The sequence below is a fragment of the Malaclemys terrapin genome, chromosome 2 (assembly GCF_027887155.1).
Source record: "Malaclemys terrapin pileata isolate rMalTer1 chromosome 2, rMalTer1.hap1, whole genome shotgun sequence".
Lineage (NCBI taxonomy): Eukaryota > Metazoa > Chordata > Testudines > Emydidae > Malaclemys > Malaclemys terrapin.
The window spans coordinates 199,487,654-200,353,971 of record NC_071506.1 but is presented as its reverse complement, the minus strand read 5'-3'; the positions used below and the strand labels follow the sequence as shown (position 1 = coordinate 200,353,971).

The 866,318-nt window shown below is 41.7% G+C and overlaps 8 protein-coding genes across 20 annotated transcripts; 4 read left to right on the top strand and 4 right to left on the bottom strand.

Annotated features, from left to right (window-relative positions):
- Nucleotides 1-115,788: 115,788 nt before the first annotated feature.
- On the bottom strand, nucleotides 115,789-122,693 carry LSM5 (LSM5 homolog, U6 small nuclear RNA and mRNA degradation associated). 3 transcript variants are annotated; one of them, XM_054020092.1, is made up of 5 exons: nucleotides 122,590-122,693; nucleotides 118,870-118,965; nucleotides 118,587-118,614; nucleotides 117,603-117,675; nucleotides 115,789-116,050 (listed from the first exon to the last, which is right to left on the bottom strand). In XM_054020092.1, exons 1-5 carry the CDS (start codon nucleotides 122,633-122,635, stop codon nucleotides 116,018-116,020), a joined length of 276 nt encoding a protein of 91 aa, XP_053876067.1. In that variant the 5' UTR covers nucleotides 122,636-122,693; the 3' UTR covers nucleotides 115,789-116,017. The 3 variants fall into 3 exon arrangements, with proteins under 3 accessions (XP_053876067.1, XP_053876069.1, XP_053876068.1); XM_054020094.1 differs by lacking the exon at nucleotides 122,590-122,693 and adding an exon at nucleotides 121,122-121,279; XM_054020093.1 differs by lacking the exon at nucleotides 122,590-122,693 and adding an exon at nucleotides 119,479-119,911.
- An 11,920-nt stretch (nucleotides 122,694-134,613) lies between these two features.
- AVL9 (AVL9 cell migration associated) lies at nucleotides 134,614-209,276 on the top strand. The gene is made up of 16 exons (XM_054019351.1): nucleotides 134,614-134,859; nucleotides 158,932-159,052; nucleotides 165,467-165,552; nucleotides 171,439-171,510; nucleotides 173,855-173,944; nucleotides 174,521-174,587; nucleotides 175,595-175,635; nucleotides 176,833-176,871; nucleotides 180,274-180,343; nucleotides 181,210-181,754; nucleotides 191,711-191,845; nucleotides 193,100-193,319; nucleotides 194,826-194,943; nucleotides 195,949-196,002; nucleotides 202,560-202,648; nucleotides 203,616-209,276. Exons 1-16 carry the CDS (start codon nucleotides 134,764-134,766, stop codon nucleotides 203,708-203,710), a joined length of 1,938 nt encoding a protein of 645 aa, XP_053875326.1. The 5' UTR covers nucleotides 134,614-134,763; the 3' UTR covers nucleotides 203,711-209,276.
- Nucleotides 209,277-231,538: 22,262 nt separating this feature from the next.
- On the bottom strand, nucleotides 231,539-250,989 carry KBTBD2 (kelch repeat and BTB domain containing 2). 2 transcript variants are annotated; one of them, XM_054019346.1, is made up of 4 exons: nucleotides 250,805-250,989; nucleotides 240,028-240,554; nucleotides 234,813-234,978; nucleotides 231,539-234,262 (listed from the first exon to the last, which is right to left on the bottom strand). In XM_054019346.1, exons 2-4 carry the CDS (start codon nucleotides 240,195-240,197, stop codon nucleotides 232,727-232,729), a joined length of 1,872 nt encoding a protein of 623 aa, XP_053875321.1. In that variant the 5' UTR covers nucleotides 240,198-240,554; nucleotides 250,805-250,989; the 3' UTR covers nucleotides 231,539-232,726. The 2 variants fall into 2 exon arrangements, with proteins under 2 accessions (XP_053875321.1, XP_053875322.1); XM_054019347.1 differs by lacking the exon at nucleotides 250,805-250,989 and adding an exon at nucleotides 248,855-248,874.
- A 1,710-nt stretch (nucleotides 250,990-252,699) lies between these two features.
- On the top strand, nucleotides 252,700-265,146 carry LOC128831101 (uncharacterized). The gene is made up of 6 exons (XM_054017212.1): nucleotides 252,700-253,316; nucleotides 254,012-254,167; nucleotides 256,064-257,995; nucleotides 260,052-260,177; nucleotides 260,848-260,973; nucleotides 262,244-265,146. Exons 2-6 carry the CDS (start codon nucleotides 254,020-254,022, stop codon nucleotides 262,279-262,281), a joined length of 2,370 nt encoding a protein of 789 aa, XP_053873187.1. The 5' UTR covers nucleotides 252,700-253,316; nucleotides 254,012-254,019; the 3' UTR covers nucleotides 262,282-265,146.
- A 4,998-nt stretch (nucleotides 265,147-270,144) lies between these two features.
- RP9 (RP9 pre-mRNA splicing factor) lies at nucleotides 270,145-279,141 on the bottom strand. 3 transcript variants are annotated; one of them, XM_054019920.1, is made up of 8 exons: nucleotides 278,825-278,990; nucleotides 277,313-277,478; nucleotides 275,927-275,957; nucleotides 275,211-275,340; nucleotides 274,813-274,904; nucleotides 272,698-272,759; nucleotides 272,259-272,343; nucleotides 271,251-271,395 (listed from the first exon to the last, which is right to left on the bottom strand). In XM_054019920.1, exons 1-8 carry the CDS (start codon nucleotides 278,886-278,888, stop codon nucleotides 271,351-271,353), a joined length of 675 nt encoding a protein of 224 aa, XP_053875895.1. In that variant the 5' UTR covers nucleotides 278,889-278,990; the 3' UTR covers nucleotides 271,251-271,350. The 3 variants fall into 3 exon arrangements, with proteins under 3 accessions (XP_053875894.1, XP_053875893.1, XP_053875895.1); XM_054019919.1 differs by lacking the exon at nucleotides 272,259-272,343 and having other exon boundaries at nucleotides 270,145-271,395; XM_054019918.1 differs by lacking the exons at nucleotides 272,259-272,343; nucleotides 277,313-277,478 and having other exon boundaries at nucleotides 270,145-271,395; nucleotides 278,825-279,141.
- Nucleotides 279,142-306,916: 27,775 nt separating this feature from the next.
- Nucleotides 306,917-336,603, top strand: FKBP9 (FKBP prolyl isomerase 9). 2 transcript variants are annotated; one of them, XM_054019340.1, is made up of 10 exons: nucleotides 307,080-307,620; nucleotides 311,727-311,872; nucleotides 313,584-313,773; nucleotides 315,236-315,381; nucleotides 317,151-317,340; nucleotides 320,888-321,033; nucleotides 322,342-322,528; nucleotides 326,202-326,347; nucleotides 333,011-333,174; nucleotides 334,968-336,603. In XM_054019340.1, the coding sequence occupies exons 1-10, from the start codon at nucleotides 307,367-307,369 to the stop codon at nucleotides 335,148-335,150; spliced, it is 1,752 nt and encodes a 583-aa protein (XP_053875315.1). In that variant the 5' UTR covers nucleotides 307,080-307,366; the 3' UTR covers nucleotides 335,151-336,603. The 2 variants fall into 2 exon arrangements, with proteins under 2 accessions (XP_053875314.1, XP_053875315.1); XM_054019339.1 differs by lacking the exons at nucleotides 333,011-333,174; nucleotides 334,968-336,603 and adding an exon at nucleotides 328,943-329,565 and having other exon boundaries at nucleotides 306,917-307,620.
- Nucleotides 336,604-341,955: 5,352 nt separating this feature from the next.
- On the bottom strand, nucleotides 341,956-378,058 carry NT5C3A (5'-nucleotidase, cytosolic IIIA). 4 transcript variants are annotated; one of them, XM_054019333.1, is made up of 10 exons: nucleotides 377,677-378,058; nucleotides 359,782-359,888; nucleotides 350,226-350,324; nucleotides 348,487-348,556; nucleotides 347,677-347,723; nucleotides 347,076-347,161; nucleotides 346,514-346,603; nucleotides 344,256-344,418; nucleotides 343,579-343,779; nucleotides 341,956-342,612 (listed from the first exon to the last, which is right to left on the bottom strand). In XM_054019333.1, the coding sequence occupies exons 1-10, from the start codon at nucleotides 377,960-377,962 to the stop codon at nucleotides 342,511-342,513; spliced, it is 1,251 nt and encodes a 416-aa protein (XP_053875308.1). In that variant the 5' UTR covers nucleotides 377,963-378,058; the 3' UTR covers nucleotides 341,956-342,510. The 4 variants fall into 4 exon arrangements, with proteins under 4 accessions (XP_053875308.1, XP_053875309.1, XP_053875311.1 ...); XM_054019334.1 differs by lacking the exon at nucleotides 377,677-378,058 and adding an exon at nucleotides 360,271-360,423; XM_054019336.1 differs by lacking the exon at nucleotides 377,677-378,058 and adding an exon at nucleotides 354,320-354,384 and having other exon boundaries at nucleotides 359,782-359,872.
- On the top strand, nucleotides 358,196-851,758 carry BBS9 (Bardet-Biedl syndrome 9). Of its 4 annotated transcripts, none has more exons than XM_054019331.1 (24): nucleotides 358,196-358,260; nucleotides 360,968-361,384; nucleotides 383,817-383,939; nucleotides 386,292-386,442; nucleotides 387,621-387,685; nucleotides 390,343-390,456; nucleotides 425,172-425,346; nucleotides 443,594-443,678; nucleotides 447,814-447,994; nucleotides 449,093-449,222; nucleotides 460,845-461,026; nucleotides 473,885-473,964; nucleotides 478,762-478,815; nucleotides 485,037-485,139; nucleotides 486,139-486,243; nucleotides 488,931-488,945; nucleotides 500,116-500,256; nucleotides 501,881-501,976; nucleotides 509,144-509,316; nucleotides 514,598-514,750; nucleotides 615,613-615,795; nucleotides 639,498-639,720; nucleotides 703,752-703,862; nucleotides 850,132-851,758. In XM_054019331.1, the coding sequence occupies exons 3-24, from the start codon at nucleotides 383,828-383,830 to the stop codon at nucleotides 850,170-850,172; spliced, it is 2,673 nt and encodes an 890-aa protein (XP_053875306.1). In that variant the 5' UTR covers nucleotides 358,196-358,260; nucleotides 360,968-361,384; nucleotides 383,817-383,827; the 3' UTR covers nucleotides 850,173-851,758. The 4 variants fall into 4 exon arrangements, with proteins under 4 accessions (XP_053875306.1, XP_053875305.1, XP_053875304.1 ...); XM_054019330.1 differs by lacking the exon at nucleotides 358,196-358,260 and adding an exon at nucleotides 358,303-358,441; XM_054019329.1 differs by lacking the exons at nucleotides 358,196-358,260; nucleotides 360,968-361,384 and adding an exon at nucleotides 378,264-378,592.
- The last annotated feature ends 14,560 nt before the right edge of the window (nucleotides 851,759-866,318 follow it).

The following is an 866,318-nucleotide window of genomic DNA, read 5'->3' as shown; positions in this document are numbered from 1 at the left end:
TACCCGCCGATTCAGGCGGGTAGTATAGACCTAACCTTAGTGTCTTTCAGCTCCTAGCTAGATTTCAGTTCTGGTGATTATATTCTGCCTTCCTATACCATCCCTCCAGTTTCACTTGGGGCACAGTATTCTTCACTTCCTATTCTAAACTGTTGGTAGTGTTGATATATGCTGTTAAAACAGTTTGTGTGGCTGTAATTCAGTGTTGTGTGAAGTGCTCCCTGTATAGAGTTTTACTCTGAAACTTGTATAGAGTTTGTGAATCACTTTGCATGAAAAGCATTGTGTGAATGTAAAATATTTATTATTATTGCTGTAAACAGCACATTGTATCCATGGCAACATTTAACTTGTGAACACAAAAAAGCCAATTACTTTCTCCCCTCCCCCCATTACTTTTTTTGAGGGAGGAAGGGGTTGTATATATACTTATGAAGTATATTAAAACTAAAAATAATCTCAGATCAAACCTTTGATCCATCCAATATATCATCCTGCATCAGTAGCCAGTACCAACTGCTTCAGAGGAAGTTGTAAAAAAAATCCCAAAACAGACAGACAATTAGGCAATACTTGTGTCTTAGCCCCAGGCAATTAGTTTATGTCCTAAAGTCTGAGGTTTTGTATCCATTATAAGTTTTTGTCCCAGCTACAGTAACAGATAGTTTGTTCACAGTCATATTAAGGTCTAATCCTTTTCTGAATCCAACTAAGTTTTTTGCTTTAATATCTTGTGAGTGAGTGCCATAAGCTCATAATGTGTTATGTATAAAGATATTTCAGTTTTACAGTTCAAATGTGTTGCCTAATTTTCATTGGATGTCCCCTGCTTCTTGTATTGTGGGAAATGGAAAAATCAGAACTCGGGTGAAAACTTGGCACCACCGGAGTCAATAGCAAAATTCGCACCAACTTCATGGGGCCAAGATTCATCCTCTCACTTTTTCTTCTCTATACTATTTAATACATTTTATATACCTCTATTGTATCAATACTTAATGTATTCATGTCTTACAATAACAATAATGCCTGTGGTCCTTACCACATAGCAGGTTAAATCTGTAGTAACATTATGGAAGTTAGTGGGGTTACAATGGGAGGTACAATTGTACAATGAGGTTAGAATCAAGCCCAATGAGTTTATGCCACCATTTGTAGACATGTCCATTCTTTTTGGGTGCCTGCAACATCTGAAGCCTGATTTTCAGTGGCACCTAGAATCCACAACTCATTTGATTTCAGTGATACCTCTGGGTGCTCAGCATGGCTGTAAATCCAGCTCAAAAAGTGTCCATAAATGGAGACTCAAAACTGAGGCACCCAAAATTCAGATAAAAAGATACTTTTTAAAAATGTAAATTTTAATGTCAGGAATGACTAAATTCAGTCAGTCACTAACAGCTCAGAAATATGTTTCTTCATGTACAGAACCAGTCTTGCACCCCCTCAGCTCCCCCTGATCTAAATCGCATATGAAAACATTCAGCACCTCAAAAGAATGTTCAGCACTTTGCAGGACTGAGCCCTGCAAGTTGTTATCCTGTTTCATTTGAAAGGCTGGAACTTGAAATCCCTGTGAATGTCTGATGTGTTTAATTTTCAAGACGTAAAATGTGGTCACATGCCTTAAATTTGATACAGAAATGGTGATATTCTTGACTGAAAGTTTCTATGGTTTTATTGTTCCTAGAAGTACTCCCATCTGGATGCTATCAGAACATTGTCACTGTCAGGAATATTCATTAGATTTTAATTATTTTTGGTCAGGACAGCCAGAAAGCCATAGGAATTTTTTTTAAACGCTCAGGTGTTCTGTTGCTTTTCACTTGTTACAAACCTCACCATTTTCTCCTTCCAAATGGAGTATCCTCCAAAGCACTGAAATGTTCTCTTCGCTTAGGTTATTTTATATTTTCTGCTGTGTGTAGTCATTTTATGCAATTTAAAATGACATCATACCACAGAAAAAAATGCAAGTGTGCATGCCAAATTCTGGACACGTGAAAAAAAACTGATTAAATTAATAATGGTCTGGATTTAATCTCAGTCATTTCATGCAGGTCCATATCTAAATGGAGACTTGTTATGTTCAGAAACAAACTGACTCCAGGTTGTCTGTAAACAGTTATATAGCAAGCTGGTGTCCAAATGCACTCTGGTGCAAGCAGTTTCATCGCTAACTTCAATAGTGACAAACTGTGGTGTAAGATATACTTCCAATAGCAATTGTCACCAAGTGGGCATAAATGACAAGTAGTATCTTGCACGGATGTCGGCATTCAGTGGGGATGCAAGATTAGTGTCATTAGAAGTAAGATAGTGGAAAAAGAGGTTGCAGCAGGAAATACAAACATGACAGCATAAGCTGAAGCACATCCCTGTGTGTATGCACACATAGTAACTTATACCTGAACCATGCCTAATATATCTAAGGCCAATAGCAGCCTTGACAAAAACAAGTGCAGTTCCCATTTATTTAAATGGGAGTTCTGCTGCTTATGCCACAGCTGAATGAGGTCACCACAGAACACCAAATTGGTGTAAGCTACCCTCATTAGGCCAGCTTCTGCTCTCACTTACAACGGTAAAATGAAGTCACGGGTAAGACCAGTGAAGTCAATGGAGTTAAACCAGTGTAGATATGGGAGGAAAGGTAGGCTGATTTTGCACCTGCACTGAACACCAAGGCCATGATTTTCCTCTCCATTTCACCAGTGTACTTCAACTGAAGTCACTGGTTTCACACTTGAAAAAACAGTAGAAAATCTGGTTGCAAATCAGTGCAAATTACATTTTACTAATAGGTCAAATTCTGCTGCATGACACCAGTGTGAATCCAGAGTAGCTCTACTGACTTCAGTGGATTACTCCAAATTTACATTGGTGTCATGGACAGCAGAATTTTGTCCAACATGCAACTAAGGGCTGGTCCACACTAAGCCCCCAGTTCGAACTAAGATATGCAACTTCAGCTACGTGAATAACGTAGGTGAAGTCGAAGTATCTTCGTTCGAACTTAAAGGTACTTATCGCGGGTCCACACACAGCAGGCAGGCTCCCCTGTTGACTCTGCCTACTCCTCTCGCGGAGCAGGATTACCAGCGTCGATGGCGAGCACTTCCGGGATCGATTTATTGCATCTAGACAAGACACGATAAATCGATCCCAGAAGATCGATTGCTTGCCGCCGAACCAGCGGATAAGTATAGACGTACCCTAAGACTATGTTTACACTATGTTGCAATGTGGACTACAGAGGTGTGAGCTGCAGAATGGACCAAAGTGTTGTGCTCTAACTTCTCCTTGTGTACTCTGCTGGTGCAACCTAACAGGTGCCTAGTTCACATAAACCTAGTCTTCAGGACGAGGTTAACATGAACTAGGTAGCTTTTAGGTTGTGAAAGCAGCATCCACAAGGGGAAGTTAGACTGCAACGTTTTAATGCATTCTGCAGTTCACATACCCATGGTCAACAATGTGGCAGACTGTAAACAAGTCCAAAGACAATTTAGACAGTCAGTCCGTCCTGTAAACCATAATTAATGTCACTGCTGAATTTAGCCTAGTTCTTTTCCATTACCTCTCTTCATAAGTCAAGAGTGTGGCAGTCAAGAACAACAATGACCAGTTAGCTCATGTATGCAAATTATGGCATCCTGATTGGCTGCTCAGCAGTCACTATTTTCTCTGAAGTCATTCTGCAGCTCGTCAAATCATACAAAGGAAATATGTGCTTTCTGAGTCGCTCATCACATCATTTGCAGTTCTTGCTGGATTTTCATCTTCTCTCCTCTCCCCTTCCCATTTAGAATGATAACTTTGAAATATGTTATGCTAAAGAAATTCAAGGGCATGCTGAAGAGGTATTCAGGATTTGTGATGAATATATGGGGCATGTATGCGGTTATACTCCTAGGGGGGCAGCTCTTTACTTGGTTTAAATCAATGAGCTCCACTGACTGAGCTCCAGTGACTTCAATTAAGTTACTCTGGACTGACACTGCAGTAAATGAGATCAGTCTGGCCCTACTTCTCCAGCCAGGGGGTAGGAACTAAGCTGCTTTGGGGGCGTTGTTTAAATGGTTCCCCACTGTCAGCAAATAGTACTGTAAATACTAGGGTTACCATTCGTCCGGATTCTCTCGGACATGTCCGGCTTTTCTGAGTTAAAAATAGCGTCCGGGGGAATTTGTAAATGTCCGGATTTCCCCCCCCGTGCAGAGCGTGCGCGGCTGACAGGGGAGCCGGCCGGATTGTGCCACTCGCACGGGGCTCCAGCAGCCAGAGCCCCTCCTCCGCTTCCCCCTCTGCTCCCCTGCAACTTGAGACCACTCCCCTCCTCCCCCTCCCTGCATTCGCAGATCGCTGGACGTTCGCCTCGGGCCGCCGGCAGCCTGGAGCTCCTCCCCCTTCTCCCCCCCGCTGCCCAGCGCGCTGCTCCTCGGGGGCGGGGACCAGGCTGTGTGCTCCGCTGGAGAGCGCGGCAGCCTGTCGGGCTCCGCGTGGAGCCCGACACGCTGTTCTGAGCGGCACGGTAAGGGGCCCAGGGGGTCGGAGAAGGGGCAGGGGGGTTCTAAAGGGAGCAGTCAAGAGACAGGGAGCAGGGGAGGGTTGGATGGGTCAGGAGTTCTGCGGGGGGCTGTGGATAAGGTTTTGGGCAGTCAGAGTACAGGTAGGGGGTAGGGTCTCAGGAGGGGGCAGTCAGGGGACAAGGAACAGGGAGGCTTAGGTAGGGGATGGGGTTCTGGGGGGCAGTTAGGAGCAGGGGTCCCAGGAGGGGGCAGTCAGGGGACAAGCAGCGGGGGGAGGGTTGGGGGTTTTGAGGGGGGCGGGAAGTGGGAGGGAGTGGAAGGGGCAGGGGCGCGGCTAGGGCTCCACTGGGCTCTTTGATTAGCTAGCTAAGTTTTGCTGCAGAGTAACATAAGGCTAACCATCCTCCTCCAGCAGCTGAGGCATGGCTGTTACCTCTGTGTTCCCAAACCCCCCTTACTTCTGGCTATCCCTTGCCCTTTATCCCTACCCAGAGCACAAGCATACAGGACTTCAAGGAATACGCTTTCATGACTTGCCAAATAAAAAAATCCTTCATATAACAAAGTAGGGTGACCAGACAGCAAATGTGAAAAATCGGGACAGAGGGTGTGGGGTAATAGGTGCCTATATAAGAAAAAGACCCAAAAATCGGGACTGTCCCTATAAAAACAGGACATCTGGTCACCCTATAACAAAGCCACATAATAAAAAGGCACATATCCTACCAGAGCCCATTAGCAAACAAGGCAAAGTGCCTTAAAAATGTTAGAGCCACCCAAGTAATGTGGTCATTCATCAGGCCACATATATTCCAAATCACTCCCTTTCCAAGTCAGCTGCCAGTCTTTAAATCATACCAGCATGAGCAAGTAACACAGACAGCCAGTCCAACTTTTATTATCAGGAGTCCAAAAATAGACTACTCAGGCCACATTCAATTCCTGAACCCAGCATTTTGGCCAGGCCAAAATGTCCTTGTTGCCAGATTGAATGTGGCCTATAATCTATTTGCAGTACTGGCTGTTTTCCTTATTGATATGATCAGGATTTAAAGAGTGGAAATTAGCAAAAGTTGCTGGAGAATGTACACATTTTTATTGTCATGTCAAATAGAGATAAATTAAATAATTATATATACACACACATTCTTGCTAGAAGGTTACTACACAACAGTACTTTATTTCTTAGACTTCAGAAAACGAACACATTAGAACTCAAAAACAGGGACGCTCCCTAAGGCAGAAAGGGACAACTCATCCCACCATTTTCTAGGCTGGTTTCTTCCTGAATTACTCTGATGCATACTTCTCTACAGAGCCTCCTAGCCACCAAGCAGGACCAGGAATGCCCTGCTCATCAAGTGATAGCTTGCAATTTTAATGATATGCCCTGAGCAAGGGCAGTACACACTTGTGCTACCCCAGGAGTAGTACGGGAAAGAGGTTGTCTCAGTCACAATGTGCTTCTTGATATCCCTGCTGCTCCAGGGAAGAAGTAAACTGCACCAGGCTTATACTCAGCGCAGTGTGGCATCAGATTTGATCAAATCAGTTTGATCATCCTTTCATCAAATTCATAATTAGTTACAAGAAGATTCTAATAATATTTATTCATTTTCTATTAGTAACACCAATATGCCCCCTTTGGTTTAGCTATAGAGTGGGCAAAAAAAAAAAAAAAAAAAATGTATTGGAAATTGGAGTTTCAATGGTAACAGCAACCTTTTTCATGGAAAAATTTCATTGCATCATTTTTTGTCCATTTTTCTTTTTAATTTCTTTGAAAAGTGACAAATCTGACTTTAAAAAAATCATTTGACATGATGGAGAAAATAAAACAATTCCACTTAAAAGAAGACAGTTTTCTCCCCCTTTTTCCACTGGGGGAAAATAAAAGGAGGGGGAGTAATAAAAAAGAGTAAAGGTGATGAAACAAAAAAAAATGATTTGTTGAAAAGAAAAGGTGAAGAATTTAATACAAAATGAAATTGATTTTTTTTATTGAAAAAAAAAAATTGCAACCAGCTCTAGTGATTTTGGAAGGAATTAGGAGGCCAGGTCACACGCACACATCCTCCCGATAGAAATCCAAGGATTAAATAGCACTACCGGACTTCCTGAGGTGGGCCAGGGAGGCGGTGGTTATTTAAGGGCTTTCTTTAATGCACTCATCATACTCAGACCTTTAAGTGAATGTGCATGGGTTGGTTGGTTCCAAACCAACCTAAAAGTTTCTGTTCATAAACCTCTTTGCATAGCCCCACTCTGAACAAATGAGGCCACCTTACGAGGCTCAGACACATTAATTTCCCCCCACACGCACTATTTTGTGTATGTGCAGATGTGAGGGTGAGGAGATTAAATCTATAATATTCTCATTTCATGTCCTCTAGGACATAGGGTAAGAATATGAAAGAAAACTTAAGCAAACCAAAAATCCTGAGGGAAATGGGCCTTAGCCTTCTAGGCAGCTTCAAGTGGGATCACTCACAGATAAAGATATCCCTAAGAGTGCATACGGACGTGTCGCACTAGGCAGCAACCAGTGACCAAAGAACATTTGCACTCAGTGGAATTGAAAGACAACAAAAAATTAGCCCACATTACCAATGAGCTAAGTACCCTGTTCGAGTTTTCAACATTTTAAAGGGGGCTCTGCATTTTAATTTAATTTTAAATGACTCTTCTTAAACATTTTAAAAACCTTATTTACTTTACAATAGTAAAGTTATATATTATAGATTTATAGAAAGAGACCTTCTAAAAACGTTAAAATGTATTACTGGCACGTGAAACCTTAAATTAGAGTGAATAAACGAAGACTCTGTACACCACTTCTGAAAGGTTGCCAACCCCTGCTTTACAGAGTATTGTCCCACTCCATGCTAAATCCACATTCTGCAAACAGCAGCTGTAATCCATACACTGCTTTTTCAGCAGAGTACCTTTGCAGAGACTGGACATCTAAAGGATTAGCAATGGGATAGATATTGAGCAATTCACCTCCCGGTCACCAGTTCAAATCTAGCTTGGTAGTGTCCAATACCCATCTCCATTCTAATGGATTTTTATAAGACTTACAAGACATGATCTTAGTGGTCTCAGTTAAGTTCAGTGGACAGGCCTCCATTTAAACCTGCTACAATTGCAACATTTTTGGCAGCTTGTACAGAAAGGCCAAAGGCTGAATGGGCATTTACAGTGCATTATTTTCACACCATCCACATTGTCCTTCTAGGCGAGCATTTATGACTGGAAGGACAGTGTAGACCAGTGTCTATGATTGGCAGGACAGTGTAGAAAAGATTGCATTGCTGCTGCCCATGTTGTATAGTAACTGGTTGTGGGTAAACAGAGGATTGCTGTCTCTGGGGTTGCCATTACAGCACTTCTAGCAAAAGGATGGTGATAGGAATTACTTTGGGAGTTAACTAAATGGCAAGAGAGCATATTTATGTGTTGCTGCAATAAAGTTACATTGAAAATAATCCTTATTGCTGATGAGATGTTCTTACATCTACACCATTGTTGATAGTTCAGATTTATGACACATTTGCTTTCCTCTAATTATATTACACACACACACACACAAAGTCTATGTTAAAAGAAAGTTAAAGTTGCAAAGCCGTGCTCTTAAAGTTAAGAAATGCCAGAATTTAGGTTGCCCGCGCAACCTAATTCAGCACCCCTGTGCATATGTATTATGATATAGTCTAATTACATGATCATATATTGTTTTTTTCCCCCACAGAATCCATGCCTCATTCTGTGTACAGGCAACCTTAATTATGGCATTTCTAAAATTTTAAGCACTTTACTTTGCAATCTTAACTTTCTTTTAACATACATTTGCGTGTGTAATTTCCTAGGATTAAAAAAAAAAGTCAAAATTATATTCTGTGGAATCAGACTGATTATGGATCATCTTCTATACCATCCACAGGAGACCAACTTGAGAGAGAGCTGTACTTAATTGCTAGCCACTTTTGAGTTTGGGAAATAATTGCTCAGGGAATGATGACCAAGCTGTTAATTCACTAACATTGCAATCTGCAAACCAACATAGGAGTGGCAAACAAGATAGTGCTAAAAGAAAACAGATTTAATCCACCTGTTTAGCATCCTGTAGCTAACCTACTTGTAAGATTATGAACTTTCTGGTTACTTTACTATATTTACATTGTGACTGCTATAGTATAACTCTTATTTTGGTTAATTTGCACCTAAATTTATGTCTGATACTAGCGAAGTATTTTACAGAGTTATTACAGAATTTGATTATTCCTGCTAATAAATATATATACACACACACACCCCTCATATAAGTGATAAGTGCTGCAAACTACCTCGGGGCTTAGTTAGATGGTGCTAGAACATGGATGGCTGCTATTCTGATATGACCATTTGGCACATAGTTTTTCCAGGAACTGCAGCAAGGATTAAGATCTTCAGGTGTACATTAAATTTGTTCTAATTTAATTATGGAACAAACAAGTACCAAATTCACACACAAATTGCAAATCAGAGGCAATAGCAGAGAGAAAGAAATCATTGTTTAATATTGTGAGGGTTGGATTAAAAAAAAAAAAGAGAGAGAGAGAGAGAGAGAGAGAGATGTGGCCTATAAAACAGGTTTTTAGAAGTAGGTGGTGTTGCCTGGGGGTGAGAAATAGTTCACGTTACCTCATCAGTTTCTAAGTTATATCATATCTGTTTTATTGGCAAATGTCCACAGCCATTTCAAGAAATCTGTTTTTTCTAACTCAATTTTTTAGCCAGGGATCCTTTAAGAGGCTATTGAATTACTTTCAGTGTATCACTCAAATCCCTGTCCATCCACAAGTGGAATCACACCATTCCCTTGGCTATAGAGGAGGAATGATGTTATTCCCTCCTACAATGAGGGCATACTGAATTATATTATTGTCACCTGTCACTGTCTGAGATTTACATAACAATTTTTGTTTTTTTCCCTGCTATGTAGAAGTTCTAGAGAACGATCTGCATGGATAACTGCAACTTAGTCACTAGGTGCCTGAGAGAAACATAAGGCATAGATCGATGTTTGAAATTGGGCTTCAACTAGTACTTAATTGTACCAGAGGTCCCTCTCAAGATAGGGATCCATAGGATGTTTGTATGTGATTTATTCCTCCATGTGGATAGATGATGTTTTTATATAGGAGGCCAATACTGGGCCAATTTTAGGAGCTGTCAACTAGGCCACTTAAGAGGTTAAAAGAATTAACTTGGATTGGCAGAGCAGATTTAGTGACTAGAGTGCGTCTACTGGGTCCAAAATTTTAATAATAAATGCATTTCCCTTTATCATCAGAAAAGCCGAGACTAGCATCACCTTGGCTTTCCAGGGGCCTGGCACTTGATAGGTACATGCTTAACTAAGTAAATTCAGCCCTGGGAAGAAGTGTTTTTGGAAGCTGTAAGGAACTAGTGTTCAGATTCCTAAAATTCAAGCTGCCATCCTCAAAGCTGGTGAGGTTGGGGATTTTACAGCCAAATCCACAAGCAAAAAAAGTTGCCTAAAAATGGAAGGGCCACCATCTTCAATTGAGAGTCCTTAGTATCTCTCAGAGAGCAGAGGAAAGGAGGATTGTTCCAAATCTCTCATATTGGACATGCGGTTTAGACAATCTGTCCCATCCTCCACATTCCAAATTACCTCATCTAATCGAGTCTCATATTGTGGAGAAAGTTAACAAGTCAGCAGTGAAACCACAAAAGCAAGTGTTGATCTTTTAAAAACCAGACAAAATTAATTTTATTTGTTTACCTATTTTTTTTTTTTTAACCAGTGAGAAGGTCAGAATATTTTTTACACAGCACCAATTATGGTTTTTGTAAAGCATGAGAAGGCTGCAGATGTACTTTGCAACAGTAAACGTGAACTCAAACACCTCTGATAATGTACAACCTGCCACTTGACTTAAAAGAGCATGGTTGTACTCAGTTACTCCTGCGCATGCACAAATGCTTTTTTTGGTGCGGACAAAAAATGGTTAAAGAAATATTGAAAGTGATTATTGTAAGTATTGATGTAACATCCCTATGCCTCATATTTAGTAAATATTTCAACTGTTGTATGAGTCACATCCTATTAGATTAATATAATGCTCCAATCTTGAGGTTAGTGTTTGTACTTATTTCTTTTAAAAAACCCTAAAGTTGTTTGACAAAATCTTGCTCCTTGAATATATACTTTTCCATTATTCAGAGCAGATGTTATAAGTGTCGTCCTGGACTAACTTTCATTCCCTTTTAAAATATTTGGGGGGAAAAATGGCTCAGGACTGGACTTCTGAGATCTATATCCTGAATTTAGTTTGATAATGATTCATAAGGAGGTTTTTTTTAAAAAAAACTTCAGAAATATACTGAGTTCTGTTTGATGCCTTTGATGGTAAAGAATTATTCACTGTGTTTCACTGCATAGTCCATTATACAAAGAATGATGGATTTTCTTTTATGAGTAAAGCAGAATGCATTTAGGGCTATTCATCCAATCAGATTGCTTATCAGAAATGCACCATGATGGTAAACATTTGAATAGTTTGCTTCAAGCAAAAAACCAACTTTAATACGTTGTGACTACATCAGAGGCTCTTTATTCACGAGATCCCTACAGTAAAAATCAGAGGTAACCTCAAGCAATAATAAACTGGCTAGTGCGTATCCCCTCTGCTGAATAGAGCCAGAACTGCCAATTGTGTCATGGGCCCTAGACTGCTAATAGGTAAAGGCGCTCTGGGGCCTGTGCCTTTGGATTTTGGCAATCTTTCTATTGACTTCAATGGGCTTTGAACCATGCCCTTGGAGCTGGAAAAGCCAAGTTCTATCCCTGCTGTCTCCATGAAGCTCCCTACAGGCCATGGAGCACTGCAGAAAGATAACCAGAGCTGGTCAAATAAATCTATTTTGACAAATGTCATGATATACATTTTCCCTATTCACCCAACTTCTGATTTGCATAATTCAGATGTGAACATTTATGAGCATATATGAATTTCACAAGTATTTTTCCATCTTCTTTCCAGCTCCAGGGACAAGTGTGAAGCCCTATGTTGCCACAGATTTAGATGAACATTACTAATAATTAACGCACCACCAATCAATGAGCACTTTCAGTGCTTCAGACTCCCAAAGCATTCTTCTGTTGCCAAGTCAACTCGTTCAGCTCTCAGAATGTTCTACGAGTGCCTATTGCTGCAAATCAGAAATAAAGCTAAAAATCTTTACTCAGACACACCGAAAGAGACAAACATGCATGGCAAATAGACTTTGACAGCTCCACGTTGGAATATTCCTGTCATTGACTTCACATGAAATTTAAGGAGGGAGAAGAGTGAGAAATCACAATGTCTAATAATAAGTTAATATATACCTATCACAGCTCTAGTAGAGCTCCCCTCTGGCCCTTTAGCCATTCATCCAACCACTGAATCCCCTGGTGTTTTAAGCCCCCAGTGTCTAAAAGGAGACCAGGTATTGCCACTGCCTTAGGATCTCTGGGTACACTCTTGGGATGCAGATCTTCTATCTGGCAGCCCAAACACAAGAGAGTTGCAGCCATGGATTCCTCCCTGCCCAACCCCTAGAATTGAGCTCTCAGACTCCCCCAGCTTAAACATACCCTCTCCCAGAACTCCACGGAAAGATGCAAGCTTTTTGATTTACCTCTTCAAAGGGGCAGATGAAATGCCAGGCCGCTTTGCACAAGATTGACACACACTATAGCTCTTTCTTTGATAGCATGAGAAATACAGATTTATATAAAAATTATGCATTTCGCTCCCTTAATTTCCTCAGCAATCCAGAGCATTCTTCTAACTGTGGTCAGCATCCTCCAGGGCCATACAGTGTCCTACTGTTGCAGTGTATGGCTTGTATTCTAAGAAATATGGAGTCTTCTCTCTCCAGCTTGCCTGCTGTGACCTTGGCCAGTCCATCCCCTTTCTTTCTCATGCCCAAAACTTCCTGTGCATCTCTGAGCCTTTCCCTCTCAGTCCTTTTTAAAGGCTAGCATCTCCACCTTGGAGTCTTTGTTTTGCTGCTGCTGCTAACTTTCTACTCTCCACCCCCGTTCCCTGTTGAGGGAAGCTGGAGAGAACTGATTTCCCCCACTCAGGCAACCTCTTTAGTAGAACGATTGTCCAGTCATTAAATTCTGATGGCCCACCATTCTCCTTGGTCTGACAGAGATGTGATACAGCACCGCAAGCCCACGGTGGTTTTCACGTTTACATAGAGAAATGTAGGATACGGCAATTTTCATTGCAACAACTTCATAATATCAACTAGAATTAATAAACTATATAGGCAGATTTCCCAAATCACCACACCTCTGAAGGCTATTTTTAGATGAACAAAGTCCCACATTTCAGGAGCCCGAATGCCTTGATGTCAAGGTCTTCATATCTAAAAGTGCCATTAGCCCTGGAGCTAAGACTGTTGGCTTAAGCTTAACCCCGCTTGTGTCACTGCAATTGTGCTAACCCAGGGCTCGGATCTTGGGTTCGGGATCTTGCAGAGCTGGAGGGGTCAAGCTCGAATTAAGCCATGACCGAGTGTCCTAATTCTATTGCTTTGCAATGCAGACGCGGACCAGCTTGACTCAGGTCTCAGGAGTCAGTGAGAAGTATCCCACAATTCCATGGGACAACTTCCTTAGTCCTCTCTATCTCAACAATCTACGATCCATTCTATTGAAAATGGAAGCTACCCCCCACCCCGCTTTGCAAATGGCAGCAGTTCAATTCAATGTTAACCCATTCTCTTCTGATCACCGACCTGCAAGTACACTATCAGACAGCCTCCTGGGTTTAAAATAGAAAATGAACCAATCAAGCCTTTTGCAAAGTGAGCTGCTTCTTAATAAGGTGCAGGCAGAGCTGTTCCTTGGATACGGCAAATCAGGGTGATCGCCCCGGGCCCTGTGCAATGCGATTTCAGGAGGCGCTGGGGGCGGGAGGGGAGAGGAGCAAGGGCACAGAATAGAAAAGTCTTAACATAGGGTTAAAATACAATGTAGATGCTCAAGCCCAGAGTTCCCTAACATGGATCAGCTGACTCAAGTCCCATTGACCCTGGGCTTACACATACCCTATGGGATGGCCAGTTCCCACGGACTTAAGGTATACTGGCAAAAGCGCTTGATGCTAGTATAAGCTACATCTACACTAGAAGGGTTTGCCAGGATAGCTGTACCGGCACTTTAACTTTTCTAATGTAAACATTCTAGTATAAAGGCCTTTCACAGGGTTTTGAAACGTGCCTCTGAAAATCTCCCCTGAAGTGACTAAGGGAATGTCTACACTATGGGCACTACAGAGACACAGCTACAGCACTGCATAGATGCTTCCTACAATCAACGGAAGGGGTTCTTCCATCAATGTAGACAGTCCACCTTCCCAAGCAGTGGTAGCTGGGTCTACACTGGGGGCTAGGTTGATTTAACTATAATGCTTGGGGGTATGAATATTTCACACTCCTGAGCAACATAGCTAGGTCAATCTAAATTTTAGGTATAGACCAAGGCTTGGTCACATTTGAAAACACTTTCGCTTTCAAGTCACTTTGTGCAAACACTTATGCACGTGTTGTAACTTTGCTCAGGCAAGTAATTTTTCATGTTAAGCATGTGTGTGTGTGTGTGAGAGAGAGAGATATCAAGGTCCACTTTAGCACTTCCTTTCAGCCACAGAAGTCACTCTTCTTTTAATATACTGATCATTTTATTTGATGAAAATTACATTTATAAAATTTGTTTCAAAGTTAAAACCTGATATGTTGACCTATGAAACTTTGAAGATGTTATGATTTTTCTAAGCATCCATTAATACATGTTTATTCCACTTCTCTTTACAGCTTATACCCCTTTGACAATCAATCACATCTCTCCACCACTCTCTTCACAACCCATTGTAGATTCAGAGTTCGTTCAAAGGATACAAAACACCTCTCTGAAACACGAGCTGGCCCCTCAGCCAGAGGAACGTGTGGCATAACAGCATCTATAAGCCCTTGAAACAGTGCAGAAATTGCTAATGCATAGTGACCTTGGGAAAAGGCATTGAACAAAGAAATGAGAGAATGCTGAAATCCTGAAAGAGCTTTATTTGGTAGAGAAGCAAAGTCTATTTTCTTACACACAAAGAATGATCTGAGTCCAATATATGTCCTAAAACACAGCTGTATGATTTTGCTTGATTTTTTTTTTAACCCAGTGGCTGAAGAGGTAATCTTTAAGGAAGGAATAAAAGAAACTGACCAACACCCACCACCTCTCTTACTTCATCTTCATAATAGCCTCTGACGCCATGCATATGAATACATTTGGAAACTGAATAATAACTTGAACTCTCCCCACCACTTTGTCTGTAAATAAGAGCCTGGCTTTGAGGACACGCCAGATATGCCAAAGCAGCTTCTAGAAGGAGAGAGCGATAAAGTGATGAAAAAACAGAGGGTGAAAAATAAGCCTTATTTTAAAAGATTGACTAAGTCAAATTCTGATTTAAAAAAATATTGTACCCAGATGATTGCTTAAAGCCTTTGATAGTTCTTTCCCTCCCCAAATTCCATTTTTATTTTTTCAATCATACAGCATCAGCGGCCAACAATCATCTGTACGTCTCTAGCATGTTTATGCTACATTTGGCAATGGAAAACAATCAAAAGCATCACAACATGACAGAGCAGGTGGTCAAGCTGTTCTGGCAGCCTCTGCTCAGCAGAAATCCAGAACTGCTAGACCATAGGGTGAGTTAGCAGAGCTGCTTGGGGAAAGCTTGAACAATGCCTATGCACCCTACAATTGTAACAAAAGCTAGTAGTCACTAATAATCAGTTTAATCCCTCCTTTCTCCTCCTCATCCCTTCAGACAGGGGCAAAATAAATCTTGTTTGTCTGCAAAAATATTGCACCATTTTAAAGTGTTTTTAAAAGTAACAAAGACCAAGTGTAAAATTCACAAAAGTACCTACGTGATTTAGAAGTCTAAGTCCCATTTTCAGAACTGACTTGGGAACTTTGGAGCGTAAGTGCCACTGACTAATTTTGGAACAATGGCACATAATCTCCTAAATCACTTGCACTGTCTCTTCAGTGCTAAAGAGGTGCGTATTTATATTAGGATAACTATCTTGAAGTAAAATCCTAGTGGAGACAGTGGCCCAGATCCTCAAAGATATTTAGGCTCCTAATCCCAAAGGATAATACCTTTGAGGATCTAGATATAGCTAGTCAACGTAAACCTCAGTGCGGAGTTTAGGGTTAACCCTGACTGGCTACACTGAGGTAGAAACGACCCAGGGCCCTGTCTCCACTAGGATTGTACATCAAGATAGAGATCTCAAGTTAGCCATCTCAGTGTAAAAACACCTATTTTTCTCATCAAGATATAGCCATAGGCACTTCTGAAAACATTGCCCCAGTTGAGCCTTTGGAAGCCCGGAAGTGACGTATCCTGTACAGAGCCATACAGAGATCCAGGTTTAAAATCGATCTAGCTCTCACTCAGTGAGACTCAGCCCTTATGTGCAGGAATAGTTGATGTTCTCCAGCACTAGCCCCTTCAGCTGAATGAGAAATGGAAAGAATGGGCTCCTCATCTGGCCTCCTAAAGTGGGAGAATGTCATAATTCAGTCTGAATATGGTAAAATTTAAAATAGGTGTGGGCAGGACCGGGCAAAAATTCTCCCTTTCACCGCCTTTTCCTAAGGCGGAAAGTAGGTCTGTGTCTAAATAGGTAGAGTCCGCTAAATGTCCACGTTTAAATGTCATATGATCGGCCATTTTAGAATAGGCACTAAAAACAGGCTTGGTCTCATTCTTTCCTGCCAGATTTGTAACAGATGTGGCTATCATTTTTCATGCCCTAGCAAGAAATACACACACACACACACACACACACACGCCCCGATTCTCATCTTACTTACACCAGAGTAAATTGTGAGTAATTCCAGGCGATAACAAGGCCCAGATCCAGAGCTCCACCCAAGGAGTACTCACCACAGCTATGAAAGGTTGAGGTGCCAACTGGGCACTCACCTAATCCTTGGCATCAATTAAAGCAGTCTAAGGGCTACCATGAAAAAAGGGGCCAAATTAAGGCTGCACAGGAAGCCTTACTTCTGACATCTAATTTTTGAGTGCTTGATTGTGAACCTTAATATTCCTTTAACGTGGGTTTGTTTTTTTGCGGGGGGGAGGGGAGAGAGAAGAGACAGGGATCGTTTGGGTTTTTTGTTTCTTTTTTTTCAGGATGGGTTTCTTCATGTAATTGATATTCACACCTGCTTTGAGAGCTGCATATTTTGCTTTTCATTCAGCCATTTTAGAATATAGGATATTCTGACATATAAGGATGGATTTAGATAAGAACATCTTTTGCCACCTATTTTATTTCTGGTCATTGTTTAATTCACCCTCTTACCATCCAATAAGATAAAGACCATCAAAAAAAAAAAGAAGTTTACAGTTAGAAAATAAGCCCTTATTCCCCATTAATATGTACAGAGACACACCTAAGGCATTAGATCAATGCAAGCTTTCCTGATAAATTATTTTTCATAGTGAATTAAATTGTTCCTAAAGATACAAGGAAAGATTAGGCCATGATCCTGCAAAGCTATTCACATTCACAGATCTTTGTTTCCATTGAATTTGTAGAATCAGGACATTATGTTCTGAGATTCAACCCTGTTTACAGCACACAATGAAAACTGAAGTTTAGCACCTACTTCAATATAGTTGATTTCCATAACTATAGCTATAAATCCCTGATGAGAAAAAACCTCTTAGCAACAGCCCCAACAACAGAATTGCCAGGACTTCCGAAACTGAAGAGATAATATGCAAGATGCTTACAAACTCAGAAAGGATCCACATCTCTGCTGAGATTCCTTTTATAAAAAAGGTGCAACTTTTGTACAGTTTGATGCAGCCTCCACTAAAAGTGCCAATCAAAATTGTCTTTAATTGATACTTAGAAATTTCTTGGGAGAAAAAATGAAGCTGAATAACTTCTAGGGTTTATGCTTCCCGCAAGCAAAAATTAGAACGTAGAAACAGATTTGTTTCTCTTATTCTTTGCTGCAGATGTCATAAAGAAGTTTTATTATAACTATAATCTTCCTTGTGTCTGTCATGTTTTAAACACTGTCAGGCACAATCCACATAGGGAAGCTAGACAGTCTGTTTCACAAAGATCTGATACAAGAGAACAAGGAAAACTACTGGGCCAAATTTAGTGCAGATACACCAGGGATGAATTTTGCCCCAATGCTGATAAACAACTGACCACAGTTGTATATCTAAAGGCTATCAAAATGATGAGGACAACGGGGACTATTCTCCCCTCAGTTCACACTCATTACTCTCATTAGCGTCAACAGCAGCTGTACATACGTAGCAAGGGGAGAACAGACCCCATTAGAGAATGCACTTCCTTAGCTGTTATGGAAATATTTGAAGCAGATGTGCTTGTACCCTAAGGATTATTAAATCTCAGGTTGTTAGCCGATACACTGTATAAGACTGGATACCATTCAATTTTAATAGCAAAAAGCACCCTACACAGAATCCACTTGTGGCGCTATTGCCAGTATATAGATCAGTAGTTCTCAGCCAGGGGTACATGTACTCCTGGGGGTATGCAGAGGTCTTCCAGGGGATACATCAACTCATCTAAATCAGTGTTCTCAACCTGAAGGTTGTGAATCCCGGGGGGGGAGGGGTCATGAGATGGTTTTAGGGAGGTCACAAGTGTAGGGCCAGCATTAGGGGTGACAAGCAGGGCAATTGCCTGGGGCTCCATGCCACAGGGGGGCCCATGAAGCTAAGTTACATGCTTCAGCTCTGGGCAGCAGGGCTCAGGCTTTAGACTCCTGAAAGGGGTAGAAAAGTCTGGAAAGGTTGAAAACCACTGACCTAGATGACAAGCACAGACACATTCATCTATTGTTTTATAATCTGTACTTCCATAGCATCTTCCATGATAGGATCTCAAAGCACTTTACAAATATTAACTAATGACGCCTGATGGTAGCCTCATGAGGTTTCTCTTCTTTTGAAAGATTCTACTGATTTGAAAGATATTCCTTATTCTTAAAACGGTGGTTCTCAGTAGGTCCAATAATCTCTCTTCAGTTGATAGAAACTTTATCAGTGCACCTAAAGTCGGTAAGGCTTTTAAATTTAGCTGCTGTAATTCATCCATCTGCCTCTGGGGTGGAACTTTTAACACTATACAACAGTTTAGGACAGTAAACAAAGAACCTCATCTTCAGTTTTGTAGAAACATTATCCTAATCAGAACCAGGGAAAGTTATTTGCCAGTAGCTTTTTATTATTCTTGTAGTGACAAAAAGCAGGCTATAGATCTGAGAGGTTTACACTTCTCATGTTTTGGACCACTACTTGGATAAAGATTCTGTTACAGACCACTTTTCTTTCTGCCCACCTTGATCCCATAGCTCTTCTGAGGTGATTGATCCATTATTTGTATAATTTTTCTATTGTCAAGTACTATATGAGGACAATAATAAAGAGGCATGATGAAAATAAAGTCACTTTGCACGTGTTGGGTGCAACCAGTTGGTAACATCTGTATTTTGTATGCATCCGAAGAAGTGGGCTGTAGTCCACGAAAGCTTATGCTCTAATAAATTTGTTAGTCTCTAAGGTGCCACAAGTACTCCTGTTCTTTTTGTATTTTGTATGTAACCGTTCTGCCAGGTGGCGCTGGCAGCAACCAGGGCCAGGTTCAATATCTAGGGGTGCCTTTTCAACAGTACAGCACAGAACCAGCTTGAGCCCCCACCCAGCACCCTGGGAAAATTACACACGACCCCTGAGCACCTCTGAGAGGCAATACTTCCCCAGACCCTGCTTACATGTATATTGCTATTTATTTCCTCTCTCTAGGCATAGAATTATTTTCTAGTATTCTCATTAGAGAAATGGGGGCTGCAAAAAAATCGCCTCAGGTCAATGCAGAGGTTCTGTCCTCCTGTCTATTTGCTAGCCCTTCCAGTCCTGGGGTTGTCCACAAGTTCAGTAATAGTTGAGATAAGGCAGCGGAATGATACAGCAAGGAGGGTAAATGAGCAACAAAGTCTTTTCCTCTAGGGTTAGCATTTGTAGCAAGAACTCCAAAATATATATAATCAAAAAGTAAAAAGTCCCCGACTTGGTTTCTACACAGTCCTTTGCCCTAAGGTATGGAGCCCTACCTTTTCAAAGAAGCCACCTTTATCTCTAAGGACCTGGATGAGGGCAGAGGAAAGCTGAGATTGAATGGATTTCTTGCTCACTGGCGACTAGGTAATATTTCTGCATGCTGCTATAGTTGACTTTAAACAATAATAATACCCAGCAAAATGTTGTGGATGGAACAAAACATTTTGTTCCACCTGACATTTTTTTGGAATGTTTTAATTCATTTCGATCTAAACCAGTTTTGTATTTTTAATTTTTCAGAACTGCCAGAAGACCCCCCCAAAAAAATGTGTTCATCTCTAGTAGCAACATCACGTTCACACAGAACGGTAATAGTCAATGCATTACAGTGTAGAGACGTGTGAAAAATATGAATAAAAATTCAGTACCTCCAAAACTGATATGCACATATTTCATTAGGAATTTTCAAAACATGGCCCCATTTTGTGTAATATTCATGCTATTTCTCTTTCCCTCCCCCTTGAAAATAATACTTAGTGAAAATAAGCCACTGGGAATGGCTGAGCCATTACAAACGTTGACTCTATCTCCCCTTGTAAGTACTCTCACACTTCTTATCACACTGTCTGTACTCGGCTAGCTTGATTATCACTTCAAAAGGTTTTTTTTTTTTTTTTTTTTTCTTTCTCTTAATTAATTGGCCTCTCAGAGTTGGTAAGACAACTCCCACCTGTTTATGCTCTCTGTATGTGTGTATATATATCTCCTCATTATATGTTCCATTCTATATGCATCCGAAGAAGTGGGCTGTAGTCCACGAAAGCTTATGCTCTAATAAATTTGTTAGTCTCTAAGGTGCCACAAGTACTCCTGTTCTTCTTTTTGCGGATACAGACTAACACGGCTGTTACTCTGAAACTTGTCAAAAAATACTTGCATTTTTAAGAAAAATTCAAAACATTGGATTTTGATTCAAGAAAAACCCTCATTTACATTGAAAATTCCAACATTTCAAATTTTACATAGTTTGGTTAAGAAATTAACATTTCCTCTTTCAAATCTCACCCCAGCTATAATACCTACAAAAGACTCAACAATGGCTAGGCACTCTGTTACACTGATCATAGATTCATAGACTCTAGGACTGGAAGGGACCTCAAGAGGTCATCGAGTCCAGTCCCCTGCCCTCATAGCAGGACCAAATACTGTCTAGACCATCCCTGATAGACATTTATCTAATCTACTCTTAAATATCTCCAGAGATGGAGATTCCATAACCTCCCTAGGCAGTTTGTTCTAATGTTTAACCACCCTCACAGTTAGGAACTTTTTCCTAACGTCCAACCTGTAGTTTAAGCCCATTGCTTCTTGTTCTACTCTTAAAGGCTAAGATGAACAAGTTTTCTCCCACCTCCTTATGACACCCTTTTAGATACCTGAAAACTGCTATCATGTCCCCTCTCCGTCTTCTCTTTTCCAAACTAAACAAACCCAATTCTTTCAGCCTTCCTTCAGAGGCCATGTTCTCTAGACCTTTGATCATTCTTGTTGCTCTTCTCTGGACCCTCTCCAATTTCTCCACATCTTTCTTGAAATGTGGTGCCCAGAACTGGACACAATACTCCAGCTGAGGCCTAACCAGCGCAGAGTAGAGCAGAAGAATGACTTCTCGTGTCTTGCTCACAACACACCTGTTCATGCATCCCAGAATCACGTTTGCTTTTTTTGCAACAGCATCACACTGTTGACTCATATTTAGCTTGTGGTCCATTATAACCCCTAGATCCCTTTCTGCCGTACTCCTTCCTAGACAGTCTCTTACCATTCTGTATGTGTGAAACTGATTGTTCCTTCCTAAGTGGAGCACTTTGCATTTGTCTTTATTAAACTTCATCCTGTTTACCTCAGACCATTTCTCCAATTTGTCCAGATCATTTTGAATTTTGACCCTATCCTCCAAAGCAGTTGCAATCTCTCCCAGTTTGGTATCATCTGCAAACTTAATAAGCGTACTTTCTATGCCAATATCTAAGTTGTTGATGAAGATATTGAACAGAGCCGGCCCCAAAACAGACCCCTGCGGAACCCCACTCGTTATACCTTTCCAGCAGGATTGGGAACCATTAATAACTACTCTGAGGATGGTTATCCAGCCAGTTATGCACCCATCTTATAGTAGCCCCATCTAAGTTGTATTTGCCTAGTTCTAAGTTGTATTTGCCTAGTGACTGTCTCACTGTTACCAGGACTTTCACCCATGTGTTATAGGCACATTTGCCTCATCTATCTTATAGGTGAGCCTCAGTCTGGAATTTACAACATATGGTCAGACTGCTGTTCCTGCACAGAACCCCACAGGCTTGGCATGGGTGCTATAGACAGACCATCCATTATCAGCTACAGAATCAAAGAGCCATATATTGAAAGCTCTTTCAGGCAAGGACTATTTTTTCCATTATGACTGCATACAGCACTTTGTACAACAGGGCCCTGATCCTGGGTTGGGGTCTCTAGGCACTACTGTAATAAAAATAGTAAACATTTCAAGTAAATTAAACTCCTAACTCATAAAATTGCCTAGAACAAAAACATAACATGTTGACTAAAAACTTCTATTGATTTTACAGAGTTCTATTTATTCCGGTGCAAAGAGGGCAGAACAAAGCCTATGCACCACTTAAGTCCCATCTACACTGTCAAGATAGGGCTTAAGTCCTGGTTCCTTTGTCCAGGCTCCTCTGCACAGAATTTCACCTTTAACCTTCAAAATTCATTATCCATTGCCATACAGAGCACTCATATTTAAAGCATGCAGTTTTCCTATAGAAATGCCTCAATGGGCAAGGTGTTTTTTATCTATAATAGCTATATATAACTAGAGTTGTGGAAAACTCTGAGTGTTCATTTTGCAGGGGTTCGTGTGACTCATCACTGCTTCTGATCTCTGTAGATTTGCACCCATTATGCCTGCCTTCCCCATCATTTTGTGTTGAGATTACATTTATGTAATGGGCTTGGTTCTGATCTCAGTTAATGCCAGATTGACAGTGACCTAAGGGCTTGTCTACACTACCCAACGGATCAGCAGGCAGCAATCGATCCAGCGGGGGTCGATTTATCTAGTCTAGTATAGACGCAATAAATCGACTGCGGAGCACTCTTCTGTTGACTCCGGTACTCCACCAGAACGGGAAGCACAAGTGGTGTCGACAGGCGAGCGTCAGCTGTCAATTTACCTCAGTGAAGACACCGGGATAAGTAAATCTAAGTATGTCAACTTCAGCTATGCTATTCATGTAGTTGAAGTTGCGTATCTTAGAGCAACCCAGCACGGTAGTATAGACAAGCCTTAAGTGTATTGGTTTTAATGGGATTACTCCTAATTTAAATAGAGTACACGAGTTCGGAATCAGGACGCCTATTTCATAGCAAAACTCAGAATCTCACCTGGCTTGGCATTGTTTTGCACAATTCTGAGGAAAAACTGTAACTTAATTTTCATGATTTCATGTGGATTTTTCCTGATGTTTTTCATGCCTTTATTAGCTGATGCTTAATTTGCAAGTCAGACACATTATATTATCATGATAAAAGGCAGCATGTTACAGTTGTCAGCAAGTGGGAATGTGAATGATTTAATTCTGAAGTGCCCTTGTCAGATATTTAAGCTAGGTTAAGACACTTTCCATTACAATAATTTCTCATCAATTTAGCAACTTGATTTTCTAACACAATGCCAGTGTAATAAAAGTAATTTGTAAGAAACACTCCCTCCCCAAAATGGCATGCAATTTAGTTTCCTCTTTATACAATCATCTATTATTGCCTATTTCAGGCTTTAAAGGCTTCCTTACTGACTGTAACTGATGTCTACAGTGTCTGGAGAGCAAGTAATTTGCAGGATGGGGGAGAAAAAAGCCTAGTAGGGTTGTCTACAAGAATTTCCCCCCAGAACTGACTTAGTGTTATATTGGTGCAATCTGGTGTGTCTCACAGTGGTGGGAGAGGGAGGGAATTGCTCTTCAGAAGCGTCTTCAGGTCAGGGATAAGAATCATTTCATTCCTGGCAGAGATGATTTAGCAATATCCAGATGGGAAGAAGAGCGTCCCCACCTTTTACCCTTCAATTGCAATGCTGTAGGGAAAATTCCATACACCACTGCAATCAACAGCGTTGATGTCAACACAGAATTTGACAGACAGCTTACTTCCAAGAACAACCCTCTCACCTTCCATAATTTTATTCTTCAGGACACCTGAACTGAGGAAGGTGGGAATATCTAAGTCTTCACTACTACTACAGGATCACAAACTTTGTTGCTTCTGTAGACCAAGCTCATTGCACGCACCGGGGCTTCCCTCCACCCCCGCATACACAAAGTGCCTGATGTGGTAGGCATGCTCTGAGTGTCCCTATGTGCCACCCTCCCATCTCTCTCTGTTTCAGGGACACGCTGCACTCAAACCCTCTCATAGGCCAGGGGCTCTGTGTGCCCCCCATGCCCTCCTTCCGATCTTCACCAAAGTCAACTGGGTTCTGCCCACTTATGCCTAGAACATTCTCTGAAGTTTTGGAATTGATCAGATTTGGCATTCAAAAAGTTATCACTTTACATTGAGATAGACAGAGGAATGTATCAAACGGAGTGTAGGACCTAGCTTCACTTGGCCAGTGACTTATTTGTAATTTGGCTCCATTGTGCTAAGCAATGTCCAAATGTATAACAAAAAGGACAGTCCTACTCCAAAAAGCTTACAAAGTCATAACCTTAGGAATTCCTATTTGATGTGAATCCTTGACTGAAATAAGATGGGAATGGAGATGTAAAAATGCAGTTACTGCTTAACATGAAGCAGCTTGCAGGATCAAGGCCTGAGTTTTTAGCTGCTGTTTAACCTACTTTTAAAGTATAGCAGAATGGGGTCGGGAAAGGGTGGCCGGGGAGGAAAAGCCCTCTACATGTTAAATGTCTCATATAAAACTTATCACTCCATCTCTGAGTAGTTTTAAGAGCCTTAAGAGAAGGGAGCTGCTCATATACCCGGCCTCCTTTCCCCACCTGCTTTGCTGCAGTGGCCTACAACTGCCAGCTGTTACTCTTACCAACAAGTCCCAAATTGTTCCAGTGCCATGTATAAACCTGTAACATGGTACCAGTGGATTCAGAAGTTTACTTACCTGCCTTAAATGGCCGGAACACTGTTACACGACTGTGACGTTGTGCAGTCTATATGGTTTTATAAAAACATAAGTTAATATAATGTAACTGGGATATGCTTCATGCAAAAGGTCTCTTGTAAGGTATCATTACAAAGCTCATAATCTACTGAGTAAAAAGAACAGGAGTACTTGTGGCACCTTAGAGACTAACAAATTTATTAGAGCATAAGCTTTCGTGGACTACAGCCCAAAAGCTTATGCTCTAATAAATTTGTTAGTCTCTAAGGTGCCACAAGTACTCCTATTCTTTTTGCGGATACAGACTAACACGGCTGCTACTCTGAAATCTACTGAGTGTGATCATCCTATTTGTAGAAATGTACCACTCTTGTATCTAAAACTAAAAATATAAAACAACTCTGAGGGCCTATTGTAATTATGTAAAGTGTGGGCCATTAAGGATGGTTTGGAATCTTGATGAACTCCCATTGTCTGCAGATGGCTGTATTTATCTGTGAGTCTTCCTGTATGTGTGTGTGCTGGCAAGTGAGTAATGAAGTCTTGCAGTGACATGTGATCATGTCACCTGAACTGGAATCCATCTTTAACCAGGTGCTTTTCCAGTGAGGGGGTGTGGAAACCCAGAGGGACAAAGGGTTCCCGCCTTATGCAAAAGATATATAAAGGAGTGGAAGAGAACAAGGGGAGAGAGGAGCCATCATGAAGAATCCCCTAGCTATCACCTGAGCTGCAACAAGAGCTGTACCAGGGGAAAGAATTGTGCCCAGGCCTGGAAGGTGTCCAGTTTGAGAAAAACTTACTGAAGCATCTCTGAGGGTGAGATTATCTGTATTCAGTTTGATTAGGCATAGATTTGCACATTTTATTTTATTTTGTTTGGTGACTTACTTTGTTCTGTCTATTACTACTTGGAACCACTTAAATCCTACTGTCTGTATTTAATAAAATCACTTTTTATTTAGTAATTTACTCAGCGTATGTATTAATACCTGGGGGAGCAAACAGCTGTGCATCTCTCTCTATCAGTGTTATAGAGGGCGAACAATTTATGAGTTTGCCCTGCATAAGCTTTATGCAGGGTAAAACGGATCTATCTGGGTTTAGACCCCATTGGGAGTTGGGCATCTGAGTGCTAAAGACAAGCACACTTCTGTGAGCTGTTTTCAGGTAAACTTACAGCTTTGGGGCAAGTGATTCAGACCCTGGGTCCGTGTTGGAGCAGATGCGAGAGTCTGGCTCAGCAAGACAGGGTGCTGGAGTCCTGAGCTGGCAAGGAAAACAGGTGCAGAGGTAGTTTTTGCACATTGGGTGGCAGCTCTCAAGGGGGTTTCTGTGATCCAACCCGTCACGACAACTGCTTCCTCCCCTCCCCCTTGAATCATTCCATTAACTGTCAACATAATTTTCAGTTTTGTAGCAGTTCAGTGGCTAGTATCTATTTGTAACCAATCTTTAACATTCACAGTCAAGCAGCTTTCATAACATACTTAAGAAGTAAAGCTCAGCAGCATCAGCTAGGAAAGTAGATACACTTGGGTGGAGGGAATCTCTAAGTTATGAAAGCAATGTACAGGAGAAGATGAGTATATCTGTAAGTAGATGGGGGAGCTGACATTGTTGCTGGCGGTTTTGTACCTGGGTCATTCACCCTCAGATATAATGTGGCTACACTGATATGTTTTTATTGACACCCAGAGGGTGCCTTTTCAGAAATAGGTGTTTATACCAATTGCTTATCATCTGTCAGAGAAAACTCAAGCAAATCTGACATCTTATTCTTGGCTTGTTTTTTTCCCCCTAGGTCACCAATTTGATTTCTCAGGTCTTTTACACACTTTGCTATTTTCATAATGCCCATTTCCCTTAAGATGTGAATTAAATTAAGGCCACAAAATAAGTGTCCAGAGGGGGACATTTTAGCAAATCCACTTTAATTTCACACCTTTCGTTAATTTGGATTAACTTTCCTGAATGTCTCCATGTAGACAAACACTCAATTTTCCAGTGGGATAGGGAAGCAGCTTTAATTCTTGCTCAGAGCTCTGAGTGCTATTAACAAACAATATAATATGTTCCAGCTCAAACCACCTCCCAGTCTTAGTTGTTTTTACTATTCCTTATGACCTAGATCATAGATCTCCCTATGGAAAGGCTTCTCCCATCTCCAATTTTATCTGGGATGGAGTAAACTTGACACCGTGTTGTCAACTCGTGATTTTTGTTGCAAATCTGATGGAATTGTGGGTTTCTAAAGCCTCAGATCTTGGAGTCATGTGAATGTGAGATTCAGCTTTTTTTCTTTCTTTTTTTTAATAAAAAGGACATTTCTAGCCCTCATAATTGTTGAGATGCTTAAAAACCATGATCCCTAAAAGCCAGAAGGCAGATAAAAAGAACCCTCCAAATATTATTTTAAACTCTCCTGACTTTTAAGCCAGCCTTGTGATTTTGTGGCTGGAATCATAATCTTTGAATGCTTGGGGTTGGGAGTACTAGTGACAGCAGGAGCCAATTAGCATCTTCCAGCAATATTCCAACACCTGCCTAATGGGATGGGCCCAGAGAACACCCTGCTGCTCTATGATGTGAATAGCACCCATGATGTCAGCAGGAGTGTAAAATAATCATAGAGTGGGTATTGTTAGTGGTTATCAAACTGCTAATTGCAAAACACCAGGTAGAAATCACACTTTTTTCCATCATCTAGTAATAAATACCTAGGTGGGACAGGTGCTGAATAATTTCTCAGCAACCTCATGTTTTCCTTTCGTGAGATCTGAGTAGTGCATACCTCCTCTGACAAGAATGTTAAGAGAATTTAAAATGTTGCCCTAAGAGAATTGACAACGTCCCATTAGACGCCTCTGTTTGCTAGTGTGAAATAGATAGACATCGGGGTGCACTTAGAGGTAGCTGAAATGGTGATATCACTCACAAGTCATTCATCTCTAGTTAGGATCCTTAACCTGAAATAGTCTAAATGCCCTCAACTCCCACTCACTTTAAGCAGGGTCAAGGGCAATAAAGATCTAGCTACACCAAGTCCTTTAATGCAGACACAAACTCCTTCCTGTCCTTTTAGAACTTCCACTTTGTTACAGCAAACTGATGTACCAGGCAGTGAATAATAGTATTAAATAATAATATCCTCCATTCTCCCATATTTGAACGTTTTACTGCTTTCATTGCCTTCAATTTTATATCACTTAAAATACCTCATTCTTGGATTTTTTTTTATCCTACTGGTTCTCAAATCATGCTCTGCAAACCTCTATGGTTCTCTGGAGCTGTATCCATCACAGTGATAAAGAACATGCTATTGCAATAAAAGGAGATCTCACTTACTTAAAATATTTCAACTCTGCATGCCTCCACCTTCTAGCAGTGCTCCTGTGCATACCTCTGCCCATCTGGGAACTGAAGTTTGTTAATGAACCTCCCTCTGATGAACATGTCTGTTGCAGAAGTTCCAGTGTAATCAAATATGCAGATACCAAAATCACCCCCACAGCGACTTGCAGAGATAACAGGCCTGATTCTCCACTATCAGGATCCTGTGGAAAGGGAGGCAAGACTAGTGGCAGGAGCTTGGAAGCTAGGGACCAAAGCCAAGAGTTGGAGTCAAGATGATGGTCAAGCCAGAGTCAGGAGTCAAGCCAAGGGTCAGGAATCAGCCTGAGGGCCAGTATCAGCATTGGGGATCTAGGGGTCAGAATCCAAATCAGAGCCAAGGTCATTACTAGGAGCTCAGAAGCAGCAGAGAGTCACAGCAACTGGCTAGAAAACCACATTGTTGTTTAAACACTTCCTGGTACACCCTCTGGGCTTATAGAAGATCAAGGAGCCAATCAGGGATTCCTAAAACAACTATTAGTCAGATCACTCCAAACAGGACTGCCTGGGGTGTGGAACCGCTGAGGATTGTGATGCATAGGAGGCAACACCATTATTACTGCTGCTGGGTGACAGTGTGGTGCTGCTAGATACCTCGTCGTTCTGCAGACCTGAGTTCAAGTCCTGCTGCTTCTTACACTCATGGTCTTGCACCTTGTGTAGTCATTTATACCCGTGCAGAGTAAGCACAAACCTGGGTAAGATACTACTGTGCTGGTTAAGTAGCATTCTCTGTGCACAGATGTAAGTCACTCAACTAGGCACAAAGCAATGAAGAATCATCCCCCTAATGTTTATTCAATGTCTGTCTGTAAAATGGACAGAATGAAGTGGAAAATACGGCAACAAATTTGAAAATAAATTTCTGCACTGTTTTCCCCAAGTAGGACTGCTGAGACATTCATTGCACGTTGGGTTAGGCCAAACTGAAACATTAGCAATATTGCTAATTCCAAGTGTTAAAAATCATGAGTCAGACACCAAAAATCATGAGATTTAAAAAAAAGGGGGGAAGCTTCTTTTTATCTTCCTTCTGATTTCTAAGCCTTTTGGGTTACACTTCAGTCATTTTTTTTTGAGTTCTCTGCAACCATGAGATCTAGAAACTGACTTTGTTTAAAAATGAAAGCTAAGATTCTCAGGTAATCAACTGACTCCAGGAGCTGGGGTTTTAAGAAACATCAAATATCCCAAGTTTCGTGATAATATCACAAGACTTGGCAACATTTGGCACGGGGGAGAACAGCTTACCACCTTTATAACCATTTAGGGCTTGCCTAATCGTTGAGGGAAGAAATGTTACTGAAGATCTTTACATAGAGCCTGTGGTTAGTTTATTCTATTTACAGTCTATCTTCTTGAGGTTATTAAGCCAAATTCTGCCTTTCAATAAGTACATGCAACTCCTACAGACTACAATGAAAGTTGTATATAGATATCTGAGAGCAGCATTTGACTGATTATTTTACCTCAGGTGTCAGAGAAGTTAAATACTCAACCATATCAATGGCACTGTTACCTAGGATACAAGAAGAACTGTCCCAAATCAATGTAATACTTAAGTATGAGATATTGAGCATTCTGGTTCTAACCCAGCAAAGCATTTATTTATCCACCTGCTTAACTTTAAGCACACAAATAGTTCTGCTAAAGTGGGACTACTCACATGCTTAAAATTAAGCACATTCTTAAGTGTTTTCCTCGATTGGAATCAAAACGCTCAGCACTTTGCAAAATCAAATCCCAAGAAAGGATGATCATTAATAAAGTGTTAATAGAAGTGTGGCATATTTAATTGCTATGTTAGGAGCAGTGTAAAAAAGAGGGCATGAAATTTATGCTGCTTAACTCATTGCAAACTCTGATCTTTTAAGGATTTTTTCTTTGCACAGGATTACTTATGAAATGTGCAGGACCTAAAGTAATTTCTTGCAAATTATTCAGTGCCTAATGATTTATGATGTTTGAATGCTTGAATCTAAGGCCCCAGTTATGAAACCAAGAGTCAAGAACACACTTGATTTCTTTATGTTCTACCAAAGGGGGGAGGTGGGGAGAACAAAACAAAAAAAAGAGGCATAAACCACTGGCATGGAACTGGTGGGGGACCAGAGAGTAGAATTTGTAGTTTTCAGTTTTATATTATTGAGGGTTATGGAATTTTTCTAATGAGTTTATAAAGAGCTGCATGAAAGACCTACCTCAAAAACTGACTGCAGATTTGAATATCAAGTGGGACCTTTTTCATTCCATTGTCTTCAGTCTTGTGACACTGCCACCTCCAAAAGAAGTGGAGCATAATGAGTCAAAGCTAGCCATTGCTACTGAGGTAAAAGTGCCAAAGCTCAATCTGACATACCAACTGTTCACTAAATAGAACGAATTTAAGTGTAACCTTGACAACTAGAAAACATGACAACAAAAACTGAGAATAAATGTAACATTTCATGCTAGTTTGGATAAGAAATAAGGGGCTCAGTTCTCAGGTGTCCACTTTCCAGTATCCTAATCCTGCAGTCACCTTCCCTTCCCCCATGTAAAGCAATGTAAAAAAGCTACTAAATCAGAATGGTAACATTATGACACCCACTTTCCATGTGACTACACATGGTGTAAGGCAGTAAATAATATTGTTTTGTTATTAAATTAGTCCATAATCATACTTCAGACCTAAAATGTCTGCTATATCAGGTCTCCAATAACCTCTGTCTTCAATGCCCTTTCCTCTTGCATTTCTTATACCTCACACCCCTTACGTCTTGTACAAAACAAAAAACTGGGGCTGGGGGGAGAGCGAAGTAGTCAGCCCAATTTTCCCTCCAAACTAAATAAAACCAGGAAAGTACCATCTGTAGACCAATTAAACTCAATAGGTAAAAGCTTTTCACAAGAGAATACTCACAATCTACGCAAACAAACCTCTTTACATCTCTTGAGACTATTAAACAGAAGGTCACTTTCAAGTTTTTACTATTTTCTTTTCAAGCTCTTTAACAGCTATACACCAAAAACAGCTCCCGTCAGCCAGGATAGCAATGTAAAATAAACAGAGCAAACTGAACTATTAAAGAGTAAATTCCATTAAAAATGCAGGCCAATATTTTCAAACATCGGTTTGTAACCTAGGCCAGATCCTCAAAGGTACTTAGGCACCTTAGAGGATCTGGGCCATAAATCCATATTCATGCATGTAAATGGAAGTGGCCTGAATTTTAAAATATGTAGAGACCTCACAGATCCTATTAAAGTCAATGAAAGCTATAGGTATTCAGCATCTCTGGAAATTAGGTCCATTTTATTTAGGTGTCTTAATATGAATTTAGGTCAACCAAATTTGGAAAGTTTAGCTATTATGTCTTCTAGATGGGTCTCCTTCTGTTAATTAGCTCTTTTTAATTTTCTCATCAAATCTTCAGCTTCTTTGTAACAATCTCAGTCTCAGCTTCTCCCAATAGGCCAATCCGTCCACACTCTCCTTCAGTTGTGTTCACAATCTCATCCAGAAGGAATCCCACCAGTACAGCAAGGTGTGTAGAATAAGACTTCCTGAGGCATGTGTGCCAAGCAGGGGCATGGAATGAACTGCAAAAGTGGGGGAGCCAAGCAACCCAAACTGGACAAATCCTAGTGAGTGGCTGTACGACCTGATGCATGGGGTCACAGCAGGGCCGGATTAATGCAGGGGCTGAAGCCACGAGTGCCGGCTTGCCGATGTGCCCCTGCAGCCCCAGGTGAGAGGGATTCAGGGAATCGCTGCATGCTGCCCCCACCCCCAGTGCTGGCTCCACAGATCCCACTGGCTGGGTACCATGGCCAATGGGATCTGCGGGGGCAGCGCCTGAGGGCCTCTGCCTAGGAGTCGGACATACCAGCCACCTTGGGGAGCAGAGCCGTGCGGAGCCAGGGATCCTGCCTTAGGCCTGCTGCGCTGCCGATCAGGAGCTGCCCGAGGTAAACGCCTCCTGGCCAGAGCCTGCACCGCACACTCCTTCCTGCACCCTAATCCCCTATCCCAGCCCAGAGCCCCCTTCTGCACCCAAACTCACACCCAGACCCTGCACCCCAAATCTCCCTGGCCCCACCACAGAGCCCACCCACCCCTCAGCTGGAGCTGCAGCCCCTCCTGCACCCCAATCCCCTGCCCCAGCCCTGAGCCCACTCCCAACCCCCAGGGGGCTCACAAAATCTAATAGCCCCGGGTCACTGGGCCACTCAAATTTGGTATGGCTGCCCCTCCTTTATGCAGGCAGGGAAGGGCCTCTGCCATTACACCACTCAGCTCCGGTCAGAGACCAAGAAGGGGGGGACCTGGGCCACTGAGCACCCTACCCATTGTGCCCCTACTGAGTTTATGTTCTCAAAAGTGGGAGAGCAAGTCCCCCTGTTTAAATAGTGGGGCAATGGACCTTTAGCCCCTCTGTTTCTGATGTCTGTGGTACCAAGAGCATTTGGGAAGATGTAATTAACAAGGGGAAATGAATGGCCAGAAATGGGGAACAGAGAATGTTCTATCTAGAGTAAGTTGATCCAATTTTTCCCCAATTATTTATTATCTCTCAAAATTTTGAGAACATTTTGACTAGGGGTCATTCTATTATTACCGCCTTTTGTAGTAACCGTGAGCCACCTGGTGGGGCCAGGGAGATTTGGGGTGCAGGGTCTGGGTGTGAGTTTGGGTGCAGAAGGGGGCTGAATAGTTCTATGAAAATAAGACAGCTGCAAGATCTGAGGTCTTTCACTCACAGAACACAGTTTTGCATTTAATCCTAGCTAGCGATCACAAGTGATTAGCAGACAGAACCATCAAACACCTACAGAATAACTGGCATAAGTGAGCATTGTTGCTGGTAATGTCAGCAGAGAGATGAATGAATACATACAAACTGAATTCATCTGGGCGTTAGAAGGGAGTCTGTCCAGGTCAAGAATTAGGCACATAGGCTGGGTCGTATAGAGGAAATTTAAACATATGATTTATCCCATTCTGTTTTTAAGGACTCTTCAGTAATATTAGCTTGGCACCTTTCAGTGCTTTAACATATTCATTTTTGTTTTAGTGTGCACAGTATCAGAATAAAAGGACAGCTGCTAGAGAGAAAAATTATTCAGGGCCCCGTTTCTCCTGCAAACAATTTATAGACCTTTGTCAGTAATCACTAAAGTATATTCAGATGGCGGCAAAGTTTTAGGCCTTTGATTTCCCCAGTAAAATGGATATTTAGTTTACTAGGAAGTCTTGTCTCTTTCTGAGCCCAATAGGAAGCAATCGGTGGAACAGCTGGTGTGGGGAAAGCGAGCCATAATTTAATTATCCCCATTTATAATTTAATTAGTACAATTCTCAAAAAGAAGGGGCCACTGGCATCAGCCAACAGAAACAAGAAAAAAAAACAGAAAAATTGTTTATTTAATCCTCCATTTGATAGCCTCTCTTGCAATTTGCTGCATCTGAAACAGGAATGACAAGCTGCTCAAAGATCTACGCCAGGTATTTATTGTTCAACTAGCCACTGCCTCTAGACAAAGAAACATACTGTGAGGTTTCTTTTTTAATCTTTTAAAATAATCATCGATTTGGCTCTAGTTTTTGGGAGGGAAAGCAACCTCAGACAAATGGACCTAAATGATCGGACACATCATAAAACCATGTTGTGCTGGAAAAGACAGAAAGGTTATTATAATCAGGTGGGGGAAAGCAGGGGTAGAGGAAGAGTAGGAACAGTAGAATAAAGAAGCACATATTTCAGAAATAAAAAGCCTTTTTTCCAGATGTAACAGCATTTCATATGTACCAAAGGGTAGGTCTGCCTGTGAGTCTCACACAAAGTGCAATAGTATGACAAAAATTTTCCCAGTTAGGGTTGCCAACCCTCTAGGATAGTCCTGGAGTCTCCAGGACCTAAAGATTAATCTTTAATTAAAGATTATGTCATGTGATGAAACCTCCTGGAATACATCCACCCAAAATTGGCAACCCTATTCCCAGTTAATCCAGTCATAAAACAGAAAAACTAGGAGTAAAAATAATTGGGGCCTGACACATCTGGGAGACACAGTCAATGATTTTGTTCCCTCACACAGTGAACTCCCAGCTACACCCCAAAAAACTCCAAACCTGGCAGTGACATTTCTATGGGCCCAGTCCTTTTAGAGATGAAGGAACAGATCCACAAAGGGACTTAGACACCTAAAGTCCAGATTTAGCACCTAAATCCAAATTTTAGGCACCACTGTGATTCACCTAATGCTGTTGGAATGTAAACTCACTCAGCGCTTAAATTTCTACTGTAAAAGTTCCCCAGGTGCTTTAGCTTCTGCCTTTAGGCATGCACACTGCCTCAGGCAGGCATCCAGATGCCTAAGGCCCAGCGCAATCCTCAAACCAGGGGAAGATGGTTATTCCCCCTCCAATCTTGCCTGCAGGGCCTGATCTGGTAGGCATGCTGCGTCTGCTTGTGATGTGGTTCAATTTCCCCTTTGCGTGACAAGGAAAAAGGTTTGAACAGAAGGTTCCCACATCTCAGGTGGGTGCTCTAACCACGGGACTATAGAGGTAGAGGTATTCTTGTTCTGGCCTACTTAGTATTTAATTGAAGTTGAACAGCTTCAACAGGAGAGACAGAGAATATCCCATAACCCAGTGGTTATGTGTTAAACTGGGGTAAATAAAAGGAGATTCAGAGCCTTAATTTCCATCTCAGATCATTCCTAACTTAGATATGGAGAATGCAATGTTGTAATAGACTGCACCTAGTTTTGAGAATTCTAGGTTTGAGAATATACTAGAAAAGATATACTTCCTGGGGCAGATCCTCAGCTGGTGTGAATAGATGAAGCTCTATTGACACCAGTGGATGATCTGACTCCTTATGTCTTGTAAACCTCAGTAAAAAAATTAACATTTTAAAAAAAGCATATAAACATACAAGTAGCAACTGCGTGTTCACTGTGCTGTGACTGGATGTTAGGGTGCTATAATCAATGTATGCAGTGTTCTTGTAGCCATTATCAGAGACAGGATATTAGGAGACAAGGTAGGTAAGTGCAATAAAAACATATTACCTCACTGACCTCGTCTCCACTTAGAATTACGCACACACCCTCTGTCAGGTAGTAACCTTGTTGTAAAGCCTACATTAGTCACCCACCACATCTACAAGTGTAGGACCTCCTCATTACTTCAGTCTACAAGTTGTATATAATAACCTAAATGGACCAGCATTCAGGACACTGGGCAGGTTACTAGAATAGGAGGGAGAGGGAGGAGTAGCACTTGAAAATATGCAAATGTGCTCCTGCCCTCCAACCAAACAGCCACACAGAAATCCTATTATCTTTCCAATAACAAACACAGCATGTAGCCAGCAGCCACAATGGAGAGCAGAGTAGCAGAAGGGCTTATTAATTCAGAGGATGGATTTCTAACTGACTATTGTATAAAACACATCAGATCTGCTCTGGACTGGACTTCATGTTTAAGTATCTTTAAGGCTGCTTTTATACTCTTGTGGAAAAAAAACAAAAAAATATTCTACACTGCATCAACTTCATCTCACACTCTGGGGGTATCTGGAATCATCAAATAGTATGACGTACGCTCTAACCGAAAGTGTGGGTGGTGCATGCTATAGTTATGAGTATGTTTTACATTCTGTTACAGTTAAGCCTACGTGTCTGTCAGGAGGTCCCACAGAAGTCATGGACTTTTCGTGACCTCTGTGACTTTTGCAGCGGCTGGTGTGGCTGGCTCAGGGGCTGCCCGAACACTTGGGCCAGCAGCAGCTTCGATGTGGGAGGGGGCTCTGGGCTGGGTCAGGGAGTTGAGGTGCGGGGCAGCGCTTATCTGGGGGGGGGGGCTCCCCAGAAGCAGCTGGCATAACCCTGCAACTCCTGACCTAGGCAGCGGGGCCAAGGGGCTCTGCATGCTGTCTCTACTTGCAGGCACCACCTCCACAGCTCCCATTGGCTGTGGTTCCCGGCCAACGGGAGCTGTGGAAACTGAGCTCATGGCAAGGGCAGCGCTCAGAGCCCCACTGGCCTTCCCTCCACCTAGGAACTGCCGGGACACACAGAGCTGGGTAGGGAGCCTGCCAGCCCCGCCAACCTCACCCCCCCCCCAGTGCTGGTGAGGGTCCCAGGCCACTCCCCCAGCACCCATGGCGCCCCCAGACCACCAACACAGAGCACACGCCACACGCACACACGCACACACCCCCGGCCCAAGTTTTAGTTAGGGGTATACAGTACACGTCATGGACAGGTCACAGGCCATGAATTTTTGTTTACTGCCCATTACCTGTCCATGACTTTTACTAAAAATACCCATGACTAAAATGTAGCCTTAGTTATAGTCCCTACCCTTCTCCCTCCCCACACAACTTTACCAAACTAATCCCTTTTGGGGTGGAATTGTCCATTCTTCAGTTCACCCCAAAAATGAATGTATATGGAAACTGAGCAAATTAGGTTCAGCTATCTTTGAGCTATACATAGATTTAAAAAAACAAACAAACATACACGCTCTTCTTATATGTTTTGAAGAGAAATGATGGCCTTAACCCAGAACCAGGAGGAAAGAATGGAATGATGTCAGATTGGAGGAAGATCAAGTGGGGTTCCACAGGGATTTGTTCTGGGGCTGGTGTTGTTTAACACCTTTATTAATGACCTGGATGTAGGAATAGAGAGCATACTAATCAAATTTGCAGATGACACAAAGCTTAGGGGGGAGGGGAGGGATTGCCATCACTTTGGAGGCTAGAGCTAAAATTCAGAAGGATCTTGATAAATTGAATAACGGGTCAATCTATACACAACAAAATGAAATTCAAAGACAAATGTAGTGTGCTACACTTAGGGAAAAAAACGAAATTTACAAATACAGAATGAGGGAAAAATTGGCTTGACAGCAGCCCTGTCAGAAGGATCTGTGGATTGTGGGGAACTGCAACCTCAACATGAGTCAGCAATTTGAATCTGTTGCAAAAAAAAAAAAAATTTAAATAAAAAATGCAAATGCAATTTTAGGTTGCATTAATAGAGGCATAGCATGCAAGTCCTAGGAGGTGATAGTACTTGTCTACTAGGCACTGGTTAGGCCTCAGCTGGAGTACTGTTGTCAAATTTTGGTCACCAATGTATAGAAAAAAGAATGAGGCGTACTTGTGGCACCTTAGAAACTGACTTATTTGGCTATAAGCTTTCGTGGGCTAAAACCCACTTCATCGGATGCATGCAGTGGAAAATACAGTAGGAAGATATATATACACACAGAACATGAAAAAATGGGTGTTGCTATACCAGCTATAATGAAACTAATCAATTAAGGTGGGCTATTGTCAGCAGGAGGAAAAAAAAACATTTGTAGTGATAATCAGGATGACCCATTTCCAACAGTTGACAAGACAGCACCCCCAACCTGAAGCAAATACTCACCAGCAACCACACAACAGAAACACTAACCCAGGAACCTAGCCTTGCAACAAAGCCCGTTGCCAACTCTGTCCACATATCTATTCAAGGGACACCATCATAGGACCTATCCACATCAGCCACACCATCAGAGGCTCGTTCACCTGCACATCTACCAACGTGATATATACCATCACGTGCCAGCAATGTCCCTCTACCATGTACATTGGCCAAACCGGACAGTCTCTATGCAAAAGAATAAATGGCCACAAATCAGACATCAAGAATTATAACATTAAAAAACCAGTCGGAGAACACTTCAACGTCCCTGGTCACTCGATTACAAACCTAAAAGTCACAATACTCCAACAAAAAGCTTCAAAAACAGACTCCAATGAGAAACTGCTGAATTGGAATTAATTTGCAAACTGGATACCATTAAATTAGGCCTGAATAAAGACTGGGAGTGGATGGGTCATTACACAAAGTAAAATGATTTCCCCATGCTAATTTTTTCCCCTACTGTTACTCAAACCTTCTTGTCAACTGTTGGAAATGAGCCATCCTGATTATCACTACAAAAGGTTTTTTCTCCTGCTGATAATAGCCCACCTTAATTGATTAGTCTCGTTATAGCTGGTATGGCAACACCCATTTTTTCATGTTCTGTCTATATCTGTATATATCTTCCTACTGTCTTTTCCACTGCATGCATCTGATGAAGTGGGTTTTAGCCCACAAAAGCTTATGGCCAAATAAATTTGTTAGTCTCCAAGGTGCCACAAGTACTCCTCGTTCTGTTTGCTGATACAGACTAACACGGCTACCACGCTAAAATGTATAGAAAGGATGTAGAGAAACTGGAAAGGATCCTGAGGCAAGCAACAAAGATGATCGAAAGAATGGAATGCAAGCCATAAGAGCAAAGGCTGAAGGAACTGGGTATGTTTAGTTTGGAAAAAGAGGAGATTAAGCAGGGACATGATAGCAGCCTTTGAATACTTGAAAGCCTGCCATAAAAAAAGATCGAGAAAAGTTGTTCTCTCTTGCCACAGAGGGCAGGACAAGAGATTCAAACTACAGCATAGCAGATTTAGATTAAATCTCAGGAAAAACTTCCTAACTGTAAGAACGGCAGGACAATGGAAAAGAATGTCTAGGAAGATTTTCAAAAGGAGGCTGGATAGTCGTCTGTCTTGGGTGATTTAGACACAACAAATCCTGCATCTTGGCAGAGAGTCAGACTAGCAGTCCCTTCTAACTTTATGTTTCTATTATTCTAATCCTCAACCACCAAGGCTGCACAGCAACTCTGCCAAGGATACTTCAGTCCAGTGGCTGGAGTTTACTTCCACAGGTCTTTACATAGAGGGGAGGATTGGGATCATACAGATGCAGGTCTCAACATTGTCCCAGTCTATCCATGCCCTAAGTTTGAACTGCACACTGAGTAGCCTGTGATTCTTTGCATCCAGGTCCCCATAGATCAGTGGGAACCACAGCAATTCTCTGCCAAAGGATCCACCACACTAGGGAGAAGAAGGCTAGAATTGTCCCTTTATTGCACAGATAACTCAACTGTGGCTGAAGGTGGAAACATCAAACAGAGTTTGTTTTGGGTATTTCATTGAGATCTAAGGAATAAGCCAAATTTGAAGACAGGTGGTTCAACAATTTTGAAGTTATGAACAAGTGGGGAATGCCATGTATATGCAGGAGAATTTCACTATGTAAAAAGCTAAAAAGTGATTTAAAATATTGCAGCTGCTGATCCACTTAAGGTTTCAGGCATTCTGAATCTAGAAACAATCCAAACTTTGAAAAAACCTTGTGTCCGAGTTGATAGAGGAATTTGATATGATTTTTGTATTTAAGAGGTGGTCTTGTTTTATACAGGAAAAAGTTTTAGACAGCCAACATTTTTACATGACTCTGATTCTAGTAAGACCATGAACACTTCAGTTAAGAATGTCTTCATTCAAGATGTTAAAGAGACAAGGTGGTGAGGTAATATCTTTTATTGGACAAACTTCTGTTGGTAACAGAGACAAGAAGCATGTCTGAAGTAGAGCTCTGTATAAGCTCAAAAGCTTGTTTCTTTCACCAACTGAAGTTGGTCCAGTAAAAGAAATTACTTCACCCACACTTTGTCTCTATCATCCTGGGACCAACATGGCTACAACAACACTTCCTTCAAGATGCATCAGGCCGCAACTTTACATACAGGACACAGACAGTAGACACTATGTTAGGCTACTGTGCAATAGAGACTATATTTAACATAATAATGTAGCAGTTTAGGCACTGAAAAGTATAGTTGTCCAAATTCTCTGTGGCACCAACTTTCCACTCAGTATAGCAGAAAGCAGGGTTCATCAGAGGGCTGTCTCTCTCCAGCTCTAATACACCCTCCAGGCTGCTTAACCTGTGCCATCTGGCAACACCACAGTCCCCAGTGGACCATCTATCAAATGGGAAGAGCCAGAACCTGGTGTATTCCAGCCACACCTGTTCCCTGCTCTGACCCACTCTGTGCATGAAGGTTTGTGAGAATAGTGTAGGAGCCAGTTGAACTTGCTTTTATGCCCCCTGGGGACTCCCCCATGATGGGAGAATCCCTAGCAGGGGAGATAGGGCCAGATTCCATCCCTTTTGGGCCAGCAGATCAGGAGGATATAGAGTAAGGTAGAAAACCTAATCTAATATGTTGGCAAATTTCAGACCTTGCTGTTGTGTTGATATTTTCATAGTTTTATCTTCTGTTTTGAAACAGTAAATTACTGTATGCTAGAAAATAATGATTTCAGTCATCTAGTGCAGTGTTTCTCAGCCTTTCTGATACCAGGGACTGGCTTGCTGCCTTCCTAAACTGTGTCAGGGAGATCTCAGGGAGCGGCACAGGTCCACAGACTGGTCGTTGAGAAACACTAGTGGACTAAATACTTGATGTTATTTTAAAAAATGGGAGGGGAAGTTGTTTATGTTTTTTACAAAAGGTAGTGCATGTGGGATAGAAAATTTCATTCCATCTGTGCCTCCTGTTATATTGTTACATGGATCATCTTGAATTTTTGGCTACTACAAACTCGCTTTCACTGCAGGCTGTGGGCGAGCGAGGTGTGAAAGCATGGGGTGTGCCTAATGCCTATCATTTCACAGTTCCACCCTGTTGCTACAAAACTTGTGAGGTCCAGATTTACTTAGATTTTGCTGGTAGCCTTGTAGAAAGTTTAGTCATATTTCTTTCTTTCACACAGGAAGCTAACACTTTAGTGTAACTTCTCTCCAGATAGATTTATCTCTGTATATTTGTTAAGATACCCAAGGAAAGTTAAATACAAAGCAAATTCCTAAATGATATATCATGCTATATCCTTTTGCCTGAATACAGCTTCTCATATATATAATAACTAGTAGAAGGGAGGAAATGGCTAGCAGCAGCTTTTATAGCCATGGAGCCATCAGTTCTGTAACTATCATTCTGTTTCCTAGTGCATTACAAAGAATTATATATTTATGCAAGTTGCTTAATGTGGTCTTTATTTCCAGGAATCCAAACATAAACTAACACATTTGAATTAAAGAATGTCAGCCTCTTTTTTGAAATCCAGAAATGTAAATTTGACATTGGTTTGCTTAGTTCATATCCACTCCTTGAAATGTAAATGATAGAACAGAAGCAGATGTTATGAACAAAAATGCAAATGTCAGATGAGTGATGTTTCACATTAGGTTGCATACAGGAACAGTAGATACTGATATAAAGAAACAAGGTTAGTCTTGTCATTTTGTCAACGATGAGAGTTCACAGTACAGTTACTGATATATATACTCATGTATACCCTGTGATTTTAATGTGGAGGACCTGGGTGGGGGGGGGTCTACCACGGACATGCATCATCCACCCCAAGATTCATGGTAATCTACATAATAGGTAACACAACCCCATGCTGTATCACCTTGAGTTGACTCCCCTCTGTAAGTAAGAACCCCCTACCTCCACCCTTATGGACAGCCACAATCTCAAAAGTCCTTTATAATGCAGCTCCATTGGTTGGGAAGAACGTTCAACAGGCAGGTTATTCCATTGCAGGGTTTCTTTCACCTTCCTATGAAGTATCTAGTACCAGACACCACCAGAGACTAGATAGTGTTCAAAAGGGAGAGGAGGAAGGCATCCTGTCCCAGTGCACAAGGCTCATCTATATTCCTGCAATGGGCTGGGGCATGCATCACAGCCAGCAATGGTTTGTGAGGAAGTCATTGTGCACATATGCAACATACACTAACCATCACTACTGTTGGCATGCAAACTGTTCTAGCTGAGAGGAGGAGTCAACAGCATTTAACAACACACTGCAGTGGTCCACAGTGAGCCATGAGAACATGTTGTTTTGCTGTAGGCATGTCTGGTTAGGCACCTCTAACAATAATGAGCTCATAGAAATTGCCATACCAAATCAGACCTGTGGTCCAAATAGTCTACTATCCTGTCTCAAACAGTGGCAAGAAACTTTAGAGGAAGATGCACACAAAAAAGAAAAAGAAAACCCAAACCAGACAGTTAGCATTTATATTATGACCTGAAACTTAAGTGTTGACATCCCTTCTTGTAGCGAGGTGAAGACTCACCAGCATGGCACCTCCTGCTGATCATCTTGGGAATTAGCTCTCCAGCATCTGGAGCACCCTCTGCAGGCCAGTGTCTTGCCTGCTGCTGGCCCCGCATCCCTCCCGGCCTTTACCTCAGGGTTGTGCCCCAGCAGTACCCCCACACACTGGGTCTCCCCTCCCTGGGGAACCCCCAACCTGCTATACCCACCTTGCCTCAGTGGCTACTGCCAGTCATCATCTAGCCCCCTCACTGGGGCAGACTGCAGTCTGTAATGGCCACTCATCATTGGCAAGGGGTTAGAACCAGCTGCCTCTGCCTATTCCCAGGCTGCACTTCTGTAGCCCCAATACTTTTGTAGGCCTTCACCAAGGCCTTCAGCCTGGGGTTTTACCAGGCTGGAGCATCCCAGTTCCCTTGCATATTCCTCCCCAGCACTGCTCCAGTTCAGGTACCTTCCTCTCAGGCAGCTAGCCCTTCTCCCTCTAAGACAGAAGAGGGACTGTTTGCCTTCTGGCCTGGCAGCTCTTTTATAGGGCCCAGCCTGGCCCTGAATGGCTGCCTCCCAGCCTCCCTTATTGGCTCTCAGCCCCAGCCCTCTCCAAGGGCTGGCTTTTAACCTTTCCAGGGCCAGAGCGGGGTGACCACCCACTACACTTCTAAATATTTATATTTTATTTGTATTTAAATTTTATCTAATATAACTGTGGAAGTTTTCATCACTGATATGAATGTCTAATCTTCTTGGCCTCCATGATGTCAAGTGGCAATGAGTTCCACATGACAATCATGTATTGTGGTGAAAAAGTATTTTCTTTTATAATAGTCATACTTAGCTGGTATAGAACATTTTCTGTTGTCAAAGCACTGTACAATATTAACTAACTAATCTCAAACCCCACTGTGGAAACTTTCTAAGTCATTACAGGATTTACTCCTCTATATCAGCTCTGTAAAAGATAAACCATTATTCATCACATCAACTTCATGTAAACCTACAACCATTTATTTTCTGTCTTTAATGTATTGCTCTTTGATCCCTGTGGGAGCTACTGCACAAAAAGACAAGGCCAGGTCCATTTTGTTAAGACTATTTCCAATCACTACTAATGTTCTTTTAATTAGCTCAAGCACTATTTGAGCTGCACTAATTACAGACTGCTTTTGAAAGTGTCTTGTGTTTGGTGATACAGTGGACAGAGTTTACAAGTTAACATCAAATGGGAAAAAATGTACATCTGAAATTCTACCTATCAACATGTCTAGACATGATTACTGCACACAGCACCATCACTATCTGATTGTCCCAGTTTTCAACACGAAAAAAAGACAGATGGGACAGAGGACAGAACTAGCAATGCATATATATGTTCAGGGAGACAGCAGCATTTTAAACACATGCACAAAAATGTTAAATACATGAAAAATGTAATGATTTGTAGAAAAATAAAAGGGCAGATACCTCAGACAGTCAAAGTAATGAGTTTTAAATTGCTTAATTGGAAATTTTTTATCAAATTTTATTCAGTAAAATTAAACTGCTCTCAGCAACTAATTGTAATGGCTGACAAAAAAGGGGAGGGGGAGGGAACCATACAAAAGCAAACCCTTACAATTCCCAAAAAGAAAAGATTAGCTAATGTGACCCTTCCATAAAATGAATTATTGAATTTAATCCTTCATAAAATGATTTGTCTGCAAAACTGTATGAGACCTGCTCAGTTTAACACCTGCCCAGAAGAATATCAGCTTTTTAAACATACGGATAGAGTGAATGAGCCAAATTCTGCTCTCTTCGGTATTTCCCTGGTGCCCTTCGCTACGGTATGTGAGCTCCAAACACACTAATTAATATGTGCATCAAGATGTCCATCTGTTCTAAATCTATGCAACCCAAAGTCAATTGGGTTGCTTAAGGTGTAATAAGGATCCAGTTCAAAGCCCATTCTAACCAGTGGAAAGACTCCAATTGGCTGTGGTGGTCTTTGGTTCAGGCCCTAAGAGCAAAATTTAGCCCCGGTGTTTAATTGTAAACTTCCAGTTTCCAATTCTAAACTTTCAGTCACAGAGACTTGAAATAAGTTTGCACTGTTCCATTACTGATCTGACAGCAGCTTTTTAAACTGGCACTGTACTTAGGGAGACCACGTAGATTTCTCAGCAAGCTTCCACTCAAACATTCTTGCTTCACACACGTGAGAAAACCTCCACAGCCCTTCCAGCCTACTTCCACTTTGTGCGTGGTGGCTCTGATTCTAGGCAGCAGACAAGCTGAGCTCCACACAGTTCAGGGGGAGAGGGGAGGGATGGGAGATAGGGCATAGGTGGTTTTATGGTGGATTTTTAACTGAACATAAAGCAGCAACACTCAATGGACCATTACCACATTCAAGAATAGCCAGAGTGCAGAGCACTCCAACCACATTCTCACTGAGATTTTCTCATCCTGAGACCTCTCCTGTGAGTGTTTTGATAGGAGAGGAGGACCTGGGCCTATATCCTGACTACATCAGTATAACTAGTTTCTGAATCTGCAAACATAACTGGGTGTAGTGCTTACTACTGTCCACAATCCCATTAACTACAAAGGGACTATGGGCAATAATAAGCACTATACCCAATAGTAAGGGTTTGCATGATGGGACCCTGAGGCAGAAATCCTTTCAGATTTGATGGGCAAGGGCTGGTGTGCAGAGAGCATCCACCCCTTCTGCCTTGCCCCTTCTCTCCCACCCTCTCTTGCACAGCAGCTATCACAGTGGCTGGGGGGGGGAACAGTCTCAAAAGTAGCACTCCACCTTGCCCCTTCAACCCACAGGTTTTTGTACTCTCAGCCCACAGTGGGTGAGGGGCAATTTGGACCATAAGTAAGTACATCTTTTTAAATAGATATATGATTTTTAACCTGACATGTCTCTAACAATTATGTCATGTTTCATCATTATATTTGCTGTCAACTGAATCAGGGTCCAGCCTTTGGTAACTAATTTAAATCAATCACACCTTTTCAGTCTGACTGTTTGAGGAAACTTGCAGGTTTCCATAAATATAGTCCTTGAGCATTCCTTGCAGTGTTTTTGTAATATAACAGGTGCATATATTAGTTATTGTATCATAAATAATTGTAGCAGCAGAGAGCCTTTGTTCAAAAGTACAGTCTTGCATGTTCCTCAGTATATTTCCCAAAGAAATGCCCTCCACCAAAATATATGAGACTCTGAAGTCATGATTTAGAAATCATCATCTTCCGCAAGGAGACAACAAATAGATCTTTTTGTTCTGTTATGATGACTGCACAAGAACAAAATTCAAATGTAGCCACTGAAAAGATGACAGATGCTGAAATCTATCATTCCCAAACTTGTTTCTGTAAGAGACAGACTTTATTCCTTACCTCCAAAGAAATGCTGTTTCAGCTGCCAGTGTATGGAGCAACAGCTACATGCAGTGGCCAGGTAAGTGAATACCCACTTCTATTTAAAAGTGGAAGTCTGAAATGAAAGGTTTCTATGTTTCTTGCATTTCAATAAATTATCTAATTAGATATTGTTGTAGTAAGAGGAGGCCCTGAGATATAAACCTTGGTATCAGAGGCCTGGTATGAGGCCTAAGGCCTGAACTAAAGTAATGGTCAAGACTTTGCTAACATAAAGCAAAGTTAATCTGTGAGCCAGAGGCAGGCCCTGCTCACAGAAGCTGGCAAGGAAAGGGCTGATGCTGCAAAAAGAGACATACCTAAAAGGTACTGGATACCAGATATCAGAACATACACTATACTGGAACATTCCACAGATAACATGGAACAGGCCGACCCATCCCAATGACAGGGGCAAAAGGGTAAAATGATGGATAGAGTTGTTTTGATCGAACCAACATGTACAAGGTGAGAGGGGGCACCTTACTACGTAGAGGGGTTGTACCTTGCTACGTAGAGGGGTTGCACCTCAATACATCAGGAGTGATGTGTAACTTGTTTGTACCTGTGTATAAGAATGTATCCCCTGGGGTGGTGTCTTTGTCCAGCCGAGGGGGCAGTGGAAAGTCCCGCCACTGACTGAGCTGAGTCCATTGCCGAGCGGCACTTTCTAGCAGTATGCCCAGTAGACTAAGTAATCTATGGGGAACTGAAATTGTGTCAGGGTCGCAATAAACCTGGCCGAGGTGCCTTCATACCTTACTAGACTCTGTGGTTATTGGGGGTTCTCGTCGGGTTTGCTGTGTCAGCTATCTGCGCAGAGCTGGGGCAGCACACAGAGGGAACACACGCATGCAGCCGAGTGATATCAACAGGAGAAAGCAGAAGCACCACACCGGTAGCATCTGACAACAATTGTAAGTATCATGTGAACAGCCTTGGAGCAAATGCAGATCTGACTGAATATTCAAGCAAGTCACAAAACAAAATCTACTATAAAATTTAGGACTGGATTCTCCAGTCCACTAAGGTCACTTTGTGCTGTTATGGAAAATGGAGTTTTCAATACACAAAAAAATTGTGTTAATGATGATTTTGATAACATTTTCCATAAAAATTTCAATAAAAACGAGATGAAAATGTTCATGACAAAAAATGAAAAAGTCAATGATTTCACGCACAAAAATTCAAGTTTTGAAAAAGGCCACTTTTCAACAACAAAAAATTGACAGCAATAGAACTATCAAGGTCTGAAATACCTCTCAGTGTAAGTAACAGTGGCACAATCTGTCCCTGATAAAGAAGGGCTAAGACCTCAAGCTTCAGAAGATCTCAGACTGAAGATCGTGGAAATGTTGCTACTCACTTTAAAATTGTACTACAGTGTTTAGATTCTTAATGCACTTCAAAGTCTGAGGCTTAATAGAAAATGAATGTTTCTTGTGTTGTTATGCAGCTGCTTGTGATCAGAGTACATGCTGCACATTGCAATGTCATCATTACTGCTGTGTTCATCTGAATTGCAGAGATAGAGGGCTGCTATACAGAAAGGGACAGGTGGCTCTGTGGGACATTTCTGGGGAGTTTAATGAGATGAACTGAGACTTATGTAAAGTTTCATAAAGAATGCTATGCTTCATGTCAAATGATGAGCTAAAGAATTTAGAGCTCAGTGAAAGATGTTCATGGTTGATAAATTAATTCCCTCACTCTAGGAACTGTGATTTCCCAGAATAACTAACAATACCCCCAAAATATTCAAAATGCAAACATCTCAGCTGGTATCCACGGATAGGTGATCTTTGCAGCATGAGCTGTGACATTAGAAGTGAAATGTCACTGGGAATGTTTCAACAAATAGTATTCTACTATAGCAAGCATTATTATGCTGAAGAGCAAATATATTAGCAATATTAAAATGGCTGTGTTCTAGCTGTTAAACTGGGAAAAATTAATCCAGGAAAACGCTAATTCTGGGAGTTTTTACTTTAGCCGGGTGCTATGGGAATTTCTATACCTTATGTTATTTCAATTCCTATGGGACCTTAAGTTTAAAAAGTATTTTTCCTATATTTCTTTGATGTATCTGATGTTTCTTTGATGTTTCTGCCTTTTTGCCCTTTGTGGTATTTGAGTCTATGATCTACAGTTAACACACATTAGACCTCTGTGTGACAGGCACCTTAAAGAACATGGGCCTACATTTTCCAGATGTGATTAGTGGTTCTGGTTGCCTAATTTGAAACATTTATAGAAGGGCCTGAATTTTTGAGGCTGGGTACTCAACTCTTCTAGAAACCAGACTTCTTTAAGGTGTCTCAGTTTGGATGACCCAAATTTGAAGAATGCAGAATCATTGGTTGATTTTGGAAAATTTAGGCCATAACCTTTAAAAGTATCAGTTAGTCTTTTGGAAGGTAAAATATTTCTTCTGTTTGATCTTGTAATTCAGGATTATTTCTATTTAGGATCAACTTTTTATGCAGCAGCTTTGAATGATCCCTCATTTTCGATTGATGAGAGCCTGTGTGTCTGATGTTGAGCAAATAGTTGATGACATTTGCTAAAAATATAGTTTTAAATCAAACATGTTTATGACATTTTATAAAAACACTGGGAATGAACTGTTATACTGTGACTTATTAAATACCAGATAATTAATTATACTGAACCTACTGTATGAAATTCCAGTCTGACACTGGGCCACCAGGGGGAGACAAGATATTGAATATGTATTAATTGTTCCTGAATCAAATTTTGTATCTAGGAATCTCCTTATGAAACAGAAAGAGCATCAGCTTACTTATTAGCCAAGGGCTGGATTTTCAGAGATTTTCACCCATAAACAACCCCCCGCACCATAATGACTCCAACTAGAATTATGGCTGCTCAGTTCTTTGGAAAATCAGACCCCGCATATATCATTTTGGTACCCAACTGCAGGACTATTTCAGACAATACTAACAAAGCTGTAGCTACAGGGGTCCCCCACAACATTGCAAACGTGATGGTTACTGCGTATTCTCTAGTCTAGTACCTTAGCCACAGTCCATCTTTCCTTTTATTGTTACTTAAAAGGAAATAAGGTACAATATGGCAGACAGATAGGAAATGTGTGTGGGATTTAAGTGATATGGGAAAGGGATCCCTTAGCGATTGTTTATAGAACAATCACTGTAGCAAGACATTACATTTTATAGAAAATGTGACGGTGTATGTCTTTCTAATTCTTGCTACTGGACATCAACACAAAATAGGGAGGTTTTGTTTGTTTTTTTGTTTTGTTTTTTCGTTAATTTGTTTTCTTTATTTAGTAGAGCACATGAGTTAAATCAAAGCTCAGAAAAATGAAGGGTTTTTATTAAAGCTTCCTGACCTTTAGAAATTTTGTAATGGAAAACTATTACCAAATAACTGTTAAGGATTAACAATGTTCAAATAAGGATTTGAAAGGCAGCCTCCAAATATGGCAGCTGGCGTTTTCAATTTGCTCACCATCTCCTTTAAATTTTCTTTTCATGCTTTAAGCACTATGAGCACTTTGAAATGTTCACCTTGTTTTCAAACAAACTACAGTGATCTCTTGCAACTCAAAATATATCCAACTCTGCACTACGCTGCACAGAGAGAGCATTACTAGACAATAGCCCAAACAGAATAATAAATGAGACCTAGGATGCTGCAGTGGCAGGTTGATCATGAACTACCTGAGGGAACCTACAACTGCAGTGTCACTTCCAGAATCTTCAGTATCAGATATAATCATATTCTAAGGGTACGTCTATACCCAGCCGCTAGTTCGGCGGCTGGCAATCGAACTTCTGGGTTCGACTTATTGCGTCTTGTCTGGACGCGATAAGTCGAACCCGGAAGTGCTCGCCGTCGACTGCGGTACTCCAGCTAGACGAGAGGAGTACCGCGGAGTCGACGGGGGAGCCTGCCTGCCGCGTGTGGACCAAGGTAAGATCGAACTAAGGTACTTCGAACTTCAGCTACGTTATTCATGTAGCTGAAGTTGCGTACCTTAGTTCGATTTGGGGGGTTAGTGTAGATCAAGCCTAAGTGACAGTAACTGATGTTTTGTGTGTGTACATAACTAACAAACACAGTGACTACATTACATGGGTGAGTATAACGAAATAATCCATAAGCACTGGTTAAAAACAATAGAGAAATTTAAAAAAATAGTTTTGGGCAATCTGTGATCATTGAGCAAAGAGGAAAGACGAATATCTATTGGATTTTCTGATTTACACCAAAAGTAAATGCAGAAGAGAAATGTGATTTCTAATTCAACAGTATTTGGCCACTGCAACACAATTTGTAAATAAAAGGGATATAAACCCACACACTTCAAAGCATAAAGGAACTACTAACTGATGGTGATAGAAAGAAACTTCCCTTAAAAGCAGGTTACCTCACAATTGTCCAGCCGAGTTTCTTGCACCTTTCTCAGAAGCATGTTGTATGGCCACGGTCAGAGACAGGATGCTGGACTAGATGGACCATGGGTCTGATCCCATAGGGCAATTTCTATGTTACTTTGCCAGGGTAAGTGAAGTTTAGTGAGGCTGCCATGAATACTTTCTATGAATTAACCAGCTAGCAATAGAAAATAAAAATTCCCCCATCACTTATTTCTCTACTAAAAGGCAGCAGAGTAATGGTGGAAGGATGAACTGTGGGCTTATTTTCTTGTCACATGCAAGCTGATTCTTTATAAATGAAGTTGACCTTTAAAAAAACTTCTATAGACTGCCTCTGCCTCCAGGTGTTATATTCCCCTTTCCCTTTAGCTCTTTAACTCAATCTCTCTCTCTCCCTCTCTCTCTCTCTAACACACACACACACACACATTTCAGCAGGTACAACTTCTTAAAGACACACACAAAACTTTATTAACTTATAGTTGAGGTTGTTCTAGAGAATTCCCTATCAATTGAATCACTAATCAACATAGATTGTCAGAATTATTCTAATTAAATATTATTAAAAACAAGAGTAAAATATTTTGAGTTATATTCATTTAAGAATGGAATGTATTTTAGAATTTAGACTTACTGTACCAGAGGTAACATCCAGCAATTGTAGAACATCCATTATCAGATGAATAACCAATCTCCTGGCTGGATGAAGTGGCTGAGACTTCATTAATTTCCTTTATTGCATATTCTACACTGTCTCTTCAGTTGTGCAATTACCTAGACTTCCTGTCAGTTATACATTTAATCAATTATACTAGCTTTTCATATTGAAAAAACTATTTTTTTAATTTAACATAGTTTATTTCTGGACTCATTTCCATACCTAAGAAATGGAAATATTTAGCAGTGACTTAAAATAAATGATTTTATTGAGAAAGAAATAGCAGGTGAAACTACAAATGGTTTTGACAGGAAGTGAATGATTCCATTGCAAAGAGCTGAAAGAAATTACATTCCTTCTCTAGACTAAAAGAAGTATATGCTCAGGGCCGTCTCTGGCTTTTTTGCCACCCTAGGCAAAAAAGCCACCCGATGCCGCCCCCTCCCCCAGTGTGGCAGGGGAGGGCGCCGAGCCCAGCCGCGGGCCCGCAATCCCCGACCGGCCGGAGCGCCGGGGGGAGGGCGGAGAGCCCCCGGCAGCCAGAGCGCTGGGAGGAGGGTGGAGAGCCCGGCCGGGGCTCTCCACTCTCCCCGGCGGCCAGGGCCGGCTCCAGGCACCAGCCCACCAAGCATGTGCATGGGGCGGCGCCTGGAGGGGGCGGCGCCTGGAGAGGGGCGGCGCGGCAGGGCGCTCCGGCCACTGGGGAGAACGGAGACGCAGCGGGCTCGCTGCCCCCCCCCCCCGGTGCTCCGGCCGGTTGGGGAGAGCGGGGCCTCGGCCGGGCTCGCTACCCTCTCCCCAGGGCTCTGGCCGCCAGGGGCTCTCCACCCTCCCCCCGGCACTCTGGCCGCCGGGGGCTCTCCGCCCTCCCCACGGCACTCTGGCTACCGGGGAGAGCGGAGAGCCCCGGCCGGGCTCGCCGCCCTCCTCCCGGCGCTCTGGCCACCGGGGGCTCTCCACCCTCCCCTCGGCACTCTGGCCGCCGGGAGCTCTCCTCCCTCTCCACGGCACTCTGGCTGCTGGGGAGAGCGGAGAGCCCCGGCCGGGCTCGCCGCCCTCCTCCCGGCGCTCTGGCCACCAGGGGCTCTCCGCCCTCCCCCCGGCGCTCCGGCTGGTCAGGGACAGCGGGGCCCCGGCCGGGCTCGCCGCCCTCCCCCCAGCGCTCTGGCCGCCGGGGCTCTCTGCCCTCCTCCCGGCACTCTGGCCGGTCGGGGATTGCAGGTCCGCGGCCGGGCTCAGCGCCCTCCCTGCCACACTGGGGGCGGGAGGGCGGCGGGTGGCTTTTTTGCCGCCCTAGGCAAAAAAGCCAGAGCCTGCCCTGCCGGCGGCCAGAGTGCCGGGAGCAGGGTGGAGAACCCGGCCTGGGATCTCCGGTCCCCCCCGGTGGCCAGAGTGCTGGGGGGGGGAGGCCGGAGAGCCCCCAGCGGCCAGAGCGCTGGGGGGAGGGCGGCGAGCCCGGCCGGGGCCCCGCTCTCCCCGACCAGCCGGAGCGCCGGGAGCAGGGCAGCGAGCCCGGCCGGGGCTCTCCGCTCTCCCCAGCGGCCATAGCGCCAGGGGGAGGGCGGAGAGCCCCCAGTGGCCAGAGTGCCCTCCCGCCAGGATTCTGGCCGCCGGGGGCTCTCTGCCCTCCTCCTGGCACTCTGGCCGCCGGGGGCTCTCCGCTCTCCCCCTGGCGCTATGGCCGCTGGGGAGAGCGGAGAGCCGGGATCAGGGCGGAGTGCCCGGCTGGGGCTCTCCGCTCTCCCCGGCGGCCAGGGCCGGCTCCAGGCACCAGCCCACCAAGCATGTGCTTGGGGTGGCGCCTGGAGGGCGGCAGTGCGGCGAGGAGCTCTGGCCACCGGGGAGAGCGGAGCCACAGTGGGCTCGCCGCCCTCCCCCCAGCGCTCCGGCCGGTCGGGGAGAGCGGGGCCCCGGCCGGTTGGGGAGAGCGGGGCCTCGGGGGCTCTCCACCCTCCCCATGGCACTCTGGCCGCCGGGGGCTCTCCCCCCTCCCCATGGCGCTCTGGCCGCCGGGGAGAGCAGAGAGCCCCGGCCGGGCTCGCCGCCCTCCCCCCGTGCTCTGGCCGCCGGGGGCTCTCCGCCCTCCCCCCGGCGCTCTGGCCACCGGGGCTCTCCGCCCTCCCCCCGGCGCTCTGGCCACCGGGGCTCTCCGCCCTCCTCCCGGCACTCTGGCTGGTCAGGGATTGCGGGCCCGCGGCCGGGCTCGGCGCCCTCCCATGCCACACTGGGGGCGGAGGGGGCGGCGGGTGGCTTTTTTGCCTAGGGCGGCAAAAAAGCCAGAGCCTGCCCTGCTGGCGGCCAGAGTGCCGGGAGCAGGGCAGAGAGCCCAGCTGGGGCTCTCCACTCTCCCCGGTGGCCAGAGCGCCGGGGGGAGAGCGCTGGGCGGAGGGTGGCAAGCCCGCTGCGGCTCCGCTCTCCCTGGCGGCCAGAGCTCCACGCCGCCCCCCTCCAGGCGCCGCTCCAAGCACATGCCCAGCTGGTGCCTGGAGCCGGCCCTGTATATTCTGACTTAATGTGTATAACTGTATCTTATTCACTAATCTTATGAGAAGGAAATTTTCAAAATTGCTTATGTGGCTTAGGAGCCCAAGTCTCTATTATTTTCTGATATGTGTGCTCCTAAATCACCTAGGTATTTTTAAAAATCTTCTCCTAGGTGTCTAAGGTAATATATGCTGCATGAAGATGCATGCATTTACTCTGTGATAGTTTAGCCAAACACTTTTATGTACCTCAATTCAGAAAAGCCAAAACAACCGAGCAACCCTTTAAATAGCAAGTTGAAGCAAATACTATTTCTTCCAGAAGTTGGGGCTATGCTACATATTCTTCACATTAATCAGGATAAAACTCTTCGTTTTGATTTACAAGAGAATTCCTGTCAGAACTATTTTCCTCTTCCATGTTCTCCTCTACAGCACATTGAAGGGCAAAACCCCAGGGGGTCAGACAGAAGGAAATGCCATTATCTGGTAGCATCCTCCCCTTCAGCCACTAAGCAGCCATTATGCCCACCATGAGAAAAATGTGTCTCTTCCTGGGCAAGGCACTCCCTAATGATACACTCACATCTGAGCCTGGACTGTGTGCTCTACAGGGAAACACAACAGGCTTACTTAGACTGCTGCTCTCCTTCTTTGCTAGATCTTGGGTTACAAATACCAGCATAGATGAAAATGAAAAAACAAAATCACTAGGACCTTAAGGAAAGAAACTATGCAAGCAAACATCACAAAAGAAGAGGCACTCCATTTCAAAATCCTCAATTTGGGAACTAAGGGAACTGACAGTGTCCCTTCAATCCTTTCCTTTTCCTACCCATCTGATCATATGGGTGCTTAAATTAATTCCATGTTTTGATATGAGTTTGACCCTTCTGAGTAATCCAGACAGACATCTCTGTTAACCTTTACACAGCAGCCTCTTCCATATCTGTCAAGCTGGGAACATTGGTGGACTTTCTCTGGAAAGGTCAGACGGTGCTCAAAGGCCTGAAGCATCAGAGCTCATCCTTCTAACAGGCACTTTATGCAACATCTTGCTGTATTTCTATTACATGTTAATTTACTTTGTGATCTATAAGGCAACTGGAAGTGGAATATGATTAGTGAGATGAGAGGGCCCAGTGCAATATATCCATCACTATTTGTTGCTGTGGTTACAGTTATCAAAGGCAGTAATAAAACATGTTATACCAGAGTTGAAAAACATTGATTGCCTTATCATTTTCCCATCTTCTTCCACAAAAGAGTTCAAATTGGTTTGAAAATTAGTGTTATCAGACCTGACTTCAAAGGGAGGGAGCATTTTATCACTCTGCTTAATTCTTGATGATTGTAACAGCACAGAGTGAAAGCTCATTGGAGAAAAAAACCAAAATGAGACGACGGGAGACACTTTCATTCAACCAAGATACAGCATAAAGATACAAAACATAACTAATAAGAGCAGTAGCTGCAGACCTACCAATATCAAGGAGTGAATTTAGCTAAGAGGTTTTATCTCATCTGGTATTTAATAATGATCTGTCATCAAGTTTCATGGTTCCAGCTGTCAGATTTTAAGAAGAGAAATGCTAATATACTGAGAAAAAGCCTCTCTCTATTTTACAGTTTCTAAAATTTTATTATTATTTGTGAGAAACCCCAATTAAGAGCAGGGCCTGCATTGTGCTAGTCACTTTACAAACATAATTAATGATGGTCCCTGACCCAAAGAGTTTACAATATAAATGGACAATTCAGACAAAGCGTGTGAGGGGAATACAGAAGCACAGAGAGGAGAAGTGACCTGTCATAGGTCACACCAGTACGTCTATATCAGAGCAAGGAATGGAACCAGGCCTCCTGAATCCTTGTCCAGTGCTCTGTCCATTAGACCAGACAGTCTCGCCAAGTTTTCAGCAAACCTTATTGATAAATTCTTGGTTTCAAATTTTGCAAGGATTGCAAATAAAACTGTACTGTGCTAGCATGAAGAATGAATGAACGTTTCACTTTAGTCGATTTTTGTAGCGTTTCTCAAATAATGTATGGCGGCCTGTCAAACCCCTCTGAACAGTATATCCAACTTGCTCACTTCCAGTTCCCAGTTTTTAAAGTCTACCTAATATCTTTCCTGACATCTCGCCGCATTTTAAAAAAGATGTGGAGAAATTGGAAAGGGTCCAGAGAAGAGCAACAAGAATGATTAAAGGTCTAGAGAACATGACCTATGAAGGAAGGCTGAAAGAATTGGGTTTGTTTAGTTTGGAAAAGAGAAGACTGAGAGGGGACATGATAGCAGTTTTCAGGTATCTAAAAGGGTGTCATAAGGAGGAGGGAGAGAACTTGTTCACCTTAGCCTCTAAGGATAGAACCAGAAGCAATGGGTTTAAACTGCAGCAAGGGAGGTCTAGGTTGGACATTAGGAAAAAGTTCCTAACTGTCAGGGTGGTTAAACACTGGAATAAATTGCCTAGGGAGGTTGTGGAATCTCCATCTCTGGAGATATTTAAGAGTAGGTTAGATAAATGTCTATCAGGGATGGTCTAGACAGTATTTGGTCCTGCCATGCGGGCAGGGGACTGGACTCGATGACCTCTCGAGGTCCCTTCCAGTCCTAGAATCTATGAATCTATGAATCTCTTAATTCAATATTTTCTACCTGACAATCTTTATCAAGCTAACTTTTTTTAGGGCTGGGATTGAAAAGTCATCTGAGAAGGACTGTTCAGCTAACATCTTTAGCAAGGCTTGCCTCAAGATATTTTAGAATCATTAACAATGCAAAGAGAATGTGAGTATGAGATGTGGCATGTAAAAGAAAATGGGACATTGAATAAAGGACACTGCCAGAGATCCCACATGTTGGGACAGGAGACATTATTGCCCCAAGGGTCCAGAATGTCAGGCGAGAATAACTAGAGCACACTACACATTGGCCACATCCCCTATGCCAGAAACTGCAAGAAGAGGTAGCATATGAACAGACTATGCCAGGACTATATCAGCTGGAGAACAAGCAGTTTTCCAGCCCCCTAGCACTGCCAGAGTAGTGCAATGGGCCAGAACAAAGAGGAAAATCTGGCCCACAGATTCTATTTTAAGGTACATCTACACTGGAGATAGAGGTGTAATTTCCAGCTTGAGAAGACATACCCAAACTAGCTCTGACTGAACTAGCATGCTAAAAATAGAAGTGTAGCCAAGGTGGCATGAGCAATGGGATGGGCTAGCTGCCGTGCGTATGATCTCATCAGAAACCATAGGTTCATACTTGGGCAGCTCCCCTATCCTGCCACTCATGCTGCTGCAGCTACACTTCCATTTTTAGCACACTGAAGAGCTAGAGCTAGCATGGGTATGTCTAGCTGAGCTGGAAATTACACCTTCCAGGGCCAGTGCAGGCATACCCTAAAAGTTTCTTTCCTTTTTCATTGTAGCCACGTTGGTTTCAAGATATTAGAAAGACAAGGTGGGTGAGGTAATATCTTTTATTGGACCAACTTCTGTTGGTGAGAGACAAGCTTTCAAGCTACACAGAGCCCTTCTACAGAAGCTCCATGTAGCTTAAAAGCTTGTCTCTTTCCTTTTTGAGGCAGACACGTTGCTGTCAGACAAGACTCAGAGAAAAGACAAATACCATACTGTAAGTCTCATTTTTATTTCCTATTCTGTAACTAAAGCTTAGTGCTACTTTAGCAATGCTCTCCAAAGTATTCATATAGGCATTTATTTATGGATTTAGATTTTCTGTTTGTGCAATTGCCAATAAAAGCTTCTTTTGATTAAGACCGACAAAGACCATCTGAACTATTTAACAGGGAAAATTCATGGCTGCATGTGCAGAGGGAATGGAGTCAGGGCTAGATTTAGACAATCTGGGACCCTAGATACACCAAGACATGAGGCCCATCTGTGACCCCTCCTTCATGTCCTTTACCCCACGCTGTGCCCCTGCTCTCTGTTTGGAGTGGCTAAATCAAGGCTCTTGTCCTGTCCCGGACATCCCACCATGGAGCCCATTTTTCCCCAGGAGCAGCAACAGAGGTCACCAGTTCTCTCCAGAGGTGCAGGAGGTGGCATGAGAGGGAGCCCCTCCAGTACTTATCCCGACAACCAGGGTGCATTCACTTGGGCTGGACCAACTCCACTCTTCCCCTCAGCCACACAGAGAGTCCTTTGTTGGGGTGGTTTTTGTGGGGTCCCCAAGAGCAGTGAGTCTTGGAATTAACACCCTATTGAAATGCACAGATATTTTCACACCTCACAGGGCTATTGTTTCAGGCTATCTGCAAACTCACTGCAATCACATACACTCATGTCACATTTTAAGGTTTTCTTTGCAATCCTGACAACTAGAAACATGCTTTTTTTTTTTAATGAAAACTGAGATTCTGCCCTCTTCAAGAGACTCGGGGAACTGGAGACCTAGTCACAGGCTTAGAGTGCCTATGCCTTAATCCAAGCCTGAATGGAGTACTCTGCCCACTTGAGAGAGATGGGGGAAAAATAGGTTAAAGTCAGGGTACAAGGACATAGCAACAGAAAAGACTGGGGCTTCTTTTGGTAAACTGAAGGTGTTTTGTATTGTTATAGCTTACTGTTGGCTGGTTGTTTATGCTGGGTGATATTGGCTGCTGAATTGTTACCTATGTAGCCTATTCCTCTGGATGGTATTTTTGATATGTGTCTGTTCAGCCAGAGCCTGGGATCAGCATCTTTTAAAATAAATAAAGAGGTTTTGGTGATGTGAATAAAATGAAGTTCCAGGGCAGCATATACACTTCCTCCTTCCTTCCCTTCTCCACTGCATATCAGTTACAGAAGCTAATGTCAAGCTGCATATAATATTTTTCCAGCAGCAATAACATTTATTTCCCTGGCAACCTCTTCACATAGCCATGTTGATAACTTTGTGGTTGCCTCTGGGTCTGTTATGTAATTAAGTATCATTTGCTGCTTAGGCTGCCTTATTGAAGAAAATGCTGTTTTTCATTGAGTCATTGTCTGCTGCTAAACAATTGGTGTATTTTGTTTATTTTTTAATACAGTACAGTGATAGCAAAATCACATGCATATTTTTAACATTTGGTACTGATTCTCCCAACTGATGAGATTAAATATCAATGGTCATCCCAGTGAAAGATTAAAATCTCACAATTTCTAGTGATGAACAAGAAGGCTTTTATCATTTGGCGAAATTACTGCAATTTTTAAACATAAATGGCATATTTTCCTTCTCAATTGCATCTATAATATTTAAGTGTGCATAGGTTTTGTGCATGCAAAACCCATATTTGCATAAGTAAACTAGGTTATTTTTGCCATAAATTGGTATTTGCAGGTGCATTTCCCCATTTTGCTTGTACAAATGCAGGCTTTTGATTCATAAATTAGATTTCTTTGGAGATGCAATTGAAGAAGCCCATTGGAAATTAGCCCCAGATTTTCAGCTAGTGACTTATTAATTTTAATTGTTCTGTTTTTCTCCAGCTCCAAACTTTGTATAATTACTCCACTGCACTGAGTTGACAGAGGTATAATGCCAGAAACCCTAGATACTTCTACACAAAACAGAATCTTCACAGTCAAGCGTCCAGCTCAGCTGATGAAAGAAGAGCATCACTAAAATCATGATGGCAAGCCTGTCCCGAGGAATTAAGTTTTGCTGTTGCAATTATTTTTCCTACTCAGTCAGCCATATTAAGACTTTGAGATCTTATTGCCTTGAATTAATTGGCTGCTGTTGTTGCTGTGGTATCAATATGAAATAATGGTACATTATTAAATTGCTAAACTACAAGAGAACTGTAGCTGCTGTACAAGTGATGACCACATTAATTCTCAAAAACAGTGAGGATTCCTTGTGGCACCTTAGAGACTAACAAATTTATTTGGGCATAAGCTTTCGTGGGCTAAAACTCACTTCATCAGATGCATGCAGTGAAAAATACAGTAAGCAGAATATATATTCTAGCACATGAAAAGTTGGGAGTTGCCTTACCAGTCATTTTCAGATGTTATCCTTACTGTTGATGATGATCAGAAAGAGCTGATTATTTCTGTAGTCGTGGATCTCTACATTAAAAAAAATCCATTCCACACTATTTTAAAGTGGGGAATGAAAGGAGGCAGAAAAGGGCAAAAAGGTCTGATTCAGACACAGTTTACATGGGGACTTGCAAGAGACAAATAGCACTCCGCAGTTTTTGACATTATGAAGTATATCTCTAAGCCCCTCTTTGAACATGGCATAATATATGGCAGATTGCCTGAATCTAGATTAGATGATGTGAAGTGTTGTGCATGCTAGAGCTGTGCAGAACAGGAAGAAACAAGAGGCAATTATTGATAAAAACAAGATAATACTTTGCATGCAGACAACTGGGGAAATACACCTCCACACAGCCCCAACTCATAGCTGTGCCTTAAAGGAGTGGTCCAAGATTTTCAAACATAGGAATCAAAAGTTATACTCCTCAATCCATATTTAGGCACCAAACTAAGTGGTCTGATTTTCAAAAGTGCTGATCACTAAATACACACAGAGCATTTTATCTTAAGTAGACATAAGCAAACTGGGTCTGACTCATAGTCAAATAAAAATTCACTCACATCTTCACCAAATTAAGGGGCCTGATTCTTTTCTTACTTAAACCAGTGTAATTCAGGAGTAACTCCACTGACCCACGAGTGTCAAACCAACGTAAAGTGTGTCCTGGAGGTAGAAGTACTAATATCCCCAGGCCATGACAGACACTGTTTTCATGGCATCTTCAGCCCATTCAGAAACAAGAGTTCCCCATATGTCTTACCCAACTCCTCTGCTTGTGAAATTTCCAGCCTAGTTCTGCAGACGTAACTGATTCAGACAAGGTGCTGATAGGTAGTCACACATCGAAGTGCTTGTTCAAACCAAAAAGTTTCTCTCTAGACTTTCACAACATGTGTAAATTTATTTTCTAACATGATTGATTATGGCTTTTTGTTTTGACAAACTAACATTGGATTTTGAGAGAACCTGATTAAATTGTTGGCCTTTAAAAGTCACAGACGCTTGCAAGCTGTTGTTGACAAATGTCTTTTTTTATTTTCTAAAATCAGAAGTCAGAGTTTCCTAGTTAATACCCAATTTGTAAACAACTATTGGTAAAACTGCCTTCTGGTATGTATGAATTGTTTTCCTTTGCATCATTACTGCCTCATTAATGACATGCTGTCATGCCACATTGCTAAGGGTATGTCTATACTACAAGTGCTACAGCGACGCATCTGTGGCGCTGCGGCTACACAGTATAGCGCTATAATGGAGACATTTGCTTACAATGACAGAAGGGGTGTTTCCATTGCTGTAGTAAATCCACTCACTTGAGAGGTGGTAACAATGTCCATGGAAAAATTCTTCTGTTGAGCTAGTAACTACATCTCTCAGGCGTGTGAATTTTTCAAACCCCTGAGCAACATTCTTATGTTAACCTAAGTTTTAGGTGTAGACAAGGCCTAAGATGCCTACTGGCTTAGTGTAGTGTTTTCATAAAAGAGTATTAAGCATTCCAGTCTCTTGCTGCAAAGTATACTAATGAGAGCAGTACAAGATTGCACAATTTGTTAGTGACACAGGTTAGTTTGCTGTAGAATTTCTCTGCCATTTAGTGTAAAAGATTATTTAATCTACCAAACTTTCTGTAAATGCCACCATTTTAATATTCAGAAAATTGTTCTTTCACTTTGAATCCACTTGGACACTGTGGAGTTCACAGTTTTTAAAGTCTAGATTGAGGATTTATTCTCAACCCATCGCAAGGGCAGCGTGTAGCTGCACTGCCACAAGAAGAGATGAGGGGTGAAATCCTCCTGGCACCACTTGAATTCAATGTCTAAATTCCCACTGATTTCAGTGTGACCAGGATTTCACCCCAGGGAAGTAATTGTGATTCAGAGAAACATAACAGGTACCTACCAGCTGGAAGAGAACAAGAGAGAGAGAGAGAGAGAGAGATGCAGACAATAGCTGCAAATTGAAAGCCAGACATTGTAGCTGCTTGGTTCTGACAAACTGAAAGGCACGTTGAGAAAAAGGTTGCTATAAAAAGGGCAACCTTTCCCAATACAGACCAGAAAGTTACCAGGGAAGTGCTCCTGGGGAAAGAGCTGCTTTGATGGTGTGACCACCACCGCCTTCAAAAATCACCTAACAAAAATATCTTCAAAAAAGCACCCCGCCTCCCAGTGGCTGGTGTGACAAAGGCAGCTGGGAGACTTAGCCTTGGTCTAAACTGGGGGGCGTCAATCTAAGTTACGCATCTTCAGCTATGTAAATAATGTAGCTGAAGCTGATGTACTTAGATCGACTTACCGTGGTGTCTTCACCGCGGTGAGTTGATTGCTGCCGCTCCCCTGTCGACTCTGCCTGCACCTCTCACAGCGCTGGAGTACAGGAGTCGACAGGAGAGCGCTCGGGGGTCGATTTATCGTGTCTAGACTAGACATGATAAATCGATTCCCACTGGCTTGATCGCTGCCCGCTGATCCAGCAGGTAGTGTAGACATACTCTAAGGGAGTTAGCCAGCTGAGTTTGCCAGCAGAGGATAGCAAGGAAGTAGGGTTGTGTGTGTAGTTTTTTTTCCTGTCCTTAACCTGCAAGTATTCTACAAGGAAGAACCCGCAATGGGAGGAAAATGGTGTGTTGCCAACACTATTGCTAGCTCTTCCTCTGCCTGCACCTGTGGGGACACACACACACACACACACACACACACACACACGTCAGACAGGAATTCAGACCTTGGAGACTTCCACCCAGGCGCTGGTCTTCACTTTCTAGGAATGTGGCCTGCATGTCCCCACCAATGAAAGCCAGGAAAGGGGAACCACGCAGTGTGAAAAGTGTCTGTGGGTGGAATCCCTCAGGAAGCAGGTAAGAGGTGAGGGCTTCAGTTTCCTTGACCATGGTATGCTGTTCCAGGAAGAAGGTCTGCTGGGAAGAGATGGGGTCTACCTGACCAAGAAAGAGAAGAGCATCTTTACTCATTGATTCATCAACCTAGTCAGGAGGCCTCTAAACTAGGTTCAAAATGGGCAAGTGACAAAAGCCTAGAGGTAAGCATAAAAAAAGGTTACTTGAACAGATGTTGGAGGGGGCATGGCAAATTACAATAGAGTCATAGGAGCAACAAGAGGGAAATCAATGAGTGAATCTGTTAAACATCTAAGATGTCTACAAATCCACAAATCCAAGGAGTATGGGGAATAAACAGGAAGAACTGGAAGTATTAGTCCATGAGCTATGTGACGGGTTGGATCACAGAAACCCCTTTGGGACTGCCACCTGATGTGCTAAGACTACCTCTGAGCCTGTTTTCCCTGCCAGCTTGAGACTTCAGTGCCCTGCCTGGTTTGAGCCAGACACACTAGCCTGCTACAAACACAGACCCAAGTCTGAACTACATCCCCCAAAAGCTGCACGCTTAACTGAAAACAGCTTAAGAAGTGCTCCTGTCTCCAGCACTCAGATACCCAACTCCCAATGGGGTCCAAACCCAAAATAAATCCGTTTTACCCTGTATAAAGCTTATACAGAGTAAACTCATAAATTGTTCGCCCTCTATAACACCGATAGAGAGATATGCACAGCTGTTTGTCCCCCCACCCCCCGGTATTAATAAATACTATGGGTTAATTAATAAGTAAAAAGTGATTTTATTAAATAAAAAAGTAGGATTTAAGTGGTTCCAAGCAATAACAGTCAGAACAAAGTGAATTACCAAGCAAAATAAAATAAAACACGCAAGTCTAAGCCTAATACAGTAAGAAAACTGAATACAGAGAAAATCTTACCCTCAGAGATGTTTCAATAAGTTTCTTTCACAGACTGGACGCCTTCCTAGTCTGGGCACAATCCTTTCCCCGGAACAGCCCTTGTTCCAGCTCAGGTGGTAGCTAGGGGACTTCTTATGACTGCAGACCCCTTTGTTCTGTTCCACCACCTTATATATATTTTGCACAAGGCGCCTGGGAATCCTTTGTCCCTCTCTGGGTTCCCACCCCTCCTTCTAAATGGAAAAGCACCCAGGTTAAAGACGGATTCCAATTCAGGTGACATGATCACATGTCACTGTAAGACTTCATTACCCACTTGCCAGCACACAGGTATACAGGAAGACTTAAAAGTAAACAGAGCCATCTACAGTCAATTGTCCTGGTTAATGGGAGCCATCAAGATTCCAAACCACCATTAATGGCCCACACTTTGCATAATTACAATAGGCCCTCAGAGTTATATTTCATATTCCTAGTTTCAGATACAAGAATGATACATACATACAAATAGGATGACCACACTCAGTAGATTATAAACTTTCTAGTGGTACCTTACAAGAGACCTTTTGCATGAAGCATATTCCAGTTACATTATATTCATACTCATTAGCATATTTTCATAAAATCATATAGAGTGCAATGTCACAAGCTAATTTATGATTTAATTGGCATCACAGATGGAATATTGGTATAGAGGAGTATGGCTTGTTCAGGACAGACAGACAGGGTAAAAATGGAGAGCATGTTGCATTACACATCAAGAATATATACACTTGTTCTGATGTCCAGAAGGAGGTGAGAAGCAGACCAGATAAAAGTCATTCAGTAAAGACAAAAGGACAAAAAAATAGGGGTGACATCATGGTAGGGTCTTCTAGAGACCACCAAATCAATAAGAGGAGGTGGATGAGGCACTTCTAGAACAAATAACAGAAATACCCAAAACAAAAGATCTGGTAATAATGGGGGACTTTAACTACCCAGACATCAATTGGAAAAATAAGACGTCCAAACATATAATCTCCTATATGTTCTTGAAATGTATTGGTGACAACTTTTTGCTAAAGAGAGTGGAGGAAGTAATGAAGAGGAGACCATTTTAGATTTGATTCTGATCAACAAGGAGAAATTGGTAATGAACCTGAAGATGGAAGGCAATTTGGGAGAAAATGATCATGAAATGATAGATTTAGTGATCCTATGGAAAGGAAGGAGGGAGAGCAGCAGAATAAGGATAACGGACTTTAAAAAAGCAGACTTTAAGAAACTCAGAGAACTGACAGGTAGGGTACCATTGGAAGAAATCAAAGGGAAAAAGGAGAACCGGCAGTTTCTCAAGGAGATTAATATTAAGGCACAACTGCAAATTAGCACGATGTGAAAGAAAAATAGGAAGAATAGTAAGAAGCTAGTATGTCTCCAGCAGGAACTCTTTAATGATCTGAAAATCAAAAAGAAATCCTACAAAAAGTGGAAACATGAACGAATTGCTAAGGAGAGTACAAAAGAAAAGCACAGGAATGTAGGTACAAAATCAGAAAGGCTAAGGCACAAAATGAGTTACACCTGGCAAGGGACATAAAAGGCAATAAGAAGAGATTCTTTAAATACATTAAGAGCAAGAGAAAGAGGAAGGAACGTGTAGATCCTTTACTTAGCGCTAAAGGAGAGGTAATAACTGATGACATCAAGAAGGCTGAGGTATTTAATGCCTATTTTGCTTCAGTCTTTACTAAAAAGGTTAATGGTGACTAGATACTCAATACAATTAATATTAACAACAAGGGGTAAGGAACACAAGACAAAATTGGGTAAGACCAGGTTAATGAATATTTAGCTACCTGGATGTATTCAAGTCAGCAGAGCCTGATGAAATTTATCTTAGGGTACTGAAGGAAGTAATCTCAGTAACAATTATCTTTGAGAACTCATGGAGGACAGGTGAGGTCCCAGAGGCCCAAAGAGCAAACACCTACCTTTAAAAAGGGAAACAAAGCGGAGCCAGGAAATTATAGATCAGTCAGTCTAACTTTGATACCTGGAAAGATACTGGAACAAAAGTATTTAACATTCAGTTTTTAAGCACCTAGAGGATAAAGGGGTTATAAAGAATAGCCAGGATGGATTTGTCAAGAACAAATTGTGCCAAACCAACCTAATTTCCTTCTTCGACGGAGTTACTGGGCTAGTGGATGAGGGAAAGTATCTTGATTTTAGTAAGGCTTTTGACACAATCCTACATGTTATTCTCAAAAGCAAACTAGGTAAATGCAGCCTAGATGAATTACTATAAGATGGGTGCCGTGTTGGTCTCAGGATATTAGAGAGACAAGGTGAGTGAGGTAATATCTCTTATTGGACCAACAAGCTAACCAATCTGTTCCACCTTGCATTTGCTGTGATGCTGGGAGGTCCTTCCCCAGACCTGAAGAAGAGCTCTGTGTGGCTCGAAAGCTTGTCTCTCTCACCAACAGAAACTGGTCCAATAAATGATATTACCTCACCCACCTTTTAGCTATAAGGTGGGTGCACAACTGGTTGAAAGACATACTCAAACAGTAGTTATCAATGGTTCACTGACAAACTGGAAGGGCATATCTAGTGGGGTCCTGCAGGGTCAGTCCTGGGTCTGGTACTGTTCAATACTTTCATTTATAACTTGTATAATGGAGTGGAGAGTATGCTTATAAAATTAACAGATGACATCAACCTGGGAAGGGTTACGAGCACTTTGGAGGACAGGATTAGAATTCAAAATTACCTTCAAAAGACAAGCGCAAAGTACTTCACTTAGGAAGGAAAAATCAAATACATAACTACAAAATGGGGTAGGCTAGGTGGCAGTACTAGAGTAGAGGATCTGGGAGTTATAGTGGATCACAAACTGAATATAAGTCAACACTGTGAAACACATACAAAAAAGCCTAATATCATTCTGGGGTGTATTAATAGGAGTGTTGTATGTAAGACATGGGAGACAATTGTCCCTCTCTATTTAGCACTGCTGAGGCCTCAACTGGAGTACTGTGTCCAGTTTTGGCCACCATGCTTTAGGAAAGATGTGGAAATATTGGAGGCAGTCCAGAGGGAAACAACAAGAAATGATAAAAGGTTTAGAAAACCTGATTTATGAGGAAAGATTGAAAGAACTGGGCATGTTTAGTCTTGAGAAAAAAAAGATCTAATAGTTTTCAAATATGTTAAGGGCTATTATAAAGAGGAATGTGATCAATTGTTCTCCATGTCCACTGAAGGTAGGACAAGAAGTAATTGTAATAATCTGCAGGGAGGGAGAGTTAGATTAGACATTAAGAAACTTTCTAATGATAAAAGTTGTTAAACTTGGGATTAGGCTTCCAAGGGAGGTTGTGAAATCCCCATCTTTGGAGGTTTTCAAGAATAGGTTGGACAAATACCTATCAGTGATGGTCTAGGTTTATTTTGTCCTGCCTGAGGGCAGAGGGATGGACTTGGTGACTTCTTGAGGTACCTTCCAGCTTTACATTCCTATAATTCTATGTTTCAATGAAGCTACACCAATTTACACCAGCTGAGGTTCTAGCCTCAATATTACAGAATTCCGGCTGCCCAATATTTATTTAAAGCATTTAAAGTCTAAAACAATAACTTAATTTAGGCACATCACAAAACCACCACAGAATTTGGCATGATTGGCAGTTCCTACTCAAAAGTGTCCTAGGACTAGAATAGGAAGGATATTGTAGGTTTAAATAGCTATGCACTAGAATTGGGGTGTTTATGTGGTACCTACTGACTAATATGCTTAGATCAGCTAAATACTATCAGTCTTTCACTGTAGGACACATTCACAATTTAAGACATCAGTTTGATCCTTTGTGAAGGCAATGAAAACAGCAAACATCTTTAATCCCCATTCTTACTTTTTTCCATCAGCTATCTGAGCGTGAATATCTGATCAATGCAATTTCAGCCTGAGCTGAAGCCACGCTGTTCCTCGCCTACTACTTCCTCTAAAACTAGCCTTAATTTGTTGACAGTTACTTTCATCATGATTTTTCCTGGCATTGGCAATAAATGTACACCTCTATAATTATTTGAATCGGCAGGATCTCCTCTCTTCAAAATTGGTACAACTATTGGCATTAGTCAGTAATCTGGTACCTCCTCTTGCTCCCATACCTTCTTGTATATTTTTTCTAATACTTTGATAGCACTTGTCCTGCTGACTTTTAGCAGCACAGCTATTATACTGTCTAGTACTGAAGGCTTCTCATTTTTTAACTGCTTCACTTCTCTTTCTAGGCCTTTTTTCTCTGATGGTGGTTCAGTGTTCATACCCATTCTGCCTTGCAAGCTGCCCTGTTCATCTAGAATGCTTACATCTGGTGAACTACAGGGTTCACCACTTTGTCAAAATGCTCTTTGTTCTTACAACACCTCTTTAGTATTTGTTGTTAGTTTACAAGTCATTTTTTTTTATCACTTGTATCGTTGGCCTCACTGTATTTCCATACAATTTAACATTTTTATGCATCGTTTTCATATCTTGTTTTCTTGATGTCACCTCTAATTGTGCAGCCTCTGCTTTCCCAAACTTTTGTTTGTCAAGTCTTTGTGATTTCTTCACCATTTCATGTAATGCTTTTTCTGGTTTCCCAGCTATCTTGGCTTGTTTACATTTTTCCTGTAAAGTTCTTGTTGCACTGCTTGTCCAGCTTTTCTTTGTTTGCTTATGCCTTCCAATAACTTCTTTCACTGTGTTTTGTATTGTTTCCTTGAATATTTCTTATCTGATATGTAGTGAGATTTCATCATCACAAATTAAAGGCCTGAAAACACCCTCCAACCATCACCTTGTATGTCTTCCTCAGAGCTATCCCTTAACTTATCAAGATCAAATTTAGCTCCAGTTGTACCCATCTTTGTCTTGGACTTAAACTTAATCTTTCCCATTAGTAGTTCATGATCACTGACACACTCAGCTCTACTATATACTCTAATATCCAACAGTGACCATTTATGCCTTTTACTGATAATAATGTGATCCATATGGTTTTTGGTTTGACTATCTGGTGAGTTCCATATAACCTTGTGCATGTCTTTGTGAGGAAACCAAGTTCCACCTTAATCAGATTGTGCATCTCACAGCAAGTTCTTAACCTTTCCCCATTATCATTTGCTGTCCCAGTGCTGTGCGGTCCAACACGAGTCATTTGCTTACCATGTCCATTACCAATTTTTGCATTCATATCTTACATTATCAGAATCAGGAATCTCATCTACAGTGCTATCCAGTTGCTGATAAAATCTATCCTCTTCCTCTTCTGCTGCTTCTGTTGGTGAGTGTAATAGAGTTTCATAGGACCATCATGATCATCTAGTCTGACCTCCTGCACGTTGCAGGTCATAGAACCTCACCCACCCACTAACCTCCGGCTGAGTTACTGAAGTCCTCAAATCATGATTTAAAAACTTCAAGTTACAGATAACCCATCATTTACACTAGTTTAAACCTGCAAGTGACCCGTGCCTCACGCTGCAGAGGAAGGCAAAAAAAACCCAGGATCTCTGCCAATCTGACCCGGGGGGAAATTCCTTCCTGACCCCAAATATGGCGATCAGTTAGACCCTGAGCATGTGGGCAAGACCCGCCAGCCAGACACCTGGGAAATAATCCACTGTAGTAACTCAGAACCCTCCTCACCTAGTGTCCCATCACCAGCTATTGCAGAGATTTGCTACTAGCAGTCGCAGATCAGCTACATGCCACCGTAGGCAGTCTCATCGCACCTCCTTAAACTTATCAAGTTCAATCTTGAAACAAGTTAGGTTTTTTGTCCTTACTGTTCCCCTTGGAAGGCTGTTCCAGAACTTCATTCCTCAGTTAGTTAAAAACCTCCATCTAATTTCAAGCCTAAACTTGTTGATGGCCAGTTTATAGACATTTATTCTTGTGTCCACATTGGCGCTTAACTTAAAAAACTCCTCTCCTTCCCTGATATTTATCCCTCTGATGTATTTATAGACAGCAATCACATCCCCCCTAAGCCTTCTTTTGGTTAGACTAAACAAACCAAGTTTTTGAGTCTCCTCTTATAAAGTAGGTTTTCCATTTCTCAGATCATCCTAGTAGCTCTTCTCTGCACATGTTCCAGTTTGAATTCATTTTTCTTAAACATGGGAGACCAGAACTGCACCACAGTACTCCAGACAAGATCTCATCAGTGCCTTGTACAATGGTACTAACACTTCCCTGTCTGTACTGGAAATATCTCATCTGATGCATCCTAAAACTGCATTAGCCTTTTTCACAGCCACATCGCTATGGGCTTATAGTCATCCTGTGATCAACCAATATACCAAGGTTTTTCTCCTCTGTCACTTCCAACTGATTTGTCCCTAGCTTATAGCAAAAATTCTTGTTGATAGTCCCTAAATGCATGACCTTGCACTATTAAATTTCATTCCACTTAGGGTCTTCGGTGGGTTAGGTGGCTCGTGGTTAGTGTACCCGATGCCACTTCCCAGTGGGTAGGTCATGCAGTCCTACTCCTTCCTTTATTAGAGGTGCAGTGAAGTGGACAAGAGGTCTGGGTCCCTCCTGTGGAAGGGGCAGTAGTGGGGGAGCCAAGGCCCACTAACTCCACCATGCTCCAACCCAGGGCCCTAGCAGGGTCAACAGTGCCTGGGAATGGTCATTTCCTACTGATTCTTTCTTCTCTAAGCTTCCAGCCCAAGATAAGGTGAAAAGAAAAATAAAAAGAAACCCAACGATCAGCCCCAATTGGGCTCAGCATATAGTCTTATTTTCTCTGGGAGGCTTCTCTGGTGCCTTTGTCAGGAGCCTTCAGGGTAGGTTTGTCATCCTCCCCAGCATCCTCCCTTCTGAGCTGGGTTGCTCCCTTTTCAACCCTTTCTCCAGTTAGAGCACACTCAGCAGGGCTGGAGGGGCAGGACTATCTGGGCCCACCACTTTCCTTTAACCTTTTGGCCCAGTGTGGGGTTTGTATACCCTATCACAGTATATAACAGCAGATCACAGTTATGCATAGTTTATTGTAGACAGTGTAAACCTTGCTGCGACAATCTGTTCAGACACTAGTTTCCAGCTATTCACTGAAGTAACAGTTCTCTTGTCCACTGCTATAGCAACCCCAATGCTATGCTTCGCTTGTCCCCTTCACTATCTGGAGTAAAGTAAAATGTAATTTCCAACTGTCCTGTAACCGGCCAACATGTCTCCTGTATGGAAGGGAAGGGAAGGGAAACTTATAACTTCCTTAATTCTGCCACTACTAGCTCAGTCTGGCCTGGAGCAAATAGCGTTCTAACATTCCAGCTCACAATACATGTAATACATTTAGCTGTTATTTGAAATCCATAACCATTTCCATTTGGTAGGCCTGATAGGCCTGGATCAAAATCCATAGAAATCAGTTTGGTTTCTGTACTGTTCCTATAACAAGTGAGTTTTGGATGTAATGGCTTGTGAGGCCAATCCACTCTATCCATCTCATGGGAATGCCAAGTCACAGCTTGCTGGCCTGTTCAGAACAGGTATCAGCAGTTCCACCCTAGTCTGCTTACCTTCCAAGACTAACAAGCTTGGACTGCTTGGATTTGAAATCAGAGTTTTCCTTCTCCTAGACAGACTTGCCCGAAGTGTCAACATTTGGTTCAGTTTGGAGGTAATCATTATGGAAAGCAGCAAAATCATCTGGAGGTCCAGATAAGATAATTGCAATTATTAAAGCTTCATATGAAGACTCTTGCAATGCCGTAAGAATTGGCGGCAACTGGTTCAAGTCAAAGTTTGATGTAAGACAAGGGGACATGGAATCACCATCACTTTTCATCATGTTCTTAAACTGAACATTAAGAATGTTAGATAAGTTGGAGGGCATGACATTGGATGATCTAGAGTTAAACTCCTTAGCTTATGCAGATGACATCATACAAATGGTAAACCCATTTGAATTAATGATGATACTCTTTGCTACCTCGGAAAATTGGTGTACTCATCTTGGACTTATAACAAATGCCAAGATGACAAAGTGGGTTGCATCTGGGAAAAGGGACAATAGATAAAAGGTTGAAATGCAGCTGCGGAAAAATCGTAGAACAAGTAGAATCTTACGTGTACGTAGGAAGCTTGATCAGTGCTGACGGTTCCATCGAAGGCGTCATTAGAAGGCAATGTGCCTTATCAACAAGTGTTGCATAAAAACTGATGAAATTATGGACTGATAAAAACATTACATTTGGTACCAAAGTGAAAATGTATCAAGTCGATGTACTAACAGGATTACGGTATGGTCTGGAAGCAGCTGCATTGAATTAAAGACATCAGAAGGCTGGAAACAATAGAGATAAGAGTTCTTTGGAAGATAGCAGGTATAAAGTTAAATGATTTTAAGACAAATGAAGAAGTTAGAAGGAGAGTAAGGGCTTTTCTACACGGTCCTGCAGTGCAGACTATAGGGAGATGAACTGCAGCGAATACTAAAGTCCTGTGCTGCAGTTGCCCCATGTACACCTTACGAGTGCAAACTAAAGATACTTAGTTCATATTAACATAGTCCCATTACAGTGCAACACTTTAATGAGTTCTACAATTCACATCCCCACAATCCACACTACGGGGCCATGTGGACAAGCTATTAGATGTAAAATTGAAAAAATTACCATGGTGGGGGCACCGCAGAAGACAAACAAATGATAGAATCGCAACAAAATAATACGAACACAACCAAGGTCAGTCTGACCTAAAGGCCGATCATTGACTAGATGGCAGGACATCATATGCTTAATAATAACACATGCTATAGTGCTCCCCTTGTCTGTAAAGCCGCTTTGGGATAAAAGAGAGCGAGAGAGCGCCTAATCCAGAAATAAGACATGCCTTGTTACAGAATTTCTTCTTTCCCCTGAGAAAGAAATATTCAGATTTATGGATTCCTTTTATTTATATTTTTATTTTTTAAGAATACTGGAAAAAAAAGCTAAAATTGTAATTTTGCTCTGGGAAAGCCACCCATAAATACTGAAAACATCCAAAGCAACTGTAACTTTCATTTGTAATTCCCTTTAGATGGTTTTATTCTTATGCTTTAGTAAACAACTTTTTAATACCATACATCAAATGGAGTTGATAAGATTAGATTAAAACTGAAAGCCCAAATTTTTGTTCTGATAGACTACAAACTTACAGATCAAAATCTTCTAAGAGCTGCTATTAGTATTGATGCTGCAGTCGTACTATAGCTGTGACATTTTTATCAGATGTACTTTTCATCTTGCATCAGCAATGCTTACATTTTCAGAAGTCTGTCTTGAGTTTTCTTTGCCTTCAGTAAAGGGATGCTACTCATTTGACAACTGAATTCTGTTCTGATTCTGGAGATAATTTTAATAGGATGTGTTTAAAAAGGCTCAATATATAAGCATTCTGGACATGCATCAGCATTTCCAAGAAAACATTTGCATCTACAGATGATGTTTTGTACCACCCACGCTTTCCAAACATTAGAAAAACTATCAGTTTGAGTAAAATACCTGTTGGACTCTGATAGGCACTTGAGTTCAATCAAGCTCATTAATGGTGAATTTCAACCCTCTGTTAGGGGCAGCACTAGGCCTGTGCATTACTTAAATTCCACTTAATCCTTAAATTAGGGTTACAATGGAATTTAAGGGATGCATAGGCCTTGCAATGGCCTTCGGCAGAGGAGTGAATTTCACACTAACAGAAGAGAGACCAAGGGGCCAGATTCTCATCTCAGTTAACCCGGTGTAAATCCAGAGTGCAACTGCAAAGTATTACTTATTTTATTATTATGAGGTAATAGGGAAATACTTGCTCTTTCTTTACATAATTAATGCACATCTATAAACTACAAATTCTACGTACGGTATATTCTATGTTGAACCTTTACAAGAACCCCAGAAGCTTGCACAGAAAACTGTGGTGTTAGGAGAATACTGTATGAAAATACTATACAAGATCCCTTCTGCCCACACCATTGTTTTTGTGGCACTCTGACATAAATGGCACCAAAAGCCAGTGAGCCAAATCCCTGGGTCCAGCCTATGTCATGTGAATCCTTATTAGGGCAACTTTCTGCCACTGGAGCAGCCCAAAATAGGCAGAGCCAGAGGCCAAAGTCCAAGATTTGGACCAATATATACAGAACATGAGAGTAGAATGTAGGCTTAAATATGCAGATAGCTCTGTGAACAAGGAGACGTGTGGTATTGGCAATTACAGAACAGCTGCAGTTGAATTTGGTGCTGCTATATATATTCACACTTACAGTTAATAATAACTATCAAGTTCCCTTCAAGGCCCACTGCAATAGAATGAGCACATAATTATAGATCAGAACAATAACTCCTAGTCATCTCTTATACTCTAAAAATCACAGAGTTGGGCTTTCGTGTAATTATACCCTGGATAGGCAAATGCGATTAGTAATAGCAACATCTAACAATTTATACATAGTGACATGGACACACAGACCAAAATGAGCACAGTAATATAAAGAAGGAAGAGGAGTTAATGGAAAAACTAGACAGAGAACTATGTCAGCAATTTCCTGCATATGATTTAATAATTTCACTTGAATTATTAAAAGCTGCAGCTTGAAAAGCCAATATGGACAGAGTAAATCCACACTCTGCTGCTCACACTGAACCCTCTCTCTCTAACTCTGACTGTTGCCGGGTGCTGCACCAGTACACAGGTGAGTGGGAGGGTATAAGGAGCTGATGATAAGCACGGTTTTCTTGTTCACTTGCATCACTAGCAGACCAGAGGAGTTGCAAAAGAAGTTGTTCTGTGTCAGGTACTTATACACTGCATCTCCCTAAGTACAACAGCAATCATGTTCACCTGGCATGCCAGAAGATTTTTCTTTTTAATAAATCACTTTAAATTAAAATAAAATAATAAAATGATTGAAAAGATGTCCTTCAGTGAAGAATGCAAACATTTATGCTTATAAATACTGATTTGCATGCAAAAGTTTGGACTTTGCACACAAAAGGGTTGCACATGCACATTCAGAGGTGCAATATAAGTGCCTACAGAATCTGGCTCATAATTTTCCTACTTTCCTTTCAAGCACTGCTTGACTTTTATATGCTCCCAGGGCTGGCTCCAGGCACCAGCGCAGCAAGCAGGTGCTTGGGGTGGCCAACGGAAAGGGGCGGCATGTCCGGCTCCTGGACGGCAATTCGGTGGCGGGTCCCTCAGTTCCTCTCAGAGGGAAGGACTTGCCGCCGAATTGCCGCCGAAGAATGAAGCGGCGGCGGTACAGCTGCCGCCGAAGTGCCGCTGATCGCAGCTTTTTTTTTCTGCCACTTGGGGCAGCAAAAACGCTGGAGCTGGCCCTGTATGCTCCATTTATGTTCTGTGTAGAGCTACTGAAATTTGGGTGATTGCATAATATTTATCTAACCAACCATGTTTCACAAAACCAAAGGAGCATGAAAAGAAAATATCTGGATACTCATAGGCCACAATTGGATCATTGCTGCAAGGAATGTGAGCAGATTGTCCTTTTGTAGTTCTGAATGGGAGACTCATTCAGATGTGACCTGCCTCCTCTACCCCATCAGGGAAGCAGGCCAAACATGAGTGGCAGTGCAACCCTGTGCACCAACCTGTGCAAAGCCTGGAAGACGGAGCCAAGTCCAGCCAGCCTTGAGGGAAAGGAGCTGCTTCAACTGGGACAGGGATTTTGTGGATCAAAATGGGATAGTCCCTCATTATCTGGCACTATTGGGAGGTCTGGCAAGGGCTAATAGAATATGGCATTCATTTTGTTAAGTTCTACGTGTATGGATTCCAGCATTTATCTGCATACACTCCATTTGCATTCATAGGGTTAGATGTAGCTGTATTGAATGCTGGAGGGATTGGTTGGAGCAACGTGGCAGAGTGCTGACTGTGATATGAAGATGGTGCAGTGTACCTTGAGGGATCAAATATGCCTCATTTTAGCATGGAATTTCTAAATATTTAGGTTGTGTCCATACACAGGCGTACAGGGGTCTTCTTGCCATAGGTATTGCCAGCAATCTGGTGGCATACAGAGTGGTGGTCTCCAGAGTTTACCCAGAGGGGTAAGTGAAGGCAATGTTTCTGGACATCTGGACAAGGGTGAAGAGTGGTAACATTTAGCAAGTCTAGGGTGATTTGGGTGATGTAGGATGTGTAGGTGAGGTGTAGGAAGCTCCTGTTTGCTATGCCTCACCTAAACCTAACTTAACCTCTGCCAGCTCAATGTGGTGCTCTGTTCCCCTTTGGTGGTGGCTAGGCCACTCAGAGTTGAGCCTGATACAGCAGCAGCGGCTCACGCATTTTGAGACCCCGACGTCCCAGACTCAATCCCTGCTGCCAACAACCCACCCAGGGGCCTGGTGTTACACCAAGTTTTGCCTTCACAAAGAGAGGTGTTAGACTTTATCCTACAGTTCTCATGGGCTCTGCTCCCAAAGTGTTCCATAGCATCTGTGAGGGGAGAGTTTATGTGTACATGTGTTATTGGCATGTTGGGGCATCGCTTAAAGGGAGCAGAGTTATGGTTGCATCGTGGGGTGCTGTATACCTTAACTTTATATTTCCTGTTTTTCAGAGGTTTAAGTTTAGACACTTTCCACATTCTGGAAAGGTACAAGGCCCCACTAGACAACCGTAACTTTTCATGAACAAAGTTTTGGTTGTACTTAATTTCCTTGGTTTTTAAAAAAATTATTTCTCAGCATCCTCATTTACCACAGCCCTATTCTCTTCTCCACTATCTCTAGCTCCTTGGCAATGATTATCCCAGCCACAGAATGCACCAGCTGCCTGTTCGTCCTTCACTGCCCCTGCATCATCTCATGTCTCTCTGCCTGTCCTGCAGAGTCTAGTTCTCCCCTCTCCCTATGAAGAGGCAGGTGACAGCATGGGACCTGAAGGTTAAGGGCCTTGGGAGAGGAGGAAGGAACAGTGCAGAGACTAGCATGAAATCAGAGGGGACATTTTTGGTGGGGAGGTCAGACAAAGGGGACATGGTTGTGAGGAGTTTTGGGGGGCAGAGAGAAAGTCACCCCAACATCACCCACTGCACAGCTCTGACCTCTTCCCAATTCTTCCCACCCCCATATTCCTCTTCCTCATGACTCCAACTCCCATAGTTCCTCCAACTGCTCAGATTTCCCCCAGCACTGCTCCAGTTCCTCCCACATTCCCATTTCTGTGACCACCCCACTGTTCTAACCTCTCCCCTGCACACACAACTGCTGCTCTGAGCCCACACCACATACACACACCAGATCTGCCCTCCTCCTCACCACTCCAATACCCTAGTAAGCTTGGAGGGTCCAGGGAGAAGAGGGAAGCTGGTGTGACTGTGGGGACTGCATGTACCGGATGGAGATAAGAAGGGACAGGAGAATAGAGAGAGGCAGAGTCCCTCCCTGCCCCAAATCTGGTCCTACTGTACGGGAAAGAAGCTCTACACATCCACCTGTGACACAGCAGGCTCAGAGAGGTGTGAAGTGGCCCATTCATCTCAAGGAGATGTTCTCAGATGAATAAGAACACCCCATGGAGAGGTATACAACCTGACACAATAACTCGGAGAGGTGTGAACTGCTCTATTCATCACAGTGGGTATTCTCCTGCTCCCCTCCATACAATAAATAGTATCCCAGCTAGCACATGATGGGGCAGAGAGGGGATACAGACCCCCAGGGGGTCAGGGCCTCCCAGATCCTGGCTCACACATAGGAAGGCAGGGCAAGAGGTTCAATCCCTCCCCCCCAGATAAGCAAAGAGATGCTGGCTGAGATGGGGGGTGGTATCAGGAGGTGCTAAGACCCCCCCGATTCCCGCTCATATGGATGGTAGGGAGAAAGGCTCAGACACCCACACACAAAAGGGCAGGACCCCCAGATCCCAGCTCATACAGAGAGGAAGAAAAGGGACTCGGACTCCCTCAAATTATTTTATTTCTGGTATAAAATAAAAAATTTTCCCAATGTTTTTGTGATGAGGCTCCAACATTTTTCACTTTGTTTATGTCACCTTTGTAAAGCTGGCCAAGTCCAAGGTGAATAACATTCTAGGAACTTTCTATATCTTGGAGCATTATGAGTGCATCTGCTATGGATTTTAGCCTGGTAACTGGGGAGATGATTTCCATCAGCAGGAATCTGGACTCGGATTTTGCTTGGAAGGAGTCCTGTCTCACCCATTCTCCGTGATAGTGAAAACTATCTCCTATTGATTTTCTGTACATGCTCCCTACCTGACTGATTTGATCAAACACAGAACAGACAGGGAGTTGGATCCAAGCTCAGATGAGGAGGTAGATGGTGTCATACAGTGTAATCAGGGAAGCAGGTTGAGTAGAAGCAGTTTGGGTTGACGAGTTGATGGAAAATTAGGAGGATGTTTAATTTACACACAGAGGTGCACTTTAGCTGCAGCCCAGTAACTTGATTTGGTCCAGTGTACTTCCACATACAGATTTGCCAATGTATAGTTGTACCCAGTTCCTGACCTGCAACAACCTCTTGAACTCTGCGGGAGCAGAGATTTCCTTCCAAATGAGACAAATTATGTGGTGATTCTATGACAATGGCAAGTATCTATTAAGGAGCAGGATGAAACTGATAAATGTATTTACATGTCTTAACCCCATACGAACCCCAGTAGATGCTGGAGGTCTATGCAATAAAGTGGAAGGTCTTTGGTACATGTATCACTGACTAAACCTAACATTTTTTGAAAGATCCTTATTAACATTTTGGCAGCATGCCCCTACCTATTCTTGAAAAGCCAGATTTCATCATATTGAAATCATGCCAGTTATTCAATTGCTCATTTTCTTGTGACATCTTAGCCATGTGTCTACTAAAATTACCACACCAATTCAGTATTATTTGATGTAAAATATCAGCAGCCAATTGAAAGAAATTCTGCTCTGACACTTCATATTTTAGAGCAGTAATGAATGAATTTTAACAGCCTTTCATGCTCTTAACCATAAATAACCCTCAGGAGCCCAATTTAGAGACATACATCTCACTTGCTTAATATAAACATTGCCTCCTAAATTATTCCTTTCTCCATAAACAGCCTACACTACAGAGCACTAAGACATCATTTCTAACTAATTAATACAGATGTACTTTGAATTATTTTTGTATCCATGGTATTGCCGGAAGTCATTCATTGTCTGCAGACTTGTATTCATTCTAGGATACAGTTCTGGATGCTTCAAAAAGTTATCATAGATGCAGGCATAAAATTATAGGGCTGTCAAGCAATTAAAAAAATTAATCACGAGATTTAAAAAATTAATTGTGATTAATTGCATGATTAATTGCACTGTTAATAATAGAAAACCATTTATTTAAATATTTTTGGATGTTTTCTACATTTTCAAATATATTGATTTCAATTACAACACAGAATACAAAGTGTACAGTGCTCACTTTATATTTTTCTTATTACAAATATTTGAACTGTAAAAAATAAAAGAAATAGTATTTTCAAATCACCTAATACAAGTACTCTAGCACAATCTTTTTATCATGAAAGTTTAACTTACAAATGTAGACTTGTGTACAAAAAAACCTGCATTCAAAAACAAAACAATGTAAAACTTTAGTCTACAAGTCCACTCAGTCCTACTTCTTGTTCAGCCAATCGCTCAGGCAAACAGGTTTTTTTACATTTGCAGGAGATAATGTTGCCCGCTTCTTGTTTATAACGTCACCTGAAAGTGAGAGCAGGTGTTTGCATGGCACTGCTGTAGCCGGTGTTGCAAGATACTTACATGCTAGATGCGCTAAAGATTCATATGTCCCTTCATGCTTCAACCATCATTCCAGAGGACATGCATCCATGCTGATGATGGGTTGTGCTTGATAAAGATCTGAGGAAGTAGTGCGGACAGGTGCATGTTCATTTTCATCAACTGAGTCAGAGGCCACCTGCAGAAGATTGATTTTCTTTTTTGGTGGTTCGGGTTCTATAGTTTCCGCATCAGAGTGTTGCTCTTTTAAGACTTTTGAAAGCATGCTCCACACCTTGTCCCACTCATATTTTGGAAGGCACTTCAGATTCTTAAACGCTGGGTCAAGTGCTGTAGCTAGCTATCTTTAGAAATCTCAGATTGGTACCTTATTTATGTTTTGTCAAATCTGCAGTGAAAGTGTTCTTAAAACAAACAACATGTGTTGGGTCATCATCCGAGTCTGCCATAACATGAAATATATGTCAGAATGCAGGTAAAACAGAACAAGAGACATACAATTCTCCCCCAAGGAGTTCAGTCACTAAGTAATTAACGCATAATTTTTTTAACGAGTATCATCAGCATGGAAGCATGTCCTCTAGAACGGTGGCCAAATCTTGAAGGGGCATACAAATGTTTAGCATATCTGGCATGTAAATACCTTGCAATGCCAACTACAAAAGTGCCATGTGAATGCCCGTTCTCACTTTCAGGTGATGTTGTAAATACAAAGCATGCAGTATTATCTCCTGTAAATGTAAACAAACTTGTTTCTCTTAGCGACTGGCTGAACAAGAAATAGGACTGCGTGGATTTGTAGGCTCTAAAATTTTACATTGTTTTGTTTTTTACTTCAGTTATGTAAAAAAAAAATCTACATTTGTAACTTGCACTTTCACAATAAAGAGATTGCTCTACAGTACTTGTATGAGATGAATTGAAAAATACTATTTCTTTTGTTTATATTTTTACAGTGCAAATATTTGTAATAAAAAATAAAATATAAAGTTAGCACTGTACACTTTGTAATCTATGTTGTAATAGAAATTAATATGTTTGAAAATGTAGAAAACTATCCAAAATATTTAATAAATTTCAAGTGGTATTCTATTATTTAACAGTGCGATTAAAACTGTGATTAATCACAATTAATTTTTTTAATCGTGATAAATTTTTTTTAGTTAATTGCTTGAGTTAACTGTGATTCATCGACAGCCCTAATAAATTATAATAATCCACTGGAAAGAATGTGTGAAATATAAGGACTGACAGTTGTCTAGATGAATGGTCATTAATAAAGCAAGGACATGAAAGTTCACATGTCAAAAAGCTTCAATTTCTCTAAAATAAAATCAAACTAAATCCTTACCATTTTAAATTACTTTAATTGATATTAAGTATCAGAGGGGTAGCCGTATTAGTCTGAATCTGTAAAAAGCAACAGAGGGTCCTGTGGCACCTTTAAGACTAACAGAAGTGTTGGGAGCATAAGCTTTCGTGGGTAAGAACCTCACTTCTTCAGATGCAAGTAATGGAAATCTCCAGAGGCAGGAATAAATCAGTATGGAGATAACGAGGTTAGTTCAATCAGGGAGGGTGAGGTGCTCTGCTAGCAGTTGAGGTGTGAACACCAAGGGAGGAGAAACTGCTTCTGTAGTTGGATAGCCATTCACAGTCTTTGTTTAATCCTGATCTGATGGTGTCAAATTTACAAATGAACTGGAGCTCATCAGTTTCTCTTTGGAGTCTGGTCCTGAAGTTTTTTTGCTGTAAGATGGCTACCTTTACATCTGCTATTGTGTGGCCAGGGACGTTGAAGTGTTCTCCTACAGGTTTTTGTATATTGCCATTCCTGATATCTGACTTGTGTCCATTTATCCTCTTGCGTAGTGACTGTCCAGTTTGGCCAATGTACATAGCAGAGGGGCATTGCTGGCATATGATGGCATATATAACATTGGTGGACGTGTTGGTTTCTTTTTTGGGCTGTCTTGTAGCAGGAGGCTTCTGGGTACACGTCTGGCTCTGTTGGTTTGTTTCTTTATTTCCTTATGTGGGTATCGTAGTTTTGAGAATGCTTGGTGAAGATCTTGTAGGTGTTGGTCTCTGTCTGAGGGGTTGGAGCAGATGCGATTGTACCTCAGTGCTTGGCTGCCAGACAACTCTCCAATACCAAATTCTACAGGCCACTTTCCTCAGATCCCACTGAGGAATACACTAAGAAACTGCACCATCTACTCAGGACACTCCCTACACTAACACAGGAACAAATCAACATACCCTTAGAGCCCCGACCAGGGTTATTCTATCTGCTACCTAAGATCCACAAACCTGGAAATCCTGGATGCCCCATCATCTTGGGCATTGGCACTCTCACTGAAGGACTGTCTGGATATGTGGACTCCCTACTCAGATCCTACGCCACCAGCACCTCCAGCTATCTCCATGACACCACAGATTTCCTGAGAAAACTACAATGCATTGGTGACCTCCCAGAAAACACCATCCTAGCCATCATGGATGTAGAGGCTCTCTACACAAACATCCCACACACAGATGGAATACAAGCTGTCAGGAACAGTATCCCTGATGATGACACAGCACAACTTATTGCTGAGCTCTGTGACTTTATCCTCACGCACAATTATTTCAAATTTGGTGACAATATATACCTCCAGACCAGTGGCACCGCTATGGGCACCCGCATGGCCCCACAATATGCCAACATTTTTATGGCTGACCTGGAACAACGCTTCTTCAGCTCTCGTCCACTCATGCCCCTTCTCTACCTATGCTATATTGATGACATCTTCATCATCTGGACCCATGGGAAGGAGATCCTGGAAGAATTCCACCATGATTTCAACAGCTTCCACCCCACCATCAACCTCAGCCTGGACCAATCTACATGGGAGGTCCACTTCCTACACACCACCGTACAAATAAGCGATGACCATATTAACACCACCCTATACCGAAAACCCACCGACCGCTACACCTACCTTCATGCCTCCAGCTTCCACCCCGGTCACACCACACGATCCATCGTCTACAGCCAAGCACTGAGGTACAATCGCATCTGCTCCAACCCCTCAGACAGAGACCAACACCTACAAGATCTTCACCAAGCATTCTCAAAACTACGATACCCACACAAGGAAATAAAGAAACAAATCAACAGAGCCAGACGTGTACCCAGAAGCCTCCTGCTACAAGACAGGCCCAAAAAAGAAACCAACAGAACTCCACTGGCCATTACCTACAGTCCTCAGCTTAAACCTCTCCAACGCATCATCAGTGATCTACAACCCATCCTGGACAATGATTCCTCACTTTCACAGACCTTGGGAGGCAGGCCAGTCCTTGCCCACAGACAACCTGCCAACCTTAAGCATATTCTCACCAGCGACCACGCACCGCACCATAACAACTCTAACTCAGGAACCAACCCATGCAACAAACCTCGATGCCAACTCTGCCCACATATCTACACCAGCAACACCATCACAGGACCTAACCAGATCAGCTACAACATCACCGGCTCGTTCACCTGCACGTCCACCAATGTTATATATGCCATCATATGCCAGCAATGCTCCTCTGCTATGTACATTGGCCAAACTGGACAGTCACTACGCAAGAGGATAAATGGACACAAGTCAGATATCAGGAATGGCAATATACAAAAACCTGTAGGAGAACACTTCAACGTCCCTGGCCACACAATAGCAGATGTAAAGGTAGCCAACTTACAGCAAAAAAACTTCAGGACCAGACTCCAAAGAGAAACTGATGAGCTCCAGTTCATTTGTAAATTTGACACCATCAGATCAGGATTAAACAAAGACTGAATGGCTATCCAACTACAGAAGCAGTTTCTCCTCCCTTGGTGTTCACACCTCAACTGCTAGCAGAGCACCTCACCCTCCCTGATTGAACTAACCTCGTTATCTCCATACTGATTTATACCTGCCTCTGGAGATTTCCATTACTTGCATCTGAAGAAGTGAGGTTCTTACCCACGAAAGCTTATGCTCCCAACACTTCTGTTAGTCTTAAAGGTGCCACAGGACCCTCAGTTGCTTTTTAATTGATATATTGAAAATATATTGCAAGCACAATCTAGCAGTTTGTATTTGTGAATACTCATGGGTTATGAGTATAACACCCCATCTGATTCCTCCCCCCCTTAATCTCTCCTCTTCCTTCCTCCTATTTTTCTCCCTTCTCTCTCGCTTCCCCTTCTGCCCCCTCAGTGACACTGGCAGTAAATCATTCTTTCAGCAGCTCATTGGCAGTTGGTAGGGATAGTGACATCACTGGGTGTCTCAAGGGTCAGGGGCTAAAATTCTGCCATAAAAAATGTCTCCCACCTCCCTCCTCTTGTCCTTTCTTTTCCTTGTCTCACCTATTTTGCTCCTCTGCTGCTCCCCTATGAGCAGCTCATTGGTGAGTGATAAGATTGTGACATCAGAGTTAGGCCATTACTTCTCTCGTCTACTTTCTTTCTCCTCCAGTGTATTGCATAATAAAACCCTTACAGAAGACAACTGGAGTTGTGTCTGTTTATACCAGAGCAGAATTTGTCCCCAAAAGAGTAGTTAGTTGCTTTCCTATTACCCTGTAATCTTGCTAATTTAGGTCCCAGACATGCAAACACATAAGCATGTGAGTAACTTTGAGTTCAGTATAAGTATTCACATGTATAAGCATTTGCAGGATTGGTATTTTGGATAGGTATCAGTTATTTTAGTACAGGTACATCTTTACTTAAAAGTGTGTTCAATAGGTTATGCATCATTTATTTTGTTACACTCAACTCTTTTAAAATGTATCCAATGCAAATACATCATTTTTTGACCACACATGAACTACAGATGATATACGCTCTAGAACTCTGAAATTTCCACAGAGACTTTGTTATTGGTCTAGCAAAAGCCTGTCCTTGTTTTACTCCAACAACCATAGACATAATATGAAATAAAAGATAACTACAATAGACCCTCTCTAACTACAAGGCTCTCTGAGTGTAAGGATAGAACTGTTTGGCACCTGTGCAGGGGCAAAGACGGTACAGGTCATTGAGCTCTCTGGGAGGCATGGTTCAACGTTCATGTTGCACTCCCCATCAGTAACCGGCCTGAGCCAGGGAAGCTAATGATCCAACCAGCAGACCAAATTCAGTGATCAATCCTGGTCACGTGCCACCTGAGGCATGTTGCGCACACACTAAGAAGAAGATTGAGCCCCCTCATCATCCTTGCCCAGACACAAGCACCAAACACAATATTACCCTAAGTGAATAAACACACACACATAAATCAAAGGTATTGCATCACAAAATGTACTGTGATCATTGCATTTTTGTGATATTTCATGATGTTCAGCTAAACCTACTGTGGAATATTTTGAAAAAGTAATAAAGTCTAAATAACATGAGTCCTCATCACAAAGCTCTTCAACTAAATCCTTGCTATTTTTTGTGTGAGTTAAAAAGCATCTGTAGATTAATGAGATCCAGATTAATAAAATACAACTCTACCCCACTAGGCATAATCTAGTTTTGTTTTTGTCTCCACTCAATCCTTCATCAGGTTTTTCTTTTCCTCAAAATGTAAACACATAAAACTGGTCTGTCACAAAAGATAAGACTTGATCCTCCACCCTTGTACAGCAGTTTATGCTGCAATAACTCCATTGACTTCAGTGGAGTTACACTAGTATAAAACCAGTATAACAGGGTCAAGAACCAGTTCCATGTTGACTATCCACATGACTTTGGATAATACCATGTCTAAGACTATCTTGAAAGTTGCATTCTACTTCACAATTAGCCAATATGTCATATGGTGTAGGGATTGGTGCACTGTATCAACCATTTTCTATGTTATCTGAGGTCTTGCTATAGAAAATTCATTACAATGGTTACAGATAAGTTAAACTTCCTTTTATGTATGTATTCTAACTCATTCATCTATCAGGCTGCCCTTGGAGTACCTATTCAAGAAACGTGACTTAGTAAGGATCAGGAGACTGGGCCCTTAAGTAAGTAGGAACCATCAGAAACCACAGGAAAATTTCCACTGGAATAAGAGCAAAACAATTTTTTTTAAATGGCTGAACAATTTTATGTTTTCAACACATGTAATTTTTAGGATCAGATTGTGCCAGGCCCTTTCTCTGGTCTACAGGAAGCGAGAGAGCAAAAAAAAATAAAAAAATACAACCCATTTCCCCTCCTGCAACCGCATTCTCCAGAGGACTAGGCACCATTGTAACCATTTCAGACATGACTCCCAGAGTTCCTGTTGAGATAATGAGCCTTCACACACTTCCAACATTGACTTATAAATATATGCCACAACTGAATCCTTAACGTTTATGCAAATAGGCCCAAACCAACTCCTATTGAAATCAAGGGGAATCTTCCCACTATCTTCAATGGAACAAAATCAGCTTCAGAGTATGGCGTAAACCCATTTATTTAATTAGACAATTACCTCAAGGCTTAATTATGGGTTCAGTTATATTTCTTTACAACATAATTGCAGAGTTTTGAATATTTTTTATATTTTGTTTGACACTTATCAGCTGCTTTCTGCACATGTGCTTGGGACAAATGTGCAGGATGTATTCAGCATATCAAACTATTGATGTGGGGTGACACCAATGCTGAGATCAGTAAGACGGGTAAATATTTAGATCCAGAATGTATGGCTGACTCACACACGATGAAAGTTATCCTAATATCTCTATATGAGCTAAAATGTTAAACAGCAAGTCACACTAGTGATCTCCAAGCCTAACACAGCACTCCCACGCACACAGTCTGACCTGACAATGGTTGCTCATGACCAAGGCTACAGTTAACAAGATTTTAAAGTATCTGAAGTCCACAATATATGAATCACTCTAAGGCAAAAACAGGGTTTTCTAAGATGAATTTATTTGTGACATCATTCTGAATTAATAGGGCTTGATTCTACTTTCATGCCAATTTTATGTCAGTATAATGCTTTTGACTTCAATTCCAATTAAGTTAATTCTCATTTGCACTGGTGTACGTTAGAAGAAAATTAGACTTAACAGGGTGCACAGCCAGTGATATATATAATATTTCCTCTTGTGATAGGAGAAAGTAAAATTCAGAAAGCATAGAGAGGTTAAATATTAGGAGCCATACCCTCAGCTAGTATAATGTATTATGCTATATTGATTTCAATGAAACTACAACAGCTGAGTATCTGGTCACAGATATCCTGAGTTATTATTGAATTTTTATTGTTGCGCAGATTATGGAGCTGATCCTGCATCCATCCATCCATCTGCATGGAGCCTAAGGGGGACTAGCAATGTTTTCTACATCACAACATTTGTGAAAAGAGGTACTGCTAGTGAGGAAATGTTAATCAGCAACCTATAGAAAATTCCACAGGACACACATACAGCTCACCCACCTCTACTCACCCCAAGTTTGTGACATGGTACAATAGTGGGAAAGGAGGCATGATATACTGAAAGGAGGTGTGATGATGGGCAAGCCTCCTTCTGCCAGACCCTACTTTAAAATGTAGGGCCAAATTGCACTTTGCTAAATTGATACACTTGAACTTAATTAAATCCACTGATTGCAATGGAGTTACTCTAAACGTACAGTGGTATAAATGAGAGCAGAGTTTAACCCCAGCTAAAGTGCACAGAGAATTTACATTAGTGTAACTGAGAATAGAATTTAGCCCCAAGAGAGGTACATGGTGGACATTTTGTTAAAGCGTTACAACTGAATACCTTCCAGTGTAACTGGAGATATTCATCTGAGGCAGCTGGTGATAAACTGGATGGGAAGTAGGGCATTCACTTGTCTGAATATGTATCTTTTCCTTCCATACTCATGCATCTATGCTCTCCCTCATCATTTTTAACCAGTGTAGGATCCTGTCCTATGTTTTACTATTTATCAATATATTTTAAAAATAATTTTGAACCTTTCCCAAACAAAAGAGTGAATTCTTCTGAAACTGGAGGACTGTACTGGAAACACACACATTATGTAGGCACACACAAAATACTGACCGCCAGCATGAGAAATACCAGCTGAATAAGTGCTAGAAACATTAGAAACATTTCCAAAAAGGCATTTACTCTTATAGGGATGATCTTGTGAAGAAATTCCCAGTAGTTACCAAAATCTTTCCTCATCCTGAGTCCACACTTGAAAGACAAGGTGAGAAAACTGGAAGGCAATACATAATTTTGTATGGCTTGCTATCGTGCTTACTCTTACTCCCACAGCATTATCCTTTTAGGACAGGTGTATATTCTAGAGTAACTGTTCAGTTTGTTTGTTTGTTTTTTAAAAAAATCTCTTAAGTTCCTTATGTAAAATAGGAAGGACTTTTAAGACAGTTCTTTGCTTGTAATGCAAACTGTTGCCACAAATATTTGATCAGTGTTTTCTGGAGCCTCAATCTTCACCTCAGGATTCTCTGGTATGGGTGCAGATTTATTTAAGAAATTCAATAAAATGCATTGTTTAATAATAAATAATAATAATAATAATAGGCCAGCGTCAGATTCCCACTCCCTTCTCACCCAGGGCTGATCCAGCTCAATTCAGTCCAATGGCAAGCCTCCAGGGGGGCTGGCTCGGGTCCTCAGTCCTTGCCCAGATGAAAGTCCCCTAGACTTAAGAGGAAGTTTTGCCTGAGTAAGGGCTGAGGGTCCAAGGCCGTGCAGGAAGGGGTAGCGCCTAGGGCAGGTAAGAGGAGGAAACACACACACACACCCCGCTGACACTCACGGGGACTGCGGTTGGGGCTCGGGGGCAATGGCAAGCTGCCCGCGCTCTGCTCCTCCTCCCGGCACTTCAGCACCGCGGACAGCTCCCGCCGCTCCTCCTGCTTCTCGCCGCCTGCCACCCAGGCGCCCGGGGCAAGCGCGGGGCTGGCGGGCGCTGCGGGGGGCGCCCATTTGTTCCGGCCGCGGATCTTGGCGCCCCGAAGTTTGCCCCGGCCCTGGACGCTCCTGCTCGCCTCCTGCGCGGCTCCCGGCTCCGAGCTCAGCTGCACCACCGTGTTCCGGGACCTGCTGAGAGCGGAGGTGACCGACCCCATGGCTGCGCGCTGGCCCAGGGAGGGAGAGAACTTGGCCAGATGCGGGGACCTCGCCCTGCCCGGCTCCTCCCCGCCGCTGGGACAGGCAGGCGCTTCCTCTCCCCCGCCCCGCTGCTTTCCGAGCGACCGAGGGGCGAACGCCACTTCCCAGCTCGCTCCCCCCAGCTGCGGCTCCCGCGCTGCTCCCCGGCCCGGCAGCTGCAGGGCTTGTCCTCCTGCAGTGCAGCCTCGCTCGCCGCCCCGGTCCCCGCGCGCGCGGCGGGAGCAGCGCCCTGGCTCTGCGCAGCAGAAGTTTGTCCTTGTCCCGGAGAGCAGGGGGAGAGTTGCTCTCGCTTGTCTCTTTCGTGGGGGGGCGGGGGGGGCTTAGTGACAGAAGCCAATCCGCTGCACACCCGCCCTCCTTGTTGGGGCAGGTTGTGAGCCCTAGTCGTCCTCTCCCTCCTCGACACCCCAGCTGGAGCGGGCTGGCGCTTGGGAAGCAGGGCGGAGAGTTTGCATTTTGTTCTCACTGTGAGCGCGCCTCTGCCGCCCGCCCGACCGCGCTCCCAGGAGAGCTGCTGTGCCAGGAGGAGCTGTGGTGGCCCCAGCTGGCTTTTGGCTCCTCTCCTCCCCCACGACAGTGGCGCCCGAACTGCGGCAAGGTTCCTGCTGAGGGTGGAGTCAGACTGGAGGTGGCTGCGGCTCCCCCTACCTCTCTCTCTCCCCTTTATGAAAGTGGAAAGGCTCATGGACTTGCTTGCTCCCTTCTGGGATGGGAAGTGGAAGAAGCCAACCAACAAATCCTGGACATCTTCTAAACACCCACTCAACCCTTCTGCAGCCCAGCCCAACCTCTTTCTGCATTTGGGGCTGAATAGGCAGTTGATTCAGAATTTGAGACTACATGATCCATTTGAGAATACAGGATCCACCCTTGATTCATTTCAGGCCAGCGAGCAGTCTAATATTCCAGTGAGGAATGGGCAGTGTAATAAAAGAGTAGGAGTATAACAATAATGGCTAGGCCTCGGGTGGCTTTAAAAGATGTGATCATACTGCTGGTAAGACATCAGGAGTAAAGTAACATTTTTGCAATTTCTTGCTGCCTTTGTCTTTTAACGTTACATTTACTGTAAAAACAGTCAACGAAAGAGAGAACAAATAGCTTCTGTGAGTTCTGACATGATTATAAGCAAAGAGGAAAAATAGCCCAGCAATTAGGACCCTCCGTGGGGATTTGTGAGACCTGGATTCAAGTCCCTCGTTGACCACAGACTTCCTGTGGAAATTTGAAGTCATTGTCTGTGCCTCAGTTCCCTGCAGGTAAAATTGGGAGAATAGCACGTCCCACTGTCAATGGAGTAGTGTGAGGATAAATATATTAAAGGCACTAGGATACAGTGATAATGAGGGGGAGGGAGAAGAGACATTGACATCTATCTAAGGAATGGCTAAGGTGACCATAGTAATGTGGACACACACTTTCCATACTTTGTATTATTTCTCCTGCTTCTTTACACATGCTTGCTGTGCGAGAACTAGCACATTAAATCAATAACAATACAATTACATCAACAAAAAAGAATCCCAGCTGTTCATTGCAGCCCATCATCCCCTATGTAGACTCTCTTCCCCTTTCCATTCATATAAAGAATCCATCATCTCCTAAAGAGGCTTATTTCCTTCTCCTAGCTCCCAGTTCTGAGAGCAGCGGGCTCATTTCTCTCTTTTATTATTATGCTGTTATGGTTGAGAGCAAGGCTTCCAAGACAACTCAGTACTGACGTATGCAGCTGTCAATGGGAATTTCCTTTGCTAGGGGAGTACCCTTTATCTGGACAAAAATAGTGCTTTAGTAAATAAAAAGCTAAAGGACAGGATTAGACCAACAGCCTTTTCTTTCTTTGCCCTATGCATTTAGTTAATTGTGTTTTCTCTCAATTTTTCTGTCTCTGTATCTTGTCCTTGGGTTCTTCCTTCAGGGATCAGAGCCTCAGCAGCAGAGATAACATAACAGGTGGTGAAAATATCTCCCTCCCTGAGGATGTTGCTTCAACAAGAGGGACTGTACTTTTTATAAGCACATGGAGAAGGGAATGAAAAAAAAATCTCTCTGTGAATGGCAATACCATTTCCCCACTTTCATTTTCAGGTGAGAGGGGGCAGTTATTGATTATATTTATTTTAAAGTATTCACTGAAAACATAAAAATGATATAAAGTGAGTGAAGGGGGGAGAACAAATGATCTATTCAGCATATAGCAGTGTTATGGGATTATGAAGTGGCACCTATGTTAAAGTTGCAAAGTAAAGCTTTCCAAAGTTAGGAAAGGCTAAAATTAAACTTACCTATGCAATCTTAAATCTGCCAATATGTGTGTATGCATTGTGATACAGTCTTTAATTGCATTATCACTATGACACTGCACCCCATATTCATCACAGTGATATTATTAGGATATGATTATGACATAATTATAATGTATTTTATGCAAGATAAGTCATGTAAGATGTCATTTAAAAGGTTACGATTTGCTGAATATGATTATCCTATTTGTATGCATGTATCCTTTTTGTATCTGAAGTTAGGAATATTGACTATGTTTCTGTATTTCAAATGTAGTTACACCTCGATAACACCCACTAGACAAGAGGCTTTCTGTCTAGATAGCTGGGTGGGGAAGGGCCTGTTCAGGGCAATGAGCCATTAAGGAAAAAAACACAGGCCTTAGGAGAAGCTTATTTTCCACCTGGGGAGCCTTCCTGAGAAGGCTACAGACAGCCTCCACGTAATGACTGCTATGACTCTACAAAGACATGTGATGTGACCACATGTCTCTAGACTCCATCTTGGGATGTGAGTGTTTTTCCACAGACCAGTCTGGGAATCAAGCTTTGAAACAAAGGGTTCCCGCCACATGCAAAAGCCTAATAAGGTGAGAAGTGACATCATCTGGTGTTCTTTGTTCCCCTCACAAGAAGATTCCTGGAAACACCTGAAAAACAAAGACTGAACTGGGGGAAGTGCTGGACCCAGGCTAAAGGGATTTTTAGCCTGTGAATGGAACACCTGGGGATTCCAAGCTGTAAAGCAAGGGCAGCGTGTCACTTAAGAATCTGCAGCCTGCTTGTATCATCTCTTAGGGTGTGAAACTGCTATTCATACCCAATCTAGTTAGTATATTACGTTTAATTTTCATTTTTTGTTTATTTGCTAGGTTTTTACTTTATCTAAAAACCAGTGTCTGGGAATCATAACTCAGGGGCAAAAGGCTATTGCATACTCTTCTCCACATTGAGGGAGGTGGTGAATTTTATGAGTTTATGCTGTACAGTTCCCTGTGCAGCACAAGACAGTATAATTTTGGGTTTGTACTGCAGAGGGGATGCGTGCCTGAAGAGCTGGGAGTAGGTTTCCCATGCAGGGGCTGGTCAGAGAGCCTGCTTGTAACTGCAGCTGGGTATGTCCCTACCTGTATGTATGCTGGTGAAAGTGCAGGCTGGAAGGCTTTGTAGTTTCTCACAGCAATATGGTGTGAGAAGGAACCCAGGCTGGTGGGTCAGAGGGCTCAGTGGTACTCCACTTCAAGGTGGCACCCTAGGGGGAATCCATCACAATCACATACTATTTTTTCTTGTTTGGGTCATCAGCAGCATTTGACCCCATGGATCTTAATATACTCAGCACTGTGTTATGATAATTGGGCCTACAAATTTACTCTAACTATAAGATCAATTGTAAAAGATATTTCAAAATTCATAAAATTCTACAATAATCTATACAAACAAATGCTGGTGGAATGTAGGCCAAGTTGTTTTCAGTAAGGAATGTTACAAACCGGTGCAAGAGAACCAGACACAAATTAAGAAAAAAAGAGAAGAAAAAAAGCACTCCACATTGAAATGATTCAAGGGCTATGTTGAAGTCATGCTTGGTAAAAACAAGATCTGCAACCAGAAATTAATGAAACAACATTGGTGTGTTGGATATTTGTCTAATTAGTGAACAAGTAATGAGGATGTTGTATACCATACCACTCCATTTTTGGGTCTTTAAAAAACAGACAGAAGAAAGATGAAAGAATAGAGAGGCTACTAAAGCAAGTTTCACTATCATGGCTGCCCCCCATTCTCTCCTGGGACCCCAGGCCTTCATCACCCTGCTCCTGAGAGCTGTCTTGACCAGACCATAGATTCATAGATTCATAGATTATAGGACTGGAAGGGACCTCGAGAGGTCATCGAGTCCAGTCCCCTGCCCGCATGGCAGGACCAAATACTGTCTAGACCATCCCTGATAAACATTTATCTAACCTACTCTTAAATATCTCCAGAGACGGAGATTCCACAACCTCCCTAGGCAATTTGTTCCAGTGTTTAACCACCCTGACAGTTAGGAACTTTTTCCTAATGTCCAACCTAGACCTCCCTTGCTGCAGTTTAAACCCATTGTTTCTGGTTCTATCCTTAGAGGCTAAGGTGAACAAGTTCTCTCCCTCCTCCTTATGACACCCTTTTAGATATCTGAAAACTGCTATCATGTCCCCTCTCAGTCTTCTCTTTTCCAAACTAAACAAACCCAGTTCTTTCAGCCTTCCTTCATAGGTCATGTTCTCAAGACCCTTAATCATTCTTGTTGCTCTTCTTTGGACCCTTTCCAATTTCTCCACATCTTTTTTAAAATGCGGCGCCCAGAACTGGACACAATACTCCAGCTGAGGCCTAACCAGAGCAGAGTAGAGTGGAAGAATGACTTCTCGTGTCTTGCTCACAACACACCTGTTAATGCATCCCAGATCATGTTTGCTTTTTTTGCAACAGCATCACACTGTTGACTCATATTTAGCTTGTGGTCCACTATAACCCCTAGATCCCTTTCTGCCGTACTCCTTCCTAGACAGTCTTTTCCCATTCTGTATGTGTGAAATTGATTTTTCCTTCCTAAGTGGAGCACTTTGCATTTGTCTTTGTTAAACTTCATCCTGTTTAACTCAGACCATTTCTCCAATTTGTCCAGATCATTTTGAATTATGACCCTGTCCTCCAAAGTAGTTGCAATCCCTCCCAGTTTGGTATCATCCGCAAACTTAATAAGTGTACTTTCTATGCCAATATCTAAGTCGTTGATGAAGATATTGAACAGAGCCGGTCCCAAAACAGACCCCTGCGGTACCCCACTCGTTACGCCTTTCCAGCAGGATTGGGAACCATTAATAACAACTCTCTGAGTACGGTTATCCAGCCAGTTATGCACCCACCTTATAGTAGCCCCATCTAATTTGTATTTGCCTAGTTTATCGATAGGAATATCATGCGAGACCGTATCAAATGCCTTACTAAAGTCTAGGTATACCACATCCACCGCTTCACCCTTATCCACAAGGCTCGTTATCCTATCAAAGAAAGCTATCAGATTGGTTTGACATGATTTGTTCTTCACAAATCCGTGCTGGCTGTTCCCTATCACCTTACCACCTTCCAAGTGTTTGCAGATGATTTCCTTAATTACTTGCTCCATTATCTTCCCTGGCACAGAAGTTAAACTAACTGGTCTGTAGTTACCTGGGTTGTTTTTATTTCCCTTTTTATAGATGGGCACTATATTTGCCCTTTTCCAGTCTTCTGGAATCTCTCCCGTCTCCCATGACTTTCCAAAGATAATAGCTAGAGGCTCAGATACCTCCTCTATTAGCTCCTTGAGTATTCTAGGATGCATTTCATCAGGCCCGGGTGACTTGCAGGCATCTAACTTTTCTAAGTGATTTTTAACTTGTTCTTTTTTTATTTTATCCGCTAAACCTACCCCCTTCCCATTAGTATTCACTATGTTAGGCATTCCTTCAGACTTCTCGGTGAAGACCGAAACAAAGAAGTCATTAAGCATCTCTGCCATTTCCAAGTTTCCTGTTACTGTTTCTCCCTCTTCACTAAGCAGTGGGCCTACCCTGTCTTTGGTCTTCCTCTTGCTTCTAATGTATTGATAAAAAGTCTTCTTGTTTCCTTTTATTCCCGTAGCTAGTTTGAGCTAGTTTCCTTTTATTCCCGTAACTAGTCTGAGACCAGACCAGAGAGAGGGACCCAGATAAGATCACTCCAGCTGAATCCCAACCATCACCTGGGATGAAATGGAATCTCACTTTAACAGCAGCAGCAAAAACATCTCCAGCATATCTCAACTAACTTCTTCTCTTTTCCCCCCCAAAAGTTACTACCATCTTTGATACTAACCAAGAGACTGTCCAACAAAGGGGGGGGGGGGAAGAACTGGGCAAGTTCCTTCTAAAACTCTCTCCAGCTAAAGGGAAACAAAAATAGTAAAATCAAATCTTTACTTAATACTTTACATTTCAAATGATTCAACTGTTTTAATTATTTTTTTTCTATCTTTAATAAAAGGTTACAAGGATTTGTAATGATGTTTGACATGATTGGTCCCGCTTTGAGCAGGGGGTTGGACTAGATCATGACCTCCTGAGGTCCCTTCCAACCCTGATATTCTATGTTTCTATGGTACTAAGCAGGCAGAGGTTTCTGTATCTCAAACCCTGGACCTCATTTAACACTCTTCAATCTTGGTCAGTGACTAGGTTATGTTAACACCTTTATCCTATCTACTCCACAGTGGTGGATTTAGAGTTAGTGGGGCCCTGTGCTCAGCTTCATTTTTGGGGCCCCTCCTTGGGACCCAGCCAAGAAAAATAACATTCTCTCTTATCTCCCCCTGCCTCCGTTTTTCATTCTTTTTTTCTTTCTCCTCCTCCTATAAGTAATAGGAAGTAAATGAAAATAAAGTGAGGTACCTTGATTGTCTTTGTAGTCTAACTTGAAAATCGCTGAGGGTCTCAGCAGACCACTTAATGATCTTTCCAAATATTGTTTGTCCAGTTAGCTAACTATTGTAAAGTGCTTTGGATAAGAGTGCTTTATTAAAAAAATGTAAAAAAATGCTGGGGTACAGGGTCTGGCCAGGACTTGGGGTGCGGGAGGGGCTTCAGGGCTGGGGCAGGTGGTTGGGGGGGGTGTAGCGCTTACCTGGGGCAGCTCCCATTTGGCACAAAGGGTGCTGGTGGGGATGTGGGTGTATGTGCAGGAGTCAGTGTGGGCAGGGGGTTGGGGGTGTGGGGGGGTCAATTGTAAAAGATGGTGGGGATGTGGGTGTATGTGCAGGAGTCAGTGTGGGCAGGGGGTTGGGGGTGTGGGGGGGGTGCAGGAGTCAGAAGGGCAGGTGGCTAGGTGTGTGTGAAGGGGTGCAGGGTCTGGGAGGAAGTTAGGGTGCAGGAGTGGGCTGGAGGTTGGGGTGCAGGGTCTGGCCAGGAGTTAAGATGCAGGAAGGGGCTCAGGGTAGGGGCAGGAGGTTGGGATGTGGAGCGCTTACCTGGGGCAGCTCCCATTTGGTGCGAGAGGTGCAGGTGGGAATGTGAGGGGGGGTGCAGGAGCTCTCATTTGGTGCTGAGGGTGGGGGTGAGGATGTGGTGGGGTACAGGAGTCAGGGCTGGCAAAAGCCAAGGCCAAGGCTAAGGCTAAGTGGCGAAAAAAAAAAAAAGCCACGATCGCCATCGGTGGCAGCTCCACCGCGTCGCTTTCTTCTTCAGTGGCAATTCGGCAGCAGGTCCTTCCCTCCGAGAGGGCTCGAGGGACCCGCCGCCGAAGAGCCCAATGTGCCACTCCTTCCCCTTGGCCGCCCCAAGCACCTGTTTGCTGAGCTGGTGCCTGGAGCCAGCCCTGGGGCTGGGTATGTGTAGGGGATGCAGGAGTCAGGGAGGGCAGGGGACTAGGTGTGTGTGAGGGGGGTGTAGAAGTCAGGACTGGGGTTGTGAGGGTGCTCCCAGCTCCCTGCCCTGAGCAGCTCACGGCAGGGGGGATATGTGGAGGGGGAGTGCGGGGGATTCCTGCCCTGCCCCAATTCCACCCCCCTTCGCCAAGGCCCCGCCCCTTCTCCACCTGCTCCCCAGAGCGTGCTGCAGCCTGCTCCTCCCCCTCCCTCCCAGAGTGACCTGAGCACCAGTAAACAGCTATTTGGCAGTGGGGGAAGTGCTGGGAGGGAGAGGGATGGGCGGGAACATGGCACGCGTGGGGGAGGGAGAGCTTGACTGCAGGTGGGTGCAGAGCCTGCAGCAGGGGGGGCAGAAGCTTGGTCCTGCCAGCTCCAACTGCCCGGCCCTGGGGCCCCCTGTCATTGGGGGGCCCCGTGCCAGGGCCCCCTGTGTTTCACTGTAAATCCACCTCTGCTACTCCATCTAAATTAATACAACAGACCTATACTACACAGACTCTACAGCAAGCTAAAGGAATAACACAGCAAAAGTAAACTGTTATCCTCTTTGTGGACCAGATTCTGAAAGAGAAGATGACAAACACTTTGCCAGTGGTTTGTATAACTATTTGTGAGAGTCACTGAGCAATAAGTATAAGGATTATTGAGTTCCTAGTTCTGGGAGGGAAGTGTTGTCTAGTAGCTAGAGCAGTAGTTACAGTCAGCATAGGTAAGTACACAAAGCTGGCAGATTCATCCTGAAAGTTAGTGTGGCAAAGTGGCTTTGACTTGGGGCTGTCATATAACAAGATATAGATTCTAGTCCCATCTCTGCCTGAAGGGACCTTGTGCAAACACACTGTTTTCTTATTTCTAAAATGAGTGAAAGATATTTTGCCTCCCTACTAAGGTAAGAAACCATAGTCAGTAATAAGGGTGGTGATGAATGGCACAGAAATATTTTCACCAGTCAGCAGAAGAGGTGAGACCTTGGCCAAATGATAGCTAGAGAGAATCTCTCTGTGCATGAGATTTTGCCCCTCATATGGGCAGGCATAACAGGGCTGACAGATACATGGGAGAGAGAAACTGTTAGAACAAACAGGAGTGAGGGGAAGGAAGAGCAAGGGGAGACAAAAGAGGGCTGTGGATACTCCCCCAGAAATGCTCCCATTAATGCCCACATGGAGGAGCCCACAAATTCTAGAACAGCTGAGATTCACTGGAAAGTTTTTCCTTGTGATAAAGAGCAAGATCCTCAGCACAGAAAGGAAGCAACTTTGTTGTGGCAGAACTAGCCCCTGCACTCTGGATCGATCTGCTGCTCTAGTTCTCCCTGTGGCCCGTCTAGAGAAGCAGATCTCAAACCACAGGGGGAGCCAGAGTTCAGGTGCAGCAGGACAGGGCTCCTAAGTCAGCAGCTTCTTATGTTTACAATCAAGGGGTTCAGCAGCAAGTTTGTGTGTTACACAATAAACTTTTAAAAATCCATTGCCCCCAAATGTTATGGAATTTGCAGGGGCACTAGGCATACTTCACTTGAACTTTTGTACACAAAAAAACCCTCCCCCAAATTAGCATAACCCTAATTAGCTAAAATGGTCATAACAATTATGATAAACACATGATAAGTTAGTTGTATACAAGTATTCCTGGGAATAACAGCCACACTTCATGTAATCTATAAAAATCCCCTGTGGTTATGGGAAATTTATATTATACGGACTCTATAGTCTAGTTTCCATGTAACTTTTCCATCCGAGCAGTTATTTATTAGATCATGCTCATTTCACTCCAGTTAACAGCCTTTTAAAACTTAGATCATGCAATACTAAACTACCGTAAGGCTTTTATGCAAATAGGACTTGTTTACGTGGATCCCTGTTTCTTTTAATTTGGCTCATGATGAAGACCGTGTAAATCACTGCTCACAAACAAACAATTCCTTAGACTGAATGAGTTAATTCTGTCATGGTCAGGACACAAACCTACATCTGCATACAGACAGGCTGTGTAATTTAACAATTCATAGATTCCAAGGCCTGAAAGGACAATCGTGTTCAAACAATCATGACCACAAAGGAACTCAAACTTTCAGTCTTCCAGTATAACATTGGATGCCTTATTAGGCCATAAAAACAAAAATAAGTACTCCTTAAATAAATAAAATATTAAAAGCATGCTTTGGAAATAGCCAGCTCTAATCCATTGTGGGTCTTTCCTAACCTGCTCTAAAACAGAGTTCACACACACAGCATCATAAACTCACCCCATTCCTGGGGCTAGGTTTTATTACAAATAAAGCAACACAATTCACCTTTAAGTTTTCTATTCAGGCTTGGCTATTCCTAGGGTTCTCAGACATGCACTGTCTACCTCCTATGCTCACACACTCTAGACAGCTACTCTGTCTCCCTTATATATAGCTGGGCTAATAAGCCACCTGCCTACACTGCAATTACACACTACTTTACTCTGGGACCCTTCCACCTCACAGAGTCCTAGATCCAAGGCTCCATCTCCAGCCCCAGCCATAATGGATACACCACAATTAAACAGCCCCTTAGCCCAAGTCCAGCTTGAACAGGCCAGCCACAGGTGTGTAATTGTACTGTAGACATACTTAAAGAGTCAACAGAACCCACTTAACCCTTTCCCAGCAGGATCAACACCTGCTAATACCATGATAACCCAGTTAGCTCTCTCTGTAATTTAATTTATATATATATATATATATATATATATATATATATATATATATATATATATATATATATATAAATATATACACACATAAAATCTCAACTTTCAATGGTCTTAGTTTCATCTTGATGCCAAACTGGAAATTTTTCTGGAAATTTAAAAAAATTTCCCAGGGCAGGAAAACCATTTCCCACCCAGATCTATTTTCTTCCCCTCTCCTTTTGTCTTTCCCTTTAGTAAATCCCCTCCTAACAAAACCTCACCTCATCCCAAAAATGAACGAATGTGACGTTTGTTGCAATCATATTGTTCACTCTCCTTGTATTCTCTCTCTTTTCCCACTTTTTGTCTATTTTGTCTAGTCAGATTGTTCTTCTGGGCAGAGCCATCTACTAACTCTGTTTGTACAACACCTGTCACAATGGAGACCCGTTTTCAGCTGGTCTCTTGGCACTACCATAATAAATAAATAAAAATAATAATAAGAAGAAATACTAAGTTATTTGGTTTGATGCAGGAATCACCTGGTGAAATTTTCTGGCCTATGTTATGCAGGAGCACAGACTAGATGATCATAATGGTCTCTTTTAGTCTTAAAACCTATTAATGTTTCTGTTTCCACTTTATAGCAGGCCTGTTACTTGCAATTTATCGTTTTTAGTTGTTGGTTGATTTTTAAATAATGCAAAGGAGGATTAATTAAACCATTTGGTCCCTTCCGCTTTGCCACTTGGGATCATTGCCATAGTGAGATTCTTTTTATAAACAGCAGTCTGACAAAGACACACCAATTATATGAATTAAACTAGATACGTTTTGCCTGAATGCTTACCATGCCATCAGCCTTCCTTGAGGGAGGTGGAGGAGCATATCATATCAGTAAAAGTAAAGAATGAAGCATCAAAAAGTCAACAGCAAGAGAAGTATGATCACTTATTTGTGACAGGGGGAAAGGGATAAGATTTAACCACTACCACTGAGTTCTTTCCTGGGAACTAACTCTGAAATTTGACTCATATATGGAATTTAGGCCATAGAATCTAAGGGAGATACAAGGATTAGATCTAGTCTACTTTATCTCAAGTGAGTGTAGAAGTTTGCCTGCGCAGAGCTTAATGGAGGATCACAACTTAGCTTCAGCTAAATGTTCAACATGGGCTATAAAATACTCTACTAACATTGAGAAATGTCATCAGTTGTAAAATAACATCCTTTGCATCCTTCTGGTCAATTTTCAGAAACCTTGTATCTAATCTATTAGTTAAAAAAATTAGTAAGGATCTTAAAGCCAATATAGGGTAGAGATATTGGACAATAATGTTTATAGTATATAAGATTCCTCCCATTAGCAGTACAGGCCTCTTCTAGAGGTGAAAGGAGAGCACTTTCCTCCATGGTACAACAGAGTCTATTTGTGAGAAGAATTACAGTAGTACAGTAACTCCTCACTTAAAGTCGTCCCGGTTAACATTGTTTTGTTGTTATGTTGCTGATCCATTAGGAAACATGCTCGTTTAAAGTTGTGCAATGCTCCCTTCTAACGTCTTTGGCAGCCACCTGCTTTGTCCACTGCTTACAGGAAGAGCAGCCCATTGCAGCTAGCTGGTGGGGTCTTGGAATCAGGGTGGACCAGCAGTCCCCTATCAGCTCCCCCATCAGCTCCCGGCTCCCCTAAGTTCCCTGTGCTGCAGCCGCCTAGCAGGCTATCAATTGCCGGGCAGTTCAGCTGTCCTTCCCCCCACTGCCATGTGCTGCTCCTGCCCTCTGCCTTGGAGCTGCTCCCAGAGACTCCTTTCAGAGTAACAGCCGTGTTAGTCTGTATCCGCAAAAAGAAGAACAGGAGTACTTGTGGCACCTTAGAGACTAACAAATTTATTAGAGCATAAGCTTTCGTGGACTACAGCCCACTTCGCTTTGCAGGGAGTGAAGCGGGGACCATTGTCAGGGTGTCCCCCTCCCCGCTTACCCCTTTTCCATATAGAGCAGGGAGGGGACAAGTACCGAGAGAGACAGAGCTAGCTTTTGGCAGCAGCTGCTGTCTCACCTTCCTGATCCACTTAAAAAGACAATGCACTTAAGAGAGGGCCAGCTTACTTAAAAGGGCAGTGTGCATCTCTCTCTCTCTCTCTCCCACACACAAGGTGTGTCTATCTCTGTCTGCTATGCTGTCTCTCCTCCCTCGTGTTCGTGCTGCCTTGTGTGAAAGGCTACATTAACAACCTGTTAACCCTTGAGGGCTCAGCTGAGTGCTAGTTCATCATTTAGCAGCAAGGCATTCCCTGGAAAATATCCCTCCCTCTTCCACCTTCTAACTCAACTGGGAGTCGCCGCTTGTGACTCAGCCCGCGCCGCTTCCAGCAGCTCCCATTGGCCTGGAGCAGCAAACCGCGGCCAGTGGGACCCGCAATCAGCCAGACCTGCGGACGTGGCAGGTAAACAAACCGGCCCAGCCTGCCAGGGGCTTTCCCTACACAAGCGGCGGCCCCAGTTTGAGAAACACTGCTCTAACTTCACCACCTCAACCAAGCTTCACAATCATCATAGCTGTGAACAGTATTAAATTGTTTAAAATGTATACTGTGTGCATATCTATATAATATATAGTTTTTTGTCTGGCGAAAAAAAATTCCCTGGAACCTAACCTCCCACCCCCCATTTTTACATTAATTCTTATGGGGAAATTGGATTCGCTTAACATTGTTTCGCTTAAGTAGCATTTTTCAGGAACATAACTATAACGTTAAGCAAGGAGTTACAGTAACTTATCTTTAAGATTGGCATAACATTTCTACCAGGCTGTCATAGGTGTGGCTGTCGCATAGCACCCCTGCTGGCTAAGCATTCCACTGCAGAAGCACTCTCCCTCCATTTCTTCCTCGAAGGTGGGTCCCTTCAGCCTTCCCCATGGAGTTGGAGTTTCTGATGTGGCTTAGCCCTTCAGACAAGTCACTAACTAAATCTTAAACAATTCCAGGGTAACAAAAGACCAAGCAAATGGATTTTCCATTCTGCTTCAGTTCCTCTTCAAACCACCCTCTGGGCTCACTTCCTATCCCTTTCCAGGCCACGTTTAAGTCTCTCTGTTCTGGGATAAAGCACTGCCTCCAGGAGTCCCAACTTCTCCCAGGGCCTTCCATAGGAGCCTAATTTGCTCCCTTTAGTTCCTCTCCCACACTGAGTTATCTACCATTTTATGAGCTCCAGGTGTTTATCAGGCTGTCGTCTGACTTCCTTTAGTCCTGCCACCTTAGCCTGGGAAACAGCAGAGATGGGAATGGTCCCATTTCCCCTTAAAGAGACCAATCACCCTGTGACATAACCCAAGAGATCTACCTATAGTAAGGATTTTTTAACTGTAGTATTCTCATCCATTAATAATTTCCTTAGTTACTTCCCCTTGCTGTTTTGTATAATAGGACTACTGTTTTCTGTAAAGTTAAATTATGTGCAATTCTTCTTTTCGGGTGGTGCTCACTGTAGTAAATTGTAACTTCAGTGTTAGAACTAGCTTCTGTTCTCAAGGGAGAGGAGAATATTTCTGCAAAGTTTGAAGAAAATGTCAGGTGGTGGGTTTTTCTCTTTTTTTTTTTTTTTTTTTTTTTTTTTGTAATAGGTCATCTTAACTATAGGGTGACCAGATAGCAACTGTGAAAAAACGAGACAGAGGGTGGGGGGTAATAGGCACCTATATAAAAAAAAGTCCCCAAAACCAGGACTGTCCCTTTAAAAACAGGACATCTGGTCACCCTATCTTAACAAAATATCCTAAATTGGAGTTTTGACTTTGGTTTGGTTTTTTTAAGTCTCCCACAAATTCAAAAATGGCTTGTCACTATCCCAAACATTTAATTAGGTCTCCTTGAAAACTCATCTACTCATATTTGAAGGACACACATAATTAAGCAAAGTTAAAGATTTTTATGATGGATACTTTGAGGCCCAGTCCTGCTTCCATGATTTCAATGGAAGTTATAACCACAAATCGGATGTCACTGGGTTGTTGTGTTGTGACAAAATATACATTCACTTACACTTCCTAAACATAACGTGTTATCATGTGGGCACGGTAAGATTTATAATGTCATTAACTATTAATTTCCACTCAATGTTTTAATTCTTTCATATACTTAATATTACTCAACCTCAAATTTGTAAAATGTATGATAAAAGTTAACTGCAATTAAGGCTTGATGCTCCAAGATGCTGAGCACTCTGGCCCCAGTCCAGCAAAACACTTAAGTATGTGCTTATCTTGAATTAAATGGGAATACTCATGAGTTTAAAATTTTAGCATGGATTGAAGTGCTTTGCTAGATTGGGGCCAGAGTGGTCAGCTCCATGCAGGACCCAGCCTCGGCTGATTTATTTCCCTATCCTATCATTACAGATATGAGAAAACCAAACTGAGATCAGTGACAAAAGAGGAACAGATGTGAAAATAAAGCTCATTAAATGAGACCTGAGTTAATATTGACTTGGTGGTTGAAACTCAGAAAAGAAGCATCATATCAGCAGAGTGGCCTTTGTCAAGAGGTAGTTGAAATGTACTCTTAAATTTTGCAGATCCTTCATAGCTCCTACTTTGTAATAATTACTGATAGAAAGGCTTCAAATTCTGGATGAAATGAACAGATGCATTATGGTAGCACCAGCAAGATAGCCCTTTACTTCACAAATTAGAACACAGGGCCTTTGTTGTGTCTCCACTTCAAAACCCAGCTTCTCCTCCATTCTAGCCATTTTAAGGGGCTCCTTCACTGGGATAAGAGCCCCTTCTTACACTAGAAAGAGAGTGTATGTAGTTTACTGCAGGAGAAGCTGGAGATCCTAAAATAGAACAAGTAACTGATTAGAGCAGCCTTGATATATAAAATGTTTGAGATGCATTTATGTTTGGGTCAGATTTTCCAGTTGCCTACAACTGCTCTTAGGGTTTCTTTTAATTTTGAGGGGAAAAAAAAAAGTATGCTTGAAAAACCACCAGTGGAACAAATTCATCCCTGATGGAACTGACTTCAATAATAAAAATATCTAATACTAATAACCATTTATTTATATAGTAAACATAAGATCTTTTTCTTTTCAGAGAATCCTTTTCTTGCAAAGTAGATCAGTTTTCTATGATGTAGAGAATTAAAGTTTATATAGTTTCAGACTACTGATGTACGAAACAACAAAAACATGTTTTCTGCTTAAACCTCATGAAACCAGTCTGCAGACACATGTTTTAACCTCACTACAAAGTATTCAGAAAATGAACTTTTCTCCAGAGTTGTTTGTGCCCCAGCATGATTTATCCTTTCAGAAGATTTTCTGAAAATGACTATAGCTTATACTGTAATTAAAGAGAACTACATTGCATTTTTATCTGGTGTTTTTATATTTTGTTCTGATTAGTAACAATGCAGAAAAAATTCTAGTTTTTTTATGCAAAAAAAGAAAATATTGGGGACATTCACACTATGATCAGCATCACATTTCTGCAAACAATGGTCACAGCCAACATCTTTCATGAAGCAATATGGAATCACAAAATACAGACCCCCACTCTATTAATATACTAATTATTGATAAATGAATACACAAAACTACACACACTCCACATTTTGTATATGAAATGGTCATTCTAATTTTTAGGGGTGTAATTAAAAGTGTGAAATTAAGCATTGTGTTTTCTATTTTTTCTTATTCTCATTATTTATAGCGCTGTATTTTCACATTTCTTGAGCAGCTCACTTGTGTAGAGAGGTTGGCTGGACGTGTCATGGACAAACATAATCTTAGCTCAACCTAACAACCACATTCTATGAGGAGACAGTCACTGTGCTCTGATTAATATTGCAAAGCCCTGAGTGGTATGATTCATCAACTTGCTTCCACCCCAATGGACAAATGCTATTTCTTTTTCCAGTAGGAAGATTTCTACCTAACACAGATCAGATTTAGAGATTAGCCACATGCAACCTTGTCAATACCTAATTGTCACACAAGGAAATGATTAACACCTCTGTTCTACCTGTCTGTGGGTAGGCACAAGCAGCTTGCAGGTCTCCAAATTACAGTATGCCCCAAGTGAGACTGCACCCCATATTTTTCATAGAGATATTATATGATTATGGCATACCTATGCTGTATTTTATGCAAGATAGGTCATGTAAGATATCATTGGATAGATTGTGATTTACTAAATATGATTATCCTATTTGTATGCATGTACCATTTCTGTATCTGAAGTTATAAATATTGACTATATATCTGTATTATAAATGTGTTTACACCTGCGGAGCGCCCACTAGGCAGAATGCACTCAGTTCAGATGGTTGGCTGAGAAGGGCCCATTCAGGTTAATGAGCCATTAGAGAAAACAATAGGCCTTAGAAGTTGTTTATCTCCCATGGGGGTGGGGCTTCCTGAGGACACTACAAACAGCCTCTGACTCATAGCTGCTATGACACTACAGGGTCATGTGACCAGGTCATCTGGTACTGGACTCCATCTTGGGCTACCAGTGTTTTCCCACTGACTTCTGTGGGAACCAAGCTTTGAAACAACAGGTTCCCGCCATATGCAAAAGCTTTATACACCAGGGGAGTGATATCTTCGTCATTCTTCACTGACTCCCCACCCAAAGAGACTCCTGGAAACACCTGAGGAACAGAGAAACTGAACTGGGGGAAGTGTTGGACCCAGGCTAAAGGGATTTTTAGCCTGTGAACGAAACACCTGGGGATTTTAATCTGTAAATTAGTGCAGCTTGCCCCTTAAGAATCCACAGTCTGCTGGTATCATCATTTAGGGTGAGAATTTGCTATTCATATCCAATCTCTTTAGTATATTAAGCTTAGTTTGCGTGCTTTGTTTATTTACTAGGTAGTCTGCTTTGATCTATTTGATTATCCCTTATAATCACTTCAAATCTATGTTTTGTAGTTAATAAACTTGTTTTTGCTTTGTCTAAAACGAGTGTGTATGGAAATTATAACTTGGGGCAGAAAGCTGTTGTATATTTCCTCTCCACATTAAGAAAGGGGGCAAATTTCATGAGCTTACACTGTACAGTTCTCTGTGAAGTGCAAGATGGTATAATTTTGGTTTACACTCCAGAGGAGTGGGGTGTACCAGAATAGTTGTGAAGTGCCTTAGCTGAAGCCTCCCCATGCAGGGGCTGGTTAAAAAGCCTGCCTGCGTGTACTGCAGCTGGGTGTGTCCCTACCAGTATGTGCGCTGGTGAATGTGCAGGCTGAAGCCTCAGAGAGGGCATGGCAGGCTGGTCACAGAAATACAGTGTAAAGGGAGCCCAGGCTGGTAGGTCAAGGGGGCTCAGTGGTACCCCACTTCCAGGTGGCACCCTGGGGGAACCCATCAAACCTCCTCAAATATCAACTAATCCTAAACAAGGAGAGAAAACTTGTGCAGCAGGATCTGTAAAGATGGGAAAGACCTATGAGATCAAACAGTCAGTCTTCCTGGATTCCAGTTTCCTCCCTGTTAACATATAAAGAAACATGATCAGGTTCATAATCCCCTTGATGTGTCTTCATGAGTGGAGCGTAGATGAGGTGTTAAATGACTTACAGGGAGGTTTTTAAAGTCAGAAATGGGTGTTATGTGCCCAACTCCCATTTGCACCTTTTAAAATCTCCCCCTTAATTTCTTATTCACTTCCTTGCGTGGATTGCTTTGTTTTGACAGGATATACAGTCTAGCAAACTTAACTCCAAATTAACACATTATTTTGGTGGGAATGATAATGGACATATACAAACTTCATGGTCAGAGCAGCAGATACCCCATGGAAAATATCAATGTTTAAAACACTTTTAAGTGAAGCTATAATATTCTCTTTCATCACATCAATGGGTTACACAAATGACCTGTAGCAAGACTTTTAAATGAAAGCTAACCTAGTTGCTGAAGCTCAATAAATGAGTCAAGTCATCAGCTACTTCAGTCTATATCATTTGATCTTTCTGTTTTTTTGTTTGTTTGTTTTGCTATTGACAGTATCTTAGACATCTGTGATGTTCCCCTCTGGTGTTATCTGGACACAGTGATCTGCTAGGTCACTCCCATCCTTGACTCTGGGAGCCAGCCTTACCCTGCACTGCTGTGAGAACCCCCACTACTGGGCTGTTCGTGCACAGCCTCTAGCATGTAAGCTGCTCCCAGCTACTTGCAACTGAATGACACTAGCCTAGGGTTACCATTCGTCCGGATTCCCCCGGACATGTCCAGCTTTTTCGGGTTAAAAATAGCGTCCGGGGGGAATTTGTCAATGTCCGGACTTCCCCTCCTCCCCCCTCCCATGCAGAGCGTGCGCGCGGCTTACAGACCAGCCGGGGCTCCAAAAGCCAGAGCCAGAGCCCTGCTTGCACTTCCCCCTCCTCCCTCCTGAAACTTGACACCCCCCCCCCTCTCCCTCCCTCCCTGCACTCACAGATCGCCGGCTGTTCGTCTGGAGCTCCGAGCCTGCTCCCCTCCCCCGCTGCCGAGCGCGCTGCTCTGCAGCACAGTAAGGGGGCCGGGGGTCAGAGAAGCGGCAGGGAGGTTCGGGGGGGGGGGGTAGTCAAGAGACAGGGAGCAGGGGGGAGGGTTGGATGGGTCAGGGAGTTCGCGGGGGGGGGCTGTCTGGGGGTTGGGGGTGTAAGGTTTTGGGCAGTCAGGGTACAGGTGGGGGGGTCTCAGGAGGGGGCAGTTAGGGGACAAGGAACAGGGAGGCTTAGGTAGGGGGTGGGGTTCTGGAGGGCAGTTAGGAGCAGGGGTCCCAGGAGGGGGCAGTCAGGGGACAGGGAGCAGAGGGGTTTAGATGGGTCAGGAGTTCTGGGGGGGCTGTCAGGGGGTGGGGGTGTGGATAAGGGTTGGGGCAGTCAGGGGACAGGTAGGGGGTAGGGTCCTAGGGGGCCAGTTAGGATGTGGGGAAGGTCTCAGGAGGAGGCAGTCAGGGGACAAGAGGCAGGGAGGCTTAGGGAGGGGATGGAGTCCTGGGGGGCAGTCAGGGGACAAGGAGTGGGGGGGAGGGTTGGGGGTTCTGAGGGGGCAGGAAGTGGGAGGGAGTGGAAGGGGCAGGGGCGGGGCTAGGACAGGACAGGGGCGGGGCTAGGGCAGGGCTCCTCCCGTCCTCTTTTTTGATTGTTGAAATATGGTAACCCTACACTAGCCAGTATCTCTGGTCCCAGACAAACCTACATACTGAATAAGGCAATGACTCTGCAGCAATAATTATAGACAGAATCTTGCACACCCATAGTAGGGTTTGAAAGTTAAGGATTTAGGAGCAACCTTAAGTTAGGCATTTCCAGTCTACTGAATACTTCATTTTGAAACCTTAATCTTATTTTAACAGGTTCTTTTATGGAGGGTGTGTAGGTACATCTACACTGCGCACTGCTGGTGGCAGCATATAGGGTATGCATAACTACAAGTAGCAGTTAAAAGTAGACTACATCCATACCACATTGTGTAGCTACACACAAGTGAAATGCTCTAGAAGGGGGGTTTTCCTGCAGCTGGAGTCTCACTCCAGTGGGGAAAGGCTCCAGCAGCAACCTGTGATAGAGAAAACCTCCAGCAGCGGGGAGGCAGCAGGACACTACATTGCTACAAGGCATTGCTTGGGCATCTAAAGTGCCATGTAGGGTATGTACTGTAAGGATTCAGGTGTGTCTTTACTTATCTATACAGCTATTTATACCAACGCTAAGGGGGCGTGCAGTGTAGGTTTTTTCACTCCGCTGTAAAGAGTATATCCTATGTGAACTATATATGCATACAATCAACGTGAATACATTTTCATGGGCACGTTACAAAACTCCACCTTTAATATTCAATTTCAAGCTGGATGAATCATACCTTAGAAAGTCTGACTGGATAAGCCTGTAAAATTATGGATGCTCGTCTCAACAATCTGAGCCTAGTGAGTTGGTAAAACACAGTTTAGAACCTCCAATTACCAACAATTCTTGTAATTTGGCCTGTCTGCTGCTTCCTCATTTTTCAAATGAGAAATTCTCATTTAAAAAATGTCCAACCTCAAAGGAGATTTGGTTCAAATTTTGGACAAAGGTTAGGGTGGATCTTTCTCCTCTCTGAAGAGGTTTCCTTATCTGCATTTTTCATCTCGGACAGGTTTAAACATTTTCATTAGTTGCAGTTTCTATTGACATATATCAGTTTAACAGAAAATACCTACAGTAGGAAAAAGACAAGATTTAAGAAATTGAACACCTGTAAAAAGACTTAGGGACAGATTTTAATTTGCTTAGCATCCACAATTGAGGTCAGATTTTCCGAAGAAAAAGGATGTTTAAGGCACATAAACTAGGGCCGGATTATCAAAAGCGCTTAACACCCAACATGGAAATGCAGTCACTTATTTAGGTGCATAAACAGCAGATAAGATCCTATGAACATGTCCCAGATTGTGCATGCTGAGCTCCATTAGAAACCTGCCCCCATGTGTCAGATTCAGGACTTTGGCATTCAGCATTTTAGCTTTCATGTGTAAAGCATATTCGTAAAATACCCACCTTTATACACCACTGAGCTATACATTCCTCACCGCCACAACCTAAAATTGTATATTCCTTCAAATCTCTCAAAGCCATTTTTTGATGTGAAACCTTTCTACTGACCTCTTTATAAAGCATTTTGAAATCTGCTCATCAACAGTGCTATACAAGAGTATTTATTATTATTCTTCATCTCTTCACTGATGTTTCCATACCTTCATTCATCATTTGTCAGAGTAAGCTTGTAGAGTAGACACCTTGTCTTTTTAGATCTTTAAAGTGCTACATACACTTCTTTCTCTACCAATCTGTTCTCATAAGTATATAATTCGGTGTGTGCATAAATAGGCTGATTAAAGGAAGTGTCTCCAAACCAGACAGATTATTCAGTGTATCAGAAAAGAGAGGGATGCAATGATAAAAGATACCTTATTCCATCCTCCATGTACACCTATACAAAAGAAAACATTTTTTCTTAAAATTTTCCTACTTATATTAAATTTCTTTGTGCACGTGTTACCTGCAATCGATTAGAATTCAAACTCTGTAGCTGTAGTCAGCGCAGAAGCAAATTGACCTACCTTTTCTCACTATGAAGCCATTTAAGCTGCCATGCATTCATTCTGCTGCCCACTGCCTTTAAAATTAATGCATGAGCAGCAAAAACTGGCTAGATCATTCAGTACCAGACTGTTAAAAAACAAAAACCTGTTACAGTACAAGCTATTCATTTCCCAACAGAATCTACAAAATTAAGTGTGAGAATCCTGAAATTTGTCACCACTTAAGATACTAAAATTAAATATTAAAACAAAAAACATTTCTGAAATAAAATGTTTAGAAAAACATGGTAAAATCACTTAATGGGGGCATGACAGAAATACCAACTATAGACAGAAGAAACAACACTACAGGAGGATCTGTACTTTTCCACCGATCGACAACAAGTGACCAGCTGCTTTGTGCCTCCCACTGCATCTGGAGCATGCAGTTGCCTGGTAACTTGTCATGTGTTATTGCATATTTATTGCATATACATATAGACACACAGTTTACCTATTAGCTTTAGCAGACAAAAATAATTTACGGGGTAATACAGGACTTGACTTCAGTGAGTTTTAAGCACGTCAGGGTCTTAATTTGAATGTTTTTCCACAAAATTGTTTGTATGTGCATCTAAACGCTAAACCATAGAAACAGCAGTCTAGAAACCAAAATAGTGTCAAATACTAGTAATTTTTAGTTCTCCCAGAATATCATGGGATTAAATTTTTGTAGTAAAAGTATTTCCGTACATTCTCTCTTTCAATCTCTGGGCTAGAACCTCAGCTGCTGTCAAGGGTGCAGATTTACAGCAGCTGAAGATTTCACCCCAAATTCTTACCCTGTTCCCAGTCACTGAGTGCTTTGGTTGGACTAACTTGCCTTATGCAAAGAGACAATATCATAGTCACAAAAACAATTGTCGATAGAACTATGCAACTACCCCAATAAGAAACTAAGATTTTTACCCTCAAAGCGATATTGTGGGGGGTTCTACATTCATTTTGTCTCGCTGATATCTAGATAAAGTATACTCAGTTTGCAAGTTTAAAAAAAAAAAAAAAAAAAAAAAAAGCTCTAACTACCAACCTCACCAACTCAACTGCGCTATAGCAATCAAGCAGGATTTTTTCCATCTGAAAAACCATTATATGTGCAGCTCTTATGCTTTTCATGTAACCTTGTTTTCTTCAGATTATATCCTTAATAACATTTGCACAAATTTACTTACTTACTATGGGCTTTCAGGCAAGGTGGGTTCTTTCCATCTTGAGCATCATCACAACAGAAACTAAATTGGGTCATCTTATTTTTTTATGATTAAGATACTGTTTATTTCTGAGAGGCAACTAGATCACAGTGTGGAGTACCGCATATCAGCCTAGAGCCAGATCCTCAGCTGGTTTAAATCAGTACAGCTCCACTGAAGTCAGTGCTGATTCGCACTGCACAAAAATTTGCATTCACATTTTGCCATACTTAAATCTGGAGGCCATTCTTGAAAATTTGTCCCTACTTTCTTAATACACACAGACTCGCCACTGCACCTTTTCCTAGGCATGCTTAACAGTGAATAAGGGTTGACAGAGCCAGGGCCGGCTCTGGCTTTTTTGTCGCCCCAGGCAAAAAAGCCTCCGGGCACCCCGCCACGCGCGTCAGGGGAGGGCAGCCGGAGCCCCGGGAGGAGGGCGGAGTGCCCGGCTGGGGCTCCGCTCTCCCCGGCGGCGAGCCCCGGCTGTGGTCCCGCTCTCCCCGGAGCGCCGCACCGCCCTCCTCCAGGTGCCGCCCCAAGCACAAGCTTGGTGGGCTGGTGCCTGGAGCCGGCCCTGGCCAGAGCTATGGGTACAGTAATACCTTTAGTATATATTGTATTGCTTAGTTACAGCTAATTGAAAGGGGCAAGAAAGCCTGCTTTGGTTTACAGAAAAAATTTAATAAACCATAATATCCACAGTGAAAAGCAGAACTGACAGAGTATATACACAAGTTCTAAGACAGGGATAGTCTATTTTTTGACAAGGTCTAAAATTTCTTGGTCAAGGAGTACTTGTGACACCTTAGAGACTAACGAATTTATTTGAACAAACTTTCGTGGGCTACAGCCCACTTCATCTGGAGTCAACGTTCAGACTCCAGAGAAATATAAAAAACATCAAGTAAATAAAAAGATTTCAGGGTCCAAGTGAAAAGCATCTGGTGATCCAAATTTGGCCCATGGTTCACCTATTAACTACCCCTGTTCGAAGGTTTTGGATTAATGGTTTATAAAGTGTTAACAGGGTCTCTGAAATGCAGATTAGCCCAGAGTGCCTTAACTGGAAACATATTTCACTCAGTTGCAAGAACACTTCTAAAACCCATTATGTTTTAAGGAAAATGAGTATCATTCTCTATTAAAATTAAGAATGTAGGGAAACCGTTTTATTCTATTAGTTGCATAAGAAACAGCAAGTTTCAACATCCTAATATAAACTGTTGAAGCTTTACACAGATGAGGAAAGGATATGCACTGTATCACATACTACTAGTCTACTCACAAGAATGTGATCAGTAAACAAGTTTTGGAACATAATTTCAGTCCCCAATAGCTACAAACATAATTCAGAACCTATAACAGATGCACAGCAGGATAACGACTAAAAATTATTGAATATATCCCATAATAAAATAAATAAATAAATAAAAATATATATAAGAAGAGATTCATAGCATTGGATATTGAACTTGGGCACCAGCATGCCAAAACAAAAAAAGAAATTTACGGTTAGTCAATAATGCCTTCTAATTATGGCTGAAATGGACAATGACCATAGTCAACAATTACTCTTGATGTGAGGTGGTTTTGGTCAACTTTGGCTTGTTTTTAGAACCAATTCCAAGATTCCCCAAAATATTTTAAAAAACTCTAAATTATATTTGTAGGGAGATTAAACTGACAAAAAATAATTGTTACCTTAAACTCTATTTGCCCTGTTATTTTATGTTCAGTTTTCAAACAGCAAGGGTAAAATCCTAGTATACCAGAAATCAGTGCAGGTTTTGCCACTGATCATCATGGAACCAGGACCTGGCCTCATGTATCTTTTACTTTTATTTTATAAACCATCAAATGTTTCAGTCTGTGGGGATTTTCATAGCACACATTGGTATAGGAAACAGTCTTTTACCACAGAGACTCAACCACAGCAGCTCTGTCAACTCTTGTCATGGAAAACCATAAATAACCAACCAATCCTGGCCTTCATTTTGAAACCACTACCCCAACCATGTACCTGCTGTGGTTTTTTGCTTTGAAATCTAGCTGACATGGGAAGATTGCAGATAGCTACATTCCCCAGGGCCACTTATTAGTTCTTTTCAGTCAGGTAAGTGGGGTAGGAAATTATATTTGTTCATAAAAACAACTCTACCACACATCCACAAAACCATGCACTCAAACTGTCTAAGTTTTTATTAAGATTGCTTAACTTGCATGCAAATTGGCCATGATCAGTGATGGAGCACATTCAGAGTTCAGCAAATTAATTGCTGTGCACTTGAATAATGGAAAGCTTACATATAATTTAATACTTTGTATTATATCAGGGATCTTTTCTCTGTTTCCATCTAATTTGGTAGAAGACTATGAACACTCAAAGAAAATGTCTCTAAATAAAAATGATCAAAAATAGAAAAATCTCTAAAGTCTTATTCAAGGTAATAATTTTATTTTGTATTTTTTTAAAAGAAGAGTGCAGTAGACAAATATAAAACCAACTCATATGAATCTTCAGTATTTGCTTTACATCTTTATCTGCTAACAAAAAGCAATATACAAGAGCTAGGTATTATTACATAAAACACTGAAATAACTTAAAATCCTGAAACTCTGAATTACAGTTCAGTTAAGACACTGGTTGTTGGGTTTTCTAGTTCTTATTTGTGAAGTTCTGCAACTGCTATGTCAAGAAACTTTTTTTGGCGGGGGGAGGGGGGAGGAAAGAGAGGCAACAAGTATAAAGAAGCTTGTGCCTGTATTAGAGAACAGTACTGTCAGAGTTTTGCTGGCTAGACAAGTTAGGAAGTCACTACATCAGATAGCATACACTGAAAAAACTGGCAAAAGAAAACTGTCAATATTACTTTAAACTGGGTTCATTAAACAAAATGTATTGATTTTATCCCTGAGTCCTACTTTAATTTTTAAGACCAAAAAGTGCAGCCCTAATTTTAGAGTTGTATATTTTATAAAGCTACATCATAAAAACCTTTTGGTTCTCAGCCTTGTATAATTTTAGTTCAGATACTGTCCCCTCTAGTGGTGACTTAAAACATTGTGTTCTGAAAAGCAATGCGGGCTCAGATATTTCTAGGGACAGTACAGTATCAATGTGATTAAAGTGCAAGCTTTCCAGAGAAACCAACATCATACATAGTTCATTTAATTAAAAAGCTTATTATTTGCACTTCCAAAATGGCAAGTGCTATAAATATTGTTTGAGAAACTGCACTGGAAGACAAATAACGGGTGCGGAATATTTTAATTCTTTAGCACAAAGTTGCAAGTAATCTCCAGAGCACTAACTCTGTTCCCTTGTGACCTGTGAATATTTAATACCATAGGCATACACACAAATATATCAAGAGGAACATATGCAGACTGCAGAAAGTGGTATACCAAAACACTCACAGAGATCACAGTATTAGCACTTCCTCTTTATGAATAGTAAGAAACTAAGCAAAAAAAGGGAATGGGACAATATAAATGTAGTTCTCATGAGAACATTTCATGCCTGCAGAGAATAGAACGCTATACATTTCACTCTGTGTTCTGACAAAAGACCAAATATTGATCGCCTTTCCCATTCAAAACTCCCTTTGGACCAAGTTCTGCTAACTTTACTCTCCCAAAATGTCTGATTTGCATGTTCAGTTTATAAACATATATGCAAAACACCAAGTGCAATAAAGCCCGGTGTATACAGACAACTATTTATAGTACTTGATTTTGGAACAAGATTCTACAAGATACCTTCTAACCTGCCAATACCCAAATGTGGGACACAGCATGTGACAGACTCAAAATGAGGAAAAAAATATTTCAGGAAAACTTTAAAATGCTCTGAGATTCAGTCATGTAGCATAAATAACTAAGTTTCCTGGTTCTTTATTTCCCATGTAAACAATTTTCAACAATACAAGTCCAAATTTGTGTGGAATGTAGGTAGCTTTGGGACAAAAAGTAGTGATATCCTTCAAAATGAGGTACAGTTCAGAGGTATGTTTTGCACTAGCCTATTTTCAGTGTCAGGAGAGTGAGGACTAGGATAATAACTATGACGATAGAGAAGACTGAAAATTGTGCTGGCTGGAGCCAGTATCATTTAAAAGGAGTGAAGACAATCAATTTCTAGTAAATGAAATAGAGAGTTTGGGGTTAAATAGTATGTAAAGATAATGTTCTAATCAACAGAAAGTTAGCACTTTTGTAAAACAATAAATAGAATTAAACCATTGTCACAGAAGAGGCTGGAGGGGGAAGGACAGAGGAAGCCACTGAAGGTTGACTCTCACAGGCCAGTCTAAGCAGGACAAAAAATAATTCAGACTCTCAAAACAAATACACTCTGAGAAGTTTTACTGAAAAAAAGGCCTTTCCCCATTTAAGACTACACAAAGTTGCCCTCAGCTTACATCAGCCAGGATCCCAGCAAACAGAGACCATGGCTTACCTCAGTCAGATAAAGTAGAAGGACATCATTCGCTTCAGCATAGTCCAGAAGAACAATTTCTCTGGCATACTTTCCCACCCCCGGAGTCTCCTCCTTCACCAAGCCCTTTCCACTGATTCTCCTTCCCTTTTCTGGAGATACTAGGCAATTCATTAGTTACCCACAACAAGGTCCATCCCTCTCTACTGCACATCTGTGCAGTAATGGCAGGCAGCTGTGATCTTTCTCCAAGGCAGGAGGAGACCAAAGGGGAAGAAGTAATAAGCTGCAGGGTGCATACTTTAGAACCAATTACATTAAAGACCGCACCATTTTCTTATTTTATTTAGAAAAGCTCTAACAAACCTGGAATCACATCCAATGAGCTGAGCCCTCTGGGTCAAGAGGAAAAGCATCCAGAAGAATCTACTTACTGTTGAGTGGTACTATTTTGCTTCTGAGCCACTTAGAGATTGAGTCTCAGCCTTAACTTTCTGATCTCAAGTTCCTTGTTTCTTCCTATTTTTTATTTTTAAAGATCATAACTGCAGATATCTTTTCTACTGCATTCAATAAAACCAACCAGCACATTTAACAAAAAGAAAATGTTTGTTTTATTCTCAACAGCAGATCGGTCTTTACAATAAAGTCATGATTTTAACTTACAAAGTCAGCATCAGCAATGCATCTTCCCTGAATAGGAAATTTTACCTTTTATCAAATATCAACTTTAAATGTAAACAAAATGAAAACCAAAAGCACTCCATTGAGATAACAGAATATATAACAAGAGTCTTCATAGATGACAAATGAATCAATTTACACTTCAGGTCCTTCTCCTCCAGGAACCAGCTGTATAAGAAAAGGACAATTTAAGAGATGCAGTATTAAGAAACATAGTACACGTTCGATTTCAAGATTTAAAGTGAGAATTGTCAGATACGGCTTTGTACATATTTATTATTAAACACTACTGAAAATATTTTTAAAACAGATGGAAAATTTAAAGTAATACTAGAACATAACACATGTGTACTTTTATAGGTAAACTGACCCATTTTGAACTAAATCACTCCCTAATTCTATTCTTACAAAGAGCAGCTAAATAATCAGATAAAATGAGTGACATTATAGCTTTTAAGATAGTAAAATGTTGTGAAACTTCCTGTGCTTGCTAAACTCCTATTCTGAAATTTTTTAGCCTATATTGTGTATCATTTATACCATGACTGATTGGTAAATGTTCTACTCAAATACTAATGTAAATGTTCTCATTTTATATATGTATTTTAGCCAACAAGTCATAACTGAATAAAACTTTTTCCTCACTCCAGTGGGAATCTGTTGCCACCAGATAAATGCATGCTTAGATATGTTTCAGGAACGAGAAACCAAGAAATGTAGGAACATTCAACACAATAAAAAGGAATGTCTAGATAAAAAACTGCTACTAATTTTCTTTGGCATTCAGTTGGTGGGAAGATTTTCAGTTTAAAAACACAATAGCCCACTTTTAAAAGTAGATAACTATAAAGTTCACTTCCTAAATGAGGAACAGTTTTTCTGCTCCTGTTTCCTCTCTTCTTCTTCTTCTTCTTGTGTAGCAGCAGCCCCAAATAAAGGTATACAGGTTGGCTGCTCATTTCCAGCTGCTTTTACAAATAGACTTGCTTTATAACGAAGAGCCTGGACATTCACAGATGCAGTTGTAACAAAGAGGCAAGACAGCACCATGTGCTCTCTTCAGAGTGCAATTTAAGAGAAATGCTTTAACTCAATAAACTTTAAAGAAAGAAATGTAAAAAAGATATAGGAACTATCATATTTATTTTACGGACATTTCTCTCTATTAAAAAAAACAAAAATTGAACAAGTAGTTTTTTTCTTTAAAGACAATAGACAAAACAGATTACCATGATAGGTATTATTGTGCAGTCTTTAGTCATTCAGTCCTCATCCTACAACATTTAAGCAAGTACTTAGTCCCTCTTATTACAGTGGGCCTTAAGCTTCTCTGGTGCAAAATGTGGCCCATAGTCTCATAGCAGGCAATAGGAAAAATAAAATATTGGTTGCAGTATCAGACCTACAATAATCAATTACTGCTTCAGCCCTGATTCGCATGCATCAGGAGTATTATGTTCTAAGTTTACTGTACATTAAGATAAAACTAAGTTCATGCTTATATTTTCAGTTTTGTTTTCAAAACAGAACATGCAACATGTGTAATCAAGAAATTTAAGTCTAGGATTACAGTATGAGATTTCATGTGATTATTCTGTCAGAACATGTTTTTAAAATTTAAAATAAATATGAGTTCAATCTTACTTGAATGATTTAGTCAATAACTGAATTCCACATATACTAAGAACCAGTGCAAAAAGAAGTAGTACACCTGACTTACCATTGTTATGTTATTTCCATTTAGCAAGATCTGATCTAATTTTGTTATTCTTCTTCCTTCGGGTGTGATTTCACTGATCAAACATTAGGAAGAAAAATATTTAGTATATAAAGTTTACAAAATAAATCTGGACTTGTGGTAAGAGCTGTAGTTACACATGGCTCTGTAATAGGCTGGGTTATTTACCAAGAGTAACACAGAATTTAGATGAATCACAATACAGTTTTGGGGACATCCTCCACATATGAAAAAGTTTCAACTGGCAACATGAATAATGTTGCAAGATAAAAGGTAACAAATGCTTTCTTATCCCAGATTACACCTACTTTTTATCTCTTTGCCTATGTGCAAAACAAACATTAAACTAATGGAGAATTCAACATGGAGTTCACAGGGAAAAAAGTCAAGGGTGCCGAACAAAAAAATTAACATGACAAAATGAGTGACTGCCACTCTGTGAGGCCAACTTCAGTACAAAAAGAAAAGAAAATCCTTAATCTGAGTCAACTAACTCAATGTGAAATCCTAGTAAAGACAAGGCAATTTATAGCCTTCACATGAGTTACCAGGCTGAGTTCAAAAACACTTTTGTTTGCAGTGAAGAAGAGGTACAAGAAGTTTCACCTTTTGCAAAGGCAATACATCTTTAAGTGCTCTATAGCTGGTTAGCAGATGACCTGTTACCTACCAGTCAGAATAGAAAGCCAAACCACAAAGCATGGATACTGGTGTGCTAAGCACACTCAGCACCTAACTTTGCCACCTGCCACACACAGCTATTTAAGAGCTGGCTGTACAGAATGAATCCCCATTGGATTATTTATAAATAGTTTAAATTTGAAACCTAAATTACTCAGTTGTGTCAAATCTTTTAAAGAGGTCAAAATGGTTTGCTTCCTAATTCAATATACTTTTTCCGTAAATGGGAAAGAAAAAGAAAAAAAAGCACACAAATAGCCACAAAAAAACAGAAGCAATACTTACAACTCTGTAACATCCTCTAACACCATGTCTGAAGTCTACTGTCAAGGAAAACAAAGAACTAAAATAGCCTTGATTTAATAACTTTACCTGTATTTTCATTTTATAAAAACGGTGTGGCCTAATTTTTAAAATAATTTCAGCTAGTGTGGCATATTTATCCATGCAAAAAGTAAAAGCATTCATTCTAGCCACCTAATTCAAAATATCCAAACAAACAGCTAAATAATTAAGCTTATTCTAAAAAGAAAATTGATAAATAGCAAATATTACATTTAAAGGATACTGACAAAGTCATCAAATCCTAAGAGTGTGCCAACAATTTCTTTATCACTCTTCATCACAATGTGAATACGTGAACCTATACACTTGTCCACAAGCTCTGTGAATCAGAAAATATTTTATACAAGATTACAATCTAAACTTAAACATATACTAAATGGTCAGCTTTTTTAACACATTCCTTTTAAGAATATGTGGCAAAACTGTACACATTCAAAATGATTGCCAAGAATACTTATAAAACTGTATATGCAAAAATAGTTTTTATTTTTATATCCACTATTAATCATAAGGTGCATCCTAAGATATCTGTAAAACACCTAGAACATATTGAGCACTATATAAATATATATATAGGCTTAGCAGAATTTAATTTTCACTTTTATAATTTTGACAGATTGTTTATTTTTAACTTTTTTTTTTTAGATTTTTATCTAAATTTTCACAGCTTATGGGCTTTAAGCATTTCTCCCCACCCCAATTTTTAATCCATTTACATTTTCACAGCTACAGTAAATTATAGCGGATCTGACAATTATTTAATGACAGACACTGAAATTCAAAAACTTAAAGCTTTATAATGTAAAAATAAATTGTCAAAATATACAAATACCTTATAGCAAACTCTAATAAGTTCTCAAGCAATATTTTTCTTATTTTGCCCTTGTAAATTTCAAGTATCGATGGAAATATTATTTTCATCAGTTTGTGTACAGCGAAATCAATGTTTACCAATATTTAGGGATAAAAATATAATCCTCCCAAGCTTAAGTATGTAGCAACTGACTTTGTGGTGAAGGCAGAATATTATTATTACTGTTCATCTGTTTTGGTAGTGCCCACAATGTGATAGGCACTTTCCAGATATATCAAGAATTTATGTTTTAGGAACCTTGAACACATTTTCCTTCCGTATCCTATTAATCATAAACCGTTTTTTCTTAATGTTCCTGATTCTAGAAAATCTTTGCGAGAAATAGAATCTTATATAAGGAAAAGTTATTTTGAGGTCTGCTGCTGTCTGAACTTACAAGACAGTATGCTGACGTGCTCTCCCCCTACATACACACAACACTCTCCCTGTCACACTCCACCCCCTGCCCCGCCCCATTTGAAAAGCATGTTGCAGCCACTTGCATGCTGGGTTAGCTACCACCATGCACTGCTCTCTGTGGCCATTGCAAGAGCTGCTAATGCGGCCACGCCAATGCGCTGTCAGTGTGGACAGACTACAGCGCTTTCCCTACTGTGCTCTATGAAGGCTGGTGTAACTCAAAGCGCTCTACATCTGCAAGTATCAGAGGGTAGCTGTGTTAGTCTGAATCTGTAAAAAGCAACAGAGGGTCCTGTGGCACCTTTAAGACTAACAGAAATTCTGTTAGTCTTAAAGGTGCCACAGGACCCTCTGTTGCTTTCTACATCTGCAAGTGTAGCTATGCCCTCAGTATTTAACTCTGGTTAGCAGTTTCAATTAAAGGTTATAGGCGAGCCTGGGGATAAACTCAAACTAGCCTGAGTCAAAAGCCAAAGCCTGGACTACACTAGAAAATTAGGTCTGTTTAACTACTTTGGTCTACAGTGTGAAAAATCCAGACCCCTGAGCTGCATTAAGGCAACCTAAGTCCATCGACCTAGCTACCGCCTCTCAAGATAAGTCTACACTGCCACTTACGTTGATATTACTTATGTTGCTTAGGGGTATGAAAAAACCTGTAACTTGCATCGCTAAGTGACCTAAGCACTGTCCACACCAATGTATAACAGTGGGAAACTCTCCCACCATCACAACTTCTGCCTCTCACAAAGGTGGAGTAATTATGCCACTGGGAGAGCTTTCTCCAGTCAGCAGTGCTGCTGCATCAGAGCAGCTGCGTCAATGTAGCCCTTCTAGTTAGGGCTACTCTACACTGGCAAAGTTAAAGCGCTGAAGTGGCAGCGCTTTAACGTGGCTTGTGTAGTCACATCAGAGCGCTGGGAGAGAGCTCTCCCAGTGCTCTAAAAAAATCCACCTCCAGGAGGGGCGCGGCTCCCAGCGCTGGTACACTGTCTACACTGGCGTTTTACAATGCTGAAACTTGCGGCGCTCAGGGGTGTGTTTTTTCACACCCGAGTGAGAAAGTTGCAGTGCTGTAAAGTGCCAGTGTAGACAAGCCCTTAGGCTACGTCCTCACTACGGGGGGGGGGGGGGGGGGGGGAGGTGTCAATTTAAGATACGCAAATAGCGTAGCTGAATTCGACGTATCGGAGCCGACTTACCCCACTGTGAGGACGGCGGCAAATCGACCTCCGCGGCTCCCCCGTCAACGGCGCTTACTCCTACCTCCACTGGTGGAGTACAAGCGTTGATTCGGGGATCGACTGTTGCGTCCCGACGAGACGTGATAATTCGATCCCCGAGAAATCGATTTCTACCCGCCAATTCAGGCGGGTAGTGTAGACCTGCCCTTAGGGCTGGTCCACACTAACCCCCCAGTTCGAACTAAGATACGCAACTTCAGCTACGTGAATAACGTAGCTGAAGTTGAAGTACCTTAGTTCGAACCACAAGTTACTTACCGCGGTTCCACACGCAGCAGGTTCCCCCGTCGACTACGCATACTCCTCTCGCGGAGCAGGAATACCGGCATCAACGGCGAGCACTTCCGGGATAGATTTATCGCGTCTAGACAAGACGCGATAAATCGAACCCAGAAGATCGATTGCTTACCGCCAAATCTGGAGGTAAGTATAGACCTACCCTGAGGCCTTGGCTACACTGGCAATTCACAGCGCTGCACTTGCTGCGCTCAGGGGTGTGAAAAAACACCCCCCTGAGCGCAACGCTGTAAAGCGCCAGTGTAATCAGCGCCTGCATTGCTGCACGCTCGCTCGCAGTGCTGCAAGCTATTCCCGTCGGAGAGGTGGAGTACTTGCAGCGCTGCGAGAGAGCTCGCGCAGCGCTGTGAATCCGCAAGTGTAGCCAAGGCCTTAGACTAGCCCTCAGGGAAGTGGTTTAACTACAGCGATGGGAGAACCGCTCCCCTTGTCCACTCTGCAGCGTTTTAAGAGTAGGCAAGTGCGGAGTGGCTGAGCCCTCAGGCAGGTCTCCACACGTGTAGCTGGGGGTATGATCCCCAACGGGCAGAGAGACACCTGCACTAAGCCTAAACAAGTTAAAGTTAGAGCGCAGCCGCAGCCGGGCACCCCACGGACGCTGTCCGGGGACTCCGACCGCCGCAGCGAGCGAGCTGGACCAGAGCTGGCCGCTGGGTCTCCTGGAGCTGGGAATCGCGGCCCCAGCTCCCGGTGGAGCCGCTCTGCCCCTCACGGCTAGCAGCGGCACCGAGTTAAAAACACGCTGGGGGGGGCGGCACTGCAGACGCGCCCGATTGCGGAGGGGGGCCTCCAGCAACAGCCACCCCCACCCCGGGCACCCGCCGCTTCTGGTGCTGACGGCTGAAGAGCGGGGGGCGGGATACACCTGCCGGCAGCCTGGGCGGGGAGGAGCCCAGCCACGGGGGTGGGGAGCGCGCGCGCTGCCCCTCCCGCCCTGGAGCTGCGCGGTGCGAGCCGCGGTCTGGCGGGCGGGTCCCGGGCACTAACGGCCCGCGAGACCCGCCCCAGCCCCGTCAGGAGGGGAGCCTGAGATCGCCCCTCCCCCAGCGTCACCGACAGCCGCCTAAAAGCAAAGCCCCGGGCCGGAGCAAGCCGGGACGCCCTGTCCCTGGGCGGGGGAGCTAGTTACCGAGCGGCAGGAGCTGAGACGGGTTGGTCGTCGCGTTGGCCGCCATATTGAAACCAGACCTAACCAATCGCAGCTATCGGAAGAGAGGGCTAAGGGGGGCGGCGGGTGAATAGCTCTCGGAGCTGCCTCCGCTAGCAGCCCTAACCAATGGATGGCAGAGTCATCGTGCTCTCGCTGTGGTGTAGCTGGGGTCCCCGGGCGCGGGCGGCTGCGACTCCGAGGTTCTGGCTGTAGGGGACCAGATGTCCCGATTTTATAGGGACAGTTCAGATATTTGGGGCTTTTTTTTTATATGGGCTCCTATTACCCCCCCCCCCCATCCGATTCTTCACACTTGCTATCTGTGAAGTGAGGTTCTTACCCACGAAAGCTTATGCTCCCAATACTTCTGTTAGTCTCAAAGGTGCCACAGGACCCTCTGTTACTTGCTATCTGGTCACCCTATCTGGCTGTAGCAGGGCAGGTGCCACCAAGGCCTGATTTGCAGAGATGCTGAGCACCCCTCCACCACCACCTTCCAAATTCAATGGAAAACGCAGGGGCTTTGACAATGAGCCTCCAAATTAAGGTTGGCTCCTGTCCAGGCTCTCTCAGGATAGTCCCTTTTTTGTGGCAGCTGCCTTGGGAAATCCGCAAAGGTGCTCGATATACTCTGCCACCAACTGTCCGGATTGATGGGCTCAGGATCCTCCTGGATGGCCCAGGTTTTTGTACCTCACAGATGGCAACGCTACATCAAATACTCAGGCCTGGTCTACATTAGGAATTTCCATTGGTATAGTTACATCTCTCAATCCACACTCCAAGAGACGTATCTAAAACAATTTAACACACACCCCCCGCCCCAGTGTGGACAGCACTAGGTTGACGGAAGAATTCTAGCTACCACCTCTCAGGGAGCGGGTGTAGGCAAGGCCTAAGCAAAAATATCATTGTGGCTGCAACTCTGCACCCGCTAGCATCAGCATCATATTATAGCGGAGTGCCAGCTCTACTCTGAGTTTAGGTTGAGCATCACTTTCTGTTTAAAAGTTGACTCTACTAAGTGGTCTAAAATTCCAATTGCTTACTCAGATTGGCTTGAAATTTGGTTTGCCTCATGCAGTTCTCTGTAGTGTTACTGGTCCAAATTTGGAATCATTTGAGTATGGGGTTCCCAGCACTTGCGTCACGAAACAGTTGTTTTGCGCGGCAAGTGCTGGGAGGGAGGGGCCGGGGCAGAGATTTGGGGAAGGGGTCCAATAGGGGCAGGGAGGGGGCTGAGTTGGGGCGGGGAATTTGGGGAAAGGGTTGGAATGGGGGCAGGGCAGGGGTGGGGAAAGGGTGGAGTCAGGGTGGGGGGGGAGAAGTTGGCGCCTATGGTGCAGTCCCAGCTGCACTCCAGTTGTAGGAATTACAATACCTACGGACAGATTTCACGTGCATAATAGAAAGGGGCCATGACAAGAACACATTGCAGTGTAAGGTAAAAGTGAAGGAGCTGCGGAACGCCTACCATAAGGCGCAAGAGGCAAACCATCACTCCAGTGCTGCACCAACGAGCTGCTGGTTCTACAAAGAGCTGGACGCGATACTCGGTGGCGACCCTCCCTCCACTGCGAAGGCCTCTGTGGATGCTTCATTGGCTCACGTGCCAGTCGAGAGTGGACCGAGCCAGGAGGAGGGAATCTTGGACGAAGAGGGAGAGGGGGACCCAGAGGCAGAGGATGACTCGGAGGCCAGAGATGCATGCAGCCATGAGCTCTTTTCTACCCCGGAGGAGCCTAGCCAGTCACAGCAGTCAGATCTTGGCAAAGCGCAAACAGGAGAGGAGGCCCCTGGTAAGTGGATCTGATTTTGGGAATTGCTGAAGCGAGTTGTTGGGGGCAGGAGGGTTGCAGAAAGCAGGCTTGTCTCCCACCGCATGCCTAGTCTGAGCGGTGGAACAGGCTGTCGATAGCCTCCCTCACTTCACGGGGATCTCCCTCAGAGATCTCCAGGAAACCCTTGTGGAGATACTGGGCAATCCGCTGCTGCAGGTTCCTTGGCAGTGCTACTTTGTTTCTTGCCCCATTAACGGTAACTTTCCCTCGCCATTGTGCCATCACAGTGGGTGGGGAGAACATACAGGTGAGCCGCACAGAGGCCAGGGCGGAAGCCGCAGGCTTGGAGAAGACCCTTCCTTGATTCCCTGATCACCCTCAGTGATGAGATATCTTCCATAATGATCACATCCTGTGGAAAGTGTGGGGACAGGAATGATTATCAGGTGCCCCCTAGAGCCACGTGCCCAGTGTACAGCAGGGAAGAGTGATTTACCCTGCCCCTGCGGCTGCTCACCATTTTAGGGGTGTTGTGGCTCATGTGTGCTTGCCTGGGGTCAGCCAGTTAGTGACAGGTGTGTGAGTACTGGCTGTGTTTTAAAGACTGAATCAGTGTTGTATGCATCCGAAGAAGTGGGCTGTAGTCCACGAAAGCTTATGCTCTAATAAATTTGTTAGTCTCTAAGTTGCCACAAGTACTCCTGTTCTTCTTTTTGCGGATACAGACTAACACGGCTGCTACTCTGAAACCTGTCAGTGTTGTCTGTGTTGCAAACAATACTGCTTCTGTAAAATGTTGTGTTTAAACTTCACAGAGATGACCTTGGGAGCCCAGTCTCCCTCTTTGTTATCAATGGCAGAATGGCTGCGCAGAATTAGAAAGCGGCCAAGAAGAACTAAGGAGGACCTTCTGCATGATGTTATGATGCACTCCGCCGCCAAGAAAAAGGAATTGAAGGAGTGGTGGGACAGTGAGAAGAGGGACCAAAAGGAGAACGCAGCACACCAGAAAGAAGCCACAGAGCGGCTCCTAAACGTTATGGAGCACCAAGAGGACACGCTCCAGGCGATACTAGCTCTTCAAACCGAGCAGCGCCGTGCCCGCCCTTCCCTGCAGCCGCTGTCACAAAACTCTTTCCCATGCACCCCCCACACACTGCCAACACACTGTTATCAACCTCCCGGCTCCACTCTACCCGCAGCATTCCACTGCTCCCTCCTCACAGTCCAGCACTGTGGACTCCCACTACACTCAACACCCAACCCTCTGCAGTTTGGCCCAGCTGAAGTACAGCACCCACTGCATTGTACTCCAAAGGAGAAGGTTGGGTATGATCCCTGGACATACCCAAATCTGTAGCCGTCCCAGGACCCCTCCTCCTCTTGAGACCTTCCCTTCTCCCATCCCCCATCTCCCTCCCTGCTGATTACTTTTTTCATTTGACTCTCTCCTCCAGTTGCCTTTTAATAAAAGAATTGTGTTGGTTTGAAAGCAATCTTTATTCTATTAAGTGAAAGCAAAAAGAGCACTGCAAAGCAACATACAATTATGTTAAGCCCCTTCTTGCATCATGTGCACCAGTCACCTCCTAGCATTACAAGCACTGCAATCCCAAGCATAGCAACAAATATTAGTGGTTTTCAGCTTCAAATGGCTGCCTCAAGACACCCCGATCCTTATGGCCCTGCACTGTGCCCCTCTAATAGCCCTGGTCTCTGGCTGTTCAAACTCAGCCTCCAGGCACTGAGCCTCTGCGGTCCAGCCCTGAGTGAAGCTTTCACCCTTCCCTTCCCAAATATTATGGAGCGCACAGCATGTAGCTGTAAGCATAGGAATACTGTCATCAGCCATGTTCAGCTTCCCATACAGACATCACGAGTGGGGTTTTAAACAGCCAAATGCTCACTCAACAGTCATTCTGCACTTGCTTAGCCTGTTGTTGAACTGCTCCTTGCTGCTGTCAAGTTGCCCCGTGTATGGCTTCATAAGCCATGGTATTAAGGGGTAGGCGCGGTCTCCCAGGATCAAAATGGGCATTTTGACTTCCCCTACGGTGCTTTTCTGATCTGGGAAGAAAGTCCCTGCTTGCAGCCAGTGTTCCAAAGATGCGTGCGTCATGCACCTTTCCGGACCAGCCTGCGTTAATGTCTGTGAAATGCCCACGGTGATCCACAAGCGCCTGGAGAACCATTGAGAAATACCACTTGCGATTAATGTACTTGGTGGCTAGGTGGTCTGGTGCCAGAATTGGAATGTGCATGCCATCAATCGCCCCTCCGCAGTTAGGGAAGCCCATTTGTGCAAAGCCAGCCACAATGTCACGCAATGTCCCGAGTCACAGTCTTTCAGAGCAGGGTGTGATTAATGGCCCTGCACACTTCCATCACCATGACTCCAACAGTTGACTTTCCCATTCCGAACTGGTTAGCGACTGATCAGTAGCAGTCTGGAGTAGCCAGCTTCCACAGTGCAATCACCACACGCTTCTCCAGCGACAGGGCAGCTCTCATTCTCGTGGTTTTGCATCGCAGGGCTGGGGTGAGCTCATCACACAGTCTCATGAATGTGGCTTTCCTCATGCAAAAGTTCTGCACCCATTGCTCGTCATCCCATACGTGCATCACGATGTGATCTCACCACTCAGTGCTTCTTTCCCGAACCCCAAAGCAGCGTCCCACTGTGGTCAGCACCTCCATGAATGCCACAAGCAATCTTGTGTCAGAGGTCCTACTTGTGGCATGATCAATGTCGCACTTCTCTTGCCTTTGTAGTTTAAGGAATAACTCCACTGCCACTCGTGACATGTTGGTCAGAGTGAGCAGCATACTGGTCAGCAGTTCGGGATCCAACCCTGCAGCCCAAAAAAGACAGGGCATGCAGTACACAAACCCTTGAAAGATGGCACCAAATGCAGATGGAAGCACATAGATTGCTGGAATGCGAAGCAATGCCTCACAGGGCATTGGGACAGGACCCAGGAGGCCCCGCGACCCCCTCCACCTTCCCACAACTCTTAGTGGCAAAAGAGAAAGAGGTGCTTTGTGGGATAGCTGCCCATAGTGCATTGCTCCGAATAGCGCTGCAAGTGCCACAAGTGTGAACAGGTTATTGCGCAGGCAGCTCTCAGTGTGAACGCACAACAGCGGTTTTCCTTCTGCGCTCTCTGAGCGGCGCTGTAACTGCCGGTCATGTAACTTTGCCAGTGTAGATGTGCCCTACGTGCATAGGACAGGTTCACAAGTACTGAGACTGAGGGCTTGTCTACACTGGCAATTTACAGCACTGCAACATTTTGGCTCAGGGGTGTGACAAAACACACCCCTGAGTGCAGCAAGTTTCAGTGCACCCAACACTGGTAGCTACACGCCTCATGGAGGTGGGTTTTTTAGAGCGCTCGGAGAGCTCTCTCCCAGCACTGTGCCACGACCACACAAGGCACATTAAAGCGCAGCCAGTGTAGACTAGCCCTGAGGAGCAGCATGAGAACACCCACTGAGATGAATGGTGCAGTTCATACATCTCAGACCTCCTGTTTCAAGCTGTATTCATCTCCATGGGATGTTTGCTGAGAAAAATCTAATTGAGGCTTCTTCACACCTCTCAGCCTCCTGTGCTGCAAATAGATAGGGAGAGGTCCCTCCCCATACTGGGCCCAGGTTTGGGGTAGGAACTCTGCATCTCCATTCTTCTGCCCCTTCCTATCTCTGACTGTTATAGGCACACTTCACAGCCCAACAACCTTCCCACCTCTCCATGACCCCTCCAAGCTTATGAGAGGCATGGAGTGGCAAGGAGGAAAGTTGAGTTGAAGGGTGGGGGGAAAGGCTCAAAGCAAATAATTCTTTCTTAGGGTATGTCTACACTGGAAACTTCAAAGCGCTGCCGCAGGTACGCTCCCACAGCACTGCTTTGAAGTGTGAGTGTGGTCGCGCATGAGCGCTGGGAGAGAGCTCTCTCAGCACTCCTGGTAATCCATCTCCACAAGGGGATTAGCTCTGAGCGCTGGGTCTACACTTGCACGTTAAAGCTCTCAAACTTGCTGCGCTCAGGGGGGTGATTTTTCACCCCCCTGAGCAGGGCCGGCTTTAGGCCAATTCAGCCGATTCCGCTGAATCGGGCCCCACGCTAAGAGGGCCCCACAGCTGTCCACCCCGAGCCCAGATCACTTCCCCCTCCTCCCCTCCCCTGAACGCTCCGCCCCCTACTCCTCCCCCTCCCCTGCTTCCCGCGAATCAGATGTTCACGGGAAGTCTGAAAACAAGCAGGGGCAGACGGCAGCAGGTAAACTGGGGGGGAGGGGCGCAAGGAGGGATCCGGTGAGGCGCAGCCCAGTCCGGCTCCAGCCAAGCACCCGTGCGGCTCCGGCTCGGGCCCCGGGGCGCTGGCCCGGCCCCGGCCCCGCGGCTCCGGCCGAGCACGCTGGCCCAGCCCCGGCCCCGCGGCTCCGGCCCGGCCCCAGCGCTGGCTGAGCACCCCCGGCCCTGGCCCGAGCGGCTCCGGCCTGGGCCTGGCCCCGGCCGAGCACCCCCGGCCCCAGCCCGAGTGGCTCCGGCCCGGCCCTGGCCCCGCGGCTCCGGCCCGGCCCTGGCCCCGCGGCTCCGGCCCGGGCCTGGCCCCGGCCGAGCACCCCCGGCCCCAGCCCGAGTGGCTCCGGCCCGGCTCGGCTGAGGCACCGGGATGCCGGCCCCGGCAGAGCGCACCGGCTGAGCACCCCTGGACCCGGCCCCAGCAGCTCCGGCCCAGACCCAAGCCCCTCAACCCTGGCTGGAGCGGGGCCCGATTCCTGGGGGCGGGGATTTCAAGCAGGAATCGGGCCCCGCTCTTGCTAAAGCCAGCCCTGCTCCTAGCCAGCAAGTTAGAGCACTATGAAATGTAAGTGTAGACCAGCCTTTAATCAATTCCTGTGGCTATTACCAACTCTTGGGAGAGCAGAGTGAAGACTGTGTTGCATGGGGAAGCATAACTTTGTATTTCCTAGTTTTCAGAGTTTTTACATTTGTGTCCTTACATTTTCATTTCTTGATTTTCAGAAGCTTAAGTTATGCATTCTCCTACATTCTGTTAGGGCATGAGACATCACTGGGCAACCTTAACTCTGCGTTAGCCAGGTTTTTGGTCATTTTATTTGGTTAGCACTAACAATATGCATGTACACAAACTATAAACAATCCCAACTCAAAAAGAGTTTACAAGCTAAAGATGCACACGGGTGCCCCATCTTGGATTGGCATCCAAAGTGGCAATGCTTGAAGTGTGATGATGGTACTAAATATTTTGACTAGTCCTACTGACTCTGAAGTGCTGCACGCCTTTCAAGAATTGTGGATGCTCAGCTACTTTTAATAGTAGAACCAAGCAGACAATATAAGTGTGGGGGAAAGGTGCAGTGGAAGGCACTTTTTTAGCCTTTCCTATTGTCTTGTATGTGTAAAACTTCATTTTTCATTCTTTTTTATTTTGTTATTTTTAAAAAGTTTTTAAACCTTGCCTTGTCCATACTAGAAAGTTTACCACCAAAAGTTCAGCCAATACAGTGTCAACAACAAAACTATTTCAGCAGAGTGTGTTCACACATGGTTGTTGGTGCCAATACTTTCTGTCCAGACAGTGTTAATTTGTATTGCAGAAGGCATACTGCACTGTAGGAAGCCATCCCAGTGTCTTCCACGCCATCTTCAGGAATGCTGCCTTTTGAGAAATAATACTGTATTGTGGGATACCCGCACATTTCTTAGGGAATTGTAGGAATTTAGAGTTAAATGCTCACAATTCTCTCTGTCGACATATATACTTAGGTTTAAGCATTTGAACAGTCCCGTTGAAGTTATGGGATTACTCATGTACTTAACGCCCATCTTGTCCAGGATAGGAGCCTTTGTTTGTACTTTTGTATTTTTTCCAACATTTGCCTCATTGCCTTTTTCTGTAATTTTTAACAAAGTTGTAGACTTTTTCTAGTTATCTTTTTAGGTTTTTTTTTTAACTGATGTCTCCTTGGGTATTTTAAATATCCAAATAGAGATGTTGTGTCTGTATAAAATAAGTTTTGACTTCCTCATACTCTGTAGAACATGCAAACATACTATTGAACTCCACCCTCTGCTATCACTAACTTCCTTGTCCTTCCTCCCCTCCGTTTCCCTTGTACACTGGAGGCTGTCTCACCAGTCCAAAGAGGAATGAATGACACACACAAGTCTATTTCAGGCCCTTATCTCAGGGCACAATTTGTTGTTTAAACACAAAACTCAAAGAATTCCCCTGATCAACATAGACTAGCTCCCAGAGGCTTTTTCCTGACCAGCCTCCCATACTATAGAACAATGCTCACAACTCTCCTTTCTGCTCACTATCTGTTCTTCAATCCCAGCAGGTAATTTTTTTGTTTTTGTCACATGCTGTCCATCGCGTGACCCTTTTGCTCTCATTTAATTCATCTGGGGAGGTGAACTAAGCTTGGCGCAGGTGCAGCTGAGTCCCAACTCCTCTAAAAGCCAGCTCACCCTGTGATATGCCCTATCTCCATACATATAATTTGTCTAAACTAGAACCAAATACAAATCCTACACTAATTAATTCTGCAAATGGTCACACTACTAGCAAATGAGCAGAATTACGTGCAAAAGCATATTCCAAAGTCTTTTGCAGTGGAAAAGCTGAAGATAAAATAAGCCTTTATCTGAGAAATAGAAATGTATGTTTGAGACTTCAACTAAGATAATATTATAGTGGATGTGGAAATGTGTTTCTAATCAGATAAATTTGATTTAAAGCATATCCATTAAAGAAGCATCACTGCAAATAAAAAAGAGTTGGCAGTTCCTGGTTGTCATTAATTAAGAATGCAGTAACAGATAAAGAAAGTCCCTCTAATTATTGTGCCAACGGTATAGTAGCAGTCAATATTATTAAAATATTACAGCTAAGCATAAGAGGGCTTTGGTTAACATATGGTTAATTGTGTAGTTTGTATATTAGTTATGCACAGAGTGAGTAAATTCCATAAGGAAGATGCACTTTGCATGTGTCTGTGACTGTTCCAACTGTGTATATCACAACATCCACCTCCCTTCCTCTTTCATAAGTACACGAGGACAAAATGAATAGGGCAAGCTGCAGAATATGCAGGGAATATGGCAAGCAAGTTGCTTTAAGATATAGCAGCAGGATCCCTGTTTTATTACATGGTCTGGCATTTTGCAGAACAATTTTTTATCCTTTCTATTGCCTCACATAGCAGGAAAGAGAATTTTGAACAATGAAAAAAATCATTAGGATTTATCCAACGTCTACATCACATAGCAGTGAGAGCAGTTTCACACTTCGTTTCTTTGATCAACTGAATATGAAAAGTAGGTATCCCCCTGCCCTTTTTATAGTATTGAGTGATGTAGCTCTCACTAAAGGAGACAAGTATCAGGGGGTAGCCGTGTTAGTCTGTATCTACAAAAACAACAAGGAGTCTGGTGGCACCTTAAAGACTAACAGATTTATTTGGGCATAAGCTTTCGTGAGTAAAAACCTCACTTCTTCGGATGAAGTGAGGTTTTTACTCACGAAAGCTTATGCCCAAATAAATCTGTTAGTCTTTAAGGTGCCACCAGACTCCTTGTTGTTAAAGGAGACAGTGGCTAATATTTCATATCACTTTTCTTTCTTGAAATTATAACAATAAAAAAAGTGAGACAGAAAAGGCCTAGTAACTAATCATTTGGCTGCCAGGGCAGATTGTTCTCTGGAGTTTTTTGTTCCCTAAAGTATATTTTCTATATAAGAGAATTCTGTTGAAGCTGAGAAATATTATGTAATTATAGGCTTTAATCTATTGTTATAGTTTGAGCCCTTGGGTATTGTGTTAATGCTGAGATTTTCCTGGAGCATTTTTTTTATGCTTTTAGAAACAGTCTTTTCATCTGATTTCTACAGGGGAGCGTAATGACTGAGGGCCTGAATGATGCTCTGTACCTTGGGGAAACACCCTACACCCCCATGTTCATCTTTATAAAACGATTGTGTGGTATCCAATGCAAAGTTTGCCATGTTGGGTGTCTTCGGAAGGCTCATGATGCACTGATCATGGTTGTTATAGTGCTGTTATAGTAATTGTTACAAGTAATGTTATAGTAATAGTTATAGGTTATAATTTCATGTATGTAGTTATGAGGCTGAAAATGTATCTTCATGTCTTAAAATAAGCCCAGGCAAAAACTCTCCAAGAGCTGAGAGGCAATTCTCACCTCATCAGGGCATGTATGGGACAAACCCAGCCCAGCCTCACAGGAACAAAGGACGCTGGCCTAGGCAGCAACAAAAGGATCTGTGGGACTCTCAAGGGAGTCACCCCCCTTCCTTTAGTCAGTTTGGAACTGCGATGAGGTAATGCTCACCGGACTCTGAAGGGTGGGGGGAAGCCAAGAGGGAAGAAAGGACATGATAAAGGGGAGAGACATTTGCCATGCTCTTCCTCTCTCTTCCACCTACATCTACAGACACCACACCAAGTGACTGAAGCGCTGATCAAAGGGAAGAGCCTGGCTGAAGAGCAACCAGCCAGCCTGTGGTGAGAAGTATCTAAGTTTGTAAGGGCATTGAAAATGTTAAGATCAGCTTAGAATGCGTTTTGCTTTTATTTCATTTGACTAAGTCAGATTTGTTATGCTTTGACTTATAATCACTTAAAATGTATCTTTATAGTTAATAAATCTGTTTGTTTCTTCTACCTGAAGCAGTGTGTTTGGTTTGAAGCATGTCAGAGACTCCCCCTGGGATAACAAGCCTGGTACATATCAATTTCTTTGTTAAATTGACAAACTCATATAAGCTTGCCGCGTCCAGCGTGCATAACTGAACACTGCAAGATGAAAGTTCCTAGGATTGTGTCTAGGACCGGAGATATTGGGTAGTGTCATTCGGTTGCACAATCCAAGGAGCAGCTTACATGCCAGAGGCCGTGCATGAACAGCCCAGGAGTGGGGGTTCTCATAGCAGAGCAGGGTAAGGCTGGCTCCCAGAGTCAAGGATTGGAGTGACCTAGCAGATCACTAGTCCAGATAACACCAGAGGGGAATGATTCTGTGTCATTCCTATTTGGTATTGGGGGAAAAAAATCTGTGTTTAATGTCAAACCAAAGGGAATTTACTGGTCAAATTGAAAGAGAGCATTGGACAAGTCCGAATTTCTGCAGCAAGAAAGTGGTAGCAGTGCCGTATGACCATAGCAAGAAAAAAAAAGAACCACAGAGACCTGAATTGCTTGTGCCTCAACCTAGCCATCATAAAGGATAAGTCGCTGGCCAAACTCCCTCCATGTGAGGACACTTTTGAAGATTATGTCAAAACATCTTGGCAAACAAAGATTTGGATGTCTTCACATGTCGGTAAACAAGATATTGGATCACCATTGCAACATGGATGGGAAAATGAGGATGATGAATTACTTCCTGTATTCTTCTAGAGCCCAATGGCTTTGGAACTTCTACAAGACCTTATTTGTGCCTGTACCCGTAGGGGCTTGCTGCACAATCAACTATGTCTCTAGTCTTCCCTGCACAGAACTATGTACATGCCAAAGTTCAAGGCAATGAAGACTGTGGTAACCCATGCACTCTCAACAGAGATCATGATGATGATAATGATGTTAACTAAAAACATCACCTGTCTTATTACTTTTCAATGATTCCTGTACAAATGTATTCTTTGCTTGTTTTAGCCTTTAGATGGTTGTTCTAATGCTTTGACCTCACAAAGAAACCCAATTTTATGCCTTGAAATAATATATATCGTCACCAACGTAACATACATGACTGCAAATATTTCAGAGTGGTCATTTGAACCTGTTGAGAATGTTACTCTTTCCCCCCGTTTTTTCAGCAACTACTTGACAGCTCGTCATCAGGCCTCATGTGAAAGTAGGCAGAAAAGCTTCCAACGGTGTGTGTAGGCGGGAGGGTACAGTACGGCCACCAAATGGGTGGTGTCACATGCCGCTGGCCCAGTAGCCCCCTCAGCCCCCGTCCTTCTCCGGCCTGTGAAGACAAGAGAGAGAGAGAGCAGGATGGAAGGAAGGAGAAGAGGAAGGCGAGGGAAGGTTCAGACAGCAGCTGCAAAGGGAGAAGGACTCAGAGCAGGAGGGAGGCGGCTGGCCTTGGTGCCCTGCACCGCCCCCTCCCCGCTCCACCCCCGGCGGGGCGGGGCGGGCCGGGCCGGCTGCGGCGCTGCGGAAGCGGAGGAGGAAGGCACAGGCAAGGGGTGTGGAGCGCCCCTGGCCGGTTCGGGGCTTATTCCGCGTCGGCCCCTGCGCGGGGGAGGCGGGGCGCGCAGAGGAGCCCGGCCCGCTGTAAACATCCTCCTGAGAGGCCGCCGCGGGGCTCCATGGAGACGCACGGGAAGCCCCCGCCGCCCAGCAGCCAGCGGGGGCCGGTGCTGCACATCGTGGTGGTCGGGTTCCACCACAAGAAGGGCTGCCAGGTGAGGGGAGAGGCCCGGGCTCCCCTGCCCCCTCCCTCCGGCCTGCATTGCTTCCTGCCCTGTGCTTCCTCCTCCGCCCCCCTCCGTCGCCTTTCACCCTTTCCTCTCCCCCCGCCCCGGCTTTCACCTCTGTTCTCCCCCTTCCGACAACATCTGCTTATCCCCCCCGCCCCGCTGTCTTCAGTTCTTTATCTGCTCCCATCCTTCTGCCCTTCCCTACGCACATCTTCCCTTCCCTTCATCTTCACCCCCCCACATCTAGCCCCGTCCTCTTCCTGTCTCTGTGCTTGTGTCTTTCAGCACCAGGATGAAAGATAAAAGTGTGCCTGCATTACTATTTTTTTTTTTTTTTTTGGTAGGGGTCATTTGCTATGTGTCTCACACTGCGTAGGGGAAACTATATAAATTGAGATTTGGAAGTTTCACTCATTTATTGAAAATCTTGGTTGACAAATACAGCAAAATCCTTTCATCACCAAAGAGACTCTTAATGCTGTCCCTAGAACTAATTTGGGTGCCTGATTTGTCACCCTTCCTTCCTTAAGTAGTACTTACTTTGGTGAGCAGTCCCATAGAGTTTAGTGTGAGTACTTCTGTGAGGTTGGTACTCCCCAGCATGAATAAGGGTAATAAAATTGGGGCCCCAAAGAATGCATGGGATTTAACAGGTCTGTTAGCTCTGTGCATTTATTATTTGTTGTTTTTCAGTTCCATGTACCATACTGGTTTCTTTCTCTTTCTCTCATGCACCCTCCCCCCTCCCCCACGCCCAATCTTCAACTGTAGAAACTGGTTATGAAGATACATATGACATCTAGGTCCTAAGGTTCTGGGTTTTCTTGTTGGCCGCTCAGTGCTTTTTTGTCAGTATGTATGCTTGAATATTAAAAAAAAAAAAAAAAAAGATATTCCAGTAGAAACTAATACAAAACTTGTGGGTGAGGCTGCATTTGCTCCGACTGGCCTCTGAGAAGAATTAGTCCTTAGAGAAGCAATGACTCAGTTTGCTTAGTTGGTAAATGTTGGCTATACCAAAGTTAATATTTATTCAGATGGATAAATGATTTTCTCTAATTTCAGACTTAAGGATTTCATTATGAGGATAAAGTGATCTTAAAGAGTTGGCAGAATAGGATTTGACTATGCAGACAAAAATATTTTAAACTAAAATAGCTGTTTACAATAATAGATACTGATCAGGAATGGGCTATAGGGAATGGGAATGGGAATGTCTAAAAGGTAAAGAAAGAGATTTTAAAAAAAGATATTGGAACAGATGAGCATTTATAAATGCAGGACCGCTTAAAAAAAATAAGAGTTGGATAAGTTCTAGCTTACTCCACCTTCTGCCTCTAATAACCCAATATGTCACTGCAACATCACAGGCATAACAAAAGGATAAATAGTTCAGTGGCTTCAGAATATTAAGCTTGTATTAAATGTTAAGTATGTATATCCTTCTCCACTATATTATGATTTTTTTTTTTTACAGTTGTTTAATGTGGAATGTAAGGGGAAAGAGCATACTTTATACTCCTTGAATTCTCGTACTTCTCCCTGTACCTTTTTCAGAGCAATGATGCAATGCAGGATTTTGGTCCAAACCTGTGTGGTTTTTTGGCCTGTTCATACAGTTCCTGTGCCACAAAGCAATGACTGTTCATCTTTTGCACCTTATTGTTCCATTGTTTAACTAAAAGAGCTTTTTTATCATGGTATTTATATTTCTAAGGTGTGTATGATCGCGGGAGTCTGGAATGTCTGTTGTAGATGCTTTTGGGTATCAAAAGGGAGAATCATAAATGGAGTGTTCAGAGTTGCTTCTCCTGTCCTCTCCCTGTCAAGACAGCCAGTGCTATGTCCAGATTTGCAATCCAGCAATTGGCAGACATTACTACATTGCATAACAGTGTTAAATGGCCTAATGCTGAATTACTGTTGCCCTTTCATGTACATTTGTTTATTGATTTTTAAAGTGAAGTTAGGTTGGTGAGATTAGTTTAGATATATCTCATCTCAGCTCTTGAAATCCTGGACAACCTCTCTCATCTCTATTCCCAATAAAAAACTCTTAAATAGTACTTTCTTTTGTTTGTTACCTAAACAGTCATCAAATTAGGCTGCATATCTTTATCTTCAGTGAGAGTCATAGTTAGACTATTTCTACTGAGTAAAAGGTTTCCAAAGCTCAGTCAGTAGTTATAGTAAGCATTTTTTCAGTTATATTGTGAACTCTTGTTATGTCAGTGAAAGTTATTAATGGTTTTTCTTAACACAAACAGTTCTAAGTATCATTCTTTTTGTCCTTTTTTTTTTCTTTTTTCCCCTCCTTCTCATTTTCTCCCATGTTCACACTCTTTACAGATTGCACTTTACCCTCAAGGTGATAACTGTTCTGTAGGCAGTTTATTTTTTACAGCATATTTGGGGGGGGGGGGTGAATTTTGTATTTCTGAAGTGTTGCTGCTTGACACATAGAGTATTCCCTCATCCATTTATCTACAGGACTGATTCAGCATGGACAATGGCATTGCAAGGTTCCCTACTCCATCAGTTTATGTCCATGCTGTCTTGGAAGGATCATTTATAAAAATGAGAGTACTGTATAGTTCCGTCTCTGTGCCTATACTGTCTTTGGCCTCTGCTGAGACTATCAACAAGGATACCAATTGTGATGGTGTGTTCTATGATGTGGACTATTATTATCTGAGGATTGGTCTGAAGCCACCAGCTCGTTTCATTAAGGCACCAAAGACACACTGTTCATATTTTGGGATATGTTCTGACACCACACAGTATGGTAGGTAGAAAACAAAACAAAACAAAAAAAGAAGAACCCATAGAACTTCTCCTCTGATCTTACTAACAATGGCTGAAGCTTAAAAGCATTCATCTAGCACAAGCATTACTAATCAATAGATGTTTTGGATGACCCAAATATATTTTAATAAAATCAAATATTTTGAACATTTTTGATTACTATAGACCTGATTTAATGGGGCTATTCACAGGAGTAAATTTACACTCAGGTATGTGTTTCCAGGATCAGTTGCTATAACAATAATTAGATTCTTTTTGGGCTTGCAGTATTTATCAGACACCGGCTAGGACAGTGGCTGTTATGGAAGATGGACACTGATTGGGTGTTAGCAGAAAAGCCAGCACATATTGCCCCCAGCTGCTTAGAGGGAATGGAGCTTGGAGTCGCATGTACTTTTGTCTTCTGCCTTCTGTGGTTTCAGCATTCTGTTGCGGGAGAGAGGTATCCTCTCTTTCCTTTCTGTTGCCCTTCCCTCTGCCTACAGGAGCAGCAGCAGAATGAAAATGATGTGATAATTGATGACTGGAAGTTTCACTCTGCTACTGGAACCCTGCTCACTGGAGAAACTTTTCAAGTACTGTGATCTGTGAGGTTCTTTTATATTTTTTCAGAAAATTCATATGAAATTGACTCTCTTTGCAAATCTTCTTGGCATTATATTGAAACACATTGGCACCTCTTCAATCTAAAGTAATCTCTTTTTGGTAGAAATTAAAATCTGTAATGCAAAACTGCTGCGTGTGTAGATGTACACTTTATGTATATATAACACTTGGCATATATATTGTGGATTCTTTGTGTATGATTATTAATAGATAGCAAAAGTAATGGGACCTTTATGTGCTCTGAGGGTAGACATTTTAATTAGATTTGAATTGCTCTGTATAGATATCTTTTGGTTACCTGAAGTGTCTGTCTACTCCTGTTGCCCTTGTTCAGGAAAAGGAAGGTAAATATAGGAAAATTTAAGCTATATATAATAGAAATGTAATTTATGTTAAAGATAATGCTGTACATATTTTTTTCTGGGAGTATTTTATTTTTTTCTAAAATTTTGTATGGAAACACGACTAGTTGTACGTGAAAATGATTTATTTGGTGATCGTATAACAAACCTCAGAGCATCAGCCTATTTGAGATGATTTTATAGTGTGAGGCTAATTTGTAATTTTTGCAATGCTCTTGTCTAAGCTGATTCATCTTGTGTTTTCTTCTGGGTAAAGCAGGCTTATTTAACATGAGACAAATATTTACAACACATGAAATAGAGTGTTTGCTGAACAACTAGAGAAAGCTGACAGTTACATTTTCTGGGTAATTGTGCAAATTTCAGAATTGCCACTGACCATTGAGATGGACTTGCAGTGTGTAGAAGCAGCATGAAATCAAGAATCCTGATTTCAAGAACAGATCATGGGGATCTCTCAGGCTAGTAGAGGTTAAGCCTGTTGAGGAGCCGTATGTTCAGTTTCTCTGTAGCAGGAGGCATCCAAGTATACTGCTGGTTTAGCATCCATTATTGACTACTTATGTAGTGACATTGATGAAATATTCAGAAAGAGCTACTTACCGTACCTCTTCACCACAAAGAAGATGTCGGTATGATAATGACTTCTTAGAATGGGAAGAAGACGCTATCTTGGAGACTAGATCCCTCTGGTATTTGATATGTTCTGCAGCAATACATTAAGAAAAGCGATAACCTATTTGAATACTGTACTATGATAGATTTCTATGCCGCACTTACAGGGTGAGTCTACACAGCGAGCAGCATTGAGTCTCAGGGCCCGGATCATCAACAAACTCAGGCTTGCATGGCTTAGGCTACAGCTGTGTAGCATACACCCCGCCCTTTGCTTCAGAGCCCAAGCTCCAGCCTGAGCCCAAAGGGCTACACAGCTATTTTTAGTGCCTTAGTGCAAGCCTGAGTCTGTCAACCCAGGCTCTGAGACTTGCTGCCACTTGCTGTGTAGATGCATTTGTTGTGATAAATTATATGGAATGTCACTTTCCGGATAAAAAATAAAATAGCAAATATCATCCATCAAGTTATGAAACTTGCCGAAAGTCCCCGGTGGCATTAATTTAATCAAAATAGTTTTTTACTATGAATAAAATTACTTAGAATATTTAATAACATCTAATGGGCTGTTTTAAAAATATTTAAAACCATTATCTTTAGTCCCTGTCTTGTCAGCCACAGAGCAGTAAGGCAGGAGAATGGATAGGAGGGAGCAGCCGCTTCCTCTTCAGCTGTGTTTCTGCCTCAGACTCTGTATAGTCAGAAAGACCAGCAACACTTCCAAGATACAGCTTTATAAACTGTGCAGGCCTGATTCACTGCTATTCTGCACCTTGTGTAGTAGTCTGTGCCAATATGGAGTGGATGTAAAATGTTACCATTCTGATTTGGTAGCATTTTACACCTACTTTGCACTGGTGTAAATGACTACACAAGGTGCAGGACAGCCGTGAATCAGGCCTTGTGACCCTTTGTCTGAATCAGATAATCAAAACTGACTCCCCATAATTGCACAGTAAAGCACTAGTTATAAATATGATTGCTCCTGCTCTTCCTTGCCTTCTGCACAGTACAGGTTTTAACTTGGAAGCTCTCAGGGTTCCACTGAGACTGGTTTAGTTGTTTATTACCACCACCTACCCACATACAAAAAAATCTGAGCATGGGAAAAATTACAAATATTAAGGAACAAAATCAACCCCAAACCCATAAATCATGGAATCTGTGGCAGTAAGGCTGGCATTTTGGCATGGTTTACATATAATGTGTGTAGTTTTACGTGAATGTGTAATACATTTCTCTTTCCAGTACTTTTAAAATGAACCCCATCTCATTCTGTGTTCCACTTTCCTTATTGGCAAAAGCGTCCTTTATTTGATTAGTCAAAGCGTAATTGGAAGAGATGAATTTCAGTTGATATTCCAAAATAGATGTAAAATATTTTGTCCCTTCAGAACTATATTTTGAAGCCACTTGGTTAGATAACCTCATTGTTGTGGCCAGGGAAGAATTAATATTTTGCTAGTTTGCTGCTTTTTTAAACCCATCCCTTGATTACTCAGAAGTAATACCAACAACACTTTCCCCTTTTTGTCGGCTGTGAAAGTGTACCAATATATTTTACCCATTTTATTTTTAAAATAAATAACATGGCTTGAGTATTAAGAGTCAGGAAGAAAAATCATTTTACTAGTGAGATAAGAGGGAATGTTTTGAGCATGATCCTCTCATCCTCAGATATATGTGTGCCTGGTATGTTCATGTTTTTAGAGTACAGGAAAGTTGAAAGGAGAAAAGATGTTAAACAGGTTCTATTAATTCAAAAATGTCTCATACCATATCAAATCCCAAAGCCTTAAGATAAATAATAAAAAGAACCAACATGAAAAGATTTGGCTCAAAAGCATATTTCATTGTTGTTTTCCTACTGTCTCCTCAGTTTTCTCAGCTCCAGCCCATAGTGGGGTAAATGTCTAGTAGACCTGATCTATGGAATATTTGCAGTACTGTATTTTTCATGTAGACATGGAGGAGGCTGCTTTCAAAGTATTAGGTTCTTGATACCCTTAAAAATTATGGTGAAACTGTTGGCTTTTATCAATTTATGAAACTTGGAGTAACCGAAGGAAAATATTGATTGAAATATTTCAATTGTGAGAGAAGTCCTCAACATAAAACCAGTTGCTGGTTCTTCAGAAATGAAAATCATGGCAGTACACCAAGCCAGGACAGCTCAAATGTAATAGAAGTACCTGCAGGAGAACTGTGTGTTTATATGGAATATCTGCAGGTGGCTTGCTCACTTAGCACTTCTAGAGACATCTCACTTAATTCAAATTGGCTTATTTATGTTCTGTTGTCCAGCTAGTTTCAGGGTACTTTAGAAAGGCTTGGATTGCTAGAGCTATTTCTTATATACATTAGTGCTTTTCATCTTTCAAATATAGATCATCTTTTGTAGCAGGTAGTACTGAATTTCACAGTCTTTTAGAGTAACTGACATGAGCGAAAACAAGTTATTCCTGGTTTTGGTTTTTCTGCCACAAAGGTATTGCTCAGAACAATAAAATATTTTCTCTCCATTAAAACTGTGTTAGCTCAGGAACATGATTTGCTGTTAAAAATGTTAATTATGTTATACAAGTACCGAGTAGCCTACTAAACTCTTATTTCTCTTTAAGATTTTGTTAGACATTTCTCTTAGGAAAATTATAGACACAAATCATGTGATGAAAATGCTGGCTTTGGGAGAAAGCATCATCTTGTGGCTAAGGCACAAGACTGGGAGTCAGGAGAATTTTGTTCTATTCCCAGCTCAGCTACTTCCTGTGTGACCTGGGGCAAGTTATTTGAGATCTGTGCCTTAAAGTTTCATTATCTGCAAAATGGGGATGATGGCTTAAAGTAATTTACTGGTAAAGTGTTTTGAGTTCCTCAGAAGGAAGCTGCTATTATAATACAAAGTGGTGGTGGTATCTTAAAGAATAAGGAAAATATTGACTTTTCACCTTGACCTCTCCACAGAGCTTAAGAAACAGTTTCTCTATCTGAAACTTATGTGGGGATTGAAGGGATAGAATTCACTGAAGGCCCACGTGCAGATTGTTGAGCAAATACACAGTCCCTTTACCAGTTTCGCCTCTTATCTGGAGTAGGAAATCTGATCACTCGTATGTTATAAATTGGGTTTAGTGGCCATTAAATCTGTGTAATTCAGACACAGTGACCATGTCACCAACTGACCTCAAATCTCTCTTCCCACTTGTTTATGAAGAGCTGGAATGAAGCCCAGTTCTGGTACACTCAGTATCCAGGATCCCATGTGCACTCATTCTGCAATCTCCCCACACCGTAGTATGATGGGTGAATATTGCCTAGAATGCACAGCTCCAAAGCATTCTTTCTGCTCATTTAAACGTACCCATCTCTAGTGGTGATGAAAAAGCAAGTTGGACAATGGGATATTACTTTTTATGTCTTGGACTGATTGTGCATCCAGTTACTGTTGTTTGCTCCAGATCCTTAATTTGTAAAACAGCAGTAACTGTTGCTACGCATTCCTATGCAGAATGAGTTTGCTGAATACATGTAATAGTGGACCACTTCAGTGCAAAAATGCCTATTCTTTTTAGTGGGGCAAAAGATTGTGTTCCGAGAGATCTTCCAAAGCATGTATTTAACAAGTATCGTAACCATTGAATGTGAATGTTTGTTTTTCCCAAAAGTACAGTAATGAAAAAACAACATAGCTTACATGTCAGGGAGGCAGTATGATTTTGTTTCCCCCCCCCGAGAATGAGTTCACAATATAAGTTGCCTGTGTGTTACATTACAGGTACAGTGTGGGTTCCAGGAATGAAACCACTGATATTGTCTTCCTTACCTTAGACTTAGTTTCTTCTGTGTTGCTGGCACATCAGCAGTCCGGTTTCTCCATTGATTAGTCACTTTGTAATTGTGATACTTCTTCCCAGATGAGGCCAGCATATTCAATATCCCCTCTCACTGTCTTCTGGCAGTTCTTCCTTGGACTTCCTTGTTTTCTCTTTCCTTTCTTGCATACCCAATTTAATGCTTGCTTAACCTGTCTCTCATCTTCCATATGGCGTGCCTGTTCCAACTTCCTGAGCCTTCTTTCTTTGATATATTCTAACTTATCCTGCTTTGTCAGTTCCCTTAGTCTTGCATTTGTTATTTTGTCTTTCCATTAAATGTGTAGAATCTTCGCCAGCCATCTGTGGGTGGGCATCCTCCAATCTCTCTTTTTTAACCATGTTATTGGCCAAGTCTCTGCTTCACACAGTAGCATGCTCAGTGCAATCTCACGGTATAATCTGACCTTTAATTTGGTGTGGAGACCTCTTTTTCACCAGATGTTGTTCCACCTTCCAAAAGTCGTATTTGCTTTTCTTAATCTCATATATATCTTTTTCATGGCCACCTTCAAATGTCATCACACTCCCCTCTTCTATCCATTCACTTTCTTTTCCATCCACAGATGCTTTTGTGTCACAGTTCAGGGCAATTCTGCCTATATTCCCCTCCATGGTCCAGCAAGGCACCCATGCTGAAGCTTCCAGCTCTCCAGCCATCACCTCTCTTGGTCAGAGACATGCATTTCTCTCCCTCCTGACTGGTTTTTTTCCAAGCTGCACAGTTCCCTGTTTACACTATGAATTCCCTAGCAGACTACATAAGCAGCCCTGCTCTGCTTTTCTCCTCAGAAGCTATAAACAGCATAATGACTCACAGTTGAGTTACCACATAGTTCTTAGCTTCATTCTAAGCAAGACCATTTATTTTTAAGGTGAAGAGAACATGTTAAAAATAAAAGAAACTACACGCATTAATAAGTTGAGGAGACGGGGAGTGGTCTTTGCTAAAGTGCTCTGGTTGGTGTCAGTTCTTCGAACCCTTCTCTAAAGATTGGGGTCCTCCTTGTTTGCTTTACTACAACAAAGGCCTTGAGTCACTTTAAACTCAGGTTATTTATTCAAAAGTCCTTTCTTTGTTTGCTGGTCTCTAGAGAATCCAGTTTGAACCAGTAAATGCAGGTCTGTCCAGCTGCTAGTGCCTATCAGGATGTGTTAGGACCTGAGTGAATTTGCCAAATTACCACTATTCTTTGTTCCTGGAGGACTGTTGCCCTCCTCCCTCATGAAATTATATACAATGCCTAGACCACAGTGAAACATACATTAATACGGTAAGATTTAACTTAATTCAATCTGGTTTGTCCAGGGTATTGCAGGAAATTGCCATATATGTCACAGTTTGCATCTGTTGTCCAGTTTCCTACTTTTATAATCATGGTTTTCTCTGCATTAACTTAAAAATTTATGATGCTTCCTGTTCTACCTCTGATGTAAGGACAATCATGTTCCACGTTGTACTTAGTAAAACAATGTCGTTGGTAAAGTCAAGGTTGTGTAACTCATCCGCTAACCCATTTTGCACTATCCTTGATGCCTTTTATTGCCCCTTCATCACCCAGCCTATTGTTAATCGAGAGAGGATTGGTGATATCACACATCCTTGTCTAACCCCAGTAGCAAACCCAGATCTGTATCATTCTTACTGTGCATTTACTTCCATCATATAAATTCGTTATTCTCCGGTATCCCATAGTTTCTAGCAATATTCCTCAATTAAACACTTTCTTAAAGTTGATTAAGCTGGATCTTTGCCTAGTAGCTTTTTCAATGATCTGTCGAGGAGTGAATATCTGTTCACAGTATGATCTATCTAGAGGGAACCCAGCCTGTTCTTCTTGTAATATTTCATCAACTGCATTCTTTGTTCTATTCAGCATAATGGTAGTCAGTATTTTGCCTAGGATTGATAGCAGTATAATACTATTTCAGTTTGGGCACAGAGTAAGATCACCCTTTTTTGGTAATGCCACTATGATACCATCTTTCCAGTGCTGTGGCACTTGTTCTTTCACCTATATTTAGTGTATAATTTAGGAACATTGGAAAGTTAAAGTATTCTTCCCGCTAAGATGCAATAACGCACACTGAATTAAACATTTAACTTTTTTTAAAAAAAAAAACCCACCCGTATGAAACATAGGTAATCCTTGAAAAGAGTTATTTTTTAATTGAACATGTTTTCTTACATCTTAGAGGGAAGAATACTTTAACTTTACAGTGTTCCCAAATTATGTATTCTCTCATTCTATAATTGAGAAATATTCATGCATGTAGCAAAAGAAAGCCTAGTGTATTGTTCTGTATCTAACTGTGTATTTCAGTGATGTGAAATTGGCCTGAGCAATCAGTGCCTGGCCTATTTTCCACTTGCCTAAAGAAAGCATGTGGAAAAATATCCTGAAATTGTATGCTTGCCTTTCAGCAAGTTACTTTTACAAGCAGGTTAAAACATAGGAGACCGCTAAGAAGCAAAAAAGGTTATGGTCTATTCTTTTTATACCTAGTTCAAAATGTTTAAGCTTTCACCTCGTGCCCTATGACTCTGCTGTGCAATTGCAATCTGGTAGGGTGGGTCTTCTCTCCAGGTTGTGGCACCCCTTTCCAGAGGTATGCTGGAGTCACCCTCTGGCTGCTTGTGGGGTTGATTTATTCTTGATCTATTTGCATTTTTGGTGGGAGTAAGGGGAAACATTTCTATTATGTGATTTTTTTGCTTTTGCTAACCTTTCCCCCCCCCCCCCCAAATCTCCCACCAGTGGATAATTGATACGTTTTGTTGGTTGGCACATGCCTTACAAACGGTTTCCCTGCGTGCTAAATTTGTTTGTCATTGTCTAACAGTGTCCTTGAGCTGGATGGCTTTTCTTTCACCTCTTTTAATGTTTTATGTGTATTTGTTGTGTAGCAGTTAGATGTTCTACAGTAGACACCTGTATTGATTAAAATACAATCCTGTTGTTTCAGGAACAATTAAAACAAAAATATCTGGTTAAGACACTGGACTGGGCATCAGCAGGTTGGGTTTTTGTTCCTAGTTCTGCAGTTGGCTTGCTTTGTGACCCTGGACACATCACTTACTTCTAGGGTAAGTCCACACTACCCGTCGGATCGGCGGGTAGCGATCGATCTATCGGGGATCAATTTATCGCGTGTAGTGTAGACACGATAAATCGATCCCCAATCACTCTCCCGTCGACTGCTGAACTCCAGCAGTGCGAGAGGCGGAAGCAAAGTCGACGGGGGAGCCGCGGCCGTCAATCCAGCGCCGCAAGGACGCGAAGTAAGTAATCTTAATTCAATCTAAGATACGTCGTCTTCAGCTACTCTATTCTCGTAGCTGAAGTTGCATATCTTAGATTGATCCCACCCTCCTCCTAGTGTAGACCAGGCCCTATTGGGGAGCAGAGAGTAGTAATCCTTATCTGCCCCATTGTAGTATTGCAATTATAAAATCATTAATCTGTGTGAGGCACTGAAATCCTACAGCGATGAGTGCTATAGAACACGCTATGAATTGCTGTGTGTTAGCCAAACTATGTTTTTCTTATGTTGTACAATTTTTTTTTTAATTTTGTAAGAAGCATTTAATTTTTGTATCTGAAAGGACTACTCTCAGTGGCCTTTTTAGAGCAAGTGAAGAATTTTAAACACACAGCAGAATATTGAAGTGTGTGTGTGTTTATGTAGTATATTTAATACTCACTGTTTCTTTAATGTTGTACACAGTACCACAAGGTCCATTTTCTTTATCACTTATGGTAGTTAGACACATAGAGGGGAGATTATTTCCCTTAATTAGCATTTTATGTAAACATGTTTAAAATGTTCTTCAAGGTTTCCTTTTTAATAGAACAATGTTACTGCAGTTTTTTCTTTGAAATCCCATATTAGCCGCAAACGATAACCAGATATTACTTTGTACAACTCCATACTTGATCTTTTTCCTCTTTTAACATCTGAACTATGAGAAGACTACTAAATATTCCTGGAGTTCTATATCACCTGTCACCTTCAGTTTAAAATTTGAACGGAATATGCATTAAAATTAATTTTTACTGGTCTGTCAGTTCTTTGTATGGGTAGCCGATGCACACAGAATTCAGCATTGCAGGTATTTAAATGGCAATGTGTACCAGTAATTTTTGCCCTTCTCTCATGAATAGATGATCAGTAAAAGAGGTAATCTTAACAACATTTTGGATGAAAGCGCTATAGAAGTGCAAAGATTTCAAAGCGCTTTGCAAACATTAATTCAGCCTACAACACTTCTGTAAGATAGATATGCATATGAATGGAACTCAGTGGGAACTGAATTACTGTATGACATTAATTTACATATAGGTGAGCATTTCTTTCTAAACGCTCACTCATATTTTAATTATACTTAAAAATAAATAAATAAACCCCAAACAAGGACTAAACCTTAGTAATGGAAAGGAGCCATGTCTAATGGTTAGAGCCATGGGTCTAGGAGTCCGAATGCCTGGAATCTGATTAGGACTCAGCCAATGACTATGTGTTACTTGTGTTTTGTTACTGTTGTATGACTGTTAGTGGCTGTGAGGCTGATTTAAATATTGTAAAGGACTTTGACGTTCTTGTATGTAAGTATAAAATGGTATTGTTTGCACTAAAGTACTGGAGACTTGCTCTGTGAGAAGGTGGCCTTACCTAGAGTGTCATCTTTTGGCAGGCTGAAGCATGAGAGATGGGCCTGCCTCAGTTTTCTTCCTTCAAAATCTCCAGTAACTCCACAACAGCTCGCTTCCCTAAATAATACCATCCTTGGGCTGGTTTATTACCAAAACATAATTTAGGTAATCCATAACAAAAGCTCCAAACATAGTCTGTTTCTCACACCCCAGTACATAGGGTTCTTAAAATTACATGACATGATGCTCCCACAAACCACATTCTGGCATCTTCTGTCACACCTGGGCTCTTCTTCGGTCCTCTCCTATCCTTTTTCCAGGACAGCCACCTGAGCTCTTCCAGCTGGAGTGGAATACCACTCTTCCCAGCAGGAATCCCCACAGTGTGTCTGCTGGGTGTTTATCCTCACGAGGGGAGCATCTCTCATTACTCCTGTTCCATTAGCCTTTTCCAGCTTGGAAGCCAGCAGGTAAGTCCCTTTGCTGCTGTTTTGCCTTCAGCCCTCTGGCACTGGTTCTCCTGCTTGGGGAGGTTGACAGAATAAACCCCTGTATTCCCACTCTACACTCTACTGTAATAATGTTTGTACAAAATTATGTTTAGTGAGGTATCATTTGAAAACTCATAATTTGCAGGTCATTATTGTCCTGGGGAAATGCGTGTGGCAACATTGTAATGTGAAGTTATAAAATTTCCCTGTATGATGTTATTAATACATGTTCCAAACCCCACAGCACTGCCTAGGCAGGAGTCAAGTCTGTCTTAAAGAAAGGAAGGAATGTGTGCTTACCTTAATTTGCATTTAAGCAATAAACAGAGTCATCAAGCAGAGGGGGAAAACAAAGGAGGTGAAAAAAATTAGCAGGAAACATCCTTCCAATGGACATTTTGTCTCTGGACTCTCAGCTGAAAATGTTTTTCAAGAGGGGGACTGAAACTATAAAAGGGAGGGACGAGCACTCCAGGAACCCCCCCCAATCACATTCACTGCACCTGAAAAACCTGAAAAGACAAAGGAAGCAACAATTGGACTCTGGGACTGGCATCCTGACATAAAGAGTTTAGTCAGTAAGACTGCTGAAAACATGGTGAGAAATGTTGCTTGAATCTGCTATAGTTTGTTAGGTACTGTATTAATAAACCATCTTATCTTTATTTTTCTTGTAACCGTTTGTCTTTTTATGCCTTATTACTTGTACTCACTTAAAGTCTATCTCTTTGTAGTTAATAAACTTGTTTTATTTTTTATCTAATCCAGTGTGTTCAGGTTGAAGTGCCTGTGTAACTCCATTTGAGATAACAAGTTGTTTGCATATTATTCCCTTAAGGGAATAACAGATTTAACATATTTGCACTGTACAGTCCTGGGCAGTACAGGACATAAGTTTCTGGGGGAAAATGTGATACTGGGAGTGGGCTCTGGTCACCCTGGTAATCTTTAAAACTGGTAAGAGCCGAGGTGTGGCTGGCTGGCTGCAGTACATACAGACATAGCAGGAAATGATTTACATGCTGGAGGCTGTGAGCAGTATAGGTTGGAGGCTACAGCAGCAAGGCATTGTAAAGGACACCCCAGGTTACAGGGCAGGGGTGACACGGCTACTCATTGGTCTGGATGGTAACCTGGTATGACATAGGGAGGTCAGCTGGCAAACCCCCTTGCTGCTCTTCTGCCTTCTGCTTTCCCATAGGAACCACATACAGTCTCCTAGCTCTGGCAGCTGTCATCTTCCAACCTCACTCCCAGTCAGCTCTCACATGCCCATTTCCTGACTCATTCAGGCAACTCTGAGTCACCACTCTTTCACTTTCTAGGACCCAGCTGCCCTCTTTTAAGTCCAGTTGGGGTCAACTGATGAATCATGGGTGCACTGTTAAAAGGCCAGTGTCACCCTGTGACTTTCTTTCCTCATTTTATTAGTTGGCTTCAGATTCTTCAATATTGGTTCTTTTAATTTCTTTTCTTTAAAAAGTTTTCAATGATTATCCTTTCTTGGATTTCATTGCCAAACAGCATCTCTATTTGGCATGTAATTATATAATTTCAGTTTGAGATGATATTCTGACACAAGATGACCAACTGGTGCTAATGTGTTACTTGCTCTCCCAAAACTTAAATGTATATGATGCCTGATTAAAAGGTGTTTGTTGGTTTGGTTTGGTTACTGCTGATGAAAGGTACCAGGTCAGCAGTCTGAGAAAGTAAGCCACAGGACAAGTACAGCTTATGCAGTAGCAGTGAATGATCTCCCCCCGCCCCACTAATGTGTTCTCCTGGAGAGATGACCTTTGGGGTGAGAAGATACCTATCTCCATGCCTCTGTGATGGACAAATTAAAATCAATCATAGTGCAGTTTTGGTGAGGTGGAAACCTATCAACTAGGAACTGACTGAGACCACCAAACATCCTTCACCTGAGACACTGAAGTCTAGGTGACTATTAATCTGGGCTGGATTCAAATCAGTGACTTAGAGAAGAAAATAAGATATTTTTGAGCTAGCTTCTCTCTCTGTCCCTTCCCTCTTCTCTCTCCCCATTTTTTTTTTAAATGTCTAGTCTGCACCTTAGATATTTACCAAATCTGCATATTGTGTTTGGAGCTTATATGAATGAACATGGCAGGAGGAGGGCAAAAGGAGCAATGCCCCAGTTCTTGTGTCCTCCACGCAGTGCTCAGGAAGTAACTTTTGCAAAGTGGATGTGGCAGGTTGAGTGTAGGGCCACAGCTTCCCCTGTTTGTATGAGCCAGCATAGCTGGCCAGGGGCAGGTAGGTGCGGAGAAAGCATTGGACAGAAGCTGCATTCCCTGGAGCACCAGGAGATGTGCCTGCCGAGGGGGACAGTACTGCTTGGAATTCTCACTGGGGCATTTTCTGTAGACTACAATCAAGACCTTGGTGTTCCACTCTGGGATATGGTGTTCAAATCCCAATCCCCTACTTTGGGATTGCTACAGAGACTGCACATTCATCCTCTAAGGGCTAGTCTACACTACCCGCCCGGATCGGCAGGTAGAAATCGATCTCTCGGGGATCGATTTATCGCGTCTCATCTAGATGGATAAATCGATCCCCGAATCAACGCGCTTACTCGCACCTCGTCAGGAGGAGTAAGCGCCGTCGACGGGAGAGCTGTGGCAGTCGATTTGCCGCCATCCTCACAGCGGGGTAAGTCGAATAGAATACGTCAAATTCAGCTATGCTATTCGCGTAGCTGAATTTGCATATCTTAAATCGACACCCCCCCCCCCCCTTAGTGTAGACCTAGTTTGCAAGACAGCCTTGTAACATCCTTCCCCCTTTCCCTCCCAAGCTAAATGTGACTTTCTGGAAAGGCAGCCTTTCTTGGCTGGTAAGAAAGTCGCTGGTCTGACTAGTCTTTAAGGAGTAGTGTGCAGGAAAAGGATCCTGAAGGACTCTTCCATTTCATTTACATTTTTTTTAACTAGTACTCTTTATGAAAGCAAAATGTTTGAATAACTGTAATTGAGAAATAGCAAAGAATATCCAAAACACTTAGTGAGAACATTTCTGAAGTCAAATATGAAGGTTTTGTTTGTAGGGTTTTGGGTTGGGAGTTTAAGAATATTTTAATTTAATTTATTTACACTAACAACAGTATCTGAATGTTATATTTTAATATAGGAAGTCAGATTTTTGAGGCAGACTCTAATGGACAAGTTGTAAATATCTATAGCAGGACAAATGGTGTCATTGTAACATATCTAAGTAGCTGTCCTATTTATAGTTTTGGTGGTGCAGGGTGGGGCATGATGATAAAAGGTATCCAGAGAAGATTATCAGCTGCTTTTAAAGTCTGAAAGGGAAACCAAAAGGAGTCTAAAGGGAGCGCAAAGTCAAATTTATTATCTATTAAAATGAAGGGAAAACTTTAATTTGACATTGTCTATATGTACCTGTCTAATAGAGTTAATGATATTTGTGATGTAGGTGTGTCATTGTTTTGTCTGTCAACTGTTTGAAGTTGTAAACATTGATTCTGTGGTTTGTTTTGCCAATACAATGGGAGGGAAATGTTAAAATAAAGCAAGAATTGTGCCCAAAGTGTTTATAGACACTAATGCTACCTGGGGCTTGTTTTTTCACCCTATTACGTATAACAATTTCAGCAAGTTTCAGAGTAGGAGCCGTGTTAGTCTGTATCCGCAAAAAGAACAGGAGTACTTGTGGCACCTTAGAGACTAACAAATTTATTAGAGCATAAGCTTTCGTGGACTACAGCCCACTTCTTCGGATGCATACCGAAGAAGTGGGCTGTAGTCCACGAAAGCTTATGCTCTAATAAATTTGTTAGTCTCTAAGGTGCCACAAGTACTCCTGTTCTAATTTCAGCAAGTGCTTCAGATTAATCCTTTAGGGGGTCTGGTTTTTCTTGATTCTACTACACGAGGACTAGCATATCAAGAAGAAAAAAGAATTTCCTTTAAAATTTCTGATTACAACAAAGTTTAGAACTGCTGCCTTGCATTCTGACTTGGACTAATCTACAATGGGATGGTCCCTCTAAACAGGAATAAAATGAGTCTTTTGCGCAGAGCTTCATTTCTTGACTTGAACTGTTTATCCTAGCTGTTGAGGCAGGGGGGAAAATTCAAAAGAACTTTTCCCAAAATAGAATAGGTTCACTTCATACAAATTAGAGTGATGGAACTTTGAGTGACTTGCAAAACCTTCTTGCTATATAATTTTATAAAATGAAACTGTAGTTCTAAGTGTTAATTAGAGATTCAGGGTGAAAGCTAGACCCATTGAAGTCAATAGCAAACTCCCATTGATTTCAGTGGGCCCAAGATTTCTCCCTCTATATTCTGAGGTGGGAGTTTCAAAAATGCCTAAGGGTGCATCCCCAACAGGAAGAAAGGTGTTTTACAGAACAGTTGTAATATATGCATAGAAGGTATTTGCCTCATTATCTCTCTTTGTTGTTGTTGCTCCTCATGATTAACTGACTTTATGAAAATTCTTTAATTTTCAGTTTCCTTGATTATCAGTGAATTAGTAATTGACATATGCTGTCAATTACTAATTCATTTATAAATAAGGAAACGGAGGATGGGGTTTGTATAATATGCACTTAGGCTTGTACAAAATCAATTAAATACAAATTATGGAGTTAAATACGCATTGTGCTCCCATCCACGTGGTCCAGACATCGACTTAACTACTCTCTGTCCAGAAAATGTCTTGGGGAACAGATACATCATAATTTGTAAAATCTATCTGTGCTTTAAAATGGATTAAATATACAAAAAAGACCATTTCATTTTTATAGCTGTTTTTTGTTCTGAGTGTAGCTTTTTACTGAAGTCTTATCATTTCATTCTATACAAAATTACACACAAATTGTTGAAAGAAGATTATTAAGGTTGCAGAGTCAAGCACTCAAAACTTAGGAAATTCATAATTCGGCCCCCTTGTGCATATGTAATATGATACAGTCTTTACTTACTTACTATTTGTTCCACAGACCCCTGCCTCATTCAATGCATAGGATGGAGGATGCTCACTTAATATCCTCATTGTTCAGTGTGTGGCCACACGCCTTATTTACTGCACATTGCTCAGACCCTGCTCTGAAGACAGAATTATTAATTTCCTCGTGGGCTTGACTGTGGTGCTCATCACAATAGTACCTGAGTGCTTCATAAACATACATTTAATTGAGCTTCACAAAATCCCTGTGAGAATAGGTGGTATTATCCCCATTTTACAGATGGCAGAACTGAGGCATAAAGAGATTAAAGTCAAAAGCTTCCACTGATTTTGGGTGTCCAGTCTGAGACTCCTATGAACTGATTTTTCAGACCACTTCGCATTATTTTCGTGTTCAAAGCACAGCTCCTATTGACTTGAGTTGCGGCTCTGAGTGCTCAGCACTTTAGCAAATCAGACCCCAGGATGTCAAGCTGGACACTCAGCAAATGAGGAACACACAATCTGTGGCCATCTGTGAAAAGTTAGGTGTAAGTGACGTGCCTAATGTCACACAGGAGTTCTGTGGCAGAAGTAGGAATAGAAGCCAATTTTTCTGGGGCAGCATTCAACTATGAGACCATCCTTTCTGTTTCTGCAGTTCTTACTCATTCACTACACACCCTCCGCCTTCTGTAACAAATGAGGCAGGGATCCTACACGCACCAGCCTCCTTTACTACAGAACCCTCATTTATCCCCAGAGCAGGTCCATCCAGGATACTGAATGAGGCATGGGTCTCTGTGATCATGTAACTAAAGACTGTCACAATCTGCCACATCTGGGAACTGAATTAAGGGGTGTCACGGGGAGCATAGGCTCCCGGCTCTTAGTTCTGGTGCCTGTTCCCGGACCAAACCTGAGCAGCTGCGAAACTGCCTGTTCCCAGACCAAAACTGAGCAGCCGTTACATGGGAAAAAACCCTTATGCCCCCATAGCCCTGAGCTGGAGCCTACTCAGCCTTTCAGTGGGAATGGCACATGCAGAGTCCGGTCACATACGGACACTGTGAAAGGCTTGAGAATGCTCAGCATGGACAGACTCTTTAGAGATCTAAGAAATTTCTCCTGAGCATGTGCAAACTGCAATTTTTCATGGGTTTACAATTTAGCCAAATTTGGGCAGATTTTCATGGGGATGGCAAAATGTACTTCCCTGGCACAAAAACCAACTCCCTTCTCCAAAGATAAAAGAGCTAGAGAAAAGATCACCAGATCAAAGAAAAGACTTTTTTTTAGCCTTTGTATTTTTCCTTAGCCTTATTCTTGGAAATGGCTGAAATTTTCTACCCCCTTCCCCCCCCTCCCCCAAAAAAACCCCAAATTATATACACACACACACCCCTCAGGCAGACATCTGGCATGAAAAATTCCAGCCCAAATAGATATATTTTGGCAAGCTGAATATAAGTAACTGAAAATAGAGTCTCATATTGGGAAGTGTTGGGCAATCTTATTAATGGGCCGTGCTACCAGCCCTGTGTTCAGTTAAACTACTAAAAATATTTTTTTTTTAATTATAATTGATATGTACATGGATTTTAAACTTCTGTTATGTAATTGTTAGATGGCACTAAAGTCAAAATATAAAATAACATAGATATTAAGGTGTGTCTTTAGATATTTAATAATCACTATGTACACATTAAGTTCTTTTGCATACAAATACCAATTTGAAATTTTACTCCAGTGACACATAGGCACCCAAAAAGTCTCTAATACATCACAGGTAGAATTTTAGACAGTCCATCTTTGTTTTTAAATTATCCATTTGTCCAGTTTTCTCTTTCTCTCCTTTTTATTTTGTCAGTAGTGTTTGAGGTTATTCCATTGTATAATTTACAAACAAACAATATAGTTTTAAAATTCTTCAGTTTGTTTTGAAATGAATAAGTCCCTCACTTATAAGCTAGCAGAGATACTGACTTCCATATCCTTACTATAGTATATTCCTTGCGACGAACAACGCTGTACAAACATTTGTGTATTAAAATTTATTTTTTGCATTTTCTATTTCAAAGGTTATATTGGGAAGGCGAACGACCATACTCCTCATTCTAGTAATATTTTTGTTAACAGTTACTATTTGCAGCCAGGATGTCTGAATTTTGGAACAGAATCAAATTATACATTCTAAATCCGTTTCTCCGTTGTAACTGCTCCAGCACTCTTTATGATGCTGTAATTTCATGGTCTATAACATGGAAGGTATATAATAGAATATGAGTTTTTACTGACAATCTATCAAATCGCAGACAATTGCTACTTCGTGGATACATTGTCTCATTCTATTATTCCTCTTTCATTTGGAAGCCAAATGCTTCTCCTGTTTATCTCGATTGCTGAGTTTGAACAAAACAAGCAATCTTTTATATATTTTCAGTGGAAAGGAATTTTAAATAGAATCCTGGAATACAATTGTCTTTAAATGAGTTGTTTTCTGTTACGTCTTTTTTTTTTCCCTCTCTCTCTCTCTCTCTCTCTCTCTTACATGTACTTTGAGAAGATTGTAGTGTTAAGTGCAGGGTGGCTGTGCCATAGGAAGCTTTGATGTTTCTCTGGCATGGCCTGGAGCTCTTCCTGCATATGATGGTGTGAGATACATTATGAATCAGGAATAAGCAAATTTGAAACCAACACTGCCATTTATGAGGCTGGTTTTTTTTTTTGCCCCATATAGATGTGTCGCACAACTCAACAGCGTCTGGAGTAAAGGTGACATAACAGAATTCCCATTTTATTTTCTTACTGATTTCTCCTATTCTTGATTCCCCGCCTCCCCTCCCACACCAGTATTATTATTGGGGTTTAAATTTGATTGTCCATGTACTATTGAAATTATTTCCTACATGATTTCTTTTGCATGCTCTTCTATGGAAGTTTACAATGTCTGAAAAATACTTTTACAAGTTTGGCAACTGATTGATCTTCATTAGAACATCTTCTAACAGAAATTATATTTTCTCCCTTAATAACCTCCGCTCTCTATACTGATTAATGAAGATTTGGCTAGAGCTCTCTCTCCCTCATTGTGACAAGTTAATTTAACTATTACATTTAACAATTTTTGTGGGATTTTTAAATTGGCAATATTAGATTGTCACATTTATTATACTGTTGAAGATAGTACCGATAATGTCAGTGACTCTGTAAGCAGAACCTCCATCTCACTCACTTTTTCAGCGATTGCTTGATTAGTCTGCACTACTGTTACTTTTCTAGAGTCTTGCATTTTAAGGGTCATCCTTTCTCTTTCATTGCAGACAAATTGATTTGTGCACTTGAATTGAAAAATCTCCTTCCCTCCACCCTCAAAACCATATAGTAGGTGTAGATTTTCAACCGCACAAAACAAGATGCTCTGTTCATTCTTTTACGTTCTATTTTAACTGTAACCAGTCAGGAAGAAGACCTAGGTGTCACGGGACAGCTTAATGAAAATATCTACTTGATGCATAGAAGTGATCAATAAAAAGTTAGGCTGCATAAAGAATGGGCTAGAAAGTACTGACTATATTATAATGCCATTATATAACTAAATGCTATGTTTTTCCCCTTGAATGTACTCTGTTCAATTCTAGCCAACCCTTCTCTAGAAATACATACCAAAAATACAGAAGGGGTCCAAAGGTGGGCTATACATGATTAGCTGTATAGTGAGACTTCATGTGAAGAGCGATTGAGAAGATTAGGATTCTTAACTAGAAAGACGATGAATAGGGGATACGATTGAGGTATTCAGAATAATGAATGAGATACCGAGAGTGAATCAGAAGTTCCCATTTATCTCTTCTCACAGTACAAGAACAAAAGGACTTCAAATGGAATTGAAAAGCAACACTTTTAAAACTGATAAAAATAAATACTCTTAGCACACAACTAACCTGTGGAACTTATTGCACTAAGAGATTACTGAAGGCAAGGTCTTAATAAGATTCAAAATAATACTTAGTTATAAATATAGATATAGTAGAACCTCAGACTTACGAACTGACCGGTCAACCACACACCTCATTTGGAATGGGAAGTACGCAATCAGGCAGCACCAGAGACCCCCCCCCCCCAAAAAAAAAGGCAAATACAGTACAGTGCTGTACTAAACCGAAACTACTAAAAATAAAGGGAAAGCAGGTGTGACATTGCTCTCTATATGATTTCATGAAAATATGCTAATAAGCGTAAATATAATATAACTGGAATATGCTTCATGCAAAAGGTCTCTTGTAAGGTATCATTACAAAGCTTATAATCTACTGAATGTGGTCATCCTATTTGTATAACTGTATCACTCTTGTATCTGAAACTAGAAATATGAAATATAATTCTAAGGTCCTATTGTAGTTATGCAAAGTGTGGGCTATTAATGGTGGTTTGGAATCCTGATGGCTCCCATTAACCAGGACAATTGACTGTAGATGGCTCTGTTTTATTTGTGAGTCTTCCTGTATACATGTGTGCTGGCAAGTGGGTAATGAAGTCTTACAGTGGCGTGTGATCATGTTACCTGAACTGGAATCCATTTTTAACCTGGTGCTTTTCCATTTAGAGGAGGTTGTGGGGACCCAGAGAGAGACAAAAGATTCCTGCCTTGTGCCAAAGATATATAAGTGGGTGGAACAGAACAAAGGGGCGGCCATCAGGAGAAATCCCCTAGCTACCACCTGAGCTGGAACAAGGGCTGTACTAGGGGAAAGGATTGTGCCCAGACTAGGAAGGCATCCAGTCTGTGAAAGAAACTTATTGAAACATCTCTGAGGGTGAGATTTTATCTGTATTCAGTTTTATTACAAACCTTACTGTACTAGGCTTAGACTTGGTGTTTTATTTTATTTTGCTTGGTAATTCACTTTGTTCTGTCTGTTATTACTTGGAACCACTTAAATCCTACTTTCTGTATTTAATAAAATCACTTTTACTTATTAATTATGTATTAATACCTGGGGGGGGGGGGCAAACAGCTGTGCATACCTCTCTATCAGTGTTATAGAGGGCAAACAATTTATGAGTTTACCCTGTATACGCTTTATACAGGGTACAATGGATTTATTTGGGGTTTGGACAGCATTGGGAGTTAGGCATCTGAGTGTTAAAGACAGGAACACTTCTTAAGCTGCTTTCAGTTAAATCTGCAGCCTTGGGGCATCTGGTTCAGACCCTGGGTCTGTGTTGGAGCAGACCGGTGTGTCTGGCTCAACAAGACAGGGTGCTGGAGTCCCAAGTTGTTAGGGAAAGCAGGGGCAGTAGTCTTGGCACATCAGTTGGCAGCCCCCTGGGGGTTTCTGTGATCCAACCCGTCACAGCAGGATTTTTCTTCTGCATAGTAAAGGTTCAAAAGCTGTATTAAATCAATGTTCAGTTGTAAACTTTTGAAAGAACAACAATTTGTTCAGAGTTACGAACAACCCCCATTCCCGTAACTCTGAGGTTTTACTGTAGTGAAATCATCCACAAGTAGATGGTATAAAGGATGTAGACCCTCATGCAGATTGTCCACAATGGAATTTCTTGCACCTTAAACTGAAGCCCTTGGTTCTAGCCTCCAGTGGAGATAGAATTCCAGACTTGAGGCACCACTGGACTGATCTGGTGTGGCAGTTTCTATGCATTTCTGTTTTTGGTAACATGGTCTTTTTTTTTTTTTCTTCAGGTTGAATTCTCCTATCCTCCCCTCATCCCAGGAGAAGGACATGACAGCCACAGTTTACCAGAAGAATGGAAATACTTGCCTTTCCTTGCCTTGCCAGATGGAGCTCACAACTATCAAGAAGGTAAGAAAGCAAACATGAGGTTACAGCATCTGAGTGAGGATCAGTGGCAGTAGCTGAAGACTGGGTCCTCCTGTGTGCTTCTACTAGGGGGGAAAGAATCCTGACACTTGAACTATTAATTAAGCAGGCTTCTGACTACTAAACTGCAAAATAAAGATTAATAGAATGCAGTTTAGTCCACCCCTGCGGAAATGGATTTTACAGAAATGGAATCTGTAAGAAGAAGCAACTTAAAATACTTGCGCTTTTAAACTGAACCCTCATCATGAGAATGCAGCAGCAGGAAATCTTCACTCAATACAGGGGGTTCCTTTAAAGGGTATAACCTCACTTGCCTATGGTTATAAAATAAAATAACCCACATGCCCCAAAACCTTCATTAAGGAAATCTGATCCTGTAAATATTTTTGGAGGTGGGAGAAAAAGTATTCAAAAGTATGTGAACAAAGCAGTCTGTTTTTGCTTAAATAGATCTGTGGTTCTCAAAATGTGTTCTACAGATCCTTATTGACAGTCTGCAGAAATCATATAGTGAGAACCAACCAATGAGAAGGGCAGGAGGACTTGCTATGAAGAGTAGTGACCTTCAGAATGAAAAGGTGGGAGAATAATTTTGCCATATTTAGGACTTAGCCAAGGCATAGCAGGCTATAGGTAAATATATCTATAGATAGTTTTGCTCTGTCTATAGATGGAAAAATGAAATATTTTATTTAAAATTTTTCACTTAATCTTGCTTTATGCTTCCTCCTCAAGAAGACCAGCTTTCTGAGAAACCAAGGATCAGTTTACACAAGTCCTGTTGTCTGGGACTTTCAGTTTCAAATTCTGAATCAGTATCAAAATAGCACTGTAGGTGCTGGAGAAAAAGGGATCACTTTAAAATGAACACTTGAAAATGTTTTACTTTTACAAGTAATGCCAAAGGGTCCTATAACTGAAAGATTAGAGGGAAAATATTTTTTTTTTCATTCCAGATTTTTTTCTTTGTGCATTTGTGACAGTACTTTTTATGTACTGTGGTACCTTTCATTATGTACTGTGGTGCCACGTACAGTCAATTTGTCTGTTTCTTCTTTGAGTGTTTGTTCATGTCCATTCCAATCAGGTGTGCGTACGCCACGTGCATGACAGCCAGAAGATTTTTCCCCAGCAGTATCCATAGGGTCGGCCTGGGCGCCCCCTGGAGCTGCGCCTTCATGGCACCCAATATAGGCCCTGCTGACCTGATCCCCCCTCAGTTCGTTCATACCACCGGTGACAGCTAGCTGGAACTTCCCTCACTCTTGCTATTGCAAGTGCCTTTAGCAGTATCCCATTGTCTGTTGCGGGGGAGGGATAGCTCAGTGGTTTGAGCATTGGCCTGCTAAACCCAGGGTTGTGAGTTCAATCCTTGATGGGGCCATTTAGGGATCTGGGGCAAAATCAGTGCTTGGTCCTGCTAGTGAAGGCAGGGGACTGGACTCAATGACCTTTCAAGGTCCCTTCCAGTTCTATGAGATAGGTATATCTCCATATATTTTATTATTATTATATAGTTAGATTATTTGTTAGTAGTGTTAGTAGTGTCTCTAAGTTTCTGTCTCTCCCCCCCGTTTCGTTCCCCAACACGGGGGCATGCCTTGGTCGCCGGGGTTCAAATTATGTGAAGTCTGTGGGAAAGTGATGCCAAAGAGTGACCCGCACACTTCTTGTTTGAAGTGCCTCGGCGAGAGTCACCCAAATGACAAGTGCCGCATTTGCAAGGGGTTTCGGCCGCGGACCCTTAAGGATTGCAAGCAGAGACTCAGAATTCTCCTCATGGAGGCAGCACTCCGTCTGCAGTCCAACCCTGGATCAGCGGAGCCCATGCCGAGCGCTGCCTCCTCTTTGCGCAGCGCACCGGTGCCAACGGCACGTGAGCCAACACCAAGAAAGGTGGCTAAGAACTCCCGGCACCGACACGGCGTCAAACATAAGACTTCTGGCAGGCACTGATCTTCGTCCCCGGTGCCTGAGAAGAAAAAGAAGCAGGAGAGGGGACGCTCTCCCCCTCCTAAGCCTAAGGAGCCAGTGGCAGGGAGGCCTCAGCCCATCCAGCCTGCTTCAGGCCTGGTGCCTCCTAGGGGCTTGTCGACCCCTGCCCTGCAAGAGGTCCAATCGAGTCCGGCCCATTACCATTCTCCAGACTGTCATGACCGGGACATTGAATTCCCTTCCACTACAGAGACTTTGAGGCAGTGCAGAACCTTATTTGCCTAGGCCCATCCTAGACCTGCGAGAGCTCAACAAGTTCATGAAGAAGCTTAAGTTCCGCATAGTCTCTTTGGCCTCCATCAGCCCCTCATTGGATCGAGGAGACTGGTATGCCACCCTTGAAGGACGCATAATTTCACATAGCAATAATTCTGTCCCACAGAAAATACCTCAGGTTTGTGTTGAACAACACCCACTACCAGTTCACAGTCCTTCCATTCGGCCTGGCAGCGGCACCTCAAGTGTTCACCAAATGCATGGCAGTCGTGGCTGCATTCCTGCGCAGGTGGCACGTACAGGTGTTCCAGTACCTCGACGACTGGCTCATCAGGGGCAGCTCCAGGTCTCAAGGGGAGGCACAAGTCGACTTCATAAGAATGACGTTCGACAAACTGGGCCTCCTTCTGAACTAGGGGAAATCAAAGTTGTCCCTGGTTCAGCGGATAGAGTTTATAGGGGCAGTACTGGACTTGACACAAGCCAGGGCATACCTCCCAAAAGCAAGGCTTCCGTCCCTCGGCAACATCGTATGAAGTCTCAGGCAGTTCCCCACCATCACAGGAAGGAATTGCCTGAAACTCCTGGGACACCTGACAGCTTGTATTTACGTAGTATAGCATGCCAGATTCAGACTTCGACCTCTTCAGTCGTGGCTAGTGTTAGTGTATCGGCCAGTCTGGGACAGCTTGGATCATAACCCTGCTTCGCCTGGTACTCGACTCCCTCCTGTGGTGGCTTGACCAATAGGTAGTATGTGCAGGGGTCCCCTTCACCAGCCCCCAGCCATCCCTCTCACTAGTGATGGATGTGTCAGCCTTGGGCTGGGGAGCACATCTGGAAGACCTCAGGCCACAAGGTTTCTGGTCTCAGGCAGAACTCGCTCTCCACATCAGTGTCAGAGAGCTTACACATGACAGACTTTCTGAGCCCACTTGACAGAGAGATGTATATCAGATATGACAGACTACACCACGGTGATATTTTATATCAACAAACAGTGGGGTGCATGCTTCTCTCCCCTGTGCTATGGGACTTCTGTGTAGACCATTCGATACATCTGCAAGCATCGTACCTCCCTGGAATACAGAATAAGTTGGCGGACTATCTCAGCAGGTCACTCCATGGCCACAAATGTTCCCTTTGCCCAGACGTTGCAAACGCAATCTTCCATTAATGGGGTTTTCCCCAGATAGACCAGTTCGCCACGTGACGCAACAGGAAGTGCCAGCAGTTTTTCTCCCTCCTGAATCACAGCCCGGGCTCCATTGCGGTCGCGTTTCGCCTCCCCATGGGGAGGCTATCTTCTCTACATGTTTCCACCTATCCCTTTCATTCACAAGGTGCTCCTCAAGATATGGAGGGAACAAGCTTCGGTGATATTGATAGCCCCAGCCTGGCCTCGCCAGCACTGGTACACATCACTCCTGGAAATGTCCGTGGAAGCTCCAGTCACCTTGCTGCTCTTCCCAGACTTACTAACTCAGGATCACGGTCGGCTTCAGCATCCAAACTTCAAGTCTCTGCATCTCATGGAAGCTCCATGTCTGAACCCGATGGAGCTCTCTTGCTCGGACCCGGTTAGACAAGTCCTCCTTGGCAGTAGAAAGCCCTCCACCAGGGCTACCTACCTTGCTGCGCTGACCAGATTGAAAATCTCTTCCACTTGGCATCATTCATCCCCGACACTCATCTCTGTGCCACTTAGACTATTTTCTCCATTTCAAGCATTAGGGGCTGTCCATGTCGTTAATAAGGGTTCACTTGGCTGCCATCTCTACCTTCCATCCAGGCTCAGAGGGCTGGTCAGTCTTCGCCAGCCCTATGGTCAACCGTTTCCTCAAGGTCTCGACAGGTTATATACGGAAGTCAGGCAGCTGGTCCCAGCCTGGGACCTCAACCTGGTCATTTCCAGACTGACGGCACCGCCTTTTGAACTGCTAGCGGTGTGCTCCCTGCTCTACCTCTCGTACAGCTTTCCTCCCGAAGGTTGTCTCCCAGTTTCACATCAACCAGGACATCTTCCTCCAGTGTTCTGTCCTAAGCCGCACTCAAGTGGCAGGGAGCAGAGGCTTCACTCTTTGGATGTCCACAGAGCACTTGCCTTTTATATCGAAAGAACATAACCATTCCAGAAGCCCATTCAACTGTTTGTGACTGTGGCGGACAGAAGGGTCTTCCAATCTCTTCCCAACAAATTTCGTTGGGGATCACATCCTGCATTCGACAGTGCTACAACCTGGCACGGGTGCCAGCCCCTCCAATCACTGCACACTCCACCAGGGCACAGGCTTCTTCAGCAGCTTTCCTGGCTCAGGTTCCTACCCAGGAAATATGCAGGGCAGCAACATGGTCCTCCATACACATTTTCGCCGCACATTATGCGATTACCTAGCACACCAGAGACGACGCAGCCTTTGGTAGAGTGGTACTCCAATAGGTGGACAACTCTGACCCTGCCTCCTGAACTTGGGCTTGTGATTCACCTGATTGGAATTGACATGAACAAGCACTTGAAGAAGAAAAACAGTTAGTCACTTTCTCGTAACTGTTCTTTGAGATGTGGTGTTCATGTCCATTCCAATACCCTCCCTCCTACCCCTCTGTCGGAGTACCCGTCAAGAAGGAACTGAGGTGGGGTTGGGTCGGCAAGGCCCTATATTGGGCGCTATGAAGTTGCAACTCCAGGGGGCACCCAGGCCAACCCTACAGATACTGCTAGGGGGAAAATCTTCCAGCTTTCGTGCACACAGTGCACGCACCCCTGATTGGAATGGACATGAACAACAGATCTTGAAGAACAAAACTTACGAGAAGGTGAGAAACCGTTTTTTCTCTGCACAGCAACAGGGGAGAAGAAAACTTTTTAAAAGAAGAAATTGTAAAATCACAAAAATACCCTGATACTACTTTTAATTAGGGTTTTGTTATGTTTCTAATTCAAATTGCATCTGACCCTCTAAATTTTAGAGGTATTTCATCTGGAATTGATAACAAAAGTATAGGAGTTGTATCAAAAGAATTTATCTTTGCATCAGTAAAAGGCCACTCCTTGACTCTGTGTTGGGTCCTGACTTGGTTTCATTTCTGTATAATTAAATATCATATGATCTACTGAGTGCATTCTAAAGCAGGAAGTAGGACCAGGTGAGTGAAGTTGTTTCTACATTGGCTCAGTGCCACAGCCCTATGTATGAAAGCTAAATAGTTGACTTTCTGTCATTTCATTACCACAGCAACAGGTCATTAGTGCATATTTTGAAGTGAGAGAGATTGCTTCAAAGCTAGTATAGCAACAAAGCAACTAAACCTGTTAGGTATATATCCTTGGGTTTTTATGACCAGAAACCAGAAAGATTTAAGTTGGAATTACCAAATGTATTTCAAAACAAGATTACCGTAAATTTACTATAACATATTGGGCCTGGTTTTCCTGTGCAGGTTATGAATACTTCACAGTGTAGGAGTTACTAGTGTCCAGTGAAATAGGGAATTAGGCTACTTGTTTATTGGCTTGGAGAGACATTTATTAAAAATTCTACTAAACCCTTAGCCAATCTCTTTAGAATGCAGTGAAATCTGTAAAAAGGACTGACCGTTTTTAGTACCTAACTCCTTTCCTCAAGAGACTACTCCATATTTTTAAGTACAGTTCTGTTTCATTTCATTATTATAAAGTCAGTAACCAATTTTAGTCACTCTCAAGACAGGGTTCACTTCATAGTGAAATGTTGTGAACTGCAAAACAGAATTCTTCTAACGAGTGCTTTGCCTTTGCTATATCTATAAATTAGCAATTAACAGTTAGTGGCAGTAATATATCTGTCTGTTTGCATAATTATTAAACACTGTCTAGCTTTGAAGTAAACCCTGCAGCTTTAATGAAAAGCTCTTTTTTTAGTACCCTTTGTCATGTCATAGCATAAATATTGCTTATTTGGCACCTTTGCACAGAGAGAAAGTGAATTGTTTACTAGTTACTGGAACAGTTTAGTCAGATTTAGACACAAAGACTTCAGCGCTACTTACAAAAGGGTAGAGCTGGTAAGAAAGTGCAATTTCTTCAGTAAGGCTTTTGTAAATGAGAGTAACGTTGAAAAAGATGACTACAGAGCTGAAAATACAAAATGTTGATGTATCGTTCTGTTGGTGACTGATGAAGCTTTTTTTCTCCTTTCTTAGATACTGTGTTTTTCCACTTGCCCCCAAGATGTGGAGATCGAACCACAATATATGGTGTCTCATGCTATAGGCAGATTGAAGCCAAGGTAATTTATAGTTGCAAATATACAAGAGTAAAATTGTAGGTTTGATACAGAAATGAATGGGTGAAATTCTATGACCTGCATTATACAAGAGATCAACCCTATCTGATCAAAATGGTCTCTCTGGCCTTAAAACCTATGAATCTGCAGAGTAGGCACCTTTAGAGCTGAAGAAGTCTCTTTTCTTTCATGACCAGGAACATTGTGGTTCATGTCAGTCTCCTTACACGTCCCATTATATGTTTTGGTTACAGCGAATCTACCAGGCAAGAGCTCCCAGAAGCTGAAGTAGGCTGGAAGAATCTGTCAGGCTAGCTAAGAATTTATATTGCCAGGGAAGTGGAACTCCTTGCTGAAAGCAGATTTAAATTATTCCAGTAACAGCCCTTAAAAAGATCTTTGGGTACCTCTATTGTCTATTGCACAGACACACAAATTCTTCCTTCATGTATCTCCTTTATTTCCAGAAAAGATATTGGTCTCCTTTGAAAAAAGTAAATTTTCAAGGTGGATCAAAATTCTCTTTTGCACTGGTTTTCCATTAAATGTAGTTCTCTATTGTCCAGACCAGTTACATTTTCAGGGAAATATTTTGGGGCTATAAGGGCTGAAAGGGGGTTGTAGTGTGTATTGTCCCACTCTTTGAGGAAATTGTCTTGTACTTGATCTGATATATTATATTGTGCCCATCACTTTTTAAAATCTTGGCACAATTCACAATGTTTGTAGTTATAATTACTCTCTAATGTTATTACAGACTTATTTTAAAATATGTATAATAACCTTTCCAATGACATGCAACAACCTTGAATGTCTAATAGTTTTTAGAAGGAGTTCTGGATAACTTTTATGTTCAGAAGTCTTAAATGACATGCTGTGTACTTTATTTATATTGTTCCCCAATCACATTTGGATTACTTTTAAAGTCTGTTTATTAATTCTTGTTTGAATCAACTTTACAATATTAAATGCATAATTGCAATTCTATTATTATTATTTTTGTATTGACTCTGGTTTATTCAGTATTTGTGCAATAGGCAATTATTGTGGTATCCTGTGGTTAAAGTCTCTCTGTATTTAACTGTATAGTTGTTTTAACTTAGTTTTATTATACTGCTGATTACAGTTTCTGCTGTTTACTAACCATTAAGAGGGTAAATAGATTTTAAATTGAACTGTTTTGGAACAAGTGGAATATAAAGCAATATGTGTTTTATGTAGCAACAACTTCAGCATTCTGCCCAATCTGGCTTTTTGAAAGATATGTGGGCTGTAATCCACATTCTTGTTGTTTTGTACAATATAAGAGAATCATTTGGCTATATGGTTTCTGCCTCTACCCTTTCTAGCCCTGCTGATAAATGTTAGAACTATTTGTTCTAGCTGAGAGAGCAGCTGACTCCACAGGTGTTGCCACTTCCACTTACATCTGGCTAGAAGAAAATGCCCAAGCATGAAACACTCTTTCCAGACCAAAGCTTTTCAACTGGTCCCTTTGTATAGGTATTGTGTCAGAGAAGGAGGAGGGAGAGGTTGTGGCCTTTTGCTTGTCAAATCACCCTGAGCTAAACATACCTGTTTCTTCCCCATCCCACTGCCTTCTATTTATGCTGGTGCCTTTTAAACAGTCTTCAGTACCAAAGACTGTGCATATCATCTCAGTGTAATACTCTGCAAACTAGGCAAATGTGGTCTAGATAAAATTACTATAAAGTTGTTGCATAATTGGTTGAAAACTTATACTCAGTAGTTTTCAGTGGTTCACTGTCAAACTGAGAGGGCATATCTAGTGGAGCTCCATAGGGATCTGTCATGAGTCCAGTACTATTTAATATTTTCATTAATGACTTGGATAATGGAATGGAGACTCTGCTTATAAAATTTTCAGATGACACCAAGCTGGAAGGGGTGCAAGCACTTTGAGGATAGGATTAGAATTCAAAATGACTTTGATAAATTGAAGAATTGGTCTGAAATCAACAAGATAAAATTCAATAAAGGCAAATGCAAAGTATACATTTAGAAAGTAAAAATCAAATGCACAACTATAAAATGGAGAATAAACTGGCTAGGAACTACTCTCCCAGTAAAGAATCTGGGGTTATAGTGGATCACAAATAGAATATGTGACAACATTGTGATGCAGTTGTGAAAAAAGGCAAATGTCATTCTGGGATGTATTATCAGGAGTGTCATATGTAAGACATAGGAGATAATTGTTCCAATCTGCTCTGCACTGGCGAGGCCAGGGCTGCAGTATTGTGTCCAGTTTTGGGCACCACGTGCTAGGAAACATGTGGACAAATTGGAGAGAGTCCAGAAGTGAGCAACAAAAAATGATAAAAAGATTTAAAAAAAACTTACATGTATAAAGATTAAAACAACCTGTGTGTGTTTAGTCTTGAGAAAAGAAGACTGAGGGGGACGGTCTGATAACCGTCATCAAATATGTTAAGAGCTGTTACAGTGATCAATTGTCTCCCTGTCCATTAGAGGTAGGACAAGAAGCAATAGGCTTAATCTGCAGCAAGGGAGATTTAGGTTAGATTTTAGAAAAAAACTTTCTAATTATAAGGGTTACCAAAGGAGGCTGTGGAATCCCCATCTTTGGAGGATTTTAAGAACAAGTTTGACAAACATCTGTCAGAGGTTGTCTAGGTATACGTAGTCCTGCCTCAGCATGGGGGAGTGCAGGTGGACTAGATGGCTTCTTGAGGTCCCTTTCAGCTTAACATTTCTATGATTCTATTTGCAACTACTGTCTGCACAGTGAGTTAAGAACACAACTGTGACCAATTGTTCTGACTATTTGTAGTGTTGTAAAGCATATTGCCTTAAGGTCTGATACTGCACCATTGAAGTCAATTGAAGTTTCAGTGACAGCAACATGGGGGGGCCATAGACAACAATGAGTTAGGCCGAGTGGTGTGCTGTCTATGTATGCAGCACATGCATTGCATGCCTCAGAATTCACAAAAAATGTTTTATTCTACAAGCATGTGAAAGCCTTGCATGTAATTAATCTGTTCATGTCGGCTGTTGTCTTGTTTTGCTGGCAAGGCGTGCAGTGCTCCAAGTTACATCACATTGCCTAGGCAACATTACTGTAGGCAGATGACTTCCTGACCAGCTGTGCACTGGAAAAAGTAGCTCAGGCATGAAAGTGTAGAATTGAGTCGTCTGTGATTGAACAGAGCTAGCAATGTCAACTCCTCATCAGGATGGAAAGTTTCGTGCCAAATTTGTTCACTAATTCATTTAGTGCAAGAGACTATAACAGAAACAGACATTATAAATAATGGAAGCCCAAACCAAAATTGTAATTAGTGATCTGAAACTGTGGGCTGGTCTACACTGGGGGGGGGATCAATCCAAGATCGATTCAAGTCGAAGTATCTTGAATCAAATTACCTGGGGTCCACACGGCGCGGTATCGACGGCCGCAGCTCCCCCGTTGACTGCGCTACCGCCGCTCGCTCTGCTGGAGTTCCGGAGTCAACGTTGAGCGCGTTCAGGGATCGATATATCGCGTCTTGTTAAGACGCGATATATCGATCGCAGATAAATCGATTGCTACCCGCCGATACGGCGGGTAGTGAAGACATACCCTGTATTTCAGTGAAGCTGTGTACAAATGTGAATGGATCTGTGAGTGTGTGAAAACAAACAAGCTATACTACTGACCCTGTCTACTTTTCATCAATGAAAAGAATGTATGGAATAAGGCAGGATACAATGACCTAAAGAACCATTATAAAGCTTGTGGTTGTCATTAGTAGCCAGCAACACCTAGCAGGCTGTATACAGTTACGAACATTTGGACAAGCTTGCACTGATCTTCAGTTAGATAAGCTATGGAGAAGTGCTGTGAGACAACACAATAAAAAGACTGTCAGAATCAGGCTCTTTGCAAAGACTAATTTATGTTTTATTTAATCTCAGAGAACAAGAGCTGGTGTTTTGTAGGGATAACTAAATGGATGACTCCCTGAATCGGGGCAATTATGTAGAAACCTTAGAATTAGTCAGGGAATTTGATCCTTTAATCAAGCAGCATTTGGGAATCATCTACTTTATTTTCTGGAACATCAAACAATTCAAAATAACCTCATCAAAGCAGTAAGTAATATCCAACTTAATGCCATTGCCAAAGAAATTGAGGAAACACCATTTGTTGCTATTTTACTTGATGGAACGTCAGATAGTCCCAATGAGTCCAGCTTTTGACTGTACTGCATTATGTGACCAAGAATGGTGATATTGAACACTTTGTTGCTCTTAATGACATTAGTAACAATCGAACTGCAGCTGACCTTTGCCAGCATGTTGAAACTGTGTGCCAGAAGTTTAAATTTGTTGACAAGGTTTGTAGCTCAGACATACGGCAGTGCAGCAGTAATGGCAGGCAACATAGGTAGGCCTCAGAAACATGTTCATGAAAAGTTTCTCTGTGCACTTTTTGTTCATTGCTATGTCCGTGTTTTAAATCTTGTCCTCAATTTTGCAGCAAACAGTAGCAGACTGATTTTCTTCAAAAACGTTGAAGGAATCTCTGTGGCTTTTTTTTTCCCCTCTCAATCTTCAAAGGACTGAACTTCTTGGAAGCCTAGTTAAACAGAGACAGCCTTCTGTTTGTACCACAAGGTGGAATTTTCATTCAAGGCTTGTACAAATTGTAAAATGAGCAGAGAAGCTCTGACTGAACTCTTCAAAAGTGTGGTGCAGAATCCAGTAGCTTGGGATGCTCAGTCTTTTCACTCAGCCATGGGTTTGCTGACTGTGGTTGATAATTTTCAGTTTGTGTTTCTCCTTTGCCTCTACAATAACATGTTTGAAGTGACAGAAGTGATGTTTCATGTTCTTCAAACCAAGATGTATGATATTGAGTTTTGTATTCAGCAGTCTTCTGAGACATTAGAGCAAATTAGTCGAAAGCAACAAATTTTTGACGAGTTTTGGAAAGAGGTGTCGGAGTTAGGTGTATGTGAACATTGAAGGGAAAAAAGAGCAAGTGAAGGCCAAGCAACGTATAAACGTCTCTCCTTTGAGGTTATTGACAATGTCAGAGAATAGTTATTGTACAATTTGAAAGTGTAGAGAAACTTTAATTTGTACAATTGCTGAATCCAAAACAATTAAAGGAATTCCAGACACATTTTCTGGTTAATGCTCTTGAATCTCTGGAAGAAGCATCTTATCCAAATATTTTTGACATTAGTAGATTGCATTCCAAGCTGTGTGCTGTGGACAAATGATAACAGTGGCAAGAGAAAAGTGACTTGTATAGAACTATTCATGTGCTTGATTTACAAACTTGCTTCTCTAAAGTCAACAAATTGGCTACCTTAATTCTGATTATTCCCTACTCTGCAGCCACAGTGGAAAGATCTTTTTTCAACTTTAAAGCGCATTTAGACATTTACACGCAACACCCAGAGTAGCAAACACCTGTCCAGCTTGGTTTCACTGACCATCGAAAAGGAACTGCTTAGGTACTTGTGCAGCTTACCAGATTTTTATGACTTTGTCACTGAGGAGTTTCTTACAAAAGATAGAAGAACGGATTTTTAATTTCAGTAGAAATGTTAGGTAATCGTGTATTAGTATAGTCTCAGGTTTCATTATATTTGGCTTACTAGTATTTGGCAAAAAATGTATTTGGTTTATTAATCACAGTCTGTACATTAGAAAAAAATCTTTTTATCTGTCATCTAAAAAGTTGTTGCATACCTTATTAAAAATGTCATTTGCATACCACTGGGTAGGCCAATTCTCAAATAGCACATTCTGGGTTTTGTTTTGATCAGTGGTGGTTTTCTGGTAACTGGCTTTAAAAATAATTTTTAAAATACATACAATATTTTTACATATAATACTTTTTTTTCTTAGGCACTGAAAGTGCGGCACGCAGATGTCACCCGAGAAACGGTACAGAAAAGTGTCTGTGTTCTAAGTCAGCTGGTAAGAGAGCAACTAACAAAGACAAACTTTTTTTTTAAAGAATACACACAGAAAACTGGTTTGACAAATTTTTGTTTGGAAACTTTCATTATTTTAAATGTTCTTTGTTAGAAACACTTTAAAATGTAACAAAATGAGCATTGAAATCACAGGTGTGTTAGAAGGCCAAGGTACTCAAATGTTGTTATAATTCTTCAACTGGAGAGACAAGGTGAGTGAGGTAATATCTTTTGTTGGACCAACTTCTGTTGGTGAGGGAGACAAGCTTTTGAGCCACAAAGAGCTCTTCTTCAGGTTTGGGAAAGGTACTCCCAGCTTTTGCTGTGACACTAGGAGTTCCTTCTCCAGACCTGAAGAAGAGCTCTGTGTGGCTTGTCTCTATCACCAACACAAGTCAGTTCAATAAAAAATATTATCTCACCTACCTGTCTCTCCAATATCCTGGGACTGACAGGACTACAACTACATTGCATGGAAAAATGCATGTACTTTATTGTGAGTCTTGATATGATCTATTTGCATTTTTAATAATTGTTCCAAGAAGCCTATCAGTAATTGTATATTCCATTCAGTGTATGTATCCATGCTAGCTTTAGTGTTGCTACTATGGCTAAAAATAGTGAAACCATGATAGCACAGGTTTCAGTGCAGGCTGTACGAGCATGCTGGGGACCCTGGGTATGTACTTACCTTGCTAGCCCATGCCACTGTGTCTTCACTGCTAGCTAGATTTAAGATAGCATGGGATGCCAGCCCCTGCTGCAACCATACCTCCAACTGAAGTGTAGATATATCCATGGTGATACACTATAAAATTACTAGTAAGTTATCAGATAATGAAAAACCTAGCAATGGACAACTGTGAAATGAAGCTTTTTTCTAGCGGTTAGTGTAGTATGTTATAGATTCATAGATTATAGGACTGGAAGGGACCTCGAGAGGTCATCGAGTCCAGTCCCCTGCCCGCATGGCAGGACCAAATACTGTCTAGACCATCCCTGATAGACATTTATCTAACCTACTCTTAAATATCTCCAGAGACGGAGATTCCACAACCTCCCTAGGCAATTTGTTCCAGTGTTTAACCACCCTGACAGTTAGGAACTTTTTCCTAATGTCCAACCTAGACCTCCCTTGCTGCAGTTTAAACCCATTGTTTCTGGTTCTATCCTTAGAGGCTAAGGTGAACAAGTTCTCTCCCTCCTCCTTATGACACCCTTTTAGATACCTGAAAACTGCTATCATGTCCCCTCTCAGTCTTCTCTTTTCCAAACTAAACAAACCCAGTTCTTTCAGCCTTCCTTCATAGGTCATGTTCTCAAGACCTTTAATCATTCTTGTTGCTCTTCTTTGGACCCTTTCCAATTTCTCCACATCTTTTTTAAAATGTGGCGCCCAGAACTGGACACAATACTCCAGCTGAGGCCTAACCAGAGCAGAGTAGAGCGGAAGAATGACTTCTCGTGTCTTGCTCACAACACACCTGTTAATGCATCCCAGAATCATGTTTGCTTTTTTTGCAACAGCATCACACTGTTGACTCATATTTAGCTTGTGGTCCACTATAACCCCTAGATCCCTTTCTGCCATACTCCTTCCTAGACAGTCTTTTCCCATTCTGTATGTGTGAAATTGATTTTTCCTTCCTAAGTGGAGCACTTTGCATTTGTCTTTGTTAAACTTCATCCTGTTTAACTCAGACCATTTCTCCAATTTGTCCAGATCATTTTGAATTATGACCCTGTCCTCCAAAGTAGTTGCAATCCCTCCCAGTTTGGTATCATCCGCAAACTTAATAAGCGTACTTTATGCCAATATCTAAGTCGTTGATGAAGATATTGAACAGAGCCGGTCCATATTGAACAGAGCCGGTCATATTATGTGAAATATGATGTGTCTTCAGAATATATTGGGTGTACCTCTCAGTTGTCTGGGGGTCTATGTTGCAATGCAGGCTGCTTTTTACAGTCAGACTATGCAACTACACTTTACAGGCAGAGAAAATAATTCTTTATTGAGAGATGAATTCAACTGCATGAGCAAGATGAAGCAGGAAAGTTCCCGCTTATTCTATCCCCACAACACTACTGGCAGGATATTGAGTGATGTGCACTATCTGCCAATGAAACACAAGATAAAATTGTTACCTAATTAAAATTCACAGTGAGGGCTTTTGTCTTTAAAAATTACACTTCCATCTAGTGGGGTATCGATCTGTATTAGAATACAAGGACAGTTGGGGGGTATGGAGGAAGGACACTGGAACTGGAAACCAGCAACAAATGTACTTTTTTCATCTGCCTTTCATTTATGACATAACATGTCCATTTCTCTGTCTCACAAGCCTTTGTATGGATTACTTCAAGCAAAGCTACAGCTCATTACTCATGCTTATTTTGAAGAAAAAGACTTCTCACAAATTTCAATTCTTAAGGTAACTTTTCAGTATATACTAATACAGTATAATGCCCCATGTGTATGACCATAGATTTTAAGTTATAAACATTCTTTATCAGAGGGGTAGCCATGTTAGTCTGGATCTGTGAAAAGCAACAGAGAGTCCTGTGGCACCTTTAAGACTAACAAATATATTGGAGCATAAGCTTTCATGGGTGAATGCCCACTTCGTAGTGGGTATTCACCCACGAAAGCTTATGCTCCAATACATCTGTTAAACATTCTTTAATCAATGTATTCTTGTATGTATTGCATTTTCATAGGTGATACTTCTATTCAGCTATTTTAAATAATTACATGAAATAATATATTATCCTAATATGAATCTGAGAAAGGAACAGATTTCTGATTAGTGAAATATCTAGGAACAATATCTTCAATGACACCCTTAAAGTAACACCCCAGTTATAAGTAAAAATGTTCTTTTGTCTGTCCATCTCTTCGAAACAAATTATTTTATTTATTCTGGTCCCTTCGGTAGCTCTTTAGAACAGGTGTTACTAATCAGATGTGGTATTCATATGCCATTAATATTTTTATTTAACTTTTACAGGAACTTTATGAGCATATGAATAGCTCTTTGGGAGGAACTACACTGGAGGGGTCACAAGTTTATCTTGGTAAGGGACGTTTTTACAAGCAATAATATATAATGTTATATCAGCCAAATCATTCCCTCTGAACTAGTTTGTTTATGTGCATTAAAATTTAGCACCACAGGTTTTGTGCCTGCATGGGACTTTATTATTTTCCCTCTCATTTATGGAATTAAATAATTTTCAGGTAACTACCCTTTATCTGTTTTTCCATAATGTGGATCTCATTTTAGCTTGTAATCCATGATACTTCAATCATGCCTCTTGATATGATATACATTTAGTGCAGTGTTTCCCAAACTTGGGACGCCGCTTGCTGGAAGTGGCGGCCAGTACGTCCCTCGGCCCGCGCCGCTTCCCGCAGCTCCCATTGGCCTGGAGCAGTGAACCGCGGCCAGTGGGAGCTGCGATTGGCCGGACCTGCGGACGCAGCAGGTAAACAAACTGGCTGGGCCCGCCATGGGCTTTCCCTACACAAGCGGCGTCCCAAGTTTGGGAAACACTGATTTAGTGAGTGAGCTGTTCAGCTCCTTCTGAAAACTATGCTTTTTTGAAAATTTTAATTGTGGGGGAAATTTTCAGTGGCATAAATGGCAGTTAGGAATCCAGTTCCTTTTGACTTCCAAAGGGAGTTGAGCACCTAACTGCCCTTTATGCCTTTATCTCCCCCTACATCCTTTGCTCCACGTACCATAGGAAGAATTGTGATCTAGAAAGAGAACTAAAAGTCGTTGTTTAATCAAATGCTCCCATAGGGAAATGCTTTAGCCAGCTGGCTTCAGTATGAAAGTAAATAGCCATCTTCTGGAATGCAGAGTCTCCATCTTACTTTCAACTCTCATTCTTAGAAGGAAGAGAAAATGGTTTGAATTCTTTTAATGAAATCACCAGCATGTTTTCCATGAGAATGGGAAATCATCGTGTGTCACTTTAGCTTATGTAATTTGGCCAATAGAAAAATGGGGGACAGGAAGAAAGGAGTTGATACCCCTTGCAAAGCTTCACTAATGGATTTGTTCTCAACGTTGTAGGTCTGTCTCCCCGAGATCTTGTCCTTCAGTTTAGACACAAGGTACGCTTTCTTCATGTGGCTAATAAAGTACAGCAGCAGCATGCTTTTTTACATGGTAAAAATGTAGGTTGCATGATGAGCAACTGACAGCTAAGCAAGTGCACACATACACTTCTTCATATTTTAAGGTCCAGACTCTCTGCTGTACCTAGGGGGTGCTGCTAAGGAGCTGGATACAGCCTCCTGGGACTTTCTGGCCTCAGATGCAGGTTGGTGCAACCTGGGGGTTGTTGTTTGAGGGACCATATACCATCTGGAGATATGTTCCAGCCACTCACCCTTCCTGCCACCACACACTACCCATATTTCCTTGCCAGGAGTTGTGGGGAGGGGAGATGTAGCAACCTGCTCTGTTGGCTCTACCCTTGTTAGGGATTCCCTCTCCCTCCCCTACTAGAAGTATCTCCAGTAGGCAGGTTTCAAGTACTCTTCACTTCCTTTATGCATATATCACAAAAAAACCCACAACCCACATACACCAAGGAGTAGGAGATGGTTCTACCCCGCTTAAACCTGTTATCTCAGTGGTTAGAGGACTTACGTAGGATGTGGGAGACTCAGGTTCAAATCCCCACTCTGTCTGATAGGAGCAGGGTCTTGAACCTGACTCTCCCACATCTTGGGTAGGTGCCCCAACTGCTGGATTATAGAGTCATTCTCATTCTCTCTATGGCTGAATGAATATTTTGTTGTTTTATGCAAAGTGGAACAACTTCAGTAGTAGAGATTGAGAGAAACTTGCCTCAGAATACACCATAGTGCAGTGGTTAGAGCACTCCCTCAGGAACTGAAGACCTGGGTTTATGTCCCTGTTCCTCTAAGGCAGAGTGGGGATTTAAGATCAGGCCTTTCACCTCCTGGGTAAGTGCCCTAAACACTGGGCTATTGTATAAATTGTGGGGATTAGGAATGCTTAGAGCAGTGGTGGGCAACCTGCAGGCTGCGTGTGGCCCATCAGGGTAATCTGATTACGGGTTGCGAGACATTTTGCTGACATTGACCATCTGCAGGCACGGCTCCCTGCAGCTCCCAGTGGCCGCGGTTTGACGTTCCCGGCCAATGAAATAGCTAAGGGAAACATCTTTAATGAAAGACGAATTTACGTATATTACACACATGTACACACATGTAAATGTGTGGGCTTTTTTCCTGTTTGTTAGTCACCCACCATGTTAATTTTCCCTTCTTATTTTGCAGATCTTAATTCTTTTTAAATTGATTCTTCTAGAGAAAAAGGTAGGGTCTGTGGGATGAAGGAGAGGATTGAAATGGAGATGTAATTGTTTATATGACTCTATAGAGTGTATGTTAGTGAAAGATAAATGCTACACTAAATATGTCTGAAGTAAAACCCAATGCTCAAGTATATTTACATGCAGATATAAATAAAACTGGAAAACTTTATCCCCTTGATTAACTGCTCTGTGTGTGTTGGTGTATAAATTCTGCTCACAAACTGTCAATAATGGAAAAAATTAGTAGTTACTCTAGAGCAAAGGCAAGTAAAATTTGGTAAACTTGGGCAGGGAAATTTTCATAAGTTTTTAAGGGATGGAAGTACATATCATGAAAAGCCACTGTGAGAATTGGTACAAATGATAATGAGAAATGGTCAACTGCATAAGGAAATGGATGGGAAATATCAGGACCTAAATAGTGCACTCACCATTGTAGAGTGAAAATTCTTAGTACATAAGGTCCAGCAAAAAAGAACTTCATTTAAACATAAAATAGATAGTAATAAAAATACCAAAGGAAGCAAGCTTTAGATTTTTTCAAGTTTTAGATTTTTGTGAATTGTATGGATACTTATCTGAAATATATATTTAGTATCCAAGGTCATGTCTCTCTAGTCATGTTAACTTTGAGTCACAGTAAATAAAAATAAAAATAAATATTAAAATAAGTAAGTCGACCTAGTTTAAATCCACAGAGAAGTGTAAGTCTTAATTATATTTTTCTTCAGGCTGTCTTACTGCCTAAAAGAAGTGCTGTCTTGGCCATTTAAGAGGACTCTGGAACATGTACACACAGATAAGAAATAGAAACAAAAGAGTACCAATTTGTAAATTCAAATGTTGGGTCGAGATCTTTCAGTAAAGTGGCTGAATATCAGCTCACAAATACTTGAAATACAAATACACAAATACATCAGCTCACAGGCATCTTTTTTTCCTACAATGTTTATTTTCATGTTAAAAGTCAAAATCTTACTTTGCTCCCCCAGTGAACAAGCTAAATTATAAGTTCATCTCCTTGATAGAAATGACTTGAAGTTGCTTTTATAGGACAACTATAAAAAAAATCGTTCATTGAAGGGCAGGAAGTAATATCAACAAATCAGACATGAGCAGTTTTTATCAAGGTTGCACAAAAGAAATCAGAAGTCAAGAAATACATATATTATGACTGCATGCACAACCTTAACTCTGCCCTATATGCATTGTGATAGCTTATAATTACTCAAATATAATACATTTTTCTACATCCTCAAGCCTTTTCTGTATTAGAAGAGTGTGCTATTTTGTCTAAATCAATTAACAAAATTGATCTGGTCAAATCAGCTCAAATCTCTAATGTAGATACACTTAAACCAGTTTAACCCTTGCTTATATAGATTTTTGCTTCAGTTGGTAACTTAATGGATAAAACTGGTTTAAGTGTCTGTTTTTGGGCTTTGCCACCGTTTTAACTAGATACTTTTTCTACAACCTTAAATTACTTAAAATATATTTTGGAAAACACGATAGCGTCATTAGACTGGAAATGCCTTCATAGAAGTGGGTAAAACTAAGATTTGATGTGCAACCTTAACTGGAGCATTTTGTACTATTTTTTTCATTGCTTAGCCTTGCTACTTTAACATTCTTTCAGTGTAGTTTTTTAAATAGATATTTCTAGTTTTAAAATAACTAACTGTTTAAGAACATGAGAATTAGTGGCTATATGTGATGTTTGGGTGTTTTAAGCAATTCAGGTCCAAACCCTGCAATTGGATTCAGTAGCATAGATTCCTTTGCCCAAGTGAAGCCCCACTGCTTTCCTCTGGGCTCTGTAAAGGCAAAGGCATCTGCCCTACCAGGCCTGATTGCATGATCGAGATCCAAGTGTCTCATTGTGTACTTTTTCATTTACCAAAGCTGAAGTGTTGTTTAATTCCAAAAAAGTCAGTAGCAATGCCACATGGTAATCTTAGTAACAGCCTCAGAGTACACCAAAAAGCCTGTCAGTTTAAAATTGCATATATAAACTCCTAGATTTATTGTGTTATATAAAACATTTAGTTTCAGAAATTTCAGTGTAAGGATGGGGTGGGGTTTGTTTCACTTTCCACATCTACACTGGTCTGTTGAACAGTTTCCCAAATATTTCAAAAGTCTGCTACAAATATTTTAAACTTTAGAATTAAAAATAATTGCTTCACTTTATATTGATACAAGAAATGTTTTAGAAACCGCCTTGCCTATTTGATTTAAAAACTGATTATGGTAGCATTTCATAATTACAGCTAAACATTCTAGTTATCTAGTACTGAGCTATAATTCCGTTCTGAAGTTGTACAAACCACAAGACACAAATTCACAGGAAGAGTGGAGGCATGCTCAAATGACTCAAACATATGAGTCTAGTTTGAAAAAGCTGGACATCTATTGAATAAACGTGAGAATTCTTTCTGAACTTACAAGCAGAAAGTGAACCATGGCATCTGCTAAAAGAGAGAGAGAGAGAGAGAACACACTGTTTTCCTGTACTGGCTGCTTCCGAACAGCTGTTAAGGTTCCAGAATAGTTGTGGGAAAACCTGTACAGTCAAAGACCTTAAACATACTAAGCCAGTATGCCCAATAATGCCACCCATTCTTGATCAGAAAGATGCCTTTTGTTCTGTGGCTCAACTCCCATTAATCCATGGGTTGATGCCTGTCCCACAGGTAGGAGGAAGCATGTCTCAAACTCACAACTACTGCTGGGTTGAGACACCATCTCCAGATGGGGGCCATTTGGATATTTATTGCCAGGATCACGCTATTTCCTGACGTGTTACAGGGGGCAAGGGAGTCAATGTGCACCCAGACAAACTAAAGGAATTATGGAAAGCACTAGAATTATGGAAAGCACTAACCTTAAATATATAATTACCATGCCACAAACAAAATTTTGGCCACGTGTGGGAAGAAGAGGTATTCCTTCACATGGATGGGTTTTTAAAACTGTTCTGACTGCCTGACTAGGGCAATTCTCCAGTCAGCTAAAGGCAATGTGGCATCGCACCCGTTCTTCAGCAGTGAGCACCAGCAAGGACCAAATTGATTGAATTGCAAAAATGACCTTCTGCAATCATTAAGATTGTAGCTATCATTCTTACCGCCCCTGAAAGTGATATAACCAACCAGTATAAGATTGAATCATCCAAGTATAGTAAATGCCTTGTTATGTCTTCTCTTTAAATATTTATCTGAATAAAAATGTTATGGGGACTTTTATCGAAGTGAAATTCTCCATGAACTGATTTTAAACATTTTTTTAGCTAGATAGATATAGGCATTAGATGTCCTCAGATTCTCTTGTTTGTTTCTGTTTTCTTTTCTCTCTGACTTAAGCTGTCATTTAAATTTCCCCTTCATCCCCCTCCCCACAGGTGTTGTTTTATATTTCTCCAGTAAATAGACTGGTGGGAGCACTGATGACTGTCTTGTCTCTCTTTCCTGGTAAGGAAAAGCAGGCTTCGGCTATTTCTTTCTTGTGTAATTTCTGTTCATAACTGAAATTGACAGTGATATATTTGGGCGTGGGGGACTTATGTGACACATGGGCTGTGTTGGTATATTGCCAGAGTATAATAGTCACAATGAATTCACACACACAGCTACGTAATATGTTTATGAAGCACACATGCGCACAACCTGATAACACTTGGTATTTTTGAGTGCTCCTTACCTTAGTAATAAGAAACTAAGTCTATTTTATCTCTGCGGGCTGCATATTGGGCACCTTTGATATGCCAGTGAATAAGAAGTCATTGGTTCTGTGTTCCTGCCAAATGTTTATCAAACTTTAAATAACACTTGCCAAGGCAGAATGTCAGTGCTGATCCATTTGTGTCATAGTCATAGGCGCTGACTCCATGGGTGCTCTGGGCTGGAGCACCCATGCGAAAAAATGGTGGGTGCTGAGCACCCACCGGCAGCCTCCCCCCACCCAATCAGCTTCTCTCCCTCCTCCCAGCTCCTCCCGCCCACGACGATCAGCTGTTACGCGGCGTGCAGGAGGCGCTGGAGTGGCGGGGGAGGGGGTGGAACGAGGCAGAGCAGGGGCGGGAAGAGACAGGGTGGGGGTGGGGCCTTAGGGGAAGCAGTGAAGTAGAGTCAGGGCCTGGGGCAGAGTGGGGGTCGAGCAACCTCCAGCACATTAGAAAGTCGGTGCCTCTGGCAGAAGTGGACTGGATTTTTAAAGTGGCAATGAAAATGCATGACACTTTTGTTTTGATATACTAAAAAGCATTTCCTACTTTGCCATTATCAAAAATCACTAAAATCTTTGGTGAGATGATATTGTGTATATGTTTGTCCTCCAGGTATGATTGAACATGGTCTTACTGACAGTTCACAGTATAGACCAAGAAAGAGTGTATCAGAGGACACTGGCCTGCGGGAAGTTACTCCCCCTTTAGATGATTATGTTTCTGTGTCTGTTGCTGACATTTCAAATACAAACTCAGGAATGGGCGAGGAAGGCAGGAAGCTATCAGGAAACCATGTGCGGGAGGCTCAGAAAACAGATGTGCCTTTATCCCATTCTGAAACGAATTGCAATGGATCACAGTCCTCCAATGGCACTGGACAACATTTGAAACCTCCTTCACGCACTTCTCCAGAGTCTTCTGAAAGCGACTGGGAGACCTTGGATCCTAGTATTTTGGAGGATACCAACTTGAAAGAAGAACATGAAAATATGACATCAGAACAGACTGAAATCCTTTTAAAGGAATGCCCAACGTCAGAAAGCCCTCCAATTACTGTGCAACCTCAGGCTAAAACAGGACATGTGGTTCTTGTTCCAGGACTGATATCAGGGTTAGAGGAGGACCAGTATGGCATGCCATTGGCTATTTTTACTAAGGTAAACATTTTGATAATTGTACTTAGTAAATATTTACCAACACTTTCAGGCCTAAGTTTTCAAAAGTGACTAGCAATTTTTGGTGCCCAACTTAAAGCCTGTTTAAAGTATTGCTCAGTATTCAAGTGCAGACTCTGACAAGAGACTTTATTTTTGTATAATAAAAAAAGCCCACTTTCCTGGATGTATTTTCCACCCCACATGCATATGCACTACTTCCCGTGATCTATGACTGTTCCGTTTATTTTTCTAAGTCATGTTGTTAACAGGCAATGACTTGCAGACACTCCTTGATCAACTAGCTGCAGACACGAACAGCTTGCCCCAGATGGGCCCCCCATGTATTGTTTCTGTTTTACTTCTGAAGAACTTAGAAATCTTAATTTATTTAGTAACTTCTTAATTAATAGAAAGGATTGTTGTGTAAGTACAAGTGTTTCTAATGTAATTATAAAATTTTGATAACACAAAGATGTGGGAAGTGCTACTATGTATCCCATCCATTTAGGCTTTTCCTAAAGTTCTCTTTGCTGTAATATCTAAGCACTTGCTAGACAAATCTGCAAGATAAGGTCCCTAGTGGACATCATGGAGTTTTTCATTCTTCTTTCTATCTTTGATAAGGAGGCATTACTTGAGGAATATCTACGTTAAAAAATAATAATAATAATTCAGCCCATTTTTTTCATGTAGGAGGGTTATGTGTTTATTCGGGCTTTAAAGTAGTCCTCTTATTTGCATTACAGGTTACCCGCTACTGGGGATACCTTGCTTTGGTTGCAGCAATGAGCTGACTAACGAGGCAAACATGACTCAGCAAATTAAAAATTAAACACACTTACACCTAGCACAGATTTTACTCGTACTGCAATTGGAAATAAGTAAGGCTAAGTTTTTGTCACAGATATTTTTAGTAAAAGTCATGGACAGGTCACGGGAAATAAACGAAAATTCACGGCAGCCCATGACCTGTCCCTGACCTTCGCTAAAAATATCCCAGACAAAAGGGATAGGTGGGTTCAGCACCCACTGCTGCTGGGGCTCCCGGATCCCCCACTGATGCGGTGCGTGGGAGTGCCAAAGTCCCCCTGCCCCGGGACTGGGCTGCTGCGGGGTCCCCTCACCCGGGCAGCTGGCCCTGGCTGCAGCTGCGGTTGGGCACCTGTGGGGAGTCCCCGCTGCCGGCCATGGCTGGGCAGCACTGGGGGCTGGGCGCTGCAAAGGCGGGGCTGGCTGGGAGCTCCAGCCCCAGGGCAGAAAATGTCACAGAAGTCAATGGAAATCACGGATTCCGTGACCTAATCATAGCCTTAGAAATAAGTTATAGAGAAGAAAATGTGTGAGAGACACATCATATTTGTGCACTTGAACCTTGAAACGAAACAAAACTAACAGCTGGCAGTGCTGAATCACAGCACAGTGACCTGCTGCAGCAAAAGCCCCTAAAAGGCTGGTCTCCGAACTCTTGATGGGGTGTCTCATCTTTTACAGAGTGATCAGGCAGCAGAGTCTGGGCAAAGATCCACTTGGGCCATGTCTAACTACCACTCATGTTGGCAAAACTTATGTTGCTCAGGAGTGTGTTTTTTTCAAACCCCTGGGCGACATAAGTCACGCCAGCATAAGTGGTAGTGTGCACGTTGCTATGTTGCCAGGAGTGCTTCTCCCGCCGACATAGTTACCACTGCTCATTGGGGTGGTTTAATTATGTCGAAAAGAGAGCGCTCTCTCCTGTTGGCTTAAAGCGGCTACACGAGAGATCTTACAGCGGCGCAGCTGCATTGGTACAGTGTAAGCATAGTCTTAGATATGGAGTCGAAGGAATGCAGTCAACTCAAAAATAAATTTCCGTCTGAAAATATTGTATCTAACTATTTCAGAGTAGCAGCCGTGTTAATCTGTATCCGCAAAAAGAAGAACAGGAGTACTTGTGGCACCTTAGAGACTAACAAATTTATTAGAGCATAAGCTTTCGTGGACTACAGCCCACTTCTTCGGATGCATATAGAATGGAACATATATTGAGGAGATATATATACACACATACAGAGAGCATAAACAGGTGGGAGTTGTCTTACCAACTCTGAGAGGCCAATTAAGAGAAAAAAAACTTTTGAAGTGATAATCAAGATAGCCCAGTACAGACAGTTTGATAAGAAGTGTGAGCATACTCCCCTTGTAAGTATCCGAAGAAGTGGGCTGTAGTCCACGAAAGCTTATGCTCTAATAAATTTGTTAGTCTCTAAGGTGCCACAAGTACTCCTGTTCTTCTATCTAACTATTGTGACAAGTAACCTTAAGCTTGCTAGAGCAGAGAGAGAGTAGAGGGGAGAGTTTTCTCATTTATGATGTGTATTTACTGGCTTAATTGCCAGTTGATGGGCATTGTCTGTCTCACGATAGCCCTCTAGGGGTCTTCACACTTTTCTCTAAGCCAAACTTCAAACTTCATTGCATCGGGACCTCCTTCTGACAACAAACATTACTACACAACCTCAGGATGGGGGACCGAAGCCTCAGCCCCGATACCCCTGGTGGTGGGGGGGGGGAAAGGGGGGAGCCAATGCCAAAGCCTGAGCCCGTCCACCGCAGGTGGGGGGACCAAAGCCAAAATCCAAGGGCTTCAGCCCCAGGCAGGGGGCCTGTAATATGAGTTGTGCCACCCACGGCTGAAACCATTGGGCTTCAGCTTCAGTCCCGGGCAGTGGGGCTTGGGCTTCGGCCCCTGCCCCAGTAAGTCTTATGCCAGCCCTGGCGACCCCATTAAAATGGGGTCGAGACCCACTTTGGGGTCCTGACCCAGAGTTTGAGAACCGCTGCTCTAGGCCCTGCTAGTAGGTATGTGTGAGTAACAGTAGTAGCACAGCTGAAATTGGAGAGACTTCAATTATGTGCATAGAGAGGAAAGGGTAGGAGGGTGGAAGGAGTGTGTCTGAACACTAGGTGAGTCTGACCTTAGTTTTGAATCTCAGGATATTAGGCATGTCTATTTAAAAAGGTTCGTCATATAATCGGACACTGATCTGCCATGACCACTTTTGCCTGATTTCTGAAGCTTGGAAATTAAAAATGTGAACACACACATATATTTCAGTATTGTCCTTTGCAGCTATACTCTGAATTTCTCTGCATGTTGACAGAGCCTTGAGATGAATTATGTCAGATATCTAAGGGTTTTGTTTTGTTTTTGTTTTTAATATATGGTGAATGTAGATGCGAAATCATGGTAAATATGCAATCCCTTCTAAAAATAGTTTTTGCGATGTGAGTTGGGACTGATGTTAATGACTTTATATCGGGGGCGGGCAAACTTTTTGGCCTGAGGGCCGCATCGGGTTTCATAAATTGTATGGAGGGCCAGTTAGGGGAGGGGGTCGTGGCCTGGCCCCCACCTCCTATCTGCCCCCCGGGGACTCCTGCCCCATCCAACCCACCCTGTTCCCTGACGGCCCCTCTGAGACCCCTGCCCCATCCACACATACCCGCTCCATGTCCCCTGACTGCCCCCGAACCCACACACCCCGCATCCAACCCCTTCTCTCATTCCTGACTGCCCGCGGACCCCCTGCCGCCCCATCCAACCCCCCCCTTCCTGACTGCCCCCCGGGACCCCGGCCCCGATTCAACCCCCAGTTTCCCCCCCGAACCACCATCCAACGCCCCGCCCCCTGACCACCACCCCGAACTCCCCTGCCCTCTATCCAACCCCCTCTACTCCCTTACAGCGCTGCCTGGAGCACCGGTGGCTGGTGGCGCTACAGCCGTGCCGCCCGGCTGGAGCTGGGCCACACTGCCACCACCACTCAGCACAGAGCACCGGGTCAGGCTGGGCTCTTCAGCTGCACGGCACTGCCCCAGGAGCTCACAGCCCTGCCGCCCAGAGCATTGTGCCAGGGCTGAGTGAGCGAGCTGAGGCTGCAGGGAAGGAGCTGGGGGTGAGCCTCCCGGGCCAGGATCTCGGGGGCCGGGCCGGACGGTCCCGCGGGCCGTGGTTTGCCCACCCCTGCTTTATATAAATGGCCTTTTAGGGACTAATGGAACAGTTTATAATATCTTAAACTGGTAGGCATAGAATTAAAAGTTGTTTTTATTAAATTATGTTCTTAGTGTTCTGATCCCACTGGATCAGTAACTTATATTAGAAGCAACATATTAAATTGCCCAAAGCTAACAGCTGAAATACCACCTTCTCTGGACTGCCATAACTTATAATAAGAAAACGCTCTTTACCAGTGCTCCACAATTAGATGCTTGACCAAAACAAAAGTGTCAACATTCATGGTGCTATGCAAAGCAAACTCTGCCTCTAGTGGATGACCAGAGATGCAAATTACACAGCCAAAGATTTGCCACAGAAAACTCAGTCTTTGATGTTCCAGAGTTAAAATTTAAGGAATGTCAATACAAGTGACTTGAAGCTGCAATCATGCCCAACTAACATAGATATATAGAGGTCCTACGAAATGACAACCAAATGCAAAGAGACAAGGTGGGTGAGAAAATATCTTTTATTGGACCAACTTCTGATGGCAAGCGAGACAAGCTGTCAAGCTTACACACAGCTCTTCTTCAGGTCTGGGAAACTTACTTAGAGGGCAGGTTTACATTTAAAAGGTTGCATCGGCGCAGCTGCACTGCTGTAGCCCTTTAATGAAGATGCTGTGTGCCAACTGCAAAGAGCTCTCCCGTCAGCGTAGTTAATCTACCTCCCTGAGAGGCGGTAGCTATGTTGATGGGAGAAGCTCCCCTACCGACATAATGCTGTCTGCACCGGGGGTTAGGTCAGTGTAACTATGCCAGTCAGGGAGGTGGATTTTTCACACCCCTGGTTGATGTAGTTATGCCGATGTAAGTCTGTAGTGTAGACCAGACCAGAGTGTCGCAGCTAAATACAAGATGGAACAGATTGTTTAGCATAAGTAGTTAACACGTATTTCAAGAGACCTTGAAGAGGCCCATTAATACCCCTCCAGTCATTGGGAGGAAAGAAAGGGAGTGGGGGAAAGCAGATGTGGAGGGATTCATAGAATATAAGGGTTGGAAGGGACCTCAGGAGGTCATCTAGTCCAACCCCCTGCTCAAAGCAGGACCAATCCCCAACTAAATCGTCCCAGCCAGGGCTTTGTCAAGCCTGACCTTAAAAACCTCTAAGGAAGGAGATTCTACCACCTCCCTAGGTAACCCATTCCAGTGCTTCACCACCCTCCTAGTGAAAGTTTTTCTTAATATCCAACCTAAACCTCCCCCACTGCAACTTGAGACCATTACTCCTTGTTCTGTCATCTGCTACCACTGAGAACAGTCTAGATCCATCCTCTTTGGAACCCCATTTCAGGTAGTTGAAAGCAGCTATCAAATCCCCCTTCATTCTTCTCTTCTGCAGACTAAACAATCCCAGTACCCTCAGCCTCTCCTCATACATAAGTCATGTGCTCCAGCCCCCTAATAATTTTTGTTGCCCTCTGCTGGACTCTTTCCAATTTTTCCACATCCTTTTTGTATTGTGGAGCCCAAAACTGGACACAGTACTCCAGATGAGGCCCCACCAATGTTGAATAAAGGGGAATGATCACGTCCCTCGATCTGCTGGCAATGTTCCTAATTATACAGCCCAAAATGCCGTTATCTTTCTTGGCAACAAGGGCACACTGTCGACTCATATCCAGCTTTTCGTCCACTGTAACTGCTGCCTAGCCATTCGGTCCCTAGTCTGTAGCAGTGCATGGGATTCTTCCGTCCTAAAGTGCAGGACTCTGCACTTGTCTTTTTTGAACTTCATCAGATTTCTTTTGACCCAATCCTCTAATTTGTCTAAGTCCCTCTATATTCTATCCCTACCCTCCAGCGTATCTATCATTCCTCCCAGTTTAGTGCCATCTGCAAACTTGCCGAGGGTGGATGCCATCCTCCAGATCATTAGTGAAGATATTGAACAAAACCGGCCCCAGGACCGACACTTGGGACACTCCGCTTGATACCGGCTGCCAACTAGACATGGAGCCATTGATCACTGTTATTAGTGGGTTATTAGTGGATTATAGACTGTTGTAATAAGCCATAAATCCAGTGTCTCTATTCAGTCCTTGATTTTTAGTGTCTAGCAAAGTTATGAATTTAAGCACCTAGGCTTGTCTTTTAAAGTGTTATGCAGGTTACCTTTGAGGATGAGGACTGAGAGGTCAGATACGGAGTGATTGTTTTGTGAAAAGAGTTCACCAACAGGTGATGTGGTGTTTTTGTCTTTTATCATTTTCCTGTGTGAGTTCATTCGAGAGCTTAGTAATTGTCTGGTTTCACCCACATAGTTATTGTTGTTGGGGCATTTAGTGCCCTGGATGAGGTATACCACATGTTGTGAAAATCATGTGTAGGACCCAAAGATCTTGAAAGGTGTGTTGTGGGGGGGGTGTTGATTATTGTAGCAGTGAAGATATGTCTGTAGGTTTTGCATCAGTTGTTCTGCAGGGTCTGGTGCTGCTTTGAGTTGGTGTGTCCTGGTCTGTGAGCAGTTTGCTTCTGATGATCAGAAGAGGGAGAGGTTGGGGGCTTGTTTGCTTGAAGGCCAGAAGAGAGGGTTCAGAAAAGATTTCTTCCAGCCTGGAGTCCCCATTAAGTATGGGTTGTAGTTGTTTGATACCCTGTATGGGTTCCATTCGGGGGTGGCAGGTGACAACTAGGGATGTGTGGTCAGAGAGATGGTTTTATTTCTGTATTGAAGCATGTTCTCTTGGGGTATTTGGGTGACCTGTGCCATGATTCAATCTACTTCTCCTGTGGAATGTCATTGTTCTGTGAAGGTGATTTTGAGTGTGTTAAGGTATATATCCCAGACTTTGTCTTTGGAGCATGTTCTGTGGTATCTGCATGCCTGGCTGTAGATAACCAATTTCTTGGAGGGTGTGGGGTGTTTACTGGATCTGTGAAGGTAGATGTGGTGACCCGTGGGTTTCTTGTATATACTTGTGAGGGTTCCACTGTTGAAGCTGATTGTGGTGTCCAGGAAGTTGATGCTGGTATAGGAGCATTTCAGAGAGAGTTTAATGGACAGGTTGTGATTGTTGAAGTTGTGGTAGAAATCTGAGGGAGTTTTCATTGTCTGTCCAGAGGATGAAAATATTATTGATTGTATCTCAGGTATATCATTGGTTTAATGATAGACAAATGACATACCTGTGATACAATCAATGATATTTTCATCCTCTGGACAGATGACTGAATAAAATGGTAAAAGACAAAAATACCACATCACCTGTGGGTGAACACTTTTCACAAAGCAGTCTCTGTATATCTGATCTATCAGTCCTTATCCTCAAAGGAAATCTGCACAAACCTTCAAAAGACACTGGATTTATGGCTTATTACAACAATTTATAGCCCACTAACAACCCCCTGCCAACTGCTTTCCTCCCTTTCCTTTCCTCCCTGTGACTGGAGGGGGTGTTAACAGGCCACTTCACCTTGAATGGTCCTTTTGAAATGTATGTTAACTACTTATGCTAAACAATCTGTTCCGTCTTGTGTTTAGCTGTGACACTCTGAGTAAATTTCCCAGACCTGAAGGCCTTGGTTACACTGGCAATTCACAGCGCTGCACTTGCTGCGCTCAGGGGTGTGAAAAAACACCCCCCTGAGCGCAACGCTGTAAAGCGCCAGTGTAATCAGCGCCTGCATTGCTGCACACTCTCTTGCAGCGCTGCAAGCTATTCCCCTCGGAGAGGTGGAGTACTTGCAGCGCTGCGAGACAGCTCTCGCAGCACTGGTGGCGCGACTACACTCGCGAGTGTAGCCAAGGCCGAAGAAGAGCTCTCTGTAAGCTCGAAAGTTTCTCTCTCTCACTAACAGAAGTTGGACCAATGGAAGATATTACCTCACCCACTTTCTGTCTCTGATATCCTGGGGCTGACATGGCTACAACAACACTGCATACAAGCAAATGCAAAGTTATGTTAACTTCAGTTCAATTAGAAATACCAGTTTAAAGGGGGAAAGCGGTGTTTTTTTTCATTTGGTAAAAAGGACAAAATCACTGGAGGGGGTAGGGGGAGGGAATCTTGAACATTTTAAGATGGATTTTAAAATGGAGAACTAAACAATTTAAATTTAGCTGACAATATGGTTTTTAATGTTTACCTTCCATCCTACAAAGGCACTCTCTCATTCAAGTTTAGCTAATGAAATCAAAAGCAGAGGACTGGAAATTTCAGATATACTAATTTCTAGTGATGAGCATCCTTCAATAACTTCTAGATTGTCTACTCTCAGCAAACAATTTAATTCAACATGAAACTGAACTCCATTTTAGATCTGGCAATTTTTAAATCAAGAATGGATGTTTTTCTAAAAGTTATACTCTAATTCAAGGAAATGTTATGGCCTGTGTTATACAGGTAGTCAGACTACATTGATCACAGTGGTCCTTCTGGCCTTATAATCAGCGAAGCTCTTTTGATAGGATTATTTACAAGTTTGTTTTCTTGTTTTTGTTTGTTCCATACTATGGAAAGAAAGTTTAGTCCACCAGACCAAACTTGGATGAATGAGATTGGGCCAAAAGGTCATGAACTGGCTTTATTGACCACGTGGTAATGTATTTCCTAGTATAAAAGAGCACAAAACTACAAGGCAAAAACAGGTCATGGATTTTTGTTACTAATTTTAGTGCCAGCTAGATAAGGTCAGATGCTCCTCTCATTTACACTAGTGTCAATCAGAAGCTGTCATAGTTGCATGGTGAGTTTGGAATCAGGCCCTCTTTGTTTTAAATGGCAAAGCATTTCTAAAATGGCACAGCTTGTCTGGTTGTTAAAATTACATGACAATTAAATATTGCATTGTCAACTTCCTTAATATTATTTTTCCAGAAACCTAATACTCCAGGTTGGTGACTCTCTAACATAGGACTCTTTTATTCTTTGACAAAGGCGGTTCTGTTTTAGTTGTTGGTATTTTTCATCTGGATAGCGATCCTTGTGTTTAATCTAGAAAAAAAGTAGTAGTTTTATTCCTTTCCTTCCATATGTTTCAAATTGCCATGTACTGCATGATGATGTACATTCATTCTTGTTGTTTTGTCCAATATGCCTGTAGTCCTTGTGTTAGCGTTAGTGAATGAACTGCACAATGCTTTATGTATCTGAACAGTTGGAATTGGGTTAGAGTTTCAAGGGGTACATTAATTCTATCTTAAAAAGGAAATTATAATGCTTCCAGCTGTATCACTAGAATGTGGGTGTAACCTACATCAAAAACTTAGACTTTTTTTTAAATAGCAAATTTTCCTGGAAAGCACTCGTATAATTAGTATCATAAGGATGCAGTGGTTAAAAAGCACAGAGCATAGTCTTTTTCTCCTGCTGCTTTTTTTTTTTTTAAAGCAGGCATGCGCATGCTCACAAAAAGTTATCCCTGGAGCCTGAAAGTCTGTCCCTGAAAAACATGGATAGCAACAGTGCACGAGTGTCTAACTGTCCTGGCAGTGTACCTGAGTCCTGCCAGAAGAGACTATACTGTGGAAGAAAGGATAGTCTGACTGCCCGTTCAGTTCTTGTCCTCTTTACTGTGCATGCCAAGGACATGAGAACTGGATTGAGACCACCAAACTCATTTCACATTCGTCAGCTCCGTTACCATCTGAAGCTGTTTGGGCTGGATTTCAACCAGTCAACTAAGAATGAAAGCTGCCATAAGCCATTACCAAGTATGCTCCATTTCTGTGAAACCTGGTTTGCTTATGTTTGCTTAATGTAGCAAAGCAACATCAGACTCCAGTGGCAGTGTGGCTAGGAACATAGTGCAGAGCAATAACCAGGCTTGTTCTCTCTGTGGGGTGGTGTTCTTGCTTTTATGTAGCTCTAGGAAGGACTGTGGAGATGGGTAAGTACAGTAAGATGGGGTTTGGTGGGGTGTTTTTCCCTTCCCCTTTTCTTACTAATCATTTAGTATTTCCATTATCTTAGGGTTACCTTTGCTTGCCATACATGGCACTGCAACAGCATCACCTCCTCTCTGATGTAACAGTCCGTGGCTTTGTTGCGGGAGCCACCAACATCCTGTTCCGTCAGCAGAAGCATCTAAGTGATGCAATTGTGGAAGTATGAATTCTCTTCTTAAAAACTTTTTAAACTTTAAAAAAAAGAGGGATTGCATTATGAACGTGTTTAAGTCAAAATAAGAATCTTTGTTTACTAATGAAGTTGTTAAATACATTATTATTTTTATTATTATTTGTATCGGTACCTAGGAGTTCCAGTCATGGACCAAAACTCCACTGTCCTAGGCTCTGTACAAACACACAACAAATCGTTCCTGCTCCAAAGAACTTACCTGCACACTTTCTATTCAAAGAGCTTTTGTCAAAAGACAATATATACAAAAATATTCCTAAGCTTCCAGTTAGGTTCACTGAAATTTTCTGTACTTTGTTTAAAGTAGACAACTGAACAAGTTTTCATGATGTGTGTTCAGTTAACTATCTATGTCCTATGCTATGGGCTTGTCTATTAAAGGAAATTGACCGAATCAACAGGAATAGCTATAGTGCTGTAAATTCACATCCTATCTTATTCCGGAACAATTTCACTGTGGAGACAAGCCCTTAAATACAATAGAGTCTCACACCTATACTGCTAGAATTCTGTATACTTGCATTTATATAAGTAATGAAGCAGGAAAACCTTAACTTTGTTCACTTTCAAAAATATTAATAAGTTTCTGGTGTAATACATTATATCCAGTGTTTACACTTTATAGAATATTTTTTAAAGCTCCATATGACTCCTTGTTAGTCATGGTTTATTTTTCTCTTAGTGAACTTTCATGGCTGCCTAATAAGATCTTAAAAATAAATGTTTATAACTGAGAAACAGACACAGTTATGGTAACATGAATATGCTCTTCCTCATATTTATTTACTTTATATTTAAGCGGCAATAAAAAATGCCCAAACAGAAAGCTGTAGATGCCCTAAGAATTAAGTTTACAATTGCATAATGATGACCACCCAACAACATTAAATAATTATATGCAGGTAGCAGATTAACTCAGCCAGCCAATAAATCAAAGCCTTAGAAAAGAATCTCTAGGAATATACCCTATAGGAACGTACTCAAAATCCTGACAAAGAGCTTCTGCAGTTTTTGCCAGGAAGTTCATCAAGTTCAGGCTACTTCAGACCATCATCTCATATCCTGAGAACAGTTGAAGCATAATTTGGTCATCAGTTTCTCCTTACCTTTGGTTGTGGTTGTAGGTGGGGATGAATTACTCATTTGACAAAAAATAGTACAGGTTATGTATGCTGAAGGTCTTATTTAGACTGTTTTTCCCCTTGGGATTATTTCAATCAGATAGAGGAAGCCCTTGTCCAAATCCACGATCCAGAACTCAGGAAGATCCTGAACCTCACAACTGCTGACCTGAGATTTGCAGACTACTTGGTGAAGCATGTAACTGAGAACAGGGATGATGTTTTCCTCGATGGCACTGGCTGGGAGGGAGGAGACGAGTGGATCAGGGCTCAGTTTGGTGCCTATCTTCATGCATTGCTTGCTGCTGTGCTGCAGCCAGGTAAATTCTGGTAACCTCTTTAGGGGCTGAGGTGAGACTGGGCAGAGGTTGAATGCATAGTAAACAATTGCTCCATTGCATTTTCAGCTTGGCTTATACTCATCCTTTATCTCAGTTGAAAAAAAATTTTTTTTTAATCCCTTGACCATCTTCGTTAATTTCTTGCTTTATTCTATGTTGTTAACTCTCAATGATTTAGAGATTATTATATTCCCCCTTTGTTATCTTCCCTTGGGTATTTGTGTTAATTTCCATTACCCACTCCTCATAAATAGAAGTACATCTCTACCCCGATATAACGCTATCCTCGGGAGCCAAAAAATCTTATCGCGTTATAGGTGAAACCGCATTATATTGAACTTGCTTTGATCCGCCAGAGTGCACAGCCCCACTCCCCCGGAGCACTGCTTTACCGGGTTATATCCGAATTTGTGTTATATCGGGGGTAGAGGTGTACTTGAAATTTATACATGCAGACATCCTACTAATTTAGGGTCTCTTTGTGGACTTTAGCTATTCCCAATTGTTTATGCAGAATTTAAACAGCTAACTCTCTAAATCTTTTAGGAAAAGTTCTGTTTGCCCAGAATTAACCCTTTTAATTGAGCTCCCCTTCATAATTATTCTCAGTTGACTGCCTGTCAGCCAATTCTGTGTCCACTCTGATATTCATGAGCAAATACTGTATCAAGCTTCACTTCAAACATAGATATATTAAGTCCTCTGTGTTCTCTGTATCTGCCAGCTTTGTACTTTTATTTAAGATGACTACCCGTTTGTGGCATAACATGCTTTTCATGAACCCCATGATAGATTTTACTTTTCCCTTCTGAATATTCTAGATAGATTTTCTGTATTTGTAAATATATTGTTAAAGGGACATTAACGTAATACACCTGAAGTGTGTGATGGTTGTTCATTAATTCACACTTTAGTAACTCTCAGCTTCACCCTCAAATTGAATTTGCAGTTTAATGTGGTACAGTAAAGCAGGGTTCTGCTGTTAGGGCAAGATCAGTGCAGGTGATGTCATGTTCTATGACTTGTTCCCTGCTGTTGGATAATGCCTTGCAACAGAGCTAGGCCACTTACCTTCACTTTCAGATTCTCGTATGGTGGCACAGTGCAGTCTAGGTTCATTATATGGGGATGTTTAACAGCTTGATATCAAAAAAGCAAAATACAGTTTTATTCAGTGATATATTAAAAAAAAAAAACCACTCAGTTGTATCTAAACTAAGTTGTCAGTGTTCCTTTAAATGAATTTCTTGGTTGTCTGAACTCAGTTTTCCTTTCCTTAACTCTTTGTGTTGGGCAGTGGCATTTTTTTAAACCCAAAATAATGAGCTTGTTGCTTTGCTAATGTTTATGGAACTGGAACCCCGTGTTCTCTGACAAGAATCGAGGAAATTTCTGTTTTTCTTTCAAAACCTCCTTTTCATTTCTTCTTTTACATCCTCAGTGCATTGCTACAGGTCCACTCACCTTCTGTCTTTTATTCATCAGATAATGAAAAGATATTGTCAGACTTCGGAACAGCGTTTGTAGCAACTTGGAAAAATACACACAGCTACAGGGTGTGGAACAGCAACAAGCATCCTGCTCTTGCAGAAGTAAATTCTAGGTAAGAAACCAAGTTCAGAAATAAGAGGGAGAAATAAAGATTTTATTGTGCTGTTCTTATATGGAATCAGAGAGCTTTTGTGTGGGATGTTACCAGGTTCTCTTTCATTGCTCCTCCCTACAGCATATATGAGGCAACTCTGGGAAACTTTGAGATATTCAGGACTGAACTGCTGTAAAAGTTCTGGAGGCATCTCCTTTTCTTCAGACCAGGGTCGTGCAGTCTCTCTCATTACTAGTACCTGGCTGAGATTGTGGGGCATAGAAGAGAAGAAGCTTGCTAAAGCGCTGCCTAAAGGCAGAAGTGAAGCTGGTAGGAAGTCTCTGAATAACTTTGAGAGAGTTGGCTGCAGAGGCTTCATCCACCTTTCCTTAGAGGTTTACAGTCTGCTGGTTCCTGTGGATTTTTGATTGCGTCTATATTTCCGGGGAGCAGTAGTGGCCAGGATCATCATTTGACAGCAGTGTTGTTGGTTCAGAGGTTGCATTCTTTCCTTTTTAAATGTAGACTTTGCCATAGTTTTTATGCCTTTTTTACTTTAATATTGGACTGTGCAAATGTGGTTTCATTTGAAGACAACTCAGCAGCTTCAGGTAGTACAGAATACGACAGCATGCTGCATAGAGCTAGTTAAACTTGTACTCCGTATGTTGCACTGGCTGCTGTTTGAGTTCAGTTTATGGCTTTTTTTTTTTTTAATCTATGAAGCCGTACATGGCTCCCTGAGACATCACTTCTCTCATTATGCCTCATCTTGTCAGCAGGAGGAGTGTCTCAGCTGTCAGCTTTATGAGATTTGAAAAGAAGATGAAACATGTCTAGTTTGTAAATGGATGGCAGATCGCAAGTGATTCGTCAAAATCCTACAACTGAACCACAACTGGGACATGTATAACTAGATATTTTCTTTGTTGCAGTGGAGGACAACCAGCAAATAAAAGCATGCTGATTTTTCATTATGGAAAAAATGACAAAATTAAAACACTGTATTTTTTCCCCTTCCAGCCACCCATTCCAGGGCCAATACTCTGTATCAGATGTAAAGTTAAGATTATCACAGTAAGTATATAATACTTTGATATTTTATTGTCTATTGCTAAATTGAGACTATGTAGATAAATCAAGATTCTTTTAAAGATATGGGAATTGACCCTCTTCATGAAATTGTATGCTGCACTCTTTCTAAACTAGCAACGTCTAAGGATAGGAAATGTGCCCGAGATAGTGAAAAATATTGTCCGTGCATGACTGTCTTTAATGTGTGTACAGTGCCTAGCACAGTAGGTTCTTGATCCTTTTATTGGGGCAACACAAATAATAATAAATTGATGGATATAAATATTGTTAGAGCTGCATTTTCCATAGTGCAATATCTCCTCTTATTAATGTTCACTTGTTAATATTTTAATCTAAAACTTTTAAAACATTTCAAGTACAATGATTTTTTTTTCTGGTATATTTTTTTCTTTTTTTAAACTCTGGGCCAAATCCTCTGCATAGTTCCACTGATTTTTAAGTCCGCAGAGGATCTGGCCCTTTAAATTCAATTTGATGCTACTGAAAATAATGATAAAATTGATGCTTTGGGGTTCAGTATTTGTGTCCCTGATTCAACTTTTTTCAATTTAATAATAGAAATATATTTTTCCATAACCTTCAGCTTTGAAAACTCAGCCTGGATTCTAGAATCAAGCTGGGTTCATTCCTGTTCTTGCATCCATCAACAGTAAAGATTCATTAAGCCTAATTCTGCCCTCAGTTACACCTGTGCAACCCTGTTATCTTCAGTAGAGTTTAATAGGTATAAATTCAATCTTGCAGTTGCAAGTTAACTATCAATTCTGATGCATGAGCGTCAATAGATAAATCTCTCTTAGCTCTGTTGGTCCTTGAGTGCATATACAGTAGAATCTCAGAATTACAAACACCAGTGTTACAAACTGACCGATCAATCACACCTCATTTGGAACCAGAAGTATGCAATTAGAGAGCAGCAGAGACCAAAAAACCAAAAAAGGCAAATACAGTGCTGTATTAAATGTAAACTATTAAAAAAAATAAAGGGAGTGTTATGAATAACTTCCATTCCCAAAGTGTTCATAACTCTGAGGTTCTACTGTATGTGTATAAAGTAATAAAACTTACTTTTAAACATAAGAACGGCCATACTGGGTCAGACTGATGGTCCATCTAGACCAGTATCCTGTCTCTGACAGTGGCCAGTGCCAGATGCTTCAGGGGGAATGGACAGAACAGGGCAATTTTGAGTGATCCATCCCTGTTGTCCAGTTCCAACTTACACCACTTGGACCCAGCCTTCACAACATCTCATGGCAACAATTCCACAGATTGACCATGATTTGTCTGAAGAAGTACCGTATATACTCGTTCATTAGCCCGTTCGTTTATAAGCCGACCCCCCCCAAAATGGTTAGGTAAAAATAGCAAAAACTGTATGACCCTTTCATAAGCCGACCCTATATTTCAGGGGTTGGCAAACTTTGGCTCCTGGCCTGTTAGGGTAAGCCGCTAGCGGGCCTGGACGTTTTGTTTACTTGGAGCGTTCACAGGCACGGAGCCCCTCAGCTCCCAGTGTCCGCGGTTTGCCGTTCCCTATTCAGTTTCTCCATACCATTCATGATTTTGTAGACTTCTATCATATCCCCCTAGGGTGACCAGATATCCCAATTTTATAGGGACAGTCCCGATTATGGGGGCTTTTTCTTATATAGACACCTATTACCCCTTCACCCCCTCTCCCGATTTTTCACACGTGCCCTCTGGTCACCCTATATCCCCCCCCCTTCATAATCTGTTTGCTAAAATGAACAGTCCCAGTCTTTTTAATTTCTCCTCATATGGAAGCTGTTCCATAACCCTAATCATTTTGTTGCCCTTCCCTGTTCCAATTCTAATATATCTTTTTTGAGATGGGGCAACCAGAACTGAACATAGTATTCAAAGTGTGGGTATACGATGGATTTATATAGTGGCATTATGATATTTTTGTCTTCTTATCTATCCCTTTCCTTATGGTTCCTAACATTGTTAGCTCTTTTTGACTGCTGCTGCACGTTGAGTTGGATGTTTTCAGGGAACTATCCATGATGACTCCAAGATCTCTTTCTTGAGTGGTAACAGCTAATTTAGATCCATCATTTTGCATGTATAGTTGGGATTATTTTTTTTTTTAGCGTGTATTACTTTGCACAAATCAAGTTTGAATGTAATCTGCCATTTTTTCACCCAGTCATACAGATTAGTGAGATCCCTTTGTAACTTTTTGTTCTTGGTTTTGGACCTCACTGTTCACCCCCTTTTCCAGATCATTTATGAATATGCTTAACGTCACACATCCCAATACAAATCCTTGGGGGAACCCTGCTATTTATCTCGATCCATTGTGGAAAACCTGACCATTTATTCCTACCCTTTGTTTCCTATCTTTTAATCAGTTACTCTCCAGGAGAGGACCTTCCCTCTTATCCCTGACTGCTTAGGTTGCTTAAGAACCTTTTGTGGGGGACCTTGTCAAAGGCTATGTCTACACTGTAACATAAACCCAGGGTTCCAACTTAGGCTAAAACCTAACCCCCCTTCCGTCTACACACATACTGGACCCAGGACCCTTGAGGGGTCCGAGCCTGAATCAACCTTGTACCACGGGTTCAAGCCCTATTGCTTTGCAGTATAGATGCAGTCCCACTGGACTTGTGCTCTGAGAGTTTGCCAAGAGTATCCCACAGGCCAATGTCCTTTGTCCGCTGGACAGTCAAGTTTGATGGACAGTCAAGTTTTCCACTCTGCACCACAAACAAAGAGCTAGAGCGGCTACATTTTGGTGCAAATAAGTCTGAGATATGGGTGGTGATACCTCAGTCTGGGACAGTTCCTCAGATTTGTCACCTAAAAAGAATGGCTTGGGTATGGGAATCTCCCCCATGTCCTCTGCAATGAAGACTGATGCAAAGAATTCATTTAGCTTCTCCACAACGACCTTATCCTCCTTGCGTGCTCCTTTAGCACCTCGGTCATCCAGTTGCCCCACTGACTACTGCTTCTGATGTACCTAGTGGGTTGTTTTGGGTTTTTTTGCTGTTAGATTTTGTGTCCTTAGCTACTTCCTTTTCAAATTCTTTCTTGGTCTGCCTTCTTATACTTTACACTTGACTTGCCAGAGTTTATGCTTCTTTCTGTATTCCTCAATAGGATTTGACTTTCGATTTTTAAAGGATGTCTTTTTGCCTCTAACCATTTCTTTTACTCTGCTGTTTAGCCATATTGGCATTCTTTGGATCCTCTTACTCTTTTTTATTACTATTATTTGGTGTATACATTTAGTTTGAGCCTCCATTATGGTGTATTAAAATAGTCTTCATGCAGTTTGCAGGCATTCCACCCTTGTGACTGTTCTTTTTAATTTTTGTTTAACTGGGGCTTTTTGAGGGTTTCCCCTCCCCCTCCCATTTTTGTGTAGTTCAATTTTTTGAAGTTAATAGCTACTGTGGTGGGTTTCTTTGGCATTTCCACACACACACACACACCCATATGGATGTTAAATTTAATTATATTATGGTCATTATTACTAAGCGGTTCTGCTATGTTCACCTTTTGGAGCAGATCCTGTGCTCCACTTAGGACGATATTAGGAATTGCTTCTCCCTTTGTGGATTCCAGGACAAGCTGCTCTAAGAAGCAGCCATTTAATGTGTCTAGACATTTTATTTCTGCATCTCTTTTCGAGGAGACACATAACCAGTCATAGTTGAAATCCCCCATTAATATTGGGTTTTCTACCTTTGTATCCTCTCTAATCTCCCTGAGCATTTCACAGTCACTGTCACCATCCTGGTCAAGTGGTTGGTAGCATATTCCTACTGCTATACTCTTATTGTTCAAGCATGGAATTTCTATCCATAGAGATTCTATCGTAAAGTCTGATTCATTTAAGATTTTTACTTTATTTGACTCTATGCTTTCTTTCATATAGAATGCCATTCTCCTACCACTGTGACTAACTCTCTCATTCATATATATTTTGTACCTTGGTATTAACACATCTCACTGATTATCCTCATTCCACCAAGTTTCCATGATGTGTATTATATCAATATCTTCATTTAATGACCGGCACTCTCGTTCACCCACTTTAGTATTGAGATTTCTAGGATTTGTATCCAAGCATTTGTTCATTTTGTCAATATTCAGTTGCTTGCCTTTATGTATTTTATATATAAATGAGACTTCTTTATGTTTGACTGTTCCTCACTAGCTCCTACTGTACTTTACCAACTTCTTTCCTATCCCCTTTACTAGGATATAGAGTTCCCCCTTCACTAAATTTGTCCCTAAGTGATGTCTCTACCCAAACTGTGTGCTCCTCAGCACCTGTTGCTTTCCCCCAGCCCTTAGTTTAAAAAATTCCTCTACGACCTTTTTAATTTTACATGCCAGCAATCTGGTTCCATTTTGGTTTAGGTGGAGCCCATCCTTCCTGTAATAATCCTAAACCCTCTTCCCTATATCATTGTCTCATCCACGCATTGAGACCCTGCAGTTTTGCCTGTCTTTCTGGCCCTGTGCGTGCAACTGGAAGCATTTCAGAGAGTGCTACCCTGGAGGTCCTGGGCTTTAATCTCTTACCTAGCAGCCTAAATTTGTCCTCCGGGACCTCTCTCCTACCTGGTGTCTTTGGTACCTACATATACCACAACCACTGGCTCCTCCCCAGCGCTGCACAGAAGGCTATCTAAATGTTTCATGAGACATGCAACCTTTTTTGCACCTGGCAATTTACCGTATGGGTCTCCTGGTCATCATAAACCCAGCTAGCTATATTTCTGATAATTGAATCCCCCATTACCATTACTGACTCTTCCTAGTAACTGGGGTTCCCTCCCCAGGAGAGGTATCCTCAGTGGCCTATGTTTAGAGTGTTCATTAGATGCATCTGCCTCTCATACTCAGTCTCAAAACTCCCGTTTGCTAGGTCTTCTGGTTGCTTAGGAGCTAGCTTTTTAAACCCCTGTTCTCCCTGAGTTAGCGTCTCCCCTCTTCCCCCCCTTGTTAAGGGATCCTAACTGGGTTAGGGATCTTAAGATAGGCTGGGGCCTCATTAATAAGCTCTTGGCTCAGCAAGTGTATGGCAAGCAAGCACACAACAAACAAACAGACAACAAACTCACTCAAGGGTCATGTAGGCTCTCATCCTTCACCTGGAGAATTCTCTTGTAAAACTCCCCTGTTTGCTGCTCCTGTTCGCTAGCTGTCACTCTTGTCAATAAAGTTAGCAGATGTTACTTTCTAAGAAGAGGGAGAAGATCTATGGAGGTACAAAGGTATCATTTTTTACAGTCAATTTTTGTGTGTAGAAATAAAACCTGACTTCAAGGGACAGCTCTAGGGAGAAAAGGTTTGGTCCTTGTTGCCTGTTCTCGTAACAGTGGCTAGGTTTCCATGATGAAAACTGGGATCAGAAACCCATTTCACAGAGACTACCTTACCATGATAATGGCAGTGGCTATCAATTTAAACTTAGACCGTGTTTTAGCCTGTAATCTGGAGATAAGTCTTCTTGTAACTCATTTCTAATTCCCAAAGCCATTGGTGTCCCCATTTCATTTGATACTGTTTTATCACCTACACCTTTTTTTGAGAGGGGAGTCATTAGCACTTTGTGAAACTCTAAACTGAATTTAAGGGGATCAATAGTCCTTAAAGTATGATTCTAATGAAGGAAGTATTCTTGCAACATATTTATTCTCCACAAGTGACAGTGCTGTGAAAAATGTTCACCTTATCAAAATTAGACTTTGCAAATCCAGCCCAAACTGATACCTGAAAAGAATCTGCTCTTTATCCTTTATATATCAACAATAAAGATTAACGTTATTTGACAATTTGCCTGGAAATGCTTAAAGTGGAATAGAATGCAGCTTGCTTTACTATAGCAGTATTTTCTAAGGTTTTGATATATGTACATATATATGGAGTGGATGAGGAAACTGACATTTTTATATGAATATTATATTATAAAACCAAATAAGAAGATTTTACAACTGCTGCCATTTAAAATGAATAGAAACTAATTGCTTTATGCTTTTTTTCCAGTGATAGTAACATAATTCTTCCTTACTTGTTTGAAAAAGCATGAGATGAAAGGCATACTTGTTCAAAAAGTTGATTCTTATGGATAGCACAAAGTAAAATTAACAGTTCTTCTGAATGGACAAAGCAATGACAAACATTCAGAATCAGCCCACCAGCCACATGCTTTTTAACAAAGCTTATAGACTAAGGGTAAAATTTTCAAAGGTACCTAAATGTAGATGCTGTAAAATTTTGTCTTGTAATCTACAACAGAAACACTTCCCACAAATGTCTTCGGGTCTTACACCAAAGAGCACAGCGTGTTCCATAATGATGAATCTATTCTCCCCTTCCTCCTTCATGCCTGACACATGTTTATGTGTGTAACTGGTCTGTGGTGGAATGAGGAGATGGATCTGAATCTTATGAGCTTGATTATACTTAATTGCTATTTTAGACTAAATTTTGTCCCTTGAGTAGGTAGTGAGTCAGTTGACTAATGCTCTTTCAACATTTCTCTTGCTTAGCTCTGTCCAGAACAGTGAACGTGGCAAGAAAATTGGAACTGCTATGGTCAATACCAGCCGGAATGTTGTGCAAACAGGAAAAGCTGTAGGTAAGAAATCTGTTTGTCTGTAACCAGGTTGAAAGAGTGTGCAGCTAGATAGATAGTACAAGCATGACATGCCATGGTTAATTTAATAATAGTGTATTATATTTCTGTAGTGCATTTTATCCTAATGTGCTTTACAGATATATCTATCCACCACAGAAATGCAGCCGGGGGGAGGCGGGAAGGCTGGCAGACAGGTTGATAATTGGGACACGGCACACTACACAACAATAGGACGAGGGGCTATTTTAGATAAGGATACCGGAGTAAACTTCTGTTTAAAAGCCAGGCTTTGCCCAGAGTAAATATCTGTTTTTTAAGGTTTCAGACGAAAGATTGTTCATCCTTAGTAAGTGCTTAAACTACTAAGCCATACTCTCCAGCAATAACAAATTATTCTCATTTTGTGTTTCTCTGATAGTGCCTGATCTAAAGACCATTGAAGTCAATAGAAAGGCTCCCATTGACTTCAGTGGACTTTAGATCAAGCCTATACTGTTTTGATTGTCCAGCATGACCTCATCAAATGGTGAGAGAGAACGCAAGGCCACCAGTTAAGGAGCTTCATAAGTGCTTGTTCTCTTGTGGCTTTGCCAAAATTCTTGACCGGATTGTTCAGAATGAAAGTGATCTGTCTGCTCCCTCTTTCTCTCTTGAATCCTCAGCTGCTACTGCTCTGAGATGAGCTTGGGCCCTAAGAGCCTTTCAGGCTTGGACCTGAAGAGGCCACTTAAAGACTATAATTATTGCTGTTTGGCACAAACTATTTCTTCTAAGATGCCACCTTTAAATTCTTTGAGTGTATCTGGGTGTTTACATTTTAAGTTGCAGATTAAACCTCTGTGTTTTGTAATCACTCCGTGGTGTCTTTAATATGCAAAGAATATGTTATGGGGTATATACTGTCTAGAAAAATCATATTACACCTTCTGAGTAACTTTTTTCTCTTTTTTGTTTGTTTATAATGCAGGTCAGTCAGTAGGAGGGGCCTTCACAAATGCAAAATCAGCCATGTCTTCGTGGCTTTCCACTTTTACCCAGTCAACACAAGGCCTCGGGGACTAAAAGTAGAGTCTGAATACAGGCTTTGCACCCAGCTGTTGAGTATTTCAGTTGTATCAGTTTCTCTCAGCTGTACAAAGACTGCTCCAAAATGAGGTATGGAGACTTCTTAGTCACGGAGGACCAAAATGTGGTGTGTTTGTTTACAGATAAAAATGGAATGGTTACCCTTTGGTTTTACTAGAAGTATGAATGTCTCCAAGCAGAGCATGAAGAATGGGATGTAAAGCTCTTTCACAGTACATTAGTTGTGTTTTTAAATGACTACTTTTGTTTAAATCTGAGCCTTTATACTCTAGCAAACAGGGTTTGTTGCAAGCAAAATGATAGGTTTGAATTCAGATTTGTACATTTTGGATGGTTAAGATATCTATGTAAATTAGCTGTATTTTACAATTCAAATAGTCAAACATTTGCTGTAACGTTTGTTAGAATGAAGCAGTATAATAATGCTGATTCACATTTTAGGTTGGATCTGAGAGCATGCTTGTGAACTTAATGATGCAAGCCAGGTTGAAACCCTTCTTAGTTAAGTTTGCTTTCAGTTCCATACTAAATTCAACACTGGTGTAGATTGAGACTGTTTTTGATTTGTGACTTTTTCTTTCCCCCCATCATATACATGTATTGTACTCATCTGTATCTAACTTTCTTCTCTGTACTTGCAGACCTGACAGAGTAGACAATTGTGCAATCAGTTTCTTTTTGATTGTGTCCTCACTCATTTCATAGGACAGAATATAAACTCTCTTTCCTAACACTGAATAGTGTTGCCACCATGCTTACGCTAGGACATAAGAGAAATTCCAGCTGGAGAGATTTCTTTACATCATTCTTTAGGGAAAATGTCAACAAAATAATTGGTTCTCTGAGAGCAAAAATTAGAGCCATAGGCAACTCTGTGCAGACTTGCTCTATTTATAAATGCAGTTTGTGTGTGTGTACGTATGTATATATGTACACACACTGTGTTAAAATTGTCCCTAAAACTAACACCGTGTTTAACAAACTCTTGAATTCTTTTTGTTGCAAGGCAGGTTATAAAGACCCTTCTGAGTAAAAATTGGCCATGTAGACGACTTTCATTTAGTCAGGGAATATCCATTTCACAGGACTGGTTTTGCATGAGGAAAGAGAGCGCTCCATTTTAAGAATAACTGAACCAGCTCAGTCACAACATTCAGTAAGATCGCGTAGCTCTTTGTATGGCTTGGTGTGATACTCCTGTATTTTGTATACACTGTGCATGTGTTGTAATCTGTATGGGACATGTCCTAAAACTGGAGCCTTGCTTGTTCTTCAGACCTGAATCTTTGCTATTTCTTTCAATGATATAGGCCTGCCAGAACCTTGAGATGATACCTATTAACATACTTTCAGATTTGTATTTTCTAAATTATAGTAACAAAAATTCCCACGTTAAATAATGAAGAGATTCTCATAGCATGAAATCATGACACCACAACATCAGTGGGAGTTTTGCCATTCTCTTCCAAGGGGCCAGGATTTCTCCCCCCCAGTTATCTTGGACATCACTACTCTTGGACTCCTGTAAGTAGGCCTGGGCTGAGTTGGTTGGAGCTTCCACTAGATTTTCACCTTTCATTTTTTGGGGTTAAATGAAAAGAGTATCTAATGCTCCTTATGCAACTCTTTACAGAAGGAATTAAAATTAATAATTTGTGTTTGAAAAGCTATTGAAAGCCACGCTTTCATCTACCAATTACTTTTACGCCAACTTTTTTGTTCTAGTATTATCATTGTAATTCTATTTTAGCTTTGCTGCTTCCCTTTTAACAGTCTAAAATAACATTATAGCTTTTTTAAAAAGACTATCAATTTTTAAAGCTAAATTACAAGTGGAAAGAGCCATGGATTAAATGGAAAGCTTGAAGCTACATGAGCAGTTTCATTTGAAAAGCAAAGCAAATAACGTCTCTAGAAAGCTGTACAATTTGTTTTTTACTGAAATACAACTGGCACATACTAATAAGTGTAAACGTTGTTGCTTTCCGACTGTATATATAATTTTTATTCTGTAACTTCTGCTGCAGTATTCAGATATTGTTCAGCTCCCTGTGCTCTCTTGCTTTCTTTTGCATTATTCAGCCTTCCCTTAGTAGATGCTTCCATCTTCAGAGAGACTAGGGCATACCCTATGCCACATGCATATCTCTGATAAAGTTAGTTTAGGTGTGTAATCAAAAAAGCTTTTCTTGGTTCCTAATTAGTTTCTACAGAGTTTTCCAGTTTAGCCTGGAGATTAGAAAATAGCAGTTTGCTATTGAGAGATACTTGTGAAGAAGTAAACAATATGTATACTGTTGGCCTGTCTCTTTGGTAGTTGAACTTTTTCTTGTAGTAAAGGCAGTCTGTGGCCTCTGGGACTTTAGCACCTGTGTTGACCACCTCTGGGACGTAGGTATTCTAGTGCAGTTTAGGCTGGGAGCTTGGCAAGTAGATAAGATTTACAACAGGTGAAAAGCATAGAAGCAGGGGCCCTCTTCTCTGTATTTTTTAATACCCTTGTCTCTCTCTGCCACCCCTCCTTCACTTTTCTTCCTTCTGACTCCATCCCGTGTCTCCCCTTCCTCAAGAACAAGGGCTCAGAATGTCTGAGGACTTCTCAGAGCTCTTTATTCTGTGTTATTTCAGGTCGCTATCCTCTGCAACAGCAGGCACCTGCCATGTGCTGCTGTGTAGTGGGACTTGCGGTGCTCCAGGATCCTGATGTCATTGGCAATCATAGTCTAGGATGGGTGCTCAGAACAGTCTCCCCCTCCCCACCAGCTTGCCAGAGTTATGGGAATAGGGGTACAGGCTTCATCAAGAGTATTTTCCTTTCTTCTATCCTTCAAAAGTTGATCCAAGGTATAATACTGACAGCCTCCATTTCTGCCCTAGGGTGAATGATGCTCAAGAAATAGGAGGAAGCTATTGTGGGGTGTGTGTGTGTGTGTGTGTGTGTGTGTGTGTATATATATATATATATATTAATCCTCTTTCAGATGAGCTTCCTGCTAGCAATTTGGACAGTATTTGTCAGACTTATTGCAGTGGATGTAGGTGAAGTGATTATTAGCAAGTATTCTCATTTGAACAGCCACCTTAATTACTTCTGGGCAGTAGAGCATGCAGCCACCAAAATTAACATACAAACTATACAAATGAATAAGTCTTTAAGCCTTCTTAAATTAACAGTTGTAGTAACCACTCTAGTAAATCGTAGACCAACTCCAAAACTATATTTCCATCTTCTATTTATTTACGTCTTAAATCCCCAGGATAAACATAAAACCAGTCCAAAGAGACTAATGAAGTGATACCTCATCTTGAAGAGCTGGAGAGCCATTTCTTCATTGCTTGGTTTCTGGGCCACAATATAACTGTGAAGACACTGCCTGTAATGACTGAGCTGTGACATTGTCATTTAGCATGTCCAGAAGTCACTCCACAATTTGGTGGCTGTTTGTGATTCCTCGCCAACATTTTCTCTCTCTTCCCACTTCCTGGCTGCTTGAGTGCTCTTGTATGTGCCAAAAAGCATGGGGAGCTGTTCTGGTGATCAAATCTTATAGGATCTATATGAAGCACATACAGATTCCTAAAGACAGAGACTGAGTACCTCTGACTTAATGGAATTCTGATTGGACTCAAATGTTCACCTTTTTTCAATCAGTCACTTGATGTCGTAACTTTAAAATTTTTGCACATCTGACATTAGGTAATCTTAAATGTTACTTCATTTTAATAAATATCATTTGAGAATCAATATTCTAGTGTATTTCACCTTCTACAGTGTTTTAAGCATTGTTGTATTTAAACTTAGTATTTTACCTAAATAAAAACTTCTGATTTCAGCCAAAAAATATTATTAGCAGATAAACTGTTCTGTGGCAGTATTTAATTGTAAAAGTGAAAGTATAAATGCAATTTTTAAAAATGAAAACCTAGTATTTGATAACTCTACACTCATATATACTATATCTCGTTGTGATTTTGTGTGTGGGGCTTGGAAATAAATATATCAAGCCTGTTTAAAAGCTTTTACTGTCTCCTCAGAAAGCTGTTTTATTGGAAGAATTTATAAATACCTATAGATAAGTCATTTAATGAGATTAATACTTGGCACACTGATAGTTGTCCATCATTCAGTGACTGATCTTAAGCCATTAACCTCTGAAACTGGTGAAATATGAAAATCAACGTTAGTTTGACTGACTATTCTTGTAGTATCATAATGAGGCTACCTTGTGAGAAACTGTAGCTTACAGTCCATTTAAACTAACTACTTAGTAAAAGATTGCTTTTGCAGATTTGGGGTAATAGGATAGTTCAGTGTGACTTTTTGAAATGTAAATACTTGTTTCATCTATTTGTGAGCTAGTATTTTTTCCCCCAAGTTTCCACAAGTCACTGAAACCGTTGCGTCTCATCAAGAGCTTTCCACTGAAGAGATGTAAAATAATTTTAATCTAGATTCAGCCTCATAAAAATTAACTTTCAATTAAACAGCCTCATCAAAATGCAGAGATCATTGAGCATTTTAAATACCTTGTCAAATTCAGGGGGCTTGAAGTGACTCGGCAATCAGCACAACTTGCACTGGATTGGCGGCAATAATATTCTTCCCACTCATTTGCTTTATATAACATGAAGGGAGTCTTTTTTGTTGGTCTTGTTGTTTTTAATTTCATCAGACATGCTAAAGACTGATCAAGGTAAATCCTGAAGCCATTCTCAAGCATATAGAGTTTTGATAAGTAATTTGTTTCCATTAGAAAGGGAAATAAAAAAAACTCCCTTGAATAACAACTTCCAAATCTGAAAGACATGCATGCATAAATAAGTCTAATATTTTGTAAAACTTTGTTGCCTTTGTATTTGTCTACCTTTCTACTGACTATCTGAAAGAAAATATATATTTAAACTGTGTAAATGACAGAGTTATAGCTTGTTTTCCAGTATATTTATAATTGATCTCTTGCATGTATTATTTTTCATTATTGCACATTTTAGAAATGTAGAGAGTGTGCACCTATCCATTTCAAGCCAGAAAAAATTCTGTACTCCATTACAATTCCTAGTATTTCAAGTTTTCATAGGGAGTCCCTTCATGGAGATATGATAAAGTGCTAAGGTTTTTCATGCTAATAATATGGAATGGAAATTAACAAAAGGGCTTACGCGACTCTCTGGATTTTACTATTTGAATTTCTTGTTTCATTTGTTACCAGATACAGGAAATTGTTTATTAAAGAAACATTTTGCAAATTGTTATAAGAATTAAAGTCACTGAACTGTCAATTTAAATCTGATCGCTTTATTGGGTATAAAGTAATGTGTGCTGCTGTATGAACCAGTTACCATGCATAACATCTGATCATAAAACAGTTTAGTATTCTTTGCTGCTATTGTAGACTTTGTAATTTTAGCTAGACATTTTGTCAAATCCTTTACCTCTGTGACTATTTTAAAATCAAATCATTGCCTAATCATATACTGTGTTGAAATGATTCCATTGTATATTTTGTTCTAAAAGTGATAGAAAATAAAATTGCTCTATTTATGCCCGTCTTGAATACATTTTACTTGTATTTATGAAAGCACATGTTCTTATAGTTCAGGTATAATTACTGTGTGTCTTTGAATAGAAGACCTCTACTACTGCCAATCTTCTTAACTTGTCTGAGTCTACAGCTTACCAAGGAAATAGTTTCTTTCTGGAGCCAGTCCAGCATGAAGAAAATTAATCAAGGACATGTTTAGACTTCAGGTTATATTCAAATTATATTTTCACTTCCCATTTAATTTTTGTTTGTTTGTTTGTTTGTTTGGAAAAAAGCATGGTGACCAGAAACTAGGTTACTACAGAAAAATGACAGAGATGTTTTCATTCACATGTTATATAGACCTTTTGTGAAACTAATTTTTCTGGGCAATATTTAGTCTTACGTTACACTCTCCACTACATTGCAGCAGGCATTTCATTAACTTTGTTTTAATCTATTTTTGTTAAGATGGGCAGGGACACATTGGAAAGTGGAAGAGACTAATATTAATACAGTTAATATAGTGCCTTCTGATCATTTCTGACTACTAGGAATTGCCACCCAGCCTCCCTCACCATGACTAATACCCGGTTGTAAATGTTTAGATTTCTGATGTTGTGCCTAAAGTTGACTGGAGCAAAGGAGCTTCTAAACTTTAGTGTGCTGGTCTTTCCTCAGCTTTGCCAGTAATGGGGGGGAATATGATTAAAGATGAAAGATAGGAGCCAGAAATAATGCCTGGCGAATCTCCAAACGTAAAAACTTAGTTGTGTTGCTGTTAGTGCCAAGCTTTAGCTTACTCCAGTCAAAGCTAACCTTAAACCCCAGATGAGATCTCCTCCACCACCACCCACCCCCACAGCCATACTTGTACTTCACATTTATTTAAAAAGCACTGTGCAAATGTTAAACTTCAGTACTCCTTTGGGGTCATTGAGTAATACTGTCATAGTGTATCTAAGGTAACTTGCCTGAGGGGATTAAAACTCATCAATACCTGGTTTGAAGGCTTTGCTCAGTCAGCACATCAGTGTGAACAGTTATTCATAGACTAGCAACTTTCTTCTTTTACAGCTGAAGAATAATTTACTAATTTGTATTTTGCAACTGCTGTGGTATTTAGATAATGGTATTTGGCTGCATCTGTTAAGTACATCTAGTGCTGTATAACATACGACTTACATTCTTCAGATGACTTAGGGAAAATGAACCATGCATGCAGTACCCATACTAAGCAGATGCTATTTGACTGGATCTTCGACTGACTGTGATAAGGTTTTATATATGTACATATTTTATTTAAGATTTTTAGCAGAACGTTTCACCTTTTAAGGCACTAGTTGACTTGTGTCTTCAGTTGAATAGTCATAGCTTTGTTCTACATTAAGAAGTGTGAACGACACTTTTAAGTACTCATTTGCTGACACAAGGGGCAAGTAAACAAATTTAGCAATACAAATAAGACAAAACCAACCACAAGGTTGGCTAAACTTAAGCAATACCATTATCGGTACCATTCTTCTTGCCATCCTGTCTCCTCAGGGCACAAGGAAGGGAGAAAGCATTCATCAGTATTCCCATTACTTCATTCTATTGGCTCATGCATTCACCTCCTCAGATTGTTCACCACTGGGTCTTTAATCTTCCTCCCAAATCTGCTCCCTCCTCCTGATCCTGCGATTGGTGTAGACCCAGACTATCCCATTGCCTGCTTTTTCAAACTCTTGGTCAGTCCCATAAGAATTTGCCTTTGGAAAAAGTACCTGACAAAATAAGTCTGAACTTTTGTTTTATTAAACTGGCACTTGAGATACATACCTGTAACATCTGTAGGCCCCTTTAAGTATGCTGAGCCAGCCCACCATTCCTTTTACCACTACAACAGGCTCTTTTAAATAAGACCTATCCTTACTACCTAATACCATTGGACTCCTGCTTAAGTACAGTAGGAGAAATGTTAAGAAAATCATTTTTGTACCAAATTAAATACAGAATTTCATATCGAGTCAATTGGAAAAACAGTTTCAGGTAGTACTGCTGCTCTACAGTTCCACTGCTTTTAGAATCACCATTTGCAAATTGTTGTCTTTTTCCCTGTTGAATCCAGATAAACAAGGGAAAAACTGGCTATACACATGTACTGTTAAACCAGTAAAAGAGGGAAAAAAATCTAGCCTCGCTGTTAAAGTAATTTTTTTTGTTAAGTAACAATGACTGGCAAGTCTTTGAGACAGTTTTGGGTTTTATGTGGTGGGTATCACATGACAATATTACAGTTAGTACAGGCCTGACATTGACTCATCTGTTATCTTCCCGCACAATGTTTTTCATGTCTTAAATGCACTGCTCTGTGATAAGCACCTGGTGTCTTAAGAGACATCTTATGTCTGACTTGGCTCCTCAGACTGTAAGCCCCTTTGAATTGAGACCACATTTTCCTCTTTTCTTTACAAGGCCAAGTAGATTTTACTGCCCTAATTCTACCATTCCCCTTGGAGTATAAATTCAACCTGCTTTAAGCTGTAAAGCCTGGTAATTATAAAAAATAGGTGATCTTTTGTGGTTTGGGACACATTAAAAGCCTTTCCTTTATTATACTTGGCCAGGAAACATGTGATAGGATGAAGCTTAAACAGGAATTAAGAACTAGGAAGTGCTCCCTGTAGAAACAAATATCAATCATTTTTTGCATATATAATGAAGTTACCAGGGGATACATGGCTGGCTTGGTGAAACTCATTTTAATCTATACATATACTTTTTGGAGCGAGATTACAATGTGATCAGTATTATGATGTTAGACTGAATACTAAGATACTTTTTTTAGAAAGTGCAAGCAATCGTCTCTGAGATCCTTCCTGTCCCTCTGTAAATGTGCCTCAGTGCAGGGCCGGCTTTAAGCCGATCCGGCCGATTACCTGGAATGGGGCCCCGCGCCTAAGAGGGCCCCGCAACGTCCGGGGCTGCCGGCGGAGCGGGGGAAAAAAAAAAAGCCGCGGCCTGCTTCTCCCCCCTCCCTCCAGCGCTTGCACTGCCATACAGCTGATCAGCGCAAGCCTGGGAGGGAGGGGTGAGAAGGAGGAATGCAACGTGCTTGGGGAAGACGCGGGGCCAGGGTGGGGATTTGGGGAGGGATCCAATGGGGCAGTGAGGGGCGGGGCTGGGAGCTGGGCCAGGGGTGGGGATTTGGGGATCCAATGGGGTAGGGAGGGGCGGGGCCAGGGCGGGGATTTGGGGAGGGATCCAATGGGCCAGGGAGGGGGCGGAGTCGAGGCGGGGTGGGGCGCGAGACAATTCGCGTCCCGGCATGGGGCCCCGCACCTGCTAAAGCCGGTCCTGCCTCAGTGGGTCACAACTGAGGATGTCAAATTCAAGACAAACTGCTGAGAAATAGGGCAGATACGCCCCAACACTGATCTCTGGCACCGTCGGGTTCTGCTCTGCTTTGTTCCACATCTGAGTACTCCTCTGAGTCGGAGGTGGAATCCTACGCCTCCAGACAGAGCTGGTACCGCTCTAGATGCCAGCACCATTCCTGGCACTGCTCCAGAAGTGATGCACCCCAACCGGTGCCAACAGTGTCATGGCCTCCCCGATGGCAGGGGCCAGTGCAGTGGCCCTTCTGGAGCCCATGGGCCTACCATCAGGCCCAGGGGCTGAGATCGAGGGTGAGTTCAATGGCCTCGGGACACCACAGGACCCCACTGGTCACATTGGTATCAAGGGATCTAGGAGTGCGGGCTGCATCCCGAGAGGAAGACCTGGGGCAATCCGACCCTCAGATGTGAGCTATTGTCGCCCCACCCTCTGTGCAAGGAAGGACACATATATATCTGATGCACCTGAAACTGCCCCGGTGACCATCAGGGAACTGGAAGGCAAGAGGACCCAATCCCTCCCCAGGCATCTTCCTCCTCCTTACCCGATGAAGCAGTGGCAGGGACGACTACCTCTCTGCCAGCAATGGACACCAGGGCCCTTCAGGACTTCCTTTGCCAGGTGGCGCAAAACTTGAACCTACAGGCTGAGGAGGTCCCAGAGGATTCAGACCCAACGGGTGATATCCTGGCTCCTGAGGGTGGCCCTTCCTCTTATTAAGACTATTGTAAATACAACTAAGGTGCTCTGGCAGACTCCAGCCTTTATCCCGCCAACAGCTAGAGGGGTAGAACACCAATATTTTGTTTCACAGAAGGGGTATGAGCACCTCTTCTCCCATCCCCAGCAGGGCACATTGGTGGTGGACGCTGCCAATTACAAGGAGCGGCAAGGACAGATGGGTCCCACTCAGGAGACCAAGAAGCTGGACCTTTTCGATCGCAAGGCGTATTCGACGGGGCAGATTTAGCTTCACATCACCAATCAGCATGCGGTGCTTAGCTGGTACGCTTACAACTCCTGGGCCTCCCTGTCCAAGTTCCAGGAGTTGTTGCCCACCGACTCCTGTTCGGAGTTCACCGTGATACTCAAGGAGGGTATGGTGGTGGTCCAGACCTCCCTCAAAGCGACCCTGGACTTGGCGGACTCAGCTATGCAGACCCTGGCCACTTCAATTACTATGCGCAGAAACTCGTGGCTTCAGGTGTCGGGACCTCCCCTTTGACTATGCTGGTCCTTTTAAAAGCAGACAGACTCATGGCTGCACAGTCTGAAGGATTCTAGGGCAACTTTTAAGTCCCTGGGAATCCACACCACTGCTCCGCAGCAGAAGCCCTTCAAGCACCAGCTTCCCCAGTGCTTCTACTCGGGAAGCACGAGGCAGGACTTCAATAGAAGGCAGGGCAGGAACAATATGAGGAAGCCATTGAGATCCTCCTCTGACCTGGGACATGGTTTGTCTAAACAGCCTCCTGGTCCTAAGCCTAATTTTTGAAGATGTGCCCAAAGACGGAGCACCAGTCCATCTCCCAGATCCTTCTTCCCCCTTTTGTGAACAGTCTGTCCCACTTCTGCCATGCCTGGGCCCAGATTACCTCAGAGCGCTGGGTACTGAGCACGATAGAGGTGAGATATTCTAGCCAATTCTGTTCCCTCCAATCCGCCTTCCCTGACCCTCTTCAGGGACCCCTCTTCTGAGCAACTCCTTTTACAGGAGGTGCAATTGCTCCTTGCTCTTGGGCCAATAGAGGAGGTTCCTCAGGAGTTCAGGGGAAGGGTGGGCTCAGACCTAGCCTAGATCTGCAAGACCTCAACATATTCATAAAGAAAGCAAAGTTTTGCATGGTCTCCCTTTCCTCCATCATTCCTTCCCTGGATCCGCGGGACTGGTATGCCGCCCTCGACTTGAAGGACGCGTACTTCCACCTCTCCATCATCCCAGCCTTCAGATGATTTCTCCGGTTTGTGGTCAACGTCCAGCACTACCAGTTTACGGTGCTCCCATTCGGGCTCTCGGTGGCCCCTCAGGTATTCACAAAATGCATGGTTGTCATGGCAGCCTTCCTCTGCAAACGTCAGGTCCAAGTCTTCCCGTACCTGGATGACTGGCTCATCAAGGCCAGGGCGCAAGCACAAGTGGAGGAGCACCTCGCCCTCGCTCATGGCACCTTTCTCAGGTTGGGCCTCATGCTGAACATGCCCAAGGCCACACTGATTCCAATGTAGAGGACGGAATTCATTGGGACTCTCCTGGACTCCACGCAAGCCAGGGTATCCCTGCCCGAGGCCCACTTCCAAGTTCTCAGGGACGTTATCGAGAACCTCCGCCGATTCCCCACAACCACTGCATGAAACTGCTGGGGCATATGCTGCACTTATGTGGTCCAACATACCAGGTTGCGTCTCCATCCCCTACAGATGTGGCTGGCGCAGGTGTACAAGCCCAGTCGGGACTCTCCAAACAGAATAGTCATACTCCCCCCTCAGATTCTAGAGTCCCTCGGTTGGTGGTTGCAGGCTCAGGTGGTCTTTGGGGAGTACCCTTTGCCAAATCAAGCCCTTGCTAGAGTTAGTCACTGATGCCTTGGCAGTCGGGTGGGGAGCACACCTGGGCACTATCAGGACAAATGGCATCTGGTTCCAGGCAGACCTATTGCTGCATATCAACACCAGAAAGTTGAGGGCGGTCTGTCTGGCATGCCAGGCCTTCCAAGCTCACCTTCAAGGCAACTGTGTGTCGGTACTGATGGACAACACCACAGCGTTGTTCTGTGTAAACAAACAGGGTAGTACTCGCTCCTCTCCCCGGTGCCGGGAAGCCCTCAAGGTGTGGGACTTCTGCATTGCCCATTCCATCCACCTGGAGGTGTCATATCTGCCAGGAGCTTAGAATGAGCTAGCAGACCATCTCAACCGCTCATTCAACAGGCACAAATGGTCCCTCAGAGCGGATATCACCCTGGACATCTTGCGGAAGTCAGGCTTTCCCACATGGACTTATTCACAACATGGAGCAACAGGAAGTGTCAGCGCTTCTGCTCCTTCCTGAACCAGAGCCCAGATTCCATCATGGATGCGTTTCACCTGTTATGGGTGAATCACCTGCTCTATGCATTTCTGCCCTTCCCTCTCATACACAGGATCTTTCTCAAAGGACCTCGTTGATCCTCATAGCACCAGTGTGGCCCCACCAACACTGGTTCATCACGCTGTTGGACCTATCAGTAGACAGACCCATAGCCTTTCCCCTGTTCCCAGACCTTATCACACAAGATCACGGCAGGTTACGACATCCCAACCTGGAGTCCCTCCACCTCACAGAGTGGAAGCTCCATGGTTAAACCAGTGTGAACTTCAATGCTCCAACTCAGTTCAGGAGATCTTTCTCGGAAGCAGGAAGCCCTCAACTCGAGCCACTTACCTCGCCAAGTAGAAGTGGTTCTCAATTTGGCTTTGCAGAAGGGTACTCTTGCACCACAAGCCTCGATCCCATTTATTTTGGGTTACCTGCTCGACTTGAAATGGCAGGGATTGGCAACCTCTTCGATCAGGGTTCACTTGACCGCCATCTCTGCTTTTCACCCAGAGGTGGAAGATAGGTCAGTCTTTGGAAACCCGATGGTAGGCTGCTTCCTCAAGGGGCTGGATAGACTGTATCCACAGGTGAGGCAGTCTCTTCCTCCTTGGGACCTCACTCTAGTTCTTGCCAGGCTTATGCCCCTCCCCGACTTTGAGCCCATGGTGACATGTTCCTTGCTCTACCTATCTGGGAAGGTAGCCTTGTGGCCATCACCTCAGCCAGAAGAGTCTCTGAACTCAAGGCACTGACATCTGAGCTGTCTTTTATAAAGACAAGGTGCAACTACACCCACACTTGTGTTTCTCCCTAAGGTAGTCTCTCAATTCCATGTAAACCATTCTCCTACCTGTGTTTTTTTCCCCCAAGCCACATGCCAATAATAGAGACCACATGCTTCATTCCTTGGCTGTGAGATGCGCCCTGGCTTTCTATATTGAGCGCACAAAGCTGTTTCAGAAGTCCCCACAGCTCTTCATTGCTGTCACAGAAAGGATGAAAGGGCTTCCCATCTCTTTCCAATGCATATCATCCTGGATCATGTTGTGCATCAGGACTTGTTGCAACTTGGCCAAGATTCCAGCCCCGACATTGACGGCGCACTCTACAAGAGCTCAAGCATCATCTGCTGCTTCTCTAGCTCAAGTGCCCATTCAGGATATATGCAGGGCAGCCACATGGTCCTCTATCCATAACATCACCTCACATTACGCAATTTTGCAACAGTCCAGAGATGACTCAGCGTTTGGCAGGGCAGTGCTGCAATATCTGTGACCAGATGAACTCTGACCCCTCCTCCAAGAATATGGCTTGGGAGTCACTTAATTGGAATGGACATGAGCAAGCACTCGAAGAAAAAACTGTTACCTACCTCTCATAAATGTTGTTCTTTGAGATGTGGTGTTCATGTCCATTCCAAATCCCACCCCTCTGTCGGAGTATTCCGGCAAGAAGGAACTGAGCAGGTGGCGGGTCGGCAAGGACCTATATACACCGCCATAAAGGCAACACTCCAGGTGGCTCAACAGCTGACCTGACGGGTACCACTAGGGGAAAAATCTTCCGACAATCGTGCACGTGGTGCGCGCACACCTAATTGGAATGGACATGAGCAACACATCTCAAAGAACACTTACGAGAGGTAGGTAACTGTTTTGTTTTGTTTTTCAAAGCCCTCAGCACAGCTAGTGGAAAACTACAGGTGACAAGATAGTGTTTGAAGTCACATGGACAAGTCACATGTCCATGCATGAAGGTTTGGACACAGTAGAAGCCATTACCTCAAACAGCATGTTTGCAAGACAGTCCATTCAGTGTAGATGGGCTTCTCCCATTGTCAGTTAAGTGTTTATTGATGAGCCACTTAATTTGAGTAGTCCCTCCAAGATATGCTGGCTAACTACCTTGTGGTTACCTCAGGAGCAAACATTTGAAATCCAGGTATAGAGCCAATATTCATAACATCAAATACAAAAATGATACATGCATACAACTAGCACAATTTTATATTCAGCAAACTATAACCTTTTCATAGACCTCTTACATGCCACATTTTGTTCAAGATTTATTGCAAATATATAACAGTAGTTGCAACCATGATCTGTATGGTCATATTTTAATCAGATAACATCACATACTCGACCAAAGGAAGACAGATGGCAGAAGATTCTGGAAGTTAATTCCTGGCTGGGTAAGTGGTGTAAGGTGGAGGGTTTTGGTTTTGTCAGACATTAGTCCACCTTCTGGGGGAGAGAGGGCTTTGGATTTCCACCTCAGTAGAAGGGGGGACTAATCTCCTCAAGGAGGCTAAAGTAATCAGGAAGGGCTTAAACTGATAGCAAAAGGGGAGGGTTAAAAAAAAGGAAGCACAACCTTGCACTATGAGCACTCAGCACAACCTCAAGATGTTGAGAACAAAAGTAATCGAAGAACCCACTGACTAAGAAGAAATTACTGAATTGTCTATATGCTACTGCTAGGGGCCTAGGTAACAAACAAGAGGAAGTGGAATTGTTCATTTAAGCATAAATTTGAGGTGGTGGTATGAGTCACATGTTTGGAATATTAAAATCAATAGTTATGGCCTATTTAAGAAGAATCCAGTGTGCAAAAGGGGAGGGGAAGTGAGACTGTCAAATGGCATTACCTGTTCGAGTCCCTGAAAACTATGGGGGAAAAGTTATATTGAATGCTTATGGATCAATAACAAAAAAGGACAAGATGCAGTTGTCTGCAACAGCCTATCAAATCATGGGGCACTTCAAGTTGAGTGATATATGCTGGAGGTCTCATAGTACCACTATTAGAACATCCTTGGAATTTCTAAATATTACAGATAATTTCCTAACTCAAAAAAGTGTTGCAGCCCACACAGGGGTATTCTTTATTAGATCTTGTCTGAACCAATAGAGAGAACTGATCACAGAACTAAAAATTAATGGTAGCTTTCGTACAAGTCCTCATGAGTTGATCACATTTATAAGGCTCAAGCAGAATAAAGTCCAGACCAGTAATATATAGGCTAGGTCTACACTACCCGCCTGAATCGACAGGTAGAAATCGACCTCTCGGGGATCGATTTATCGCGTCCCGTTGGGACACGACAATCGATCCCCTAATCGATGCTCTTACTCCACCAGCGGAGGTGGGAGTAAGCGCCGTCGACAGGAAGCCGCGGAGGTCGATTTTGCCGCGGTCCTCACAGTGGGGTAAGTCGGCTGCGATATGTCGAATTCAGCTACGCTATTCACATAGCTGAATTTGCGTATCTTAAATCGACTCCCCCCGTAGTGTAGATGTAGCCATATACTTGGTGCTTTAATAGGGCCCAGTTCACAAACCTGGAAACAATTGTGAGCCAAGTCAGCTGGGAAGAAGAATTTAATCAGAAAAATGTGAATGATAAGTGGGAGCTGTTTAAGAATACCTTACTACAGGGGGTGGGCAAACTTTTTGGCCCGAGGGCCACATCTGGGTGGGGAAATTGTATGCAGGGCCATGAATGTAGGGCTGGGGCAGGGGGTTGGGGTGCGGAGTGTAGGAGGGGGTGTGGTGTGCAGGAAGGGGCTCAGGGCAAGGGGTTGGGGCAGAGGAGGGGTGCGGGATGTAGGAACGGGCTCAGGGAAGGAGGGTGGGATATAGGAGGGGGTGCAGAGTGTGGGAGGGGACTCAGGGCAGGGGTGCAGGAGGGGGCTCCAGGGAGGGGTGTGGCAGGGGGTTGGGGTGCAGGAGGGATTCGGGGTGCAGGCTCCATCCCAGTGCCGCTTACCTGTAGCAGCTCTGGGGTGGCAGCGGCACGCACTGGGGCCAGGGCAGGCTCCCTAGCTGCCTGCCCTGACCCTGCGCCACTCCCGGAAGCGGCCAGCACCACCTCCGTGCAGCCCCGGGGGAGGGGAGGCGGGTGGCGAGGGCTCTGCGCGCTGCCCTCGCCTGTGGATACCTCCCCTGAAGTTCCCAGTGGCCGCAGTTCCCCATTCCTGGCCAATGGAAGCTGTGGGGACGGGGCCTACAGGCGAGGGCAGTGCGCGGAGCCCTCTGCCCCTCCCGCCCCCGGGGCCGCAGTACCGGCTGCTTCTGGGAGTGGCACGGGGCCAGGGGCCATAGTTTGCCCACCCCTGCCTTACTAGATGATGAGAGAGCCACAATCCAGGAAGAAGGCCAAATAGGTTTAAAAAAAAAAAAAAAAGACCTTATTTAAAAAGGAAGTGAAGGCAGCTGTAAAAAATAAATTATTAACAAATGGACGAAAAGGGATGTTGACTAATGAATATAAATCAGATGTTAGGAATTGTAGAAAATAGATAAGGGAAGGAAGGGACACAATGACAAATGCCAGCAGCATTAAGGACAATGAGTTTTTTTTAATATTCGGAACAAAAATAATCCTGATAATGGTATTGGTTCATTACTAGATAGAAATGGCAGACTTATCAATAATGCAGATGCCTTCAATAAATATTTTTGTTCTGTATGGGGGGAGGGAAACAGATTATATAGTCTCATCATACGACGATAACACATTTTCCATTCCACTATCATATCTGGAGGATTTTGTTGGAATTTATGCATATTAATCATACAGGACACCAAACATTAACTTAACCATAAATTCCTTTATAAGTAAGTCCAAATGTTATCTCAACTGTTGCTCTAAACACGCATAAAGCTTAGCTAATAAACATTACTACATTCCATACAATAACAAAACATAACTATCTACAGTACGTACTTTCAAGAGGACCAGCTGGGAGAAAAGTCTTTTCACACTGGTTTTCCCCAGCATGATTGGACTGGATGTAATAAAGAACCTTCAGCTTCTTGGCTCTCTTTATACCTGTCAGCCCATTTGCTAGCTGTAGCAAAAACAGTTTGAAGCAATTTATTTTCTCTAAGGCTTTTTTTCCTTTATCTTCTCCCTTCTCCTTGCCTACCAGTAGTTTCCCTCCCCCCCCTTCTATTGGGATTGGTTACACACAGGCCTCACTTTCAGATAGCACTGGTATGTGAGAAAAAAATTGGGCTTGCTTTGTGAGAAGGGTTCTTTTTTGTCTTGGTTATTGCAACTTCCTATCTTGTTAGTTTTTGAACCATACGTTCTTCCCTCACTACATTCTGATCTTTTGACTCGTTATTCTCGTGGCCTTCCTTTATTGGATGATTAAGGCCTTATTCAGGTTACTAGCCACAAACTATAAAGCAAATATATTATTTCCTTAATCAAACTTAAGCTAACTTTAATTCTTTATTTTAAAAACTATCCCTACAGCTGTTAAACAGAAGCTTCTAAAGTTAAATTAATTGAAATCCACAGGTCTGTATAACTTTCATCCAAGAGTTTTAAAAGAGCTGGCTGAGGAGCTCGTTGGACTGTTACTGTTGATTTTCAGTAAGTCTTGGAGCACTCTGAAAGAAAGCTAATATTGTGCCAGTTTTTAAAAAGGGTAAAAGGGATGACCTGGGTAATTATAGGTCTGTCAGCCTGACATTGATCCTGAGCCAGATAATGGACTGGAGGGTAATATAATTAATGCAAATCAACATGAGTTTGGGAAAATAGATCTTGTCAAACTAATTTTTTTTTTTAAGATACAAATTTGGTTGATAAAGGTAATGATGGTGGCATAATATCCTTAGACTTCTATAGGGTGTTTGACTTAGTACTGCAGGACATTTTGATTAAAAAACTAGACATATAAAATTAACATGTCTCACAATAAATGGATTAAAAACTGGCTGATAGGTTTTAACACGTAATTGTAAGTGGAGAATTGTCATCAAGTGGCTGTGTTTTCAGGGGGGGTCCTATGCGATACAGCATTTTTAGCAGTGAGCTGGAAGGAAACCTAAAATAATCAGTGAAAGTTTGCAGATGACACACAAGTTGGGGGAGTGGTAAATAATGAAGAGAACAGGTTACTGATTCAGAGGAATCTGAATCACTTGGTAAATTTAGGTACAAACAATGTGTTTTAATACAGCTAAATGTATAGATCGGGGGGGGGGGGGGAAGAAATGTAGGCCAAACATATAGGATGGGAGACTATACTGGGAAGCCGTGACTCTGAAAAAGATGTGGGGATTCATGGCGAATAATCATCTGAACGTGAGCTCCCAGTGTGATGCTATGGCCAAAAGAGCTAATACGCTGCTGAGATGCATAAACAAGAATCTTGAGTAGGAAGTGACAGGTTATTTTAACCTCAGGCTGCAAAAGATCACAAGAAATTTAGGGGTAAGTTTGGGGCTAGAGCCATACCCGCTTTGTCCCTTGGGTAATTTGTTCTCTGTATTGTGTTCAAAGAGTTCTTGATTTTGAACACTGGTGGATATAAATCTGTTCCTTTGGCTGGCCAATTTAGAGAAACAAACCCACTCATGCCAGAGCACTGATTAGCTTGTTGTCCGTGAATGAATATGGATAACCTGAGCCTTACTATGACTACTAACAGCCATGTCTTAGGACTCCAGATAAAGAGGGTAGATCAGAGGGAAGAAGAGTTGTGTACAGGAAGTGTCTCATACACAACTGCTCACGTTGTCAGTCATAGTGACGATTTTGTAGAAGAAAATATTTCTGTTTCTTAAGGAAACATCTGCTCCCGATTTTTGCTTCTGCTAGGGAAATAAATACTTCTTGAATAGCCTGTGTGTTAGCAATCTATTAGTTGTTGTTATGCTGGCTTTTATAGTGGGGGGGTCAGGCCTCTGCATTCTCAGTTACTAATTTCTGTTTCCCTTAACAGCTTCTCATTTGTAAACTAGGATGCCCAGGGTATCAGTTTAGGATGACTGATAGTTATGCATGGGTGTAACACAGCTTCCTTGCCACTGCTAGGAGCCATTGCTTATCACCAGTCACAAGGTTTTGACTATAAAAGAACCACTGACATCCCATTCCAAGTAAAGAGCATACCCTAAGTTTATGAGACATTTTATTAAGCATAGAAAAAACTTTTGGTCTGAACAGCTAGAGCTGAGGCTTTGAAATGTGTGAGGCACGTCTACACTTATGATTCTATAGCAGGGGTGGGCAAACTTTTTGGCCCGAGGGCCACATCGGGGTATGGTAATTGTATGACCATGAATGCTCACGAAATTGGGGGCTGGGGTGTGGGAGAGGGTAAGGGCTCCAGCTTGGGGTGCAGCCAGAAATGAGGAGTTCAGGGTGCAGGAGGTGGCTCTGGGCTGGGGCAGCAGGTTGTGGTGTGCAAGGGTTCCAGATGGGGGGGCGGGCTCTGCAGGGGCAGGGCTGGGGGTACAGGAGGGTGCTCTGTGCTGGGACTGAGGGGTTCAGAGTGTGGGAGGGGGATCAGTGCTGGGAGGGGGTGCGGGCTCCGGGAGGCGCTTACCTCAAGCAACTCCCAGAAGCAGCGGCATGTCCCCCCTCTGGCTCCTACGCAGAGGTGTGGCCAGGCAGCTCTGCATGCTGCCCCATCCACAGGCGGTGCCCCTGCAGCTCCCATTGGCTGTGGTTCCTGGCCAATGGGAGCTGCGGGGGCAGCACTTGTGGCAGGGGCAACGCACAGAGCCCCCTGGCTGCCCCCACGCTTAGGAGCCAGAGCAGGGACATGCCTCTGCTTCCGGGAGCCGTGTGGAGCCATGGCACACATGGAGCAGGGCAAGCCCTGAACTACACTCCCCAGCGGGAGCTCGAGGGCTGGATGTAGACCCCAGGCTGTAGTTTGCCCACTCCTATCTATAGGATGTTTTAGAAGGAAGTCCCCTTCTGAAGGTATGACTGTCTTACTAGCGGAGCTGCAGCTGCACCAGTCTTGAGTTACTAAAACTTATGACGATACTTGGTTTTTATACATTAGGTTTTTGGTTAGTATGTGCACAGTACTTCCCCTGCCTTTTTACAGGAGGGAGAGAGCATGCTATGCGGCCTGGTCTGGGGATCCCTCAGCCAAGGGGAGGTACTAGTACAAATAGTTTGATTGCGGGGAAGAGACTGCTGGATAGTACCAGGAGCTTTCCTGTTCCTTGAGGGTGGCTGGCAATCCTAGAAATACTTTAGGAAAGGCTTATTATCACTCAGGGGTTTACACAGAAAATGGGAGTAATTTGAATATGAGAAGGAATTTCTCTCCTACTTCCTTGTAATCCCACAATGGTGCAGCTGCATGGAGAATAGAGTCCTTATCTGCCTTGTTCTGGTTACAGAGTAACTGAAGTGCTCTTTATGCTTTAGCCTTTAGTGTGGAGCCAGCCTATTCAGAGGGGTAGAGAGGGAGGCCTCTTTCCCTGTCAGAGCACGAGTTTATGGGCTGAAAACCAGCATGCAGCGAGCTACATAGAACGCTGAACTTCTGAGGAGAAAAATCTAGAACAGGGGTTCTCAGCCTTTTTCTTTCTGAGCCCCCCCGAGCATGCTATAAAAAACTCCATGGCCCACCTGTGACACAATAGCCGGTTTTCTGCATATAAAAGCCAGGGCCAGTTATAGGGGGCAGGAAGCAGGGCAACTGCCTGGGGCCTCAATGCCACAGGGGGCCCTGCAAAGCTACATTGCTCAGGCTTCAGCATCAGCCCTGGGTGGCAGGACTCAGGGCCCTGGACTTCAGCCCCATGTGGTGGGGCTTTGGCTTTCCGCCCTAGGCCCCTGTGACTGTAATGCTGGCCCTGCTTGGGGGACCCCCTGAAACCTGTTTGTGGCCCCCCAGGGGGCCTCAGCCCCCTGGGTGAAAACCACTGATCTAAAACACTGGGGGGAAGAGAAAGACAAAGGAGAAAGGGTTACAAATATCAGGGTTTAAACCCTACATACTCATTGGCAACATGAACTGCCACCTGCTCAATGCTTGTCTGAGACTCAGAGCCTGTGGGGGTTGAGCATGCTGTGAGGGATTTCGCCTCTCCCTGGACTCGCTTATGCTCCTGGCTGAACCTCCCCTGTGGAGTCATGGCTCCAGGCAGGGGTCAAGGACTTACAAACTGTCTGACTGAAAACCTGGGTGGACAGCTTGCAGCAGCAGGGCATAGCTCCCCTCTGAGGGTCCTGAAAAGCTGCCTATACCCCCTTTAAGTTGACTTCATGCTTGTGAGGCTGCTCTGCTGCAGTGAGCGGCAGAGGAAGCCTGCCCAAGAGATGTACCACCACTGCCAGCAGATTAGAGCTTCAATATATTGATCAGTCTTCACCTCAGAAAAGTGAGAGGAGCTAGAAGCTGAAATGAAGTAGCTACTGCACAAAAACAACATTTGTTCTAAAACAAAGTGGTTGGGAGATAATGAACCAACTAATTCCACTGCTGGAGGCAAAAAAAAAAAAAGTGGGGCTTGTGTGAGTTCCATAAGTGGGAGGTCTTACCTGTTAGTAATGGGTAAAGAGAGAAGAGACACTGCAGAAGTTAAAGGACATTTATTCTTCCCTGAGCAATGCAGGTTTAAAAAACTAGTCAGCCCTTCTGCTGTAGTTTTTAAGACTATTTAAAATTGTAATTTAAAAGAGTGTCTTCTCATAACAAAGGAATCCTGTCTGGGTTTTGATTGATGGATTAACCACAACCAATGTATGTCAGTTTCCGTGCCAGATTGCTCCTCTCTGAGCATACTGGAATTGCATCAACTTTCCCCCACCCCCTCCTCCAGTTGAGATAGAGCCACAGCTTCATATTCTAGAAAAACATACATTTTCCAGGCTTCGCTAAGAATAAAGTTTGGATTCTGAATGAGGTTTATTCAGGAGATTGTAGAGAAGGAATAGCCACAACTGTTAACAGGAGAGCGTAATGAAGCCTTTTTTCTCTTTGGCCACCACTATACAGCAGCACAAGTATTCTCATTTAGTCTGGCGGGGGACCCTCATGCCTAGCAACCTCTCAAGGAAAGACCCTGCAAGAGTGGAGCATTCAACATCCCAGTAGTCACACCAGTGAACCGTCAGTAATCATTGGTCAGAATGTGGGCGCCTGCTCTACAGACCCTGTGTCAATGCCTGGTACCAAAGCTGGAAGCACAGGACACCTATAGCTCCCAGCGTCCCTGAATGATCAGCTGTTATTGATGACAAAAACAGAGCTGGGTCAGTTTGACTGGTACCATGGATTCAACAGCTCTGTTGCAAGGAGTCTCCTTTGCTTATGCTCCAACCACAGGATCTACCTTTCTCCTCTTCTCACTCAGCTCTCTTCTGAGACTAGACCAGTCATTCAGTCCCGAGAGACTTGCATCTGAAGAAGTGAGGTTCTTACCCACGAAAGCTTATGCTCCCACTACTTCTGTTAGTCTCAAAGGTGCCACAGGACCCTCTGTTGCTTTTTACAGATTCAGACTAACATGGCTACTCCTCTGATACCAGTCCCGAGAGAGGCACTCTGGACTCCGAAAATCTCCAACAAAGGGTAGCAAGCCAGTCTTTTTCCATTAGGGCTCAACACTTTTGCTACCAAGGGTGCAGGTATCACCACTATTTCTTAGGACAGCTGGGAAGAGAAAATGTAAGGGTTTACATCCAATAACCCATTGAGCAGAGCAGCTGAAGACAACTGTTGCAACTGCAGCAGATCAGAACTGTGAAGCAGTTGCAGGGCTTATACAGGGGAAGCCATTTAGGCACCATCACACTAAGGCCTGCTCTACACTTCTGTTTTACCAGTGTACATTTTGGCAAGGAAAGTGATTTTTTTTTTTTTTAAACAAAGTTAAACTGGTCATACTAGGGCTTTTATAAGAATGTTTGTAGGAGTATAGCTTATTCCCCTTCCCATACAGGAATAAACTGTACAACATAAGCACTTTTATACCAGTATAACTGAATCCATGCTAATTAAAGCAGTACACCTTTTATGTTTAGACGAGCCCTATATTTTACTTGCTTCCAAAGTATTAGTTAAGTCATCAGTCAGAGCCCAGATCAGAAGATTCTTCCATGAGACTAAAAAGTTAACATTAAATATTACGTAGGGGAAGCTCTTCAGGAAACCTTGGTCACCAGTGCCTGATGGCATACTGAGAAATTCCCTTCTGTAGCACTACAGCTACCCTTGTTGTATTGCATTAGGAAAAGGGCTGGATATTACTGCAGGAAGTTGTAGGTTATTGAGATCAGCATTTTTTGACTTCCTTAAAGATAGGATGAAAACAAAAAGCTATTTGACTAAAAAAAGTTGTCCTTTAATGTATGATCCAAAATCACCATGTCTTTAAAAAAAGCTCATTCTCTCTACCTTGGGGAAGATAGGTAACTTTGTATGGAGTCTCACTGTGAGAAGAATCAATCCTGCCCTCCCAACACATGAATTGAAATGACCTACACATCAATAGTCTTCATTGCTGTGTTATATAAGCCCTTACTTTAAGGAAAATCACAACTGAACCACACTAAAATAGTATCCTGAGTGAAAGTTTCCACAAGTACAAACTTCAACTGTCAAAACCAACTAACCAGAAAAGCAGCCAAGAGAAAATCCTTCTTAGAATATTTTGGCAACTGATTTCCCATTGAATAGAGCTGTTACTCTTGTATTAGCAAAATGTTAAATAAGGCAACTAAGAAGAAACTAAGTTAAAAGATCACTAAAGCATGGCTTAAAAAAAAACCCCACACACACCACACATTGCTACCATATACTGTTTAAGGACCAGCTAAAATCTTGAGTTCAAAAAGAGTTGAGACACAGAGGCTTGAAATGTAGGCCAGATAAATTAGGGAGAAATGTGTATTTTCTGAATACAAGGTGCTGCACTGTAGCTGTTATAAATGTATGCTTTGGATGTATTGGGAAATCCTGCAATGACATCTGAGGAGGAATCTTTCATAGAGTACCTTTTACACAATGTTAACATGAATGAAGTCAGTAAGCTCACATTTACTGATCAAACTAGTGCTTCCCTTTAGAGTGACAGAGTGGGGGCCTGGGGAAAGCCAAATGACATGGGTATGGCCCACTGCACCCACCTTAAGTATCTAGAAAGCCATTGCTTTCCCTGCAGTGGCCCTGAATAAGTGAAGCTACACTTACTGCAAATGACCCCAGCTTGTGAACTACTATGGTTCAACAGGTCAGCCTCACAGTGTCTGCTGAGGCCTATCTCCCTGGTTCAGCAAGCTGTGTGCAGAGCACAAATGCAGTCAAGACAGTACTGGCGAATGAAATAGCCAGCAAAATTAATTTTCTTCATCAGCCTCTATTAGACCAAACTTACGACAAATGATGGCAAACAAATTTGGGGCAACTAGTATGTTCCAAAATTGGGGGGTTAAAAATGTCTCCAACACAAACATCAGAGGGGAAAAAAGAGTGGTGAGAACATTGCAAATGAATTTTTGAATAACTGTTAAGTGTAGTAACTTTTTAATCTATAAAAATACTTGGAAAATTATTTGATATATGCCAAATTGGGTATTAAGTGCTTTCATTTTAGTCTGAAAAATTACACTGGTCTACAATTTTTGAGAAGTCGTCTGCTTCAGAGATAAAATGTGCTATTTATTATGTATTTTGATGTTTTAATTGTCATATTTGAATTCAGCACAACTGATTGGCTACTGTTCCTAAGATATTTAAGTTTTTACATTTTATGTCTATGTATATTGTGTAGATAGAGTTTTAATCATAAATTGTAAACCTACATCTTTTCATGTGTTTATGGTTGCTTTACATGATAATATTTCACCTGTCCTGTTTATGTAACACTTTAAAAATCAGCAAAAGGGTTATAAATAAAATTTATTATGAAACAAAAGGCAAAAAACTATGTACATAGTTTAGTCCTATGCAGTGTCTACTCAGCGCTTCTTTGCTTGTCTCTTGTATTCATTAAATGGAGCATCTCTTGTCACTGTCCAGCAATAGTCTGCAAGCACTGATGGGCACCATTTGCCCTGATAGCGTTTCTCCATTGTTGCAATGTCCTGGTGAAATCACTCGCCGTGCTCGTCGCTCACTGCTCCGTAGTTCGGTGGAAAAAAAATCTAGATGAGAGTGCAAAAAATGTATCTTTAGTGACATGTTGCAACCAAGGCTTTTGTATGCCTTGAGGAGGTTTTCCGCCAACAACCTGTAGTTGTCTGCCTTGTTGTTTCCGAGAAAATTTATTGCCACTAACTGGAAGGCTTTCCATGCAGTCTTTTCCTTGCCACGCAGTGCATGGTCAAATGCATCATCTCGAAGAAGTTCACGAATCTGAGGACCAATAAAGACACCTTCCTTTATCTTAGCTTCACTTAACCTTGGAAATTTTCCACTGAGGTACTTGAAAGCTGCTTGTGTTTTGTCAATGGCCTTGACAAAGTTCTTCATCAGACCCAGCTTGATGTGTAAGGGTGGTAACAAAATCTTCCTTGATTCAACAAGCGGTGGATGCTGAACACTTTTCCTCCCAGGCTCCAATGACTGTCGGAGTGGCCAATCTTTCTTGATGTAGTGGGAATCTCTTGCACGACTATCCCATTCGCAGAGAAAAACAGCAGTACTTTGTGTATCCAGTCTGCAGACCAAGCAAGAGAGCAACAACCTTCAAATCGACACAAAGCTGCCACTGATGTTGGTCATAGTTTATGCATCTCAAAAGTTGTTTCATGTTGTCATAGGTTTCCTTCATATGGACTGCATGATCAACTGGAATTGATGGCAAAACATTGCCATTATGCAGTAAAACAGCTTTAAGACTCGTCTTCGAATCAATGAACAGTCTCCACTCATCTGGATCGTGAACGATGTTGAGGGCTGCCATCACACCATCGATGTTGTTGCAGGCTACAAGATCATCTTCCATGAAGAAGAATGGGACAAGATCCTTTGGACGGTCACGGAACATGGAAACCCTAACATCACCTGCCAGGAGATTCCACTGCTGTAGTCTGGAGCCTAACAGCTCTGCCTTACTCTTGGGTAGTTCCAAATCCCTGACAAGGTCATTCAGTTCACCTTGTGTTATGAGGTGTGGTTCAGAGGAAGAGGATGGGAGAAAATGTGGGTCCTGTGACATTGATGGTTCAGGACCAGAAGTTTCATCCTCTTCCTCGTCTGACTCAAGTGAGAATGGTTCTGGTGCATCAGGAACCGGCAGTCCTTCTCCGTGGGGTACTGGGCGTATAGCTGATGGAATGTTTGGATGATGCACAGTCCACTTTTTCTTCTTTGACACACCTTTCCCAACTGGAGGCACCATGCAGAAGTAACAATTGCTGGTATGATCTGTTGGCTCTCTCCAAATCATTGGCACTGCAAAAGGCATAGATTTCCTTTTCCTGTTCAACCACTAGCAAAGATTTGTTGCACAAGTGTTGCAGCATATGTGTGGGGCACACCTCTTGTCCTGATCTCCAATTTTGCAGCCAAAATAAAGGTGATAGGCTTTCTTAACCAGAGTGGTTATACTGCGCTTTTGTGATGCAAAGGTCACTTCACCACAAACATAGCGGAAGTTATCTGCACTGTTCACACAAGTACGAGGCATCTCTGCTCGCTTTGGCTAAACAGAAATGTCCCCCTTTGCAAAATCAAACACTGACAATTAAGAGAGCATGACACTATGATTTCTACAGCTGATATAGGGCAATTTGTTCGGCAGAGTGATGTAAGCTTCTTTATGATTGCATCATCCATGACTTCTAGGAATAACATGATGCAATTCATATCATGTTTGACGCAATACCAGCTTCAGATTGCATCATTCATTGTTTTGCCTAAAAAGCAAGTACTGTCCAAACCCAGTCAGATTTATTCATAGATCCAAAGATGTATTTTAGTCATTTCTGGTTTAAATTGAGATCCCTTCCCTTTATAACTCACTTATCCTCCGCCATTCCCAAGTCAAGGGTCGTATATACTGACCCAATAGCATATCTTGAAAACTAGAGCCAATCAACAATTTCAAGCATCATTTTCGTTCTCAGTGACCCAGAATTAGTAAAGTTTGACTACATTTATTTCAGAAGCATTTTGGCTGTAGAGCAGTGTTATTCAAATCCCTACTTTAAGTAAAAATCTCAGTGCAACCTGAACTACAGAGCTATCACCATCACCTCTATCTATAGTAAGTGGTATGGTAGTTATGTATTTGGCCACAGTATTTAGGACAAGACCTTCATAGTTATGTTTTCCCACATGATAATGTTTTGCAAACAAGCTATAATTTCCTGTAGTCCAGCTGGTTTGGTACTTGGAAGCTGCTCATTAAAGTTTCAAGTATCTGGTTCATGGGGGATAAGGTTAAACTAACAGCAAAAGAAAGGGGACAGTGTAAATATTGCTAAGCCCTCAATCTGAAATATTAATATAGGTGCAAATGCCAAACATTAATACTGGATAGAACTGGTTTATATAGATGTTCTATAGCATGATCTTGAACCACAAGATGATAGTTGTAACCACAGATGCTGGAATTTGAATTTTAACACCAACATTTTAAGAAGCGTATCTTGTTTCATGAATGGCTGGAAGAGTCAAGTTACTCTACTGTACCAAAAAACATACACAGGCAATGTAACCAAAATGGAACTGTTGCTATTAGAATGCATATGTTACTTCTTGAAATTTATACCTTTATTTCTAATTCTACTTATGAAAATCAAGGAGTCTGTCCCCTGACAGTGGGACTTCTGACTTAGCATATTATGGAGATTGTTCCACACTTTTCCTTCTTACGTTCGATAAGCATTATACAGTAATTTGGTGGAAGTAGACATGAATTTACTAATCTCAAATGTCATCAAGCTGAACTTCCAGTTTCACTGAACAAGTACAGCTTTCAAACATGCATGTCTCATAACTTATCTTAACAGCCCTTAAACAAGCTAAATTCCTATCACCAAGCAAACTGCTGAAAAGTAGAGAAATTCATAGCTATACTCTCTCCCACCACAAAGCACACCAAAAATCATTTAGATTCAGTCTTTTTTTAATAAATTAATGTCATTCAAAATACAGTGCCAGAACATGATGCAGCTGAACATGCTAGTAAGGTTGTCATGAAGCACCTGTGTTCATGTTAGATTGGTGGCGCCCCGCTACTGCTAGTGGTTCCTGGGATTAATGCCAGAGCAGCACTAGTCATCTGCTCTCCTGCACACAGCGTACAGAATATTCCTGAACAATTCGCTCCCCCCCAAAAAAAGTAAAAAACCTGATAGCTAAGGGATATCTATAAACAATCACACTACAGTAATGCTTGTTATTAAATTAACAAAAAATAAAGACCTGGTTAATCCACACTAAAACTTTGTTTTACATTGGAAAAATACATCAGCAGCAGGAAGTATTATACATGAGCCAATGTTACTGTAATACAGAATGTGGAGGCATTTATTGATTAAAGCTCCACACAGACCCGCACTATGAGTGGCTAGCAATTCCTATTGCAAGCCCAGCAATTTAAGTCCACATCTGGTAAACCACCAGCTGCTTGGAAGACCTGTATTCTAAACAGACAGGTATAAGTTAGTGAAAATAGAATACATGCACTTAATACACCTTGACTGAACCTGCAGTCATTTTGCCCTGCATGTTACCATACAAAGGAAGATCTACCCTTCCTACCACAGGTAGATCCATGGGATTTGTTTATTTTTCTTTTAAATGGCATTACTATACCGATACGGATATTGGGGTGTTAAGTGCAGCACATTCCATTACTTAGGCCACACTGAAAATTATATAACGAGCACTAAAGTAGAATATCCAGAAATAGTTCAAATATAACTGGAAGATATTTTCAGAACAATTGTGACATACCATCCTAGCAACAATAACTGCTTTTGTGATTTTTCTTGAACTGAAAGACTTCATAGAACTAGAAATTAATTCTTCAGACAGTAGTCAGATGCTTAAGCTCATGATATACATATAGGTTTCTCTCAATTATCAGATAGTATCTCAGATTATGGAAGCATATCTGCTTGTAAAAGTCACTGATTCACACTGAATGACTGCAAATGCTAAGTAGGGCATAAAAATACAATTATGAAAGACAGGTTTAATGTTTCAATTTCCAGCCCTGTTCTTTCATTAAAGTTTTATTTCAAGGTAATTGAGCCCAGAAGCAGGTGTGCAGTCTCCAATTTGGGAGCTATACGGGTGGCAAGGTAACCATCTCCCCATCCAGCTCAAACTCATCAGCCCCATCTGGTGAAAAGAGATATGTTGGAGGTTTCCATGGGGACTCTTCAAGGCAAGATGGATACAGCTTTCCTACAGTGCATCGGAAGTCTTTTCCTAAGTCCCAGAGCACACGTTCTGATATATGCTGTCGTAGAGACCACCGATCAAGCTCCAGATCATATTGGTAGGTGGCATACTTGGCTCTCTCATTCATGTGGGTTTCTCGTATGAAGACACACAAAGAATTGGAGATTACAACAGCTCTAACACAAGGGTCAGAATACCGCTTGGCAGGGATATTAGCTGCCATTCTCCATTCATTTTTATTCACATCATAGACTTCCACAGTTACGGAAGACCCATCGACAGTGCTAGTTGGGAGTCTTATACCAGAATTGCTGCCAATATGCAATCCTCCAATATAGAATATTTTGTCACCAAAAGCGGCAGCAGAAGCAAAGCATCTACTAGTTTGTCTCATAGCCATTTCTATCCAAGCATCCGACCTGGGAAAATAACAGTACATCAAGTTGTGGGCCATTACATAAATGCAGTTATGAACCGCTACTGCTGTACTCCACTGCCACGCACAAGGCAATGGGCTTACCATTGTCCATTCATCTTTCTCAGTATCATATCTTTCTACCGTTCTTCTGTTGAGTTCTCCACCTACGCTATCTCCTCCAATTGCATAGATGTATCCTTCACAGCAGACCAAGGATGGCTTTATACGAACAAACAGCATTGGAGTCTTTGGAAACCAAGTGTTTTGCTGTGCATCAAACCAGTAAAAGCAATTCACAGTTCTGAAGGCAGCCTGAAGTTTGCTAGTTTTACTGTGATTGGTTTTTGTGTTTTTCAGAGGAACTTGCCCACCTGCTATATAGATATCATTATCAGGAGTTACAAGTGTTCCAACCTTATGCAAGTCGGCAGGAGGATTGCAAAGCTTGTAAACTTTTTCTGCCTGGGGGCTGTAACAGACAGAAGAGTAAAGACTACCAGGGTTTTCAGCAGCAGCTTCAATGAATATCATCATCTCCTCTTTAGTCATACCAAGTCTTGGTTTGAAAAATTTGGGCATAGATTTGTATAATCCTTGCACTACCACCGATTTATCATTAGGTGGTAATCCTTGAAACCAGGCTCGCTGTGTTACTTCTGAAAGTGCATCAATTCTGATTTGGCTAAGAACAGAGGACAAATACTGTGATCGTGATTCTGTGTTGTATTCCAGCCATAACATAGCAGCTTCACGAACTGTCTCCTCTTTTTCCACATTTAAGTTGTCACTGCTTAAAATATCTACCAGTAGATCATGTGACAGTTGCATGAAAGCATCTTGGTGGTACACAGCAGTGAACTTGTGCTCTACCATTCTCTTAGCACTTTGTTTTAACTCTTCACAGCTGAAGAGATCAGCAAAACTTAATAACCGCACACAGTTCTCTGCATTTATTTTTTTAATTAAATATTCTCGACAGCGCTGTAACACATCTTCTACCTGTAATGCAAAAAAAAAAAGAAAAAAAGACCACTTAAGTACAGTAGACAAAGACCTATTCCTTTACCTATAAACAAGATGCAAAAAAATACAAAGAAAGGAAGAATACTGCACTGACACTGCTAGTCACAGCAGGTTTTTGAGCCAAGAACACGTCATTCTACCCAGAAAGATACATGAAATTTGACTACACAATTTGATTTTTTAAAACATTGCCATGTTTACCTGACATGCAAATTGTTTAACCCTCTACCTGTTTGTGCATTTTACTTAGCTTCTTACAAAAATAAAGTGATAGAAATTGTGTTTAAATTACACTCCTTCAGAAATCATAAAAATAGGTTGGCTGTGGGATTATTCTGGTAATGGCTGTCCACACTAATATGAACAAACTTAAGAGTCATTTTTAAAATTACTATCATCTTTTTAAAAAAAGGAGACAAATGGGTATGTAATTGAAATTTAAGGAAAAAATTAGAACCAGATATTTTGGTACAGAGATTGAGCAGTTATCATGCATTTTTACTCAAAATATACATGATGTTCCTACCTGTAAGAAGCAAGCAGTCTCATAAAGTTGTTCTACCGTGCTGTCACTTATTGCCAAGTTACCCGTGTATGCATAAGTTATTATAATTTGTAAAGTGGCTGCATCCACATTCCTCAGATGTACATGTGTTTGTTTACTTTCACTTAGCCCACTCATGAACATGGCCCTGAAGAGAAAAATACTACATTAAGACTGACAAGGACACATACTGTAATCTTAAGTAACTGCTTTTGGTTATTTAGCCACTCCAACCACAAAAGAGAAAGACACCTAAAAATTTGTCATCATTTCATTTAACTTTAAAAATTCCTAATGTGAGTTTTCCATTTACATTCATGTAGTACTTACCTTAGATCACACAGCATTTAACAAACATTTTAACAAAGTTTTTCCAATTATATTAGTAACTTATAATAGTGTTCTCTATAAATCAATATTTATTGTAAGCTACCACCCCATTTTTACTCCTGGGGGAATTCTGTACCCAAAAAATTCTGCAAAATTTATATTTTGTCAAAACAATAATAGAATCACATCAGTTTCAATTATTTTTGGTCATTTCAAAATGTTTTTTGATAAATAGATTTCTTACTAGGCATATTAATACAGAACTGAGTAATAATTCATTTAAACTACAATACAGAACCATATTTTCCCCACCCCTCAGAAGCAGTGCAAAGGCTTGAGGGAGTAAGGGAGGAGCTGAGGGAGAAGGAAGTAAATTGCTGGGAAGAAGCCTGGGTGTGAACTTGGAGGATTGTTGGGTGTCGGCGGAAAAAGTATGGAACAGATTTTTTTGAGAGGGGGCAGGGAGGGATTGTTAAGGAGCTTCCCCTGCAAACCCTGGCTAACCCCTAGCCTCTCCCATTCAGTCAGGCACATCTGCCCCTGTCCCCATGTGTTCCTGCACCAACATCCACACTCAGACACCTACTCCCTCCATCCCCATTTGGCCCTTCATTCCCCCTCCCCCATTCCCATGTGTCTCTGTGACCCCACCCAGCCACTCCCCTGTCCCTATATGGCTCTTATCCCCTCCCCATGTCTCTGGTCCCCCACTCAGCCACCAACTATCCCTATGTAGCTCTGCACCCCCTCCCCCATCACCATGTGGCCTGGCACTTCCCTCCCCCGTGCCTCCACTCCCATTCAGCCACTGACCTAGTTTGTCCTCCTCCACTAGCCCTTATGAGCCCCTGACTGACACCTCCCCCGCTCCCCACCAGCATCCACGCTCTCTCCATAGCCCATGGCCTGACAGGCACTGGGAAGGCAGGCAGGCTCTCTCTCTCTCTCTCTTTCCTAGCTGGCCAGGAGCTGCTGCTGTGTTCTATTGCCACAGCACCCTCTGGTGGGCAAAAGGGTGAACTGCAGCAACATTTCAGCAGAAGCTTTTTTTCGCCGCAAAAAAATTAAAAATATGCCTGGCTCATTAATTATGTACATGCGCAGTAGTGCAGAATTCCCCCAGGAGTACATTTTAAACCATAAGCAGGGACTGATTTGACATGGTTGCATACTTGGTCAGAAAAATGGAGAAATATTTTACACTGTCATCTTACAACAAGAACAGACGCATTCTCCAGCAGAAGTTGCTAGAAACAAATGCAGAAAATGCTTCCTGAAAAATACATGTGGTTCTGATTTTGTTTTTTAAAGAAACTCATATGGCTCTACCTTTTGCATCTTATGTAGGATACATAAGAACTCACGTTAGGTCAGGGGCACAGAGGGTGCTTGGGTTGATAGAAGGGTATAATTGCCTTCCATGTAAGTCTTTACCATTTGTTAAATACAATGGACTCTTCAGATTTGGAAGACTGGCATACATTTGTTCTGCCATTTTCCCCCCGCAGAAATCAATAACTGCATAAGTCCCTTCCCTAAGGCTGGAAGGTCAGCTTTAAAGCTTTAAAAAAGTGAAATACAATCACAAAAGAGGATGATTTTGTATCTTTCTTTACATATATAATACATACCAAATTTAATTCTGACAAGTGTTGTAAGCACCACAAGTGCTATGCTTTGTTATTATAAGCACTGGCAGCTGATGAGACAAGAACTTAAGAGTTCTTTTATTAAATCAGTATTTACAACAAAAGTGTATAATTTTGCTTATGCACAGTTTAGCATTAAGGGTAGTATTGAAAACTTGAATATGTGACTGTTTCTTGTCTTTAATGTTTAGATCAACCTTATCTTTGCATTACAAAGATTTGATTTAAGAGACTATTTAAAATGAAAGCCAAGAAGAAAATAGGGAAAGAGTGACACCACCACAAAATGTGACACCCCTTCCATACCCAGTGTCCAACTTCCCATTCTAATATACAAACCAACCACATCTTAGAAAGAGGTCTGACGGCATATTCTAATCTAATACTTTGTGGGCTTTCATAGTTTCCAACACTGGCATCTTGTGATTACTAGCCATCCACAATTTGTGTCTGACCAAATTTAATGGCTTGTTATTTCTAGAATTGCTGGAACTCTGGAGCCAGTTACAAATACCATCTGAAAACAGACAGAAGCATTGTTAGTAAGGCTGTCAAGCGATTAAATAAACAATATTCTATTATTGTTTAACAGTGTGATTAATCACACGATTAATTTTTTTAAAATATTGTTGGATATTTCCTACATTTTCAAATATACTGATTTAGGACTACCAGTATGGTAGTCCTAAATCTGCAAATCAAAAATCTGCCTTTCCTCCTCCACTAATAGCAGGCAATGGGTGGGGTGTGATGAGCCCCCCACTGAACCCCCAATCTTTCAGAAGCCAGAGAGATTCTAGGGATTTAAGTATCTAAACAACCAGAAACTGTGTCCATGAGCAAGTCTCGAGGACAGCACCTTGTTAGAATTTCCTTTTCCAGCAACTTCACTATGAGAAAGAGAAAAAAAGCTCTCTCATATGCAGACTCCCCATCAATTTTTGGATAGTAAATTTAGTCCTTTTAGGTAACTAAGCTTTTTGAATCCTGCATGTGACTGAACAGCTCTCAAGGAAAGGAAAGATCAGAAGTTACAAAACAAAACCCATTATATTCTGCAGGTGTAAAACAGTTGATCTAGAAGTTAAAGGGGTACAAGTAAACAATGGGAGGACGTAGAAGACAATGCAGGAAAAAGGCAGACATACGAAAGACAAGATTGGTGGTATATTGCATTTAAAAATATTTAAAAAATAGATAAAATGTACATATATTTTACCCCTTAAAATTGTTGTGCCTCCTTAAGACATTTCCCTTGAAACCAGTAATTTTCACTGTGGATAATAAGCTTGTTTTTCAGGCTAGAGGCAGTTTTATTCAAGACAATCTTAATTTCAAGACTAGGGTCTGTTTCCTAATCACTTAGAAAAATGTCACTGTACTTTATTCCAGTGGACAAAAAACCTCTTTTCCCCCTTCATAAATCAGCTAGCTGAATAACAGGGGTTGGGGAAGAAGTGGAAGACACTCCTTTAGAGTAGTTTGGGATCTGATATTCCCATTTTGTTAGGAAATATAAGCCAAGATAAAACCATGTCAGGCTGCGTATGAGAGAGAGCCAAACACTTCACAACTCACCAAGACTGCCTCTGACTCCCACAAAGAGAGGGAAGCAGTCACCAGCAGATTTTGTTGTGGCCATGACAGCCTCCAAAGCATAGGCAGAGATCACAAGGAGCAAAGCAGCAGCTCCTTCCTGCAGTGCCCAGCTGTTGTGCCTGAATAGTTGTTACCAAGGGCAGTGAAATGGGCTGCCTTGGTGTTTACACTGGGGGCTCTGGACAGCTCCTCTGGAGACATGTGTGGCCAGTGTGCGTGGCACAGGAGGCAGCTCAACAGTGGAGGCAGTTGCGGCATTCAGTTGCCAAGGCATTCCCCTGGGCAGCTCCCCTGCTCCCGACTGGCCAGGGCATGAGGAACTTGGGACTCCGCAGGCGGCTGGTAAGTTCCCGACCCCCAGGGCAGGCTCTCGTGAAGGGCCATGGGAGACAGTGACAGAGGGAGAGTTGTCAGGCCGGCCACCTGATTTTGGCGTATGAACGCACGTTAAGGCCACCAAAAATTTTGTTACGAGAACCCCTACGCTATAGAATACTCCAGAAGCACATCTTCAGAGATCACTGCCATCTTTGCCTCAAGAGCCAAATGTATAGAACAGTGGGTTTTTGGGGAAACCCAATTCTAGCTAGCTATAAAGAAAGGAAGGATGCTTGTGACCCCTATGTTGGGAACCAGTGATACAGAAGATCCAAGGTCATTACTAACTTATCAATCAGTTCCAGATGCTAGTTTCAAGGCTTTCACTTCCAGGGCCAGACAGGCAGAAAAATGTTTCAGTGGCATCAACGTGCATGACTAAGCCCTGCTCCAAAACCCCAGTATAGATTAGTTTTCTAAAACTAGGCATGGAGAAATCCACAAAGATAGTATGAGAACTAACAAATTCACCTAAGAGAAACCCCTTTTAAGAGGGTAAACACAACAGGACCTAGTGGATTTAAAAGTTCACTAGCACCATAGTAAAGATTTGGATAGCACTGGCACAGTAAGAATCTCAGGATTAAAACAATGCTTAATCCTCCATCCTAGTGGGGATGAAACCCAAAACAGAGGTTCTGGCTTCTGCAGTGCCTATTTTTATTATCCAGCTCAAAACATGAAGTTGTAAGATTCCTCAGAAATCTCTGCATTTAAAAGGAGCAGAAGACACTTGTTCAAGGAGCAAAGAGAACGAGGAGCATGTTGCGGGAGGTGATATGGGGACTGTTTCCTCTCAGTAGGGAATCCCTACTCACCTGAGAGCCTATTTTAGAACCATGTCAACAGAAAGGACAACATATACTAAATGTCTTGCTTATCTGGGAAAAGCTGTTCCACATGCTGGAGACAGGAAATGAACTGCATTACACAGCCTGAACTAACTCCAGAATGGGGCTGTTGATCATAAAAAATTATGTCCTTTCTCCAAATGCAGGATGGCGATGCAGTGTCTTTGGCTGGAATAAGTCATAAAATGCTAGAAAACCCTACTTTGACCTTTCAATGTTACTATTACTTGAAATATTTAAGAGCTATACTATTCACTTCAGATTTCCAGCACTAAATCTTTAAATTGTTGGGCTGTACATTCATTTTTTAACTATGTACGTCTAGCATTGCTTACAAAACAGTACAATATGTCTTTACCTGAATGAATGAATCATGATTTGAACACTTACCTGAAATAAGAGCTGCATGTTGCAAGAACCATCTTATGGCAGGGGAATTCAGTGCCCTCAACAATCAACACTATGTCAGTTAGCAATTGCTGTTCATAGAACAATTTTAACTGCTCCAGCAAGGATACAGCATATTCGGCATTGATCTGCCTTTCATCCTGAGTAGACATGACTGTATTCCATTAATATTTCCAGGACTAGATTAGAGAGGCAAGGATCTTTCTGCAGGAGAAAGGTCAAATGAATGTTTCTGGCATAACAAGAAGAAACTGCAGGAGCTGTTTGTAGCCTTTAGAAATTATATCGATACATTAGGCAGTGTTATCTTGGACTGCTGCATCAAGAATGTTTCAGACTTCAACCTACTACTAGGTCATCACGCATTGATTTGGTGTCACAATCTGTTCTCTCGAGACTTTTTCAAGAGTGTTTGCAGAGTTCCTGCTGAGATTTGAAATGGCGCAGCACATTAATGAGCAAAAGTGAGGTCTGAGGTAGATTTCGTGGAAACATCTCATGATCAGTGGCTGCAAGCAAGAAAATAAAATTGGTTCACAAATTAGTACCTTTTAAAAGCACAATTTCTTCTTTCACAGTTCTCATGCCTAAAATGGTTGCCTTGAGTACACATTATTTGAAATACAATTTTAAACATCACACACATTTCTAGAAAGATTCTGAAACAAGTGCAAAAATATCTAAAGGTTAAAAATAAAGAGAGAAAGGCAGAACAGTTTATACATGATTTTTCTTCAAGTTAAGGAGCCTAGATCTATGAAATAGAACAGAAAAAATAAATTTTACATCAATACAACTCTACAGCTGAGAAGTGAAAATCAAAGTCGGACGACAAAGTTAAGGTTCACTTGGCAACATTGCATATAAATGACTGTATTCCTCTCTCAGAAGTACCTTACTTTTTTTTTTTTTTGTGGTAGGAACTCCTTTATTTACTCCAGCGAATAGTAAAGATAGCTACCATCTATAAATTTAGGATTTGTATTCCATCCCAGCATTAACAAAATTCTTTTGTCTGCATTACATGCTTCAAAATAACTTATCAATATTTTAACATTAGAGATGCCTTTCCATAGTTAAGAAACTAGCTTCCTATTATTACTAGTCATATTTCCCATAACCCACCCAACCTTCAACAAAACCGCACTTGTCTACCTATTCTGCATGTCAGATCTAATCTTTTCAGAAAAAAATTCTACTATAGGACAAGTGGAACTTGGGACATGGGGTTAAAATATATTTTCTTATTTTTTTCTAATTTTTGTTTGGGTCACTACATATCTCCAAAATGGCTTCACCTAACTTTACACTTGACTTCTCTTGCTAGATTTCAAGAAGTGTCTCACTATATGAAGAAAAAAGTTTTAAATAGCGGTTCAAGGCAAAAAAGTTTCTTAAAGATATCTCAGGGGAAAAAAAATTCAAATTAAGGTTGGAAGAATCACTTCAGTTAAGAAGTCATAAGAATGCTATTATTCACAAGAACTTCTCATATTAAAGAGCCTGGAAATACTAAGTTAAGACTTCATTTCACATAAAGAATGTAATTGTATCATTAAGGTCACCTAAATACCCTTAGTATCAGCCTTCCAAATCCCTTATAATCTTAAAACTGTAGAAGATGTGTACAGTTTTCAGGTAGAATACTGAAAATGAAAAGCACTGGTTCAATATATGCATCTCCAATACCAAGATGATGCTTTGTCACTACATTAAGTGCTATAATTTTCAGATCTGGGCTTAAAAAGTTTGTATACATAGCCAGCTGCACAGATGCTATGGTGATGGTCATTACAAAAAACTAAGCTATACAAAGTCAAACCACTAAACTCGTGGAAGTCACTGACTAATCCCTGCAACCAAAGTTAGTTGAAGTGCTAAACTAGTTTTTGACAGCAGTAGCGTCTCCTCTGTAGATGCAGAGTGAATATTTATTCAACTAGTTCAGTTCAATGACTAGTTTAATTCCCAATTGATTTCTTAACTTTGAATGAAAAAGCAAGAAAGCTTGTTTTCCTCTTACAGCTTATAAATAAAAACTCGGTGTGAAAGGATGGGATCTACTACTTTATACTTTAAAATCATGAAGGACATGGTTCAATTCACTAACTACAGATAACACTTACTTTGTTTAAACAGATTTTCAGCTTGCTCATTTAAATCATGATAAATCACAAATTTTAAAATTGCTTTGATTTAAATCAATCCACCTTGCTCAAGTGACAATTGTTGGTATCACTATTTGTGAACAGTCAGAAATTGCCTTCAGCAAGTTGTTAGTGTTAAAAATCAGAGTTTTGGAATCTGGAAACAATAAGTGGCTTGAACTGCTCAACCCTGGATTCTTTTAAACCAGGTTGAGGCTTTGCAGAACTTGAAAATTTGCGCTTCAAACATATTAGTAGACTACATAATAAGTGCTGGGTTGGTTTTTGTTTTGCTTTTTAAATGCCACAACTGGTAAGTTGTATTTGAATCTTACAAAACTCGTACAAACAAAATATGAAGAATTAAGGTCCTGATGCTGCAGACACTTAATGATATGAACAGTTCTACTGATGTCAAGTTAAGCATGGTGCATCAGGGGCTAAAACTGTATTTTTACTGATTTTTGATACCATAAAGTCTTCATCACTTCAAAAAGAAGTGCTTCAGCATTAAGAGTAAAAATTTAGATTTTTTCAGTAACCTAGGTCATGAACTTTATATTCATATGCCAAAATCAGGAGCCAAATTTTAAGCCCCCCAAGCACATGTTTAGTCATGGGGAGGGGGGGTTTCAAAAATATCTAATGGACTTAGGAGCACGAGTCCCATTGACTTGAAACTGCAAACCCTGATGGAAAATAGCCTGGTTGAAGCATTTCAGCTTTCCTGATGTTTTGATGTTCAGTACACACACGTGGTGGTGTCGGCTGCAAATATAGAACTATTTGCTAATCCTCAATTTTGTGTTTGTATTGTTTTCACAGTAAGAATTTTAATGAGGCTCTGGATTTGTCTCTCTCAGAGATGAGCATTTAAGCCTGAAATTTTAGGAAGTTATCTGAGAGTCTACTTATAAATTAGGAAACGAAAGACAGCCATATAAGACATCCACTGTAAAAATATAAAATAAAAAGACAGTAAAAAAACTAGCAATGTAAATATAAAATCTGGTTTAATAAATTTACCCATGTTGATCAAGTGAAACATATGTACAGACAAGAAGGTGATGGGTTAAGACAAAAATAAGAAAGATTTGGGGAGCAGTGAAAGTAAAAAATATAGCTAGTCAAAAAGTTTCAAAGACTTCAAACAAATACATCTCTACCCCGATATAATGCGACCTGATACAACACGAATTCAGATATAACGCGGTAAAGCAGTGCTCTGGGGGAATGGGGCTGTGCACTCCAGCGGATCAAAGCAAGTTCGATATAATGCAGTAAGATTTTTTGGCTCCCAAGGACAGCATTATATCAAGGTAGAGGTGTATTTCAAACAAAAACTAGGGGAAAATATTGGAAATTTTCCATTTTCCAAACATTTTACAAGAAATGAGAAGGAAACGGTAAACTGTAGTATAGGAAAGAAGGGGTGAGAGAAAGGAAAGAGTAAACATGCACAGTGCATCTTTACTTGGATTGATATGAACTTTTATATGCAAACAGAAGTGGAAGGAAGCCAGAAAGGAAAAGGAGGTATCAGAAAAGCATGGTAATTTATTTTGCATAAAGAGCGGATTGTCAAAAAAGTGTTACAATTTAAATTTCATACACAACAGACAATACACAACCAGAGGAGACATGGTGGCATAGGATTTTTACTCTGGCAAGCAGACGCAGTCTTTGAGCTATTAGGTGCTGGAAAAATTATTCAAGTACCTGCTTATAAGTAACACCTTGATAATGAGTGATACATAACTGGAAAAAGTAACACACTGAGGCTATGTTTACACTATACACCACTGGTGGCAGTTACATGTCAGTGAAAGGCTCTGGTAAAGGGTAGGCAGCAGGGAAAGATTTCCTCAGTTCCCCAATGCTGGAGCCTTTCACTGCTGCCAGGAAAGGCGGGGGGGGGGGGGGGGGTGGAGGATTTGAGGGACCTGGGAAAGGCTGGGCCTTTTTTTGCTGCCCGAGTCTTCCCTGCTATGGGAAGAGGCTCCAGCAGCAGGGAGTTGGCAGATCTGGTGGGGGAAAGGCTCTGGCAATAGGACACTATACTGCTATTATGAGGAGACATGACTTGGAGAAGTAGACACACATACAGGGTACATACTCAAATACATATCCACACCCTTCAGGCATGTCTTTACTCCCCTAAATCATGTCTTATGCTCTTAACTGCTATTTACAACCATACTGGGGAGAGGATGGACGGGGAGGGGAGCTACACGGGTACGTATACAACACGCTGCTGAAAGCGGCATGCAGCATAGCCATACCTTTAGATTATAGCATTAAAAGTTTAACACACATCAACAGAAACTAACTTTGGAATTAACATGCATTTCTGTGAATGTACCTAAGGCTGTTATAGTTTAAGTGTCACTCAAATACCAAAGCAAGGTGTGGTGATGTTTTTGTTTGGGATGAAGGGGGTGGGGAGAGAGACAGGAGACAGAGAAGGGTAAGAGAAGAACTGCTGTACTAACTACTTCCTGTGCTCCTAGACACTAACATGAACTGCTAACTTGATACAGACTGTCAAGTTTCTAGTGAACTTAAAATGTGGAAGTCACCAACAGATGTAAAAGCATAGCAGGGTTCTGGGTCAAAAAGCAAAGGCGTTTATGTCAAGTCACAGCTTACATTACACCAAATCAATATACCCTACTGCTGTATCAACCTAATGAGACTTCTACCCCAGTAGCTAATGTCTTAATGCACCGCCTAATCCTTTTGAAAATCTTCCTGCGTTTCAGGGCTGGGGAAAGCTCTTCACACAGTTCCTGGAAAGTGGCCTTACATATTCGAGAGTTCTGCAGCCATTGCTTCTCATACCATAGCTGCATAACGATGTGGTCTCACCAGTCAGTGCTTGTTTCCTGGGCCCAGAAATGGTGCTCAACCATGTCAAGGTGATGCACGACGGTTGCCAGCAACTGTGAACTGTTCCGCTCTATGTCCTCTAGCAGGGCTGCTTGCATGGCATCACATTGTTCCATGCAGTGCCTCCTGTATCAGCTGTGTAAATACTCCAGAATAAGGCGCAAGGTGTTTGTAATGCTTACAACTGTGTACAGCTGATCGAGGTCTATGCTTATCGCGCTATGGCATCAGAGCAGGTAACCCACGTTTATGAAAAAAGGCATGAAAAAGGCTTGGTTTGTTTGCCATTGCTTTCAGGGAGGGAGAAAGTACATTATGGGATGCTAACGCCATGTTCCCATAGCCACCTGTGCCATTGCAAGTCCAACCCAAAATTCCACTCAGCTACATGCACTGTAGGATAGCTACCCATAGTGCAGTGCTCCATACGTCAATGCAAGTCCTGTTAGTGAGGATGCACGCCGCTGACAAAATAAGCATAGTGTGGCCATGCAAGACAGAGGCTCTATACTAATTTACATGACGTCGACTTAACTTTGTAGTGTAGACGTGGCCTTAGATCTATCCAAATAACTCAAAGCCCTACTGACATTTAGTGTCTAGAGCCTAGTTAAAACCCTGGCTAAGAAATAAAGTTTTGATGAGAACACCGACAGATGGAACAGTCTGATATGGTGAGAAACTCCAGTGCCACCTCTGTTATAGGTCTGAATGAGAACAGATGACAACTTTTTCCATTCCCACGGACGGTGGTGAAAGAAACAACTAGCCATTAAAATAATACAACTCACTATTCTAATATAAAATATCTTTAACAGGCAGAACTAATCATGTTTAAGGACTCAAAAGTCAAGTCTGTTAACTTTCACATCACTAGGTTAAGGATCCATGAAAGAACTGGTTGTGTGCCAAGTAGTAAGATTTCTGAAAGGTCTAGTTGAGGGTGGATGATTGAAAGCCAAACCTATGCAGTGGCAGAAGATACATCAGCAGACAGGTGAACCCGGGAGAAGACAAGTTGAACCTGGGAGAAAAACTATCAAAACACTTAAACAACATAACCTTGATCACTGTCAGAAATGATCTGAAGATACTTTAGAGGTCAGCTGCAGAAAATGTATATGAAGACTGTGAACCACCTATGAAATATCAGATCAGAGTTGGGCTCCCCGGTTTAGAGCAGATGGTCAGTCTGAAATTAACTCCCTTCAACACTGTGTGGGAGTTCCTTCCAAAGGGCAATGAGAATCTCTGAAGTACTCAGCCCTCATGTTGTCCACACCTGGACTGAATTTTACTGCCAATGTTGGCAGTTTCATGCTGAACAGTTTCACTCTGTGCATAAAATGTTATATTTGTGGAAGAGGCCAGGAGTCCCACTATCATCTGGTGGGATCACACAAGCTTAGAATTCTTCTTCGGGAGGACACCTCATTAAGAGTCCATGAATTTCAAGAAAGTGCCCATGACCATGGGAAAACCAGGATAGCATATGTAAAGAAGATGCTTTACGTAAGTCAGGACACGCATGAGCATCATGTTTATTGATTAACATCTCATGGCCAGTCATCTAATAATATAGTAGCTCTCAATCTGGCACAGTATCATTATCCCTATTTTACAGATGGGGAAACTGAGGAACAGAGTGATGCAGCGCCTTGCTCAAGATCATTCAGCAAGCCAGGGCAGAGGTCTCCTGAGTTCCAGTCCAGTGCTCTATTCACTAGGCTACACTGCCTCCCTATGCATGAAGGCCTTTAGAGGTAAAGCAGCCACACCTGATACGCTTGGTGTAACTAAGATCAAAAAGACTGATAGTGAACATTCCCTAGGAAAAAAAGTATTTTCCATAATTTTTTCCAATAGCTATATAGAAATAGATATCTTAAGTCTGAACGGGAAATGGGTATGGATGATGGAAGCTAGCATTACAATATGTGGAACTTGACCTTTCTGAAAAAGCTGCTCTGATTTTGGAGAGACAATGGGACAAAAAATCTTTTTCAGTAGAAGGACAATGAAGAAGATTATCCCCTATGTCCAACTGGGACACCTGAATGGCCCAACTCCTTTAATGAGGAGTCTTTTTCTGGTCTGCGTCTCTGTGGTTTCATGACAGGAATACCTAAAGAGGCACTGGTGGGGAAGAGTTGAGAGGCTGGAGTGGACTGGATAGCATATTCAAGCAGAATTATCTCAGTTATCCACTGATCCACAGCAGTACCACATCAAGCTGCAACAAAACCAACAAAGTGACAGGATGTATTAAAAATAAGTGATTTTTTAATTTTTTTTTTTAAATTAAAAAATCTAACACTTTTCTTTTACAAACTGCTAATTTTGAAGTTATGACAACCTATGTTAAGACCCAATTTATTAAAAATCATTTAAATTAAAGACAGGTTGCATCAATGACCTCTCAAACTTTAATGAGTTAAAGGGTACTGCTTTTTTAATTATATCCAGAACCAGGGGAAGATATTTAACTTTTGGTGATCAACTCAAGTTATATAAACACGTCACACTGTTATGGATGGCAGTAAGTGTCTGTTATTTTCAATCTTTATAATGGACCAAGTGCTGTGTTGAACAGAAAAATATTTGAATTTATTACTTTTGGTTTCAGTTTAGGTAGCAGGTGCAGAGAAAATATTTTCTTTGTTTGGACAAGTTCAGTTAAAGTTGAGTAATAGATTGGGAGTTGAAAGAGCAGGAAAGCTTGTTTTCCCTCTTCTAATGTATGAATAAAAACCAGGTGGGAGAGGATGAGATCTACAAATTCTAATAACTTGAAAAACATGGAGAGCCAGATTTTTAAAGGTATTCTAGGTGCCTTAAACATACGCATAGGTGATTTCTCAAAAGCACTTATCCATATCTTTAGTCACCTAGACACCTTTGAAAATCTGGTCCAGGGTGACAAGGAACAGTCAATTCACTAACTACAATTAATACCTCCTCTTCTGCTTAATAAATTAGTTTTAAAAGCAAAATGTGTTTTGATCAGCTTAGTTTTTCTTTCAGAGTAACAGCCGTGTTACTTAGTTTTTCTTATTATCCAGCACAAATGAGATAATTAAAATAAATTTCAGTTTTCCATTTTTAATAGAATTCCAATTTTCATCCAAATGCAGCTCACAAATAAGCAAAAAAAATCTAGTAAATAAGTATGTCATTTGCCATCTTCTAACAAAATTTAAGAGTTATGTGAAGGAATGCTGAGCTACATAACTACTTAAATAAGCCTGTATAGATACTGTATCCTCCTAGTACATAAAGTACCACCAAATTTGGTATAAAAGCTATATTTAGTTGCAAATCAACATGCTTTAATATAGTTATACCAACCAATAAGAATGAACCTCTCAAGGAAAATACCTGAAAAATGCAAATGCTAAATAAGATTAAAATTGATCATTTAAGTTAATCAACCATCCCAAGGGATCTCCACAACAAAAAGTGGAACATAGAAGCAGAAGTTAGAACTAGCTCTGGACTCTTGGGCAACATGTCAAACATGCAGCTCGCCACTGAAAAATAAATAGGTGATTGATGAAGCAGTTCCATTTCTTAGATGTTTTCCTCTGCCAGTTCTGATGCTGCCATGGCATCAGTTCTTGTAGAACTGAGTCCTGAAACCTGAAGACACTAGGTAGATTCTGATACCGAAGGAGGAGGACATGGAGTTCCAAAGACCTAACTAATATTGGACTTTGATACGTCATGAGAGCCAGAATATCTGAAATATTATACACACTGCTCTTAAAACATACTTGGCTAGATGAAGTTTTCAATTCCAGAACCTCCATCATAGATCTTAACTTCCGGAACTGTCTGAAACAGTATGGTGGTGAGACAAGAAATCCAAACAGCTGAATACAGAAATTCATTAAGATTACCTTAAACTTTGCCCTCAGTGATGTCCTGGAAAAGTAAGAAGATTGAAAACTGTATCTTACCCTCCCCACAAATGACCTCAGATTGTAAGAGCTAAAATAATTTAACAGCAACGGCACCAACTCAGGTCTTCTTCACGGTCATACAGCCCAAATTAAAAAAAACTCACCTTAGCAGGGTGGAGTTTGCTATTTGTTTAGTGGCCCAATCTTGTAAGGTACTGAGGGTAGTACTCAGCATCTTGCAAAATTGGGCCTTGTGAGTCCATGAACCGAACAATTATCCAAGTATGATTAGACAAGAACTAAAGTGTCTCCATAAGCATGCCTTCTATAACCAGATCAGGTTATATGACTTGCAGAGATAAGGTAATTATAATACTTAATATGGAATTTTCAAATGCTTGTTTCTTGGTAATTAACATTCAGTATAAATTTCCTGACTTTTTAATGATGATCTAACTACTTAACTACAACATTCTTGTAAGGATCTTTACTCTCATATCCTCTCAGCCTTAATGTAGTTTGAATAGGAATAATCCTACTTGTTCTCCAGTCGAGTCTTCCCAAGTACATTTCTGAAGTAAAGAGACCAATGGAAATTTTAAAAATAAATCTTTTGGGCTTTCATTATATCACAAAGCAGCAAAAAAAAAAAAAAGTCAACTTTTGTTTGGCTTTGCAGCTCACCTTATAAAAATATAAGAATTAGAAAAACAGATATTGTTATAAATCATAATCAAGTTTCAATTTTTTCAAAAGCAGTTAGTGTATGTGTCCAATCATTTTCTGTCTGCTAAGGGAAAACTCAAAAGCCAAATGCTTAAGATGGGGAAATAATTTGCACATGATGGAAAACATCAAAACTAGTCTACATCTTGTGCTAGGCATATTGTATGTTTAAACTGTGTAGCCACATCAGAAAAGGAAGCAGTATGTTATATTAAACAGCAATCAACAGAAGCCCAGTTAAAGCTGAAAACTACTAGTAATCCCTCAAGTTATCCTACACTTGAGCACTGAGGGAGGCTAGAAGTCACCGCAAGCAGCAGCACTGTACATTGATGCCTTTCGATGTAATGCCGACTCCAGGATCGCTTGGACAAGAAAGCAGCGCCATTACCTCCAAGCGCCCTTCACCTCAAAGGCTCCTATCACAACTTTACAGCCAAGAGGCTCTACAATCAGTTTCACATCCTCCCCACCCGCTCCGGACAATGGGCATCAAGTGCAGGGCCCCCTGCTACGCCCGGCCCACTGCGACGCTGGGGGGTTCCGCAGGCACCGCGGAGCCCATCCGTCGTGAACCTACCACTAATGACAAGGCTCCCCCGAGGGGCCGGCCCCGTCTCTGGGCGCAGCGGCGGCGGCAGAAGGGGAAGACACACGAAGGCCCGACACACACTCCGCCCCCCGGGGCCCGCCGGGCGGGGGCGGCCCCGTCTCCCCCGAGCTGGCTGCTGTTATTGCCGGACTGTTCCGGTCCCCTCGCAGCCGCAGCGCCGGGCGGGGACACACCGAGACTCCCGGGGGCCGCACCCCGCCACAGGCCGCACAGAGCCGACACGGCAGCGGCGCGGGGACATCGCCAGAGGGCCCGGGAAGGGAGAGGGGAGGGCCCTGGGCAGAGCCCGCGGGTCACTCCCCGGCACCCAGGAGCCGCTCGCACTGCACAGGCCGCGGCGGAGCGGACGCTGCCGGCGGGGGGGGAGGGGGGGCTCGGTGCTGCGCGGCGGCAGGTCCGCAGCCTCCTTTCTCCTTCCCTCCCGGGGTAGGGGGGCAAACGCAGCCGCCGCGTCCCCCTCCCCGCCATTCGCCCGGACAAACCTCCGGCTGCCGATTCCTCTTCAGCCTCAGCGCCCGCGGGGAAGGATCCGGACAAACCCGGGCTGCGGACGGAGGCGGTCGCGCGCGCGTTCGTTCTCACCTCCTCCCTCAACGTCCGTTAAGATCGGCGGCGGCGCGCGCCCCCGCCATCACGCGCGCGCTCGGGTGTGGGCGGCAGGGAACTCGAGCCGCGCTTCCCCTGTCCCACCCTTCCGTTCCTCGTGCACATGCGCGAGAGAACGCCCTCCTCCCATCCCTTTCGCGCAGGCGCTGTTTCTCACGCGCGCCGGGCTGGGACCCAGGCGACTGACGCTGCTGTTGACCTCCGGAAACCGACTGCTCTGGGAGTGTGCAGAAGCAGGGAGATACGGGCAGTTCATTGCGGGGGTTGCTGGGAGGGAGGAGGTCACGAGAAGGGACGAGTGCGCCTGCGCTCAAATCAAACCGGCGGGCGGGGTAGGGTGGAGAGAGAGGAGAGCGCAGGGCGCCCCCTGCCGGCACACAGCGCTCACTGTAGCCCTGTAGCAAGCGCGTGACGCTGAGGTTCCCGCCTGGCAGCCTCCAGGCTCCCCATCTTCCAGCCCAGCCTGGGGGCGTCTGGCGGCGCCGCCTCCGCGCCGCTCCTACCTCCCCTGGCTTGTCTGGCGCGGTCACATGATGCGCAGCGGGAAGGCGGGAACCTGCATGGGGAGCAAGGGAGTGATAGCTGGGGTGGCCTGGAGAGAAGAGGAAAGTCCCCTACAGTGATGGCCCAAGCATGAAAAGATCATGAGCTGGGCTTTAAAACCATCCGATTTGTCAAAATAATAAATGTTCGGTGCTCTGTGTCTGCCCTCTGGGGTTTGAGCCTTCAGGCTTCGCATTTTCCAGCTTTCCTTTCTACCCAGAGGAGACCCAGCAATTAATTTACTTTGGAAAAAGAAATGGAAGCTGAGAGTCTTGCATGATCACACGACTCCAGGAGTTGGGGCTTAAAAAAATATCCTGAGACTTGTGATCAAAACAGCTGGAAACACTGCAACTAAGGGAGAGAGCAATCCAATGGGGAGGTGTGAGCAGAGTGAAATCATAGCTCCTGCCCATACAAAGCTCATTTCATGACTGGGGCCTCTATAGGGGAAACAGCTGACCACCATAGCGTGAGAAGACAAGTGAAAAAATTAGGGAGAAAGTTCCCTACTTAGATATAGGCTTTGTCTACACTGGAACCTGAACAATTTTGTCATTCAGAGGTGTGGAAACTCCCCCTCCCCGCGAACAACAAAAGTTTTGCTGTCGAAAAGGGCTGGTGTGAACAGTGCTTTGTTGGCAGGAGAGCTCTCCTGCAGACAAAGCTACCGCCTCTCTTTGGGGGTGCAAGTTTTTTGTTGGCAGGAGAGCTCTCTCCTGCTGACAAACAGTGGCTACACTGTGTGCCTTTTAGCAGCACTACTGTGTCACCAAAAGGTGCGTAGTGTAGACATAGCCATAGAGATTCCAATTCATCCACATCTCTCTCTCTCTCTTCCCATGTGAGTTAATCTCTCCATCCTCACATCATGCTTCTCTTTTTCCTCTCACTGTCCCTGCCAAGAATGATAGGTGCTCTGTGATTCATTGAGATGTCTCAATGAAGTGACAGTTAGAATCCCCACATTTTTTAAAGACCCATGGCTGGATTGGGATCCCAATCATTTTTCTATCATTAATTTTCATACATTTCAAGAGTTGGAGTATATTTTGTTGGAGCAGACACACCTCCTTGCTTAAGCAGGTGGGATGTGAATTTCAGCTGTCTAATTCTCTGTGTTGACATATAAAATCGTTAGTCTCCTACTTTTGTTAGTATTAACAGTGACCAATAAAATCAATAAATAAAATTTGACAAACTTTTTTAATGCTTTCTGAGGATTTTTTTCACAAAAAGATTCTGTTTTGAACTGCAACTTTAAGTTCAGGACTGATCATATTTTGTTTTTGCCTGCGATCTACATGAGTTAGGTCACAATTCTTACACAGATTGAAAATAAAATGCATGGACGTGTTTGCAGGATTGGGGTACCCGTTTCCTGGAATCTTCTGCCTGGGTGTTGGAACACTTGCCGCTCTTCCTGCTCCCTCCATTGGCTACCACTCCCATTGATTGATGGAAAAGGTCCCTGGCTCACTGTTAAATGAGCCGCAGGTGGAGAAGGGAGTGGAAAGTGGTCGTTCTGTTCCATAAACAAGGTGAGGTGAAGGCGGGGCTAGTCTCTTGCTGGGCTGTAAGCAGCAGCATGGACCTTAGTTTTGGGAGGACTTTGATGGGGGAGGAATAGCTTACCTTTGTAGGGCTTGCTTTCTTCAAAGGTCAAACTAGCCTTTTGGGTGTCTGATCTAGAAGAATGGGTGCAGTAAGAAGAGCATGTAGGTTCATGGTGGCTAGTTAATCTGTGTTGAAACTGTGTTCTAGATGGAATCTGAAGGAAAGAGGACTGTCCCCTGAGTGCTTTTCTTTCTCCTGAGGAGTGAGCTGTGTACCAATCCGTAACAGGTCGTTGGTTCAACTTTTGTCATTTACTTTTATGAAGTCTTTAGCTCCTCAAAATGTCTGCCTCACTTCATATCAGCTAGTGCCAACTGTTTTACTTTCTAACCCCTCTTTTACCGCTTTGTAAGTTAATTATGGACAGCAATGTGCTTTTTGTGCAGGTTGTTTCAGAGGGGCTTGGTGGTATATAGTTTATAAAAAGGTTTAACTCTGCTCATCTAGAAAAGAGAAAAATTCTGTTGTGGTTTTGTTTTGGTTTAAAAAAATAAACACCCAAGAATTTAGAGAAGAATGGATGAAGTTGGTGGGTTTTTTGTTTGTTGGTTTTTTTTTTTTTTGTTATATGCTCATAAGTGGTGACAAAAAGCAAGACCGTCTTTATGCACATGTGGCTGCCTAGTGAGACAAATGACAGTTGAGTGCCAAACTTCTTGGCTTGGTAGAAAAATCAGGTTTACTATCTCTAGATATTACCGTGGACTTCATATTTTCTCTCCTAATGGGGGCAGAAATGAACGGGAGTGAAAATTTTCAAGATGGAGTCAGTTGCATGGGTGTGGGAGAATATTTTATTTTTTTAACTTGGATGCTTTTTAGTCTGTTCATCCCTGCAATACTATGACTTGTTTAGAAATGTGATCTGTCCTCTCCCTGGGTAGTTTTAAAATAGCAAATCCTGATAACTTTTTGTCTTTCAGCTTAAAAAATGAACACTGCTCCAGCTTCAGAAAATGGACCATATTCTACAAACCACACAAGACCCTTTTTTTATGCGCAGCCAACAGCACAACAACCTTTCCCAAATCCATGGTACCTTAGTCATCTATATAATCCATACTGTGTACCTGCCCCAGGTAAGGCAAAATAACAGCCAACTGAGGAAAATATGCTTTTTGAATTACTACCTGAGTGAAGGAAATGCAAACTTTAGGTTAAAGCTCCTTTTATTTGTTGTGTAACTTTTGTATTTCCCCAATATCATGAAGCCTAGAATTAGTGTATAAACTGAAGGCATCTCTCTTAAAATGTGCTCTCCTTGTCTATTTGTTCAGCTATATTGTAAACTGGTGTTTGGTGTTGTCTGTTTCATGAGTGGGGCAACACCAACTGAACTGGACAAGAAGAGTAAGTTTCTAGGAAGAGTTTGGAAACAGAAGCGGGCAGTTTCTGCAACTGGCAACAATAGGAAAGCACATGTATAAAGGGGATCACTACTATATCCTTTGCCTATGAGGAATGTTGCGTAAAGTCAGTTTGGCTAACTTCAGTCAAGGCAGAAACCTTGACATAACTCAGTGCTGAACTGTAAGATAGTGCTGGTTTTGACACCTTAACAGATATCGAATGAGTACCCTTGTGTGGTAAGTGCCTTTTCATATTTACTGTTTGTGGAGAATGGGCACTGATGAACAGACTGACTTGCCCGAGGTTCTACAGGAAGAGTGTGGCAGAGCTGAGATAGAAACTGTCAGTCAACTTCCAGTCTCCAACCAATTTCATGTTAGGGACACTTCTCTCACTGTGGTGCCTGTTAAAAGGTTCCATGCCAAAGCCTGCATTGTCAGGGATATTAAGTGGAGGAAAATGTCACTTGAGCATTGTCTGGCAGTGGCTACAAAGATTTTTAGCTAAAAACTAAACTACTGCTTTGACATCCTATCAGAAGTATGACATCATAATGCACATTATCCCTAATAGGCGCAGGGACTACTGTGGTGGGGTTGCTGCTGGAACAACTTCGGGTTCAAGAGAAACTGCAAATGCTTCATTGAATTGTACAACAAAATCCTCCAAACTCCCACTGCCTTAAGGCAATGAACGAGGGGGGGGGACTATATGGAGGTTTCTAAAAATTGAGTGGGATTTTTTTAAATATCCCATGTACTGTAATAGCAGGGCAAAGGCAGAGTTGAGAACGTTCTGCCTGAAGCTTAACTAAATGCACAAGGCAAGTAAAGCTATTTCAATCTTGTTTCTAGCAATATAAATTCTAGCAAGTATAAATCTGACTCCATAATAGGCTTTCAATTGCTTTTTTTGTTGGTATTGATGGCTTTCTGATTAGTCTTGGCTAATATAAGACTGCATAGTATCAGAGGGGCAGCCGTGTTAGTCTGGATCTGTAAAAAGCGACAGAGTCCTGTGGCACCTTATAGACTAACAGACGTATTGGAGCATAAGCTTTCGTGGGTGAATATTTATGCTTCTGCTCCAATATGTCTGTTAGTCTATAAGGTGCCACAGGACTCTTTATGAGGCTGCATAGTTTCAAGTAGAAAACTTCTAGTGAACATCAGATGATCTTATTAAAATGCTCACAACACACCTTAAGAGTACATACTATTGCTCAATAAGTGCTTGCCAATGCATATATTAATTGAATTTCTAACTGTAGTTAGAGCTGTTCTTTAAAAGGCATTCTAATAGACAATAACTTAATAGATAAAAGCTCCAGCAGTTTGCATGGCAAATTAAAGTTCATGCTTCAGGAATTAGGAAGAAATGTAACCTATAGGCATATTACCCTGTAATTGCCAACCTATGGAGTTCTTGCACTCTCCTCTTAAGTATTTGGTACTAGACAATGTTGGAGGTGGGATATTTAACTAGATAGCCCACTGGTGTGAGCTAGCATGGAAGTTCCTATGTACCTAATGGATTCTGATGACTTTCCGCTTTTATTTCAGAAGATAGTGCAGTTTATATAGACAAATGCATATCTCTCTCCTTTCCCTCTTCAATATCTCCAGGTTTCAGAAGTGGAAATCCATATTTTCCATTTTATTCTGTTGCACTACATGAGTACCCTGGATATCTTGTTCCACAACATCCCATGCACACAAGAGTTAACAGAAGACCTTATTTTAATGTTCCCCCACCCTCTCCTCTGTTTTATCATGCAACAAGGTTTAGACATTATAGTGGCCCTGGGAAAAGAACAGTGACTAAAGAAACACAGACTGATCCTAGACAGCCTGAAAACAAACCAAAAAAGCATCAGGATCTCCGGACAGAAACTAAAGGCTGTGAAGCAGGAAATATAGGCTGTGTTTCTTCTGGTATGGGTACAGAAACTGAAACTACTTCAGTGAAACAAGATTCATCTGGATCTTCTCTTGTGCCAGAAAGAGACTTTCAAAATAAGGGGTCTTCCAGCTCTTCACAGTATAGAAACATTCCTTCAGGGAGCTATGCTTTTGAGAAAGAAGAGGTCCGAATAGAGTATGGAAATGGCTCGCCTGCAATTCAGCTATGGAAGTCCTTTAAGGAAACTATTCCTTTGTATGATGTGGCAAGTGGTAAACCAGTCCCAGAGAATATCGTGCAACGTGACTTGTTTTCTGTTAGCTCTTGTGAAGGGGTAATATATAGCCCTCGTGAAGGGGAGGAATTGGTGTCATGCGCTTCTTATTCAGATGAACGAAAAACTGCTCTTTCTTTGAAGCAGAGTGGTGAAGATGGACAGGAAAAAGACTTCCAAAATAATGAAGTAAAACTAGGTGCAGAAAAGCCGGGAAATGCAAGCCAAAGGGCAAAATCTCCTCTAGGTGAAGCCAGGGCAATGCAAATTGCTGAGATAGCCAGAACTGTTCGTAATGATCAGCTAGTGGCAAGGCAGGACACATTGTTTAAAAAATCTAGTTTGAAAAGATCTGCTGCTTCAAAAACTTCTGAAGAGGAGTCCAACCTTGATCAGCAAGCAGGATTATTTCCATCCAGTACGGAAATAACACATGACTCAAGTCCACTGCAGAAAAAGCTAAATCAGAGCCACAGTCCAACCAACGTAAGTCAGATAACGGATAAAAGCTTATGGTGTGAAGAATCCGTGGAGAAGTATGTTCCTTCTAACAGCTGGCTAGCTTGCGTGGATGACATGGATGCTAACTACAACTATAATATGTGTCTTTCACAAAGGAAACGTCAAAGTGTACTCAGTCTGTCTTCTGATGAAATGTCGTCTTCTAAAGATGAAGGATCATCGACTGATGATGTACCAGTGTCTTATTTTGTCCCTGATTATGTGCTTCAGAAGAGCATGTACGCTTTCCAAAAAAGTACAGAGGGCTCAGAGAAAGAGAAAATTAGAAGTGGTGGCTCCCTTAATGAAGATGAAGTGGTAGGAAGGGAGCAGACCAATGTTGTCAATAGCCAGAACTTCAAAAGCTGTTCAAAAGTGAAGATTAAAAAGATGGCCAGCAGAGGTAGAAAGATTGGGGTCCTCCCTAGAACTTCTGGTCACAAGAAAATCTACTCCCTAAAGAAAAAAGCTGCTAAGAGTTTGTCTCTGTCAGAGGCTGAAGACTCTGAAGAATACTTTGTGGCAGAGGAAGAGGGTGACAACGAGGATGAAGATGATGAAGTTGAATATTTCTTTCAAGAAGCCACTCCATATGGACACTTCACCTCTGGTAAAGGCAGTTTCTACAGACCGATTGGCCAGAGGGTGCTTTGGAAACCACCTAAAAATGCCATACCAGCTCACTTGATTAGCTGGCCTGCTCGGGAGAAAATAAAAACAAAGAGTGGGTTCTGTGAACGCACTGGTCTGGCTCCTAAGTCAAGTGAGAAGGAACAGGATGAGGTTGTGTACAGTGATTATGGGTACTATGGAAAAAAGAGGCTTACAGCAAAACAAGAGGGATCTGACCATAAGAGAACTTCACAGAAGTCTTCAAGAGGTGAGTTAATATGACTGGGATAAAAGTGCTGTGGGATCATAATTCGGAATACTTTGCAGCATGTGTTAACTCTCTCTAATTCCAAGTGCTAGCTGTATTCCCTAAAACTGTGAAGGCTAAGAAAGAGAGAATACAGTCGCTTTCCTAAGTGACTCTTAAAGAATTGTAGCACTTCTTCTGGTCTTTAGTTAAAGAACTATAGTGAACCTACTACAACAAAAGGAAGTCTTTTTTTTTTTCCACACACCGCACAGTCAGTCTGTGGAATTCTTTGCCAGAGGATGTTGTTCTGAAGGCCAAGACTATAAGAGGGTTCAAAAAAGAACTAGATAAGTTCATGGAGGATACACCCATAAATGGGTATTCGCCAGGATGGGCAGGGATGGTGTCCCAAGCCCAGTGGTGGGCAACCTGCAGACTGCACACGACCCATCAGGGTAATCCACTGGTGGGCTGTCAGACAGTTTGTTTACATTTTCACAGCCGCCTGCAGCTCCCAGTGGCCACATTTTGCCATTCCCGGCCAATGGGAGCTGTGGGCGGCCATGCAAATTTAAACAAACAGTCTGGTGGCCTGCCAGCGGATTACCCTGACAGGCTATGTGCAGCCTGCAGGCCACAGGTTTCTCACCACTGCCCTAGCCTCTGTTTGCCAGAAGCTGGGAATGGGCGACAAGGGATGGATCATTTGATAACTAACTGTTCTGTTTGTTCCCTCTGGGCCTTGGCATTGGCTACTGTCAGAATACAGGATACTGGGTTAGATGGACCTTTGGTCTGATCCAGTGTGGCCACTCTTCTGTTCTATTTTTGCCTTGTGCATAGCCAGCAAACTTTTGACTAAGGCTAAATTTGAAGTTTTTAATATTAGTAGACGAGGTAGAACTTTTTTTTTACCCAAGGTTGAGCTTCAAGTGATGTCAGCTAGTAAACCACTTACACTGTGGATTGATCCTCATTTAATCTTTTTGACTTGGATAATACTTGTTCATTTATTTAACAAGTTAAATTAATTGGAAGTCACTCTTGTTTGCCACTGTCAAATGACATCTGGGCAATATAATCTCTTAAATTGGTGTAAACAATGGCTACTATACCATACCCCCATGTTACAAAATGGGCTCAGCTACGGTGGGGGAACTACCTTATAAACTGATGACGCTAGCTGATATAAACATGTTTCCTGTATCTATAGTAGGGGTGTAGAGGCCACTCAAGTCAGTGTGCTGCCCCTCAAACTTGGCCCAACTATTCCTCTGTGATGACTACAGTTGAGGGGTGGAGAATGGCCAGGCCAGATTTGAGTGAGTGGTGTTGTAACTTGGCACATGGGTTTATAATGCAACTCAGGTTTGGCCCAGCCACCTGCTCTGTTATGACAGAGGAGTGGTTGGGCCAAGTCTGCTGCCCTCAGCAGTTGCTTAGCTTGCTTAAAACTAGAGGAACCTCTGCAGGAGAACCAAAATATTGAAACTTCAGATAAACTTCCTTTTAATCTAACTTGTTGAAGACAACTAAACAGTTCTAGCACAATTTAAAGTTTTGCTAAACTCCTCTTGGCCTGGGAGAGAATATTTCCTTTAGTTAGAAACAAAGACAAGCAAAGTCAACTTCAGATAACTGAGTTCCTGTGACACTAACTAGCTAGCTAGTGATCAGTCTATTAATTACAGTAATTCTGCTCTTGCTTTCTTCAAAAGCACTGCCATAAATTGCCATGATATACTAGTATAATCAAGCAGTAATTGGTTCCATGTGAGGTTTTGCAGCCCTTTCACACTATCTATCAAATTTGGTAATACATAAAGGTACAATATGATAAACATGCATATTGAGTCTAATGAACAACATTTAAAAAAAAAAACGGGGGCCCAGCTACCAGTGATTGGTATCCATATAAATATTAGATTTTAAAAAAAATCTTCAAATATTGGCCTCAGTGGACTACACATTTTGCCTCTGTATTGTAGGTCAGCTGTAACAAGTCAGTATGGTAATGTTGCTTACAGTAGATGCTTATTGATATTATTCCAATGTCTTAATATGTTTTAATTAGTAAGGTTACTAAAGGAAAACATGGGGCTGACAGCTGATGAGTACTGGATTAGAAGTGGTGCTAAACCCAAGTTTGCCAGCTTGATATGTGGTAGCCTATCATCCCCAACCAAAAGCAAAGAACAAGGTACAGCTGATTTCTTGTCACACCTCAGATCCTCTTCCCTTAAATGTTCAAAGAAACTGTTTTCAGCAGAATACTTTGCCATTTTGGTGGGATATTTAACCTATTGCTTTGAAGGAAATACATGTTGGTTGTGGTCTTGCTACTCCATGATGTGGCTCAGATAATCTATAAATCTAGTTGCTCTGCAGGGGAGGGAGTCTGCATATATAGAGAGTTGGGGTGGTTATGGTGGACAAAACTTTTATTTTAAAGCTACAGCAGTATATCTTAATGTGGCAAGAAATGATGCCTTGTATCAATGCAGTCTTTACTAGGACAATGTATTGCTACATAGTTAAGATACTTGAACCCTGTCCTAGCTAGGGACATAACTCTTCTGTGCACCCTCAGCAGCAGTTCATTACTCTCTTGACAAGTGAATTCTACAGCTAAACCTCATGTTAGCACCTATGCAGGCACTGCTTTTAGAAAATGTTGGTTATAGCTGTTGATACACACTAATTGTATAGAGTGGCAGAACAGTGTGTGGGGAAGAGAGAATCCTTGCTTCAGGAAAGAGAGTAAAAGTTATTAAATACTATAAACTTAAGTGAGAGCCTGTCTTAAGTAAAAGCTAAATATTCTGAATTGTTTGAAAAAGTAATAATGCTACTTTTATTTGGTCATTCAGGTAATCTGCTTTTGGATAAACCAAAAAGGAAAAGGATAAGCAAACCCCCTTACAAACGTAGAGACACAAGATGTGAGGCAGAAGACATTGAAGTATGGGAAATGCCTAAACCCAGTGCACACAAAGGTTAGCATACTATTGTATGCCATGAACACTAGATATGTTCTAGCAGTAACTGTAAGTTTACTGCTGTGTGTCTTTCTTTTTGTTTTTTTCTTTCCCCTCTTGGATTATCTACATTCCAAACATGAGTACCTTTTTAGATACGCCTTTACTACTTGGTCATAAAAGAACTTTTTGACCCCGTTACTCTCTACTACGAAGCATCTTTCCGTCCTTAAACTATAGGCTTCCAAATTTTTATTTTAAAAAACAATGGTTGGCATTTCATATCACACTAATGGTAATATAGTTTTTTTTTTTTTTTTTTTTTTTAATGCCCTATAAGCTCTGGAGCAGGGACTTTTATTGTTAAAGACAAAATAGAGATGTAATAAACTCAAGTGATTGAACAATTAAGTTGGCACATGTCTTAATTCCAAGGTCTTTAATCTTATACTAATTAATATGTTCTAATGTGACTTTATGAAAGCATTGTGAGTTAAGAGTAGAGGTCCCTGGTTATTAGAAGCTAGCTCAAAGAGGTGAGGCTCTCCTATGGGACATTTGGTGAGGGAGAGCATAGTTGCTTGACCAAATAGAGGAAGAAGATTGTTCATGTGTAGGGAATACCATGAAGGGAAAAACTCTCTCCCACCTGAAACTGGTTTTCCACAATAAACCCTCCTAACATGAACAGCATAAACCAATGGCGTGTTTGAATCTGTCTGCAGTCTGAAACAGTAGCTCAGAGGAGCAAGTGCCTGACTAATCAAAATCATTGTGGTCCCAAAGCCTAACTATGACTTAAGATGTGCACAGTGATGACATTTCACTCCTGATCCTTTTTAGGAGGAGTATTCGGTCAGCTTGTACATTCCAAACTGCCTCCTGTATTTCCCTGCTAGTGCCAAAAATGGTCTATTTTTCCAGCCTGCCGTCTTCAGTTTCTACAATGCATTTATGTATTCCTGATAGTCCTGCACCAAAATTAAGGAATGAAATAAGAGAACTTAATATCAAACCAATAATGCAAGGAATTTTATACTAACTGGTTCAACAAACCATCTTTAAAATAATCAATTTCTAATCTTCTGTACTAGTGTTATACAATCCAGAATCTGTGCTGCAGAGCTGGTGGGACTTCAGTATGTCTCAAACTCCTAGTTTACTTCCTGCAATAGTATAGCTCACTTGCTAGTTGCCTATTTTAAAGGAAGACTTTACAACAAGCATCAGTGAAGGGAAAGTGCATATGTTAAAAACTAAATCTCTCAATTTTTCTCTTTTCTTTTAGGGTGTGGATCAAAGAGGTCTCTCTACAAAAGAAGATAATCTGACTATTGCAAATGCAAAGGAAAATCTGATTATTACAAATGCTGGGGGAAGAACACAAACATACTGAGGTTGCATGTCTCTTAATCTTTAAAATGAGTCCATAAGTAACTTTTTTTTTTTTTTGTATAAATCTTTCTAAGCTACTATGCACAGTTAAAGGGTAAGAAGTAACACTGTAAAGAGTTGGAGTACACCATATAAAATATTAAATGAAAGGAACACTTGAAATAAAGCACTCTAAATTGTAAATAAGTACTCACTTATTGCTTTTAAGCAATAAAGTTAACAGAATTGCACTGATGTGTGGGTTTTCTTTCCTGACTACTGTATTGAAGCAGAAGCCTAATGTAGGGATGGTTTGTCTGTACTAGTAAACACCTAAGCAATTGGACTTACTTTCCTACCTTCCTACCATATTGTTCTAAACTCTGTGCTAACTTCAAAGCTTGTTTTTTTTGTAACCCCAACTTCAGTGCTTCTTTTCAGAGGTCAAGACTTCAGAAAACTAAATTTCTCTATCTTCAGAGAATAGAACAGTGGGGATGATTGTCAGAGTGTCTTTCAGGAGTCCAGCCATGACTTTCCCTGAGGTCCCCTCTCCTGTAGGAAAACTAGGTCTAGGATAGTTGAAAGATTAATCCTCAGTGGAGAATACTAATGACAAAACAACTCTTCAGAATTCAGATTTTTCCAGTTCCTGAACCAAAGAATTTTATATGCAGTAAAAACTCAATATCCACTTGCTGCTTTATGTAATGATAGCTCGACAGATGTGGAGACTGTAGTGCTCTATTCAGAGAGCACATATAGTTCTAACAGTTAAATGATCCCCAGCACTCTGGTTTTAAGGGACAACTTCTGCAGATGTCTTGGCATCCCTGCTGCTGCAGCTACCGGTCTCATACATCCAATACATTTAACTCTAAATTTGGGTACACCTGACCTGAGCCTAACACCACTCTTAAATTCTCTTATTATCCTAAAAACTACTTAATCCTGGCATGGCTGTAAAATGCCATGTCACTACACATGTACTCCAAGTTAAAATACCTCTCTCTGAACTGTCTTGGTGGCAGTATGTATGGGAATAGAACAAATTACTGGGGTACTTCAAAACATCTCAGATGCAGTAGATTCTGGGAGCTGAGCAGAGACATGTGGAAGAGAGATGCAGAGGACATTTCAATTTAAATGGCTCAGAACTGTGCTAGTGTGGCTATGGGCCAAAATTGCAGTGGTTCAGAATACAAGTCCGTGTGAAATAGACCCTGCCTACACTAGATCTTCCTCTGCAGCTTTCTGAAGTGTATTTGATTCAGCTAGGTACTTAACCAGCTTGACATGTCTAAGTTAAATCACCTTGTTGACTCCATAGTGTCAGAAAATCAGTTGAACAGCCTGTTTGTACAGACTTCTCTATACTGCCATTTTAGGCAGTAGTGATTCAGATACAGGCTTATAACTATCGCTTTGTTGCATTTTACTTTTGGGGACTTCAACAGACTATGCAAGAAACCCTACACGTGTAGGACAGCTGAAGGAAAAAAATTCCCTTTTTTGGCAAAGGAGGTTCAAACAGACCCCTGAGATTCCAACACTGGACGTTTCGTTGGACAGTTTTGTTGCCTCTGACTCAAATTCTAAAAGAGAAGTGTTGCTAGCTAAATCTTCTTCTGTCAGAGGGTGGGTTAGGTATAATCACCAAATCTTATGCCAATGGTGGCTTGGCATGTCAAATTTTAATTCTGCATTTTTCACATTCGGAGTGTAGAATTCTATGTATGTTTGGTGTTATATAATTTCTCCCACTTCAATGTTGATTTAAGAATTTTGTTCTTAGCTTCTGGGTGGAAAAGATCAAATTACAGCTGTTTCCATTAAATGAAGAGAATGTAAGAACCACTTACAAAAATACTCTGTGTGCTAACTATGGATCTGCTAAGGAAAGACAGGTGTAGTGCAAGACACAAACTTCTTCCACAGCACATATTCCCTGTAGCTGGTTTGTTGTGCTAGTTGGCTATTAATCAATGACTTTGGAATGTCAGTCATCTCTGACCTCTCACTGAATTTTAAGTAGCTTGTTATGCTCAGACCTTGTCAGTTCATACAGAACATAGATCTCCCTGCTCCAAACACCTTTGTCTTCTCTAGAGCTCTGGTAGTTCCACAACAGTTCAGGAGGAAAAAATATTTAACTAGATAATCAGACCCAAGAAGTTTACTAGGATAACTCATAGCTCTATGAGCTGGTAGACTTGTTATAGCTACACCCCTCTTGATTTGTATAGTCATGTGAATGTTTCATAATTCTAGCACTCATAAGTAACATGATAAACCAGAATCTACATGCACGAAACTTGTTAAAAGCTTCAGTCTCTGAAGTAAATTACCAAGATGTCAAGTGCCTTAAATAAGTAAATGGTTAATCAGAGGTAGATGCCCATTGCTCAATTTAACACTTTATGGAACAGCTCAATTGTGGTGTGTGTGGTGTTTTGCTTTTCTTCTCCTCCTGAGGCTAGAAAGGACCATTAGTTATCTATTCTGACCTGCATCCCAAACCATAGCACTTAATTCAGGAATTCCTGCCTTTTGCCCAACTTGTGACTGAATAGACATCCCATTTTGATTTTTAAAACTCTAAAATTTACTACATATCTTGCCAATTATAATATAAAGTGTGTATGTGTGTATATATATGTGTGTGTATGTATAATATATTACTTATATATATGTCTACTTATGCTGTTTTCAGTTTGAATTTGCATGACTTAATTTTTCAGCCATTAGATTTCATGTGCTAAAGGCCTATCTAACATCATCTCCCTGTATAGGTACATAAAAACTGCACTTAAGCTCCCTCTTAACTTTGTATTCAATAAACTGATTGTGCTGCTGTAGCCTCTTGCATTGTGTTTCCTGGACAAGAATTTAGTCTTGTTGCTCTTGTAAGCCTGCTCCAAATTATCATTTTTGGAAGCATAGACACTATAGTCCAGAAAGTGGTATTAGTCATGTTGTCTACGGCAGTCTGTTTACCCTGTCAGAGTATCACACTGGAAGCTCATGTTTGGTTTATGTACGGTGGCTCCTATATCCTCTAACTGAGCCACTGTTTTTGAGAATACAGTTCCCTATCTTGTAAATACTATGTTCTCTCTTCCTATAGGTTTCAGAGGGCTAGCCGTGTTAGACTGTGTCAGCAAAAACAATGAGGAGTTCTTGTGGCACCTTGGAGACTAAACATTTATTTTGTCATAAGCTTTCATGGGCTATAACCCACTTCATCAGATGCATGGTGTGACAAATACAGCACATGAAAAGATGGGAGTTGCCTTACCAAGTGGGGGGTTCAATGCTAACAAGCCCAATTCAATCAGGGTGGATGTGGCCCATTCACACCAGTTGACAAGAAGGTGTGAGTATCGACAGAAGGGAAAAGTTACTTTTTTTTGTAGTGACCCAGCCACTCCCAGTCTTTATTCAGGCCTAAGGTGATGGTGTCAACTTTGCAAATTAATTCCAGTTTTGCAGTTTCTTGTTGAAGTCTGATTTTTGAAGGGTTTTTTTGTTGAACTTTTAAGTCTGGCCACTTTTAAGTCTGTTACTGAGTGTCCAGGGAGATTGACGTGCTTTCCTACTGGTTTTTGAATGTTACAATTCTTCATGTCTGATTTGTGTCCATTTATTCTTTTGCATAGAAACTGTCCAGTTTGGCCAATGTACATGGCAGAGGGGCATTGCTGGCACATGATGGCATATATTACAGGGGTAGATGTGCAGGTGAACGAGCCCTTGATTGTGTGGCTGATGTGGTTAGGTCCTATGATGGTGTCCCTTGAATAGAGATGCGGACAGAGTTGGCAACAAGATTTGTTGCCGGATTGGTTCCTGGGTTAGTGTTTCCGTTGTGTGGTGTGTAGTTGCTGGTGAATATTTGCTTCAGGTTGCGGGGGCTATCTCCCAAGGTCTGTGAGAGTGAGGGATTGTCACGAGGATAGGTTGTAGATCCTTGATGATGCACTGGAGAGGTTTTAGTTGGGGGGGGGGGGGGGGGGAGGATGTAGGTGATGGCTAGTGGCGTTCTGTTACTTTTTTTTGTTAGGCCTGTCCTGTAGTATGTGACTTCTGGGTACCCTTCTGGCTCTGTCAATCTCTTCTTCACTTCAGCAGGTGAGTATTGTAGTTTTAAGAATGCTTGATAGAGATCCTGTAGGTGTATAACCAAAAGTAATCTTCCCTCTGTTTAATATTCACCCTTTCTTACCAACTGTTGGGAATGGGCCACATCCACCCCGATTGAATTTGCCTCGTTACCACTGACCCTCCCTCCCCCCACACTTAGTAAGGCAACCCCCATCTTTTCATGTGCTGTATATTAATACCCACCTACTGTATTTTTTCACTCCATTTATCTGATGAAGTGAGTTATAGCCCACAAGAGCTTATGCCCAAATATATTTTTTTTTTGGTCTCCAAAGTGCCACAAGGACTCCTCGTTGTTTTTTCTATTTCTATAGATCAGTGGTTCCCAAACTTTAACAACCTGTGAATCCCTTTCACTAAAATGTCAAGTCTTGAGACCCCCCCCTAAAAATGAATATTTCCAGGGATTTTCTTCTTTAAGTATAAATTATAAAAGCAGTGATCCTGGAAATATAAAACTTTGTTTTGACATGATTATTACACATTTATTGCAGTATTTTTATTACATTATGAAAACAGCACCACTTCCACAATCTCACTGTCATAGCTTGTATCACTCTGAATAAGCCTGTTATAAGACAAGGCTCCTATGTTTCATCAAGGGGTATCAGACGTGAGACAGCATGAAGATATTTAAGAAGCCAACTCCAAGTTCCTCCTACACAAGCATTCAGGTCTTGAGCAGTCCAGGCAAACACACGTTACAACAAAGCCTAAACTTGTTCTTCATAATTTTAAAAACAATACTAGCTGCCTATTTAATTTTAAAAACAGCAAAAAATATCCACCTCCCTTTCCATTTCTTATAGGGAGTCTTAAAGTTTAAATATCCTCACGCTGATAGAGATGTTTGCTTTGATCTGCTTAGCTCTTGGAAGTCCAGGGGCTCCTGGCCCTGTGCTGCCCTGGGTCCCTAGGGATAGGTGTGTCAGCCATCAGGGAACTTTTTCCCAAGAACCCCCTGTAACGTTTCACAAACCCCAGTTTGGGAACCGCTGCTCTAGGTAAAGCTCTTACATTTGCCTGTATTAAAACATCTCTGAGTCACATCACTCTGTAGCAGTGACTTGTCATCCTCATTTACTTCTGTATCATATATGAACTTTTTATCAGTAGTGATGATATATTCCAGGTCACTGATTAAAACTGTAAATATTAGTGGGTTGACAACCTATCCATCGGGCAAAATTACATTAGAAACTACCACCTGTTGATTGCTAGTAACAATTGTTTTGTCAGTGAGCTGCCACTTTTCCATCATGATTAAGTGTTCCACAGCGATGTATGGGGAGAATATTCTCACTTGCATACAGAACAATTATTATTCTGCTGAGTTTATATGGCCACTTAAAAAAAAAAAAAAAAAGTGTGTATAGTGAGGTTAAAATTTTTCTAAAGACTGTATTTTAAGGAAAAAATATTTAAAAAACGTTTAACAAAGCTTAACCCTTATAGTAGAAGAAAGGCAACCACCATCAGCTTTATGAAAAATAAACACCTAAGGAGGTAGCAGAAAGGGATGGGGCCATTAACAATTAATGGGTTGAAGTTTTATAAAGACACCTGAATATGGCTTTCAGGATAGACTTTCAAGCAAAAACTGTAAGGAAAGACGCAATAACCCACCCGAAGCCTCTGTTACATTTCAAAGATTGGCTTTGCTGTAGCCACTGGTAGGAAGTTATGAAGTTGTTGCAAGACATCTCTCAGAACCTATTTCCTACCCACCTTCCTTCAACCATGCTGCAACCATGCTGCAAACAAGCAAGCAACCAGATGCTCTGATGACAATACTTATATCTCCACTGCAGCACTGTAAAGGAGATCAATCAAGCCAAATCTCAGGCAGTACCAACTGCCAAGACTACCACCAAAGAAACTGCAGTTGTAGCCAGCTGTCTGTTACCCTACCATTGAGCATTCCTGAACTTCTGATAGTCACTAATAAGTAATGTTAATTTTGCATATAAACAACATGTTTACTAAATACTATAAGAGAAGATACCCTGTAGCTCAGGGGTTCTCAATCTTTTGTACTGGTGACCCTTTTCACACAGCAAGCCTCTGGGTGCGACCCCCCCCATACACTAAAAACTTTTTAATATATTTAACACCATTATAAATGCTGGAGGCAAAGCAGGGTTTGGGGTGGAGGGTGACTGCCCATGACCCCCCATGTAATAACCTCATGATCTGCTGAGGGGTCCCGACCCCCAGTTTGAGAACCCCCTGCTGTAGCTGTTTTTGGAACATTCACTTTTGGGCCTTAAGATAGAATACAGATATCATCTAAAAAGTTACATTGCGGTGATTCAATAGGAGGATTATGCACAGTTGTGATGATGGTGACTACATGGTCTATGCTTTAGATTTGGAGGATATCTTGTAAAGGAAAAGAAATGGATTATCCCCCTTTTTATTCCCTTTGCTTCTGTTGATATAAAAATCTAGCAAGGAAAAAAGAGCAGGCCTCTTCTAAGTAAGGCTTTTTGACCCTACTTCCAGTCATCCACAGTATCTTTCTGGAAGAATAGTAATAGCAGGTTTATGCAGACTTCACCTACTTAGTGTACTTCCCCTCTCAATATTTATTCAGATTGTTTAAACTATTAACTCCAATACCTGAAAATTATGCAGCAGAGGAAAAAAAAAAGTATTTTGTTAAAAGTTCACCATTCCCTCCCCCCTTCCATTATAGGAACAGAAAGCTTTCATGCCAAGAAGTAGTAGTAGTGCACGTTTAACCTGTACTAAAATGTTAGGGTGAAATCCAACCATCACCAAAGTCAACAGTCAGGATTTCACACTTGCCACAAACAAGGCAATTGTAGCTTTACCCTGTGATAGCTGTTCAGTGTAAGCCCTAATGGGGAGCCTATGTTTGGGTTTACCTCGACCAGCTACAACTGCCTTGTTTAAGCTCAGATTTTAAACACACCTTTTTCCTCCCAGTGAAGGAAAACTCCAATTCTGTATCTGAGGTTTCTCACAAAACAAAGAAAAACCAGCTTTGACATTTCTGATATTTTCAATGTAAAAAAATTTTCAGAGCTTCTTTCGTTGTCATAAAGCAGTTTCAAAGAGTCCACAGGACAAACCCCTTTTTCCCTTGCAGATTACTTTTAAACACCTAAACTCCCTGCAACCGTAGGTTCACATCACAGTGAAATCAGTTTAGCCATTCATCTTGCAGGGGCAGATATATCTGGTATTCTACCGTTTACTGTTGTACAGATCTTTCCAGTCCTATCTGCCCTGGGAGATTACTAGAGGTCCCATGGACCCTTTTTGTAAAAGTAGGCATTTGTCCTCATGTCCTTGACCAAAGTATCCTTGTTTCTAACCTGCTTTTTCTTTGCTACATTTCTATAGTACTATGTGTCCTGTATACACTTGTATATGGAAGGAATCCCAAATGTTTTACACCTCTACCCTGATATAATGCGACCCCATATAACACAAATTTGGATATAATGCAGCAAAGCAGTGCTCCGGGTGGGCGGGGCTGCGCACTCCGGCGGCTCGAAGCAAGTTTCACCTATAACGCGGTAAGATTTGTTGGCTCCTGAGGACAGCGTTATATCGGGGTAGAGGTGTATTGCTACAAGAATATTCTTTGTATTTTCTATATTCACAATGATTCACAAAACATTACTGTATTAAATATTTTACTAAATATGTAAAATTAAAACACGTTTAAAGTTACTTCCCCAAACCTTTTTAGAAACAAACATGTATCAATACAACATAGATAGTGAACAATGCTCAGAAGAACATTGTTACCCATTCCATTTCAAACAAGAAAACTCTTTTCCAAACAACTAACATGCTAGCTTTTGTCAGCAAAATTAGTGGGGTAGTTTTATTATTATTTAGCAAGAGATTTTCACACATGGAGCCCAATTTTGCAGTTCAGAGGATTACTTCAACGAGTAAGTGCTGGTCAACGTTGTAGAGTGGGGCTCAGAAATAGCTGAAATTTCAGAACTGTGCTTTTCTTCAAGTAAATAAAAATAAACCCTGCTAACAATACCTTTTTGCCTTAAAGTAAAACCTCTTCATTAACATTAATAGGTTTTTCCTTATGTCACACATTTTAAAGCGGTGCCAGCTGCCAATCGTGGGATGATCCGAGTGACCATCAGCATGCAGGGAAGATACAGTACAGCCTGATTACACTTAGCTTGGACGTAGCAACATTCATTGTTGTTTGCTATAAATGGGAAGTCCTAACATGGTTCAATGCTTTGCACAGTACAAACTGCAATTCCCATTACAGTGAAGCTCTCTGTGTAATTAAAGTGTTTTATGGGGTAAACATTACCTCACTAGAGGGCTCCGCTGTACTCTGCTGAATCTGTAAGCAGTCCCTTAGGTGGTGCCTGTTTTAACAGGTGGCAGCATGACAGTGAGGTTTTATCAACCATCAAGTTAGATGATCATTAGCCCATGTTTCACAGTACATAGATATGCTCAAGTAAAATCATTCCTTGTTAAACAGCCATAATTGAGCTCATCCCTTGCTTGGGGCACCACAGCAGAGAGGCAGAAAAGGATGGCATAAATGGGACATTAGACGTACCTGTTTGTATTTTCTCCTAGCCTATTACAAAGCCCTTTTTGGTTGTTTCTTTCTCATTCTTTGGATGTTTCCTTACAGTTCACAATCTGGGGTCAAGAAGCACTTAGCAGGTGACTGCTGTCAGTCAGTCAGATTCTGACCTCTCATTTGATTTAGAAGATTTGTGCTTTCTTTTCTTTTTCTTCTTTTTTTCCTTTTTCTTTTTCTCCTTCTTTTTCTTCTTCTTGTGTTTCTCTTTACATTCTGAGGAACTGGAGCTGCCACTACTTCCATCTTCATCTGAAGAAGAGTCTTCCAGCAGTTGCTTCAATTGCTGTATCCTAAATACACAAAAATTAATATGAACGAGAATCCTTTCTCCATGTGTGCAGCGGTATGCCCACCCCCAAAAAAGTGAATGATGTAATAGACTTGTGAGACCTGGTCACCAGGTTCTCTTTGGGGAGGATCCCTGGCTATGCAAATCACTCCAGTCAGAGTCCAAGTTATGGCTTTCTGTGCTCCTGGTTTCAGACAGGCATTTGTCCAATTCAAGCATTTTTCCATCCTGTAGGTGGGGTCATTTATAAGGGGAGGGCCTCTATTACTACCCAGCAAAAGCAGTTATTTGATGTTTTTATTTTAATATGTATACAGTGTACTCTGAATCAACAGCCATCAGTATGCCCCCAAACCAATTTTTATACTACTACTAACTGACATGCAGGTGAATCCGGGAGGAATAAATTATGAGGTTTTGTTACAATGATGCAGAGGGGGAGTCACTGGTATCACTGACATAAAAAGCAGGTTCTCCTTTAGAAAAACAGATAATTTCTGATGCAAAAGCCCCCCTTGTTTAGTTCCATGCTAGAATGGATTCTTAACAGCTAAGGAAAGTCTCCTTACTAGCTTAATTACTTCTATTTGGTACCATCCATTTCAACTTGGTGTGTATTTTTTTTAAACACATGCAACTGGTCACCTACAACTACACTGCACCCTATCCCGTAAGGTCAAATGTTGATTGGACATTGCTCATCAGTGATGCTTCCCAGTGCAAGGAACAAGGAAGAGAATTAAACGCTTCTGCCCTATTTACTGAATAACGATTTAACAATAGGAATAAAAGCCACATTTTTCAAACATGGGTACCGAAAGCTAGCTTCCTAAATCCTTACAGAGGTATCTAAATAAAACCAACCTGGTTTTCAGAACTGCTTAGAAATCTCACTGAAGTCAATTGGAGCTGTGAGTGCCCAGCACCTTTGAAAATCAGATCACTTTTACTAAAGATGTAAAAAAATAGATTTAGGAGCCTTCCAGGTTTGAAAATGTTGACAAAAAGTAGACATGTTCATTTTTGAACAGGCAGTTCTAGGAATCATTAAATATAAATCACTTCAATTTATGAGCAACAAGTAAAATAGCAAATATTTATTAAGGGGGGACAAATGACACCTCCTCTTCTGCATTAGCTGTTTATTAAAATATAAGGATTACCATTAAAAATTAACTTTTGTTTGGAGGTGATGAGTTGAACAGTGAGGGAAATTTTGCCCGTAATATCTAATTTTCACAGAATAATACAAATTAAAGGTTTAAATTAAAAAAAAAATAATTTACTACAGAGATACACTTACCTCATTTCCTTTTCATGGCGTTTATTTTCCCTTATTACATCATACATGGGGTCTTCATGTGCCTTTGAAAAAGAGGAAAGGGAAAGCCCAGTATCAGTAAAAGAGACTACCACTGGCGCATATATTTATGACACTTTCCTACCACTAAAATATCCAATCCAACAATTAAACGTTTATTCCAATAGAAGAGTCCCAAGCTCTCAATTAACAAGGATGCACTGACATTATTGCAAACCTTTTGGTGAACTTGGGCTAATTTTTGGCATCAGGAAAGGTTTATGCAACTCTGATCCAAAGACTATGTAGCTGACTGCATAGAGCTCTCCTTGCCCACAACACGTCTCCTCCTATAGTTGGGGACTATCTCCTATAGGTGCTCAAATATTATGGTGATATGAGATGTAAAACTGGTTATAAATAAATTAGAACTACTGCTGAAGTCCTGAAATAATCTTAAATATGCCTCTAACATATTTGAACCTTCCCTCTCCATTACTTCCTTTTTCACTCACTGGGGACAACACTGACATCCTGTCTGTGAGCCAGAACCATAACCTGGGCATCATCCTCTACTCAGACCTCTCTCTAGGTCCTCATAGCCATGCAATGTCTAAATCTTGCAGATCTCTTTTCTCTAAAACATGACGTTTCCGATCCCGCCACATAACTATAATTCTTGTTCAGGCTCTTTTTAATCTCATATCTTGATTACTGCAACATCCTTTCCTCTGGCCTTGACAAAGGCAATCTTGCCCCACTAATATCCATTCAGAATGCTGCTGCAAAGATAATTCTCCTAGCTCATTGCATTGACCATGTCACCTCCCTCTTTGTATCCCTCCACTGGCTCCTTCTTTTTTACTGCTTCAAACATAAGCTGCTTGTCTTCCCTTTCAAGACGCTTTTCCACCCTAATTCTATCACCTCTCATTCACTGTCGAGATGTCAGTTCCCATCTCTGATTAGCCCACGATGCCAGCCTCCACTGCCCACTTGTTAAATTTGCAAACACCATCACCCTTTCTCCCAGGCTGCCTCTAATACTCATGAGATGCTCCCCGTAAACATCTGCAAAACTTCCTCATTATCCTCCTTCAAAACCCCTTTTTTCTGTGATGCCTCAGACAACCTGACCACAGTTAGTACACTGGTGTGCTAAAACCACTGCCTCCCATGTTGAACAATATCGTCTCATTGTTTCCTCGTACTCCATCTGTCAGTATTGTATCCTCTGTCTCTTGGCTAAGCTCCTGGAGGCAGGTGTTTGTACAGCACCAAGCACAATGGAGTCCTGGTCTATAAATAGGATTCCTAGGCCCTATGGTAATAAAGATAATCTTCCAATTTTTTCTCTACCACTATTTCTATGGTCAAGCTGTATTGCAGAGACACCTGTACATTAGCATAAAGAAGAATACCTACTAAGCACCAGCACTCAAATCCCATATCTGGAAGGCATTTTGTCCGTCCATAGTTAAGGAAGAAGCTAGTTTCCTATTTTAAGTTTGATTCCCAACCCCTCCCCTTACTAATTCTACCTAAACAATCCCCCTGAAATTTACATACGCTATCTCATCCCCAGGATAGAATTTTTCTGTGAAATGTAAGACAAATCACATGGGAGTTTTACAGATAAGGTATTTCTAAAATTTCTGCATCATTCACTCTTTGAACATCTTCCTAACTTTCTTGTGGCTCCTCATAGCTTGGTCTACAGACTCATTTGATGCGAGGTAATCCAAATCTCTTGATGGCAAATCTGGGCAACTCACCACTGATTATTTGTTAACAGAGTTTTTGTTACATTGATATTTAATCATAAATAACTGATGTTGAAAAGATTAAAAAGACTTATAATTTATATGCAAATTATTATCTTCCATTTAAAGAGTGGGTTTTCTGCAAATTAATAATACATTCAATCACATCTGTGTATGAAGAGAGACATTTTTCTCTAATAAGAGGACTATGGTCAGGTTTCAACATCAATATGATACTAGACACAGCGGAAAATCCTTTATAGATCATAACCTAATAGACTTATTTTCACTTGCAAGATTAGCCATCATCATTATTAATGAAAAATACAACCAATACTACAATATTTTTACTTACTACTCTGAATTGTTCCAATTTCTGATTGCCTTTAATAAAGAATGGGCATTCTTTATCTCCTGTTCTGTGTCCATAACGTTTACATCTCCAACCTTTAGTAAAACAGAAGCAAACTGAATCTTTGAGTCAGCTCACAACCGATTAAAAACATTAATGGAAAACATCTTTATGTAGCTGAAGCACAGTAAAGAGAAACAAACCATTAAATTCAGTCTGCAAATCTACAAAAGCCTTCAAGATACTGGCTGCTATTATATCAATATGAAGTCAATATATCTGGAATTCATCTTTTATACTGCATAGTCACTTATCACCAAGATTTTTTTGCTTAATGTCAAAAGATTTATAAAAGAAAAAAAAAAAAAGCCCAGTGAAATTTGGACGCTTCTTGCACTTACACTGCATAACTTTGACTTCTTTTCCTAATGGCATCCAGAGTCCTTTAGTTGGGGCATGAGCCAGGAATTCTCGGGCATGTTCATTGCCTGGTACATCAGGTATGCAGTCTTCTGGCTTAGTTTCATCTTCCTATAGAAATGGTAAGCAAAACAAAACCCCTATTTCATCTAGCTTATTTTAAAACAAATAACCCAAGTGTATAAGTATATGTCGTCATTTACTAATGGACCTACTTTCTCCCTGATATTCCTTTCCTCCTTTATACCCATAAAGTTATACCTTTTTTAGTAGCATTCACTCATTTTTCTTTTTTGCTACCCTTAACTTTTCCCTTCAAGCCTGAATTGCTTCCCTCCTGTTCCATTTAGTCCAACACTTAATTAAATTAAAAGAATTAAACACTTTTCAACTTTTATTGATTTTTCTCGTCTCTGTAATTGAATATAGTGATTACAATAGCCTTTATATGCGGCAGTTTTTGTTTAAGTTGCAAACACTAAATTATGACTCTTTGAATCTGGTAAGAGGAATTTCACAAAAGATCACATGCTAATTTAATGTGATGTTAATGGCAAGGAGAGAGGGAATCATACAAAGTGGATTTGATCCCCCCCAAAGCCAATGGAAAAACTCCTATTGACTTTAATGAACCCAGGATTCCAACCAGTGTTTACAGTTTCTTTTAAATACAAAACATTTATTACAATTTACTAACCTTAATTAGCCCTGGAGGAGGTTTCTCATAGCTGGAAAACAATAAAAATATAGTTGTATTAACATTATTTTCTACAACGTAGCATCAGACTTATATACATGGACAAAACAAAGCTGTTCAATGTTATAAAATTAAAAATTCCATATCATTTAAATGTACTTAGCCTAAAGCTTTATTTATTTACACTCCTTAAGAAGTGTAGCAACCACAGTGCAACACACTGATGCAAACAGAGTGAAGTGATGCTTGTGGTGTTTCTAAACAGCCAAAAAAAAAAATGTCTTCTGCAAATAACACAATCCACTCTAATCTGCAAACATGCTTTGGTTTTGAGTTTGCTTGGAAATGACAACTTCATTATGCTGCTTTATAGTGATGTTTTGTGCATCCAACTGAGCCCTAGTTGCCAGAAATTCACAACTCTTTCATCTTGAAAGTCTAGCTATGGTAAGGAAAAGGACATCTTGCCACTCCATATTTATTTTTTCGAACACTGAGTCATAAATACACCTCTACCCTGATATAACACTGTCCTTGGGAGCCAAAAAATCTTACCGCGTTATAGGCGAAACCGCGTTATATTGAACTTGCTTTGATCCGCCGGAGCATGCAGCCCCCCCCACCCCCCCCGGAGCACTGCTTTACCGCGTTATAGCCGAATTCGTGTTATATCGGGTCGCATTATATTGGGGTAGAGGTGTATGCTCAACTGACAATGTCAAAGCAAGAATTTTCTTACTGCCAGCACTACAAGCTCAACCTAGTACAGGATAATCAAACTGTCTCTCTAGTACATTCAACATCATCAATGACTAATCTGAAGACAGCATCAATGATAGTTTTGTTGATGACTCAGGAGGCTGTTCTGCAGCCATACTGAATCAGCAGCGTTGACAATAGAGAGACTTGTTTTTGTCCATACAGTGGGCAGATCTGACTTGGAAGACACCGATGGAGACAACGTACACACGGGTGTTCAATGCCAAGGTATCATTTGATCATCTTCTTAACAATAGCAACACTTAGAGTACTGTCTGGAGTAATTCACAACAAGAAATTACTCCCACTGTGAAGGAATTAACATTAAATTATGGTTGCAGCCCATGGTATTTCCACCCTTCTCAACCCCCTTTTCATAAATTAAGGCACACACATATTTTACAGCATCAGAGGAATCATTCAGCACATCTTAAGCCTTTTACATTGAACATTTTTTCATTCACTCCAAAGGGATCCTGCTGGTCATGCTTTGCTGCCAAACTACAGGTCCCACGCTTTCTTCGAAATGTCACTTAAAAAACAAACAGGACAGATACAAAATCAGGGAAGGAGTTGGGGGAAGGACACTTTTTTAAAAAGCAGGGCTGGCTCCAGGCACCAGCTTACCAAGCAGGTGCTTGGGGCGGCCACTTTGGAGAGGGGCGGCACGTCCAGCTGTTCGGCGGCAATTCGGCGGACGGTCCCTCACTCCTACTCAGTTTTTGTTTGTTTGTTTGTTTTGTTTGGCTGCTTGGGACAGCCAAAACCCTGGAGCCGGCCCTGTTAAAAGGCACTGGGTGACAGAAATTTTTTTTACTTATCTTCATGTGGACAGGTATATAGAGAATAGACAGACTGGCTGCCTTCTGTAAAATGTTCAGAGAAATTGGTGGGCATAGCAACAACAACAAATCCTGGACCTATTTCTATGCAAAATGGGCCATGTTGGAAGGTCACTGCACACAGGTGCCCACCAGAAGACTTGTGCACAGCAGGTGAAACACTGGCTACATGTTTTCCCCTCTGCTTCAAGTTCCCTGACCCTAAACAGACCAGAGAGGCTGCACTACAGCCAAAACAGTAGCCACAGAGTGGTATACCTCTCACTCTGCAAAGGCCCAAATGTAAGACACAAAGTGTGACAGTGGCCCAAATTGAGGCCATCAAAATATTATTCATGCAGCGAAGTTAAAAAGCGATGGAACTGATTCCTCAGTGTAGAGAGCTCTATAGCATCAGTTTAATGATTCTGCATTTCTAATGTATACAGTATAACTTTCAATGAGAAAAGTGAAGGGACACTGATTTTGGGGGGAACTTAGGTAACTTTGGAACTACGCTGAGTGACATTCCTCAAAAAGAGGGACATATGAGAAGCATTTTCTGGGATAGGTCCTACTGGATTTTGTAAATAAAACTCCTGCTCTGGCTTCATACACTGATTATTCCTGTCAGGAACAAAGGTAACCAGTACAGGGTCTGGGCCTGCGCATGGGGTTACTTCCAGACAGGATTTGGGAGAAAATGAACATTGCTTTTGCCACATATGCATGCACAGGTTTATTTCCTATTCCCTATTTCCATGCAGCAGTAGAGCATGGCCCATTGCCTCTAAAAAAAAACCCAGATCAAAATTTTGAAGCACCACATTGGCAATGATTAGCCAGAATTAGAAGGGAGCCAGTAGCAGGTGACATAATAAAATGATCCCATTCCCATAACTCTGGCGCTTCCACCCCCTTTGTAATTTTCATTTATAAAATAAAATCATGAGTGTATTTTAATTATCTATAAAGGCCAAATACATCAGCTAACAACAAATGCCGCCCCTAAATTTTAATCCGGATTTCCAGCGCCCTCCCGGGGACCCAGTTCAGCAGAGTGTTATGATCTATTTGCAAACGCACAGGCGAGGCGCTCAGATACCAGGGGGGTGGGCTAGCGAGAGTGCGGGGTTTGGGTTCAGCCTGTCACAGAAGCACGGGCTAGCCGTAAAACAGAGCTGCCCGCCGGACAAAGGCCCATCTCTGCAATGACGGGTCAGCAACGGGTGGGGGCACTGGCGGGCAGCTCCCCAGCCACAGAGGGGCTTGTCCCGGGGACTCTCCGTCTGCTCCCCCCTCCCTCCGAACCCCTTACAAGGACTCCAGGTGCTGGATTTGCTGGATCTGCTGCACCTCCCGCTTCTTCCTCTTCTGCTCATGCCGCTCCAGCTCCCTGCAGCCCCCGCTGCTGCCTGCCAGGGGCTCGCGCTGGCTCCTGGGCCGCTTGTGGCTGCGCCTCTCGGCGGGGGCGGCCTCCGCCTTCTCCCGCGCTCCCCGCCTGTGGGACATGGGGGCCCCGGGCTCGGGCGGCCGGCGGGAAGGGGAGGCACAGAGCCGAGCAGCTGCAGCTCCTGCAGCGACCAGCGCCTCCCCTCCCCCCGTTGCTGATTTCACTTTCACTTGACTTCCCATCCCTGCACCCGCTGCAGGCAAAGCAGGGACTTCCTCTGGGCGCCTGAGCCTGGCTAATCCCAGGCAGCGCCCCCTCCTTCTCCAGCGCTCCGCGGGGCACAGAGCGGCCCTGCTGAGCTCAGCCCCTTGCCAAGGGGCCACCCGCTTAAAGGGTTTTCAGGGGGGGGGGGAATGGTGAAAGCTGCCTGGGGTGGAGGTGAAGGGGAGTCGAACTATTCCCTCTGCATTAGTAACCATCAAAGCAATGAGCTAGTGCAGGAGCACCAAGAAGGGGGAACTGACCCTACAGAAAAAGCCGCGCAGCCCAGTCTGAGGCCCTGCCCCTGCAATCCCAGCTGTGCAGGTGCACCCCAGCAAATCAGGAGCCATAGGTGCTGGAACTAGGGGTGCTGCTGCACCCCCTGGCTTGAAGTTGTTTCCATCATATACGGGGTTTACAGTTTGGTTCAATGGCTCTCAGTAGCCGCACTATACAGATTGTTCCAAGACCTGTCAGGAGCCCTTCCCTCCCCCTGTCCCCTTAGGATCAGGTTTGAGATAATGTTACCTGCTCATAGTGCCTGCGCTCCTCTCATTTTCTTTTATATTCTTTGGTCTGCTTTATATTTTAAAAGCCACAAAGGCAAGCGACCCCAGCAGAGTTCATAATAACTAATAACACTTAGCTCTTATATAGCACTTTTCATCCACTGTCTCCCTGCATCTTACAGAGGGGCACAAGGATCATTATCCTCATTTGACATAGGAGGAAACTGAAGCAAAGAGCAGTGAAGTGACTTGCCCCAGGTCAGAAGCAGGTCCGTGGTGAAGCCAAGAATAGAAAGCAGGGGCCCAAATGGAGGAGGCTAAGGCTAAGCCCTGGCACAGAACTTTGCCACCTCTGCAGCAGTCTGAGTGCAGCTGGGATGCTGGAGGCAAGGGGACATGTTGGTGGCAGGAGAGGGCACGGCCACAGGCTAGGGCAGACCTGCATCCCATTACTTTTTCATTCCTGAAAGGCCCTGAGTGTGTGCTGAGGCTTGAAATCCGCCCCCGCCCCCCCCCCCATAGCCCCCCACACCTCTCTTCTCTCCCTGTACTAGTGTTGACACCAGTGCAGGGATGAATCTGCCCCTAGGTTCCTGATTCCAAGCCCCAGCCACGGCCTGTCCATTGCATCACACTGAGGATAAGATATAGGCTAGAGCCATGAAGGTTGGATCTAGATCAGAACCGTTCCCACACCCCAAAGTTCTTGGGTTTGGGGGAGTGATTGTAAATCAGTGAAATGCAAAAACTAAACAAATGTAAGTAGAGAAAGATGAGGTAGCATTTTAAAGTAATTGCAATTTTAATAATTTAAGATGGTATTAAATAGGTGCACTAGGTGAGGGGAGCTGTTCATTAATAATAGTTAGTAAAACACCACACAGTGCCAAATTTATATAAGAATAACATGCTTCTGAGAAAACATATATAGGCAAATATTTGTTTCTTAGATCAGTTTTCCACTGTATGTGATCTTGACCTTGACACTGCTTGACTTGTGCTGCTGTAGTGTTTCAGTGAAGACACTACTACACTGATGGGAGAGCTTTTCCCATCAGTGTAATTAATCCACCTCCACGAGAGGTATTGATGGGAGAAGCCCTCCCGTCAAAGTAGCGCTGTCTAGATTGGGGGTTAGGTCAGTACAACTGCATCGCTTGGGAGTGTGGATTTTTCACACCTGAGCCACGCAATTATACTGATATAAATTTACAGTGTAGACCAGGCCTCAGTCACTGCACTTGATAAAGGAAATGCTGCTTGTCCTATCAGGCATGGTAACAACTTCATTAATGTAAATATTCCTGAAAAGGGAGTGTACATTTCATTCCACATTATTTTAGGCTCTCTTGGGCAAAGTCTGAAGTCTTTTTCCACATGCATCCAGTGAATGATCACCATTGTAGCTCTGGGCTGTGGGTATTCATTTATTATCCAGTTACTTCTGCCATGGTATATTGAAAGGATTTAGAGGCAAATTTAACTTTTAACAAAATAATCTAGCTTGTTGCATATCCTGCCTCTGGAGGCATAATTTCCATAATCATGCTTAACTTGGAGAATTATAGAATTTTTAGGTTTGTTGGCAATGAAAAGACTGCAATGACCATTCTATTGCAAAGCCAACACCTGGACTCATGATCTTGCAGAAATAGTTCTTGAGAACCCAACTTCAGATCTGCATAAACTGATTCCAGGATAGACCACAAGCATTGGATGGGCAAGTAAGGGGTGGGAAAACCTTTCAAGTGCCCTGAGGTATATAGTTTGTCAGCTCAGGGGAGAGATCTCTTGTGATTTTTATTCACACCCATTTAATAGGCCTAAACTGAGGGACTTGACTGAGTGATTAGTAAGTATGTTCCATCCCTTCTCTTTCAGTCACAGAGTGCACCAGCCCACTGCAGTCAATTAGATTAAGGCACCAGTATAAGTTGGACAAACGTTCTGAGGTGGGGCAATTACAGTAAAGATATCTCGAAGAATTTAGACTAGAGACAGTATCAACTTTTCATTATATTTATTTGTACACAGAATCAGGTGTCGTGGATAAGCAGCTGATATAAGGATAATAGCTAAAAGAGACGTACTAGCTACGCTGATGCTCACCAGATGGAGATCTGCTATTTGCATTAGTTTTGCTGCCTTGTTTAGTGCTGGGATTGAATGGGACTCAAGTGGTGGATTGGGCTTTGTGCAGGTCCTATTCATTTTGATGAATTTCACCCTTAGGAAAATGTACCAACATTTTGCTAATTTTAAGTGTCTTTATATATATAAGAGCCAGTTCCTCAGTTGGTATAAATTGTCATAGCTCCATTGACTTCAATTGAGGATCTGGCCTAAAATATGTAGGGTCAGATTCTGCACTCTGTGCTTTACAATATCAAGAGACATGCATGGGTATAAATGAGGACAGAGGAGAGACCATGGTAAAGGGTCCCATTCCTGCTCCCATTAAAGTCAATGGGAGTTCTGTCATTGACTTCAGTGGAAGTAAGATCAAGCTAAATATATGTGGCATGTACCAACATACATGTATTTAAATATGAGTTTTGACTATGGCCCTTACGTGCTAAATAATGCTGACACCGGCGCACAATCCCCATAAAACCAATTGAACAATCCCCATAAAACAAAATCAATGGCAGCAGCCTGTTGAAAAAGATGATATTTTTGACAATGAGAGCTACTGCCTTAATGTCTTCCTTGCTCGCTGCAGCAGGCACAAAATCCAGACAGAGACTCCTAGCTCAAAGGCTGCTAATCCAAGTTCTGCTGAGTCCACTCTGTAGGCTAGTGCCAATCTTTCAGTCTAGAACCAAAATAGAAAATGATTTTTAATGCATCTCTTTATCCTTGTTTCATTGTATACGCTAATTGGCAACAGGGCCCTACAGAATTATATACTGATGTTTCTCCAAAACGGGCGGAGACCGAGAATGCTTTGAGGATGACAGATAAATGCTGAAAGCACTATCCTCTACAGGGCCAGGTTAGACTAATAACATTAATCTAAATCACACAGGATGGTAGAATTATGACACCCCTGGGGAGAACATAACATGTAGGCAAAATGGTAGTGGGTCAATGCTTGCCATGGAAATAATTTAAAATTTTCTGGTGGCCTGGGTGAAATGAGTTGTTAATTTCACTCCAGTTCCTAGTGAGCAGGTGTGTGCCTCACCAGACCTATCAATTAATTAGCATCCTTCTCTCCCTTCCCCCCCAATGTCAGAGATCAAAGATTCAGTCTTGCAAGGTGCTGAGCGCTCCGTCCAAACCAGTAAAGCATTTAAGCACATGCTTAACTTTAAATACGTGAATAACTCCCTAGGCATTATTTAATCTCAGTGCTTTGTAAACAAATATTTTTACTTAAGCAAAGATGTTTAATAAAATGTGAAAGGAAAAATACAGTTAATAAAATATTAAAGTAAAATAGAAGGAACTTACGTCACTGGTGTCATGAGGAAAGGGGCTCTGAGGCGATCTAATCAAAGCAAACTCCAGAGAATAATAAATTGTTCCAGCCACTGCTGTTATTATGCTCAATATTATAGTGACAAAGGCGCATTTTTCCTATAGACAGAAACATATTGTATATTAATTAAATGTTAGTGACTATTTTAATGCATTTATTTAGTGTTTTTTATTAGAGGATCTCAACATGCATTATCAGCATTAATTAACTAACCCACATAATGCCCTGTGAGGCAAATATTATTATATCCATTTTACTGATGGATAAATTGAGGGATAGAACAATTAAGTGATATGCCCCAGGGAGCGTCAGAAATAGAACCAAGTAGCCTTTATTCCTTTAATTAATGACAGGTATTTGTGTAGCCATTTATTCAAAGTGTTGAACAAACTATTGGAAAGCAGTGTTAATAATGGTCTGAAATTCTAAGATTATAAAATGTTTTATGAACTTCAGCTGGTACCTCACATTTGCCTATACTCAGCTGGGCTAAGTATGTCCTTAATGTCTGATCTAAAGCCCTCTTTCAGTATTGACTTCAGTGGACTCTGGATCAGGTCCTAGGTTCAGTCTGGACCAGACGATGAACATGTTTTTTTCTTTTTTTATCGTGGGTCCTTGGTTGTACTACCTCTATTCCAAAGAAGGTTTACAGAAACCATGACTGGCTGCCCGTAGTGTCCATTGATTTTGGAGGAGTTTTCCTTGACATGCTTTTGGATCCCCTCCTCTGTTTCTTTGTTTTTTATAATTGATCTGGCTTCTTCGTGATTTCTAAGAACTGATCTTTGTCATCAGTAAAGTGTTTTACCTGAGAGCCATAGAATTTGTCCTTGTGCAACATCCTTGGATTCTGATGGGTTTTAAGTATAGGCAATGATCCTGCAAAGGCCATGGCACTTGCTTAACTTTGTACCCTGTGAGTACTCAGTATGTAAAATTAAGCATATGCGTAAGTCTTTGCAGGATGGGGCCTTAGACTGGTTGTTTTTTCAATTTGATTTGAATAGTTTTCTACTGGGTTTGTTCATAGATGTATTTAAATGTTTATAAGACATTGTTTTTATTTCATCACACTTAAGCGACATTCAGAAATACATAGATGTGAAGAGAGACTCCCTCCCCAAAACTTCTATTTAAAATTTCACATTCTTTTTTTTCAGGTTTTCTTTTTCTCCTTTGCTGAAAAAGCCCTGGATTCCTCTGGTACTGTGATCATTACACTCACCCAAGGAACTGAGTGTTTTTTCACCAGTATAAGTAGGGACAATCCAGATATAAGGAACTGTGAAAAACAAGACAACAGAAAATGTGCAAAGATTACTTTTATTGCTATCCATTTTGGAGCCAGATTCTCAGCTACTAAATCGGGTAGCTTCATTAGCTTCAATTGATTTACACTAGCTGAGGATTTGGTCCTTCTGAGCTAATTTCTTTCATTGCTATATAATGAAACAAACAATTAAGGATTCTTAGTTTTTATGTAATGTTGTTGTTGTTTTACCATAATTGCGCACCACCATGGTGCTCCAATTCCTGCTTCACCAAAACACCCAAGTATAAACATTGCAATTGCAGCTGCAACTTGAAAAACCTAGAAGAGAAATTAGTCAGTTGTGGAACCGGGATTGGAAGCTAAAGCCATTAAATAGGAGATGCTTCACAACCATCTTTACTTTAAAAAAAAAAAAACACAACTGAATTTTTCAGCCATAAGTTATAGGATAAGGGCCAAGGGCTTCATTGTGATTCCAATAAATTCAGCGCAAAACCCTCCTTGATTTAAATGGGACTAGAATTGAGCTCAAATCCTGCCTCAAATGTCTGGGTGCAAGCCACTCCTATTGAACTTAATGGAAATTCATATGCATGAGCATATCGGAGGCCAAAATTTGTCTCATTGTGTATATGGACTGGGCCAAATTCAGCTATAGCTTTGCAATCCCAAAGAAATTGATAGGATTGCATAGAGATAATTGAGGGTGGAATGTGAGCCAGTGGAGTTACACCCGGGGTGAATCTGTTTCCCTGCGTATATTTCTGGCTGCATAGAGCTCTGGACTGGTATCTGACTCAGATTATTATGTGGCAAATACTAACCACACACATCTAAAACAGATTCTGATTTTGTATGCAATCATTTTGTTTCTATGGCTGTCCAGACAAGTACATTATAACCATATTTTTAAAAATTCAGATTATGGGTTAACTATTCTTCTCGTCAGTACATGGACTTACAAGGTAATCTTTAATTATTATTAGAGCCGTCAAGCGATTAAAAAAAATAATTGCAATTAATCACGCAATTAAAAAAATTAATCTCGATTAATCTCACTGTTAATAATAGAATACCATTTATTGAAATATTTTTGGATGTTTTCTATTGATTTCAGTAGAATACAACACAGAATACAAACTGTGCAGTGTTCACTTTATATTTATTTTTTATTACAAATATTTGCACTGTAAAAAACAAAAGAAATAGTATTTTTCAATTCACCTAATACAAGTACTGTAGTGCAATCTCTTTATCATGAAAGTTGAACTTACAAATGTAGAATTATGTACAATAAAAACCTGTATTAAAAAATAAAACAATGTAAAACTTTAGAGCCTACAAGTCTTTGTTCAGCCAATCACTCAGACAAACAAGTTTGTTTACATTTACAGAAGATAATGCTGCCCGCTTCTTGTTTACAATGTCACTTGAAAGTGAGAACAGGCATTTGCATGACATGTAAAATTTTAGAGTCTACAAGTCCACTCAGTCCTACTTCTTGTTCAGCCAATCGCTCAGACACACAAGTTTTTTTTACATTTACAAGAGATACTGCGGCCCACTTCTTAATTACAGTATCACCTGAAAGTGAGAACAGGCGTTTGCATGGCAATGTTGTAGCCAACGTTGCAAGATATTTACATGCCAGATGCGCTAAGATTCATATGTCCTTGATGCTTCAGCCACTATTCCAGAGGACATGCATCCATGCTGATGATGGGTTCTGCTCGATAACGATCCAAAGCAGTGCAGACCGACGCATGTTCATTTTCGTCATCTGAGTCAGATGCCACAGGCAAAAGGTTGATTTTCTTATTTGGTGGTTTGAGTTCTGTAGTTTCTGCATCAGAGTGTTGCTCTTTTAAGACTTCTGAAAGCATGCTCCACACCTCGTCCCTCTCAGATTTTGGAAAACACTTCAGATTCTTAAATTATGGGTCGAGTGCTGTAGCTATCTTTAGAAATTTCACATTGTACCTTCTTTGCATTTTGTCAAATTTGCAGTGAAAGTGTTCTTAAAATGAACAACATGTGCTGCGTCATCATTCGAGACTGCTATAACATGAAATATATGGCAGAATGCGGGTAAAACAGAGCAGGAGACATACAATTCTCCCCCCAAGGAGTTCAGTCATTAACTTAATTAACGAATTATTTTTTTAACGAGCGTCATCAGCATGGAAGCATGTCCTCTGGATGATGGCCAAAGCACGAAGAGGCATATGAATCTTTAGCGCATCTGGCACGTAAATATCTTGCGACGCCAGCTACAACATTGCCATGCAAACGCCTGTTCTCACTTTCAGGTGATACTGTAATTAAGAAGTAGGCCACAGTATCTCTTGTAAATGTAAAAAAACTTGTGTGTCTGAGCGATTGGCTGAACAAGAAGTAGGACTGAGTGGACTTGTAGGCTCTAAAATTTTACATGGTTTTGTTTGAGTGCAGTTATGTGACAAAAAATCCTACATTTGTAAGTTGCACTTTCATGATAAAGAGATTTCACTACAGTACTTTTATCATTTTTACATTGCAAATATTTGTAATAAAAAACAATATAAAGTGAGCATTTTACACTTTGTATTCTGTGTTGTAATTGAAATCGATATATTTGAAAATGAAGAAAAACATCCAAAATATTTAATAAATTTCAATTCATATTATATTGTTTAACAGTGCAATTAATCACGATTAATTTTTTTAATAACCATTAATTTTTTTTAGTTAATTGCATGAGTTAACTGCGATTAATCGGCAGCCCTAATTATTATGTAGTTCCTTAGTATTTTATTAAACTGTACAAATTATTATACTGATGAGCCCAATTGGCAATACAGTGCTGACTAGCATTTGCAAATATAAACAAATACAAAAATATAATCTGCTGCTTTGGGGGCCTCATTCTCCCCTAGGTGGATTGCTCCTATATAGGAGAATGGAAACTGCAAATTTCCACCCAAATAATTTCTGCCATTAAGTGGGGCAATATGTCCCTTCCCTTTCCCCTCCACCTGTGAAAAAGCCAATGTGCCACTGCCTAGCCCTGTGAACCCACAGGATCCACGATAGTCTTGGGAGTCCATCCAAGGCCTCTCACAATCAGTGCTGCTCAGCTCTTTCCTGACCCTAATTCCCTGCAACTTCTGGATGGAGTGGCTCCTAATGGAGCCAGGATGTCAGCAGCGCCCCTGACTTTAGCTGCCACCTAGCTTTGGTGGTGGGGTTTCATACTGTCCATGCATGTTGCTGTAGACTTTGTCCCATAAGGTCTGGGGAGAGGGGAAAATCCAAACCTGTTCTCTGCACACAGATCTGGATACCAGTGTGCCCCACAGAGAGACTTCCTCAGGGTTGGAGTGAAATGGTGGAGCATATCATGAAAACGTTTCCCAGTCTCTCCATGCTTCCACTAGCTAGATCCATCATCTTGGCTTCCCTCTGTGTAAGCAGAGTCAGGATGAGCTCTACCCTGACATCTGGTGGTGAATTATGGCGAGTGTGGAAAAGAACTCCAGGGGCTGATCTTGTTTGCATAGGCACACCCACTTGCCTGGCATGAAACAACAGCAACTCAAAGTGGTTACTTTGGCTGGTGTGGGATCCCCGGTTTCTCTGTTATTGGGGCAGGAAGAATAAAGTTTTGTTACCCTGATTCTGTGAATCAAGACCAGTGGAACTGTTGTATGACAGAAGGACTGAGGGAGTCCTTCACCATTACCTAAGTAGCACTTGCTTGACAAGGGGCATGGGTTACAAAAGCCAGTGAAGGGAGAGAGGATGGGGGACAGGTATTTGTATCTGATGGGATGGGCCCCTCTCTGAGGGGTTGAAACACCAATTGCACTACCTCCTCTCTCCACTGTTGAATATCAGAGCTAAATTTGATTCTATTAGAAGCCTAGTTACCGACTGCTGAGCTGAATTCACTTTGGGCCAATGGTGCACTAGCACTGGGGCTCCCCTACTACTATGAGCTGAAATTGCTAAGAGCTGAAATCACAAAAGAGCTGAGATCACTGAGGCTGTGTTAGCTAGTGGGGGAGCCTGAAGCTATATTGCTAAGCGGCTGGCGGAGCAGAGCAGAGCCTTGTGGGAGCGGCCCAAGGGACGGCTGAAGTGGAGCAGAGCTGAGCGGCTCACAGATCGGTGAGCAGAGTGGAGCAGCTGCCAGAGCAGTTTGTGGGACGGCGGGAGCAGCTCACGGGGCAGCTGGTGGAGTGGAGCGGCTCGTGGTGAAGGCTGCACCCCGTCAGCCTTGGATCACGTAAGGTGCCCCTTAACACCCTGCGTGCCCCCCCCCCCCCCCGAACTCTGGGGCTGCACTGACCAGGGACAGAGACTTTGGGGGGTTGTTGGACTTTTGGGACTTTGGTGAACCTTGGGTTGCTGCTTTCAAGAACCCAAGGGAAAGGACACAGCCCAACTTGCTGGGGTGGGTTTTTTGCTCATGGTTTGTGTTATGAATCCTGTTTGTGGTGTTTTTTTCCAATTTAATGCTGATGTCATTTACCTCATGTTATTAAACATTTTCTGTTACACTCAGACTCCGTGCTTGCGAGAGGGGAAGTATTGCCTCTTAGGGGCGCCCAGGGGGTGGTATGTAATTGTCCCAGGTCACTGGGTGGGGGCTCGAGCCGGTTTTGCATTGCGTTATTGAAACGGAACCCCTAGATACAGAACCCGGCCCTTGTTGCTGCCAACTTAGATGGGCAGAAGGGTTACAGACTTGCATGGAGGTTTTATTTAGAAGGCATGATAATAGACAAAGACTGTTCAACAGGTACTTACAACAGGTATGATTGGACGCAGTTTTGTAAATTCTGTCTTCCAGACTTTTGGTAGTTCATTGCTTGTGTATTCCCCCTCCATCTTTCTGTGGAGATATTGCCTCAGTAGTTATTTAGTGCCTGTAGTGGTAGTATCAAAGGATCTATTCCAGATCAGAGCCCAAATGTCCAGTTTTTCTCCTTGAGCCACCACTGGCTGAAAAAGCTCTCTGTTTCTGAATCTTTGTTAGTCATTTTAACCAAACTCTGAGGTTCTGAACTATCTAAATAACTGTTATTTCCATTTTTGTAAGCCTTTTCCCCTTAGGATTCTATTTTTATCATTAAATATAAATTACTATAATGAGTCCAAGTCATTCTATATAAAGTCTCCCTCACATTATTCAGGAATAGTTGCTAGTCTAAAACTTCGTCATATTGTAATTGGTAGGTCTATATCTATGTCTAACTCCCTTCCTGTTAATACTAAGTCAAATATTGTAAGTATTTACTGAGGCAAAACTCCCTTTAACTTCAGTGCGAGTTTTCCCTCCGTAATGACGTTGTAGATTCCAAAGTGCTTCATAAACTCTCTGTATGCAACAATAGAACTTAAATGTAGGGGCGGCAGGTTTGTAGAAATTTTGGTGGTGCCCAGCACCCACCTCCCCTCAAACTCCACCCCCCCAACTCTGCCCCCCACCTGCCTAAGGCTCTGGGAGGAAGTTTGGGTGGGGGGAGGAGGTCTGGGGTGCAGGCCTTGTGCTGGGGCAGGGGATTGGGGTGCAGGATGGGTGAGAGGTTGGGTTCTGGGAGGGAGTTTGGGTGGGGAAGAGGGTCTGGGGTGCAGATTCTGGGATGGAGTTTGGGTGATGGGTGTAGGCTCTGGGCTGCAGCAGGGAGTGGGGGTGCAGGAGGGGGTGAGGGGTGCAGGCTCTGGGATGGAGTTTGAGTGCAAGCTCTGGGAGGGAGTTTGGGGGCAGGAGAGGGTGTGTGGGAAGGGCATGGGGGTGCAGGCTCTGGGATGGAATTTGGGTACTGGGTGCAGACTCCGGGCTGGGGTAGGGAGTGGGTGTGCAGGAGGGGGTGAGGGGTGCAGGCTTTGGGACAGAGTTTGGGTGCTGGCTCTGGGCTGGGCGTGCAGGCTCTGGGAGGGAGTTTGGTGGCCGGAAGGGGGTGCAGGCTCTGGGAAGGGGTGGGAGGTGCGGCGCTTACCTGGGGCTCCTAGGCAGGGCTGGCTGGGAGTCTCCATGTGCTGCTACCCCCAGGCACTGCCCCCACAGCTTCCCATTGGCTGCAGGGAGGGGCCGGCAGCCACATAGAGCGAGCAGGCCAGACACCGCTCAGCTCTGCTGCGCTGCTGGTGGTGAGTGGGGGCCCCGGGCTGTTTTAAATGGCCCAGGTGACGCACAGGGGGGACGCTCAGGGGCGGAAGGCGGGGCCGAGGGAGAGACCTGGCCTCATACAGTGCTGGAGCCAGGTCCGTAGAACTCGCCGCCCATGCTGAAATGTTAGCCGAGGACAGTGGGGCAACCCCTGCCAATCTCTTATGAAATGTACCAAATGATATTAGTGTTCATGCTGAACAGACAAGACCTTAAAAGGTGTAGTCTTGCTCACAAAGTTAATGGGAGTTTTCCTATTGACTTTTTTGCTAGCCAGTCTTTTTTGCTAGCTAAATGACCAGTTTGCTAGCCAGTCTTTTTTGCTAGCTAAATGACCAGTTTGCTAGCCAGTCTTTTGCAGCTGCAGGAAATTCCTCCTGAGCTTGGTAATTCTTACATGAGTGATCAATTTAAAAGATCTTTTCTTCTTGCAAAGGGGGATTTATAATTCCCTGAAAACATACCGGACAGTGGTTGATAAAGCACCTCAAGTTTAAGTCATGCCTAATGTGTTGGTTAAATGGGGCAAAATCCAACTTCAGTGCCTGCATCTGTAGTTGGTATGTCTTGTAACGAAGTGCCACTGTCTCCGACTGCAGCATAGAAACAGCAGTGATGAGTAATATTATCTAAATGGTTTATAGCAGGGGTCCCCAACGCAGTGCCCGTGGGCGCCATGGCGCCCGCCGGGGCATCCATGTGTGCCCGCCGAAAAAACAGCCGCTGAAATGCCACCGAGAAGTGGCAACGTCAAGAAGCGATACTGCCGAAATGCTGCCGAATTTCGGCGGCATTTCAGCGGCGACACTTCTTGATGACGCTGCTTCACGGCGGCATTTCAGCGGCGACACCTCTTGATGACGCTGCTTCACGGCGGCATTTTGGCGGCGATGCCTCTTGATGTTGCCGCTTCACGGTGGCATTTCGGCGGCTGCTTGTCCGGTGGCCACAGTCCTCGGCGGGTAGTCGTCCGGCACCCGCCCCACGGAAAAGGTTGGGGACCACTGGTTTATAGCATCCCCATTAAAACAGAAAATGGGTAATTGTTACAAGGTTTCTGTTCAGTTAGTGCCACGTATAAAAGTTCTACACATATAATAAATGTTGGTCCAAAAACCTATCTACAACAAATTGTTCTTCTTCCTCACTCACAAAGGACACACCTAGAGTCTCTTTCCAGGAAGTTCTGTTTTCCTGAGATAGGCAAAATTAACAAAGCCAGTTCCTCAGCCCACCCTAGGGTACAGCTCTCAGGGGATTTCCTCTTTACCCCTCAGTCCTTCGTTCTTCAAGGCTTCCTGCAGGAATGTTCTGTGCTCTGGTCATTGAAGACCCGGCATCCCAGGCTTTCTCCCTGGAGGTCCCTTTTCCTCCAGCAGGTTCCCACTAGAACCTTGCAACCCAAGGGACCCAACTACAAGTGTCTGGTTTGGATCAGGTCTGACAACAATGCAACTCTCTCAGACTCAGCTCTGATCACCACCTCCTGCTCTGGCGCCATCATAGGGGCAGCTGTGTGTCCTGCTCCTGCCGGCCACCACTACCTTGGCGCTCTGTGTGCACTGCAGAGTGAGTGTGCTAGTGAGTCACAGCGCCTCTCACTCTGCAGCACACCTGGCGCAGTGGGGTGGCCGGCAGGAACAGGTCATTAGCTGTCGCTGTGCTGACCTCCCGGGGGAGGAGGCAGCCAGAGACGGTCCATGGGCTTGGAGCATGGGAAGCCCCCAACAGGCTGAGCCGCAAGGATGAGGAAGCGGCACTGACACAGGTTCAGGGGTAAGGGTCTGGGTTGGGTCTGAAGTGACTCAGCACGCTTGGGTCAGGACAAGTTAACTGTGCTCCAGTTGGGTTAGATTTGGGTGCAGCTCAGGAATTAGATTTAGACCTCTAGTTCTCACTGCCTCTCCCTCCCCAAGGGACTTCCTGCTGGTCCTGATTTCTTGCAGCTCCTGGGCTCTGACTTACTGGATCTCTCTCAGCAGGCCCCCTTCCTAGGGGACTCTGGCAGTCAAGAACTTCCTGATTCTGACCTGTCTCCTTATTCCCTGGGAGCCGGCAGCGAGAGCCCCACGTCTGCTCTCTTTGTCCCTTTCCTGATTGATTCTCTGGCCTCAGTCACCCAGGCTTCCCTTCTCTTATAGCTCATCTGCAGGGTTGGCAATTTCTCAGGAAAAACTAGTTTAGGACATCACGCTGGTAAATACTCACTTAAACCCAGAAGCTGGGAAAAATAATTGCATCAATGTCCAGTAAATTCAGCAAGCATAGAACAAATCTCTTCAAACTTTAGATCAATCCATTCAAAACTGAGGAATAGGCTCAGTCTAGCCACGACATCCAAGTTGGTCTTCCCCCACCTCCACCCAGAATGTTGCATGGCCAAATGGACCTGGACTAGTAGTCTGCAACTCTGCACGCTTCTGATTGCTCAGTGCTTCAAGCCTACAACTCTGCCTTCTTGTTGTTTTCATATAATCAAATGGTCTCAACTTTTATTTATATTGAAAACTGAAACATGTCATGACATGTATAACTTCCTTGAGAAAATACCAAACCAAAATGTAGACAGACATTCTGATGTTCAGTATTATATATTAGTATTATGCCCACTTCAGTTTTACTTTTTATTTATACAACCCAAATTAATGTACAAATCTACTGCCTTATGTAACCATAATTTAAATATGTAACTAAAACTAAGTGTAATGTAGCGGGCATTAATAAAACAGTTTTTAAAATAGAAAATGTCTTAAACTGGGATTAACTAGTTTTTCTGAGGATGGTAAAAACCATGATATTACCTGATTAAAAACCACCTCTTGTAAATATCCCCAGCTCCCTCTTAAAGGGACACTGTCCAAACCTAACACCTCTTAAGCATTATGTTAACGTACTTGCAATATGTCAAGTTACAGCAGCTGTTTCCTATGTATTGAAAAACAAATACACTGAAACTCACAGTTCTGTTGTACTCTTTTTCTTTCTGTCTTCCAGGAAGAAAATTGTGAATGTTGAGAGCTGCAAAGCAGGGTGATGAAGAAAGTTCTTCACTGACCAAAGCAAATCTGTTACTGACTTTACCAGGAAGTCTTATGATTAAGTAAGGAACACACATGTCATCGGTGTCGCATTTTTTTTTTTACAGATGTAAACAGAATCAGAATGAGCTCTACCCTGACATCTGGTGGTGAAAAAGCACTTCAGTGGAAAAGCACTTCAGTGGCTGATCTCGTTTGCATGGGCACACCCACCCTGCCTAGCATGATGGACTGCTTGCCCAAATGGTCACTTTGGCTGCTGTGGGATCCCCAGTCTCTTTGTTATTGTGGCAGGAGTAATAAACTGTTGTTATCCTGGCTATGTGAATCAAGGACAGTAGAACTGTACTTTGCATTTTATGATGGAGGGACTCGCCCTCAACATAAGTAGCACTCGCTAGGCAAGGGACATGGGTTCCAAAGCCCAGTGAATTGAGAGAGGCTGGGGACAGGTATGTGTACTCCCAAACACTGCTTTGACTCTTCCTCCTCTCTCCACTGTGTAATAACAGAGCTAATTTTGACTCCATTAGGAGTCTTGTTACATGCTGCAGAGCTGAAATCACTGATACCTAGGTCTAAGCATAGACCTACTTTGGACTAGTGGTTCTGAGTGCACCAGCACTGAGGCTCCCCTGTTACAGCTGAAATCACTAAAGAGCTGAAGTATCAGAGGGGTAGCCGTGTTAGTCTGAATCTGTAAAAAGCAACAGAGGGTCCTGTGGCACCTTTGAGACTAACAGAAGTACTGGGAGCATAAGCTTTCGTGGGTAAGAACCTCACTTCTTCAGATGCAAGAGCTGAAGTTACTAAGAGCTGAAATCACTGAGAGCTGTGTTAAGTGGGGCGGGGGCCTGAAGACCTATTGGTGAGCGGCTAGCAGGACAGCTGGTGGAGAGGTGCGGATAGCGGACAGGCACGGCTAGAGGAGAGGAGTGGCCAGCAGGATGGCTAGCAGAGAGGCGCAGCTGGTGGTGAAGACTGTAGCAGAACCCTATGGAGAGGCATGGTAATTGGATGTCGACCCAAGCAGCAGAGCATGTAAGATGCCCCCATACCTTCCCCCACCTCCACCCAGGCTGGGAGGTAAACTTCTGAACTCTGGGGGCTGCACTGACCAAGGACAGAAACTGTGGGAGGGGTGACTTTCGGGGTTGCTGGACTTAAGATCCTGAGGGGAAAAGGACACTGCCAAACTTACTTGGGGGTGGGTCTTTTGCTCATGGTTTGTGTTCCTTATCCTGTTTGTGGTGTTTCCCCAACATAATGCCGCATTGTTTCCCTCCTTTATTAAAAGGCTTTTGCTACACTTAGACTCTGTGCTTGTGAGAGGGGAAGTATTGCCTTTTAGAGGCGGCCAGTGTGGTGGTATGTAATTGTCCCAGGTCACTGGGTAGGGGGTTGAGCCGGTTTTGCATTGTGTTATTGAAACGGAACTCCTAGATACTGAACCCGGCCCTTGTTGCTGCCAACTCTGACGGGCAGAAGGGTTACATGCAAAATGCATATAGAGAACATATCTCAAGGGAAGGCTTTTTATTTGCCTTTTGACAATTTCAGGGGTGGGCAAAGTTTTTGGCCTGAGGACCACATCTGGGTATAAAAATTGTATGATGGGCCATGAATGCTCACGAAATTGGGGGTTAGGGTGTGGGAGGGGGTGAGTGCTCCAGTTGGGGGTGCAGGCTCTGGGATGGGGCCAGAAATGACGAGTTCAGGGTGTGGGAGGGTCTCTAGCTGGGGCAGGGGGCTGGGAGGGAGCCGGCTGGGGGTATGGGCTCTGGGGTAGGGATGGGGATGAGGGGTTCGGAGGGCAGGAGGGTGCTCCGGGCTGGGACCGAGGGGTTCAGAGGGCAGGAGGGGGCTCTGGGCTGAGGCAGGGAGTTGGGGTGCAGGGAGTGTTAGGGCTCTGGCTGGGGGTTTGGGGTGCAGGAGGGTGTTCTGAGCTGGGACCGAGGGGTTCAGAGGGCGGGAGGGGGATTGGGGCTGGGGCACAGGGGGGGTTGAGGGCTCCAGCTGGGGGTGCAGGCTTTGGGGTGCAAGCTCCAGGAAGCGCTTACCTCAAGCAGCTCCCAGAAACAGCGGCATGTCCCTCCTACGGCTCCATGTGGAGAAGCGGCCATGCGGCTCTGCGTGCTGCCCTGTCTGCAGGCGCCACCCCTGCAGCTCCCAGAAGCAGTGGCATGCCTGCCTACAGCTCCTACACAGACATGCCACTGTTTCCAGGAGCTGCGTGGCAAGCCCCCAACCCGGCTCCCCGGCTGGTGCCTGGAGCCAGCCCTGGCTTGAGGGCCAGATTAAAAGGCCTGACGGGCTGGATGTGGCTCGCGGGCCGTAGTTTGCCCACCCCTGCCTTAGAATGTTTATTCGTAATTACTTTTACATGAACATCAGTAACATAATATCTTTTATTTCCATAGTATCTTTCACCTTAAAGGATTCCAATGCACTTTACAAACAGAACTGGGTTATAGTTGACACTTGCTCTCCTATGCAAGAAGTCAGGGAAGGGCATAAGGAGTTTTTGATTTAGCTTTTCCCCCCAACATGGCTCTGATTCAGTCTGGTCCCAAGCCAGAAGCTGGTAAAGTAATTCAGCTGTGTAGTTCTCATGTGACGCTGGTGCGAGCTGCAAGTGTTCAGCACCTCTAAAAATGAGGCCACTTTTATGCTGAAACCCAACAGGAGTCTAACTTTAAGCACACACTGAAAATCTGAGCCTAAAGCTGTTGTTCATCCTTTGTAAGGGAGCTGCTCTACAGATAAACACTGCTTTGCTGAGCAAGCAGAAATACAGAGACACTCATAAGATCCCATGATTTTGTTTCCTGAATATGACAGTTTGGGAGGATTAAACAGCAATCCCCAGTACAAATGGGTCACAAGACTTACTGTATATGTATGTACTATCAGGGTCTGCAATGACTACTGAAAATTTTAAATAATTAGTAATAACAAATTTATGCAGGCAAAAACTTTCATACGTAACATGGTTAATGCTGACTAGCCCTGATGACTGCAGTGATGCTAAGGTATTGTTTAGCATTATTTTATAATAAATTTATACACAGTGGGCCAGATTGTGAATCCTCTTTGAATGAATGCTCAGAGAGGGAGAGGAAAGCGTGCAAGGAGTCCTCCCTCCCCACATGCTTGTGCAAGATTCACTTACAGTTATTATTCTTACATGCTGAGAAGTGATTTGACTGTCTCCATTGGTCCCCCTTGGGAACAGACAGAATCTCAGGCCAGGTCTACAGTACCACTTACTTTGGTATAACTTACGTTGCTCAAGGGTGTGAATAAGCCACCCCCACCCCAAGCGACATAGGTTACACTGACTTAAGCACTGGTGTTAACAGCGCTATGTTGGTGGGAGAGCTCCTTCTGCTGACATAGCTACTACCTCTTGTGGAGGTGGATTTATTATGCCAACGGGAGAACACTCTCCTGTCGGCGTAGAGCATCTTCACTAGATGTGCTACAGCAGCGCAACTGCATCGGTGCAGCTACTCAGATGTAGACTAGCCCTTCAGAGGAATCAGGGAAGAGCATAGGAGGTGGAACCAGGGGTGCTGGGGGAGCTGCCGCATCCCCAGGCTGGGGAAGACTCTCAAGGAGATAGAGGCTCAGGTTATCTTTAGTGGGATTCTGCCTGTTCCGAGGGAAGGGCAGCAAAGGGCTGATAGGATTGTGAGGATAAATAGTTGGCTAAGGGAGTGGTGCTATAAGGAGGGCTTTGGGATGTATGGCCACTGGGAGGCTTTCGGGGACAGACACCTGTTCTCGCGGGATGGGCTTCACCTGAGTAGGGAAGGAAATAGACTTCTGGGAGGGAGGCTGGCTCATCTTATCAAAAGAGCTTTAAACTAGGAAGTTTGGGGAGATGGTTGGGAGATGCACAGTTAATCTCCACGCCAGTTTCCAGTATTGAAAAGCTGAGTGTAATAAGAGGAGACATAGCCAGGGAGATGAGATTGGACATAGGAAGGACAGGGGGGACGAACACAAAGAGGCCCGCAACATACAGTGCTACTAGTGGGAGACAGGCTAAACGACATACATTAGGCTGTTTGTACACCAATGCGAGAAGCCTAGGTAATAAAATGGAGGAATTGGAGCTCTTGGTCCGAGAATTGAAACCGGATATCGTAGGAATAACTGAAACGTGGTGGAATGGCAGTCACGACTGGAACGCAGGTATGGAGGGGTATGCGCTGTTTAGGAAAGACTGGGATAAAGGTAAAGGTGGGGGGGTGGCATTGTATGTCAATAGTGAAATAAGCTGTAAAGAAATAATAGTGGATGGAATAGATAACACGGAGTCCGTCTGGGCGATACTCAAGCTGGGTAAAAGGACTACTAGAGCCTCTCCAGGGATAGTGCTTGGGGTGTGCTATAGACCGCCGGGATCGACCCAGGATATGGATAAGGAACTGTTTAATGTATTAAGGGAGGTAAATACTAATAGAAACTGTGTTATTATGGGGGACTTTAACTTCCCGGATATAGATTGGGGAACAAACGCTAGTAGCAATAATAGGGCTCAGATGTTCCTAGATGTGCTCGCGGATCAATTCCTTTATCAAGTGGTAGCTGAGCCGACGAGGGGGGAGGCCATTTTAGATTTGATTCTAGTAAGTAGTGAGGACCTTGTTGAGGAAGTGGTAGTGGGGGACAACTTGGGCTCCAGTGATCATGAGCTAATTCGGTTTAAACTAAATGGAAAGAGTACCAGAATTAAATCAAAGACTAGGGTTTATAATTTTAAAAAGGCCAATTTTAACAAATTAAGGGGACTGGTAAGGGAAGTGGATTGGGCAAACGTATTAAGGGACCTAAAGGCAGAAGAAGCCTGGGATTACTTTAAGTTAAAGATGCAAGAGCTGTCAGAGGCCTGTATCCCCAAAAAGGGAAAAAGATTACTAAGCAAGAGACTTAGACCGAGCTGGATGAGCGACCAGCTGAAAGGGGCGATTAGGAAAAAACAGAAAGCGTACAAAGAGTGGAAGAGGGGAGGGATCAGTAAGGAAACTTACCTTAGTGAAGTCAGAGAATGTAGAGATAGAGTGAGAAAGGCCAAAGGCCAGGAAGAGTTGGACTTAGCGAGGGGAATTAAAAGCAATAGTAAGAGGTTTTACAGCCATATAAATAGGAAGAAAGCAAAGAAAGAAGAAGTGGGACCGCTGAAGACTATAGCCGGAGAGGAGATCAAAGATAATCTAGGCATGGCGCAATATCTCAATGAATATTTTGCATCGGTGTTTAATGAGGCCAATGAAGGTATTAGGGATACTAGCACCGTTACAGAGGGGCATACAGGATGGGGGATTACCGCATCCGAGGTAGAAACAAAACTAGAACGCCTTAATGGGACTAAGTCGGGTGGACCGGACGATCTTCATCCGAGAATATTGAAGGAATTGGCGCGGGAAATAGCAGGCCCATTAGCGACTATATTTAATGAATCTGTAAACTCGGGGGTGGTCCCGTTAGACTGGAGAATAGCCAATGTGGTTCCTATTTTCAAGAAAGGGAAAAAAAAGTGACCCGGGTAACTATAGGCCTGTTAGTTTAACATCAGTAGTGTGCAAGGTGCTGGAGAAGATTCTGAAAGAGAAACTAGTTGAGGACCTTGAAGTTAATGGCAAATGCGATAAATTACAGCATGGTTTTACGAAGGGCAGATCGTGCCAAACGAATCTGATCTCCTTCTTTGAGAAAGTAACGGACTTATTAGATAAGGGAAATGCGGTGGACCTAATATACCTGGATTTCAGTAAAGCGTTTGATACAGTACCCCATGAGGAACTATTGGTTAAAATGAAAAACATGGGGATCGATATGAAAATCCAGAGGTGGATAGGGAATTGGTTAATGGGGAGAATGCAGCGGGTCGTATTAAAGGGTGAATTGTCGGGTTGGAGGGAGGTTACTAGTGGAGTGCCTCAAGGTTCGGTTTTGGGACCCATCTTATTTAATCTATTTATAACTGACCTCGGGGCCGATTGCAAGAGTGGGCTGATAAAGTTTGCGGATGATACGAAGGTGGGAGGAGTTGCAAACTCGGAGGAGGATAGGGATATTCTGCAGGGAGACTTGAATGAGCTTGTGAATTGGAGTATCAGAAATAGGATGAAATTTAATAGTAAAAAGTGTAAGGTGATGCACTTGGGGACGAATAATAACAATTTTAGTTACAAGATGGGGACGCATTGGTTAGAAGTAACGGAAGAGGAGAAGGACCTAGGGGTCCTTGTGGACCGCAGGATGATTATGAGTCGACAATGTGACGTGGCGGTGAAAAAAGCCAATGCGGTCTTGGGATGTATTAGGCGAGGTATATCTAGTAGGGATAGGGAGGTCCTGCTTCCGTTGTATAAGGCGCTGGTGAGACCTCATTTGGAGTACTGTGTGCAGTTCTGGTCTCCCATGTTTAAAAAAGATGAACTCAAACTGGAACGGGTGCAGAGAAGGGCGACTAAGATGATCAGAGGAATGGAAAACCTGTCGTATGAAAAGAGATTAGAGGAGCTTGGGTTGTTTAGTCTGACAAAGCGAAGGCTGAGGGGGGATATGATTGCTATCTTTAAATATATCAGAGGGGTTAATACAAGGGAGGGAGAGGAATTATTCCTGCTTAGTACTAATGTGGACACGAGAACGAATGGATACAAACTGGCCGGGGGGGAAGTTTAGGCTTGAAATTAGACGAAGGTTTCTGACCGTCAGAGGGGTGAAATATTGGAACGGCCTTCCGAAGGAAACGGTGGGGGCGACGGACCTGTCTGGTTTTAAGATTAAGTTAGATAAGTTTATGGAGGGAATGGTTTAATGATAAAACATAGTAGCCAAGGAAAACCAAGCAATGGTACATGAATAGCATAATGGCCAACAAGGGTCAGGCTAGAGACTCTTGCCTATATGCTCGGGGTATTACTGATCGCCATATTTGGGGTCGGGAAGGAATTTTCCTCCAGGGTAGATTGGCTGAGCCTCTGGAGGTTTTTCGCCTTCCTCCGCAGCATGGGGCAGGGATCACTAGCAGGAGGGTCTCAGCCGATTGAAGTCACTAAAACACAGGATTGGGGACTTCAACGGTAGAGTCCAGGGAAGGGTCTTGCGGCCTGCAACATGCAGGGGGTCAGACCAGATGATCATAATGGTCCCTTCTGACCTTAAAGTCTATGAGTCTATGAGTCTATGAAGTTGTTTTCATCATATTCAGGGTTTACAGTTTGGTTCAATGTCTTTCAGCACCCCCACTATACAAATTGTTTCAGCACCCCTGGGGAAGAGGAGGGCCCGTAGCTTCACTCCATCCCTGGAGAAAGTTGGTTGTACTTGGGGGAGCAGACACTGATGGTAAAGTTTGCCCGGGTCCCTCACGCACTAGGCCAGTGGTTCTCAACCTGTGGCCCGCGGGCTGCTTGTGGCCCAATCAGCACCCAGCTACAGCCCATGTGACATTCTCAGGGACATACAGGTAGTATATATATTATGTGGATGCGGCCCACATAATACATAGAGAGCTGCATATATGGCCCACAATGGTAAATAGGTTGAGAACCACTGCACTAGGCTATTTGGGAAGGAATTGTACCACCATCAACACAGCGGCCATAATGCATGTCAGTAGTCAAATGCCACAGTTTGACCTAATGTGAGTCCAGTTTTCACATAAGTGAAAAAGGAGAAGAATGGTTGCTCTAGTGAAACTAGAAGATAATTTAGCCCAGTGAGTAATCAGCTGACCTACTAGTACAGTATTATTTGTTTGTTTCCAATAATGCCCACTATCTGCTAGGGCTAAATGCAGTGTAAACACAAAAGAAAGCATGGTCCCTGCCCAAAGCGCTTACACACTAAGCCTGATGTTTGGTTTCACATTGGAATTTCTATCCAATAAATGATCATAAAATCATATTTAATACTTAAAATCACTATTAATACTTTGCACCTCTCCTTTCATCAGAAAATCGCAAAGTACTTTACAAACGTTCTAAAGAAAGAAATTAATGTTGAGTATAATTTTTTCTTTCCTTTCTCTTTTAAATTCAGCTCAGAACTGACAGAAACATAAACTAAAACTGTTCCCCAGAGTGCCTGTAGAAAAAAAGCAGGAAGAGTTTTAAAGATGAGTGGTATTTGAGATCTGTGGGAGAGACAAATAATTTGAGCCTCTTCCCACAAGCCATTTATTTGCCAAAGATTATCACAAATATGATCTTTCCGCACATTACCTTAGGTGATTAGGATACTTACAGATTTTTGATCTGGCGTTTATATCAGTTTAAAGGAAGTCATGTTTCTCGTTGCTCTAATTTTTTTTATGTACCTCACAAATATCTGGTATAGCTCTTAAGTAGTAATCCTTATCTAAATTTGCCTGCCACAGTTTATACTTATCTGCAGCATGCCAAGCTTGACATATCTTTTTTAAGAACGAAGGACTGCTTATGTTCTGCCAGGTCTGTAGATTACAGAGCATTCTGAAGACATTAAAAGTTCAGCCAGTGTTTTACTGTCTCCGCCACATTACCCACATAGCATACACTGCACACAAACTTCAGGCATCAGGGGAATCGCCACTCTTGTAATCTTTGCTATATGAAGGGTTATTAAGAACCACTGGTGGTTGAATGCTGGAGAAATCCACAAGCTATGCAGCAGAATATCTCATAGATTCATCCCCCATCTTGCTGGTGTCAAACTCCCCTATACTTATCCATGCGATTTGTCATGGGCATTTTCATTTACACTAGGGTTACCATCTTATTATAGTCTTGCAGTTCATTTCAAGCATATTTAAAAAAAAAACAGAACAAGATCTCAAGTAACACAAGAATGATACCATACTTCAGACTCAAGCTGGGCATTTAGTTCCCTTTCCCATACTAGCATAAATGATTCTTCATGCTGAGAGGATTCATCAACACAACACCATCTGTAGTTTCCCTGAATGTTTCCAAACTCACTTTGTGTAAGTAGCATAAGGAGAGATTTTCAGAGGAGCAAATGGCAGTTAGGTGTCTAACTTCTTGCCAAACGTCCCTTTGAAAATCTCCTGTGGACTCAAATGGTAACACTGCTCTCTGGTACATAGTTTGTGACAGTGGATTGAGGAACAAAGCTCCACATCTTTAACTATGAGAATGGTAAATTATTTGGCTGTTTTACTTTCTTTCTTATCTCTTCCAAGGAAAGAACGCTTGCCTCTCAAAACAATCAGGGGCAATGTATCAGCCCTTTGAGCTCCATTTTGATCCCTTGCCTACTATATTTGAAAATCAAAACCAGATATTGTGCCATATCATGGTGGATGGGCTTAGCTTGAGCTTTACGTGGAACACATTATTTCCTAAGAAATGTGGGGCAAACCGTGGCTGAGATGTGGTGGAGTGAATTTCCGCATGTTTCTGGGCACTTTTCACCTAACAGCTTTAATTCTTCTACCTCTCTTACTCCTCATTCCATGTCTATCCACTGGCATTCCTGAAAGACAGTTCTCCAGGAGAGAATGCCCTCTAGCTGTGTGGTGTTTTGAAGTCTGGGAATGACAATCCTCCCTTTAGGACAGGTTTCTGTAGTAACTTTAGGCAGCAGGTCTCTGCTCATCTTCCCGCCCAAAGGAAATTAGTCGTCATTGTGGTTTTCAGATTGGTGAAGAATATGGAAGGCATTACCCAGAGTAGTGCCAGAGAAGCCAGTTAATTTGCAATGCATTTGTTCTTCTTAACCAGCATATAAGTAGGGGTTTCTAAATGTTTTCCCTTTGAGAAACTAGTTAAATGGTTAAGAATAATTTCCCTTACAAAGATACTGGACACTTTCTGTTCTGGTCTAGCCCCTTTATGCTGCCTGAGCAGCACCGACGAGTCAGAAAGCAGCCAGATCTGTCCAGCTGAGAAATCCATTGATGTAGGGAGATGCCACTCCCTCTATTTGGCCTTGGCATAGGGCATGTCAGATGTGGGGAGGAATTGGGTTGGGGCATGGTCAAAGCATGTTGCTGGCTATGCTCAGCGGACACATTATCCTGTAGGGACCAATGCCAGCTAGTGTATGTTACAGCAGTTTGCAGGCTTCTTTAATATACGCCATTGCACAGACCCTCCCTGAGAATCAGGGAGCAGTAACCATTTTCCTGTCCACCTTCCTCTCTGCTGCAGTGAACAGAAGCTGGGTCTTAGGCCTTGTCTACCTAGCCAGTTGGCAGCTCTTGTTTCCTAGCACTATGTCGATACCCTCAAAAATGTTGTACAGTTGTGCAGTATCTTTAAAGCATTTAATGTTTGTTTCACTTCTGTAGCTGAAATGATGGTGTTAACCCAGCACAGGGTATTACCACAAGGAGCTAAGGATTTAACCACAAACCCCCCATACTACAGATCTATGCCCCCTCCCGTATCTGTCACTAGGGGTGATCGACACTTTAAGAATACTAAGAAGGCAGGTATAAAGTACAAACAAGTATTTATTAAACAGAACCCTACAACCAACAACAAACAAGTATAAACATATAACAAAAGCACTCAGCTGTTAACCCCATAGCTTGACTTGAAGCCAAGGACCTCAAAATAACACAGGTAGATATACAAATAAATCAAGGCGATCAATACATCACCATATCTGATGCTCCTACAGAACAAGGACTACACACTGGTTTGGGAGCACGACAAAACCACAGGGAACGCCAGGAGACAGGTACACAGGATCACACAGGAACAACGCAGGGGACCAGGAACGACAACACGACAGGATCAGGAACAACGGGTAAGCAGATCTTTTCTTCTTTTCTTGACTCATAATCTTGGCTAGGACACAATAGGCACTGGGCTGCCACTGAGGTGGACAGCGCTGTGCACACAGTCCTTATATAGAGTCTTATCTCTGGGCAGATTACATAGATCAGTGGTTTTCAAACTTTTTTCCTGGGAACCCAGTAGAAGAAAATTGTTGATGCCTGTGACCCAGTGGAGCTGTGGATGAGGGGTTTGGAGTGTGGGAGGGGTGCAGGGGTGAGGGCTGCGGGGTGGGGCTGTGAATGAGGGGTTCAGGGTGTGGGAAGGGGCTCTGGGCTGGGGGTTGGGGTGCAGAAGGGGGTCAGGGCTCTGGCCGGGGGTTGGGGTGCAGGATGGGGTCAGGGCTCTGGGCTGGGATGCAGGCTCTGGGGTGGGGCTGAGGATGAGGAGTTTGGGGTGCAGGAAGGGGTTCCAGGTTTGGGGGGATCAGGGCAGGGGATTGTGGCACGGGGTTGGGGTGCAGACTTACCTCCAGCGGCTCCCGGTCAGTGGCGCAGCTGGGGTGCAGAGGCAGACTTCCCGCCTGTCCTGGCATTGCAGACAGCGCTGCACCCTGGAAGCGGCCAGCAGCAGGTCCAGCTCCTAGGCGGAGGCTCACAAGCGGCTCCGTGCGGCTCCCACCCGCAGGCACCGCCCTCCCCAATGGGAGGCCAATGGGAGTGTGGAGCCGGTGCTCGGGGTGGGGGCAGCACATAGAGCCCTGTGGCCCCCCTGCCTAGAAGCCAGACCCACTGCTGGCCACTTCTGGGTCGCAGTGCGGTGTTGGAGCAGGTAGGCACTAGCCTGCCTTAGCTGGGCAGCACTGCCGACGGGACTTTTAACGTCCCAGTCGGCGGAGCTGACCAGAGCTGCTAGGGTCCCTGGGTGCTGAGCAAGCTGACCCAGTGCCTTACATGCCAGGACCCAATACTGGGTCGTGACCCGAACTTTGAAAAATACTGACATAGATCACATGACACTGTTCCCGTCTTAATTTTCCTGCCTTGAACAGAAAGGGCATCAACTGGCAAACAAGAAGAGGTAACAATATGGAGGGCATACTGCAACTCGGGCAAAACAAAATGGCAAATTGGAAAATTGATCTTACAATGGAGTCAATGGGAGTTTTGGGGGCACAAAGAATGAGGATTTGGGCCCATAGATGCTTATTCTACAACTTACAATGCACATGGACAGTCTTCTGCCTGTGCACCAAGCCCCACTGATTTGCATGGGTCTCTGCTTTGGCTCAAGTTTAAGTTGCAGGACTGGGCCTTGGTTCTACCGTAATGATCAACAATGAAATGTATGATCAGTGAACACCAAATAAATAGCATCACAAAGTGATACTGTACCTCAAGTAAGTACCTATCCTAGCCAGAAAGCTCATGTTAGAAATTGATGGTTAATCAAATAAAAGGGATTATCTACCTTGCTTACTCTTTGTGTGTGTGTGTGTGTGTGTGTGTGTGTGTGTGTGTGTGTGTGTCTACCAACATTTTCTGCAGACAAAGGCCCCAATTCTGTAAATACACATGAACGTACTTAACTTTACCAATATGAGTCATTCCATTGACTACCAACAATGCATAAAGTTAAGCATGTGCATAAGTGTTTGTAGAATCAGAGGGTAAAGTAAATAAGGACGTGTTGTTTACTCCTTCTCATAACACAAGAACTAGGGGTCACCAAATGAAATTAATAGGCAGCAGGTTTAAAACAAACAAAAGGAAGTATTTCTTCACACAATGCACAGTCAACCTGTGGAACTCTTTGCCAGAGGATGTTGTGAAGGCCAAGACTATAACAGGGTTCAAGAAAGAACTAGATAAATTCATGGAGGATAGGTCCATCAATGGCTATTAGCCAGGATTGGCAGGGATGTTGTCCCTAGCTCTGTTTGCCAGAGGCTGGAAATGGGTGACATCTGGCACTGGCCACTGTTGGAAGACAGGATACAGGGCTAGATAGGTCTGACCTTTGGTCTGACCCAGTATGGCTGTTCTTATGTTCTTATAACTGGCCTTAATTCTGATTCCAGCTTTGACACTTACTGCTGCAGCCGCTGTCAAATCACTTAATCTCTCTACCGCAATCTCCAAAGCTGTTTAAAACACTGGGGAGTGTAACATTTACCAAGCCCAAAGGAATGTTCTGAGGATTAGCTAGTGTTTGCAATGGAATCTGAAGTTGAAAAGCAGCATTCAAGTGGTAAATTACTATTTAAAATATTACAATATACTTTTTGGAGTCAGTTTAAGTGAAAATATTATTTTATTTAATTTTTAATTTTTTGATTTTTTTAACAATGCAAAAACTAAATGTGGTACAATGCATGAATACATTTGTAAAGAAATGGAAACAAATGAACAAGTAGTGATCACTTGTTCAACATAGTAGTTAAAAGTGTATGTTGGAGGAATTAAACCAAACCAAAAGCCTGAAAGAAGCAAAGGAACATGAAGTGAGGAGAGCAACATTGGGCTGAACTCAGAATCAGTGCCACGTTGCACCATGTGCACCCCGCCTTTCACTTCTGAAGGGTCCTGACTCCTGGGGATGTGCTGTGATGCCTCTTCTCCCTCCCTTTCCCCCTGGACTTTGAGGCCTGGATTCTGGCCTGTTTCCAGGAGAGCAGCGAAACTTACGAACCACATGTAACAGAAAGAACTTGGGCTGGAGCGTAGCGCCTAGAACAGAACCCACCTACCCAGTAGCAACAGCAGCGGTGCTCCGCGACCACCCCGCCCGCCTGGGCACCCCCACCCCTCCTCCTCGGCTGCTGTCTCCTCCCTCTTGGAGGCAGGGGGCTGGGATTTTTTTTTTTTCATCCACCACGTTTGCAAATTTTGCAGCAGCAGCCGTGGGACAGGCCGCACGGCGCTTGGAGGCCGGGAATCGCTCGCAGGGCCCCTCGGATTCCCCCCACTCTCCGTCCTCCCGTCTCTTCCCTCTCGCTGCATGGCGGGCTTGGGGATGGTGCCCAGGCGGTGGAGGCACCGCTGCTGCTCGCTGCTGCTGCCCGCCCTGCTGGTGAGCTGGGTGGCGTGCCAGGCTCCGCCGGTGCCGGCCGGGGAGCAGCCTTGGGACGGGCAGGATGTGCACATCGAGCGCAGCTTCGTGCCGGAGCAGTGTGCGCGCACGGTGCGCAGCGGGGACTTCGTGCGCTACCACTACCACGGCACCTTCCCCGATGGCAGCAAGTTCGACTCCAGGTACCGCCCGGCCCGCCTGTGGCTCGGGCTCCCCCTGCGGCTGCCGGGACAGGAGCCGGGGGTGGGGGCCGCAGGGAGAAGGAGCTGCCCCCTTCCGAGTGTGGGGGGAGGTCAGCAGTAGATGGGGTTTGAGGGGGAAGTGGCCCTTAGGAGTTTTCAGAGGGGTCAGGGATGGAGGCTGAGGTGGGTTATGTTGGGGGGTGCTGGGACTGGGTTTTGGGGGTGCCAGGAGCTATGTGGGGGAAGGAGATCAGGTGGGTTGTATTTTTTTTTCTGGGGTTGAAGTGGGGGTCTTCAGACCCCTGGAATTCTTAGACAGAAACCGACCCAATGTCCATCTAGTCCAGTATCCTGTCTCTAAGGGTACGTCTTCACTACCCGCCGGATCGGGGGGTAGTAATCGATCTAGCGGGAATCACTATATCGCGTCTCGTTAAGACGCGATATAGCGATCCCCGAACGCGCTCCCCGTCGACTCCGGAACTCCACCAGAGCCAGCGGCGGTAGTGCAGTCGACGGGGAAGCCGTGGTCGTCGAGCCTGCGCCGTGTGGACCCCTGGTAATTCGATCTACGATACTTCGACTTCAGCTACGCTATTCGCGTAGCTGAAGTTGCGTATCTTAGATCGATCCCCCCCCAGTGTAGACCAGCTCTAATAGTGGCCAGTATCAGATGCTTCCAAGAGAGGCACAAGAAGCAATGTACTTAATGGGCAATTGTGGAATAAGCTCCCTGTAAGAGTTTCTCTCTCACCCTGCCTGAAGAAGTGGGCTTTTTACCCACGGAACCTTATGCCCAAATAAATCTGTTAGTCTTTAAGGTGCCACCGGGACTCCCCCTTGTTCTCTCACCCTGGTCAGGCTTATTCTCTGACGAGTGAGGGCTTATATCCTGTATAACATATTTTTTCTCTCTCTCTGATAAAAGGTAGGTGTTTGGAGAGCTCTAGGGAGTGTGCGGGGTTTTGGAGAAGGTGGTTTCCAGATGGGAGTGGGTTGGGGCTCCACGGTTGCCTTGGAGGGGCAGTAGTTTTGGTTCATTTTCCCCCCATCCCCTGGGTCATATGAAGTCATAAGTCTTTTTGCACTGCACAAAGGTGTGAGAGCCACGTGGAAATATGGGACTATTGTATGTATATAAACTGTATAAACATATATGTTTAATGGTTTCCAATTATTTCTGGCTGAGGAAACGCCTGTGAAATGTGAAGCAGAAGGGGCTACCCACCCCAGACACACACCCATCAGACACTCTAGGCATGTACTCAGGGCAGCTAGCCCCTCCCGCTGCTATAGCTCCGCTCAGTTTTATTCATCAAAGCTCTTGCAGGCATGTTGCCTCAGGCTGATAATCACACACACCAGCTTGAAGCATAGACATACCCCATGTGTTTATAAATGCCCAGCACAATAGAGCCCCAAACCTCGCTAGGTCCTCTGAGTGGTATTTTAATAACTAGTAAGCAATATAGATGAAAAGCAATAATCTATGTAGGAACATATATGACAGAAATAAATGTAGAAATTAATTGGGTCTATTTGTTTATTGTCTATTTGTCTGTTATTCTGCTCTAGATGGTAGTTTGTGGTTTACATTTTTGCGGCTTACTAATTTATAGTTTTAGAGTAATTTAAAAAGTAAAAATCGGACACTGCATCAAGTTACAATTCTTGAAATTGAAGAGTTTTTTTTATTGTTGATTAGATTATTTTAAGACTTTTTTTTAAGGTGCTTACCATATAGGAATTAAAGATTGATTTGAATCAAATATATACTTACACCTCTACCTCGATATAACGTGACCCGATATAACGCGGTAAAGCAGTGCTCCGGGGGGCGGGGCTGCGCACTCTGGTGGATCAAAGCAAGTTTAATATAACGCGGTTTCACCTATAACATGGTAAGATTTTTTGGCTCCCGAGGACAGCATTATATCGAGGTAGCGGTGTACTTATTTTTTTATTTATTTATTACAAAGTTTCTATTATGGTTCTTATAGCTGCTAGCTAGTTTTTTAATTTAAAGGTCCAAGAGAAGACTACATTAATGAAATCAGAGCAAATATATTTGGGTAGTGATTTGAAATTGCTTTATAAAAGACCTCTGTAGCCTAAATAGAGGCAGACTTCTATGATGGATAATTGTCAGTTTTATTTAGCTTTCATGAAAGTTTTCATCACTGAAGCAGAAACTTGGAAGCTTTTACTGTACAGTTCTTTCCAAGTTAGGTCTCCTTGCTACAAATCACTTTTATGCAGACTTGTAAAATGTATTGCAGAAGTAACGGTTACATTTAATCTATTTTTAAAAATCAGAATTCATGCCATTGTGTTTCTTCTTCAAATATGTGTGCTTATTTCCATGCAAATAATTTGGAGTTTTAGGTCTGGCTTTAACTATAGAATATTGAAGAAATAAAAAAATGCCATCTGTGTAAACTGTCAGTAAAATTAGTCCTGCAGACCTGTTTTGGTCTGGTATAGTTTTGCTCAGTTCCACTGTCGATACAAATATTTTCTTTTAGATACTGTGGATTTGTTTTTAACGCATAATACATTTGTGTGTTTTACTATTTTAAATTGATCCTTGACATAGTCATACATTCCCCAATTGACAAAATATGACAAGTATCAATTTCTCATTTAGAATCTTTAACATATAAATTTAAAATCTTATTAATTGGGTGCTTGTAGATATAACAGCATTTGCTAGGAGCTTGTTTAAATAGTGTTTTCCAGCATAAGTTCTCTAGAAATTTCTGGGAAGTATTGTTCAGTAGGAAGCGAATGATGTGTATCAAGTAATGTCTGCTTTAAGAAAAGTTATTGCCTGTTGCAAAATGGTGGAGTCAACAGGGAGCTCGCATTTACAAGCCGTTTAGGAATTCTAGGCCTGGGGCTATTAGGAGCCTCAGTATGTTGTGGAAGTGATGTATGCAGTCTCTGAAAGTAAAGCCCTGACTATAACAATATCCACCTACTGGCTGGTTTTGAGAATGCTGCTTGCAGGCAGAAAGGAGGACATAGCATTGAACAAAAAAAAAGTTGCTCTTGTTATCTGAAGAAAATGACCTGAAGACAACATAAAGGCTTTGCAGTGACAGGGGAGCAATGTAAGCATATAGAGGATGGGGAATGTTTCAGAGGCTTCATTGCCTTCCTGTTATGTTTGTTGCTCACATTTTCCATTAGAGAAAATTAAGTGCAACATTTATTTATTCAGATAAACTGAACTGAATTACTACCTCAAAGAAAGTACTTGGTATTGAATTTAATGTGGTTAAGCTTTTACCACCCAGGCTTATACTGTTGCGGGGAATCTCCTATTTACAGTGCAACTGTGACCATTTTATGGAAAACTTTATTATAATTCAAATTTACCACAAACACTCATACATCATCCCATTGGAAGATTAGTTCCAGTATACGTCACATTATCGGAACTGGCAAACTTGCAGTATAAAGCAAATCTGTAAATTTTTGATGTTCGTCTAGGTCTTAATATCAAAGAAATGGGTGTGGAGGAGAAAAATGTAGTTAATTAGCACATCCTACAGTTAGCCTCAAAAACAGTGCTCCCCCCTTCTCGGGAAAGATATAATAGTAGCAATGAAATTGCATGTTACGAAGGCGTCATTATTTTACACAATATATTACAGTGCACTTACCACTATTTTTTGAAGTGTTATAAAATTAAACTACTCTTGTCAAAATAAATGAACGAAATATATTATGTGGTACATTTTCCTTGCTTTTTAAAAACTGTTTAATTTGCTTTTTAATTCAGTAATTTTGCAATAGATCCTCTGGTCATTGGTGTGAATTAGCAAAATTCAGCTGTAGTCTGATGTTTGTGTGAAGATACCTGTTACATCATTAGGAAGCATGTGTGAGGGATAACAGGCTGAGATTGCATTGAGGTCAAATGGAGGAGAGAAGTTTAGGAGATGCTTGCATTAGTTTCCTGGTTTCCATAGCTAGTCTGTCTGATGTTCTAACTGGGTGAGCTTGGAGCAAGATAAAATTAAACTAGGACAAGAGATAGACACAGAGCAGTTTGTAAATAACCCATTTATGTTTTTCTTTCTCTCCATCCCTCTCGTTAGCTATGACAGGGGTTCCACATTCAATGCATTTGTGGGAAAAGGCCAGCTTATTGCAGGGATGGACAAAGCTCTGGTTGGAATGTGTGTGAACGAGAGACGTTTTGTGAAAATTCCACCCAAGCTTGCCTATGGGAGTGAAGGAGTTTGTAAGTACAGCAGCATGGCTATAAATATTTTGGTTGCATAGGATGTAGGAGATTTAATTAAGTTGATAAAATCTGAAGTTACAAAAAAGAATTGTAAAAACTGCACCTGATTTGATGTTTTTTGGGTGGGTCAGAGGGCAATTTTCAGATACCTGACATTTAGTGTTAAAGAATTAAAATACAGGGGCTTCACCAGTGAAGTCCAGGGCCAATGCTATGGTAATAAGGCAACTTCACTCTGCAGACTTTGCTAGATACAAAGACAACACTGTATCACCTTATTCCTGGGTCATATTTGTTTGGAAAGTTGTCTTCACGACCATAAAGGCTAGAATTATTCTAAAAATGACGGTTCAGCTTAAAAATTAAACTTTTAAATTAATTTTGTTTTTACGTACTATTTTTACAAGTAACATCTTTGTTTACCATAACTGGAAAAGATTAAAGAGAGAGGCTTTGATCCTGCAATCAGTTAAGTGTGCGCTTAACTTTTAAGCATGTAAATATTCCCTTTAGCTTCAGTGGGAGCACTCAGATGCATAAGTACTTGCAGGATCAGGGCCAAAATATTGTTCTCTATTTTTTTTTGGATTGCTTGACTAGCATATTTGACAACATTTCATATATAGTCAGTTTCTCCCTGTGTGGTTTTTCACACAAAAACAGGAGAGAGGAGAACATTACGCGACCCCCTGTCAGGGACAGGGATGGCTCCACGCACCAGCACAGCAAGTGCGTGCCTGGGGAGGCAAGCCGCGGGGGGCGGCAGTCAGGCAGCCTTTGGCGGCATGCCTGCAGGAGGTCCACCGGTCCCACGGCTTTGTCAGCAATTCTGCGGCGGGTACTCTGAAGGCACGGGACCGGCAGATCACCCGCAGAAACGCCGCCGAATCCGCGTCCTCTCCCTCCCCCCGCCAAAGGCCGCCTGACTGCCGTGCTTGGGGTGGCAAAAAACATAGAGCCGTCCCTGGTCAGGGATGGTCTAGATAATATTTAGTCCTGCCATGAGTGCAGGGGACTGGACTAGATGACCTATTGAGGTCCCTTCCAGTTCTATGATTTAAATGGAAAAACAAAAATGTTGAAAAATGACAAAAATTGGCTGAAGACTTAGGGTTACTAACTGAAGTGACTTAACTTTTTAAATTTTTTTTTTAACTCACTAGATTTCAAGATGACAGGGTCCTTATAACATTCGGTAGAATTTAATAAGTAAGCCTCCAGTTTCCTCAAGGAAAGCTTCTTACTCACTGCTCATGTGTAAAATTTTCAAGTCCCAAATGGAGGAGAATAGTCTAGGAGTATCAAACAGTTATTTGGAGCTTGATCTTATGTAGTGTGTTAAGTGCTCTCATCTGTAGCAAAGGCAGAGTTCTGGCAGAGTTCATAGGGGGATGAGGAGCTCAGCAAAATTCTGGATTGGGTCTTTACCAAAGATTTAATTTTGTTCCCTCCTGTGTTATCCTGGAGGTATAATTACAGCCATTTAGTAAATATATGAAGTTATAAAGTATAAAGGTATAAGATTGTAAATAAGTGTAAAGCTATTGTTGGTTATCTTCTTTAGAAAACTTCTTTGTGGGTGGCAGACGTGTGATGCTGTCAGTGGCCCAAGTAAAGTTAGATGATTTTATGTTAGTTTGGCACCCTGTGAAAAGGTGGGTAGCATGATAATGATTTTAACTTTTTTTGTTTTTTATTTTGTTTGCAGCTGGTGTAATCCCCCCAAATGCAGTGCTTCATTTTGATGTACTTCTGATAGATCTTTGGAATTCTGAAGATGAGGTTCAAATTCAAACTTATTTGAAGCCTGAAAGATGTACTCGGACAATCCAGGTGTCTGACTTTGTAAGATACCATTACAATGGAACTTTCTTGGATGGGACTCTTTTTGACTCAAGGTAAGGTGTTAATACTTTTCTGTGGATTTTTTTTTTACTATATCTGTTCTGGGCTACTTAAAGGAGGCTTTTTCTTCTTTTTTCCAAGTGGATAATATAACTAATGTTAATTACTACACTGTGAAACAAAGAGAAAGGAGCTTGCAAGACTATTGGAGTAGCTTGGCTTCATAAGAGTTATACACATCGGTCTAGAGGATTGTATGAATGTAGTACTGGCTCAAACCAGTAAAAGTGATATCTTATTACTCCATGGACATTAGGCAGCTTCTCTCCCTTTCACTTTCCATGCAGACTGTATTCTATAATAAAATTAATGAATAGGTTTTGTAACAATTTTAATATTGATATTTATATGTGGTGTTTTATGTACAAAACTGTACAGGGTTGTTAAAGAAAATAAAGTATCTCCATTTCTAAAATGCCTCAGTAGGCAGGCAACCTGTGTATTTCACTGGGGTTTCATGGTGGGTATTATTTTATTAATAATCAGAGTTCATGTTGGGACATCATGCTTAGTGAGAATCGGAGACCATGGAAGGTATGGATGTTGTTGTGGGTAGAGATTGGAAGGGATATGTTTTAAAGTTAGTAATATTTTGTCAGTAACTTTTTTGTCTTCTTTTAGGTTAGTTATTTGGAACTTTAAAAATGAGGTTAGCCCGGTCAAGGTCTTCTGGTTTTTAACTACCCTTTTGGGAAGTCTTCCAATGTGTGTTGCTTTCCAACAGAGGACTGCCTGGAATATTGGCAGAACTTTGTGTGAAGCTTTTGCAATGACTGCCAGGCAGGCTCTGGCCAGCGCAATTAATCCCACATTTTCAAGAGCCAAACCTGTTTTGCGGAAAAATGAAAGAGAAATTTTGTGCTGCCAATGTTTTACAAAATATAGGCTATTCATAAATTGTTTGATTAGTAAATTTAAGGCTTCCACCAATCTATTTTTAGTGTTTTCTAGTGCACTTGCTTGTATGTATATGTACCAGCATCCTCTATGGGATCAAATGTCAGACTTGCTCAAGTGTGTGTGTGTGTGTGTGTGTGTGTGTGTGTGTGTGTGATTCTTCCCTTCTAAAGGCTTGTACTACTAATGCTGAAATATAACAGAGGGTAAAATATTCACAGGTGCCTAAATCCTAATAGAAAAATGAGGCACTTAGGCTCCTACATCTATGAGATTAACCTTCTAAATCACTCCTGAAAAAGAACTTAAGCTTCTAAATCATTTAGGCACTTTGGAAAATGTTACCCAGAATGTCTCCATTAGCTCAAGTTGTAGATGCCTGTGTTTTTGGAACAGAAGGTTGTAAATTGTATTCCTTGTGCCAAGTGTGAAGTGAGCTCTAGCAACTCATTGTGATGCTTGTGTGTGTGTGGCTTTTGGTTATTAATTTTCTTTATTTTTTTGATTGGCTCTGTGGTATTAGCTTTTTCTTCTTTAATTCTTTGTTTTAATTTTTAGCCACAATCGGATGAAAACTTACGACACGTATGTGGGAATTGGATGGCTGATTCCTGGTATGGACAAGGGACTCCTAGGAATGTGTGTAGGAGAAAAGCGCATTATCACAATACCTCCTTACCTAGCATATGGAGAAGAAGGAGATGGTAAAAGTGCCCCTCTTCCCTCCCCAAACTCTCCATTTTCTATCACAAACCTTTGCATTACGTATTTAGCATTGTGAAAGTACCATTATTTCAGATTATGTATTGATTGAAAATACTTTTCTAAAAGTAATTCAGGATGTGGCTTATCAGCAAAGTGCAGGTATTTTTCTTTCATAAATAGTAGGCTGGCTTATTGACAGATGAGTGCTTAGCATTGACTTAATTGTAATATATAACACATGCTGAAGTTTAATTTCTTTGCAGGTAATTTTTTCTATGAAGAATAAACTCCATATGCTTTTTAAACTGGAAGTCAGGTGCTTCCTTATTTCTTCTAGACAACTGCCACAGCAATTTGACTTCTCTCAATAAGTGGAAAGTCATCTTAGGCCTGGTCCACACTAACCCCCCACTTCGAACTAAGGTACGCAAATTCAGCTACGTTAATAACGTAGCTGAATTCGAAATACCTTAGTTCGAACTTACCGCGGGTTCAGACGCGGCAGGCAGGCTCCCCCGTCGATGCCGCGTACTCCTCTCGCCGAGCTGGAGTACCGGCATCGACGGCGAGCACTTCCGGGATCGATTTATTGCGTCTAGACAAGACGCGATAAATCAATCCCAGAAGATCGATTGCTTACCGCCGGACCCGGAGGTAAGTGTAGATCTACCCTTAGAGTTCCCAGTTTCTGTTTATTTCTTGTTGCTAGTCTCACTAATAACTGTCCATCAGTAGGCTGTTTCCTGGACTCCACTCACACATATCTGAGCCAGTGTTTGTGAATCCATGCCCATGCCCATCATTGATGGCAAAGAGTCGTCTGTGTTATGTCACAATATATCCCAGATCAGATCTGGAATTGCCACCCTGGATCAGACCCAGGGTCTTTTTTAGACAGTATCCTGTCTCTGGCAGTGATCAGTACCAGATACTTCAAAGGAAGAGGCAAGAATGCTATAGTAGGCAGATATGGGGCACCTGTCCCCCCACATTAGGTCTCATCCTGATCCTGAATAGTTAGAAATTTGGCTCTAGTGCTGAACAATGAGGTTTAATATCCCTTCCTTGATTTTTATCATCATGAATTATGATAATTCTGGATATTCTTATTATCCATATAAATATTCAATCTTTTTTTGAATCTTGATTGACTTCAATGACTTCCTGTGATAGTGAGTTCCAGTCTAATTATGCATTGTATGAATAAGTATTTCCTTTTATCAATGTTGAATTTGCCGCTTTTAATTTCATCGTGTGAACTCTTCTCCTTGTCTTATGGGACACGGGGAACAGAAGTTCCAGTATACCTTCTCTATCCCATTTGTTATTATATAGACTCTCAAAAGTATGATGGAAATGCTCACTAATTCAGAAACCCTGGTCAGATGCACACACTGTACATAGGCTTCTGTCGTCTTTAATTGGAGAGACCAGTATTTTGGATGACCGGGTGTTATCACAATGGGTTCAGTATAAATATACCTAGAATAAATAAAATAATGGAATTCAAAGAATTAGAGGACAACCCCGCATTGGATGACTGACTGAAAGCAGATTTGGCCATGTGATTGGGGGGCCATAATTCTGCAGTACTCCCCCCCACACCCCCCCCTTTTTTTTTTTTTTTTATTCATTGTCCTAATAGTCAAATCTGCTATCTGGGATGTGAAAACAAAATATAAATAACAACATCATGAAAAGCAAAAAGTTGAATTCCTTTTAGAACTATTGCTCTGACTTAATTGCTTCTTCCCCATCTCACACGTAGGTAAAGAGATTCCTGGTCAGGCTTCTCTGGTTTTTGATGTGGCTCTGCTAGATCTTCATAACCCGAAAGATGGCATCACTATTGAGAACCAGCAAGTGCCTGAATCCTGTGAGCGAAAAAGCCAGACAGGGGACTTTCTCAGATATCACTATAATGGCACGCTGCTGGATGGCACATTATTTGATTCCAGGTAACCAAACTACTAGACATTTATATGGATAGAGTGCTGGATGGGACTCAGGAGACCTGGGTTCTGTTCCTGGCTCTGGCCTGCTGGGTGACCTTGGGCAAATCACTTCCCTTCTCTGTGTCTCAGTTTTCCCCATTTGTAAAATGAGGATAATACTGGCCTCCTTTGTAAAGCACTTTCAGCTCTGATGATGAAAAGCAGTATACAAGACCTAACTATTGTTAATTCCAGTCTATATGTGTACAGTATACTTGTGTGTGTGTGTGTGTGTATATATATATAATATGAGGCTTCTTATAACACTGTCATAAGCAGTCGTAGTGAGTAGGAATGCTCTAGAATTCTTCCCATTTCCTATCCATTTGTAAAGCGTATGGGACTTGTGAGTTTCAGGCGGTAGTTGGGAGTGGGAGCAGGGAGGGTGTATCTCCTTATCAGAAGTAATTCAAAACTTTGAGCGTGTCAGTGGGATTAAGAGTCATTGTTCATGCTTTGTATTGCAGTATTGCTTAAGACACCACCTGAGGCTAGGGCCCCACTTGACTAGGTGCACCGTATACACATAGTAGAAGACAACCCTTGCCTCAAAGAGCTTACACTCTAAACAGACAAGACTGACAAAGGGTGGAAGAAAAGAAATATGATCCCCATTTTACAGTTGGAGAACTGAGGCATAGAGATTAAGTGACTTGCTCAAGATTACATGAGAGGTCTTTGGCAGAGCCAGGAATTGAACCCACATCTCTTAGTCCTACTCTTGTGCCTTAACCACAAGAGCATCCTACTTCCCTACTTGAAAACTCTGCACCTTGCGGAATCAAGTCCTTAAAAAATACTAAAATCAATAACAAATCTATCTCTGATAAAGAAAAAAAGGACATAAGTATGGGTCAGTTCATAATTAATAAGATTAATCTGTGTGTCCAAGAACATTTCAATTTATAAAGCCATATGGTGAAAAATGTGTGCAAGGTTAAGTTCTTATCAAGAAGATGAAAGATGGCAGATGGAATTCAATGTTGATAAATGCCAAGTAATGAACATTGGAAAACATAATCCCAACTATACATATAAAATGATGGGGTCTAAATTAGCTGTTACCACTCAAGAAAGAGATCTTGGAGTCATTGTGGATAGTTCTCTGAAAACATCCACTCAGTGTGCAGCAGCAGTCAAAAAAGCGAACAGAATGTTGGGAATCATTAAGAAAGGGATAGATAATAAGACAGAAAATATCATATTGCCTCTATATAAATCCATGGTACATGCACATCTTGAATACTGTGTGCAGATGTGGTCGCCCCATCTCAAAAAAGATGCATTGGAATTGGAAAAGGTTCAGAAAAGGGTAACAAAAATGAACGGCTGCCATATGAGGAGAGATTAATAAGACTGGGACTTTTCAGCTTGGAGAAGAGATGACTAAGGGAGGATATGATAGAGGTCTATAAAATCATGACTGGTGTGGAGAAAGTAAATAAAGAAGTGTTGTTTACTCCTTCTCATGACATAAGAACTAGGGGTCACCAAATGAAATTAATAGGCAGCAGGTTTTAAAATAAACACAAGGAAGTATTTTTTCATACAACGCACAGTCAACCTGTGGAACTCCTTGCCAGAGGATGTTGTGAAGGCCAAGACTATAACAGGGTTCCAAAAAGAACTAGATAAGTTCTTGGAGGATAGGTCCATCAATGGCTATTAACCAGGATGGACGGGGATGGTGTCCCTAGCCTCTGTTTCCCAGCTGGGAATGGGCGACGGGGAATGGATCATTTGATGATTTTCTGTTCATTCCCTCTGGGCACCTGGTATTGGCCACTGTTGGAAGACAGGATACTGGGCTAGATGGACCTTTGCTCTGACCCAGTATGGCCGTTCTTATGTTCTTAAGTTTTCTATTCTAAACCTGGCACAAACAGCTAAAAATTGCAGTGAAACCATTGTAGAATAAATAGAGCAATACTACTTTATGCTTCTATGGCTTCTGTAATCTGATCTTAAAGTGCTTTCCAAACATAATATTAATTTATCTACATTAATAGAATTATAGGATATCCACTTTACAATAGGTGAACTGAGATACAGAGAGATTCAGTCATAGTTAGTGACGTGCAAATAGAATGCCAAAGCCCTGAGTTGCATATTCCCCACTGGAGTACACTAGAGTTCAAGCATAGCATAGGAACTGTGTTACCTGTCAACATTTTTCTCCTCTTATAAAAATGTAAACTGATGTCTCATCTTTTCTGTAATAACTCAGTTTTTGAAAATTTCCTTTGCATTTATATCTTGGTCATTGTGAATAAATAGTGAGAGATGTTGTGTAACCCCGTGCATCTGAATAATTGTACATCATGTTAAAGAGCTGACAAATGTTAGTTATAAAATTTATTCATTAAAATGGCATGCATTCTTACAATGCCACTCCTCTAACCTCCTGCAGAAGTTACAAGTAAGGACAATATCTAACATGTGTAATTAGTCATCCAAAAGGAGCCAGCCTGGGGGACTTTTCCCACTGGCATAGGGAATGTGTCAGGAGTGAGGCTGGGGGTAGGAGACGTGTGTTAGGAGTGGGGCTGTAGTAATGATCTCTACACCCATTCTGGGCAATTCTAAGTTATAGGGCTACTCACAGGCAACCCAGCTAGGCTTGCCTAAATTACACTATGGGCTGCACTGGCGTCCAGAATCCGAGGGCCATTATGGTGGCTTAACATCAGTTCTGCGCTTCCTCCCTTGGGCTGTGCGTGTATTTGGCCTCCAAGAGGTGCAGCTCGCAATAGCATCTTTTGTGGTAGATTTGTTCTCTTTAGTAACAGATGTTGGTCCAAATGCTTGGGATTGGCCTTTTGATGCTTGGCCAATAGTTTAGGAGGGAGGGATATTACCTGCATTTCCTTGTTGGAGCTTATTCAGCTCTCCATTCCTCTAGTAGATGATTCAGGGGCAGTCACCCAGATATCAGTTTATTCTAACAGTAATTGTTCATTGCTTTTGCTACAAAATGAGACCATATGAGGGATGTCTGGTGAAAATGAATCCAGTACTTTATTTATAAAAACTGATCAAAGCAGTGCTTGAACTGAGGGAGAAAACTGTTACTTTTATTAAAATTTAATTTAATTTAGTTTTATATACATAAGGAGAGAAATCTAGGGAGGTAATTCTTGACTTTTAATATTCACCTTTTGTATCCTGCAGAGATGTTGTTGCAAAACAGTTGTTCCACAGCCAGGGTTCCTCAGTATCGGTTTAACCATCATAAATAAGCAAAACGTGCACCTGTGACTGGCTAAACATTATGGGCCAGATTCACTGCTACACAATGGCTGCTTTGTGCCGCTACAGCAATAGAATACAGTCATGTATCTGGATTTAACTGGTTTAAAAAGAATGCTAAAGTTACACAACAGTTTAAAAAACTACAATCACAAAGTGGGAAAAGGAAACATACATGTGTGTAAGTTTGCTATAGTATTAAGTAAGTTACAAAACTGCTGATCCTGATAATAGTGTCACTAAAGCAAAATATTTTCTATAGCTATTCCCGGAACCATACATATGACACCTACATTGGGAAAGGTTATGTGATCGCAGGGATGGATGAAGGTTTGCTTGGGGTATGCATTGGGGAAAAGAAAAGAATAATAATTCCACCTCATCTTGGATATGGAGAAGAAGGAAGAGGTGAGCTCAGTTTTTATTTCAGTACAGTCTTTCATAGGAAGCATTGCTTCCTTTGTTCTTCAGCGCAATTAAAACTAGCTAATCTCTGAAGTGTTTATCCTTCTCTTTTGGTATTCAAAAGGTGTGTATATTAATATAGTACTCAAAGGGCGTAAAAGTGGCAGAATGAGGCCCAGAGTCTTCAAAATGATTTTAGTTAGCTAGATATGATTATACACAGTCTCAGTTGTCTGACTGTAGGTGGGGACATGAAAATTATTTTGCTAATCTATGGTTCAGACAAACAGGTTACTGGGGCCAGGAGTCTGCGAGTTTATGAACTCTGCAGTGTGAGCCTCTTTCCTGTAGATCTTAATAAACTGTGTATGCTAAAGGACTTCTGTGTGTTAAGTTTTCTTCCTCATTCCTTCCACAGCCACAAGTTTTGTGGACACCTAAGCCGCCGCTGTAAACAGTGGATGCATGTAACAACAAAGGATGTGTGTATGTATAACATACAATTAAAATTCCTTTGTGAAAACTCACTCACTTCTAGGAAGGGTATTGCTAGAGTGTAACTATGTCAATTTCTCTAGACAATCGCAGTTGTGTGCTTGTGTTTTAAAAAGCTTTTCCCAGTACATAAACCATTATTTTCCATTAATAACATTTTAGGAAATGTTTCATTTTTGTGACAACATTCCACTGTGCTAATTGGGAATTAGACTTATAGCAAAGAAACCCGTTAGTGGTTGTGGATGCATCTATCACTGTTGATAACATAATCACACAATACTTTGGGGTGTGAGAAAAAGCACATACTTGTCAAGGTTTTTCAAGTAGTTTAACCCCTTTTCTGCTGCTATTCAGTTGCCAGTGCCTGGTGGAAGTGTTGATGTTCTGTTACAGTCTTGCCGCTTTAATAGTGATTTGGTGAGTGAGGTACCAATCAAGTGGCTAAGTTGGTCACAGGAAATGTAAACTTCCAGCTTCACTGTGCTATTAAAAATGCAAAGTAGAGTACATAGTTTTAAAACCTTGAATGATGAAAATGTTTTCCTTTAATTTTTGAATTGACTGCTAATATAATACTTTTTTATTGGTGTCCTCTGCATTTTTAGTGTCTTTCATTGGAAGCTTCTTGTATCTATGTTCTTGTGTGCAGAGGTGACTCAGTGCTTTAATCCTGAGAAATGTAAACTGAAACAAAGAACAAAATCACTCAGTAGAAGACTCAACATTTTATGTATTCTCACTGTGTGATGTATGAGGTCAGTATGTACCTGTGTAGATGCCGTTTTTCTCCTTATATGATTGCTTACTATTTAGGAAAGATTCCAGGATCTGCAGTACTGGTTTTTGACATCCATGTGATTGACTTCCATAACCCTTTGGACTCTGTGAACATTACTACCCATTACAAACCTTCCAATTGCACAGTATTGAGTAAAAAAGGAGATTACTTGAAGTACCACTACAACGCCTCACTCCTGGATGGCACGTTGTTAGACTCAACGTAAGTACGTCACTTGGCATATGAAATATTCTGTGTAACTATGAAAGCGAGAGTCAAAATGAATATCATACAAAGCAATTAGGATATTCAGAAAGGAAAAAGGTTGACAGTGATGTTAAAATATTCATGTTAACATGGGACCAATTTATTTTTCCTGTCTGACAATGTCTATAAAATCTTTTCATATAGGGAAAAATGGGGAGAGAGAGCAACCAAAGGGAAAGAGTTGGGGAAAGCAGAAATAGGGATGTGAGAGAGGAACATAGAAATTGTCACCACGGTGATGAACAAGATACACATGAATTAGGGTGTTTCATTAGGTTCTGTTGCAACTGAGATCTTCATGGAGAAACTGTTGGATGGTTGGATCGTGATCATGTTTATGGTGGGTCAGGTTGGGGGACAAAGGGGTTCTGACAATGTTTACTTCCTGCCTACTGTACACATTAGGAGTGTGAATGGAGGCAAAAGCTGCTGGCAACTCTTGTCTCCTTCGTCCAAAGGTCAGCTGAATCTCTTTGCTGTGCTGATCCTTCTTGACTGGTTTAGTTTCCTTGTTGTGACATAAAATAGATTATTTTAGATGAACCACATTTTGGATTGAGCTGAAGTAAATTCAGATAGTGTTTGCTATGACTGAATAAATTCTCTTGTTCTGTTTTTGGGTCTGTGCACCCCTCATCTTTTTGAATAATATTAGTACTGTTAAATTTACCTTATTTGTATTTTATTTTGGAGGTGAGGTAGGGAAGGACTACTTTTATTTATTTATTTTTAAGTGAAGAACATAAACACCAGAAATAGTCCATAGTTTTCATTATAACTTGTGCAGCTGAATCTCTCTCTCTATGGATATTTATATGACCACCATTACCATAGTATCTCAGCAGCCCACATCTTTAATGCATTTATCCCCACAACATCTCTGAAGTAGGGAAGTGCAGTTATTCCCATTTTAGAGATGGAAGACTGAGGCATAGAGTGGCTAAGTGACTTGCCCAAGGTCACACAAGAAGTTTGTGGTAAAGCAAGGACTTGAACCCTGTGTCACAGTTCAGGGCAACTGCACTTGTATTTCCCCTCAGTGGTTCTGCAAGAGCACCCACTTGCAGGCTTCCGGCACTCTAGCCATTGCCTCTCTTGGGTGGAGACCTATGTCTGTCTCCTTCTTGACCCAGGTATTTCCAGGCTGAACAGTTAGTTCCCTGCTTTCATTATGTTATTCCCAGCAAAAGACAGTCTGCCTAAGCAGACCTGCTTGCTTCCTCTTCAGAGACTGATAACAGTGTAATTGCCCACTGTTAAGCTACCACACAGCTCTTTCTATGCAAACTTCTTTATTCTTAGGGCAATAGTATTACAGAGAACATATTAAACACCATAAAAGAACCTACATGCATGCTAATAAGCTTACTAGAGTCTCCCCTCACCCCCAGTCTCCACAAGGACTCTGGCCCTTGTCCGTTCTTGAGCCCGACCCTAAAGATTGGGACCACCCATGGACCAGAGGTCCTGTCCATTTGCTGGATCAGAACGAAGGCCCGAATGTGTTTAAAACCAGGCTGTTTAAACAAAAGTCCTTTCTTTGGCTTCTTGAGAAGCCAGATTGGGTCTTTGAACTGTCCTCCAGTAACAGGTGATCAGCACAGCAAAGGTCCCCTCCTCAGGGTGAAGCTGTATGGGCTCAGTCAGAAGGTGGGGGTTCGCAATATTCTCCCCCCAGTACTTCCTAGGAATTCCACTCTTATCCATGCTGTCCCAAAAGATCAATTTTCTCTGCTGTATTGTTCAGCACAGTCTTTTGAAGTTCACCTTGTCTCCCAGAGATTGCTTTAAATCCTCATTTCTCCAAAAGAGGTGTTCCATACAACCCCACAATAGCACACAAACATTTGCATTTTCAATACAGTGGACCCCAAAGATAGTAAACGTAATTCAGTAAGGTTTAACTTAATTCCATAATGTTTGCCCAGGATTGTTTGGGTTTCCCCCGAGAACCCCTTCACTCAGGTCCCCAAGAACTCAGTTTTGTCACTCAGATTCCTTTATTTGGCATACAGCAAAGCTACGCTCAGTTGATCAGACTCAAGCACAGTGGATATAGAACATACCACACATCCGGACTTACACAGTAAAACCTCTTCCTTTGTATACATGTACACAGTGCATTGCATTTACTATATGCTGCATCGCATGTTTTGGGATTGTCTGGTTGCTTTGTAGGAACCATTTCCTGTACTGCATGCTCTTCCATGCCATGTCCATATACAACTTTCTCTTTGCATTCCGGATTTATCTTGTCCATTGTAAATGGTTCCTAGAGTGTTCTCCCCTTATCTTAGCTAGTACAGACATTCTGTTTCCCGCCAGCTGATACATTTACCTCCCTAATCCTGTTTCCCAAGAAATGATACCTCACCCACCTCCAATTACACATGTCAAGCCAGGCCTATAAGGCTATTGCAGGGCACTGTCATATCTGTTGCACACAGGTCTTCTAAGTGCTAGGGTAGTGCCCAAACCACAGGACCATCCATCCTTTCCTTATAGAGGCTCAGTACTCAGGGTCACACAATTCAGCAAAAAATGATAAAAGGAAAGAGAGACTGACAGAAAAAGGGGCACTCAGATGCTGCAAGGACAGGTGCCAGTAAAAAGTCCCAAGATTGCAAACTTGCCTTTTAGAATTATAATGTATATTTAAGAGAGACAAGGTGGGTGAGGTAATATCTTTTATTGAATATATTGGGGATGGATATGGATCTCAGAGATGTGCATTGGAGAGAGATGAACAGCTATTATTCTGCCCCTTCTTGGTTGTGGAGAAGCTGGCATTGGTAAGTAAATGAAACCTAATAAACAACCGGCGGTATAATTATTACCTCCCGAGTGACTGAAATATACAGAAACTCTCTCACCAACAGAAGTTGGTACACTAAAAGATATTCCCTCACTCACCATGTCTTTCTAATATCCTGTGACCAGCACAGCTACAACAACATTGCAAACAAAGTGTATATAATTTATTTATCACTTCATAGAAATACATCTTAGAACTAAGACCCCAGTAGCAAGTTATAATTTATAATATGATAGGACTAAAATATTAGCAAGATTCTTAGAAACAATAAAGACCTCAATTGCCTTGGGGTTCAAATTAGTTACCTAATATACTAGACACACAAACTGGGATTTTTAATGGAGCCGAAGGAAGGTAGGTGACCAAATCCCATTGAATTTCAATGGCAGTTCGATGCCTGATTCCCTTAAACTCTTCTGAAAATCCCAGCTGGGCTTATTTAGCCAAGGGGATTCCTCGTGTGAGTAAACTTACTCATGTGCTTAAGACTTTGCAGAATCAGGCTTGTGGCTTGCAAAGTGTTTTTTCCCAAAGATATTTGCAAGGCAAGAAGCCCTTTTTTGAATGACAAAGTATTTCAGAGTTTTGATTGGGAGGATTAAAATTCTTAATCAGGTTTAATTCAAGTGACCATGATGTCTGAAGCTCCTATCACATACAATCTGTTACCTCAGCAATTACACCACTTGGCTATTTAGAAGCATATAGCATTAGAGGTAAACTTGATTTTTTGGCCACAAAGGGACTTTGATATAGAAACTGTACAGTTTGGGTAACATGGAAGTAGTAAAAATTCTCTCTTTTATTTTTCAGGATTAGTCTTGGTAAAACGTATAATATAGTTCTGGGATCTGGACAGGTTGTTTTGGGGATGGACATGGGTCTTAGAGATATGTGCGTTGGAGAGAAACGAACAGTTATTATTCCGCCCCATCTTGGTTATGGAGAAGCTGGTGTTGGTAAGTAAATGGAACCTAATAGACAACTGGTGGTGTAACTTATTACCTACTGAGTGACTGAAGTATGTGTGTTATTAGTCTTGTTTTTCATTATTTCTGGGGCAGGAGGGTAGGAGTGGTTTGAAAAGGTAAGGAAAAATACCATTTTTAAACATTTGGGTTTTTTTTACATTTTTAAAATTATCCAGCAGTGTTACAGTGCTCTCTTTGGACCTTTTCCATGCTAGTAATTTAACAAAAAAGTGTTTGGTTGAAATAAACTTTCCACCTTTAATAATATGGCTCTGAAAATGTGACATTCTGGCCAGTGTGCTGATTACCATGGGACACCACTGAGTGCCAGTGCCTCCATGTGTCAGAATGGAATGCTGTCAGCAGTAGGGCTAGATTCACAAAGCATCTTAGACACTGAACTGTCACTTGAGTGAGGAACTCCCAGGTGAGTACCCTAACCACAGGGCCAAAAGTTATGAGGGAACTCCTCATCCTCCATTGTTTCTTGCAAGAAACCCCTTAGGCACCTGATTCCAGGAGAGGGTTCACAACTGTGAATCCAAACCAGATTTAGGTGCCTTCCTGCAGTCCAGACTTAGGCCTGGTCTACACTACGACTTTAATTCGGATTTATCAGCTTTAATTCTAATTTACCCTGTAACCGTCCACACAATGACGCTATTTATTTCGATGTAAAGGACCCTTTAAATCGATTTCTGTACTCCACCCCGACGAGCGGAGTAGCGCCAAAATCGATTTTAACATTTCGAATTAGGGATAGTGTGGCCGCAATTCGATGGTATTGGCCTCCGGGAGCTATCCCACAGTGCATCATTGTGACCGCTCTGGACAGCAATCTAAACTCGGATGCACTGGCCAGGTAGACAGGAAAAGCCCCGCGAACATTTGAATTTCATTTCCTGTTTGCCCAGCGTGGAGAGCACAGGTGACCATAGATAGCTCATCAGCACAGGTAACCATGCAGGCTGATAATCGAAAAAGAGCACCAGCATGGACCGTGAGGGAGGTACTGGATCTGATCGCTGTATGGGGAGAGGATTCAGTGCTTGCAGAACTTCGTTCTAAAAGACGAAATGCAAAAACTTTTGAAAAAATCTCCAAGGGCATGATGGAGAGAGGCCACAATAGGGACTCTGAGCAGTGCCGCGTGAAAGTCAAGGAGCTCAGACAAGCGTATCAAAAAACAAAGGAGGCAAACGGTCGCTCCGGGTCAGAGCCGCGGACATGCCGCTTCTACGCCGAGCTGCATGCAATTCTAGGGGGGGCTGCCACCACTACCCCACCTGTGATCGTGGATTCTGGGTCGGGGATAGTCTCATCAGCGACGCCTGAGGATTCTGCCGATGGGGGAGAGGAGGAGGAGGAGGATGAGGATGAGCTTGCAGAGAGCACACAGCACTCCGTTCTCCCCAACAGCCAGGATCTTTTTCTCACCCTAACTGAAGTACCCTCCCAAGCCTCCCAAGCCAGTACCCAAGACTCTGACCCCATGGAAGGGACCTCAGGTGAGTTTACCTTTTAAAATATAAAACTTGTTGTAAAAGCAAACGGTTTTTAATGATTACTTTGCCCTGAGGACTTGGGATGCATTCGCGGTCAGTTCAGCTACTGGAAAAGTCTGTTAACGTGTCTGGGGATGGAGCGGAAATCCTCCAGGGACATCTCCATGAAGCTCTCCTGGAGGTACTCCGAAAGCCTTGCCAGAAGGTTTCTGGGCAGTGCATCCTTATTCCCTCCTCCATGGTAGGACACTTGACCACGCCATGCTTGCAGCAAGTAATCTGGTATCATTGCCTGACAAAGCCTGGCAGCGTATGGTCCCAGTGTTTGCTGGCATTCAAGCAACATCCGTTCTTTATCTTGTTGTGTAATCCTCAGGAGAGTGATATCACTCCTGGTAACCTGGTTGAAATACGGGAACTTAATTAAGGGGACAGAGGTGGCCGTTCCTACTGAGCTGTTTGCCTGTGGCGGAAAATAAATCCTTCCCTGCAGTTAGCCAAGCGCAGATGGGAAATTGGCCCTGAGTTTTTCGCGTTTGGCTAGCAGGGATCTTCCCTGTTACCAGCCATGCGGTGTGTGTGGGGGGTACCGTGATCATCCCAGAGAATTCATGGCGGGAGGGGGGCGGCGGCGGGGAGGTGGTGGTGGTTAGTTTGGTGCCTGCAGGGATCTTCCCTGATACCAGCCACGCGGTGGGGGGGAGGGGTACAGCGATCATCCCAGAGAATTCATGGCGAGAGGGGGGGTGGTTAGTTTGTTTTCTGCTGCTGCTGCTGAATGTTAACAGAAAAACCGCAGCACTCTACAGGCTATGCTTGGTATGTGGGAAAGGAGGGCGCAGAAGCTGTAAGACAATGGCTTACCATGGCCGCATGCAAGCCGAATTCTGTTGCCCAGACCTGTGATCTCTAGCAGCAAAGCCACAGGCACTCAGCATTAAGAGGCAAAATGCGACCTTGCACAGAAATCACATGTGCTATGTAATGTGAATAGTGTTGGTCACCGTGAAAGAGTATAAGCATTGTTCTGCAAAATGTAGCTTTTTAAACAATTCTCTCTTTTTTCCCCTCCCTACAGCAGCTGCAAATTCCTCAAGCCTCCCTCCTCCATCCCGAAGGTTATCACAGATAAGGCGTCGTAAGAAGAGAACGCGAGACGAGATGTTTTCTGAAATTATGGAATCCAGCCACAGTGACAGAGCTCATCTGAATGAGTGGAAGGAAACAGTTTCAAAGTATAGGAAAGAAGCCAGTGAACGTGAGGACAGGAGGGACCAACGTGAGGATAGGAGGGACCAACGTGAGGAGAGGAGAGACGCTCGAGATGAGAGGTGGCGGCAGGAAGACCAGAGGAGGCAGGATGCAACGCTGGGGCTGCTGCGTGAGCAAACAGACATGCTCCGGCGTCTGGTGGAGCTTCAGGAACGGCTGCTGGAAAACAGACTGCCGCTTCAGCCCCTGTTCCACCCTCCCCCCTCCCCATGTTCCGTATCCTCCTCACCCAGACGTGTAAGAACACGGGGGGAGGGAGGCTCCGTACACCTTCCCATTCCACCCCAGTAGACAGCCCAAGCAAAAGGCTGTCATTTTTTTAACCTTTTCTTTGTGGCTTTTTCCTTCCCAGCAATCCTCCTCCCAAATACCACCCGGGTTCCCTCCCTCTTTTTCTAATCTATTAATAAAGAATAAATGATTTTTAAATGATAGTGACTTTATTTGGTTTGAAAGAAAGCTGGGGGAAGGGGGAGGGTGGGTTCCTTACAGAAAATGAGTCAATAAAGGGGGCGGGTTTTCATGAAGGAGAAACAAACAGATATTTTACACTGTAGCCTGGCCAGTCATGAAACTGGTTTTTAAAGCTTCTCTGATGCACAGCGCTTCCTGGTGTGCTCTTCTAATCGCCCTGGTATCTGGCTGCGCGTAATCAGCAGCCAGGTGATTTGCCTCAGCCTCCCACCCCGCCATAAAGGTCTCCCCCTTACTTTCACAGAGATTGTGGAGCACACAGCAAGCAGAAATAACAATGGGGAGATTTCTTTGGCTGAGGTCAGAGCGAGTCAATAATGATCGCCAGCGACCTTTTAAACGGCCAAATGCACATTCTACCACCATTCTGCACTTGCTTAGCCTGTAGTTAAACAGCTCCTGACTCCTGTCCAGGCTGCCTGTGTACGGCTTCATGAGCCATGGCATTAAGGGGTAGGCGGGGTCCCCAAGAATAACTATTGGCATTTCAACATTCCCAACGGTTATTTTCTGGTCCGGAAAGTAAGTCCCTTGCTGCAGCCCTTTAAACAGAGTAGTGTTCCTGAAAACGCGAGCGTCATGAACCGTTCCCGCCCAGCCCGCGTTGATGTTAGTGAAACGTCCCTTGTGATCCACAAGTGCTTGCAGCACCATTGAAAAGTATCCCTTGCGGTTTATGTACTCGGTGGCTTGGTGCTCCGGTGCCAAGATAGGGATATGGGTTCCGTCTATCGCCCCACCACAGTTAGGGAATCCCATTGCAGCAAAACCATCCACTATAGCCTGCACATTTCCCAGAGTCACTAACTTTCGTAGCAGCACCTGAGTGATTGCTTTGGCTACTTGCATCACAGCAGCCCCCACCGTAGATTTGCCCACTCCAAATTGATTCCCGACTGACCGGTAGCTGTCTGGCGTTGCAAGCTTCCACAGGGCTATCGCCACGCGCTTCTCAACTGTGAGGGCTGCTCTCATCTTGGTATTCTGGCGTTTCAGGGCAGGGGACAGCAAGTCACAAAGTTCCATGAAAGTGCCCTTACGCATGCGAAAGTTCCGCAGCCACTGGGAATCGTCCCAGACCTGCAACACTATGCGGTCCCACCAGTCTGTGCTTGTTTCCCTTGCCCAGAATCGGCGTTCCATGGATAGAATCTGCCCCATTAACAACATGATCTCCAAAGCACCGGGGCCCGTGGTTTCACAGAATTCTGTATCCATGTCCGTGTCCATGTCCATGTCAATGTTCTCATCATGCTTGTCGCTGCATTGCCGCCGCCGCTGCCTCCTCGCCTCGTTTTTCTGGTCCTGGCTGAGCATAAACTCCACGAGAACGCGCGAGGTGTTTACAATGTTCATGACTGCTGTCTTGAGCTCAGCGGGCTCCATGCTTGCCGTGGTATGGAGTCTGCAGTGTTCACTCACCCAGGAAAAAAGGCACGAAAATGGTTGTCTGCCGTCCGTTGCTTTCATGCAGGGAGGGAGGAGGGAGGGAGGAGGTGAGGCTGTACCCAGAACCACCTACGACAATGTTTTTTGTCCCATCAGGCACTGGGATCTTAACCCACAATCCCAATGGGCGCGGGAGACTGCGGGAACTATGGGATAGCTATGGGATAGCTACCCACAGTGCAACGGTGCAGAAATCGACGCTAGCCCCGGTACTTGGACGCACACCACCGAATTAATGTGCTTAGTGTGGCCGCATACATTTCGACTTTATACAACCTGTTTTTCAAATCCGAATTATATAAATTCGGATTAATCCCGTAGTGTAGACATACCCTTAGACTCCTAACTCCCTGCGAAGGGCAGGGCTTGGGGCACACGCCTTCCCTTTGCATCTCCCATTGGTTAGCTCAGGCAATTCCTCACTCAGCGTGCTGCCTCTTGTGAGCAGGGCTTTGGAGCTGTACTCCGGCTCCGCTCCAGGCAAAAACCTGCAGCTCCACTGCTCCGGAGCTGCTCCACGCTCCAGCTCCTGGCTCCGCTCCAAACCCCTGCATGTGAATCCCATTCTTAGGTGCCCGTCTCTTCCCATTCATTGTAGTTGCTGAACCCAGGCTTGGTGAATCCCAATCATTTTTCTAAGTGCTAAAAATTAGGCATTATGATGGATTGTTTTGTACTTGGGCCTGCACTGCCACTTGTCCGTGTGAACAGTCTCATTGGAGTTGTTGTAGCTATGCATGGGCTAGAATGTATGTGCAGGAGGAACTTTATGGGATTGAGTCTTTAATTTGGAATTATAGGGCTCCAAGAATTAATTTCAAAACATTGCAATTTCAGAGGACTATCAGTTCCTAGTACATGGAGTTATTACTGGCCTGTGCAATTAAAAGAACTTGAGGAATGGTGTCCTAATGATATCAAACTCCCCACCGCTCACTCTGACTTTGTTGATTTGGATTCCTAAAGAACATAGACCACTTCTGTTGTATAAAGATTCAGCGTCTGGCATCACACTGAGTTTAATATAGAATAAATATGAGAGATTAATTGAACACCTCTTTGATTTGTATATGAATCCAAGACAAATTATAAATGTATTAAAATTATATAAAATTATTAATTAAAAACACCATAATGTATTTAAAAATTCTACTAAATTATGTGTCATTGGTATTTTGACACTATTAAGATTACATTGGACATATGGTCTGGAGTAAATGCTAGCATGATTCTGAATATATTAGTATTTTCTTATATATCTGGTGCGACTCCTTTATTCATTTTGGATCAGAAGTTCCTTTTTGATTTGTTTCCTTTTTTAAAACAACAATATCATGCATATTCAATGAAGAGTCCCAGTGGAGGAAATATATCAGACAAAGACAATCTTGTATCTGTAGCTAGAGGATATATGGAGTTGCCATATATCTTTTTCATTTTTATTAATAAAAATGTGGGACACCGTTATTAAGGAAAGGTTAACTTTTATATTAAGTGTCTATCAAAATAACTAGATTGAAACTTGGCTAGGCCACCAATTCAGGAAAGCATTTCTATTCAGGAGGAGCACGTAAGCAAATGCTTAAATTCCATTCAAGTGCTTAAATTAAACATGTTTATGTGCCTTTTCTGAGTCAGGGCCTTTAAGATTAAAAACTCACATTATATATGTCACTTATAGCAAATATCTAGTTCTGCATGTGTCTCATATAATCAAATATTGTATGGTCTAGCCCCAGTTTGCTGTTTATATATGGCCTGATCCAGTGCCCACTGAAGTCAATGAGAAGACTCCCATTGATTTCATTGGGCTTGGATCGGACCCCTCGTGAAGTACTTGTAGTTGCACTTTAAGTAATAGACATGTTTTTTAATTGTGAAAAAACAACTAAATTGTCCTTTTGCCATATAACTGAATGTTAATACGTAGCTGTGCTATTTGTTGTGACAGAAGGAGAAGTTCCTGGTAGTGCAGTATTAGTTTTTGACATTGAACTGCTGGAACTAGTGTCTGGCTTACCTGATGGCTACATGTTTGTCTGGCATGGTGATGTCTCTCCAAATCTCTTTGAAGAAATTGACAAGGATAATAATGGAGAAGTTTTTCTGGAGGAGGTAAGTAGAGGGGTAAAACCACCTGCATAGATTTTTTTTGTTCTTAGCTCCATCACCATGAAGCTCATGGAGAAGTCAGGTTTTGTCTTTAAGTTTTGGAGTTTATCCAGCCCTGGCTATGGTTATTAGCAAGTTAACAGGAAGCTGCCATTTTAAATTAAATTTACATTTTAAATTTTCAAAAAACCCTACCAAGAACGATATGGGCTGTCAAAAGGCAGAAAGACCAGTGGTTAAAAGACTAAACTTCTTTTCCTCCTTCTTCCTATTATCTCTCTCTCCTTCTCTCCTCTTTAATTTTCCTCTGATCTCCTGTAGCTGCCCTATTCTTACAGGGCTGAAAGGCTCTTGTCTACAGAATAGATGTAATGTACATTGTGTTTCAGAACTGAATGGGGAGGGAGAAGCTTGGATGTGATTGTTGGTACCAGAGCTTGATCTATAAAGGGGCTGGGGGGGAAGATGTGAGAAAGGGTGTTGGATAAAAATGTTTGTAAATGTCAAAAATCACACTTCTATCTTAAGTTTTGTGGCTGCTGTTGTTACAAATAGCACCTGAGATTATTGTAACTGAGATTAGAGGGAAAAAATAATCTAGTCAGTCTGTATAATTTCTGCATTGGACAGCACTTTGTGCACAGTTTCCCTGCCTCTGTTTGTGTCAGTATTTAGATGTAACATGTAAGGGACATTTTTTGTTTATTAAAGGAAAATTTGCTTTAAAAAGAGACTCTAGAGGGCTCAAATGCAGGTGTAGACCCTGAACGATTTTTAATTCATTATTTGAAGCTGAGTAGATTTGATGTTATTGTCTCTTTAAAAAGCTTTCAGCAGTGTGATAGTTCCATTCTCTTTTTTCTCTGTTGTAAGACTGCGATCCTAAGTAACCCTGTATTCACACCCTACACGCTATTGTAATAATCTTTCTACAGTATATGCCTTGGGAGGTATCATTTGAAAACTAATAACTCACTGAGCATTAATATTATTGCATAATGTGTGTGTTAAGAGTTATGGATATATGTTGGAATTAGGACTAAAGTGTGTTTAAATGAGGCATGTCAGGGGAAATTGGTAGCCTGGTCTGCCTTAGACAAACGAATGTATATTTGACCAGTCGATATGCTAAATACGACAGTCTTTACCTATACTGAGGCTCAACATTGTGTTAGTTTATAGTTATTCTAACACAGCGGTTCTCAAATTTTAGCAACCCAAGGACCCCCATTTTGATTTAAATTTTTTCCCACGGACCCCAAGTGCCCCGCTCAGCCCTTTTATAGCTCTAGGTATATGTTTTTTTGTTTTGTTTTAAAGTCGTAGGAGGAGTAGTTAAAGATAAATGGATTAATACTTTGCTTGAGGAAAATTTATTGAAATGTTACCTTTGCACTTGTTTCCATGTCAGCTTTCACACTTGGAATTCCCTATACTTGTACACACACACAAAAAAACCCCTCTCTCTTTGCATTCATTTCCCTTCCCAAAACTCTTCTTATGCAAGGTCGTTCTTGGATAACCCATCTTCAATCTGTATTGTGGGTGAAATCCTGGCTTCACTGAAGTGAACGACCAAACTTCTGTTGACTTCAGAGTAGCAAGATTTTACCTCATGTCTGATCTGTCCAATTTAGATTGTAAGATCTAAGGGTAATAACATATATGTTCTCTCACCCCTCCAGTGGTTAGGACCCTGGTAGTTAGTATTGAGCAGTAATTGTTGGTCTTTCTAAAATATCCATCTAGTCTGTTGTTTTAATTATTCTATTGTGAACTTTTTTTTTCCTCCCTAGTTTTCAGAATACATTCAAGCTCAGGTTGATTCTGGCAAAGGAAAACTAGCTCCTGGCTTTGACTCTTCAAAGATTGTTAAAAATATGTTCACAAATCAGGACCGAAATGGAGATGGCAAGATTACAGCTGAAGAATTCAAACTGAAAGACCAAGAGACCACAGAGGGACATGATGAACTGTAAAACAAAACAAAAAAAGAACAGTGAGCTGACCTACTGTCACTGTATGTGTGTACTGGAAGATGTTTGAAGTACTGTATGTATGTGTGTTTGAAAGGATGGTATTTGGGGAAGGTGTTCGTATACAACTCTTCATGTGTGCATGGTGGTGTATGTGGAGTGGGTTATTACACGAGAGAAGGTTTTCAGTTAGAATGAGTAGTTACATTTTAAAAAAACCCATTAAGGGCCTCAGTGTGGGATTTATAAAGTGATTTGAGTGTACTGGCAAACATGGTTGTGTGAACAATATGGTTAATTTTTATGTTTAGAATCACAATTTTATTATTGAATGATGTACTTCACTTGGTTGGATGAAAAGTAGAAAATATACAATTTTTTTTTAGTTCTTTAAAAAGCCTTTTTGTATTTAAAATTACTTTACAGGTATGTAAATAAACAGAAAAACGTGCCCCACTAGCATACCTGCAAAATTACTGCATTAACAGATTAGAGAGTTACTGGTAGTACCCCTTTAGAAAGCATGTATTCTTTTCAATAACTGAACAAGCCCATTTTAAGAATCACCAGTAGGAGCTATGATTTGCAGATTACAAACAAATACATTATTAGACATGCCATTGGAAAATTCTGGCAAGCTGTGAATAAAATGAATCTTTTAAGTTGTGCCCACATATGTAATGATGGGGTTTACTGTATATGTGACAGAAGTTTGCTACATTCCTACATCTTATTTAACTAGAACACTTCACTCTCAGAGGACTGTTAAAGCACTGTCAAGATATGAATACTAAATTTTATATCCTGTCTACTGTATGTTAAAGCCGGTACAGTCACCCAGTTGATCTGTAAATGTAGCAAGTATTTTTTAATTAAACAGACCGATTAAATATTCTATTTTCCGGAAAATTACATGAACTTCCCTCAACACACACACAGCACAGAAATACTTCCCTAGTCATAGAGTACAAAGGGAGGTGTATGTTTCCATTCTATTCTTTGAAGTGAGACACATGCTTTCCTTGATCTGTACATGAATGGTGCTGGTTTTACACTTTCTGGCGCACACATTTGAAAAACTGCTATTTTTAATTAAATGAAAATATTTTGTATTTTTTTTCCCCATTACAGAAAATGCCATGAACTTTTGTTGGGTTTGATATATGCTTGAGGATTCTTTTGTTATATAAAATATTGATCAACACAGATTGTACTCTTTTTTTTTTTTTCTCGCTGAGGGATGGAGGGCTTAATATCTCTTGATCAGAACAAGTACCTTATACACACACCATATGCAAGATTGCTATCCTAAATCTATGTACAGTTTCATTATTGGAACTAAAACCCTTATGAGAACACCCCTTTGCGCTAGAGTCGTTAAGTAAAATAATTCTGATTAGCTATAACAACATATTTCTGTTTTGTACTTCATATTAATAAAGGGTTTTGGAAAGTCTGGAGTTTCTTAAATTGATCATACCATCTGACCATTAGCAGTGGCTGTTCAGAATGTGCTTTGAAGTTTGCTTGTACTGAAAAATAAATACAGTTCCTCTAACTTTACATTAATAAGGGTGGGGTTTATATATAAATGTCCCCATGCTCAGTGAAAGCCAGACTACCTTTGTCTGAGGTTTTTGCCTTTTAGTGCTAGGACCCTAGTTAAAACGCTACTACAAGGAAATCCTGACTGACTACTTAGATATGGACCAATTTTAGCCCTTTAATGCCTGGTAGAAGATCCTAGGTATTAATGGATTGCGGTTGGAATCTCATGCATTATCATACAAATGGCCCTTCAGAACCATTAACATCTCACCAAAGCAGTGTTCTTATGGCAGCTTTAGTTCCTGATGTTGGATAGAGTTTCCTCCTTTGTTTTGTTCCAAAATACAAAGATAGCTGACTAGTAACTGTAGTTCAAATATACTGCTTTTGCATATTTCACGAAAGGTGCCTTTGTACACAGGAGCTACACAGCAACCTTCAAGGAATCAGGGCCCATTGGGCATCCCTTTTTGTGGTACTGAAAATTTGGAGACAATTTTGCACACCCAAACAACTCAACCAGTCGCACAGTGCTAGAACTCTGAGGAAGAGGGGAAGGCGGGGGGGGGGGGGGTAGTCTGAATGTACAATGAGCACAGCTTAAGAAGTTGGTGAGTAACCTTTAAGAATCATTCCACACATTTCCCCCCGCAGTTGGTCTTGAAAATTCCAGTTAAATCAGAATGGTAAAACTGCCCTGCAAATCTAGATGCCAAGTAGGGAGCAGTACCAGATGAGTGTGTACAGATTTCCAGATTTTTGTAACAGTTCCATCAAAAAGGCAAGTTGTCACTTTAACCATAGTAAATGGAGGTCTGAGCACCTCACCTAACAGGAAACAATCTTGTGTTGCATTCATAGCCAGCCCCATGGCAATGTCTCACTGAGTTTAACTCATTCTTCCTTTCTGACTTATTTAACCCTACTGTGTATCCGCAGTAGCATGCGAACATTTGAGTAGCCTGCCACACCTATTTGGGAGGAATCTTTTGATAGATGGTCTCAGGTATCTGAGCCTGGATGTGTTTACAGAAGAGAACTGAAAGGGTGAGTAGAGGTAAAACTTAAGTAAATTCACTTACAGTATAACCACTCTTATTGTCCTGATTTGGTGTTCATGCTACTTTCTAACTGAGGCTGAATCAGCACCTGCGTTTTAAATGTACTGCCGAAGGGGGAGAAAAGGGGAAATATTGGTTCTGCATGAAAATTTAGTTTAGGAATTTGGAGCATGAATAAACTCTTCCCCTGAAACTTGAATAAATAAACCATGCAGCTATTTTAAGTTATAAGAACTAAACTAATTTTTAAAATATTGCTGTTTAAATTATAGGCACATTTGTTTTTAAAAATGAAGTGTTTCAGCACCTGACGGGGCTCTGGAGATAAGTAGCCTGTGGACAGTTGGCTGGTCATACAATGCTGGTTCTTGTTTCTAGCCAACAGAATAAATTGGAAAAGGAAGATGGAAGTAGATACTACTTTTTTTCCCCCCAAAAAGACATGTAAGATTAAGACTCATACTTATGTAGGTGAGATTTGTGGGTGCCACAGCAATGTTAAGAAATTACTCAGGGGGAAGTATGCGCCATTGCATACGTGCAGAATTCATGTCCCTTGCAGAATTTTTTTTCTCAGCAGAAAATACTTTCTGCTGGAGAGGTTATGGCTTTTGCCCACCAGGGACTCCTGTGGCACCAGAACAGAGGGCAGCCACCTCTGGTCAGGAGCAGCTAGCTGCAGCAAGGGGAGAGGGAGAAGAAGCTGCGTTCCTCACAGTGCCTTGCGCATGGGTCCATGGGGAGTGGTAAGAGATATGGAGGGAGTTGGACAGCATGGGGCACATGGGGCTGTTGGGGGGGCCAAATGGGAGTGGGGGTACCGGGCCACAGGGAGAAGGGGGGTGGCTGAGTGAGGATGCAGGGCCAAATGGAGATGGGGATGACTGAGTAGGGGTGCAGAGACACATAGGGACAGGGGCAGATGTGCCTGACTGAGAGGCTAGGGGTCAGCCAGTCTCTCCGTGGGAGAGGCTTCACAACAATCTCTCACCCCTGCCCCCCCCCCCCCAAAAAAAATCCTGTTCCATTTTTCTCCTACCCATACCCAACAACTCTTCAGGTTCATGCCCTGGCTTCTCCCCAGCAATTACTTCCCTCTCCCTCTGCTCCTGTTACCCCTGACTCCTTCAAGCCTTTTCACTGCTTCTGAGGAGTAAGCATGTGTCTGTATTGTAGTTTAAATGAATTATTACTGAAAGTCCTGTATTAATATGCCTAGTAAGGAATCTATTTGCCAAAAACCATTTTCTAAATCTTTTTAGTTGTCTGTATTATTACAGACATACTTGCTGACAGGTATTTTGAAATAAATTACCAAAATAATTGAAGCTGGTGTGATTATATTGTGTTATTTTGACTAATAAAATATGCAGTATTTTGCAGACTTTGAAAATAGTGTGCAGAATTTTTAATTTTTGGTGCAGAATTCCCCCAAGAGTAAGTGATCATAGAAGGAAAGTGTCAATTTATTATTAACATGCAGCTCTCCTTACGGAAATATTTTTGAATCCCCCATTTAGCATGTACTCAAGGAAAGAATGGTTACTTACCTTACAGTAATTGTTTTATCGCACTTGGAAGGGTGTAGAAAATCCAACAATTTGTGGTCTCTTGTACCTCCCCCAAAAGTAGGTCAAGCTTCTGCCATGTATTTTAACATCTTGGAACCCCTTAAATAAGTTGACTGGAGAAGATGGTGAGGAGTTCACTGCCTCATCAGGGGAAGATGAGGAAACTGCAGGTGAGATTAGGTGTTCTCCCTTGTCTGTCTGATCTTTGTCTCTAGTACAGGGGTCGGCAACGTTCGGCAGGCGGCTCGCCAGGGTAAGCACCCTATCGGGCCGGGCCAGTTTATTTACCTGCTGACACGGCAGGTTCGGCCGATCACGGCCCCCCACTGGCTGCGGTTCGCCGTCCCAGGCCAATGGGGGCGGTGGGAAGTGGCGCGGGCCGAGGGATGTGCTGGCCGCGGCTTCCCGCCGCCTCCATTGGCCCGGGACGGCGAACCGCAGCCAGTGGGGGCCGCGAGCGGCCAAACCTGCCGCATCAGCAGGTAAATAAACTGGCCCAGCCTGCTAGGGTGCTTACCCTGGCGAGCTGCATGCTGAACATTGCCGACCCCTGCTCTAGTATCTGAGGCTGCGTTAGTTGACTTGCCTGGGAAGATCTATATTGCCTCTGGGGAGAAGGGGAGTTAGTCCTGGCAGGGGGGCAGTAGCTACTGGCTTGCAAATATGGTATTGCATATCTTAACCAGCAGAGTTAAAGGATGACAAGCATGTGGATATAGATTGGTGGGACACAATGGAGGACACCAGGTGGCCTGTTCTCAGAAATCCTTGCCATCTCCTTTTGAGAGAGCAGTTCATGTTTCTCAGTGTGATCCTAATGGAGGGGAGATGAGTCCCTACTGCACATCAACAAGGAGGATGAAAAAGAGTATACCTCTTCCAATGGTGGGGCTACTTTTTCAGGCATGCTGGGATGCTCTAATGTCCACTACAGTAGGGAAATGAGTCAGTACTGAGGTCTCTGTAACTAATTGCTTACTTAGCAAGGGTGGCTGCACTATTGAACCCAGAGAAATCGCTCCATACTGTATATGCACTGTGCCAATAGGGACCGTGCCAATGAGCAAGATACTAAGGAGGTAAGTGCAAAAGAAAGGGTGGTCCAGAAGTTTAGTGGGTACCAGAGGCATATGTTTAACAGGTAGTGTTGGATCAAAGTCTGGCCCTTGGCTACCCTTTGCCTGTTGAGTCAGAGCCAGGGTGACTCTTGTGTTTGGATTTCATAGGCATGACAGAGGGTAACCAATATCTCAACCTGACACTGGAGCCGTGCTCCTTCCTACACCTCTCACGGGTCATCAACGCCAGAATGGAAGTGAACATCTAGGGTCTCTTGGTTGACAGAGCATGGGTGCTTGGGGTAGATTTTTGAGTCACTGGGGCACATTGGAAAGGGAGTGACGTGATAACTGAGGCCTACCTACATCCTTCCTTTTGCTGTCTGAAGGCTTGTAAGAGAGTTTTAGGCAAGCCTCTCTAGCTTTTTGTTTAATTAGAGAGAACATATTGAACATTGCTCAGGAATATGAGTGCCCAGTTGTAAGCGGGCACTGAAGTGTTACACAAGGAGGTTTTTAACCCTGGGGGTTTTGCTTCTATCCTACCGCTGGATCCCTTGTACTTGTCCTTGTCTAGCCTCTAAGCAAAATAGCTGATGGTCATTTGACACAAAAGAATTTAAAGACTGCAACTCACTCCTGAACTAATTAACATTAGTAATACTAACAGTGCATAGAGCTGCAGCAGCGGTAAGAGAACAGAGCCTGCTTTGCATCTGCTTTGCTCCTGGGTGGAGACAGATGCAAGGACACCTCAGGAGTGGCCTCACTGACACTGCTGGCCAAAACAATCCAATCCTATGCACCTGGGGCACATGAAAAGTGGAATCTGTATGGACAGTCACTTCAAGAATCATCTTTACTTTGTGGGTGGGGAAAAACAGTGACCCCCAACTCACTTATTATTAATAGGAGTTGAATATATGCAGCAACAGTATATAACTTACTGGGCTGATGTAGCAGCCAGTTTGACAATAGGTGAACCCCATGGTTAATCCTGTGAAAGGAGGATTTACATAATGAACTGTAATGCCACCACTAATTAAACCAAAACTTAGGTTCACAAGAGATGATCAATAGGATAAAACAAGGTATGTATGTACACTATCTGTCACTTCAGAGATATTTAGAATCATTGTTATAATATGGGATGTGGTTTACTATGTATACAGCAGCATAAAGAAAGAAAGTGGGCTGATGTGTTAGTTTGTAAAATTATCCTCACAGTACTGAGAAGTTTCCTTTCACTCATGTGTAGTACTGATTACACCAGAAAAGCAAGCTACCTGTGTAATTCTCCCACTGCACAGCTGAAGGGTAAATAAATGTTAAAAAGTAACCAGAAGAGCAAACTGCTTCCCTTAACTGTATTTTACAGCCTTCCACGGGAGATTTTTTTGTTTGTTAGTTATTCTCTAAAATTGCTGCACAAAACACTCAAAGCCACTTTACAGGTGACTAACCCTTAACTCCAACTGTTACTGATAAGACAGTGCTATTTAGTTAAGAGTAAACTTTAGCAATTTTTTTAAAATCAGTGATTTGATGTAAAGTGATACTAGAGTCCATATACAGTAACATTTTGTCTGAATCACATCTTTATGTTGTATCATTTTCACCAGGGGAAAAAAAATTATGAAAACTTGTATTGTGAAACATTTAAAATAACACCACTACCCTCCCGTGCAACTATGATTCTTGAAAATAGCTGTCTGTGTGAGAGACAACTCAGGACTGTACAAAATGCAACACAGACCCCTGCACATTAGCTAATCACAGAATGTTTACATCTTAAATGTTACAAAATAACTCCAATTTCTAAAACACCCCTCTCATATGCATGATTAAAAGAACAAATTGTAATGTCCTCTAAGCAGTAAAGTTAATCACATTTGTTAAAACAGAGCAGAGGTGAGAGACAGTGAGGGGTGGCATAAGAACAGTAAAGCTTCCAGTTGACAATGGATGCTGGATATTACTTTTAGATACCAAAGTGATGATCAAAATTTTTAAATTAAGAATTACAAGAGTTCAGAAAACAATATGAATAATAAACACATCTCTAAGATAACACAAATGTGCTCTTCTGTCCATTAGGAGAAGTAGAATGACTTGAGGATGCAATTTACAGGATTTTCTGTAGGATGGAATTGGCCACATCCAAAGATTCATCTTTCACCAAAACAATATCATAAGAGTCCATGTATTTTTCCAGAAGCTCTTCTACCTATTTATCAGCATGAGGGAGGGGAAAGAGGCCAGGAGGGAAGAAAGAACACCCAGTTAACAGGTTTTAATGTAAAAAGTCAGCCACCATTATAAAATTATATCAAGTCTTTCTTCCAATTATCAAGATGAAATACGCATATCCACTACTAGCTACTGAGTATTTGAGTTCCGTAGTTTGTGGAAGTGAGATTAAAAGCAAGTTAAAATTCAAACCACTTATTTAAAAGTATGTATAATAGGTGTTCAATGGCTTTTCCCCCCCGCCCCAGTATACATTTATGGCAGACTACTCAAGACTTCATGCATAATGATGTTGTCAATGAGTAACAAGCCAGTTTGAAACTTCTCATCTCCGTGAAAGGAAGAGACTGTGGAATTTGGGAATGGACTTCTATTGTGTCATTAGTGGATGAGAAGAAAATACAGGCAGTATTTTACACCCGATGAATGTGGTATATATTTCAACTTGAAATGCATCTTCACTTTAGGAGTGCCTTTTAATTTTGCAGTCAAAGTCTTGGATCTCATCCAAAGTCAGAGAAACTAAAAGCAAGAAACTATTGCAACTTTGGAAAGACACAGATGTGGGGCTGAAGGAAAAAGGGACAGGGTTTAAAGAGAGAGAAAGAATCATTGCCTATAAAGATGATTGATCACTTTATAGTCTTTCCCCAGCCCCAGAATTTCATATCCCAGCGAGACAGCTGCTCCAGAAGTTCCAGTAAAGATAATACTAAAGGATGGGGGATAGTTCAGCTTGTGCTTTAACAAGTCATTGGTGTGAGGTGAGGAAACCCTTTGAGTGTCAACTCTTTGGAATACATTTGAACTGTAGAAGATACTAAAGGGATAACTTTAATAGGTACTTAAAGCTTTATAGAATGTCTTTATTTTGCTAATCCACAGTATGTGTGATTAGAAGGAAATATCCTAGCCCAAATGTACCAATGTGTAAACTACTTACTTTATCATTTAGATAGCCAATCTTAAGAATGTGTTCAACATTTGCTACTCCATCTGCCATAGTTAAGTCTCCCTGTGAATCTCCAAGCAATATGATGTTGCTGTTGTCTTTTAACTGTTTGAAGTACTCTGTGTTCTTCAAGGCACCATCATGTTTGTTATAAACATGAATCAATTCTCCTTTAAATCCCTTTAACACACCCTATTAAACAAACACTAAAAGTTATTTCTAATGTTATGAGAACAGATTAAATTTCAGAGTGACATTTGTATATTTCATCTCTAGATGTTTTATTTTGGGCAAATATTTATTCTTTTAATCCTCTTAGGTTTTATGCAAGACAAATTACTATCAGAGAGCAGAAGCATTGCTAAGGGGCTAGGACTGCAAATCGGTGATCTGTCATGAGCAAAAAGGTAGCACACCGTTGTGCTGCCCCAGGAAGCCCACAGGTAAGCTAGCAACCACCTCGGTGATGTTTTCTTCTATTTGCTTTGTGCCTATGACAAGGACTGACTACACAGTGCTCCTTTTCCAAATGGCAGGGCAACTGGCTGCATCTGCTGCATTAATATGCTCATTTAGAGTGTGGCGTTATGCCCTATTATATGGGTAATACATACTTTATCCCTCTACCTACCCCTTTCAGCTCCAGAAATGTAGTATTTAATACTTACACTCTCATCAAAATCCATGAAATTGGAAACTACTTTGACATTAGAATGGTAGACACCAGCCTGATGGATGACTTCCTCTAGAATGTCTCCAATCCCAGCAGAAAATATGAACACAGGAATATTATGTTCATTGAGCTTATCAAAGAAGTTCTCATATCCTTCCCTGCAGAACAGGATGTAAATACAAGATAAAACACAGAAAAAAAACCCCCCAAAACATGAAAGGTACATTTTCAAAAGGACTCTCCCATCTTCATGGGGAAAAAAAGTGAAGTTTCCATAGGCATTTCACTGTATTTATGTTTTCACAGGTTTTTTTTAAGGCCAGAATGGACCATTATGATCATCTAGTCTGACCTCCTACATAACATACATTACAGACTTTCACAACGTAATTCTTGCATTGAGCCGTAACTTCTGATTTAGTGAGAGTATATCTTTTAAATAGATATCCAATCTTGATTTAAAGATTCCAGGTGATGGAGAATCTACCACATCTCTAGGTAAATTGTTCCAATGATTAATTATTAGGGCTGCCAAATTATTAAAAAAATTAATCAAGAGATTAAAAATATAGTCACAATTAATGGCAGTTTTAATTGCTCTGTTAAACAATAATAGAATACCATTTAATTAAATATTTTTGGATGTTGGAGGGGAAGTAGGGGTGTGTGTGTGTTTTGGGGGAAGGACAGAGTGTGTTGGGGGAGTGCGAGACACTGTGTGGATTGAGTGTGTTCAGCACGCTGTCTCTTTAAGCACTGCACTCACTAGTCTGAATGCTTGCTCAGACAGCAGCATCTGCTGGTAGCTCCTACTCCTAACCCAGAGGCAGCAGCACAGACAGGCTCCGTGTCCCCCAACCCCAGTTCAGCGGAGACTAGGTACACGGGCTAGGGGATGGGGACCAGGGCCGTCCTTACCCATACGCAAAGTACGCAGCTGCGTAGGGCACCAGGAAATGTGGGGCACCAAATTTCCTGGTGCCTTGTGCAGCTGCATGCTGCTTCAGCCCCTGCTCCGGCTCTTCCCCAGGGACCCCGCCGTGTTCCGCCCCCGCCCTCCTCTTCCCACCCATGCTCCGCCCCCACTCCCCTGAGCTCTGCAGCATGGCCGGCCTGCACTCACCGGTGGTGGGAAGTGCAGACCCGGCCCCGGCCGTGCTGCCAGTGAGTGCTGGCGGGTGGTTCCCCCTGTTCCCCAAGCCAGCCCCGACCCCCCCCACGGAGGTGTGGGGATGCCCCCCCCCCAAGGGGGACTGTGTAGGACCCCAGAATAGCTAGGGACGGCCCTGATGGGGACACCCCAATATCACCCTCCACCCCACATCCACAGGAGACAGGAGGCTCCTGGTCTCAAGCAGCTTGGCCAGGGGTGGCTCCAAGGCAGGGGTGGGGGAGGTAGGAGCAGCAATGGCTGCAGACAGCAGAGCAACAGTGGGAAGAGGTGCCCTCCCCACTGAGCACGGCATCCTGGGTGGTGGTCCAGCCCACCCTGCTCGTGAGCCAATAGCAGACGGGCTTCCCTTGTTCCCAGCTCAGTGGTGACCAGGTACATGAGTGGGGGGAGGGGGACACCTCGACATCAGTCCCCTCTCCCGCTCTGCACGGCAGACAAGAGGCAGGCTCCCAGTCTGGAGCAGTTTGACCAGGGGCGGCTCCATCTCTTTGGAATTGCTGATAGAAAAGCACAGAATATAGAAAAAACACTGGAGCCTCAGTAATAGTAAGGACACTAGGGGCAAGGATGCTGGTTATTAAAACTTGTCTCTGTTCTTATGGGCAGAATAATATTCCACTATTATTTCAAAAATATAGACATTCCTAAATGGTCTTGTTGCTAGCTTTGTTAGTATTTCACATGCAAATGTAGGGAGATTTTCAAGGGCATAAAGTCAAGTGCCTAAATCCCTGTGGTACTTTTGAAAACCTCTCCTGTACATATATCTATGAGGCAGAAAGTTCATAGCAATAATAACTATGTAAGACATCATGTCAAAAGTTGTCTGACACAGTACAATGTTCGTAGTTTCAAATATCTCGAATATTCATTCTAATCTTTCTATCGTGTTAATGTATTTTTCAGATGCAAAATAGACACAAGTTATGTAATATTCACATCCAATTTCTTCTGAAAATATTATGTATCTACAGTTTTCAACAAAAATGGTTTCCTGATATATGAGCAGTAAGCATAATGGCAATAGAGTAGAGTCCATGGAAACACTTTAAACTGATCTGACGGTCAAAGAATCTTACTTCAGCATAACATCAGATTCCCTCACGATCTCTGCAAATTTATCCTTTTGTAAACCTTGTTCAACAAGTAAAGTATGTGATTTATTGTACCTAGGAATAAAAAAAGAAAAAAATGTCAAACGTCCATTGACTTAAGGATTGTAAGGTTCACATTTAAATCTTTGAATCTCATTTGTCTCTAGAAGCATTCTACATTTAATTCTTTGTAAGCTTTTTAAAATGATCTACTAATGTGAGAAACTCTAAAAATACCCTATGACCAAGTTATGATTAAATATGTATCCAGCCAAAACATGGGGAATGATATTTAGTTTTTCAAATTATAATTAGTGAATTTGTTCACTAATGTATCATTGAATTTTGAGGAGGAACACATTATACATTGTTCAGGATGCCCCAACTGAGCAGCGTCAGCAACAGCAAAAATCGGTTTTGTGCAACACTCCCCAAAGAGAGGCGACTTAAATTAACTGAATTAGCAATAGGGTAACTTTAGCCCATATATTTTAGAAAGACTTAAATCTTACTTCATTGTGAAAACTGTAAACAAACGAACTCTTACCATTCAACCATGTAAGGATATTTTTCTTCAATGGTAAGATCAGGGTCAATTTCAATAGCATAATATGTTTCTTTCAGCTGCAATAACTGAAAAGAAAAACCAGAACTTAAGATCTTTCAATTATAAAAAAAGTATTTAGAATAATCACCTATGTCCAACCTCCATGCTTTGATCTAAATATTCAACTCAATTTATCTGTGATTTTTATATTTACATTACTAGTTGTTTGTAATGGAATCTGAAATGCTTTATATTGTATTTTTGTATGCGAATGTACGGATGAGTGCAAGAAGTTAGTTTATATACATAACAAAGATGAAACAAAAGTAAATTGTACATTTTGTGAAACTAGATTATTTCTAGTTTTGATAGGAATATATATATGCTTACATTATGCAAGGTTAACAATTTGAGGGCTTGGCTGGTGAACTCCTGACTCCACTGAAGTCAATGAACAAACTCCCATTGAATTCAGTGGGGCCACAATTTCACTCCTTGTTTCTTACAGTGCAGTATAAATCAGATCACACTAGAACTAAAATATAATGTGAAATGAATCACTCTGTACCAGTGATCAATGGCTAATGCATTTTCTGGTTACCTTTTTCCGACATTCTTCTGTGATGAGCTTACAGTTATCAATGACATCTGAAAAGATTATTAAAAAAGTCACAAGAAGTTTTATCTAAAGGACTGAATTTCTCTCAACTTTTTATTTTCTATGCCTTGTATAATGCTGAAGAGCAACGTTTGAGCATGTGTTACTATACCACAAGTTTGCTCACAACTGTTCATACCAGAGCCCACTAGAATGCATACTCGTCTTTCAAGAGTTTGATTGAAAAAGAATATTTATTTAGAAAGAAGAAAAAAAATACTGATGTCCCTTATTTTAAATTGAAAAGTTTCTCAACATATTATCATAGCCTGACAACTTTAGCAGCTCGATTTCATGAAGACACATCATCTCATTTCCTCTGCTTTAAGAGGAGGGTAAAGGGGAAATTTCCAAGAGCTGCAGGGGGTTTTAACCATGTGACTCTTTCTAATGTCATTGTTATAACCCTAGGCAACTCTAAAAATGCATAACACCCCATACACAACCCTGTAATCAATCAAATCTTCTTCAGCAAGTCTAAATTATTAATGCAAAGATAACCCTACTGGAGTTGTGCACTGTAACTTCAAGTCTGAGTTATTTAGATTTGATCTCTTACGATATACTGAAACACTGATTGAGAATTGTTTCAAAGTGGAAAGCAACTAAGACATTCTAAAAACTCATTTATTAGATCGTACAACTCAAATAAATCAAGCGCATGAAGTCTCCATATAGCAGGGAAAAACAAGAAAGAAAACTACATGCAGTATTTAAAAAAAAAGAAAATCACTTCATATAAAAAGTACTCACTGTGACATGTTGGACATCTTTTTCCATTGTAAGAAAATCTACTTAATGTCATATCAAAATCTGTAATGATCTATTAAAAGAAAAAAAAGTTATAAAACAGATGCCTAGACTCTGAATGATCACTACTGATAGCTGTGAAGACAATAGAGCTACCACAAGTTTCCTTATAAAGACTACTGAAATACCTTAGTGTGACTATAGAGAATTAGAACAGTTATTATGATAAATAATCACAATTACATAATATCATATTATAATTAGAGTAACTAGGGTGACCAGACGTCCTGATTTTATCAGGACTGGCCCGATATTTACTTCATTGTCCCGCGTCCCGACCGATGTTCGGTCGGGACGCGAATTGTCCAGTTATTTTGCCTCCACAGGCGGAGCCCAGAGGGGGCTTACGCCCCCGCCCCGACTCCGTCCCCTCCTTCCCCCATTGAATCCCTCCCCAAATCCCCGCCCCCTCACTGCCCCACTGGATCCCTCCCCAAATACCCGCCCTGCGGGGAGGAGGCAGAGGCTTTGGCTTCGGCGCCGGGGAAGGAGTGGGGGATGCCGGCTGCGGCTCCGCCGCCCGTGCCCCAGCCGAGCGGTCCCGTGTCCCACCAGGCGCTTTGCAAAGGGCGGCAGAGTTGGGCTCCGTGAGCGGCTGGGTGCCGGACTGCCGGTCCCCTTGCCCAGCCCGTGTTTGTGAAGCCAGCTCCGCGGCAGCCCGCACTGAGAGTCTCCCTTTCCTCCTGCCCCGCGCGGTTGTTTGGCTGCTGCCACAGCTTTGCTGCTCGGGCGGGCAGGGGGCTGTAGTTGGCACTGGGTGCCAGGCGCACGCATGCCTCTGCCTGACACGCAGCGAAGGAGAGGCGGAGGAGTGGCTGGAAGGGTTGGTCGGGCGGCGGCTCCGCCGTGGTGCTGGGGATAATTAGTATCTGTGAGTCTGTCTGCCTCCGGGGGGCAGGGCAGGGGGAGCAGTGCGTGCCTGGCTGGGTGTGCGACCCTAGGTGAGGAGATCCCATCCCGCGATGCTGGGGCGGGTCCCGGCCTGGGGGCCATGGCAAGGTCCCGCTTTCTCCAGCGGGGTGTAGCCCAGTGGCGCGAAGGTCGCTATGGCTTCGCACTCCCGGGCCCGCAGGGAGCTGGAGCCCACCGGGGAAGGGGCTGCGGCCAGCCCAGGCCGGTCTCCGCACAGGGACCTGGCGGGGGCAAGCCCCCTGTCTGTGCCCATCTCCGCGGCGTCGGGGTGTCAGTCCTCGGGCTCCGGGCGGGGGTTGTTGAGTCCCGGGGCTGCCGTTTACATCTGCGTGTGGCCGGCACCAGCCTAGGCGCTTCCCGCTTGTTCATGCTTTTTTTTTTTTGTTCCTCCGCCGCCGGCTTTTTTTTTTTTTTTGGCTCCGCCCCCGCGTCCAGATATTTCGCCTCTGTGATCTGGTCATCCTAAGAGTAACTCATTAAAATAATATGCTTTTGTATCTTGTCCTGAAGTTATCCTTTTAGTATCCAGAGTTTGGACATCTCCTGACTTGGCTACCTTATGTCACTCACTATTTAATGACATTAATGGAAAATAGTGAAGTTATACACTTGAATTTAGGAGGTTTACTGAGATAGTTCAACCGATCTCCCAACTTTGAAGTCTTATTGAAAGTTGGCTCCTGTCATACACACATTTCCACTTTCTGGCCTAGAACAAACAGCATGATTGTTTGTTCATATCTTGCACACATCTTTATCCCATTTTTCACCTGAAGTTTGGCAGCTCCACCTTTGATGAGTCCACAGATGATTTCTTCTACTCTTCCTGGGTCCTTGATATGGACAGTCTTCTTCTGAAATTCTGGCATCTAAAAGAAATAGAACAGAGAAGGAAATAAATTATAAACTAAAATATAGACATTTAATTGTTAAACATTAAAGGGCCGGTACCACCAATAAAAAGTTCTGCATAACACTGAGTAGGATAATGGAGAAGTGGGAAAAAAAAAAAAAAAAAGCCCTGGGACTGCTAGTGGTCCCCAAAGGGCATACAATCTATGTTCATCCTTGTCAACGCCGCTTCCCAAATGATTTCTCCTTCGTTCTCCTCAATTAGCCACTCCCCACTTTCCACGATCCCCCTATGTATCAACTGGAAAGTAAGGGGTTCTAAGGAAGAAGAGAAACAAGAAATGCTGCAGTAAGGCACCAAGAAGTAGAAAGAGTTGGGTTTAAGAGTGTGTCTTGTGTCGTTGTATGCCCTTAAGACTGATGGTTTTATCATGGCTTTTAGTTGTTCCTAAGATGTTCAGTTCACTTATAAAGACTGACCTCAGAATCCACCTCATAATTGTGAGGACTGTGCACAAAACATTACTTGTTCTCCCAAGGTATGCCCACAGTAACCCATACAGGGCATTCTATGATACAACAGGTCACATTTCAGTACTGCAGGAATGGATGTAAATTCAAGGAAACAAAACTCAAGATGGTACTGTTAGGAGACAGCACAGAAGTTTTGCACCTTAACTTTTGAAAAATTGGAAGGACTGAGCAGTCTTACTGGCAGAGTTGTCAACTTATTCAGTTTTGGGGGAGAGGAAGAGACAGCTCAGAAGAACTTGACTTTGGGGAGAGGGAAAATACAGTAAAAGTTGGTTCATTTACAAGTTTTCATGCGTAAGTACAATGCTCCAACTGCATGGGTTGCACACACTGTTGGGGAACATTTATATTCAAATCCAAATCTAGTTTCAACTGATAACCCCTTTAGGACATTTGCAGGTTGTCTCCACTGCCAGTGATAATTTAGGTTAGTGGCAAAAGTACCGATCAAGTTGTGGTAGTCATTCCAACCAGGTGACCAGACGTGCTCCATATATATTTTGTTACGACTCTAAAGTTAGTAGCAGAAGCTGAGGCACTGCTTACACTGGTGCTCTTACCCTGTGAATTCACTGTTCACTGTCCAGCATCATTCCTACCATGCCAAATCCTCTTTTTCTTGCAAAGTCCCTATGCACCACCTATCACCTGCACCACCTATCACCCTCATCTGAGGCCTTCTGTAACCACCATGGGGACTATGGGATGTAACTGGCCATGAGTTAATGTTTCATTCACTGTTCAAACACAGCCTGCATCAGTTCATGCTTGGCACATGATCTTTGCCACATAAAAGCTAGAAAAATGTTTTTAAAAAGGAGCATAGATTCTCAAATAATTGATGGGGCTACCAGAGAAATTAATATCTGATGACTGATGAACATCAATCTAATCATGCAACACTGACCTTTCTTCCTATTCTTGACACTAATTTCTCTCATACTGTACCCTCATCAATGAGCCCTCAGAGTCTGTTAAATATATAAGTCACTGTGGAAATAAAGCCCAAATAAAACCAAAAAACCCAACCTTCTTAACAGTTCTTTTGTCATTTTCACCATGGTGTCATTTTCACCATGATGAAATGCTATTTTGTATGCCATATATCCATCCCCGTACACACCACTCTATCTATCCATCCCCACCCGCACCCCTCTGTCTATCCATCCCGATACACCCCCTCTATCTATCTATTCCCATACACACCCCTCTGTGTATCCCTCCCCGTTTGTATAAATCCTGCAAATGCTGACAATGTAACTGACAATTAAGATGACACTTAGATTTGTATTTAGACAAAGTGAAAGCATTATCCTCTACTGCCAACCTTCAAAAATCACAAGCCACTGGCATATATTGCCCCCAAACTGCACTGTTTCCAATTTGCTTTGTGATTAGTCTAAAGACTTTAAATACAATGGGGCCTCAAACAGCTGTTAGGAGGGTTACTCTTCTTATTTTAGGATTGAAGAGCTCTCATTCTTTCCTTCTCCAATCATTTTCTGCCTTTCTTGGGCCCCTCTCCCAATGTCTATTTGTAATTTATTTTCATTCTTCTGCTTAGTGTCCTACAATTCTCTCCTACCCATATTTTTCCTCCCTTTCCTCTGATTTGCTCTCTCAATCTTCCATCAGGACCCACATTCCGTGCGCTCTCTCAGTTTTCAAATCATATAGCTGAGAGGGCAGACTAGTTTCAGTTCCACTGGAAACGATGAAGAGATGGTCATCACTGTTACTAGAGGCAGACCACCTGCAAAGACTATAGGGAAGTTGTATTCACCTTAACTGAGGTCAGTCACTTTTAATGGAACTGAAAGAAAACCGGAAATGGCAGCCATTTTGAAAAAAGATTTGGAGAAACTTTGGGGGAAAAAATGCACACCTAAAGTTGAGACTTGCAATAACATCACAGTACAACGATTGTTGTCTTAGATTAACAGCAATTTACGAAGCAAACTACAAATTTTTTTCCATGGTTGAAGCCGCTTCTCAGAAGTTAATAAAAATTTCAAATATTTATTACAAATACATACTGAAGCCAATTCTGCTGTGTGTTTAGGATTCTATACTGAGCGTACATTACAGGTAAAATATTTCAATACCGGTTGAGAACTGGTAGAACTCTGCAATGCCACTCAGGTGACAAAAATCCATTTCCAGTTACTCATGCTATAGGTTGGTTCTGGGTGGGAATACTGCTAAGACAGAATGCTCAGATTCTTTTGTAGGAAGTTACAACTGTCTTGTTTTGCTCACAAGTGATCACAATGGCTCACGAAGTTAGTTTTGGTGGGGAACGTCACTGTTAACACACACAGATACACACCCACCCCATTCTCAATTCAGATTTATTTTTTATGTCGTTTCAGTGTCACATGCTGTTACCTTCGTGAGCACTACATAACCAAGAAAACTGTCTAGACTGGACTGCAATCTGGATACATTTGTTTTGTACCATCACCAACAACACTTAAAATTCTGTTGAGTAGTAAGTAAGGTGCCATTTGTATACAGTCACATTTCAGACGAGAACCACTCTTTATACAGTGGTGCAGTCTAACTCAGCATCTGGACCTCTCTTGTCCCTTTTAAATGAATGGATATTCAGTGTTAGATAATCTGAAAGTTAAATTAGGAAAAAATAAAGGATAGGGAATCATTAAAGTTCTGACGAGGACACAGTAAACTCTTCATAAAAAATGCTTGTCAAATCTGTTGGTTAATCAAGAATCCTCTCATGAGTCCTTTGAGAGTCACACCAGAGTTGCATGTATAATTCAGATATAGAAAAGTATTCACAAGAACTATCGTCAGTACATCAGGTGAACTAGAGTCATATGGTATGAAACAGAAAACATTGCAATTTTCAACTTTTTCTGAAGCATTTTATAGAACATATTAAAATTCATTTTGCAGTTTGTGGATTGCTGATAGAAAAATCTGGAATAAATGTGTATTTTTATGCCCGAACAAGAGAATTCCTACAGTATTTGAAAAAGAAGAGTTCCTCAGCCTTGATCTGTGGTTCTTTCACCCCAGGAATTTGAAAGTTTACTCACCTCTGAATCCTTCCATTTCAATTACATAAAATGGATATGCGTGTTTAGAAGGGAGGGAATGCAAAAATGATATAATTGTCCTACGCAAGTAGTATTTCAGACATTATTAGGCTGGCTTAGTTACCAAGAAGAGAGGGAATGATATTGGAGAGAGGTACATTTAAACTTCTTTTTAATTCCCAGAGATTTCTCTGGGCATAATTTGAATATCTTGACACTGATATTGCTTTGCTTTGGACTACACCAATTTCTTTTTTGGTTTCTGAAAATACTTTAAAATGCTATGTTTATTTTTCTGCCAAAAAAGACTGTTCTAAAAGAAGAAAATGTGATTGTTTCAGTGCATGACATTTTCAGCAAGCATTTCTGAACATAAAGAAAGCATCATGCCTCATCTATGTTGCAAAGTGGCTTACCTCACTCTCACTGGTACTAATTGATGCTGAAAACTTGTGCTGCTCCTTTAGTTCCAATATAGCTTCTACATGAGAATCAAGGAAGAAAGGCAGATTCAATACTCAATATTTCAGAACAAAAGTGCCACTTCCAAAGAGAGGACAACTCACATTAGTTAATAAAATCCAAATCCTGTAATGTAGATATTTTCACAGGCAGAAGCAGGCCTGCATCATGGGTACAATCTGTGTCCTTCAATAGACTGGAAGTCTCTATCAGGCAGTGTTATGTTAGTTCTTTAAATAGTTGAAACCAATGTCTCTACTTATGAAAAAGCAGTGAACTAATCACTTACATTATAAGTGATAAAATTTAATTACAAATAAGAATACAACAAGCTATTACATTTTGACTAAAATATGTTTACCATGGAATTACTTTAGTTTTATGTGTACTTTTAGTACATTTTAAGTGCACTACTTTTTATAAGTGATCACTAGCTTCCTATTGGGTACTATAGAGAAAAGTATGTATGACTTATACTTATACCTCCCCCCCATGCTCCCGACTACGGAGCTTATTGTTTTTTGCTGCATTTGTGATCACGTTCTTCATAGCTGGAGTAGATAAGAGGATCCAAGTTGGGAGGAATTCAGAAGATAGATAGAAATGAACTACCATAGGAGTGCAAGGTAAAGCCCATAAAAAAGTCACGTGAACACAGAAATTCTGAAATAACTGTAACCATTCAGGAAAGCTCTAGGAGTTAGCTCAATATACACAGGCCCATCAAAAAGACTGACATGTTGGTTGGTTGAAAAAATAAGATGTACCAAGAAACAGAGAACACTTATGGGCAATTCTATACTTGATGGTACATCACATCTTGAATCCTGTGTTCAGTTTTTGTCACCTTGTCTAAATAAAAAGCCTAGAAAACAATGAAGATCATAAGAAGCCAGAGACTTCAAAAGGATTAGAAATATATGAGAAGTTTAAAGTAAGTTTTATGGAAGCAGTCAGTTAGGCACTACTATTAAACACTTATAATAAAGATGTGAATGAAGATCCACAGACCTGGAACATTCTATAGAGGATATGCAGAAGTTACTGGAGTAGCCCATCAAGATACAGTTATCTTTGGAATAGGGTGTGAAAAAAGGTGATGGTGTTGAAAGGCAATTCTGACATTGCTGAGGTAGATTGTGTGTCAGTGTACATGTTGATGAATGAGCTTTAATTGACAGCGCAGATTCAGAAAATCTTCAGCCCTATAGAGCCATAGTAGGAGACAACTTGTATAAAGAAGATATGGAGACAAGTTCTGAGAATAAGGGTAACAACTTGCAGGACCATTCAGTACTTAAAATCTGTATCTCACACATGGGTATGTGGTGAGAGAATTACTTAATGAGAGAGTTTTAAGTTTATTTAATGTTTAATTTATGGAGCAAAATGCTCCTGTTCTTTTGTTTGTTTTTACATAATATCCCAGGGTATTTAAATATATTATTCCTGTTTTTTTCCATCATTACTATTGCATATAAATAATGTACATTACCCTGGGAGAATATGGTAGAGAGGGGTAGAGAGAGAGAAACTAAAATTCGATCTGATCACAAAATTCATACTAAATGTAAAGGGCAAAATCCTGGTTCCATTGAAGCCAATGAGACCAAGTGTAGGCTAAAAATAGACTCCAATCTGCCTGAAAAGCAACAAATAGAAACAGTGCTTCTAGTGACAGTTGCTTTGTTACATTACAAAATCTAATTAAAAAACTGGCAGCAGATAATTCAAGATTTAGGTCTCTCAAACCTTTGTTTATTGAAATGAGAGAAAGAGAGAGTGAGTGTGTGTGTATGTTATGAAGTTCTTAAAACTACAGGGAAATCTAGAGAGCTGATCCAGGAGATGAGCGATAATATTCATTTTAAATAGTGCCAACCTGACGATATTAGGGATGTGTTCATCCATCTAGGCTGTTTGACTGTTATAGTAGGGAGAATGTTAAATTTAAAAAATTCATTAGGGTGCAATCCTCTGCACAAGTGCCTCTGGCTTATTTAGGTTTTGCTTGTAATTGGGGGTAATACAATTTTATCAAAATGTATTCAAACCTACTAATTTGGGAATGGAATACACAGGATAAGTAAATATCTCAGTAAATCATCCTCCAGGCATGACTGTCAGTTTCCTCCACCAACTCCTCTTCTGCTTTAATAATACGACGCTCTATTATAATTATCTGAACAACAGAGTCAGACACATCCCTATTTTGTGTCCTGAGAGAACAAAAAGTGGTAGTAATTTTCCACTAAGAAACATAAATATCTGTGGGACTGTGCAATTTCCTGATTTTGACATTGTCCTTCTAGGCCACATTTAGTTAAGGCCTCAAACACAATAGACAAAATATTATACTTGGTCAAAGACCTTTTCTGCACCACTGAGAATCATGAAAAGGATTTTGGTTTTGCTGAAGTGGTATATAAAATCAAGACATTTCTACTGGCAGTAAATGTTGCTAAGGCCTTTACAACTTGTGGGAATAATGTATCTGGGTAAGAGACTAGTATTTTAGCATCTATTTTAAATGAGACTTGCAATTACAACTCATACTTTTGAAACAAATATGCAGTACCTCTATGGCTTGAACCCAGAGCACGGAGAGTGGCCTGGGCAGAGAAGGTGAGAAATTGCTTCCCCACCAACCGACTACTCTAGGCAGCACAAAGGCATGTCTTTCAGAATCTCCCAAGTGTTCAAAGAGTACCTGCAGGAGACTTAGCCTTCTCTTCTCTCTAAATGAAGCTAAATTTTTTTGGTGAAAGGAGAAGGGGCAGGGTCTGCTGCATTGGTTTATATATTGGGGGAGGGTTACTGACAGTCACTGAAGCCAAGAGCAGCAGGTATCTGAGGGGAATGTATGAATTTTAAGGGGGAAGAGTGGATGAAAATTCCACAGCAGATCTCCCTCTATCTTTTGCTGGAGTTTGGGATGAGCATAGACCAAGATCTTGAGGGAGGTTCTTGTTACTGGATAGGGCACTCAGTGACAACACTGGTAGTCGGTTTACATTTTGAAGGCTATCTTCACAAGGAAGGCTACACCTAGCTGTTTAAAAAATTAAATGAAAGATTTAGACAAAGTGAATCTTTTAACAGCTGCAATATTAATGACAGATATATAATCCCCAGGGGGGAATTCAGTGTCCCCAACATTAAGGAACTCCACTTTAATAATGCTTTAATATAATTAATTAATTATCCAATGTGGGGTTCTGTGCACATGTTCTTATTGAGGCCTAGCTAAACAAACTATTTGAACTTTACAGACCATACTTTTTGTGTGTTAAGAGATTTGGGGTGGGGGACGGAGAGTGGAGAAAGTGAAAAGCCTCAATTTCTTTTAAATCCTACAACTCAAAAACAGTTTCTCAGATTTATTTCAGGCTTTCCAAACAAATCTCATTTGGCCATTGACTAACCAGGGGATATTTCAGACTGAACGAGGTTTTTCTAAAAATGTTATTACCTGTAAGTGAGAGAAGCTCAAAATCTGACTTAAAACGGAAAATTACTTTCAGTATTAATTGTATGGAGACATAGAAGTTACTCCCCAATTAGATCTAGGTGAACATCCTGAACAAGATTAATCATAAACTCAGATTTTCATTTTATCAACTAGTCCAAGATTCCTAACCAGGGTTATAAACACCACTGTTCTGGAGATACCTTGAACGAGGCCGTGGAAAAATGGGCAGTGTATTTTTAAACTGATAGCCTTGTAACCCTATACTACTTGGTATATATAAAGTTCTTGCTTGTTTTGCCAAGACTAATCTGTTATGGATGCTTCTCAAAAAGAAAAGCTGTTAGAACCCTCCCTCCTCTCCTGGATGGTATAATGATAAAAATAGAAGACAACTGGAGAATTGTACACAAGTTGTTTTATGGAGTAAGGTCTATTTCTATGTGTGTCAGTACTCTTTGTCCAGAGCCTTAGAAATTAGCTGTTTTCTTACTAAATTTGTTGAGAGATGCAAGCTGATATGCATTCGCTTTGTAAACCTATAATAAAACTAAGGCAACCATATGACCACCAAAAATGTTAAGATCTTGGATAAGAATTAAATCAGGTAAGCAGATAAGAATTAGTTGTGTTTTAATGTGTATGAATGTTACTAATCTCATGAATTTTAACTGCTGTCACATTTGTTTTCAGAATTGTGTGATATAATTTAAGCCTCAACAAAACTAGGCAATCTTCCAGATTTTAAATCCATTAACAGCAACTTTTAATTCAGAGGAAACAAGAAAATCTACTTTGATTCTTTCTGAACAAGGAAGCTGAAAATGAATGCTACAGAGTTGTGATGACAAAAAGTTAACTGCAAATTTTATTTTTATGCTGTGGTGGTGACTTCCAGTAACATTTTAAAAGCCAAGAGGAGCTCTCACAGAGCTCAACTTGCAAAAGCAAACTAGTACTTTAAAAATTACTATGTGATGAGATTTATTCAGGGAATTAAAAATATCCTTGGGACTCGCTATAATATACTCAGTTATGTACCAGTATCAAAAAGACAGAGCAAGGTACCAGTGACAGTTTTAAAATCTGATATTTTGGAAACCGTGGTTAATGCCACCTAAAAGTTGGGAATCTCATTTTCCTGATGATCTACAGTAATTGTTTCATGAAACCTGAAGTAAAAACCCCACATCACTTTGATTACTTTCATCTAGTTTCTCCCAACCCCCTTTTCACATTTGATATGATTGCAGCAACATTATTTTGAAATATGCTAATGCTAGAAACCAATGCTGTATCTGTTAATTTAAGATTGCACCTTTCAGAAGGCATAAAGCCTCAGTTTCTAACTTCTAAATTTGAAAGTTACTAGCTGTAAAAAGCCAAACTGGAATTGAAGTGTATGTAGTGAAAACAAGAGTGTAGTAAAAAAAAAGAGATTTTGAAGTAAGATACCTCACATACTATGGCAAGAAATGTTTTGGTAACCTAGTAAGCTTTACCAAGCCATAGTCTTAGACTGCTGATCAAAAAGGAAAAAAAGTTGATCTTTGCAATGATGACACTCAGATATCAAAGCAACGATTATACTAATTTGTTTATGGCATATTTTTGCAACAGTACTAGAATCCTAAAAAGGGTAGCTTAATGGGATGGGGAGAAGTTTTTATTTAAGACCCAAGCATACTAAGTATTGGAATATGTACTTTAATAAAAAATAGAAGAAATAAAGAAAACTGAAATTTGTATTTCCAAGAAAGTAGTCAAAATGTTTTCCCCAATTTCAGAATTTTGTTTAGAAGATTGATTGATGTGCTACAAATTTCTGTGCTTACTGCTGCACTGGACTCTGACTTGGACATTTTTGGAAGAAGTGCATGTTTTAAGAGGTTATTCTTGGACAATTGACTGACAGCACTTTTTCTCATGCTTTTAAAAAGAGAGTACCTGTGCGTTGAGCTTAGGGCACTCTTGATTCTTCTGTCCTTGATTTTGTCCTACTGCAACAGCATAGGTGGTAAGCAACGTCCAGAGATGCAGGGCTTGCATACAGGCTGCCAACAAAAACCAAGTAAACCTCAAAGAAATGGTCTGCTACATTATCTGATTTTTTTAAAAAAATGTTTTTTTGCTGTATATACGTAAAGGCATGACACGCACAGTGTATATTTAGACCAATCTGAAATTACCCATATTTTAAGTAATACCAATGCACATTTTACATATAAGAAGTTAATCTACTAAATAACTAGATCAACCATTTTTTATTCCCTTAGTGCTGTTTTGAAGTCTACACTATCAGACATTGATTTTTTAGAAAATGTATTAAGCTGTTAGAATAAGCATGCATAAGTAACACGCAATTGATAATACCGGCTTACAAAATGCAGGCAGAAGACAGTGCCATTTCTGTTTACATGAATTGCACACACTTACCGGAGGGGTTTGCCGGAGCAGCTGAAGGAGTGAAAGAAAATTCTTCTTGCTTGGGAAACACTAATATAGCAGCACAAGGTGCAGTTGAGGGCGTTTCCAAATACAGCCTGACTAATCCCTCTGCAAAAACCCAGGGTCCTGTGACGCACATCAGCAATGCACAGCACTTTGTTATGCTCAGCGATACAGCTTACAGACGATCAGCTGGTGCACCAACAACAGAACCTTTGACCTTCACTGAATGAACAGCTTTGATGGATGCAGCAGGCAAATTTGGATTTCTGTAACAGAGGAAGGCACTTCTTGTTTTGCAAAGCAAAAGCCTATTCCTTTGGTATATTTCCAACCTTTTCCCTATCAAATCTTTTTAAACTGCCTTAGGACAGCAATGAATTCCTTACATCTCATTAAGAAAAGGTGTATGCAACTTATTTAGTAGAAGAAACAAATTACAGGAAATGAAGTATTTACAGAGGCATTACTTATCTATGTAATAATGAAGCAGGAAATCCAGGAGGACTGTTTGTTAGTATTTGGGAGGCCTCAATTAACGTGCTTTAGCAATTTTGTCATTAGGAGCATTGCCAAACTGGATGAAGAAAAAAGTAATTGTTTGGGGTTGGGGAGGGAAATGGGATTGAAAGGAAATTATTTTCTTATTGTAAAGCAGTGTTTTTCAACCTTTTTTCATTTGCAGACCCCTAAAAAATTTCAAATGGAGGTGTGGACCCCTTTGGAAATCTTAGAGCGAGTATGTGGACCACAGATGGAAAACCACTATTGTAAAGGATAAAGATTTTTTTCCTGGCCTCATTTCCAGAATCTTCAGAAAAATAAATGTCATGTGAATTCAATGCTCATGAAAGGTTCCAGTGTGACAGCACAAGTGAAAGCTTCTCTATTGCCCCTGCATATCCTTAGGTTTTTGGTGGCTCTTTCAGACTCTCAGAACTTTCCCGAAGACATCAGTGCAGTTGATGGTACAGCCATGGGCTCTACAAACGCAATGTTAGAAGGTGCTGCAACTATTACAATGGAAGAGAGAACAACAACGTCCAGGCAAGTTGCAAAAATAAAATTCTAGAGTTTCACCTATTGCCAAGTTTCATTTAAAGTAAGTCAGTACTTTCTTCATTTTTAAAAATATTGATGTACATTTTTCAAATAGTAGAGTGGATCAGTATATGTTGTATGGTATCATTCCAATCTCATGTTGATACGCACGCATTCTGTCAGTGAACGTCTAACTCAGTGTTTCTCAACCTATTTACCATTGTGGGACGCATCCAATACTACCTGTATAGCCCTGAGGATATTACATGGGCTGCAGTTGTGTGCTGATTGGGCCGCAGGTTGAGAACCACTGTTCTAACTAACCCAAAGGGACTACCTGCAGGATAGGCAATGGTTCATTCTTTGTGCCCACCATCCCCTGCCTCTGAGACTACTAACAAGGACCCTAAGTGGTTATGTGGACATTCTATCCACTAGGAACTGAATAAAACCAATACTTATTTCTCATAGGTTACTGTACTTTTACACAAGCAGGAAATTTGTTCCAAGACACATTCAAAATATAATGCATCCCCTCCAAAGGCTACACATTACGATTTAGGAAGTTAATTTACAAACATTTATAGATTCTGTAGGGTCCATTAACATTTTGAGAGTATTAACATGCTTTTGGCTTACAAATTGTCTATAAGAATGTGTTTCAACTGAAACATAGTATACATAGTATTTTGACCGAGTCAGAATTATTTAGTATAAAGATAGACAACTTTGCAGCCCATAATGGAGACAAGGATTTATATTTTAAATATACTTATGAAAACTGTGAAAAGTTGTCTAGTATATCGAGGTGTATTAATGTAAAGGCTTCACTCTATATACTTTTAGTTCATCAAAAATGAGTCAAGATTAACTAAGTCCGTGTCACCTTTAAGGCATGTTAAAGCTTAATGGTAAGGATTGAAACAGGTCTCACAGGATGTCATTATCAGTGTGCTGGAGTCAGGTATTGCAAACAATGGAAAAAATGATGGGATATCAGTACCACATAATGCTGCTTGGGTATTGTTTAGATGGGGAAAGATAAACCTCATGATACCAAGAATTTAAGAAGGAAAGAACGCTAGCTTGCTCCCTTAAAAAAGTACTGCTGTACTTTATAAATGAGCTGACAGTTAGGCTGAATTAAGATTGAGGGGGAGTGTTAAAATTAGCTCTTAATTTGTACATTGTATAAAAAATTAAATACCAAGATGGAAAACCAGCATAATATTGATACATTTCAAATAAAAAGCTACCATGTTGTATTAGCAACACATTTCAAATTAGTACGAGTGCCCAATCTTAAATTTTTGAAAGGATAACTCAGTTGGACCCTCAACACTGAAGTGTTTTCACATTATGAAAGTGGGATAGCAAGAAATGAAAGACATACACTATAATTAAAAATGACCTCATTTTAAAAAAAAAGTTGCCAGATACATCTGCTACTTTGCCACAGGGTAACTGAAATAAAGCATCAAACACAGCAGAGGGTAATAGTAGAGCAACATGGTTATTTATTACAGACCAGATCCTGGTCCTGCTGACTTCAGTAGGACCAGGATTTAGTCTAAACTTCCTTCAAACTTCTGTACAGAGACAAAATTAAAGTTACTATCTGTTTATAATGAGATATGAACAAAGCCCAGCATGACCTCTGTACAATCTTTACTCTCTCAGTACTGAAGGTCATTTTAAAATAATTTAAGCACCACAGAGGGAGGGATAATTATTTCAGCACATAGAGGAGGTTAAAATAGAACCTTTCTGGCTGAGTACTGTAGTAGTACAGATTTTTCTGGAAATACACTTTCAGTACAAAATATTCTGGGAAATTAATTAACAGAAAAGTAGTCAGAAATGTGTGTATTTTCAATTCAGATTTTAAAATTATGAATATGTTTTAATGTTAATGTTTACATTAAATGCTGCTCTATGTCCGTGTTTCTCAGCCAGTAGGTCAAGATCTGGTGGGGAAAAAGGGGATAGAGTAGGGGCAACGGTGGTGTCATGATGGCAACTGTGGGGTTGCTAGGCATTAAATTTTTTTTTTTTTAAAACAGCCTGAAGCAAAGATAATCTGATTTCCCATATCTCTTTACCCTTCAAGGTCAGGTATTCTGTCAACCTCTTGAAACAAACACACACAAATTATGTAGATGGATCAATTTACCATTTTTTGCTGTTGATTTAATTTTTACATTTATAGTAAATTAAAGTGAGTTGTGAATATTTGGCTTTGAATAAGGAGTTATCAACCTGAAAAGGTTGAGAATCACTGCTCTATGCAAGATTTACTTTTCTTTTGGTTAGAATCAACTTATTGCCTTATGCTCAGTTCACATGGTATTTTGAGATTACTGAATTTTGGTTTTATACTCCATTTCCACTCATTAGCTGTACATTGCTTTACTATTTTTTCTGGTGGATATACTGTAGTTGGACAACTTTGAGTACATCCATTTTCACATTTCTTAAACAAGACAATATCAGTTCTTGCTTTCTGTTGCAGAGAATTTTGTAATATGTTAAGAAATTAGATGTATGATCAGAAAACATATTTCTGTAAACACAGAGTAAGATTTGTGTAAATAATTTTCAAGAATTTCATAAGAAATAGCTATTAGCAAGTGGATGAATTTCAGATGCTAAAAAGCTGTTTGAATTATCATTTCCAGAGAAAGAAGAGTGCCAACTCAGCCTTACTATTCTAATACCAAATTCAAGCAGGAGAGAGAATTATAAAACAAATCTATAAGAAGCCAATCTTAAAACCATGTCTTCCCTTCAACCTTAATGGATAAAATAGATGGAATGAATATGCAGTAGTAAACTTGTATCTTGATACCAGCAGGATATTTGATATGGTTTCAGTTGACAGTCTCCTAGGGAAATGAGATGTGGGTTAACTGGAGGTAATATAGAGCTGCCAAGGGGGTTCTGCAGGAGTTCTGGATCCAAAATCATTAATTTTTTCTACAAGAAACTTGGAGTGTGGAATAGAGATTATGATAGTCATATTTGTGGATGATTTGATGCTGGGAGACACTAACGATAGGATAAAATTTAGCATAACCTTTAGAGAAATAGGATGAAATCAACAAGTTACAATTCAGAGAAATATGAAGTGGCGCAAAAGTAATAATCAGACTCAAATATAGATGTAAGATATTGCCTAAGTAGAAGGACCTCGCAACTTAAATTAGCAAGATAATTCTGCTCTACTCAACACTTTGTATGCCTCATTTAGAATAAAGGATTCAGTTGGGGGCTCCAAAAGAACAGACAAATGAGAGAGGCAGATTTCAAAAGAAATAAACACCAATAATAAGATCTAAAAAAATAAAACCTAAAAGGTGAAGCAGACTAGGCACATTACATCGGGAAAGACTGTATAGAACAGTATTTCTTAAAAATAAGAAAGGATGCGATACAGAAGAGAGAGGTATTTTCATTAGTCAGTAAAATCAAAGTATGATGAACAGATTAAAAGGTGCAGCAACAAAATTTTAGGTTACAGATTCAGAAGATGGTTATATGCCACCAAACCATTCAAGAAAGCAAAACAAGCTACCAGGCGAGGGGAGGAATCTCCTTCACATGAGATATTAAAAATTGTATACAATATCATTTTATCCGGGATAATAAAATTCCATCTCCACATATGATGCAGGAAAATAATTAGGTAACCCATTAGTCATCCTTTCCAACTTAAATGACTGTATGATCATAAATGAATTAGAGAAGACATAACCATAAAAGCTATTCCCATTGTGGCTGATTTTAGACATTAAAATTTTGGCTCATTCTCCCTACGCAAATTTTAAATCATTTGGAATTTCCAAGAACTACAAGTCAAAGCACCACTGTAAAACAGCTGATGAAAGCAGTTGTGAAATCTTACAGTTGCTCAAAAGTTACATATAAATATTCAACATGAATTATTATATCATTTTAATGCCTTTTACATTATCTGTACTAAAGAAGAGAAGAGTCAGTTATGCATGTGCGTACACAGTGGGAGCCGCTTAACTGCTGTGACTAATTGTGTGACTCCAAATCAAAACAAACTCTCAAATATACAATGAATAGTTTAAAAAAAGTTCTTAAATGTGGGAAACGTAACAAATAAGGAGTTTTCTAATTAATTGCTGCTCTGTGGAAAACAGTTTCTCAATAAATTACTTAAAGTTAAAAAGTGATGTTACACACAGTGATGCTGGAAGTAGGGGTGCTACTGCACCCCCTGGCTTGAAGCAGTAATAACAAACCCCAAATACATGGTTTCCATCAGCAACACTCCTCTATAAAAATTGGTCCATCACCTCTGGTTAAACACAGATATGGGCTCTGGGTTCAGCAAGGTAATGAAGCATGTGCATACTTTCAGAAGGTAAGTTTCAGAGTAACAGCCGTGTTAGTCTGTATCCGCAAAAAGAAGAACAGGAGTACTTGTGGCACCTTAGAGACTAACAAATTTATTAGAGCATAAGCTTTCGTGGACTACAGCCCACTTCTTCGGATGCATCCGAAGAAGTGGGCTGTAGTCCACGAAAGCTTATGCTCTAATAAATTTGTTAGTCTCTAAGGTGCCACAAGTACTCCTGTTCTTCTTTTTTCAGAAGGTAAGTAGCCCATTGACTTCAATCAGCCTAAACAAGTGCTTGAAGCACCTTGCTAAATTGAGGCTATAAGGAACCTAAATTAAGGTCACAGAGGTGAGAGGAGTTACTCTGTGCTTGAAGGAGGACCAAAGATAGTTCTTGGTGTGGCAAAAAACAAAACAAAACAATAAAAACCTACAATGAGACCAGAAAAAAGTTATTAACAGTAACTGTAGTTAAAATAGATGTGGTCCAAGTGTTAGTTCAAAACCTTCTAGAAAGCAATAACTGTTGTGATTCCATACAGAGCTGAATGTTAGCACTTGAGGGCATAAGAAAGGACCACAGCATTAGTGTCCCTTATTTCCTTCCACTTACCGAGAGCTTGTAATAGAACCTCTGTAAAAGCAGGGATGGAGCTATACAGGCAATCAACTTTCATTCTCTTTTGGGTATTGACAGTATGGAGCCCCACCCTTGGTAGACTTACAGCAGCCACCAAAGGCAATAAGGATGAGAACTAGTTTAACTGAAGGACTGCTCTTCTGAACTGGATATTATACTTAATTACCAAGTCAAAAGAATAACACACTGTTTGAACTGAGCTTCAGATAAGTTTGTATGCAAAATTTTAATCCTCTACAGCTCTCCCTGAGCAAGTAATAACTAAGGCCCTAACCCTCTAATGAGCGCCACATTGGTGGGCCCCTGAACGAAGCCTGATTTCTTCAAGAGATGGAGTTTGGAAACTCACTGGGTGTGAGAGTTCTTAGGGTAAGGCTCAACAAGACTAAGGGTGAAAGCAGTGTGAATGGCACACGACTGAAAGTTTGCATATCTGGTTCTATTCTCAGGTCTGTCACTTCATGTCACTCTGTACCTCACTTTCCCTCTCATCTGAAAAATGGGGATGATAATACTTTGAGATCTACCGATGAAAACCAGTACATATGTTTAGTGATCAGTAGGCATCTGGGAGTGACCTTTACTCAGGAACTTTAAGTACTGGGAACATTGGTGAATAAGTGACATTTTACCAAGCCACAATGTGTATCTCTTGACGTTTAGGAAAAAAAATTTATTGGATGGCAACAAAAATAACTGAGCAAAAGCAGAGAACCAGTAAGCCAGTAAGAAACTCCAAATGGAACAGAGCTAGAGTTAACTACCGAGACCAAGAGCTGAAGGGTATGACATCAAGGTTCTGACCTTCACCCAACTGAAGCAGGAAGAAAATGAGCCATGCTTTTGGCTCTTGGGTCTCAACCTTAGGCGTCATGTGCATAGTGCTATCAATCAAAGTAGGTTCCTGTGCAGCACCAAAGGCACAAGTCCCAAGAGTGTGAATATATATAGACAATGTAGGTGGATTAACTTTCCCTACTTAGAGACAACCGTAAATGAAGAACCTACTTTTATGCAGAGACTTTCTACTCCATTTCTCTCTTCTCCCCCACCTCCAACTGTGAAATTCAAAGAAGAAACTTCTGCTGGGCTTTAATATTTATATTTTGGAAGGTGAGGCAACTCTCCTTCCTCCTGTATGGCAACAGGAATGCTAGGATTTTTCTGGGCATGGCTTCACTTTTTAATTATTCCCTCTAGTTTTGTTCCCTCTTTCCTTCCTTTTCCAGTCTTTTCTCTAACAGATTACTCCCTAACATTTAAGATCTCTGCATTTCCATCCTTGCCTGATCAGTACTGAGCAGCTCCCTTTAATGCTGGTATGGTAATGGAGCAGCAGTGCTAGAGAGACCTGATCAGTTCTGACCTTTGGTTAGAGAACACCAGGTCTTTCAAGGAGAGAGGGGATTTTACAGCCAAAGAACTCCCACCCAACCCCCAACCAAAAACACGCAAACTCAAAAACCCCCTGTACTGGAGGTAAATTTACATTTAAGGTTGCTACTGTGAATAAATCCTTACACAAGATATATGGCCTAAATATTATAATATTAAAAACCTAAGCATGGAAGTTACAATTGGAAAAGGTAATAAGTTATGTAAATATTCTACAGCCCTTATAGGTCATACATTTAATTAATAAGAAATGTGAAAATTCATCTTGCACACTAGAAAAATGTAATTCTGACCCATTTTCAGCATACAGATTTTTAGTTACATATGGTACTTGTCACAGTCTAAATTAAACATCTATTGGTTTGTATGTTGAAAGAGTTTGTAAATGCATTTTACCTAGAAAACACACCTCCAACACAATATCTAGAGTGAAATTTAGATTACCTAAGGTCTGCACAGAAATGGTTGCTGCTGATTCTCTTTTTTCTCTTATCTACCAGTAAAAAAAAAAAAAAAAAAAATCTGCTTAAAATCACTAAGTCTAAGAATGCTGTATCTAGATCAAATAAACTCTGACCCTTGAAAAGTAGAGCTGCGAGACCCAATTTGGAACTAAAATCCCCAGTCCAAAGTTTAATCCACAATGCAGTCCTAGACATCAAGCTACATGCTAAATACTTGTGTAGGTATGTAACGGTGTCAATAGATTACAGATAAAGTTACTTACTAAGGCTATCAAATTAGTTCATTTCTTATCTTTTAGGACCCCTTATAGTATGTCTCCTTAAAAAGTTCCTTCAGGTAATCCTTTAACGCTAAGGGTGAATTTCACCCTTCCCATGCTGACTCTAAGGAAACAGGCTCTGTGTGGAGTTAGGATGGTGATGAAACATATCCCCTCCACTGCTTCATGGGTGTCCCTGGTTACTTGATCCATGAAAGTGTGAATGACTCCATAGTACAATGGTTAGGGCACCCACCTGGGGAGCAGGAGCTGCTGAGTCAAGTCCCCCTGCTTCAATCACTCTGTTCTGCCTCTGAACACTCCCTCTGCAACCAACTGTTCAGAACTGAAATAGAGCTTGTCTTTGTATCACGCAGGGAGTGCACAGGGACCTCTTCTATTGCTATTCTGCCTGGTCTCCTCCCTCCTCTCCAGTTTCATGGCAATTTTTCCATGCCCAACTTCAACAGAAAGACCAAAGTCCATCTGAACAAGAGGCCTGAGATTATCCTATATCTGCATTTAAGATGGTATTACGGGTGCAGAAAATATCAGAACAGTTGACCATAGTAATGCAGTTCATTTATACAATAATTAATATTTAGGTTGCTAAATGGTAACTAATACATTTGTAACAGGGAGGGAGAATATTAAAAGAAGCAGGGTAAAAGGACATTTTTATGGCATTCACTGTATATGAATATCTCGGCTACTTCAGCTATCTTAAATGCCAGAAAGTCTAGAAATAATTAAGTGCTACGGAAATTTTTTGCTATTAAGCAATAAATGTTGTAAACTAATAAAATATTTACAGTTTTAACTACCCAACTGTTTTTTAAGCTTGGAATACATAAAAGCAGAAACCACATTATTTCTTCCTGTCACCTTTCCTGCTTAAAACCATGATATCCAAAGAAAAGTACAACACAGATATCACTAATTTAAGGTTCTCTGGGTGCGAGTCAGCAAGAATTGTCTATTTGTATGAATAATCATTAGGTATTAAGGATAGTGTCAGAATTGTATGCTAGTTTACTATGAGCATACTCTTAATTTTTAGTATTTTTAAGCAAGTGTAAAGATATGTCTTGCTTTGAATTGCAGTCTAGAGCCTTAACGATAAGTTAGAGCTTGACTGGGAATTGGAATTCAGTCTGATCTGCTTCCAACATTAGAGAAAATAGCAAAGAAAATATTCTGTTACCAGTACAGAACTAAACAAAATCAAGAAAAGCCATTGCACTCTCGAGGAGGTACAATTTAACAGGTGTCACATGACCTATCCTTCCCCGGCACACACCTTGTTCAACAGGAGTATCTCTGGGTTGCTAAAACAGCATTTCTACCCCTCAGAACACTCGCCTGTAAATATTGGGCAATCCTGGCTGCTTCTCTTAACCCTATTTCAAGGGCCCCGCAGAGCTCTTCAAAATCCACTGATTGACTATGCCACTGACTTCTGGGTTGGAAAAACCACTCAACTTTTATTTAACCAGATTAAACATAATTTCACCATAACAATAGCTTTCAGTAACCCTTCTACTTCTTACTCAGGGACTAGGAGGGAAAGCCTAGTCTTATCGGAGCCTCGCAGTGTTTCCCTTCATGGTCAGTCTAGCTCTCTGACCTGCTCTGTGATCCCGCTCCCTGTCTCCAGGAGCCAGCCAGCAATCCTACAAATTCAAACCCCCCAAAGTTCCAAACGGGCACCCTCGGCGCAGTGTCCATCCAGGAGTCCAAGCCTCTGTTAGCCCTGTGGCATAAATTCTTTTTGGTTCTCATCCCATTCCATTATACAATAACATCATATCAAATAATCTCAATTTAATATAGTCCGTTTTCCAGGGATAACCTGTATGTGAATGATCAAAAAGTCAGTATTCAAAGAAGGAAAGGAGAGACACAAGGGGGATGAAAAACAGGCCTTGTTCAATACCCAAACATATGTTATGCTGACAAGCACTAGAACTATCAAAGAAGTCTTACTCCAAACCGTGGAAAGGCTCTACAAAGAACCATTTCAAAATTCACATAGTAACAGTATTTGTGAAGCTCAACAGATCTTATAAAGTATTTCTTCACAGTACTACTGTTTAAGTGTAACAGACAAGATGTAGGTCATGGACAACCAAGTGAATTATTATTACTATGTAGTCTCAGAAGCTCTCAGTCTCTTGGTGCCAAAAATGAAACCAGAGAAAACCCCACCTGTTACCACATTATTCCAGTCTGATTAGCTGTAATTTACATTGCTGGAAATGTAATTGTAAGTGGTCATCATTCTGAATTTTTTGTAATATCGTCTTTGTCAGTGGCTTTTTTTTTTTTGCCACTTGATATCCAATTCATGTGACATTTCCAACTATGTAAGAAAGTAACTCCATAAAATAAAATAAAAAAATTAAAAAAGCATGAAACCATTTCCCCCTCTTCCTGCAGTCTCTGAGTTCATTCACCACATATCTTCCAGCTTCAGCAATAAGCAAGGTAGGGATCCTACAGAACACATCTTCCTTCACTATATAACCCTGATTCACCACATTTCCAGAGTATAGTCCATCCTTTATAAAATCCATATTTGTCTTTGAAAACTGAATAATACTCTCTCTTTCCAACATAAAAATAACAGCTCCGCCCATCACCTTCAACAGGAACTAAAGTGAATATATTAAAGCAGGAACTACTACTGAAAGTTTGGCTTATCTACCTGAACACCCCAAAACTAAGTATTTCAAGTTTTAATGTTATCTTGTTAAAGAAGGTGGAAAAACCCAGGCAAGAAGGTCTTGGTGAAATGAAAAGAGAGAGATGAGAGATCAGGATGAAAATTCAATATAGTAAAGTTCAAGATTTGATTTTAAGTGAGGGTAATTTAACACTGAAACAATTTATTTAGAGGTGTGCAGGAGCGCCACCAGCTTTTCTGCCGCCCTATGCGGCAGAAGGTCCCACCCCGAAATGCCGCCCCCCACAGAGGCGGCGGAAGATCCCACCGCCGAAATACCGCCGCCCCCCAAATTGTAGTGCCCTAGGCGACCGCCTAGGTCGCCTAATGGGTTGCGCCGGCCCTGGACTACATATATCCCTCTAAAAGATGTGTTATAGCTCCAACAGAAGTTATGAGATTGATGCAGCACTTACTTGGTGAGGTTCTCTGGCTTGTGTTATACAGGAGATCAGATTAGTTTATAATAGTCCCTTCCATCTTTAAAATCAAGCAGTGAATGAATTATCTGTAGATTAATTCTATCCAGTGAAATTATATAACTTAATACAATAGAATAATTCAATTTTATTTATTCTTGATAAAATATAATAAGATTCTTTTTTTCCCCCCTATGTATTTGCAAACTTTATGCATCCCTATGTGTTAACTGACAAATCATCATGGAAAACCTACAGTTTATAGAAGACAAAACTTTACATTTCAAATTCTATGTTTTAGGACTTAGTTTGCATCTAAAAACCTCTACTCAGGGATGTATGCCATCACATATATAAAGATATCTTTTGCATGGCAGAGATGTGGGCAAGGAATGTACATTTCTTTAATGATAAGTTTTGTGTTTTTTGGTTTAAAGTTGTACATCTCCATAAAATATATACTGTGAAAGTGGTCATATTTGATTTATACAGTGTATCATAAGGTTTTAAAATTCAAGTTGGTACCATCTGCTGTTTTATTGTGTGTACTGCATCTAAGCCAGCTAATGAAAGGAAAACCTTGTATTTTAAAATATTAATATCTTCCTCTGATAGATTCAACACCCCAAAATCCAGTAAAGAACTGATAATACCCCTTTCCCCACCATTTCAGTTTAGCTGAGATTTCTCCAAAACTGCCTAATTATTTTTCTTAGAAGAGAGTATCAGGACAGGAAGCAGGAAAAGAGTCAAACACCTGAAAGACATACTACTCCTACCTGAAGCATTTGAAATGCTGGTCAAGTCAAGTAGCATAGGCACCAAATCAATGCAGGGAGGAAGAGGATGCATTTTTCCTCATGCAATTAATAGAAGTTATAAATGTCCACAGGCTGGCACCTCAATTTCTAGAAATAGTGATCTTCTCAGACTAAAAGTCTAGCAGATTCTTTAAAGTTCCTTAAACACTGCATGTGCATTTAAAGCCACTGATAGTTTAATCCACAAGGAGTAGACGTCCCCCTACACAGAAATGTCACCTACAATCGCCAGTTCACTTCCACTGACAGTAGCTCTAGTACAGACTAACTATCGTGATCTGAACCTGCATAAAGTTAGGTGGCATACCCATTTAAACACTGGCAGCTGGTCTATGCTAGCACGCTCATTGTTACAACTACTGGTAGAAATGGTGGAAAATCAAAAGGGAAAAAAAGAAGGAAAAAAAAAAAAAAGCATACTGTAGAGAATGACCACAGCAGGTTTTCACCTAAAGCTTATTCAAGAAATAATGTTTAGTTTCATTTTTAAAAAAATAATTACTTATTTAAAATTTACTTTCTACTGTTTGAACATAAATTTAAAAACGCAAAACCAACCAAGATCCATTTCATTCATAAAACCTAGTCATAAAAGCAGTGAGATAGATGTCAACTTAGTTCCTGCATTAGATTACCACCTGAATTATTGAAGGAAAAATGGAGCCAGGGAGTAACTTATTACAATGCAACTGCAATTAGCAACAACAACAAAAAAACTGAACTGATGTGGTGTATGCCTAGAACTTTTTTTTAAACTAACTTTATTAGTTGAACATTGAACAGTAGCATACCATACATAATTTTTCCAACATGTACTATTAGTTTTTACATGTAATGGAACTCAGACAAGTGGTTTACATTACACCTCTTGGGTAATAATCAAGTACAATTATGAATGAAGAAAAAAATTACTTTAACAAAATGACATATCACTTGGAGAGCATTTCAGGGCAATTTTTTTTTAAATGCTCCAGAGCAGAAGGAATCACTGAAAAAACCACTTCACTGTTTTAGAGACATATCTTCCATCCTCCTATCTCTTTCACCAAAAATGTGTTGGTAAACAAGTTAGAGCTGCCCTAACATTCTCCCCCCCTTTCCCCGCCCCAAAAATCACATCTACTAGATGCACTGAATCCTGACCTTTACTACTTGTAGCTCAAATTGCAACTGTTAGCACATTTTATTGATAATTATTAAGACTACGAGGAACCAGTATTCAAAGAAGATAGGTCAATAATGGGGATTTCATCAACCCTTCCAGGCTTTATAAGAAGCTGTACTTCAAACCTGGTATTGAACCAAAAAAAGCTAAATCAATTTTATTTATTAACTGGACTAAGTTCTAGTGTAGAAAGAGAAGATTAAACTGATTCTTCAGTTGACTGTAGTAAAGAAAGTCCTATATGAGAAAATATGAATAGGTTTTGTACCTATTTTAGAAAAAAACCCAGAACTCTGGCATTTTGTTTTGAGGGCAAATTTTTCCTCCCATAGGTCACTAGAACTTGACAAAAATGCCTAAAACAGCATTCTGGATTCTGGATCACAGAAGCAGAATGTCTGAAGTCTCAACTCCTACTTGGACCCCATCTACAATGGGTGGAAAAAGCCTGTGAGGAGAACAAATGTTTATTCACAGATTCATAGATTCTAGGGCTGGAAGGGACCTCGAGAGGTCATCGAGTCCAGTCCCCTGCCCTCATGGCAGGATCAAATACTGTCTAGACCATCCCTTATAGACATTCATCTAACCTACTCTTAAATATCTCCAGAGATGGAGATTCCACAGCCTCCCTAGGCAATTTATTTCAGTGTTTAACCACCCTGACAGTTAGGAACTTTGTCCTAATGTCCAACCTAAACCTCCCTTGCTGCAGTTTAAGCCCATTGCTTCTTGTTCTATCCTTAGAGGCTAAGGTGAACAAGTTTTCTCCCTCCTCCTTATGACACCCTTTTAGATACCTGAAAACTGCTATCATGTCCCCTCTCAGTCTTCTCTTTTCCAAACTAAACAAACCCAATTCTTTCAGCCTTCCTTCATAGGCCATGTTCTCTAGACCTTTAATCATTCTTGTTGCTCTTCTCTTCTTTAAACGCAGTTCATGCTAATATAATGTAAATATACTTTTCCTGGCCTGAGTAGACTAGTTTTACAAACCATTTTCTAATTATCTACTAGACACGGGTCTTAGAAGAGTCTTCAGGCAACGCCAACTTGTTTTAGTTATGCAGGTCTTTGGGAACGTATCATTCAAAACAGTAAAATGATTATTTTAGCTAGACACTAGTATAAAAACATTGCTTGTAAAATGGTAGTGCCTGGTCTCCACTGGCCAGCTAACACATGTTTAATACTGAAATGAAAAATATTTAAAAACAGTTCTGTTAACACTCTTATTCCCAGTAATGAGAGGGTTCTAAGGGTCACTGCTGCATGAGCGGGTCCAACATTAGCTCCTCAGGAGATATTCTCCAAATCACTATTTGAATCAGGCTCAGAATCTTCCCCTTTGCAATGTTCCTTCTCTCAAATAGACCATCATATTGGACATTCTTTTTCCTGATTGCCACTCACATTGGACAAGTGACTTAACTACTGCACCTCAGTTTAGCTATATATCAAATTGATAGAACAATGCTTATTTACCTCAAGGAGTATTGTGAAGCCTCATGAATCTTTGTAAATAAGTTTGAGATTCTTGAAGATTGTAAGTATGAAGTATTATACATTCCTTATTTCAAACAGAACACTGAATAGCATAAATAAAATACATGGTAGTGTGGTATAACATTATTGCCACTCACTTAGGAAGACCTGCATTCTTTGTGGCAGAACTACTTTGTTTCACCACAACTGACAGCTAACACAACACTACAAAAAAGTAGTGGTACTTTTTCCCCTTTTTTTAAATACCTCAACACTTTTTATACTTCATACATACTCATTACTCATATCCATGGAATGCACTCCTTTATCTCTGCAGCCATGGAATAAACTGCAGTTATTTTGCATCTCTGATCACCTCACTTGCCCTCTTCCAACCAATTCATTTGCAAAACTCTAATTCTAACATTCCAAAAACTCATCTGTTTTCCTTCAAACACTTACAAACAAACAAAAGTGACAAGCAAAAACCAAAGGAAAGGAGTGTTCTTAACCTGAGTTAGCTAACCTGAAGTAAAGTCTTAGTGAAGACAAGGGAGTCTGCAGTTTTCACATCAGGTAGTAGATGGAATTAAAAACTATTCACCCCTCTGCAAAGACATAGCCCAACAGCAAAGTTTTAAATTAAAAAAAAAAAAAAAAAACAATTTTAAACACTGATACTGTAAATACTTAGGAACATGCTTAACTTTAATCATAGTCCAATTGAACTCAATGTGAGTATTTATGTATTTATGTAAGAAAAATTATGTACCTGCTTAAGTGTTTGTGGGTTCAGGACCTTAATTTTCAGTAGTTTAAATTTTACAAAACTGCTATTAGCAATAAACATTGATAACCTACCAGTATTAACATTTAAGAAAAATAGCATTTATAATTTAGTTTATTAATTTTATGTGTCAATAGCACATTTTACAAAGCCATATTTAAATCCTCCTATCCTCTTTCCAAGTATTTTAGTAAGGTAGAGCCATCTGAAACAAACCTCAACTTCCTTACCTCCACAAGCAGCTGTAACAGGAAACCAAAATCATACAAAACAAAACCAAAACACCATACTTTCTATACATTGCATGTGGCATGTAAAGATTTTTCACTGGGGGAAATTGAGATGATTCAGGGAGATTAATAATAGCATACAGTGGATTTTTGCTGGGGTTCATGTTTTCATAAACATGTGACTGCACAGTCAAAGGAACAGCTGCATTTTAATATTTGCATGTGCAATTGTGGTAATTGTTAGAACAAATTATGTATGAATAATTATAAAAATCTAGGCCTTAAATCAAGTCTAGTGGCAACAGTCGTCTGATACATCATACAGGGCGGGTGTGAAATGAGTTGGTTGTCTCAGTCCAGTTCTTAGTGGACAAGTGTCCCTATCACAAAACCACCTTAACAACTGGTACTTTTGTGAAGTGCCTTTGCAAAAAGGCTAGTTACTAAACATGCCATGGGCGGCAAATTACAGTTACTGGAGCTGGCTGCTCTAGAACAAGCCTGATGCAGTATGGATGAAGCTTGCACTGATAATACAGGTCTTTGTTCCAGTTTTGCAGTACACTTAGCAGAGCCGTTGAACTAACACCTTTCACAAACATTACATTCACCACTTCCTCATTTTTCGTATCACCCAACTAACTCCACTGAAAAACTGCAACCGGTATAAGTGATGGAACTAGGGGAGGCAGGGCCGGCTTTAGGAAGTGCAGGGCCCGATTCGAACAGTTTCGACAGGGCTCCGACAGGGATGACTAAAAAAAAAAACATGTAAAAAAAAACACGTGGGGCTTGTGCTCACCTGGCTGCACTCCTAGTCTTTGGCGGTGGGTCCTTCACTCGCTCTGGGTCTTCGGCGGCACTGAAGGACCCGCCGCCAAAGTGCTGCCAAAGACCCGGAGCGCCGCCGGGTGAGTAAAAATTAAAAAGGCGCCTCTAGCCAGGGAAAGGATTCTCTGCCACTTGCCCCCCACTCTGGGCGGCCCTGCCACTGGGCGCGGGGCCCTCTTAGGCGTGGAGTCCAATTCGGGGGAATTGGTGGAATTGGCCTAACGCCGGCCCTGAGGGGAGGTGCCGCAACCCCCTGGTTTGAAGTGGTTTCCATCATATACTGGGTTTACAGTTTGGTTCAATGTACCCCCACTATACACATTGCTCCAGCACCCCTGGCAACCAGTTTGCAAACAAACAAACAACAAAACCGCCTCCTAGTCTGATGATATCACATCAGTGTCTCAAAGCCCAGCCGTGGATTCCCCATCTCGGATTCCAACCGATCTTGCGATGCTACTGCTAGCATGTACCTGGAAGGAGTTTAATTCCCACAGACCAGCCTATGTAGACATACAGAGGGACAGATTCAGACCCCTCACTCCTCCTCTCGCCCTCCCCACAGACTCAGGACGAGCAGACTTCGAAGCTGCCCGAAACAGACGGCCAGGGACACGTGGGGGCTCATGCTGCTGTCAGGATGGACAAGCCCAACTCTGGGGGTGGGAACCCTCCCTCGTGCTAGCTGATGCTTGCGCCCGCAGTCCCCGGGCTGGGGGCAGGAGGGTGTCAGGAGAGAGGCGCGGTCCCGCTGGGACCTACCATCTCGATGATCTTGGTCTTCCTGCCCGTCTTCTTCTTCATGGTGAAGATGTACTGGGCCAGGACGACTCCCCCCACCAGGGCGCACACGCTGGCGCTGGCCACCGCTCCCATTTTGGCCACCGCGGTCCTGTCCATGGCGGCTCCTCCCTCTCCGAGGCTGGGGGGTGGGTGGGAAGTCTTGGTGTCCCCCGACAGCAACACGGGGCCCGCGAGCGGCAGAGGCCGAAGTACCCCGACGATACCACACAGAAGGGAAGGAGGGGACGACGTTGGGAAAGACCATTTAGAGTTTTATCAGCCTCCCTTTTCCCACCTGGCAGGTTGTGTCGTTTCCAAGCTGCTTCGTTTTCTCAATATGTCAAAAGAGAAACACACCTGAATTGGCTCCGCGGCTGGCTGCTTTTGGAAGAGGGGAGCTGCTCTCCCCTCCCTCAGGAAATGGTACAACCCCACCCTCCACTCTCGTGGCTTCCAAACTACATCTCCCGGGATGCTCCGGGGCAGGTTCCCCGCTTCCGGTCCCCGCTCGCTGAGGGGAGGGGTGCGGGGTTGGTTGTTAAAGTGCTATGACAACGGGCGCAAAGATGGCCGCCGAGGCTGGCGGAGCGGGGCCGCTGGTAGCCTCCCCCTGAGCAGCAGCAGCAGCTCCCCCTCCCTCGTCCACCCCGCGCCCTGTCCCGTCCGCGGCGCTGCGAGCCGGGAGGGCCGCGCCGGCTGGTGCCTGCGGTTGCCGCCTGTTGATCCCCGTCCTCGGGGACCCGCTGAGCCCCGGGGCCGGGCCGGCGGCTTGGGAGGGACCCGCACCTCTCTGTTCGCGCACACCCCTAGTGTAGACGCATCCTCCGCCGTGGCTGCTGGTCAGTTTCCAGCGCAGGTACTTGCGGGTGCAGAGGCCCCTGCTTGGACGGGTCTGGTGAGTAGCCCGCTTGTCTCATGCAGTGCAATTCAGTGCTTTGTGCAGTGTCGTGGAAACTTGGAGCCCTGTCACTTGGGAGCTTTAAAATTAGAGTGGACAAAGCCCACGCTCGCAAACGTACCGGTTCTGTACCGGCTTATTAACCCTGTATAATGCCCTGCAATACTTTTGCATGAATGTTGATTTATGGAAAGTAGAAGTTTATCCAGTTTAGTTAAAGGTTTGTATATATTTTGTTGCTAGTCATTAAATAGTTTATATTTTGGAGCTTTATAGCTTCCATACAGGCAACAGGCCTTATGTTGGCTGTTTTGGGTAGCATGTGTTGTTTGTATTTTTCTAATTAGAATAAATAAAAATAACAATGCTTGAGTGCCAAGGCAACCGGTGTCATAGCAGTTCTTTTTAAAAACAAACAAACACAATGAAAATAAATACTAAAAAAGTTAAGAAATTATTCAAGAATTGTTGTGCCTTTATGATGTGTAACTAAATCTAATTGTTGAGATTCAATCTTGTACCTAATGCTTTAAAAAGACAACATATGGATTTATACAATAGCAATCTTATACATATCACTGTCTACAAAAGGATTATCCTCTCTCCAATCTCTTCCTCTCTCTCTCTCTCTCCCCCCCCACTCTCTCCCCCTCCCCCTCAAGATAACAGCCGGCAGGTAGGGCACAAATCGGCTTGTCTACTATCAAACAGAGTCCCTCACTCATGTAATGAGGGCATCTTCTTCAAGGCGATTATTCAGTGGAGGTCTTGATGCTGATCTGTTTTTATCTTGGTGTGCTCTGAGAAATAAGCTGCTATTTAGGAAAACTAGACAAAGCTGATGATTCTTCTGATCCCTTGAATCAGAGGAGAAACCTCCTTTGGAAAGATTCCTTCTCCCACATGGTACTCTTTTAAAGGGACAGCTACCTTGCCAAGCAGCTGCAAGGATAATTCTTTGTCATGTAAAAGGTACTAGAATAATGCAAGGAGTCAGCTTAGATTAATTTTCAGGAGTCCTTTTTGGAAAAATGGTTCTTGTATTTAACTGAGATGTTGTCAAGGCTGATTCCCAACTCTGTCACTCCGAGTGCAGAAGTGAGGTCCGCAAGGATTTAAAAAATTAATACTTGCCACTCCGGGCTTGTATTAAATTCCCAAGGTTACAGCTTTTCTCTAACCTTGGCTTGGTAAATGCTGCCACCACCCAAATGCAACAAAACCCCTTTTGAACCCAGGAAGGAGCACTTGAGAATTCCTCCCTGTGGGGTACCCTCAAGCCGTTTCACCCCCCCCCCCAGGGGAAGAGCTGAGAAAGGAAATTAGCTGTGGCTATGAGCTAATGAAACAACATGCACCAAAGGTTAAGACACCAAAAATTCAATCCTGTTCTTTAAAAAGGTAAATTTTATTAAAAACAAAAAGAAAGAAAATACATCTGGAACTTAAGCTTTTGCTAGATTTTAAAAGAGCAATTCCAAAAATCAAGCACCCAAAATAGCCTCCTTGGGGGTTCAGCTTAAAGGTTACAAGCAAACAACAGCATCTGGGGTTAGCACAGAGGAGTCCACAAGCCAATAAGAAATACAGTAACTCCTCACTTAATGTTGTAGTTATGTTCCTGAAAAATGCGACTTTAAGCGAAACGATGTTAAGCGAATCAAATTTCCCCATAAGAATTAATGTAAATGGGGGGGTTAAGTTCCAGGGAAATTTTTTTCACCAGACAAAAAAACTATATATACACACAGTATACGTTTTAAACAAACAATTTAATACTGTTCACAGCTATGATGATTGTGAAGCTTGGTTGAGGTGGTGAAGTTAGAGGGTGGAAGTGGTTGCGATATTTCCCAGGGAATGCCTTGCTGCTAAATCACTGGTTCTAAGACTTTTGTACTGGTGACCCCTTTCACATAGCAACAGAGGGTCCTATGGCACCTTTAAGACTTCTGTTAGCCTTAAAGGTGCCACAGGACCCTCTGCTTTTTACAGATTCAGACTAACACGGCTACCCCTCTGATACTTTTCACATAGCAAGCCTCTGAGTGCGACCCCCCCCCCCGTACAAATTAAAAATTCTTTTTTTATATATTTAACACCATTATAAATGCTGGAGGCAAAGCAGGATTTGGGGTGGAGGCTGACAGCTCGTGACCCCCCATGTAATAACCTTGAGACCCCCTGAGGGGTCCCGACCCCCAGTTTGAGAACCCTTGTGCTAAATGATGATCTAGCACTTGGCTGAGCCCTCAAGGGTTAACACATTGTTGTTAATGTAGCCTCTCACACTCTACAAGACAGCAGGAATGGAGGGGAGATAGCATAGCAGAGAGACAGACACACACCTTGTGTGTGGGGGAGAGAGAGAGAAATGCACACTGCCCTTTAAGTAAGCTGACCCACTCTTAAGTGTATTGTCTTTTTAAGTGGATCAGGAAGTTGAGACAGCAACTGCTGCCCCAGGCTCTCCCTGTCTCTCTCCATCTGTGTCCCCACCCTGCTCTATCTGGAGAAGAAGGGGGCAAGCGGGATGTAGGGGGAGGGGGACACCCTGACATTATCCCCCTGTTCACTCCCCCCCGCACAGCAAGCAGGAGGCTCAGATGGCAGGAGCCCCACATGGCAGTGGTGGGGAGGGATAGCTGCAGTTGCTAGCCTTCTGGGCAGCTGCTGCACAAGGAACTTAGCGGAGTGGGGAGCTGATAGGGGGGCTGCCGGTCCACCCTGGTTCCAAGCCCCCATCAGCTAGCTGCAACAAGCTGCTCTTCCTGCAAGCAGTGGACAAAGCAGATGACGTTAGAAGGGAGCATTGCATAACTTTAAATGAGCATGTTCCCTAATTGATCAGCAACGAAACAACGTTAACCGGGACGACTTTAAGTGAGGAGTTACTGTAAAAGAAATAACCCTAGGGTTACCATACGTCCTCTTTTTCCCGGACATGTCCGGCTTTTCGGCAGTCAAACCCCCGTCCGGGGGGAACTGCCAAAAAGCCGAACATATCCGGGAAAATGGCGGCTCTGCTCCTCCCCGACTCTTCGGCTCTGTTTAAGAGCTGGGCTGCCCAAGCGCTACCGGCTTCGGGCAGCCCCGTGCCTCCGGACCCTGCGCCGCCGGAGCCTGGGAGGCGAAGTGCCTGGCTGGGGGCGCAGGGTCTGGAGGCACGGGGGCTGCCCAAAGCCGGTAGCGCTCGGGCAGCCCGGCTCTTAAACAGAGCCCAAGAGGAGCAGAGCCTCCAGCCGCGGGGGCTCTGCTCCTCTTCGGCTCTGTGTAAGTGACACAGTGTAAGTTACGCAGAGCCCCCGCGGCTGGAGGCTCTGCTCCTCTTCGGCTCTGTTTAAGAGCCAGGCTGCTCGAGCGCTACCGGCTTCGGGCAGCCCCCTGCCTCCGGACCCCGGGGAGGGGAAGTGCCCGGCTGGGGGCGCAGGGTCCGGAGGCATAGGGGCTGCCCGAAGCCGGTAGCGCTCGAGCAGCCCGGCTCTTAAACAGAGCCGAAGAGGAGCAGAGCCTCCAGCCGCGGGGGCTCTGCGTAACTTACACTGTGTCACTTACACAGAGCCGAAGAGGAGCAGAGCCCCCGCGGCTGGAGGCTCTGCTCCTCTTGGGCTCTGTTTAAGAGCCGGGCTGCCCGAGCGCTACCGGCTTCGGGCAGTCCCCGTGCCTCCGGACCCTGCGCCTCCGGACCCTGCACCGCTGGAGCCCGGAAGGGGAAGTGCCCGGCTGGGGGCGCAGGGTCTGGAGGCATAGGGGCTGCCCAAAGCCTGAGCGCTACTGGCTTCACGGTTTGCTGGGCAGCCTCCAGACCCTGCGCCCCTGGCTGGGCGCTTCCTCTCCCGGGCTCCAGCTGTGCTGGGGAAGCGCCGGCTGGGGGCACAGGATCTGGGGGCTGCCCGGCAAACTCTGAAGCCGGGAGCACTGGGGCAGCCCTTTCCCCCTGGCTGGGAGTGGAAGGGAGGAGGGGGCGGAGTTGGGGCGGGGCTAGAGGTGGGGAAATGGGCGGGGTCAGGGCCCGTGGAGGGTCCTCTTTTTTTATTTATGAGATATGGTAACCCTAAATAACCCTCATTGCGTCAAGCTAAACATTCTGATCACCTTACACATTTGGAGTTCAGATAAATAGTTCTAGGCATGATCTGATGATTTATAATCATACCCGGCTTATCTGCTTATAGCATGGCTGCTCTGTCCCTCCAGCCTAGAGAACAATGGACAAAGGCAAAGTTTCTTTCCCCATTTTAAAAAGTTCTACCTTCCCATTGGCTCTTTTGGTCAGGTGCCCACTTTTTTTTTTTCTTTACCTGGGGGACTTTTTAACCCTTTACAGGTAAAGCAAGTAAAGAACAGTTATGGGATTTTACAGCTAACTGGCTGGCTGGGTGCCCATCAAAGGGAGCTATCCCCCCACTTTATTTATCACAGATGTCTTTTGTTAGTGATGTCCAGGTCCTGAAATAGGTTCTGTGATCTAGCCAGGTACAAGGAACTCTGGAAAGATAGTAAAGTCATTTATGGCTTGATCCATTTCATAGTGTTTTTAAGCAATGTGATTAAAGTCCCAAGAATAGACATAACAGAACTTTTATACCTACCCATATATATATATTTTTTTAAATCGTGCTTGTCAGATTTTGTGGACTCCCCATCTCCTTATGTTTCTATTATATGCTGTTAATTATTATTAACTTCTGAATCTTGTACAAACTATTGTTTCTGAAAAATATGCTCCATTTGTATACCTTTGAAAAGTGTATGATATCATAAGAATATAAGAATGGCCATATTGGGTCAGACGATTGGTTTGTCTAGCCCAGTATCCCGTCTTCTGATGGTGGCCAATGTCAGATGCTTCAAAGGGAATGAACAGAACAGGGCAATTATCAAGTTATCCAACCCCCTGTGGTTCAGTCCCAGCATCTGGCAGTCAGGTGCTTAGGGACACCTAAAGCATTTTGGCTAATAGCCATTGATGGACCTATCCTCCATGAACTTTTCTAATTATTTTTTGAACCCAGTTAGTTTTTTGGCTTTCATAACATCCCCTGGTAACGAGTTCCACAGGGACATTTAGAATTCCTGTTTTAATTTGTTTTTGTACTGAGCTGGTGTGGAATCAAAGCAAAAATAATTTAGGATACTATGCTTCCTAGAAAATCTAACATGATCTGTATAACTTGATATGAAAAGTATGTATTTTACCCCAGAGTCTGTTTCTTTTTAGTGTGAAGGAGAATGTCTTTATTTAAAGCCCGAGATTGGTGGTCAACAGGTCTTGGAGAAAAAGAAGAATTTGATCAAGGGTGTTTATGTGTAGCTGATGTTGACAACAGCGGCAGTGGACAAGGTAAACAAATTCTGAGTTGGCCTTCAGATTGTGACAGAAACATGACTGCAATTTTTATTTACTCCAGCAACATTTGCTAAATGCTTATTAACGAGATGAAGTAGGAGGCATTTGGCATATACTACTACACTTTGTCCTCCACCCCTTTTCTTTTTGTTGTCAGAGTTCACTTAGATATTCTAGAATGCATCATTTCATTTTATATGCTGTCATTGCTTTCAAGAAACCCTGCTAGAGCATGGAACATGTAAGTGGCATTTTTTCACAAGTATGTGGCACTATTTTCATATTTTTAATATTACCTCAGTGTGTATACAATATTAAAGAATTGTTGAAAACATTGCCATACACTTGAAGGGAAAAACACTTATAAAGTATAATTGCAAAATACAGTTTTGGGCATCTTTTGGTGGGGAATTCAGGAAAGTAACTGCTAGTTTAATGAAGCTAGTGCTAGCTCAGCCACGAGAAGTTATGTTTGAGATCAGCTTGCATTTGAAGTAGCTAGGGTAGCGTTTGGGACCTGTTACCAAGAGTTTTAAGGGGTTAGTTTTGACCTATAAATCTCTAAGTGTTTTAGGATCTGCTTACCTGAAACTGCCTTTCTGTGCCATTCTGCCGCAGCTGTAATCAGCAAAAGCCCTTGAGCTTGATTTCTTCCCCTCCCCCCCACCTTGTTCCCCTCCCCCCCAAAACAAGGGTGGGGAGGAGGGCTCCTGGCAGAGTGTTCTCCTTTCCTTTGAAATGTGCTGCTCCCCAAGTCTGAAATAGGTGGTGTAGCATGCCCAAAAAATCATCAAATTCCTGCTATCTTTCTGAGTAGGTATTAGCTGAGGCAATTGAAGGTGGAATTTCTGTCTAGTGGGAAAGTGCTGTTGCTGGGGGAGAAGAGCTTAAACTGTATAGGTCATATTACAGGATATTCAATAGTGGTAGGTGGGAGGAAGAAGTATTGCTGCTTTGGTCAGTTGTTTTACTTTGCATTTCCTATGTTCTGTTGTCTATAAATATGTTAAGGGTGGCCAGAGCACTTGATGGGGAGTTTGATCAAAAGTAAATAAAATAAGAGGTAAACCTGACTGCCTGCACATCTGGATGAAAGAAAAAAAATACCCCTTTTAGGCAAGTTTATCAAATGTAAGAAAAATATTTTGTAAAGAGCGTGTAAATGAGAGAGCTTTAGGGAGCTAAGGGACATGCAAATGTTTCATGACTGTCATCTTCATCTGTCAGTGTGATATACAGATAAATTGTGACAGAAATGGATGAGACAGAGATTAGGGTGCAAGGGGCAGAGGTCACGCTCTGAGTCGAATGAATTGCAGCATGAATGTTTGCTACAGCAGAGATGAAGATAGCTGCCTGCTTGTCCACCTGCGTGAAATGGGGTCCTGTGGAACTGTTCCAAATGGCTAAAAGCCTGGTAAACCTTGGCTGCCTCCACTTTGAAACAGTCAGATCTTTTGTACTATGAGTATGTCCATGTGACTTATGGACAGGATTTATTGGATACACCTCAGACACGGATCGATGTCTGGAAGAGATAAATGTTAGTGTCTTCTCTGGGAGTTCTGAGCAGAACTGATCTCCTGAGGTACGGGGGGCTTTCTGTAATCATTTTTGTTTACTTCAGATTTGTGTTTCTTAAGAATCTTTGCTGACTTTTATTAAATACTATTTCATAACAAATATTATTACTATAGGAATCCTGAACCAAATCCACTTTGAAGTCAATGGGAGTTTCACCCACTTATGTCAAGTCTGAATTTGGTCCATTCTATGTTTTGATACATTGACCTGAAAAAATAATAATCAGGCTTCAATTTCTCATCTGGAGAGCATCTATAATGTTGTTAAAGCATAAGCTTTCGTGGACTACAGCCCACTTCTTCGGATGCATCCGAAGAAGTGGGCTGTAGTCCACGAAAGCTTATGCTCTAATAAATTTGTTAGTCTCTAAGGTGCCACAAGTACTCCTGTTCTTCTTTTTGCGGATACAGACTAACACGGCTGTTACTCTGAAACCTATAATGTTGTTGTTACCAGGTTTTTAAAAGTCAACATTTTGCTGCTTGCTTGGTGAGAAGAGTGTTGCCAAATCTTTAAGACATGGGAGCTGAACATTTGGAAGTACTGGCTACACTCAGAGAATGGATTTCAGAGACTGGACTGGAGTTTGAGAATTATTGCTTCCTCGTTCTCACTGTTGAAATATTTAAGTGTCTAGGCTGCAGAACGTCAGCATAATTCTGTGTAAACATCCCATCATTTGAAGGGTTCACTTTGAAGCACATATGTAGCACATTTATTTCTCTATTTCTAGTTTTCCTCTTGTTGGAAATTTTTCTACAGATAAAATAACTGTTGGCAGTTATATGGGATATCTTCGAATCTTTAATCCTCACCCTGTCAAACCTGGAGATGGAATGCAAGCTGAAGATTTGCTCCTGGAAGTGCAACTGCGAGATCCAATACTCCAGGTGGAAGTAGGAAAATTTGTTTCGTAAGTAAACAGTCCATGTTGCTGATAATGATTACACTAATTTGAAGGCTTTAGGCTAATTTGTTATAGTAGCTAACTTGCGTCCCTAAAGACCATCTAGATCAATTTTGTAAAGTGTCTGGGGTTTAGGTCTGAGCTATCTCATTTAAATCAACATATTATTCTTTTTGGCACTGCAGTGTGTGACTCTTACAGCCGTTAAAAGAAATTCATGAATGCTGAATTATGCATTTAATCTGCTTATTGATTTTATATGGTATAGAGCATAAATGGAAAAAAATGTTTATGCTCATTAAGGTAAAGTCTTAGGTTAGGTTATATTAAAATCCCCAAATGTCTTCTACTTATGTTCTGATGCTGCATGTAAACATTGCTGTGCTTCTTTAAAAACATACTTGTCTACTAAGTATGCATCAGACATGTTGCTTTGCAAGCTATTTTATTTATTATAAGCCAATTTAAGAGTAATGCCTATCTCTGTTCTCAACACCCTTCATTTTTTAATTGGGTGCTCTTGAAGGTACTTCACAGATACAGCAATGTCTTATGGTATTGGAACTAACCAAAGGTTGCTGCTGCTGCTATTGTTTGTTTGTTTGTTATTTATTTATTATTATAGTGCAAGAGCTCTTGTCTTTGCAGTAAATGAGATTATTTGTGTATAGAGGATGGGCACAGAATACAAAATATTGTGACTATCTTTGTATAATGGGGTTTTAATTTTGTATTGTGGATGTAAAGTAGTATCCATATCTATCAAATGATGCTCATCTAAAGTGACAATCACACAATTGCCCGCCATTATTTTTCTTACTGGAAGTATTAGTGCTAGCTTGTTAGATAACAGGATCAGGCTGAATTAGAAAAAGCTTGCTTGTTTCATGTGCTCACATCTGCAAAATGTCTCTCAGGGTTCTACTGAGAACTTAACAACTATTAGCTGTCAAATATAATTTCAGATGTTTTAATTCTGAAAAATAATTTAGTTGCACAATATTTCATTTTGCTGGTACTTAACACTTGAGAATTTGGGGCTTGATCCAAAGTCCAGGGAAGTCCACCTGCAGCTGCAGGCTTTATATTGACTTCAGCGTGTCTTAGATTAGGCCCTCAGTGCTGCAGTTTACTGGAAACTCACTTGCAAATTTTCTCCTTTTTTTCCCCTCCCTCATTGTCAGTGGTACTGAACTACTTCATCTGGCTGTACTGCATTGCAGAAAACTGTGTGTGTATGCTGTCTCAGGTAAAAAAAAACTGTCCAGAATAGCTGTCTATCTCTCTGTCTACCTTCTTTTTTTTGCTATTGATCAGTTTAGCTATCTGGCCTGACTAGGCATGTGTAATGAGAAGTTTCTCTGGTACTGACAGTGCAAAGTTGTAATCAAAGTGTTTGAAGGACTCTTGCACTGTCCCTCCATTCTGAACTGATGTTTCTTCTCTTACACACTCTTGGTCCTTCTTTGTCATATAGTAGCAATTGTGTATAAAATGTACCCTGTGGCTAATAGAGAGCAGGCAGTTGCTCTGAGTGTGCTGAATTGTTCTATGCCCAGGCACTAATGAGTTGTTGTTATGTAGACTGCACTCTTTAAAGAGAAGCACTAGTGTTACCTCTGCAATATTCTAAGTTCCCCTTTGCTTGAAAAGTGATGTTGCAGATCTACCTTATGGAAGCAGTAACTCTGCTGCTGAATCATTTGGCACGTTCTGAGCTTTGTTACAAGCTTTACCATTCAGAGAATTATTTTAGAGAGCATGTGGCAGATTAATATTAAAACTTGAGCATGGACAAGCAAAAGTAAATGTTTGTGTTTGTCAATAGAAGTGTGTCAATAGTAGTGTATGTTTGTCAATAAAAGCTTCTTATGTTACAACTTTGAATACAGAAGCTGATGCTCAGAGCTCTAATGAAGAAACTGTTGGCAGATAGATGCCCTGTAAATATAATTGTTTTAAAAAATGAGCTAAATTTTATTAAATATTAAATGCTTGTTACTTGCTTTAAAATAAGAAAATAATCTTTGCAAGTAGCTTAGAGGTTTGGAGGGTAGCTTTGGGGAAGATGTATTAGTGAAGGTGAGGAGGCCAGAATAGCAAAATGAAAGGGTAAACCTGCTTATTCTTCCCCTCCTTTAGAGTGTAGAAGGTCTGAATGTAGACAAGACTGATGCAGGTGTATTGTTTGTAGTACATAATCAAATATGAAACTGAATTCTTGGATCTCTAAGACACAGAAAACAAACTCCTTTTGGTGCCTCATTTTTTAACATTTCTTACACAGTTGCTAAACATGACTTCAGTTTTAGAGATTTTGAAATAATCCCCAATTTGTAGGCCAAAAGGATCCTCCTTAATCTTGACCAGACTATATTATCCCACAAACGATTACAGAAAGTTAGGTTTTTTTATTGTTCTTGCTGATGGATCCACGGACAGGTAGTCTGCAGCTGAACAAGTAGTGGTGTACAGATTTGTTCACGATTGGAAACTTTGTGCTCTCTTTGATGTAGTAGGGCTGGGATCTGTGGCAAGTAATAGTATTATTTGGGGTGGTAGGAAACATTTGGAGCTGCAGAGCTCAAGGCAGAAAAGCTCAAATCAACAATGGTTGGTTTCAATTTAAATAATGCAGCATGGAATATAGGGAATTAACAAACTATGGATATGCCGTCTGTAGTGTCCAGCCCTACACTGAGTCACTACTTGGATAATTATCAGTTTTCTGTCAACCATTAGAAACATACTGCAAAAACTGAGTTATGAGCTGATGTGGCCTAATTTCAGAGGTGAAACTAAGCTGGTCTGGTATGGTACGGTGTATCGGCAAGAGCCAGTACGTTGTGCTGGACTGGACTGGCTTCTCCAGCGGTGATTTAAAGGGCCCAGGGCTCCAGCTGCTGTGGGGAGCCCTGGGCCCTTTAAATCACCGCCGGAGCTCCGGCAGCCAGGCTCGGGCGGGGATTTAAAGGTCCTGGAGCCCCGGTCCCTTTAAAGTGCTGCCCGAGCCCCGCTGCCGGAGCTCCGGTGGCGCTTTAAAAGGCCCGGGGCTCCCTGCAGCGGCCAGAGCCTCTGGCCCTTTAAATCGCTCCTGGAGCCCTGCCACCGCTACCCCAGCCCTAGCCCTGCTGCCCCAGGGTAGCGGCGGCAGGGTTCCCGTGGTGATTTAAAGGGCCTGGAGCTCTGCGATGGCTGGAGCCCTGGGCCCTTTAATTTGCCCCAGGGCTCCCAACTGCCTGTGCAGCTGGGAGCTGCAGGGTGATTTAAAGGCCCTGGGGCTCCCAGCCACAGCCCCAGGGCCTTTAAATCTTGAAAGGCCCCGCCTCTTCCCATTGAGGCTACGCCTCTTCCAGGTTTGGCCACGCCCGCTCAGGACTCTGGCGTACCGGTAAATCTTTAAAGTTACTTTTACTCCTGCCTAATTTAGAGTCTTTTAAGGAGATTAAGATGTTTTGGCTGAAATAAATTGTGAGGCATACTTTGTTTATTGGATCCTAGAACTGCAGAATCATAACGCAAAACATTTTGTTTTGCCTTCTTTGGCTGAGTAAATTGATTTCTGATCAAATAGTTGAACCACATACCGTTGAAAGATGTGGGATTCCTTTGCTCAAACACAGGGTCGTCTTCAGGGCAGGCACGATCTCTTACTTCGTTTATACAGTGCTTAGCATAATGGAACCCCATTCCTGTTTTTGCCCTCTGCGTACTGCTGATGTACAAATAATAAACACATTTGCCACTTTCCTAAAAATATATCATTGTCAACATTCGCATCCCTCCCAAAACAACTAATAGATAAGGCCTCACCATATAATGTTCTTAAATAATTCCTGTTTTTTCTTCACGTGAGCCAGAAGAGTTAAAAATTAGACATATATATTGTTCCTTGTTTTTTCATAGGAACTTTGGGGAATGTGGAACATGGGAACCAGTATCATATCAAACTTATGTATGAACACAATCTTCAGCGAACAGCCTGCAACATGACTTATGGACCATTTGGTGGTGTGAAAGGTAAATTAATTCTAAGTGAATTTTAGACTGTGGATTAAAGTTTATACATTGATCAAGAACAATGTGAGCTTTTGGCATATGAAAGCTTTCCCACTTTGGGGCTATGTTACATTTAGAGGGGAATGTCTAGGAATCAAAGAATAGTTAAGGCCTACTTGAATTGCGGAATGATTGTCAAATAATTGTGGCTGTGTTGCAGACAAGACATGGAAAATAGCTCAAAAGTAATAATGGACCTTTATTAATTGCGGTAATTTGGAAAAGCCAGAGAAGACGTATTTGTTTAAGAAAAATTTCCTGGAACAATATAAACACTCGGGTATTATGTTATGCCAGACATTTTGCTGCAACAATATTATGGTCATTAATGCCTGGGGTTCCGGCTGACAGTGGGACACCCAGCCGCCCGGCAGCTGATAAAATTGTGGTGGAAACCTAATATTGCGGGATGCGCAATATTGCAAATTAAGTAGGGCCTCAAGAATAGTTATTTTGATCCTCATTCAATCCTGGGCCTCTTCTGAAAATACTAGTAAGCTTCTTTTTGGGAGTTTTTGTGATGCTACCATCTTTAGATTAATAATTTGGATGAGAACAGTTAGGAAGTATCATTTGTTTTGCTTTTGTTTTTAACATATCAATGAACCTAAAATAAGAAAGTTAAATACAGAATATACTAGAATGATTGATTAAAAATCAACTGTTGAAATAAGGATATTAGCTCATAAGGACACTTACGTTAAAACTATATTAAAAAACAAATAATACCCAAATTTCATTTCCTTGTAATAATTCAGGTATTGAAAGTTTCTTTTGTTTTAATACATTTAAGTCATGTTATGCATTTTGCCAAGGTTGGACAATAAAAATAGAGTAGTCCTCTTTACTCTCAGGACTGCGGTGTGTGTTTTTTTTGTTTTTGGCTTTTCCACGTTCTGTTCCATCTGCCCTGTTAAATCTTTTTTTAAAAGAAAGTCTATGTAATGTTATCCTTTGAAATGTTAAGCAGACCTCTTGTTATTCAGTATATTACAGTCTTCAGTTAACTTCTGCAGCCAAATTTTAAATGCTTTGCTCCCGTTATCCTAGAAACACTTTTTGCACATGCTTTATTTATGCACATATGTAAGTGTTTGCAGGTTTGGGGGCCTTACTGAAGCATTATTTGCAGAAGTCAATTCGACTACTTGTGAAGTTAATGCTACTAATTTTGAGTAGGGGGTATCAAAATCTGACTTTATGTAAATATGCATGTGTTTAACCACTAGAGGGCTCCCATATTTCCCCCTGAATGAAAGGTACTGTGAATTATAGGATGAAAATAAAAAGAATTGAAACTAAACAAATTGTGGTTCCTAACTTGAAGTTTTGTACATACATTTTTCTAGATGACTATGCACTGTCTAGTCATCCATTCCATAAAATAAAAACACATAACACAAATAACAATACATTGTTAAGGGCTGATAGAGAAATATTCATGAGTAGATATAAGTTAAATGAGCCCAAACCTCCCCAGTCCTCTCCTGTTGGGAGTCACCATCCCCTCTCCTTGAGGGCCTCTCCCCCAAAAAAGGCACTTTCTTGCATGTCTAGAAAGTTGACAAATCTGAGCTCACTCCCCAACTTGTTTGATCAAAGTTCCAAAGTGGAAGACCCCTTCTGCAGGACCCTGCCATCCATTTTCTCCCTTTTAGTGGGGAACTCCAACTCAAGCTCCTCTACTGATGGCAGTTGTGGTAGAGTGACACAAAGAAAGAGGCAGTATCAAATTAACAACCCTAGATGGTTTGAAATCATTATCTGGTATTCCTATTGGTAGCTAATACAAATGGTGGAGCTAGGGTTACCATTCGTCCGGATTTACCCGGACATGTCCTCCTTTTGTGTGCTAAAAATAGCGTCCGGGGGGAATTTGTAAAGCACTCACAATGTCCGGGATTTCCCCCTCCCCCGGCAGAGCGAGCGGCTGGGAGGGCTGCAGGAAAGTCCCGGGCTGGACTCCGGAGCAGCTTCCTCCTCCCACCCCACCCCCCCCCCGCATTCTGAGCCGGCTGGCAGCTCCTCCTCCTGCAGCCCGCTCCGGCAACCCTGTGCAGGGCCAGGGACCGGGTTTTGTGTTGTGCTGGGGAGCTCAGCCATGTGTCCGGCTGGCACAGAGCCCAACACCCTGTTCTGAGCAGCAGGGTAAGGGGGGGCAGGAGAAGGGACAGGGAGGTTCTGGAGGGGGCAGTCAAGAAACGGGTGGGGGCTTTTGGAGGGGAGTGGAGAAAGTTTTGGGCAGTCAGGGTACAGGTAGAGGGTAGGGTCCTGGGGGGCAGTTGGGGGGGGTCTTAGGAGGGGGCAGTTAGGGGACAAGGAACAGGGAGTCTTAGGTAGGGGGTGGGGTTCTGGAGGGCAGTTAGGAGCAGGGGTCCCAGGAGGGGGCAGTCAGGGGACAAGGAGCGGGGGGTAGGGGGCTGGGAGTTCTGGGGGGGAGCTGTCAGGGGGCAGGAGTGGGGAGAGGGATCGGAGCAGTCAGGGGACAGGGAGCAGAGGGGTTTAGATGGGTTGGGAGTTCTGGGGGGGGCTGTCAGGGGGTGGGGAGTGGTTGGATGGGGCGTGGGAGTCCCAGGGGTCTGTCTGGGGGTGGGGGTGTGGATAAGGGTTGGGGCAGTCAGGGGACAAGAGGCAAGGAGGCTTAGATAGGGAGTGGAGTCCCGGGGGGCAGTTAGGGGCAGGGGTCCCAGGAGGGGGCAGTCAGGGGACAAGGAACGGGGGGAGGGTTGGGGGTTCTGGGGGGGGCGGGAAGTGGGAGGGGCAGGGGCGGGGCTAGGGCGGGGCTCCTCCCGTCCTCTTTTTTGCTTGTTGAAATATGGTAACCCTTGTGGAGCACTGGCATAATATGCTCCCAATGTAAAACTCTGTAATAAGTGGTCCACCACATTTTGTGTGAACTTCACTTTTTGCTCGTTCTCAAGGTGGTGTTTCACAAAGAACACTTTAGAGCAAAGTGTCTCAAAGTCACAAAGATACGGATAAGGTCCACATCAGAGAGTAAAGGATGACTCATCTTGCCAGGTTGGAGGAAAATGTGCTCCAGGTGACTGCCACTAGCTTGGCTTCCAAGAGAACTCCATCTCTAATAATAAACTTAGATTATATACTTTTACAAATGGCATTGACTCTTTCAGTCATGAGCACCAATAAAAGCTTTACCAACTAACTCTCTGGCTCCTTCCCCCAACCTACCAACTTTATCTTTGTCTTGTCTGGACTAAGTTGCAGTCAGCTAGCCTTTGTCCAAGCCTCAAACTCACTGTAACATTGGATTATTTATTGTGTTGATCTGGCTCGGTGAGATGTGTTGGAGAAGTATGTTATATTGAATACAGTACAGCCAATGTCTCTTTACTGATACTGTCAGCCTGATATATATACGTGGAATTGGTGGGATAACAGGGGCGGGGACTCTTGTGTTATGCTGTAGGAGAGAACTCTTGGGATAGAGGAAATATTGCCTATTACTGTCCTCAGGGTATAAGAATGGAGTCATTCAACAGCAACTTTATCCATTCCTACCAGGATCCACTAGTGAGTTAACAGAACTTTAGGATTGGTATCAAAAGCTGCTGACGAATCTGAGTCTGCTTGGACACATTTTGTCTTCATTCATTGCTAGGAGCAGTGAATCAATTAATGCAACCACTGTAGTTTGTCTCATACCCAGGCCTGTCGCCCAAATAATCAAGCTTTAGGAACTCTGAGCGCTCAAGAAGCTGCCAGAGTTGCCCCTCTACAAATTTATGATTTATTTTTAAGGAACAGCAGTGTATATTTATATTTCCCTTAAATAGCTACAGCACAATGGGCAGGGCATGAGATGTGGCCGAACCACCACTAGATGGTCCTCTGGTTACAGTCATTGGTTTTGCTACACTTATAACACTGCTTCCGATGGTTCTACAGGTGCATTTACTGTAAGACTTAACGAGGTGTGGAAAATACAAAAATACTTTTGGTGAAAACCTGCTCCGCAGAAAGTATTTTATTGACTAAAACCAAATGTTTTTCATGGTTTATGGGGTTTTTGTAGAAAAGCAGAGGAGGTGAATTTGACTTTCACTTACTGAAAAACACTGATGGGGGGCGGGGGGGAGAGAAACTGTTGCAGATTTGGCTAGACTTCTGCTGCAGAAACTAAGCTTTCATTTTACACACACACTCTACCTCCTTCTCGCCTTTTTGGTTTCAAGTATAATCTTCAGTATCCACTGATGCAGTGATGTCTGCCTAACTCTACCAGCAGCTTTAAATAATATCTCTGAAAGTGTCTCCTATGAGTGTTAGTGTGGTGTTCAGTCTGAATTCTAATAAGGATAATTTAAATGTCAATATTGTTAGTTATTTTGCTTCCAATCATTTTAGCAGAATCATTAAACTGAAATACGCTGTTACGGTTTGTAGTGCCAGAAATTAGTGTGTGTATGTGATATTGCAGGTTGTCATCAAGTCTCGCTTGGGTGAAGAATGAAGAAGTCCTCCATCTCCTCCAAAATTGTTACGTTACCTCACCTCTGCCCACAAAGGTGAAGTGAAGGATGAAATACATCCCTTCCCAAGAAAGCCAAAGAGCTTCAACAGGCTCCTGTTCACCAAAAATCAAAATGACTTGCCACACCTCCTTGAGGCTTTTGGCACCCAAATGCCCTGTCAGAGCTGACACCATTAACAGTCTGGCTATGTATTTAAGGAAAATTTTGCAGAATAGAATTCCCATTGTGGTTAGACATACACACATGTTAGGTCTGCTTGAGCTACCACCTAAAAAATAGCCGTGGCTGCAGTGGCATGGGCACTGGACTCGCTTGAGCCTTCATGGCCACATTGCTATTTTTAAGGGCTAGCTTGAGCATATCTAGCATATGCCTGTGTACCTGTGTTGGGAATTACACCTCCCAGCTGCCATGTGGGCATAGTCGGTACACCACACTTGGAAGTACAGGAGATACTCCGTTTAAATGATGGAAAGTACTTAACTGAACCTTTCAACATGCCAGATAGTAGTAATGATGCTCGATGTTAAATTTTGTGGCTTTTGTTAGATTTGGGTGGAATGAAGCAAGTGAATTTTATGGCTTATAGGTGCACAGAAATACATTTCTAACCTCTGAATGTTTACCTTGATACTGTTTTAATCTATCAAAGTGTGATACAGCAGTAATATATAATCTTTATGTACCAATTTCAATATGGCTGGGGAATAGGCAGTAAACATATCCTAACATATGAAATTTAGCTGTAGGAAGAATGAACTTGCTTCTTAATGGAAAAGATGAATCAGAGGGTGTTGGCACCAAGGGAGACTTGTTCTTTGTTCAGGGCACGATGCATATGAGGACTTCAAATTTTGCAGGAACACTATAAGTATATATTTTGCCCAAATATATTTACACCCCCATAATGATTGATTACCTCTATTTTGGACAGCTGCACCACCTCTGCATAGCCATACACAAGTAGATTGTGCATGCTAGGCCCCTGAATAACCCCTGGGAATAGGAGAGAGAAGAAAGAGTGCACATATCCATTGCTGGATCATTGCAGACCTTTTGGAAACTAGGACATGAGTGCGTCTCCGTGGCTCCTGCCAGAGGGCCGGTGGAGCAGTGTTTCCTCTAGTATTTTTCCTGTGGGTGGAACAAATGACCATCCATGCCCAAGTTTTGGATCTGAGTGTACTCTCCCAAACACTGTGTCCCTCTGCATTCACTTCCTTCCTTCCTCTCTGTCTCACTCCCTCTTTATTCATTCCATACTCGCCAATCATTGTCACCTGCTCTCCGTTCATTCACTCTCTCCCACTTTCGCACATTTGCATTCTTTCCCACTGTTACTCTTATTTCTCATACCCTTTTCCCTCACTATTACTTTGTATAAGAGAAACAGGATAGTTCTACACTACAGAATTAAATCATTTCTACTTTAACCAATTAAACATATATGGTTAAATAATACCACCTCACTCTTATATAGTGGTTAAAGTACAAATGAGGGTCCACATACCCATGTGGAATGAGCAGAGAAGTCCTACATCCAGAGTAGTGTTCTCTTAAGCCTAGGTACAATGTACTAGAGATATTTATCTTCCAATGCACTGGCTACTGCAGGGGTTGCATATCTGGGGACAAAGATGGGAGGGACAGCATCCTCTTACTGTCCCGCAGGCTTTGTCTTCTCATCTTTGTCCTGCAGTCCTCTTCCCCCTTAAAAATGCCCATTGATTCCGATTATTCCCTCTAATAAAGCTCTGGAACGATTAATTTTCCTCTCCAGGCCTATTAACTGTCCTTCTGCAGCAGACCTCACTTATGAGTAGCTGAGAACCCCATTTTAACAAACAGTAGGTGATTTCTCAGACCAGCACTTGCAACTGGCAAACCAGCTGTAGTTTGTAAACTGAGTATATGGGGAGCTGGACCAGGGAGTCATTAATGGAGTCCCTATGTATAAAGAGTTTGTGTACTCTGGTTTTAATTAAAGTGATGGGGGGGAAAGCACACAGGAAAAGATGCCTTTCAATCAAGGATTTTAATTTTATATTTTTCAATTTAACCTGTAATATTACTGAAAGTTTACTGAATTTTACTGACAGTTCTAAAAACCCTAATAATTTTGTGTGGCTCTTAAACAACATGGAATATGTATTGGTGTTTATTTTCAAAGCAGCCCTTTATTTTTACTGAATAAGCCTTGGTGGCTGGTTGAGTGGTTTTTTTTAGGAGGATTATTTTCTAGTTTAGAGAAGGCCTGTATAAAGCAGAGCGTCATGCACTGTTTTAAAACTGGATAGATATGGGCCATGCATGCAGTTCACAAGCAAAAGCTCTCCACATCTAATGTAATGCTCCCACAAATTTCACTCTGAGGCCCTTCAACTTTACTGTTACTGTTTGTTAGCTAGACCCTTATCCATTAAGGGCTTTAGAAGGACACCAGAATCTTGAAATCATCTTGAAAAGTTCAGGTGGTGGTAGAGTGAACTGTTCACTTCTTAACATGCTGTCAGTATTATATGCCTCTATAGCTGCTTTAATGGGTTTTGTTTTGTTTAATGCAGTAGAGGAGACTATCACTGCAATTATAATGCGTTCCCCCACCTCCCTCCAAAGTGATTTTTAAAAAGTAGTAAAATGTACTTCACAAAAACTCTGGCACACAGATGTAAGATTTAGTGTGAAATTTGTGCAGATTTCTCTTTCTTGTCCTGCATAACTTCAGAATCGCTCTCATCCTCATCCACTCTTCAGCCCTATTTCTTGCCACTCCTTTTCCCTTATTCCTCCACTCTTGTCCCCCACCCTGCTTTTTTATTAGCTTTCTATTTCTTGCCGTTATGATTTTGCTCCCATGTTAGGAACAGTCATCCTGTCCTTATCCGTCACACTCTCTTCTCCCTCACTCTGTTCAAATTCTTCTTCAACTCTAAGCTTTTCACACAATCCCTTGTGCCTCTTTATCAGTAATCTCCACAGCTTCCTTCTAATCTGATGCTTAAATACCAAGTTAAGTGTTTTCTGAGGGCAATACCTAAGATGGAAATAAATGTTGTTCTGTGTCTTGACTTATTTGTCTTGTCTTACTTAGGGCTAAATTATCAGTTTGTGATCTAGTTCATAGTAAGGGACAGAGTGCTGTTGTGCTTCCCCTGGATCAGTCCAGGAGTGAGATTGTGACTTTATAAATCAGTCTCCCAGTTGCTCCAGAAAGAGAGTAAAATGCCACAGTTTTATACTTGTCTCAGCATAGGCTCCTTGACATGGTGGGAAGGGGTTGGAATTAAGGTTCATTCCACTCTTATCCTTTCCCACAAATCTTAAGGGGGATATATACCAGTTCTGTGGACCCTGCTTCCCCTTGCATATAGGAAGTGGTAGTAGGATGCTCAGGGACAAAGAAGTAAGGGGACATCTTATGCCCCCTATACTGGCTTGTTCAGGACAGGCCACAATCTGGCCATTAGACTGTAAAGTCTCTGGGCAAGGGATGTGTTAACTGTCAGTAAAGTCCTAATGCCAATACTTTGGCATTATTCATAGATTCTATCTATGAATCTATGAATAATGCCAAAGTATTTTATAAATATTTTTAATAATAGAAAATGAGTTTGAGATATTGATGTTTCTAAGTAAGATGAACAGATTTCTGACGAAGATGTATGAAAGAGTTCAGAAGCATTTTTAAATAATGAAGTGATTGCTCGAAGTTTCTATAGGCTTATGTATTGTGATATAAATAAAAATTCCTAAAATCCATGCAATCAGATATGTGCCAGAGCAAGTAGTAATCAGGAAAACAGCCAACATATGTATAAACTAAAAATGTAGTGAGAATATAATAATGAAGAACTGGATACTGAGATCCTGTGCTTCCCAAACTATTTCCTAATTGCCTGACTCCTAGGCCTCTATCTAAAGTGCCTATGAAATGTGGCAATGGCCACATGCCATAATAGGAAGCAACCTTTCCCAAGTATCAGATGGGTTTTATGATTGTTGCGAGGGAAAAAATGATACATTGAGCTGCATGTCTGAACATCCTGAATGCTTCTTGAATTAAAAAAAAAAAATTATAAAAGTTTTAAAACTGTCTTCCGTCTAAGGACTAAATAGATAATGCATTAACAGCTCATGTATTAGAGGGGTAGCCGTGTTAGTCTGGATCTTTAAAAAGCAACAAAGTCTATAAGGTGCCACAGGACTCTTTGTTGCTTTTTTGATAGCTCACGTCCCAGTAGTGGGAATTGTTGACACACAAGATACTTAACTAGACAGAGCTCATTTTTTCTATGTGTACGTACAGTATATTTGAAGTTGTTTTATAGTGATGTATATTAATTCTATGCATAGTGTCTTTATTTTTACGGAAAAATGTTTATACTCCATTTTTATTAAATTGCACAAAATATGTTTGTACTAAATGGCTTTAAAATGATCAGTGAATTCAGCTCACTTAGACTCATAGACTTTAAGGTCAGAAGGGACCATTATGATCATCTAGTCTGACCTCCCGCATGATGCAGGCCACAAAGCTGTCCCATCCCTTTCCCTTGACTCTGCTGTTGAAGTCCCCAAATCCTGTGGTTTAGAGACTTCAAGTAGTAGAGAATCCTCCAGCTAGTGACCCCTGCCCCATGCTGCGGAGGAAGGCGAAAAACCTCCAGGGCCTCTGCCAATCTACCCTGGAGGAAAATTCCTTCCCGACCCCAAATATGGCGATCAGTAGAACCCCGAGCATGTAGGCAAGATTCTCCAGCCAGACCCTCATTGGCCATTGATACTATTTACCAGCGATGGCACACTGTTCATTTGACTAAAATCATGTTACCCCATTAAACCATTCCCTCCATAAACTTATCTAGCTTAATCTTAAAACCAGACAGGTCCTTCACCCCCACCGTTTCCCTCAGAAGGCTGTTCCAATATTTCACCCCTCTGACGGTCAGAAACCTTCGTCTAATTTCAAGCCTAAACTTCCCCATGGCCAGTTTATATCCGTTCGTTCTCGTGTCCACATTAGTACGTCATATAGCTTCTTGAAATAAGCTGATAAAGTCTGTAGAGTTCAGTGATCAAGCGTGTTCTGATTTTGAAATTAGGATTCCCAGATCATAAAATGGCTTTCAGAACTGCACAGATTTGTTGGAAGTTATTCCACAGGTACTGTATAAATAAAAGAAAATAAAAGTGTTTTAAAGAAAGAAAATAAAAATTATAGCATGAAAAAATTACAAGCAAAAAAAGAAGGCAAAAAGATTTAAAACCCACTCCTCCCTTCCTCCACCTAGCTTTTCTCAGCAAATTGTCTGAATTCATTTTACTTTTATTATAGTGCTGGCCTCGAGGCAAAGTATATTTGAGTGTTACAACAAAGAGGGTGCTATAAGGAGGAATTTTTTAAATAATAAAATACAACATATGTGTAAACCATGCAACCTTGTAACAGGAAACTTTATGAGAAGGGTGGACTGTACTTAACTTTTCCACAATTCTGCAAGAATGAATTTTATTAGGTGCTAGTCAGAAAAAAATTATCAGCTGACTTTTATGCTGTAAGGTTTAAATGATTCTTGTAGCTATGTTTAAGTAGAGTAGTGATATAAATTTGGACATTGATTTATCGGCTAGTTCTATTAAGAAGCAGGGTGTTTAACTATTACCTTCCTGTTAAATTGCTTCTGTATAAAGAAAGATTATTTGTATACTCATTCTTTTGTGGATTTTGTTCAAAGGATAAATCCACCAACCTCTGCTCCTGAATGCCTCCCCATATAACATAACTTTGAAAGGCTATTAGTGGTGTGTTTTCTCTTTGAATAATGATGATACAACCTTTTTCTGTAAGTTGAGCATGTGGTGGGGAAAATAATTAAGGAAGATCCTCACTACATCTCTTTCTAAACAGTTCCCCCTCTCTTCTTTTTTCTTTTAGGTGATAGGTGAAATTTTGGCCCTGTTGAAGCCAGTGGCAAAACTCAAATGGAGTTCATTGGGCCATGATTTTAACCCAGCTGACTATATAATTAGTGTTATCATTTATTTCAGCTGCTATTAATTGGAGTGGTAATAATGAAAACAGACTAAGTATAAGCTTGATAAATACAATGTACAAGGAAATGTGAAAAATTGAGTCTAGGAATCCATGAGCTTGTGTGTTTGTTTTCAGGTCCTATCCAGAACAGTATGATACTGGGCTTTTGTGCTGAACCGCCATACATACCCTTGAAAGTCCTAAATTCTGACTTTGTGTTAGGTCAAACCATACAGAAGAGAAGTTAGCTTGCCATGACAGCTGCTCAGTGGGGATGGATGGGAAACATTCCTTCGTATAACCTCCACAACTCTGCATTCTCAGGAGTTCAGTGCTGGTCCTGTTCTGTAGAGAAACAGATATCACTTTGCATGGCTATTGGACTGGGACCTCTCACAAGTAGTAAATTCACTTTAAAAGCATCCTTTGGAATGATGCAGCATTTTTTGCTGTCTGATAGTTGTTATAGGGTATTTTCTGCTAATATTTAATTCCAAAGTGTCCCATAAAAAAGAACTAGATAAGTTGATGGAGGATAGGTCCATCAATAGCTATCAGCCAAGATGGACAGGGATGGTGCCATAGCCTTTGTTTGCCAGAAGTTGGGAATGGGCGACGGGAAGGATCACTTGATGATTACCTGTTCTGTTCATTCCTTCTGGGGCACCTGGCATTGGCCACTGTCAGAAGACAGGATACTGGCCTAGATGAACCTTTGATCTGATCCTCAATGACTAATGAAAATAAATTATCCCTGTGTCTTTATCGTAGATCTTTTTCATATTTTTAAATAATTCAAGGGCCATTTGTTTCTCTTATCTCTAGAATGAAAGTCAAATTATTTTACCCTTTCCTCATTGGTCTTATTTTCCAAACCTTTTATAAATTTAGTATGTAACTGTTTACTGCTTTGTAATTTATCTTTAAAAATATTGTGTCCAAATGTGAACAGTTGGCTTACATTGCTAGTGTGAAGTGTACATTTTTAGTGTGCAGTTTGCCAACAGGGTTCTAGCTGTTGGAGTACTCCAGTCAAGGCCCAAGTGCCCAGAAGAACAATTACCTTCTTTGTTTTTAATAGGATATGTCTACTAATATGACCCAATATAGCATCTGTCTTTTTGGTGACATCATTATATTGTTGACTCCTATTTAATTCATCATCCTACTCTAATCCCCAGATTTTTCTCTCTGGTGCAATAGCCTAGTCAACCTTCTTCATTCTCTAGTTTCCTGTGAGACAGTTGTGCAAGATCAAATCAGATGTCTTACTGAAGTTTAGAGACACTGCCCACTCTATTTCCTTTATCCAGTATATTGTTATCCTGTCAAAGAAATAGTTACTTTGGCATGATTAGTTTTTGATTACTTCATACCATTTGTATATCACCTTATTTTTTACAAATTCATTTCCTTTTTATCTGTGTTTTGCAATTTAGCAGGCATCAGAATTATCTGATTTGCTGTAATTCTGTAGATTTGCCGACTTTTCCCCCACACACACATCACATGGGCACGTTCTCTCTTTTCTAAATCTCTGAGAGCTTATCCATCCTCGAAGGACTATCAAAAGTAGGTGTGTAAAGATAGCAGTACATCTTCTCTTAATTCTTCTACTACCCATCAGTGACTATCCTGGGGCTCTGTAGTACTTTTTTATTAAATATGTCACAGCTGTCTAGATTTTTTTAAAACTGGTGGTTATCAAATCCTGGTTTATGGTGGTGCTTCTCTCACAGTACCGATGCATCTTCTTTTTCAAGCAGTGATACTTTCTGATAGTTGTACTCTAGTCTAGGATTATTTTGTGGTCTCGAGGTGTTTTGGCCAGCTAACCTACCAAAAAAAGTGCATATTTTGGATGAGTTAGTGGAGTGATTCCTTTTGGTCACTGAGGCTGTCGTCTTCACTACTGCCTATGTTAGGGAAACTTATGTTGCTCAGGGGTTTGAATATTTCACCCCTCTAAGCTACATAAGTTACACCGACATAAGCAATAGTGTGCACGGCGCTATGTTGGCGGAAGAGCTACTGCCGACATAGCGTATGCCGCTCGTGGGGGTGATGTATTTTTATGCTGACGGGAGAACTCTCTCCCATCAGCATAAAGCGTCTTCACTGGACACATTGCAGCAGTGCAGCTGTATCAATACAGCTGCAGCGCTGTACGTGTAGACATGGCTTGCTTGTTTTGTGGCTTGTGTGTGATTTTTAGGAGCTGAACTCAGAATTTTGTTCCTGATTAGTGTTCGTTTCAAAGTTTTATTGGAGGGTGATTGTCAATAAGTGATCTTAGCAAACGTTCAGAATGGGGCAAACGTTGTAAAACTAAGGCCTGGTCTACACTAGGAGGTTATGTCGAATTTAGCAGCGTTAAATCGAATTAATCCTGCACCCGTCCACACAACGAAGCTATTTAGTTCGATATAGAGGTCTCTTAAATTCGATTTCTGTACTCCTACCCAACGAGGGGAGTAGCGCTAAATTCAACATGGCCATGTCGAATTAGGGTAGGTGTGGATGGAAATCGACGCTAATAGCTCCGGGAGCTATCCCACAGTGCACCACTCTGTTGACGCTCTGGACAGCAGTCCGAGCTCGGATGCTCTGACCAGCCACACAGGAAAAGCCCCGGGAAAATTTGAATTCCTTTTCCTGTCTGGGCAGTTTGAATCTCATTTCCTGTTTGGACATCATGGTGAGCTCAGCAGCACTGGCAACGATGCAGAGTTCTCCAGCAGAGGTGACCATGCAATCTCAGAATAGAAATAGGGCCCCAGCATGGACTGATCGGGAAGTTTTGGATCTGATTGCTGTGTGGGGCGATGAGTCCGTGCTTTCGGAGCTGTGATCGAAAAGACGGAATGCAAAAATCTACGAGAAGATCTCAAAAGCCATGACAGAGAGAGGATACAGCCGGGATGCAATGCAGTGCCGCGTGAAAATCAAGGAGCTGAGATAAGCGTACCAGAAGACCAAAGAGTCAAACGGACGCTCCGGATCCCAGCCCCAGACATGCCGTTTCTATGAGGCACTGCATTCCATTCTAGGTGCGGCCGCCACCACTACCCCACCGCTGACCGTGGACTCTGAGGATGGGATATTGTCGACAGCCGCTTCCTCAGAGATGTTAGCGGACGGGGAAGATGAGGAAGGTGAGGAGGAGGACGAGGCAGTGGACAGCGCTTACAATGCTGATTTCCCAGACAGCCAGGATCTTCATCACCCTCACAGAGATCCCCTACCAACCGTCCCCAGGTGTTAACCCAGACCCTGAATCAGGGGAAGGATCAGTCGGCAAGTGTTTTAAACATGTAAACATTTATTTTGAACAGAACAGGAATATTATCAATGGGTTTTCATGATTTGTTTGCCCTAGGCGCTCTACTTTTTAGTCCTTACCAGTGCACCTACTGGAAAAGAAGGTCTATATGTCCGGGGATAGAGCTGAAATTGTCATGGGACATCTCGACGAAGCTCTCCTGGAGGTAATTGGAAAGCCTTTGCATGAGGTTCCTGGGGAGAGCAGCATTGTTGTGTCCTCCGTAGTAGGAAACTTTTCCTCGCCAGGCTATCAAGTATTCTGGGATCATTGCCTTGCAGAGCATGGCGGCATATGGCCCTGGTTTTTGCTGGCTTTCACGCAGCATGCGTTCTTTCTCGGTCTCAGAAATTCTCAGCAGAGTGATGTCGCTCATGGTGACCTGCTTAGAATTAGGGGAATGTTACTATTGGGACTGCTTGCCTGTTCCTTTACAGAACTCTCACCGGCGGTTTACAGCCACGTGGTGGGGGCAGGAGAGGGGCAGCATACAGGGATCTTTCCCGGGGACAGCCGCGAGGGGGTGGGACAGGGGCAGAGTTCATGCTTGCCGGGTTGCCGGCAGCAGGAACTGGCCAATGATAGGAGCATTGCTTTGAACGTGAAAGGAGGGCACAGCTATAATTTAAGTTTTAAGCAGCCAAAAGTCTACGGCTTACCATGTCAGCCTGCTACCCGAATTCCGCTGTCCTGCCCCGGTTGTCTGATCTCCACTGCAAGACCCCAGGCACTGAATGCGAAGGCTGAAAATTCGACCTTGTCCTGAGTGCGCATGTGATAGGTGCTGTGCATGGTCTTGTTCACAGAGAAAGACTATGTTCATTGTTCACAAAAAATTATCTTTGTGAGGAATTCACTTCCTTTGTCCCATCCCACAGCTGCGAATGTCTCCCGACCTACCTTGGCATCCCCCTCGCAGAGGCTGGCGCAGATTAGGCGGAGGAAGAAAAGGACACGGGACGTCAAGTTCTCAGAACTTATGGGCTGCTCCCGAGCCGAGTCGGCACAGCAGACCCAGTGGAGGGAGAACATGTCGCAATACCAGCGAGCACACAGTGAACGGGAGGAGAGGTGGCGGCAGGAAGACCAGCAGGCGACTCAAACGCTGCTTGGAGTAATGAGGGAGCAAACGGACACGCTCCGGCGCCTTGTGGATGTTCTGCAGGACCGAAGGCAGGAGGACAGAGCCCCGCTGCAGTCTATCTGTAACCACCCTTGCCCGCCACAAAGTCCCATACCCCCCTCACCCAAAGTCCCAAGAAGGAGGGGCAGCAGGTGCTGTGAAAACTGTCACTCCACCCCTGCAGACTGCTCAAGTACCAGAAGGCTCTCATTCCCAAAAATTTGATAAGTCCTTTCCTTCCCGCTTCACCCAAGCCCCCGGTCCCAGTTTCATCCCCTAAGTGTGTAGTTGTTAATAAAAGATACATTTCTGTTAATTACTGTATCCATCATGTTCTTTTAGGGGAGACTGTGTTTGAAGTGGGGGAAGGGGGTTGGTAATTGGATAGGACAATCACCTTTACCAGGGTACAAACACGGGGGCAGGTTCAGCAGAAGGTCACACACACATTGCAGTCACTAGGAACCCTGGTCAGTCTGGGAGGTGGTTTACATGTTCTGTGGGGGGGAGGGAGCATGTGACTTTGTGGCGGGGGAGGGCGGATAGAGATCTTATGCAGCGGTCTTTGTCCTGGATCACAGAGCCACGCAGCAGGGGATCTGTAACCGTCCTCCCCTGCCACAAAGTCACATAGCCCCCACACACAGAGTCCCTAAAAGGAGGGGTGGCAGGCTCCGTTGAAACAACCAGTCCACCACTGCAGACCTGTCTAGGAGCAGGAGCCTGTCATTCCTCGAGTTTAGAAGCGTTCTTTCCATCAGTACGCCTGCTACCCACCACAGTCTGCGTCCCACTTTCAATACTTTACCGTGAAATGCGTAATAAAGAAAACGGTGTTCATTAACACAGTTCCGTGTCTTTTATTTTTAAACGTGTGTTGGAAGGGGGGGATGGGGTGAACGGGGTATGTAGCTGGAGAGGATAGTCAACAGTAAGTGGGTAAAGAAACGGGGGCAGGTTCAGCTTCTCTTTAAACAAACTTAATAGTCACAGGTTACCCTGCTCACTGAGGAACCTAGCTTTCCAAGCCTCCCGGATGCACAGCGCGTCCCGCTGGGCTCTTCTAATTGCACGGCTGTCTGGCTGGGCGTAATCAGCAGCCAGGCTATTCGCCTCAACCTCCCACCCCGCCATAAAGGTCTCCCCCTTGCTCTCACACAGATTGTGGAGCACACAGCAAGCTGCAATAACAATGAGGATATTGGTTTCGCTGGGATCAGAGCGAGTCAGTAAGCTTCTCCATCTCCCCTTGAGACGTCCAAAAGCACACTCCACCACCATTCTGCACTTGCTCAGCCGGTAGTTGAAGAGTTCTTTTTCACTGTCCAGGGCGCCTGTATAGGGCTTCATGAGCCAGGGCATTAGCGGGTAGGCTGGGTCCCCGAGGATCACTATAGGCATCTCTACATCCCCAACAGTTATTTTGTGGTCTGGGAAGTTAAATACCTTCCTGCAGCCGTCTAAACAGACCAGAGTTCCTGAAAACACGAGCGTCATGAACCTTGCCCGGCCATCCTACATTGATGTTGGTAAAACGTCCCCTATGGACCACCAGTGCTTGCAGCACCATTGAAAAGTAGCCCTTTCGGTTAATGTACTGGCTGGCCTGGTCGTCCGGTCCCAGGATAGGGATGTGAGTTCCATCTATAGCCCCACTGCAGTTTGGGAATCCCATCACAGCAAAGCCATCTATGATGACCTGGACATTTCCAAGGGTCACTACCTTTGACAGCAGTACCTCAACGATTGCATTGGCTACTTGCATCACAACAACCCCCACGGTAGATTTGCCCACGCCAAAGTGGTTCACGACTGACCGGTAGCTGTCTGGCGTTGCAAGCTTCCAGAGGGCTATGGCCACTCGCTTCTGGACAGTGAGGGCTGCTCGCATCCGGGTGTCCTTGTGCTTCAGGGCAGGGGACAGCAACTCACAAAGTTCCAGGAAAGTTCCCTTCCGCATACGAAAGTTTCGCAGCCACTGTGATTCATCCCAGACCTGCAGCACTATGCGATCCCACCAGTCCGTGCTTGTTTCCCGTGCCCAGAATCGCCGTTCCACAGCATCAACATGACCCATTGTGACCATGATGTTCACTGCGTGGGGTCCCGTGCTTTGCGAGAGGTCTGTGCCGCTCTCAGACTTCATGTCCTCACCGCACTGCCGTACCCTCCTCTCCCGATTTCTTAGCATTTGCCTCTGGAAATGGTGGATGATAAGCTGCGAGGTGTTGACAACGGCCATAACTGCAGCAATAGTCGCAGCGGGCTCCATGCTCGCAGTGCTGTGGCGTCCGCGCTGTCACTCACCAGAAAAGTGCGCGAACTGATTGCCCCCTGGCGCTTTCAGGGAGGGAGGGCGGGAGTGACGGTTGGATGATGACAGTTACCCAAAACCACCCTCGACACATTTTTTTCCCCAACAGGCACTGGGGGCTCGACCCAGAATTCTAATGGGCAGCGGGGACTGCGGAAACTGTGGGATAGCTGCCCGCAGTGCACCGCTTCCAATGTCGACGCTTGCCCTGTTAGTGTGGACTCACAAAGTCCAATTACTGTCCTTAGTGTGGATACACACGTTCGACTTTGTAATATCGATTCCACATATTCGATTTAAGTACAATCGAAATACTCTCGTAGTGTAGACATACCCTAAAACAAAAATATACAGCTTCTAGATATTAAAGATTGTGGGGACACTAGGGAGAGGAGTTCTTGGAACTAAAAAAGCAAAAACGAAAGCATGTCTGGGTCACCTCCACCCAGGGCCTTGAGGAAAACCCTCATAATGCTACACGTGTTCAGATTGCTGCTGATTGTGGCATCTGTCTGAATGTGTCCCTATATTGTTTGCAAAAACCTTGTTAAAAATAAATTGTGTCTTAAGGCCACTGTGAGTGGCAACTGGGAATTTTGGACACCCCATCCTGGCAGCCTACTGACCATAATGACACTGTGTTGGGCCCATCACTGGACCACCAAGGACTTGACGGACTCAAAAATGGCAAGGTAGGACATGTGGGTGTAAGAGAGACCTGCTTTATAATTTTTCTTGTTTGGACCTCATGCAATTTTCCCATTGATGGAGCCAGAGCACCCGATACTGATATAACCCTCCCATTTTTGGTTGCGAAATGAGCGTTTACTTTGGGGCAAATATTTTAATAAAAATTAAAACCTGGTAGACCAAAACCAGAGAATTTCCTACGGTCCTGACTCCTGCAAAAGCTTTCTATAAGAAGCACCCACAACCTCAAAATGTTGATCCCTGGGCATCTTCACATTCTTTTTGCATCCCTCCACTGGCTTGCTCTTCTCTATTGTATCAAACATATGTACTTGTATTCACTTTCAACCTACCAATCATCTCTCATTCAGTATCCAAGGGTGGACTCCTGTCTCCAATCAATCCATGACTCCAGCCTCAGTGGCCCACTTGTTAAATTATCAAACAAGCACCTTTTGTATTCCCTCCCATGCTGTGCTTCACACTTCAGAGGAGCTTCCAATAACCATCTGCAAAAGTAACTCGTTATCCTCCTTCAGATATGTCCTCAAAACTTTCTTCTGCTCTGATGCCTACAAACAACTTGACAATGGGTTAGGCTGCTAGTGTGAAACCACAGCATAACATGCTGACCTTTATTGTCGCATTGTATTCTTTTATTCTCCTATTGCTCTGTTTGTATCCATCTGTTGTCTCTTATACTTAAATTGTAAGCTCCTTGGGGCAGGGTTTGTCTTTTTTGTTCTGTGTTAATATAGTACCTAATAAAACATGGTCTTGGTCCATGACCGGGGCTACAATAATACAAATAATAATATCAGATGATAAGAATAAATTCATCATTGAAAGAAAAATGCTTGATCCAGTGCTGACACACCCTTATTCAGTTCCAATACACATTTAATATAGTAATTTATTATTAAAGTGGAGTAATTACTTCGAGTATTAATGGAAACCAGAAAATGAAGTTGTTTCACTTTTTAAATTAAAATGCTATCCTTGAGTGGGGATTTTTAAATAAAGTAGGTAATTTTTTACATTGTTTTTAAATTAAGTAGTGATGAGATAAACATTGTTTAATCTCTAGTTTAGGTAGAGTTACTAGGTGACTTAATTAGTTTAATATGTGGAAATGTTAGGCAGCTAAGTCTTGGAAAAAAGGGTTATGCTTTTAAACAGCTCCACACACTGACAGTGAAATAAAGCTAAGTGCTGACTTAAGATTTTAAGAAGCTGAAATACATCTATCTTGCTGTAAAAGGAAATGGTTCAGAAGAATACTTGGCTTCAAATGGGTGATTCATTTATCTGAATAATAGGGTGCATGAAGCAAACAGATGGACGTACTGTTAAGAAAATCTGGTGATGATTGTTTGCCTAAATGAGTGTAGCTGGGTTAGAATTTGATATAGAACCTCAAAAGAGTTAGTGAAAAATTCTGAAGTTGGATGATCAGTAAGGTGTAGACGACTTCATTTACTGTGGCTGCTAACTGGCTTTTGGTCATTTTGTGGGAATAAATATTAAATAGGTTACAAGTACAAGAGTTTTGCCAGTCCCACTACTTGAAGTCATGTGGCTTAGGTATCATGAATCTTTTAAAACATTTATTCACTATTGACTGTTGGAGTCTTAAAAAGAATATTTGTAGATTAATGTTGGGTATCACTTTAAATTTTATTTTTCAATATGTGTTTAGTGTTTTCTCTTTGTTATGCTACTAGTGCCTTTTTTTGAAAATTATACATTAAGTACTTCTGAAAATGTGCTGGATTGAAAGGACTGGATATTGAAGTGTTCTGTTGGTCAATAGGCAAAGAGTTACATTGACAGTGATAATTACTTATTTTTATAGTGCCCAAAAATATGTCAGGCGTTTACAAAGGGAAGAAGATGACATGACATGGTCCCTGCCCCAGAAGGCTTGTAGTCTGATTGTAAGCATAATTTAGTGAATGAAAGCTACAGAAAACTGGGGTAAGGTACAATAGGGGTACAGCAGCCTTGAAAAACTGCCATGAAAATGTAGCTATCCAGACATAAAATGTACTCCTTTGCCATCTAATTTGATAATGAAAAAATGCATGACATCTTACTGATCTGTCAAAATAATTACTGGCCATACATGCATGGGCAAACAGACCTTTGCAAGGCTCGTCTATAATAATAAGATCATATGGTTATTTGCAATGTGCTTCTACCCCATTCTGGAGGGAAAGGTTAAAAATTGTTCATGCCTATTAAATCATGACCAGTCAGACTACCAAAAAGGTAATGAATAGTGATGGTAGTGATTGTGATGGAGACATAATCCACCAATTCCTTTAATATTTAGCCAGCAAGCAGCTGGCTTGCTGGCTAAATATTACAGAACATTACTCCGTTGGTTATTACTATCCTGAGCTACAATTGAACAAGTGACCTAGATGTGAAAGTGTCTGTATTGATTACCTGTTGCCTCAGTTTTATCTCTGTCTAATCACATTGCATGATTTGTTTCTAATCACAAGTGTCTTGGTTTGCATAGTCAAAATGCATTACTAACTGCCTTTTAAATATTTCTTCTGCTTTCACTATACCCACAGGGGACAATACTCCTTTAGAAGAGTTTGTCAGTGAATCTGTAATCAAAACTGTGATGTTTCTCAGAGTACCTTGGGCACCTGTTACTCCCTTGACTCCAGCAGCAGGGAGGCTTGCTTGTTCTTATGTTGGTGTAGTAGTCTTTTCTCAGATCCCACCAGCCTGTTAGCCACTAAATAATCTCCTCAGTTCTGTATCAACCCTTACTTTGCCTTGCAGGTTAACAATAGATGTACCCAGTCCCTGAGCCTCTTTGAAGCATTCCTCTATGGTGGTCAGCCCCTTTTCTGCTGAACGCTCGCAGAAGTACCAGGCCAGCTGTCCGCAAGGGGACATGTGTACACTAGTTTGTATGAGTCAACTCAGGATTAGCACCTTGTTTAACACCACAACACTGAAATACATTTATAGTGAAAGCAACCATAAGTTTATTATCAAAGATTCGAGCGAGAATGAGTAAGGATAATGGAAACAAGTTACATATAAAACAAAATTATAACATGTTTTCTGGAGACTAGACTTAAACTTAGTAGGTTAACCTCAATTCTAAATATGTTTATCTCACCCCAAATATTCTCTGCAGCATTTCAACCAAGACCGATTACATTCATGAAAACACAATCTCAAACATATTATCCTGCACTTAGGAAGTAAATGGGCAAAGGGGTGTCTTTTGCCTTCTCGTTACATTTCCCTGTAGCTTATTCTTCCATGTGCTGTCTCCCTGTAGATTTCACATCTCCCCGTTGATTTAGTATGTAAATGACTCTCCATTGTGTTAACTTACAAGGCTTAATTTACGTGCCAGAGAGACAAGTGAATAAACATTATTATCTGACAGAAAATGTATATGTCAACTCTGTCTTTGTACAGACTTTAAAACATATTTTCAGTAAACATACATAGTTCCTTACATAGTATCTGTACATTCATTTCACAACAATACTGACTAACGACCAGCATTTTAATTTAGACATCATATGAAAATCTTTGATGAACCAGAATGTACATATCAGGATATTATTGTAATCCTTTTTTCTAGTTGGCATTGAAGGGTCTATGGGTCATAAAAACATCTAGGTGAAAAATTCCTTTTTAATAGTTGTTCCTCAGCAAAACTATCACAAAATGGCACAGGAGGCACATTGGGTTCATCGGACTTTCCACCTTCTGAGAAAGTGGAGATCTGCTTCTTGCTGGGGAAGAGGGACAGGAGATGATAAAGGATCCTCTCTTTGAGCTGAGCAGTTCTTCTTCTGGGAAGAGGGAAAGGAACTGCAGCTGAGTTCACTCTGCTCCAGTCTCTCAGTTTACAATTCTAAGTATATGTCTCTTTTGGGTTTTAAAGATGAAGAAATTCTCCTTTTAAGACAATTGATTTGTCATCTGAATGACATATCCAGATGTATATTTCAGAGTCTATTGATGATTTTTTGAGCCACTTTATATATCATGTAAAATTAGGGCCTGATTCAGCTTTTATTGAACTCAGTAGAAAGACTACCATTGACTTCAGTGGGAGTTGGATAACATTTAATGCATGTTGGTAAAATTTTTGGAGAACCTTCATTCAAAGTTTATTGATGCTTTTTGGCAAAGTTCTAATAATAGGTCTGTCTATAGATTTCATATTTTTTTTGTGAAGCTGATTTGCACATGCAAGAAAAAATGTTGTATACAGACAGATAATACAGTTGCAGATAAAGGCAACTTAACATGAAAGAGTATGTAGTTTAAAATTCCTTTTGTAACCTTTTGTGAACAAATTCCCTTGATTGCCCGGTCAAATATGCAACAAACCCCCCAAACCTCACTTAACACTGTCTGCATACAGTTATATATTAAGTGCCCCAAACTAGATTTATATTTATAAAGCCAGCTGAGCTCAGGAAATAGTAATTGTGTCCCACACCATAAAGATGGAGGACCTTATGTAGAAAATTGGCTTCTACAACAGCTTCGTGAGCCACTTATGGTCAGGGAGGCTGTAGCCTCAGGCTCTCATGCAGTGGTGAGGAGAACCACAGCTATATGTAAACTCTCTCCCTTGATAATCTGTATTTGACATTCTTTGTCTCATGACCTCTGCCAATCTGAATGTCTTTTCTGAGAGTGTGTGCTTTGCCAGGCAGAGACCGTCTCTTCTTGAATGTCTGAAAAATGCTTAGCCTATTGTGAGGGCCAGTGCCAGCTCTAGTGTTTTTGCCGCCCCAAGCAGCAAAAAATAAAAATAAAAAAGCCCCAATCGGCGGCAATTCGGCGGCAGGTCCTTCGCTCCGAGAGGGAGTGACGGCCCCGCCGCTGAATTGCCGCTGGGCGTGCCGCCCCCCTCTTCATTGGCCGCCCCAGGCACCTGCTTGCTACGCTGGTGCCTGGAGCCGGTCCTGGTGAGGGCTACCATAAACAAATAAATCATAACTAAAGCCTGTTTAGATCAGTGGATGTTTCACTTCTCTCATGGCTGTAGAATGCCAAATGTAGGGATTCTTCCAGCAGACACCCTTTCCTCAAAGTTGGAGATTGACTCTGATTGCCTGTATTGCAGATACTTGGAGCTCAATTAACCTGACTAGTATTCTTTTCCTGTCTGCCCCGCCCCATCCTCAGGGTCCATATTAGTTTTAAAAAGGCCTCTGCCCAAAGTTAGCAGGTTAATACTGACTCACTGCTCTGTTTCAGAGGTCAGCTGGGGAAGAAAAAAATGGATCTTGTGGCTTGAAGATTACTTTCTCCAAGAGGGATGACTGGGAAGAGAAGATGTGCATTCATCAATTTGGTTGATCATGTGGATGAAATGCCTGTCCATTTAAATCCTATTTTAGGGTTCATAAAAATCTTACAAGGGACTGGGTGGAAGACATTTGATACTAAAAATTGACAGTGGTGGGGTACAAAGGAACTCTTCTCCTTTGCACCATTCCTCTATTGATCTGCTCGGATACTTTTTGGCAGAGGAAACTTGCTAATGAATAGGCTGGCCTGTTGCAGAACCAACATTTGTCCCTTGTTGGGATTTGTGAAGACTCAAAGATCTTGTACTAATTCAAGTTTCAATTCCATAGTAGCAGACAAAGACTAGAAAATAATTAAAAATGTTAGTTCAATACATTAATTTCTTCAGTATCTGTTTTTCCTGGGTTGAGTTTTTTCTTAAATCCTATTAGCTCCTCTTATTTTCATTCCCTTCCTGCTTGAGGGGCTCATGTTGTAGTAACCTGTGTTCCTAGCAGAGGTGGACTCAACCTAGCTCCCGCAGGAGCCTGTGTACAATGCTCCTTGCATCATCCGGGGGGATTGCTGGTGAGTGATGTAAGGCATTTTTCCTTCCCTCCTCCTTATGTGGTCAGAGCACTGCCTCAGTAATGTTCTCATCTTCTGTCTGCCTGGAATAAAGAAGCCCAGCTGAAGTCTTGAACAGTGATCCCCTTTGTGGCAGTGCACTGTGCTGCCATTAGACCACCAAGCTAGTCTTGTTTAGTGTTCTTTCTGAATGCTCATTGACATGTGTTTCCTGCTTTGGGTTAGGGAAGTAACCTAAGATTTGTTTTTTACTAGGCATAGATTGTTTTAAGAACTGCCCCAACATACATTCAAATGGGTTTTCCATTAGTCAGGAGCAGTTCCTGAAGTGCTTTGCTCACAGTTGACCCACACTTGTTTTGCATCGGGAACTAAACCCAGCTGTGAGTTGAGCTCTCAAAGCACCCCCGAACAGGAAGCATCTTCAGGTTTTCCATTCAAAAACTCAGTGCTAAAAGAAAACGAAAACCCATTTTCCCATGCCAGAGCAGGTGACTGCCTTCTCTTCCAGTCTGTGTGTGGGAAAGTAAGGCCATAGTTACTTTTGCATTGGTTCATGGACTGTAGGTTTGCCTTTTCCTGTGTAAATTAAGGCTTGTGATGCTTAAAGGAAGCACTCTTTAAGCCTTTACATTCAGTATTAGCTGTGAAGAAAATGAACTATTACTATGTGAAAATGCCAATTGCTCTTTTCTTTTACCTTGAATATATTATTCTTTTGTCTTCCTTGTATTGAGCTGTTGACTGATGCTTTTGATTAGCATTCCTTAAAGGGTTGTGGAATCATCTGTGCTGTTGCTCGCCAAAAAGCCATAACTTTATGAAGCTTATTCTGATTTATAATTTATCCCATTTGATGCTGCAGGTTTTCTTAGTGAGTGTCACATGGCGCTAAGTCCTTGTGATTACATAATGTATTTATTTTTATGATAATGCTTTGGTGCCAGGGGGAAGGCTGAGAGCACAGGAAATCATTCACATACAAGAAGAACTCCAGATCCAAAATAGCTTTAATTACAGGCTTGTTTCAAAGAGCCACCGCTTGCCTTTTATATTGGCTTTTCATTAAAAATAAATTATGTTTTTATGAAAAAAAAAACGGTAACACAAATATATTAATTTCACGCGAGAATAACAAAAACTACAAAACAACAGTAGCTGGACTAATACTTAAAGTAACACTTGCTGGCTGAGGGACATTCCTCTTGAGGCTGCTGAAACTATGTAGAGTACACTAAGTGATTCCATCTGATCTGCAGAGAACACTATGGGTTACATTTTCACTTTATAAATATGTCACTGGCAAAGCCAACTGGCTGCAGTAAGCTTTTTGAAATGGACATTTCTGGCTGAGCTTTTGGAAGACTGCGTTTTTTTTTTTTAAGTGAAACATAAAAAACCCATTCACTGGTTACACATTAGAAACAAATGGCCAAAGGAAACAAAATGAACTATAAAAACTTGGGACTATGAAGAATATCTAATTTTGTATTAACTTTTCATTTTGTTTTACTTGTAGTAGTTTTCATAATTGGAGTTTGTCATATAACTGACTATTGTAAATTTGCATTTTAACTAAACTTGAAGTGAATAAGACAGATGATGCAAGGAAGACAAACAAAGTTTAGTTGTCGCTTTAGAACTTGATGCTGCATCACTGAAGTCAATGGGAGTTTTGCCATTGACTCATTGCTGGATCAAGCTCTATATGGATTAAATATCTTTTACTGCTTCTTTAACAAATATGGTTTACCTGCTGTTCTACATGCATTGAAGATCCCTGAAGACTCTAAGCACCTTGTCATAAATATTATTTGGCTTTCAACATGTTGTATTACTGTACCAACAAGACATTTCAACAATGGTATTTGTGTGAAGGAGTTCATTTGTGAACAGTGAGGATAAATATAATATCCCCCAATCACTCTGAAACCCCAATCACTGTTATACGTATCTGTCTATCTATTACAACAGTGTTGTGTAAATCTTATTTCCACTCTTAATAATTTATTATTTTTATGATTTAACAGATTATGGTAAACATACATTTTATATCTCATCATTTGTGTGAGAGCAAAACTTATTGCTACTTCTGACTTGCCCTAACAATGTGGATGAACAACTGTGCAGACATCTATTTTTAATCTATTAAAGTAACTGAATCAGCATCTTTACAGTATTACTGGTGGCTGTAGAGTGAGTGTGTGTGTGTGTGTCTGTTTTTAAAGTGTTGTCACAGAAACAGAATTAAAAACAAAACTTAGGGTATTCGTTAGTTAGTTAAAGGATATAGCCAAAAATCTCTTCAGCTGCTTGTGGAAAAAGCCCCCCATTATTCACAACCAAGAAATATTGCTCTTTCACAACTGTGACGGATGGCATAGCCAGAAATAGAAATGCCTTCCTTTAAAATGGTAGGAGAGTATGAAGTACAAAACATTAGAACGTATACTATAGAGAACACTTCTACTGTAGTAAGGGGATGGACCATATGATCTAATGTCTTTTCTATCTTTTATTTCTGTGATCTTCAGGGCAACTTTTATAGTATTTTAAACAATAGAATTACAGTACGTCAACAAACTGATTTAATTTGTATTGTGATTTAATAAACTTAAAAAAAATATTTACCTAGCTCTGTATGTGTGTGTGTGTGTGTGTCCCACCTTCCTGCATATCTTTTGTGTGGTTTTTAATACAGTTATACCTCTACCCCGATATAACGCTGTCCTCGGGAGCCAAAAAATCTTATCGCGTTATATCAAACTTTCTTTGATCCACCGGAGAATGCGCCCCCGCCCGCCCGGAGCGCTGCTTTACCACATTATATCCGAATTCGTGTTATATCGGGTCACGTTATATTGGGGTAGAGGTGTATCTGCTTTTTAAAAAAATCTTGTTTTATCATTCATATACAAGAAAAGACAACAAAACTATTAACATGGTGTAAAAACACATCTCTCTGGATTCTGATAATTTGAAACCAGGTTTATTTTTGCAGTTAACATACCTCATTGGCATGTTTTGGTGTGTGGGTGTCTGATGCCTAAGATAGTAGCTCGGACGCTTACCTGTGTAACATTATCTTTAAGAAATAGGCCAAGTTCTGTGCTATGTTACACCTGTGCAGCCCTGCTGATTTCAGTGAAGCTTCATGGGGATAACTGAGGGCAGCATTTAATGCAAAGTATAAATATTGAGCTAGAGTTAGCTGACAGGATGGAGAGAAATAAGATGTTCTACCTACTCTGTTTTTTTCCTCTTTGTGCATACTGATTTTGAGAAAGTTAAAACTGAGCAGTGTGATTATGCCAACTGAATTTGCAGTAACTTCTGTTTCTTTCCTCCTCCATATTGTGGAAGGTCTCAGGGACAGTGATGGTAAGAGGACTCCCATGCAGCACAGTGATTTTGTCAAGGAGCAGCCAGGGGAAAAGGGAGAGAAGGCAAGAGGGTGAACCTCTATGGAGACAGCCCTTGATTCCAGTGAACCCCTGAGATCCTTGAGCTTAGGGGCTGAAACCTATGCCTCATTTGTGGGAGTTGGGGGATGCAAATTCTTCTTTTTCTCCCAACAGATGGAAGAATAAAAAGGACATTTGGTGATTGAAACTCATGGAGTTTCTACTCCCCGACCAGAAATAAGCCAAGATAGGAGCATAGAGCCCTGAATTAAAAAAAAAAAAAAAAAAAAAAAATAGGATTGTCCTATAGTATTTCCTGAAAAATACTTTTGTAATAAGCCAGTAGGACAGAGGAGAAATATTAAATAAGGCCTTGAAAAATTTCTGCCCTCTCACTGGGGGAGATAGTACAAGAGAGCATAGTAAGTGGTTCTTATCTGTAACATTGTGCTATCTGGCTTCTAGAGGTTTGGGAGAGATATTGTGTGAGCATGCAGTCTGTTCTGCAACTTAGTGTACTTCAGCTTCTTTTATTATTGCAAATATATGTAAATAGTTTTTTAAAAAATTTGAAACACCTACCCACCAAACGCTTGGAATTAACTGTATTTAAGCCAAGCTGATTGTCCCCTCTTTATTTAATTCTAAAATAAAGAATAAGTATTTTCTGTTCTTGGTTGCCTATAGGATGTCTGCTGAGAAAAGTTCAAAAAGAAAGGAGAGGAAATAAATGTTCGTACTACAGTTGATGCCTATGCAGGCAGTTGTTGGTTTGATCAGGACCTTCCAAGAGTCACAAGCTGATTGTCTCTGAGATTTATGTGTTGGGGAGCCCATATACATGTAGCTCCTACTTTTCTCATGGAAATGGCCACCTCTGAGATGCTGGGGATCTTAGCATGATCTTAGCATTACACGCACCATCTCCCCAACAATCACACTTACATTAACACAACTGAATCTCTAATTGCAGCACATATGGGCTCTGCTTAAAAGTTCACACTATTCCTTTTTCCCCTGTAGGGTGCAATTGGTGGGGAAGTGGGGAAGTGGCTAGAGATCAACGCCTGAGGGCACTGGAGCTGGTGTAGAAGCACCTGGCCTCCAGTAGAGACTTCAACCCCAAACTTCTTCCATGGAAGGGCAAATCCTGTCCTTGATTATGGTAAAATTCTTAGGAAACTCCAGGATGGGAGTGTCTGAGCTAGCATTGATACAAGTTTCTTTAGGGGTTATTATAGATAAGGATCAAGGATGTAAAATGAACCTGGAATTTGATTGGTTGCCAAGGTAGAATGTTGAGAAGTTGTTCAAAATGCTTTTGTCTGCCCACTTTATATTGCTGGTGGAATAGTGAGTGCAGACTTATTTGTAACTTCTGAGTAGCCTTCTGGGTCTTTTAGGGAGAGCACACATTGCAGTAATCTAGTCTTGAGATGACAAATGCTTGAATAACAGTAGTCAGGTCAGCATTTAAAATGGGTTTGCTTTCCAACTAGCTAAATATGAAAAAAACACTACAGCTCTCTAATAGTTCTTCAGTAGATTTTAGTCCAGTTGGACTTGGAGGCTGTATACCACCTTGACAGTGTACAGATGCCTGTACAGTGTACAGTGATATAACAATTCGTGTGAGTTCCTCAAAGTTCTTCCCCTTGCCAATTGACATCATCTCAGTTTTACCTGAACTGTTCCCGAACCAAGTGTTTTTTTAATCAGATTTTTGTTTTTTTTAGGCTAGGGCTGTCAAACAATTAAAAAAAAATTGTGAGATTTAAAAAAAAAGTTGTGATTAATCAGTTTTAATTGCACTGTTAATAATGGAATACCAATGTAAATTTATTATAATTATTTTTGGATGTTTTCTACATTATCAAATATATTGTTTTTAATTACAACACAGAATACAAAGTGTACCGTGCTCACTTTGTTGTTTTTGATTACAAATATTTGCACTGTAAAAACAGTAAAGAAATAGTATTTTCTGTTTACCTCATAGAAGTACTGTAGTGCAATCTTTTTATCATGAAAGTGCAACTTACAAATGTAGAATTTATTTTTTTACGTAACTGCACTCAAAAACAAAACATTGTAAAACTTTAGAGGTACAAGTCCACTCAGCCCTCCTCCTTGTTCAGACAATCCCTAAGACAAACAAGTTTGTTTCCATTTATGGGAGATAATGCTGCCCGCTTCTTCTTTACAATGTCACTTGAAAGTGAGAACAAGCATTGACATGGCACTGTTGTAGCTGACGTTGCAAGATATTATGTGTCAGATATGCTAAATGTATCTAAACATACTGAGAAGACAGTCCTGGCTTCAAAGAGCTTACAGTCTAAGTTTTCACTAACTAAGAGGGGAATGGATCCAGTTCTCATGTTTTGACAGATTTTTCCTAGTTGTTTTAGACTCTCTTCTGGAGAGACCTGTCCAAATTCTGAGGCTATGGCAGAATAGAAGCCTGGCTTATTGGCATTAACACTTTGATCTTCTCATCTCCTTTTTCATTTGTTTCAGGTCATTGGTAAACCATGGTGATCTGTAAGAGATGGTGTATGTGTAAGGGGGCAACTAGGGACCAATGCGTTCTTAGCTGTGGACAGCAGATGGCTTAATAGCCTACCAGTACATCAATATCATGGTCCACTGGTTAGCCGTTTGTCTCAGAGCATTCCAGAATGCCCCATTTGTCTCCAAAGATGGACCACTGCAGTTTGCCCATCTCCAAGACTAGGTAGAACAGGACTGGGATATAGGCATATTGCTACTTACCTGCATAATAAGGATGTTATAAATCTTAATTCATTAAAGTTTGTAGAACATTTTGAGGTTCATGGATGGAAGGTGCTGTCCTAGTGCAAAGTACTTTATTTACCATGATGATTGATTGGTTTATTAAACTGACAAAAGCTAGAACAAAGAACATTATGTTTGCCGTACTATCTTTAGTGTACATTGTGCCATTTTCTCTTTTCTTCTTTGAAGCAGCATTAGTTAAGAATAGTGTCAGTGCTAAAATGAAAAAAAAAAATTAATTTAATATTAAGGGTCTCACTTAATTTTCAACAGGTTTTAATTGAATTCAAGCACCCTGGTTATGATTTTTTTGCATAAATTACTTTATTAATATATAATTTCTATTGACTAATTTTTGAATCATATGTTGATGAAATCATCTGCTCTGATCTTGGCTAATGCTTCAGAGCTTCTCGACCTTTAAACAATGAACGAAATGCGTCTCAATTATGATCAGTGATCAGTTTGGATCAGTTTGGTTGACTTAACCCTTTGAATACCACGTACTTCAGAATATGAGTGACAAATTATTATGAATAAATCATAATGAAGTGTTTGATCTTTTGAGCCATATAAATAGTATTTTAAGAGGTTAAGTAACTGGAAAGGCTTTTTAATAAAGCCACTTCATACACAATTTCAAAAGAAACTTGTTGGCTGTCCACATACACACGTGTGTGTATATGCATATATAATGTGTATAGTATAAAATATGTTTCTAATTTTATAAACAATAAAATCTAGATTTGAACAGAAGCCATAGACCCTGTTTTATAATTTAAACAACATGTGTTTCAGTGTAAGAAAACCTGAGGAAATTCATAACTCTAAAATAATTGTACCTGTTGGAAAATGCTATCAGGATTTTAATATTAAACACATAATTCTATTAAAATGATTGCATTTAGTAATAGGAAGCATTTGTTCATTGATTTGAAACTGTTAACAGAATTAAATAATTCACATTTCCTAAAAAGGTGTGTGACTTTTATCTACTAAAGCAACAGGAAAGATTAATGTAGTACCACTGTTTGGAAACATGAAACAAACTTCAATATATTATAGATTAAACCTGATGGGACCAAATCATCAACTTGAAGTTGTCAATGAACCTTGCAGCCAATGGCTTAAATGGTATGATATATTTTGTCTTTATCGTTTGCAGTTGCAAAAAAAAGGCATTAGTTTGGCTTACTTCAGTAGCTGGCAGAACGTTAGTCTGAGAGCTTTTGAACATTGCTCTAATGATTTCCATGTTAGATGCTTTTTTACAAAATATAGGTGATCTGTACAGATCCTAGCATGATTTAACTTGAACAGATTGGTTTTCATTGTTAGCTTAGCTAAATTTCCTTTAGAAGCCATCATAGACCTCTTGATTAATGGACTATTTTGCTCTGTTTCATGTTTAATAAGGGAAATGGGATTTTTCTAAGGTTGAAGAAAATTATTCTCTATATGTTGATTTATGATTTTGTTAAACCAGAGTGCTATTTCTGCCTTATTAAAACAGTTGGTATAAGACAAATATGTTTTGCATCAGCAGTCAGTAAATCACCCCCCCCAAAGTATGTTGTGTTAAATATAAGACTGATCTTAGGTTTATGGCTTTAAGAAAAGAGACGAGGAGATTTTAAGTGCCACCAGACTCCTTATTGTTTTTGTGGATACAGACTAACACAGCTACCCCTCTGATAAGAAAAGAGAGAACTTCTGCTTGAATAAAATATATATTTTTTTTATTTAGAAATCTGTATTGAGGGTAAATAGGCCATTGCAATAGTTCAGATTTGGTTGAAATCCTATCATGATCCCCCCTAAAATTACGTTAATTAAAAAAAAGTTGTGCCTGCCTATCTAGTAGCATCAGTGTGCTTCCCTATGAAGTACTGAAATTTGGTTCCCTTGTTTCCTAGGAGGTTGAGAAGCACTGAGTTCAACTTCTGGGAAAAGAACAGGACCTTATTTCATTCTTGAATGTCCTCCCCATCATATTTGTGCAGCAGTGTTAATGGGAATGGAGTGAATTATGTACAGATATTCTTGGGGGAAGGATGAAGAGACCATTTTGAGAGTAATATAGAATGGGCAATCACAAAAAGGGGAAAAAACGGGATCCAGTGTAGCTATTTACCTTCTGCTTCACTTACCCGCCTCTGACCACTTGCCCTCAGCTTCGGAGTTTTTACCCTAGTGATCCAAATCTTGGGGGAGAGAATACTGATTCTCTGTTTAGTCAAGAGGTCAAAGATGAAGTAATACTGTATTAGTAATTTAGGTGAATTATTAACCCATTAACTACTTAGCATGCTCTGCTTCTTTTTAAATAACCGTTGATATGCCTCTAATAATTTCTCTGATGAATCAGAATACAAGGAGATAATTTTTCCATATGCATTTTACCTCTAGTGTTGCCATATATTGAACTGTTGCCTCTGTGACCTTATGTAACAATACTTGTCAAAGTGGGGAAAAAGATGTGATTTTTTTTTTTTTTTGCCTATATCTGAGGCCCTGTATTGGAGGAGTAGGGTCTGAAGGAGGACATCTAGGAGGAAGAAATGTTTTTCTCTTTAAATCAATATCTTGTTTTAATCCTGCATGCATAGGCTATAATCCTGCAGACACTTGCAGATGTAAGTAACTTTGCATGTGAGTGAAATAAATGACACTATTTACGTACATGTTTGAAGGATAGGGGCTTGATCCAATACCTACTTCCATTGGCTTTAATATTTTCATTGATTTCAGTGAGTGTTTGGGCCCCTTTTTGTGGATTTCTTTGTATGAATGGGTGCTAAAAATTATGTGCATGTTTGAATTAATGTTATCTTTCATGTAATGCTAAATCCACAACCTGATTCTGATCTCAGTTGACTTCAAAGGCATTGCTCTGAATTTATATCCATGTAACTGAAATCGGCATGTGACCAGTAGGATCTTGCTGCTATTGTAGTTGAATTCTTGATTTCAATATTGACAAGTATTTTTAACTCCTGACTACAAACTTAATATTTTTAATCCTCCTTTAAAAAGCAATGGGAAAATGTCATCACTATAATATTAACATTGTTTTCATGATGATTTCTATTTTAGGCCATTTAAAATACCTGGAATCATATGTAGATTTGAACATTTGTTCTTAGGGTCATTTTATTTTATTTTAATAATTGTGGTCCCTCAGTTAAATTAGAATATTAATTTAATCAAATCAGAAAACTCATTTTTTTGCTATCTTTTTGTTTCTCTTAATGTATTGTTATTTACCCAAGAAAAGAAACAGTTAACTAGTTTTAGTTTTAGCAGATAATGTTTTTACAACTTTTGGAAGGTTTAGTTCTCTTTGTTCTAGAGGATTATTTATACATTAAAAATAATCTGTTTAAGTAATAGGTTTGTGAGCCAAACTGGCAAAATCCATGAAATGCAAAGTACAGATGTCCTTCAAGTCACATCAGTTTACTTGTGGGTTAAATTACCTTATGGAAAGAACAGGTGGGAATAGGATGAGCAATGGTTCTGGGAGTTGTCAGGGATTTCCTTCTCCCACTCCCTGGCAAGAGTTTGGGGTGGGGTGTAGGCTACTGGAGCAGGGAGTAACTTCTTCTAGGCATTATCTGAAAATGGAGGGGGATTCTCGCATTTCATGGGGTACCAAGTGCCAAATAGCTTTCCAGGGTGGTAAGAGCAGCACTCCTTGAGGTAGAGCTGGGTGGGAACCACCCCTTCTCCATTTGCGGAGTGATTTTCACAGCTTGGACCCCTGTGAAGACATTGGATCTGGGTTTTTTTCTATTTGTATTATGGATATTTTCTTCTCTCTGCTGATTCATGGTTTGCTCTTCCTTCCTTCACTACCTCTTTGCTACCAGCATTGGTCTCATTGCTACTTTTCCTTTCCCTGTCCAGTTTCCTTTCTTTATTACCTAGTCTCTTACTCCGGTTAACTCATCCCCTTGTGCCTTCCTCTGCCCCTTTAATATATATTTAAAAAATAAAATAAAGTAGAACTAACATGAAGTGCATTAACCATCACCCCATCATTTTACTCGTATATTGTTTCCCTTTCCTCTACGCTTTGTCTGTCTAGTCTATTTCGAGTGTAAGCTCTTCAGGACAGGGTCTGTATCTTCTTTTAACTTTATACAGAACTCGACACAGTGGGCCTCTAATTGGACCTTTGGACACTAGCCTCATATAAATAATGGTAATAGAGTGTCAGCCTCAACTTTGAACATTTTGAGTGGAATCCTGGCTCCACTGAAGTCAGTTAAAGTTTTACAAGTTGGCTTCAATGGGGCCAATATTTCACCTCTTCTTTGTTTTGTGTGGGGGTCACAGCTATTTTGTTTTATTTATATCTAACTGTAGTGTAACTTCATTGTTAATTTCTGTAAATAACCTGGGCCTGATTTTCAGTTACTCTAGGGTCACTGACAGTGTAACGGAGCCTTAAAGTGGGAGTAAATTAATTTATGCCTACTTCAAAGCCGCTTTATGCAGCCAATATGGTAAATTAGTCTTCATTTAGTGTCAATGAGTATTCAGGCCTGTATATTTTCATAAAAATCTAATATGTGATTAATGGTGCTTTGTTTCCTTTTCATTTAGGTCGAGATTTGATATGCATACAGTCCATGGATGGCATGCTTATGTTGTTTGAACAGGAAAGCTATGCTTTTGGCCGATTTCTACCTGGTTTTCTTCTGCCTGGTCCGTTAACTTACAGCTCTCGAACAGATTCCTTCATTACAGTCTCTTCCTGTCAACAAGTTGAGAGCTACAAGTATGTATAAATGTTAAATAAGTAATTGTATTTTCTTGTAGGCTGCCGTCATATAAGTGAATATACTGAAGATAAAAAGTAATATTTTGTGAAAATATAAATAACTATAATATTTCATTTGCTTTTACTCATGTTGTACCACATATCTACTTTTTAAAAGAGGAAAGAACAAATGCCTTTCTTGGTGCTGTCAATTGAAGCTCAGACTTGAATTGTTGTTGTCTGGGTATGCCAGAAGAAGGACAGGAGACACTGGATGTGTTTAATTAGGCCTCAACTCTATTCCTAAGTGTCTGGGAGTACCTGCCAGATAAAACTGTACAGTGCCGGTAATTCCATAATTATTTACATATATCTGGGGAGGCTGCTGGCAGCCCTCCCCCTTACCCATCCTGATCCCCAGCTAAGACATTGCTGGGACCTCACTACCTTCCTCCCCTCTCCTCTTGAATGAGAGTCAAGGGGTATATAAAGGAGATGGAGTTGACTCCCTGCCATACCAATCACAGGAGCCCCAACTCCTCACCCCTGTTTCCACTCCTTAAAAGAATACCTTCTTAAAATGGTTTGGGAAAGGATTTAATCTGTTCACTGTATCAATTCCCTGCAGAGTACCTGCACTGGACATCTGCCCCAAGCTTACATAATGAGTTGTAGCATCGTAACCTAACTCCCCTTTGTTCTTTGCTCCCTCAAGCCTCCATCCCACTGTGGGAGATGGTGAAAAAAACCACCTCGTGTTGGCCAATCTAGTGGTGAGGGGAAAATTCCTTCCCAGCCCCCTGAGAAAGGAGCGACTAATGTAATAGAACAGCAAGATATTAAAACAGCAGATAATGACTAAAATCTGGAATTTCAGATACTTCCATGGATGAGAGGGTGGGTGCTGTTTAATCTGATCAGGTGAAAGGAGGGCTGTCACTGCCCAGATGTGGGCATAAATATTCTCCCTCTCTTCCGGTCACCTGCGGGGAGGGATGGGTCAGTGTCCCCATGCTGACCTGGAATGAGGCGGCTACCTCCATGTTGGAGGTACCTCACTGGCTCTCTAGCTGCCTTTAAAGGGGCAACTCACCTTCTCTGCCAAAACCGACAAAGGTCCCCACCGCTTAATGCGTGGTGAGGTCATTCAGCTTTGAGCATTCCTGCATTAATCTGGTGAGGTCTGAATATGCCCTAGATTGGAATAGTGTACATTTTGTCAGAATGTAGCGAGGTATAGATCGTTGCTTTTAAAGTATGGAGAGTGACTGATGGGGAATGGCATCATCTTTGGAGTGAGGTGCTTTCTCAGTGAGAACTGAAGCGGTAGTAAAAGAGAGGTGAAATTGATGGGTGAAAAAAGAAAGTGAGAGATTGATGTGGGAAAGAGGGAAAATATGTGGTTGCTGTTTCATTGAGTATCATTGATATGCTTGGTGCTGTACAGAATACAGGGGAAAGCACAGTCCCTGCCTCAGGGAATTAACAGTTAAACAGAATGGCTTAAAGATGTAACACACCAGATTACCAGAAAAATGTTAGATCTCAGTGCAGCATGATGGCTTTTTTTAGTGTTGGGTTGTGTACAGAGGATGATAGCTGATTGCATTAGGATCCCTGATTGCAGGGTCGGCTTTAGGCCGATTCAGCTGATTCGGCTGAATCAGGCCCCGCGTTAAGAGGGCAGAGGGCCCCGCTCCGCAGCTGTCCACCCCGCCCCCAGCTCACTTCTCCCTCCTACCCTCCCCTGAACGCTCCACCCCCTGCTCCTCCCCCTCCCCTGCTTCCCGCGAATCAGAGGTTCACGGGAAGTCTGAAAAGAAGCAGGGGCGGGCAGGCAGGCAGGCAGCACCAGGTAAGCTGGGGTAGCGGGGGGCACGAGAAGGGCTCCGGGGAGGCGCGGCCCAGTCCAGCCTCGGCCGAGCAGCTCACTCCGGCCCCGGTTCCGGCCTAGTGTGCCAGCCCGACCCCAGCCGAGCACCCCCGGCCCCACCGGCTCCGGCCCGGCTCCGGCCCGCCCCCTGCGGCTCAGCTCGGGTCCGGCCCAGCCCAGCCCTCTCGGCTCGGGTCCGGCCCCCCCGGCTCGGCTCCAGCCCAGCCCGGTCTGGCCCCCTTGGCTCGGGTCCGGCCCCCTGGCTCGGCTCGGGTCCGGCCCCCTGGCTCGGCTCGGGTCCGGCCCCCTGGCTCGGCTCTGGCCCGGCCCCCATGACTCGGCTCCGGCCCTGCCCGGCCCCCTTGGCTCGGGTCCGTCTCGGGTCCGGCCCCCCAGCTTGGCTCGGCTCTGGCCCGGCCCGGCCCCCGCGGCTCGCTCCGGCCCGGCCCCTGTGGCTTGGTTCGGCTCGGCTCCAGCCCAGCTCCGGCCCCCGTGGCTCAGCTCGGCTCCGGCCCCCGCGGCTCGGCTCGGTTCGGCTCCGAGCCAGACCCAAGCTCCGTGACCCCAGCCGGACCCAGGCTTGCTGCAAGCCCCGCCCCCAGGAATCGGGCCCCGCTCTTGGTAAAGCCGGCCCTGCCTGATTGTATTATAGGTGATGTTAAGCAGGCAGTTGAGTGAAGAGAGGGTCACCTCACTGGTGGAGGGAAGAAGGGAGCTACAAGCTCAAGGGCCGTTATGTACAGAAGGCTTAAAGAGAAGAGACCCTTTACAAAGGTAAAGGTTAAGGAGGAGGTTTGTATAGCAAAGGGAATGAGGAAGAAACAAGAGCAGAGATTTTGTGTATAACCTTAAATGTGAGAATCAGAAGAGATGTAACAATTTCACAGCCCTAGCTGATGTTAGTATTTTGAATTCAAGTTTCCAAGCAACATATCACTGGGCTAAATAAAAGGGGTTTCTTATGGATATGTTGGCCTCATGGTTCTATTTAAGAATGAAGTAGGCATCTATGAATCTCTTTAGAAAGCAACAAGAAACTATTGTGTGAATCTCAAGGGTCCTTGCACTTCAGCTCTCGGTATCTAATTTTGAGTAGTAACAATTTAGCACCGCTTCATTTTCCCCCCATAAGTGACAGCATATCTTTGTGAATCATTATTTTAGGCAGATACTGGAGAATCTAGTATTCAAAAGCCCTTCAAAATTTGAAAGTGATCAGAGCCAGGCAGAAGTCAATTTAAGCAGTATATCATTGAGCCCCACTGTTTGTGCAAGCTCACAATAAAGGTCTGCTCAGTGGAGATGACTGATTAGCAACACAGCTACTGGTAATAAATTTTAAAATATATATATTTTGAAAGATTGAGGAAAAGAGTTATACAAATGGTTCAAGTCTGCCAAAAAGTTAAGCAATGCTGTGAAGCTGTGCCATTCAACTTTCCAAACATGCTGCTACTAAGTAAACATGTTAGTACTGTAGCATTACCTAATTAACAATAGAGACTTGTGGTTGCCAAGTGCCAGCCTCCACCCTGACTTCTGTACAAATGAACACACTGTACACAGATCTTTGTGTTAAAATCCTTTATCCTCTACTTAAGCCTTTTAACAGGAGTAAATTCTTATCTGTTAAAATATTAACAGGTTGCCTGCATGCATCCCAAGTCCTTGGCACCTACAACAACTGCATAGTTAAACCCAATTTGCCTACGTCTTGTTGCCATACCAACAAGTTTCCCTCTTGACTTTTCCCTATGGAGGGAATCAGACATGTTGCTGCTTTAATTATATTCTGGTAGGAGTCGGACCCATAAACCCCACTCAGGATAGAAGACCCATGCTGTATAAACACGGATGAAGACAGAGTCCCTTCTCTGGAAAGCTCACAAACTAAGTGATGTAAGATCCAACAGTAGGTTGGGCATACGGATATAACATACAGATAAATGTGTGTGGTCATGATTGGCGCAGTATGATTAACTTAATTTGGCATATTTGTGGGAGTGCCTCTAACTAGTGCCCTATATTGAGGCCTGTCCCTACCAAAGATGATGTGGGCATATTCCTAGACTCCTGCTTCTGAGACCACGCTTGGATTTGGAATACTGTGCCAAGAGAATTACCCTTTAGGAAAGATAAAAGAACAAATTATATCTTTATTTATACAAAGCTGATCAATCCTGCTCAATAAGTTTAACTCTCTATCTACCTGCCATGTGCTGATGGTGTGAATTGTAGCATTCAGAGTGCCTTCTGTCTGCAGGCTATATGTCCGGTATGCTCAAGGCACTCATGACTACAACAGTTCTAAATGAAATTGTGCCATATTTTGCAGGCCTAATCCCACCATAGGCGACTATATCCTTTTTATTACCATCAGAAAGTGCTAGAGAATCACCAGTCTCCCAGCCTGTCTCATGAACAGATAGGCAACAAAGCAGGTGTTCTCCAGTGCTTTGATAGACCACACCGTTTGCATATACGCATGTAACCCTATCCTCTGGTCGGTTTTTGAGAAGGGGAGGTGTGAATTATGCTTCTTTTTGCCCGAAACTCCTCTGAGATCATCAATTGATATGGTAATGGCCATGTAGCATCCTAATAAATGCCTAGTCAAGCTCAGGAGAAGCACATCTCTGTAACATCAAAAATAAGTTACCATGAAGGGATCCTTAAACAATAGATGCTCCCATCCATTTAACAAATATTGCTAAGGTCTTGAGAAAACACCTGCAGAGAAAGTACGCAAATAGACCGGTGCAGATCCTCTGTGAGTTTTGCTCAACTCCTAGCTTTCCATCATTCTACAGCCCAGAACTCCCTTTTATGGGTTGGGGATTGCAGCCAGTGTTAAATAAATAAATAAATATTTTATATTGCAGTAGTACCTAGAGACTTACCTCAGTGACAGTCCCTACCCCAAAGAATTTACAGTCTAAGCCCATACATAACAGGCTGATGAGACAAACAGGGCTGAGGAGATGAGATAATAAGAATAATAGGATGCATGCAATTTTTAGTCAGAATCTCATCAGAATGCCATAGCTAACAGGCTGAAATTATGGCAGAGCGAAGCCCTTTCTCAACCAAGGATGGCATAACATGAATTTCTCTTCTAATGTAGGCCCAGGCTAGTAGCTGGTAAACTATGGTTATCTCTGAAAGATAAAATACTTTAACCGTTCTTCAAGTCTGTGGAACAACCAATCTCTGTCTTTAAAGCTTCAGCCAGTGGCAGTAAGTCTCTGGTTCTAGATTACTGGCTTCCAGTGGCAACCATGTAGGAAATGATGTAATTTTTCTGGATACTTGACAATAAACAGCCTGTGGCTAGCTGACTTTTGAATCAGTGCTTGGTGCAGTTAGACTCAGAAACAGTTTTCCTCATATGTGCCTGACTATTAGAAGATCCAGTTAGATGCTTCATAGTGATGCTTCATTGTAACTAGGAAGAAATGCATACCATGCCATCAGGTCTCTGTTTTCTGGGTCACGTGTTGGAAGTGTGGATATTGACCGAGCATGCTTTAGGGTGCTGAAGTCAGCTGGAAAGCAAATGCATGTTCCCAAATAATCAAAATTCAAGGGCTCAAGCAGTGATTGGAGTTTACTTTGGGTAATTTTTTTTTTCAGATTCAGTGTGTTGATATTTTCTTATCTTATCGTTGGAGATCCTGGGCTTCTTGACTTTTTTGAATATAGTTCAATACTGAGAAGTGTTAAAATTGGTGTTGGACTGCTGGCCTTTCCCTTTCAGAGAGGGATGCATAATCTGGCAATTGAGTGCTAACAGATGTGATGCTGGCAGCCCGAGTACCGGCTGTGGCCAAGGGCTAGACATCAGCTGAGAACTGACAAACTCACAGCTGGAAGCCAGGCCAATTCACTTGTGTATAGATCAAAGTGATCATTAAATACATAAGAATGTATTTGCAGTGTAGTTGTAGTTGTCAGTCCCAGGATATTAGAGAGACAAAGTGGGTGAGCTCTGTGTGGCTCGAAATCTTGTCTCTCTCACCAAAAGAGGTTGGTCCAATAAAAGATATTGCTGCAGACTTTGATTTGCCATGTGCTCTGCCATAATTCTGCACTGGCCACCAGGGGTCCCAGGCACATAAGGTAAAAAATCCTATGTGATGAAACCTGCTTGTTGTTCTTGTGAGGAATGTAATCTCCCTAGTTTTGTGTGGGACTCACCTTTAATTAAAACCACCTGCTACACCTGATAAGTCCCCCTATACTTTGCAGTGCAGAAGCAGGGTCCTGCAGAAGCACTGGTTGTATTGCATTGAAGGGAGCTGTGTTCTTTATAAGCCCTTGTTACCTGACTGAGGCAAGTCTCTCAAGTTCTCTCCTAAAGCCAGCTAAAGCCTCATCTACTTACCGCTGCAATTTCTTCCCCCAGAATTGTAGCACCTGCATTGACTGCTATGCCTCCTGCTGTTGTTTGGTATACTGAAACACTCAGCTAGGGAGGTGGGAGTACTGGTACTAATACATTTATGGAAGTGCTCTTGCCTTGCATCTCTTTCACTCTCCATCCCTGTGAAGGGATAATGAAATGGATCTGGAGAGCTACGTCACAGTATTCACCCCATCAGCCTGGTGATCTGCTCCCTGTTTTTGTGGGCCAGTCTGACTGCAGTTGTCACTGCTGATCTGTCTCGATGTCCTACATTCTTTTGCTGCTGGTTACTGAGAGTAGTCAAGAACTGCTTCTAGAGCAGCTGAGTGACCTGTTGCCATTTCTCAGATGTCAGATGTGCGTGCTGCCAGGGTTGTCCTGGTGGCCAGGTGGGAGCCAGGGTTGACCTGGTGGCGGGGTGGGGACTTTCCCAGGGGTTGACCTGGTGTCTGCTAGAGTCTTCGGGGTCCCACCTCATCAACAATGACCTGGAAGGCATAAGAAAGTTCCTGTCTGGAGTAGAGGAAGCAAGTTTCATGACCAGAGGTCCAATATTTCTTCTGCTACTGAAGTAGCTGTCCTGCCCATCCCTTGTCTGCCTCGTGAGCTTCCCCTGGGAATACTGAATATTTTAGCAACTTGGAACGGAAATATTCCCAGCCATCCCAATGATTTTTAATCCCCCTTCCTCCTACCCTATGCAGTGCTGGTCAATCATAGCAACCCTCAGATTATGAATCTGTTGGTTATGTGTCAGTCTCTACCTACATGTCACTAGTTCAAGTCACATATAAAGCAAAATGTGCTTCCTGCAAAGGAATTTGGGCCTGATTACATCAGTGATATAGTTTAAGGGTACTGTGATTAGTTTAGCAATTTTCTTTTGGCAAGAATTAATCTGCATGAAGCATACAGATTCCTATGAAACTCCTACTCAACATTCCAATCTGACAAGTTCATCTGCTTTCAAGACCAAAAATGCACATTTTCCTCTATCATAAGGGCTTATAGCCAAAATGCATCATCTTTGTGTAGGGGAGGAGGAACGAAGATTTTAGAGATAATCATAACCCAAAGGATTTAGAGGAATATAGACATTTTTTTCTGTTTTGCATTTTATGCCTCAAGAGTACAATTTAGTTAATGGTAACACAACCTGGCTTGTGCTTTACTGCCATAATAAATATTTACTGCTCTAGCACCAGAATTTCTATTATCTCTCAAACAACATACTCAGTTAATGGAGCCTTTCTACTACTGGGACTATTTTGTGTTGACTCCTGGATACTAAATAGGCTGTAAAGTTTGTATAGTTGCATTGACCAGGGGATGGTATAGTGATATAAGCATAAAGATGTGAAGTAAATAGAAAATTGGCATCAGTCAATTCTTTCCAAGGTGGATAACTGATAGTAGTATAATTTACTGTTTGTGAATTTTCCAGGTGACACCTTTTAAAAACTGAGGTCTTGATTTCTATTCATGGTAATTTAAAGTTCCACAGCTCATTTCAAGAGATTAGGGGTTCGCTGTAATGTCTTTGGCTAAACTTTCCCTCTGTCTGTCTGTCACCATTCACTTCGGTGGTGGCTTTTATCACAGTTTCAGGATGAACCATGCCTTTGATTCCCCCCCCACACCCCTTGTCTTCCTTGAGGGCACCCTCTTATGGCTTTAGGCTTCCTACCCATCACGTTTCTTGGGGTGGAAACCCATGTGTGTCTCTCCTTTCAGACTGCGGCTTGCTTGCAGTCCCTCTGCATCTCATTTGTGATTTTTTTCCAGCAGGTCTAACTGGGGTCGAGCACATGTGGTTGTTAATGCTTTCTCCTGGGCTACAACAGTGTACACTGGTTACCAATCAGCTTTCACAAAACAAACTGCATTTATTCTTAGAGCAAAAGCATTACAGAGAATACATATAAAAACAATAAAAGTTCCTATAAACATGCAAAAAGCTTACCAGAGGTTACCCATCAGTCTTATGGGATCCTGGTAGGTCAAAGGCTTTCCAACCCTTCTGCAAGGGTTGGGGCCCTTGGACAGAATGCCTTGTCCTTTTGCTGCAGAAAGAAAGCTCTGAGTCCATTTAAACACAGCCTTTTTATGCCAAAAACCCTTTCTTTGTCTATTGGTCTCCGGAAAATCCAGTTTGAACCAGCATACACAAACCTTCATAGGAGGTGGTACCTCATCCATCGTTTTAGTTTCTGTCCTGTGGAGTAGAACAGAATCATACATACTATCCCTGGCCTGCAGTGATACATAAACTTAATACAATATGTTCCCCCAAAGATACAGCATGTGGTTGCAATATCTGTCACAGGTTTGTTTTAGTAGTGCTGTATAGTTTGTGAAGTACTTTGAGATCCTTCAGGATTTTGATACATGTAATGTGCCACAATACTTTGAGAGAAAGACATAATGTAATATAATTATTGAAGTATTATGGTACATTGCAAAGTAGGATTTACTAATATTCCATATAAGCTAAGGGGAGGATACTGGAAGGGAGTACTCATAAGTTATATCTCAAAGCTGAATGCACAGTTGAGCCCTCAAAGGTGAGGGAGAAATATAGGGTTACCATTCGTCCGGATTCCCCCGGACATGTCCGGCTTTTTTGAGTTAAAAATAGCGTCCGGGGGGAATTTGTAAATGTCCGGATTTCCGCCCCATGCAGAGCGTGTGCGGCTTACAGGGCAGCCGGCCGGATCGTGCCACTCGCACGGGGCTCCGGCAGCGAGAGCCCTTCCTCCACTTCCCCCTCCTCTCCCCTGCAACTTGAGACCACTCCCCTCCTCTCTCTCCCTCCCTCCCTCCCCTCCCTGCAGTCACAGATCGCTGGCCGGCCGTTCTCCTCGGGCCTCCGGCAGTCTGGAGCTCCGACCCTGCTCCCCTCCCCCTGCTGCTGAGCGTGCTGCTCTGCAGCACTCTGTTCTGAGCGGCAGGGTAAGGGGGCCAGGGGGTCAGAGAAGTGGCAGGGAGGTTCTGGAGGGGGTAGTCAAGAGACAGGGAGCAGGGGGAGGGTTGGATGGGTCAGGAGTTCGGGGGGGAGCGGTCTGGGGGTTGGGGGTGTAAGGTTTTGGGCAGTCAGAGTACAGGTGGGGGGGTCTCAGGAGGGGGCAGTTAGGGGACAAGGCACAGGGAGGCTTAGGTAGGGGGTGGGGTTCTGGAGGGCAGTTAGGAGCAGGGGTCCCAGGAGGGGGCAGTCAGGGGACAGGGAGAAGAGGGGTTTGGATGGGTCAGGAGTTCTGGGGGGGGCTGTCAGGGGGTGGGGGTGTGGATAAGGGTTGGGGCAGTCAGGAGACAGGTAGGGGGTAGGGTCCTAGGGGGCCAGTTAGGATGTGGGGAAGGTTTCAGGAGAGGGCAGTCAGGGGACAAGGAGCAGGGAGGCTTAGGTAGGGGGTGGAGTCCTGGGGGGCAGTTAGGGGCAGGGGTCCCAGGAGGGGGCAGTCAGGGGACAAGGAGTTGGGGGGAGGGTTGGAGGTTCTGAGGGGGTGGGAAGTGGGAGGGAGTGGCAGGGGCGGGGCTAGGGCAGGGCTCCTCCCGTCCTCTTTTTTGATTGTTGAAATATGGTAACCCTAAGGGTATGTCTACACTATGAGAGTAGTTCGATTTTACTTAAATCGAATATGTGGAATCGATATTACAAAGTCAAATGTGTGTATCCATACTAAGGACAGTAATTTGACTGTGTGAGTCCACACTAACGGGGCAAGCGTCGACATTGGAAGCGGTGCACTGTGGGCAGCTATCCCACAGTTCCCACAGTCCCCGCTGCCCATTGGAATTCTGGGTCGAGCCCCCAATGCCTGCTGGGGAAAAAAAATGTGTTGAGGGTGGTTTTGGGTAACTGTCGTCATCCAACCGTCACTCCCGCCCTCCCTCCCTGAAAGCGCCGGCGGGCAATCAGTTCACGCACTTTTCTGGTGAGTGACAGCGTGGACGCCACAGCACTGTGAGCATGGAGCCCGCTGCGACTATCGCTGCAGTTATGGCCGTTATCAACACCTCGCACCTTATCATCCACCTTTTTCAGAAGCAGATGCTGAGAAATCGGGCGAGGAGGGTACGGCAGCGCGGTGAGGACATGAAGTCTGAGAGTGGCACAGACCTGTCACAAAGCACGGGACCCCGCACCGTGGACATCATGGTCACAATGGGTCATGTTGATGCTGTGGAACGGCGATTCTGGGCACGGGAAACAAGCACGGACTGGTGGGACCGCATAGTGCTGCAGGTCTGGGATGAATCACAGTGGCTGCGAAACTTTCGTATGCAGAAGGGAACTTTCCTGGAACTTTGTGAGTTGCTGTCCCCTGCCCTGAAGCACAAGGACACCCGGATGCGAGCAGCCCTGACTGTCCAGAAGCGAGTGGCCATAGCCCTCTGGAAGCTTGCAACGCCAGACAGCTACCAGTCAGTCGCGAACCACTTTGGCGTGGGCAAATCTACCGTGGGGGTTGTTGTGATGCAAGTAGCCAATGCAATCGTTGAGGTACTGCTGTCAAAGGTAGTGACCCTGGGAAACGTGGAGGCCATCATAGATGGCTTCGCCGCGATGGGATTCCCAAACTGCGGTGGGGCTATAGATGGAACTCACATCCCTATCCTGGGACCGGACGACCAGGCCAGCCAGTACATTAACCGAAAGGGCTACTTTTCAATGGTGCTGCAAGCACTGGTGGACCATAGGGGACATTTTACAAACATCAACGTCGGATGGCTGGGCAAGGTTCATGATGCTCGTGTTTTCAGGCGCTCTGGTCTGTTTAGACGGCTGCAGGAAGGTATTTACTTCCCGGACCACAAAATAACTGTTGGGGATGTGGAGATGCCTATAGTGATCCTCGGGGACCCAGCCTACCCGCTAATGCCCTGGCTCATGAAGCCCTATACAGGCGCCCTGGACAGTGAAAAAGAACTCTTCAACTACCGGCTGAGCAAGTGCAGAATGGTGGTGGAGTGTGCTTTTGGACGTCTCAAGGGGAGATGGAGAAGCTTACTGACTCGCTCTGATCTCAGCGAAACCAATATCCTCATTGTTATTGCAGCTTGCTGTATGCTCCACAATGTCTGTGAGAGCAAGGGGGAGACCTTTATGGCGGGGTGGGAGGTTGAGGCGAATAGCCTGGCTGCTGATTACGCCCAGCCAGACAGCCGGGCGATTAGAAGAGCCCAGCGGGACGTGCTGTGCATCCGGGAGGCTTTGAAAGCTAGGTTCCTGAGTGAGCAGGGTAACCTGTGACTATTACGTTTGTTTACAGAGAAGCTGAACCTGCTCCCATTTCTTTACCCTGTGAATGTTCACTATCCTCTCCAGTTTCATACCCCATTCACCCACCTTCCCCCCTTCCACCACACGTTTAAAAATAAAATCACTGGAAATTTGTTAATGAACACAGTTTTCTTTATTACTGTTTTCGCGGTCAAATGTTGAAAGTGGGACGCAGACTGTGGTGGGGAGCGGGTGTAGTGTAGTGATGCAAAGGACGCTTCTAAACTCAAGGAATGACACACTCCTGCTTCTAGAGTGGTCCGCACTGGTGGACTGGTTGTTTCAACGGAGCCCGCCACCCCTCCTGTTTGGGACTCTGTGTGTGGGGGCTATGTGACTTTCTGGCAGGGGAAGGACGGTTACAGATCCCCTGCTGCGTGGCTCTGTGATCCAGGATAAGGACCACTGCATAAGATCTCTAACCGCCCTCCCCCGCCACAAAGTCACATAGTCCCCCCCCAGAACATGAAACCCACCTCCCAGACTGACCAGGGTGCCTAGTGACTGCAATGTGTGTGTGACTTTCTGCTGAACCTGCCCCTGTGTCTGTATCCTAGTAAAGGTGATTGTCCTGTCCAATTACCAATAGAAACGTATTTTTTATTAGCAACTACACAGTTAAGGGATGAAACTGGGATAGGGGCTTGGGTGAGATGGGAAGGAAAGGACTTATCAAATTTTGGGGAATGACAGCCTTCTGGTACATGAGCAGTCTGCAGGGGTGGAGTGACAGTTTTCACGGACTCTGCCACCCCTCCTTCTTGGTACTTTGGGTGAGGGGGGGTATGGGACTTTGTGGCGGGCAAGGGTGGTTACAGATAGACTGCAGCGGGGCTCTGTCCTCCTGCCTCCGGTCCTGCAGAACATCCACAAGGCGCCGGAGCGTGTCCGTTTGCTCCCTCATTAGTCCAAGCAGCATTTGAGTCGCCTGCTGGTCTTCCTGCCGTCACCTCTCCTTCTGTTCGCTGTGTGATCGCTGGTATTGCAACATGTTCTCCCTCCACTGGGTCTGCTGGGTTGCCTCGGCTTGGGAGCAGTCCATAAGTTCTGAGAACATCTCGTCCTGTGTCCTTTTCTTTCTATGCCTAACCTGCGACAGCCTCTGGGAGTGTGATGCCAGGGTAGGTCGGGAGACAGTCACAGCTGTGGGATGGGAAAAAAGGAGTGAATTCCTCAGAAAGATAAATTTTTTGGTGAACAAAGAACGTAGTCTTTCTCTGTGAACAAGACCATGCACAGCACCTATCACATGCGCACTCAGGACAAGGTCGAATTTTCGGCCTTCGCATTCAGTGCCTGGGGTCTTGCAGTGCAGATCAGACAAGCGCGGCCGGACAACGGAATTTGGGTAGCAGGCTGACATGGTAAGCCGTAGACTTGTGACAGCTTAAAACTGTAATAATAGCACTGCCCTACTTTCACGTTCAAAGCAATGCTCCCAGCGTTGGCCAGTTCCTGCTGCCACCAATCCAGCAAGCATGAACTCTGCCCCTTTCCCACCCCCTCGTGGCTGTCCCCGGGAAAGATCCCTGTATGGTGCCCCTTTCCCGCCTCTACCACATGGTTGTAAACTGCCGGTTACAGTTCTGTAAAGGAACAGGCAAGCAGTCCCAATACTAACATTCCCCTAATTCAAAGCAGGTCACCATGAGCGACATCACTCTGATGCGGATTTCAGAGAGCGACAGAGAATGCATGCTTCATGAAAGCCTGCAAAGACCAGAGCCGTATGCTGCCATGCTCTGCAAGGCAATGATCCCGGAGTACTTGCTGCTAGCCTGGTGCAGGAACGTTTCCTACTACGGAGGACACAACAAGGCTGCTCTCCCAAGGAACCTCATGCAAAGGCTTTCCAATTACCTCCAGGAGAGCTTCATGGAGATGTTCCATGAGGATTTCAGCTCTATCCCTGGACATATAGACCGAATTTTACTGTAGCTGCACTGGCAAGGACTAAATAGTAGAGCGCCTAGGGCAAACCAATCATGATAAACCGGACATTGTTAGATTTTTTGGCAGTAGTTGCACTATCAGAGACTAAAACTTTAAGCGCCTAGGGCAAACTAATCATGAAAAACCCACTGTTAATATTAATGTTCTGTTCAAAATAAATCTTTACATGTTTATAACACTTACCGACTGATCCTTCCCCTGATTCTGGGTCCGGTTTAACGCCTGGCGACGGTTGGTAGGGGTTCTCGGTGAGGGTGATGAAGAGATCCTGGCTTTCTGGGAAATCAGCGTTGTAAGCGCTGTCGACTGCCTCGTTCTCCTCATCTCCTTCCTCATCTTCCCCGTCCGCTAACCTCTCCGAGGAAGCGGGCGTCGACAATATCCCATCCTCAGAGTCCACGGTCAGTGGTGGGGTAGTGCTGGCGGCCGCACCTAGGATGGAATGCAGTGCCTTGTAGAAACGGCATGTCTGGGGCTGGGATCCGGAGCGTCCGTTTGCCTCTTTGGTCTTCTGGTACCCTTGTCTCAGCTTCTTGATTTTCACGCGACACTGCGTTGCATCCCGGCTGTATCCTCTCTCTGACATGGCTTTTGAGATCTTCTCGTAGATCTTTGCATTCCATCTTTTTGATCGCAGCTCCGAAAGCACGGACTCATCGCCCCACACAGCGATCAGATCCAAGACTTCCCGATCAGTCCATGCTGGGGCCCTCTTTCTATTCTGAGATTGCATGGCCATCTCTGCTGGAGAGCTCTGCATCGTTGCCAGTGCTGCTGAGCTCGCCACGATGTCCAAACAGGAAATGAGATTCAAACTGCCCAGTCAGGAAAAGGAATTCAAATTTTCCCGGGGCTTTTCCTGTGTAGCTGGTCAGAGCATCGAAGCTCGGACTGCTGTCCAGAGCGTCAACAGAGTGGTGCACTGTGGGATAGCTCCCGGAGCTATTAGCGTCGATTTCCATCCACACCTGCCCGAATTCGACATGGCCATGTCAAATTTAGCGCTACTCCCCTCGCTGTGGAGGAGTACAGAAGTCAAATTTAAGAGACCTCTATGTCGAACTAAATAGCTTTGTTGTGTGGATGGGTGCAGAGTTAATTCGATTTAACGCTGCTAAATTCGACATAACCTCCTAGTGTAGACCAGGCCTAAGAAATAGGACCCAGATGTAACAAAGCAGAAGAAATTTTGTTTTTAATGTTTTATGTTAAAGAAATGATATGTCTTTCTGATTTTGGCAAACTCAACGTGCCACCATCTGGACTGGTATTTTCTAACAAGGCAACATGGAACAATTTGTCCTGCTCTGAATTTCTCTGCCATCCTGAGATTTGTACAGTACAGTGCCTTCACGTCAGCAAGCAAGGGCTATTAAATTGATTCTTACTTTCAAGCTCTGAAAGTAACATCTCTTTCCATATTTAAGTTATTTTACATGTGATGTGACATGAAAGAATGCTAAATAGCTTGATAGGTTTGTTTGGACCTCTATGGGTTCTGTGGTTTTAAGATTTTAGTGTTAGAAGGAACTGCCATTCAATCAGTCATTTCATAGATATCAATGCACTTTTGTGATTTGTGGGAGACTGGTCTGAAAAATGTAGATTGCCCCCATGTTATATTGTAAAATAATACTGTATTTGGTCCAGTGTTTCTGATTTGGACAAGAAAGTCAGGTGCCTAAGATCATGTCATTGAATACTTACGTGGTAAAGAGAGATTCCCCCCCTCCCACCTCAGAATCTGCAACGTCTATTTTAAATGTTCTGTAGTTTGAAAACAGAGTGTTTTTGCTTGTGTAGAAGGCAAAGTTGGAAAGAGATATGGTAATATTTGTTTTGTAGCTCCAACAGCAGTTTATTTAGTTTTTTAATTTAGGTCATAGAAAAATTGCTTTTGAATAATTGCATTTCTCAACTCAGGTAGAAATTTTTAACTCTTCTTTAAAGTTAAAACCACTAAGAAAAATCCTTTAGCAGCCATTCCCACAAATACAGAAATAAAACAAAAATGTTAGAATTGATCATGTTAATATTTAACTTTGTCTTGGAATAAACTAAAATATATTTAATCTGCTGTTAAGTTACTGAAATCATCAGGGAGAATTGGGACACTTGGAACCCTCTGTTAGCCTGAACCTGATTTTAATAGGAGCTGACTCAGTATATTCCCAGTACTGGGCCCTAATTTATAGGTGAAACTTTGCAAAAATTATTAAAATGCATTGATTAGTTTTGTGAGGGAGTGTGATGTCTTGAAAGTGGCCAGTTAGAGTATTAAGAAAATTATTGACTTGTAGGATTGTGTGCTAAACGATAAAGATGAAGGCATTTCGCATGCATGACTGAAATCAACTGTGTGCTGAATACCCCTGTTACACTTACTCTTCAATACATTTGGCTCATGATATTGTGATAATACTTTACACTTTTATATCGTCTTTAATCTGAAAGTTCTTTAAAGTGTGCTGCTTCTCTGAAAAGCGATTGTAAAAATGGAACAGTCTTACTCTCGCTGATCTATCCCATGTGTGTTAAGAGTAAGATATTAACATATTTTTTTACTGTTTTTTATTCCTGTTGGATCTGCAGAGCCAACTGAGAGAGAGTGTGTTTGATTCAATTCCTCGTGCAACAGGAACAGGGTTGTTTACTAAGTTACGCCAGTGCAAACCCAGGAAGGAAATGGAGATATAGAGGTGTCACTGAGGGCATAATTTGAGTATTGTGGGGGTTGCATAAGTGTAACTAAGGGCAGATATAGGCCTGCATAATTTTTATTACTGTTGATAATGAATGAGTGAGAAGAAAGAAGCCAACTTGACTCAGTTTGCTGGGCTGTCTGTTATAAAATGAAACCTATGCAACTCATCTAGTCCCATTTTTACAGAGACACATTTCCGAGTAGAACCATTTAATTCTCAAACATGTCTCTAAGGTAGGCAAGTGTTACTCTGTCTCAGCTTTAGTTTAATTTTTTTTTAAATTAGAGATTATTTGAAATGAGGAAAGTTCATACTGCCCTAAGGTCCTATTTCCAAAATGCTGTAATAAATTGTCTCTGGCCTCTCTCTCTCTCGTTTAGAGCATCTGCCTCAAACATTTAATTTAAACAAACAAAATAAAATCTGAACTTTTTTGTGGAAAAAAAATTAATGTAAATGTAACCCACACACCTTCTGGGTGTGGTGTTCGGTCCCATCAAGTGGCACAGAGACCACTTAAAGAGAGAGATAAAATGAGTCTGCTCTACAGCCTTAGCTAACAGTTGGCTTTTAGCTCATGCTGTAGAGCAGGGGTCGGCAACCTTTCAGAAGTGGTCTCCCATGTTTAAAAAAGATGAACTCAAATTGGAACGAGTGCAGAGAACGGCCACTAGGATGATCAGAGGAATGGAAAACCTGTCGTATGAAAGGAGACTAGAGGAGCTCGGGCTGTTTAGTCTGACAAAACGAAGGCTGAGGGGGGATATGATTGCTCTCTTTAAATATATCAGAGGGATAAATACCAGGGAGGGAGAGGAATTATTCCAGCTAAGTACTAATGTGGACACGAGAACGAATGGATATAAACTGGCAGTGGGGAAGTTTAGGCTTGAAATTAGACGAAGGTTTCTGACCGTCAGAGGGGTGAAATATTGGAATGGCCTTCCTAGGGAAACGGTGTGGGCGAGGGACCTGTCTGGTTTTAAGATTAAATTAGATAAGTTTATGGAGGGAATGGTTTAATGGTAAAACATATTAGCTGAGGAATACCGAGCAATAGCAGGTAAATAGTATAATGGCTAACAAGGGTCAGGCTGGAGACTCTTGCCTACATGCTCGGGGTCTTACTGATCGCCATATTTGGGGTCGGGAAGGAATTTTCCTCCAGGGTAGATTGGTTGAGGTCCTGGAGGTTTTCGCCTTCCTCCGCAGCATGGGGCAGGGATCGCTAGCAGGAGGGTTCTCTGCCAATTGAAGTCACCAAGACACAGGATTTGGGGACTTCATCAGCAGAGTCAAGGGAAGGGTACGGACGGTTTTGTGGCCTGCAGCATGCAGGGGGTCAGACCAGATGATCATAATGGTCCCTTCTGACCTTAAAGTCTATGAGTCGAAGTGCTGTGCCGAGTCTTCATTTATTCACTCTAATGTAAGGTTTCGCGTGCCAGTAATACATTTTAATGTTTTTAGAAGGTCTCTTCTATAAGTCTGTAATATATAACTAAATTATTGTTGTATGTAAAGTAAATAAGTTTTTTTAAATGTTTAAGAACCTTCATTTAAAATTAAATTAAAATGCAGAGCCCTCTGGCCCGGTGGCCAGGACCCGGACAGTGTGAGTGCCACTGAAAATCAGCTCGCGTGCCGCCTTCGGCACGCGTGCCATAGGTTGCCTACCCCTGCTGTAGAGGCTCATGCACTAAGCTCCAAAGGTTCCCAGTTCGATCCTGCTGGGTCGTTGGTGTTACATAAAGTTAAAAAACTGAAATCTTCCACTACTACTAGATAAGCATGTATCCTTAAGGTAAAAAATCTCAATCTGACCGCATGTTTTCAATACTACTTTTAAATCCATTATCTAGATACTATACTTCAGTGCATGTGCTCTGTAAGAATGATGGTATCAACAGATACATTGTACAGTAGGTTTTCTGACAACATTTTTGGATTCTGCTTTTGCCATAGCCTTTATAGTTATCATTATTTTAAAATTTGATGTAAAACTGATGAACTGCAAAGAGATACTATCTGTATTTTTTTTATAACAGGTACCAAGTGCTGGCATTTGCAACAGATGCTGATGAAAGACAGGAGACAGAGCAGCAAAAAATGAGTTCTGGAAAAAGGCTTGTTGTAAGACCTGTTTATTTTACATAAACTATACCCTGCAGTGCATAAATATTAAAAAGAGAGAAGACTAACTGACAGATTGAAACACTGTGTTGTCACTAAGGGCCAGATCTAACTTCCATTTAAGACAATGGAAAGACTCGAGTAAATTTTATTGTGATTTGGTTTGGGACCTAAATATTCATTAAGCTCTCTGTTTTAAGAAAGGAGAAATTAACATAACAGAAAGGGTTAATTCCATGTTAATTTAATTTTCAAGATGGAATGTGTTGAAATATATGTACATTTAAAAATTTAAGCAAAATTTAATTTAAAGTCTTTTTATGATTAGTTTGTTAGATTTCTAAAATGCATCCTGTTAAAGTTGGGGCCTTATGTATGATGTTAAACAGAACACTATATAGGAAAAAGACATTTCCCCAAATAGCCAGCTCACCAATCCTGACCCCCTCCTCCTTTGGCCATCCCTCCCACCCTTGCAGTGAAAAACCTGGGAAATTAACGTCTTTTACATTGTGCCTTAAGGTTGACATACTCAGGCCATTTTGAACTAGTGGGGAAAAGGAATTCCTGCCTCGGTAGTACTGCACTGACAACTGCTTGATCATTTAAGATACTCCAGAAAATGCTAGGTTTCAGAGTAGCAGCCGTGTTAATCTATATCTGCAAAAAGAACAGGAGTACTTGTGGCACCTTAGAGACTAACAAATGTATTTTGAGCATAAGCTTTCGTGGGCTACAGCCCTCTTCTTTGGATGCATAGAATGGAACATATATTGAGGATATATATACACATATAGAGAGCATAAGTAAAAGAAAAAAACTTTTGAAGTGATAATCAAGATAGCTCAGTACAGACAGTTTGATAAGAAGTGTGAGAATACTTACATGGGGAGATAGATTCAATGTTTGTAATGGCTCAGCCATTCACAGTCTCTATTCAAGCCTAAGTTGATTGTATCTAGTTTGCATATCAATTCAAGCTCAGCAGTTTCTCGTTAGTCTGTTTTTGAAGGTTTTCTGTTGCAAAATTGCCACCCGCAGCTCTGTCATTGAGTGACCAGACAGGTTAAAGTGTTCTCCTACTGGTTTTTGAATGTTATGATTCCTGATGTCAGATTTGTGTCCATTAATTCTTTTGCGTAGAGACTGTCCGGTTTGGCCAATGTACATGGCAGAGGGGCATTGCTGGCACATGATGGCATATATCACATTGGTAGATGTGCAGGTGAACGAGCCCCTGATGGCATGGCTGATGTGATTAGGTCCTATGATGATGTCACTTGAATAGATATATTGACAAAGTCGGCATTGGGCTTTGTTGCAAGGATAGGTTCCTGGGTCAGTGTTTTTGTTCAGTGGTGTATGGTTGCTGGTGAGTATTTACTTCAGGTTGCGGGATTGTCTGTAAGCGAGGACTGGTCTGTCTCCCAACATCTGTGAGACTGAGGGATCATCTTTCAGGATAGGTTGTAGATCTCTGATGATGCGCTGGAGAGGTTTTAGTTGGGGGCTGAAGGTGACAGCTAGTGGTGTTCTGTTATTTTCTTTGTTGGGCCTGTCTTGTAGGAGGTGACTTCTGGGTACTCATCTGGCTCTGTCAATCTGTTTTTTCACTTCAGCAGGTGGGTATTGTAGTTTTAAGAATGCTTGATAGAGATCTTGTAGGTGCTTGTCTCTGTCTGAGGGATTGGAGCAAATGTGGTTGTATCTTGGAGCTTGGCCACTCAGTAACAGACTTAAAGGTGGCAATGTTGCAACAGAAAAGCTTCAAAAACAGACTCCAACAAGAAACTGCTGAGCTTGAATTGATATGCAAACTAGATACAATCAACTTAGGCTTGAACAGAGACTGGGAATGGCTGAGCCATTACAAACATTGAATCTATCTCCTTATGTAAGTATTCTCACACTTCTTATCAAACTGTCTGTACTGAGCTATCTTGATTATCACTTCAAAAGTTTTTTTTCTCTTACTTAATTGGCCTCTCAGAGTTGGTAAGACAACTCCCACCTTTTCATGCTCTCTGTATGTGTATATATATCTCCTCAATATATGTTCCATTCTATGCATCTGAAGAAGTGGGCTGTAGCCCACGAAAGGTTATGCTCAAATACATTTGTTAGTCTCTAAGGTGCCACAAATATTCCTGTTCTTTTTGCAGAAAATGCTAGCTTAAATAGTCCAGCTGACCTCATCTTCCATTATGGCACGTGGGGAGGAGAGATGATCTCTGGAAGAGTTAGAACTCAAACATTTTTGTACTATGTAAATCAAAGTCAACACCTTGATTTAAACATGGAAGCAAGAAGAGAACCAGCTCTTGGATAACGAGTCTCTATGTTTCCTTTGACTAACACTGCTAAGTAGGTGAGGACTGTATTCTGTAATATGTTTGACATCAAAGAACAGTCTTCAAATGTAACCCCACTTAGAGTATGTTGCAATACACTTTACCATAAACAATACCAGCTGATAATGTGTACAAGTATCCATACGGGGGAAAAATGCATAACTAATGCAATTGCTTCTGCCTGTGAAAAGAAAATGAAAGAATATTATGTCCAGATTGCTGAAGATGACATCCAAGAATGCAGAGAAAAGTACAAGAAGATCTTTTTTGTCCGAGGCAATAAAAATAGGACAGAAAAAATGAGAATTTCCCATGTTCACTTATCCTAAATTTCTGATGGATGGGTGTCCAGAACTCTATCTAAATTATGTTGAGAAAAGAATAATTTCTAACACAGTTCCAGACCTTGTCTACTCTCAGGGGTAGCCTCAATTCAGCAGTTGGTGGCCAGCAATAGGTGTAGCTGCACTGGGCAAGGACATGAGGGATTTGTACCCTTAAATTAAGAACAAACAGAGCTAGTTGAAGCTTAGCACTATCAGTGCAAATCCCTGCATGTTCTTGTGTAGGCATTGGAGCACAGCTACATTGATTGTTGAAATAGGGCTATTGTTGAGGGAGACAAAAGCCGTGAACTACATCGTGAGGGTTCAAAAATTCTTCTGTAACTATCATCAACCTTTGTGTTTGACTGAAAAAGGAGGATTGGTGCCCCACCTTCCTGATGGCACTTGATAGAGCTTTCAGAAAGATTATGAATTCACCTTTGATCCCACTACCAGAAGTGTTTGGAAAGCTCTGTTGAACAGAGGGTAATACAAACATAACACACATTTTACCAATGAGGGACTGTAAATTAAACTAGACACTAAACTTATAAAAGTAACTGAAGGACATATGGGGGGAATTTCTGATCATTCTTAGTTGGAGTCTTAATGGAATCTGAATCCATCAAATTAACAAAGTACTGGAATTTCACAGGGCAAAAAAAAAAAATCAAACATTTTATGGAATCTTCCTGTTATCTAGGCAATATGATGGGTATCAGTTGATCCCAGAACTGAAAGAATTTGCCAAAAAGTGGCTGATGTAACATAACCCTGATTTCTTTTATTCATTTTTAGCATTTTAAAATGGAAGGCGCAGGTTGTTACCTCAGCTCTAACAGTATGTTTGTGAAGGAGGTTATACCTCATTTTTTTAATCACAGTGGTGGAAAGTTGTGATTCAAAACCACAAAATACAGGACAGTTGAACTGAGAATTTTATCAGTTTTAGAAGCCCAGCTCTTCTGTTAAACCAGCTTGGCATCAGTCAAGTGTTTGTTTAGCAGTATCTAAGGGCAGACACGAAGGAGGTGGTAGACTTTAACTGGTTAGTAGAATGCGGGACTTTGAGGTTTATTTCCAGATTTCAAAGCGTTTTGTCATTTTGGACAATGTATGCATTTTTATTTTTTGAACAATAAATATTACAGAGTGAATTGCATAGCATGTGTTTATGGTTTATTTCATAAAATGTTTGTGGGCTGTTTTCTTTCCGCTCTCTCCAACAGTGTTTTATTTTTTGGAATCAGGAAAATCACAACGTTCCTGAAAATAATATGCATCTAAAAAATAGAACATTTTACCTCTTTCCCCCTCACTGTCCCCCAAACTGATTTTGTCTTTTCACTTATATTGCTGAAAATTTATTTGGTTTGATGTAGACTGAACCGTCTCCTTAAGCCTTTTATTATACACATAGCTGTTAACTGATCTTTGGTTATGTTTTCTCTTTTGAAGATGGATTGGGTTTTAAACATTGGAGAGCAAGCACTGGATATATGTGTTGTGTCCTTTAATCAGACCTCCTCTGTTTTTGTGCTTGGTGAGAGAAATTTCTTTTGCCTTAAGGATAATGGGCAAATTCGATTCATGAAAAAACTTGATTGCAGTCCAAGTTGCTTCCTTCCTTATTGTTCAGGTTTGTAAAAGAAAAATTCAACTTAGAATCTTTGACCTAGTTACACTTAAAACTAAGAATTTTTTTCATTAAGAAAATACAAACTTTTGAATATATTGTGTATTAATATAGTAAAAGCTTATGTAGAATTCAAATTGTACCTGACATTTTCTAACTGAAGTGGATAATTTTTCAGAGAACAGAAAGAATCAAGTATCCTAAAATTTGGGTTCTATTTGCTACTTTTTCTTGTAAGTCACTTATAGTAAATAAAAAGAGCAAAATCTTGCCTGGATTCAAATATAAGGCACATAAGGTAGGAGTAGAAGAGAGGTAAAGTCCACCGAGATTAAGGTATTCAAGCATGTTGCGTGGTGCCTCAGAGCAGCTGAGATCAATTAATTTTTCAGGGCTTTAAATGCAGCAAGAATGCAAGAAAGTTAGGGGTCTTGTAAGGATAAATGCTTGTGAGGTACTCTGATTCTGTGGTTGAATGGAATAAAGCTTGGCTGACTAATTGATAAAGACCAGAATTAAGAATCTATAGTTCCATTTTGGTACCAGAATAGCAAAGAATAAGTTTTAAAATCTTATATTAAATTAGTTAATTTAAACTTTACAAACACTCTTATAATCATCTTCATTTTACTTTCTGTAATTTCTTGTGTAAACATGTGATAGACAGCCCTTTGATTAAAATTACTTAATCGATGTGTGTGATGTGCCATGTCTATCCCAGTGCATTCATAGTGATGATGATAAATCCGTGATATTTTACTTTTGGGGCATTCTGAGACTTCTGGTACTAACACGAGTGATAGTTCTGGAAGTACCAGTAATGTGTCCGGCACTTCTTTTTATATTTCACACACTGATATAATTGTAATCGGTGTCCATGATTAATCACATATATTTTTGGTTATTGTCTATGTAATTTTATTATTCTTTTTGACTGCTTACTAGTCTATAAATAAAAAGGAAAACAAATCCGTTCACAAATATGCAATAGTGGCTCGAAAAAAAAAAAAAAAAGAAAAGGAAAATAGTGTGAACCTGAAAGGAAAACACTTGCTCATGAAAACATCTGCTGTCTTAAAACTGTTTTTATGTTTTTAACAGTGTCTGAAGGAACAATAAACACTCTGGTTGGAAACCATAATAACATGTTGCATGTTTATCAGGATGTGACATTGAAGTGGGCCACTCAGCTTCCCCATATTCCTGTAGCAGTAAAAGTGGGCAATTTACAGTAAGTAACTTTGTAACAGTTTCATTTTTTTAGATTTATTTATTTTTTTGCTGGAAACAAAAAATCTCTACAGATGCTAATAAGCATTCCTATAGTATTTAACAACAACAACCAAACAGTAGTTTATAAAAGGAAAAAATATAGTTTTGGGTATGTTGTATGGTATATTCCCTGGATCAATTTATGCTGTTACTCTGATACGTTTGGAATAATTTTGTTCAAGTATTAGTATTGCTTTGGATTTACATTGGTGTTAGTGAGGGCAAAACTTGGCCTCTGTTTCTGACAAAATAATTTCTTTTGTGAAAGAATGATAGATGGTTCAAAGATTTCAAGAGAGCACTTCAGTCTAATACGATCTTCTCTGAGATAAGAAAGTAGGAGTCTCTATGGGAATTTATTCATCATTATCAGTCTAATTGCAGCTGAATTCCAGAGGCTCTTGTTGAAATGGATAATTGTACTATAAAGCTAGTTTTTAAGTTAGTTTAGTAATCTGTTTAAATTATGCAATTTTGCATTCACAGCAAGGAAAGAAACTGTGACACTATTACATGTATTTGTTTCCTATCACTGACATACAGCAAGCAGAGTGGAAGAAAATGGGACACAATTATGAAGTAGCCTTATTTCTTGACTTGTAGGTTGCATGTTTTTCACAAGTGCAGAGGCTCACAATCAAGGGAAAATGCAAAGTCTGAGTAACTAGTTTTCTCATTAAGATTAAGATATATTAAGACTGGGAATCTCTGAAGAGGCCTACAAAAGCTTTTTGTTCTCTTCTAGTGGTTACCTAATGCTTTTTGAATAAATGAAAATTACAAAATTAACTTAACGTGGGACAACATGAGTACAAATTGTGATCTCTTTCATGGGGTGAGTGTAAAAAGATCACTAAGTATCCTGCTGGGAAACTCAGTGTAAAATAAAAAAGTAAGTTAATGGTATAGCATATGCCGGAGTAGCTTGTGTCTAAAACTTTTGAAGTCTGGGGTAAAAATCTCAATCTAGTAAGAAATACATGAAGCTGTTAAGCATTTATTTTTATGACAGGAAATCAGACTAACATTTTAAAAATAGAATACAGTATAGACAGTTATGTGTGTGCATATAAACTTTTTCCAAATGTTGGTTTTAATTGTGGCAGGAAGAAATTTAGTGCAATTTTTAAAACTTTTTTTTGCTAATTTTTTGGTCTGTCTCATGGATTTTGAAACCTCAAGATTTTGCTTTTAGTGAATTTTTGAGGAACCAATAATTTCCCCCAGATTGTCTTGCCAAGTACATGTTCACATCAATATTTTGTAATTTCACATATTCAGAATTTCCATGCCTGTCATCTTTCTCAGTATTGTTTTATGGAGAGAAGAGGAAGATATATACAGCAACAGTCACATGTACCCATTTATAATATATATTGTTATGTATGCATAGCTATGAGAACCTGCACATATGGACATGAGTTCAGGCAGGGATGGGAGAAGTTGGAAGCATATGCACTTTGGTTCCACCTCCGGAAGCAGCATAGGATCTGTACCAGGATCTCTATTATGTGGTTGGCCAGGTAAAGAACAAAACTGAAGTATTGAGGTTTAAGGATGCAAATGGCTTGCCAGATCTTTTCCTTGAGTGGAAGCAGGAAGTGGTCCAAATGAGAGTTGACTTTCGTGGATTTGGAACTCTTCTCAGAATGACTAGACATTGGAGGACTCTGAGCAAGCCCTAGAGATTATTAGTAATTCTGACTATTCAACAGGAGCTACAGATTGATTGAGTGTCCTTTGAGGTGGAAGCAGTTGGCCAGGATATCACATCTGCTGCTCCCATTACTGTCCTTACACCATGAGCTTCTCTTCTTCCTTTCCCTTACTATCCATGAGATGCAGCAAGCTCCCAAGAGGGGTATTCAGTCTGTCTCACTCTTGAGAGCGGAAATCGGGGGGTAAGAATCTGGACAGTAATTTACTCTCTTGTGAATTTTTATAGGTATTTTATCCATGAGTGAAAGCACTGTACTTGCCCTTCATATGGGAGAGATTCTGTTGAAGCAAATGTAAAAGTAAATCCACAGAACTAAGTATTAAGAGTTAAGTATTAAGCATTTTTAAATTTTCAGTGCTCCTTTTTAGAAGGGATGACGGGTAAGAACAAGTCAGTGAAAGTAACTAGAGTTCAAGCTTCTACTTTCACTTATCTTGCAGGTAAATTTCATTTTATTTGGTAATGGAATTGTGTGTTCACTGAAGAATAAATAGAAAGCATTTATTACCTTAAAAGAAAAGAAATCTATAGAACTTCTTAAAATATTAAATTCCCAGATGCAAATTTTTAAAGATGGAGTTAAGGTAATAAATATGTATCAATCATTTTAGGTGGGGAAAAAACTGTTTTTTGAAGAAAGTTCAAATGTTTAAAACTCATGAAATAAAAGTAGAGCATATACTTTAAAAACAAACAAACCAGGACCGCTTAAGAAGGTGATACCAGACTTATTTCTGTATTGAACTTCAAGTCTAAATGGTGCTGTAAAAATGACATTGTAGGGTTCCATGTTTCTCTCATTGACACTGTATCAAATTTGCTTAGTAAATTTTCAAATAAAAAATCTTTCCCCCTAATTGCCATCCCAGCAAACTCACTTTGGCATCTGAAAGTCATTTGTTTAGTCAATTATTTTCTGTCTTCTTCGAGTATGCTCTCACTTTAACTTACTAGTGAGCCTTAGCTGTGCTTTATATCCTCACACACCTTCCACTCAACTCCAAAAGACAACCATAGTCCTCCTGTACATCTTCTTTATTAATGGGATGAGCCATAACACATATGACAGTGTGCCATACTTAATGTATGAACATCTGCAGCAGCTACCCACCACATATGTGTCATCTACTCAGATGCTAGTGTGTTAATGTTTTAGGTCATGACTCTGTTTAAGGAATAGTAAAAAATTAAGCATCTGTTTGAAGTTATAAGTAATATAGGAAAAACTTTGGTGAAGAATTTTTTTACAGACTCAAATGTAGAAATGCAGTGACTGCTGTATCACTTCAGAATTGCTGGCTGAAGAAATTAATCTAAAGTAGCAATATGCAATTTTATAACTTCTTGTAAGACAACAGAAAGCAATTTAGTAGTTTTCAGATCTGAAATTTCTTTCTAATACTATTTATATGTGAAAGGTTATTTTTTCTCTCTCTCATTTTATGTCTCTGTCACAAGACATTGGGTAGTGTTGGCTGTAGCTATAGCATCTCCTTTTACCTCCTCTTGCTATTAACTTTGAGAAAAGTTAAAATAGTTCAAACAACTGTAATTCTCCCATCTATCCCTTAATAGAATTTACAGAAGGACTGAAGAAGTGAGGTTTTTACTCACGAAAGCTTATGCCCAAATAAATCTGTTAGTCTTTAAGGTGCCACCAGACTCCTTGTTGTTTTTGTAGATACAGACTAACACGGCTACCCCCTGATACTTGAATATTCTTATGACCAGCATTGTAATTAAACATGATAAAATAAGGCTTGCCATATTTTCTGCTTCAGTGTACCAGTTGATCACTGCAGGTGCTGGGAATTTCCCCTTCCCTGTATATATTGCAAAGTCAGCTAGGTGCATTGCAAGGAGAGTTGTAAGGCAACTATTGGAGACAAGTACCCAATTTACTGGAATGATAGTCTGCTGCAGTAGGCCAAATCATATGGTCTTCCTCCTACCAGCTGCTTTCCTTTTGTGATCCCAGTAGCTTTCCCCAAGATCAACATCATAACACTATGGTATCTATAACACTTACGGTACAACTATGAAAGAGGCAGGAAGTCTTGTCCTCAGCTCTTCAGTCATCCAACCTTTTTTTGTTTGGAGCCTCCTTTTGGGGTGGATATGTGCTCCCCTTGCACCATGCCTTTGCTGTTGCTACCTCTCCTCTTTTATTTTTGACCATTTTCTTTTTCTCACATGTATCATTCTGCCTGGTCTGATTTTATTTTTTTCATTTTTGTTTTCTGTATGTGTATGTTTGGTGCACACACTCACTCTTCTACTTGTTTCTGGTTTTCTAGCCCTGTTGTCCTAGATCAGGGGCATCCATCAATGATAACCATAGCCAAGCAGAGTACCTATGGAATGGAGAAGAGAAGCTTGATATCTGTCTCATCCTGGCACTGTGTGCACATGATGTGCTTATGGGGTTGGTTGCCTTATGACCATGAGAGCAGGGAGAATGACTGGCTGCTTTCAAGAATTTTCTTTCCACTTTATCTGCAGGTTCAAAAGCCTATTTGTAGAGAAGAACAGGAGTACTTGTGGCACCTTAGAGACTAACAAATTTATTAGAGCATAAGCTTTCGTGGACTACAGCCCACTTCATCGGATGCATCCGATGAAGTGGGCTGTAGTCCACGAAAGCTTATGCTCTAATAAATTTGTTAGTCTCTAAGGTGCCACAAGTACTCCTGTTCTTCTTTTTGCGGATACAGACTAACACGGCTGTTACTCTGAAACCTGTCATTATTGTAGAGAAGAGTTACTCTAACCGACTGCTCCTGTCCTTTGCTTCCTCCTAAATCCCCAGACTAGTCTGGCGCTTGCCCTCTGAGGTTGGGTGATGCTAAAAAGCAACACAAATTGTGTACCTTCATCCAAGGGACTGGTACTGATACTCTCTTCCACTGAACTTAAACCTATATGTATGTTCATTCCCTTACACATGGAAGGGAAACATAATATTGAGAAGAAACGACTATAGCATGTGATAACCTTACTACTTGCTCTAAATTATTCCTAGAAGTAAATAATTAGTAACTAGGCAATTACTTTATTATATGTCAGTGGCTAAATAATAAAAAATGTTGCTTTCTAGCAAAATTATTTAACTAAATTTTGTAACTTTTTAGACTCAAATAATTTTTATTCCTAGTGCTACATAACAAAATTGTCTAGTAAATCCTGTAATAATTTATTCCTGTATTTTTTTTACTTAGAACAAGTAAAATGCGTGTGCTTTTTTTCTAGGCTGTTCAGTAGCCACACAGAATGAGGCCTTATCTCATGCATATGATTATAACTTGGGCCTTGACACTGCAAACATTTAAGCATGTACATAACTTTATGGAACTACTTGTAAGTAAAATTATGCATGTGCTTAAGGCACCAATTCAGCAGTCTATCCCTGTTCACCAAAGTACGTGCTTAAATTCTTAGCTGAATTGAGGTGCATGCATCTGCAGGATTGAGGCCTAAGTTTGAAACTGAATTTTAGCCTAGCAATTTGACTCGCACGTTTTTATGGAAAGTTTTAATCAAAATACTGTAGTTCAAAAGGATGAAGTTTAACCATCAGTTAAAAAATCAAATATGCTGGGTTTTATGGAGTTTAGGCTTCCAATAAGTTTTTAAAAAGAAAATTAAAATGTGTGATTAATTTGAGTTAGAAAAAGTAAACCTGGTCCAAATTCAAAGTTCAAGTTATGACTTGTTCTCTACTGCAAAAATGTAGTGGACTGTGTGGTTAGGTGAATGCATTGTATGCAGCTGTGTGTCTGCAAACACCACAAAGGCAACAGGAACTGAAGTTAATGAGAAAAATATGAAGAAAGATTATAGTTGAATGAAAGTATAAAAGATGTAAAAATGCAATCAAATAATGGGTAGTAGTGGGTGGAGTTAAAAATAAAAGCACCACTTATTCAGTTTCTACAGCTGTCCAGATGCTAGAAAATACTTTGTTCTTCACTCCAGCCCATCTGTTATTCCTTATTATAACTGACATCACCACAACTACCACAACTGCTAAAGCATCACCATATAAAAATGGCAAAACTTAACACTTACTGCACAATTTGATGGAAAGAAAACTGCAGGAATCAAAGTCTGTAGTTTGCTGAAAGTTTTTCCATTTTTTTGCATGGTGGTGCTGTAACAGAAGTGATGCCAGTTATGACACACAATATGACCTGAATGGCTGTATTTTTTAATTTGAGTATACCATAATAATACATTGTTTGATCTGAGAAGTTAAACACAAGGATTTTTAGAAGCTCTCTCTACATTTACACCTAATTCCACTTTAAGGAAAAGTTTGGTAGGGAAGAAGAAAGTGATTAAATTAATCAATTATTACCATACTGGCTAGAGATGTACAAAATATTGCTATTTTCAAAGGCTTCTTTGAAAAGATTGTTTTATGTTGTTTATAGTGCTACAAAATATGTGGTGTGATTGTATTTCTTTACCTAAGTTGGGCTCTGAGCCTGCAGAAAATTACATATGTGCCTAACCTTACATACTGAGAATTCTCTCATGTCTGAGGGCTTTCTGGAGAGCTAGAACTTGAAGAATTGGATGGGACTACATGCAGTGTGTAAAGAATAGCATCCATTGTTGCCAACTTTCCTGATTAAATTGCATTCCTCATGATATTTGGTGTTTTTTCTTAAAGCCCTAGCTCCTAGAGTCTTGTGACTGAGTGAGAATTTCAGCTTTTATTTAAAAAAATAAAAAAGCAAGTTTCTAGCTTGATCTTTGCAGGGGAAAGCTTGAAGAAGAAAAATGAAAAGAATCCTAAATTTAATAAGTGGACTTGCTTCTGGCAGTCTTTTGAAATTGCCACTCAAAAGCTGTCATGTAACCGAAAAAGTGGACTAGTCAAAAAGGGTGAAATTCACCTCTCTGCACAAGGGCAGCACAAAAACCTATGCACTACTTCAGTACTACCCAAGTATAGTCTATGCCTTGTGCTGGCCTCATCACAGATGTGCATTTCATCTTAAATACACAATATAAGTATCCTTAAAATAACTCCAATGTGTGTGAACAAATGGATTTTTTTTAAGACCGTCTCCATGGAACAGGATGGGGAAGCCTTATCTATGAAAGCATTTATTTCCTTTCTTTACTAGAACCTTTCTCAAGGACTTCTCATAGGGAGTGGGATTTTCAAAGATGCCTAAGGGAGTTAGGTACCCAGATCCTATTAAATTTCATGGGTAGTTGGCGCTTAACTCTCTTAGGTCTTCTTTGAAAATCCCAGCCAATGGCTCTAACCTCAGAGAGTATCTCAAGTGAACAGGTTGTTTTGAGTGGAAGCCTCATTTTTCCTTCATGTTGGTAGCCCTTTTCTCTCTCCATTCTTCTGATCTTTATCCTTCATTTTATCAAACACTTTACCGAGCTGCAGTTAAAGTGGTGCAAAGTGGTAGTGAGGAACTTTTCTGGGGACATTCTGGATACATGGTTTGCAGTATCTATAATCCAGAATGAAGAATTTTCACTTATACTGGTGTAAATCAGGAGTAAGTCCAGTGAAGTCGATAAGGTGACCAAAGTGAGAGGAGATGATCTGGACGACCTTGTAAACTGGAGTAATAGAAATGGGATGAAATGTAATCATGCAGATCATGCATTTAGGGACTAACAACAAGAATTTTTGCTGTGAGTTGGGGATCTATCAGTTGGAAGTGACAGAGGAGGAGAAAGACCTGGATTTATTGGTTGATCACAGGTTGACTATGAACTGCCAATGTGATGCGGCTGTGAAAAAGGCAAATGCAGTCTTATGATGCATCAGGCGAGATGTATCCAATAGAGATAGGGAAGTGTTATTGCCAGTATACAAGGCATTGGTGAGACCTCACCTGGACTACTCTGTGCAATTATTGTCTCCCTTGTTTAAGAAATATGAATTCAAACTGGGACAGGTGCTGAGAAGGGCTACTTGGATCATCAGAGGAATGGAAAACATACCTTATTAGAGAAGACTCAAAAAGCTTGGCTTGTTTACCCTAAGCAAAAGAAGGGTGAGGGGGAGATATGATTTCTGTCTATAAATACATCAGTGGGATAAATACCAGGGAGGAGAGGAGTTATTTATGTTAAGTACCAATGTGGACACAATAATAAATGGATATAAATTGGCCATCAACAAGTTGAGGCTTGAAATTAGGTGACGGTTTCTAATGTTCAGAGGAGTAACATTCTGGAACAGCCTTCCAAGGGGAGCAGAGGGGGTAAAAAGCCTGACTTGTTTCAAGTTTAGGGAGGGTATGGTATGATGAGACTGCCTACAATGGCATGTAGCTGTTCTGCAACTGCCAGCAGCAAATATCTCCAATGGCTGGCGATGGGACACTAGATAGGGAGGGCTCTGAGTTACTACAGAGAGTTATTTCCCAAGTGTCTGGCTGGTGCATCTTGCCCCCATGCTCATGATTCGTCTTGTTTGGGGTCAGGAAGAAATTTCCCCCCAGGTGAGATTGGCAGAGACTCTCAGGGTTTTTTGCCTTTCTCTGCAGCATGAGGCATGGGTCACTGGCAGGTTTAAACTAGTGTAAATGGTGAATTCTCTGTAACTTGAAGTCTTTAAATCCATGATTTGAGGACTTGATTCAGTAATTCAGCCAGAGGTTAGGGGGTCTATCACAGGAGTGGGTGGGTGAGGTTCTTTGTAGCCTGCAATGTGAAGGAGGTCAGACTAGATGATCGTATTGGTTGCTTCGGGCCGTAAAGTCTATGAGAATCAGACATAAAGTCCTTGAGTATTGTCTAGGAATTAATTTCTTAATTCCATTCTTTATAAATGATAAATAATGACAACCAAATAAAAGTACACCATAAAGCATTTTCTATGTATTTTTTTAATTTAGCAGTTTACAACTGCCATCACTCAAATTAACAAAGCTGCTTCTGTAATTCTTGAAAGACTGACTTGAAAATAAGTGATATTGACTATTAAACTCTAAATACTTTTTAAAAATGTAAAAATTGATTGTGGCAAAAGTGATTGAATAGTGTTTTAGTTTGTTTTTAAAATAAGAATCAGAATAGTTGACTCTGTAATTCTATGAAGCCAGCTATTTGAATTACAGATTTGGTATTGTATGACTGGAAATATCCAAAGCATTTAAATTTGTTAAAAAAATATGTTGTGAACAATTTGTTTTGTAAGAGAAGACCTACAAAAAACATACGCCATTATTATTCAAAATCCAATAAAAGGTAGATTTTCAAATTATTACCATATGTGTGTAGGAGTTGCTTTGTTCAGTAATGTTATTTTAAATACCAAAATAATTTGTTTCATATTTTGAGTTCTTCACTATTAAAGTGTCCCTTCAGATTCAGTGTTGCTTTGACTGTTGTGTGATGTATAGTAAAACAGTCAATAAAAGAAATTTAACAAGTAATTGGAATTGCAGATTGAGTGTAAAATGTGCCAAATGAAGTAATGGCCTTTGCAGGATATTGTATGGGTGCAGTAGCTGTGGGGAAACTGCTATAAAACTATTAAATACACCTTTAAACAATATTTTAAAAGCCTGAGAAAATAAAGGAATCTGATTGGATGACTAACATTCCATCAGAAAAATTAATGCATCATAATTCACTTGCTACAACTCATTAGCTACATCCCTCTTGTCGTATTAATGTACCCACAAATGCACAAAAAGAATTAACTAGAGAAAAATCCTTAAGAAGGCTTTCATATAATTATAGATATTTCATTTTAAATAAATATGAAACACCATAGATTTTAGGACCCAGCAGGAACATAAAGCCATTTCAAAAACCTAGCTGAAGCAAAGGAAAAATATTGCCTGTTATGCTGTTTTCTTAAAACAACTCATTCGTTTCTGAGCCGTAGCAGCTTTAAAGGACCTAATGGCTGAAAGAGCAGTTGACCAAAATGGGCATAGTTTTATTTTTAAAGTTCAGATATTCAGAAGATTTTTAAGTAAGCTTCTAAAATTGTGCTCACGATTTTTTGTGTATAAACATGTGAGTATACCAAAATGTGGATATGTGAGGGCTAATTGCATTTGCAAAGGCAACAGTCTACTTAAATGTGTAAATGACTGATTTGTGTGTTCAACTTTGGTTTGGCTCGTAAATTAGATGTCAATAAAATATATGATTGGCAAACATAAATGTACCTAGGGAGAGTTGCAGTTTCAGAGATTACTTTTGAACATATTATCCCAGGTCCTCAGCTGTTTATATTGACTTAGTTTCATTGATAATAATGGAGTTGATTCAGACCATTTAGTACTTTAGACCTAGTCCTACTTAAGTGCTAGTCCTTAGTATTTTACCCTTAATTTTTCCCTTGAATAACTCCTTTCCTTACCCACAACCTGCTTGCCCCATGAAAAAAACCCAAAGGTTAAACAAAATGTGTAATCTTGAACTTTGTAGTGTGTGTAAATGCCGAATCTTCAGAGAAATACCATTATTTTTGAGTTATTATTTTTATAAACCCAGAATTTTTTAATGGAAGGTATATTACAGTAGGTTCTCAAATGGCTGTCAAATACATGATTTACAGTATTTCAGTCATTTCTTAAAAGTAATATTACAGCATGAACTTTGTATAATGAAATCTTCTAGACAGGCCTAGGTAGTATAGTGGGATGGTACATTAGCCTTGATCATCTAAGTGAAGCTTTGAATCTAGGAACTAGTTGAAGTTTTGATAGTTTCATCCTAGTCTCTGCACCAGAAAATCACTATGTTTGACAGCAATGGCAATGTCTATTTTGGAGAGGCCTAGGGCTCGAATAAGGATATATTGCAGGCCAAGACTGTGGTGACTTATCATGATTTTAAAAAATACTAAACCTTAAAGTTCTACATGTGAAACCAATTTAAAAGTAGAATGGAAACTGTTTTATTATCGCCTTGCATTAACAGGATTGCTTTACTGTTTATTTAGTACATGTTGAGAAAGTCCTCTTCCTACCTATAACAAATTTCAAGTTAAGCAGAATGGGTGGCAGCTTTAATTTAATTACCAGTGACTTATTAAATACCTTTCAAAGATAGTTTATATGTATGTTACATGATTAGATGGAACAAAATACAGGCAAAATATTTGGTATACTAGTTGCAGAAAGCAGTTCAAGTAGGCTGCTCTGGGAGTGTGTGTGTGGGGTAAAATGGGGCCTACCCACGGCCAACTCCCGCCCCCCCCCCAGTATCCACTGGACTCAGAACAGTGCAAGCGAGACCTCCTGGGGGGCACTAAGACCAGCGTGGGGTGTTCCCCTCCAAACAGCCAATTGACATTTGGGAAAGAAACTGCAGATAGGATCTTGCCAGAGAATGGCACTCTGAACAGTCTCTCCACTGATTGGCTGTTTGCACCAACCTGTGTTATTCCTTCCTTTCCTTAGTCTTTTCATTTAACTAATCCTCCTCCTAACCTAATTTCACTTAAAGGGTTTAAATCAGTCAAAACCAAAACAAACATGATGTTTGCAACCATCGTATTATTTACTCTGTTTGGTCTGTCCTTTTCCACTACCCTGTATTTAGTTTGTAAGTTCTTTAGGTCAGGGACTTTATCGCATTGTATGTATGTATAGTGCCTAAAATGGGGGCAGTGGCGGCATTCTTGCTTGGTCCCTGGGCAATGTCATAATAAACATGATTAATTTTATTATTAATGTGAATATAACAAGTGTTTGTTTTTTGCTTGGTCAAATAATCTTAAAGATTTGTTTAAAATATCATTATAGCAGCAGACTGTTTGTTAGAAACAGTATCAGAAAATACCCTCTAGAGTTTTAGAATTGATTGTGTGATTCTTCTCAATTTTTTAATGAGCTTTTTCTCTCTCTCTTTATGCAGAGATTTGAAAGGTGTTATAGTTACTCTGAGTGACAGTGGGCACCTGCAGTGTTCCTACCTTGGTACCGATCCTTCTCTGTTCCAGGCTCCTAAGGTTGAATCTAGGGAAATAAACTATGAAGAACTTGACAGAGAAATGAAAGAGCTTCAGAAAATCATCAAGGAGTCCACAAAAACACAAGGTACATCCATTCTTCACATAGTTATATAGCACTTTTCAGTACTCTGTCTTTGCTATACTTTGACCATACTTAACAGTGTGTAGTGTGTAATATTAAATGTATTCAGGTCAAAGCATTTCACTGTCTCTTAATTACAAATGTGCAAACAAAACCATAGACTGTGTGGCTCTTGGACACATAGGGTATTTGTTTTCATCACGCCTATTGGAACCTGCAGGAGGCCTATGTCAGATGTCGGACCAAGCTTATTAGTGCTGTACTGCAAAGAAAAAACTGACAGTGGGGTATAGTCTCCTATAAAAAGGCAAGAAAATTTCAGTAATTTCACAAATATAGTCTAGTGCACTTCTCAGGCTTCAGAAAGAACAAAAGTGTTGCCAGTTCTCTGTTTTTTGTTAAACATGGTTTCTAGTTTTTCATGAAATTAACAAAGAATGAATTGTGTTAAAGTCACATTTCTGTTACCTCTTTCAAAATCAGTAATACTTGAAATATGGTAAAGGAGTTACCAAATGTGTTGCCCCGCACTAAAGAAGTGATCATTTCAAACTGTGGAATTTACATGCACACCTAATTACTTGACCAAATGTAGTATAACTTATGGCACACCATTTGGAAACAGTTCCGTCCAAGATTATATTTTTAGTAGATGAGTTTTTAAATGACTCAATTATCTTGCCTGGAGAATCACAAGCATACAATTTTACTGGGAATTGTGAAAAAATAGTTTCAGCTAGACTTATGAAAGACATTATTTTAAATACCTTTCAGTGCCTGCCAGGGTCAGGTAAATGAATTCTTAAAAATACACTAAAGAAATTGTTCCTATTTTTGGTGAGAATACATGGTAAACAAGTAGCAAAATAAAAGAAATGCACAATCAGAAGCTAGGGAAAATAAGAGATGAAACCCTGGTACCTGTACATTACTGGATTCTTGAGGTTGCTTCTGCAAGTTATAGATTACAGAAATTGAATCTCTGAGAACCTTAGAAAATTGTATTTAGTTTATGACCATTACTGTTGTGATAATTTGATCATCTTCAACTTGTTCTGCTCTTTGAAAATTAATAAAACCAATAACCAGTTGTAATGCTTTCAAAATTAAAATGCCTGATTTACCATGATACATCCTCATAAGTGTCTGAACACTGGGAGATTTTCTTTTGTCAGGCTGCCAGTACCAAACCAAAGAAGGAAAGGAGGAAAAACAAAAATAAAACAAAAACCTTGTGAGTGTGTCATTGTAACTATATTCCTGATGGACAGATTTTTGTGTAACTTGCTTCAGTGCACATAGTTCCAAGAACACCAAATCAAAAGAGGACGACGAGAGAACAAACCACACACCTACCCTTTTATTCCTTTTCTAACATAAATGAATCAATAGTACACATATGAAACTCTTACAACTTGATAAATTTGCTGTGAATATTTGTTTTATTGTTTAATAAATTAAACCTAAATTTGAAAAACACTGGTTTTGCATTTTCTCTGCAAGGTGTGAAGCTTCAGGTTCAAATCATGTCTCCTGAATTTTCACCTCCTTCTGGAGAAATATGTTAGTGAGGTTTTGATCTCATTTTAATTGCATGTAAAACTTCTCAGAAAATCCCTATTACAACAGAAGCCTTTCACTTGGGGGCGTATAAATGCCTTTTAATTTTGCATGTTATGGGTTACATTTAGTTTTTTTTCTCCTATCATTGAAAAAAGTCTTAAAATAACTGTTGTTCAGGGATAGTTGAGTACCAAAGATTCTGGAACATAGGCAGTCATTCAATTACTGTATACATAACCTTTAAACTAAAGTGAACCATTAACTTTTCTGTCTTGTGGTTTCATGTGTGAGCAATGGTCTTGTGTTCTTTATTCCTTTAACTGTTATGTTATGTGATATCCATCTGGATGGTTCAGATGATTGAGAATAGAGCCTTTCACATCTCAGCCACCAATTGAATTTAGTCCAGCTGATAGTGACCAAAAGTTGATCTGACAGCTGCTTGATGTTCTGTGTAAGGTGGACTGTGGTCTCAGTCCAGTTCCTAGTGCACAGATGACCATATGATAAAATTCTCACCATCACAATGGGCACTAAGAAGAATGTTGTTAGAAATCTTAGCAAAAAGAATTGAATAGGCATAGTGAATGAACTGTCCTTTTGTCCATACAAGTGGTCACTATAGGACATACTTGAGTTCTACTTGCAGAAGAGAGTTGGAAAACTTCTTAGGTACTGTCTTTTTCCTGCCTAGATAAAGAAAGGTCTTGAATGTGACATCTCCCATTGGCTCTAAAAAATGAACATGAAAATTGAATTGATGCTCCTTTCCCCACCAAAATTGTTTTCTCTAGGCTATATTGTCAATGAAGTGGATCAGGTGATTACATTTAATTTGAAACATTTATACACTCTAGATGTTAGTTTTTGCAGGATTGTGGAAGTATTGATAGATACCCCATAATTAAGGTTATATTTTTTTTCCTATTACGTGAAAGTTTCATTTTTTGTTATTTAGGAAGGTATGCATCCTATTTTTTAAAATAGACTTACTATGAGGGAATAAAAGTAATTCTGAGAAAGATACAAGTAAATACTTTGAAGAGTTAGGAGTTAAAATTACTTTTTAAAAAATTGGGGCTCTCTCACCATTTTAAAGATGCTGCAATTTAAAATGCCTTCTTTTTACTCTTAAAACTTACTATGCATGTTAATCTGCTTACAGTTTCATACTGTACATTATTATTTATTACTACATCCCTTTTGTGCAAATGTTGACACACAGGGCAGAAACTAGTCTGTTGCATTCCTCTCTGTCATTTGCTGCTGCTTCCATCTGCTCTGTGGTGTTGTGATTAGATTATTTTGCTCTTCTTAAGGTTTCTCTTGGGCTTTCTCACTTCCTCACTTCAGTTGATTTCCACTTGACAGCTTCATTTGAGAGTCTGTGCGTTGGGATCTGGAGTACATGCCCCAAATATGTCCAATGCTTCCTTCTGATTCTGGTGGAAACGAGCTTATGGTTGGTGATTTCATGGATCTCTTCATTGGTAATGAAGTCTTTCCAACCAATGCCCAGAATCTTTCCTAGGCACTTATTTTTGAAGGTGTCTAGTTTTCCATCTTATGTTTTGGTAGATCTCCAGCTTTTGCAGCCACATGTTAGCACTGAGATTATGTTTGAATTGAAAATTCTCTCTTTTGTTCTGAGGTTATATATCTTTGATTTCTGTACACTATTAAGTTTAGAAAATGCAGTGGGTGTCTTGATGTCACTTCCTTTCTGAGATCTCAGTTGGCCAATATGGTGCTGAACTAGTCTACTTTCTTGATATGTTTGCCTTCTAATGTGACTTAGACTGCTGTCCCTGTGGGTGCTCCACTTCAAGTGTTGGTGCATCCTGGTGCCGTCGATCGGAGATTTATGGTAGCAGGGTCGCGCATGTGTAGTAGGTGTCTCGCAGTGCTGTTGGTGCCGCATCTAGCGTGTGCACGACCTGAGCCCTCCAGTCCCTTCTCAACCATCCTCGGCTGAAGACGGAGCTCAGGGGCAGTGTTCGTTACTCTCTCCAAACCTTTAAAAAAGATAGAACTTTAAATAATTAGTTAATCTTTTACAAGTTATAGTTAGTGTTAGTGATAGTTTTAAGGGGAAAAAAAAGTTTACTTTCCCAGTTTATCCTCCCCGCTCCGGGGTCGGTTAACTGTTAGAGATGCCTGGCTCCCCAGGCTTTAAGCGATTGCGGCTCTTGTCGCAAAGTAATGCCTGTTTCGGATGGGTACTCTTTGTGTGTCTGATGTCTTGGGGAGACGCATATCCTGCAAAAATGCACCCACTGAAGTAAACTGAATACAGGAGCCCGGCGTGACCAAGATCTCTGCTTGAAAATGATACTGATGGAGAAACTTCCCCAACCAGACCAGTGGACCTCCTTTCCACGCCCTTGCCCCCCCGCCACAGGGACAGGAGACACGCCTTCCTCTAAAATACCAAGGAAGAGTGCACAGACATCTCCTCAGAGAGCACCATGGAAAAATAGGCAGTCTCTTGCCAGTTTGCTACTGCTGATGCTGACACATGCTTGGGTGAGTGCCTATGACACTCCGGGTTCTGCCAAGTCCCGAGCGAAGGAGATGGTGTTGAGGCACAGATGGCAACATGCCTCCTGCACAGCACCGAATTCACCCATAAGGGACCCTTGCCCAGCGTCTCCTCAGGCATCATGCATCTGCCCCGGCACCGATATCGCAGTTGGCACTGGCTGAGAAAACCAAGTCGGCACTGATGGCGCCCACTAAATCAACGCTACATCTGATGGCACCAATGTCAGCACTGACAAGAGTCCCCCATCAGTGCTGACAGAATTTACTGCAACAAAGAGACTTGGCTATGTCATCGGCACTGCAGTCCCCACTACTTGGTACCAAGTGCTCTCCGGTTATAGAGGAGATTCCCCTACATCTGATGGTGCAATACACTTGTCCACTGATGACAATAATGATGTGCAGGAAACATGCACTTTCTCGCTGCACCAGTCATCACTGAAAGACCGATGACCAACTTGGTGCCAGATGGATCCTAAATACCCTCATAGGCAGCTGGCCCAACCGTGGATGTACCCTCTAATGGCCTTCCCAATGCAGTGAGCACATTGGGAACCCTGGGCAATTTACTGGGGCCCAATCCAGGCCAACCACTGCTCATAGAGGCGAACTGAGGTCTAATCCCATGTCTCTCACCCTGCAACCAACGGAGGCTTAAGATGTTGGGGCCAACACAGAAACAGCCACTGGTCAGGAAGTGACATCGCCTGCTCACAATTCTTCCTCCTCCCTGGATGAGGCAATCATGCCACTGCCGCCTACCTCAGAGAATGACTTTAAACAGTTCGAGGAACTGTTTAACCGGGTTGCCCAATGCGAGGACATGTAGTCATAGGAAGTGTAGACAAACCAACACAAGCTGGTACAAATCTTACAACCTTCATCAACTTCCAAAATCGCTCCTCCCATCAATGATGCGATCTTAAAACCAGCAGAGACAGTCTGGCAGACACCAGCCTCAATTCTGCTGACATGCAAAAGGGCGGACAGAAAGTATTATGTCCCCGCCAAAATGGGGGAGGACTTCCTCTTCTCACACCCGCTTCCCAACTTGTTGGTGGTTGACGCCGCTAATCAACGTGGCAAACAACAACAGTTTAGATCGACCCCACAAGATAAAGAACACAAGAGGCTCGACCTCTTTGAACCAAAAATTTACTCCTCTGCGACATTACAATTCCGAGTCGCCAACTATTCGGCCTTGCTGACTAAAAACGATTGATAATTATGGGAAACTCAGCTTGTTCACAGCAGAGCTCCCCAAGGAGAAACAATCACAATTCCAGGCCATTGTAAATGATGGTCAACTCATAGCTAAAACAGCCCTCCAAGCGTCTTTGGACGTCGCGGACAAGGCAGCCAGAACCACGGCCATTGCCATAGTCATGCACCAGGCATCCTGGGTACAATCCTCTGGCATACCTAAAGAACTCCAAACCAAGGTCGAGGACCTACCTTATGACCGAGAGAAGCTCTTTTCGAACAAGACAGATGAGGTGCTCCACTCATTGAAGGATTCTCGAGCCGCCCTTCGCACTTTGGGGAATCTATACTCCATCTGTGAAGAGAAGGCGATACCAACCTTATCAGAGGAACAGGGATTCCTCTATCAACTGACAGCAACAACAGCAACAATATGAGTACCAAAGACATCGCCAATGGTCGCAGTAAGCTCAACCATTGACTTCTCAGTTGGCTTCACCCAAGCCACAATTTTGAAGTTTTCATCAAGGGTCTGGATGACCTCCCTCACCAGGCAGTGTTTTCACCCGATCCGTCCCCATACTTTTGATATTACCTTTGCCCATTGTACCATATCTGGGCATCAATAACCATGGACCAATGGGTGTTAGCGATCGTACGAACAGGATATATCATCCCCTTTACCTCCTGACCACCTACCCCATCCCTCTTCAGGGACCCTTCTCACGAGCACCTGTTATGACACGAAGTCAATCATCTTCTACAACTAGGTGCCGCGGAACGAATACCTTTGCAATACATGGAGAAGGAGTTCTACTCCCACTACTTCTTGACCCAGAAGAAGAATGGGGACTGGAGACCTATCTTGGATCTCAGGAAAATCAACAAGTTCGTACGCACTCAAAATTTAAAAATGATAACACTGGGCATAATACTTCAAGCACTGCAAAAGGGAGACTGGTTTTCAGCCCTCGACCTCTAAGATGCTTGTTTTCATATTACTATACACCCTGCTCACAGGAAATTCCTGCATTTCACAGTAAGACATGAACTCTTCCAGTACAGAGTACTATCTTTCGGCCTATCCACCGCACCAAGGGTTTTCTCCGAAACCCTAGCGGTAGTAGTGGCATATCTGCGCAAACAGGGAATAATGATTTTCCCTTATCTGGACGATTGCCTTCTCAAAGGTCCAACTCAACAAGAAGCACTGGACTTGGCCCAGACGATGATCATGCTATTCAGTGATCTAGGACTATAGATAAATGAATGAAAATCCACTCCAGTCTCTGTCCAACAACTGGACTTCATAGGGGCACATCTCGATGCCATAGAAGCCAAGGTATCTCGGCCCCTGAACAGATTCACAACTCTGACAAATCATAGAATATTAGGGTTGGAAGAGACCTCAGGAACTCATCTAGTCCAATCCCCTGCTCAAAGCAGGATCAACACGAACTAAATCATCCCATAGAATGCTATCTCAGAGGTAAGAGTCAGCCTCCAAATACTAGCTCATACTGTCCTGCAACTGCTAGGATACACTTCAGTCTTCCTGTACAGTCTATAACAGATTTAAAAATAGCCATACTTGAACAAAAATCTTTAGAAACAGATTTCAAAGAGAAACTGCAGAACTAAAATTCATTTGCAAATTTAATACCATTAATTTGGGCTTGAATAGGGACAGGGAGTGGATGGCTCACTAAAAAAGCAACTTTGCCTCTCCTGGAATTGACACTTCCTCATCAATTATTGGGAGTGGACTACATCCACCCTGATTGAATTGGCCCTGTCAACACTGGTTCTCCACTTGTGAGGTAACTCCCTTCTCTTCATGTGTCAGTATAATAATGCCTGCATCTGTAATTTCCACTCCATGCATCTGAAGAAGTGGGTTTTTTACCCACGAAAGCTTATGCCCAAATAAATCGGTTAGTCTTTAAGGTGCGACCAGACTCCTTGTTGTTTTTGCTAGGATACATGGCAGCCACAACGTTCGTGGTACAACACACATGACCACATATGCACTGCCTATAGGGCTGGCTGAGCTCGGTATACATACCCATCAAGCACAGCCTGCACAAACAACTTACAGTACCATCCCCTGTCCTGGACTCTCTCTACACTGATGGACAAGACCAGAAAATATATGCATGGATAGCCCATTCCAACAGGGGCTATATTCAATAATAACCATGACAGATGCCTCGCTGATAGGCTGGGGCGCCCATATGCACTTGCACATAGTTCAAGGCAAATGGTTTCCTGCGGAGACTGTTACACAATAAATTTACTAGAACTATGTGCGGTCCGCAACACCTGCAGACACTTCCTACCATAAGAACGAATCCATTCGCATCATGACCGACAACACTGACGGCGTGTTTTACATCAGTTGACCAGGGGGCGCTCAATCTCACTCGCTATGCACTGAAGCCATGAAACTGTGGAACTGGTGCATACACAACATAAACATTTTGGCTTCCTACCTTCCCGGCTGTCAGAACGTGATGGTGGACACGCTAAACAGGTACTTCTCTCGAGACCACAAATGAGAAATGAATGGGAGAGTTTTGCTCTCTATTTTCCAACGGTGGGGAACTCCCATCATCAACTTGTTCGCATCCCCAACAAACAGCAAATGCTCAATGTTCTGCTTGAGAGTGGGGATTGGACCCCAGTCACTGGGGGATGCCTTTCTCATCACATGGGATGCACAACTCATGGATGCTTTCCCACAGATTCCAATGATACCATGCGTGATACTCAATATACGAACAGACAAGGCCAAGGTTATCCTCATAATCCCTACAAGCACGGCCCAGACATGCATGGTACCTTTACCTGATGCTGATGGCGATATGCGCCCCCTCGAGCTCTCCCTGATCGTCTGGATCTGCTGTTTCAGAACAACGGTCTCACTCTTCACCCAAATCCGGAGAAATTTCACCTACAGTCGTGACTCCTACATGGTTCCATCACGGCGAACTAGCCTGCTTGGAACAAGTTAAACAAGTGTTATTAAACTGCAGGAAAGTGACCACGCATAATACTTATCTTCAAAAATAGAAGAGATTCTCCTCCTGGTGTCAAGAAAAACACTTGAGATCCTCCACAGCGCCACTACAATTAGTGTTGAAATACCTACTGGAGCAGAAAAGCTTTGATCGAGCTTGTTGCTAAACCCACGTCCATCTTGCGGCCATTACTGCATTCCATCATGAGATTGATGGAAACTCTATCTTCATGCAACCAATTACTAAACGCTTCCTCACGGGTCTCCAGAATATTTACCCAGAAGTTCACCAACCTACCCCAGATGGGGACCAAAGTTCCCTGTAAGCTGTGCGGCCATGCAACAGCCTTCTTAGCGCTGTGCAGGCGCTCAGGGAACCAACCAGGGGAGAGGCATCCCTCCTCTGGCCCCAACCTGCCATGGCTGGGGTGCCCCTACCCTGGCCAGAACCCTGCCATGGCCGGGATGGCCAGGCCTGGACCCAGCCGTGGCCGTGGCAGCCCTCCCCCGGCCCGAATCCACCGAGCCCAGGTGCTTCTGTATGGAGAGAGAGAGCTGGGAGGAGTCTCCTCTCTCTGCCATAGCCCCGGAGCACCCTCCTGCACCCCAAACCCCTCATACCTGGCCCTACCCCAAAGCCCGCATCCCCAGCTGGAGTCTACACCCCCTGCACCCAATCCTCTGCCCCAGCCCTGAGCCCCCTCCCACACTCCAAACCCCTTGGCCCCACCCCTAACACATTAATTTTGTTACGTGCACCAATATGGAGGCGATGTGTGACAGCCTGTGGAGCCTGATTAGTGACAAGAACTTTTATCTTCTGATCAAACAGATTGGCAAGCCTAAGAGCCATACTAATTAATATTAATGATTAAGTATTATTAATATTAATTAATAAAATTAATTTTAAAATAAAATTAAACTAATCAATTAAATTCCCATATTATCCAAATTAATATTATTAATTAATAATTAATGTTATTAGTACACCCTAAATCAGGCTACAGGAACCATTATGAGCGTCTAGTCTGACCTTCTACACACCGCAGGCCACAGAATCTCACCCACCCACTCCTGTATCAAACCCCTAGCCTATGTCTGAGCTATTGAAATCCTCAAATCGTGGTTTAAAGACTTTAAGGTGCAGAGAATCCTCCAGCAAGTGACCCTTGTCCCATGCTGCAGAGGAAGGTGAAAAACCTCCAGGGCCTCTGTCAATCTGCCCTGGAGAAAATTCCTTCCTGACTCCAAATATGGCAATCAGCTAAACCAAAGAAGAGAAAGTTACTCACCTTGTGGAGTAACTGAGGTTCTTCGAGATGTGTGTCCCTGTGGGTGCTCTACTACCTGCCCTCCTCCCCTCTATTATGGAGTTCGCAGTTTGGACCCTATGGCAGAGAAGAATTGGAGGGTTCAGGTCATGCGTGTGCTAGACGCGGCACCAACAGCACCGCGAGACGCCTACTGCACACATGCAATCTGTGCAGACACTGCTACCATAAATCTCCGATCAACGGTGCCAGGACGCACTGACACTGAAGTGGAGCTGAGCACTCAGAGGGACACATGTCTCAAAGAACCTCAGTTACTGCCCGTTGTGAGTAACCTTCTCTTACTGCTTGATATCTGTCTTTCAAGGATGTTGTTTTAGCATAACCCTCTGTGTGGCCTGTTTTTGCCAGGTTGTTTGTCTTTACTTGTAACTTTTTGAGGGTGTCACTCAGCACTACAATATTGTCAGCAAAGTCTGTCTTCTAGACATTTGCCATTTTCCCACCTTATACCAGTTTTTATGTTGTTAATACTGTATACTTCTTCATTACCCAGTCTGTGGCAATCCCACACAACAGCAGTGATAATAGGCAGTACCTTTTCACGCCAGTGTCCATGTTGAACTATTTTGTTATCTGGTTGTTCACCCTTACAGAGCACTTGGCATTTCTGTACATGTCCTTGATGATGACGACTTTAGCTGGGGTCCTGTAGGACTGAATACAGCCTATTTCTCTCCTCAAAGCTTTGCATCCATTGCCTCTGTCAATCTGTGTAGTATCACACTGCAAAAGGCTTTTCCTACAACAAAGGGTAATGTGACTCCTCTCCAGTTGTAAGTCAGTAAAATCACCCTTTTTGATATTCTTACAATGATTCCATGTTTCAATTGGTCAGAAAGAGGTCTCTTTCCAAGATTTCATTGCACAGCTCTGTCAATTTTGTTAAGGTGGTGGTATCAAATGCTTTTAGCGTTTCTCCTCTCATTTGATCATCACTCGTCTCTTTGTTACTTTTCAGTTTCTTGATTGTGGCCTGTACTCCTGACACCTTTACTGGACTAAAGTTAATGTGAAGATGCTCAGATTTGCATGTTTCATTGAAGTCTGGTGCGAAAATGGGGCTGGATCTATTGGGGATTTCTTTGAAATGCTCTGCCCATGTACTTTTCATTTCTGTCTCAGTTGTAAGCATTTTTTCATCTTTCCTTTTTATTGGCCCATTTCCTATTCTGAAATTTCCACACTGGGTTATAATTGCTTTGTAAATGGCTCTGTGACTTCCTATCATAGCAGCAGCTTTAGATTCAACTGCTAGGTCTTCCACCTCTCTTCATTTATCTTTCCCTGCATCACTTTTCACTGCTTTCTTCTTTCTTGTACTCCTTCTTTGCTTTTTTCCAGTATTTCATTGGTCAGATATTGTCATTACACCCCATATTCTTTATGGAAATATGGTTATGATATGGATATGGTGTAACTGAGATATATTTTATGCAAGATGGGTCTTGTTAAGGTATCATTGGAAAGGTTATAATTTACTGAATGTGATTATCCAATGTGTATGCACGTATCATTTCTGTATCCAAAGTTAGGAATATTGACTATGTAACAATTACAACTGGGTGTGAAACACCCACCAGACAACAGGCCATGAGCCTTAATGAGCCATTGGGAAGAAACAATAAGACTGTGAAGATACTAATCTCTCTCTTCCCTGAGAGGCATCCTGGCACGTAGCTGTGGTACTACCAGGTCAGGTGGTCCTGTCACCTGGTACTAACATTATTTTGGACTTCTAGTAATTTTCTGCTAAAAGGAGGGGGAGACTGGGAAACAAAAGATTCACGCCTTATGTGAATCTTATATAAGGCAGGGGAATAAGGAAAACAGGACTCTTCTCTATTGCCTTCCTGTCCAAAAAGAAAGACTGCTGAAAGTACCTGACGAGACAAAGGAACGGAGCGGTGGGAAAGGCAAGGGCTGAGTCCAGATCAAGACAGGAGTCTAGTCTGTAAAGAGAAATAACTGGAACTCTAAGCTACAGAAACTCTGCAACTTGCCTAAAACAACATTTAGGGTGAGAAATTATTTCTTGAAACCAGTCTCTTTAAGATCTTAAGCTTAGTATGCATGTTTTGTTTTATTTGCTTGGTAATCTGCTTTGTTCTGTTTGCTATCCCTCGTAATCACTTAAAATCTTCCTTTTATAGTTAATAAACTTTTTTGTTTATTATTAAACCCAGTTTGTGCAATTAGTAACTGGGGGAAGAGGGGAAGAAGTTGTGCATAACTTCCTCCACATTGAGGGAGGGGGCAAATTTATAAACTTACGTTGTATAGATTTCTCTACCGTGCAAGACAATTTTATTTTGAGTGTACTTTCCAGAGGGGAGCTGCACTTGAGTCCTGGGTGACTTCCTAGCTGAGTCTTCTCATAGAGAGCTGTTTGCAGACTCTGTGATTCTATAGCTAGTGTGTCCGTGTGTGTGTCCGTGTGTGTGTGCGCGCTGCCAGAGGCCGGAGAGCCTAATTCAGCAAAATAAGGAGAGGGAGCCCAGGCTAGTGGAGCCTGCAGGCTCAGTGAAATCCCAGTACATCAGGTGGCGTCCCAGAAGCGGGGTCCAACCCATCACAGATATATTAGCAATGTATGTGATGAAACAAATATTTGAAGCCTTTACTGTCTTTTTATAATCCTTGAGGTTTAGAGTTAGGGTGGTTGGTGAAATATGTGTTATGAGATGTATCTAAATCCTTTGCCATCCATGAACCAGGAAATAAGGCAATCTAGTAAAGAGATCCAAGATTAAATAAATAAATGCTGATGTGAATCCTAGAAAACTGGAAGGTTTGCTGGGTGTTACATTCAGACAATCCATGAATACATTTTTTACAGACTTTTTTCTCTTGCCTCAAAATAACAGAATATTTTCCTGTGAACTGCAAGCATTATTTTTAATGAACTGGAACATCCAGCTCTCTGAGCAGTACTGTCAGGGCAGTCTTGTGGACTTCAAACATGTCACCTTTATAGATCTCTACTTGGTTGGGAAGAAATGCACCTGGGATGCCTCTGAAGTCCACATTTTTGCTGATGAGCTTTTTCCTACAGGTTCTGCTTTGGGAACCTTTAATTAAAAAAACAAAAGTGCACTTTGTGCATGTTTTGTGCCATTCACTGTAGAAATTGCTTTTAGGCATATAACTGCACACAATCTATTAAAGTAAGGTTTGTTGTCTTTTCTTTTCTTCTTGCAGATATTTTGCCCAAATCTGAAAAAGGTTATGATGATTTGAGAATCATGGCAGAAGTTTCACCTGACTTGGATGTAGTTTCTGTAAGTAAATTTATAAATAGGAAAGTCTTACAAAACCAGTTTTATGCTCTGTTACATCTCTGGAACAGCAATTTATGTTAGTGGTCTTACGTTATTGCAATGATGAATGAGAAGAGAATTTGACCCATAGAATGATTTGTATGACTTTAGCTCACATATTTGGGGAATGCCCAGTAATACAAATACAGACAAGGAAATTACCTTAGGCTCAGGCATTAAAATTAAATTGGTAATATTACAATAATAATAATAATAGTGATTTAGATATTCCTAGCACTGTACAGATATTAATCCTCATAATCCTCCATATGAGATAAATGGGTAAGTGTTGCTCCTAGTTTACAGATGGGAAAACCTGAGAAAGGAATGTATTAATGGTTATAGCCAAGTGGGTTCAACTGCTTACTAATATTTGAAAAAATAAACAATGTTGCAAACTATATCAAAATGGCAATATTAACCTATTTGCAACTCTTAACAGAATGTTATAAAAACTTGTATTTTGTCCTATGTTATGAAGCTAAATAGATCATAACCAGGGTCACTTTATAACACACTTGGTATTTACTTTGTGCTGTACAAAGACTACCAGTAGAAGTTTAATACAGTTGCAGAGAAACCAGACAAGGGAGCAGTTTGGCATCTAATTTTGCCTTTCATTGGTATCACATGACCAAAACTGAACCTGTAAAGCTAGTGCAGGGACCAGAGTCTTGCACTTTAAAATGTGGTTCTATTCTGACAAGTGACTACAAAATATAAAAAGATAATGCCCTATTCAATAAATCTGAGTTCGTATGAGTTTAGTCTGGTTAGTAGCTATCTTTTTATTACTGTGGTTAGCGCTGCAAGAACAGCACAGCTAGGGGAGAGAGAGAGCTGGATCCTATTCTGGCTGCCACAACATCTACTTCAACTAAATTTTAGTTGCCAAATTCTTTCCTCTATTACACCATGATTTTCAGTGAGCTCCATTGTTCACAGATGTAAATGATGGCAGAATGGGAAGACTGTGAGGCTACACTGATGTAACTTAAGGCAGAATTGGATCTGCAGAATCTTTATTGCTGGTGATAATGCATTGGCTAGAGAGGACACAAATTTTAGTCAGTTTTACTTCTAAATTAATCACATTTGATTCAGGGGTTACTGAGAGGAAATAAACATGAAAACCCAAAATGTCCTTTTATATTAATGGCCTACTTTTCACATGTGTTGAGTACCTGCAGCTCCCACTGACTTCAGTGGAAGCCACAGGTGCTCACACTTCCACCAAAAAAAAAAAAAAAAAAAAAAAAGGCATCAGGCCATGCAACTATGCACTTTTCAGGGTGGGAAACACTAGTCCTACCAGAATAATTCCAAGTCATCCTCATTCACAGATGGGAATTTGCTGACCCATGAGAAGCTTTATAAAACTCACAAATTAATCAATAGGCTCCATTGATGTAGTCTAAATATATGTGAAGCAATATTTGACCTTGTGTAACAGACCAATCCAGATCTATAAGGTGTGGTGAGGGGCTTGGAAATCCACATGTGTTCCAAAGTTACTACAAATCTTCCTTTTCAAATCCCAAGACTGGAAGAGGAAGCAGGGATATTTCTCCGGGTGCCTTCTGTTCCCATGATGCTACCAGCCAGGAAAGGATATCAGGAGTGAGTCTAGATGGGATGTATGTGTAAATGCATAGTTGGGTACATGCTGGTGCTCTTTTAAAAAGGAACAGTATAGTATCCTGGCTAGAATGTTGGCGATGTCACTGTGAACGCTGGGCAGCTGGCCACTCACCTTAGCTGGAAGATGATGACCCATTGGAACTGTGGAGTGTTGGTAGGTGCAATAGCTGAACTCCTCCCCGGTGTTGAACATTAAGTACAGCAGGAAAATCATCATGCTGCTGCACAACTAGTAAGCTAGTACTTTACCCATCCCCCAGCAGAGTAGAGTACCAAATGTGGCCTCAGATGACTGCACGCTTTAAATCTAATTAATATCACACTTGGACATCTATGACAAACTGCTACGTCCAGCTACAGAATAGGATATGGTGTCTCCACCCATTTAAACATAAACCAGATAGGAAACCTGTCCTAGACCACGTTTATAATATAGTGACAACTGAAGGTATACAACATGACAGCCAACATCTTAGTAATTTTTTGTTACTTTGTAGTTAACAAAAATATGAAGTTCTTTTCTGCCATTTCGGTTATATTAGGTTATTGTATTTCTGCCTTTACAGTCTTCTCATGAGAATTTCATCAGTCTAGGTGCAAAATCTTCTTGCTTCCCTTTTACTGTGATGATGACATTGCAATCAACTAAAGATATTCTTCTTGTTATAAGTCTAAAAAGATAAGTGAATAAATAAATATGATTTGCCCCAGACAAGAGGGCATGTACAATTTTGAAAGGCTGTCTTTGTAATACCAATTTGAATAGCATTTCAAGTTGCTTGTGTTCACTATGCACAGGTTACTTTGGGTTGCATTCTTTTTGTAGGTTGGCTTGAACTGATACTTTTTTATGCTGAAGTACAGATGGTAAGACTCATGGATAGGCTTTGAGGAATGGTATTTATGTGAAGAAATTGAATATGTGCGTGTGTCAACAAGCCTTTTTGGCTGTAGAGGGATTGATTACGCAGGGTCTGCACTAATGTATATGGATCCTTATTGAATAAAATAGTACTGGTAACCTTTATCTGACTTCCCACAGATATGAATGAGGCATTGAAGAATGTTGCCAAATATAACTATTCACTTATTTTCTATAATAGAGAGAGAGAGGGGAAAACAGATCCAGTTTGTTTTTTACAAAACCCTAAAATATAGTTAAAACCACCTCAGATGCATGATATACTAATGTGTGTTAGCTTGTGTAACTGACAGAGATCTTGTTGTATTTGATGCAAAGATGTCAATACATTCACTTTGATTAATAGTTTTAATTAAAATAACTTTCTTTCTATCTTAGCCCTTAGAAATTGGATGAAACTGAGCAAAGGAAAATGTTAAGATGAGTTTCTGGAATAATTTCCTAGTGGTGAGCTCGATTATAGTATGTTAGTAGTCTGAAGAGAAACTGTTAATGGTCTGAAGAGAAATAGTAGAAGCCCCATTACATGGATCATTTGAAACTATACTGCACAAAGCATTCACAGATACCCTGTAGGGAGTGATCCTGCTTTGGCAGAGAGATTGGCAAGATGGCCTGATGGACCTTTGCCATTCTAACTTCTGTGATGCTGCAGTGCAGTTTAACATGTACAGAAGTGAATCAGTCATCTTGTATTGCTGTAGTGTTCCAGCCTACTGAAATCTCTTCTGTCCAATTTTATTTTTTCCCACTAAAATTTAATATATAAACCTCTCAGAACATGTATAATGCTGTGCCAAAACAGCTGTTAATTAGTCATTTCTGGCTATGTATTTCTGCACAACTATATTTACTGGGATTACTCGCGATTTGAAAAATATAAATGGAACTACATTTGTAATACTTATATTTACAGGTATAACTGTCATTATTTATCAAAAATGTTTTATTAGATTATTAATATATGCTAAGCAATGTACTTTCTGTTTCTTTATGTCTTAGCAATTGTCCATAGGAAAGACTTATTAGTGCAAAAAAAAGTACAGAGATCTGGCAGCCTGGTCTTGCCTGGTTGTGGTAATAACCTTGCAGATTTGGGATTCCTTAGGTCAATAGAAAACTGTCATGTTGTTGCACTGATGCACTTTACCTTGTGGATGCAAACTGATCTGCTGCAACCTTCTCCTGCAAAGAGAGCTGGTATATTGAGCATGGTCTTGGAGGCAGTTGTAATCTTAGTTTCATGTGAGGAAAAGGGTTTCAGGTGGTTCTCACTGCAGTCATACAGGGTGAAAATGCAATAAGGAACTACATGGGAAGAAGAAAAGGAAACATATCGAAGTCCAGCACCTTTTGGATCCTTGCATCCAGAGGGAGCCCCATTGATTTTTTTTGTTTTGTTTTTGGAATTCTGCACATGCACTAGGAACACCGCTAGTGAATTCCAATGCATGGATTGGGGAGGGAAGGAGGATGGGACAGTAGCAGACAGTGTATCTTGTTTATGCTGGCAGAAAGCATTGTTTTACTTAACCTTTTACCATATGAAGGTATTATCTCCTACAGTATATATTGGTATTATCGCCTCTCAGTATGGCACACACATACATATATAAATAATATTGCACTTTTGCTGTGGACATGGTTGTTTATTGAAATAGAAGTAAGAAACACCACTAAAAAAGCCTTCTCTCTCTCTCTCTTTCTCTCTGAAATTCAGGACATATACAGTATGCTATTTTATTTTGATTATAAGATAGTGTGTGGTAATTATGCATTATATCCTATGCTGTGGTATATATAGTATATGTAGGCAGATTGGAAGTCACCTCTCCTTACTGAATAACACAAGGAGTTTCCACAATTTGAATAAACTCACAGTAGAAGGAACCATGCCAGACAAAACAGTTCCAAATACTCAAATATATCAAAATGTATTAGCTTTTTATATACAAAATATTCATGACTGTTGCTTATCCTTTTTGTGGGCAGTTTTAAACAGGAATTTTGTCTTTTCTAAAGAAGGGGCCCAGAAATCTATTTTGTGTATTTCAATCTGTCATCGGAGTGATAAGTTCTTTACAGTTAACTCACTATTTAGCTAGTTGGTGGTGGGAGGGTAATACTGCATTCATTGTGTTCACTCATTCATGTGTGATACAGCATTTGCTCCGTTTTCATCTTTTTCTTCACAGCAAGCCATTGACAGTGAGGTGAGAGCAGAGGCAGTTCCTTCAGTCACAGTAAAGGTATTGTGCTTAGCTCAAACTGTAGCACTTAAAACAGTAGCAACAAATTTCAGCAAACCTTTCACATTTGTTATCCCTTTTACTTATGTCATGGAAATGAGAATAGAGCTTGAAATGCCATATATATTTACAATTTTATCTCCTTTTTTTGGTGTGGGATGGGAACTTTTTTCTAACTTCCTGCCAAAATTGTAGAGTGATTAGCAAGTTTCATATATCTTCTGTTTTAATTTGTTTTTAAGGAAAAGTCAGATAAAAGATATGTAAAGACTATGGAGTGGAAAGAAGTAGTTTTTGGAGTTTTTCATAGTGGGTGCTTGACAGCATACTCTGTAGTTAAGGATCTAAAACTTTCTGTTGGAACCCTGTTTTTGTTTGCTCAGAACTTTTTAGAAATATTCACCTTTGCACAGAGAAAACATTTCAGTTCAATAGGTGAATATTTTTTAGAAAGTCTGAGCAAAATCTCTTCTACTGTCTTTTTAGTTATGAAAGAGTGAAAATAAATAAATTTGTCCTATTTGTAAAATATTTTTATTCATGCATTTACTTATAGCTACAACAAAAACTGTTTTAATTTGAAACAACATGGTCATAGTCCTCAGTGAAGATTAATGTTTGTGCTTAGTTTTGAAGAAAAGATTTGTGTGCACGCGTGCATATGTGCACAGTTATATCATATAAAAATACATTTCTTCTGAGCATTAAATCAAATTGATAGTAATATAACTTCTGAACATGCCACATTAATTGCTAAGATTATTAGCAGAGGAAAATGAAGGCCTTGCTTTTTCGTATCTCTGCCCATTCTTTCTCTCTCCAGACTGAGAAGCACAGTGACTGATGAGAACAAATCATAGGCTGGATTCTGATATCTTACTCTGATTAAGTAGCACCTTATGCCATGAGTAGATGACTTTTGTAGAGTAAGGTACTATCAGGAAGGGTTATCAGGATCCGATTCTACATAAGGGAGATTTTAAACATATCATTCAAAACACAGGCAATAAAATTTGCAACAGAACTGTCTTAACATCAGAGGAGAAAATCATGGATGATGAAAAAACCATCGTTGCCACAAATTTTATGGTCTCAGTAATGTCTTCTGGAATAATCTGTAACTTCTAAACTTTCACTTAAATAAATTTTCTCCTCCATTGGGGACTTTGCCATTGACTTCAGCGTGGCCAAGATTTCACCCACAGTCGTTGCAATGTAAACTGTTAGAAAATTATCTCCAGCCAAGCACCAGTATTAGTGGTAGAACTGGCCCCTCTCCACTTCTAGTAATGTAAACTGAAGTGTGCACATCAAAGTCTAATTTGGGGCTATTGAAATTCTCACATTGTTAACCACAAGCAATTCCTCTATTTTTTTTTTAAATAAGCAAACTGTCCCACCCCACAAAAGTACATGAAAAAAGTTGTTGTTGCAATATTTGTCTCCACTACAAATAATAAACAGTTGTTGCTGGCAACTGGTACAACTAAAATAGCAGTGAATAGTTTGGCTGCTGGTGTAGACAAGGACAAACTTTTTGGGGAAGGGTAGAGGAGGACTGTTGTTTTGTTTTTGGGAGTGCAGATAACTTTTCTTGCTCCTCTTCATCTAATCAGAACATCCATGCACATAATATAACTTAATCTGGAAAAAAAACAGGGCAAAAGCCAAATACTGTTGGAAATCAGTACAGATTTACAGATATATTTATAGACTACTTGGTGGGTAGATTTATAAATTTCATTTAAGCTTTATTTGATGCTGTAAATCAATCTAAATTACACAAGATATTGCAATAAAAATTCCCAGTAGTAAATTTAGATCAGGGTCGGCAACCTTTCAGAAGTGGTGTGCCGAGTCTTCATTTATTCACTCCAATTTAAGGTTGCGCGTCCTAGTAATACATTTTAATGTTTTTAGAAGGTCTCTTTCTATAAGTCGATAATATAGAACTAAACTATAGTTGTATGTAAAGTAAATAAGGTTTTTAAAATGTTTAAGAAGCTTCATTTAAAATTAAATTAAAATGCAGAGCCCCCCGGACTGGTGGCCAGGACCCAGGCAGTTCGAGTGCCACTGAAATCAGCTCGCGTGCCGCCTTCGGCATGCATGCCATAGGTTGCCTATCCCTGATTTAGATCAGTTAGAATGCATTATATTTTCTTACAGGACAATTAATAGTTACTACCAATCAGATAAACACACTGATGTCCCTACATCCAACTTTATTGATTTTTAAGTAGAAGCTCTTCATTCAAAATAATTAAATATAGTTGATGGAAAAGCCCTTCTTAATTAATGAAATTTCATATTTTTATGATTTACAAAGTTATCAACCTTGGCTCTTACTGCTATAAGAGAACATAAAAACTATTCACACATTACATTTGTACACTACAAAATATGTCAGATTAATTCAAACAAGCTGACCTCCTGATTGTGTCTGATAAGTTTATGCACAATTTTTCAAAATTAGATCTCTCCTTGGGTTCTGTTACAACAATTACCAATATGTATAACCTGGCATGTTTTCTGCAGTGTGAATAGGCTAATAGTTAATGGATTTTAATCCTTCCAAGTAAGTGAAGTTGTGGCTGTTTTGATTGTGATTATGATACATGAAAATCTGTGTAGGAAACACAAACACATAAGTTTGTGGACATTTTTTTCTACTAGAGTTCTAAATAAGGATTGTATTTAATTCTGCAAAAAGCCACTGGCCCAGCAGAAAAGGCTTATAAAATTAGATGCTTATAAAAACAGGTAGTGGGCAAAATCCTCACCCTTGCTCCAGGCCCCTTTATGTCATCAAAAAGACCAGAGAAGCATAAAAGGAGCCCTAAAGACTCCAGCTGGGAAAAGATTCCCAAGGTGCAGCCTGACAGACTGACAATATCCTGTAGTGTCCTGGACAAACCTTATGGAATTAAGATAAACTTTACTGAATTAAGTTAGATCTTATTGAATTAGGGTTAATACCTCTTTGGTCCATTGCATTAAAAATGCTGCTGTGTTTGTGTTACTATGGAAATGTATCTCTCTTTTCTAGAAGGAAGGGAATGCTAATGTACTTCCACCATTATCAGCCCTTTGAAGCCACCCAACTGGAGAGGTGTATATATACTAGTTCAAACTGGATTCTCCAGGGACCAACAGACAAAGAAAGGATTTTTGGATAAATACCTAGTTTTAAACTGTCTTAGGGCCTTCTTCCTTATCCAGCAAATGGACAGGACCGCTGATGCACAGAGAGACCTAATTAGGGTGACCAGATGTCCCGATTTTTTTAGGGACAGTCCTGATTTTGGGGTCTTTTTCTTATATGAACTCCTATTACCCCCCCCCCCAACCCACCCCAGTCTGATTTTTCACACTTGCTGTCTGGTCACCCTAGACCCAATCCTTAGCATAGGGTTGGAAGGACTGGGCCTTCTGAGGCCCTATGAAACTGGGTGCTTGTTCTGAGCTGAAGCTGTGATGAACTTGTAACCACAGGAATCCCATGGGGTGGGGATTTGAAGGACTGCTCCAGTCAGAATCTGTTAGGATTGGGGTGAACTTGGTAAGCTTATTAGCATGCAGGTAGGTTCTTTTATTGTTTTTAATATGTTTTCTCTGCAGTCCTTTTTTACCTTAAGAATAAAATAGGCTTGTATAGAAAGAACTGTGTGGTATTTATAACAATTGACAATCACGCTGCTATCAGTCTCTGATGAGAAAGCAAGCAGGTGTGCTTGGGCTGCTTGGCTCTCTGCTAGGAATAAAGGTAACTGCAGGTTGGAAGTAGCCTGGTCAGAAGGGAGTGAGATGTGGGTCTTCACACAAGAAAGAAAATGGCTGGGAAGCTGGAAGTCTTAGAGTGGATGCCCTTGCTGGACCATTGAGGGGGAATACAGGTGCTATTGCCCTGATGTGTGACACAGGTACTGTGGGAAGTGGCTGCTTCCACAAGAACTCTTTGCAATATGTGGTGGAGGGGTGGCTGGACTTGAGGTGGGCCGGACATGTCACATGCAAGGTAACATCATATAATGCTCAGGGATTCTTGTCAGAGTTGCAGCCCATTGGATAGCCCTCAGAGGTTGCTGTAATTTAGTTAGATATGTCTAAATTTACGCCAGAGCCCTCTCCAGCCCCCGTAGCTTCCCTGGATCAGGAAAGTGCAAAGGTGGTTTAAAATATCTTAGTCCACATTCACCTCCCCTGGGGTTGTGAATTCTGGCTTCACCTTATCAGCACAGTAGACAGGGCTGGCTCTGGCTTTTTTGCCCCCCTCCTCCCCGCCCCCCGCGGGGAGTGCGGCAGGGGAGGGTGGCGAGCCCGGCCGGGGCTCCGCTCTCCCCGGCGGCCGGAGCGCTGGGGGGAGGTCAGCGAGCCCGCCATGGCTCCGCTCTCCCCGGTGGCCAGAGCGCTGCGGGGAGGGTGGCGAGCCCAGTCGTGGCCCCGCTCTCAGGCTGGAGCACCGCACCGCGCCGCCCTCCTCCAGGTGCCGCCCCAAGCACATGCTTGGTGGGCTGGTGCCTGGAGCCGGCCCTGACAGTAGAGGATCTTACCCAAAACGTGAAGAAGAGCTGTGTATAGCTTGGATGCTTGTCTCTGTCACCAACAGAAGTTGATCCAATAAGAGATATTACCTCACCCACCTTGTCTTAGTAAAAGTAAGAATAGAAAAGTATTTGAAAGATATTTCTGTTTTATAAGCATGGCATTCACATATAACTTCACACTGAATTTAGGTGTCACTATTTTCTCTAACTTTCACAATGTAAATAGATCTACTCAGGCTCAGAGAACTAATTAAACTAACACCAGCAAAGACATTAACTCAGCCCTCTCCAACTCTGTTTCATTGAGGTTTACACTTCAAAGCATGGAGCAAACTTTGCCTTTTTATGAACATTGCAAATATTAGTAAGCATGGACAATGTGAGGTCTTGTCTACACCCAAAACTTGAACCTTTTTCATCAAAATAGTTTTTAAGATTGTTTTAGCTAAACCTTTGCAAACCTCTTCATGGGGACTCTGTCAGTTTATAAGTAGGTTATATCTGTTTAACTTAGTCTCGTGCAATTTCTGTGTATAGATATATTTAATTGGAGTTGAAGCACATTTTAAAAACATTGGGCTAAATTCAGGTCTAGTTCAACAACTGCAACTTAGTGTTGTACGTTACTTCCAGAACTTAGCCCATTACCTTCATATCTATCCTCTTCCTGGCTAATTTTCTCCTTATCCAGGACAGTTAAAATGAGCTTGGACATGCAAACTAGCAGCTGAGACAGTTCCCACTCATGCTAGCTTCTTGTGGCTGCTGTCTGAGTGTTTTTGGTGGAGATCCCTTCATTCTGGAATTTGCTTCCAGCACTAGTCAGGTAGAGCCTGAATATAGAGAGCTTTAGGATACTGTGAAAAGCTCATTTGTTTTTTGAAGAGCTTGTTTAAGGAGGTGGTTTGGTTTTTTGGGGAAAGGTCCTTATTTTTCTGGGGAAAAGGCAAAAAATATGTTTTTATATATGCTAACTATGATAGGCTGTATTTTATAAATCTGAAAATCAGAATAAATACAAGTTTTATTTTTTATCAGTACATTTTATCTGTGAACTTTACTTTGAATGATACCATGGTTGCTTGAGATGTATAGGGTTCCCACAGACTGAATCTCCACATTACATGTAATGAAGGTATGTTACATATGTGTGTTAAGGGTAATGTAACACTGGAAAATAGCTTCTCCATAAGGAGTAGATTCCAACGTTGCCATGCCATTAAAAAAAATAAGGATTCCATGATTTGGTGTTCATTGAGAGTCCTTTTGGTGAAAGAAAAATATAGAGTAACACCTTATTTAAATAATTGCCTAATTTTTTACTATTTATATTGACTACTGCCATTATTTTACATTGAAAAACCCAAACAAACTAGATATTTGCAAAATAGAAAACAAATCTAATGTATTGCAATTGGATAAGATAAATTAGTCTTGGCTGAATATTACCAAGGAATTTTGATAAACCATCTCACTTTTTTCCTCTCACTAGCTGTCAAGGCCTACCATTACATTTTCATGGAGTTTTCTTAGCTGCTAGTTATAGTGGAATTGTGCACGTGCAAATCATGATTGAATGTGATAATTTTGCTAATTATGCTGGTTTTAAAGTCATAGGTAGATTAATGTGGTGCTTTTGTGTGTAAATACCTTTTTACTTTCAATTTTCTTCAGATCACACTACAGAGTAGATTGGCTGTGCAGAAAACAAAATTATCAATATGTGTACAACCTCCTTTAGCACTGACCCATGACCAGTTCATCTTTGATGATATAGGTAAATTCTTCTTTTACTGTTACGAAGTATTTTATAATATATTGCTTTAGCTGGGATTGTTTCAGCCTTATTCTAAGATTTACTTAGTGACCCTCTAAGTAGACGTGCACCAAGCTTAACTTTTGACACATTGATGAGGATGATTATACTCTCTTTTAAAAAAAGAAACGTCAGTGGCAATCACAAAAACCCAACAGAATGTTAGGATGTGTGCAAAATCAGAAAGATAGAAAATAATGTTGAAAATAGTATACAGTCAAATAATGTAATGGTAAATCCTAATTTGCAAACCTGTGTCCAGTACTGGTCCTTCTACCTCAAAAAATATGTGGTATTGTGGTTACTGTGCCTGTACAAAGAGCTTTTGCTGAGTAACAGGAGCGAGGAGAAGGTTCAGTTACTTGTGCCCAGTCAGGCATAAGCTTCCTTCTCAGCACTGCCCACTCTGGCTTCCTTACAGCCTCTTTGAAATTCAGTCAGCTGCAGGCTGGATTGCTTTGAAAACTGCAGAGGGAGCTGCAGGCCCCAGAAAAGTGTCCTAGGGCCTGGATCGGGTTCATGGACCATATGTTTGACAACCCTATTCTAAAGCATCTAACATTGGTCACTGCTGAGTCAGGATAATGGGATTGATAGATCTTTGGTCTCTTCTGGAATGCCAATTCCGATGGTCATACCACATGTTCCCTAAGGAACAGAGGGCTGATGGCTCTGATGCTATGACCTCAATATAGAATTGCATTTGTGTTGAGTCTATCTTATGTTTGCTGCACAGTGACATTTCACTGTTGCATTTTAAGAGAGTTTTGAACTGGAGCATCTTGTTTTGCTTTAAATAATATATATTGAAGAAAAAAATTATGTACAGATTTGATTGAATTAGTTCAATGGAAATGTATAATATAACTTAACCTAAAAATATTTCCTTAGGTATTGGAAAATGTTAGGTTTTCTTTCAGTTGGCCATATTTATTTAATGTACTTTGTTATTATTTGTAGAGTCGGGCAGATCTAAAGCTGTAGCGCTGTCTGTCTTTCTGAAAGGGAATTGTCCACCAGCAGAGCTGGAAGGAAATGCTGTGGCTTCCTATAGTACGCCCACAGGTGAGCAACATAAGATTTCAAAGAGTGTTTTTTTTGTTTTGTTTTGTTTTGTTTTTTTAAAGGTTTTGATTCCCTTATGGTCTGTCTGTCTGTCTTTCTTTCTTTCTTTTTAACTTCTTTAAAATATTTTGAGGTTAATAGTAGTGTGCTGAAGAATTTGGTCTTCTGTTGTTTTAGTTAATATTTTATTTAGCACCATTAACTTCCCCGACCTGTTTACAGAGTTAACAATATACATTTACAACTTGGGAAACAGACTTCCCATGTGCTGTCCCAGCAATTTGCTTCTATCCTGACCTGAGAGGGACCTCCTTTAGGGGTGAGAAGTTAATTACCTCTTTATGACCATTCAGTCCTTGACCTCACTGCAGAGGCTACCAACAAAAGTGACAATTACTCTCTCTGCACAGAGGAGGAGGATTAAATGATTGCTGGGACTGATTATTCCTTCACCCTGTTTCCCTTTTAGTCTGTGGAATAGCATTTATGATTGTTTTACTTGTTTAGAATAAATTAGAACAAAATGCGAGTCGTTGCATTTTATAATGACCTAATGACCCCAGGCCATCCATAGTGACACAACAGGTCAGTTTGCCCTGACATCTATTGTCTTTGCACATCTTGCTGGCTAATCAGACGTCATCTAAGGACAAGGAGCTAAGTTGAATGATCCATGTCATGTCAGGACCATCTCATGTTTAAACATTACTACACACACTGTTTAATTCTCAGTCAGAATGTGTGTGTCTGGGAGAAAACTGGGTGACATTTTATACTACTGGTAAAAGTGAGAAAGTGGAAATACATTGATTTATATCAGCTGAAGATTTGGCACCAAATCTGCTTTCTCTTTTCCTCCTTCCCCACTGGTTGCAGGAACAGAATGGAGGGCATTTCTCCCTAAGGGAATCTTTGTTTCATGTGCTCAGTACTCCCCATACTACCATGTGTATGTCAGGTAGTATGGGAAGCAGCATTCCTATAATGGGTGTTTTTCTTGATCTCAGGAAGCCTAAGGACCATTGGATTCTTCAGCAGCTCTCAGAATTACTAAAAAGTGTTGAGGACAACATATTTTGTTTTCCCTAAGAAACTAAATGTGATGTCATCCAAGGCATTCTTCTGACAGGCCTGGGATTTACATTCTGAAGGAACTGAGTCTGCAAAACATTTTTGCTAGTGAACTCTTAGCTATGGGATTCCTCCTCTCTGGTGGGCCATTAAAGCCTGAGTTAGCAAAGCATAATATGTTGGTTAAGCACTATTTGAGAATGGATCATCACTGGAGAAGTTTTTCCTGTGATGGGTTCAAGGCAACATGCAACATGCTGTGTTTGTGCTACCTATTTTGGCAGTTTGAAATGCAGTTTTATTTGTAAATCTGACTATAAAAATGGCTCATTGTAACACAGATCTGTCCTCTTCAGGCTAGATTAGCTGGGTGCACAGAGGGTAGAGGGTAAAGGATGCTGCCTCATGCTCCAGATCATCTATGCAAACAGCAGACGCAATTCCAGTTCCTGCATGCTAGGGATGTCTGAGATTGATGGCTTCTAGTGACTGAGCATGCAGTACCTTCCTAAGAGCTCTGTCTGGGGCCATGTGGACATGTCTGCGGACAACCTCTGTGTGATTTACATGTAGCTCTGAGCTAATCTGGTCTTGGGTTTCTTGAATCATACCCCCCGATTTTAGTGATGTGCATTTTTACTGCTTTTTTGCTCCTATGAGCCCTGCAGAGCCAACATAACAAAGAGAAGTTTCAGGCTGTAGTCCACGAAAGCTTATGCTCTAATAAATTTGTTAGTCTCTAAGGTGCCACAAGTACTCCTGTTCTTCTTATAACAAAGAGAGAGTGAGCTGAATGCTTATTTCTTTGCATTATCTAATGAATTATTTACTTTTGTAATAGTTAATAACAATGAAAGAAAATACCCCAGGTTGACTTTCAGATATTGAATCTGTAGGCATTGCAGTTAGGAAACAAATACTTGTAACCTGAGGGTACATTTGATCTGAGATCTTTGAAATAAAGTAATCATAGAACACTATTTAGCCATTTCATACAGAATCACTTTAGAATAAGACCACACTTGAACATATTGTGTTTAATTGTGGAATTTGCCCAGCACAAGGAGCATAAAATAATTAAATAAAATACATCACTTAATGGTACAGAAGTTCTGTTCCATCATTAGGCTTGGCTAGTTCAATAGAATTGTATACAAACACACTATCCCTGTTGGAGTTTGTAGAATCAAGTCCTCAGATAGCACTTAGGTCCATGAAAAAATATTCTTTCATTGTCTGATTATATCTGAATAGGAACCTTTCATTGGAATGGATTTTTGTTTGTTTAAATGATCCAGCATTGTGGGTCAAATTTATGGTTGGTGTAACTCTGTGGAATTCAATACAGTTTAATTTAATTTGTTATTACTGAGTTGGATGGAGTTACACGAGGGATGAATCTGGCCTTTTCTGGTTATTTTTGGTTAGTGTTACGTCTTCTATATTTAGACACACTAAAAAAAAACACTTATTGGATTTTGCCTTTAACAAAAGTTACATTTATTTTTTCTGAACTGTTAATTATTACGTCTCTTCTTTGATTCCTCTTTAAATAATATCTTACATATTCTTCCTTTTTTTTCCCTCCCTTTTTCCTGTTGCTGATTATGATGTAGATCTCAATCCTGAAGGTGAGTGAAAGAAAAGATTTAAACTGGACAGAGTGTTATAACTGAAAGCTGATTTTCAATGAAGCAGATTTGGAAGTGAACTGTGAATGTACTTTTTAGGAGATGACTCTTACAAGCTTTTATATCCTCCTTGGAACAATGTGCTGGCTTGGCACTGCTCTAGGGATGACTGCTGGGAATTACGGGTGAGATTGAGGCTTAGACGTAAGGGGAGAATTATCCATAGGGAAAGTAGACTGCACCAATGATGATTTTTTATTGACTTATAATACATTTTCACCTGCATAACATTGGAATCTACAATATTAAAGTGTTTTATTCCATCTTGACGACAGTGATGGAAAATATAATTATATTATTATTGCTTACTGTATCTTTAGCCACCTTTCTTCTTATAGTGCTATCTATAGCTCATCACCTTCCGCTGAATTTAAACATAATTTTATTTAACCTTTCTTATTGTGAAAAAGCCCTCAGGATTTGAACTGGTGCCATGTTATCTGTGCACAGAGTGAAACAGTAGCTCTGAGTTGTGTGAATTGCTTGCATTCATCCCAGTTCTTAGAACTGTCTTATGGAAGGCTGAAAGTTGATTTCTAGATGATTAAAAATACTAGCACAAATGTTGTTCAAAATGTAGCCATGATTAGGACAGGTCTCATGGCGTCAAGTGGTGCCCAGCTATCAAAGTAACATTACACAGGAGGATAAAACAGGAATAGAAAGGTAGCTAGCATCTAGGTAAGCTGAAAAAGGACAGTTCTTGAGTTTTGGAGGCTCCCTGTTGTCTGGATATGTTTAAAGCATATATTAAGTCCCTGTGGGATATACATTTGTTTTGCTGATTTTATAAGAAATGTATTAGTTGTAAATTCCACGTTCACCCCAAAAAGAAAGAGAAACCCCAGTTTGGGGATCAGCTGGGAAGGAAGTCTCCAGCTGTTCGATTTCCCATTGGAGATAGGATTGCTTAATGGGCATGTGTTTAAAGTTTTCTCTCTCTCAGCCTCTCTTTCATTACCCATCCATTTTTTAGCAGTCTCGGAGAGGTAGAGCTGAAGCTGCTGCAGCTAGTGAGTAGGTAAATGAGACTGCTAGTGGCACCCTTCCTTCTCTCTCTCTCTCTTTTGCTCTTGGTTTTGCTGAAGAAATAGAGATACTCCAAGAAATAGAGTGGCTTCAGCCCCGGGGAACAGGATGAGGTGCTCTACAACCGCAATTCAGCCACTGCAACACTCCCTATAAAGCAGGAGGAGTGGCTGCAGTGAAAACACTGTTTGTTTCCATCTGTTCTGGAGAGTGAGGCCAGCTACATGGGACCCACAATGGAGAGTAGAAGCAGGAGTATTTCAAACCATCATTGTTACTAAGAATAGTTCTGCCTTACTGCATAGATGTGTTTATTTTATATGCAATTTGATAGGATCAGACATCTCTTAGAAATGACGAACCAGATCCTGCAACCTTTACTCATATGAATATTTTTTACTCAAGCCAATGTTTTCCTCAGTTCAAGCATGAATAAGGTTGCAGAATTTTGCTTGAGGATGTATTTATGGTAGCATTTTATTTGGGCTACTACAATGAGTACTAACGTAGTTAAATTCAGCTCAGTCAGTAACAGAAAGGTCATAAATTCTTTGAATATTTAACATCCTGAACACAGACTCAGCTATTTCTTTTACCACTCAAGGTCTTTTTATAAAGGTATAATTAAGATTAATGCAGTTACACTGTGTGCATGTAAGATATAAGTATCATATTTCAAGCAGATACTATTTATATGATGATCTGCTCTGGTTACATTACCAATGAGCAATTCAGCTTTTATATAGGGGGGAAAAATTGTTATCCCATCTGTTTTGTTATCCATTATTCCTGTATTAAAGTTATATGACCTGTGCAAAGCATAACATGATGGTGGATGAGGATGACACATGGCCTATTACCAGACATAATAGAAAGGGCTCAAGGAAGTTCTGGCTGCCAGACTTTGGTCCTTCTTTGGATTTCCTTGCTCCCATGTAAAATGACTCTCGCACACCCAAAGAAGTGTTCTGAAAGAATTCTCCCGTATAAATTTTATACTCTAGTTATATATATTTTTAGCAGCTTTTGGCTCTGCTTCCCTTTGATTCAGAGATTTTTTTTGGACTCTTTCTGTATATACCAGAGATCATTGAGATTTTTGTTTCAGGAAATAAAGTTCTGTCATGTTTAGTTTTGATTTGCATTTCCTTTGCACATGTTGAAAAAATATTATTTATGATGAGGCAAACTGAGAACTGGAGATCCAAGAACAATGGGCATGATACTAGAAAAAATAAACTTGCTTTCAATATGAAAGTATTTCAAAATCTTTGTGGCAAATTCTGTTGAGTATTTCTTGTTGGCAACCCTCTGAAATGTTTCAAGATTTAATATCAAGACCTTTGTATTATGTCATTGAGAGAACCAAAAAGATTGTTCACTCCTTTTTCTAGAAGATTATGGAGAGATTTGTAAGAAACTTATGTAAAGTTTGTTCAAGTCAGCATTTTGAAAATTCACAAGTTGATTGAGAAACAGTTTTCAGCAAGTGTCCCTGAAACCCTGGGATCCCCCAGTTTTTAAGGCTTGTCTCTGTGTCCCTGACAGTTTCATGTAAACAAGTTTTATTGCGATTTTTCTAAAGTGCTGCAGGCTTACCACCTGGAGGCACTACCAGACAGTGGCGCTAGTGAAGTTAAGAACAGGGCAGCTGAATGCATGTGTGTCTGTTACTTGGCCTTGATACCTAACCTGATTTTTCAAGGCCTCCCAGTGACCTTGCCTCTGCACAAGTCCGTGAAGCAGCCCTTCCTTGCATGTAGAGCCAAATCCATAGATAGCAAGAAAAAGAAGTGAGATGGAGGGGGATTCTTTAGCCAAGGAGAGGAAGGTTGAGCTCCTTTTTCTTTTACCTTCCATGCATGCTTCCCTGATGACTATAATAAATGTCGCTTTCCTGCCTTCACATCTCCTCTGTTCCCACCCCAGCCATGAGAGGGGTCTTAATTTATTCACTCTGAAAAATCTGGTCATGCTAAACTTTTAGGTTAAATTAAGACCCGCCCAACTAATCATCTGGAATGGTTGTGGAGATCAGGGGACTTTAGGACAGAATGGGTGGTTACTGTTCCTGTGAAGCTGATACCGGTATCAGCATGGTAGACCTTTGTGCATACACAGGCTTTCCCCACATGAAAAAACAAAGATTCCCCTGATGGATGTTTTGGCAAAGGAAAGTGGCAGCTGTCTGCTCATTAGACCAAGGGCTTCCCATTTTACAGCTTCTAGGACTATTATATTATATTATATTATATTATATTATATTATATTATATTAATCAGACTTGTTACCAATTTCAAAAGCATTGAGTCTTGGTTTACATTTGTTCATATTCTTGACAAGTTCTGATTTGCATTTGAAAATAAATTAAAAAAAATCATATCTATTAAGAAAAGTGTGTACTTCTGTTATGAAGTATAATTTTTCTCCCATTGTTGCTGAGTCCCAATAATGCCAAATGTAATTTTTCAGCAGTATGTTGCTAGCCAAAGATTGTAGCCGGTTCTGTCCATTTCTGCTTCTTTACTGCATTACCAATAGAAGATAAACTTTAATATGCATTTGAATAATAACTCAATATTGAAGCTGAATAAAAAGTGACTTGCCAGTTTCTTCAGTGCCACCATTCATTTAATGAATAGTTACCAACAGGAGGTCAATGTTGATTGAATGTCAATTTTAATTAAAATAGCTTCCATTGTTGTTTGCAGTGTTGTTGTAGCTGTATTGGTCCCAGGATATTATAGAGACATAGTGGGTTAGGTAATATCTGTTACTGGACTAACTTCTGCTGGTGAAAGAGACAAACTTTCAAGCTACGAGGAGTTACACAGGCCAACCAGTTTTCTTCATGCTTCCCAACATATACAAACAATGGCTGCCTCTGTGAGTCATCAGAGCATGTAAGGACATGTGATATACTCATGTGACTTAGGACTCCATCTTGGGCCAGTAACTTTCCACAGACAGGGGCTGTGGACTTTGTTTGAGACAGTAAAATTCCTTACATATGGCAGAGGATATAAAAAGGCACCTGAGACAGCTCCATTTTGTCTTCATTTACTGCTTCATTTCTCTGGACTGGATTTCTAACAAGAAAGCTCTAAACAAGGACTGATGACCCCCAAGCTGTTGGCATGATTCCAGATTATCACTGCTACAAACCTGATATAAGGACTTGCAATCACTTGTATGTATATGATCTATTAACCGTTTATAACTCTCTCCTTATTTTCTTTTATTAATAAGTCTTTAGTTTTTACTTACTAAACGATTGGCATCAGCGTGATTATTGGGTAAAATCTGAATTATATATTGACCTGGCTAGATGGCTAGTCTCTTGGGATTGGAAGGACCCCATAACTGATTAAATTGGTTTTCACTAACCACTTGGCATAAGTCTAGTGTCTGGGTGGTGAACCAAAGGTTGGAATGCCTAAGCAAGCTGTGTTTTAGACTTCTTGCTAACCAATGTAGTGATACAGAAGTACATTTTTGTTATTGGCTTGGTATAATCTAATGATAGAATAACCACTAGTTTGGGATGAATCTGCCCCATTTCTCAACTGTCTGTCTTGAATTTGGAATCCTCAGCTGTGACCCACTGAGACACAGTGACACCTATACACCAATCTCTGTCATAATGATGGCATCACTGCCTGCCTCAAATATCTACAAGATAATGCACAACACTCAGATATCCACCCAAAACATATTGCCAAACTCACCCATTTCATCCTCACCCATAACAATTTTACATTCAGTAACAAACACTTTGCCCAAATCATGGGAACAGTCGTGGGTACTAGGATGGCTCCCCATATGCCAAACTCTTCCTGGGCCACATTGAAGAAGAATTTCTGGACAAATGCACCACAAAACTAATGATATAACTGAGATATATCAATGATATTTTCATCCTCTGGACAGATGACCCAAATTACCTTATAGATTTCCACCAGAAGTTCAACAAGCACCACCAATCTATCAGATTTTCTCTAGAAACTGCAACACCAGCACCAACTTCCTGGGCACTGCAATCAGCTTCAGCAGTGGAACTTGTATACAAGAAACCCATGGATCACCACACCATCCTTCACAGATCCAGTAACCACCTCAAACACACCAAGAAATCTGTTATCTACAGCCAGGCACTTAGATACCACAGGATATGCTCTGAAAAGAAAGATGCATACTGTAACGCACTTAAAACCACCTTGTAGCAAAGAGACGTGGATGCCCTCTGAGATTGACAGTGAGGGATGGCCAGATGCTGTCTGATGGGCGGAAACAAGGAAGGCCATGCTCACCATGCCAGAAGCAGAGGGGACAGGAACAGGAAGTATAAAAGGCGGGCCCTATAGCTCAGTTGAGCAGCATCTGCCAAAGGAGATGGATGTGTTCTCCCCAGTGCTGATGCAGGAGCCCACAGAAGACTTCAGTTACCCTGAGGACTCGCCCAAGCTGCCAGACCCAACTAATGCTGAGGAGCTGTTGGGGTTGCCACTGGTGGTGTACCCCACAGGGGCACCAGACTCTCACCACACTGAGGTGCCACCTCCTGGACCATTGCAGTGGAACTCCTAAAGGTCTTCGCCTGGGTGGGCATGCCCCATGACATCCTCACGGACCAAGGCACAAACTTCACATACCGACTTCTTCAAGAGGTCTGAGGCCTCTTGAGGATCAAAAGACCCAGACATCCGTATACCATCCGCAGATGGATGGTTTGGTTGAGCGGTTCAACCGAACATTAAAGAGCATGTTCTGGAAATTTTCCCCCAGAAGAACTTCGCCACTGGGACCAACTTCTTCCTCCCTGTTGCTCGCCGTTTGGGAGGTGCCACAGGCTTCCACTAAATTTTCTCCATTCGAGCCGTTATATGGCTGCGGGGATTGATGTATCTCATGAGGGAGACATGGAAGCAGACCCCATCCTGAGCCCAGGGCATATTCCAATATGTACTGCAGCTCCAAGAACGCCTGGCTCTGGTAGGGGCCCTCACGAAGGGGAACCTCCGAGCTGCCCAAGGAGTCCAGGTGAGAGGATATGATCGGGGCACATGTGTTCGGACCTTTGAATTAGATGAGTCAAAACTGCTAGAATACTGGCAGGGTCCGTATGAGGTCATCCGCCAGACAGGCCTCATCAACTACGAGGTCCGACAGCCTGACCGGAAAAAGAAGTGCTCTGTTTACCATGTTAATCTTCTGAAACATTGTGCGAAAGGGAAGGACTGTTAATAATCCTGCACCCCCCGGAACCCAAACTGGGGCCACAGACCCCCGTGGGAACAGAACCTGAGATGCTCTCGGAAGAGCAGCTAAAGCAGGCCATATGTCTTATTGAGGCTTTTCCTAGGACTTTTACTGCTGTGCCGAGAGAGACCACCCAGATCCACCATACCATCTACACCAAACCCAGAGAAGTTGTCCATGGAACAACCCGACTACTCCTGTGGTCCCATGCGGGACACAGTAGAGCAGGAGGTCTAAGCTATGTTAGAACTTGGGGTCATCGAGCAGTCCTCTAGAGAGTGGCCGAGCCCTATCGGGCTCATCCCTAAGCTGGATGGGACCCGTCAGTTCTGTATAGACTTCTGGAGGGTTAATGCAATTTCTTGATTCGATGCCTACCTGATGCCATGGGTAGACGAGCTCCTTGATCGACTAGGGGAGGTATAGTATGTTACTAACCTTGATTTAATGAAGGGATACTGGCAGATCCCACTGGAGCCCAGCTCAAAGGAAAAGACAGCCTTCGCCACCCCCAGTGGACTCTACCAGTTTACCAAGTTGCCCTTCGGTTTCCACATGCTCCCTGCAATGTTCCAGCACTTAATGGGCCATCTGCTGTAACCCCCCAGTGAGTATGACGCAGCTTACCTGGACGACATGGTCATATACAGTCGTCACTGGGAGGACCACCTGAATCCAGTGGCGGCTGTCTTGAGGAGCCTCTGAGGGGCAGGTCTCACTGTGAACCCCAAGAAATGCCAGATTAGGTGGTAGGAAACAACTTACCTAGGATACACCTTGGGGTGAGGCAAGCTGCGCCCCCTACTCAGAAAAATCCAGATGATCCAGGATCACTCGGCCTCAACCACTACTAAACAGGTCTGGCAATTCCTGGGACTAGTGGGGTACTATCGGTGCTTCGTCCCAGACTTTGCAACCATTGCCGCTCCCTTGACTAGGCTGCTTACCAAAGACCATGGAGGGGATGGTATGATGGGATAGCCTAATTTTGGCAATTAATTGATCTTTGATTATTAGCAGGTAAATATGCCCAATGGTCTGTGATAGGATGTTAGATGGGGTGGGATCTGAGTTGCTACAGAGAATTCTTTCCTGGGTGCTGGCTGGTGAGTCTTGCCCACATGCTCCGGGTTTAACTGATTGCCATATTTGGGGTTGGGAAGGAATTTTCCTCCAGGGCAGATTGGCAGAGGCCCTGGAGGTTTTTCGCCTTCCTCTGCCGCGTGGGGCACGGGTCACTTGCTGGAGGATTCTTTGCACCTTGAGGTCTTTAAACCATGATTTGAGGACTTCAGTAACTCAGACATAGGTTAGGGGTTTGCTACAGGAGTGGGTGGGTGAGATTCTGTGGCCTGCGTTGTGCAGGAGGTCAGACTAAATGATCATAATGGTCCCTTCTGCCCTTAAAGTCTGAGTCTATGACCAGCCACTGTGGGTGCAGTGGAACCCAGACTGCAAGGTAGCCTGTCAGGCTCTGAAAGACCATATATTCCGAGAACCCATACTATATAGCCCTGATTTTACATGCTGGTTCATTGTTCAAACCGACGCTTCAGCGGTGGAAGTAAGGGCTGTCCTCTTGCAGGACACTGACAGTGAAAAGCACCTGGTAGTATACATCACCTGTAAGCTGTTCCTGCGGGAATGGAACTATTCAGCAATTGAGAAAGAGGCTCAACTTGTCTGGGCCATAGAAGCGCTTCACTACTATCTCCTCGGGAGCCCCTTCATGGTAGTGACAGACCATGTGCCACTGAAATGGCTCCAACGGACGAGACATATCAACACCTGGTTGATGCGCTGGTACCTGACTCTCTATCCATTTGCCTTTACCATTCAACATTGAGACAGTAAGGAGCACACCAATGCAGACACGTTGTCACGACTGGAGGAAGGGAGACTTGGAGCTGGGCTGACCAGACTGGGAGCTGGGCTTGAGGGGGGTGTGTGTGTGTGTGTCTAGCAAAGAGACATGGCCACCCTTGGAGATTGACAGTGAGGTACAGCCAGATGCCCCTGGTGGGCGGAACCGGGAAGGTCATGCTCACCACACCGGAAGTAGAGGGGACAGGAACAGAAAGTATAAAAGGCGGGCCCTGTAGCTCAGTTGAGCAGCATCTGTCAAAGGAGATGGATGTGTTCTCCCCACTGTTGATGCAAGAGCCCACAGAAGACTTCAGTTACCCTGAGGACTCGCCCGAGCTGCCAGACCCAACCAATGCTGAGGAGCTGTTGGGGTTGCCACTGGCGGTGTATCCCGAAGAGAGACCAGACTCTCACTGCATCGAGGTACCAAAGCTAGAGAGAGTAGGAAGTAGCCCAGGGAAACTAGACAGCAGTCTGGTTAAGTGCTGGCCTGTTGTGGGTGGATCTCTCCTGACCCGTGGCGGACCACTCCGCCACTGTTAAGATCCTGGGCTGGGACGCAGTGGAGTTGAGTGGGCCTGTGCTGGGCCCGCTGGGGTGGCAGCCTCCCTAGAAGGCCTGTGAGAGTCTACGGTCCACTGAGCTAGGATGCTGGACTGTGTGGGGTGATCACCCCTTGCCGGAGCCCCCTAGACTGTGTGGGGGGCTCACGCCTCCCTGAAGGCTGGTCTCCTAGACTCTTACCCTGCCTGAGGGTTGGCGCTCTAGACTGCTTGGTGCCCTGTCCTGCCTAAGGGCCTGGGCCCCTGAACTGTTCACTGCTCTACCGTGCCTGAGGGTTTGAGCCCTAGAGACAGCTAATTTCCCCCTTGTACAGATTGCCATTCTAGGTGCGTGACAGCAAAGAAGATTCCCTTCAGAGATTCACGGTGAGGGACCACCACTCAGACCTACATGTGTTCACCAAATAAGGACACTCTATGAGAGAAGTAGATTGCATTATTTATATATGGAAATATACCTATCTCATAGAACTGGAAGGGACCCTGAAAGGTCATCGAGTCCAGCCCCCTGCCTTCACTAGCAGGACCAAGTACTGATTTTTGCCCCAGGTCCCTATGTGGCCCCCTCAAGGATTGAACTCTCAACCCTGGGTTTAGTAGGCCAGTGCTCAAACCACTGAGCTATGCCTCCCTCCCACCCCATTATGGAATGAGCTACCTAAATACCCTGGGAAACTGCTTCAATACAGGAAAAAAAATACTGATTGCATACAACTAGTTGTCATCTGCAACCCCACACTGAAACCCATACATGGTATCACCAAGCAATTAAAACCCATACTCGATGGGAATCACATCCTAAAAGAAATCTTTCCTGAACACTCTCTTTTATTCTTCAAACAACCCCACAACCTTGCCAACCTCATCAGAAGCAAGGTACCCACAGACCAGGGCCTATCAACTCAAAGTGCCACCAGCTCCTGCCATAACAACAGATGCAAAACCTGTATATGTATCTCCACTGACATGATGATCAATACTCCCCATGCCACCTGTTTCAAGATCCATCAGTCCTACACATGGCTATCACAACATGTGGTGTACCTCATCCGGTGAACTAAATGCCCCAATAGCAACTAGGTGGATGAAACCAGGCAATCACTATGCTTTCAAATGAACTCACACAGAAAAATGATGAAAGACAAAAACCCTATAAACACTTTTCACAAAATGATCACTCCATATCTGATCTCTCAGTCCTTGCCCTCAAAGGAAACCTGCACAACACCTTCAGAAGCCTGGGAGCTTACATTCATAACTTTGCTAGACACTAAGAGTCATGGTATTAATAAAGACACTTTTATAATAAACCATGAATCCGATCTGTAACCCACTAAGCACCCTTTTTTGTCCTATGACAGCAGAGGTGTTAACAGGCTACTTCATCTTCAATGGTCTCTTACAATATGTATTAACAGCTTATGCTAAACAATTGGTTCCACCTTGTATTTAGCTGTGATACTCAGAGTACCTTTCCCAGCCCTGAAGAGGAGCCCTGTGGAGCTTGAAAGCTTGACTTTTTCATCCACAGAAGCTGGCCAAGTAAAAGATATTACCTCACCAACCTTGTCTCTCTAATTTTAATTAAGAATTTTATTTTCAAATCGATTGTATAACTCTCTGATGTTGAGATGCAAAGTTTAAGGATGTTCAATGGAAAGTGGATGCAGCATTCTTTTAAACTGGTTTAACCAAATGTAATTTTTTAAGTACAAATGTCTGTTTTTGTTAGAATATGTAAGTGAGAAGGCAGCACACTGAAAAGATACCTTTTGATTTTTGCTTATGAAGGGCTGGGTGCAATTTCTATCAAAGTTTAAACAAATGTTAACATCTACTGGACAGTATTTTATTAAGCCAAAACTTGCTGCCATTTGATGGAAGACAGATTTTGTTTAAGGGTATGACACATAAACAACCATGTATGTTCTGAAGAAGTGTGTAGTTGTCATGATAATTGAGAGGAGTGCATAATACATTGCTGCTGTATCCATTCCCTCCATTCAACACATGAGGCATATGCCGTGCAACTCGCAGTCATATTAAAGTGGAATTGTTTGGCTGAAGGTCTGTACAAACTTATAATATTCTTTAGTGCTATATAATCACTATGAATACAGATTTACAGCTTTAATAGATTTGGTTAATATTTTCATGGAGTCTGAAACCAAAACATTCAGTTTTAATTTGTCATTAAAAGAGTGTTTTTCATTGTTAGTTGAAAATTAACCTTAATCCAAAAGTTTGCATGGCTTGACCATTTTGTTTTAATGACTTCCTGAGCTACACTAAAAATGTATATAGCTTTTTTATAAACAATGTCATGAAATGTCTTGCCCTCAGAATACAGATATTGTCACTGTTACTGCAAACTATCTGTCCTGTCATTTCAGGAATACCAAGAGTTGCTCAGTGTAAATTTAGACTACCCTTGCGATTAATTTGCTTTCCAGCTCAACCTTCAAAAACAGCAAACCACAAACTAACTATTGATACCAATAAACCTCCTGTCAGTCTTGTGAACCTTTTCCCAGGTAGGACTTTTGATGGTGATGTGTCTGTAACATAAGAAATGTTCGGAATTCAGATTGGAATCTTTCATCATGAAGTAATGATAGGGTAATTATAAGATATTTGCCAAATGATAAATACATAGCTGAATATTTTTGGTTGGCTTTAGTGTACGAAGGTATGATGTGTATTATCAGGATAAATCAATGTAGGGCTTTAAATTTTGTTAAAATATTATCATAATTATTATGGTTTACTGCATGGAAACCAACGTATCAAAATGCTTCATTTGTGACTCTGATGTTGCATTACTTCAAGTGTGACTATTTTTCCTTTAATGTATGTATTGATTTTCAAATGTATTTAAGCTTCAGGTAAGTAATCCTATAAAGACTTGCCTTTCTGGGTTTTTGTGTCTTCTGCATTTAGGTTTCAGTATAGGTTCCAGTGTTATCTGAAAGCTTTGAAAATTTTTCCCTGTTATGAGTTTCTGTTTTATAGATATTTTTTTAAAATAGTGCATTTTATTTTATAATTTTGTGTTTCACATCAATATTATTTTATTGATCAAATTGAAAAATGTAATAAGACAGTTTTCAAAAAGGGAAACCTACGTAGAGCAAAATTTACAATTTGTCCAACCGCCCCAAAACAGTTTGTACTGGTCCAGAACAACACATATATTTACAGTATTTAATTAAAACATATGTTGCAGACTTGTAGCCAAAGGTGTGCATCAAATTGTATAGCTTTAAATTAATCTTTTTTTTACAGTGGCTGAATAAGGAGCTAAATAGATCCTCTTTTGATCTATGAGGAAACTGTGGGTTTGTGTGGGTCCATTAATGCATATTGGCTATTCTCTCCCCTCCTCCTTCTGATTTTTTTGCGATGATGGTGGAGTTATGTACATACCCTTGCTCCAGCCCTTTTAAAACCAGGTGTGCTTTACAGTGCACTACATACAGTAGTAAAATTGCATAGTAGCTAATTTAACAAGGTAGATGGTGAAGAATGACTATGTACTGAAAGATGAGACTGAACTCTGAAAATCTAAAGGTCTTTTTCCAATAGGTTATAGAGTTGTGGGCTTCATCTGTGAAATTTCCACAGAACTTTGAGTAGAGGGCAGTGTGGAATTGCATCTCCTCAGGGGGAGCATTCTGGAGGTACAGTCTCTTCTGGGGCTGCACAGGATTCACCCTGTACTATCTTAGGGGACGTTGCAGATTGAAACCCACAGTGCCCTGGTCATATTCTGTTAGGGGGACAAAACAAAGTGTGAAAAATCTGGACGGGGGTAAGGGGTAATAGGAGCCTATATAAGAAAAGACCCCAAAATCGGGACTTCCCTATAAAATCGGGACATCTGGTCACCCTATGTTCTGTGGGCTGGTGCATTGAGTGGGAGAAGGGGCCCTGGCCATGCTTTATCTCTGCCTCTTTCTGGATTACTTACTTCCTGAAGGCAGCATGGACTAAACAATCTCCATTCACAGGGATGGCTGTTGTTCTCTGCCTTGCATGACTCTTGTATTACCTGTGCAAAGACAGTCTACCCTTTAATGTGGATCAGAAGTTTGCTGCAATCTTTTACTGAATTATAACAAGATACTTACGTAGTTTATTTTGAATTTTCTCTTGTAGACTTTGCTGATCAGTCTGATGAAGATCAGGTAAATGTTCTGGGATTCCAGTTCTTAACTGGCTCTAGAATCACTCTTCTTGCTTCAAAAACCTCACGTGAGTAATATTGGAAATAATTTAATTATGGATTAAGATAAGATTATGGGCCAGATCATAAACAGGTGTGTGTATGCTGATTTCAACTAGCTGAGTGTCTGTCCACATGTAGTACATTAGTTGCTGCATGGAGAATTTTACACAGAAGTTCTATTAATGTGAATAGGCAGTCCCTGAACAAATTCCCTGAACCTTCCAATAATATTTTAGCGAAGCAAGGAAATGCTGAAACTAAACAAAATCCTACTTAGTTATCGTATAGTAGTTTTCTGAAAATCACTAAAAGGGCGCCAGATAATTTGTGTTTTTTTAAGTTAATGCATATACATTTTATAATGTCATAGGTCTTTATTCAAGACTGAAAAATCTTTTTTTTAGCTTTTAGCTAGGTATTTAGGTGCTTCAAGATGCAGATAGGCATCTGGTGGGATTTACAAAACACACAAGCAGGTTAGGTGTCTAATTCCACTTAACTTTCCATGCCCCTTGACTTTCAGTGGGAGTTAGAGAAACACCTAACAGATTAAGCACCTGTCTACATTTTTACATGCCTAAATGCCAAATTTAAAAACTAAAATACTTGTTGCCCACTACTGAGTTCAAACTGTAGGACATAGAATGGATGATATATGAACACTATCTTGATTAAGTGACAGACAGTAAAGCTAGTTTGTTGATCTGCAGTATTTTTATCCAAATAAAATTACAATTATAAAAATTGGAGTTACGGACACCTCAGGAATGGAGATTGTCTGTAACTCTGAAATGTTCATAACTCTAAACAAAATCCAGCTTCAGCTCCAGCTGGTCAAACTCTGGGCCAGGTTCCAGAGGCAGCTAGGCAGCTTCCTTTCTGACAGCTTCTTTCCCTGGCCCCGACAAACAGGTATCCCCCTCCTTGCCAGGGTGGAGAGGTGAAAATAGTGTGTTTCCCTCCTGGCGGAGTGTGGGGGAGGAGGGTGAAAACAGCACCCTGGCCTACAGGAAAGCAGCGCAGACACCAGTGCTGCTCCTGGTCCGGCTGCCTTGGACTGGCAGCGGGAGCTCACAGCTTTGCCTGTGAATCACAGCATCTTCACTTCCTAGCTGTAAGTGGGTGCCCCGTGTGTGGGGGTGGTGATAAGGGTGTGGAAAGGCACCTTTCAGATGCAATACAGGCACAGTACAGTATTTGGTTGGGTTTTTTTGGTCTGTGGTGCTGCCTGATTGGTTACTTCCGGTTTAACATGGTCCAGTTGACCAGTCAGTTCCTAACTTTGGTGTTCGTATCCTTGAGGTTCTACTGTAATCCAAATCACTAAGAAATATGTGTTTTTAAAATAATTTATTCAAGATTGCTTTTATAAATATCAGTGGCATCAAGGTAAAGCATTCTAAACTGTGAGAAAATACTTAATACTTCTTTAACACCATCAAAGCCATTAAAGACTGGAAACATCTGGACAGTGGTTATTAAAGACCTTTCACAATATCAGTCATTTTACATTTATAGTATTCATATTTGTTTGAATTAGGTTGTGTGCACTATTTGTGTGCTGTGTTTTATTGTTTGTTGACTTTTAATATTTGTTTAAGTTGACAGTAGAATTTAAACAGTTTGAAATAACTGGAACATTGAGTAATAGTTTCTAGGAACCAAAGAATGTAAAGGATATATAAATAGAGTTTTACTTATAAACTGAAGTTAAAATCAGTTACTTAGATTCCTATTTTATGGAATTGTTGTATTAAACATTTCACATGTATGGAATAGATCCATGTTGACTTACATGAGTTGATGATCTGACTGGCTAGACTGAATGTATTTTAACGTTTAATGAGGACATGCTTTTCAATCCTTCCATTCTAACCCCCAGGTTTTTCCTCTCCATTCTGATTTTGTTTATTCACAAGCTAGGAATGATGCTTCCAGTCTTAATATAAACTTTCCCACACTGCCTTATTTGTTTCTTAGACCTGACCTGTAAGGATCACACTACATAGAAGATTTAAAACATTTATTCTTCCCCCTAGTCTAACTAGGCATCATTTTTCTTGTCTTGTCTGGGAAGCCTTTTGAAAACAAATGAGGTGTTTCATGCCGCTTTCCAGGTAGCAACCTATCGTATGGCTAATATCTAATTCACATCGGCAGGGGTAGCTACAAAATACATCAAATCTTTTTTGGTTGTTGTATCTTGGAAAAAATATTATACATAAGGAAAGTCCATGTAGTGGTATTTCATTCTCAGGGCTTCTCTGAGCAAAGGTTATCAATAATACAAATGCATTTAATGCATTATGCTGTTTGGTAGAATTTCATGCTATTAAAATGAGTTGTGTTTGAATGGCTAAGTTGTGTGTGTCCCGGAGTGCAGACTGAATGTACAAGTATTAGGGACCACTCGTTATCCTGTCACGTAAATCATGTATTAGCTGTGTTTGTATAATAAAATTTTCCTTTTCAGTGAGATCATTTGGAAGTTTTCTTTTTTTAAAAACAAAAAATGTGTAGAGCAAGTGACCTGTACCAGATAAACTGATGGTCCCTGGGAAAATAACAGTGCTTTGAGACTGAAGTCCTTTGCTGATGGAACAAGTACACCATGGACCAGAGGAAGTGCAAACTTCTCCCGTGTTCCACCTCAAATGTGTCTCAATACTGATCTGGAAGGACTTGGTGCAGTGGTGGTGAAAGTCTTTGTACCCATTTAGTTTATAGCTTCTTTGTTAAGGCTGCAAACAAGGATGCCAGTTACTGTGTCTGTTTTTACAATGTATTAGCTAATCCATTTTAACTAAGAATTAAAAAACCCTAATGTAGAAAAAAGCATGTTCATCACATTAGCTAATCAAAATGAATCCTGGGGAGGAACTGGAGTTTCATCTTGAATGTATGTTAAAATTCAGCTCGCCCTATAGGCACTAAGATTTTAAAATGTGTTAGCCAACATATTTTAAAAATTAAACCTTTTTATCCTGGTCTAAAAAAGCCTTTAGTGCTAATTATGTTGGAATTTTTTGTGATATGAATGCTTGTCTCCTACGCACTGGACTGGAACTCCTTTCAGATAAACTACCATTGAGTTGTAAACACTTTCAGTCACTCTCATCCTAGGTTGGATTTGAAAGCGTTTGTAATCCATTAATCCCCGGAGTCATCTGCTTTCTTATGTCAGAATTTTCTGTAAGAAATGTACTTGTAACTTGCAGTGGAAAAGCTTTTTAGACATTTAAACGTTAAATTGGTTTGACTATTATGAAGGCACTTGGAAAGCAGAAATACAGCTAATTGTTACTGCTTCCATTGAATTTCTATTTTTAGAGCATTGATGTGGTACAATTAAGGTTTCTCAGTTTCTCTTGTTCATATATACTTTTTCCAAATCTAATTAACCTTCTCCTTCAGCCTAATAGCCTACTAAGTCACATACAGTAAATGACTACCTTGCTCCCAAATACAGTTAGATTGTGTTTGTATTGACCAGCAAAAAAAGTATTGAAACTATTTTAGGGAAAACTAGGGGTACGTCTATACCCAGCCGCTAGTTCGGTGGCTGGCAATCGAACTTCTGGGTTCGACTTATCGCGTCTTGTCTGGACGCGATAAGTCGAACCCGGAAGTGCTCGCCGTCGACTGCGGTACTCCAGCTTGGCGAGAGGAGTACCGCGGAGTCGACGGGGGAGCCTGCCTGCCGCGTGTGGACCGAGGTAAGTTCGAACTAAGGTACTTCGAACTTCAGCTACGTTATTCACGTAGCTGAAGTTGCGTACCTTAGTTCGATTTGGGGGTTTAGTGTAGACCAAGCCTAGAATGGGGGTGGTACCATTAATGTATTAGTTATATCAATTATAAATGAAGTGGCTGTTGATTTGGTCTGAAACTTTCCAAGCTCATTTCACTAAAAGGAAAGAAAAGGCAAAATCCAATGCTGTATCCACCAGGCCTAGCCATTTCACTGAGAGATTTTAAAAAAATGGAAAGTAGGTTGAATGTTATCTTTAACAGATGGAGTTCTTGTCTTTAATAGACATGTTTTTAAATAAAACTTTGCTTCTTTCCTGTAACTTTGTAAACGGAATTTGTCATTCTCCCTTCAGTGAAATGCATATTCTGGGAGTAATGCCAGTGTTCATGTCAAACAATCTTGGATTACTAATCTTGAGAAAATGTTTAATAAGTATACGAATGTTCTAAAAACTTTTGGTTCATTTGATTTTACTGTGAACTTTGCTAACGAGTAAAAAAAATTGATTAAAAACAATCTCTGTTTTTCTGTATCCAAAACCTCAGTGACCTTTTGCATCACAGCTGCACTTTTGTATTTCTTCTCAGACAGTGTATTGATGGATGAATAATGAAAAGAAATATGGCAGTGTTGTTCAAAAATGTCTCTCTGGATAACCATTATTTTAAAAAAAAATTATTATGGTTTTCAACAGTATTTTCCTTTCTTTACTTTTAGTTAGTGTTGATTTGCTGTACAAGAAACTGGAGAGAGAAGAATTGCATACAAATATGATGTAGAATCAGAAGTGTAGCTTTTTTCTGTCAGCTGTATGATTTACAACTTATTAAAATATTATTTAACTAGATGAATTTGTTGTTAAAGATGACATGGGCTAATGCCAATAACTGGTTTTTGTCTCGGTTTAATATTTTATTCTTACATTAACACCTTTTATCCAGCAGGATCACAGATCACATTACAAATTCTTTCTATACATTGATATAATTCCCCTATTATCTAAATTAACAATATTTCAGGTGGTGTGTGCAGCCATTCTTCATTAGGAAAGCAACACAATGTTTTTTAGGAGTTGAAGTGAAGAATGGTTTTCTGCTTGAAACTGTTGTGGGAATGTTGATGTAATGTAAAATGTAATCAAGATAAAATAGCCATGACCACATTTAATTATTTATTTATTTAAATGAAGGTTGTCAGGACCTTAAATGGGATGGGGCCTGGTTATCACTGGTACCACGACTTTGCTTGTATGATAATGCAGCAGTTTAAGTCGCCAAGAGTGCTCAATTTTAACATTTTACCTGATTTAATCATGATGAGGCTAGAGCCAGTGAATTTTAAATGAGGGATCTTCAGCTGGTAACTTCTCTTCCCCAGTTAGGGAAGTGTGAAACCAGACAGCAAGTGTGAAAAATCAGGACGGAGGTGGGGGGTAGTAGGCACCTATATAAGACAAAGCCCCAAATATCGGGACTGTCCCTATAAAATCGGGACATCTGGTCACCCTATCCCCAGTTGGTTTATCAGAGTATAAATGACCCAACACTGATCACACTGCAAGTTGTATCCGTTCTCCAGGGTTTTTTCTGGATGAATATTGTAGATGGGTGATGGTGCTCAGAAAGATTTAGTTTTGAAGGGATTATCCTATATTGGTAAAATGTAATTGTATAGTTTTTATAAAGATTGTGCACGAACCCAGAACACTGGATGGGTACATTTTAAAAAATGATATGACTAAATAAATAAGAGAAAGATGCCACCTCTATTAGCACAGTGCTTCCTAATAAAACTGAAGAGATACTTGGGGAAGGACCTGGAAGATATGGCAAGGTTTACACCTGCCCCTCTTATTGAGGGTGCATATCTGTCATTTATTCCTAAAGTTCACATTCTTTGTGCATTATTAAATTTCTAACTGCTGTTGAACAACTGTTTACCAGTAATATCTAGGCAAGTCTCTCTTTAATCTCAGTCTGCCCAGAAGATTTCAACTGTTTCTTACAGATACGGATTTCGATACCATAATCCATGCTTTTCTCAAAATTAATTTACTGCAGTGCATTCTGCTCTGGGATCTATACTTGTTGCCTGATGGTTTCTGGGTAGAATTTAATTTGTTGGTTTTATCTATATCTATGAACATACAGGTCTGAGAGAGCCACATGTTTGTTTCCCTGATTCTTGATCCATACCATAACTCAGAGCATCCTAAAGGCTACTTAATGTTTCATTAATAGAGGTTCCGTAGGGATTGCTGTGCTGGCCTCTTGTTACTGGAGTGCATTGAGCTTCAGCTCTCATCCTAACCTGACCAGGAAAGCTCACCATCTGGGTGGTGGGAGTGAACAGCATAGAGCTAGTTATATTAGCTTTATACCACTACCCGGGGATTCCCCATACATTAGGGGAATCACTGGCTGCTGCGTTAGGGCAGTTCTTCACCCCCTTTGTGCTCCATGATCTAGCTCAGGGGTCGGCAACCTTTCAGAAGTGGTGTGCCGAGTCTTCATTTATTCACTCTAATTTAAGGTTTCGCGTGCCAGTAATACATTTTAACGTTTTTAGAAGGTCTCTTTCTATAAGTCTATAATATATAACTAAACTATTGTTGTACACCTCTACCCTGATATAACGCAACCCGATATGACACAAATTCAGATATAATGCGGTAAAGATCAAAGCAAGTTCGATATAACGCAATTCCACATATAACACGGTAAGATTTTTTGGCTCCCGAGGACAACGTTCTATCGGGATAGAGGGGTATGTAAAATAAATAAGGTTTTTAAAATGTTTAAGAAGCTTCATTTAAATTAAAATGCAGAGACCCCCGGACCAGTGGCCAGGACCCGGGCAGTGTGAGTGCCACTGAAAATCAGCTTGCGTGCCACCTTTGGCACACATGCCATAGGTTGCCTACCCCTGATCTAGCCCTTAGTTTACAGTAAATAACATTCAAGCAATAAATACTTTCATACTTTGCTCTTGGTACAACAAAGTCAAGTAGTCTGATATTGCTCTTGTAGAATTAAGACTATAACATGTGACTAAAAAGAAATAGCGTTTAAGTTATGTACTTCTTTTGGCGAAATCATATTTTGGGGACTTAAAGTTCTGCATAAAACAACTGACCTGGTTCAGGTTCTAGAAGCTTGGGAATCTGGCTACAAAATTTGACTATTAAGTGTTGGAAAAACATGGATAAAATTACAAGGATAGGTAACTTAGAACTACCTTAGGTAGATGAAATGTCAGAAATACTTAAACAACACTAACAAAAATTGTTTTTTTTAATGAAGCCTTTTTTAAAGATTTTGGAACTATTTCACAACTTGGACTAATTCCTTTGTATAATGACTTATCTACAGAATATGAACTAGTATATATGGCTTCATCTTTCTTTACTCCTTTTTTGTTTCTTTTTTTGTTTTTAAAGAGCGGTATAGAATCCAGAGTGAACAATTAGAAGACCTTTGGCTTATCACAAAAGAGCTCACTTTTCGTCTTGAAGAACATTTCAAGAAAGAAAATAGCAAAGACTTCACATGTACCTTTTCTGGTTCAGTTCCTTTACAAGAATATTTTGAACTAATTGATTGCCATTTTGAGGTATGTCTCACAATATTTAAGCTGTTGATAGATATGTCATTACGTTCTAATATTCAGTTTTGCTCACTATTAGTTGTCCCTAAACCCTACTACAGTATTTCTGCTTTTTTTCCCAAATGTTAACCAGAGCAACCCATTGCTACCTTAATGATGGGCTAGTGCATTAGAGCCTGCAATGCAGCTGTATTGAAGCTTGGCTTGCCTAGTGGTCTGAACTCAGGAATGGGAATCAGGATGTCTTATCTCTGATTTGACTCCCTTTGTGATGTTGGACAAGTCACTTAACGCCTCAGTTTTCACATCCGGAAGATGGATATTTGTCGTTGCTTACTCTCACAGTTCAGGGCAACTGCACCTGTATTCCCCTTCCAGGGTCCATCAAAGGCACGTACTCTAGGCTCCTGGGTCCTCAGCCATCACCTATCTTCTGTAGAGACTGCATGTGTCTCCCTCCTGACTGGGATTTTGCCAGGCTTCACAGTTCCCTGCCTACACTGTGATATCCTCAGCAAACCAGACTTCTTAGAAGGCTAGTGTCTCCACTCTGCTTTCTCCTTAGAGGTTATGAACAGTGTAATTGCCCACAGTTACAACTTACCACACAGCTCTTTCTAAGCAAGCACATGTATTCTTAAGGTGAAAGCATTACAGACAAAACATATTAAAAACAATAAAAGAACCTACGAGGATGCTAAAAATCTTACCAGAGGTCACCCTAACTCCAAATTGGGCTCTTGTGGGTATCAGTTCTTCAAAATACACAGTGGGGTTTTCCCTGCAGTTACAAGTTCATAACAGTCTCTAATTCAGAACCAGAACAACCATGAATAGTTTGATTTTTCTCTTATAAAGCTTGGGCCTTTCATCTTGGTCTCATGTAGCAGGTGACCCATTCCTCAAGGCATAGCTTCAATAATCAAAGGTGGTGTATTCACCTCACCCTAGACGATGAGTTCTCAAACTGGGGGTTGGGATCCCTCAGGGGGTTGTGAGGTTATTACATGGGGGGGTCGCAAGCTGTCAGCCTCCACTCCAAACCCTGCTTTGCCTCCAGCATTTATAATGGTGTTAAATACATGGGGGGTCACATTCAGAGACTTGCTATGTGAAAGAGGTCACCAGTACAAAAGTTTGAGAACCACTGCCCTAGACATTCCCCAGGAAAACCACTTAACAAATTTTGTTCCCAAAGTCCCTTCTTGTCTGGCACATTGTTCAGTATAGTCCTTTGAACCCACAGGTCTAACATATGTCCCACTTCCCGTTAGGGTGACCAGATGTCCCGATTTTATAGGGACAGTCCCGATTTTGGGGTCTTTTTCATATATAGGCTCCTATTACCCCCCCACCCCTGTTCCGATTTTTCACACTTGCTGTCTGGTCACCCTACTTCCCGTCCCCTCTCCCCCCATCCTGCCGGTGAGAAGTTATATGCAATCCCACCCCACAATAATACAAAAAACATTAATTTAATACAGTGGACTCTGAAAAGACTTAAACTTAATTCAGTGAGTTCTCCCAAGGATATGGCAGGAAATTGCCATATCTGTCACACTTACATCTCAGAGCTATTAAGATTAATTAACTTTTTTATAAAGGTCTTTGAAGATGAAAAGGTCTGTATTAGTGGTAAGCATTTATTTATTATGGAAGTTAATTTCTTAATAGAAAATTATTTAAGTCAGTGATGTTTAAATGTAATAAAGCCTAAAATTCTCTAGTGCTTGAAGTCACATTATTTTAGCCATTACTGTCAAAAATGTAAAGTGTTGTTGAAAATTATTCTAAAAACCATTATTATGTGTTTAATTTCTGGAAGGTGGAGCATGTGTTAGCCTTGAGCAACCCTTGTGATTGGGGAGCATATGGTTTCCCTGGGCAAGTGATACAAGTGGGGATGATACTCTGTGTACTCTCCACATTGTGCATCTGGACAGGAGCTGACCATAATCTGGCTCTAAATTCCTCACTTACTCACTTCATTTTAATGGTGAGACTCGCTCTGGAATTTGTCGCTGGTGATGTGCCAACTTACATTTGCTATTTTTAACAATTTAATGCCATGATATTGAAGCCATGAACATTTGTTTTGACTGACTCATTTTGTTAACCATAAAAAGTCCCTTTAGACTGAAAAACATTGACTTCCAGTTACCTCTTTTGTTAAGGCAGCATTACAAAATCATCACACACATTTGTTGGCCTAGGCACAAACCCTGCACAGTTTCCCTCCTGACCATGATGATAAAAAAAATCCCAATATTTTAGCTAGCTTGTGTAAATTAAATAAAAAATAAAATAAACCAAACTAAATGTACTGCTCACCGCCCCAGGTAAGTTAGAATTTGGCAAGCTGCGTGAAAGAGAATAGCTCTTTGAAAACTGTTTCTTTTCAAAGGTAAAATACCGCAAGGTTCTCAACCTTTTTCTTTCTGAGGCCCCTCCACCAACATGCTATAAAAAACTCCATGGCCCACCTGTGACACAACAACTAGTTTTCTGCATATAAAAGCCAGGACCAGCGTTAGGGGGTAGCAAGCAGTGCAGTTGCCTGGAGCCTCATGCCACAGAGGCCCCCAGGAAGCTAAGTTGCTCAGGCTTTGATTTCAATCCCAGGTGGAAGGGCTCAGGGCCCCAGACTTCAGCCCGATGCAGTGGGACTTCAGCTTTCTGCCCTGGGCCCCAGCAAGTCTAACACTAGCTCTGCTTGGCAGACCCGCTGAAACCTGCTTGTGACCCCCTTGGGGGCCCCGGACCTCTGGTTGAGAACCACTGAAATATTGTATGTGGGGCAAAGGTGGTGACACATCGACATACGAATTAAAGATAATTTTTAAAAGTTCTGTGGTGCTGTCACATCACTCTGAAACATGGGGCCATCATGGAGAAAGACATAAGTTCCAGTCAGGATACCGTAAAGTTTTGGAAGGATCTGTGTAGGCCTGAGCCTAGCTTCAGAGTCCCCCAGTAGTTTCGCAAAGTGAGTTGCATAAGTGTGCTCCTGCTTCCACCTGATCAATTTTTAGAAAAATGGTGTTGACCAAAATGAGTCAAAAAACAAGAAACACTGGGCATTTGTGCCTTGGAGTATCATTTCAACCTACATGGGGTTTATTTGACACATGGCTCCAAAAACAGTTTAAAAACTCTATTATAACCAAATCTAATTTTCCTTTTTAGTCACTGTATAACTCTTCTGAGTATGATCATTTTCTTTAATGGCTAATCTAAGACACAGCTCATATGGCTTTAGCCTGTATCCTTAGGCAATAATGGGATATGGCTCATGATGTATTATAGCTCATAGCCCTAGAGTTTTCTCTTTTTTTTGGCTGTAGTGTGCTGCCATTTGGGTATTGAAGTTCTCTTGCATGAGAGAAAGCAACAATCCTGAAACACGCAAAGATGCCAAAGCACGAGCATTACTATATTCTAAATAATGTAACATTTTTATTTGTTTAATTTATTAAATCTTTAGTGTGTGTAAAATTACGGAGAGTGCTACTGAGTGAATTCTGAAAAGGCTGGATTTATTATTAAGTGTTTATATTCTAGGAGTTGCCCCAAACCGGTAATGCAGATTAGGGCTCCGTTGTCTTGGGTGCTGAGCAAACAGAAGAGAGAGAGTCTCTATGCCAGAAACCCTGTAGACATGTATTTTTCTTTGCCTAAATTTTAAGTTTCCATGGCACAGCCCTGCTTCATTTTGTTTCCCCCAAGTGGTTGAGTTGGATCACAGGCCTGTTTTCCATGATATCATTTTAATATTTTATTACATTTTCTCTAGCATCTAGTTATAATGTTTGTGTAAATCTTTGTATCGACCAGCCCAATTCTGCTCCCAGTGAAGCTAGCAAAACTCGCATTAACTATAATCGGAACAGGATCAAACCTAGAGAGATAAAAATAGAAGGTTGGATGTTGTTAACTGGCTAACTTTGACCAATCTTAAATAAATCGTGAAGCCTAAATAAGCCTAAATACATTTTGAAGTTTGAAAATCTGGTATGATTGTTACTGTAGTAAGTTAGCTACCAATTAACATATCATAGTCTTTGTCCATTCTGATGGCTTGTGAAGGTGCATCAGTATTTATTATCTGGTTAAAGAGTCTCCTCTCTCTTGAACAGAGCAAAGTTCTGTTCCGTGTTATCATGGCAATCCTCATGTTTCCCGCCCTGTTAATTTTGACAGACGCTTTCTTTTTTCTGTGCACTGCAAGAGTATCTGAGATTTTCTAATTCCCTCTTTATTTCCTCCCATTCTCAAGGGTACTGCTTAGTTTGCTCTAGCTTCCCTGAGCTGTTCTACGCGGATATCATGTTGATTATCCATTATCATGGTTTGTATCTTCTGTTATGCCAGCCTCCTTTTTGCCGTTCCCCTTTTATGGTCACTTGAGAGCATTAGGGAAAACTAATGTCATATTGCCCATGTCCTGGGAGCAGCACGTCTTGCAATGTTTATTTTGCTGACTTCTGGTATTCGCAGTGTGCCAATCATGTGGCGGAAAGTACCTATTTGGAGAACTCCAGTTACTGCTGGAGAGCCAGTTTTTAGAATGTCTTTCTGTTATGTGATTGTTGTGCTATACGGACTTGTACTGGAAAATAAAATAGAGAGATCATTATACAGATAGCTGTATGAATTTGTATTGTCTGGATATTTGATATATCATTTTGCCAAGTTTTTGTGGTTATTTCAAGACAAGTGGCTACAACACTTGACCTCCAGATATTTGGGGTGGGGGTGGGAAGGTTTCCCCAAAAAGAGAAAATCTAATCTCAGCAAAGGCAGAATTTATTACTTTAAATCGTGTTCAAAGACAGTCATAATCCTTCTCTTTTTATGCAGAGAGTATTATATTGAATATGTTATACATGTGTACCACAGACACGCATACTGAACTAAGGAGAAGTCCTCATATGCTAGTGGTGATGAGTTAATTTCACTCCTGTCATAAGACCTCATGATGAGATTTTTGTGCCTTATCACAAATTACTGTGGCTGTCAACAATTATTTTCAGTCTCAATAATAGCTGGCATTATTGCAACCCGTTGGTAGATCTCATGATGAATGTGAAATTAACCACACCAATAGAAGCTGCAAATAGTTACTGTGACCATTGAAGGTAGCTGTTTGAATTTATAAATACTCTTAAGTTTTCCAAGAATTTTATTATTGTTCTACCATTTCATTATAAATGTGTGTTTTGAAGGTAAAAATCTATCTACTGGATCAGACTGTTAACCTGAATTTTTGAAACTCCATAAATTATAGCTTCGCTTGAATGCTGAAAAATTTGAAGAACTGTTGTCTGAAAGAGCCATACAATTTAGAGCTATTGAACGACGATTACTAACTCGATTCAAAGACAAAACACCTGCTCCCCTCCAACATCTGGACACCTTGCTAGAAGGAACTTACAGACAGGTCAGTGCTATTTGTTTATGAACCCACTACATTATTGCTAAAGTTTCAAGCATATAAGCTGTATTTTCCTGGTTACATTTACCAGCCACGAGACCAGGAAACTGTAATTTGTTTAACCTAATATTCACTGCAAGTTTCCAGATTATTTGCAATGGTTTTATTTAATCTACAACCGCAGAATTTCTACTCCTGGGTCACACCAACATAACAGCACATCGTTCTTTCCAAACTGATGTGGATAGTGTAAATATTTTATAGTTCATGTGAAAATATTTTATAGTTCATCGCTTGTATAAATATTTTATGGTGCACTGTAAACTGGTGGGAATAGTTTGGCTGGTGAAACAGTCACAACAAAATAATCTGAGGCTGACCATGTCCTTCCTCAAAGGTTATTTCCTGAAGGTTTCAGAATGCAAGAGTTACAATAAAAGTAGTAAAAACAAATAAGCCCAGTTTGGTGTTATTTGGTGTTATCCTACCAGAAAACAACAGAAAAACCCCAGTGTTGGTTACTACCTGAGCTCATATTGCTTGAGGCATCCCTGTCCCAAGGCATGTTCCTCTTCTGTCTCCCAAGCAGTCACTTTCTTGGCATTTCATGCCTTTCTGCTAGAAAACCTGATTAGTCTGTCATCTCCAGCCTGCCTTGTTGTTGCCTCCTGGTAGGTGCATGGTTCCGAGATGCTTTTAAATTACATTATTGAATCTAATTTTTAAAAGAACGATCAAACTAAGTCTCATTCAGCACGTGGACAGAATGCTGCACATATTGATGTCAATGTGGCTTTGCATAGGCAAGCAGTCCTCCTGTGTCCTGAGAGTTGCTGATTCGAGACCTAAGAATATGATCAGAATAAAACAGTTGACATGAACTGTATTTGATCTGACATTCTGGCTTTATACTTGTGGGGGCAATCAACTCAATATCACATTTCTGACTGAATTTTCTTTAAATCTACTATTGTTGGAAGTTATATGTAGAACTACTTTGTAACAGAAGGAGAGCAAAGAAATATTTCTCTCTTCAATCTATTTACTTTGTATATTTGAGAGCATTTTCTGGATAACCAGTTTCACTGTTTCCTCTGTAGAGACAGTCAGTCATTTTCTTTTGTTTGTGTGACTCTCTCTCTGCCCAGAAGAGAGAGGCTTTTTTAAATTAGGAAAATATGGTACTAAAATCACAATAATTAGCATGGAGATTTGGGCTGGGTTGTTTATAAATAACTAGATTTATTTTGTAAAATATATTGGCATCTTGACAGAAAAGGTTATAACAGCATTCTTATTAGCAGAATTTGTCTTGAATTAAAGTTAGAATTAAACTTTGGTGATAGTTTGGTTCTTGTTAGACATGGTGTAGTGAAAGGACTTTGCTTCATAGAATCATAGAAGATTAGGGTTGGAAGAGACCTCAGGAGGTCATCTAGTCCAACCCCCTGCTCAAAGCAGGACGAACCCCAACTAAATCATCCCAGCCTGGGCTTTGTCAAGCCAGGTCTTAAAAACCTCTAAGGATGGATATTCCACCATCTCCCTAAGTAACCCATTCCAGTGCTTCACCATCCTCCTAGTGAAATAGTTTTTTCTAATATCCAACCTAGACCTCCCCCACTGCAACTTGAAACATTTGCTCCTTGTTCTGTCATTTGCCACCACTGAGCACAGCCTAGCTCCATCCTCTTTGGAACCCCTCTTCAGGTAGTTGAAGGCTGCTATCAAATCTCCCCTCACTTTTCTCTTCTGTACACTAAATAAGCCCAATTCTCTCAGCCTCTTCTCATAAGTCATGTGCCCCAGCCCTCAAATCATTTTCATTGCCCTCCGCTGGACTCTCTCCAATTTGTCCATATCCTTTCTGTAGCGGGGGGCCCAAAACTGGATGCAATACTCCAGATGTGGCCTCGCCAGTGCTGAATAGAGGGGAATAATCACTTCCTTCGATCTGCTGGCAATGCTCCTACTAATGCAACCCAATATGCTGTTAGACTTCTTGGCAACAAGGGCACACTGTTGACTCATATCCAGCTTCTCGTCCACTGTAATCCCCAGGTTCAGTTTGGTGTTTTGTGTTAATTTGTTGTTGAAGCCAAACCCAAAGAACTGAGCATGAGTTTTAACCCTACATAGGCTGGAGCAGGAGATGTGCCTCCTGCTCATGTAATGAACCTATCTAGGTATTTTATCCCATGCTCATCACCACACCTTACAAGAAAGTAAAACATGGTTCATTGCCTACTTCTGCAGTTATGGTTTTGTAATTCCTTCAAATAGGCTAAAACTTTTCAAAGCATCTGTTTGTTCAAACCCAAAGCAATATTGATATCCAAGCTAGTCCGTGTCCTGGTTCTTTAAATTGGTGTAAGTGATGATTGGTTGAGTCCTGAAGCTCCCTAAGAAGTTTTGCTAGAATGGAAAGCAATTTATTGATTGATTTATTTTGTTGTTTCATTATTTATTTTGCCGTTTGGGTCACAAGGGAAACAGTGGGTGAATGTGGAATTGATTGGTGACATTTTCTATACTTGCTAAGACCTTTCTTCCTTTTTTCTTCTTCTTTGCAACTTCTGCTCAATCCTTTTGTTTTTCTGGACTACTTGAGGAAATGTATCTAAGTAATAACAATAGCTTAAAATATTGGGCAGAGGGAAGGGGATATATCACTAAAAATGAAATAATCGAGCTGGGTAAATAGGAATAGCACAAACCTCACTCTGCAAGTCCCCTTAAACATGTGATCATTGTGATATTGGAATGAATGTTACAGTACTTTTTAAAAATTCTTTCATTTCATTAGAAATTTTAAACTACGAGTAAATGTGTTTAAAATTTTCTTTGGGGAAAAATTATTTATTTGAGGACCATAATTTATAAACTATTTGGTAACTTTCATTAACGCAGAACATTTGCAGTGGGACTGAAGAGTGGTGGCCTGATTCAACATACAGTGAAGTTAATGGGAATGACTGCACCACGACTAAAGGTGGAGCAGAATTTATGTGGGCTTACCCAAAGAAGGACAGCTCTGCTTTGTGGTTGGGGGTGGGGAGAGAGAGGAAGAACGCCAGAAACTGCTGCAAACCACAGGGCTGTATACCCAGACAAAGACTCCCATTGACTTCAGGGAGCTTTGGATGAAGCCTTGAATGAATGAGGAAGTCGATACAAAAATCTTAAATTTCTTTGTATCAGAGTATATATTCTGGAGAAATGCCACTGATTAAGTCATTCAAATATTTACATAAAATAGCGTTTATGATTCTTATTTGCTGTGTTTTATTAATCATCTCTCTCTCCTTTTTATAGTAAAACCACTCGTATAATATGGGAAATAAGATTTAAATGCAACTCTGTTGTTGCAGTTTTGTTGTAGCCGTGTTGGTCCCAGCATACTAGAGAGACAAGGTGGGTGAGGTAATATCTTTTATTGGACCAACTTCTGTTGGTGAGAGAGACAAGCTTTTGAGAGACAAGCTGTCACTCTGTTATTCTTCATTATCTGGGTATACTGCAAGGAGGACAGGAGACTTGTTATGGGTTTTAATCAGGCTGCAACTTTATTATATAGATCTCTGGGACTATCTGGCAGATAAAGTGTACAGTGCAGGCAAATCCATGCTTATTTAAATAATTTCTCCGGGGCTTTCACCAACCCCCCTTTGTTTCCGTCCAGGTTCCCCAGCCGACCCATGGCTTGGACCTTATCATCCACCAGCCTCATGAGAAGGTTTAGGAGAACGGAGGGGGTTGGCTCCCTGCCTTGCCAGTCATAGGAGTCCCCGAACCTCCTCCCCCATTCTGTTCCTTTATCCAGGACCTCCTTTTAAGTCCTTTAACAAGCCATTTATCTGGTCACTGACTGCCCTCCCTTTGGAGTACCTGCACTGAACATCCACCCAGTATTACAAAATAAGTTGCTACATATGGCCTACCACCTTTTCTATTGACCAGAAAAGGTCCACCCTCACATGTGCTGAGAGGAAGGCAAAAAAATCACACTCCACTGAAGCCAATTCTGGTGGTGTGGGAAAAATTCCTTCCCAGCCCGCCTTTAAAAGTGGCGACTAGAGTAATGCCCACAGCAGGTCCTAACCCAGCCTGCCATTCGCCTCCACTAGGGGAGGGAGGGCGGGTGTTGGCTTCCTTGCTGCTTGGACATAGAGACTTGCCCCACCCAGGTTTCATATCTTTATGCACATTCCTGGGGGAAGGATGTGTGTGTGTGTGTGTGTGTCACTGCTGCAAAGCACCTTTTACAGCAGTTTCTGACCTTCCTTCTCCCCCTCCGTCCCCACCAACCACAAAGCAGAATTGCCTTCTTTGGGTAAGCCCAGATAACTTTTGCCCCACCTGTAGTTGTGTTGCAGTCATTGGTGGTCAGTCACAAATGAAAAGTTTGTTCGCATTGTTTTTTTGTTTTGTTTTTTTATTGCCCTGTCTAGCTGGCATGTAGAGATAGGAAGGCTGTGTAGTTGCAATGCTACTTTTTCACAACTGTGTTATCATGCAAACCTTTCGTTATAATGGGGTAGCAAAATTGAAAAGAATGAGAGCATCATATCTACATGTTGATGGAGTTAATGAAATTTATAGGAAAAATATAAGCATTTGGTCTAGACTGCTTAGCCCTTCCATAGAAGCGTAGCTTGGAGGTAGGAGTAAGGAGTTTGGGTAAAAGCAGAACAACATTTCAGTAAATTCACTCTTATTACTGCTCTGGGGTTCATGGTATCCCAAATGAGGGAAGCAGTTGTGCAAGTAGAAATTATTTCTTGCCTGTACTGCACTCACAGGAGGGACACAAGGAGGAGGAGCACGTGACTCCGCCCTGCCCCCAGCCTGGGGCCTCGCCTTCTGCCAACTGAAGGGAAGTATGTTCTCACTGAGAAAGATGATGTTTGGAATCACATGGGCAAGTTACATGTCCATCACCCCCACCCATATTCTAGTTAGAATGTTCACAGGAAAAGTCTATTAAGTGTAGACAGGCATTTTCCAGGGTCCATTGTGAGCTAAGTGTTCCTTAATGGGCCATTCGACTTGACTTATCCCTTCATGTGCTGGCTAAATACCTTGTGGGCATTACCACAGGAGCAAACATGTAGTAAACATAGCTAATATTCATAACTTCAGATACCAAGATGATACATGCATAGAAGTTGCATAATCCTAAGTACTAGCTATTTCACGTACATGACTATTCCCAAAAGAGATTCTGAAAAATCATACCGTGTACTTGAGACCCTATGTGCCAGCACCATGCCCCACTAGAATTTTGTTATCTGTTATGTAACAACAGAGATGAAGCCCCCAAATCGTTGCTTAAAGACCTCAAGGTGCAAAGAATCCTCCAGCAAGTGACCCGTGCCCCACGCTGCAGAGGAAGGCGAAAAACCTCCACGGCCTCTGCCAATCTGCCCTGGAGGACGAAGAATCCACCACAACCCCTAGTCAGCCGCTCCAGTGGTTAATTACTCTCACCACTAAAAATTTACGCCTTATTTCCAGTATCAATTTGTGCAGCTTCAACTCCAGTCATTGGTTCATGTTAGACCTTCCTCTGCTAGACTGAAGAGCCCATTATGAAATATTTGTTCCCCATGGAGGTACCAATAGCCTGGGATCAAGTCACCCCTTCACCTTCTCTTTGTTAAGCTAAATTCATTGAGCTCCTAGAGTTTGCCACTACAAGTCAGGTTTTCTAACCCTCTGATCCTTCTCATGGCTCTTCTCTGACCCCTCTCCAATTTATCAACATCCTCCTGGGCACCAGAACTGGACACAATATACCAGCAGCGGTCCCCATTCAGGCCCTTCCCAGGGTCTAACCACCGTGAGGCTCCCTGCCTTTGGTGAGGAGACAGAGATGTAAGCCTCCTATCCCCTCCCAGGCTAGCCTCCTCACTGAGCTTTCTCCAGGGCTTTAATAGCCCTCCCCTTCCTCAGCCCAGCTGTCTCTACTTAGCTCAAGTCATTGCTATGAGCCGGCCCTCGTTAGGGCCTGCAGCTGAGCTCTCTGCTGGCTGCCCGGGCCCCTGCATCTGGTTTCCCTACCAGAACGCAGGGCTTGGCCAGCATTTTGGCAGGGCATTCAAGGGGTTTTACCCCAGTCCTGCCACACAGAGCCTTTAATTAGTGAGGGCATACTGGCTGGCACACATTCAGGTTAATGGCCTTCAGTGTTCCTTTTCAGTTACCCGGTTTATGAACATAAAAAAGTTATGTGCTGAGGTGGTTTAAAGCATAACCCGGGTTTTTAGGTTTGCAAATCTGTGAACCTTTGCTTCCTAGAGATTTTATTATTATTATTCATTTTATTTAATTTTTTTTTGCTGGTCATAATTTGGGAGGCTATCCTCTCTGCCCTCTGCTCATGAGGTTATGTATGTGTCTTGTAGCACTTTTCTGAACACCAGTAGGAAGGATTTTTTTCCCCCACTAAGTGTGGACTGATTCTTTTCTCTTAGAAGGCATGTAATTTTTTCAGGTACACACTGATTAACACAGAAAATAATTGGTGCTGTTAAACTTTCTTCAAATTCTACAGAAAATTAAGTTCAGCTATATTTTCCAGTACAGTGATGAAATGGGTGTTTGTATATACAAACATCAACATGCTTAACTGCTCACTTCCCCCACCCCCCAAATATGTAGTATTTCTGTCTGTTTATATGGAATATGGGAGTTGGGTGAGGAGCCATTTCAGCATCTGTATGACTTATTAAAAGACAAATTTTAAGTAGAACTGTATCCTAAACTGCATTGTGGTATTGTACCCAAACATTCCATTTCAATGGGAGATTCAAATTCCTTTATAGGACCAGAGCAGACTCCTGAAACTCGTATCACAAAAGTGGTCCATAGTCATGCAAATAGTCCCATTGTCTTCAGTGGGATTGATCAAACGATTAAGGGTTTACAGGATTCGATTCTAAATTTGTAAATTGTTTTGGATGAAACTGCCAATGCCTGAACTGTCAGATCAGAAGGAGCTTCATTTGAATAAAGGTGGGCAGATGTGTGATAAGTCTTAGCTTTGTTGCTAAGATGAGGAACAAATTTTCAGCAAAGTTCTTGGCAGATTCCTGAGGCAGGTGGTTTAAGGCCGTCAGTGTCCAGAATTATAATCTTCACTTATAATTCTCTCACCCACAAAGCTGGAAAATGAGGCATATGTTTTCTTTGTTTTGCTGCTCCAGTTCCAGTTAAGAAAATGCATGTTAGACTAGTTTGGATGCAAAGAAGAATTCTATGTATACTGGGGACAACACGTGATTCCTGTCAGGCTGCAGAACTGGGCTGACCTCAGAATCCAAACATCCTCTGGTCAATGCAAGCAGAGGCATTCCTCTAATGATTTGGACTTGATGTGATGCAGTATGAATGTCATGGATAATTCAGACCAATGGGGAGAAACAGAATCAAAAACACTGTTTAAACACCTTCTGTCTCCCCTCCCTTCCCCTCTGGCTAACAAACTTAAACAAAACCTTTGTTTGTCTGTTAGCATATGTATTGTGCTGTTAAAGACATGTAATCCTTCTGCCCATCTAAGTTGGCAGCAACAAGGGCTGGGTTCTTTATCTAGGGGTTCCGTTTTAATAACGCAATGCAAAACTGTCTCGAGCCCCCACCCAGTGACCTGGGACAATTACGTACTACCCCCTGGGTGCCTCTAAGAGGCAATACTTCCCTTCTCGCAAGCACGGAGTTTGAGTGTAGCAGAAAATGTTTAATAACATGAGGTAAACAACATCAGCATTAAATTGGAAAAAACACCACAAACAGGATTCATAACACAAACCATGAGCAAAAAACCCACCCCAGCAAATTGGGCTGTGTCCTTTCCCTTTGGTTCTTGAATCCAGCAACCCAAAAATCACCCAGAGTCCCCAAAGTCCAACACCCCCAAAGTCTCTTGGGTCCAGCAACTACCCAAAGTCCCAAAAGTCCAACAAACCCCAAAGTCTCTGTCCCTGGTCAGTGCAGCCCCAAAGTAAAAGGGGGGGCATGCAGGGTGTTAAAGGGCACCTTATATGATCCGAGGCCGTCCGTCCGTCTCTCCGTGGGGTTCCACCACAGCCTTCACCATGAGCCAGTCCACTTCCTGCCATCCCACAAACTGCTCCGCTCCATGACCTGTGAGCCGCTCCAGCTGTCCCCGCAAACAGCTCCATTCGCCGTTCCTTGAGCCTCTCCAACCGGCCCCACAAGGCTCCACGCCGCTCACTGCTCCTCCAGTCGTCCCCACAAATTGCTCCGCCAGCTGCTTAGCAATATAGCTTCAGGCTCCCCCACTAGTTAACACAGCCTGAGTGATCTCAGCTCTTAATAATTTTAGCTCTTTTGTGATTTCAGCTCACAGTAGGGGAGCCCCAGTGCTGGTGCACCATTGGCCCAAAGTGAATTCAGCTCAGCAGCCTGTAACTAGACTCCTAATAGAATCAAAGTTAGCTCTGATATTCAACAGTGGAGAGAGGAGGTGGTGCAAGTGGTGTATTAAGCCCTCAGAGGGGACCCATACCATCAGATACAAATACCTATCCCCATCCTTTCTCAATTCACTGGGTTTTGTAACCCATGCCCCTTGTCAAGCAAGTGCTACTTAGGTAATGGTGAAGGACTCACTCAATCCTTCTGTCATACAACATCCGAAGAAGTGAGGTTTTTACTCACGAAAGCTTATGCCCAAATAAATCTGTTAGTCTTTAAGGTGCCACCAGACTCTTTGTTGTTTTTGTCATACAACAGTTCCACTGGCCTTGATTCACAGAATCGGGGTAACAAAACTTTATTCTTCCTGCCCCAATAACAGAGAAACTGGGGATCCCACACCAGCCAAAGTAACCACTTTCAGTTGCTGTTGTTTCATGCCAGGCGCGTGGGTGTGCCTATGCAAACAAGATCAGCCCCTGGAGTTCTTTTCCACACTCGCCATAATTCACCACCAGATGTCAGGGTAGAGCTCATCTGGACTCTGCTTACAGACATATAAAGAATGATTGTCCTCCCTAGCCGTGTTCTGCACCTTTAGTTTTTCCAGTACCCTGTACCCACTAAAAATCTCTTGCCAGTACTGCGTACTGGAGGGTACCGTTCTACTTGCACTACTGGGGGCAAGAGAAAAAAGAAAATGAGAAGAACTCCATGTCACCTGCACAGCTGCCAGGAGTATGCTGCATGCTTGTGAAGGTGCAACAGTGCACATGTTACCCCTCTGCCCCAGGAACATTCCAGTAACTCTGCACTGCCTCTAACTCAAAACTGTCTCCAAGTGCCACACTCTGGCCTTTGACTTTTCCCATTACCCTCTTAATATAAAGATTTTGGGGGGAGGATGATTGTAAAAACAACAGCTTCTACAAGTATTCCAAACCTTTTCCTCTAGAAGTTGGCAATTTGAAGTTTGTGAGAATAGCTTATTTGGTATTACCCATTATACACGTTTTAAGTCACTCTGAGACAGAGACTGTTTGAACTGGGACTTAGACCTAGTCTGCTTAAAGTTTTTGTACTGTAGTATAATTATTTTGATAATGGATTGGACTTTTTACTGAAAGTTATACTGGTATAACACCTAGTGTAGATATAGTTATACTGGTATAAAGGTGCCTTAGAGTAGTATAGGTTATTCCCTTCCTTTCTTGTATGAGCATTGCTATACTGATATGACATATAAAATATATCAACACTGTGTGTGTGTGTGTGTGTGTGTGTGTGTGTGTGTGAGAGAGAGAGAGAGAGGCCTAATGATGATTAGTACCCAGCTAGTACAGTTTACTTCCCAGATATGTTGGTATCTGTTTTAAATGAATTGTGTGTAATCTTTTATCTTTGCATTCCTTTTATGTCATGGTGTATATTTCAGAATGAACTTCTAAATCATGATTTCCATAATGCATGTGGAATTTAAATGCTAATTTTCAGCTTTACAAAATAATTAGGTACAAAGTTACTTATTTGAGTGAAAATACAATCTCCTGAGCCAGGGAAAATTAATCAAACCACACTTGTTTCCTTTGTAAAAATACATTTTTGTGATCTAATCTTTTTTTTATTAGTCCTTGGAGATGTAGAACTTGATACATCCTACCTCAGTGTATAATAAAACTATTAATGGGTCCATTATAAGGAAATGGCAATCTTACCTCTACATGATGGGAGCAAAACATATAAATAGCCTTCAACTGTCTATAATTGTGAGAGGTTTTCTTTCGGTTGTGTTTTCTGTCTCCCTGTTTAATATTGTCTGGTATAATTATTCTTTTTGTATTAGTGTCCTATAAATGTAGTTCTAATAGATTTGATTGAATACTGGCAATTGTAGCAGCTACAGATCTCTCTTAGACAGGAAAAAAAGAGCTATTACACTGGAAAGTATAAAATCATTATGAACAACAGAAGAAAAAAATTTCATTCTCGCATGAGGTTACCATGAAAATAGTGGGTCACAACTGATGGATTTGTGCCTCTGTGAATTATAGTGCCCTGAGTGGTGATTGAAAAGACCAAACACAGCAGAATACAATATTAGCTCTCATTTTAAGAAAGGATTTTGTATGACAAATGTATGGAAAACTGAGCTGCACATGAGGTTATGTAAAAGGTTTGTTAACTTAAAAAAGGCTATGAATATTGAACAAGTCTGAAGCATTCTTAGTGTATTTTTGTAAATTGTGTGTGTTGTGTGTGATACTCACTTACTTGTGTTATGTATTGTTTGCTTGAAAGGGTAGTGTGGTCTTTATAAGATGTTTTCTGCCATCCAAGCTAAAAGCTTTTTGTGTAGCTTGATAATAGCTGAAGTCTTAATTCCCAGAAAAAGAACCAGATCTTTGCATCTTGACATGCATTGTTAGGATTTTCATGCATTAGCTGGAGTCACTAATAGACATCATAGGGGAAGAAATTTATATGCCAACTGGTCCTTTTAGTCCACATGGATTTTAGCCCAGTAGATCTAAATGGTGCAAAGGTCCATCAGCCATGTCTAGAATTCCCATACAATGCCAATTTTGGGGGAAGGGATAGGGAGGATTATGGATGCTTTACTACAGAGATCTTTTGTGAGGAGTGGGATAGAGTCCCTCTCAGTGATATTTCTGCTATAGTCAATTGTATACACCAAGCTGAAATATTTGAGTCTTTGGGCATTCTGTTTTTGAGTAGTGTGTCACAGGAATTTGTCTCAGAATTCATAACTTAATTGTAAAGATTTTAATCATACAGAATGTAGAGATTTCGTGACAAGTTAACTCTCTTCCTTTGCACATCTTTCCTTGCATAACCATAAAACATAGACTAAAACTTAGAAAAATTGGCTATTAAACAGTTAGCTTGCCTCAGTCTTAACTATAGTGGTGTTCCTAACCCACTATAAAAAGTGAAATACTACCTAATGTAATGGTTCTCTACCTTGTTTGACTGGTAGCACACTTTAATTCACACATTTTAAGCAGTTCCTTTCTAAATTTAAAAGTCCCTACTTGCCATTAGTGGGGAAACCTAACTTGCATTTTTGTTAGAGCTGCTAGAACTGGAGTTCAGTGGCTGTTAGTGCAAACTCACTTCCTTTTCTCCAGATTTCAGTTGTTCTCTTATGTTGTTGTTTATTTCCATCCTTGTTGGAAAGCTTATCTCTCAGGAATACATAGTTGCAAAGAGCAACAACAATAACACAGCGTGAGTGATACAATTCCACTGTGTTTTCTCTACAGCACCTAGAATTTGTCCAGTGCCATTCACTCTACTTTATCTTTAGCATATGCTCGGTCTATCTTGGCTAGTTGCTCCTTGAGGGAGACTGCACATGCATCACAGCTTAAACAGATTCAGGTGTACATGAGTTTCTCACCTAATATAACTCTGTTACTTGCAGTGATGGAGAGGTGGTCATAGTTTACTGTTTCCAGTTAAGTCTGCATCAGCAGTGAATGGGAACATACCTGATTCCAAACTTCCTGCCGCTAAATGTCATCTTCAAAAAGTTAATTTCATATGAAATCTACCAGTATTTCCACCTTGCATACTTGCATTGAGTCGGTTCACATAACTGGCAATATTGGCACCGAAAAATCACCTATTAGAAGGTCAACAAACAATGGTTCTTCCTGAAATACCATGAGTTCTCCCTTACTTTGAACAAGGAACATTCCCCAAGAGAAACCCATCTTACTTCTGTATGTAGTAACAAATTCTGATAGTCTGTTCCTTTATGCAACAAACCAAAAATGGTGAGACTTCTGGATGTTTATTTTATGAGGCTGTGTCATTTTCACAACTGCCCAAACACTTACCTTAGTTCAGTGGCACTGTTGTGGTAATACGGCGTTTAATATGAAGAATGCAGTGCGTCACCAGTATTAATGGATTTCTTTTTCTTTTCTTCACCATTGATCCCAGTCCCTTCATGTTTCTGTCATCATAGCCATTCCATCTGTCCTGACAGCAACATAATTGGCCCAAAGAATTCCTCCTCCTTTCAGGTTGTGACAATTCTTGGGGCACCAAGGGCTTTCAGTCATCTTGTTGCCACCTGCCCCCAATGTAAGGGAGTCTTGCCTGTGCCAACTGGGTGTTGGCTTTCAGCTACTCAAGTACTCTTTCCTATCTAGGGAAATAGATTCTCATGCCAAAGTTCAATCTTTTCCAGCATTTGCTGGCCCCAAGAAGCCATAACCCAATTATTTCTGAAGCACCCCCACTCATTCAAGGTACCTCATCAATGAATGGATGTCTTTCTCCACCCTGTGCAATACTGAATCAGTCTTTTATCTTTAATCACAGACAGGACTATTCCTTCACTGTCATATAGTTCCTTTTCACTTCCAAGCAGTTTCAATGTTTATAGTTTCTTTGATGGTTTTCCATTGACTTTGCTGGGTTGCAGTGATGGACAATTAAGCAAAACATTACGTAATCCACTGGCTAGGAAGAGGTGACAACTCCCTCCCAATTGAATGCCATCACTGAGACATACTATTCCCTAGTGACTCACACCAAGACCATATGGGCATAATTTTCAGTATAGTTACAGTATTCCTTAATATTCCCTGTACACGCATATTGCAATGATTATCAGTACAGTATTGGTAAGTGACAAGCTTTCAGAGATCTCACATACTACTCTTGATAGATAAATACCATGAAAGTGGCATATTAGGTGTAGTGAGTTTGTCATGTCTGAGACATGAGTTGCTTGTAAAGAACAGTGAATCCTTTGCCATTTGGCACCAATGGGTCTGTAACACAGGTAGACATTTGTTAAGCTTTTGAAAATATTTGCAAGTTGTCCACTCTGATAATTCCTTGCAAAAGAGTTTAGCTTTTTGACATTGTCCTCATTCATGAAGTCACTATTTGAGGACTACCTACTTTTATCCACTGATTGGTCCAATAGAAGTGCGGATCTTCTAGCAGCTTCTGTATTGTGGGCTGATGGTGAACTCCGCACATGTCTTCAGAGCACTGACTGATTGCATCATTAAACAATAGAACTTTAGAGCAGGCATTTATTTAGATTTATGTTTCAGTGAATTTAACTTTACACTTGAATACTTTTTTGCACAAATAGGTTATGTTAATTAAAACCTCTGTTCTTTTAATCATGCACAAATAAAGCCTTAAATCTCCAACCCCACCAAACAGCTGTGTTCAGAATAGAACACCATGTGGTCTGCTGTCAAAATCAGCCAGTGAGGGAAAGAGCATCAAAGTCCACAGATATCCTGAAACCAAGATTGCTATTTAAAAAAAATAGCCTTTTGTATGTTGTTGCAACCATATATTACTAACTACTGTATCAGTATGTGAAAGAAAGAGAGGTGAATGAGGGTTATTTCAGAGCTCAAATATCTCTCCATCCCTATTAGATACACCTGACCATTTCCCATCTTCACTGAGAATTTCATGTGATGGAATGGATATTGTTCCAGGGTACAGTCTTGACTTGCTCCCTAGCTTAGACTATATATGAGAAAGAACCGTTCTTTTCTTTGCGTGTGTGTTTCTCACTGAACTTGAATCTCACAGCATACTCAAGCTGTGATGGTGGCATATTGTTTGAGAACCACATACCTACCAAAATACTTCTCTGGTTATGTGAGGAAAGGTAGTTTCTTTATATTATTTGCTGAATGCTATGTGATCTTGCATGGTATTTTTTCAGTAATGTAGTAAGTGTCCCTCCACCTGTTGTAATACACATGCATTAGGCCAGAGTGTGTGTGTGTGTGTGTGTGTGTGTCTCACTCTAGAAATCTTGACTTTGAACTCCCTGACAGATATATGATTTAAATGCAGTCTTTCCTCGTGATGGGTACCAATTCATATCCTGGAGAATTTTATTTGAGTAAGGACTGAGTGATTGGGCCTATAGTGTTTTGCATGATTTCCTTTAAAAAAAAAAATCAAATGCAAAAGCATTAAACAGATAAGGCATTATAGAGTTCTGATGGAAACTGTTTCCAGTCTTACCTATAACAACTCTACCTTAAAGGAACAATTTTTGTCTCTAGAGTTTAAATTGATACTCAGGATGGTGTAAAAGTTAAGTTACAAATAAACAAAAGCTAATCATATATAAGTACATTCTGCCAAGAATAAATAAAAATCACTAAACCTTATGAGGACAGTGCAGAATACACCAATGGCCAGATTTTGATACTCTTGTTGAGTATTGCCTTACTCCATTGAATAATCAATAGTCCCAGGGGTCTCAGTGAGACTATGCTGCAAACTATCTTAAGCACAGACAGCCAAATTCTCACCTGTTGTAAATCAGTGCAGTTCTAATGACTTTACTGGAACAATGCCAATTTGAACCATCTGAGGATCTGTCCTAGAAATGGAGCAAATTTGTTAGTCAAAAAGGGTGTCTGGAAAAATGTACATAAACCTGGATATTTGTCAACAGTTAATTGAATATATATATTTTTTAAATTATTGGCCATTTTTTTTGCTTCCGGCGGCAAAAGCCTAGAGCTGGCCCTGGCAGCAGCAGCGCGTCATGCGCGGGGGGGTGCTCTGGGGCCACTGCAGTTCGCGCCACGGAAGGAGCAGCGCCCACACCTTGTGGCTGGGCCGGGCAGGCTTCGAGCGGGGGACACTCAGGCTGGGGCACACGGAGCCACCTGCAGGTGCCGCAGGGCGGCCGCAGCGCTGCAGCCGGGGCTGGGCGAAGCGGCTCAAGCCACCCAGGGACTGGTGGCAGGGCAGCCAGAAGCAGCAGCAGCAGCGGGGCCATAGAGGGCGGGGCGCTGTCGTGCGGGGCTTGCGTCCCGCTCTCCAGGGCTCCGCTGCCTCTGGGGCTACCCTGCCCCGGCTCCTCAGCCCTCTGCCGGGGTGGTTCTCCGGCTCTGCCTTCCCGGGTCCCGGCCGGTCCTGGAGGCGGGAGCCCTGGATGGAGGGACCCTGGGCTGAGGCGCGGCCCGGGAGCCCCGCTGCTTACCCTGACCCTGCCAGCGCCGGACCGGCTGGAGGTGAGGGGGGGAGCGGGCAGAGTCATCACTGGTGGGGGGGAGCCCAGGGCTGGGGCGGCAGGGGGTGCGGGGGGGGGGGAGGAGTACAGGGCTGGGGTCGGGGGCAGCCAAAAATTTTTTTGCTTGGGGCGGCAAAAAACATAGTCTGCCCTGTACCCTGCTATCCCCAAAGCAGTGCATGTTACCCTCAAACAAAATCAACCTTAAAAAATGAATAAATCAAAACCCTACCTCAGGCAGAGTTTTTCCCCTGAAAAGGAAGAAGTGCCAGAGATTCCATGACATCCACTAGGATTTCACTATTGTTATTGGTTTTACATTCCAGGCACTAAACGACTACCATGATGGGGGTAGACAGCAGCTTCCAGATTCGGGGAGTAGAAAGATGAGCTTTATGCCAAATTTGCACACACTGCCTTTCCTTGATTTATGCTCCATTTTCCACTGGCCTTATATGATCTAGGATGATAAATAACAGTGCGTAGGGGAAGGCAAAATTGTAAAAATAGCTTATTTGTTCCCTAGCTACATCATTATTTTTCTGTTTAGTTTTCATGACACTTGACTTCAGAATGAGAGTTCCTATTACAGCTTAGGCATGTAAACTATCAATTCTCTGACAAATGACTGAGAATCAGATACAAGAATCATAAACATTCAAGGAATTTTCCTTTTGCCTTTTATTACATTTTTATTACACTTACTAGGCTGCTGTACTCTACTCAGACCTTGTGTCCCATGTGCTCTTGGCTTGCTGCGGCTGGGCAGAATTTTAGGCACTGTCTGTCTGGCTCTTTACATCTAGATTCACACTCTGGGTGCGGGCCCTCTGTGTGATGCTCCTTCTTGGCAGTGGAAACCCCATGGTCCAATTTCCTAGGCTCTGAAACCGGTGTCAGCTCTCACAGGCCTCCCAGTACCTGTTGCCCACTCCCAGAGTTCCTCTAAAGCTGTGGACCTGCTGGTTTACTGTTTCCCTCTCCTTGGACTATGTGACAGTGAAAGCAAGCAACACACAGTCTCCTCAAAGAAACTTCTAAATACATGCACACCCTTTACTCTTAGGCCTGGTCTACACTGGGGGGGAGGGGGACGCGAGCCAAGTCGGTCTAAGTTACGCAACTTCAGCTACAAAAATAGTGTAGCTGAAGTCGACATACTTAGAGCTACTTACCGCGGTGTCTTCACTGCAGTAGGTTGACTGCTGCCACTCCCCTGTCAACTCTGCCTACGCTTCTCGCTCCGATGGAGTACCTGAGTCGCTAGAAGAGCGCTCAGTGGTCGATTTATCGCATCTTCACTAGACGCGATAAATCGACCCCCCGCTGGATCGATCGCTCCGGAGGTAAATGTAGACATGCCCCGAGACAGCACAAGAGATATACAGATCCATGGAAAACAACAAAACCTGCACATAAATACCTGCTCACTTTCCTCACCATACCAAGAGCCCTTTGGGATTTGGTTAGTGGGTTTTCAGGGTGTTCAGCATTCTCAACTCCTGATCAACCTTGTTTGCTTCTGGTCCTGTTTCTGCTGCCCTTTCTAAGATTGTTGGGAAGAAAGCCGCCCTTTTAGAAGGAACCAGTTCAGCTAAGTCAGCTTGTAACCAAGCAGTGGATCACCTGACAAGCAACTTGAAGTCACCGAGGAGGGTAACCTGACAGGGTGGGACTGGAACCATTGCTTGGTTACAAGCTGACTTAGTTGAACTGGCTCCTCAGTGTGGGGACAGTTAGCTCATTGTCTTAGGGAGGGTGCTTGCATTTGAGTGGGAGGCCTTCTATATTAATGGCCCAGGAGGTTTCAGTACAAGATGGAGGGTAAAAGGCAAAAGTGTAGGCACAGCACATTCTTACAATAAAATGGCGCTCACAAAACAAAATAGAGTTTGTAGTTTGATACGTATGGACATACACTAATCTGTCTCACCTTTGTTTTGGTCACCATTTCTAACTCCATTTCTAAATCTTTTTTCTCAAAAATCCCTTTCTCAGCATCATACATCCAGAGATTAGAGCCAGTAATTTACTTCTATGAAAACTGATGCTAACTCAACTCCATAATCAGCTGACACAAAAGATGTTACAGGTGTGAATCAGGAGCTTCTTTCTCTTAATGATCTTTCCTCTCACCTTGCTTGCTTCACTATCCGTTGATTTTGGACAGGAAGATCCTTATATGCCTATAACTAAACCTTAGTCTCTTAGAAGGGCAGTGAATGGTGTTGCGGGCATGATGTCAAATAAGTATGTGTCACCTACAGTATTTTAAACAGATGTAGTTAATCTGTCTGTTTACAAAAAAACCCTTTAAACAGTTATTATCCAACTTCTGAAGTGCTTTAAAATAGTCATTACTGGAAGAGTATAGAATAAAATAAGCTTCAATGATGAATATGCTGTGATTATTTTTTAGACCTGCAATGCACAGGACACCGAAGAAAAGTTATGGGGGCGGTTAGAAAAGTAATTACATTTATTCATTAAAATAAATTTAGAATGGCATTAAGGGTCCATAATTCTTTGCCCAAGCCACTTAACTCCTTTACTTGTCTATTAATTGACTGATAAAGACCTCAGAACCAGTCATCGATGATAGAGTATTCTCTCTAGAGTCATACTTTTGACACACATGGCCTCAGAAACATGCCATTGTGGGAATGATTCATAGTTTGATTAGTAAGGACATTTACCTCAAAGCAAAAGCATTAGAGTTCACCATGCATAACTCAAAGGCTATATATCACACCCATTGGTGTAATAGTCATTTTCCCCTGATAATATCAGTGAGATCTACACCCAACACATAAATCTTTGGTTTAACTAAATATGCAGTGTTTTTGAGGAGTTATATATAGCTTCTCTTGTTTTATTGCTTTTCCTGCTAGCTATAGTATTTTAATAGCCACTAAAAGTGGCTTAGTGGGTATTAAAAATAATTAAAGTACTGTGTTTTACTGCATTCAGAATGGGATTATATTTCTGTTTGCATAGGATCTATTTAGCTTTAAGTGTGGCCTCATTAGGATGTTATCAGAATTTTCTTCCCACCCCAGTTGCTTCAAGAGATAGTCCAAAGGCATCCAAAAGATGCTGGTTGCTCTTGAGAAGCATATATCAAGATGGCTGGCACAAGAATTCTGTATTTTAAAGTAGCAATTACTTGCTCCAGTGACAGACAAAAACCTTCATACAACATTCTTCAGCTTGCAATACACTCTTCAACTGATGAACAATACTGGAGCAAGCAAGTTATTTTATTATGGGGAACATGAGAGATGTCCAACCACTGAAAAGCGAGGTATTCTGTGTGAAATGTGCCTGTGTTTTGATGGCCCAAAATGTTAAAGCATCAAGGCCCTGGTGACAATTGCTTTGCATTGTTAACCCTGTGTGGTTTGAAGCACTGTTGAACCAATGCATAGATGTGCCGAGGCACAAAATAATGGTAACCACTTTTAAGGTCAAATCCTGTACCCCAGCCTTAGCCCAAGCAGATAGACTGATCAACAGGAATCACTCTAGAGATTGGAAGAACAAAATCCCGTCTACATTTGATGGAGTGAAAGAGGAACTAGTCTGCAGCTCCTACAACAGTTCACAGAATGGAGAGTCAGAGTCAGTGTCAAGAGATAATTTCTTGATGAGGAGTCATTTATGAATCATATAGAGTGCCAAGTTTAGGACAATGCCGAAGCTTAAATTATTGACAGGAAACATTCAATGCTCCTTTTATTGTGTCAAAATCAGAGGAAAAAGCTGTTACTCCCAGCATGGGAAGGCAGAAAGTTTTGGTATTCCATACCAAATGCAGTCTCGGCTCTAATATATTAATTATTCCAGCAATTCACCGCATGGAGTAACAAAGGGATGTAAGTTTGCAGTAGCTTCTGCCTTCAGGAATTTGGCAAGCAATATCCAGGTGGCAACTTCTTACTTCAAGTCAAGTGTTTGTAAGTATCACTAGGCATATATATATCCTCGTATTTTATTCACATAAAGACTCAGATGACTGTTTATCTGAGACATAACTGACTTGGAAGAACCAGTCTCAAGAACACCTGGTGCACTTTCACTTAAACAGACATACAGGCCATGACATTTCCATCAGCAAATATGATAGCTCATCTTACTTCCTATTTCAGGAAGCCAAAAGATGGAGTTGAGCTGTGTACAATTAATCTGTTTTAGTGACTACCTTTTTAAGGAAACCAATCTAAATAACAGACTAACTAGATTGGTATTATTCATAAGTAATCTTTGAATTGGGAAGTGGGGATGAAAGAACTCTGTCATCTCCAAACAAAATATTACGGTGTTCTCAGCTCAAAGTCCAGGAACTAACGTAACTGCAATGGATTTTTTCTTTCTTTAAAACAAGAGACTTTTGCACATGATTTCCTTCATTTAATCTCTGTGATGTAGGGAGATGTCAGTATTATGCAGCCTCCACAATCCCTTGCTTGATAGGAAAATTTGAATGATCACTACAAATGATATGATTTTGTCAGTCGCTCCAGGTTACACTCTTACTACATCTGATCACCGTACACTAGAACATTGTCTGTATTCTAAACCTGGCTCTTTATCTCTGCTGGAATGGATTTAGTGAGATGATGTTTACAAGGACTAGGTCCTCCCACTCCTCCGAAATGCTTGGAAGGGATAGACTAAAACTGTGCATCTTCAAATGAAAATGTCTGTAACTTGGCAGAATTTAATCTCCATGTATCCTTCCCTGTGTTGCTTGAAGCAGCTTCCACCCCTGTCTGATGATATGATATATGTTCTTCAACTGTACTTTCACAATCCTTTTTTTCTTTTTTACTGAACAAGTGTGGATATGCTATATTTATCATAGTCAATTAATGAAATATAAATTGATCAATTAATGAAGCATCTTTTGGAACCACTGTAGTTTTGTGCCTTTTGTGGTCTTTTAGAAGTTATCCCTGGCAGAAGACACTGCATCTTGTAGAATGAGTGACTTTTTGTCTCATCGAACATTTTTTTCCTCCTCATTCTAGTGAGTGCTTCTTGATTACATCAGTAATTAAAGGTCTCTGGGCTTCTGTCTAATGTCTTACCAGTGTCTTCCAGTTTACATATTTCAAGGTTAACATTTTGCTCAGCCTTGTCCAATAAATGTCTGTCTTTGTATTGCTTTTCTAGGTTATTAACAAGACTCATCCTTCAAGGATCAGTTATGATTTATTCTATGATAACAGCCTCAGGAGTTTTATTGTTAAATGCCTCAAGGAATTTTTGACATCTGTTTTCAATGAGTTTAGTAATAATTCTAAATGGTGGCACAGTGGAAGAATTATATTTCAATGACAATTTGATCTGTATATTGTAGTAGAGTACTTTGAGGAAGATTTTTAACACATAAGCGGGATTCTGACTCTTCCAGTCAAAGATTCACTTATGTCTGTTTTACTTCCAACCTTTTGAGAGATGGCTGTGTTTAATTTGTAGTTCAGGGACTCTGTTATGTCACCATGAAAGTTTCATTGCCCCTTGTCTGTTAGTAACTGGAACAGGGCTAGATTAATTGTATTTCCCTTGTTAATTTTCAGGAAGTGTTAAGTTTTATCATTTATCCATTTAGCTTTGTGGAATATGCTGACATTTAAAAATCTTCATTGCTTAGTGTTTCTTTAGACAATTATTCATGCAGTATTATGTATGAATCATTATGCATTAAGTGTTTTCCCATTCTATTAAATTATTTCTTCATTCCATTGGTTCATTGTTTCCCCACCCTTTTTTCTGTGACTCATGTGTTTTAATATATCCAGTATCACAAAAAATGAATGAACTTATACTAAAGAAGTTAACTGCAGCAGTATTTGATATAGAAAGACAAATTTTACTCTGTTATACAAGAGCAATTCTGGAGTGACTACAAAGGAGTTACTTTAGATTTATGGCAGTGTAAATGAGAAAATAATTTGGTCCGGAGAATGTATATCAATATATTCAGAATGCCATCTCAATTAATTTCCCCTAAACTTTTTAGAGAACTGCATCCGAAGAAGTGGGCTGTAGTCCACGAAAGCTTATGCTCTAATAAATTTGTTAGTCTCTAAGGTGCCACAAGTACTCCTGTTCTTCTTTTTGTGGATACAGACTAACACGGCTGTTACTCTGAAACCTATTGAAAGAGCCTTTCAGGTGTTTTGGCCTGAAATGGTAATAACTCTCTTTATGCTTGTATTCGGGTTTTTGTCTGTGTATTTTATGTACTCATTCTAGTAATTGTGACAGTACTAGTTCTATTATCATAGCAACTAAGTGCTTCAGCTGCAAAAATTGTTTACATAAGTTACCAATGCTACCTCAAGAGGGATGGATACACAAACTGAAACTGCAACTTCCGTAACTCTGACTAGCAAGTAGTGGTAGGTCTTTCTGATACAAAATGCAAAACAGCCCAACAGAACCAGAACAAAGCAAGCAAACAGAGTAACACATACAATAATGAAAAATAAACTAAATTAAAAAGCAGACCAAAACATTCAATCAAATGTTGACCAAAATAAAGGGACATTTGCTCATTTCCTGAAGCTCACTAAACCTGGGTTCTGTTGGATGCTGAAGAAAGGAAATTTCAAAGGCAGAGATGCTTCACTGAGCAACAGTCTACAAACCACCATTAACTGCTTTGACAAGCTATAAGGTTGAAGATGGTCTCTCGGGTAACTGGATTCCATAGCACTAAGGGATTTAAATTTTAAATAACATCAACTTGTCCCTGCAGCTCCTAGGTGGAGGAACAGCCATGGGGGCTCCATGCGCTGCCCCCTCCCCGAATGCTGGCTCTGCGGCTCCCATTAACCGGGAACCAGAGCCAATGGGAGCTGCAGGGGTGGTGCCTGTGGGCAGAGGAAGCGCACGGAGCCACCTGTCTGCGCCTCCACTTAGGAGCGTCAGGGACATGTCGCTTTTTGTGGGGAGCCACACAAAGTGAGTGCTGCCCAGATCCCGTGCCCCAAACTTCTGCCCCAAGCCCCCTCCCACACCCCAACTCCCTTCCAGAACCCACACCCCCTCTCGCATCCTGACCCCTAGTCTTGAGCCCCCTCCCGGACCCAAACTGCCTCCCTCCATTGGTAAGTATAACTCTTAGTTAATCGGAATTTTTGGCTAACCAGCACTTGCCATTCCCCCAACATGCTGGATAACAAAGCTTTTTTTGCACTTAGCAAGCATCCAAATTATGATATTGAATAACCCATAATAATATATGCAGAGTTTGTAGTCTTTTATTTTTTGCCCAGAATTGAGAATTACTCAGGTTTTTTTTCCTAAGGTTTATTGCAAATAGATATTTAATTTAGTGGGCACCTCCACTTCTTTTGATGATAATGGATTCAGAAAATTGTTGCTGCATGTTGGCCAAGCCCTGCAGAATGGCCATGGAGAACAGCCACTGCTCCATGTGATTCTTTTTATGCTAGCATGCAAGGGGATTTTGAGGGAGTGGTGGAGAGGCCCTTGTGATACAGTAGCAAAGAAAAATATTGAAATCTGTCAGTTTTGACTTTCTATGATGTATTCTGTTTAATAGTCGGTGGTAGGTGAAAAGAAAACTAATGGTACGTGAATAGATATTGCATACTCTGGCATCTTGCCAAAGCTGGGTAAGTTTGAGTCTAAGTCTAAACTTACTCCCAATATCTGTATTGTGTCAAGAATCTGAAACAAATCTTCTTGTTTGATACTTATTTTTGCATGACTGCATGCAGAGGGGAGAACACCATAATGACAGGCATTTTGATGCTGGAAGATCTGCTGCTTTCTATTCTAAGAAGACAGCTGTGTGGTCCGCAAAAGCAGCATGGATGGAAAGTGTAGATGAGCCACTAACAGGCCCCAAAATTCCCAAAGTATTAAAAACATTTTAACCTGCATTCACTGCAGTAGAAAAGCTGATTCTGTAGAGAGGGGTGTATTTAGTATCATTTCAACATTTTACAGAAAGGGAAACGGGGGCACAGAGATGTGACATGACTTGCTCAAGGTCACCCAGCAGACTAGAAAATAGAATCCAGGTTTCCTGATTCCCAATCCAGTACTCTAGCTACTGGGCTACATGGCATATAAAATCATGATTATGGCACTCATTAGGGGTACCCTAATAGATTTTGCTTCTATTTAATTGTGAACAATGAATTTTTCTTGATGCCACTCACCAGATGCAACATAATCCAGGACTATGGATCCTTGAAGAAAAACAACTTAAAAGAACTCTCCGTAGAAATAAATAACCCAGCACTTACCTATTATGAACTACAAGAAAAACAGTGTTAAATAGCAGATTCGCTCTACATTTATAACATTTTTTTGTCTTCCTCTGGTTCTGCATTCCTTAAAGTCAGCACAATCTCAGCTCAAACTCCTGGTCTCACCACTACTTCTCTGAGGAAGAACTTAACTTGTGTGGTCATTTTCCCAATTTAGATCTTTTAATAAAAAGAAAAGTTTATGTTGGAGCTAAAATGTGGGTTAAATCTGTAAACTGACCAAAAAAAAAAAAAAAAGAGACAGAAAAAAGCTTATTCTCAATTTATTTTTGCCAATTGGCATAGTCTCACAGACCTAACTCATATTTTAGTTGTGCTTAACTAGTAACTTTCATGTTGTTAGTAATTCCACATTGGGAAGCTTTTAATTATCCCACTGTGGACAATTTTAGACAGCATTTTTTTAAAATAAGGTGAGTGCAATACACTGATGTTGGGGGCTGAGGAATAGGAAAACAAACGGAACAGTATATCCCATTATCTTTATGTAATTGCTATATTAAAGTTTTTATGGAATAAAGTATTTTTTTTCTATTCTTATTTTTAAGTGAAAAATAAACCTTTTAAAAGAAACGTAATTGCAATTAGACATTCTGAAACGTGATGAAGATGAATAATGAGATTTCTTGACACACTTGCAGGAATGCTACACTGTATTCAAGATGCAATAATGCATAATTCAGTATTGAATAATGTTGCTTTTCAATAAATTTATTGTATGGTTTAGTACTGAATAATTCTTACAACCCTTTCTTAATTACACTGAATTACTTAGAGGAGTTTTACTAATAAGTCATCAATAAATGATTAAATGACCATATAAGCCTTCGGGTACTCTGGATATATTCTCTTCTCTCAATGTGCAATAAATTCCTATGTTAACGTGGTTTCTTTGAGCCCATAATTCATTAATGTTTTTTTTCCTGGCAATTCATTGTGGAGCAATTTTGGAACTATTGAAACTGCTTTAAGTTAAGCACATAGTTATGTGCTTTGCTGGATCAGGGCCCTGTGTCAACAGGGTTTGAATGTGGTGTGGAGGCAGCCTCTATCAGGGAGAGAAAGTAATTCATGTGTTTTGCAGAAAGCCTTTTGACCAATCTAGAAGGTGGTACATATAGGCTCTGAAGGGAGTCATCTCCAGTCTAAGTTGCTGTAACATGTGGTTAGATAGAGGGGAATTGATGAAGAGACGGGCCATGAAAATCAGAGAAATGGGGAAAATCTTTGTGAAACTCCTCCTTACAAAAATCTGAAGATAATTTGATACGAACAACATATTTTTATCTTGTTCAGCAACGCTTTCTGCACACCTCTGTTTTTTAAAAAAACCTGATTGGAACTTTTGAATTCAGAGTTTTTCATGTTACAATGTGTCTATTTACAGCTGTCAGTAGGCCTATAATATGTTTAGCTTGAAGAGGTTAACAAGCATACCTTGGAGTGTTACTTTTATTTTCTGGTCTGTGACACTTAGCAAAATCCCATTATACAATTGAGTAGTATTATAATGTTAAAATGTTAATTTGTTCTGCATTCCATTAAAATTGCATTTTTTTTCTTGTGCATTGGCCCATACGTTTTGAATAAAACCTATAATTTAAGCACCTTACCATAGAAATACTCTAAATAAGTAACCTTTTGCCCTTGCTACCTTAATTACCCCCTCATTATTTAGTCTTTCTTTAAAGAGCAGAGTTTTAGCCATGGGTTAAATATTTGCTAGTTAATTAGAATATTTGTTATTTTAAAGAAAACAGTAGCCCTTGTCTCAGTTCTAATTTGAATTGGATTTGGGAATTTAGAGAGAAACTGAGCTAAGCTTTTTGCATGTAATCTTCTATTTTTGTTTACTTCCCCCCCCCCCCCCTTAATGAACACACTATGTTCTAATAAATGCATAAATTGTTCTTTAAATACAACTGAAAAGACTACTTTACTTTTAAAAAGGCTGTCTAGCTTGAATAAATACGATCTTCTTATTACAAAGATTCTTTTCAGTTTTAAAGATTATGTGAAGCTCTCACAAATTGTTTTTACTATCTGCACTGTAGAAACAAATATAAAGCAGACTACATTTAGGTGAATAACTCTCTTTTAGCTACTCTTCTTTTAAATGTCTGGATATTTCTTTAGTTGTAGTCATTAGAGATACAATTTATTAAAATGTCCGAACAATTATTTTTCCATTTTTTAAATGTGAAGACCACAGTTTTGTATTTCATCTCAATTTCACATCTATTTTAGTTTGCTGTGTAGAAATATATGCAGTCATTATAAACCAAAATGTACAGCTTGAAGTGAATCTTGACAACATTACCCAGCATATACTGTAGTGTATTATTTCTGCATTCTCTTTTGCTTTATCTAGCACTATCTTTTACTGAGCATTACAAATGTTTTAGCTGATTGTAGTGATGTGCATCACAGTTTGGATATATTTCTTCTTATGAAGGCCACATTTTTTATCAAGAATTCCACTGTGTAGAAGTACCCAAAATGTTTAAAAGGTGTGCAGCCACACATCTTGCTCACCACTCTTCTGAGATGCCACTATGGATCCATAGTGGTGGAATCTTTTGTCTGCTGCAAATCTGCATTACCACCAGGTAATAAGGTGGGCTTTCAAGGAAGATAGATGTCCTGCGAAAACCGACTCACCATCTGTGTGTTGAAGTCATGAATGCCCACATCTTAAGGGAACAAGCAAACAGGACCTCTTTTGGAGGTTCATTAAGACATTAGGTAAAGTGAAGCCACCACACCCTATCAGCAGTAGTACTAATCTGACCCCAATTCCCCACCACTCCCTGGAATGGAGCATCTCTGCAATTCCTTGTATAGGATCATATTCTCTTTCCAATTCAGCTTCAGTCTCCTCTGTGCCTCATATACGTTAATTTGTTCCTGTGTCCTCTCCCTTCGTCATCCTTCCAACTGCATACCTATAGCTTCCTCCCATTCATACTGGTGCCTCCCTTCCTCTTCCGTTCCCATTAGCTTTCCTGAGTTAAATTTGCATATGATTAAGCTCCCCACCACTATTCCCTGTTATCCCTAACCATTCCTCTAATGTTGGCTGAATTTCCAGTTTGCCTTTAGAGGCTCAAAATCTTCTCTTGCCCTTCTATCCCCTTCCACTCTTACATGTTGAATGGGGTTTTCTACTTATACTTTCAGTGCAGGCAGAATTTCCTACTGGGACCAGGAATGGAGCATGCAGAGAAAACTCTACTGCACCTCATTCATATGCTGTTCTCCTACAGCTCTGATTCATTCATGGACCAGAGGAACATTTTGCTCTTAGTGTCTGGGTTTGTTTTTCTGGGAAATTGTCTTCGCTGTCTGAATTAACTCACATATGTCTTGTTAAATTGTTTTATTAGGCAAAAGAAATAGGAACAAACTCCCAGATGTGCATTTACAGAAAAACTGCTAGTCTCCCCAATTTTAGGTCGGTAGTTCAACCTTTGAAGCCAATAGTTTCTCTGATTAATATTTTTGTCATGTTCACCTTTTTTACTGGCACCACTTTCGGGTTTGGGTAGCTGTAATCATTGAGGCCATTTCTTCAATCTGTATATGTTTTTTGTGGTTCGTTGACCCTTGACTGCATTTGGTCTGCTATTTGAGTTCAGCAAGGAAATCTGTGAAGAGTCAAAAACTGCCTAAGAATTCTTTTCAAGAGAAAAGTTCCACGGAAAACTTTCTCCGTGAAAACTCTATAATCCACATAAATCTCTTAAAGAGTATAAAGTATAGAGTCATTTTCTTTCCAAGCAAAGAGGCCAAGACATAATTTTAGCAGGTATTAGTAAAAATTGAGAAGTCTGTTGTGTGCCCTGGGACCAGGGCCAGTGTGAAACACCACGACAGGCCTTAGGGTGAAATTTTTTTCTCCTGCTCAGAAGATTGCTGAAATAAACTTGCCATGTTTCTGTTCCATTGCATCTGTGTTATTTATTTCCCCCCTTTCTCATGAAGTTCTGGACCAATGCAAATAGATTTATTTTTTACCAGAAGATATTCACTCTTTGTTTTGACACAGATGCATATTTGTGGGTGGGAACACCAGAAGGAAGTTATGTTTAGTTTTGAGACTTGGCATGTTTGGGTCATTTCAGGGCAGACCCTCAGCTGGAGTAAATTGTGATAGAACTTCATTGAAGTCAATAGAGCTATGACAATTTAAACAAGCTGAGGGTCTGCCTCTCCATCTGTTCCAAGCAAGCCTCATCAGGTTTTGTTTAGTAATATAACAAATGGGACTAAAACCTATATCTTGCATAATATGGTCAGTGAAAGTTAGTAAATTTAAAAAAACTTAGTCTGGCTTCAGCTTATGTAAATGTTAAGTTTATACTGTTTTGTCAGCATTCACTATTCTGTTTTGGGGTAGAATGAGAAGTTGTTTTATATGTGTGTTACTTTTTTTTTAACATGGCATGTTTATCAAATTAAAAAGGGATATTCAAAATGAAACATATAAGGCCAACATTTTCCAATCTGAGTGCTTAAAGGACTTAAATGTGGAATTTAGTAGTTTTATTTTCAGAAGGGTTCACCCCTCTCAAACCCTATTGAGGCTGATGACACCTGTAGGGGTCTCAATACCTTTGAAAACTGAGCCACTCTTATTTGGATACATAAATATGGATTTGGATGCCTAATTTTAGGCACCCTTGTTTGAAAAATGTAAATGCTGAAAATCAGTCTAATTTCTCATGTGAAATGTGACAATGAATTACGCTGTTCTCTTTGACTGTGCAATTTTACATTGTTTATTAAAACAATATATGGAGTACCACTACTTTCACATGGAAAATGCATTGTTCCAGCAGAGTGCAGCAAAAGACAATGATTGCAAAATATATCCTGTCTTTCCTTTCACGTGCTTGCAATGTTGTGAAAGGAAGGAATTTGAATAAAAGAAGTTGATAATTTATAAAATATCAAAACAAGTACATAGATCTTCTATCAGAAGAGTGATGTTAAGTAGGTTTTCTCTGACATATAGCTTGCTGAAACTCACATAGAGAGTTTTTTACCCAGAACTAGCCAGGAGAAACAGTAATACAGAAAAACCCATTTAAAAAGTTATTAATTTCTAATACTTAGCATGTTAAATCTACAGTGATCTATTCAAGTATTGATAAATACTAATACTGCCTATGTGTTGTAGATAACTAAGCATTATTATTCCTGTATTACATGCACGTTTGGTAATTTATCATAGACTACAAGGCAAATTAGCAGCAGATTTGGGATTAAAATTCAGGAATTCCTGGCTTCTTTTCCCACACACACTATACTAGACATACTACCTTCCATAAGCGTGGGCTACTTCTTTCTTTCATTTTAGCTACTCTGATGCCACGGCATAGAATTTATGATGCATTGTGCTTTGTTTCACAATAACATGTAAATAATTCCTTGATCAGGACACCCGGGAGAATGAAAATTGACACATCAGTATCTTTAAAGTGGTAGGACCCAACTTCTTTAACTTTAATATTAAGGAGTGGGGAAACTGACCCTCTCCCCCAAACTACCAGGCATTAATTTAATCCAGTACAGGGTTAAATGTCCTCACACCAGGCATCCAAAAGAGTGTATGTTGGGACTAATAACCAATCCCCTTTTGCTAAATTGATAATTAAGCCCACTTGTACTATCTCTTATCTTTATTATCTCACCTACCAGACTTCGAGGGATGCCGTGAAGAAGGAAAATAAATGCGTTTCCAGGCTTGCCCAGAAGGACATTTTTTCCTGGTCCTAAAATGTGTTCTGGTCAGATGTACAGCAAACCTGGAAACCCAGCTATAAATACTATACCACCGATAGGTCAGAGTAGGCATTTCCAGGCAAGAATTGCTGCTGCATGCGTGGAAATGCTTAATCGCCAGTCATCTTCCTTTCCCCCCTGACTGACCTGGCCAGTGGTGGTCAAGGGAGGTAAAGACTCCACTCCACTCTCACCAACCTGAGTCCTCACTCATGCATGATGTGCATGTGCATTCTGGCCATAAGGAGGAGAGAAGGAAGGAAAGTCCTGGTGCAAGAGGGGATGCATTTCCTCTAACTAGGACTTCAAGGCATTGTCATCTCACTCAGTCTGACCAAACAACTCCTTCCTCTGGTAAGACAGGAAGGGGCATTTCATCCTTTTATGTAAATGTTATTTTGATGGTCACTATATAATAGATATCACAAGAAATAAATATTTAATGATTAGTTTATTTTAATTTTTATTGGGTATTTACTTTTAAAAATGTATATGAGAGAGAGAATGGCAGTTCTTGTTCCAAGTAACTTATAATATGTAGTGGGAGAATAATGGGTTGTAGGCTGAAATGCATAATTTGAGCCTGACCTTCTAGTTCTAACTCAGGCAAAATTTCTACTGACAAAAATAATCTCTTATGTGCACTTTATTTCCTTCTTGATCTTAAGTTACTGAAGATTTATGTGCATAACTGGCTTTGATGTTGGGCATTAGATACCTGAATGGAGAAGATATCCCATAGAAATATAGTCTTCTTTATCTTATTAAAGCTAACAATGGCTTTCAGAACATTTTCAAAAAAGAAATTGGGTCTTAAAAGGCATTTTAATAAGTGATGGCAGTACTTGGTCAGCTGAGGAAAATTACATATATATTTTTGGCCAAAATGGAAAACTATAATGTGTATGCAAAAAAATCTCAAAGGAATGTCCAGCTTCAACTCTACCTTTCATGAATCTACCCATTAAGATAACGTATATAACTCAAATCTAGCCAAATGTTCATAATTAATATTATTTATATTACAAGGCACTAATTAGGATCATGGTCCCATTGTGCTTGGTGGTGTACAAACACAGACCAAACATAGTCTCTTCTCCAAAGAGCTTAAAGTCTAAATTTAACACAATGCATACCAGTGTGTTTAGAAAACAGGGTGAGAAAGGAGGACGACGAAGGTTAGAGTGATAAGAATGTGAAGATATTTAGGATAGCTATTGCGCAATATGATGATTTCAGATTCAAGTACTGTAGTTGCTGATGTGCTGTTTATCTAAATTATTGGATTTATCCCAGTCCCTAGTCTGAAGTGAATGAGTTATTGACCTTTCCCATACCATTAAAATTTGACAGAGCCAAAAGAAAAGTGTTAAGATCATCAGGTCTTATTCCTACCTAAGTTTTGTCCAGACTTTACAGATTTAGAGAAGGAGAAGAGAGGAAAACATTTAAGAATCTTGCAATCACTAATGAGAAACTGTGTGTGTTGTGACAATTATTTTTCATATGCAAAAGATAATTGCTAGCTAAGTTTTATAGAATACATTGTACAGCCAGTTGGAAACAGAATCTGGAAAGCTACATTGTGGCCCTGAAAAAAAATATTTAAACTTTGGGTTTTAGGTGTGTGTGTGTGTGTGTGTGTATATATATAGTGTGTAGATCTGTTGGGCCTCATTCCTAATTCCAGCATAAATTTGGCACATTTTCCCTAGCAATATAGTGGGTGCACGCAGAATGGATGGAGTGCTTTGTGGTATTCTTTTTCCATTTAATTTTAATTCTTTGATGCTGTTTTAAAAGGTACCTTTGTTACTGTTTTTAGTAGTATTATTCATTTGCATTATTGTAGTGCCTAGGAGCCCCAATCATGGCCCAGAACCTAAGCATTCTAGGTGCTGTATGAACAAAGGCCAAAAACACCATCCCTGTCTCAAATGATCTGTTGTACTGTTCCTTGTTACCAGCTGTGAACAAATACTCAGTTTGAGTTTGAATTTGAACAAACCCCAAAATCCAAAGTAAAACTTGCCTGAAACCACCTAATTTCACTTGCATTCTTTCTTTCTTTATCAAAACTATGCTAAGCCTTGAATTTCACTTGCTTAAGATGTGAAATAAAAATTTGGCCCAGGCTCACTTGAAACCTTGGATGCTTTCTGTGAACCTGGTATTAGCTTCAACTTTGTAATGAAATCAGTCAGAAGTTCTTCCTATATTTTGGTTTTTGATGATAGTTGTGCAAAATGTTAATAATTAGTGTCCCTTTTAATTACCCCTCTTTTCCCAAAACCACAAGTGATTGCTACTTTTAGCAACTCATTAGCTTTAATCCTGCCCACGTGTTTTGGCTAAATAGGGGGAAACTGCTCACAACCAACTTTATAAGGTAGCTTCTGTTTGAGGACTTTCATTCTTGTCTGTATTTTACATGTCTAAGCAAGGGCTTAGGGCTTCAAATTTTGCGAAGAATGCTTAATAAGTGTCTAAACAGTTACATACGTTGTCTTTCTTTTAATCTAGGCATGCAAGCAGTCCTACAAAATAATCATAAAAAGTTCTATATAAACTTACAACACAGTATTTTTGCAAAATTATTAGTTTTTGTTGTAAAAATAATTTTAAAATTAGATGGTTGCTATTTTTGCTATGTTCCTTGATGTGGTGTATGGCGTTATAAAGATGCCCTTTATGGAAAACTGCCACTATTGTATGTTCTGTCTCGGAAAGAAAGAACTGTGACTCATGGGGTTGTGGGATGTTCTCAGTAAGGAAGGAAAGTGTAGGACCTCTGCTTAGCAGAGAAGGAGAGCGAATAGCTGATGACATCAAGAAGGCTGAGGTGTTTAATACCTATTTTGCTTCAGTCTTCACAAAAAAGGTAATGGTGACAAGATACTCAACTCAACTATCTTTCAAAAGGGGAACAAAGAGGACCTAGGGAATTATACCAGGTAGCCTAACTTTGATACCTGGAAAGATATTGTTTATTAATTTGTTCCAATCAACTTGTAAGCACCTGCAGGATATTAGGGTTATAAGGAATAGCCAGCATGTATTAGTCAGAAACAAATCAAACCAATCTAATTTCCTTCTTTGACAGGGTTAGTGCCCTAATACATGGGTGAAAGCAGTACATGTAATGTATCTTGATTTTAGTAAGGCTTTTGACACAGTCTGACATGATATTCTCATAAACAAACTAGGGAAATGTGGTCTAGATGAAATTACTGTAAAGTGGTGCAGAACTGGTTGAAAGGTCATACTCAAAAGTAACTATCAATGGTTTGCTCTCAAACTAGGAGGGTGTATCTGTTGGGGTTTGGCAGGGTCAGTCTTGGGTCCAGTACTATTCAATATTTTCATTCATGACTTGAATAATGGAGTAAAGAGTATGCTTATAAAATTAGCAGATGACACTAAAATGGGAGGGATTGCAAATACTTTGAAGGAGAGGATTAGAATTCAAAACAACCTTGACAAATTAGAGAATTGATCTGAATTCAGCAAGTTGAAATTCAATAAGGACAAATACAAAGTACTTCATTTAGGAAGAAAAAATCAAATGCACAACAACAAAATGGGAAATAACTGGCTAGGAGGTAGTACTGACGAAAAGGATCGGGAGTTATAGTGGATCACAAATTGAATATGAGTCAACTCTGAGATGCAGCTGTGAAAAAGGCTAATATTCTGGGGTGTATTAACAGGAATATCATATGTAAGACATGGGACGTAATTGTCCTCCTGTATTTAGCACTGGTGAGGCCTCGGCTGGAGTACTGAGCTGAATTCTGGGCACCACGGTTTAGGAAGGATGTGGACAAATTGGAGGGAGTCCAGAAGAGAGCAAAAAAAGTGATATATAAGATTTAGAAAACTTATCTAGAGGAAAGGTTAGAAAAAGTGAGCATTTACATGTTTAGTCTTGAGAAAAGACTGAGGTGGGCCCCTGATAAATCTTCAACTATGTTAAGGGCCGTTATAAAGAAGATGGTGATCAATTGTCCTGCATGTTCACTGGAGGTAGAACAAGAGTAATGGGCTTAATCTGCAGCAAGGGAGATTTACGTTAGATATTAGGAAAAACTGTCTAATTATACGGATACTTAAGTTGTGGAATAGGCTTCCAAGAGAGTTTGTGGAATCTCCATCACTGGAGGTTTTTAAGAACAGGCTGGGCAAATGCCTGTCAGGGAAGATGTAGGTTTACTTGGGCCCTGCTTATTGCAGGGGATTGGACTTGATGACTTCTTGAGGCCCCTTCCAGCCCAACATTTCTATGATCCTGTGATAACGTTACTTTGAGACATACAGGACCTCATGCTCAGCTAGTGTAAATTAGAGTAGCTCCACTGAAGTCATTGAGATTATATGTATATTGATTTACACTCCTGAGGATCTGGCCCCAAATCTAAGTGGGTGGTGCTCTAAATTGGTTCATTTTTTAGAAGTCATGAAAAAAATCGGTTTCTACACAGATTTTTTTTCATTATCAGCAGTTATTATTCTATGCTGATTATGTCTATAGAGACTTCCCTCTAGGATTTTAGTCTTAAGGAGTTGTTTACCTGCAATAGAGATTCTTTGATAATAGTATGGATCTATGGTCACCCAGCCCTCCCTTAGAGAGTTGAACTACTCAATAATTTAGATCCTAGGTTGAAAAGGAACTGACAGTTACGTGACCGAGACAAGTCTATATATCCCTTAAGGCACATTATATCAATCAACTAGCCACTTTGCCTAGAGGCCAAAAGCTGTGAATCATTTCCTCAAATGCCACACTTTGGAAGATGCGTGATCTGGGGAATGTGGATACATAACAAGTGCTAAAGGCCAGTGGTATACACCCTTTTTAACTTCAGGATCATTTCAAAAAGATCAAGGGGCCTCAATCAACCCTTTTGGGGGGCAGATTCTGGGGCATAGATGGGGGGAGTGACTGTACTATGGTTTCTTGGGGACCACAGCCCTCAGTGGAACTAGAGGACAAATGTAACAAGAGGACAAAATTTAAGACAGCAGTTGTAGACCGCGCACTCACTGGGTGTGGAGCTGAAGGGGAGCAGGGAGATGGGGTGATAATTTGAGAGGGTGGGGTCAATGCCTTTTTTAGTTTAGTTTTGTTTTTTTAAATGATGGGAGAGACCACATGCTCCTTCTTATCTTCAGCTCCTTGAGCCATTGTAGCACATGGGCTACAAGTAGCAACGGAGAGGAGGCACAGAGCAGCAAATACAGTCTTCTATTGGACGATTTAGAGCACAGGGCTCCTTACAGCTTCTGCTTTGGCTTCTCCAAGCACTGTAGCATATATGTGCTGAACTGAGTAATTCTGAGCTTGGTGATAATGGGTGTCAGGTAGGAGGGGAAGGAGTTCTGAGGATGAGTTTTCTGAGGTTATGTCTATGCTACAGCTGATGTTGGCATAATTTCTGTTGCTCAGGGGTGTGAATAAACCACACCGACACATGCGCTCATGTGCACAGCGCTAGGTCCGCAGGAGAAATTTCTACTGTTTGCAGAGGTGGTTTTATTATGCTGATGGGAGAGCTCTCTCTCATCAGCATGGAGTGTCTTCACCCAATACAGCTGCGCTGATGCATGTATAGACATGGCCTGAGTCTGGAAGATGGGGGTGTCGGTGTTGGGTGTTGTTCTAAAGGAGAGCGTTTGGAAGTGTCTGTGTGGTTGGATTGAGTATGCAGGATTGACTACAGTGGAGAATAGAGTCAATTGAGAATGAGAGTGAGATAGGAAGGGGAGATAGGAGGGTAAGTGCTAAATTGGAAGTGGGGAGGTTAGAACTAGGCGAGAACAGCAAACTTGGATCACCAAAGGATAAATACTGGTTCTGCAAACTGCCCTTTAGTGTAAAATGTCCCAGTTTTTAAGTCTGACATGGGGAGACTGTCAAGCATCTTTCCCCATTTCCCCCGGAACATGTTCTTGTGGGACCCCCCTTCCACTGAACACAGTGTCCCACTTTTTCACTTTGAGAGTTTGTCTTACCAGCAGGGGGTGTTAAGAGGTGAGGGGCAGCCTGCAGCTCCCCCAGTAATGTATGGCACCAGCAGCCATTGGACTTGAAAGGGAATTTTCACAACCAGAATGACTAGAAACAATTAAAAAAAAACCTAGGGAAGCTTAGATTCTGCAAAAAACAGATAGGAATAAAATAGCTTCAGAGCAATAATAAATACTACTCTGGATGATCTGTAGATGAATAATTTGGAAAGGATAAAGCAACATTTATATTGCTTTTACATTCTTTTGTCAGCATTGCAACAGTTCCTTCTTGTTTTCATCCAGTAAAGATAATAAATGAATTAACATACAATATTTGTGTTCAGAACTTCTTCCTCTGTTTTCCTGAAGAATATTTTCCATCAGTCCATTACACTGTAACATTGATTGGTGCATGTAATGTATTATTCATACTGTTCTAGTTTGATCCAATTAGCAATGCCAATATTATGCTGCATTCAGCAGAGGTAATCTTTTGTGAAGAGCTTTGTAGAGAAACTTATGCTGTGGTTCAGAAGCCATTTCACATTTAGTGACATGACAGAGAGAGCAGCAGCACCTTTTTGGTAGTACCCAGACTCTCTCTATCTCTCTCTCCCCCTCCCCTCCCCCCCCCCCCGTTAAGTGCAGTGAGAATCAGAAATGTAGTGTGGTGCAATAAACTAAACTGTGAAAGGCAGGTTGTGCCTCAGACCTGGGTTCATTTTTGGTCATTGTTCTATATGTCCATCTTCCCAATAGCTCTCGTCATCAGAACAGACAAGTAACTGAAAGCATCACATTACAAAAATAAGAAAACAGAATTGAAAGCAGCATTCTGGTAAAAGCAGTCTGACATTTTGGTCCATCCATATGATCCTTAGGTATAATTATGATCACTTAAATTATGTAGGTCCCTGGAGCTGAATGCATGATTAAAATATACAGTAAAGCCAAGCACACAGAGTGGTTACAACAATACTGTAGGTCTGCTTAATGCCGAAATGAAGAAATTAGAAATTTTTCAATTTGAATAACCATTTACATTTGATTGTATTGAGTATCTTCTCTTCCAATCACATTGCCACAAGTTAAAAATTAGTAATATATCCTTCTTTAGTGCACAACGGACCTGACCCAATGCCCAGTGAAGTCAGTGGCAGTCTCCCCATTGACTTCAACGTGCTTTGGATTTGACTCAGAGTGGTGGATTTTCAGGAGCGCTAAGCATCCACATCTCTGAAAATCCAACCCACAAATCAGTAAAACTCTTGTTAACAAGATCAGTCTGAAAAAAGTTATATCTTTTCAGTACTAAGGGAATGGGGTTTTAAGTGGATAGCTTAAGAAATTTGTTTGAAAGTTTAAAAAAATTACAAAATTTGTTTCTCTTCTCCAAACAGCTGTATAAACAGTGAAACAATCTCTTCCTGGCATGTGCACTAAAAATCTCTACCAAGTTTTAAGATACACAGGTCATGGAAGGACAAATGGTTGGCAGCCGTGAGACTGTGCTTCCTGGGATCTCATCTCTGGAGGCAGGAACAGGCTGATTCAAATCTGGAGATCTGCCTGAGAGAAGTAGGGAGCATATGCCCCAAAAGATCTCACTCTTTAGGGATATGTGTACACTGCAAAGAACACCCGTGGCTGGCCCATGTCAGCAGACTAAGGCTTGTGGGGCTATAAAATTCCAGCGTAGATGTTCAGGCTTGGGCTGGAGCCCAGGAGGGGGGACTCAAGTCAGTGTATCCTGGATTTGAGAACCCAAGGCTTGAGTATTTGCACTGATTGTCAACCTTAGGTTGAGAATTTTTTAAATCGGGCTGGGGCTCCGGCATCCACACTCCATTATGCAGACCCAAGTCCAACCAACCATATCCCATATTTCCTAGCACCCGCACAAAGTGTGTCCGCTCTAGCCCTTTGTTCATGGTGCAGCGTGGGAAAACTTCACTGTCCTTCCTGTACGCTACAGGAACTTTGAATAGTCTGTCAACACATTAAACAGCCTGCCAAGCCATCATTCTGTTTTGTGTGCTCTCAGCAACCGGAGCCAGCAACACAGAGGAGGCACCATTTGAAGAACTTATCTCGCTTGTGCTTCCACTCCCATTTCTGGAAATGACCAGAGCTTCTGTGAGATGCTGGTGGACATTTCTCTGGCATTTTCTGACTCACCGAAGGCACCTGACAGAGCTAATGATGGAGCAGCAGCAGGAGGAGGAGGAGGATGGCAGACTCAAACTGGATGCTGCTGCTCATTTCACTCGCTGTAGCTGCTGATGCCCACTATGTAGGCTGTCACTTGTGGAACAGGGCAGAAGCACAGCCTGGTGGGACCACATCATTTTTGCAGACCTGGAATGACCAGCAGTGGGACCAGATCTTTCGCATGAAGAAAGCTACATTTCTGGAGCTCTGTGAGAATCTTGCCTCGGCCCTCCAGCATAAAGACACATGAGTGAGGGCAGCCTTCTGGTTTGGAAACGGGTTGGTATAACCATCTGGAAGCTGGCTGCTCCCAACTGCTATAGGTCTGTTGTCAATCAACAGTTGACTGTGGGTAAAGTGGTGGCGGAAGTTTCTGAGGCAATCAGGTGTGTGTGGTTTATGCCAAAGTGGCGGGCATAACAGATATTCCTGAAGTTATTGCTTGCTTTGAGAAAATGGGGTTTCCAAATTGCACTGGAGCCACTGGTGGGACTCATGTGCCCATAGTTTGCCCTCCTCAAGGAGCACATGATACATAAACTGCAAAGGGTATTACTCCATTGTTATGCAGGTCCTTGTGGACCACAGAGGCTGATTTATGAACGTCAACCTGGGCTGCAGTGAAAAAGTTGATGATGCCAGGGTTTTTCACCGGTCAGGAGTTTACATTCAAGGACAGGCTGGGACACTATTCCCACCAAACGTCATTTTTATAAATGGAAATACTGTTCCCACTGTTATTCTGGGGACCCTGCCTACCCACTAGTGCCTTGGCTTCTGAAACTGTACCCTGATATCAAAGGCCCTAGCAAAAGAAGGTTTAATTACACTCTCAACAGATGCAGAATGGTTGTTGAATGTGTATTTGGCAGACTGAAATCTCATTCGAGATGTATACAGATGGACAAATTTTAAAACCCCAGTTATATTTGGGACAAATGATTTAATCACCCATGGACTACATTTAACTCAAATGGACTGTATTTGTAAGCAGAACACATTTCCACACTCCCTCCTTCTAGTTCAGTGTTTTCAGGCTGCTCGTTACACCATTGAATGATTACATCATTCAGAAAGCAGTGTACTCACAAGGATGGCAATGTAAGTTTATTATTTGAACAAACAGGAATGGGCTTGCAAAAATGTGCACACTTCTATTGAAAATTCACTTTTCAAGGCATTTTTTTACAGTTTGCGTTTGCCGATTGCCATTTTGAATTCCACGTGATGATGTGGGGGAGGGGAAATGGAGGGATGTCAATGTGCTGCTATACAATCTGCCATTAGCAGATACACGCTGCTAGCTGGGGCTTGTAATAACTTTTGCGTTGGTTCATAGAACAGAAATTTCTCTCATTCCTATATTAATAATATACATGAAAATGGAGTCCAAAATTTACTAGGCTCTGGGGTAGTTTCTGCCATTTCTGGTGCAGGTTCCACAGCAGGCTGTTCCTTGGGCATCAAAAAGCTCCTCCAAGTATAGCCCCAGGATGTGCCGTGGTCGTTCGTGCAGCAAAGTCTCTTCTGGTACTAGTGTCAGCAGCAGTTCGGCTCATTCTTCGCCTGCTGCTGGCTCCCATCAATTCCCATGCTGGATTCTGGGACCAGCAGGTTGCCATTCCAGCTATCCGGGTCAATGTTGTTGGCTCTGTGCTTGGTGCAGTACGAGCACCCTGTCAAACTCATAAAACAGGCATGATGTTGGCGAGTTGCCTGAGGTGTGTTTCTGGACTCTGGTTTTCCTGTACTTGGTCTTTAGCCACTTAATCCTCTCCCTGAGCTGGTCACCAATCTGGTAAATTCCCAGCACTGCCAGCTTCTTTGCTATTTGCTTGTATATATAGTCATTCCTGATACCTGTACTAAAATCCACTGTTTTATTGGCCTCACATTGGAGATTAACCAAAATCTGGCTATGCTCCTGCGACCAGGGACAAGGCAAATCTGATCCAAACACTCCACGAGATTTAATGTGATTGGGAAACGAGAGGATTAGAGAGAGCTGAGGAGAGATCTTGTGGTGGAAGAGAAATGGACTATAGAGAGAGACTGAAAAGATCCCATGGAGGGATAAAATAGGTTTTAGAGACAGAAAGCTGGGTGTCTGTGTCTGTGTCCATTCACCCTGGGGGAAAAGGAATGCCTGTACCCTGCCTTCAAGAGGGGCTTGGTGATGGGACATTTGTGCATTCTCCCTGGCTGTAAGGAACTTTTGCAGCCTGAGCAGGGAATGTAATTGGATTAGTACAGTGTGCCCCAATAAAGGCTGCCTACTCCAGCTATATAAAAACTCAGCTAGTGCCAGTCAGCATCTGCTCAACACAGCAGCTGGCTGGTTCCTCAGCCTCTAGTGCTGCATTGTATTCTCAGAATAAAGCCTGACATTGCATGAGCTGAACAGGAATCTGTTATGAGTGTTCTCTTGTTCCAGGGCATTGGCCTCCTGGAGAGTTGGGGGTTGGGAGACTGAAACTTCTTCCCTTGAGGTATTCTCGAGATGTACTGAATGTCTCATCAAAACATTACTCAGTTTATTTTTCGATGCTTTGGGGGAATGAATCCAGATGGTCTCTACATCACTTTACCCCTTTTTTATTTTCCATTTGTGTTTTTCTGCATACAAGTTTCTTGGTTTAAAAAAACAACAACTTATGTTAATGAAACACTGAGGTTGCAAATTTAAATGGATTAAAATGAAAGAATTAGGATGCAAAAATTTAGATACTTATAGCCATCCTAGCTTGTCAACATTGTGGATATCAAATGTTTGCTTACCTGTTATACTCTTTAAATATACACTTTAATACAGGGTTTACGGGTAAATTAATTTGCTGCAAAAGTCTTACTTTTTGTTTTTTTCACGTTTTGTTGATTTGCAACGTTCATGTTTCATCATCGTAGGTATTTTTTGTATTTAATTAGTTGTTTAGTTATTAGTTAAGAGGTATTGAGTTATTGAGTGCTTTAAGAATGCAGGATACTTGATCCTGATAAACTTCAGCATGTATACATGTAATTTCAGACAGCTAATTGTAACTACGTATTTTGAAATAATGTCTCAAAATCCTATTTTTACTGCTTCATCTCTAATGAGATCCAGAAGAAGAGTGGAAAAAAAGCATAATTTTATAATGTGTTGTGTGGCATGTGGCTTTCATATAAGCAATTACTTCTGAAAGTATTTCATATGAATAGGAACCACTGTCAGGGGTATTGCTTGATCAATTTTTTGTGCATTAGTTATATGTTTAATCACTTAAGAATTCCCAATTAACACTCTGAGGTTTAGGTTCTCGTCCCAAGATCAGGCCCAATATTATTAGAATTACTGTTCAGTTGGGAACCCATAACATAAACGGTTGCAATACTCACACTTAGGAAAAGCCTTTTGAATTTGCAGTAGTTGAATTAACACAATTAATAAAGTCACAAACACCCCAGTCCATATACTCATCCCTTGCAAAAGGACCCAGAGTGTTAGTCATCATCCTCATTGTCCGACTCACCATCATCACCAGTGGTCATCATCCTGGCATCTCCCAAGAATTGTGTCTCCCAGGGCACACAGGCTAGGATACAACTTTGATAATATGTTACACTGGCACTGTTACCATTATGCCCAATACATATTCAGTAGGGGTTTCTCCTCTTTTCCTTACATGTATTTCCTTACCCTACTAATGATAGGATGCCCTTCTCCCATAGGTTACTAGTTCATTTACTTCAAGCTTATTATAATATACACCAGTTAGTTACCATGGTACTTTGTGGTCAGACATCTGCTGATGTTCCTAACTTGAAATATCCGAAGAGGATATAAACTAGCACCTTGTGGTTATCTGTCAGCAGTTTAGTCCTTACAGCATTCTGTCTTGTGATAACTTATGATCTAGGTCACTCCTGATTATGCTAAGATTTCTTGCACTTTATGCCTTGTTCAGCTAAGCTTTATTGTCATACGGACCTTGTAGGCACATTACTCTACTCCCTTAACTTATACCTGTGCGTTACCTAGCAAATACCTATGCGTATAGGCTACAGGGGCAAACTATTTAGAATCTGGCCAGTATAACATAGAAGCTTGTAGGATATGCCATAACAAACCAGCTTATTGGCTACCTCCTCCCAAACCCCTCCAACTGCTTCTGGTCAGCAGGAGTAAAAATGTCTGCTCCTAGTTGATTGCTTATGCAGCCATTTGAAGCAACAGGTAGCAGTAGCCAGCAATCCTGAGAATCAAAAAGAGGAGTAAATGATAAAATAAAAATAAAAGTAAAGATAAAGTAAAAATAAGATTTAAAAGGAAACAGTCCACTGGAACCAAAACACAAGGGGGTTCTGTGCAATAACTAAAGGGGAACCCCAGTATGGAAAACAGGAGAAACTCTTGCTAGGACCTCGAGACCCACCTTTAATGCTGCAGCTAGAGAGCCACACAGTTTATACATCCAAGGGATTGTATTAGCCCTTATTGCCACAGCATCACATTGGGAGAACATGTTGAATTGCTTGTTCTCTATGATCCTGAAATCCTTCTCAGAGTCACTGCTTTCAAGGACACAGTCCCCTCTTCTGTAGGTATGACTTGCATTCCTTGTTCCTGAGCTGTGTAACTTTACATTTGTCTGTATGAAACACATTTTGTTTGAACAGGCTGACACAACTGAAAGATCCAGATTGCTCTGTATGGTTGCCCTGACCTCATAATTATTTATCAGTCAGCCAATCTTTGTGTCATCCACAAATGTTGTTAGCAGGGATTTTATATTTACTTCCAGCTCTTTAAAGGAAATGTTGAATAGCATTGGGCCTAGCACCAATTGCTGCAGAACCCCACTACAAACACCCTCAATTCAATGATGATTCCCCATTGAAAACTACATTTTGAGGTCTGTCAACCAGTTTGTACTTAATTTAATGTGTAATTTATTGATCTATAGTGCTAATTTTTTAATCAGAATGTCATGCAGTCCTAAAACAATGGCTTACAAAAGTATATTACATCTGTGCAGTTACTTTACAACCAAACTTGTAATCTCATTAAAGAATGAAATCAGGTTTGTTTTCTTCTTCCCACCACCCACTAGCTATAGTAAAAACCCAGTCTTGTGTTACTGTGACTTGTGGGTGATGGTATAGCGCTTGTGCGTTCACTCTAACTCAAATGAGAAGAGTTTTAATGAACTTTTATCTCTTCAGAGATGTGAATAAGCAGTGGAATGAGAGAAATTTTGTAATATGACATGGGATTCAGAATAGGAAGAAGAGTATAATATATAACAGTGGTCCTCAAATGTTTTTTATCACGCCCCCACTTACCTGTAATGGAATCTGTTTGCGCCCCCTCTCGGTCGGAGTCAGAGCTGGGGTCGGGAGCGGAGCCAGGGTTGGGAATGGAACTGCGGCTGAGGGTGAGGCTGAGGCTGGAGCAGAGCTGGGGGCAGAGTGGGGCTGGGCTCTGCGCAGGGACTGGGCCAGGCCGTTCTGCACCCCCCAGGGGGCATGCCCCACAGTTTGGGGACCACTCCTATGTAAGCTGTTTGTTTAGCAGTGTTCAGCTCCCAGTGAAAATGATCAGTGGCATCACTCAGTTGACTTAATAATGCTATTATCCTTAATTACTCTGTTTTACTATGGAGTTGCCTGAGGGAGAAATGATCAAAAGTATGCAGAGGATGTTTGATGAATGACTTCCAGGAGGCAGCGTAGTGCAGTGGTTAGACTCTGTGACTAGGAGTTGGGAGACGTGGGTTTTGGTTTCAGCTTGTCCACTGGCTCACAGTGTGGTCTTGGACAAGTAACTTTACCCTTCTGTACCCCAGTGTCCTTCGTAGTTTCCTTTTTCAGATCTGTGTATGAAGCTATCTAAGAGCTAAGTATTAGTATTAATAAATTACAATGAATGGGAGAACTGGTTCTTTTAAGATAAGACCTCCCCCAACTTTCACCCTTCCTCTGAACTAAACCTGATTTTTTTTTTTTTTTGAGCTTTGGGGAATCTTCCCTTTTACCCCATCTGCCTTTCTTCACACTGTTCACTTTCTTAATTTTCTTTTCATTTCCTCATCAGTACACACACACACGCACACACACACACACACTCCCTCCACTTCTCTTTCTTCAGTTTTTATTTCTTTGTAAATCTCCCCTCCTTGTTTTACAAGTTCTGTTTCATTCGTTAATATTTGTAAAGTTGTTAGCCTCTGTCTCTGTCCTTATCAATATATTATTTATGAATCTGAAATTAGCTTCTGATTCCCATCAAACTCTTATGCTGAGTCCACCGCCAAAACACAGGTGTCAATAGGAAGGGGTCGCTATTGCTTTGATGTGAAATTTTAGGTGTGCTTTTTGATTCCCAGCTCTTGTGTTATTGCAGCAGTCCTTGTGTTTCACAAGGTTATTTTGGTTGCTAAAGTGTTGGTTGCGATTTCACATCATGTTGCATCGGCCCAAAGCTATTTAAGGCAGAGGTTTAAAGTTATGGATAACATTAGTTAAAGCAGTAGGTCAGTGGATTAAACTGTTATATTTATCTTCTGAATATGGAAAACTTGCCTGGATTCCCCAGTCTTGTCTTTTATTTTTATTTGAAGAAGACTCCTTGCCTGTAACTTTCAACATTCCTTTTACTGTGATTGCAGTTGTGTGTGTGACTCCTTACTTCCTCACAGTCCAACTAATTTAGCGTGTGACCCAGCAGTGAAGTCATAGAATCATAGAATATTAGGGTTGCAAGAGACCTCAGGAGGTCATCTAGTCCCACCCCCTGCTCAAAGCAGGACCAACACCAACTAAATCAGCCCATCCAAAGCTTTGTCAAGCCAGGCCTTAAAAACCTCTAAGGATGGAGATTCCAACACCTCCTTAGGTAACCCATTCCAGTGCTTCACCACCCTCCTAGTGAAATAGGATTTCCTAAGATCCAGCCTAGACCTTCCCTACTGCAACTTGAGACCATTGCTCCTTGTTCTGTCATCTGTCACTGCTGAGAACAGCCTGGCTCCATTCTCTTTGGAACACCCCTTCAGGTAGTTGAAGGCTGCTGTCAAATCCCTCCCCCACCACTTTTCTGCAGACTAAATAAGCCCAGTTCCCTCAGCCTCTCCTTGTAAGTCATGTGTCCCCGCCCCCTAATCATTTTTGTTGCCCTCCGCTGGACTCTCTCCAATTTGTCCACATCCCTTCTGTAGTGGGGGACCAAAACTGGACGCAGTACTCCAGGTGTGGCCTCACCAGTGTCGAATAGAGGGGAATAATCACTTCCCTTGATCTGCTGGCAATGCTCCTACTAATACAGCCCAGTATGCCGTTGGCCTTCTTGGCAATGAGGGCACACTGCTGACTCATATCCAGCTTCTCATCCACTGTAATCCCAAGGTCCTTTTCTGCAGAGCTGCTGCTTAGCCAGTCGGTCCCCAGCCTGTAGCGGTGCATGGGATTCTTCCTTCCTAGGTGCAGGACTCTGCACTTGTCCTTGTTGAACCTCATCAGATTTCTTTTGGCACAATCCTCCAATTTGTCTAGGTCACTCTGGACCCTATCCCTACCCTCCAGCATATCTACCTCTCCCCCCAGTTTAGTGTCATCTGCAAACTTGCTGAGGGTGCAATTAATCCCATCATCCAGATCATTGACAAAAATGTTGAACAAAACTGGCCCCAGGACCAACCCCTGGGGCACTCCGCTTAATACTGGCTGCCAACTAGATATCAAGCCATTGATCACTACCTGTTGAGCCTGACAATCTAGCCAGCTTTCTAACCACCTTGTAGTCTATTCATCCAATCCATACTTTTTAAACTCGCTGGCAAGAATACTGTGGGACACTGTATGAAAAGCTTTGCGAAAGTCAAGATATATCACATCCACCGCTTTCCCCATATCCACAGAGCCAGTTATCTCATCATAGAAGGCAATCAGGTTGGTTAGGCGCAACTTGCCCTTGATGAATCCACGTTGACTGTTCCTCTATTGCTGCCTTCTTAAACCTCTTCTTCTGGAGGCAGCACTGCTTCTTTTTCTTAGTCTCATTTTTATTTTCTACTTTCTTTTCCTCCACCATCTCTCAGTCTTGTCTTTGCTATTCTTCATCCCTCTACATGCAGCTTTGTTCTACATCCTAAGGTCTCTCCCTGTCAGAGTGGGTCAGGAATTTTTTGCTGGAAAATACTGATTCACTGAAGCCAAAACTATTCACAGGGGTGAGTCCATTCCAATTGATTTCACATACTGAAAAAAATTAAAAATATTTTCAAAATGAAAGAGTTCCTTTTTTTGGGGTGTGTGTGTGTGTGTGGGGGGGTCAAAACAGGTTTTTGTTGTGAAATTTAAGTTGATTTGTAGTAAAACAAAACAAAATCAAAATTGAAACAAAACATTTCTAAATTATTGACATGAAATGTTTTGACTGAGCAGACCTGTTTTGATTTATTTCTCATGTTTGCTTTACAGTTGGTTGGTTTTTTTTTTTTTTTTAGATTTTGACTTTTTGACCTGATTTTTTTTTTTTTTTGGAAATTTTTTTGAAATGATGAAAAATCTTGCAGGATGAGCAAAATGTTCCCTGCACAGCTCTATTCCCTGCACAGCTCTATTCCCTGTCTCCTAGTCTAGCTTAATAAGCTGTCCCCTTTCTACTTCTACACAGTGTTATCTCTCAACAGAAGTGCCCCAGTCTTATCATGTTTCCATCAAGTTTTGCATCCAGACACCACCCTGTGGTCATATTCCTTTCCCAGCCAACCAGCCAGGAAAGCAGTATGAAGTGTGAGTACACATGCTTGACTACAAGTGGGGAAAAGACATAATGTGGATGCTCACAAAAAATTTAAGTCTATGATGTAGTAGAATTGATTAAATTGGAGAGGGATTTATTTTCTGGAGCAGCACTCCACTTTGGTAGAATATATTGGACTACCAGCCGCAAACTGTTCCTCCTTAACTTCTTCATTGAGGAAGATATAGAACACACAGAAGTGATAGTCAGTTTGTTATAACTAATGTAAACTACTGATGCTTTGTTTTATCTGATAATCTTTTGAAGCCTTTGTATACAAAGGAACAATTGCAGGTGTCATTCTACTCTTTTAATCACTGACCTTACCCCTGGTATAGTTCAAGGTACTGTGATATTTAGTTCTTCTCACTCTTTTCAAAGAATATCCTTCATATCCTATGGACAGTTGGCCAATCAATCACTGATATTTTCCTGCATTACTACTAGAATATTCTTTTGAGCAATTTCAAGACTCAGTCAGTTTGACAGTTGACTCTGTGACATCTCAGTCCTACAGCACTCAGTCCTAATTACTATATTATGTTTGTCAAGGAAAAGGAAATAGATTAAGATCAAAACTACTTGTTTCCATAGTTCATGTCATAATATATAGTATATGAAAAGAAGACTGTGGTTTGTGGTGTCTAAGCTATTTGCAATATATGAGTGTTTGAACTTTTTATACTAAAACTTTCTCAAGAGAATACTCAGAAATTTGTGTTTGAAATACTTTGTTTGAAACATTTCCCCAAATAATTAAAGTTTCAAAAGAACAGCACAGAGTAATAAGTAAACAAGTAGAAATTTTGCTTGGATTCAAGGACCATATTCAAGCTGGATAAATGAGCAGTACAATACTTCCACCGATGTCTGCCAAATTTATTATTTTAAATAGGATTAATAATACTTCGCATTCATATCTATCTCCTTTTATCCATGGATCTCAAAACATGTTACACATAAATTAATTGAGCTGCTCAGAAATTATCAGATGAAACATGTTCCCGTGGGAAAATGCTGTTTTGTCGAAATTGAAACTTTCCACAGGCCCATGTTGTTTTCAACTAAATTATGTTTTGAAAAAAAATTGAAATGAAGAATTTTAATAATGTCAAAATGTTCTAACACTTTTTGAATGGAACATTTTGATTTTTCATTCTGAAACAACTTTTTGTTTTGGACTCTCTTTTATATTATAAATATAAATGATTTTTTCTAAATGTAGTTTTGTGGGACATTTTGAAATTGTTTTCATTCAGATTTTCAATTGCAAAATTTCCTGTGAAATAGAAACTCAAGTTTCTGACAGTGCTATTAATTAAATCTTTCAACACGTGTAGATTGAGAAACTGAGGAGCAACCTTCAAACCACATAACAAGGCAGTGGTTGAGCTAGAAATAGATCCTAGTGCTTGCTCCCAGTTCTCTGCTCTAAACTCTCAATGACGCTCCGTCTACCTCTTGGTTTCTGAAAGGAATCCAGATGTTTAAACTGATACATTGAATACTCATAACACATTTCAACTACATTAGAGCTGGAAAGACCATAGATAGCTATCTGTCCCTATTCTCACTTCACACTACATTCATTTTGATGTTAACATAATTGTATTCATTACAGTGCTAGTAGTCATACTGTCTGAGATGGAGGGAGACTTTCTTCTGTAAGCAAGCCTTTATAAACAGGGAGGCTTCAGGGATGTCTCATAAAGCTTGATGCTTTGAGTATTGACCAAGGGATTACAGAAGATGCTTTGTAGACTGTGCTGTTTAAATACTGCTGTCTTTAACAGTCCTGTATTTATTTGGAATTGCATTAACATTTGGCACATCTAAAAAGTGGATAAAGTTTGAGATGCCAGTTGTAGCTCCATGGTTAAGGTTGAGATGAGTTTTGCACTTAAAACAAGGATTTTATTTCATTATATGTGAAAAATACATAGGCAGTCACCATCTTTGGGAACAATGGGAGATGGTGGAGATTTTGAAAGAGGGCAATTGTTTGTGAGCTTCTCTGAAGGAGAAGGTTTCACACAGCAACCTCTGCTTCAAACTTTAAGTTATGAAATATAATGGAAAAATGACTACTAATCCTAAATATTTCTTTTTTGAAAAGATATCCATTGCACTACATCTGCTTAACATGAGGGAGGGGGAAAGTAGTGAAGGTAGGTATGTGCAAGCGCATAGGAATATGAAAGGGTAGAAGGGAGTGGGAAACCTGTGTGTTTGTGCGCACATTTGTACATGGAAATGTAAGTGGTGGAGGAAGGAGGAAAAAACAGAGGATAATATGTTCAGGGGAACGTGGAGGACAGTGCAAGGTGGAATTTGGGAGTGTGTGCAGGGAGATATAAAAAGATGCAAGAAGCATGGGGAATTTGGGGGACAGGAGTGAGGGGGAAAGTAAGGTGTACTCGTCAGCTACTTTGAGGAAACAAAGCAGCTGAAAACCCAGTTTAACTGGCCAGTATGCTCTGGCTTCTTTGTGCTGTATCAGAATGTGGTAAAGCAAAAAAACTTGATTCTTCATATCATTAGAGATATCCCATGGGTACAGTCTCTTTGAATTTGTTTGTATTGTTGTATGAAATTTTTAATATAAAACACTAACTTAAGATGTAGTTAAGGTTGAGAATACATATTAGTAATTTAGGGTATACAGTTAATTACAACAATTATCCCCAAACCAAGCAGGAAATTCAGGGTTAAGTTTAATTTGAAAAGAAATCCAACCAGGGTAAGGTACAGAAATGTACAATTAAAGCATTCAAACAACTTTGATTCTGCCCTGTAGTGACTTCATGAGAGGGAAAAGAAATCTAATGTGTTATTAAAAATCTATAGTGCCAGATTAAATTAACTAACACAAAATCCCTTAATCATAATCATAAGGTTATTGTATGATGTTACTGTACTAAAATGCCACACACACACAAAACCCGCTCCCCTTGTTGATTGATCTGCATTTATTCTAAGGTGCAGGGTTATATATTTAAATATAGTTTGTGGTAAGCAAAGATGTGTATAAGGAACATAACATATGAAATAGGAAAAGTTAGGAATAAGGCTAGAGGGATTACTGCAAGAAGGGAAGCAGGTTGTGTGTGCCTCGCACTTTGTGGACATTTAGGAACAGCAAAGTCCTTATCCTGTGGAATTGAATGTTTGAGGAGCCTTTTTGCAGTGTTTTTTGCATCCCTACTCAGGCATTCCCTTTCCAGCCTGTCTCTACATTGGTGTCTCTGCTGAAAACCTCAGCTGTTCCATTCAAAGCCTGGTGTTTGTGGGATAGTAACACAAGTTAGTTTGCCCCATCACCAACTGGATATTCAAATGTAATTTTCAAAATGAAAATAACCACTATTACTGGATCTTTAATTGACTGGTAATGCATCGTGAATATAAATTGTTTTATCCACTTCCCATTATATTTGGAAGGAAGTTCATTCAGTCGTCCAGTCAAGAAGCATCCCCATCACTGTAGTGTCTAAGAATCTCAAAATAGATATGTTTTTTTTCTCTCTCGCTCTTCTTTCAACTCAATAGGAGAAATTGCTCAATTAGCATAATGGGATTTTTGTTTGCTTGTTTAATACCATGTATGGTTGTATTGAGTGTAGGAAAACCAAGCTGAAGAGTTGAATTTTGCATTTTGTTCTTAAAGTGATGAATTCTGTGGTCATTCTCATCTCATATGGCAGTGAGCTCCATAGTTTAAGTCCAGCTCCTGTGAATCATCTGTCAACAGTGTCATCGTTCCAGTGGAACATAGCCATGGTTATAATGGGAAAGTCCATCTTTCTGGTGAGCTATGGTGGGCTTTGAATGGCAGGGCAGAGACCTTGAGTTAGATTTTGTATTCAATTGGGAAGTAGTGCAGAGAGCTGAGCATTGGGGTGATGTGGTCACAGAAGTCTCTGTTGCTAAGCAGATGCACTGGTGCATTTTGTATCAACTGCAGCCTGCTTTCTTGTTTGCTGCACTGAATAACAATAATGAGAAATGGTTGTCAGAATACATATTAAATAATTCAATCTTTGGGTCTCTTGCCATGTTTTCTGACATTTGGGCCATCTTATTGTATCCAAAGCACCAAAGAGAGATTTATAATTATTAGAAGAAAGTGATCAATTTATAAATTCAGCTTGCTGAGTCCTGTAATTTGAAATACAATGAAGCCTTTAAGTAAGGGCCAGGCTCTATGTAAAGCTGTCTTGTGGCTGCTAAACTTTCACATTATACTGAAGTCAGATATAAACACCCCTTTTATAACTTGTATGTCACTATAATACACAGATGTCTTGGCTCTGAAAGCACATTTATGAAGCGAGTGCAGTGCTGGAATTTAGCCAGAGCTGAGACTCAGTAGTTCAAGGAGAAGTCCCAGTACTTCTCAGGATGGGAGGTCAACTAAATGCTAGTGGGCCTCCCTAATTCTGGCAGCAGAATTCCAACCCTGAAAGTGCGTGCTATAGATAGATTGGCTACTTTTTCAAAAATTAGTTTGTGAAATAAATACGGCTTTGGATGCCTCCAGAAAATAGCTACTTGGGTTTAGTGTAGGCTTGAGCACTTACTCAACATACTGAAACTATTTCACAATATTGTCTTAATTTTACAGGCTTTATCAAGCCACCAAAAATATAATACACGTGAACACAGATAGCTAATCAGTATATAGATTTTTCCATTGCTTATTTTGATAAGAATGCCTCTTTTATAGTGCAGATTAATTACACACACACACACACACGCGGACACATAATATACATAAAAAAATTAAAACATGACTTATAAAGGTGACACTGCAGGGGATCACTGCCAAAGTATACAATTTAGTTTGATTTACATAGCACCTTTTGTATGCAGGCTATTTTCAGGTACTTTACAAATGTGTGAATTAAGTGCTGCTAATACGCTTAGCTAAACAAATGGAACCGCCAGTGTCTGCAGTAGCTCGCATACAGCCTTGGATAATAGAACCTCTTTTGTTGAGAGACAAAAAGCATTGTGTGGTTTAACAGAAATGTGATGTGATTATTCATTTTTCTATCATTCAGATTGTAATTTTGTCTGTTACTTGAGATTGAGGTAGGAATTGTAGGTATTGTTACCCCATTTATTTCACAGATGGGGAAGACTGAGGCATAGAGATTAAGTGTCAAGGCCACCCTGTGAGTCAGTAGCTGAGCCTGAAGTAGAGTGTAGGAATTCCTGACTTTCAACCCTGAGCTCATTCCAGAGAAACCTCAGTAACAATGCCTAATAAGTGTGATTCTAATATTAATGTTACAAACATATGCCTGTATTCCAACATTGTATATATTGGGTCAGATCTCTGGCCCTCAGTGGTTGCTTTGTGCTGCTCCAGCAGTGCAAAGATGATGAATAGTTGATGGATCTGGACCTCTGAGGTGTCAGCCCCCCCCTTAGTTTTTCTTAGGAAGGTGTAGAGTCATTCTCTGTTTTGGCCTCCAGCATCTTTATGACCTCATGACATCAGGCTGCCTGAATAGCCCCAGGGAGCTGTGGGTAGCTGGTTGTAAGCGGCTGCCTTCATTTATGCTTATGATTTGATCTGTCTCCAGGATCTGTGAATCTGAAAAGTATCTTAAAATCCCATTTGGTCCCAACCCCTAATTCTGTGTCAAGTGCAGCTCTGCCAAAGTAGAGAATCTTACTCCTTGTGTCTTTCGTTTTATTCCAAAGTGTGTGTGACCTCACAAAGCTATAATGTAATGAAATGATTCTTCAGATTTCTTACATTTGACACTGTTTATAAGTATTGTACGTTTTAAAAACAAAGTAACGTCTGCTGCTTTGGCTAGCTTTTTTGCTTCCTTCAGTGTTACGTACTTTTCTTGTAAAATAGTTAATAGTTATCCCTTAGTGTGTTAGTGTTAGTGTGTTTTACTTGGTTAGTCCCAAACGGGACTCAGCCTAGGGATGGGACATGTCCCGGTCCCCATGCTTTAAGCACTGAGATCGCTGCAAAAAAACCGATTCCCGTCAGCGATCCGCATAACAGTTGTTTAAGGTGTCTGGGCAATTCGCATATAAGCGACAAGTGCCATATCTGCACGTCCTTCAAACCTCAGCTTAAGAAGGACCGAGACATCCATCTCAAAGTGCTCCTAATGGAGTTGGCTCTAACTGGCACTGGAGCAGTTAAGGTCTGACTCTGCCACAAGCACAGCAGCATCGATGCGGAGCACCCCACCGGTGCCGTCGATGGACTGGCGCCAATCCCCCTCCTCAGCATCTGCCAAGCGGCAAAAAAAGACCAGGAGAGGAAGACCTACATCCTGCAAGGGGAAGGAGAGGGCAGGAGGGGAGCCAAGGCCCGAGGAGGGCGGCTCGATACCTCCAACCAGGAGTCAGGCCCCAGCTCAGGTCGAGTGGTCTAGCCCATCCTGACCCATGCCTGCCGCGCCGGACAGTGATGCGGGCCTTCGTCAGTTAGAGGCCAAGGCCCTTCAGGCAGCGCCCAAGGCCCTGCAGGCAGCGCAGGTTATCCTGGTGCTACTGGTGCCTTACACACCGGCTATGGTGGTACTCTGATCCAAGGGTAAACCCCCCTTGGGACCTTTTTGTAAGTCCCTGTATCAGTATTACCGCTCTCCTTGTGAGGGATGTCCCACTAGCACTCACCACGACCCAGGTATGTCTATGTTTGCTGAGTCACATGGCAGCATGTACGTCTTTTGTCTGCCATGCAAGGCTCAGGATGCGACCCTTGCACCAGTGGCTGGTGACAGTCTATTCCCAGTCCAGAGATCACCTGGACAAAGTTGTTACCGTTCCACCGGTATACTTACCTCCCTGCAATGGTGGACTGACCCCCAGGCTGTCCTGGAAGGAGTTCCGTTTGACAGCACATGCCACTTGGTCGAACTGATATTGGATGCTTTGGACGTCGGCTGGGGAGCGTATCTAGGTAAGCTACAGATCCAAGGGACTTGGTCCCTGGAAGAGATGACCTTGCATATAAACCTCAAGGAGCTCAGGGTGGTACATTTGGCCTGTGGGGTCTTCCTACTGCATCTCTCAAGCAAGATGGTGAGAGTATTGATGGACAATATGGCGTTAATGTTCTACATCAACAGGCAAGGGGGAGCACGTTGGCTCTCTGTTGTGGGATTTCTGCATCAAGCACAAGATCCATCTGGAGGCCTGTCACCTCCCTGGCATCAGGAACACTCTGGAAGATGGCCTCAGCAGGTCCTTTTTCTCTCACCACGAGGTCGCTCCACCCGAGGTGGCCCGATCGCTCTTCCAGAGGTGGGGATCTCCCCGAGTGGACCTGTTTGCCACTAGACAGAACAGGAAATGTCATCAGTTCTGTTCCCTGCAGGGCCTGGGCAAGGGCTTCCTCTCAGACACCTTTCTCCTTCCATGGTCAGGGGGCCTGATGTACATGACCGCCCTGGCATGGCCTGGTTCGGCATGTTGATAGATCTGGCGGCAACCGCTCCCTGGCCCCTTCACAACGGACTGGATCTGATTTTGCAAGATCATGGGCGCCGCTTGCACCTCAACCACATCTCCCTCCACCTTATGGTGTGGATGCTGTGTGGTTGAACCCCGAGGAATGAGCCTGCTCTAACGAGGTTCAGCAAGTCCTCTGGAAAGCAGGAAGCCTTCCAGCAGAGCAACTTACCTGGCCAAGTGGACGAGGTTCTCCCACTGAACGTCTGAGCGTAGCATCTCTCCATTGCACTCCTCCTTAAATCTATGTTAGACTACCTGTTTCATCTTAAGAACCAGGAGCTGGCCCTCTCTTCCATCAGGGTGTACCTTGCGGCCATCTCCGCTTTCCACCTGCTGTTCCAAGATCAGATGGTGTTCTCGCACGACATGTCGCTCAGATTCCTGAGAGGCCTCAAGAGATTCTTCCTGCAGGTCCAGGATCCTGTCCCCCAGTGGGATCTGAACTTGGTTTTTTCTAGGTTCACGGGCCTACCCTTAGAGCCTATGGCCTCCTGCTCCCTTTCCCACCTGTCATGGAAGGTTGCTTTCCTTGTGGCGGTAACATTGGCAAGACGAGTGTCAGAAGGTTGCTTTCTTTATGGCGGTAACATTGGCAAGACGAGTGTCAGAAGGTTGCTTTCTTTATGGCGGTAACATCGGCAGGACGAGTGTCAGAGATTAAAGCTCTGGAATTGGAACCTCCGTATAGAGAGTTCTACAAGGACAAAGTTCAACTGCGACCGCATCCTGCCTTTCTGCCAAAAATGGTGTCTTCCGTCCATGTCAATCAGGGCATCTTCCTCCTGGTGTTTTGTCCCAAGCCACACACCACTAGTGAGGAAAGGAGGCTACACACCCTGGACGTCAGATGTGCACTGATGTTTTACCTGGAGTGGACCAAGCCCTTCCACAGGTTGACCCTGTTCTTCATCGCGACAGCAGACAGGATGAAGGGCCTTTCGGTGTTTTCGCAGAGGATTTCCACCTGGATCACCTCCTGCATCCGGACCTGTTGCAAGCTAGCACAGGTCCCTCCGCTGCCTATCGTGAGGGCCCACTTGACCAGAGCTCAGGCATCCTTTCTGGCACACATTCTGACTCAGAGATTTCCAGAGCCATGACGTGGTCTTTGATTCACACATTCACGGACCATTATACCATCACTCAGCAGGCCAGAGATGATGCTGGGTTTGGCAGAACTGTGTTGCAATCTGCACATCCATGAGCTCCTACCTGCCTCCACTGATACTGCTTGGGAGTCACCTAATATGGAATGGAGATGAGCAAGCACTCGAAGAAGAAAAGACAGTTACCTGTTCCGTAACTGGTGTTCTTCAAAATGTGTTGCTCATGTTCATTCCATGACCCGCCCTCCTTCCCCACTGTCGGCGTTTCCAATAAGAAGGAACTGAGGGTGTGGGGAGCCGGCTGCACCTCCTATACCGCAGCATGTGTGCGCCACTCCAGAGGGCACTAGAGCTGGTCCCCTATGGATACCACTGAAGGAAAAAATTCCGGCACCAGTGCATGTGGCAAGCACACACACCTAATATGGAATAGACATGAACAACACATCTCGAAGAACAACAGGCATATTGCAAGACATGTTTTTGTTAGATTATTATTCTATTTTTACAACTTTGCCTTTGCATATATGCAAATATAAAGTTTTTGTGTTTATATATTCAATGTCCTTTCTGTGAAAATAATAAATTAATTTTTTATGGTATGGGGCCTCTAACACTTGACATAGTTTAGGGCCTCAGAATGTCATCATCCGGCCCTGATTATAATTAAAGTTTTAAAACCATTTTTGCAACAATTTAAGAAATATGTGCATATTTTATACATAGAGATGACCGAATGATTAAGCCTCAGGCTGTAGTAATAGCTCACAATCAAGCTGCAGAAGTAAGCCAAGAAAAATCATGAATGCAAAACTCCAGGATTAATGTAATACTAATTTATCTTTTGTAAACAATTCTTGTCTAATTGCAGATACTACCGTTTAGTTTGAGATTTCAGAAAATATATAGAGAGGAGTGGTATGGAACTGATTTTTGTTAGTGTTCTTTTACCACTTGGTCTTCTTAACATGTAACTTCTTAACACATAACTTCTGCTTTCAGGTAGAAATTATTGCTTTAAATTTCTATGGCTTTGCTTTTTATAAAAACTTTTGAGGGGCAAATTCATATCATAATGAATTTTTTTCATTAACAAGCGTGAAAAAGAGCCTATAGAAATTGTCATGCAGTGTGGGGGAGTCACGGCCCTGCACCCCCCACTTCCTGCGATTTGCCGTGAGTCTCAGCTAGCCAGTAAAACAGAAGGTTTATTAGATGACAGGAACATAGTCCAAAACAGAACTTGTAGGTACAGATAACAGGACCCCTCTGTTAGGTCCATCTTGGGGGGTAGGGAGCTCAGACCCGGTTCTGGGCCTCCCTCCATTTCCCCAGCCAGCTCCAAACTGAAATTCCCCCCAGTCCCTCCTCTGGCCTTTGTCTCTTTCCCAGGCAAGGAGGCCACCTGATTTCTTTGTTCTCCAACACTTTCAGTTGGCACCTTGCCAGGGGACGGGCCCAGGCCATCGGTTGCTGGGAGACAGGGGTCAGCCATTCTCTGTGCAGACCCAAGCCCTCTAGGGCTCTGCAACAATCACACATCCTTATCCCACCACCTAGATACTTAAGAAATGCATAGGGGAAACTGAGGCATCCACACAGTCTTCAGAGAAAACATTAAAAACATTTCCACTTTGTCACACAAATTATTTTAATAGATGATAACTGCATCTGTGCAGTGGGGGAAGGGGCGAACTTTGAAGGAGAGAGAGGGTCCCATTTATTCAAAGAATAAATAAAATGATGGCCATTAATTGGGTTTTCTTAAAATAATTCAAGAAACATTTTGAGAATAATATTCTCTTTCTTTGAGGACTTTCCTATATTAATTTCCATTAGTTTAAAAATACAATTATAATTTAATAGCTGGCACTTTTTCTTGTGTTTTGTGCTAGTTTACAAAGCAGAAGGTACATGTGAAGGGTTTTTATGTCAGTAATTACCTGGCAGGCTTCAGGGTGAGGCAGATTCTCAGAGATTCTTGGTTGGTATTGGATGCAAGCTGGAAGAAAGAAAAATATAAATGCTTTATGGTAGGTTTGAGTTCATACGTTTCAACTAATTGAACAGGCCTAGCAAAGCAATGGCTAGATATTTGTTGCCCTAATCAGTCTGAATTTTTTTTAAAGTTATTATTGACAAACCTCTAAATCTAATAGGATTAGTCGCTGCTGTATCTGGCAATTTGTTGAGATTTAAAGTAGGGATAGGTGAACTGTTTCAGATAAGAACCCAGCCTTGAATTTTGCCCTTTTATTTGGAGCTGAACTCAAACCAAACATTTTCTTTTCTGAGATTCTGAAACATCCAATATGTGTTTTCACTTCTGCTTTCTGTCTGGCAGCTGGACTCGGAGGCACTGAAATATAGTGAAAGGGGCTGTTCTCATGCTCTTTGCATCTGGGATCAGGAACAGAGGTGTCAAAAAGGCTTGGTTTTAAAATATTTCTAGCCTGGATTTGGAGACTCAAGAAGGTTGGGATAATGTGAGGAATCTGCAGATAAGCTTCAATAAGCAACTGAACATTGGCTGGTTCAGATGTGCATTCAAATCTCTGAACCTTTTGAAGTTTGCCCAGCTCTAGTTTAGAAGAAAGATGACTAATTTGCTAAAATGGACATTGCCAGGGAGTAGTAATTACTCCCCTGTAGCAGGATGTCTGGAGTGCTGGGATGATGTGAGATTTCCCATTTGGTCCACTTTTTTGCTTATGTAGCCCTCAGGCATTGGTTATGCCAGTTTTTCAGCTAGATTTGATAAACCAGTGATAGGCTATTTCCCTAAATTAGATGAATGTCTGACAGCACTGAGCAACAGAAAAAAATTGATTATATTTTAACCAATATATTTTAATAAAATATATTTCTTACCATTGTTAATATATACTTTTTGGAAAAGACTGTGGAAATACGGGGGTTGCCAAAAGGTAAAGTCTCCCGATGCTCTTTTGAAATACAAGACATACTCAAATGTCTCTGCTTTTCCTAGGGTAGAGAAGGGGATGTGATATCATGGAATAGGAACCTCTCGAACTAAACTTGCTTTTTACGAAATTGTATAAATTATGTTAATAGAGGAATTTCATCTCTTTTTTAGTGTCAAAACACATGCAATTATTTCCCCATTAGAGATAATATATATTGAGCTGGGAAAAAAAATTCAGAGAAATAGTTCATTTGCTGAAAAATGCAGTTTTGGTTGACCCAAAACTATTTCAGTTTGCTGAAAAATTCCAAACATTTTTGGAAACAAACATTTTCTCTGATCTGGTATGTACTTTTCAGAATTGATTTTAGTACTGATCTCCTCCTAATACTTTCAGTGATTTATTATATCAGATGTTTCTGTGAGCAATGGCCTCACAATATTTTTTTTCAGATTTTAGGTTAGAGAATTTCTTAACAACTTAAGTTTGACCAGTAAGTGATGAAGCATCAAAAACTAGCTGTCAGATGTAAATTGAAGAATCATTACATAAATATAAGATCAACAGTATCCCACAATAATTAGGTACTCAAAATACTGTATATTCAATTCTTGGTCTTGTTGAACTCTGCTTGGCACAAGACTTGAGGTGAGGGGAGAAAGGTGATGGTACACCACCATTCTGAACTCTCCTCTCCAAATCCAGGAGTTGACCATGAACCAGTTTGGCCTTTGGTAAATTAGAGAAGCATTAGGATTGCTCTAATGTGGTCTGGCTGCACTGAACCCAATGGGGCCTTTGGTTCTGTCAGGATTACCAGATTGTGGCTATACTGTGGTCATAACTCCAGTGCTTGAGATGGAGGATCAGAGGGCATGGCATACAGCTAACTAAACTGGTCCTACATCTCCCATGCTGGGAGAATAGTTAATTTGCTATTTAAATTGACTTTGCAGTTGCTGTGTGCCAGCTGACCACCAGCAGCTGTATAGGGTCCAGGATCTGGCCCCATATCTAAAATTATGTATCAGAATGTTTCATCAGTAGTTTTTATTTTTAGTGCAATCTGTTAGCACCAGGAGGTGCATTTAAACAAAGAGAAAACTCTTAGAGATAACCAAGGAGAAATGGGTTTTATAAAAATGAATGTAAATCTAACATATGCTATGAAAATTTAATTATATTAAAAATACTGAGGCCAAAATTTTCAAATTTGGGTGCCCAAGTGTAGGTTCAGTATCTTTGAAATCAGACTACTATTTAGATGCCTACATATGTATTTAGGAGCCTACTTTTGGAAGCCCAGCTTTGAAAATTAATCCAGTGTCATGGTACTTGTCACACACAACTTTTTGGAGTTTGTTAAAAAGGAATTTTCAGCCTTTGTCTACAAGTGAATCAACAAAAAATAGTGAAAATAAGTTTTAGTGCCAAAAGGATTATTTAAACTGCATACCTGAATCAGAAGAAAATGCTATTGATGATACAAGCTACATTTTGTCCTTTGATGCATAATTCTCAGAATAAAATGTTTTCTCTACGATGTGCTGACATATTTATTTATTCTTTTGATATTTAAGAAAGGATTTGGTTACACTATAAATGTGTATGACATCATCATTGTATCAATTAGACTTGCTGTATAAGAGTTAATAACTTACCTCATTCATTTGTAGGTTTTGAGGGTGTATTTGTGTTAACTAAACTTGTGGCATCATTTTTCTGTGTGGAAAATATGACTGCTGTCTCTCTTTCTCTGTTTTCAGGCACTGTTTTAAAGTAGATAAGTAGTGAGAAACTAAGGGTTGCAATTAATTGTCCAGAACATGGGATTGGAATGCCAGTCCTGGCATAATCCAAATGAGTTACACTGAATTTGGCACAGAGCATAAAAGAAGCTGAAGTCACTTTTAATGACATGTCCTCATTTGTAAACAGGTGTTTGCCCAAGGGGAATGCAACAGCATTACTTTTCAAGTGTTATGGAAGAGTGATTCACGGGAATACGTGAACATTTCTAACCTGCAGACCCCAAATATATTATGTCAATCCTTTTAGCACTTTGTGTTCAGTGAGGTATTGCTTGAAGCAGTGGAAGAGATTGCATTCCAGAAATTGTGGCACCCTTTTTATCTATTAGCCTATTTAATGAATAGCGTTTCTAAATTTGATTGGCAGTTTCTTTTCCCATCCTAATTAAATTGGTCCTTTACGCAATGTCTTTGAAGGACAGAGCCTTTGTTAAAGATGTCAAGTTAGTCTTTTATTGTTTGTTTCCATGGGGAGCACTTCTTGTTGACAACAGTTGAAATAAAGGTGTGGAATCAAGAATATGCTCGTTAAAATACTCATTAAAACTGTCTTAATACCAAAAACCAGGACAAAGAGGTAAATGTGCCTAATGACATTACCTTCTCCTTCACCCTGAGAAGCTAAGAGCTCATAACATTTCAATTAAATTAAATTCTTTATCCTAGACAAGGATTAAAAAGCAGGCTGTAAGTTTGTTCTGAAAGCATAAAGACAGCTAAGAGCAAAGAGCAAACAACTCAATTAAAAACTATTATGTTTCTTTCTTTTTTCTTTGGTGCTAAGGGGGCAAACTGCATTTTATTTCCTTTTGAAGAGAAAAGAATGTAATGAACTTTATCGAAGCACATCACATTTGTTCAGGGGCAAGTTTGTTTTATCCACTAATTCAGCAAAAGGTGGCAGTTTGTCTGTACTTAAAAAGAAAAGAAAAAAGAAAAAAAAGGGGGTTTGAAGCAAAGAATTTTAATTTCGCCAGTAGGGTTTGAAGCAAAGAATTTTAATTTCGCCAGTAGCAAGTTATTACCACGATCTGCTGAAATTTACACTTAGGAATGCACTCATTCGTTCCTCAACCACACTGGGCTTCTTGTCACAGTACAGTGTTTTTATTTGCATCTGCATATACGCCTGGCTTTGGATGAAGCCGAATTGCTCCACATAATAGCCTAAATCCCTGTACCTTATCCCTCATGACATCAGTGGGTTTTCTCATGGAGATGTACCCATAAATGGTCAAAACAAGGCTGTCATGGCAAGTTTGTTGAAGAGAAGAGAATGAGATACCTAGAACTTATCCTAAATTAAAGGAAATAAAGGAATCAAAGTATGAACAATTAGGACCAAATTGTGCTCTCAGAAATGTGCTTGCCATTCTCTCTGACCTTCAGTAGGAGTAGTAGATCTCCACTTCAGGTGAAAAATGACCCTTAAGGTCTTAACAAGAGAATAACTCTGCTAACGGGTTGTAGAAAGTATGGCTTACTTCCTGTTATCCATATTGCCAATATGTTTAAAAAAAATATCCTGTAACAGCTCTGCTTCACTAAAATCTATAGCCATACTGCTTGGCATACTTCATACCTTGGACATGTTTTACATTTGCATTTAAAACCAACCAATTCTTTGTTTGCAATCATGTTTTAACTAAGGTCATGTGCAAAATTTTTGATAAGGAACGTGATGCCACTTTAGGAAATGAAGTCATATAATTGCCCTCAAGGCTTGGCAATAAGGTATGTGCTGCTTCAGTGAGTTTAACACTTTCTTCTCCCTGAATCATAATAAACTGTTACATTAGATGCATATGTTGCCAAGCATATTTCTTTTATTATTTAAGCAAACATACCCAGTATTTACAAAACCTTATAACCTGACAGTGAAAGTAAGCAGCATTTAGTTGAATGGGCCCTCATCTAAATCATGTACAAGAAACTGCATTAGGATGAGAACAAATCATACTTGTGACTCAGTCTGCATTGTTTCTGGCAGCGCCATGAATTAAATTGATAGAGGATTGCTGCCCTTGAATTAAACTTTCTTCCTTGGTTCTGTGCCTAAAGCAATATAAAATTGCTAGTATGGAATTATGAAAAAAAGATTAAAAGATAACATTTGTTTTTTAAATCAGGAGATTTTACATTAAAAGAAATTAGTGAGACCCAAAGGAGTCAGAATAAGATTGTATAAAAGAGAGGAAAGGTGCTATTAAAACACATGCTTTTCCTGCTGTCCAAGAATTAGGTGGCATAGTGGGCTAATGCACTAACTTTTCATTTATGGGAACCAAACTCAGCTCATATGTGAAATGTATTTGTTTTGAAATTGGTGTCTACGGCCAAATCACTGCACAATTACATCAATAAAAGTAGCCGCAACAGAGCTTCCTTCTTATTAGCAACCCCCTTGTCCTTTATAAAGCAATTCAGAACCCTGCCCAAACAAGTAAGTCTTATGCTTTGCCCTGAAGATTGTCCGAATAGAACTCTAACAGATCTCCAGAAAGAATAGGTTTCAGGGTTGTTGATGTGCCACTGAAAGTACCCTCTCTATGCTGTGGAGAATCCAATTCCAGGAACGAACAGCAAGACCAACCAGCTGCCCATGGCAGGACATGAGGAGAATGAAAATCTCCCAGTGAATTGTGTCCCAGTCAATTTAGAGATTTATAGATCATAGCCAACATTCTGAACTACACTTAGAGGGTAAACAGGTGGCCAGTGACAATCACAGAGCAGTGTTATGAGCTCATAACTGCTTGCTTACTCTAGTGGTGAGACATTGCATTTTGGTTTAGCTGAAGCTTCCAAATAACCATCAGCAGCTGAAATAATATTAATAAGGATGCAAAACTTAGCAACTATCTGTGCTATGGGCCCTTACGCTGATAGTGTCTGAAATAATCTTCCATTTTAGCAAGATGGCAGCCATCAGCATTACAATCATTAATGCTGACTGTACTTTCACATATATTTCACACTTTATACTTAGCCCTGGTCTGCACTGGGGGAGCGGGGGGGGGGGATCGATCGAAGTTATGCAACTTCAGCTACGTAAATAACGTAGCTGAAGTCGATGTACTTAGATCTACTTACCGCGGTGTCTTCACTATGGTGAGTCAACTGCTGCTGCTCCCCTGTCGACTCTGCCTGCGCCTCTCGCCGAGCTGAAGTACAGGAGTCGATGGGAGAGCGCTTGGGGATTGATTTATCGCATCTAGATTAAATGCAATAAATCGATCCCCGCTGGATCGATCACTACCGGCCGGATTGGCGGGCAGCGAAGACATACCCATAGTAAAGTAGGTTTTTCACCATATGAAATATATTCTCTGTGTCTGCGAATGCGTGGGTGTGCTTCTGTGTTAAATTGAACTTTATGCTTTAAAAAACAAAGCACAGATTAAGGGGAAAGCTTTAAGAGTAAATTCAGGTACAGGTGTGAATTGCCTTTCATAAATGGCTCTCTGTGGATTACAATGACCAGAAGCAGTATTAGTCAGACTAGAAACACAGGATGGCGGTAAATATAAAAGGTCAATTCACAATAGGGAGGAAACCTATTGATGCTCCCCTCCACTTAAATTAATTAGTAGGATAGTTTCTCTGCAGATTACTGCTGGTAGAAATCAATTCCTCTATAAGAAGCCCTTCCTTTGAAATCCAGAAGATGGCTGTGCAAATGTTCATCAGTTCTGGGTGGTTTTAAAATACCTATTTGAGACTTATCTTGTCCAAAGAGACATAATTTATGTTGCTCTTTCCTGATATACCATAATAGAAAAGGCAGAATTGTTCAATAAACATTTCTTCTTTGAGTGATTGCTCATGTGCATTCCACAATAGGTGTGCATGCTCGCCACGTGCACCAGTGGCAGAAGTTTTCCCCCTAGCAGTACCCGTAGGGGAGTGCCCCTAGCAACCCCAGGAGTGGCGCCGTTATAGTGTGGTATAAGGGGCACTGTGCGCTCCCCCCACCCTCAGTTCCTTCTTGCTGCCAGTGAAGGTGAGTCGGAACTGCTCTGCTTCAGCTTTGTTGTAGCTTCCCTCTTGGACTCTGTTATTTCCTAGTTAGTAGTACTTGTAGTTAGAAGTAGTTCAGTTTAAAGTTAGTTTAGTGCACCCGGGTTGGGGCATGCCCCATGCCCCGGGCTTTAAATCGTGCAACATTTGCAAGTGGCCAATGTCAGTGAGTGATCTGCACACGGACTGTCTAAGCCAGGGGTCGGCAACCTTTCAGAAGTGGTGTGCCGAGTCTTCATTTATTCACTCTAATTTAAGGTTTCGTGTGCCAGTAATACATTTTAACGTTTTTAGAAGGTCTCTTTCTATAAGTCTATAATATATAACTAAACTAGTGTTGTATGTAAAGTAAATAAGGTTGTAAAAATGTTTAAGAAGCTTCATTTAAAATTAAATTAAAATGCAGAGCCCTCCGGACCAGTGGCCAGGATCCGGGCAGTGAGAGTGCCACGGAAAATCAGCTCACATTCCACCTTTGGCACACATGTCATAGGTTGCCTACCCCTGGTCTACACTGTCTGGGTGAAACCCATCTCAACGATCGCTGCAAGATTTGCAGACTCTTCAAACCTCCGACGAAGGAGCGGGACATTCAACTCCGAGCCATTTTGATGGAGTCAGCCCTGACTCTGACACAGCTGCGCCGCTCCGAGTCAGCATCGAGCACTGCGGCATCGGTGCACGGCAACCCTTCGGTGCCTTACACCAGTCGGCACCGCTCTCTGTCCACGGGACACGCCAAAAAGGCAAAAAAGAGGCCGTCTGCGCCAAGACACCGGAGCAAGACCATTGGGCAGCTCTCAGTCCCAATCGGCCTCCTGGCCTCCAACACAAGTTGAGTGGAGTAGCCCGGCCCACTCTGAGCTGACCGGTCCAGAGGCAAGCCACTGCTGGGATCCCTGCAGTCGCCACCTGGACAGTACCATTCACGGTCTAGGGAAAGTTCCCGACGCCATTCCCTGCTCAGCGACAGCCCCAGGCGCAGTCTGCGCTGGTTCCCGTCAACTCCCACCAGGTTGCCTGGTGGGGTATGGACTGGCAGCTGTTCCAGGTACCACTCAGCCTCGAGGGACCGTAGATCTGGACAGACGGCACAAGTCCTTGTCTCCAACAGGCTACCACAGGTCTATGGCCTCTGCGGTGTCCATGAGGAGAGCGTTGTGGCTCCTGCTGTCTTGGTTTTCCAGTGAGGCACAGAACACCTTACAGGACCTTCCGTTCGATGGCAAGGCCCTGTTTGTGGAACAGACGGACGTGAAATTGCACGGCCTGAAAGATTCCCGCACAACACTGAAAACCCTCGGCCGCTATGTCCCGGTCCCGCAGCAGGCTCCCACCCAGGCCACCCACTCTAAATATGAGCCCCCTTATAAAAAATCAAGGGACTATAAAAAACGCCCTCAGAGGCAATCCCAGTCTGTGCCCCAACCTGGGCCCTCCAAGGGTAAACAGGCGGGAAAGCGTTAGTTTTGATGGGACGCCCGGGAGCGACTTACCAATTCATACAAGGGATCCATCTGCAATAAAGCTTCCTTTCTCCAACCAATTGTGTGCTTTTCTCCCAGAGTGGTCGCGGCTGACCTCAGATCAATGGGTCCTCAACACCGTCTCCCGGGTCTACACCCTCCAGTTTACCCTACCCCACCCATCCACCCACCTTCCATCCCTGTCCCTCCTCAGGGACCCCTCTGATGAGGCCCTGCTAGAGCAGGAGGTGAGGTGGCTCCTTGGCTTATGAGTGGTGGAGGTGGTACCAGTGGAGTTCAGATGCAAGGGGTTCTATTCCCGCTACTTCCTTATCCTGAAGGCCAAAGGGGGGCTCATTCCCATCCTGGACGTGCGAGGCCTGAACCAGTACATGGTAAATCTCAAGTTTCGAATAGTCTCTCTGGCCTCCATCATTCCCTTCCTGGATCCCGGGGACTGGTACGCAGGGCGTACTTCCACATCCATATATTCGAGGGACACAGGTGTTTCCTCCATTTCACGGTTGGGCAGGAGCAATACCAATTTACGGTCCTCCCATTTGGCCTGTCCACTGCTCCCACAAAGCATATGTCTGTGGTAGCAGCCTACCTCAGGCGTCGGGGGGTCCAGATCTTCCTCTATCTCTATGACTGGCTGGTCAAGGGCAGCTCCAGATCGTAGGTGTGGGATCATGTGGCGCTCCTCCTGTCCACGTGCGCCACTCTGGGCCTGTTGGTAAATGACACCAAGTCCACATTAGTCCTGGTGCAGTGCATAGAGTTCATTGGGGCAATTCTGGATGCGACATCAGCCAGGGCCTCTCTCCTATCAGACAGATTCAAGACCCTAAGGGAGCTCACCAGCATGGTTACAGGGTTTCCTGTGACCACAGCCAGAGCATGCCTACAGCTCCTGGGTCATATGTTGGCATGCATGTATGTGGTTTGCCATGCCAGACTCAGGATACGTCCCCTCCAGCTGTGGCTGGCCTCGGTGTTCTCCCAGTCCAGGGCCAGGATGGAAAGGTCCTCACTGTGCCCGAACTGGTGGTTGCCTCTCTGTGATGGTGGTCCTCCCTGGGGAACGTGCTCCCCGGGGTCCTGTTCAGGGGCCAACCCCCGTCCATGGAGCTGGAGTCCGATGCATCGGACCGGGGGTGGGGAGCCCATGTGGAGAACGTTCAGACCCAAGTTCTGTGGTCCGCGCAGGACCTTGCCCTGCATATAAACATCAAGGGGCTCAAAGTGGTCCGTCTGCCATGCATGGCCTTCTGCTTGCACCTGGAGGGCAGAGTGGTCAGGGTTCTCACAGACAACACGGCCTCGATGTTCTACATCAACAGGCAAGCCGGGTACCGTTCCTCAACCTTCTGCCAGGAAGCCCTCAGACTGTGGAACTTCTGCATAGCCCACAATATTTGCTTGGAAGCCCACCACTTACCGGGCGCCCGGAATTCTCGGGCGTATCGTCTGAGCCGAGACTTCTCCTCTCAGTACAAGTGGTCACTACACCCAGAGGTGGTGCACAGGATTTTCCAAATGTGGGGCACTCCCCAGGTGGACCTGTTTGCGACATGGCAGAACCACTAGTGTCCCCACTTCTGCTCCAGGGGAGGGCGGTGGGGTTGGGTGCCATCTCCGATGCCTTCCTCCTGTCCTGGTCGGGCCAGCTTTTCTACACCTTTCCCCCGATCCCGTTGATCGGCAGGGTCTTGGAAAAGATAAAAACGGACAGGGCCCGGGTCCTCCTGATTACCCCGGCATGGCCCAGACAACATTGTTACGGGACCCTCATGAGTCTGGCAGTTGCCCCACCATGGCCGCTGCCATCCCGCCCAGACCTGCTATCTCAGGACAAGAGCCGCCTCCTCCACCTCAACCTAGCGGCACTCCACCTCATGGCATCACTGCTCAATGGTTAGGCCAGGATGAGAGGAAAATGCTCGGAAGGGGTTCAACGCATCCTCCTGGAAAGTCGACGGCCCTCCACACGTCGGGCCTACCTGGCAAAGTGGTCTCGGTTTTCCCTGTGGGCAGCTGATCGAGGCATTTCGCCTGTGGCTGCTCGGATTCAGCTCATTTTAGACTACCTCCTTCATCTTAGGGCCCAGGGCCTAGCACCCTTGTCCGTCAAGTGCACTTGGCAGCCATATTGGCTTTCCACCCGCTGGTACAGGGCCACACGGTGTTCTCCCATGCCATGACTGGCCAATTCCTTAAGGGTCTGGATCGCCTCTTCCTGTATGTTAGGCTCCCAGTCCCGCAGTGGGACCTGAACTTGGTGCTGATCAGGTTGACGGGTCCCCCATTTGAACCACTAGCCACATGCTCCTGGTCACACCTCTCGTGGAAGGTAGTCATCTTGGTGGCGATCACATCCGCTAGATGGGCCTCGGAGCTCCAGGCCCTGACCTCTGAACCCCCATGCACGGTGTTCCAAAAGGATACGGTCCAGCTACGACTGCATCCTTCATTCCTCCCCTACCATATGGGTCTCCGCCTACCATATGGGTCAGGACATTTTCCTGCCGGTGCTGTGTCCCAAACCCCATGCATCCAGTGAGGCGCGCCACCTCCACATGCTGGATGTGAGACGGGCCCTGGCTTTTTACCTGGAACGTACAAAACCATTCAAGAAATCCTCGCAGCTGTTTATCGCCTTGGCCGAACGCATGAGGGGTGGGCCGATCGCCACTCAGAGGCTCTCCAACTGGATCCCCTCGTGTATTCGTACCTGTTACGACATGGCGGGAGTCTCCCTGCTGCCAATTGTGAGGGCACACTCGACTAGGGTGCAAGCCTCGTTGGCTGCATTTTTTGCCCATGTCTCCATCCAGGACGTTTGTAGGGCTGCCGCATGGTCTTTGGTTCGCACATTCACCTTGCATTATGCAATCGTCTCCCAAACCAGGGAATACGCCGGGTTCGGCAGAGCTGTGCTCCGGCCCGAGTGTCTGTGAACTCGTACCCACCTCCAACAGATATAGCTTGGAATCACCTATTGTGGAATGCACATGAGCAATCACTCGAAGAAGAAAAGACAGTTACCTTTTCCGTAACTGGTGTTCTTTGAGATGTGTTGATCATGTCTATTCCACATCCTGCCTTTCTTCCCCTCTGTCGGAGTTGTCAGGCAAGAAGGAACTGAGGGTGGGGGGAGTGCACAGCGTCCCTTATACCGCGCCATAGCGGCACCACTCCAGGGGTCTCTAGGAGCGCTCCCCTGCGGGTACTGCTAAGGGAAAAACTTCCGGCACCGGTGCACGTGGTGAGCACATACACCTATTGTGGAATGGACATGAGCAACACATCTCGAAGAGCACCAGTTACGGAAAAGGTAACTGTCTTTTCTGTTCTGTGTTTGGGAAAAAAGTCAGATATTGTATTCATATCATGATGATGATGTGATATTTTCCATTCCAACAGTAACTAAGAATGGTGTTAAACAGTAGCTACTAAAGTCAGACTTTTTAAATCAGCAGGTTTGGATAACTTGTATCCAAGATTTTTAAAGAGTAGTCTCAGAGCTCTTTGGACTGTTAATGTTGATTGATATGTCTTAGAAAACCAGGGAAGTTCTAGAGGACAGGAACAAAGCTAATGTGTGCCAATATTTAAGGAAGGTAAATGGATGCCCCCAAGTAATTACAGGCCTGTCAGCCTAACGTCAGTCCTGGGCAAAATAATGGAATGGCTGATAAAGGACACGATTAACAAGGAATTAAAGGCAGGTAATATAGTTAATTTCAATCAACATGGGTCTATGGAAAATAGATCTTGTCAAACTAACTTGATATTTTTTGATGAGACTACAAGTTTGTTTGATAAAGGTAATAGTGTTGATGTAGTTGGACTTCTGTAAGGCATTTAGTTTGGTACTGTACACATTAAAAGGATTAAAAAACTGGCTGACAGGTCTCAAGATGTAACTGTAAATGGGAAATTATCATGGAGTGTGTTTCTAGTGGGATCCCACAGAAATTGCTTCTTGACTCTGTGCTATTTATTACTTCAATCAATAGCCTGGAAGAAAACATAAAATCATTTCTGATAACATTTGCAAATGACACAAAGATTGGGGAAATGATAAATAACAAAGAGGACAGGGTCACTGATACAGAGCAATCTGATTGCTTGGTAAGCTGGGTGCAAGCTAGCAGTGTCTTTCAAATGAAGGGTCCTACATCAATAAACAAAGATTGTAGGCCATTCTTATAGAACAGGGGTCAGCAACCTATGGCACACATGCCAAAGGCAGCACGCAAGATGATTTTGAGTGGCACTCACACTGCCCTGGTCCCATCCACCGGTCTCGGGGGCTCTGCTGCCATCCTGGTGTCTCATCCGCCGGCCCCACTCAGCCTGCTGCCGGCCCCGGCCACCGGTCCCGGGGGCTCTGCTGCCAGCCTGGGATCCTACTGCCGGCCCCCTGCCACCTGGGGTCCCGTCTGCCAGCACTGCTCAGCCTGCTGCTGGCCCCGGTCCTGGGGCAAGGGGTCTGCTGCCATCCTGGGGTCCTGGCCACCGGCCCGGGGCTCTGCTCCTGGCCTCAGCCTGGCGCTCTGCAGCCGCCCCTGGGGCAGTGAGGGGTGTAGACAGGTGCAAGAGGGGGCGCAGCTTAGCACCCCCACCTTAAAAATTGTTCCAGCGCCACTGTACTGGGATATTTTCAAGTCTGGATTTGCTGCTTACATCACTATCGCTATCACGTCACATAGAACAGTGCATTGCATTTGACGTGTGTGCCGTCTGTCGCGATTTTTTTTTTCCACTGTAAGTTGAGGGGTACATTTGACAAAATGTCAGTCAGCTCCTAAGAAAGCAAAGTTAGATATCTGTTCATTTCAGCCTTCTTGGACAGACACATTTGGATTTATTCAAAAGAAGGACCGTGCTGTTTGTGCTTTCTGTTGTGAAAATGTTTGTCGCACATCAGGTGTTCGACAACATTTTCAAATGAAGCACGAGAAAACCTTTCTTGACGAAGCAGACAAGACTGAATCGATCAAAAAAGCAGTAGCAGGATATGAGAAGTAAAGCAGTGTTTTTAAATGCTTAAGTGTAAGTAAAAATCAAGCCACAGAAGGAAGTTACAAGATTGCACAGTGCATTGCAAAAAACGGAAAGCTGTTTACAGATTGGGACTATATAAAAGAAGCTTTTCTCAGAAATTCATAGGTTTTGTTCAATGATTTGCCAATAAAGATGCGTATCTAGAATAAAAGAACTGCCTGTCTCTGCCAGAACAGTTGAGATGCACAAGCGAAATGGCAGAAAACATTAACGAAAAGCAGATGACTGCATTAAAAGACACATCAGTGTTTAGCGTTGCAGTTGATGAGAGCGTGGATATAAACGACATTCCACATTTGGCAGTTGTTGCAAGACGTGCTTCCGATGAAATCCAAGAGCAACTTTGTTGTCTAAAACCCCTGCATGGCACTACAAAGGGCAAAGTTATAGCGGAAACTTTTGTAAACCATTTTGAAGAACGAGGAGTTGACATCAGAAAAATATTTTCTGTAACAACAGATGGTGCTTCTGCCATGGCTGGAAAACGGACAGTCCGACAGTCAAATTTCATTGCATCATCCATCAAGAAAACCTGTATGCTAAAATTTCTAATTTACAGCTTAATAATGTGATGAATACAGTGGTGCAAATTGTGAATGTCCTTATTGCTTGATCTGCTTTGACTCACAGACCATTTCAAGCACTGCTAGAAGAGATGGACAGTGCTTATAATTCCACTTCACAGCAACATTTGGTGGCTAAGTGGTGGCAAGGTTTTGATGCACTTTGTAAACTGTTTTGATGCAATCAAGGCCTTTTTGTCGGAAAAAGGACAAAACTACCCCGAACTGGAAGATGACAAATGGCTGTGTACGCTCATGTTTCTAACTGACATCACCGCTCACCTAAACAAACTCAACCTCTATCTCCAGGGTGCAGGGCAAGCGGTTCTGGGTCTTTATGAAACGTGGAAGGCATTTGTTGTAAAACTAGCAGTTTTTTCTCGGGATATTGTGGCTCAGAATTGTGGGCATCAAAGTTTGGAGATCTGTGGAGTGCACTTAAAGCTACCGAGAGAGATCATGGGGCCTCTATTCTGACCTGCTGGACGTCCCTGCCAGTGAAATTTAATTGTTTGAAGAAAATTGCGTTTGCAATGCTTTCAGCATTTGGATCCACATACCTGTGTGAACAGGTATTTTCACATGAAATCTGTCCTCTGTTCCCCTCGGATCACTCAGAAGCCTGTGTGCAGCTTAAAGTATCCAAATACGTGCCAGATATTGGAAAACTCAACAAGGAAAAGTAAGGGCTGTATTGCAACCATGATGCTAGGGTCACTGAAACATAATCACCCCAAGTTCAGTAGTCCCCACCTGATATATACAGTTTGCAAATGTTACAGATGTTTTCAGACATCAGCCTTTCTTCTTCAGGCAACAGTTTTAGAAATGCTGGCACTCAAACACAGATTATTATTAATAATAATAAAAAAACCCCAAACCCTAAAACTCCCCAGGTATTTATAAGATCCACATAAAGGAAGTTGCTTGTAATACTGTGGCATGCATCCATGTGAAATACCTTTAAAGGACAATGAAATCTCATTAGACTCAAACTACACTGTCAAGAAATAAATACAGCTAAGTAACAGACTTCTAAATAAGATGCTGACATATGGTAAAATATTCCAGGGTAGAGGTGCTGTGAACGTCTCTTTGTTTTTAAGAAGTCATAAGTATTGTATTTCACACTAGAACATTTCCAGATTTGCTCCTTTTCCATTCCTGTCCTCCGCCTCAAAAACATCTTCAAAAGTGGCCACTTACATTATTTTTGCTTTTGCAAAGCTTGTTACTTATAATCTATCCAGCATTTGTTTACATAACTTGTGGTCATTTCACAAACACTAATGAGAGAGCCTAGTGCTTTTCAAGAAACACAGCACTTTACTATGCTTGATGAAATACCTATGATAAATAACACACATGCTTGCTTAGTGAAGAGAGTATTTTCTCTACAATTTAGAATTCTCTTCGGGACAAAAGCAAAACCTATCGAATACAGAAATGGAATGACTAATAAATACATTTCATTTACCAGAAAACTCATGTGATTTAGGATAATCTTTCAAATTTCCATTAAAATTAAAGTACTGACATTCAAAACGCTTTTTAAAAATAGTAACCGGATACCACATTGTGTGTGATTTAAGTTTATAAAAAAAAAAAAAAAAGTACCAAAACACATGTTGAACAAATTAGCACAACAAAGTACTTATTTTAGGAATATACATATTGGTAAACTTTTTTATTCTAAGCACAGTATGCTTTCAGTCTTTAATTACCGTTTTGAGGTATTTCCATTACTTCCTATGTGGAAACCCTACAGTTAAAGCCCCAAGTTCTTTCCCATGCAGAACATCCTACTGAGACTTGGGTAGTTATAAGCACATGCTGAGGTTTGTCAGAATTAGCAAAGTTCAGACAGCCTGCATAGATACTCTGCTTCCTTTCCCCCTGCTAACAGCTACTTTATATCACTAAAGAAAGAAAATAACACATTCCAGCAAGACTGCTTGTTGTTTGCTTAGATTACATTATTTATGTCAATATAATAATGGTACTGTGAAAGTGTCAATATGAACTTTAGGGATACAATTTTAATAAGTGCCTACAGGTATATCTACACTACAGTAAAAGACCCAGAACATGCCCACGGCTGGCCCAGGTCAGCTGACCGAGGCTCATGAGATTCAGGCTGAGGTACTATAAAATAGCAGTGTAGCCATTTGGGCTCAGGCTGGAGCCTGGGCTCTGAGACCTCATGAGGAAGGACGATCTCTGAGCCTAGCCTCCAGGGCAAGCCCGAACATCTACACTGCTATTTTTAGCCCTGCAAACCAAACCCTGCAAGCCCAAGTCAGCTGATGTGGCTCTGAGACTCAGTGCTGTAGGTTTTTTATTGCCACATAGACCTACTCTAAATGTCTTAAGAGCCAAAGTCCCACAGAAAATCAATGAGGCTTAGGCCCAGATTTTTAAAGGTATTTAGATATTGTGTTCAGCATTGCAACATCTAACTGATTTAGGAGCATATGTCAACTATCAATGGGATTTAGCCTCCTAAGTGCCAAAAACCCTTTTGAAAATGAAATTTGGGCTCCTAAACAAGTTAGACATTGCAGTGCTAGCACAGCAATGCCTAAGGACTTTTAAAAATCTGGGCCTTAGTGCTATTGAAAATGATCCTTAGGCACTTTTGAAAATTTTACCCTAATTCTTCAACGTTTGACAAAAGAGTTGGGGTTGGGTTTCCATCTCCAATGCTAACAATGTTTTCTACACATCATAGAAGTAAAGCAAGAATAAAATCCTTAATATTAAGCCCCTCCGGGCCATAGGAAGAATATTTTCACGGCCCTGTAGAGAGATCAGATTGTCACATAAACAAGCAAAGACCAATTTAAAAACTAATTATAATATAATAATCTATGAATACAGATTTAGTATTTCTTGAACTAATTTGCTTGAGGAATTAAAGTGGGTATCATTCTGTCTACAGTAAAAATCCTCTCATAGAAAAGAACTCTAAAAAAAAAAAAAAATCTTTCATACACTATACTAACCTAAATGCTATGCCTTTAGTTTGTGAGCATTCATAATACTTATTTCAAAAGGTCTATTCAAAGATCACTTTGGTTGCTTTTTTTAAGAAAAACTCACTGGCAGGTCTCATCCCCTTTTATGCAGAAAATGGACAACTTTTTGATATGATATTAACATAGTTTGCAACACCATTAGCAATATTTGCTAAATTGTTTGTCGGGGATTACACCAAAAATCAATTAGTATTATATGCATTTGTGACGTGTCCACCACTGTATTGTTCTATTATTTATTTAGCTTTCTTTCTTTCAAGAACCTTTCCAATGCTCTTACCCATTTTACAAAAATAAAATACAAAAGATAAATATTAAAACCCAGATAGGAACAAGAGGCTATGTCTGGGACTGTCAAAGGAGCACAAGTGTGAAATTCTGGCTTTAGTGAAGTCAATGGTGAAACTCCCATTGAGTTCAATAGGGCAAGGATTTTACCCCAAGTGATAGAATTTCAAAGGAATTTAGATGCCTAATTACCTCAGGACCCTTCCCCTTTGAAAATCTGACCCTACATATAGTGCTGTATTCTGCTGTAGTTTGTGTGTGCTGTCATGTTCATTTATCCCTACCAGGAATGCCTCCTCACAGCAATGCAGCACACCACCACCTTTTCCCATAGCCACTTAATATAGGAGGTAGACTTCAAGTGGAGACAAAAGGATCCTGCCTCCTTCTTTTGGAGAATACAGAAATAGGTATGGCTTGCAACAAACCCCTAAGGGTGGTCAGGCTCAACAAAATCACTCACAGAACTTTATTCCCCAGACATCGGCTCTCCTCCAAGAAAACTCTATCCCTGGCCCCTTTAAGGTATGTCTCTGCCAATCAAAAATTCCTGAGCACAGGACAAAGTGTCCTGAAAACAGCTATCATTCTGAGGTGGAAAGAAAAAAGCTGTTACAGAAACAGCCAGGATCCAAGTCATTTAGGACTCGCTTGTGGAATAATCCTAGCACAGGCATACACGGGAATGGAAGGGAATAATGATTAGTTGGTTGGCCACGTCTTTGCTCTGGTTACTGGGAGGAGCACAGAGGTTGTGTGCCAAATGTTACCTCCAGCGAGCATGCAGAAAGAAAGTGGGTGAGGAGATGTGGAGCCTATCCCCCCCATTTGCTAGCAAGCAGAACTAGTTGGCTGTGCAGTGAGAGTCAGTTGCATCTTGAAAAATGCTCTAGCAGTCAACTTTTCTCCCCTCCTCTCACACACTCTCCGGCAGGGGTGCTGGAACAATTTTTACAGTGGAAGTACTCAGAGACATTGACCCAAACTGTATATGAAGGAAACCACTTCAGGCCAGGGGACGCTGCTGGAACCAGGGATGTGGGGGGTGCTGCACCTATGCTCTCCGGTGCACACAAGGTGGCCTGGGAAGAGGCATTGTACTTTTCTCAATCTGCCCCTTACTCAGGCCATCACATAAATTATCCCGTCCTTAGTTATTTGCAAATGAAGAAGGAAGTCTTGAATAGGAGGTAAAACCTGAGGCAACCAGTGGACAAGGTAAAGCATTGTCATGATATGTACCTGACATCCATCTCACTTAACGAGCAATACCAATTTTAGCTTCTGGGTGGAACAGTGTGCAGGTGTGGATCATCATAGCTAAGTCTTTATCCAACAGAAATAAAGGTGTGGAGTATTGGCTAGCTATAGATGGAAAAGGAGTTTAGGAATGATAGAATAACAATGCATAGGTTTGCTATTAAAAAACCATCAATTATTAACAGTTACTGTATGGTAGTCTCCTGCACACATACCATTACTACAGCTTTCCCTTACACTTAGCATAGGAGATTTCTGTAGCATCTATCTGGTAACAGTTGACAAATGTCTTTTTAAGGCTTCTACAATGCTAATAGTAAATAGAATTACAAAACGTAATATAGTGTCATTAATTTTGCATTAAAGGTCTAAGTACACAATGATTTCCCTTATTGGGAATAACAGACTATTTAAAACTGCAAAAGCAGCCAAGAAAGTGGTTCACTCCCAAGTAACCACATGCATTTTTACTTCCCGTAGGAAATAATTTTTAGTATATTCTGTTTTGGATTCATGATCCATAGATCTCTAAACAATTCTGGTCAGAAACAAATTAAAAATTTCCCTCTTTAAGCGGGAATATTTCCTTTCCCACCAAAGCCAGACTGTCTAACTTAAATTTACATACCACATATTTTTGTAATAAAATCAGAAGTTGCCCAAAGCAAACAAATAGCTTGGGGTTACTTGGGTTTAAATCATCATCTTCAAGAGAACATCAACAATATGAGGGCCATTACTTGGATTCTTACTGACCATTTGTGGAACACAACATTCCACCACTTCTAAAAGATACATTATCCAAGACAATTTATAAACAACCACATAGAATTATTTTTAATTCATTTTTTCACTTCTCAGACCACAAGATGCTATATGCATTCCTGATCTAAAAAAATCTACTCCATTGATAAACACTAGACTGTGATGAAGGCACATGGATTTTAGGATGCTGCTAAAGGAATTAGCCACAGTTTGAAAGTGAAATTTTATCACAAGCAATGGTAAGTTGAATTAAAATAACAAGCAGTTCTGGAATGGAAATATTGTACATAGCCATCCCAACTGCCATAACAACTGCACTAAAGCAGAAAAGTGTTCTAAAAACCTCTGAAATTGGATTTAACAAAATCAATATCCAGTACCCGCTAAGAATATGTCTGGGATGAGTCAATTCTTCACTTTTTCGACAAAAAAGAAAAACAATTTATGATGTGGTTATGGTCACTGCCATGGTTGACAATATTTATCATATGGCTCCACCGACAATAAAGTTCATATTTTCACTAGAGAGGGAAGCAGTAGTGGTTCAGAGGATGCCACTAATGCTATTGAACATTAGGAGGGAAACTAACTGCGAAGTAAGAAGACACCATTGGTCCATATAAGCTCATGCAATTGTGTTAAGTCAAACATACCCCTGCTTGTCACTATATCCTGCAATCATCTCTTTTTACACTATCTCAGAAGCAGTAAAAGGTACATTATACCCTTTTTTCTCTGGATTTAAACAAATCTTTTCAGATAGGGAGAGACTGGCCAACTGACCATATAGGGAAATAATGAAAGAGTATACAGTAGGAGAAACTCTGGCTTCATTGACAGGTTGAAGTCAATGGGAGTTTTGCCACTGACTTCAATCGGTCCACTATTTAACCCAAGGAATGGTCAACTGCATATTGTAAGCAAACTGACAAAATAAGTAATAGAGGTTGAAGCAATCACAGTGTAATGCAGTTTTATTGCCCATGAATGGCAAACAGGTAGAAATACCTCTACTGAATGTTCTCCAAATTTCAAATAAGGAATGCTTGACTAAAACCGATGCAGAAAAATCTGTGTGTGATGTCCTTTCAGCAGTCTTTTCTACTGAGTCAACACTCAGTGCAGAAGTAAAACACACAGATACATAACAATTTCCTTGAAACATTTCATATCCAGTATATCATGCAAACTGTACAACCACATTCCTAGTTACTCATCTTAGATGTGCCAACATTTCAAATAAAGCCAGCTCTTCAAAGACTGAATATGCCACCCTGTATTTGTAGAATCATCTATAGCAGTGGTTTTCAATCATTTTTCATTTAAGGATCCCCAAAAAATGTTTGAAAGGAGGTGTGGATCCCTTTGGCAATCTTAGACCTAGGCTGCAGAACCCCAGGGGTCTGTGGACCACAGGTTGAAGACCACTGATCTACTGAAAAAGGTTAAGGATGAACATATATTCATATAGGCAAACCACTTCAAAATAATATGGCAAATTTCTTTAAATAACAATATCAAAAAGCCTTTATAATTAACAGATCTGAAAATATTTTTTCCATAGTTTTTAAGTGGGTTGTGACTAGCCAGAGGATATCCAATGTAAGATGGGATGTTAAGATTTTATTTTTTTCTTTCATTTTTATTTGTGTTAGCTTGATTTAGGAGCTCCACAAAAAATCATACACTTTTAATTACAAAAAGCCAATACTTAGAGCACGGTTCAGAAGGAAGTGTGGATTCAGCAATGTATGCTCTTGTCTTGTATCTTTCAACAGTTACTACTAAAGGGTATTTTGAAGATAGAAGGTCCAATTAGCAGTTAAAACAATTCTACTATAAACATTTTTCACAATTTGAGCAATAGACTAGGCACCACCGTCTGAAGAAATTCAGCCATTTACTGTAGCACTGTTAAGCGCAGCCTAAAGATGAATGGAATCAAACAACAAATTCAGAAGTGCTAAGGATTAAAAGAGATATTTGTCTACTGTACTAAATAAGCCACAGTATTAGGCCTTGTCTTAATATATATTTTTTTTACAGATTCATAGAGTTTAAAGCCAGAAGGAAACATTATGATTACCTAGTCTGATCTCCTGTATAAAACAGGCGATAGGATTTACTGATTTAATTCCTGTTTCAAGTCCAATAGCTGTGGTTGAACTAGATCATAATTTTCAGTAAAAATCCAATCTTGATTTTAAAATTTCTGGAGATGGAGAATCCACCACAACCCTTTGTACGTTGTTCCAGTTGTTAATTACCCTCACTGTTAAAAATGTGCATTTTATTTCTAGTCTGAATTTCTCTAGCTTCAACTTCCAGCCATTGGATCCTATTGTAAATTTGTCTCCTAGATGGAGTGCCCTCTATTTTCAGATTTCCATTGCCCATGTAGGTATGTATAGACTGTGATCAAATCATCTTCTCTTTTGATAAGAAAAACAGATTGAGTTGATTGAGTCTATCATCATACGGCATGTTTTCCAAATCCTTTCAATCATTCTGATGGCTATTCTTGGAACCCTTTCCAATTTTTCAACATCCTTCTTGCATTGTGAATGCCAGAACTGAACACAATATTCTAGTAGCAGTTGTACTGGTGCCAAATATACAGGTAACATAACCTCCTTACTCCCACTGAAGATTCCCCTGTTTCTGCATTAGCCTTTTTGGACCCACGTCTTTCCAACTGCTTCCCAGGAGAGAGATCCTCATTCTATAACAGGGGTCGGCAACCTTTCAGAGGTGGTATGCCAAGTCTTCATTTATTCATTCTAATTTAAGGTTTTGCGTGCCAGTAATACATTTTAACATTTTTAGAAGGTCTCTCTCTATAATATATAACTAAACTATTGTTGTATGTAACGTAAATAAGGTTTTTAAAATATTTAAGAAGCTTCATTTAAAATTAAATTAAAATGCAGATCTTATGCAGAACCAAAGTTATGAATATCAGAGTTACGAACTGACCAGTCAACCACACACCTCATTTGGAATTGGGAGTACGCAATCAGTCAGCTGTAGAGAACAAAAAAAGGGGGGGGGGAGGGGAAGGAAAAACAGTACAGTACTATGGTAAATGTAAATTACTAAAAAAAAATAAAATAAAGGGAAAACAGTGTTTTTCTTCTGCAGAGTAAGTTTTCAAAGCTGTATTAAGTCAATGTTCTGTTGTAAACTTTTGAAAGAACAACCATAACGTTTTGTTCAGAGTTATGAACATTTCAGAGTTACGAACAACCTCCATTCCTGAGGTGTTCTTAACTCTGAGGTTCTACTGTACATGGCTTGCCAAATGGTTTGTACCCTATGTGAATATACTGTAGTGTCTTTCAGAATCAGAAAGGACAATGCCAGTCTCTGCTGTGTTGGATCTACTGCTCTGGTCAAAAGTTATACCTTGTATGTTTCTTTTCAGTCTGTCTTAATAGAGGCATAGATATTTAAAGCAAAGCTTCCTCCTACTGGAATGTTTGCTGGACCCACCACATTCTCCTCAGTCTCTCTGCCTCCATATGGGGCAGCAGATTTTTCCTCTTCTGTTCTGCTGAGAGAGCCTTTTGCAAAGTTTTTTCACTGCCATCTCTGAGAAATTAGTTTCCTTTTACATTATCCCTTTGGAATTTTGCATTTGAAAAGGGGCATGGCCTTTGGTTCAGGTTCCCTTAGCACAACAGGTTTTCCTAAGAACTTGTTCCCCCACAAGTGGTGTTCAGTAACTCATCACTGGGTCCTCCAGTTAACAATTTAGCTTTTTCCTGCTTTTCTGTGCAACAAATTGGGCTCAGTAAAGTGGGTTTATCACCTGATACTCGTCTTATGGATCACCATTATTCCTCCATTGTGAGGCAGCCCTTTGTTTTGTGTAATATGGTTTAGGATTACCATGGGGGCAGAGCATATTTTAAAGCAATTGCAGTCTTCTTCCTACTAGCACCTCCATTAAACCACAAATTCTGCGCATTTAAAATACCATCACCATCCCTGTATAGTGACAGGTGACAGCAGCATAATCATGAGCCCTTTCCACTTACAGTGGTGATAAGCTATGGGAACAGTATGTTATTCCCATAGGGGAAGCATGTCTTTCACCCTGTCAACAACAACAAAATAATAATAATAATTAATAAATAATAGAGGAAGGCTCAGAGCTCATGAAAAATATGGACGATCAGAGAACCTTGTGAACTCCTAACAAACGTCCTTCCATAGGCTCTCCTCATTTAATCCCCTTTTTAATCATGCTCTCTCTTCAGAAGATCAACAGATTCTCTAAAATGAAAGAGAATGCTTCTCTTATGTTAATCTCAGGAGATGCTAAAGAAAGACCAAGTACTACTCTTCACCAGACCCTAAGTGTATCATTTGGGTTATGTTCCTGAGTTCCATTAATTTGGAATAAAAAAGAACATGAATTCACTCCTGAACTTGGGCCAAATTATTCAATCACCCCAATGGGCAATACTGTCTGAATTCTTTGTGGCGTAGAGTAGTGGGTAGCCAGTATATGGCTAGCATACTTACTGTCCAGATGGCAGTTGATAACTTTGATACAGTACAATAAAGAGAACATGAATGCACTCTTGAATACATCTTCTTATGACCAGTAATGGGTGAAACAAAGCTAAAACTATTAGATTTGACTGAATGAGAGCATGAACTTAAAATGCAGTACATCAGGGAAACCAGATAAATGTTCAAATTGTACTTAACTTTTTTCTAGGATTTAAATTCTTTTCATCAGAAAACTTATCTCCTCCAAAATAATTAAGAGCATTTGTTGCAAATTTAGTGGTTGGTGTGTGTGTGTGTTTGCCTGCGCGTACAGACACGCACACACACAGGCCTTGAAAAATTAGCCCTTTTCCCCATCCTACATAATTCAGGGTACTATTTGTTGAAACATATCAATGTGGTCTTTGCACTAAGGGAACTGCAAACAAAGTGCCAAGAACAAGAAAATCTCTCTGCATGGCATACATGGATCTTTCAAAGGCTTTTGACCTGATTAGCAGAAAGGATCTTTTCCAGTTGCTAGGAAGAATTGGTTCTGATTTGATCTTTTCATGATGGCATGAAGGCTACAGTCCAGTATGATGGATATCAATCTGACAGATATGAAATCCTCAGTGGCGTCAAACAGGGATGTATTTTGGCATCAAAACTATCCCCTATCCCCCCCATTTGCTAGCAAGCAGAACTAGTTGGCTGTGCAGTGAGAGTCAGTTGCATCTTGAAAAATGCTCTAGCAGTCAACTTTTCTCCCCTCCTCTCACACACTCTCCGGCAGGGGTGCTGGAACAATTTTTACAGTGGAAGTACTCAGAGACATTGACCCAAACTGTATATGAAGGAAACCACTTCAGGCCAGGGGATGCTGCTGGAACCAGGGATGTGGGGGGTGCTGCACCTATGCTCTCTGGTGCACACAAGGTGGCCTGGGAAGAGGCATTGTACTTTTCTCAATCTGCCCCTTACTCAGGCCATCACATAAATTATCCCGTCCTTAGTTATTTGCAAATGAAGAAGGAAGTCTTGAATAGGAGGTAAAACCTGAGGCAACCAGTGGACAAGGTAAAGCATTGTCATGATATGTACCTGACATCCATCTCACTTAACGAGCAATACCAATTTTAGCTTCTGGGTGGAACAGTGTGCAGGTGTGGATCATCATAGCTAAGTCTTTATCCAACAGAAATAAAGGTGTGGAGTATTGGCTAGCTATAGATGGAAAAGGAGTTTAGGAATGATAGAATAACAACGCATAGGTTTGCTATTAAAAAACTATCAATTATTAACAGTTACTGTATGGTAGTCATCAAAACTATCCCCTATCCCCCCCAAAAACTCTTCAATATATTCTACTCTCTGCTGCTTTGTAATGCTTTCTCATCTAGCACCGAGGGTGTAATCTCCATACAAGATCTTATGGAAAACTCTTCAACAGTACTGTCCCAAAGTGATGCATCAGTAGAAGAGGTTTTTGAACAAATTTATAAATAAAAACAGTAATAAGTTACCAGGATCAGATGGTATTCACCCAAGAGTTCTGAAGGAATTCCAATATGAAATTGCAGAACTACTAACTGTAGCTTGTAATTTATCACTGAAACAAGCCTCTGTACCAGATGACTGGAAGGTGCTAATGTAACACTGATTTTTGAAAAGACCTCCAGGGGTGATCCTGGCAATTACAGGCTGGTGAGCCTAACTTCAGTATCAGGTAAAAACTATAGTAAAGAACAGAATTACCAGACACTTAGATAAACATGGTTTGTTGGGGAAGAGTCAATATGACTTCTGTAAGGCGAAGTGATGCATCACCAATCTCATAGAATTCTTTGAAGGTGTCAACAAGCATTTGGATAAGGGTAATCCAGTTGGCATAGTGCACTTGGATTTTCAGAAAGACAAGGTCCCTTATCAAAGGCTCTTAAGGAAACTAAGTGGTTGTGGGACAATGGGAAAGGTCCTTTCATTGGTCAGTAACTGGTTACAAGATAGGAAACAAAGAGTGGGAATAAATGGCCAGTTTTTGCAATAGAAAGAGTGGTGTCCCTCAAGATCTATACTGGTACCTGTGCTGTTCAGTATATCCACTGTTCTTCATGGTTACCTGGTAATGAAGTGGCAATATTTGCAGGTGATACAAAATTATTCAAGTTAGTTAAGTCCAAAGCTGACTGCAAAGAGTTACAGGAGGAATCTCACAAAACTGGATGACTGGGTAACAAAATGACATGAAATTCATCATTGATAAGTGCAAAGTAATTCACGTTGGAAAAAATAATATTAACTACACATATATAATGATGGGTTCTAAATTAGCTGTTACCACTCAGGAAAGAGATCTTGGAGTCATTGTGGATAGTTCTCTGAAAACTTCAGCTCAACAGAATGTTAGAAACTATTAGGAAAGGAATAGAAAATAAGACAGAAAATAACATAATGACAGTATATAAATACATGATGAATCCACACTTTGAATACTATGTCCAGTTCTGATCATCCCACCTCAAAAAGGATATTAGTGGGATATGATTGAGAGAGTTAAAATCATTAATGGCGGGGAAAAAAGAATAGAGAAGTGTTATTTACCCTTTCCCACAACTCAAAACGAGGGGTCACCTGATGAAATTATAGGAAGCAGCCTTAATACAAATGAGAAGAAGTACTTTTTCACACAATGGGCAGCTAACCTATGGAACTCATTGCCATGATATTTAATGATGGTCAAAAGCATAGGTTTAGAAAAAAACTAGATAAGTTCATGGAGGATAAGTTCATAGATGGCTATTAGCCCATATGGTCAACATGCTCAGAGTAACCCTAAATTTCTGACAGCCAGGAGTGGAAGACAGCAGTGAATCTCTCCACAATTGGCCCATTGGTCTGACCCAGTATGGCAGTTCTTATGTTGTAACATTGCACATCTAAGAGCAAGATGCTAAGTTAAACATCTTCTGATGAGAAAACTTCTTGTTGCTGACAACTCTGTTCATTAAACACCTTTCACACCTGCTATCTTCACCATATTCTACATATTAATTGGGAAACCAAAATTTCTGCTACCGAAGTAATTGAGAAAGCAAGATTGCCAAGTCTAATCTCTACTGTCAAACACAGACATCTCAACTGGCTTTGTCTTCTGCAACCCATGGACGATAGATGCGTTCCAAAGGATTTCCTGTATGGAGAACTTGAGGATGCTCTCAGGCCACTGGACCGACCTAGGTCCAGGTTCAAGGACATTTTCGAGAGGAACTTAAAAACTTTCAACATTGACAACCCAAGCTGAGAAGATGCAGCTAGGAACAAACCACACTAGAGGACTGTTCTGCACCAGGAAGTCTAAGAGGCTGAAGAGACGTGAGCGAATAGGAAAGTACACTAGGCCTCAAGCTCTAGTAGTACACTGGCTTCATCATCTGACCCTGCACCTTATGAGTGCATTATCTGTGGCACCGACTGTCATTTGAGAATTGGACTTCTTAGCCACTCGCAATGTTGCAACATACACACAGTAACTGAATTGTTTTAGGGCTTACGCCATTGTCTTTCGAGATGTCCTGTTGCCATTTGATTTGTTAAAACCAAAGATTATGCAGTAAAACTGTTCCTAAACCTTCACTTAGGCAACCAGGAGGCTTGTACAAAACTAAAACAAAGGGAAACAGATGGAAAGTCAATATTTGTAGTTTATAGCCATTTTCAAACAGTGGTGTGTACCTTCCATCTGCAGTTCCCACCCTTACCTCCCTCCCCGTGAGACGTTTTTCTGGGCTGTCAGGATCAGAAAACCTGGGGACCCTTTAAGGATTGCCAGCACTTTTTTCCTCCCTTCCTCCTGGCTATTGAGCTTCCTTGTGTGCTTAGGAAGAAGGAGGCGGGGGAAGGGGCGAGGGCTCCTTGGCTGAGTAGCTAGATAGGACAGTGCAAAGTTAATTGACTCCTTTGTACCCAAGGATAAGGTTTATAAGCTCTTTTCCCTGCTCAAGGCATTGTTCTATGCCTGGGAGCAACCGTTCCCTTTTCTTTCCCCTTGGGATGAGAGTACAGGGTGGGGCATTATGCATCATGCTTAGTAGCTTTTGGGGGTCTGAGAAGGAATATTTCCCTTATTGCTAGACTGGCCTGGGCAGTGTTTGTTTGGTTTTTTTCCTTCCTGTCAAATGTCCAAGGACCTGTTGGGTAGGCTAGTTAAATCCTAAGTACATCCAGGGCCGGCCTTACATAGAGGTGAACTGGGTGAAGCCTGTGAGCGCCGTTATAAACGGGGTGCCTCCGGAGCAGGGGTGCCCCTCCCCCTCCTGCTCTGCTGGTGTCTACAGCCCTGTGGCTCCTGCCCCCCTCTTGGAGCCACCCCTGCAGCAGCTCCCGGGAGTTCCTGTCTGCTGGGGGGAAGGGACAGAGGGGTGCTGATGTCAGGGTGTCCTCTGCCCCCCCTGCCATGTACTCCATCTCCACAGAGCGGGGATGTGTATGTGGGGACAGGGCTCACCAAGAGAGGGACAGAGCTGCTGGCAGCTGTTACTGTGTCTGAAGGCGCTTTCCTTCAGACTGGTGAGTGCCGTTCTCTTAAAGGGGCAGCACGCGGTCTCTCACATACTTCCCCAACTCTCACACTTCCTGAGCTCTCACACTCTCTCTTTCACACTCACCCTCCAACACATACTCGTTGTTGCTGTTGTTGTTGTTACTTGTTGGTACTTCCTGCAATGCACATATAGTCTCTGTAATTTTATTCTTTCAAAGTGCTGTTATTTAATTTTTTGATTGGTCTATGCCAGGGGTCGGCCACTTTCAGCACGTGGCCCATCAGGGTAATCCACTGGCGGGCCAAGAGACATTTTGTTTACGTTGACCGTCTGCAGGCACAGCCCCCCACAGCTCCCACCATTCCCAGCCAATGGAAGCGGCGGCCAGCATGTCTATGCATTTCATAATTTTATTTCTCTCTTATGCTTACATTTAATTCGTTGAGTAGTGAGTTCTAAAATGCCTAACCTGTCCTGGCTGGAGTAATTATCATTATTACTTTCATTATATTGTGCATTGTCATTCATTATTTAAAGTATTTATCTGCAAAAAACATTGTCATTCATTATTTAAAGTATTTATCTGCAAAAAACTTTCAGGTGTCTAAGTAGTCCCTGGAATAATGGTTAAAGTTTCCTCCCCCGCCAATCTGAAATTGCGTCCAGGGTGAGCCAGGAGGGCCGTGGGCTCTGGCAAGATGCAGCCCCCGTGTGACAGGGTGAAGCCCGCCTCGAGCCATATGCCGAGCATCAGGCACCACGAGCCACAGCAGCAGTGCAGAAAGGTCGCAATACACCATATACCATGCCACCCTTACTTCTGCGCTGCTGCTGGCGGTGGCATTGCCTTCAGAGCTGGGTGCCCGGCCAGCACCCGCCAATATCAGGCCACCCTGCCAGTGCTTAATTTGTGCCAGGGCTGAGCTCTAGCCTCTGTCATCTCTTTCAATATAAATTAAACACTGTGGGAGGCAGCGGGGCCCAGAGGTGATGGGTTGGGGGAAGCCCAGGGAGCCTGTGGGGGCCAGGAGTGATGGGGGTGGCACCAAAATACAAGTTCACCCAGGGCTCCATTTTTCCTAAAGCAACCCTGTAGGTCATAATATGTTCATGTTGTCATAACTTAGCCACTGTCCAGTACAGGGATTCCAGTTCCCCGATAAATGGGAATTGGAAGCAGGATTATGGGAGGGCATTCACTAAGGAAAGGGGTATGGGGCTGCAGGCCCTGCCAGGGGCCAACCCCAATATTCTCAATCATTGTATGACTTTTTTTTAAATATCTTTTAACTTTTGAGAAATCCTAAGTTCATTAAATACTATCATATGACATGAATTTTAAAAATGTGGAAAGCCTCAAATGTATTAAAAGTAGAACAATGAAAATATATGGAAGTATGGTGGTAGAAACTAAGGCCCTGATCCTATAAACAGATACGTACATGCTTAATGTTAGCATTTAATTTATTGCACAACAGTGTGCACCTTTTTATGGTGAGATGCAGTATTGTTCTTTCAAAATGACCTGGTGGTAAACACATCTTACAACAATAAGATAAATGCTAGCCTTTTGGCATGTATCATTGTAGCATGTAGACAAACATGGGTTTTTGAGTACTACTTGAAATCCAAACTCAGAGGTTTAGAAGACCAAACATCCTGCATGTTGGGTTTGTTGTGCAGCCAGTGCAGGTGTGATGTGAAGTGAGCTGCGTCTGATCCGGTTCCTGCTGGCTTTGTTCTTGTGAACCATTAGAGAATTGAAACAAGAATTTTCTTACTCTGCCAGCTTACAAGAACAGAGCTAAAAGAGAGAAAGAAGGCGCAGTTCCAGAAGGATGAATGAACACACGTCATGTGCATGATTGTATCAGGAGAGCAAGAGACCCAGTGCCCCGAGTGTATGTTTTCTTTTGATCACCAGTTGAAGAACTGTTATTAAGATTGTTGCAGCTGTTGTTTCACATAGGGCTTTTTCCTGTCCTTTCATTTTCTGAGAGGTATTTTTTTTCTTTTTTTTCTTTTTTTTCTTTCTTTTTTTTTTAGAGTGGCTGGATAGTTTAGGGAATTGATAATGGGGTATGTAGATCATCACCTCTAGATTGTTGTTTTGAATCCAACTCAGGTAGGCTGAGTGAAAGATACTACCCTCTGATGGATCTTTGGGGGTTCATGAGTTAATGGTCCGAGTCCAAATCCCAGTGGACTAGTGTCAACATCACAAAAATGAATACCACCACAGATGGCACTAGTTGGCAGTCTTATTGGCAGAGAGGTCAAGTATTGTGTGGCACAGATGTTGGACAGTTTTCCCACCCCTAAAGGAAGTTCTTCTGGGTCATTGGTTGGACATTACTAGGGAGTCTGCACTGTCACAGTCAGTGCTGTAACTGGTCTGTGGATGGCTGTGGCTATCATTCTGGCATAGGCACCTTGCGTTAGCACCAAATTCACACTTTTATTTAAAGGAATATTTTGAAACCATTTTTATTTTGTTACGAATACATTTTCATCTAATCTTCTTGCTGTGTTCTCTGAGTTTTACACAGCCACTATTTTCTGTCTCACACTTATTTAAAATCTCCATTTGACCAGAGCATTCTTTGTATTGAAATGGCTATGCTTGCTACAGGAAAAAAACAAACAAAAAAACAAGTTATGGAAATACTTCTTATTTTTCTTCGAGTAGTATCCCTGTGGGTGCTCCACGTGGCACGAGACGGGAAAGCACATGTGCAGCCCAAACGGGCACTGCTAATAAAAATCTCCGATCCTAGGCCCAGGGAGGCAGATGCACCTAAAGTGGAGCACCCATAGGGGACACATCTTGAAGAATCTCAGTTACAGCACAAGGTAAGTAACCCTCTCTTCTTCTTCAAGTAGTATCCCTGTGGGTGCTCCACTTTAGGTGTATTTGTGTCCCTTCACCTAGGATCATTGTATTTTCATGAACTTGTTGAGGGCTCTTATGTCTAGAATGGGCCTCCAACTGCCATTCTTTATTTGAATTAGGAAATAGGAAATACAACTGATGGAAATGCTGAGGTTGTTCCAGCACATGGTTAGGGGTGGGTGGGAGGCATCTTGGGGCCTTGACCAAATTCTCAAAATTGCCTGATGTGGAGCACCAGTAGGGACACGCATCTCGAAGAACCTCAGTTCTGCAAAAGGTGAGTAACCCTCTCTTCAAAGGCAGGTATTCAAGTAAGCAAGAAATAAGTTCTTGTGTCCTTGTGCACTGATATGAGAAAACGCCTATTTCCAAATGTGGTACATTTTTTTTAAGCTTCTACTAACAATACTGTTAGGTCAGATGGCCTGAAAAACAGCTCAAAATAGTGGGGAAAAAACTTTGTACCATTAAGAAAAGAGAGGTCCTGAAAATAGTTATATTTAGTAGAAAATGTTGAGCTTCTAATTAGCTTACTGCTCTTTTTTTAATTGCTAATTTTAGAAAATGTTTCCAGTGTACTTTTTTTAATGTAACAGTGGATGAGACTTGATCTTACCTCCAGATACTATATTAGGAACTACAATATTTTCAGTTCACTTGAAATTATATGGTGTTCAGTCCGCATTGGAAATATTGGGAAACTTCTCAGGTTGTGTAGCATAAAGCAGAAGTGAAAAAATTTCAAATGAAGTTGCCTCGTGGGTGTAACAAGAATTGGAATTTAGCCCGTGGACTTCAGTGTTTAACTGAAATGAGTCTGTTTTCTTGAACTGGCAGCATCTGTGCATTGATATTTTCATCATTTCATTAAGGTGGAATAGAAACAGGGTTTATTTGTTCATGTATGTAAATGAAATTATTGGTGGTATGTTACTGCTAGTTTGCATGAAATTATTGGTGGTATGTTACTGCTTGTTTGCATGAAATCTTCTAAAGGACTTGCTGAACTAGAGAATACATTTATCCTATATTTATACAATATAATATGAGTATTGAAAAAAAAGACTGCTTTTGGAGATAACATTATGTGCTAGACACCCCTGTGAGATACTGATCATCTGTTTATTTAATCTCGATTTTTATACTGCACTAACACCCAGATCCTGATATCTAACACCCTGATTCTGCAAACACTCATGTGTTCCACTTTGTGCACATGAATAGCCCCATTGAAGTGAATTACATTACTCATAGGGTGGTATCCCGGCCTCACTGGGTATGTGTACACTGCTCTAAAAGACCCACAGCTGTCCCAGGTCATCTGACGTGGGCCCACAGTGCTTGGGCTGTGGGTTGATAAAACTGCAGTGTAGATGTCTGGGCTCTGAGACCCTGCGAGGTCAGACCTGGGGGGACCCTGCTGACCTGAGCCTTGGTGCTATGGATTTTTATTGCAGTGTAGACAACCCCCCTGAAGTCGATGACAAAACTCCCATTACATTTCATCCATAGTACTTAAAGTTAAGCATTGCATAAATGTTTGTGGGATTAAGGTTCAAGTAGTATTCGGGAGGTATTGAGCACCCTTAACTTGTAACTACCCTTTCTTCATGGGAGTTGAAATCATTGAGAATTTTGGAGGAGAATGTACACACAGAGAGAAAATATCTGTTTTAGATTCACTGTCTGATTTGACAGATTTATAAATTAAGCAAAATACTTTAAAATAAAAACAAAACCTCTTAATTATTACATAAGGTCATAATATGTTATTCAATGATATAAAGCCAGCTGGTGTTTGGTTTATCTTTTTTTTTTTTTTTTTATTAGAGAGCTGCTAATTCAGATAGCAACTCTGCAGTGAAAGTCTCTCTGTCCTCTATGTTAATTGACTATTAGAAGTTCCTTTCCATGTACGTGTGTACATAATTTGGCACATCCCAGTACTTAACATTTTTGTTTTGAAAGTATAAGTAAAGGATTCATTGTAAGTCACTGGCTTCTCGAGTTGTATATAATTTGTACCAGATGTTCTTTTCCTTAGATAAGCTACTAATTTTATAACTCTACCTTTCAATTTAGATATACAGTAGAATTCACTTTTGAATGTATTGGGAAGAATTACGTGTATTTTGGAATAAACTATATCCACTGCTTTATTTTATAATCTATTTCCATTCCCTCTTTCCCTTATTTTAGCAATTAACAGGCATTTGCTTGCTTGCAGGCTGAGATAGGCCCGGATAGGCTGGCAAGAGGGCGCTCGATACATTTATTATTATATATTATAGTGCCTGGGAGCCTTAGTCAGGGCCCAGGACCCACTGTGCATTGGTCAAACACAGAACAAAAAGGGTCTCTGCAGGGCCGGCTCTAGGCACCAGCAAAACAAGCTGGTGCTTGGGGCGGCACATTTTTAGGGGCGGCATGGCCGGCGCCAGAATGCCGCCCCTAAAAATGTGCCCCGGCCATCCTAGCTCACCTCCGCTGCTGCTGCTGCCACGGCACGCGAAACAGCTGATTCGCGCGCCGCTACTCGCTATCCCTCCCAGGTTTGAGAGCCTGGGAGGGAGGGGGAGCAGAGGCGCGCGAATCAGCTGTTTCGCGCGCCGCAGCGGCTCAGGGTCTCCCCCTCCCTCCCAGGCTCTCAAACCTTGGAGGGAGGGGGAGATCCCAAGCGGCCCTTTCGCACGCCGCTGCTCCCCCTACCTCCCAGACTTGAGAGCCTGGGAGGGAGGGGGAGAAGCGGCGCCCACGCCGCGGCCACTTGGAGTCTCCCCCTCCCTCTCAGGCTCTCAAACCTGGGGGGGGGAGACTCCAATTGGCCGCGGCACGGGCGCCGCTTCTCCCCCTCCCTCCATCCCTCCCTCCTAGGCTTGAGAGCCTGGGGGGAGGAGGCAGGGCTGGGGATTTGGGGAAGGGGCGGAGTTGAGGCGCGGCCGGGGGGTGGGGTAATTAAAGAACCGGGGGGGGAGGCGGCCAAAATTGTTTTTGCTTTGGGCGGCAAAAATCCTAGAGCTGGCCCTGGGTCTCTGCCCTAAAGAGCTTACTCTAAAGGGACAAGATAGACACAGGGTGGGGAAAGAAGAACAACACATAAGCAGAGTGAACAAGCTGATGGCAACAAACAGCATGTGAGTTCCTTGCTTGCTTGATTTACTTATTTTGTGGGTTTAGTTAGGAGGGGATAAGCTAAAGAGTGAGGGGCACTGGGAGGGAGAAGATGGCTAGAGGAGTGATTCTGAGGTAAAGAGATGGTGATGAAGGGGTAGGGTTGGAGTAAACAGCCAATTAGCACAGAGCAGAGAAAATTTAGTTCAAACTGTAGCAAGTTCTCCAAGGGACTCCCAAGGTCCCTGCTCTGGCTGCTTCTGCCCCTACCAGCTGGAGTCTCTGCCTGACTCCTCTATGCAGCTTTTTCCCAAGCCCACTTGGTGGTGGTGAGGAGAGAGACCACCTGGCTCGTAGTGCCCCCAGAGTGTGTGTGGGTTCTTCCCTGCACAATTTGGGGCCCAGGAGGGTGTTGGGGTGGCTGTACTTTCCCTCCTCTCCTCCCAGTGCACAGTCCCTACCTTGGCAGGTTCCTCTTTGCAGTATATTTATATTATACCTATTTAAGTCACCCCCTTCTACTCAAAAAACCCCAACCAAACAAAAAACAAAACAATCTCCCCTGCAAAAGCCTCTGAAATAAATCATCAATTACAAAAAAGTAAAAGTAAATTAATAAAGTTAAAAAGACCCCCCCCCCCCGAACCCTATCTCAAACAGTTTTGCAAAAAGGGTGTGCCAGACAGACTCCATGAAGTCAACTGGGCACTTCACTTTTGCTATTTATTTTACACGGAAGGCACATAGATAGTATGGTGATGGGCAGAAATATAAAGTCCTAAGATACATTTAAAAAACAAACCAAATATAGAAGAAATCCAAGACTTACGTTGCAAGTGCGTTAGTATTGCCCACATGTAAATGGAACATTTCTCAAGATTCTTTTTTTATTGATAGGTACAATAGGTAGAGCAGCACAGCAACACCTACTTTAGGTATATACTTGGTACCACTGGTATCCGTACATTCACATAAGGTAGATCACACCAGATTTGTTTCATGCTTGGCTTTCACTAGCCTGGCTTGTTCATATCCCCTGGGTCCAGCCATAATGGAGACTTGCTTGACTGAATTGCTTGACATCAGTCTGTTAAGTGATTTCATCTGGGTTTCTACCAATCCTATCTCTTTTTTCAATCCACTGAGTAGAATCCATCTCTGTCCTATAGACAGTATACAATACCCCTTTGAAATCTTTCTAGTGATACCAAAGAGGTTTGAGGAATAAAACCTTATGAATGAAAAACTGTTTGCTTATTGATTGTTCATTTAAAAAAAAACAAAAAACTGTAATCTGTACTGCTGTTAAAGCACCGAGATTGTATCATGCCTTCAGATTTTTGTAACCTCTTTCTTTGAATGGTTGAAATAATAGCTCAGTCATTTTATCCAAATTCAGCTGCTTATTAACATCGCTGCTACTAGTGCTTTCATGGCATTTCCTAGGAGAAATGGGTTGATGGTCTGTCTGGTTCATGGTGGACATGTGCTAACATCTCAAAAAGCACCATCACAGTTAATACTAACTGGCACTCTTATATCAGGGTCAGGTATTCATAGGCTGAAGTCCCAAATGAAAACTTAGACTTATACGTAATGCAGTGCAGTACTATGGCAATGTTGAAGTGTTGGTAGTACTCTCCTTTGGAAGTAACATATACATTAATGCCCAGAAGTTTGTGGGCTGCGTGTAGATAAAGATCACTTTTTGACTATGGCATCCTGGCCTACATTTCATAAAGCAGGTTCAAATGTCCAAGGTGCTATGCACATTAATTGTTGTGTCTGCTTGTCTACACAGACTCTTTCCGGCTAGTGTTCATCTCATTGCTTTGTAAACAGCTTTGAGAATTCTGCATGAAAGGTGCTATGGAAAAATAAATTGTACTCTGAAGTAAAGGACATTAGAGCTTTTAAAAATAAATTACCAATACTATCAGACAATCGTATCTGTTCTAACAGTATTTATTGCTAGTGTGCCAATCATAGTAGCTAGGTGCTATATACACAAATTGAACATTAATTCAGGCAGAAAAAGATACTTTGTGACCCACAATGCCATTTAGATGTGTAACACAAGATATGTGATGGGTAAGTTTTTTTTAGACGAGCATGGAAAAAATTGTAGTAAGACATAGTACTGAATTCTTTTTCCTTCTCCAAAATGTATAGTGATAAATAATAGTGATCTGTTTTCATAGGAATGAACTGGGAAATCTCTGACATCCTATATTCTCTACTTTTATGCTTTCTATTGGCACTGAATCAACAAAATCCTAATTTAGGAGGTACTTGACCTACTTATCTTTAAACATACTAGAAAGGGGTTGGATGAAGGCGATATTGGTGGTAGGTATGTTGTGAGGAATTTGTCTAAGAATAATTATCAAAAGAGATCTATGAACTCATGATCAGTGTTTCAGCTTGCATGACTGTTTCCAAACACAGAATGACTTTGCCTTCTGAAGCAGTCATTAGCAGCAAATAGTCTTCCACATAATTTAAGTTTTAATTGTTGGGCACTGTGACAGGGTGTACCAGACCTTTGTGGCCCCTGCTGGGAGGAAAAGAGTAGCAAAGGTGGGTCCTCCAAGCCTGCCTAGAGAAACCTCATGAGGTCAGCCATCTTGGAAGCTAGAGAGACTTGGTCCTCCAAGGGCTAGCAACAGCCAATCAGAGCGCAGCACATTCATATAAATGGAGCTGCAGGTTGTTAGCAGATCAGTTCCTGGCTGTCCAAAGGAGCCTGAAAATTAGTCAGAATGTAGGGCTGGCTGAGTTTACACTGAGACTGCAGAGGGAGAAGAACCTGAGGATGTTGGCCCTGAGATCGGTCTGGAGCTAAAGGGGTCCAGTAGGAAGAGTCCCATGGAAATAGCATCAGAGGATTAAAGTTGAGCCATACATGGCTGCTGTTTATAGGGTCCCTGGGTTGGAACCTGGAGTATTGGGTGAGCCCAGACTCCCCTACCATCATAGATAAAGTGGCATAAACCCCAAAAGGGACAGGGCTTATTTGGGCACCTTACCAAAGGGCTGAATTTAAAAGGCCCAGATGTGGGCTGAAGGACCCTAGGGAGATCCAGAATCCTGAATTCTTTAATACCCCGGAAGGATTCATTTGGACTTTGTGACTTGGCCAAAGCATCAAGCCACTAAGAAGCTACCAAGGTCAGCCTGCAGGGGTCACCAGAGGTGAGAAAGGAGTGAGGTACTACACCCAGCCACTAAGAGGTCCTCAAGAGGCCATCAGTAACACTGGTTGCAGAATTAATCGGCACTCAATAACCTTTTGTTTTGTAATGGGTGGGTCCAGGTCTCAGCAGAGTAATTATACTTCTGATGCATTCCTTGATGAAGACTCTTGCCTTACATAAATAACTACCAAACACTGATTCTAGGAAATTCCAGATACCTACAATTCCCATTGACTTCTGTGGAAAATATGCACCTACCAGAACTGGCCTGTGTGACCGAAATAAACATTCCTGTTTGGAAAAAACAGAACTGTGTGTGTGTGTGTGTGTGTGTGTGAGATATAAATATGATGTTCCAAAAGTGATTTTGAGTATGTACATTTAGAAATAGTGTGGGCTGGCTCTGAAAATCAGAACCTTTTAGGTGTCTTAAGTTGGGCAACCAAAAATTAAAGCACTCAAAATCCACTAGTCCTTTTTCAAAGGACTAAAGGCAGTGCTTAATTTGTAATGAAAGAGATGCTGGGGATCAGGCAATTTGTTTACTTTCATAACTGACGCAGCAAGATTAGAGGTGCCGGGGCTACGAACTGCCAAGACTAGAGGTGCCGGGGCTTGGCCCTGACAAGCCCCGGCAGAAATGAAGTACAGACTAGAGGTGACATGCAGGAAAACCAAGCAGTTAACCTTTGACACATCTTCCTACGTGAATATGATATACAGAAACCATAACAAAGTCTCTTTACTTAGAAATTATTTGGAACAAATCTTGTTGGTATTACTCATGGAGGGTGAAGTCTATGAATTTCTCAGAATATTATAAAAACACTTCTCGAGTCGAGCTTTGCCCTTGCCAACTGTGAATGTGAAATTTAATGGCAGTGTGTTAAATGCATGACCTTGATGAAGAGAATATTTATTCTTGGGTGTTGTTTCTTTTTTACAATGTGCTTCCATTAATAACTTTTTTTTAAAAGCAGGGTTCTGCTTTACCGTAGATTGGTTTATTGGAACAGGGTTAGAATTTGGTCAGCCAGAAAAGAGTTCACAAAAAAGGCCATAAATGAAAAGAAAATTTTGATCAACTTTTAAACAAATATTATACCAGATGCTATGCTTTCGGCCTTTGCCAATGCCTCTTTGATCTTTGCTCTGCCAGTCATTTCCCCCTCTTCTACTGCTTTGAATATGGAGGTTTTGTGAAACCTGGTTTTTTTGCTTATCTTTTGGGTGAAGCCTTTGTGTTGCCAAGAAACAAGGAGCCGGGGAAAAAAACAACTGACTATCCAGTAATGGGCCTTGTATTGGATTGATGGACTCTTTTCTAGAGGCTATTTGATCAAATGAAAATGTGTGTACTACAGCTATATTAGTGGCAGTAAGGGACAATGGGGCTAAAGCTTGCTTGCAGTAGAGTGACCAGACAGCAAGTGTGAAAAATTGGGACAGGGGGTGGGCGGGTAATAGGAGCCTATATAAGAAAAAGATCCAAAAATCAGGACTGTCCCTATAAAATTGGGACATCTGGTCATCCTAGCTTGCAGTCATGAAGAAATAAGGGACGTAGAAAGGCCTCTACTGTAAGTGAAGGAGAGGGTTCCTTGCTTTGTTACTTTATGCATGTTTATACAGAAGGTAAAGACGACATTATCTGAAACAATGAGCAGATGGAAAAATTGATAAACTTGAAGGTAGTTTAGAAATTAGAGAGAAACCATAGTAGAATCTAGGGAGACTGTAGAATATAAAAAAAATAAAAATAAAAATATAAAATTAATGGAGATATCCCATCTCCTAGAACTGGAAGGGACCTTGAAAGGTCATCGAGTCCAGCCCCCTGCCTTCACTAGCAGGACCAAGTACTGATTTTGCCCCAGATCCCCAAGTGGCCCCCTCAAGGATTGAACTCACAACCCTGGGTTTAGCAGGCCAATGCTCAAACCACTGAGCTATTCCTCCCCCCCTTGTATTGGATTAATGGACTCTTTTCTAGAGGCTATTTGATCAAATTAAAATTTGTGTACTACAGCTATATTAGTGGCAGTAAGGGACAATGGGGCTTTGTCAGTTTGCAAAGACAAAGATTCTAATTTTTCCCTCATTGTAAAAATGGTTATTAGAAATAACATCCAGATGAAGAAGAAATATTAAAATGTGGAAATTACTTGGAGATTTTGGAAAAAGTTCTAAGAACCTATACTTTCACAAATTTCCTAAGAGTCTGAGTGAAGCTTCTCAGAAGAACTCTTAAAGACATTTACCTGATGTCTTAGGAATTGTTCAAAGAAATTTCCCTCTCTAAGCAAAGGTTTATTTTTTAATCCTATACATTGAGAGTGAAACCATGTGTGGATCTGGATGAGGATTGCGTTGCAAAGATGATGGAGGCTGTCCCAGCTGCTTTCTATATTACTAAGACATCTAGTTCAGAACAGACCTCAAGGGGTATTCTCCTTGTAACCTTTGCCCTATCTAATTTTAGAGATTGGGGTTTGAAACTGAGATTGTCAATGTAGACATATATTATTTTATGGTAATAAAATCTTTATAATCCCAGATGTTTCAGATCTCGTGAAGCTACATGTTTGCAATTCCTCATCTATAAGTAGAAGATTTAGACTTAAAAGCTGTTCTTTCCTTTGGTTTCTCTGTAAATGCTGGGTGGAATAGTGTATATGTATAATACATGATGGTGTGGTATAAAGATTTCATTGGCATGTGTTTGAGGGTTGCAACACACCAAGACCACCCTGTTTCCTTAGGAATTTAAGCCTTTCAGTGATGCAAAACCAGTTTGCATATTGTGCATTTCAGAACAGAGTAATTTTGGGACAAAGAAGAAAACATTCTTGTGGCAGGTAGATTTTTAAAAAGCTCCCTCTTAAAACTCTTCAGAGATTTGGCATGTTAAAGGGAGGCGGATTCATTTATTTATTCATTGAATTCTTTTCTATTCTAGATATTTATTTAGATTTTTAAAACATATGAAGGTGTGCATCCCTTGGACCGAACTCACAATTATATCGGAAGAGGCTGCCTTGCCTCATTGACAAACAAAACATCAAACAATCAGACCATTTCACTGTAAGCAATGGTAATCAAGCTGCTCCAAGATTCAACTCACCCTACTCCCCAAATCCTGGGAAGTAGATGAACCTGGCTGTCTGCCTGAAAATTTTACAAATGTGGGTTATTTTGAGACAAGTTTTAGAGCAGATTCCAAAGTGGAACATCCCTCATGTAGAAAGCCAAGCCAACAGCTCCTTTTCATTTCTATTGATGGGCTCAAACTCAAGTAATCAGATGATGTCATTTGGGGCAGTATAGCCCAGGGTGTGAGGCTGTAATTCGGATGACCACCTCCCAGACTATTTAGGGTCTATAAGTTAAAACCAGCACCTTGATTTCTCAAACCGAAATGTATTGATGTTAGTGCTTATCCCAGAGTATTGATCTGAAACGCCATGTAGTAAGTGGGACACTTCATTTTGCACTAGCTTTAGTTTTCAAGTGGTCTCAAAATGTAACTCATTACAATAGTGGTAATCTTGAAGACAAAGCAATAGATAACTGTGGCAAGATCTGTCTCTGAAAGGAAAAAAAAAACACCCTGTTCATTAAGTGCAAATAAAAGAAAGTGATCTTGTCCATGGCTACTATCGGGGCATCAATGGGCAACTATTTGGGATCTAGTAAGATACCCAAATTGTGCACTGGTTACAAATGGCTGTCACTCTCTCACTTATGGGTGTTGATAGATTTGTCATCTCTTCCAGTTGCTTCCTCCAACCCACCAACATTAGTTGCATCTAATCTAGGCTAAGTCATAGCCCTCATCCAAACCCCAAGCTCATATAGACTCAGAGTTATTCATTACACAACACTAGCCTGGTACGATATGATAGCGGCATGGTGCTGGGTGTCGTAGAAAATACATCTCAGCTCATCTTTCCTCACTTTCCCTTTTCACCAGTCTCAAAAACAATTGAACAGGAACAGTGAAAAACAGATCCCTTTAGTGCCGCCCTAGTGGGTGAAATGGTCAAATGTGCATAACGGTGCTGCATTTATCTCAGTTTCTTACAGTGCTGCATTTATCTCCTTGCTGTCGTGTGTGTGTGTGGATGTATGTATGTATAAAATAGCATAAGGTAAAGGAGACTCAACCATGAGATTTAGGTAAAGGAACTGGATGTGACCCTGTTCATACTATATGATTAATGTCTACGATGCTGTTAGGATATCTCCATTTATTTATTTTTATCTCCTACAACTGGAAGGGACCTTGAAAGGTCATCGAGTCCAGCCCCCTGCCTTCACTAGCAGGACCAAGTACTGATTTTGCCCCAGATCCCTAGGTGCCCCCCTCAAGGATTGAACTCACAACCCTGGGTTTAGCAGGCCAATGCTCAAACCACTGAGCTATCCTGTTGCTGTCCTGTAACCAATTTTAGAGCCTATCGGGGCAGTTCTCACCATTTGGGATTAATTTCACTCTACTTTTTATGAGCTGAGCTTTTTCCCTTAGTGTAGCTAACTGGGTGTCTGCATCATTACTTGGCTTTGGTTAATATAGTGTTTGGACTTGAATGTCCTTGGGGTTCTCCATTTTATTTGGAAATGTACACTTTAAAATCTAGAACAAAAGCAACCAACACTTTTTGTTTGAAATAATTTATATTTATTGTTTCCTAAAATTCACTATATGGTCAGTTCCATGTTCACCTGAAAACACCTAGGGAACACTCCCATCTGTACTGCCAGTGTTGCACATTAAAAATAGTTTTCCTTCACCAAAGGCTAACAGCTGGTTGGGTTTGTTTCCAGGCTGAAGATACATTGTATAGTATTTTTCCTTTTCACATAGTGAACTTTAATAGGTTGAGCTATCCTAGCTTTCCTTTGTAAATTAATTATGTTTTAATACTAATTATACTTTGCACTTCTATAGGGCCTTTCATGAAAACATCACAAAGCACTTTACAAAATTAAGTCTCACAACATCTCTGTTAAGTAGGTATCGTCTCTTTGCAGATGAGTAAACATACAAAGAAAGAGGTTAAGGGCCTGATTTTGAAGAAGTGCTGTACATTGATTTAAATGGTGGCTGCAGATGGTCGTCACCTCTGAAAAGCAACCCCTTTGTAGGCAATATGTAATGTCGGTAGCTGAGATTAAAATGTGTCTTGGAAGTTGTGGCTCAAACCCCACTTTTAGCCATCAGACAATGCTTATTTCCTTTAAATTCAATCTACATATAGCATTGAAAATCTGTTTCTGGTGCATAAAATTACATTGAAATCATAGGAAATTATCTTGAAGAAAGCGATAGTAAGTTGCATAGATAGAGCCCTTAGGATTCTACACCTTTGTAATCTATATTTCAAACAAATATTAGTTATTTTTCTCACATTTCTGCAAGGTAATGCCATGCATACATTTGTAGAAAATGGACAGTAGTGTCTGTAATGACAAAACACATCTAATATAAGTAAAATTCCATTTACTAGTTTCAGGTTTTCCTCTCAGGTTCTGCTTCTAGTTTTTTCCACTGACTACTGAAGAGGATAAAAATATCATTGCAGTTTACAGGAAAAGGAGCTGATATTTAAAGCGAGCATACACCTAATTTTCTTTTCAGGGTTTGTGTAGTCCAGTATTTTACACTGGTGTTAAAAATGACATCACCCAACCAATCACATGCTAGAGCATCTACATTATTGGTATAATGCTGAACTAGCCCATACTATGCATACAACCCCACCTAATAAAATAAAAACGTGGCAATTTTTTTCTTATAGAAATAACTGACGTATTAAATTACAGTTTTCAAAGAAATAAAATAAATGTAATACTTTTGATTTTGGTCAAATAGTGATTAACATCATGTGTGGTATAATCCTCGATGTTTACAGTTGGTTAGGGACTATTGTATTACATTAGATTATGGGAATCAACCTGGGGAGGGTCTTATTGTAGAATATGCATTAAACAGAATCCTCTCTACACCGACCGAATTTATTGATTAACCCCATTGCCACATGGATTTTAAATTACCTGACAACTGATAACTTATTTAATACTTTCTGTGACTTGTGTTTATGGAAGACAAAGCTCATCAGGTCCTTCTAAAGAAAAACAAGAATGTGTCAAATGTAATTTTAGTGTGGAGTGTTAAGAATGGTAAAATTATAGCTAACAAAAGTTTGTGATTTTTGCAGATAATAGCTCTAGCAGATGCGGCAGAGGAAAACCAAGCCAATATGTTCCAGGCATTCACAAAGTTGAAAAGTGCCACCCAGCTGGTGATTTTGCTGATTAGTCTGTGGCAGAAACTCAGTACTGACCAAGTTGCTATTCTGGAAGCTACGTTTTTGCCATTAATGCAGGATACCCAAGAGCTGGTAAGGATCTGTGAGATTTACTGAAAATCTGGAATTGTGGAAAAGTACGAACTGATCAATTAACTTGGTTTTCCCAATGTGTTCTGCAAATGGCTATTCCTTTTAATGGAATGTAATATTTCCCTTCCCACTATACTGTATTGAAAAAACTTTATTTAGAAGGATTTGTTTTAAGATTTGGTTGAGTCTACTTTAAATCCATTCTTCCTCATCAGCTGCGGGGAAGCCTTCCATTTGTACATCTCAAGGTTTTCATGCTACCAATTAACTTTCAAGTTAACCAGTCCTTGCTTGTCAATCCAAATGGAAATACTTAATAAATCTAAGCTGTATATACATCTGTTTAAATGCTGATAGCAATTGTCATAATAGTTTTTGTAGTTTGTTGTCGTTTGAATGAGTTGTAATAGGCTTATCTACATTGTGGATTTGCTGCAGTTATAGTCATCAGTGTTTAGCCACCAGTGTAGCTGCAGTGGAGCAAACCCCTACTGTAAACAGGCAAAGTTGCTGTATATTACGATTTACCCTGGTTTTAAGCTTGGGGTAAGCACCACTTGTGCAAATAGCAGCTTTTTTAGACTGCATCAGCTACATCATTGGATGTTACTAAGGCAAATCCTCAACCTAAACAAGGCCCTAGATTAAAATAGCACATCCTTAAAAACACACTTGGGAAATGGCATCTTGTTTTAAAAGACCTACTAAAAATCATGTTTGAAAATATTGACTATATAGACCATATTGCTTGCATAGTGTAGTCTATATTTCTGTTAATTTTTCCTTTGAGCCTTTGCCTGAAAACAATCTTTGTAGTAATTGAGACAGCAGTCAATTATGACATCACAGACAGGATTTAGGATTATGATTTCATGTAGAGAATAAACAGGAGAAGGTGAACTCTTGAAAAGAATGTCATAAAGAAAGCGTTATTAGTGACAAATGGAGAAGAAGAGCAGATGAATTTTCAAGGAACAAAGATTCTGTTAATGGTAATATTCAATATCTTATTAATAAAGCACAGGAAAAATATTTCCTCTTACAAGCTAATAATTATAAGTGCTTTACATTTTCAAAGCCTTTCACCAGTATCTAATTATTCCTCATAGCACCCTAAAAGATAGGTAAATAGATGAAAAGACTGAAAACATGGATGTTAAGTATCTTCTTCAAGGCCACATAGAGCCTTAAACAATTGTGTCTTGAGGCCCGTTTGTGATTCATTACTCTGTGTCAGTAACTTTTGTCAGGCTTGACATACTCACTACACCGCTTACACTGGCGCCATGATATTTATTTAAAAGGTGATGTAATATATTGTTTGAACTGGTCATTAATGCCACTGTGAAATGTTTGTTACTGTTCTACAGGTAAATTATGGATATTCTCTGATAATATGTCCTGTAAACAGACAAAAGTGGCAAAACCCTCCTGCAATTTTGTAACGGGGTTAGGTGTCCTGGGTACGTTGCTGAGTCAGAGCTGCTTAACCCATTGACAGCACAGATTGGTATGCTGGCGGGCAGTGTTCTGATCCGAGAACCACAGCAGCCGAGCTTTTTGAGGCACTAAGGGTTACAGAGCAGGCAGTGACATAACCCATCACTGTCGTGTTCTGGATTGCACCCCAGAACTTGACAATATTATCCTGTGCTTTATTAATAAGAAAAATATATGGCACAATTTGTTTATATAATAGATATGAATTACAAGACACAATCTTACTGAACAGTAAAATTCTCACATCCTGTCCATACTGTGAATATATCATCCGTGTGCAGATCTCTACCGTATTCTGTACTTGTTTAATGTGTATAACTATCTGAGTGTTCTATGGTGGTGTGTAAACATACAGACCATGCACTAGAGAAGCACATTGCCATTAAGAAATCCATCCTACAGTTTGAAGAGAAGTTTGACACACATCTCTTTTTGAAATGCACACAGTATTGTACAACTCCTGTCAGAATTGAATGAGGAAATATATGTAATGAAAACAAAATGGAAAACTAAAAAAAAAAATAAATCTAAAAATCCATTTTAATATTCAATTGCATACTCTTAATTCACAATCACGTTATAAATAGCTGTGCTGATCTATTACAATGTAAACTGAATCCAGGTTTCATTACATATCCAAAATTTTGGGCTGGTTAGTAGCCATTTTAGAAAGTTTGGGCTAAGTTCCAAATGCACCTAGGAATACCCATTGTTTCAACTAGAAAACAAGTGAAACATGGTGTTTCACATGGTTTTTACCCCAAACTTGGGGAAACAGTGGGTATTTGGGCTTTGGTGTTTGGGCTTACTGAAATCTGAAACTTAAAGTGAAAAAGTCAGGGGTGTAAATTCACATGAACTAAATCAGCAAAAGGTTCATTTGAGTCCCCTGAAAGTGGAAACTATCAGGTTTTGCATGGCTCACTTTTATTGTTCCATTAGGGCTTATACTACTGTATTGCTTTGACAGATTTTCTGGTACAACATGGGAAAATCTGTTACATATCTTAAAATAAAAGATACCACTTTCATATCTATCTCGATGTGGTTTTGATATAGTAGTTCACAATTTTCCATGTTAAGATGCAAGACCTCACATATAAATGTTGTGGGGATGTGAATCCTGCAGAGAGGCTGGGATGACAAATGTAAACCTGAAATAATGGGTTGGAAATTTAAAAGAAGCCTTTACCCAACTATTGAAATACATCCCATATTGTAGTTATTATGGTACCGCAAAAATCTGAATGTAATTTAAAGAGAAGTTTAGATGGGGGGAGGGAAGCTTCTGACATACCAATGGTATTTACAGACAGAAACTCCCAGCTAGTGTTCAGGTTTCCCCACAAGCAATTGAGTGGAATGTGATGAAAGAAAGTACTCTGAAGAATTTTTATTTACTCTTCAAACAATTCTGCACAATGGTTTGTTGTATTTTTATTTGGGTGGAATGTGTTAGAAGATAGTTTGGATACAATATACCTCTCTAGAATATTTTCTGATTCGTGAACATTAAACTCAGAAAGTCCTTTTTTAATAAAAGTAAATGTTTAGAACATACTGTTACTGTAAAAAAAATGTTCTTCTAACCATAACGTCAACATTATTCTCATACATGCCATTCCATTTAGAAGAGATTGCTTCTTGTTTTCTGGACCTGCCAGGCACTTCATTTAGACACTTAGCATAAAAGTAATTCAGTGTTTTGAGTTCCCATTAGTAGTAAATAGCTTCTCAGACTAGTAAACAGTTCCTGCTGTAGACTATATCATGGTTTACATACTCTTAATGAAGTAAAGTCTGGTTTTGCCACCTACAAAGATATGTCAAAATAAAAAGAATAGTGCATTCTTTCAAAATAAATGTCCTGAAAACAAAGGTTGTGCTTTTTCCTTGTGTTTTGGTAACCAGAGGGTCATAGAATCATAGAATATCAGGGTTGGAAGGGACCTCAGGAGGTCATCTAGTCCAACCCCCTGCTCAGAGCAGGACCAATCCCCAACTAAATCATCCCAGCCAGGGCTTTGTCAAGCCCGCCCTTAAAAACCTCTAAGGAAGGAGATTCCACCACCTCCCCAGGTAACCCATTCCAGTGCTTCAAACGTTTTTCCTAATATCCAACCTAAACCTCCCCCACTGCAACTTGAAACCATTACTCCTTGTTCTGTCATCTGGTACCACCGAGAACAGTCTAGATCCATCCTCTTTGGAACCCCCTTTCAGGTAGTTGAAAGCAGCTATCAAATCCCCCCTCATTCTTCTGCAGACTAAATAATCCCAGTTTCCTCAGCCTCTCCTCATAAGTCATGTGCTCCAGCCCCCTAATCATTTTTGTTGCCCTCCGCTGGACTCTTTCCAAATTTTCCACATCTTTCTCGTAGTGTGGGGCCCAAAACTGGACACAGTACTCCAGATGAGGCCTCACCAATGTCGAATATTGGGGAGTGATCACGTCCCTCGATCTGCTGGAAATGCCCCTACTTATACAGCCCAAAATGCCATTAGCCTTCTTGGCAACAAGGGCACACTGTTGACTCATATCCAGCTTCTCGTCCACTGTAACCCCTAGGTCCTTTTCTGCAGAACTGCTCCCTAGCCATTTGGTCCCCAGTCTGTAGCAGTGCATGGGATTCTTCCGTCCTAAGTGCAGGACTCTTCACTTGTCCTTGTTGAACCTTGTCAGATTTCTTTTGGCCCAATCCTCTAATTTGTCTAGGTTCCTCTGTATCCTATCTCTACCTTCCAGCGTATCTACCACTCCTCCCAGTTTAGTGTCATCTGCAAACTTGCTGAGGGTACATGCCATCCTCCAGATCATTAATGAAGATATTGAATAAAACCGGCCCCAGGACTGGTCCTGATCTCTGAAAATACCTCTCTTTTCCCCTTCTCAATCCCTAGGTGCTGTGGGCAGGTCTATATTACCACATAAGTCGATCTAAATTACGTCACTCAGGGGTGTGAAAAAGGCCCCCCTGAGCGACGCAAGTTTCATGCTGTACACACCAGCGCTATGTCAGCGGGAGACAATCTCCTGCCGACATAGCTTACACTCTCTCCAAGGTGGAGTAATTATGCTGATAGGAGAACTCTCTCCCATCGGCATAGTGCGTCTTCACCAAACGTGCTACAGCGGTGTAGCTGCATTGATGAAGCAGCGCCGATGTAGCACTGTAGCATAGACTTTCCCTGTATCATGGCTATCATTTTACTTTTAGCTAACTTTATATACTAATACTAAAACTCCAGCCAAGGAGGGCTAAGTGAGATTCTCTTGGACATCTTAGTTGAGTGGAAAGGTCACTCTCGTTTGATACTAGTAAAGCAAAACTTTTCTCTGTGATTGCTTCTTTTATTCCATACAACTCCTGACATCTGCTTAGTCCAAGGAGCATAACATCAGGAACTGAACCAAATTAAATGAGTTGGCACTAGAATGAGGCTATAAGGCTGTCTTTGCAAGACTCATGTTAAAAATTCAGTGTTATTTGACTTGATAAATTTGCTGGTTTTATCTGACAGAAAACAAACAGTGTTGATCTTTCTCCCATTGAAGCTGATGGCAAAACTCAATAGAGGGAAATCCTGGTCTCATTGAAATCAATGGCAATTTTGCCACTGACTTCAATAGGAGTGGGATTGAGCCCATATTCAAGATATTGTGGAAGAATGTATATGCAATTCAGAGTGCGTCAGTTAAAGTAGAGCTCTATGGCACACCCTATTATTCTTTAATTTATATAATCCATGCTATTTTTACTCGTAGAAGTTAAAATGTATTTTTTTTAAACTGTTTTTTGGGCGGTTTTGGAGGAAAAAATTCTACGACAATAGTATTTTTTGATGTCTTGAGGTAATAAACATTTGTGGGTTTTTTTTTAATAGAACTGATGAATATTTTGCAGGGCTATCTCTTTTATTATTAGCTTACTAAAGAGAACAAGAATATGGATTAGAGAGGGGAAAAATAAAAAAAGAAAGCCCCTTCAGAGTTATTCCACTGATTTTTTTTTTTTGACTTGCTTAAACTGATCTGGAGAGAGAGAGATTCTAAACATGTTGAGTTTGTGATAGAGCATATGTTTACAATAGGAAATCCTTTTCGGAGGGCAGGGAATTTATCCAGGCTAATTTAAAAGGTTCAAAGGGTTCATACAGTGCAGGATAGTTGTGATATTATGGTTGTATGGTGTCTGGATTGAGTGATGACTCAGATGTCTTATCACTACAGTTATTAAAATCCTCTTTGTTTATAAAATTACAAAGGAAAAAATTCTGTCACTATTAACTGCTTAATTTTATGACTGATAGAGGACCCTCATAAATATAATGGTCTATGGGAACCTAATCAAAGAATAAATATTTTTATGGTTCCCATGATGTTACCAAATAATGTCATAATAGGAATTTCACTGCACAAAACCACCCCTTCTCTATTATAGTCAAATTTGTGATGTTATAGTTAACATTCGCTAGGTGATGCCTTTTTGCTATCTGCTTTTGTTTTTACATTTGATATTATAGCTACCAGCTAAATTGTTTCCATACTCAACTTTTAATTAATCTCATATTACAGTTTTAATTTGGGGAAAGAGTAGGTAAAGTAGAAGGTAGTGAAGGTAGAAATAGTTATTTTTAAAATAGTTGACTATGTTATGGAATGCTGTAAACTTGAGTTAATGATCTTATTAAATTACAGAGAGAATATGGACACAGTATATGCTAAAGCAGAATAACATGAGGAAAACATGGTGGCAAAAGAAATTATTAAATGCCAAATAGTCCTATTGAAATTAATGTCAAGCTAAGTTAGAACAGAATTTCGGTGTAAGTGGGAAGAAAGAGAATAGGATCACTAATTTGACAAGAAAGCATGATAGAGGCTTTTTGTTTGTTGCAAATTTTTGTTTCTTTAACACAAGGAGCTCCACTTTGTGTAAGGGGATCCCTTCCTGACTGAAAGTTGTCAAGATTAAATATATGTTGTAAGTGAATTAATTTTGATATGTATAATTCTCTCAAGGCTAATGGTATCAGAGGGGTAGCCGTGTTAGTCTGAATCTGTAAAAAGCAACAGAGGGTCCTGTGGCACCTTTAAGACTAACAGAAGTATTGGGAGCATAAGCTTTCGTGGGTAAGAACCTCACTTCTTCAACATTTCTTGACTCCTTCAGCCAATGTTTGCTATTGTTAAAAACTTGTGGAGAACGATTTAAGCTTTTTGGACAGCAATGTTCTTTGCATAACCCATATTTTTTTAACCTATCAGGAATCGTAGCTTTGCTGTTTTCACTAATTAGCATATATATATGGACAGTCCAGACTCTCGAGATCAGTTGAACTAGAGTAAATCCGGACTAAGTCCCAGGGATGTCTCCACCCAATTTATATCTTCTATAACAACTTTTTAGAGTGGAGGTACCAAAGCTGTCATGCATAGTGTAGTGAGATAGTCTTTTCCCTTCCTGATTTTTTGCACCATTCAGTTTCTATCAACTCCTCTTTAGTCCTAGATGTTTTAAATTGCATTTCTTTTGTCCATAAGCCTATAGAGATTACTTTTTGTGGTTTTTGCAAATATTTTTCCAGCACTCCTAAGATATATAACTAGTCAGTGGCAGTTGGTAATGTGGGGTTAATTGGGCAGTGACCCAACAATTACATACCCCAGATGCTGGAATTGCTGTCAGAGCAAAGTTACTGTAGTCTTTAACATCTTTCTTGGAAGTCTTTTCTTCTTCCATTGATGGGAGCTTATTCAGGGCTCTACATAATTGTTGGCATAAAAGACACTCTAACCTGTCTCTTTTTATTTCTTTTAATGTTTCATATTTGCAGTGTTCAGCAAGACTATGAACTGCAGTAATAAAAACATCCTGGCTCCTCTTATTAAATTTGGTCCTTTCATATATAATATTCTATCTGTGTATGAAATGGGCATCCAAAGCCTCTTTCACTTTAGTTTATTCTTTCTTTTCCTCATCGGTTTGGTACATAGGCTATCAGCAGCAACCTCACCCTTGGCAAATATCAGGGAATTTATCTGGTATTCTTGTGCTTTGCCTGTTAAACCCAAAGCCACCTGGAATTGCTCAGCTCTCCGGATCCAGCAAGGTCAGCTGCAGGAGTTGCCAAAATTAAATTTCTATTACAGAGCCATGGGCTCCATTGCTGGACTGATACTGGGTTCTGTCTGCTTCATGGAGCAGCTTTCACAGGTCTCCTCCCTGATTGTCCATTTTCCCCACTTGCTCCCCACTCTGGTGGTCTCTTTGCTTTCCCAAATTCCTTCTTTAAAAAGAGGGATTCACTTACTTCTGACACCATGTTAGAGTAAGGACATAAACACAAAAAGCCATGCCTTAAGCACTAGCTACTGAACTTCTTGACTGAGAAGTTCCTACATATATTAAGCTTCCCCTCCAAGACACTATATTTTTCTTTGGTAACTATGGTGAACCAGGCACTCTAACCACTCCACATTGTGTATTTCATGTATATATGTGGCAGGAGCTCCGTAGAGGGGGAACTTCAGCACTTACTTTGAGCACTATCTGCAAATGTTAATAAATATCTGTAAATCATTCTCTTTCTACAATTAATTTGCTTCATGAGAAAATGGTACACAACAGAGGTTTGAGTAAGGTAGGCAAACATACCAAGTCAAATCAAGCGCTGAATTCACTCTGATTCTTAACTATGAATTTCATGGATACAGTTGAAAAGGACAAATTCTGTGCAGGGCAAGGAAGGAAGGATTAGTAGAACCTGTGAAATCCTGTGGTGACTTAACCTGTATTACAATACATTTTCACCTGCTGCTTCCTGCCCCGGAGGGTTTACAAACCATCCTTACCCTCTTTGGCTATCTCCTCTGGTATTTTCCAATCTATTCATCATTCATCTGCTATTCGTGCTGTGGTTGGTGGGGGAAAAAAAGTATATTTTTCCCCCACAAGTCTTCTTGGTTTTGCCTGCTTGCTATAAAATAATAATAATAATAAATAAATAAAAAAGTTTGCAGGCATCAAATTAATTTGGTATTGTCACAGGGTGCCTATGACAGGGTTGATTAAAGTAGGTCTAGTTCCCTGTGCCGGAGCAGATGCTCCTATTTGGCCAAGTAAGAGGGTGGGCCAATATCTGGCTTATAAAAGGTCAGGGAGAGACCCAGAGAGACAAACCTGGTGAATCAGAGCTGCCTGAGTAGGCATCAGGCAGGTGAAAGCTATTAGGGGAGTGTAGAAAGTCCAGGAAGGAAGCAGAAGGTGTTTCCCCGGGGAAGGCTGAAAGCAAGGGGAACAAGAGGGTTTCACTGGCTGATTTCTTCAAGCTAGAGCTTGGGCCAGAGGGCTTCAAAGGGTTGAAGGGTAGGAGTAGCAGCAGAGGGCGATGACTGCTGGCTGTAAGTTGGAGTGCTGGAGCCAAGGGTTAGAAAAAGCTGAAGACAGGGGAGCAGCAGCAGCAGCAGAGAGGGGCTTACCTGCTGACGTCTCCATGCTAGAGAGCTGGAACCAGGGGAACAGTAAGTGGGCAGAGGGGAGTGAGGGATGCTCACCTGGTTAAGATGGCCTCCCAGCAGAGAGGCTGTGGTGGTTCCTGCTATGAAGAGTAGGGTTGCACTTACATGCATGATGTACATGCATTGGCCTTTTGTAATAAATTAACCCCACAAGGGCCATTTGTACTAAGAAAAGCTGGATTGTTTGGGCGTAGGGGCGGACTCTGTACGGGGAAACTGAGGCAAGTGCACCTGTCATGCTGCTGCCTGTCAAGGGGGATCATTCCAGGCAGGACCACCCTATGTCAGATATATATGTTCATAGTTTTACAAATGTTATTACCAAAAGGGACCATTATGATCATGCAGTTTGAGCTTCTGTGTAACATAGGCCATAGAATTACACCAAGTGGTGTCTGCATCAAGCCCATAGCTTCTGGTTGAGTTAGAGCATAACTTTTAGACAGACATCCAGTTTTGATTTAAAGACTTCAAGTGATGGAGAATCCACCACATCTCTAGGAAAGATGTTCCAATGGCTCATTACCCCTCACTAAAAATAAAAGCACCTTATTTCTAATCTGATATTTGTCTGGCTTCAGTGTTCAGCCATTGGATCTTATGTCTTTGTCTGCGAGGTTAAACAGCCCTCAACTATCAGAAATCTTCTCTCTGTGTATTTACTTAATAACTGTGATCAAGTTACTTCAGTCTTCTCCTTGTTAAGCTAATTAGATTAATCTTCTTTAGTGTCTGATTGCACCTAAAGTGTAGTAACTGCTGCATGTGCAATGCACTGTGGCATTTCACAACAATTTTCATCTAGACTGCTTAGTGATATCACTGATGAACAAAAATTCTCTTTCCCAATATGTGCTTCAAAAGATCTTCATGCGTTTGCAGTCCATGACATAATCCCTTTCATTTCTATTGATTTCATTTCTTTCAAAGTAGTCAGAATAATGTCAATGGAGAATCCTGTGGATATTTTTTCTTGACTGAAAGATCTGTAGACCCAAGGTAGCATGATTTTTTATAGTATATTGCACTGCTGTTTTAAATGAACACTGGTTAAAATTAATATTAAAAACACCCAACAAATTTCCTTACCTATGTAATTAGTAACATTTTTAAAATAATTAAAACTGAAGGTACTTTAAAACATAACTTTACTCTTCACTTTTTGCATGCAGTTAGTTTACTTTTTTGCATTACATTCATCGCGGACAATGAAAACAGACTAGTCAGTTTTTCTTTCTGGCTGTCTCACACTAGCAAAGTGCTGCAGTACTTTAATTGCAAATATTACCATGGAATGTTAACATATAAATAAAATTGGATATCTTTGGCTTTGTTTGAGAAAATAAGATGGAAACATTCTCAACAATCTTGTGAATTTTGTTTCATGTCTGTTAATACACCATGGCTAAGTAGGTGCTCTCTTTCAAGAACCAAAGGCAGTAAGATCTGTTTCCAGAAGGCCATATTAGCACTCAGTAACCAAGGCACCTGTCTTCAAATGGTCTTCCCTTAAAGGCAGAAATGATTAAGGCAGCAATAGGCTACTGTTTCTTTTGTAGGGCAAATGGCAGGGATTCTTAGCCATTGCTTTAAACCCTCCTTTGGTTATTCTCTCCTCTTTTTAGGGACAGATTTTTTTCCCCAGCAAATGTTTATCTAGTAACATGTATCTATCATGCATCCCAGTGCACAAAGACAGTGTTGTCTGCCAATGAGGCCAAGGAAGAAGCCAGATGCTCCCCCCATCTCAACCTTGCTCCAGGAGATCAGGCAAACATTTTTGTTTGTTAAATGATCCCTGAGATCATAGACAAAATTACTATCACTTGTTTTCAACAAAGTGCTGCCATTTTTACAGATATGATGTGAAATTCCTTGTCTGCTGGTCAATGGAAAACATCTTTCTTAATTTTATAAATTAATAATGATGTTAGTTCTCCCTCAAGTGTCTGTACAGTTGGCAAGGAGATTGCTGTACATCGGACAACATCAACAGCCCCAGCAAGACCAAAATTCAAGGGACTTGACTCAGCAAATAAAAGTAAGAAAACTGAAGCAGTCCTTGATTGCCTGTAAGGATTCCTTGACTTTGTAAAATAATCCCTTCAGTGTTCTTCGTGTGACCTGTTGAGAGTACTGTCCTCTTTGTACTCTCACCCTTGCCCAAGTCAAAGAACTGAGATGCTGCCAGGACCATGGTATGACCTATTTCAATAATTCTGGATTCAGAGTAATAATTCTGGACTGGATCTTTCAACAAAATGAGATTTTGATATACACAGAGTCTAGGCTTTCTACCCAGGAGATGAAGCAGCAGATTCAATTTAGAAAGGGGCATAGGAGAGCCCCTGGCGACCCCTTAAGCTCCTGCGTGGCAAGAAACAAAGAAAAAGGAATCTAAATGTAGCAAAACCCACAAAACTAAGAAGTCCAAGTAACGACACAAGACCAGTTTGGCATTCTCTTTCACCTTCTCAACCGAGGAGGGCGAGACTATCAGAATCAGAACCAGGAGAGTCAGACACTGAGACAGTTTAAAACTATGGCTAAAAGGGCTATAGGGGATCTGGGAATCCAAACATATACTTACAGAGGATTAAACTGCCAACAGGTAAATGCTTCTCTGAACTCAAAGGGAGAAATAGGGATTCCCTGTGGCAGTGGAAAACGCCATGAAATGGAAATGGGAGCAACCCATTAAATCCAGATGTCTGAGTAGGCAGTGTTCCAAGTTTCACAGGTCCCAGAAACAGAGAAACTCATACATCATGCTTCCTTAAGTAGATGTTGTAGTGATGGTCCAATAAAGAATATTATAATAATAGAAGGGAAGTGATTCCCTAAGGACACCACTGCCATGAAAATAAAAGCTGTCCTGAGATGCATTGTGAGGCCTCAGGAGATCTTTTCAAGCATCCATTTCCTTCAGTTGTTTCACCAGAGTAAATATATCATGGCCCAACAGCTGTTCTCCATGTCAGGAAAATCTCACCGAGCATCACTGAACTTGTGGCCTCATTTGTGGCAGGCACACTGCTGGATGTATTAAGTTCTGCAGCAAGATCCAGAGCTACCAGGATGTATGCATGCAGACCGCTTTGACAGTGGCTGCAGAAGCCAAGCAGCACCTTACTTTAGCCAAATTTACCAGTGTAAGGCTTTGGGGGAGGAAGGGGAGGGAAGGAGATAGATGAGGTGTTAGCTGATTGCAGTGCAAGGAAGCAAAACAATATAGCTTGCAAGCCAGCTACAAAGAAGTTCAACGCACACAGATTATGCAATGAATACAACAGCTCCCTTTTGTCCATCACAATTCCGTTATCAAAAAAAAAGGACCAAGGATACAAGAGAGGCAGTCCTAGATCAGGGCATTAAGAGAGCGAAAAGTCAATCAAAATACATCCATAAAGCTTCCTCTAATCCTAAATCCATACAGTGACTGGCCAGTGAATCGCAGTAGACAGATACTCCGGATATGGAGTAGTCTGTCATGATTTCAGTCAGGATGGACGCATACTATTGCAGTTATTACCAAAGGCATACAAGGAACTTACTTAGAACTCTGCAAGGAGATACCTATAATTATCAGTATTGAAAGACCCACCTCTGTATGTCTCATACATTCACATGCACACCAGCCACTCAAAAATCTTAATCACGATTCAGTATTTGCTAGAAATAGGCCCACAAAAGCATTTCCTCCAACTGGTCTGTAGGAAGTACTAAATAAATATTCTTCATGCTCCAGCAGAAATTAGGAAATATGAAAACAGTCGTGGACCTATAAGAACAGAGCAAATACATGCCCTATCTCAGATACCTGCAATCACTTTTGACATTCATAACTAACTTAATAGCCTGGATCAACCTTAAAAGAAAAAGTCTACCTCCATGTACCACTCAGGTGGAGACATGGATGTTTTATAAAGATTGATTACAACTGGGACTAATTGTTCTCATTCTAGACTGTTTGCATCCTATTCAAAAGGCAGGCCACGTAATAATTTAGCCACAGTTATCCAAGAACATTCAGATAGCTGTGCAAGGATCCATAAAATTACTATCTAGACTGGACCTGATACATCAGGTTCCAATTTGTCATTCAGTCCCTTCATCCTTGAACAGATCACTGAAAGGGAGAGGAGAATAGAAGTATAAACCTACTCTAGAAATGTGACTAACACAGTCCTCATCTAGGAAAAAGATCTGCTGCATTATAGAGAGCATATTCTCTAATTTGGTTACCATTCGTTATATTGGTGCACAGACCACAGCACTAGCCAGAGAAAACCTACGATCTCTAATATCCATTTGTTTCTAGAAGTGGGACTTTCTGCAGGACCGTGTACCAGATATTTAATAGTTAAAGTAGCAGCTATCAACTTCATGATAAAGGCTTTATGGTACTACATGCTATCTAGCCATCCTCATATTACTCGAGTTCTAAGAAATACCTACAGTTTGCACACTTCAGAAATTATCTGATGAACTTAGTGAACTGATTTCCTCTAGAACTTAAATCTAGTTTTACATACCCCTTTTTGAGCTTACAAGATTTTTCCATCAAGATCACTAAAGTATTCCCATAAGGTATTGTTTTCCCATCAAAACCACTTTTTCGATTGGCAAAAAATAGCAACACTTGTTTAGGAGTTAGGGGCACAGTCAATGGATGGCTAGTACTAATCTTGTATGAGAGTAAGGTGGATTTAAGAATGCCACTCTGCTTCCAAGCCAAATTGATGCTCATCTTTCTGCACATTCTCAAGAGAGACTATGGCACAAACTGGATGTAAAAAGAGCACCCAAAATATATGTCAGCTGACTAGAGCCCTTCAAAAAATATCTGTCTCACTTCTTGTGTCCTTACAACTGAGATCAACGGATACAGTGGACCACAAGTTGCTCCTTAGAGGAGGAAAATACCAGAGCAAAGATACTGATAAAAAGTAAAGAACACTCCCCAGGAAAGAGTCAGTCATATGCATTTATATGCTATGTATGCTCCCCTGGATGAGAGACGTAGCGCTGCCATAGGCATTCATACACATTTTACCAAGCAGTATGAATTCATATTTATCAGCTTCAGGAGATTGTTCTTCACGCTGTGGTAGAAAAGGAGTGTTTTCCTGTTGGACAGATCATGGTTCCATTCCCTTTCTAATCTAAGACTAACTGCTGATTATATCCCAGTTGTGTAGAATTGACAAGCATATTTCTGATGGAGAAAGAAAAGTGTGACCTTACTTATACATTAATCCCACTCCACCCAGAACTCTAGGTTTTACTGTTGGAATCAGATTCCTTGAAATAGTATGAAAATAGTTACTCTTGAAGATTAGTTTACTTAATAGCTCTGCAGAGAACTCATGTGATTTAAGCAGTGTTATACCAATTCTGAGTATATTCTGGAAGGAGGGCATTAGGGGAATTCTGACTGCCTGCAGTTCAGACTAGGCCTTTTTAAGTCTCCTCTGCCATGATGCTTACAAAAAACTTGACAGTGGTTAGGTAGTTGGTAAATTGTTACCACTGATTTTTCATGATAACCTGTATTGTCTTATTATTACTGTATACTTTCCTGTCGTCTTGTAGTATTCACTTCTTGCCTCTTGTCTTATACTTAAAGTGCAAGCTCTTTGGGGAAGGGATCATCTCTTTGTTATGTGTTTTCAGAGTGAGGCACTAATCCATGACTGGGCTAGGTGCTACAGCAATACACGTAATTGACGATAATAAGTTAAGACTTCAGATCTGATTGTCTGAAAAGAAAATGTTGTCCCAATTTTCAGGTGTAGTTTTTCTCTCAGGTATAAATGAAAATGAAATAATTTTGCTGCTATGTTTGTTTAAAGAAATTTATCTGCAACCTTCTTGCTCTGTTTTGGACTATTGTGACAGGGTTTTCCCTTCTTTTTCTCTTGATTTTAGTTTGTCCTAGATGACTAGGTTTATCCTCACTTTAATATAATTGATAATGCCACTATCAACACCTATTGAGACTGAGAGTCAGAATTTAAACTAAGTAAAAGTCTATTATTCAAATTCAAGTACAAATTCTAATAGCTAAATGGTATTATGGATAATGGCCATCTGGTTTGACATCTAGATCTGATCATAGAGCAGAACTAGTGTAGCTTTCTGCTAGTGCTGCCTTTTTTTGCTATTGAGTGCGATCTGTAATTGTGTCCATGAATATGCTTTGTTCCTTCCCCCCCTTTAAACTATCAGAGATTATCCTGGTGGAACTGGAAAGCACCTACACTTGGGCCATTCAACTGTATTCACATCAAGACCTGAAGTCTGGTACGTGTACATTGGAAAGACTTAAAGAATTCTGTTGGTATGAAAGATTCTACCAGTTCCAGAGATATCCCTTATCTTTAAAATGGGGAATAAAATCGTAAAATCTTTGAAATTGGTAGAACTTTTTAAGTGTGCACACTGTATGTATATGGACTTGTTTTGAGGAAAACCCACATTTTACCACTGCAAAGAGGAAAATCCAAAAACAATATAACCATCGGGCCAATTGACTCTCAAAATAAAAGCTTTTTGTGCTGAAAAATAAAGTTTGATTATACTTATCTTAACATGACTACCAACATTATTGCTCATAAAATTCTCCAGCAATTTTTTCAAATCCAGCTACATTATTTCTAACCTTGTTTTCTAATTTCAGCATTTACTGTATTTTATTCCCATTTCCTGCATTATTTTTGTGGTTTACATTATTGACAAGCATATGGTTTATGTTGAGATTTTGCTCTTTATTTGCATTCTCTAACTAAAAAAATTCAGCTTGGGGGAGGGGGAAGCATATACATATATAACAGCCAAACTTTTAAACAAAGTGTTGATGTAGTTCTTGAGTGATAGAGATACAGTATAATGTATTTTTAATAGATATTTAATGTTATACAGTGAACTGAATAATTTGTCCATATTATAGACTTGATTGTGAATAAGCCTTTGGTACTGATAATCTGGTGGGCAAACATTTGTGCTTGAAGAGTTAAGACCGTTCCCAAAGACATGGTATCCTGTCTGTGCATTTTGTCTCAGCAGACTTTCAGGAGACAGCATTCACTTCTCAACAACAAACAAAATAATCTTCTGTTTGTATTCTTCTTTCAGTGTTACCTATCACAAGAGTAGGGGTATGCAGAACAATGTGGCTTTTTCTTCCAGAGTAAATCAGTAGCTCATTTGTCTTCATTTCTAATTTTCGGCTCTTAAAACGTCTTTGCTATAATCTGCGAGCTAAATAATGACTTTTCTTCACTTGGCATTTACATGTTTACTTTCTGTTGCATTATGTTCCACTTTTATCTAGTTAGAAAGGAGATTCAAGGAAGCCTTTTAATCAACTTAGTATTGAATTGTACAATGCTTAGTTCTATTGACCTGTCAAATAGTTTTCATGCTATATTAAAAACCCCACAAAATGCAGTGAAGAGCAAACAGTTTTCATTCAAACAGGAAATCTTTGCTATTATTTTCTGTGAGGGAAAACTGTAACAGTTGGCCAAAATTGAGTCACCTTGGCTATTACCTATGTTAAAATATAGCAAAAATAACCACAGTTAATATTTTAAACTGATATTTACTGTAATAAAGTCTGATTTTTGGACCTGATCTGGTTGTAAATTATGAATACAAATGATTGTCCTTTAAGACTGGTCATCGGTTATGTGTTGCATTTTTATTTAAAAAAATAATTAAACTAGCCAAAGTTTCTAGCTTCACAGCACAAAAAAAAATGCATTTTCTGTGGTTTTAGCTTTGGACAACCTGTGAATCTCCTGTGCTTCCCTGCCATGGAGTCTGAACTGGGGGCCAAAAGATTTTCTGCATGCTTTCCGTAGGTCAGAGTCTCCAAATGGAGAGCTAACATGCTTCATGCACACAACTTTATTGTACTTATGGAACGCTTTCTTCATCTGAGAGAGGTCTAATGACCAGGTCTACTATTATCATGTCCATCGATGTTCAGCAAAGCACTTAAGCACATATTTAAGTCCCAATTAACTCTGAAGCTCAAAGTGTATGAAGTTATATAGGTGCAGTGCTCAAGTGTTTTGCTGAACTGAGGTCTCTAGCATCAGCGCTGTTGATGATAGCTCCTTCCTATAAAGAAAATAATACTGGGTTTAAAAATTAGAAATTTAGGATGTGGCTCTGTAAATGGGCCTTAGGAGTTTCTGGCTCAAAGGAAAGAGGGAACTGCAAAACTGGGGCATACCTGAGGATGGGAATTTCATTTTATTATTGCTTATCTCTCTTGAAATAACTAAATAAATATACGGTTGTTGTTTTTTTAAAATGTATCCTTTGCTTTGTGTGGTGCCCAAATGTCTGAGGCTTGGGGCTGACCTAAACGTCATCTGGCATCCCTCTCATTCACATTGGAGAGGAACGTTTTGAGTATTGCCTCTTTAGGCCCATGTCACCAGATGCTTGTGCCCTTATGAAAAGTTCTTATGAATCTGGGAGTGGCAAGTGTAATCCTGATGGATAAATGAGGGTGGCTCAAACTATGAACCGAAAGCGTATGCAGTAGTAGGATTCTCACATAACGATGCATGTCTGAAGGGTTTTAATGATACATTTTTATGGGTAAGGTGTATGTTCCAGACCAAGAAAACTTTGGGTGCAATTAACTTTCAAAATTTCAAATAATTTCTATGGTCAAAGAAGATGAATTGTGCACTTTAAACTGAATAATACAATGCATTGTGCCAGGCATTCTAAAATAATCTTCATTCACAAATAGGGCAAATACTTCTTTTTTCCTTTCTTTCAGTCACTAAATTAGCTAGGTAAAATTAGGGTAAAATTTTCAAAAGTGCCTACATCTCATTTTCAAAAATAATTTAAGCGCAGATTTTTAAAGCTATTTAGTCTTTGTGGCACTCAGCATTGCAACACCTAAAAGACTTTTGAAAACAGGACTTAGGTTCTTAAATCACTTAGACAACTTTGAAAACGTTATCTTGAGTGTATAACCATTTTGGTGACCTTCTGTATACGAGTGTGTGTAGCATTTAGTCAAAACAGAGCCTTTGGGATGTTTGTAGGGTTAAGCTGTATTACTTTTGTTCCATTGATATCAACAGAGTTTAAAGCGCCTTAATGTCTTTTGGTTGTACTTATTTTAGACTTGCATATATTGTTTCGTTTAAAAACTTGGAAATGAAAACTTGTCTTGAAAGTAAATTTCTACATATTTTGCATCATTACAATTTTTGCCTTTCAGGAGCAAAAATCTAGCCAACACCTGAAGTATTTTATAGATGTGCATTCAGTGTCATGATTTGTGTCCTTTCAGTGTGAGGATTTAGTGCAAAGTGCTTAATAGTATATGTATGTTCACAAAGCTGGACACTTGTATGGCTTGCGCTCCAGGTACCACTTAATGAAATAAAAGGAAGCAGGGCCGGCTCCAGGCACCAGCCCACCAAGCTTGTGCTTGGGGCGGCACCTGGAGGAGGGCGGCGCAGTGTGGTGCTCGGGCTCCAGCCGCCGGGGAGAGCGGGGCCACGGCCAGGGCTCGCCGCCCTCTCCCTGGCGCTCTGGCTGCTGGGGAGAGTGGAGCCCCAGCCAGGGCTCGCCGCCCTCCCCCCGGTGCTCTGGCCGCCGGGGAGAGCGGAGCCTCGGCCACCGGGGAGAGCGGAGCCCCGGCCGGGCACTCCGCCCTCCTCCAAGGGCTCCGGCTGCCCTTCCCCCGGCCGCCGGGGAGAGCGGAGCCCCAGCCAGGGCTCGCCGCCCTTCCCCCGGGGCTCCGGCCACCCACCCCTGTCACGCTCGGGCGAGGGGGCGGCCGGGGGCTTTTTTGCCTGGGGCGGCAAAAAAGCCAGATCTTCCTTTCAGGGCCGGTATTGTAATTTCTGGGAGGTTTATAGCTATCTCTTGTAATCTGCTGTATCAACCTGATTGTCCACCATTAAAATTTTTCTTTAAGATTGTCTTGTATCCTGTGCCCGAAAGTCTTTGGTTTGAGCAACCGCTATTTCAAATGATCAATGAAAACACACTCTGTCTCTAAAGGAGATCATTAGTAACTGTGGGCTGAGCTTGGCTGTGTCAATGCTGATTAGGATAGTCTGAATGATGTTAATAAAGTTGAAACCTTTAGATCCAATGTGGAGCACTGGTAAAAACAAATAGTTAAATACAGCATTAAATAGTATGGGACGGGTGGTTTATTGTTACTGTTTATTTATGGTTGTCTGCATAAACTCAGCTGAAACTCTTAAATCCAGTTAGCCACTTTTTTGATAACCACCTTTAAGATTAGCAATTAAAAGCAACACATATAGGTTCTTTTAATTTTCATGTTAAATGTATGTAGTCTGGATAGTAAATAAAGTATCTTTATTAGGAGGCTTTTTGATAAAAGTCGTATGAGACATGCTGGGTCATCATATCCAGGGCCGCTGCAAGGATATTTTGTGCCCTAGGCGAAACTTCCACCTTGCGCCTTCCACCCCTCCCCCTGGGGCATCGCTTATTATAAACTTTCGAAAATGAATACTACATAATATGGCATTGTTCGTTAGAATGAATACATATTCGGCTTGAAAATTTATTAATTTCATTATTTAGACTACACATTTAATGAAAATAAATGAATAACCTGACAGGGTGTGGGGCTGGCTGGCTTGGGGCAGAGGGTGAGGCAGGGGTTGGCTGGAGACAGGGGTGTGTGGGGCTGGCTGCATGCAGGGCAGGGGGTGTGGGACCGGCTGAAGGCAGGGTGGCAGGTACCAGGGCAGGGCAGGGCAGGAAATGTGGAGCTGGTTGGAGATGAGGTGCGGGGTTGGCTGGAGACGGGTGTGTGGGGCTGGCTGGCTTCGGGCACGGGGGTGCGGCAGGGGTTGGCTGGAGACAGGGGTGTGTGGGGCTGGCTGGCTTCGGGTAGGGCAGGGGAGGTGGGGTGCGGGGTTGGCTGGAGACGGGTGTGTGGGGCTGGCTGGCTTTGGGTACGGGGCTGTGGCAGGGGCTGGCTGGAGAAAGGGGGGTGCGGGGCTGGCTGGCTGGCTTTGGGCAGGGCAGGGGATGCGGAGCTGGTTGGAGATGGGGTTTGGGGTTGGCTGGAGACAGGGGATGTGGGGCTGGATGGCTTCAGGGAGGGGGGTGCTGCAGGGGTTGGCTGGAGGCAGGGGGTGTGGGACCGGCTGAGGGCAGGGTGGCAGGTACCAGAGCCATCCCTAGATATTCTGGGGCCCTATGTAGCCCTCCCCATGGGAGGGGTGCCCCAGGCCTGCGGGGGAGGGTGGCTTTCCTGGGGGGGGCCTGGCTTCTGAGGGGGTGGGGCTGGCTTGGAGGGCGGGGGGAACCACCCCCCAGCACTCACCAGCGGCAGGGCTGGGGCCGGGTCTCTGTACTTCCTGCCGCTGGTGAGTGCAGCCCCGGCCCTGCTGCAGAGCTCAGGGGAGTGGGGGCAGGGCAGGGCTGAGTAGGGGTGGGACCCTGGGGAAGAGCCAGAGTAGCAGGGAGCAGCGCAGCACCTGCGGCGGCCAGAGGAGGAATGACATCACTTCCCGGCCAGCCGGCCGGCCAGAGCTGATCAAAGCCACAGCGCCCCCTCGCACAGCGGCAGGAAGAGGGTTACACATTGAGCTGGCTCCGGGTGAGCATCCCAGACATTTTGGGCATCGCTTTTTGGCTCCCTCAAATCTTGGCGCCCTAGGCGGCTGCCTAGTTTGCCTAATGGATGCACCGGCCCTGATCATATCTCCTTCAATCTGTCACTTATCAACTGGATCTCGTCTGTGTGGATGCAGGAGGCAGTTCAGCCCTATTGTTAGGGAAACTCTGGGGCACAACCATGCTTCTCACTTCCATGTGCCAGAAATTCTGCCTCATTAAACTCAACAGGAGCTGTTGGGTGCTAAGTGCTTTTGAAAGTTAGGCCAATTTACGAGCTTTGAACGTAAGGTGCTTTCATAAGCCTCAGTCTTGGTCCATATAGAAACTCTGTATGATGTAGCTGAACAGCTTCTACGCTGCAACTCCAGCACAGCAGCTACCTAACTTCCTCTCGTAGCACTGAATACATTATAGTGATCTGTGAGTAATGTCTATAGAGGGAGGGGGCATCTAGGAGTGTTTGAACGTTGATAATCATGGATAACAGAGGTTTGAAATGTCTCACCAGCTAGTCCATGCTCCTGTCTGGAGGGGATTCTGTTTTATTTCCTAGACTTTTGGAATACAGAAGGATAATCATCTACCTAAGAGAGAACATCATTTTAGATCAAGGCCTTGATGTCATCCAAAGGTTATGCATTCAGGAACCACCGCCATGCCAAAAAGAGATCCACAGTTCATTAACTTTCACACATAGAAATCACCTGATGGTTTACATGGGGGCCATGAGGTATATAATAACATATATTGATGAGTGTAACTCATTGATTTATGTGCTCACAGTCTTGCATATTGTCACAGATCCATATTAAATCTCCAAATTCTAGATTTGTATCTCTGATTTGGCCAAAAAATATAAAAACACTATTTTACCTATTTTCCAAATGAGCTTTTCATTATATCTAGGCACAGAAGCAAAAAGATGAAGACAAATCTTTCCCGTTTGGCTACAAATCAGAGGAAGTTCGGTAGCATTGTTTGTTTGAGCAAGTCTGGAACAAATTATATTCAATAAATTGGGTCTTCCTGATATACCTGTTTCAGATGATGATATGAAGAACTTGTGTGCTGTGCCTAAGCCTCTCAACAATGCCGCCTTTGTGATTCTGCTGTAACAACTGTGAAGAGTTGCAGATCTGGCAATGTTTTCTGGAGGATAATAGACTACCCACATCTGACCTGCCTAACATAAGTGTTTGCTGTCAGCTCTCAAACATATATGTTATTAAAAAAATCAGAGTTTTGTGTTATGAGCCTGAGTGTTGAATCAGACCTTTATGTGGGGTATTTATATATAGTAGTATAGCACACTTTTCCCTTTCAGACCTTAATTGCTTTTCAGCACATACATGGTGGTGTATTCCTACTTCCTTAGTCCTCCCCGCTCTTTCAGTAATAAAAGTTGCAAACATATACTGTATTATTCAAGACAATTAATTCTTAATTGTACAAAGTCACTTGAACAACAATTCCATAGAGACGTTTCATTTAGAGGTAGTTTTCATATTCCTTTGCCAATCATAAAGGCTCTTTTGCAGTCGATTTGACTTATTAGGTCAACAATCCTTGAATTGGAAAGAGTGGTTTTATGGTCTATTGAAACACCAGATTTACATGGAAATTAAATACAAAAACTAGATTTACAAATTATTAAGGCTGAGAGACCAAATAAAACATACATGTGTGAGCTAAGGAGAGACTGCTAGCCACTTTTAATTTCCTGACTTTAGTTAGTTTGTGTTTTGGTTTTCTTATTTAAATGATTCTTTTTGCTTGTATTTTTATAACTTATTTGGAGGGAAATACTGGGCCTGATCCTCAGTTACTATAAAGGGACACCAGTTAATAATGCTTGGGCTCAGAAGAGGCAGGTGATATGTTTAGGACCTTCCCAAGATTTTCATTGAACCAGTCTAAAATTTAGAAAAATTTAGAAACTTTGGTGATGTGGAGAAAGATGCACACCTGACAAGAATAAAACTATGGACATTTTTGTCTTCTAGTGAATCCTCAAAATGTATAACATTTTGTTCTATAATTGGTCATGTTTTGTAGCATCTCTGGAGGGCCTGGCTTTAGTGCTTTTTCTGTCCCAACTGTGATTAGATTTCAGTGCCCAATCTGTGGGTCAGAGATAGAAGAGTTTTTATAGAATAGATTTTCACTATGAGTATGAAAGCTCTAATATTTTATTTAATTTCTAAGAAGCTATATCAGTGGTTGCACATTCTCCCTCATAATATTTTTAGTCAAAGAAATCATTTTTTTTCGCTGTTCATGCAAAAGAAATCCGGTCAGAAAACCCTGGTGTGGTTTTGAAACAAATTCAGCCCTTAGTTTTACTCATGCAATCCGTTGAATACGTGGGATTGTTTGGGTACAACTCAGGGCAGAATTTGCTCCAAAATCATTTAGACAATGCTACTAAGCAAGTGCTTTAAAACTTTAATACTAAAAATTAAGTGACTTTTTCTTGGAGGGGATCAATGGGATAGCTATGAATATACTTTCCCATTCACCATGTTGTTCCTGCTATCTACAAATATAAATTACATAACTATTTCCTCCTAAATTTGTGGAATATTAGCTGATAATTCCAAAAGTGAAATAACTGGTGAACACAGCTCTGCCCTCTCCAATTTTTTTTGGTAAATATTGTAACATTTGTGTTTACAGTTATTTCTTCTAGCTCTGTTTCTAAATTTTATTTACAGTAAAGTCTGATTTTTATCATTTAATGAGTATTCAGTTAATTTTCCTTTATTTCTCTTTCTGACCCCATTTAGTTTTAGCGTTTGAGATAAATTTCATTTTTATCAGTTTTACTAGTTATTTTTTATTTCCACAAACTTTGAAAATTCTGTTTTCATGGTAGTTCATTAAGCCAAGTTCTTTTTGTGTATCAGTATTGTCTAAAACTTTTCTTTATCATTTTGAGTTTTATATATTTGTCAGTACTGTATGTTTAAAATCAGGGGGAGGATTTTGCATTTCATTTTATCTAGTTTCTTTTTCCTTCATCCAGGGTTGGGAAGAAAGCGTGGATGCTGCTATCTCTCATTTGCTGAGAACATGTCTGTCCAAGAGCTCTAAAGAACAGGCCCTGACTCTCACCAATCAGTTGAGTATACCCAAAGATACTAGCAGGCTGAAGAAACACATCACCTTGCTCTGTGATAGATTGGCCAAAGGCGGTCGCCTATGTTTAAGTACAGACACAAATATTCAGCAAACTATGGTCATGCCAGGTAAGATATTACTACATATTCTTCATTCAAAATGTGTGCATATATTCAAACTAAAAAGAATATACCTTTGATTAGATTTGGAGTTTATTTTACACTGAAATGAGGAAGGCCAGGAGAAATTCCTTTCCTTTCCCTCTCAGAAATTCCAGGATAACCACTGAATAAATATTCTTCTGGAAATTTGATGCCATGTGTTTTTATAACAATAAGGTTTTTTTCCTGTGGTATTAAATATAATATGATCCATTATGTTTTTCTTCTATCTAATAAAAAGTGGATTAGAGAATAAAACTATTTCAAACTAAAGTTGGTCTAAATTTGATCAGTAGCTACCATATTTAAAGTACCTTGAAACCTACCAGGTTCTCCATGTGGAAAATGATGATACCTGCTAAGGATGCATGTAGTAAGCTTGTTTGTTGCATTATGATTTGTTTTCACTATAGTGCTTTCGTTCTGAATAAGTAATACTTTGCTTTATGCATACTGGCTGTTCACTAGTTAACGCTGTCATTTCCCTTAGGAGGACAGGATGGCAGATGCTGAACTAAAGAACACCTGCTGGGGTTATCACAGTGAATTGCAGAATAGCCTAAATCACCTGGTCTACGGGAAGAGAGTTGGGGGACGGAGAAAGGCGATGGCTAGAAATCTAAGACCTAATTGGGGTGCCCTCAAGGAGGCTGTAAATGGGTTAGAGGTTCATTTACCTCAGGAACTGTGACCTGGGTCAGGGGAAAGGCCAGGTATACATATGTATCTTATATTGAACTGTTTTATTGTGTTTGAAGAATAAACTGTGCCTTGAAAGAAGGGCATGATCAAACTTTTAGGCCTGCCATTAGTCCTTTCTTAGCTGGAAAAATAGGCCAACAGTCCTATATAAATGCAATCAATATAAACAAATTTAGTCTGTTTTAAAGGAGTGTTACGTCCTTTGGGCAAGTGGAATATGAAATTCAGGGTATTGCCAGGGCTTTGGAGTGGAGCCCGGAGCTGGAGCACGGACCAGTAGGTTTTTGCCCGGAGCTGGAGCGGAGCCGGAGCGGAGCAATTCAAAAATTTGATTGCAAGGTGGTTTGGATGAGAAATCGGTGACAAAGAGTCAGGGTATTTTCTTAGTGTAATTCATGTACAGTGTGTGTGTACATGCGTGCGTGTGTGTGTGTGTGGCATCTATAAGAGATGCCAGTTTCCTGTTTCCCTGGACAGTGATAGGAACAAAACTGTATCCAGGCAACTCTTATTCGTAGAAGCCTTTGGGATAGGGTTTTGCCCTGTCAGAAGAAGCAGTTTTCTGCCTTTCTCCTTCTCCAGAGACTCAAATAGACTCACAGGAAAAGTCAGAGTCTCGTGTGAGCTCCCACAGAATATTTTTCCAGGTCCTGGGTTTAAAATGTTAAAAAAGCCATTAGCTCCATTGTCCCCTGGGGGCGGTAGGATCTTGTCAGGTGGCTCCAGCCATCCAGCCCCTTCTTTTGTCTGCAGCCATTTTTACTACACTAAGGGCTGGTCTACACTAGGGGGGGATTGATCCAAGATACGCAACTTCAGCTACGCGAATAGTGTAGCTGAAGTCGAAGTATCTTGGATCGAATTACCTGGGGTACAGATGGCGTGGGATCGACGGCCGCGGATCCCCCGTCGACTGTGCTACCGCCACTCGCTCTGGTGAAGTTCCGGAGTCGATGGTGAGCGCGTTCGGGGATTGATATATCGCGTCTTAACGAGACGCGATATATTGATCCCAGATAAATAGATTGCTACCCGCCGATATGGAGGGTAGTGAAGACGTACCCTAAGTGCTTCAATTGAGCATTTAGCACACCCATTTACTTCCACAGGGTCAGTGATCCCTTAGCTTCTGAGACTCCCAGTGTAGGGCTATTAACACCAATTTCATAACAAGCATCATTGAGACAGTATTCAGTGCTGAAGCCCCCATGAGGCTGTGTCTTCCATCACTGATCCTGTTATATTCTTGGAATCTTAGTAACAGAATGAATGAAAGCCTGTTACTATCACTGCTGCAGCTCTTGCTGAATGAGTTTTCATTTGACCCTTAACAGTTACACCTGTCAGAGTAACAGTGAAAAGTTAAAGACAGCTTTATTGATGTAAGTGCTAGAAAAGTCTTAATTTAGACACAGGATCAGTCTAACCTAATGTTTCTGAGTTCAAATTAATCAGAAACTCAAAATATTAGGCAAGTTTTAATTATCTAATTTAAAGATTGAAGCCTGATTGGGATGAAATAATATTGGGGGAATGCTAGTAGAAGGACAGTTTTCTGGTTAAGGTGGAACTTGTGGAGTAGACGAATCAGTTAAGTATGGAACTTTCTAATTCTAAGCATCCATGCTACTACTAGAAACTTCTAGGACATGATCTAAAGCCCATGGAACATGAGAGGAGTCTGAACATTGAATAAGATCTTTAATGTGCATAATTTAAGAACTTTGTGGCATGTTGTCGAATAAAGGCCATTCACTTACTTTCGGTAAGGTATAGGGCCATATTGTGGCCTGTCAGGATGGGAGGGGTTCATATATTAGGAGAGAGGGACGTAAGGATGTATTTGAAACTGGGACTCTCAGGTAGAGGGTTGGTGAGGTGTTCTGTGGGTGAAGGGAGGATGTTGGGGAGTGGACAGAGGTGAAAATGGGCCAGTACGGAGGACCGGTAAGAAAAGATGCAGTAGCTACCGGCAAGAAAATGGAGCATTGTCTCCCTCTTGGACTCCTCCTCCTGGCTCCAGCAATATTGAGGGTCCGGAGGCCCGGCTCCACAAATGTTCGGGGCCGGGTCTCCCCCCTGGCCTTACCTGCTGCCCCCCCACGCCTCCCCTGAGTGTGCCCCGGCCCCCCTTTTCTGCCCCCGTGCACCTTCCTGGGTCCCGGTCTCCCCGTCCCCTGCAGCTCCATGCTGCCTGCCTGCATTAACTGCCGCCGCAGGGTCCTAGTCCCCCCCTCCACTACTTCCAGGGCAGGCTGCCCTTCCCCCTGAGACCCTTTCATTTTCCGGTTGGACCCGCCACCAGTACAGCCGCCCCCCCTGCCCACAGTCACCGCTCTTGCCCCACGCTGGGAAGGGGCAGCCCCATCCCCCACCCCCAGTGAGGCTACAGTGAGGGGCAGCAGCAGCGGAGGAGGCGCACATGTGATGGCAGCTCCTCCACCATGGCACCCATCACAGGGGAGGCGAGGGGGATTCCTGGACCTGAGAGGGGCCCTAGGAGCACATGCAGTGACAGTGGTGGAGGTGAGTGTGCTGCCGGGGGGGAGAAGGGGGTCCCTACCCCAGAGCTCACTGCTGCCGGCAGGGAGAGGGCTGGGGGGAGTCCTCCCTGGCTTCAGTCCCAGGACAGCCTGCCTGCACCCTAAACTCATCCCAGCCCTGCCCCACGCCAGAGCCCACACCCCCAGCCAGAGCCCTCATCCCCCTGCACTCCAACCCTCTGTCCTAGCCCTGAGCCTCTCCAACACCCCAAACCCCTCATCTCCAGCCCCAGCCAGAGCCCTCATCCCGGTGCACCCTAACTCTCTGCCTCAGCCCTGAGTCCCCTCCCACACCCCAACCCCTCATCCCCAGCCACACCCCAAATCCACCCACAGCCCTCACCCCTGCACCCCCTCTTATCCCCAAACTCCCTCCCAGAACCTGCACCCCCTCCCTCCACAACCCCTCCCATCCCCAGACTACCTCCCAGAGCCTGCACCCCTCGTGCACCCCAGACCTCCTCCCTCACCCAAACTCCCACCCAGAGCCTTGGGCAGGTGGGGGGTGGAATTTGGGGGAGGCAAAGTTTAGGCAGGGGCAGGTTCTGGGCACCACCAACATTTCTACAAACCTGCAACAGCTGGTGCGCCACACCGGGGTGGACCGGCTTCCTGAGGCAGCAATTTAAAGGGCAGGAGTCCAGGGCCCTTTAAATTGCCTCCAGAGCCCCGCTGCCAGAGCCCTGGGGTAGTGGCAGCGGGGCTTGGGTGGCGATTTAAAGGGCCCAGGACTCCTGCTGCCGCTACTGCCCCGGGCCCTTTAAATCACCGCTGGAGCCCCATTGTCGCTACCCCAGGGCTCCAGGGACAATTTAAAGGGCCTGGGATCGTAGAGGCAGTGGGAGCCCCGGGCCCTTTAAATAGCCGCCGGAGCCCTGGAGTAGCAAGGCTCTGGTGGCTATCGAAAGTGTTCGGGGCTCCCACTGCCTCTACCACCCCAGGCTCTTTAAATAGCCACCAGAGCCCTGCCGCCGCTATCCCAGGGCTGAGACAATTTAAAGGGCCCTGGAGGGTAGCAGCAGCCAGAGCCCCGGGCTCTGCTGCTGGAGCCCCGAGGTCCATTGGCAATTTAAAGGGCCCGGGGCTCCGCTGCGGAGCAGCAGCTAGAACCCTGGGCCCTTTAAATTGCCCCCAAACCCCAGGGCTCCCAGCCATCTCTGCAGCAGGGAGTTCAGGGGCTGATTTAAAGGGCTTGGGGCTCTCAGCTGCGGCTACCACAGCCCTAGCCCCGGGCCCTTTAAATCCTGATTTAAAGGGCCTGGGGATTTAAAGGACCCGCCTCTTCTGGCGGAGGCCACGCCCCTCCTCAGGACTCCAGAGTACCGGCAAGTCCTTCAAGGCCTGGTCCACACTAACCCCCCACTTCGAACTAAGATACTCAACTTTAGCTAAGTCAAAATACCTTAGTTCGAACTTACCGTGGGTCCAGAGGTGGCAGGCAGGCTCCCCCGTTGACTCCGCGTACTCCTCTCGCGGAGCAGGAGTACCGGCGTCGATGGCGAGCACTTCCGGGATCGATTCATCGCGTCTAGGCAAGACACGATAAATCGATCCCAGAAGATCGATTGCTTACCACCGGACCCAGAGGTAAGTATAGACCTACCCTAAGTTACTTTTACCCCTGGGAGTGGAATTTAGTGTGCTTATACTTAGAAGAAAAACCAACAATCATGTAATTGTTAAAATGCATGCCTATCATCAACTTGAATACTTAGTTTGCATGTTGTAATCTCCCCTCCCTCCCCACCCCCGCCCCCCGTGGACTCCCTGTTCATTTGTCTTTATTTTTGTAGTTTGTAAATTCTTCATGGCAAGCACTGTTTTTCCCTTTGATCGAAAAGTGTATAGCTCAGTTTGGGGCCTTCCTTGATATAATAATAATTAATTAATAATCTTTGTGGATATCCTATCATTTTGTTTGTAATATTGGGTATTCATTTAAAGTTATTCCATGCTGTGTGGAATGTCAAACATCTATGTATACGCTAAATCTATAGATGTCTGTATAGATATAAATAGCTCTTTGAGACAGGGAACATGTCCTTTAAAGTGCTTGATAAAGTTGCACAATAGAGCCTTGATTTTGATTGAGGACTTTGGTTGTTACTCTAATATGAATATCAAATAATAATAATTATGGAAAGAATGCAATCTGGTGTGGTAAAAGGCTTAATCTACATGAATATGGGATATCCTCGTTGCTCATGAATGATGTAGAGAGGTAATTCTAAACAAGTGCTAATAAAATCTGCTATGAAATTATCATACAATTATGCATTCTGTATTGAACATACTATATATTTTAAAGAGTAACTGTTTTATAAATGTTACAGATAACTTAAAATAAAGTAAAGATACTTTCATAGCCATCTGCTTGAAGAGTCAGATTTCATTAGTTATCGTGAATTCTCCTGTATGGAGGCTTGGGAGGAATATTGTAAATATATAAATTATCTGAAATATTTTTTTCATACACAATAATATTGCTTAATATGCTCTAAGGCCCTAGGTTGTATCATGCCTGGAAGTAATCACTATATGTCTCCGTTGACAATGGGGAAGTCCTTTTTTTAATCTGACTTTTAAAAGGTCACCAGTATAGGACGGAATATTAACTATCCTGAGACTTGGCTCAGGGTATGTTTTTTGGGTGGGGCAGAGAGTTGGAGAAGGGGTTCCAAATTTTGGGAGGCAGGTAAAAATAGAAATTTTTTTGTCACACAGGTTGTTTTATTTTTTTTTATCATGTCGGTTCTTTGACACTGCTCAGAGAATTAGAATGGAGATGGATTAGTGGGCAGAGCACAGATGAGATAGGCAAAAGTGCATAAAATGCAATTTATTATATAGTTGTTCAATTTATTTATTGGATATCACCTCAATATATGTGGTGTGTGTATATGTGAAATGTGTATATTAATTTCCCAAAAATTCTATTCTTCAACTATGTCAGCATGTACGGTAGTTCCCTTAGAGAAGTCTTACTGGAATAATTAAATACATAAGGTTTCAAAACAGACTACCTTGAAGAGCTCAATTAATGGAGTTATGGAGGTTTAATGTCAGAATAATTAATAAAAATAGAAAGAATGAAGTTGGGGAAAAATGGTTTGTTTGAAAGACTTAGTATGTCAAGCACTTAGGGCAAAAAGTGCTCAGAAACCATTCTCCAATATGCTCATAGAGAACTGCAAGTCACATCAGGCTGCATCTTGCACTTTGTTGGCTTTGGCAAAGCCTAAACAGCTGGGCTAGAAGGAAGCTGAGGGGTTTGGGGAACTGTGCCAATCCTTAGTATGGGTCAGGGCCAGAGAAGTTCTGTTGAAAGGTGGTGTAGGCCACCCAGGTTGTTATGCACTAAGTTTAGTGGGTGGGAGAATTTACAGTATAAATCCAGGTTACTTACAGTGAATAAATTTTGTAGCTTTTCAAGTTCCTTATAATGCTAATGTATTTTGCAGTGCTGGTTTTTAAAGTCCTAAGCAGTGTCAGCTGTGCCTGTAGTGAAGACCTCTTTGGGCCTCATTCTGATAGGAGCTGTATTTACAATCTCATACCACCCACCACCATGACTTCTTTTTGGTTGGTGATCCTGCCTTTGCTGTAGTAGTCCCTAATATGTAGAAATTTTCCAAAATACGTTTGCTTTGATTCAACTGTCCCCATAAAAAATAATCTTTAAACTATTTGTTATTAAAGGTGAGGGGATTATTTTTGTTTTTGACTAGGACCATCCTTTTCCTCCCTTTCTTTTTTGTTTTGATTTTGTTTTATTATTCTGTCAAGTATTTTTCTCCTTTGTATTGTGTAGTAAATTGTTTTTATTATTCAATTTGACATGGCTGGAGCATTTATAAATTATTTACTGGAACTGGAAGTCAGCTAGTGTGAATGTAACTTCATTAAAATCTATGGAATTGCACTTGTGAGGTGCAAGGTGTGAGGTTTACTCAGTTGAAGATAGTCTTTTCCTAGGGTATTTGATCAACAGACTGTGGACTCTTCAAGACTGAAAATTTAACAGTATGTATTATGATGCACATTAGTTTCAGCTTTATGCATCTTTCCATAGTTATAACAGGTATCTTAATATATAACTTGCTAATGGCTTTCTTTAATTTCTTTAATCATAAATGAATGATTCTTCCATCTGTATCTTTAGATGAAAGGAACAGACTTCTGGATAACATATAACTAATATCCGAGGGGTAGCCGTGTTAGTCTGAATCTGTAAAAAGCAACAGAGGGTCCTGTGGCACCCATGTCAAGGTTGCCTCCCTACTCTGAACTTTAGGGTACAAATGTTGGGGCCTGCATGAAACTTCTAAGCTTAACTACCAGCTTAGATCTGGTCCGCTGCCACCACTCCCGAAGTGCTAATTCCCTTCCCTGGGTAGCCTTGAGAGACTCTCTACCAATTCCCTGGTGACTACAGATCCAAACCCCATTGGATCTTAAAACAAAAGAGAAATTAACCATCCCCCCTCCTCTCTCCCACCAACTCCTGGTGGATCAAGATCCAAACCCCTTGGATCTAAAAACAAGGAAAAATCAATCAGGTTCTTAAAAAGAAGGCTTTTAATTAAAGAAAAAGGTAAAAATCATCTCTGTAAAATCAGGATGGAAAATAACTTTACAGGGTAATCAAACTTAAAGAGCCCAGAGGAATCCCCTCTAGCCTTAGGTTCAAAGTTACAGCAAACAAAGGAGAACACCCTAGTAACAGGTACATTTACAAGTTGAGAAAACAAAGATAAAAACTAACACGCCTTGCCTGGCTGTTTACTTACAAGTTTGAAATATGAGAGACTTGTTCAGAAAGATTTGGAGAGCCTGGATTGATGTCTGGTCCCTCTTAGTCCCAAGAGCGAACAACCACCAAAACAAAGAGCTAACTAACTATATAACTAAGGTGTTCTTAAACTTTTTCTGTAGTGTAGACCTATTTAAATGTAGGTTGCTTCATGGATCACCATCCCTCTCGTTCACAATTGCACAGACTGCCTGCTCCCATTATGATTGTAGAACATCTCTGCGGGAACTCTTGTGGTTGTTTACCTGGAAAAGTAATATTAAAAACTATTTATTGTTGTTTTATTTTTATTTTAATGCTGTTTAGCTGTTTAAATAAGGCAGAGAAGCCATCACCAGGGGCCAATTCTCTGTGGACTACTAACAAGTACTCCACAGACCACAATCTAAGGACCTCTTTTCTATATGAAGTGTTATTGCTGAATCAATGTGCATTTATATTTTTACGTTGTGTTCTACATGGGTTCCGAGAAGCATCTAAGAGTGCTAATCTGTTCTTAAAGCCAAGCATCTGACCCAAATAGAGATTGCTTATCTCCCAAGATACCTACTCCCCAGTATGAAATCTAATTCCCCTTTAAAATCTTTTCCACATGTTTTCTGGAAAAAATGAATGCCAAACACTCAGCGCCCCTCTCTCCCTCCCTCTCCCTCCCCCCCCCCCCCCCCCCGCGGCTGTACCACATACATTCTAGCTAAGACCTGATTGACTATTTTCTTCTAACAAAACTCTTTTTTCGTGTACCCATTAGATTTCTCCTCTTAACTAATATCAATGTTACTGTCGTGTTGATATGTGCTGTTTTCAGGCCAGATTTTTTTAATCAGTTCATTCAATTTACACATTAAATACGTCTGGCAAATTTACTTTAGACTACAATATATTTTTTTGCAGGGATAGGTTGTCATCTCTGGCTAGGTCTACATTACCCGCCTGAATCGGCGGGTAGAAATCGACCTCGCGGGGATCGATTTATCGCGTCCCGTCGGGACGCGACAATCGATCCCCGAATCGGCGCTCTTACTCCACCAGCGGAGGTGGGAGTAAGCGCCGTCGACAGAAAGCCGCAGAAGTCGATTTTGCCGCCGTCCTCACAGCGGGGTAAGTCGGCTGTGATACGTCGAATTCAGCTACGCTATTCACGTAGCTGAATTTGTGTATCTTAAATCGACTCCCCCCTGTAGTGCATTTATATTCTGTAGTGTAGATGTACCCTTTGATTCATATCCCATTCTAAGCAATTCTGGTTCTTAAAGTGTGTTGGAATATGCTAAAGATTAATGTAATAAATCATCTTTAAAAATTATGTCTACTATATCTAGTTAAAGAAAAACAGGATTTAAAATGTTGTTCACAAAACTATACTAAAATATACATTATTAGACTTGCCAGTGACACTGTATAATATAAGGATTTTGCATGTAAGGAGGCTGAAATATACATGATGGATGAAATCCTGGTACATTGCAGGCAATGTCAAAACTCCTAATGATTTCAATCTAGGCAAGTTTCCGTCTGTTATTTCTTAATGTTGCTCACCCATCTTTATCATCTTATTGAATAAAACAAAGAGTAACTTTTGCAAAAACTCCTAAGTGATTTAGGCTCTTAAGTCACATTTTCAAAGGTACTTAGGAATTTAAGGCCTGGTCTACATTACAAAGTTAGGTTGACATAAGTTGACTTTTGTTGATGGATTTATGCATGTATCTGCACTGAGATTTGTCTGCAACTGACATAACCACCCTTTTACGGCACAGTAAAACCACCTCCCTGAACAGCGTGGAGCTCTGGTTAACTTACTGAGGTTGATGCAATGTGAGTGTAGACATTGTCTGACCTGTGTCAACCCTAAAACTCCTCCAGCAGCTGTTCCGCAATGCCCTATTCTCTGCAACAGGGACTGTTCTGGTCACAATTGTTAACTCCACTGGCCAGGGGTCACAGAGACTGAAAGCCACCCCTCGTTTTTCTATTGTATGTGACCCAGGTTACGGCACTGTACAAGAGAGCAGGAATAACAACTGCCTGGTACACAAGAAGCTTGGTTTTATTCTTGATATCACGATCTTCAAAGACATCTTTTCTCAAGCACCCGAAAACTACACTGGCGCATAACATAAACATAATACAGTCAAAAAGGATTGTAGCTGGAGCATCAGGGTGGATTTGAGTTAAATCAAATTGATTTAAATCATGATTTAAATCACTAGTCAGGAAAACTCGATTTAATCATGGGTTTCTACATAAAAGTGCATTCTTGTTGGTTGTTACCAACCTGAAGATCCTGCATGTTCAGACACGTTCCTTTCATCATTTTCAATGCAGCTTCCTCCTGAAAAGGAACACTTCTCATGATGTTGTTTCATTCGGGCAACCGGGCCTTGCATTTCTTTGTTGCGCTTTTTACATTTTGCACTCATGCCTGTCTTACCCATAGGTAGAGGAACTTCATTAAAATATTCCCAAACTGGGTCTCTTTTACGGCCTACTGCCATTATAGGTTTCCCCTTCTAGTGAGAGGATGGTACGGTAGATCTCAAACCAATGAAGGCTATACTCAGAAAGACTTCAAGACTTCTGGAACATGCTGCTCAAACAGTTGCACTTTTGTTTCTACTGCCTGTCCCTCCCTTCTCACATTTATCTTCAGACTTCTTCTCCTTGTCCAGACCTATTCCGCCCCCAACAATCTTCTATTCATTGAACTTTTTGAAACTTTGCACTTTTAGAGAGAGCTAAGGGATTGACTCTGTGTACACGATTTGCAGAGAGACAATAGGGTTGAGGTCTGTTATTTCTCACCTCTATATATTATTTATTTATTTATTGAAAAACATTTTTCCTGTTAACAGCATGTTATCTCTGGAGACACACATCCACAGTTTGAGAACTGCAAAACTAAGCATCTCTGATGGTATCTTCTAGACTGAGCACAGAGTCTCGTTGGACAGATAGAAAGATTAACCTAAATAATCTATACAGAAGCCCCTGGAACCCCATAAGATTGGGTCCCTAATCCATGACTATTGGAACTCATTTACAAAACTTTTCTTAAACATTACATGAATATATTGTCTCATACTATAGAATTAGAATTTATAATCCCTATTCCATGATGAGATATCTTTGAGCTATAATGTATCTTAATTAAAACTATCTTTTAGATAGGTTTTTTCCTCAAAAAGCATTTTATTAAAAAAAGTGATTTAAATAAAAAAAACAATTTTTAAAAAATCATAATTGATTTTGATCCACTCCATGGAGCATTTAATTTACTCTACTAACAAAGTTAGAACACAGTAGAGGAAGCATGAAAATAATATGGATTATACAGAAAATATATTAATTTTCTAAATCGTTTTGGTAATACAGTTAGAAATTGGAAAATGTAGTTAGAGTAGAGTCCCATTCTCTTTGAGATCTGATCTCTTTTTTCGTGAAGTCAGAGCACCTTTATCTTTTCTCTGCGAGAATCCAACAGTCAGGTAACCCTCTCTTAGGTTCTCTCGGCTAGTAGTTTTTAAATTACCTCATTTTGGGATTATCCTCTGGGTGTAGTATGCAAAGAAAATTATATCTCTTAAGTGGAATAAAGGTATTTTCATTTCTTTTGTGGATTACAGGCTTAGCTGCTCTTCAGTAGATCTAGGCGTGGAGTTAATGAAGAAGTCTCTTGTCAACTAACTTCAATTTAAGTAGCTTATATGCCACAGGTATAGCTAACATGTTTTGAGGAGCAAGTTAAGTAAGCAAGTTTGTTAGCCGGCTAGGGTTCTGTGGAGTGAGTGTCTCCCCAGGTAAAAATTGTAGTTTTGCACCCTTCTCTGTAGTTTGTGCCCTCAATTATATTCCTCTTTACCCAATTATGTTCTGCTTCCCTCAATTCTCCAACTCTTCATTACCCCATCTCACATATTATGCTCACTTTGATAAGGGCATGCTCAAACAAGCATATTACACCTATGTCTGACCAGCTTCTTGATACTTCATCAAAGGTGGAGGGTCATGTGTGGTCTCTGACGAAAGCTAAGACATAGCCGATTGTCATGGTTATTGCTAGATGTTTATGCAGGAAATATTGTAAGAGATATGTAAAATGTAGAATATTATGTTCCTAAATGTTGGAGAAGCAGCATGTCATCTAGGTGACGCAGGTCTCCGCTAACTCCATCAAGAGTGTGAAAAATAAATATCATTTGACCCAGCCTAGCCCTGTATTTATTGTCTGGAGGAGATGAAGGCCTGAACATTTAGAAAGACAAAAAGATTCTGAACAGGGGAGCCTCAGGACTGAACTGAAGTTAATGACACCCTGATAATAAAAAGAAACAAAAAGTCTGGGATTGTGTAAGAGAAGAAGGAGCACAATATGTTATCCATTATGGTAGAAATACTCTCCCAATGTCTTATAAAAAGTGGATACCAGCTCTCTGGACTGGACAAGCGCTGTAGGGACTGACCATTGGGTGAGAAATACTTTATTAGACAGGAAAGTAAGATCCTCTTTGAATAATGGCACATGTCCATTCCATTGTAGCTGTTTGTGTGCTCCAGTGCACAGTTGTTGGAGAGATTTTCCTGCCGCGACAATATGAGCACCTGCTGCTGCCTCATACACCCTGTGCAGACCTAAATGATCGAGCCATTCCCTCCTGCTGCCCATGATGGTTGTTGGAGTCTCCTTTCCTTGCTTCTGCAAGTCTTTAATCAAGTGTGCAAATAGTAACTATTGTAGTCCTGTATAGTTAGTGTGGTTTAGTAATTAATTTAGTGTGGTAAAAAAATTATTTTGTTGTTTGTGTGGATCTGGCCGTGGTACTGGAGATATGTCGTGCTCTCCAGGTTTCAAGCATTGCCACTCCTGCAGTAGGGCAATGCCTAACAGTAAGGCTATGATTTTATCATGGAGGTCACAGAACTCACGGAATCCCCTGGGAGCTCCCAGCCATCGTGGGCGGCGGGAGGACCTCGCAGCTCCCAGCGGCCGTGTGCAGTGGGAAACCCTGGAGCTCCAAAACCTCACCGGTAGTGAGGGCCCCCGGAGCTCTGAGCGGGACCCCCGCAGCTGCCCAGCCACCGCGGGCAGTGTGGGGACCCAGTAGGTGAGCTCCCCATTTTGTCATGGATATTTTTACCAAAAGTCACAGACAGGTCATGGGCTTCAATGAATTTTTCTTTATTGCCTGTGAACTGTCTGTGACTTTTACTAAAAATATCTGTGACACAATCTTAGCGTCACCGAACAGTAACCCTCAGCCTAGCTATCTTAATTTCTTAGAGAGGCTCATGTGCGTGACAGATGTGCTACTCCTGAGACATATGAGACCATGAGAGAGTTAAACCTCTTGGTGCTGCTGTGACCAACAGTTCAGGATTCTTGTCCATCTCCAGTGCCCAAGGTAGTGGTGTTAGTGGCTTCACCTCTAAACCGGGCAGGTCCAGCTGCTTCAGCCATCAGGGTACTGATGAAGACAGTACCATCCAGGGGAAAGCCACAGATGATCTCCCTGGCTCCCCTTTCTTCAGAGGATGGTTCAGTCTCCTCCATGCTCTCAAGAAAAGGAGGAGAAGGAGGCTGTTGAGGAGGATGGCTATAGGCCTGGCCATCCACCAAGAGGAGGTTCAGGAAAAATCCTACAGGCTGGTGGACATGATAGCATCTGCTACCCTGGCTAAAATAGCTCTCCCTAATAACTATGCTATTTTTGAGCCTACCAAGTTTCTTTGACAGATCCCAGCTTCCTGCTGCCAACTACAGAAAGGATGGAGAGGAGGTATTCTAATCCCCTCATGGGTTCAAGTGCCTCTATAATCATCCCCCTCAGCAGCAGTAAGAGAGAGTCTGACAGGGTCACCAGGCAACAACCCTAAAGAATAAAGAAGCCAAGAAGCTGAACTTGTTTGGGAGGAAGCTTTATTCCACAGGAGGTTTACAGCTTTGTAACACAAACAAGCAAGCTTTGCTGGGACACTACAGTTTCAAAGGCAAGTCCCATATAATGCAAAACAGACATTCCAATCAAGAAGGGCAAGTTCGTTGCCAGAACAGCTTTGTAGGTGGGTCTGGATGCAGCAGATTCTGCAGTTCTTGGCAGGACCTCAGCCATCACAATGAGGCGCTCATCTTGGTTATGCTTTTCTGGGCTCCCTCTAAAGATGTAGTAAATAGTCCAGGACCTCCCATTCGAAGGGCCAGCACTCTTAGAAAAAAATGATGAGACTGCAGAATCTCAAGGAATCTAGAGCAACACTGAAATCCCTGGACATTTCCACCCCAGCAGTGAAGTGGATGATGTTTTGTCCTTACCAATCCCTGTGTTTTCAGGGGTTTGCCACTCAAACCCAGGACCTACCAAGGAGAAAAGGTTATTAAAGACACCCACTGCCACCCTCTGCTTCTGCAGCTGCCAGTTCATCAAGGCAGGCAGCATCCTCCAAGAGCTCATTTTGATGGGTGGCTCGACAGCAGACTACCAGTTCTTTTCTTCCCCATTTTTTGCAAACCACCTATTGTACTTCTGTCATGCTTGGGTCCACATCCCAAGGTCAGTGGGTTCTAAGCATGGTGGAAATGGGAAGCGCACTCCAATTTATTTCCACTCCCTCAATTTCCCCATCCCTCTTCTGGGACCTCTCTCATGAGTCAGTGGTACTACAAGAGAGACAATCACTTCTCCTGTCAGGAGCTATAGAAGAGGTCCCCCATTGTTCAGGAAAAGGAGTTTTAATCCTAATATTTCCTGATCCTGAAAGCAAAAGGGGATCCAAGGCCTGTTTTAGATCTAAGACAGCTAAACACGTTCCTAAAAAAAAAAAAAAATCGAAATTCTGGGTGGTCACTCTAGCTTTTATTATCCCTTCCCTGGAGCCAAGGAACTGGTGTACTGCTCTTGACATAAAGGACACTTACTTTTATGGAGAAATTCATCAGAGCCACAGAAAAGTTCTGAGATTCACCATCCGCAGTCAGATTATTATCAGTTCACCGTGGTCTCTGACTTCCCACAGCTCCCATTGGCCGGGAACAGCGAACTGCAGCCACTGAAAGCAGCAGGGGGCCATGCCTGCGGACAGTCAATGTAAACAAAATGTCTCGCAGTCCGCCAGTGGATTATCCTGATGGGCCGAAGGTTGCCGACCTGTGGCCTAGAGGCTTCCTGGTTAACTTTGGGGGACAAGTCCTGCTCTAGAGAAGTTCAAGATCTGCTCCTGAATAGTAGGAAACAATCAGCTAGAACTACTTACCTGACTAAATGGTCCAGACTGAAAGGAGTTTCCCCTGTTCTTAGACCAGCACATGCTGAATAGAAACATCATCTGTCCCTGAAACATCAAGGATTAGCTTGATCAGAGTACAGGTAGTGGCTATATTGGCATTTCACTCACTTGTGGATAACCGCTTTTTCTTTTCCACCCTGATGGCTGTAAGATTTTTAACGGGTTTGGACATGGGTCCAGAATATTAATCTAGCATGGAGCCTAAATCTAGTCTTAACAAAGCTGATGAGTCTTTTGAGCCTTTGAGCCTCTAGCACCTGCTCTTTGTTGTACCTTTCAATGAAGGTAGCATTTTTAGTAGCCATTACATCAGGCAGGAGAGTGGGGGAGTTGAGGGCTCTAGTATCAGATCTTCCATATATGGTTTTCTGCAAGGACAAAGTCTGCTTTCATCCTCACCCAACTCGTTTGGTTATGAAAGTTGTCTTCACTTTTCATATTAATCAAACAATGTTCTTACTGACTTTCTTCCCAAACCCTCATGGTAAGAGAAGGAGGAGAGGAGAGGAGAGACTGTATGCTTTGGATGTTAGAAGAACTTTACTGTTTTTCTGGAACGGACTAATCCTTTCAGGTCTTCCTCTCAATTATTTATTACATTTGCGGACAGAATGAAGGGCAGTCCTCTTTCTCCACAAAGGATTTAATCCTGGATATTCAGTTGTATTCACTGTGTTACCAGCTGGCTAATGTGAAGCTGTCGGGTAAAGTATTGGTCATTCGACTAGGTCTTAAATGACCTTGCAGCTTTTCTGGCTAGTGTGCCCATATTGGACTTTGCACAGCGCAAGCTGGTCATCATGTCACTCGTTTGCCTCTCACTGTGCTCTCTCTCAACAATCTAGAGACAATACTAAATTTGGGCAAGTTCCTGTTCAAATCAACTCTGAACCCACCTCCAGTTGGGACTGCTTGTGAGTCACCAGCAGTCGAATGGATATGTGCAACACATCTCAAAGAACAACAGTTACTAACCTTCCCAAAGAGAGAGTGAGAGAGTTACTGTATGTTGGTTTGGTACTCACGTGGGAGGTGGGAGACCCAAGTTCTAGTCCCTGTACCAATACCTTTAAATATGATGTAAATTTTCTTTCTTTGCTGTTTGGTTAGAAGATTAACAACTGCAAATTAACAACTTTGTGTAATACATTTCTAAGGCAATGCATTTTTGTGCTTCAGCCAGTCTGTGAACTATTCCTACATCACTGTGTGCAACTAGATTGATGCAATTTTAAAAGTGAAAAGCTAGGACACCTGACACAGAAAGAGAGAGAGAGAGGATGTTCAGAGCACTGTTTTGGTGCTGTTCAGATAAGTGTGAAAGAAAAGAATTTCCATTCCTCCCTCTCCTCAACCAAGCAACCCCATTCCCTTCCCTTCATCCTGTGGATTTGATTCTGCGTGAGTGGGAGATATGGTTCAAGGGCTTGTATGGAGAAAATTCTGGAAGATTAGGTCGGCGGGGGTAAGTTGTTAACATGAGCCAAACTTGGTGGGTGAAGGTCATTGATGCACAAGTGTTCAGCCAACTACTCGTCAGTTTGGTGGGATCAGCTGGCAGCTGCTCGTTCAGAGGCAAAGCATTGTTTTTTGACAGATGAAGGTGCAGGCCGCAAACAAGGAATGCTGCCAGCTTTCTGGGAAACACACAGCCATCCCTGCATGCATCAGATATAATTATTATGTTACATGCCTGATTTGAGTCTGTCCTCTTCCTCATGCAACTTTCAAGGATATGTACCTTCCCAATATTCCCCTGGTGAAATGAAGTAGGTAGAGAAGGGTGAAAGGGTAGCAAGACACATCAGTATGCAGTATCATGAAAAGCTTTTTATTATGTTGTTGGAAAAACACTCCACTGCTCAGCTAATATTACAACTAGCAAAAGCTAGAAATTGAAGAAATATAAAGGTTAAAAAGGCTAAAGCAATAACGTTTTAAAAATGAATAATTTATAGAAGAGAAAGTCATGCATAATAAATAAAAGAAGAAATCCCACTTGAGATTTGGGATTCAACCATTTATTGTACTATATGAAATTTAGTTGGCAGCACTGCAATTCCAACTCACCTCATCTAAGTACAGTTCGAATCAATGCATTAGTGCCTTGGGGTGTGGAATCCTATTGCTAGCTCTTTGTGTTGAAACCGATTAAATTTTAATACGTCCAGCTTAAGCATAAGTGGTCACAAATGATTCATAATGTTGATATAGGCTTTCAGTAAAAATAATTGTCAGCAAAAGAATTTTCTCTAATAACCATACTTGTCATTATACTTCATTTTTTGTAATATTTTGTTTTCTTGGGAGACCAGGAGCAAATGTAATGTTGAATCAGAAGCAACAATCTAATTGCTCAAAACCACAGAAAATGAGCCTGGTGATAAAGACTTTTATAACTCTGACCCTCTATTTCAGAATTCTTGGTAGTAGAGAGAGAGAGAAAACATGGACAGTTATTTCAGAGGTGATAACTAGTGATGTGATCTTTATTTTTAAACTAAACCAAAATTGGACTTTAATAATGACTTCTTCATTTTGTTAAGGGTGCTAACAAAGGTGGTAGACATGCTTGATGGGTTTAAAATAACAACAAAACCCAACATCTTTACTGAACAGCTCAACATAACAATGGATCAAGGCTGACAAACCAAGTATTCGTCAGTCAGCAAAGCATCCAGGACTGACTGCAGACCTCTTTGGTGATGCTGGATTCCATTTTTTTTTCTTGCTGTATTGTTAAGGTTACAGAGTTAAACACCCAGCCAGGGTACCCCAAGGTTAATAGGCCAGATCCTCAGTTGGTATAAATGGGTGTACCCCTATTGACATCAGTGCAGCTTTGCCCACTTACACCAAATATCTGACCTAGTGATCTCCTAATAACCATAACTCATTCATTTTGCACAAAATTAAGGCAATGAGAATTGTCCATGCATATCTCAGGATGCGAAAGGTCTACTGTATATCAAGGTACAAATCTAAGCTTATAAGTATAAATCCATCTTTATGGGAGTGATGTGGAGGAATTGAAATTACTATGATGATTTTAACTTTTGGATAATTGTCCCTATTGAAGTCAATGAACAGTTTTCCATGAAATTCAATAGGGGCAGGATTTCACACAGTGCCTTTTAGGGGAAAAATCAATAGTAATTTAAATAGTACAGTAGATCCTCAGATATATTGGAAGAGAACAGTGAATTGCACTAATCTGGTATTGACTGGGTGTTCAGAACAGTTCTAACACGGATTTGACATTCTGTGGGAACCAAATTAAGCAGCAGCCTAAGCAGCTACAGTGCTTCCTGAAGTCAGTGAGATGATCCCAGTTACACCAACAGATGTATATCTGGGGATCCAGAGATGATGCAGTATGAGCTAAAGTAGAGTAAAAGAAGTCTTTTGTTAATTATTTTTCCTGGGACAACATCTTTTTCTGTCCGCTTGACGTGTGTTACATTATTTTGCATATCTAATAAATGCCTGATCACTGCAATTTACACAGCTTTGCCACTTGACCACCACTTGTTCATTTTCTGACCAATTTAGGTTCAGTAGGCTTGATTCTTCTCACTGTGGTGTAAACTGGAATCTCCCAGTTGAAATTAGTGAAGTTACACCAGTCTAAACTAGGTGCAGAATAAGCCTCAATTTTTAACTCACAAAATTGTTTACATCACCACAGAATTTAGCCCAGAGATTTTTGATGGAAATTTCTTACTCCAAGTTTTATTGGGCCTCAATATTTAAAACTGCAACTTTAACATTGCCTTAATTATTTTTGTCTTAGCCCTGTATTTTTTAAAAAGATAAAAGATCGTGTTCTAGTATCTCTTCTGATTTCACTGTGTACTTGCCAGGAATGACCCTAGCCATTTTGCCCGCAAGAGTAGAGAATGTTTTTGACCTCCCTCTTTCCCCCGCACAGCGGCAGAGCCAGAAAAGAAGAAAAATGCTGGCCAATCAACAGAGCCAAAACAGCTGGCCAGTCTGAGCCTGGAGTGCAATAAAATAAAATAAAGGCTGAGCCACACAGTGGTGTGGTGCCCCCTGGAAGTTGGTGCTCCGGGCAGCCTCCCTGCTAACTGGCCCTTAGATCTGGCCTGTTGCATAGTAGAAACATATGCAACTGTGGAATTCCACAATGAAATAGCAGAATAAAAGCACACCTATATAACTAATGTAAATATAATGTATTTGTCATTCCACGGTGTTATAAAATAGCATCCTTCTGTAAATTTAAATCTCATATTTTGTGCATGTGCATAACTAATTTTTTCTTTTACTTTGAACTCGGTTAGCGCCTAATCCAAAACCTGATTAAATCAACAGGAGTCTCTATTAATTTCAACGAACTTGGCTCAGGACCTTCTGTATATCTACACCAGTGCTTCTCAACCAGGCGTACATGTACCCCTAGGGGTACGTCAAGGTCATCCAGGGGGTACATCAACTCAGCTAGATATTTGCCTAATTTTATAACAGGCTATGTGAAAAGCACTAGCGAAGTCAGAACAAACTAAAATTTCATACAATGACTTGTTTATACTGCTCTGTATACTGTGCACTGAAATGTAAGTACAATATTTATATTCCAATTGATTTATAATTAGATGGTAAAAATGAGAAAGTAGGCAATTATTCAGTAATAGTGCACTGTGACACTTTTGTATTTTATGTCTGATTTTGTAAGCAAGTATTTTTTAAATGAAGTGTAAATTGGGGGTACGCAAGACAAATCAGACTCCTGAAAGGGGTACAGTAGCCTGGAAAGATTGAGAGCCCCTGGTCTACACTGCAATAAAAAACCCGTGGCATGGCCGCAGGTGACCCAGGTCAGGCTCATGGGGCTCGGGATGCGGACTATAAAATTGCAGTGTATATATTCAAGCTTGAGCTGGAACCCAGGCTCTGAGACCCTTCCTCTTTGCAGGATTTCAGAGCCCGGGATCCCGCCTGAACCCAAATGTCTGTGCTGCAGTTTTAAGCCCCACAGCCCAAGTTAGCTCATCCAGGCTTGGAGACTCGGTGCTGTGGGTTTTTTATCACAGAGTAGACTTACCTTCTGTTTTTAATGTTTTCAGATTGGCTTGCCAAAGATTCACAGAGAGTACTAGGAACCTGGAAAGTATTAGCTTGTAAAGTGCAGCTGCTTTTGAAGTGTGTTTGCACAGAAAAGGGTTCCTAATGGCTTTTTACAGCAGAAAAAGTATTTTTGTGTCTCATAACTCTACTGGGTGAAATAATTTTTCTTTAATATTTAAAACAAAAAAATCATGTTGGGGCTGAGAGTTCGCATGTGAAATTGCAACCAAAAATTACTTTTCAGAAATGCATAAATTTGATAAAAAAGGCTAGAGAGGCAGTCTCAAAGTAACCTTAACTATAGTTTTCTTAGGGTGAGAGTTTCTCAGAGCTGCTGGGGCTGTCCTTTGTAAGTGCTTGGAAAGGACATAATGAGGATACTACCATAAATAAGCACACCTCTATCTTGATATAACACTGTCCTCGGGAGCCAAAAAATCTTACCACGTTATAGGTGAAACCGCGTTATATCGAACTTGCTTTGATCTACTGGAGTGCGCAGCCCCGCCCCACCGGAGCACTGCTTTACCGTGTTATATCCGAATTCGTATTATATCAGGTCATGTTATATCGGGGTAGAGGTGTAATAATGTTTTTCCTACCAATGAGAGCCATAATAATTATAAAAATAACTCAAAAAGAACAGGAGTACTTTTGGCACCTTAGAGACTAAAAAATTTATTTGAGCATAAGCTTTCGTGGGCTACAGCCCACTTCTTCGGATGCATAGAATGGAACACACAGAAAATATTTATACATACAGAGAACATGAAAAGGTGGAAGTAGCCATACCAAATGTAAGAGACCAATCAATTGAGATGACCCAACTAAAACCTCTCCAGCGCATCATCAAAGATCTGCAACCTATCCTGAAAGATGATCCCTCACTCTCACAGATCTTGGGAGACAGACCAGTCCTCGCGTACAGACAGACTTTTCATGTTCTCTGTATGTATAAATATCATCTTTCTGTATGTTCCATTCTATGCATCCGAATAAGTGGCTGTACCCAAGAAAGCTTATGCGTTTGGTCTTGCTTCCTTTTTCTCTTTTCGTTTACTCAGTTTTTTCTTTCCTTCTAGTGCATAGCAATATCTTGATTCTTGATGCTTCATCTTGTCAATATCTGTTTTCTGTCTAGTTTTTCTATAATGTTAAATACTTCTGAAATTGTTCAATTTCTTTTTTTCACTAAGATTATTCCATTCACTTCTTCTTTCTTTAATTATGCCTCTCTCTCCAGCTCATTATTTTCCTTCTCTCCCTTCTTCCACTATGTTCACTTTCATCTCCAAAGTCTCTTCTCTTCCTGCTCACTACAGTACCCCCATAATTCCTCTCTTCACCATACAATTCCCTCTTTTTGACATTCTTTCCCCCATTCTCCTTTATTCATTTAATCTATCATCCTAAAATTTCATAGCAGTACCTAAAGGACAGGTGCAAACTGATAGGAGCCCTATATACCAGGTCCAGAGAGGTAAGATGGCTGAAGACTATTCTTTTTCCCATTGAACAGAAGAGGGATGTCCCTGAAGTCCCTCCAACTTGAAGCAAATACTCACCAGCAACCGCACACCATACAACATAAACACTAACCCATCCTTGTAACAAAGCCCGATGCCAACTCTGTCCACATATCTATTCAAGTGACACCATCATAGGACCTAACCACATCAGCCATGCCATCAGGGGCTCATTCACCTGCACATCTACCAACGTGATATATGCCATCATGTGCCAGCAATGCCCTTCTGCCATATACATTGGCCAAACCGGACAGTCTCTATGCAAAAGAATAAATGGACACAAATCTGACATCAGGAATCATAACATTCAAAAACCAGTGAGAGAACAACACTTCAACCTCTCTAACCACACAGTGACAGACTTGAAGGTGGCAATTTTGCAACAAAAAAACTTCAAAACAGACTCCAAAGAGAGACTGCTGAACTTGAATTAATATGCAAATTAGATACAATTAACTTCAGTCTAAACAGAGACTGGGAATGGTTGGGTCATTACACTAATTGAATCTATTTCCCCATGTTAAGTATCCTCACACCTTCTATGGGTCATCTCGATTATCACTTCAAAGGTTTTTTTTCTCCTGCTGATGATAGCTCATCTCAATTGATTGGCCTCTTATAGTTGGCTACTTCCACCTTTTCATGTTCTCTGTATGTATAAATATCATCTTTCTGTATGTTCCATTCTATGCATCCGAATAAGTGGCTGTACCCAAGAAAGCTTATGCGTTTGGTCTTGCTTCCTTTTTCTCTTTTCGTTTACTCAGTTTTTTCTTTCCTTCTAGTGCATAGCAATATCTTGATTCTTGATGCTTCATCTTGTCAATATCTGTTTTCTGTCTAGTTTTTCTATAATGTTAAATACTTCTGAAATTGTTCAATTTCTTTTTTTCACTAAGATTATTCCATTCACTTCTTCTTTCTTTAATTATGCCTCTCTCTCCAGCTCATTATTTTCCTTCTCTCCCTTCTTCCACTATGTTCACTTTCATCTCCAAAGTCTCTTCTCTTCCTGCTCACTACAGTACCCCCATAATTCCTCTCTTCACCATACAATTCCCTCTTTTTGACATTCTTTCCCCCATTCTCCTTTATTCATTTAATCTATCATCCTAAAATTTCATAGCAGTACCTAAAGGACAGGTGCAAACTGATAGGAGCCCTATATACCAGGTCCAGAGAGGTAAGATGGCTGAAGACTATTCTTTTTCCCATTGAACAGAAGAGGGATGTCCCTGATTCTTTATTCTTCTTCTCCTGCCTGGATGTGGGGAGGGTGATTTGTCATCTTCCCATCTCTAGAAAGAAAGGAAAGGGCTATTGCTTTTAATTTGCTCCCATAGTGTGTGGGTAGAAGGAAGGGAATGGTTTCTTCCCTCTATCCAAGAAATGTCAGGTTCAGTTTCACTAGGTTTTACACAATAGGAATTGAATTCATAGCTTTCTTTATTCTTAAATAAATAAAGCATATCCTAAAACCATTAAGAGTTAAGAGTGCACTGATGAGCTCTGTTAGCAAGCATCCCTACCATTTGCTTCTGCAATTCATGTAGGTGCTTTCAGGCCCAGTATTTCAGGGTGGGAGTGCCAGGCCCAGATCCATGAATCCAAGAGAGTTTATCCAGATTTGGCCAGTTCTGACACTTTGATCTGGCATTTGAGCTGGAAATGTAATGAAATCAGGCATGAGGAACTTCTTGATTCTGGCACATTTAGAACTACAGTAACTCTTCACTTAAAGTTGTCCCAGTTAACGTTGTTTCGTTGTTACGTTGCTGATCAATTAGCAAACATACTTGTTTAAAGTTGTGCAATGCTCCCTTCTAACGTCGTTTGGCAGTCCACTGCTTGCAGGAAGAGCAGCCTGTTGCAGCTAGCTGGTGGAGGCTTGGAACTAGGGTGGATCGGCAGCCCCCCATCAGCTCCCCCTATCAGGTTCCCGCTCCCCAAAGTTCCCTGTGCAGAAGCTGCCCAGCAGGCTAGCAATTGCGGCTGTCCCTCCCCCCACTGCCATGTGCTGCTCCTGCCCTCTGCCTTGGAGCTGCTCCCCGAGACTCCTGCTTGCTGTGCAGGGGAGGAGGGGAAGAAGAGGGGGGCTAATGTCAGGGTGTCCCACTTCCCCCTGCTCCTGCACCCCGTTTACCCCATCTTCCATAGAGCAGGGGGGACACATGACAGGGCTCAGGATGGAGGGAGCTTGCTGGCAGCAGCTGAGGTCTCAGCAAGCTGATCTAATTAACAAGGCAGTGTACTTAAAGGGGAAATGCGCATCTCTCTCTCACACACACACACACACACCATGTGTGTCTCTGTCTCTGTCTGCGATGTTGTCTCCCCTCCTTCCATTTCTGCTGCCTTGTAGAGTGTGAGAGTTAACCCTTCAGGGCTCAGCCAATTGCTAGTTCATCATTTAACAGTAAGGCATTCCCTGGGAAATATCCCACCCTCTGACTCCTCCACCTCAACCAAGCTTCATTGTGTGCCAGTATTAAATTGTTTAAAACTTAAAGTAAGTGCGTGCGTGTGTGTGTGTGTATATAGTCTTTTGTCTGGTGAAAAAAATTTCCCTGGAACCTAACTCCCCCTATTTACATTAATTCTTATGGGGAAATTGGATTCGCTTAACATCCTTTCGCTTAAAGTTGCATTTTTCAGGAACATAACTACAGCGTTAAGTGAGGAGTTACTGTACATCAAGAATAGCTTTTTCTGTTGTACTTCTGTAGATCTGCTGCTGGCTGAAACCACAAAGTAGAGAGAGAGGGTGAAAAGGGGTGGGAGGAAGGATGAGGGTGAGAAGCTGAACAAATCTGAATCTCAATGTTTTTGATTTGGTTCAGTTTCAGTTCAGGGCAAAGATTTAGTTCACCCTTCCCTAATTAGAATGTTGCTGAAACACTCTGTAGTAAAAAAAAAAAAATAAATGTGTGGTTAAATTAACATTATTAATTTTAAAATCTCTTGTAGAGCTATAAAAACCTTCAGCTAAATGATGAAAACCGCAGACTTGATGAGTTTCATGTGATTAACATGGGAGGATGCCCCTCTGCTGGGTGTTTGCAGTATATTATAACTTCAAATACCACAGCAGAGTGCATTGCCAGTAGCTCTCGGTGTTTTGATGAAAGGCGTGCTTTATTAATTCTGACCTCAACTGAAGGCTGAATGTTGCTGCACTTGAAGAAAACTAGTTGACTGTAAATTAGAGTTATCATTGAAAGTGGTGTAACTTCAAAGTTGGGCTGTGATTAGGGGGATGTTCCACTATATTAATTGAGTTTCCATTTTAATGACATACTGTCTTCCATGTAACAATAAGCAGCTGTGCCATGCTGTGCATTTCAAAGAACATTTACTCAGCCCTTAAATTTACCATTGGAGATCAAAGAGAAAATCTGATGTGTATGGAATGATGAAGGATGCCTCAATTCAAATGGATGGTTGGGCTGGAAATGTGCAACTAGAGGGTGATAAATATTATGAACAATCGTTTTAAAGTTGTCTGGCTTACTGGGTAGTGGGTTATATTAAGTTTTACTCCTGCACTGAATGTTCTTTTTATGATGTATTTTAAAGTTATGTCAGGGTACCTTGAGGATATGGATAGGTACCCCTTTTGTAGTATTTGCATACATTTGCAAATAAATTTTTAAGTCTAAAAAAAAATCCCATCAGCTACATTTTAAGTTTTGAGTTCTTGTTGCCTGGTGATAGATATTCTTAGAAATAGATGGAAGCTTGAGCTAGATACAGGAATCACTGGGTGAAATTTCATGGCCTATGTTTGGGATCAGACTAGATCGGGGTGGGCAAACTTTTTGGCCCATGGGCCACATCGGGGTTGCACAACTGTATGTAGGGCCGGTTAGGGAAGGCTGTGCCTCCCCAAAAAGCCTGGCCCCTGCCCGCTATCTGCCCCCTCCCACTTCCTGCCCCCTGACTGCCCCCCTCAGAACTTCCAACCCCTCCTGCTCCTTGTCCCCTGACTGCCCCTTCCCAGGACCCCCACCCCCTATCCAACCCCCCTGCTCCCTGTCCCTGACTGCCCCGACCCCTATCCACACCCCCGCCCCTTGACAGCCTCCCCGGGACTCCTACCCCATATCCAACCGCCCTCTGCTCCTCGTCCCCTGACTGCCCCCTCCCAGGACCCCCCGCCATTAACTGCCCTCCGTGATCCCACCCCCTTATCCAACCCCCTCGCTCCCTGTCCCCTCACTGCCCTCCCGACTCCTATCCACTTCCCCGCCCCCTGACACCCCCCCGGGACTCCCACTCCCAACCCACCCTGTTCCCCATCCCCTGACTGCCCCCCCGAACCTCTACCCCATCCAACCGCCCCCTCCTCCCTGTCTGCCCCCCAGGACCTCTGGTCCCTTACCCAATCCCCCTGCTCCCCGCCCCCTTACCAGCAGCAGGAGCTCGCAGCCGTGACACCCGGCCAGAGCCAGCTGTGCTCTCCACGCTGCCCAGAAGGAGCGGCGGGCCAGAGCGAGGCCCGCACGGCGGTGTGGCTACGGGGGAGAGGGGACAGCAAGGGAGGGGCTGGGGACTAGGCTCCCTGATCGGGAGCTCAGGGGCCAGGCAGCACGGTCCCACGGGCCGTAGTTTGCCCACGTCTGGACTAGATGATCACAATCCATGAGTACCTACATGGGAACAAAATATTTAATAATATAGAGCTCTTCAATCTAGCAGACAAAGATATAACAAAATCTAATGGCTAGAAAATGAAGCTAGATAAATTCAGACTTGAAATAAAGTGCAAATTTTAAACTGTGACTAATTAACCACTGGAACAATTTACCAAGAATTGTGATTTATTCTCCATCAAAATTGGAAGATTTTCTGAAAGATCTGCTCTGGTTCAAACAGGAATGAATTCAGGGAAGGTACACAAGAGGTCAAACTAGATGATGGTCCCTTCTGGCCTTAAAATCTGATAATCTATTAAATAAATTAAAATGATTGGCTACTACTATTTCAGTCTTTACTCTAAAACTGACGAGCTTTATGTAACTGAAATAGCCTCTGTGGATGTTGGGCTATTATTTAGCCAAATAGGGATCTACACTGGCATTCTTTCTTGAATTTAGTAGTTGGATAGTACAACCAATATTGAGATTCTTGTCATAGATCTATGCTGTGCTCTTAGAGATGATGGGATGGGTCTTCTCCCATGTAAGTCCGAAGTAACTTCATTGAAATGAATTGGAGTATGCTGGTGAAAGTGAAACTAGATCAAACCAGCTGTCTTTGTGATAAAATGTTAAAACAGTCCTTTTTGCTCAGATCTATATAATAATCATGTTGAAAGTTATAAATAAGAGATAACAATGATCTCTGGACTAAAATTCCTTCTAACAGTAAAACAGGTTCTTAAAACTAAGGCAATGAGAGTTATTGCTGAATAGTAACATATAATGGCTGCCTTGTTTCCTACAAAGGAACTGCATTATTTAACTAATTACTTTGTAAAGCACTCTGAGTATGAGAAGGACTATATGAAACCAAATTATTTTCTGATAGGGAATTCTAAACTAGTAGTGAAGTTAAGTTTTAAAATCTGTGACCGGTCATTGCCAGCGAGAGAGAATCTTCGCTTTGTCATTGAGCAAATGTTGCCCTATTTTATGTAGGGTTGCTCGAGTAGGAGGAGTCCCTTTTCTTCATCCCTGCAGACATGACCTGTTACCCGGGCTTCTTTCAACCCAAAGCTCTTGGTAACTTTTACTCTGTGCGAGGAGGTGTCAGGAAATAAATCAGGTGAGACACGTCCGTCCGACCGATAGATGGCTGGCACAAACAGGACAACACAAGAGTGCTTTCATTTAAAGCTACACTTTACTTAGTCTCAAGCACTTACACACGTCCACAACAAGGTAAGTAAAACACCCCCAACCCTCGATAATTACCGAAGCTGAGTGTGGCTCTAGAGTGGCACAGTGGCAGCTTGTCTGCTGGTGGGGAACACAAGATGCATCCAGAGGGAGAGACCAGTCCTGAAGAGTCCCCCCCAAACGAGTCCCACTATCTCAAGTTTTTTCCCCTTATTTATACATTAGTAATAGAATGACATGTCCCTTAAAGAAACCTTGTTAAGTTAGCAGTTTCAATGATCAAGGAAGAGGCTCCTTCTGATTATTGATTAACCAGGTGTGGGTTTTTCCAGAGTTTGCAGCCTTGAGACCCCAATAGACATTCCTGCTTTTTTAAAATGCATGTATCCGCAACTTCAACTCAATTCTTATCAGGAAGGACGCGGGGTCAAGCTGCCCTTTCTGTGGCACCCAAAACCCCCTCCCCTCCTGCCTTGGTCAAGCTGAGATTGCTGAATGGCCAATTTACAGCTTGCTGACTAGGCCGTCTTTAACAATAAGCCATAGTGGTTTCAAGCACTTTACTGGTTTGCCAAAGTCTCCCCATACAGACCCACCTCCTGCATGTATGCTGTGGTTGTTGTCAGGTGGTGAGTGGTGTTAATTGCTCCTTTTTTGAGCCAACATTGTGGAGAGGATATTTCTTTTAGCTTGTCAAGTCCTAGTGGGTAGTGCCAGAGCCACCGGTCAGAAACCAGGATCCAGAGCCAAGGGTCAGAGCTAGAGTCGGAAGCCAGGACCCAGAGCCAAGGGTCGGAGCCGGAGTTGGAGGTTGGAGCCAGATCTATTGTAACAGCCAGCTGGGGGATCCACCTAACTGTACAGGCAACTTCCTAGTGTCCCCTGCAGGCTTAAGTAGTATGCCTGGACCAATCGGGGACCTTGGGAGCACTGCCAGTCGGGCCCTCTTTGGCAGCCAGCTTTACAGAATGCAAAAATGGGACACATGCAGGCGCCCCCCCCCTCTCAGTGGCCCTGCCCCATGCTCCTCCTCTTCAGCCTGCGAAGGCCCTGCCCCTCACCATGCCGGAAGCTGGAGCTGGGCAGTGGAGCCTGGGCTGCCGGACTTTCCACCTACCCTAGAGCAGAGCCTGGCCCGGGTCCCCACCCCTTGGGGAAGTGGAGCGTCCAGGACACCAGGGTTTCCTACAGCAGCCCAGGCTCCCTGGGATAGGTGCTTCCACAAGGGGTGCTGCCGCACTCCCAGCTTTAAGTGGTGTCCATTATATACAGGGTTTGCAGTTGGTCCGAAGGCTCTCGGCACCCCCCCCTATGAAAATTGTTTCAGCATCTCTGTCCCTGGGCAGCTCTTACTACTGCCCAGCTCTGGCTTCTGTCCTGGTCAGGGGATGGGACCTCAGGGGAGAGAGGAGGAGCAGGGGGTGGGGCCTCATGGCAACGAGGGCACTAGGCCCACCTAAGGCCGCCCTCCCCGCCCCCCCCCCCCCCCTGGGAAGAGGCTGGTGTCACCTCTGAGCCTTGGGCAGGTGCGGAGCAGTGTGCAGGGAATCCAGGACAAAGGCTGTCACTCCTCTCGGAGCGAAGAACCTGCCGCCGAATTGCCGCCATAAAGCGGCAGTAGAGCTGCTGCTGATCGCAATCGCGGCTTTTTTTTTTTTTTTCTGTGCTTGGGGCAGCAAAAACACTAGAGCCGGCCCTGGGTCACCCTACTCACAAGGCTCACATCCTGTCAGTTGCTGCTCTGCCAGAGCTGTTGGGTGGCAATGTAGATGCACCAGTCACTTAGGGACCAACAAACCCAGGGTCTAGTCCTGCAAATCCTCATGCAGATATCCTGATCCATCTAGCTCTGTGCGAAGTTGAAAGAAAGATCTTTGCTGTTTATACTGTTGATTATGTTGTCATGTTTTTGGCAAACTAACATTCTACCTTGGTAGAATGAAAAGGAAATCCTTTTTAGAGGTACATACAATTTAAAAGCCTGTGAATGAAGACTGCAGTGAAATCCTGGCTGTGTTGAAGTCAATGGGAGTTTTTGCCATTTACTTAAGTAGGGCAAGGATTTCACTGATGATGCTAAAAGTTGTGCACGTCATCGTTTTTCTTACACCCAGTATCAGGTGGCCAAAGTAGTGCTTAGCAGAAGATGCTGGAAGAGAGTTACATCTGAAAGCAGTTTCAGAAGTTTGCTGTAGAGGCTGAATTCACTACAGAAGCTGGGGACTTCCTCAGAGTTTGCATGGGAAGAAAGGAAGGTGTGAATGTAATTTTTGGACCATTATCCCCTGCAAATTTGGTCTCCGTGAAAAGAGAAAGGACTAGTATGCTATTGGATTATATGGTGGAGGTGGGAGAGGAGTGTGATCCAATACAGATTGAAGAGGCTATGGAAACCTCTTATATATTTTTATTTACAATGTTGTCACCTTAGCATGATGATGATTCTGCCACTATCTTGTGTTGATGGTAGCAGGTGCATAGATACAGGTGCAAAGAAAACATGAAAGACACATTGACTTCAGTAATATTTGCTGAATGTACTCACTAAGTAAGATGTAAGGGTTTATGTGCTGTATGCTGTGTATCTACTACACAAAACTCCTTTCAAATGCCAGCTTTTAATAATAGAAACCACTGAATATTATTTGTGATATTGCACTTTCCCCTGTATTTATGTTTAAATACACTTGCATCTGTTGTCAAATTTGAGTTTTTAATAGCAGCCTCTACTCTGAATAGCTATCTTCTTTTTAGGTCCCCTGATATCACAGTGACCACAATGAAACATACAGCTCCCAAGTCAGCCCTGCTGGAGGGTAAAACCTGTCCATAGGGATAGGGAGATAGTGAAGTCATTTTCTAAATATGTTGCATGGATTTGCAGTTTTGTTGTTGTTTTGTACTTGGTTGGAAAAGATGAGTTTTTAACTTTGTCCCTGTGGGCTGACTCTGTGCTCCAAAAGTAGCTTCCTTGGCAGATGTGACAACAGAATTGTGTATTCTGAGATAGTACAGTGGAGACAGGGCCAAATGGGGAGAACTAAGAGCAAATATATATTTGTATTTTCTTTGTTCACCGTGACAGGGTAGTCTGCCCCTCAAAGGGCCATGGGACTGGCCAGTTTGGAGACTGACCTTTATTTTTATTATTTTTTTTTTTTGGCCAGGTGTTTTGGCCTGGGAGAGGGGATTATCAGATCCAGCTGAGAAGAGGTCAGGTGCTTCCTATAAAGGGCTGAAAGAGCTCAGTTGAAGGGAGAACTGCATGAAAACAGGATGGATCCCATGGCAGACTCTGGAGCAAAATAGGGTTGCCAACCTTCCAGGACTGGCCTGGAGTCTCCCCAAATCGGCATCGATCTCCTGGTGACTACTGAAAACAATCCGGGAGATTTTAATAGGATATTTTAAGAAAATGACATTACATCATGTTGGGGGGGAAATTCTGGAATAGCTTCAGTCAGAGTTGGCAACCCTAAAGCAGAAGGGAGAGACAAGAGGGGCAAGTCTTCTGGGACCCTGCAGAATACCTTGGATTGGGGAAAGACCATGGTTTATTTGGAATATAGGATGAACTCTTTTATTGTTCCCTGAAGGAAAGGCCTGAACAGACCTTGGACATGGTGTTAGTCCTTTCTGGGCAGGAGAGACAGACCAGCAGCCCTAGAGTCGCCTTCAGTGTGCTGCTGTGTAACACTTAAAGAGAATAATAAACATACCTGTTCCTTCATATTCAGAACAGTTATAAAGTTCATCAATTTAAAAAAACCAGCGGACAGTAGTTTAGCACTGAGGTGTTTAAAAAATGGTCAATGTGATATGTTCCATGTTTCCAGACTCTAAAGGGTAATAAAGCATTTTGCACATTTTTCTTTACTCTTGAAACCTTAAAATGAGGAAAATCTAATTAACAAAGAAAGTACTTTGAAGAAATACAGAGAATCTGGTGGTGCATCATACACTTACAGTATATTACAGAGAGTTTGTGAAATCTAAGCTTAACTGTTCAGCCCATTTAGCTGATCCACAGAAAACACAATGTGCAGTAGAAAAATCATACGATAAAACAAAGCAACAATGTGTGCTGTAAATATGTGTCATTTTTGTAGTAGAGAAAGTGGTGATGCTGTCAGATGTATTATATTTCCGTAATCAGTGATAGGTAGCAAGAACTGTTTAACAATCAATATCTTTGTGTGTGCACATAATCAATGTGTGGATCAATATAAAGCATTAAGGCTGGTGCCAACTGAAAACTGTGTATCTACCATATATTTGATTATTTAACTAAAAATAAAAAAGGATTCTCATGACCCCATTTAGACAAATCATCGTTCAATGTCTTGTGGAGTACATGTTTAGTCGAGAATCAGTTTGGAAAGGAAAGCCCATACTCAAGTTGAGTGTGTTCCTTGTATAACAAAAATAAACCTTTTATATCTAGAGGTAATACACTTAGCTTATTATTTTCATGACCACAGTTTTCAATGTCTATTCTTCATAATTAGCAGCCTTTATTAATTTGCCCTACACTTTTTGTTATGCCCCTAGGATCAGTCTGAAGTGGAGTTTAGTATACGCCACACTAGATCAACAGGGCCACCATCCACATACATAACAGGAGACAGTCCAGCATGGGAGTTTCATCAAATGATTTGTCATGATTATGCTACTGTTGCTGTATGAGAAGAAGTAGGGAAGAGATACTGGGACCTGGCCTTGCCGTAACCCATGGTCTTTAGTTGTTGTTACCTCTGCAGGAGGGGATTGGTGTGCTGATGCTACTCTTTTGACATACTCCTTATGTCACTGCATACATGTTTCTCCTACATTTGAATCCATCATGGCAGCGTGAGGAAAGAGAGAGGTCCTTCACCAAAGGCTCTTAAGCAAAGTAAGCTGTCATGGGATAAGAGGGAAGGACCTCTCATGGATTGGTAACTGGATAAAAGATAGGAAACAAAGGGCAGGAATAAATGGTCATTTTTCAGAATGGAGAGAGGTAAATAGTGGTGTCTCCCAGGGGTCTGCACTGGGCTCAGTCCTATTCAATATATTCGTAAGTGATCTGGAAAAAGGGGTAAACAGTGAGGTGGCAAAATTTGCAGATGACACAAAATTGCTCAAGATAGTTAAGTCCCAGGCAGACTGCGAAGAGCTACAAAAGGATCTCGCAAAACTGGGTGACTGGGCAACAAAATGACAGATGAAATTCAGTGTTGATAAATGTAAAGTAATGCACATTGGAAAACAATCCCAACTATACATACAAAATGATGGGGTCTCAATTGGCTGACTACAGTACTCAAGAAAGAGATCTTGGAGTCATGGTGGATAATTCTCTGAAAACATCCACTCAATGTACAGTGCCAGTCAAAAAAGCTAACAGAATGTTGGGAATCATTAAGAAGGGGCTAGATAATAAGACAAAAAATATCATATTGCCTCTATATAAATCCATGGTATGCCCACATCTTGAATACTGCGTGCAGATGTGGTCGCCCCATCTCAAAAAAATATATTCAGGTTCAGAAAAGGACAACAAAAATTATTAGAGGTATGGAACGGCTGCTATATGAGGAGAGATTAATAAGACTGTGACTTTTCAGCTTGGAAAAGAGATGACTAAGGGGAGATATGATAGAGGTTTATAAAATCATGACTGGTGTGGAGAAAGGAAGTAAGGAAGTGTTATTTACTCCTCCTCATAACGCTAAGGGTCACCAAATGAAATTAATAGGCAGCAGGTTTAAAACAAACAAAAGGAAGCATTTTTTCACACAAAACACACAGTCAACCTGTGGAACTCCTTGCCAGAGGATGTTGTGAAGGCCGAGTCTGTAAGAGGGTTCAAAAAAGCACTAGATAAGTTCATGGAGGATAGGTCCATCAATGGCTATTAGCCAGGATGGACAGGGATGGTGTCCCTAGCCTCTGTTTGCCAGAAGCTGTGAATGGGCGACAGGCGATGGATCACTTGGTGGTTATCTGTTCTGTTCATTCCCTCGTGGGGCACCTGGCATTGGCCACTGTCGGAAGACAGGATATTGGGCTACATGGATCTTTGGTCTGACCCAGTATGGCCGTTCTTATGTTCTTAAATCAGGAAGGAAATAACATTGCTTCTCATCCTTTATCCTGATGTATAATTTCTCATGTTATAAAAGAAGGCAGAGCTGTAACATTTTGCAAGTCAAATATGTGCTCCTCTGGGGCCTGATCCAAATTCCACTGAGGTCAAAGGAAAGATTCCAACAGACTTCAAGGTGCTGTGGATCGGGCTTGGGGGGAGAAGAGGGAATCTGCTATTTAATTTAAATTAATGCTCAGTTAAGATGAACTTATATAACTCTTAAAATCTCATCCCAGGTCAGCATGCGCTCACGTTTCCAATGTCCCTGGTAGCATGTGGCAGGATGTGTTGTATGCTAGACACTCATCTGGTTGTACAGACTGTACATGAGGAAAAAAAGGATATCTGCATGCAAGTCTGTAGCAAGTCAGGTCTGTAGCAAGTCTTGGTCTTGGCAGGGATCTGTGTCCCTGCTTTCTCCAGACCCAAGTTCTAGGCTGCAGTCTCTTTTATTGGGAGGAGGGATAGCTCAGTGGTTTGAGCATTGGCCTTCTAAGCCAAAGGTTATGACTTCAATCCTTGAGGGGGCCATTTAGGGATCTGGGGCAAAAGTCTGTCTGGGGATTGGTTCTGCTTTGAGCAGGGGGTTGGACTAGATGATCTCCTGAGGTCCCTTCCAACCCTGATATTCTATGATTCTAAGTATAAGAAAGTCAGAAAATAGCCCTATAGAGTAGATGTTGAAGTGCAAGGACATGAACTCATTTTAAAAGCTTTTAAATGATCTGAGAAAACATGAGATCAGTGTGAATTTACTTTGTCTTTTCCTTCCCTGTTTTCATTGGTTTTCTATCATTGGACATGATATATCGCTAGTTTCTCTACCATAAAAGTATACAAAACTCCGAAGCCTGAAATTATCAGTCTTCTACATTAACTAAGGCCAAACTCTAGCAAATATGTACCTTTTTTAATGGTATAATTTTTGAAGAGCAATGGGTTTCAGTGCTTTGCTTGGAATGAACTTGGCCCATTGGAGGCTTCTGTAGCAGTGATCAATAGGTTCATCCTCTGAAACACCTCTTTCTGAACTAAGGGCCAGCACAAGAGTTTACAGTATTCTGTGACAGACCAAAGAGACAGAGCATTTCTCATGTTTCCTGATATGAAAAGATCCTTGGTCAATGGCTCAGTCTGCATCTCAGGTCAGTATGCTGAGTTACGTAAAAAATAAAGAGAGTTTGAAAGATGTTTGTTTCATACATCTACTCAGAATACCAAAAAGATTCAATATATTGCAGACAGGGCCGGCTCTAACTTTTTTGCTGCCGCAAGCAGCAAAAAAAAAGTGCCGCCCCCTGAGCCCCCCACCGAGCGTCGCGCCGCCTCCCCCCCCAGCGCCGCGCCCCGTGCCGCCCCCCCCACCGAGCACCGCGCCGCCGGAACCCCCCCCCAGCGCCGCGCCCCGTGCCGCCCCCCCCACCGAGCACCGCGCCGCCGGAACCCCCCCCCCCGCGCCGAGCGCCACGCCGCCGGAGCTCCCCCCGCCGCCCCTTACCAGGTGCCGCCCCAAGTATGTGCTTGGGTGCCCGGTGCCTGGAGCCGGCCCTGATTGCAGATCATTAGCAAGCTTGACTGAAAGGCAAAGTTCTATTCAAGAACATAGAATTTTTACTACAGGATGACTTGGGCTGGTGTTTAGGCAGAGTTTTAAAAAATCATCTTCTCTCAAATTTGTCCCTCCGATAAATGGTTGGATGTTCCATTGAATTAATGGGAGTTCACCCGTGTGTCAGAGAGGAGAATTCATCCTCAGTGAGTGAAAAATAAAATATTATGACCAGAAAATGTGCTTATATTCAGAATGAAATATTGTTGTAGCTGGACTCATGTGAAAAAAGTGTTGCTAGGATTAACAACCAGAGCAAGACTTTCAAAAGTGTGGGATTGTTTTAAATGATGCGAGTTTTGTGCAATGTGAGAAATTATAAGTAGTAAAATTATGACAATCAGATCTGTTAAAATGCTGATCTTGTGTTACAAAACTTTGCACTCTTTTTAAGCAGCAAACTGCAGTTCTTCTTCGAGTGCTTGCTCATATCCATTCCATTAGGTGTGCGCGCGCCGCGTGCACGATCGTCGGAGAATTTTCTACCCTAGCAACACCGGCGGGTCGGCTGTGGAGCCCCCTAGAGTGGCGCCTTCATGGCGCTGAATATATACCCCAGCCGACCCGGCGCCCCCTCAGTTCCTTCTTACCGCCCCTGACGGTCGTTGGAACTGTGGAGCGCGGCGTAGCTGTTCTCCACTCTCCCTAGCTTATCCAGTTATTCACAGTTATAGTTCTTCTTCGAGAGATGTCCCTGTGGGTGCTCCACTACAGGTGTTGGTGCGTCCCTGCGCCTTCGCCCGGAGATTTTTGCAGCAGTACTCATAGCGGCCACGCATGCTCAGAATCTGCCCCCCCGCTGTGACTCTAGGGTAATAGAACGCATGCGTGGCCGGTCTCCTCAGTTCCTTCTCAACCGTCCCCGGCCTGAGACGGAGCTCAGCAGACTCATTAGAGAATCCTTCACTATTGCCTTAATTATCCTTTAGAAACCATTTTTTTCTGTCAGTTTTCTCTGTTAAAATAGTTACTTACCCAGTTTATCTTAAAATTTCCTGTCAGCCGCGGCTATGCCAGGCTCCACCGGTTTCAAGCGCTGTGCTATTTGTAAGGAAGCTATCCCGTCATCGGACGGGCACTCAAAGTGTATAAAATATTTGGGGGAAGTTCACATTCCCCAAAAATGTGCCCACTGCTGTAAACTCAGCTCCAGGGCACGGAAAGACAGGGAGCTTAAACTCAAACTGCTCCTGCTTCAAAAATCTATCAGGTCAGTTTCAGACCCAGGCATTGAAGCCGGCTCCGCTACCCGACACAGCCCCCCCCCCCCCTCAAAAAAGCTCAAGAAGTCTACGAAAAAGGGGCACCTTTCCTCACCGAGCAAGACTATGAGGCATAAAGTTTCTCCAGGCAGATCAACGATCTCTCTGCCTGTGATTCCTCGCCTCAGCAATTTTCACGAGCCAGGCTCCTCCGGAACAGCGCAAAAGCCGCCTGAGGCTTCAGCGCCGCCGAGAAGTTCCGGTGCCGAGGCATCAGGCTTCCAGTTGCCTGCCTCAGGGACGGCACCGTTCGGCACCGCGAATGAGACGGTGCCGACATTCTACAGCACGCCTCACCCGAGGCAGCCCGACATTTCTCGCCCGGCACCGACCGCGGCACCGACGCCTGCGGGGCATTCTGACACACAGATCACAGCCAGAAGCCCCGATCGCAGGAATGCTCTTGTGCAGCAGCCTCTGTCGGCTCAGCTTTCATCTCCCGCAGGAGCTGCTTTCACTCATTTTACCCAGACAGCTGATCTGCTAGTATCACCTACCTTGCAGTCTCCGCTCATGAATGCATATTCTGTTTCGATGCCTGAGTCAGGATCTGAGCAGTTTTCCTCCAGTGAGGAGGAAGCAGATCCACAGGGAGTTTTTTCCCCATATCATGACTCCCAGCCCCGGACCCAGAGCAATAAGGGCTATGGAAATACTACCTCATCCCACTCTCAGGACCCTGCCCCTTGGGGGATGAACCCCTGGATGGCACCACCTATGCCCTACCCGCCACCATGGCAATACTGGACACCATGGACATCATACCCTCGGGAACACATGCCCCGTGGCCATTCGACCAGGCGCAACACTGATCCAGTGCCGTCTCCTAATGCATATGCTAGTGACACGAGACGCCTGGCAACACAGCCACGTTCCCAGGATAAACCTAGCCCTTCTCCTGGTCTAACAGATCCGGAGTTAGCACCGGAGGAAGCATTACTTCCCCTTCCTCCCACTCCCTCTGATGAATATACAAAATTCCAGGATCTCTTTAAGAGAGTTGCTAGTGACCTGAACATTAACTTGGAAGTGGTTCCCGAACAACAGCATGAGCTAACGAACATCCTACAGCCCCCTTCTTCCTCCAGAGTGGCACTTCCAATTAACGCAGCCCTTTTAGAACCCGCTAAGTCCATCTGGCAGACTCCAGCGACAAGCCTACCTACCTGCAAGCAAGCGGACAAGAAGTATTTTATTTCTCCAAAGGACTCTGAATTCCTTTTTACCCACCCAGCACCAAACTCATTGGTAGTGGACGCTGCGAACCAGAGGGCCAGACAACAGTTTTCTCGTTCTGCCCCACCTAACAAGGATAGCAAACGACTGGACCTGTTTGGTCGCAAGGTCTATGCATCCTCCACCCTCCAATTTCGCATAGCTAATTATACTGCAGTCCTGGCAAAATACAACCATAAAAACTATAATAAGTTAATGGACTTTATTGATGACATTCCAGAACAAAGAAAACAACAGTTCAGAGCTATAGTTTCTGAGGGCCAAGCCATTTCACACACCGCTCTCCAAGCAGCCCTCGATGTAGCCAACACAGCGGCAAGATCTACCGCTACAGCGATAGTCATGCGACGGGGCTCATGGCTCTCCTCTTCCTTTTTTCCTCGCGAAGTTCAGAACACAATTGAAGATCTTCCCTTCGACGGTGACAAACTCTCTGCTGCTAACACGAATGAAGTGCTTCATTCAATGAAAGACTCCAGAACAACCCTCCGGTCTTTAGGTCTCCAGACACCTACGGCAAGAAGACGACAATATCGATACCAACCATACCACCGGCCACGTTATCCCGCATTTACACAACCTTCCCATAGACCGCAGGAACAGCAACAGCCGCAACGTCCACGACCAAGATTCCAGCGACGTCGCCCAAACTCTACAGGGGCGCCTCAACCCCCACCAGCTAATAGGCAGATTTGAAAACTTGGTCGAGGGTTTAGAAAGCAATGCCCTCACTTCAGCCGGCACACCAATCTTTGGACACCGCCTACGACCTTTTTTCCAACAATGGAGGAAGATTACCTCCGACAAGTGGGTCTTAGAGGTAGTTACAATTGGATACGTCATCCCCTTCCTCTCCTTACCTCCCACCCACCCACCCTCCCCGTCCCTCTTCAGGGACCCTTCTCACGAGCAGCTACTCCTCCAAGAGGTGCAACATCTCCTTCATCTGGGAGCAGTAGAAATCGTGCCAGAGCGACACAGAGGGAAGGGTTTTTACTCCCATTATTTCTTAACGGAGAAGAAAAATGGGGGATGGCGACCAATCCTCGATCTCAGGCGGCTCAACAGATTCATCAAAAAGCAAAAGTTCAAGATGGTGACCCTCAATACCATAATCCCAGCGCTGGAGCAGGGCGACTGGTTTTCTGCCCTCGACCTACAAGATGCCTATTTCCACGTCACTATACATCCGGCCCACAGACGCCGAAACCTATTCTATGCGTTTCCCCCGATACCAGTTCTCAACAGGGTTCTGATAAAAATACGAACGGATCGAGCCAAGGTGATCCTCATTGCCCCATCGTGGCCCAGACAACCATGGTTTCCCTTCCTCACCAGAATGTCAATCCAACCACCAATCTCCCTGCCGCTTATTCCGAACCTTCTATCTCAGCAGCACGGTCGTTTTCTCCACCCCAACCTGTCCATGCTTCACCTCAAGGCCTGGTTCCTACGTGGTTCTCCCAACGTGAATTAGATTGCTCCGAACAAGTTCAGGAGGTGCTCCTACATAGCAGAACGCAAGCTACTCGCAAGACCTATCTTCAAAAGTGGAAACGATTCACACATTGGTGTTCTGCCAAACATCTTTCTCCTACCTCGGTACCTCTTCCGTTTATATTGGACTATCTCTTGGGCCTTAAGCGATCCGGCCTTTCTTTCAGCTCCATCAGGGTCCATTTAGCTGCTATTACGACTTTCCACGACAAAATTGATGATACGTCTGTCTTTGCTCACGCTACTATGAAGCGTTTCCTCAAGGGCCTACAAACCTTATATCCAGACATTAAACAACCGACCACCCCCTGGGACCTTCATCTGGTACTGTCTGCCCTAACTCAGCAACCCTTCGAACCCCTAGCCACGTGCTCCCTTTTACACCTCTCCATGAAAACAGCGTTTCTAGTGGCAATTACTTCTGCCAGACGGGCAGGAGAAATAGCAGCTCTCATGGCTCATCCACCATATACGATATTTTTTAAAGACAAGGTTACCCTCAGATTGCATCCCAAATTTCTTCCAAAGGTTCACTCATCATTCCATATTAATGAACCCATACACCTCCCGACTTTTTTCCCGAAACCACATGCAAACTCCTTTGAAGCCTCAATGCATACACTAGATGTTCGCAGAGCCTTGTCATTCTATTTGGATAGAACCAAACCCTTTAGAACCTCCTCTAGACTTTTTGTCTCTGTTGCAGAGCGCTCCAAGGGCATGCCTATTTCTACCCAGAGACTCTCGAACTGGATCTCCCAGTGTATCCGACTGTGCTATCAGATGAAAGGGGTTGCACCTCCAGATGGCATTAGAACACACTCCACTAGATCTCTGGCTGCCTCCATCGCGTTCTTACGCAAAGTCCCCTTGGCTGACATTTGTAAAGCAGCCACCTGGTCATCTGACCATACTTTTGTTAAACACTATGCCCTTATTCAAGGCCCTTTATCTGACATACGCTTGGGCAGGGCGGTACTCTCGACGGCATTCCTACCAGATCCGAAGTCCCTACCTCCTTAAGATACACTGCTTTTAAGTCACCTGTAGTGGAGCACCCACAGGGACATCTCTCGAAGAAGAAGAGGAGGTTACTCACCCTGTGCAGTAACTGACGTTCTTCGAGATGAGTGTCCCTGTGGGTGCTCCACTACCCACCCTCCTCCCCTCTACTTCGGAGTTGGGGGGCCTCCGTGGTAGAGAAGGAACTGAGGAGACCGGCCACGCATGCGTTCTATTACCCTAGAGTCACAGCGGGGGGGCAGATTCTGAGCATGCGTGGCCGCTATGAGTACTGCTGCAAAAATCTCCGGGCGAAGGCGCAGGGACGCACCAACACCTGTAGTGGAGCACCCACAGGGACACTCATCTCGAAGAACGTCAGTTACTGCACAGGGTGAGTAACCTCCTCTTATAGTTCTAGTTGTTTATAGTTATATAGTTGGTTATTCACTTGTTTATAGTTGTTATATAGTTAAAGGGGATTCAGGGGGTTGTCTCCCCCTTTTTCCCCGGCCGCGTGGCCGGGCTCATGCCCAAGGCTCCCGGCTTCAAACAGTGCGCCTCCTGCGCTAAGCCTATGCCAACAAGCGATCCGCACGACTCGTGTCTGAAGTGCCTGGGAGAGTCCCATCAAACAGATAAGTGCAAGATCTGTAAGGCCTTCAAACCGAGGACCAAGAAGGAGCGGGACTTTCGACTCCGGCAACTCCTTATGGAGGCGGCACTTAGCCCGGACGCTCCATCGGCGCGTCAGGCCCCGGCACCTAGCACCTCGGTGCGCAGTGCCCCGGCGGCACCTACCATGCCGACCACGTCGGACAAGCCTCCACGGCACCGGACCTCATCGGCACCGCACTCACAGCAAGTGCCTCGGCGCCGTTCATTATCCCCGGGACATAAAAAATCCCATAAGGTGGGGACCTCAGTGCCGAAGACGCCGGCTCCCCCGGTGCCGGGGGTAGAGCCGCGTCCACCTGTGGAGCACCGAAAACAGGTGCCTCCAGCACCGTCGACTCCGGCTCCGAGGCCGTTGAGTCCGGTGCAGACAGAATCACCACCGAGACCGGCGGTGATACAGTGCCTCCCGTCGACACCGGAGACCTTCGCGACGGCGAGAGACTTGATCGCCCTCACGGAGCCGGCACCGCCCCAACCACCGGCACCGTCGGCACCGTTGACTCGCCCGGTCCAATCTAGGGGAAAACCTGCCTTGATGCGCCCTCCATCGCAAGGGCTGGAACCACGGCACCGGTCCAGGTCCCGAAGCAGGTCCCCACGCCGCTCGCAGTCCCGGCGCCGGATATCACCTCGGCACCGGTCGTACTCGCGGCCAAGATCATCGCGGCACCGCTCTACATCTCGGCACCATTATGATCGTCGGCACCGATCAACGTTGAGACGTAATTCTCGGCACCGGTACGATCGACGTTCGACATCGAGAGGCCGCTCCCGGCACCGGGCCTACTCCAGATCATCGTCTCGATCCAGGTCCGACTCCCGGCACCGGCGAGGTCATCGGCACCGATCGCGATCTCGGCACCGATCGCCGGCACCGCGTAGAGATAGAACATCTCTAGACCGGCACCGTACGGCACCGTATCCCACGGGATTCGTCTCGGCGCAGTCGGCACCGCCATGGCCATCGAGATCGGTGTCTCGCTCCTCTGAGGACTTGTCAAGATCGGCATACCCCCCTCAGGGGCAAACCGGGGAGCAAGATTTAGGCCATTGGCAAGAGGGAGCAGAGGACCCTGACCATGGCCCATCTCACTGGTCGTTCTGGACCCCGTGGGCATACCACCAGGCGCAAGGGGCTCCAACAACCTCTCGCTCGGGTCACTCTGATACAAGGGCCCCAGAGTCCACCATCTCTCGCCCTCCTCCAGGGGGCATGGAGGCCTCTGTATCTGCACCACCTGACGTCCCGGACCCAAGGGCAGGTGATGCTCCGACCCAGGAACAGGGAGACCAGGATCCTCCCCTGGATCCCTTACCACCAGAGGCATCTTCCTCTTCCTCTCCGGATGAGGCAGTGGCGGGCACGTCGTGCACAGGTCCACCCCCAATAGATCTTCGGGCTCATCAGGACCTGTTACGTAGGATGGCCCCTAACATGGACATACAGACGGAGGAGATAGTGGAGGTGCAGGACCCCATTGTAAATATCCTCGCGGCAGATGTCCCATCAAGAGTGGCGTTGCCCCTGATCCGCACGATCCAGGCGAACGCAACTACGATATGGCAAACCCCTGCCTCTATCCCACCTACAGCGAGAGGGGTGGAAAGAAAGTACTTTGTCCCTTCCAAAGACTACGAGTACTTGTATACCCATCCCCAGCCGTGTTCACTGGTGGTGTCATCAGTGAATGCAAGGGAGCGCCACGGTCAACAAGCTGCAGCGCCCAAATCAAAGGAGGCTAAGCGACTCGATTTGTTTGGCCGTAAAGTTTATTCAGCTGGAGGGCTGCAACTTAGAGCGGCTAACCAGCAGGCGCTCCTGAGCCGCTACAACTTTAATTCCTGGAACTCTATGGGGAAGTTCAAGGAATTGGTTCCCCAAGAGTCCAGGGAAGAGTTTGGGGCCTTGGGTGAGGAGGGTAAGAAGGTGGCTCGGACCTCCTTACAGGCCTCCCTGGACATAGCGGACTCGGCCGCGAGAACCCTGGCCGCAGGTATCGCTATGCGAAGGACCTCCTGGCTCCAAGTTTCGGGTTTGCCCCCTGAATTACAGCAAACCCTACAGGATTTGCCCTTTGAAGGACAGGGGTTGTTCTCGGAGAAGACGGACTCTCGATTGCAGAGCCTCAAGGACTCCAGGACAATCATGCGCTCCCTGGGGATGCATGTTGCGGGTCCCCAGCGCAGACCATTTAGGCCCCAGCCTCAACGTTTTTACCCCCCTCCACCTCGTCAGAGACAGGACCCTGCCAGAAGGCGAGGGCGAGGTGGTAGGAGAAGATGGGCTGGCCCTCAACCCGGTCAGAACCAGGGGCCACCAAGACCACCTTCAGGTCCTAGACAGAACTTTTGAAGGTACGGTCGAGGACGGCGCCCCAGTCATCCCCCAGGATCCAGCCCCCTCCTTTCGGGATCGCCTCTCCCACTTCCACCGTGCTTGGTCCCTTATAACTTCGGACCGTTGGGTCCTCCGCACGGTGGAGAGGGGATACGCTATCCAGTTTTCTTCTATCCCCCCCTCCCACCCCCCTTCCCCGTCCCTCTTCAGGGACCCTTCTCACGAGCAACTTCTTATACAGGAGGTTTCTACGCTCCTTGCCATGGGGGCCATAGAGGAGGTTCCGATAGAGTTAAGGGGCAGGGGATTTTATTCCCGTTACTTCCTGATCCCCAAGTCCAAAGGAGGTCTGCGGCCCATCTTGGACTTGCGCGGACTCAACAAATTCGTAGTAAAGTTGAAGTTCCGCATGGTCTCTTTGGGGGCCATTATCCCTTCCCTCGATCCTGGAGACTGGTTCGCCGCCCTCGACATGAAAGACGCTTACTTTCATATCGCAATTTACCCGCCTCACAGACGCTATCTGCGATTCGTGGTAAGCAGAGTGCACTATCAATTTGCAGTCTTTCCCTTCGGCCTATCCTCGGCCCCAAGAGTGTTCACGAAATGTATGGCTGTCGTGGCAGCGTACCTTCGTCGACAAGGGATACAGGTGTTCCTGTACCTAGACGACTGGCTGGTACGCGGTCGCACCAAAGAGCAAGTTCGAGATCATGTCCACATAATAGTGCACACATTCAACAAGTTGGGCATCTTTCTCAACAAGGACAAATCCACTCTAGAACCTACCCAGAGAATAGAATTCATCGGCGCAGTCCTAGACTCCAGACGTGCACAAGCCATCCTGCCAGACAACCGCTTTTGTACCATCACGAGCCTCATTCAAGGGCTCAGGGCCTTCCCAACTACCACGGTGAGGTCGTGCCTCACCCTACTGGGTCACATGGCTTCCTGCACGTACGTAACCAGGCATGCCAGACTTCGGCTTCGCCCACTCCAGACCTGGGTGTCATCGATATACCGCCCACATCGGGACAGCCTGAACATGGTGGTCACGATCCCGAACTCGATCCTGACCTCCCTCACCTGGTGGCTAGATCACAATGTGGTTTGCGAGGGGATGCCATTTCACGCACCACAACCCTCTCTGCAACTGGTTACAGACGCTTCATCTCTGGGTTGGGGCGCCCACCTCAACGAACACCATACTCAGGGCCTGTGGACTGCATCTCAGTTAGCCCTGCACATCAATGTTCGGGAACTGATGGCGGTGCGCCTGGCGTGCCAGGCATTTCTCAATCTCCTACGTGGCCGTTGTGTGTTAGTTCTCATCGACAACACCACGGCCATGTTTTACATCAACAAGCAAGGAGGAGCACGTTCGTCAATTCTATGCCAAGAGGCCATTCACCTGTGGGACTTCTGCATCGCCCACTCAATCCATCTTACGGCATCGTTCCTCCCTGGAGTCCAGAATACTTTAGCGGACCGACTCAGCAGGTCTTTTCAGACGCACGAGTGGTCCATCCGTCCGGACATCATACATTCCGTCTTCCAGAAGTGGGGGTTTCCCCAGATAGACCTGTTTGCATCTCGAGACAACAGGAAGTGCCACGTGTTCTGCTCCCTGCAAGGTCGAGCTCCGGGCTCCCTCTCGGATGCGTTTCTCCTTCCCTGGAAAGACCACCTGTTTTATGCCTTCCCTCCGTTTCCTCTGGTCCACAAGGTACTGCTCAAATTGCGCAGAGACCAGGCACAGGTAATTCTGATCGCTCCAGCGTGGCCGAGACAACATTGGTACACCACACTGTTGGAACTCTCGATTCGGACACTGATCCCGCTTCCATTATGTCCGGATCTCATCTCTCAGGACCACGGCCGACTGCGTCACCCCGACCTGCATTCTCTTCACCTCACGGCGTGGCTGCTCCATGGTTCTCCCAGACAGAACAACAATGCTCACTATCGGTCCAACAGATTCTGTTGAGCAGTAGGAAGCCCTCGACACGAGCCACGTATTTGGCCAAGTGGAAGCGGTTCTGTTGGTGCGAACAACGAGCCACGTCCCCGTTACAGGCACCTATTCCTCTCATATTGGAATATCTCCTCTCCCTAAAACAGCAGGGGTTGGCGATATCTTCAATTAGAGTTCACCTGGCCGCTATATCAGCCTTTCACCCAGGGGAACTCGCGTCCTCGGTATTCTCTAACCCGATGGTCGTTAGATTCCTCAAGGGCTTAGACCGGATGTACCCACAACAACGTCAGCCCGTCCCGACGTGGGACCTTAACCTGGTTCTCTCCAAGCTCACAGGTCCTCCATTTGAGCCACTGGCCACCTGTTCACTTTTGTACCTATCCTGGAAGACAGCCTTCCTCGTAGCCATCACCTCAGCAAGGCGCGTTTCTGAACTCAGGGCGCTTACATCCGAGCCCCCTTATACAGTTTTCCATAAGGATAAAGTGCAGCTTCGTCCACATCCTGCCTTTCTCCCTAAGGTGGTTTCTCCATTTCATATCAACCAGGATATATTTCTCCCGGTCTTTCATCCTAAACCACATGCTACTCGCCAGGATCAACGTTTGCATTCTCTGGACGTACGCAGGGCCCTGGCTTTCTATATTGACCGCACAAGGCACTTTAGGAAGACGACGCAACTCTTCGTTGCAGTGGCCGACCGAATGAAAGGCTCACCGGTCTCCTCACAACGCCTATCCTCTTGGATTACGTCTTGCATCCGGACTTGCTATGACCTGGCAGGTGTCTCAGCACCGCACCTCACCGCTCACTCCACGAGAGCCCAAGCTTCCTCGACTGCTTTCCTGGCACAAGTTCCAATCCAGGATATTTGTAGAGCGGCGGTTTGGTCATCAGTTCACACGTTTACAGCTCACTATGCACTAGTGCAGCAGTCCAGGGACGATGCTGCATTCGGATCAGCGGTTTTGCACACAGCAATGTCTCACTCCGACCCCACCACCTAAGTTGGGCTTGGGAGTCACCTAATGGAATGGATATGAGCAAGCACTCGAAGAAGAAAAGACGGTTACTCACCGTTGTAACTGTTGTTCTTCGAGATGTGTTGCTCATATCCATTCCAAACCCGCCCCCCTTCCCCACTGTCGGAGTAGCCGGCAAGAAGGAACTGAGGGGGCGCCGGGTCGGCTGGGGTATATATTCAGCGCCATGAAGGCGCCACTCTAGGGGGCTCCACAGCCGACCCGCCGGTGTTGCTAGGGTAGAAAATTCTCCGACGATCGTGCACGCGGCGCGCGCACACCTAATGGAATGGATATGAGCAACACATCTCGAAGAACAACAGTTACAACGGTGAGTAACCGTCTTTTATGTGAAAATATTGGCTTTGTCATTCAGATGCAAGTGTCTCAGATTAGTTTCTTTGAAGTGATGCACAAGCAGGAGGGAAAGCGTGCATGATTTTTCATTTTTGGGCATTGAGGGGAGTGGAATTGAAGAAACTGGCAGGAAGTACCAATGTTACCAGTATATAGAAAGGGACATCACTAAAATTCTCAAAGCAATAGACTCATGACACACAGGAGGCTACCTTCTGATTTGAAACCATGTTTTTAGTGAAAAGAGAGCCAGAGTTTGAAACAGTTTTACAAGTCTTCCAATACCAATGTCAGATGTACTAACTCATGTGACGCTGGATCATTCCCTTCCACACGCTGATAGTATTTGAAAACAGTTCTGTAACACAGATGCAGCACAATTTAAAACCTGTGTATTATGGACATAAACCATACAACCCAGATTAAAACCATAGTGAATTCTTTAACCTGATTTAAAAATACTAGTGTGAATGGGATTTCAGGTGTCTACTGCAAAGAGTTGAGTAAGTTGATTGTTTGTAGCATTCCTCCACAAACCAGTGTCTTGTCATTGAAGAGCCACTTTATTGGTTGTGGTGTCATCCTCTTCCTAAAAATCAGGGATTAACGTCTCAAGCAATAAAAGCAAGTTACAGTAGCTAAGGCCTCCAGAATGTTCAGTCAGCCTAAAATCTAAGTGCAGATTGATTAACTAGAGTGCTGCAGGCAAGATGGCATGGACTTGAGGCAAATTGATTATCAGATGTTCTGCTGAAGAAATACTAAAATGTATCAGAAATCATTCTGCACACCATAAACCCCAAATTCAAATGTGGCTTGAATTTTTGCAGTCCTTTTTATTTTGTAGTGACAATTTAAAAACGGATCTTTTGGATACCATCTCATATGTGATTTTAACTGATGATCTTATAGGTTGTATTCAGACTGAGACCAAGTGATTGAACAACTTCATCCTTTTGCATCATTTCTTCTGTGACATACTGTATGTTTTTAGGGAAGGAAGACTAGTTTACTGATAAAAACAGAGTTTTGATTACAAGCACATTTTTGTGAAAGATATTAAACATTCGTCATCATCATTTCTTGTTATTTAACATATGTATTGCAGTAGTACGTAGAGACCCCAGAGAAGTCCGGTGCCCCATTGTGCTAGGCGCTGTACAGATGTATAGGTTATCTGCACCAAAGAGCTTCCAATCTCAAAAAGGTGAATTTTGACAGTTTTAGCAAAGGTCTGATTTCTGTTTTATCGCTCCAGTCCATTATATCTTTCTGTTAGTAAAATAAATGAAAAAAATCCTGAACAAAGAGCTAAAAGTAAGTCCTGGAAAACCAAGTAGCTGAATTAGATGAATTATACGACCATATGGTATGAAAATAGCTGAAAAAGAGCATCTCTTTACTCTACTTGCTCTGTCGTTTGTTTAATTTATTTTTCTTTTGTACAATAAAGGCACTGTCAACTTTGTACAAGTTGAAGCAGTACAGTAAATCCTGTGTCTTTTCCATCCATACAAAAAGCCACTTTGTCTCATTCTTAGCATTTTATTATAAAAACAGAGATTGCTTTACCAAACTCTGCAGGTTGTCTTGTATGGAGCTCTCCCTACATGTCCTTTATCTCTTTGGGACTAGTAGATGTAAATTCATTTGGTGACATTAGCCAAGTTAAACCACTCTATCTTGTTTGAAAAGATCAAGGTCAAGGCTTTCTAAAGCGGCTAGAGATTTGGGAGCCCAACTTGCGACACTTTAAGATGCCTGATTTTCAGAAGGTGTGCAACAGTGTGTCCAAATCAAGCTCCTTTAAGATATTTCAAATTACACACCCAAAATCACTAGCCACTTTTGAAAAATCTTGGCTAACAATATTATATAGGATACTTGCTTGGCTGAATATTTAATAGGACCGTCAGTCATAACAAAACAAGAAAAAATGTCTTGGCCTCATGACTGTTTTCCATTTGGCTCAAATATGACAATAATTGTATTTCATTGGAGAAATACAGGGACCACTGCTTTGTTTCTGGCCTGGATTTCTGCCACTAAAGTTGAAAAGCAAAGTTGTGAATAGAAGAGGATATGAAAAGTCAGTCAGTGAAAGCCTCAGAGAGCAGAACTCCTTTGACTAAATAACAGTAAGACTAAGATTTTGTGACAGATATTTTTAGTAAAAGTCATGGACAGGTCATGGGCAATAAACAGAAATTCACAGAAGCCGATGACTTGTTCCTGACTTTCACTAAAACTATCCCTGACAAAATGGGCAGGTGGGTTCAGCACTCACTGCTGCTGCGGCTTGGGGTCCCCTGCCGCTGCGGTCAGTGGGAGCTCTGGAATACCTCTGCGCAATGGCTGACCATCTCTGGGGGGGCCCCTGCCATCTGTGGGGGCTGGGCTGCTGCGGGTCCCCTCACAGGGTCTGTCTGCCACAGCTGGGCAGATGTGGGGGGTCCCCCCACCAGGGCAGGGGCTGAGAGCTGCGGGGGGGGGGACCCATAATCGTAGTCTTAAACAATAGCAGTGATGGAACCTGATTCTTTTTTCACATACACCATTTTTATACTAGTTTAACACCATTGGGTTCAATAGTTACTCCTGATTTGCACAGGTGTAAGTGAAATCAGATTCAAGCCCCAGACTCCTAAAGTCCCACTTGCCCTGCAGGGTGAAATCTATTGAGTAGCAATATGTTCTTGTAAATGAACAAACTCTCTGAGGGATAAGATGGAATTTTAAGGCTCTGGGACTGTCTGTTATGCAATTCTGTCTCCATTCCTCAAAAGCAAATAGGTTAAATAAATGGAGCAACACGTTAGACCAAGTTTGCCACTGAGGCCTAGTTTCGTGCAGAGGCACAGAATCTCTGGGTGGCCTTCTATATCCTCCATGTGGTTTCTGGGGACCTGCCAGGAAAACAGCATATCCTGCAGGCTACTGCACAGCTGGAGGACAAATTGATCCCTTCCCCATAGGATGATGTGAGGGTTCCTCATGAAAATTTCCTATGCAAAACCCATTCCCGGGGTGGGAATGATTGAGCCCAAAATAATAAAAACAGAGCAGGTTTTGGTCATAAAAGCAAAAAAAAGGCTTCAAATAGCAAAGGGAATTAATTAGACTTAAGTCATTGAAATGTGCTACTGCAATAATGAAACAAATTTCCATACATGCTTATTATTATTCTTTTAGTTCTCAGCCTCTAACATAATCCATCGAAAGCCAGCTAGTTCATCATTAAGAAAAGTGAAAATTTCCCAGACTAGATAAAATGTAATGTTGCCCTGGACGTGGCAAATTCTCCCACCATGCATTTCTAAATAAAACTCTGTTTGTCTTATGGGTGACATCAATAATAAACTGAGAAACTTGTGATTCAGCAAAAGCGATGTGTTTTCTCCAATACATTAATATATTTCACAAAATAATGAGCTGCTTCATTTGAGAATTTATTTCAAGCACTGGACGATATTGTTACATATTAAAAAAGAACTCTGCTTTCAGTGTTGCAAGTTCTTTGGTATCCTTGACTTGTTCATCTGTACCCAAATAATCTACAAGTTGCTCAGTTTACAAATTTACCAGAGATTCCCATGGACTCCTACTAGAGTTTGGTGTCTCTGACATCATCAAAGCTTCAAGATTTTGATGTTCTTTTCTCCAGCTCCTATTAAGAGCATCTTTTGGAGGAGCTTAGGTTCCTTTTCATCGTGATTTTATCATTGAAACTGCTGATGCATTCATCCCGTTGGTCCCACTCCTCTCTTGATTTATACCCAAAACCCACTGAAGTCAATGGAAAGGCTTCTGTTGTCTTCAGTTGGCTTTGGATCATGCCATTGGAGTGCCACTCGTGAGCCCTAGAACTATGTCACTATGCAACTCAGGCTCCACAATGAAATGCTGTAAATAAGAACAGGATAAGAAAATTTGGTGTCTAATGTGTTACGGGTGCTGAATATAGGAAGGGTCAGTGTATCAGTGTTACAATATATAGTTTTAGCAAAACATAAATAATAGAATGATGGGGTAATGAAAAAGGCTATAGTCTTGACAAAGAGAGTGTGATGAACATTGCTGACAGCAAATATGTTTTGATGAGGATACCTTTTGCTGAATTCAAGAGCTCAGAGCATTAAACTTCAGGAGTTCTCTCTGGGTCTTAATACAGAACCCATAGAGGTAATTTGTTTGTATAGAGATATACAATGTCTTTGGAGAACAACTATTTCTGGAAAGTTATTAAATATTATCTCAGTATTTATTTAGATTTTAAATAATAAAAATACACCTCTCCAAGACTCTAGGTGTCCTAACATAATAACGTCATAAAGTTCCAGCAGGATTGATTTAACAGGAACTCAGACAGATACTTACAGAAACTTTTATCCACCCCTTCATAGTCTCAGCCCACCAAATACCCCATCGAACATGTCCACCAAATTCAGGCTATTTCAGACCAAATTAACATGAATCTGTTCTTGTGTAGTGATCTGAATAGCATGATTTGGCATTATGTGCTTCCTTAATTTAGCAGCCATACTGTTTGTCCATTGACACTGATGCAGTGCAAGGTAGACTATGCGTAATCAGATTCTAAGTGAGATGGAAGTACATGTTAATAGTTCAAGCAGAATTTAGAAGACATGAATTTAGACTTTCCACTAGTGTTGTTTTTCTGGTGCAGCATGCCTGGGAGGACATACAAGTATGCTGAGAAGCCAAGTCATGTTGATAATTAGAAGAAAAAAGGAAAATCCGCCACCCCCTGAATTTTTTGTGGTAAGAAGTCTTGTGAGAAGAGCGGATGCAGCCTTTGATTCTCACATTGAGAAGAAGTAATATTTTGTATATTGTTTGAGAAGACAGTAGAAGCAGTACAGAGAGGGATGCCACCCCAGCCCTCCAAAAATACAGCCATCAATATGGTTTATGTAGTTGAATGAGCATAGTTTTGCCCTGAAAATCTGTATCATTGAATTTGCTGGCAGTAATATTCTGTTCTGTTTCCATAGTATTTCACATTTACGAAACAAGCCCTACACATTTATGCTAAATACAAAATATAGTTGGAGGAGAAGACACTCTAAAAATAAAGGTGAAGGGCCTGAGTCCCAGACAACAACAAAAACTGGGTGTTTATGTCAGACAATGCACTCTGAAGAATACTGTGATAGCTTTATGCTGGCATTTGTCAAGAGTTATTGTCTGAGCTGATATTGCCCTTGTAAAGGCCTCATTGTAAACTGATTTTTCATGCCATTACACAAAGGAAGGTGGAACTCTTCCAAGTCCTGCACAACTAAGAAATATTTACCTTCCGCAACTCAGACCAGAACACAAGGAACTTATTTTCCAAGCAGTGCATGATTGTCAGGTGAATGCATTGTTGGATGAAATAACAGACTTATGTGGCTGAAGGGAGCTATCATTATTCATCCTTTTTTTCAGAGCTACTAAGAAACTTCTTTTGCTAGATATTGAATGGCTAGATAGCTTAAAATTATTCCACTCTCAGCCATGCTTTACTAAGGGTACTACAGAAAGTTGATTTTGACAGAGTTTTTTGCATGATGTCCCATAATGCTGCTTTAATGAAAACAGCTGTTAGATCAGTTTTTAGTGGCATTTCCCAATGCCATTCCTATGACTTGCATACCACATGCACTCAACCTCTTCCTGGAAAAATGGCCAAGAGGATTTGACGACTTAAACAGCATATGTGCTGTCATAAAAGAGAGTGTTCTGCCAAAATCCCCTGCACTGTTACAGGTTGAGACAACTTATAAATTCAAAAGAAGTCATTGTACCCAAAATACCTCTGCGTGTCACACAAACTGCTAGGCTCTCGCATGACGGTTGTAGATTATCTTTCCACACTCTGATCTCAAAAGTTACTTAGGGCATGTCTATATTACAAGCTTTTGCTGATGCAAACTATGTTGGCATAAAGCTGTCACAGTATATCGCTTGTGCGCATGCATACTTAGCTGCTGATGATAGCATTGTGTGAACCCACCAGGAGTGCTTGTTTCGTTGCACAGCATGGTGCACTATGGATAGCTATCCCTGTGTGCAACTTGCCACTGTCCAGTCCACTTTCTTTTGGGAAGTTATGGGAGTGAATGGTGGGCAGAAACAAGTCACACAGGTGAGACTGGGAGCAAGGGGGTCAATTTCCCATCATGCAACTTTCTCTATCCCATAATGCCATCTATATCCCATAATTTTTCTCCTTTTAAAAAAACGGCACAAACCTGCATGGCCCTTCTTGCTGCCTGCCATATTTGACAAAAGCATGGCACCTGCACATTTCTGCACCATTGTCATGAGTGTTGCAAACCCAGGATGTATGATACTCTGATATTTGCAGAGTTGAAAGAAGAACCGAATCAGCGGGGAATATGACAATTTTGTGGAGGACAGATTGCTGTGGAACACATTAAGATCCAATTCAAAGTTGTTGGTGTCATTTATGGAGCAGCTGCAGATCGTGGAGCACCACTTCTGTGTCTGAGAAATGAGCACTGACTGTTCCGGTCGCACCATAATGCAGGGTTAGGGATGACAAGCAGGGTCTGCAGAACTTTTGGATTCACTAGGCCACATTCCTGGATCTGTGTGCCAAGCTCACCCCAGCCTTCCTGTGTTAGGACACCAGAATGAGAGCTGCAATGATAGTAGAAAAGCGAATAGTGATTGCACTGTGGAAACTTGCGACACCAGATTGCTACCTGTCAGTGAGAAATCATTTTGGAGTTGGAAAATTCACTTTGGGGGCCATTGTTATGCAATTGCTCAGGGCCATTAATGGTCTTCTGCTACACAGGACTGTGACTCTAGGCCACATGCAGGACATAGTGGATAGATTTGAAGCAATGAGGTTCCCGAACTACAGTGGAGCCACATATGGCACTCATATCTCTATTTTGGCACCAGTCCACCTGGCCACAGAGTAAATCAACAGAAGGGCTATTTTTCTATGATTATGCAAGCTTTGGTGGATCACTGGGGTGCTTCACTGATATCAGTATTGACTAGTCAGGGAAGGTACCTGGCGCTTGCATCTTTAAGAACATAAAACTGTTCAGAACATTGCAAGCGGGGACTTTCTTTCCCAAATGGTGGGCTACCTTTGGTGATGTTGAAATGCCAGTGGTGATCCTGAGGGACTCAGCCTACCTCTTGCTCCCCTGGCTCATGAAGCTGTATGCTGGCCATCTTGAGAGCACGAAGGAAAGATTCGGCTACCAGCTTGGAAGTTGCAGAATGACAGTTGAATCTGCTTTTGGTAGTTTGAAGAGATGCTGGCGTTGTTTACTCACAAGACTCTGCATAAAAATCTAAGTAAAAAAACATCCCGATGGTTATAGCTGCCTCCTGTGTCCTGCATAATATCTGTGGCGGAAAGGGGGAAAAGTTGCAGCCAGGAAAGAGAATGGAGGTGGAGGTGCTCTCTGCTTAATTTGAAGAGCCAGACACAAGGGCTATTAGAAGAGCTCAACCCTGAGCTATATGGCTCAGGAAGGCTTTGAAAGAGCACTTTAACAGCGAGCCACAGTAATGTGTTGTGGTGGACTGTGCTCTACCTGGCTCTGCAGTTTCTCTCACAGGTCAGTATATGTGAAGGTGTAATTGTCCTTATTGTCCCCTGGTGTGGAGTGGTGGGGGTAGAGATGTGGCTTCTAGTGCCATGTGAAATATAGGGGTGGTGGTGGTGTAGGAAGGCACTGAAATGGAGTTCTCCATAGACGGCAAAAGGAGATGACTGTTGAATCTATAGATCCACAAGAGTCTGCAGCATCTGTATTTGATGCCAGAGAAGCCCCATTATGTCTTGATGCATCTCTCTCTCTCCTCTTTCTGTTGGTACTCTTACAGGGGTGCTGGAACAATTTGCATAGTGGGGGTGCTGAGAGCCATTGAACCAAACTGTAAACCCCGCATATGATGGAAACCACTTCAAGCCAGGGGGTGTTGCAGCACCCCCGCATGCCTAGCTCCAGCACCTATGTACGCTTGGCCCTTTTCCTGTCTGCTCTTTCCTTTTCCAGGCTATCTGCAATATTCACCCCTCCAGGCCATTTGCTCATGGTCTGATGCAGCACTGGCTTGCAGGACCTCATTGAACAGATCATCTGGAATCCTCTTCATTCTCCTCCTTATCTGGGTCAGGCATTCTGCAGCTATGGAGAGGGAATCCCTCAGGGCTTCAATGGCAGCAGCTACAGATAAAACACACACACATACCATTGTCAGTACAATCACAACAGTAAGCAAAACTTAAGATTCAGAACTCCCTTCCCTTGCTCCCCTAAAGTTTTGAACAAGACACGCTTATTGACACTTCTGCTCTTCAGCCCCAGCCGTGGTGAGTATGACCCAGGAGAGGTGAGGGAAGTGAGGAGGCAATTGCTCAGTTGCATGAATCTGAGTACAGGGCAATGGCACTTGATTACTGGCACCATGTTTCACAGGTGGTGATTTTAGCTGATATTTGGTAAATAGCTCACTCTTAAGGGTAACAAAGTCACAGATAGCATAGCTGCTGCTGGTTTTCCAAAGTCACCTGGGCCCTTATGCTGCTAGCCTGTTTACTGCAATAGTGCCTACCAAGTTCTTGCTTTCTGGCATGGGAAAGTGTCCTACAGTGGAGGATGAAATAAGGCTGCCGTCCCTAGAAACCTTTGAGAGAGAATTGCAGAGTACCTTCATGAAAATGTATTGAAATCCAGAAGGAGGACTCAAAGGACATTCCTGTGTACATAAACAAACTGGTCCGCATGGTCTTCCCACCCCCTTCAGTCCCCACCTAACTCTGCAGCAGATTGAAAAGCAGATAATGCTACCTCTTTTAATATGAGTAAAACAATGAAAAGTTGATAGAGGTGTCCTGTTAAGTTGGGGCACCATTAGTACATCATTGCAATGGGAAATACATTTACATACTTACCTGAGGCTCCTTCCCCTGAATCAGGCTTGCCCGTTCTCGACTGCCATGACAGATTGGACTGCAGTGAAGTCTCAAAGGTCTTGGCTCGTAGCATAGCTGGATCCCCCGGTCGCATGTCAAGTATGGTATGCAGCTCATTATAAAAGTGGCAGGTCTGCAGCTCAGCAACGGATTGACTGTTGGCCTCCCTGGCATTCTGATATGCCTGCTGCAGCTTCTTCACTTTCACATGGCACTGCTGCGGATCCCTGTTGTACCCCTTCTCCTGCATTCCCCCCATGCAACCTGCTTGTAGATGTCCACTTTTCTATGGCTGGTCCATATCTGTACCTGCACAGCCCCATCTTCCCACAGGCCCAGGAGAGCCAATATCTCCTGTCTGCGCCAGACCAGAGTGCGTCTGGAGCATGTAGCCAGCATAGCTGGGCAGTTGCACACAACAGTGGAGAGCTGCTAGGTGTGCTTGCCAAGGTGGACAGTCAGGAAAGGGCATTTCAAAAATGTGGAGTTTTTTAAAGGGTGTGGAAGGGCTTCAGGTCTATGTGACTGCTGGGCAGTGGAGTTCACATTTGTGTCCAGAGAGGTCAGTGTTTGGCATTGTGGGACAGCTGCTGGAGGACTGTTAGGGTCAATGTAGCTAAAACAGTCTCACACTGCATTGACCTCAGTACATTGACCATGGTTCAGTGCTTGCTTATACCAGTGCGAGACAAATTTAAGTGTAGACACGTGCACAACTAGGTCAATGCAAGGCAGCTTACTTGGTAGTGTAGACCAGGCCTCAGTTTTCTATTGAACAGTCTACCAAAACTACTCCACAGTGTATTCCTAACTGGAGATGTGTTTAGATTGTCCACAGTAATTTAGGACTAGATATTTAACTCAGCAGAATATGTTTTAATTGTACAAAAATTAGAAACATTTTCCATGAATCAGTTGGGAACAGTGGGAAAAATTGAATTTCCCCGACTTTGGTTTGTTCTGCAGTACTTAACTGATTAATCAGCTATTCCATTAGCATTTCCCTCACTGAAACTTGATGAGAAGACCATTTTCCATTAGGCAGATGTAAAAATATCTTTAAATAAATAAAAATCTTTTTGGAAAAGCTTCCCATGCTTTTTCTGTTTCTTTACTCTTGCAAAGAGACTATGCTGAAATGGGGAAATCTCCAGAGTGAACAATCTGTTCTCTTCTGCTCCCTAAACAGTATGCAATTGGAGTGACCATTATGAACCCTTTAATGCATCAATGGCACCTAGACTATAACACTGTTGAAAACTGCAGTTTCTGTGCACTTTGAGAAGGATTACCGTTTCAGTATGTATTGCAGGCAGAGCCTGCAAGTAATTGAATATGAAATTGCCCAGAACTTTGGGAGTTCTTCTGTGCAATAGTTTTGCTATTCAGTCTATCTCCAGTGGTGTACATAGGAAGGAAAGATCTGCTTTTTACAGAGCTTTCGCCTCATGTACTGGCCTTCTTGCCACTGTGAGACTGAATGTGTAACATTTTTTTCCCCTCCCTTCTGTAAGAACTCTTGTAAGAGTTAATCTCAGAAGGAGAATTCAGAAGAGAAATAAGAGTGGAAATGGAAACTCCCAGAAAATAGATTATTTGATTTTGACTTTGTCTGTTTTGGGGAGTTTAATAGCTATGTGAAAATTTAAAATAATAGAACATGTCCAAATATCATAGATTGTTCTTCTGTGCTGTGAAGGGGAGATCTAGCTGGAGAATAATAGACTGCACTTTTTGTTGATGAATGGATTAGATATTGATCAACTGGAAAAGAAAGAGGAAACACAAATAGTCATTCCTGCCAAGCTCCTTTACTTTCTACGGCTGTTTACTACTTTTGTTTTCCTGTTTTTGAGCTTTAAGAACCATGTTAACATGTAAAAACATTGTGATAGGACTCTGTAGCAAAACTGTCAGTACTTCAGTTAAAGAAAAAGTAGATATCATATGTTTATGTTTCCTTTGGATGTGTGTGTCTCTTTCCAACTTAAGAACTAAATGTGTTACAAAAACAGATGTAGTGAAAATAAACAAGAGCGGTCTCATTTCCTTCAGTGAAGAAAGCTCACAATTACTTGGCCGTAACATCGTACCCTATCAAACAATTTTGCTGACCGCAGTTTGCCTGCCCAAAGTGCTGGATTTATCACAACTGATAAAAGATCTGAGGTGTCAGACAAGAATTCAGCTGCACAGAAAAGGGGGAAGAGTGGGTCATAATGCAATAACATATTCTAGGTGCTGTTCTTGCCAACAGTTAATGGAGAAATTCATTTCACGAAGCACTGTTTATAGACTGACATCTGGAGAACTTCTCAACCTGGATCATTTCCAATCTCTGAGATTTATATGCTGTTCTTGCTTTTTTGGTAAATAGCTCACTTTTCTGCTTGATATAGTTTACTTAAATAATTATCAATGGATGTGAATGATTATGCTACTATGATTTTTTTCAGTCCTTGGGATGGACAAAAGTTCATAATAGTAGGTAGCTAAAATAGATGATCAGTGGGAACCCCTGAAACAACACGCACTCGCACACGCAGGGACACACACACAAATACGGCAATTTAAAGAGAACTGTCTGAATGTAAACATAAAGATCTATCAGATTTAAATATGTTGACTAGCACCCATGCAGTCCAAAGGTGTGAAAGGACTTGGAGTTGTAATGATATTTTCAGTTTGGTGATATTTGTCCTATGGAGTGAAAAATGTTTTCAAAGGGTAAAAACTGAATAAGTGCAGTTTAAACCGTATAATCACCACTGTACATGTGGGACCTGATCCAGCTCCCTTTCAGGTCAGTTGAATGACTACCATGGCTTTCAGTGAAATTTAGAGCAGGCCCATCTCAATTTTGAAATGCAGAAAGAGAGACACCATACATTACTAACTCTGTCCTGTGTGAGTGGAGGCACAGACATGTACCTTCTAGGTGGATTTACTCTGCTTGTGGTAAGAACAATATAGGTTACCTGAAAACATTATTTATCCAAGCAAATCTGTAAATAATCCAAGGATTTGGTCCCACAGCATAGCAGCATTACACATTCAGTCTTTATTACTAATGTTAAAGCCCTGCTTTAAAAAACATTTGCTTTATGAATAAAATTGTATTCCTTTTGCACATATATACATAAAAATGAAGTACATTTTGGCACAGGATTGACACTGGGTAAAATTTTCAAAAGCATTTAAGTCCCATTTTCAGAAGTGATTTAGGCACTTAGGAGTCTAATCCTATGTATTTTCAATTAGATTTAGACTCATAAATGCCTAAATCGCTTTTGAAAATGAGACATAGGTTCCTAAACTATGTGGGCACTTCTGAAAATTTTCCCAGTAATCATATGGCAGTACGTGTTTCCCTCCTGACTCCAGGAAATACAAAGAGACTGATGCTGCTGCCATTGAAGCCAATGGCAAAATCCATCTTGGTTTTTACAGGGATGGGATAAGGCTCATAGTAAGGATGCATATAACAGGCAATGTACAGCTATCTAATATGCAAACCATTAGATATTTTGTACAGGGAGCATTAGTGCCAAAATCAGTAGAAATTGTATCCATATGGTGGGGGGCAGGATAAACCATATAGAAACAAAAGAAAGTCAGATGATAGTATGTATGCATTTAGACTTGGACTTTCACAGGTACCTAAGGAAGTCAGGAGCCCAACTACCATTGAATTTCAATGGGACTTCCTTAGTTTCTTGAAAATACCAGCATCATATGTAAGGACACACTCATTAACACAGGTCTTTTATAACATATCTAAAACATTGAAACAAAATGAATATTTTCCAGGGTGGACACCTCTCCTTTCTTGAAGGTGTCCATGGCAGACAGAAAGCCGTGTATTCTTGTGGTGATGGAATTCAATGGTTCTGGAAATGTGGAGCACCATAGTATTCTACAGAAGATCTGTTTTATGTGTTCAGAAAAATTTGATCTCTTATTGTGTGATATGGTGGGTATCATACTCCCCCTCCCCTGGTAGTTGCCACCCCAGGAATTGCTCTTCTTTTAGTGTCCACTCCGTATAATTTATTCCGCTCCACCAACACCTGTATAGTGCAACACACCAGTCCTAATCCCTATGAACTTCAGCCGCTGTTCATTAGGGCCCTGTGAGGAAAAGAGATCTGTCTTCCTTGGGATGGCCTTCAGTGCTGGCACAGTTAGCACTATCCTCCCACATCCTGACGCTTCCTTCCTGCCTTTTTATCAAGCTCATCAGCTGATGGGCCAATTAGTTCCTTAATTCACCTAGCTTCCTTGTCTGTTTAGCTACTTCTTCCCTATTTCCTCAATCAGCCGTTGCTGGGGAAACTAATTGAGGCTATTGTGATCAGAGTGCTGACCCGTCTATTAGACCTGAGTACTCTGTCATATACTGTAAGAAAGAAATCCTACATCTCAATTTTTTTCCCCATCTTGCCTCTTCCTTCCGCCAATGGTATGCACCTCAGTGCATCTGTCATTTCCTCCTTCTGAGGAAGCTGAGGTATAATTCTCTGCCCTTCCTGGTGCACAAGTTTCACACTTTGTCTTCATTCAAATCCCTTTTGAAAATTCACTTCTTCCATGAGCTGAGCAAATGCTAAACCTCACCAATATAATGCCACCATCATCCCAGTGTGTGGGGAAAAAAATTTCAGAGTTAATGGCATCCCCATCTTCTGTGGTGTCTGATCTTTAGCTTAAATGTTCCTTAGTACAAGGATCAAGGGTAAAATCCAGCCTTACTGAAGTAAATAGCAAAACTTCCATTGACTTCAATGAGGCCAGAATTTCACACCCATGTTTTTGTTTGTGTCTTGTACAGCTGTGATCACAGTGTCTACACTTACAACATAGTATTAATGTCTTGTTTTTATATAACAGCAGATAAAGTGACCCAACATAAAATACTGGTATACTTACAAATTCTGTTGAAGGGTAGGGAATATGTTGAATTTATGTGTTGTAAATGAGGTTGATAGTATGTTTTCCAGTTCTTTCAGAGCCTGTTTGCTTTGTGTGTAACCTATGCAGTCCCCCAGTTTAAATGGTGAAATTCCAGTTCTCACTGTTCTCTATCAGGAAAATAAGGTAATGGAAAAAATGAATTTTGCTTTTAGTGCTGGTACGTTTTGACAGTATCAGTTGACAAGTAAATCTTAACAAACCTCTGACATCAAAACCAAGAGCAGGAAGTCCCGCTTCCTTCCAACCAATAGCATGGGGTGCCTAAGGGCAAATAGACATTTTCCGACTCTGATTCAGTTACCATCAACTGGAAAATAGTGCTAATGACTAATGAAATAGTTTGGCATCAAAAGCCATTAATTCTCAAGGCCACATAACCTATAGAGTTTCAGTTTTCAGAGCAAACTTTTCAAAGTTCTTTTATTTGTCTCCAGAAACCCACTATGCACTAATGGGTTATGTGACTTTTCACTCATAATCTCAATGTTTAATACATAATACCACTCTCAGGTTGCTATTTGTATAGATCTTTAATGATTTATCATGTATTTACAGGTTAGTGTTTGACAGGATAGATTTTATCTGAGGGACAAAAATTACAAGTATCCTAATTTGAATTTTAGAGGAATAGTTTCCAGTTCTTTAAGTCATATAGTTTACATTTTACAGTCACAGTTTGCAGGTGGGATTAGATGTGCTGGAGATTAACAAATACTTTATTTTCATTGGATGTATGTATATTTATATTTAACGTGTTTTTCAGTAGCAATGTATTACAGTATATTAACATATCATAGTGTTCGTATTTCCTGTTATCAGATTTGCCCTCCCCACTTCTGTTTTGCGGTGGACATTTTAGGAATTGCTGCTTGTGCTAATACCTCTCTTTTCACATTAGGTTTACCACTAGCTCCCAAAACTCCTCCCCTGAACTGAAAGGATAGGAGATTGAACCACCTCTGAAACGACATATTGAGTCCATGACACATCACAAATTGGCCGGCAGGGCATATTTGGGGTAGAGTAGCTCATGCCCTTCTCCCTTTCCTGAAAACCAAGAATTCTGGGTCAGGTTTTTCAGTGGTGTAAATCAGCATAGGTTTATTGCACTCAGCAGAGCCACCTTGATTTACATCAACTGATGATCTGGTATATTATCAATATTCACTATGTCTGATCTTCACTGTATTAAAAATCAGGGATCCCAAAGTTGCTGCAGAAACTGTATTTTCTGCCAGGCATTATGCTCTCTAATGCCACTGGGCTGGCATATTTAATTTTTGCAAATGCTTTGTTCTTTTATTTTGCAATGAGAGAGATGCTATATTGCCACAAATCAGGTATCCCATTCATGGGGCCTGGAATAAAACATTTATTTTCACAACAGCAGAAATGTATTATATACAGTAAGCATCTTTGTTGTTTTGAGTTAGGAGTTAATATGATGCTTTAAAAAATGCACTCTTGCAATAGACAATAAAGGATGATTTTGAACACCAGGCAAAGCAGTTTGTTTGCTTGCTAGTGGTGATCTCGGGAGGACACTAATTTTCACTCAGAGAGTGTGGTGTACATTTAGGTCCTGATCCAAAGTACTTAAGCAAGAGCTTAACTTTAAGCAGGTGACCATATGCTTGCAGTTAAGCACAAAGCCTTTCATGGACTTTTGATCAACTGTTTGATTTGAAGCTGCTGAGAAAAATAAGAGAGGCCTGCACTGCTGCATTAAAAGAGAAAATGCATAAAATATGCATCGCTTCTGCCCTGAGAAAAGTTTCAGAAAGACCACGATCTCTGAGCTGGGGTAAAAACCCAGTAACTTCATAAGTTCTTCCTTTCTTCCAGATCTACATGGGTACAATGGAAGCTGCCCATGTAGCTTTCTATTGAAAATAACAAACAGCATGCTCAACACTCATGCTGTATGCTATCTTATTAGCTATGTGCATACTCCACCTTCGCTCTGCTGTTGGTCCATCCTTGTGATCAAGGACATGGTGTTAAAACGTAAAAGGATTGTGCTTGCTGTGTGTGATATTGTGTATGCATCCAGTTCTTTGTGATGATGCATGGGTGTTCATTTCTGTTTTAGCCACACACATCCTGCAAGGAAATGTGAAACGTGGAAGTATATTTCTCCCATAGTCTTATTTCCGTTGCTGTGCCCCTCCTCCCTTCTGCTTGTAGTGTCTCCTTCTCTTCCTTTGTTTTCTGGCTTTCTTCAAGTCGCCCTAAAAAAGAGACAATTATGAGCCAGCAGGTTCAGGCCTTTACTCCTGAGTAGCAGCCCTTTCCCAGAGGCACTGGTAGCAGCATTTTCAAACAGACTTGAATCATCCTAATCCATTTCAAACTGCTGCAGCTAGCTCCAGGCGAGCAGTGGCACTGGTAGACAGCTGGTTCCTTTGTGCTCAGTGATACTTGTACTAGATTTTCCCTTTCTTAACATTTTTAATAACAGTTTATATGTGTTTAAAGAGATAGTTGCAGGTAGTTACTTAAACATGCAGTGAAGTAGACAAATGGAATATCTACATGAAGTCATACAAGTAAATATTGCAAACTACAAAAGAGAAAGTATGTCTGCCTATCCTGGGATCACTTCTGACTTCAAGCATCCTGCATGGCAGTGTGGTGCTGGGCAGTGCAATATGTCATGGTGCTACAGCAGAAAGTATTGAAAATCAGTGTATAATCACATGTCCAAAAAAATATCATCATGAGACACCCTCTGTGGCAAACTAATGGTCCTCGCAGGCTTTGCTCACTATAGAATTATTTCATACATACTTGATCTTTTATTACTATACCAGGTTCCAGTGATCAGATACTTGACACAATTCATGCTAAGACCTATTTCTATCCTTTGTGTAAAGTGAGTTTTACGTACGCTATAAGTTTAACGTACTCCTTACATGGCACAAATGAGTAACGTGAGGAATCACCAAGGCATAATCTACTAAACAGAATGGTAGTAGCTCGCTCTCTAGTCAAAGTATTTTTCACCAAGGGTTAAACTGCAGACCATTCAATTTCATACATTCTTTGAGACTCTTGACACTTTGTTTATCATCTCTTGTTCGTGTTTATGTTCTGGTTGCCTATGCTCCACATGAAGGTATTCTATTATGTTTTCAACCAGGTGGCTGTACTCCCATCCCAGAATCTGACCTGGAGGAAAGGACAGGTGTACAGGATTCTACAACAACGTTTACCAACCACAGGCACTTCACAAAGCAGAAATCCAAAACTGGTAAGAGAAGGAAAATTATTCACTTGTATTTCAAAAACAGAACAAATCTAACTCGGACCTTGTGTATGGAGGGAAAGGATTAATTGACTGAGGTGTTTCCAATTATGTTTATGTTTCTGATTAGTAAATGAACAGCACTTTTCTAGAAATACTTTTTTCCTGGTTCAATCAAATCATTTTATAGGATCCTGTAATTCTTTGGATTTTTTTTTCCAGGGCCTTCCCTTCAGAACTGTTGGCAATAGGGTAGAGACTTCTAGCTGAGGTGAATAATTTCTCCTGAATTGAAAAGATCTGGTGCTTTAACACGATAGGTGTGAGGTAGCTGAGGACTTTAAACCTGACCTTTCTGGAAGTTGAAGGTTAGGTAGAAATGAAGGTTATTAGGATATTTCAGCTTAATTAAGGTTTTTATTGTTGGGACTTAGTGCCAGTTGATTAAAATTTGGTCATTACTTACGGTTTGTGGGAAGACTTCCTAGAATTTCAGAAAAAAATATTACTGGATATATCAAACAATATTATATTGGATGTAAAATACATTCCAGAAAATGTGTCATCACTGTATGCAAAGATTTGCGGGATGGGATAGCTCAGTGGTTTGAGCATTGGCCCGCTAAACCCAAGGTTGTGAGTTCAATCCTTGAGGGGGCTACTTGGGGATCTGGGGCAAAATCAGTACTTGGTCCTGCTAGTGAAGGCAGGGGGCTGGACTCGATGACCTTTCAAGGTCCCTTCCAGTTCTAGGAGATGGGATATCTCCATTAATTTAAATTTAAATTTAAATTTTATGATGCTGGAAACTATGATATGGCGTTAATTTATTCTGAGAGTAAGAATGGTAAACAAATGCATTGTGGTTTAATAAAGTGTCCCATAAGATGCTTTCCATTTTATTTACTTAATTATGTTTCTGTTAAGTGGCTTATTTCTCATGATCAGTCATTCTAAACGTAGGAGATCCTAAACGTGATTTGTTTATTATTCTACTTATTTTCAGATTTCTCTAAAATATAATCAACTCTTTAACGAATTATTTTATTTATGTATGCACTTTTAAAACAGGGTAATGTTTACTTCATTAGAAAGGTAATATTGAGAGATCTGTTTAGAATGATTTTTAAAGTGGGACAAACATGTCAGCATTCTTTTTGTATACACATATGTATGGTATCTAATTTAAATGTGTACTAGTCATTCATACTTTTCTCCACAGCATTGCATTGAAAGTGGTTTTGGATGTTAGAACTAAATAAATTCACATTCATACTACCAGGATGGTGTCATGGCACAAATCTAAATGGATGATGAAGGCGGGGAAGAATGGCAAGTGCACTCAGGAGTTGAAAAGCTAAGACCTGATCTATACTTAAGATAGGTCAATATAGCTATGGTGCTCAGGGATGTGAAAAATTCACACCCCCTGACCACTGCAGTTAAGCCAACCTAACCTCCAGTGTAGATGCCGCCAGGTTGATGGAAGAAATATTTCGTAGTTATTGCTGCTCGGGGAGGTGGATTACCTACAGTGAAAAACCCTATCCACAACCGTGGGAACCATGTACACTACAGTGCTACAGCAGCATAACTACAGTGCCATAGCTGTGCCGCTGTAGCACCCATAGAGTAGACATAGCCTAAATGGTTATAAACTAGGCAATAAACTAGGCAAATACAACTTAGATGGGGCTACTATAAAGTGGGTGCATAACTGGCTGGATAACCATATTCAGAGAGTTGTTATTAATGGTTCCCAATCCTGCTGGACAGGCATAACAAGTGTGGTTCTACAGGGGTCTGTTTTGGGACTGGCTCTGTTCAATATCTTCATTAATGACTTAGATATCGGCATAGAAAGTACGCTTATTAAGTTTGCAGATGATACCAAACTGGGAGGGATTGCAACTGCTTTGGAGGACAGGGTCATAATTCAAAATGATCTGGACAAATTGGAGAAATGGTCTGAGGTAAACAGGATGAACTTTAACAAATGCAAAGTGCTCCACTTAGGAAGGAAAAATCAGTTTCACACATATAGAATGGGAAGAGACTGTCTAGGAAGGAGTACGGCAGAAAGGGATCTAGGGGTTATAGTGGACCACAAGCTAAATATGAGTCAACAGTGTGATGCTGTTGCAAAAAAAGCAAACGTGATTCTGGGATGTATTAACAGGTGTGTTGTGAGCAAGACACGAGAAATCATTCTTCCGCTCTACTCTGCTCTGGTTAGGCCTCAACTGGAATATTGTGTCCAGTTCTGTGCACCGCATTTCAAGAAAGATGTGGAGAAATTGGAGAGGGTCCAGAGAAGAGCAACAAGAATGATTAAAGTCTTGAGAACATGACCTATGAAGGAAGGCTGAAAGAATTGGGTTTGTTTAGTTTGGAAAAGAGAAGACTGAGAGGGGACATGATAGCAGTTTTCAGGTATCTAAAAGGGTGTCATAAGGAGGAGGGAGAAAACTTGTTCACCTTAGTCTCTAAGGATAGAACAAGAAGCAATGGGCTTAAACTGCAGCAAGGGAGGTTTAGGTTGGACATTAGGAAAAAGTTCCTAACTGTCAGGGTGGTTAAACACTGGAATAAATTGCCTGGGGAGGTTGTGGAATCTCCATCTCTGGAGATCTTTAAGAGTAGGTTAGATAAATGTCTATCAGGGATGGTCTAGATAGTATTTGATCCTGCCATGAGGGCAGGGGACTGGACTCGATGACCTCTCGAGGTCCCTTCCAGTCCTAGAATCTATGAATCTATGAATAAATGGATACCTATAAAATCCTTGTGCGGTTAATAGAAACAGGGGAATTATGTGTGCAAAATAATATTTGTGTGCACAAAATGTATACTTACAAATGCATGATTTATTTGCCTGACAAACTAACTGTTTTGTACACAAATGGGTATTTTGCTAAACAGTTACCTATGGTAAGCAGAGTTTAAGGCCTACTTTTTACCTTAAAAAGTTTTCATTGACGAACTTGTAATAATAGACAGGGAGGGAAGATGCAATAATATATAGTATGATAAAAGTGAAAGATACAAGGGGAGGAGTCCTGCATGTAGGTCAGCTAATAACTACATAATGTTAATTTTATTTAACATGCCGAGAGCAGGATGACGTACATGGCTCTGTAGAGAGCAATACAGCTCACACGTAGCATAAAATGCTTTGACAAAACCAAGACAAATAAGAAGAGGAACATGGAAAATATACAATTCATTTGATCAGGTGGACCATGTGGATGAAATAAGCAAAGGCTGACCCAGACTAGTCTGAATTTGGTAAGATAAATTTAGGTGGCTATTTTTTGAAATTTGGCCCTCAATGTCTATAAATAATTAAGTTTTATGTAGTATACTGCAGCAAAATTCATCCATATGTAACTGAACTCCAGAATTCTGAACTTCAAAATAACAATCTACTATGAAAAGGACAACAAGAAAAACCTGTAGAAGGCTTAGTGTACTGATTTTCCCCATTGACTTCGGGGCATAAGACAAAAAAGATACTGTCAGGGTTGACAGACACTCAGTTTAACCTGTTATTTTTTTAACTGTCCTTCTGATCTTGGAGAAATATATCAGCTCTCCAGAACAAAGGTTGCAATCCCAATAAAAGTCCACCTTCATTGTTAGGAGACTTACAACAAACCTAGGACATGTGTCAGGCTCTCCCTTTCTCTGCTGTTGGTCCATCCTTGTGATCAAGGACATGGTATTGAAATGTAAAAGGATAAGCAGGAAGAACTCAAAATACCAGTAAATAAAAACAACTATGACATAGTTGGGATCACAGAGCATTGGTGGGATAATATGCATGACTGGAATATTTGTATAGAAGGGTACAGCTTGCTCAGGAAGGACAGGCAGGGAAAAAATGGAGGAGGTGTTGCCTTATATATTAAAAATGTATACTTGGACCGAGGTTGGGATGAAAATAGGAGACAGAGTTGTTGAAAGTCTCTGGGTAAGGATAAAAGGGGTAAAACCAAGGGTGATGTTATGGTAGGGGTCTACTAGAGACCACCTAACCAGGAAAAAGAGGTAGATGAAGCTTTTTTTAAACAACTAACAAATTATTCAAAGCACAGGACTTGGTGGCGATGGGGGACTTCAACTACTCAGACATCTGTTGGGAAATTAACACAGCAGGGCACGGATTATCCAACAAGTTCTTGGAATGTATGGGAGACAATTTTTTATTTCAGAAGGTGGAGAAAGCTACTAGGGGAGAGGCTGTTCTAGATTTGATTTTGACAAATAGGGAGGAACTGGTTGAGAATTTGAAAGTGGAAGGCAGCTTGGGTGAAAGTGATCATAATGGTAGAGTTCATGATTCTAAGGAATGGTAGGAGGGAGAACAGCAAAATAAAGACAATGGATTTTAAGAAGGCAGACTTTAGCAAACTCAGGGAATTGGTAGGTAAGATCCCATGGGAAGCAAGTCTAAGGGGAAAATAATTGAAGACAGTTGGCAGTTTTTCAAAGAGACATTATTAAGGGCACAAGAGCAAACTATCCCACTGCGTAGGAAAGATAGGAAGTATGGCAAGAGACCACCCTGGCTTACCCAGGGTTTCTTCAGTGATCTAAAAATCAAAAAAGAGTCCTACAAAAAGTGGAAACTAGGTCAAATTACAAAGGATGAATATAAACAAATAACACAAGTATGTAGGGACAAAATTAGAAAGGTCAAGGCACAAAATGAGATCAAACTAGCTAGAGACATAAAGGGTAACAAGAAAACATTCTACAAATACAATAGAAGCAAGAGGGGAAGACCAAGGACAGGGTAGGCCCATTACTCAATGTGGGGGGGGGGAACAATAACAGAAAATGGGGAAATGGCAGAGGTGCTTAATGACTTTTTTGTTTCGGTTTTCACCAAGAAGGTTGACTGTGATTGGACATCTGACATAGTGAATGCCAGTGAAAATGAGATAGGATCAGAGACTAAAACAGAGGAAGGTCTAAGTAATTTTTAACTTATTAAATTAGATGTCTTCAAGCCACCAGGGCCTGATTAAATGCATCTTAGAATACTCAAGAAACTGACTGAGGAGATATCTGAGCCATTAGCGATTATCTTTGCAAAGTCATGGAAGACGGGAGACGTTCCAGAAGACTGGAAAAGGGCAAATATAGTGCCAGTCTATAAAAAGGGAAATAAGGACAACCCAGGGAATTACAGACAGTCAGCTTAACTTCTGTACCTGAAAAGATAATGGAGCAAATAATTAAGCAATGAAGTTGCAAACATCTAGAAGATAATAAGGTGATAAGTAACAGTCAGCATGGATTTGTCAAGAACAAATCATGTCAAACCAACCTGATAGCTTTCTTTAACAGGATAACAAGCCTTGTGGATGGGGAGAAGTGGTAGACGCGGTATATCTTGACTTTAGTAAAGCTTTTGATACTGTCTCGCATGACCTTCTCATAAACAAACTAGGGAAATGCAACCTAGATGGAGCTACTATAAGGTGGATGCATAACTGGTTGGAAAACCGTTCCCAGAGAGTAGTAATCAGTGTTTCACAGTCAAGCTGGAAGGGCATAATGAGTGGGGTCCCACAGGGATCAGTTCTTGGGCTGGTTCTGTTCAATATCTTCATCAAGGATTTAGATAATGGCATAGAGAGTATACTTATAAAGTTTGCGGATGATGCCAAGCTGGGAGGGGTTGCAAGTGCTTTGGAGGATAGAATTAAAATTCAAAATGATCCGGACAAACTGGAGAAATGGTCTGAAGTAAATAGGATGAAATTCAATAAGGACAAATGCAAAGTACTCCACTTAGGAAGGAACAATCAGTTGAAAACATACAAAATAGGAAATGACTGCCTAGGAAGGAGTACTGCAGAAAGAGATCTGGGGGTCATAGTGGACCACAAGCTAATTATGAGTCACCAGTGTAACACTGTTGCAAAAAAAAGCAAACATCACTCTGGGATGTATTAACAGGAGTGTTGTAAGCAAGACACGAGAAGTAATTCTTCTGCTCTACTCCATGCTGATTAGGCCTCCACTGGAGTATTGTGTCCAGTTCTGGGTGCCACATTTCAGGAAAGATATGGACAAATTGCAGAAAGTCCCATGAAGAGCAACAAAAATGATTAAAGATCTAGAAAACATGACACATGAGGGAAGATTGAAAAAACTGGATTTGTTTAGTCTGGAAAAGAGAAGACTGAGTGGAGACATGATAACAGTTTTCAAGTACATAAAAGGCTGTTACAAGGAGGAGGGAGAAAAATTGTTGTTCTTAATCTCTGAGGATAGGACAAGAAGCAATGGGCTTAAATTGCAGCAATGGAGGTTTGGTTGGACATTAGGAAAAACTTCCTATCAGGGTGGTTAAGCACTGAAATAAATTGCCTAGGGAGGTTGTGGAATCTCCATCATTGGAGATTTTTAAGATCAGGTTAGACAAACACCTGTCAGGGATGGTCTAGATAATACTAAGTCCTACCATGAGTGCGTGGGACTAGATTAGATGACTTCTCAAGGTGCCTTCCAGTCCTATGATTCTATGATTGTGCTGCTTGCTGTGTATTTCGGTGAATAGCTTTCTTGTATGTTTGACTAACAGTCAGGCTGATAAGAATACAGCAGACAGGCAGAATAGAGAGATGATGCAAAGTGTATGTGAACATCCACAATGGCAGTAATATGGCTTGCATGTCCTGATGCAGGTCCAAAGCCTTGACAAAAATTCAACCTTACATCATATACTTGACTTTAGTTGATTCTTGATAACTTTCTATGAAGCACAGGTGATACATGCAAAACTGAATGAAAATTTTGAAAGCTTTAAATTAGTCTTCAGTTTATTACCATGTTATATAAATGAGTTTGATTCCTTCTTGGTCAGAATGGACTGCCCACCGGCCATGCTGCACTATAGTGAGCCTGAAATATTTGCCACTGAGCTGTCTGGAAATTCTAATTGCTCCAAGTCCAAGAGCCAAGGGAGCTGCTTAAATCATAAAGTAAAACTAAGAATGATATCACAGCATTGCAATGTTGTTCTGTACATGGTTTTTTGGACTGAGTTTTAGCCTGAGCATCAGAGCCAGAGGCAAGACCAAGGTGCTTAGATGAACTCTAGATGAACATTGTCTGCATCTTAGGTGTCGTCTTTGTGATTTTACATTGAGTTTTTATAACTCTGATCAGCCAGTAAAAGATGCTGAGAGACGGGAAAACCCTTTTCTCATTGTATTTTTTCCTTTCTATGAAGGAGCCTAAAACAAATATTTGGGCATGAGTTTAGGTGCTGTACTTTCTGTCTCCTTGGAGATTTTGGTTGTTATACTGTACATACATAAGGCTATGTTTTAGTCGTGGGTATTTTTAGTAAAAGTCACAGGCAGTAAACAAAAATTCACAGGCCTGTGACCTGTTCATGACTTGTATTATATACCCCTGACTAAACTTTGGGTGCTCTGGGGTAGGGGGCGGCCCAGGGGCGCAGCAGGTGCTCTGGGGAGGGGGCGGGCAGCAGCTAGTGCTCTGGGGGGTGGGTAGCAGTGTGCGGCCAAGGACCCCGGCTGGTGCTGGGGATCCCTACCCGGCTCCACACGTCCCTGCAGCTCCTATGTGGCAGAGGGGCCGGGGCTCCGCGTACTGCTCCTGCCACAAGCACCATCTGCACAGCTCCCATTGGCCAGGAACTGCAGCCAATGTGAGCTGCGGGGGCGGGGCCTGCAAGTGTGACCAGCAGGTGGAGCCCCCTGGCTCCCCTGCCTAGGAGCAGCAGGGCCATGACAGTAGGAGCCGGACAGCCCCTGAGCCAGCACTAGCCACTGCAGAAGTCGTGGAAAGTCATAGAATCCGTAACTTCCAAGACTCACTGCCTTATACATACATAGAGACAGCAAAAATGATAGCACAGTAGCTTCTATTCTATGCAATTGACAGCTACGTTTCATTTAATATATCAACTTCAAGTTACATAGAACCTTATACCTAGGCATCTCAAGGTACTTTACAGAAAATCTTCAACAGTTTAATAATTGAGGATGCAGTGCCAAAGAGTTGGAAGCAAAGGAGAGAAAAAGTGTCTGTTCAGCTTTGGAGTGAACAAGTGCAATGATGCCCAACATTTCTATTCAGGGAATCCCCAGGCAAATGTTTGCAGTAACAGCCAGCACTAGGAGGTGAAGGTAGGAATGAAAGGATTGAAGTGACCAAATCAAGGTGAGAGATTCCAAAGTGCTCTGTAGGTCCACAGGGAACCTTGAATCTAATGGCGACTCTGACCACCAACCAATGAAACTGAGCCAACCCTGTCGTCATGTACTTGCTCCACATGGTGCCAGATAGAATCTTAGTAGCCGTGTTGTGTACTGGTTGAAATCTACTAATTGCGTGCATAGGGTGCCCAGCCAAAAGGGCAGTGCAGTTGCCTAACTCTCAGCACGACGACTTCTGCATCAGGAGAAAGACATGTCTCCAGCTGACATAGGCTAACAGGCTGGAACAAAGCTCAGTTCTCAAACATGAAATGACAAAAACAAAAGTTGGAAGTGAACTAGAGAAAATACCCGTATCCACTGAAGAACAAATTTTAGGGCCCTTTCTGTATGATAATGAATGAACTTATACCAGGTGTCATTCACAGAACGTTTTTACACACAAAACAATGTTAAAATAATGTTATTAAGGTTGCAAAAGTAAGGAAATATCAAAATTAAGATAATCTGTGCAATCTTAATTCACCTCCCTTGTGTGTATGTGTTATGATACAGTCTTTAATTAGGAAGAGACTCAGCTCCCAGTCTCCTTGTCCAGCCAGTTACCCCCACCCAGTCACAGTTTCTTCCCCTACTCCAGTCCTATCTCACCAGACATCTAGTCCTAATCAATTCCTTTCCCTCCCACTGTTCAGCTTTTGTCTCATCTTCATTCACATCAGACGGCTTTGTTCTCCACGCTACCTGGGTTCCAGCAGGGAACGCTCATTGAGAGTACTGGAAAGAGAGGCTCTCTGCTCTCAGTTCCAGTACCCAGCCCCACCCTGGGCCGGAGCTGTTGGAAAGCAGCCTTTACAAGGAAAGTCCTTCTGAGTCCACATAGTTCTGAGGTACAGCATGCTCAGTCATTCTGTATGGATGGCACATGCACAGTCCAGTCAGCACCAGGAGCTGTGAGAGGCTCAAACGTGCTCAGTGAGAACGGCAGTCTTGGGAGATTTTAGCCATTTAGCTCTGGCAGATCTCTACTGAGCATGTGAGAACTATGATTTTTCAAAGGCGTGTAAATTAGCCAGATTTGGGTGGATTTTCCCAGGGATGACAAAAAGCACATCCCTGATACAAAGGCCAACCCAAATTTCAAGTCCCTGCTCCGTAGAATAGTTCAAAGGAAAGGTGTCAAGAATTTTTTAACATGGAGAAGGTATAGTTTTTCCCTAGCTTCATTCTTGGAAATGGCTGAACCATTTTGGTGGAAATTTCAGTAATAATAATTCAGACTGAGACAGCCAGCCAGTATGGAAAATTTCACTCCAAAGGGTTAAAGTCTGGCAAAGCTATAAGCTGCTGAACATAGGATCTTTTAATGGGGAGTGTAAGGCAACTTTGGTAATAGGTGGTAGTACCAGCCCCGCCCTAATATCGCTGGCTGAAGCCAAAATAGTCCCTTACTGGCAAGTCTGTGAGAGGAGGGAATAAATGGCTCTCGCTCCATCAATAAGCCACTTTAGGAGGCACATTTTGCTACTGGGATGCGCTCACTCCTTCTGTGAAGCAGCTGTAAATAATCTATTCTCACTAAAAAAGAAAAAAAAATAGAATGTAGACTAGCTAATAAATCAACCACTGGACCTAATTCTAATCTCACACTGCTTTTTTACAATACTAGTGTGTTGTAATTCCACAGCTGAGGTTAGAATCAGACCCACAGCATCGTAAATGGTGGTGGCCTGGAGAGTGAGCCTGCTCCGTATTTACCTGGCAGTGGCGGCTCCTGTCCTGCGGGGCTGGGCCCAACTCCAAACTCTGGGTACTGCAACGTGGTTCACAGGGTCACAGTGCCATTTAAGTTTGGCCCAATCACCTCTCTGTCTTGATGGAGAGGGGATGGGGGGGCTGAGCCGAATTTGAGTGAGTCGCATTGCAAAATGGTGAATGGGTTCACAGCACCTTTGCACCCTGTGCACCATGTTGCAATGACTGGAGTGGGCAACTGGGCCCAGCCCCGTGGGACAGGAGCCATTACTGCCAGGTGAGTGCAAGGAAGGCTCATTCTCCAATCCTGTGTGAAAATTTGTGTTGTACTCCTCCTTTTGTCAGGTTTCAGAGGGATAGCCGTGTTAGTCTGTATCAGCAAAAACAATGAGGAGTCCTTGTGGCACCTTAGAGACTAATAAATTTATTTGGGCATAAGCTTTTGTGGGCTAAAGCCCACTTCCTCAGATGCATGGAGTGGAAAATACAGTAGGCAGGTATAAATACACAGTACATGAAAAGATGGGAGTAGCCCACGAAAGCTTATGCCCAAATACATTTGTTACTCTCTAAGGTGCCACAAAGACTCCTCGTTGTTTCTCCTTTTGTCAGTTATAGGATAGGCTTGGAAAGGCATGTATGCACCTTAAGGCTGCCAGCGGGGATGGTCACCCTCTCTATTAGCTCCTCTACTGCTACTACTGTAGTTTGAGGAAGATGCACTTTCCAGTGGTTTTTGCTTTGGATGTGTGCAAGAATGATCAATGAAACATTTTACCGCCAAGTGCCTTTTCCTTTACTGTGCTGGTTTTTAGTGTCTTTCCTCCAAACTCTGTTTTTGTCTTGTTTTCTTACAGCCCTCTTTAATTTTCTTATTTAAAGTTAATTAAACTCTTGCTAGGCTCATGAAGAACTTGGTGCAAAAGCAATTTAATTTCAGGGAGAGGTTTTCACATATTCTGGAAGATAATAGGACAGAGTTATATGAATCTTAATTCTCAAGCCCTCATTGTGTAATATTTCTTTATGAGAGTTATCAGATGAGCTGCTGACTGTGGTTTGTAGAGGATCATTATAGGGGAATGATTCCAAATGTAGGCCTGGTAAAAGAGTATATTTGAATGTAGCTAACGCTCTTGATGCAGGTGCTATTTGAAGAGGATAAGGAAAAGTTATTTACTTATTCCCATAATACAAGAACTATGGGTCACCAAATGAAATTAATAGGCAGCAGGTTTAAAACAAATACAAGGAAGTTCTTCTTTACGCAGCGCACAGTCAACTTGTGGAATTCCTTACCTGAGGAGGTTGTGAAGGCTAGGACTATAACAGCGGTTAAAAGAGAACTGGATAAATTCATGGTGGTTAAGTCCATTAATGGCTATTAGCCAGGATGGGTAAGGATTGGTGTCCCTAGCCTCTGTTTGTCAGAGGATGGAGATGGATGGCAGGAGAGAGATCACTTGATCATTGCCTGTTGGTCCACTCCCTCTGGGGTTCCTGGCATTGGTCACTGTCGATAGACAGGATACTGGGCCAGATGGACCTTTGATCTGACCCGGTACGGCTGTTCTTATGTTCTAAGAGTAAAATCATCATAAACAGATACTGAGTCTGAGAGAGAAATAAACAGACACATTATGATTGTAGTCATCAAGACAATAGCTTGACAAATAAGTTTACTGTTTTCTGCTTGTCAGCACAACATGCTGCTTTATGAAAGACTTTTAACAGCACACTTTGAACAGAAAGGACCTGATCCTCTTTTCTCACTAGTGTAAATCAGGAGTACCTCCACAGAAGTCACCAAAATTACCTTTAAAAAAGCAGTGTGAATCAGAAGGTCATCTTTATCTCCTCACCAGCCATTCAGGATTTCTCAACATTCAGCAGCAGATTTGTTGAGTGTCATCTCATGCAGCTGTTTAAATGTTCACATGTGGTAAGGGTTTTTTTCCACTCCTTGCAGAAAATGTCACCAAAGCTGAACCTCCTCTAAAATATTTTAATCTAATCAACAAAATACAAATATTACTCTCAGATTTTAGAGCCAGATTGTGCTACCCCATATTCTGATTGGTAAATACTATTCCTGGTAAGGATGGGACAAATGTGGCCCATCATTTGCATTTTGTTGTTTATATAAAAATATTTAACTGGAACTACTCAGAAGAGCAAGTATGACTCTCAACCCCAGTGAGAGTCATAAAATCAAGCCCTAAATTAATACTTCTATCCAAAACTTCAGAGTGCACTTGCTACTGTGGTACCATAGTTTCTATTTAAATAACTGTATTTTTCCCTCATGAAAATATTTAGATGACTTAAAGATTAAATTTCAAAGTTCTCATTGGGTATGTTTATATTTTGTAAAATATATCTCATTTCATAATCAGTGTCTCTAAGACCTAAAACAGTCTCAGAATTTATTGTTATGGACTGGAATAGATTTTTAAATCTCTCTTTAATTTGAAGCATCTGGCTTATTACTTTTGATTAAACACACAGACAACTATAACAAAATAATGATAAGGTTGAGACATAAAACCCATAAATCAAAGACATTCTGGGCCTTATTTTCAAAGTAGCCTCCTAAATTGCACTCAGCAAGTATGCAAGTACAGTAATTTGTATGTCTGTTTACACACAGTGTCACATTTTATCCACATAAATGCAGGGTAATGTTCGTGCAGATTCTGTGGATGCAATTTAAGAGCCTCTTTCAAATTTGCCCTTCTAAACAAAGATTGCTTTGGACCTTCAGTTTTCCTTGCTGTGCCTAGAGAAGACAAATTAAATTACAGTACATGGCCCCAATTCAACAAGATAGTTATTCACATGCCAACTGTAAGCATGTTTGTAGTCCCATTGTCTTCAGTGGAACTACTGACACACATAAATTTAGGCACATGCTTAAGTGCTTTCCTGAATCGTGGCTTCTCAGAATGTCTAGCACAGTTTGATACTGCAGTCCCCAGGATGGTTCATTAAAAAGTGACAGTACAGGATGAAATTTTGTACTGAGGATGTGATGTATTTGAGTTCTAAAAAGGATTATCCTGAAGCATTAGCTTTGGTGGAAAAATAGCTGGAGAGAAGGAAGCTTGAGGATAAATTCATGTGTCTGCTTGCCAACTGTCCAGACCCTCTATTGATTTACATCCTGCACCTCCTTACTGGTGCATGTCACCCAAAAACACTGAAAGAGGCAGACTGTGAGGATACTTAAAAAGCTGCTCTCAAGATTATTTTAAGATATAACAAAGATCTCCTTTTTTATAAAGAAGATTGATCTATAAAGATTTCAGTATTAGCTACACATTTAGATTTATGTTATTTATTTGTCTAATAAATCACCTGGGCTAAACTCTGAGCTGATGACATTTCAAATGGCAGAGAGAAGGATCCATAAAGGGTTTACAGCAAGCAGCTCAACTGGAGTGGCCCTACTATTGCCATTATAATTGCCATCATAGCTGCTACAATAGGTATTAAGTGTATTTGAGATTTTTACCACTGATGAACATAGGATAATTTTCAGTGTATGTAGGTCAGTGGTTAATTTGTTCTGATTAGAAAGCATATTTAGAAGTACAGGAATCAGTCACATCACAATGCTGCATTATACGTCAGACGGAGTAGAAGGAAAGATTTGCTTAACCTGGAGAGCACTTTGGAAAAATGTGCTTGCTGTCCAGGATAGTGTGCCATGTCTATAATGAGCTGGAACTTTTCAAAACAGTCAGTTTAATGAATGTGTATTCTTAGGTTGTATGGCATTTGACCCCATTTTAAAAGATGATAGCCACAGTTTTTAAACGTAGGTTTTCTAAAGTTAAGTTACTAAATTCATGTTTCTGTTCCTTTAAAAATAGGCCTGATTTCAAAGTACTAATGACCAGTAGCCTCCTTGACTTGATTCTTGAAAATTATTGAGGGCTGAATTTATCCCTGGTGTAACTCCATTGAAGTCAGCAGAAGGATGAATTAAGCTCTGATTGCATTAGTTCAGTCTAGAAGCATTTTGAGGAGTGAGTTTGAACAGGATGGATTTTGTTTGAGTTAATCAGGTGTCTCAAATTAGGATTAGAACAAATCAAGCACTAAATGCTGAGACTCGGGGTGACTCAGGTAAATGACAGCTCAATGAAGAAAGACTTAACCTTTTTAAAAGCCCACTTATACATTTCCCACTGATGCAGTACCATGAGACTAAATCCTTTTCTTCTCAGTGTGGAGGTTCCTCTATAAAGGAATAGATAGCAAGAGCCTGCAGCTGGGTCCACCTGATACTTTAAAATGGTTAAACTTAATTGTTTCCGCAAGAAAAGGTGCAAAGAGAATCATTGGGCTACAAAATGATTATTACCGTGAACAGTGTTGAAGACTTATGGGAGCTTTCTTTATCCCAAAGTCTGCTTTCCTAAGTTTCAGCACAGTTTAAAATATTATTGTGATAATTCCTTCATTAAATCAAGACCAACTGAACTGCAGTTTCATTTTTGGTGGGAGCTTCTGCATACATTTCCTGGGAAATATGATTGATGAAAATGAAAGAAATCCCATCTATGTCCCAGATTTTGCAGACTCAAGTGTTTTTTGGCTCATGCATGATCTATGGTTCTTCCATGGGTAAAAATCAAGTTAATTACCTTCCCAAAATCTGTGATAATTTTTTCCAGAATGTTCCCTTTTTGACTATGAGATACATACTTATGGAGTCTCCCCAAATTCAAGCCTTTTTAGTGACTGCCAAGGAGACAAGAAGAACAGTAAATTCTTTGAGTAATTACACAAATCAATTCTGCTTCAGGGGTGTGTGCGCCCAGTGGACTGATGTCTGAGATTTTTCCCACAGTGGTTTCCTCGGGACAGTGCATTTACCCTCTGCTGCCTTGCACTGCTGTGCGATGGTATAAATGGCAGAGCCGCCTCTTATATCCCTCAGTTCCTTCTTACTTCCCTTGACTGTTTTTGGAGCGTTCTATCTTGTCACTGCTAGTTTTCCCTTCTTTTATATTTGCATCTAGTTGGTACTCATTAATAGCTAATAGTTTTAAGGTTAATATAGTTTTAGTAGTAGATTTCTTTTGTCAGAGTACTTTTTTTTGCACTCTTTGGTTGCCACTTTTTGCGTACTTGTACCCAGTACCAGTGCATACCTCGATCACCAGGCTTCAGGTCCTGTGATGCCCGTAAGAAGCAGATGCCAGTTAGTGATTTGCAGTTCATGTTCCTGAAGTGCCAAGGAGAGGCTCATGTCAGAGACAGGTGCCCAAATCTGCAGAAGCTTTAAGCTAAGAACAAAACAGGACCGTGGGGTCAGATTAAAACACATTCTGATAGAGGCAGCGCTGCACCCACCCTCAGAGTCTCCCCGTTCAGTGCATGTATGGAGCACATCTGCTTCAGTCAGGAGTGTTCCTCCTGTTTTGGTGGACTTTCAACGCTGGTCTCTCTCTTCATTGCTGAGGAAGAGGCACTGGAAGAAGGCATCAAAGGATTCAGTACCCGGGAGATCAAAATCTCCAGCACCGAGTTCAGTAAACATGTAGCAAGGAGGGTGGAGGGCACTTGAGCCCAAAGCACTCCTGATCTGAACACAGGGTTCTCCACAGGCAGGGTCTTCAACTCGGGCGCTAGTAGCAGTCTGTGAGACTAACCCCTAAGATGGAACCAGCTAGTTCAACAGAGAAGTCTTCATGGGCTCAGCAGCAACAAAACACTAAGACTCGTTATAAGCACTTGAAGCATATGCTGCAGCACGCAACCTGTTGAGTCTCTTAGTACCGGTTTTGCTGGTGGTCCAAGCATCATCTTGCCCAGTACTAACACTTGTTAGTCAAGATTTGCTATCTGCTATAGCTCAGCATCTGGTACCAATGCCCTCTTCTCTGGACTCGCAGCAATAATCCCTGGCACCAATAGAAGCAGCTCCTCCTGGGTCGGAGGAATCTGGTTCTAAAACAGTTGGAAGTTGGCTTGTACGTGTTGCAGACGCGTCACGTTAGCCATTGCTCTCTGCCAACCAGTTACCACCCCAGTACCCAGCAGAAGTTCCATCTTGGCTGTCTAGGAGAGACCCTTGGCCAGGAAGGAATCGGGCTCTGAGACCATACCAGTGGTGAACTTCATCTAGTAGAGGTTGACATCAGCACCATCAAGAGCAGCAGGATGCCAATTCTAGTACTGGTACCAAACAAGAGCAGTCTGCTCTGGTGAACTCTCCCATGGAAGAATTGGAGGAGGCTCCATCTGAGCCAGCCTTGGCTTCCTTTTCCTCATTGTCCCATGAGGCAGTAGTGTCAGAAGGTTCCTAACCTTTGCTGGACAACTATAGAGCCCACCAGGACCTTTGGAAGAGGATGGCCTCCACTTTAGATATTCAGGTGAAGGAGGTTCAAGCGAGATCTGACTGACTGGTTGATATCTTGGCTTCTGTGGGGCCTTCTCAAGTAGCACTCATTAACGAGGCTATTCTGGAGCCTACTAAAGTGCTGTGGCAAACTCCATCTTTCATCCCATCCACGCAAAAAGAACTGAACAAAGACAATATGTTCACTCATAGGGGTTTGAACATTTTGAGCATTGCTTGGACTGCTATGATTTTAACTTCTGGGCTAAATGTATGGACAAATTGCCAGAGGAGTTGAGACTGCAGTTCCTCCCTACGGTAGATGAGGGAAAGTTAGTAGCCAGGATCTTGCTTCAAGATGTTGGGATGCTGCCGGCTCTGTGGCTAGAGCTGTGGCATTGGTCATTACGATGCACAGATGTTCCTGGCTCCAGTCATTGGGTCTTCCTCATGAGGTCCAATAAACTATCCAAGATCTTCTTTTTGAGGGGCCATCGCTGTTCTCAGAACAGACCAATGACAAGTTGCATCTCCTGAAAGATTCTAGGTATACACTCAGATCTTTGGGCATTTATATCCTTGCCCCAAAGAAGAAACAGTTATGTCCCCCAGCAGCCACATTGGTATACTTCATTTATGCCCTTTCACCAGGACCAGGCTAGAAAGAAGAGTAAAAGTTATAGGAGGAGATCACCCCCTCCTACTTCTTCAGTGGCCGCCAGTTTGCCCAAACAGCCTGGGAACTCCAAGCAGCCATTTTGACGTCTATGTAATGGACAGCTTACCCTGAGGAGATCATGTCCAGTTTGTCAGTTTCTCCTACTCTGGTGTCTCACTTCCTCAGTGCTTGGACCCTCAATCACCACAGACCAGTGGATTCTAAGCACTGCGGAATTGGGAATAAACCCTTCAGTTTATTTCTGCTCCCTCATTGCCAACCCCCCCTTTCCCAGTCCCTTTTCAGGGATCATTCTTATATGGAAGTTCTCTTTCGGGATGTTCATTCTCTCCTCCAGTTGGAAGCTGTAGAAGGGGTGCCTCTGCTTTGCAGAGGGAAGGCATTTTATTTTCGCTATGTTCTGATCCCAACAACAAAAGGACACCTCAGCCTATAGTCGCCCTTTGGCAGCTCAATAGACACCTAGAGAAAATAAAGTTTTGATTGGTCATCCTGGCTTCAAATATTCCTTCCCTGGATCCTGGTGACTGGTATGCTGCCCTAGACGTATAGGATACATATTTCCACATGACAATATATTAAAACCACAGGAAATTCCTCAGATTTCTCATCAAACACTTTCACTACAAGTTTACAGTCCTGCCATTTGGTCTGTCCTCAGCAGCATTTGTGTTCACAACGTGTATGGCAGTGTTGCCAGCATTCCTGAGGAGATCAGAAGTTCAAGTTTTTCCCTACTGAGACAACTGGTTGGTGAGAGGCCATTCCAAGGTGCTGACCAGTGTGGCCATTATTCAGTCGACCTTCAGAATACTAGGATTGCTCATCAACAAGGAAAAATCAATTCTATCACGTGTACAAAGGCTAGAGTTCATAGGAGCGCTCTTGGACTCTATGGAAGCTAAGACCTTCCTCAGTCAGGCCAGGTTCTAGACAATTCTAGCTATTTCTTTAGACCTGAAGGCTCAAAAGTAAGGAGTTGCTCCAGACTTCTGGGACACATGCCTGAAAGGGGTCGAGTAGCTATGCCCTTCATACTATCACACAGCAGCATGAGGCAGCAGAGGACACATGCACCACCAGCAGTATCGCTCAGGGAAAAATCTCAGACAACAGTGCACTGGATGTGCACACACCTGAAGTGGAATGGACATGTGTAACACATCTTGAGAAACAGTAGTTATGGAACAGGCTAGTAACCGTTCTGTACTTCACTTTTATGTGGTGATTCAGGAGAAACCTCATAAATTGTCTGCCTTGAGAAACTGAAGCAAGATGGACAAGTTGTGGATACAAAATCTCCACCTTTCCCCATCAGTGTTGTTAGCAGAGATGGGCCTGGATTAAGACCCAGTCTTAGAACTGTGGGATGTTTGGAATCTAATCCAAATCTTGTGGAGTGACTGAATTTCTACATTCAATAGAAAAAATAAAATATTTACATAAGTAACCTTTTCTATCTGAGGATTAATAGAGGCATTCTGAAAATTTTTTGCAAAGCACGGGAGCCATAAAAATGAGAATGTGGGGCTCAAAGAAACTGAGAACATGATAGATGATAGACAGGGCCGGCTCCAGGCACCAGCCTAGCAAGCAGGGTCAATGAAAAGGGGGGCGGCACGTCCGGCCCTTTTGGTGGCAATTTGGCGGCAGGGCCGTCACTCCCTCTGGGAGCAAAGGACTTGCTGCCGAATTGCTGCTGTAGAATGAAGCGGCGGTAGAGTTGCCGCCGCGATCGCAGCTTTTTTTTTTTTTTTTTTTTTTTTTTTTTTTTTTGGTGCTGCTTGGGGCGGCAAAAATGCTAGAGCCGGCCCTGATGATAGGCCAATCCAAAGCTCACTGATGTCTATTGAAAAGCTTCCATTGATATCAGTAGGATTTGGATCAAGCCCTATATGAGAGAGCAACAGGGTGGACAATAGAATATATGTTGTACGTGACAAAGAGAGGATGAGAGGAAAGAAGATGCTTTTCAAAGAAAGAAAAGGAAATTAATAAGAGAGAAAATGTTATGGGTTAGGGATAGAAGAGGCCAGGCATGGAAAGAGAGAAAAGAGGACAAAGAAATGGAAGAAGGTAAAAAAGGAAGAAGAGACTTTTAGGTTAGTAAATTATTTTGAGTTTAGTTTATTGCAGTTCCCTGCCAGACATCCCATTTAGCTATATGTTTGTGGAAAGGGATGGATTGGCTATGAACACTTTTTGCTAATATTTATTTATTCAAACTGTTACTAAATTACAGTAGAAGTGTACCCATCCGATGCTCTGGGTGAATACGACAATTTAAATATACACTAATACAATTGCTTCTGGGCTCTATAGATACATTATTAGAGAAAAAAGACCAAAGATTCACCTAAAAGTCACCAGAATGCCTACCGAACTTTGCAGCCACAGGGGGTTTAGTGATTGCCAGGGGTGCAGTTTGTTTCCTGAATTGATCTTTTGTAAAATATTTTTGAACAATGGCAACTGTGCCTGGACCCTAACATTAACTTGGTGGGCAGAAGGAGGAAGTGGCTGCCTACAGGCACTATACCATATCTGTTCATGTAAAATTATTAATTTAGGAGGAAATATTCAAAAATATAAACTGGAGTCAGGCACCCAACTTAGGCCCCATTGAATCTTTGAAAATCTTCACTTTAAGTTTTAGGACATCCTAAAATGCATTTGGCTTAACCAGAAGTTATGGGCTTGAGGCAGTAATAACTGAGTGAAATTCTATGGCCTGTGTTATGCAGGAGGTCAAACTATATGATCACAACTGTCCTTTCTGGTTTTAATATCTATCAGTCTCACCAACCTTCCTAGAATCCTGATGCTGGTTCTTGTGTGTGATTATGGTGGCCAGGCATTGGTTAAGTTTAGAATAGGGCTGGAAAACTGCTTTACAGGCATACCACAAAATGCCAAGGCCGCCTCTGTATCTTGTCAACATTGGCCACTGTACATGTACACAAAAAGAGAATAACTAAATCCTTAGGAAATGTTTGCTGGAAAAAGGATATTGTGCAGGTGCTTATTTTCCAAAATAGCTTCTTTCAGAAGTCATGTTTTTTCCCAAATTCTCACATTATGAGCTAATAGCTTAAAATATTTATTTTTTAAAAGCCATTTTTGAAGGATGAGATTACACAAAGGCACCTAAAACTACTAAAATCTATTCCACCTCTGCAAGGACTGAGCATGCTTCCTCTGAAAAATAAGAGATTTGAATGGAAATATTGACTGTCTCTCAAAGAATTATTAGCATGTCTGAGAATGAGGGAGCATGTTCCCTCATGCTCATTGTTGGAGTGGATTATTGAAATTGTGAATAGGTTTTCCAGTTCATTTTGTAGGGAATCATCAGTGCCATTAAAAAAGCCAAACTGAGCATTGCCACTACAGCTTTGTGGTGACATCATCAAGGAATTGACAGCAGTGATATTGGGAATGGTGCTTCCAGAGCATGAGATCTTTGGTGAGTATTACTGTGAATGATGCAGAAACATTTCCAAAGTGCAATTTAGGGTTTCAACAATTATTTCCTTTAACTATTGGGAATACAAGATTGCAATTTGAAAATGTACTGCAGCACTGCAGTACTACTGCCCAAGGCTTTCATGACTAGGCAACAGGATTCCCATTGCTGTACAGTGGATGCTATATTGCTATATTCTCAGAGTCAGAGGAGGACACTGAAAAGCTGTTTCATATGTTCTTCCCTACAGCAGCAATTGTTTCTTACACAATTAGTAACACTGAATCCCTATCACCTGAGGTAGTGATCTTGTCAGATCTCATAAACAGAGTAGGGCTACTACTTGGGTGGGAGATAACTTAAAACTTGAGGTGCTTTCAGGAATTGATACCGAGTCAGGCTTGAAATAATGCCCCAGCATACCCACAAGATGTGAGGTGATGGTATAGTGCTGGTGTTGCCCTCTGTCCAAGGAGATTTAAATTCTAAGGTCCTGACTATCTGTGGTTGTTAAAAAAAAATTCTGGTATCTTGGAAGGCAGGGAGGATTCTGACTTATAATTACAGTTGGCTAAGGTATTCACTTGTTGTTCTAGATCAAGGTTATATGGCTCACGATTGCTCTTAAGCAGTTATTACACTTCTCTCCAAATATGGTTCTACTTTGTGTGCAATGCGATATATAATTTTTATATGGATCTGAGATATCTGTAAAGTACTTTGAAGTCCTTCTTGCAGAATTGTGCTTTATGACTACAAGATCATCCTGCTTTGGTCAATTCTTAAAGCAGTATTTTCCAAGATGTGGGACAGAACCAAATGACAGCCTGGATGCTGTGTGCACAGACAGACCTCTCAGTTGTGCTATGGAGTCTCCTCTCTCTCTCTCTCTCTCTCTCTCTCTCTCTCTCTTTTTTTTTTTTTAATGAAAAACAAGAAGTAAATCTCTAAGTGTTAGGGTAGTGGGAAAAAAACCTATCGCAGCATGACCTGAATGCAGCTGATCCAGAGAGGTCTGCCTGAGTTTGCAGAAAGCCGGAAGCTATAGCTCTGAAGTGTGAACAGCTCCATTCATTTCACGGGTGCTAACTGAGATGCCAATGATGATACTTTAGATGTCAATGTTGTTAACTATTTCACTGCTCATCAAAGCATGTAAGAAGAGAGAGGAAATATATTATGAAGATCTAAACCAGCATTTCTGAAAGTAGGGGGGATTGGAGGATAGCTGAAAGACTAGCCAGGAGTGTGTAAAAGATATATAAATTCAGATGTGTAGGCCGTTAACAACATATGGTGAGGTTGCACTGGGTGCCTGCATGACTCACTTCAGTTTCCTGACACACCGCTCAACTTTCAAACGTTTGGGAAACACTACCTTACAGAAAAAAAAAATAAAGGAAATTTTAAATAGCAGACCAAAGTAAAGGATGAGTGTTCTGACTAGTCTTATGCTAACTCCCAAGCTGCAAATGAGCAATACAGGGAGCTGTGCTACCCCGTGAAAGCAGATTTACTTTTCTCATGCACAAGTTAATTACAGCTCAGGATGCCTTACATAAGAATGTGAACATGTCCAGCAACAAGCACCATATATTGCTTAGCCTACTACTTTTTACAAATAAGTATGGTCAAAAGTTTCTTGTCATCAGTTGCGTCAAATAATCTTTCAACTTGATTTATAGCTTGTATTTAGTCAAACAGCAAATAAAAGTGATTACTTGAGGCTGTTTAATCAAACATGAACCTTTAAATTCACAAAGCAAATTTAAACATGTGAGTGCTCCCATTCAGGTCAACACCTTGCAGAATCAAACCCATAGTGACTTACTGTGAGCACTTAGAATAGAACCCAAGATGCTATTTCTGTTTCTCTGCTCTAACTGTTGTATACACATTAAACAGAAGCATAAAGTTGTGTTTATTGTGGACTGAATTTGTTAAAGAATGAACCATTGCTGTAAATACAACGAGCCTGGTTTTTTTTTATGCCTTCATTTTTGCAGTCACTTGTGCCAGATCTAATTTATGCACTTTCCTGGCAATTTCTTGCAAGTGCAAAATTGTAGACCCAGGCCCCAATCCAGCAAAGCACTTAACACATGCATAACTAAACAGAGGTGTAATCTCATTGGACTCACAAGGGCGTGGGGTGGGCAATCTGTAAACAGCCTTCAGTAGTTCTAGAGTAACCTTGTTTTGTTTTTCCCAGAAAAGCATTGATTGTAGGCCTCAAGAGAAACTCATGTTGGGCCAGCTGCTCCACCCATCCTCCTTAGCACTATGACATGCACTCCAAATGAGGGATAGGTAGTGGCCCCCTATCATGAAAGATGAGTCTGAACCAGTGCATAAGTGCCTTAAATGATGGCTCGAACATCTCTGAATTGTTATAGCCAAAATCTTAGCTTTTGGATAATAAGACGTGAATTATGTGTTAGTCCACGGTCTCTATAATAATTTTTTTTCTGGCAGGGTAACAGACATCTGAGTGTGGACTGAAAATCAATCTGGAATGGTCTGGAATTAAATTACTGCTCATTGTTTTCTGATTCCCGTGGTAAAAAGGACATTGTAGCTGAGCTGCCTACAATTTAATACAATAAAGTAAAAAAAAATAAAAATAAAATCTTAAACTGCATTTGATTTCCAGAATTTTGCTGAAGCAAAATTTATTTTAAAAATTAAATTATTTTTAAATTTAGTTTATTGACTTAAAATAACCTGTCACATCCAGCGTTTCATTAGTTTTTGCAGGATCACAAATACTTGCAATGTTAGCATTCAAGTTAGTGGATTCCAGCTGGCCTATAAAATAGAACTTTCAACATAAGGGCAAACTTAAAAACACAGAATATTGACACCAAAAGCAATGTATGGTGCCAGCAATTCTCTGTATTGCCTGTTCTGACATAGAGATACATGTGTTTAAGCACTGTTTGTCCTACCAGTTAGCTTCTCTTTGGGGTTGATCCTGAACTGAAGCTATGATATTGTGGGCATTGTGTCATGTTATGTGTTTAATGTCACATAAAGGATTGTGATACAACAAGGATTGTGATGGCAACTTATTATTTATTAACTTATTTATAACTATTAATTAATTTATTTATTACTAGAGGGGCGGACACTGTGTTGCATCTGTAGCCTGTGCTCATTATGTACACCATGGGATCCTTGCATCTTTTCATTCTCCCTTATAAGCACCCTATGTGCCACTCTTGCATCCCCTTGTATTTCAGAGACTCCCGGCAACTCCCACATTCCCTCATGCCTGGAGCTCTCTGTATCCCCATTCCTCCCTCCCTCCATACTGGGGTCCCCCATTGTCCCCCCTGTGCAAATGGCTCTGTATGCCTCTGATACCTCCTTCCCTTCCATGCCCCCTATTATGCCCTTCCCCCACGTCAGGGGTTCTATGTGTCCCACATCTTCCCTCAGTAGGGTGACCAGATGTCCCGATTTTATAGGGACAGTCCTGATATTTGGGGCTTTTTCTTATATAGAGGCCTATTACCCCCCACCCTCTGTCCTGATTTTTCACACTTGCTATCTGGTCACCCTACCCCTCAGACAAATTTCAAGAGCTCTATGTGTCCTCCATTCTCCCCCTCCCTATGCCAGGGGCTCTGTATGCCCCACCCTGTAAATATGGAAAGTTACATTTGAAGTCCTAAACATGAGTATTTGCACCAGAAATCTGATTCTAAAAGTCACAGCTTGCAACCTCAGAACAGAAACACTACCAGATAACCAATCAAAACAGTAGCCAACACAGCTCAAATTTCAAATATTGAATACTCACAACATGCAGCTGGCTCACAAACAATCTATAGACCAGGAGTTTATTCTCAGAAATTATTCTGCAAATAATTTCAAGTCGTGAAAAAGCAGCTCACAGACCATTCATAAATTAAAAGTATCTGATATATTCCATGCAATGAATTACCTTGAATACATTATGTGTCAGTCTACAGCTCTGAAACTCTCTGGATGTCTTCCATCTAGACTCTTGATCCTCAAAGGTGAGGATTTAAGATCCGTTTCCCAACAGCTTCTCTTTGACTTCCAGGTCACTACTAAACTTTCAGTTGTGGATTCACTCATTTTAAAAGGCCTTTTCCAGCATGCTTTCCTCTGATATCTGCCCCTGGAATTCTGGGAGAGACAACCCCATTGAGCCCTGTTTTGAATGTCAGCAACGTGACTGCTGTAAATTGTAACTTTGTCTCTTGCAGCTAGTAAATATTTATTTCCTGTTATGGGATTTTTTCCTCATGGCTTTCTCTTTCTTTCATTTTTAAAATGGTGAAAGAGCCTCATGACTCCCTGAAAGTAGGTGTTTCTAAAGTGCCGAGCCTCCCCAGAAGAAATGGAAAGTGGACTGTAATTTTATGACATTTGTTTCAGTGTTCCAATGCCCTTTCAGATTTGTGGACTTGATGTTTGCTTGCTTGATTTTAGCATACATGCAGTGTTTTGTTATCAACTATAACAACAGAAATCCTAGTTGGCTATTTTTATGGTAAACAGGATAGATTTAAGAAACGACTAACATACCTGCAGTAATGTCTGCTGCCTGACTTTGCCACAGGAAAGAGTCTTCGGGGAGGCCACTTTTGGCAGGCACTCCCAAATTTGGAGTTAGGATCGTGGTGAGAGAAATCCCTGGGGGTCTGCTCTCTCCCTGTAGAAATGTAGAATGTGCTTTCCTGTAAAAATATCCACAGGCATCTCCCAGCACAAAAGATCTGCCCCCTCACTTTGCTTTCGTCCCTCCTTCAAAAAAAGTCTGTGAGGCTCAGGTCTGCTCTCCTCCTCCTGTGAGGCTTACCTCTTGTTTGCTTCTGCCATCCTATTAGAGACTTCAATCGCTCCCTTTAATTCTTTCTGCTACAAGACAGACCATTTCCTTCACAAAAAAAAGATGATGTGAAAAATAAAATAACTTTGATTTTGTGTTTCCAGCATTTCAGATCTGACTAAAAGAAAAAGGGATGAATTTTATAATATTTTTGACTTTTACTGAAAAGGTGGAAAACTACTGAGATAGAAACAGTATTTAGGCCAGGTTGCTTAGTGTCTAGATGCTATGATGATGGGTGCACTAAATATATCTAAGTTGGAAGGATCATACTAAACACTCTGGGCAAGAATCTCCACTCACTGATTTTGTTCCTCCATCAAGTTAAGTGGAATCACTCCAGATTTATATCAGTATAAGTGAGATCAGAATCAGGCCCTCTGCCATGTGGTGGTTAGTAGGCCAAAAAGGATGAAGGTTAACCCTATTTGTGTGCTTGTTTTCTCTACTTGATTTTATTGTAAAATGAAATTTGGCAACTTGTTAATCCATAAAATAGAGAAAATAATATTAAAAATATTAAAAGATTTATAAGGGCCAGACTAAATACTAAGGTACTCTGTATGCATTTTCAATACATCTGTCCTAAATAACAACAGAGCTTTGCCTGACAGCTCCTTAAGGGACCGTCTGGTGTCTCAGGTAAACAAGAGTTTAATAACATTTTATGAAACATTTTGCTTTTTTAAATAATAATAGGGAAATTATATTCAAATAACTATTTTTAAATATAGAAAGCCATGCAATTCAAATCTGCAAATGTTTTTTTGTTTGTTTTTGTTTTTACCCCTAAGCAGTGTGAGTTAAAGCAGAGCATCATTATTTACTCAACTATCTGGTTCTCCCCACTTGGTCTCAATGTGATTTTTAAAATATATTTAATATGTAAGTGCACAGTGTTGATCAAGTACTTGAGAGGTCCAAATGGGAGCGAATTTTAGGGCTGCCAAAAGTTGGTTGTGCTGCAAGGGCCATAAAAATGCAATTTATTTATGAATAAAAGGGATCAGATTATTCAAAGGAGAAGGGGAAACTCAGTAGTGAAGTTTGAATCCCCTTCCAGAATCTGCAAAACCTGTGCTAAGTGAAACATTTGCAGCCTAAATGTATATTTAGCCAAGTATTTAGTTAAGTGTACACCACAATAAAGGAACTTGCATATACCTGTGTGTGTACAGTTTGCTTCTCATACCTTCATGATTTGAAACGCATAATTATGATTCTTTTTCTCCCTCTTCCTATTCTACTGATCTCACAGCAGTGGAATGTATGAATGAAGAGAGGCTGCCAATATCTTAAATTTCATTCATTAAAACTTAAAATAAAAAGCTCTTATTAAATTATAAACATTTTAAATCTTCTCTGGACTAAAACTCCAAGCTACTCTAGAGACAATTTATACTTGTGTTTTGAGTTTATGTAAATAGCTTTTCATTCTATATCTCAATCTGTTTGAGAATTATTTAGAATGACTTAAATTTACTTGGAATGTTTCTCCAGCAAATCAGGTTATTGACATAATCCATATTAAAATTAGAATTAGAAAGAAAGAGACTTGTTCCTTTCTTTTCCAAGGGCCAGATCCTTCAGTGTTCCATACACTTCCTGCAAGGAGGTGAGTATTGTCAACTTCTATTGGCTTCAGTGGGCCTAACAGGCTGAACTGTGGGTCTCTTTGAAATTAATGGAACTTTTGACATTGACTCCAGTGGTCCAGGAATTAACCTATACATAATAAATAGGTAGCTGAATCTTCTCTTATCTGAATGTTAAGGTGCATATTACTATGGTATATAAGGACATGATCCAAGGCCACCAAAGTTAATAGAAGCCTTTCAACTGAATCTGATGGGCTTTGGATCAGGCCTATCTATGTAACTGGTGGTGTCATCTAATTAACAAAAAACGTTGGTCAATTTTTCACTCCCTTGCCTCACTGAGATCATTTCACCTCATAATTATGTCATGGAAGCAATAGGATGTGACATGAGGTAACATAAGCCAGCACTAAGGATATGGAGAAATAAGCCATCTTTTGAAGTGAGCTTTGTGAGTTTCAATCCTGATAATAGGACGTATTCTTATTTTTGCAAAATACTGGCATGAATCAAATGCCAGACCATCTCTGATGCTTTCAAACTTGACATACATTTCATTTCACTGATAAAAACACACTTTCACTGACTTCATACAATAGTGCAGTTCCTATCAGGGAAGGAAAAAACAAAACTTTGTATTTAATCATTACACTTGTATTTAATGTGTACAACAAATCCACACACAGCTGAGAAGTGTAGAAAAAATATGTTTTGACAGATTACATCTAATAAGTAAAATAATATACAGGATCTACATAACCATAATATCTAATCTAATAACAAAGGAACTTGCAGATAAATGGAATAGTGAGATTTGAGACTCAGATTTGGCATTTAGGAATGCACTTAAACAAAAAGAGAGATCAAATGGGTCCAATTCAAACTTTAACAGTTGGTGTCAGGAAAACATCCAGCTAACTGCAGGACTGAGGAACTAAGGTTCTGTTACAGAAAATGTGGAAATGTAGGAATTTTTGATTCTACTGCACACCATAAAAAGGAGATTACACTCTTTCATTTAAAATAAAGAAAAGCTATGCGCCAAATTCAGGCTTTCTTTACATATGCTCACAAACTAATGCCAGTTAATGCAATGTTAATTTGGGCCTGCAGTCTGTCTAACCCTGGAGCTGCCTGCACACTCCTTACATAACCATTTACAGAGAACACTCATGCGAGGAGCATGAGTAAAATGAATTGGGAAGAGAATTAAGGGGCTACAGGTAGATCAGGGGGTAGAGTTTGTTGAAAGATGGTATTCACCTAAGAGTTCTGAAGGAACTCAAATGTGAAATTGCAGAACTACTAATTGTGGTATGTAACGTACCATTTAAATCAGCTTCTGTACCAGATCACTGGAGGATAACTAATGTGAAGCCAATTTTTAGAAAAGGATCCAGAGGTGATCCCGGCAATTACAGACTGGTAAGCCTAACTTCGGTTTCGGGCAAATTGATTGAAACTATAGTAAAGAACAGAATTATCAGACACATAGGTGAACACAATTTGTTGGGGGAAGAGTCAACCTGTTTTTTGTAAAGGAAAATCATGCCTCAGCAATCTACCTGAATTCTTTGAGGTGGACAAGGTGGATCCAGTGGCTATAATGTACTTAGATTTTCAGAAGAAAGAACAGGAGTACTTGTGGCACCTTAGAGACTAACAAATTTATTAGAGCATAAGCTTTCGTGGACTACAGCCCACTTCTTCGGATGCATACAGAGTGGAATAAATATTGAGGAGATATATATACACACATACAGAGAGCATAAACAGGTGGGAGTTGTCTTACTAACTCTGAGAGGCCAATTAAGTAAGAGAAAAAAAACTTTTGAAGTGATAATCAAGATAGCCCAGTACAGACAGTTATCAAACTGATAAGATAATCAAGATAGCCCAGTACAAAGAATTCAGGTAGATTGCTGAGGCATGATTTCCCTTTACAAAAAACAGGTTGACTCTTCCCCCAACAAATTGTGTTCACCTATGTGTCTGATAATTCTGTTCTTTACTATAGTTATCAAACTGTCTGTACTGGGCTATCTTGATTATCACTTCAAAAGTTTTTTTTTTCTCTTACTTAATTGGCCTCTCAGAGTTAGTAAGACAACTCCCACCTGTTTATGCTCTCTGTATGTGTGTATATATTTCTCCTCAATATTTATTCCACTCTGTATGCATCCAAAGAAGTGGGCTGTAGTCCATGAAAGCTTATGCTCTAATAAATTTGTTAGTCTCTAAGGTGCCACAAGTACTCCTGTTCTTTTTGCGGATACAGACTAACACGGCTGCTACTCTGAAACCTGTTAGATTTTCAGAAAGCCTTCGACAAGGTCCCTCACGTCTTAAGCAAACTATGTTGTCATGGGATAAGAGGAAAGGTCCTCTCATGGATCAGTACCTGGTTAAAAGATAGGAAACCAAGGGTAGGAATAAATGGTCAGTTTTCAGAATGGAGAGAGGTAAATAGTGGTGTTCCCTAGGGTCTGTACTGGGACCAGTACTGTTCAACATATTCATACAGGATCTCAGAAAAGTGGTAAACAGCAAGGTGGCAAAATTTGCAGATGATACAAAACTACTCAAGATAGTTAAGACCAAAGTAGACTACAAAGAGTTACAAAGGGATCTCACAAAACTGGGTTACTAGGCAACAAAATGGCAGATGCAATTCAATGTTGATAAATGCAAAGTAATGCGAATTGGAAAACATAATCCCAACTATACATATACAATGATGGGGACTAAATTAGCTGTTACCACTGAAGAAAGAGCTCTTGGAGTCTTTGTGGATAGTTCCTTGAAAACATCCACTCAATGTGCAGCAGTAGCCAAAAAAGCTAAGAGAATGTTGGGAATCATTAGGAAAGGGCTAAATAATAAGACAGAAAATATCATATTACTTCTATATAAATCCATGGTATGCCCACATCTTGAATGCTGCATGCAGATCTGTTCACCCCATCCCCAAAAATATATTTTGGAATTGGAAAAGGTACAAAAAAGGGCAGCAAAAATGATTAGGGATATGGAACAGCTTCCATATGAGGAGAGATTAATAAAACTGACTTTTCATCTTGGAAAAGAGACAACTAATGGGGAATATGATAGAGGTCTACAAAATGTTGACTGGTGTGGAAAAAATAAATAAGGAAGTATTATTTCCTCCTTCTTATAACATAAGAACTAGGGGTCACCAAATGAAATTAATAGGCGGCAGGTTTAAAACAAACAAAAGGAAGCATTTCTTCACAGAACGCACAGTCAACCTATGGAACTTTTTACCAGAGGATGTTGTGAAGGCCAAGCCTACAACAGGGTTCAAAGAAGAACTAGATAAGTTCACGGTGGATAGGTCCATCAGTGGCTATTAGCCAGGATGGGTAGGGATGGTGTCCCTAGCCTCTGGTTCCAGAAGATATGAATGGGCGATAGGGCATGGATAACTTGATGATTATCTGTTTTGTTCATTCCTTCTGAAGCTCCTGGCATTGGCCACTCTCGGAAGACAGGATACTGGGTTAGATGGACCTTTGATCTGACCCAGTATGGCTGTTCTTATGAAATTTTACATGGAACAGTTTTCTGTTGGAAAATGCAGCTTAGTTTAAATAAATGTGTTTCACAGAAAATTGTCAAAATAAATTGTTTTGACTGTCATTTCATTTCAATAATGTTGAAATAGTTCATTTTGACATTATCGTTTAGTTTCATTTTGGTTTGACTTTTATATTAATTTTAATATCATATTAGTTATATTTAATATTTTATCTATTATCATGTTCTGCTTATATACTTGTGTAAGCCCAGGTAGGATGTAGACCTGATATATACTTATCTTAATTATTCTTCTTTCTTACGCTCCTGCTGTCTTTTACTTTATACCTTTTTAGGCTAATTGGTGTTTTGTTGTGTTTTCTTCAAGTCTGATTTAAAGGAGCTTGTGCCCATGGAGAAGGGGTAAGAGTGAAGCTATGTCTCTTTAGATTTATGTGTCTACAAACGATTGATTTAAACAACTTTTCTTTAAACAGGAATTATTTTAGGAGAAAGTGTTTCTTCAATGGCACTCTCCCTTGGACATTTGTCTGATAAGCAGAGTTCTTTGTCAAGAGAATGACATCTCCTTAATGCAAGGGCAGGCTCTCCTTTAACTCACTTTTTCCTTATCTGAGCTGGAGGCTCAGTGGTTTTATGTTCTGTCATTTTACATTGAAGGGTAAAAGGAGTTATGAAAACGATACCGAAACTGGAGATTTCCAAGTCTAATTTCTTTGAATTATATATATATTAAAGTAATCATTCTAGTTTATTCATTTAAAACATGTTCTTGATATTTCCCAACAATACAGTTTTTAAGCAGTTTATTGTGTTGGGGGTTGTGATAAAACTTAAGATCTAAAGTAAAGATTTGTTTTTTCATATGCAGTTGTAGCTGGCTTGCATAGCTGATTATGGCCCTTACTCTACAAACACTTACCCATGGCAATAACTTTATGCATACAACTAGTTTGAAATCAAGCTACTACTCACATACAAAAAGTTATTCAAAGCAGGTTGTTTCCTGGATTGGAACCTCAACTAGGACCTATTTAGGGTTTTTTAAATATCTCTTTATTTTTCCATAATTTTTGGATTTTAAACTTTGGTTATTTTTCATTGAATGAAAGAGGTTATTTTCCATTTCTGGTGTGTGTTTGTGTGTGTGTGTGTGCCTGTGTACACACCTATAAAAAAATTATTTTAATCATTTTGCAGCTGGAAAATAAAAACATTAAATTTTTTCTTTTCTAGTCTTCATAATTTATTCTCTTAAACCATTTACAATTATTTGTTGGTTTTAATTTTGCTTTGTTGAAGAATTCAGGTCTTTTTAATTGTCCAGGAAAGTAATGATTACAAGAAGAACAAAACAAAGAAAATCTCTTTTTATACAGTTGTGCAGTATAACTTTCTTTTAGCTCTGAACACAAAGACACTAACTGTGAGGTGGTCTATTTTGCACTGTTGCATTGATAAAATTAGCCTCTCTACATGAAATATTAGCTCTCTTGTATACATTTCCTCCTTACTACGTTCAATTATCTTAATGCATGTTGTAAATGACACTGATTCATGGGTTTAGTGCAGGCAGAAGTTCAAAGACCTACATCAGGAAAAGATCCGGGAACCAAAAGAAAAACCACCCCCAATTGACTCTATAATTAATTAACTTCACCATACAGCTTCATAGCTCTTACTTGACAGAAATTAGGGGGTTGGATAAAGAGAGAGATTTTTTTCTCTTACTCCTCTTCACATTGGACAGGTTGTGTGACTGCCTGTGTTGGGACTTGCAAAGAGACTAATTAAAGAATTCATGGGTTTATGGAATTGCTGGCTTGTAAGGAGAATATATTACATCTGTGCTAGGGGGAGGAAAAAGTAATTTAATAACTTAAATCCAAAGAGCAGGGGGTGGAAACCTCAATTAGAGTTACTATTTAATCTGATTTATAGATTAATTTGGTTCAGTTAGATCAGATTTGTGTGATTATAAAGCTATACAGCAAAAAAAAAAAAAATCATACCTGTTACTAGCATAATTCCAATAGGTCCTTTTCATTTTGAATTATTTTATTTGTTTGTTTCAAATTTCCTTCTAACAGAAAAGCCTTGTGGCAGCCGGGTAAAAGGATCTGTTATTTTGCAAATTTTAAGGAAAGTGTAAGCAATTCTCCTTTTCCCCTGAGGGGGCTGCTTTTGAAAGACGGCTTCTAACTTTGTAGGGAGAATTTGCACCTGCAGTTTAATTGTACCCACATTCTTTTGCTCCTTCAATTAATTGAGCAGACATAGTTTGGGATTTGGCCATTTAAACACCTGATGACACCTGCTGATCAGGTAGTTAGATGGCTAAACCCCATAATTTGCTCCTACAGGTGCAGGTGTAGAACTTCATGAGAGACTGGACTGAGGCCTATTTAAAATTTAACACTCAGTTTCCACTCCTCCCCCCCACTTATTTTTCAAAAGTTTAGGTTAAGGCTGCTTACCCTAATTTTATTACTGTATCCCCTGACCTTAGCCTTGGTAAAAAGTAATTTTATTGGTAGATGTAACAGATGTTATGGTCTTATTTTCCTTGATAATGTAATTTGAAAAGTCTTTGAGTGTGGTATATTTAATTCAGATAATGTTCTATTTTCCATTTTATTTATATATTTTTTGGTGGTACAGGTATGGTATTAAGTCGGACAAAGGATGCCGGGTAGGCTTTCCGGAGCAAAATTGCATTCGCTTTGCATTACTGGAGTGATTAATATATGTTGGCAATACATCCTTGAAAGAAGAAAATAGCTTCTTGTCTTCAAGGCTCCTGATTGATAACCCCATTATATACTGTATTAAACACAGCATTTCTTATTTATGCTGAACTTGATCCAGGAACGTGTGGTGAAACATCTGTCAGTGGACAGACCAGGGTCCTGAGCCTGTGAGGGTCATCTTTGCACAGCAGTAAGAAATTGCTTGATAATTCTGGGGCATATGGCAACTTGTGCACACATGACTCAGCAAGCTAGCTTTCACCTCAGAGGCATGCAGGGATGGTTCAAGTCTGTTTACTATTCATCTTGTCAACCAGTGGACATGTTCACTCACACACCTTCAGGTGTCTTGTCATTCCTAGATAGGATGGACCTCACCATTGTATACAAAGGGGTCCCTTTGTTCCTCTCCGCCCTTCATGATTCTGGTCACAGATGCCTCTTCTCTAGAAGGGGGATCTCCAGACTCAGGGACTTGGTCAGATCAAGAGCTCTCTCTCCCCATAAATGTTAGAATTTTGAGCAATTCACGCTAGGTTGGCTTTTCCTTCTCTGCATCAAAGGATGTACTGTGGAAGTCCTTGTGGCCAACACTGCTGCTATGTTCTACTTCAACAGGCAGGGAGGTGCCAAGTCAGATAGAGTTTGTCAAGAGGCAATGGAAATTTGGGATTTTTCATCAAAATAGCCTCAAATTATACTCATCCCCACACTTCTCCTGGTGTTCAGGAATCTCTGGCGGATCATCTCAGCAGAACATCCAGCATGAATCACTAATGGTCCCTCAGAATGGACAAAGCCAAGTCCATTTTACATCTTTGAGGAACGCCATAGATAGACCTGTTTGCTACACAATTGAACAGGAAGTGTCATCTGTGTTCTGGTCCACAGCAGGTCATAGTCCAGGCTTTATCTCAGATGCTTTCATTTTATCATGGAAGGGATAAGCTGCTGTATGCCTTTCCACCCATTACTTTGATTTCAAGGATGGTTATGCAAACTCAGACAGGCTCACTCCACTCTACTCCTGAGAGCACCAGCTTGGCCTCGACCAGGTGCTGCACCCCAACCCTTCCAATCTCCAGCTTGGATGTCCAGTGGTTAACACTTCAGGAGACTGAGCGTTTAGAACATTCTATTGAATAGCAGAAAATAATCCACCAGGTATAATTACATGATGAAATGGAGATGTTTTTCTGTATGGTTCCAAGTGATCCTAGTGTTCATGATGCTGTATAATCATAGAAGATGTGGTCCCTGTACCCAGGAGTTTACTAAGTCCCCAATCCTGCAAAAACTTGTACGCATGCTTACATTTAAACATGAGTGGTCCCACTGACAGACATCCCTCAGACTAAAGAAACTTATTTTGGGGTTCTAATTTCTTGGTTGTCCAGATTTATTTTTTAGTTTGTTTTGTGTGTGCACATTCATGGTGGATTATTGTTGGAAAGCTCTTATGGTAGAAATGTGTTTTAGGGAGGGGTTTGAATTAAGAGATGGCAGATGACTGGGCCACAAGAAATGGGAGGGAATTTCAAGTCTGGGGGAAGTTTTCAAGAAGACATGAAGAAACAGAGAAGGAAACAAATGAGACATTAAGGAGAAGGAGTTTTGGGAGGAACAGACAGCAAGAACTGTCTAGGAAAATATGTGAAAAGGTGAAATCCACATGCATTCATTGCAGTCCGTTTTCCATTGCTGCACTCTGCCTTGTTCTGTTTCATAATGATTTTCCAAGTACTATAGTTTTTAAAATATCAGTATTTGATTTTAATTTGAGCAGCTGCAGTGTTGGTTTATTTTTTAAATACAGCTGCTGAGAATCAGTTGAGTGTTTAGGCATTTTTATGTTTTTCTTAATGAGTTATGATCAGCTTCTTGCCAGCTAGTGCGTACACAACTTCAAAATGCAGTTTGTCATAAAACAATTAAAATGCAATTGATGAGCAGAACTGATGTTCCACATTGTTTTGAACATGGCGTGTTTTCTCCCATGGCTCTATTTCAGACTGAATTTTTTTGATGGTTGATTTGATCTGTGAAAAGTAGACTGACATGTCTGGAAGGGAGCCCTAAATGACATTGTAGCTACATACAATAATATCCTGCCTTGTTGTGGAAAAGTGAAGTCCTACTGGGGAACAACCAAAAATAATAAAAAATCTAGAAAATTTTGCACAAGTTCACCACCAGTAGAGTTCCTTCCATCATTGCTATTACAGTGTTAATCATCCTGTAGCGGGGCGGCCTGGCTTCCAGGCGCCCCAGGAAGGGATGAGCCAGAAAAGCCGCCAGAGTGGGCGGAGCCACCGCGGCCTGTCCCCGCCCCCCGGAAGTCATGGGGCGGGACAGGAAGTATAAAGGCCAGGCCCCAGTGCTCAGTAGCTGGCCGGCAGCGGGAGAGGACAGACGCTGGTGCCCGAGCTCCCGCGGACCTGAGCCTGCCGAGAGCCCGGTACCCAGAGGAGGACTGGCCGAGCCTGCCGAGAGCCCGGTACCCAGAGGAGGACTGGCCGAGCCTGCCGAGAGCCCGGTATCCAGAGGAGGACTGGCCGAGCCGGCCGAGAGCCTGGTATCCTGAGGAGCAGTCTGAGCTTCCCCCCGCCGAGGGCCCAGAGGGAGCGACAGACCTACCTGGTGCTCGGGGCCCGGAGGAGCCCATGATCTGTGACCCAGCAGACGGAACTCAGGAGGAGCAGGTACCCATGGAGGAGGAGATGGGAAGTGGCCCGGGGATAGCAGACCCCGAACCCATGTCAGTGTGTTGCGGTCAGGATCCCCACTGACTGCGCGGCAGATGGACTGCTGCGGATAGGGCCCCGGGCTGGAACACAGTGGAGTGGGTGGGCCTGTGTTCCCCCCTGCCACCCCGCGCCGGGTGGCAGTCTCTCCTCCTCCTTGTCCAAGGGGCCTGGGCCCCTGACAGACTATCCGTTGGCTGCCCTGCCCTGACCTAGGGCCTGGGCTAACCCAAACTGACCCAGCCCCTACTACAAGGCCTGGGCCACTGACTGACTATTGGTGTGCTGCCCCGCCCTGACCCAGGGCCGGAGCTGCTGATTGTGTGCTCAGCCCCTACATAAGGGCCTGAGCCCTGAACTGTCAATTGTCTGCTCAGCCCCTGCACAAAGGGCCTGAGCTCAGAACTGTTAATTGTCTGCTCAGCCCCTGCACAAAGGGCCTGAGCTCAGAACTGTTAATTGTCTGCTCAGCCCCTGCACAAAGGGCCTGAGCTCAGAACTGTTAATTGTCTGCTCAGCCCCTGCACAAAGGGCCTGAGCTCAGAACTGTCAATTGTCTGCTCAGCCCCTGCACAAAGGGCCTGAGCCCAGAACTGTTAATTGGCCGCTCAGCCCCTGCACAAAGGGCCTGAGCCCAGAACTGTTAATTGGCCGCTCAGCCCCTGCACAAAGGGCCTGAGCCCAGAACTGTTAATTGGCCGCTCAGCCCCTGCACAAAGGGCCTGAGCTCAGAACTGTTAATTGTCTGCTCAGCCCCTGCACAAAGGGCCTGAGCTCAGAACTGTGAATTGTCTGCTCAGCCCCTGCACAAAGGGCCTGAGCTCAGAACTGTGAATTGTCTGCTCAGCCCCTGCACAAAGGGCCTGAGCTCAGAACTGTGAATTGTCTGCTCAGCCCCTGCATAAGGGCCTGAGCCCTGAACTGTCAATTGGGTGCTTAGCCCCTACCCAAAGGTCGGGGCCCTGAACTGTTATTCGCTTTGTAGCGGGGCGGCCTGGCTTTCAGGCGCCCCAGGAAGGAACGAGCCCCACCCCGGAACTACTACACATCCGTATGGGAATGGGCCTGCTCCTGTTCAGCTCAATAGAAAGACTCCCTTTGACTTCTATGGGAATTAGATCAGTCTCTATGGTTTTTAAAGGTAGTAGAGGCAAACCATTCAAATTTTGCCTTACTTACAGACAATACACCTCTACCTCGATATAATGCTGTCCTTGGGAGCCAAAAAATCTTACCGCATTATAGGTGAAACCGCGTTATATCGAACTTGCTTTGATTCGCCGGAGTGCGCAGCCCTGCTCCCCCGGAGCACTGCTTTACCGCGTTATATCCGAATTCGTGTTATATCGGATCGCGTTATATCGGGATAGAGGTGTATTATTTTTTTAATTCTCTTTTTTGGTTTCATATTTAGCACTCTGAAAAAGTGCTACATACAAAGTCCGATATAAAGGAAAAAATACTGATTCAGAGGTTTGACTCCTTCTTAAAGCCACATTTCTACTAATATTTTGTGTTTTCCTATGTGTAGTCCTTTATCGGGAAAAGATCTGTTGTTCCTGAGTATACAGGAAATGCTACATAGTCAAAACACCACTTGACACTTTATCCTCCTGCAAGCAGCAGTACAGCTGAACTTTGACTATATCATGCATGTATGATTCTTGACAATTATATTACCAAGAATAACAGTCTCTGTGACAAAACTGACAAATTTATAATATGTGTTTAAATCAGCTGCCCATAAGTTAAATAAATATCCGCTCAGCTAACTTACTTTCTCTGAAAGTGTCAGTGAGAGAAGATTTGCATTGCATTTGACCTCAAACCTGAAGATCTGATTAGCTTCTTGTGTACAGTCAATAGTCAACAATGCGATTTAATTGTGGTCTTTTCTGTTACTTGAAGCTTGGTAATATAAGCTTGACTTTTCAGTGTTCAACAAATCATCTTACGTGGTGCTTGTCCAGCATTAGTAAAGATTTCAAAAGGAACAATGTACTGTATCTGACTGCTGTGTGGTTCCATGTTTTAGTAGTAAAAAAAAAAAAAAAAGCATTAGATTATTGGTTGCGGAGATTTGTAGGCCAGTCCAAAACCCATTTAAGTCAATGGAAAAACTTCAATGGGAATTGTTGAATCAGGCATATGGTAAGCAATTCAAGTAGATTCTGAGGCCAGGACTATCTCTTTATTAACATTCTTGGAGAGCAGAGTTTGGGCATCCATATTGTCTGGGTATAAAATACAAGATTTATATCTGAGGGGGCTAAAGAGCCATAAAGGGAGATCTAATGTTCAGTAATTGTATGAAGGAATCAGTCAGAGTGCCTATGTCATCAACTCAAGTTTTAGAAGAGTTCCCATAAATTAGTTGGGGGAGGAGAGAAGAGAGTTAAATGTGGTGGAAAGACTATGCTGTGTCACAGCAGTTCATTTTTGCATTCTGTGGTGAATGGTGATGTTCTCAGGTAGCTGGGGCTTGGGATCTAGTGTTCTTTTTATCTCTCCTGGAAGGAAGTTTTCATAGAAGTTGAGAAGAGATGAACACTTATGACCTTGATAGCTCCCCAGCACTGGCAATTTAAAAAGGCAGTATTTAATCCTCCCATGCAAAGATAGATGTAATCACGCAGAATACCTTTTAGTCCACTCTCTCTGTTTGTATGAATCTTGAATAAGTGGATATCAAACACCTCTCTAGATTTGCTAAAGCACTTTAACTGAATCCATTTGAAGAACATGTAACTTTGAAATTTGGAAGAATTCCTTTATATAAGGAAAACATGAGACACTTAACTCTCCCAATTCAAACTGCTCAATTCCTCTTTGTGGAGTTGTTTATAGTATATTATATGCTATTTTCTTTAAATCTCATCTGGTAGCTAATTCATAATTATCATGTATTTCATAAAGTATTAAGAGTTGTGCATATTTTGGCACAGTCTCTATGTATTTATTTTACAAATTGCACATTTTGTAAAATGCTAAATATAAAACCTTACCATTTTGAGATATTCCTGAATGAACTGAATGTTGTGATCTTTACAGCCTCATTCTCATGACTTGTAACAAGATTTTCTATAAAGTGTGATGTTCATCTGGTACTTTTTCTGCAGTAGAAGATGTCTTGGGTTTTGTTTTCAACCATTACTTCAGCTGTTAAAAACAACAACCGTATAAAATAAATAACTTTTTACTAGCTATCAGTTACTGGAAAAGCCAGACCTTTCTAGCCTATTTTATATTTTCCTTCTGACATGATACTACATTACTAGCTCTTTGGGAGACTCAGTTCAGCAGTTCTACCCTATTGAACATGGCACTTAAGCAACTGAAGCCAATGGAACTTAGGCATGTGCTTAACATTAGTCATATACAGAAGTGCTTTGCTGAATCAAAGCCTGGTGCAGGAACTGTTGTTTTGTGTGTGTGTGTGTGCGCATGTGCAGGGCTTAGCCCAAGTGGGCCTGGGTCCCTGACTGGTGCATCTAGGTGCTCCTGCAATACAAGTACTAATGTTCTTGTACAGTAGCAGCTTTCACTGGTGCGTGGTTAATTGGAACCAAATTTTTTAATTTACATAAAAAACTAACAAAACAAAAAAAGAAGCTAGAATCAATCTCTGTTCTTGCTTGATAGTAATCTTTATTTCACACTTCTTCAGTGCTGTCTGAAGTGCCTTGGATGCACCAGAGCTCAGAATACTACTAGTATATGAAACCATAGATAGATAGATTAGATGAAAAGCTAACTTCAGTATCTTACACAGTGTGAGAAGGAATTTACACCATAAATTTCCTTTCAATGTTGGATGAGATCACGCTGCTCCTCAGCACTCCGTTTTTCACAGCTCTGTCTGATGGTCGTCTGACATCAGAATTCCAGCTCAGCTAATCATTTATATTTTTTCTTTGTGTTTATTACTATAATTTTTCTCTAGGTGTAACCCAAAGCAATTAAGTCCTAATAAAGTCCATTTAACTATGCAGTGTGTCCAAGACAACATTGTTTAAATGATTGGAGGTGGGCGTGTTGCATTGCTTATTGCTTTTCACATAAGAGTCAAAACAGAGCTGGTTCAATGAGAAGTGTGGCAGCAAAAGTAGCGAAGACACCTGTTAAAATCATCAGCTGAACTGAGACTTGCAAGACAGCCAGTCAATTCATTGCATACTTTCCCAAATGATATTGTGGTGACTCTCAAAAGTTCCAAATGTTCCTTGGCTTTGTTTTTGGTCTCATCTATTTGCAGAGTTACTGTAGAAAACTGGTGGGTTGCCAATTTTGGTTGGATGTATTCCTGGAGATTTCATCACATGACATAATCTTTAATTAAAAATGAATCTTTAATTCCTGGAGACTCCAGGCCAATCCTGGACGGTTGGCAACCCTACTACCAGGTATGCGAATAGCCTGATCCAGCAATGTGCGGAGTACCCTCTGTTGTCAGTGGGATCTGAATGCTTCTAGCAAATAACAGGAGCCAAACAACTGGGTTTGGAAAAGTCTGCCTAATCCCGGAATTGCCTGATCCCAAGCCATTTTGGGGATTTGAGCATTTGGAACCCACCGATGCTGCACTTGTTGCTTATTACCGCTACTGTATACTAGTATATTTTATATTAAGAGCACAAATAGAAAGTCTCCATAAGAGAGCATACCTATGTCAGTCTGTACTAAATTGAACATAAAATAGTGCCTCTCTCTGTAGATAGTGCAGTCATTACATTTAAAGTTCACAGAAAACAAACGTCTAATAGTCACATAGATAAACATACCACTCTCTCCACCAGGTTTCTGCTGTGTTCACAAACCCTTGCATTGCTTTTGTTCTTAGGAGATTTGAAATTTCAGTCTGGATCCAGACTGCAATTATGGCCCACCTCATGTCTTCAGCCTACCTTTTAGAATGAAATTCATTAACTACATCACTGCCTTCCTATCGAAAGAGTTGTACCAGAGAAAGGCACACATGCAGATGTTTTTTGGAGTGGTTTTCAACTCCTAGCAATGCAAAAATGAAATTAATAATTGGCAAATGGACAAAAGCAATTTTTGTGGATTACTGTGTCTTCTGGTCATGATGACTTTTGTTTCTCTTAAAATTTAGTATGTTTTTTTCCAACACCTCTTCTCATCAGTCTCTGAACATGCTTCGCCTTTATTATCCATAAAGAGTGGCTCTTAAATCACCTACCTTAGCTTGCTAAAGTAAATGTTAAAATTGCATGTTTTTTTATCTTTGCTGTTTGTATGGAATAACCATAGACAGTAGCTCACAGGGCCGCCGGCGGGGGTAGGGGGGAAGGCAATTTGCCCCAGGCCCCGGGCCTGCAGGGGCCCCCACAAGAATATAGTCGTCTATAATATTGCAACTTTTTTTTATGGAAGGGGCCCCCGAAATTGCTTTGCCCCAGACCCCCTGAATCCTCTGGGCGGCCCTGGTAGCTCACACTCTTTATTCAGAGTAACAGTAATCCTAACAACAAACCCTTTTGGTGAATGTGTTCAGATTTCAGTCTTTATGTTGTTGCTGAAAGCAGTCAGTCTCTGATGTTTTCATGAGTGATCTGTCAAATATTGCCCTGGTTGATGCAGTTTCCTTGTTCAGCTGCCTTATGGAGCTACTATAAATAGCCTGCAGTTTAAGACAATAGTTCAGTTTTTAGTCCTGGCATTTGGGCTGGAAATCTGCATTGAGTTTGCAAGTATTGGAAGATAAAGAAGAGGGAGTTGATCTTTGTAATGACTTCTGAGCAGTTCATAAACAACAACTAAGAGCACCTCAGCACTTACACCAACATGCCACCCACAAGAATTATGATTAGCCAAGGTAAGTGTATCCATTTAGATAACTAAAAACTACTAAAGTGGAGGTGCATTAGGCTAAATAGCTAAAATTAGGTAACACACTGCTTAGGACGGCTGATTTGTGGGACGTAGGCATATTTATATTGATTTTATATTTCAGCCTGAAGGTGATGTGGTTATTAATCAATAATTCTCTTGATAGATTTAAAGGGAAAGGGGGCAAATAACTGAGAGGGCCTGTGGTGCATAGCTCCCTTAATAAATAACAAAAGGTTGCACTTTGATTTGGGCTTGGAAGAATTAGATTTTTATCAGTAAATATCGGTAAATGTCAGTTTCACCATACACACACAAACCAACGAAAAATATTTCCATTAATAATAACCAACATTTACTGATAGGAAAAGCAAGCAGAATGCTGCTTGAGAGCTTATGAGAGATTAAGGATATTTAATTTGTGTATTTTGACATGTGATGTTGAAAATTTGTGTTTGAACAGTTATAAAGCCTCAACTTTTTGAATCTACTCTCATTAAATAATTATTGTCTACCCTCCCGACATAGCTTCCTGCAACTGTGAAAATTTACATTGACAAAAATAGAAAAAAATGCTTAAAACCCATAATTTCCTGGAACTGTAATAACTTAAATAGGTAAAAATCAGGAAAAATGCTTAAAAATAAACATCAATATTACCCATTGAAATTGTAAAAAAAAAAATTAAAAATTGAATTCTGCAAAGTCTACTTATATTGTGCCTTTCATCCAGAGAACTCAAAGATTTACAAAGATGGGTAAGTTCTACTGCTCTCATTTTACAAAAGGAGACTGACACGCAACATTTAAGTGACGCATGAAAGTTCACACAAAGTCAGTGGCAGAGACAGGACTAGAACCCATGTAACGGAACAACTCCTTGTTGGCTTGTTAGAATCAATGAGTAGATCATGCTATCTCCCTCATGTGATTTCACGTCCTCAAATAACAAATTTTTAACAATAAATAAATAAATGGAATAAACAAAATAGTGACAGTTCCTTGAGGATCAAAAATAGCTGTTTGGGCCAGTTTCTACCATCCGTATTCTTTTTAAGTAGCACCTTGTTGAATTCATTTCAGTGGGACTGGTCATGGAATAAGGTATTACTCTGTGAGTGAAATCCTGTCCCTTTGCAGTCAGTTGGAGTTTTGCCATTGATTTCAGGGGGCTAAGTTGGCAGAATCTGGTTCATGATCTTTGGAAGCTAATGATGAAAATCCCCTGTTGATCACTGATGATAAAAATTGTGTAGTTTATCCCTTCCAGAGAAGAAAATTATTTGGGGATCTAGATATCCTATCACTTCCTCTCCTATGCGCTGAAAGAAATGTCTCCTCCACATGAATTCAACCAAGATTCTCTAAAGTAACAAGTAATTTTGACAGGTTTCCGCAAAAAGATACAGACTAACACGGCTGCTACTCTGAAACCTGTGAGAAGTGGGCTGTAGTCCACGAAAGCTTATGCTCTAATAAATTTGTTAGTCTCTAAGGTGCCACAAGTACTCCTGTTCTTTTTAAGTAATTTTGAGTGCCTCCATTTTTGGGTGCCCAGCCTGAGAAACCTGAAAGAGGCGGTTTTGGCCAAAAACCTACATGTTAGTTTGGGAAAAGAAAACCTGATTATCAGATTAACAATGAAATTTTATCCAATTCTCAGAACTCTTTTTAAGATTATATTACATAACTCAAAACAACAAATTACATAACTCAAAATGACTTTGAAAACAATCATATTTATTTCCATAAGAGACTCATTTTGTATGCACCTAGTATTTGTGTTAATTTTGATTTGTGTTGTAGTTACATGTGCAAGAACATTTTAAAAATTGAAAAAATGTACTTTCAAGTCTTTTTATTTTTTAAATTAAAGATTCTTGAAGATGCTGTTTTGTTTTCGAATTCTGAGAACTAAACCTGAAATAATAGATGAACTGAGGCTTGCATGATCAAAAGGAGTTAGATGCCTAAGTCCCAGTTTTAGGCACCTAAATCCCATCTTTGGGACTTCTGCAATCAGTGCTTCTATATCCTGGAAAATTTCCCAAAATCTGGGAATTTTTGAGTAAAATGTTTTGAATGAAAATTCCCAATTTCCCAAGTTGAAACATTTTACTCACAAATTCACAGGTTTTGGGAAATTTCCCAGGATATAGAAGCACTGTAAAAAACTTTATCTGGAAATTTTTCACCAGATTTGGGAAATGTTTAGCGCTAGGTTGGGAAAACTTGGAATCATGATATAGAAGCATTGTCTGCAATGCACAAAACTCCTGCTGAACCCCAGAGATGTCTAAGCTCAATCAGCACCTAAATTTTTGCAGTAAAAGTTCTCTCAGTGCCTGTGTTTCTGCTTCTGAGCATGTGCAATACTGCCTCCTAGGTGCCTGAATGCGTATATACCACCCAAGGCTCAGAGTGATTCACCAATCAGAGGAAGACAAGCATTCGGCCGCCTAAGTCACATATGGCATGGTCTGATCTGGTAGGCATGGTCAGAGGGCCTCACTCATAGCTTTTTGCCCAGTGACTAGGATACTCACTTGGGATGTGGGAGGACCCCAGTTCAAGTCCCCTTCTCCCTGAGAGGAAGAAGGCATTTGAACAGGGATCTGCCATCTCTCAGGTGAGTGTTTTAACCATTGAGCTATGGGATTTGGGAGTCTCTCTTGTTGAAGCAGTTGCATGCTGGACAAATAATTAAAGTCATTCTATCGGGGGACAGGGTCTTTGGTCTCCCACCTCCCAGGTCAGTGCTCTAACCATTAGGCTATACAGTCACTCTCTCTCTAACTCATTTTTGGCCAGAGTGAGAGAAAGAGAGTGAGTGCACAAGTGTGAGACTCTCAATGCCAAACTCATTTTGTTCATCGTTTTGGATGTAAAACCATGTTCTGAAGTGTCCTTAGCTTCTGTTTGCCAGAAGCTGGGAATGGTGACAGGGGATTGATCACTTGATGATTACCTGTTCTCTTCATTTCCTCTGGGGCCCCCCAGCATTGGCCACTGTCAGAAAACAGGATCCTGGGCTAGATGGGCCACTGGTCTGACCCAGTATGGCCGTTCTTATGTTCTTATGGTCATATTCAAGCATGAGTCTTTCCTCTGCAAAAGACCCAAGTTAAAGTGATGGAGAGTGAGATATTTGGCATGAATGGTACCTGTGTTTTGCCTGGCCATTGCATTAATAGACTGCATTGTACCACAACCCATCTAGTCCATTAACATTCATATTCACATCAGCTATCCAAAATGAAAAGTTACTTAAAATGCAGTTAGCAGATGTAATTTCTGATGCCACAGATGCTCTGTAAAGCTTAATTGAGGATTGCCTGATGGTCTAGGGTTCTTTTTGACAAGTTAGAGAGCAGAAGCAAGTACATAATAGAGCTGATGCTCAAAAACCCAGAAAAAATCCAGTCTAAAGAGCAGAAGGTTCAAAGTCTTTTCTGAATCTTTGCATCTTGTATCATGTTAGCCTCATATGGTGACAACCTTCCATGTGATATGCAGAGTCATATACTTTGATACTGTGTTGAAACTGCCAGGTCATTAGCCCATTCTGATGACTTATGGCTTGATCCTGAGAGTTGCTGAGCACTCACAGCTCCTAATGAAATCATGGGGAGTTGCTTATTATGCCTCACACCCATCAGGATCAATCAAGCCATTAAAAATGAACTGAAGCCCCTCCTGAGTCTGGATTTGTTGTGTGGTTCAGGATCTTTTATGTAGCATTTAGCCATGAGAACAGCCTAAGGGTCTAATTTAAGCCCATTAAGGCCCTTGGAGTGCTTATTACATGGCCTGAGTAATAATTAGGGCAGCAACAGAGCAGGCACAGTAACTTTAATATCAGATATAAAAGCTGATACCTAATTGTTTTCCCCCACTAAAGTGCAAAATTCCTCTTCGTATAACCTTTATTCAGTTCCTGTATTTTTAGGGATGACCAAATATTTACAGCTGTCAGATTTCATGCAATTCTTACTTTAGTGCAGCACAGTAATACCAAAGAGAGGAGCTTTGCTTAGAATTTTCTATTAAGAAGATTATTTCAAAATCTTGCCCTAAGCTGCCATTACTGCAGCTATTTGCAACATCTGCAGCTGAAGGGAAATATTTGCTTTTATTTATGACTCTTATCGTTGAGAAAGCCAAATCCAAATCAGACCTTAAGCCTCCATGAACAATGGTAACCATTGGTTGCATTGCTCAGTTTGCTGCAGTTACTTCGTAGTACATTTTTAAAATCCCAACAATTTGACATTGCTCCAAATTTAAAAAAAAAAAAAGACAGTCACTCTGTATGTCCTGGCCTGCCCCCCACCTTTCACTGAGGATGAGAAAGGTTTTCTCTAATAATATTAGTTCTTAATGCTTATCTAACACTGTTCCTATTCAAAGCTCTTTATGGACCTTATCTAATTGATTTTCAAAACAGTGCTGTGAAGTACCTATACAAGGGGTGGCCAAATTGCGGCTTGCGAGCTGCATGCAGCTCTTTTACAGTTGAACTGTGGCTCACGGAGCCCCTTAGGGCTTCTGCCCTGCGTCAGGGTGGTCGGGCGAGGGGCTTCTGCCAGAGATGACTGGTGCCTGCTGCGAGTGGAGGGGCACAATTTAAAGGTTTGCCCCCGCAACAGCTTGAGTCATGGCCCCCCTCTTACCCTCAGCAACCTCTCGCTGCAGTTCCCAGGTGTTTGCCAATGCCTCTCCCCAGGGAGCTAACAGCTGGGAGCTTCAGGGATGGGCCACTGCTTTAGCTCCACAGGGAGAGGCAGCAGCAAAAGCAGCGGCTCTCCCTGCAGCTCCCAGCTGTTTGCTGATGCCTCTCCCCAGGGCCGCAGCTCCTAGCTCGCTGGCTTCAGCAGCTGCTGTGCAGGGAGGGCGCTCAGCGGCACCATGAGACTGAGTGGGGCCAGCAAAGCCTGGCAAAAATCAGGAGTGGGAGAAAAGACCCCCACATGCCTCCCCCCATGCTTCTTCCCAGCAGGGAGGGGGGTCTCGGGGTTTCAACCCCATGGGGCACATCTGCCCAAGCAGGCTTCAGCAGGAGCAGGGCTAAAGCCCTGAGTCCCAGCTCTCGAACTTGTGAAGATTATCGTATGCAGCTCGAAGGGTCAGTAAGTTTGGCCTCCCCCATTAGGATAGTCACCAGAGAGGTTAAGCAACTTGCCTAGGGCTGCAAAGGGAATCTCTGGCAGAGCTGCTGTTAGAACACTGGGGTCTTGTGGATTCCTTGCACTATGCACAGACTAATTAAACCATATCCTCTCCTCTATATATGGAGTGAAGCAAAATCCGTAGTTAAAAAGCTGAAACTTAAGGCCATGTTCACCAAAAAGTTTTCCTGCAATCTGTTATCATTTCAGCAAACCTTGGCCAACATATGTTTTCACATGGAATCCACATGAAAACTCAGTTAAAGAAAAATATTGCTAACCCTGATGATAAATCTGCATTTCTGATGCATATAGAAAAGCTGTTTCCACTTTTTTTCTGTAGGAAGGATCTTTAATTGGTACCAACTGCCTTCTTTTAGCGTGGGTCAAGGTACCTATATCAGGAGAAATTAAAATCTGATTCTCTTTGCCTAGTGTCTGTCTCTCAACTCCCTTCTTCTAAGACCCTCTTTCTATTCCTAGATTAAAAGATGCTGCAAGTGATTATAGGGAGTTGAGTGGTATTATGATGAGATTCAAAATGTATATTTGATAGGGCCTTTTGATGTATATTGAACCCACTGTTTTATCCAGGGTTAAAGTTAGGCACAATTTTTCTAAAAACTCAGCTAAATCCTTGTCTTTTGCTCCAGATGGACGGCGCAGAATTCTTATACTGTTTGCCCAGACTTGATATTCTAACATTTCTATCTAATTAACATTACCTGTTTTTTATAACATTATTTGAGGACAGTGAATGTAGACATTTTCTTTTCCCCAGTCATACAGTTTCTGATCTGTCCATTTTTTTTTACTGTGTCAGTCCAATCTAGCATGTGATTCAGTTTGGTTTCCAGATTAGAAATCGTGTCCTGGATTTATTTGTTTTATTAATTCTTTCCAGCTTGGAATAAATAGCTGCCAGAGAAGGCATGCACTGGTTGATGTCTTGTCTGGCCTCAGAGCATTCATCTTGCAGGAGATTGCATTCAAAACACACCAGTGTATTCAGATTGCGACTTGATATGGTGCAATCTTTGCATTTCCCATTGCAATCACTCTGTCATTCAGGTATAGAAAAGGCAAGGCATTCAGGGCCGCCCAGAGGATTCAGGGGGGCTGGGGCAAAGCAATTTCAGGGGCCCCTTCCATAAAAAAAAGTTGCAATACTCTAGAATACTATATTTTTGTGGAGGCACCTGCAGGGCCCGGGGCCTGGGGCAAATTGCCCCACTTGACCCCCCCCCCCCGGCAGTCCTGAAGGAATTAAAGACTTAAAACAATTGTTAAAATTGAGATTTATCTAAGGCCAAGCCTACATTTGTCTGATTTGCTCCAGAACTAAGCTTTTCTTTCAGAAAGCCAGTTCCCGTCATGAGCTTGATTATATTACTGTTTTCCCTCACATTGAAAGTTACTTTTCTTTCCTCAGCTGATGTTTTCCCTCCCCTGAGGCCTGATTCAGGAAAACATGTATGCTCAAATGTAACTTTTCTTTAGCTCTTTACATACTTAGGACCATCAATATTCAGAAAGGACTTAAGTATGTGCTGAAGTCTCATTGACTTAAGCAGATGCCTAAAGGCTTTACTTAATAGGAATGCTTTCCTGAATCGGGATCTAGTCACATGGGGCCTGATCATTCACCATTGAACCTAATGGGAGATTTGCAATTGATCTGAATGTAAACAAGATCAGACCCATAGTTAGATGCTTTTCTCCTCCCCCAACAACAGTCTCTCCTCACGTAGTCAGTTGTTTCTCCTTCTCTGCCACCATCTGCTTCCACATCGCCAGCAGCGTCTGAGGGCAATTTTTAGTACTTTTTAAAAATGGTTTCACCAAGTCACCACTGAGTTTGCAAATTATGGTAAGCCTGTGTTTTTAAACATATACCTTAAAATGGTTTTCTAATACTAGTAAAACTCCAGTGTAGACAGACCCTTTGTGTTAAGTTCCATTAATTGCAGGGAATATAGTATAAGCAAGAGTTTAAATGTCCTACAGGAATTCACAGACTGGGAAGGATATGGATTACATTTTATATTTGGAAAAGTGTTTTCCCCAGGGAAAAACACCAAGGACCAAATCGATGGAGTTACATCAGGGATAGATTTGGCCCAGTGCCTTGATGTTAAGAAACTGGGGCCAACCTCTCATTGCTCTGGTTTCTGCTTCGAAAATGAAAGTATATAAGGGTGAGACCACAGAGGTTACATATCACCAACGTGTGTGTAAATGTAGTTCTGAAACAGTTGGCTGACACAGTCTTAAATTTCAAGTCCTGGTCTGTGTATGAAAACGGTGAATATTTATAATTACATGTTTTCACATGTTTCCCTGGCTGCTCTATATTTTGGGCATTGTTACAATATGTGAAGTCTTAAAAAAGGACAAGTAAATTAGCAGAGACCTAAGATTCAAGTCAGCAGTGCAGGCTCAGTTTTTCAACAGCAATGAAGTATGTGGGATGGATAAACTAAGAATCATCTGAAACTGGAAAACTGCTTTATTCCTGTTCGGAAGCTTTATTGATAAAGGGTTAACCGAACTGACCCCCTCAATGACTATGAAAATTCTTGTAAAATTTCTTGTAGGTCTGCAAGTGTACTCCCTTTACAGACAATAGCTCTGCACTGAAACCTTTTCATTTCTTGTGAAATCTTCAACAATTGTGAAAATGTTGCAATGGTTTCCGTCAAGAAGGGGCCGGTGCTAGTTAGATCCAGGATAAACACTTAAAAATAGTTTGTGTAGTGACAGCTTAATTAATGCTTCTATGTACTTGGGCAGTGTACGAGAGCTGTCTCGCAGCGCTGCAAGTACTCCACCTCTCCGAGGGGAATAGCTTGCAGCGCTGCGAGCGAGCGTGCAGCAATGCAGGCGCTGATTACACTGGCGCTTTACAGCGCTGCACTCGCTGCACTGGGGGGAGGGGCGTTTTCACACCCCCGAGCACAGCAAGTTGCAGCGCTGTACAGCACCTGTGTAGCCAAGGCCTTAGAGGGACAAGGTGAGTGAAGTAATATCTTTTAAAGAGCTCTGTGTAAGCTCGAAAGCTTGACTCTCTCACCAACAGAAGTTGGTCCAATAAAAGATATGACCTCATCAACCTTGTCTCTGTAATATCTTGGGATCAACATGGCTACAACATTGGATTTTTTAGAATATGTCAGAAATCTATTTTGTCAGAGAAAAGCTGATGATAGAATCCTTTCCACTAAGTAGAAAGATGGTAACTTAACACATAACACATACATAATATTCCAAATTACTATTTAATGAAGGATGCGGCGTGATAGTTGGTGAATCTTCAAATAAAATGATACCAGTGTACTACATACTCCTGTGTAATAAAATTATCCTAGTAGAAGAACTTTCATAAAGACTTGTACAAATTTAATGGATTGTTTCTCCTTTTGCTATTAAAAAATGTAAAATGAGAAAAAATAGTAAAGTAGACAGACTTAATGAGGCTATCTGTTTTCACTGAAATGCAGTTTTACTGTACAATGAAGATTGGTAATTAAAAGGAAGTTCATTTAAAGCACTTTGTGTTGGATTATATTTTGTTGCTGTTTTTGTTTGCAGGCTGTTCAACACCTCAAAACTTTACACACAGTTCCATTACCCTTACATTGAGTAATATCTTACTTTGCAAGTACTACTGTTATCTTAATGGACCATCTTGTAGAGAAATTCTCCAGTCCAAGAAATACTTTGGATGGGATTTTAAAAAGTGCTCGGTGTTGGCCTAAGTCTGCTCTGATCAAAGTTAATGGTAAGTCAATTGATTTCGATGGGAACACATTTAGGCCACCACTGAGTACTTTTGAAAATTCTTTTCATAAAGTTGCCCACATAAGACTTTGCAGATCAACACCAAAATTATTACTCAAAATGAGCAAGATTTACAGATTTGGGCCTTTTAAGTTTGGTTCTGTGTCCAAATTTTGTTGCTGACCAGTTTCTCTAACCAACTTCCACACATCTCAATCCAAATGTTGCAGTTTGGATCCATCTCTACTCATGACTACTTCTGAGTGGAAATGAGCAGTGTCTTACTTGCTTCCTGATCACTGTGAAAAAGAATAATATGAAAAGAATTGCAATGATAACAAAGTGTGTTAAATAAAGTGTGTCACTGTTTTCCACATACATTTCTCTTCTAACCTAATCCTCTTTTTCAATTTTATCAATTTATGGAATGATTTTCACTGAACATGAATAAGGAAGGTCAACACAGTTACTAAACTTTTCTCAATATTGAGAGAGAATTTCCCTCACAAGATTAAATCTCTTCAGAGTTTTTTGATGTGAGCATCAAGGTACATGGTTGTTACATTTTCTTTAATAATAAGAATATGATGTATTTAAAAATCAATGTCTAGACACCTGGAATATTTATTTACAAAATATAGTGAGAATGTAATTTAGTTCTCATCTTCTCTGATCACAGATAAAAGGGCTCAGCTTTAGATATTTTGCATGCTATGCTCTGACAGTTTGACCAAGTTAGAACTGGCGACAATCTAGTTCTGTGTTTTTAACTGTACAGCCTTACTGTTGCATTAACAGAGAATGGATTGCATTTAATTTCCTTGTTGTCTCTTTTCCAAAGAATAAGAGAAGAAAAATAAATTGTTATGTATTTAGTATTTCAAATCAGGTCCCAGTTGGCATTGAACTTCTTACTGAATTAAGATGGATGGAGTGGGGAAGGTGAGTTACTCTGGCTCTGCTGGGGGAGAGTTCTGCAAGACTCAGCTACAGGGCTGGTGCAACCCATTAGGCGACCTAGGCGGTCGCCTAGGGCACTACAATTGGGGGGCGGCGACCGAGGTGGTATTTCGGGGGTGGAACCTTCCACCGCCTCTGTGGGGGGCGGCATTTCGGGGCGGGAACTTCCGCCGCCTAGGGTGGCAGAAAAGCTGGCGGCGCTCCTGATCAGCTAGCCACCAAGCGACACATTTGATAACACTATTTGTTGATATCCTTATCGTTATAAGAGGGAAAATGGAAATTTATAAATAAGAAAGCCTGGAAATTGCAAAATGTTATAGAATCCTCTTCAGAATTTGAACAAATGTTCATGAATATCCATTTGTACAGCATTTCACAAGTTTATCTGGTCACTTAGGCACCCATTGACTTTCAGTGGGAGTTGGTGTTCAACTGCCTTGGGTATCCTTAAAAATCACACCCTTAAATTCTTTGAACTTCAGTTTTTCCATCTGTAAAGTGGCTGTAATAATACTATTCTACCTAATGGTAAGGTTTTGGCTTACTTTATTAAAGTCTGTAACGTACTTTAAAATCCACAGATGGAAGGTGCTAAGCAACTTGAAAATGATTATATTTATTATTGATTTGTATTTTTTACTATTATTAGACCTGCTAAGTTAGATATTTCTTACTTAGTAGGGTACAATTCTGAATATATCATTTTGGGTGCTTTATTTTTAGAGAAAATGTTAAGCATACTGCGCAGTTTGTATACAGAACAGATTTTTGTTTCTTTCTTTGACCCTGATCCATCAAAGCACCTAGGCAGTGATTTGGGACAGCTCTGAAGCATGTGCTTAATTTTAATAGAAATGACTATATTTCTATAGTTTTCTTGAAGTCTCTTATAGAATTTAATATACAATTATTTCTCTGCCATAAAATTCTATACAAATGATTTTTAAAAATAACAAAGGATCTCATTCTTTATTAATTTGTATAGGTTTTTAGAATAGTCTCTATGGAATCCCTATTAGTTTAATATCCAATTCTGTGGGACATTCCAAAGAAGAGAAAAAACAGACACAGCAGTAGTACAAATTTTTCCACATTACCCCACCACTGTATATTGTGGCTTGGGCGGCATCTAAGATTGACAAGAACGGTGCAGTTTTGGTAGTCCTGTTAGCAAAGTTTTATAGAATGTAATAGGACACATACCATTAAAGTTAAATAGAAATTTAATAAGCTCATGTCTGTTTTTAGAACAATGTCTATAGAATGCAATAAAGATCAATATCCTTTTTGGGGGGTTGGAGAGATTGAATCATCCCATAGAAATCTAAGCCCAGAATATAATTTTCTATTAATTTCTATAAAATGGTCTAAAAAGCCCTTAGAGAAGTTCCTATTTTCCATTAAATTCCTTAGCACTGTTCCATAAGACATTATTGTTGTGATGTGGTTACTTGTCCACTGGGATTGTTGACTAAGGCCACCAAAGTCATTTGAACAGGCCTCTGAACACCCAAATTTAAGACACTACCAACCAAGGTCAGATTTGAACAAATCACCTGGAGGGAAAAAGTTCTCTCGCCCATGTCTAGTCCCTTTTAGCTATCCAGTCCATTGCCGGTTGGGCATTTTACAGTAATTAGCTGTTATACAAACAGGCTACTTATACACTGCCTGGTTTTTAGCTGGCCAGAAATTAGTGTGAATTTTAGATGTGGTTGAGGAATTCACTTGAGAAATAATGAAAACCGTAATAACCTGAAATGCTGACTTTTAATGACATTGAAGAGACCATATACATGGCAATAATAAAAGTTTGTAAATGTTTTTATATCCTTTCTTTTTCCGCTTAGTAGATAGAAAATTACATATAGAAATACATGTAAAAGAATGTGCATTGTACCTTGTCTCTCAAGTCCCTTGTGAATTCTCTTTTTCATTGGCTAGGAAAATTATTTACGTTTAAAGGCCCTTTTCACTTCCTTTGGGTCACCTTCTGGTGTATATTTCTTCCTTAAACTAAACTGATCAATCCATTATGATTGACCTCTAAAAGAAATAGGTTTTGATATTAATATGTTTTCAAGTAGGTGAATGACTTACCAAGGGAGCTATTCTTGGGAAAGAAAGAGTGCTGCTGTGTTGAGGAATCCACATTTCTTCTCCTTGCTTGTTTTCTCTGTAACCCTTGGGCAGATCTACCACAGTCTAGGAGAAATTGCAGAAAGGCTCACTGGAAGAAAAGGCACACAAAAGATTGTTTCTGGATATATAATATGTGATGATTTCTACAAGTTTCACATGGGTTCCAGAAAGCTACCTCATTAATGACTACCAATGGATACCTTATCCATAATGAATTTTCTGTAAACTACTAGGGCTTTTCTGTTTCTGACTTAGAAGATCTTAAGATGTTAGAACTGACAACTTTCCTTTCACCAAGGGATCTTGATGCCCAGAAGGAATTTTAAACCAGATTAATGATTTTAGAAGGTGAAGTAGTAGGACTGCATAGATGGGTCAGCTATTCCTAATGCATAACTCAAGTTAATTACACTTGAATTAACTCCTCTCAAGTTAGCCTAGCATGTTTGGGAGGAGTGGCTACACTGCAAACACCACTCCAGCTATACAGAGTGGTGGTGTTAGCAGTCAGTGAGTTGTTCAAACTCAAGTTGTAGCTTCTACCCCATGAGTTAAAAGCACTACCGGAGCTAAGCATTTTTGTGTGTAGGCAGCATTCAAGTTAGGGGAAACACTCAAATAATAACTTGTTACCTCTGTAGTAAAGACTAGCCCTCAGATGACATAGTGATTACAGTTATGGCAGCAGCTGGTACCCTGTCTAGATTAGGGCTTGCCAGCACTGGTGGAGATGAAATGATGCAAAAGACCCACGTCCTCAGGAATTTTTAAAGGTGTGCGTCAGTGGCAAAGTTCCCATTGACTTCAGTGGTTCAGGATCTAATCCATGGGTGTCCATTTTCATTGCTTCTTCAGTCTCTTCCTTTTGCCTGCAAATGAAGAAGGTGGCAACTCTCTCCATGGAACTCCAGCACTTCAAAGGAAGTCACTGCTGCACAGGAGTAGCAGCATCAAAGCAAACAAAGGGTTAAAAATTCTTCATAATCAACCTTTGTGAAAGAGCTATTGTTTTTCTGTGCTTTTTGGTTTGAGAAATAAGGCTGATAGTAGCTTAATGAGAAAGTGGGGTCTTCCATAGCCTCCTTGTTATTACTGGGATCACTCATTGGGTTTGCATTCACAATGCTGATTAATTTCGTTCTTTACATTCTTACTTCTAAGAATTTCTGTACAAACACTAGTGCAAAGACGAAGAAATTCAAATGAAACCTAATAAATCTGCCAGAAAAATATGAAGTAATAGATCCATACGGAGGGTGAGGGCTCTCCTATTAGAGGCTCCTGTGGCATTTTTATGACTATTTTTTTAATGTTTGGTTCCTTGCTTTCATAAATTGTGCGTGCTGGATTTTCATTAACTCAGAAGGCCGACATAATTCTTTAGTCACACATGATTCAGAAGTTCAGAAAGATCAAAGACAGTTAGCATTATGGCAGGCATGACATGGCGTATTTCATGTAAATGCTTCAGCTCCCTGCATTTTGATTTTGATTTTTTGGTTTTGCATCTATTTTTTGCCTGCTGTTTCAGGGGACTCAAGCACTGGGGCATCTCAATCCCTCCTTTTCTCTCCCTGTGGCACAGAACGGTCCAGATTCCTGTGGGCTGTAAAATTTGGTTTAATTTTGGTTTTTCGGTTTAGTGTGCAGGTGCTGGGTGGTATTGGTTGCCTGTGATATTCAGGAGATCAGACTATGTGATCTAGTGGTTCCTCTGGCCTTCAATTCTATTTTGCAGACAAATTGGACAAGCAGATACATTCCATAAAGGCTGCCATCCCAGAAGAAACCCATAGAATATTATTCACAATGGAAATATTTCAGTGAATCTGACATGGAAATTTGTTGTGTGCAATAATTATTTTTCACTATGATAAGCATTAAAACAATTCATTTTTCAAATGTCTTCAGTGCTGGTAGAAGGAAAGGATTCATGGGTATGGTAAAAAGGTTTACAAAAGAGCAGACAAAATAAAGCAAGACTGTTACGCTGGACAGGTTCCCCATCCCCCTTAAAAAAAGTCTTAACTTGCTAAGTCTTTTAGTGGAAAAATATGTGAAAATGGTGTGTGAGAGACATATAAGGAATAGCATGATGGTACCTGCAATTTAAAAGAAAGCAATGGAAAGAGATTAAATGCCTTGTGTGTGTCAGAAAAGGAAGATAAAGTTTTCTATGCCATGAGTACAAGAAGAGATTGATTACAGTATATGTTTGGTAAAGAGATGACAAATTGCATGCGGTCTGGGAGAAAAAGGTTCCTAGTGTTTATATGCCTAGGACAAGGATTATAGAGCATATATGCAGAGTAGAATGATTATAGTACAGGCGATGTAGGATAGGTGGACTCATTAATGTGTGTATATATGGCCTTCCGGGGAGGACTTGGGGGGTAGGGCAGCTAAGTTATAATGCTCAGAGTAGTGAAGTTTTAATAGCACCTTAAATGATAATGGTAAATCTTGCTGTAAATTATAAGACAAGATAAATAGATTCTGTACTCTGAGTGAAAGAAAGGACATGCTAAGTGTTGAGAAGGTATCACAGGATCATAGCTAATTAGGATGCCAGATGTTAGCATTTTTATAATTCATAGCAATATCCTCTTTATAGGTCACTGTATTAATATTTTTGTTTAACAGCTATTTCCACACCTCAGAAATTGAGATTAATCTTGCTGTTTTTTTCATTGTTTTGAAATATTTATTTAGGTTAGCAAACATAAATGGGGCCAGAATCTGCAATGGTGTAAATAATATACAAAAATGGTTAACTTCCACCCTCCCTTCCAGGTATACCCGAATCTAAGGGCTTGTCTACACCAGACTTTACCGCACTGCAAGTCAGGATGCAAATCTACAGCAGGGGTATAAGTCTAGTACCTTAACCACAAGAGCATTCTTTCCCACAGCAAGGCTTGATTTTTGCCTGTGGCACTTCGATGTGTTCCCTTTTAAAAGTTAGAATGAATATTTTTCTTGGTATATAAAATTTAAAATAGGTTGGATCAAAGTCACCCCTGATATAACGCCAATGCAGTTACACCAGAGATAACTTTGGTACTTGATTCCTGAACGATTCCTGAAAATTTGCAGTTACAGTCTTGAGTTCCTCTGTCCTTCAAAATCCTCTCTATTGTAATGTCACTTTTTCTGTCAGCAGAATTCACTGTACTAATGAGACTGTATTATTTTACAAGTGTCTACAGCACATCACCTGAAAGAAGAGTATTTATAGTTGGGGTAAATCTTGGCAGTTGTCCTCGGTAATAATCTATACAGATCACATATTTAATGCTCTGTAATTTACCCATAAGATTACCCTATTAAACAGATAAATTGCAAGGTTGTATAAAAGAACGTTAGTATCAAGTTTTTAGTTTTATAATTGAATTACTGTCTACAGAAGAGACAGTCAGTAAAGATGTATTATGAAAAGGTCACCTTTGGTCTTCCATCCTTACACAATGGGACAAATTCTGCTCTCAGGGTCACCAGCATAAATCCAGAATAATGCCATTGGGCCTGGGTCTTCTCTCACGTACACCAGTGTAAATCAAGAGTAACTGCATACAGAGATAAATGAGAGGAGAGTCAAGCTAAGTAGAATTATCACAGGCTTACACTGGTGTTATTGGGTACAGAATTATTTTCAAGTTGTGATGTTGGATGGAATAACTATAAAGTTTTGAAATTCTGGCACTGCCTGACTTCACAGGTTTGCAAACCCGTAGGGTTATCTCAATCCTTCATCCTTCGGAGGCCTGTAGAGTGAACACCGTACACTTTACTGTGTGTGGATCTTTTGGCTGTGACTGGGCTGAAACAACCAGGACAGTCCCTATATGCTAGTTGTGCAGGATCCTGAGGCCACTGCATCTACATAAAGTTAAATCTGAGGTCTCAGGCAACCCAATTTGTGACTTTCTAAATGGCCAACTCAGACAGCTTTCTACAGAAAAGAGAGAGCGGGTAGACATCCTGCATGGCTCCTTCGCTAGCTGAACCCTACACAGTCTGCATGTGGAGCGTAAGTGCTTTGGAGAGCCTTGCACTGACCCTCTACATCATGAGTCAATTTCACCTTAGAGCTCATCTAGAGAGGTTTTAGAACACTGCCGAATATTGGGCTTGAAAAATGGTCACCGCTTACTCCATGAGAGAAGAAAACCATGCTGCTCGTGTTGGTAAATGTTAGCACTATTTAGCACTCTAGACATGACAGATGCCCAGATATTTATGGAAGAGTCAGAGTTGTAGGGAGGGTGGTTAGTGAGTCAGGAGGAAAATGCTAACTTCTGTCGATCTGGTGCATTTTTCACCAGTTGGCTGCACATATGGGGCTTCTTCCAGTTTCCAACTCTGAGTAACTGGGTATCGGGCTCCCTGTGCACTGTAGAAAATGTACAATTCTACACTGGTTAAAGGGAGATGGTCCTAATAAACCCCACAAGAGATGAGAAATGAGATGCAGTGACAGGTCAGAGAGAGATGTGCATTGGGACAATGTAGGGTGCCATCCATATTTTCTGTTTCCTACCACCAAGCTGTTACTTGTAGTACCATGAGATCAGCTGGGTGCGGCTATTCTCCTAAAGCAAGTAAAGTTGTGGGGCTTTTAGTACAAACCATTGGGTTAGGTCCTCAGCTGGTGTAAATCAGCATAGCTCTATTGACTTCACACTGATCTACACCAGCTGAGGCTATAGACTATGTGATAAATTGTGGAACACTGTGATACCATAAGCCTTTTTTACTACATCACCTGTACTCTGACCATTAATCCATCTCAATATCCCAAATGCTTAAGCAACTTGAAAGAGTTTTATTTAATGCAGCCCGCCATATAAATATTTATTTTTCCCCCTGAAAAAATTGGAGCTACAATATAAGCAGGTATTAAAATAAGAACCATGTGCTGTTTCTTTTATGACAGTATTTCTGGTAATGGAAGTTAAAGACTTGCTCTGATACAAACTGTTCAGGCACTACCTTGGTTATGACTTGTCCTCCTTTTTCTCCTCCAGATTATTTAATTTCTGGCTGTCATAATAGTGTTTAGGATGTCAAACTGCTCTAGCAGTTTGTGGGATTTTCCTTTCTAAACATCTATTATATTAGATGAAATGTCAAACACACATTATTTTTAAAACAAGTCTGGTAAAACATTAAAAAACAGATTTTTTTCAATGGTCATGTGAAATAATGCAACGTGAATTCCTATAAGGTTTTTAACTGCAAATATAAGATCAAAATATATGGGTGCACTTATTTACTTATATCTATATTATAAACGAAACCATTTAATTTATGCTTAATCCATTGCAGATGTGATGGTCAGTGAACTATTTCTGTAAACCACTTCTGTTGGCATTCTGAGCTTCCTGTAGTATTGATTCAATTTTGGCCAACCGACTCAACTTTAACCAGAATAAGCTAGTGCCAAACTATGCATCAATGGCATATGTATTCCTCGGAAATCCCACACAATGGCAAATTTCTCCAGCCAGTATGTCCACTTTGTAAATAATTAGACTAGACGTGGTACTAAAGAGGAACCACAAACACAGCAGTGTGCCCTGATAGATATTAATACAGTCCAGTCTCTTAACAAAGTGAACAATTGCCCAAATAATGATTTCCTGCTGTGGGCTTTTTATGCTTTGTTTGTTAAATCCTATTTTCCTTCCTACTTTCCTGTTGACTCAACAGAATTGAATTTTGTTCAGCCCATCTCTCACTGGGTCAGCAAAACTCTTTGCCTTTGTGGAAGACAAGTTAACTCATTGAGTGCTGCCTGGTTACAAGTATATCTCATCAGCACAATTGGCTTTCAAGTTCCACCTACCGGCAAAGGGAAGGGGTTAATACACTTCTTTATTAAATGTAGGAGAAATGGGAGACTGAGATACATATTTGCTAATGTGTTTACAGCCAGAGTCATGGTTCACTGTACTATGGTTTGTTTTGTTTTCAGTTCCAAACACTTGGTTAAGGAAGAAGTGACTGTTCTTTTTTTTTCTATAGTAGTTGATCATTTAGTTAATTGTGAGGCAAAATGTTGTACTACATGTATATTATTAACTATTGATACCATAAAAATCACTGTAAGAAGTGAGAATATGATCGAAGTCACTTTTATGGAATACGACATATATTTCAGTGAAGAGAATGGTGACATCTCTTCATATTTGTTGTGCTGCTAGCATTGGAATACTGAAGCCAAGGTAATTTAATATCAGTTACAGAATTAGTCATGTTGGGTTTATGTGTCTAATTGGTATTTAGAAAGTGCCTGTCATCATTATTATCAGTGCTAGGCAGAGAGAACAATATTTGTATTTACATTTTTGATGGTAGTAAGCAACATTATTATACACAAATTTGAAGCAATTAGCATTATTAGTACCACTTCCCATAATTTTTATATTCAAAGCTGGAAAACTAAATGGATTTGTGGTAACTGGAATGACTGTGTTTGAACAAGTTGGTGTAGATGTTTCAAATGCAAGAAAAGGAAAGGGAAAGATCAGAAAGCTACTAATTTGATCAAGAACACTTAATCAGATTTTGATACTTTTTAATTATCTTCCTCATTCATATTTCCATTCTGTCAGAATATGACAAATGGCATGCTGACCTGCTTGTTTCAGTACAAAACTCTTTAAATAGTAGGCCAGTGTCAGTGAAAATGGTACTAGTGCTTTCAGAGAAAGCTCATCTGAAAACTATTGGATGATCTCTTTGTGTCATTCTTACTTACTTTGGGTTTTTTATTCTTGATTTTGGGCTGAAATAAAATCACGTGCCTGGCTTTCAACTTCAGTAATCAGTCTGTTTATAATCAACTGATAGTAAATGCTTCAAACGGTTACGTTAAAAAATTTAAACTGGTTCACCCTTTTCGTATTAAAATCAGAGTTTTAGCAGGGTGTGGAGAAGTACCACCATCAGAAGAAATGTTCTTTTCTAAGCACTGAGGATGTGTTGAAAGTAGTTTATTTGGTATTCTTGACAATGAGTTTCACTTCATGGCTTCATCTGATCTTAACAGCTACATAGAGGCATCTGCATCACATTCCCATTTTACCAATTTTTGCAGTATTTTCTGGGTTCTTTCATCTGCTCAGGTGGTATTGCCTGAATGCTGAGCTGTCTGATGAAAAAAAGGTTTGAGAGAGACAACAAAGGGAAGGTCATTGATTATGTAGCAGAAGAAAGTCTAAAGCTAAGCCTCCCAAAATTGCTTCCAATGTGGTGGTAATTGCAGATGCCGTTGAAATTGCAGTAGCATACTTCCCATAGCCTTCAAAACCCTTTGAAAGATGAAACAACACATGACCATATATTTTGGAAAGCTTGAATGAAAAATTCCCAGTTGCATAAAAATTATCACCTCCTGAATCAATTAAATGTGCTATTCAGTGCATGTCAGAGGTAAAAGTTTGAATTTCCTTATTTAAAGCTACAGTTCAGCTGTTAAGTCAATGTCTCTATGTGTGGGCTTGTATAGGTATGTAGAGCAGGTTATACTGTCATATATATTGTCATGGCCAGAACTGGAATTAGCATTTTTGGATGGGCCTGTGAATCAGTTTTCCCCCACCCCATAACCATAATCAACTTTTGTCCACCATGAAAACACCACAGTGCACAGAGCCACCCTAAGGATTTGGTTGAAAGGAAGTAGGAAGTTTGGGGTACACAAACTGACTGTAATTGCTTCATTTTCTATAAACGTGTGAGTGTTGTGTATGTGTTGGGGGCATCTTTATTTCCCTTCTCAATCTCCTGCTACACAAGTGGCACTACCTGCTTGAAACTGTGCATAGCTGCAAACATGTAAAAAAAACTTCTGCAAGCAGCCCCCATGCTTTTGTGAGCATTCTGCTGGATATCAGCACTGACATCAGCACGTACAGACAATAATTAATCATAACTACCCTTCCGTGGCATAGGTAACCGTTATTTTCCCCATTTTACATATGGGGAAACTAAAGCCAAAGAGGGGAGTCAGTATCCGAGCATGGATTAAAATGTAGGATTTCTTGGTCTTCAGTTCTGGGCTTCGTCCACGTGACTAGATCACTGTGTTAGCCGAGTTGCCCCTCGTTGTAGCCAACAGTTGCACTGGCTGCTCAGCCACAGGCAGCTGCTGGGAGAGATCTTACAGTGCCCCTAATTTAATTGGACCTCACCAGCAGAAGATCATATGAGATCTTTCCAGAACTTCAAAGGACTTGTGCCCATGACTTTTACTTATCTCAAAGAATTTTTTTCGGGAGGAGGAATTGTGAATGACTGATAATATTTAGGAAAAGTCAGTAATGAACTTTCAACCCTAGCAATAAATTTATGTTGCAAGGGCTATTTTAGTGAGGGAATGGCTATAAAACTACTTAAAAAAAAAAAAAAAAAAAGATGAAATTAACCCTAACATTTCAGGTCCCTGGAAGTTGTAGGGTTTATGGATCCAAAGGCTGGGTCTGATTATGACACTTCTTTAGCATGTTTCTTTATCTGGAGAGTTTCCTTTCCTGAATGGGAAAGTTACTCATGTATTGAATGTATGCTGCCAGAATGAGTCAGCCGCCCTACTACTTACTGGAATATGCAGCTGATTTTCTGAGCACAACGAAGAGGCAGCTGAAGGGCCTAAGTGTCAATTCTGGAATAACTAGACTCTCCGAAACCTCAGATTCAAATCCTGGGAGAGGTGATTCAGCCTTTCATTTTTCTGAATTATATAGAGTGAGTACCATGCCATTTGTTACATGGCATTCCATTGTATATGAGACCCCCAAAACTACGCTTGGTTGACAGAAAAAATTGTTATTCTAAATAGGAGGGGTTTGCTGCTCCAAATTTCCCTACCCTCAATGGTTCTGCCTCATGCCATGCACTGATTAGATTATGGGTCAGCAATCTTTGAGAAGTGGTCTACCAAGTCTTCATTAATGTAAGGTTTCGTATGCCAGTAATACATTTTACATTTACAGGGGCCGGCGGACAGAACCCCAGACTAGTAGGGGCTGAACAGGGCCAGCTGCCAGGACCCCGGCTGGCAGGGGCTGGCAGACGGAACCCCAGACTGGCAGTGGGTTGAGATCCAGTGGGGTTCCGTCTGCCGCCCACGCTGCCAATCTAGGGTTCTGTCCACCAGCCCCTGCCAGCCAGGGTCCTGGCTGCCGGTCCCGCTCAGCCCACTGCCGGCCTGGGGTTCCGTTCATCCAGGCAGGCAGTGGGCTGAGCGGGGCTGGCAGCCGGGACCCTGGCTGGCAGCAGAGTGCCACTAAAAATCAGCTCACGTGCTGCAGGTTGCCGACCCCTGGATTAGATGCCACTCTCCACTCTGAGAGGGCTGTATTTCAGTGGTGGTGTTTGTGTGTACAGGTGGCCTGATTTTGGATCTCACTTACAGGTGTACATCAGAGATAGTTCTGTTTCTATCAGTGGGACAGATTTTGCTTTCTGTTAAGTCTGTATAACTCCAGCAAAACTCCATTCACTTAATTGGCCCTTGGATTTTCAGCTCTATATCTGAGAGCAAAGATAAGATCAGAATCAAGCGCAGTATATGATTTTTGTAATCATTGATCCTATGAAAGGAACTATATCAGTATAAGATAATATATAATTAAAGAACATGAATCTTAAGCTTGAGGGTTTTTTCCTGGATTTTCTTGTTAATAAGATTTTTTTTGCTGTTGTTCAAACATATCTCTACATTTTAATAAGTGTGTTCTTATTTCCTTGAGCCTTGGAAAGGCTGTCATACTCAATGGAGCATATATACCTGTCTTCAACAGACAAACACACTGTTCATTGAGTAAAAAGCCCATTGGCATCGAGTTAGAATACGCCCTCCACATATGGCACAATCATCAGCTAATCACATACATGTTATATTGGGAAAATAAATCAAAACCGTTTGCTCTAAAAACCTGATACGGAAAAGGAGCTAACAAAGAGATCTGATATGCACAAAAAGTGGTCTGCCATTCTATCCAGTAGAGTGCATTGATACACACATGTACACTAGCCAGCAATTACGAGCTGATGTATAGAACTGGCTTACACAACCTCTAGGAATCCTGTATATAAGAATGCTAACTGTATATAGCAATGCTCACTCATCCAGTCATGTGCTGGACTTGGATCATTAGAAGGCAATCGGGGTCTCTTTGTTTTCAATTTCTTTTTTTTAGAAACATTTAGATTCTGAAGCCTATGATTTTTATTTTTGGTTTGAATTCACACCTTCTTTTCTTAAAGCTGGTGAGCTGCATAGTGTTTTTTTCTGAATGCTGACTCAGTCCTGCTTTGTTTTCCCTGTGGTTTATATGATTAGCAACGTGAGACAGAGCACAATATTTTGCATGACTGTCTAGTCTGGGAATGATACCGTGAATGGCTCTAATAGTTGATTGTTACATTTATTAGATTATCAATGTAAAGTTATATCCATACTATACATTTCTAGTCAAATTTTAAATACAAATTAGCAAGACCTTATTGATTTTCAACTCTGAATAGAAATTAAATGTAACAATAGGTGAGCTCCTTGGTACCTTCCTATTATGTATTCAACGAGTTGTGCTCTTCTGACTACATCCAAAGTTTAGAAAAAGCCTTGACGAACCTTGGCAATCTCCAGTCAAGCATGGGTGAGGCAGAATAGTTCAGACACAAACCTGAGCTGTATCCAGGCTGAACAGGAACAGAGTAAGTCAGTTTCCCAGATTAGATGCATATGGAAAGTAGATGGAAAATACACATTCATTCATTCCCCTTAATTGTGATCAGATTTATGATCTTCACATTTTTAAAAGCCCTTCTGTATAAGCACTGCTGAAATGAGACATATCTTTGACAGTGAGAATAAGTTAACTGTAAATTATCTTTAATATGGCATAAAAGTTTGAATGGGGAAATTGTAACTTGTCTCTCATCTTGATTATGCCAGCAGGCTACTTCTCAAATTTCATTGGCTTTGCCCTGGTTTTTCTTTTCTTTTTTTTTTTTTGTAAGTCAAAAGGAGGTTCGTTTTTTTAATATTCAGTTAAGATTAGCTGTAAACATTTTGTTCCTCTCTCCCTCCAAGACAAGCTGTTATTCTATTCTACAATTTAAAATACGGAGTACATTGATTGGCAGGCATATGTTACCTGAGGCTGAAAATAAAAACTGGCTCTCACCTAATTTTCCTTGAAAATATCTCCAAGTGGCAAATGTGCCCCAAATTGAACTGGAGAAAATACGTACTAGGGAGTACATTAAAGAGTCCTGATCCAAGCCGCACTGAAGTTTGGAAAATTCACAGCCAAACCAAACCTCCAGATAAGAACACCATTGAATTCTGAAAAGTTTGACTGCAAGTCTTCACTTTTGTGACTCAGGACCATCTGCAGTAAGAATAGTCTGGGGAATAGAGCAGCAGGCTGTAAATCATGAGACCTGGATTCTGTTCCCATCTCTCCCATTGGGCCATTGTGTGATGTTAAGCAAGTTACATAGGCCAAAATTTTCATAAGTGGCCTCTAATACTGGATACCTCAATTTTGGGGTGACAAACTTCAAAAATACTTTGGGCGTGATTTTTCAGAAGTGATAAGCACCCAGAACTCTTATTTATGTCAAGTGGGAGTAGCTGGTGCTCAATATATCTGAAAACCAAGTTGGGCCGTCAAAATCTGAGGTCCATTTAGAAAATTGTGGCTTTGACCTCTTTGTGTCTCATATTTCCTATTTGTAAAATGAGAACAACAGTGTTAACCATTTTTGTAAAGCAGTTGGAGACCTGGTGAAAAGCACTAAATAAGTACTAAGTAATAGTAATATTACACAATATGGTTACATCTACACTGTGAATGAGGGTATGATTTGCAGATTGTGTAGGCATACCCACAATAGCTTTAATCTAGCTAGCTCACAAAAAATAGCAGTGAGGATATGGCAGTGTGGGCTTCAGCATGGGTTGAATAAGCCTACCAGGCCTCTCTGTTTTTGCATTACTAGCCTGCACTTATTTTTACCAAGCTAGATAAATTAAAGCTAGGGTGAGTATGTCTGTACAAGCTGCAAATTACACCCCTGGTTGCAGTGTAGATGTAACTATAGACATGTACACTCTTCAAAAGTGCAATATCGGGCCAACTGGCCAAGCTGAGCCAGAGGATGAATTTAGCAGGACATATCAAAACATGCCTTTCTTCACCTTTTTCAGTGCCATTTAAATGCAGCTTGCAAGGCAAGTAGTGAGTTGGTTACATTTCACTTGCCCAGGCTTGTTTTTTGATTTTTCCCAGGTTGCCTGACAATAAGATCTTTTCTAGCCTGGTACTAGTTTTTCCTTAACACAGTCCAAATATACAAGAGCTACCAGCACTGAACATAATTCTAAGTTTGTTTTGTTTTACCCTGGAGACTACAGCAACTATAACTGAACCCAGAAGACAGGGCTAAATTGGTTACTTCCTCGTTCTGCTTTGCAGCTGAAATAATTAGCCAGTTTGTGGCAGCAGCAACAACAAAAAAGTTAGCATTTTCGCATGGTGAATGGCCATTTATTAAATAGAATTGGGGCATACTAATTGCTAGAGGCATTTAAAGATTAAAGCATTTTGTACCAGCAATGGCCGAGAATAACCACTCTACCAAACCAGTTTATTAAAATTGTGTTTGAATCCATCTGGCAGAGTTAATGGTGACTAATCTTCTCCCTGAGGCATGCAATCACACTTGCCACCTCTATTGGCTTAGGCTGCCAAACAATATGGCTCCTTCCAGAGCTGGTGTGAGCAGGGCCGGCTCTACCATTTTTGCCGCCCCAAGCAAAAAAAAAAAAAAAAAAAGCTCAGAGTGCCGCCCAAACTGCCACCCCAAGAATGGATGGAATGCCGCCCCTTAGCATGCACTGCCCCAGGCACGTGCTTCCTCCACTGGTGCCTGGAGCCGGCCCTGGATGTGAGACCTTTGTAGTTTTTTTGGACTGACTGGCAGAGTGCACTCAAGGGGAATTTTTCACACTCTAGTCAAGACACTGTGGCCCTGATTCTGGTCTCACTCAAGCTCTACAATGGTTTAACATCCCTGACTTGGATGATGTGGCTCTTGATTTACACAATTTGAGTGAGATCAGATTCACTCCCTGTGTGAGAACATCTTTTTTTCCATTTTTGTCAGCCACTTCAGTCCACTGCTGGGTCTTCTCAACATAATCACTTTTAAACTATTCTTTGCTGTTTAGTTATGAAAAAGGGACAAAGTCGTCTTTGACTTAGGTACAACAAAGGCCTTTGTCCTACTGAGAGGGGAGTTTCCTAGTTGTTTTGTGGTACATTAAAAAGCTGGAGCCAACCGACTCTCCTTACTACAGAGATCTGCTACTTTCTGACCGGCTTTTGAACTTGACTTTAGTAGCTGCCATTTTCCCGCTATTTGCTGTTGTGGACAGACAGAGCTAGACAGATGAATATACAGCACTTCTCTGGGGTGCGAAGTAAGGTTTTGACAAATTCTGAATAGATCAAAGATTAAGATGGGAAGAACAGCCAGTACATAATGGCCTGTCATTGTTTAGCAAACACTCTTATTATCACATTAAATCAGATGATGGGCAAAAGTTCAGCTGACTCGACATGCACTACTGAAAACACCATTTCTTCCATTCAGAATAGAGCAAAATCTAGAGATGAAAGGGGAAAATAAACCCACTTGAAAATCTGTGCTAACTGCTACGTTTGTCAATAATAATTAAGAAGCAGAAGCATATTGTCAGGGAGATGGGAAAAATGCTTTTGTTTGGAGCTCACTAGCTTAGTATTAGACTTTTTGCTACTTGCATAGAATCAGAACTGGGAATTTAAAGAGATACTTGAAAAATGAAGACATTGGTATTAACAGTAATTTATTTTGTCAGTAAGTTTCTTTGTTCCTCTCATTTTTTAGCACATGAATCTTTATATGTTATAAAGAGAAACAAACGTTCAGATGCTTTTTGATATTTGATATTTGTACAAAACCAACCTCACTAGCTCTTGTTCCTTCTGAGAGGGCAAAATACTGTGTCTGTGTCGATCAAACAGAGATCACAAAACTATAGTTCTGATTGATCTGCCATTTGGGGAGAAGGTGGGCTGAGAGAAATCTGTTTTTGAAATAACTTCCCAATGATTTTATACTTGTGCAATTATTACATTATTTATAAAGAAGGATGAACTGGATTCTTAATATAGTACATGGGGTCAGCTCTAACTATAGTATTGTTCAGTGTTTCAGAATGACTTGTTATAAGGGAATGGACAATATAGATGTTACCTTTTAAAATGCTGTAGTTCTATTTTGTCAGCTGTTGCTTCTCTGCCCCTACATAGGTACCTGCTATGTGCTAACTGCTACATCTGTGTATAACTATAGGAGTCCAAGAGCAAGTGTTAGTACTGTAGGGAGTCTCTCAATACAAATATCTGCTCTTATAGTAAAGAGCTGAGAAAGGTATTCGGAAGTTCCTTGTTGCTGCAGAAAATTGGTTTAGTCTACATCTGGCTCAGCACTGCTGTGAATGTTGTTTTTCTGAAGTTTAGAGCAGCATACTGTGAATACCAGGAACTTCCCAACAATCTTCACTTACTTCAGTTTCACATGGGATTACAGGGAATCCTTCATCTCTCAACTCAGCCTTCCTGCCTCAGACTGAATACCTGCACCTGTTAGGGCAGACAGAATCTTCCATGGCCAGTAATGTTCTGTAGAATCTATAGGCTCCATTGTCCTGTAGAGATGATACATCTGACCTTCTAAATACACTTCCTTCCTTGGGCCTGAGATCTCTTGTATGCATTGTGATTTTTGCAACACCCTCAGGGTGACACAGGACCTGAAGTTGATGTGGCTAGAGGTTCAGAGACAGCTGGTGTAAATTATTAATCACCATTGAAGATATGACAGTTTACACCATCTGAAGATCTGCCTCTAAATATATATCATAAATAAAACAGACTATGGATAATTGGGATTAATAACTACCTAATTCACTGCAGATGCAAATTTTGCAAATCAGTGTGATCAAATCATAGATTCATAGATTCCAAGGCCAGAAGTGATTGTTGTAATCATCTAGTCTGACCTCCTGTATAACACAGGCCATAGAACTTCCCCAAAGCAGATCTTTTAGAAAAACATCTAATCTTGATTTTAAAATGGTCAGTGATGGAGAATCCACCACAACCCTTGGTAAATTGTTCCAATAGTTAATTACTCTCTTTGTTAAAAATGTACGCCTGATTTCCAGTCAACGTCTAGCCATTGGACTGTGTTATAGCTTTCTCTCAGAGGTGTGCACAAGGGAGGGGAAGCAGGGGCATGCCCCTCCCCGCCCAATAATCAGCAGGGGCACAGAACTCCTCCAGCCCCGAGGCCAGAGCAGGGGCACAGAATGTGCCCTTCCAAACGCGGTCAAATTTTTATTTCTGCACACGCCCCTGCTCTCTCTGTTAGACTGAAGAGCCTATTATTAAATATTTGCTCCTCATGTACATACTTATAGACTGTAATCAAGTCACCCTTTAACGTTTCTCTTTGTTAAACTACATAAATTGAGATCCTTGAGTCTGTCATTATAAGGCTTGTTTTCTGATCTTTTAATCATTCTTGTTTTCTCTTTTGTGAACCCTCTCCAATTTATCAGCATCCTTCTTGAATTGTGGACACCAAAACTGGACACTATATTCCAGCAGCAGTTACATCAGTGCCAAATACAGAGGTAAAATAACCTCTCTGCTCCTACTCGAGATTCCCCAGTTTATGCTTCCCAGGATCACATTAGCTCTTTTGGCCACATCATCCAACTGGGAGCTCTTGTTCAGCTAAATATCTACCATAACCCCCAAATCTTTTCAGTCATGGATTCCCAGGAGAGAGTCTCCCATCCTATAAGTATGGCCTATATTCTTGTTCCTATATATATACATTTACATTTACCCACATTAAAATTCACATTGTTTGCTTGTACCCAGTTTACCTAGTGATCCAGATCACTCATAGGAATGTAGGGCTGGAAGGGACCTCGAGAAATCATCTAGTCCATCCTTCTGCTCTGAGGCAGCATTAAGTAAGGGTTAAGTGATGAGTGAAAGAAACTGCTTCAACAATCAAGGATAATTCATCACAAAATGTACTTAGCTCATTTGTTTTGACAAGCCTACTTTACATCTGTTTTCTACTGATAAGTCTCTCATACAATAATATCTGAGTGCCTCACAAACAATAATGAGTTAATCCTCAAAATGCTGTGAGGAAAGGAACTTTTATTATCTCTGATTTACAGGAAGGGAACTGAGACAAAAAGAGTTTAAGTGACTTGCACAAGGTCACACAGCTTGTGGCAGAGCCAGAATTGAATCCAGGTCTCCTGAATACCAGGCTGGTGCCTTAACTACAAGGACATTCTTTAAATGTGTTACTTCATTTAATATATTAAATATTTTTGTCTTAGCAATAGGCTATCTGAATGCAACCATCTGTCATTAAAGCTTTGCTGAGAGGCAGAGGTGGTGAGAATGCCTGTTTTCCTACAAGTGGTCACGAACCTGCTGATCACGATCGACTGGTCGATCCTGGGGACTCTCCCAATCGATTGCGATCTCCAGTGGTGTAGTGGGACTGCCACTAAGACAGGCTTCCTGCCTGCTGCAGCCCCGCGCCGCTCCCAGAAGCAGCCAGCATGCCCCCATGGCCCCGGGGGGAAGGGGACAGGGGTCTCCGTGTGCGGCTCCTGCCTGCAAGCACTGGCCCTGCAGTTCACATTGGCTGGAACAGGGAACTGTGGCCAATCTGAGCTTTGGGGGCAGTGTCTGCAGAGAGGGGCAGCACGCAGAGCCACATGCTCTCCGCCTTCCCCCCGCAGGGGCCGCAGAGGCACATTGACGGCATTGGCCCCTTCCGGGAGCAGCGTGGGGCCGGGACAGGCAAGGAGCCTGCCTTAGTCTTGCTGTGCTGCTGACTGGGAGGTGCCCGTGGTAAGTGCCGCCTGGTGGGAGACTGCACCCCAACCCCCAAGCTTGATCCCCCTCCCATATCCAGCACCCCATACCCCTCCTGCACCCCAAGCACCAGCCCTGAGCCCCCTCCCAGAGGCAGCACCCCAAACTCCCTCCTGTACCCCAATCCCCTGCCCCATCCCCTCCCAGAGCCAGCACCCCGCACCCTCCTGTACCTCAACACTCTGGCCCAACCCAGAGCCCCCTCCTGCACCCAGACTCCTTCCCAGAGCTTGCACCCCTCATCCCCTCCTGCACCCCAATCCCCTGCCCCAGGCTCAGCCCAGAGCCTCCTCCCACACTGCGAATCCCTTGGCCCCAACCCAGAGCCAGCATCCCTTCCTGAACCCCAACCCCCTGCCCCAGCCTGGTGAGAGGGAGGAAGGGAGGGGGAGAGAGAGCAACAGAGAGGGGAGGGATGGAGTGAGCGGGGCGGGATCTCGGGGAGTGGGCGGGGTAGATCCTGGGTTGCCCTTAAATTCAAAAAGTGATCTTGGGCGTAAAAGGTTGGAGACCACTGTAGACATTTAGAGGTTTTGAGAGTAGTGAAGTGAAAGTTAGTGATGTTCTACTTTAGGGGCTATTTTGTGGGTATTTACCTTTCTTTGGCCTTTTGACGTATTATTTTGTTCTCTGTGATAATGAAATATAGCCCATGTCCTTTATCCCAAAGAGTATTACTGCAAGACAGGAGGGACTCATAAACTAGCCTGAAAAACAACTCTGTACAATAGAGGAGTTTCAGGCTTGAATTAAATCAGCATTTCTCATACTTTTTAGAAAACAGTTTTCGTTATCATTGTAATTCAGTATTTGATTTATATCGTTGGCACCCTATTCTGCTATAGCAGCTTTGAGATATTCATTTGTCAGGCTCTAAGTATTACAACAATTCAGTTGCTTTTCCTAACTCAGTCTCAGTGTGTTCATTTCACACACAGATTTACTGCTGTGCACCCCACGGACTCTCATATTCATAAATTGTCTCATCTTCAAAAACACATATAAATGGATCCCTTGGATATTGCTTCATAGCTCTGCTGCAGTTGCATAGCCTCCATGTGGCCAGCACACGAGCACCGGCATTCCTATTGATGTAAGAGCCAAGTCAAGCCACTGATTGTCAGTGCAGTCTCTATACTGTTGGTTTTAGGATAGCATTATCCTTATTTCATCTTGTGCTTTCTTCTATGTCAGAAAACTATTAAAAGCAGGTAGGAGGAGGCCTCTGTGGCAGAAAGTATTGCAGAAAGTGCTCAATTTCATCCTCTCAGCCAGCAGACATCTTTCTCTTGCACACTAACTTTTATTTAATTGATTTTTATAATGGCTGACTTCGATGGCCTCCAGATGGTGACCACAGATTGTGAACCAGTCTGGTTTTGAAACCAAGCAGGAGTTATTCATTAACAGGTCTATTAAAAACAAACCAACAAAGCCCCCACCCCACCAACCTTAGTTATCTTTTTTTAAAAAAAGTTAAATTTCCCTCTTGTACTTCAGAAGAATTATACATTAACATCATTCCAGGTACACCTCTACCTCGATATAACGCTGTCCTCAGGAGCCAAAAAATCTTACTGCGTTATAGGTGAAACCGCGTTATATTGAACTTGCTTTGATCCACCGGAGTGCGCAGCCCCACCCGCCTGGAGCACTGCTTTACCATGTTATATCCGAATTCGTGTTATATTGGGTCACATTATATCGAGGTAGAGGTGTATTGGGCATTCTAAAGGAATCTTCCATATCTAATTGATTCAATTTTCAGGTTATAAAAAGAGGATTTTTCTAATAGTCAGATCTGTAACTCCAGCCTGGGATGGGATAGTGTTCTAGATTCTTGCTGGCTCATGCACCACCACTAGTAATAAAGATTCTGAAATCAAAATTTAGCTGATATTTTTGTTAGTGAGACATTTTATGATGATGTGGAAAATTCAGCTTGCTTATCTATAGGTACTGCATATTGATTCTGTAAAAAGTTGGTTTTGTCACAGATACGACTGAAGGACACACGTGGAGAAAAAGAAGCTGAATGGAGGAGAGTATAATAGTTAGGGCAAAAGCCTTCCTTTTTTCCTCCAAAATTACTTTTGGTCAAGTTCACAAAAAATTGAAAAATGAGAGCATTTTGCAAAAATTCTAGATTTTTTGATGAAATTTAAAGTGAGAATTTTTTCCTCTATCAAAATGTTTGTTAAAAAATTAGAACCCCACTTTCAAATAAAAAATGCCTTTATTGGTGGTAGGTATTAATTTCCCTCAAAAGTCACTTGGTCAAGTGAATTAAGCACAGAGCTGGGAGCCATGAGGTCCTTTTTCAATCGCCACCTTTATCACTGACCGATTCTAAGACCTCATTTATTGGAATTACAGTTGTGGATGTACAGTCCTTTTTGCCAGTCCAGCTGAAAAACGAGTGACCATATTTTAAAATATTGGCTTTACTGTTTCTGGGCCTCAGTTTCCCCATCTGCAAAATGAGGATAATGTTACCTACCTATTTCATAACTAGTATTCGTAAAGTACTATAAATGTCTACAAATATTAGTTATCATTACTCTTATTACCTTTATGGGGAAACGTATACAATTGTGTTGTTAAGACTCATCAGTAGCGGGAGTGATTTACTGCAAAATTTCACAGAACGCATTTATGACACATTTTGCATGAATTTTTCTTGAGAAAGAAGGTTCTTAGTCATTTTTCTGACCATCCCCACACTTTTTAAGAAATTGCTATATGTCTGCATATCTAATTTTATAAGAAAAGTTGCTATTCTCAGCTTCACTTATTTCTTTACAGCTGCCGGAATTACTCCTGTTATATTTAAACCGTTGAGGAGATACCAATTATTAATTAATGGCATAAAGTTAATGCCTTTGGTCCCTTTGAAATGGGCAAAGCAAAAATACTGTTCTATGATATCTTGATCTTGTTATCCCTTGGCAGTTACTTTACACAGTCAACCATGCATTACTAGCTGCCTTTAGGTCTGTGTAAAAGCATGTATTATGTTCAAGTGGAAAGGGTAATGGTTCTCTATTGTCCTGCAGTGAAACATTGATGTATCACTTGTGTACCCAAAAAAAAGAAAAAAAAAAAAAGGCTAGATGCCAGGGAGACACTATATATAGTTTTTTCGTTGACTGCTTAAAAAGATAAGTGAGCTGAAAAAGAGACAAGTGTTATTTCTCTATAAATTGTGTGCCAGCAAGTTTATCACTGAACACTGTAGATTATGTTGAGTGGAGTAATCAGGAGGAAGAAAGGGAGGCTAAAATAACAGAGCGATAGGACTATTTTGACTCCACAATCAAACCCTCCTTGACTTCTGCCCTTTGGGTGGAAAGTGCTTATGTTTCAAAACAACATGAGGTCAACCTACAAATACTGCTGTTATTTTCTTTCTTACTGGTATTTACTAAGACAGTAGTTGCCAAATATGTTTGCATTCTTTGTTGTGTCAATGTTACCTGATACCACTGTGTGATGAGAATGCCAGCAGCTTCCCCTACAAAGTTTAGGTGACACTGAATTTAAGGATGAAAAGCTACTTGTTAGGATTAATGGGCCAAGTCCAGTCGTGTTTGGGAGACACCCCATTTTCAAACCTCCCCTTCCTGCAGAGAAAGTGAGCTGTGTGTGGCAGATTATTTTTAGAGCCATTAAATCAGTACAGTTAGTTTGGACAGACACAATTCCCCTAATAATGTCCTACGAAAATATTATTTTGAGAGCATAAATCACACCTCTGTAGTCTTGAATTCCTTCTGAACTCTTACCAGCTCAGGGATACAACTGCTTGATTAGTGATCCAGTGGTAGATCCATGATGTGGAAAGGTGTGTGGGAGCCAAAGTGTAATTTTTGTAAAAGACCATGGGACAGTGGTGGGGGCCTCTAATGGGAAGCAATAAAGTTGTTATTAAGTAGTGACTGGGAAAACATCATATTCAAGTATAAGGTTAAGTTGATACATGTAAATTATTGAATGTAAGAAGCTTAAACCCTCTCCTAACTCCCGTCCTCCACATACCACCTTTTATTGAGGTTTGGGGTGGTTTTTTTGTGGGTGTTTTTGGTTTTTGAAAGTAGGGCTCAGATGGTTACTTTCTTGATAAATGACCCCCGGGCCTAAATGTACCTAACTTACGTTAAGGCATGGTTTGCAAAGCAGTCTAAAGGAGTTAGACACTCAAATCCCTGTGAAATGAAATGGAATTTGGGCACCCAGTTCTCATACGCTCCTTTGAAAATGCCAGGCTAAATGGCTTGTTTACTTAAGTTTCATTTCTGAAGTTAGGTAACAAGAACATTTTGATGTGTTCAATCATAGTGTTAAAGTAACAGGTGCACACGCACACTTGACATAAAAAACAGTCTGGCTGTGGCAGAAACTGTCAAAAGCAAGCCAATTGAAAGATTTAACTATTTAACAAGCTTTTCTTGTTGTATCTAAGTATTGTAGTACATAAACATCAACCACACTCTTCTGAAGCCCCTGCACAGGGCATATGGCATGACTTGAAATTTAAACTTTGGATCTTTATTTCATAACATTCATATTGTTTTTATTTTTATTTATTTATTTACTTGAAAAGAAATTGTAAATTCCTGGAGGCTGTCCTGGAGCCAATGATATGAGATTTGAATCAGCAAGATATAATTTTAAACATGTGCATAGGCCCATTGACTTTAGTGGGACTACTCACTTGGTTAAGTACCTTGATGAATGAAGGCCTTCAGCATAAAAGGCCTTAAGCATATATTTAACTCTTGAGCATGTGAGAGTAATCCAGTCCCTATTCAGCAAAGCACTTCAACATGCGTAAATCCCATTGAAGTCAATGGGATTAAGCATATGCTTAAATGCTTTGCTGAATCAGTGCCATAATCCCTATGTATGTATATATGCAATTTCAACAAATGCTACCTTGGATTTTTGAGGGATGTAACCTTGTGGCTACCTTTGAGACTTCGAAAAGCCTCTTTTTTTGTTTGTTTGTTTGCAAAAACATCTTTGAACATAGTCCGTGTACAAGGAGGCTGTTTTTTTTAAAAACACTTCTAACCAGCCATAATGTCCCCTCTTCACAACATGGCAGTTTGGTAGCAGGCTCATCAGGAGGCTGCAAATTCCTACTGTTTGTCCCTTGTCACCACTATTCCTTTCACAACTCTATATGGTAAATTCATACACACAGGTACATATATGGGGACAGGGACAGATTGCTTTTCCCCTGAGCTTGTAGCTACTAATCCTTCCCTAGAATTTTTTTGAAGTTTTAATTTCTCTTGGTTCCAAAATATTTATAAAATAATGTGTGTTTGTTAGATGACGATCTTTAACATCCTACTGTGATTTCCAATGGAAACCATTAAGATATTTTTCCTGGCAAAACCCAGCACTCGTCAGGACAATGTTGAATTGTAGCAATATTGCACATTAGAGATGTGCCTCGCACAAAGTAAAAGCAAATAGTTTTGTGCATATTATAATTTACAATTGTACCTGTACCTTCTATGAGAATTTAATCTGCTGTGATTAGAGTGTAAATGATACTATACACATCAGCTGTCTGAACCTGAAATTATATAGCACTATAACAGCTCTGAAATGAATACAACACAAAACAAACTGAAACAGTCTTTTAAAAAGACAGTAGGATTCTACATAGATTTAAAGCTGATTTTAGGCACTGTGCTGTTTGACTGGGTATTGATCAGTGAGTGCATGTTGCTTTTGTATCTGACCACATATAGCTGAACCAGATTTTGACACATTAATTGTGTAAAATAAAGAGAAAATATAAGGGAATTTGGATGCTGCCAATTACTTGGGAGGGCAATAGCTAAAGTGCAATTCTTAAATTATGATTCGTTCTGTTAACTTTTGTCTTTTGGTTGTTGTTTTAGAAAATCTTACATTTTGTTTTCTTTTTATTAATACATGTTTTAAGTTACGAAGTCCTCTGATGAATTTCAAAATGTAACTGTACAGTTGAAATAGAAGGAGAAATATCTAAATCAGTATTATACAAACCCGTATCATCAGCACAAAAATGAAATTTAAGCTTTGTTTCACGTGTTACATTATTCCTATATAATGTAAACACAACTAGGCTTGAAATAGAGCCTTGGGGACAGACTTAAACTGAGACACACGATCATCAAATTTAACATATTACATTTGGTGACTTAACCAACCGAGAAAAGATTTGATTCCCAAACGCAACCTGAGATAGTGTCATAAGAAATCAGAAACAAGATTATCAAATGCTTTAGACCAATTCCATAAACATTTAAATGCTGCGACGGAGTTTTAATCTCTCTTGAAAGCACTGATGAAATCATTTGTCAATTTAATCACAGCTCTAGTCACAATCATGTATACAAAATGAAGACCGGTTATTGAAAAACATTATAATTGTATCAAGGGAAAGAACATTTAGTGTCTTGTTTCTCTTTTTCAGACTTTGATGCAAACCAAGTTCTTAAAAATTAGAGACGTTCATTCTGAATTCCTACCACCTTAAAACAAAATAGTTGAATGTAAGAAGTCAAAATAGACCAATTATACAAATTTATTTGTAGTTAAAAAATAATTGCCAAAGTCAGATTGATTCTTATAATCCATAATCATCTCACAAAACCATTCTGTTTTAGACGCTGTAGGTTTCTCCGTTATAACGTAGGATTAGTATTTTGGGGTACCAGATTTTGTTATGTATTTTAAGATATTGAGTACTATAAGAAGCTACATATTTGTTGTCTTACTGAGATTCATTATAGACTAAGCCAAATTCAGTAAAACACTAATTTCAAGAAGCTATTGCTTTTTATAACCTTCAATAGATTAGATCACATTATTTAGACAAGTTGATTCAAAGTAATCCTTTGTGTAATTCAATTGAAACCAATGGGAATTATTCCAGCAATTAATTGGGTTTATTAAATTTAAAGCTACTCATTAATAATAAGGGACCCAATGATATATGTCCACTCCCCCCTCCCCCACAGTAATGAGCCACAAAAAGGGCTGGTTGAAATTTGATTTTTGCAAAAATTATTGGAAGAAATAAAGAGTCTGTTTTGTTAGAATTTTGTCATTTTCTATTAAAAAAAAAAAAGTGTGTTTCAGTTTTTTGGTTTCCTGTCTCTCACTTTTTGAGCGAAAGAGAGAGAGAAAAACCTAGCACTTTCACTTAGGCTTTGGCTACACTATGAAGCTTTTCACGACACAGCTGTGCCGCTAAAAGGTGTGCAGTGTAGCTGCTGTTTGTCGGCAGGAGAAAGCTTTCCTGACGACAAAAAACTTCCACCCCCCACGAGCGGCAGCGGCGACAAAGCGCTGTTCACACCGGTGCTTTTCGTCGGTAAAACTTCTGTCGTTCGGAGAGGTGTTTTTTAACACCCCCCCTGAACGACTGAAGTTTTGCCGACCAAGTGTAGACAAGGCCTTAGTTTTTGAATTCCCACGGGGAAAAAAATTAAGTAAGAGATGAAAGGGGTGGGGAGAATCCCCCAAAAAACTCTAAAATTAAAATTTTAAAAATGAAACTATTTTTTGTTCCTTTTTGGCTTGAAATTTTTGGTAGAGGGAAAAAAATGAAAATTTTCTGTGAAAAATGGTTTCAAAGCCATTCTTTGTCAGAATGTTAGGCTAAGTCTGTACTACAGACTTCTGCCAGCACAGCTATGTTGGTTAGCTGTGTGAAAAGGGTGTGATCACTGACTGACATAGGTGTGCTGGCAGAAGTCTCTAGAATAGATGCACCTATACTGACAAAGCAGCACTTTTACCAGTACAGCTTGATTATCGGTAAAGCTTGGGGGTGGTTTTACTATACAAATCCAAATCAAGGCTTTTCAGGTATAGCTGCATCTCCAGTAGGAGTGCTTTGCCAGTATAGTATCATTCCAAAACTAGTAAAGCACTCTTAGGACTGGTCTACACTAGGAAATTAGGTCAGTATAACTATGTTGTTCAGGGGGGGTGAAAAATCCACATCCCTGAGTGACGCAGTTAAACCAACCAAACACCTTGTGTAGACAGTGCTAGGTCAATGGCAGAATTCTCCCATCTTTTGGGGAGGTGGATTACCTATACTGATGGGAGATCCTCTCCCGGTGGCATAAGTAGCGTCTTCACTGAAGCTCTACAATGGTGCAGCTTCAGTGGTGCAGCTTCACTACTGCAGCATTTTAAGTGTAGACAATCGCCTAGTGTAGACATGAACTTAGACCAAAAAAAAAAAAAGTTTCAGCCAGGTCTAGTCATAACACTACAATGAATTGGAGGTGGTGTATTGGCCAAAGCCGTCAGGTATAGTGAATTGGATTCACCCATGACTTTATCATTAAAAGGAGCTGCTATCTATCACTTGAGGGGTATGAACCCCACATTGCTCTACTCCTGTTTCTTAGTTTGGGAGTCAGAGAGGGGTGCTACCAAGATAATACTGAAGCAAAGTGTATGATGGAGAATAAAATACTGATAGGCTTTATAGAATGAACAAGAATGGGAAGGGGACAATATTTGAGGAGGATGAAAGTCTCAGGGAAGGAGAACATCCAACTGGAGCAGAGGGAAATGATCCCATAGTTGGGACCTCCCTTCCAGATGATGATGTGGTATCTTCTCTCACTGAGGATACCTCTCCAGGGGAGGGAACTCCAATTATTAGGAAGAGACAGGTATTAGTAATGGGCGATTCAGTCATTAGAAACATAGATAGCTGGGTTTACGATAACCAGGAGAATCGCATGGTGACTTGCCTGCCTGATGCAAAGGTTGTGGATCTTTCGAGGCATCTAGATATACTTATGTGTAGTGCCGGGGAGGAGCTAGTGGTCGTGGTTCATGTAGGTACCAATGACATAGGAAAGGATAGGAGAGAGGTCCTAAAGGCCAAATTTAGGCTGCTAGATAAGAGATTGAAGTCCAGGATCTCCATGGTAGCATTCTCTGAAATGCTTCCAGTTCCGTGTGCAGGGCCAGTTAGACAGGCAGAACAGCAAGGTCTCAATGTGTGGATGAGAAGATGGTGTAGGGAGGAGGGGCTTAGATCTATTAGGAACTGGGGAAACTTTTGGGAAAGGGCGAGCCTATACAGGAAGGATGGGCTCCACCTAAACCAAAATGGGACCAGATTGCTGGCACTTAAAATTAAAAAGGTCTTAGAGCAGTTTTTAAACTAAGGGCTGGGGGAAAGCTGACATGTGCGGAGGAGCATATGGTTCGGATAGAGACATCCCTTAGGGGAGGATCTATAAATGGAGATTCCCTATGTCCTAGTAAGGAGAAGAGTATGGAAGATGATAAAATACAGGTAGGATCTGATGAGAAACAGTCAAATGAAAAAAAGTCTCATTCAATTACATCATGTAATGGGAAACAGCTAAAAAGTAACAAGTTTTTAAAGTGCTTATATACCAGTGCAAGAAGTCTAAATAATAAGATGGATGAACTAGAGTGCCTTATATTAAATGAGGATATTGATATAATAGGCATCACAGAAGCTTGGTGGCATGAGGATAATCAATGGGACACAGTAATACATTGGTACAAAATATATCGGAAGGATAGAACAGGTCGTGCTGGTGGGGGAGTGGCACTATATGTGAAAGAAAGGGGCAACAAGCGTTTGGACAAGGGGGGTCCAGTGGATATTGTGTATTTAGATTTTCAGAAAGCCTTTGACATGGTCCTTCACCAAAGGCTCTTAACCAAAGTAAGCAGTCCTGGGATAAGAGGGAAGGTCCTGTCATGGATTGGTAACTGGTTAAAAGATAGGAAACAAGGGGTAGGAATAAATGGTCAGCTCTCAGAATGGAGAGAGGTACATAGTTATTTCCCCCAAGGGTCTGTACTGGGCCCAATCCTATTCAACATATTCATAAATGATCTGGAAAAAGGGTTAAACAGGCAGGTGGCAAAATTTGCAGATGATACAAAACTACTTAAGATAGTTAAGTCCCAGGCAGACTGCGAAGAGCTACAAAGGGATCTCTCAAAACTGGGTGACTGGGCAACAAAATAGCACATGAAATTCAGTGTTGATAAATGCAAAGTACTGCACATTGGAAAACATAAATCCCAACTATAAATATAAAACGATGGGGTCTAAATTAGCTGTTACCACTCAAGAAAGAAATCTTTGACTTGTGGATATTCTCTGAAAACATCCACCCAATGTTCAGTGGCAGTCAAAAAAGCGACCAGAATGTTGGGAATCATTAAGAAAGCAATAGATAATAAGACAGAAAATATCATATTGCCTCTATATAAATCCATGGCACACCCACATCTTGAATACTGCATGCAGATGAGGTCGTCCCATCTTAACAAAGATATAGTGGAATTGGGAAAGATTAAAAAAAGGTAAAATCATTAGGGCTATGGAACGGCTGCCATATGAGGAGAGATTAGTAAGACTGGGAATTTTCAGCTTGGAAAAGAGATGACTAAGGGGGAGGATATGATAGAGGTCTATAAAATCATGACTGGTGTAGGGAAAGTAAATAAGGAAGTGTTGTTTACTCCTCATAACACAAGAATTGGGGTCACCAAATGAAATTAATAGGCAGCAGGTTTAAAACAAACAAAAGGAAGTATTTTTTTTACACAACTCACAGTCAGCCTGTGGAACTCCTTGTGAGTGGATGTTGTGAAGGCCAAGACTATAACAGGGTTAAAAAAAGAACTAGATAAATTCATGGAGGATAAGTCCATCAATGGCTATTAACCAGGATGTGTAGAGATGGTGTCCCTAGCCTCTGTTTGCCAGAAGCTGGGATTGGGCAAGAAGGAATGGACCACTTGATGATTACCTGTTCTGTTCATTCCCCCTGGCACTGGCCACTGTCGGAGGACAGGATACTGGGCTAGATGGACCTTTGGTCTGATCCAGTATGGCCATTCTTATGTTCTTTGTATTAACAGTCTACCTTGGCCATTTACAGCTAAAAGACTGATTGCCCTTTTTCTTTCTGCAGCCCCTCAGGCAATGGTATTCTTCTTCTAAAGAGTTCCCCTCCACTGCTTCCGTACTTCATCTCAAAATGATTAGAAAGAGAAACTTAGTTTGTGCACAAATAGGTCTTTTCACCCACCCATCAAATCACAGTAGGAGTCTATAGGTAAGAGCAGCCCCGGGGCAGCTCTAACTTATGTCTGGCTGCCTATCCCGTCAAAGGGCTGTTCTGGCACCCTGAGCTCAGCAGCTCTCCACCCTGAGCTCAGCAGCTCTCCACCAAAGCTTCCTTCCCCTCATCTCTGAAACACCTTGACCCCTGCGCCACCGAGGGACTGTCCCTACACCAAGGGTGTTGCTGGTAGCCTGATCCAGAGGAGTTTAAGAGGGTCTCACAAAATTGAGAATCAGTCTTACTCTGTTAGTTATAAGCATTGCCTGGAACTGGAACTCAGATGTATTATAAACCAGCATCCAGATGAAAAACATTTTATTTGTAATTATTCTCATAAGCCCAAAAGCTGCTCAAAGGGCCATTCAAGAAAGTGGTATATAGGAAGTGGGAGTGCTGGCATTAAAAACTTGTTCCTTCACCGTCCCTCAGCCTTGATGCAGATGATAGAAATTGGTGATTTGAAACTGAAAGACATACATTAAAATAGAAGTTTGAAAAGAAAAATATACATACATGGTATGTATTTACCTAGTCAGTTCCGGACAAGAAACTTTAATTCAGAAATATTATGCTGTTAAAGATAAAGTTTTCAACAGTATGGCTAAGTGTTGAAATGTTTAAGATTTTTCCAACTCTCCAGGAATAGTGAGTAGCTGAAAAATAAATAGCAAATGGTGAGGGAAGGAAATGGATTTTTAAGCCCCATTTAAAATTAAATCTAGTGTTTATTACTATCAGTACTTGAATAGTAATACTTCTGTATGAATCACCAGCATAGAACCTTTGAGCATAGAGTGGACATGCCGCTGCTATCCAGACAGCTGCTGTGGCTTAGCCGTTTTCAAAAGACATAATAAACTGGGGCTTTTAAACCTAACTCATTTATTATTAAGGATGTGCAACCTTAAATAAAATAAAATAAAACAAATTCCCAAATACCAGCTGATCTGGGGAACCCAAATGTTTAGGAAAACATTTTTGTATCAAGTATTTGGATTGCATACACTGCCCCTTCTTGTGGGACTCACCACTTCACACCATGAGATCCTTGCTTATCTTTTATGAGGGTGCTACCAACTGTCCTACAATTTAGTTCAGAAAAAAAGCAGAGCAGAGGGATGAAGCAAATGCAAACAAAGACATCAGTATTGGAGATATACTGCTATCTCTTCTCTGTTCCCTCTCCTCTCTCCACATGCGCCACCCTCCGCAACACTGACATCATTTGTCTATATGCAGTGTCACCTGCAGTGGATGAAGTACTGCATTGGAGCTCAGTGCAATGCTTCCTCTTGCTGATTGACTGGAGATCGTAATGCCATCCAAGGCAGCTATTTCAGCTCAGCACAGAGCAAAGATACTTCAGTGGAATACTGAAGAATCATGTAATACTGCACTTAGGGAAACACTAAGTGAAATTCCATTGAAAGCCTACATCCTAGTTCTTTAATTTTGGATAGGCAAAACAGATATGGAGAAATGAAGCATCTTGAACTTTGCCTGGCCCTAAAATGTGAACGTAGTGCATAAGGATGTATCAATCAGCACCTCATTCCATTTCTGGAACCTGTCATTGGAACATCCATGGTATCACAGCATGAATTGTCCTCATTAATGAAATAGTCAAAACAGAGGCGTATTGGCACTAAATGTTAAAATAACATGGACAACATATGAAAAAGTTAATATACACCATATATCATTTTTTTCTGAAGGGCAGACTCAGTACTGCCACTGTATTCTTAACCAGACTTAAGAGTTTATTTCTTTTTAGTTTGGCAGCTATTTGACACCCTTTTATAAATGAAAGGGAAAACCATTGCATTTATTAGCTCTCCATCAAGTAATACATTTCCCATATGGGAGGTTTCAACTTGTAAACATCACACGTATAGCAGAGGAAGTAGGAAATGTTGATTTATTATTTAGCTCAAGTAGTAATTGTTAAATACAGGTTCAAGAAAACAAAAGAAACATTGCAAGTAAAAAAATTTACAATTTGAACAGAAGAATGACAAAGTAAGAGGTTGCTTTTAGAGGTGAGCTTACAGGGCTTATGTGGTAAAGTCTTAACACAGGTGGTGATTTGGAAACATACTTATCAATTGCTAAATCATATGACTAGTTTTATCATAAATAATTATTCTTAACATTGATTAATCATCAACACTTGTACATCAATTCCTGTGATGTTTCCATCTGTTCTCTAAGCTTTATTTTGAAATGGGGACTTCCCAGAACAATTTTATACAATAGGGAAAACACTCCTAGTGGTGCATTTTCTGTTGTGGCTGGATACCTTGTCTGCTTCAGCACTTCTCCCTTGGGTAGTAAATCAGTCTGACTTCAGAGAGTTTTTCTCTTCACTCTGGTTTTATTTTCCCTGTTTACATGGTGGGCCTCAGGGTAGGCCCAAGAAGTTCTCTTAAGCAAAACAACCCACCCCCAAACAAATACTTTTCCCTGCCCCCTCTCTGGGGCGTTATGTTACTATGCTGGTCCTTGTTGTCAGTCTTTCCTCAAGCAGTTGTTTGAATAGTTTCTTTCCCTATAGGGAAGAGAGACCGCGTTCCACTCAAGGGAAGCCTTTCCTTTCTGCTGCCACTGCCCCTGCTGCAGCTTGTCTCTCCTCTGTCATCTCCACTCCTCTCACTCACCAGGAGAAGGGTTTTTGAAGGTCACTGGCAGCCCTTAACTGGCCTCAAGTGTCTCTCATTAACCTGAGGTAATCTTTTTTCAGCTCATAGGGAACAGGGCCTTCACCATTCTAGGGTTGATCTATCCACCCTCACCAGTCTCTTATATCTGTTAGCACTGACTTTGTCACACTGTGTTTCTATCAGTGTTCTTCAAATATTCCAAAATCTTTCTAGTAGCAAGTGGTAACATTGAAAAAGAGAAGGGCCCAAGCAGCAGAGTTTGGACCCAAATATGTCCTTTCCAAAGGTTACAGGGTCAGATCTCAGTGAGTAGAATCGTAGCTGTATTACAGTCCATTGAGCCACATCTGTTTCCAGCAACTGAAGATCTAACTGCCTGGGCCTTCCATTTTTTGAGAGACAATCCCAAGACATGGAGCTATGCCATTTTCCACCAGTGGAGGATCTGGCCCAGGATTTTAATATCCAGGGTGTTTTGTGTAGCCTGTTTTAGTGATGAAGGGTCTGATCCTCTCTAGTGGAATTAGCTATAGCTCCATTGACTTTATTAAAGTTATGCTGATCTATGCTGGCTGAGGAGCTGGTCCAAAGTTTGGATTCTGGTCTCTATTTGACCTAATTTATCAATGCTCAGTCTGTTTTTTGGGTTGGTTCTCATTGCTACATCGAGCTACATTCTATGAGAAGTTTGGTCACCTTTTTCTATTTTACCAGAATAGACTGCTAGTAATGAAGCAAGGGAAATAGCATGGTCAGAATGTTATGTATGGAAAATAGAGCATGATTTTCAAAATCTCCATATTTGTGCTCACATTTTATTCAGGCTTTTTCCTGGCAAGTCAATACAGGTGCAACTTATGCCTGAAAAAACAGAGACTTGGTTTGAAAATTAAGTTCTAAATTGTACTCAGCTGTATTTCTTCTTCTTCAGTTTATTTGGGAAACAAAGCCCTTAATTCCAAGTTACAGCACTTTCTATGAAAGGGGATAATGCTTTCATTTGATTTGTTTTATTTAGGTAGGATGTGGGCTTTCATATTTGGCTGAAAATCGACAAATGGAAACCAAAAATGTGCTGTATTGTAACCACGTTTAGTCATTTATATTTAAAAGCAATCATCAAGGCAAAAATGAAAATGGAGTGAAGCACAAGTTTGTATGCTGAGTGCCTCTAACCAGTTGTGAACGGTATGCAGCAAATGCATCATTGGTACCATCAATTTTTTTCTGTTAATAAAGTTTATCTTCTATATTGCACATCTTAGGATGTGTGCACAAAAATTAAATACAATATTCGTAATTGCTGCTTAGTTAAACGGCATAAGGGAAAGAAGATTCTCCACAAATATTTTCTTGCAATCAACAATCACACCCATCTCCCAGACTACCTTCCCAGTCAAATGATTGGCTTGAGAAAAGAAAAGGTCAATGGCCTCTGGCTCTTTGAGACTCAGAGGGAAAGCCAATGCCTGAGACAAGGGCCCTACACTGAGAACTCCTATAACCAGCTGTTCATTCTGTAGCCTGATAGATTAAATGCCTCTGATGCATTTTTGGCACATGAGGAGAAAGACAGTCACTCAGATACCCAGGTGATGCCTCTGAATTGCACTGAGATACAAGTAAGAGCTAGTGCTATTCCAGGAGAAGTTGTGTAATCAGGGCCGGGTCTGGCTTTCTGGCTGCCCCAAGCGCAAAAAAAAAAAAAAACAAAACAAAAAAAACCCCGCGGCGGCCAGAACAGCAAAGCAAAAAAAAAAAAAAAAAAAACTGCGGTATGGCCAGAGCCAGGGTGCAGGGGGACTCCCTGCCCTGCAGATGTGCCCTGGCTAGCGGGGGAAGGAGGAGGGAGCGGGGGGAGAGAGAGGAGGAGGGTGGCCAGGGCTTCAGCGGGGCGCTGCCACACGGCCCCTCCCGCCATTCCCCCTGGAGTGGAACAACAGGAAAAAAAAAAAAAAAAGCGTCCGTGCCGCCCTAGGATTGGACGGAATGCTGCCTCCTACAAGCTGCCACCCCAAGCACCAGCTTGCTCGGCTGGTGCCTGGAGCCGGCCCTGTGTGTAATGTGCTCCCTACAGATGACAGCACCTAACACAATGCTGTGTTCTGTAGCATCTGTGAAGTCTTCAACGGTTCTGCATTAATGTAATCTAGGAGTTATGCAAGCCTGGGACCAGGTTATCGAGGGGAAAAAGTCACAAGGTCTAATCAGATGCAGATGAAAAAAGGGGCTATTAGCCACTTGTGCTGCCTGGGATCCCAGGAAGAGAGTAAGCTTCTCCCAGGTTGTAAAACTCTTAAACATAGGGCAGTCAAGATCTCTCAATAATGGGACAAGAACTGGGTCCCTGATCCCACACAGCACCTAAGCATTTGGTTGTCTGTAACCATGTAAGTCTCATCAAATTGGATTATTCACGTGCTTAAATTAAGTATATACTTAAGTGTTTTGCTTGATCAGGCCCATCCTTGTAGTATCTTCAAGCTCTTTCCTTGTGTCACCTCATTGATCTTTGGATTTAGCCTCAGCCTACTTACTCTCCTCCAGATTTTGAACTCGCTCAGGTACTAGGAAATTAGACACTGCACAGTCTGGGTCTGATGGAAATGATCTTATTGGGGTGCAATTTAACAGCCAGCATTTGTTGTTCCAGTGCTATAAAATTCGGATCTGGATCCAAAGTTCAGAGGTTTTCAGATCTGGGAGGTTGATTTGGTCTGTTATATGTAGGGGCCATCTGCAAATAAATCTGGTTACCAGTATGGATCTCCAATCAAAATAGATTATCAATCAAGTATACATTAAAATCATCTTTTGAAAGAAGCAGTCAACTTTCCATGTTATAGATGTCTATATTTAAATCTAGAGAAAGGGTTTTAACATATACACAATGGTACTATGGCACAGTTAACATTCATGTGCATCAGGAAATCAATATAATCCTAATACAAACCTTGTCTGTGAATAAAATACATATAAACACAGTATATAACACATTTTTACATAGTTGGCCTATTGAATGTTTGCACATGGTTTTCATTTATGTGGGATTGTTCTCTCGTAGTAGATTCCATTCCATTTTTTTAACTCGATTTAAATGGAACAGACACCTTAAAAATCTTAACAAGCATAGCTGACCTTTAAATGGAATTCTACAAAAAGGATTGTATGTAACTGTGGTACCCAAAGTGTTCTTAGATCTGATTTATGGAAGAAATAATGTAAAAGAATTTACAGAGCCGTTTGTGTAAAAATGTACAACATAAATGCCAGACCTAAAGAAAATATTGGCCTTAGTGTAAGAAGTATATTAGCGATGCATATAATTTCCCAGCAGCATTAACATGCCACATTATACTGGTTAGCTGGTAACCAGAGGCCATTCTTTTTCTTTGGAAACCAGAAACATTAACTCCTAGCATGTCAGAAGGACATGTCTATAGTGTAATAACATAAACATACGTCACCACTGTAATGTAGGGGTGAAATGAGGATATTCAACTTGAAGGATCCTAGAACTATCTTTAGAGGATTTCATAGCTGACAGTAGACCTTCCGATTGTTTCAAGGGCTTGCTTTAATTTTGAAGATATGTCATAGGCACAAATATAAGCACATATACATCAGCTGTACCTGCCACCCGATCTTTACCAGTATTGTACAGTAAATTCTAATTGAAGTAAATGTAAATTTTATTTACATTGTATCTCTTTCTCGGCCTTAAAGAGACCCATTTGGGTTTTCTATTATTCTGCACTTATCAAAATCCTTCAGAGATTTCCAAGAGTACATTATATACCTTTTTCTGCCCCCCCCCCCAAAAAAAATGAAAAACAAAAACCAGAACTTTACTTCAAATTATTGGTACTAAAAGGAATAATGTATATATTCTACAGAACACAGATAGGTAGAATTCCTATATTTTGTTAAACAAAGACATTAACGGATAAGATATATAATGCACCCTTTTTTGGTAATTTAAACATATGTTACCATTTTTGAAGCATTTTGTTATTGTATTTTTGTCTTATACATTGGTGCTTCATTATGACTGCTTTGGTGTGTATTCGACTGAGGGTACCAGCTCTCAGTATGATTAAGTTCCGTGTTGTAGGCATTCTTAGTCATATTGGGGTGCAAAGTAATTTCCTGTTCAAAACAAGACAAAATCTTTTAGGTTTTTAAAACTCAAAGCAGCTTTAATCTAAAATAGAAATAAAATTGGGGAGTGGTTCCGCTCTAATATCGTCTTGAGAGGAATGCTGCTGCTTCCATGTATATAAGGACTTTCAGGACAACAAATGTTTTAAAAAAATGCACATCACCACACTTCAAATGTGAAGTACACCAATAGGACAAAGCTCAGAGTACGGGCTCTGCAGGTTGCTTCCAAACTACACGTGCCTGCATTCCAAACAGTGGAGGCACAAAGCATGACTAGTGCTATTTTAAAGCATCCTATTTATCAGAATATAATATTTGTACCTAGACTGTTTACAGACTGCAATGCTTTGAAAAGGCAATGGGGTCTTGTTCCGAGATGTTCATGGCTATCATTTTTATTCAGAAAGGATCTTTATAAGTCAGCTCTCACAGTTGCAGCCCCCTTGGTGTGGAAATAGCATTGGAGCTTAATCACACAAGATCCTGAACAGCTCCTGGAGGTGCTGGCCACGCTCAACTCCCGCTGAAGCCCAAATGGTCCTGCACACAGAAGTAGAGGCTGTCTTAAAAAACAATGTGTATCTATAGCTATAAACTATTGCCCAAACTACAGAATAACAGCTAGGTCATGAGTCTGCCTTGAGAACGGGAACACACAATATTGTGCTGTCCCTGGAACAGCCTGTGAAGGAGATTGTGACTTGGTTAGTCACAACCTACCCCAGTCTCACTGCTGCTCCATGGAAGGAGTAAACTGCTCCAGGTCAATACCCAGTGCAGTGTACATCTGCCAACAGGCTGACACAACTACAGCACTGACCGGTGTACTGGAGGGGTGAAGCTAAGGCTTCCCTTCCTCTCCTCACCCCGTCCACTCCCATATACCCGCATGGTGAGGATGGGAACATAATGGCTTTGTGGAATTTGCTTCCCCTTCCCAATTGCAAACAGTAATATGGGTAGCCAGTTCAAATTAATAAGAGGTCACCCTATGCCCCTGGGCTACCGTTTGTGGCTGTGAAAGCTGGACTACAACCTTTCCCTAAGCTTTTTGTGTAAGGTAGGTGAGGGGTTGACCCATTGGGCTCAACATAAAGACTCCCATTGGAGGTTTTGGCTCAAACCTTTTCTTTTAGGGTCTAAAATTGGCAGGGAAAATGTATAATGTATGTAAAGAAACAAGCTCCAGCATCTTCTAAAAGTGCTTACATAGTGCAGATAGGAGTAGTCCAATAATTCCAGACCTTCATATAACAGACTTCCAATAGCTTTCCATCCCAATGCTGCTACTGGAACTCCCAAATCACTGCTCAACACTGTAAAGATACAGGGCAATTTATCTAGGTAATGGCAATAAGTTAAATCACTTTCATCCAGTGCTAGTTAGTCCACTGAAGGCTAATGTTCTATACTAAGTGGAGTGAGCACCCATGAGGCAAAGTCATAGGAAAAGCTGATTATATATATAACCTCATAAGATGATTAGAGGTCATTAGCGAAGAATTCTTCTTCTTGATGGAAAGTCTAGCGAGTGACCATAGAAAAGCAATATGAATGTGTAGGTTTTTAAAGAAATGGTTAGAATGGACATAAGATTTCACAGCAGATCAGTTCACCATTCCCAGGGTGTTTCTTCAAATGAGGCAGGCTGTATTATGGGAGAATGTCAGGAAGTTCAGGATGACATCCAAGAGGTGGTGCTGAGTCGGGCATAGTGTTGCAGTGGTAATCTCAAGATTCCCATTGAGGGGGCAAGGTGGGGGGGTGAATGAACTGCATCTGCTCCCAAGTTCCCAAATTTTGACTATCAGGGTTGAGATGAAAGTGAGGAATAAAGGGCTTAAGCCTATACAGTGCGAAATGCGCTCAAGTCCCAATAAAGTCAATGGGAACTGAGGATACTCAGAAGATACTTTACAGCAGGGGTCCCCAACACGGTGCCTGCAGGTGCCATGGCGCCCGCTGGGGCATCTAAGTGCACCCACGTACAGGCCGGCGGACGAGCATCCACTGAGAAGCAGCAGCATCCAGAGGTGTCGCTGCCAAAATGCCACCAATTTTCGGCAGCATTTTGGCAGCGACGCCTCTGGATGACGCTGCTTGTCAGCGGCAGTTCGGCGGTGACGCCTATTGATGTTGCCGCTTGTCGGCGGCATTTCGGCAGTTGCTCATTCGCCGCCACTTTCCTCCGTGGCTCGTCGTCTGGCGGGCACCAGACAAAAAAGGTTGGGGACCACTGCTTTACAGGATCCTCACTCCAAATAGAGGGAAATGCTGTGATAGATCCTTCTTAGACCATAAACTTCCTCCAAAACCCAAACAGAAGGTCAGTTTAAAAAAAAGTCACAAGAGAGCATACTTCTATCGAGGGATATAAGACTCCCAAGTCACAGCTCATGCTCAAGATTACTGTAGGAGAAGATAATGAAATTTAAATTGATGCTAATTATAATATTTGCACTTTGTATTCCCTCTGAGGATGTCAAGGCATTTTACTGACATTATGTGAATTGAGTCTCAAACATCCCTATATCAGATGTATATTGGCTTCCATTAAACATGCATCCTGTATTAGCCCTGATGTTTGAATTCACTGTAGTATTTTTGAATTTCCTTTAACTAGAACAGTTGAATATTCAGAATTATCCCATTTTACAGAGGCAAAGAGAAGTTAAATGACCACCCAAGTTCATATATCATCTCTGTAGCAGAATCTGGCATACATCAGAGAGTCCTGGGCTTCTGAATCCAAGCCTTTATAGAAGAAGGAAAGAACCTGTGACTCGTAAATGCTGCTATCTTTTTGCCATTATGCCCATAATGTAGTTAACCACATTTATGCATGTTTTTTAAATATGGTCAAGCCAAATAATTATAACAAGGGCTGGTAATGTTGGTTAAGTTCAAGAGTAAAAATTAGGCTTCTGTCTCAGGTTTGTAATGATTGTTACACTATATTCTGCAGGCCTTCTGAATTAAAACCTCTATTTGCAATATACTGAATTAGCCAGTTTGCCTAAGTTCAGCCAACTACCTAATTCTGGCTTTCTTACAATGTCTCTGACAAACTAGTGAATGAGACATCAAAGACTAACTGTTCTGTTAATTTTGTGGTCTGCACACTTGACTAGTCTCCTTCCCTATCACTCTAGAAGATCGAGGGGGTGCGGAGGGAGGACCAGACATGATTCATCCCTTACTATACAGTGTCGCCAAGTGACACACAAGCTCTTTTAAATCAATGGAAAAGAACATGAAGAACCTTAGAGCCTGATCCTTCAAGCACTTACACGGATGAGTATCTTTACTCATGTGAGTAATTCCACTGATAAGTCAAGATACTTGCATAAGTATTTGCATGGCTGAGCCCATGTAAATGCCAAACCCTTTTTGAAACACTATTAATCTCTTGCCCTTGTTGCAATGAGGGCTCAGGCCGATTACTCTGGGAAACAAGTTAGAAAACCCTTTTCCTGCAGATGAAAGTCTGTACATAGGAAAGGAGCAGCTACTCATCACCACTCTCTGGGTTCTGCTAGAAAGGAATAATTGGAGCCATGTTAGCACCGCACCATCTACTTCCATTGTATTATGTATGCTGGATACCTTGTGAATTACCAAGTCAGAATACTGTAGAGAGGTCTAGAAGAATGAGTGTGAAGATACAGCCTGTTTTTATAGCCATACGGAGGTTGTCTTCTAGTGCTACCAACACTATGTTCATGCTGTGCAGTTTTCTGGAGCATGATATGTGAAGCACCTAGCTGTTGGAGTGTGGAGCTTTTTCAACAATTTTGCGTAAGAATGGAAATGTGGAGATTAAGCAATAGTTCCGGGCGGTAGGGGTATGGATCAGTGTTCACGTCACACTTCCCGTCAGTATCTGGGCCGAGGAAGCTAATGATCCAACCAGTGGACTAAATTCAGTGATGAATCCCTGTCACATGCCACCTGAGGCACATTGTGCATATGCTAAGAAGAAGACTATTGCAGAGAGGTTAGTAGCTGTGTTTCTTTGAAAGTGGTATTAATGATTTCCATTAGTAGTGGGCATAAAGGCCCATGTGCTGTCAGGGATGGGAGAGTGGATAATGAATTCTGGTCAGGTTTAGAGTTTTCTGCCTTGGTTAGTTTCATGTGGTTCATATTTTATCAATTTACTCCCATTGGGGGATTTTTTTGTTTTTGTTTTTTATGTTCTCTGCATCAGGGAAACACATTTTCCTAGTTGCTTATAGCCTGGCTTTGCATAGTGCTTTAGTTTAATGTTTTTTTCTTGAAACAATACAGGTTTAGGAGAGCATAAACTTCTTGACTGAGCGACTTTGACATATGCTGGAAAGTAAGAAATAAAAATGGCTATGCTAACGATTAAACTAGAAAAAAATATATGCTTCTGTTTGTTTTATATCTGTTTAGTTGCTTCCTCTGATAGTTTCTACCAAAAAAGTTTCACATTTAAAAGTCTATAATCCTCTGGATTAGGATTTTTTGATTAAGAAAGTGAGTGTATCGTGAAATGCCACTAGCTAATATAAGGCACAGCAATGACCTTGCCAACTATAGAACTTTTGTAAACCATGTTTATTATTCTAATGCTAATGGTATGTTATTATAAACTTGGTGTGAATAATATTTTTTGTAAGTTATACCACACAACAAGGTGTGCTTTATAATACAGGGTATGTTTGGCTACATGACTTAAATGAACTGAGAAGTAGGATTCTCATATTCACACACACAAAGTGTGTTCATATTGTTATAATTTTCCAAAGGTAATTTATTTTAAATGGGAGGAGATTAAAAAGTAAAAAGATTCCTTTGAATGTAATTTATAATCTATTTATGATGGGAAGTGCCGTAAGCAACTGCCTTGATTGTAATTGTAATGTCTGCTCTCATTTTATTTTTTAAATTAGCTTAATTTTATATATGTTTTAAGTAAATTTTAGCTTAAAATTGAAACAGGACAGCCTTTAGGATCCTGTATTAGCTTTAAGGAGTAAATTCTACATTCCTTATTTGTTTCAATGAGAAGCAGTCACAACGCTGATTTGAAAGGGAGTTTTGCCTAAAAAAGAAGCATGAGGCCAGGTCCAAAATCTGTGGCTTGGAGGAGGAGAGCAGAGCTCATATTGGGATTACACTGTGTATATCCACATCCTCAAACTGGTCACCATGTTAGGCACTATCCAACTCAGCCAGGCTAGGAGAGAAACCTGGAACAGATTTTCAGGAGAGTAGATAAAGTTGACAGTAGCTTAAACAGAGGGGACTGGGAACCATTTGAGAAAATATTTATTGGCAAATAACGTGAACTTGCTTCTACTGGTGCTGAATTTTGAAACTTGAAAACTCCTTGTGAAAATTAGTGAAAGAGATTCTTTATTGACATTGGGCTTGATTCTACACCCACTTTGGTCAATGGTAGTATTTGCTGTGGACTCTAATGGACACAGAATCTGGCTCACCGTGTGTTACTTTAATTAAATCTTTCCAGTTTGATTATGCACCCTAATACGTGTAACTTTTAGAATATACAGAACATGCACACTGATGCAACAGCATCAAGTGAATTTATGTTTAGAAATAACAATGGAGCAAGTTCCATGTAGGTTGAAGTAGTGCAGAGGGTTGGTAAAAGTCAGTTATTTCATGATGTGATAGCATGGAATGAGCTGTTTGTTGTTTCTGCATTACATAAGCTATACACTATAAACCTGAAAGTTTCCTTCTTTTTGCTCTAAGTAAATTGTGGAAAAGTAAACATGAAATAGCTTTTCAGATGCTTCTTGAAACAGTGAGCTTGCACGGTTACCCTTTTCTTTACATTAATGTAATAGGAACACTATCTCCATACAGTACATGTTGGATGACATCTAAAGAACACCTTACCTTGTGATAGTAAAAGAGCTGTGAGCCCCAAAAACATTATAGGCCAGATCCTTCATGGGTATAACTCTGTGTAGCTCCATTGAAGCCAATGGAACTATGCTGGTTTACATGTGCTGAGGATCTGATCTTGTGTTTTGGAGCCAAGTGTGAAAGGTCTTTCCTTTAACAAAGTTTACTTTAATTCAAGCTCAATGGAAACATAACAGTGGACTTGTTATATTTGCATGCCAGTCAGTTATTGAAATTGGCATTCACTAGCGTTGTCCATGGAATACGTAATAGGCTTGCTAATTGTATGTTGCTTGACCCATACCTAACTAAATAGAACTATGGACAGTTTTTGGCATTCAAATGGTAGTAGGAGACCAAAATGTTAAACATTAAGGTGTATTTCACATTTAACATTAAATATCTAGAGAGGTATGTTTCAACAACACTGTCTTTGCAAAATCGAAAGCCAAGGTCTGCTCTACATTGAATGGAAATCAATTTATGGATTTACATTCATTTAAGTGAGAGAAGAATTTGGCCCCAAGTGTTATGCCTGTACTATTGATAAACCACTGGTTGTCTCAATCTATTGCTATAGTCTAGACTTCAGGCTTGAGATCGAATTAGGGAAGGTGAGCCATGGAGCTCTCCTGAGTTTTGGATGGTGTTGCAGATCAGTCCTGTTCAGTCAATCCACATTTGTTAACATCAGAAAAAATGATGGACTGGATTTAAATGAAACCATCAAGTTCTTAAACAGTATGGTTCCTTTTTAAGTTTAAAAAAAAGTTTAAACCACAGGATAAAATTATGTGCCAATTATGTATAAACTTCTATGCCACTAGAATAAAGGAAACCATAATTCTGTGAATTTATATTTTATTGAGATCATCTGTTTTCATTTATAAATAGAGCGAAAGAGAACAAGAGAATCTATAGTGGGGGAGAGTGATATAATGCGGCTTCTAGCCACTTGCAGTGAAATGAACCAGAACCCACAGTTTCTTTCTTTGACAGGTTGAAAAGATTGAGAAAAGGCAAAAATACCTCAAGATTGTCAGTCTTAGAAGTTATGGTCAATAGATGTTAAAATCAGCCTGAATGAAAGTACTAACTTGTTCTGTAAAAAGGAGTTTCTGAGAGAGAAATCTTTCAAGAAAGCCTTTTAGCCCAACACTGTTAAACTCTGTATTTTAGGAGACTACTTGAATATGTAGTATAAAATGTATAGGATGGGTAGATACTCAGATAGGCCTATTAAGGACAGCCCTTCTATTTTCACAGCTTCATTATAATGAACTGATTATCAGTGTAGACTTATATCAGGGCTACACAAAAATATTATTAAATTATCATCGCTTCAGTCATGGGATTATTACAGCCATATGTAAGGCACTCTAGTCACTGTGGTATCTGGGAGCATGTTACATAGAAGTTACTTTAGATCAGGAGCAAGCAGCCTTTTCTCCAAAATAAGGTATATGTACTCTGCAAGCCTCCAAAGAAAGCAAACCAACTTCCTTGAAATGCCCAGGTCTCAGGGAATACCAGTTTATAGACTGAATCACAGTATTAGTTAATACTTAGAGACAGTCTTGTTCAAATACTTTCAGGCCTAGTCATTAGGGGTTCTGAGCAATCTCAGGTTCCACTGACTTTCTATGATATTTGAAGGCACCTTCTGGAACTGGGCCCTTAACAGGTCTGTAGTAATTTCAGTCATGGTTAAGAATATCTACTGATTGATAGGGTGTGCATATATGATATCTATCTATCTATCTATACTGTATAGAATAAGGTGATCTTTTGAGTAGCTACACAATTCTTATTGCTATGAGTGAAGATTAACTATATTACTCATGGCTTTAGCCAAAAGAGGACGTTCTCAGAGAAGTGTTTAAACCCCTGGGCAATATTTGACTGCTATTGCCCTTGAATCCAGTCAGTGGAGCAAATCCTGAAATTTTTACTTTGTTTTTCTTTATTTACTTAGGCAAAACTCCCAAATTCATGTACAATGTCAGTTTATTACTTACCTGGGTTGCCAGCCACTGATGTTATCCTCTTAGCTTGTCAGTAATTTTTGGTGCCCAGAATCACTTCTCTCAGGGCAGCTCCAGTTTACATACAGCTGATCATGACCCTAAAGGCTGTTGTAGCAGCAGCCCCTTTAGGGACACTCCAGCCATATCCTTTCCCCCCCAGCAAATCCCACTCCCTCCTCATGACAGGGGATAGCATGGATAGAGGTGCAGCCCTACACTGCCAGAGGATTCTTTTTCATGCAGGGAATCATCCACTTGCCACTCAAGCTGATTTTATTACCAAAGTGGCACAAAGCAGCCTTTAAAAGGTCAAAGATCTGGCCCTGTATCTTACTGTCAGTCACTTTATTGAGCCACTAGGCAATAATTTAAACCTAAAGGGCCCTAGCTGTGCATATTCAAGTGTCATATCTTACTGCATGTCTAACACCCAATTTGTATTTGCAAATACTGTACAGACTTTATGTGCATAAACTGTAGTTTCTTTGAAAATATGGCCCCGTGATTTGGTGTTTAGTCCACACCTGTTGGGAAGAGGTTGATATGAACTTACGGCCAATTAACCTACCTGGAGTGTGGACTAGGCCTCATTAAAAATAAAGCCCAGCTATGGGAGAGCAAGGATTTTTTGCATTAAGAGCTGGGTAATCCCAGTCGGGAGGAGGAGACCCAGAGGAGAGGAGGTAGAGAGATCCCACTCTCAGAGAAGCAGCCTGAAAGAAGGATGGGAAGAGCAGAGGTGAGTTAGGTGCTTGACTGGAGATAGGGGCTCTGAGGAGCTGTAGCTTGCCTGAAACCCTGAGTGAGGTGAGGAGTGTGCTGGTCTGTGGGGTTGGTCCCCACAGAAACCTGTGGTAAGAAAGGAGGACAGCCTAGAGCAGAAAAGGTATGCCTCCAATGAGGTGGCTGCCAGCTGAACCCAGTTAGGATGGAAGTTTGGTTTAGATATGTTTCTGTTGGATATAGGAAAAAGGACTTAGTGGCCTCAGAAGGGGCGGGACTCTGCAGAGTGGCCGGGCTGGAGGGCCAGGACACTCTTATGACCGGACTTGGCCAAAGAACAGTGGGGGAAATTGAGGCCGTTTCTACACTACAAGCTTTGGTCAATCCAAGTTACATCGGAGTAAAGCCGTTGCAGTTAGTCTGTTGTTCCTGCGTGTGCATATTTGCCCACATGTGTTGGCACTGCATGTACACAACAGGATGCAAAGTGCAGTGTACCAGAGGTAGGTATCCCAGTGTACCACTTCCCTCCACCCAGCACAGTGCCTTTTGGGAAATTTTTGCAATGCACTGTGGGGCAGAAACAAGTCACTCAGATATGGCTAGAAGCAAGGGATCAAGTGTCCATCATGCAACTTTCTCCACCCATAATGCCATCCATATGCCATAATGTTCACACCTTTTTTTAAATCCCACAAACCCCCATGGCACTTTTTGCTGTTCTCCCTCTCTAACAGATGCATGAAGCCTGCAGGGCTCTTCACTATTGTCTTAAATGTTGCAAACACAGGACAAATGATCTTCCAGTATTTGCAGAGCCTCAGGAAGAACCAGAACAATGGAAGACATGATGATTTCTTTGATGACTGAGGGATATTGTGAAAACCAGTTCAAGATTGTTGGTTGAATTCTTGGAGCAGCTGCAGATGACAAGAGCACCGCTTCTGGGCCTGAAAAATGAGCATTTACTTATGGGATTGCATCATATTACAGGTTTGGGATCATGAGCAGGAAAAGATTCTGGCTCACAGCATAGCTGCCCCCTGCTGCATGTCCCACCCTCCCCATTGTTCATGGAGGTATCCACGGTAGTCTTTGGGAGATCTATGGTTAGCATCCCTGTCGTGATATGCCTAACACAGTTCCTTTGCTTTCATACAGCACTACTGATCCCTGTTATATTCCAGCATCCCCTGTGCAATCTTTTCATAGATGTCCACATTTTTACAACTGGTCCATAGCTGTACCTCCACAGCCTCTTCTCCCCATAGGTCCAGGTGATCCAATATGTCTGATCTGCTCCAGACAGGAGTATGTCTAGTGCATGGAGCTGGCATGGTCAGTTGGCTAGTTGCACACAAGGGAGAGATGCTATGTGTGCTAACCCAGCTGGGAAATCAGAAAAAGGCATTTCAAGAATACCTGGGACCTAAAGGAGACGAGAGAAGGTGGCTTCTGTTTTCCATGATCCCTTCATAATTGGGACCATAGTGTCACTATTTGGACATTGTGGGACAGCTGCTAGAAGATTGTTAGGGTTGACATAGGTCACAGAGTGTCTATGCTCCATGCTGCATCGACTTCAGTGAGTCGATCCCAGTTCAGTGCTGTTCAGTGAGGTGGTGTTACCAGGGCCGGCGCTTCCACTAGGTGACCCTAGGCAGTTGCCTAGGGCGGCAGGATTTGGGGGGGTGGCATTTTGCCGTCCCCAGCGGCAATTCGGTGGCGGGGGTCCTTCTGCTCCGCGTCTTCGGGGCGCTTCGGCGGCAGGTCCTTCACTGGCTCCGGGACCCGCCACCGAAGCACCCCGAAGACGCAGAGCGGAAGGACCCCCGCCACCAAATGCTCTGAGGAGGAGCGCTGCCTCCTAGGGCGGCAAAACCCCTGGCGCCGCTCCTGGGTGTTACTGTGTCATTGCAATGGGGCACTTATGTTACAGATAAGTTTGAGTGTAGACATGCACAGATAGGTCAATGCAAGGCAACTTACGTCAACCTAGCTTTGTAGTGTAGACCAGGCCTGGGGTGAAAGTGCTAGAATGCCACATCCAGTGATAAGGGAGTATGTTGGAGCAGCAACTTTACTACAGGCCTACATAATTCTGCCTGGAAACACCAAGGAGTACGGAGAAAGAAAAGGAGTACAGTGAATTGATCCAACTCCCATTAAAACCAAAGGGCGCTTTCCCATTGACTTCTATGGGAGTTGGGACTTATTGAGACTTTAATATAAGTGTAAATAAGAGAATAGACAACCTTGTTTTTAATTCCAGAGAAAAACTTTTACAGTCTTCAAGCCTTAAATTCCAACCTTTCCTGTGGATGCATTTCTCGCTGTACAGAGGTATTCCACTGAATTTCCATTTTAAAATATTCCAGCACAGTGGAGTTATAGATAGTTCCTTCCTCCCCACCACCACCCCACGCCCAGTTTTAGAACACAGTTGAGCAAGGGACTTCAGCACATGCCTAAATTCAAGCACGATTGAAGTCAAAGGGACTAATCACATGCTTTAAGTTAGGCATGCGCTTAAGTATAATCAGAACATTAATGATCTTAACCTCAGTTTGTCATGAATGACTGTTAGTTAACTACCTTAAGGAGCTTTCCAAACCAGTTTGAAATGACATTAAAATTGTAAATACTGCTAAAGCAACAGCCAGTTATGTAAGGTTCTAAAAATGCTATCCATATAAAATCATTGTCTTAATTTAATTATAAGGGTGAAAGTGTTATCAGTATTTTTTAAAGTTATTACTGTACCATCCTATTTTTTAATAATAGAAAAGTGTACATTTACACATAATCATGTACTTTTCGGTTTTATACTGTAAAAAATTGGTAGCCCTTTCAAACAAATTATAAAATTGTCAGTTACTAGTGTTTCAATTTCAGTGCACTCACCCATTATTGGATTTTGTTCTGCCAATGGGTTTATCATTGTGATAACTGTTTGTTTTTGATGCAGTTCTTTTGCAATTTATATATTTTTTCCTATTGTTTATTTAGGATAACAGATTCTGTGGCATTGCAGCTTTATCTATCGAGTTGTGAGAAGTCAGTTGTTATAGTTTTGGTTATTTATCTCTTGTTTAAAATTCCAATCTTCTGATTCACTGTGCAGTTTTTTAATACAAGAACTCAGCTCTTTCACAGAGTGAAATTACTGATTCATATCTCTATCAGTTTATCAAGGCCTGTTTTATTTACAGATGAGGTTTGAATATAGCGTCAACCTGATAGGATTATTACTCTAAAAAGTGAATGCTATGTTGCTTCATGATTTTCAGCCTAATTTGCCTTTGTGCATAAAATGAAAGGTATCCAACAAACTGAATAGCATAATAGTTTTGCAACCTCCCGACAAACATGATCTTATCCATACTATCAAGATCATACCTATTGAAAATATTTTCCTTTGTGAGACGGGAAAGGACAGCACACTGTATTCACAGAAGCATCTTTGGTCCCGTCAAGATGGCTGAAATAGCAATTTGAATTCATATTCTGCTTAATCATTTTTATAATTTACATTGACATTTCAGGTCACTGTTAGTTTCCAAAAGAAAGGATTGTGCTTGCACAATTTACGTGTAATCTCACATGGGCTCCAGGAACAGGTGTTTTTCAGCCTCTGTGACTATGTCTACACTACCACTTATGTCGGTATAACTTATGTCGCACAAACTAAGCATCGGTGTGGACAGAGCTATGTCGATGGGAGAGCTTCTCCTGCCGAAATTGCTACCACTGCTCGTTGAGAGTGGATTAATTAAGTCGATGGGAGAGCCCTCTCCCATCGGCTTAGAGTGGCTACATTAGAGCGCTTACCGTGACGCGGTTGTATCGGTACAGCTGTGCCGCTGTAAGCTCTCTAGCGTAGCCATAGCCTATATCATGTAGGATTGGAAACAGAGGGGGTAACCCTATTCACATTTAAATTTGCTAATATTTATTTGAAAAGTGTGCCGGAAAGCTTAGTAAACAAAACAACCTAGTGAACCTTGAGAGGCTCTAGATTTTGCCCATTTCTTGAAGTATTTTTTGAGGTTTGAAATGTTCACAAGACTAGTCTGAGTCTGTAAACTTTTTCCTGTAATTTTTGTGTCTATTTTTCCTCATAGGTGATTCAGTTTAAAAAAAAATGTTTTCTAGTTGAAAGGCAGCCTTTGCTATTTATGGGGAAAAGAGGAACTTCCACAAGCCCTCCCCTAAAAGCTAGGAGGACTCAAGGGCATTGTATTCACGGTATGCCATGTGTATTTCCATTAGAATATTTCTTCCTTGCCATTTGTATTTGTTTTTCACTGGCTCTCTCTGCTCCGTATTCCATGTGCATAATGTTCATTCTTTTCTGAGCACAGGTAGAACCAATTATTCATAGAATACAGCAGTTGGGTAGACATTGGATATCAAGGTGTGGCAGGGCAGATGGGTTGGCTGACTGGCTGGCTGACTTTTCTGAGGAGGCATTTCATTCCTGCACCAGACTATAGATAGATCCAACCAAACCCCAGATCTGCACACGCCTAAGATTTGGGGAAATGTGTATCTCAATTCAGATCTGAAATTTGCAGCTCTGGCCAATCACATATGTTCCATACTGTATGAGCAAAATAAGATCAGTGTCAATTCTTGAGATAGCTATGCTTTAGTATTCTCTGTTGTAATGAGGAAAAATATCTAGTGAAACTTTTTTTTCTCATCTGGAGGACCTGGGCTGCCATTGACTAATCCTATTTAACTCTACTGAGCATGTGGCTTGGTTTGGAGCACTGTCAGTTATCTTTTCAAAAGCCAGCAGTGGGTGGTAGCAGCTTCATATTCTTCTTGTTTCCCAGACTCTCAATCTCACTCACTCTCTCTCTCCTTCTCTTCTGCTCTCTTGCCCTTATCTTGTTAAGTTCCAATACTTTTTTCTCTTTAACATCACCTAAATCTATTCTTTTCTTCATGATCTACACTGCTAAAATTCACATTCTTATTTTATTAACTTAACTCTGATGACCGTCTCTGGCCTCCCTCTTATCACCTCTCTCCACTTACAAACTGTTTCTGACACAATTTTCCTCTCCCATCATCCCATCCCACCTCCTTGAATCCCATTATTACGTTCCTGTCTGTTACCACATCACAGCCAGTCTCTCTGTCCTCCACTTTTAAGTCTCTACATTATATTGCTCCCATCTACATGTCGCTTTCTACTTCAACCACCCTCACTCTTGAGGTTCTTCCTAATCATCTGACCTTACCACTCCCCTTGTCTCTCTTTTCCACTTATGTCCCTGACACCAGAAATAGTCTGTTGCTGCATGTCTGCCAATCACCCTCTTTCCTCCTTTAAATGCCTCCTAAAACTTCTCAATAATTCCCCACGTCCTTCTTCTCCTTATCTATTGTTCCATGCCTTCTCTTACCTCTCTTAGATCATAAGCTCCTTGGGGCAGGGAACATGTCTGACTGTATCTAGTATATCGTGTTGTATGCATAGGCCCAACTGGCTGTGTGGAGTTACACGAACTTTTTATTTGTGTCTGCAGGATAAATGCTAATATTTTTTGTTATTAGGATTGCAACGTATGGCTTTAGCCATTGGACTTGGTTGTCTCAGTATCAGGGAATAGAGTCCGCACCTTCAAATGGAGCAGGTGTGTGCAGGGAATTAATTAGAGGGTTGTCATTTTTTCAGTCTAGCCTTGAGGGTATGCCATTCCTGTGGATTAAGTATTAACACATCTTCTGTGCTGAGTGGAGTAGATTTGTGGGAGCATCCTATCTACTTGTGTCAGATTTAATGGTATCCTAGCTCAGTATCCTGTGGCCATATTCAGACCTAGGATATCTAGCCCATGTGCAGCCCAGGGGAAATAAATCAGTTTTCTTATGTACTGCTACAGTATGTAAGTGCAGAAAGACTGGAGGTTCTCCTCTTTTATCAGTTGCCAGGTTTTCCAGCCCGTAGGGCTAGCTATGACATTTATTTCAGTAATGTGGCTGCTTTTTCAGATGTTTTATAAAACTCAAAATCCAGACTGGCCTCATTCATGTGAACTTTATTTATCTTATAAGGAAAGAAATGTCTTCACTGTAGTAAAGAATATAATGAGCATCTTTTTATTCATTCGTTCATTCAGTACCAACACTGTTTGAGTGAATTTATTGGACCATAGGATCAAGAAGCATAAAGAAATTCATGATAAACCAAGAGTATGCTACAGTAGGTTATAGTTTATTCAAAAAGTATTTTTTGTTGATGATGTTTTTTTGGGTATCCATACAGATCACCCTTTTGTAACCTCTAAATACAGTACAACTGTAACACAGAGCATTTCATCTAGGGCACAAGTAATCTAACAACAAAAATGCCTGTGTTACAAGGTTTGAGTTCAAATGTTCAAGAGTGGAATTGGCTGTAATGGTATATCTGTGGAAAAAAATAAGCCTGTGGTGAAGTTGGAACCCCAGTGCCAAAGCACAACATATAATTGGGCCTAATTTTTTCCATATGTATCAACAAAAACAGCCCTTGCTTCCATGAGAGATGAAAGCTTCCTTTTTTGTCATATTTTTATTTTGTATATAATTCTAAACTCTTTGCAATTTGGTAGGCTTTCTAGAAAAACATATCTGGATTTAGGGGGAGATGAGCTGTCAGCTTGGAATCAAGTTTATATTTCTAACAGAAACCTCCCTTTTTGGTGTGTGTGTGTGGGGGGGAAGGATAGAAATATCTTTTTCTTTCTCACCACCAAAACAGGGGTTTTCTAATAGGGTGTATATAGTCATTGTGAATTGTCCAAGTGGGAATGGAATAATCCTTTTGTGAATTAAATTAAATGCCTAATTGAAAATAAATAAATGATTGTAGTAGAATTTGTATCAAATTTTAACAGAATCAGCAGACTATTTAAATAGACTTGGTGGGGGAGGGCGAAGGCAGTGGTGGTCAATGGGCTTTAAGCCACCTTTCTGTTCCCTGGACTCTGGGGCTGCGCAGAGACTTGCCTGGCTGTTGTTGTGAGTTATAGCAGCCTTAGGGGTGCTAGAACTTGTGGGGTTTGCTTCCCATAGCCTCCATGTGTCCTAGAAAAGAGAATATTTGTAGTGTGGTACACTCCAAACAGACTTCTTGAGTTGCTAGTTTTCTCTGTGTTATATAATAGCTACTGTATCAGCAGTCATTCACAGAATAGGGATGGGAATATATGCCTTATCCCCCTCAAATCCAGCTAGAGGACACCAAGTCCTGGGAGCCTGTCCCCATGTGCCCCCACCACTGATCGCTAAAACACTGCTGTGGAAGGCTTTTAAAAGGCCGTGGATCCTTAGTAAGATTCCAGAAGCAGCAGCCAGCTAGGGAGTAGTGAGGTGAAGAAAGCTCTTTTGCCTTCCTCCTGCTCCAGCCCAGCTAGGAAGGCACTTTGTGGACACTGAGGGCTGGTCTACATTATGTCGTTAGATCAACATTCCCCGCATTAGGTAAAATCTATAATGTGTGTGTCTACACTACAGAGCCCTTCCCGCTGACTTAAAGGGCTTTTAAAATCGACACCTGTACTCCGCCTCAACGAGAGGAGTAGCACTAGATTCGACCTTCCCGAGTCAAATTAGGGGTAGTGTAGACACAGCACAGTGTATTTCAACTTGTTTGGCCTCCGGGAGGTGTCCCAGAGTGCTCCAATGTGTCCACTCTGGACAGCACTTTCAACTCCACTGCACTTCAGCCAGGTAAACAGAAAAAGAAAGCCCCAGGAATTTTTGAATTTCATTTCCTACTGACCATGGCTGCCCAGGTACGCAAACGCTCTCCAGCATGAAGCATACAGGAGACACTGGATCTGATTGCTGTGTGGGGAGAAGAGTCTGTGCAGGCAGAGCTCCAAACCAGCAGAAGAAATGCTGACATCTATGCCAAAATCGCACAGGGCAAGGGGGAAAAAGGCTACACCAGGGACACACAGCAATCTCTGGCAAGTGTACCGGAAGACAAGGAAGGCGAATAGTCGCTCTGGTGCTGAGCCACAGACATGCCACTTCTAAGAGCAGCTGCATGCGATTCTAGGCGGAGACCCCACCAATACCCCAACACTCTCTGGGGATAGCTCCCAGGGGACCTGGGCGTTCACGGGCAACAACGAGGAGGACATTGTTGATGAGGAAGAGGAGGAGGAGATGCACAGCAAGCAAGCAGAGGATCCATTCTCCCCGACAGCCAGGACCTTTTTCTAGCTCTGGAGCTAATCCCCTCCCAGGACCCACTGGTGCGGGACTGTGATGGCTGGGAAGACACCTCTGGTGAGTGCACGCTTGTAATAACACTCCTGGGGTTAAATGCAATTATGGTGAATGTTTAATTTGAGGTAAACAATTGGGATACGGTGGCGGCCAGAGTAGCCATGCAAAGGGTGCTCCCCAGAAAAGCCTGTTTATGTGCTGAGAGTTTCCACACTAAAAAAATGTCCCCAGGTGTGCCCTCACACACTACCCTTTCTTGTGTGCTTACCATGCCTGTCTGCAAACTGAAATCTGCTGCCCAGCGCTCTGCCATGTGTTGTATCTCACTGGCAGGCTCTTCTTTTAAAACACAAAATTTGGCTGAGTACCTCAGGGAATGTATTTACTGCTGTGAACTGTTTCATTCACTGCAACAGTTAACCTTTTGTTTTCGACAATGTATGCTTTTCCTTGCAGCTGCAACATTTTCTCTGGGTGCTTCCTCCACTCCAACACAAAGGCTGTCCCAGATTAGAAGGCGAAAAAAGCGGACAAGGGAAGTCCAGGTTCTGTGATTTGATGCGTTCCTCCGAGGAGGACAGGGCCCAACTGAGTGCATGGAGGCTCACAGAGAGCATGCGCACCAACCAAGAGGGCAGGAAAGCAAGCAGGGAACAAGAGCGTAACACGCAAGAGGAGATGTTGCGGCTTATGGGGGAGCAAATAGACATGTTGAGGCATCTGGTTGAGGTGCAGGAAAAGCAGCTAGACCTTAGAGTCCCGCTGCACCCAGTGATGAACCAGCTGCCCTCCTCACTAAGTTCCATATCCTTCTCTCCCAGATGTCCTAGAATATGTGTGCGCAGAAAGCTCTCATTCCTACAGCTTTGATTGCTAAACAGTGCAATTGTAATAAGCTATGTGTCCCCTTGCCCTTCCCTCCCTGTGTTATCAGGCCCTTACTGGTTATCATTGCTATTCATTGCTGTCCCTGTTCAGTGTTCGTTAGCATAATAAAAAATGCATGAATTGAGTACAAGAGGCTTTTTATTCACTGTGCACACTGTGGTTGGTGGGGGTTTAGTTTACAGGGCAGTATATGCAAAAAAGGGGGCAGGCTGGTAAGGAACAACACACAGAACTGTCACATCAGTGTTGTATCATGAAACTGGTTTTCAAAGCCTCTCAGAGACGCAGTGCGCCTGGGTGTGCACTTCTTATTGCCTTGGTGTCTGGCTGCTCATAATTGGCAGCCAGGTGATCTGCCTCACTCCCTCCCACCCCCCACGCCATCAGAAACTTTCCCCACTCACTTTTACAGATATTATATATAACAACAATAGGAATATTGCTTTTGCTGAGGTCTAACCTAGTGAGTAAACTGCATAGAACCCTTTTAGACATCCAAGGGCACATTCTACTACCATCCTCTGCTCCTTACTGCTGTCCAGGCTGCCTGTGTATGGCTTCATGAGTCACAGGAACAAGGGGTAGGCTGGGTCTCTAAGGATAACAATTGGCGTTTCAACATCACCATCAGTAATTTTCTGGTCTGGGAAGAAAGTTCCTTCTTGCAGCTTTCTGAAGAGACCAGAGTTCCTAAAGATGCGTGAGTCATTTACCTTTCCCGACCATCCCACATTGGTGTCAGTGGAACGGCCCCTGTGAGCCACTAGCACCTGCAACACTATTGAGAAGTAGCCCTTCTAGTTACTCTTTGGCAAAGTGGTCTGGTGCCAAGATAGGGATGTGCCCCTGTGATCCACTAGCGCCTGCAACACTATTGAGAAGTAGCCCTTCTGGTTACTCTTTGGCAAAGTGGTCTGGTGCCAAGATAGGGATATGCGTTCCATTTATCGCCCCGCTATGGTTAGGGAACCCCATCGCAGCAAAGCCATCCACTATGTCCTGCACATTTCCCAGAGTCACTATCCTTCTTAGCAGAAGTGAATTGATTGCCCCGGCTACTTGGATCACAGCAGCCCCCATGGTAGATTTACCCACTCCAAACTGATTCCTGACTGACCGGTAGCAATCTGACGTTGCAAGTTTCCACAGGGCTATCGCCACTCGCTTCTCAACTGTCAGAGCAGGTCTCATTTTGGTATTTCTGTGCTTCGGGGCTGGGGAAAGCAATTCACAAAGTTCCATGAAAGTGGCCTTACACATTCGAAAGTTATGCAGCCACTGCTCCTCATCCCATACCTGCATCACGATGCGGTCCCACCGGTCTGTGCTTGTTTCCCTGGCCCAGAAGCGGCATTCCACTGTGTCAACAAGCCTGGCTACCACTGCCAATATGTGCAAATTGCTCCGTTCCATGGCTTCCAGCAGAGCTATTTGTGTGGCATCCCATTCTTCCATGCGACTGCTCCTGGCTAGGCTCTGCAAATACTGCAGGACAATGCGCGAGGTGTTTGGCATGCTCACAACAACAGCACACAGCTGAGCAGGGTCCATGCTTGCTGTGCTGTGGTGTCTGCATGAGTAACCCAGGCCAGGGGCTTTCCCTGCACAAGTGGTGGAACAAGTTTGGGAACCACTGAAGTAGACCATCCCTGACAGGTGTTTGTCTAACCTGGTCTTAAAAACCTCCAGTAACCATATCTGATTAAATTTACCCACAGACCCCACATTTCACCAACTGATTAACTCTCTGCTATCACTTGCTTTATTGCCACCTGTTGATTTTACATGCTCACATTGCCCCACCATGCTTCCTGCAATTGTCCTCCAGTTCCTTGCCTCCACCCTTTACTCTCTTTCTTGCTTTCTTATACTGCCATCACTTTTCCCTATTTTTTCTACTTTCCTTTATATGATCCCCTTCCACTGTCTCTAGCTCCACTGTTTGTGTGTCTCACTCTTTGAACCTTGTCTAAGATTATATTGTAAGATCTTTGACACAAAGTCCCTGGGTGAAATTCTGGGCCCCATTTACGTCAATTGGAGTTTTGCAATTGACTTCACTAAGGCCAAGATTTTACCTCCTATCTCTTCTTTGTCTTTAAAGCCCCTTGCATGCTTTTGGGTGCTATCTAAAAACAATTTTAGTAGTTGTATACTGACCTTGTACTACACTGGTGGACTGCTTAAGAAAGAATAATCTACATCTAGTTCATTTTAGCACCTCCATATAGTTTGATGATGGCCACTGTAGACTTAAAAGAACATTCACAAATGTACATATTGCTTTGATTACCGAGATTTTAGAATGTCCAAAATGCAGTACAATATGAATAACAAACATCAGATGTTTGCACAGTTAACTCGATAGAAGTCAAGGAAATAATGTTTAGTAGCAACTTGTTACAAAGAGTTCATATTTTTATATTGATTGAAAATGGCACAAAGATGCCCTTAAGCCAGCTCAATATTTGTATTAGTAAGTAACCAAAACTGTGTGTCAAAGTACTCACACACATACTAATCACTTGCATTTGTAACTGCTTCCTCTGTCTTCCTGGCAAAATATCAGCATTAGGAAATTGTGACTAATGGTAAGAAGAAAGAACACTGGAACAGTTATCTTAGCAGGCACTGTATCAATAAGATCTTTAGAGGTGCCAAATTAAAAATTAAATATTGTTTGATTAACCCAAACAAGATAGGGTATGAATGAAGCAGGCGAGTTCTGTGAAATGAAGTGAAAGTGACAAAAAGGCTCCAACAGAGTTTGGTTTTGTTACTTACTATTTTTATTGCATTTGTTAGGAACATGCACAGCATATGTACTCATTTCTTAGGGACAGAATCAATCAAGTGCATGTGCAATGCATGAGGGGGGGCAGGAAGTCCTTACAATGTTGATCTGTTTTGATTTTTGGATATTTTTACTCTTTTTAAAATCTAATGTTTCTGGGTAAAATTTGCATCCCTTTGTTTCCTTGTTTAAAAATAATGGGCTTTTTGGGTTGTTTTTGGGTTTAATAATCAGTTATGGCGTCGGATTGTATGAGAATTACTCTGTTGTTTGGGCAGCATGACAGTCTGTTGTGTCTTGAGGATTTTTTTTTTCCATGCAAATGGCTTTTGAGAATGGCAGCATTTCAGGATTGTGAAACTGCGGCTGATGATAATGGTACTGTGATAATTAAACTGTCCACAGTCTGTCTTTTTCTGAAACTGAGACAAGGTAGTTGTGATTTCATCAAAGACTTTGTTTGAGCTCTGTCATCTGGGAAGGCAGAAATTTCTCCTAACAGGCTGACCCCCATCCTGAAGAGTCTCCATTATACATTTCCTTTGTTGGCTGAATGTTCTGCACATTTCATCTTTGCCCATCTAGTAACAGGACTAGTCATCTTCTTGGTATTCTTTGTTGACAGAATAGCCAATTTGTCCTTCTAGTGGTACAATATTGAAATTGGCTCTCGGAGGCATCTTAACCAGCTGTTAACAGGTACAAAGGTCCCAAAGACAGGAACCACATTCTCCTCGATAGTTGCTTTCTTTGCATGAACTTTTGTCCAAGGAAGCACAATAAACCAAAAGGTGCACTAATATTCAGCACAGGCTAGCAACCAGCATACATACCCATGGTCCCGATTCCCAGCGTGGATAGACAGACTTGTGCTAGTTTAGCTTGAGCTAGCATGTTAAAAACAGCAGTGTGGATGTTAACTTAAGCTAGCCACCCAAGTTCAGATCCAACAGATCAGGCAGGCTTGGACTCAAGTGGCTAGCCTGAGCCACCATCTGGGCCGCGACATCCACACTGCTATTTTTAGTGCACTAAATCAAGCTGAGCTAGCGCGAATCTGTCTAACTGTGCAGGGAATCACTGCTAGCCTGTGCTGAAGCCTGCACCTCCACAGCTACATTGCTACTGTTACCCGGGCTAGTTAGATTAAAGCTAGTATGAGCATGCCTACTTGTGCTACAATCACCCCTTCACTTGCAGTACAGAGCTACAATCACAGGCTCAAGCCCTTTTAGTGCAGCTGTTGCTTAGCTGCTGTTCTCTCCCTCCCCACCAACTTTTACAAGTTCTTTCAACTTTGTCTGCTAAAGCAGAGTAGCTGGCTCAGGAGATAAGGTTAGGGAGGGCCAATAAATAGAGGATGATGTAATCATCCTTAAAACTCACCTCTGCTGCCATGCCTACAAAATACTTGACAATGAAGAGAATTAGCAAACCATGTCCGCTGCTTATTCCACTAATTTTTTGATTTCCATGATTCTGGAGTCACCTAGTTGTGCAACTGTAGATAAGTGACTTAACTTTCTATCAGTGCATCAGATTAGCTGTCTGTAAAATGGATACATCTTGCTTGCCTTGAAAGAGGGGTGTTGTAAATGGCTACTTAGTTCATGGGGTGCAGTGAAGTTTAATTGGTGTGTATTATGTTCTTTGGATGAAAGGCATTATATAAATCCTGTTTGTATTAAAGTAGAAAAACCTTTAGCATGGTGATTACAATGTACAAATTCAGGTATCAAGAATAAACTGGGGAAAATAACTGTGGCTCTGTGTAGAGGCGCCTGTTGTTTTAAAAGAGGAAAAATACAGAAAGAGAAGTTACAGCAGAGCAAAAGGACAACCAGAATAATGCAGTGATTCAGGAGTCTGTTACTCAAAATATGCTAGAGACACTATGTATGTGTTCTTTGGGAAAGAAGGGGATCTCACTGAGGTAAGAGGGGATCCCTCTGAGGTTGACATAGTTCTTAAGGGAATTGAAATAATGGACCCTACTAAGACTTTTCTGAGCTAGGGTCAAGAATAAAAATAAGGGGTTACAAACATGCTTCAGGAAAGGCAGTGTAGCAAAGAAATTCAGGCGGACTTGCTCTTTGGCACAGATGGTTATTAATACTGTGCAGCCTCCAGAATGAAAGTAACAGAGAAGCAACTGATATAAATAGTTTTTGAAAATGCAATGGATGGGTATTTGAAAGAAAATATGTGGCAGACATGTGCTGACTTAAATGAGGGGACTGTCCTAGATAGGTCTCCTGGCTTCCTTCCCTACATCCTGTCTTTCTGTGAACAGAGTTGTCTAGACAGATGTTTTGCAGCCCACAGTGGCAAACAGCGAAAGATGTGCCAGATTGTGGTAGAGGCACTGTTTGTATCGGGGCGTACACACCAAAGCAGTATATTCTACAACCACTATGGCAATCACACCCAGGTTCCACCCTTAACGTTGCATCTATGTAGAACATGCTGCGTCTTGTTCAGCAATGCAGTTTACTAAATGTCGTTTTGGTTTAGTGTTTAGGTGGTAATTGATACTTCAAAATTTCTCACTTCATGCACGCCATGATATTATGTGATTGTCCTCTGTTCTTCAAAACAGGAGGCATAAATATCTTCAGTCTATAGTCAATCAGACCAAACATCAATTTGTATATGCAGTTACGCTATGTATATATAGAGAACAAAGACTGGGATTTCTTTTCTTTTGATCAAAGCTCTCTCCGTCCTCTATAATTACCACACAATATATAGGCACCCAAGCATTACTGAGATTAAAAATGGCTTCCCACATCAGTGCTATGCTACCAGAATTATTTTTAAGTTGATGTCATACCCTAAAATGCATTGAAGGAATTTAAACACTCTTGATCTGCACTAAATAGAGTGAGAAGGAGTGCTGGAATGGAGAAGCCACATGGTCAGTCAGGCACCTAAATAGTCTGGTGCCCTGTGGCAGATCGTAGGATTTTGTAGTTCTCTTCCTCAGTATTGAACTCAAAGGGAAATAGCAAGCGACAGGCAAATCTCAAAATAACTAAAAGTTTGGTTTACTTCATTTTTCACTGTTTAGGATGTTTTTCCATATTGCTTTGGTTTGGAAATCAGGCTGGGATAGACAGACTTATGTGTAGTGCTGTGGAGGAACCGGTGGTCGTGGTATATGTAGGTTCAGTACCAATGACATAGGGAAGGGTAGGAGAGACGTCCCGGAGGCCAAATTTAGGCTGCTAGGAAAGAGACTGAAATCCAGGACCTCTATGGTGGCATTCTCAGAAATGCTTCCAGTTCCACGCACAGGGCCAGGTGGGCAGGCAGAGCTTCAGAGTCTCAATGCGTGGATGAGGTGGTGGTGTAGAGAGGAGGGGTTTAGATTTATTAGGAACTGGGGAAACTTTTGAGATGGGGGAGCCTATGTAGCAGGGATTGGCAACCTTTGGCATGCGGCTCGCCAGGATAAGCCCCCTGGCAGGCTAGGCCAGTTTGTTTACCTGCCGCATCCACGGGTTCAGATGATCACGGCTCCCACTGGCTGCAGTTTGCCGCTCCAGGCCAAGAGGGGCTGTGGGAAATGGCGCGAGCCGAGGGATGTGCTGGCCACCGCTTCCCACTGCCCCCATTGGCCTGGAGCAGCGAACAGCGGCCAGTGGGAGCCGCGATCAGTCGACCTTGCAGATGTGGCAGGTAAACAAACCGGCCCGGCCCACCAGGATGCTTACCCTGGCGGGCTGCCTGCCAAAGGTTGCCGATCCCTGCTATACAGGAAGGATGTGCTTCACCTAAACCAAAGTGGATCCAGACTGCTGGCACTTAACATTAAAAAGGTTGCAGAGCAGTTTTTAAACTAAGAAATGGGGGAAAGCCGATTGCTGCAGAGGAGCACGTGGATCAGACAGAGACTTCTCTTAGAGGAGAGTCTATTGATAGAGATTCTCTAGGTTATAGTCAGGAGCAGAGGATGGAAGAGGATAAAGTATGGGCCAGATCAGATGAGAAACATTCACATAAAAAAGAATCTGACACATCAGAAAAAGGCAGACAAATAAACAGTGACAAGTTTTTAAAGTGCTTGTACACAAATGCTAGAAGTCTAAATAATAAGATGAATGAACTAGAATGCCTCATGTTAAAGGAGTATATTGATATAATAGGCATCACAGAAACCTGTGGAGTGGGAACAATCAATGGGACACAATCATTCTGGGATACAAAATATATCAGAAGGACAGAACAGGTCGTGCAGGGGAGGGGAGTGGCACTCTATGTGAAAGAAAATGTAGAATCAAATAAAGTAAAAATCTTAAATGAATCCACATGTTCCATAGAATCTCTATGGATAATAATTCCATGCTCTAATAAGAATATAACAGTAGGGATCTATTATTGACCACCTGACCAGGACAGTGATAGTGATGATGAAATGCTAAGGGAGATTAGAGAGGCTATCAAAATAAAGAACTCAATAATAGTGGGGGATTTCAGTTATCCCCATATTAACTGGGTACATATCACCTCAGGACGAAATGCAGCAACAAAATTTCTCGATACTTTAAATGGTTGCTTCTTGGAGCAGCTGGTACAGGAACCCACAAGGGGAGAGGCAATTCTCGACTTAGTCTTGAGTGGAGCGCAAGATCTGGTCCAAGAGGTAACTATAACAGGACCGCTTGGAAATAGTGACCATAATAACATTTAACATTCTTGTGGTGGGAAGAACACCTCAACAGCCCAACACTGTGGCATTTAATTTCAGAAAGGGGAACTATGCAGAAATGAGGAAGTTAGTTAAACAGAAATTAAAAGGGTATAGTGATTAGAGTGAAATCCCTGCAAGCTGCATGGACGCTTTTCAAAGACACCATAATAGAGGCCCAACTTAAATGTATACCCCAAATTAAAAAACACAGTATAAGAACTAAAAAAGAGCTACCATGGCTTAACAACCCTGTAAAAGAAGCAGTGGGAGATAAAAAGGCATCTTTTAAAAAGTGGAAGTCATATCCTAGTGAGGTAAATAGAAAGGAGCATAAACACTGCCAAATTAAGTGTAAAAATGTAATAAGAAAAGCCAAAAAGGAGTTTGAAGAACAGCTAGCCAGAAACTCAGACGGTAATAACAAAATGTTTTTTAAGTACATCAGAAGCAGGAAGCCTGCTAAACAACCAATGGGACCCCTGATAATCGATATACAAAAGGAGCACTTTAAAATGATAGTCATTCCGGAGAAATTAATTAAATTCTTTGCTTCAGTCTTCACAGCTGAGGATGTTAGGGAGATTTCCTAACCTGAGCCATCTTTTGTAGGTGACAAATCTGAGAAATTGTCACAGACTGAAGTGTCACTGAAGGATGTTTTGGAATTAATTGATAAACTTAACAATAACAAGTCACCGGGACCAAATGGCATTCAATCAAGGGTTCTGAAAGAACTCAAATGTGAAATTGCGGAACTATTAACTATGGTTTGTAACCGGTCCTTTAAATCTGCTTCTGTACCCAATGACTGGAAGATAGCTGATGTAACGCCAATATTTAAAAAGGGCTCTAGAGGTGATCAAAGCAATTACAGATTGGTATGTTTAACGTCAGTACCGGGCAAATTAGTTGAAACAATAGTAAAGAATAAAATTGTCAGACACATAGAAGAACATAAATTGTTGGGAAAAAGTCAACATGGTTTCTGTAAAGGAAAATCATATCTTACTAATCTATTAGAGTTCTTTGAAGTGGTCAACAAACATGTGGACAAGGGAGATCCAGTGGACATAGTGTACTTAGATTTCCAGAAAGCCTTTGACAAGGTCCCTCACCAAAGGCTCTTACGTAAATTAAGTTGTCATGGGAGAAGAGGAAAGATCCTTTCATGGATTGAGAACTGGTTAAAAGACAGGGAACAAAGGGTAGGAATAAATGGTAAATTTTCAGAATGGAGAAGGGTATCTAGTGGTGTTCCCCAAGGGTCAGTCCTAGGACCAATCCTATTCAACTTATTCATAAATGATCTGGAGAAAGGGGTAAACAGTGAGGTAGCAAAATTTGCAGATGACACTAAACTGCTCAAGATAGTTAAGACCAAAGCAGACTGTGACGAACTTCAAAAAGATCTCACAAAATGAAGTGATTCGGCAACAAAATAGCAAATGAAATTTAATGCGGATAAATGTAAAGTAATGCACATTGGAAAAAATAACCCCAGCTATACATACCATACGATGGGGGCTAATTTAGCTACAACTAATCAGGAAAGAGATCTTGGATAGTTCCCTGAAGATGTCCACGCAGTGTGCAGTGGCAGTCAAAAAAGCAAACAGGATGTTAGGAATCATTTAAAAAGGGATAGAGAATAAGATGGAGAATATCTTATTGCCCTTATATAAATCCATAGTATGCCCACATCTTGAATATTGTGTACAGATGTGGTCTCCTCATCTCAAAAAAAGATATACTGGCATTAGAAAAGGTTCAGAGAAAGGCAACTAAAATGATTAGGGGTTTGGAACGGGTCCCATATGAGGAGAGATTAAAGAGGCTAGGACTTTTCAGCTTGGAAAGGAGGTGACTAAGGGGGGATATGATAGAAGTATATAAAATCATGAGTGGTATGGAGAAAGTGAATAAGGAAAAGTTATTTACTTGTTCCCATAATATAAGAACTAGGGGCCACCAAATGAAATTAATGGACAGCAGGCTTAAAACAAATAAAAGGAAGTTCTTCACACAGCGCACAGTCAACTTGTGGAATTCCTTGCCTGAGGAGGTTGTGAAGGCTAGGACTATAACAGGGTTTAAAAGAGAACTGGATAAATTCATGGAGGTTAAGTCCATTAATGGCTATTAGCCAGGACGGGTAAGGAATGGTGTCCCTAGCCTCTGTCTGTCAGAGGATGGAGATGGATGGCAGGAGAGAGATCACTTGATCATTACCTGTTAGGTTCACTCACTCTGGGACACCTGGCATTGGTCACTGTTGGTAGACAGGATACTGGGCTGGTCTGACCCAATATGGCCATTCTTATGTTCTGGGAATTTAATGAGAATAAGCTTTTTCATGGGATTGCTGGAATTTAATTAGCTTGTATGGTAAACTGTTTGATATGAGTTTTTACATGCTATAACATGATTTTAATAATTGATGTACTGTGTTTATGTGTCTTATAAATATATCTGTCTTCAGCTACGGGGCATATAAATGACCAACCTCTATTTGCATGGTAATGGAGTACTCCAAAAGGGGACGCTTAGAACTGTTACTCCCATAAAGAATCAGGCCTCTTTGAAGTGTCCCAGTTTAAGCGCACAGAAATTGAAGCTCTCCAACATCACTAGTCACTTCTTAAAACATAGGTTGTAATCTCCATAAAGATAACTAGGGCAGTGCCACCTCTCAGAGCTATTTATTGTTTTTTGCTGTCTGCATAATCAAGAAGACAATACTGTATCACTTCAAACTTGGGTCACATTATCCAGGGTTATTTCCACCTATGAGGGCTAGAAATTTAATTTTTAAAATGAAAACAGATTCTGGAATACAATTCTTCAGCAAAGGAGGGATTCTGCTGCAACTGTTAAACTACAAAATACACAGGACCTTGATTATTAGTGAGTTAATAATTTTGCCTATAGAGCAGGGGTCGGCAACCTACGGCATGCAAGCCTATTTTGAGTAGCACGCTGCCTGCCCGGTGAGCGGAGGAGGAGGAGGGGCAGAGGGGCCGGAAAGTGCCACGCTGGGGGAAGAAGCGGGGAAGGAGGGAAGCTTGGCTGCCGCAGGACCAAACTTCTTCCTCCTGCCTCCGGAGGGGAGAGGAGTGTGTGTGGGGGGGTCCCGGCCCCCCGCCCCACTCAGCCCCCTCGCCCACCGCTCTCCCCTGCGGGGGCAGGAGGCAGAAGCTTGGTCCTGCAGCAGCCAAGCTTCCCTCCTCCCCCGCTTCTTCCCACAGCGTGGTGCATTCCGGCCCCTCCTCCTCCCCCTCCCTCTCCCTGCCGGCGATGGCACTTGCGAGGGGGAGTGGAGCAGAGCTGAGCGGCAGCGTGCTCGCTGCTCCGTAGAGGATGCAGAGAGAGGTAGAGATGGGCCTTGGGGAAGGGGGTGGAACAGGGCATATCCCTCCCAGCCCCCTGCCATGAGCCGCTCAGGGCAGGGGGTTGGGAGCACACCCACGACCCGAGCACCCCAGCCTTCTGCTCTGCACCTCCACACCACCCCCAGCCCTCTGCCCTGACCTCTCCCCAACACCCAGCCTTCTGCCCTGCACCCCACACCTCCCCCAGCCCTCTGCTCTAACCTCCCTCCAACACCCAGTCTTCTGCCCTGCACCCCCACACACACCCCAGCCCTCTGCCCTGACCTCGAGTCGCCCCCAACACCCAACCTTATGCCCTGCACCTCCACACACACCCCAGCCCTCTGCCCTGACCTCCCCCCAACACACAGTCTTCTGCCCTGCACCTCCACCCCCCCAGCTCTCTGCCCTGACCTACCCACAACACCCAGCCTTCTGCCCTGCACCTCCACACCCCACCAGCCCTCTGCCCTGACCTCTTCCCAACACCCAGCCTTCTGCCCTGCACCTCCACACCCCACCAGCCCTCTGCCCTGACCTCTTCCCAACACCCAGCCTTCTGCCCTGCACCTCCACACACCCCCAGTCCTCTGCCCTTACCCCTGAACCCCTCACATATCCAGCCTTCTGCCCTGCACCCCCCCACACCCAGCCCTCTGCCCTGACCCCTGAACCCCCACACATACCCAGCCTTCTGCCCTGCACCCCCACACCCGCCAGCCTTCTGCCCTGACTCCTGAATCCCCCCACACTCCCGGCCTTCTGCTCTGAACCCCCCACACTCCTCTGCCCTGACTTCTGACCCCCCCACACACCCAGCCTTCTGCCCTGCACCCTCTGCCCTGACCCCTGAACCGCCCCCCAGATCTGGGGTCCCTGCTGCCCGCCACTTGCCAGCTGGCATCCCAGCCACAGGCCCTGCTCAGCCTGCTGCCGGCCTAGGTGAACAGAACCCCAGGCTGGCAGCGAGCTGAGCAGGTTGGTGGCGTAATATCAGCATTTTAATTTAATTTTAAATGAAGCTTCTTAAACATTTTGAAAACCTTGTTTACTTTACATACAACAATAGTTTAGTTATATAATATAGACTTATAGAGAGAGACCTTCTAAAAAACGTTAACATGTATTACCGGCACGCGAAACCTTGAATTAAAGTGAATAAATGAAGACTCAGCACACCACTTCTGAAAGGTTGCCGACCCCTGCTATAGAGCAACTCACAGGAATGGAGAAGGCCATGATCTTCCAAAGCAATGCCGTAAAACAGCTCGGAAGCCATTGAGAGTACAAATAAGGTAAAGGGACAGAATGGGGATGAGGCTTTGTTACTCCTTGTTTTAGCTGATCATATTTTGGTTCATCAAGTGAAGATGAAATAATAAAGTTGAGAAGTATCTGGAAATGAAAACAAGAAGTTAATTGAAACCTTAAAGAGTTTTGCTTTGAAGATTTATGTAGGTTTTTAGTTTATCCAAAGTGCTTCACCCATCCCTTGAAGGTTAACAGTACTTTGGATTTCTATAGCATCTTTCATCTGAGAACCTCCAAGCACTTTACAGACATTAATTTAATTAAGTTTCACAGCACTCCTGTGAGCCAAGCAATATTTAAATAAGGATCACTTCACCAACCACTGAAATGTAGCCATCCTTGGGGTGGAATGTGGTAACTATTTAATAGTGCATAGCACACCAATTTAGGTGGGAAAGTGGAGAAGAATCTATCAAATTGAATCTGCAGGGGAAATCTAGCTAGGTACCATGAATTACCTTTGTTGGAATTTGTTCCAAGATGAACACCCCTCTTCTTAACTGCATACAAAGTGCCATGAAATCTTTGACTACAAGTGATCAGGAGCTTGCTGTTAGACTTATCCAAAATATGGCTACATTTTAGTGCTGGGAGAAGTGATCCTTTTGAAAACATGACTAGCTCACAGGAGTGCTGTGAAGCTTAATTAAATTGATTGTGTTTACTGGAGGTAACAGCTCTCTCTCTAACCAGCAAACCTCAATATTGGTTTGACACTAATTTGGAGAAGAACACATTACCTGCTCTGTCATCAGTAGCACTACCAGCAGCACCTAGTTTTCACTTGGAAATTTGCCACACCGTCCTACCCTGCTGAATTTATGACATCTGATGGGATCACTGCACAAGGTAGTACTACTCTCTCAGATAGCTTTACATTGCCAAAAAGGATGGATTGTAGTTTCTGAGGGCTTATTTCACATTCAAACCTGTATTAATCAATCCTGTATGTGAATTTACCTTTGCTACCATGTTTAACCCACAAGAAAGGATTTGGGGATTCTGTTGAGTGCTACACAATACAAACAGACTTTTTGGTAAGCATTTCCCTTTTAGGGGCATAATTTGCAGTAATCTTTACTTTTAATGTGCACTCTACTACTTTTGTCATGATTGGGAAACTTCACTAAGGCGGGGAGGGGAAAAGGGAGATTGTGCCTGCTTGCTTCAGGAAGTTGAATTAGAACACTCAGAGGTCAGCAATACAGTGGCTGTTGAAACTCGCCGTAGGTAGAAGGAAAGTTTTTCCTGCTATGCCCAGTGATGACATCTTTACATAAAAAGAAACTATTGTGTAGACCCTAGTTTTCACTTGCCTTACATTTAGCATGTATTTTATTTTACTAAGCGACAAAGAGTCCTGTGGCACCTTATAGACTAACAGACGTATTAGAGCATGAGCTTTCGTGTGTCTGACAAGTGGGTATTCACCCACGAAAGCTTATGCTCCAATATGTCTGTTAGTCTATAAGGTGCCACAGGACTCTTTGTCACTTTTCACAGATCCAGACTAACACGGCTACCCCTCTGATACTTTATTTTATTAGTGTATCTGGGTGCTGGGCAAACCAACAAACCGAAAGGTTCCGCTGTGTTTACCTCCTTCTTAGGGAGATATTTTTTTCTATTTACTTTCTTTAGCTTTTATCAACTTATTGAAAGTCGTTTAAATGTGGGATGCAGGTGATATTATGGGAAACACTATTCTCGTCATAATCAAGTTTGCAGCTGGTTTTCCATTACAAGCCAAGTTTGGATTTTCTCCCCTCCCAGCAGCCTTTTAGACCAACTAGATCAATCCACCCAAAATTTCACGTTCCTAAACTTTTGGTTAGGGAATGCGTGGGGGAAATGGAGATTACTTAGATGGTTTGTATGACCATTAGGGGAATAGGTTTGTGTTCAGTTATGAATTCCATTTGGTTTTATGAACGCTAGCTATACTTGTAAAAGTCACTGCAAATTAGATCATCCCTTTGGTAGCAGGAACCTGGCAGAGTGAGGAGCTGTGTCTGCAAAGGTGTGATAAAGCACTCAAAGAGCATCAGCACTGAATGGCTCTCACCTGCTTAAACAATGGGGTTTCTGCCAGCGGGGTCATTGCCTCTAAGTGGATTATCTCTTCACAGAAACTTGTCTGATGAATGGGGGCTGGAATCCTCCTTGGCTAGAGCATGTGACTGGAAAAGCTACAATTTTATCCAGCTGTCCACCCAACCAAACGGGGGGCAGAGATTGTTTTAAAGCGGGGGGGAGGGTGACAGTGGAGTCATGTATTAGATTACAACACTTCAACCAATTTTTTCAAAATTGTGTGTCTAAAGTTAAACTCCTTAATTCATAGATAGACCATTTTTAGACAGGTACCTGGTTTTTCAGGAGTTCTGAGTTTCCAAAAAATTCCCAAATTGAAGTCCATAAAAACTCTAGGTGTACAGCACCTTTCACAATCAGGCCACTTGTATTTGGATTCCTAAATATGTATTGAGCAGCCTAACACTAGGCAGCAATATGTCCTGTTCTGCTCGGGTTTTTTATACCATGTGCGTCACCATGCTAACTGAGTAGCACCAAGCCTGGGATTTTCAAAGAAACATAAGGATGATAAACACCCATTGAATTTCAGTGGGTTTGGACTCCTAAATTCCTTGAGCTCCTTTGACAATCCCAGTGCAATTCTGAAAATGTTGGCCTTTGAATTTTCTCATTTTGTGTGCAGTATTGTTAAAATGGCTCACCAAACACATTTGTTTAAAGGGGCATGTGGAGCAGGGCCAGCTCTAGGCACCAGCAAACCAAGCAGGTGCTTGGGGCGGCACATTTTCAGGGGTGGCATTCTGGCCATCTTATTTTTTTTTTTTTTTTTTTTTTTTTGCTTCGGGCGGCAAAAGCCTAGAGCCGGCCCTGGCAGCAGCAGCGCGTCGCCCTGGGGCCACTGCGGTTCGCGCTGTGGGGGAGCAGCACCTGCACCTTGTGGCTGGGCTGGGCAGGCTCCGAGCAGGGGACACTCGGGCTGGGGGCCACCCCGCGGGGCACACGGAGACGCCTGCAGGTGCCGCAGGGCGGCCGCCCCCCAGCACCGCAGCTGGGGCTGGGCGAAGCGGCCTGAGCCACCCAGGGACTGCGGCAGGGTGGCCAGAAGCAGCAGCAGCAGCGGGGCCATAGAGGGGCCGTGTGGGGCCCGCGTCCCGCTCTCCAGGGCTCCGCTCCCTCTGGGGCTACCCTGCCCCGGTTCCTCAGCCCCCTGCTGGGGTGGTTTCCCGGCTCTGCCCTCCTGGGTCCCGGCCAGTCCTGGAGGCGGGCGCCCCGGCTGGAGGGACCCTGGGCTGAGGTGCGGCCTGGGAGCCCCGCTGCTTACCCCGACCCTGCTAGTGCCGGACCGGCTGGAGGCGAGGGGGGAGCAGGTGGAGTCAGTACTGGGAGGGGAGCCCAGGGCTGGGACGGCAGGGGGTGTGGGTGGGGTGGGGTGGAGAGCCCAGTGCTGGGGAGGCAGGGGGTGTGGGTGAGAGAGAGAACCCAGGGCTGGGGCGGCAGGGGTGCAGGTGGGAGGGGGGGAAGAGAGATCCCAGGGCTGGGGCAGCAGGGGGTGCGGGTGGGGGAGGGCACTGGTGGGGGGGGTGAGAGCCCAGGGCTGGGACGGCAGGGGGTGTGGGTGGGGTGGGGTGGAGAGCCCAGTGCTGGGGAGGCAGGGGGTGCGGGTGAGGGGGGGAGAGAGAACCCAGGGCTGGGGCGGCAGGGGTGCAGGTGGGAGGGGGGGAAGAGAGATCCCAGGGCTGGGGCAGCAGGGGGTGCGGGTGGGGGAGGGCACTGGTGGGGGGGGTGAGAGCCCAGGGCTGGGGTGGGGGGCAGCCAAAAAATTTTTTGCTTGGTACAGAACACCACACCCAGAAGGTGTGTGGGTTACATATGCACACATATGAATAATATATTAATGGTGGCAGCTTTACGTTAACGTAATTTGCATTGACCAACATTTGTACTGTAGACATGGCCTAGATATTAGACAAGAAACAACTGATAACTACGGACAGATGGGAGAGTACAAGTAAACAGTGAGACAATATTAGTAAACAGAATAGGCTGTGGTCTCTGCAAACTAGCAGCCTAACTGTTGTCATGTTTATAGGCATCATGGCAAAGAAAGGATTTGAAGATGGATAATAAGGGACCTTTGCGGATGTTTACAGGGAGTGCCTCCCAAGCATGTGGTGCAGCAGGGGAGAAAGCATAGTGCTGCTTGTTTGAAAATGTAACAAATGGGCAATGTAAGTTGGCATCGTGGGCCACTTGGTGGCAAGTATTGACAGCTTGAAAGTGACTGAGAGGTGATAGGTAGGGTGGGGATTTTTTTAATTCACCAAACAACTTTTTAAAAATTAATAATGGGCCTGAAATAAAACTCTAGCTCCGACACATCCAGTTTTCAAAGAAGTTCAGACCATTGCTCTGAATTTCACATCTCTGACCATTTCTACGTTTGCATATATATTTATGTAAAAGGGCAGCAGTGGACAGACTTACAGGTGCAAACTTAAAAGACTCTTCCCAGTTTAATTTTCTTGATATGCCACAAATAACTGGCCTCTGAATCACTGGTTTTGAACAAACTTTCACATTGTTTACACAGCTGTCTTTTAATTCAGTTTCCTATTTCAGTGATGGGACAAATCCTTCTCATTGAGAAAATTCAGCATATGAGTCAAACCAGAAAGATTGGATTAGCTGGCAACCACTTTGACTGTGGTTTGGGCACCAAAGGATGCATTGCATCAACTCTTAGCCTTGCTGGTTACAAACTCTGTTGTTTATCCTTCAAGGGATTTTGTTTATTTTTATTTTTTTTTAAATCAAATACAAAACAGGTGTTGTAAGAATAAATAGCCAAACTAAAACCAGGAAGTGGTTAGAAACAAGTCAACAGTAGCCAGTTGATTTTGAGCCAGTGAAGAATGATCAGATGAACTGGTCCCATTGTCAGTGTATTCAATTTTGAAGTTGCTGGCTTTTGGTGTTATAATAGTGCCCTCAGTAGAGCAGCTGTCAGAACCAGCCTTAGGGTTTTAGGCCTCTAGAGAGAGACGACTTAGTCAGGCATCATTGTTCCTAGTCTGTGGATGAACAGGGTGACATGTTGTTCTTTATAAAATTGCACAAGATGCATTCACCTTGCGTATAGCTCAGCTTACCTGGTCTCCCACCTGCAGCTCTGTGTCTCCTCTTACATGGCCCCTAACTCTGGAATGTCCTTCCTAATCCAATGTGCCATGCAACCTCTCCATCTTTCTTCAGAGCACTCCTCAAAACTCACTTTTGGTTAGTTTTCATCTGTTACCTTCTTCATTCCTTAACTCCTGACACTATGGGGAAGGAGCTAACAGGATCCTTTCTTAACAATAAACCGGAACAAGGTGAGTGTTATAGCTCAACTTAAACTCTGAGCACTTTGGAAAAGGGACTTGTCACTTTTATGTCCTTCCACTGGAGAAAATTCCCAGTTTAATCAGGGGGTGGGGGAGGGAGGTTTCCCAGTGTAAATCCGCAGGATCAGTCTCCAGCTCTTTATTAATCCAGGATTCTCAAGATCTCAACATTTCAATCTTCCATAGGATCGACATACACCACTGTGCTGATCAGAACTACCTGACTGGTATTCCTTACGTAACACCTGAGAAGTACTCTGTTTAAAAAGTATACTGGTATTTTATGTTGGAAATTGTTTGGCAATGAATGAGTTAAATAATCCAAGAATCTGTGTGGATAAGATCAATTGGCTTTCAGAATTTTTTTTAATAGGCCTTGTAAGGCCATTATTGTGCTTTGGAACAAAAAAATCCACTGCGCCTACGTGCAGAGAGTTCATCTGGTGTCATCACTTATCTCCTTGGAGCCATCAGCACTCGCTGACAAATGATGAAAATGGATCCATGTTGGGCATAATTTGCTCAGATATGTATTTTGTCTAGATTTAATCCCTCTAGTATTGACAAATCGAACACACTGACTAACACAGCAATGACAGTTTCATTAGACAGCATATTTTAGATTTAGGATTATTATCCTTCACCCTGGAGGTATGACACTAGATATGGAATTAAGTGGTCTGTACTGTATATGCCTCAAACATCTTTTAGTTCCTCATGACTTTTTCTTACATTTGTTTCGTAAAAATATAAAACTGATATGCGTAAATACAGATTAATTATTGTAGAACCAGGGCATAGTACATGTCAATGGCTGGAAGCTGAAGCTAGAAAAACTCAGACGTAGAAATAAGATGCAAATTTTGAACGGTGTGGAACAATTTACCTAGGGATGTGATGGATTCTCTATTATTTGTAGTATTTAAATCAAGATTAAACGTCTTTCTAGCTCGACAAGAGGTTACAGGCTTGATGCATGAATTACTTGGTGAAATTCTGTGTTCTTTATTATGCAGACTAGATGGTCATAATTTAGATGATCATAGTCCAAAGCCTTCTGGTCTTAAAATCTGTGAATATAGGAAGAGGAATGGCATGTGTTATCATGCTACTCTGGTGTATTCATGTAGTCAGTTTATCCCTTTATTAGTATTGTTATAAAGGGGGTTTAATAATTCAAAATACTCATTTAAAATAGTAAAAAGTCTATTGCTAATTATATTTCATTCTTTACAGAAAGAGTCTCTAATGAGATCTAGCCCTTTTGCACTGCTCAGACAGCATTCTCTGCTGGCTGCAGATTCCCAACAGAGAATTCCACTGGCATAAAGGAACTCTCTACTAGATGTTATGGTGTCTGACCCATATCTGCACCTCTGTTCTCCCGACAGGACCCTACCTAACTGGTGCAATTTAGAATTATCTGGCAGCATCTCTAAGTGGTGACAGGGCTAGCGCCAGCCCTCAAAATCAAGCAGCTTTTCACAACTCCCTGATGTTGCCCCCTGCCTCTGCAGGAGAGAATCAGGCTTACAGGCTCATTTAGTGCCTGATCCTGCACTGCATTTTGATCAGGAAGTCTACATTCTATATTTTGACATTTTTGATTTAAAACTCATTCTGATTTTTGTTTTGCTAAAATTTTCAATATTTTGACTTTTCATTCCAATTCAGAATGGAAACTAGTTGGGAAATGGTGACATTTTTCATGGGACAAACGTACAATTTTCTGAATAGCTTTACTCCTAGAGGTTCAAACCAACACCTCTAATACAGTTTTAGAGAGTACATATATGTTGTAGGCAATGTAAGCAGTGACAGTCAAACTTCTGGATAATCATCTGATCTTGATTATTTATCTTAAAGTTATTCCAGCCTCTTGGATCCTCAAAACTGAGCAAGAAAACTCAAAAGAACAGCCTTTTTCCTGATGCATTTTATATGTCCCGCTTCCTGTCAAGTCGGAAATATCACAAAACCGGCTTCTCTCACTGTATGTCAGCATTTTAATTTCTCACACCAGACCGAAACAAGAATGGAAGATGAGAATGAAAATAAAAAATAATGCAAAAAAAATTAACTGGACTTTTTCATGTATGCAAAAAGGGTCAGTTCTAGTTATGTATGAAGGTTTGGGTAAATTCTTATTTTATTTGAAGTAGTCCAGCCATCTCTAGCTTTAACATGTGCCCCCTTGTTTGATTTTTTTATTTTTTGTTCTGAGACATTTTTACCACAGTTATTAGTTCTTTGCTTTTCATTTTGCAGACAAACTCTTATCCCCTACTGCTTGTTTTTAAGTTAGCAAAAAACAAATGCAGTAAAAGTTTTACTATTGAGTTGTTAATCTTTAATGAGCATTCAAGATGGTAGCATCTAACGTGTGCCATTTAAAAAAAATAAGGTTCCAATTATAAGATGAAAAATAAATAATATCTATAGAATAGACTTTGGTAGTCTGTACGTGTGTGTGTGTGTTTGTGTGCACGACTTACATAATTATATATTATAGTGGGTGTATAAATTCTTAAGTTTTTATTACAAGTATAATATTCTTTAAGTTTGTACCAAGACTGAAATAAAAATTGGAAGCAGTTCTGACAATTTAAAAAAATATGTTTTTTTCTCTTTTCTTATTGATAATGTCTATTTGTAATGCAGAAATCACATAAATACAGCACAGTTAACTGGGAAAAGGAGCTTAGTGTTCTCAGTTCAGTCCAAGTTGGACAACACATAATTTGGCACAATTTGGTGGCTGAGCGTTAAAACAAGTACAAGACTGAGTAAGCATAGAGGCTTTATTATTTTTAGCGAGCTGAAGTATATGGGTAGAATGGATGAGAAATCCTAGACCTGTGCCCCACCTGCTTTCAATCGCTATGCTTTCATAAGCATTGCATTGACAATACAAATGTCTCACACAGAAATGCTATTGCTTCATATTACGTATAGAAGAAATATTGAATGACATTGCCTGGTCACCTATTGTATCTTGTAGACAAAAACGTTGTTCAATTTTCATAAGAGCATAGTGAAAACATTTAGTAAAGAACATTATCAAATTAAAAAGATGAAGCCACTTCGTAAGAAAACCAATGCTGAAATATTTCTCATTTGATCTCCAGCTAATTTTTCTCTGACATATCTGTGGTATCATTCTCCATACTGAACAAGGTCTATGTTAATTTATTAAAGGGGAAATTTTCTTTTCTTTGTCTAATCTTAATAAATGAGTGGTGAAATGTCAGATGGCTGTCAAGGCATGGGTACGCTTAAATACACTGTGGAGGCTTTCGTGTTTTTATCTCATGTGAATTCAAGTGCTTGGAGGGCGAATTTCACCCATTGTGTTACAAACCTTCCAAAGCTCTTCCATGCGATCAAAGGGGCTGTGTGTGGTGGAAGACTGGTCGTGTAGGGTGATGTCTTCATTCTTTGTCTGTCCCTGAAAGGGGCTCCATGACTACCCAGAATATGCTAGCAGATGGCAAGATCTCACAAACGTCAAGATATTGGGGTGGGGAAGTCAAAGATCCAATAAGTCTAACAGCCTGCTTAGATATATGACAGCATCTGATATTTCAGATTATGGGCTGAGATAAAAAAATGTGGAATTATTGCGTGGCAGCTGACCCACAGGTTGAGGAGGAGCAGTTGAGTTTCTTCCCATATAGCCTTTGCTCAGGTGCTGTGCAGATTTTGGGCCCAAAGTTACAAGGTGCTGGATGTCCCTGGAGAGGTGCTGAACATTCTTCACTTCAATCGGCTTCGGGATGAGGGAAAGGTAAATTAACACAGTTAAGTTTGAGCACAGTTATAAAGTGTCTAGTAAGAGAAGTATAAGGCTTTCTTTTCAGATAGTCTTGGCCTTTTCAGACCTGCCAGAGGAGGAACTTCGATATTAAGAGTGTTGAAAATATCTAGTAAACCAGAAGCCAATGCTAATAAACAGTCTTGGATGTGCTGGGAATGGTTTAAACCATGGCTGGATTATTGTTGTTGCTGCACTAAATCATAGCACTCAAAATGCCAAGCATTGCTTTGAATGATTAAGTGAAGTGGCAATCAATGAAAAAACTCCTAACTCCATGGCAGACACACACACAGGTGTGGTTGTAGTAAGCTCTCTCAAACGTTGCTTTGGACGCTGTTACAGATACAGAACAGGGTGTTATATGATATTTTCAGAATCTGGCAGATTTTAGTTTGACTTGGATATTTATTATGTATTTTGGCAGACACGCATATCCCCTCGTCCATAGAACAATCTGTATTAATGGCTGAAGTAACACCTACTGGTGAGGCAGAGTCAATCAGCTGCCGGCTGCTGTTGACTCATGACATCATTTGACTCATATCCCACTGAGCTTTGTGGTCCACCCTGGAGCCAATGCCAGTTTGTGTCATGATTTGAAAACTCACTGACTAACATAAATTACACTAGCTAACAGTGTGGAAAACTTGTTTTGTGGCTGAAGCGTGGACAGATGAGAACAACCCTTTAGGGTAGATAAGATAAAGCCTTTTATTATTTTAAATGAATTAAATCATTTTCATTTATAAAAGCACCTATCCAGGGTACTAGATACTGTATCCTCATTTAAAACTTAATAGGTCAAAATGGCATAATAAAAACTTGCCAAAAACAAGTTCTTCCTTCCTCTCTTCATCCCTTTCCCCTTTTGGAAAAGCCTGGCTTATTACTTTAATTTACTGCAGCTTGCTGAATTCTGAGCTGTGGCACAAATGAAAGGCTAAAAGGTAAAAAATAAATAAATGACACAGAAAAATCAAAGTAAAATTAAGAATAAACATTATTAATTTGTCAAGAAATAAACTTGGTGAGTAAAGGTCTCTATCCAGCACCTGTTGAAGTTAGTGGAAAAAAATCCTATTGATTCCAATGGGTATTGAATCAGGACCCAAGTAAACAAAATGGAAGCACTCCAACAACCATGCAAGCATCACCAAAGACAGAACTTTTGAGGGAAACCACAGCAACACAGATACTCCCTTAACTGGTCTCCTGTTCTGCAGCTTCTTGTTGCATCTATCATTGACCCACACTCATGGGCAAGTTTACAAAGTTTAACCATTGGTGGCAGAGAGGAAGGTTAAGACTCAGGGACATGGAATCAAGTCTACTGTGTTTTCTTGTGTGTCTTGAGGCCACCTTTAAAGTATTTATTTCATTGCCATGAGATATGTATTTTTGAAGTAGAACTTTGCAGTATCTATGATATTATTTAATATTAAATAAGTAATACTAGCAATCAATTAACTACCATGAAGCAAGCAAAACCAACTTGATAAAGCACATAAGATTATTGCTATAACTCTTGTCCTCTTACACACTCATCTGTCGTCCTTTCTCTTATATTTAAGTTTAAACTACTGTGGTATGGGGATGAAGAAATGCTCAGTGCACTAGGGGTATGTCTACATTTCAACTGGGAGTGAGCTTCAAGCCTGGGTAGAGAGACTCACAGTAGAGGGGGTTGAGCTGGCAGGCTAACAATAGCTGTGTAGACATACCCTATAAGTACAAAATCTCACACAGTGCGTCCTGTCCCATGACAAGGGCACCTGGAGACTCCCATAATAAATGCTTTGTAAATTGGTAATACTTTATAAATAACGTGGGCCAAATCCTCTCCTGCGCCAGAGTTCTGCTCCTGAGTCGAGTGGGGACAAAGTCAGTTTTGCATTTCGCTGATACCTGGGACTATTTGGGGTCAGTTTATCCTCCAGCATAATTTAGAACCTAAATGCTTCCTTCTGTCATGCCTCCTACATCAGGGAGTAACTCCCTTCTGAGGGAGTTACACAGAGCTGGCTATGTTGGCCAGCAGGAGATTTCCCCATGTTGGGGAGGAATCCTCAACTCACCTGCCTTTTAGGGCAATGCTTTGGCCTGTTAGTGCCACACTGAGCAGGTGCCAGTCTCTGGACCTATTTCAAATGGACCTCAATTTTTGCCTCTCTGATTGGGTGGGTGGGGAGAAGGGAAGATATTAAATAAAATAAGAATTGGAATTGATAAATACAATTTTTGCTTTGTTACTGCTTATTTGTGACTCCTTTGCACATTGCTTCTATGTTTTATGCTTATTGTGTGTCATTTGTATGTATATAATATCGCTAAAAATGTGATTTATTTGCTTCTCTTTACCCTCCATCTTCACAGGCCGTTAGAATAACAATTCAATCTCAGGATTAAAAAGGCTAAAATACTGACTCTCACAACTTTGCTTTATAATATTTAACATATGTATAATGCCTTTCCTCCAATAGGAACATAAAATACTGTGTTTTACAGCAACACCACCTCTGAACTGCAACTGCTTCTGGGAAAGAGAGGGCAGCATCTAGCACAAGGGTCGGCAACGTTTGGCACGCAACTCGCCAGGGTAAGCACCCTGGCCCGCTGGGCCAGTTTATTTACCTGCTGACGCTGCAGGTTTGGCTGATTGCGGCCCCCACTGGCTGCGGTTCGCCGTCCCGGGCCAATGGGGGCGGCGGGAAGCAGCGCGGGTGAGGGATGTGCTGGCCGCGGCTTCCCGCCGCCCCCATTGGCCCGGGACGGTGAACCGTGGCCAGTGGGGACCGCAATCGGCCGAACCTGCTGCATCAGCAGGTAAACTGACTCGGCCCGCCAGAGTGCTTACCCTGGCGAGCCGTGTGCCAAACGTTGCCGACCCCTGGTCTAGCGCATTACAAAACAGTGGTAGGGGGATTTTATGGCTAAATACATTGGGGCTGCCACCAGCTAGATTTTGATAAATCTTCATCTACACTATTTGTATTTCATTTTTGCTGTGGTGTATTCTGTCTCAATAGATCTCTAGTTACAGTTTTTTCTTAAACTGTCACTCTGAGAAACTCCAATGGAGCCTTTAGAATTCCGTGTGAATTTTGATGTAAAAATCTCCCACAGTGAGACTTGAAATACCATATGTAAAACCCAAGATTCCTCTGAGAACAGTTTAGAGAAATAAAAGCCTCAGTTCCCACAGAAAGCAAGTTTTAAACAAAATTATATTGTGTTCAACTTAGTATATGTGGTGGGTATTTCTTAAAGGAACACCATCAAGTTTTTTAAAGTTTAAAAAAAAAAAAACAGAAACCAGAACATATCCTTACATGCATTATTAATAAATTGTTTTGTGCTATAAAATTTAAGGAATATTAAAAAAATATAATTTGCCTTTCATCACTGTCTGTGCATGGTTTGCATTTCATTTTGCTTGGATAATAACTCTAGACTGGTTAGTTTGCATTTGTTCCTAGTCTCTGTTACATTTTGTGGTTTTTATGCCACACTCAAAGTTAGTGTTCTAGTTTGGGGGTTTTCTTATTTGTCATCATTGAAATTGGGGTGGAGGTTTGAAATGAAAATATTACCAGTTGTAAAGATTTTCTAAAAATCTTTATTGTACCAAATCTAAATTTGGGTCTGACCAATGTCTACCAAAGTTAGAAATGCAAAGGCCCTGATACAGGCCAGCATTTAAGCAAGCACATGTTTAAATCCATCCTTCCTCAGGATAGCACTTTAATGTGCTTACCTCCCACTCACACTTCAGTTGAGCACATGCTTAAGTGCTGAGGTGCTTAGGAATAATTTCCCGAAATTGGGTCATTTAATTAAGAATCGCATAAGGGAATCACATTTACTCACAAGATTAAAGAGTTTGTAGAGCTGAGCCCTCAGGCCCCTATCCTGTAAGATGTTCTGTTCGGGCAGAATCCTGCACCTATGCAGAGCTTTGCTAATTTCAGCAGAGTTCTGGGTAGGCTAAGGGGTCCACTTTGGACAAACTTGCAGGACTGACTCCTTGGCTTGTGACCTGAAAGGGTGCTCTTTGGTCTTCCAACTTTGTCAATGTTATAAAAACCAAGTGTTATGTTGATATCAGAATTTTAAAAAAAGAAAATTAGTTAACTGATTTTTTAAAAATACAAACACACACTCCAGTTGGACTTTTTAAGTTTAATGGAACTACTCGTGCATAAATTTAGGCATGCGTGTAAGTGTTTGCTGTATCCAGACCTGAATTAAGAATCATATTTTTTTCTCCTTCACAGTTTGTTTTGAGACATTTTAACCACAGAGTGATTTGGCATTTTAATTAGTCTTCCTAGGATGATGATGATTTTCAAAAATCCACTAAAAAATTTGAAAATAAATGCAGCTTTATTGAGAAATGGAAGAACAATAGGCCCGCTTAAGCCTGAGTTTTAGTATATTTTATGGAAATTATTTCCAAAATTACAGTTTTCTGTTGCCGGTTAGTTCTATTTTGCTGGTATTTGGTAAATAAACTGTCCCTTTGCTTTATTAGAGAGACAAGGTGAATGAGATAATATCTTTTATTGGAACAACTTCAGTAAGAGAGATAAACTTTTGAGCTTACATAGAGCTCTTCTTCAGGTCTGGGAAACTCACTCAGTAATAATAATACTTAGTCCTGCCAGGAGTGCAGGGGACTGGACTAGATGACTCTTGAGATTTTTAAGGGGCTGGGAAGACAGAACTGACATGATAGCCATGCCTATGATTCTACGTCTACATTGCAGTTAGATACCTGTGGCTGGCCCATGCCAGCTGACTCAGGCTTCTGGGGCTCGGGCTCAGGCCCTGTATACTTGTGGTGTAGACGTTTAGGCTCGGGCTGGAGCCCAGGCTTCAGGACCCTGCAAGATGGTAAGGTCCCAGAGGTCATGCTACAGCCTGAAGCTGAACATCTATACCTGCAATTAAACAGCCCCTTAGCCTGAGTCTGAGTCAACCAGCAGGGCTGGCCGCAGGAGTCTAATTGCAGTGTAGACATAGCCTCAGAGTGTCAGAGCTAAATACAAGATGGAACAGATTGTTTAGCATCAGTAGTTAACACACATTTCCAGAGACCATACAAGGTGAAATGGCCTGTTAACACCCCTCCAGTCACAAGGAGGAAGGGAAGGGAGCGGGGGGGGGGGGGGGAAGGAGGAGGGGGAAAGCAACTGTGGTGGCGGGGTTGTTAGTGGGTTATAGGTTGTTGTAATACATATTAAGTTTCCCAGACCAGAAGAAGAGTTCTGTGTAAGCTCGAAAGCTTGTCTCTCTCATCAACAGAAGTTGGTCCAATAAAAGTCATTACCTCACCCACCTTGTCTCTCTAATATCCTGGAACTGACATGGCTACATACTTAATTCACATTACTGCTTACTAAGGAAATAATCCTGTACAGTTCATAATCAGCAAAAATCAAATTCCTTACTCTTGTTCTTGGTTTATTTACTGGTCAGTAAAAAGTCAGTGATCCAAGGCAATTGGCAGTGTTGTAGCCAAATCGCTTCCTTTTCATGGCAGAAAATGTATTGATAATTCTGATCAGTGCTGTTGGTGGAAAACATATAGTTGAATTCAAACTGCATCTGTTAGTGAAGACCCACAGCAATTGTGAATGTATAATTAATGAAATTTTGTAAGCATTGAATTCGTTAGCGCAATAGGGCAATAGCCCTTCTATAAAAGCTGGACTTATTTCTCACAAAAGCCCACAAACCGATAAAAGTTATATTGCTCCCCTGCATGCTAACTCTGCTAAGCTTTTATTGTTTCCTGTGCCTCTGAGAAAAACCATGCTGCATTTAAAAATGCTTCTTTCATCATTCCGAGACTTATGTGCAGGCCCATTGGCTTCCGCTAATTGTTGTTTTTGTCTCAGCCAATCTTATGCAAGTGCTAATGAGCCTGATCTTGCAAAGTGCTGTGTTCCCTCAACTCCTGTTAGCTTTATGGGGAGCTGAAGGTGCTTAGAACCTTGCAGGAGGAACCTAGGATCTCACAGATTTGGGAACTTCTTAATTGGATCATCATACTTAAGTAACCTACTGCTGTTGTACCAATATTGAAATTGGCAGCACGGACACTGCCACTAAGACTTAGCTAGAAATAAGGAGTCTGATTCTCCTCTCACTTACATCAGTGAGTCAATGGTGTAAGTGAAAGGAGAATTAGGCTCTAGGTCTTTCAGTAGACTGATTTTTATTACACCGTTAATAGGGGATATAATATGATAGCAAAAATATAAAATGTGTTGTCACTGGTTTTGTTCGTCAAAGCATAATTCTATCACCCTTCATATTTGCAAAAATAGGATTTTAGCCAAAAATCACAGTATAAAAAAAGCAAAAACAAAAAAAACAGGCATAGTATTTGGAAAGAAAAAATAGAAAGAGGCTTTTTAAAAATTCTCTATAGAAGAATTCTCAGCTATTACTTTAATATGTGCCTTTTTTTTCATTTGCTTTTAAGCCAACATTGGAACTTATCAAAAGATTACATTTGGAAAAAGGTCTCGGAGCATTTTTCTCATTCCTTTTAAGCTACAGTATATGTGTGAAATTCAGGATGGGAAAATATTACACAAGTATTAGTTTGCCTTTGTTATTTTTTTTAGAACATTTTCCCCAAATCAGCCTCCCTTCCCTCAACCTTCCCACCCTCCCCAAGATTCCAAAGGAAAAATGACATCAAATGGTAAAGCCCTGTTGAATGTTATTTCCAGAAGAATCCATGGAAATTTTGAATAGGATTTTAGCATTTGCACTATAATGTACCATTGTTAAACAGAAATAGCATATTGAAGAGTATTCACTCCCTGAAAACTTGCTGGTAAGCAAAAACTGATGTTTCTGTACATATTACAAAACACTTAGGAATTTGTAACGCCTCAGATCTGTTAAATGATACGTACAGAAGTAAGAGCTGGAAATCTCCTGTTAGATCATCTTGACCGTCTCCTGGACATTGCAGGATTGTTCTCTCCATTATGGCACTTTGTCTCTCTAACTTTTAAATGTGCCAAGCTATGTGACTTCCATCACCACCTCCTTTGGGAGACTCTACTTGTACATTAGGCAACTTAAATATGCCTTTTCTTGAGTTAATTTCATTGCTTCTAGTCTTACCCCTTTGCATAATACTAAATTCGTAGATCTTCCTTTGCTCTTCGGTTACTTGATTTCTCCCCCTCACATATTTTAGTGTTTCCTAAATCAGCCACTCAGTCATTTATGTTGCTTGTTTCTGAATTTCTTCCAATTCGTCTACATCCTCTGGTACTGAAGAGTGGTGCCATTTCACCAGGACTGTATAGAGCGAGTGTGCCAAGTCTTTGTTGAAGGAGGTAATGCCTCAATGCAAGGAGCCAAACATGCATTCGTTTGTTTTGTGGCCATAGAAATTTCAGGTTCACAAGGAATACAGGACTGCACCATAAGTATGTGTTTTTAATGGGTTCACTATTCATCAAAATTTCATTTAGTTTGGTTTTTACTCTAACCCCAAGATCCCTGTTATTCCACATGTCGCCATGTTGATGGTACATAAAGCCTCATCTAGTTTACAACTTGCACGTTAAGTATTGTAGTTAGCCCTATTCAGAGCTTTTCCTGACATTTATATCATCCATATAAAGAGGATAGCTTCATTATTATTACTTAAATTAGGATCCCAGTCCACTTGTCAAGAGTTCCTTAGGTAGGGTTACCATATTTCAGGTTCCCACAAAGAGGACACTGCTGGAGGGGGAAAGAGCTGGAGGGGGTGGAGAAGAAGAGGGGGATCTGGAAGGGGTACAGTTGGGGGTGCTGGAGGGTTCCTGTGGTGGGGGTATTCACTGGAGGTGGGGGACAGTGATGCTCCCTGTCATGGTGGCAGGGCAGCTGGCGCAAGCCCAAGATGTGGCAATGTCTGTCAGTCAGCACCTCCCAGCGGGAACCCCTCCCCAGGATTGGGACCTGGGTGGGCAGGCGGAGCAGGGACCAATCAGCTGTGGATGCAGGGGAGGGACCAATTGGGAAGTGGACCAATCTGAGCTCTTTCCAAGCTGCAGCTTGCCTGCTCTGCAAAAGCCCCGAACATTTCCTGTTGTTTGAAAAATCCTCCCAGACAGAGAAAGGAAACTCAAAAAAGAGGCTATGTCCTGGAAAACCTGGACATATGGTAACCCTATACTTAGGGCATATCTACACTATGGGCACTACAGTGGCCACAGCAATGGTGCTGCAATTATGACATTGTAGTACCATAATGTAGATACTTCCTATGTTGACAGAAGATATTTTTCCGTCAATGTAGATAATCCCCCTCCCCAAGCAGTGGTAGCTAGGTCAGCAGAATATTTCTTCCATCAGTCTAGCCGTGTCTACACCAGGGGCTAGGTTGGCTTAAGTATGATGCTCACACCCCTGAGTGTGAAAAATTCACAACAGAGTAATGTAGCTAAGTCCATCTAAATTTTAAGTGTAGAGCAAGATGTAGATGGATGAAGAGGGTTGTAAGACTTTTTAACAAGGAGACCATAAGTTTTCAAATGTCACTTTTGAAGTACAATCAGCCTCCATGAATGGAAAATTTCTGTGTGCAGTGTTGTTGTAGCTGTGTTGGTCCCAGGATATTAGAGACATGAGGTGGGTGAGGAATATGCTTCTCTCACCAACAGAAGTTGGTCCAATAATGGAAAACTGCTGTAATTCACATAGGGTGACCAGATGTCCCGATTTTATAGGGACAGTCCCAATTTTGGGGTCTTTTTCTTCTATAGGCTCCTATTACCCCCCACCCCCTGTCCCAATTTTTCACATTTGCTGTCTGGTCACCCTAAATTCACATATCCTTAAGGGGTCTTGACTCTTCCTGCAGGCAGGCACTGGATTGCTGCCTCTATAAGAAGCATTCATTTCACTGCCATTCATATGAAAATAGTGGAAAATCTTGCCCTAAAGGTAACCAACCCCTGCAGTTTTGCCTGTCGATCACAGGGATCACTTGTCTGGGAAGACAAAGCAGTTGTTAATTGTCAGATGCCCAACCTTACACCTTCGGTGAAGACAGTAAACCATCAGAACAATCAATAATTGACAGAAGTCAGCTAGCTAATATAATATAACTTCTTCCAAGGAAAAGGCAAAATACCTATGCACTACAAATGTCTTATTCTTTGTGTCTATCTAATCGAGGCATATGTTGTCCTTATTATATTTGATAACCATTTATTAATTAGATAACATTTCTTATAAGGCTTATCAGCTATTCTGAATGGTATTGGATGTGAAATATAATGTGTAATTAAGTATGATGGTGATGTTTTTGTGGCCATATTTATGTTTTTAGAATTATGTTGTATATATTGCATAAGCCCTCTGAGTGTATTTCCAACACTTAACAAAGTTAAAATCAGCATTAGCTCCAGACTATCCTCACATTAAATACCAATATAAACCTCCAGAATAATATCAACATACACAATACCAGCTAGGGTGACCAGACAGCAAATGTGAAAAATCGGGACAAGGGGTGGGGGTAATAGGAGCCTATATAAGAAAAAGACCCAAAAATCGGGACTGTCCCTATAAAATCGGGACATCTGGTCACCTTAATACCAGCATGGGAAGCAAACAAAAGGCTTTTCAGTCATTCCAATGCAAACTTTTTGTATTCATTTCTGAGAGATTTGTAACTTGGAAAAAACTATTTGTTCTAGATGAAACTGGAAATTAAATCTGGGTCTCCTGTGAAAGCTGTGGATGAAAACATTTTTTTGTTTTGCTTGTTTTCCATCAGATTTTCTCCAAAAATGTTCAGGTTTTAATTGAAAAATCAAAACCCTGAAAACTGATTTTTGTTTGTTTTAATGACTGAATTTTTTGATGACAGCCCAAATATCTTTGATGAAAACGGAAAATTTTCAGCCAACATTTTTGCTTATTTGAAAAGCCATTTTTGTTTGAAAAACATTTAGTTGGAAAATTTTCAACTCGCTTTACTTGAGGCACAAATGCAATGACCCAACTACTGCTTCCCTTAATCAACTAATTCATTCCATTGTTATCTTCAGATTAGATTGTTGTAAAAGCACTCTAACTGGGGCAACATATAGGGGGGGGTATGCTGCAGTCTGAGGTCTGATTGCAGCACATGTAGACATACCTAAGCAAGGTTTAATCTAGTTAGTATGGGTACCAATAGCAGTGAAACTATGGCAGCATTGGCTGTAAAAGCCCACCTGGGACCATGGGTAGTTACATGGGTGGCTGGCCCATTCTAAATCCTATGGTGTTGCAGCTTCATTGCTATTGGTACTTGTGCTACCTAGATTAAAGATAGTTAGGGGATGTCTACATTCGCTGCAATCATACCTGTGATGGCAGTCTAAACATACCAATGTGGTGGCCCACTTGTTAAGGAGAGTATCTAGCTGCAAGCATATTCCACCATAGCTCCATGATCTGGACTGCCTGCCTGTGGGCTTTTAGGTGGAGTTTAAGGTGTCTTTTTCCCCCCCCACCGATAAAGCCCTATGTGACTTAGCACCATCCTCCATGAAATATTGCCTCTCTCCTTCAGCTATACTTCCACATTTGAGATCTGTGGAGACACTCAAGCTAGACTCATTGTCCTTGGTATAAGGGGGCTGCTGGCAGGAGTTTCTCCGTGAGAGGCTCCCTTTCTTTGGAATCTAATCCTTGGTACAAAAGAGCCCAGATCTGTGGACCTTTATGGCACACTGCAAGAAAACTTCAAAAGAAGCCCATGCTGCCAGAGGGAGATGCATAGGTAAAGTGAGGGATTTACTTATGTGGCTGCTGTTCATTTTGCTTTTCAATATATTGATTGTATTTTTAACCAATTGCCTAGTGTGTTATAAGTGTTTTTATAAAGCCAGATAGAAGAAGGCCCCAATCCTCAGTTGTGACTTTTTTATATTATAATCGTAAGAAAACACAGACCACTTAATCAACAGATCACAGTAGATAATGCCATATGGTCGTGCAACACTGCGTGAGGTTAAATATATCATGTTTATTAGAAAATCCTGGGCACAACAAATTGATTTTTATAGACAGAATTTCAGCCTTAAATCAGAACTTAACTCCCTTTGTTTACATCAAACCTTAACATTGCTTTAATGTAGTTTAGTGTGTCAGAGCTGATTTTATTCTTATCATTTTGTGGTACTGTATGATAGGGATGGAGGTGCAGGAGTACTGTGCTCAATGGCAGCTCATTAGTTCGTACCTGTTATTTTGCCTAAAATGTTACTGTGCTTCTAGTTGCTTTAAATCGGGTCCCTAAGTTGTTGTAGGTGAATATAAACAATGTGCGAGGATAGTAGGATGCGCTCCAAACAAGCTTTTAAGAAGTCTTAATATAGGCTGAAGTTCACCGATTAAGGGATGAAACTCTAGTTGTAAGGTGAGTTTCCAGTGGAACATCGGTTAGTCGGGAGAACAGAATAAGGAAATTCATGATAAATTTAATTCTTCCAGTAACGTATCTTCATTTTAAACAGAGTGTCCTCTGAGTATGCTGGAAAGGATGACCAAATTTCTAAATACCTGTCGTCTTGTTGGTGTTCCTTGTGTATGTACTTGGTGGGAATGTTTTTCCATTCCAAGGACATTCCCAATTTTGTTATGCCACAATTCCAGAAGAAGTCACGTTTTTCCAATAACGTACAATACAAGGTCTTACTGCTAACAAAAAAGAAATGAATTTGTCATTCTGTTTAAAATGTAAATTCTTTACTGGAGCATTAAGTAAGCAGTTCAGCAATTTCTAGGAAGTTGGCATTTTGTCATAAAATGAATCTTTCTAATTTGGTGGTTCTGCTGTGGCACAACCACACTCATTGACTGTCTGGCAACAGGGCAGGCAAGTTGCAGGCCCTCATTGCTGACACCATTCAAGGTGAAGTGGGCAGTCAACACCTCTGCAGTTGTAGGATAAAGCTTGACTTATTATAAAGTTATTAAACACTTTTTACAAAACAGTCACTCCATATCTGACTACTCAGTCCTCATCCTCTAAGGAAACCTGCACCACAGCTTCAAAAGATGAGCCTGGGAGTTTACCTTCATAACTACTAAAAAGCATGGACTCAGTAAAGACACTGGATTTATGGCTCATTATAACAGTCTGTAACCCCCTTAACCCTTCTTTGTCCTACAATTGCAAATATGTTAACTGGCCATTTCACCTTGAATGTTCTTGTGCAACATGTGTTAACTCCTTATGTAAACAATATATTCCATCTTGTGTTTAAAGCTGTGACACTCTGAGAATCTTTCCCAGGCCTGAAGAAGAGCTCTGTGTAAGCTCAAAAGCTTGTCTCTCACCAACAGAAGTTGGTCCAATAAAATATATTACCTCACCCACCTTGTCACTCTTATATCCTGGGATCAGATAGATAGATACAACAACACCACAAATATCAATAGTGATGACTGTCAGCTGCAGCTACCATAGTAGCTGCATTCAAATCAGTGACCAAAAGATGAAAAACACTGTATCCCGTTATCCATACTATGGTCTAAGACAGACAGAAATGTGATGAATGAACAGCTTGCTCTCATTCCTACCACTTCCCAAACCAAATGTAAAACAAACTCATTAAATTATATAGTTCTTCTGTGAATGCGGCAGTCTTGCCTTCCCACTCCCACTCCAGTACCATGCCCCTTTCAAATGCAAAAGCCCTCACACACACATATAACTATAAATTAACATTATAATCAATCGGTGACTCAAAGAGGGTGTTCACTCTTAATTAGCTCTTCCACATAATATGGTATTGAACACAGATCTGAGTCCTATTTCTAGAGACGTTTCTCTTAAAGAAGTAAAGAAAACAATCTGTAAATAGCTTGGTCTTATCCATCACCATGATCTATCTTCATAACGACAATAAAAATCATGAATTTATGTCAGTCCCCTAGGCACTTCAAGCTACTCAGTCATAGTTTATTTGGGATTAACAAATTATTGTTACTTTCTTAGGCTTGCTGAAATGCCATTTTGGCACATGTCCATGGGAGAAAGATTACACGTTAAGGAAAGGGAAGCTACATTTTTTGCTCACACAGTTTTATAGTGATAATGAAAATTATGAACAATAGATGGATGGAGTTCTTAGAAGGAAATTATCATGATGATTTCAAGCATGGCTGAAAGGTGCTGGGAAAAGTCTAAGTCTTATCTTGCTAACAAAGAAGCAAAAATAACTTATTAACTTTGGTCATTTGGTACATTTGCCCTTTTCCTCCTTTTACATATTTTATGTTAAGCAGTGACTTTAAAACTTTGGTTTATTTGGAGGCTATTCATGTATGGTATAGGAATAGCAGTATATAAACTGTCCATGAAATTGTGTGTTCCCTCCCCTTTTGTGTGGGGGAAGTGGTGTCTCCTTTCTATAACCTAATCTAAAACCAAAATAGCTTTTTGTTTTCCGGTTATAACAGTCCTGCCTCTGAGTCACCATATGAAACAGAGGTTGGGAAGTCTTGAATACTGTAGATCAAGCACTTCCAAACCAGCTTTTTGGCTGAGTTTTATGCATGCTACAAGCAAACTAATGCACACGAGTATCCAGGATACTCAGCCAGTAATTCATGAGAGTCCAAAATATTCTGCTTGGAATGAATCATAACATCATAGATGATAGGGTTGGAGAAGGCCCCTTAGGTCATCCAATCCAACTCCTCTGCATTTTCTATGATAATTCCACTAGAATTTCATCTAATGAATCTTTGAAAACCCCTAATGTAGGTGACTCAGCTACCTCACTAGTCAGTTTATTCCATTGCCTAATTGTCATGACTCTTAAATGTTGTCTCATGTCTAACCTGAATGTTTCTATCTTAACTTATACACCATTATGCCTTGTTTGACCAATTCATGACTGCAGAACACAGTCCTTTCCTCTCCCTTCTGCAATATATCACTCAAGGATTTGTAATTCATTTAAAATGGCTTTTTTCCCACTAGTCATATAAATAATTCTATCAAGTATCCTTCAGATGTCTTGTAGCACTTTTAGAGAGACAAGGTGAGTAAGGTAATATCTTTCTTTTGTTGGACCTCACCCACCTAGTCTCTCCAATATCATGGGACCGACACAGCTACAACAACACTGCATTCTAGCACTTTTGTCATTTTATTTGCCCTTCTTTGAACTTTCTCTCATGTTTGTCTTTTTATAATGAGGGGCTGAAAACTGCACTCCATATTCTAAGCATGGATTTATTGTTATTACTAATGATATCTCTATAGTCGATGATCACCTTTAAAAACTTTTCAGTTGACAGTGAATTAACATAACTGTGATATTCTGAATACTTGCTTGTATATGAAATATCTAGAGAACAGTGTGAACATTGTGGGGACATTTTCTAGTTGTCAAATGCAAAAAATGGTTTTCAGGCCTGTCATTGAGCAGTTGAGGATGGCATCTCTTACATACTATTATATTCAGTTTTGGTAATTGGAACTCCCAGCGTACTCCTTTAAGGTGAAAATCACCAGCACATGGTCTATGCTCCGACTTAAATCACTCCCATGGTTAAGCCCTATTTTGAGGACTTAGTGCTGGTACAGCACAGGGGTAAATTTCATCATTACTGTTTTCTAAGTAAGGGTTTCCCAGTCCGTAGCTATGTAGATTGTTAATCTTTGTAGTTAATGTAAATTTATCCATGACAATGTTTGCAGACTGCTTTTGTGGGAGATTGGTGGTCTACAGATACTTTCTTGGTGGTCTGCAGAATGAAACATTTTGAGAACCATGCAATGGGGGGACTGGGAGGGTGGAAAAAGACTTGATCCAGGTGGGGAATTCTTTCTAAATGAACTGGAGAATCACTGCAGTATTTTAAATCTTACAACATATTTATTTGTGTTTCTGCATAAGCTTGCCAGAGCATGCTGATGATTAACCTCCCTGATAATAATTATCCATTGTACCATAATTTATCGTATGCCAATTTAATCAATGTGCATTTTACATGGTTCTTCAGGTTAATTAATACTGCACGTAGAAAAGTCTAGGTCATAGCTTGCAAGACTCATTGTTGAAGGACACATCTTTATACATCATTCCATGAGGCAGTTGCACAATTTAATACCAGACATAATTTACACCTCATACATAAATGCACCTCACCCATAATTTACTTATTCCATGATACTTTTAGTCATATAGCGTCTAAGTTCTTTAAATTTGTATTTGGTGCTGTGTCAAAAAGATATGTGAAATCAAGATAAATTGTGCCCACTGAATTTCCTTTGTTCTGCAAACCTATAATTATATCAGAAAAGACTAGCACCTTTGTCTGGGATAATCTACTATATATTTCAGGAATTTACATTGTTTATCATAAGCACTATAATTTATCATGGCCATTTTTAGAAATAACAACATGAAGAAATCAATGTCATGAAAATATAGTTATTGAGACTCTTGGGCGTTATTTTATATCCCAAATAATGATTAATTTTTCATTTTTAGCGCGGAATCAGTGCACAGAATCAGTCAGGACACAAAAGAAAAAGATGTATTAAGTCATTCAGTCCATCTTCCTGCCAGTAACCTGTCCCCTACATTCAGACATTTTCTGGCCTGCATCTTCAAAAGTATCTAATGATTTTGCAGGTCTCAAATTCTGGATGCTGAAATAGAGACCTATTAAAGGAGAAATCCGGCACTTTTAAGGTGTCTTAAGTTGGGCACCCACAATTATTATTCACATTTGAAAACTTAGGCATTTAGGTTTTCTGTCTAGTCTAATTTAAAATGTCCAAATGATGAGTCTTTTCCCTTGGGGAACTATTCTGAAGGCTACAATATCTCACTGTCAGGAAGTTTTTCTGATATTTAGCTAAACGTTTTATTTCTTAATTGCATGCCACTACTACTACTTATACCCTCCTGTCCCAACATAAATAATTACTCTCTCCATGCTGTTTATGCCCTTCAGATATAGACTATCAAGTTCCATATCCACCCTTTTGTTGTTTCTGAGCTAATCTACTAGATGCATATTTAGCTTCTGTAAGATTGTTCCGAAGCAGTGTTTTCAGTCACCAGGTCATATTTGTTGTTCTTTGAGGGCCTGGTCTAAAGTCCAATGAAGTCCCTGAAGTCTTTCCATTGATTTCAATGGATTTTGGATCAGGCCAATTTTTTGATATCTTTCTGAAGCTGAACACAATATTTCAGATGTGATCACAGCGGAGCCATCCATAAACAGTCTGTTAACTCCCTGCTCCATGATGCGATGCCTCTGCAGTTCTAAACTGCATCAGGATTTTTGGCCTAATATCATGTTGCAAACTTTTGTTTCATTTGCTGTAATCTATTACCTCAAGGTCTCTTTCAGCTGCTGCGTCTCTATCTCCCAGAAGCATGCGAGTTTCAGATTGTTTATTCCCCAAATGTATTTCAACTTAAATCTGACTTATTTTTCTGTCCCTCTTGTTAATCTCTCTAGGCTTCATTGCAGTATTTCTTTCTCCTGCCCAATTTCTGCAGCTCATCTTAGTTTTTGATAATCTGCACATATAATTAACCTGCTTCCTCTTCTAAATCATTAATGAAGGCATTACCTAGGATAGGGCCTAATGCTGATCCCTGTGGATCCCCAGCATGTGCTACATGCTAACAGTTTTGAACAAAGGAGCTACCATGCCATAGATGAGCTTTGTAAACCCTGATCAGCTCTCAACATGATATTTTTAATTGTCCTCTTAAACAATAGGCAATTTGGTGAGGGGAAACCTCATAGCTCCTTGGGGAATTAAAGCTCTTGCTGAGAAGCCACCGCTTTGGTCTTTTGTGTCACCATGGTCTTATCCCAGAGCTCTTGCTCTCTGTTTGCCTTTCAGGCATTTTGCAGCTTCAGTCTCCAGGCTCTCAGTAAAGTTTGTTCAACTTCTTGCCCTCACACCCAGCCATTCATTGACATGTCAAAATCCCCTAGTACCAAAAGACATAGCCTCCCTAAAAAAATGAAACTCTGAGGGCTTGTCTACACACAGAGTTACACCAATTAAATTGAAGGTGTGTAATTTTAAACCAGTTTAGTTAAACAGGTGAAAAAGGTTGTGTGGACATGGTTATGGAGGCAGTGTGACTTAGTGGACAAAGCAATGCCTGGGTTATGTTCCTGACTCTGCCTCTGGCCTCCTGGGAAAATCATTTAACTTATCTGTGCTTCAGTTTCCCTGTCCATTGCATGGAGTTAGTGATACTGACCTCCTTTGTAAAGGGCTTTGAGATCTATGGATGAAAGTGCTATATAAGAGCTAGGCATTCTTATATTTATTTATTTTATTTTGGCTTGAACCAAGTTTAGTTTGGTTTTAAGTTAGAACACAATAAGCTACTTTGAAGCTGAAATAAGAGTAAACCCACACTGGTTTGCTCTGGTTTAACTAAACCAGTTTAATTAAACCATGCAAGTTTGTTTTTAGACAGGCTTTAATTTGATTATTCACTCTTCTCTTTTTCCACATTTACTTCAGTCTGGGAATTTTTGACCACTTACTCCCAGATTTCTGATTTCCTTCAGGTTCGCTGTGGTGTGGATTTAGAGCAAATTCAAATTTGACATGCCTCCTGTTGTACTGTTGACGTTTTAAAACAAAAACATCAACAAGGCTTCATAAATGAAACTTCTCCAAGACCAGTAGTTTGCTATATCAGTCTCTCCAAAGTGTCAGCCTTGAATATACATATAGCCATTTAAAAAGATGCGTTCTATTAATAAACAAAGTGCCTGATTCTCTACTGCTTTGCAGCTTTTGTAGGCATTTATACCTGGGCAAATTAGGGGTAAAATGCTACCAATTGTAGCATTTTATATCTACTTGACGTGTGTCCTGTGCCATTTTTTCCTGTGGACAAAGTGGTATAAGTTTAAGACTGTATCATATTGCATATGCACAACAGGGCAGAATTAATTTGCACAGGCAACCTTAATTCTGGTATTTCCTAACTTTTGAGTGCTTGCTTTTGCAACTTTAACATTCTTTTAGCATAGCGTTTTTTGTATGCAGCAAATTATTTCCTCTAGTATAACTAAGACTTTTCTAAACTGCAGTGGAATCAACAATGTATTGTGTATGCTTGCCAAGTATAATCCAATTTCTAAGCATCCTCATCTATCTTTCTCTCCTTTAGATTTTCCGCAGGGTGCACTAGAGGAAGCAGAAAAGCCATGAAAATCTGAAGAGGACCCTCAGGAGAATTTTTCTTTTACAATGCAGCTGTACCAATCCATGTTACTCTATTCTGAATGGAGCCTTCAGAAGGAGAAGGTCCCACTAATTGTACAAAAAAGTTTATTCACATCAAATTGATTAGATTTCCTTGCCAACTACTCATCTTAGCATCCATTCTCTGGATAAAGCCTAACCACTTATGAAACTGTTGTAGCAAATGTTTGTTAATCTGCAATATCAGCCCGCCATAAAGATCCTGTTCACTGATCAAAGATTATTTACACACATTTAAAAGCAAACTTTGTTTCATGGTATGTTTTATCTGATTTTTTAGATATTCTGTACTCCCTCTCCCTTTGCGATTATGTTACCATTTTCTCATAATGTCACAGTTTGAGCAAAATAGCCATCTCCTTTCCTCTTCTGCAGACCAATCACAATTTCCACACAGGTGAATTCACCACAAGAAGAAAGGCAGATTTTCCACCAAGGCTTCCCTATCCCCCTCCTCCCTGATTTATACATTTGCTCTCAAGAGATACAGTGTAAAATATGGTTATGTCAAGGGCAAAATGTCTCCTTCCCTTTTCCTGTTACATAAGTCATGTGAATAAAGTTTACATTGTAATTACCCTAAGCACTCTGACACATGGATCTTCTTATTGTGTTTTTTACTGACACATTAAGTATGCTGATATATGATATTCTTATGAATCAGTCTGTTCTGGTTAGGGACAAGATTTTCAGATATGACTAGTGATTATGAGTGCATTAAATTTTGCTAACCCAATGTGAGACAGTTCAAAGGGGATCTGATTTTCAGAAAGTTTGACCCCTTTGAAAATCAGGTCCTGTTAAAGTGTCTACAAATGGGAAACCCTAAAATAGAGGCACCCAAAATCACCTTTGAAAATCTTGGCCTAGATTTTTGAAATGTCAGGCGCATAAATGAATTACTGAGAGTAACATGGATGCAATGTCAATGTAAAGATGTATGGAAGGGTCTGAAAATAACTGAGACCTGGCTCCAAGATATGCAGCCAACATCTGCTTCCTTTTGGTTTGGCCTCATGGTGGATCAGACAAAAGTACAATTTCCAGCCTGTTTGGCAGCGTATTCCTAGTGGACAAGTGTACACATTGCAAAAGCTGTCATCAAACTTGGCACCCGTGTTGTCTATCTCAGCAGAGACACCAAAGACTTTGGCTATGTCTACGCTAGCACTTTTGTCGGTAAAACTTTTGTCAGTCAGGGCATAGGCGCTGACTTCCGCTCCCGCCGGTGGGTGCTCAACCCTCCCTCTGCTCCTGGCCCCCCCGACTCCACCCTTCCATGAGGCCCTGCCCCGCCCCCATTCCAACCCCTTCCCCCAAGTCCCCGCCCCAACTCCACCCCATCCCTGCCCCTATTCTGACTCCTTCCCCAAATCCCCACCTCAGGCCCGCCTCTTCCCCACCTCCTCCCCTGAGTGTGCCACGTTCCCACTCCTCTTCCTCCCTCCCAGAGCTTGCTACGCTGCCAAACAGCTGTTTGGTGGTGGCCGGGTGGGAAGCTCTGGGAGGTAGGTGGAGGAGGAGGTGGGGCAGGGCGGGAGGGGAGCTTGACTGCCGGTGGCTGCAGAGCACCCACCAATTTTTCCCCGTGGCTGTTCCAGCCCCGCAGCACCCACAGAGTCGGCGCCTATGGGTCAGGGTGTGTTTTTTCACACCCCTGACTGACATAAGTTTCATGGAAAAAAGGGCTGGTGTGGACAGCACTATGTTGGTGGGAGAGCATTTCCTGCTGACATAGCTACTGCCGCTCATTGGGGGTGGTTTAATTATAATGAATGGAGAGCTCTCTCCCACTGGCATAGAGTGGCTACACAGGAGACCTTACGGCACCACAGCTGCAGCGGTACAGCTGTGCCACTGTAAAGTCCATAGTGTATCCATAGCCTAAGTCAGCATAGAGATTCACTGTTCTAACTTCTCACTCATAGAAGAGATTCCTTCAGTTCAGTTATGAAACCTGCTGGCAGGGGTGACAATTGCAAATTTATATTATTACTGTCTGCCATGTATCTGTTCCGTGGATAAAGAGGGAAGTTTATTCTCCAGGACTTCCAGTCCAGTAACTTTGATAAGCACGAAATCTATTTTCAACCCCTTTCCCCCTTGCCCCTCTCCAAAAATCATTTCCTCCTTCCTGTACCAATTGTGCATTGCCCGTTAGCCTCCCATGCAGTTCCATGGTGCTGCACCGTCAGGAATATCAATAACGTTTATATCACTGCAATTCTACAGAGTTTTTTTTAGCTGACTTTTTAAATGGAGCCAAGCAGCCAGGGAGCAGGTGGCCCTGGATCTGGAGTGAAGCTGCAGGGCTTCCATCCAGATGGCCCTGTCCCCTGGCAGCTGTCAGGGAGCTACAGCTCATGGGGGCCAAAAACCTCCCTGGGGGAGAAACTCCACCTCTCTGGCCTGGAAAGATTCCCCCTGCTGGAGTGTTCTTCCCTCTCTCTCCCTCCCACATGTTTTCCCCCAGGAGAGCAGTATATGACCCATTGTAAGGAGACTCTGCTGCTCTGCTAAAATCGCACAATAAAGTAATCTCCTGTAGTCTCCATACACACCTCAGTGACCAAAGAAAATCCATGGGGAACTGATCAATTACTTTAGCTTATTAGGCTTAAACTTTAACCACAGATTTCAAATCTTCTCTGGTCTCAGTGGCTGCTAGGTAACCTAGAGAAATCAACTACAATTACTATTAAAAATCCCTTCACTGTACCATAGAAGTGCCATTACACTGTAGAATCCTGAACCAAAGAATCCTGTACTATTATATACATATATACTATATGTGGGAAAGAAAACCATGGGGCTTTAGTGGGATATATTACACTGTAATACTTATCATTATTAGATCTGATCCAATCACCTAAAACTGCCATTGCCTTCAGTGGGAGTTATGGGTAAGCAATGAGTAGAGGTTCAGGTCAGTTATGTGAAATGCTTGTATTTACATGACATTTATTTAACATCAGTGAAACATGTTTGTGTTGGTGTTGCTCCTGTTTGCTTATTTTACTCCACGCTGTGGGAGGGGAAGGCTCTATGGGGAGTCAACCCATAACACTGTTGAAGGGGGAAAAACATATTGGTTATAAAACAAAGAAAGAGAAAATTGTGCATAGTAGTATTTTATGGTCTCTTTAGAATGTGATAAATTATGCTATTCAATAGTATCATTGGGATTTAAAGCAGCGATATTTGCACTGGGTACAAAAACCATTTGTTTTTCCCATGGCCAAATAATCCAGGTAATTCAGAGGAAATAAGTCACTGCAATTTAGTGGTTTATAGAACAATGCAACAGGAAATAGTATGAAGAAGCTCTCAGCAGTGTTCAGACTTAGTATGATTTTTTTTCTTTTAAATCTGATCTTTGTGGCTGGGGGAAAAATCAAGGAGAAATTAGAAGATACTTTTTAAAAAAAAAAGTGAACCAAGCCAAAAATATGAAGGAAGCATTACTAATTTCAGGGGACCAAATGTTCATTTCTCAACATCAATGTTTCTGAGGCAAAGAAAGATATTACTGGCGATGTCATTCTATAATGTGCAGAACTTGGCAACAATACTTTGTCAGGTCTCTTGCTAATAAGTAGACCACATTACTGCAAAATGAGGTTGGGATGTAAATACAATTTTCTTATCTAGAATCCTAGTTATTTATACTATAAAAAGAATACTCATATAAAACTTCTTATTTTCATTCAACCAAACTTTAATATGCAGAGTGTCTATGCTTCATCAAGTTATTTGAAGAGAATGTTATATTTGATTTGGTTGTTAGAGCAAAATAAAGTTTAAGCAATCATTTTGTTAAAATCAATTTTAGACATATCTAAATGTAGAATTAGTGACATTTTAATACCATCCTATCAGTGGTCCCAACTATTGTTATTGTTCATAGCTACAGCACTTTTAAATGTGTTTTCTAAAATAAATCATAATATGAAATGAAATATACATTTGATTTTCTTTGAACAGTTGCATTTTTTGTAAAATTTATTTGCTGAACAATATTTGTCCAAGGGCTTTTTCTTTTCTTTCCCCCCCCCCTTGCATTTTTAGAACAACACACTAATAGGATTAGTTATCTAATGACCAAAATCCAGTTGAGTTTCTGAAAACTTGGGCTCAGTTTATCTTTTGGGGTTTGAATACAATCCTGAATTCAAACCAACAGATCCTTGTGGTTTGCCTATTCCCACATTGATTCTTCTGTCCAAATAGTATTCAGCTAAGACAAAGAATAACAATATTTCTATATTTCAAGGAACTGGATTTCACTTTAAAAATAGTATGTGTTTTCTCCTCTTCAACATTTACTGTACAGACTGTATTAGAGGTATATCTGAATGTTCTTATACTTGTTCTTGTACTACATATGAAAAGTAATTTACTGCCATGAACTAAGGTATGCTGAGCAGAGATTGTAATTTCCATGTGAAATCCTTTCAGTAGAAAAAAAATTACAGTCTATGACTCATGCTTAATAAATATCTTTCCTTATCAAAATATCCTGTTTACAAAGTCTATATTTTAAAAAGAAAACAAGCTGCAAAGGTATTTGTACAATATATGGCACCGTTCTGTGCCAAACTTCTGTTATTGCTTTGTTTGACATTAGTCTTGAGTTTGCTGTTGCTTTGTATTCAATTACTTTTTGACACAAAACTTCCTGCACACTGGCTAACCTGTAACACGGCATCCTTCCAATATTTACACATCATTCTCACATGCATGCTATAGTGGACTTAATGCCTTTGCAACCCTAGAGATCCTTAATTTTTCAAAGCATGGATCATGTTCATTCATATGAATCATGCTGTGACAAGTTCACTGAGTGCCCTCAATTCCTGGTGGAAGCAGTGAAATATTTGGGGTGGTCAGCATCTCACAGAAGGCAGGATTGGCCCTATGATTAGCAAATGTGATCTAAAGCTGCCCTGTCTTCAGATGCACCAGTTTTATGAAAACAGGCCATTCAGATGCTGTTGTGGATCATGAATTAAAGCCAGGATTGCCACTGGCCAGAGGTGAGACTAGCTAACCCTTGCGGTCCCTTCTAAACCTATGGGTCTATGAGTCATATAAAGATTGAAAAACATGGTTTGGTTTAGCGTCTGAAACCACTTCTCTACAGTTTTTGCAATTTTATATAATAAACAATGTCAGGAATTGCTATACCACCCCCCAAACTCCACATTCTTACAGATGAAAGGAAGTTTAGAACCTGAAATATCAAACACAGGATTAAAAATAATGTTCTGAGAGATTATTTATTTTGGGATCTTGGTATATCTGCTTTGCTGTGTGCCCATATGTCTTAACTGTGACCAACAGATCACCGCACAGATATCTAGCAGTTTTATTAGCATTAAATGTAGAACAAGTGATTTTAATTAGTCACAGGGTAGAAACATAACACAGTTAAGTGATTTGACTTGGTATCTTCTGGCAACGGGTCTTGGCCACCGTAGTCTGTACATCTGCTCTGATCAGGAGCACAAAAGAAGTGCAAAAAGCAGAGATCTATCCTGACTCTTTACTTGTTATTAAATACTGTGGTATTTCCCAGATGTTTCAATATTGTAGGAATTTGGATGGGCAATATAACACACTAGTAGTTAGACTCAATTATTGTTACAGTTTGAAATTTCCTGCTTGTGACTACATTAGCGCCCTCTCTCTCTCTCTCTCTCTCTCTCTGTGTCCAATAGGACAAGTTTCAGTCTAAACCCAGTTATTAAAAAAGGTGGAAGAAGGGTTGAAAAAATTAACCAGTTATCATAATAAGGACTAAATAAATAACTAAGAGTCCTGGAAGGGATATAAACCCTCAGGCTTCAGGGCATAAATCAAACGCTAACAGGGGTTAGGAAGAAGCTTTACCTCTAGGCAGCTTATTTCATAACTGCCTATTACAGAACTTCTTACATCTTCCTCTAAAACAGCTGGGTATTGACTATTGGCTAAGAAAAGCTGTGGAGCTAGAGGGACCACTGGTCTGATCCAGTATGGCAACTGCTGTGTTCCTCTTCAGTCTGCCAAAACAGCATTTTCCTCATGGGAAACAACCAGTCTGCTCCAATTTCCTGTTTTAAAGTTAATCTAACTTATTTATCTGGCCCCCTGTCTGTAGTATTTAAGACTTGGTATAGTGCAACTACAATGTATTTCTGCAGTGCCTATCAGCACTACTGTAGTGCTAATTTTCATTATAAAATGGAAAGTCATTGCACTTGTTTTTGGAAAAACAATTAAGAGTCCAGTGGGAAATTACAGAGATAACAATGATTGGTAAGAGCTTTTAATTCATCGTCTGGAGCAGGCTAGAGAAATGGAATGTTTCCTTAGCAGGAATAACCAGTCCAGGCCATCCTTCTCAAAACACGACCCACAGAAGCTGCCCAGCTGGGTACTAACCGATACTGTATTCAACTAGAATCATAGAATCATAGAATATCAGAGTTGGAAGGGACATCAAGAGGTCATCTAGTCCAAACCCCTGCTCAAAGCAGGACCAATTCCCAACTAAATCATCCCAGCCAGGGCTTTGTCAAGCCGGGCCTTAAAAACCTCCAAGGAAGGAGACTCCACCACCTCCCTAGGTAACGCATTCCAGTGCTTCACCACCCTCCTAGTGAAATAGTGTTTCCTAATATCCAACCTGGACCTCCCCCACTGCAACTTGAGACCATTGCTCCTTGTTCTGTCATCTGCCACCACTGAGAACAGCCGAGCTCCATCCTCTTTGGAATCTAACAGAACATAAGCTACAGCCTTTGTTCTGATTATGTATGCTATTGGCTGATCCGTGAGCCTGAGAGGAGGACATTAATCTGAAGCCACTACTGCAAACCGATTAAGAGCCCAATCCTAGCACTGTTGAATTCACGTAAGGATTTTGATAGAAGCAGGCCTGTAGCGAGGCGGTGGGATACCCCACAGCCCCGCTGAGGGCCGAACCTCCCCTAATACCAATGTGGGCGGAGCCGCCATGTCCGGCACCCGCCCCTCAGAGGTCACGGCGCTGACCCTGAAGTATAAAAGCCCGCCTGCCGAGCTCAGTGGAGAATAAGCTGGCAGAGAGAGCAGATGTCTGTGGCCGGGCTCCCGTTTGGGAGACAGCAGCAGGCCGCGACCGGCCTGCTGACTCACCAGGCCAGCCAAGCCTACCCCTCACCCGTTACCCCGAGGAGGACTGGCCAAGCCTGCCCCTTTCCTGCTATCCCGAGGAGGAGCCGAACCTGCTCCTTTCCAGCTACCCCGAGGAGGAGCCGAGCCTGCCCCTTTCCTGCTATCCGGAGGAGGAGCCGAACCTACCCGGAGGAACCGATGCTGGTGGAGAGCACCGAGGACACTAGTATGGCCCAGGTACCATACGAGGGGGAGTGTGAAAGTAGCCCGGGGGCAGCCGACCCCAGTCTGGCTGCAGCACTGCCAGAGCCGATGTCAGTGCGTTGCGGCCAGGATCCCCACTGACAGCAGCGAGTTTCCGCCGCTGGGGCCCTCCTTGGGTGGCAGACTCCCCCTTTTCCCTGGCCAAGAGAGGCTGGGTTCTTGATTGCCTATTTGATTGCTGCCCCACCCTGACCTAGGGCCTGGGCTGCTACGAACATTGACTCAGCCCCTGTTTAAGGGCCTGGGTTCCCGAACTATTGGCTCAGCCCCTGCTTGAGGGCCTGAGCTCCAGACTGTGTGGTTGCTGCCCCCGCCCTGATTGAGGGCCCGGGGCTTTTTCTGACCTATTGTCTCAGTCCCTGTGTAAGGGCCTGAGCCCCTAACCGTGTGTTTGCCGTCCCACGCTACTGCTGGACCAGGACTGACGGCGGACCAGAGCGAGGCAGTGGGATACCCCACAGCCCCACTGAGGGCCAAACCTCGGCCGAGACTACTACATGGCCCCAGCTCTTCTTTCATTGGTGGTGAATGTCACAATAGCACAGCTATAAATAAATATTAGTCCTACTTATATTTTGACATAAATAATGAGGGTCCCTCAAAAGTGCAGCTCTCCCAAGTAAAATTTACAACAGGATGTCAAGGAAGACAGTAGAAATATACCATTAGTCAGTTACTTCATTCCACCCCAGAAGTGGCTGCAGCTTAACAATGGGGAAGGTTACATTTTACTTAGAACCTATTAGCCTGAAAAATTCCAAAGCCTGGTACAATCTATAAAATGTATAGGAGTTATTTCACTCACTCCTGAAACAGTGTCACTTCCAGGATGGAATATGGCACCGGCTGAACAGCCACAGCATTGCTATCCAATAGGACAAGTTAAGAAAAATATCGTCTTCGTCTGAAACTGTGGAAGGAACGTATTTGCAGGAGGAAGGTTTGGTAAGCAAAATGCAATTGACCAATTTAGAATTTGGTCAGCACAGGAGGCTTGTACCTTCTATTCTGAAAATTGGCACGGTTCTCCTAAATAAACACACCCATTATTAGTGCCTCAGTTTCATGTGCCATGCCAAAGATGGCACCTCCATCAGCACAATGCCATCTAACATTCAGGGACATTGGCTCATTGTGGATTCAGAGGGAAGAGTGCCACTTATTGAATGCACTCTCAGCACACTGCCTAAAACGCCCTGAATTTTCCTTAGAGGTCATTCATCCTCATACTAGCTAAAACTAATCTTATTTAGCTTGCTAGCTCTGATGAGATCAGAGTCCAAGGTGGTGTGGCAAAGTTTACAACGTGTTTTGGAACATCTGAAATGAAATAAATATCCTATTGGTATTGCACTCATTTACTGGCATTGTAGTATTCCTTAATAGATGTAATATTTTAGCTGGGGAATATGTTGAGAAGTGGGTCGATTGATGATGTTAATCCAATTCATTAAGAGGCAAACATTCAATAATGAATAGTTACTTAAAGTGCCCACAACATATTTGAACCATGGACAGAATCAATTGCCAGACACATAAAGGAGTTTATTGTAGGTATCCTTCCCCTGATGGTACAGTGAGGTGGAGACAGTTGGGATCCATAAATATCAGTTTATTACATATATTATCAAGCAGAGGAGGGGGAGCTGTTTTTCTAGGAGCCTGAATAAAATTACTTCTCTCTGCTACGTTGTTAATTGTAACCAGGAACTCTTGCTGAAAAACACAAAGCTGCATGTGCTGGGTTTGAATATGTAACAATACAAACAAGAAGAGTATATACTAGTAACATATTTGACTTCTGTGTCTAGGAGCTACCTAGATATTTTGTTTACAGGGTGGTAAAGACTGGATGTTTATCTTGCTTAATGGAGGCTGGGCAACTTCTTTGTGGAAATTATACATTAAGGTGTGTGTGGCCATGGAGGATCCCCTAGTCCTAGTGGTGAAATCAGTGTTGTTTTGCTGTGCAGGAAGAGGATGGGTGGGATTTGGGCAGGAATGTGCTTTGCCCAGCTATTTGAGATTGTATGTGCATTTGGCACATACTGGCCCTAGGATTGTGACTGGAAGGGTTGAGAGAAGGGAAAAAATAGACAGATCCTGGGAGGTGCTGAGAGTATTTATCATCTTGCAAGATTGAAACTTCCCCTTGTTGGCTGCTTCACAGAACTGCAATGACTGTTGTCCCAGGACAAGATGAGGGAATGAGTGTCTCATCTGGATAAGGCAATTCCGCCAGAATCAGTGGATGTGGGAAGAAATCTTAAGACACCAGCTAGCCTGGGCTTCAGGTTGGCAGCAATGGGCAATAGAGGAAGACACAAAATGGAATGCTTGGGTGCGGCCAAAACAACCACACATATACACAAAAATACAAATAAATTGTTCCTGTACAATATTTTTAATTATTTACTGTTGTCATTCTGGCTTGCTCCCTCTCACATCCACACCCACTCATCTTCCTGATTTTATACCATATCCATTAGAATAGATAGACACCCGGGGATCACAGGAAAAATTAGGATCCTAATAACGTGTGGTAGGACTTCCAGAAAACTAACAGCTTTAATTTTAATCAGCAACTTGAATTTTGCTTACTAATTCCTAATTAAAGATAAATAAAATTGATGATTGTACCAATTCTTTTCTTCCATAATCCTTAAAAAGGGTGAGAAACACAAGCTGTAAGATTATGGGGCCGAGTTGAAGTAGTATAGCTTATTATGTGCTACAGGAGGCACCGCTTATTTTTATGAAAGTACACCAATGATTTTTTTTGTTTTGTACCAGCTCATCCGATTTGGCTCATCCTTCTTCGTATGGTTCAATTGTTAATCTGATAAAGGCATCAAGCCCCTCAATGCCTTTCATTCTTTTATTCTGGTCAACTACATTTCTATAAATGGGGATTTGCCTTTGCAATCATCTGACTAATGTTTAAAAAAAAAAAGTTTCCCATTGAACATAAAATGATGATTTCACTGATCCACCACAGTTTGTAGATGTATTTTAAGGCTCTGAAAGAAAGCAGTAGTCTAGCTTGCAGCAAAATGAAGATAGCATTTTGGTTAAACATTAGCAATACAATGTAACTATTCTTCTCTCGGATGAATAACATTGCTTCCAGCATCAGAAAAATAATAAATGGAAAACCAAATGGGTTCTAAAATAGTGCTTTTCTTTAAAGGGCTGCGGCCCAAGTATGTCATCCAGCAGAGGAAAATTGGTAACTGCATTGTTTTTTTGTAAGCCAGCTATGGAGACAGTGAACTGATACCTTTTATTGGACTAAGTTAAAATTAGAGCTGAGCAAATAATTCCTAGTGAGTAACAGAGCAGATGAATTTAACCATGCTTTCTGTTTATTAAGGCCAACATTTTCAAAACTAGCTACTAATTTTGGGCTCCTCATATGCTGAGTTCCCAGCTTGAGAGACTTATTGAGAGAGCCTGATTTCCAGACACGTTGCGCACACCCTGACTTAGTCTGGAATATTTTTGACAGCCAGGCCCTATGTGTCTTACAGTGGACATATACAAATGGAGAGGTGGGATAGCTCAGTGGTTTGAGCATTGCCCTGCTAAACCCAGGGTTGTGAGCTGAGGGGGCCACTTAGGGATCGGGGGCAAAATCAGTACTTGGTCCTGCTAGTGAAGGCAGGGGGCTGGACTCGATGACCTTTCAAGGTCCCTTCCAGCTCTAAGAGATAGGATATCTCCATAAAATTAGAGGAGCCTTTGGCCCTGATTGTCCATTGTTCATATTTTTCTCAAGTTATTGAAATGATCACCCAAATCATTCCTTCAACTATGTCTGTTCTCTGCATCACTGGTACTCAACCAAGGGTACCAAGTATCAGAGGGGTAGCCATGTTAGTCTGAATCTGTAAAAAGCAACAGAGGGTCCTGTGGCACCTTTGAGATTAACAGAAGTATTGGGAGCATAAGCTTTCGTGGGTAAGAACCTCACTTCTTGCATCTGAAGAAGTGAGGTTCTTACCCACGAAAGCTTATGCTCCCAATACTTCTGTTAGTCTCAAAGGTGCCACAGGACCCTCTGTTGCTTTTAACCAAGGGTACGTGTACCTCTGGGGGTACACATTGATCTTCCGGGCTTACATCAATTCATCTAGATATTTGCCTACTTTTACAACCGGCTACATAAAAAGCACTAGCCAAGTCAGTACAAACTAAAATTTCATACAGACAATGACTTATTTATACTGCTGTATATACTGTACACTGAAATGTAAGTACAATATTTATATTCCAATTGATTTATTTTATAATTAGATGGTAAAAATGAGAACGTAAGCCATTTGTCAGCAATAGTGTGCTGTGACACTTGTATTTTTTATGTCTGATTTTGTACGCAAGTAGTTTTGAAGTGAGGTGAAACTTGGAAGACAAATCAGACTCCTGAAAGGAGTACAGTAGTCTGGAAAGGTTGAGAGCCACTGCTCTACATGCTGTTCATAAGCAAGTTCATTGTGGGTAGTCAATTATATAAACCTTGAACTGTGTTGATTAGATTTTGGGTCACATGTCATTGTTTCTGTTCCCCGACTGGACTTGAGTAACTTAAAATCAAGTTTCCAGTACAAATATTCTTGTTTACAACTTTCATAGTTTCTTTCCTTTCCATAAATATGGACTTTAAAACCCTAAGCCTGCAAAGATTTATGCATGTGCATAATTTTAAACATGTGAGTGGGCCCTTTGAATTGAGTTAAGCATGTGCTTAAATCTTTGCAGGATTAGAGCCTCTGAGCTGATCCTGATCATTGATTTTTTTATTGTAGCTCTGGGTTTGTTCCTTTCTGTTTATTGCACTGGCTCATGTAAATCTTCAGGAGATCCCACAATAACTGCAGCTGGAAGACAGATCTTTTACAGCCTGCAACACTTTTGCTCTGGTTTGTAGCTACTTATAGGGCCAAATTCAGCAGTGTCTTAGAAGGTGGGGTAAATTGCGCAATGGATGTCAATTGGTCAGAAAATGACTGTATGTGGCACTATCGTATACCATGCACTGATTCAGCATTCAGTGGGTAAGATAAATGGGAGTCACTTACTCACCAAGATGGTGCAAAAGCAGTTGTAGCAAGAAAAAAACAAGTGAAGGGTATAAAATAGAGCTGCACCCTGCCATGCCTTAATTTCTTATACCTACCTATTTATTGTTTAGTTATAGTGTTGCTGGTTGCTGGCTCTGTGCAGAAGTTGGGGCTGAGAGATGTAGGGGTTCAGGGGACAAATCCTCATCTGATATAAATTGTCATAGCTCTGTTGAAGTCACTGTGGCTATGACAATTTACACGAGCTGAGTAGCTGCTGACCAAATGTAGGCAGGAGAAGTAGAATTTGGAGGCTCATGTGCTTGCACGTCTTTTGGCCTAGCGAGCTGTGGGTGTCCATATTGCACTTTAGAAAAGGGTGAACCTCCGATTCCAGCATGCGACTCCCCTCTGAGGAAACAGCTGGCAGCCAGCCACTGACAGAATTCCTTCTTATTCATCCAAAGCTACCCAAGGACTCCTGCTGCTGTGTGAATCTCCCTGTCTGACATACGGCAGCCATTGGTATAAAGTCATAGCCTTGCCCTTATTTACTTATTTTACATCCTCCTATTACTTATAGCACCAAGCATGCTGTCAGTGCTTAGCAAATAATAATAAACACTAATGCCAGTTTACATCACACCTGACAGTGGCCCTTTGCAACCATTCACAGTGCTCTTGAGTATGCTCCCCCGGGGAATTGCTATGTGTTGTCACAAGTTTTCTCTTTTGTGATAGGAATAGGATAACACCGCCATATTTGTGTCTAGCTCAGTCTCTGTTCTGCATCCACTAGGGCCCACATTTTCAAAGCTGACAGTTGATTTAGTTTTTAGGTGCTGAGCTGGAGACAACTTGGCCAAACATCTGCAACTGCAAATGACATGAATGGAAAATCAGCACCAAGGCAACTCAAGCTGGGCACCCAAAAACGGAAGGACCTAAAATTATGGGCCACTTTTGAAAATTTGGGCCTAAGTGAATTGATCTGGCTGTATTGTGGGGGGGGGGTTCCTCTCTCTATCCACATAGCATATCTTTACTGTACATCCATATGCCATTGTATTTCTTACATGTGTGAACAAATACTTAATTTGCCTCACATGTTTTTTGTCTGCATAGAGAGACTAAACTATAGTTTTCAGATACCTATTTTCTTGCTTATTTCTTCTGTCTTCTTGTAATCCTTTTCTGCACTAGGGCCAGCAGCAGAAAGACCCGCCTAAGACGTGTGCATTTTATCCCGCATATATCCTGTCGAAATCGCTTTAAAAACCATAGAGACTATTTTAAAATAAATGGCCACTTTTTGAAATCCTATAATTATGAAGCGGAGGGGTGATTGCTATCCTTGGAATGCTTCAGAACAGCAGAAAAATTCCTGTCTTTTGGAAATTGTACTGTCTATTCATCCTACTGGAACTGATCCAAAAATGGCGTATTGAGAAGTTGCCAGTGGTAAGTACTCACTGAATACTAGTTTGAGCAATGTATTGCATGTACTGTCACTTCCCAGAATGTTACAGAAGTCAATTAATTACCATTTGGAAGGGGGTTAGTCTTGGTGTTTTTGGTTTTTTTGTTTAATAGTGAGATGCTTAAAGATGATCTTCAGAAAGTACAATTATGTTCATGTCACTGTACTAATGAAATCAGACACAGCCCTCTTCTTATCCCCACAATTCAATGCTTGATAGTTTGATTTTATGTTATATTTTAAAACATAAAAATGAACACATGGCCTAAATGACGAATATACAAGGAATTAAATATGAATTGCAAGGAATACACATGCAGTATGCTGAGCGGTACTGATACTGATAACATCCTGTGAGCAAAGATCAATATCTCAATCTTGCAATGTGCTGATTTCCTCTCGCAAAGTGCTGTGATCACCCAAATCCAAGTGAAGTCAATAGACGTTGTGGGCACTAAGTACAATCTTGTAGTAAGTCTTCAGCAGGCAGAAGGATTGAGCCACATGTGATTTGTAATGCCAGATAGCTTGATAGATTTTAAGGAGCTTTGGAGAAGTTTCTCTTATTATATCTATCACTTGGATAAGAAATACAATTTTCAATTTTTTTTGCTTCACATAGCTTTCATAAAACCCCTGTCCTGAATCTATAAACCCCAACCCCTATATGGGTGTACATCTGGGTTTCAATACCTTCCCCCCCACTGTTCTACTGTATTTTGCACTTTTTTAGTGTGTAATTTTGGTGCTTATGAAGGAAATGTGCTCCAGGAGGTAAGACACTGAACTATGAGCTGGGTGACCTGTGTTCTGTCCCTGGATGCCATTGACTTGCTATATGACCTTGTGTGCCTCAGGCTTTGGATGCTCGACCTAAAGATAACTAAGCCCATATTTTCAGAGGTACTATGGACCTACAACTCCAACTGATGTCAGTGAGGCCTCAATGGCTATTAGCCAGGATGGGCAGGGATGGTGTCCCCAACCTCTGTTTGCCAGAAGCTGGGAATGGGAGACAGGGGGGTGGACCACTTGATGATTACCTGTTCTCTTCATTCGCTCTGGGGCACCTGGCATTGGCCACTGTTGGAAGACAGGCTACTGGGTTAGATGGACCTTTGGTTTGACCCAGTATGGCCGTTCTTATATTCTTAAGAGATTCTGACAAAGTTTCAGGGTAACTATCTGTATTTCCCCCTCCGTGGCCCACTACAGGAGAGGCCAGGCAGGTCTCAGGTTTCCAGCCATCACCTGTCTCTGGGGAGGGACCCTTTCCCACCCACTCCCTTCTAACTGGGGGTGTTTAGGCTGCACACACCCCTGCCATCCCCTGTGATGTCCCCAGCAAGCCAGTCTGCCAAAAGGCCAAAGCTTGTGCATTGCTTTCTCTCAGAGGACAATGACAGTGTTTTTACCAGTGATACCACACAGCTCTTCCAAGCAAGAACTTTGATTCATAGGGTATTATAGAGAAAACATCCATATAAAAAAATAAACAGATTGAAACCCACTTTAAACATATCAGAAATCACCCATCTCCCACACGGCAAGTCTGATAGGCCAACATCCCTTCCACCTTTTCAACAAAGTCAGGGCCTTGTCATGTCCATTTGCTGAATCAAAATGAAGGTGCTGTGCCAGTTCAAGCACATCCTTTTCTACCAAAAGCCCTTTCTTTGTCTCCTAGTATCTGGAAAACCACACCTCTCTGGAGTTGTTTAGTCTCAGAGACCCACTTTAATCACACCCCTCCACACACACACACTTTTAACTCCTACAGGAGCTAAACGGCTCATAAATTTAGTACAATGGTCCCCAAAGATAGTGTAGAGTTGCAATATCTGTCAGTCTCGGGATCTTGAAAAATCAAGCCACATTTGTCCTAGCTTGAGCACCCATCATGTGAGGCACCCAAAGTCAGTGGGCACTTTTGAATGTTGGCCATAACCTCTCTGTGCCTATATGAACTTTATCCATTTTTTCACACTAAGGGCCTGATCCAGCAAACACATGAATACCTTTTCACACATGATTTAGTCTTGTTAAACTGATTAGGACTGCTCAGATATGTAAAGTTATCCAGGTGTGTAACAATTTGCAGGATTGGGGCCTAAATTATTTAGTCAGCTAGCTGGGTGGTCAGTTTTT

Coding starts and splice junctions, on each gene's coding strand:
- FKBP9 (XM_054019339.1), top strand. CDS start 307,367: ATGGCGGGCTTGGGGATGGTGCCCAGGCGGTGGAGGCACCGCTGCTGC. Junction 307,621..311,726: donor GGCAGCAAGTTCGACTCCAG/GTACCGCCCGGC, acceptor CCCTCTCGTTAG/CTATGACAGGGGTTCCACAT. Junction 322,529..326,201: donor GGCACGTTGTTAGACTCAAC/GTAAGTACGTCA, acceptor TTTATTTTTCAG/GATTAGTCTTGGTAAAACGT.
- BBS9 (XM_054019331.1), top strand. CDS start 383,828: ATGTCTTTATTTAAAGCCCGAGATTGGTGGTCAACAGGTCTTGGAGAA. Junction 387,686..390,342: donor GTGTGTGTATGCTGTCTCAG/GTAAAAAAAAAC, acceptor GTTTTTTCATAG/GAACTTTGGGGAATGTGGAA. Junction 615,796..639,497: donor TGCAGGATACCCAAGAGCTG/GTAAGGATCTGT, acceptor TCCTTCATCCAG/GGTTGGGAAGAAAGCGTGGA.
- AVL9 (XM_054019351.1), top strand. CDS start 134,764: ATGGAGACGCACGGGAAGCCCCCGCCGCCCAGCAGCCAGCGGGGGCCG. Junction 176,872..180,273: donor TGATTCTTCTAGAGAAAAAG/GTAGGGTCTGTG, acceptor CCCTCCCCACAG/GTGTTGTTTTATATTTCTCC. Junction 181,755..191,710: donor CATTGGCTATTTTTACTAAG/GTAAACATTTTG, acceptor CCATTATCTTAG/GGTTACCTTTGCTTGCCATA.
- RP9 (XM_054019918.1), bottom strand. CDS start 279,141: ATGGGAAGTCAAGTGAAAGTGAAATCAGCAACGGGGGGAGGGGAGGCG. Junction 272,760..274,812: donor AATTGGAACAATTCAGAGTA/GTAAGTAAAAAT, acceptor TCTTTTTCAAAG/GCACATGAAGACCCCATGTA. Junction 271,396..272,697: donor CGCCATGAAAAGGAAATGAG/GTAAGTGTATCT, acceptor TTGTGTATTTAG/GATACAGCAATTGAAGCAAC.
- NT5C3A (XM_054019333.1), bottom strand. CDS start 377,962: ATGGTCTTTCCCAACGTCGTCCCCTCCTTCCCTTCTGTGTGGTATCGT. Junction 350,325..359,781: donor GCCCTAAGCTCAACGCACAG/GTACTCTCTTTT, acceptor TATTTCTTTTAG/ATGCCAGAATTTCAGAAGAA. Junction 346,604..347,075: donor TATCCTTACATGGTTGAATG/GTAAGAGTTCGT, acceptor TTTTATTCCTAG/GTACAATAAATCACATACTT.
- KBTBD2 (XM_054019346.1), bottom strand. CDS start 240,197: ATGTCTACTCAGGATGAAAGGCAGATCAATGCCGAATATGCTGTATCC. Junction 234,979..240,027: donor ACATGCAGCTCTTATTTCAG/GTAAGTGTTCAA, acceptor TTTTCTCTTCAG/GGCCATGTTCATGAGTGGGC. Junction 234,263..234,812: donor AGACTGCTTGCTTCTTACAG/GTAGGAACATCA, acceptor TTTGCATTACAG/GTAGAAGATGTGTTACAGCG.
- LSM5 (XM_054020092.1), bottom strand. CDS start 122,635: ATGGCGGCCAACGCGACGACCAACCCGTCTCAGCTCCTGCCGCTCG. Junction 118,615..118,869: donor AGGATTTGATGACTTTGTCA/GTATCCTTTAAA, acceptor AGTAGACTTCAG/ACATGGTGTTAGAGGATGTT. Junction 117,676..118,586: donor TTAGAGGATGTTACAGAGTT/GTAAGTATTGCT, acceptor ATGTTTGATCAG/TGAAATCACACCCGAAGGAA.
- LOC128831101 (XM_054017212.1), top strand. CDS start 254,020: ATGAACACTGCTCCAGCTTCAGAAAATGGACCATATTCTACAAACCAC. Junction 254,168..256,063: donor ATACTGTGTACCTGCCCCAG/GTAAGGCAAAAT, acceptor CAATATCTCCAG/GTTTCAGAAGTGGAAATCCA. Junction 260,178..260,847: donor AACCAAAAGCAAAGAACAAG/GTACAGCTGATT, acceptor TTGGTCATTCAG/GTAATCTGCTTTTGGATAAA.